This window comes from Camelus dromedarius, chromosome 7, assembly GCF_036321535.1.
Source record: "Camelus dromedarius isolate mCamDro1 chromosome 7, mCamDro1.pat, whole genome shotgun sequence".
NCBI lineage: Eukaryota > Metazoa > Chordata > Mammalia > Artiodactyla > Camelidae > Camelus > Camelus dromedarius.
Genome location: NC_087442.1, coordinates 75,369,711 through 76,442,458, shown reverse-complemented (window position 1 = coordinate 76,442,458; position 1,072,748 = coordinate 75,369,711). Strand labels below are relative to the sequence as shown.

The 1,072,748-nt window shown below is 38.6% G+C and overlaps 4 protein-coding genes, 4 long non-coding RNA genes, 1 other non-coding gene and 1 pseudogene across 26 annotated transcripts; 5 read left to right on the top strand and 5 right to left on the bottom strand.

Annotated features, from left to right (window-relative positions):
• Window positions 1-22,989: 22,989 nt before the first annotated feature.
• LOC116154136 (U1 spliceosomal RNA) lies at window positions 22,990-23,164 on the bottom strand (annotated as a pseudogene).
• A 17,118-nt stretch (window positions 23,165-40,282) lies between these two features.
• On the top strand, window positions 40,283-243,363 carry SRPK2 (SRSF protein kinase 2). 9 transcript variants are annotated; one of them, XM_031454708.2, is made up of 18 exons: window positions 40,380-40,462; window positions 41,051-41,105; window positions 120,056-120,119; window positions 172,761-172,912; window positions 203,773-203,881; window positions 204,559-204,646; window positions 205,102-205,189; window positions 209,745-209,851; window positions 217,418-217,583; window positions 218,778-218,803; window positions 220,250-220,493; window positions 221,067-221,549; window positions 228,119-228,219; window positions 228,331-228,438; window positions 233,007-233,076; window positions 233,710-233,802; window positions 234,133-234,225; window positions 241,386-243,363. In XM_031454708.2, exons 1-18 carry the CDS (start codon window positions 40,433-40,435, stop codon window positions 241,568-241,570), a joined length of 2,262 nt encoding a protein of 753 aa, XP_031310568.2. In that variant the 5' UTR covers window positions 40,380-40,432; the 3' UTR covers window positions 241,571-243,363. The 9 variants fall into 9 exon arrangements, with proteins under 9 accessions (XP_064343743.1, XP_064343742.1, XP_064343747.1 ...); XM_064487675.1 differs by lacking the exon at window positions 40,380-40,462 and adding an exon at window positions 40,950-40,961; XM_064487677.1 differs by lacking the exon at window positions 120,056-120,119 and having other exon boundaries at window positions 40,303-40,462.
• A 2,051-nt stretch (window positions 243,364-245,414) lies between these two features.
• On the bottom strand, window positions 245,415-323,039 carry KMT2E (lysine methyltransferase 2E (inactive)). Of its 4 annotated transcripts, XM_064487670.1 has the most exons (27): window positions 322,686-323,039; window positions 303,574-303,646; window positions 300,540-300,724; window positions 288,078-288,192; window positions 286,908-287,137; window positions 283,995-284,075; window positions 279,658-279,716; window positions 278,541-278,713; window positions 275,173-275,211; window positions 271,474-271,704; window positions 271,226-271,356; window positions 270,052-270,169; window positions 268,946-269,055; window positions 265,747-266,011; window positions 264,753-264,851; window positions 256,040-256,204; window positions 255,390-255,698; window positions 253,340-253,594; window positions 253,046-253,190; window positions 252,293-252,543; window positions 251,889-251,945; window positions 251,182-251,745; window positions 249,868-250,157; window positions 248,896-248,984; window positions 248,659-248,784; window positions 248,406-248,503; window positions 245,415-247,694 (listed from the first exon to the last, which is right to left on the bottom strand). In XM_064487670.1, the coding sequence occupies exons 3-27, from the start codon at window positions 300,608-300,610 to the stop codon at window positions 246,168-246,170; spliced, it is 5,598 nt and encodes a 1,865-aa protein (XP_064343740.1). In that variant the 5' UTR covers window positions 300,611-300,724; window positions 303,574-303,646; window positions 322,686-323,039; the 3' UTR covers window positions 245,415-246,167. The 4 variants fall into 4 exon arrangements, with proteins under 4 accessions (XP_064343740.1, XP_064343739.1, XP_064343741.1 ...); XM_064487669.1 differs by lacking the exon at window positions 303,574-303,646; XM_064487671.1 differs by lacking the exons at window positions 248,659-248,784; window positions 303,574-303,646.
• A 40-nt stretch (window positions 323,040-323,079) lies between these two features.
• LOC116153951 (uncharacterized) lies at window positions 323,080-355,853 on the top strand. Its single transcript, XR_010381735.1, has 2 exons — window positions 323,080-324,281; window positions 345,032-355,853. It is a non-coding gene; the product is annotated as an uncharacterized LOC116153951 (long non-coding RNA).
• LOC135321714 (uncharacterized) lies at window positions 331,195-363,715 on the bottom strand. The gene is made up of 4 exons (XR_010381734.1): window positions 362,752-363,715; window positions 361,966-362,088; window positions 334,643-334,736; window positions 331,195-333,435 (listed from the first exon to the last, which is right to left on the bottom strand). It is a non-coding gene; the product is annotated as an uncharacterized LOC135321714 (long non-coding RNA).
• A 6,705-nt stretch (window positions 363,716-370,420) lies between these two features.
• On the top strand, window positions 370,421-388,289 carry LOC135321713 (uncharacterized). The gene is made up of 3 exons (XR_010381733.1): window positions 370,421-370,958; window positions 385,645-386,402; window positions 386,578-388,289. It is a non-coding gene; the product is annotated as an uncharacterized LOC135321713 (long non-coding RNA).
• Window positions 388,290-397,923: 9,634 nt separating this feature from the next.
• On the bottom strand, window positions 397,924-916,754 carry LHFPL3 (LHFPL tetraspan subfamily member 3). 6 transcript variants are annotated; one of them, XR_010381731.1, is made up of 5 exons: window positions 916,704-916,754; window positions 897,990-898,045; window positions 897,623-897,646; window positions 856,600-856,669; window positions 526,275-526,357 (listed from the first exon to the last, which is right to left on the bottom strand). XR_010381731.1 is itself a non-coding variant. In XM_010984812.3 (4 exons), exons 1-3 carry the CDS (start codon window positions 832,672-832,674, stop codon window positions 433,628-433,630), a joined length of 693 nt encoding a protein of 230 aa, XP_010983114.1. In that variant the 5' UTR covers window positions 832,675-832,726; the 3' UTR covers window positions 397,924-400,233; window positions 433,597-433,627. The 6 variants fall into 6 exon arrangements, 3 of the variants coding, with proteins under 3 accessions (XP_010983114.1, XP_010983115.1, XP_010983113.1); XM_010984812.3 differs by lacking the exons at window positions 856,600-856,669; window positions 897,623-897,646; window positions 897,990-898,045; window positions 916,704-916,754 and adding exons at window positions 397,924-400,233; window positions 433,597-433,644; window positions 832,236-832,726 and having other exon boundaries at window positions 526,121-526,357; XM_010984813.3 differs by lacking the exons at window positions 856,600-856,669; window positions 897,623-897,646; window positions 897,990-898,045; window positions 916,704-916,754 and adding exons at window positions 397,924-400,233; window positions 433,617-433,644; window positions 832,236-832,726 and having other exon boundaries at window positions 526,121-526,357.
• TRNAS-AGA (transfer RNA serine (anticodon AGA)) lies at window positions 693,356-693,428 on the bottom strand. Its single transcript has one exon. It is a non-coding gene; the product is annotated as a tRNA-Ser (tRNA).
• A 4-nt stretch (window positions 916,755-916,758) lies between the features above and the next one.
• Window positions 916,759-986,368, top strand: ORC5 (origin recognition complex subunit 5). Of its 2 annotated transcripts, XM_010984814.3 has the most exons (15): window positions 916,818-916,993; window positions 919,510-919,602; window positions 922,577-922,777; window positions 927,500-927,574; window positions 932,704-932,815; window positions 937,603-937,733; window positions 943,565-943,613; window positions 943,700-943,790; window positions 947,330-947,382; window positions 949,152-949,264; window positions 950,944-950,991; window positions 956,937-957,047; window positions 979,007-979,119; window positions 982,314-982,375; window positions 985,577-986,368. In XM_010984814.3, exons 1-15 carry the CDS (start codon window positions 916,922-916,924, stop codon window positions 985,582-985,584), a joined length of 1,332 nt encoding a protein of 443 aa, XP_010983116.1. In that variant the 5' UTR covers window positions 916,818-916,921; the 3' UTR covers window positions 985,585-986,368. The 2 variants fall into 2 exon arrangements, with proteins under 2 accessions (XP_010983117.1, XP_010983116.1); XM_010984815.3 differs by lacking the exon at window positions 982,314-982,375 and having other exon boundaries at window positions 916,759-916,993.
• Window positions 986,369-1,027,888: 41,520 nt separating this feature from the next.
• On the top strand, window positions 1,027,889-1,072,232 carry LOC116153952 (uncharacterized). Its single transcript, XR_010381730.1, has 6 exons — window positions 1,027,889-1,028,129; window positions 1,029,151-1,029,414; window positions 1,033,872-1,033,997; window positions 1,038,166-1,038,259; window positions 1,039,470-1,039,608; window positions 1,070,577-1,072,232. It is a non-coding gene; the product is annotated as an uncharacterized LOC116153952 (long non-coding RNA).
• Window positions 1,072,233-1,072,748: the final 516 nt, after the last annotated feature.

Sequence of the window (1,072,748 nt, the reverse complement as noted above, 5' to 3'; positions counted from 1 at the left end):
AACTTTAAGGTTTTTCTTTGTTGAATGAAATCTGCTTTCCTGCTTTATGGGGCTACATTCCTATAGGATAAAACTCTGTTTTGAATGGTAAACTCCTTGGAAAATCTAAGGAACATATATGGACACTTTCCAGGGAAAAGGAAGGGGTAACGTGTGTATACACACACATATGCACACACATACATGCTTGCTTCTTGTGCAACGTATTCAGTCGAGACCACCTGCCCTGGATAAGTGCTTTCCAAACTTTAATGTGTGTATGAATTACCTGGTGATCCTATTATAGTGCAGAATGTATTTTAGGAAACGCAGGTGGAATTGGCCTGTGCTGCTGGTCTGCACACCACACTTGGGGAAGCAAAACTCTAGACCTGTGCAGGCCAGTACAGCAGACACTAGCCACACGTGGTTAATTTAAATTTAACTAAAATAAACTTTAAAATTCAGCTTCCCAGTCCCACTAGGCACAGTTCAACAGCTGCATAGCCATACATGTGATTAGTGGCTGCTGTGTTGGACAGCACTGCTCTGGATAACAAATCTGTCATGCGGAATAAAGGAGGCGCAACACCCAGTGATGCTAATGATTAAAGGCAAACACTCAGTTAATACACATTCTACAGGTGTAAGTGGAATTACACTGTAATTAGATCCAGGGGTCACACTGGCGATTTAAAAGACACGCTAGGTGTCTTCTTTACACTCAGTTCCACGCTTCTCGTTTTCTGGCTTCCTCCAAGATCACCTGTGATACTTTCCCTTTTCTGCCTTTGCTTCCATCTAGATACCTTGTCCAGAGGTTTAATCAAACCATTCTTTAGGCTTTATGGTCTTATTGCTTGATAGGGGAAAATTATCCAGAAAATGTCTTAACTGCTGTTATTAAAAACTTTCCCTTTTGGTTGGGATGCACTGTAGCTTCTTATGAAAGCAGCAGCTGCAGAAAGCAGGAATGGTGAGAGAGTCCTTATGATTTTGTTGTCTTGGAGGAGTACAGTGATGACTGTGTTACAGCTTTTCCACCCATGCTGAAGACTCCTGGAAAGTGACCAGTGAGTAAAAGAGATGGCAACAGGGAACTAATGGGAGAAGTTACTCAAAACCCTGTCTTCTGATGCATACTTACTATCCCCTCAAAAGCTCTAAATGTTTTTCTAGAACAACTCTGTCCAATAAAAATATAATGTGAGCTGAATATGTAATTTAAAATTTTCTAGTAGCCACATTGAGTTTGTTTAAAGAGAGACAGGTTGGGTTAATAGTATGTATTTTATTTAAACCAAAATATCTAAAAGATATTTCAACATGTAATTAATATACAAAGCTAAATATTTTGCAGTCTCCTTTTTGTACTAAGTCTTTAAAATACAGTGTGTATTTTATCCTTACAACACATCTCAATTTGGACTAGCCACATTTCCAGTGCTCAGTAGCCATGTGGCCAATGGCTGCTGTACTGGATGGTAAGGTTTTGAAATATCATTTCTTTACTGTGTCACTGGTATAATGGTAAATTTGTCTTGAGTATTAAGGTTTAATTTGTAAAATTAGGAGTATGTAATTTGGGAGTCAGGCTAGGTAAACGTGATTTTGAAATGCTTAATAGATTATTACGTTTTATGGTGACTGGGTATAAATATTTTTGCTATGGGAACACATAACAAACAAGACCGTTAATAGGTTTGAAATATTTTGGGATGCTTGAAATTTTCCTTAAGCAGTTCTGATGATACCCTGCAATTTTCTCTCTTTAAATAATGCAGTGCTAATCCTTAGTGCAGCCTCTATTTAGATTTTAAATCCTAAATTCATGGAATATAAATTGAGGTTTTAGGGATAAGAGTGAAGATTTTGTGACTGGTTAGCACATAAAGCTGGGAACCCAGGTTGTGCAGGAGTGGTAAGGCGATTGAAGCAGGCCTGAGATTTTTGTCTTTTAAAAACTTTTTTATTAACAGCTTTGTTGAGCTATAATTTCACATACTGTACAATTCACGCATTTAAAGTGTTCAATTCAGAGGGTTTTAGTATAGTCATAGTTTTGCAGCCATCACCACAACCAGTTTTACAGCATCTTTATCACCCTAAAGAGAAACCCCATACCCATCAGCAGTCACTTTCCATGCCCAGCCCCTGGCAACCGTTACTTTGCTGGCAAGAACTACTTTCAGTGTCTATAGATTTGTCTAGTCTGGTCATTTCATATAAATGAAATTACACAATATGGATCTTTTCTGACTGACTTCTCTTCACTTAGTATAATGTATTCCAGGTTCATCCATGGTGTAGCAGGTTATCAGTGCTTCGTTCCTGTCCATTGCCGCATCATATTGCACATGTGAATGTACCCTATTTTGTTTATCCATTCATCAGTTGACAGATCTTTGGGTTGTTTCCCCCTTTTGGCTGTCATGAATAATGCTGCTAAGAACAGTTTTGTTCAAGTTTCTGTATGGATATATGTTACTTCTTTTGGGTACATAGCCAGGAGTGGAATTGCTGAGTCATATAGTAACTCTGTGTTTAATCTTTTGAGGAATAGCCAGACTGGTTCCGTAGCAGCCGCACCATTTTACATTCTCACCAGGAGTGTATGAAGGTTCCAGTTTCTCCACATCCTCACCAACACTTGTTATCTGTCCCTCTGATTATAGCCACCCTAGGGGTTGTAAAGTTGTATCTCTTGTGGTTTTGAATGCATTTCCCTGATGACTATGTTGAACATCTTTTTTTGTGCTTTTGGCCATTTTCCTATGTTGTTTTGGAGAAATGTCTATTCAGATCCTTGGCCCATTTTAGAATTGAGTTATTTGTCTTTTTGTGGTTGAGTTGTAACATCTCTTTATATTTTCTAGATACTTTATCAGACACCCAATTGAAAAATATTTTCTCTCATTCTCTGAGTATTTTCACTTTCTTGAAGACTGAGTTTTAAAAGTTGCAGGAGATATTCTTTATTGAGTTTAAAAATTTTTTTTATTAAAGTACATTCAGTTACACTGTCAATTTCTGGTGTACAGCAGTGTCCCAGTCATACATACACATATATATACATTTTCATATTCCTTTTCATTAAAGGTTACTACAAGATATTGAATATAGTTCCCTATGCTATACAGAAGAAATTTGTTTCTTTTAATCTATTTTTATATATAGTAGCTAACATTTGCAAATCTCAAACTCCCAAATTTATCCCTTCCTACCCCCTATCCCCTGGTAACCATAAATTGTTTACTATGTCTGCGAGTCTGTTCCTGTTTTGTAGTTGAGTTCATTAGTGTCCTCTTTTTTTTTTTTAATTAGATTCCACATATGAGTGATATCATATAGTATTTTTCTTTTTCTGGCTTCACTTAGAATGATGATCTCTAGGTCTGTACATGTTGCTGCAAATGGCATTATTTTATTCTTTTTTATGGCTGAGTAGTATTTCCATTGTATAAATAGACCACAACTTCTTTATCCAGTCATCTGTCAGTGGACATTTAGGTTGTTTCCATGTCTTGGCTATTGTATATAGTGCTGCTATGAATATTGAGGTGCATGTATCTTTTCGAATTAGAGTTCCCTCCAGATATATCCCCAGGAGTGGGATTGCTGGATCATATGATAAGTCTATTTTTAGTCTTCTGAGGAATCTCCGTACTGTCTTACATAATGGCTGCACCAAACTACATTTCCACCAACGGTGCAGGAGGGTTCCCTTTTCTCCACACCCTCTCCAGTGTTTATTGTTCATGGGCTTTTTAATGATGGCCGTTTTGACTGGTGTGAGGTGTTAGTGGTAGTTTTGATTTTCATTTCTCTAAAAGTTAGCAATATTGGGCATTTTTTCATGTGCCTATTGGCCATTTGTATGTCTTCATTAGAGAAATGTTTGTTTAGGTCTTCTGCCCATTTTTCGATTAGGTTGTTTTTTGTTACTGAGTGGTATGAGCTGTTTGTATACTCTGGAAATAAAGCCTTTTGTCAGTTGCATCATTTGCAAATATTTTCTCGCATTCTGTAAGTAGTTGTTTTGTTTGGTTTATGGTTTTCTTTGCTGTGCGGAAGCTTATAAGTTTAATTAGATCCCATTTGTTAATTTTTGCTTTTATTTCTATTGCCTGGGTAGACTAGGAGAACATTGCTAAGATTTATGTCGAAGAATTCAACATAGAAGATCTTAATGCCTGTTTTGACCACGAGAAAAATGTGTCACTATCAAAAACGTTGGTCTAAAGGACACAGTCACTTCATTTGACAGGGAAGCCACCTCCCATTGACTTCACCCTTTGGAAAGTTGATACTGTCTTAGTTGATCCTAATACTTTCTGTCTAATAAAGTGGAGCTAAAGTCTGTCTGACTCTTTCCTGGGCCATCCCAGCTTCTTAGGGCCTGGCCCTTATGCATTAATTAGGAGGAAGTCATGATGTAGATAAGGCCAAAAAAGTGAAAATCCAAAATTAGATACAGTTTACTTTAAATATAGCGCAGCTTATTGATATCTGTAATTCTGCAAAGGAAAAATGTGCATCATTCCTTCCACGGGTGTTTATTGCATTCCTGGTAACAAGCGATTTTCATTTTACTGCACTTCACACATACTTTGTTTTTTTATAAGTTGAAGGTTTGTGGCAATCCTGCGTCAGGCAAGTGTGTTGGCACCATTTTTCCAAAAGCATCTGCTCGTTTTGTGTCTCTGTCACATTTTGATAATTCTTATAATATTTTAGACTTTTTCATTATTAGACGTGCTATGGTGATCTGTGACCTTTGATGTTACTCCTGTGATTGTTTTGGGGCACCGCGAACCACACCCATGTAAGACAGTGAGCATAATGAATGTTGTGTGTGTTCTGACTGCTCCACCCACCAGCTGTTTCCCCATCTCGCTCCCTCTTCTTGACCTCCCTAGTCCCTGAGACACACTAGTATTGAAATTAGACTAGTTAATAACCCTACAGTGGCTTCTAAGTGTTCAAGTGGAGAGCCATATATCTCACTTTAAATCCAAAGCTAGGAATGATTAAACTTAGTGAGGAAGGCGTGGTGAAGCCAAGATAGGCTGAAAGCTAAGCCTCTTGCACCAAACTGTTAGCTAGGTTGTAAATGCAAAGGAAAAGTTTTTGAAGGAAATTAAAAGTTCTACCCCAGTGAGCACATGAATGATAAGAAAGCAAAACGGCCCTATTGCTGATAATGGAGAAAGTTTTAGTCGTGTGGATAGAAGGTCAAACCAGCCACAACATTCCCGTAAGCCAAAGTCTCATCCAGAGCAAGATCCTAACTCTTCAATTCTATGAAGGCTGAGAGAGGCGAAGCTGGTTCATAAGGTTTAAGGAAAGAAGCCATTTCTATATCATTAAAGTACAAGGTGAAGTAGCAAGTGCTGATGTGGAAGCACCAGCAAGTTTTCCAGAAGATCTAAGGTAATAGATGAAGGTGGCTACCCTAAACAGAGTCTCCATGTAGATGAAAACAGCCTTCCATTGAAAGAAGATGCCATCTAGGACTTTCATAGCTAGAGAGGAAAAGTCAAGTGCCTGGCTTCAAAGGACAGGCTGAAGACTCTTGTTAGAGGCTAATGCAGCTGGTGACTTGAAATTGAGGCCAGTGTTCATTTACCATTCCAGCAATCCTAGGGCCCTTCAGAATTATGTTCAACCTCCTCTGCCTGTGCTCTGTAAATGGAACGGCAAAGTCTGGATGACAGCACATCTGTACAGCATGGTTTACTGAATATTGTAAGCCCAGTGATGAGACCTATGGCTCAGAAAACAGGATTCAAAATATTACAGCTCATTTACAATACACCTGGTCATGCAAGAGCTCTGGTGGAGGCATGCAACAAGATGAATGTTGTTTTCATGCCTGCTAACACAGCATCCGTTCTGTAGCCTATAGTTCAAGGAATAACTTCAGCTTTCTGGTCTTATTATTTAGGAGATGCATTTTGTAAGGCTATCACTATTATGCGTAGTGATTCCTCTGATGGATCTGGGTGAATCAGATTGAAAACTTTCTGGAAAGGACTCATCATTCTAGATGCCACTGAGAACATTCATGGTTCCTGAGGAGAGATCAAAATAACAACATTCACAGGAATTTGGAAGAGGCTGAGTTCAGTCCTCATGGATGACATTGAGGGGATTCAAGACTTCAGTGGAGGAAGTAACTGCAGATGTGGTGGAAATAGCAAGAGAACTAGAATAAACAAGTTCATACTGTATAGCATGGGGAACTGTATTCAATATCTTGTAGTAACTTAATGGTGAAAAAGAATATGAAAATATATGTATGTTCATATATGACTGAAGCATTGTGCTGTACACCAGAAATTGACACAACATTGTAAACTGAGTATAATTAAAAATATATATCTATGTATGTATGAAAAAGAGAACTAGAAAAGAAGTAGAGCCTGAAGATGTGACTGAATTACTGCAATCTCATGACAAAACTTTAATGAATGAAAAGTTGCCTCTTGTGGAGAGCAGAGAAAGTGGTTTCTGGAGATGGAGTCTACTCCTGGTGAGAATGCTGAAAAAACTGTTGAAATGACAACAAAGGATTTAGAAGATTACATAGACTTGAATGATAAAGCAGGAGCAAGTTCTAAGAGGAATGACTCCAATTCTGAAAGAAGTTCTGTGGGTAAAATGCCATCAAACAACATTGCATGCTACTGAGAAATCGTTCATGAAAGGAAGAGTCAATCAGTGAGGCAAACTTTACTGTTGTATTATTTTAAAAAATTGCCACAGCCACCCTAGCCTTCAGCAACCACCAGTCTGATCAGTCAGCAGCCATTAACATCAAGCAAGACCCTCCACCAGCAGAAAGATTGTTAATTGCTGAAGACTCAGATAATGGTTAGGATTTTTTAGTAATAAAATATTTTTCTAGTTAAGGTATGTACGATTTTTTTAGACATAATGATATTGCACACTTAATAGACGGTATAGCATGAAACCCTTTTTTTTTTTTTTTAAATTGGAGTTACTGGGTATTGAACTCAGGACCTCATGCGTGCTAAGCATGCACTCTGCCACTGAGCTATCTCCCTCCCCGCTTAGCATGAAACACTTCTAAATGCACTGAGAAACCAAAAAATTCATGTGACTCACTTTGTTGCAGTATTTGCTTAATTGTGGTGGTCTAGAACTGAATCCACAATATCTCCAAGGTGTGCTTGTTAATGGAAAGCACTGTATTGATATCTTTAAGTAGACCCTGTCCTCCAAGAGCTCTTGGAATTAGTTTGTCCAGTACTTTCTTCCTGTGCATATACCAACTGATGGCAGGAGAAAAACTGTCCAAAATCTTGCTAGAAAAGGAAGCCTGGCCACATAATAAAACTGAAAAATAAGTCAGAAAATGGGAAATTAAGTGGATAATCAAGAGACTAGAGATAGTTGCTTTTCACAAAATTTTGAGTGTAAAGTTTGTAACACTTGTCACTTGAAGAATATATTTCTCCTACAAACTAGACTATATAAAATAGATAATCAAGAAAGATATATTATATAGCACAGAATTAAACTGATTATTTTGTAATAACCTGTAATGAAATATAATCTGCAACAATATTGAATCACTGTGCTTACACCTAAAACTAACACAATATTGTAAATCAACTATACTTCAATTAAAAAAATGTTAATGAATGAGAATATATTTCTCCTTAGGTGTGCAATTTCCTAAATTTATGCTCAGCGAAGACAGGTAAGTATAAAGGCACAACTACACCAGCCAGCTGTACTAACAAAACTAGAGAATTTATGGTCCAATAAAATATTAATGAATTTTACCTCTCTATATATACAAAATGGCTTTTCTTTTCAAGTGGACATTTAAAATGTGATTGGCCATGCATTCTGTCTACAAACTGAACGTTCAAATGAAGCAAATAACATCAAAATGTATTTCCAGTGGTTCAGGACAGAAAATGTTCCCAGTAATTCAATTTTACTTTTAAAAATATTAATGGAAAACTTAAATGTTAACACAGAAAACTGCAAATATTTTCTCTCACAGCTCATCTTACATTACTTTCTAAAGTACTTTCTGATACATATTTCTAGCAAAAATCGCCGAAGCTGATGTTTAAGAATTCACAATGTGTTTTATCCTTTCAAAGAGCCAGCTTTTGATTTTATTGCTTTTCTCAGTAGATTTCCTGTTTTTGATTTCACCAATTTCTGCTCTGATTTCTAAATTGTTTTTCTTTGCTTCCTTTAGGCATCAATTGGTCTCCTTTCTCTAATTTCTGAAGGCAGAAGCTTAGATTATTGACTTTAAATCTTTTCTAAAATGTACATTTAATGTTTGAATTTCCTGCTAAGCACTGATTTTGCTGCATCCCACAAATTTTGATAAGTTACATTTTCACTTTCATTTAGTTCGGAGTATTAAAGATTAAATTTTTTTTCTTGTGACCTCTTTGACCATTGTGTTACTTAGAGAGTCTTATTTAATCTCCAAATATTTGGGGGTTTTCCAGCTTTTGTTCTGTTACTGACTTCTGGTTTGATTCATTGTGGTCTGAGAATGTACTTTGTATGATTTATTTCTTTTTTTAATTCCTCCAAGTGTATTTTATGGTCAGAATGTCGTTTGTCTTGGTGACTGTTCCCTGTGAGCCTCAGAAGGTAGGAGAAGATGGTAGCTCCTGGGGTAGAGTCTTCTTTACTGTGTAGTAGCATCTTCAGGCGCACTGATTCTTCCCGTGATTATGTCCAGCCTGTTGATAACCCCATCAAAGGCATTCTCCATTTCTGTTACAGTGGGGTTTTAATTTCTGGTATCCGGTACTTCTTTTTTATTCTTACCGATTCCATCCTCTGCTTACATTACCCATCTGTTCCTTCATATTATCTGCTTTTCTGATTAGAACCTTTAACAGTTACCATAGTTGTTTTAAATGCCAGACTCTGTGCCATATCTGAATCTGGTTCTGTTCTTGTTTTGCCTCTTGCCTTAAAACTTAGCATGCCTTGTAAGTCTTTGTTGAAAGCCAGGCATTGCGTATTAGGTAATAGGAAGCGAGGTGAGTAGGTGTTGGGTGTGAGGTTTTATGTTAGTCTGGCTGGGAGTTGACTGTGTTTTGTGTCTGCTGTAGCTGTAGGTGTCAGAGACTTTCAGTTCCTCTGTGTCCTTGCTTCTGTCTCCCCTGTGGTCTTTGCGATTGAGCTGACTGCACCTTGCAGCTCTTCTGGCTGTAATCCATTGTTACTATACTATAGCCATGTTGATGGGGTAGTGTATTCGGGAGAGAGGAGATGTTCTATAATCCTATGGTTAAATCTTGGTCTTTTAATGGGCCTGTGTCCCTGGACTTTCACAAGTGTTTCTCAGTATTTTTCTATGTTAGGTGAGAGAAGAACACTGGAGGGGGCTGGGTTTGGGTAATTTCCCTTCCTCCAAGTCAGATAAAGGCTCTGGTAAAGTCTTCTCTCGCTGCTGAATAGGTCTTTGTTACGGAGAACACTGGGCATGTTTCAGAACGGTTACTTTTCCCCTCCTTCTGCCAGAAACACAAGTGTTTCTTCTTGGCTCTTCATAATGAGAACCTACTGGGGCTGCTAGAAGTAAAACCTGTTCAAGTATGGAGGCCTCTGTAAGACGACAGCTCCTCAGAGTTTCCCTTTCTGCTAGACCATTCCGTGCCCAGCCTTTAGCAATTCATCAAAGTTACCATGTTAGCTGTCCTACCGGTTTATGACTCCAGCAGCTTCTGTTTCAGGCAGAGTGATCTCGTCTGTGATTCTCTGTGTTCTCCCGTCTCTCCAGATTCTGAGGTGACAGTTTGCCCTGCAACCTCAATTCTCTGATGACTCCAAAGTCATTGATTTTCAATTTGTTCAGTCTTTTCCCTTTAAGAACCTGAGTGACAACTTCCAGACCCTTTTTATGTCAGAACTGACTCTGGAAGCCCCCAGTGTGTATTTTTTCAAATTAAACATATATGTAATTGGTCCCTCTTACTTAGAATAAATTTCATTATGCTAGTACTTTTACAAACACCATTGTATTAACTCCAGACCTCCTAAAATAACTTAACACTTTGCTGTGATTTCTAATTTTTTCTCTATGTATATATGTGTGTATATATATGTATCTATATGTATGTATATCTTATACGGTTATGTAGATATATTTACACATAGACATATATATATATACACACACATTTTTAATGTGGATGTAATGTGTGTAATCGTAGTATCCTGCAACTTTTTCCATTTAGTATTCTCTATATTTCCTTTTTCTTTAAAAGCTAAATTTATTTCAAATGAGGTTTACATTCAACTGACAAAACTGTACTTTCCTTCAAGAGACCTGAAATTTCATTTATATTGATATTTGTATATATTATATATAGTGTATATTAACACACTATACACATACTATATTAAAATGTTGTGATTCTGTTAAAAACAGGCCAAAAAATTTTAATTCACTTCCCACTACTTTTTTTTTTTTTTAAGCAGGGAAGTAATTAGGTTTACTTACTGATTTTTAGAGGAGGTACTGGGGATTAAACCCAGGACCTCATGCATGCTATGCATGCGCTCTACCACTTGAGCTGTACCCTACCCCTGCCCACTACTTTTTATGCAAGTATTCAGTTATATCATTGTGCTCCTAATCTCCAAGTAAAATAACATATAATAAATAGAAAAAGCTGAACCAAGTTTTTCTATTTTCCATCTTGTGAGGTTTCAACAAATGTTTGAGGAGGAGGGTATAGCTCAGTGGTAGAGCGCATGCTTAGCATGGGTTCAATCCCCAGTACCTCCACTAAAAAATTTTAAAAAATTAATTAAAAAATACGTAAAGAAATCTAATTAACCTCCCAGAAACCAAATAAACAAAAAAACCAAATTTTTGGAAAATAAAACTTTTAGTAGATTTCAGATGTATTTCTGGCTTAATATGGCAGACTGAACACACATCTATCTTCTTTCTCTCCCAAGGTCATATTTAATTTTGGAATTATGGCAGAGAGTGAGCAGGTGGGATCACATTGATGGAGAAAAAGAAAAGAAATTGTACTTAGCCCAGCACATCATATCTAATGAAGGAAATCCTGGCAGTTGACGAGCTTGAGGTCAATACAAAGATCAGGGCTGGGCCAGGAAGCCATATTGAGGGTGATTCATCACAGAAGCTTGCTTGGAATTGCAGGTACAGTTGGTTCCCTCCCCACTCACCTTCCATCATTTATTTGTTCAACAAATACTTGCTGAGCACACTGCAAAGTACTAGGCCCTGTCCCAAGTGCTTCTTCCTAAAGAACGTGGGCAGGTGGCCTAAGGAGGGCACCAGTGAAGTGCTAAAGCCTGTGGAAGGAGACTGGAGCCCGTGCCTACTTGAGAATCCACTGCAGCTGTGGTGGGAGGAGGGGAAGGCAGCTCTGCCTAGAGAGAAATGCTGAACCTGTTCCATGTGAAGGACAGCCCTCCAGCCCTCCTTAATTAGGTGATAGTGGGGTTCCCCCGCCTGCCTGCTGGCTCTGCACCCACACATCTCATTAGGCATGCTGGAAAGCAAGTTCTGCTGCTTGCTCGGAAGCAGCCAGCCCTCCGTTTAGGGGGAGGCCAGCTGGGGAACAGAGCATCACTGCTTAAGAAACCCACACCCATGACTCCTAGACTAACCAATGGAGGCCTTTGCTCATGTGTCTGAGTGAACGTCAGGGCTCCCCAGAGAGGAGGAAGGGCAGCAGCAGCACGAAAGAGATGGACCAGGATGAACACACTGAATAACAGGCCCCATGGGAGACAGAGATAACTAGAAAAAGAAGGGACTTTCAAATTGTCCTAATTAGTATGCTCAGAGGATCATGCATCTATCAAACAAAAAGTCTGCAATGAAAGGGGATTAATTGGACAACTGGGAAGAGTGATTGCCAAAATAACGTAATGGCTTGGAAGAATGATCAAGTGGAAAGCTGAAGGCCTGGTGATTGGGAGGACAAAGTAGAGGAAGCCTCTCAGAATAGAAGTTAAAAAGGCAGCGGGTGGAGGATGTGTCAAGTAAAGAAGGAGAGAACAAAGATAAGAGTGGAGAAATACATAATAGAAAATTTTCTCTAACTGAAGACTCACCAGGTGTCACGCAGGACTAATTAAAAAGGTCTACACATTCTAATGACATTTCAGAAATCCAAAAATTTTCCATAGAGGGAGTTGAAAAGCCATGGCGCTTTTGCAAAGTATCCACATCAGACCATTTTCAGATTTCTCACTGCCAAATGCTGGAAGATGTTGAACCAGTGTCTTCAAAGATTGAGAAGTGTTGGAACCTAAAATGCTATACTTAGCTAAGGCATCAACCAAATATGGAGGCAAAATAAAAATATCTCCACACAGAGATATTCAAAAGCCTATCTCCCTACATGAGAAATTTTTTTAAGAGTTTCTCCAGCAATATAAAAATAAACCCAGGAAAGGAAGATGACATGGGAGGAGCAGTTAAAAATTAAAGTAAAATACAATATGTTTAATGATATTAAAAATAAGTATATAAGACATCAATATTTGGAAGATTCTTTTATTACCAGTATGTTCATAACATGGGGTTGTATTTTCCTTTTTCTATTAGATGCAGTACACTATTTGGTTCCATAAGGATACTTGCATATTCACAGCTTTTACTTCAGTTTTCCTCTTTTAGAATTCATTTATTCATTCAACAAATATTTTTTGAGCACCTGTTAACCAAGAACTGTTCTTGGCATTGGGCATATTTAGTGAACACAACAAAACTCCCCACGTTGACTGACTTTCTAGTGGGGACACACAAGGAGCATCTAGATATATAATGTTAAGTCATTATAAATGCTATGAAGAAAATTAAATAGAGGAAGAAAATAGGGAGCAACTGAGGTAGAGAGGAGGATGTTGCTCTTTTAGATAAGTTGGTCAGGGAAGGCGCCTCTGGGGAGGTGGCATCTGAGCTGAGATCTGAATCAAGAGAGGCAAATGCAAAGGCCCTGAGGCACAGGTATGCATGCTGCAGCAAAGAGGAAATTTAACTTTAGATTTAAGTAGGTAAACAGTATAAATATGTCAACAAAGTAAGATGATGCTATAACTAGCAAAAAGGGAGATTAAAAACAAATGCATTAATTACTGATTTTCAGAGAGGAATCAGTAGACTCATATGATACTGATAATTTAAGAAGTAGGTGACTTCATGTAATAAAGACAAAAAGGTAGCCACTAGGAGAAGTAGAAATAAAAGCCAACCAGTCCCCTTGGGAGGTAAATAGGAAGAGTCAGAGATGTGTTACAAGTATAATAAATCACTTATGTCCCAGAAGTAAAAAATACAGTGTAAAATTAATAAGTCAGGATACAAAGGGAAAAGAACTTTAATGTTATAATGAACTAGAGAATTAAGCCAGAAACCAGGAAGAGTGGTAGTCTCTGTAGGTGAACGTGGGAATAAGGGAAAACTTTCACTTCTCGTTTTCTACCCATTAGTCCTACTTCAGTTCTTTCTGCCTTTTCTTTTTATCTTGCATGCATAACTGTAATTTTAAAATGGCTTAAAAATAATACAGAACCTGTTTTGAACCAAAAAGCATTTAAAGAAACTAAAAATATAAACAACAACGATAATGGTAATAATTAGATGAATTTGGGAAAAAGGGAAAATCATAACAAGTTTGAAGGTTGTAACATTCAAGGTTATGTTAGTATTTAAAAACTTTTTAAGATGTATGTGAAGTGGAGATTTCTCATGGCTTAGCCTTTAAAAGATTAATACTCTGCTGAATATTTCTCGAAGTTCTGTTAATTCCAACAGAAAATTCCCTTTTTGAAGATAATGATTCACTGGAGACATCTTAGGGAATGAGCCAAATAATTCCAGCCAGAAGTTCTTGACCAACACAGAATGTCAGTTTCACTTGAAATCTGACCTGCTTTTCTAAGTTTAATTTACATGATGAGAAGATGGAGACTTTGTTGTGATATATATATTTATAAAGGACCTAGAAATATGAAGATGGTAATCAAAATTTGAACATAGTCTTTTTTTTAATTGGTCAACATTTTGTGTGGGGTTTATAAATTTTGCAAGATGACAGCTTCTACCAGGAAAAGAACACAAATCTTTTGTTGGTGTTTTAAGACATGTTACTCAGCTGGCAGAGGGAGACAGGGCTGTGCAGCTTTTAGCAGCTACACTTCAACTAGCAATAAGAAAGATGATGTCAGCCTGCAAGGAATCATCGGACGTATCTTGGAGACCACACACACAGACCATTTTCCAGATGAGGAAAATGAAACCCAGAAGAGCAAGTTGAATTGGGCCACAGTGAGCACCCCTGTCATCTCCAACACCTGGTTCAGTGCTCTTTCCGAGGAGATAGTACTGTCCTCTCAGCATTTTGAAAATGTGTGAGGGCATTGTCAGTTGTCACAATGATTACGTGGCTTTACTGGCATTTTAATGCGTGGAGACCAAAGACGGAAGATGTCTGCCATGCAGGGACATTCACGCCTAATGAAGTCTTGTCCTTCACCCCACACAACTTTCAAATGTCCTATCACATGTAAGTTGAAAACCTGTTTATAATTATCTGACTCTAGGAGAAACTCATGTTACAAATAAACACAAGTTTTTTTTTTTTACATGTTTTATAACATACCCTGAATTTTCCAAGAAAACAGTTATCATGTATATGAAAGGAAGATTTCATAACACATAACAGTGTTATGTTCTGATCCTTAGCAAGAGTTTTTCACCATTTCAAAACACCGCATCTCCGTCAGCACCATGCAGTGTATTCAGTTCACTATACAACACACTTGTGTTACTCTGCACTTGTAACTGGTCATATTTACTTTGATTGATTCTACATTAAGGTGCAATTGTCTGATTATTTAATTAAGCCTTCTTGTATAATAAATATCTGAACATTTACATATTGAAATGTCTATTTCCTTTATTTCTGCTTTATAATATAGTTGGAACATACATTATATTGGTCCTTTATGAAATTATATTTGAGGATAACTTAGATGATCAATGAATTTCATTTGTGGATAGAATAATTAAAAGGGAACTACAAAATATTTCTGATAACAACTTTTGGCAATAATCCCCAAGTTGACCTACAAATTGAATGCAAACCGTAACAATTCCAATTGCCGTTTTTGCAGAATGGACAAGGTATTACTAAAGTTCATGTAGAAATGAAAAGGACTCCAAATGGCCAAAACAGTCTTGAGAGAGAAACTCAAAGTTGGAGGACTCATACTGATTTCAAAACCTAATGCGAAGCTGCAGATACCCACAAACAATGTGGTGTTGGCATAAGGACAGACATAGATCAATGGATAGAACTGAGAATCCAGAAATGAATCCATAAATCTATGGTCAATTAATTTTTGGCAAGGCTTATTTGATGTGAAAAGAAGACTCTTTTCAACAAATCGCACTGAGACAACTGGGTATTGATGAAGACTGTCTCCTTGACCTAATTCCACTCAGGCTCTTCTAAACCCTCCATGCCTCAACTTTCAGTGTCCATCCTGGTTGGGTTTGCATCACCCAGTATCAACAAGAATCTTTTAATTCTATTTAGGAAGAACCCCCACTGTCACTGTCTAATAAAATTCCTCGTGCCCCATTGGTCCCACAGGTGATCTCTGATCACCCTGGTCTGGCTTCAGCAAGAATACTGTCAAGTCAGCTTAGCTAGAATCCCCCCCTTAATCCTGATGTTTTCTTTTAATAATTTTTCACAAACTAACTCTCCCCTTTCACCCCTCTCCTTGGCTATAAATCCCCACTTTTCCATATTGTATTTGGAGTTGAGCCCAATCTCTGTCCCCTGTTGCAAAACCCCATTCCAATAGTTTCAAATAAAGTCGTCTTTATCATCTTGAAGTGGTCAGAATAATTTTTTCTTTGACAATATCCACATGCAAAAGCATGAACTTGGACCCCTACCTCACACCATATACAAAAATTAACTCAAAATAGATTAAAGATATAAATGTAAGAGTTATAAAACTCTTAGAAGAAAGCATAGGTATAGATCTTCATTACCTTGGATTTGGCAACAGTTTCTTAGGATACTAAAAGCACAAGAACAAAAGAAAAAGTAGATAATAGGACTTCATTAAAATTTTAAAACTTGTGTGTGTCATAGGACACTATAAAAATAGTGAAAAGACAACCCATAGAATGGGAGAGAATATTTGTTAACTAACATCTGATAAGGATCTAGTATCCAGAACGTATAAAAAACTCACAACTCAACAGCAAAAGACAACCCAATTTAAAAATGGGCAAAGGATTTGAACAGGCATTTCCTCAAAGAGGTACAAATGGCCAAAATGCATATGAAAAGATGCACAACTTCATTGGCCATCAGGAAAATGCAAAGCAAACCCACAATGTGATACTGCTTTATACCCACTTGGATGGCTATAGTTAATAATAATGACAACTTTTGGCACAGATGTGAAGAAATTTGAAGCCCATACATTGCTGGGGGCAATGTAAAATGGCACAGCTGTTGTGGGAAACAGTTTGACATTTCTCAAAATGTTAAACGCATATGACCCAGCAATTCCATTTCTAGCTAAACACCCAAGAGGAATGAAAACATTTCACACAAAAACTTGTACATGAATTTAATAGAAGCATCACTTGCAATAACCAAAGTGTGGAAACAACCCAAATGTTCATCAGCTTATGAGTCGGTAAACAAAACATGGTATATTAATACATGGAATATTATTCAGGCATGAAAGGGGATGAAGTACTATTACATGCTACTATCTGGTTGAACCTCAAAAACAATGCTAAATGAAAGAATACAGATACAAAGATGCCACATGCTGTCAGATTTCATTTATATGTAATGTCCAGAATAGGCAAATGTGTGGAGACCGAAAGTGTATTAGTGGTTTCTAAGAGAAGGGAGAATTAGAAGTTACAGGGTTTCTTTTTAGGGTGATGGAAATGTTCTGATATTAGATAATGGTGAGAGTTGCACAACATTGTGAATATAATAAAAAAAAAATCACTGAGTTGTAATGGTTAAATGGTTAAAATGGTGAATTTTATGTGAATTTTGTCTTTTAAGATGTTTAGTAATAAACAGATTACATATTATATTTTAATGGAAACAACTATTTTTCATGATAAAAAAATAGAAGAATGGTATTGTTTCACCTTTTGGCAAGTGTCTTTGATGTCTGGTCTCATATCTGCTTTTCCATTCAGTCTGTTGCAATATGTTGTTTTGGTTGAAGACTATTCTAGCCTTAAACAGAAATGTAGTTGAAAAAGAGGTACTTCACCTATGAAAATGTTTAAAAGTTGAATATTTAAATGTAAAAGACTGACCGTACCAAATGTTGGTGAGAATGTGGAGCTTCATAGCATTCATACTCTTACTGGAGACACTCAAGTGGTACAAGGACTTTGGAAAACAATTTGCTGGTTCTTGAAAGTTAAACTTACCCCTACCGTATGAGCCAGTGATCCTATTCCTATATATTTACCAGAGAGAACTGAAAGCACAGTACATACAAAGTCTTCTACATGAATGTTAACAGCAGCTTTATGTGTAGTCCCCCAAACCAGAAACAACCCAGGTATCCATTTACAAGGTGAGTGCACATACAAATTGTGATACATCCATACCACGCAATTCGCCTCAGGAATGAACTATTGGTTCATGCAACAGTGTTGTGAGTCTCAAAATAATTATGCTGAGGGAAGGAAGCCAGACCCCCCCCCAAAAAAATACTGTATGACACCATTTGTAAGACATTTTAGAAAATGCGAACTAATCTGTGAGAAAGCAGATCAGTGGTTGCTTAGGTTTGGACGTGTGTGGGGAGATTGGAAGAGGCAGGTTACCAAGGGGCACGAGGAAACTTTTGAGGGTGAAGTTCATCATCCTGGTTATGGTAAACATTTCTCAGGTGAATGTCAAAAGTTATCAAATCCTAAAAGAAAAAAAGTTATCAAATCTTACCTTTAACATGCACAGTTTATTGTAATTCAACTTCACCGTAACAAAGCTGTTAAAAATAAATGATATTTTTTTAAAGAAAGAAAGCATCAGCCAAATATACACACAGATCTTGCTCAGATCCTATTTTGAATCACTTTGTAAAAATGCTTGAGACAATAGGGAACATTTGAATACCGACTGGGTTGTAGATTATATTAAGGAACTATTAGTAGTTTTTGGTGTGATAATGGAGTTACGTTAAAAAGTATCTTACCTCTTACAGATACATATTGAAGTATTTACAAATAAAATTATATGATGTCTGGGATTTGCTGAATTGGAGGAAATGATGGGTATGTATGAAACAAGATTAGCCAAATATTACTAATACTGAATTTAAATGATGGTTACATGGGGATTTGTTATACTATTCTTTCTACATATGTGTATGTTTGAGATTTTCCATAATAAATTTTTGTATCTTTTTGTGTATATGTATATATATATTTTTGTTGTTGAAGTATAGTCAGTTTACAATGTTGTGTCAATTTCTGGTGTACAGCGTAATGCTTCAGTCATACATGAACATACATATATTCGTTTATATTCTTTTTCACCATTAAGTTACTACAAGGTATTGAATATAGTTCTCTGCACTATACAGCATGAACTTGTTTCTCTGTTCTATGTATATCAGTCAGTATCTACAAATCTCTGACTCCCAGTTTATCTCCTCCCACCCCCCTCCCACCTGGTGACCACAAGTTTGTTATGTCTGAGGGTCTGTTTCTTTTTTGCAAGTAAGTTTGTTTGTCTTGTTTTTAGATTCCACATGTAAGTGATATCATATGGTATTTTTCTTTCTCTTTTTGGCTTATTTTATGTAGAATGACAATCTCCAGGTCCATCCATGTTTCTGCAAATGGCATTATTTTATTTTTTATGGCTGAATAGTATTCTATTGTGTAAATATACCACAACTTCTTTATCCGGTCATCTGTCGATGGGCATTTAGGTTGCTTCCATGTCTTGTCTATTGTAAATAGTGCTGCTATGAACATTATTGTTGTTTGGCTTTTTAAAAGGAGATTTATTTTAGTCATGCTCCAGAACAGTGGAGTGGACTAAATGGCTTCTAATCTTCCCTTCTGAGAAAACATACCTTTTCTCTTAAGTGATGATCTCTATCATAAACTATCCACTTCTCACTAGATGCAAAAAAATCAAAGTCTGAAGGACCCAAGGGGTTTCTGGACCAATTACTCATAAATCTCTATGTTGATATACTGCCAGAAACATTGCTTCAAAAATGAAAAAAAAAAAAAAAAAAAAAGAGCCCGTGGCATAGGATAAAAATGCTATTTTAAAACTTCTTTCTTCTTAACTCACCCAAAAATCTCACAGAAATAGCCTGCCACTGGAGAGAGAACATCTGATCATTCTTACCATTACTGTGAAACTCAAACAAAGCAAATTGCATTTTTATTAACTGGAGGAGAGTAGAGGTGATCTGATCTTTTCTGACTACATACAAGTTTTCTAAATAAAAAACTGGGCCAACTGGAAACTGTCTCTAGGGGGGCAAACAAGATACATGGTTGTCAATGTATTTTCAAAAAGTTTAAAATGTGACTCATACAAATAGAGAATGAACATGTGGAAAACATTTTTTCAACTCATTAATGAAGAATTAAACAGAATGATGAGGCTGGTTCAAGGAGCATTTGAGGAACTGGGTATTGATAGGCCTTTCAAAAAAGAAATTTTAAGTAAAATTGTTTACCTTTTACCTGGATGAATCCCCAGAGAACTACACTATGTGAAAAAGGCCAATCCCTGAAGGTTACATACTATATGACTCTTTTACATCATATTCTTGAAATGACAAATTTACAGAAGTGGAGAACAGAGTAACGGTTGCCGGGGTTAGGAAGGAGGGAGGGCTTGAGAAAAGTGATGTGGCTCTAAAATGGCTGCATGAGGGATCCTTGTAGTGATGGAAATCCTCTGCGTCTTACCTCCATCCGTATCAATATTCTGGCTGTGATATTGTATTAATAGTTTTGCAAGATACTCTCCTGGAGGGGGTTGGGGAATAGCTCAGTGGTAGAGCACATGCCTAGCATGCACGAGGTCCTGGGTTCAATCCCCAGTGCCTCCACCAAATAAATAAATCTTAAAAATAAATTAAAAAAAAAAAAAAAGATGTTACTATTGGCAAAACCAGGTAAAGGATATACAGCATCTCTCTGTGTTATTTCTTATACCTGAATGTGAATCTAAAATAATCTCAAAATTAAGAGTTTAATGGAAAAAAATATCGTTCTGTTAGATACAAAACTAGTTAATGTCATATGACAGTAACTCTGTAACTTTGGTGTTATATTTGTACCAAATTAATTTTACCTTTACTGGACAAAAGTCTGCAAGTTAACATGTGAATTCATAAAATCTAGGACTTTACTCGATCTTGAATAGTGAGACAAAGGGGCTCCTTTAGAATAAGGTCAGCAGACTGTGGTCAGCAGGTCACATTGAGCCACTGGCCTGTTTTGCTGTAGCCCAGGAGTTAAGAATGGCTTTTACATTTTTATTTTTTTATTTTTTATTGACTTTTACATTTTTAAAGGATTATAAAAAACAGGAACAGAAGGGAAAAAAAAAAAAAACAAACCTGGATATTTACTATCTGGCTCTTTACAGAAAAAGTTTGCTGACCCTTAGATTCTAGATAATTAAGTAATACTTTGATAGGCCTGTTAAACAACGTTTCAGTGAGACATTGAAAAGGCATGCTGCCTTCTGTTTGCCTTATTTCTGTGTTTTGGACAATAGTTTTTTAACAATTAGAACTAAAATTACAATGAACGAGTTTGCATTCCTTCTGCCCAAACCATCATAGTTTCAAAAATCCCTCATGCTGTTTTCTTTAAGTAATTCCTCGTGTATTTCCTCATCTGAATAATACTGGTCTTCAGGCAGCCTCTCAATTCAGAACTCAATGTTGAATATGGTCCTATTACATCATAGCTTGAGGAAAATCCAGGGGTAACCCACCTTTAATGATATATTTTTGCAGCTGCAGTTTTTTGTAGTCACTATAATGTTAAAGTATTCACAGACTTTACCCCAAATTCTCAGCTAATAAAGGCCTACTAAATTCGCTTTCACTTTTTTGTTTATTCTCAAGGGTTATTAGGAAATTCAACTTCAGGTGTCAGAAGAAAATGTAATTTTGTTCCACCAAAAATACTTCTCATGATAAATGTTTCTTTGGTGGAAGGAGAGTAGGTGATTTTTAGAAATTTTATGTAACCAAACAAGTACGCCATTTGACTGAGGTGGCTCTATGTCTTGATAGCCTCCTTAAGCAAACATAAGCCCGAGTAAATTCCTGTAGATGTCTCAAGGGTAAGAAACTGAAACCTAAGAACAACCAGCTACAAAGCCAACAAGGCTTTCCTAAATAAGGCAACTGCTTAGCCGATCAAGTGTATTCCTTTCTTCGCTTCCAGGTCTGCTCTGTACACGTCTTTCCCCCAGCTACTGTCATTCGAGTGTTCCTAACTGTTTCTGGTTTGGCACTGCCAAGTCAAACTGATGTTTGCTCAAATGAACTCTTCAAAATGTCAGTATTACTTTAGTTTATATTTTAAGATCATTCATTTAAATATTCTCAATTTATAGAGTTTTTTTTCTTCATTAGTTTCAAGTAATAAATACCACCGTCTCATTTCTTGTTGAAATGTTTTATGCCTCTAAGAATTACCTACGTATAAATGTATTTTGTATTATCTATGCCTACATGTACATATGTATCTATATGCATTGTATATTATAAAATGTATACATATGATATCACTTATATGTGGAATCTTAAAAAAAAAAAAAGACAAATGAGCTTATTTACAAAACAGAAACAGACTCATAGACATAGAAAACAAACTTACAGTTACCAGCGGGTGAAGGGGGTGGGAAGGAATAAATTGGGAGTTTAAGATTTGCAAATACTACTATATATAAAAGATAAATAACAAGTTCACAGTGTATAGCACAAGGAACTATATTCAATATCTTGTAGTAACTTATGGTGAAAAAGATTATGAAAACAAATATATGTATGTTTATATGACTGAAGCATTATGCTGTACACCAGAAATTGACACAACATTGTAAACTGACTATACTTCAATTAAAAAAAAATACACAAAAAAAATAATAAAAAAAAGTGTATGCCTCTAAGAATTAGAAACACTTCTATTTCAAACCAAAGATTTCCATTCAAGTATGTCAAAAATTCAAGAGCTCACTTTGGTATTCTTATATATGTATAATAATTATTATTTTAATGGAAGACAGTTCTTACTAATCTGAGCTGACTATATTATTTCTTCTTTGAAGCTTGCTTTTCTTTTGCTTCAGTATATCATTTTATAATTATTCCAGTGTCAATATAAGAGTAAGAAAAATGTTATAACTTGAAAGGATTTGTTCAGGGATTAAAAAACAGAAGTGCTGCTTTACAAAGCAGGTACATTTATGGAGCGTATTACTAGCAGGAATAGTATGATGATTGAAATTCCATATAAATGGATGAAGAACTCAGGGAAATTAACTAAGAGATCCTAAACTTAAAAACTGTAAATGTGGCTAACCTTTTGAGGTAAAGTCCTGTCACATATTAATTTCATTCTTTACAAAACCACAGAAGCCCCATGAGACAAGTATTGTCCATCTTATATTACAGAGAAGGAGACTGAGAACTAGTAAGATTTCATTACTTGTCCACAGTCACCGCTAGGGAGTGGCAGAGGTGGGGCAGGAAATCAGTTGGCCTTCTCCTGGCCAGGATTCTAAGACAGTGTTGAATTCAGTATGACTTTAAAGGACACTTTCTTCATAGTTTTAATTTCCACTATCATTTTATTATAAAGGTACTTATGCTATGAACTTATTAAATGAGTGGTTAATGAGGTACAGATTTAAAAATGAACACAGCCACAACTATTTACAGGAACCCATCTGAATTTATTTGCCCTCCCCCCTACCACTAGCACAAATTATGCAGTCGAGTTTCCCACATTTGGGGAAATCACAGGGGTCAGCACATCTGGAGTGCAATGGGTAAGCCTCGCCCTGGGAAAACCACCTTTGTGATCATGGTATCTCTCCTGCCAGGTAAGAATATTTGCCTTTTTTGATAAAAAGTTTAAGCTTAACTGCACACACACACACAAATCATCAGAGATTTGGCACTTTTAAAAACCTCTTTTGAGCAAATAATTTAATGTCTTTAGATTGTATATATAAAAGTAGGAGAAAAGATCAAGTCTTTGTGTTTTGGGCTCCAATCATAATGAAATTTGTTTAAATGCTTTATTTCTGTCAAAAAGTGATAGATGTGATATATTATAAATGATGAAGTCATTTTATACCATTTAAGCCAGTTTGAAATACCTTAAGCAAAAAAAGTAATAGGTAAAAATTCTTATCAGTTGCAAAGTGCTTCCACTCAAATTTACTGATGAGAAAGAATACATTAACACATATTCAGTGTAAAAGCAAACTTTTTATTGAAGTATAGTTGGCTTATAAGATTGTGTTAGTTTCAGGTGTACAGAAAAGTAATTCAGTTTTTTTCAGATTATATTCCGTTACAGGTTATTACAAGCTATTGACTATAATTCCCTGTGCTACACAGTAAATCCTTGTTGCTTATGTATAGTGATGTGTATCTGTTAAATCCCATACTCCTCATTTGTCCCTTCCTCCCTCTCCCCTTTGGTAACATAACTTTGTTTTCTATGTTTGTGAGTATGTTTTGTATATACATTCATTTTTATTATTTTTTAGATTCCCCATATTAGTGACATCATATAGTATTTGTCTTTTTCTGTGTCTTACTTCACTAACTATAATAGTCTCTAGGTCCATCCATGTTGCTGCAAATGGCAATATTTCCTTCTTTTTATGGCAGAGTATATATATTTACCACATCTTAAGCCAGTTGTCTGTTGATAGGCACTTGGGTTGTTTCCATGTCTTCTCATCGATTGTAAATAGTGCTGCTAGGAACATTGGCATGCATGCATCTTTTTGAATTAGCATTTTTGTTTTTTCCAGATATATACCCAGGAGTAAGGGTGCTAGATCATGTTTAGTTTTTTGAGGAACCTCCATACTGTTTTCCACAGTGACTGTACCAATTTACATTCCCACCAACAGTGTACAAGGGTTCCCTTTTCTTCATATCCTCTCCAGCATAAAAGAGAACTTCTTTTAAGTGGACTCTCTAAACTGCAGAAGTTTGAGGCTCTCTTTGATATGTTTCCTTTAAAAGACCTTTCCTGTCTCTTACAGTAGTTAATAAACAAATGTTTATTGAGGCCTCACAGTTGCGTAGTCCAACCAATACATCTGAAAGACACAATAAAGAATAGATTTTTGCTTTAATTATCAAAGGACAAATAAAATAGGATAAAGAAAGTAAATGATAGTTAGTAGGATAAAGAAAATAGATAAACAGATTATTAATGATAATTGCTCAGAATGTGACTTGTACTAGTAGACTGTTGAAAGGTGAAACTGGAGAACACCACCTGAAATTTGTCTTTCCCCTCCCTGTTCTCAGATCTCTTTCTTAAAGACTCAAAAGATCCCTCCAACCATATGGCCCCTAACTAGTTTCCTAGGGGTGCTGTAACAAACTGAGGGTGGCTTAAAACAGCAGACATGTATTCCCTCATGGGTCTGGAAGCTAAAAGTACAAAATCAAGTTGTTGGCAGGGCCATGCTCCCTGTGAAGGTTTAGGGAAGAATTCTTCCCTTGTCTCTTCCTAGCTTCTGGTGGCTGCCCACAACACTAACAATCTTTGGCTCGGAGATGCACTACTTCAGTCTTGGCCTCCGTTGTCACACAGCCCTCTTCCCCCGTCTCTGTGTCTTCTATATCCCTGTATCCAAATTTTCCTCCTCTTATAAGGTTAGTCATTGGATTAGGGTCCACCCTGATCCAGTATGACATTATCTTAATTTAATGACATTTTCAAAGACTCTTTCCAAATAAGATCACATTCACAGGTATAGGGGTGAAGGGTGGATGTGTTAAGTCTGTAGCATATCTTTTAGGGGGGTACACAGCTCAACCCACCTCAGGGCCCTCTTCTAACCTGTTCTCTTTAGGCAGTACCCCATTCACTAACTTTACCTAATGGTCTGAAGTGGAGAGCAGGCTGCTTAGGATGTGAAATAACTATTATAACCTGTACTTATGTTTATTTCTATGTAAATATAAGATTCAGCTCAGCCAATATTTAGTATGTGGATTTTTGACTCTGACACCCTGTCATTCATACCTCAGTCGTTCAGTATCAGATACGCTGTTCTGAGGAAAGAGCAGGAGTTCCCTGACCTGGAGGCACTGAGAGTGACAGCTAAGTCTAGCTACTAGATTTGTAGGTAGTTTTACCCAGTTTAATGAAACCAGCCCTTACAAAATCAACCTATGGCTTTAAAAAGATTCCCCTAGAGCAATGATTATCAAAGTGTGGTCTGGACACCCACAGGAGATCTGTAAGCTGCAAATATGTAGCAGTGAGATGGTATGTGCCTTTTTTCACTCTCAGCATTTCCTGAGTATGTGGTGGAGTTTTCCAGAGGCTCTGGGTTGTGTAATGATGTCAGTGCTCTCTTGCAAATAGAATGTGTGCTTGTGAACTCTTATATTTAAAATTTTCTGTTTTACTTTGCAATATGATAAATAAATAAATAAATAAATAAATAAATAAATAAATAAATAAATAAATGTGTGTGTATATATATATATGTATAAAACTACACCAAAACAAATCTCTTTGAGGTTTATCATTTTTAAGAGTACGAAAGGGTCCTGAGACCAAAAAATTTGAGAAGTCACAGGTTGAAGATAGCACTAATATTGTGGGCACAAACGACAACAAGGAAACAACATGCAAACTGACAATTGTGCTTTTGGAACAAATTCTTAGAAAGCTATTTTATGAGATAAAAACAATGATCGAATCAGATCTGACAAGAACTAGGTTAAAAATAGAGAATTATAAGGACTATTTGAAATAAGCATTTTTATCCGTTATCATTACCTGGTAATCTTTGCCCTCACTGTTTATTATATGTTAAACCTTTAGGGGATACCCTTTTGGCTTTGATGGTGGTTAAAACTAAGTACCAAATTAACTAGAGCTTACATACCAGAATAAAGTGAAAGATAACGTTTTTATTTTTAAAATTTTTTAATTGTTTCTTATTTAAAAATTTTTTTTCTGGGGGAGGAGGTAATTAGGTGTATTTATTTATTTATTTTTAGAGGAGGTACTGAGGATTGAACCCAGGACCTCGTGCATGCTAAGCATGTGTTCCACCACTTGAGCTATACCCTCCCCCACAAGATAACATTTTTAGTAAGAACAAGACGTGTTTAGATTTTGTGAATAATAGAATTATTTTCAGAATTATTTTGTCCTTCTAAAATGTTTATTTTGTACACTTACGTAATGCAAATAACATATTGATTCCATAATTCACGTAGTAATTGTGTAAAGTGAGTAACTCATATTGAGGATGCTTCGTTCAAATGTTGTTTGCTGATGGGGTGAAGTATCAAAAAGCGTTTGACTATCAGGTTGCTGGTTAAAATGCACATCCCTTTGTCCCCAGATTGAACCTACGGAACAAGTTTGGGGTGGGCCCTGATATATTATATTTGAGGCTAAATGCTGTGTGTTACTAATCTACATTGAAGTTTGATAGTTTGAGCCAGGAATGGCAAACTCAAGTACTGAGAGGAGCCAAGAAAGTGATGCTGATGACGACAGTGCTGTTTACAAATACTCATATAGCCCTTACTGTGCACTCAGCACTATTTTAAGCACTTAGCATGTTTTGACTCATTTCGTTTTCTCAACAGCCCGCTGACATAGGTCCCTATATAATCCCCCTTTCACACATGAGGAGATTGTGTCACAGAGAAAATAAATCACTTGTCCAAGAGCACAGAGTACTGGAGTCAGGATTCAAACCCAGAGCAGTCTGGCTTTACGATCTATACTGAATGTCGTGTGTGAAGCAAGTTTGGTGAGGATTCTGGCCAACCAGAGATTGTATGTTGCTTGTAGGAATGAGGTTCCAGTGTGGACAGACTCTGTGCTTTTAGTAGAAGATGAAAATCTGCTTTATTTACATAAAATATTTTAATATTTGGTTGTAGGTAACAAAATAATTTGAATCATGCTTCGCTATGCATTGTGTGGCCACAAAACACGTCAGTTTGAGTAGCTGGATGTGATCATAGCACCACCATGTGCAACCCCTGCCTCACCTTTTCTCCTTCCAGCCTAGAGATAAGTCATTTCAAGACTTGTTAATTCAGTAGCTCAGTCATATTGTCAAAAACCTAGTGTCTTTCCCCGTTCCCCTCTGCCATCCTTAGCACGTTCTCTCTTCATGAACACCCTTCTAGCTCCCCTCACGGCTGGAGGTACCACGGCATCCTATAGGAAAAAAAAAAAGGATTATTTCTTATTTTGCCTCTTCTGATGGATCCTTGAATTGCTTCTCTCAGCTTCCATTTTACTTGTCTTCTCTTTGGAGAGTCCAGAAGGCTAAAAGCCGTATTTTCCAGGTTCCTTGGCAGGTAGAATTCTGGAGAATCAGGTCCTGCCAACTAGATGTAGGAGAGAGAGGTAAAAGATGGAAATGAGATGGAAACCTCTTTCTTGTGGCTGAAATGACTGAGTTGGTGAGTATTTACAGTGAGTTCCCAAGTCTAATTGCCAGTTTTGTGAGTGTGAGGCAATCGTAGCAGCTTCTTCATCTTTGAATTGCAGCTACAGTGATGTGTTGAACCAAAGTCCAATAGCAGGCTTTGATGTCTGCTCCCCCAGCCCTTTCAGTGACTTTCTAAGTACCTTATTCCCTGTATTAAATGCCTTTTTGTTTGATATATTTGGAGTGGTTTCTATTCTTAGACCAATCACTGGCGGATAAATCTCTCTCTCTGTCTCTTTTTTAAAGGGTAAAGAAACCGTTCCCAAATGGCCTCTAGAGAAGTTTCCTCATGTCTCATTGAGAACTGGGTCACATGCCTCATTGAGGATATTTGGGTCACATGCTCACCCCTAAAGGACCACCATGATTGGTTTACATCACCGGCTCCTAACATGTTCTCTGGGAAGCCCTGGAAGATCCTTTTTAGGTCTAAAACTTTTGTTTTTTTTTTCATGTTTTCCTTTTCATTCTCATTCAGAAATGAACAGAGGAGTCTTTCAGAGGCTATATGACTTGGGATGGCAATGGACTGAATGCAGATGCAGATTGTCTTCTGTTAAGTCAGACATTAGAGAGATTTTCAAAATGTAAAATAGTGTCACTCTTCTAACTAAATATCTGATTTTGGAAAATACAGGGTTTTTTTCCATTTAATATGTTGTTTAAATTAACATATAGTGAGTGTATTATTGTTATTTAAAAATCAATTAATATTCTTCTGGTTTTAATTTCTAAAATTATATGGCAATATATAACAAAAGTTATTTGAGATTCTTTACTGTTTTTAACAGTGTCAAGAGATCCTGAGATCAATGAGTTTGGGAACCAGCAGTACAGATCAACCAAAATATTCTCAACTCATGGAGGGGTGGTGGACACAGGAACAAAAAATGGAGCTCTGCCAGCATGGAAGAAAAGGAATGTGGTTTCTGGGTAGGCATCCAATGATGTCTGCTATGAGAGGGAGTTGATTTGGATCTGGGGTACGTGGCAAAGGAGAAGAGGAAATGTAAGGGTGGCTCGAGGGAAATAAGAACAAGTGAGTTTTTTCCATTAGGTCAGAGGAAGCAAATTTCTGGAAGGCTGTGATTAGCAGTGAGAAGTCTGAAGCAGGAGATGAGGAAACAGGCTATAGTTTTAGTAGCATACAATATTTGTGGTGAGAAGGCTGGTGGTCAGGAAACTAACTGTTGAAAGACATTGTAATCTTGTACCTTAAGTGTGAAAATATTTTTACCTTTCTTCCTTGGGTTGTACATTTACATTTTTTTTAGACCACGATTTTATGCAGTCAAACAAAACAATCTGTGGGGAAGACTGTTTAGAAGACAGTTTCACTCCAAGATGAAGAAGTGGAGGAGCGTGTTCAAAGACCACGTGGGGTCTAAGAACCCTAAGCAGGAGTCCCGGAAAGCTGCTGAGGTAATGAAAACCACCCTATCCTCTGTCCAAGGTGCTGCAAGTGACAGGGGAGAGGGACTCCCAAACTGCCTTAGATGTTAACGTGCAGGGTGATACTCTGTAATTGCAGCTTCCCATGATAGAACTACCTATTTGTACTTTTGGAAGACGTTGCTCTATGTTTAGACCTTATCCCGCCGAAAATATTCATGGTAAGCATTTTTTTGTTTGTTTTAAGTATCTCAGCTTAACTCTTTTTCTGGACAATCCAGGATCACTATCTCGTCTAAATTGATTTTAATGCTTGCCAGGAACTGTTAGTGGTGAGTTTGCTCCTGTGATACTCAGTTTATTTGTTTTCAGACAGCTTAGATACCTCATTTCTAGTGGTGCTATTTGTGCATACATACAAATATATGACTGTCAACTCAGTTTTCTCCTTGGAACTTTGGATTTAGAGCTTTGATTCCCTCCAGAAAGTTTTGCGGCAGCTGGAGAGTCTGCCTACTGACGTGGTTATCATGAAAACTCGTACTCTCTAATTTTCCTTTATGACTTTAGGCTTAAACTTTTCTAGTTCTTTCACATACAGAGAGGGCATGGGCAGTGTCTTATGATACATAAAAAAAAAAATTTTGAGGGGGAGGAGGAACCAGTGTGGAAAAAGTCCCCCTACTGCAAAATGGGGACTCCAGAGTGTTTTCTAACGCTAGCAACCAATTCTGATTCATTCTCAGGACACCAACTGAGTATTTAACAATTCAATCCAGTTTTAACACTAGCTACCCAGAGTTAATGCAGACCCCAAAGTTTGAGAGCTCAGTCCCACAAGACTGCCCCCCTCCCAGCTTCAGACACCACTGCACATCCTGGTGAGACCACCCATGTTTCTTTGACTGACTGGCTATAAACTGGTGGTTCCCACAACCCCCTCCTCAGATTCCATAATTTGCTAGAATAATTCACAGGACTCAGGAAAGCTTTTTACTGGTTTATTATAAAGGATACAGCTCAAGAACAGCCTCATAGAAGAGATGTGTAGGACAGGGTATTGGTTGGTGGGGCGCAGAGTTTCCATGCCCCCTCGGGGTTTCCCACCTCCTAGCACCTTGATGCTTCACAGCCTGGAAGCTCAAAGCTCGTCCAAGAGTTTTGATAGAAGAGCTCAATCTCCAGCTCTCTTCCCCTTCCAGGAGGTCAAGGTGGGGTTGAAAGTTCCAACTTTCTCATCATATGTTCTTCCTGGTGACTGGCCTCATTTTGAGACCACCTAAGAGCCATACCCTAAGTTGGCCAGGTGTGTGTGATCTAAAGGAGCTTATAGCAAAATAACAAAAGGCGCTCCTATTACTCCAGAAATTCCAAAGGTTTTAGAAGCTCTGTGCCAGGAATGGGAATCAAAGACCAAATACATTTCTTATTTTCCCACAGGGACATACACCCTTACCTATTTCACAGGGCGGGTTTGAAAAAAAAATTTTTAATGGACTTGAAAACATTCTTTCAGCCAGCAATTGTACAGTAAGTACATATTCCTAGCCTATAACTTTGTTCCTTACAGTTGCTCAAGAAAAAAACATTGTTGATTGACTGACCTTGCAGAGGCTCAGGTGCTTTGGCAAGCATGCCTCAAATGAAGTCTGGCAGGATTACGTATATACACACCTATGGTAGAGTGTTGACCCTGATGAATCATGCGCCCCTGAATTCATGCCCTTGTGTGTTTGCCTTTTGCAATGAATCTGGTCTTAGAATTTGCCTAAACCATTGGAATATTATTGAAATGACATTGTGTGAGTTCTGGAAACTCCACAGCTTATGCTTTCACTCTCCTGGAACTTGCTATTTAAAGAAGTTCGGATAGGCTAGTTAGTGATGAAAGAGAACATGGAGACAGAGAGAGGCCCCAGCGTTCTAGTCCCTTCGAGGATCCCAGATATATAGATGGGATCACTTTGGGCCTCCAGCTCTAGCTGACCCACCATATGGACACAGCAGCATGAATGACCCAGGTGAGACCAGAATAAGAACCACCCAGTGAACCCAAAGATGTGTGAGAAATAATAAGAGATTGTTGTTTTAAGCTACTAATTTTGGGTTTTTTTGTTATGCAGCAGTAGATAACTGAGGCAGTGGTGATGGGAGGATTCTTTAGGTATTAGGTGATGATGAATTTAGCATTAGACAGGGAGGGGAAAGAACAAGAAATAAAGAAATGTCTGAGAAGTCAGAAACAGGAGCACTTACATCACCTCATGTGATGACATCAGACCATGTTGGCTTCCTCCCTGGTGACAGGTAGTACTTGAGAGGAGACATCTGTGTGCTGTAAGTCCCTACCTGTGATGAGTCACAAAAACATGCCTTACATACTGAGAGATTAAACAATACAATTGTCTGTAGCTCTTAATTAGGTGCATGTGCTTCCTCACTGTTCTGTCGGTCAGGTTATACTACTTGTAAAATCAGAATGATGTCGCCTTAACAATCCTGTGTCATATAAAAACAGGTCTATGCAATTGGAAGCTGTGTTGTCGTAGAAAGCATGGAGATTATTTTCTGAACAAATGTATATGTTGCCTTCACTCTTCCTTCCCCCGCCCTAATTTTTGTTGAGTGGGTTTATGAGCTCTAGATGGTGGTCAGCTTCCTACGTTAACATCTAGCAGCTGCTACTTTTTCTCCATGATCGGCTCATGGCAGGAACCCCGAGTTCCCAGCAGCTGCTAGAAACCCATCTGTTCTCGAGTTCTCCCTGGCCGGTTTCAGGTATGGTGTGCAGATGTGGGTTGTTTCCCTTGAGGCTTGTTGTGTAGGTGATTCTTAAGACATCACAAAGGTGTGAGGGGAGGGCCCTGAAGTCTGAGTCACTCTAAGAATAAATCTCAAAGGGATTCAGTTCAGCTTGGGATCTCCACGAAAGATTCTTGAGAGAGGGTTTGAACAATGAGATTGACGTGCCAGACACCAAGCTTCCCTAGTCCACAGGGCAGCCTCCCTGCCACTGCTGGGTTGGCTCTGCTCCTAGATCAAGTCATTTAAGGGGACTGTGAGGAGAGAAATGGGCCTCGCAGGGCTATAGAAGCAACCTGGGGAAAAGGAGGCCTGTTTATCTGTAGCTGCCCAGTGGAATATGTGCTAGGGTTCCTGAGTATCCCCTAGGTGGGACTGCCTTCAGTTTCCCTTACTGTTTCACATGAGTTCAGCTGTGCACAAGAACAGATGTAAACTTCCTCTTATCATCTATGTATTCAACATCACCTACTCTGTGCCAGGCACTGATCGAGGAATTAAGGACACAAATTCTGTCCTCAAGCAACAGAGTCAGGTTTTCTTTAGCACTGCAACATAAAAATTACAATAATGTGGAGTTTATTGACTTCTAAATTGTAAAAGTTCTGAGCATCAGGTTTGAGATCCTGGGAATGTCTTAGAATCAATACAATTATTGGTACAACCACTTTGGAAGACTTTTTGGCAGTATCTGCTGACAGTGAACACACAGCTACCCTGTGACCCAGCATTTCCATTTCAAGTATATGCACATATTCACCAAAAGACAGCTAGAGAAACGTGCATGGCAGCTCTACGTGGTAGCCCAAACTGGAGACAGCCCAGTCACCCATCACTGGTAGGCTCATGTATCCATTAGAATCTAGAGAGAAGACAAAAGTTGTTCACTTTTGTATTGCAGTTAAATGGGTTTAACAACAAAAACATTAATATAAGGCATTGCTTGGTTGAAGAGGTATTAGAGAACTGAAAAAGAGTAAAGGGACACAAGTGACATAGGAATAATGTGGGAATCAGCACCCGCCCCTAGGGCTGGGCAACAAAGTACGGAGGTGGGCTGTTAGACCTCAGAAGCTTAGAGGAGGGAGCTGGGTCCCAGATGTCTGACGAGGGGATACAGCCTGGCCTTTGTCCTTCTAAGGGGAGACAATGAAGCTGGTTTGAGGAGCACCATAAAACTTGAGACTGGAACCAACCGTGGCTATAAAGGGCCTGTGCAGAGAGGGGACAGGAACGGCCAGGAAACAGGAAGGAGCAAGTCCCTTCTGGTCTCCCTCTAGCGCCCCCCGCTGGCAGAACTAATGGGAGCCCGTTGGTAAAGGAGAAATGTTAGCGGAGTCACAGCTCCCTGGTTACAAAGCTGAGAACAGATGGGTGAGTTTGGGGTTAGAAGACAGTAGTTTAATTAATGGCACCAGTGGATTTTTTGAAAAAGTGATATATTTATAAAATGGAATACTCTACCACAATGAAAAAATTATTGAACACAACACAGTCTCAGTCTCACAATAATATTGAGCAAAAGAAGCCAGATACAAAAGATCAGATGCAAACCATACACCTAGTGTATGATTCCATTTCCCATAAAACTGAAAACCAGGCCGAATTAATCAGCAATGTTAGAAGTTCGAGGTAATTGTGGTGGGAGTAGTGACTAAGGAGGGACAAAGGGGGCTTTCAAGGTACTGGTAACCTTCAATATTTTTAAACACAGATGTCTTTGCTTCATTGTATCTTTTTGATTTATGCATGTTCCTCTAGGTATATTATGTAACAATAAAAAAGTTTTAAAAGTACATTCAATTAAACACTGTAATACTGAGGATTATCAAGCTGCTTTGTAATGGTGAAGTATATTTTATCAGCAGATACAATGCCTAAACCTCCGTGAAAGTGACAAATAGACATTTTTTGAAGAACTGATTATGAATTATACTGGAACATAATATGTGTGAAACTATAAGCAAAATCATATTCAGTATATTTTTATATTAGATTTTATATTGGATTTTTAAACCAGTTACAGTAAAATGGAAAGCCAAATTCTTATACTCAGTTCAAATATTTGAGAAATGAGTATTCTGTCATGGTTTTATCCACATCTAAATGCTTGAAAGAAATGGAGCCCAGGGTGGGGAAGTTCAGCATCGTTTGTTACGGCCAGACCATTTCATCTATTTAGATACGTGTGGGCATATTAGTCAATATTGTAAATCCGTCCTAATCCAGCCCTGGGCAAATCTTCAGGAGTCATTTTTTTAGCTGGTTTATGTAAGAGTCATGTACAGAAGGCATGTTATTGGTAATGAGTTTATTACCACTGATGATTTTCACTGGATAATCTAGATAGTCTCTACATTCCCTTTTCTTTAATCTGAATGTTGGACTGAAAATTTCTTTCCATTTCTGTCTAGACAATATGAATGAGAGGCCTCAGAGGGATTCTCACTTGCACATCAGAGTCCCTAAAGGAAAGACGGAATGACCCCTTGTGGTGGTTTAAAAATACGTCCACACACTCTCCCATAATCCTCCCTTCAGGAAGGGATCCCCCCTCCTCTGAGGTTGTGATCTGCTTGTTTCTAATGTATAGAATGTGGTGGAAATGGTGGATTGTGACTTCTGAGGGTAGGTCATAAAAGGCATTGCAGTTTCTTCCTTGCTCTCTCTGGGACCCCTCACTCTGGGGGAAGCCAGACACTCCAGCAGCCCTATGGAAAGATCCAGGTGGAGGAAATAAAGCCTCTCTGAAAGGGCCAGCAAGGACCTGAGGCCTCCCGCTGACAGCCATGTGAGCAAGCCATCTTGGTGACAGATCTTTCAGCCTTCCTCAAGCCTCCAGATGACTACAGCCCCAGAGGACATTGTCGCTCTCCAGCTGAAGTGCTCCCAAGTTCCTGGACCACAGAAATCGTGAGATAATAAATGCTTATTGTTTTAAGTTGCTAAACTGGGGGAGAGGGGGGTTGTTACGCAGCAGTAGATAAGTGACACGTCTTAATGAGCATATATATGAACAGCTAATTTTGGGGGGAACACTTAGATGCTTCTCTAAGCATTTTATGTGAATGACTTATTTAATCAGCACAACAAACATATAAGGTAGGTAATATTACTATCTGCATGTTGCAGATCAGGAAACTGAAGCACAGAGAAACTGAGAAACTTGCCTAGGGTTACCCAGCTAATGACAAAACTGGGATTTGAACCCTGACAGCTTGGCTTTACTGTTCTGTACACTAACTGCTGCATGACACTGTTATAATGGTGCTACTGCTATCGAGAAATACGCTATGATGAAATAACAAAGGATAGACTTAGGCTTCATGATCAAAAGTGTGAATTAGAAATAAAGAAACTTCCCTAAAAACTAAAAGTGTTGGAGAGCCTTTAGAAGGCTAGGTTCTCATCCACTGAAGACCCCAAAATGGATTAAATGTCCTCTCAAGTCTGTTTCCAATGCTGTGACATACTAAATATACCTTCTAAGATACTCAGTAAGTCTACTTGGACATATTGGAGTGCAGTTGGTTTTGTAGCATTCTTTAATTTTCTTCTGTATTTGATAACAATGAATATGATGTGTTTGTCTTGAATTCCATTGTGCTAGGTTGGGGAAAAGTGCATCTTGTACTGTCCTTTTCTTTTGGACTGCTATAGAAACCTCTATCTAGTTCTAATACATTCCTCTTCTTAATTATAATATTCACATAATTAATCTGATTTATGTAGAAATGATGATAGAAAAAAATTAAACTCATACTTTCTGTTATTTTGTTTCTTTTTTTGGTATTTCCTTTAAAACATCATTCTAATTATGCATCTCAAAGAAATTTTTAATTTCCAAATCAACAGAGACTAGGTTCATAGTTTATCATTCTTTCTTTTTTTCATATTTTTGTTTTATTTTTATTGAATTATGGTCGGTTTACAGTGTTATATTAATTTCTGGTGTATAGGAGAGTGGTTCATTTATACATATATGTATATTCCTTTTAATATTCTTTTTCATTATAGGTTATTACAAGATACTGAATACAGTTCCTTGTGCTATGCAGTAGAACCTTGTTTATCTATTTTATATATAGTAGTTAGTATCTGCAAATTCTGAACTCCCAATGTATCCCTCCATCCCCCTCTTCCTTCCTGATAACCATGATTTGTTTTCTATGTCTGAGTCTGTTTGTTTTATAAATAAGTTCACTTGTGTCATTTTTTAAAGATTCCACATGTAAGTGATATCATATAGTATTTTTCTCTCTCTTTCTGGCTTGCTTCACTTAGTATGACAATCTCCAGGTCCATCCATGTTGCTGCAAATGGCATGATTTTATTCTTTTTTTATGGCTGAGTGGTATTTCATTGTGTATATATACCACATCTTTATCCAGTCAGCTGTCAGTGGGTTGCTTCCGTGTCTTGGCTATTGTGTATAGTGCTGCTAGGAACATTGCGGTGCATGTATCTTTTTGAATCAGAATTTCCTCCTGATATATGCCCAGGAGTAGGATTGCTGGATCATATGGTAAGTCTATTTTTAATTTTTTAAGAAATTTCCACACAGTTTTCCATAACGGTGGCACCAAACTACATTCCCACCAGCAGTGTAAGAAAGTTCCCTTTTCTCCACACCCTCTCCAGCATTTATCATTCTTTCTTTAAGCATCTAATATAGTATGCATAGTTCTTTTTTTTTTTTTTTTTTGAGTAAAGGTAGATTTATTCAGAGAGATACATTGAAAGGCAAGAGAAAGGCCACGAGGTGTGGGGGTTGGGTGCTCAGATTGAAAGTAGGTGCACATTCCATAGACAGAATGTGGGCTGTCTCCGAAGAGGGAGAGAGATGGGCAGCCTGCATAGTTCTTTATTAATAGATTGGTATACTTTAATTCAGTAAATTCACAAATATTCTAGGTGACAAATACAGTTCTCTCCTAATTTATAGAAGTAAAGACTGGCAAGATCACCTTAAGTTCTTTAAATGTTACCTTCTCAGCAAGACCTTTCCTAAACACCTTCACAACAGGTTGCTGTTTTTTTCCCCTTACCCTAGCCACTGTCACCATCTAGTAAGCAGAGTCCATATTTTGCATATTTATTTTGTTTATTTTCTGCCCTCTGGAAGTAGAATGTAAGCTTCATGAGGGCAGGATTTTTGTGTGTTTTCCACTGCTGTAGACTCAGTACCTAGAATAATACCTGCTATGTAACAGGTGTTTGATAAATATTAGTGATGTAAATGAACGCAAAAGATGCAGCAAACAGATTGAATGTCTCCCAACTAACGTTCACGATAATTACTATTTATTGAATATTATCTTATTTGATTCTCATATTGATCTGGGAGGATTGGTATGGATATTATTACTGTTTTCCAGATTGTAATTAACTAACATATTGAAGGTTATGCAAAAATTAAGTGGCAGCAGTTGATTTCAACATTAAGCTGAGAAAGAAGCCAGTTACAAAAGGCCACATATGGTAGGATTGCATTTATATAATCTGTCCAGAACAGGCAAGTTCACAGAGACTGAAAGATTAGTGGTTACCTAAAGGGCTTGGGCGAAAGGAGGTTAGGGGTAATGGGGAGTGAATGCTAATGGGTATGGAGATTCTTTTAGGGGTGACAAAAATGTTTTAAAATTAGATTGTGGTGATGGTTGCACAACCATGTGAATATATTAAAAACCACTGAACTTTGTACTTTACATAGGTGAATTGTATGGTATGTGAATTATATCTTAATAAAGCTGTTAAAAATAAAAGACGAGGGGAAGGTATAGCTCAGTGGTAGCATGCAGGCTTAACATGCATGAGGTTCTGGGTTCAATCCCCATTAAATAAATAAATAAATACCTAATTACCCCCCCCCCCCAATTTAAAGAAACAGTAAGAAATCACAAAGTTCCTGGAGCATCTTGGGCCAGAAAGTAAAGAAATGCGCAAAAACTGATTGGGACATGTCCATAGATGCTGCAGGTATCTTCCCTGGTCAAATATGGGACAATTCAAGAATCAAAAAAATCAAAGGTGACAGTGATCATTGTCAATATTGATACTAAAAACAGAAAAACAAAAGTCAAGCCAAAAATGAAAACAAAGCGGTGGCAGGAGAAATGAAAGCTCTTCCTTACAAAAGAATGTCACCTAAATGACATAGTTGGAACATATGGAAGGACAGGATTATAATATCATTATTCTCCAGCCACTATATTAGTTAATTCAAGCAAGCATCATGGATGGATGCTAGCCCATGGAGTGAAGGATTCTTGGGGAAGGATACTCACACAGTCTCAAGGAATTACCCCATCAATTATTTTTTTTTAAATTGATGTAAAATTCACCTAACATGTTAATCATTTTAGAATAATTCAGTGGCATTTAGTACATTTACAGTGTTGTGCCACCACCACCTCTACCAAAACATTTTCATCATTACAAAATAAAACCCCTTACTTCTTAAGCAGTTGCTACTCATTCCCCCCTGCCCCCCACCCCCGGCTTTGGCCACCACCAGTCTGCTTTCTGTGGATTGGCTTATTCTGGATGTTTCATATAAATGGAATTGTACAATATATGACTTTTTGTTTCTGGCTTCTGTAACTCGGCACAATATTTTGAGGTTAATCCATGTTGTAGCATCTACCAGTGTTTCATTCCTTTTTATGGCTGAAAAAATAGTTCATTGTATTCTATACCACAGTTTATCCATTCATACACTGATGGACAGTTGGTTGTTTCTAACCTTTTGGCTACTGTGATTAGTGATGCTGTGAACATATACGTACAGAGATTTATTTGAGTACTTGTTTTCAGTTCTTTTGGATATATACCCAAGAGTGGAACTGCTGATAATTCTATGTTTAGCATTTTGAGGGCTGTCTTCCATAGTGATTGCACCATTTTACATTTCCAGTAGCAATGTATGAGTATTACCATGTCTCTGTATCCTCGCCAACACTTATTTTCATTAAAAAATATTATAGTCATCCTAGTAGGTGAGAAGTGATATCTCATTGTGGTTTTGCTTTGCATTTCTCTTGTGATGCTGAGCATCGTTTCATGTACCCATTGGCCATTTGGATATCTTCTTTGGAGAACTGTCTTGCCCGTTTTTTACACAGAGCGCTTTTGAAATACAAAGGAAAAAAAGGTACCTTTACCATGCCGAAATGATTACATGTAACACCACCAATAATAGTACATAGCCTTCTTGATGCGACATAGTAAGATGGACACATCATCTACACAGTGTACCTGACAAAATTATTTAACTTGAATCTAATAGGAAACAGATGAATACAAACTGAGGAACATTCTGCAAATGGCAGAACTGAATTCTTTAAAAAACTGAATGTTATAAAAGAACAATACTAGGGGTTATTTTAGACTAAAGGAGCTTAAAAATACATGACAGTTAAATGGACTGCACGATCCTAGGTTGAGAAAAAGTCAGCTAAAAAGGACATCTTGAAAATTTGAATGTAGCCAAGGTATTACAGATAATATAATTTTAAATTTTCTTGGCGTGATAATGGAATTATGAGTAACGTAGGAGAGTATCTTTGTTCTTAGTAGATACTTACTGAAATATTTAGGGGTAAAGAGTAACAAAGTATGCAAAAAGCTCAAATGATTGTCATAAAACAACAAACCCATACACACGCACACAGAAAGTGAATGTAGTGAAATGTTGAAAATTGGTGAATATGGGTTAATATGGGCGTTCACTGTATTTTTCTCATAACTTTTCTATAGGTTTGATATTTTTGAAAATAGAAAATTGACAAAGTAGAAAGCTCTTCAAGTTCAAGCAGCGCTGTTCCGGGGCGAGGGGTAGGGGGTGTGTTTAAGTATCCTTAGACTAGCTACTGGGACCAGTTAAGATTACAGATGAGAGAGTAAGTGGTCAGGATGAATATCTTTCAAAAATATGATAGTTACTTAACAAGGGAACACTGCAGTTATTTTGTTTATCAATTTAAGAAGCATGACACGTGGAATTTGGAGTCAGCTAGGCCTAATTTTGAATCATAGCTGAGTAAACTGTTTAACCTCTTTAGGACTCGGGTTCCTCATTGTAAAGTGGAGAAATAACACCTTGGTGGGTAGTTGTGTTCGGTTGTTATGCCACGTGGTATTTATTGAAATGGGCTTTAATTCACCTGCAAAAGCTCAATCCTACTTTCCATGCTATCTGCATCTTTTCCTCCATTGCACTCAAGCAATCCTTCGGGGTAGATAAAGGTGAGAGATAAGATGACTTTTCCAAGGTCACACTGCTAGTGAAGGAAACAGGTTTCCCAGCTCTTGGTCCTGTGCCCTTTCCACACCCGCCGGAGAGGAGAAAGCGGCGCTCATGGGGATGCAAGGATGTAGAGGAGCAAAGGGGGAGAAGAGGCCGCGCGAGGAGAGGTGGTGTGAGACCGGCGGAGGCGCTGCCCAAGGAAGGGCGCATGGAGACGCGAGCGGCGCGACCGGCCGGGGTGAGTAGGGGAGAGGCTGTGGCTGGAGAGGGAGGGTCGTGTGGGCCGCGTGCCGGGGAGGGGCGGGAGGCCTGGGCCGGCCGCGGGGGCTCAGGAGGCAGAGGCCCCGGCCACGGGCTGGGGCGGGGGTGGGGGAGGCGGGGGTGGGAGTGGCGGTGGTCTTGGTGGGGGCCACTTCCGCACAGGTGGGTCAGGCGGGTGGGTGCGGGGCGCGCGGGAGGGGCCGGCGCAGGGGTCCCGACCCCACCGGGCGGGTGGGGGCGGGGCGAGGCGGGGGCGGGGCCGGCCGGGGGTGGGTTTTGCCGGGCCCCCAGCGGGAGCGGCGGCTGCGGCGGCGGCGCAGGCGCGGTTCCCGCCTCCTCCCGGCCGGCGGAGCGAGTGGAGGCTGCAGCTGGGCTCGGCTTGGCTCCCGCGTCTCGGCCACTGCCGCCGCCGCCGCCGCCGCCACGGCGAAGCCCCTTGCCCCTTTTCCGCCGCGTCAGGATGAGCTCCCGGAAAGGTGAGTGGCCCGCGGCGTCCCCTCCTCCCCGCCACGCGGCCCCGCAGGCCGGCCTGCCGACCGTTAATGTGTGTCTTCTCTTTCCTCAGTGCTGGCCATTCAGGCCCGAAAGCGGAGGCCGAAAAGAGAGAAACACGCGAAAAAGTGAGTCCACGCTGCGGTAGTTCCTGGGCCCCCGCCCGCGCCCAGTCGAGGGTAGCCCGTGACCGCGCAGGGGAAAGTTGCCCGCATTCCCGGGGCCGGCGGGCGGGCTTATCCCCCGGGACGCCGGCGCTCGCCTCCAGCGCGCCCCGCGGGCGGCCCGGGGGGAGGGGCGGGTGGGGGAGGGGCTGAGCGGGCCAGCGGCTGGCCGACCGAGCGTCCCTGGGCCCCCAGTCGCCGCGGCCGTCGGGGGCGGGCTGGCGTGGAGGCGCCGGGCGTGCGCACGCTCCCCTGGGCGCCGAGCCGGCCCGGGGGTCTTGGGCCTTCCTGGGAGGAGCGCTGGCGTCCGCAGCCCCGGCCCCGGCCCCGGCCCGGCCGCACTGCGTGCGGGTTGTGAGGCTGCGGCGTCTCTCCCACCTGGGCTCCGGGGCCCTAGAGGAAGAGGAGCCGGGTGTGCAAGAGTGAGTGTGTGTGTCTGTCTGTCCGTCCGTCCGTCCGTCCGTCCTCTTCTTCCTCCCCGGCCCCCGCCTCTCGGCCTTTTCTGCTGAAAATTCGAGTTGGTTGTCAAGTGGTTTGCTACGGGCGTGTTCCTGGCGCGAGTTCAGCTCCAAGACCCGTGCGTTTCGGCGCTTGTGTTTTTTTTTTTCCCCCCGAAACTTTATGCCCGGGCCGAGCGTGACTTCGTTGCGCGGCGGCTGCGCCCGGGTCCCGGGCGGCGCGGGACCGGTGGGCGTGTGCGCGGGCGGTCCCCGGCGCGGCTGCCCAGCCCCTCATTGTGCCGGGGAGTCGATGAATAGGGTGGTGATATTTAAAACGTGCCAGCCGCCAGCCACCTCCAGCCTGGCCGCGGACCGGAGTGGGAGCGGCCGGAGCCCGGGAAGCCTTTCCTGGAGAGCTGCTCCAAGACCGCAGAACGCCGCCGCGTCTCTCCTTTCCCTTTCTTTCCTAATTTTGAAGACTCTACCAGCGTTCAACATCTTTACGCCTGGATTTGTGGCTTCACTCTTCCTTTTGAGCAAGAAAATACTCAGTTGTGTATTTAATACTGTGGGGATAGTCCGTAATCATCTTTAAATAAAATCACGAAGCATTTCTTTGGGGGACTAGCCTGCAGCATTCCTAGGCTTTCTCCCTTCCTATTCGTCTTGGTCTCTGCCTAGCGAATTTCATACCTATTGGTGGCGTCTGTGAAAACTGCCTAAATCACTCCTAATGTGAAGTATCATGATAGTTTTTGTTCATTCAAACTGGAATATAACTTGAAAGAAAAGGATTTCACGATATGTTGATACCAACATAGGAATGCGTTCCTTAAAAAAAAAGAGTGAAAGAAAAGTGCTTATTAGGAACTTGAGGAATTGGTGGATAAAAATTGAATATTGGATTCTTAAAACATTACATTGCAATGGGTATTTGGTAGTTTTAGATGCTCTAAAAGTGCTAGCAATCAGAACCTTGTATTTGGGATTTCCTTTGGTGAAGGAAGGAAGTTTAGCCCATAAGAAAGGAGAACTGTAATGTTTAGGATCTTGAGTATTGGGTTTTGATCACAACTTTAAATACGAAGCATTTATTCCCACGTAGCCCATTTTGTTTAGAGAAGTTAAAAGGAGTTGAAAAAGAATGCCCCTAGTTTTGGGGATGGCTCTGTGTGTGTGTATGTAGATGGAAATACGTAAGTGTAAAAAAAAATTTTTTTTATATAGATAGATTGATGTAGGAAAACAGTTAAGTCAGTCAATGCGTGTTTCGTATTTTCCTGTTTCAGGGTGTGATTTTCCCAATGGCTAAGGGCCTTTTTTGGCGTGTTGCAGTTTGGATTTATGTTGTATGTTTATAAAGACTTAGCGTATATCCACAATTTTTACCCTTTACTCTTGAAGATTAATCTGTCACTTTTTTTCTGTGTCTTCTGTAGTTATGTGACTGGATTTGAGGGGGAAACCCCTTAGCCAGTGACTAAATGAACTGATCAAACTGCAAGTATCAGGAAGAGACCAGCTGCATTACATAACTTTGATTAAGGCAGTCATTTTTCGCTTAATTCTTTGACTCAAGACAATATTAAAGGAAAGTCTGATGTGATTGATTTATTCATATATCTAACAAGTATTTTACATGCCTTTCCTAGGAAATGATAGTAGACCTTTGAACAAGACAAACACAGCTCCTCTTGAACCTTACATTCTGTGGGGGTTTAGGGAAACCCTAAAGTGGATAAAAGGAAGACCATTCCAGATGGTGCCAAGGGATAGGGAGAAAATGAAGTTGGGTTTCCTTAAGTATAGTGATAGGTGACGTTTGAAAACTGCTGGTCACTTTGTTGCTTGCTTTACATGCGTTTATCCCTTGTGAGAAGTATGAATTAGGCACTGTTGTTATCACCATTTTACAGATGAGGAAACAGAGGCACAGCTGAATGAGTAATGTGTCCAGCTATTAAGTTGAATCTAGACAGGCTGGGACCAGTCCACACTCACCTCTCTGAGGAGGTAACATTTGAACAGAAGTTAGAATAAGGAGGAGATGGGAGTGTGCAAAGGCCCTGGGGAGGAATGAGCTAGGAATGTTGGAGGAACCTAAAGGTCAGGTTGGGTAGAGTGCTACCCAAGAGGATGGTGAGGGGGGAGGAGTCAGAATGGGTGGGGCCTCGCCTTTTAGGCCATTGGGAGGCATACAGTGAAAGTGGCAGGATCTGATTCCTGCTTTAAAAAGAGTTTCAAAGTTGAGAATGGATTGTGTGGGGCAGGGGAGAAGTAGAAACTAAGAGCTGGCCTTCCGTAGTACTCTGGAAACCATGGTGACTTGGCTTAGGGTGCATGGAGTGGCGCTGGGGAGAAGTGGTAGAGGACTATAGGAGACTGGTAGTCTCTGAGGTATTCTGCGTTTTACAGACAGCTCTGACAGAGGATAAGGTCACACAGTTAGTTTAGTTTGGACCAGTATTCAGTCTCCTGATGCCGTGTTTTTGCTTTTGATTAATTCTCCAGAGGAGGAAAGGGAGTAATAGATCTAATTTTAAACTATATTAATATCATGATTGGCAAACTTGAATTATGTGACTACGTGGGCCTGGCTTAATGTAATATGATCTACTTTCATTATTGTCTGCTTGTATATGCAAGTGGCACTTCATTCATTTTAATTCAGTTAAATTCTGTGAGCTTTTATGAATTGAGTCAGTTTCTATAATATAGGCTACTTTTTAAAAACTCCAGAATTTGTAGTTACCAAAATAAGGTTAAGATTTCTTTACTTAGCCGAGGTTGTTAGCTTGTCAGATTGTTCCAGTGGGTTTAGTTTGCTGATTATTAATTGTGCTGTTTTGTGAGTAACAGGCATCAGGGAAGGACTACAGTATCAATCATAAATCTTGAGAATTAGCTAAATCAGATGGAATGGGGTAGATTTTTGCTTTGGAGCATGTGCATATGTATACAGCTTTTTAAAGATTTTTTTAAAGGTATTGATTTTTTTTCTTTTTCTTTCTTTTTTGAAAACTTTTTACAGGGGGGAGGTAATTAGATTGATTGATTGATTGATTGATTGATTTCTTCAGTGGAGGTGCTGGGGATTGAACCCAGGACCTCAGGCATGCTGGGCATGTGCTCTACCACTTGAGCTGTACCCTCTCCCCTGATGTTTTTCTTGACATGTAACTTTTTTTTGAGACATAATTCACATGCTATAAAATTTATTTTTTAAAAAATTTTTTAAAATGTGTAATTTGCTGTTTTTAAAGTATATTCACAAAGTTATGCAACTGTTACCTAACTGCAGAACCCCCAAAAGAAACCTCATACTTGTTTAGCAGTTACTCCCCATTTTCCCATGCCCCCAGTGATCACTAATTTATTTTCTGTTTTTATAAACTTACCTATTCTGGATATTTCTTATGAATGGGTTCATACAATATATGGTCTTCTGTCTGATTATCTTTCACTTAGCATAATGCTTTCAAGTTTCATCCATGTTGTAGTATGTATTGGTACTTCATTCCTTTATATCACCAAGTAACATTTCATTGTGTTGATATACTGTGTTTTAGTCATCTATTCATTCATTGATGGGCATTTGGGTTCTTTACACTTTTTGGCTATAAATCATATTTTAACTCCTTTTTTTAAAATTACAACTTTTTATGTTGAAGTATTATGACTCACAAGAAGCTGCAAAAATGGTAGAGTTCCCTGTGTGTCCTTTATCCAGCTTTCTCCAGTGCTTATATCTTACATAACCATGGAATATTGTCAAAACCAGGAAATTAACTTTGGCACAATACTATTAACTCACATTTACCAGTTTTTAGGTGCACTGTGTGTATGTGTGTAGTTCTCTCAAATGTTATCACTTGTAAAATTATCACCAGGATTAGGATGCAGAACTGTTTCATCATCAAAAAGAAACTCCCTTTTGTTACAACTTTTAATAACCCCTGGTAAGCACTATTCTCTATCATTGTAATTTTGCCACTTTGTGAACGTTGTATAAATGAAATTATATAGTATGTAACCTTTTGAGATTTACTTTTTTTCAGGCAGCATAGTGCCCTTGGGACTTACCCCTGTTGTTGTGTGCTTCAGTAACTTACTCCTTACTACTGCTGAGTGGTCTTTCACTATGTGACTGTCCAACAGTTTATCCATTATTCATTCATCTGTTGAAGGACATTTCAATAGTTTCTAGTTTTTGATTCTTACATGTAATGCTGCTGAACATTCCTGTACAGGTTTTTATGTAAACATGTTTCCATTTCTGTAGGGTAAATACCCAAGGGTATGATTGCTGGAGGACTTATGTTTGTATTTTGATATTCCAGGAAGGTAGCAATTTGGTTTCTTAGTGTCTGTCTGTCCCTCTTCCTGTGTGTCTTTTTCTTCTGCACAGATATCTGTGATCTGAATGCACGCTGTTAGTGACTGGATTCTTAATTCTTTGGTCCCTTGACTTTCTGTTTGGCAGGTGGATCTTGTAGGTTATTGCTTATCCATTTTCTTACAATATGTGTGAGTTCTGACTGCTGCAGAAAATGATAGCCATGGGATTGGTGGCACTGGGTTAGTAAATTACAGGTGAGACAATTTAGGAATGCTGTTGTACAAGTTTATATGTTTATTAGGTAAGCCTCAACCCTTCCCTGTAGCATAAACTCAAACTCACAAGCCCATGACTTTGGAATCCCTCCCATGGAAGGTAATCATTTATGACTTCTTACTTTGTTACATAGATTATTCAACAATCATTTTTGCTTACCAGTGATGCTGTTCAAAACAGCAAACGTACGTGAAGCAGATACCTAGAGCTGGACAATGTGTTGAATGCTAGGAAGAATGAAGTAAATAAAGCCCTGTACTAACTGGCAAGTAGGAGAGATTACCTGCCCAACAGACCCATTTCAGAACTGTGGTGAGCACTGGAAGATTTAGGTACAGTGGTGCTTTAACTGTTAAGGGAAGGCTTTAGGAAGAGACCTTGTTTGATTTTAGCTTTACTGTTGTTTTAATGAGATAGCTTCATTTTAAATGTAAAAGTAGTAGGGTCATGGTGGAAAATTCAGACAGTACAGAACAGTTTAAAAATATCAGTTGTAGCTCCACCAGTTATTTTGGTGAAATATCTTTTTACTTGTACTTATTTTTGTTTTTTTAAAAATTGAGTTATGTAGTAATATGTTTATAAATATTTGGTGTTTTATCTTTTTACTTGTATATAGTTTTTCCCAGTTTTATTGAGTTATTATTGCCGTATAACTTGTAAGTTTAAGGTATACAACATGATGATTTAGTACATGTATATATTGTGAAATGATTACCACATTAAGGTTAGTGAATACCTCCATCCTCTCACAAAATTACCTTTTTTTTGTGTGAGGTGGTAACATGTAAGCTCCTCTCTTAACTTCCAAGTATATAATACATTACTGTTAATTACAGTGTGCTTATGCATATTTTTGTTTAAAAATAACTGATTTGTAGCCTATATACATTCATATGCATATAGTAAAGTAATAAAGTGTACTAATCTGAAGTGTACAGCTTGATGATTTTTACATATATTGACATCCTTGTAACCACCACCCAGATCAAAATACAGACCATTCCAATACCCTGTGCAGTTCCTCAGACCTCTCCCTAGTCTATACCCTGCCACCCAGGGGTAACCACTTTGCTGATACCTGTCATTATTGATAAGTTTTACTTGTTTCTGACCTTCATATAAGTAAAATAGTATAGTATATACTCTTGTGTCTGACTTCTTTTACTCAACATAATACCTATGAGATTTGTCTGAGTTGTTGCAGGTGCCGGTTGTACCGTTAGTTTATTGTTACTGCTTTGTAGTATTCCGTCGAATGAATGTACTATCATAGTTTAGTTGTCTAGTCTTCTTTTGATGAGTATTTTTTTCCTTCATTTTTTAGACATTATGAATAAAGCAGCTATAAGCTTTCTCGTTCATGTCCTTTGTGGACATTTGCTCTCATTTCTCTTGGAGATAGGCCCTCGCAGTGGGATTTCTAGGTTACAGAAGAGAGGTATATGTTAGTCTTAGTCATAATTGCAGAGATATTTTCTCCCAGTTTTATTATGATGTAGTTTTGATTGAACTGTTTTACACTCACAGCAGAATGTATGAAGTTTCAGTTGCTCCACGTCTTTTCCATACATGATAGTGTCATTCTTTTTAATTTTAGCTATTCTGGGTATGTATTGCTAGATACCTCATTGTGCTTTTAATTTGCGTTTTCCTGGGTGATGGTGTTGAACATCTTCTGATATGTTTACTGGTCATTTGAATTTCCTGTTTTGTCTTCTGCCCATTAAAAAAAAAAATTGGATGGTGTGTCCACCATTTCTGTGGATAGCCATTAACCAGAGACTTTTTTCTCTCTTTCCTTTGTTTTGGTGGGGATGCTCTATTTGTTGTGTATGTCTCCAAGGGAACATTTTAGATTGAATTTGTATTGTAAGGTATCTTATGTACTTGAATATAAGACAGCCTTGGTTGTGATAAGTCCCCTGATTTCCCAATAAAAAGTTAAAATTTTATATAACTTGAATATGTAAATTTTAGAGATATGGATGGAATAGTCAAATGTTTGCTTAAGATATTTAATTTCTTAATTGCATACACATTTAAATCCACAAATAAAATTATACTTTGATTTAGAAATACCTCTTTTCCACTCGTGTGTCATGAAGCAGTTTTATTCAGACATTTCACATTTGCAACATCAGTGATTGTTATCATTAGAGCACCTTTTTCCCCACTTAACAGAGGCACTGGGGATTGAACCCAGGACATCCCAAGCATGGACTCTTCCACTGAGCTATACCCCCAACCCTAGAAATGCTTTGAGTAACCACACACACACAAATGGCAACTGTGTGAGGTGTGGATGTGTTAATTAACCTGATTGTGGTGATGATTTCACAAAGATATGTATGTCAAGTCATTAAGTTGCACACTTTGAATACATACAGTTTTATCACTTATGCCCTGATAAAGCTGAAAAAAGTTATCAAAGTCTTGAAATTGTAGAATCCGAGTAATTGGTTATGGAGATTGACTAATGTCTTCTCTGTTTTGTCTGACTATAAAAATAAAAAGGTTTTCTAAAGAAATATGTTAAAAACCCTTTTTGATTCAGTTAATAGCTTTCCAGGGCATATGATACATATTTTAAAAGGCTTTCCCGCCTAGATTTATTGAGAAATAATTGACATACATCTTTGCATAAGTTTAAGGTGTACAGCATGATGGTTTGATTTATATATGGTGAAATGATTACCACTATAGGTTTAGTTAACACCTATCATGTCATGTAGATAAAATAGAAAGAAAAAATTTCTCCTTATGATGAGAGCTCTTATAATCTACTCTGTTAACAACTTTCTTGTCTGTCATACAACAGTATTAACTACAGTCATCGTAATGTTGTTACATTACATCCGTAGTACTTATTTATCTTGTTTGTACCTTTGACCATCGTCCAGTCTCCCCTCTCCCCACCCCATGCTTCTGGTGACCACAAATCTGACCTCTTTGTAAACTTTAGTTTTTAGAACAACTTAAATTTACAGAAAAGCTGTGAAGGTAGTATAGAGAGAGCACATACTTATTTCAGTCCAAACTGAAATGCATCATTCTTGATACTGTCACTGGATATTTTATCCAAGTATAGTGAACTGTTTGCAAAACACTGAGACCTTTTTTTTCCTTCATTCATTCTTTAGAGTTACATTTGCTATCACAATTTAATAATTGACTTGCTTTTTTAGAGCAGTTTTTTAAAAAGGCTTGTGTACAGCATTAAGATCACACTCCAAGGAATAATTCCAAAAATGTGTTGAAATTACTTGCCTCTTTTTAAATTGATTTTATTTGGGTTGATGTCTCTAAGCCTCCCAAATTAGTATTGATTACGGTGATTTCACACAGTTCCCCCCATCAGTCGTCTGTGAAGAGTTTTCATCCCTCCTCCCCTCTCTTAGTCTGACCAAGACTGGTCTGAGCCAGGCTCCTCTAGGAATGATCTGTTACCCTCTGCCATCAAGCCTAGCATTACTGTAATCTTGATTGTTCATTTCCTCTTGTCATGAAGTTTGGTTTTTTTTTTTTTTCCTTATTATGTTAAAAATAAGATACCTGGGAGAGCAGTCTTTCATTGTAAAGGCCTTGTAAGGACTAGAATCTAAGGAAACTACGCTTTTTTGAGGGATATTTTTTGGGGAATATCCAAATATGGCTTATATTTGGGCATATATGATACTTTATGCTAAGTTTTTAGCCTTATGGGATAAATCCTACAAAATGTATATGTAATCTTTTGTCCCTGATACTTGAATTCAGTATCTTTATAGTCAAATTGTTTTGCTAATAAGTTTAAAGTTAATTGGTCTGTCAATTCCAGAGTACACTTGTTTCAGCTATCTCTTGGACAGATTCTTAATGTCAATATTTTCAGGCATTATAATTCTCAAGTTAGGGTCTTTGAATGTGGAGCCTAAAAGGATAAGACAAGAGGGAACATCTGGGTGGGACTGTTGAATGCTTTAAACTTGGCTGTGTGACACACAAGACTGTTAACTCACCTTAGCTAAGCATAGAGTGTGGGTGCCATGTCCTCTGTGGTACCTGTGCGTAGTAGATGTGCCCCTGGACAGTTGTGCAAACTGCACAGGTTTACTCGGCAGGGTGGGAGGAGTAAAGAAAGACTCCAGCCAGGGGTACTTCTGTAACCCCAGGAAGCAGAAGTTTAATTGAAATGTGGAAGAGATAAGATGGACAATCCACTCAGAAGTGATTCCTGTCTCTTGGGACTCTGGTGCTTTGGTGCTCCCTTTGGTCACGAAGTGCTATCATTGCTTCTGGCGTCCAGGGAACACAGGTTGTTCCTGCGCTTTTTGTGGTCAGCCAGTTATCGCCACCAGTTACACAGGAAATTGTATCCAATTGATTATTTTTATTTCTAGAATATCCCATGGAATGGTTTTTCTTGGAGGGGGGCACGCATGATATGTTTATCCTAAGATAGGATGAAACTGAACGTGAATTTGCAGCATTTATGTAAAATTGATTATGTCTTTCACAGGCTTAGTGTACTGTATAAGGCTGCGGCTCTGAAAGCAGTGGAGTGTCAGGGATTTTAGAGAGCACCTGGACAAGGGTTTTTCACTTGTACTCTGTAGTAGCAGAATGCTTTTTAAAGAAAATTTTGGGAGGAACTCTATTATATGTAAAGCGGAAAAAGTGGCTCTATTCTGGGAGAATTGGCTGGTGAGAGCTTGGTCCCAACCACCTGTCCTTTGCCTTATCCGCTGTTGTTCTCTCAATGGCAGCTTCTTGGAACAGAGCTTAACATTTTTCAGGCCTTCGTTTTTCCTCCCTTTCTCCTTCAGTGGAGAAGTTTCCGTGAAGGAGCACTGAGGGGGCCAGAAGAAGCAGTTGCTTGATTAAGGTTACTTATCTGTTAGTTCTTGAGCCAGTTTAGGGTGCTGGTTTAGATTCCTGGATTCCAATTCGATGGTCTTTAAAGCTACCATTTAGTCTGCAGAAAGACAAGCCATTCTGGGACTAATAAAGAAGGTAAAGCTTTTAGCACCCAAAGAGAGATGATTACAAGAACCTTATTTTTTAATTCCTTCCTTCACTGTCAAAAAAAGTAAAAATATGTTCTCTTTCTTTGAATGGAGACCACTCTTAAGTCATACAGGCCTGGACGATTTTATCATGTGCATACATAATACGAGTGGGATAGAAGTTGCTTTATGTAGAAAGCTTTAGTATACAGTAAGACAGTTAAAAAAAAAAAAGGTGTAACTGTGATTTTTGTCTTAGCTTTAGAAACATGGTTTTATTTTTCAGTAGCTACAAGGTTGAGCCTTTCAGTATCCTTTATGTAGCAACCAGCACCCTGCAGGTTAACAGTAATGACAGAACTGCCCTCCTCTCCCCCTTCGCTCCGCTCCTGCCTCCTACCTGCAATGTCTTTGTGATAAGTTCAGGCCACCTGAGGATACGTTTGCCTTTTAGAGGACCCTAGGCTTTGTAACTTGACTCTTAAAGTCTGAATCCTATTACTTTGTGTAGGCAAAGCTTGTCTGACTTTCCCAACTCACCAGAGAAGAAGCGATAGTTTCCCATTTCCCCAAATCTGGTTAATCTTTGAGTATTTTTTACTGAGGCTGATATTGCTTTCAGGGGCAGCTGACTAGGTTCAAGTTTTGAAGGCATCTCGTTTCTCAGTGGTGTTGGATAAATTAATTTTTCTAAGTCTCAGTTTTTTCATCCTAAAATAGACCTAATACTTTTCAGAGAGTAAATGTGAGGGTTGAATAAGATAATGTGTATCCTCTGTGTGGCACACAAATGCTCAGTAAGTGGCAGCTATTAGTTATTTTATGGTGTTTCAGTTGTATTTTAGGAATTTTTGTAATCGGAAAAAAGGAAAACTATGGAATTACGACAAAATTTTCTTAAGCATCTAAACATGAACATATGTTTACTTATTTTGGCCAGTTTAAATATTTTTCTCAATAACAACTCCTAAAAGTTAATGATAAGGAGATACGTTGTCTAAGCGTAGTCCTTAAAGTGAATTAGACCAACAGAATTATTACCAGATCTAGAAGTCATGAAGGGGATATTCATTGTTCATAGCAAGTGATCTCTTGTCTAGGTCTATAATTTGAAACTGGAATTAGGGGACAGGGATGAGACTTAAGACGTGTGATAAAAGGCATGGGTGATCTCACTAGTAGTTTTTAACATTTATTTTTTAATCATGTTTCAGCCGAGTTCAAGAGAGAAATAAACATTTGGTGTTCTTTGTCTAATGAGATAAATCTGCTTTGGTCAAGATTGGAAAATTACGTTTTGTTAAGGGAATTGTAGCTTCCTGTTAGCTTATATTAAGAAATCAAAGTGATGTTTTCCCATGAAAAGAATTCTTGATAGACTGAGTTGAGAACTTTGGCTATTAAAGGATTAAGGTGGATGTCAGGCCTGAACCATAATATGTATTGTTGTTAGGATAGGAAATGCTTTGTAGACTACCAGTCTCAGAGACTTCCCTTTCCCATACTTTGCCTCTCATATTTTCTGCAAGACCACAGAAATTCTGAGAGTAGAAATCCTTGACTCTATAACCTAAAGTTTAAAAAATTTTGAAAACAAGCTTCATCACTTCTGTTTTTTTTTTCTTTACACACACACACACACATTTATTGAAGTATAGTCAATTTACAATATGTCTTCTGTTTGATACAGATGTGGTCTTAGATTTCACTATGGAAGAGTAAATATGGGCTATTTGCATAACATTTTGCAAAAAAAGAGCAAATATGGGCATAAAATTAAACATGCCTTAAGTTTAAACTGAATATACATGGCATTGAGCTATATAGAATTGGCTTTTTTCCTTAAATGTCAGATTTCAGCAGCTGTCATGTGGTTCATAATAGCTAATAAAGCAGCTGACATTTATTAAGCAGGTACTGCGTGTTAAGCATTCTTCCAAAAGCTTAATATGCATTCACTATATTTAATTCTCACAACAACCTTAAATTGGTTGTTATATGTTTGTTTATTTAAAATATATTTATTTTTAAAAATTGGGCTTTTAAAATTTTTAGGTGTTCAGAATCCATTTATCCTACTGGAAAGGGGCATTCATTTTGTGTGGGGATTATCTCTTACCTGTTTTTGGTTCGCATTCTTTGGGTACCTCTCCCATTTCCCAAGGATGGAACACAGCCCATTTCAGTTAGCGCTTTGCACTCATGAGTCACAGTGAGCCCCCCTCACCCCCCACTGAGCTAAATAAACCCTGGGCTTTTGCTTGAGAATATGGAAGGGGCTTTTGCTCTCTCCTATTGGCTTGACTATGAGAGGATGTGGAGTGGCCATTTTGTCACAGGAAGATCCCGAAAATGAGCAGAGAAGAGAACATAGCCAGGAGGTGGAAAGAAACAGTCCTGATGATGATGTTTAAGTCCATGTCTGAAGCGAGTGCTACCTAACTGGACCTTTAGTTGTTTGTTCAAGCCAGTTTGAGTTGGATTTTCTATTACTTAAAGTTGAAAGAGTAGCATTATTCATAATGGCCAGGTGGAAACAACTCAAATGTCCATCAGCTGAGGTATGAATAAACAAAATGTAGTGTATCCACACAATGGAATATTATTTAGCAATAAAATGAAGTCCTGTTATATACAGCAGAAATTTACCTTAAAAACATCTTGCAAATTGAAAGAAGCCAGTCATGAATGACCACGTATTATATTATTCCATTGATAGGAAATGTTCGAATAGGCAAACCTGGGGGAGGATATAGCTCAAGTGGTAGAGCTCATGCTTAGCATGCATGAAATCCTGGGTTCAATCCCCAGTGCTCCTCTAAAAATAAATAAGTAAACCTAATTACCTCCCCCAGCCAAAAATAAATAAAATCACAGAGTTAAAAAAAACGTTTGGAAAAAAAGTTAAAAAAATAGGCAAACCCACAGAGATGGAAAGTAGAGTCACTAGTAGTAGCCTAGGGCTGGGGTCCTGTGGGGATGGGAAAGTGGGGTGATTGTTGGTAGATATGAGTTTTTGGGGTGATGAAAATATTCTAAAATTGTGATGGTTATACAACTGAATATATCAAAAGTCACTGAGTTGTATACTTATATGGGTGAATTGTATGATTTGTGAATTATGTCTGACTAAAGTTGTTACAAGATAATAAAACACTGGAAGAATTCTAACAGATAACTCTATTCTCATTTTACAGATGAGGAACTGAGGGACAGAAATGTTAAGCAGCAGGCTCATTGTTGAGCGCTGGGAGGTTGTAGCGCTGGGATTCAGAACCACCTGTCTGACTACCAAGTCCAAGCTTACAGCTGTGCTGTATTGCCCTTTTCAAAGATAAATAAGACATCCCTATGGAACTTTGGAGTTGGGACTTAGCAGTTTGTTAATCTAACCCTTTTGTTATACTGATGAGAAAATTGAACCTTAGATAATGCAATAACTTACTCAAGATTGCTAAGTTAATTAATGGCAGCCAGGGATTTATGGCTGACTCAGAGAGACAGGCAAGTAAACAACTAACAGTGATAGAAAGTAGAAGGATTAATAGCAAATAGAGGTACAAGCATTGTGCTGTGTCGAATAAAGATAGGAGCCGTTAATTCTGATGACTAAACAAGGGAATTTTCATAGAGGCCATGACATTCTGAGTGAACAGCTGGTAAACAGGTGTGAGTGTTAGTGAGAGAGTGAGATGACCTAAATGTCTCAGGGCACCTATGGAGTGTACTGCAGTATGTAGAAGGTGATTTGAGTGGAAAAATCATGAAGCACTGTCAGGGTAATGTTAGGGAATTTTGACTTTCTCTGTAAGCAGTGGGAAACCGTTGCAGATTTTTGAGGAACTGATTAGCATGATCACATGCTTGAGAAAGATAAGGGGCAGCTCTCTGAAGGATGGATTGGGGTGGAGGGCAGAGACTGAAGAGAGAAATGTAAGCATATTATCGCAGAGGTCCAGGTGTGAGGGGATGGGGTGATGTAGGAATGGAAAGGAGGAGATGAATATGTGAGTCTGTACAGGTGGAATCCTTAGGACTTGACAGTTGATTTTAGAAGCATGCTAGACTGAGCTCCATGTATCCCTGGCACCCAGCACAGTGTCTCAGACATTTATTGAAAGTAGAAGGGGGAAGGTTTTAATATGACATTGGACATCTCAGCCTCTGACTTCACAGATTTTGGTCCGTTAATGAACACAGGAAGAGAAGCAGGGTTGGGTGTGGGAAGAAGGGAAAAAAAAGTCAGGAGTAAGGAGAGAGGCAAAAAATGCAGATTTTGTTGAGTTTGAGATACTTGTGAGACATTCAGGTGAGATGGTTGAGTGGGGAAATTGGGATCTGTGATTCAGATGAGAGGTAGAGGCTGTGATGCATTTAGGAGTCAGAGAGCATCTGCAGAAAGGTTAGATAGAGGCTATGAGAATGAAGGGAGAGAGCTTTGAGGATAACATACATTTTGAAGGAGCATGGGGAGGAGTAGCAGCAGTAGCAGAGACTAAAAGAGAACCATGTTATTCATTCTCTGGAAGCCAAAGGAGGGGAGACGGTTTTAGATAAGTTTTAAATAAAGCAGGGGAGTAAGTAAAGTCAGTGAAGACCAGTAAAAAAGGCTATTGGACAACTTAGAGGGGATGCTGTTGCTCCCTACAGAGAATTGGGAATTTTAGTGTCTGGGGTAAGCTGCTAATGAAGGGTAGATTAAAGAAATAAGATTAGTAACAGTGAATGTTTACTGAACCTTCACTGCGTATTAGGCACCATGCCAAATGCTGGGAACATTCTTCCATTTTTTCCTCATAGTGACTCCAAGAGGTAAGGTCAATAAATGGTGCCTCAATACAACAATCATTTATTGCCTCATAGTTTTGAGGGTTAGGAATTCAGAAGCAGCATAGCTGGGTGGTTCTGGCTCAGGTTTCAGTCATTTGCAGGCTTGGCTGGGGCTGGCGGAGCACCGCCTCCAAGCTGGCTTGCTTACATGGCTGTTGGCAGGAAGCCTTGCTTCCTCGCCATGTGGACCTCTCCTTGAGTGTCCTCCCAACATGTCAACTGGCTTCATCCAGAGTGAGGAGCTGAGAGGAGGATGCTGCAGTGCTTTTTATGACCTACTCATGTAAGTCTCACACCTACCCCTGGAAGTCTCACGCCTGTCACTTCTGCTGCATTGTAGTTGTTAGAAGTGAGGTACTTGAAATTGGAACAGTGTTAAAAATAAATTAAAACTTTCAGAAAAGAAAAGTGAGTTACTGAGGGGATAGTTAGGATCTACCCGTTGAAGTGAGTCTTATTAAATAATTCGTGAACATATTTTTAAAATCACCGCACAGGTCAGGTAACTGAGGAGGAAAGAGAGTGGGTGAGAAGTCAGAAGACTTGGGTTCCAGCCCAGTTCTGCTGCTTGCTCCCAAAGAGATTCTGAGCATGGGGGTTATCTTCCCTGAGTGTCTCCTCTAGGAAGATAGGGGTCTTAACGCTGCAGTCTGCTGCACAGTGTGTCATAAAGGTGATAGCACATTGAAGCCCACAGAGCCCGTCACAGGTGCTGTCTAAGTGGTGTGGGCTTTGGTGACAGACGTAGCTTCTTGTCCCAGCCCTGCTCCTTAGTGACTGTGTAATCTTGAGCATGTTGTTTAACCCATTGTTGCCCCTGTTTCATTTGTAAAATGGGATTAATTAAAATATCTATCTCATGAGTTACTGTGAGGGTTAAATGAAAATTCATGTGATACATTTAGCATAATGCCTGCATATTTGAGACCAGGCATTACTTAGTAAATAGTAACTTTAAAACTCTTCACATTTTGCATGTATCCATTTTGTTACCTCTTTCTTGGACTTTAGCCAGTACTTGGCCCTTGACTTTCAAGGGGATATTTATGAAGGATCCTTGATTATATAGGGTGTTATAGTATGGTTATAGTTTAATACTGCTATTATTACCTCCCCTTTATATGTTACTTCATATATTCTTGGCAAACTCAAATATATTTCTTTAAATAAAACTTAAAAAAAAAAGTCACCTGATTGTACAGACCAGTTTGTTAGAAAATATTTCAAACTGTCCTTTACCAAATAGTGACTTACATAATAAGTTTGCTAAGTAGTTATAGTCTCGTTAATATTAATATGTTACATGTCATTTATATGGACCAATTTGAAAATGTTTTGGTTTCCTAAACTTCTTTCTTCAAGGGATATTTTCAGTTGTGATGTAATTGTATCTTTGATGAATAATTGAGACCTTTGAGATTTCTTTGTTAGTAGTAGTTTGGAATTAATTGTGCAGATTATCACATATGACTTTTCTTAATAGTGGTTCATAAACTCTTGGCAAATGACGTGCATAAAATCTCTTATTGAAACCTGAGTTTTTATTATGGTGAAATATGTATCATAAACCATTTTGACCATTTTTAATTATACATTCAGTTCAGTGGCATTAAGTACATCCACATTGTTGTGACCATCTCCAGAATGTTTTCATTATCCCAAATTCAAACTCTGTACCCATTAGAAACTAGAATTTTATTAAACATTTTTTCACTAGGTGCTATTATGAAAACAATGAGTTTTCAATTTTTAAAATGATCAAGACAAGATTTATTGCACTGCTATTTGGTACAGTAGAAAAATACAAATTGACACTACTTACATGGAGTATTGGGGTTTTTTTTTTCTTTTTAAAAAATACTTTTTTTTTTAGAGTGGAAGTAATTAGGTTTATTTAGTTATTATTTTTAGTGGAGGTACTGGGGATTGAACCCAGGACCTTGTGCATGCTAATCACACACTCTACCACCGAGTACTGTTAAAATATATTTGCAGGAAAATATCTTTGTGAAGGTTCAAGATAGTTTATTTTATATAATAGTTAAGAGAAACTTTCAAAAGCAGCAAAATTTTATGGATTTTTTTTGGATATGATACATAACAATTTTGTTTGAAGTTCTTTTTAGAAATATTTGTATCAGGTTTGCTGGAGAGCTAGTTTTCTGTCATGTGTAAGAAATATGGTTGGGGTGAAAAACTGAAAACCTTCCCACTAAATTTAAGAACAAGACATGGATGCCCACTCTCACCACTTCTGTTAACATAGTATTGGGAATCCTAGCCACAGCAGTCAGACAAGAAAAATTAATAAAAGGTATCCAAATTGGAAGGGAAGGGGTAAAACTGTGACTGTTTGCAGATGGCATGCTACTCTACATAGAGAACTCTGAAGTCTCCACACAAAAAATAGAAGTAATAAATGAATTCAGCAAGGTAGCAGGGTACAAGATTAATATACAGAAATCTGTTGCATGTCTCTACACTAGCAGTGAAATATCAGAAAGATAAAGTAAAAAAAAATCTCGTTAAAAAAAAAAAAGCCCACCTAGAAATAAACTTAACCAAGGAAGTGGAATACTTATATGCAGAAAACTGAAACACTGATGAAGGAAATTAAAGATGATGCAAAGAAATGGAAAGACATCCCATGTTCTTGGGTTGGAAGAATTAATATTGTCAAAATGTCCATACTACCCAAAGCAATCTACAGATTTAATGAAATCTTCATCAAAATACCCATGACATTTTTTATAGAACTAGAACAAATAATCCTAAAATTTATATGGAGCCGCAGAAGTCCCTAAATTTACCAAAGCAATCCTGAGGAAAAAGAACAAAACTGAAGGCGTAACCCTTCCAGACCTCAGACAATACTACAAAGCTACAGTAATCAAAACTGTGAATTTGGCACAAAAACAGATGTACAGATCAGCGGAACGGAATAGAGAGCCCAGAAATAAACCCACACACTGATGATCAATTAATCTATGACAAGGGAGGCAAGAATGTACAACAGAGAAAAGATGGTCTCTCTAGCAAGTAGTGTTGGGAAAGCTGGAAAGCCTCATGCAAATCATTGAAATTAGAACACTGTCTCACACCATACACAGAAATAAACTCAAAATGGTTTAAAGACCTAAGTATAAGATAAGACACCATAAAACTCCTAGAAGAGAACACAGGCAAAACATTCTGACGTAAATTGTAGCAGTGTACCAAGGCAAAACAACAACAAATGGAAATAAATGGGACCTAATCAAACTTAAAAGCTTTTGTTGTGCAAAAGAAACCATCAACAAGATGAAAAGACAACAGCAAGGACCTGCTGTACAGCACAGGGAACTATATTTAACATTTTGTGATAACCTATAATGGAAGATAACCTGAGAAAGGATATGTATATAACTGAATCACTTTGCTGTATACCTGAAACATTTATATCTCAGTAAAAAAGTTATTAAAAAATAAGTTTCAGCAAGTGGAAGTCAAAATCTAAACCTAGTACATGCTGATATTTTAACAGATAACGTTCTTTGATGTGTTAAAAATCTTGATGATTCTTACAAGAAGTAAATAAAAATAATTTTGACCAATAACCAATTATTCTTATATTTTATTGTAGTTTCCTTACCATTGCTTATTTTAGCATTAGCCTAAAAGATATCTCCAAAATCCTTCTATACCTATTAACTACTTTTTGGGGAGGCTTCTGATTATGACATTGTATAGAATATCCAAGCAAGGAAGGAGGGCATTGAGCATTTAGAAATAGTCCTTAAGTGTTTATGTCTTTTTTCATGTTGGAGTCAAAGCAAGCAACTCATTATTAACTGATTATTTTTAAGAAGTGACTCAGAACAGTTGAAAGTGAGTTAAATTGTATATTTTTGACTGAACCAGAATTCATGAGACCTAAATTCTGGGCTCTGATGAGCAGGCCATTTTATTTCACTGGGTCTGAGGTTTTTAATCTGTTAATGAAGGGCTTAGCTATGCCAACAGAACAAAACAAATTAGAAAAGACAACCTATGGAATGGGAGAAAATATTTGCAAACGATGTGACCAATAGGGAGTTAATACCCAAAATGTACAAACAGCTCATACAACACAGTACCAAAAAAACCAAACAACTCTAAAAAATGGGCAGAAGACCTAAATAGACATTTTTCCAGAGAAGACATACTGTTGGCCAATATGCACGTGAAAAGATTCTCTATCACTAATAAAGAAATGCGAATCAAAACCACAATGAGGTTATCACCTCAAACTGGTCAGCAGGGCCATCATCAAAAAGTCTACAAATAAATGCCTGAGAGGATGAAAAGGGAACCCTCTTACACTGTTGATGGGAATGTAAATTGGTGCAGCTCCTGTTGATGGGAATGTAAATTGGTGCAGCCTCTATGGAGAAAAGTGTGGACATTCCTTAAAAAGCTAAAACTAAAAAGAATTAATATATGATTCAGCAGCCCCATTCCTGGGTATATCTCCTGAAAAGATGAAAACTCTAATTTGAAAAGATGCATGCATGCAATGTTCATAGCAGCACTATTTATAATAGCTAAAACATGGAAACAACCCAAGTGGTATATATGATGTGATACACACACACACACACACACACACACACACACACACACACACACACACACACACACACACACACACACACACACACACACGAATATTATTCAGCCATAAAAGAATGAAAGATTGCCATGGATGGGCTTAGAGAATATTAAAATTAGTAAAGTAGAGAAAAATAAATATATAACTTACATGTGGAATTCAAAAAATAATATGAATGAATGTATACACAAGAGAAACAGACTCATAAACATAGAAAACAAACTTATGGTTACCAAAGGGGAAAGGGAGAGGGAGGGAAAAATTAAGAGTATAGGATTAACAGATATAAACTACTATACATAAAGTAGATAAACAGCAAGGATTTACTGTATAGCATGGGGAACTATATTCAGTATCTTACAGTAACCTATAATGGAATGTAATCTGAAAAAAAAACTGAATCACTTTGCTGTACACCTGAAACTAACACAAAACTGTAAGTTAACTATACTTCAATAAAAAAGAAAGAAATACGGTTGATTCTTGAACAACATAAGTTTGAACTGCATGGACTTACATATACGCAGATTTTTTCACTGAACAGGTACTACAAGACCACCCTGTCAGTGGTTGGTTGAATTCGAGGATACAAAGGAAACGTGGATAGGGAGGGCTGTCTGTAAGTTATATGTGAATTTTTGACTGCCTGGAGGGTTGGTGCCCCAACCCTTGCGTTGTTCAGGGATTAACTATAGTTACGCATACTCACTTTTTGTGTGTGTGTGTGTGTGTGGTTTAAAACACAACAAAAAATTTATCATCTTGATCATTTAAAGTGTACAGTCCAGTAGTGTTAATAACTGTATGCACATTGTTGTGTAACACAGCTCTAGAACTTTTTCATCTTACAGATCTGAAACTCTGCTCATTAAACAACAACTCCTTTCCGCCTGACCCTACTCTTGGCAGCCACCATTTTCTGTTTCTGAGAGTTTGACAACTTTAGCCACCAACATATAAGTGGAATCATACAGTATATGTCTTTTTTGTGCCTGGCTTATTTCACTTAGCATAATGTCCTCAAGGTTTATCCTGTTGCAGTGTGTGACAAGATTTCCTTTTTTTAAAGTCTGAATAATATTCCATTGTATTTATACATACTCATTTAAAAGCTAGTCTATTTCAAAGCTAAGTAACTAAAAATTTTACATTACTTACATAGTTTTGGGGCAGTGTGCAGTACTTCTCTTCCCCTTGTAGACTTTTTAGTAAGTCCTTGATTTTTAGGAACCAAAAAACTCATACCCACAGATGTGATACCATTTAAATCCTACAGTCAACACAGTTCCATAAAAAATAAGGAGCTGCGAAAGACTTGAATACCTGTAGTTGTGAAACGGAATCTGGCTTTTTTCTTTTTTGACTGTACCAGAGAAACTTAGAGTTCACTGACCTTTCATGCAACAGTTATTTGAGTGCTTTCTGTGTACCAGGCACTGGGCAGAGGTGACAAGGAGGAGCTGTTTTCCACTTGAAAGAGAACTGCGTGATAATGACAGTGAAGTTGAGCATTCTTCACTATCCCTGACAAAGATACAGAGGTTGAGAATATTTAAGGTGCAGTTAAAGTGTGGTTTAAAGCTAATAAGGAGATTGAAATAGTTATTAATGAAACACTCATTCCCAGAATGTTGTAAAATTTTTAAAACGCTGGTAAGACCATTCAAGGTGATTATTTTGCTGTGTGAATCAACCTAGGAAGAAGTGGTTTTTTTTCAGCTTTTAATGTTTTATAGAAAGACTTACATAGTACTTCCCATGTGGTAGGTGGCAAACGTTTTACTTTCCTTTTGAAAAAAAGGGAGAAGTTAAGTTTCATTTTTATGTTTCAGTCAACAGAGACAGAGAAGCATGTAACATTTAAAACCAGTGCTGTCCAGCAGACCTTTGTGTGATAGTGGAGTGAGTCTGTATCTGGACTATCCAGTGTGGTAGGCTCAGGCAGCTCTTGAGCACTTGAAGTGTGTGGCCTGTGTGACTGAGGAACTGAAGTTTTAATTTTGTTTATTAGTTAATTTAAATTTCAGTAGTTACATGCAGTTAGTGGCTGTGACATTGGACAGAACAATTAGAGAACTTAGGCCCATGTGGTCATAGACCATGTCTGTTTTGGACACTTGTTTCTTGTTCAACTTTGTATTCCAAACACATTGATTTCTTCATGTATGAAAAATATTTATGAATAAATAAATGAATCTGAGGGAAGTTTTCGTCCTTCAAAAGATAGAATGTTTCAGGTGTCTTTTACCTATTTCTCTGTTATAACTTCTAATTGTTTAATAATAGCATGTGTTTTCCTTGTAGTATTTTCTCATTTGTTGCCATATACTTGGTGATATTCATGTCTTTAGTCTGGTCTTGTGCATTGTTTTAACATGTTAGAATGAGTTTGGAATATCTCAGTAGCAAACTCAAAAGCTACTGTTTAGCTTTTAGTTTTTGAAACTGGAAGGAAAATTAGTACTAAGAATTGGGATTCATCATAATGTACTCTTTTAACACTTGACATCAACATTAGAGTTGTCATTATTCTTTTTTCCATTTACGCAATTACTTAAAATCCCCTTTTCCTTCCTTCAGTGTTTTAAATCAGAAACCAGAAAGCAACCCCCACCCTTCAAGTGCGAATGTGAGTGAAACTGAATGGGTTTAAATCAAAAGAATGCATAATTGTTCATTACCCAGAGGCCATCCTACAATTGAGATTTAGCAAGAAGACTTGCAAATAAAGTTAATTTTGGTTCTGTAGAAATATGGAATAATGGAAGAGTTGTACTGTTGAACATTTAAATTAAGGTGTAAGTAGAAGTCTACAAACTGTAGCAGGCTGGCCAAAGATAGCCTGACACTTGTATTTGCATGACTTGTGAGGTAAGATGGTTTTTATATTTTTAAATAATAGAAAAAATTAAAAAAAATTTTATGACATGATAATTATTTTAAATTCAAATTTTAGTGTCCACAAATGGTTTTTTTGAAACACAGTCACATTGATTTGTTTACATATTGTCTGTGTATTTTGTGCTAGAATAGAGACCATTCACAGTCTAAAATATTTATCTGGCTCTTTGCAGAAAAAGTTTGCCAACCTCTGTTGAGAGTGTTACTGAAAAATGGAAGAATATTACATTGTAAACTAAGAAGTACAGGTTTTTGAAAAATAGTAGTACTAAAGTGCTGAAATGGAAATGCACGCATAGTGAGTCAACAAATGTGTTTGAAGTAAGAGGTGAATAAGGGTTCTTTCCTCAAAGAACCTGTGTTCTCATAGAGAACTTGACAGCTGAACACAAATTGCCGCACATTTTCTGGCCTTTACTTTCTGCTATTTTTAAGACTCAGGTACTGCTAAAGTATTGTGTTCATCTTGATAATCACAAATTTTATGCATGTTTGCTGTTTTGTAATTCCTCCTTTGAGGCACAGCTGGCATCCAAGGCCACCTCATAGAGGCTTCTACCTACTTTCCTTAACCACATCTCTCTTACTGCTTCCCGCAGTCTTTAGTTTATGAACTTGTGAACACATCCTGCTGTCAAGAACCCCTGAAAATAAGTTTGGACTTGGAGAAATTGTTTTTCAGCTGCTTAGCAGAAGCCTGCACTTTTTTGTTTTTTAATATAATTTGGATCCCAGCTCAGCAGTTTGTTTCCCTTGCTTCTTTTTGGCTCTGTTTACCCTTTCCCCGTTCTATGCTTCTATGTATTCCATCTCATTTTCCGTCCTTCTCTCTTTCTTGTTTATTTGAAACTTATCTGTTTTTCCACATCTGGGTCAGATCTGCAATTGTGGTTTGAGGGGCTCTGTGGGAGGAGAATGACAGGATTGGGAAAGAGTCAGATGTTCCAGGGAGAGAAGAGGCAGGAGTCAAGGGGGAACAGCATGGATTCTGCAAGTGATTTGGTACGTCTAGAATTCCATGTCTTTGTGGGAAAGTGTTGGGAGATTGGACCAGGGAAGGAGAGAAAATTTGTATTATGAAAGACCTTTTTTTTTTATACCTGTGGGTTTTCAAATCTTAGTGTAAGACTAACCTAGGCTAAAACTTCTTGGCCCCACCCCGAGAGTCTGAGTCTAAATTGCTTGGAACCCAAGGTGGGTGATGACAGATGGGATACAAGCATGGCTGAGGTGAGAGCAGGTTGTGGAAGGTCCTGAGGTCTTGTTTGAGCTTCACCTTTTTGTTAGTAAGATAGCTAATGTTTTAAGGTTCTTCATCAGAAAAGTGACCCTTGGGAAAGCGGTTTCCAAAAGAATTGTTCAGAATGCATTGGGATGAGGAGAAATTTGAGGCAGTGAGGTAAGCTAGGAGGCTGTTAAAGTAATTAATGTGTTCAGCGTCATTCCAGAAATGATTTGAATTGGTGAGTCTTCATTCTTAGGACAGTAGCAGCTGGAAAAGAAAGAATTTGAGAAAAAACTTGAAAATGGGAACAAAAGTGGCACATGGGATAAAGAGGATGAAAAGAGGGAATATAAAATAAGTTGTGTTAAATTTTGGAAAATGCAGAGTGATTATTATCCCTGGTTATTTTGATGAACAAAATTAAGATTAACTTTACTTCAGGAAAGGAGTGAATTTCACAGAAGACTTCCTTTTCCTTTTTGCAGTTATCTGTTTAAATCTTATTCTCAGATTCTAATTGGTTACGGTTTTACTGTTTTGCTTAATAGTCTTACTGTTACACTGTTATTATATACTACTGCAAGCCCTTTTAGAATTAAATGAGGTGAAAAATAAATGATACACGCTTTCAGTTGACGTATTTCAAAAATGAAGATACTGAAAACTCATATTCCTAATATTGCCTTCATTTTTTGTACATATTTCTATTTGTATACACTTCTTTGTTTTGGGTTTTTGCTAGGTTTATTGAGGTATAATGGACATACAAAAAGCTGCACGCATTTGATAGGTTTTTAATGTATGAACACCTGTGAAACCATCACTACATTCTTGATTATATACATACCCATTGTCCCCAAACATTTATTCCTGCCATTTTGTAGTCTGTCCCTTCTGTCCCTCCCTGTTGCATGCCCTCCCCCCCCCCGTTTATTAGACAGCTACTGATCCTCTATTATGTTGATTGTTTGCATTGTCTAAATTCATATGAATGGATCCATACAGCATGTATCTTGTGTCTGGTTTCTTTCACTCAGCATATTTATTTTGAGATTTATCCATCTTGTTGAGTATATCAGTATTTCATTCCTTTTTATTGCAGAGTAGGATTGTATGGATATATTCAATTTGTTTATATTTATTATTGATAGACATTTATTTTCAGATTTTGGCTTTTATAAAGAGGCTGTGGTGAACATTTGTGCGTAGGTTTTTATATGGGCATATGCTTTAATTTCTATTGGATAAATAGACAAAGTGATGACTGGATCATGTAATAGGTATATCTTTAGCTTTTTAAGAAAGTGCCAAATATTTCCCCAGGTGGCTCTACCATTTTTTCTTCCTACCAGCTTATTTAAGAGTGCCGGGTCCTCTACATCCCTGCCAACACTTGGCATGGCTGGTCTTTTTTTTTTTTTTTTTTTTTTTTTAATATTGTGACATTCTAATAGGTGTGTGGTGATAGCTCATGGTGTAATTTGCTTTTTTTAGGGGCTAATGATGTTGAGCTTCTTTTCATGTGCTTATTTGTCATTCCTAGATTTTCTTTGAAGTGTCTGTTTAAATCTTTTTAACAATTAAAAAAAATACTGGGTTGCTTGCTTATTATTGAACTTTTTTGGGTGCAAGTCCTTTACCAGTTATGTGATTTACAAATATTTTCTCCCATTCTATGGCTTGTCTTTTCATTTTTTTGAAAAAGTTTTTGAACAACAGAAGGTCTTAATTTTGATCAAATCCAGTTTACCAGTACTTTCTGTTACATGCTTTTGGTATCGATTTTAGACAATCTTTGCCCAAGCCAATCTCACAAAGATAGAGATATTCTTTCTCCACTGAATTGCTTTTGCACTTTTGTCAAAAATTAATTAACCATGTATGTGAATTATTTCTATTTCTGGACTTGATCTGTTTCTCTCTCTTGATATGCTATCTTAATTATTGTAGATTTAATAATGAGTCTTGAAATTAAGGTGGTATACATCCTCCAGGTTTGTTACTTTTTCAGAGTTTTGGGGGACTTTGTATTTCTGTTTGAATTTTAGGATCAGCATGTCAGTTTCTACCAAAAAATGCTTGTTTTGATTGGGATTGCATTGAATCTGTAGATGAATTTGGGCTAAATGACATCCTAACAATACTGAGTCTTTGCTCCATGAGCTTGATATTTCTTTATTCATATAAGTCATCTTTAATTTCTTTCAGCAACATTTTGTAGTTTTCAGTGTACAGGTCTTACACATCTTTTGTCAGGTTTATCTCCAAGTATTTAATACTTTTGATGCTATTGTTAATGGTATATATTTTAAAATTTCAATTTTTTATTTTATTATAATTAGTGCTTACATAAATCATGGTAATGATTATGGGTTCTGGCATTAGACCTGGGTTTAAAATTTAGCTTTGCCTCCTTCTGTATGACATGGTTTGGGCAAAAGTCACTCAATCTCTCTATAAACTTGTTTTTCATAATTAAAATGGAGAATGATTATAAACAGGATTTCTCAACCTTGGCACTATAGATTCCAGTAACAGCTGTTCTGCCTGACAATGAAAAAGGTCTCCAGACATTGCCAGATGTCCCTGGGCATTGGAGGCGGGGTAAGGGGGACAGGACATAAAAATTTCCCCTGATTGAGAACCATTGTTGTTCGTACTTCATGAGATTACTGTGAGGATTAATTGGATATGTATGGAAAGTTTAGAGTACTTGTCCACGGCAGGTGGTAATTGGTACCACCTTCTTCAAGTTGTTTTGGTACCTTAAGTTATTTTGTTTAGTCTGAATAAGCTCAAAATGGATAGCCTCTAGAAAGAAATTAGGGAACATTTGATAAAGAAATAATTCAGTGTGGGTGCTTTATACTAGTTTGAGAATGTATATCTAATTACATCTCTGCATGGCAGTCAGAAAGAAATGAAGGATTACTAAGAAATTAAACTACGGTCTACCTTCTTGTGTCATTTCTTGGTATGGTTTTGTTATTTTATTGTCAAAGATTGTGGATTTCCAGAATATCAGTTACAAAAATCAAGTGTGTTTCAAAAACACAGTTAACTTCATCTTGCCTGATGGGCATGTGTTATTTCTTTGCTGTTCATCATTCATTTTATCATCTTTTGAAAAGACTACCCTAATTTCATTTTGCCTACTCTTACACTATTGAGAGTTCTAGTGGAAGTGCAGGATGGAAATGGAAGGTATCCGCTGTCCTCCCTTAGCGAAGAGGCATGTACCTGACTTAATCTAAACCTGGGGTTTCCTCACTGAAATTTGAATCTTTTGCACAGTGACTGGAGACTCTGCCCTCCAGGACCAGAGTCCAAATGAAGCAGTTGAGATTATCTGGGGGATGCCTCCATCTGAACCTTTCTGTCCCTGGATCTTTAGCCTTTCCTTTGACCCTGTGAGCGTCCTCATAACTTTCTAACAGCCCCCTTCCCCTTTTTATCTGAATGCAGTAAACAAATTGATGTTTACACTTCTTCCCAAATAGCTTAGATAAAAGCTGCAAAGGGCCCAGATTTGTTTTGAAAAATGTTAAGTATGTACTTTTCATACATTATTTTGTCTAATTTTAGCATTGTTCCTTCTAATCATTTCTTTGACTTTCTTGCTAGTGGAGGACTGTTTTCTAAGAATAAATTTGGCCTACAAAGAATCTCATCAGACAGTGGCCCTTTTGAATCCTTTTTGAAGAAATTTTCTTATTTCAGTGTTTGGTTCTGTAGGCTTTTTCAACTGACAGTGAAGTAATTTTAACACTAATAAGCCGGAGAGTAGGAAATGTTTTACATTCTATAAAGCCTCTCACTTTCCATTTAAAAAAGACTAATCCCCTCGTAGGTTGGATAGTTGTAGTATGTTAATCTGTAGGGATGAGCATCTCTGTCTTAGGCTGAATACCAAGCAAATGTCATCCTGTAGAGGTACAGATGAAAACTGACATTTGTTGTCAAGGTGACTGGGTACCTTTTCCTGTCTCTTGTCTTGGCTGGAGGTAAACTTCCTGGATATTTAGGAGAAGACTTACTAGGACTGGTTAGTCCTGTGATTGCCTGATGAGTTGCAGGCCTAGAGATAGTTGTTGAACTGCAGTCTTGGAAAGTGGGTGAGGTTAGGTAGAAGTTGGTAGACTTGTTAATGAAGATAGGAAAAAGGCCAGTGCCAGCTTTCAGGGCATCCCTTTCAATGGCATTTTAACATTCCTTAGGAAATTAAGCCAGAAGCCATTTGTCAGGCTTCATTTACTACTTAACTTTATTTAGATTAGAAGTAAATTACTGTGCTTAAAGATAGTACTTGAAAAAGATAGACTTAAAGCTTCTTTTTAGGAAGGCGCTCTGTCAGTGGCAGAAAACTAGTATTTCAAAGTGTAAGTGGTCTATTAAGATTACATAGTACAGTTTTAACTTTGTTCTTTTAGATGTAACTGTCTTTGCGCTGTTCACATTTTGAATGTTTATTCAGTATTTTATAACGTCCCCTAGAAATTCTTAATTAACATCAAGGTATTTTGTTCGTTTGTTTGATTTGTTTTATGATTGGGAAATTAGCATTGAGAATTAACATGAATCTGAAAATACCATCTGTTTACTTTTTTAAAGGGGGATGATGGTTGTGCTTTGCTTATTTGCTGATCATAACTATCTGGAAATTCAGAGAACATCAACAGGTGATCTCAGAAAACCCTCATGCTGTTAAAAACTGATGAAAAAAAATGCATATCCTTTAATCATAGGAAAGCCACTGGAAAAACATAGGAAAAACACCTTCATAGTTGTGTTCTTCATAGTTTGTAGTAGATAAGTAGCCACACATTAGATTGTGGAAGAATGTGACAGGCTGGGATTGCTGGAGAAACATGTACCACTTACACTGAAAGAAAATAAAACTACCCTCTAACATTTGAAATGTTCTTACCCATTTTCTTCAAGTTGTACAACAGCAGTTCTCAAACATTTTGGTCTCAGGACTCCTTTATGCACTTAATAACTGGAGGACTCCCAAAGAGCTTGTATTTATGTGGGTTATATCTATCAATATTTATTAGAAACTTAATTTAAGAAGTTAACAATTATAAGTAAGTTTATTATTTAAAAAGATCACATCACTGCCATATAAAATATGTTTACTTTTAATAATATTAGTAGTAAATAATATTAAATAATGTTAATAAGTAGTGTTATTTATTTATTTTTAATTGTTATACTAAAACTTGGCAAGTGTTAGAAGAAAGATTGTATTATGGAATCTGAACATTTATTGATGGACTTTAACATAACTTTATTAACATTAAAATCTATTGATTTTCTTGCACTTTAAATGACCTTTTCTCCCATAGATGATTTTGTAACATCATTTGGAAAATACTAGCTTACTGAGTTATTCAGATCTTCTAAATGTTTACACACACAGTATCCAAAAATAATACTCATCATCTTATCAGAAAGTATTTGAGTACTGTGCCCTGTCATACTCAGAGTGGCAGATATGTTTTATAGAATTCTAATATTCTCTGGAAAGCTTAAATTTTATTTTCAGCAACAAATACTTTAATCTGTTTTTCTTTAGTTGAAATGCTTGCTTCACTCATTTGTAAGAAAGTGTCTGCCGTATACCCAAGTCGGGAATAAGCATAGTTTATGTATCTGTTCAAGTAGAAATGATGTTTCTTGAGAAAAGTGGCTCGTTCAGTTCACAGCTCAGTTGTCCGAGTGCTTTTCCTGGAGAGCCATCGTGCTTTGGTGGGCAGCAGTGGTACTTTATGTGCATTTTGTTACACAGAACTTTGAAAATATATATGCTTAAAGGTAGAGATCAATAAAAATAGGTTTTGCTTCTTCACTAAGGACATTCTTAAGTGAAAGGCTTTTTTTCTTAATAGTGATAAAGAATACACTGATTTCTAACACAGGTAGGAATCGTTGCTTTGATTCCTGCTAAGACACTAGCACTTTTACCCACCATTATTACACCATCAACAGAAAAAAGCAAACAATATTTCAGTATTATTCTCAGGGGCCACTGGAGTCCTTGAAAATATATAATCTGAAAATAATAGGCTTTGCTTCTTTGTAATTTGTGTATGTTTTGTTTGGGCCCTGCTTTGAGAACTGCTGTTGAACATCACTCAGCACTGAAGACTCAGCTGTTACCTCCAGAATCCTTCTGGAAACTTCAGGTTGATGTTATATCTTCCTTCAACATTTTGTTGCAGTATTTAACACACTGTGGTGGTGTGAGCTCCTTGAAGATGAGAACTGTCTCTTAATCACATCATATTCTCCTATACCAGGTACGTAGTACCTGGATCACAGTATATGACCAGTAAATGCTTGTGGAATGAATGAGGTGACTGAAATAAACATTTTAAGAACCCCCAAATTAGCCTGTAATCTATTAAAAGAAAAAAAATGGCCCTTTCTACCTCTGTTCGAAATTCCTGAGGGAATATTTTTTGGGCACAGAACATTAAATATTTACAGCGATGACCCAGAGTTATACATAAAAGATAACATAGTTACTGATATTTGCTTGAAAACAGGACTTCTATGACTAATTAATGCAAGAATGGCTCAAAGGAGCAAGTTTGAAAATACGTCTCTGTTGAAAACCCTTTGTAAAACAGGAATACAAATCATTAAAAAAAAAAATCAGTCATAACATGATAACCATGATCATGGTATATCTTATAAATATTACTGTTCCTGTTAAAGTCAGGAAGAAGGTTGGATTGACTGTTCTCCCTCATTGTTGCTTTGTATTAATTCTTTGTTAGTGCAGTCAGATAAGAAAACTAAACATACAAATTAGAAAGGAGGAAAGCTGATTATTTTCAGGTTATATTGTCTACTTAAAAATCTGAGACTATGTATTTGTAAATTACAATATTCAAAAATTAAAGAAATGTGACTTCTAAGCAGAAAAAAATCAATACTTTAAAAATATTTCAATAGTTTATTGGATGTACAATAACCCTGTTTACAAAAGGATCCAAAAAATTGCGATTTCTTTTTTAATTGAGGAGATTTAAGCAGATAAATAATTTGGACAGGTTACTTAAGTAGAATATGAACATTTAAGGTAAGTGCTTTTTAGCTTGAAATTCTTAGATGAGACAGATTATTTTAAAAATCCTGTAACAGTTTTCCCACAGTTTATTCAAAGATAAAGTTTCAAGTCAACTTTAATTTTTGCCTTGTAACAGTTTCAGATTAGTTCTTCATCGTAAAACATTTTCAAGTTTCAGGTGTAGAATTTACATTGAAAAGCATTTTCCTACATTTCTTTTTTAAAGGCTTGTTTTTTCAGTTATGAAAAATTTCAAACTTTGAAGTAATAGCGTATTAAAACCCAAGTACCTGTTAACCTAAATTCAGAAATTACTAAATTTTGCTCCATTTCTTTGTATCTGCTTTTTCCTTTTTGTGAATATATTTTAAAGCAGGTATTTGATATGTTATTTCACTGCTGCATACTTCCACTGTCTCAGGTTGGGATGCCATTAAAAAAAATACCGTAGACTGGGTAGCATAAACAACAGAAGCTTATTTTCTCACAGTTTTGGAGTCTGGAAGTCTGAGATCAGGATGCCAGCATGGTCAGGTTCAGGTGGGGGCCATCCTCCTGGTTTGCAAATGGCCTTCTTGCCGAGTCCCCACTAGGGGAGAGAGGGAGAGTAAATTCTCTGATATGTCTTCTTATAAGGGTCCTACTCTCATGACCCCATCTGAACCTAATTACTTACCATATGCCCTATCTGTAAATACTATTATGTGTGAGTTATGGCTTCAGTGTATGAATTCTGGATTGAGAGGAGAGGATAGAATTCAATCCATAGCAGTGACTAAGATTTGTACATTTTCTTACATAATCACAATGCCATATCACATTTAAAAGTTAACAGAATTCTTTATTGTCATCTAAAACTCAATCTGTATTTCTGTTTCTGTCAAGTTACTTCAGGAAGGTCTTTTTACAGTTGATTTGTTAGAATTGGGATCCAAAAATAAGTTCACGTGTTACATTTGTTTGTTATGCTTTTAAAATCTGGATAACCAAAAGGGTGGTTTTAAAAAGCAGTGCAGTGGGACAACTCACTTTTTCTTCCATCAACAATGGTGTGAAAAAAAAGGAGGAAGGGAGAGGGAGAGACTGCAATAGAGTAGAAGATACTTAAAATGCAACATTAGCAAGTGTAATATGTGAACTTTTTGGGGGTTGGGGGGATCCTGATTCTCACAACTGAACTGTAAAAAGGTGGCAATATCCTGAGTTCTCTAGCTCCAGTATTCTAGAAAACAGGGATACATAAACATTTGAATTGTAAAGAAAAAGTAACATTCTGAAAGTATTTTAATTAACTAAGATTTTTATATTTCTCAAAATTACAATGGTTTTTTAATTTTAAAACAAAAGAATTGTTTTATACGAGGATATCAAGTCAAGATAACATTAACTCATGATACACTTTAAAACCTTTCTCCAAAGCTGAGTTTATGACAATAGATTAATAATAAACTTTACAAAGAACATTACTGTTTTTGTCTTTGTGTTTTATATTAACTGTAGTGACTATTTGAGGTGAAATTGTATTATTGAAATATGATTTTAACCAGTAGGTGGCAACAGATCAATACCTGAATTTCAGGAGAAATAGTGTAAGTCATAAACAAGGTACCGTTGATTTTTTTTCCACAGATAAACATTTTGTCTTTACTGTATGCTTTTTAATTTGAAGAATTATTATAGATTTTATTTTTATATGAGATGCATATTCATTTTAAACCTGTGATTGATATTTGATAGTTCGGTGATTATAGTTATGTTTAAAAACTGGATGATAATGTAATTATTTGGTTTATTACTTGGCAGTAAGAAATAATCATGATTTGTGGAATTATTTTTTGGCCTTGCTTTATTGGAAGTTTAACAATCTGGTTAATAAGTAGTGTTATTTAACTTGATAAAGTTAAGCTTATACTTATTAAGAAAATAAACTTTATAGCACTGTGATAGAAGAAATTGGGAAAAATCACTGCTAATAAGGGTTATATTTCTGCGATTATTGTATTGCTGTTAATGCTCTAGATCCATTGATACAGTTTATCAGCTGTATGTGCAGTATTGCATCAGGAAGTTTGATAAATGACACACAAGTGTAACACCTTCATCAGGTTTTCCAATAGCTTGGTACCATGTATTGTTGATGGATTTGAGTATGTTTCCCTCTCTCTCTGTTTCTCTCTGTCTTATAAAACTACATGAAAATGGATTGACAAGGTTACACCAGAAATTAACTGCTATTTGGAAATAGGAAAGGAGATTGGGACTCAGGGTTTGTTTTAAAGGGTTAATTTGGCTGTTTTTTGGTAATATTAGCAGTTAATTCTGAAGAGTAGGAATGAATCTTTGTTACCATACTTTTTGTTCTTTTCCATATCTTCTGAATTAAAATAGACACAATTGAACATAAATAATCCTGAACAGAGCAACGAGTGATTAAAAACTGTTAGTTACTTGTCATTTCAAATTAAAAAATTAAATATATATATATATCTGCATTTCTTTCATATACAAACCAAATGTCATTATTTAATACTTGATATAGTAAACATTTTGGGGTATCTTTTAATCTATACTCACATTTCTGGTGTAAATTTAATATATCATAAGTTAACATGGTTCCACATTTGTAGATTTATTTTTTATTTTTTTATTTTATAAATATCACTTCTGTGGACATCTTTGTGCAGTTAGTTTTGAGAGGAGGAAGAGTAATTTTGGTGGGGGAAAGGGGTCTATATTGAGTCTAAAGGGATGAGCAATGCTGTAGTTAGTTTATATTATTTATTTTTAGACTATCTTTAGAAAGAGCAAACTAGTGTATAATTCTGCTGATTGTATGTTTGTGCTTCCCCTTCTTCATCCCTGCCAACTTTTAGCTACATACTTGATTTAGTTTTGTTAGATGGGTAAACACAGGTAGCTTCAGGAATGTACGTTTCCCATGAAATGGTGTACTGTGCAGAAACTTGGTGTGCTTCTTGGTACTTTAAAATACCGTCTTTCATCACTTGTTTCATTTGTCTCATTCACGGTGGCCCTGAGCTGTTGGCTGCCTGTGGCTCTGTGCTGCTCTTTTCTCTGCTCTTTATTTGACTGCTTACCTGTTCTTCCTTCAGGCATTGGCTTTGATGTTAGGCCTTAGAGAACTTTTTCATGACCATCCCATCTATAGTGCCTCCTCAGTTGTGTTCTCTTGGAGTAGTGTGTCTTTTTCTCTGTGTGTTACAGGAGCTTTCCATTGCTTTTTGTGCTTTTTTGCTCAGTTCCCTACTTGACTTAAGATCTGTGACACCACGGGCTGTGTGTGAGCTATCAAATCTGAAAATTCAGGGCCTACAGCAGTGCTTGCAGTGTTGTGTGCATTTAATAAGTAGTTGTTGAATGAATGAATTTTGAAGATTTAAGATTTCTCTGTGTCAGAACTTACTTAACTTTCTTCTGTTCATCTCTCTTGTCTCCATTCTGTAGTGATGAATTTTTCTCTCCAAAGCTAGAGTATGCTTTCAGGATAAAATTTCGTTCTTGTGGATTATTCTTTATATTGAACTCTTTGACACATCTGAAATTTATTGTAGAATATAGTGTGAAGTATAATCCAAAGTAATTGTGTAATGTCCATTTGTTTTAAACTATGTTTATTATGTATTGAGTTATTTCTTATTGTTATTTGTTGTTGCTAAGGATTTAAAATTTAAAACTATCTGTAGAGATACTGTTTTAGTCCATTGAGTAATGTCTTCTCTGTTTAAACTAGAAAAATCTGGTTTCAAACCAGTATGTTTTGATTCATGATTGCATGAATATATAATAATTTTCATTTAGATTAACTTTTGCAAACCATGTGAATTTTACTATCAAAGAGTCAAGTTACAGAAAATATTTTATGTAGCTTCTATGTGGTATTTTATTTAATCTCTAAATTTATAGTATTGTCACTTTTACACTTGGATGGGTTTTGTATTTTTAGGTTAAATAGTACTTAGTTTGTATTTTATTTGTCCATCTGTCCTGCAGCTTTATTCTTTGCTCACCATTTTGAAAGTATGTTACAGACATACTGGACTTCTAAGTAATTTAGCATGTGTCCTAAGAACAAGGACTTTTTCTACAATACAACCACAATGTAATTGTCACTCAGGTAATTTTTTTTAACATTTTTTATTGATTTATAATCATTTTACAATGTTGTGTCAAATTCCAGTGTAGAGCACAATTTTTCAGTTATACATGAACATATATATATATTCATTGTCACATTTTTTTCTCCGTGAGCTACCATAAAATCTTGTATCTATTTCCCTGTACTGTACAGTATAATCTTGTTTATCTATTCCACAATTTTAAATCCCAGTCTCTCTCTTCCCACCCCCCCCACCCCCTTGGCAACCACAAGTTTGTATTGTACGTCTGTGAGTCTGTTTCTGTTTTGTATTTATGCTTTGTTTGTTTTCTTTTTTAGATTCCACGTATGAGTGATCTCATATGGTATTTTTCTTTCTCTTTCTGGCTTACTTCACTTAGAATGACATTCTCCACGAGCATCCATGTTGCTGCAAATGGCGTTATGTTGTCGGTTTTTATGGCTGAGTAGTATTCCATTGTATAAATATACCACATCTTCTTTATCCAGTCATCTGTTGATGGACATTTAGGCTGTTTCCATGTCATGGCTATTGTAAATAATGCTGCTGTGAACATTGGGGTGCAGGTGTCTTTTTGAAGTAGGGTTCCTTCTGGATATATGCCCAGGAGTGGGATTCCTGGGTCATATGTTAAGTCTACTCCTAGTCTTTTGGTCACTCAGGTAATTTAATATTGATAATATAACATTGTCACCTCATGTATAGTCTGTACTTAAATTTTCCCAGTGATGGTTTATATATTATTTAATAATATGTAAATTTATATATACATAAAATTTAAATCCAAGATCACACATTGCATTTAGTTGTCGTGTTTCTTAGTTCTCCTTAGTCTAGAACAGTACTCCCAAAATTCTCTATGATGAAGGATCAATTTTTCCTTTTATTTTAAATTTGCTATGACCAGTAATTTTGTAAAATTCAATAAAAATAGATTATTAGAAAAATAAAGTGGTAGAAATAAAGGTATAAAGACATGAGACTTATTTTAAAAATTAAGGTCTACTATCAAGTTATGAAAATTTCTGAACTCTGAATCTGTGTACTTACCTTTTCCTAGATCAGTAATAAACATTTTGCAGGCCATTACTGATCTATGAAATAAGTAGCACTGATCTAGAGCAGTTCTCTAGCCTTTTTATTTTATTTTTTTTAATGGCCACGGGAGTTTTAGAAAGTTCAGGCCAGTTGTTTTATAGATGTATCTTTTACTTTGGATTTGTTTGATTGTTTTGTCATAATTACAATCAGGTTACATACTTTTGAGAAGAATACAACATAGGGGATTTTGTATCCTCAGTGCGTCATAAATGGGACACATCATTGTTGCTGATGTTCATAATCACTTGTTAAAATGTTGTCTTCCAGGGTTTTTGATATTGTTTGTTTCCCTTTTGAAATTAAGATGTTTTGAGACTGTAAATACTGTTCTTATATTTATGCATTGGTTTTAACAACCCTTCATGTTTCTTGCCTGAATCAGTTTTTTGCAACAGTTGGTTGCAAATGATAATTGTCTAATTCTTTTATCCTTTTACATTGATTAGTTGTCATTCTTTTAAAGAGAAGAGCTTTCCCTGCTCTAACAGAGTTCTTAAGTCACAGGATAGAGACAAGCGCTATCTTCCCTTTTTCTACAGGATGCATGTCTGACCTGGGGAAAATTGAATTGGATGTTTATATCGGACACTTCCCACTTTCTCCTCTCTGCGTTTTCCATCTGTCGCTGTTCTTTTGTTCTGTTCCCAGTGTTCTTCGTTTTCCCAAGGCTCCTGGTTCAGAACCTTCTCTCACTTTGCCTTGGTCTTTAACGGCTTCATCTCCTTAAAGTGCATACCTTTTTTCTTTTTCTCTTTGTCTCACTGTTAAAACTGACTTGTCCAGTGCATATTAATGCGTGAAGTTTTGTTATTTTCTTAAGCTTTTCAAATCTATTTGTTGTAAGGTAAGTGAATAAATTAAATGACTAATAGGCAGTGTGATATGGGGAAATATTTAAAGATGTAGGCAATGTGGGAGAAAAAAGAACTTTTGAGAGGGATGGTTGAAACTGCTGAGCAGTGCATCCTGTGATCAGTGATCATGTAGATGCACGTCTGAGCCTGGGACCCCAAGTTGTTTCTGTTGTTGTTAGTGTCTTTAACTTTTTAGTACTGGACTGCAGATTAATTTAAGGCTCCCCACCCCTAACCCTCAGTCTCCTGTCCTGCCCAGTCCATTTTGCGTACTGTTGGGATTTGTTACTGAAATGAGCCAAGGGGTGGCCCCTTTGGAAAGTCTGATACTGTGTATTTCTGATTACTTCTAGAAGAAGCTCTTACTTATGAGTTCTTTAAGTCAGCTTATTTGAATTTAATGCCTTCATTCAGCAAGTATTGGGCACCTAGTATAAATGGGCATTCTGGCACTGGGGACACAGTAATGGGCAAGCAGACGTGGGCCCCGCCCTCCAGCATCTTGTAATCTACTTGGGGAGTCAGATGTGCAGCAGACAATTACACATCTCAGATTGACCGCAAAGTGGTGGGAGAAGAATCGGATACTATGGGAGCAACTTACCCGGACTTGGCAGGGAAAAGGAACATTTCTTGAAGGTCAGGATACTGGGGAGAGGTGCCGCGTCTGGAAACTATGGCAATGGTTGACAAACTTTCTGTAAAGAACCAGATAGTAAGTATGTTTGGCTTTTCAGGCTACGTCTCTGTCACAACTACCTAACCCTGTGATAGTATTACACAGGTAACCATGGGCAATACATAAATGAATGAGTATGATGATGTTTCAGTCAGACTTATGGATATTGAACTTTTAATTACTTACAATTTTCAGGTGTCATGAAATATTTTGATTCCCCCTCCCCCTCAAACCATTTAAAAATATAAAAACCATTTTTAGCTCACATGTAGCAGAAACAGGTGGTGGGCTGTAGTTTGCTGAGTCCTGGAATATGGTACTTTAAAAAGTCCATTGATCAACTCTTCATAAAAAACAGAGCTGTTGTGTAATAGACCTGCATAGTCAATGTATACATTATACTTTCAGTAAAGACCTACGTTTGTAGGCAAGGTTGAAAATTGTAGTATTGCTACACCTCTGGCTCTTCTTTTGAAACATTCCAGTAATTCTGGAAGTTGAAAGGATGTTGGGAATTGTGGGGGTGATTGGTTAGTGGTGCACGTGCAGAGGGGTTTCCCTGGCATAATTAATACTACTCAGAAGGCCCGAGTTCCAGTTATGATCTTGTCAGTTACTAGCTGTGTAATGTTGCGCAGATCACTACTTTTCTGAGCCTTGTCTGTAAAAAAGAGAAAGTAAACTTAACACAGATACTGGTCAGAATTACTGCCAGTAGTAGTGTACTTTGAAAGCACCATGTGGTGTCAACATTAATATATTAAAATTACGCAGCCATTTCTGGCATCTTTACATTTATCATATGGATATAAGATGGCATTATGATTGATTAGTTTGTGTCACCAAGATGGGTTCTTGAAGAACTCAGCCATCATGCAGACATTGTCTGCTGTATGCTAGGTACTGTTCTAGGTATGAGGATACAATAATAAACAAGAAATTTTTCTATCCTTGTGGGTTATAAGTAAATGTTATGACAGAATATCACTCTTAAGTGCTATAAAGAAAATAAAGGCAAGGGGATAGATATGCTGCGTGGGGGATGATGGATGAGGAAGGGCCTGGGAGAAAGCCTCTAGTGAGGATGTTTAAACAAAGCCCTGTGGGTCTGGGGAGGTGGAGGAGCTCTCAGAAAGCTAGAGCACACAATGTTAAGGCCCTGAGGTAAGAGGGAATTGAGTATATTTGAAAACCAGAATAAAGGTCAGCAAACACAGATTAGGTCAAGTGATGTGGTGGTGGTAGGGACAGATTTATAGGACCTAGTAGACCATGGAAAAGAGTTTGGATTTTATTCTGAGAAAGATTAAAAAGCTATTGGAGGATTTGGAGCAAAGAAGTGAAATAATCTAAGTATGTTTAAAAGTGATCAATCTCCCTTTCTCTTTTCTGAACAATTTTGTCCAAAAGCCATCGGGTGGGGCAAAACAAGGTAGACACAGTGTGAGGAACAGATGTGAGGAGCTATTTGTGGCCCAAAAGAGGGATGAAGAGATTGGCTTGGGGCAGTGTCCATATTGGGCGGGCATGCACCACTCAGCCCAGGCAGAGTGAAGACAGAATCTTCTGACCAGGTGACTTGGTTGTGGGATGCTGTAGCTCAGTCAGGGTGAGGAGAGTGTCTTGACAGGAGAGCAGACTGCATGGGGAATCAACCCTTTGTCCTCACCATGTAGAAGGGGTGGAGTGTGAGGGTTAAGTCATACTAATCTATCCATCTAAATTTTCTGATCTTGACGATTCTATTGTAGTTATCTAGATCATCCTTGTTTTTTTTAGCATTTGAGGATAATGGAGGATCATGTTGGCAACTCTCAGGTGGTTTGGGGAAAACATTTATTTTGTACTGTACTTTACTGCAGTTTTGTTGTTTCAGAACTGGAATAAAACCCAAAAGCCACCAGTACCGCTCTGGCTACTGTATGGGAAGTAGATATTGTAGAGTGGCTGGAGTGAAAGCATAGAGCCCAGAGAAGAGGCTGCTGCGGTTTAGTCTGGGTAGGTTTTGATGATGGACAGGTTGTTTTAGTGGAGGAGGTGAATGAAAGTGGTCAGAGGTCAGATTGCAGAATTATTTTGAAGGTAGAGCTGGCTGGTATGAAGGTGTGAAGTAAGAGTCGAGGATAGCTTCTTAATTTTTTAAGGCTTCTGGAACTAGAGAAAGATGATGCCATTAAATAATGCCAGGAATTTTTTTTTAATAGAATTTGTCAAAAGAACTGGTTTCTATTGTAGTCTTAGCTCACTCATGGAGATGGCGTGTGAACTTAACTTCTGTGTTGATATTTCTGGTTCTTGGTTGCTTCATGTGGACAGCACCATATAAAATCTTTACAGTGGGACCAGTAGGCTACTTTAGCCATACCAGGTCCTGATGTCAGAGAGTCATGTAATTGTTTCTTTGTGACACTTTGTTGAAGAGCCGCATGTGGTTTATATAGTAGCATTCTTGGTAGTTTAATGCCTGCTCTCCAAAAGTATTAATGAGTTAATCACTAGGTTCTAAAGAGCTTGTTAGTGGTGAGGTGAAATACTTTGTCTTTGAAACTATTTTGTTAAATGTTTTTATTATTGACTTGGATGTATACATAGATCACCTGTTTATCAAATTAGTATATGTAGGGATCTGGAGAGCTGCCCATTTGGAGAGAATGCACTGGAGATTCAGAAAAGTCTTGCTGGAATGAAAACACCTGTAGGTGATTGTTTCTGATGAATACCGTCAGTTAACTTCCTTATGTACCTACTTCAGTATACATGTAGGTGGACTGTACAATAGCAATAATAGGGTTACTGGGTATTAAATAGTAATAGATGGGAAAACTTCCAGGCATGATGCCTGATGGTCGCGCCCGTTAGATGTCAGTCACGTTCCTCCCCAGTCAAAGGGGGTGTACTAGTCTTGCTTTTATTTATACTGTATATTCATTAGTTTTTCAGGTATGGATCATTTGGTCAGAGTGCTTTAAGACAGTTTAAATCCTTTAAAAAATTTGTTTCTGTTGTGCGTATTTGAGTTGGCATTTCTTCTCTTAAAACAGGTTTTCTAAAGTGATTTCATCCAGTTAGCTTGGCTCCACTATGGAAAGGTATGAATGATGTGTCCTTGAATCTACTGTAGTATTAAAGATATGGATATATTTATATAATATTATGCATAATGTAGATATATTTTCACCTCTTGGAAATTAATGTGCTATTTCCACTTTGTCTTTCTTAAAATAGTCACTATAATGGCAAGAAACACTATTCCCCTGTGTTCTATGTTAGTGTGTAGCATCTTGTACACGTTGGTGCTGAGTAAGTTACGTAGTAAGTAAATGAGAAGAAAGACTTAATTGTTCTAACATTCTGAACAGTGCCAGTACTATACTTTTATTTGCAGGAAGGATCAGCCCTTGAAAAAGTAATAGACTGCCTGCAGTGTCTCAAATATGAAATATGGGTTGGTGTTTCAGAGAAATTTCTGTGCAATTCTGCCTTGTGGTTTGAAGTTTGAAACTTAGAAGGAAGTTGTTTACTTCCTGACATTTTCTAGTGTTGATGCTGGTAATGCAGACTGACAGAAACTTCACCTTCTTTTGTTTTTGAATGTTATTAAGGACATTTTAGTGTATACTTTTCTTTAGTGTTTTCCCCCCTCAGCATAAAATTTTAGTCTTTGTGTAAATGTACATTCTTAATGTTTCTTTTCATAGGTCATTTTTGATCCAGTGTTTTCTCTGCAGCTGCATTGGCGCTATGAGCCAGGGTCTCCTAAGATGTTGAGAGGGGACCACTGAGTTGAGGAGAGCATTCTTGGCTGAGGTGGAGCTGTGTAGACTAACAAATGTGCAAATTTTTTAAAAAAACTGAGGTGAACTTTACAAAACATAAAATTAGCCATTTTAAAATGAACGTTTCATTGGCAGTTAGTACATCCTCAGTGTTGTGCAGCCATCAGTTCTGTCTAGTTTCAAAATGTTTCATCACCCAAAAGAAATCCCATGCCCAGTGAGTAGTTGCTCGCCATTGCCCTCTCCCCACAACTGGTGGCTGCCACTAATCTGCATTTTGTCTCTGTGGACTTACCTATTCCTGTATGTTTTATATAGTGGAATCATAAAATATGTGACCTTTTGTGTCTGGCCTTTTTTCATTTTGCTTAATATTTACAAGATTCATCCTGTTGTAGCATGAATCAATACTTCTTTCCTTTTTATTACTGAATAATATTCCGTTACACATATATGCCATGATTTGTTTATCCATTGATAGGTATTTGAGTTGTTTCCACCTTTTGGCTGTTACGAATAGTGTTGCTATGGTGATGTTTATTTGTATTTGAGTACCAGTTTTCACTTCTTTTGGTTATATACCTAGGAGTGGAACTGCTGGGTCGTGTTGTGATTCTCTGTTTAACTTTTTGAGGAACCGGGAACTGTTTTCCCCAGAGGCCATTTGATATTCCCTTCAGCAGTGTATGAGGGTTTCTCCACACATTTGCCAACACTTGTTAGTTTCCTTTTTCTTTTCTTTCATTTTATAATAAAATTTATAGCCATCGTTGTGGGTATGAAGTGATACCACATTGTGGTTTTTATTTGCATTCTCTTAAGGATTAATGATGTTGAGCATCTTTTCATGTACTTTTTGATCATTTGAATCTCTTTGGAGAAATGTTTGTTCAAGTCCTTTACCCAGTTTTTAATTACATTGTCTTTTTGTTGTTGAATTGTGTTTGTTATATATTCTAGATACTAGACCTTTATCAGATACATGGTTTGTTAATACTTTCTTTTCTGTAGGTTGTCTTTCACTTTCCTGATAATTCCCTTTGATGTAGAAAGGTTTTTAATTTTGATAAAGTCCAGTCGATCTACTTTTCTTTTGTTGAACATGCTTTTGTTTTTATAATCTAAGAATCTTTTGCTAGATTCAAATCTAGCAATCTTTACTCCCCCACCCCCATGTTTTCTTCTAAGAGTTTTATGGTTTTAGCGCTTAATATTTAGGTTGTTGATCCATTTTGAATTAATTTACATATATACTGTGAGATTGGAGTCCACCTTAAGTTTTTTGGAATGTGTATATCCAGTTGCCTCAGCACCATTTATTGAAGAGACTGTTTTTTCTCCATTTGAATGGTCTTGGCGTGCAAATTTTTACTTCAGTATATGTGTATATGGATTTATCTAGAATTTACTTCTAAGGAAGAGCTCCATGTGAGAAGGTTTTTGGGGACTACATTCTGGCTTTTGGTGGTAGAAAGCTTATTATTCTTCTCTCTTCCTTGAATTGAATTTAAGAGTGCATGTTGGAAAAAAAAAACAACTAAAGCTTGTTAAGGTTAATCATTAATGCTTCTTAAGTTTTCAAGAATGTAGAAAAGGCAGGAGAGAAGGTAATTTTAAGCCTTAATATTGCTAATAAATGTTAGAAATTCTTTTATAAAATCATAAATACCTGGAGGCTGTTGTACTTAAACCCCTGTATTCCAAGTGACTGGTGTTTAATGGTAGATAATTCTATTTTGTTTGTAATTCTTTGCTACAGAAGGGCACTTGCAGTGATGAAAATTTTAAGTCTTCAATGAGCACATGTAGAACTTTAAAACAGTATATTAGTTACATTTTCACAGAAATTATAGATACGTAAAGGGTGATGTGAATGTTTTTCTTGACTGTGACTTTCAGTTTTGAATATTGTAAACTAAACAGTTATTTTAAGTATAAATACGGGAATTTCATTTAATTTTCACATGTCACAAAATATTCTTTTGATTGCATTGAAATTGCTTAGAGTGTAGTCATTTTTAGGTTTAAAAATTACAATTCAAATGTTTCATATGACAAATTTCATTTCCACTCTTAGATTTGCACTTATTTTAGTTGAGATTTGACTCCTTGATTTACTTGAAAATATTGCCTGAGTTTTTGTTTTAAAACCTGAATTTTACTCATGCATGTAAATTAATGTTTTATTAATTGGCTTGCAGTCATTTGATTTGTGACTGTCTTTGGAGTACAGTAGTTAAAACTAGACATGTGAAATACTGATACCTCACTGCTCTCCAGTACCAGGATTTTATACCTGGGTCTAGTGGCAGAGGCTGAAGGACATTTTCCTTGAGCCCAGAAATTGCATGCATTCTATAATCCTCGAGTTTGGTTTTCTAGAGTTAAAGCTTTCCTTACATTCTCGAAAAAGATGGGGAAGCGTGTCTCAAAAAAAGAAAAAAAAAGGGTTAAGCTAGCATATTGACAAGGGAAAGAGTAAACCAAAGTAAGGTTAGTAAAGTTCTTTGCTATTAAGGATGTGACAGAAAGAACATAAAAGGCTCAAGTGTTGAGTGGCATTTTGATTATTTAAATAGCTTGAATTAAGGACTCTTGGGCCTCTTACAGTCTTAAAAATCATAGAAGAGGATTATAGAGTGCTTTTAAAAATTTGATGTATATATATAAATACTGTTAAGAATTAAAATTGAGAAACTTATAAAATGTTAATTCATTTAAAAGAACAATAGTAAACCCATTCCGTATTAATCATAAATAGCATATTTTTATTTATTTAAATTGATGTATAGTCAGTTTCTGGTGTACAACATAATGTTTCAGTCCTACATGTACACACATATATTCCTTTTCATATTCTTTTCCGTTATAGGTTATTATGAGATACTAAATGTAGTTCCCTGTGCTATACAGTGGAAAGTTGTTGTTTATCTATTTTATATATAGTAATTTGTATCTGCAAATCTTGTTTGCAGTTTATCCCTTCCCATCCTCTTTTCCCCCTGGTAACCATGTTTGTTTTTTGTCTGTGAGTCTTCTGTTCTGTAAATAAGTTCATTTGTGCCTTTTTTAGATTCCACATATGAGTGTATCATATGGTATTTTTCTTTCTCTTTCTGGCTCGCTATACTTAGAATGACGATCTCTGGGTCCATCCATGTTGCTGCAAATGAGATTATTTTATTTTTTTTTATGGCTGAGTAGTATTTCATTGTATAAATATACCACAGCTTCTTTATCCAGTCATCTGTTGATGGACATTTAGGTTGTTTCCATGTCTTGACTGCTGTGAATAGTGCCATAAATGGCATACTTTTAGATGAAAAAATAGGTATATTTTTCAAAACAAAAATTGGGATGACATTGTTTTACATTTAAAAAATCTTTCATGTCTGGCTTACTAAAAGCTGGATTCTTATATATGCTTCTGTTTCCACTCTGTTGCAACATATTATTTTGGCTGAAATATATGGGGGAAAAAATCCTTAAACCCATCCTGTGTCCTTGTGTCAGTTGTTTTCTTTAAAGTGGAAGCTTCATTTCTTTCTTCTTGTTTGAGGATGTGTCTGCCAGGTACCCAAGTTTGAATAACCATTGCTTGTCTGTCATTCAAGTAAGAAAAATCCTCCTTGGAAAAAGGGACTAGTTCTGCTTGAAACTAAACAACTGTATGAGTGGTTTTCCTTGAGACATCCATTGATGCAGCACAAGGGCTTCCTATTTTATCAGATAGAATATATACTCGGAGTTGAGATTTAATTAAATTAATGTTTTACTCCTTCATTAAGAACACTACTAAGTGATACTGGCATTACCTTAACTGCAAGTCCTTGTCAACAAAGAATACAGTGACTCCAGGTGCACTTCGGGGCCACTGCCTTGATTGGTGGTGTCAGCAGTTTTACCACTGCTGCTTTTACGTTGTCAGTGCAAATGTCAACAGTGAGAAAGGCAACTGATTTGGTGTCATTATGGAAATAATTTTGATCTCTTGGATTTCTTGGGATTTGTAAACCATACTTTGAGAATTGCTGGCAGACGTGGACAGTCCGACTATTGAATTGCTGTGGCAGCTCTTCCTCACACATTCCCCCGCCACCCCCACCCCACCAAAAACGAATCAAATCAGTCTAATTTTCATGTATAATGGAGAAGGGAAGGGAACAAATGCTTGTGACTTTCCTGTTATTCATTCTCATTTAAGCCTCTAGACTGCCCTGTAATCCTAGATACTGTTGTCCTTTATTTGCACATGAGGTAAGCAGATCCTGAGAGGTTAAGTAACTTGTCTGATGTCATAGAACTAGTAAATAGTGGCTGGTGGACTGGAACTAAATGTTGGGTGCAAAGTCCGTGTGCTCTTCTCTAAACCACATGTGTCTCCAGATGGATGTAATGAATCCTGGAATGAGAAAGAGTCTATTCCAAAGGTCAGGTTAACTGTTGCCCTGTCTTTGTATCAGGTTCTTTTCTTGTCTTGTCATTAACCTTTTGCTATTAAGAATAATAGGAATCTTGGTTATAATGAGTCCTCATGGAAACAACTGATACTTACTTGATCTTTGATCTCATTTGTAAAATTGGAATAAGGTCAAGAAATAATATATTGTCAAAGCTAAAAGTCAGGAACATAGTTTATTTGGTGGGCTCTCTGGCTTTTAGAATTATTTGTACTAGTTGGCTGTTGAGGGACTTAACATGGAGGAAGAGTATTACAGGTGAATAAATACTGCGCTTTACTTAGTCCTTGAGAGTGTCTTGAATAAGGAGTAAGTAGTCTACAGAGTTTAATGCTACTTTCCAGTCCCTTCTGAACAGTTATTTGAGAGGTAGTTTCTACTGCTTGAAGAACTCTTTCCCTTCAAGTTAAATGGCACACTTTTAAGATTACTTAAAAGATACCTTCTTATTTAGTGTACACCATTTTGCTTTGTGTAAAAATGTCGGGAGTTTCAGGATACCAACTAGGAAGTAATGTCAGAAAACTTTCAGTGACTAGTATCTATAATTTGAACATGGGTGGAGGAAAACTATCAAAGAATTTCAGAATTAGCAAAAATTTATTACGCTGTACAGTATGTTCGAATTATGACAAAAAAGTTAACCTGGATTTTTATTATTTGTGTGTTCATCAAGAATATTTCTAGGCTTGCCAAAGGGATGAGAATACAGATGTATAATATTTAGGGTGACATAATACTTGAAGAAACTATAGGGATTAATCTAGTCAAGTAGTTTTTGAACTTTAAAACAGTAGAGCCTTTTCTTCAATCAAAATCATACCCAGGAGTCTAATTGGAGCATAAAAAGTAGTTGAAATGAGAGTCATGGGTCTGGAATTCTCATGCTTGCTTGACAGGTTCTGTTTGCCACTTGCTGAGAGCCCTTGGTTAGTAGTAAGGAACAGCATTAACATGCACTGGGTGTTCATTCTCGGCCAGGTACTAAAGCACTTTTACATGCGTGATTTCACCGTTAGAAAACCACTCATCTAGTTGAACTTCTGGATTTTATCTCTGGAGAAACAGGCCCACAGAGCGTAAATGAGTTGCCCAGTGTCTGAAACTAGTTATAGTAGAATTAGTGGTTTTAAAATCCTTTTTGTCAGTTTAGCCAATGGTATGTGTATGTAGTGTGTTACTTTTTCAGATGTGAAAGTAGTATGTGTTCATTGCAGAAATTTTTGGATTTATGGAAGAGTTTATAAAAGGGAAAAATACTTCACTACTTAAGGATTGATCATATTTTGGTATTGATTTTTCTAGTCCCATTTATAAATTGTTTCTTTATTAGAAAATGGATATACTCACTGTACCATTTTGAGTCTCTTATAGTTAATATATTCTAAAATGTTCTCTCTTTTTCCTAAATATTCTTTGTGAGAATGATTACTTGATGAAATTTTACTAAATCTGAACAGTTGATTTCATGTTCCCATTCTTGAGCATTTATGATGTTTGCAGGATTCCCCACTCCTTTTTTTTAAAACTATTATATTTAATGTTTTAATGAACACATAATGAGCATAAAATTTCTGGAGCTTTAACTTCTAGATTTCAAATTACTGGATCAACAGATGTTTTAAAAATATATTTTGGAACAATTTCCAAATTGATCTTTGGAAGGTGTTGCTAGCTTATACTTTCACAAATCATGTCATTAAACTCTGTGAGTTCTGGACAGTGCCATTAAAACAAATAAGTCATTATTTAAATCTACATTTGTTGGATTTAAATGAGGTCAGACTTTCTTCCTTTACATTTATTAGCTGTTTCTATTTTTTCATTTGTAAATCCCTAGTATTTTTACTTTGCCTGTTTTTCTATTTGGATGCTTTTCTCCTTTTAAAAAATAAGAGTTCAAGAAACATGTATTCTTGTGACTACTCTGCATTCCAAACCCTCTGCGTACCTGTCATACCTGTTGCCTTCATTTTTAAACCAAATGGAAAAATCAATCTTTGGCAGAAAGGAGTTTTAAGTTTAAAACTTTTCAATGCATATAATGTCTGGTTATCCCTTCTTTTGTGATGTTATAAGCCACTGATGACCATTGCCCACATCCGTTAATTCATTAGGTATTCTAAAATGCAGATACTGTAATTTTATCATTTCTTCTTTATTCATTTCTTGGAATATTTTGTAAAGAGAAGCTTCCCCATTTTACCTGTTTGGATACATCAGGTGCAGTTTGTGTAGGAAAGTAAGAATACATTCTTGATTCTTTTAATTTTATTTAGCAGTTTTGAAATAGTTGATTTTACTAGCTTCTTTCAAAATGACTGAAAGAATTACTTACGGATGTAAACATGTTAGTGTATTATTATATTTATTGATGCATAGATTGTTTCATCTATGGTCAGCAGGGGCTACTTCAACATTGCTAATGAGTGGCAAGGCTGAGTCCACTTGTTCTGACCTCCAGCTCTTGCCTTCAAAGATCACATGCATTCTGTGGAATGGAGCTGCGTAGTCTGAGATGCCTAGAAGAGGAGGGAGGCCCACTGAAGTTTTCTGGGGAGTATAGAGATCAGCACAACAAATACTTGATTAACTGTTTCTTCATCATGAGAGGGATCCAGTAGTGACCATGAATAGGTAATTTCAGTTGGATGCTCTGTAGAATATGAAACAGGATGATGTGAATGTACTAGTTTAAGCATCAGTGAACAGAACACTTTTTAGCTGTTACACACCTGCAGTCTGTAAGATAAAAATCTTGCCTTTAGCCCCACACCACAGAGGCATTGAGGGGAGCTGTGTTGCATGAGTTTGTGGGTAGACAAGGAACCATATCCTGAAAGAATAGTTGAAAATGAAGCTCAGAAATATCTGTTTAATGTTTTAAGATGGAATTAAGTTCATTAAGAGTTGGGAGACTAAGTACATCTAATTCCTCTAATCACATGTGATAAAAATAACTCTGGTTAAAATGATCCTACGGTGGAGCCTGCAGGAAAGAAATCCCTTGGCTGTGAAGTAAAAAGTCCAAAATTTCTTTGGTCTTTGAAGAAACAACTCTGGCTTTCTTCCTTGAAGTGATGGTTGTTTTTTTTTTTACTGTGAGCAGAGAAAGGGCCGCGGTACCACCTTCTTTTGGTACCTAAAATACCTAAAACTTGGACATGTTAACATTTTGGTGGAAGCATTGTTCAGTGAGCTTTTAGAAATCCATACTGTAGTTCACAGTGTGGAACCTGGGTCCATGCTACTTCTAGCAAAGATTTCATTCTCCAGGGTAGAGAGATAACAGTAACATCAGCATCATGGATGTACCTGAAAGAATGAACAAGCGCTCAGTAAATATTTTAATGAAATTACTTTAACCATGCTCAAGTGGATGTTGAAGTTCACCCCTTTAGTCTTTCCCTTTTCACTGTCTTTTTTTTTTTTTTTCTGTTCGTACTTTCCCCATGTAAAAGAAAGACAAAAGTCAAGTCTTCTTTCCTTCCTGCCTTACGCTTCGTTGTCTTGGCAAAGATACACAAACCCTGAGATACCTTTTACAGTATTAATGTTTTAGTTCTTAAATTGGGGGTCCACTATTTATGATTGTGCTACTCAACTTGCACATGTATACTTTATGTATTCTTTTGTATACAACAGGTGTTACATATTTTTAAGAGGAGAAGCTCTTTGTTCATATTCTCCACGTTCGTTGCTCGTTTGCTTCTCCTGCCTTCCATTCCAGTTTTTCTCTGTTTGTTCATAGTATGTAGACCTCCTATGTATATTGTCCCTGGTATCAGTCAGAGGCTGTCACACAATACTGTGTAATGAAGAGATTAGTAAAGCCAGAAGACCTTCCATTTGCAGACTGAAGATGGTGATAGTCTCTCTTTTGTCTGGAGTAATTGTGAGGCTCATACTGTATGTCCTGTGTAAATGGACCATGGAAATGTAAGGTGCTTTGGTGATCACAGTGGTATAGTGCAGCAAGGCTTTGCTTGTCCAGAGTAATACTTGGAACATCAGTGTTACATTTTCAGTGATTTGAAGCTCTGTGAAATACACTGTGTGCTCCTCTACCCTTTCAGATTTTTCTTTCTGACTCTTGCTTATTTTGGTGGTACTCTGCCTCTGTTGTGCTGTCATTGTGACTGGGTGCAGGCACAGGGAAGAATTTGTTCGCATCCTGAGAACTTGATTCCTTGAGGGTTTGCCTTGTTTTGCTTCCCCCTCTTTTCTGTTTCTGGTTGCTTCTCTTTGAGCTGCCTGACTCCAGTACCCAGTAGCTGGCCTTTGTTATTCTTTTGTTACTTGGAGTACCCTTCCTCTGCCTTTGCTGGCTGAACGGTGTCCCCTGATAGCTTGGCTTTTGATTTGTTTTTATGGTTACTTGAAACAGTTTCTTCTTCCTGTCCCTCCCTCCCCCATCTTTATCTCCCTAACTCTTTTTCTTTTTTTCTCTTTTTCTTTTTGTTTTCTCATTTACTTTTTCTTTTCCTTTTCCTTTTTCCCTTCTTAACCCCTTATTTTAGCATCACAGCTCATAAAACTTGTCAGTAACTAGAGCAACTCCAGAGCACAAGCAGCCATGGAAATAAAAAAGGCAGAGCTTGTATCTGGGCCGTGCAGTAGTTAGAGCACAGGTTCCCTGTATGGAGTGGTGGCTGCAGCCTAGGGGTAACAGGCTGGATTGAAAAGGAAGTTTGACAACACAGTGGAAGAACATAATGGAGATGAGGTGCAGCAGTGAGGTAAGTCTATGCCATTGGAAGAGATAAAATAGAGCAGCTGTGTAGTCAGTGAGGGTGGGTCCCAGGCCCAGGGAGACACGCACATGGGTGGTCCTTGTAGTGCCAGGGAGCACTGGGGTACATGTGCAGCAGACCTGCTCCTGCAGCACCTGCCTATTGCTGTTTCCTCTAGTTAAAGACAACGAAAGGTAAAGAAAATTGTGTTCACTTAAGAAAACATATCTGTAGGTAACTTACAAAAGAGGAAATGTGGGAAAATATCATTTGACCAGTAGCATTTTGATTTCTCTGTTTTATATGGCACTGTAGCTCCAAAAGAACAGCTTCTTACTTTAAAAAAAAAAACACTTTTTAAAATTGAGATATAATTCACATACCATAAAATGTACCCATTAAAAGTGTATAATATAGTAGTTTTTAGTATCTCACATAGTTTTGCCACCTTCACCATTACCTAATTCCAGAACATTTTCTTCACCCCATAAAGAAACCCAAACCCAAAAGCAGTTGCTCCGCATTCTCTGTCCCCTCAGCTTCTGGCAACTACCAGTCTGCCAGTCTGCTGTCTCTATAGATTTGCCTGATGTGGAAGTTTCATACAGTATGTGTCCTTTGTGTCTGACTTCTTTCACTTAGGATAGTGTTTTTAAGTTTTATCCACTTTGTAGCATGTGTCACTACTTCATTCCTTTAAAAATTAAAAAAATATTTTTTGGCAAAATACACATAAAATTTACTATTGTAATAATTTTTAAGTATGCAGGTAAGTACATTCACATTGTTGTGCAACCAGTCTCCAGAACTCTTTTCATCTTGCAAAACTGAAACTCTGCACCCATTACACAATTCCCCATTTCCCTCTCCCCACACTCTGGCAACCACCATTCTACTTTGTCTCTGTTAATAGGACTACTCCAGTTACCTGTTGTAGGTAGAATCACACAGTACTTACTTTTTGTGACTGGCTTATTTCACTTAGTGTAGTGTTCTCAAGGTTCCATGTTGTAGCATGTGTCAGACTTTAGTCCTTTTTATGACTGAGTAGTTTTTCATTGTGTGTGTTTGTTTATTCATTTGTTGATGCATATTTGAGTTATTTCCACTTTTTGGCTATTATGAATAGTGCTACTATGAACATTCCTGTACAAGGGTGTGTTTTAGTACCTGTTTTCAGGTCTTTTGGGTATATACCTAGGAGTGAAACTTCTGGGTCATGGGGCAATTCTGTGTTTAACTTTGAGGAATCACTACAGTGTTTTTCACAGCAACTAAACCATTTTACATCCCTACCTGCAATATGTAAGAGTTCTAATTTCTCCACATCTTTTGTAACACCTATTTTCAATATTTTTGATGATAGTTTACTGGCTGTGAAGAAGTATCTTATGGTTTTTATTTGCATTTTCCTAATTACTAATGATGTTAAGCATCTTTTCATATGCTCGTTAGCCATTTTTATATATTTTTTGCGGAAATGTCTACTCAAGTCTCTTGCTTGTCTTTTAATTGGGTTATTTGTCTTTTTGTTGAGTTGCAGGAATTCTTTACATACTCTGGATAATAGACCCTTATCAGACATAATATAATTTGCAAGCATTTTCCCCATTCTATATAGTCTTTTCACTTCTTTGATAATGTTCTTTGATGCACAAAATAACTCTTCATTTTTATTGAAGCTTTTAGTCAGCTATAGGAGTTAAGGCCCTCTTAGTGTGGGTTCTCTGATAGAAAAGAATAAGAGTATCTCTCTCTCTGGCCCGTGCTATGTGAAAAGGCTGAAGGAATTGACATAAATATTGTGTATTTGTGGAAAGGTGGGTTTGGCTTGAGACATAATTTAGTTTTTTATGCTCCATTTCACTCCAGAAAAGGTTTGATGAGGCTTATAATGGATGTGACAAAACGGAGAAGTCTAAGCAGATAAAAATAAGGATGGGGGAAAATAAGTAAATTAAAAATTGGGCGGAACAATGTCGTGGGATATTTCTAGATAGAAAGGAAATGCATAACCATTGGTGTAGGATTATGGATGATAGAAAGTTTTCTTCTTTGTATATGATGGTTTCTACTTTTTATTTAACTTACATTACTTTTAGTAGGGAGATTTTACTACACTATTATTCAAATTCTGAATGCATTTGTCAGACTTGCTGCTTCCTTCATACTGATGTATGATCCGTCTTTACAGCTTTGTCTGCTATCTGCGTTTGTGTTCAGTCCATCCCTTTTCCCTGAGCTTCTCCACCCCAATTCCATCCAGGTCGTGGTCCCAGCAGGGCACCTTCCAGCCTCATCTCCCTAGTCTCGCACTTTACATTTCTGTTCTCTCAGTTGCAGTCTGGCCTCTACCTTTTCCTTGCTGTTTGGCTCAGACCTGCTAGGACTCACCTTAAATATCCCCCAGGGGGAAGACTTCCCTGAGTTCTCTGCTGACACAGGAGCCTTTTCTCACTGCTTCGTGACCTCTACCTGCTCTGTCACTGTGCTAACTGCGGTGCTTATGGCATTGTGTCTGTGTGCTTTTCTTCACTGGATGAGGGCATAGACTGAGACTTCTTCATTGTTTGTCCCTGTGCCTAGCAGAGTGTGTGGCACAGGGTTGGTACCATACTTGTCTGTTAAATGAGTAAGTGAGATCTGCACTATCAGGTGCAAAGTGGTGCATGTGGGCTGGATCACATCTGTGAATTTGTTCTTGTGCCTCACAGTGCTTGGAACTATATTTCACATAAAATTCCCTATTTCCATATTATGAAAAAATGAGACACTCTGGCCACCCTGAGTCAGCATTCTTTCACGATGGCTGTTGACTAGACCTGGGTTATGGTTGGTGCCTCTTTTACATGGTTTGCCGTAGTCCCACCCCTCTCATCTTACAGGAGATGTCCCCCTGAGACACTTGGGGTTAGTGGAAGGATGGACTGCATGTCATACAACCAGATCTCTCCCCATCTGTCTCCAGTTGGCCTTTTGGTAGAGGGTGGACAGCAGACAGTTTGAGGTTTTGGTTTCTGGCACGTTTCTGCAGTTTTTTATTTCTCTGAAACCAATTAAGGATACAGTCAAACTTTCATACATACATATACAACTAAAATGTATACAAAATGCTGATGAGTTGAATTTCCAAGGATATTAGCAGAAATGGCTGTACTAATGGCACAAGCTTGAATAAAATGAAGTGTTTAGTTATTGGGAAAGTTTATCATTCTGAAATTCCTAGATTCCTTTTAAAAATTTTGGCATATAATCTGTATGTTGATACATGGTTTTTTGATTAAAATAAACTTTTCTTCCCTTCAGAAAATACTTATGGACTTGCCTGGAGAACCCTTTCATTCCTTTATGAAATTAAAAATGGAGTTTTGTTACTTACATTTAGAATTTTAAGGCATTAAATAAATTGTGTTCTTGGTGTGACTGTATTCAAAATTTGTGTGCATTTTTTTTGTGAGACATACGGTCCATAATTCCTGTTATATTTAATAGAGACTGATCCCAGGCCCCAAAGCAAAGTCCTGTGGCTGTAGGAAAGGGGGCAGTGCTGAAGGGCTTGAAGCAAGGCTGTAGGGGGATCTTTTTGCTGGATCTTTTGGCTGCAGTGTGGGTTGAGGGTTAGAGACGCTTGAGACACCAGGGGCAGGGGTTCTGGTGGAGGGCAGACATGGGAAGGGCTCCAACTTTAGAATGAACAGTTAGGGAGAGAGAAAGTCTACCTGCTTATTTTTGATGAAGTCACAGGTCTTCGCAGTACTTAGGTTAATTATGAAACTCCTTTTCAGATAAAAATGAGTAAATATGGCTGACAGGATCTCTTATAAGCTGCCATGCAGATTGAATAAAGGAAAGGGTAAGATAGACTCATAGCTCTCTGTAGGAAAGATGTCTTTTGGTTGAATAAGCAGAAACTCAGGATTACCCCTTTCTGCCCTGCCCTGTGATACATTCATGGTATAGGGGTCAGGTGCTTTAGGCACCATAGACATGGTCCTGCCAATAGGAGGTAGTTCCTGATACCAGCCACCAAACTGAGACTAGCCTGCTAGTTAAAGGGAAGAGACGTTGTCTGGGTTTTATTCCAAGGGAGTCACCACTTCTCTCTGTGCTTCAGTTTCCTCAGCTGTACCTGGGAAGACTAAAAGTATCTACCTCAAAGAGTTGTTGCAAAGACTAAATAAATTACTCTATGCAAAATGTTTACAGAAGTGTCTAGTATTTAGTAAGTACTTGCATTGCTTCTATTACTGCTGTTACTATTTTTATTAATGGAGAAGAGAGATCCCCAAATAAAAATTCTTCAGAGTGAAGTTTCTTTTACATTATGGTAGTTACTGTAAGTGGAAATATTGTAGAAAGCTTCAAGAACAAAAGAATAAATGCTATTTGGCTTGTATTGTAGCTTTATAGTTGGCCATCAGAATGAAGATTAAAGTCCAGACAATCAGAAGTCTGTATGTGTCCACTGTCTCTTAAGGTATCCCCCCACTCCTCCCTCTCCTGTTGGCTGCCCTTAAATAGAAGTTCTAGTAATACAGTACTTACTATATGAACTGTGTGAACATTTGTACACGTGAAAGTAGCCATCATGCCCCCGGCATGGGGTTTCTAGAGCTCTCCGAGAACAAAATCCTGATTGCTCAGGAGGGGAGATGGGAGAAGGAGGAACAAGTGAAGAGTTCAGGTGCCACCTCAGTCTTGTTTCACAGTTGGTTGTTGGTGAAAGGACAGGGCTTGTTTCCAGTGTTTTTATTTATTTTTTTTTAATTCTCCTTGGTGCAGAATTAATGTTTTTATGAAAACAGTATATAAACTGTTGTGACCTCCATTCCGTTTTTGTAGATGATGGTTAGGGGTAGTAAAGTATTTTGAATTTTAGGAGCTTTCATTTGAGTCCAGGTAGTTGGCCCATACTGTTAATCACCAATTTCACTTTATTGTTAAATTATTATCATGATTATAAAAAATAAAATATTCTGATTTAAAAATGTATATTCATAGTCCAGTGTAGGACATTTAGAAATGTAGAACAAAGGGAAAAACCCTCATAGTTTTACCACTTACGTAATCACTTTGAATATAAATTCAGCTGAATTCTATATTGCCTCACATTTACTGATACTTACTAAAGACTTCTGCAAGGCACTGTGCTGGGGCATTGTAGAGGTATACCTTTGATTTTTTTTTGCAAGGGGTCTTTTTAAGTGTGAAAGTATAATATAAAAAGTAAGATTTAAATAATACTTTGAAACAACAGGAGAGAATAAAAAATCAGAATGTATCTGTTGCCAGGTGGATGATACTGCCAGCTGGTGCTCTAATAGGGAGGCATTTCTCACCTGCCTGTCCTTGTGGCTATTTGTTGGAGTCCTAGGTCACCAACTTAACAGGCTAAGTTATAGAGTAAACCACTTACTTATTATACACTGGAAATTGTTTAATTGTATATCCCCTTTTTGGTTTATTATTTGTTTATCCTTTTAAAAAGATCATGGAATTCTTTTAACAATAAGGCTTTCTTGCATGAAGAAAAGCCTCTTTGTATCCACCGTGGCAGATGGAATGGCATTTGTACTTCTAAATTTTTCAGTAGTAAGGCTACTAAACTAGCACTACAATTAATTGCTTTAGTTGATCCCCCCTTTTCTCTATTGGGGAAGTCAAGGTTAAGTCCCTCCAAGATAGTTCATAATCACTTTTACATCATAAAGTCTGACCCTTAAACTAAGACCTCCTTTTGAGCCGAGGCTTTTGTGTTTCCAGGGCATGTTCAGTTGCACCTGCCTGATACTCAGATCTCTCTCTCTCTGCACTAAGCAGAGTTATAAAATAAGAGGGGAAGGATTGTATTCCCTTTTCAGAACTAGGATGGTGTGATTATCTGACACCTGACCACGAATGTGTGTTTGCGTTTCCATAATCCAGTTGTGGATTTGTGTCCAGACATTTCTTTTTTCAGTATTGTAGCCACATCTCCCCCTTTTTAGTATTGTTTTCTTTTACATAAAGGCTCCTGTGATAGTGTTTTAGTTCTAATTCTGAGAAGTTTATGACTTTTGTTCTTCATTTTCTTCTTGAAAGTTATTTTCTGCTTAAGTAGAGATGTGTACAACATTAAGGGAGATTGCAAATGAAGACATTTGTAAATGAGTGTTTTGGTTAAATGCTTTTCCAACTGAAGGTGGCATCTTGCCAACCAGAGGGCGGCAGTTAGCCAGCGTGTGTTTTTACATTTTTTTTTCTTTGTTCAGGCAGAGTAATATCCTGCTACTTTAAGGGTAGAAGACTCTTCTCCTTTTTCCTTCGTAAGATTTTGAAAGAATGTTGTTTGCTTAGTTTAAAAGAGTTGACCGGAGGATGACTGTGGTGTGGTCTCTTTAAGATTAAAAAATTTCTACTTAAACAGTTTGGTTTTAGCAATATGTTCTTTGAAATAATAACTCATAATAGTTAAGACTTGCATTTATGTTTTGAAACTATGGTACTTTTGGTAAATATATTTAAGGGCACAAAATGAGAGTACAGGGATAAATGACCCTCTAGGGCCTGGTTAACTCCTTTAAAAACCTAAAGCACTGCCTGTGTGAAGTGAAAAATGACAATACTAAGACGTAAACTAAAAGAAGTCTAGCAGAATTCTCATTGTTACCTGTGGCTTTAAAAAGTAAAGTATTGGTCTTAGAGAAGTAGTTTTCTGATTTTTTTTTTTATATCCTTCTTTTTGAAGGGGAGCAGAGTATATGCCACCCCAAAATACGCCACTTTGGCAAAATGTTTTGAGCTGAAGGCAGTTGGCTCTCTACCCTTTCTGTCTAAAAGCGGTACATAAATTTCCATTTGTAGAAGTGTTTCCTTTTCCCATTCCAACAAGAGAAGAATGAGTCTATCTACATAACAAACCTTACTAAACAGTCTTTATTTACTATATATCCTAGTCACCCTCTCACAACTCGCTCCCCTCCCAGGAACTCCCAAACCCCTTTGCTATTTTTAGCCTCTTCATACTTTATCACCTTTGTTAACATGGTATATAAGCCCTACATTCTGTCCATCTCTTTGAGTTACTCATCAGTGAGTTTTTCTGTGTGTATTCACATTGTATGGGTAAATAAACTTTTTTCTCTTCTTAATCTTTTATCAGTTTGATTTGCAGGTCCCAGTTACTGAACCTAAGAGGGTAGTGGAAGATTTTTTTCCTTGACATGTGCTTCATCTTCTTCCTTTTGGATAATTCAGCACTGACTCTTGTAAATTATACAAAAGACATGTGAAACAATACAAGAATGAGGAAGAGAGCATATTATATCTGGAGGAAACTTTTTGTTTTTAAAAGTTACTTCTCTAAAATAAGCTAAATGTTAATTCCTTCTCATGGTCTTTTATATATTGCTATGATAGAGTAACAGGTAACATGATTCTTGTTAAGTAAACATTGTGTATCCTTTCCACAGCTTTAGAATCCTGGACAATATAGAAATCATTAAACCAGGTACTTGACCTAAAGCATTTTGAATGGTAGTTATTTATTGTCGCAGTGTAGATGCTTCCAGAGTAGAGGCTTGAGTGATAGTTTATATTTTTCAATTAAGTAAGGAATTCTCTTTAGTTATGTGACACTTTGGTTTTAAAACCATAGTCTAGGAAGGCCTTTAGTTTTTCTTTTAGCAAGAAGATGTCCCTAGTCTGAGGAGATCCATAGGCTTCAGATAGCAGTTTCTTGCCCCATAGCAAATTGGGGCAAAGGCAGTCCTGAGGTGTCCAGAGTGGACTTCTGTATATATCATTAGTCTCTGGGTTCCTAGAGTCACAATATTAAAAAAGAAAAAGAACAAATATTTTGATTTTTCAGTTTATCAGTTTTTCTTACCATTAGTCATAGAACTAAAACTTAGGATGTTACCGCATGGGAAGTGAAGGGTGAAGGCAAAACTGAGTCTCAAGTCTTTGAGCAGGACATTTCTGCTTGCTTTAGAATACATACATGCATATCCTGCCTAGTTCCAAAAATAATTTAAGGTGGCATTTCTATGGTTTGAGTAAGACTTATTTATAAATACACTTACCAGTCTCAAGTTGAAGTGAGTCTGGCTTCTAAATGGTGTGTACTTATTCCAACAACGCTGCCATTGTACCTCAAGCTCTTGTTACACCTTTAAGGCTTAAATATGTTCACTGGTCTTAAATCTTTATCCTTTGATGTTAGAATCAATTTTTGGCAACAGCTAGAAGCCACTGAGTGCCAAGCCTGGTGAATAACCTGGGTAGTCAGTCTGGGTTGTTAGAGCTTTTGGCCTATTGTTTTTGACTCATGGGCTGTGAGCCAGAACGGTTTCAGGATGATGAAACCAGTTTCTGAGCCACAGTTAACTCCTTGTTACATCCAGCAAACTTGAACAATGGGCCCAGTTGACTCCTGGTCTTTGTGGGATGTCCCTACGTTAGCAGTGCCATTGAGATCAAATAAACAAGTTAACATTGTCCTCACTTGTGACTTCGATATGGATGTTTTCTTGGGTTTGGACTGGAGCACAGTTTTCCTTTGTACATTTCATGTTTTCAGGTCATAACGAAAATTTTTTATCATTACCTCTACTAATTTTCTCAAAATGTTATTTTTTCTTAGCTGTTCGTGAAAGATCCAAGATAAAGAACAACTTCTAACTTCTGTTTATCACTTAGTGCAAATATTCAGAGCAGTCTTATCTCTGGGGTATATGGAGAAGATTTCACTTCAAAATTTGTGGGGATGAAAAAAGTTGTTGTTCAAAGTGTTGAGATGGGATGAAGCTTAACGTTGAAGGGGTTATGAGAGACTTGAACTTTACTTGAAAGTGTTGGGCTCTCCCATCCAAACCAATAATCAGTCTTAAAAATGGGAAGTGAGACTCTGGGGATGGTGAGAATAGTAACCCCACCTCCATCCACACCCTGCAGAAGAGGGATATTAGAGGGACATCCCATGGCCTGCAGGAGAACTTGTGCCCTCTGGCAGTCAGCCAGAGAGATAGCAGAGGATCTAGGGACTTGCTGAGGATTCTTAAGTTCCATTGGGCATTGGGGAGAGGGCTGGGGAATTAGGGCAGATTAGTGATGCTGGTGGTGATGTGGATAACCCAGACTCAGTGGGCTGAGCAGGGTCTGGGAAGGTGGCAGTTCTAAACAGAACGGGTGCTATTGCTGGTTTGCTTGGTGGTGATGAGATCAAGTGAAGGCCGCCTGGGGAGGCAGGCTTACTGGATGCCCCTGAGTCATCTCTCCTGCTGGGCTGGTGGGGAGTCAGCTGGGGGAAGAGCAAGAGTGACTTCTAGGCTGGGGTTGGTAGCTTACTCTGAGCCACACTAGCCTGAAGGTCTATTTATTTGATAATTTTCTTTGTTTTTTTATAGATGCAGAAACATTACACTGTAGTAGTGATTGGAATTAATTTTGTTGCTTTCTCGTTTAATGGGGTTTTTAGCTTTCTAGTTCCCTGAGATGTCCTGCCCAAAAAGCTAGCATGCAGAAGGGTCTGCCATGAATGCAGAGTGGTCTAGAAGACCCTTCCGCACCCCCACAGCTGTTTCTTGAGCAGGCCTTATTCTTCCACCTCTTTGTGTATTGCTTGTGGTATTTCTTCTTCCTAGAATGTTACTCTCTGCCGGGTGGACTGTAGCTCAGTGTAAATACCACCCCTCCCAGCTGTTAGCTGCTGAGTCCCTTCTGCCTCTGTACTTGGACTTAACTCTGTTTTTATACTGCTCACTATGTATTTTAGTGAACTATGTTGTGCTCTTATTTACTCTTATATCCCTAGGCCAAATACAGGTGCTTAGAAAACATTTGTCAAATAAATACTGTGATAAGGGCCAGAACTTTGAATCAAGCAGTAAAAATTAAAAAAGGAGTTGATACTTCGCACAATGTACAAAAATTAACTCAATGGATTATAGGCTTAAATGTGAAGCTACAAACTACTAGAAGAAAACATTAGGAGAAAATCTTTGTGACTTGAGTTAGTAAAAAATCTCTTAGGTAGGATACCAAAAGTATGATCCACTGAAAAGTATTACTCTTGCAACAGTCTTCTGCTCTTGTAAAAAACCTCTTAAGGTAACAAAAAGAGAAACCACAAATTGATATAAAGTATTTGCAAATCACATATCTGATTAAGGACTTTTATCCAGAATATATAAAGAGCTTTGCAAACTCAGTAATAAGATCCCAATTTGAAAAATGGGCAAAAGACTTGGCATTTCACTAAAGAAGGTAGATAAACAAGCACATAAAAACATGATTTTACTCATGTGAAATGAAAACTTATGTTCATACATAAGTTTTTTATTTGTTATGTTCATACAAAAGCATGCACACAAGTTTTATAACAGCTGTTTTTGTTTTATTTTGTTTTGTTTACAATTGTCAGAAGTGGGAACCATTCAAATTTCTCTCAACTGGTGAATGGATAAACCAACTGTGACACATCCCATGCAATGGAATATTGCTAAGGAGTAAAAATAAATGAACTACTAATACCATTATAACAAATGGATGGATCTAACATGTATTGTGCTAAGTGAAGGAAGCCAGGCTGTATAGTTGGCATTTGTATTGGAAAAGGCAGGATGCTACGAGCTGGGGGTGGGGGAAGTTGGACGTAGACTGGCCTGGGGAAATTGTTCTGGGCCATGGAACTCTTCTGTATCTTGATTGTGGGGATGGTTATACAACTGTGTGTTTCTCATAGAACACCTGCAGAACTGAACACCGAAGGGTGAATTGTACAGTATGTAAATTATACCTTAATTAAAAATGAAAACATAAGTAATTGATATAGATGCTTTAGCAAAGGTTTTGTTACCTCTGTTAAAGCTTAACAGAACTTTGCAAATTTGGAGTGGTAACAATTCACCAGAATGTGGTGCTCTCTGAAGGCTTTTCAGGTGGATTGTAGCGTGACCTCTGTGTGCCTAATCTTTTACAGAAGTGCAAAACCAGGGAGGCAGGCTGTAGCGTGTTGGCACATCTTACGGATGAGATGGCCCCTGTATCAGTGAAAGCTGGTGCCTTTTGAAAAATTCTCAGATGTTGAATAGGACAGCATTAAGTAAAGTTTATGATTAGGGAAAAGGTGGCAGGACATAAATGTGGGTGCTGTATCCTGCCTTGCATTTCTAGCATTTGTGACCACTATGTGTGGTCTGTGGAGCGCAGGTCTGTGTAACTTCATTTTGTCAGTGTGTTACTGAGCTCCGTGTAAAACTAAAGATGTGTGATTGGCAGTTGGTTTGCTATTTCCAGCAGTGCATATGTTTTTATTTTTTATTTCTAAAGTCGGTTTATTTCACTTTGACAATTTTGTTACACTTGTGAGTTGTTGTTACTGAAGATTGTTTAGACTGTTGTCCAGTGAGTGGGGGAGGGGACTCACTAGGTACTTAGTCTCTACAGTTTTTATTAGTTTATGACACTTGAACCTCGCTGTAAATGTTATTGTGACCCCCCACCCCCACCCCAGTAACTATTAGGAGAAGCAGTATGTAAGTAGTGGCTTCTGGAGCTACATGGCCTGGGTTTGGCTCCCAGCTCTAGTTTGTTTACAAGCTGGGTGACCTTAGGAAAAATTATTTACCTTCTCTATGCCTCTCCTTCCTCATCATTGAACGAGGATTATAATTACAGTACTGACTCCGTGGAGAGTTTATGTGGATGAAATGAGCTAATAAATGAAAAGCCCGCACAACAAGCAGCATGCAGGGAGGTGGGTGTCAGTGTTAGCTGCCTTTATTGTTGTAGTTATTTCTTCTGTGTCAGTTGAAATATGTTGAAATATGAGAATGGCTATGATGCTATTTCTCCTTTGGCTTCCTGAGACTAGTTTTCTTTAGTTCTGGTAAAACCAGTTGATTTAAATCCTATTTTCTTGTCTTGTTTCCTTGTAGTTCCTCTTTCTTATACTTCATTGCATATTTGATTTTCAGTAAATATGCTTGATACCTTTGGAGTCTGCCTCCAATGACTTTTATATAAACCAGTTGGAAATAATTTGTTACATCGTACCCTCTTCTGTGTTCAGAGATACAAAGCTACTTCATTGCCTTAAGAAATTAGACAAAAAAGGCAAAACTAAATCTCTTAAGTTAGAAGACAGGGAATGTGGTTATATGTTGAGATTTAGAAGCCTTTCTAAATTGAGAAGACTGAATACTATAAATCAAAAGAACATCAACTGGTTTGTGTCTCTGTGCTGTGTTACCTTTGTAAAAACGTGTCTTTTATACAGAGAAGTGCTTATTCTCAGCACAAAGCTTACTGTGTTTGTCAGAGTATTTTGAAGATGTTTGTTAAAAAGCACTTGTGGAATGGCTTGTGGAAATGGCTGTGAGGTTTCACAGAGTATTCTTGTCCTCTTCAGATCCGTTCTTTAGTAGGAGAAAATAAGACTTTTAAGCTTGATGGTAGCAAACCCGTTTGCTAGTCTTTTCTCCTTGTAGGGTTAAATTGGGTAGTGTTCACTGGAGGTGCTTAAACTGCTAGCAAATCAGTTCATGGTTTTTATGTCCCCTATACTGAGGATTTGAGGTAACCTTTGCAGCCTTTCTTACTGCATGAGTAAGGCACCTTCACTGTGGAACCTGGACCATAACTCCCCATTTCCCCTTCCCAGTGTCTGGTAACCTTTGTTGTAATTTCTGTCTCTCCTGATTTGCTTTTTCTAGGTACTTCATGTAAGTGGGATTGTACAGTATTTGTCCTTCAGTGTCTGGCTTTGCTTAGCATGTTTGGAAGATTCATCCATGTTATAGCATGTCAAAATTGTGGGTTTTTTAAATAGCTGAATAATATTCCATAAATACAATGATTAATATATTTAACCCAACATATCCAAAATAGTATCATTATGAACATAATCTGTTCTACTGCTAAGCACATCTGTTCAGACTTGCTACATTTCAGGTGCTCAGTAGCTTGCTGTGGCTAGTGACTGCTGTACTGGACAGTGTGGGTCTAGGAAAGGGAAAGGTTACTTGATTATTAAGCAGCACAAACTCTATAAAGAAAAATATTTGCTGAAAGGCAGTATTAGAGAAGATTGTAGTCATCAGCCATAGAAAAAAGAAAGATTTGAAAAAATGATGAAGATCCAGGCATAGCTTTTCCTTTGTGTCAGACTTCACACACCATAGGAGCCTTTAGAGGAAGAAATATTTCACTGTGAATTTTTTTTCACCAGAATCTCTGGTAAGAAGACCTAAGGAACTCTTGATGATTTTTTAAAAAATTTGACTCACAATGTCTTAAATACAGTAACGGGAAACATTAGGTAATTAACATTTTGAGTAGAAAAATTTGAGTAATGATTAGAACTGGAACAGAAATTTGCAGTGGGTGCTGTAGGGCTTGATGTAATTCCTGCCTCAGGAATTTGGATTTCTGAAACTAATATCAGGTCAGTTTGGGAGGGCCAGTGATACCATTGTAACTAATAATAGCGTTGACTTCAGAGTTTGATAGACCTGGGGCCAAGTTCGGTGTCTACCACTTAATAGTTGGATGACTTCAGACATGTCACTTTACATTTTAGGCTTTCACCCTCCTTTACTCATCTGTAAAATAGAGATGATATTTATGTGTACGTTGTTTTTATGAAGATAAAGATATGTAAACCCTTGCCATATCCAAGGGTTATTGTTGTCATTGTGATACAAAGCAAAGGTCATTATTGCCACTAGAATATGGAGAAGCCTGGCATACTTTCATATTCTATGTGCAAGCTGCAGCTACAGAGCTAACTGCTTGGAAAAGAATGGAGCAGATGCTCAACCAGAAGCAGATGTACTGTGGCAGTGGGACCCTCGAAAAGAGGCAGGACTGGGACTCTGAGCCTTGATGTGGGATTCAAACATTCAATTGTTTAGTTTAAGGAAAACTTTAGGTACAGTGTGGGAAACTACCAACTGCTGGCTTTCTCAGCAGGTTAGAATGAGCCAGCACAATTAGTGTACACATACAGTGACAGGTGGCTGACTGTAAGGGACAGCGCAGGAAAGCAGTAACAAGTAAAAAGTGCCGTCCTAAAGGTCTGGAGCCCTGGGTGCAAAAGCAGACCTTCAGTACGCTTCAGAGGCCCTGAGGAGGAGTGCCTGTGATGAAAGGCTGTGAGGTAGCCGAGAAACTTTGTTATTCTCAGCATGAATGTTTCAATCCAGAATGGTTTAAATGAGGTAGGTAATCTTTAAACTATGAGAACACATGGCTCTTGAGAACCACTCAGGCCTTGAAGCCCTGCTAGCTCTGTATTTCAGAGGCAGGAATATGAGAATATGCTGTGAGAGCAGGGGAAAAACTCAGAGGGGACTGGGAAGTCATTCTGGGATGAGCAGTGTTCCCAGTTTTGCCCTGGCACATCTTTCAGTTATTTTTCTGGTTAGAACACTTTTTGAATTTATGACACCTTGTACATGAAATATGAATGTAAATTTAGAGACCAGTAAATCAGGCACCTGAATACCCACCCTGTAACTCAGGAAATAGAATGCTGTCAGTCTAAGTAATACCCCCACCTCCACATCTTGTAGTCTCAGTCCAGGTTTCAAGCAGAGTTAAACTTTAGGAGAAGTTGGGTATTTCAGATGAGTTAAAATGACACTGGTTAGTGTATTTTAGTATAAATTGAAGAACCATTTTGTTATTGAAATGGATGATTATGTGACTGGAAGAAAGTTATTAAAAAGCAAGACTAGAATTCTTAAAGCCCCATTCATGAGCCATTTTACACTTACCTCTTTGTTGCTCTGTGTGGTGCTTTTGTGGGACATGCTTCTTGTTCTGCAGTTGCCCTGGCACCTGACTCTAGTTTCTTGAGCACATGCCTTCATCCTCTGCACGGTCTGACAAAAGAACCCTAATAATTCAGATAGCTCTTCTTAACAAATTTTTATCTTTATATTTTTTTAATTGAAGTGTACTCAGTTTACAATGTTGTGTCAATTTCTGGTGTACAGCATAATAGTTAAGTCATATATATACACACACACACATACATATATTTGTTTTCATAATAGGTTATTATGGGATTTTGAATATACTTCCCTGTGCTATGCAGTATACAGTTGTTTATCTGTTTTATATATAGTAGTTAGTATCTGCAAATCTCAAACTCACAGTTTATCCCTTTCCACTTCCTTACTCCCTGGTAGCCGTAACTTTTGTTTTCTGTGAGTCTGTTCCTGTTTTGTAAGTTCATTTGTCTTTTTATAGATTCCACGTATAAGTGATATCATATGGTATTTTTCTTTCTCATTCTGACTTACTTCACTTAGAATGATGATCTCCAAGTCCATCCATGTTGCTGCAAATGGCATTATTTTATTATTTTTATGGCTGAGTAGTATTCCATTGTATAAATATACCACAACTTCTTTATCCATTCATCTGTTGATGGACATTTAGGTTGTTTCCATATCTAGTTTTTATCTTTAACTGCAATCTGTGGGATGCTCTTCTACAGTAGTAGCATATCTTTCATAAGCACACTCCAATCCAGTAGTTGAGACTTGCTCATTTTGGGGCTGCTAAGTTAATGCTTATATTTTTAGATATGTAACAACCTAAGGAACAGTTTAGTTCAGCAATTTATTTCAGCAGTTTGATTTTAAGAGTCTGTTCTTGATGGATTTAGAAAGAAGAGAATGAATTTGTAAAGCTAGTTTTAAATGCTGGTTGTACAACCTCCAGGCGACTCCCATTCTTATGATAAAACAGTGTCAGAATAATTCAGGTGTTCTTTTTTTCCGTTTCAGTATAACACTCTCAGAATTCCAACAGAACATTGCTTTGACCTTGATTAAACTGTGAATTTTATTTAAAAGTGAAAATTGGCATTTTGGAAGCTATTTATAATGGTGTGATGGCAGAGTGTCCATTTGAAAGCAGTGTAACCACAAAAGGGATTTATTTTAAATGATGTATCCTTTGGTAACACCTAAATTTATTTAAGGAAATTGTTTTTAATTGCATAAGTAATAACCTCTTAAAAAAATACAAGTACAGGTGATGGTAAAATCCCCCCTGACCACTATTCCTCATTACATGTCCCGTCTTTAGAATTGAGGAAGGCCTTTTTGTAATCATTTTGGCATATATTCTTCCTCAACTTTATTTTTTAATTGCATACACACACACACCCCCCTAATGTATGTAGCAAAAGTAGTATCATACTGTGTGTATTCTGCAAGCTGCAGTTTTCTTAGTTTTTGAAGAACATTCAGTGTATGTAGGTCTACCCCATTGTTTTCAATTTCAATGATGTGTATTATGAATGTACCCTAGTTCATTTAACAATTGGGTTATTATCCATAACTTGCTGTTGAATACAGCATTATGATAAGCATGTCTTTTGTTTGATTCTCCCAGGACACATGTGAATGTTTTTCTAGCTTAGATTTGGAAGAAGTGGAATTGCCTGTTTATAAAGGTCTAGTATTCCCTACATGGAAGTTAATAAATAGAATATTGTTTGACTAATTGACTAATTAATTGTGCTGGTAAATGAATTGTGCATTTGTAATGCCATTTTAGTAAGATAGGGAGGACTGGGGCCAAGTGTGAAACTAGTGATTCTCAACACTGGTTGTGCATCAGAATTACCTCTGGGACTTTTAAGGCATTGTCACCCCAAGAGAGTAAGTTAATAGGTCTGAAGATCAGTACAGATGGACTTTGGCATGGTGAGGAAAATTAAATACAAGAGATACATCCTGAGACTTTTCTTAGAATGCCCAAATTACCGAGCCTCCAATCTAGTACCTAACCCCTAAAACGCAATCAAATGTAGCAGAAAAATGTGATTTTCTTTAGACTCTTAATGTTAGTTAATGACTTTTTATCCCTCCAAGCACTTAATAAGATGTATGAGTGTAAGATAGAGGGAAAGAAAAAAGATTAATTTTAGGGGGAAGGGACAGTAAGATTATAAACATGAAGTCTGAAGGACTAAATTTGTAGGATTGTGTTAAAGGTTTTATAAATATTGTTAATAAAAATGAGTGTTTAGGTCTTTTCATAATGGAAAAATTGGAGGGCATCTTAAATCAGACATGCGTTGAGCATAGCAGTTGAGAGCCCAAACCCTATACATAGGCCACCTGGGTCTAGATCCCTCTACTAGTTCACATATTAGCTCTGTGAACCTTGGCAAGTTACTTGGCCTTTCTATACCTCAGTTTCCCTTTCTGTAAAATGGGGATAGTGACACTTTATTTTTATAGAGCTATAGGAATATTAAAGAATGATTATATATAAAGCAAGCAGGAGAGTACCTGACACATAATAACTGGTATGAAGTGTTGGCTGTTATTATTGTTGTTTTTCATTACAAATACGATTATTATTAATCCTCATGTCTTAACCTTCAGGCATTATTGTTCTCAGTGACCGGAAAACAGCAACTCAATACATGGCTAAAGATGATGAGGATGAAGAACTGTACTCTGGAGTACTGATTCAAAATCCCTTTGGTTTAGCAAAGCTAAGATTTTTTTGTGTGCTTGATATGTTTAAGGCCCTGTAAATTGTTCCTTGCATATTGAAATGGAGAACTAGTTCAGATTTCCTGTTCATGTAATTGGTAGGAAATCCCACAGACAGCAGGACAAGGATAGAGTCTGTTTTGTTAAAGTGTTTATGGTGCTTCCTAACATTTTGTAAAGCAACAGAACTTGAAAGTAAACTTACTATTGCTTGCTGCTGTTAAAGGTTTTTATAGAAATTAGGGAATGACTGACTTATGCTGATGCCTGAGGTGAGAATTTTAAGATTTACAAATGAGAGAAGAAGTGATAATTGGCAAAGTTCCTGAAGGGTGCCATGTGGGCGTACAGACACAAAATGAATTGTGGCGAATTGACAAATCTTATGAATAGCTCCATGAAGTTTAATGTTTTCCCTCCACATGGCATAGATTTTAAAACTTTGCTTTTCAGTCTCATTCACATATAGGATGCCTTATTTTCGTTTTGTCTCTATAGTTGGTTATATTTCTACCCTACATTTAGCCAGGACTTCTTTGTATAGCATGTAAGATGCTCTCAGAGCTGGGCCCTGCCAGATTCTCTGACCTCATTTCCTACCAGTACCTACTTCACTTCTGCCAGTCACCAAAACAACTTAGATGGCCCACGTGGTGGTGTTCTCTCTAGCTTTGCTTATGCCATTTTCCTGTTTGGAGTCGGCTTTTCTTTACCTGGTAACCAGCCTGAAAGCCTTCTCTGGCTAGTCCTTTCCCCAGACAGACTGTTCTTTCCTTCTTGCAGGCTGTGCAGCGCAGCTGTGGGGCTGAACTGTCCAGGCTTTCATCCTGGCTCAGCCACGTACTAGCTCTGGGACCTTAGAAACACAAACACACACACACACACACACACACACACACACACACACACACACACACACACAGATAAAACTCACACAAATAACCTTTTTAACCATTTTAAAGTGTACAACTCAGTGGCTTTTAGCATATTTATAATGTTGTAAGAAGCTTTGGGAAAAAAGCAAACATAAAACTCACATAAGTCACCTTTTTAACTATTTTGAAGTGTACGACTCAGTGGCTTTTAGCATATTTGTAATGTAAAAATGTTACGTTTTTGTAATGTTTTGTAATGTTGCCTAATTCCAGAACATTTTCATCATCCTGAAAAGAAAACTGTGTTAGCAGGCACTCCCTAGTCTCCTGCTCCAGACCCCTAGAGCTACTTTCTGTCTCTATAGATCTCCCTGTTCTGGGCATTTTGTATAAATGGAATCACACGTGTTTGTGTCAGACTTGTTTCATTCTCTGTAATGTTTTCGGGATTCATCCACTTGATAGTGTGTATCAGTACCTCATTCCCTTTATGTATGGATATACGAGTGCCACATTTTGTTTATTCATCAGTTAATGGACATAAGATTGTTTCCCCTTTTTTTGTTATTATGACTAACACTATTATGAACATTTGTGTACAAGTTTTTGTGTAAATGACATGAACATGTTTTCAGTTCTCTTGGGTTTATACCGAGGAATGGAATTGTTGGGTCACATGATAACTGTTTGTTTAACTTGTTAGAAGAGGGACTGCCAGGTGGTTTTTCAAAGCAAAGTTGCCATTTTGCATTCCTACCAGCAACACATGAAGGTTCCAGTTTCTCCATATCCTTGCTAACACGTGTTACTGTCCTTTTGATTATAGTTATTCTGATGGGTATAGGGTGGTATTTCATTGTTGTTTTGATTTGCGTTTCTCTAATGACAAGTGATGTTGAGCATCTTTTCATGTGCTTATTGGCCATTTGTATTTATTTTTTCGAGAAATGTCTATTTAAATCCTTGGCCCAATTTTTAATTGGGTTGTTAGTTTTTTAAAATTGTTCAGTTGTAAGAGTTGTTATATATTCTGGATGCAAGTTCCGGATATTGATGGGTGAATATATACTCCCGTTCTGTGATTATCCTTTTGTTTTCTTGATAGTATCCTTGGATGCACAAAAGTTTTTAATTCTTATGATGTTCAGTTTATCTATTTATTCTTTTGTTTTTTGTCCTTTCAGCATCATATTTAAGAAACTCTAGCCTAATCCAAAATCAAGATTTACACCTGTATTTCCTTTTAGAAGTTTTATAATTTGAACCTTTATATTTAGGTCTTTGATCCAATCTGAATTAGTGTTTTGTATATGGAGTCCATCAGGAGTCCAACTTCACTCTGCGAATGGCTATCCAGCTGTCTAGGGCTGTCTTTTTGTTGTTGTTTTAATTTTTTAATTGAAGTGTAGTTGATTTACAGTGTTAGTTTCAGGTGTACAGCCCAGTGATTTAGTTATAGATGTATATTTTTCCTTTTCACATTCTTTTCCGCTATATGCTGTCACAAGGAATTAAATTTTGTTCCCTGTGCTGTACAGTGGGTCCTTGTTTATTTCTACATGTAGTAACATGTAGTACCGTCTTCTGAAGAGACTGTTCTTTTCTCATCAAACGGCCTTGACACTCTTGTAGAAAATTAGTTGACTGTAATGTGAGGGTTTATTTCTGGACTTTAATTCTATTGCATTGATCAGTATGTCTTTCTTTATGCCAGTTCCCTACTATTTTGATTACTATAGCCTTGTAATAAGTTTTGAAATCAATGTATGAGCCTTTCAGTGTTGTTCTTTTTTCAAGATTGTTTTGGCTATTCAGGGTCCCTTACATTTGCATAGGAATTTTAGGGTCAGCTTGTCCATTTCTTCAAAAAAGATAGTTGGAATTTTGGTAGGGACTGTATGAATCTGTAGATCAATTTGAGGAGTGTTGTCGCCTTAACAATAGTAAATCTTCCAATCTATGACTGTAGGATTTATTTCAGTCTTTACTTTCATTCAATGGTGTTTTGTAGTTTTCCAGTTTAAAAGTCCCTCATCTTGGTTAAATTTATTTCTAAGTCTTTTTTTGTTTGTTTGTTTTTGTTTTTGTTTTGTTTTGCTTTTGATGCTATTATAAATGAAATTGTTTATTAGCTCTAGACTCTTGAGCAAATTTCTTAAACTTTCAAAGCTTCAGTTTCTGCATATAAAAGGGACATATTGAGTATTTACCTTCTCCATTTGTGAAGATTTAAATGAGTTCATTCACAAAACGGGATTAAGTAAGCTTGTTGGTTCAAGCTAAATGTTAAATATTAAACTGTGAACTCTCTGAGGGAAGGAATTTTCCCTTACATATTTTTGTGACATATTTTCTCTTCCCCCTGCTCAGGTAGCACCTAGCTCTGTACCTGTTGATGCTGAAGGAATGCAGAAGGGTGGAAAAATTGGACTATTATCACATCAACTTAAGTTCCTAAGTATGAAAGTTAACGTTGGTTGGGAGTTATGGACACTGATTCCGCCTTACACCTGCATATTTTGATATGGCTTATTTTCTTATATGTATAAATAAGCCTTGCACAATAATTTTGTCACTTCTTAAGATAGTGGTTTCTTTTTAAGATGGTTGAGTGGGCCTTGGCTTACCAAAGGAGATGTAAAGCAGGCATTCATCGCCTTGGTGAACTCACAGTCCTCTATGTCCCAAAATTGTATGTGAAATTAAAATGTCTTAATTTTAGGATGTTGTACATCATAATTTTAGAGAACTAAGTAGTTTCAGTTGTGTATTTATATCTAGTATGAAAAGCTATCTTTAAGTTAGGATTATAAAAATGCTTCCTTTTTCTGAATATGATTCTATGGTATAATTTCTAAAATTCACATATATCAGTAAAATATACAAGTGATAGTTAACTTGTAAGTGTAAAATAGGGAAGGCTTTAATTCTTGGCCTCATGGTGCCTAGAGCACTGGCTCTCACCCCTGGTTTAACAGCGCACTTATGTAAGCACTGTGTCACTTCTTTTCTCCCCGGCAGAGCAGGGTAGGAGTGCCTTTGTTCTGTTTAGTGGCTAGATTAACTATTAATGATACTGTGCTGTGGTGAGAAACCTGTAGATGGTTTTCAGGGATTAGTTTCATTACATTTAATTGCTAATAAAGGGCATTGGTGGTGAAGCTAATAGAATTAAGAATTTAAACATTCATCTTTTCACACTTCAGTGTAGTTTTGTATTCGCTCCTAAAATTCCTCAACATAAAAATAACAAAACAATGGTAACAAATACCATGTGATGAACTTGAAATTTTATGGTGCTCCATACAGTGTTGGGAATGGTAGATCTGGGTCTGGGCCTGGTGAGACACAGCCATTGCAGTGGTCTCTCTCTGCCTTTTTGCTTGATGGCTTCCAGGGGTGGATGAGGATGAGAATCCCAGTTTGAGGAGATTGACCTACTTTTCTTGCTTGAATTTGGAAATCCATAACAAATCTTTCCTTTTAAACTAGTATTTCTTTGGGGTTATAAATTGCACTTGGAATAATAATTCTAAAAGTGACAGAAGGAAAAACATTTTCTCTAGTAAATGGGTAAGTCCTCTAGCTTCTGATAAGTGGCAGCAGAAGCTACCTTGAAAGTTCTAAACCAGAAACCTAACCACCCTGAGATCACTTCCTTCTCCTCTTCTAATCTTCCCCGACCCCAACCCGGCTCACCTCCCACCCCTACCCCAGTGTAGAGGTTGGTATGAACACATTGTGGTTGGTTGGCATTGTGCCATATTCAGGAACATAAGTAATCCTGTTTTGGAATTATTGCAGAAGGAAATTTGATACTGGAAAAAGACTAAGTAAAGTAAAGGAAGGGGGGTGAAATTGAAACTTTATCTTAAGAAATGAAATCAGATTCTAGAAGTCAGTTTATTTTATTTAGCAATGTTCAGGTTATAATTGAAAAATATGCACTAAATTTTAGAATGAACAAAGAATGCATCAAGTGTTGATTGTTTCTGGCATACATTTTCATATAATGTTTTATCTGCAGTCAGCTGTTCCTATCTATGGGTCCCTCATCTAGGAGTACTGAGGGCTGACTGAACTGTGCTATTTTGTATAAGGGACTAGAGCGTCCGTGGATTTTGTTATCAGTGGGAGGTGGAGTGAGTGGGTGTTGTGTCCTGGAACCAGTCCCCTCTTGGATAATGGGATGACTGTATTAATATGATTGGATGTCTTTTAAGTAGTAATACAAATGTAATGGAGGACATTTTTGCAGACTAGTTAAGAATGTTAATCATTTTTCTCCCTGATAGTCTCTCATAGTCAAATAATTATCATTCTTGAGATGCTCCACGTATTACTTTCCTTGCTGATTTTTCTCATAAATTACTAACTTCCTAACTCCTTCTATATCCTCATTTGCCAGTTGGTTTGCCTGGGATTCTAACATTTCTTTAGTATCCTCCATCTACTTTGTCCAAAGTTGCATTTTTTGTTGCATATTTTCAGGGTTCACTTTGCTCTGGACTTGCACTTTATTTGAATTGTTGGACTACTTACAGATAAAGAAGGTATCTGTTGGGTGGTGATATGGTCTGGTGATAATCAGGGCCAGTTGTTTGGTCAATTCATAAATGATTATTTTTGTTTGAACAATTTTTGCTTTTCTGTCCATTCTCATCACAAAGAAGACTGGAATAATGAATATTGGAATAACAAGGACTCCTTTTTAGGCTAGACCGAACTTCAGGGTATAGGACAGTTAATCATTGACCTTCCTAGATGTCTCAGAGAACTTGCTTTACTCCTGCCCCTTTATGAAGGGTCTGTGGTGTGTCAGTCTCTTGAATTTTGAGTCAGGACCTCAGTACTTGGTCCCACATGGTAATACCAGGGATTGACACCTGAGCCAGAAGTGTCTGCAGGCCCTCTTGGGTGTTTAAACAGGAGCCCCTTAAAGATACTTACTTAAGCTGGTGACACCGTAAGCATGCATCTCAAGGCAGTAGAATCTGTGAACATGTGAATTAAAGAGGAGAAGCAGTTAATTGGTAATAATGGGAGAAATGGAATTAGGGTCAGAGGTGCTGACCACCAGAATGGGGGTGCATTTTGCTGGAGAATGGCCCCTCTGAGCACTTGGTGATGTAACCTGGTTTCAAGAGCTGCTTGTCCTCTGAACAAGATTCTGGTTCTGATACCTGCTGAGTCCTTTTTCCACTTTCTTAATTTCTAGATGTATTCTTGCTGTATTATGTCATCTGAAGTAACCTGAGCACACCTGTTTCTTGTAGCCTGAAATCACATCTTGTTTTGGCAAGAGAGAGGACACTCCTGGAGGTGTCCCAGGAGTCTTCAAACTTATGTTATTGAGTGGAAAATGAAAGATTAGACATAGCAGGCCCTTAACTGAAGAGTTGAACTATTTATCTTTACAGGGAATCTGAGTGTCTTTTAAAGCGTGAGTATGCCAATAAAAGGATATCATGAAGAAGGTCTATAGGTTGGATAGAAGAGAATGAGTGGGGAAATCGCAGTGAATTAGTTTTTCTTTTTGGGTATACAAGGTCATGAATAAGAAGAATATGGTATCACAGACCAACAAGTTGTTTTAGTCAAAAAAGTTGACTAATAGTGATGATTTTAATTGATTGGAGATATGAGAAAGTAGCATTTAAGAAGCTGACTCAAAAGAAGACTGAAGGGAACTATATTCAATACCGTGTAATAGCCTATAATGAAAAAGAATAGGAATGTATATCTGAATCACTATGCTATACACCAGAAATTAACACAACATTGTAAACTGGACTATATACTTCAACTTTAAAAAAAGGCTGAACTGTTCTACTTAGGTTGCTTTGTCCTTGGAAATTAGCTATAAATCACAGACGCAGTAATCTTTTGGAAAAGGTGAAGAATGTTACCACCACCAGTTGTTTATCTTTTCCCCCCTCAAATTTCTTCTTTATATGTGGTTCAGCTGTGTGGTGATCTCTAGGACCCTTCTAGCTCCACAGTTGTTTGAATCTCTAATTGAGTAATTGTATCTGGAAATGAATATTTAAGAACAAGGAGACTAACTTAGCTAGATTGTAACTTTAACACTAACTGGAGAACAGCCCAAGAAGACCACAAAAGTATGAACATATAAGTGTTAATTGATGTGAAAATTCAGATCCTTATCCTTAAGGAAGCTGTGATCTCATGGGAAGTCAAACAGGTACTGTGTATGTATTTTAGTAATTCTGTAATGAAGTGTATGTGATACATAGAGGGGCAGAGGAGACGAACTGTATTCTGTCTGGGATGACATCAGGAAGGAGTTAACAATTTGGCTGAGGTTAGAAAAGTGAGTTGGATGTGCAAGGGAAACTAACAGGACAGTGGCATTCCACGGAGAGGAGAGTGTGTAAGAACAGACTTGGTGGTGTGAGAAAACATGATGTATTTGGGGAATCACAGAGTAGAGCTCGGTATTTCAGAGCATAAAATATATAAAAAAGGAGACTGGTGGCAGTGATACCCCAAATGAGATGAGTACTAGTCTGGGATCTCTCAAAAATGTCTTTCTGACTCGGAGGCGCAGTGATGCTGCTGTTGACTGTTAACAAATGACATTAGATTAGGGAGTTGTTGAGGTTAGTTTCAGGCTGCGTTCAAGGCTACCAGGGACCATCTAGGTGAAAATGTCCAGTAGGCTTCAAAGGGTATACAGAGTTCTAGGTTGCAAGAGGGAGTATTGGGCTAGAAATTCAGATTTGGTCATCATCAGTGCCTTTATGGTTGTGGGTATCAGGGGTGTAGATAGAAAGGTCCGTGAGTGGAAACCGGGTCTTGTAACTATCTCCAGCATTTAAGTCTGGATGAAAAAAGATGATCCAGCAAAGAACCCAGAGGAGAATCATAAAAACACAAAAGCATTAAAAATAAAACTTACATTGTTTTATATTACTACTTAGAAATTCAAACAAAGCTGTGACTAAAGAAGCAACTTAATTATAATCTGAAATACGCTTATACCTTTGCGAAATAAGGAAGCATAGCCTTTCTGGTACTTATTAGCCTGAATGTATAAATGCAGACAGTGGATGGTGAAAAAAATATGTTTACAAAGTTGTGAGACTGTTACTTTGTAGGAACCAAGGAGTGGTGGTGAAGAGAGTAATTTAGAATTGTAGGAGTGGGTGGGGCATAAGGTTTTGAAGTGTGAACTATAAAAACAGACCAGGTTTCTACATCAATTCATAGACCAAAATAAATTTTAGAAAGGTCCAAGATTTACATGCAAAAATGAAATTATACAGGATATTAGAGGAAAATAGGATGATGATTTTAAAAAAATTGATGTGGGGAAATTTTTTCTAAGTTTAACAAGAAAACCATGATTCATAAAGGAAAACTCTGGTAGAATTAATTGCAGAAAAATAAGGTATAGGGTCCTGGATACTGTGAATAAAATAGAAAAACAAGCAACTAATTTGGGGAATGTATTTGCAGTGTGTATAAGAGAGTCTCCTATGTGTGGTCATGGTGGGAGATGATTCGGGTGGTCAGAGGTTCAGGAGACTATTGGGGAGGCCAAGGTCTTTAGCCAAGGGTGTTTGGAAGTCATATTAACATGAACATCAAAGCCCTTTAGGACTATGGTGGATATTGTGGTGGAATGAAACTCAGTGACATGGCTTCTGGACTTCTTTGTGAACATGCCGAGTACTCAGACCCATGGATGGTATTGATAAGGATTAGATGGTAGCATAGATGGAATTCATAAGCCTCAAAGGATGCAGTGTTAACATAGTATTTGTGAACATTCCTGAACCTTCTAGTCCTTCTGGAGGTATAAATGAATCTGAAGGTTTGAAGAAAATGTGAAAATGATGTTGGAAACCTTTCCGTGTATTTCTTGAAATGTTTTTGGTTTGGATCTTCCCAAATCACCAGCCAGAAAATGATTTAGATCTTTTACTTTTCTATCTATGTTTGTAAAATGGGCATATACTTCATTAGAGCTGTGTAGCTTAATCTTGAGGACTTCCACCTTAAATGCACAGACACTATATAGATACACTGAAGTGTAAACTTCTTGTCTTTTTGGAATTAAAAAATGCCACATTGAAGAAGGATTCAAGTGTTGCTTCATTCCTGAAGTGGCTAGCTAATAAACCGAGAATAATTCTCTAGGTAGAAAGGCTGAGATACAGATTAAATTTCCACATACAGTAACACTGTGGTGAATACTGAGGTTGGTAGAAAGACGGAGGTGAATTAAAACTCTTTAAAATTCTTTAAAATGAGACAGACCTAGTATAACTCATTAACTCAATCAACAAATATTTATTTAGTATCCCATCCTTTGCTAGGCACTACCTAACAATAGGCAGAGGGTTACTACATGCCAAGCACAACACTATGTCCTTTCATGGATTATTTCATTAAATCCTCACAACAGCCCTTCACGTAGAATTATTATCCCCATTTTATAGGAGAGGAGATAGAGGCTTAGAGAGTTTAAGTAATTTCCCCCAAGGTCACATGACTATTAAAAATGACGGGGGAGCCTGCTTTCAAATCCAGGGCTGCTTGGCAGCCGGGTCTGGGCTCTTAAATGCCGTGTTCTTTTTAAACAGGAGGGAGGGGCTTTACTGAGCGTTCACTGTGGCACCAGGTGCCAGGCTCTGTAATCCACGTAAGAATCCTCCAGGTAAGTTTCATTATCATCATTTTAGTTGAACTGCTGTGCTGTGTGCTCTCCCCCAGTGGTTAGGTAGTTTGGCTACAGCTTGTGGTAGATTCTGTTCTCATCAGTTATTCATGCCAGCTTTATAATGTACAGTGAATGAAGTTATTAGCTTGGACACTTTGGAAAAACCTTTATTTTAACAGCATTGAGGGGATATTTCTGTACAGTTCCAGTCATTGTATTTTATGCAACTAATTTTTTTTTTACATCTCATATTCCCTATTATCAAGAATCTTAAAAATTAAAATTTTTTCGCCCTTTACAAAAAACCTCAACTGGCTGAGGTCTACTTTGAAATCCTGAGACTGCCTATAGCATTTCAGTGGCACTTTTGTTTTATTTTTGATATGTGAACTTTTAAAATTACTAATAGGAAAACACATTTACAAATAGGAAAACAGCTTTATATTTGAAATAGTCTGGGTAATAGGATCATGTTTTGCTTATTGGTGTAAAATTATGTGCTTTAGGTTAGTGGTTAATATTTTAAAGGAAATATGTTAGATATTTTTCCCTTCTCTTTTTCTTTTCCTCTTTTATTTTTACCCCACCTTCCATTAAAGTCTAGAATCTTTTTTTTCTCAAATCAGTATCAGCAGTGATCTTTTAATTAAATTGAATTGGCACTTACATTTCTGTTGCAGATAGCATTTTCAGTCCTTTCCTAAAAGGACAAGTATATTATCTGCCCGGTGACTGGGTGTTGCTGTTCACTTGTGCTGTACTGCGAAGGAGGAGGGGAAAATTAAGGTGTAAAACGGAAGTCTTTTTCTAAAGGAGTTAGGGGGTAGATGTTAAATACATCTTTAAAGACAATCAAGAAATTATAACAAAGGTTAAAAATTTTTAATCTGTAAATTGGGATTCTGGTTTAATATTTAATTCTTAACTGACAAAAATGATTCACTGAGCCATATTTTTCAGGGCTGGTGAAATAGAAGTGGCCGAGGGTTGCCTATCTGTTCATTACAGTCTGTAACTTTATTACCCAGGCTTCTCAAATTATCTAGTTTATTGAATCCAGTTGTTAGCATTTTTGGTTTGTATTTTAATTTGCTGCATTTAAAATCTTCTTGTAGAGCCAAGCTAGTTCTACCTTAAAAAAGAAAACACCCCTCTGCTTAAAAGAAATGGTACTTCCTGCTTTCATAAACAGTCATGTGCATAGTTTAGCAAGGCCTGATGCCTCTGGAGCCTTTTCCCTTTATAGCACCATTGAATCCCAGTCCTAGCAGAAGTACTGCGAATCTTGTGGCCTCATTTTGAACAAAAGGGATTAGAGAAGAAAAATCTCTTGATATAAGGCTTGAAAGCAAGGGCAGGCAATCTTGGTTGTGAATATTTTCTGATTTTTCCAGAAATCAAGCAGAAGATTGAGCTGCTGATGTCAGTTAACTCTGAGAAGTCGTCCTCTTCAGAAAGGTACAGCTACATCTCTTGCATGAACAATTAATGGTGTAGCATTGCTAAGAAACAAACCAGGATGTGTTTTTTTTTTCCTCGTCAAGTTTGCTATGAAGCGTATTGTACTGCATGCTGGTCATTGTGCTTTATTGAAGATGTGTATTTGGGCAAGCTGTTCGGCTTTTACAAAGGGTAATTGATTTTTTTTAAAAAAAGTGAAGCCTAATCAGCTGCAGCATGCACACCATAACACAGCAGACTGCTGGTTCATGTGTGACAGCTGTTAAGGGCTTTAAAGAATAATTTACTTAGCTAAAAAACGAACAAAAATCTTGCTTTCTTTAAGGACTTACTTGTATTAGGTTTTCTTGTTTTTTCAGGTTGTTGCTACACAAAAATTATCAATATTATTTGTAAGATTAGGTTAAAAATACTTAGCTTTTGGTTGGGATAAATATTTTCTTATGTGGAAAGGGAGTGCCATTTGTGAATAGCTTAGGAATTGCAAACCCACAGATTAGTCACATTCTGAAAGAGAGATATGATGCTTCTTCAAGTCTGTGCTAGGAAATGGAACAGTCACTGCATGCAGTAATGGTTCATGCCTGCAGGTAAGGACAAAATGACTCAGAAGTATTTTTAAAGCAATTATTTTATCTGTCAATCAAATGATTATACCTGTAAGGAGATATTTTCTTAAAATACCTATTTTACTTAATGAATAGAATTAAAACATTTTTATCTCAAGTCAGAAATGAGGCTATAGTTGCCTATTTTGATATGTAAATGTGTTTATTTCTGTTTACCAAAATTATGTATACTACATAATGTTTTCAATTGTGGTTCTTGAGTTGGTGCTTACCTTTCTGATAGTTTATACCTGATGTTGATATTTTGTATTAAGGTGTGTTAATTTATCTTTTCTATGGTTAGTTTTCAGGGTTATCTTTTTGTTCATAGATTTAATATTTAGGAAAGTATTATGGAGAAATAATTTGGTAGTTAAAGAATGATTTGAAAAAAGCACTGGGAAAAAATATGAGGTGAAGAACCCAACATGGTAAAATGGATTTAATTATAGTTCACTAGTGTATGGAGGACATGATCTGATGGCAAAATGATGACATTCAATTGATTTATTAGTATAATTAGGTGAAAGGCTCCTGGCTATAATTTAGAGAATTACAAATAACGAAGATGTTACTACTTTCTTTAGAGGTTGAAAATAGAAAAATTTTAGGCACATTTGTGTTTATTTTTATGTAGCTTCTAACTTCTGGTTTGTGGCTGGCCATCTGATTTTAAGCATTCTTTTTGCTGAGATGAAAAACAATCTTCAGCCTTGTGAATATTCTGCCAGTAAAATGGTGGTGATGGGAAGGGGGAGAGGGTGGTGGTGTAAATAGTGAATGGACTGAGTGCCAACTGTAATGTTAGAGTTTTATTACTAGGAAGAACATTCTTAATGGTATGACAGTAATAATTATATTGACTCTTTTGAGTAGCATGTATTCTCCGTTGATAAATTAGGGTTGAACAGAATGGGTGAAAATTCTTCAGAAACATGTTAGGGATGGGTGAGGTTTTTATGGTTAAAATACATTTTAATTTTTTTTATTTTTATAAGGAAAGATTCTAAAATATTTTGGTGATTACATTTATTTATTTAAAAATTATTGTTGCTATTGTTTTACCTAAGCTCCTGTGGTTACATTTGATGGAAAGAGAGGATGCATGTGGTCATGATTTTAAAGTTGAAAACAGCCACTATGCTTATGACAGCTTTATGCACAGTTTTACCAGAGCTTGCTTGCTTTGTTTGTTATTCTTTTGGGGGTGCTTACACATGTATTTGGCAGTTGTGATATGCTGACTTAGTGGGTATAAATGTAGTTGTGTGGGTCAGCTAACATTTTGCCAACACAGAAGTTGTTTCACTAATGCAGATATATTAAAAATAGAAATTACTTATTTTTCCTCCTTTATAAAAACTATACAGTGATAAATAGTCAAATCATTTGTCTTTTAAACATATTTGGAAGAACTTGAGAAATAAAAATCTGAAGTTCAAAAAAAAATTCATGGCCTAGTGAGACTATTCTGCCCAGGGATGTAATTGTTTATAGTATCATGTAACGTTACCATCACATTCTTTAATTCCTTGCTCTCTAATTACCTGAATTTTTAAAGTCTTTGTTTTATTTTAAAATTAGTTATCTGAGGCATGGCATGAGTCTTAAAAGATACATAGAATTTACCTGTGGTCAGTATTCCCATTCCCATGTATTTATTGTTAAAAAAGAAAAGAAAAGAAACCCTGTCTTCTTTCTTTAAAGAGAGGAGAAACTACTTCTTTGTAAGAAACCAAGTTAACATTTGTCATGATTGATTTTTTTTCACCGCAGTATAGAATAATTTTTGATATTTCAGAGGAGTGGAGGAAAGATGTTTTAAATACAAAACATAATAGATACATAAAAAGTGATATGATGTTCCTAATAATCTTTCTAGCTCATATTTTTAACCTGCTTAATGGAAATTGCTAGTCCTGTGACAGTATTGGTTGAATTAATTTTTCTAGACAGTTTTGTAAAATGGGAAAAGCAAAACAAAAAACTTCATTTTTGTACACTCTTAAGGATCCTTCATTGAGAAATACATACAGATACGATTTGAAGTAATGTTATAATGGAGTTTGGAAGGTGGTTTTGTGACCTAAATTAGGGAGTACGTTATCTTAACAGACTCATTACCACCTTGAAATTTAAAAATCATAATTTTTTTTTTTTTTTACCTTTAACAAAATAATGAGGGTCTATCAAATGTCACTTTTCAGGGGAGCATGGAGTACTTCTGTTCAGAATGGCTGACTCATAGGGAAAAAAACAATGTGGTGACAAAAATATTAATTTACTTTTTGGTTTTATATTTTGGAGAGAGAAAAATATCAGCTTACCCATGTTAAAAATTAAGGACAGAGAACATTATTGAATGAATTAAAAAAAAAACGAGCACGATTTGTTTGTTATTGACAGTTAAGAGGAAGACTTATCTGTGGCAAGAGAGTACCCTTCTGCAGATTTTAGGAATACACTCTGTGGCTAATGTTTTATTTTTTTATTGAGTTCCTGTTGAATGAATGAATATATTCAGGTTAAATATGTCAGAGACAAGGGTCAAGCACAGTTTTACTTCTAAATCTACTCCCACCTAATACAAAAAAATTGCCGTGAATATTTATTTGATGTGAAAGTTAGTTTTTGTTCCTTTCTCCCTTTTCCTGTCTAGAACTCTTCTGGGATGTGGAAATCTGTTGGGTTACAGTGGGTGGGGAGGAGGAAGGTGAGGAGCAATAATCATGGTAATAGCTAGGAAAAAGGTAGCAGTCATGTATTAAATATTTCAGATGCTAATTCTGAATGAGAAGAAAGCAAATTGTGGCTGTTGGGAGGACTCTGATAAATCATCCCAGAAAGATCCTGAGTGAAAGAAGGCACTTTGCTTTGCTACAGTTTTTGTCAAACCTTATTACTACTTCAGTGAACTCATGAGCAAGATTGTATAATTCTTGATCAGAGTTGAGCCCAGAGTGCTGAGAACTGTGGTTCCCAGTCCATCTAGACTGACTCCAAGGAGGACGGGGGGGGGGGGGGGGGGGGGGAGGTCCTGAGGGTGAGAGGCTTGAGAAGCAGAGAATCTCCATTTGCACTAAGCATTGCCCACTTCTGCTTTGTGAAATGTTAATAGATGTTGTTGTGGTTAGTAAGGTTCACAATCAGTCAAAAGGTAACGAAATATCAGTGCCAGGTAGTATAGCATTTTCTCAGGGAACGGATAATAAAAGGATCATTTCTTGTTGTGTAAGTGTTCTTGATATTTTTTGCTGTTAAAAGGGGTCCTTGTACTGGAATCAGATAAGTAGTAGTATCCTGGATCTTTAGCATTCCACATAGCTAGCACATACTTGTATTGATAAATTGCTAGTTGCCTTTTAAAGAAGAAAGGAAGGAGAAAATATCATATATAAGTAATTATACCGTGGCCTGTATTCTACCAATGCTGTATAAACAGAATTGGTGAGAAGTGGAGATTGTATGTTGACCCTCCCCCAGTATAAAGGCATTTGAAATGCATAAAAAACCTGTGCTATTTTTGTGTATGTATTTTAATTCCTTTTCTTAGTTTGGAGCTTCTTTGGTGAAAAGAAAAAGGGCATATGATAATTACGCGTGGTTGCAGAGAGCAAAAAGAAATCTGGAAGAATAAGGAGAACGGAAGGGAGAAAATAAGTAAATAAGATTGGGACCAGATGCAGAGAGAAGAAAGTAAAGAATATTCAGTGAAACATGATCTAGGATCAAAGTGTCTTTTATTTGCTCTTATGTTGAATGTATTTTCCTCCATGTTTCTGAATTAAAGAGTAGTTGTGAGAGGAGAGCCAAATTTTATAAAAGATTCTCTCTTCATTGGATCTGCCACCTCCCCGTTTCAACTCAATGTGTAGGACAAGGAGTTACTGATAACATTTTTCCCTTTCCACCCCTCTCTGCTGTTTTTGTATTTGCAGGATAGAAGTATTTGAGATGTAGTTTTTCATGAGTGATGAGATGAGATGATAGTGATGGATTGGGTTGTCGTCCATCTATTCAGTCTTTATGATTTTATGTTTATTTTCTTTTATTCAGTAACATTTAAATTGAAGGTGTATATTGAAAAGTGCATAGATCACAAATCATTATAAAATTCAAGTCATTGATTTTTTTTTTCCCTTTTGTAGTTTGTTTTGTGTGGTGTCCAAGAAATCTTTGCCAAGCCCATGGTCACTAAGAATTTCAGCTAAGTTTACTTGTAGAAGTTTTCAGCTGTTAATATTTGTCTGTGGTTTGTTTTGGGCTTTAGTATTAAGGTGGAGATAGAGATTATTTCTGCACATGATTATTCTGTAGTTTTATATGTTTTTGAATATTACATATAAATAGAAACCCTCTGTGTGTGTACTCTTTTGGTCTGTCCTTTTGCAGCTTTACCTGTGTGAGATGCGTACATGTGTAGTTGTAGTGGCTTCAGTCTCATTGCTGCACAGTATTCACTGTATGAACATACCTCACAATAGAAAATTAATCCAGTCTCCTATTCATGAGCATGTGGCCTATTTGCAGTTGGTGGCTGCTAGGAACAGTGCTGCAGTGAAGATCTGTCTACATGTCTTCTGGTGAAGGGACCTTTGCATGCATTTCTGTTGCATGTATTCCTAGGAGTGCAGTTGCTGAATTTTGGTGGATATTGCCAATTTTCCGAAGTGAACAGTGCCAATCTTCATGCCCACTAGCTGTGCTCCACGTCCTTGCCAGCTGGCTACTATATATTCTTTTTCTCTTCCCTTCCCCTTCCTGTACCATTCCCTCCGTCCCTCCTTTCTCTTTTAGCATTCTGGTGGCTGTGCCAGTGTAACCCAGAGTTTGAACCTTTTGGAGGAGGATTAGAAGCAGATAGGGGACTATTTCTGAGTACTGTGTCTCATGAAGAAGATCAGAATTACCAATTTAGACCAAACATGAACCGTAGGGTGTAGTCACTGAGGCGCTGCTCTCCCACTGACTGCTTCTAGTCTTTTACCTGTGTCCTGGAGGACACAGGCCATTAACATCAGTTTTCAGATTTGGTTTCAGTAACAAAACCATTTCGTCAGCTGAACCTTATTAGAAACCTCTCATGTAAAACATATAAAAGTGAAGCTTGGACTAGGAAGTGGAGAAGTAACCAGAGCCTCACCGTTGGTATTTAGACACCCCACCCCTGAATATCCCTCCCTAGATCTCCAGTCCTCTCTACCTTAAAACCTGTGATGCCAGTAGTCCACTTAGGTCTGACCAAGAAATTAAGACATTTTTGGTATGTTCTGAGTGTTAAGTTTTATATTGTTCATGGTCTCTCAAAGTTTTACATCATGTACCTAAATAAAAATGTGGTGTTATCTTTTAATTTCTGTTAAAAAAAAAAAACAAAACCAAAAAAACTAACAAACCCGGGCAGTTATCAGAGCTTCCTTCCTGTTAGCCTTTATTTATTTGATCTAGATGCAGTTGTTTCTAAATCATTTTGTTAGTTTGTTATCCATTTAAACTTTGGTTCTGTTTTCTGATGCCTCTTGGGAGGGTTGCTACATTACAGCCAGAGCAAACCTTTCAGAGAAGGCAGATCTGCTCAGGTACGTCACTGCACTTTAAAACCTCTTCTGCTGTTTTCCCATTGTTCTTCGTATAAAGGTAAACTCCATTGTAAACTGGGCCGTTGAGCACCTATCCTCTCCAGCCTAACCTCACACTGGGTCATGTTTATCCTGCCTTGCTGTTTTGCCTCTTCCATCCCTTCCATCTCAAAAAGCCCTGCCTAGGTCAAATTACACCTATTATAAGCCTTTACAGAACTGTGCACCTCTCATTTGTAGCATTTGTCACAGCTGCTGTTTGGCAGTGGGGAGTACCAGTGATATTTGGTGTATTTGCTGGCTTATTTACTATTCGCCCCAGCTTATGATCTTAAATACAGAAGTGCTTTCATCACAAAATATTTTTATGCCATCATTTGCTGCTTACAAATTACAAACTTGAAAAGGTCTTGTTTTTGCTATAGGAGTCATCTATTTCTATGATATTGGCATAGATAAATAATTTATAGCCATATATGATCATAGTCTGTTATATATGTAATCATACAGTCATGTGTAATCATAAGCTAATTTAACTCATAAATTATCAAGGTTAAAATCAGGTTTTTTTAATCACCATAAAAATGCATAGTTCATTATATGTATTTTTTTTACATTTGTTTTAATGTATACTAGAAATTAAAGTGAATCCGAACACTTTCTGTGTGCCAAGCTGGTAACATCAAACCATAGCCATTTATTTCCCAAATGTCAGTATTTTAAATATTATCTTGGTGCTTTTTGTCATGGTAGCGTTTCACCCTCTGCTGTTACTTACTTAATATTATGCCTTTTTGTTTATTTTTAACTGTGGTGAAATATACACAACATAAAACTTTATAGTACTTTTTATAAGTTAATTTTCTTTAAAAAGGAATCGTTTTATCCCTACCAGAACGGGAGAACCAGTATCACTTGCCTTTAAAAACAATTACTATTAAATCCTGTCTAGATTCTGTTGTCTGATAAAGGGTTCAGGCCTGAGCCATATGCTCCTTCTTTACAAGGGAGGTTAAATTGCCAGTGTCATAAACGGGCTTAAATATGTGTTAGCACTGAAGTGAGACTTATTTTTTTATATACTCAGATTGAAAGAGCCTCAGGAAAGGAGTAATTTTCTCAGTATGTGATTCAGTGCCTAGTCCAGACTCAGTGAAAGTCATTTTGTATACCAGCCGTGACACTTCATCTTCATTTTTTTGCCCACTCCCCCATTAAGTTTTGAACAAATGTGAACAGCTATTATAAGAATAACAATGGCAGCAAAAAAACCCAAAACTCTACTTTTAACAGCCATATTGTAAATTCCCTTTATAGCAGAATTCTTTATTTGTCTGTAGGTTGAAAGAAATTACAACTAATTTTAGTATAGATTACTTTATCATCCATCTGCCACCCATCCACCCATCCACCCATCCACCCATCCATCCATCCATCCATCCATCCATTGTTTATCAGTAGCTGCTATGTGCCAGCCACCCAGCTATTGGGAAATCAGGGAGCAGCAAAGGCAGCACAAAAGCAGAAGAGGCCTTGGTGGGTGGCTTACGCCTGAAATACCTCGGTCAGCTTCTTGGGTGTGCAGTGCTGAGTGCTGCATCATGGATGACGCTGGTGGAAGGCCACTGGCAGTTGCTGAAAGAATTACAAATCACAAATAACTGGGTTTTGGGGGAACTTATGTTAAGACTAGAGCTGTGGTAATGGGTTACAAATGCAGTTGCTGTAAATGAGTGATAAGGGCCAGTTGGGGACGGTAGCAACCTGGGACCACAACCCCATCTTAAAGAGGTGGCTGCTGATCGGCTCTTGCTAATTACTGCCATGTTGAAATAAAGGCCAAGTGTGCCAGTTTTTGTGATTTTTAGAAGTTGAAAATTTGATTCTCATGTAAGATTCCTCTTATTTTAAATGATGGTGCAAATTAAAAAACAAAACAAAACAGAAGCCTGTACCAACCTTAAAAAAAAAAGAGTATCTGTTATCTAAATTCAGTTCATGGGAAACATTTTTCTACTGTACTGTAGCACATTGATTCACAATTTGTGAGCCACAGACCTGTTCAGATTTTGTGTAAAGGAGTTTCAAATCCTATGAGTATTCAGCACAATCTGGGAAGTACAAGTCAAACAATTGTCATGCTAAGGAGTGTGTTTTTGAGTTTTTCTGACGTTTTAAATAAGCAAAAGACATTGGCAGTCACTCCTCTAATACCTGCATACTAAGATACCAAAAATTCAGTAAGTTACCAACTATTTGGAGTAGCTAAGGCCCCCAAAAGATACACATTTCTCAAACTGGGAAGTTATGTTCATTTATTCTACAAATATTTATTAAGTATCTACTATGGTGAAACTTGAACTTTAATAAATAATCTGAAAATTAGAGGGAGAACAGTGCTCTGTTTGCACAACTGCTGCCTCATCCTTTTTCTCCTTTCCCCTTTTCCTTCTTTTTCCATTTTTCTTTTTCCTCTTCATTCCCATCCTTCTCCACAAAAAAATATTTTGAGACTAGTTAGAATAATGTCTACAATGCAGTGGAAGAAGAATCAGAGAAAATGCAGGTCAGAGTAGAAGGTTATGAGGGAGGACAGTCAGATGCACACCTGTTTATGTGGTGTTTGCTGTGCACCTACTGAAGGTGACTGACAAATTTGGCTTTCTGTTTCCTGACAACCAAACTAAAGAAAAACAAATGACATTGCTCTTATTACCTGTAAGGAGAAAATATACTAGTTTCTGTAGGAGAACCAAAGCTTTCCTTAATTATGATTATTATTTAACATATTTTTCCCCACATATCTCAGAAGATCCATCTACTTATTTTAGAAAATTTAGATTAAAAGAAAACAAAAAGCAAATGCTTTTATCATTAAGTCAGTCATCATTTTTAATTTTTTGTTTTAAGTTTAATTTTTTTTTAGTTCAAGTATATCTGCAAAATCAAGCACATGAGTTTTAACATTAATAATGCTATCACTAACAAGAAAACTCAATATCATACTGACAAATTATTTTCAAATTAGCTTTTTATATTTAACATGCAATTTTTCTTATGTTATTAAGTAATCTTTTATAATATCTTTTTGATGGTATTATTTTTAAAGGCTGCGTAGGACTGAGTCCATGATATGGATAGGTGTACCATAATTTTATTAATTGAGTCTTGGTCTTAAAAATGGAGTCACTTGCAAGGTCGACTTGTAAGACTCTCAGTAGGGAGTGTTAAATTGCCTACCCAAAGGTACGGCTTTATAGACTAACAGGCTATGTATAAAGAACCTTTTTCTTACACCCTGATTTGGGGTTCTCACACCCTGATTTGGGGTTCTCACAAGAGTCTCTTTAAAGAGAGTGTTACGTTGTATAGACGACTTTGAGCAGTTTGCTAGACAGTGTTGACATACCAGTCCCTCTACTCCTTGGTTCTTCCCTCTAGTAAAACCAAATGTTGCTATTGTACCTTAGGTGTTGCATCAGATGTGCATAAGTGCAAGTGAGGTCAGTCCAGTCAACTTTAACAAGGTAGAGGACACAGTAGGTTCTTGTATTCAGTTAAGCATTTATGAAATGTCTTAGGTATACTGAGTGTTCATGCTAATGAATCTTAATTTTGTAAGGGATTTTAAAACGTTGCATGAGTCAAGCTTCTCACTCCAGACAGATGACAAAACATTCGACACAAATGGTTGGTTTTCCTTTATTTTTTCAAAGATACACAGGAATTAAGATTCTCTAACCTTCCTTGTTAAACCAGAGTCTTGTGGATGTTTAGTAAGTATTCACTATTGCAAAATTTAATCACCATTTTAGTTAAGATCTTCCTTTTGACAAAATGCATTTCTTTTGCTGAAATTTGAATTTTTTTCCTGGGGAGTAGAGGTGGGGAGTGTGCTGTGTACAGCAGGAAGACTGGAATCTAAGGTCCAAATCCTCAGGTTAGCCTTGCAATCTGAGGAAGCAGCATGGGAGAAGTCGGAGTGAAATGCAGTATCGTGGTACCATTGGGAACTCTAAATCATTCCATAAGGCTGGGAAAGAGTAGAGGAAAGGATGGGGAAAAAGGTAGGAGAGAGATCTTGTACCCTGGTGGCAAAGACTCTTTGCAGTGGTGAAGTTTTTTAATTTTCTGCTTTAGTTTACAACAACCATTGAAAGGTTTCAGAAAGGGAGCTATTCTGTCCGTGTTTAGAACAGGTACATGCTCCTGTGGACATTAAGTAAGGTCTTTTAAGGAAGTTAAAAGAAATGTGCTTTTTCTTCTAGGATTGAAGGTTGTAAGATGTCCTGTGGAGTTGGTGGCAAAATGTTAGTCATCTGTCCTGGAAATAGGTGGGAAAATTATAGCAGTATTTACCATGTGAGTGACTGAGGGCAGATGAATTCTGTGATGCTGGGGGAATTGCCAAGAGAGGCTATGAAATATATTCCTCTTGAAGGCTTTGAAAAGAGGGAGGTTTCTCTTCTGAGTGAATAGAGACACTCTAGAGACAGATGATTGGCCTGTGGAAAACCTGAAGTGTTTTTTTCTGTGTTTATATGGTTAATCATGAATACAGGATTCTGATAATCATGAATATAAAATGTTAGAAATACGAAATGTTGGTATCAGAATTTTCTGTCAACAGTGTGACAGAAGTCTTTGCCCAGTGGATATATAGAGTATCACATCTATAAATTGTTTATTTAGAACATTCTAGGCCAGTGCTGTGTGATAAACTTCCTGCAGTGATGGGAGTCTAGAATACAGATGTGGCTTATTGATCATTTGAACAGTGGCTCTTATGACCAAAGAACTAAAGTTTAAATTTTATTTCATTTTAATTTAAAATTTAAGACCACTAAATGTTATGTTCAGATGAGAATGCCAGTGAACTCTATTGTTTTAACATTTTTTTTTTCATTTAGAAAAGAGTATTGTTCTTTCTTTGCTATATGCTCTACCCTATTTCCATTTTCTTATTATTTTGCTTTTTTTTATCCTGATAATATTATGGATAAAACAGTTTATTTCCTTTGTTTTAACTCAGATGGATAATATAAAGGAAATTGCATTCACTAGTTATTTGTCCTTTAGTAAAGATACTAACTTTACTAAAAAAAATTTCTTTTTTTGGGGCGATGCTTAGTCCCCCTTCATCTTTCAAGGGAGAAAAATATCACTTAGTTATTTACCATCACACCACTTAACTAAATTTTAAGTTCTCTTAATATTCTACTAACTTAACAGTGTCTGTTAATTGGAAAAGCAATACATTAGTTTCCTGACTGGTTTAAAGAGAAAGATAAAATGAGATAGACAAACTTGCAAGTCTGTGTTATATCTGATAAAGATAAGTAGATGAATTTATGGTTTAAGGTATTCAACACTTAGACACAAACACACATACACAGATTATTCTCAGTCTTGACATTGTTTTAGCTGGGTCTTTTAGAAAATCCAAAATTCTGGTTGAAAAGTCAGTTCTTGTCCCCTTTACCAGCCTTTTTTCCCCTAACAGTTTACTAGTGATAATTGTACTCCTTGGACCCAGAATGAAAAAGGACATCCTGTTTTATAGGTCAGGATAATCCTTAGCCTGCAGGAGGAGCCTCTGTTTACTGCAGAGCTGAGAAAGGTTTACAGTTATGTTGAGTACAAAATTATATTCATTTATGGACAAGGAAGTCTGATGGGATTAAGCATAGAATTGTGAAAAAATGTTTTTCGTTTGTGGTTCAGCCAAGTCTTTTTCTTAAGAGGTTAAAAAATAATGCTTGCTTGCTTGCTTTTTGGGTGTTTGTTAGTTATAGTTTGACAGTCCATGTTTGAATAAATGAAAGACTTCTGAAGGACTCCTTGGCTGCCTGTGATGTAATAACTTCTTGGTCTTTTATATGTGATTTTCCTCTTCAGTTTAGGGCTGGCATTTTCTCTCCCCCAACCCCCAGGCTTTTGTAGCCGAATCAGGAAGTGTATTGACTAAATTATTGCTGAGGTGGTATCTTGGTATATGTCCATTTCAGTGTAGATACAGGTGTGCATTTCAGAGTGAACAGATGAAGAGCTTGTGTCTGGGTGTAGTGAGCTGTGTAGCGTCCCGCTCTCCCGCACGCTGTCCTTCCACTGTCGTGTCCTGTGAGGAGCTCCTGCTGTGGTTGCTGTTGCTGTTGCTGCCCTGAGGTCAGCTGTATTCCCAGTGGCAGCCTAGGCCCTCCTTGGTGGTCCCCTGAGGAATAATAGTTATTATCCTCTGCTTCTCTCAAAATTACTATAAGATATTATGGCTGGTGACAAAAATGGAACTGATTTTCATAGTAGTAAAACTTACCTGCTGTTCATCCACCTGAGTGTACAATGGAATCACAGATTTTTATGGAGAACATTAAAGGCCTTCTGATTCTTAAGACTAGATGTTATGATGTATCTGTTTGTAGAAATACTTTTAGATAATTGCAAATCAAGTGTTTTCCAAGAAATTTCTTCAAATCTAATGTTTTAAAAGTGGATCCACTGAAGTTAAGTTTTTCTGAAGTGGAGGCCGTTTAGTTACCGGATGTGATTTGGTACTTCTTGTAATTTTGAGCTTTAAGGCTCCCATTAAGGGTTCAGTGGCATCACACTTTGCCTGTGTGTAAGTTAAAACCGGTATACCTTCAGATGTGGAATTACATAGTGACTGACATCGTAATCACATCCAGTAAGTGCAACACAGCTGACAGAATCCTTTCCTCTAGTAATGCAGCACATCATTGTTTCTTTTCTTGCATTTAAGGGCAAAATAATGTATTTAAATTTGAACATCAGAGTAACATCTAACCCGATGATACACTTTGAGAGGCACGTGGGCAACAAGAGCTCATACGAAGAAACTGAATATTTACACATCATGGCAAATGTCATTTCAAGTCACTGGTTTGTTGAAAGGGATGTCACCATATTATCAAAATTACTACTTACCCTTTAACTTTATCATAGCCAACATGGTGGAAGGTGGAAGTGCATATGAGTGATACAACGCGGTTAAAGTGATTCAGTTTTATTGACTAACCAAAAGCATTTAACTAGTTTTTATGACTAGACATATACAGAGAATAGAATGATGAAAACATATCAAGAAGGGAACTTGGAGATCGAGCTTGTCTAACTCCATCCATGTGTTCTCCATGAGGATAACTGATGCCCCAAAGAGTGAAGTGATTCATCTGAGGTTCCAGATAGGATTCTCCTAAACCAGTAACTTTCACTATTTGAAGTTAAGAGATTTGGAATCTTGGAACATTGCACAATGTAATTGGTTTGACCAGTTCTCTTTCTCTTCTTTAAGAAAACCAGGAATGATTAAATAATACTAGTATTGTTCTTTTATATCTGCTGCAGCCAGAGCATGGAAGAAGAAATGTTAAACACCTTTCATTTTACAGTGCAATCTCCTATTTATTCACTATTAATTCTTTAGGAAATCCTTGTAGATGTGTAGATCGTTCTGTTCCTACTTTATAGGTAAAAAAATCAGTGTGTTTATGATTTAAGTGTCACACCTCAGTTAGTGGCAGAAATACTTTAAAAGCCATGTTTTGTGCCTCCAACCCCTGTGCTCAGGGTACATTGTCTAAAAACAGATTTTGATAATTTTTATATACTAGATGTCCTGAGTCAGGTTGCTTGCATTTAATAAGAGTTTGTACTCTTCACTTCTCTCTCCAGTAACTTCAACATATAAGCACCAAGAATGCAAAGAGATCAGGAGTGCCAACCTTGGCCATGAATTAGAGCAAATATAATTAGTGCATATGGACAGAATTCACATTTCTGCTATCTTCTACCATCCTGTTGCCCATTCTGGTTTACTGCTGTTATCTTTTAGTGCTTCACACTCACCAGCTGATTCTTGTAGGCATATGAACTGTGAACCATTCACATAAAGGGAATACTTCCCTTTTTGGGAAATGTCACTCACCAGCAAATTTCACCCTTTCTCCTGACAGTTCTAGTCAAATGGAAGATTGCATTCACTAACTGGCCACATCTCAAAACTGGGTGATTGTCTTCAGTATTCAAAATATCTGGCACTGAAATACATTGATATGCTTAATACAAAAGATTCCTGTCTTTGGTTAGTGAAGAAGTGGCAGTAGGAGATAAAGAACTAAAAGTGCTCCTTCTCAGTCTCTTTTTTGATTCCTCCTTTATCCACATGTTGGCCCTTTCTCGGGGTCTCTGTCCAAGTCTGTTGCTCTTCTTGCTGCATTTTCTCTGAAGATGATCTCATCTGTTTCCATGGTGTTGAGTACCATATGTACGCTGGTGACTCCCAGATTTATACCTCCATCTACAGACATACATATCCAGCTGCCCACTTTACTTCACTACGTACTTGTCTATTGAAAGGTCAAATTTAACCATCACTAAACCAAACTCGTTATCTTGTTTAATCCTTCCTTACTGTGCTGATAGATGGCTTATGTGGCCAATCTTTGCTTCATTTTTCTGTCTTATAATACGTAGTTGTTGGGGAGGGAGAGAGAATAAATAATCCTTTTGGTTTATGGCTGTCCTTAGGGGCTCTGGGGTCAGTGACAAAAATTACCCTGTATGTTAACTGCCTCTGTGGGTTTAAATGCACGTCATAAATATCTTTGAAAGAAAGTGAAAGGAAACTTTGAGGCCTGTGCAAGGATAAAAAGAGTTCCCTAATCTTACCTCAGTAACTAGTGAGCATTTTGCTGGTGTGTGTATGTAACCTTCCAGCTTTCTTTGTAGCAGCTGCTGGAGCCACTGTCATCTGCCTACCAGACTTCTTGCTCACGTTACTCCTTAACTGCCAGGCTCTGCAACTCTGGGGCCCACATTGATTGGGAATGACCCCCTTCTGGGTCTGAAGTTTTGTCACTCTGCTCATTATTTAATTTAAAAGTGTGAATATTTATAACTTTGTATAGACTAAAAAGCTTCAACATTACTCTTCGTTTTCCTCACAGTCTACACCTAGTGATCATAGGGTCTGTTGATTTCTTTGCAGAAGGAATCTCCTCGCCAAATTGGTGCACTCCCCTGCGACTTGATTGCACTGCTTTTACTCAGCCGCTCCTCACTTTGGGCCTCGATGCTGCTCAGTCTCCTTCCTGGCTGCCACAGGCCTGTCGGCTTAGCACCACCTCCGGGATTATGTTCCTTAAGAGGCTCTTTCGTGTAGCTTAAGGTCTTTCACAGTCTGGTGCTCCTCATGTGCAGTTCCTCTGCTCTGGCATCCTTGGTCCCTTCACCTTTTTATCTTCATGACAGCTCTTCCCGCTGCCTTGACCTCATCACTGCTCCGGCCCTGTCTTCATTTTGAGCTGCCCCTCTCGCCCCTTGAGGGCCCCCTCCCCATTTTTGCCTCCTATTATTCCCTTATGCTTCTGTACTAGACTTCGAGACACAGAGTTTTACCTGTCTTTATATAAGCTCCTGGTACCTAGCACATCTTCTGGCCCATATGGTACACGTACATGTTTATTTGAATAGAAGTTTTTAAATTTCTTACCAATTAGTAAGGAAGTTTTCTCTAAGAAAAAGTGATTTTTGTCTCTTTTATTAGAAAATGCTGGGCAGCATTTTCTTGCTTTCCTCTCTTCTGAAAAGCTTTGCTAAATGTTTCTTTGGGCTGTTTTGTGCCACCTCCCTGTGCTCAGAAATCTTAAAGGACTCCAGGGTTTCATTGTGGTCTCCAGTAGCTTATCTGTGGTATACTGTTTGCTTCTGGAGATAGCTATCCTGATGTTGAGTTGCCTGTGGGCCATGAGCCTTGGAGGAATACCCAGTTAATTCACAGCAGAGTTGGGACTTCAGCTTGTGCCACCAGTTTGTTTAGTGTTCTCTCCCTTGTGTCTGACTGAAGCCAGCATCCAGAATACTAGGCACAGCTTCCTAGATTTGATAGAGAAAATTTTGTTTATGCCAGTTCTCACTTTTAAATTTAGGTGATCTGCTGAACTGCAAATCAATAAATATTAAATATTTAGTATTTAATACATAAATGTTATTAATATGCTCTAATTTATAGATAAAATACATTTTATAACTGCAGTATAAAGTTTTATACCTTTCCTCAAATTCAGAGTTACTAAAATTCTCAACTTTTTTCATAGCCCTAAATTCACCATTTATTACTTAAGGTTATTTTTGCAAGTAACTTTAGGATTTTAATCTTAATCTTGCCACTTTTGCTCCTTCTCATGTTCCTCAACTGTAAAGTGACTCGTGTAGACGTGGAGAATTAAGAGTGGAATGTAAAGATTTTCAGACTTCTTGAGGCTTGGTTGCATCTTCTACTAAAATAAGTAAAACACTGAAAATAGATTTGTATATTTGAAGTGCTACTTTCTTGACAAGCTTAAAACCGTTCTAACTTTCTGTTCTTACATTAAACTTATAGCTGCGGTCAAGCCAAAGTTTACTCTTAAGGGTTGGAGATCCGGCCTGCCTTAAGATTCTTTGGTGAGCCCATTTGGCTGTTCATTTGGCTGCAGCAGACCAGCCTAGGCCATCTCTTGAGTGGAGTTAAGCTAAAAATAGATGATTCACTTTGAGTTGGCAAAGCAGAAGCTCTGGATTGTTTTTTGTTGCTTGTTTCAGATTGGACTTTTGTGTGCCTATGAGTAGATCTTTGTGTATACATTAGAACCTGATAATGGTTACTTTGGTTTACTTACTGTGGGGTTTTATCTACATCTTTCCCATCTCCAAATTTCCAGCCCATGCCTCACACGCAGGCAGAGGAAGAGGGGATGTACATCACATATTTACAGCTCCAAAACGGAGGGGTCATTTGGGATCATGTTCATTTTACAGGTGAGGTAGCAGACCTAGAAATGTCCGTCATTAACCAGGTTGATGATGGTTCAAGATGGACATGACAGTGGGAAATAATTTTTTAAATATTAAAAAAATTGGGTAAGGTTATGCAGAGTTGACAGTGGCCCTGAAGGCCTTTTCTAGGGGAGGTTTCCTTCTAATACCTTTCACCTTTTCCAGTTAATCTGAGAGGTGTGGTAGGGGAATAGCTGATGATAATGTAAATCCTTGAGAAGTTGTCTGGTCATTTTGCTGAGAGGGATGAGGGGGCATGTGAAGGGAGGAAGGGGAGAGTTACTCTGGTAACAAAAGATCATGCTTCACTTGATCTTCATCCTGCACAGAATTCCTCTTTCCTGTAAAGGAAGGGATCATCCTGTGATGATGGACTTACAGAATTTTAGAATTGAAAGCAGCATGATAAATTGGACAGAGTATATGGCCTTTGGGAACTATGGACCAGAAGTTCAGTCCTGGCTAGCTACCTAACTTAATAATTAGTTTTCTTAATTTTTAAGATAAAGATGATTCGACACACCTCACATGAAGTTGTAAAGTTTTAAAGAGGTAATGTATATAAAATGGGTGCTCAAGAGGTGGTTGGTGGTGGTGTTTTAGGAGACACAGTGTGGTGTAAAGAAATGGTCACATTTTGAATTAGGCCAGATTTTCGATTGAACTCAGATCACTGAATTACTTTGTTTACCGTGGGCAAGTAGCTATCCTGCTCTGAGCTCCAATTTCTGTTTCTGTATAAAGCAAATACAATAATGTGTACTGTCTGGGTGATCAAGAGATTTAACTGACATAATGTACATAAAGTGTTTAGGACAAGATGACAATTCAGTAAATAGTCTAGGAGCTGTTAGATGCTGCAGAGGAGAAGTGTCTAAATTTAGCCCATCAGGCCTGTTATATACCTCAGTTGGACACCATCTAATTCTGGTATCAGAATTAGAGTTCTTTGGAAGCAAAATTACAAAAAGAAGTTTACATCCCTTCCTTACCATACAGTCTGTTTTTTAAAAAGTTAATTTATTTTGTATTCTGACACTATTTCTCTGTTTTCACTTAGAATTCAGGCATCTTTTTACCTTTAAACTCTTCTTTTAAATTTGACAAAATGGTTCTTGAACATTTTTTGAAACTCAGAACAAACAAAATGATAGTAAAAATAAAGTTTACAGCTGTGAGCTGGAATAGTACTGCCAGAGGTCACTTTTATTAAGCATTTTAAACACTTAAGTAAATATTCAGTAAGTATCTGGTAAAATACTTGATAAATCTTTTGGTAAATATCAGGTAAATATTTTCATTTGTAGTAATTAAAATCCTGCAGTAAATCAAGAGCATATTTAAAATAAAACATACAGAGAAAACGTATTTTAGAAACTGCCATTTCAAAGCAATGTTCTTTCTCATTGCTCAGAAATCTTTCCATTTTTGGAAACAAGTAAGGTTCAGAGGTCAGCTGTTCGCCCTGTACTTTCTGAAACTACAATCTATGTTTAGGCTTTTAAAGTTAAAAAAAAAATTCCTTCCTTCTCCCTCACTTTGTCCCTGACTATTTGTGGTTCTGTCCGGGATTTATATGTAGAGAACTCTAGAAACCAGGTATAATGTATGGTACCTTGCATGATGTTTATGCCTTTTTTATTTTCTTGGGACTCACTTTGAAGAAAATGTTTTATAGTATGTTAATTTCATACTGCTTTGATAAAATGATTATTTCACAATTGCTCGATAAAACTTTAAAAATAAGTTTATGGAAAATTTACTTTGGACCTTTTAGTCTGTGCCCAGTGTCTTTGATCAAGAGATTGAATTTGCTGTAGGTAACAAATGATCAGTGGCAATGGGGACTGTGAGCAGGATTCATCTTCAAAAGAGAATACTCGGAGAAAATGGGAAGGGGAGGAGTTGCAGACCAGGCCAGGAAAGCAAAGTGAAGCTTCTGCAAAGCAATATCCTAGTTTAAAAGACGGAGAAAGAATTAAAAGCTTGGGGTCTCTGGCTTTCTTATTCTTACCAGCCATTTATGAGTGTATTTAAATCTGTTTTTGGGTTTTCCATACTTCAGTGTTTTTTCTCTTGTTGCTTTGTATTGTAGAACAGTCCTATTCCTTTAGCTGGTTCTGTCTTTTGTTAATTATGTTTTTTGCTCTCATCCCAGTACATCTCAGCTCCTAGGAGTATGCTTGAAACAATGTATTTTGGCATTCCCTCTTCAGTCTGCCTAAGGATTCTGACTCACTTATGGGGGGAGAAACCGAAAAGATGTATTATTTTGGATATGAAAAACTGGATATACTGCTTTAGTGGTGCCTTGACAGTTCAGGGGAAAAAAATCTTTTGTTCTCTATGTTTTTTTATTGAATGACTTCCTGTGCAGAGACAAACTGTATCAAATTTTTTCTAACTTAAGAAGGCGTGATGTCTTCATTTTGTACTTTCTGATGGTAATTATATTGTAGGTTTTTGTTAAAGAAGTTTTTCATTAAAATGTTCAGTTGGTTAGGATTTAGGTTTATCTTCTTAAAAATAAGTTGTGCTAAGTAATAATTTGTAATTCACATCCTCTTTGGGTGACGAATGGGACTGCTTCTAACACAGGGGTTCCTAATCAGTTAGCTCAAGTATTCAGGTATGTTGGGCAACTGTACACATGGGTTTGCCAGGGATAACCCCAATTTATATGTTTTCTTGGCTTACTTATTAATAGGGGAAGAAGGGAAAGAAGCTGTTTCACTCTCAAAAGTGTATTGGGTGATGAATTATGTGGTCACCCTGCCCTGGCTTAATGACTTCATAAATCTCCCTTGTGGCTACTGTGTCCACACTTTCTTCTGGGGTCAGAATGTCCACTAATGGAGAAAGCTTGGAAGAGTGTGTTCCAAAATGATTGTGGTTGTTTCTGTCTAGAAAGTGGGATTATAAGTGATACTACTTTCTTCATTGTGCTTAATTCTATTTTCTAACTTTCTACTAAACAAAGTAATTATATTATTAAAACCAAAACAGAACTAAACATTTTTTCAAAAATTGTTCCATTTTAGCAAAAATAAAATAGAGACTATGTGATGGTAAAGACTATCAGTCAGGTTTCTGTCTGCCAAGGAATACAAACTGACAGGGTATTTTAACTAGAAATAGAATTGATTGGAATGATGAAAGAAAGTGATGGAAGAGCAGAAAAGCTGGGGACAGTTAAGAGAGGCAGCAGATACCCTCATGCCACTGGCTCAGTCTTGGGACCTCATGCCTACTGGGCATACCCCACCACTGTAGCTGGACCCCCTCCCACTTTGATTTTACTTCCTGTGACGTTGAGTGACCCCTTCAGAGTGGGAGTGTTCAAAGCTGAGCCCATGCCATGAATCTGTGCCTTGGCCTTCAGGGAACAGGAACAGACCACATGTCCTACTCCAGGAGTCGGGGGCAGTGCTTTTTGGTGTCTCCCATTTGAACTTTTTTTTTAACCATCAGTTCACACCCAAGGGAGGAGGGGGAGAGGGATGATGGTAACAATAACAATAACAGCAGCAGTGGTAATAATGGCCTAGTTTTCTTGATGTTCATCTATTAGGTGTGTGAAAGGAGGCAGGTAGTGCCTTTAAAGGGAGTCTGCTTTGACTTGAACATGATTGTTAATTGCCACAAGTCCCAGGTAATGTTGCTTCGCTGTTGTTCATCCTGCATGATTCAGCCCTGACTTAGACCTTCTTGTCGTTTATTTGTCTGGTTGGGGGAGTACGAAACACCAGTTATGTTGACAGAGGGGTTGATTAGGATCTATGCCTTGCCTTTAACTCCAGGTTATTTTCCTCATAGGTTGTGTCAAACCTAATAATACTCGGGTTTTTAGTGCTTGTCAGAATATACTGCTGCTATTATTGGCTGTTTATAAACATTTAAATGCTCTTTCCGTAATCAGTCCAAGACTTAATGTTTGTAATGAACATAAAACCAAGTGGGAAAAATAGGAATATTTTGTGTTAATTTCTCTGAACGTGTCTCCTCGGGTTCTTAAAGTTTGGCTTGCAGCTTTAATAGAACACCCAAGTGTCTCATGTCTGGTAGACGCCATCTGTGTGACAGCTCTTCACTTATCAGAGTCAAGGTATTCATGTGTGCTGACTAGGTTGCATAATTTAGTGACTCTTTTTTATTAGTAGACTTGCAGTAGGGAGTGGGAATATATGTAGGATGTTATGACAAATAATATTTGTTAGATTTTCTATTCTAATTTTCTCCTTTAAGGTTTAGAATTGAAAAATCATTTTGGCCGCCTACAGAATGATACTTGAGAAAGCCATACTTTTTCAAACCAAATTTGATCAACAACATAGAACTTGTGTTTTTTGAGTCATTTCTATTTGCTGCTGAAATGCCTGGGGCTTCTGGTTGTCTCTCAGAAGCTGATGATACACACTGTTCTGGCAGCTCTTCAGGCCCAGAGCCCGTTTTGGCAGAAACCTGACTTCATGGTATCACCTATAATTTAAAGTGAATCCTTAGACCAATGTCTGTCTCTTCAGAGACATTATGTCATATTCTGTGTTCTGCAGCATTATGTGAAAGAAAGTATTCCCAAACTGCTGTCTGATTCTGTCTCTACATTTGTGAAGGTGGTTCATTCGGCTTGTTTCACTTTACAGTTTCTTAATAAAAATCTTGAAATGATTCATCTTAGTTGCTTAAATTTGGTATCTCACACCTGGTGCCCATAAAATCTTTTAAAAATCTTTTTAAAAATTCTGTTATTGATAGGTTGTGGTGCACTGGTTTGCCCTCATCTTCTTTCCTTCTCTCTGACAAGCAAACTATAGGTCATTATTACAAACAGTATCATATTAGGGGGAAGATGTTTGGTTTATGTGTCAAAATTTTTGAATTTCCTGTCTTGGACCTGTTTACTAGCTGTGTGGTCTGGAATGAGTCTCTTATACTGTCTTAAAAGCTGTTTGTTTATCTGTACAATGGGGATAAAACCTGCTTTCCCTCTTACAGCACTATAGTACTTTTCAATGAATCAGCCACTTATAAACTATAATACCATTGTTTTATGTGCCACTAAGAAAATTCACTGCCTGTTAAACATTGACTGCAAAAAATGTCTCCTACTTTAAGAAATTATAAATGTAAAAAAATATGTATTAGATTCAATGAAATACATTATATGTGAAATCTCCATTCTCCATATTGCTGGCAGAGTGATATTTTAAAAACTACAGATTGTGGGAGGAGGGTATAGCTCAGTTGGTCAATCCCCTAGTACCTCCATGAAAAAAAAAAATTAAAAATCCCCACAACCCACAGATCTTATGATGTCATTTCCCTGCTTGTAATTCCTCAACAACTCTCATAGCCTGAGGATAAAATTCAAACCCTTCACATGATGAACAAGGTCTAGCATAATCTGAATCAAAGCGAGGTGTCCAGACCAGCAGCATTGGCATTACTCAGGAACTTTTTAGAAATGCAGCCTCTCAGACTCTACTCCATTCCTACAGAGCCAGAAACTCAAGGATAGATATCAGAAGTCTATGCTTTTAGCAAGCTCTTCAGGAGCTTCTGATACATGTTGAAGTTTGAGAACTGGTGATCTAGGTCAAACCTGTTTTAAATTTCTTTTTTTCCCCTTCCTCTGATGTGCATGTAGAAGTTAATTTAGAGGTGCTGTGGTAGGGGAGAGTATAACTCAGTGGTGGATGCATCCTTAACATGTACAAGGTCCTGGGTTCAACCTCCAGTACCTCCACTTAAAAGATAAAACAAACAAACAAATCTAAACACGCCCCTTCCCTGTACTTTGACTGCTAAAGTAAAAGGTGGGTACTCTTTTCCTCAAGAAATTATCTCCCAGAGAAGAGCACTGCACATCTCTCATATGAAGGGGAACTATCTCAGTGACTTTATTAGAATTCTTGGTGATGACATTATAAATCAAAATGATTTCAATCAGTGCTTAGTTTCAGATATTTTTAGAATTCAGTACTGGATGTAATTTAAAAAAAAAAAAGGCCAAGACATTTAACACCAATTTTGTAATTACTCCTCACAGTTGCAAATGTTGACTGTCTTTCTAAGGCCTTTTAAAGATCCCATAAGAAAGCAAAACAGTAAGTGATTGTAATGTGGAGATTGTGTGTGTGTGTGTAAAATCAAGTAGAAAAACTAACCCAAATGAATAGTTACTTCTGATCTGGAATAACAGTTCCAGTGGCAGTATTATATATGCTTGAATAAAACAACAACAGTTTATCTCATGCAATTTAAAAATGAAGATGCTATATTTTGGATAACTGACTTTAAAGAAGTGGCTTATTGATGGAATATAAAAGAGACAAAGATGCATGTGAAACATTTGAATAAACTTGCTTCATGAGAGTGAGAAAAAAATCTTTCTGAGTAATATTCATGTGAGTTAAAAACTTTGAGTATTATATTATGTTTATCTTTAAATATATAAACTTGGAGTATTGTTTTTAACTTTAAATAAAGTGAACTAAATATTAAAGATTATGTTTAAGTTAATTCTTAAATTAAATATTAGATATTGTAAGGAAAGATTTGACTGTTGCATCTCTATATCTAAAAGTTCACGTAACTTTTAGGGGAGCAACTGCCAAATAATTATTGTAGTTTTCAAGAAACTACGTTGTCCTCTCTGCCTGGAATACCTACCATGTCTTTCTTCTCATTGTGGGATTCTTGTATTCTTTAAAAGTTCGGTACCATCTTCTCCCCATGTCTACAAAGTCTTTTTTTCTTTTTCACCCTGAGGTTAAGAGGACCTTTCTTCTGCCTCATTTGGCATCAGGCACATACTGCATCACTGTACCTTTCTTCATTGCTTTGGTGCTTTCTGTAGCTTCATTATTTTGTCTATTAATGTGTAAGTTATTTTAAGGCTGTCTCTATAGGGTAATGCTTAACTAAGTGTAACAAGCATGGGCTTTGTAGACAGCCTTGGTTTGAAGGATGGCTTATCCACTATTTAGTTTTATAACCTGGGGAAAGTTACTTAATTTTAGTCTGCAGATAACTTGAAGATAATAGTTTATTGAACTATATTAAAGATAGAATGAAGTGACACATGGAATACATTAGCCAATGCTTATTACTCAGTTTTGTCTTCACATTATAGGGACCCAGGATATATTTCTTAAATGAGATAGAGGAATTTTCTCTAATTTAGACCCAATTATCTATGGATAGGTCAAAGAGCAGTAGTAATCCATAGATGAAATATTAGCATATGTTTCAAAATTTTTATTTAGTAGCTAATATTATTTCATTGTTTCAAACAGTATTTGTTTAATTCCATCCTTTAAAAAAAGTCGGCCACAATCTCACCTTCCAGTGGCAACTACTGGTAAATATCTTTGCAGTCCTTGTCTAGTTTTTATTTTTATGTAACTGAATTTACTGAAATCCAGTCTCATTTACCTGATTATAACTGGAATAGGAGAAATCTTCTTAATGTGAGTGAATCTATTTTAGTTAGGGACCTTGATGTCACATAAATTGTGAAAAAGGTGTATCTGGGCCTTAGCTTGATATTAGAATAATTATAAACTATTTAGATTAATTTTATCTTACAATTAACAAAATGTATCATCATTGCATCTGTAGTCCAGTTCATAGAGTGAGCAATGAATGACCTTCAAATGCTTTTTCTGTTGATGTACCCCCCTCTCCCCATATATATTTTTACTTTCTGTTTGAATTTTACAGGAACAATAATAATTAATTAAAACTTAAGAGGACCTTATTTTGTGGAAGTAGTTGAGCGTTTGAACTCTTTCCCCAGTGACCCCCCCCCCAAGCCTTGTGTGTGCAGACTGCTCTCACCTGAAGGGCCTCCTATTGCAGTGTCCTTGCTGAAGTTGCACAGTTGTTGGTTGGTTGGCTGGGTTCTCATTTGCCAGGAACTTTTCTACTATTTACATCTATTTTATTACCTCTATGTAGTCTGCGTGTTTTCAAGATTTTCAGATTCATTGCATTTCATTGAACAAAATCTGCATTCTGTTGTCAAATGCTTTGCTTCAGTGAAAGACCAACTAATTAATCTGTGCCTCCATTAAACAGGTCTGTGGATATTTTAAACAGGGTAGGGAGAGATACTTGAATAAAATTTAATTTTATGACTTGTCAGTTCATTTGTGAATATTTTTGTTATTTTTGCAAACTCATCACTTCAGAGGCTTAGATTACAAGTATGTGATTAATGACAATCTTATAAATACTGTTTTTTGTATTGCCAGTTTTGCTTTAATATTGTGCTACAGATTCTTTGTAAACTTCATTTTAAAAATCTTATTTTTAGTGAATTCAAGAATATTGGATTCATAGGGTCCTATAATATGTTTGCTACTATAAACAATGATTCTTGATAATTGTTACATGCTTTTTTTAACTGAAAAATTTTGTGTTTTCCGTGAATAAACTCCTAAGGCATTTTAAAGGTTGTTGGTACATTTTGCCCAGTTATTTTAGCAGTTCACATTCATCAAAAGCACAAGTTTCAGTGCTTTTATCTGTATGGTTATTTTTTCAAAACTGGAACGAATGTGAAAAGTAAATCAAGAGCATCCCAGTAGTGTATATGCCTTTTGTAGGAAAGTAAATCCACTCTAGGTAAATCTTTCGGGTGTCCTGTGTTCTTCCATTCATTTTACTTAAGTGTGCCAGAGTGACGCTTCTGAAGCACATGTGGCTATGTCATTTCCTGTATTCCCATTCACTGCTTACTCGCTTTTCTGCCAATTTCAGAACCTTTCTGTGGTCTCCTGTCTTTGCAGCTCAGTTTGTTGTGTCCCTTGGAGGCCGTGCTGCTGTCAGCCTGAAGCCTTGCATTTGAGTGCTCTAACTGCTGCTCCCTCTGCCTGATGTGCTCCAGCTCCTCTCTGCCGGAGTCTTCAAAGCGCATCTTATTCTCTTCTCCTTCACTAAAGGATTTTGTGGTTTTGGTCAGTCTCATCCTCAAATACTCTTGGCTCAGACTGAGCCTCGCTGCTTCCAGCTTGCCGGCCATGTTCATTCCTGCTCTGGTTTTAAGGCTAGAAGAGGGATTGAGTCTCCCATTACAAAATGTCCTCCCCACTCCTGCCTGGATTCTGCCTACAGTCAGGACCAGTTCAATTCCACATCCCCTCAACCTTCCTGGATCACCAAGTCCTCATCATTTTTCTCAGAACCATTTTGTTCTTAAATTAGAAGTTGTTGTGTAGTTCTTGCCTGGGCTCCTGGACTAGATCCCTGGGACACTGAGTCTGCTTTGCTGCTCCTCTTACCACTCTTACTTGATAGAATATTCAGATGTTTTTGCCCTGTGTGTGGTTGCTTAATATTTCTCAGCTCTGGGCCTCGGTGCTATACAGTAATCTTACCAGGACATACTCCTATTCTCTGATCATGGAACCTGACCCTAGAATTTTATCTGTTCTCCCTCTCCAGTTTTTTTTAGGAGGAGTAGTGCCTCGGGGTGGTGGTGTGGAATGAGAGGTAGGGAGAGAGAGAGAGCTCTGTCACAGCAAAGATTAAAACTGTATGTTGAATTTAGATGTCTGGAATTTTGTATTAGCACAAGAATGCCTCTTTTAAGCAACATTGTCTCCTGAAATTTTGAGGCATTTATGTCTGCTTGCCTTGTTGAGCTGAACTTGCTGCAGTTTTCCTGCTCTCTTGGATATTTGCTTTTTAAACAGCCCTTGGTGGGTTAGGGTCATTCCAGCTTTAATTATCCAGTGAAAAGGCAGCAAAGAGACTGCTACTTCTGTGAGCAGTAGTTAGTTAACATAGCAGAAGCTAAAATGTTTGTGTAAATTATAATGTTTCTATATGAAAAAGTGCTACATGACAGTATATATTAGTTTGACTCCAAAGTAAAAGAATAAAAAGGTGTTTTGGCATCATTTCTACATCTTTACTTTGGACTTGTTATATGTCTAAAGAACTTTTATTGCTTCTTTCATATTTTGTCTTTAGTATCTGAATATTGGAATGTCAGAAATTTTTGTTTAAAACATTTTTGGAAAAAAATATTTTCAGAAAGTTGACATGCTTATGCAGCTTCAAATGGAAAATTTTAAAATTTTACTCAAAAGACCTAAATTCAGCTACTATACTTTTCTAGTAACAGCTAGTTAATTTTCCATCTTATTTATCCATTTCTTTTTATCACTACTCCCATATCAACATAGGATATTAGTTTTAGCCCCCATTCATATTTTTGTTACTAGAACTCTTTTATTTTAAGAATAGTAGATTAAAAATAGCTTGTGGACATGGAGATTTACCCTTGTCAGTCATTTCCCCCTCCCTCATTTCTCTTAAGGTCAGGGTAGGCTGTGAGGTGTTTGCTGTGTTCTCCCCACCCTTTTTTAGTTAATGACATTCTTTAAATGAAAGAGGAAAAAAAATATTTCTTTGGTCTCTCAGAACTGCTTTGTATTAGTACAGGACATTACATTTTCTGTACAATTGAGTACAATAAAGTTTTCTGTAGTAACTCAGTTTTTGCCTCATCTCCCCAACCAAATGCCACATGGAAGAGGAATTGAACTGTATTTACTATATTTTACTGCCTTTAGTACATTTACCTCATTGACAGAAGAAATGTGACAAAATGAATCACATTAAAGTCTAAAATATTTTTCCTGAACAATACATGCTATACTTTAAAAATTCTGTTTAGAGGCATTGGTTCAAATAATGGCATTTATTCTCAGTACAGATTTCCCTTTAACCAGTTAATGAATTTCCTGTGGTCTGTGGCATATGGTGTTTATTTGTCAGCAAATGAGGTAAGGATTTAAAAGTGAATTCAAAAGAAAGGAGGGTGGGAGGGTGGGGTAGGGAGAATTATTTGTGATTTAATGCATGTTAAATGCTCTTGTTGGACTTTTCTTTCATTCTTTTCCTTGATATGATTCTGATCTCCCCAGTTTCCAGGCTTAAATCAAAGAGGCATCAGTTTTCTATTTTGTAAAATGGAGGATAATAATAATATCCATCCTAGAATTGTAAGTAGGATTTAATAAAGTGAACATGTGTAAAGTGCTTCAAACAGTGGCTAGCACTCATTTAAATCTATTGTTACTACATTTAATACTTTAAAAATATATATATTGGTTGTTTCCTGTACAGAAACTTTTTAGTTTGATGCAGTTCTACTTGGCTATTTTTGCTTTCATTGCTTGAGCTTTGGGTATCATCCATGAAATCATTGCCACCACCAATGTTATGAAGCTTTCCATGCATGTTTTCTTCTAGGAGTTTTATAGTTTAAATCATTTAACTCTGTAAGCCATTTTGAGTTAATATTTGTGTGTGGTGTAATACATGTTCCAGTTTCGTTCTTCTGCATGTGGATATCCAGTTTTCCTGAGATCATCTGTTGCAGAGACTGTCTTTTAAGAAGACTGTCCTTTATCCTATAACAAAGTTAGGGTTTTTTTGTTTCTGTTTTTATTTTTTATTTTATTTTTTTTATATTGATGGTTTGGGCACAAAGGTTCGTCGTCTTTCTGGTACCTGCCTGGAATAGGAGGTAGAGAAATAGGTGAATCTGGGTTTTTTTTCCCCCTTGGAGATGTCTTTGAATTTAATAACAGACAAGTAGGTAAATTTCTTGAAGACCCCTGAGGGTGCAGTATAGTGAATCTGCAGGAGAGGTGAAGAAATCTGTGATGAGTTGTGAAAAAATTCTGGATTTTGAGGCATAGTTAATTTGGCTTTTGAAGTTGAAAGAATAGGAATAGTTGCATTGTTGAAAGAGAGAAGAATTTTTAAACATTGCAGGGGACCCATTGGGTCTCTGGGGCTGCTGAGGAATCTGAGGGTGATTCTGCCTTCTTCCAAATTCATAAACGTCTTTCAGAAAAACTTTGTAGTCTTTGAAGCCAAGGTATGAACTTTGAGCCCAAGGGAGGAAAACTGGGAGAAAAAAGGACCGTACATTTCTTATGTCCATCTTGCCGGTAAAACTCACCAAACTCATATTGCAGTTGTTGTAGCCAGTGCTTTAACTATTCCTTTAGGCTTGGTGTCTTTGTACCTCGAGATTTCCCTGGATGAAGGTGTAAAATAATGGGGATTCTTAACTCTGGGGGCTCTGATGGGATAACTACTGGGGGGCATCATCTCCAAACCCAGAGACACAGATTTTGGTAAATATAAGTCTCTTTATTCCTGGATAAAGCCCAGTCAAAGCCTGAACTCAGGTCCCTCCTGATTACTGTCATGACTCTCTGGCTTATTGTATGATTTGGTTGGTAGCCCCATCTGTCCCTTTGCTTCCTAAAGGAAACAATGAAAACTTAATAGGAAATTGATAAGCTATGCGTTTTAATTTTACTTAAAAGTGTACGCACACAGCTTCATTGAGATATAATTCACATAGCATATATTTCACCTATTTAAAGAGTATAAGTCAGTGGTTTAGTACAGAGTTTTGTACCATCACTACAGTCAATTTTAGGACATTTTCGTTGCCCCCTCAAAAAGTCCTGTAACTTTTAGTAGTCCTTCCCCATTTCCTATGAGTCCCCCCACCACTGGCAGCCACTAATCTACTTTCTGTCTATGAATTTGTCTGTTTTGTATAAATGGAACTATACAATATGTTGTCTTTTGTCACTGACTTCTCTGACTCATCATCATGTTTTCATGGTGCATCCATGTTGTAGCCTCCATTGCTTTTTATTAGTAAGTAATGCTCTCGTGTACATATACTACATTTTATTTATCCTTTCATCAGTTGATGGACATTTGGGTTGTTTTCCCTGTTTTGAATAATGCTGCTGTGAACATTCATGTGCAAGTTTTTGAATGGATGTAGGTTTTAATTTCTATTGAGTATATACTTAAAAGTGAAATTTCTGGGTCATGTAGTAGTAACTCTCATGTTTAACCTTTTGTAGGAACTGCCAGACTTTTTCAGAGCAGTTGTATCCTTTTACATTTCCACCTGCAATGTAAGAGATTTCTACTTTCTCCACATCCTTGCCAGCACTTGTTATATTTTTCTTACTATGGCCGTTCTGTTGTGTGAAGTGACATCTCATTGTGGTTTTTATTTCTGTGTCACTGGTGGCTGATCATGTTGACCATCATTACTTACCGTCTTACTCCTTTTGGGCATTTGTATGTCACCTTTGGAGAAATGTCTGTTAAGATCCTTTGCTCAGGTTTAAATTGAGTCATTTATCTTTTTTTATTACTGAATTGTAAGAGTTCTGTGTTTGCTTTCAGTTACTGAGTTTAGAAGTAACATTCCTTTGATTCTAGAGGGAAAAGGGCCAGGCAGCGGTTAATAGTCCCAATTCTCACGACTAAGGTGTTTCTAGTAATCTTAACATTGAGCGTAGAGGAAGCCAGAGATGAGGAGTCACTTGCTCCTGAGTGCAGGTGAAAGAAATCATTGTCATCTTATCCTTATATCCCAACCTGTATATTCTTTTGATTTAACCCTAAACTTGAAAAGGGGAACTCTCTTTTTAAGGGGGAGGTCATCACTGCTGCTTATCTTTTTAAAGCATGAGTTTTGTTTCTTCCTTGAACATATATGCAATTTTTTTTAAAGCAAGCACAAAAATGTTCTTCTAATTTGTATACTGAGAAATACATAAATATGGTAGTTCCCTAAATGCTTTACCAGCAAATATGATTTTGTATTTAATTGAAAATAGATTTAATATTTTGACATAGTTATTAACATATTTTGGAGGTCTTTAGATTCTGAGGGCATGTCAACAGAAATTTATACTTGGTAGTAAAACGCTGTGTTTTAAAGATAATTTTATTAACACAGTTAACATCTTTTACACTCCACTGCAGCAGTGCTCAGTAGAACTTACTATGGTAAGGGAAATGTTCTGTGCAATATGGTAAACCACGCTCCACATGTGGCTGCTGAACACTTGAAATGTGACTGGTAGGACTAAGTGCTGAATTTTTAGGTTAATTTATTTTTAGTTAATTTAAATTTAAATAGCCACACATGACTAGTGGCTGCCTTACACGGGTTTTAGATAGCACAGGTGTAGAACTTTGCTAATCTACTGTTGCTTAAAAAAAAAGTCAGTTGTAAAAAAATTTTTGTAAGAAGTAAGTTGAATATATTTTTGGTTAATATTTTTACTGTATTTCCTGTTTTCTTCAGTCTTAAGTGCTTATTTTCTAGATGCAGCCTGTTAAACTTTCTACATAAAATTAAATTTGTTTTTTGGTCTATAATTATAATGTAAAAAATGGCTGGGCAGCCTTTTTTTTTTTTTTTTAAACCAAATTTAGAAGTTTTGAGATGTTCTGAGTGAAAATACAGGCTATGTGTCACACTTAAGAGTGGCTTGGGGAGTAAGGTGGCCATCATCAGTGGGACAGCTGGTGGATGGTTCGAAAGTCCTGCCACACTTCATCCAAGATATGGCACAGTTGGCAACAACTCATAGCTTCAAGTATGAGTCTTAAGTAGAAAGTTACTAGGGTGGATGAGCTTAAGTGCTGGAGAGCAGCTCTCTGTAGCCTTCTCCAGAATTAGTAGCTGCAGTGGTTCTCAGTGCAAATGGAGAGGTTAGTTGCTAGCCTTAAATAAAATTCATCGTCTACTGCCTCTACAGGCTAAAAAGGAAACCAGTTTTATTGACAGTTTTTGGATGGTGGCAATATTCTAAGTAAATTTGACTTTTTTTAAAAACATTTCTTTACTGAGTTATAATCAGTTTACAATGTTGTGTCAATTTCCGGTGTAGAGCACAACTTCTCAGTTATACATGAACATACATATATTCATTGTCACATTCTTTTTCGCTGTGAGCTACCACAGGATCTTGTATATATTTCCCTGTGCTATACAGTATAATCTTGTTTACCTATTCTACATACGCCTGTCAGTATCTACAAATTTCAAACTCCCAGTCTGTCCCTTCCCACTCCCCTCCCATTGGCAACCACAAGTTTGTATTCTATGTCTATGAGTCTTTACTTTCATTAATATGATTATGAAAGCTTCAGGAAGGAAAGGGGATCTGTTTATTTGATATTTTACCACACTTTTTATGGTTAAGCTCATGTGTCTTGAGATTAGGGCTTTTTCTTAAGAAAAGTTTAACTCGGATTAGCAAGCACACATTTGAAACTTTTTCACGCTAGGGAGACTGTTCAATTCACTTTAAATAGTAGTAGCTCAACATACAAAATATATGAAATAAGATCAGGGATGATGCAAGATACATTTTTGCTGACAGTTTGCAGTTTGATTTGGAATTTGAAATGTTCCAAATGGAAGATGGTGGCAAACTTGAGGCAGCATTAACCAAATGATAAGAGAAGGTTGTATTCACTAGGTAGTTAGAATGTGTAAGAATTTTTTTAGTGAATGACAGGGTTTCTGAATTCCTAGAAATAACTCTTAACAAAAGGTATGCATGACCCTTATGGAGAAAATGACAGAATATTACTGAGGACATAAAAATCCTTGAACATAAAGTGAACAAATAGGATGGGATGATTTAATGCTATGCAGAAGCCATCTCTTCTATAGTCTGTAAATTCAGCATACATGTGTGACTTAATAATCTGACCTAAAGTAAATAAATAATTGCTGGGACAATTGGTTATTCGTATGGAATAAGCCAGTACTGGAGCTCTACCTCAGACATTAAAGGAAAACTCCGGTATCTGAATCTTCAGTGCATCAGAATTGAAGGTGTGCATTGCCTGCTTGTTAGAGCTTTACTTACAGATACAATCTTCAAGCAGGGGGTTCTGTATTTTATTCTTTTGTGACCAGTGTGTACACAGACCTATCTGTGTATAAGTGAAAGATGTTTGAAGAAGCAGTATTCTTACTACGTGTGACACACATTTTCTACTTTATTCCCTTTTTAATGAAATATGGTCTGTGACCCAGGACATTGATTTCATGAGTTGTTGAGTATATCTTGACAAAGGCTGCCTTTGAGAAATTCTTGTATGTGCAAACAAGGAGATGTGCATGAGAACGTCAGCATATTTGTGATAATGTAAAGTGATACATCTTGAACATTCATTGAGAAAAGGGCTCAATATACTGGTGAATATTCGGACGATGTAATACTATTTGACAGTTAGAATGAGAACTGGAGTTACCTCTATCAACATGGGTAAATCCCAGAAAACAAATTAAGTGAAAAAAAAAGTATAGAATGACACATAAAGGAAGAATTGTAGAATATGATATGACATAATGTTTACTGGTACAAGCTATATGGTTTAAGTATAAAAACATGTACAGGAAAGATGAGTCTTTATTTCAGCATAGCTGTTATCTGTGGTAGGAGGGAGAAGAATTGGCTTCAACTCTCTCTTTAATAACTTAGTCCTTCCTTTAAAAAGATCTGAAGCAAGGGGAGGGGAGAGTATAGCTCAAGTGGTAGAGCACGTGCTAAGCATGCAGAAGGTCCTAGGTTCAATCCTCATGTACCTCCTCTAAAAATAAATAAACCTAGTTACCTCCCCCTTCTCTCTACCTTCCCCCACCCCGCACCAAAATTTTTTTTAAAAAGGAAGCAATTATGACTTAATACCAAGATTTGTTAATACTGTAGGTGGGTATACCTATTTTGTATGTTTGAAATAATGGAATATAATAAATAAGAGGGAGAAAAGCAGAGAGCTTAAATGAGACTAGAGCCTTAAGCAGTGCCCAGATCGTCAGAGTTCTATTTATTAAGTGAAGAATATTTTGCTTTATCTTGAGGGCAGAAGGATTTAAGAATGAAACGAGAGCAGATTTGTGTTTTTGAAGGGCTACTTTAACTCAGTGTGGGACATAAATTAGGTGAACGGAGGCTGCAGGTAGCACGTGGTAATTCGGTTGAGGGGTGCTTGTGCCCTGAGCACAGCAGGGCAGTGGGAGGTGGACATGAAGGAGGCGTGTCAGTTTGTTGGTGCTGATCAGATTTAGGGGCAGGGCTAAAGCTGAAGGTAACTCCCAGGCTCCCTGTTCACTACTTTGGTATATAAATGATGGTTGTCCCTGGAAGGGGAAACAGAAGAGCTGGATTAGGTTACAGGTGCATACAGAGAATTAAATGGTAAGTCAGAGTTTCCCATAGGAGGGTGATTATGCTGGTCATTTTCAGCTTGATTTTTGAAAGAACTAAAACTAAACTTTTAAAATTACTCTTTTTATGTTCACAGAGCAGTTTTTTAAAGTTTGATTTTGATGAAAAAGGTGATTTTCTCTTTAAAGATGAAAGAAAAAGATGCTAAGATTGTCTGACAAAGTACCCATTTGAAAGCAGTGGAGATACTTAAAATAATAATAGAGAATTGATTTTGCCTCATGATACCATTTATATATGCAGAACTTTCACATATACCATGGGCTATTGGGTTAATCTGTTGGTTTTTTTTTTTTTCCTTTGTGAGTTAGCATTCTTAAACATCACAAGAAATTTCAGAGTAATACCACATTTCCTACATGTATAATTTTAACTTCTGTTTCAGTTGCAGCTCGTTCAGGAAGCCAGCTTTGTGTTTATTCTTTTATTACTTTATTGTCTTCCTTTCCACATGAAAGGAATTTGATAAATCCATAGCTGGCAATTCCAACTGACCCCATAAATACAAACCATTATTCTGCTAGGAACATATTAGAGATGCACTTGCTGGTGAATGGAAACCTTTGCTTCTCTACATCCATCTTTGTATATTGGAGCCGTTATTAAAAATCTTCAGAGATGATAGGCCATCGTGTGTTTTATCCTCGAAGATACTGTCCCCTTGTTTATCAGTATAGTGCATGACACACAGACTTGTTGAACCAAAGTATATGACTAACATATTGAATATTTGAATCTTTTACAGTTTTTAGTGTTTTGAAGTTCCTTTATTACTTTGTGAAGATAAAACATCTCTCCTAGAAGCATATTTTTACTTAGGATAAGAACACAGGCAAGTGGTTCTCACTGAGTAGGATTAACTTAAGTGGTTTGGGGTATTCCTATAATGTAATTTATGATAGCATGTGCCTTGTTTGTTTGAGCCCTTCACTGGTCAGGCAGTTTTATGAAGTACTGGTAGGATTTCCAGATAAACAAGCTTTAAAAAAGGGTGGGGGGTAATTACATTTGTTTGTTTGTTTGTTTGTTTAAGTGGAAGGACTGGGGATTGAACCCAGGACCTCATGCATGCTAAGGACCAGCACAAGCTGTCACCCTCCCCCCTTAAACAAGCTTTCTTGCTCACTTAAAATCACACATATGTTATCCAGGAATGTAAATAATTCTATTGTGTTTGCACATTTAATTTATTTTAAAAATTAAGAGTAGAAAAGGATTTAAAAGGATTTTTAAAAGTTGGAAATAGTTTATACATTTAAAGAAAGTAGTTAAATGTTTGAACATTTGCTGTCTTCTTGACCTAACAGATTAAATACCTGTGTAGCAAGAGCTGTACAGGTATTCTTTTGTTGTTCTTCTCACTCACAACTATCTAAAACACACATGCGAGGAAGAATATAGAGTTTTTTTAAATTTGCAATAAACCCCAGATATGGGAGTGGAAAATGTATGTGTAGGTCATTAAAATGCAAGAGGTGCTGTGGTCCAGCTCAGTGGAGGACAGATGGTTCACAGGGAGCCGGCCAAATTCAACTTGATTGTTGAAGGAAGAGTGTAAATGATGAGATAGAGGAAGGAAGAATGGCTTTTATAAGGCAGAAAAGTCAAAGCTGAGTTGAGATGGGAGATAAACGTGTGGCAGGATGGCAGGGATAGATTGGGCCTTCAGTCCTGTGTTCTGCCTGGATTATTTAAATGTAGAAAGAGAGCCTATGACTGGTCAGCACTTTAGGAATCTCCTTAGAAGAGGCTTTTTTCATCTTTGCTGACATTAGGTAAAGATCTGGAAGGCAATGGCAGAATAGTTACTGCAGTTGATTTTTTTTCCCCCCAAGCTGATGGGATTCACTGGTATTTTTGGAATTATTACCCTTGAGCCCATTCTGGGCAGGTGGAGTTATGCCTGTGAAATCACGTGGTCTTAACATTCCTTTTCTGAACTGAGAGGCCTGGCCCCAGATGGGTCCATTCCCTGTGGTGTCCATGTTAGGTCACTGGTAGACTCGACCACTCCCTCTTACACCTGGGTCATTTGCAGAGTAATTGCATCACAAGTGAAAATTTAATCTTTGTCATCTGTGCCTTTTTAAAGATTAGAGTTTAAAAAAATTTTTAAATAGATGGGAAAGCATTTAGGTAATGCCTGGCTCATAACAGGAAGTAGAATTTAGCTAGCTTTTTCCACCAGTAAAATTATAAATATAAACTTGTGTGTTCTGATTCCAGTGTAGTTCCAGCAGAATACTCCATGAAGTCAGGGGCCATATCAATCTTGTTCGTGATAAAGAAAGATGTAATAAAAGAGTATAGTTACACATAAGTGCAAGTCTTTTGGAAGTGTGTTCTAAAATTCTTATCATTGGCCCCTCAGTTTCTGTATTTACACTAGAATACTCTATCAAAAATGTGATTTATGGTGAGAAGCTTACAAGAAATACTGTGGGATAATAGTGTTTAAAGAGTTAGCAGTACCCAGAATAGATACTGAGGTAGGTAGGAAAATAGAAGTTTTAACACTTCAGCAGTGATTTTGCTATTAAAAATGATTTGCTGCTTAAAATGCTTTCAAATTGTCAGGAGTAATATATTCAGTTACTGTTTGATCAAATTTTACTTCAGATTTTAAGTTTCAAACTTTGTTGATTATAGTGACTTTATTGCAAGGACTGTTACTTACTAGAAAAGTTAATGAGCCATTGTAAAGAAACAGTTTTTTCCTTGGCTGCTGGGATGTTTCTAGTGGAGTATGTGCAAGAGCTCATCTTAAGCAGTTGAGCTACCAGTGAAGATGGTCTCTGATGATGAGAGTATAACTTACACAGATTTTTTGTCTAGCAGTTTCTCAGTAGGTTTGGTTTTTTAAATGTCTTAAATCTCTGACCTGATAATTTACTTGACATTGTCTTCCAAGAAAATAACAAACCGTTGAAAGAGTTTATTTTGGCTAAGTATCACAAGTCAGAGTGTAAAAACTGTAATGGATCAAAGAATGAGGAGAAACAAATTTACTTAAAGCATTGAGAATATAAAACATTAATTTTATTGCCCCATGTAAGCTCCTTTTTTTGGGAGGGGGTTGGGGGCTAATATGTACCTTCTGTCTGTTGATTTTAAAACAACCATTTTAATGAAACCATATTTCATTTTTTTCAGGATTTAAGTCGTATATTTTTTTTGAGTTTCTAAAATTCTCCCTAATAAGTAGTGATGAATAGAATGTTTAGCTTGTATGCCTCTAAGTCAGGTGTCCACTGGTTGGGAGTTTTTGCCTGATCTTGCCAGTACTTTGTGACTGAGTCATTAGTAAGATTTTTCACTCATGAATTCCTAATACATAGAAATAGTATCTCCAGTCACCAGAATCTTATACTTTGAAATGGCACCTCATTATTTACTGCATATGTTAGGGAAAAAAAGGACTAGTAAACATATTCTTTAATACAGAAATTTTTTGTAACTTCATTGAGGTTCACAATTAATGTAAGATAATGAAATCAAAGTTTTAGACTATAGGCTTAATGATTTAGAAGGGAGCAGGCACACACTTTTTCAGTTTTGATTTTTCATTCAGCATGTGTTGCTGAATGTTTTTCTTAGTAAGGACCCGTGCTAATAAGCACACGGGGACTAAGGCATAGCTCTGGTCCTCTTAACATCCTTAACTTAATCCTCTGATCTCCTTAACATCATACCGAGTAAAGAGTGAAGGAGCCTCAGTTATAGGAGCTGGTTGACCTTCATTACAGTGTAGGCAGAACCCAGTGGGGGATATGTAAATGCTCTTACTGATCACTAGTTTTTAAGAGAAGGACTTTAAAAAGTAAATTTTACTATAGTTTTATATGAGCTGGGCCTCTGGGTGGCCGGGTGTTCAGTTTCTCCAATAAGGAATTCCAGGGGACAAAGTGGAGTAAGGAGTCTGAGATTCTCACTGTCAGTCATCAAAATGGTTTCTCATCCCAGTACCTTATTTTGTGCCTATTGTGTCCAAAATGCTTTGCTTTAGGGACGATTGTAATCTGGCTACCCTGGGGGTGGGTATGAGTGGGGAGGGAGTCATGGCTTTCTCCAGCTGAGCTCTGTGTGTGTAGTTCCACCCCTCCTCCCCGATGAAACCCAAACCCTGTTCTTCATGTTGAGGCTCTGTGGCTCCTAGGAGGACTGGTTTCTGGCCAGTGTCTGTGTCTACAGTTACTTTCAGTTGTAGCTGCTTATGTTCTTCCTACTTGTTACCTCCTCCATTTTGTTTTCTAAAAACATTGAATTTCTTGTTTCTTGATTTTTGCTTTTCCATTGTCTTTTAGATTTTCTTATGTCTTTTCCCTTTTTTTTCTTTTACTGTGGGAAGGAGGGAATAAAAATGTATGATGTTAATCAGTCATGTTTAAAATGGAAGTCTAGCTATGCTTTTCTGACTCTGAGCTCTTATACTTAATGGTATCATTGTTGATATCTTGATGGAATTAAGTTAAGGTTGATTTTACTTGAATGAAGCAGGCGATTAAAACAGACTGTGATTGGTGTGATAACTTTTTAAAGATCCATACATTTATTAAAATGAAGGCCCTGTTCCTGAAATCTTTTGGAACATCAGAAATTCTTAATTTTATCTGCCTTTCTTTGCCAGTGTCTTTTTGTATCTGCTTTCCTTACTTGAATTTGAGTCATAAGGCACACTTGAGTGTGTTACTGACAGACATCTGTTAGGTCTGGTGATGACAGTGGTGATTCTTAACCACGGGTGTTTATCAGTCTCCTACTGACATGGGCCCAGGCCACATTCCAGACCTACTGAGTCAGGATCTCCTGCTTCTAGGCTTTCGTTTTTTGAAAAATCTTCCACATGATCATGGTTATAGTCCTCTCTAAGAACTATTGTGTTACAGATTCTAAAATAAAAATAAATGGATTAGATTTCACATGGCATTTTATATCCTACCTGAAATAAACTCCAAATTCTTTATTCAAAGGTATCAAAATCTGGTTCCAATCTTTCTAGCATTTCTGCGCATATTCTCCTGTGGGTACCTTGTATATCAGCAAAACTGCACTTTCCTGCTGCCATGCCGGTGCTCATTCCTGTGTTCCTCTTGCCTCTAAAGCCCTTCCTCATAGCTCAGCCTCATGTGTCACTCCTTTCCCTGTGCATTCCTTGGGACTCAGTAGCCAGAGAGAACATTGTATCCCCGAATCTTGAAACCATATACCTTGAATAAGTTTTGAGTTAAGGAAATAATAATAATGTTTTTGAGCCATTGTCTGCTTTGTTTTAAATTGTTATATACCTGTCTGCTCTAATCTGTTAAATGCCTGGCTTCATGAATGAAGACACATTTTACTCATTTAAGCAAATTTTTTAAAAAGGTTTGAGAAATATTTTTTTAACAAATAAATGACGCATCTTCTCCATACTTGGGTAATGAGGCAGAATTTAGAACTGTAGGGTAGAATCACAAAATTTATGATGCAAGGAGGAGAGAACATCACAGCCCCTGAATTCTTTGATCTGAGCTGATGGGATGCTCAGACTGATGGAGTATTTTATAGTCCTTGCCCATCAGAGATAACCAGTTTGATGTTTTTCAAGACACTCCTCAGTTTCAGATAAACTTGCACTGAAGCGGTACTGTGTCATCTGTGCATGAGGGACTAATTGGTAGCATTTGGTTTCATGGGTGCTAGTCTGAGCACCACTTTGTATTTTGAATTTCTTTTCCACCTTAGGTAAGGCTCTTATGCTCAACACTAAAGCTTTTCTCTCACCTGTTCAGTAATGCCCTTGCAAGGTAGTAAGTGGTTTAAAACTAGTCAATGAGTTTCCTATGTGATAGTGTCAGTGACTGGGGGCACTTGCAGAATTTTATATTTGGTATGATTTTATTACATTTGTCTTTTAACTTTCCTCCTAGTTTGTATGTGGATGATTTCCTACCTTTACTTTATATTTGTTTTACCAGTGAGCTTTTCCACTTCACAGTTTTCTTGTTTCTAGTTGTAACATTTTCTTTTCTGCCTAGAGAAGTTCCTTTGGTATCTGTTGTAAAGCTGGTTTGGTGGTGCTGACTTCTTTTAGTTGATGCTTGTCTGTAAAGCTTTTGATTTCTCCATTAAATCTGAATGAGAGTTTTGCTGGGTAAAGTATTCTTGGTTGTAGGTTTTTCCTTTTCATAACTAGATATATCATGCCACTCCCTTCTGGCCTGTAGAATTTTAGCTGATAGATCAGCTTACAGTCTTATGGGAATTACCTTGTATGTTACTTGTCACTTTTCCCTGGTTGCTTTTAATAGTCTCTCTTTAATTTTTGTCATTTTAATTATAATATGTCTAGGTGTGTGTATTCCTTTTAGAGTTCATCCTGTGTGGAACTCTATGGGCTTCCTGGACTTGGGGACTTTTGCCTTTTCCAAGTTGGGAAATTTTTCAGCCATTATCTCTTCAGATATTTTCTCCAGCCCTTTTTCTGTCTTCTGCTTTTGAGATCCCCTATAATGCAAGTATTAGTGTGCTTGATGTTGTCCCAGAGGTCACTTAAACTGTCCTCATTTCATTCTTTTTTCTTTTTTCTGTTCTGCAGTAGTGATTTCCTCTACTGTGTCTTCACTCACTGATCTGTTCTGCCTCATTTAGCCCACTATTGTTTCTTCCTTGTATATTTTCCATTTCAGTTTTTATATTTTTAAACTGTATTTGTTTGTTCTTTATATTTTCTAACTCTTTGTTGAAGACTTCTAACTTCTCGTTTTTATGTATCAATTCTCACAAGTTGTCTGATCTTTATGATCATTACTCTGAACTCTTTCTCAGGTAGATTGCCTGTCTCTGTATCACTTAGTTCTTCTTCTGGAATTTTATCTTATTCCTTTGTCTGGAACCTATTCCTCTGCCACCTCAGTTTATCTAAATTTCGATTTGCATTTTTGTTTTATTCTATTTGGTAGCTTAGTTACCTTAGAGAAGTGGCTCTCTGTGGGAATCATCCTGTGCATCCCAACATTGCATTCCCCTCTCATCAAGGGGCCAGCTGATCCCAAGGTAGAGTCTGGCCTGCATTTGTGGAATCAGATTGTGGGATCCTTATTTTCTTGCTTCTGGCATCTGCCCCCTGGTGGGTTGGCCTGGTTTAGGGATTTCTGTGGGGCTCTTGGTGAGAGGGGCCAGTGCCTGCCCACTGATGGGTGGAGCTTGGTCCTGGCCCTCTGGTGGGCAGAGCCCTGTGTAGGGACTTGTCTAGAGGCTGCTGTGGGCTTAGGAAGTCTTCAGGCAGCCTGTCTGCTGATAGGGGTGGGCAGCTGTGTTCTTGTTCAGCTAGTTGTTTGGCCTGAGGCATCCCAGCACTGGAGCCTACAGGCTGTTGGATGGGGCCAGATCTTGGTGCTAAGGACCCAAGCCAGATAGCCTCAAGGAAAGAGTGAGGTCTCTCTCTCTTTCCTCCAAGCCTGTGGAGCTTCTGCAGTTAAGCCAAATGCTCTTAGAGGCTTCTCTTCCTGATGGCGGGCCCCTAGGCTGGGGCTCAGAACTCTCACTCCTGTGGGAGGCCGTCGGCAATATAATTATTCTCCAGTTTGTGGGTTTCCTACTCTGGGGGATATGCGATTTGATTATACTGTGAGTGGCGCCCCACCCCCCACCCCCCCATCTCGTTGTTTCCTTGATGACTTCAGATGTAGAAGATCTCTTTTGGTAGTTTCTAGTCTGTTTTATCGATGGTTGTTCAGCAATTAGTTGTGATTTTGTTGTGTTCATGGGAAGAAGGGAGCTCATTGTCTTTCTGCTCTGCTATCTTAATCCAGTAATCTGACCTCTTTCTTTTGAGAGGTCTAGGGACAGTATAATTGTCATTCCCATACAGAAAATATGGCTGTTTTCCTCTGTTTTTTTGTTGTTGTGGTGGTGGGTTTTTTTTGGTTTTTTTGGTTTTTTTGCGTCGGAATTCTTCAGTTTTACTGTTCTGGGGTTTTCACCTTATCTGACACACTTTGTGCTTGCTGAGTCTGAGATGTATGCTCTTTATCAATTCTGGACAATTCTCAGCTATTATTTCTTCTCCCTTCCTCAAATAGTAGATTGGTTAGATCTTCTCATTCTGTACTCTAATCTTCAACCTTTCCTCATGCCAGCAATTGTAAACTTTTTTTTTCCCTCTAGAGGAAACTGTTTTTAAGATGGGAACATTTTTGTTTTGTAAAGCCCTTTGAAACCATATTTCATGGGAAGGTCTTTGAGAACTGATCTTAACTTTGTAAAAAAGACCTAGTTAGAATAAGTCATCTGTTGTGAGAGAGTATTTGTTAATCAGTTTGCTTGTTAAAATTCTAAAGTCTTGTGTTAGACATCTTTTTCTTTGAAGATGGTTATAACTGCAGTACAACCCATTTTGTCATATTGCTTTGTAGAAATATGTGATAATTAACAGTAGAGATCCTTGGGAAACTTTATTAAATCTCTTAGCCAGTCATGATTATAAAATACATGAGTGTAGAAGCAGAAATGTTAAGACGTAGACTGATGCTGAGCTTTGTTAGGAGAATCACAGGTGAACAGAGAGGGCCAGAGGTGTGATGGCAGTATCACACTTGGTGTATCAGGGTGCACTCACTTACCAGTCACTACTGGAGTCCTGAGGAAACAAGTTCATGGTAACCACTCACCAGAACTGTGAGGAGTTGAGGATTAACCTCTATTGACTGCCTACCATGTACACAGTTACCATACCAGGGAATTTATCTACCATCTCTTTTATCACTACCTTCTTACTATCATTAGAGGTCCAGAGAAGTTGTCACTGGCTTGAGTTCTTGTGAATTTTTAAGTGATGGAACTGATATTCACACCTCACTCACAGCCTTTCTACCAGAAAACTGCGTGTTGTTTGGACTTAGATTTTTATTCTAGCTCTTCAGCCCTAAAATAGAGTTAGGCATGACTTGCTTATATCTTGGACATTTTACTTTGTTATTCTTTAGTAAATTCTCTCATGGTGCCTGGGGTTGGGGAGGGATGGGGTGGGGTTGGGGGTTAGACATATGACCCACTTTTCCAGCATCCACTTTCTCTTTCCTTTATTTCTTTCTCTTTATAAATTAATACTTTATTTCATTAGGCATAAATATGGTACCCAATTGAAAAAGCATGAAAGGAGTATTAGGAATTTTTGAGAAGTTAATTTCTCTCCTCGATCATCAGTCACTGTGTTCCTTTTCCTGAAGAGAACTATTTTGATCAGTTTCTTGTTGCTTCCACCAGAAATAGTCTGTTAGCATGAGGTGCATGCTTTGTATCTGTAAAACAAATGGTGCATGCTATACACAAACACTCTTTACCTTTGTGTTACTAAGTGGCATATCTTCCATATTAGGACATAGAGAACCATCTCATTATTTTGGTGTAACAAATTTGTTGAAAGATAATTCACATACCATAAAATTTCAAAAGTACAATTCAAACATTTTTCAGGGCACTTACAGAATTGTGCAGTCATCACCATCCACCTAGTTTTAGAACATCTTTATCACTCCCTAAAGAAATTCTGTGCACTTGAGCAGTTTCCTCCAACCCCCACCACCTCCTCAGCCATAAGCAGCTACTAACCTACTTTTTCTCTATTCTGGGAATTACATATAAATGAAATCCTACAGTATGATCTTTAGTGACCGGCTTCTTTGATTTACTATAATGTTTTCAAGGATCATCCTTGTAGCATTTGTCAGGACTTCCATTACTTTTTACTGTTGAGTAATATTCCATCATATTACTATTTTATTTTTCCATTCATCAGTTAATGGACGTTTGGAATATTTCTGGCTTTGTCTATTATGAATAATGAAGGTACACATATTTATGTGCAGGTTTCTGTTTTGATGCATGTTTTGGCTTCTCTTGGGCATATAACGCGGGAGTGGAATTGCTGAGTCATATGGTAACTCTGTTTAACCCTTTGAGAAAATGCCTTTAGTTTTTCAAATGTTTTTCAGAATGGCTGCACATTTTCCTTTCTCATAAACAGTGTATGAGACTGCAGTTTTTGTACATCCTTGCCATCCCTTGTTATTATTTCTTTTTGATTGTTGTTATCCTAGCAGGTGTGAACTGGTGTCTCATTGTGGTTTTGATTTTTGTTTTCTGATGGCTAATGATGAATATCTTTTATAGGAGTTTTAAATAGTTTTAGCTCTTAACATTTAGATCTTTGATCTATTATGAGTTTATTTTTGTGTATAGCGTGAGTTTAGAGTCCAGCTTTATTCTTTTGCATGTGGATATTCATTTGTCTCATCACCATTTGTTTTAAAAAACTATTTTCTTATTGAATGCTCTTGGAACCTTTGTAGAAAAGTCATTTGACAGTAATATGAAGGTTTATTTCTGGACTCTCAGTTCTACACTGTCTTGATTACTGTACCTTTGTAGTAAATTTTAAATCAGGAAGCATGAGTCTTTCAGTGTTCTTTTTCAGTATTGTTTTGGCTATTCTTGGTCTTTGCATTACCATATAAATTTTAGGAATGGCTTGTCAGTTTCTGTAAAAAAGCAAAGTGGTATTTTGACAGGGATTGAATTGACTCTGTGGATCAATTTGGGGCATATTATCATCTTAACAGTTAAGTATTCAATCTATGAATATGGGATGTCTTCCTATTTAGATCCTCTTTGATTTCTTTCAGTAATGTTTTTATTTTCATAGTATATGTTTTAAAGTTATTTTGTTAAATTTATTCCTATGTACAGTTGACTCTTGAAACAACATGGGTGTGAACTACATAGGTCTACCTATATGTGGATTTTCTTCAATAGTATGTACTACAGTACTACACAACCCACAGGTTGAATCTGTGGATATGGAGGAGCCATGGATGTGGAGGAACTGCATATACGTTGTGCTGACTATATAAGTTATAATCGAATTTTCAGTTGTACCCAAACCCTCAAATTGTTCAAGGGTCAAATGTATTTTATTCTTTTTGATGCTATTGTGAATGGAGTTTTCTTAATTTCATTTGACTCATTCTTTTTAGCGTAGTCATGTTGTATGCATATACGTTAATCTGTCATCATGTTATTAACAAGTCTCCCATTGATGGATGTCTAGATCCCAATATATTGCTACTTGCAGGCATTGTCACTGTGATTTTATCAGTAAGGTGAATTCCGGTAAGGAGGCATGCTGAGCCAAAGGATATTCAAATATTGAAATCATTTGTCAAATATGAAATACCATCCCTGTTTATAATTTACAACTAAAACTTCCCATAGTGGGCTTTATAGAAAAATGTTCCAAACTGTGAACATTAACTGAAAGTTAGTGAAAATTAACTGAAAGTTAATTTTATTTACTTGTAATAGTAATGATATGCAAAAATAGGTTCATGCTGCTAAAATATTGTCTAAAGCAGCCCTGTCCAGCTATATGTGCTTATGGCTGTTGAGCACTTAAAATTAGGCTGGAGTGACTGAAGAACTGAATTTAAAATTTTATTCTGGGTTAGGGGCATAGCTCAGTTGGTAGAAAAGCGCCTATTATGCAAGCGGTCCTGAGTTCAATCCCCAGTATCTCCATTAACAAATAAAATTCAAAAACATGAACATAAAAAAAGACGACTGCTCTAAGTAAAATTTTATTCTGTTTAAAATAATTTGACTAGTGGCTATTGTATTATATAATTATAGTTGCCTTCTTATTTAAAGCTTGTGGAGGTTTGCAGAAGCCTTGTCCAGTGGTACATCTTGCATTATTTCCTGCACAGTATGAGGCAATCATTAGTGGTTGTAGTAAGTTTCATCAATATATAGGTCTCAGTAAACAAGTTTTTTTTTTTTAAGCAGTTTACTCTGCACCAACTGGGCTTCAGACTGCCTTCAAACAGAGCTTTTAAGATAGAAACACAGAGTCCTTAGTTTGCTAGTTCTTATATGTATATCTTATCCTAATGTAAAAGATAGGCTTATATGAGGTGTTCATACATGTGTATTCTCCAAAATCTGTCTTTGAAATTTATGAGATTATGTTGGTGATTATACGGTGGGTCATTGCCTGTAGATCATGAACCAGGAAGGCCAGAATATGTCAGTGGCTTGACTAACCTTGTGTATTGCCTTTTACTTAGGCTCTGTTCTTGGTACTTTAATCCTTCATTTTTCCTTGGCTCTCTCACATGCTTCAAAAGGCACTAGCTACCAACTGCTCATGACCTCTGCTTCTGTTTGCAGCCCAAACCTTTAATTTTTAGGTATAGATTCCATATACCAAGCAGTCTGCTGTATTTCTGCAGTGCTGGGTGTCCCACATGCCCTTCACACTCTGATGAGCTGAAACAGAAGTAAGCTTTCTCTGAAAACTGTCCCTCCTCCTCCTCCTTGTGCTCTGTTCTTGGTCCAAATTAATGGTAACACTGTCTTATTACCAGAAATCTTGGAGACAGAGACACCCACCTGCAGCAAATGAATTACTGAGTTGTGAGTTTAGGTACTTATCCCCTCCTTGGATTCCTCACTAGTTTCCCTGCTTCTGGCTTGTATCCTTTCTCCCCATTCTACACACCAATTCCGTATGCTCTTTGCAAAGAGCTACTCTCTGGCCCTAAAACTATTTCAGTGGCTCCTACTTGCCTTAAGGATAGAGCCCCAGTTCCTTAGAACAGTAGATTAAGCCTCTTATTGGCTGACTGCTGCTGAATATCTTGCCTGTTTTCAGCCACACTGGGCTATTTGAAGCCTTTGTGCCTCTGGTCACCCTGTTTCCTGGGCCTTGGGCATTCTCCTCTGCCCCCTGTGCCTCATTCTGCTGTCTCTACGATCATCTGCTGTCTCTGAGCCAGAAAGGCCAGCGTGTAGGCCTTTCTGGCTCAGCCCTCTGCCACCTCCCCTTCCATAACAGCACTCGGAGCAGTTGATCATCTTCTCTCTCGCTTTGCTAGACCGTACAGCCCTCAGTGCTGGGCTCCTTTGTGCCCTGGGTTACATCCTGGTACATGCTAGACACTATTCTGAGTATTTGTGGAATCAGTGGGTGTCATTTTTATATGCTTTTGAACTCTTTGGTTTAAACTTTTCTATTTTTTCTTTCTCCACTTAAGTAGTAATAACATTTTCTGCCAGGTCCCACAAATGTTTCATAAAATATTAATAATACTAGTGACATAAGTATATAGCCCTGCCGTATAGAGGTTGTTAGGTGATCAGTCAACTTCTTTGTTGTCTAAGGCACCGTTTAGTTGGGAAGCCGGTCTGATTTACTTACATCTTCGTTAACTTTTAGTTCACTGTGTTCAGTTTTGTAGAAAACACTGCAGTCTTAGAATATAAGACCTTAAGACTATGAGAATGATAAGAATGTAAATCTCTGGCTTGGAATTAGGATTGTCTCTGTTAGAGTTTGGGAATTCAGGGGGTTTTTTGTTTGTTTTTTAAACCTGCCTGTCCCCAAAGGAGAATTGGCTCTCATTCTTACTACCCAGTTTCTTAATTCCTGTGGTTATTTCATTTATTTAAAAAAACCCAAATCTCAATGTTGAGGCCAAAATCTGTTAATTTAACATGAACTACTCTGTTACAGATTGAGAACTTGGCAGCTATATTCATTTTCTCTTGCTGCATAACAAATTACTACACACTTAGCAGCTTAAAACAATACCTGTTTATTAACTAACAGTTCTGTAGGTCATAAGTTAGGGCTGTACAGCATGACTGGATTCTCACTGAACTGAATTGAAGCTGTTGGCCAACACTGCAGTTCTTGTTTGGGGATAGGAGCCCTCTTTTAATATCCCTGGTTATTTTCAGAACCCATTTCCTTGCATTGAAGTCCTTGTTATCCTTCTGGCTGTTGGCTGGGGACCACTCTCACTCCTTGAGGCCACCCACAGCTCCTTGCCCTGTGGCCTTAATGAGTAGTTCAGGATATGAATGTTTTCTTTTTTCCAGTCTAGCTGGAGCATGTCCCTGACTTCTGTGACCAGCCAGAGGAAACCTTCTACTTTAAAAGGGCTCATGTGATTAGGTCAGGCCTGCCCAGTGTAGCTATTCTTTTGCCATATAACATAACATAACATAACATAATTACAAGAGTGATTTCTAAGCATATTCATGGGGCTACCCACACTCAGAGTAACAGAGAATTATTCATGGTGAGGGTCACTGGGCCTCACTTTAGAATTCTGCCTACCACAGCAGACACTTCACCTTTAGGTTTGATTTATGCAAAATTCTGAAATTCTCTTTTTATTAGAGAGGAATACATGAAACCATTGTGGCTTTTTCCTCCCTAGCTGTGTGACTTTATGCAGTGCTACAGCAGCTACCCTTTTTAGATAAGTTAGTTTGAGAGAAAGTATATATTGATTGATTCTATCCTTCAGTAGAAATGCCATATTGCATATTTCTCAGACTGACAATTACCAACCAAGAAGAGGGGCGTGAGAAGGAGGGTGGTAGGAATAGAGTGAGTTTTAGATGAGGTGGTGGACATAGGAGGAAAAAAAAAGAAATTTGACTTTATGTGACTTCCATGGAATACTACCTGAAGAAATTGATTTGGAATTCCTTTTCTTTATGTTTTGATTAAAGATTTAACTGAATTAATTTCTTAAGTTGTGTCAGTTGCCATTTAAGCTAATAACAAAGGAAACTACTTCTTTTTCAGCCAAATGTGAAGTTTACTTGTCCTTTACTCTGCTGGAATAGGAAAGAAACAGCAGCTGGAAGGAAATCAGAACTCCCATCTGGTTGCCATGACAATTTAGAGCAGATGGTGCATGCACTTTGCTAGGCTTGTTCAGTTTTCCCTCTCTTTTCTGATAGAGCAAATGTACATGAAAGATATAATATGAAGTAGATAAGCATGATAAAATAATCTTAGTATTCTAATGTTATAAAGAAAAATACTGTGTTTTTTAGTAACTGTATTTTTATGATAGCCCTGTTTGGAGTAATGATTAGAATATGTAGTTATGTTTTATTTAGGGCTAAATAAATATAGTTCTTTGTGAAAAATATGAATGACTAGTTGGAATTTTGCTTTCTAAGTTTTTTTTTCCAGTCACTGAGGTGGTACATTTATGTTATATATACACATTTTTAAATTACGAGTGTCTTATGTAAACTTTGGACAGTTAGATAGACTCTCAGTCTATTTTTACAAAACCATGTATTACTTTTCACTGTGAACGTACTGGGGCTGTTGTAGAAGACCATGCATACAGATTGCTTAAATCCAAATGTAGATACTTTTGCTTTTTCTTGGAAGCATGTACTTTATTGAGGTGTAGAGTAAGGGGGAGAGGTTATAGCTCAAGTGGCAGAGTGCATGAGGTTCAGCCCCCAGTACCTCCTCTGAAAATAAATAAATAAACCTAATTACCTCCCTCCTCCAAAAACCCGTAAATAAAGCCACTTTTAAAAATGTGGAGTTGATATTAAAACATATTATATAGTTGTACAGGCTTTCGTTTTTTAAAAAATAGCATTTTGAGGTGTATAATTCACATACTGTACAACTTATATATTTGAACTGTGCAATTCAGTATTTTTTAGTGTAATCATGTGGCTGTGTAACCATCACCACATGAGAACATTTCATCCCTCCTGAAGGAACCCCATACCTACTGACAGTCAGTCTCCATTTCTGTCCTCTCTTTCCCCTACTTCCAGCCCTAAACAACCATTAATTTATTCTATCTCTACAAATTTGCCTGTTCTGGACATTTTGATATAAAATGGAATCTCAATTTTGACTAGCCACATTTTAAGTGCTCGGTATGCACATGGGGCCAGTGGCTACCATATCAGACAGCAGAGTTCTAGATGTTTTGATATGATAGCTAGTCAGAATATTACGTCAACATTACTCAACTTCCTCTGTATTTTAGGGTGCCCTGACTCATCCCTGTAACTTGATAGAACTGGCTTTGGGGAAGCTATCAGCTTGGCCCTCACTGAGATCAGAAGGTTGAGAATTTTCTTAAGCGACATGCAGCTCACTCAATGGGTAAAGAAAAATTGAGAGACACACATTATAGTAAAGATACCTGAGCCTCTCAAATGAGAGCAAGTGGGCCCGTGAAAACTAGAATCTCTCCTTCCTTATCACAGATACAGTCTATTCCACTGAGGTAAAGCTGTATCTCGCAAATACTGCTGGTGCAGTGGTACTCAACATGGGCAAAGTTTTGTTCCCAGTGGATTTGTCAATGTCCAGACACACTTTTGAGAGTCACAACTGACGTGTAGTGTAAAGTGATTGTGCTCTACAGTGCACGAGACAGCCCCACAGCAGTGAATTTCCTGGCCCAGTGTCAGTGGTGCCGAGCACAGCAGGTCCCTGCACTGGTGGGACGAGGTCCTCCAGTCCTTCTCTTTGCTTCCGTTGTTACATAGTCTCTACCGGGGATATAATGTGGTGATGTTTTTTGTTTGGTTTTTGTTTCTGTTTTTTAAATTTAGAGAATCTGTTCATTTTTTCATATGAAATTTCTAAGGAAGAACTAGCCATCTTTGAAAGTATTTCTAATTGAACACATATGTTGAGTAGATTCTACCCATGCCCCCGAGGAATGAGTTGTGCAGACCTTTTCTCTAACCACTCCTCTCCCATTCCTCAGACCTCTCTTTCCCCTAGACCACTTTACTTTCAGTAAAGGCATATCTGTCAACAAGAAGATGAGCATTGGCAAGGCTGCCAAAAAGATGATTGCACTTCTGTAAGGTCTGCTGTGAGCTGTGGATGTTTTTGCAGTGATGTAGGTGTTTGATTGTGATGATTCCCTTTCAGGGCTGCATCATGAGGAGTGGTTAATTCTGAATGTTACACCACCTTTGTCCTAAATCTGTTACCCTGGGAGCTGTAACTTTTTGAGTCTTCATAGCTTCTAGCAAAGAAGGAATCAGTACAAGTCATTTTTAGATTATAAGCATTCTTTGGTTGTCCTGCCAGGGGTAATCATACTTGGCAGTGTTGCCTTCTTTGGATTATGATCCCCACCCCATCCTCATGACTGCTTTGTGTTTCTGCCGCTTCCCTTCATTACTGTGGCACTTCGAGTTTTTGGAGGCAAACCACATAAATGAGCTGTCTTAGGCCAAAAGCAGAGTAGTAAAGGCTCTTTGGGGACTCTTAGAGTTAGCAAGAGTTTAGAGGTCCAGCTTAGAAAGGGGTGGTGGTCAGGGCAGCTCCTTTCACCCTGCCTCTTCCTGGCAGCTAGAGTGAGCTCGCACCTGTGATGGCTGAGCTCCTCTGGTGAGGCTCCAGGGCTCTGTGCCCTGGGCTGTACCACAGTGAGGAGAGAGGCTCTGGAGCCAGCCTTTCACTGCACAGGGAGTAGCAGGGTTTCAAAAGATGCTTTAATAAGGGGAGCGGTAGTATTGGGCAAGCCAAGAAAAAGTGGCAGTTATCTACCACATCGCTGCCTGTGGGATTCCCCTTGCTTCCCAAGCTAGAGACCTTCTGCTCATCCTCCTGAAAGTGCCTCTGGGAACAATCCATCATCCTAACCTCCTTGCCCCTAGGTATCTGTTCCCTCCCCACTTTTTACCCTCAGAGAAGTGGCCAGCTCTGGGAGAATAGCAGTGGTCCCATTGTTAGGGCAGCTTGCTGCTCAAGGGAGCTTCTGCATACAGTTGAGACTTTAGGTTCAAGATTCTCTATTGGGAGAGACATGGTTAGAAATAGCAGTTATATTTTTTAAGTGAGAGCGTGATTTTGTAAAATTGCATTATGAAGGTCTTATTTCTAAGCAAATGTATTTAATATGTGCTTGAATTATTCTAGATATCTGAAAAGGTTTACTTCTGTAACTTCTTAAGTTTTTTGTTTATTTTTAGTATTATTGCTTTTTCTATCTTCTGTAAAAAAAAAAAAGCATACTATACATTTAGCCTTCCTGTGACAATTAAAGATGACCACTGCAAAACTTGCATTGTATGAATTATATTTACATTTTACTACAGTGGGTGTTTTCTTTGTTTAATTTCCAGTTTGGGGCAGTGTCCTTAATAAGCAAAGTTGATAACTGAATTCCTTAATGAAAATAATCATGTATCATTTACAGTACATATTAATCAGCTTTTATGAGTTATCTAGGAACCTAACCGCATTCCTCCTGTTTCTATGGGAAAAGGAATTCTGATTTTAAAATAATGGAAAGTAAGCCCCTTCATAAGTCCAGGGTTGTTTTCATCTGTCTTTTTATAATCTCTGTGGGATGTGTTCTAACTAATAAAGCTGTGTATCATGGGGAATGGGATACTCTCTTACTTCACTTACATTTCATAGTATCAGAACTTGAGAAATACTAAAGGTCTGAGTGAAGATGTGCCTGAAAAAATATTCCTCAGTCAATAAAGGTAGTTCTCCCCCACCCTTCTCAGCTTGTAAAAGTGGATGAAGTAATGTTAATCAGCATCTCTTCTTAGTGTGTGGCAAGTCGTTCCCCCCCTGCCCCCATATTGAGAAACTCTCAAGTGTGTCCATAATAATGCAAGATTTACTTCTAAGTAAATGGGAATTTTCCTCCTCTGTTTCAGGCCGGAGCCTCAGCAGAAAGCTCCCTTGGTTCCTCCACCGCCGCCGCCTCCACCGCCACCACCTCTGCCCGACCCTACTCCCCCAGAGCCAGAGGAGGAGATCCTGGGATCAGACGATGAGGAGCAGGAGGACCCCGCAGACTACTGCAAAGGTGATGTACTTGCCTTGCTGGGCCCCCTGTGATTTGTTGGAGGAAGAAACAGGAAGGTTAATGATGCCAGCTGCTCAGTGTTTATTAAGTTGGTGTCAATATCATTTAAAATTTTTAGCTCATTAAGTATATAGAATGATATCAGAGAATGTAATAGATATCAGAAGGAAAATTTGTAAGAGATAGGAAATATACACATATGTATATACATACTCTGGGTACTTTCAAGAGAATTTAAATCTGTTGATAGAATTAAAGATAGTATAAAATAGGACAATTAAAGTTAAAAACATAATAAGCCATCTCAGACAAGCATAGAAAATAGAGGGTGCCAGACTCCTAAGCGGAGCCAATTTAACTGCATTGGACTGTAAGTTTTGTGGCTGCTAAGACTGACAAGGAACTGTTCCTTTCTCTGCGTAGCACTGAATTTCATTGTCTGTGGAGAGAAAGCCTGCCCATTTATTTGCAGAGGCAGACTTTTCCCTGGCAGTGTACTCAATGAAAAAGACATTCTGTAGGTTCTGCCATTGTGTGACATAGTGGATTGTGTTTTCAGCTGTGATTTCACAGAATGCATAAAAATTATTCAAATGGAGTTTCCTTGTATTGATGCTTCATAAAGACCAAGGCTACATAGCTAGCTAGACTCCTGAAAGGCAAGCGTGTCATGTCATGTCATGTGATGGCTGTTGAGAATATGATCCAGACTCTGTGCAGACCCGACTCTGAGAATCTAGGAGAAAGGAAAGGCGATCCATTGGGCTGCCTCTTTGTTATTTTACTCATTTGGACTCTGATTGCCTCTAGCAGAAAAGTATCACACTCCGGAATTCTTAGCTTCTGAAGAGTTGATGAGACATTTATTTGCTACAAATTAAGGAAACTATAAATCAGATTCTATACAGGCAAAGAATAGATGGCAGGAGATGCACACATGTTCAGGCCATGAAGCATTAATGAATCTTTGGCTCTGTTGGATCTTAGTATCAATTTATCTAGTTACTGCAGGCCATTTGTGTGTTGTTTTAGGAACAGTGTACTTTTTAGTTAACTGTTGAGTGGAAAAGGAAATCATTCTGCTATGAAAGTTTAAGAAGTAATCTTTCACTCTAACCTGATTCTTCCATGGGTGTGGATTTCTACACATAGAATCAGTGTCTTCCTTAGGAAATGAAATATTGATCTTTAGCATTTGTATGAGTTGTGATGATGACCCCAAAGGTCAGAAGATTCAGAGACAGTTTGGAAGGATGAAAAGAAGATGTTTTTCATCCTCCCTCTTAACCTGCATTTCTTGGTTTGGAAATAAAATTATTTGAAGAGGAAATAAGGACAATTGGCTTTTGATTTTGCTGCTTAGGCCAAAGCATTGTGTTGGTCTGAAGGAACCGTTCTTTTCTGTAAATAGGCTCCATCATGCTGGAATGAGAACTTTGTCTCACACCTGGTTCTTCACTATGTGGTCAGGAGATTTAGTAACCATACCCTTATCTCTTTACCACCTCTGTGTGTTACCAGTAGATGTAACCAGTGTCCAGGTTCTTGTCCCGTCCCAGAAAGAATTCAGAGACAGGACTTGGAGGTTAAGAAAGTAAAGTGAGGATTTATTAAGGGATAGATGTACACTCTCAAGGGGAGAGAGGGCAGGCTCAGGTGAGTAGCTGCCCTGAGTTTCTCTGGTAAGTTGGTTACATAGAGTGTAAAAGTGAATGGGTGGAATATTCATTGGGGAGGGACGAGTTTGGGGTCGTATTCCCTGAGGGGTACTTCTAATCTGCAAGGCTAATTTTATGGAAATGAGGGCATAATGAGCAAAAGGTTACATTCTGACGCTGGAGATTCCTGCCTTGTTCCATCTTTCTGTGTCGACCTCCAGACTGCTCATCACCCCACAGGGTGTGACTGCTTATCAGCCCAGAGGTTCCTGCTTTTTTCCCTCTGCCCTGGGACCCCTGGTGCTTACATGATGTAGGGTTTCCTGCACTTGGCCTGTGTCCTACTTTCTCTGTTCATATCTAGCTATCTGCTTGTTGTAACATGTGGATCAGCACAGTAGACCCCTCGGACTGATGTATATAGGGGTATGATTGAAGGTTTCCCCAGTCAGGGTTGATTCTAGGTAACTGTTCACTCTAAACATCTTGGAATATAAAGGTGAGCCTCACTAAGACATGTTGGAGATGGTAAAGTTCTTTTCTTGCGCACACGCCTACACACACACACACACACACACACACACACACACACACACACACACAGCTTGAGTAGGTAACGTGGGCCTCTAGTCAGCATTACATGTGACAGATGCCTTACTCTATGAATATAGACCATAACAATTTAAGATAACTGACATAAATGTGTTCGAGGAGCCTGTGGAATTATTGAGGAATATTTGGGAAAAGAACTCTGGAATTTCCTCCCCCTCCCCTCACCCTCATGAATGGAATAGAATAGATAACTTTCCCTTCAGAGACAGTTGAGTTTAAGTTACCAACATGACGCTTTATCACGTCTGAGTACTTTAGTACATTTTGCCTGCAGTCAAGCACATTCTCCTGTGTAACCACAAGGCAGCTGTCAGGGTCAGGATCAGGAAGTTAGCGTGGATGTAGTTCTGCCGTTCATTACTCAGGCTGCATTACTCAGTATTGCTGTTTATGTAAAACTGATCCATTGCAGAATCACATAGCATGTTGTTTTCTTCTTCCTTTAATGTGGAATAGTTCCTTAGTCTTTTCTTGGCTTTCATGACTTTGACATTTTTGAAGATTATAGGCCAATTATTTTGTATAATGTTTCTCAGTTTGGAATGTCAAAAAAGTGTTCTGTGAGAAGTGTTCTTTTCCTTGCCTCCTATCAGGTGGTACAGGGTTTTGATTTACACCATATAATTGATGTCCATCACTTGTTTATGGTGGTGTCTGCCAGGTATCTGGGCCATAAAGTTAACCTCTCCCCCTGGTAATTAATAAGTATTTTATTGATAGTTACACTGAGGCTTTGTAAATATCCCTTTGTCAAGAATTTACTTCTTCCTCTGCTTTCTTTCTCTCCCTCTGTCCTATCTATCCCTCCCTTCCCTCTGTCTGTCTACCTCAGATGGGCTCATTCGTGGATTTCTCTATTATTCAGTGGCTTATAATCAGTTACTCTCCTTGTTTTTTTGGATGCTTAGATTATCCCGAATTTGACCTTGGGGGTCCCTTCTGGTTGATTCTGTGTCCCTTTGAAAAGTTCCTGTCATTCTTTAAACCCTTTCTTTTAAATAAGATATTCCTGGTTCATCTTGTATTTTTCCCTAATCAGCTCTTTCCCCAGGAACTCTGGTTCCTTTTAGTGGAGAACAGTATTTAGAGAACAAGATCTGGGCGTTAAGTGTGATTATTACTATTGGGGTGTCATTGCTTCCAGATCTCTTAGCACAGAGCTAGGGACAGACAGACAGACACACACACACATACACACACACACTCTTTTATGTTTATATATATTCTATATATTTATTTCTGTTTTTATTGTGAATGTTTTAAAATCCACAAGTTTAATATGATATCTCATTTCACTCTTACCAGGGGATTCAGCCAGTTTTCTCCTTATTTTATCTGTAGATTCTTTCTTTGACTGTAAGTGACTAGGCCATCCTCATATGTTTACATATTTGATTCATTTCCTTGTATGTAATGAGTCACCAGTTTCTGTCACTACTATTTTTGACATTTCTCCCCTTTCCTCATTACCTAGCTTGTGCTCAGACATCTTTCATTGCTTGATGCTATTTAACGGCTGTGGACTGAATTGTTCAGGAAGTGGGAAGGGGAGCGATGGCTTTCACAGTCTAGGGGTATGTTTTACTTAGTCTTTTGAGGTGTCTTGTCTGTCTTGTCATATCACCTCTCATTTTCTTTGACTTCATTCCTGGGGAACCTCTGCCTTACCAGCCGCTTTGCAGTACTCCCAAAGTTAAATAAAACATCAACAAAACCAAAATACACCACATCTTTTCTCTCTCTTCACAGGGGACATTTTTGTTCACCATAGGGATTATGTATTTGGGGGGCATAGTGTGGCAGATCACCTGGAATCCCATCCCCCAGCAGTAGCTGCATTGAGCATTTGGATCCTTGACATTCTGAATCGTTCATGACCAACCAAATTGTGTCTTAAGTTTTTTCCTTCTTTTTACTTCTTTACCTTTTTAAGTCTTTCCTTATTCAAAATTTGTGAAACTTCTGCCTGTTTAACAGAAGGGCCACTATTTAAAGTTCTCGTACTGCTAACGTGTTGTTCATTGCTCTTTTCTACTGGCCGTAGCCGTCTCTGTGGACTGGGGCTCTCCTTTTCCTTTCTTTGCAGCCAGCATGTTCCTGCCTACGAGTCCAGGCGGAGTATGGACTTTGGAGTCTGAAAGACCTTGGTTCAAAACCTGGCCTAATCACTTCCCAGTTCTGTATCCTCGGATGCAAGTTCCTTTTGCTTTAGGCTTTAGTTTTTGCATCTTTGATACAATGTAATCTTCCTATATAATGTAATACATAACAGCATCTACCACCTACAATTTTAAGAAGAATAAAGTTAGATAAATTTGTGAAGTAGGTCATACTACCCAGTACAGAGAAGATTCTTAAGGAATAAATTTCTTACTTCAGTCCTGTCTTTGTTCCATTATTCTCTTCCCAGGTGTGTCCCCATCTATACTTCCACGCTGCACCCATTCACGCTGGCCCCCTTAGTGGTCTTAGCTACCTTGCTTGTGGTGGGCTTGTTTCCCTGGTCTCTGCACTGCTTCTTTTTCTCCCTGTTTTTTTGACGTTACCTCTGATCAGTTGTCTGAGGCACGAACTGTAGCAGCCAGCTGTGTGGTTTATTTAAACTATTGCTTCCAAGCTGATAACAGGGATCAGGCACAGGGTCAGCCTGTAAACAGATAGTTCCAGGAGGCCCTTGTGTAATACTTGCTCGCTTTGTGAGTTTTGTTCTTTGTCAAGGCAAAACGTCCTCCTCTGGGGAGATTTTAGTCTAATGTTGGTTTTCAGAGTGTGACCTGTACCACCTGCATCAAAACGTTTCAGGGCTACACTCTCAATATTGAGGTGGCATCCTTGGGAGTAGGACTCAGACTCCAAGTATTTAACAAGTTCACGAGGTGTTTTTTCTGTACACTGAAACTAGGATAGGCTTGCCACCTAGTTTCATGAACCATTCCTCTCAGTCTTCAAAGCTATAACTAAGAGAAGTGACCCTTCCCTTCACTTCACACTGTTTGACTGATTCGCTGTGTCAGGGGAATTACTGCTTTGAATTCCCTTATGTTCCAAAATCTTCCCAGAACTGTCAGCACATACTTGCTTCAAGGACGAGAAAATGGTGAAAGTAGGAACATTGCTTTGGTATATCATGCTGTCTGCACCGACTGACTCCTTGGAGATCCTGTTTTGTGGCTCTCCTAAGTCATTTTTAGCTAAGTTGGCACCTTGTATGGTTTATCACTGGAGACATCGATTTCGTCATAGTTGTGGTCTGACTTGGCACTAAAACATGTGTCATTTACTTGTGCATTCTTTGAATCCCTAATCATATCTTACTTAGGCCCCTTCCTCTATTGCCCACAGTAGTATCCACCCCACCCACCCCCCATAGCTCCGATCACAGTGTATCATCATACATTTTGTTCTGTGTTTCTTTGTGATCACCTCAGTCTGAAAGATTTCCTGTGGGCGAGGGCTGTATGTTTTGTTAACCCCATTGCATTTGAACCATCCACTGTGCAGTAAGTGGTTTTGACTGGATAAAGGAATTGTGCCTAGAGTTAAGCTTTACCTGAGGTATAGACAGTGCTGATGTTATCTGTGTGTCTGAGAAGGCACGTCAGAGTGAGGAGGTTGACGGGCTTGCTATGAGGGACACAAATGAGAGTACAGATCCTTCATTTCTGCTTTAAAGTTTCTTGAAATCATCCATAATGCCCCAGAGCTCTTAGATGTTATGCATGTCTGACTGGCATTCAGATGATTTTCTGTGGGAATTTAGGAGTATCTTCTTTAAAACATGGGATAAATAATATAAATCCTTGCACATTAGAAAAATGTCAGATGACTTTCTTATACACAAATTGCCTTTGTAATAAGTCTCAACATTTAATGTTGGTGGCTGTAAGCTCTCATTGGTTTTATTTCCCTCCCCAGAATCTATGACTTAAGACCATTTTAAACTTCAGGTTTTTTTTTTTTTTTAAAGGAAAAAAGCAATGTGTCTTACACAAAGTTGCCTTAGAAATGATGTCATGTAGCTCAAGTATTTTATAGAAATGTGGTCTTTAGTTTCCATTCTTTTTGGTAAGAAGAGGTAACCTTTATTCATTCTTGGTTCTTCTCCTTAAAACCACTAACGCTGCATGCCTGCTTACACAGTGTTTTTAAAATTAGTTGGTTTATCTGGCTTTCTTGAAGCCTTGAGAAGAGACTCTGCTGATCTATATGAAGAAAATAGGAGATTCTCAAGAGGACTTTTTTGCATAAGCCCTCGTTACCTTTCTTTCCCGGAGACTGAGGAGATTCAGACACCTGTTGGGCCTGTTGCTGTGTGCGCCACTACTAGCAAGGGTATTTATTGATTTAGTGATCACTAAGCTTGAGTTAGCATAACTGTTGAATTCTTTGAGACTTTCTTCCATGTTAAGTGTTGTGTCTCACCACAGAGAATGTGAAGGTAAATGAGGAACAGCCCCTACTTTTTAGAAGTTCATGGCCTCGTAGACTTTGCCCCGAGAACGTGAGCCTTGCCTGTCTTGCTTCCTGCCCTGTCACTCACACCGAGAGAGAGCAGGCTATGCCTAGTGAATGTGGAGTGAATGAATGGACTAGGTTAAGAAGCTACTTGCCTTTCTTCACCTTTACTGTGTGGTTAACTAGTTATAAGAGGAGAAAAGGGAAGGTTTGTGAGGACTTAAAAGAAATGAGAGTGTACTTGGTTAGAGGTTAAAGAAAAGGCTCCATGGGAAATGTGCAGGGCCTTACCTGTTAAGAATAATTGGACTCAGGGAAAATCCTGGAGCCTGGGAGAGGTGTCTCTGAGAAGCTTTTGCTCTCCTAACAGACAGGCATGCTGTAGGTTAGGTTGAAGAGTAATTTGGGAGCATCATGGAGAGGACAAATGAGGATAAGAAATTTGTACATGAAGTAAATTAGAACATCATCTAGAAATACAGTTTTTAAAAACATGAAGAAAGGCAGAATAGGAGAAGAACCCTTGTGGTGTGATCACCTCTCTTTAAAAAATTTGTTTGGAGCAAAAGAACTGTACTAAAACGTCAGCAGTAAGGTGTGGCGTTGGGGTGGAGGTTTCTTTCTGTACTTTCATGTCTAGTTGCTGCAGCACCGTTTGTTGGAAAGACTCACCTTTACCTGTGGAATTGCCTGGTGCCTTTGTAAATAAATTCACTGTATGTATGAAGGCCTATTTTTGGACTCTTCTTTGTTCCATTCCTCTTTTGGTCTGTTCATGCTCTCACTGCCTTGATTTGTGTGGCTTTATATAGTCCATCTTGAATTGGGCAGTGGATGTCCTCCAACTTTGTGCTTTTCTTCCAGAATGGATTTTGACTTGATAGTCCTTTGCATTTATGTATAATTTCAGCATCAGCTTATACATACAATTTTTTTAGACGTGTCTTTAATAATACTGAATCTTCTGATCCATTGTAGGGGAGCAAAATCTGCCACCCCAAAAACCTCTTGGGCATGTGGATTATTTGGAGCTGAAAAAGCCCAAAAGACTAAGAAAGAAGCTTTGACTTTTCTCCTAAATTCCTAATAGAATTTAGCTAGAGGGAATGTTACCTGACAAGAATAGAGCTATCACCAGCATCTGCAGAGAACATGGGCTGGGGATGTGGGGGAAGCTCAGCAGAGCCTAAAAATCAGAGTTCACTCTGTGTCCCACTGTGTCTGTGTAGCCCAGCAGACATCTACCTACCAAGCATTTGCTCTGTGTGAAAGGCCTTCCTTTCCCTGTAAAGTCCCAGACTGCTACCCACAATGTCTTCTTTTGTCTTCAGCTGAAGATCTTATGTAAGGTGAGGGTTTCAGACATTTTGGAGAGTTACTCAGTTTTGCTGGGTTTCTTCCATGTATACAGTATATGTCATTAAACTTTTGTTTGATTTTCTCCTGTCAGTCTGTCTCATGTCACTTTAATTCTTAGAACAGCCTAGAAAAGTAGAGGAAATTTCTTCCTCCCTGACACCACTAACATGTCTGTGTTCATTTAATTTCTCTTAATAGTACTTCTGTGTTTTCTTTGTAGAAGTCTTGCTCATAGTTAAACTTTCTCCTCTTGTTTTTTTGATGCTGTATTTAATGGCAGTTTTTTTTAAATGATACATAGAAATATAATTGATTCATTGATCATGTATCCTGTAACTATGCTAAATTTATTTACTAATTCCATTAGTGTGTGTGAGTTTAGGTTTTTGTTTTTTGGATTTTCTGCACACAGAATCATCATTTCACTGCAGAGAGTGTTCTTTTCCTTAGCATGCTTTGTTTCTTGCTTCATGCTTCTTTCTGTGCACACAGTTGAGTAAAGGTGGTAAAATTAGACATCCTTGTCCTGTTTTTGGTCTTAGAGTAAATGTGTAGATTTATTAAAAGATAACTTTCTCAGTTTGTGATGGATCCCATAGGTTTAAAAAAAGGAAAAGCGTTAAGGCTTACAAAAAGAGAAGTAGAATGTCTTCACAACGTGGGAGTAGGGAAAGACTTTGTAGAGTGTATAAGAAGTATTAAGTGTGAGATTAAAAAAATTTTTTAACTAGATTTCAACAAAACAAAATATTTTACTGATTAAGAGACATTTTTAAAAATGGAAAGACCAGCTTCAGAGTAGTAGAAAATAATTGCAGTATATATTGTTGACAAAGAACATGACTGAGAGACTACATCAGGATGCTTTTGAGATTTTGGAGACATATTCTTTGTATTGATTAGGGCATATACATTTGTCAAGTATTAGGGAATTGTGTATCTAGTTTGTAGGATTTCTCTCTCTTATTTGTTTGTCTTTTATTTGTTTTCTGCATTGAGCATGTATTTCTTTGTAAACAGAAAACAAATTTTAAAAAAGAAAAGCTTAGCAGTGAGGAACCACTGCAGATTTTGAACAAGGAAGCGCTGTGTTTAAGGAAGATTAATGTAAAATATTGAATGACTAGATTCAGACAGAGAGGGTGTATATCTATACATATAAAGGCAAAGACTAAAGCAAACAGCATCACAGAGGTAGCATCTTTATCATTTGACAAACTATTGGGCTAAGAGAGGGCAACAATAAGAAAAATTCCGAGTCTTGAATCCTGGGGTGACTGGAAGTAGAGTAGTGCCTTCTGGGCATCATTAAAAAAAAAAAAAGAACTCTGAATTTTGAAACTACTTGTCATTTCCTCTTAGTTTTGGATGTTGTGTGGCTATTAAGTGTGCAGCTCATCTTTAACAGTTGAACAAGAATTTATGGCATGCATTCTGTGTCCTAACTTCACTGCAGCATTATTCTATGTCATTTTTTTTCTGGGCTATTTTTTCTTTATCCCAGTTTCCTTCTAATTTTGTATCTTGTATTGTGGTTTTAAAAACTGCCTCAGTTCTTTACTGAAAAAAAGTGGGTTGAGTAGTGTTAACAGAAACAGTGAAATTACAGTTGGTCTGGGGAAATATTGATGAGTTTGACTTTATTAATTTGAGATTAAAGAAACTGATGGAGAACCAAGAAGGCAGCTAGAGATATGAATCTGGGGCACAAAAGAGAGGACAAGCTGATGGTGTAGTAAAGAATTTAATGTTGCCCAAAGAGATCTGGCCTTTGCTCTAAACTCCTTGGTGGTAATCTCTAAGCTCTTGGAATGTCTGTCTGATAAGTATCCCTTTTACCTGGGCCTTGGCCCCCTCAGGGTAATCTTACAGTGTGATCTGTGCCTCATGGGGGCTTTTGGAGGGCGTGGAGCATGAGGTTTGTCATGTTGCCAGTCAACCATGTCTACATAACGGAGCCCTAACAAAAACTCTGGACTCCGAGGCTTGGGTGAACTTCTGTGATTGGCAATATCATCTGTGCTTTGTCATGTGTCATTAACTGGAGGAATCAACACTGTCCACTGGGAGAGGACAGTTGGATGCTCCATATTGGGGCCCCTCCTTGATTCTGCCCCATGGGTCTCTTCCCTTGACTGTCTGTAGCCCCTGTGCTGTTGTCAGCTATCACCACAAGTATATCACCTTGTGTGTGTTCTGTGAGTTCTTCTCACAAATTATTAATTACTGGAATGGAACACAGTGTCCAGAACCTCCAAACCTACAGCTGGTGTCTGGACTCTGCATTCTGTCAGAAGTGAGACTGTTCCAAACCTTACACAAGTATTACAGATTTGATGTGAAATCAGGTCACATGAGGAGGAGTGTTCAGTGAGTAGAGGAAGTGCAGGGAGATTGTTCAGTGACAAGCCTTTGAGAAATTCCGTGGGACACAAGTGAGAAAATAAGCACAAGTGGAAGAACAGACAGAACAGACAGGGAGGCAGGAGAGCAACCAAAGGCATGGGTTCAGTTGACACGGAGCAGATTGAGGAACCGAGAAGATGCCAGCTCCGAGAAGATGGCTCTGTTATTCTGAATGAAAAAAAAAATCCTGAACATACTTAGTTGTCTGACCTAAGTTTTTCATTTTGGAGGTGTAGATTGGGTCTTGCTTGCAGTCACTTTAAATGTCAGTGGTTCTTGTCCCCACCTGTTAGCCTCCTGCATCCTCTGCCTTTTTGGATCTGGACTTCTTCAAAGGAGGTGCCTCAGGACCTGGCCAGATTCACCATGTGATGTCTGTCATGATCTTTTCTGCTTCCTGCTCCCATGGTGCTGCGAGTACCCCCTATGAGGGTGCTCTTGTCCATGCCACCAGGGCTGTCCCTGCTTACTCAGCACCAGAGCAGGACTGTGTGGCACAGGTAGTGAGAGAGGCCAGGCCAGACGCCTCCCAGTCTGCAGTCTGTCACCCAGGAGTGCACAGCACTGACTGTGCCATGCACGTTAGCATGTCCTTTATGGTTGGTTCCTCTTTCTGTCCCCCAGCCCTCCGCCCGCTGGTCTACACCACTGGTCCTTGGAGTCTGGTTTCAGAAAGAGTCCACAGTCAGTGTGATGGCTTTGCTTTCACTCATTTTCTGTCTCATCCTCTCCCTGTCCCCGTCCCCCCCATCCCCTTACGGACTCACTGGAGCATAAAATGCCTTCCGTCTCCTAGCCCTAAATGAAAACACTCCTGTAAATCATTTCTTGCACTCTGGCTCCTTGGGACTATCCAGTTACCTAGGCAGGCCCAGGCATGTTTGATTCGTATTTGGCATCTAGGTAGGATTCAAAAAATATTTACATACAGAACCTGGTAATGGGACAAGTTTTGGAATAATTTATTCTCTTTCTTTGTTAAAATGTATTTTTACTGAGATATAATTGACATATTGTTACAAGTTTTAAAGTGTACATTGTGTAAGTTAAGTTGTCCATTTGATATGTTGTATATTGCAAGATGATTGCCACTGTGCATCTCTGTCAGGTCATGGAATTTTCATTTCTTTTTTTTGTGGTGAGAACAGTTAAGATCTCATCTCTTAGCAACATTGAAGTTTATATTACATCATTGTTGTCTATGTTTTAGCCTTTATTTTTCACCTGAGGCTAGTTTAAAAAAAAAAAAGGACTGTGTTCTTAGGTTCTTTATCCAGATTTCTCTCCTTCATACTGATGTTCTGGATTGGTTAGAATCATGGTGATTTTTCTGTCTCTCTATATTAGGTCCTATTTCAAACTGAAATAGAAGATTAAAGTGAAATAAAGAAGTTTCAGGTCTTGTTGGAGTTTTGGGGTTATTTTATATTGACTAAGAAAGAGTAATTGAAAATTTGCTGGGTTTTTCCTCATACAGTTTATTTTTTATCGATTACATAAGGATCACCCCTTTAAATGGTTTTTAATACATTCACAGAATTGTGCAACTACTACCACTATCTAATTCCTGAACGTTTTTATCACTTTAACAAGGAGATACATATTCATTAGCAGTCAATCCCCACTCCTCCCTCTTCTCGGTCCCTGACAACCACTAATCTACTTTCTGTCTCTATAGATTTGCTTATTCTGGACATTTCATATAAATAGAATTATATAGTCTGTGGCCTTTTTTGGCTGGCTTTTTTTTTTTTTTTCCTTAACACGTTTTCAGGTTTTATTCATGTTGGGTGGTTTCTACTTTTGGGCTATTTTGAATGTGCTGCTATGAACATTTGTATATGAGCTTTTGAGTGGACATATGTTTTCATTTCTCAGGGGTATATACCTAGGAGAAGAATTGTTGGGTTATATTGTAACTCCATGATTAACTTGAGGAAATGCCAGACTGTTTTTCCAAAGCAGCTACATCACTATGTATTTCTTCCAGCATTATATGAGGGTTACAGTTTCTCTACATTGTCGTTAACATTTGTTACTCTTTTATTTTAGCCATCCTCATGCATTTGATGTGGTGTCTCATTGTGATTTTGTTTTTGATGATGTTGCATCTTTTCATGTGCCTACTGACCATTTATGTATCTTCAGAGTTGCTGGGGTGTGCATGTGTGTGTGTGTGTTCGTGTGCGTGCATGCGCACACCCACACACACGTTCTTATTGCTAAGGTTGTCATTTGTGATGACACATGTTGTTCCATTTCTGAGGATCCATGAGAGTTTTCCTTCAGTCTCAGTACCTGGGAAAATTGTGCCACTTCTGTCTCCTAATGTGTTATTAATGTTTTTAACACTATGGCTCTTACAGGGCTGTGATTCCCCTTATTTCTTTGTTGTCTTTCAATGCTAGGAATTACTGTGTGAATTGAGGTTCACGCCTGCATTTCTAAGTGATCTTAAATATTTCTATAGCTATTTATTTAAACTCTTATTTGCTAGATGAAAAAATTATTATAAAAGTGTACAAGGTAGAGTTAAAAAATTCAAACAAAATAGAGAGGAAGCAAAAAATAAAAATTCTCACTTTCTTTGTTTGATACTCTCTTCCATAGTCAGCTCCCCAAGGTGAATTAAAGGGGTTTAAAGTTTCAAAGATATCATCCTGGAAATTAATGTGGTATATGCATATCCACATATGTATAACTACCATAAATGAGACTGGTCCATGTGTGCTCTCTCATACTATGCTATTTTCATTCAGTAGTATCTGGGTATTATGTAGTCTCAGCTTTCATTATTGTAAGTAATGCCACTGGGAACTGCTTGTATTTTCACCTATGGGTTTGTCCTGAGCAATAAGGTGTAGCTGGGGTTATCTAGTTTGAAGCATAGCACATTTTCATTTTAAAACATGTTACCAGTTGCCCTCCAGAAAGATTATACTGATTTATACACTAACCAGAAGTACATGCATGTGGCTCCACATAGCACCACTGTCTTTACATGATGTCATCAATGATTTGTTGTATTTTACTCGTTTGATCATGAGTAGAACTGGCCATTTGTATTTAGTATTTTGATTGATTGATTTGATGTATAGTTGATTTACAATGTTAAGTATTTTTTTTTTAATTGTGTACTTCATATTATTTTTGACCATTGGGTTTTAAAAACTTGCTTTTATTCTTTCTGTATCATGTAATCTTGTATTTGGTTTTTTAGAAGAGACTTAGTTTTTTTTATTATGATTTCATATCTTGATTATACTTTTCTTTGTACTTTTTATATACTAATTAAGATCATTTTACCTATTTGCTTTTTATTGATCCTGTCAGCAGCCTATTCAGCTCTATTTACTATACCACCCATATTCACTGTGAACATTTAAACCTGAATATCTCATCAGACTACCAAACTTCTTCCCTAGGACTACAGTAGTTTTTCCATTATTGTTAACACACTAAGATGGTGGTGTTCTTTCCAAGACTATTAGGTCTGAGGCATAAAAGGAGCATTTTCAAGAAGGAAGGATTTAATAATAGCAGTATTGATGTAATCCGTAGTTTGAGGACGGTGAAGTCTAAGAAAGGGCCAGTGAGCTACCTGTGGCCGAGGGGAGGTCCCTAGAGACCCATCAGTTGGGGTCAGTGATGGATCACGCATATATCAAGGTGAGGACATACTGGAGAGACCATAACAGATTCTTTGGTGAAATTTAGCAGTGAAATGAAGAGGAGGTTATAGCTTGTAGGGGTGGGGGCCAGATACAGGCAGGAGAAAGTTGATTTTAAGACAGGATACCTGAGCATATTTCTAAGCAGAAGAGAAGAAATCTGCGGGAAGGTTGAAGGGCCAACTGGAAGGAATTAGGTGAGTGCTTTTTGGAGATAGTGGCATAATCTTGGAAAGATTGAGGGCACATTCTTTTTGCAGAACGATGGAGGAGGTTTTGTATAACTGTTGCCATAAGCAGAATAAGGGCTGTTTTGGTTATTGTTGTGTAACGAGTTATCTCAAAACTTACCACCTTAAGCCAACTTTTAATTTTGCTTATGATTTTATGGATTAGGAATTTAGAAAGGGCAAAGCAGAAGGGGTTTGCCTCTTCATGATATCTGGGGCCTCCATTGAGACATCTCAAAGGCTTGAAATGACTATATGATGGAGGACTGGAATTGTCTGAAAGCTCATTAGTCTCCTGTCTGAGCCCTGGGCTAGAAGACTGAGACTGCCGACGGGAGTGCCTCTCTGTGTTCTTTCCACGTGTCTTGGCTTCCTTACATCATGGTGGCCTCGGGGTGTTCAGATGTCTTACCTACCATCTCAGAGTTCCAGAAGTAAACTCCTAACTTACTGAGTAGAAGCTGTTGTTGCCTTTTATGACTTAGCCTCAAAAATCACCCAGCCACTTCCACTACCTTCTGTTGGTTAGAAGCACATCAGAAACCACAGAGGAGGATTAGCATCCATTTCTTGTAGTAGAATGCAGGGTTCTGGAGAGCCAGTGGTTTGGGAGGTGCTATTGTAGCCTTCCTTGGATAATACAGTCTGCCAGAAGAATGACATAAGAAGTTAATAAAAGGACATTGAGAACTTCTAAGTATGTATAGTTAGGTTTTGGTATAATCATTCACCCATTTTTCCCAGGACATAAACTCATTTAATACTCTTTTTGCCTGGCATAAATTATAAGACGTAAGCCTAAAGTCCACTGACTGTCTAAATTGCTATGTTGGGAGCCTACCAGCAGAGGACACACAAGTTGGTGCATGAGCTAGGCTTTCTGATGATGATTAAACCAGGAAGCATTAATTACTCTTGGATTGTAAAACTAGGTGTGGCTTTAGAATGAGGCTCAGAAATCAGTTCTGTTTTCCATATATGTGTCAAAGAGCTTTTATTTCCTGCATTTGTAGTCATTAACCTCTAAGATCTGTGTTTTCTTCCTATTTTTTGAATTCCTTTAGAACTAGTGAGAATTTGGATTATTCACAAAGACTTACTCATTTTTTACAAGACGTGTGACGAACACCAGGGAGCGTGCCTGTAGCTGTGTGGTTGGGTCAGACTTGCTATGTACTGTGTGATACACCCTTGTGCCTTAGTGAACAGTAGGAGCATAAAATAGCAATAGGTCTTGACTTACTAAAGGCGCTTGATCTTTCAGTTATATTCTGATGTCTGAGTGTTTGTAGTTACAGTGCTTGGTTTTAAATGACTAGGGAGCTGTTCCCAATATTCTTTTTATTTTAAAACTTTTTTGGTTACTAAAATACGTTGTGAAAGAAATCTCAGTATTTCTCATGTATCTTCTATTTTCTGAGCCCTACTTTTGCCGAACTAAGACTTTCTCATTCTGAGATCAGTTGCCTCCCCAGTTCATAATTCAATATATTGTATTTTTGCTTACCCCAAACATAATTAAGTGAGAAATGAACTCCAAATCTTTGAGTACATATGAACAGTGTCCAAGTTCAGGTACTGAAGCTCATGTTAACTATGGAGATAACTCCCTTTTAAGATCTCAAATAATGTCTGTTTACTCTTCCTCTGCCTGCAAAGCAAGTAAGTGGAAGGCTAAGAACAAGAAAGAAAGACATAAAAACTAGGAAATCATTGCAAAAATCCCAGTAAACGTTGCAGCCTTAGCCTGCCTGATGTAGTCATTAAATTTTTGAGGCAAAGGAACAACCAAAATCAATGCAGAGGTATAGACATAAAGACAGATTGCATAAAAGGACAAAAGTACACCTGAGAAACTAACCCTGTATTAGTCCTCTGAAGTACTTACCTTTCAGTGTACTGGTAAGCAAGTATATTAACTGGGTTTTCAAATGGACTTTAAAGACTCTGTATTTAGTTTCCATAGACTATATTTTTTAATTTAACTGTAAATTTTATAACAATTTTAATGGAGCAGTGGTTTAGATTCTTCTCTCAAAGATAGTGAAGAGACCAATGGCTGTGACTGGCACTGTGTATTTAAGAAACAGTAGAAAGTGTTGGTAGTGGTGGTAGTGGATACCAAATGTGTCCAGTAACTGTCTTTAATTGTGAATTCCAAGATTTGTAGAGTATTAATATGCTCAAAATACTTTCAGTGAAATAGAACACTTAGTTTTATGTATGAGGAAAAAAAATTTGTGACCCATGTTGGAAAGTCAAGTAAATCTCTAAACTTGGCCTCTTGAAAACAACCATTAGCCATTTATGATCTAGCATTAACTCCTGCGCATTTTAAGGACTCCTACCGAAGGTGCATTTAAAATGCTGTGTTCCAAAGCATTCTCACTGGATTAAGAAATTATTCAGAAATGTTCTAGATTATAGAATGCAGAGATTACCTTTTTAGATTCTGGCTTTCCCCTCCGGAGGGTGAGCTGCATTTCTGCTGTGGGCTCTTATCAATCTTGAGGGTCTTTTCTAAAAAGTGGAATTGTCAATATATTGATGTATTTTAGAAAAATGTTTGCATGTAGATGCCAAATTGCAGCACTGAAATGAGAAGCAATCTGTAGATTATTGATCATAAAAGCAGAAGAAATCCTTATTTTTACTTGATGCTGTCTAAAATCAGATTGCAATTTTGTAAACATGGAGCTACTTTTTGTGGATCCAGTGATTGCTGTATTCAGCATCTTACAGATATTGTCACACCTTGATACCCTCATTACCAGTTTGCCTTAAATACAGCACATTTTAATTTTGCAGTGTAATAAAATACAATGTTTTAACTGTACAACACTTCGTAGCCGTGTTTTTGTATGATACGGCATTACATTTAGGTTATTAGTTCACTTTTTCCCACCTGGTCATTAGAGAAAGGGAAATCTTCTAAGGATATACTGTGTTGTTAAATTTCATCTTACAGTTGAGAATGAAAGTCTAAATTTGCACAACTCTCAAGGCTCTTCATAGTGTGATTCCAATGTACTGTTCTTGTTTTCTTTCTCAGCATCAAACAGAACTATTTATTTTACCATAAACATGCCTTCTTGTTGTGATTTTCCTCATGCTATCTGTTCTTCCTTCTGGGCTTTTCGGTTAGAATATAGTATTAACTCAGAATTTAATTTTTGCCCGCATCTTAAACTGGTAAAACCTTTCCCACTTCTCCCTCCAGTCATACCAGGGAACAGAGGACAAGCGCCCACCCCCCGTCCCCCGTCCCTGTGTGTGTCTCTTTTATGTCTCATTCTCCCTCTCCCCCTCTTGCTTCCTCTTTTCCTCCTTCACGCTCTCAGTCTCGCTCAGGACAGGGACTTGTCTCCAGCCAGGAAAATTAGGAAATGCTTCCTCTGAAGGGGGCCTTGCTCAAGCTTCTCCTGATGGATAAGTGCTGTTCTTTGTATCCTAACACCTTGCATACTTGAGACATTTTACAAATAAATACAGAGCACAGTAGACAAGGTGAGGAAATTGTATAGTAGAAATAAAGTCAGATTAAGGTTGATACATAAAGATTTATTATGATTTATTAGATAAATCTGTGCAATTTGAAATTTTTGCAGATTTGCCTGTGAGTTCCTTAGTCATCAAAGCAAGGAGGGAAATACAGTTCTAAGATGGACAGTTTTCATAAGATGAAAACAGACTAGTCACTCTAAACAAGAGTGTTTTTTTCTGGTGTGAAAGATAAGTTTGCTACAAACCAAGACATTTCTGAGATTTACCTTTCTGGCAAACTAACAAATTAGTCGGCCACAGTTTCCTGGGTGCTGGCAGAAGACGTGACACTTTTGGGCCAGAGACAAAGGACTTTGTTACTCATAGCACCATAGGCAGCCTGGGCTCATGTTCATGCTGGTTCCCCTCACCTGACCATATCCAGTAAGAGCTTATGCAGAGGCAGGCCCAGGTGGATACTCTGCACACTGTGGGTTTGTGTCATAGCTGAGGAACAACAAGGCCCAATCTTTTATCAGGGCCTGCAGCCAAATCTGCCAGCCTTTGTTCCTGAGGGAGGTATTTATTACATTTGACAGCCCTCTTCTCCAGAGGGAGGAGATAGTGTCTGTTTTCCAAGGCTGTTCATTTTAGAAACTTTTGGAAGATTTTCTGGAACAAAGACTGTCAGTGTCTCTGTTCAAAAGATTTACAGAAATATGTTTGCTTTGGATCTGGTTCTCTCATGAGGTTACAGTCAGGCTTTTAGCTGGGGCTGCCCTCAGCTGAAGGCTTGACTGGCTTGAAGGATCTTCTTCCCTGTTCCTGCTCACTCAGGTGGTCAGGTGGTTGTTGGGAGGTCTGGGTTCCTTGCCATGTGGTCCTCCTCACAGAGCTGCTCACGGTAAGGCAGCCAGCTAAGCAGAAGGAGGGAGGGAGGGAGGGGAGAGCACCCAGAAGAGAAGCCAGTCTCTGTAAGATTGTGATAAGCCACGGCTTTATCTCTTGGGAGGTGACTTTAAACTTGAATGTTGAAAGTCTTGGATTCTCTTATAAGACTATTTTAATGTTTGCATAAACCATTAATAAAAAGGTGAATTAATTGTGATCATTTTGTAGTGTATAGAAATATTGAATCGTTATGTTGTGTATCTGGGACTAGTGTTGTGGGTCAGTTATACGTCATTAAAAAAGAAAAGAAAAAGGACAAGTTAATTTGTTTCTTTTCTTTTCCTTCCTTTCTTTTTTCGGCATTTGATAACTATAAATCATCATCTTACCTTTTGCTGATTGGGCTATGCTAATGATTTAGATTACACTTTGGATCAGTTAGTTTTACCATCTTAAATAGGTATAGGTAATAACACCCTTAACCCTGGTCTGCTGACTCATTATCTGTGCCATCAGTCACAGTGGGTTTGGGTAGTGGCAGAACAGTGGTGAACACTTATGTGGCAACTTAATATGTGCCCAGGTCTCGGTCTGAGAGAGTAAGGTACCCAGAGAAACAAATTTGCTCAGTGTCATGCAGCTAGTATATGCCGCTGCTGTGATTCAGTTCAGCATCCCTGAATTTAAACACAAATCTGTATAAGTAATTGGCAGGAGGCAAGGGCTTAAAATTATTTGTTGGCCTTTGTATTAACATTTCACGTGTTCAGGGTTTCTCATTCTACGTACTCTACTGAAATCCCTGTAGCCTGACTGCAAAAATTGTTTCTCCATCCATCCTATGTATCTTACAATCAAGTAGTTTTTGTTGTTACCTCTTTTAGGTCGTAGATAAATAGAAATCCTCTGTCTTGGGAGCATTTTCCTTTGCTCAGGTTTTCTCTCTAGAGTTCTCTCCCCTTCATTAATGTTACACTGAATACCTGGTGTAATAACAGAATAATTTCATTGAAGAGTTTTTAAGTAACAGTGATTGTTCTGATTGAATCTTCTCTAGTCTGAAGGGAGTTTTAACAGCTGTGTCATAGGCTTCATTGCTGCTTATTATTTTGATGGGTACTAGTGCTGTTTTTTTATGCCTTTATTCCTGTTGCCTTTTTATATTTAGCATTATTACTAATGTTTCTATTAAGGTGCATATGATCTGAATTATGCTTAGATTTCCACATTTTCAGTTGATACCACCTACAAGCATTTTTCACAACTGCTAAATGTGATGTGGCTCTCATAGTAGGAAATTTCTGTGTGATAAAATTTTAAAGCAGTAATTTTTTTCATATTTGTTTTGTAACCTAAATTGTGGTTCTTAAAGACGAGTTGTGGAAAATTTTGTCATGAAGGTCAATTGTAGTAGATTCTCATGTACCATTGACAGACAAACCCATTTCCAACTGCTCTCTTGTATTGAAAAATAGATACCATTTAAAATTGTAGTTTTTATTTTATTTCAGACTTTTACTGTTTTCATTCACAGCAATGTATACTTAATTCATACTGGAATCCTAGTCATAAAGAAAATGGGTCCCTATTTTAGCTGAAGGGTGAACACTAAATCATGGTAGAGTAAAAAGAGCACAGTGCTCAGAATCTGACAGAGCTCTATTCTAATCTTGACTCTAATGCTTTCTTCCTGGGTGACACTGGACTAGTGCACAAGCCCCAGTCCCTCCCACCCCAACACATGTTCCGTAGGAATGATAATAAAGTATCTCACTGTTTTTTGCTTTAAATGACATAAACATCACAAATCTAGAGTGGGCTTTGAGCAGACTTTTTATTTTCCCTCTTGGCCTCCTTTTTAGAGTTTATTTCAGAGGATTTGGGGTCCTGCACATTGCATTACTCAGAGCCTGTCTCCTTTGTCCCCCAGTGGTTGGTCCCCACCTTCTCAGTGGTTGCCTGATGTCCAGACAGCTCTTCTCACCAGCACACCTGTGGAATAAGTAAAGAGATGGGTTAAAAATGACATTCTTTTAGGGGGTAGGGAATAGCTCAGTGATAGAGCACATGCTTAGCATGCATGAGGTCATGGGTTCCATCCCCAGTATGTCCGATAAATAAATAAAAAAAAATAAGTAAGTAAATATAATTATCCCCACAAAAAAACTCCCCAAAACCAAAAAAAAAATTCCTTTAAAAATGACATTGTTTTATTACTCTCAAACATAGAGAAATTTTGAAGGAATAATACAGTGAATCCTCATCCATTTTAGCATTGTTGAGGAATTGCTAATATTTTCTCTTACTTTATTATATACATGTATGGTGTATATGCATTTTTCTTTTGCTGAATTACCTAAAAAGAAGTTAAAATTATGGCATTTTGCCCCCCAAATCCTCAGCAGATGTCTAAGAAAAAGGTTATTCTCTTATTATATAACCATGATACCATTGTGTGACACTGAAGAAAATAAATAATTCCATAATGTCATCTAAAATTCCTTTCTTATTTAAATTTACCTAATTGTGTCAAAAAAAAAGGTCTGTTATACTTTTTCCCCTTTTTATATCTAGGACACAGTCAGCATTTACCTATAAGATTATTTATGTTTCTTAATTCCTTTTAATCTAGGAACCCATCCCCTTTTCTTCACCAGTTCCATGGTGTTCACCAGTTGGTTTTTTATTTAGACTTTCACATTCTAGATTTGTCTGATTTTCTGTTTGATTTTTCATAATGTAATCTGTTTCTTGTCTCTGTACTTGCTGTAAACTTGAATTTATGTCTAGCCCCTTGATTACATTCAAGTTAAACACTTTTGGCAATAATGTTCTATAGGTAATGTTTTTCACCTTGTGTCATATGTTGTCTTGCCGTTGTCTCACTTAGTGAAACTGACATCGGCCAGATACCTCCATTATAAAGTCTATTTTCTACTTTGCAATTAGTAAGTTTTCTGTAGGGCTGTTCACTTGGCTCTGTACAAACTCTCTGTTCCTTTATAAGAATTTTACCTAAAAGTTTTATCATCCATGGATGATCTTTGGCCTAGTTAATCATATTGTGAGTTTAAAAAATGGTGATTTTTCTAATTCTGTCATTTCCTCCATTTATTAGCTAACATTCTTCCATGAGGAAATCCTCGGCACCCCCTCCCCTGCCTTCACCTCTTTGGTCCGGGGTTTTGGTATCAGCATGGACTTAGAGATTCTTATTTATTCAATGTATTATAATCCATGTCAGTTATTTTTTTCAATGCTCAAAGTGTCCTAGATTTGGTCACTGGGACTCCTTCACTCTCTCTCCTTTTGGTATAAATGACCACATTTATCTGAGTTGTTTCTTGCTTTCTGGTACGGCATAGTATCCAAGGCTAACCTTAAACTTTCTCTAATTCAGGAATGGAACCAGCAGTTTTCCTAAGGCAGCTGGTTCCTCTTTTAGAGAATGCCATATGGAGGTGTGTGTGTGTGTGTAGATTTGTGTAGATACATTTGTAGGAACGTATGTATGTGTAGTAGATAGTTTTATCATTACAAAGACTTATTTCTAGGCTCTTTCACAACACTGTGAGGAAATTACTATTTTAAATCAGTTTACAATATTTCCAGTTAGTATTTAACTATATAGGTTTTTTAAAACTTTAATTCTTCTGTATTTAAAATCTAAATTCCTTAATAACATTACTATATTTACCTATTTGCTTTGTCTTGTAGTATATAAATGGGATATTTCACAATATATTTAGTAATATTAACAGTAGACCTGTTGGGTTAAAATTTAAGATTTCTTTGCAGTTCCTTGTGTTTGTTGCATGCATCCTACAACTTAATAATCTACTTAAGTTCTTTCATGAAAATAAAAAGATTGGTTATATATGTCACATATATAAATGAAGGGAGGTGACAATCAGTATATGCATAATGGTAAGTCATCAAAATTTTTCATTGATTTCTCTGCATATCATGTTTCTGTTCCCACTTTATCAGATCATTTTAAGGTGTGGTTAGTATTAGCTGAGTTGCGGCATGTGTAACCAGGGAGGAATTAATATTTAGAATATAGAGGGAATATTTACAGAATGACAATAAAATAACAAATAGCACATTAGAAAAAAATGGGGATAATCACCGGAGAGATATCACAAGAGAAATCACAAGAGAAAACATGAGTAGCCACAGTAAACATAAAAAATGATGCTCAACCTCATTTTTAATAAATGCAAAATGAAACTGAATTACAGGGGCTTATCAGTTACATGCTTTGCAAGTATTTTTGCTCAGTTATGGCTTGTCTTTTCCTTCTTTTGACAGTTTGTCTTTTTTAAAAAATCAGAAGTCTTTAATCTTAATTAAGCCCAATTTATCACTTGATTTTTTTCATAGGTATACTTTTGGTATCCTAAGAAATCTTTGCTTACCCAGAGTCACAAAGGTTTCCCCTATGCTTTCTTCTAGAAGTTCTGTAGTTTTCAGTTTTACAGGTAGGTCTTTGATCCATTTTGAGTTTGGTGCGTATAATGTGAGTTATGAGTAGGAGGTTTTTCTTTTCTCTTTCTCCACAGGTGCCAACCCGCCCTTCCCTGCCCACTCCCCTTCCCAATATAGGGATATCCAGTTGTTTCAGTGTCATTTGTTAAATAGTCTCCTTGCTCTACTGAATTGCCTTTGGCATCTTTATCTGAAATCAGTGCTTTATATATTTCCATATGAGCTTTAGAATTAGTTGTCACCTTCTACAACAAAAGCCTGTTGAAATTTTAACTGGGATTGCATTGAATCTGTAAATCAATTTGGGGAGAGTTGACATCTTAACAATATTGAGACTTCTGACCCATGAACACAGTGCATCTCTCCATTTATTTATGTTTTCTTTAATTTCTTTCAGTAGTGTTTTGTAGGTTTTCTCCGTCTTCTTTCAGATTTATCCCTAAGTGTATTTTTAAGATTTCATTTTCTCAATGTTCATTTCTGATATATAGAAATAAAATTGACATAAATGAATGAATGAATGAATAAATAAATAATTGGACTTTGGGGAAAAAAAAGATGAGCTTTTTAAAAAACTTAAAAAAAAAAAGAAACACAATTGATTTTTCTACTTTGAGCCTTTATCCTGCTGCCTGTCTTCACTCAGTTTTAGTAGCTTTCTGGGGGGTGGCAGATTTCTTCAGTTTTTCATATAGACAGTCAAACTGTCTATGAATAAGGATAGTTTTACTTCTTCTGTTCCAATCTTGGATGCCTTTTTATTTATTGTGCTGACTAGAACTTCCAGTCCAGTGTTGAGTAGAAGGGAGAACAGTCATCCTTATCTTGTTCCTAATCTTAGCAGGGAAAGCATTCAGTTTTTCACCATTAACTCTGATGTTATCTGTAGGTTTTTCATAGACATTCTTTTGGCCCTGCTTTGTTGAGAATTTTTATCAGGAATGCATATTGGATATCATGAAATGTTTTTTCTGCTTATTGAGTTGATCATACGGTTTTTCTTTTTTAGTGTGTTAATTATGGTGAATTACATCTGTTGATTTTTGAATATTAAAGGAGTTTTCATTCCTGGTATAGACCCGACTTGGTCATGATGTATTATCCCTTTTATATGTTGTTTACTTTGATTTGTTGACACTTTGTCTAGAAGTTTTCATATCTACATCCTTAGGAAAAGTTGGTATGTAGCTGCCTTATAATGTCTTCACCAGGCTTTGGAATCAAAGTAATGCTGGCTTCATAGAATGAGATGGAGAGTGTTTTTTTGTTTTTTTTTGTTTTTAACTATTAAAGACCATTATACAGTATTTTTCTTTAGGTCCATTCAGTAATTAAAAAGCTAATTTCCAACATTTATGAGACAATGAAGGGAATTTGAACACTGGTTAGATATTTACTTTTGGGGGGAAGGGTAATTAGGCTTATTTATTTTTTAATGGAGGTACTGGGAATTGAACCCAGGGCCTCGTGCATGCTAGGCATGCAGTCTACTGCTGTGCTATACCCCACCCCCGCCAACTAGATAGGTATTTAACATTAAGGGTTTTTTGGTCAAAATTTTCTAGGTGTTAATAGTATTATGGCTATGTTGAAAGATAAAAGAGGTCTTATTTTTTAGAGACACATACTGAAATACTGTAGGTAAAATATATCAGATTTGTTTTAAAATAATTTGGTATGGGGGTGTACAGATATGAAGTAAGATTGGACATGCATTGATAATTGTTGAAATTGGGTGATGGATACATGGAACTTCATTGTACTTTTCATAATAAAAAGTAAGAAAATACATCTTCTAACCCTCCTGCACCCTCCACGTTTATAAAGTTATAACTGAATTTTTTTTAATTCTCAAAGATACTATTGGCGGTTACAACTTTTCATTGCCTTGTGCAATTTGGGGTTAATACAGGCATACCTCATTTTTATTTAAATGAATTTTCCCATTAAATTTTTTTTAATTAAAATATAGTTGATCTGCAATACTGTGTTAGTTTCAGGTGTGCAGCATGGTGATTTGTTTGATTTTTTTTTTTTTTGCAGATTATGTTCAATTATAGGTTATTACAAGATATTGATATAATTCGCCATGTTATACAGTAAATCCTTGTTGCTTATCTATTGTATATGTATACTAGTTTGATTCTGTTAATCCTATATTCCCAATTTGTCCCTTTCCCTCCTATTCCCCTTTGGTAGTTGTAAGTCTGTTTTCTGTGTCTGTGAATCTATTTCTGGTTTGTATATAGATAACATTTGTATTATTTTTTAGATTCCACATTAAAGTCATATCATGTAGTATTTGTATTTCTATGTATGACTTATTTCACTTAAGTATTGTATTCTCTGGGTCCATCCATGTTGCTGCAAGTGGCAGTGTTTCTTTTTTATGACTGAGTAATATTCCATTGTTTTTCATATATACATGTATATCTCACATCTTTTTAAGCCAACCATCTGTTGATGGGCACTTGGGTTTCTTTTATGTTGCTATTGTTTATAGCACTACTGTAAACATTGGGGTGTATGTATCTTTTCAATTTAGAGGTTTCATTATACCTCATTGTGGTTTTCATTTGCTTTTATCTAATTAATGATGAGCATCTTTTTAAGTGCCTGTTGGCCAGTGGTATATCTTCTTTGGAAAAATACCTATGTATTCTGCCTTTTTTGTTGTTGTTTATTTTTGTTTTCTTTGTTTTTGGTTATTGAGTTGTATGTTAACCCCTTGTTGGTCACATTGTTTGCAGATATTTTCTCCCATTCCATAGGTCTCTTTGTTTTGTTGATGGTTTCCTTTGCTGTGCAACAACTTTTGAGTTTGCTTAGGTCCCATTTGTTTATTTTCACATATATTTCTTTTGCCTTGGGAGACACATTTAAGAAAATATTGCTGTAATTTAAGTCAAAGAATATATTTTTCCTTTTTCAGTTTTTAGGAAGAATGTAGAATTGTTAATATTTCTGTTATAAATATTTGGGAAAATTTACCAATTCATTTTTTTAAGGCAAGGTTTTTAACTATAACTTTTAAAAAGTAGTTATGGGGTTACTTAGATATGTATTTTTTCTTGATTAGAAGGAAACACTTAGGTGTTTTGTGTCTTTCATAGTATTTGTCCATTTCACCCGAAGTTTTCATGTCTATAAGCATAACATTGTAATATTTCTTATTATCCTTTTAATATCTATAATATATATTGTGATGTTACCTCACTCATTCCTTGTGTTGATACTTTGTGTTTTCACTTTTTTCGCTCTGGTCAACCTGGCCTTAAGTTTATCATTTTCTTATTTTCAAAGAAACAGCCCCTGGTTTCACTGATTTTTCTCTATTGTTTTTATAGTTTTTATATTACATATTATTGATTATAGCTTATATCTTTAATATTTCTTCTTCTGCTTACTTTGGGTTGCATTTGGTCTTTTTCTCGTTTCATGAGGTGGCAATAGATCAGTGATTTGAAATCTTCTAATCTAGGTATTTAGTGCTCTTAAGTTTTCCTTAGTTCTGTGTTAGCAGTGTTTCACAGATTCTAATACATTTTAATTTTCATTTTGTATATAGAATATAATTTTGAAAAATTTCTTCTTTATTCCATGGTTTATTTTGAAGTGAAGCGTGTTAGTTTCCCAATTTGGGGATATTTTCTCTAACTGCTTTCTAAGTTAATTCTGTTGTGTTCTGAGTACATGCTTTAACTGACTTGAATCTTTTAATTTCTATTGAGACTTGTTTTATGGCCCAGTACATGGTCTGTGTTGGTAGATGTTTGATGTGCTTGAATACTTGCTTTTGAGTAGAAGGTTCTATAAATATCAGTTAGATCAAATTGGTTGGCGGTCGTGTCAACTCTTTCATGTCCTTAGTGCTTTTCTGTCTACTTATTCTGTTAATTTTCAGGAAGAGGATTCTCTCCCCTTTGCCTTCTGAGATGGCCCCCCACTCTGTCTATAGAGTGTATATCTGCTTTTACTTTGAGCCAAGCACCCAACCCTGCACCTCATGGCCTTTGTCTTGCCTTCTGAGACAGCCTGCACTCTTGTCTATGGAGTATGTATCTCTCTGAATAAATCTTTTACTAAAAAATTTCAGGAGAAGACTATTGAAGTCTTCAGTGACCCAAATTGTGTCTGTGTTATCATTCTGTGAAGAAATATCTTTTTACCCCCTCCTTCCTTTTTGAAGACTGAGCACTTTGGAGGTGATTTTCAAATCATTCCTTGTACCTTTGAAAGCCTTTATTGGTTGAGAGAAATGCCAACATCAGAGAGATGAGAGACTAAGGTCAGTGGGAAAAAAGATAATTTTTTTTTTGGTAGAAAACAAAGACTTTGTTGAAAATCATTCCAGATTATTGTCTGTGATAAGAGTTCTGAACTTTTGATTCACTGTTCAAATTGAACCTATGTTTTGCTCAGCGAGGAAAAGGGAATCGTCTTTATCTTTGGCTGACAATTCCCCCAAAGCACCTAAGAAAGATAGTTTCAGAGTTGTCTTCTTTGGAGCCTTATAAATAGTACAAGTAGAGCTTTAGTTATAGTTTTTTGGGTGTGCTAGGGGGCAAAGGAATCAAAAAAAAAACCAGAGCAGTGAACTTAATGATTGTTTAATAGTCTATTCTTGTTCTCTTGTGTTTGTAATCCAATCTAATAGTTATTTTTTAAGAATAAAAGGAAAAGTAAGTGATAAATACATGATTTTTATATTAAATAGTGTAAAGAGTGAAGTACTAATGTGTCATCCCAACCCCTAGGTCAAGGCAGTCCTCAAGTGCTGGTGTCTCCTGGTTCTCTGCTTGATGCCGGCAGGAGGGTCCCTGTGTGGTCCTGTTGTTATCCTGGGCTCCTGGACTGACTGATGGGGAAGCAGCAAAAGGAGGTCCTTGTCTAGTCTGGCTGTTCCTTGTGTGCTAAACAGCGTTGTGGGTCGCAGGGTATCCTCTGCTAACAGCTGTCGTGGCACACGTTTTCTAAGTGCAGGGAGTTGGTGAAGAGTGTCCGTTTTCTCTTAGTTCCCTGTGTGTGGAGTCAGTTGGCGTGGTCTGCTGTGGGGAGATGTGCTCCACCCTCTGGCGGCCTAGATGTTAGTTACCGTTCTGTGAAGAGAGATTGTAAAGTGTTTGGAAGAGACTGTCATTTTCTGTAGAAATCTGGGAGTAAGGAAATGAAAGTATGTGGACGGTAGATCTGAAATTGTGCACATCAGATTTGCAAAATAAAAGGTAGGATAAGTGTTGAGTACTTTCATTTGTTTTTATGTTTGTATTTAATCATTACTTTCATGCTCGTCTTGTTTGGTTGGATTATTTTTAGGCACAGTATTCTTAGCTAGTCTGTGGGCTCCTGAGCTAACTAGACTAAGCTTGTGATTTCTTTTGTTCAACTTTCAGTCCCATTGAGAAAAAGAATGGTTGCCCTGATGCTGTGATTACACTGGAAGTAGTGCTCGTGCACTTTAGCTCACATGTACACATACTGGCTGTTTGGGAATTCAAGTCTGAAGTATACAATATTGATAAAAGTTTCTTCTCTTTATGTATAATTAAATTAGTTTTAAATTCAGAAACGTTAATGTTAGCAGTAATATGCAATTAAATGATAAATGGCTTTCGATTAAGCTATCAAGTGTTCCTGTGTACTAAGACCAGGTCCTCTCTGTATTAAAAATAGAATGCATTTCTCACTAGTGAACAGAGAGCATGGGCTGAGTGAGACCCAGTTTCCGGCCCTGAACCTACTACCTGTTTGAGACTTTTACCCAGTTCAGCAGTGTAGAAATAGTACTGTCTACTCTGCACAGTGGTTGTAAAAAACAGTGGACATCAGTGTTTCCTAAATACTTCATGCTATGAAATGTGACTAATCCTTTGAAGAAATGGTTTCATGAGCACAAATCATTTGTTGGAATTTGTAGCATTCCCTGTTCTCTTAGAAGTTCCCACTGTGTGTTAAGACGCTGAACTCTGAGAACCTCTTTGGTCAAGAAATTTGCCTTGCTTTATTCAGCTTTATATTTCTCAGACAAAACTTCTCTTTTCTTCCTTCCCCTCCCCTGCTCCCATTACAGAAAGTCTGCAACATGATTCAGTTTAGTTTTGTTTCCTGGAAAGTGGTTTTGAAAATACAGTGCCTAGCACAGAACCCCTAATTTACACCTAAATAATAATGGTTTTCTTTTCCTCCTTTTCAGTGTTAATTTTAGTGGTTTGAACCAAGAGCCCACTTTAATTTTAGTTAGCCTTCTATGTAAGTAATTCTATGCACGCCGTTTTTTCTTGTAGTTTTATTGAGATATAATTGACATACAGCACTGTGTACGTTTAAGCCGTACAGCCTAATAACTTCACATATGTCTATATTGTGAAATGATTGCATAATACTTTTAGTTAACACCCATCCGTTTATTTAATAATTTGCTATATTTTATTCCTAATTTACTATTTTTTAATTCATATCTTTTGCCCAATATGTTGTTACAGACTTTGGTATTAAAATCCAGCAAAAGCAAGTGTGTTATGAGAGTAAGAATTTTAGAATACTCAGTATCCGTCAAATTCCTGCTTTACTAATTCAATACAATTTAAATATTCATCAACATTCATGATATTTCTTGAAATATAACTTGAAATGTAAGCCCTCTGAGAATTACATAGATGTGTTGGAGGATGTGGTTTAGGTGCTTTGTGCTTTGAGCATCTCCACACTAGGCACAGACTATCCATGTCTTTCTTGAGTGATTTGTAAGATCTGCAGATTTTAGAAAATGAGAAGTAACATCTTTGCAGTAGAAAAGGAGTAGATGTCAAAGAGTAAAAAGTTGGAAAGTATTTTTTTGTTTTAGAAAAATTGGAAAAGATAAAGCAGATAAAACATAGATTAAAAGAATGAAAGAGTTATTTTATATCTAGAGGTATTTGTTGCTAACATCTTATCCTCCCAGAGATTTTCTTGTTTGACAAAAATAGTATCATATTGTACATGCTACTTTGTAGCCTTCTGATTACTTAAAATGCAAAGTGAAGTTCTTTTAGATGTGTGTGAAGCATCCTTACTTCCTGAGAATCTGCCTTAACAGGGTGCCCTCTTGCACTCTCCAGCCTGTTTTCTGGCAGGAGTTTGAGGGTAAGAAAGAGTGATGAGAGGAGCAAATTCTGTTGGTGGATAAATTGTCATGTGTTACGCAGTATCTTGTTGATTATGCATAAACTATTGGTGTTTTGATGAGTTATGTTAAACTGATTCCCAAATATTTGCATTTAACTTATTTTTTAGAAGAGAAAAAGGTCGTTCAGAAGTAGCAAGAGCTGGTGTGTGTGTATTATGTACACCTAGACTTAAATATAAAATCTCCAGTTATTGTTATGGTGTGGTCAATATGGTTCATTGCTTTTCTAGGTTAAATTTTTGTTTAAGCTTAACAAAGACATAGGACACTGTTTTCTTGATGAAAGACATTCTTGAAAAAAAATAATGTTTTTAACCTAATTTTATTATTTAGTACTTTCTTTAGTGATATCAAGAACGACAAAGAAAGAGATGAGACTTTGTTACCATTTTTCTAAAATTCAAAATTTTTTTTGTTTCTGTATTTTTAATAAAAGGTGGCTATCATCCAGTGAAAATTGGAGATCTCTTCAATGGCCGGTATCATGTTATTAGGAAGCTAGGATGGGGACACTTCTCTACTGTCTGGCTGTGCTGGGATATGCAGTAAGTGTTCTTTGTCATTTGTGCCTTTGGTTCCTGGTCTAGTTCAACATCTTTATAGTATAATAAGGTAAGGCTCAGAGGCACCCTTCTGTTGTGGCATAAACTGCATAGCACAGATGTGCTATGTGCTAGCCAGACTCCCCCCCTCCTCCCCATCTAAAGTTCATTTTCTTGTCATCTTTAAATATATTTTCTTCTGCCTTTATATTTGAAGTTTATTCTTTGAAATTGTCCTACACTGGGGTCCTGTTCTTCTAGTAATTCAGCCATACCAGAAAAACATTCAAATATAAAATAATAATGTATAGGTCTTTCAGATTAGTGGGTTTTGACTTTTTGTAAAAGTCATGACCAGTAGTCTGAAACTGCATTGCGACAGTATACACATACATGTGTGTGTATGAATTGAAACAAAGGTTATAAGGTAATACTTAGTCTTAATTATATGTGATTAACTCTGACATTTATCTAGTCTGCCTTATTTTTATTAGGAAAAAATAGAAACAAAATGAAAATGAGATAATTTGACTCATGAACCCACTACTTAATTGTGGCCCCACAATTTGGAAAGTACTATTTTAAAGGAAAGCTTATTAAAAGTTTCTGTTTACTGGATAGATTTCATTATAATGATCAGCTCTGCTAATAATACTTTTTTAAATGCGTGTTTTTTATAGGGGGAAAAGGTTTGTTGCAATGAAGGTTGTAAAAAGTGCCCAGCATTATACGGAGACAGCCTTGGATGAAATAAAATTGCTCAAATGTGTAAGTGCTGCAAAAATGTGAATGCTACAAGAAAAATTAATGACGTAAGACTTTACAGAGGGATTTTTCTGGGTATTAACTAAATTAAAGTTGAATTCATTATAAGGTCAAATACTGAATCTTTTATTTATTTTTAAAATATTTTAATTAAAGTAGTCAGTTTACAATGTGTCAATTATTTCTGGTGTACAGCACAATGTTTCAGTCATACATACACATATATATTTGTTTTTGTATTCTTTTTTGTTATGGTTGCTGTAAGATATTGAATGTAATCCCGTGTGCTATACAGAAGAAACTTGTTTATCCTTTTTATGTATATAACTAGTTAATATTAGCAAATTTCTTTTATTTATAAAAACATTGCTTTTATTGAAATAGTTTTGGTTGGTATTATGGAAATGGCTTTTTGGTCTTAAACGCTACTGTTCTTGAATTCATTTTTCTTTCCGTAGGTTCGAGAAAGTGATCCCAGTGACCCAAATAAAGACATGGTAGTGCAGCTGATTGATGACTTCAAGATTTCAGGCATGAATGGAATACGTATCCTTTCTGATGGTTTCATTGCTCCCTAATGGCTGAATTATACTATAGTTTTTCTTTTTACTTTTAAAAAATGGAAATATTTCAAGTTCATATAAACTTATTTTTTTGTGTTTTTTTTTTTGAGGGGGAGGTAATTAGGCTTGTTTGTTTTAATGGAGGTACTGGGGATTGAAGCCAGGACCTCGGGCATGCTAAGCATGCATTCTACCACTAAGCTCTACAGTCCCCCCATGTAAACTGCTGTTTGCTCTGCTGTCTCTCTCTCCAAATGGTGCCTTTACTGGCATCATGTTATAAGATGTTTTACATGGAGTTCTCTGCAAGGACCTTTCAGAGATTTTGGTTTAGTAGCATATTATAAAATTATTTTTTTACAACTACTCAACTTGATTTTGGCATAGAATTTATTACTGAACATTATTATTTCTAGTGAGGTTTACTTTTGCAGTGGTAGGGGGAAGTGTATGCCAGCACTATTTGCTTTAAACTTTTAAAAATTAGTACTCCAAGGCTATGTATCCTCCAGTAGCTGCAAAGAATCACATGAAGTTGAGGCAATAAGAGCAAAAATGCTCTGCCAGTGTCAACATAGCAAAGTTACACTTGATCCTGCACAGAATCCTGCCTTTAGTTTCCAGAGTGCTGTTTCCATATTTTCATATTGGATCCTCTAAGATAGCCCTTTAAGTGCCTGACATGGGCAGTACCTTCATTTCCCAGGGGTCAGGAATACTGAACTAAGTATTCAGAATCATGTGGTTGGTGACTGCCAGGGGAGTGTCAGGAGCCTTCCTGTCCTTCCTCATCTTTTACTCTTTCTTTATGTCATCTTTGGAACAGATCCAACATTCTTTTTAAATTGAACTATAGTTGATTTGCAATATTGTGTTAGTTTCAGGTGTAAAGCTAAGTGATTCAGTCATATATATGTGTAATATATTCTTTTTCAGATTCTTTTCCACTATAGGTTATTACAAGACACTGAATATAGTTCCCTGTGCTGTACAATAAATCCTTGTTCATCTATTTTATGTATACTGGTTTGCATTTATCAATCGCATACTCCTAATTTATCCCCTTTCTGCTTCCCCCTTTGGTAATCATAAATTTAGTTTCATTGTGAATCTGTTTCTGTTTTATAAATAACTATAGTATTTCTTAGATTCCACATATAAGTGATATTAAGTAATATTTGTCTTTCTCTGTCTGACTTGACTTACTGTGGTCCATCTATGTTGCTGCAGATGGCAGTATTTCATTGTTTTTATGGCTGAGTGATACTCCATTGTGATACACACACACACACACACGCATATATATACCACATCTTCTTTATCCATTCATCTGTTGATGGACACTTAGGTGGCTTTCAAGTTCTTAGATATTGTAAATGTTACTGCTGTGAATATTGGGGTGCATGTATCTTTCTGAATTAGAGTTTTCCTCTTTTCTGGATATGTATCCATGAGCAAGAATGCTGGATCATATGGTAAGTCTATTTTTAGTTTTTTAAGGAAGCTCCATACTGTTTTCCACAGTGGCTGTACCAGTTTACATTCCCACCAACAGCGTAGGAGGGTTCCCTTTTCTCCACACCCTCTCCAGTATTTATCGTTTGTAGACTTTTTGATGATGGACATTCTGACTGGTATGAGACGATACCTTACTGTAGTTTTGGTTTGTATTTCTCTAATAGTGATGTTCAGCATTTTTTCATGTACCTGTTGGCCATCTCTATGTCTTCTTTGGATGAATGTTTATTTAGGTTTTCTACTCATTTTTTTTATTAGGTGGTTTGTTTATTTGATACTGAGTTGTACTAGATGTTTGTGTATTTTGGAAATAAAGCCCTTTGTCAGTTGCATCTTTTGCAGATATTTTCTCCCATTCTGTAGGTTGTCTTTCTGTTTTGTTGATGGTTTTCTTTCCTGTGCAAAAGCCTGTAAATTTGATTAGCTGTTTGTTTACTTTTGCTTTTACTTCTTTTGCATTGGGAGACTGATCTGTGAATATATTGAGCCATTTTGAGTTTATTTTTGTGTGTGGTGTAAGAAAATGTTCTCAGCCCATGGATATACATGAGGCTGTCCAGCTTTCCCAACACCACTTGCTGAATAGACTGTTTTTTCCATCATATATTCTTGCATCCTCTGTCAAAGATTAATTGACCATAGGTGTGTGGGTTTATTTCCGGACTCTCTCTTCTGTCACATTGATGTATATGTCGCTTTTTATGTTACTGTAGCTTTGTAGTATTGTCTGAAGTCTGGGAGGGTTATTCTTCCAGTGTTGTTCTATTTTTCAGGATTGCTTTGGCAATTCTGGGTCTTTTGTGATTCCATATAAATTTTAGAATTATTTGTTCTGGTTCCGAGAAAAATGTCATGAGTAAGTTGATAGGGATCACATTAAATCTGTAGATTGCTTCGTGTAGTATGGCCATCTTAACAATTGTTAATTCTTCCAGTCCAAGAACATGGCATATCATTCTATTTCTTTGAATCATATTCAGTTTCCTTTATCAGTATTTCATAGTTCTCAGCTTACAGGTCTTTAACCTCCTTGGTTTAGGTTAATTTGTTGGGTTTTTTTTGGGGGGGGGGATGCAATTTTAAACATTTTTTTATTAACTTTCTCTTTGATATTTCATTGTTAATGTAAAGAAATGCAACTGATTTCTGTATATTAATCTTGTATCTTTCTACCTTTCTGAATGTATTAGTTCTAATAGTTTTTGTGTGGAGTCCTTAGGTATCATATCATCTGCAAATAATGACAAGTTTCCATCTTTCCTTCCAATTTGGATACTTTTATTTCTTTTTCTTGTGTGATTGCTGTGGCTAGGACTTCCAATATTATGTTTAATAAAAGTGGAAAGTGGGATTTCTTGTCACCTTCTTGAATTTAGCATGAAGACTTCTCAGTGTTTCACTGTTGAATGTTATATTGACTGTGGGTTTGTCATAAATGGCTTTTATTATGTTGGGATATGTTCTCTGTATACCCACTTTGGAGAGAGTTTTTATCAAAGAACACGTGTTGACTTTTATCAGATGTCTTTTCTGCATTTATTGAAATGATCATGTGGGTTTTGTCCTTTTTTTGCTGATAGGGTTATCACATTGTTTGATTTGCGTATGTTGAGCCATCCTTGTGAACCTGGAATGAATCCACCTTTATTATTGTATGTGATCTTTTTTATGTTTTTTTGGATTCAGTTTGCTAGTATTTTGTTGATGATTTTTCCATCTGTTTCCATCAAAGATATTGGCCTTTTTTGGTAGTATCTTTGTCTGGTTTTGATATCAGAGTGATACTGGCTTCATTGAATGCCTTTGGAGAGTGTTCCCACCTCTTCAGTTTTTTGGAAGAGTTTGAGAGAGATAAGTATAAGTTTTTCTTCATATGTTTGGCTGTTTGTACTGTTACATAGTCAATAATTGTCAGATTCCATCCAAATTTAAAAACCTTAGGCTTTGGCTCTCTGTCTGCTACTAACTTTAGACCTTGGTTTCCATTTTTTTAAAGGAGCCTGGGAAATAGTAAGGAATTTCTGACTGTACATCATCTATGCGTAAATCTGTGGATATGTTTCCAACATTGTAGAAATATTTTTTAATATTTTATTAAAATTATTTATAGCAGTGGATATTGTGATGATATGATAAATTCAGATTATTGTAATATTAAATTAAATAACCTTCCTTAATAGGCTGTCAGCAGGCCTCCAGGGGTGAACATTGTATTCTCAAATGGTTTCAGAGCCATTTTAAATCTTTCTATGAGAATGACATGAATATATTTATATGGTGGACTTTGGTGGATCATTGTTCTGGAAGATCAGTGGTTGACTGAAATTTTTTATTTAAAAAAACCCCAGAATCCTGAGATTTCATTTTTATAGGTTGGTCTTATGGCATGCCATGTTTTAAGTTGTGATCATACATTTTTACAAACTGCATGTATTATTAAAATTGATCCTGTTACACAATGAAAGGTGTTATTGAAGGAAAGTATTAAACATCTTCATTGTGTTCGGTAAATTTCCATTTTATAAAGTGTTTTATGTAACGTATGGGATAGAAATTTAGGTAGGCGGGCAAGACACTCAAGACGGGGGAGTTCTGTGTTCTTTTCCTCATCAGTTTGTGTGGAGTTTCAGTCTTGCTTATTTTTGTTAAGGCTGATGGTAAGGAGGAGTGAGGTTGGAGGAGGGAGAGTGCAGGCACGTGTGGCGTTGAGTCATGGCTCTGCCACCTTTGACTCGGGGTCGCTGGAAAGTTCTTCAAACTCTCTGAGTTTTACTATTCTCATTCCTAAGGTTGTTATGAGTACACATTAAGTAATGTGGCACATAATAAGTACTTAGTAAATGTTAGGTCTTTCTATTGAGATGAGAAACGGCAAATGACCACTTTTGGTATTACTGATAGTATTAATGTTGCATTTTATAAAGAAATAATTGTTTTACCCAGTGCCACAACGATGCTACTTTTAGTATTTGCATTAGTCCAGGAAATGTCTCCACACATGATCCTTAACCCTGTTCCAGACGTCTGCATGGTCTTTGAAGTGCTTGGCCACCACCTCCTCAAGTGGATCATCAAATCCAACTACCAAGGCCTCCCAGTACGTTGTGTGAAGAGTATCATTCGACAGGTAAGGCTTATGAGGGCATCTCTCATTCCTAATGCCTAACTGGCTACCCTTTCAACACGAACTCCTGTTTTTTAAAGAAAAACAGTACATGTACACAAAAACATATACACATGTATATGTTTAAATTTATGTATAATTCCTGTTTTAAAAATACATATGTGTATTACAGTATGTAACATTTTGAAGTTCTTAAATCAGTTTAATATTTATTTAATGATAAGCCATTATGTCTTCTGAAGGGAACAATGTGTAAATGTCACACGTACATTTCCTTTGGCGTATTCATCTTTTTTCGGGTAGATGATGCAGTATAGTGAGAAGTTGTTTTATCCAATATCAATGCTACAAAACACCCCACTTAGTTCCTTAGAAAATAGTAAATGTAGTTTGAAAGAAACAGGTAATTCATTGTGTTTATTTGCTGTTTCTATTTGGATGGAGAGTAAGTGAAAGACCGTTTAAGAAATGTTTGTCCCATATGGAGTATTGTAGTAGATTTGTACTTGGTTCAGAAGGAAACCTTTAGTTAGAGCCTGGTTCAGTGTGAATGCTGCAGCAAGAGTCTTTAGAGTGAAAGTGCCCAGATAGGGAAGATCTCCTTCTAATTAGAAATGTTCAGCAGATTCAGTTTTCCGCATGCAATACGCCAGTCTTTGACTCATTGCCCCTACAGCCTAAATTAAGAAACTTGCAGATATGACTTATTCTAGATTGTGTATTCTGATATAATGGCTAATTTCCGCAGAAATTTCTGCAGATTAAGTCATATCAAGGAGGTTGCATGGTTTGCTTGAGAAAGGGACCAGGAGGTTTGAAGCCCCTTCCTTGTCCCCAGGCCCAGAGGTTGAACTAGACCTGCCTAGGATTTTATTCTTCCCATTTTATGGAAGAAGAACTGAGGTTAAGTAACTTGGTCCTACTCAGGAAATAACATAAAAATTGTGGTGGAGCAGGACACCAAACCTAGGGAGTCTAGCTGCGGAGCATGTGCACTTACTGTCTTCTCAAGCATCATATAATAATATCTTTAGACTTGTGCTTAGCTTATGACCTATAAAAGTTAAATCACTGTTCTTCCCATGAACCTGTTTAAGGGTTTCTGTCATCTGGTGGAAGCCTCTATTTCTCCTTGCAAACCTCACTTCAGCTCTTTATCTCCTGGCAGGTAAACTTTTTCCCATTAATTGATCAGTCTTTTAAATAGGTGATGCATAAATGTCCTTTGGATAAACAGTTTCCCTTCCAGAGTCAACCAAGATTTTATGAGTTTCTTATGAATATTCGAAGATACCTCAAGCGTTTATAAACACATGCTGCTTTTCCAGAATTTTTATTTGTTAATTTTTACTAGTTTCATTTCTGTAGGTTTATTTAAAGAGAAAATTTGCCATTTTTGAAGCTCCACATCTTTGATTCATTTCTTTTGTCTTAACCTGCAGAAAATGCCACCTTTTCTTCTGTACCCATGTTTATAAAGACAACCAAAATCCCACTGTGACAAAGGCTTCCTATACCATACTCCAATTAAGGGTGCTATTTCTTCCCTTCCAGGGTTGCTTGCAGTCTACATTTGGCCTTTTTTTTTTTTAAACTGTAGTTTTTTTGGGTTTTTTTGTTGTTGTTCTTAATGGTCCTTTCTTAATGGTTGTGAAGTCTCATAGGCCAGAGGTTCTCAGCCCTGGCCCTGCTGGCATATTGAACTGGATAATCCTTTATTGTAGGGACCTGTCCTGTGCATTTAGGGTGTTTCCCTGGCCTCTGCCCACTAGATGCCAGTATCAGCTACCACCCCCCCCCCCCTTTGTGACAATTAAAATGTCTCTGAACTTTGTGAGATATACTGAGGGGGGGGCACAATTTCCTTTCACTGAGAACCATTGGAATAGGGGAAAGTATATGGAGTCCATGGCTTGGCAATAGACTGAATTTTAAATTCTTACTTTGGCACTTACTACTTTGTGACCCTGATCAAATTACGGCTTAACTTCTGTGAACCTGTCTCACTTGAAAAATCAGGATGTTAATACATGGTTTTATTGTGGAGATGACATTGGAGGGACTACTGATAAAGCATCCAGCATAGTGACCAGCACAGGGCAGCCATCCTGTCTCTCGAGCTGCATTGTGAGCACCTCAGGGTCCCAGATCAAGTGTTGTGAGTTCTGCATCTCTTTAGCTTCCTTCATATCATAGGCAGTCAAGAAATGTTTTTGATTGGTTGTATCTTTCCTTAAGTGAAAGAAGAAATGTGTGTTCCTCTTATTCTTACTGTACAAAATGGCTGAGCTTTCTGTGATTTTCTTTTCTTTTCTTTTTAAATTTTATTTTATTGAGTTATAACCTTTCTGTGATTTTTAAGGGCTCATAGATTAACATTTACTACTTGGTTATTTTCTAAAAGTCATGGTGTAATTGAATTACTTGATTTTCCAGGCTTTCCTATACACTGCTGTCAATCCTTTGATCAGTTCTTAGCTGTCCTCATTTGGCCCTGGTGGCCTTGTGCAGGGTCAGAAGCGCCATCCTGTGGCTTCTGGTGGTGGTGGTGGTGAGGACGCCCCCTTGCCGCCCCCAGGCTGCTGCTTTGGCCCCAGGCGGGGAGTCTTGGGGTTGTCTGTTCGCCCTTCTGCTTTCATTTCTTTTTCTTTTAAAATCAGCTTTATTGAAGTCTATTTTATGTCCAGCTTCTGTTTCTGAAGCTAGAAGAAGAAAACAGGTGCCTGTGTTGGCAGTATGTGCTATTTGTGGTGCATTCAAGATGTGCTGCAGGTGATGGTGTTTTTAAATGCTGTTGCTCTTTAAACATGGCTTTTACCTCCTATGTAACTGAGCTAATATTTTACTTTTTAAAACTTTATAGTTTAATTCATTGCCCTTTATAGAAAACTTGTGAAGAAGTGACTGCTTGCCATTAAATGAAGCTTGGTGAGGGCAAAGCTCTGATTTTGATGACTTTGCTACAGTCTGCAGTTACAGCGTGCAGTCTTGGATTTTTGAATGAGCATTACCTTTCTCTTATCATGGTTGTCACTAACCTTTATTAGGCCCTCTCAGGCACTCGCTGTTTTAAGTGTTTTATTTGTTATGTCCTCTGGTCCTCACCACAACCTTGTAAGGCCAGGAGTGTTATCTCCACTTTAACTAAAGAAGGTATTAAAAATCTTCCTCAGATCCCAGTTACTGTGGCGGAATCAGGATTTGAATCCAGGTGGTGTAATCCACATGCTCTTAACTGCAGAGTACTGTGAAATGTCTGCATAAGAAGATTTGGGAGTATTTTAAATTGCAGCTTGTCTTGTGAAGTGTGCGTTCATGTCTCTGTGGTTTTCTTTTGCCTTAATAGAGCTGGCAATTAGATTGTTTAAAAGTATAGCCATTAGATTTTATTTAAGTTGTAATTTGTACGATGTGCTGCACTATGTGAGCTAAGGAGACTTTTAAAATGCCTTGCTTTCTTAAACCCACCTTCTGTGGGGCAGCAGATTCTGCAGGCAGTACCAAGAACCAGAGCCCACCTGGCAGGCTGCCTCAACAGTTACCATGAATGGCTTTGTCTACTCTTAGTATTTGTGTGCCATTTAAGTTATTTCACTGGTTGGTTATAAGTGAATTTATTATGATTGGGCCAATATTGTTCAATTTGAGAACAGAAGTTTAATTTTAAGTTGGTAAACATTTTTGTGTTCTTGGATTTGTAGCTTGTTCAGTGTAGTAGTACTGTCCTGTCCTGTCCTGTCCTGGGCTGGGAATTCTCCTCAAAAAGTCGGATCCTCAACTCAGAAATTTGCCAGAGTTGTTCCCCTCAAGGGAGTTGAGCTTCTTTCCAAGCTCATTCCTCTGTGCAGCCTCAGTGCTGGTCGCCGTGCTCACCTGTCTTGACTGCATTCAGCGGTGCAGCTACTGCGGTCTTCTCTCTCGTTAGTTCTTACTAGTCAGAGCCAGAAAGAAGAAGGAGCAGAGGGCGAGTTCAGGGCAGAGGGGATGAGGATAGTGTCCGTGGACGCTTTTGCCTGGGTCTGTGTCTGGTTCTTGTCCTCTTGGATTGTGACAGGTATTTCCCACACTTGTCCATTTGGTCTGGCAGATGCTTGTCAGAGCAGCTTGTAGCATTTACCTCATGTCTGTCCTGGTGAGGAAGGGAAATCCAGTGGGAGCTTTAGTTTTCCCAGTAGGGAAGCTTCTAGCTTGAGAAGAGCCCTCTGCTGTTTCCCTCCCGCTCACAGGGATCTCAGTGAGGTGCTGCTGCCCGAGGCCAGCCCTCTGCTCTGTCAGCCCACCTGGCTGCCAGTCAGGTTTCCCTTAGTGCTGTGTCAGCAAGGCCTCACTCACAGAACCAGGGCCAAGCCAGGTCTCCTGGCCCGGGCGGCGTGATTTGGCTCCTCTGAGTGAGATGCAGCCCGGTCCTGGCCCCTCTGTTGTTAGGTTCACCTCGGGTCTCATGGCAGCTGTAGACTGGAGCACATGGCAGCCAGGGATATCTGTGGCCTCTGCTGCCTCCTACCGATGGTGCTGGGGATGTTTTTAGGCAAGAGAGACAGAGATACTATGATCGACAAGTGAGGCAGCATAGATGCCTGTCTTTTGGCATGGAGTTGATTTGTAGGGTTTTTTTTTTTCTGTATCATCAAAACTATACAGCATAAATAGTAAGACTGCTCATTAGTGTTTGCCTCTGGATTCTGAGGTCCTCAATTGCTTTAAACTTCACTGACTGAGAACAGAAATGCTATTTTCAGAAATAAAGCCATTCTTCTTATAGCTAGTGTAAAAAAAAAATTAGTCCAGAATTAAAAGAAAGTATAGAATCAGAATTTTATGAAGTAGATCCATTCATATTTTAAATGGGAGAAATGAGACCCCCAGAAATTTACTAAGTGACTTAGCAAAGTTGTACTTAGTATCAGTACAAGTCTTCCATTTACTTAGTTCAGCTCTTCCATTTACTGTAAGCTTCCTGTGAGCTAGACCTTGTATCTGTGAGTTTTCCATACATTATGTCTAATTCTTCCCATATTTCTAATAGATATGTTCCCCCTTTTTATGAAAATAGAAGTTCAGACAACTTAAGTACTTGCCTAGTCAATGAAGGCATGAGCAGTAATACCAGACTGGTCTGGGTCCAAGGTCATGATGTAACACTGCTTTGTGCTGTGTCTCCTAACTGGTTAAGGTTTGTGTTACCATAATTAATTTATCCCAGTGGCAGTCTTTTCCTTGCGTTCATTATCGGACGTCAGCTGTGCTTCTTGAGGAAGGTTAATAATGCAGTTGAAAGCAATAGCCGGTATTTAAAAAATCTGGAAACTTGCTGAGAATACTTTGCTCCTCGCAGGTGCCTCACTGTCACTGGAAGTTCACGTTAACACATTTGGGTAATGGATCACATTAACTCTCACCTGAGTGGCTTTGCCCACAGTATGACCACCTAAGAACTATGAAAGATCTAAGGTGGGCAGTTAGGAACAACTTGTACAATGAAATAGCGGTAAAAAGATAATTTTAGAAAGGTGCTGACATTTTAACTTTGAGTTAATATTTGATAATTGAAATTTCAGTTGGAATAATTTAAAACAGTTTAAAGTTTCTGAAAAATCTTATTCTTTTGACTTCAATAGGCTGGAAATCATCAGTGTATCTGTCCATTAATTTCTTGTATTTCTGAATTTCTCTTGTTATTCAGATATAAAAACTCCACATGATATTTCAGTTTGCACGAAGAAGATGCATGAATGTCAGAGAATAATATACAGGCCAATTGGATTATGTTCCTTTCAGGATTATAACCTTACTCTCTATGGAAATATATAATGATACCTTTCTTACCACTGGTCCTCTGACATTATAAACATAATTTAAACATATTCCAATTGAAGAAATATCCAAAACATTAAATATTAACTCTGAGGTAAGAAGTTGAAGCCCCATGGAGACAGGGAGCTTTGTTTATTGCTGTGTATCAAACATCCAGAACAGCATGTGGCCTGTTAACAGGAGCTCGACTGATGCTCAGTAGTGAAGTTACGTAAAAGTATTTGAGGAAAAGTTATTTGAGATAAATGTGGGGATTTTCGTCCTATTTAAGAGACAGATCTTCCTTTGATTTTCCTTCTGAAACCTCTGTCCTTTTACTTCTTAATGTTGTCCTCTGATAAGGTTGTTCAGCCAGAAACTCAAGGTAGACAGAAGGATTGGGTTTTTGCTGAGCACTTTTCAGAGCTGCATAATATTACATATCTTTTGCTTGTCTTTTTCCCACTTTCTTGTTTCCTGTGGTTAAGACTCATAAATTACTTTAAATATTTGAATGATATTTATTAACTGTTAGTGTTTATTGAGAATGTAGGATTTCTGATGTATGGGTACATGATCTGTATTTTTAATATATTTTCGTTTATGGAAAGAATTGAAAGAATTCCTCTGTAATGGAAATAATTCCAGGAAAACTTTGGCCTTGCATTTAGGTCTCCATACACTGTAATTTTGTGGGGTTTATGTATATATATTTTATGTGATAAGTACACGAGTATCTTGGTTCAGCAGTTTCTTTTAGTTCAGTGCTATAGTGTTGCCTGGATACCAAGGCTATTTAATCCTCTGTTCCTGCAATATTAAAAATGTACACACACCAGCCATTATGGGAATGCAGATCAGTGAGATATACACTTCACTCCCACTAGGGTGACTAAGATAAAAAAGACAGATAACAAGTATTTGCCATGATGAAGAAATCGGAACCCTCATACATTGCTGGTGGAAACAGAAAATGGTGCAGCCACAGTATAACAGTTTGGCTGTTGATCGGAAGGCTAAATATAGAGTTATATGACCCAGCAATTACACTCCTAGGCATATATGCAAGGAAAATAAAAACATATGTTCACACAAAAACTTGTTCATGAATGTTCATAGCAGTATTATTTATAATAACCAAAAAGTAGAAACAGCCCAAATATTCATTGTGTGAATGGCTAAACAAAATATGGTGCATTCAATGGGACATTACTTGTCATTTAAGAGAAATGAAGTATTGGTATGTGCTACACTTGGATGAACCTTGTGCCGGTTACAAAAGACAATTTTGTATCATTCCATTTATATAAAATGTCAAACCCAGTGAAGTAGATTAGTGATGGCTTCGGGCCAGAGGAGTTGGGAGGAGATGGAGAGTGACTGCTAATGGGTGCGATATTTCTTTTTTGTGTGGTAAAAATGTTCTAAATTAGATAGTGGTGATGGTTGCACATCTAAAAACCCTGAATTGTACGCATAAAAGGATTAACTGTGTGATGTGTAAATTACATCTCAATAAAATTGTTATTTTAAAAAGTATATGCATAGATGCATTTGTTTCCATGAGCATAAATTGTCTCCTAAATGATACATGTTGGTTGCTTCTGAAAAAGAGCTGGGTTCCTGTGGGGACCAGGGTCCAGGGGAGATTTTTACTAAAAACTCTTTGTATCTGTTGTATTTTGTGCCTTGTAATGATGTTAAGTATTTTACAAATAAATGTTGGATAATAAAGGTATTAGTAACTCATCTCCTCTCTTGATTTTACGTGGCCAGGTGCTTCAGGGGTTAGATTACTTACACAGCAAGTGCAAGATCATTCATACTGACATAAAGCCGGAAAACATCTTGATGTGTGTGGACGATGCCTATGTGAGAAGAATGGCAGCCGAGGCCACTGAGTGGCAGAAAGCGGGCGCTCCTCCTCCTTCTGGATCTGCAGGTGAGGGCCCGAGCCAGCTTTGTTTCAGTCTGTTTGGGGGCAGATTTGCACACTGAAGGCAACTGAGTCAAACGAACATGTGAGGAACTTTTGGAAGGTCCTGATTACTAGAAATAACTATACCTTTTTCTTGAGAAGGAGGATGCCCAAATTAAATTGTACTTTAATATTTGAATTACTTTGTCCTCCCCTGAAAGGTCATTTGAATTCTTGCCCCTGCTTCATCTATATTTGAACATTCTTTGTGTTGCCCACTTCTCTGCAGAGGAGTATGTCATTGCAGGTTTCATGTAGCCCACCTACAGGCCTCAGATTTTTTTTTTTTTTTCCTAGCTTCAGTTTTGTTAGAATGCTTCCTTGTCTCCAGTTAGCATATCAGTCTGCGTCTAACTGGTGGCTTTAGAATTAGTAACAAAAGACCCCTCAGGGTGAGAGAAGACGACCAAGTGACTTGAGTATGGCCTATATAGTTTTATTTCTGGTTTCACAGAGCATAAGGGTGGCAGCGAAATGTGGACGGTGCTTTCACCCTCTCTTCATCTTCTCTCTGCTGTGTCGTGTTGTCAGGCAGGCACAGGGCCTGAAGGGCCAAAGCCCTGTGACTCACGGGGGCTCTTGGGAGATGCACCACCTCTGAATGTGGTTTTCTACCATCAGGGTGTTGTTTAGATCATGGACCCATAGTCTATCAAGTTTTTGATGCCAGCCACGTCTCTTGATGGGATTCCTAGAATGTTTGTTGCAGTATTAGATTTACTTTAGTTGTATAAACTTGTGAGATAGTTTTCAAACATAGATATGTAAATTAATAGTTTTAAAATGTGTAAATTAGTTTTTCATTTCATATAAAACAAATTTGGTAGGATGTGTGACATTTGTGAACTCTTTATTTTCTTATCAGTCAGTGCTTTGGAATTGACTGTTGTGAAGTGAATGGGTATTTAATTTTAGATAATAGGAGTAATGGCCCCACATGAACAGCTATGGCTCTGCCTCAAGGAGCCAGTCGTTCCTTTGAGTTGGCTAAACTTTCTTTAAGTGTCTATGATTAAGAAGCTCTAATATTTAACAGTTCTTTAAGTTGGATGGCCATTAAAAGGCAGTAGTTATTTCATTTCACAATTCAAATTACCTACATAAAGGTAAGTATGTTCTTCCCTCTAAACATTCATTTTTTGTTTTGTTTTGTTTTAGTGAGCACCGCTCCACAGCAAAAACCTGTAAGTACTTACCTACCTACTTATATTCACCTCCATGTCAAAAGCACCTGTTCCTTATTGAGCTTTTCAAATTGTAACATTAATTCTTGTTTCTTTGTGCAGTTTTTCACTGAAGAGTTGTTCAGGGGAATGGGTTGTACATTTTTTGTTCCTTTCTCAGTCATCAATGTTGTAATGTATATTAATGTAAAAGACATGTTTATAGATGCCTGGCATTCTTGAATATATAAGAGCTAATGTTTTGATAAGGTGAGGTGGTTTTTAGGGCTGGAGTAGTTAGAGCCGTCCCAAATTCTGTCTTTGTTTTTATGCACTTTCTGGAGTGCTGATGGCTGAGTCTGGTAAAAATGTGAGGTGACAGAGGGTTTGAAGTGTGATTATTCAGAAAAAGCTTTATATCATTTCTGATTTGCCTCCAAGTTACCTGTTTTTCTGAAGCTGCAGTTGTAATTCTTTTGCAGCCAGTAACTAAATATGAAAGAGTATTATCTCTGTGGTCCTGTCAGAGGAAACAAGCTGTTTGGAATTAAATCCTACCCCAAGGAATCTAAACCTGGCTTGGTTCCAGCAGAGGATAGGATGTATGCATCTTGAGCTGATGGGTCACCTACAAGTTTTAAAAGAGCTTTATGAACCAAAAGTGTTTGGAAGGAAATGTGCAGAGCTTCAGAGAGCTGCCAGCAGCCCCCTGTTTTGAATGGACGTCTAAGCACAGGAGGGAGTTGTAAGAGTCAGGCCGCCTGGCCTGCTGAGGAACACAGTCATTTCCCACAGTTCTGCTGTGGCCTGAGCAGCCCGTTTTGATTATTGATTCTGTAAAAGACTAGAGGTCCTGGTTGCCAGTACTTTCCAAGTCAGATGGCCATGATTGGAGGCAGACTGACACCGTGGCTCTTTCTTGTTTTTCTTTACTTTGCCTGCTCATGTCTTACGGTTCCTGCAGCCTTGGCTGTTGATAATAGCTCAGTGTGTGGGACCCAAACACAAGCAGTGCTGTTGACCAACAATGAATGACATACACCTGTTTTGGCAGGCATTTCTTTTTTGGCAGACAGTTGAGTGAGTGTAAGGAGAGAAGAGGGGACGTTATTACTTTGTGGTCAGGCAGCAGCAAATAAAACTTGGAATAGATTCTGTTTAAAGGCCACAGTATCTCAGCATATTGAGTTCTAAGAGTTTAAAGGAGAAATATTTCGTGGATTTATAAGCTGTATCGATCCCTCTGAGGGCAGCAGCTTGTTGATGTCTTGTTGCTTGATGCTAGCACTGGTTTCTTTTTTCTGGTTTTACCGTATGCCTAGCTGTACTCTGGACCTCATGTCTGGGCGTGGGATTTTAGTTGAATACAACCTGAAAAAAAGAGTGTGTTGGTATTGGCCATGCTGCCAGCACTAGTGCCTTAAAAAGAAGCAAACTGACCTGTGGTATTTTCTTAACATGTTATAGATAGGAAAGATATCCAAAAACAAAAAGAAAAAACTGAAGAAGAAGCAGAAAAGGCAGGCTGAGTTACTGGAAAAGCGCCTGCAGGAAATAGAAGAATTGGAGCGAGAAGCTGAAAGGAAAATAATAGAAGAAAATGTTACATCGGCTGTACCTTCCAACGAGCAAGATGAATACCACCCAGAGGTGAAGCTAAAAACAGCAGGACTAGACGAGGCAGCGGAGGGAGAGACTGCGAATAACAACGGTCAGTGAGATCTGGAGGCAGGGCTGCATGCGAGCCCCGGGAGTAGGGCCCTTGAGGTCAGCACGCAGGTGACCGGGGGCTGCTGCTGTGCAAACACGGGGCGGGTGGCCTCCCGCTTCTTGTGGGGGAGTGTGCAGAACTGCATGCTTCTTGCTTTGTCAGATGTGCCAGAAATATGTTAGTATTTCAAGGTAGTTGTCTTAAAAAATGAAAATGTGTGAGAAATACCATGTCTTTATCAGCTAATGATTGTCCTTCATTCTGTAGTTAAGGTTTTACTTAACAGTGATGCACTCGCAGACCTTTTCTGAAGATTTGGAAATGGAAGTGCAGCTCTGTTTATACTCATTTTCCCTAGAGCTCACTTCTCCTGATAAGAATAGGCAGTTGTTTCATAGATGAAAAATCAGATTTAGAAAACTTAGAGATTTTACCCCGAGAGCTAAGAGATGTTTGCTGTAGCACATGAAGTTGGCATGTTCACACATGTCTCTTGTTGGAGGAGATTTAGTGCCAAGCACACTCTGTGAGGGAGAGTGACACGTTCTGATTCTTACCCATCGACTTTTTAAGGTGAGGCTGAGGACCAGGAAGAGAAAGAAGACACCGAGAAAGAAAACACTGAGAAGGATGAAGATGATGTTGAGCAGGAACTGGCGAACATAGACCCTACTTGGATAGAATCACCCAAAACCAATGGCCATATTGAGAATGGCCCGTTCTTACTGGAACAGCAGCTGGATGACGAAGATGATGATGAGGAAGATTGCCCGAATCCCGAGGAATATAACCTTGATGAGCCAAATGCAGAAAGTGATTACACATATAGCAGCTCCTATGAACAATTCAATGGTGAATTGCCAAATGGACGACATAAAATCCCTGAGTCACAGTTTCCAGAGTTTTCCACATCCTTGTTCTCTGGGCCCTTAGAACCTGTGGCTTGTGGCTCTGCGCTTTCTGAGGGATCCCCACTCACTGAGCACGAGGAAAGCAGTCCATCCCGTGACAGAAGCAGGACAGTCTCGGCCTCCAGCACTGGGGATTTGCCAAAAAGTAAGTGTCTGCTCTCAGTGGCCCAGGTGTCACACCCGTGACAGGTGCTGAGAGGGGAGTTGCCTGGAGGTGGTGAAGTCATGCGTCTGTGCATTAACTGTTTTCATTTTATTGCTTGTGTTCTTGTGAATAAGTAATGTAAAGTCCATTTTTTGCTTCTGGGCTTTCCTGCTCTCTGATACCAGATCCCATCTCTGAGTTTTTTTCCATCTTCCGAAACTTAGTGACATCAGACATTTGCAGAAGCTTTCCGAGTACAGCGTCTTCCACCTGTAGTTTTCTAGGATGTGTAGTTTAAGTTTTAATCTATACTTCCATCTGGTAGTGTTGTATTTAGATTTTGGTTTTTGTTTTGTTTCGTTTCTGTTCAAGGAAAAATGTGCTTTTTCTCTGTATTGAGGAAGAAGTGTCTTATTTCGTTTTTATAGTTGTTCTCAATTACAAGATTCTGCTGTTGAAATTTTAAAGAAATTTTAAAGGAAGTGGCCTGGGTTTAAATGTGATGACGACTTACACAGAACTCTGATTTTGAGAGTGAACACCACGTGACGTGTTTCTGCCTGCAGCATCCAAGGGGACTTGGGTAGGCAGACACCGGGCGGCACAGTCGGTTTCTAGTCTGGAAAAGCTCAGCATCCTCCTCTGCTCCCTCTCCTGATGAGAGTGTTGAGCACATGGTGGGTGAGCTGCCGAGCCCGTCCTGCAGAGAAGGCTGCGCAGCCCTGTAGCCCTTTGGCCTAGGCGGGCGGGAGCCCTGCAGAGCCGTCGGCCACTAACCATCCTAAGGCTGTGGCTTTTGTACTTGGACTCGTGCCACTTCTGTGCACCTTTACTCTGGCCAGAAGCTTTCTGAAGGTGCTTAATAACTTTCACGAGGAATGTGGTCTCATCTAAGGAAAAACTCGCCTCTGCATTTCTCCTTTACTCTCATTCTACTTCCCCACTGCTGCTGACACTTTTAGTTCCCAAATGCGTGTGTAGGGACCCCAGCTTAGTGTCTTACAGTTTAAATAAAGTTGTCACTACTTGGAGAGAGTGTGTCAGACCCTGGGGTTGAGGGCTCAGTCCCACTAGACTAACCCCCCCCCCCCACCAGTCACAAGTCTGTGTTGTTACCTGTGTTTCTGAACGACCAGCTGTAAATCAGAGGTTTCCTTGACTCTATCCTAGGGTTTGATTAATTTGTTAGAACAGCTGGCAGAGCTCAGGAAGACGGGTCACTTGCTAGGTTGTCGGCTTATAGGGAAAGGATGTAAAAAGGGGTGCGTAGGGAGCGGCGTGTGGGGGGCAAGGCTTTCGTGCTCTCGCTCGACGCACCCGCCCCTGCAGACTCACACATTCCTTCATATCACAGGCTGGTGGGTTGTTTTTTCTTTTTAATTAACACATCGAATTGTGTGTTACCAACGTTTACAACTTTTTTTTTTTTGATGCCAGAATTATCCCAGATTTGTTCGGTGTGAGCCCCTTGAGGTTGTCTCTGAGTCCTTTTGAACTCATTAGTCTTCCTGTGTTTCCTTGCTCTTCTGGAACCACAAGTCCCAGGCTGGAGTCAGACATGGGTCCAAGTGATTTTTGCTGTTAATATTTTTTAAATGTTTTACAGTGTGCATAATACACAGGAACAGTAGTATGAAAAACTTGTAAGCATGCATGTATTGAAATGGGTGTTCACACATCTTTTATGGATGGAGCAGACAGTGGAAAGGTTTAGTAATCCCAAGTATAGTCTGTTCCACATTTGTCTTCAAGACATAATAAGAGCGTCTCTGAGCGTGATGTGCTCACTCTTGCATTCTGTACCTTTGCTTGTGCTTTTCCTCCTCGTGCTTTCTCCTGTTCATCGTCCAACCCTTTGGGCTCAGTTTGATTCTCGTGTCGGATCCTCCCTGTGTTGCCTGGCAGGTCCTAGGTCTCTTTCCCCTCTTCCTGCTGGTTGTCCTTTTCCTCACTGCGTGATCATTGTTCGTTTCCTGTTGTCTTTCTCTTCACTACCGTGTGAACTCTTTGAGAGTGCTGTGTGTTTTTATCTTCGTATCTGCAGCATCTAACTCAGTGCTGAAAGAAGCATTTTTTTGAATAATGAACTAAGAAATCAGTGATACCTGGCTATATTCTTCAGCTCTTCCCTTTCTCCGGTCTTTTTCCACTCACAATCAGAATTTTACTCTGTCCCACACACACTCCATCCGCAGCACCCTGTTCTGTGAAGATTGTTTTTTTCATTGATCCCGGTCTCTTACCAAGCAGACCTTTCCAGTTATTCAGTCATTTGTTTGGAGGCACTCAGTTTGGGTTTCCAGCCCAGTCTCTGGATAGCCGTGGACAGCCCTGCATGGGAGGTGCTGTGCTTCCTGTCGGGAAGGGGTACGGCCTAGCAGCTGGAAGCTGGCCACCTGGTGCTACAGAAACATGCGGCAAGAGGAACAGGCTTCACTCAGAGTTTGTGTGGAGCCTGGTCATCACAGCAGAGCGTGTACATTAGGAGTAGGAGAGGAAAAGGTTGGGCCAGGATGAGAAGATTGAGGAAGAAAGATGCCAGGCTAAAGAATGTGAACTTTTCCCTGGAGTGATATGATAGCTGCTTGAAGGTTGGGAAGAGGCGGCAGGATTCCTCTTGGATTATCCGCTGCTGGAGCCTGAGCATGTATCTTGGCTCAGCCCATCTGAAGGACAAAGGCCCTGGAGCAAGCTGGCACCTGTGAGGTGTTTGTTGAGGCCTGTCACCCTCACCTAGAAGTGACCCCCATGGGTGTCAGTGCTTGGCTAGGCTGCTGGAAAACTGCTCCATACTCATCTCACTCCAATTCTCACTCCCTGGCCAGTTCCCTGGGGAGCAGCCACTGAGGGCTTTCTGAAGCTCGCCCCATTGCTCCCCGCCGTGGTCTCCAGTGCATTTCCACTTAACATAAGCCCAGGGGCGTCACTCTCTGAAGCTGACTGCTCTGTACAGCCTGTCCTCTGGCCGTTCTCTTCCTGATACCATTTCCCCTCACCTCCTTCACCTTTTCCTCACTCACTCTGCACCTCCACACTGGCTTCTTTTTGAAGTTTCTTGAGGGTGTGAGCTTGTTTCTGTCTCTGTGCGGTTCGCCCTTGCTGTCTCTTCCACCCAGAGCTTCTCTCCTCCGTGCCCCTCATCAGGCCACTCCTCAGACAGGATGTTCCCAGAAAAGGCCTGCCCTGAACATCCTCATCAGTGTCCAGCTCCTTTCCTGCTTTTTCTTCAGAGCATATAGAGTTACTGTACGAACCATTCATTTTATTTACTTTATCACCCATATTCCCAGCCAGTGCATGAGTTTCCTAATTTGGGGCATGGCAGTGGAACCTCTTATCTCTTGTTCATGCTGTTCCCAGTGCCAGGACAGCGTCTGGGACGTAGAGGGGACTCGATAGATACCTGATGAACAAGTAGGTCAGGTTTGGGCATAGAATCTCCTAGTACCGCTGCTTCCTTGGGCTGGGGCTAAACCTCCTGCACATGAAGAAGGTGCTCGCGCCTTTCTTATAAGGCTGTTTGGAACAGAAAGAATCAAAGTGGGCCCAGCACAGTGCCTTGCAGAGAAGTGATGACAGCTGTTTCGTCACTCGAGCCTGGCTGGCTGCCATCCTACTAGTTCTAGGATCGCTTCGCAGGGAGTGAATACGGTGTCACCCAGAGACTGGTTTATCAGAATGACCCAAGGGCCCCAGCCCTCTCTGAAGTGAAACCTTCTCACCTCTCTCCTCCCACTTGATAGAAGCAGAGAGCAGGCGAGAGCTGTGATAGCTGAATGATGGTGACTGAATCAGGAGGTGATCAGATTTCCGGGCAAAGCAAAATTGGTATGAGTACACAGCAAGTGTGAGTGTGTTTAAGTGGACCTTTTTGAGTGTTACAGTCAGGTAACCTGTCACAGATACATAGAGCAGGGAACTCTCACACTGAGAAAAGAAATGCAAACTGATTCTCTTTTACCTCCTTTGTGTTCTTGTACAGTTACATTTTTGAGGTAAGTTGCCTTGTATCATTTGGAATGCATCGTGCGTCAGGTAGCCACTTACATATCTGAACCAGGAGGATAACAGTGTGTCACCAAAGAGACTTTGTCCAGTGATCATAAACGAGGAATATTAAGGACAGAGAAACTGTGCAAATGGTCCCTGAATTAATGATGATTCAACTTTATACTTCAGATGTTAAATTGTGGCCTTTTCGCTGGCGGGTGGTAGACGGCAGGGCAGCGAGCGCGGCTCCCGTCGGCCCCAAGATCCCGAGGGGGAGCAGCCCTGACACTTGCAGCCAGCCTGCTATCCCTTTCAGGACAGTGCAGCAAGTTACTTTATTATAACACAGGCTTTGTGTTAGATGATTGTACCCAACTGTGGGCTGGTGTAAGTGTTCTGAGTTTTGTTTGGGGTAGGCAAGGCTCAGCTATGATGTTTGATAGGTGAGGTGTATTGAATACATTTTGGACTTAAGATACTTGGAACTTTTGAGATGGGTTTTTTGGGATGTAACCCCGTCGTAAGTGGAGGAACATCTGTACTGAAGGTATGTGATGATGTGTCTTGTGAAGTGTGTCTCCTCTAGCAGAGCTGGGTTACGGGAGGTGTCTTTAAAACAACAGCAGTAACAGCGTGGTGGTGGGCACAGATCCCTCCTCCCAATGAGTGCCCTCAGAGCGGCTCACTCACCGTCAGAATCAGCAGCTTCCTCCTCTCCCACCAGGCCTTTGGTCTGAGTGATCTGGGGTGGTGGAACCCACCGCTCTGGTTGGTCCTTCACTGGCCCTTGAGGAGACTCCCCTCAGAGGGTGATTGGCTGGTTGCAGAGTGGGCCCTGGGTCTGGCCGGCCAGGCCGAGCTGCAGCTCCCCCGTGTTTGGTCCTTTTTCATTTTTATTTCTTGGTTGGGGAGGGATGGTTCTTTCTCTTCCTCTGTTACTGAGAACTGAGCCTCAAAGAGTTTAGTCATTTGCCAGAGTTTTATAACTTTAAGGTGTTGAAATTTATGTTTGAATCTAGTTACGTAAACCTCAGATTCCATTTCTTGCCTGCTGACTCTCCTCAATTAAAGGACACGAGGGAGTCATCTGGCCGTTCCCATTGCTGATCACCTGTCTGCTGCATCAGCATTTTTATGTTTTTCCTGGAGCTCTGTTTCTCAGCCCACTCCCTGCTCAGTGTTTACTTCGACTCTTTGTGTGGGTCTCTGTGCTGCTGTCCTTATCACTTCCGAATTCCTGTGTTTCTTCTCCTTGGCTCATACCTGGCCTTTGGTGAGGCCTCCTGGGAACCAGCATCCTCATAAAGAGGGACATGAGCACAGGGCAGACAGCGAGAAGGGACACGTGGCCTGGCTGGCTTGGATTGAGCCACAAGCCCGAGGAGCAGGTCTTGAGGGTTAAAACATTGCCCAGAGTTCTCTTGCATTTTCTAGCCCCGCCTTGGGGAGCTCTGTGGGTGCCCCAGGTCCTAGGCACCCTGCCCACTCACTGCCCTGCTCACTGTGCGTATGGCCTGGCCTGGCCTTGCCGCCCGCGTCGGGTGCCGCACTCCATCACATTGCTGTACCCAAAGGAGGTTCGGTCATTTCAGCAGGGCCCACCTTCTAGTGAACAAAAGGGTGTTTAATGTTCTGCATTGAGCAGACTTTTCTGTTTAGTCTGTGAGTACCATTTCAGAATTACTTTGAAAATAAAAGCAATGGTTGTGTCTCATTCTTTCCAGAAATCCAAGCTCGTCGATCGTTGAGGTTTGATGGAGATGCTGACTCACTTAAGCATTTTCTGTCTGGGGCCTCACCATGTTGTTTTCCTTTGTCCCTCACGCCTGGTTTAACTGCTTCATGCAGGCATGGTCTGGACTTGCCCGAGAAGCTCTTCTGGCCCCACAGCCCTGAGAATCCCAGCCCTACGCTTGCTGCTGAGAATCCTTCAGGGTCCCCTGGGGTTGAGAGTGGCCTGAGCATTGGACACGTTCGTGAGCGACCTTAGGGCCTGGGCCATCTCAGGAGCCTTTTGGAGCATTCCTCATCCACAGCTGAACCAGAATTGATGAGTCCCAGCCTTTAATCTTTATTTGCTAATCAGCCATCATCTAACTCTTGAGCTCTCTGTGCTCACCCCAAGCAGTAGGAAGGTAGGGGATGGGGTCCCAGGTGAACTGTGGCCACTTAGGAAGGCATTTGCCGCCCGTTCAGGGGGCTGTTGTCTCTCACGTCCTGTGTGATAGCGCGCTTCTGAGCTGGATGGGCTCCTGTAGGGAGTGGGTGCAGGTCTAGTGGGGAGCAGTGGGAGGAGAGGGGAGCCAAGCGGGGCTGACCTTGAGGTGAAGCATCGGGCGTCTAGGAGAAAGGGTAAGGAAGTGTCCATGGGGCCTCTGGTCAGTTTGTTCTCTCGTGAAATATTTTCCAGAGATGGAGACCAAGAATTTAAATTCTGTTGAGTTCAACTTACAGGATTCCAGGCCTAAATGATCATCCCACCACTTGCTTAGAAAAGGAGACTTGTGCCCAGCAAGTCTTGTGTGCACACGTGCAAACCACTTATCCAGGCACTAACTTCTGCTGTTTGCTCATGCCAGCAAAAACCCGCGCTGCCGACTTGTTGGTGAATCCCCTGGACCCACGGAACGCAGACAAAATCAGAGTTAAAATTGCCGACCTGGGAAATGCTTGTTGGGTGGTAAGTAGTTTTCTTTCTGAAACATTTTGGTTATTATCATGAATTAGAAGATGCTTTTCTCTTCTTTACTGTGTGTTTTCCTCCATGGTAATGCAGTCCATTCCCTTCCAGCATAAACACTTCACAGAAGACATCCAGACGCGTCAGTATAGATCCATAGAGGTTTTAATAGGCGCGGGTTACAGTACACCTGCTGACATCTGGAGTACGGCATGTATGGTAAGAACAGCCTCTGCCATTTTCCTCCATGTAAAGGTTCATCCCTTTAACCCCCACGATGGGGGGAGCCACCCCCGTGCCTGTGGGCTTACTTTCTGACTGTGAAGATTGTGCACCGGGGAGGAAGTGAGGGGAAGGTTGCTGCCTTGGTGTCTGAAGAGTTAAAAGAATCCTTTTTAGGCATGTCCTGAGTTGAGTTTTTGTTTCGGTTTTGGTCTTGAGAGAGACAACCTCGTGCGGCCCTCTGCAGCCCACACCACCAGAATCAGACCCTCCGCTGTGGTGATAAATGACTTCAGGTAACTGTTTGGTTACTGAAAGCTTGCAGGTTGTATGCAGTTTTGCCCCTCACCCAGGCTGTGGAGGAGATGAGACAGCTGTGTCTTCGGGGAAGATTGTGACTGAAAGGTCAGAGCCCTTCTCAGTGGCCTCTGTCGGACCTTATCTCCTTACTGGAGAGGAGAGGAGAGGATTTCCCCACACTTCAGTGTTTACTCTCTCTTGTGTTTAGCAAAATCCAGAGACTCTTCTGGCTTACTGCTCCAGGCTGTCCACTCCCATCCGAGATCCTGGCAGCGGCAGGTACCGTGTTTGACTGTTTCCGCAGGGAGCACAGGGATGGTTTTCCTCAAGGCCTTGGGGTGCCGCTTCTTTCTCCCATGTAACCCTCACCATTTCTGCTGCCAGTTTTGTGCATCACAACGTTGGATGCGTCCAAACTCTCCCCATCTCCCCCAGTGCATCCTCTCACCTCCTCCTCACCTGTGAACTGATGAGTGTGAGTGGTCGCTTGTCTGTAAGCCAATTTCAGTTTCTTTCTTGGCTCTTTTCCCTAGCCAGTTCAGCACCTTCCTCTTAGTGGGCTGTGCTTTGTAGTCCTCTGTTGGAAAAGGGAATGCACGTGTCTGTTGCTTCCAACAGTGTTTCATACTTTTCTTATTTCGTGTCATTTTTTCTCCCAAATTCTCCTGATACTTAAATGAAGGGGCATGCGTATAAAGCTTAGTACTTGTCTTCTCACTAAAAAAAGCGGTGCAGAATGAATGTAATTGTCCGTGGTTCCAGGGTTGATGTAAGCTTCTCGGGTGTGCTGTACTGTGTGTCCCCTGATGCTCAGGTGGAAGCACTGTCAGCAGGTCGTGCTAGATCAGTACGAAGAAAGCACACGTTACCATCTTTGACATTCACATGATCAGAGGCAGCCAGTGTGGCCCAGTCGGTCTGAAACGGTCTGCCTTTCTATTCCCATGTTGCTCTGATGTGTTAACGCCAGAGAAGACTTTAAATTAAGTTTTTCATTAAGTGTCAGAAACTGAGTCCTTGCTGTGCTAGGTTTAGGAAAGAATGGTTTAAAGAATCAGTGGACACACGATGGTTCCTTTGACGGTAGGGACTGCTGGGAGGATAGGACCCGACTCCCTCTCCGTGCACTTTTCAACAGCTGGAGCTGCAGGGAAGGGATGTGCTGTTTCAGGATGTGGTGAGGTCAAGGCTTACTTGTCCCCAGGAACACAGAAGGGGCCGTACCAGGGCTGCCCTGAATTACACTCTGAGAACGCTTTCAGCTCTGAATCCTGTGTTTCTAATTTTGGGTGTGAAATTTTGGTGATGTAACCAGAAAAATAGGACAGGATCACAGATGTAGTAGAATAATGGGGGAGCTGTCAGTGCAGTTTTATACCAGGTTTTCTGCCCTACCTTCCATGAGATAAGGTCTTGTCCTTCTGCACAGTCTCCTGTCCTGCCCACCCCGGCAGCTGCTGTGAACGGTGGCACCAACAGAGAGGGAAGACCTGTGAGGAAAAGCGTTCACTCTGCCGCCTTCCGAGGTTACACCCCCCCCCCACCGCAATGAACCATAAACTCGTGCGGTGCTTCTAAGAAGTTTCTTATGAAGTTTTTTTTAATTGGTTGGTTGTCATAAGGCTGATTTCCTGTAAGTGGGGATGGAACAAGCCTTCACTCCTGCCCCAGACCCTCCCGGGGGGTCATGGCTGAGATCCCCTTTTGTTTTTCGGAGAAAATCTAGGGAGGCTGAAGCAGTCCTCCCCCACCCCTACCCTTCTGTTGAAGTTTAAATATATAATAGTATATTAACTTCATAATACCAAGCTGTAGTCAAGCTCCCGATCATTCTTGGTGGTAAAGCCCAGGGTCCTTTGCTATGAGCGGTATCAAATCTTACAGAGACTCCAATGAGATGGGAGGGGTAGCCGGTACCCATGTTCACTCCTGAGTGTCTTTGCTGCCTTCAGGCAAGAGAGCTTTTACAGCTGGACAGGGATGACAAAATGAGGCACAGTAGCTGGGATATGTCAGTTTGTGAGTCTCTCTTTTCTTGAGCTTTGGAGCCCCTCCAGATGTTGTATGATCTAAAACTTCTGTGTGGGCCAAGGTGTTGTTTCCTCTGTCTGCGTGTGTCAGAGCCCTGAATAGGCATCTCTGCAGGCCCCATGGTGAGCCCCAGGCAGGGCCGCGGAGTCGGGAGCCAGTCTGACAGGTTTCACCGGCCGCCTTCAGCACTGGTCACATCGCAGAAGGAAGAGGTGACCTTATTTATTCAGAATACAGTGCTTTGTCGTGGGATGGCTTTGTCGTGGGATGGCGTTGCAGGAAGGGGATAACTGGCCTCCCTAGAACCTGAGAACAGAAGCTAGTCCAGGGGCAAGGCCTCTGAGAGGACTGGGTCGAGCAGAGAGGGCAAAACCCAAAGTTCCCAAGTACTAAAAATAAACGATGATAATCAGGGTCATACGTAGAGTCACTTACTGGGTTGAAGGCAATACTCTTCCATGCTTTCGTAGCTGCCGGCATAAAAGCAGGTGGTGAAGTACGTGTTCTCACTGTGAGGTGTGCTTGCCTGTTGTCCGTGTCCTACTTGTTAAGAAATCTCGTCGGTCTCCAGAGAACCAGGGCCTGGCAGCACGGCGGGGAGCCTCATCTCGCCTCTTCCTTCTGTCTTTCACACCATTTCATCGATAGGCTTCTTTGACCTAAGTATTTTCTTGGAAATACATGAATGCTAATCAAAATGGTCATCTTTCAAAGAACATTCAGCTGGCATATCTTCTTGTTAGGTAAGAAATACATACAACCAGATTGAAATGTTCTTGAAAATTAGTAAGAAGAGTGCGGGAGGACCCAAGGAAGGTAAAGAGCGGCTGGCGTTCTCCTTGGATTCGTCACGCGGCTTCCGGGGTCTTCTTTCCCATTAGGGTTTCACCTTTCTCTCTTGCCTTGTGTCTCAGGCAAAGAAGACACTTCTGGCCATTCAGTGTGTAATCCACCTGTTCCTCTGGGACCTGTGGCCAAATGCGAGGTTTTCCCCTGACCTGTTCATTGGGTGGAGAGGGGAGGCCCTGCGGCTCCCGGACAGCCACTTACTCTGCGTTGAGACTTGGCACGTCTGGGTCCTGCGCAGACCCAGGTCTGCTTCAGGGCAGGGATCCTGAGTTCAGGAACAGAGGGTGGCTGGCAACAGGCTTGTCATCCTGTTCCCTCTTTTCCTTTTTGGAAAAAAAAAAAACAGTGAAGAGATGAGCTGAGGGGACCCACCTTGGCTTGTTGCGAGAGGCCCCACTCAGGCCATCCCCACACTCTGATCTTCGACAGGAGAGGCTGGGCTGATGCAGGAGTGGGGAGGGCGGTACCTTGAGATTCATAGGGAGTAGTGCCACAGCCACTGAGCCACAGGCATCAATGAGCTGGTACCGGGCCTCTGAGGGCCTTCGGAGCAGGTCTAATATACAAGAGAAGTAAGCATGGAAAAAACCCAAAAATGGGAGTTATTCTTTTTTTTTTTTTAATTCATTTAAATTCTTATTTAAAACATGTTTTTAAAAAAACATGGTATTTGGTCAGCAGAGCAATAGCAGTTGCCATCTTTATATATTGTTACCCAAGTTAAACCCATGGTCCTGAGATGTTTTTGTGAAGGAGGGAAATAGACTCACGGGCAGAAATGGAAACAAATGCCCCTCCTGCCCACCAGCCCCACGCCTGGCTTTCTGTGGGGGCGACCGTGTAATCAGGAAGCCTAATCTCCTTGCCGAACTCAGAGGCTCTGCTAGCTGATCTGGGTCCCCCCGGCCCCTGGGGGACAGAGCAAGAGGGGCTTCTTTTGAGGATTTCCTTTTTGTGCCAGAAGTGAATAAAGTGATGATGAGATGCTGGAAATAACCCCGTTACTGAGACGTGAAAGGCTTTGCTTCAGGAGAGCAGCAGCACCCGCCACCCAGGGTGCGCCAGCCCACGGGTGGCAGGCAGGCTCTGGGGCCAGACGGGCCGGGCCCTGGGTGAGTCCTCATTCTCGCACTTAGGTTCACGTGCAGGGCTCCAGGCAGGCCTGCGCACGGCTGCTTCCTGCAGAACGAAGCAGAGAGATACAAGAATATTTCTGAAGCTTTTTTGAACTTTCGGGAAGAAGAAAAACCTGGTGTTGAGCCCCTTCAGGAGGCTTTTTGGTTTAATTCGTATCCTCATAAAATGTAGGTCTTTTGTACCAGATGAAGCTGCTGGCTGGGGCTGGTCTCTGTGAATTGCTTAGCATGTCATCTGTTGTATCCTAGGCATTTGAGCTGGCAACGGGAGATTATTTGTTTGAACCACATTCTGGGGAAGACTATTCCAGAGATGAAGGTGAGTATTGCTGCCTGGTAAATCCCTCCTTCTGAGTCTCCTGAGAGTCCTGAACTTCTGGAGAATACTGTGTTTTTGTACCAAAATAGGACTGTGTTTTGGTTTTCAAACACCAAATTCAAATGCTTTCCCTTTGAACTTGAAGCCCCCCCAGTCACAGTGAATGGGCAGCGCCTCTTGGCATAGGTGACACTGCAGGGAGCCCTTGGGCTTCAGCCTGCTCCCGTGGGCCCGAACTCAGCTGGCGGGAGAGGACAGGCCGCACAGACCCAAAGCCTCTCCTTCATCCTTTTGTCCACTCATCACTGCCCATTTCTCTGTTCTGTTGGGGGCTGAGTTGAAAACCAAGGAATTCTGGCTTGAATTCCATCTGCAAACCTGACCATCTCCATGCTTATTTGCTTGCTATGCTGCGGTGGCCTGGGGTGAGCTGGCGTCAGTCCTTGTTAATGCTCCAGATGGTGCCTGACACCTGCCAGTCCTAGAAGCCTCTGCGTGGATGTGCTGCAGACATTGTTGATTTGAATCTATTTCTGATTTTTTACTAATTTCAATTTCCCCCCCTTTTTTTTTTATCCCATCCTTCCCTTTCCCCCTCCCATTCCCGTATCCTTTTTTTTCTCTCCTCCATAGACCACATAGCCCACATCATAGAGCTGCTAGGCAGTATCCCAAGGCACTTTGCTCTGTCTGGAAAATATTCTCGGGAATTCTTCAATCGCAGAGGTAGTACCTCTTCTTTTTGAAAAGCGCCACGATGCAGACAGAAACGGAATAGCAGCTGCCGATTGTAGCATAAATGATGACAAAGGCATTTCTCCTAAATTCCCAAAGCAACCCAGCAGAATTCCTATGCTGATTTCCAAGTTGAGAGGGAAGACTGCGTTTGGCCGTGTGCTGCGGTCACCCTGTGCGTCAGCCGCAAGGGCAGAACTGTGCTCTGATGGTTCAGGTGGCCTCTGTTTCTGTCTGCGCGGGCGGTGGCAGTGTCTGCATGCAGTGTACTGATTAAACTGTCGTGTGTTTCTGTTTTGCTGGCAATGTTTCCCAATGCAGATCACATAGCATTGATCATTGAACTGCTGGGGAAAGTCCCTCGAAAATACGCTATGTTGGGGAAATATTCCAAGGAGTTTTTCACCAGAAAAGGTAACGGTATTTATGCAACACTAATTTTCAGCATAATACTCTCCCAAAAGGAGAAATTGTGCATTCACGTTTAGGCACCAGGGGATTCTGCTGAAGAAAGTGCTCAAGAAATAATGAACCATCTGATCTGTGGAGTAAGAATTTTGTAAGAAAACAACGTTCCTGAAATCCTTTATCTCCTCCACACCTTTCTTTTACTTTAAGCACCAATCTGTGTATTCATGTATTTATAAAAAGGAGTTTAAGTGACTTTTAGGAACCGGCTAGACTTAACCTTTGTATTTTGCACATTGTTCCTGGAGCCGGAGTGTTTTTGCAGTGGAGCAGAGGTGGCCTAGAGCCTGGATTAGTGACCGTCCATCTGCGCCCTCGGGCCTGTCTGAGCTGTCTCTGTGGGTAGGGTTGTGGGCCTTGGAGCCGTGTGTGCCTCACGTTCCTGTAAATCAAACCTCACTCTCCTTTACACTGCCTCACGCTGTGTTACAGGTGACTTATTTCATATTTTAATTCTTGTTGATTTCCCTTTGTGTGACTCAGAACAGCCCTTTCTTTGCTGTGAATAGTCCCTGGTTAATGATCAATTTAAAAAAATACCCAAAAGCTCCAGGGAGTTTATTTTTAAAGAATGCCCCCCACCCCCCCTGCTCCATGCCATAATCTTTCGTGTGAGCATAAATGGTCCTTGTAATTCATGTCTTTTCCAGCTTAGATTTTTCTTTTGTTTGGAGGTGTTGTAGCACCCTTTAAAAAAAGAACTTTTTAAAGTTAATGGGAGCAGAACTTGGAGTTTGTAGAAATTTCTGTAGGTACTAGATAGGCCATCTCCTCTGCTTTAGCCAAATTTGAAGAACCAGTTTGATTCTCTATTTTCCTATGAGATAAAGAATTCTTGTAGAGTAATAACCTTTTATGATACACTTTGATGATGTTCAGCTAACCAGTCCTGTCTTGTCTTTTAAATCCCACCTCCCTGTTTATGCACACGACCTGCGCACCAGCCACGCCGAAGACGGTGGTTTCTTGTTCCACCTTCTTAGAGTGCGCTGACCACAGCCCTCAGCTTTACTGGGACCAGCCCGTGCATAACCTGTGAAATAAGTAACCAGATGCAATTGTTCTGTCATTTTCTTTTTAAAGCTTATCACAGGGGGAAAAGATTGTCAGGGAAGAATTTTCTTCAGACTTGTTGTATCAGTTTTGTTTTTGAAAATCTGGTCTTCGACACTGGGTCATCTGAGCAGGTACAGAGATCCCCTCACCACACACAGACACTCACGCACAGTCTCAGGTGGGGTTAAGGGCCGTAAGGTGGCTTTGCCACTTGAGAACAGTTGAAGCAAGGAAAAGCTCTGGATTTTTATGGCCTGGGATTCAGTGTGGCTTGGGAAATAGTGTTTATTTTAATCCTTCTTCCACATTTCAGTGTGTTCAGAGCTTGTGGGAGATGGCCTGGGCCCCCGGAGCCCTTGGCTGGTGGAAGACCTGCCCTCGGCCATAACCTTCAGGCACTGTCTGATGGGGGCTTGGTGGGGAGGGTGGCCTGGGGCTACCAGCATCATCTTTAATCTTCATGGAAGTAGACAGCAGTATTGGCCTGCAATGTTCTGCAGGGGACAGGAGAAGGCCCAGGGGGGCTCTGGACCACAGCACCTGCTCCTCTAGGGAGTGGGCTGTGGAAGCCTCGTCCCCTGACTTAGGCACCAGGCATGGGGAGGAACAACAGCCAACGAAGGCACACGAGGGTGTTCCCTCTAATTGTGCTGCCCTGACCTTTCCTGCAGCAAGGAGCCGTTTAGAATGACTGTGCTCTGTGTTTCTCTGTCCTTCGTGGGTGAGGTACCAGTCCTGCGCACGTGGGAAAGATGAAGAGGGACAGAGGAAGGGCCTTGAAGGGTCAGGTGAATTATTTGAAGGCACATCTGCCTGCAGCCTGTGGTCTGGTTTGCTGCTGGAGTTGGCTGCTCTAGGGCTCTCTTGTTCCTGTTAGGCTTTGCCACTGGCCTGAGCTACAGGCCTGAGGGTGGCACCACTGAGGACCAGTCCAGCGCCAGCGGGGGCTTGGAGCCCTCTCCTCACGCCCGCTCTGGGAGTCCTCGAGAGGACGTGGTGAGTGACGCCTGAGGGACTGGCACCAGGGTGGGCGTGCAGAGGGCTTGCTTTGGGGCTTGCTGGCACATCCCCACCTCGCTGTGGCCTGTGCACTTCAGGGACTGGGTGCGTGGGTTCTTCTTGAGGAGCTTGTTAGAAGGTGACCTGCAGGGTGCAGTGCATCTGGCAGCCTCGGTAGGGACGGACCAGAAACGTCTGCACTCGGTGCGACTGTGGTAACGAGAGTCCTTTCCCTTTTTTGGATGATTAGGCAAGAAAGCCCCTAAAATGACCGGGAATTGGGACTTCATTTCTTTCCTGATTATTATTTATAGTAACTGGAGATCAGAAGGAACTTAGGGTCTTCACGGAAGTGACAGGAGTAATACTATGTGAGGAATGAGGACCTGTCAGCGAAGTTGGTTTTGCCGTGTCCCTCAGGGTGCGGTGGTTGTTTGCTGCACTGAAAACGTGTTTTGGTGTGCTGCTTCCGGGAAGGAGTGCGAGGGTACGTTTCAGAAATTACGGGACCTTGTATGTCTTCATTTAAATTTTTTTTTTTAAATACTTTTCTGCCGGAGCTGATAAAGAGAAAGGCAGGATGGAAACTGCTGTGAATTTGCTTCCATCACATTGGAAAGCCATTGGGACAGAGGGAGCAAACAGCAGGTCTGCCTGCCCCTCGTTCTCCTGGGAGGGGAGCAGGTTTCTTCCCCACCCCGAGGTCAGGGAGGAGGAGCAGGGTCTGTGTGTTAAAGCTGAATATCAAATGCAGCTTAGTGTCATCTTCTTGCTTACAATTCAGAGTAAAATGATAACTATTTTCAATTATTTCTTGGTCCAGGCATTTTAAAATTGAGCTGGATTTTTTGGCAGGGAATGTAATTACTGTTCTCACCCTTTAAGGTTTCATCTGCTGGTTATTCCTTTGGATGTGGGCATTAGCCACCAAAGATCATTAAGAAAGACCATCTTGACTGGTGGGTCCAGGTGTGGCCCAGTAGAAATGAGCGCCTAAGGATTTTGTCCCTGTCCTGTCCTGCCGTGGTCTGCGTGTCTGTGTGGTCCCTCCACCCACTCGTGTGGAAATCCAGAGGTGACCGTGTTAGGAGCAGGCTGTTGGAAGGTGGGTGAAGTCATAAATGGGTTTGGTGCCTTATAAAGAGGTCCAGAGAACTCACTCACCCCTTCCACCATGTGAGAACAGAGCAGGAAGTCTGTGACCCGGAAGAGGGCCCTCACCTGCCCGCACTGGCACCTCCAGGACGGTGAGAAAGAAACTTGTTGTTTATAAGCTACCTTGTCAGTCCTGCTTTGTGATAGCAGCCTGACCGGCCTAAGACATGAACCTGGGAAGGGAGTGGTCCTCCAGAGGGGCCCCAGCCCTGAGGTGGTGGTGGGAAGAGGGGCACAGCCAGGGGCGCACCTGACTCACAGGTGTTCTGTCGACCTGTCAGAAGCTGTCATGTTAGTAAAAATTGCTGTATTGAGAATGAAAGTATGAGAGGAGACAGCTTTAAAAAGAAAGAAAACTATTTGATTGTGGATGAGGGCATTAAGTGTTTTATAATCTATGTAAGCGATATTGTGTATCAGGCCAAAAACTTTCTTAAATACAATGGAAAATCTCAAAGCATGTGGGGAACTTCTGTGTAGCCCAGGGACTCTTTGCAGGACGGGCTCGAGATAAGTGATGTCGGGTAGAACGGTGGGTTGGGGTGGGGTGGACAGAGAACTGAGGGTGAAACTCAGGAGCTGGGTTTTAAAAGAGACTCCATTCTTAATTTCTAGTGTTTGAGATGAAACTTGCTAGAGTGATTGTAACTGATCTCCAGAATCGTCTAAAAATCAACAGTCTCTCATTTCTGTGAAGAGCCCCTTTGTGGGGTTTGGCCCACACAGTCTGGGCACTGCCCTCACTTGATTTTCTTGGCTTCAAGTTGAAACCTTTGTCATGGCATTTCTGCGTGGCGCAGGCAGTGAAGCCAGGCAGATGCCCTCTTGACTTCGACCAGTTGAGGAGCTTGTGGGGAGTCGGGCCTGGAAAGGGTTTGAAAAATTAAGTTGGTCGCAGTCAAGTGTTCAGTTATTGGCAGTTTGTTTCAGTACAACGTATTATCTTGGTGTATTTTCCTAAGAGAAAAGATTGTCAGGGTAAAAGATATTTTTACAATAGGAGCAAATAATTAAAAATTATTGTTAAAATGTTTTGTTATCTGATTGTTTTTTTGTTTTTTATTCTGTGTGGTGGAAGTGGAGGTGGCTGTCTTTGTTGTGTGTTACGAGTAGGGCTGGGCCGTTTGAGTGGACCTGAGACCCTGACTCCTAGGAGGGGCCTGTTCTTGGTGTTTCTAACAGTAGATGCACCAGGTTGGGAGCTTAGGGGTTGTTTCAAGTAACCTTTATGACGTGTTATAGGGCAGCGTTTCTTCTTATCACTGAATTGAACATAAGAATTTGTACGTATAATCATAGGGTGATTATAGGTGAGTGTCATTCCTGTTTTTCTTGGCATGATAGAGTTTCCCACCTCGATCCATAGTCCGCATACTTGTTCTTTGCAGAGACAGTTCACTGCTGTTACGGTGCAGTATTACTATGCATTGAATGCCTGCCGGTACTCGGACTACTTGGCGTATTGCGTATTTTCCTATTACAGACAGCGTCTTCGTACATACAGTTTTTGTGTGGGATTACCTGGTCAAAAGTCTGTTAGATGCTTCAGGATTTTCTTTGGAAATGGCTTTTTTCGGTTTATAGTGCAGCTGTTAGCTTAAGGCACCTGTCGTGGTAAAGCGTAGCTCTCGTCATGAAAGATTTGTACTGACTTGCTGCCTGTTGATGGATTTTAGTCACTCTGAGAACTGAGCCCTCGGGAGTAGATCCCCGTGTTCTGAGCAGACTTCTCAGCAGCTGTTCTCATTTGCAATCCTGGGGGGGTGTGTTTGTCCGAGATGAGAATGTCTTCTCCCCACAGAGCTGGTTTTACCACGGGAGGCGTGTGGTTTCTCAGTTTGCTCTAACCTTGCTCTGGTAAGATCAGCAGTCACTATAAAAGCCATAGAGTTGTGTTAGAGAAAATGCAAAAAAATAAAAGAAGAAACAACCATAAAACAAAGCTGGTGTTTGGGGGCACCTGCTTTGCGTCTTTGTGGGCACTTTGAAAATTACTTCTGGGATCATACGTAGTACATGGTTTTGACTTCTGTTACTACTGAGCATGTTATCATATTATTTCCCCCTTGTTATTAAGTAATATTAAATAATACTCCTCGAGTGGATGTACTGTGGCTGTTTGTTTTTTTTAACCACTATTCTCCAATTATGGAGCACTTATAATTTTATAAGTGTGTAATTTTGCAGTGAGCATATCTGAGGGGAGGTGGTGGATGCCAGCGTTATTTCTTTAGGCTGAATTCTGGAACTGGAATTTCCGGGTTAAAGGGGTGAACATTCGCTAATGGCTCACACTTTGTTCTCACTGAGACTGTTTCCTGTCCCGGGAGGGAAACTTCCTTCTCTGAGCCAGTGGGTCCACCTGCATCCTGAGGACAGAGCTGCCCTGCGGTCTAGAAGCCACACTTAACTCCGTCCCCTGACCTCATGTGGGAGCCAGAAACTTACTACCTGCTGATGGTTTCTGTATTCAGCATTGTGTTTATGTCATGATTACGACTCTGTAGACAAACCAGTTCATGAGAATGTGCATTGAAAGAGTCTAGGCTAAAAGGAAAGGTCATTGTGGGGTGGAGTACAGGTCGTTTTTCCCTTTTGCTTTTGTGATTTTCTGTGGCATTTTTATCTTCCTTATGATTAAAGAAAGAGGAGGGGTATGTTCCTACACTGAGTTGAATAAATGGGTGAAGCAGACCAGGCCTCCTGAGAAGACCTTTGTAAGCGCAGGACTGATTCTCTGTTAACGCATAACATGCACAAATTCACCTTGTTGGTTAAGTTACAGCAGGTGCAAGAGGAGAGAGGAACCCACCCTTGTGCAAGGGCACCTGGCAGGTGCCTGCCTCTCAGCTGCTGGACGCAGGGCTCTGGCCAGCCTGGGCCCGGGGACGTGGGGAGTGGGGCGCAGTGCTGTCTGCGGGGACTGCGGGCCGGACACTGAGGGCACCGGGGAGGCCTGTTTATGCGCATGTCCTGTGTGGCATCCTGTGAAAAGTTCTAACAGGCACAGAAAATGAGTTATTCTTAAAGATGGTCAATCTGTCCTTCTGGCAGTTTGACTTTAAAATAAACACTTTTTCCTTCTGTGAGAAAGGCTGTAATGGATTGCAGACCATTTACTAGCTTGTTAGTTACTCTGTAGGTCAGCCAGGGCTGCTCATAACCCACACTTTTCTTACTGCAGTTAGCACGTTTTGAAAAGTATAACTTCAGCATGTTTGAAAAGTGTAATTGATGTCCTGACAGCGTAGACTTTACAGCAAATGTGGACAGGTGAATGGTACTTGATTTGGGTTGGCCCTAGAGCTGTGCTGACCGGTGCAGTAGCCACTAGCTACATGTGGCTGTTTAAAGTGCAACAAATTAAAATTAAACTTCTGTTCCTTAGTCATACTGTCCCCATTCCAAATGCTCAGTAGCCACATAGGCAGCTGCCACATTAGCATAGATACAGAACATCTCTCCCATCACAGAAAGTTCTCTCACCAAGCACTGTTCCAGAGGAAAAGACTTTTCTTTGCATAGTTACCTGCAGAAATAATGGTTCAAGGAGTTTAAATAAAGCTTAAAGTTTTTTCTAAGCAAATTTGCAAATTGCAAAAAAAAAAAAAAAGAATCCAAGGTGGAGCGAGAGTGCCTCAGTCTTAGCAAAAGTAAATATTCTGAGCATCCTTAGCTCGCTCTGCTTATTTAAAGAAACTAAAGCTGGTACAGATGGACCCCTGCTTGCATTCCCCAAGCCTGCTTGAAACGTGACACAGGCATGTAGACAGTTCACGATTATCCCGTGTGTGAGAGCTGGCCTGCGGTGCCGCCTGGTGTTGAGCAGGTGGGTGTGTGCGTCAGTGAAAGGCGCAGCCTGGGAGCGGCCTTGACGCTGCCTGTCTTTCCCGTAGGAGAGCTGCGGCACATCACCAAGCTGAAGCCCTGGAGCCTCTTTGATGTACTCGTGGAAAAGTATGGTTGGCCCCATGAAGATGCTGCACAGTTTACAGATTTCCTGATCCCGATGTTAGAAATGGTTCCCGAAAAACGAGCCTCGGCTGGTGAATGCCTCCGGCATCCTTGGTTGAATTCTTAGCGGATTCTGCACACGAGCGTTCTGAGCTGGCACGTGTTGTCCAGTGCATTGGCCCTAAAGGGGGACTCTCGCTCTTTAACAGGATTACAAGTGAGCTGGCTTCATCCTCAGACCTTTATTTTGCTTTGAGGTACTGTCGTTTGACATTTTGCTTTCTGTGCACTGTGATCCTGGGGAAGGGCAGTCTTTTGTCTTCAGCTTAGTAGTTTACTGACCCACTTTCTTCTGGAAACAATAACATGTCTCTAAGCATTGTTTCTTGTGTTGTGTGACATTCAAATGTCAATTTTTTTGAACGAAAAATACTTTCCTTCTTGTGTTTCGGCAGGTTTTGTAACTATTTATGAAGAAATATTTTAGCTGAGTACTATATAATTTACAATCTTAAGAAATTATCAAGTTGGAACCAAGAAATAGCAAGGAAATGTACAATTTTATCTTCCAGCAAAGGGACATCATTCCTGTATTATAGTGTATGTAAATGCACCCTGTAAATGTTAATTTCCATTAAATATGGGATGGGGACTCAAATTTCAGAAAAGCTACCCAGTCTTGAGTGCTTTGTAGCCTAAGTTGCATGTAACAGACTTTAACTGCTCCAAGGAGTTGTGCCAACTTTTCATTCCATGGCAGTCCTTTTGCATTGGATTTTAAACAAAGTGGCTCCAGGTTTTGTCATTCCCTATATGGCACTTTAAAGATAGAAAAGACATGCTTTTTATTCTAAAATACATGATAGTGTAGCACTCCCATTCGTATTTTTGCATATTTTTAATTAAAAATACTTTTAAGGAAGAAGAGCAGTTTCCCTTTAAAAATGTGGTGGCCCGGTACCATGTAGTGTTGCCTTCTCCAAGCACTGTTAAGTTAAACTCTGCATAGATTAAATTGGACAAGAGAAACATGTTCAGTGTGTGGAATGAAAAAAAAATACATATATATATATATATGGGGGGGTGGGGGAAGCTCGCTTGTGTTTGTCTAGAACTAAGGTATGTATATGTACAATTTGCAGCACGGTGGGCAGAACACTAATATCTAGGAGGTAAAGGTGATTGCATTCATTCCAGAGACAGGTTTTATGTGAGGCTACAGCAAATTTTACTAGCTTTTCCATTGTCTTTCCACATACTGAAGCTGAGAAAATGATTTTCCCTTTGCAGGTTGCACACAATTTTGTTTTATGCATTTCCTTAAAATTGTAGAATCCTGGACACAAACCATAGTAGGCAATACAATTTTAGAACGTAATATATAGAGGTACATTCAGCCTTTTTTAGAAATCAGTGGATTGAATGTCGGGTTTTTTTTTTTTAATTTTACATTCTTCAAGGTGCCTCTGTTTTCTTGACTTCGTCCATTAACATTTATCAGTATGCCTTTGCAATAACTAGATTGTGAAAAGATAACAAGTATTGTAACAAGAATTCATTGTTTGAGGTGCTTGCAGTTGTCGTAAGAATTAAAGTGTTTTGGGTCCCCCCCCCCCCCCCCAGATATTGCCTTGGTCATTGGCCTATATTTGGAGTGATAGAATCGACAAAAATTTGCTATTTTTAGTGTAGTGTCACCAAAACTAAAGGAAATGTCAACATTCCTATTGCAGGAGATACAGTTGTAGAACCATTCATTAAGGTTTATTGTGAGTAAATCGTTCGTTGCTTTGTAAGGTGTCGAAGACGGGTCTAGAACAGATGCTGTCATACAGATTCATTACCTAGAATTTCAGTGATCCTTTTTCATTCATGTTTCATCAAAAGCATACTAATTACATTTTGTTTGATCATTGCCAATTTTTTCTGTTTTCTTTTGACAGTGTTCACTGGGAGGGAACAAGGCACGCAGTCCTCTTAGGAGTTAACATTAAATCGTATTGCTGTGAGGTGGAACGTACTGTTCATTTATGACATGTGCATGCTCAGTTTTGCTCTGGAGGCTGTAGGTTACCATGTAGGTTCTGTGGCAGATGGTGGCTGTAGACCAGTGATGCCATCCAGTTTCCACAGGAACCGTCCTCACAAGAACCAGAGTACATGTATGTCTTCTCTAAGTCTGTAAGAATTACCAGGGTTATAAGCACACTTGAATGAAATTTGTCTAATGGAGTTTTGGCTCATGTTAAAAAAAAATCTAGGTTATTATGAATTATGTAAGGATCTGTTGCTTAAGCTAAAATGGTTAACTAGCTTACAGTATAAAAGCAATTGCTCTCGAAGGAATGTACGTTCATATTACTTACAGTACGGTTTTTAGCAGATTCTTGGTGGCTTGATGATGATGAATGCGTAGAAGCTAAATGAGAACAATTGGTTATGCAGAACACTATGGCCAGCTCCGTGATTCTAGTTGAATGTCCTGTCTTTTCCTTTCTCTAGTCTGTGTGAAGTCTTCATGGAGAATGACAAGCAGTGAATCACCTATGTGATTATAGCAGATTCATAAGCTGGCTATCTGGAAATTAGAACTGTGCCAAGGCAGAGAAAAACAGGATATAGGAGCTTCAAAAAAGCATAAACTTTCTAGGTGAAAACTGATTTACTAACTTGTTTCTTCCTGTACTTGGATCATCCATAACTAATTAGCAGGATAAAGTACCCCTTCTACTTGGGCAGAGAACTTCAGTTTGTATTTATAGGTGAAATTGCTTCTTAAATTCCACTGTTTTCACCCATTTTCAGATTCTGCAGTTTACAGAAAAGCTTCTGTATACATTATTTATGTAGTGGGCAAATCTAAAACTATGAGGAATTAAAAATCTTTAGGATGGTCCTTTTAAAGAGGTGTGAATATGGACAGTTCACTGTGCTAGTTAACTACGTTTTGTGTTTGAAACTGTCAAGGGACGGATGACGTAAAGCCATTTCGCCTTGGACAAGTGTTTCTTCAGTGAATACGATAAGTAGAATTCTGTTTGATAAATCAAGGATGGCAAAAGTTGACCTAAGTTCTTCTAAAACTTGAAGATGATTAGGATTTGAGCCCTAAACGCAGCTGTGTTAATGTATCATCAGCTATTTTCAAAAGGAAATGGAAATTAAAAGTGTAAAACATGACTTACATTACTGACAAATCTTAGTCATTTTTAGTCTGTTTACTTTTTCCTCAATACACAGAATTTGTATATGGTGCCAAAGTATGTCAAGTAATTGGATGATGAAAAATGTGTGGACAAATAGTGTCATTACTATTGGTTATACTTAAGCCTCCTGAAAGGTAGAGGACAAAGGATAAGAATTTTTTATTTTTTGAAAATAACTAGCATTTTATATTTCAGCAATAAAATGTTCATTTGAGGCCATTTTAGTTTCACTTAAGAGATCCTAGAAATAATGCCTTTTTCCTTTAGTTTTGTATATTTAAAACAGGTTTTTAAAATTTCCTATTACTGTTTTTAATACTATAGCTAGATAGTAAATGTTAATTTAAGGTTTTAAGATAATTTTGATTCATCAGTAGTACATTTCAGCCATGTAGATCATGGCATGTACAAATTAGGTATGCCTGTGTTTTTAGGTAAACTCTAGATTTTCAAAGTTATTGTAAATCATAGTCTATAACTGTATTATGTGTGATGCTTTAATGGAATGAATTCATTTTGTATGTCAGATATAAGTAGATGTACATAGTAGTTTCCTATAGCTGTTGCTCCTGCAAAAATAACAAGTAGGAATATTACAGGAACAAGCCCTCACTGCCTCCTGATGCTTCCTGCAGTCCAGCTGGGGTAGTAGTTGCTAAAGAAAATGGAAGCCTCCTTCCAAACTCCTGTCTGGAAAATGTAAGTTTTGTGAAAACATTTGTTTCAACAGATCCCCAATCTCAGAAGTTGTACAGGACAATCTGGTAAAACTGACATAATTGTGATTTATTAACATGAATTAAAATGCCCAACCAGTGCTTCAATGTGACAGTATATTTAAAATAAAAAAGAAATTAAAAGCCATATACTGTACTACTTTCACAAAGATCACACAGTTTTGCAAAGACTTGTCATATGTACAATGCTATATATCAAATGAGAAAAGCTGTAAGCAATTATATACGCAAAAGAAATGCAGTATTTACAGTTTGTCAGGAGACATTAAAATCATCTATACATTAAATTACATTTTGCTTGCAAATTAACCGATAAAACAAAATGAGCCATGTCCACACCAAACTATAAAGATCTGTATTGCATTTTTTTATATTTAAGATGCACTCACAGAACTGCTGACAGGAAAAAAAGAAAAAATCCTCATAGTGCCATTACTTAGCTGTGTAGTTTAATGCGTATGTATAAAATAATATAGAAAACATTCACTAAATGAATTTAACTGCAACAAAAAAAATGTAAAGATCATGTAGCATCAAATCTACTGCCAGAAAAACAGCTGGAATGTTCGTTCATTTACAAAGTAAAGATCCCTAATACTGGCTGAACACATTTCTTAAGGAGTTTTAAAAAGCAAAAGTGGGAAAAATACAATGAAAGAGCACTGGTGTTTTTTTTATACAAAGTTTCATGTACAAGCTTTAAAAAGTACCTTAATAGGTACATATGAAATATACAGTTTATCTTACAGAACATTTTAAAAAATGTTTTTTGCAGTCCATTTTAATGCCACCCTGAACCATGATAGTTGTTCTGAAATGTTGGTGGCACCTGTGCTCTGTGAATTGGAATCTGTCCAGGCACTGGAGATGCCTGCTGAGGTCCTTGAACCCCATGTGGCAGGGCCACAGAGCCAGGATGAGGACAGAACCCTGAAGCAGTAGGTGTTGGAATACTGTTTGGTCCCTGGGGCTGGAGATGAGGACCTGCAACTGGTAATGGACAGTGTGGCCCTGCTCCGGAAGGCTGGTGTTGGGGTCCCGGTCCCAAAGTGGTGTGATGTGTAGCTTGTGAGGGGTACGGTGGTACAGCTGGATGAGCGCTGGAAGGGAAAAGTGGAGGTCCTTGATGAGGTGGATGGTGTAAGGCTTGAGCTGATGTGGTGTGATGCCCAGAAGCCAAAACGCTGGAAGGCGGAGGAGGAGGGGGTGGTGGAGGGGCTGAATTTACGACATGCTGGTGTTGTGCTTGTAGACCTTGAAGTCCTGTGGAAGGATGGGGCGGTGGATGGTGATGAGGGGCAGGCCCAGGAGGTGGAGGGGGTGGTGGCAAATGGTGTCCAGCAGTTTGAGAATGAATATGCGACCCAGGGGTGACGGCATGAACGGGCCCCACTACGTGTGCTACAGAGTGTGGCTGATGGGAACTCGGCTGTTGGAGCAGGTGTGGTCCTGGAGCAGGTGGTGGCGGAGGAGGGGGTGGGACCACAGCAGCAGCAGCAGCAGCAGCAGTCTGATGGTGAAGAGCAGGGTTCTGAGAAGGCAAAAAATGCCCTGGAGTAACGTGGTGTCCCGGAACTGTTTGCTGGCTTGTAGTGCCAGGAAGTGCTTGACTTGGTCCTGATGTAAACACAGTTTGTTGGGAAAGACTACCTTTAAGCTGATTATAGTTCTGAAAGTTTGCAGAGGGCTGCTGGTTTTGATAATAAGACGAAGAAGAAGGGGGCGGAGGGGGTGGAGGCGGCGGTGCCGTGCTGCTCAGACTCTGTTGGTTAAACTGACTGTATGTTGCTGAAGATTGTCCTGAGGGTGTCTGGGTAAATAATGCTCCAGAAGTTGCCTGCTGAGTGTTGGCTTGAAGGTTCTGTGCTGCGGAATAAAAATTTCTTTGCGGCTCTCGCTGAGGTGTTCCAACTTGAGGTGACTGTGAGTGGTGAGGCCTGTAGGGAGAGCCTAACTGCTGGGAAGGGGGCTTTGGTGACAGATAACCGTGCTGCACAGGCGTGTGAGGCGTTGACGACTTTGGGGGATTTTCTATGTGAGGTGACGGAGGACAGTGCAACTTCACCGGTGCAGAAGGCAGCTTCTGTGAAGGTTGCTCAGATGAATTACGGACAAGTGGCTGAGGAGGATGATTCTTTGAAAGTGCTTGGGTGTTATTATTTAATAGCTGTTTTTGTTGGAGTTCTGTTTTCGGGTGAACACCATTCTCAGCTTCTGATACAATAACTGTTCCCTCCCAGTGGGAATCTGGTTTTGTGAGTATTTTCCCAAGTGGTTGAACAGGAATTACAGGTCCCGGGGAACCAGGCTGTGAAAAGAAGACAAATTACACAGACTTAAGAAACATTTTATGTACACTGAGGCCTGTTGTTATTGGTATTTAATGTTACTTAAATATAAAAGAGGGTAGGTAGGGAATAAGACAAGTCTGAGACAATTACAGAGGCTTGGGAGAATGAAAAGCCACTTAAGCTGAATTATTTCAAGACAAGTTAAGGAAATAATGGTCTTTAAATTTAACCTGCCTTTTTCCCTGTAAGCAATGAAACCTATTTCTGAGCCTTACTCTGAAAGAACTTCAAATTTCTGCACTCAACCTAATGACTAATTGGCTTGGGTATATAAACTTGCTCCCCTATGGTAAAAGTTTTTACATTATTCAAATCTAAGAAAAAAATCAATCTCAGATTCCTCATCTTTAGTTTCCAAAGATAACACCACATTGGATGATCACGAGCCAGGGTGGAGATGGCATTTCTGTTAAATGATTATGTCACCTTACTTATTATTTTTGAGAATTGGGTGGTCAAATATTTCATGAAAAGGCTGTAAATTTCCTAGACACCACTAGAATAAGGGGTGGAACTCTTGGAGCAAATATAAGCTACTGAAGTACGTTTATCACCTTGGAACTTTTGGTCAAAGTTTGTTTAACAGGAAAAGTGCCGAGAAATCTCCATGTGCGTGTTACCATCCACTTTTCTGAATGGCCACATTCAAAAGTCAATGTTATTATTACCTTGCTCATTTTTGAAGGGCTTTTACAAGCATTTTGGGAAGTATCTGGGGATGGACATTCACTTGTAGTCATGGGTTCTGGATTTTCAGGATCAGGATCTGTAAAGCATAGGAAACCACAGAAAAGGTAAAATTACATGATGAACACTGCAGCGTCAATCCTGCTGTTCAAACCAACTTCTTAGAAAGGCTCTCTCCTTTGATTTTAAAAAGTATTGAAAACAAAAACCATGATAGGTCATCTGCTTACTGACCTTCCATAAGTTCACTGAAAGAAGGGACTGGGCCCTTGGGTTGCAACTGGGGAATGTGATTTGAATGAGATGAAGGTGGAGACGGAACATGACTCGGTGAACATGGGACACATGGTGATTCTCCCCCTAGAGGTGAAGCAGAAGCAGACCCAAAGAGAACATTAGAACTGCAGAGAAGGAGGGTGCGGAGTGATCGACTAGCTGACTCCTTTTTGGGCAAGGAACAAGGTCACTTACCACTATCTTTATCTTTGCGGTGATCGCTGAGAAGCAAAGCTCTGTGGTAACTCCTCTCCCTCACTTGCTCCACTGAAGTTGAGGCAGTCCTTTAAAATCAAATTGTATCATCAGCTCAAAACCTACTGCAGACTACATCATTCTATGTCCCTTGATGGTCTACATATCCCCTTAGACCAAGGCTTTTGCTTTTTGGGGAAAGATACTTTGGTGTTAGGAGAAAAAAGCTGTTTTCAAAGCTTAACAGCTCCCAAAGCTGAGTTTTTTTTTTTTATCCTCATGTATTTCAAAAACTCAAGCAGACACCCAGGAGAGGGGAATTAAAGGAAAGCATTTGACATTTAGAATGCCACTTCAGGTTCCAAAGGAACCAAGTATACCCCTTACAGATTACCTTGTGTCTGGACTGTAAGGCTAGCAGGAAGCTCCCAGGGATAAGAGGGCCAAGAAGCAAAGTATGAATGTGAGCTCCTGCCCTTTGCCAAGACCCTCCTAGATCCGGCTTCTTCTATTCCTATTGAAGAAACACTGAACACTGTTTTTTCAAGGTAACTGGTAAGGGTGGTAAAGAAATCACAGGATGCTGACTACAATAAAGGTTCTTTAGAGAGGAATATTTGTGAAAATTATCAAGGCGTATACACAATGGCCCTTAACGAATATCGGCAAATGTATAGCCGGTTCAAAACTCTATCAGAAAAAAAGGATCTTTCAAAATTATGACCACCAAACCTCTATGTGCTTAGTCTTGAGAGAACAACAAAGTAGTAGAAAGTTAATTAATTAACAGAAAGTTGGGGTCCCCCCACCCAACAGCATACTTCAAATCTTTAAGAACATAGCTCCATTCAAAATCAGCTGTGTAAAAAGTTAAGTTCCTGACTGGATGACAAAATTAAAAGACTGCTTTCACTGTAAGGTATACTACTTGTAATTCTAAGGTTACCAGTTAGGTTTTTTAAACAGGCTTACCACTGAACTTCCGGTTCATTCTTTTCACTGACAGAAGCTTCCTTAACAGCACAGTTACTGCTGGTTTCTTCCGAAGTGACGTTATAGACTGTAGCTGGTGTTGGTAAAGGTAGGCCAGCAGTGCCTTCTACCTGCTCCCCGTTTTCACTCCTGTGGGCACACCCATCACCACTGCTGCTGCTCAAGTTCCCACTTGTGTGAGGTGATACACTAACCAGTGGAAAGTGTTCTGCCTTAGAGCCACTTTTCCTAGCTTCACGTTGTCTTTTCCGGTATTCTAATAGAGAAACCTTAAGCAGGAAAGACAGGAAAAGCAAATCTCTTATTCTTGTTTTATATGTCAGAGTCAATCTATTTTTTTCTAAAGAGAATTACTATATTTACATTAGGAAAATTATGTAAAAAAATTTGATTCTCTACAAATAATAATAATTAACAATTATCAAATGCCTACTATATATGCCAGGCATTATATTTAGGTGATTTACATACATTATCTCATTTAATCCTCACAACAAAAACCCTATGAAATAGGTATATTATCATCCCCATTTTACAGATGAGGAAATTGAGTAACTCACTCACTCAAGGTCACACAGCTGGTGAGTGTTGGAGCCGGGATTCGAACCTAGGTCTTACTTGAAAGCCCGTGCTCTTTCCACTATACTATATTGCTTCCCACAAAGTTGCCAACTGGACTCTGTTATAAAAATTAAAAGCACACATCACTAAAATTCTTTGACTTACAAAGCAATAAGCCTGTTAACAAATAAGTAAGTGTTGAAATTTCTCCCATTGCACTGAAACAAGGCATTCTAATTGTCTCAGTAAGTCTGCCAACCAACTAGTGGTGGTAAATCAAGGAACTTACTGTTTATATAATACTTATCTATTATTATTAATACTTTTCAGAATACTTTTATACCCATGGCCTAAATAATAAAGATACTATGGCTGAAGAAAGAGGTATTTCTTCTGTACAGGGCTGCCTCTTCTATGTAAAATAAGGGTAATATTACACACAAATATTATACAGTTCTGTTGATTTGGCTGGGAAGTGGTTATCTTTAAAAATTATTCTTTCAATGAAATAAATCATCTTGAGATTTCGATCTCTGAAACCATGGTCCAGTACTAGAATGTTCTAATTTAACTGAGCAATTTAGAAAAGGTTTAAAAATACATATCAAAAATTTAACGTGAATGACTAAAGTATGAATGCCTTACATAATACGTATTATACCTACTAATTACCCTCAGTAGTATGAAAAAAAAAACACTAATAAAAGGACTATAAATCGTTAAATTTGTAACCTTTTTCTTTTGTGGTGGATTCTGGGGTGTGCAACTTCCGTCGATCAAACTGTCATTAACAGTCCGTCCGAAACCAGACACAAGCCCATCTTCTGAAGTACAGAACACAGGTGTTTCCATAAACATGCCTCTAGTATCATCCTGCATCAGGCACTTTGACTCACTTATTCGGAAGCCTCCTCCAACCTCCAACTGATGTGAGGGTGTCAGGTCCCTCAAGTTCGAGTTTACTGAGAAGTTAACTCCTGTTCTCTCAGGACTCTTTACCCAGGAAGAATATAGTGGACCCCGTCCAGGGTGAGCAGATTCCAGCTGGCTGTTAGAATCAGTCCTGTCGTGTGTAGGTGTTCCCATGGTTTTATGTAAGGCAGTTTGCTCAGCTGCATCGAGTCCCAGCTGAAGATCTGACACACATTCCTTTTCTCCAGGGCACTGCCTGTTGACTTCAGTCCTACTTCTGGGGCTGGTATAACCAATAGTCTTTATTTCTTGCAGACCCAGTTCAGTTAAATTTGAATTTCTAAAAGGCCCCAGTGTTAACATGGTTGAAGCTCTCTCATATCCCTGTTTACAGAATTAAAAACAAAAGTTATACAAATAACCACATTTTGAAGCTACTTATTTTTAAATCCACCAATAATTTAAGCAAAATAATGACACTAGGAAAAAGTCACCAATTTAAAAAACCTTTTTGAGTATCTCCTTACCTCTTGACTATAAGTGCGTCTCTTAATTTCTGGAGAACTTTCTGGGGAAGAAATATTCTACATAAAAGAAATCAGAATTTGAAAATTAAAATATATAACTAAACCCATGATATTTATAGCAGTGAAAACTTAAAATGAGAAACAAACACTGGTTTTAAACTTTCTGTGTTATTTCTATTCCCCTTATATTTGCTTTCAGGTCAGTTTGATACATGTAGTCAGCCTGACTCTGTATATCAATAAGATGAAAGTTATGTTCATTTTAATTAAAGTTGAAATTCACATAAATGCATGTTCCCAGTTAAATCTTTTTTCTGCTCTCAGTACACTAATTATAAATGGGGGGGAAGCTATTAAAGAAACCGCATCCCCACTGATTTTTTTTTCCCATTTAAATTTCTCACCTCAAAGTGCATGGTATTTCCTGGTGTGCCAGGAGTTACAGGAGTAACTGGTGAATATATGGGCTTATAACCATTTCTGCAAGCTTCATCATCTGACTTTATCCGTGGAGGAGTGGCAAATGATGGGTCCGTGGGAGGAATATCTGTGTGAGTTGGTGTAGCATATGGTGAAGGAGTAGGTGTGGAGGTTTCCGAATAAGCAGAATCTAGCAACTGATAAAGTCTTCGTTTTTTTAGTGGTGTAGTTAAATCTGTTGGTGAAATAATAGAAATTACATTGCTGGTATTGGCTATAATATATTGTGGAAAAGATCAAAACAACAATTACAATTATAACTTTCACGGCGAAACTAAATTTTAGGGTTTTAAAGATATTACTAACAAGAAGCAATCTCCGTCCACCCCCAGCTCAGTCAATTTCACCATTCGCAAGCATCATCTTGCCAGAAGGCTTACATGCCTAGCAATCTCTAAGAAATCTTACAAGTAGAGATGTTAATTTAACTTTCTGTTTGAAAAACAGCTAGCCCAAAAGCCAAAATTCAACCATAAACTCCAAAGAACATGCTACTGCCAATTAAGGTTTTTTTTGGTCTATCTTCATCCAGAATGTTGGAGGACAGAAAAGAGAAAATCCATCTGATGGTGTGCTGCTTTTGTAAGGTACACCGTAATAACTAGTATATGTAAAAGCTATATACGTCCTGCCACGTCTTCCCACACTAACGTAATACTGAATGAAAAAAATTCTACCTGGGAGGGAACAGCTATCATTTAACAGCAGTGGACTTTTATTTTCACCATTGACTGTAGGACTTCTGGATCGTTCTTGACAGGGTGAATTAAATCTATGTAAAATTGCTAAGTTTTCTTCTTCTAGAGCTTGTTTCAACCACCGCTGAAATACATAAAACAATCAATGAATAGAAATCAGTTTATAGCTATTTATATAGCTTATAAGTGTAGAGCCAATTCCAAAAGCATTTCACTACCAAGAATGAGAGGCATCGGCTCATCCTAGACTGTCATGTCCAGAGAAAAGTTTACCTTCTTGCATGAGCCAGAAATGTTTTCAGGAGGTTCTTTTCTTCTCCTTTTTTCTGAAAGGAATGGTGAAGTAAATCTAATATAGTGCTTAGGAGTAGAGTATACATGCGGACTGTAAGTGAGACCCGGTAAAGAATTGAGCTGCGTAGCTAACACTTCAGGATCTGTAGTTATGCGGAGAGGCCTTTCTGAAAGGCTGTCTGCAGGTTTTCCTGTCTTCTCATTCTTCTCATTTAACCATTCATTGACCAAGTGCTAGAGAGAAGGAAAATTTATGTAATTATACAGATTCTCCTACAGAGTATTCTAATATCAAATTTGAAATTGATTTATTATCTAAAATGATAGATTAAATCATTATGATGTCCAAAAAACCCCATTCTTAAGTCATTCCACATTTCCTTGGTTATCTAATCTTACAACAAAAAGTTTTTATACAGTAATACTCTGCAGGAATAAAGCACGTGGTAGTTTTTGTAACAGTGAAATCTATGAGACTTCAGTACCACCTTAAAAATACAAACACTAGATTGAGGTTTGTTACTGTTTCTATATGAGGTATAAAATGTTCAGTTTTTTAAGAAAAACCTGACTTTAGGGAGTGCTTTTCTACCTTGGCTGCCCATCAGAATCTCCAGTTGAGACTAGTGCATGACCTTTGTTTTTAAATTGTCAGCATTGACAATCACTATTGATTTAAGAGGTTTGAAATCTCCTAAATTTGCATGCCTTGAAAATTCACATAATCCTTTTCTTAATTCTGTTGATTTTTTAATTACAATGTACATAATTAAGTCTTTACTGATTAGATAAAGTACACCTGATCCTAAAGTTATAATGATCAGTCACCTTTTTCTTTTTTTTTCTAGACTAGTTATTTGGTAAAATACAACTGTAACAGGCATGGAAATAAGGATTACCTTTGTCAGCACAAGCACATTTTCTTTGCTGGGCATTTGTATCTTTTCTATCTAGTTATCAAATGATACTCTTTATTATAATGTAATTTGTATAAAATGCAGAAAAAGTGGTATATATCTATTTGCATATACAGTCTCACACATACACATACAGAAATACACACAATAAAAAAGTAATCTACCCACATCCTATCTTCCCAGAGATAATCACTATAAACATTTTGGCATCCTTTCTTTCCCTCTTTTTTCCCACTGGATGTTCTGTTAGTGCTAAGACACATGGAGTCAGCAGCCAGACTGCCCAGCCGTGAATCCGGGCTTTGCTACTACACTGTGCCCTCAAGTTATGTAACTTCCTACATCTTAATCCTTAACTGTAAAAGAAAGGTCATAAGAGAAACCCATTCTAAGTGAAGTAAGCCAGAAAGAGAAAGAAAAATACCATATGAGATTGCTCATATATGGAATCTAAAAAATAAATAAATAAATAAATAAATACAAAACAAACAGACTCACAGACATAGAATACAAACTTGTGGTTGCCGGAGGGGGAAGGGGGTGGGAAGGGATAGACTGAGAGTTCGAAATTTGTAGATACTGACAGGCATATGTAGAATAGATAAGTAAGATTATACTGTATAGCACAGGGAAATATATACAATCTTGTGGTAGCTCACAGCAAAAAAGAATGTGACAATGAATATATGTATGTTCACGTATAACTGAAAAATTGTGCTCTACAGTGGAATTTGACACAACATTGTAAATGACTAACTCAAGAAAACATGTTAAAAAATAATAAAATGGGAAAATAATAAACTAAAACTACAAAAAATAAAGAAAAGATAATACATCTTAGACCAATTGTTTTTGAGAAGTGCCATTTAGTATACAGGGTAGTCAAAATTAAAGAAATAATGAACTGCAGTACTAAAAGGAAGTTTTGATATACTGAGTATTTTAACTGTCTTCATGACAATTATGCACACATTTATATTGACTGATTTTACAGTTCTGCAGTTCTCAAACTTCTGCAAGTATAAAAACTATGCCTCTTACTCTGTTACGTATGAGATGTTACAGATTGAATTTTTAAAACCTGAAAATAGTTCTTACATTAAGAATCATACCTTCTTTGTTTTGGGGTACTTTGTTGGACATTTATTAAGTGCTGGAGCTTCAGTTTCAGTAATTATTTCTGCTAATGCAGTTTCAGTTTCTGGTTCTATTGCAAGTACAGTATTTTCAATATCATTTTGTTGTGAAGTAACTTCTATATCAGGCGAAGATGGCTGGATATCTGAACACATGCTGACAGTTCTGTGTCTCCGACGTTGCTGTCCAATATGAGTTCTACTCCGAGAAAAACTTTTTCTCTGCTTAGTTCTGTTTACTTTGGCAGGAGTTGGCTTGCTAGCAGTTTCTTCTTTTGCTTGTTCCTAATTCAAAATACAATAGAATGGAACTTTTGATACATGTTTATATAAGTGAGAAGTTGAAATCTAATGGCATTGATCTGCTTCAGAAGCTAACTTCTCCGAATTTCTTTATGAATCCTGGTATATACTAAGCAGAACATAACATGACATAATTAAAAATTTTCAAACTCTCAAAAACCAAGCAAGTATGGGTCTCACATCTCAAGTCTAAATTCTCACAGGACATGAAGAATGTTACTGAAAGGCTAATATATATTTAAAGTTCTTTATAGATGCAATTAAATCAGGTGTGGAAATTTTATTGGAAACTGGAAAATAAAAGTAGACCTGAAAAATAATACCTGAACAACTTCAGCATCACTGACAATCTGTGCATCTTTACATTCAGTTTTAACTTCAGTTTTGGCCGTGCTGATCCTTTCCAAAGCTTGTTCTCTTCTTTTCTCTCTTTTTTCAAGTCTGGCAAAAGCTTGCAGAATTGCTTCCATTTTCCGTTCTTCTCTTGTCTATGAAATTTAAATTTTAAATGGTTTAGTAAATATCACTGCCCTGAAGTAAAATTCAAAAGTCCAAATGCTCATGGCAAATTTGTAAAAAAATTTCTATGATGTTAGTGAAACACTTCTATTGACTGTAGATAAAGGAGTAAAACATTGGAGATCTTTCCGAACTTCTCAGGAAGCTCTGTCATTACAAACATATTTCATGAAAGAAGTACTTGGATGATTGTTAATGATAAAGGTAAAGCAAAACAAAAAAAGCCTCCAAAATGACCCTGCTTTGCCAAACAAAAAACAATCCCTCTTTCTCAATAGTATATCAGTCAGCCTTTTTAAAATAAGAACAAAGTTCCTAAGGTAATATATGTTGAAAAAGCTAAGTTCATATAAACTTAAGAAGTGAATATGTTGACATGTGTTGTGGGATGAAGTCCTGGATTCAAATCACAACTCTACCAGTCACTTACTATCTCTGCGACCTTAGGCAACTTAACCCTCGTCATTAACCTTTTTGAGCCTCTTATGTGTATGTAAATAACAATACTTAACACTTCACTGAATCATTTGAGTTCAAACAAAATATCTGTGACATTTCCAACCTTACTTGGAAAATGGTGGGCAACGCTTACGTGTTATATGTTATTTTTACTTTCACATTCTTGCTCTCCATTATTACAATCCTTATAAGGAATCCCTCTACCCTCCCCTCTTCCTGTCTGCACTGACAGTTCAAGGGAACAGCAAGAGTTTCTTTGAGCATCAGCTCTCTTTGGAAACAGAACATTAAGAGGCTCAGAGCCTTGGCCCAGTGGGCCTGGCAAATGCTTTGGCTTTCAGCCAGAAACAGGAAGCACGTCCATCAACTGTCCAGTTCTCCAAATGAAAAAAACAAAGGTCATGAGGTTCAGATCCATTTGTCTTTCCTCTTTTGTCATCGATGTGGGAAAGAAAGATCAGAAACTCAAGGTCTGGCTGCATGATCTTCTCAACACCGGAACTTTATAGAGTTCCAGTAATTATCAACAGAGATTCAAGCATCAAGACACCTACACTATGGAAACTGTTACTAACTCATTCCTGTATTTCTTTGTTACACTCAGTAAGGAAACAAGTATGTAAACAAGTCTTCTGAGAACGTTCTAATTAGTTAAAACAAACTGCCATACCGCAAATGTGTCAGTCTTACAAAATGCGTTATCCTCACCCTCTTTATTTTACAGGTAAGGAAGCTGAGGTCCAAAGAGGTAAGACTGCTTGTTCAGGGACACATATCTGCATCTTAACTTTCTTGGTCTATAAAGAGCACACACAAAAGACTTTTTTTTTTTTTTTTTTACTGGAACTGGAAGTTTTAAAGCTGAATTCTTCCCTTAGATGATTTATGTCTCTGGACTTTCAAAATCCCTTTACTCAATCCCCTTTCATCTGTGGCTCTCTTAAAAACAAACAAAAACAAAAAAACCCTGTCTCCATGTATCAGGGCTTTTCAAAAACGCTAAACTTAGAAATCTGGAGTTACTAATAAATGATTTTCATAACTCTTTCACCTGTTGAATGGAGGTGGTAAGAGAAAGGGTTCATTATTGGTGGTTACCTCTTTAAAATTTTTTTTAAATCTAGGAAAAGTACATTTTCCCAAAAGAAACAAACCTGTCTTAGCAATAATTATTTTATGTGTAAAAAAAAAATTATGTACAGGAAAGGAACCCAAGGAAAGTATTTTCTCTTTCGTGATTATCCAGGGTTTACTAAGATAATATGTATTTATGCCAAAAGAAGTTTGTTTGACATCATTCACCTGTTTCAGATGGTGAGAGTGAGGGTCAGAGATAAAATTAATTGATATAAAGACAAAACTCATTTAAAAATTGAATTCCCTTATAAACAATACAACAAATTGATAGTCAAAGCAAAATTCTTTTTTTAGAGATGACTTATTTTTTTGAGCTGGTCAGGAACTTCTTTTAAAAATAATCTAGTCCTACACTGCTGAAGAAACCAAAGCCCATGTATATTACTCACTCAAAGGCAGAGCCATAATTATTCAAGTTTCCTGGCTCCTGATTTGTTCTTCTTTCCAATTACCAGCCACATACTACATAAAGCAAAATAAAGCATAACTCTTCCTACATTTACTATAAGAACTGAAAGCACTAAACAAGTATCTTAACAGGTTTACCCCAGCTTCATCTGAAAACACACAGATGCTGGAAATGTAAGCATGCCTTTGATTCTCGAAATGAAAAATCAGTGTACTGATCTATTTCAAACTCCTTGAAGTTCCTATGTCATTCAGCTTTTATATTCTTCACCACTGCATCTAATACATTCTTTGACACACACAGGCAGTATCTAATGGCTGAAAGTTTACCACCTACTTTATATATCTAACTGAAAAATCAGTTTTATATATAGCCTGAGGTAATTACAGCTGGTTGCATAGGGGACTAGAGAAATTGAAGAGTCCTAAATAGACCTAGCAAACTGTCTACAGACCCTAACCTCTGGGTTGGATGTAGCTGAGATGATACTTACTTGTCACACAGGCTACCACTAAGGCCTGTGTGTCTCATAATCCTAACTCATTCCAAGCCAATGACTGTCTAGACCTCATTTTTGTTAAAATTATCTGTGACCTGGACAATTGATAGGCTATGATACAAAATTAGAATCAGATAGATTTGCCTTTCAGGAATACTGCATTAGATTTTGACAAACTGTTAATGCTGGAGTGTTAGGTGCTAAACTACGAAAGAGCTCTGATGACATCTATATACAGATTGCTTTTATCATTCATATCTCAGCTTATGGCTTTACAATAGCAAAAAGTATAGTAATTCCCTGTAAGCAGAATAAAGTCTGCTTAAATAACCTTTTATAGGATTTTATCACTTGAGTGGATATACTGAGTATTTTTATTCCAGCTTTGTGCTTCATTGTATAAACACACTGGAGCACAAATTTCACTTGAAATCATGAACCTTTGTACTTAGAAAAGACTATAGAGAGCTTCTTGTCCAAGCCCCCTATTCAACAAATGAGGACAACCTAAGGTCCATATAGTTGAAGGGTTATATAATAAAGAACATGAATTAAAGTTTTACAATATTGCAACTGAAAAAATGAGTAAACTGTTAAAAAATCATTCCAATTAGAGATGCTAGGTAATTTGAAACTGATTAAAAATAATCTTATGAACTGTGGATGCCTGCACCGTAAATTTAGGATATTTGGTAGTAGTAGGATATAAGAAATGAGAAAAAAACAGAAAATGAAGACATCTAGGTACCTGTAATTTACTCTTCTACCTTGCTACAAAGTAGGAAGTGGCTCTTAAAAACAAAATACTTGAAGGAAAGGGAAATGACAGGGCCAACCTGCCAAACTGCCCTACCTGAGCCTTAAAATAGAGAAATTAAATTCCTTAAATAATCTCCCTTATCTTTTCAAAAAGGAATTGGGAACTAATTAATTGATGTTTATTTCTTATTCCCTGTACTGCATCCCCCATGAAAGATGCTCCAGAACAGCCACTTGGCCTTCTTTGTTCACCTAGTACTTGAAATGGTGCTCAGCATATAGCAAACACCCAAAATTTTAAGTGAATAAGAATCGTTTAACATTATATAAACCATGTTTATCATTATTAGTATTTAAACAAGATTTTGGAAATCTGGAATTTATTACAAGGCAGCTGAAGCTGAATATCATTTTATTTGAACAGAATACCTGTGAAAATAAATGGGCTCCCTTTTGCTATTCAATACTAGAATTACTCATTAATTACTCATCTTTGGAAATAACAATTCCTAAACACTCTGATGAGAGAAAATGAGACGTTAGAAAATTAATAGTAATCAGAATCAACTTCATCATCACTGAGACGAATGGTACATGTCAGGTGACTTTTCTGGCAAGTTTACCCTCCCTAATTATATTTTACTATTATTAAAATTTCTTTTGCATCTTCTAAAGTGATCCTATAAATCAAGTCACTTCCTAGACGCATTAATAAGGATTCTGTAGAGCAGTGTTTTCCCATTGTGTGTGTGTTCTATGGAATAAGTGTCTGGGATATCAAAGGTGTCACTACAAAAAAACAAGCTGTTTACCAAATAACTGGCCACAAAGTTCTTTCATAAAACATCTTAAGTGAGAGTTCCACAGAATACTTTTTGATGTAAAGGATCAAGGCTGAGAAGATTGTGGGGAATCCTGCATCCTGGCAAGACCTCTAGGGTACTGCTTGGACAACAAAGAAGCTTCATTTAGTTTACACTCATGGGCAAATCTGTATTTTCCCTCAGGCAGCTGCTCTGAACATTTCGTAGGCTCATTTATTGGCCATCTGCTTTTATAAAAGTCAGGCATTCTCTCCCTCCCCCAAGGAGCTGAGGCTATGATAATGAGTAAACTACAAATTCTTGCCCTTTATGTACTTTATATCCTAGTGATACACAGTTAATTCTACACTATCCTAGCTGCTTGACAAGTTCAAGAACCTCATACCTAAATGACTGTCCTTTCATATCCTTTTTGTTGTTTCTCAAATTTCTATCCTAAACGTGAGGACCTCCTGAACCACCTTCCAATCTGTCCATAAGGTTATGGAATATTACTTTGAAAATGCAATATTAAAAGATGCTATAAAGCAGGTTATTTTTATCCCATTGTAAATGGGGAGGAGTAGGCCTCATTTATTTATTCTAAGTTAGGATGATTTAATTTAATATACTTTGAAAAGATAACTTTTCAATGACTGCATTTGAAGGTAACAAGTAAAGACACTTTAAGATGTAAACTTTTTGAATCCTTAGAAGATACTAGTGAAGGAATCAGGACAAGATAATTCTAATAAAGATTTTCAAGTAAGATGGAAAAATTAACATTAGTCAGAAACTTCAGTTTTCAACTTTTCTGTCCTTTTTGGGGGGTAAACAAAGTTTATTCTAGGAAGACCAACTCATTGAGAGATATAACCGTTTTAAAATTTACATATATGTGCTGTTCACTGTTTCTAAGAACAGTTTAGAGCTTCAGCCTTTTAAACTTACATAGTCATCAAAGGAATAAAGTCACCCACAAAGTAAGAATCAACAGAATGCAGTAATCCAATCATAAAGGACAGTCAAATGTGCTTACATATTCAAGAAACCAATCATCTAAGTTACAAAAAGTAGTTCATTTATGTCTGTTTTTTTTTTAATTCCACATATAAGCAATCTCCTTTTTTTACTTAAATCCTTCAAAGGTTTTATATTGTAACTGATTACCTGTTTGTTCAGCAGAATAAGGTGAGCTTCCCACTAACCTCCTGCATACTCACCTGAGACAAGATTATGGCCACCTAACTTAACCTCAGCTACCAGGGACCTGGGGTGTCCACTCCGTAGTTTCCTGGTTTTGGAATCAAGTGAGCATTAACTACCATAGCTTAACTGGGCTGATGGTAAGATTCTCCCAAGACAAACCCACTGCCAAAGTATCTCTTACTAGCTAAAGAGGAAATGTCTAATAACCATCTATTCAATTCCATACCATTTAGCCACAAGTTAGCATCTATAAGCAGGTAATAACTTCTTAAAAGGGGGGGTGGGGAGAAAATATAATGGAGGAAAAAGGAAAATGTTAATAAATGAATGGCTTTTATCCTGGCCACAGAGTGATCTGAATATTCTTTCATGAAATCATCATTCAGCATTTCACATGATCTACAACCAACCTTATTTTCCTATATCTCGCCCTATCCCCCCCAAAAATCAGCCTAGAATACCACATAAATGTAATTTATCACATTTATAACTACCTCCAGGCCATTTCCCCTAAGAGAAATAATTCAATTCCATACAAGTTAGCCACAAGCTAATCTGTACTTGTTTAAACACCATAAGGTCCATCATAAATACTACCTAATTCATGAAATGGCCTCCGATCCCCCAGCTATAGGTTATCTATCATATTTATATCTTTTACCACATTTCTTGCTGCACTGTAATTGTTTTGTAAATGCCCCTGAAGGCAGAGACGTTAACTTTCATTCTCAACAACAAAAAAAAAAAACCAAACAAACCAGCAGCCAAAATATATAAATCACCTGGTGCTATTTTTGGAGACCGAGCAACATGCTAATATTAGGTTGTGTATGAAAATTTTCATTTGTGTAGGTAAAAACTATCAAATCAACAATTTCATATGGTTCAAGCTATACAAAAAAAGGGTGAGCTGAAGTATATTTGAATTTGGACATTACATGATACTCTCTGGCAGGAGAGTATGACTCCTTTTATATCCCAGTCTCACAGATATCCATGAGAACTAGTATCTCCTATTACACTCAATGATTTAAAGTCTGTCCTGTCACAGGGGAAAACTTAAATCAGCTTGACATAATTTTCTCAGGAGTTGACCTATCTTTCCAATTACTAACATTAACCAACATAAAAGGCAAACAATTCAAAAAAAAAAAAAAAAGGCAAACAAGAATAATAAAGGCTAATAGCTTTTAAACTTTTCAAAACCAAATATTTCAGTCCTTAAAAATACTAATACTTTGGCTGGGGTCGGGGGGTCACCAATTGCTTAAGAATCCTACAATGCATGCTTTTGCATTCTGCTCATTTGATTACACCAAAAATTCTATAATTAAAACATCGAAGCAAATGCAGCAATTACAACTAAAAACTGCGATGACTTTGAGGGCTACAGGTTAAGGAGCCAACAATTTTAAAATATTAATTTCGTATCACTTCAAAATACCAGACATTCTGTAATTTATACTTTGTGTAATTTAGTGTAATTCATTATTTACACTTATTTATTCCTATGAAAAATACTCAGCTGCAAAGCCACCTTAGTGGCAAATATTAAAATAAATATGCTAAAATGGATATAAAACACGAAGTATTCATCTGTATTAATACAGCATGCTAACAATCAAAGTTGGGACAAACATGGATTCCCAAGTAAGCCTTTTTGTCTATTTATCCAAAGTTCTATCATTTTAAACATTAAAAAAAAGGGCATTTCCATTTTCTTCTGGGATCTGAAAGTGAGGATGTTCCGAGTTGCATGAACTTTCTCAGCATTGATAAAAAGTATTTTAAAAGTAGCCCCCATAATCATTAAACAGAATGCAATCTGAGTAAAATTACTGTATGGGCATAAAACAAACCTTTAGTTTTTTTCTTTTTTTTTCTTTTTTTCCCCCAAAGCATTGTTATAGCCCTTCCAAGCTATCTGTACCAGACGCATGCCTTGTACAGAAACCAGTCATACCCTAAATTGATTTTCTAAAGATTCCTGCAGGATTACTGCAGAGTCAAGGCTGTGACAACTGTGGAATGAACAGTATTGAAAATCTAGTGGAGAAATGGCCACAGGTAATTTGGGTAGGTATAGGTAATTTATTAGATGTAACTGAATCTTGACGAAGTTTCAGGATAATTCCTTTACGTGAAAAAAGCAGCCTTTTTTCTTTACAACCAACCTCCAATATTTTCTCTATTTGTTTTTCTTCTCTCCTATCTCTAACACTACCCAGTCCCATCAGAGCAGTTTCTAAAATCCTGAGGCTGTGAAACAGCTCTGCATTGCTGTCACAATTCTGAACATCAACAACAAATCAGGAATGACATCAAGGCCATAAAACAGACTTACATTAAGGAGGCCTACAATGACCAAAGTCCAAAGATCCTGCCCCTAAGTATATGACACCTGATTCCATGTAATACACCATGAAAATCACTATAACTGCAAACAAGAGAGCATATAAAATAAAGGGGAGTGCGGAAAACCCATACTAAGATCATCAGTTGATATATGAAGTCACTTTCCAATCTTAGAACAAACTATACCATAATCTTTTCTTAACTGGTCTAGACTTTGTATCAGTTGCTAAATTACCATGGATTGTTAAGGAAATATCTTGTCCTAATTATCATACAGGTAAGGTACTTTCAAGTACAAGGAATATAAATACTAAACTTATTTTAATGAAAACCTTATTTTATGATAGGAGTATAAGATTCAGGAACAGTAGCTACCAAACTTTTTTTTCTTCTTCTTTTTTTTTTTTTTTTACGTAAGCCATTTATTTGGTGCTATTATAAGTTTTAAAATTCCATTTTTGTTTTACATTGTATGTATATGCATGACTGGGATATTGTGCTGTGTACCAGAAATTGACACATCGTAACTGACTATAATTTTTAAAAATTATGAAAAGGATACATTTAGTTAATAATAAAAGACATTTTAAACAGTAATTCTGGCATTAAAATTTATTAATCGTACTCAGCTTCAAAAACGTTAAAAAATTTCTTGAATGTCACAAATTCTAAATTGTCTAATGAACGCACAATAAAAATACAGATTAGTTGAAGTTACTTGAATGGTAATGACAAAGCCAAGCAGAAATGCGCAGTGACACATCATGTTTGCTAACTTCAAAGAACAGGGTAAAGCTCCTCCTAAAGGCAGCACCAAGTGCTATGGGAAGAGCAGTGTCACTAAACCCAAGTGACAGCACGAAGCTGCTACTGGCCTCCCGACTTACCATCTTCCTTTTCCTTTCTGCAATCTGTTCCTCTGACTCCATTTCTACTTCATTGCTAATGGGAGTTTTTTCTTCTATATCATCAATAAAATCTGGTTCCTGAAAAATGGAAATGACTGCTTTATAGAAACTACTACTACATCTACAAATTAGACACTGAACTTTGTATTTTCAATGACTTTCAACCACAACTAATTAAACATGTCAAAATTAAAAGTGTACTTAAATCCCTTTCAGACACTTAAAACTGTTTCCTAATTCAAGAAACTTCTCAAAATCATGCAATCAAATAGTTTTGGTTTTCAAAGTGCTAGTCAATAAAGTTCTTATCAATGGAATCCACAAAGCCTTAGGTTTATATTCTTCCCAACACATAAATATATAAATTATTTTACAAAACCCAGTGCCTACAAATAACAAGTGCTCAATAAATGTTTGTTCAACTTAAAACTTACAGGAAACTATCCCTAGAAGATAAGGCACTGGAAGTGAGTAAAACTTTCATCTGCACAGTTAAATGTTTCCTAATTTCTGTTTGTTTAGAGGGCATGTAACAAAATATTTCCGGGTACAGCAGAAGTGTACACCAAACTCTTTCCCCAAATTTATCTTATGTGTTCTTCAGAGAATTTCCTCTCAAAAATCTTATGTCACCCCTACAGAATTTTCATTCTGTTCCAAATATTAAAGGGAAAGAAAAGTTATGGCTTAAGACTTTAATTAAAGAACATTTATTATAAACTTAAGGACAGTGCCATATGAAAGAATTTTCAAAATTACCCAGTCTCAGAAAAATCCTGTATTCAATTCTGCAAGGATTTGCTGGCTGAGCTGTTTCTTAATAGTTTTAACAAATATTGTACAAATTCTAGAGAACCTGTGTTTTACATTTGTGAGTACTTCATTAATTTTTAAGCCATTTTACATAAAACAAAGAGGTTAAAATATGACAAATTAATTTTCTTCTGTTAACGTCTGTCATCAAGTTTAGTACCTGATTATTTGATACCGATAGTCTCAGTGGAGAAAGCTTTCTCTGTTTAGTTTCTGGGCCCTTCATTTTGTTCGCTGTGCCTTCACAATCCAAAGTAGTATTCTGATTTTGTGTATCTTTTTCCTTTGAAGTATCCTTTTCTTTTTTCCCTTTTTTCCTTCTGGTCTCATAACCACTATTGATGTTTTCCGTGGATTCAGAACTGCGTTTTAGAACAGGGCACTCTGGATTTTCTTTGAGGCATGCACAATCCACCTTGTACTTACTGGAAGGAAAACCAGTTAAATATTTATTCGACACATAAAACAGACTATAAAGTTTTCTGATCCATTTTGAGCTGCAACTCCACAAAACTGCAATTCTTACTTTCCATTAATTTGGTAGCTATGACAAAAGAATTTTTATTTTCTCAAAAATAATGTAATAATTAGAAGAAGTTGATTTCTGACCAGAAATTGGACCCTCAATCATTAGGATAACTAGTAATGGTTTATAGAAGGAAAAAACCCAGTAAATTAAAACTTAGTCTTTTTAAAGTAAAATGATACCATGGCTTACATTAAGGCAAAAACCACGTTTACCTCAAAGTGTTATAAAGTATATATACAGAATATGATGAAATACTCTAAATATGACCTAAATAAAAAATACTGTACCTAGGTACAATAAATACCAAATCTTACAGTTCAAGGAATGATTTCAATAACCACGCTTCTTTAAAAAGCTACCCTGAAAAAATTCAGTTAGGCTTCTTTTTGCCTTTTTAAAGTATTCCCTCTTTCAAAGGAAAGCTTAAAAAATAATTGCACTCTCTCTCATCTTCACAGAAGTGATAATTATTACTCGCATTTTACAGATCAGATTAAAGCTCAGAGGGTCAGTATCTTGTCCAAAGCTACACAGTTAGTAAGTGGTAGGGATGACATTCAAATACAGGTCTGAGTCCAAAAGCCCATACATTTCATCTCTTCAGTATTTCTTAACATTTTCTCTCCCTGCTTTATGTCTACCACCAAGATTTGTTCATCTCTAGGATACAACCTAGAGGCCCAAACTAGAGTTAAACAATAATAGAAGCCTCCCACTTTGCATGTTTTGAGTAGTGTAATGTCTGTTCACAATAAAAAATAACTTACTTTTCCAAGTTTCTAATACTCCTACTCATTAATTTTCAACACTGGTAGAGAGATATAAGTCAAACTGCCTAATTCTATGAGTCAGGGGAAGAACTCAAACATCATCTACCCCCAAGCTCTCCAAATCACGTATAAATAGAAACTTGCTGGAAATGTCACAGATATTTTCATTGATTTTAGGGTAACAGAACTGCAAATAATAATGATGGCAACATCTAATGTTTATTAAGCACTTACTTTGTGCCAGGAACTGTTTTAAACCCTTTACATGTGTTAATTTCCTGAATCTTTAAAACATTCCTATTAGGTATCAGTATTCTCCTATTAGACATGAGGTGACAAGGAACAGAGAGGTGAAGAAATCGGTCCAAGGTTACATACTAAGTGACCAAGCTAGGATTTGAAAACAGAGTCAAATTATAAAAAGCTTATATTTTTAACCACTATGGGAAATAGTGTCTCAAAGCAATGAGCAAAAAGCCATTATGCCAAATTTTCCACCTGCAGAGGAGAAAGGAATCACTTTAGTTATCAGGATATATCTGACTCCAACAATCAAGCAGAGATGCATACTGAAGGAAGAGGATTTCAATGAGAGAAAACATAATGGACATTAAAATTTTCTGCATCTAAAATGGAAACTATACAAAAATTTAAAACTAAAATACAGAATGTAGGAAGAAATGAAGTGAAATGCTTATAAACTTAAAAGAATAGGATATATAAAGAAGTACCCTGGCCACATCAGCAAGAAAAAGACTACCCAGGAAAAAAATGGACAGATGATTAGGCAATTCATAAGGGAGGAACTCCAAATGACGAATATATAAACGGATCCTTGGGATCATAAAATAATCAAGGGAAATGGTAATTACAAATATAAAAAGATACTACCATACATGGATTAACATCAATTTTTAAAGTCGTACAATGAAGAAGTGCAGCAAGGAAGTATTGCTGTGAGAGTATAAACTGGTAACTCATCTACATTTGGTAAAAACTGAAGCTGTGCACAGTCTACAACTCAGCAATTCCACTCCTAGGTCCTTATCATGGAGAGAACATGTATACACACAGGATTTTTTGTAAATCTAAAAGTGCACTAATAGTGGAATTGATAAATGCCATCAGCAGTGAAAAGAAATGAACTAGAGCTCCACATAACAACAGAACTAAAACTCACAAAAGTAATGAATGAGAAAATATGAATGCAAAATAATAAAGATTATAATTTACATAAAATTTTAAAATATACAAAATAGTAGACACTAGGGATATCTACAGAGTAAAAATATTAAACTCACCAAATTAAAGATGGCAGTTATCTCTCATAAAAGAGGGAAGAGACACAACATTGTAAAATGACTATAACTCAATAAAAAAATGTTTAAAAAAAAGAGGGACGAGAGATACAATCTGGCTGCTAAACACGAGGGGCTTCAATGTTAAGTTTCATTTCTTAATTTGGGAAGTAGGCACATGGCTTTTATGTATTATTACTTTTATTTTTTAAGTTACATTTTTAAAAATTTAAATTGAAGTTTCTATACTCAGAATTAACTTTTCCCCCCCAGTGTTTCAGAACAATATATTGTTCTCAGAGTCCCCTTGCAGACTCTCAAATGAACCCTTTCAATTTATACTGCAAGAGAAATTTGGCATAATTTCTTTTCTTTTGAGGGGCAAAAGTGAACTCATTCATACTGATTAACCAAATTAACTGAATGACTAAATTGTATGTCCTACCTAATATACAAGAAAGAAAGGAAGGAAAAAATTTTCACATAAACAAGGTCAATTTTGTATTGCTGAATTAGGATTACTAATTATAATACTACAACCACTTACATTACAATAATAATTAAGAAAAGTCTGGAAAAGAACTAAGCAACAATGCTGTAATGGAAGCTGATACCAAAATGCTTGTTTCCAATTACTTTTAATTGCCAAATGATAAATAAAAATAAAAACCTATAAAAGTAATGACAACCCCTAAATTTTTATGAGGACATTAAAGAATTATTTCACAATAACAGATATCATATTTACAGACTTGAACTTACCAATTCCCATAGTCAAAATCAAAAGCAATAGTAATTTCAGTTCCCTTTGGAATACTTTGTATAGAATAAATGTAAAGATGTATGGTTCCATCTTCAATTTCATGCCTCACCTGTTAAAAGAATAATTTTCTATTTCCATAAAAATTTTCTTATTTCTAGAAATTATTTACCTTAAAACATCTCATCCTGCAGTTTTGAAGACTATTATTTTCAAAGTAATTCACAAATACAACATGGAAAACATGATGTTAATAATAAGACATGTAACATAAATCAGTGTTTATCAACTGGAAAGGAGGTACATCAATGCAAGCAATGATGCAGGCTCTAATAGCATCAAAAAGAAAATACTGTATTTCTTCAGTTCTATAATGCATATTTTTTCACCTTTTAACATCTCTGAAACTGGGAGTTTTACAAGTGAGAGCATCTTTGATTTGATGAGATGCAATAGTGGTACAGTTAACACAATACTTTTCTATGATAGACACTGTTCTAGGTACTTTACATATATTAACTCCTTTAGTCCATGTAACATGTTTTTACAGATAAAACTGAAGCACAGACAAGGTTACAAAGCTAGTCAGTCAAAGAGAAGACATGAATCTGTAAGTCTGCCTTCAAAATCTACATTTTATATAACTATAAAACATTTTGGCATTGTAAAAAGAACAAAGCCAGAAATATTATTTTATGTGTCACTTTTAAAACACAATTTTAACCATAATAAAGATTTTTTTTAATTTAAACCGCACAATTTTATTAAAAAAAAACTTACAGTGGCACCTATAAAACCTAATTTAGCTTTCAGTTTTGTCATCTACTTCAATCAAATCACAGCATATATTTAACTCATTAAGTAGAGCTTCCAGAATAAACAGAAGTCAAATATCTTCTCTCACAAAGAACATCATAGTATCTTCAATGTACAAAGTAATTTAAGACCTCACAGACAGTATCACCTAAATTTTCACAATGGAAGGATGCTGGGTAGTATAAAATGCATCAACAGCTAAAAAGTGTTTTAGGCCACCAGATTTTTGTGCTTAATACTGAGTCTACACACCCTCTACCCCTGCCTCCCAAAAAGATTTCTATAAGCTTACCTCTGCATTGGGTGTACAAGAACGCCTGATGAACCGAGCCTCATTCCCAAAAGTCCTTGCATCAACACACATTTCTAGCCCATGAAATTTAGAATAGAATAAAACAAAAGGGTATGGTCTACAAAAAAAAAAAAAAAATACATTAGAAACTATTAACATTTTGAAATTAGTAATTTTCTAAAAGACTCATTGTAAATAGGGAGGCCAAGATTTGAAAATTGGAAGTCTGAAACCAGAACCTGTTCTTACCCACCAGTTAATGCTAATATTTTTTTACCTGCTCCTATAACCTTGTCCAAATCAAAGGTAATTAATTGAAGGTGGGAATTCAAATTTAAAATAAAAAGGGGGTGACTACTCTTTACATAAGGATTCATAATAGGATGCTCCTAAAGTTCCTCTTAGTACATTTAAGTGCTTGATTTAGAGCTGTTTCAGATCAAATCTGCTATATAAAAGGGAAATATTCTTGTATATCTTTCATATCTTAAGTAAAAACTCAAGTTATAACAATAAAAATATTTTTAATAATTACAGTATATAGGCTAAGAATGCTATTTCCCTAGAGATACAAACATATTTCTAGACCTCAGGGAAGCACAGGTTAGTTAACACAGATTACATCAATTCCTACCGACCTCCCCACCCCCCGCGCCCCAAATCACAACCGATAGAAGAGGTTTCCAAAGCCCTCCCAGCACCAAGAAAGTAAGAGTTCAAAGTGGTGGCAATAATGTAAGACCAAATCTAACATCCTCTAATAAAAGCAGAGGTTGTGCCTGTGGTCATCAACAGTCTTTTCAGGATCTAGCGATTATAACAAATGAGGAAAGGTCCTGGATGGAAAGGTTCTTTATAATCTCAGGTTTTTCATTAAAGTCAACCTATAATGCTGCAGTTTACCTTTGAAGTAGATTGTTTTAGGAGTGCCAGCAAGATAGAGATGGTTAAGAGACTAAGGTATATCTCTTCATTTTTTATGTTGTTATATTTTATTATAGTTCAAAAGTTATTTTTCAAGTTCAACCACACTAGAGTTTTAAATACTAAAATGATCACTTAGAAAACAAAATACACATAAACATAGGATCATTAAATATTTAGCATTCAAACATAGCAAAAAATTCAATACTTAACTACAGGAAACGAACATGAGAAAAATCAATGAATATACCTCTTAAAGAAATATCCATTTGCTTCAAACTGTTCTCTTAGCATAAACTTCCCTCTGTATTCAATGATAAGTGCATCAGGAGGTAAATCTTTTGCAGATTTCAGGATTTTCTTATTTTTGTGTATATGGCTCTAAAATCAGAGAAACGTTGAGAATAATTAAACCAGACTACTTTCAGTTTAACTACTTAGGACATACAGTAGAAAAAGGTTTTTGTTTTATCATTTTTTGGCAAATGATACATTTACCTCTACAGGAGGTTTGAAGAGCAAATTGTTGGTATTCAAATCTGATTTATTTATCTCTTTTTTGTCATTTCCGTTGCCTAGTCTCAGAGCTATTCTTTGTGCCTCCCTTTGAACTCCCTCACTGTATTGGTTATTATTTGCCTCTTCGTATCGATCCATCCATGCTTTGATTTTTGTCTCCCATCCAAAATTTGAACCATCAGATGAAGGATCAATCTCTGGAGCTGAGCCCTAAAATCACAGCAAACTAAGCATTAATATGTGGACTTGAAGTATTTATTATACACACACATGCACACGTAATATGACTGTCTATATAAAAGAACATAACGTAAATGAGAAATAATGATAGGTTTTCTAGGTTGGTCTTAGTTTAAAAAAAAAAAAAAGACAAAAAAAAAAGACCATAAATGAGCAGCCAACTACATTCTGCATGCCAGACAATCAAGAGTTGGAAAACTGAAGGGAGCGGAGTTCAGTTGAATAGAAGAAATTTAAGCTTCAATGTCACTACTGTAGCCAAATGGAGGCTATCAATAAAATTGCAAATATCCAAAACTTTGGAGTCATTGTCAGCTAATGGTTAAAAAAATGCATATGTAATTTTTTTGAGACTGCCAATATCTAGTCTGTACTTACAGTTCTATTTAACCAGAATAAATTTGCAATTATTATGTAAATTACACATACAGCATATAAAGTATGAGCTTATTTTCTGATATAACTTTTAACATTTTATAAAAATATACTTTGATATCTTAATTTTGTATAATTCCAAGATACATAATCAACTGTCCACATGATAAATTTGACATGAGAATAAAATGTCTCATAGAATGTGAACAAGGACCTTCAAGCTTAAGTGCTTGCTCCTCCTCTATACACCCTATTAAAACCTGTAAGATAAGAATGCTAAATGTCAAGCAATGAAAAGTTACAACCTCTCAGTATGTTTTACAAACAAAAAAGGAACCCTTTTCTCATTGGAATGCAATTTATAGAAAGGCATAATCACCACACATTTAAAAAATTTATGAATGCCTGGACTCCCACAATTTTTTATTTGCAATCTTAGGATGAAAATCAATTAATGCAAATAACAAAACATACTGTATCTTAACAGCATCATTCACATTTATAACAGATTTAAAATCACAGATTTCATGGAGATCCTTATATGTGCTATTAGATGTGTACATGGGTACAGGAACACTTACTAAAATTCACCATATGGATAGTTTCATATAAGTAACTAATATTTATTACAAAAAGTATTCTTTTCTACAATGTAACAAACTATAGTAAGTTGCTCAACTATTTCATAGGGGTAGGTTTATTTCAGCAATTGTTATTTTATGGACTTACATATTCTACATTATAATGACCACTTGATAAAGAATAGATTTTTACACAAATAGGAGACACTACATATTTTTTGGTCTTTATTTTTATTTTCAGAGTTTTCTACAGTAAATATGACTTAGATAATACAAAAATGTTTTTTAAATACTGTATACAGACACACAGGTTACAAGCACTCTTTTGCACTCTTTATTCCTTTCATTCATTCATTTATATTGATGTATAGTTGAATTTACAATATTAGTTTGACATACAACATAGTGATTCAAAAATTTCAAAGATTAAACTTTATTTAAAGTTATTATAAAATACTGGCTATATTCCCTGTGCTGTACAATATGTCCTTGTAGCTTATTTATTCTATACCCGTAGTTTGTACATCTTAATCCCCTAGCCCTATCTTGCCACCTGCACCCAACTGGTAACCACGGGTTCTCGTTACCTGTGAGTCTGCTTCTGTTTTGTTATATTCATTCATTTTATTTTACTTATTTATGTATTTTTCAGATGCCAATGTCTCTTTTATTTCTGCTAGAATGCGAGTTATATGTCTCCACGGTCGGCGGTTAATATGGTAATCTGTTTCCAGCAGAGTTGCCGATGGCCTTTTTTTTTTTTATTGAAGTATAGTCAGTTTACAATGTTGTGTTAATTTCTAATGTACAGCATAGTGATTCAGTTATACATACATATATATTCCTTTTCATATTCTTTTTCATTATAGGCTATTACAAGATACTGAATGTTTTATTCCTTTAAATTCCACATAAGTGATAATATACAATATCTGTCTTTCTCTTATGAGACACTACATATTAAGGTTTTCCTCAGCTTTATTAAAGAAATCTATTGTTTTTCATTTTTCTTTCTTTTTTGCTACCTTCTTCTCCCCCAAAAAATCCTCTACTAATTTGGTGTATATCTTCTATATCTTTTCTATTATCTCTTGGGCTTTCAAATACTACAGAATTACTTATTTGAACTGTAATGATCTTAAAGAGACATCTTCAAGTTAAGGAAAAGATTTTCAAAAATGCATAAAGCATTTTTAGTTTTACTTCTTTAGTCACTTTGTTATGTAATAAATGAAAATATTTCAATTAAGTAAAAGATGCTCCTTCCTCTTTAAACCTGCTATTCAGATTGGAAAGAACAAAAATCACTGGAGTATCAATAGTTTCAACAGTTTAATAAAAAATCTTTTTCAGATCTCTTTATTTTGTGTCAGAGAAATCCCATAAATAGAAGTTTAACATAGTAAGTATGAAGTCCTCAACTTTAACATATAAAAACATTTTATGAAACTTTGGACTTGCAGTATGCTGAGTAACATGTATTAACATTCTTAAGAAAGAGTTACAAAACTTTGCAAGAATAATCATTGCACAGCTGTTTAATGATGTTTTCCAGAAAGGTGGAGTAAGTAATAATTATTATGTTTTGTATCACAGAGACAACAGATGTATTGTAATGTGCTCCCTCATCCTATTTTAGTATCTGGCAACTCAAGAAACTCATTGTATTTACTATCTAACCTAGAAAACTATAGTAACACTGTACACCTAACCTCTGTCATCCAACACAAACCTATCTTTTAGTGGGAGGCAGAGATGGGGAGCCTTGCTTCTCTCAGCAATCTTGGCATCTACAAAATCGAGGATGTATTCCAATTAACTCAAGGTGTAAGTGACTAGTCTGTACTTACATGGTGGATCTATGTTGACTGTATAGTATTTTTTAAAAATTATTTTTATTTTGTTTTGTTTTGTTTGGCAGGGGAGGTAATTAGGTTTATCTATTCCTTCCTTCCTTCCTTTATTCCTTTAATGGAGGTACTGGGGGTTGAACCCAAGACCTTGTTCATGCTAAGCATGCACTCTACCACTGAGCTATATTGTCCCCACCACATTATTTTTAAATAGTATTTTATAAATTACTGACTGGACTAAATAACTAGAATCACAATTATGCAAATGAGTAAAATTTCAAATTCCAAATGTGATTTTGCATTCATATGTCTAGTATCCTAATACAAAGTGGTACTGGAGACATGGAATATAAGGATAACTAAAATTCAGATTACCCAAAATTTTAATATTAGAAATTACTTATATATCTCCTCCTTTTGTTTAATGTTTTAACAGTGTTAATAAACTCCAAGAGTGGTATATTAACCCAATTAAAATTCTCTATGGTCTCACTTTGAGTAAAGATAACAAGGAATGAAATGACACACAATGAAGAGGGCATAAAGGAAAGATTATAGACAAGCAACTACTAAGTAAGCTCTTGAATAACTGACAATTGATAACAAGGCCTTAAATTTTATATGTTTACCTTGACTCTTGATGATTTCCTAGATCCTTCACGAAAGGCCTGAAATAGAACCATGGAATTCTGAGTTAGGTTTTTAAAAACTGGATATAATTAATATTTAAAATGAGTTCACTCAAGCTTTTTATTGAAGGCATATAAATAACAAGAAATTTGGTAATAACCAATATAGCCAGAACTAAGGAAATGTTGAAGTAAAGTTATCTACTAGAATACTATACTATCATTAATTAAAAATAGAATACAGACTATGTAAGAACATGAAAATATGTGTAAGATACAATGCTAAGAACATTTATAAATTTTCTGTGTGCTCAATATTACAATCATGGAAAAATACTTGTTAAAAGTTGGAAGAGTATTAAAAATATTACAGCAGTTTTGTTCAAGTCATGAGATAAGTTTTGGGGGATGATAAAATAATTTTATTACTTTAATTCTCTAAGTCAACTAGCAAGTAATGTTTGAGCACTTACTGGGACTCAAATAATAAGCATTTGTGGTAAACAGAGTTGTGCTTACTCAATAAATATTTAATGGGAGCTCTCTAATCTGCTGGGTCCTAAAGCAGTATTTACAACATTTTAATTCCTAGCCTCCTCACTACCCAACTTCCAAAAGTGTAAACTATTTAGAGAGACTAACAAACATAAACCTAGAATAAGCAATATAGATCCAAATATATTTAAGTGCCAAATATGTATGCAGACTGTATGTTGCAAGAGAGTAAGTTTTATTTAAAAACAAACAGACAGACAGACAGACAAACAAAGCAGCAGCAGCAAAGAACCTTCATGTAAAAAAACATGGAAAAAGAGCCAGGTGGACCCTGGAAAATGGATATATTCAGACAGGTGGACAACTGAAAGGAATACAATTCTGGTACAAAAGAAATATGAAAGAAGGCATGAAGTAAGAGTCACATTTAAGGAAAAACTAATCTACCACACTTGTACCTACTGAAAATAGTATGACATAAGACTGTCTAAAAAAATGTAAAATTAGGTCATGGAAGCCTTATTTTTAAGTCAGATTTTAAGATTCTGACTTAAATACTGTATGTTCACTATGATGGAATCATAGGAATCCATGAAACACTTCTGAGCAGAGAACAATACTTTTAGAAACTGTCATAACCAAATGCAGAATGGGTTGAAGAGAAAAGAGGATAAAGTTAGAGAAATTAAAGGAGATATTACTGCACTACTATGAGGTAATGAGGCTGTAGACTGGATTTACAGAATAAAAAAGGAAAAAAAAACAATATATTGAAGACAGACTCCCACCCACCCCCAAAATCAATAGTGCTTTTGACAATAAATCTGAGTATCAAAGACTAAAGATGACTTTAAAAGATTTTTAAACATGGATAATGGCTGTGCTGTTCAAACAAAGGAAGGATATGAAATATGGTGAAAGAAGATACAAGTCTGGTTTACAGAGGAATCACTGGAAGAAAAATGGAAATGAACATTCATAGGCAATATGTGCTGACAATGGTTTTATGAACTAAAAAATTAGAATCAAGTTTAAAAAATTATTTTCAAGTAAAATTAGAAAATACTACTTAAAAAAATCCTAACATATGGGTCATAATACACAATCCATGTCTTTTAACATTTGATTCTGCATTATTAATAGTGTTAACACTTCATGTCAAAGTCCTGAATTGCTGAAACACCAACACCACCTTAATAGGGTTTTATGAATATTTTAAAACTGCCATCTGTCCAGAATGTCTACTGTTAACTCTATTCACATTTTTAACAATTAGCCATAAAAACAAGCTGAATAAAAAGCAAAACTGTATATATTCTTTTGCTATATATTTTTATTACATGTTACCCCCAAATAATAAAAAAAAACTAAACAGTAAAGTGAAATAGATGTTTTATACCCAGTTCCTGGATTTTTTTTTCTAATCCTTATCAAGTATTACCAACTTGAGAGAAAAATATCTTTTTAAATATACAGCAATATTCTGAAATAAATATGATGCAATCCAAGACAGGACTGATTCATTTTAAATAGCCAAAAATTATTCCAGCCAGAGAAAATGCAAAAATCTATGCTTTATTCAAAAAATAGATTTGTTAAACTAAATGACCTAAAAACAGGACTATATAAGGGTAACTTTTCCAAGTAACTATTATACAATAAACAAAGAGGAAAACATAATTTGGAAGCAATAGATGAAAAAGGTTGAGTCAATACCTATATGTGAGTTCCTAAATTGTAAAAGGCATTTAATAGACATACTAAAGCATTGACAGTCTCTTTCTCTGTGTACGTTACAATCTGAAACAAAGAAAAGTAACAACGAAGTAAGGCAAAATGTGGTTAAGTGCTACAATAAAAGATTCAAGTGCCATAATGAAATGCAAAGAAAGATGATCATATTCAGCAGGAGAAAAGCAAATTCTATGGAAAAAGTAGTGCTTGAGATGGGCATAAAGTATAGCAGGAGTGAGTACAAAAGATAAAGATGGAGAAGAGAATAGTCTCAATAATAAAGGGAAAACCATAAGCAAAGGTAACATATCCACAAAGTATAGGTGAAATTTCCTAACAGTGAACTGTCCAGATTGAATAAAATACAGGTAGAAGAGTAGCAAAACTGGAGAAACACACATGTGAGGACTGCTAGAATCAAGACTTATTTTACACAGGGAGGTAAAATTAGAAAATGAAAAATGTATTTAAAAGTATATCCTGCCTATTAAATAACCAAATAATATCATGAAGAATTACCTAAAAAATAAAAGCTTTTGGGGGAACCTTAATTTTTTATCTAGGTATAATTTCACTCTATAATAGTTAAATAGTCAATGTGAAAAGTATTTTTTACTTTATATGACAAACACCTTCATTAGCAATTGTAACAAACTGCATGAAAAAGTGGTTTATAGTTTTCTGTCAGCATTATCCTGGTGATAATCTATTACAAAAAATTAAGTGAAAAAAATCTACATGGTAGTAAGAATTCAACAAATGTGGAGCCTTATTAAAATGATTAAATATGATTCAGAGATTTACAATTATAAACAAGCATTCACAATCATTTTATGCTCCTCTACCTCTTTATAAGCTATTAGAAATTTAGAACTGTTATTTGTTTTCTAAAACAGCAATCTTTTCTTACTTTAGCTTTTGCATTTCTATGACTAGTCTCCTTAGTGATGATTTCAAAGCCGTTTGCAAACATTTTTCTGTATTCCATTTCAATCTTCAAAACACATTAAAATTTTTAAGAGTTTAATTAAGCTTAGATCTTGCCACCTTTTCTAGCTACTATCCATTACTCTTCCTGCCTTTCCTATGCAACTCCCACCACTTCCTATCTATTCATCCTCAAAACAGGAAAAACTTACTTTTTTATATTTTGAAATGTTTTGCTCTTTCTCTCCACTTTTTTTCCTTCTTTTATCATTAACCTTGGAAACTCTTGAAGCAGTTAAAGTAATCGATGTTGGGGTATGCTGAAATGCAGTATATAATTCCACAGGAACCTCATCACCACTCTCAGTTGCACTGGTATCACCATCTTCAAAGACAAAATAAAAATTATTGCACAAGTAATACTTCTATTTCAAACCATAAAACAGCAATTCATATAACAAACTATTATATCCCCATCTTTCTGAAGAATAAAAAATTTTTTTCATTTCCTCATTCACCTCATACATAGTAAGATAGATTTAAATGCAAACTGCAAATGTCATTTCTCATACATTAAATTAGAAAGGATATAAAAGTCTGACAACACACTCAGGTCATGTGACTGTGGGAAACAGACACTTGCAAACATTTCCAGTGGAACCCAAAATTCCTACAAAGGGGAATTTAGTCATATCTAGCAAAATTCTATAGGTCCTTACCCTTCACCCAACAATCCTATTTCTAGGGATCTATCCAAAGATAAAGTGGTAAAAGTACAGAAAACCTTATCTAAGAGGGTTTCATTGAACTTACAATTTGTAATAACAAAAACAGAACAAAACAAAAATAACAGAAACAACTCAAATGTCCATCTAACAGCAACAGTTCAATAAATTATGATTATTCAAATTCACCTATAATGGTATCAACATGTTTTAACCCAAAGTGAAAGCTGTAGCATATATTACACTCCTAAACCCTCTTTATAAAAATGAAATAAATATTATTCCACATAATCAATTAATGGATCATCATCTTTGTGCAGAACAAACATTTTATTCTTTAAAACAATAGGTTATCTATATGCAGGAAAAAATGGATGATTTAAATTTTTTATTTGTTTTCCTCTGGTCTCCATATTTCCTAAAATAAATACATTATTCTATAAAATCTGTAAAAAAGAATATTTAAAAATCTATACCTGAGATTGTAAATTATATATACAATTAGTGTTCGTCAGTAAGTAGTTTACGTCTGACTAAAAATATTAGGGCCACTTATTCTCTCAATCATACTGCAGTTAATTTACTATAGATACTTTTCACCCACCTGACATATTTTCCCTTTTCCGGCGTTGTAGGAGCACCGCCCTTTCTTTATCCAAACTCCTGCATTAAAATATTAACATGATTATTTATCAAACTTTCAAAAGTTCGGCTATAAAGCAGATCTATTTTAAAAACAATAAACTTTAAAATTTCTTTAATGTTCTTACTGAAAAACAAACAGTATAAAATATATGTACTATTCCTTGCCTTACTGTTTAGATGTGGTCTAGCATAATTAGCAGTAGATTCCAGTTAAGTGACTCTATTGTACTCTGCTAAGAAATTAATTTTTTACTTAGGAAATTAGTACTTTTTTTTTTTGCAAACAATATTTAAAGCAAAAAGTCTGGGAAAAAATGTTTCTGTAATTAAAACCAAAAATTAAATTTCTTAAAAAAAATGTACTATTAGATTCTATTTGCATCATTACCATTTGCCTAAAACTTTTTCCATTTTTGAAATAATAAACACGAAATAGTTAGCAAGTAATGTATTTCATTAATCTCCCCTAGCCTCCACTCATGAACTACATCATCCCTAGTAATTGTTTTTTAACTTGCCCCTGCCCCTACAATGTGTTCAATGTCTAAATTTATTAGTCTAAAGGTCAAATAATTAGATACTTTTATTATATGGGAGAATAAAGGCTCTAGACTGAAATGCCTATTACTGAGTAATAGACTTTCCTTAATGTACAGTAGGACATGAAACTATCCTAGCATCACTGATAATTATTCCAGTTATCACAGAATGTTACTATGCAGATATCATTCAAGTGACTGCCATCCCTAAAGGACAGTTTTTAACCAACTCTCACTGAATTCAACAACAGGTATTTACCCTATCAAAAAGGACCTGGCAAAAGGTATTGTAAAGGGAAACAAAAATAACATGGAAAAACCTCACTCATAATAAAAGAATGCAAAGTATAACACTGACTACCATTTCTCACTTACTTAAACTGGCAAAAAACCAAGTCTGTCAAACACTCTACTGTGAGGCTAGGGAAAAACAGACATGCTTATCCATTACTGGTGGAAATCCAAAATTGTACAGCTCCTACTGGAGGGGAATTTAGCAATATCTGACAAAATTTTACATACACATTTACCTCTTTACTGAACAGTATCACTTATATTTGCAATTACAAAAGACTGGAAACAACTCAAATGTCCACTCAAAAGGTTCATTAAACATGAAAAAGACAGCATCTTAAAGCTGTAGAAAGAAATGGGTAAATCTCTATATGCTACTATGAAGTGATCTTCAGCATATATTTTTAAGAGACAAAAAGAAAGTGGCAAAAACTCCATGTAATATACTACTGCTTACCTAAGTAAGGAAGAGAATGCAAATACATACGTGCATATCTGGTTTTAGTGAGAAAATAAACAATGGAAGGAATAATCAATTTTTAAAAAATGTTTACTTCTGGAGTTGAAGGAACATGGGTGACAGAAGTTAGATTTATCTGAATACACCTTATTTTAAATACTTGACTTCAGAACAACAGGACTACTTCTTACATAATTAAACAAGCATATATTATAAAAATGAAATATAAAAAGCAATCTTTAAAAATAAAAAAAACTGGATTACTCATTCATTTCTGGTAGGAATGTAAAATGGTACAACTACTCTGCAAAATAATGACAATTTCTTATAAAACTAAACATGTAACTACCATATGACCAAGCAATTACACTCTTGGGCATTTATCCCAGAGAAAACAAAACGTAGGTTACATCAAGACTTGTATACAAATGTAAACAGCAGCTTTACTTGTAATAGCCAAAAAGTGGAAATGACCCAAATGACCGTCAATGGATGAATGGTTAAACAAACTCTGGTATGTATATACCACAGAACACTACTTAGTAAAGAAAAGAACAAAGTACTAATATATGCCACAAATTGGCTGGCTTTCCAGGGAATTATGCTAAATAAAAAAAGCCAGTTCCAAAAGGTCATATACTGTGTGATTCCATTTATATAACATCCTTGGAAAGACAAAATTATTGAAATGGAGTACAGATTAATGGCTGTGGGTCAGGGATTGGAGGAGTAGCAGGTGGGAGATGGGGGTGGCTATAAAAGGCAACATAAGGGATCCTTGTGATTGAAATGCTTTGTCTTAGCTGTATCAATGTCAATATCCTGGCTGTGATATTGTATTCACAGTTTTGAAAGATGTTACCACTGAGGGAAACTGGGTAAAGGATACACAGGATCTCTGTATTTTTTAGCAATTGCATGTGAATCTACATTACTTCACAAAGTTCAATTAAAAAATAAAAAATAAAACCTAAGCCAGAAGTGTGTACCCAGTTGGTGTTACAACCACAGAGTGAAACTCTTTAAGGAACTTTAAACACAATAAATAAACTGTACATCCCTTGCGTAAAATACCTTACGGGAAAAAAAGTTCTAAACTATTTTACATAATCATATTGCTGGTGCTAGTGTTAGTATTGTTACTCTGAGACTTATATTCTTCTATGGGATTATGTAATTGAGTAAATTATGTGATAATCTAGTTAACACTATTATTTGTGTTGTTGAAAACTAGGAAAAAAGGAGGTACAGAGAGAATACAGAAACAGTTAAACAAACACCTTATACAGCTGACCCTTGAACAATGTGGGGGTTAGGGGTGCTGAAATGCAGAGTGTGTAGTACTGTGGCATTTACTGTTGAGAAAAATCTGTGTATAAGTTGACTCACACAGTTCAAACCCATGTTGTTCAAGGGTCAACTGTATGCCTAAAGTTAAACTGCTATTATCAGTATAAACTCATGTTATTTTAGAACTAAATATTCTAGTTTTGTCTACTAAAAAGACCTAGGAACAGTGAGTAATACTAGGAAGGAGCATGAGAAGCTCTCAGATTCTGACACTGAAAACCAATTCTGAGTTTGGGGCACAAAAGTATAAGAAAAGCTCGAGACATCTTGTCATACCAGACAGCGCAAAGCTATTAAGTATGACCAAAAATGCGACAAAATTTGAACATAAAAATATTTCTGACAGACTGATATCCAATATGCTTAAATCCCTGAGTTCATAATGATACTTAAAAATCTTCTCATTATTCCAAATGCTCATAAATAAAGGCTATGAATCAACAAGCATTTATCCTGCCTTTCCACACTGAAATACACATTAAGAGAACTGAATACTTAAAATGGGGAAATTTTCTATAGAAATATTCCAACTACTAAGTGATGAGCAACAGAATTAAATTGTTACTAATTTGCAACCTTTAATAAATGAACAGATTACAAGAATGACTAGCAATGGGTCCCATGCAGATAGTCAGATAGTATGTGTCACCTGACAGAACACAGTCTATAAAATAGTCTTAGCAAAAAAACCCAAAAAAACCCCCAAAAATCTTAAATCTGATCATAAACCCATTTATAGAAATGCAGATACAGAAAAATCTGTTAAATCATAATAATGCAATTAACAAACTCATCAGGATGAATAATTCAGTCCCTTAAAGAAACACACTGCAAAGGAGACTGGGGTTGGTGGGGTAAGGGGTGTAGGTTTAGATTACTAGAGATTTAAGAGATGTTTATCAACCAATCAATCCTTAAACAGTAGCTGGATGATAACAGATTTTGTTGCAGTTAGAGAATAGATTTTATGGTTATGTATTTTTAAAATAATTCTTTTATAGATATATACTTAAAAATATACACAAATAGATATACTGAAATACATAAGGATACATATGAATGAAAGAATACATTTGGGATCTCCATTAAAACATGTGAAGGAGAAAAATAAATGGCAGTGTAAATGAAAAAAGATTGTTGATAACTGTTAAAGCAGGGTGGTGGAAATGTGGGTACTATTTTACTATACTATTTTACTTTTATATAGGTTTGAAATGTCCACTAAAAAATTTTTTTTTTGAAATCTCAAAAAAGAACTGGGAAGAAAGCACATCACTGCCAATAGGCAGAATGATAGTATAGCCCTACAAAATTCTGTAGGTAAGAGAAATGTCCTGCTAGGAACTCTTTAACATAGTGTACTCCAGGGGAAAAAAGATGTCATCACTTATAAGATGCACTGTTATTTTACATCTCATTAATAAAGTAAAAATCCTAGAAAATAAATCATGATATATTATCAATGAAAAGATTATTCCTGATTTTAGATGTCAGAATAAAAAAAAAACCCCATAAAAATGAAATGTGTATCTCAGATCTGATGAAATATAGTAATCCATTAATTGTTTAATCTAGAATTCATATATAAACTTCTATTAACTTAAGATTACTTCAGTAAAATTATTGGCAATTTTATTGGTATGCACAACTTACCTAGGCTGACAACGTTCACATAAATATGTATCAGGAATATGCTGCCTGTCAATCCCCATGCAGTCAATATGTTGCCAAACACTTAAAAAAGGGAGAAAAAAAAAAGCACAACGAATAAAACATTATTAAAGTCATCCTTAAATTAAGATTTGATATTCCATGTAACTATCACTTAGTCAGTGCCTACTTTAACACTGTAAAAGGTCCTGTGAAGAATTTATAGAAATATGTCCTCAGGGAGATAAAGCTTTGAGATACAAAAGCAAGAGGACAAATATAAGATACTATATATATGATATAAATTTCTAAAGCAAAGATTATTTTAAAATGTGAAATTATTAAAAATCACAAAGTGGAGATGTCATGCTACTTGGAATTAATGGGAAAAGCACCCTGAAGAATAATGGATTTGCAGAGAATCTCATTAGGGAAATTAGGAAGAAGAGATGTCAATACAGCAACATTTTCTCAAATAGACAGATACAGGGAGCGACAGCTAGAAGGCAGTTAATATATATGAAGAATGTTCGTTTTGAAAAATAGAGGGGGATAAAATTGGATTAGTAAAGTGTAGTCAGATTATACAGAACTTGGGAAGTTGGGATATGTGTAGAGTTCCTCTAACTGGCAACAGCTAATAACTAGAGGTGCTATGATGGTATACAGTGTTAATTCAAAGAAGTTAAGGAACTCGAAGCAGAAAAATCAACAAAAAGGCTTTTCCAACATTCCGGAACTGAGTTAAGTAGAGAAGTAGACTGATGGCAGAGAAAATGAATTTAAAGAATTCAAGAGAGACTCCATGAAGACAGAGACTAAAGCTATCTGTCTTCTATTTATAATGCAATACATGGACCAGTAAACTTCTGTTATTGTTGTATCTTATTGCCCAGACTTTAATTGGTCTAAAGTTGATATATATGCCTGTTTCTAAAAATAGTCTTAATTATTCTTTACATAGTAATGAGCTACTTTCAATATACGGCTACTAAGTTAACTGCTATGATACTGCTTTTTATTTCTTAACTGAGGATGCTGGGGTAAGAACTGGTAGAATGTGGAAGGTAATGGAATATATAGCAAAGTTTTGGGGGAAAAGTGTAAAAGAAGAGCAAAGCATCTGACAAGGAGAGTCAGAATAACAAATTAAGTTAAATTTGGGGGTAAGTAATGATGTCACACAGACAACAGAAAAAATAAAGCTAAAAAATAAATAATCAGAGCTCTAGATATCAAACTTGAAAGAAATGAGTATGAGCACAAGATATATGAAAATACATAGAGGCAATGTAAAACAAGAATTGAGGAAAAAAGATTAAGCTTTGCAGTATACTACAGGTTGAATGACAGAAAAGGAGAATAACAAAAAATAAATTCACAACAAAGAGAGCAGACACTAAGAAGCAAATACCATGAATAATCCAAAAAACGTAAACTAGTCCTTCAAGAATTTGTAAATAGGTATAAATCCTAAAGACTATTTCACTATTTTCTAATAGAGATAATTCTGTATTATATATAGATCATAGTAATTCATCAAAAGAAAAAACAGTTTATGCATTAAAATAAAAACACTGTCAAATGGTATGTAATTTACCATATTAGACAAAATCAGCTATGAGAAAGTATTTTATAGGATTGATTAAAATATGAATTGAGATTTGCTAATAAGGAGCTAATTAAAAATTAGAAAAACAAGTTATGAGTGAAGTTATGTTTTTAGTCTTAAAATTTACCTCCTGAATACATTCATTGAGGTGATTGCTTATGGTAATAATATGTATCACATGTAATGAGAACTTATTTTTAAATTTAAAAAGGTATTACAATATATTTTTATTATTAAAATTAACTCAAAGTATTAACATTACAACTTTCCATAAAAATAGTATCAAATTTCACATTCCACTTAAGACTAATTTTTCCCCTTTCTGGCAAAGGTAAATCAACTTTTTGAAATATAATCCTAACTACATGTTTATATCAGTTAACATCCCACTCTTAATCACCCAATCTAATGTATGGGAACAAGATTACAAATAATGCAAAGTAATTTATATTTGGCTCAATAATGCATCTTAACACTATTCAAATATGAGTATATGACATCCTATTTCAAATCAAATAATGAAGCTATGCCTTAAGGACCAGACCCAGGACATTCTGTAAACTATTAAACTTTCTTACCCTCTACAGTGCACTGCTTAATTCCTCTCTGCTTCCCACCCTATGCAGGGGATGGACTCAGAAACTTTAAGGCTGAAATCCTACTGTTCCCTCTCCATCCTCCCCAACTCCCTCCCACCGGAAAAAAACAAAAAACAAAAATGAAAACAAAACCCCACTTTCTGTCCCAATCACACCTTCTCTAGGGGAGGAGGCCTTTCTTGGTGGTTGAACCAGGGTTGGGGGAGGGGAGACTGTGGTTCTGGTTCAAGGAGACTCCAGAGTGCTGCAAGGTTCAAGTCAAAAGGAGGTGAGAGAGTCAGGTCAAACAAACATCAATCAAAATGTATAATTCCCCCAAACTGGAAAATCACAGTTGACTATACAGCACAAATAATTCCAAAGGAAATACACAGGACTCAATTCTCCTCTCATTTCTATCTTGTCTACTTTATGTAGTTGTATTACTATCGAATGAGTGGAGAGATGTGATCCTGTATGAATAAAGTTCAGACTGACTCAATTAACAATGAGGATTTCTAATCAACTCTAAGATAGCTTTTTTCCCATAGGGGCTTTATCTAGGAACAAAACAGACTGCACTGACAGTAGCAAAAGTCTCACTTAAAAAATGCATTCATCAATTCCTTCAAAAGTGACTTTAATTATCTTTTCCAACATGTTATTAACAATCACAAAGATTAGGAGCAGTCAAGAAAAATAAACAAATGGTGTGAAATATTTTACCTGCATTTGTCACAACAGATCATGTATCCATCATCATGTGTAAAACCACATATGCACCTGGTTACATCAGTACCATAACTTCCATCCTCAGATGTGCTGATTGTAGTAGCACTGGAAGTTTCATCAAAATTAGGAGTGGTAAATATGCCTACTTCATTTTTGCTAATAAGAACTGATGGAGGAGGGGAAGCCGGAGGTGTTGGAGGAGGACGAGCACCATAATTATGGTCCTGGATAATTAAACACAAATACAGCATAAAATAATTTCAACAACAATATGAGCTAGCAACTTAAACAAAATTCAATCCTTAATTTGAATATACAAGAGATATGAAATTAGCATATTTCTTCCTTAATACTTTAAACTAATGACTTCGTGAAACTAGATATTAAACCATAGTAGTAAATGAAAAAGAAAATATGTATCTACAATCTTGGTCACCTTTACAATGCAAGATGTAAGAATAAAGGTTAAGAAAAAAAAGCCACCTCAGCCAAGCAGAGGCTAACAAAAACAATTACAAAAGACATATTGTCACTATAAAGTATACAATAGGAATTTCTAAAATTTTGGTATTTTTCATTCTGGTCCAAGTGGTAAAAATCTCTACCTGTGCCTCAATAGTATCACAAGTGTGTCCAGTTATGTAGCTGTTTCAGTCTATGCTCTGCCTCTTACTAGCTATACAGCACTGAATAAGTCAGCTTAGATAAGCTTTCATTTTCTCAGCTATGAAATGGGGATGAAAATTATACCTATGAGATTGCTTTTGAAGATTAAATGGGATAATATATGTAAAAATGCCTAGCAGACAGCCTAACACATTAGTGCTAAATAAATGGTAACTATATAAATTGCTGTGTAATTTAGAATCAACAATAGATAGTACAATTCTATCTAGTCTTTTTATAGAAATGATAAAGAATCATGACACTAAACTATTAATAGCATAAAAAGGGAAATAATAATAATACAAAACCTTCTAGGACATCGCTCTAATAGAATTTTAACCCCTTGAATAAATATAATTAGATCAATGAAAAAAATTAAACTACAAATTATATACCTAACTGCTTAGGTAGGATAAAACAAGTTTACATTTTAAATATTCACTTTTAGGCACAATACCTTTTAAAAAACACCCTTCCAGATAAATGTTTGACACTTACCGCATAGGGCAAACCAATGTAACTGTGTGAATGATGTGAGCTGCTGGTATATAACTGGTGGGGATAACTGTTGGATTTCTCAACTACCACAGGGCTAGCTTCTACGGATTCTGGTCTAGAGGGAAAAAAGTTGCATCAAAGAGAATTCCATTCATTTATTTTTCTTTTAGTCAATTTAAAATTACAAGCATTTATGTTATTGGCTACACAAATGTCTTTAAAATGTCTAAAATGTAGACACCTTGTGGATATGATATAGCCTATCTAGAGTCCACATCATAAAAAACTTTTGTTTAATTAAGTGCAATAAATGCCCCACCTTCAAGTTCAAATATAGTTCTCCTATCATTAAAAAAAATTAGAAGGGAGGTATAGCTCAGAGGTAGAGTACATGCTTAGCATGTACAAGGTTCTAGGTTCAATCCCCAGTACCTCCATTAAATAAATAAATACATAAATAAATAAATCTAATTACCCACCCCAAACAATAAATAAACAAAAAATTACTAGAAATTAAACATTATTTAATATACTCAGTGGCACTGGGGACACTATGCACAGGGGTGGAAAAAAGTGGTAGAAATAATTTAAGCAAGACTAAAAGACACACTGAATCTATATGGACCCCAATTTGAAAGTGAGCATACATTTCAATGTTCAAAGCTCCATGTATGTGTTAGTGTGTCAAGATAGAACAAGGCCTTGGCAATATTAGTAAAGTTAAGGAATAAGAAATATCACAATGAACCAAGGTTTGCTTATGAAGAAAACGTAACTAGCAGCCTGTGGCAGAGTAATAAGATTAGCAGTTCTGGCCTGATAATGGCTGATGACCAGACCAACCACTGATACAACTGAGAGTAACAACTCACCCACTATGGTTGACTTGTAAGTTCTCTGGCCTAGCATTTTACATACATCACTTTCCCAACTTCTTCACTTGTATCAATCCTTCTGAGCCCAGAGTTCTAGGCTCTATTGAAAAAAATTTAATTAAAAAAAAAAAGCAGTAATGATGGAGAGACAGTCTCTCATGCATATGCAAAAAGATAGGAAAAATGGCATGTGGAATCTCTAAGGAGTATGGACAGGAGAGTCAGATTTCAGGATAGTGTTTATTTACTTAGCTTTTTCTCAAAATTAAATAATACACCAATCCCAATAATAGGAGGGGGATTTTTCTTTGTAGATCTGGATTTAGAGAAAATTTACAACTAGGTCTTTGGGTGATATGTGTACCAATATCATCGAACATGAATTCAAGCACTTGCACTGAAATCTTATGACAGTATTTGATATTAAGTGGCAGTCATCTATGATGACTCTAAACATACTTAATTTTTCCCCCCAGCTCAAAATTATAATAGCAAATTTTAAAACGTCAGAGAGCTCACAGCCCCCTGGGGACTACATCCATAGACCTCAGTTTGACTAGCACTGATTAAACAAATATTGAGGGCCTAATGTTTGCCAGGGAGTATGAGAGAATGTAAAGGTAAGACATCTCTGCCTTCAAGGAACTTAACAATAATACAGTTTTCATTCATTCAATAAATATCTGAGCACACATTAAGTAGAAGACACTGAGATGCTGGAAATCAAAAAATAAAGAAGTAAAAGAAGTGGTCCTTCTTTTCAAGAAAATGATGTAAGGCAAGACAAACAAGCATATCAATGATTACAAAGTGCCATCAGAGGTATGCATGGGGGCCGTTCACAATAGTTAAAGTGTTTTAAAGAATGACAAGTCAACAAGCCCAAGAAATACAGAGGTGGAAGAGATGAAGATGGTATCCCAGACAGAATGCACACACGCAATCAGAGGTATCAACAGTAAGACACGTTTAAGCATGTTTCTCTAAGCATGATGGACAGATCATCAGCATCACAATCACCAGTAGTGCATGTTACAATTTCTTACAACTCTACTTAACCAAATGAATAAAAAATTGTAAAGATCAGGCTCAGAAATCTACATGGTAACAAGCACATTCAATCCTATGTTCACTGAATTTTAGGAAGCACAGACTTAAAAGAACTGCTAAAATTCGTATCAGATAGAGTTAAAGGTATGGAAAAGGGGCCAGAGATGAGGGCAGATAAGTCAGGCAAGGAAAAATTCAAGAAGTATCTTGGGTATCCAGCTAAAGAATATTATCTTTATCCTTAAAAATTATACACAGTAATGATGTGATCAGAGTAGCAGCATATCAAAATAAAGCTGAGAGCTTCAAATGTGAGGTTGAGTAATCTGTAAATAATTCTCCCAGATCCAGCAAATTCAGGAGAAGCCCTGAACTTGATCAGAGCATGTAAAAACTGCTACCTCTCCCAGACTCCTTCCCTCCATCCCTACTTATAAATAAATTACTTCTGCTGTTTTTTGCTTCATTGAAAAACACTTAGTGCCCTGTCTAGTTTCAAAGTGATCCTCATGAGTGCAAGGTGCCCAGAGTCCAAATTGTTAACCTTTGTATTCAAGAAAGAAATATTAAATGGTGCAATTAATAATTCTGCAATTTCATTACTGAGTTCCTTCAATTCTTAAGTATGGGACCAACTCACCTTGATGATTTACCCACATAATATTTTTATTAGGTATAGAACACAGAGTGCATTAACCATTGTTAGATTCATCTGATGTTTAGTTGCTTTCAATGACAATATGAAAATAAAAGACTTTCCAGTATTTTATTACTATATGAAGACTTAACTCTTGGTAATCTCTGGGTCTATCAATTATACTACCAACAAGAAGTTTCCATTAATTCTCTAGCAGCATTCCTTTTCTTAATGTGTCTTTAAAACCTTACCGAACTTGGTGTCATTTGCTGAATATGCTTCAAAGTATCTTTTTATCCACTTAATTTCTAGTCATTACATGGCATGCCAAACTTCTTTGAGTCTACTTTTTCCCTTAAGAGACTGCTCAGAATTCTGAAAGAAACTTTTTATTTGGTTATTTATAATTGTATCTTTTATTTGGCTATTTAGCCACACAAAGCTTGAGTCAGCTTCAAGTGCCTGTTTTTGATCTATAGCACATTATTTACTATAGACCTTCCAAAAAGAGACCTTTACATAGACTCTGGAGTTGAGAAAATACTAATATCTTAAATTCCTACTCTTTAATTATACAATCTGGGAATTTTTCATCACTTAATCCTTCATCAGTTAAAGAGAATACGATTTAAAATTTCCTACTTAAAAGACTATCACTTAAAAAATACTATCACTTGTTAAAATTCTTATACTGGAGAACTTTATATCCCTTTTACCTCTAAATTCTCTCCTAATGTATTCTATCATGGTCAGTACACAGTCACTCAAATAATATAGTAAATTTCAATCTCTCTCTAGTAACTATTTTAATTCTGTTAGTTTCCTAATGCCTTTTAGTATTTTCCAGTTTCCAGAAATCAGAACTGTTACTTTAATGAAATATAGCATTCAACTCATGGAAATCAAACAAACTACGTAAGATTTTTTTTTTTAAACAAACAAGGGGCATTCTGTTCAGTTCTATATAGTCTTTCTACCATGGGAAGGCTGTAAAATATTTGTAGTTTTAGTTTTACCTCTCCTAAACAAATGAAATAAAATTAGCTAAGATATGAGCATTCAACAATTACTGCTATATAATAAGATTCAGATATAACCATGAGACCTTCAAGCCATATGATTCATGACTCACTACTGTCTGTTTCTAAACTTTTTCATCATCCTAAACAGAAACTTTGCACTCATGAAAACAACTTTTTACGTCCTCCAAGCCCCAGCGTCTGGTAACTTCTATTTTACTGTTTCTGATTGCCTATTCTAGATACCTAATATAAATAGTGGAATCATAAAACATTGATCCTTTTGTGTCTGGCTTATTTCACTTGGTGTAACGTTTTCAAGGTTCATTCATTTGCAGCATGCTGCAAAACCCTATTCCTTTTTATGGCTGAATAATATTCCGTTATATAAACTTACCGTGTTGCTTATCTGTTCACCTGTTGGTGGACACTTGGGATGTTTCCACCTTTAAACTACTGTGAGTAATACTACTATGAATACTGATATACAAGTATCTGTTTTGAGCTCCTGATTTCAATTCTTTTCAGTATACCATTAGGAATAGAATTGCTGGGTCATAAAGTAATTCTATGTTTAACATCATGGGAAACAACCAAACTGTTTTCCATCTGGCTTTCTTTTTATGCCTTAACCTCCTTTTAAAATGTTTCTTCTCCTGTTTTTTAAATATTTGTGTTTTCCACGAGTCTGTACTTTGTAAACCATTCCTGGAGGTTTCATCCACCATTATAGCTTTTACCATTTCCTATGTGCTCATGACTTCCAAATCATCCTTAACCTAATTCTATCTCATAAGCTCCACCCAAATAGCCCTCCACATTACTAGACCTTTTAATGCAGATTTCTGATGACTATAAAGTACATGTCTGCTGTAAAAAATCCTCTTTTGCATCCCAGAGTTTTGAATTTAAAATTAAATTAAAATCAGAGCTGAGGTCAGCAATCTTTTTCTGTAAAGGGCCAGTGAGTAAACATATTTAAGACCGGGAACAATATGGTTTCTGTTGCAACTAGTACTACTACTCAGCTCTTCTTCTTTTGCCCACAAATGCTCCTCCCCCACCCCCAAGGCTCATCTTTTCTTTAGACAATTCCACCTCTTTCCAGTTGCTTAAGCTAAAACCCTAAAGTGTCGTTCTTCATTGCTCCTTTTCCCTCACCCTCCACATCTAATTCTTTGGTCAACCCTGTGTCTCCCTCCAAAACACACTGAGAATCAGTATGCTTCGCTCCATTTGTACTGTTGTCCTAGTCCAAGCCCTTGTCATCTCTTGCCTGGACACTGAAGTAACATTGTGAAATGTATTTAACTTACTTAATGCCACTGAACTGTACACTTAAAAATGGTTAAAATGGTAAATTTTATGTTATGTATATTTTACAATTAAAAAAAAACCCACAAAAGGTTAGTTTCACTAAAGTCAAAGGTAGAGAATCAATACTATTAAATCCTGATGAAAGAGCAAGCAATACAAGGCACTAGCTTCAATATGCCAGTAGCATGGTCCAAGTAAAAGCTAACTTGTATGCAGCAGGTGAAGAATTAATAGAATGGAGAACAATTCAAGGATTCAAGCATCTGAATGGGCTTACAATTTAAACAATGCCTGAGGAATTAAAGCAACGGGAGGCACAGAAAATATCAACAAAGAGTCAAGATTTAATCTGAATTAGCCACTCTCAGAACCTAACTGTGAAGTTGTGAGGTGATGCTCAGGGCTTCTAGAAGGTAAAATGCTGTTGCTAAGACTTGGTAAATTGAGCAGGTAGAATAAAGATATGGTAGGGCTGGTTTGCACCTGGCCCCAAGGGAGTGTCAGTATATGGTTTCCTTTCCCTCCTTCTGAAAGTAGCTTTGTTCTGGCCTAGGATTGGTGGTAGCAGATCTACTCTCGCTGAATCTAGACAAGTGTAGTGTGGAGGGAAGTTCCTGAAACCTCAAACAATGCTGTCATGAAGCTAGAGGTGGAGGACCAGCTGCTGAGTCATGCTTGATATGGCAGAACTCTAGACTTAAGCCCTAACATTAAGTCACTGTTTATGCATGGGACATGCCACATAATCACTCTGGGGTCTCAGTTTCCACATTTATAAAATGAAGTCTTAATTCTAAGTCACATGATATTATAATAGCAAAGAAAATACTAAAGCCCAGGTCTCTTAAGTTGGTCTAGTATTTTTCCCACCGAACTGCATTATTTCCACTATGCTTGTGAAATTTACTAGAGTGCTGTTTATGCCTATGGATTAATGACTTAGTAAGGTCAAAAGCTTTACCTCATTTTTGTCTCACACAGTAGTACTATGTGTCACTTTATTAAAGTTACACAAAGCTTGAGTGCTGGGAGTCCTGAATCTACGCTACTTTGTCATTACTACACAAACTTTACTATTTAAATATGGAGAACATTGCAGTCATTAAATTTGAAATTATTTATGTAGTCTTTCCATTCTTAAAAGTGAAAAGTTTATTTTCAAATGTGTTATAGTTCTAAATTACTGCTGAAAACTTAGAAAGCAGAACAACTACCAATTTGTTTGAGTAATCTACCTGACGTTGCTACATTTTCTGGAACAACTTTACAAATTTAAAATCTTATTTGTTTATACCAAAATATCCTTATTCTTTAAAAAGTCATCAAAAATGATCACCCAAGCCACATTATACATTCTTAGTGCAGACATTTAAGTAAGTCAGGTGAACTGAACTGAAGCTCTAAAAGGAGAGAAGTGCCAATCATTAAATTGAGAGGCATCTAGAGAAATATTAACAGGTTAGAATAATTGATTAAATAAGCTGAGTCCTCTTGAAATTGGACTTTTATAATTTTCTTATACTCCTCAAAATTCTAGTTTCTCACCGATATAAACCTTTAAAATACAGTTGGATTTTAATGAGTGGTTTATATCATTGTTTTAGGTGAAACCTCTAATTTTCCTTTTAACATTAAAACATTCAGTAACACATGGGTACCAGCAATGGCACATGGATAGATACTGGCTCCCTAATTGTTTTTTTTTCCCCTAATTGTTTTAATAATGAGTATAAAAGATCTCCATGAGTTCTCAATATGTTCCTTCAGATTTGTAATCAAAACTTGTCCATTTCTATATAGCCGATATTTTATAACTATAAATTTAAAAACTGCAAATCACTATATTGTACAATATTATGTCAACTATACTTCAAAAAATTAAAAATTAAAAAAAATCTTGTCCTCTTTTATCACCATTGTTATAACCTATTATACTTTAAAGATATATTAAAAATACACACATTAAAATAGCATAACAAGTAATTTTTTTTAATGGAGAGGTCTGGTATAACAATTGTCCTCAACTTACCAAATGTGGCATTTTACTTCATTTAACTCATCCATTAACAAAACCTAGCTCTTCTGATCTATGTGGCAACATGCATCTGGTGCCAAGGAACCCTGGGCTTAACTCTAACTCTTACTTTTTATTAATTATGTCGCCTTAGGTAAGTTTGTTAATCTCCTTATTTCTGTTGTAAAATGGGAACAATACCTGCCTGACTTTTTGCTGGGATGATTAAGAGACATTATTACAGACAGCTATATGGATGTAGGGAGCTCTGTATTCAGTATCACAAGTGAAGAAAAATTAGAGGAAAAAATTGTTCAGTATTAAGTATTAAAAATGAGAAATTCAACATCATCCTAAGAACAGTTCTAAACAATGCTAAGACAGCACTTTAAAATAGGTTTTTGAATATTAAAACAAAACCACAGTTTAATGAAAGCACTTCTAAATTACAATAAGCAAATCAACACCTACTTTAAGAGCAGCAGAATGTATTAGCTCTAACAGCAGATTAAGTGTAAAGAAATCATAAAAGGAATGTTAAGTACTAGTGCAAAATGAACAAGTAAAAAGCTACTGAAAACATTTCATTATACACAAAACATTTTAGTATTTTCAATTATATAAATTCAGACTAAAAGCACCCAAGCACTTCAACAAATTAATGAATTCTGCCAGCAGGTGGCTCTAGAGGCACTGAAATAACTTAATATCAAATACCAAATATCAAAGATGGTAAAAATGTACCGAGTCTCAGAAATTTGGAATAAAAAAGAGTCGCATCAATACTTCAACCCAAGCCCTTTTTCAAATGAAGAGACCAAAGTTCACAATAACTAAGCAGCTTAAGGGCTCACTGGTATGTTAGAGCTAGTGGCAAAACTGAAAACCCAGGTATCTCTCCTTTGTACTCTCAGCCAACAAATAGGTTATTTACTGTATTGTCAGTCATACTACTAAGAGCCCTCCTCCAAAATAACCCCCCTGCAACCTACACATGTCATATTTACTAATCTGTCCACCTCATCCAAAAATACATATAATTATACAAACGTTCATTACATAAAGATTTCTAGAGGAATATTTGGTAGCAATGATAATATTAAAAGGAATACAATGTTAGCAATTATGTTCCCAGTCTCTGAGAGGGAAAAGTATTTTGGCTTTTCTGTTTTAAAAAGGCTAGGAAAGAAATTTAACATTTCCCATTTATTAACTCTTTCACTTTCCAGCTCCAGAAGGGTTTCTCATCTTGGTTTATTTAACCAATTTAGTAATTCAGATGGCTGGAATGTCAGATGTGAAAGAGGTAAAAAGGAATGAAAGAGGTCAACCTCTATCAGTTAGGATTAAAAAAAAAAACCATGCAATTCTAATAAATGGCTGAACTCTGGCTCAACTTTCTAGTGATAATGAAGTCTAGGTTTTTTGTTTTTTGTTTTTTTAATGAAGGTACTGGGGATTAAACCCAGGACCTCGTGTATGCTAAGCATGCATTTACCACTGAGTTATACCCTACCCCGGCCAGGTTTTCTTTTACAGTCTCTATTTATGAGCAGAGACCTGAGAATACCTTTGTTATATGCAGTCATTTATTACACTGAGTTCACTACTCCTAGAACTGGAGCTACTACTTATATGAGCCATATATCAAAATAAACTAGTTATGTTACATAAATCATTTTTTGTAATAGTATTAGTAAAGGAGCTGTAACAGAAAAGGCCTAAAATCGATTCATTGATAAGTTCTACTTCTGCCCCTTACCCACTCTGTGACTTCAGCTTCCTCACTAATAATTTGAGAATAACATTATCTACATCATAGTTATATCTTTATCTTATTCAAAAAGAAATAATTATGATTTCACTTACAATTTTCATAACCAGCCTAGGCTTCACCATTCTTTTCTCTTCCTACACTTTGTTATTTGGTCTAGAGCTTCTCTATCCAGTATAGTAGTCCCTAGACATGTGTGCTACTGAGCACTCAAAATGTGGTTAGTTTGAATTGAGAGGTGCTGGAAGTGTAAAACACATACTAGATTTTAAAGACCTAGCATGGAAAAAAAATTCATAAACTATCTCAGTATTTTTATATTGATATATGTTAAAAATGATAATACTCTGGATATTCAGTTAAGTAAGATATATGACAAAATTAATTTCACCTTTGTATAATCGTTTTAATATGGCTATTAGAAAATTTTAAAGTATATATATGACTTACATTATATTTCTATTGGACAGCTCTAATCTAGGGTTCTGACGTCCCAACTAATTATAAAGTTTATACTTCACCTTTGTAACTGAGGCTCTAGTAAAATACTCCACACACAGTTGATGCTTACAAATGATGATCCAGAATGTGCTTTCTCTTAGATTGTTAAGTCTTATCCACTGCAATTATGCCAGAAGCAAGAAGTCTATTTCTAGTATTAGCCTACATTTAAGGGCATGTAGTTAATCAAAAATTTTATAGACATAGCTTCCTGGTAAGAAAGATGGTCTCCTGATTATTCCAGTTATGATCATTTTGCTAATTAAGTTTTAAAAAATTATAGTTACACTTAGTGCAACTTTCCCTTTAAATATATTATTACCTTTCCACATTTTCAGTTGTACCAAGTATTATGCCAGACCCTACTGAGAAAATCAATCGGTCATTACGTTAATCTGTGATGTTGTGATCAGCATTTTTCAAATCTAAGGACAAACACAACGCAGGTAAAACCTTAGTGCTAAGAAGTAAGAGTGGCCAGTAGGCAATTTTTTTAGAGTATCTTACAGTCTCCACTATAGGAGTTGGCTTCAATATTGTTTCTATTCACCAAGGTCTAGGTATTGGTTTGTTCACACTATGTACAGTAAAGTTATTTTTAAATAAAAAATCTTCATAACTAGCCTAGTTATGTGAATGTGCCTAGTTATTTGAATGTGCAATGTTTACAACTGCTTAAAAAATAATAGAAGCAAATAATACAAAATTTTATTACACCAGATATCCCTAAATCATAGTCTATCGATCTTCAGTATTCAGTTATTCCTCAAGTATTTTAAAACCATTCTTTTCTGGTTCAAAATTTGGGGAGAAACAACTTTTCGCAAGGTAATGGGGAACAGAAATAAGTAAAATACAAGATCCTTAACTCTCAAAGAAAGGCAAAACAAACCCAAGAGTTTTCAAAATTAGTAATGAGAGGAAAACAAGTATTATAGAGGCTGGACTTGGTGCGAATAACGAGTTTTATTTTAGAGACACAATAATACAAGAGCAAATGTTACTGAGTATGGAAATACTGGACTATAGCTTACCAAACCCATTCTTCACAGATCCACAGACCTTCTCAACTTCCCATGTATAATTAATAACATTACATAGCCACATGAGTGTAATAAAATGTAATTTGGTCTCTTTTTAAAAAACATTTTGAAATAATTATGTAGCATCACAGGAGGTTAACAAAGAAATGTACAGGGAAGTGCCATGCACCCGTCCCCCAGCATCCTGCAGCTTACACAACTACAGTATCTTTTGATTATGCATTTAAATTAAAAAGGAAGCAACATATTAATTATATCAAAATTTCTTATGAAAACAGCTCCAAAACCTTTATGTTTCTGTGGAAAGGAGGGTAGGGGATGTGATTTAAGGGTATTTTTAAGTTTCCCGGTTTTAAATATATAAAAAAAGAGAATGTAAAGGTTTGAAAATTAAACCACAAAAATTCTAATGGTTGTTCCATAATTGGCACCAGCTATCTTTTTTGTGTCTATTGAGTAGGGGATACTACACCCAAGGAACATATATACTTGAATGTGGAATAGAAAAAAAAAAAAAATCATTTCCTAAAACAAAAATATTTCTTTAAAAAGTCATTCTGTAACTACCTACTAATTGATCATTTGCTCGTAATAAAAGCGGCCATGTTTGTACTAGAAAAGATTTGGCTCCACAATATAAATCACACTTATTCTATAAATACTCTATAAATGTATTTAAATAAAGAACATGGGTAGAAAGCTATCCCCTACACTGCCCTCTTTCAGTATATTTTTAATTCTCTTTTAACTGTATTATTAATATATGGCTTTCATTCTGTGAATTGCCTTGCAGTACACATACCAGACATGCAAACAAGGCAAAGGTGTATCTCACATTGTATATTGGACTAATTCTTATTAGCAGACAAATAATATTTTATAAACTACATCTTGTATTACTTGCATAAAAGGCTAATTTTAAAAAAGACTGTCAAGGTAAATACTTTTAGGAAGCAAAGAATCTTTGATTATTACCAATAAATGTCTACAACTATTATCAGATATAGACTTGCATCTATCAGATGCTTTACCTTAAGAAAAACTAGTACTTTAGACTGGTAACCTCTTGCCTGTCAAGCCCTGCTTCCAGGTTCTTTCCTTCCTTAGTAGTGTTCCTATTTGGGCAGAATGAGTGGTAATCAACTGTCACAAGTGCCTTGTTTGAGAATCTATTATTTTATAACAAAAATACCTTACACATAGCACAGACCAAAAAAAAAAGGCTTTAAAAAACTATACTACAACTATCACAAGTTAAATGGACTACACAGTATATCACAGGAATATTAGAGAGCATCTCTGGGACTTTTTCAACGGCAGAAGCAGAAGTGGTGAAAACACTTCTAGACCACTGCAATGCCAACAAAAGGAGAACAATAACTGCATTTCTGTCCGTTCCATATATCAGTTTTAGAAGCCCTAAACTCAGTAAATTTCCTTTTTGTAAAATTTAAATTCAGCTTTCTGGTCAATAAGAGTTCCATTAAGAACAATATATTTACATTCTGAATCAGAGATCAAACATGCATCTGCCTGTTCTTCAGCTTCCAACAATGCACTTGAATCCCTTGCAATTTCCAAAAACAAATTGTCAATTTTCACAGCAATAACTTAGTGTTAACGTACTGCTCATTCAAAATCAAAATATAATGAAATCTATCTTCACAACTGCCAAGACCAAACAGTCTAGAAGCAAGGTAAGAATCTTTCACTTTTCATTTCTAATGAATCCATTAGAAATGGTTCCCATTAAAAGCAAAAACTGTCAAAATAATCATCCAGCAGGAAAATACTCCCTTCTTTTTCTTTAAAAATGGCCTGAGTTTTGTTTTTCAACTCAACTTTTATAAAAAAACAAAGCAAATCCTGTGTTTAAACAGATATTACAATTTTTTAAAAGATTCAAATTTAAAACCAAGTAACTTTTCCTATATAAACATTTCTTAATTGCAAGATATATCCTACAATTTAAAAAAACCTATTATCTTGATTCCTGATGTCAACACTTAGCAAATAAAAAAGAGAAAGAATCTGAAACAGCATTTTGACTCAAAAGTTATTTTAAAAAGTAATTTTAGTTAAAGCCTTTAAACTTCTGATATTTCATTATAGCTAAGTCTAAAATGAGAAAAAAAAAATAAATGCAAATCAAGCACTGCTTGGTTTTGCTAAAATAACGTATGAAATATTCTGTCTTTCCCTATCCAAATTACCTTTAATTTAAATACTTACTCTGAGCCTGCAGCCATTTCCAAGTATGACGTTTCTGCTGTATCAACCCCCAATGGGATCACTATGCTCATGACGTTCGCCTCTGGTAAATTCGATTACTATGGAGTCCTATGCATTGGTATCCAAAACACTGGAGCATGCCAGCCACAGTGCTCATTGCAAACATCTAAGTGCATCCACAAACCCTGTTTAAAAGAAAGGGAACCAAAAGTTAAGAACCATCTTCATACTCCCAACAACAGTCACACTATAACAAAGGTAAGCAAAATACACAAAGAAAGCATTCTTTATTAAAATATCAATATAAACTGGGATTCGCTCAGGGAGTCTGTATTTTGCTTATTTTTCTGGAATTAGGTGACTGTGATCAAAAGAAAAGTTTCTGAATCATAATCCCCCTTAGGGAATGAATTTAGGATGCCAAAAGAAAGATTACTAAGGCATATTGCTTAGTGAGAAACCAACAAATATTATTCACTCTGAAAGATAAAATGGAATTTTTTATAGCACTAGTATCCAAAAATAAGTCTTCTTGGTTCACTGAATGATCTAACAATAAATTAACAAATATTTGCGTACTTACGAAGCAAGTGTCAACAAAGGACTGTGCTAAGCTTTTACATGGATGATCTATTTAATTCTCACAACTCTGATACAGGGATCTCTATTTTACCACTGAGGAATACAAAAGTAACTAAGGTTAAATAACTTAACCAAGGTTGCTCAGTTCAAGAGATAAAACCAGGATTTGAACCAATTCCACTCTGTTTATATATGTATGTTTAAAAGGCTATTTTATTTGTAGTAAAATCAATTGTTTTACAGTGGTTGTCATTTTCTATATCACCTTAATACGTATATATTGAGGGAGTTTCTCTATTTCTTCAGTCTTCTCCCTTGAGTTAATGATTCCTAATACAATATTTCTCTATTCTAAATTCACTGTTTAACACCTGCTATATGTACTGCTTGTGAAATATCCTCTCGGAATATTTTCAGCAATGATACAGTACAACTCAGAACAAAGCAGACAGAGATAATCCTATAAATAAGAGAAAGTCAAAATTGTCCCTTATGTCTAAAATTCCAAAGAAAACTGTTCCCTCAAATAGTAATTCTTGTGTTTATCTTTAATTTTTACACGTAAGTGTGTAATTCAGGTTAATTCCTATTTCGCAGATGATACAAACTGCTGAGTGCATATTTTACTGGGAAAATTACCAAAATAGAGAAATAACGAGGTAACAGTGGTTTAAATTCTCCAAGAAATGTAGCCTTTACTTTTAAATCATGTATAACTAGGGGAGAGCTACTATATTACATATTACATATATTTTATTATAATAAAAATATACAGTAATAGGCAATTGCACCTAGAAATTAAAAACATAAGCACTGGAGCCTTTCTCTAATATTCACTAGATGTATGAACTAAGCAAGGTTTTGAACCTTGCTAAGCATTCCCTGTTTATAAAATGGGGATTTATCCTCATAGGGTATCTGTGAAGAAAATAATGAATGTAAAGTATTTTGTACACTGAGTTATGTATATTTAGCAATCAATAAGTGGTAGTCACATAAGAGTGCTCTCATTTCATCACACACACACAATAAAAAACTGTGTGGATAGAAAAGCTCTTTCTCTAAAGAGAATCTTCTAATAGTTTTTGAAAATAAAGTACATAATTATGGTTCTCTACTTGTTATGATTTTACAGTTTTCACCAAATTAAAATCATCTAAAAACAAAGCACAGTGAAAAAAAAGAAAAATTGCCCTACCTTCTTTTCTGCACCTGTGACTTTTTCAGAATTACCTCATAAAAGCCATACTTATCAATCTGAATAAAGCTATAAAATTATAAAATTTCCAAATGACAAAGTACAAGCAATATATAAAACTAATTCTGTTCTAGTCAAATGTTATAATATTCTGTATTTCTTTAAAACACTGAAGACTTGGGGCTAACAACGGTTAATTACAATGAAAAGAAATTCTCCTCCTTGCTGGTAGCATCTACTTGGTAGAAGTTTTCTTCAGCTCAATTATATTTACATTAGATTCATAGGAAATTTTTTATTTTAGGTATATATTGTTAAATATTTAGTTGTACTTTTTTTTTAAACAAGAGGCAGAATCTGGAAAGCAGAAGTCTAATCATTATGTATTCTTTTAGGCAACTAAGTAATATTTCCAGCCTAAAACATCTATCTGAGTATGTATTTAATAGTGTATCCCAGTTTTATACAAATGTACAATCTTCAATAAACACTGCACTTGAGCTGTTTTTAAATAGCAGTGAAGAGCTTGCTATAAGCCTTCTTCAGACAGTGGTTTATATTTGTATGATTACTACCTGTCTCTCAAACCCTGAACAGTGCCTGAAATGTTAACAGGCACTTTACAAAGAATTGGTGAGTGAATTAGAGCACCCAGGATGAAACTGCAGCTCTGGCCCCATTAACCAAATAAGCTGTCAACCTATACAATTAAGTGCTATAAAAACAACCACAAGACACCTTTTCCAGAAATGAATGTCTCTGAAATCACAGAAGCTCATCCCAGGATAACAACACATCACATATGAAACAGAACCACAGACTATGAGTTTGATTCAGTAGAGAAAATGATCTCAGTAAATTATTCGCAAGAGATCAGAAGTCAAGAGGTCATAATGAGGCCACAAAATGGCTAATATTTCACTATATTCATTAATATAAAAAACTCCACAGCCAGGAAACTCACCCTGTTTAAAAAATCTAGTTGATACTTAAATCGTAAATTCATTAGGGTCAAATCACTGTGTCTTTAGAAGTAAGAAAAGAAAGGGAAAGATAAAGTGGTAAACAGAAAGGATGTCAACTTGTAACACAGGCATAACTAGAGAAAACAATTCAACACAATCCAATTACCACAAAGCTCTCACATCTTATATGTGAATCAAAAAAACGATTACCCAACTAGCAAGTAAAATACATACAAAATACATTGAGAATAAATGGCAGCCATTAAAGAAATAATATAAAAGGAAATACCATGAGATGTCTGGTAAATCTGAGGTCCAAGAAAGAATAAATGTCTTCACAAAACCTGCTATCCAGAATAGACCTAGAAACCAAGTGAACATAGGAGTATTGAGCTGTTTTTAAATGGCATAAAATTAAAGGTACTTCTAACATGGAACCTAAAACCAAAGGGACTCACATAAAGACAGCAGCCAATTCGTAAAAGATGAATTTATTCTTCACTCTTTTTGAATAAAATGTAAACACAAGTAAAGGCAACAATTAATGCTAAATACCAAATCCCAAATCAAATTGAAAAGAAATGGAAAATACAGCATTACAAACAGATTTAGCAGAGCAAAGGCAATGATACCAAAACCACAACAAACAAAACCCTAAAGTAGGAAAAAATGAGATAAAAGACAAGGAAAAGCAATTAAATTAGAAAACTGTCTATCAGAAAAACAGGAAGACTGAGGCTGCTTGTAAGACCATGTTAAGAAGTTCAGAAACAAACAAAAAAATCACTGAAAAGATGAACATGATGCCCAAAAGGAAGGAAAGATGAAAATACAAGGAAAATTTTTTTTCTAAAATTAGAAAAAAAAAGTGCCCAACCCAATCTAACATAATCTCTTTGAGCAAAGGGTCATTTATTATAATCTCTCAGTCCTTAATAAGCACCTTACGTAGACCTCAATAAATATTTAAAATTAAATCAACATTTATTTTGGACATGAATCACTAAGAGAATAATTGGGTGAATTTTGGGCTAATAAAAATGAAATAAAGAAACCTGAAAATATTGTGAGGGGCCACATAACTGAGATTTCCTCATAAATCAGAAATTAAACAGCTCTCATTACTCATTTAAAATTTTAATTTTATTTATAATTTTATTTATAGAAGTTGATTAAGGTATAATAAATAGAATACTGGTTGATCAAGAGCTATTACCAAGTTACTACCTATGAAAATTTGGTCAACTCATTTCGCTATTCTGAGCTACAACTATAAATGAAGGTAGGTTAGGCTGATGATCCTATAGTTTAAATTTTACAATCACAAGTACATTAACAGATTATCCCTGATAATCAAAACAACAGAATATCAGATTCTAAAAAGTTACAAAAAAAATAAATCTGACAACAGAATGAATAATGTATTTTTCTAGTTGAGTTACTGTTACTATCAGGCAGTGCTCCATGAGCACTTATCTGACAGATATGCAACTAGAGATTATAGTAATAGTGATGATAAACACTGAGTGCTTACAATGCTTAATTCTCACAATTAGCCATGGTGTGAGCACATTTTTTATCCCCATTTCACAGGTAAGGCAGAGAGGTTAAACTTGTCCAAAGTTTCATAGCTAATAAATGGCAGAATCAGGTTTTGAACCCCAACAGTCTGATTCCAGAACCTACACATTAGTTTGCCTGAAATTAAAAAGTGAGATAACTGGTAAAATAAATAATTTAGAATTTATAGTTAAGGGGAAAAAACTGACAACTACCTCTCTCAAAAAGAGGAGAAATTAAATACGTAAGTGTTTCACTCCAAAATATCTGGACTACATTCATTCTGGCACACTACATGAAATAACAAAACCCACTTTGCTCCTTCCCCAAACCTGATCTACTTAATAAATTTACATCTATTCCACAATGCATTAAAACACTACAAAGTAAGTAAAAATGTATGGGCTCAAAGTCTAAAATTAATGTTTAAAATATTTCAGGGATGATGTAAAGCATATACTCAAAGGATAAATAGATTCAAATTCTCTTATTTTCAGGGACAAACACATGCCTCGCTAGTGAACTGAAAAGCAACCCTTAAATTAAGGGAATCAGGTTCTGAATTTGAGATTACTAATGTATACATAAGTATACTCAATTGCTTATATCGAATTATTTATTAAGCAAAAACCACCTATCTAACCAGTTGAATTTTCTATTTGATAACCATTTGGTTCCTAGAGACAAAGAATTTCACCAATTCAACTTACATTATAATACTTCAATAGCAAATAAAATCTCTACTCAGAAAAACCTTTCTTCCTGTAGTCAAGGTTAATGTTGATGGACCTACTTAAGAAATGGAAATCTACATGTAAAATTCAAAGTTCAAAAAACACAGTTTCTTGTTCCATATGAGGTTTTCACAGAGTTTCACTGTATCATATTTTAGTATAATTCCAACTGTTACTACTAAATCAGTAAAATAGCACTGCTTCAGTTTTCACTCTGCCACTTATTAATAATGGTAACTTATTCTCTTGAAGTCTTAGTTCCTTATCTGTAAACAGGAATAATCATAGAACATATTTCTGAACAGTTTCAAGGATTATGTGTGGCACTCAGTTAAGACTTAGCTATGATTACCAGGTAACATTAAATATTTAGAAAGAGTCCTCAAAAGATGAGTATCAGAGAACAACTCTCAGCTATTATACCTGTACGTCAAGTAAACTATTAAGAATGCTTGATCTATTCCAGAGTGCATTCTTGTCAGTAAAGGAGAAAGGATGCTTCTGTATTGGACTGCAAATTCAGAGAATGTGATAGAAGTGTTTCACTTAAAAAGCCAACAGCCAAACCTCTTCATTACAAACTCTGAACACACTGTTTCAATTATTGTCATAAAATGAAAATCCATGTAAAGGGTAATGGTTAAAATAAATAGCTCATCCGGACCCTGAGATCCCTTTTTACAGAATTCTTATCAAAACAAGATTGACTCTAATAAGATTAAACTCTTTAAAGAATAAGCCAATGGCAACTCTCATGATATTACCCAATGAGCACCAAATCACCTCTATACAGTCAAGAATGAAGCACTTTCCCAAATCTGACAGTATTTGGCAGTACTCCATACTGGCTACCCTGCAACCCAGTTTACCTTATCTTTAGCATCAGAGATTTGATACTGGAATCAAAGTAAAGTATTAAGAACAATCTTTAAAAACAAAAACCAAAAAACAAAACCATGACCACAAAGCGTGAGCCCTAACATAAGCTATATACTTTGATTGATAATGATGTGCCAATGTTGGCTCATCGAATATGAAAAATGTACCATAATGATAAGGAATGCTGATGGTGAATACAATATGCTGCACTGTCTGTCTGGCATTACATAGTTGAGTACCATTCTTTCCAACAGGGTTTGGGGAAGCTATTCTAAACACCAATTCTTCAAGCTGTTAAAGTACTGGCACACTCCTCCATCACCACCCCAAAACCCCCTTGAGTTAAAATAATTTCAATACTATCCAGTTTTTTAATGCACCATGCTATTATTTTAAAATAGTATTTTTCACTCCCCAAAGCGTGGGAGATCACTAACCTAGTAAAATCTATTAAAATGTGGCCTTTTATGCCATTCAGTGATTGGTATCTATGTAGTTTCCAGATAGAAACATACAACTTCTGTTTCTTACACATACAAACTATTCTTAGAGTGAGTTTAGTCTTTGTTACTACCTGAATATGTAAAGTAACAAAAGTGATTTCATTCTAAACAGTTATCTATTCCCATTTTCTACTTGCCATGGTCCAAGATTACCTTAGAATGTACTGCTTGATATACAAAAGAAGAAGAAAAAGACATCTTCATACTTAAGAATAATCACATCCTCCCAATTTCTTAAAATGTTACTTTTATATACAAAAGTAGTCAGTACTGTAAAGTATAACACCACATACTTCAATGGGTCCTAAAATTCCTTCAGTTAAAAAAAATTATCATACATGAGTAATTTTTCAACTGTGCTCCCAACAGTCCTAAGAGAGTTGGGGAATGAAATATAAAAGAAAACAGAGTCAGGGAAGTTAACAAAAGAAACTGAGAGACAACATATTCTGCATATTTAAAAGGAAAAGTACAAAGCTGCATGTTACTATGTGGTAGCTACCAAATGGGAAAATAACATTGAATGGAATACTACTTAGCAATACAAAGGAACGAACTACAGATACATGCAACAACTTGGGTGAATCTCAAGGAAATTGTGCTGAGTGGAAAAAAAAAAAAGGCAACCCCCAAAATGTCACACACACAGTGTAATTTCATTTAGCTAATATTCTTGAATGACATGGAAATGGAGAACAGATTAGTGTAGTTATCAGAGGGCAACACAAGGGATCCTTGTGATGATGGAACTGTTCTGTATCTTAACTGAAGTGATGGATATAGGAACCTATGCATGTGATAAAAATGCAAAGAAATACATACACATACACACACACACACACATATACACACAACAAGTGCAAGTAAAACTGGGGAAATCTGAAAATGATGGGTGAATCGTATCAATGTCAATACTGTGATCACACTGTACCACAGTTTTGCAAGATATAATCATTAAGTAAACCAGGGAAAGGATACACAGAATTTCTATTATTTCTTACAATTGTTACGTGAAGCTACAATTACCAATTACCTCAAAATTTAAATTTAAATTTAAAAAGAGACTATATAATTGTGGCCTTCAAAAAATTTTTTTAGTACTGACAGAAACTTTCCTACAAATGAAATCTTACACAGAAATCTAATCATCTATTTTGACTTTAGGATAAAAAATAATTTTAATAGTCTATGCTTTTCCAATGATTGTTAGTGTCAACTTTGTTATGTTACAAAAACTACAGCCAGATATAATGGGAGGTGGCCACAGTGATTAGTGGTATCTCTTATTGGGCAAAGTAGGCAATGGTACCTCATTATTTGCAACGTCTATGGTTAAAGACGGTGGCAGGGGAATGTCCCTGCCTGCACTTCCTCCCACCTACCAGGTAAGTTCCATTAAAAACCTAAGGATTCCTAAATAGTTTGAAAATCATTGGCTAAATGTAAGTATTTACTGACTCAACATTTGACATGAAAAACTTACTTCACTTGTAAATTCTCTTGTCCAAGGGCAGGAGAAAAAAAAAAAAACTCTTCCAAAAAGTAGTGTTAAAGTCTGTTGTAATTAAAAAATCAAACAAAATCAACAATAAAAATTATGCATTAGTCACTCAACCTACATAGACTATCAGGCTGGTTCACTCTTTCTTTTTCAGCCTTCAAATAAGTAAGTCACCAGGCAAAGGCATACTTTTTGACTGAAACAAAGTTGGCACCTAATTTTATTCTCTCATTCTTTAATCTCAAGTAAAACAATGTCCTCGCTCTTCAGGATTAACTAAGTATTCCTTCTATCACTATTTTGAATCACTTCTTTTAGACTGAGAACGTGAATCCTCTCTTCTTTCCCAATATAAAAACAATGTGCATGAAATCTAATTAATTAATAAGATTTAAACAAATCTTTCTGATCCCACTGGCTACATTTTAGCATCTCAGATTTGGGCTACCACATTAATTTTCTAAATGGTCTTTCCTATTCTAACTTACCTTTAAACCAGTGATTCTCAAAAACAGATCAACAAAATGCTATTTTTCATACACCTGAGGTTAGGAGTTGAAAATAACATATCCAATAATATGATTTAGCAGGTCTGGAATGTGGCTTGGATGTCTTTTAAAAAAAAAAAAAAAGAAGGCATTTGCTACAGTGCTCTATTTTAGAACACTTGCTTAAACACTGAAAATACTTCAAAGCCCACTAATTTCCTAATGTCGTCCCCTTCAAAAAAAACATAATAGCTCATAGTAATAATAGGTTTCTAATTTTGGCCTTATCAAGTTACCTCGTTCCATACTAATAATCCAATATATAAATCCATTGATTATGCCAGTCTTCTTGCTTGGCATATCCTTGTCCCCTTCAAGTTCTCTAAACTCATTTTCCTCTACTCAAATCCATTCCACCCAATAAATAAAAATCTCATTAAGCCTTCAAGGATCGTTTAAGTACCAATGAATGCCTCCTTGAAGCCTCAACTTCCCAACTGAGACATCTCTGTTACAAAACTAGCTTTGACGTCTCCAGCATATCAACCTCCTGACAACTGTTTCCTTATCTGCAAACAAAAATTTCACTAGGTTAACGCAAAAAACTGTTACAGCTATAAAACCTGTTACATACTAACCTCTTCCCCCCTTAACTTCCTAAAGAATATATTATATTTTTTAGTCACTGGTTTATGTATTTTTTTTAATTTTAATTTTTTTTTTGTTTTTTGGGGTTTTGGGGGGGTAATGTTTATTTATTATCATCATCATTATTATTATTTTTTAACTTAACGGAAGTACTGGGGATCGAACCCATGACCTCGTGCATGCTAAGCATGCACTCTACCGCTGGGCTATATAACCTCCCCACCACTGGTTTATATTTTGACACTTTTGGGAAACAAGTATTAGATGTATAGCTTCCACAATTAGATCTATATAACCCTACAGCAAGAACTGAGATATTTATACATTAGCTCTCAAAGCCTCACATAGTGGCTAAGATACCACCTAAGTTATTCTTGATTAAGCCACATTTTCCTTTTTTCTAACACATTCAATCCCCTCCTCTCATTTTAGATGAACAAGAACATATCTTAAAAACAAAACAAAAAAACCCTGCCCCTAAAGAATATTAGTGATTTATTTCCTTCTGGAACCTTTTTTGTTTTTTTAATTATTTTTCTCTTATTACCAAAAATTGGCTGTCCTCTAAGGCTCAATCCTCCCCAGTATTAGCCTCCACCAATCTTGGATTTAACCATTCATTCCTGACTTCTTATTCCCAGACATCTATAGCATACATCCAGTTCAAATATCTGTCATCACTGCAAAAATCAAACAAACTTTCAAACTGAATCATTTTCACATACTGTCTTCCATTTCATTTCTTATTAGTAACCGATCCTCCCAGTTCTCTTTTTAATCTTTTCTCTAGTCTATTATATTTGGTCACCCAGTCTTCTGTGCCCCTCTAGTGTTTCAAATTCATTCTTCCTCAGTTTCCATAACCTCCATCATCATCTTCATCATCAGAGAAATTTCCAACAATCAACAACCCTTTCAACTTGTTGCCATCAAGTTTGGAGTACTTTGTCTCCAAACAATGGAAGAAATTGTTAGTGTTAAGTATCTCTACCCCCCAGATTATGGCAACTATTCTATTATTTTAAAATATAACAAAATAAATTCAAGTTCATTCATTTAATAGACTTACTGAGTATATACTATACTCTGGATACTGTTTGAGGTGCTGGGGAATGAGCAGTGAACAAAATTAAGTTGTCCTTAAGACACCTGAAATGAGCTAGGACAATCTAATATAATCAAGAGTATTCTAAGAGTAGTTTTCTTAAGTAACTGCCTTGGACTAATAATTTGTATATTCTCATTACCTTGCCAAGAATTAGTCCTTTATAAGGATCAATGGAAAGTTATGATAATTTTCAAATGACCTGAATTAAAATTCTTATCACTCTTCAGCTATGTGACCCTCACTTTCTCTAGGCCTTTCATGAAAAATGGGTAAAAGATCTACCTGCAGAGTCACTGTGTGGAGTAAATAAGATATGTAAATACACTGTGGATACTCATTTATGGATGTTAGTGTCTTGCCTCTAGAATTAAAGTCATGAAGCTTGTACTTTTCAATCCAATGATAATTTAATCAATTCCAGTCACAATACTGTTGATTACTGAGGCCACTCAAATGGTAAAAGAACAGCAGCTCTACTACTCTAAGTATCTGAAGTTGTCTTAAAATTTCACATGCATTTAAATATTTACCATAAAAAAATCTTAAGTCTAAAATAAGAGTACTTTAATTTCTAAGTAACAACCTACAAAATTAGCAAGAGATCAAAATGAATAAAAAGGGAAAAATATTTTCCATGTTTAAACCATGTTTATTTCTACAGAATTTTTCCCAGTCCTTAATCTTAGGATTTACAGTATTCAAAGATCAACTTCTCCCTTTTCATACATTAATGTAAAAACAAAAACAAAAATTAAGAAATGGAAGGACTAGTGCATTACAACTAGAGTTGAAGCTTACAGAAAAAGTCTATGCATCTTACCCTCAAAAATGAACTATGGCATAAATAGATCTAAGTCTCTATTAGGAGAACTTTAAGAAGCATACAAGCACTAAGAAATTTTACAGTAAAGAAAAAAAAAAAGTCAAGAATGAAGTTGGTATATACAAGTCCTATAGTGACCAGTATATTTGCTCTAAGACAGACTACACCCAATTTCACTTTCAAACTTCACTGCAGAGACCTTTCTGTGATTATATGTGGAATCTTAGAAAAAGATACAAATGAAGTTAATCACAAAACAGAACAGCCTCACAGATACAGAAAATTAATTTATGGTTACCAAAAGGGAAAGGGCAGAGGAGGGATAAATTATGGGTATGGAACTAACATATACACACTACTATATATAAAACAGATAAACAAAGACCTAATATATAGCACAGGGAACTATATTCAGTATTTTGTAATAACCCATAATGGAAAAGAATCTGAGAAAGAATATATATATATATCTGAATCACTCTGCTGTATACCTGAAACTAACATAACACTGTAAATCAACTATATTTGAATTTAAAAAATTTTTTAACTTATGAGATTAAAAAATACTACCAAGTTTTGGGGTTAATAAAAGGACTTTCTGTTAAGAGATTATATATAAATGAAAAACAACCCACATGTACTGAGCTGATGGGCCACTCTTATAAAAGTCATTTGAACATGGAAAAAGAAATTGCTGTGTGAAGTTGGGGAGTGAATTAGAAATACTTTCCCCCAAATTTGTAATGAATCATTTACTTTAGGACATAAGAAGCATAAACTTTAAACTTTCTGTGATAGTTTAGGCTATACCAGCAGAAAGCCTTTTAAAATCTCCACCATCACTCTAGATTTAATTAAAGTGATAAATATCAAAGCTTCTCAGATATTCTCAAAATAATGACAATAAAAAAAAGTTTTGTGGGTTTTTTTTTTTGCAGCTCATTTTTTAATTGAAGAATAACTGACACAGTATCATACTAGTTTCAGGTGTGTATTATAGTGATTTAGTACTTACATACATTTCAAAATGGTCACAAGGATGAGCTTACTTACCATCTGTGTTGGATTCTGTTTGCTAATAATTTCTTGTGGATTTTTTCATCTATGTTCATCAGTGATACTGGCCTATAATATTCCTTTGTGTCTTTGTCTGGTTTTGTATCAGGATAATGCTGGTCTTGTTAAATGAGTTTGGAAGTATTTCTTCCTCTTTAATTTTTTGGAATAATTTAAGAAGGATAGGTATTAACTTTTCTTTAAATACTTGACAGAATTCACAAGTGAAACCATCTGATCCTAAAGTTGTTTGGGGGAGTTTTAATTACTTATTCATCTTTATTATTAGTAATTGGAGAACTTTTGTGTTTTGCCAAAATCATACCATCCCCACAAAATCTGCCAGTTTTAACATGGAATTAAAAAATCAAGCAGTTATTACATTAATGTATAACTAACAGGTTACTATTAACATATAGCAACTAGGTTACAATACACCAATTACAGCTGAAATTTGAAAACCATACAAACTGATCCTAGGATATTAGCCAACACAATCATCAGCTACTTCCCTTAGGAAATATGTGCAAGATCAGCAAACCAAAATTAGTAGCTTCCATGATGCTTTCACATAGAGGGCATTCAACTATCTGGCACAAAATGAATCTAGTTTATAATCTCATCAATTAGAAAGGTCCTAAGGAAGAGAACAATTTAAATCTCACAAGATAACAAAGGTTATTTATTGGATCTTCACATGTCAATGTATCTGTTAAAATTCCAGAGATACTTGCAATCTGTCATTTCATTTAGATTGGGTCCTATAAAGCCCACTGGGCAAACCAGAGTCTGATTCCAAAAGAACATTTTTAGATCTCCAATTTACTAAAAGAAAAAAGGTTACAGAATGTAGTGGGACCCATTCCCTTTGGGATTAAACAGAGAAATCTGGACTTATATATAAAAATAGAAGTTTGTAAGTTCATCAAAGTCAGTCATTAACATGGAGAATCAGCAAAAAATTATATATATATATAGAGAGAGTAAACACTATTTTAATTAGAATATCATTCATCAATATTTTGGTATTAAGACAAAATATTCTCTTGGAATACCGCTCCCCTAATTCAAATTCTGGGTTCTTGTTCTTGTATAAGCTATATCTATAATGCATTGTCTATGGTTTTTGGTTTTAGATTATTCCAAGGTAAATCACTTAGATGCTATGGAGCAATGTGAATGCATACTTCCTTCTAGATTTTCATAATTTCTCCCCATAATCTTTTAATTGTCTTACCCATACCTAACTTGACAATTTCTTCAGCAATTAATTTGCCTTTATCATAAAGTTTTCCAAAGCATTTAACTTAGTTTTCATTTAAACAACAGTTCTCTCTTCACACTCATTTATCATTAGTTTTTACAATATCTAATTAATATAAACACAACACAAGTACAATGAGATTAGCCAATTTGGGAACAAACATATGACTGCTATGTGCATTCAACTCAACTAGTGGTGGAAGCAGCACAGACTAGTTTTCATTATTCAACATGCAATGGGCATTAGTATTGTTTAAAGGAAGAATATTAATCCTAAAGGTTTGTTAAATGAACATTAAAGAAACTTCTACAGCTTCTACATAAAACACTTCAGAAAAAATAAACTATAAGCAGTGACCACTTCAGCATAAAAGAGAAACTAGAGATGGGAGTCAGAGACTCACTTTTTTCCCTAAACAACTACAGCAGAAACAGCTTATAAAGCTTAGAAGTTTTACACATATTAACCCATAGAATTCTTAAACAACTCTGGATCAACCTCAATTTTAAAAGAAGACTCTATAAGCTGGCTTTATTATTATCTACATTTTGCAGATCAAGAACTTAAGGCACAAGGTCACACAGCAGTAAAAACTAGTTTGAATGCAGTAAAATCAAAGCAGTGTGATTCTAGAGTTTCTACTCTTCAGCCTTCTGCAATACTGCCTCTAAAGCAGTACTGTTTGAGTTCTTTTAAAAAGCACACATTTCCAGGGGGAAGGTATAGCAAATGCTTAGCATGCATGAGGTCCTGGGTTCAGTCCCCAGTACCTCCTCTAAAAATAAATAATAAAACCCAATTACTGCCCCTCTGCCAAAAAAAAAAAAAAAAAAAAAAAGTAATAATAATTAATAATTTTTAAAGCACATATTACCTTCATAAACTTAAGAATTAGAGAAACAAATAAGCATGCCCAAGTATGTCATTTGCCAAAGGAATTTTTTCAGTGGCTCTCCCATAAAAGCCATACTCTTATCCTGGCATTCAAGACTCACAGAAACTTGATCCCCACTGGTATTGCTATAATTCCAATCCAAGACTTTTATCCAAGTAACATGGATTCTGAAAATCAATAGATCATCTTGAACTGGGATGTAAAAAGCACTAAACAGAATCTGCCACATGACAGTGCCCAAAAACCAGTTTCCCCTCATTAAGAGAATCTAAAAGCCTGGCTTTTCAAGAGGAAAGTAAGCATTATTTCTTGGAAAAGTATAAAGTACTAAGCATCAGGACTTAAATTTTAATCCATAATCAACCACTGACTATATGACCTTGGAAAAATTACTTAACCTCTCTGGGGCTAGGTCTACCTGTAAAATAAAAAGGAAGAGCTAGAACAGTGTAAAACTTAGTTGAGACTAGTACTACAGTGCAAATTCAAGGCCCCTCTAGATGTGATCTTCTTACCTTAAAATTCCATTTATTTGTTGTGATTACAAAAGCAATCTATAGGCATTACAGAAAAAACAGAAGAGAAAAGAAAAATTCCCATAATTCCAATTACCCAGAAACAAACCACTGCTAAAAACTTTGGTGTATGTGCAGTCACCATAGCAAAAATCGAAGCATCATCAACTTAAGAATCATCAACATATGCTTAACCTAGGAGAGGAAAGTCTGATGAGAAACAAAATATTTACACAATCTCAAAATATCTCCCCACAAATTACTTAATAATGTCAAAATGAGAAACACTAACTGTACAATGGAGAAACTACTCAATACCTTAACCAAGCAATCAAAATGAGCATACTGGTAATGGGCAAATAAACATCAACTGCCTCCAGGTGATAGAACAACACATATATTACTTATCTAGTATTCCTGACAAAAATGCAAAATCTGAATCTAATTACGAAGAAACCTTAAACAAGCCAAAATCAAGGGGCACTGTATAACTAGCCTGCCAACGTCATGACAAAAGACTGAGGAACTCTCTTCCAGATTAAAGGAGACAAAAAGAGACCTGAGAACTAAATGCAATCTATGGTCCTGGATTGGCTATTCTATCAGCAAAAAATACTAATAAAGGGCTTAATTGGGAGAACTGATAAAAGTGGGCTATGGACTACAGACTAGATAAAAATATTGTATCAATGCTAAATTTCCTGAATTTAACTACTCTGGTTACCCGAGAAAAGAAATGCATAATTAAGTACTGAGGGCTCTAAGAGGGCATGACGTTTACAATATACTCTCAAATGATTCAGAATTCTTTTTTTTTTTTTAACAAGTATAAAGAATAGTAAAGAAAGTGTGACAAATTATTAAATATCAGGGGATTCTAGGTGAAGGGTCTAAAGGAACTTTTGCACTACTCATGTAAATTTTCTGTAAGTTTGAAATTATTTCAAAATAAAAAATTAAACCAAAAAGAAAACCCTGGTTTTGGGGGAGCATTCCTCAACATACGGATATATGTGTATAAGTACCATCTGCATTTTTAAATTAGAAAAGGGAATCATCAGTTTGATACTAAGTATTTAGTTTTAAAGGCCCTCCCAGTTACATTTGAACATCTCTGGAAAAAAAAGCAATTATTTTCAGATGAATTAGAGGTGTCTTTCTCTTGCTCTCAATCCAAGGAAAACTCCCCGCCAACACACACACCATAAAGTCTCACCCCAGTACCATCTCCTTAACCAGTCACAGCTAATTAGAGGGATCAAGATGGAGAATAGTGGCTCTCTGACACCCTGCCAATTCCTGTGAGGCCCAACTGTACTTTCTTCAAATAAGTTCTGTGAGATTTCCCTACAGCCTTACAACAAATCTTTTACTTCAGCTAGTTGGAGCTGATTTCTGTTCCTTGCATCCAAACAAATCCTCTAACAGTAAGCTTTTGAGAAGCAGAAATAAACAGTGCAAAGGAAACAGTAGCTACTCAAATTAACCTTTTGTCTGTGCTTCAGAAACAGTGTTTAGGTACGGGCTTAATGCTGAGATGTAATACAGCTGTGTCAATTCAACCAATTACGTAGCTTCAGCTAAAGCTGAATAGAAAAGCGAATAATTCCAAAAGGAACAATCTTACTTCTTCAAGAAGAGTTACTATGTATGAGACCAACCTCAGCTCCCCATCTGTTTATGGTTCCTGAAGTAATCCTAACCATTCGAATCAGTCACATCAAGAATCTTCCCACCTTTTGCCACATGATTAATGAGGAAAAATGGGTTTTCAAATTCCTGAAATTTGTATTTCCTTAAATGAAATTTAAGAGGAATTCAAGAGGTCTCTCAGTAAAATCAAAAGTAGACACTATAACTTATTAGTCTATGAAATAATAAAAAATACTAGAAGAGTGTCTTATCATAGTCTCCTGACATGTGAACTTTTGAAAAACAAACCTGTGTTTTCCTGACATCCTAAGTGATAATGGTTCATTATTTTCACCACATTCCTCACTTTTTGCCAAAAACCATTAACAGCAGGCTTTACCTAATTCTTAGACCAGAGTGAGGAAAAAAATGGAAAACACATTTAATCTTTAAACTTATTTAACTCTAAAGCTTAAATTTAGTTTAATTTATTAGGGTAAACTTAAAAGTCTTTAAATAGAAATTATGTTTTTAAATACCCTGTGAAAATAAAAGTCAACATAAACTTTTTACAAAAAAATTTCTGGTCTCAGGTAAAATGTTAGATAATATAATTAAGTGAACTTGAAATTATCCTACAAATACCATGAACCAAAACTAACTCAATCCCATTGTTACATTACTTAGCTTCTTCCACAGACTCAGACTTATATGCTGCACCCATGTGGGCTATAACACAGGTGTGATTACTCAATGTCATCTTTCTCAATAATTAATCTCAGGACCAAGAATGTTTATTCCTTAGGAACAATCATCTAAGAGTTGCTAGAAAATTCTCTCTCCTTTAATTGTGTAAATAGAATAAAGTAAGCTGCACAAATCATTTTGTTTCTTATGTTGACTGTATACAGGTCCTTTCTTAAACCCAGATTTCACATTTGAGACAATTTTAGAAAGCAAATACAAATATGTTAACTAAAAATGGGAGAGTAGTTGATTATTTACTAATTAAATTACAAATTGTTTACTCATTAAAAGGCGTATCATCCATTTTGATGGCATCTTAATGTAATACATCAAAAAAGAATTCTGTGATTGACCTGTTGCACTGAAAATGTCTAACATCCCCAAAAGCTTAAATAGTTTAGGTAAATAAATCAGATTTTCAACAAAGCTGTAAAATTCACCAAACAACACAAATATGGCTTTCCTTTTTAAAATAAAATTTGATTTATGAGCTGTCCTCAAGGGGAAAAAAAGACTTGATTTCACATCAAGTGAAAATATCTATCAAATGAAATAGAAGATCAACAATTTTCTTGCCTCTGATTTAAATAAAAAGCATCCTTAAGTTACTAATGATTAATAAAACCTTTTCATATTCTTAAAGATACAATTAAGATCTAACTAACTTAGTCTGAGTTGCTACCGTTTGATTTTTAATGTAGCGTAAGTGCTCACAATAACAAAAAATAATTCTTTTGGTTAATTCTCATCTCTTTAGAAAATATTCATCATTAAGTTGCAATAGCAAGATTGTTACAGTTGGATACTGTCTACTTTAAAATTAGTGCACTTAAAAATAATTTTCAACCACAAATATTCTCTTCCATATTAAATAAACTTTTAAGTAATAAAAAATACTATCCTTTCAATATTAAGGAAAAAATGAGGCTCCTCCCAACATTTGTACATTACAAAAGAGACAGTAAAAAAGAGATAGCCACTTCAATTTTAAACCCAGCCTATAAACTGGATTAACATTTACACAGCAATTATCTCAAATAGTATGTCTTGTTATTTTGCCAGTCAACACAAAAAATAACACAATGTAAAAATAATTCTATATTCAACATTAAAAAGTAGGTCTCACTGAAGACAAGTGTTTAATGTTTATTCTAACACATGACAAGAAACAGTCCCTGATCACCCTAAATATTTGAGATGTAAATGTGTTTGCTTAAACAAAAGCCTTAAACTCAGCAAATAATTGAGCACCTACCATCTGCCAAGAATGAACCCTTTGGAGACAGAAGCTATTACACATTATTAAAATATTTTTAAAAATAAAGATAACATCTCTTAAGAAAGTATTATTTTACTATAGCTAACGTTAAGCAGTTTTGATAGCTCTTCAAAATCCTATTGGTTTTACACAATACTTTAAACACACAATGTCAGCACGCATTTTAAGTCCTAGTAGTAACTTCCAGAAAAGCAGAACCGTTAGCATTTATAACACACTTTAAAAAATAAAACCACATTCCTTTAAAAGTTTGATGCATAAAAATGGGACCATTTATTCTTTGAAATAAACCAATTTAAGAAGTTATAATTTCACTAAGACCACTAATGTATGTCCAAGAGGAAGAGTTTCTCCTAATTTACTAATTGGCTTTTTGCCTCATGTTCCCATTTTTAGATTCAAGAAATTTTACAGCCTACTATGGTATACATGGTAAAAATTCTCTGGCTGGAAGCTGTGAGGAAGACAGACAAGCCAAAACTATAGAAGAGTTATCACAGATCTAAAGAGTTGAAGAGAAATAAGAAGCCTTGTAAAGGTTGTAAACTTAAATTGAGATCAGAGATCCTATAACTTATACTGACAACAAAAGGGAAGCATGATCAAAATGTGGTCTCTAAAAATAAAATCTGCTCTCCAATTACTTTATGATTTTCTACAAATCCACTTAAACAGATAAACAACTAATCCCCCAAACTCAGCTATCCTAAGAACAAAGACCATTTGACTGTTTTGCCCAAGAAACCAAATGTTTTAAAACTCTGGGAACAAAATTATGCTTCACCGTTTAATAAATTTGCCTTGACAATCAAAAACATAGATAGTCCATTAGGGGTATAAATGAATAAAAACCAAACATTTAAAGCCCGTTTATAAAGTGTAATATACAAAAAAGTTTCATTTTATAGGAACCAAAATGTATCAAAATAAAGAAAAAGAAACAAACACCAAAGCAATGAAGCAGACCAGTACGAAGAAAGCTCATGAGTGAAGGCAGCTTTTCTTATAGTTTCTAACTTGATATTGTTTGAAGCCAAATAAATCCAAATGCCTTATGTGTTTTAACTTGATCTAGGTCACAATCAACAACAATATAAGTATTTTTCCCTCTATGGCTACATAAACCAATTTCTCCTATTATATTGATTTCCTACATTAGTAAGTTTAACGAACCAAACTCTGGGCCATATATCTTAACCACTTAGTTTATAAAATAAATGCACAATCTTTACACAGGAGTTAAGGATCTGGATTAAATAATCACTCAAAGCATAATACAACTGAGTACTGATCCCAAATTCCTAAACAAACTCTTGCACTATCCACCATTTTCACCTAATAAAATATTTCAAAGATTCTAAGTAAGGTTTTGTGTACTCAGTCTTCCACAGTGAAACTCCCTAAGCCAGTAATTTCTACAATTATTTTGTAAATTAGAAATTTATAATCAATCTAACTCATATGTGAACGTTATGATTCTTTTATTCCATTGTACATATTTTAGAGCAGAATTTTCAGTGGAATAAAAGAATCATGAAAGGGAGTACCCTCTCCAACCTTTTTAAGTACTACTGGATTGAAAGGCACTCATCTTCCAGTTGCTCCACAATCAGAATGGTCATTAAATGCCATTAATGGCCCACTCATATCTTACTGCTTAGTTCAGGACAAAAAGATCGACCTCCCACTAGAGAGATGAATTCTAACTATTAAACTTTTAAAAATAAAGTTAAATGACACCATTTAATTGTCTGCCCTAATCCATAAGATTATGAAATTAGCATAAAACGGATTTAAGACCCTATTATGATATGGCTTGTTATTAAAACAGACTTAAGCCCACATCTCATAGAAGGTAAATAAATGGGCATTTTGGAAAGGGAAAAAAAAATCAAGAACTAGAGCCTTACTTTTTTACTTCCATAATTATAACAGTATGCTGTAAGACAATTTCAAAAGGCAGAAAAGCATGGAGCTCCACTTTATCAAATACACAATCAACTTAGAAAATTCCTAAGGAATAAAATATATGGGGAAAATTGATCCAAAATATAATAGTGAGATGAACAAGCATCTCCATACCCAGTGAAGTAACAGGTTTAGGCTTGTTTGTACAGCTCCCTAAAAATTAATCTGAAAGAGTACAAAAACCAAAATTCAGAAAATTGGTCAAAAGTTGGATGAGAAACGTTCCACCCTAGATAAAAACATCTAATCATATAAAATAGGTTGTGCTTTACGCTTACTAAACATTTTAATTTACTTTGGCTTACTGAATAAAAGACGCTTGGATTAAACCAAATGAAAACTATTATTTGTCCCCAATTATCTTTTCTTTTTAATATTTGAGATCACTTAGCCTCACTACTGAAAATTTCTAAGGCTACCTGAGTGTTTTTATTTTTTTTCAAAAGTGGTGTCATTTTATTTGTCTCCCAGGAAAAACCCATAAAATTAATCAGCTAAAACACAGCATTGTAATTTGCAGTAAAATTAACACATTTTTCTACACGGTTTGGGGAAGAAAGAAAAAAGCCAGTCCTTTCATGTAAACATAATAAGCCTGTAATATGCTGCAGACAAACGCACTGCATGGGGTGTGGAGGACCCGAGCTGATTAGATTACCACAACATCAGCCTGGGGCCGCCATTTTTAGAATCTGTAAAGGACAAAAGAGGGAAATTTCATTTTTTACTGCCCATCTCGGAGATTAAAGGAAAAAACGAACTGTTTTCCAATTAAGTATTGATGTCTCCAGCCTAGAGTTGAATGCACCTCACTTAATTCTCTCGAAGGTCTCCAGAACTTCAAACACCTTACGTTATTCACATCTCTAAAAAGGGGGGGAAATAGGCAAAACGGGCTTTACTCTAAAGCTAACTCTAGCGATTTCCCTTTGACTGTAAACTGTATCGTTCTTAAGACAGAGTCTAGCAAGAACGAATCTATACGGAACTAAGGCCGGTGGAAGAGCCCTCCGGATTGTTTTCTCTCTCCCCCTCCCCCGTTTAGCACAGTGAACCGTTTGTTTCTCTTCTGTCTCCTGCCAGTGTTTGTGCCAATCCCTTGGTCAAAATAAGCTCCCCTGAAATGTGCCATATTGTGGGTTCTAAGCCCCCGGTACAGTAAAGGACGGCGATAATGCAAGACGAGTGGGGGAGGAGACTGAGAAGGCTGGGGACTGGGGTGACCACCTCAGGGGCGGGTTTACCCTCTCCCGGAGAGGATGAGGAGCTGACTCGTTCTCCCACAAAGGGAGATACCCAGGGCGTTCTTTCCACCCCCATCCTATTTACGAGAAAATTATACCAGAGACTGCCAGGCAAGACATGGAAGTAGCAGAAGAAAATGGGGCCTGTACGGGTTCTCAGCACCTGAACAAGATGCGGTAGAGAGAGCTGGCAGCTCCTGGGACCAGTTCGACACAAACCCTACTAACAGTCACAAGCCTCCCTCCTCACCCAAGCGGCCCTAACCCGCTGCCAGTGAGGAGTGCGCCCCCTCCCTAACTCCCACTCTCAAGGGGGTTTAACTGCCAGTTTCCCCTTCCCCAACCCTAAAACCCGCCATAATGCTCCCTTCCTGGAGACAGGGAGTAGAAAAGCTAAATTCGATTCAAACAAGCAACGTCTGACCCAAGCCAAAACACCTGAGAGCAACGCCGACTCCCCTCGGGAAGATTAGGATGTAGAAAGCCCCCTCCCCCCTGGAAACACACTTCCCTCCACCCCGCAAACCCCGCGAACTCCCAAGGAGACAAGCACTGACCTGTGATGTTCACACACCAGACACCCGAACCCCGTTATTTGCTCGACCCCCAAGGAGTCTCTTCACACCTCCGCGGTCAGACGACCCCCCGACAGCAGCCACTGCGGACGCAGGACCCGGCTCCACACACCCCCTCCCCAAACAGCAGCGCGCAGCCTCTTCACCAGCAACAGTGGAGTAGGGGAGGGGGCACGGAGACAGTCAACGGGAACGCAGGGTCGACGGCGAGGCTGCTCAGAGTGTCTATGCCCCCTCTGCTGCCGCTCCCGAACTCAGGCACCGTCTCCGACTCGGCCCCCTGCGCCCGCTCAGTGTCACTGCCTCTCGCTCTGGGAAAATGGCGGCGACGGCGGCGGCGGCCGCGGCGGCGGCGGCGGCGGCGGCGGCGGCGGCAAGTGCACGGGGCCAGCCCGCCCCGCTCCGCAGGGGCAGAGGGGGAGGGGACGAAGTTGCCCGCCGCCATTTTGCTTGTGGGCTGCCGCCCGCCGTTGCCTCTCCACGGAGGCTCGAAGACAGCCAACTGGAGGCAGAAAAGTGGGCAGAATCTCCGTCTGTTTCACAACAGATGCATTCAACAATTCATCGAAGGTCTGGGAAAGTTTCGATGTTTGGTGGGATTGGCTCTCTATCCCCTTTCCTTGAGTAGCCCTCAAGTCTGGATATCTGTGAGCTTGGGCGCGCCACTACTGGGTGGAAGGATGACAGTAGGCCCTGGAAAAGACTCCTCTCCCTGCACCCTGCCTAAGCAATGCATTTTCTCCCACTCCCAAAACCATCTCAGTCCCGGTCTTCCCCCCACCCCCCACCCCAGTCTGGCCTCCAGCGCAGGGTGAACTCGGTTGGGGTGTCACTCGACGCCCACTAGGGGCTGAGGAGGCTCCAGTGCGCAGGCTCCGAGCACCAGATAAAAGCGGAGCTGGCGAGTCCAGCGCCGTCTCGATGGAGGAGCGAGAAACGGAAGAGATCGGGGGGAGAAGCAGCAGGAAAAATACAGCCACCATCAGCGCCGCCTCCCTGCCACCGTGTATCGGGGTAAAAAGCTGCCGTTGCCGTCGGTGCAGTTGCCGTTGGTGCCTCCTACTTCTTTGGCCCCGGGGAAGGATTTCCCCGCAGGCGGGACAATGTGCGGGGAGGGGAGCGGGAATTCCTTTTATGTGGCGGTGATTAAATGAGGGAGGGACAGAGGTGGTTTTCTCGAAGAAAATAAAGGGGAGGCCAAAGAATAAAGGGTTTCCCCACTAAAATGACACGGTGATTCCGATTTTTGTTTTCGGGGTCTTTCCCCGAAATGGCGGTTTCCGTCTTCTCGCCCGACAGCGGCTGGGAGAGCTTAGTAAACGGAGTCCGGAGGCAGAGGCGGTCTATGCAGCCAATCAGTGCCTGAGGTATTCTGTCGGGCGCGCCGTGATTGGCTAGCGGTGACCTCATGCTGCAGCAGCGGGTGGGGCCAGAGCGTCGGGGGAGGCTGTTGCAAAGGCAGAGAGAGAGAGAAGTGACGATGGTGATCGTTGCTGCCGCGGCCGAATTGGAACACAAGCAGTGGCGAAGAGAATCTCAAGGCTCTTCCCTGAGTATTTTCTCCTGTCCCTGCGCGAGGTGAGGGCCCCGGCTCGGCCTCTGCGAAACTTTGGGGCGCTGGCGCGGACGAGGAGACACAAATTCTCCCTTGACTTTTGTAACTGCGTCAGGGCAAGATGGCGCTGGGTCTCCTTGGGGCGCGGGGGGAGAGGCACGTCCACCGCCGCCGCAGCGCATGTGACCGGGCTGCATTCCTGTGGGGTTTGGCTCAGACCCAGGCTGGGGCGGGGGAGGGGAAAGGGCTTGGGCGGAGGAGACTGTGGTGCGGTCGGCGTTGGCGGCCTGAAGAGGAAGAGATGACTGTCGGAGAGTGCTTTCCCTCCCCCATACGGCTCCCAGGGGAAAGCCTCCGGAGGGCCACTCCTTAATGGGGTGTGACGGCTGTTGGTGGAGGGAAAGGTTTGGCGCCCTGCTTTCTTATCTGCCTTTCTCCTTGCGAAGCATACTTACGTTAAGGTGGCAGGTCCCTAATGTGGGAGTCGGAATCAACTCTTGAGTCCGCAAGGGCCACTGGACTGAGTAAAAAGGAGAGTCTAGCTCCTGGGCCACAACGTCAAGGAGTATCAGTTATTTTCTTAGAAAACGTGTAAGTTTCTCGGATCCGAATAGCAAAATACTTCCTAAGTTTGGGAGCAAGTGTAAAAGGCGTCGTAACACCCAGGAACACTGTTAATTTCCTAAAAGTTACAGGAAACCAAGCATCTGAATTTTGAGGGCCCTTTTCAAACTCCCTGTTCCTTCCGTCTGTACTTTCTTCCCATTTCCTCCCTATGTATATGTCCTACAAGAATGTTAAATCCGATCAGTGGATTTGTTTTAATTTAGGCATGATTAGTAATACAGAATAAAAGCTGTTATATATATATATATATATGAAGTTGTAAGGCTGTTTTCAATATTTTTAGTCTTCAGTTGTCTTACTATGGTTTTTAAAAATAAAAGATTAAATTATAATCACTTTGGTAAATTTTATTCATTAAGATTTCTGCACCATTATGACATATTAAAGTCTACCTCTTTAAGTCAATTTTGTATGAGTATTAATTTTAGTTTTAGGAACCTTGCTAGGTGAAGATCTCCAGTAGTTCAAAGGTTCTTATGGTCAATATTGGCAGAGTCAGTAAAAAAGAGTAATTTTGTTTTTGATTATTCCCACTTAGACAAACTAATATAAAGTAGCCATTAACTGAACTGGATAGAAGATTTAAAAGGGCTCTCCTCCGGTGGTGTTGAATGAAACTTGAAATCAGAAACCTGGCTTGTTTTTTGACTGAACACCTATTTGGTGCTAGGAGGAAATGTTTGTTGGACCTGAAAAGATGAGTTTAACCTGGGGTCAAGGTTGTGCTGTTTCCTTTAGTCTTAGTCTTAGTTGTAGACCTGGTAGTTTGAAAACAAGATTGAATTTTTAATATTGCAAGTAGTACAAAGATTTTAAAGTTCAAAATCTTTTTTTGTCCACTCAATATAAAATGGGCATTTTGCTTGTAAGAATTCTTGAATAACTTGAAGGATCTATTTGTCTATGTATAAGTTAGGTAATACCTCCTTTACCTTTAAAGTAGTTTTGTTTTGGCTTAGAAAAGAGGGACTAAAACATGAAGTCAGTAGATTCAAAGATAATTTTCAGAATGTTCTAGCTTCCCTGTCCCTTACAAGGGAAAGAGGCCATATTTCAAGCTATGGAAGCAAATCCTTGTTTTGTTTTGTACTTTTTAATCAGCTTGGTCCTCGTTGTTCCAGATTGCTAAATCCATGAACCTCTTGAGCTCTACCTTTTCTTTACATTCCTGTGGCATTTTAAATACTACTTGAGACTACTTCTTGTCTTTGTCTACCTGCTTGCATTGTATATTCTCTCCTGGGTTTCATTTGTCCTATTATCCTCTAAACTCCCAAATTTTCATCTCAGCTCCAGGTGGAATGTTTAGGGTTACTGGGAGCCACAGACTTCCTCAACTCATAAAAATACCAAGCTTGGTACTTAATTCCTGAGAACTTTTTTCAACCATTCCCTCAATTTTTTTTTCTTTTTTTGCTTCTCAATATATAGCTCATTATTCGAGTAAATCTTACCCCAATTTGCCTTTACCTGTTTTTGTTCAAATTGTCATCTCTTGTACAGTTGGAGTAATTTTATAATGTAGCAGAGATTCCCTGATAGGCTAAAATGCATACATCTTGAATGCTTTGCTATTTCATACCTTTGTGCCTTTGTCCACATTACCTGAAGTGCCTCTTCCCACACAACTTGAGCCTTTGCCTCTGAAACTACTAAATCCCTACTCCCAAGAGAAATGAGACATTCTTTACGTTGATGACCCACCCAGTGCTTGACACTTGGTTGGCATTCGGGTGTACATGTTTTCTTTTAGAGACTGATAACAGACACTTTACAAATAGACTGTATTGGTACAAACTATAAAATACTGGCTTTCAGACTTTTTTGAAAAAACTCTTGACCACCAGCGTTTTGAGAAGACATGAAGGGTTAAGGAATCTCAGCAGCAAGGTTTCCTCCCTTTTCAAGTATGAGAAGGGGGAGGGGGGAGCTGATGGGACAGAGATAGTGCTGCCCCCCAAAAAGATGGGAAGAAAGAAACTGGCCTTACAATTTTTCAACATCCATATCTCTCACATCTAGGGGACATTTTAATGTACAAATTTCAACAGTATATAAACACCAGTAATTATTTGGGTGTATAATTCCTTGATGTGTTTGGGGTTTATCAAATTATGTAGTACAGCTTGCTCTGATACTAGAGGACGCAATTTATTTTGCCCTTGTGTTTTTGTCAGTTGTCTTTTATGTAGATGTGTCATTGTGCCAGCCTCTAGTAGCTACATGTGTCTTACGTATTTTAAGGTTGGTGTTCCAATAATAGGGCTTAATAAAATTGTGTGCGAAATGAAGCTTTGCAGTTAGACTTAACAAATTTGAGATTTTAGCTCAAACATTGATAACCATTTTGTCTGCTCTTAAAGCTTTTGGAGAGATTTTGAATAGTCATTGCCTATTTATCTTTTGACATATTTGCTAAAACTGAAAGTTCACATAAGATATTCTGAATTACATGTGACTTTGACTGGATTTTGCTTTTATATAAAATATTTCTCTATATCACCCTCACCCCTGACTAATGTCCTCTAAGTGTAGAGTGAAAAGATTTGTATCAGAGAATTGTTTGAATTGAAACCATTAAACATACCTTAATATGTTATGGTTAAACAGCATACACAGCCTGATTAGTTTAACTTCCTGGGGCAAAAAATAGATGAGTGCTATCACTTTCTTCCTAGACAAGGTGTTATTTATGTTAACACTAAACCTGAAATCCGTATTTGCAAATAGTGGTCAAACTTGCAGGGTTGTTGTGGATACCTTGAATCAACCTGATTATTTTTCTTAAGGACAGGTAGTAAGTTTATTCTTGAGTATCTAAAAACATTTTGAAAGTTACTTGCCGTCTACTGTCCAAAAGGATCAGGCCCAGAGTCTCTTCCCTGTTGACTTTTTATATTTAGTTCAAATTTGAAACATCTAAGTATAATAATTTACCATGGAAACTAGAATAATAGTATTCTGCTTCTACCTAAATGCAGCAAATTAGGAAAGTGGTAAAAGTTTATAGAACCCACCATTCTCCCGAGTGACTTAAGAGTATTTTATGATGTTTTTCCTTCATTGCTTATGTTTGTCATAGGCATTGAAGTATGCAGAGTTTATCTTGCATTTGTATTTCTTAAAGAGAAAACTGGGTTTAGGAGGGTTGTTTGCTCCTTCATTGTATGCACACCATAAAACAGAAAGGGAGGTGGTCAACATTGTCTTTTTGAGGTGTAGAATATACTTTCAGTGAACAGCTTTCTCTTATGTGGTGCTGGTCTTAATAAACTGGTTATGGACCTAGTGTATATGGTAGTTCATACAACTGAAGCTTAAATCAAGTTAAACTGTATGGAGATAAGACTTTAATATTTTTTGTTTTCAAAAGTACTTATTTTTAAAGGTGCCAGGGTACATTGATATTTGTGTCTTGGACTTAAAACTGTATTTCGGTTTTTCTCTTCCGGTTACTTTGTTCCTGGGATAGATTGAAACTCCAGCTCTAATTTCAATGAAATAATTTGCATTCTTACATATTTAAGACATAGGGAACATAATTCCTAGCCTTTATATTTTCAATTAGATTGACAAGATAAACTACTCCGTAGTTTACAAGAAAATTAAATGGCTGAGACGAGATACTCAACCCATAACATAAAAAGTTAAAGATTTACTTGTGCCAGCTTTGGACTTTTTTAAGTGTCTAAATGTTAACTAGTTACCTTTCTCCACAAACTCATCCTCTTATTTAAGTTTACTTATTCCTGGGGAACAAGAAAAGACTATATGCAATTATTTGCATTTAGAACATTTGTGAAAATTCATATTCTTATGTGCTCCGGATGTAGATGGACTTACATAACTTACAGCATTTGATTCCGTACAGTATACCTCCTTAAAACTCCTTGGTTTATATGCTTATACCCTTTGCTAGTTGCTACTCCTGTCCTTCCTGTTTTCATTAGTTGCTTTCTTCTGCTTAATTGTTGATATTTCCCAGTGTTATGTCCTTAGCCCCTTTTCACCAATTGTATTAATCAATTTCTACACCTTTACCTGTTGATGACTCCAGAATTTATCATCTCTGAACTTAATTGGAACTACTGAATACCTTACTTCAAACTAAACAAATTCAAAACAACTTTTTTCTCTTAGCTTTTCTCTGTGTGTCTCCTTTTTTGGTTAATGGTTCTACCCATCTAGCTTAATTTATATAATCAAACGTTCCAAAACAATCTTTATTGCTTAAAACATTCAATTAGTTCACCAGATTTGAGGATCAAGCTCAAACACACCCTATGACATGCAGGGTCTTTCATCTGGCTTTTGCTTATGAACCACCACTTAAGTTAAAATGACGCAAGTTTGAGTATCTGCTCTTACTTTTTTATCTCCAGAAAATGACTTTCCCTTTTCTTTGTTAATTCTGTACCTATCCCACTGTATGTTCATACTCCTCTTTTCTGTTAGTTTATGAGATATTGGTGGATGGTGTATCATTCATCTTTGTAGCCAAAGGGCAAAACTCCTGACATATAATAGTCACTCAGTTTTGTTGTACAAATTACAGATAATGTGCTTCAATATCCAGTGCCTGAAAATTACATGTTTATGGTAATAATAGCAAGTTAGTTGTATGTATAAATGGATGCAAAATGCTCTGGTCAATTCTATACCTTCATGTTAGAAAACTTTGGGGTGTTTTTCTCCCATTTTCTTTAAACACCAGTGTTAGCCTTCAGATCTGGTTTCTCTCCACCCTGCTCTCTTCATTTAAGTATTTGTACCTGTGATTGTGCAAGCGAGGACTAGTCCCTATTCTGTTAATTTATAATCTAATTTGGGATTAAGCCATATGGTGTGTACTGTAAGCATTCAGCCTGGAACCCCAGTTTACTACAGGTAATGTGCTTCACAGAGGAAATCGAATGTTTGAAATAGGAGGCAAAATGTGGATTTCAAAAGTGAATGGCATGGAGGCAGTGAAGCACAACATATTTGTAGTCAGTGTGCAAAGGCATAGAACAGGAATAAAGAAAGTAAACCCATTTGACTAGGCTTGCGTGAAGTACATTGAAAGATGAGACTGGAAAATAGGGTGGATTGGGACCAGATAATTTCATTATTTTTTAAGATCTAGATTAATTTTAATTTTTTTTTGCCAGTGAGGCTCAAGGCATTTATTCTTTTTTTCTTTTTCCTTGTTTATTTTGAGGAAATAGTCTCAAAGAGGGAAATGACTGGCTTAAGTCTCACAGTAGGCCTGGGACCCAGATACTGCTAACTCCCAATTGAAAATCGGACAGTTAGTAAAAGAGTCAGTCATGTACCAGGTAATAGATCTCATTCCTAATCTTCAACTTGATTTTAGGTGGTATTAGGGTTTAGAAAAACTTAATTTCTTATTGCATTTTTTTTCTTACTCATTGTATATAAAAAGTGAATGAGAGAGCAAGCATGAGCTTTACTGTCAGACCTTTCCTTTCTCAAGTATGCTCACCTCTTACAACCTACGTGATCTTGATTGGCTTATTTCATCTGTTTCCTCATTTGTAAATTGATTAATTATCTGTGTGTTACATACATCTGCATGTAGCTTAGTGCCTGATAGCATTAGATGATGAATAATTTATAGTTACTGCTGCTGATAAATGTGGATTGAAGAGCGTCCTGGCATTTTAAGTTTTATGCTGAGAATGCATGTACCACAGGCAGCCTATGTTTGTATCTGTATAGCAAAAGCCAGAACTTGTAATTTTGCTGCTGCATCAGGAAATATAGTTGGATTCCTGATTTCCTTAGTAAAATTTTAGGCACTAACAAACTTTCATAAAATGCAAATTTTAGGCTAGCATTTTTGTTCATGTTTGTACATCTTAAGTCAATTATGCTCACACAAAATGCATTTTTTGATGGCTTTTAGAACATGTATGAATATTTGGCAGTCAGCAGAAATTTTAACAATCAAGTTGTTGTAATATATATATGACCAAGATTAGTGTTACACTGAATGCTATTTGGCCAGTATTGCTGCTGTAAGAAACTACTGCTGTAAGAAAGTTGTGATGTTTATGACTTGGTAATAGTTACATTTATACGACAGTTCTGAGTATAATTCTCAGATGACTGTCATGTTCTCACCATTTTACAGTGTATTATGGAAAAACTTATTGGTTATTCATATCTCATCCATTTATAGATATGCAAGCACACCCATTAGAAAGCAGAAGCAACTTTACCCCCCAATTAAGTTAAACATTGAATTAAGAAGGAAAATAATATGCTGTCATTGGTGGTGGTGGTGTTTATATATATAAACTACCTTAATGAGTGTTCCAAGGCTCCAAAAGTTACACATTTTGAGAAATAAATCTTGACTTACAGTGCTTTTATATCAAGGGTCTGGTTTGGATATGCTTTGTATTATGTGCTTAAAACTTTTGTTAGGGACTAACATTTTAGATACCAAATTAGTAATTTTTAAATGTCCACAGATAGCAAAACATCAGAACAAGCTAAGAATGAATACCATTTATATAATCATTCCTTGGTATCTGTAGGGCATTGGTTCCAGGATTCCCCATGGATATGGAGGGTCACCTGTACATAACGTATGTCAGCTGAATATGTCAGCTGAACTTGGGTTATCTTTACTTTTATGGTATGTTTTTACAGAAATTAGTTTTTAGTAACAGAGACTTTTGATTTAGTCTTCTTTTTACAAAATGAGAACATTGATTTCCATCAAGATAACTAATGTAATTACTTTATTTTCCTAGGTATGATCAAATTTGATCATACTTTTTTCCTTTACTTTTATATAAACCCAGTCACCTTATCAATGCTTATTGTAAATAAGTCATCCACATTTGTTTTTAATACTTTATGTACCATGTGTTTTGCTCTCCTAGGTGATCATTAACATAGAGTAGAAAATTTTTGGTTCCCATTCTTACTGTCCTCCCGTTTTTTTCTACCTGTGTACTCTACAGGCTTCCCTCTTGATTAATAACTGCAATTTCTGTAAATGTAACAATGTATACCCTTCTACAAATATATGTATCAAAGTGTTCTCAATTTGTTACCCATATCATCTGTAGGCAAGAATTAGATTCATTTAACTGACAAATCAAACTTTGGTAAAGATGACCAAAGGCCTCTGGAAAGAGTTAGCATATGTTATATTAAGAGGAAAATTTTTCTCAACCTTTCCTCATATTAAGCTACAAAATAAACTGACCTTAAGTTGCAGTTAGGTGGTAGATTACTTCCTAATTCATAGCTTTAGGTCCAAATTGCCTTCTCTGAAATTAGAAACAAAACAAAACTTTGAGGGTAGTAGAGGTTTATGTAGGAAAATCAAAATGATTATGAGACCTTAATAGCGATGATAGTAGTTAGTTCTGTGTATCTCTGCCTTGTTCTGTCAGCCAAATGGGAAGTACCAAATTATGTTTAAGCATAAGCACTAAATTCTAAGTAGTTTAATTGGAGGCCTAGATCGAAGTATAATTTTGAGAAGACAAATATATCATTGATTTGTGGAATCTAAAAAAATGATACAAATGAACTTATTTACAAAACAGTCACATAGAAAACAAACTTATGGTTACCAGAAGAGAAAGGAGGGTAAAGAGGGATAAACTGGGAATTTGGGATTAGCAAATACACACCACTATATAAAATAAACAGTAAGGACCTACTGTATAACACGGAACTATATTCAATGGCTTGTAATAACCTATAATGAAAAAGAATCTGGAAAAGTATAGTGAGGGATTCCCTTACTATCTTTAAAAAAAAAAAAGCAATAACTCAAATAACTGGAAAGGTCTAATCTCACTCAGGAGTTTCTTATTTAGCCTGAGGAAGTAGCAGAATTTCCTAAAAAGTATTTTCTATTTCCCATCCTCTTCTCTCCCTCATCATTTTAAGAGACCACACCTGATTAAGAACAAAAGCAAAAAACAGTAAGCTAAGTAGCTCTATTACTTATCAGCTGATAATCTTGGACAAGTTAATTAAGATCTCTGGACCTCAGTGTCCTCATATGTAAAAAGGAGGATATAATACCACCTACCCGTAGATATCTGGGGAGGCTCAGCTGGACTCAGATCTTTAAAGTGAGTAGCCAGATGCCTTGCATGATAGGCTCTCAGTTAGTGGTAGTTCTATACACTTCCTCACTGTGGTGGGCTGGGCCCTGGAGGATGTTGAAAAGGCAAGTCCCGGAGGTGAGCTTTCAGAGGAAGCCCGGGGCAGCCAGCGCCACAAGTGCACTTCTCTCTGGGAACGCCATCAACTGCTGCCTCTAAGCGTGGTCCATTTGCTGCCTTCCTTGCCTCTTCTTCAGCATCAGGCATAGTGGCTACAGGGGTCATTTAGCCAAAGACTTCTTCCAGCCAGTTGAGTAGACAAGGTCTCCCCAGACCCAAGTGTCCAGTTCTGGGTCAGCTGCTCACACCTCTGCGTCACTCTCTCTGCCATGTTACTCCAGTCAGGCAGGGCTCAGTCTCCTTCCACACTCCTCACTCATCCCGGGTTCCCCTTTCGGTTTTGCGTGCCCTGTATAAACACCCATGTTAGGCTGAGGCTTCAGTCAACAGTTTCCTGAGTTGAACATCTGTGATGCACCAGGTACTGCACTAGGTCCTAGAGATACGTCAGTGAATAAGACACTCTCCCTGTCCTCACGGAGTTGATGGCCTGCTCTTGATAATATGGATGAAGAAATCAAGTCTCAAGGAGGAAATTGAAGTATGATTTTTTTTTTTTAAGATTAAACACATGGTTAAGTTTTCTATACAGGTTCTTAGTAAAATCAGTTATTTACTTAAGAGTGCAGCTGCTCGATTTCTTATAAACTTCCTCCTAACAACCCTTACCATCATGTATTCCAAAAATAATAATAAACAATAATTAGGTTATGTCTTCCATTTCTGAAACAATGAAACAAGTTGTATGTTCCATTTCAATACATTTTATATTTGTAAATAAATTGAAATAGTTTTTCCTTGCTGTGTATTTTTTATGAGATAACTATAATTGGTGTGAAAATTAAAATACAATCATTGTGAAATTTGAATTATCAAAGTAAAATGAACCAGATTACAAAATCAAGTCATGGGGTAAGACTTGGGGAGATGGAAGAGGACAGTTAAGCATTCATATATGGGGTTTTAACTTAGTTCTTTGGAAAGGAATTCTAAGTGAAAAGAGTATCTTTAAAACAATCATGAAATTTTGGTATTTTAGAACTCAATAATTAAAGCCAGACCAGCAAGTTTCTTAAAACTTGGGGCCTCAGAATGTTCATATGAAGGTACATGTAGGATATCGATCCTCTTTAGGTTTAGAGAGTAGAGTTTTGACATAACAGGCTATTTTGACTGAAAGCTATGAACTTGAAGGTAGTTTCATTACTTAGCGTTTGAGTATTCATGCTCTTTGTAGCCTCTTGTCACAGGCAGAACTTACTTCCTTGCTTGTTCATTGTGTTGTTACTATGCATCAAGGAGGTACTGCGTACCAGAAGGCTTTGAGCTACTTGGAAAAAAGGTACTTAAAAGAACAGGGTAATTACTTATCATAAAACAATCTTTGTCAAGGTGCATGGGTAACTACCTTAGATATTAGCAGTCAGCGATTAGATAGCTTCCCAACAAACTGATTAGATTTGTTCCTTCTAAATATAGGACTTCTGCTTCATAGTCTATGTCTTGAGTCTCATAGGAGTCTTTATAACAGAATAGTCAGGATAGGAAAGGCTCACCTCCTATGCCCTTGGAATGCAGAGCCGCTGTTCTGAAGATAAGGTAACTTCAGGGATTTAGGACAAACAGAATAATGTATGTCCATATAGATCTCTGGAATATGAATCAACAAAACAAAAGAAGTATGAAACTTGTGGGGTTTGTGTAGAATGTAGTCATCCAGTATATATGAGAGGCAAACTAAAAATAAATAGTTGGCAAGGCTTTAAACCTAATCAAATCTGTTGGTTCCCAGACTTCGGGATTTATGAATGAATCAAATGATAAATAGGGAAACCAGTATAGTTGTTAGTTTTACTTGCAACACTGTATCCTTGGTTTTAAAAAATGGTTACTAGCAGCAAATAAGGACATAGTCTCATGATTTAAAAAACTAGGCTGACATTTTGAAAAACTTCCTACATTTTTCTTATTCTCATTTTGCTATGGAATAATAAAAAGTTACCCAGAGTTACTTTTGAATAATTTGTGAATCATTCATGTATCTCATCTCATTTTAATTGTGACAGGTCAATCTTAGAAGTAGACAAATGTGTGAAAGGTTTATAAATTTCCAACAAAATCTATTTAAATTAGGATTTGTCCATAAATACATTCATTAAATTATTTTAAAAGAATCATTTCAGAGCATCACATACTACAAAGAAATGGTAATATGAAAAAAAAAAAAGAAAATAGGATTACAGTTTATGGGGCTTCTGTATATTATGTGTGCTTCCATAGAAATGGGGGTAAAGGAAACAGAATAGAATGGCTTCACTGGGTGTCTGGGTTGTAGGCTTCCAGATGGATTTTCTACAACAGACAAGCATTACCAGAAAGCATTTTTTTCAGAGTTCTAGTTTGTAGTGATAAGGCAAAATACTTGTATATCTAACTAAAATGAGATACAAACAGTATGGTCTACAGCTTCTCAGAACTGAGGAACCATCATACCACCTTTTGTCCATCATGTCCCTAAGTACTGCCCATTCTAAGTTTTTATTTCTTGGTCTACTTCCCCTTGTGTTCATCACCATTGCCACTGTTTTAGTTCAGGCCTGGCATCACGTAGTCAGTTGCCCTGAATATTTGCCAGATACATGAGATTTGATACATAAAACTACGTAGTAACGCAGCTGGCTTTGATCTTGCCCCTTCTAATCCGTCTGTCATCCTTCAAAGTGATTTCACAAAAACGTGAATCTTACCTTATTTTTAATGCCTTAATGGAGTCCATGCTTCTTGGAATGGCATACCAGGAAGGCCCTCTGTGACTTATTGGCTCCTGTCTTTCTTCTAACCAAAGATCCAGTTGCTGCTCCTTTTGCTTCCACTCATATTATCATTGCTTTTAGGTCTGCATACTTAACCTTGTTCTCTCAGACATCCTTTCTTTTGAGTATACTATCATCTCTTCATGGAATACTCCCACTTTCCCCCTTTTGAATGCATCCTTCAGTTCAAGTGTTTTTCCTCTTTGAAGCTTTCTCTGGTGCTCTTTCAAGAAGTCCATTGTTACAGTTCCTTGTACCTTTTCCCCAGTTCTATTATAGCACTTACTGCAGTTTGTTATATTTATTTAGAATCTCCTCACCCTGCTAAATATAAGCCCCTGAAGAGCAGTGTTTTAACTTGCATTGTCTCCCTTAGATAAATGTGTAGTGCTTGCATTAATACCTAGGACATAGTAAGTGCTTAAGTAAATGTTTCCATAAGTTAATTAGGTCTCTTCTCTTCTTTGATTTAAGTATAAATCTGCAAAATAGCTCCTATACTTTGATTGTGAACAGAAGAAAAGAGGGTTAGAGATGTATTTTTGTTGTTAAAAGTTAGGAAACCTCAAAGTGGTAATGATTTGCACCCAAGAGCAAAGCCACTCTTATTCTAGGGGGAAAAATACCAAGAAAATAATTGAATATATGTTCCTCTTTGAAGGACTAACAGTCCCAGGTGAAACATCCTGGCACAATTGTCTGTCCAGTGCAGATAAAAGCTTCCTCCTCTAAGGGCAAATTGAAAAGTCCTATCCATCCTCTGGTGTTTGGTTATAAGTTCTACTCTAAGTTTAACCTGCCTTTCCAATCAATGCATAATAATAATTTTAAAAGATAACTGTGCAGGAACTTTAACTACATTAGGGAAGAGAACCTTCCCATTGTTAACTTTTCTAAACAGTTCAACAACCCTCTTAACAGGATGGAAGTTCCCAGCTGGATTCTGGTATCTCATTTCAAAAGAGTAGCAATGGTCCCACAAATACAGAGATCTATAAATGCTTACCAATAGGCAGTAACAGTCCTAGGGATTAAACATCTCCAATTGGCCTTGGTAAAGGTATGTTTATCTCTGCATAGAAAGGTAGTTAGCCTAAATTCTTAATGGTTTACAGTCAACAGTAAATGATGTTGATACCCTTTTTTATAAACTTGAATCCATAAATGTACTAACCAGTCCCCCCACAACACAAGCAATTTTATATTCTTCAGGCAAGGTTGGCCCTAAGTTAAAAATCACTTCTAAGATTTGCAACATTAAATAAGTTGATACATTCTGTTACATAGATACCAACAAATTTCTTTTCCAACGTGTTAGTTGAAGGTGTACTACGTAAAGAACTGGTAGAAATATTACACATTTAATTCTCAAGGAAGAATTTAGATGGTCATCCATTTCTAACAATTGATTTTTTCACTGAAGGCAGATTCTTATGCCCAGGGTTATAGTCATGGCTGCCAAGCTTTAAAATTAAAAACAACAACAACAAAAAACACCTACTTTTAAAAATTAGTTTCCCTACTACGGGCATGTTAAAATGCTGCAAGTCAGTGGTTCCCAAGCCAGTTTGACCACCATAATTATCTGGGAAGCTTATTAAACTATACATTCCTGACCTCCACACACACAGCTCTCCCAAGCTGTTACATATCATTTATAATTTTCTTAGAATGTAGCAATCTCTGAAGAACCATATGCTGAACTCCTTAGTGTGACCCAGGAAACTGCATTTTACACAAACCTCTCATCCTCAGGTACTTTTCATGCAAATGCTACTTTGATAAATATTTAAATATGGAATGAAGCACCTCACCAAAATGTCTGCGTAAAGCTACAGTGCCAAGACAGGATTTTTTGTTTCTTGGTTGGTTGGTTTTTCTTTTGGGGGGAGTGTCATTATACTGTTAGACCTCTCCAACCTGAGAAGCTTAGAGGTACTATTGGCACGAACCATTTCTTGCATTTTTTTCTTGGAGATTTCATCTAAACAGCAACATAAATTGTTTTCTAAGAAATTTAGAATATTCTGATGGGCTGACCCTTTTTTCTGTAGTAGATAGGGTCAAGTCTTAATATGAGAACCAGTCTGGTTTTTTTTTTTTTTTTTTTTTTTTAGGGGTGTTTAAGTTTGCTGTGAAAAAGAAGCCTAATTTCTAAATTCCTCCTCTCCTTTAATATATATGAGCATTTTAAAAGAAGAGGAGCTATCAACTTATTTTAAACATAGTGACATTTCATCCTATTACTTTTACAACTAATTATTCTAAAATGTTCAGACAATGTGATCTTTTTTTTAACATTTTTTATTGATTTATAATCATTTTACAATGTGTCAAATTCCAGTGTAGAGCACAATTTTTCAGTTATACATGAACATACATATATTCATTGTCACATTTTTTTCTCTGTGAGGTACCTTAAGATCTTGTATGTATTTCCCTGTGCTATACAGTATAATCTTGTTTATCTATTCTACATTTTGAAATCCCAGTCTATCCCTTCCCACCCCCCACCCCCTTGGCAATCACTGGTTTGTATTCTATGTCTATGAGTCTGTTTCTGTTTTGTGTTTATGTTTTTGTGTGTGTGTGTGTGTGTGTGTGTGATCTTTTAACTAAGATTGCTGTTTTCCCTTAAAGGTCATACCAGTAACTTTAAATCCCAGAAGCGCAACTCAGAGTAGAAAGAAGCATCATTTCATTTAATATTAGTAATGTAAGAGTAGTATAACTTAAGAAATTTAGATGTCATGAGCTGGGACTTTAAGGACCTACTTCACAAAAAATTCAGTCCTAATACCAATAAATATTCTCATCATATAATTCTACATGTTTTGGTATTATGTTCACCAGGCAACATTATGAATATAATTGGACTTCCATGTAATTAATTTCCTTGGAAGACACTACTGGCCAAAATATAATTCTTTTCATAAATTGACAAATTAGACTTTTTTTTTTTAAAACACATCTGTCCCTTGCTTACTGAGCCTTCGGCCTCAGAGAGATGTTTATTTATTAAAATCAAATGTTTTGATCCCTTATGTTAGATTGGTAAGTAAGCATTCTTTTAACTTTTAAATTATTTATGAAAGCTAAATATAAAGAACTACAAATTACTTCAGCAGGTCATTAGTATAGCATATGCAGAGATACATAAAATATAGTAAATATAATACAAGAAATTCATTCTTTCATCAAGCTAGTAATAAACTGTGTGTGTGTGTGTGTGTGTGTGTGTATTTCTGAGAATACTGATAACATCTTCTAGTTTTGAGTAATTCCTACTGTGGTCACTGTATTATCCAGAAGATTAACCAGGAATAGAAAATGTAAAATTTAATTTATTCTAGAGCAAAGTTAAGCTCAACCAAATCCTTCCCTGCTGATTCTGCCAAGCCCTGGTTATTTGGCAGTATTTCACTGGCTCCTAGGTAGGGACAGTGGGAGTCCATACATAGGCATCACTATGTAGATGATGAAGTATTTGGCTAGTGTATGAGTCATAGTTATTCCTTACCTTACCCTTCATTGAACCCCCCCAAATTAGCATAGAGTTGCCCCAAATTGGAAATAAGTCACATCATTAGCTATAGGATTCTTTAACCTGAAAGGTAAAAGACAACTGACTGCATTTAAGAATGTATGGATAAGATAAAGAATTGTGAGGTGAGATGGGAAGAAAATTAAAGATGACTGTACTTAATGCCTCCTGCCTGATAAATTCACGACTGAAGGGACAAATGAAGTGTAGAATTTAGTCCTTCCAACATTCCACTGTGTTAATCATTTTTCCTGTTCAAAGAGGCAGTGAGGAATAATATGTGAGTGGCTGAAGTTTTAAATAATGTGCTCTGTAAACACCCAAGGGCAGAGATAAGGATGGAGTTATGGGTCCTAAAGAGAAGAACTTGGCCTTCATTCTTTGTTTATCATTTGATGGTTTCTGTTGCCCCAGGGACTCATCTAAAGTATCAATATTCCTGGAACCTGAGTTCACACAAGTGCCAAATACATGAACAAGAACACTCCATTGAAATTCCTTTCAGACACTGTATATCTTAGGTATATCTGTGGGCTGTCACAGTGGTCAGTCTTACTCCATTCAGTGTAAGCTTAACAAATATTAGTGGAGACTGATAGAATTTACGATTAGCCTAAAGCTCTCTGAGGTATCCAGTGTTAACCATATGCATGCATTAATTTGCCCAACAAGTGACTGACTTCTGATTAAATAGCCACAGTGATATTGGAGCAGTTTATCGCACCTTTGGTCAGCTCTTTTTTCCTCTGGACCTTTACAATGGAATACAATATTCCAAATTGGTTCCATCCCACACAACATGAGAGTAAAATGAGGAACTGGGTAGGTATGTGGCCAAAAAAAAAAAAAAAAAAAAAATTGGGTGGATTATTTGGACATGTAGCTCATTCCATATGCAGACTAACCAAATAAACTATTTGAGAAACGTAACCTTAATTTTTTTCAAGTGTTATTTTTAAATCTTTGGGAGTATTTTCATAAAATAACAATTTCCATTATGTTACTAAGTTACTAGAATTACAGCAGCAAGTTTTAGGAGCTATATGAGATATAAGATGTTAAATGTAAAACAATAAAATTATACGTGTAAGTAAATGATTATTGCACCCATGATGCAATAAACTTAAATTTCAGTTTCAGTTATTTCTTACTTTATAATCATTGAGTTTCTTTTCCCCTAAAGTAAGTGTGAGTATATTTTAATACTGTATTAATTGACCAAACAAGCATTCAGTGATAATTTCAGATGCCAAAAAGCATTATGGTAAAGACCAAGTGGAATTAAATATCCAGGCGGCACTTTTAAATTACTGTGATCATACATGCATGCATGAGGTCGAGCTTTACCTACCCTTTTTCCCATTAAGGACTAGAATAGGAATGGGTAAACTTTAGCAAGCACCGCCTGTGTTTTTAGAGCTGGGGAGTTAAAAACGTTTATATTTTTACAGGGTTAGTGTGGAGGTGGGGGGACCCTATGTGACTGAGACTTTGTGATTTGAAATGCCTAATATATTTCTTGTGTGGCCCCGTGCAGAAGGAAAATTTGTGAATTCCTGGACTAGAGCAATTAAAGGAGATACTTTGAATTTAAGACGTCTAAAAACAAATAATGCTCATGTGGTAACTGGTAAGCCAGAGAGCCCGCTGGTGGTTAAAGAATCAGTTGATACATAGAAGAGAGGGAGGCCATTTTAGCCAGGAGGTCAGAATACAAATATTAAGAATTGGCTGATGAATAGGCAAATAATTATATACCCTGTGTCAGAGTCAGCAGATGGAATAATATGCTGTCATTAAAATGAACTTATAATAACATGTAAAAATGTTTTTATCATATTTAAACTATTAGGCTTTATACCCTACACCTTAGTGACATATAGGGAAAAAATGTACTTAAAGAAGATATGTCGCAGCCACTAACAAATGTGGACAGGTAACCTTGGTTTAGTGCATACTTCTCTCTTGGAGGTTTTACTTACTCTCACTCTTACCTACTGAGTACTAGGTAGTTGGTTGTACAACAGCATTCTCTGAAATAATCATGTTGGGAATACCCTTATTTTAAAGAGAAATAGAAACTAATAGGTTAAGGAAATTGTGAGCCAAGGCCTGAATCATGCTCAGTATTCAAAAAGAATAAACTAATGGGATACATGACATTAATAAATGGAAAAGGATTATTTGCCTCCTCACTGGGAAAACTTAATCTTCAAATATGGTACTCCTTTGTAAAAGTTTAATACTGTGGAATCACAAAGTACTATGAATACTTTTTACTTGACAGACTGTGCTAGCAAAGTTAGTCAGACATAATAAGCAGTCAAGTTTTTTTTTTTTTTTTAAAGATGATGGACTCTTCAGTGAGGTGTTAGCATTTTATAAAGTAATTATCAAAGCTATATTGGCCTTAAAAATTGGTCACCAATCCATGTACATCCCATGTGTATTTGCCTTCCTTGGGCAGCCTTTGACTCATCCTAAAATTTAAAACTGGGCTGGGTACTTAATCACAAGATATTAATAAGTAATACATATTTTACTGACAGTTTCACAGGGGAGACTAAGTAGGAAGTTTAAATCACAAAAATTACTCTATTTTGCTCACAAAATCCCATGCAGTTATCTCCTAAGATTTTAATTGTGGTAGAAGAAATACATGAGCTCTATCCTCAACAAATTTTAAAGTATACCGTACAGTACTGTTTCTCCCAAGCTTTTTGTTTCTCACTTTTCAGCTGCCCAGTCTTTCTAAAAATTTCCTCCTCAAAGTTTTCTTTCTTATGCAGAACAATGTAGCAGTTGGGCAATATACAAAATTGGCAAGTATATTCTTGTACTTGCTTAGGAAGTGGCAAATATGATCAGTTCTATGTTCTTCTACCTTGTGACACTGATGCTTGGTGCAAGGTCCCACTGGGTATAGGACTGATACTAACAAGATCCCTTTGGCTGCTTGTTACAGAGGAACACACCTATAAATGAAACAGAGCACCTGCTTAATATCTTTGGGGAGTGTCTCACTGGATTTAGCCGCCTAATTTTACCAGGTATTTGGCAAGGTGTGACTGCAGTACAGGGTCTGTTCTTTACTACTTGATTCAGGTCCTGGGCCTGCAAAAGCTTGATTTGCCAACTCCAGTGCTTTCCCTCAACCGAGGCCCTTAATCAACATTAATCAAGGTAATAATTATAAATTCTGATCATAAATAGGTGGAGAATTTAAACTGGTTTTATAAACTTGGAATACATTATCTCCAAGCCTGAACATCTTGAATAAAAGCATGAAGTATTTGTAAAACAGGTTTTTCTATAGAAAAGGCCACATTTCCATCCAGTACATTGTATTTGGCTGTGTTCCTTCCCTGTGAAACAGTAGAACTTCATGAATTCCTGAAGCACATTTGCACTTTTGCGCAAATTACTCGGTTTCGTGGCTGTCATGACTTGATAGGTATTTTCCATCTGATTGTATAGTCAGGAGAACCTGGTACTAACCAAAGAAATGATTTGAAGCAAGCATGATGTGTTTGCCTTCAAGCCAGTGGTTCTTAAAAATGCAGATTCTGGGTCAACCTGCAGCAGAGTTACCGGTGGTGCAGATTTTGATAAACCTATCAAGTTAAAATCAAATCAGTCCTATATTTTGAAAAAGAAACTATAATCAAAAGAAATGTTTCCTTTTTTGATACTGAAACTGCACTGAAGACATTGTCTCCTTTTAAAATATGAGAAATGATACCATAATATTAGGCTCCTTATTTATGCAATGTTTTATGAAACCCAGATCAGTATTTTTTAACGACTTTAGGGATGCAAATATTATATAGGGCATAGTATGAATAGTTGTGAAGAGGAGTGTATATGAGCAATCACAGCTTTTTGAGGGAGCTATGAATCTACAGTGCAATCCTACAGGGAAGGAGGAAGAAAAAACTATTTTGAGCTGTGTGCAGATAAATTGCATCACATGTGAGATTTGACAGTCCCTCTTTATTCCTGGTGAACAAGAAACCTACATGATTAAAGATAACCCGCTGCAAAAGATATTTAATTGTAGAATTCAAGAATAATAACACTTTCGAAGACTTGTAGGGTAAGGGAATTCACCTGGCCAAAAGAGTTAAAGTAACAAGAAGATTAACAATCTTCAGGGAAATTTGTATCTAAAAAGAAGTTACTTGTCTGTATGGTGGGTTTAACAATCTGATATTGCTACTCAAATGGCTACTGTTGGTAGGCTTAAAAAAATTTTTTTGACAGTTACACTAGTAACCTGAATCCAGCCGTAACTGGAAAATAGAGAAACCAAGTGCGAAAACCAGGTTCTTTGTACATAAGGAAAACAGCTTTAAAATATCTACAAAGTATGGATTAAAATAATGATTGATCAGAATCTTTACTTTTCCGATGGTTTCATGGAACAAAATTATTTGCAACAAGATCAGTTTGTTTGAAGCGCCCAAAAAATAAGCTTAAATCACCTTAACATGAGTTTCTTCCAGAGATGCTTCCCTTGATCCCCAAATACACAGACATTAACTAGTTTTGTGCCATGACCTTTTTGACAGCCCCCTAAAGTTTATGAATCCTTTCTCAGAACGTTGTAGATGTGTATTAGGCGGTGCACACAACTCTAAATTTCTGTCTACGGATTCGTTGTTAGGAATCCTTTGCCAGGTGTTAAAACTCTGAAGGAAGGCTAAGTAACGTGGCCTGTAGCTAAGGTTACCTCAACACCCTGTTCTAGCCTAGAATAACCCTTTCTCTCGACTGACCCTGGAGAATCTAGCTCACTTAAAAGTGGCTGAGGTGAGACGCCACAGTGAGGAATTTTACGTTAGTTGGAAACAACTGAGAAAGAAGTTAGCCCTCCAAACAAGCTGGCCAATCAAAACGAGGGAGAGGTTCCGTCACCCAGTTTCGGCTTTTTGTGGAAATAGCCCCTCTCACTGTGTGTGGTACCTAACTGGCTTAATCCGAACTGAGCGCCCGCCCCAAGATCCCCTTGATACTAGAGGAGAAACCTCTTCATTGAGATCTTGCTCGCTCTTGATGGGATGGTATTTTGCCCTCGTGAACTCTACCACGCAGTCCAAACATTAGCTCTCCGTCTGCAGGAGCAAGCCGTGGGTGGCTGCGCAGCAGATCCAAACTCGTGGCTTGGCAGCCGGCCGAGCGAGCCGAGGCCTGGCGTCTTCCTCAGCCCAGCCGGCTGGCCGCGCAGTCAAGGGCGTAGCCCAGCCGCTTCCTGCGTCACAGCGGGCGCCGCCCTCGCGGGCCTGGGGGCGGGCGGACGCGGCCCCGGAAAGCCGCCCTCCCCTGTCCACAGCCCGGCAGCCCCTCGGGCCGAGCCCGGCGGGCTGCCCGCGCGTCCGCTGTGCCGCAGGCGCCGCCGCCCCGCCCGCGTCCTCGCGGGGTAGCCCCAGAAACGCACTTCCTGCGCGGCCGAGCCCACTTCCGCTCGGCGCTGTCAGGGCCCGGGGCCCAGAGCCTGAGCCTGAGCCTGAGCCTGAGCCTCCTCTGTACTCAGGATACCGTGTAACACCCTTTAACGCCAGCCTCTCCTCGCTTCCTCCAAAACACAGCATGATGCCGCTTCCAACTCCCCAGGGCCGTGGCGCACCCCGCTCAGACTGAACCTGGAGCAACCGCCGTCTTCCGGAATGCCGGCAGCGGCCAGTTTACTGTGCTGTGTGCCGGGAGGAAGTGACTGCTCATTATTCGTGGTGCTCTGCGAGAGAGGCCAGAGCAATCATGTCCCTGCCATGCGAATGACCTGTGTTTGAATTGAATCCCCTGTCACCGCCTCCCAGCCGTGTTCAAATTTAAAAGGTTACTTAATTTCTGAGCCCCTCTAATTTGTTAATGAATCAAATGAGGTAATACATGCAAAGCGCTTAGAACAATACCTGGCATAGAGTAGCAGCTAGCATAAAGGTTAAGTAAAAATAAGGAAAAGTGAGAAGAATTTATCGAGCGTCTTTTTGCTCCAAGTAATGTTAGTTGTGTTAGGTATGTTAAAGAGTCTCCTTCCCCACAGGAATGGCTTTCTCTACATGAAAGAGCTGTTTGTCTAATGGTTCTTTAGCATGTTTGCCAGCTCCCAGGCAGCCTTTCAAGCTCCTAGTTCCTAAGGAAGTTTCTGCTCTTACCCAACTTGACTTGCCCCTTTTTGCAGAACTTTGTACTGGATGAGTACCCTGTAGGGATAGTGGACAAGACTAGGTTTGCTATAATTGTAGCGTCGTCATGTTTTTATTTCACAGGGAAAATGGAGGCGAATGAAAAGGGAGACAAGCCTCTTCCCAGGTGCAGTTTAGGCTGCTGCCTGACAGCAGGCCATAACGCTTCCCAACTCTTGCCCTCTACCATTTGGAACCAGGTGCCGGTAGGGGTAGAGTGGGGCAGTCTTGAAAAGGAGAAAGATGCTTTTTTATTTTTTAGTTGCGCTAATGACTCTAGTAGTTACACTTCTTGTTATAATTTATAAGGGACTGATAGAGAAGCATACAAGAGATTATCTTCCAACAAAAAATGGACAAACTCCAAACTTGTGACTAACTCATTCATGATCCACTGAGTCTTGAGATGTTGAGAAATAGAATTTTTCCCTTCCAGGCTAAGTTAACTTCTTTTGATTGATTTCTGCATTCCCAGCAGGACTCTTTAAGTCCTTGCCCCTTCAGACACTATTCTCACTGACCAATAACTGAGACTGAATGATACCTTCAAACACTAGTTCTTACTGTGGAGTGAAATGACCTGTTCCCAACACTGGCTGAAGAGGTGGAGGTTCCCTAAGCTTTAGAACATTTAACTTTTATGTAAGTTATACTACAATAAAGATGAACCGAAAATGAAATGAAATATTTACTAACATAGAAAGATGGGCATCATACACAGTTTGAGGAAATCCCACGTTCATGATAATACCATTTTGTAAAAAAAAAATTGTGTATAAGGATATACATCAAAATGTTAGTATTTCCTCTTTATGTCTAGTTTTAAAATGTTCTGCAATGCTGAGGTATTCCTCTTGTAATAGTGGAAAATAAGTTATTTTGTAAATTGTAACTTATAAGAGATGGATATTCTATTAACTAACTCCTCAATTTCCATAGAAGAAAACAAATATTGTCAGTTTTATAAATCAAGAACTAGAAACATAAACATATTTAAGAATCTGGAGTTACCTCTAAAAGATGTTGCTTCTTGAGGTTGAGGTCTTGTTCCTTTTCATTTTAAGCTCCTAGATATGGATGTGTGTGTGTGTGTATCTTTAATAAACGTATGTTTTACTTTGCTAAATAAATTTTATAAGATGAAATATATCTCAGTGTAATTTTTAAAAATTTATTTTCATCTAGGTTATCCTACCCTTTCCAGGTCACTCTGTCCTTTTCCTTTACCATTCAGCAGGCAGAGCAAAGAGAAATTAAACACCAGCTGAAAGGCACTTTGAGTAACAATCAGTATCAAGTAGAGACAAACTACAAATTGCTCAATATAAAGCACGAGGTTGTTTTTGTTTTTAATTGAGGGACTAGAAATACAGCTACTTAATTATCATAAACTACGTCATACTCTTTTGGGATGGCCTTTTGGCTTGAATCCATTACTGATTATATATCGTAGCACTGTGGGAACTGCATTATCAAAAAAAGTTTTAGTTGCAGTTTGTGTATTTGGCGCCCTCTAGTGCACTATTTTTAAATGACAAGAGCTTTGCTTGATCCTTCCTGAGCTGCTCACTGGAAGAGGATAAAATGTCAATTTCAATCCACCTTCCCAGTGTGACTGATCTTGCTTCTTTTTCGACATCCAAAGAGACTTACCCGTCTCTGCACTTACACATTATTTCCTAGTCATGACACTCACTAGGCTGTGACCTTACACTAACTAGTTCCTTAATCTCTGGGCTTCAATTTCCTCATCTATAAAATGATGATAATCCTAAGAACTATAACGTGGATGTCCACATACATAATAGGAGCTCAGTAATTGCTAGCTATCTGTTTTACACTATATAGATCCAGTCAATACTAAACATGCTTGAAGACAGTAATCTTGACTCAAGTGTCATAATCTGCTAGTTGGGGAATGTGAAAAATGTTAGTGAGTAGCTAAAAAAAAAAAAAAAGAATAAAGGCCTAATTATGATTCTTTGGTCCCATCTTACTGAGTCAACTCATGCCATTTCTGAAATCTGGAAGCATGTTAAATTTCTTGGCATCCTTCGCAGTGCCTATAATTACATTCCCTTTAAGGAATACTTGTCTTGTTTTAATGTTCAAGGTACATGGTTACATGGTTGACCTTAGAAAATATAGAAGATGCAGAGTGATAGAAAATAATTGAAACTTCAAACACTTGGATTCAAATTTCTGATTTTTGAGCATAGGCTCCAAAGGCCTCTTTCTGGATTAGTGTGGTTTCTGAACAGGTTTGGGCAGTATATGTGTTAGCAGTATACAGAGTGAAAGCATAATTGACTATGGAATCCATGTGAATCAGGGTTTACAAATCAGTGAGAGTAGTAGGTTCCAGAATTCTCATCCATTCTCACCTAGTTCCAGCTTTGCTTAGGCATATGAGCTAGTTTACTCCTTCTGACCCACCTGTAGTTCTCTTCCTGCATTGACAGACCAAGGCTTTGGTGCTTGACATCACCATGCCCACGGCTCCCCCAAAGCCCAGTTATCTGCAGAAAGCATTGAGTGCTTCTGACCCCCTGAATCCCTTTGGAGTCTTTTTTTTTTTTTTTTAAGGGGGAGGTAATTTGGTTTATTCATTCATTTATTTATTTTTAGAGGAGGTACTGGGGACTGAACCCAGGACCTCATGCATGCTAAGCATGTGCTCTACCAGAGCTATATCCTCATCCCCCCTTTTGGAGTCTTTGTTTGGCCTTGTATATGGTAAGTGTCCCCATGCTTAGTTTTCCTATATGCCTTGTATTAGACATGTCAGTATTGTTTCTCTTCCCCTTGTACCATTTCAGTGCTCGATCAGATTAATTTTTCCTTAAACATTCACCAGCTGGCCATTTAGTGAGCTTCTATTATATGTCGGGACACTATGTTAAGCATTTTACATATATTACTTCTCACTCTCAAAACCACAGTCCAGTTAGGCAAAGGGTATTTTCCCTATTCCCAGAAGAGAAAACTGCTCTGTCACCCAGGTAAGTGTCAGAGCCAGACATCCAACCCAAGTCAGCCTCTAGAGCCCATGGCTTCAACACTGCATCAGAAACACACAGAATTTTGGAAAGTCTTCAGAAGTGCAAGGAGAATCCTGCAGCTCCCTTCAGGCACTGGCCGTCAGTTCTGAGCTTCTTCCTTTCAAGACAGCCCACCTAACTAGCCCTGCCATAATGATCATTTCTACAAGCAAGATGGCTCCCATGTGCTAGGCACCTTACAGTCTTCAAAGGCTGGCTCATGGGGGAATCTCATTTTCTCTTCCAGAAAGCTTTTTGCACTCATCACCCACTGAACCTCCACGCTGGGGCAGCAAGTTCTGTCCTGGCACAAGATTGCAGCTGCTATTTACCCCCCAGAGGATACAGTACACATCCCAAGCTTTACAGCTGGGAACACTTTCAGATCCGGCTGTGCAAGCACAGAAAGAAATCTTGACAAAAGGGAGGGGTGTTCACAAGCGCAGCAGTCACAGCACACTGGGCAATGAGCTCTCCCACCAGAAGCTGCCGAAGAACCAAAGGTTGGTCTTGGCGGGCAAAACCACATCCACCAGTCAGTCCTTCAGTTAGCCAGGCCTCCCCAACACACGTGCGCGCTCACTTGGGCCAAGCGTGTGTTCTTCTAATTGCTTTTCCTCTCTTTAGCTCTCTCCCTCCTTCCCCCTACTCCAAGGTCTTGTCCTTAAAAGCTTCCTCTAGGTTTACACCTTAACCTCCTTGTAGGAGCTCAGTGAACGCCAAGGCTTGTGTGGGTGGAAGATTATAAATCAGCTGCAGACACAGGCAGGGGGAGGGGCTGCCTGGAGGGTGGAAGGGCCACAACTTGAAAACAAATGAGCCTCTTTCATCCCAGTGGGATTTGTTGTTGTTGTTGTTGTTTTCTAAAGCCTGCTATTCCAGCAGGGCACTTTACCAGAAGCTATGGTTTCTGGAACTTTTAGAAAGCAGAAGTACTAACAACAGAATTGCCCCTATGTGTGTCCTCGGAAAGCGTTTCAGCCAAACTTGGGAGCCTGGAAAATTTCTGTTGTTTACACAAGCCTAAATTTCTCCCTTAGAAAAATAGGTTTCACATTTTTTGAAAAGTAGTTTAAAGCATAACATCAGCCACCATTTTCTCCAGAATTGAGGAGTTTCACAGGATGACAGAAGGAGTCAGATTTTATAGAGCTGACTAAACATAATTTAAGAAAAACTAAGTCTTGTCCATTGTCAATTATCTGTGCTGGTGGAGAGAATCTAGAAACAGAATTCTAATGGGACTTCAATACACTGTTCATTTACATTGGTTTTATGAGGCATTTTAGTCATTAACGTTTTTATATGGGTGTGTCTGCAGTTCTGGAAATTTACAACTGTTTACAGCAAATAACAAAGCTACTCAGTGAAGATGCTGACGGGGCTGGAATGCTGTCAAATGACTTTTCCAGCCTCTGGACCAACTCTGCCTAGTGAGGGCTGGAAACAAAATGTGCTTTGGCCTTAGATGAAGAAAGGTTTAAATCCTGACGCTGCTGTGTGACTTTACAGATTCCTTACTTGGAAAAAGGGGGAAATGAAATATTACCACTGCCTTGCCCATGGTATCAGAGACTAACCTTGAAAGTTGTGATAGAATTCTCAAACACAATCATGAAGTGTCTCCAGCATTCAGTCAGGTATTGCTTTAATCTGGAAGGAGCCTGGATGAGTTACAAACTTCCCTGAGTAGAATAGAGCTGCTAATTAACGGGTTTGGAGGGCTTTGCCAACCTCTCTAAATTATGACATTCTGTCTGTAGATTATAAAGGGGCTCAGTATTACCCAGGAAAGACATAGACCAGAGCCTGGCTTGAATCTTGCCAATGAGTAGCTCAGGAGGTGAGCATATGTTGTGATCCTAACCTAAGAGCTGTCAGAAAGGTTCAGAATTTCTCTCAAGTTGCTACCCTGTGGTTTTTCCTTAGTCACCTTAACTTATTCTATGTGTTAATACATGATTGACTATAATTTTCAATAATTCATTTGGAATATATGTATGTATTTGTGTGACTGAAACATTATGCTGTACACAAGAAATTGACACATTGTAACTGACTACACTTCAATAAAAATAAAATAATCATAATAATTCATTTGAATTCATACTAAGTGGCAAATGTGGCCTTGAATTCACAATGTTGCCTGAGAGGCGAGGTGGCAAGAAGGCTCATAAAAGTAGCCCTCCCACACCACACCCCTGGCACCATATGCACAGGTTCTGAACTGGTGGGGGGGGGGGGTGCTGAATAAGGCAGGACCGGTTGGTTAGTGTTAGGCAGGAACAACTGGAAAGTAAGAGCCCCGGTATATATGATCTGCTGCATTTCTGCAGTTTCTTTACCATCCTTATCATATATACATGTCCTGGACTCACTCAAGGTAGAATCAGGTTCTTGTGCCCACAAATAAAAGAAAGCTTGACAAACTCAGTTGAATGTTCTTTCCAAAGAGTGCATTTGTTTTCAGGGGCAGGAAGTCAAGAGCAGTGTTCAACCAAACATTTGGATCTGGTATTTCTTAGGATATGGGCTCACAAGTTAACAGAGATGCTGAAAAACATTGGTGGCTCAGCATTGTCAGGGGCCCCATTTCTGTCATTGTGCTGCAATGCTCAATACATGGTTTCTATTTCATAGTCCAAGATAGCGGCTCCAGCTCCAACCTCATATCTACATTCCCGCAAAATTCTATAATTATAGAAGAAAAGTACAGACTGGAGGACAACTAGCAGTTTTTGCCATAATTCCCTTCCTGTGGTTTTTCCACTCCCGACCTACTTGATTCATCACTGAAAGTTCTGAGCTAGAAGCCTACTGAATTCTCTATATACAGAAAACACTGAAAACTAGGAGCAGTCTTACCCTATTTTTTTTAGATAGTATTGGTAATATGTGTTTACTCTTGGGGGAAAGAATAGAAAATACAAATCAGTAAGAAATTAAGAACTAGCATCATAAGACTCCATCCCCCAGTGATAATAACGTTAGATTGTGATGTCTTTCCTGATAGACTTGCCTAATACAATTGTAGACATAAATAAAATGGAGTCTTGGGGTGATAATTTACATTACACAATGGCAGTGATGGTAAGTGGTCTCTATTATTGTGTAGGGTGAGGAAAGGACTTTAACTGGTCATACAGTGGAAAGAGAATAGAAATTGGGAGACTTGCATTTTAACCCCACCTCTTAATTGACCCTGGTGTGACTGAGCAAGTAACAAATTCTTAATGTTTCTCTTTCTCTGTAGGTAAAATAGAAATTATATTTGGTTTTTTCAGTCCCCATTATAAAGATAGTTATGAGAATCAAGTATCCCTTCCTGTATTCCTGTATTGAGACATGTTCCCTGCCCCCTTGGAGCTGAATCCACCAAGTGAGGCACGTCAAAATGTCGTGAGGAAGGACAGCTCTGACATGTATGTCAAGGGCTCCTATCAAGGGGTGACCACCAACACTCACCGTCTTCCTTGGCCCTTCACTCCTCTCTTCAGACCTCCAAGTGTGGGAAGAGGTGGGAGATAAAGTGGTCAGATGGGGAAGGAGGTCTGCCCTGGTCAGGCTGCCAGTTTCCTCTCCCCTTCTCTCCTCTGAACCCAACCAGCCCTAACTCTACTACTACACACATCAGCATTTTCTGGTTTTTATCTCATCTCTGCTCCTCACTCCACCCTCTTGACTGGGAAGTAGGAAAATTGAGATTTGCAGAAGTTGGTAAAAACTCATGTCAGAAGGCAGCGTTCCATTTCTAGATCCAAGAAAAACTTCCTGTTTTGTTAAGACCCTTCTTAGGAGCGGAAACTCTCTCACTCAGAAGAAAACCACAATGAATAATTTCACTGATTTGTACCATATGTTTAGCAAGCCTGAAATCCCAAGAGGCGGCAGTGAATCAGAAGAGAAACCATCAGAAGGGAACTGTCACATAGGCACCCCACCGCCAGCCAGGGCTCTTCCTCACCTCCCCCTTCACCACCTCCTGCAGGAAGAGCGCCAGCCTGTGAGTGGAGTAACTCGGGGCCCCGGGAGCAGAGGTAACCTGGCAGTGCCTTCGTGGCTGGTCCAGGACAGCACAACTCCCACTGCTCATCCTTTCGCCAGACGGATTTTCCCTTTTTCACAAAAGGATCTAGAAAAGCAGCTGTATTAGCCTGGACAGTGCTGCAGTAACAAGTGAAGCCCAGAATCTTGGCCCAACACAATGAAAGTTTATTCTCGCTCTGATATTTGGAACTGAATCACTGGAGTCTTAGGCCTCTACCGTCCTAGTGGGAGAGGAGGTACCTGGAGAAAACACAGGTGCTTCTGTGTGTCAGCCTGGAAGTGACAGGGGTCGCTTCTATCTCAGTAGTTGGACACAACGCACTAGAGAAAGGCTGCGACTGATGGAGAAGCACACAGATACCTGGTGAACAATCGATGCTGCCGCCCAAGCAGCACCTGGATGCCGGGTGCATGCTGTAACAGGTAATGACAGCTCAGAGCCCCAGACCATCATTTGAACCCAAATCCACTGGGATGTCTCATCTAAAGGTCTTCCTTATTTCCTGAGTGCCTAACAGGCAGCTCTGAGGTCAAAAACGGCCTACCCCATTTACAGAGGGTTCTTCATAAGAGTTTTATGGGCACCACCTATTTATCTACCTAATTAGCTAGTTCACAGAAACTGGTCGCTCTGTGTAGCCTCACCATCGTCTGTGGAGGACTGACGTAGCTTTGTGTCCCTGGAAGCATGGATAGATCAATCTTTTGAATCAAAGCTAACTTTCTAAAAGTCATGGCATTTTAAGCTGTTCACATTTAATTCCACAAAAATGATACCATAAAACTGGAGGATTGTCCTCTGAAGGATTGTTGACCAAAATTGTTCAAAATATGATTCAAGCCTCCTCTTGCAGTTGACTCATGTCTGACTCTTGTCCAATGTTTTTATGCCAAGGGAGGATGCTCTGTATTCACTATCATCATCAATTAAACAAACATACAGCCCATACATGGATGATGGTGTGCTCTGGAATGAACTTGGATGCCCCTGCCAGGGGCGAGGAGTCACTTTCTAAGTCAGCTTATCCAGGACTGGAGTTCCTCTGCCCTCCCCGCCTTGCTCCCTTCTCCTTACTCTGGGGACATTTTGCCATCCACCAAAAAGGCAAGAGAGAAGCAAAGGAAATACAGCTCATTTCGAAGCCGACTGACTTCACAGGGTGGTTCTCACTCGGTCTGTTTTCCTTGGCCTACTTTGGAGCTGTTTTGGGACATATGAGGTTCTTCAACCACAAGGCCTTTTCCAGACCTGATTTCCCCTTGGAATGACACATTATCCTCCCTTCAAATGTAGCAATTGTAAATTCCTGCCTGGGGAGCAGCAATTGTTTAGAATTACACACTCTTTGGACAAACCAGTATGGGATTAACAAAGCCTTATTGTTCTGCAATCCTCTACTGAAACTTGCTACAGTAATTTCTGGTGACATTATTTTTCCCTGCCTAGATTTTGACTATGCAAAGAACACTTTTCCATATGTTAATTAGTCCTTTTCAGTGGTATGTAATAGAAACTTCTTTTTACCATTTTGCCAACAATGAACAGGACAAAATAATACTATCAGGTTTTCTCACTTCACTCTTCTCTCCCCCTTTCACTCTCTGTCACATTTACTCTAACTTCACAACTTAAAAATTTCTCAGATTTGTTGTGCCCCAAATATTACTTCATAATTGCTATTTATACATGCAAGGACACACGCTGTACAACACAATTTGGGATTTGCTCCTTTACAATATGTGTATATGCTATTTTTAAAACAGACTTGAGGAGCACAGAGTAAAAGCAGTGATCACCCCTAGTTTGTGACAACTCATTGCTGGTCGGGAAATGCTATTTTAAATGTGTTTTTATGATGACTCAAGGAAACAATTTACCTTTACTTTTTTCCACTTAAAAAAAATTTCTCATTCACTTTTAATCATCTGCAAATAAAACTCAATAACTAAGAATAAACCTACCAATATTTACTTCCTAACCCAAATTATTTCTAACAGTACCAAAAGGCGATCCCTTTACAATGACAAAGTCTAAAGACAGGACTATAAAAATATTGAGACATTATTTACCTATAGAGTAGGTCTTTACAAAAGCTTTCTTCAGCAAATGTGAAACCAATAAATCAGTGCTAGCTATAATGGAATCTTCTCCAGCTGGTTTTAGGCCAGTTAAGTCTAATAAAGTCATGACAATAGGAAGCTGACTTGAAACCAAAGTAACTACCAAGAACATTTTGTATTCCATTAATAGGTAATGAAAGCCTGTGCACTGCTGAGTGGAAATATAAATTCTGACTACTTATTATGTAAAACTTTGGGCCCACATAACTATCACTTCAAAAAACAGCTTACTTTTGCACAGCAAAGGAAACCATAAGCAAAACAAAAAGACAACCTAGAGAATGGGAGAAAATATTTGCAAAAGATGAGACTGACAAAGGCTTAATTTCCAGAATACATAAACAGCTTATAGAATTTAGTAAGAAAAAAACAAACCACCCAATCCAAAAATGGGCAGAAGACCTAAACAAGCAATTCTCCAATGAAGACATACAAATGGCCAATAGGCACATGAAAAAATGCTCAATATCACTAATTATTAGAGAAACACAAATCAAAACTACAATGAGGTATCACCTCACAGCAGTCAGAATGGCCATCATTCAAAAGTCCACAAATGATAAATGCTGGAGAGGGTGTGGAGAAAAGGGAACACTCCTACACTGTTGGTGGGAATAGTTTGGTGCAGCCATTGTGGAAAACAGTATGGAGATTCCTCAAAAAAACTAAAAATAGATTTCCCATATAACCCAGTAATCCCATTATATCCAGAGGGAACCTTAATTCAAAAAGACACATGCACCCCAATGTTCATAGCAGCACCACTTACAATAGCCAAGGCATGGAAACAACCTAAATGTCCATCAGTAGATGACTGGATAAAGAAGTTGTGGTATATTTATACAATGGAACACTACTCAGCCATAAAAAATGCCATTTGCAGCAACATGGATGAACCTGGAGAATGTCATTCTAAGTGAAGCCAGAAGGAGAAAGAAAAATACCATATATCATCACTCATCTGTGGAATCTTAAAAAAAAAAAAAAGACAAATGAACTTATTTACAAAACAGAAATAGACTAACATAGAAAACAAACTTATGGTTACCAGTGGGGGAAGAGATTGGGAGTTTGAGATTTGCAGATACTAACTAATATATATAAAATAGATAAACAAGTTTATATTTATATAGCACAGAGAACTATATTGAATATCTTGTAGTAATGTATGGTGGAAAAGAATATGAAAACAAATATATGTATATTCCTATACGACTGAAGTATTGTGCTGTACACCAGAAATTGACACAACAATGTAAACTGACTATACTTCAATAAAAATGTATTTAAAAAACTTAAAACAGCTTAGTAGTACAATTTTTTTAAAACAGGCTTTGATGAAATCCACAAAAAAATCATCTTTACCAATTGTACCCAAACCATCTTCTCATATCCTGTACCTGAGTGGAAATTTTTGTTCCAGAGGGAGTTGGGAGATATTTAAGATATAGCTATTCCATAAGAAGTATGACAAATTAGCATTTTTAAAATCATTAGATGACAACCATGGACTCAGCTAAAAAAAAAAAAAGTCAAGTCTATAATCTGCACTGAAAGGATTTTAATCTATAAAAGATAAAAGCTAGCTTTTCCCATTTTTCAAACCAGAGACTTTGAAGCATTTCCTCTTAGAAAAAATAAAAAGAAATGATGTTGCAGCTATTACTAACTTCATTAGCAAGGAGACAGAACTAATTCTTCCAGGGAACTCATTTCGAAGTTGAGGCATAGATGAAATCCAGTGGCTCACAACTGAAGTTGAGTTGGCCCCATACAGACACTTGGCTCACAAACAGACTCAACAAGAAAGCTCAGCAAAGTGAAACAAAGCTGAGGCCAAAAATCATGTAGTGGTTTGTAGTGGAGCAAAGGATAGTTTAACTGTACCATAAAGAGACATTAAAGTAAATGAAAAATCTTATGAGCAGGTTAAAAAAACTAAAAGATTTAGAACTGCCATCTATCCCAGAGGTTTTTTTTTTTTCTTCCTTCTCTCATATGAGTCGTGCATGACTACAAACAGATGAATAGGGAAAAAAATGACAGGAAACTTGGAAGTATAAACTTCCAGACTTCTGGTAACAGTTTATAAGAGGGTTCAAGTACTCAGGCTTGTTTCTAAATTAAAAACAAAACAAAATCCCAGTTTGAGCCTAAAACATTTCATATTTGGTAAACTATTTGGGGAAATTCCTTCAAATCTGCAGGCCAAGTCATTGCAGTTATTCTTACCCTCCAACCTTTCCATTTCATTTTGATTCGGCAGTTGTTAAAAAACTGAGTAGACAGCTGGGGTAGACCCAGGAGTGCTCTTTTCCAAGAACAAACCACATGTACATCGTAGACCAACAAGAAGAGTCTTTCTTCCAAGCTCAGGCCCTTGTCACTGCTGAGAAACATTCTCCTCCTTCCTGTCTCCCTCTGACTGTCATGTGCTGACCACGTGCCTCCCTGGACACCAGGTGATCACATTGCTGGGAGATGTGCTGAGCGCTGGAGTCACTGGTGGCTGTGACTGGTCGGGCAGGGCTCCGAGAGCCCACGAGGTCTCCCACGTCACAGCTTTTCCTCCCCTTCCTTCCTCTACTGGACATCTGCCCTGCAGTGACCTAGCTCGTTACTCTGCCCTTACGCCTCAATTTACCTCATTAGGACCGAAGACTTGCCCTTTAGCTGACATTCAGTGACTCTGTCTTGCTCTTTGCCAGCGATATGCCTTTCTATCCACCCTTCCACAGCCCCCACTGGCTGGGCCTCTGCTGGGAATAAGTCAAAGGCTCTAGAGTCGTGACTCCTCCAAGACTTTGGTCCATGATCTAAACACAGTCATTTTCCCTTGCTTACTTTGCTCCCTGAAGATACTGATAGTTGCCTGGACCAGATCCTAGCGTGCCTTATCTACTGAGCCCACCTGATTACCTTTTCCAGAGCCAGCCTTGCCGGCCAAGTCAGCGCCCTGCCTCCCTCCTCCCACCAGGTGATGCTGCTAATAACAGTAATTAATGATACTTCAAAAGGTTTGTCTCAGAAACTGTCTTAGGTGTTAATATACTTTATTTAATAATAACTACAACACTTAGAGAAACCAACACTAGGAGAGGTTAAATGACTTGTTTAAGGTCACCCTAAGAGTAAACAGCACAGCTGAAATTTAAACCTAGGTCTTTCTGATGCCAGGTATATTTCTGCTCCCAATTCCAACATGTGGGTTTTCCCCCACACCAAGCAATTGTCAGACACCAACTGGGTGTTTGTTCACTCAATTCAACTCCAGTCTGGCACTATCTGCAGATAGTGTGAAATCCCACAGGGTGAGGTCTTACAAGAATTTGCACCCTACCCCATGGCAGATGCCAATCACAAGTGTTACCTGTGACACCTGAACCCCAATGTTCATAGCAGCACTATTTATAATAGCCAAGACATAGAAACAGCCTAAATGTCCATCAATAGATGACTGGATAAAGAAGATGTGGTATATTTATACAATGGAATACTATTCAGCCATAAAAATGACAACATAACACCATTTGCAGCAACATGGATGTCCCTGGAGAATGTCATTCTAAGTGAAGTAAGCCAGAAAGAGAAAGAAAAATACCATATGAGATCATTCATATGCGGAATCTAAAAAAAAAAAAAAAGAACATAAATACAAAACAGAAACACTCAGACATAGAATACAAACTTGAGGTTGCCAAGGGGGAGGAGGGTGGGAAGGGACAGACTGGGTGTTCGAAATTTGTAGATACTGACAAGCATATGTAGAATAGATAAACAAGATTATACTGTACAGCACAGGGAAATATATACAAGATCTTGTGGTAGCTCACAGAGAAATAGAATGTGACAATGAATATATGTATGCTCACGTATAACTGAAAAATTGTGCTCTCCACTGGAAATTGACACAACATTGTAAAATGACTATAACTCAATTAACAAAAAGTAAAGAAACAAAAAACAAGTGTCACCTGTGCTTCTATCCAACGGGCTATAGATTGGAGGTTCCAACAACCCCTTCCTAGAGTTCCATTAATTTACTAGAGCGGCTCACAGAACTCAGAAAAACATTTTACTTACCAGATTAATAGTTTACGTTGTAACTCAGGAACAGCCAAATGAAAGAAACGCATAGGGCAAAGTATGGGGAAAGGACGCAGAGCTTCCATACCTTCTGTGAGCTGACACCTTCCTCCAGTCTCCACTGGTTCACCAATCTGGAAGCTCTAGGAACCCTGCCCTTTTAGGTCTTTCTAGGGGCATCTTAAGCACAATTGATTAAATCATTGGCCATTGGTGAAGGAGCTCAATCCCCAGCCCTTCTCCCCTCCCCTTAGGTCAGGGTGGGTACTGAAAATTCCAACCTTCTAGTCACATGGTTGGTTCTCCTGGCAACCAGCCTCCATCCTTTGGTGGAGTCCCAAAGGCACGTCATTGACATGACAAAAGGCACATTTATCACTGTCATCACTTAGAAAATTCCGAGGGTTTCTGGAGCAATATGCCAAGAACAGGGACAAAGACCAAATATCCACTTCTTATTATAAATCACAAGATCACACCAGGTAAATCCTCTTAACTGCAGGCCAAGGGTTCTCAGCACTCACTCCGCCTCTGCATGGTTCCCCTGCGCTGTACGTTTGCTGGGGGGAAGCACTCTGTGGGGCTGTGCAGAATCTCAGCTAAGCAGCCTCCCAGGATGCACTGGACACCACCACCCATTAGAACACTGATGACTCTGCTTCTGTTACTTCAGCTGGCTTCCCTCTCAGTGGACAGGGCTTGTTGGCCATGATCAAGCTTTACACCTGGGCCAGGCAGCCACGCACTTTCTGAGGCCTGCACAGGTTTCCCTGGGGGCTAGGAAGCTCTAAATCTCAGGGTTCTGGCCCAAGCCTTTAATTTTACTATTTAGAACTGAGGCCCAGAGAACTGAAGTAACATGTCCCATGTCACCAGCTAGTTAATGGCAGGGCCAGGACTGCAGTTTCACGGTGCCCAGGCCCCCCTGAGCTGGCTGGAAACAAGAAAGACCACGTTTTGCAGCAGGGCTTGTGATGGCAAGCTAGATTACTTGAACCTGTGACTTCTGCCTCTGCGGTTTTAATCTCTGCCATGGGGCAGCAAAGAGGCCTCTCTAAAAGGATGGCGATGTTACTTATTTATAAGAAGCACCAGTGTTCTGGAGGAATCACTGTGACCACCCACCTTTGCCAAGGATCAGGACTCTGTCTATTAACAGTCTGGAAGCCAGAAAGATGTTAGATGTATTCACATGTTGTGATCTAATTTACATCATAAGACAAAGGAAATTTCATGATAAGAGCAACTTTAGTTGAGCATTTACTACACATCAGAGACTGCTCTAAGTAAGCATTTTATATGTATTAATGTATTCAATCCAAAAAACAACCCTGTGAAGTAGATGCTTTATCATCCTCATTTTACAAGGAAATTGCACAGAGAGGTCAAGTCACTTGCCCAAGATCACACAGCTAGGAAGAGGCAGAACCAAGATCTGGATGAAACTGTCTACTTTGGGGGTCCAAAGTCCTAACCCCTGCACCAGATTGGCTTTCATGGGAAACAGGGAATGGATGTTTTTGAAACCTAGAAAGACAGAGGGATCTGAAATTTTCTGTTCAGGAAGAGCAAGGACTGGTTATCACAGATACCCACATTCCTAGGTTCAAGGCTTGCCTACCCACTGACAGGGGACCACATATGACCTTCAGAGCCTGCAATTAACTTTCTGGAGCCTTTCACTTTGCTCCAGGAAACTGTAACCCAGCCCCATGGGGTTTCTAGGCCCCTCTCAGCGTGCTCTATAGTCACTTCAATTCCTAGGGTAAAGTTCAAAGCAGATAAGTGCACAGAAACATAGAAACGGAACCAAATAAAGCTCCCAATAAAACAAAAGTCTGGTAACTTTTAAATCTTGTTGCATAACTCCTTGCTTGGGAAGAAATGCTCAAAAATCAACAAAAGGAGGAAAAAACAGGATGTTAAAAAGTTCTTTTGTTATGTTTTTAGAAGCTTACTGCCAGACTAAGACTATTTCTGCCAAAAATAACATACTTCCTCCCTACAACCTACACGATTGGGGTTCACTGGGAATTTTGTGGGTTTTTTTTTTGGAGTGAAACTGTAAGTTCCCACCAAGTTCATTTTCAAAAAGAATGTCCCCAAAATGAACATACATCCAGAGAAGGAATCCCCTGGGTGGAAACAATGGTCCTACAGCCCCTACCATGAGTGATGTGTCCCAGAAAGCTTTGGCCAGGAGACTGGCATCTTTCATGGAGTCCCTTCAGTTGCTGCTCTTGTCCTTGGTGGTGGGCTGCTGGCCCTAAGTACCTAATCTAAAAGGCTAAATATAGTTACAGCAGGGCTTTTGCAACGACTGCGGGTCTCCTTTGGAAGGTATCTGTCCTACGGGCAGGGGGATGCGAAATGACACAAGACCACGAAGATGTGGGAAGGGCCCAGGGCTGGGAGCCAAATGAAGCTGGGCTCAAATCCTGATTCACCACCTCCTAGTAGTGGGACCTCTCTGACCCTCCATTTCCTTATCTGTGAAATGAGAACAAAATACTCTCCTACAGGACTGTAGTGAGGGTTAAAGGAGACATCGTATGTATATTGCTCAGCAAGCATCCAGAAGTAGTAGCTTAAGCTCTTCCACTTGGGAGAAGACTGGATAGAGTACCTCACTGTCAACCAGGAACAGAAAGAGGGAAGAAGCAAGACTCTGAGGGAGCAGAGCGGGGAAGGGGAGACCGAAGGTCTAAGACGGAGAGGAAGAGGAGAGAGGAGAACCAGGGAGGAAGGACTTGCTCCCTTTTGTCTTCCAAGACATACTTGGTAGGGGCAGATACAAGATTCCAGGAGCAAAGAAAAAATATTTTGCACCATCCAGTAGCCAGGTTTTTCAACTACTTAAGCACTACTCTTCCGAATATTAAAAGCATAGCAAAGGGATCACATTATTGCCACAGAGTGGTGGGATTTTGTTTGTTGTTGATGTTTTTGAAACATTAGTTATTTTTCCTCCCAGATTTTTTATTCCCCCTTCCCCTTGTCCTGTACCCCCATTTGAACAAATAAGCCATTCTTTGCTCATACCTGAGGCATGGGACTTGAGAGCAGAAAGCACAGAGTTTTGGAGTTTCAAAAGCCTGGGCCACTGGTTCTCAAAGTGCAGTCTCCAGACCCGCAGCGTCAGCATCACCTGGGTCACCTGAGTACCTGTTAGAAAGGCAAATTCTTGGGCCTGCCTTAGACCTGAACCAGCAGTTCTGAGGATGAGGCCCAGCAGCCTGTCTTAACAAGACTTCCAAGTGATTTAGATGCAGCAGCGTTTGAAAACCATTGCTCTAGACCCTTGTGGACTGGAGAGGACCAATAGGCAGCAGATTTCGAAAACATGAGCAGTAGAAGCAAAGCCCCTGATGTTGGGTTAGGACGGTACTCCCCAGGCTGAGGGACGGGGGAGACAGATGGGAAGTGATGAGAGAGGTGCTGGGGCCGGGACTGAGTGCCTGCCTGCCTCTGAGTAAGCCCCATGCTTTGTGCCAATGATGTGTCTGGTGAGGACTTACGCTTGCCAGCAACCAGGCTTTTTCCACTGCCTGACCGGCAGGAGAAGTTGTTGGGTCTCTGTCCTCCCTGTTCCATATGGATAACCCCTCTTTGCAACATCCTGGAACACTCCTCAGCCTTTGAGAAGGAAGGCGGGGCCCCGGACCTCTAGTGGCAAGGGTACAGGAGGGAGAGAGGCCTTGCACTTGTTCTTGGGTGCGGCTGAACAGAACCAGCGCAAGATTGCCAGTGAGCCAGGGCAAGGATAACACCCCAGTTATAATCACTACTTATGTGGGATATCGACAGGCATTGAGTATTCATTCCTACCTCTTCCTGGGGTGCCAGAAGCTCTGTGTTTCAGAAGCTAGAAAGCTTACAACTACATCTCCCAGACTCCCGAGTAGTGGCGGATGTGCGACTCACTGATTGTGCGAGTTTCAGATGGCGGAAGTGAAACAGAGGCTGCTGGTCTTCTTTTCTGCGCCTGCTCAAGCTTTGAGTCGTTAGCATCAGGGGTGGTTCCTGACTCCAACTTCCACATTTTCGAGCATAGCAGCTGCAGTGTGTTCACGAGCTCAGCAGGTCCAGAGACAGCCCCCTGGTCCCCCATCATCCTAATTTGTGTGGAGGTTGGAGCTCCTGGGAGGTGGGGGGTCAGTTCTGTGGGTTCCAGAGAGTCATTCCAGAAAGCCCCAGCCCACACACCTGCTCCTTCAGTACTTCCAACTATTTTATAAGCACTGACTTCCCTGTGTTAACTTCTCTTGTGCTTAAAATCTAGTCTGGTTCATACCTCTTGCGCTATGGATATACTATTCCCCCCCCCAAAAAAAAGGGTGGTGGTGCTGCCTTCAAATTTAACAGGAGAATCAGGACATTTGTACAGAAATGCTCATGATTCCAGAAAACCGTGCCACATGCCAAAGGAGACAGTGCGTGTCTCAGAGCTCCGAGGCCAGAGTGCTCCCCATCCCAGCTTTGGTTAGGCTTTGTGACCAGGTGGGACTTGGAGGAACCCTCTTCAAAGACCAAGCAATGTGCTTTCAGGCTGATTTTCCTGTTTCGGTTGACCTTGGCCTTTGCCTTGCTCCTGCTTCCTCATTTCCTCCTCTGTGCCTTCTCTTATGTAACTTGCCCACAGAGATCCCCTCCTTTTCTCCTAAATATCAAACGCCTTTATCCTTCTATCTTTTTACCAGCGTGACTCACTACAGAGTATGTATGTGTCCCTAAGTTTCAAAGGAGTTTACAGTTGGGGGAGGGTATAGCTCAGTGGTAGAGTGCATGCTTAGCATGCATGAGGTCCTGGGTTCAATACCCAGTACCTCTACTAAAAACAAACAAACTTAATTACCCCCCCTTAAAAAAAAAAGTTTGCAGCAAGCCCGACCAAGCGGGTGTTATTTATATATGCCAGCATGTGAGTCCCTGCTGACAGCCAAGCATCACCCCACGTGCATGAGGACTCTCAAGAGTTGCTGTTTGTTGTGTGTTCCACTGTTTAAAGGCAGGTCAAGAAGCTGAACATGGAGATTTCTGTTGTTGCCCACACATAATGAGTATTTGATGAGTTTTGTCCACAAAGAGAGGAAATTCGAAGTGACCCTTTCCAAGCCTGGAGAGCCAAACCTGGACTGACCCTCTCCGTAAGAAGCTTTTCGACATGAAGACTCCGGCTTGACAGGCAGGATTTGCTTCAGTACTTCAGGGAATCCACGCTTCTCTGAGCTACACCAGCTGTGGGTGCAGCCTGGAAGTACGGGCTTCCAACCCTTCCTCTCTAGTTGGAGGCACCGTGAGTGTTTCTCACGTGACTGCTCACAATGTCACTGTGCTGAGACCTCAGCTCCTACTTGGGAAGCTCCTGTCCCTGGTTTGCTGTCTTCTAGTCTCCTCTTGGTGAGTCTGGAGCTATACATCTGTTCTGCTCCAAGTGTTACTCCTGAAGAGAGAGAAATGTGAGCCTGTATTGGTTAGGGTTTTCCAAAGAAACAGAACTAGTAGAACATGTATATATGGAGAAGGAGATTTGTTTTAAAGTACTGGCTCATTATGGAGGCTTGGCAAGTCCAAAATCTGATGGCAGAGGCCAAGAGCAGGCTGGAGACTCAGGAAACAGTTGTGGTTTGAACCCATGGGTTCTGCTAGCAAGCCAGGAACAGCCGATGTTGCAGGTCAAGTGGTAAGGCAATCCGCTGGCAGAATTCCCTCTTGCTCGGGAAAGGTCAGCCTTTTGTTTTGTTGAAGACTTCAACTGGTTGGATGAGGCCTACCCACATTATGGAGGGCCATCTACTTTATTCAAAGTTCACTGATTTAATGTCAGTCTCATCCAAAAACACCCTCACAGAAACATCCAGAATAATAGTGGACCAAATATTTGGGCACTGTGGCCCAGTCAAGTTGATGCATAAAATTAACCATCACAGACCCTTGTTACTAAGTGACAGGGGAGAAGTGTCTCTATTCTTGTGTTCCTCCTGCACCCTACCTCTGGTGCAGTCACTCCATCATAGGTCCCCTGGGGTCCTGACCTGGTATGGTTTCCTATGGAGGTCACTGATAGGGGACAGGGTGAGGTGAAGAGGGGTGCTGAACTGGAAGTTAATTAGAGGGATGTTGGGTTCAATATCTGCTCTTCTCATGAATTCACAGCCTCTATGTCCACACCAAGTCAGAGAACTCTCTTTATCTTCAGGTTTCCTTCCACATGGGTCAGAGGAAGACATTTTCCCAGACTTCACCAACATTTTGGCTCTGGAGCCCAAGTTTAGCCAACCACCGTCTCCCTAAGGAGCCAAGTCTCCAGCTGGTCAGCCCCACCAGCCCCCAGGGCATGTCCAAAACTTCCTGAATCCACATATGTGGTTGAGTTGAGCCTTGGTGACATGAGTCATGTTTATTGTTGATAGAAAACAAAGGAAAGCTGTAACCAAGGCCTTACTGTGGTTTTTGACTTAACTGTTGCTCACTATCTATAGTAAGACTATAAAAAGGCCCCAAATAGAAACTGTATACATAGTAAGGGTAAATAGGATGAGAGACCAGACTCTTGTCCTTCAGTGACAGAAGGTGGTTTGTCTTCTTCACGGGAACAAATCTGTGTACACACCCTCCTCAATGCTGCCTGTGTATGTCCTGACTGTTTTATTGAGATATAATTCGCATTGCAAACTGTTCACCCATTTAAAATGTATGACTCAATGGTTTTTAGTATATTTACAGAATTGTGCAAACCTCACCACAAAGAATTTTGGAACATTTCATCACCCTCCCGAGAAACTCCATACCCATAAACAGCTACTCCGATTTCCCCTCAAACTCCCCAGACCCTAGGCAGCCACTAATCTCCTTTCTGTATCTATGGGTTTACTTTTTCTGGATGTTTCTTATAAGAAGAATCATATGATATGTGGCTCTGACTGATTTTTATAAAGGTTGAAAAGATCTTGCCATGACAACAAGATAGCCAGGCCAAGTATTCACTTCCCATGTTGCTCATCTTAATGTAGTAGATAAACAAGTATCCAAGCAGGAAGAGACTCAGAAATTCTGGGTTCCTAGCAGCACTAAGCAGACAGAAATCCTGGATTCCACGCAAATTTGACTTAGTCAAAAGGGTCTCAAGAGGTGTTTAGTGGACAAGGCACTTGTGATCAAATGAAGACCCCATTGAACAGTTCTGTCTGGCCGGCCAGGTGGCAGATTTCCTGGGGTCCAGCTGCATCCTTTAAGATGTCCTGCTTGGGAAATTAACTCGTTTACCACTTGGAATTCTCTTCCCAAGGGGGATTCGGTAAATATGAAACAGGCATTTTATTTTATTTCTATGTCCTGACTGAATAAGAGAGGGGTGCAGAGAGTATAAAATCAAATGTGCACAGTATCAGAGCTTGACTCCAGGACCAAAGATCCAGACCTTGCTGTCCTACAATGTTGTGCATTTGGCAGGTTACAAGTAGGAAGTGCTGAGAACTGAAGTCACTGCTTTGAAACAGTGAGAACAGCCAGCTATTTAAAACAAAGGAAAAACTCAGTAGCCAGCTCTCAAATCGCCTCTCTCTCTCTGGGCCCTTGGGTATGGTTTTCCTTTCTCAGAGTCTGAGAATTATAAAATGTTGCTTAAAAAGAAATATGAGTTCTTAAGCATTAGAGTTTAAGGATCCTTTGGCCAGTACACAAGGTGAATCAAGGACCTGTGTTCGTGACAAAGCTCCCTGTAGACTTCACAGCAGTAGAGGTTACAGAAGGCTGGCTCACGGAAAAAGGTACTGCCCGGATGAGCAAGCTTGAGCTTGAAGGGAAAGAATGAGTGAGTTTATATAACAGCAATGACTGAAGTGAGCGAGAAAGGGGAGGAGGGTGGAGAATGTTTCTGACGGCTGCTTGTTCCAAGTGCTGCCTGGAAGTCAAATCCTCTCAGCAAAGAACTCCAATGATGCCTAAGCTATGTGCAAAAGTTTCAGCCACAGAAGACCATGGCTGCTTCCTCTTTCCTGCCAATTTATACAAAGCTCAGGTGATTTCATAGGCCCCTGAGAAAATGCCAGATTGCCTCCCCTGATAGCCCACACTTGGTTGGAGGAATGAAGAAAACAAATCACTCAGATTATCTAGTCAATTAAGCTGGCAGACTAACACATTCTAAAAAAGGAAAAACTTGGAACATGGTCATTACTGTATAAACTGCCTTAGACTATTTTTATAATCCCTCGTGATTTCTTATCTCTCCATCTGCATTTTAATCTTGAAGGTAGGGAATGTGTATTTTCCTTTTCTGCTGTCATTCACTGTGCCTTGCACACAGGGGACAGGGCACTCTACCATTTTTGGTTGGTGGTTTGAAGCCGGGAAGCCATGCATATGCAGGCAAGGATGAGATAAGGGGAAAGAAGCAAAATTTTTAACAAATTAAAAAAATCAGCTTGCAACTAATCAATAGTTAATTGTAGCATCTTAAAACCCATCCCAAGACCCAAAAGTGTTTTTAATCCCATGAAATGTTTTGCACATTTTAGTGAAGTAAAGCAAAGTCACAGTTTTATAAGGAATTTATATTCTAATAAATTATATATGTAACCCCTTGAAACAGTCTAGAAAATTTACATCTTCTTGGGTGGCCCTTGCAAAGGTGTTAAATAAATGTGAAAGATAAGGAAAGAAAATACTAAAGTCCTTTGTTGAAGAAGTGTTTTCTTATTCCGGAAAGGAAAAAAAAACTTCATGCTGCAGGTATAAGTTGGATTAACTTAGATGAGTACAAAATAGTGAATATGTTCAGAAGTGGGAGATTGGGTCAAGTAGAAGAATTAGCATCTACACAGGAGAGAAGTTTGGATGCCGGGATCCAGAGTGAGAAAGTTTGTCAGTAAACAGTTGAACTACAGAAGCAAAAGAAAAGCAAGACAAATCCAAAATCAAAGTTAGAAAGTAGAAATTGGGGAAGCCTAAATGTCTGTCAACAGATGACTGGATAAAGAAGTTGTAGTGTATTTATACAGTGGAATACCACTCAGCCATGAAAAAGAATGAACTAATGTCATTTGCAGCAACATGGATGGACCTAGAGATTGTCATTCTAAGTGAACTAAGCCAGAAAGAGGAAAGAAAATACCACATGATATCATTTATATGTAGAATCTAAAAAAATGAACTTATTTACAAAACAGAAACAGACTCATAGACATAGAAAACAAACTTATGGTTACCAGAGGGGAAAAGGAGTGAGGAGGGATAAATTAGGAGTTTGGGATTTGCAGATACTAACTACTATATATAAAACAGATAAACAACAAGGATCTACTGTATAGCACAGGGAACTATGTTAAATATCTTGTAATAGCCTATAATGAAAAAGAATATGAAAAGGAATATATATGTATAACCGAATCACTATGCTGTATAACAGAAACTAACACAACACTGTAAATAGACTATACTTCAATTAAAAAAAATAAGAAAGTAGAAATTGGGGGATGGAAATACTGACCTTATGAAATTTAATGTTTAAGTTGCCCCTCCCCCAGGTGTGGCCACTCCCTAATGGACTGACCCTTTCTCAGCCAGTGGTTCTCACCCAAATGCTCAAGACAGTGACCAGGAAGCTATTTTAAAAAGTCAGATTCCAGGACCCAGTTCAGACCTGTTGAATTTGGGGTAAGGTTTCTGATAATGAATATTTTTTAAAAGCTCAACAGGTGATTCTGATACAGTTGGCTTGTGGACCTTACCTTGAAAATACACTGAAGTAGACCTTTGCTATGGACTGATTGTGTCCCCCTGAAATTCCCATGTTGAAGCCCTAACCCCCATGTGATGGTATCTGTAGATGGGGCCTGTAGGAGGCAATTAGTTTTAGGTGAAAGCATGAGACTAGGGCCCTCATGATGGGGTTAGAGACGAGACACCCAGGCACTCAGTCTCTTCCCATGTGGGGACACAGCCAGAAGGCTGCTATTTTCAAGCGAGGAAGGGAGGGTCAGCAGGAACTGAATCTGCTGACACCTTGATCTCGGGCTTCCAGCCTCCACTCCAGTGAGAAATAAATGTCTGTTGTTTAAGCCGTCCTGTCAATGCCATCTTGCTGCGGCAGCTCAAGCTGATGAGGACAAGCCTGAAGTGGATGCAGGAAGCTGGCCAGCCTCTATAATGCTGGGAAAGCTGCAGTCATATCATAACACTTGGAGTGTTTCAAATAGTTTGAGGTCATGTTTCCTACACACAACCGAACCTAATTATGCTACACCCTGGGAGGCTCGAGTGTAAATGCTGAGTAAAGCATTGAAGTCATAGTGGGGTGGTGGGATTGGATTCTGCAAAGACAAACTCTTTGTTGAAACTTCGTCCTAGATGGACAGCCTATTCCTTTTTGCAGCTCTTAGCATGTTTTTTTCTCCTTGTACTTCATTTGTACACATGCTTTCTTTGCCACTAGACCACGAGCTTCAAGGAGGCAGTACCATGACTCATCTATTTCCGTACCCTCAGAGTTTAGCTTAGTGCCCGGCCGACACACAGTAAGTGCTCAATTCACGTTGAATGAAATCCTTGTTAAGTGAATTATACCTTCAAATATTTGAAGGATAAAGTTTTCTGCTCAAAAACAAACAAAACTAACAGCAACAACAACCCCCTTTTATTATGGACATTTTCAAACACAAAATTAGAGGAAACAGTAAAATGAACTCCTGTGCACTCATCACTCTGCTTGAAAAATGATCAATCCATGACCAATCACATTTTACCTATAACCCTCCACTCCATTTCCCCCAACTTCCACAACACACATGATTATTTTGGCAAAAAAACCCCTCCAAAACAGAGGGGGTGTATAGCTCAGTGGTAGACTGCATGCTTAGCATGCACAAGGTCCGGGGTTTGATCCCCAGTACCTCCTCTAAAAATAAATAAGTAAATGAATGAATATGTAAATAAACCTACTGATCTCTGCCCCCCAAAAGAGAAATAAAACCCCCCCAAAACAAAACCACACACATTACCTCATTTCATTCACATTCTTTAGCTTCTATCCCTTTATGATAAAGACCCTTAAAACAAAAGAAAACAAATACAACATAACCATAGTAACATTCTCAAGCTTGAAAAGCTTAACCATAATTTTAATACCATCAATTATCCAGTCAGTATTCAAATGCTCACAATTGTATCACGAATAATGTTTTGGTTTTGGTCTGCCTGAATCAGGACCCAAAGCCCACATGTTGAGTTTGCATGGTTGGTGTATCATGTTTTTTAACCTACAAATTCCCCTTTTTTTTTCTCTTCTTGCTATTTTTTGTTGTTGTTGAAAAAGCCAGACTGTTTGTCCTGCACGTATCCCCACATTCTGGACTTTTCTGACTGTATTTCTGTGGCATTATGCTCCCCTAACATGTTCCTTAATCTTGCAAACTGGTGGGCAGAATTATATTGACAGCTTGAAAAGACTCAGCCCTCCCCGACCAGTTGCTTTTTTGGTAGGGGGAGGGGACAAAAATGCTTCTGTTTTGGCTACTATTGTTGCATAGCAAATTACCCCTTAACTCAGAAGCTTAAATAACTTTTTAATTTTGCTTATGATTTTATGGGTCAGGAATTTGGGGTGGAAAACAGGTATGGCTTATCTCTGCTTCAAGGTGTCTGGGGCTTTAGCTGGGGCTAAAACTCAAACTAGACACACACTCCCACACCAATATTACTACTGCAACATGGAATACAGTCTTACATTTCTTTACATTTTGTTAGGGGCAGAACTGTGTCCCTCCAAATTAATATGTTGAAGTACCTCAGAATGGGACTGTATTTGGAGATAGGGTCTTCAAAGGGGTAATTAAGTGAGTGAGGTCATTAGGGTGGGTCCTAATCCTAATGGTTGGTGTGGTGATAAGAAGAGCGGATTAAGACAGAGCCATGCACAGAAGACCTTGTGAAGACCCAGGAAGAAGACAGCCATCTATCTACACACCAAGGAGAGGAGCCTCAGAAGAAACCAGCCATGCCAACTCCTTGATCTGGGACTTCCAGCTTCCAGAATTGTAAGCAAATAAATTTCTGTTGTATAAACTAGCCAGCCTGTGGTACTTGGTTACAGCAGCCCTAGCAAACTAATACACGGTTCTTTTTCTTTTCAAGATATATCATTAGCTGGGGGGAGGGTAAAGCTCAGTGGTAGAGCGCATGCTTAGCATGCACGAGATCCTGGGTTCAATCCTCAGTACCTCTATCAAAAAAAAAAAAAAAAAAAAAAAAAGGAAAAGGATATATCATAGTAGGGACAGAGTCAGTTTACTGTACAATAAAGTTATTAGAAATCATTCTTTTCTGTATAGTTGGTGCTAATTCAATAGATTCGAATGACTAATAAATCAATTAGATTTATTTGTTTCACGTGCTCTCAAACTTTAGGAATATCTTTTTTAACCCATCTTTATTAAATTTTGTTTTACAATTATTTAAAACATAGAGATGGTTCAAGTCAAATCTACAAAATAAAGTACATTGAGAGAAGTCAAGTCTCAAGTCTATTTCTCCCCTCTTCACTCTATGCCCCCTCTCCTTACAGATAAGCAGTTCTACTAGTGTTTGGTTTATATTTCCCTTTAAAAAAGGCAAATACACATAAGGAGTTGTATTTCCCCTTCTGAGATAACAGTAGCATATTCTACACACTGCTGTGAATCTTGCTTTTTTTTCTCTTAATAATATACTCCAGAGATCATGTTAATACACAGACTCGCTTCTCCTTTTTACCTGCACAATATTCCACTGTGTAGATGTCCCTTACAGATGGCTATCTGTGCTGTTTCCAGTCTTTTGCTATTATATAAAGTGTACTTGTAGCTTCTTTGAGTGTCTGAGATTTTAGGATAAAATCTGATTAAACCTGACACCACCCTACATCTATCCCTGCCTCAGAATGGGCTACTGCTATAGTGTAGCCTGATGGTTAAAATTCCATCTGTCACTCTTTCTTATCTCCTTTTGCACAGGAAATCTTTAACATGAATATCTCAAGCTCCTATGTTCAAAATAACACCCATTGGGCTTTTGAAGAAAAAACCCAGCAATCTACAGTTCTGTGGGTTACTTATTATTCAGCAACCTAGTCCTCCCCCTCTCCCTGCCCCCTCCCCTCAGCAAGGCCAATATCAGGGATTGTACAAATGCTTCCGGTTCAGCATTTTTTAGACCTAGATGAGGCGTCAGAGCACATCTCAGGCACCATCTCTTGATCACTGATGTGGAGAGCAACCTGCCGGTTCACCTACTTATTCAGCAAATATTTAGTAAATTTGTGCTCTATGTGAGACGCCATGCTAGGTGCTAAAGACAAAGCAGTGAATATGACAATTTCAGAGTCTATCCTGGAGCTCAGACAGTGGCCCTTAGATTCTGTGACTGGCTCAAGCCATTTGGGTCCATTCATAAAACAGCACTTAGCTATCCTTTCCCAAAGAGCTCACAGCTTCAAGAATGTCATCATCTTCCCAAGCTAAACACCAGACTGAGAGTTTCTCCTTCGTGAATAGAAAGTGATGGGAAAAGGCCCAAAGAGTTTGGCAGTGCTTCCAGGGCTACACTCTCAGGTGTCCAGACGGTAGATCCAATGGAAGCAACTGCTCTAATTAGAGTGGATAGTAGCCAGCCTTCCTCTTACATGTCTCTTCCAAATCAATCATGTCTCAGCCTTAATTTTGCATTTATTTTGCTCAGAAATCCTAGGTTCTTTTTGTTTGTTTGTTTTGTTTTATGAGGGGGAGGTAATTGGGTTTATTTATTTATATTTGGAAGAGGTACTGGGGATTGAACCCAGGACCTCGTGCATGCTAAGTACGCACTCTACCACTGAGCTACAGCCTCCCCCCACCCAGGTTCTTTTTATAATGACAATAGTCACCATTCATTGAATATTTACTATGTTCCAGGCATCAGGCTAAGTTCTTTCCACTTAAATCATGTACTTCCCCTAGTTATAGGGTAGGTACTATTATTATTATAGAGGAGGACACTGAAACTCAGGGACATTAAGTACCATGCCTGAGGTCCCACATCTAAGGGCAGACCCAATTAGAGAAGCCACACTGGTGAAGGTGAGGCAGTCTCTGGTATGACTAATAGGCTACAGCCAGAATAAGAACAGTAACAGCTAACTTTCATTGAGCACTTACAATTGTACCAAGTACTAAGTGTTTACACATATTCATTAGGGTGGAAAAAAATTTCTTCCTCACCCTTGACGTTTCCTTCCGCATGGAGGAAGCTCTTCTGGTGTAAGATTTCTGACCTCTCCCTTTTTCTCCACTCACTCCTCCCAGGGAGTGGGGAGGGACAGGAGGCTGGGAGGAGGAGGAAGCAGCTTCTCAGTAGTGAGTCTGGGGGTAGGAGCCCCGAATGCAGAGCTCAGCCTCTCTCTTGTTTCTCTCGGCAGCAGGCCTCCTCCAGAGTTGCTGTTGGCTCTCTTCTCCCATGATGTGTGGTTTACAGGGACACTCCCAGCTGGGAGGCCTGTCCTAGCCTGTGCAGGTACCCTGCTTAATTCTGGATTCACTTATCCACACATATAAACCACTGACTCCAGCATAAAACCTTTCAGTGATGAAGTTGATATTTTGATCCCATTTGCCTGATTTCATCAGGTCCATCCCTTAATTACCCAGAGCTTTGTAAGGGATTAGGGGTGTCCTTTATTATATCCTCTTGAATTCCAAAACTGTTAATGCCCCAAATTTATTAATCCTAATAAGGCTTCCCTTAGAAACAGACTCTTCTCTTAGATGAGGAAACAAAGCAGTCCTCATTTGGCCTCTCCTTTGAAAGATAAATATCTGATCTTCATTCAGGATCAAATGCCATGAAAGCAGGTGAGAGAGTTTGCAAACTGTCAAAGCTGTGCAAACCTAAGGCCATAAGGGCGGTGGTGCTGGCCCTGACTCTGGCAGTGGGACCCTGATCAAGTACTTTCCTGCTTCTGGTTCCTTTATCAGCAATGCGAGGGGTCAGAACTGTCGCAGCTCGTTCCTGCTCTAACGTTCTGAGACTGTGAGTCAGTGGTGACTGACCATTGACTGTTTCCCCTGGCTTCCTCTGCGTCACTGAGGACTTCTGGATGCTGACTTTTCCCTTGATGGAGCTAGGCCCGGTCTCTGGGGACACAAAGTGCTTGAAACTCCCCCTAGTTTAATGGGCTCTGCCTTCTGAGGTTTGCTGCTTCGGTGCCTTTGGTTGCGCAGCAACATAACACGCCCACACTTCCGGTTCTGCGAGCGTGCTCTGCTGTCAGGCTGCGGTTGCAGGGGCTCTCCCAGGCCTGGCAGCCCCGCTGCATTTCCTGGTTTCCTCACAAGGGCCAGATGACAGCGAAAGAAACCCCCTAGTCATTCCTGGGGAGTTGTGGGGGGCTGAAGTGAAAATACGCAGATACTTTCCAAGAAAAAGTGCACGTCTCCATCAGGCCAGCATTAGGAAGAAAAATGTCAAGAGATCCAGGCTTCCTACTAAGAGCCTGATTCAGAACCGTGAGTTCTGCCTAACTCTTGCAAAAGTCTGTCCTTTGATTGGCATCGTGAAATCTAGTTGACTCACCCGGTTATGGGGTTGATGGAGACCTTGTGGCAGGTCTGCATTGTAAGTTTCATCTGATTCTGAAACTCCGTGGTTTAACACCGGAACAAAGTAAAATAGCAGAGAACAGGAAGTGGAAAAAAACATTTTGCATAGTGGAAACTACCTTTCGTTCACCTGCATTCTTCCAAAACAGCAGTCAAATTAGCCCAGATTTCCTCTCTTCTAGGGGGCATCCCCACGTGGTGCCTCCCCCCAGTGGACTTTTTCGATGAATCTGATGCCCCAGTTCTTCAGAAGAGAGTTCTAAAGACATCATTAGGGGAACCTGAGGGTCTGTCTTCCCTGCTTCTGTAATGAGATAACTCACTCTCTTTAGTATTTTTTGAAAAAAGAAACTGCAGTGGGGTCAGGACATAAGAACAGAGCCAGGGCCAAGTTCTGAACCAGCAAAGGGAAATCTTTACATGCTGTAAAGTGCTTGGACAGCTCCTCCAGAGGGAGGAACAGAGATGTATGTTTGCTTTGGCCAAGGGGGTCAGAGAGATAAGAAAAGTACAGGTTTTGAAAGTGCAGAGGGGTGGAGAGGTCAGTGTGTACCAGAGGGAAAAGGACAGGCAGCCAGCATAAGAAAGGTTCCTCGTCCTCCTGACCCTTGCCCTCCCTCCCGCCACCAGCAGACACCTCCTCACTCAGGCAGGGAGGGTGGCTTCGTCCTTGGTGGCACTGTTCCCAGAATGAAAAATGCGGGTGTTGGCAACCATATCAAAGGCCTGGGATTGTTCGGAAACCTCTACACCTCTGATCACCAGACCGCAGAGCGCCAGGGCCATTCAAGCCTGTGGAAACTCTGGAACAATAGACTTGGCCCCCTGCCTATCTGTTTACATGGCTTTCTGAAAGAGGTAAAAGGGCCCCAGACCAATCACCATCCCACCAACTTCCTTCAAGCAGGTTCTCACGAGTTGAAGTCTGAGCTAAGGCCAGCAGCAGTGAGAGCCAGGAGCTGAGGATAGCAATGGCCACTCCACACAGACAGAAACTGAGGTGCTCCCCTCAGTGCACAATTTAAGGGGGCGCCAAAAAACTCCGCAATCAAGATAAATAATATTTTAACATAATCTTTAATATTTTTTTGGTATTTTGTTCATCATGGGTTATTTTGCATTAGTTTTAATTTTTAAAAAAAGATTAAATCAAAATATTGTTTATCTTAATTACCGAGTTTTTTGGTGCCCCCTTAAATTTTACACCAGAGGCGAATGCTCAGCTAGACACTGCTCAGCTGAGAAATGATGGTGTTCACAGTCAGAGCTAGGAGACCTGGAAAAGCCCCATGGTGACGATTAGTCAGGAGGGGAGGGCCCTTCTGAAGGTGTGGGAAGTATGGCCCAGATAACCCAGGCCTAGATACTGAAGTTGGGCGGAGACATTAGAAAAGCCAGCCTTGTCACAGAGAATTCTGCCGGGACCACAGCTGGAGAGTGCCTCCAAAAGCCCCATCCAGCCCACCTGAAGCCCAGGGAGCAGTAGGCTGTTGCCTACTTGGTAAAATGTGAGAAGGATTGTAAAGGCTCCTTTTCCTTGAGGTCACAGTGGGTATGCCATTAGTAGAGTGGTCAGTCTTTTGGCTCTTAAAGTCTTGGTTTTAAAGAACCTGCCATTATAATATAACTATCTCCGTGGGAAATGATTGTTGGCAGAGATGGACTTATTCATTGTTCATTCAACAAACATTTACTAAGCACCACACACCAGACGAGAGTAGGGGTTACCCTGCCCAGTCTAATGGGAGTGACAGCAAGAAACGTCAACTCAGTGTACCAAGGTCAGGGTGGAGGCCAGGGCAGGATGGTGGAAGGGCCCCGCATTCAATTCAGATCTCCTCCATCTGCCACTGCAGTATGTAAGGAAGAGCAGGACTCGGGAAGTGCTCCTGCCTGGGGTTACAGAATGGATGGAGAGAGCTCTCAAAGCACCCTTCACACGTGTCTCAGATCTGCCTGGGCTTTGTAGGACTAGCTGAGGCAGCCAGCAATTGGCTTCGATTCGTGGAAGTCTTGCCACACAACCCCAGAGGGGGCCATTCTCATCGAAGATAATGGCACTGGGCAGGATTGGGAGGGTTCCGTCCTGAAACAGCAAAGATACTCTCTGAGAGGAGGGTGAGTTTGCCTCTGGAGGTGTGTGGCTCTACATCTGCACAAGGAATCCCAGGGGAGAAAAGGAGCTGCCTCTCAGATCTCTGCCCTGGGGCTGACCTGACATTGTGAGTTTGTTTGCTCTGTGGCCCTGGCCCTGCTCCTCCCGTGAGAAAGGGGCTGTGACCCTACTTAGGCAGCCTTCCTGGAGGGGGAGAAGCCACTCCACTTGTGCTCTCTTTGATGTGCTTCCCTGGGGAGGTGGTCCAGGAGCTAATCATTGACTGAGCAGCCTGGGAAATGACAGGAGAGTGGAGGACAGGACTGTTTCAGGTTCTGAAACATCTCTCTCTCTTTTTAAACAACTAACCAACAAACACCTAGGCACCACTTCCATATTCATCATTCTGTTTTCTTCTTTATAACGTCCCTGTGATGAGAGGGTCTATGATTTCCATTTTCCAGCTGAGGAAACTGAGTCCTGAGAGGTGACATAACTTCCGGATAAGACACTCAGTAAATGGAAAAGTTGGGATTGAACATTATTTCTGCACCTCTTTCCCAGTGTCACTTTGGTCCTGTGACCCCAAATGCTCCTGTGCCTCAGGCCAGATGCCTGGAGTCATCCTTTCCCCTCCTCACACACAACCCTGGCATGTATTTCTGCCTAAGAATGCATCTGCACCTGCTCACTTTTCTTCGTCTCCCTGCCACTGCCCTAGGCCATGCCATCCCCATCGCTCACCTCCTTACAGATCTCTCTGCTGCCATTCTTGTGCTCCCTTGTTTCTTTTTTTCTTTTCTTTCTTTCTTTTTTTCCTTCTTACTGGCTGTGTGTCTTTGGACAAGTTTCTTAACCTCTCAGAGCTTGAGTGTTATCTCTGTAAAACAGAAATGAGAATAGCATAACTCTACCGGGCTGTGCTAAGGATTTGGCACGATGCTGTGTTTAAAGCAGTTCCTTCCAAGAGAAATATAAATGCGAGACTTATGTGTAATTTATGAACTTTTCTAGTCATCATATTATAAAAAAAGAAAAGGCAAATTAGCACTACTTAAAAAAGAAAAGGATAATTAGCTTACCTCAGTTTGGAGGACTAGCCACACATCAAGTGTCCAGTAAGCACATGTGGCCAGTGGCTCCCGTACTGGGCAGCACAGGCTTAGGGTGCTCACAGGAAAGGCCTGGTGCCTAAGTGTAGGCTCCACAGTACTGTGCTTGCTGCGTCTAGTGGCATAGCTGTTCCACGGCCCTGGGCCCCAGGCACATCCTCCCCAACTCCTTGCCTCTTCTCTTACTTTTCCCTGCCTACTGCCCTCACTGTGGGAGGTTATGGGACTGACTCTAGGGGGGACAGAAACTCTGGCATGTTTCCCGCCAGCAGCCAACGTGAGACCCATCACGCCTTAGTTTTCCTGTCTGCTAATGGGGAGTCCTTCCACTTAGCTAACTTAATTATACCCAATTAAGCCTAATGCAGTTAGCATGTCTGGTGGGGCTCCCCAGGGGTGGAAGGACATGTTTGGGGTAAGGAGGGTTCAGGAAATGCCCCTTTGAGTCAGGAGTAGAGGCCCTGCCACATCCACCGCCCCTGCTGAGGAGGAGGGAAGCACCAGGAACCACAGTGGAAGGTGGTAATTAGGGAGGAGTTTCCAGGGCAGAGTTCCCAGTCTCTGCAGAGCTTATGAAGTCCTTGCATTTCTTTTCTTTTAAAAAGAGTGTGGCTGGAAGCATCTGGAGCCTGGAAGGAGGGTCTGTCCTCCAGTGGGGTTTCCTGCCCCCATTCCTACCACCACCTGCCCCTGCCCAAATATAAAAGTAGAACACTCTCTTCAAAGGGCTGTGTGAGGCAGGCCGAGCGCTAGCCCTCGCCTGCTGGCACAGGCTACTTAGTGTTGGGGGCCACCGCCTTCCTGCCCAGGGCATCTCCAGGACTGGCTCTGCCCTCCTTATGTTTCTCAGGAATCCAGCTGTGTACATTTGCCAGGGCTGCCTCAACAAAGCACCACTAACTGGGTGGTTTATCAGGACAGAAATTTATAGGCACACCGTCTGGAGCCTAGAAGTTGGAAATCAAGGTGCAGGTGGGCAGGACTGGTTTCCTCTAAGAGCTGTGAGGGAAGGAGCTATTCCAGGCCTCTCTCCTAGCTTCCAGTAGCCTCCCAAGTTCCTTGACTTATGGATGACGTCCTTTCTGTGTCTTTACATCATTTTTGCTCTACATTTGTGTCTCTGGGTCCACATGTCCCCTTTTTATGAGACCCTCAGTCAAATCGGATTAGGATCCACCCTAATAACCTCATTTAACTTGTCTACCTTGGTAAAGTGTCTATACCAAATAAAGTCACTTTCTGAGGTCCTTGGGGTTAGGATATAAACACGTGAATTTTGAGGGGACACAATTCAAACTATAAAACCAGCCTAAGCTCCTTTGGCAAGTGTTGGCCTCTCTTCTCATGCCTGGGAACCCAGGGGGTGGGTGAGCCTCCGAGCCAGGTCTTCAACCCAACAGAGCTGCCAAGGTAATTACCCGTAGTTACCAAACCAGCTCACATAAACTCAGAACTTCCTGGGGCTGCAGGCAATACAATGACCAACAAAACTCAGCCCCTGCCCTTTACGAAATGTACAGGAGAGATAAGATGTTAACCAGATAATAAAATACAGGGCAGTGAAAGGTACAGAGAATAAAGCCATAGAAGAGGAAGTACCTTCCTGTGATTCAGAGATAAATGAAAGGTTCATGTAGATTCGCTTTGAAGAGTCATTCTGATCCCACTGATTCCAAAGGTGTTCCAGGGGTAGAATTCCAGGGAAAGGTGGACATTCCAGGGAAGAATGGATTGCCTGGAAGTGGCTGGAAGCAGCTGGGGCCGGACAGGCTGGGAGAGCAGGACAGAGCCTAATGGTGGTGAGCTTTTCCTGCCAGGCCATGGGGCCAATGGAAAGCTTTTCAGCAGGACAACATAATGCAAATCACTAACTAGGGACACAAATCTGGTTGGTTGCAAGGGCCAGGAGGAGTCCAGATGGTGGAGTGGGGAAGGTGAAGACTTGCAGGAGGCTGGGGAAAGGCCTGAGTTAGGGCAGTTGCTATGGAAATGCAAAGGAAGGGACGGGATTGTGGAAGTGGGGAAACGGGAAGGAGGAGCCACAGGACTTGACACTTAGGTGTGGCAGAAAAAGAAAGAGAAGACCAAGATGGCTTCAGCTTTTCAAGTCTGGGCAATTTGGAGAGGGCAGGTACCACCAAGAGCAGGAAACAGGGACGTCAGGGTGTGGCTGTTCTGTTCTATCCAGACACTCCCTGCCAGAGGGGAGAGGCTCCCCTTCCTCCCGCCTCCGTTTAATTGCCAAAAGCAGGAGTGGCCTCCCCTAACCCCTGCCTCATTTCTTTTTTCCTCAGAAGCTGCATCTTAATCATTTAAAGGTACTCTGTTGTCTCAAGGGTGCACTTGATGTCATAATGAGGAAAGGAGAAAAGGAAGAGACCTTAAAGCAATTTCCAAGAGACTAGGACAGATACTAACTAATATATATAAAATAGATAAACAACAAGCGTATACTGCAAAGCACAGGGAACCATACTCAATATCTTGTAGTAACCTATGGGGAAGAAGACTATGAGAACAGATGTACGTATGTTCCTATGTGACTGAAGTATTGTGCTGTGCACCAGAAATTGACACAACATTGTGAACTGACTGTACTTCAATAAAAATATGTTAAAAAAAAAAAAAAAAAGAGAGTAGGAAAAAAGAAGAGATGGCGAAGGTGTGATACCTGACAACATCGGCTCAGTCACAGCCGGCTCGGCGTCCACAGAGCCTCTAGCACCGGCACCCCGCTTTGGGGGCAAAACGGCCCCTAGTCCTGGCTTTGCTCCCTCTGAGATGCACGACAGAACTGTTGTCTCCTTATGATAGTGTCTCATTGCCTATGTGTACAGGCTCCAGAGTGTGCTGGTGTGCGTGTGTGCGCGCGCACATGCGTGTGATTCCCCACTTGGCATCTCTTCGTCCCTACCCCATCTCAGCCCTCTCTCATTGGGGAGCATCACGCCCCCGCTAGCCAGTTCCAGGGCCTCAGGCAGAAGCTCTGGTGTGGGCAGGGAGGTGCCAACAGTGTAACTGGGAAATCACCGGCCGCTAGTAAAATAAAGATGCTGGAAACGGGACCTCACTAAAGCCACCTTTTTTGCCTCAGCTGTGATCTGTTATCTCTGAGGGCTAAGACGGGGAAGCCGAGTAAGAGACGAGGCAGGGGCCCTACCACACCTGTTTCTGGACAGGGCTCATGCAGTAAAACATGTGGAAACGTCCTGGGGCTGAGCGGGAGGGAACACAACGTAAGAAATGCCAAGTAGTCAGGTTGGAGTGGGACACGGAGTGGGGGCTGGGCAGGCAGGGGTGGTAGCCCAACTCTAAGAGGCTGGGGTGTCACCTCCTCTGGTCCCAGCATCTGCCACGTCATAAAATAATTTAAATTCCATCAGAAGTGGTCCAAATGCACTGCGGTGGGGGATTGGCTTAAACCATTACATTTTATCTATGTAATAAAACACATTGCACCCCCTTCTAGGAGTGGTAGAAGTGGCTGTACTGACGTAGAAAGACGTTTATGATCTATTGTTGAGGACATACACAGTAGTAGCTAGTTTTTTTGTGTGTGAAAAACATATATACACTAAATATTGAAAGTGGTTATGTCCTAGTTGTATTATGGGTGAATTTTCTTTCTCTCTTTTTTTTCTTCAGTGAACATATACTACTTGTGAAATTTTAAAATGAATACAATTACTTAATAATTATTTAAAATTATTGAACATATGCCCTCAGCAATATTTTTTTTGGTGTTTAACTGGAGAGTAGCCTTAGATGAAGAGCATCTCTTAACTGCCCAAGGCAGCCGTGGTCCCTCCACCCCTCTCCCCACTGCTTTCCATCTCAAAGCTCCTGTCAGCAGGATGGCTTCTCTGAGCCCTGCTGGGAAGGATGCAGGGACGTGGGGGCGATAAGCATCACTGCCTTCATTAGTAGAGGGAGGGGGGTCTTAGGCAGGTTGAGTGACTCTTGCTTCGAAATCCCCAGTTAATCGGGTCCTGTAGGAGGTAAGGATTGGCCTTTCTTTCTCTCTCCTTCTGTTTTCCAGCTGCCAGCTGCTTCTCTCATGAATAGGTTTTTTTCTGGTTTCAGTCCCATGACTTTGCTTTCCATGTGCTATTGTACCCAGGCCAGCTGGTTAGCAGGACTGGTTTTTAGGGTTATAGAGTCTTCAGGACACACTGGGGTTAAGTGCCATGGGAAAGGCAAAAACAAAGTTAGAAGGTCACCAGGAAATCAGGGGGCCAGGGCCAGGGTGAAAGGAGGTAGGCGCCCCTGGACTGCACGACTAGAGGGTCCAAGTGAGTGTCCAGTAAGTGGGCAGGACACCGTCGGGGACTTGAGGGCAAGGTCCCTGCAGCAAAACTCTCAGGGCCAGAGGAACGCCCAGGTGTTCCCAGATAGCTGTGCAGGCTTTTGCCATGGCTTTGAAAGGTTAAAGTGGGTCATACCCACCCGCTCAGCCCTGCGTTGCCCTCAAGGGGTCCCACGGCTGCAGGTGAGGGGTGCTCTTTTATTCGCATAGTGCCTGCGGGGAGGAGAGCCCAGAACCGCTGTGCAGCTTTCGAAGCTGTTTGGTGGCAGGACTGCTTGTTCTTTGTGAGTTTTTACTACCACTCAGTACCTCTGTCAGTGTTTTCACATGGGGAGATCCTACCTGGAGAAAAGAGATGCCCCAAGAATACCCAGGGTCCCCAGGACCTCGGGCTGCAGCCTCTGAACGCTTCTTGGTTGCTCTGCTTTTTCTTCTAAGGATCAAAGAATTCTGACAGACCAATTCTGGGGCGGGTACCCACTCTGCCTGTGACCCTGGGCAACTTACTTAATTTCTCTGAGCCTCAGTTTCTTCATGTGTGAAGAGAAATACTAATAGTATATGCTTTGGAGTTGTTGTGAAATAATGAACAGAAAGAATTTAGGGGACAGTGCTGGAAGCATACCAAACAGGGATGGACTGGAAAAGCTTGTAACAACTAGTAAAGGCAGAGATGGCTGTTCTTACCAGAATGGAGGGCAAGGTTGCTGGAGCAGATTCTGGAACACCTTCTGGTGCCGGGCATTAACTCATTCACTGCAGGACTGTGGAGAGTTTCTGGAGATGAGCTGGGGTGATGAGAGAGGTAATGATATTTATCAACAAGTGTGAATTACTTCAATATTTTAACAGTCGAGTATGGCAGTACACCACTTGAATATCAATTGTAATTCTAAATGTTAAATATTAATTATTCATTAGAATAAATAAATATTAGCTACAGGGCTTTTAAAGCTAGATTTTCTCTTCCGCAACACACACATGCAGGCATGTACACACACACACACACACACACACACACACACACACACACACACACACACACAGCTTCTTCATTTTTAAGACAGAAAACCCAGAGAGGTAAAGGACCACACGTGTCAGACTTGGGTCGCAGCTGTTCAGATGCGCAGTCCCTGGGGTGGGGAGAGTGCACCGCCAGCCTGCTCTGGGCAGCTACCTTCTATGAGCCTCGCAGTCATGCTCTGCCCACTGTGGCTTCTGCAGTGTTGGGGAGAGGGCTGGCATGGGGATACGGGAAAAGCTCCCCGGGCTTTGGAAGCAAATCAAAGAGTTCTCTATTAGTTTTCCAGGACTGCCTTCACACAGTACCACAGACGAGGTGGCTTTAACAACAGGAGTTTATTTTCTCATGGTTCTGGAGGCCAGAAGTTCCAGATCAAGGTGCCCATAGGTTTGGTTCCTTCTGAGGGATCTGTTTCAGGCCATTGTCTGGCAGATGGCTGTCTTATCCCTGCATCTTCGTAACATCTTCCCTGTGTGTGTCTGTGTCCAAATTTTCTCCTCTTACAAGGATGCCAGTAATATGGGATGAGGGCCTTTCTTAACGACCTCATCTTAGAGCCTATCACCAAATATGGTTACATTATGAAGTACCGGGCATTGACTTCAAAAATAATGAATTTGAGGGGAGTCATAATTCAGTTCATAACAGGTTCATTCCTCCCAGCCTGGGGTGGTCTGTCAGCTTTTCTCACTGGTGCATGTAGGGCACATGTCCCTCTGAGATCTCTCTCCAAGTCTTCTTTTTTTTCTCACTTCTTATGGTAAAAATATTCAAACACATAGTAGAATATATACTGACCCATGTATCCCTCACTAAATTCAATATGGGTTAACATTTTGTCAAATATCATTCATTTGTGTGTGTGTGAATTAAAAACAAAATCTGTTTGAAACCATTTCAAAGTTACCTTTAAATACTTCAGTATATGTTTCTAAAAAGAAATGACAAATAAAAAGACAGTCTTTTACACAGCCACCATACCATTACCCTACCTAACAATAATTCCCTGTATCATCTAATAAATAACCGGTCTGTATTCGTGATTCTTAGACTATCACCAAAATGTCCTACCATGATTTTCTTTACCAGCCAAGATTCATGCATCGGAAATGGTTCTGTTTCTTCAGGATCTTGTCTCTTTTCATTTTAAACATTCCCGCCACCCTCACCTTTTCTGTTCTCGGTGCTGACTTTTTGAAGACATTAAGGCACAGTGGAGTGTCGCACTTTCTGGTGCTGTCTGATCATCTCCCTTGAGGTAGTGTTTTATTTCAGGTCGTTATGATAAAGAGCTACATGAAAACCACTTATTTACTGTACAACAGTTGTTGAGGACAGTGCCTGGCATGACTCCAGCTCCTTGTGCATGTTCTTCTGTACGAGAAATTGTCACCAGATTTAGGGCCAGGAAAGAGCTGTGTCTGCGACAAATGGTATTTTATTTATTTTTTTCTGATGGGAGCTAGAAGATTGCCTCTCTTTTTATTCAAGAATCACAGAGGGAAATTTACAACTCTGGTACGTTTTAAGGTTATCATATCTCCTCCTTTTTTCCTCAATCCTGTGTTCTAGTTTGTTAAGTCTTAAAGTCCACTGTATGTCTTTCATTATAAATTCTCTTCAAATTCTTTTTTGTTGGTTTGCTTTAAGATCAGGATATTAATAAATCCAGCTGATTCCTCCAAGGCCTTTCCTCACCTCCAAGTTAAGAGATGAAGAACCTGCCCAAAGGTACTTCATAGCCAGTTCCTCTCAGGGAAGCAGAGAATTGCAGAATACTTCCCAAGAGCAAGCCTCGTCCTGACACAGAGTGCTCTTCAAGGTAGTTATGATTTAACGTGGACCCTGTCTTCTGACAGTGAACAGGATGTCTGCTCCACTTGCTAATTTCTTAAGGGGATCTGGCTCTCCCAGAGTGACTTCTGGCCCATAGGTACCTGCCAACATTCAATTGTTCACTAAGTTCTGTGCCAGGAATGGAAAGACATCTAAGAAAGCAGTTATGGCTTCTGAACTATAGGATTTAGGATTTATGGCTCTTTTATATTTCCTTGAGATCACAATAGCTCTTGATATTCAAGGACTTAAACACACCCATCTCAAGGGGCTATTAATCTCAGTGGAAACTTAAGAGCCTGAAAGATAAATATCATGAGGTCTGGTTTTAGTGACTGCTTATTAAGTACTTCTTATGCGCTGGGAACACAAGTGTGCTGTCTTATTTAATCCTTACAACAATTCTGCAATATAAACATGCGTGTCCACATTTTCTAGAACAGAAATCAGAGGTTCAGAGGTGCTAAGTAACTTGCCCGAGTAAGTGGTGAAACTAGGAAACTAGGATTTAAACCTACATCTGTCTCCTAAACACATTTTTTTTTTCACATTATACCATGTTGTCTGAGTTTTGCTCTTTGCACAGAACACTAGAGAAAAATACTGCTTTTAGACTTAGAGTAAGGTGAAAGGAAACTATTTTTTAATGCCTTTGACTTCCTCCAATACACGCAGGGCAGGACTGTTCCAGGATGCGAGCTAGGTTAATTCTGTATTTTTTTTTTTCTCCTTGGCCCCAGACTGGAAGAGGCTTCTGACCACCTGAGCAGCCAGTGGCACCTGACAGCACTTTTAGCCGCAGGCACACGGTCTGATCACACAGGCTTCCCGCAGAAGCCCCACCCACGGCCTGCTCCCCTCTACGCTGGCAGAACGGAAGCATCCGCATCCCAGACCGCGAGGCTTGCGGCCCACCAATAACTCAATAGAGCATCCACGGTGGAAGAGCGATTGTGACCTGAATACGCGTGTAGGCAGAGCAGCGGCCCCCGCACCCTCGATTATCTGTGCTGAAGGCAGGACCTTGGGACTGGGTGTGATGCCCTCCATCATTTGCACTGGGAGGGGATTTATTTGGCTCTGGAAGTGTGAGGTCAAGAAGTGTTGACTTAGGGCCCCTCCCGGGCTTCAGGGAATCCCTGAAATTCTATGCAAACTTTGTATTTGTGTATAGATACACATTTTCCTGGAGGAGGGGCCTCAGTTGTCAGATATTCAGAGGGGTGTGTAACCCCCAAAGGTTAGGAATCATTACTTTGGGACTGAGTCAGATAATGCTTTGTTGATTTAATATTAACTGGAGCTCATTTAAAATTAGTTTACCTTTCTATTCAGTTGTCTTGGGATTTGGCTAAGTGGTGGGAAAATGTTAGAGTGAAAAATGTGTCATTGATTAACCAGTGGGAGTTTAATCCAGCAGTTAAGAGCCCAGGGTCTGCAGTGGGACTGCTGGGGTTCAAGGTCCAGCTCTGCTGTTCTCTAGCTGCATGGTCTTGGGGTAAGTAATTTAAACACTCTGAGCTTCAGTTTCGTCCTCTGTAGAATGGGTTGGTAACTACAGCTCTACCTCCTGGTGTTACGTGAGGGTTATGCAAGGTAATAAACACAAAGTCTTTGGCACTACCTGAGGTTAGCCATTGTTATTATTTGTTCTATTATTTCTTATTTTACAGACTGGAGACGTTACTGTTGGCAGAGTCTTTGTGGCAGGAAGACGTCAAGGCTGTCCTTTGAGCTCTCCCACATGCTCAGAACAGGCCGGGTCCTCCCACAGCGTCCCTCTTTTCTCCTCCCAGATCATTTAACGCTGGCTTGGTCTTGAGGGCCAATTCAAGAACCAATTTCTCAGTATCTCCCAGCACATGCCCTATTCCAGCCTGGTTTATTCCTTTCTTCTTTTTAAAAAAATATTAAAAAAAAGTAAAGTATAGTTGATGTACAATGTTATGTAAGTTACAGGTGTATTATGTAGTGATTCACAATTTTTAAAAGTTATACTCCATTTATAGTTATTATAAAATATTGGCTGTGTATTTCCTATGCTGTGGGATATATCTTTCTAGCTCATTTTATACCTAATAGTTTGTGCTTCTTTCTCCACTACCCCTATGTTGCCCCTTCCCCTTCTCTTTCCCCACCTAGTAACCACTAGTTTGTTTTCTTTTTCAGTTATCTTCACTAGTTTGTTGTATTTTTCAGATTTCACATGTAAATGATATCATACAGTATTTGTCTTTCTCTGTCTGGCTTATTTCACTTAGCATAATGCCCTCCAAGTCCTTCTATGTTGCTGTAAATGGCAAAAGTTCATTCTTTTTTATGGCTGAGTAGTATTCTGTTGTGTGTGTGTGTATACACACACACACACACGTACATATATATACATATACATACATATATACACACACATATATATGCCACGTCTTTATCCATGCATCTGTTGATGGACACTTAGGTTGCTTTCATATCTTGGCAATTGTAAATAATGCTGATATGAATATTGAGGTGCATGTATCTTTTCAAATTCATGGTTTGTTTTTTTTTTTTGGATATATATACAAGAGTGGGATTGCTGGGTCATATGGTAGTTCTGTGTTTAGTTTTTTAAGGAACCTCCATACTGTTTTCTGCAGTGGCTGCACTGATTTACTTTCCCACCAACAGTGTATGAGGGTCCCCTTTTCTCCACATCCTTGCCAACATTTGTTATTTATGTTCTTTTTGCTGATAGCCATTCTGACAGGTGTGAGGTGATACCTCATTGTGGTTTTGGTATCTCTTTCTTCTTAATAGCCTGTAACCTCCACATAAACAGACACCTGCACATGGGTTTTATATAAATATATACATATATATATGAAATTGAGTGTCCCTTCTTATATTAAGCACTATATCTACCTACCTATCCATCTGTCTAACTGTCTATCTCCTCATTTAGGCCTTACAACAACCTTAGTTCAATTTTACAGAAGAGAAAATTGAGGCACAGACAGGTAAGTGATTTTTCCTAAATCCACAAGCTGTAAACAGCAAATCTGAGATTGCTCCAGATACATATATAGCTTAAAGCCAGTGGAGCTTGCTGTGTTATGTAGTCACTTACTTCCTTGTAACTTCACTTGCAGTGCTGTCTTATGGTATTTAAATTTTTCATGTTATTTTATCCTCAGAAGGCTGTAAATTCCTTGAAGACAGAGATGATTCCTTAGACTACTTTTCACACCTCATGGTACCTAGGACAACATCTTGGGCTTAAGGGTACTCTATAAACACTTGCGTATGGATTATTAAATGATAAAATGTATATGGGAAACAGGTGAAATATGTTGTGTATTTAGTTTGATAATTTAAGTACTTTCTTGTACTATAAGCAGATAGGCTTTTTTTTTTTTAAAAGAATCATTTCTGTAAAACAGAATTTAAAAGTACATGTTATTATTAATGCTACAATTTTTCTAATGTGCCTATAAAAAGAATAAAAACAAAGCTGAAGTAACAGTACAGGAGGTCTGTGCCTGAAATTTAAATTTAAATTCCATTGCCTGGTGTGAAATAAGGGATTATTCTTTTTATTACCACTACAGTGCTGGTTGTACAATGATCACCTCTTATTATCACAGAGCAATTTGCTCTGAGGGGATTCTTAACTCTAGCTTTAGAAACACTGAGGAGGAAGAAGAGGAATGTTCCCTGTTCTAACTTCTTTCCTTTGACCTTTACTCAGCCTTTAGAATAAATATTATCCCCATTTTTGCTTATGAAGAACCTGAGGCTCAGAGAGGTCATGCTATTTACACAGGGCGTGGTGGAACCAGAATTTAAAGGCAGTGTAGTATAACTGAATCACCGTGCTGAACACCAGAGACTAACACAGCATTGTAAATTGACTATACGTCAATAAACACACACACATACACACACACAAAGTAAATTACAGGTACACTTCACCCCTAAATACTTCAGCGTGTATATAATTATTTTGTTTGTATTTTGGGGTAGGATTTACACACAATAAAATCCTAAGTGCAAACCGCCCTCCCCCCAAACAACAACAAAATAATGGCAGTGTGCCTGTCTCCAAAGCTGCAGCTCTTCTACTATATGACACTGTTGCTGTGTAACAAATGACCCCTAAAGGTAGCAGTTGAAAGCAATAAACATTTGTTACCTTAAGTGGTTTCTGAGGGTCAGGAGTCAAGGAGGAGCTTAGCTGAGGTCTCAAGGCTCAACTGACACTGGAGAAGCGTCTTCTAAGCTCACTCACATGGCTGTTGGCAGATTTCAGTTCCTTGCTGGCTGTTGGCTAGAGGTCTCAGTTCCTTGCTTGTGGGCTTTTGAGAGCCTGCCTGAATGTCCTCACAACATGGCCGCTGGCTTCTCCTGTGAGTGATGAGAGGGAGAGCTCAAAACAGAAGTTATAGTATTCTAAAACCAAATATTGGAAATGACTTATTATCTCTTCTGCTGTATGCTGTTGGTCACACAGACCAACCCTGGTAGAGTGTGATGACAGCCCTGGGAGAGGAGATTACACAAAGGTGTGGCTACTAGGAGGCACAGATCACTGGGATCACTGGGGCCGTCTTGGAGGCTGGCTACCACAATAATTTGGGCTGATTTTAAGGGTCAGCTGGACAAGATCCAAGTGGTGGCACCTTCCTGTGCCAAGTGCACTGGCCATTTTGTGGGGACTCTTGGGCTGATTCTTTGGGGGCACATGACACCCTTCATGTCTACTCTGGGCTGCGTGTGGACTTTATACTCCCGGCCTGACATAATATTTCTATACAGTCTGCTCCTGAAGCTCCAGCCCTGAGTACAGAAGGAACAGAGGACCCAATGTTCCTGTAATAAGAAATTTTTTTTTCTCTAAGAACTTATGCATATTCATAAACAGACCTGAAACTTGAACTTCCAGTGTATACTGTAGATAAGTGTATACTGTATATATTGTAGATAAGGCAATATAACCTCTAGCAGGAAGATCAGTTTGGGGGTTAAGGGCTTGGACACTGGGGTCAGAGTCCCTGTGCTGCCACTTACAAGGTGTTTGCCATTGGAAAGTTACTTCTCTGAGCCCTAGTTCCCTGAGTTGTAAAATAGGTCTAATAATATCTACCTCATTTATTGCTGTCTGTTCATTTGTTTGCTTGTTTTGGGTGGGGAGACGATTAACTGAGATAAAGCACAATGTGGCAAATTGTATTTTCCAAAGATGGTGATATCAATATATATGGATACAGATCACATCCCAAATGCTCTTCTTACTTTGTGTCAGGAAAGGTGGGGCCCACGTTCCCTCCTCATGGGAGGAATTGAGGCAGATTCTTGTAACACACCAACCAGTGGAATGTGGCCAGAGCGATGCTGTGTGATTTCCAGGGCTAGATCATAAAAGGCAGTAAGGTTTCCACTGGCTCTCTGTCTCAGAAGTCTTGCACTTTGATCCTCACCACCATGTGGACCACTATGTGATCCAGGTCACATCATGAGGCCACATGTTAAGTGTTCCAGCTGCCCTTGGTCAACAGCCAGCATCAATCATCAGACACATAAATGAACAAGACTTCAGAAGATTCCAGGCTCCAGCCTTCAAGTTTTCTAGCTAAGGTCCCAGGCATCAAGGAGCAGGGATAAGCAATCCCTACTGTGCCCTCTTTGAGTTCCTGGCACACAGAAAGAGCAACAGATAATACATGATTATTGTTCTAAGCACAAAGTTTTGGGGTGACTTGTTATGCAGTAATAGATAATACAACAATCCTGTCAGTACAGTATCTGAAAACAGTATCTGAAAATACGTGATGAATAAATTCTGGGTTATACATTTGAAAAACAATGTGTCTCATTATAAGATATTTTCAAAGAGCTGGGCCCAAACTCTGTTTTCTTCTAAGCCCAAGCATTTTTGATGGGGTTTTGGGGAAGGGACTTTTTGATTTTGCTTTTCTCTGGCCCCTTTCACATGTAAGATTACTTACCTGACGATAAAGCATAGAAGAGCAGGCGTTTAGGTCTCCATCTCTGACTTGTCTCGTGGACGTCTAGTCCAGCGATGGGGCTGGGAGCCACAGCTGTTTCTGGAACTGGCTTACTTTTGGTTCACTGGTTCAGTTAAGCTGTTTCTGGCGTTAATCAATAGGCATCGAGGTTGTCCACGTTTAGTCCTTGATCTACCCACAAATGAAAATTAGAATCATGTACGTTTTTCTGACATTTCCCTTCTTTTGAAAGCATAACTTAGACTTACCAGGCCCAGACAGCCACATGGGAGAAGCCGGGCCCTGGCTGGAGTTTAAGAGCCACTGTCCCACAAGACCTGGAAGCTTTCCAGGATCCCAGGGACTTGTCTCTCTGTCCTCCCTCCAAGTGTCAGAAGGTCATACAAAAAGGTGTCTGTGTGTGCGAGGCTGTTGGCTTCCTTTGAGGTCCTGGTGTCCCTTGGCTGGGATCCCTGTGCCTGCTGGGGCCCCAGGGCTGCTTAGCCAGCATTTGTAGGTAATGAGGGTAAAGAGTGGGGAAGAGGAACGTGTGGCCAAGGCTCTGGCCCTGCCTATTTTGTTGTTGTTGTTGTAGTAAAATATATATAACATAAAATGTATATTTTTACCATTTTGTGGGGGCTATAGTCGCTAGTTTGTTGTATTTTTTAGGTTCCACATATAAGTGATATCATACAGTATTTATTTTTATCTGTCTGACTTATTTCCCTTAGCATAATACCCTTGAAGTTCATCCATGTTGCTGCAAATGGCAAAATTTTGTTCTTTTTTATGGCTGAGTAGTATTTCATTGTATACATGTATTTCACATTTTCTTTATCCATTCACCTGTTGATGGACACTTAGGTGGCTTCTGTATCATGTTAGTTGTAAATAATGCTGCTATGAACATTGAGGTGCATGTATCTTTTCAAATTAGTGTTTTGGGTGTTTTTTTTTTTTTTTTTTTTTTTTTGATATATACCCAGGAGTGGAATTGTTGGGTCATATAGTAGCTCTATTTTCAGTTTTTTGAGAAATCTCCATACTGTTTTCCACAGTCCATTTTAACCATTTTAAAGTGTACAATTCAGCAGCATTAAGTACATTTACATTGTTGTGCAACCATCACCACTACTGCATGTGCAGAGCTTTTTCATCACCCCAAACTGAAACTCTGTATCCAGAAAACAATAACTCCCTTTTCCCCACTTCCTCCAGCCCCTGGTAATCACCATCCTACTTTCTGTCTCTGTGAATCTGACAATTCTAGGTACCTTACATATTTTGGAATCAGATAATATTTATCCTTTTGAGTCTGACTTATTCCACTTAGCATAATCTTTCCAAGGTCATCCATGTTGTAGCAATGTATCAGAATTTCATTCCTTATTAAGGCTGAAAACTATTCCACTGATGTATATATATATATCATATTTTATTTATTCATGCATTTGCTGATGCCTATTTGGATTATTTCCACCTTTTAGCTTTTGTGAACAATACTGTATTGAGCATTGGTGTACAAAATTTGTTTGAGCCTCTGTTTTCTATTCTTTTAGGTATTTACCTAGAATTGCTGGATATGGTAATTCTAGTGTCTAGAGACCTGACTTGGGTCCTCATTGCGCCCAAAGATCTGTTTGCTAATGGGATGGAACGGGGGCTGTTCTGCTATCTTGGCATCCTGAGGGGCTATGCAAATTAGGCTGACTGTGATCTACCAATATAATGGTACCTTGCGCTTCCATTGAGCATTTACTTTGTGCTAGTTCCTGTGCTACGTACAGTGTCTCTTGCATGACTCTGTGAAGTAGATTTGACTAGTATCCCTCTTTTATAGATTAGAAAACTGAGGCATGGAGGTGTTTCATAACTCTCCAAGGGCACAGAGATTGTTCTGAGCTAGGATCTGAACCCAGACAGCATCATGCTAGCTCCTGTGTGTTTACCTGTACACAATCCTACCTCTCCAAACAGAATGACCATTAAATTAGTCAGCCAGATTGAATTTATTTACCTAGGAGAAATCAATAGCTTATGTGGGATAATTATGGTAAAAATCAGGTAATTAAAAAAGCTAATGTAAGAAGCATCAGTGGTTTAAGAGGACCCCTTTCTAAATATGTTAAAATATTTTTCTTAGCCTACAAGGTATATGAGGAGCCTTGTATGTTGCGTAGCGTTGCTAGTATGTGTATGTTGCTAGTCTCTGTTTGCAAGCGTAAATCCTCTATTCTACAATGTTTTTAAGGGTAACCCAGCAGACCTACCGAAACACACTCGAAGGTATTGAAATTTGCAATGAAATGTATCACTAGATGGCAGTACAAATCAATTTTTAAAAACCCAGCTGCTTTCTAAGTCTGTATAGTAAATTAAGCTCTTGTAAGCCACTTTTTGACATGATCAGGGCAACTGTATTTAATTCAAAATGGGTTTTAATCACCTAGAAGGTAATTCACAAGCTTTTAAAAGTTAAAAGACCTGAAAAGCGTAAAGGCTTTTGTAAGGAAAACTTCTAAAATTTTAGAAATTCCTGCTTTGGAGGAAGACAGTTTTAAGTAAGTGTTTTGACTTGGGAAACTGCATCAGTAAGGTAATATCATATACACATACTTCTAGAATTCTTTCAGTCCACCATCTTGGTTTGGATAAGAATCAGCCTTTAGTCTATAATTGAAATATAGTTGTCAAATTACTCCTTGGGGAAGTTCCTTTCAGTTAATGCCAGAGAAAAAGCCAGTATCTAAGTAATTCAGGAAGCCAGAAATGACCCACAGGTTGGTTTGACATCTGAGCTGCTGGGTCTATTGACCTGTGGTTGAGATAATGAAATAGATCTCACCCATTAGCAGGGGATTCCCAGCTTTTTATGTGGGAGTGAGTGGCAGGCAGTGAGAGGTGAGGCAAATGCATTTGCTCATCTCAATTTACCAAGGTTTGGCTCCCACAGGATGAATTTTAATGATCTGGTATCCTGTCTAGGAGAAAGAATTAACTTTTTATTTCAGGGAAGGCCTGGACTCAAAATGGAAAACTAAAGTAGAAATGGATTCTTTCTTTTTTCTCTAACTATCATATGCAAATAATAGGCTCTTCTAGAAGGTTCACAGGAAACCAGCATCAAAGAAATGGAATCCAGCTAATTCCTCCAAGAAACTGAAGTTTCAGAACATGCCTTTTGAAAGGGAAACACAGGCTGACTCCTGCCCATAGACCACCAAGAGCCAAAGCGTATCTGAAAGGCATTATCAAAGCACGGAGTGAGAACATCCATGGTCAAGACCAACCTCTGTGACCTTATGGGCAAATCATTTAGCCTCTCTGAGCCTCAGATTCCTCAGCTGTTAAATGGGCATAATAATACCTCACAGGGGTCCTGGGGGGGCTAATGCGATAAGGGATGTGAAAGCACTTGTAAGCAATACGGCGCCATCCACATATTGGCTATTGCTCCTTTTAACATGTTAGCCCTCCCAACCCCGTAGTCACCCCCAACACACAAATGTAGACTGGAAACCCCAGCATCGTCTTTGTTCTCTAATGCCCCACATCCGTCAGTCTTCACCTCTTAGTCTCCATTTCCACAACTGGAAGAGTCTCCTACATGGACTTTCTGCTTCTCACTGACTTTGCTTGACTCCATCCTGCTCACTGCTGAAGAAATAATCCTATTAAAAACTCACTTTGATTATATCTTTCCTCTGTTCAAAAATTTTCCATAGTTCCCTATTGCCTGCAAAATAAAGTCCAAACTTCAAAGTACCTGGAATTAAAAGCCATTGACAATCTGATCCTCCTACCTAAATAACTTCAATGGGAGGGCCACACAGAAATCAAAATGTCAGTGTTACTGCTGAGAAATGCTACGTTGGAGGATCGGTTATGCAGCCACAGGGGTTTGCTATCAATTTTTTCTTCCTGCTCCTTCAGTCTTGACTTTGAGAAAGTCCATCTGAGGCTTGCCTTCCACTCTGGGGTCATGTTAAGGGAATCTTACCCAACTCTCTATCTATTCTAGCCTCCCCAATACTCCTGCACTCACTCACCTGTCCTGTAGTGTGCTTTGCCATGGATTCAGTTTACTTTTTGAGAGCACGCCCCTTTTTTTGGATGAGAGCACGTCCTTTTGATGAAAACCAGAAACTCAAAACCTATTGGGTGAACCTGACTCCTAGATGTGTTTTTGACCCTCGCAGTGTCTGCACTGTGTTTAACTATATACCAATTTCCCAAGTAGTTAACGGGGAAGAACTGTGAAGGGTCTGAGATTTTATCTTACTTGCAGACGAAGAAGCTAGCCTGCCACAGTCTCATGGATGCTGGCAGAACACAGTAGACTCCTGGGTCACAGACAAAGGACAGGATTTATTACTCCCAGCCCAGCAAGCAGCATGCTGGTGTTGGTTCCCCTGCCATGTTCCCAGACAGAGAGCTGTGAGGAGAGGGTTGGGTGGGACCTGCAGTGCAGTGGGTTATGTTACCAGAGAGGACACTGAACTTAGGGAACCTGAACCTTTTATAACGGGCAATGAGTCAACCTCAACTTTGCCCCAGAGGGAGACATTATCTTCTTAGAGAACAATAAACAAACCTACTCTTTGCTCTGGAGGGAGGCCCTGTCTCCATCCTCTCAGGCTGTTTGCTACACAAAGAGTCTTGAAAAGATAGCCTGGAATAAAGGCAGTCAGTGTCTCTTGCAAGATGTGCAGAAACACAGAGGCTCATGTAGAACTGTCTCTCAACAACAACCAATTCGGGGAGAATCAGATCTTAATGATACTGAGTTTTCCTATCAGTGAATATAGTATATCCTTACATTTTAAAAGATTTTGTTTCAAGTCTTTCACTGAAGTTTTATAATTTGCTCCATTAAGGTTTATACATATTTTGCTAAATGTATTCCTGGGAATCATTATTTTAGTTAATACTTTTTAAAAATTATATATTCTAATTGCTTGCTGCCTGATAGAGAAATACAACTTAAAAAAAAACTTTTTAAAACTTCTAAATTGTAAAGTAAGTCATAGAAACAGAAAACACAATGAAGCAAATGCAGAGCTTAGTGAGAAACTAGTATGGTGGATACCCTGTAGCCACAACCCGGGTCAAGAAACAGAACTTTTCTAGTCATCTCAGGAGTCCCTCCACATGCCCCCTGCAGTTCCCAGCCCCTCTCTTCCTCCACAACAATCACTGTCCTGACTTCCATAGCAATCTCTCCCTTGCACTTCTTTATGCTGTAATTTAGTCTTGCCTATTTTTTTTTTTAAAACACCTTGTTATGTCTTTTAAGTCTCTTTTAATCTACAGATTCTCCCTCCCTCCTTTTGTTTCCTTATACTTTATCTATTGTAGAACTCAGTCTCTGACAGAGTTCTACAGTCTGGATTTTTGCTGACTATTCCTCTTTTGCTTTTTACCTCTATCTAGAATTAGTGTGGGGACAGAATTCTTGATAGGCTACTTTTGTTTACCAGCATGAATATTCTTCCTGGGCCACCCCTGTCTAGGGTAGTGGCCATCTTCAAGTGTCCTTAGGGTGAGATTTGCACATTTAGCCCGTCTACTCCAGTGGCCCAAGGCTCCCAAGCCTTACTCCGATGTAGGCACCTGCCTTCAGACAGTCCCAGCTTTTGCATTTGCTTACACTTCACGTTCAGCTTTCCGTTTACTCTTCTTTCTCATTTTTATGCCTTTGGGATTTCTCTTACTTCCTTGCAAGCTAAGCTGTGTATTAAAAACAAGCTCACTGTGATTTGTCCAAGACCTGGAAGGCTTTTTAGTGTATCTAGTTCACACTGTCAGAAGCAGAAGCCAGGAATAATCTTTTAAACATTGTGGGACAGTTTCCATCACTCTCAGCCCTCTCAGCCACCTCGCTGCTCCTCCAGTTAGTCACCTTATTCCTGCCTAGTGCCCTTACACTAGTGGCTCCCCTGTGTGGCATGTTCCTCCCCCTTCCTTCCCACGGTCGGCATGTTCTTATCATTCAGGTCTCACTTTAAATGCCACCTTTTCACAGCAGCCTTCCTTGATCAGCCTCCTTGCTTCTGCACCACATCACCGTGTTTCGATTCTCTCTAGGGCACCGACTATTATTAGCTGACATTATCTCTTTTCCTACTAGAACAGGAGACCTGTAAGACCAGGGACCTTGTTTGTCCAGTTTGGAACAGTTGCTGGCGCACAGTCAGTACTCTGCACATCTCCTGAAGGACGAGCACTGAGCATTGGCGACGCCATCTCTAGACAGGACCCCTGCTCTCCAGGGCTCCGCGGTGCCCACTGCTTCCTGTTATCCTCCCAGCCCAGCTTGCTTTATCTTCCTGGCCCCTGTAGGCGTTTGAGTTTTCAATCCCTGCTCATAAATGTTACTCTAAGTATCTTTGACATTTTGAGAACAGAGGCTGTGTTTTATGTTTCTTCTCCTTCTTCAATGTCTTGCACATAGAACGAGGGAAAGAATGAAATCTCACTGAGTATCTCCTGCCAGTCAAGCGCTGCGGCAACACTACAATTTAGAGCCTCACAACACTATGAGGCCAGGAATTACTACTTGTGTTCATTTAATAGGTGAGGACACTGAGGCTTTGCACTGTTTAGAGTTACTTAGCACATGAAGGGTCTGGCTTTGGGACCTACCAAGACAACACACACTCGATATGAACTATTGCAAAAGGGCGGCTCATGTCTGAGGAACAGGTAGCTGTTTCCAATACGCAGAAGTCGAGATGGAGCAATTAATTGGATATTAATGGTCTGGCTATTTATTTATCAATTTCATTCCACTGAGTCCATGAAGATTTAGCTTGAGGTTTTCCTGTATTTGGCTAGAAGAGGCTTTGGAGATGTTAATTATGCCTTCCACATGACGGTCCTTCACATCTGATAAATGTCTGCTGTTGGCAAAATATTATGGAATCTGATAGCAAGCAGATTTCCCAAAGATAGTTATTTCATTCAAATCATCACCTGCCGTTGGATCGCTGGACAAAGACGGATACCGAAGGTATGCCACACCACCAAGCAATCTTTTAAATAACAAAATCTTATTTTTATTTTTATTTTTTACAGAAATTCAGATATTCCAACAAATTTCTTTACAATTCCTGGACCTTAAAAAAATTACACACAACTTTTGGACGCAATACAACAGAACAGAATGAGAAAGGGAGTCACTTTTTTTTTTTTTTAAAAAGGTAAAAACATACTTCTTATACTTAAGTGACATTTAGCGATTTACATGTGTATTACCTATGTACAAATGGTACATGGTCAATGACCCCTCTTCAGAGCACTGTGTATGCTAAATCACACTTAGGTTTTATGGAGAAAACTTGTTAAAAACATTTGCATGTGGATGGGAAGCACTTTTTCACTTTCATAAACGCCGCTACTAGTCCTGTAGGACTCCCTGTGGAACCTGTAATTTACATGGATTAGAGAAAGCCAGTACCTTCTATTTTTATTGTAGGTAAAGTAGAGAGGTACCTCCCTTTAAATAAATGATGAATTCTTGAAAAGTTGTGTGTAATTAAATTTAGTAAGTAGAGTGGTTTGAAAGTAGTGGGAGAGCTATTATTTAAAGCAACAAATAACTCCCAGATGGCTAATACTTTATAGAGATAATAAGTATTCCCTTAATTGGGTGCTTGAGAAAATCCGTGTCTTTGTGAATTGGGTTGCACTTGTTTGACTGTATCTTTAATATTCATTTAGCCATTTGAAACCTAATCTCATTTATGGTGAAAAAATGGCTAGTACCAGAAACACTTGGCAAAACTGAGTGTGGTCCTAACAGAGACAGGGTAAGAGAAATCCACCGTAATCTGTACCACTTCTTGTATTATCCTGTGTGGTGTTCCAGTGATTTATGCTAATTGGATCTTAATCCTAAGTCTAAAAATGAAGGCATTCTACACTCACATGTTTTCTGCTCAGGTAGAGAACATGGTTTGGCTTACACTGACTACCCCTGCACATACATTTTAGCTTGTGTTCATTTCCAAGGAATTGGCTACTTTGATATTAAATGTTTTTGTGTTGTTGCAGATTGGCAGGATATGTGGTGAGGGTGACGGTGGGGGAAGCCTGGGAGCAAAAGATTGTTGAAGACAACTGATCATTTGTCACTACTTCCAGACGCCAATCAACTAAAAAAAATTGAGTGGTCTTAAAACCAATGTTAGTCAACAAAAAGGCAACTTACTCCTACTAAGTTTCTTTGACCTGTGTAAGTATATATTCATTTATTTCTAAGGCTATTAAATTATTACTTATTTTGTTAGTACCACTTACTATCATTTAGAAATAGGTTTAATGGAATGATTTTTTTTTAAAATAAAGATGCGTGCCTGTCAGTAAGGGAAAGAAAGGATATGGATTTCTGATGACATGTCGGCAAAGAAATAGGAAAAAAAAAAAAGATATTTTAGATGTCTGTTTGTAAAGTATATTGAATTCCTATGCATATACTAGGGAGAATTAGAAAAAGTGTTTGTTTGATAGTAGCCTATATATTACATGTGAGCATCCAAGGTGAAAATGAGCTTTCTATCTTTTTTAGAGTTCCTTGATGCCGTTTCCTGAAAGATAGGGAAGTCTATGATGTGAAGGTGTAATATACAGCTTGACGGAGTAATAGTATATTCAGAAACACTTTCTCAGTAATAACTTGTACAGACAGATTAAACTGAACACAGACTCGGTAAAACGTTTGAAGCATTACATCTCTTAACTGAGTGGTTGTAACTAATTACACAGTGAAATAAATGAACGGCAGAGACAGGAACCGAAGGTCATGGCTCCTACGAAAATATTCAGAGGCATTTTCTAAGACGCTTTCTCAATCACTGATGCCTGATCAGCTTCTTGGCTATTGAGATAGGAATAATTTAGGATTGACTGCCTTTTTTAAAATAATTTTGCAAGATTAAAGCTTTTTATTTTCTGTTTGATTAAAAAAGGACAGTTTACAAATTTCAGTACATATATATTTTACATGTTCATTCTAGCACATTTATATTCCTCTTCCTTAAAATATTTCCTGAAGGTGATTTCTCATGAATGTTATCTGCCCTTATTCAATGATAGTTTCCAATGAGCTGGTGTTTAATCCATGATCACGTCTTCTTCCAGAAAATCATTCCCATCTCTGCCGATCTAGATTTAGAAGATGCATTGAAGTGGATACTTCAACTCTCTCCCATATCCATCTCGGTACTCTGATCTCTCCCAAGCGTCTTCCTTCTTGATGTTGATGTACAAAAGCTGTTATTCGATTTGTTTAGCTGTTATTTGATTTGTTTTGTGCTCATTCTAGAGAATATTGGCTTAGCAGAACTGCAGAACAGGATAGGGGAGTGGGAAAGAGAAAGAGAAAAGAGAGAAAGAACAAATGCATCATTTTCTGTCCGCAAGATTTTTGTGCGTATTTGTCATGGAAAAACCCCACCAACAAATGGTTCAAATGCACTTTAGACTTGCTTTCAAAAAGACTGAAAAGTTTGAGGTTTCCGGTCCATTAAACAAACAGCACAGTCTTCCTGGCAAGGGGGTCCCTTGAGAACCCAGGTGTGCATGTTCCCTACATCTGGGTGAAGATTACAGGTGGCTTTGAAGGAGCAAGGAAGAATGAGAAATGATCTCAAGCATCACCAATTTTTCTGACTGGCATAGAAAATGTCTCACTTGAGTGTTCACCTTTTCCTTCCAAGGTTTAGTTATTCAGTATCCAATCAACATTATAACAGCTACAAAAGTAATGGTTATAAAGATGAATCACCTCCAGTCCAGTCACTGTGAGACACCAAAGTTTTTCTTCTCATGTTTCTTTCTATTCCTTATCTAAAAGTGCTCTTATTTGGCATAGTTGGAATCACAGTCTAGATGACATTTTTAACATTATATTAAAAACAATTTCCTACATTTCCCCTCCTGGTAGCATCAGCATCAGTTTTGCATGACTGTGTAATATGCCATTCCAATCTCATTCCTTTCCATTCCATGCTCAATATTCCATTCTCAACTATTTTACCACTATCAGATGTGTAGGTAGGTTTCCGCTTCTTTTGTTATTATCAATAATGAATGTCTTTGCATATAAAACTCTGTTTTTAAAATTTCTTTCTTTAGGACAAATTCTCAGGGGATGCTGCTTTTTCTTTTCTCCAACATATTAGGGACTATGCCTGCACTGATATAGACCACAAATAGTACGATCGATTCCACGGTTTGGATGATTTTCATAGACTTTGGCACTGTTAACCAGGGCTTAGGGGTACCTTAAAGACTGCAGAGTTGGGTCAGTGCACCGAGTTGGCCAGATTTGGGCTGAAAGAAAACAGCCTGTTGGGTTTTACATCACAGAGCATGTAGAAACACAAAGTATAATAAAATGATTGCCCCATTATTCAGTTACAGTCCTCGTTCCACATCACAAGGTAAGATTATGGTTTCTGAGTAAGTGCTAGAGAAACCTCTGAAAGATTCTGTTGTTGCTTCCAGAATTTATCCCCTCGCTGTTGTCCAACATGCTTTAAGAACTCTTAATGCACACTATGATTTTTAACGCACTTCTCTCACTCTTTAATGTACCCAGACTACACAGGGGATAACTGAAATACAACCATGTCATAATGATGATTAGTCTGTAATGATCCTCTGAGCTTGAATCATGCTGGCAGAAACCCTCCGGAAGAGAATGCTTTCTTCAGATATTTTTAAAGGGAACATAAGCAAGCAATCTGTGGATTTTACAGTGTTAAAGGCACTTCTAAACCTTGAGTGGTCTCTCAGCTTCATGGTCATGGAGGTGCTCTTGCTAGATGGAATCCAAAGTTGGGTTTCTGGGTCCATGATGTCACGACTCCAGCATCATTTCATTTCACTCTGCATACTTCTCTATTTAAAATCCACAAAGCTGAATGTCTGGATTTTCCAGTAAGATCTGTACAAAGTGCTAGGTGGGGTGGGGAAGAGGGAAAATGGGTGGGGTTGTCAACATATGAAGGAGAATAGGGAAATGGATGTTGAAAAGTGGCTGTGCATTTGGAAGAGAAGGTAGCACCCGGATGGGCCCAGGGCTATGTTTGTGTGATGTAGGGGAAGAGGGAGGCGAGAAGGTAGCCCCTGTTGTCTTAAGGTTCGCAAATGAATATACCCCTGATTTCATGATAGAAAAACTTGCTTGGTTGTGAACTGTTCATTAGCATCTAGGAACCGGAGACTCCTACTTTCTCTTTCTCCAGCTCTAAACTGCCGATTTGGCTTTATGACATCATGTTGGGTTGGGAAGACAGCAAATGGGTGGAAGGACTTTAGATCAGCCCCCAGAGCTCTGACACCCAAGTCTGGGGAGAAGGGAGCTTTCTGCAGGGTAGGAACCTTCCTGGGAAGATCCTGAGCCCTCTTGTGGGAAGGGAACAGCTGAGGCCAATCTCACAGGGTTTCCTGTTTATGCCTCACCATCTGGGTCCACAGCAGAGGGTGCTGACCAGGACAAGTCATCCATCACCAACCCTTCTTGGATCTGTTCTGGTCTTAGGTCACAAGTAGACTCCACATAGCCAAACACCTCATTGGATCTCTCACTGTCATCTCACCACTGATTATTCAGCCCTTCTTTCTTAAAGCTCTCTTCTTTGTTGACTTTTGTCAACATTGGATTACACTCTCCACCCCTAGTATAAACCTTGGTCGGGGAATTGAGAAGTGAATGGAAAATGAGAGAGTGAAGCCAGTGAGCCAGTCCTGGACCAGAGTGAGGCCAGCAAGGCTCCTAGGGGACCAGACTGAAGGAGGCGATCACTCTCAGGGTTGTGCAAATACAGGGTGAGGGCCTCCTTAAATTTTGCACTCTAGGCTCCTCATTTGCCTCATCCTAGTCCCAGTCCTGCCTGTGAGCATAGGCTGCACCGTCACGAGGCCTCCTGGGAAGCTGGCTGGGCTGGGGTCACCCAGACACCGCTCCTACCATGTAGGAGCGCATGATACCAATATGCAACAGGAACCCCAGGGCACGCGCAAATCCTGCAGACACTGCTAGGCTAAAAGAACTAGCACATGTGTTCCATGGGTGAGCAGAACATCAACACTCCCCACGCGACACCAGGAAAACACTTTGGTGAAGGAATACAATTGGAATGCTATGGCGATTGCTTAAATGGCCTGCACGAAGAAGAATTTTCCACCTGAAGGCTTGGAAAGGGCTAGCCCTTCAAACAGATGTGTGAAGCCAGTAGGTGGAAGAGGATAAAGGGCAGGGTTTTCCTCTCCAGATGCTGTCACCACCCCTTCCATCTAATGATTGTGAGACACCAGGGCCCTTTGCAGAATGGGGGGAGCATGAGCACAGTTACACTGTGATCCTCACTTTGTAAAACATTCTGTTTTTTGCAAAACTTTTGCTAACATTTCCCATGTACCATGGATGTTGCATAGCTCAGGGAGGCAATTTAGAAGCTGTCATCTTCTCCTAGGTTTGTACAGAGCAAGACTGAATAAATAAGTCATTCAATGCTGCTTCGGATCTTTGTTCAATCAGGTTTGTCCTTGTAACATGTCATGGGCTCTGAGTTGCCTGTGTTCCATTTCCAAAGGGCTCTTTGCAAAGCCTTTTGGAAGCTGTCATTTGAATCACTGCTCATGAGAGCAGCATTTATAACGGACACACTGTCCAGACTATCTCAATGCTGGGCGGCATTGAATTTTCTGTGTTTGCTGACTTTGAAAGGTCTTCTGCGAGCTGCTTCTGGGGATTGTTCCTATCTTATCTGTTCCGTTGGGGCCTGGAGCCCCCACTGCCAGGAGGGCTCGGGGGGGGGGTAGGGCAGGCAGTGTCTGAGTGAGAAGAATGCTTGGTGGGAGCGGTCAGGCTTTTGGCAGAATGGATTGCTGTATCTTTGTTGTGAAAATGAGTAAGGAAGAAATTCCAGGCCATTTTTTTCTCATTGGTTTTTCAAACTTTGTCATTTTCTCCCACTCTGTTGTTTCAAACTGTGCCCACCTCTAACATCTCTAGGAGGTTCAATAAAGTCTCCTGGAAATAACATCTCACCGCCTGTGCCCTCAGGCGCTCCAGATGGGTTCTGCCCCACAGCGGGTGTGGCAGGTTAAAGCTGGCAGCAGATTCTCTGCCTTTCCTCTCATTGAGAGATGGGTCTATGGTCCCCCCCACCCCAAATCTGGGCTTTAAGAGAATTGGTGGTTTATTTTTTAAAGTAGTTAAAAACACAAAATTTACCATCTCAACCATTTTTAAGTGTACAGTTCAGTAGTGTCCAGTATATTCACATCGTTGTGAAACATCTCCAGGACTTTTTCATCTTGCAAATCTGAAACTCCATACCCATTAAACAACATCCCCCTTTCCTTCTAACCCACCCCTGAGTAACCACCATGCTGCTTGCTATTTCTATGAATTTAATGTCTTTAGAGAGTGCCTTTAAGTACAATCACACAGTATCTGTCTTTTTGCGACTGGTATATTTCACTTAGCATAACATCCTCAAGGTTCATCCACGTTGTAGCAGGTGACAGAATCTCTTTCTCTTTTAAGATAGAATACTACTCCATTACACACACACACACACACACACACATTTGGTTTATCCACTCCTCTACTGAGGGACATTTTGGTTGCTTCCACCTCTTGGATATTGTCCACAGCACTGCTGGGACATGGGTGTGCAAATACCTCTTCAAGCCCCTGCTTTCAGTTCTTTTGGATGTATACCCCAAAGTGGAACTGGATCATATGGTAGTTCTATTTTTAATTTTTTGAGGAACTGCCACCCTATTTTCTTCTTCTTTTTTTTTTTTTAACTTTTTTTTTATTGAGTTACAGTCATTTTACAATGTTGTGTCAAATTCCAGAGTAGAACACAATTTTTCAGTTATACATGAAATGGTCACCCTATTTTCTATTGCACTATTTTACAATCCCACCAACAAGGCACAAAGGTTACAATTTCTTCACATCTCTCAGATACTTGTCATTTTCTGGTTTTCTGAGAGTAGCTATCCTCATAGCTGTGAAGTGGTATCTCACTGTGGTTTTGATTTGCATTTCTCTGATGATTACTGATGCTGAGAATCTCAGAGTACTGGCAGTTTCTGATTCCCCTGCTGGAGTGACCACACTGGAGAGGCCTTGGTGGTAGGTGGGGAGGGAGAGCAGCTCAGGTGAGCCCACCTTTCCAGCCAACTCTGTAAGGGGCCCTCAAGCCATCTTGGACCCTTTATAGAGCTGCTCTACCCGACAAATGCCACACAGTAACCCTAGTTGATGTTACATGGAGCAGAATTGCTCAGCTCAACTCTTCCCGAATTCCTGATCTGCACAATTGTGAGATATAATAAAAGAGGTTGTAGTAGTCATCCTAATGGGTATGAGTTTTTTCAACAAACCATTTACCAAGTTTCAAGCCACTAAATTTTGGGGTAGTTTGTTACACAGCAATAGAGAAGCCAACAGTGGCAAATGCCCTTTCTCTGGCTGTGGTTTAGATTGCTGCATTAAATATACTGTAAACCACACATGTGGCTGGCAGCTGCACAACGCTCACAAGTCAGAAAGAGCACTGCCATCTCTGACTTGTGTTTTCCTTCCTGATACATAATTTCTTGAGAAGCAATACCTGAAACCCCATCGCCCGCTCACTGGTCTATCCAGGTTATCTGTTTGGGGAATCACTGGCTTGTCTCTCAAGTGGTCTAACAGTAGGGGGTTTGGATCTGTACTGGAAATCAATGCATTCTCACAACATGCTTCTGGGCTGAATGAAGGTCTAACACTGATTTTGGTTGCAGATTGATTAACACTTGCATTATAGGTGATGAGAAGGTCTGAATTCATTGTGGTGGCTTGTATATTCCCACTGCTAATCTTTACTTGCAGCCCCCCCCCCCCCAATCCCCATCAGCACACTCGCTGGCCCTTGACTGCAGAGATGCAAGAAGACAGACAGCAGGATAGGAAGCTACAGCCCCAGTTACCGCCCTTCTACACTCTCTAATGTCTTTTTACCCCAACCAGAAAGGCAAGACTGGTGCTTCTTTCTGGGTTTTATAATTCAGCTCGCATCCAAATTCTTAGTTGTTCAGGCTGTGCTTGTACCTGCTTGGTGGCATCTATAGCTTAAGAGCTGGGTGCCAGAGGCAGAGGGATGGGGAGTCGGGAGAAGAGGAAAGAAGGACAAATCTCTGGCTCTTTTCATGTAGGACCAGTGACTATGTTTACATTTTTAGACAGAAAGCAAGATCCGAAATAGAAATAACTTACTCCTGAAGACTTCCACCACCTTCCCTGTCATAGCTCATTTTAGTTTCTATCATATTTCAGCTTATTTGCTTCACAGCATTACTCATCATCTGTAACAATAGTACGTTTTTTCTCATTCTCTGTTTTTCTCCCTCACGAGAATGCCAGCGGCAGGCCAGCGGCACCTCCGGCTTTCTCACCAGTGCAGCCCAGCTCCCAGCCCAGAGCCTGATCTATATGGCAGGTCATCAATAAATCCTTGCTGAACAAATGGAAGAAGTAAGAAACAGAAGAGGATCTCCTGCTCCCTGCCAGTAATCCAGTAGGTCAGAGCTTCTCAAACTTCAGTATGCTTAAGACTCCCCCAAGGATCTTGTTATATATGCAAATTTTGATTTAGTGAGTCTGGGGCGAAACTTGAGAATTTGCATTTCTAACAATCTCCCAGGTGATGCTGCCACCACCGTTAGTCCCACACTCTGAGAAGCAAGGCACTGGACTGTGTTCCCCGAGGAGAGACTGTGTTCTGTTCATCTTTGTATTCCCAGCTCAAGGAGGTGCCTGGCTGTATAACAAGTGCTCAAGAGTTGTTTGTTGAACTAATGGATGAAACCAACCAATCACAGGAATCTATGAAAAACTCGGCAAAGCAAGTCTCAAGAGAATGGTGAAGGTACTCAGTGAACTGAAACATCCACGGAGACTTTTTGGGAGCTTTCCATTTCTTCCACCTCCATTAAAGAGCTGGACAGAGGTGGGGGAGGGAGGTCCCTCATCCTGAGCCCGAGAGAGATTTTATCACTTGGTTGTAACAATAATTATTATTATTTTTTAGTATAAATACATAGAAAGGTAGCTAGGAAATGAAAAATGGATAACCTGGGACAGTCCTAGCACATTCTCTTTCCTCCCTCCTTCCCCCAGCCTCTTCTTTTTTTCTAGGCTCTATATTCTCTGCCTTCTGCTCTCTCTATTTTGCTGTTTCCTACTAACACCATTTCCATCTGACATACTGATTTGAACACAGGAGAGTCCGAGGATAATTGCTAATACTGCTCTTCTGGCTACTCATGTAGATCTGTAGATCTTCCTTGCTGAGAAGAGGCAGAAAATGGCCTAAGAATCAAGTCCTGGTGACCTCGCACCATTCCTGTGTGCAACGGACAATCCTGCTTCCGCGTCGGGCACGACACTATCTCGTGTGGCCTTTTCTAGAAAGTAATTCATGAGGAGAAATTTTGATTGTTACTCATGAACATCTCTTTTCTCTCCTTCCTCCTCTTGTCCCCGCTAAGGAATACTGTAGACTCTATCAAAAACAAGAAAACAGGGACAACTACTTGGTAGGCCTTCCCCAGGCATGTGGAGAACAGAATGTGGGTGCTGACTTAGTAATCCTAACAGTGTTCACTGTCCATTGTTAACAGGGAGCCATTCCATACTTCACACAGGATGAAAGGCTTTTAATACTGAAGTCCCAAAGACCTGCCCATCACAGGAGGAGAATGCCCTCAATCTTGGTGCATTTCACAAGAACTCACAGGTTGGGTGGCCATCTTGCTGTGCCATCCCCAGTTTAGTTACTTCTATGCACTCTTCTGTGCATAGAAATTACAAAACTTTTCCTCATTGTATTGCCTTTCCACTCATGAACTAGCTCATGACTAACACTTCACTCTGTGGTCATGACAGTCCTTTAAAAGTATAGATAAAAGCAAAACCAAATCTGAGTATTGCCACACATGAAACTGCAAATGATGGAACCCAAACATGTGCTGGCTTCTCAAAATAAATATTCACCTCTGTCTGTGGCAATGAATATTCAGCCTCACACATCTTCCCCTAGGCTGCTTCACCTTCCTGCTCAGGAGACACGACCCAGGATAACAGCACTTCTTGGTCCTTGCTCCTGTCTGCACCTGTCTTGCCCCAGATGTGCTCTTGCTCTCAGCAAGGTCGGCTTCACAGACTTTCTCTTATTCTCCAGACACGACCTTGAAGTCACCTGGCAACCCCTGATAATAAAGGTTCCTGATTTTCTTGTAAGTATATAACTTATTGGTCAAATACATGTTTTCTCTGGATTTGAGTCCTAATCCCACCACTGGGTAACTCTCGGGAAGTTCTTGGACATCTCTGAGCTTCAGTTGAAAGATGGGGCTACCCTTCCCCACGGCTGTCCCAGTGATTGACTGAGACGATGCTTACAAGCTGTTTATGACTTAATGAGCAAACCTGGCAGATGGGAAGAATTCAATAAATGCTGGCAGGCTGTGTTGCGTTTTGTTCTGTTTTAAATGCAGAATAGCATAAGTGGCACTGTGTCATTCCAGAAATAGCTGCTAGTAAATCATGTAAGCATTTACTTTTCCCTGAGATGGTTGAGACTGGGGACACTGGAGACAGAGTGGGTGTGAACTACACCTTTGCCAGTTAGTAGCTCTGTGACCTTGGGCGCGTTACCTGTCCTAGTTTCCTCTTGTGTAAAATGGGGATAAGACTAGCCTTGCTCACAGAGGCGTTGTACGCTTTAAGTAAGTTACCACACAGCAAGTACTATGGTATGATAACTATTCCTGTAGCTAAAGTGATTATTATCATACACCTGAAACTAACACAATGTTGTAAGTCAACTATACTTCAATAAAAAAAAATAAAGCCAACACCTTTAAGCTCTAAAAATGATTATTATGATTTGGGGTTAGATTTTTACCTCGAAATTGTAAGGAAAAATAAAAAGTAAAAATAAGAGCCTTAATTCTCCCTGTTGAAAACTCCCCTTACCCTCTCCCTTTTCTTAGAGCATTAGAAATATATTGTAAGTTTTTTCTCTGTTTCTTTGAAATGTGTGTAAAATTTTTTAGAAACTGAAGAAGGCTCTTGTCAGTGTTGTGACCCAGGAACATCTTTCAAAAGGACCTGGGAGCCATCTCTTTGAAATGCAAACATCGAGGAAGCCGGCACCCCAGTCTCCCAGTTCCTGTTGGAGGGCAGGAGCCTAACTCCAGTGGGCACCTTGCTCCCAGGCGCAAAACTCTCTGTCATAAAGAGAAGTTTATTTTTCTTTTGTATAAAATCAATGAACTGACACAGATGGTCCCCCTTTATTAACCAGGTAAATCTGTCTATAATGAATGGTGCTGCCAAGTCCTCTTGAGGAAGAGTTATTTATCCTGGAAACAGGTATGTGATGGGTTGTATCTGCTGGGTCCCACAAAAAGGTAAAATTTCATTTGGTCTGCAGACTGCCTGTGATGTGCACCACATTGTAGTTTAATGCTTATTCAATAATAAAACCCTTTTCTTTTTTTTACTACCTTTATGGAGATATTTTCTGGGTTGGGGGAAGATTTTGTTTTTAATCATATTGCCTGGACAATGTATATTGATATACTTGTATTCATATATCTAAGTGCTTTATTTAATAATGCATGTCCTCTTTTAGCATATTATTTACGATAAGGAAGGGACTGTCTTTTGAAAATCTCTCAGAGAGCGCTGGAATCAGTGATATTAAGAAGGAATTTACTAATAATTAGCTATTAAAGCCCAACTGATGTTCCCCTTTCTTCTTTCTAACTGCTCTACAAGCTTCTGTGAAATCACAGTGAGGCACAGCTCTTTAAAACGACAAATTCCTTCTCTCCCCCAGGAAGTGGTGAGCTTTTGTTTCTCAGAATGTGGACCTATGGTCTCAAGTGAGTCTTTAGCAGGCAGAGCATTCAAGATCATGAGGCTTTATATGCATTTATTACCACAAATTTAGTAGGCCTGGATCTAATTGTGCATATGGGTGTCTGTCGTAACGTAATAAGACATTTAAGTGTGAGGTATGCTTCCTCCCCAGACCAAAGGGAAGTGAACTGCAGAGTTCAGAAGGCAATTTATAATTAAGATCTAATCAACACACCACACACCCCTCAGCCCCTGTTAGAGAAGTAACCAGGAGCTAATGCATTTAGTAAACGTGTGATCCATCACTGACTGGCTGCCGTCAGTTAGCCACAAATGACACAGTGGACAGGGAGAGTCAGAGACCAGCTGAACTGCACAATGTTAGGGCTTTTTATCATGCAGAAGTGAATGGACTGTTCTTCCGCTTAGAACATGTTACAGGTGGCTCTGTGCGGTCAAGTAAGTCCACCTGCTCAGCGTGGCCTAGGAGGCCCAGCGTGGCCTCACCACTCCAGCCTCACCTCATGGGCCCCCACTTCAGACTGTGCTCTGGCCTCCTGATTATGACCTGGGGGGTCTTGGAATGGGCCCTCCAGGGCTCTGCCCCTTCTGCCGAAATGCCTGTCCTTCAGTTCTCTAAGTGCTGAACACACTTGCGTGTCTCAAATTTCATCACGTCTCCGGGAGGCATTTCCTGCTCACTTCCTTCTCTCTTTTGACCAAAAGGCCCATTTCACACCTGTCATCACTTAGCTAAGCCTGCCTCGTCCTTCCAGACAGGGAGCTCTGGGAGTGCGAAGGCTGCTTCCGATGAGCCTGTGTGTCTCAAGCATCCAGAGCAGGGCCCAGCGCAGAGCAGACGCTCAGCCAATCTCTGAGGTTTCTTGAAAGAAACCTTAGGCACTGTTATGGACTGACTTGTATGCTCCAAAATTCAGATGTGGAAGCCTTAATCCCCACTGTGACTGGATTTGCAGACATGGCCTTTAAAGAGGTAATTAAGGTGAAATGAGGTCCTAAGGGTGGGACCCTAATCCTGTAAGATTGGCATCCTGACAAGAAGAAACAGCGACACCTGTGGTGTGCATGCACAGAAAAAAGGCCATGTGAGATGCAGTGAGGAGACTGCCGTCTGTAAGCCAAGGAGAGAGGTTTCAGGAGACATCACACCAGCCTGGACTTCTAGCCTCCAGAACCGTAAGAAAACATACTTCTACTGTTTAAGCCACCCAGTCTCTAGTATTTTGTTATGCAGCCCTAACAGACCAAGACTGGGGTCCACAAGGCCAAGCCCTCTATTTATTTATTCATTTTCAGGTAAGCACTCGGAGGCCCAGACAGATGAAAGTTGCCCAAAGGCATCCGGCTATTTAGCGGAAGATTTGGATTAGAATTTTTCTGACCTAGAGTGATGTTCCTTCTCCACTAAGTTATCTCTCTCTCTCCTTTTTTCCATTGGAAAGCTGTTTCCAGGTCCATCTTTTAGGAATGCCAGTTCTGCACATGAAACAGAATTGAGTGCAGCTGCCCCCATCAAGGGCCCAGAACCCCACTCTGCCCAGCCTTTTCTTCGCCTGTCCCTCCTCTATATTGCATCTCTGCAGCTCTCCAAGGATTCAAGGAATCTTGTGTGAAAAGTCCTGCTGTACCCCACGCTGCCTCCTCCATACAATCTCTGCATCTTGTACAATTTACTATGTTCTCTCACTGCAAAAACCAACATTGATAGCAGAGGCTGTCAGTTCTCTGCCGCATTCCTCTGGGGCTCTTCCATGTCCACTGGACCCGTGCCCAACTGCCCACCTGGCATCTGTTTGCCAGAGGGCTTTCTCTGGATGCCGGAGCCCTCTCTGCTCACCTGTAGGGCAGACCGGCAGTGCCAGGGAATGAAGTCCTCTACTCTAGCAGTCCTCAGTCAGGGACTGATGAGAAATGAGGTACACATACCCCCTTCTTGCCCCTGGACTCCACGGGCCCTCTGGCAGGACTGAACTCCAGTAGTGACTTGGGGCTGACCCCTTGCCCCCACACCTCCCTTTCTCATGCCCCACCAGTGTTTCCTGGGATCTCTTCCTCAACAAACTACTTACACATGACTCCTTGTTTCAGGGTCTGCTTATGGGGGACTCAAACTAAGATCGTACAGAATACATTAGTCACCTTTCCTTTACTCCAACGGTTTCCTATGAAGGAATCAGTTTTGCCTTTTGCTCTGCCCTGTGGAGCTGACACTGATGTTCCTCTAGTTGAAGTTGAAGCCCATCTCTGTGGGGAAATTTATGGGGAGACGGCTGCTAGCATAACAAGCTTTGGCAGGAAAAGAGAAAATACTATGGATTTCTTGACTTTAATCCACGGGAAGAAAGTCACAAAGCAGACTCTCCATCCACAGTTAAATGTCGAGATTCAGAAGCTGCTTTGTGAAGCTACATCAGGCTTCCCTTCCATTGACCCCTGAGACCCAGGGAAGCCTGAAAGAGTTTTAATGTGATTTCTGGAATGTGCTTAACTTTCAGAGAGGGAACAGCTTAGCCCCCGGGAGAACCCCACTAATATAATTCTGTAATAGAAAAGCTTCCTATTGCCTAATCTCATTAGCTCTGTTTTATGGACAGTAAGTGGGTAAAAGCTGAGTTTGTGACTTGGTAATTATGAATACATAATTTTTGAGTGCTTAGAATGTGGAATAAAGAACAGATTTTCTATGTGTGCAAAGAGGAGGTCCAGAACTCCAGAAATGACCACTTACTGAAATAGGCAATGAAACAGGGACATGCCTTATCCGAATAGACACCATCAAATAACATAGGGGAGGAACTAGATACTCCAGCCTCTCCCCAACTCTCCTAATAAATGAGACCTTCAATGTAACCTTGAAGCCCCCTGTCAGTAGCCATCCTTACTTAACATTTGTACTTTTGCTTAGTTTTGCTTCCTTCAATCAACAAATATGAACTGAGCATATATGATGCATCAGGCACTATTTCAGGCACTGGGGACACAGCGGTGGACAGAAGAGAGTATGTCCCAGCTCTCATAGAGCTTATATCCAATGGGGAGGTAGGCAAGAAACAAGTAAATATATACTGTAATATATCAGATACTTAAGTGCTATGAAGAGGAAGAAATCAGGGTTAGAGGAGAGTTGCTATTTTGGGGCAGGCAGTCAGGGAGGGTTTCTCTGCACGAAGTGAGGGAACAAGATATTTGGGGCTCTCCACTTTTTGGGTGGAGGCATCAGTGAAACAGAGGCAGGAGGAAGCAGAGGGAAGCTGGAGATAGGAGATAGGTCAGCAAAGTGGATGGAGCAAGTCCTGTGGGACCCAGACCACAGTAAGGTGTCTGATTTTATTCTTACAGTGATGAGAAGTCTTCAGAGGGTAAGAAAAAGGGGAGGGAGGCAGTGAGAATTATGTCATAAAAAGCTCAACAGAGGCTATATGTGGCCACCAGACTGTAGGGGTGAGAATGGAAGCAGGGAGGACAGTTGGGAGGCAGCGAAGTGGACTGGGTGAGAAGGTATGCTCTCGGACCAGGCTGCTAGAGGTGGAGGTGGTTACAGGGGGTCAGATTCAAGAAGCACTCTTAAGGCAGAGCCATCGGGATGTGGTGATAGGCTGGATGAAGAGGGTATTGGGGTTGGGAGAAGGGGAGGAGAGAGAGGGAGAGGGAGGGAGGCTGACTGACTCATGGATGACTTCGAAGTTTTTGATCCATTTGGGGGAGTGGGATGTTGTTCACTGGGATGGTGAACACTGGGGGAGAAACAGATTATTTTGGAGGAAAATCAGGAGTTTAGTTTTATACGTGTTAAAGTTTGAGCTGCCTATTAGACATCTAGGTGGAGGCAACGAGGAGGCAGTCTGACGTAAGGATCTGGACAGCAAGGATGAGGGTGGTATTGGAGACACATGTTTAGGAAATATCAGTTGTGCGGATGGTATTTAATACTGTGAGCTAGGAAGAATTCACTCAGGGGTTGTAAAATAGAGGAAGCCCAAGAATGGGAGCCTGTGCCGTATGCACCTTCAGAGGGAGAAGAAGTGGTCTGGGAGCAACAAAGAGAAGCAAGGCGCTATTGCATCCTTGGGTCTTCACACTAGACTGGGCAACTGGGCAGCTTCGCATTAAAAAATTAAAGTGAGTAGCAAATAAAACAGAAGTGTCAGTTGTGATCATCTCTGGGATAGAGTGGAAAGGCTGAGTCCTTTCCACATGAGTACATCCTACACTTGGATAAGCTTGAAGTACTGAATGCTGTGGGGGTGGGGACATTTGGGAGGGGTCTCCTTTCTGCTCCCCCCCCAACTCCTCTCTTAACCTTTCCTCCATGTCCCATTCTTCCTTTGCCTTCCACTTCACTTCCTCCTCTTTTCCCTCCTCTCCACCAGTCAGCAAGCGTGGGGCTGAATTTCAGGTGATTCTAGGGCAAATGAAGGCTTCCCCTGAGGTGTGGGTCACATGCAAGGTCATTTTTCTTTAAACATCCATTCCAGACATTTCACTGATTGAAAATTCATTGCAGCTTGCAAAATGTCAGAATGCAAATTCTCCTGAAAAGGGAGTTTATTTGTTCTTCACGTTCAGTGTGAATTACTTTAATCAGATAATCAGCTAAGTTCCCTCCTAACAGCTGGTTGAGATCAAGCTGTACTATATCCTCTATTAAAAAAAAAATCTTTCTAGGAATAAGGCAGAGATTCTCAAACTGTATCACACATAAGATTGAGTTGGGAAGCTCATTAAAAGGCAGAGCCTTGGGTTCCATCCCCAGAAACTCCCGTTTCGTGGGTGAGGATGATTCTAATGCAGGTGGCTTGTGAACCCGAGGGAAATACTGGGATAGAGAGGACTGAACAGAATTTAGGGGATCGTTGGGTATATTTGTGGAGAACTTGTTTGGCAGATTGCCAGAATGAAGACTTTTGAACTGACCGAGATGAAGAAGGTCTCGGGGGGGGGGGGGGGGTCCTTGGGGAAGGAGACAGTGAAGGCGAAGAGAATCCAGAATGGAAGGGAACGGAAGGAAGCTAATGCCTTCTCTGTGCTGTTGTTAGCACCCGAACCCGCTTACAGCTTCCAGGGTGGACTGAGGCGCTGAGCATTTATGACGCACCAGGCAAGGGATAGGTATTAAGCACTTTCCAGACACTGTCTCGTTTAATTCTTATCACCTGCCTAATGAGGGCGGTACTTTATAATCCCTGTTTGTGGGTTAAAGAGGCCGCAACGGTTTTAAGCGGGAGAGCCAGGTCTGAACCTTGTCTGGCTGACCGCAAATCCATGCGCTCACCCACCGAGCTGCATTGCTGAAAGGCGCGGTCGGGGCCTGAAAGCTCAAAGGGAAAGAAAGCTGTGATGATCACCAAGCGGCAATGACTCAGCGACGAGCACACGTTCCTCTGGGATGGGCTTACTTTGCTGCCCCCTGGTGGCCGCTAACCTGTTTTACTGAGAAGTCGCGGGGAGAACAGTCAATGAACAGAGTCCTAGCTCCGCAGGACCCAAATCGGATTCTTAAAATAAGGCGCCCGTCACCTAATCAAACACGCAAGCCCTTGACTCCCTGAGTCTGAGCATTTCCAGGCAACTCGCGTCAGAACTCATATTCTGTCTCACCGACACACTAATTTCCAAATTACAAGCCACGGCCTTCTAACATGATCACACAGTTGCACACACCTTTTCCCCAACCATTTAGGCTCAGAGAACCGGCTTCATTTTCTTTCATCAGTAAGGAAAAGCTTCCCATCTCCTCTACTCTATTAGGCCTGCTTCTATTTTTAACAGCCTGTCTGCCAAAGCACTCGTGGGCTAAAAATAGACTTACTTATAATACAATTCATCATGTACTCAACTACTGGGAGGAAGCTTAAGCTTCATCCAAAATGAAATACCTTTAAGAAACATTATTTCACGTAACTATTATTAATATCATTTTTAAAAGAATCCTAAGATACTGAACTCTTTGGGAGCTCTTTTTCTTAACTTCAAACCCCACTGGTCCCTCTTTTTCATCTGAATTCTATTCAAATGACTTGGGGGAGAGTGGAGAGGGGAAAGTTTTGTAAATAGAGAGTAACTTCATCTAGCTCTAGTATTTGGTGCAATGTGGGACACACAGAGTGACTGATAAATACCTGAAATAAGCATTGAATCAGCAGCTAACTAGACTGGGGACCCTCCTGCCTCTCTTTATTGAGGGTCTGGAGTTGTGATCTTTTTGTTTGTTTGTCACGTAATTTAAGGAATTTTAAAAGGCTTGTTGAAGTCAGAAAAATCTGTCTCTGCTACTAACAAGTAACATTTCCATCACCTTTAAACATCCCTCACTTGAAATGAAGCTATATTATCTGGGATTATCTGGGAGCTATTATCAGTCAGGTGACAGATCTAATGACTTGACAGAACTCAGGACTAGTACATTCTGAAGGTCTCAGGCCAGGAAGGGTGGAGCTGGCTTAGATCCGGTGAGCTGGAGGGAGGGTGCCAGGTGTGACAATCTGGGGGTGGGCAAGCGGGGAGATGACAAGGGGGGAGGTCAAAGAAAGGAACGTGGAGGAGCATCAGGGATGAACTCTGACAGCACAGTTTGGCCCTGGGCCTGCCCTATTATGGGGAATGGGCATTTCACCTTCTAGACTGAGAGGACAATTCATGTAATATTATTCTCTGCAAGAAGCATCAAATTACAGAGGTTTAATGTCATGGGACTAGGGGTGACAAATGAGCATGAATTAACTTGTTTGTATTATGACTCTCAGAGCTTCTTGAAACCCAACTCATTTGAACATAACAAAGAACTACCTTAACAGAAAAAGGCTTCCTTTTAGGCACAAAAACACTGTCAGCAGAAAGACACTCTTGAAAAATCTCTCCCATCTCATTTTATATATGTCAAACATTAATTAAAGCAAATAAATTAAGTTGCAATTATGTGCAATTGTGAATTGTAGTATTAAGAGGAAATGCTCTGCAGTACAGCTAATTAGCATCAATTGTGATTTGTCCAAATTAATTTAATATCCAGAGTGAGGTTAATATTTTGAACATTCTAATAATAAGGAGAATTAGAGAAATGAGATTAGAGCTGCTGCTAGCTCTAGATGGATGACACTTGTGGGGAGAGTCCTATTCCACTTCTGGGGTGAACTTCTGCTCACCAGTGGTCTTGTCTGTGAAGGAAGACCCCAAGGGCTAGTTTCCATTAGGGAGCTCCTGGTGCCTGTGAAACCACCCACCCCTCTCTCCTCCCTACCTTCTCTTCCACGGATATACCTGATGGTCAAGACAGGCTTCCTAAAATGGGCACAATTAAAAGTCTTGCCAGGGGCCATGCCTCCCATTCTGAGATCTCCCACTTTTTGAAGGCAAACAGTGGGTGGAGGCAGTTGGCTGTCAGTACCTGAAATGCCCTCGGAAATGTGCAGAAAAATAAATAAAATGTGTGCGTGGGAGTGTATGAGCACACTCATATGTTGTTCAAAATCAGAACTGAAAAAATTAACAAACCAGTTTCAGTTTTTTCTTTTCCTCAATAGGATCGTCTGCCATTGTTTTTCTTTGAAAATAATCTTAGTAACAGCTTATTTACTTGAAACACATTCCTTTTAGGAAGATGAGTTGAAGACCAGATAAACTTGACAGAAATATTCATGTAACACACACACATCTACTTTGTCTTCTTTTGAAAAGTAGAAGCAGCCCAGTGCTTCAACCTGCATGGGCGATTAAACAGATTAGAACACCCTTGTCAAGTACTGGGGTGCCGAAGGGAACCTTGACCTCAGTCCAGGGCTATTACCTGCTCCTGTCCCACTATGAGCTAGAGAACCGGGGCCTCGCGGGACCGGGTACATCTACGCTGTCTACATAGTGCCTCTTGGTCTCACGATTTGGTGAGAAAAAGGGGTCACAGTTGAGATCCTTTCCTTCTCTTTAGAATGCTTCTCATGATGCTGTCCATCTTTCACACCTGGCTCCAGACATCCAGATCCTACATTCCAGGTTGCATATATCTCGGGGAGGCCATCCTAGAGGAAGTCAGAGTCCTTAAGGAAATGGCCCCGAGCTTCTTTCCTCCATACATAAACCAGGCTGTCAGTCTTCGGTGAAGTGCCTGCTGTCCCAGGCCACTCTGCTTCAGGGCTGGTAGAATTTCCCACTTGGGCTTCCCCTCCTGGCTGAAAGCTCCCTGAAGTCAGTTGTCTGGACCTGGGACAGTGCCTGCGATGACATTAGCAGTTGCCATTTATTTTGCTTTTGTCACGAGTGAGGCAGGCTCTAGGCTGAGAGCCTTCATACACCTGCACCTGTAACCCCTGCCCTGGGAGACAGATACCACTATTCCCACTTTACAGACGTGCAGGTAGGCTTACAGATGGGAGGTGGCTTGCTTGTGGTCACAGGATTGGTAAGTAGCTGGGATTTGCCTTTGATCTGGGCAAAACCAAACTCCATGCCGTTAGCTATGAGTGAGGTTGCTTCTTGGCTGTAGGGCTGTCTCCTGCATAGAACGTTTGCACAGGGGGGCTCGACTAATGTTTGTCGACTGAGTGAAGAAGAATAGCTGACGGTTATAGACTGCTAACTTTGTGCCAGGCAATGACCTGGGCACTTTATAAACATATGCATCCTAAAAATTCCAAGAGGCAAGTACTTTTAATATTCCCATTTTGCAGATGGAAAAGGGGAGGTGTGGAGAGGTAATGAAACTTGTCCAAGGTTCCACAGCCAGCAGGTGGTGGACCTGGAATCTTATCGTAGGCAGTTCGGCTGCTCTCCAGTCTGGGATCCTGAACACTGCACATCCTCCTCCTCCTGAATGAACATAAGCACATCCAAAAAGGGGCTCTGAGACCTCTGTTTTTTTGCTTGTAGAGGATTCTCTTGGTGTGAGGATAGGTTATCCTGGATGTGGAAACTACTCTTGGAAGCTCTCCTGGCCCCCACAGGCTTGCTCAGCCATTTCCCCTTTGTGTTCCAGCTGCAGCTGGGGCTTACTGGTTTTCTTGTCTTCCTGACATGTAGTGGGTGATCTGGTACATTTTAAGCGACTAATTAGCTAAATGCAACCTCATTCATGCAGGACTTGACTGGGCAAGAAGTCAACAAAGAGGGAAGCTGAGAAGTGATTTTGGAGCTGAGATGGAGAAAGAGAGAAGCTGGGAGGAAAGATAAAGATGGAATTGTGAGAAAAAGAAAGTAGGACCAAGAATAACACTAAGTTAAAAAATGGAGCTCCCCACCGACTCCCAGAGAAATACATGTGTCTGCATCAGGAGGAGACCTGCCCAGCAGAAAATGAGAAACTTCTCCAGGGCTGCCTGCCTATTGTGAGTGACTGATCCCAGATGTATGAAGGTCAGTGCCTGATTCCCCCACGAGTGAGATGGAGTGAGGAGTGTGGCAGGAGGAGAAAATGGGCTTTGGAATCAGAGAGAACTGGGTTCAAAGCTTGACCCAGCCAGTGACTTGCTATGTGAGCTTGAGCCAGTTACTTGATGTCTCTGGGCCTGTATTGTCACCTTTCCAATGAGGACAGTAAATCCTACCCCGGAGGATTATGTTAGAACTGAATGGTGGTAACTGGAGAGAGGTGGCTGGCATGCGATAGTGACGTGGGAGATGGCAGCTGCCTTTTTGGCTGCACCCTTGCCATCCTGACCATAAGCTGTCCTGAGGTTCTGCCACACAGACCCCAACTGAAGAGCTGGTGTAAGAGGGAAGACCCTAAAAACACAGCGCTTGCATCTTGGATAACCTTTGATGTCACTGATGCAAACACAGAGCTTTAAATGTGCTGCTTTATTTGTAATTGGTCAGCGACCACAGGTGTTGGCAGATGCTCTGTGAAAACGGAGCAGGAGAGTCAATTTTCTTTGGCCAGAACAAAATTCAATACACTCATAAGAACAAATTGAAATGTTTCCAGCCAGAAGATCAACCCCCTACCCGTCATTTTTGCATTGTTTATTTTACAGGATTTTGAGATGAAGAGAGGAAAGTCAAACGGAGGTCAAGGGAAACGACGGAAACTATGATCTGGAGTCACTAACACAAAGCCATTTCTATTCTTAATTTCTTTTCAGGGCAGGTCAGGGGCTCCAATTAGAAAAATTCACTGAGCTAAATATGAAGGGCAATTAACAGAGCACTATTCAGCTCTGTGTAATTGGGCTTTACAGTCCACATCTGCAATAGGCAAGGCTGTTTATAGACCCTCACTTTCTCAGCTGCACAACATCTTCCCACGCATGCCGTGCTGGCGCTCAGCTGTCCAAGCAGCTGGGCTCTTCTCTCAGTTCTGTCTCGGGCAGCGGGTGTGTGTGTGTGTGTGTGTGAGTGTGCGCTTACCTCTGACTCTCCTGGGATGAGTGTTACCTGTCTGGCTCCACCTACTTCCAGACTGTTGTGAGGGCCAGTGGGAGGTATGGATAAAGCACCTTGAAAAGCTGGCCCCAGGGTGTGGCAGGTACAGATCAGTGTCCAGCTTAGAGCTTTGCAGGGATGAAGGGATGCTGGATTTGGTACCTAGTCAGAGACCTGGGACCTGGACAAGACCAGCAGCTCATAAACAAGCAGGTAGACCTGGCCTTTTCCAAATCACAGAGGCCAGAGCACCAAGCCTTCTGCTGCCTGGAGGGGTGAGGCACTGGGGTCCTGTGCTTGCGGTTGGAGAAACCGGGGGTCCAGTGCTGCTCTACCAGTGTGTGACCCTGGGCCACTGCTTATCACCTCCCAACCTCACTTTCTCATCTGAAAAATAAAATGGAGATGATACCACTGATCTGAAAGGTAAGTAATGAAGATCAGAGGTAATGTTTTAATCTGCCTGGCGCCTGGAGGTGGCAATATGCAGTAGCTCCTCCGTAGGTTCCTTTCAAGTCCACCCCTGAAGTTCCTTTTCATCTCATTTCGCCTGCATTAAAATTCAGGGGCTAGGGGATTCTAACTAGCCAGGGTCTGTAACTCCCAGCAAAAGGTGAGGGGCTGAGTCTTCTAGCTGGTAGACTGTATGTCTCGCATTTTGGGGAAGTTGTATTTGAGGCTTAAACTTGGAGGAAGTGAAATGTGGAGATTATTTTCTATCTCTGAGTCAGTGTGTCTCCTTTATTCCTTGATAGCTGAAAACAAAGATGGTGGAAGAGGGGCACTGCAGTGTCACTTGCTCAAGTGAGCTCTAACCTGCTGCCTGTCAGGACCATGTCTCCACGCATGAGAAGTCACAAAGCTGCCATAACAGTTGTCAGACCAGCCCCCCTGCTGCTCTGTCCCCCAAAGCCCATGAAGTCTCTCAGTCAGCAGTTTTGGACCCTAGCACTTTTAGACTTTGATGGGGAGAATCACCTCCAGATATCTGTGCCAATCAAAAGCCTTCTTGGCAAGAAGATATGCAGATGGCCAGTAGGCACATGAAAATATGCTCAATGTCAGAGAAACGCAAATCCAAACTACAACAGGTATCACCTCACACCTGTCAGAATGGCCGTCATTAAAAAGTCCACAAGTGCAACTGCATGTAAATCAATGAAGTTAGAGTACTCCCTCATACCATACACACACACACACACACAAACTTAAAATGGCTTAAAAGACTTAAATATACTTATAGACTTAAATAGACAAGACACTATAAACCTCCTGGAAGAAAACATAGGCAAAACATTGTCTGACATAAATCTTAGCAATGTTTTCCTAGGGCAGTCTGCCCAGGCAATAGAAATAAAAGCAAAAATAAACAAATGGGAGCTAATTAAACTTATAAGCTTTTGCACAGCAAAGGAAACCATAAGCAAAACATAACAACAACCTACGGAAAGGGAGAAAATATTTGCAAATAATGGAACTGACAAAGGTTTAATTTCCAGAATTATACAAATTAATACAAAAAAAACCCAATCCAAAAATGGGCAGAAGACCTAAACAAGCAATTCTCCAGCGAAGACATACAAATGGCCAAGAGGTGTGTGAAAAAATGCTCAAAAATGCTAATTATCAGAGAAATGCAAATCAAAACCACAGTGAGGTATCACCTCACACCAGTCAGAATGGCCATCATTCAAAAGTCCACAAATGATAAATGCTGGAGAGGCTGTGGAGAAAAGGGAACCCTCCTACACTGTTAATGGGAATGTAATTTGGTGCAGCTGTTATAGAAAACAGTACAGCGATTCCTCAAAATACTAAAAATAGACTTACTATGTGATCCAACAATCCCACTCCTGGGCATATATCCAGAGGGAACTCTAATTTGAAAAGATACATGCACCCCAGTGTTCATAACAGCACTATATACAATAGCCAAGACATGGAAGCAACCTAAATGTCCATCGACAGATGACTGAATAAAGAAGCTGTGGTATATTTATAAAATGGAATACTACTCAGTGACAAAAAGGAATGAAATAATGCCATGGATGGAACTAGAGATTATCACACTAAGTGAAGTAAGCCAGAAAGAGAAAGAAAAATACCATATGATATCACTCATATGTGAAATCTAAAAAAAAAAAAAGAAAGAAAGAAAGACAAAAGAGGACATTAATGAACTCATCTACAAAAAAACCCCCCACAAAACTAGAAAGACTCACAGACATAGTAAACAATGTTATGCTTACTGGGGGAAAGGGGGTGGGGAGGGATAAATTTGGGTGTTTGAGATCTGCAAATGTTAACTGCTATATATAAAAATAGATAAAAACAAATTTCTTCTGTATAGCATAGGGAACTGTGCTATTCAATATCTTGTAATAACCTTTAATGAAAAAGAATATGAGAATGAATATATGTATATATATGCATGACTACGATGCATATATGTAGGATGAAGGAAAGATGCCAATGAAGAGAAAGAGCTTCCCTGTGGGAAAAAGAAAGTAAACTTTGGATGGGTGAAAGGGGAGAGGATTAAGAACTCAGAGGCTAAAATGTGGAAGCAACTCAAGTTGTTCACTGCTGGACAAATGGATAAGCATCATGTGGTGTATACATACAACGGAATATTATTCAGCTTTAAAAAATGAGGAAATTCTGACAATGCTATAACATGGATGAACCCTGAAGACATTATTATGCTAATTGAAATAAGCCAGTGACAAAAAGATAAATGGTTTATGACTTCATTTATATGAGATACTTAGAATAGTCAAAGTCAGAGAGGCAGAGAGTAGAATGGTGGTTCCCAGGGGCTGGGGGAGAGGGGATGGGAGTTATGAAAAAAAATAACTTAAGAGGAAGAATAGTCTCTGGGACAGAAAAAGGACAGAGACAGTGAAGAGGGAATAAGACAGAGTGAAAATAAAGAACAGATTTGAGGTGGACCAGAAGGAATTGGGAGCTGTTATTAGGTAACTGTTATTAGACATCATCTCAGCAGAAGGGCTGGGGGTGCCCACTGAGGGTGAAGGTGTGCTGTGGGCTTGAACAAAGAGGAGGAGGTTTGGAGCCATTTCTGGAAGGGAGGCACGCAGGACCAGCAAGGAATGGACAAGGACGTGCCCAGTGTCAATGAGTGCTCAGCGGAGGCCAGTCGTAGGAAGGTGCAGTAGACGTGCCACCACGTTTGGGGTCTGGCTATGCTCAGCTAGACTCAGGGTCCTCAAGGTGGGGGACTCTTTTGGGGGCGTTACAAAGTCTGAGCAGGGCAGGGCAAGACACCCTCTCTTTCTATAGTCATGTTTAGAAGGGCGTCTCTGCATGTAGTTTTGCTTTCGGGGACGACGTTGCGAGGGGGCAGGGAAGCCTGTGAGCTGTAGTTTGCTGTAAGATCTGAGCTGCCCCAGGTCCCACATCCTGTAACGGAGCCCCAGGGCTGTTGTGCTCCTAGTAAGCCCCCACGGGAACACCTATGATGTACAAGGGTCAGGAAAATACCTACAGATGGATTGCTTTGGGGTAAAAGATATCTGCAATCCTAGCTTTTAGGTCAAGTCTAAAGGGTCTTCAAGATATTTTTACACAGTTTTCATACTGACAGTGAGATATGCTGGTTTGTATTCAGTCTTCATTGCAGGAAGTAGCCTGGCACACAGCTAGAATTTACCAACTTATTTTAACTAGACTTTAACTGCCACAGAGCGGCTACGCCAGTAATGACTGCAAACCACATGCCCCACTTCTCTCCTGCAGAACCTTCAGCTGGAGACCTCCCTGCTGTTCTCGTGCATAGCTCTGCTCTTTATTATCAGGGATGACACTGAGGGGGCCAGGTTCAGGAGCCCAGTAAATTTTACCGGCATTCGGGAAGGAAGAAAAGGGGGGACTTTAACACACTGAAAGGTGTTAAAAATGGTAATTCTCCAGACTGCATGACAAAGAGCCTTCAGTTTCAAATTTACTGCCCCCAGCAGTAGTTTTCCTTGAGTAAGAACAGCCAAGCTGGCCATTATTCTGACATGACACTGATGCAAGCGAGTTGGAAACTACTTCCCTGGGGAGAATTTTAGAAAGCCAGGCCACGCAGCTGGACAGGCTCAGTGTTGCTCAAGGAAGTTGGGGGCTGTGAGTTTTAATTCTAGACTTTCTATATGACTGCATGTCTTAGGAACTGGGAGCTTCCTGGCACACACCGATTCATTTTGTACCCCCAGAGCCTGGCATCCATGTGTGCTTCATGGATTTGATACACAGTGAATCACCATTGGAACAGAAATTGGGTGGCACATGGTAGAACAAAATATTGACATTTCATAGCATCACCTCCTGGTTTCTGCCTCACTGGGGAAAGGAAAACTACCATGACAGTTGGAATAGTGGTGAATAAGAGCCTGTGTTCTGGCCGGAGACTGCTGGGAGTGAACCCCTGCACTGCTGACTAGCCAAACAGCCCCACTGAGCTACAGTGTCCTCATCTGGAAAATGGGACATCGTACTTGTACCTACTTCATAGATGGCTGTGAGGATGAAATGAAATAATACGGGCCAAGCCCTGGCATATAGCAGAATCACAATGATGCAAGGGAATTGGAAGTCTCTTGGCTGTCAATATGATTACTGTTCTCTAATCCTCCTAAAGATTCACTTCTCATCTGTCTCTGTTGCCTGAGGTTTTCCTAAATACACCAAACATGCAGGGTGTCCCTGCTCAGAGAGAAGCCGTGAGGATCAGTTAACTCACAGAACCCAGTGCAGTGCACAAGTCCTCCCACATCCTCAGGACATGCTTATGAGCAAATGAATGTTGAAAGAAATGTGCTCTCAACCTCTGGGAATTAAAAAACATACACATTAGTCTTACTAAGCAAGGGATTTAAATATTCTCATATGTGCAATACAATAGAACCATCAGATCCTTAGGTTTTGAAAATACAACAACTCACTGAAATTAATGAAAGTGTCTGGAGGTCAGCGGTTCTCAAATTTTACTACCTAAGAGTCTCCTGATAAGTAAAAAATTCCCAAAGAATCAGAATCGGTAGATCTGGGCAGGACGCAGTCATCACCATTTTAAACCAATCTCCCAGGTGGTTCTGATGCAACACTTCAGGGCAGCGTAAAAGCCTTCACTGAGAAACTCTAGAGGTAAAACTTAAAAATGTGAAGGGTACCCATCTAGAAGCAAGAACGTCCTTGTTCTTTTATTTTTAAGTTTCCTTCTTCTTTCTCCAGTGGGTGAAAGAGTGACAGGCTTGAAATTACCTTCAGTCAAGGACTGGGCTGGGAAAGCCTGGGCCAGGCAAGTTCTGGTGTTGTACAAGTGCAGACACGCTTAAAGGGTTTGCCACAAAGATTCAGAGTTACCTGGACATCCTAATGCCCGAAAAGCATCCAAAAGAATACTTCTGGATTGTGAAGCTAGAAGCCCATCTGTTTCTCAGTCTGACATTTTGGGAGGACCATATTTTCTCCATCAGGACTAAAGAAAGAAATAGTCTGCATTGCCATTGTAAATAATTCAAAATCTGAGAGGGCTTAATGTGAACCACAAGAATATGACCTGCAGTCACACGCAAGTCCAAGAAGAATGTGTCTAGATCAGCATTAAAAATATATTACTAAGAGATATATGCTAGACCCATCAGTCTCCAGGGGAGAATTTTCTGTATATCTGCATGACTTCTCAGGAAATGAAACCTCCCAGGGTCTGGATGCCACCTTTAACCTCCAGCTTGAGGTCACCAGTCTGTCCCAGCACGACATGCTGCTACAGGGTGTCACTCCCCCTTTCCCACTAATCTGTTGTAAATGTTGCTGTGAAAGGGTCTTAAGATTCAGCTATTAATCAGAACTAATTTAACAGGCTGTTGATGCCAGGAATGAAATTTTTTCAATTTGCAAAGCAGGGATAAGCAGATCAAGGAGAATGGTACGATTTCACAGGAAATACATTAAGCTTCCCACGCCTGCCTAAAGCGCTTACTGAGGCTCACCAGGGCGCAGCAAGGTGTGTTTGGGTGGATACATTACCAGCCCACAGAGAGTAATTATCAGGAACTTACAAACCATAGCAGGTGGAAGTTTCGACAAAATTTTCCTGACCTGGAAGGAAGGGTCACGATGCTATAATCTCTTTTAAAAATCTCATTGAAGTTTTAGCTCCACAAATTTTACACAAATGGTGCCACAGAAATGGTATTTTCTGCACTTAAATCTGCTTTATTTCCTCTTTTCATACTAAAGCTATGAGAAGTTACAAACTTATTAATTATCATTTGAGGCGCCAGACTTCAGACAGGAGGCTGATAAATGACTAAAATCATTTGCGATATACTGGAAATGTAGACAATCTGTGCTGAGTGAGAAGCTATGTTCTTGAAGAGATTTTCCAACAAATAACTGAACTGACCTCACCCGAGAACTCTCACTGCCTGTGCGGATTCCAGGTCACCTAGCAGTGTGTGGGTGCTCTTCTAAATGCAAGAATCTCTTTACTTTTTCACTCTTAGATTTCTTCTTTTTTTTCCCCCTGTAGATGAATGGATACTAAGATTGAAATTACCTTCAGTCATAGATTGGGAACTTTCCCCTGCACAGGGTTAGCATCTCCTCTGTAACATTGTGTAAGATTTAATGTGATCATCTCCAAGTCAGGAGGGACTGTGAGCTGCGTCATTTGCAGGCTCAATGTTAGATGAAAATTGTTCAAAAAGCAGGAAAAAGTGCCACAAAAGGTATTAAAATACAAAGCTTTTTCCCTTTTCCCTGTGTTCTCTCTCTCTCACCTTGTCACAGTGTTTGTTTGTTTTCACTCTTTTTTCCCTTTTCTTATTGTGGTAATAGACACATAAAATTTGCCATTGAACCTTTTTTTTTTTTTAAAATGTTTACACATTACATCTCCAGCATACAGTTCAGTGGTACCAAATACATTCCATTGTTGTGCAGCCACCACCAGTCATGACATTTTTTATTTGCTATTTAATGTCATTCTAAGTAAATAAAAATTAAACATTTAAATGGCTAGCATGAATTTTAACATCGTGCAAAGCCAGTTTTAAATGCAAATGTCAGAGCATTTAACTCATTTGTGCAATCATCGAAATCACACAGATGTATTTTGTCCCTGGAGGATGACTTGAGCTGGCCAGAGAAAACAATCACAGATTCAGGAAGGTTGGGAAGGAAGAGCAGGCCTCCCAGGCACACAGCGGCTCAAGGGAGCTGGCTGGGACTGGGTATCTGGCCCGGGGATACTTCAGAGCCTCAAGGTGCTGAGGAGTCCTGCCCCATGTGCCCTCTCAGGCCTGATGATGGCTGCTGATACCCCATCCCACCAGCTGATGGACCCACACATTGTTGTTTCCTGGCTTGGGGCAGGCCCTGGGGGATCTCCCCTTCCCACCAGAGGAACCCCCAGCTGGCTCAGGTGGGGGACACCCCCAAGGTATTGCAACCTTTGTGCTAGGTAAACGGATCCGGGTGGGCAATAGGTCCTTCCCTCTTTGAGTTGTGGTCCCTACCCTATGTCCACTACATACACTGCAGCACTGCCAGTCCTGGGCGGGATGGCCACTGCTGTGCCCTGCCCCCAAGGTGCTGCAGGATAGATGCATCCAACCGCGAATCTCCCCACCTGCACCTGGGCGCTTCCTGAGGTAGAGGGTGGCAGTGGTCACGGGGCAGGCACAAGGAGGGGAGACCAGGCAGGTCCCAGGTTCCGGGGAGCAGAAGAGTGGGCTGAGAACCCACCCCTAGGGAGCTGGGGATACAGGGTGGGGAGAGGGAGGAGGAGGGAGTAGGGAGGAGGAGGCAGTGGGAAGCAGGGCTCCCTGAACAGTCTCCAAGCTTTCCCGCCCAGTGCATGCTCCAGTGTGCCACTGCCCCATCAGACTTCACCTACAAAACAGTTTCAGGACTGGGCTGCAGACCATTAAACCACAAGCGCAGGGTCCTTCTGAGAGTGGGACCCTGTGGGACTACACCGGTCATGCGCTCGTGGTGCCCTGGGTGCAGAAGCAAAGAACAAGGAAGCGGGAGGAACAGCAGCACCGCCCATCAGCCAGGCCGGCCCCGCCCACTCCCAACTCCAGAACAAGGTCCTGCCCGACCCAGGACCGTCTCTGTGAAGAGTGCCTTTACTCTCTGGACAAAAGCCTTTCCTTCTCTTTACTATTGCCCTGCTTTTCGCATAGCCCTCTTTTCTTCCTCCTCCTCCCTTTCCTGCCAACTCTGGATTTTAAGCCTGGTGCTTTGACCCGACCACCGGTGCTGGGGGCAATGTGGACAGCACTGCTTCCCGACACAGTTCTAAATTCAACATGCTTGTGGCTTCTTTTTAGAGTTTCCTTTGCTGCTTTTCCCCTCCTTGCTGCCCTTCTGCCTCAGTCTGTCTGAGCGACGGGAGATGGGAGATTTTTAAATTATGCTTCACAGTGAGTTAAGGTGACATTCTCTGCCTGGCCAGGTGCGGTGTGGCTTCAGCAGTCCATGCTGGTGAGGCTCTTTCAGCTCCAGGGGTGGGGCTGAGGGTGCTGCTTTCTAGGATTGTGGGACGCCCAAGAAGAAAGGAGACAGGGGGAAAAGCTGGAGAAAGCCACAGAAGCAGAGAAAATGTAAGGAAGGGACGTGGGAAGGTGTGTAAGGGGAAGAGATGGAAGGAGGGTGGCAATGAAGGGAGGGAGGGAGGGAAGAGAGGGAGAAGGAAGGAAGGGAGCCAGCTCTTTGCCAGCTCTACCCACGGGATTCCAGAGACTAGAGGCTTGATCTGGTAAAGCTGCTGCCCCCTAGTGGATAATACTATGCACACAGGCGCCGAGACAAGACTGAGGATCCCAGGGGGGAGGAGGAGCGTCAGCACCACGTCTCTTGCTCTCTGAAAATGTGACTCTGCTTATGAGTCTTCCCAGAGCACAGCCCGATGGATTATCGCCGTGTGACGGGGCGGGGGCTCCGGAGGGAACTGGGGTGTTGGTTAAATGGGACAGAAGAAGAGCGATGGCAAATCCCCCCTGGAGCTCCCAGCAGGACCAGAGCTGTGTTGGGAAGAGCTGGGACTTCTCATTCCCAAGAATCTCTACACAAATGAACTGTTTTTCCAGGGTGATCAAAGTTGGGGCTGTGTGAGTCAGGTGTACTCACAACCTCAAGTCTTGAAAGCCTTTTCTTCCTAGCAGTCTTACAATAAACCACTGTCTGAGGTCTTGTGGAGAAAGCACCACAAAGTCTCGAATTGTTCGAGAAGGGAGAAGGGCACCTTGCCACCTGGCGGACTCACAGCCTAGAGATGACACATTGCTCCCTGGAAGAGCCCAGTGTACCCCCCAGAGATCCAGACTCACAAGAAGCCGCAGGCCCTCCTGTTCTTTCTGTCCCCTCAGTGATTAGTATCTCTTTCCAGGGGAAGATTTCACATTTGAATTATGATACAGACCCCACTGAGATCTTCCTCACAGCAGTAGCAAAACCTCATTTGCTGAGGGAACAATATGACCCCTGCCAAAGTCCTGGAGTATCTGATACGTTTACTGAGGTCTCTTCCGTGACCAGTAAGATATGAGAACAACATTTATCTCTCATTCAAGAGAGGAAGCTAAACCGTGCTAGTGAAGATGACCCTGCTCTTCTTAGAACAGACTTCCTGAAAACAGCGGTCCGTGGCTCACCCGCATCAGAATTACATGGAATGATGGTTTAAGAACTAGATTTCTGCAACCCCACTGCAGAACTACTGAATCTCTGTGGGTGAGGGGTCAGCATGCACATTTCAGTGAGCAGAGTTTGTCATCACATATTCAGTAAATCAGCGCTTGGAGCAGAGGTGGTCAAACTTGAGCAAGCCTCACAGTCACCCAGAAGCCGGTAAAACAGCCTGCAAAGTTTCTAACAAGTTCCTGAGTGATACTGATGCTAGTTTGGGGACCACATGTGGAGAACCACTGGGTTAGAACAATTATAACAATTTAGTCTCGTGTCAGTCAGGTGTAGCCTACTTACTGTTCTCAGGAAGCCCAGAGGATCAGAATGTGGCGGGCAGTGGTGGGGGGGATGCTGTCCTGTCCCTCTGGGAGGTGAATGTCTGGGGATGCAGGGCAAGGCCCTCTAGCCCCCACGCCAGGCCAGTCAACACAGGGCCCCAGGGGGCAAATGTGGGCTGGTCCATGTGTCTGTCAGATAACCAGACCAGGCCTCTGGAGGCTGGCTCTTCAGACTCTCGGGAGCTCAGTTTGGTTTTAGGTAACAGTGGGATCATACGTCTGTCCAGTGGCAAGACATGAAGGATACAGTCGATCCCAGAACTAGGCTGGAATAATGAGAAGCACCCAAGAAGGCAGTCTTCATCACCATGGCTAACAGCTAGCTGCACATGTTCCCATGGCAACAGGCCACAAGGCCTCCAGGCTGACACCTCAGGGGTCTCAGGTCTCTGATGCTCCCTTTCCTCCATCTAGAAGGTGTGTAAGGCTGAGACCTCCACAGACCACGGAGCACGTGCTGGGTGGGCTGTGGTTCCCCGCCACCCACAGTGTCTGTCTCCTCCCCTCCTGACTCAGGCTCCTGTAGTTACCAGTATGGCCACTAGAGGTCTCAGCAGGACAATGATTACCCCGGGAAGGGGCCAGGAAGGACCTGGAAGGATGAAGCCTGAAAAGTGCTTTCCTCCACCCTCCTGGGCTCTCCAGCAAAGTGAAAAGTAAGGTGGGGGGCTCATGACGGCTGCCTGCCTGTCTAGTATCCTCAATGTGACAAAGGGTCTTGCACGGCTGCCCAGGGATGTCATTTTCCCCTTCATTCAGCGCTATGGTCATCATGTGAGAAGGAAGGGTAACACTAGGGCAATGATGCTTGCAAGGGGGCCTGCAGGAACCTTACCATGATTTCCAACAGCTGCTCCCTCCCAGTGACATGGCTGACTGGCATTTTTCAGTCCTATGTGAGGTGCCATGCAAATGCAGCTCTAAGAGTCCTCTAGTACAACCCTTCCAGCCAGATTTGCTCCCCGCAAAAAGCCACTACTCCACCAAAATGCTGGAGCTGAACTTCTGTGCCAGTAATATTTTCTGAGGTCACAGCTCTCTGTAGTGCTGCATTTTGTCCAGCAGCATTAGAACCTAAGAAGTGCACAGGAAGTTATTCACCTCTGTGATTTCCCCCATCCTGTCCTGCTCTTCCCACCCAACTTTGAATCAGCATCAGATCCAGGGAAGGCAGCTGCAGACCAGATGGGCTGTCTTGGAAAAAGTTGCATGTTAAGCCAAACTTGATCTGTGGAAACTGAAATGGGCCAAATGTTAAATCAGTGATGATTCTTGGCTTTATAAGAAAGATTCATCATAAAAATGCCATGGATTTACCACAGAAAAAGAAAGCTCTGTTAAAATGACATTGCATATTTGGTTAATCTCGGTATTTCTATAATTTTATGTGAACAAGGAGTGGACCTCAAAACTCTGCTGGAAGCTGGCAAGTGTGGGTCTCTATTGTTGCCTTAACTGGCTTTCAAATTATTCTCAGACTGCCTCAGAGACTCCCCTGGCCCTGTTAGCTTAGTAAGCAATACACTGAAAGGAGACAATGTGACTTCGTTCACCTACTGAGTCTCTGTAAGTTCCATAGCTCTAATCAGTGGTGTCATGGAAGGGAGAGCAGTGGAGACTAGCACTTCAGCAACTCCAGAATGCAGACATCAGCGTAGCTGGGCAGCCACGGCTGTGTCGTAGGTCTGTGGAGAGGAGGGCAGGCTACTCGCCTCTCACCTGCACCTTCTCCCTCCTGCCCTTGTCCTTCCTCAGTTAAGAACAGAGGCTCACAGGGCTCTTGCTCCCATAGGCTGTCCCTATTTACACAGCCGGACTATAACTTTTTCCACAATCGTACTGTGAGAAATGAATACTGCTTGGGGGAAGCTGCAGGACAACAGCCCCAGGTTAGCAGCCAATTTAGCATCGTGTGGTTTCTGAAATCAGCTGTTGTCAAAGTGATTTTACAGACAAGGAGTCCAAGGTCCAGAGGGGTAGATTCCCAAGGTCACCCAGATATTTAACAGCAGAGGCAGGACTTGGTCCTTTCTTGGGGTGCTGGCTCCCTCACTTTCGTTCACTTCCTGGCTGTGTACGGGGTTCTCTCCCAGGGAGGAATGAGGTAGGACAACATACTGAGAAGATGCTTTGATGGAGAGAGGAGAAATGAGCTTGAATCCAGGCTCTGCCCCATTTGGCCAAGTGATTTTCCCTCTGGAGGCCTTAGTCACTGTCTATGAATGAAGGGGTTTGGGGTGAATCTCCCATCTCGAAGGACCCTTTAGCTCCAGAATTCTGGGTGTGTCTAAGCAACAGGTTGGGGTCTCAATACTGCAGCAGACTAAGTGCTCAGTCACGTCTCACGAGAGCCCCTGAAATTTTAAATTCTTGTCATCACTGAAAACTAACTTGTCAAGTTTCTTCCTAACGAATTCCCTTTCAACACGCACTTGAAACTTCAGGGAGATTGAGAACAAGAGAAAGTTCCAACCCTAAAATCACATGGGCAGGAGGGCAAGACTGTACAGAAACTCAGGATACTCTGTCGGGCACAAATTCCTTCTCCCCAGTTTATTTATTCTGGAAATCTAGTTTATCACATGCAAAATTCAAAGTGGAAATATAGCTTATATAGATTCAAGGAACACGAAAAGGAACTGTGTGTGTGTACAATGAAGAGCCAATATAACTCACATTTGGCTTAAAAACTATTAACCTTTCTCCTTCAGAATCACAGGTTTGTGCAGTATATGGATGTGTGTGCATCATACACCCAAATACAGAGAAAATAATAAACAAATGAGAAGATGACCACTTTGTTCCAGGGCTCATTTTAGCCCTGTTACCTGCTATTTATTTTCACATAGCACCTACTCCCGCAAAGACTCTCAGAACAATAATCTGGTTGGACTGGAGGCCCCAGAAGAACCCTGCAGAGCAAAGATTCACTATGGGTGACCATGGCCAGCACTAGGGGCCAATATACATTTCCACTCTGCAGAGGAGAATGTTGCAGTGAGAGCATGGACACATGCCCAGAATCCTAAAAGCTGACAAGATGAGGGTTTGTTGTCAGAGAGCAATAACCCAACGCAGCTCCCAGGGGTCCCCAGCTCCTGCCTGGAAGGTGCCAGGCTGACAGCTGCATGTGAGCTGGCTCTTACCCACGTGCTGGGGATTGTGGGAGAGAGAAACATACAAACAACATCAGGAACAAAGACATAAGATCTATGGCTTAAAACTGACGGTTCATGCGGCCCCAGTGCCAAGCGGCGAAAGCGGGAGTCAGAACAGCGGAAAAAACATGCGGGAATGGTAGGCAGAAGCGCACAAAACACAGCCGGACCCATGAGGAGCCATGCTCACACTTACATGGTGTGGTCTCACACTACCTTAGTTTGCTTTAAGCATTTCCATCATCTGAGAGTTTGGGAGGGAAAAACAGAATGGTTAAAGGTAAAATAAATCAAGAGCTCGCACTTTATTTTTAAAGGTTAAAAATAACAATGTTATTCCTGGCCATCCCATTCCTAGCCTGCAGAGAGAGACAGGTGACAATTCATAGAGGTGAGAAACGCAGTTCTGACAGCCAGACTGTGGTTTCATATCTTGGTTCTGCCACTTGCAGCTGTGTGACCCTGGGCAGGTGTCTTATCTTTCTGTGCCTCAGTTTCCTCATCTATAAAATGGGTCTAATAGTAGCACTTACCTCAGAAGACTGTGTGTAGTGAGGAGGCAGTGAAGTAATACATGCGAAATACTTGGAGCAGTCCCATTCAATACTAAGCATTACCTAACTATTAGCTATCATTGCTGTTATTTTGACCTTTGCCTTCCTCAGGTAATACCATCCAGATGAGATGTTCACAGAAAACCAAGGACTCGGTGAGAATTTTAGATGCCCCATAAGAAAAACAATAGAAGAAATCAACCCATTCAGGAGAAAAAAGGCAGAGTTAGAATGCACGGGTTGAGCAATGGCTCGTGTGTTGCTATAATTCTCCGAGGCCATCATTTCAAATTCCAAAGCAATTCAGAGTAGGTTTTTAAGAAAGAAAAATAAGATCAATGGCACACACACACAGACTGATTAGAATCTGAGGTCTGGTTCATGTGGGACAACTCAAGGCAGTGGACACATCATTAGATTCTCCCCTTTGGGTTGATGGCACCTTACATGTTCTAATTCGCCTGCACCCAGTGCCTCACATAGCGAGCGAATTGCTAAAAGGTGCCAGTGGAAGGACGGGGGTGGGGTGGGGTGGGCTGTGAGCACAAGTCACGCAGGACGACAGACTTCTCTCCTCAGTTCTTTCCCAGAACCATTCTGTCAGCTTTGACCTCACCTGGCAGGATCCTGTGGAAAGAATGGGACCTTACCCTAAAAGGAACCTGTAAGTAAAGTGCTGCAAGGAGGACCTGGGCCAAGTCTGCCTTTGCTGATCACACTCTGTGCCCCTGGATGGCTGGGACCAGTGCCCTGCAAGTTCTTCACTGCCACCTCCATCTCCCAGTGGTGTGTCTGCACACAGAGACAGAGCTTATTTAATACACGTGGCATTCCACGAACCCCAGACGGACAGGCTGCCCTTGCCTTCCGACCCAGGGATGCCCGATTCCTTCCCCTGGAACGCCTCCATCTCCTGCTTCCCACTCCACTCTCCTTAACTTCTCTCATCCGGCTGTTACCTGCTGGTGTCACTTCTTACTCATCACTGATCTCAGAAGGTTTCCAGAGTGGATGCTGCGGGCCTCTCCCCGTCACTCCGAGTTTCCTTACGCCCTTACTCACTTCCTCAAAGGTGGGGAGGATAGGGGTGGCCTTTGCTGGGATGTGAGCATTGGGATGAAGGGATCTGATTCTTTATAGGTGGAAAGTTGGGTGCTAAATGCATCAATTCCAATGAAAAAGTAAAAGCAACACTGGAAGTTTTCAGCCGCTGGAACACAGGAGGGAAGGACAAAGAACACGCCAGGGTCTGTTTAGTGGCTGAACTTAACCAACCTGTGCCAGAAAGGGCGAGTCACGGGCCGCCTGGGCAGGGAGCACGCCCACCCCTGGAGCACAGACCCTGTAGTGGTTCTCAGCTTCCACAGAGGTGCATTCTCCCAGCAAGCAGGGTGTGTGTGTATGTGTGTGTGTGTGTGTCCAACCACAGATTGCTGAGCTCTGAAAAGGCCTTTGCTCTGAGCAGTTTTAACCTGGACAATATTTTTTGTGTACATGTCACCCCAGCTACTAGTTGGGCCAGGGGTTCCTACAGGCTGGGTTCTCGGGCAGCCAGCCTCTCACTCTGTCAAGCACAGCCGCCCCCAACTCCCCCCACCACCACCGGATTAGGGCTGCTGGTGTTCTGATCGAAGCCTCTTTTGTCCAGCAGGGAGGCTGCCTTTTTAAAGACACACACTCTGCTCTTTCCCAATCACAGGTACTGTTTCAAAGACACAGATGACAGTGCCTTGGTTCTGGAAGAGAGAGACACCTTGATCTGTTCAGCACCTCTTCTCAGGGATGCTATTTACATCATCAGAATGTGGTTCTGGCAAAACTACAAATGGGAGAAACAGGCAGAGGAGACTTCGAGAATCAAAGGGATTTCCAAACGGAAAAACCAGGTCTAATGAATTGCAGCAACCGAGACATTTAAACAGGATTATTAAGCAAGTAGCCAAATTATAACTAATATGGGAACTTCAAGATGGTTTCAAAGGGAACCATTTCAAATAAGTCATTCTCTTGCTTTGGAGGGCTTTCATTCCATGCCATCCAGAAGATTGTCATTTTAACAGAAGAGACAGAGGCTGTCCCATTTTTCTTGTTGATGGGACAAGCAATGCCACATCTCCTGGAGGGTCACTGACCCCACCAGGCCACAGGACTCCACCTTGTTCAACAGCAATGGTGGCTAGGTTCTGCTCTGAGTCCCAGGGCCCAGTCCTCTCCCGAGGCAGGACAGGCGTTTCCAGGCATGAGCTGTCAGGCTGTGTTTCAGTGGGGTGCCTGTGCCAGAGAAAGGTCAGAAGAATGGGTTCTATCGCCAGATGAGAGGCTGATGTCTGAGTAAAATTTCGGGTACTCTGATGCTCTCTCTTGACTACACAGGTCTCAAGCAAACCTCCTTTGGATCCCTCTGACCCCTAGGAATTCTCCCACAGACCACAGGTGTGAAATTCCCATCGTGGCTGAGGCAATGGGACGGACTTTATATACACGTTTCCATGGAAGGGGGAGGGGGAGGGGACCCCACAGAGACAAGGAGCAGCATTACCCCTCCCAAAAGGCAGTGGTGGCGGCAGTTCCACGCACACGCACGGCCAGCGTGCTTTTCTCTCTGCTACAGACACGGACAGGCCTGTACCATCGCTGCTTGTATGGACACCTCTGACTGTTCAGGGGGCTCACTGCATGCGTGTCACTCTCAGAGGGGAAGATCAACCAGTAGTCCGAGAGTCCACTCATTAAGAAATTTTATCTATAATACTCAAAACATAAAAAACAGACGTAGCTTTTCTGTTTCCACTTGATTTACTCACACTTGAGCGAACAGCTGCCTCATGAACATACTGCAGACTTTATAGAAAACACCCCAAATGCCCCTCTGAGTACTTGTGTTTGATCTGGGTGATTTGTACTAAGCCCTGGGAGACTGGGTTCTGTAGTTTAATTTCCCGCTTCCCAGGGGGTAGCCGGATAATAGACGGAAAGCTGAGTATTGACTGATTCTTTTCCCCTTCAAATGCATCCCCCTCCTGGGCCTCTGAGGCACGTGGTGGAGGGGGACAGTGAAAGGAACACAAATGCAAGAGAGTCCTAGTGAAAACGATTTTCAATTGAGAGGCTTTTCGGAGAAGACACGCAAGATGTCACTGCAATTTATTATCGGAACCGAAGAAATCTAGGCTGGATGTGACCTTGGGAATTAACTATCCAGTCCACTGCTTCACTTGACAGATGAGGAAACGGGGGCTCAGAAAGGACAAGTGAGAGCCTGCTGCAGAGTCAGGGTTAGAGGCAGACCTCCGACCCCACCACACTGGTTTCCACTTGCAGTGGAAGAGCACAGTTTCCCAAGTGAGGACACCCATTAGGGAATATAATAGGAGGCGTATGCCAGGCCTGCCCTCTGAGTTTAGAAAGGTTTAATTTCTTCATAAGCAAGCTAAGAGCAAAGTTAGAAAACGGCTCCCCCACTCCCCACCGCCCCAAGATAAAAATCAAATGGTGTGTGTGTGGTCTGCCTCTCAGTCACTGATCCTTAAAACTGAATAAACTATGGACCCCTTTACAGGAAAATAATCCTCTAAGATCTATCATAAATTTTCTGAACCAGCATCTGAGAAACATTTACTTAAGAAAGATGAAATCTTCTTTGAACATGATTTTCAACTGAGAAGTCTCAGTGAAAAAAGACAAGTTTTATCTTTATAACTGGCAAAATGAAAGCACAAAACCTAAATACCCTTGTTAAATCCAAAGACCCCCACCATGTCCCCACAAGCATATGTCCCTGAAACCTGATTTGAGAAACATTGTCCTAGCTAAGAATTCATCTCCGGTTTCTTCCCTGGGCCTCTGAATGAACTTCCCCAGCTTATATCCCTTCTACCTTCATTCCTTTGGCAGCCACTTCTTTTGTACAGAATGAATACTTTAGTTCACATTTTTGCACCAGAGCCTGTGTGTCCTGTATTCCTGTTGCCTCATCACCCTTTCTGAATCTGGGGTCACTTCGTGATTTTTCTGATATTTCTTTTAGATGAATACTCAGCATAATCCTGCTTTTATGGAATGGTATTTTTTTTTTTTAATAAAAATGCTAGTTTTTTTTAAAACAAAAAGAGATTCAGGTTCCCACCTAGGCAGCATCAGCCACCATCTGGATTTCAGGAATGAAGTCCCATCAGTTAAAACGCACATTAAACACCTCAGCTGGCCTTGTCTGGTAGCTAAGTTCCTTGTTTTACAGTCTCAACAATTTAGCATTGCCATCTTGTCCTCCCTCTGGGGTGACAGGTGGCTAAAAACACATTTAGATTTTCCTCTGAGGGGGAATTTCTCTTTCCTTGACAGTCTCTCTCTGCTCCGCGTCTCAGACACAGACAACTAGGAATTTGCCAGGGAGCTCCCCTTGGGAGTGTCTCTTTCTTGCCTACCTGCATTCATCTATCCTGGGTCAGAATTTTCTTTTTCATTAAGAATTCATTCTCCAGTGAAAATGTAAGCCTGGTAGAATTCTTCCAGGCTCCTTATAGCCATGTTGTTGTCTTTGTTTTGGATTTTATGGAAAGTGATTAAAGAAAATGGAATGGGTCCTAGTTCTATATTATTTTGACTAAAAAGAAAAATGAAAGAATGTTTCTTTATACCTTACTTGTACACTCCAGTACAGCAACCTCTAGACACATGTGGCTCTTTAAATGTAAATTAATTAAAATGAAATACAATTAGAAACTTAGTTTCTCAGTTACATTTCAAGTGCTCAGAAGCTGCGTGTGTCTGGGGCACTGTATGGGACAGAGCAGATATAAAACATTCCATCACTGTCCTGTGGGATGGTGCTGTTCTGTAACATTTATCATGCTCTAAGAAAATCTGAATGTAAGCCATGTACTGTGCACTAGACACTGAATTCCAAAAAAGATGCAATGAAACATAAATATGGAAGATATTTTCAGTCAAAACCCATCTGTAAAGTACTGAGGATAATTATGTAATATATTTTATAAACAATACAGGTGGGAATCTGGCTGTCTTTACGTACAAGTCAGCCATACAAAGCCTCATCACGTAATTCAGATTCTAAGAAGATCAGCCACTATTTAAATGAAGAGATAGAACTAACTTCCTCTAAAGGGAGGTGCGCGTGTGGGGTTGGGGATGGAGGAACTGTCTGGGGAAACGTAGCATAAACACCTGGGAACCTGTGTCATCTTAGACATTTCCTCCCCTACCCAGACAGGATTAGGATTTGTCAGAGAGGGGAAGTACTGCAGGTGGAACTTGTGTAGTTTGAAAAAGCTCCTCAAGTGGTTCTCAAGTGTCTTCTCACTCCATCTCTCTAGCTGGGAACCATAGCTCCAAAAAATGGCTAAACTGGCTGGGGAGATGTGCCTAATCACAGAATATCAGGATAATTTATCTAAGTTATATATATCAGTCCTTATACAGGTTGTATTAGTCAGAGTCCTCTAGAGAAGCAGACCCAATAGGAGACAGATAGACAGACAGGTTAGAGACTGATGGTAAGAAATGGCTCATGCCAAGCAGTCCCATGATCTGTCATCCGCAAAACTGAGAACTGGAAACCCAGTGGCGTAATTCAGTCCGAGTTTAAATACCTGAGAACCAGGGAAGCAGAGGCTGTTAAGTCCCAGGCTAAATCTGAAGGCACTCCTGAAAGGCAGGAGGAGATGGCTGTTCCGCCTGAAGCAAGAGAACAAATTCACCTTTCCTCCAACTTTCTTTTCCATTCAGACCCTCAACAGACTGGATGATGCCCTCTCGCATTGGTGAGGGTGGTCTTTTTTACTCAATCTGTTCTATTCTGGAAATACCTTAACGACACATCCAGAAATGATGTCTTACCAGCTATCTGGGCATCTCTGAGCCAGGTAAAGTTGACTCATAAAATTAATGATCACATAGGTTAAGTTCTGGTTAGAGAGGAGAGTCTCATGGGTAAGTCTGCACAAAAGTCTAAGTAGAGTGAGTAAAGCCCTTCTGGTTAGCAAGGTTACATTGCTTCTCCAAAACAGTGTGAGTAAATATTGAAGGCTGATCATTGAATGTTTATTCATTCAACAATCACTTATTGAACATATAATAATATCTATCAAACACCATGATATATATTGTGAATATGTTAAAGTAAGTAAGGCATGGAGTTGGCAGCTGAATTCCTGTATGGGCTTTGGAGTCAGCCTGGTTTCAAATCTGGTACGCTCGAGCTGCGTCCTCAGGCAAATTGCTAAACTTCTACAAGGTTCAGTTTCCTGCATTAAATTGGGGATAATGCTAGCACTTACTTCATGGGGCTGTTACGAGGACTGAATAATAATAAGGCACATGGTAAACATTCAGTAAAACTTAGTGACTACAGTATCATTAAGGAGCATACAGTTTAGTCAGGAAGATGAACTGACTCAAGCTGTACTCCTTCTCACTGCAGAGGTGGCTGGTTCAACTGATAATGAAATGGTGCTAAAGAAGTCCAAGGTAAAGGTTCAATCCCTGTGTGGGCCAATCAGCTGCAGGGTAGACCAGATGCCCCTGCCTTTAGCCCCACCGTCTCACAGGAGTGGGCCTCTAGGAAATCAGGATGATGGCACATGGACAATCAAGTGTGGGAGGTGAGAATGATCCAAGGTGGAGTTGGTCCAAGTTCCTTCCTTCAGAGATGAGCAGACTAAGGTTCAAAGTCAAAGTACTTCGCCAAACTTTAAAAATAACCCCTTGGTGTCTGAGCTGAGGTTAGAACCTGGGGTCCCTGATTCCCTGCCCAGTGTTCGTTGTATATGAATTGATAGTTTCCTAATGGAAGAGAAATCTTCATCACCACAAAATGTTAGGAAAGATGCTTACGTTACTATCACTGGGCTACGGGGTTATTTCCAAACACAGTGCATTAGCTCCAGAACCCAGACCCCACACTGGGCGCAAGTTTCATTTGTCCTCAGAAGTAAATCAACATTCTATGAGACACAGCTCCTAGAAGGGACTCAGTGCAGACTCACGACCTATAACAGCCCAGTGTTCTCAGGATCTAGTTTGCGGTACATCCCCAAAGCCAACCAGGCTCATCACTGTTCAGCAGGCGGTAAACCTTCAAACTTTTTTGTAATGTTAGACCGACCTGGACTGCACAGAGAACTACTGAAAAACAGGGTGCAGGAAGGTAGGACCCCAACTTCATGTTCACTGCAGCCCTGGTACTACCTTTCTTGGTCCTTATTTCTCAGGGCAGATGTCTCCCTGCTTCAATCACTGCTTTCATCTTGTCACCTCCTGAAAGCACAAATGACGAAAGGACCGTGGACTCTGCAGTATGTGATGGCCTCTAGGTCTGCTGAGCACTCTTCCTGTGTGGCTCTATGGGATAGCTTCTTCCAAAGACAATAAACACCTCAGCATAGAGGGCCAGCCGTTCATGGTGACAGTTGAGAAAGGTATAAGACAGCTAGGAAGCACACTAAAAAATGTAAGATTACATTGCTCCCAGTTCACAGCCATCCAATGGCTCCCATCACAGCTGGGATGAAATCTGAACTCCTTTGCGTGGCTTACAAAGCCTTTGGATCTGGCCCTTGCCTACCTTCCAGCTTCATTTCATACCCCTCTCCCCTCCCTCAGTACTGTCCAAACTGGCTTTCTTTCCGCTCCTCCTTCCTCCCACTGCCTGGAATTCTTTCTCACAACTGTTGTTGGATCATTGCCTCCCGATTCTGGCTTACAGGCCCTGCCTGAACATTAGGCCTGGGATAGCTACTCGGTCATAGTCTCTAATATCACCTGGGTTAAACTCTCTGCACAGCACTTGACAGTATCTGCTACTTCCTTGTCTTTTACATCATGTATCGCCTGTGTCTCCCCAGCAGAAAACAAACTCCAGGAGAAGTGGGATTTTGTCTAGCAAATTTATCTCTCTCTTCTAGAACTTTACTTAGCACACAGTAGGTGCTCGATACATATTTTCTGACTGAAAGGAATGGATGAACAAGTGATGACCGTGTGAGGACCACAGCTCATCTAAACTCACTTCCTTGCTGGTGCTGTCTGTGCCTACAGTGAATCTCCCAGGCTCTGGGTATTGGTGGACTAGATGCAAAGTGTGGAGAACCCTGGAGAGCAAATCCAAAAACCGCTCTTATCAGCAAAACATACAGCAAATGTTGTTGACTGAACAGTAATCAATGAATGCTTACTCTGTGTCTAATACTAGGGTCTTGATGGGGATTCACTCATTTAATCTCAATCAATTCATCAGATAGGCACTATTCTCATTTCCATTAGTGAGGATCAGTAAACTGAGGTCCTTAAAGTTAAACGTAACACCCACAGCCCACAAGGATAGTAATGGAACGGCCAAGATTGACCCCTGGGGCATCTGACTCCAGAGGCCATACTGCTAACTGTTGTAGAAAATTTACAATGGAACCCACACAAGAGAATGCAAGGAAGGAATGAATGGCAAAAAAAAAAAAAAAAAAAAGAAAAGAAGAAAGAAAAAAGGCAGAGAATAGAAATTTATATTTGTTTAATGAATATAAATCTGGCTGACAACTGTCTCCTACTCCATCAAAATAAAAGGCATCCCTATCTCTCCAAGGCTACCACGGCCTTCAGCCGTGGGAGAACGTCCACTGAAATGAACAGGTGTCTCAGCACTAGGGGGATCTAGCAAAGGGATTCCCTGGGCACGTTCCATCCGAACCATCATGAAACTGAAGCTGCTTTCTCTGCCTCCGGGACCTAAGCAGGTCACACTGAGTGGACTACGCACATGTGTGCTGGTTAGCCAGCCAATGGAACGTTGGAGCCCGTCCGCTGGCTTTTGGCCTTAAGTCTTCCTTCTGTCCACCTCCCCTTTGTGCAACTGTTTGTCTCTGCTGGACAGTGACAACTGCCACACCGTCTCTGTTGTCTGGACTTGCCATCTTATCCCTCTTGTCCATCCAGATTCCTCTGAGGTCTACTAGGTCTAAACAGGTCCTTTTAGGAAGCAAATGATGCTACAGAATATTTAAGGTCAAGAGGCAAAAGCACTGGTGATGTCTAAGGGTGTCTAGGAGATACAGGAGAGCAACAGGTGAGGATTCAGAAGGAGCTTGAGGTTCAGCCTCGATGGAATCCAGAGACAAGAAAGTCCTCCTGAGGATTTAGTTATTCTAACCATCAGGAGTGACCTTTGCATCAAGTAGAAATACTGAACAGAAAGATCCTAAGACAAGGTGGTGAGGCATGACAGCAGAGAAAGAGCTTTCTGAGGTGGATAAAAAGTGTTCAAAGTGAGAAATAACAGAGAAAAAGAAATTCTTTTGGACTCAATTTGCTAGGTTAAATATGCTTTACAGGACTATTACTCTGTGACACATTTGGACATAGTGAACATTGGTTATGAAGGAAATTCTCTCCTCAGATGTATGCACTCAAGCCTTATGAATTAAAGTCACTAAACGTGCAGCTGGGAGCAAAATCTGGTCTTTCATACTTACTTAACTCATTTTTTTTAACATTCCGTGGAGAATGGAGTACTATGATTATTAGGATGGGCAATGCGACCAACTTCAGATTTTCCACCATAAAGGGTCAATGGCAGTTATCTGGGGCAGCTAAACTCCCAAATATGCAAGTCTGTCTTCTGTGCCAAGCTCTTTAACTGGAGCAAAAATAAAAAAGGATAATGCTGATTTCTGTGAGTTTCATGCCATTTCAAAGTTTCCTCACTATTCTAGCTTTGCTTTCACCAATACATACTAAAATGGCAAAATACAGGAACAAAGGAGAGGCAAAGGGACAGGAAAAATTTACACAGTGCACACGTCACTACTGAAAGGCTAATTGCAGAGAGGGATTGAGACTGTCTGCTGTATGACAGGCATTTCCTTATGCCATCTTAGGCCATTTCCATGACATCTTTGAAGGCAGGAATTATTAACCCTCCTTTTACAGATGAGGACAGTAAGTCCAGAAGGCTTTAGTCTCTCACCCAAAGTCACCTGACTAGTAAGCGGTAGCGCAGGTTTGCTGGGGATTCAAATTCAGGGCTAGCTGCTCTGCAGACGATACACTACTGAGCACACTGTGTGTGTTGTACAGCATTCTGGAGCATCTTTTCCTGATATATTAAGGTATTCTATGAAACTTTACATCTTAAACTTCACAATTATTTTTGTGATGCAGGAAAATTCCTGCTGCGTCTATTTTTTCAAATGAGGAAACTGTGCTGCAGGGAGGCTCTCAGAATCTAGAAATGAGACCGGGGTGTCTGGTAAGGTCTGGTGTGAGCAGGGTCCACGTGGGGACTGGGAGAGCGCAAGGGGCGGGGTGGGGGGAGGGCAGGGGGCTGCAGGTCACTCTCCCACGTGGCAGTGCATGCCTCTTGACTTCCTCTTTGATATAGGGCAGGACGTCGTTACGCATAGGCTGACCTACACCTTCAGGTTCTAAATGTTGTTCCCTGTGTGGTGCTTTAAATTTTTTGGCTTTTTCTTCAAAAGAAACAAACTCAGTTTTTCTTAAGGAAAAAATGCTCTCAAGTATGGGAAAGTTTTGAGAGCACAGCTACCTTCTAAAGCTCTCTGTCCATAGTTGGAACCGCCTGAATTGAATTTTCCAGCAGTCAGGGGAACGAAACACTGCACAGACTGCACTTTCATCAGCACTCTCTCTGGTAAATTTTAGCATTACCCTTATGCCTGGATAATATATTTTTTTTGTTAAGAATAAAAGTGCAGCTTGATGCTGTACTACTTTAAGATAACTTAGCTTGGATAAGAGTAAAATTTTTAATCTGTTAAAGATGAAAATGGTCACTTGGTAAAAGGGTCAATGTCTAGCTATACATATACAGTGAATTATAGGAGACAAATTATCAAAAGAATAACCTTTTATTTTTTCTAGTCCCTCTCCAAGGTAGAGTCACCATGTCTTGTCCAATCAGGTCGCTTTTGAGAGTGAAAATGGAAGTTATTAATAAATTATGTCAGGTCAGCAAGGTATAAAACTACTCAGGAAAACAAGGATGGATACCCATCCTAGCCAAAAGGAAACCAAGTTTCCTTTTTCTAAAATTTCCACGAGAAACTCAGCAGTCCATGACTTAAAAGGCACTTGTGATCTCTATCCCTCCTTGCTGCAGGAGTAGGTCCTTTTATTTATTTTTTTCCTACTCTCTTTCTTTGTAATTCCCCATTTCTGCTTGCCTTTGATGGTGAGGGGGCAAGCCAGGCTGCGGACCCTTGGTCAGTGAGAGCAGGACCCCCTGGGAGGCTCTCGATGGGGGTGCTCTGTCTGCCTGGGGAGTGAGGGCTGGTTCTAAACCCCGAGGCCAGGAGTCTGGGCCAAGCTGCCGCCTGGGCCTCACAGGGATGGGCTTTGGGAGTCAGGGTGTTTTTTCCTGCCTGAAATACAAACGTGATGGTTGGAGCTGTAGCTGTACCTTATGATCACAAGGTAATCTATGATCTCAAAGACAGAAGCTGAAGATAATACAGCAAAATAAAGAAGGAAACTGGAATATTCTTGAGGTTATGGAGCCCCTGTGCCAGCCTGACTGCCATTAGACTTCATATCATATGAAAGAAAATCAACCTCTCTGTGTTTAAGGCACTCTTATTTGGATTTTCTGTTACATGCAGCTGACTCAATCCTGAAATATACATTATTTCATTTAATCCTCACACTTTTGGATTATAGGTCTTAGTATTTCTATTTTATAGATATGGAAGTGCAACCAAGAGGTTATTGTGTCCAAGGACACATAACTAGTAAGTGGTAGAGGTAAGATGTGATCCTGGATCAGTCTGACTCCAAGGTCTTCATATTTCCATGCTGCCTCTCTCTCTCTCCACCCCCCACTTCTTTTTTTAACGGAGCAGCCAATATGTGATAGTAAATTCTGCACCAACCCACACCATGCACCAGCACTACTGTCGAAATATGCTTCAGTCCATCAGGCTCACCATTGCTGTGCTTGACCCATGCCAACCTGAGTGGGGAAGGGAAGTGACCATTTGTATCCCTCTGATCTCAGTCCCAGTTCCTTCTCTCATCCTCCTGCCTTAATATGTTCTATCTCATGTATACGTGCCTGATTGAAATGGACGATCAAAGCTAAGTCCTGTTCTGCCTTGAGTTACTGGACCTATGACTTCCAGTGTCCACTCTGTGTGTGTCTAGACACCAGCTGAATTGCACAACCGTGAATATTTCCAAGAAGGCAAGTTACAAGCTAGGCTCTGTGATTTCCAAGCTCCTAAATCTTGTTTGAATAGTTTATTAGCCATATCTCTTTTTCTTTTTCTTTTGGTTCAGCTTAGTGGCCCTATCAGCAAATGTGGAGGTTGATTTACAGTTTGTACTTTGTGCACTTTCGGAAGCGGAGCGAAAAATTGAAAGGCTTATGTCAAGCCCATTCATTCACAGACACATTCAAAACCAAATTAATTTTAAAGCACTTATGGGCTGTTTAATGTTTCTGAGTTTTGCTTTACAAATCTATAGTGATCTTTATGGCATAATATATATTTCAAGCTAAAGCTATTGTAGATTTGGAAATACAGTTTTTTAAATACATAAAACATTCTGGGATGAAATACTTCAGAGGATGAGAATTAAGCTCAGAATGGAGAAACCTAAAACTGCTCAATAAATACAATCACCTGGAGACAATAAATCAAATGGGCTCAGAGTCAGAGAATGCTGTAGCTGGAAGGGCCCAAGAGATCATCCAGTCTGGCCCTCTCATCTTAGAGAAGGGAAAACTAAGGCCCAGAGCAATTCAGTGCCTGTCGTAGTCACAAAGCTGGTGAGGACAAGACCAGTTCTTGAACCTGGGCCTTCCAAACCACATTCAGGTGAAAGATACTTACAATATTAAAATTTTTGGAAATAGAAATGTTTTGGAATGAACTCATCTTCTTCTGAAATTATTTATAAATCTGGGGAGCTGTCAGTAACATTCTCCACATACTGTGCTGCAGGACCTACAGGTGTACCTTCATGTGTCACTTTTTCTGTTCATCACATACTGCTATGGACAACAATCCTACTGTTCAACACGTCTACACTCATCTCCTCACAGACTATAAAGTTCTGCAGGCTTGGGAAATAGACATTTCTCCAAAGATGACTTACAGATGGCCAACAGGCACATGAAAAGATGCTCAACATCAGTAATTGTTAGAAAAATGCAAATCAAAACTACAATGAGGTATCACTTCACACTCGTCAGAATGGCCATCATTAAAAAGTCTACAAATAAATAAATGCTGGAGAGGGTGTGGAGAAAAAAGAACCCTCCCACACTGCTGGTGGGAATGTAAATTGGTGCAGCCACTATGGAGAATAGCATTGAGGTTCCTTAAAATATAAAGATAGAGTTATGATATGATCCAGCAATCTCACTCCTGGGCACATATCTGGAGACAACTCTAGTTTGAAAAGACATATGCACCACAATGTTCACAGCAGCACTATTTACAATAGCGAAGACATTGAAACAACCTAAATGTCCATTGACAGATGATTGGGTAAAGAAGTTGTGGTATATATATATGTGTGTGTGTGTGTGTGTGTGTGTGTGTGTGTGTGTGTGTGTGTGTGTGTGTGTGTGTGTGTGTACATACATACATACACTACTCAGCCTTAAAAAGTCCACTGACAGATGAAAGGATAAAGAAGATGGGGCATATATATACAGTGGAATATTATTTAGCCACAAAAATGAAATAATGTCATTTGTAGCAACATGAGTGAACCAAGAGATCATCATACTAAGTGAAGTAAGTCACACAGAGAAAGATAAATATCATATGATATCATTTATATGTGGAATCTAAAAAAAATGATACAAATGAACTTACTCACAAAACAGAAACAGACTCACAGCCAGAGAAAACAAACTTTTCGTTACTAAAGGGGAAATGGGGGGAGGGATAAACTAAGAACTTGGGATTAACAGATCCATGCTACTATATATAAAACAGATAAACAATAAGGAACTATTGTACAGCACAAGGAACTATATTCAATACCTTGCAATAACATAATGGAAAAGAATCTGAGTGATTCAGATTTACATATATATATAAAAACTGAATCACTCTGTTGTATACCAGAAATACTGTAAGTCAACTATACTTCAATAAAAATATTTTTTAAAAAAGTTCTGGAGGCTGGGACTCCATGTTAGTTTGGTTTTGTATCCCTTGCAGGGTGTAACCCCAAGCCAGTCACACCATAGTCAACAAGCACTTCTTGGTAGAATGAACAATGAAAACAAAGCAATCTCTGGGTACTAGCCCACTGTCCTTACTTTCCCACCCATGTCCTTTCTATGTTAACCCTTTGCTGAAGAAGATAGCTATTTTGAACTTCCCTTCCATCTAGGATTCCTCCGAACTGATATGGCTTACTTAGTCTTAGGGGTGGACAAAGAGCATTCTGCTAGACACAACATTGTAAAATGATTATAAATCAATAAACAATGTTAAAAAATAAATAAAAATAAAAGACAAAAAAAAAAAAGAGGGTTCTGCTAATAGGCCATTGCTAGCCCATAGGGTGCCTTTGAAGGAATCAGAAAGTCACTTCTTCCTTGCCAGTGTTCTCAGCCAGGGGAAATTTTGGATCTGAGGGGATATTTGTCAATAATTGGAGACATTTTGGTTTGTTACAACTGAAGGGTGCTATGGCTTACAATGAATAGAGGCCAGGGACACTGTTAAACATCTTGAAATGCACAGCAAGGTCCCCACACCCAAGAATTAGCTGGTCCAAATGTCAATAGTGGTGACACTGAGAAACCCTGCAGCAGAAGGAAAACTTTCGGAACTAGACTAGGATAAAATATCAGGGACTTTGTTTTTACCTGATAAATGTGTTATGGTAAGAATTAAGCATTTCCTGCATCAAGTATCTGCTTGGATCAAGACTGAATACTTTTTAGATTTGTATTTTGAAGCATCATGACTACACTAGAGTTTATTCAGGCTTTATAGTTCTACCTTGAGAAAGACTCTTTGGACTAAGATCACTTCTGAGCCCTAGGCTACTGAAAGCTCGTCCAGTCACTTAGTCTCATGGAAACCTCCTTAAAAGGATAAAGCCCCAACTATGACTGCTGGGTGTGAATCACTGAGATATCCTCCCCCCTTCCTCTTCCTGGTGATACTGTCACCAAACTCTAAGTTCAGCCCCCGCTGCTTCACCAAATAGGCCCTTTCTCTCCCTGGTGTTGATGCCTTCCTAATATATGCAGGCTGTTATATACTGTCCCCACCCGACAATTCAGGGGAGCTAAGTAGCTCTCTAAAACTCTTGGTAAATTTACCAACCTTTGATTACAGTACTTAATCTGTGTTTGCAAAGTGCTTCGCCTATATTCTTATTTGTGCAGTTTATTGCATCTAAATGAGGTTTCACCTAGAGCTGGGAGAACTGGTTATTTAATTCATTTCTCTGTGAACTCAGCTTTTGCAACCCTAGATGCTCTGCTACATGAGGCCACTAGAGATAGCAAAGACAAATTTAGATAGCAGTGCAGTGAGATGGTCACACTGTAGGTTAAATCAGATCCCCCAAATTCAGGTCCCACCTCATGCACATCACATGGAATGCCTTTAGTGGGTCCAGCCTTTGTCTTCCAGAACGTTTGGGCCCATGTGGTTAGACCTTCTGGAACTTGGGGATGTGGCTCTCCCTGAGGAGCAGGGACAGGTAAATGTACTTAAGGGATAATTCAGGATTTCATTTCAGAAGCACGAGAACACTCCCCTCCTCAGCCCTAACTTCAGAGTGCATCTATCTTCAACCACCTCTTGCCCACAGCTGCAAGTGCTTCTGAATCAGAACTCTTCCTTCCCTAACTCTTCTGCTACTGCAGAGGCACCCCTGCCAGACCCTGAGGTCGATGCCCTTAGCAGGGGGCCTGTGCTACTATGATGTGGTCCACAGAGCTTTGGAGGAGGAGGGTGTGGGGCAGCTCGCCAGCCTCACTTCCCTCATGCCCTCACCACTAGGGACACTTGCTAAAATCTATGGAATTGTTCTTCTCTGGCAGGCACTCCATGCACACTTATTAAAAATTCAACACAACGTAATAGCACTTTTTTAAAGACAGAAAACATGCACAAAAGATCAATCTGGGTATCCAGAAGGAGTGACATCAGCAAGATGGCTGAAGAAGATGTTCATCTCTTATCCCCTCCTCGACAACAAGTGGGAATCCATCCATGGACAAAAGTGCCTTTATGGGAGCTGTGGGATCCAGGTAGGAGACTGTGAAACCCCAGGGAAGTCCAAGAATGAGGAAGGCTATGTTAGGAGACAGGCCCTCACCCAGACATCTGATTCACACGGTCGTGACCACAGGCCCAGAAACAACACCGCCTCCCTGAGGATGAGGCCACAGGCCCATCTGGCTTTGGTTCTGTCTCATGGATCATACACCGAGGGATCTGGGACAAGGCTTGCCCAACGGTGAGCGGAGTCACCTGTGTGCTTGGTCCTGACTGGGCTGAGTGCCCTGTGAACCCGCTCCAGCCACTCTTGGTCATGGTCCAGGAGCGCCTGGTGAATACTGACTAAGATAATCACCCACGGAGGAGAGCACCTTTGTGGAAGTCTGGTTTTCCAGAGGAGAAATTCCAGCAATGTACTGGAGCAAACCAATTCAAAACTGAATGCACTAAAGAGGAAAATAGGAACGGTTTGATATGACCCATATCAACCTTCCCCAAGGTGGCACAGCTCAGTGCCAGGAGCCCTTCTTGGCCTGTGGTTTCTCCTGTGGGGCAAAGTGAGAGGGTGTGACTGAGTGCCCAGTTTTCCCAGGGGTACTGGGAAAAGCTGCAGAAGAGCAGCCCTTCTCTCCTGCATCATGAGCTGCGAGAGTGAGGAACCAGAATATGTCAAGGGGACACAGATCCTAATGACTGTATTAGGGGGGAAGCCTGACCATGAGCCACTGGGGATGCCTCGCCTGCAGATCTCCTTACCAGGGCCATGAACACCGTCAGTGCTCTGCGCACCTCATCCACAAGCCCCGTTACCTGATGCGCGACTCCCTATACGTGCATGTGTTCCCAAGGATGGCAAGAGCAAGCTTTTGCAGATAGCTAGTGAGCCTGAATTGGTGGGCCTGGGAGAGATCACAAACCTGAACAATCAGCACTGCCTTGGGAAAGCAAAAGGGAGGTTGTCAGCATATGGCATGGCTCTGCAGGATCGAGAAGGCAATCAAGTTTAAGAAATCTGCCACAAGATGGGGCAAGAAGTGTGGAGTAGGTGCTTCCATAGAAGATCTTTAAACTATATATACACAAAAATAAACTCAAAATGGCTTAAAGACATAACAACAAGACATGACACCATAAAACTCTTTTAAGAGAACATAAGCAAAACATTCTCGGACATAAATTGTAGCAGTGTTTTCTTAGGTCAGTGTCCAAAGGCAATAGAAATAAAAGCAAAAATAAACAAATGGAATCTAATCAAACTTAAAGCTTTTGCACAGCAAAGGAAACCGAAAAGACAATCTATGGAATCGGAGAAAACATTTGCAAATGATATGACTGACAAGGGCTTAACTTCCAAAATATACAAACAGTTCATATAACTCAATATAAAAAAACAAACAAACAACAAACAACCCAATCAAAAAATGGTTAGAAGACCTAAACAGATTTCTCCAAAGAAGACATACAGATGGCCAACAAGCACATGAAAAGATGCTCAACATCACTAATTATGAGATAAATGTAAATCAAAACTACAATAAGGTATCATCTCACACTGGTCAGAATGGCCATTATCAAAAAGTCTACAAATAATAAATGCTGGAGAGGGTGTGGAGAAAAGGGAACCCTCCTATACTATTGGTGGGAATGTAAATTGGTGCAGCCATCATGCAGAACACTATGGAGGTTCCTTAAAAAACCAAAAACAGAGTTACTATATGATCCACTCCTGGGCATATATCCAGAAGAGATGAAAACTCTAATTTGGAAAGATACATGCACCTCAATGTTCATAGCAGCACTATTTATAACAGCAAAGACATGGAAGCAACCTAAATGTCCACTGACCAATGATTGGATAAAGATATGGTGTATACACACATGCAATGGAATTCATCTTAAATGTTCTCACTAAAAAAAAAAAAGACAAATATATGTGGAGATGGAATTGCTAACTAAACCTGTTCTGGCAATCACTTCACAACAGATAGCTGTATCAAATGATCACATCATGCACCTTAAATTTCCTCAAAGGTGGTCTATGTCAACTATGTCTTACTAAAGCCAGGGAGAAAAAACAAAGATTAGCCTAACTGTGGCGTTGCTTTGAAGGTTCTATTTTGAAAATTAGCAGTATAAGGGCTAACGTTGGGAAGAAGGCTCCTGGGAGTGTCTGAAGTTCCCAGAGAAGGCAAATGCAGGCCAGTTCCAGGGGGGGAAAACCTAGGGATGTCTCTCTAGGCTCCCGTCTGGAATCAGATCTTGAAAATGCTTGAAACCAATGCCAGGACAAACTGGTCAAGAAGTTAACTTTGTGCTCCTTGACAGTGAGCTCATTGCAAAGGTGTGGGAGGCATTTCCTCCTCTTCTGGAGACAGTGTGGCCAAGACCTTTTGGCATGGGGGCCTTTGCTTCTTTTGCCCAGGGGGGAGATAAGGTGTCTCCCCCAAGTCGGTGTTCACTGAAGCAGTAAGGGTCAGATAGAGTGAGCAAGGAGAGCTGTCTGACTAGAGGGAGGAATGGCTTCTGTGTGGTACTGGGAGGACGCTGGTGGTGCAGGCTCCATACATGGTGGATCTCTGTGCCCTGCTACTAAAATGAAGAAATCTGGGCATGAGACAGGCTCTTAGAGAGCCTCGGTAAATATCCCTAGAATCACCGATTCATTTGCCTCGCAACTCTGCCAGCATCATCACTGCTACTGGTCCGACGAGGCGTGATTGGCTTATGAAAATGTATTCTGAATATGCAGCTCACATCTCTTTGAGGATCTTCCTTTTGCTAATCAAACCCAGAGAAGCATTTCAGCTGCTCAGATGCTGAGCGGAAAGCACTGACACTTTAATCTGGAGCCATGGTACGTTCGTTATTAGCACTCCGCTCACCCTTTCGTTCATTTGCTTCTCTTGCAGGGGAAGCCGCCTGGACAATTTTTTCACTGAGAATGATAAATGGGCTTGGCGTTTCCTGCTCTCATTTTTTGCATGGTCTGCGAATGCACTTGCGTTTTCCAATTTTCAGATGTAACATGTCCAGATGTGTATGAGTGAGAAGGTGCAAACGTCCCGATGAGCTCAATTTTCCCGGAGAGGATTTTGCAAGAATATGAATATGGAGCCCAAATTATTAAACACACAAGGAAACACAACACAAAAAGAGCTTTCTCTCTCATTAAAAAAAGGTCACAACCAGCTCATTTTATGCATGGGTTTGCTCCTGAGTTTCCCTTCCGTCAGGGGCCTGGTGACAGTGGGGACCATTGTGGCAGCTGAAGCTTATCTATAGCCATGTTTGTCTCTTTGTAATTTTTGAAATGGATTGTTCCTTGACAAACTGTGTGCCTTCAAAAATATAGGCTGCAGGGGCAGATTTGTAAAGATGGCGTGGAATCCCTTCTAAAATATGCAAATATCAATGAGCTCCAATATAAAATGACTGGAATCCTGAATGGTCATGATTACTTTTGAGCAAAGGGCTTCCCTGTGAGCGGCATTTAAAGTGATTAATTTAACTGCTGTGACATGGGGCATTAGTGCTGAAGGACATATACTTTATATCACAGGAGTAATACAACTGCTGTTTTTCTATGAGAGAAGAGGAAAAAAAGCACAGGCTTCCTATTGAAATTTTTTTTTTTCCCGCTGGGATACTGAGACATCATTCATAAGCTAGGGTCAGAGTTTTTGTGTATAATCACGTAGGCGGCTCCTGTGCAAAGCTGAATGTAAGTAGTCAAGAGAGCAGAGAGCAGGTTTTTGTTTTTTGTTTTCTTTTCCCAGATCCAAATGAACAAGAAGAATGCATCTTTTTGGAGACAGATAAAGGGCAGCAGAAGATGTTTGCATAAAACTGAACTGTGCTGCGCTGTAGTGGATTCCTGGTGGTGATATGTTAATTGCAATGGTTGTAAATAGGGACCATCTGTTTTGGAATTATTATGAGAAATGCAAGCACACTCCCCATCATTCCTGTGATTTACTACTTTCTTAGCATGGCCAAGATGAAAAAATTTCAGTTGCATTTACAGAGATCACATTAAGCTGATATTAAATCCATTTAGTAATGCTGGGAATGGTTTGGGGCTATGTCTAATGCATGTAAAATAAACATTATAAATACCCACAGGAGACTATGATATATTTTCTCTTAAAGTTCTACATAGCTATGAATTGTACAGGCAGTTTCTGCTGTGTAGCAGACATATGATGAGGAAAGAAATTCTCAGCGTTGGTGATGGAATTACCAGAGATAAAAAAGAGGAAGAGGCCTAAAAACAAGCACTTCAAGATGAAATCACAAAGATCTTGAGTTTGTATAGGAACATTTTTCCCCCAGCATTTGAGCAAGCCAGAGGAGAACTTACTAAAACAAGCCAACAAATTCCCAAATCCAACCCATGTAAATAACCACATAATAGGAAAAGTGAAATGTCTCTGTTTTTCTGGCTTTGCTCCAGTTTCCCCTCTCTGAGTATTTTGAACATATGAACTTCAGATGATTAACTATTTCACTTATAAACTTCAGTCCATAATGATATGCTCACTCAGCGTCAAGCACAAAAGAATCTCAAGAAAGCATAAAACTGAAAGTGCAATGAAAAGGATCATGAAGATATTTAAAGATCACATACACTGGGCTGCCTAGGTCAGCTGTCTTAGGCAGGCAAGGAATTCCACAAGCAAGGTTAGACTTCAGGGAGAACTTCCTGCAAGGGTGGACTGTGACAGGTTCGATAGATTACCCAGAAGGTGGTGAAAAGACTCTCCGTGAAATGGGTAGAAAATGAAGCAGAACAGGAGGATGAACCATGATACTCCTCAGAAGAGTTCAGGCACATCCATCCGTAAGAGCTCTGTAACGAACTAGCTGATCCCTGTTGGCTCAATAAATCCTCCCTTCTCATCACTCTTCTTGCTTGCCCTAAGTTACCACTGTCCCATACAACTTTCTGCAATGTTGGAAATGTGCTATATCTGTGCTGTCCAATATGGTAGCCACTGGCCACATGTGGCTATTTCTCATGTGAAATGTAGCCATTGTGACTAAACTGGAAAATTTAGGGAATAATTTGTATTTAATTTTAATTAATTTAGATAAAGCTTAAAAAAATTTTATTTTGAGGTGGGGATAAATAAGGTAACTTCTTTATTTTTTAAATGGAGGCACTGGGGATTGAACCCAGGACCTCCTGCATGCTAAGCATACACTCTACCACTGAGCTATACCCTCCCGCCTAATTTTAATTAATTTAAATATAAACTGAAGACTTTGTGATGAGTCAGCAATGGGAGGATTTCAAAGGCCAGTAGATCATGCCGTGTGAGGGAGGACTATTCAGAGCAGGAAGGTGTAATGGTGTGATTAAGCCGGGGGCGGGGGGTTCACAGGAGATTAGAATGAGACAAATGGCACTGTCCCAGGGAGAAGGCTTCTGTGAATTTCTACTGAAAACTGTCAATCGGCACATCAGGAAAGGCCTCTGAGTTCCCTTGGGATGTGAGGCCCTCGGGGCTATCTAATCAAGCACAGGAATGGATATTGTCTTCAGGATTCTCCCAGTTTAATGGAGAGAGACAAACAAGAGTAGAGATTATACTACTGACCGAAACACAAGCAAATAAATATTGCGAGAGGTTGGGAAAAGAATGGAATCCAGAGACTGTTGGAAAATAAGGTGGAAAAAAATGATTGCATCTTCGTAAGAGAACTTCCCAGGGATCAAGAAAGCCATGAGAAGAAAGCTTATCTTCTCTGATTTGGGGCTGGGCAGCCTTTAGAGAAGGTCAGTCAAGGAGGAGGAAAAGGGGAGGCCTGTGTGGCTGCCTGAGATTATGGGGTGAAGTTAAAGAAATCTGAGCCTTTACTCAACACATCAATATCAAATGCCCAGCACAGGATAGGCATTGTTTGTGCACACAAAGTATTGGACAGCCTCCGAAGCCTGGCAAACCAGCTCTACCTAAACCGAGGTCAAGAGTAGCACAGAGCAACAGTCCGTGAAGTACTTGGAAAGGCAGGGACAGGGCACTCCCAGCTTCAAGCAGGGGCCCCTGTGGGTTGGGGTGGCCAGGGTGTGTGTGTCGGGGTGGGCCTTGGAGAGTTTAACTGGGTGGAAAGTGGAGGAAGGAGATGGGAAAAAAGTCAGAGGGTAACTACAGAGTGACTGGAGGAGCTAGCTGTTCTCAAGGGAAGGTGCTCATGCTCAGAAGTGTGTGCTTGACCCAGAAGACTCTGGAAAGTCAGAAGACTCTGAGAGAAGGAGGCAGACTTGGAAAGGGCATTTTCTTGACAAATATGGGGGTGTTAAAACAGCCCGAGGATGGGAGGCCCCACGGAGGTGGTGACTGGAGTGAGATGTGCCGTTTCCTCACCTGGCCAAAGGTTGTCTCGGCCAAGCCCTCTGCCATGTTGTGTGGCCTGAAAATGAAACTGCTCAGCTCCGACAGCCACTGTCTGCCTGGGAAAGCCAGCTCTAAGGTTCATTTTATAAGGGAGCTGCCACCCAGCCCGGGGCAGAAATTTCAGCTGAGGCTTAAGAGATTAAACTCAACATCTCCTTTATGTAACTGCTCATAACAATTGGAAGAAGGATTCTGAAACCATGGTTACCACAGAGGACTAAAATTAAGATCAAAGGTGATGATTTCAAATCCAAGGAAATAGAAGAGGTTCAAGCTGGAGCTCACACATATGCTTTGTATAGACTATCTGATTATCTTTTGCAAATGCATCCTTTTGTGAAGCAATCTCAGGAGAGAGTGCAGGGGTTCACACAGCCCTGAAAGTCTGGGCAGAGCCTCCAGTCCTGGGTAGCAGGATGGAGTCCTGCTTGGCTGAAAGGAACGGGGGTGCGAGGTTTTTAGACATAATTCTTCCCTACGCTGCTGATTCTGTTGCTCCTGGGGGGCCTAGCTGGGGGAAAGCATGGCACCTGTTAGCAAGGTGATCCCTGCAAAACACGTTTTCTCAGGAGCCTGAAGAACAAAAGATTTTCTCATGGGGCTCGGTTCTTCAGGGTGCTCTCCCAGGCGGGGATCTCCACCTCATACTCAGAAGGAGGGTGAAGCCTGTTGTAGAAGGGCCTAGAACAGGTGACGGGAAGTACGCCACGGGGCTAATCCTCCTTGTTGTGGTGGCAGCAGTGCTGGCCTGTGTGGAATGATGTGGTCAGCTGCGAGGAGAAGTCTGGCTTCTCCACTCTGAGTGAGCAAAGCAGTTCCCTGCAGAAACCCCCCACTCTTCAGGGGCCGGGGGCATTGCCAATACTGTAAATTGGGCGGGAGGCCATTCTCATCATGGAGTCTCTCTCCCCCAGTGCTGCTATGAGGCAGCTGGATGGCTACCCCATGTCTCCCGATAGCCATGCCTGCAGCCCACCAAGAGGCGATCTCTCCTTGCGTCAGAATCCAAGATGCGGTTCAGGGCATGACCTCTCCTGTGGGTTGGGTAGGGGACAGGGAGAACTGAATGGAACTAAAAGAAAGGGCCATCTGAGAGGGAGGTGGCATTGGGGAAGAGTTCTGAACAGAAGGAGGAAAAGGAGGGAAAGGTGGAGCTGGAAGAATTCTTCATTCCTTTTGGATAAATCATTGTAACTAGAATTTTTAAATGTAGAGATTTAGGTTCCCTCATATCACTACTCAAGTTGTCTCTTTATCTTAAAACTTTTTTTTGGTGAAGTAGAGCACACATTCAGAAGTGTGTATGATACAGAGACTAACGATCAACTATAAAGTGAACCCTGATGTAACTACCAGTTAGGTCAAGAAATAGCATCCTGGAAACCCCCCATGTCCATCATCCCCAGTCACATGCCCTTCTCTTTGCTCTGTGGGTAACACTACCCTATCTTTCATGAGAATCACTTCCTTGCCTTTCATTATGGGGTTATCAGCTATGTACACATTCCAACAACAGTCTAAGTCCAATTTTTGATCCTGGAAGGATACAATGTGTATTCTTCTACGTTTACCATCTTTCACTCAGCGTTGTGCGTTAGAAGATTCATTCACGTTCTTTTATAAAAGCTGTGGTTCTTTTATTTCCATAGCTGTCTAGTATTCCCTTCCATGAATATACCTATTTATTCATCCATCCCAGTAGGGATGGCCACTTGGGTCATTTCTCTTTCTTTTTTGAGATCATCCCTTTCTCAGCAGTAGCTGGCTCTCTGTCAACAGTGGCCATGTCAAAAAAAAATTGTTAACTGAGGTTCAGAAGGATACTTTCTAGACTGTAATGAAGATCAGTCACTGAGAAAGCGTGATCAATCACTTTCCAGGTAAGACAGCATATGCAACAAACAATAAGGTTCATGGTGGCTCAAACACAGAGAAGTTTGAGTCTCCACATTGGCAACTCTTTTTTTTTTTTTTTTTGGCTTCTCTATTTACTGGTTTATTTATTTGTTTTTAACATTTTCTATTGATTTATAATCATTTTACAATGTTGAGTCAAATTCCAGTGTAGAGCACAATTTTTCAGTTATACATGAACATATATATATTCATTGTCACATTTTTTTCTCTGTGAGCTACCATAAGATCTTGTATATATTTCCCTGTGCTATACAGTATAATCTTGTTTATCTATTCTACAGTTTTGAAATCCCAGTCTATCTCTTCCCACCCTCCGCCCCCTTGGCAACCACAAGTTTGTATCCTATGTCTATGAGTATATTTGTTTTGTATTTATGTTTTGTTGTTGTTGTTGTTGTTGTTTAGATTCCACATATGAATGATCTCATATGGTATTTTTCTTTCTCTTTCTGGCTTACTTCACTTAGAATGATATTCTCCAGGAGCATCCATGTTGCTGCAAATGGTGTTATGTTGTCAGTTTTTATGGCTGAGTAGTATTCCATTGTATAAATATACCACATCTTCTTTATCCAGTCATCTGTTGATGGACATTTAGGCTGTCTCCATGTCTTGGCTATTGTAAATAGTGCTGCTATGAACATTGGGGTGCAGGTGTCATCCTGAAGTAGGGTTCCTTCTGGATATATGCCCAGGAGCGGGATTCCTGGGTCATACAGTAAGTCTATTCCTAGTCTTCTGAGGAATCTACATACTGTTTTACACAGTGGCTGCACCAAACTGCATTCCCACCAGCAGTGTAGGAGGGTTCTCTTTTCTCCACAGCCTCTCCAGCATTTGTCATTTGCGGATTTTTTAATGACGGCCATTCTGACTGGTGTGAGGTGATACCTCATTGTAGTTTTGATTTGCATTTCTCTGATAATTAGTGATATTGAGCATTTTTTCATGTGCCTATTGATCATTTGTATGTCTTCCTTGGAGAATTGCTTGTTTAGGTCTTTTGCCCATTTTTGGATTAGGTTGTTTGGTTGTTTCTTATTAAGTCGTATGAGCTGCTAATATATTCTGGAGATCCACATTGGCAACTCTTAAATTTTCATTTCCTGAGACTTTGTCAGCATTAGAGAACTAATTCTCTGTATTACTGCATTCAGGTTACAAATTATCGAATAATAATTTAAACCTTTACTGTTTGTGAGCTGTATTAATTCTGCAGATTTACTATCCAAATCCTTCACTGCTGTGTGCATTCTCTAAAACAGCTTTTTCTTATGATGATAAAATCAGCTAGTAGGAGACAGTAATAAAAGTCTTCATGTTATTTCAGGTTTAGCCTTCAAAATGAGAATGAACTAAAAGTGGAAACAGCTTTAATATATGCATTCATTTATGCTTGCATTGACAAAGATGGATGCTGTGTGTCAGCATGGCATCTGTCATAATAATAATAATGATAATTGCTAATGATTGTAATAACCACAGCAACAACATGCTGTCATCCAGACATAAAATGATGCCACTAATCCAGAGTCAGTAGACTATTATTTTTGAGGTTTTTTTTCTTTCCCCCCTCCAGGACTGCAGTATATGTTGGCTCATCCATCTCTGCTCTTAACCAACCCTTGTAAGAAGTCGGAGCTTAGGCAAGATGCCTTTGATCACATTTCACCCTGCCTCTAACTTCAAGCTGGAGATAGTTCTCCTGGGCACACTCAGGGTATTCTTGGACCACTGATACTAGAAATGCTCTAAGGGAAAGGACAGGGCAATATCCTTTGCTGCCCTGTTTATTATAGTTTATTTTGGCAACTATAGTGATGACGGTCATAAAATGTGTCTTAATTAAACATCATAAAGCAATTGGAAAGAAACAACTCCCTTAATTGTTCTCCTGCTGGAAAAGCCTTTGATCAAGAGGCAACTAAACTCAGACACATGTATCTGTGTACTTGACACTTTCACTTCAGTATCTCTTCAGTAACTCCCACCTTAATACATCCCCAAACTAGAATGACCCTATGTCTGGTTTGTGAGGTACAGGTTCAGTTTATGTTGTTGTCCCAATAGCACCAACTGTGCCTCCTTTCCTTTTCAAATATGTACCTGTCTAGACAATAAATGATACGGTCACCCTACCCAAATGGAATTCATGTCCTCCCTCGTCCAACCTCCCTCCACGCCTCCAACTTACTACTTCACTGATGTTCCCTTTCTCAGTTACTGGCACCATCATCCTTCCTGTGGCTCAAAGGGGAGCAGAGGAATGGTCTTCTCTCATCAGGCCTTGTGGATTCTACCTTGGAAACCTCTCTCTAACCAAGCACATCTCCACCTCCCTGCCACAGGTCTTCTCCTTACACCATCAGCTCTTGCCTGGGCTGTTCCATGAAGCCTCCCCTCTGGTCCTTCTGCCTCTTGTCTTGCTCCTTTGTAACTTGATTTCCACCCCCTTTTAAGAAGTCTGATCACATCACCCTTGCTTAAATCCCTGCCATGGCCTCTCATTGCCCTTGCATGAAGTCCATGGCTCAGGAGACCCATCACATCTAGCCCTCTGGCTGCTCCTTTTGGGACCCCTCATGTTGCCCTCCACCTTCCAGACATGCAGGACCTCGGGTGTTAGGAAGGACTGTGCCCATGTGCTCTGAGGTGCTGTAGATAGACTTCTCCTCATCTGTAGATACATCGCTCTTCCCTTTTACCTGGCTTGCTCCTTCAGATTTCATCTTAGTTGCTGCTTCCTCCAAGAAATCTTCCCTGGCCTTCTAGACTAGACTCATTCTTCCTGCCAGGTGGATCCTGCATTTTTCCTACTGAAGCACTGAACACAATTGATTCTAATTGCTTTCTTTCTTTCTTTTTTTTTTTCTAAATGGAGGTACTGGGAATTGAACCCAGGACCTCGTGTGTGCTAAGCACACGCTCTACCACTGAGCTATAGCCAACTCCCCCCGCCCATTGCTTTCTCATAGATTATATGCTCCAAGTGGCTAGAACTGTGTTCATCTTGCTTATCATTACATTGCTGGCAGCTGGCTCAATGCATAGCCCATCAATAGTGCTCAGAAAAATTCCTCAATGCAATGACTAACATTCAATCCAAGGTATCTGAGCCACAGAAGAAGGAACTTCCTCTGTACTGTTTGGGTCAGACTCTTGTTTTCCATAATTATCTCCTTAAACTATTTATTTGGTACTATATATAAACTCATATGTTACATGATACAAGATAATTGACAGGAAATACTATTTACCAATAATTCAAAATGTAAAATGTTGTCATTATGAGAGTGCTGATTATATATTTTAAAAAATAAAATGTATCAAGGACTAGTAAACACAGTTGACTTTAGATTAAGGGCTTCAGGATTTTTCCTAATAGAAAACCTGTCCTGTGTCCAGGCTCAGCCCCTTAAGGCAGATGTGGATGTCCCTCCAGTACCCACTGCAACATCAATTAATCTGCCCTCCCAGGTGGAAACTGGAAAGGGCCCTTCCCATCTTGTTCATTCTCTTCAGGACACGTACTAAGAGAAGAATCTGAAGGCACATGTACTTCTTCTGCCTGTCTCAGGAAACTGACATTTAGGGAAAAGATGTTAAATGATTTCTGGACTTCTGAAGAGCTTGGGGCTGAAAGAGTTGCACTTTATTTTTTCATATCTTCCCCCCAGCTTTATTCTGATATAATTGACATATAACAATGTTTAAAGTATATAACGTGTTGACTTGATATATTTATACATTGCAGAATGATTACTGTTATAGTGTTGGCTAAGCCCTCATCACCTTACATTATTATCACTTTTTTTTTTATTGTGGTGAGAACATTTCAGATCTACTCTCTTGGCAACTTTCAAGTATACAATACAATATTATTAAGTATAATCACCACACTGTATACTAGATCCCCAGAAATTATCTGTCTTATAACTCAAAATCTGTATCCTCTGACCAGCATCTTCCCATTTCCCCTGCCCTCCCCCCAACCCCGGCTCCTGGTAACCATCACTTTACTGTTTCTATGAGTTCAGTTTTTTAATATTTCACATTTAAGTGATCTTTTCAGTATTTGTCTTTCTGTAAGACCTGCACTTTAGATTCATTCTTGATCTTTTGGCAAGATGATCCAAGATCCATGGGGTTTGTGTGAGAGGGCAGTAAGTGACTAAGTAGTGATCAATGAAACAAATATTTTGTGAGAGGTTACCCTAAAATCGAGATGTTCCTGATGATAATAACCTTTCTTTTGTTGTTGTCATTTATCTGTTTTTAAGACTCACTAACCTTAAGTTACCTAACACATACTGCCTTGCAGTGTGTGTAATTACTACAAGTTGGTGGAACCAGCCATTGGTAGAGCAAAAAGAATGAATATTTATCTCTCAATATCCAGACCCCTGTCACCCAGAGCTCTGGCCTTGAGTTTCTGTCTTCTTCACCTCTTCTCTTCCAATTCTAGAGGATTTCTACCATGTTGTGGAAAGAGTGTGGGCTTTGGAGTCATATGGGCCACAAAACACTTGTTGAATGAACACCACTATGCACCAGGCACCATTCCAGGGTCAGGCTCCTCAGCAGGGCAGTCCTGAGGCATAGGTTCAAATCCCAGCTCTGCCAATTCCTTGCTAGATGACCTCAGGCAATCCAGCCAGCTGTGAAATAGGTGGTAATTTTTGAAATGGGAATAATAATTCTTCCATGCTGAAAGTGGGAGTTGCTGGGATCAATTGGAATAACGAGTACACAGTATGTTCCTAGTGTTTTAAATATCTAGCAGGTACTTGATAAATGGTACTATTTAAAATAACCTGGGCACTTGGGCCACGCAGGAAGTTGGCACAGTTTGCTGTCTTACGCCTCCTCTTGCCTTCTGGAGGAAGACTGTGGAAGGGGCAGAAGAGGAGGCTGGGAGTCAGAGCACTGTTACTTAAGTCACAGGCACAGCCCTCGTGTGAACATACACCTCCCTTTCCTCTAGGAGGGGGTATAGTTCCAGACGACTTGACCACAAACAAATACTTCCCCTGAATGGACGAAGGGGCCAGGAACTGTGATTTCCTCTCAAGGGTGTCCATGTGCAATTAAACACCAGTGTCTACCAATGCATCAGTAAAAACAGACGTTCCAAAGATTCCATAATGAGTCTGCTTTAACTCTTTGGGTGGGTGGGTGGGGCAAGTACAAAGACAGACATTTTACACATCTGGTGGAGACGGCTTACTTCTTTTGTATTGCACAGAGGAGAGCTGGGCTCAGTTAATTCATTCTTTTCTTCCTCCTCCTGCTGATTTTGTTTCTTCTTCTGCTGCTGTGGCTTCTCCTCCCCCTTCGTCTTCTGCCACTTCATCAGCATCATCATAATCATGATTATCAGCAGCAAGAGAAGTAGCAGCACCATTAACTTTTACCGAGAACTTGTTATGGACCAGGCATCGGGCTAAATGAGCCCTTTACGTGAACGTGGGAAGCCGTGTATCCCTGTCAGTGAGGCAGCTGGGGTCTGCACTAGTTTTCTAGGGCTGCCAGGACAAAGTCCATAGACCGAGTGGCTTCCACAACAGAATTTTTTGTTTCAGTATTCTGGAGGCTAGGAGTCTAGGATCAAGGTGTTGGCAGGGCTGATTCTTTCTGAGGGCTGTGAGGAAGGATCTGTTCCAGGCCTCTCCCTTCTGGTGGTCCTCTGGCCATCTTGGGCCTTCCTAGAAGCATTCATGTTCACATGGCGTTCTCTCTGTGTCAACTGGTGTGTCCAAATTTCTCCTTTCACAAGGACACAGTCATACTGGAGTAAGGCCCACTCTGTGACTGCAATTTAACCTTATTACCTATTTAAAGACCCTATTTCCAAATAAGGTCACATTCTAAGGTACTGGAGATCCAACACATCGTTTTTTTGGGGGGACACAATTCAACCCACATCAGTGTCATAGAAATCAATGAAATTATTAGGAAGAACATGTAGAAGGAGATGAGAATTTCCAAAAGTAATGTTTAATGCCTTTGAGTCATCACGAGTACAACGAACACCTTGGCTTTGACAGGAGGGTAAAGGCAGGTGCCTGACCCCAGGCAGGGCCCCCAGGACTTTGTTGGTGCCCTGTCCTCATTCCAGGGCCCAGCCCACAGGTACCTGATGAGTATTTTGTTTACAACTGAATGAAGCAAGAGAACCTCCCTGCATTAACAAATAATTAATCTTCATTCTAGAAATGTCAACAAGATTTAATCATTTTGATTTTTTTCATATTGAGAACATTCAGATGATGTTCAGATCAAAGAACATAACAGACAAACATCCTAAAAAGATCCTAAGTGCTCTTCATTTCAGTAGACACTCCAGAGAAGACATTCACAGTCATTAAGAGAGCATGTATCGTTACTAGAAAGAGAATTTTGATGTTTTGGTTGCCTGAATCCAGATCTTGTGCTTGTATCAAAGACAACTTTGGGGTCAGTGTGATCCCTTTATTAGTTTAGGAATCTGCCAAGATCCAGAACCATTGGAAGATTCTTGGGATGTCATAAAAATTTCCTCCGAACAGAAGGAGTTTTATCCTGCGTTAATAATTCTAAAGATGTAATGCATCTCTAAACAGCCTATGAATAACTCAGTCCTGAAGAAATTAAAACTTAAGTATGAGAGAATCATTATGCTCTGTAGCATATAGCATCAGAATGCTCAGAGGGAAAAAAAAATCCAAAGTGAAACTAAAAACCTAGAACCTTCAAGTAGTTACGACCCAAATGACCTAAAGGTCAATTAGAAAAAAATCATTAGAAAAAAATGAGCTTTTCTCCTGAATCTTGCTCTTTGTCTGATAGCAATGCAATGTGACAGGCAGAGCTGTTTCTTCACCCAGGGTTGCTGTAATTTTTGTGCTGTCAGTCGCATGTATTACAACACGGCCCGCGGCAGGCTTTAATTACGTGTAAATGCACCACCTGTCGCCTTTTTAATGCTTAATCACGAAATATCATGGTTTACTGTGCAAGGAGATTGAAATATTGTACTGAGTTGCAGAATCATAGAATCTGCAGACAAGTAAAGCCTAGGTTTCGGATGAAGCCGTACGGCTGGGGTAAACCTGGTGAATCCTACTCGCTGAGAGGTGAGGCATCCCATCTGAAAACTCAGGATCTGGCAGAGAGGAGACGGATGGGAGCGGATAGAGAGTTTGGGGTAAGCCTAAAAAGCCCCTCAAGAAAGAGGAAAAATGAATCTCCATGTAGGGTTATGGTTCTTAGAAGAGCTGGGAGACCCTGAAGCCTGACTGAAGGAAAAGTTTGTGCTTTGGTGACTAGAAGTTCTGTGCAGTGCTGTGAACCTTCCTTCCCACTACTGCAGTCTGGGCTCTACGAGGCTGCCAGTGTGTCCCCAGGAAGAGTGAAAGAGGGGAAGACGATGGGACTGAAGACAGGAAGAAGGCTGGTGTGGGACCACACAGTCGACTCTGGCCCTTTATGCTGACTCCAGATAGGAAAGGTCGTCAAGAAGAGTAACAGGTGACAATTGTCCCCAGCAGCACAGGCAATCATGACCTGCCATTTACAAGGACAGCATTTTCATTTGAGTTATTTCTGTCTTGCAGGGCAATTATTTTGGGGTCCAAAATGCTTCCTTACCCTTCAGCTCTGCACCATCACATTATGTGTGGAGCTGACTTTTGTAGTTGAACTTAAGGGATGCCAGAAGGGCCCCAGATATCATCAGTGAAAAATGTCACTGAATGTCCTTTCCTTGGGGTTAAGTCCTGAGGAATCTGTGACGAATGCCCAGTCAGATACATTCTCTGAACAGTAAACTGAGGTTTGTGCACATGAGTGAGAGGAATATACAGGGAGCAGGAGGGCTGGGCCTTTTCCAGGGTGTACAGACCCTCTGGATGCTCAAGACTGGCACTGGGTGCTGGGTGGGTGGGGGGACCAAAGCAGACCTAGGAGAGGTTCTGAAAGGCATGTGGGAGGGAGAAAGAGGTGCACTGGTTATTTATTGCTGCCTAACAATATTACCAAAAACCTAGCAGCTTAAAATGGCATACATTTGTCATCTAGCTTTTCTGTGTCCTCTGTCTCAGTATCTCTCACAAAACTGCAATCAAAATGTTGACTGGAGCTGAAGTCTCATCTGAAAGCTTGACTGGGGAAGGATATACTTCCAAGCTCACATGGTTGTCAGCAAAATTCAGTTATTTGATGGTTATTGGACTGAGGGCCTCAGTTCCCATCCAAATATCACCTTCAGTTCCTTGCCATGTGGGCCTGTCCAAATCATGCACCACAGCATGCAAGCCAAGAAGCCTATACAGAGAGTCTGCTGACAAGGTGGAAGCCACAGTCTTACACCTTAATCATGCAAGTGACATTCCATCACCACTGCCATATTCCTTCTGTTGATTAGAAAAAGTCACAGTTCTGACCCACACTCAAGCAGAGGGCATTACAAAAGGGCAGAATGCTGGGGGTTGGGGAATCACTGGGGGCCACTTAGAGTCTGCCTACCACAGGAAAGAAAGAGGGCTGGCAGACATCTGTTGTTCGTTTCTGCTTTCTATCCATTTATTTTTCTTCTAAGACCTCGATTTTCCTTTGAGGGACAGCTCTCTCCATCACCCTCAAAGTGATTCCAGCAGTCCCAGCTTCAGAGGTGGACATGTGACTCAAGCCTGGTCAATTAGAAATATCACATCTGGTGACAATGATTGGCTTAGGGTCAAACATATGATTTAACAAGAGCCAATGAAAAACAACGACAATTTCTTGGGAGTCCTAGAAACATATACGCCATTTTTCAGGCTGACTTAAAACTGGAGAGAACCTAGGGCTTGGAGCTGCTGCCTCCATCTGTGATGCTGCAAAGCCCAAGACTGAAGGTAACATAGCAGAAGGGAAACCAAGAAGTATCCTGATGCTACTGTTGAAGATGCCTTGAATCCAGCTGTGCCTTAAGAGTATTATTCCTAATGTGCCCAGTCTAGTTTGGATCATGTTTTCTGTGATCAGCAACAGAATGGGTCGTAACTGACACAAAGCAAGAAACTAACATTTGACACATTTGGGAATTATGATCATCCCATATTCCACCCAGGAAACTTTTGAACCCTCCACTTACTTAAACAGCAATACTTAAAAGTTCATTTTGCCTTTCAAATAAGAGAGAAGTATATTAGGTAAGCTGAGGTGTAAGCTCTACTTTGGATGAGGAAGAGTCTCGAAGGGGAGGTGCTGTCGGCTGTCTTAGGCTTATAGACATCTCTGGTTTGGGGACATCAGCCCCTTCATGACCTGCCTTTGCAACTATTTAAAATTTCAGCTCACTGATGTAACAGCAACAAAAGACAAACCCTAGACCTGGTATCCAGCACCTGCAAAAAGGAAGGTCACTTGGCAGAGCAGAGCAAAAGCCTCCAGCACCCACTGGCCATGGGTCAGGAGGTAGAGGGCTGCTGACGCAGTTGCCAGAAAGGAGATGGACAACAACTCCCAGAGATCACGTCAGCTGAGCACACGCCTGGGCAGCAACTGCAGGGTGAGTTGTGGGAAGGCAAACTCGTGAAGGGCATTAATCAAGGTAAAAGTGAAAGGACAGTGAGGTGCTTAGGGCACAGCGTGTGGGAAGCAAGAGCGTGATGGAAATCATCAGGAGAGACGCCACGACACCTTTACCCAGCAGGCCCTTCTGTTGGCAGTGTCAGCTTCCAGCTCCTAGGGTTGGGCAGGGAGTCTAGATGCCAGGGTGGTCCATGCCCAAGGGTGGCCCTGGGGGAGTCTGCCCCTCTCCTCCTATGCCAGGGCCTGGGGGCTTTGGGATGCTCTCCTCCCTGGACTGACTTTTAGGGGAGGACTGGGCAGGGCATGGCCAAGGCCGGTGCTTCACCATCTCACACTGACCAGACAGACCCAGGAGGGTCATTGGTCAAAGGAAAGGGAATCTCTTCTAGAAGTGAGGCTTGTGGGGCTACCTGGATGTGTACGTGCCACACACGCTTCCCACCAGCAAATGTCTGAGGTTCTACTCCCATCCAGGCTTTGCTGGCTTGAGTGTCCACAGTCAGGACCAGAACCCAGAGCCCAGATCTTCTGGCTCCCAGGCCAGTGCCCTTTCACAAGCCAGCAGACAACCTGTTAACAATTTCTGTGCCTTTGTATTTTCAGCTCTGAAAAGAGGATAATAAGAATAGCCCTCAAGTAGGGAATTATAACTGCATTTTAGGGGAAAAATTTTTCTAAAACATGAGCATCTTGTCACTATGAAATCATAACATGTTTTGAAGATTATGACCTAATCAAAATTACCCAGGTATACTGCCCTGGAAGGTCTCAACAACTAGACAGTGTGTTTCTGAATGCAGCAATAAAAATTATCTCTTGGAGGAAAACCCACAGAATCTTAAACATTACTCTCAGAGAGCAAAAAAACCTCCAAATCATTCTCAGATTACGCACCAAGGAATTTCACACAATCATTTTTGTTGAGGTGGTTAGAGAAATTTTGCAATATATACAGGTCAGAGTCAGTCCAAAGAAAGCAGCAATAGACAGAGGAGTTGATTTTTAAAGTTTTTTAAGAAAGAAGATATAGATGAATATATGGAAGTGGTGTTCTAGTAATTAATCAATAAAAAATGAGATCTTTTTATGTTTTATCTTCACTTGAGACCTAGCTTTCAAAAATCAGAAAATATCTGGAGATTTCACAGCACTTACTTTTCTTGGTACTAGGATAATCTGTATTATATATCTGTTTATACTTTCAAAATTCTGTTATTTTAGAAAAAAGGCAATTAAGAGTAGAATGGTGGTTACCAGGGGCTGGGGGAATTAGGGAGATTTTAAGGGTACAAACTTGTAACCAGTAGATACATAAATAAGTCCTAGAGCTCTTATGGTGATCACATGGTGATCACAGACAATACCACATTACAAACTTCAAAGTTGGTAAGAGACTAAATATTATTTGTTCTCACCACAAAATAGAAATGATCGTTAAGTGGCATGGTAATCACACTGTGATATATAACTATATCAAATCTACAAGCTATAAACCTTAAACTCACAATGTTATGTCAATTACATTTTAATAAAAAAGCCAATTATAAGATGAAATGGTACCAAATTATATTTTGGTAGACTATACATTACAATAAACATTGCATATATGTAGTTAAATCTTCATACTAATTAGTGAAACCTCCAAACTTATTTTAATAAATGTGAGACTTAAGATCTTTGTTTTCTATGTTGTAGATTATTTTTTTCCATGAATACATCTCTGATCTTAAGTAACTGTTGACCTGAATTCAGATTTTCTTGATTCTGGGTAATTCTTTTTTCCTAATTTCTTGAGTTACTTCTTTAATTAAAAAAAAATTCAACAGAAAGTAGATTCATTTTTATTTCTTATATGTCAGGCATGTGTTTATATCCTGAAGATCATTAGATTATTTAAAAGAGACAAATTAAGAATAATCGTTTTCCTTTGTTTCCCCAAGGACAAGAGCTGTAACTGGCAGTTCTGACTACAGAAGGGGATTCTCAGGACAAGGCTGCTTTTTTTCTGGCTCGAGTACATACTTGCTCATACAGGCCTGTCCACACCGATATGTGATACTGATGTCCACCTCACGGGGCCTCCTTACCGAGGACAAGACCTCAAGAGCTAACATCAGCAGCTGCCATGGGTATTGTTTGCCGTGGCATCAAAGATAGACTCACGTGTTGGAGTAGAAACAAGATCTGAGTGGGTTGCGACAACACAACTTTACTTCTTGTGCCTCCCACCATGGGTTGGCTGGGGCTCTGCTCTATCTCCTCATTCAGGGATACAGACTGAAGCAGCAGCCACCATCTCAAGCACTCACCTGTCTCCCAAGCAGAACTAAAGATAGGTCTGGAGGCCTCATTTTGGCTGTTAAGGTTTTTGGCCTGGCAATGACACATGTCACCTCTGCTTCCTAGTCACTGATTGCAGCAAGTATCACGGTCCCCCTAAGCTCTAAGAACCAGAAAGTAATCCCATCACGTGTCAGGAAGCTGGGAAGCCAAAAATACTTGGTGGACAGAATTAATGATTTATAGTATAGTCACCCACACAATATTTATCTTCTCTGTATCCTTCCTAGGAGAATACTGACTTTGATTAGTTATCTCTCTCTTTCCCATGCTGTCCATTAAGCTGGGCAAATCTGAACCTATTTCCTGTTCCAGGAATAGCCCTTGATGCATTTAAGCCAATCAAAATAATCTTAAACCTGGTTGAAATTGGATCAGGAAGAAACATGAAACATAATTCAGATCAATGAGATGCTATGAGAGGCTGCAGGGCCTTTGGGGGAAGTTTCTTCTCATTCTTCTAGGACAGCTTCTAGGACTAACTCCTTTGTTCTCCCTGGATCTGGGGGAGAAAGCCTGGAAGCTGAAATGCTACTTGCAGCCATTCTGTGACTAAGAGGAGAACCAGTCTCAGGATGGAGCTGACACTGGTAGAGCAGAGTTAGAAAACACCTGGGGTCCTGATGAATTGATTGGCTTCTGGATCAGCCAAGTGTTAAGCCTATCCCACCTTTGGACTTTCAGTTATCCTTGCTAAAAAAATGTCCTCATTGCTTAAGCCACTTTGGGTTAGATTTTCTGTTACTTGCAGCCAAAATCATCCAAACTGATATATCTGCTTACCCAGGTTTCCTTCCTGTCCTTCCTGCTTGATTTGTAGCTCCTGACTCCAACTTGGCCTCCTTATTCATACCCTTCTGGCTGCCTTTCCCTCTTGGCACAGTTCACTCGGATATAGAATATAGATTTACCTCAAAGTCCCACTATCATAAGAATTCCTCCCCTTACTTACTGACTTCAGGACCTTCACATATGGCCTGCTCATCTTTTACTCTCTGCCTCCAACTACATGGACCATTCCTGGCCTGTCTTGAGGTAGCAGCCCCCATACCAATGCTAAGGACACCAGCTGCTCAAGTACATTTTTGCTTCTTGGAAATATGCCCTTTCTATCATTAAATTGTATTTTACCTACACACTTACTGAAACTAAAGCAGCCCACCTAGTAAATGCAATAGAGTACGAAAGATCAGCGGAGCAGTAGCCCCACTCTGTCAGCTGCACATGCTGTCAAAGAACTGTCAGCTCTGTGATTTAATGACTTGCTTGGGTCCTAATTGGAGCTGCACTACTGAAGCCTCAGCAAGCTGATTTAAGGCTGCCATCGAAACATCCTATCACATCCTACACGTGAGCTGAAGGTGAAGTAGAGCCCATTTCTGAGGCACTTGTCACAGCCAAAGGCAGAAGCCCTAGCACTGAGTGAGCAGGGATGTGCTTTTTAGATTCAGTTTTGTTTTCTTTTTAATGGAGGTACCGGGGATTGAATCCAGGACCTCATGAATGCTAAGCATGCACTCTGCCACTGAGCAATTACCCTCTCCCCTAGATCCAGATTTTAATAGGCATATTTTAGGTGAAGTCTAAAAGGCATGAGGTGAACACATTTTGTATGTCTCCCAGCCTGACTCATCTACCACATAAATACAAGAAGCCATGCCAACATAACTTACCTCAAATCATTTTGGAGACGTCAGGGACGAGATAAAGCTATGAGTAACTTAAGAAAGAGAACTATTCTAGGAGCTGTGTGGGGAGCAGAGCGCCTGGTGTTACTGATGTGACTGGACATGGGGAGTCTGGATTGGCCCTTTTCTCAATTATTAATACTTTCTAAAACCATGGAAAACCTGGACCTTTTAGATTTACTATCCTTGTATCTAACAGGGATCATTCCAGAGAGATTTCTGGCAGGTTTTAGGAAAATATTCTGAGACTGACTGTTGCTTTGGGGAATAAAGAGACAGCATCTGTCAGCTTCCCCCCTCCCTCCCCTCTCCTTTTCTTTAGCTCGTTTTATCAAGTCATGCAAGGCTTTCACTAATACAACTGAGGCTTACAAACTGTTAGAAGAATCGCTGTCTTAATGAACATCATTTAAGGAAGCGAGGAAGAAAGAAAGGAGACGAGGGATGTGGAGAGAGAACAGAAGGCTGTTATCTAGCTGGCTTGGCTTCCTCCCACCCAGAAGGCTGACTTTCCGGCAGTGGGAAGGAGGATGGGTCAGATTATGGTAATTAGGATCTTGTGTGGCAGCTCATGATTTGCATTTCCTTCATTTCATTGTTTCCCTTCATGTTTGCTGGAAGATGAAATAATACACTTCTATGTTTGTACCAAAGGATTATTCTTGGGATTCAGAAGAGGGACAGCCATCAGAGAGCATGTCTGGTCTGGTTTTCCAGAATGGTTTGCAGGGGGAGCAAGGCAGGTGGCTTAGCAGAATCAGGTGACCTATCTCTAGGGCACTTTAGAGACTTTAGAAAAGGATCATGAGATTTTTAAGAATTTCCCTGTGGAACCAGGTGCTGATTGCCTAGTTTGATTGTGCAGGGGATTATCAAAATCATTTATTTTTTCCTTTCTGTGTTCTACTAAACATATTTTGCCTTCTAAGAAACTCAAGTTGTAGGAAAAGCCCCTAGGGAGTTGGGTACAGCTCATTTTCTTATCAAATGGAGGCAGTAATTTCTCCTATCAGTCCAGTAAATGCCCTCCAGCCCAGGCTCTGGACTCTTCTCATCCAGTGAGGTGTGACTGGCAAATTTTCACTGATAACAGAGATGCTGATTCTCCCTGGCTGCCAATCAGTCCCTGTATAAGTCACCTTCAAAGTTCACTTGATATTAAAACAAGAAAGGAAAAGGACTGCTTGAAACATTGAGCCGCACGATTGGTTGGCAGTTCCCGTAGTATATTTGAACAGAATCATATTTTCTAACAGCTACTTTTGGGACGAGACTATTAGAGGAACATTGATTCTCCGGTGTAATGTGATAGCACTACATCACTAGCTGTGTGATGAACACCTGCTTTTAAAAGAGGGGCTCACATTGACAGCCACCTGAATCTGATGTCTTTGCTATCAACATGAGCCCTGTAGTTCCAGTTATTATTCCACACCATTCCCCATGCAGCACATTTACACAGCTTTCAGTTCATTGCCTCTTCTGGGAAGGCCTGTGGCAACTTTGCCCACGTTCTGCTTCTTATTCAAGTCACTAACAGCAGGAATATCAATGCTCTGCATTCATCATGTGCCAATGATGATGGCACCGAGGAGCTTCAGGACTGGGATCATCTGGTCCGCCTTCTCGTTTTGTAGAAGAGACTAGGGCTCAAGTGAGCTCCCCCAAGTCTGTTGGCTATTCAGAGGATACAGCAAGAGAATACAAAAGCTTTTTAATGTAAATGTTTTACTGAAGTCTAACGTGTGTGATACCTTGGTAGGATATGTAGAAATGTAGGCACATCATGTGTGTAAGCTCAATGAATTCACAAAGTGGAAACACCCACCCAGACAGCACTCGGCCCGAGACGCAGAATCAGTACTTTCCAGCTTTCTTCCCAAGCACACCACGTGTCCCTAAGGTGACCTCCTCTTGTCTCCTCCTACTGAGACTAATTTTGCCTGCATCCAGACTTCACATGAAAGGATCCCAAAGCCTTTAACTCAGTGGTCCTTCTACCACCACCATAGTTTCTTTGGAAGAGAGATACCTTCTAAAGGAGATAATATACAAGAGTTCAGCATTTTCAAAAATGATGCTGGCAGGAGATGCTGGAGGCTCTAGAATCTTTCACAGTTAGGGACAAGACCACTTCACTGGAGCCACGTTGCTAAAAAACGAAACAAGCCAAACCCACCTCCTGTCTGGTCAGCTGTGAGGGCAGGGCCACCTAGTTGCTTCTTGGCCACTCTGATGACAGTTATAATTCTATAAGTGTGAGTTCCAACCATTCTTTAGAAAAATGTATTACCTTTTCGTGGCTGCTATTGATTTTCACCCTGACACATTACTATCCTTGACAGTATTGCTTTTTCATCACTGATGTTCTAGTAGATTCAGAGACAGAAATATCATTGGAGTACTTTCTAAATTTCTTCCCAATGAATAGCTAACTTTCTATGTCTCATTTCATAATGCAACACTAGTCTGTTTGTTTGTTTTTATTTTGATTTAAACACTTAGTTTCTATGACAGACACTTCTCATCACTCCTTTGATTTCTCCCCTTTCTCCAGGAGGTATTGTAAATCTACATGCTTCATTTACCAACCAGTTGTACAACTGACTGCATCTGTAAATATTAGCAAATGGCAGGATCTGATACAGACTAATGGTCAGCTCACAGAATATTCATGAGATTTGCATCTTTTGATCACACATCCCTCTTTGCGCAGTCAGATACTTTTTCCAAAGCGGATTTTTAATGTACTGAAATAAAAGTGGCCACAGAATCAGGTCTACCAGCTGTCTGAACTCTTTCAGCTTGTCTGCAGATAATCTTATTTTTCTGCTCTGTAAGTTACTGCATATGGAAAAATAGAATAGATCCTGCTTGTCTAGTAAACGAAGGGGTAGAGTCACAGGAGTGAAAATAACGTTCAGGAACAGAGTGGTTGGGGTTGCTCTCTAAAGGGCATTTTCTACAGCCTGTGTCTTCCTCCCCAGAGGCAGCAGAATTCTCTGACATTCGAGTCATAGAACTCTAAGAGCCAACAGTGAAAAACTATTTAGTCATGGATAGTACCATGTCAAAGTGAACTGAAATAGGTGGCTGTGACGGAAGTGATTAACTCATCTGTAATAGAGTCTGGACTCACAGAGAATTCTAGTGATTTTTGGATTCATATGGGAGAGAGACATGTCATGGTTTCTAGGGGAGAAGCTGGCCAAAGAGAGATCTTCTCTGAGATTAAAAACAATTTATAAGTTGACAGCCTTCTAGCTAATAAGGAGCCATTCTCTATCCATTCTCCTTCCCAAGTGTCTCCCTATTCACTGGAGGGTTGTAGGCCCTCCTGCCTTTGCAGGTAGAGGGAAAAGGGAGAAAGGAGGTGGGAAAAGAGCAGGGATGACACTGATGGAAAAACTGTCTTGGACGTTGAATAGGAAAGTGATGTTTTCCTTCCATCAGCAGTATTAAAACTTTGTTATTTTGAACTTCTTAAAGATCCAGTATCTTTCTACAATCCATGGGGAGACTGGGAATAGGCAAGCTCTCCAGCTCCTGAGAGCATAGTATCTCAAGAAAAAGAGGTCTGAAATCATCTTGTAGCTGCCACTGAAGAGTCTTAAAAGCTGACTGTCAGATAAGGTTGTCCTAGTTTGATAGGCCAGGTGAATCAGACATAGTTGCCTTGGAATCCAAGAATACTTAGGCCCTGCACTTCTGAGGGGGTATTATTTACAACCAGGCAGGAAATATATCCCTTAGGATCCCTGAAATTCAGAATCTAGCCCTATCTTCTTTGATTGGCAGAAGAGGCAGCAGCCCAAAGAGTTGAGATTACCAAGGATGGCAAGGTAACCAGCGGTTTCAGCCATGCCTCCAAAGATGCAGGCAGGTGGGGAGACCCTTAAACTGCAGGGTTCATATGGTGGGAAGCCAAAAATATCAAGGAACCTGTGATGTGAGACTGCCAGAAACCCTTTCTCTATACTTAACTCCACGATTAATTAAACCCTTTTTAATTATGCCAGAATTAGCCCTGTCAATAGAAACGTTGCCCACAGGCTCAGTTCCCAGCATTTTGAAATTTCCTTTTACTTTTGTGCTTGTTTTGTGAGCAATTAGGTTTCCCTGACACCAAGAAAGTCTAAGCCATCGACATCCTCCCCTCTATTTAGATCAGATCACAATGGTGGTAACTTGGTTACTGGAGAGGAAACAGTCTAGAAAGACAGTTGCAACTACACCAACAAGAAGTATGAAGAAAAAGGGGGCAAGTTATGGAAATAATAATAGAATATCAGTCAGAAAAACAATGATAAAGCCGTGGATTTGTGGAAGACCTTCTAGAAAGTTCAAGATGCTTTATCCAAATGTCAACAATGTATAGAAAAACCAATGACTTGACAATAAAACTTGAATAGTGTTTTATTGATATGAACTGCTTTTGCTTATCCTATCTTGTTTGATCCCTATTTGAGCCTGGGAAGTAGAAAGGTATATAACATATTTATTTTGTATCCAGGAACAATGAGGCTCAAAAAGGTTATGTGACTTGTCCAAAGTCATGAATTAACGAGGAATCTGGTCATCCAGCAATGGGTCAGATATGAATTTCAGTGCACTAGAATGTTCTGTTTAACATATTTCAGGAGGGTGAATTCTAGAAGATGGACTTGGCAGCTTAACATAAGTCAAAGAATAAATAAGATTACTGTAAGAGTACTGTCTCCAGCACCAGGGGCTTCCAAAGGAAAATAGGACATGATGCTACTCATAGGTGGTTTACAATCTGGTTGCAGAGAGTGGCTCTGAAATAAGGGATAAATAAGACACTGTAAAACTGGATGGTATCAAAAAAAAAAAAAAAAAAAAAGCAAGCAAATTCAGGAAAGGAGACATAAATATGGCCAGGCAATGCTGGAAGGTTTTCAGACAGCAGGCAGGATCTATGTGAACTGAGCCCTGGAGAGAAGTAGGCTCTGCCCATGGGGAGAGGAGGAATCTGACCCAGGGAGTGAAAAAGCAACTTGGGGGAATATCCTGATCTTAGTTATGTACAAGGAGATTTTGGAATTTGTGGGAAGAATTGCCTAGGGTGGTAAATAGATCAGGCTGTGAGGACCCAAATCATTTAACACCTCAGAATAAATTTCAACACTTGGAATTACATTTGGAAGCAACCAGTCTGGAGTAGAGAGCCCTGGTGAATACACATGGTCCATCTGGCTTACACTACTCAGCAAAGTGCTCCCACCAGCTTTCTTCCTGTCTTGCAAGGGAGTTTTGAATACAAAAAACAAAACAAAACAAAACAAAACAAACAAAAACAAAAAACTAGCACGATAAGACAGGAAATTTGGAAACCCAGAGACAAACTTGTCTGGCTGACAAATTCTACAATATGTAATGTTGATTTACTGCCTTCATTACATAGCAGAGAAGAAAAAAGATCCTAGACACAGTTAGGGCCTATAATGAGTCTGAATGTTGACAGAGTCTTGTTAAGGCTTCACTCCTCCATTAGATGTGTATGAAGACAAATTCTCCTGAAAGACATTTAAGTCAGCCACAGCCACTTGAACCTGGGGCTGGTAACGGTGAAGACTAAGGATGGAAGGAAGATCACAGTTGATGAATGGATGGCTGCATGAGCTAACTCTTCTGTTTTCCTGCTCCTCTTTAAGTCATCCCAACCCATTTTAAGGTGCATATGGATTTAGTACAAAATAGTAGGGAAGGAGAAATTGGTGCCTGAAAATAGAAGCCAAAGCTTCCTACTCCTCAGAGGTTGAGCAGTGGGACAGGAAGCCAGAATCTATGTTTTTACGCTAATTTTATTTCCTTCACAGTGGCTTCCTACACAGATAGTTGAAGGCTGGCTGGAACATGGAAAACTCCCCAAATCCAACCCAGTGAAAGATGGCCCCTTAGCATTCCTCTCAACTCTAGGAATCTTAGAGTTTACAGTCCTTAAAACTCACTTTGTCCCTGACCTCTGTCCCCAGGACTGAGTTAGGTTCTCTCCATATATTCACCAAGAACACCATGTACCTGTACATGCTATGGTGTGAGAATGTGTGTGTGTGTGTGTGTGTAAGATTGAGAGAGAGACAGAGAGAGAGAGAGAGAGTGTAAAATGGTGCAGGGTGGTTACTGGCCTTCCACTGTGGATCTGGAAGGGAGGCTGTCAGTGAGCGGGTGATGGGCTGTGAATTCCATTCTTCACTCAGTCCTTCTCAGTCCCCCTGTGCTTTCCATACTGTGAGCATCTTGGCCTATTGTGTGTTTTGAAGTTTGAAGGTTTTTTTTTTTTTTTAAAGCACAGTCCATAAATGCAAGAATGGTGCTCAACCAGGCAGCAGCAATCGCTTCCCATACCAGCGGAAAGAAAACTTTGATGTGTTAGACTTAGAGAAAGGATGATGCTTTACGAAAGGGATTTTCAAGGGTAATTCTGGCTTCACATAATTTTTGCCCTGCTGCTGACTTTCACAAGCCCCACGGACAAGCAGTCTTGTTGAAGAATGAGAGAGATGAAGGTGAAGAGAAAGACCTAGGAAGTTAGGTGGTAGGATTCGGATGCCTCTTTCACCGACACCTCAGGAAGATGCCTCCTTGCCCACGAACGGTCACATCTCCACCTGTGATGCAGCGTCTTTCTCTCGGGCTTCAGCAACTCTCAGAGCTTTCACCCGAGGAGGGCAAGGAGAAGACAGCCCTATCCTCATTAGAAAAGCAAGAAAATCATGGTACTGGTGGGGCTTAGTCAGAGAGAAAGCAGGTGGGGGCCAGGACTCAGTTTATTCTCTTACATGTATAATGTAAGCACGAAATAGAGCATTACATGTTTTCTCAACAGTGTGAGAGCAAAGTAACAGAAAAAGGTTTTCATAGTCCTGTTGGATGAAGCCCTACAGTAGTTTGAAAAGATCAAGTGTGAAATGGTGCATGAGGAGCACGAGCTAAGTTAACGGAGGAGTCGTTCTGAGAGGCTGTAGCTGACGGGGTTCAGGGTGCAGCGTCGATGATGCTTTCTGGAGAGCACAGTCTTGAACAGTCCGTTCATGTCTCTTGATACACAGACAATGAGTTCCCTAACAGGCTGTAGGTGGTTCTGTTCTGCTTCTTAGACTATAAATTAATTGACCTACATCATGTGTCAGAGATTATAAGAACAGAACCAGGAAATCGGCTGGGAATACTTTTCATCAAGGAATTACATTTTCTCCTATGTGTGAACAGAAAGAAATGGTTTCTACTCTTCCTGTGGTCCTATCACACAATTTGTAAGAGGATCACTAGGGATCAGTTGCACAGAACAGGGTTTAAACATTCAAAGAGAAGAATGTAAGGAAGATAACCATCCCAAGTCTATTGTCCTCATGCTCGCTATTGTTTTAGGATGTGTGACTGTACTGGGAATGAGCTAACATTCATCTTTGGCTTCACAGCTGCTATGTTCCATCAAGTCACCCAAATTATACTGAAAGCAATTGCAAGAATCTCCTATACTTCAGGGCAGAGTGTGCAAGCTGAATTACACGAGGCTTCAGCTGAGTGGTTCTGAGCGCTTCCTGATGCAACTGTGAGAACAAGCCCATCTGAGGAGTGGAAGAGTATCCGCCACAATGCCTGGTGATGAACGTATTTAAAAGACAACAAAATGAACAAAGCATAGTGGTAAGTGGCTTGCAGTAGCAAAGATCTACCTTAATAATAACAGGTTGCAGTGAGGCCTAGTCATGGGGTGCAGTAAGAGAATTTTCCAGAACTCTCTTGTTGGTTCTGAACAATGTTGGGCTTTTAGAAGACATCACACTGTTTCTTTAAAAGTTATTTTTCCAATAATACAACTGCATTCCTATGATCTAGGTAATTAAACTTAATTGTGTAATTAGAACAAATGAGCAGAATTAGATTGCACTAACCATATGTAACAACATTATTAGGTACATAAATCTTTTCTTCAAGTTTTATACAGAACACACACACAGTAGTCTTACTCAACAGGGCCATGGACCTTCATGTCATGCCATTCAGGACGGCACCTATTATTTCAATCTCTCTTACCCCTCTGCTTACAAGGAATTATACAGGGATACTGGAGATGTTAATGAGGTCTGTTAGTGAGAACACATGCTTAAGTAGCAGAATGAGAAAGATGATTCTATGATTGTAATAATAGGTGCCACTTATTAAGCATTACATTATGCCATGTATTGGGTTAATCACTTTATATATCATCTCATCCAAAATTTGGTAAGTCTTTGAGGTAGGTATTATTCTTAACCTTATTTGCCAGATAAGGAGGCTGAGCAAATAACCCAGCTACAGAAACTTTCAAAGCTTGGCTCCTGACAGTTATGCTCTTTGACGCTGATAAAAGTGATGATTTTAAATCTAAGTATTGCTAGCCAGAATCTCCACTCCCTGCACCTAAATCTTTCCTTGTGGATAGCTGAATTTTGTAAAAACATTTCAGCCTGTAACTAGTAGCTAAGCTGGTTGAACCACTGTGCTCAGGTGGGAAATTTTTCAAGGTGAAATAGCTTACGTCACAGCTACATTGTTCCACGAAGCATGAGTGCTTCCTAGGAAGGGAAGTTGGGGTGGTGGAGAGTCTGTCCAGCCAGAGGGGCTGGCATGGACACAGACATGGACTAAGGATGGGCCTGGTGGGCGAGGGGAAGTGTGTCTGTGATGCCGGAGACCTGGGGTCAGGGAGGAAAGAGTGGCAGAGCAGGTGGGGGCCAGGACACAGGGGCTCTGCTTGTCCACCCAATGCCCGCGGGACTAACTCTGTAGGAGATGGGAGCTATGGAAGTGATGGTGGGGTTAAAGCTTACGCAACATTGCTCCACAATGAGATCTGCCCTTCAGAAAGAAAAATCTGGCAATAGTGTAGAGAATAAACTTGGAGGAGCAAATAGAGACAGGCAGGGAGTGATTGCCATTGTCCAGGTGAGAAACAATGAGGTTCTGGGGAAGGAGAGAAGTGGTCAGATTCTCAAGACATCTCTAGTTTGAGATCAGTAGGGTTTGGATAATCAGTGAAAGCAGGTTGGGAAAATCCAGGACAATATTAACCAAGATCACAAAGAGAGGAGCTTCTTTATTTCCTTAGGAGAAGTTGCATAAATGAAGATTTGGTTATGTTCAGTTTGCGAGACCTATGGGACAGTCAGCTGGAGGTGTTCATTGAGAAGATGGAAAATACAGTTTTGAAGCCTTGAGCTGGGTAGGGACTAGAGAGATCTAGATATTCACTGACTTAACAGATATTTATTGAGTGCCTATTGCAGAAACTTGGAACAGAGCAGTGAATAGTCATCAACTTGTAAGTGGCTGGTAAAGGCTGGAGAAGTGGCTGGAACTCTTAGGGGTGTGAGACAAGAAGGGAGGATGGCCAAAGCTGGAATCCTAAGGAAACTCAATGACCAAAGGGCAGGTGGGAGAAGAGGAGGGAGCAAAGAGGGAGAGGGATGAGAAGGAGAGGTGAGAAGGGCAGGAGCCCACAGAACTAGCTGGAACAAAGGGAAGGAAACAGGTCTACTTGTTTTTTAAGGTTAAAAAAAATTAGTGTGGTTAAAAAAAAACACATAACCTAAAATTGACTATCTTAACTATATTTAGGCGTACAGTTCTATGTGTTAAATATACTCATGCTGTTGTACAAAGGATTTCTAGAACCTTTTCACCTGGTAAAATGGAAGCTCTGTGCCCATTAAACAACTACCCATTTCCTTCTCCCTAGGCCTTGGTAACCAACATTCCACTTTCTGCTTCTGTGAGTTCGACTACTTTAGATATCTGACGTAAATGGGATTGTACAGTGTTTATCTTTTTGTGGCTGGCTCATTTTCTTAGCATAATATTCTCAGGGTGCATCCATGTTGTAGCATGTGATAGGATTTCCTTCCTTTTCAAGGCTGAATAATATTTCAATTGTATGTATATAGCATGTTTTGTTTGTGCATTTATCTGTCAGTGGACATTTGGATCACTTGGCTATTGTGAATAGTGCTGCTATGACACAGGTGTGCAAATACCTCTCTGAGACCCTGCTTTCAATTCTTTTGGATATATACCCAGAAGTAGAGTTGCTGGATCATATGATAGTTCTACTTTTAATTTTCTGAGGAACCACCATACTGTTTTCTATTGTCCACTTGGTTTTTTGTATCACTAATTCTGACTAGGAAGAATAGAAAAGATACCTATTATGCTATCTTTATAGATAGAAAAGATAGCTATTAGCTGTGTGTTGAGGAGAACACATGCATTATCTTATGTAATCGTCAAAACAATGCTCTGAAAAAAGAGGTATTATTACCACATTTTTCAGGTGAGGTACAGAAACATTAAGTAGTCCAGAGAGCTAGTGAAGACTTGGGACGTGACTTTGGGTCTTTCCTGATTTTCAGATGTAGCCATTTTGATGTTTTATTTCTAATGAGAAGGGCTCATTTTCTTAAGTTCCCTAGCAATTCATGAAATGTGTTTCATAATTTGGAAAGTATTTTGTGAATCACAAGGTTACATTTAAAAGAATTGAGAGTCAGTAATTATATTGCCACTCTGATAATTTTGGCCCTCAATACTTAAACAGTCATATCTTTCTATGCAGAAAATAGAAGCAGTTCATTCCTACATTCCTACCAACAGCACCTCAGGTGAGCACTAAGCAGAGCCTCCTATCTCCTGCTCTGTCTCTGCATTGTACCCAGTTGCTGTTATTGTGCAGAATTAATGAATAGTTTGCAAACTTGCATCACTTCTGTGAAAGTTGATGGACATGTTAATTATACCTTATTTACATTTCACAGTTGCATGACCCAGATTCTTCTTTTCTGCCAAATTCCCAAAGTTTTTAAGATACTCCAGTCAACACAGTTAGTATATTAAAATGCAAGCAGAAGGGGGGAACTGGCCATGCAGAGACAGGGAGATGATGAGCTGGGTTTATCTGACTTCAGGGCTAGAGTCAGGTAGTCAATTTTCAGAATTTAAAATTGATTGAACAGTGCATCTCTCTCCCCTCTGGGGTTTTATTAATTCTCTTGTAGGCACTGTACCTACTCAGTGTCTCCTTTCTGTTATGCAAGGATCAAAGCATTTACTTGAAGCCTGATTCCAGCTGCTAATTACCAGTATCCTCAGTGCACTAACACACACTCTCTCTCTCTTTTTCTGGTGTTTGTAGACTGCCCTTCTAGAAGATAGAGATGCACACTAGGGTTTGAACCTTGGCTTCGCCACTTTTTATTGAGCTACTACTGTGACAGGCCTTATGTAGATGCTGGTGATGCAGCAATAAACAAGACACAGTCCTTGCCTGTGGGAGCTCGGAGAGAGCCTACTGGGATTAAGCAAGTAAGTAGGCAATCACACTACCCTGTGATAGGGATACGGTCAGAGGAGGATGGGGGACTGTGGGAATACACAGAAGAGATCCTTATCCCAGGAGGTGGGTGGGGGTCAGGTCAGGGAAAGCTGCCTGGAGGAAGTGTTGTCTAAAGCAGTGTTCCCAGACTTCAGCATGCACCACAATCACCTGAGGGGACTATTAAACAGATTTCTGGCCCCATCTTTAGAATTTCTGATTCAGCAGGTCTGGGGTGGGGCCTGAGACCACATTTCTAAAAAGTTCCCAGTTGATGCCAGTGCTGCCTGCTCTGGGACCACATTTTGAGAATCACTTGTCTAAGCCAAGGTCTGAAGGAGGGTGAAGGTGGAACACCTGTGAGCATGCATTTGTGCTCACTCACGGGTGGTGGAGCACAGGGAGTGCTGGGCAGAAGTACTCCAAAGGCTTGGAGATCAAAGGAGGCATGGCATGCTTGGGGACATCAATATCACAGGTTGTGGAGTATAAGAAGTGGTGAGGAGTGAAGGCAGAGACATCAGTAGTGACAGATCGCAAAGGACCTAGTTGGCCATGATAAGGAGTCTGAGTTTCCCTCTGTGGGCAATGGAAGCTGCTAAGGTGGTCCAGCCAGGAGAGTGCTGTGATGTGATACACGTTACAGCAAGGTTGCTCTGGCTTTGCTGCAGATAACAGGGGGGAAGGGGCAATGTGGGATCAGGGAGACCAGGTAGGAAGGCATTAGTAATCTAGGAGAAAGATGATGACAGCTGTGCAGAGACTGTTTTTTGCTGAGGAGAAGACTGTGGTGGATTGAAGATGACCACAAATACTTGGATCTCTTTTCCCATTGAGAGCTGGGTCTGTGTCTCCTCCCTCGAATCTGGGTGGGCTTATGACTAGGTGACCAATAGAATAAAGCAGAAGTAATGCTGCATTAGATTCCAGGCTCAGGCTCTAAGAGACAGGCAGCCTTTTTTTCCTATCTCTGGAACACTTGTTCTTGGATCCCTGATTTGCCTTGTGAGATGATTGACAATCTGGCTGGAGAGACCATGTGGAGAAGTCCTGAGACTACCTGGATCCGGACAGGGCCCCAGCTTTCTGGCTATCTCTGCCAAAGTGCCAGGCAAGTGAGTGAAGACATCTGGGGACTTCCAGCCCAGCCACTAGTGGAATATCATCAAGTGACCCCAGCTGATGCCACATGGAGCCGACGAACTATCCCGTGGAGCCCTGCCTCAACTTCCAACCCACAATGTTATTAGCATAATGGAATGGTTGTTGCTTTCAGCTACTAAGTTTTGGGGTAGTTTGCTTTGGAATAATAGATAATTGGAACAGTTTCAATAATTGAATCACAAAGAAACACCAATATTTAAGGGGCAGGTAGGGGAAGAGAGGTCCTCAAAGCAGAATAAATTATAAAGAAAAGGAGGAAAACAAGGAGAGTGTGGTGCCATGGAAGCCAAAAGAAGAGAGTAGTTTAAATAGAAAAGGATGGTTATTAGTGTCAAATACTGCCAAGAAGTAAAAAAAGATAAGGACCAAAGTGTCTTCTAGATTTAATGACACAGAGGTCACTGGTGACCTTGGTGAATGTCTGTTAAGTCCAGAAGACAGTCTGCAGGGAGGAAATCGAAGCAGAAGATGAAAGTAACCCTGTCAAGAAGCTTCATGTTGAAAGCTGCTCAACATCACTAATTATTAGAGAATTGAAAATCAGAACTATAATGAGGTATCACCTCACACTGGTCAGAATGGCCATCACCAAAAAGTCTACAAATAATAAATGCTAGAGAGGATGTGGGGAAAAAGGAACCTTCCTATGCTGTTGGTGGGAATGTAAACTGGTACAGCTACTATGGGGAACAGTATGGAGAGTCCTTAAAAAACCCAAAACAGACTTACCACATGATCCAACAATCCCACTACTGGGCATACATTTGGGGAAAACTCCAACTTTAAAAGATAGATGGACCCCTATGTTCATAGCAGCACTATTGACAATAGCCAAGACATGGAAGCAACCTAAATGCCATTGATAGATGAATGGATAAGGAGGATGGGGTGTATATATATATACAATGCAATACTACTCAGCCTTAGAAAAAGAATGAAATAATGCCATTTGCAGCAACATGGATGGACCTAGAGATTATTATACTAACTGAAGTAAGTCAGACAAAGGCAAATCTTTTATATCACTTTTTGTGGAATCTTTAAAAAATGATGCAAATGAACTTATTCATGAAACAGAACATACTCACAGCCAGAGAAAATACTTATGGTTCCTAAAGGAGAAATAGGGGGAGGGATAAACTAGAAATTTGGGATTAACAGACATACGCTACTATATATAAAATAGGTAAACAACAAGGACCTACTGTATAGCACAGGGAACTATATTCAATACCTTGTAATAACCTATAATGGAAAAGAATCTGAAAAAGAATGTATATATGTATATATACATATATGTATATCTGAATTACTCTGCTGTATTCTTGAAACTAACACAACATTGTAAATCAACTGTACTTCAATTAAAAAAATAAATAACTTTTTAAAAAGAAGCTTCATGATGAAGAAGAGGGTAGATCCCTGGGTATGCAGGGTTGAGAAAGGTTATCAGACTTGAGTATATTTCGGTGCTGATGGGAAGGATACAAAATGCAAGGAGAGAGTGAGGAGAGGCTCTGGGGGCAAGTGGACACTGTAAGATTGTGCAGAAGCCAGAGGGCACGTGTTTTAGTGTACAAACAGAGGGATTTGCTTGGGCTGGAAGGAGGGACCCCTCTTGCACTGTGGCAGGAGAGAACGGGGAAATGGTGCTATAGAAGAAGAGAAATGCGTGGATATGTTGTGGCTGTAAGGTGAGGAGATACTTTATGTGATGGTATTTATTTCTCCTGTGAGGGAGGAGACAAGGCTGTGTGCTTGGACTGGTGGGGAATTGGTGAGATAAACTTTGAGGAGAATGGAGAAGACTTGAAACTGCCACTGTGGGGCACAGCAGGGAGCTGAGCAGAGAAACATAGAAGGATTGCATCCTTGGTAATGGTACCTGTTTCTGGGGTTGTGTGATTTTCTTTTCCCTCGGGAACTACTTAACTGTCCCAGTGTGGAAGTAAAGAAGGCAGGTGGTTAGAGTAATCTAGGGTTGGGGTCTCGGTGGAGTTCTATAAGGACAAGGGTTTGAGGTAAAGGATTTGAGGATGTTGGTAAAGAAAGGATTGAAGTGAGGGTGCACTGGTCAGAAAGCCAGTGATGACAGAGAAAGAAAGTCAAGTCTGAGGGATCAAGGTCTTGACCAGCTTGAAGGACAGAGAAAGGATATCTCGTTTTTGTTTTTTGGAGGCTGTAGGTAATGGCAGAATCCAGGATCTGAAGCAGGTGCCTGGAGTGGAGAGGAATTAAGTAGAGGAAATCAAAGCACGGAGAGTCCACATTTGTATAGATGCCCACTGAAAAGGTATCTGTGAAGGCGACAGGGCTTGAAGGTGGAGGAAGAAGGGGGCGGGGGTGGGCAGCTGCCAAACTGCTCAGAAAGTATGCAGGTCTGGGAGGCTGTACATTGCAGCGATGGGGAGAGGCTGGGAGAGAGGCCACCTGGTGATGTGAATCTCAATGAGCTTTTTTTATTCTTGTTTGTTTGTAACCTGAGGGTACCAGGATATACCCTGGAAGCAGCACTGGAAATCAAGGAGGACAGCGTCACCACCACCTTAAAAAGCTGTGGGACAGTGAGCGCTTCCTCCGGGCAGGGCTGCAGAAGTGGGGTTCTCAGAGCAGAGCTGGGCTTTGGTTGAGGCAAGGAGGTGGAGGGAAAATCCTGGGAGGAGGTGGAGGGAGATCAAGGGTGCCAGGGACTTGTCGACAGTGGGAGAGGGATGCCTGCCTGGGCCCCTGCTTTGGCTCTTTCCCATGAAGGACAGCAGGACTCTGCACCAGCACTCGCTCAGGAGGTGGCGGCGGCCACCAGTGTGTGGAGTGAGGGTCCGCCGGTCCTTGTGCATGTGGGGTCTCTCTGCCCAGAGATGGGGCCACACCTGTACAGATCTGCACACGAGGAGGGGCCCCTGGCCCTTCTAAAACTGTAAAATTCCTTCACTTATAGATACGAGCATAAGCTATGACAGATTATTTTTTAAAAGATTAAAGATTACTTAAAAAAATACATACAATTTAGAAGAGTTCCACTTAGGGGTTTTAGTCATGAAGCTGGGCTGTAGGATGGATTCTCAGAGACCAAATGCAGCTATAACAAGCCACCTACAGATTGCTGTCAAGTCAGACCTGTTGCACGTGTCTGCTGAGTTTGTGCAGAATCTATGTTCAGGGAGACAAGTAGTTTTCTCCAAAGTGCTGGCGATCGGGCACTGGGGGTTTCCAGGAAGGCTGCCTGTTGGGGTTTGGATCAGGACAAGGGAACAGTTAGCTGCAAAGGGCAATGAGAAGAAACTGCAGACAAAGCAACCAGAAGGTCTCCTCGGGAAAAGCCTTGTGGATCCTTATTGCCGAGCCCGCTGCATTCTCTGACTCCCGGGCAGCAGCAAATCAGGACCGAAGGCCACAGAAGGGCATCCGCTGAAGGACTTCAGGGCTTATCGGAGTGCCGATTCCTGCTAACCTCTTGAACCCTGTTTTCTCAGGAGCCCCCGGAAGGAAAACACCAAAAGCTCAAGCCTGAGCTCATCTTCAAACGTATCAAAGAATGTGCAGAGACCATTAAAAACCATACATGGAACACTGCCCCTTCAAGGCAGAAAATGATGACAAGGGAGGTGGCTCCTTTCTCCTAAGGCCACACCAGAAATCCACGGGGCTATATTTAGCTCCCTGCATCTTTATCCTGCAGCCCAGACTACGTGAGACTCCTGGGGATCCTGACACTCAGAGTCAGATAGCGCTGTGCCCTGTGGACGATGCCAGAACATGATGTTCTTTTCCAGCAAAGTGGTCTCAGGACCGATTTCAAGAAATCAGCAAGCATCATTTTATTTCCCAAGTGAGGCTTTTCGCAGTACAATCAGGGGTGAGTGGTGTTCAGCCATAAGCACTCATGTTTGTTCCCCTTGTCATAAAAGCCTGTCACAGTTTTTTTTTTTTTTTTTTTTTTACAATGTGAGATCAATCTCCCTTCAGTCTGGCGGCCCAGCCATCCAATCTGATCCTCACAGTTCAACATGCTATAAAATGGGAAACCAAACACAGGGGGAAAATGCCATGAAAATAAAGCATCTAAACGTCAACACAAATATTTGGGATGTTTAAAACAGCAATTTCTCATTAGTTTAAGACCAGAGATTCTTCGAGTGTAGACCTAGGACCGGCAGATTCACATCAACTAGGAGCTTGTTAGAAATGCACATTCCTCAGCCCCACCCCAGACTTTCAGAATCAGAAGCCCTGGGGGTGGGGCCCAGTGGAACAGGAGGCTTGGAAGGCGGTTCTCACGCACACTGCTAGGTGAGAGCCACTTGTTTCCTTTACCTGAGTACAAGAAGGAGCAGATGGGGGCTCTAGTGCCTGGCCTAGGACTTCAGGGTATTTCAGATACAGGCAGTCTGGGAAGAAGTGGTGAAGAGGGCTGTACCAGCAGTGGGGGTGGGGAGACCCATAGGTAGCTTGGTAACATGGATTTGGGGTATAAATTTTAAAAATTTGCTCTATTTGGCATTATAATCATGGCAATAGGCTAAAGTGTCATATTTCCAAATACATTTTTCTTATCAGTGTGGGAGTATAATTTCACTTGTAGCCTGGGTGACTGGACTCACAGAGGTGACTTCCTTCCTAGTCCTTTGTGTGTATCATGTTCACTATGATGAAGCTTCAGTGTTCTTAGGAATATGTTTAGATTTATATCCACTGTATCTATATGCCTCTTTGGCTTTGGTCTGGTCCAGTCTACACTTTAAATCCCAACTAGAAAATACGGACAGAGGCTACATTTGGATTTGCATTTTCCTTGTTTTCTTCTAAACACTGCATTCCAAGATTCTTATACAAATCAGATGCATTTTAGAATATACATAGAAAAATCAAGATTTAAGAAAAATGTGAACATGAATTTTTTATATTCCGCTAAGCTGAGAAGAAAAGATGGAAGAGAAATTTCAGAGAATCTAGAAGAAACCCTGAAGAATAAATCTTTTAGCCAAGAAGAAGATTGTTAGTTGTTGGCTATATTCAGAAGATCTGCATTTTTAAAGTTAATGACTAAAGTAATAAAATGTTCCAGTTAAATTATTACAGTGGCTGCTTGCTTCAGGGCAAGCAAAAAACCTTTGAGGTTTTAAATCACATTGTTCAGTCTGGCAGGAGAGGGTATTTTAAATTCCTGCAAACTGTTTCTTTAATCTGTAACTTTTCCCTATGTGGCCTCTAATTCTCACACACCTGGCAGGAGAATGAAAAAAAAAAAAAAGTTAGCATTTGGATACAAATGTGTAATATTAAGAGAGCTGAGGCTTCCTTGGAGATATTGTTTGGTTAATAACCTATAAAAATTGGTAGCTGTAGTTTATTGCCTGAAATGCATCATATTATGGTGATCCTATTTTTGAGCCTTGGTGTGATTCAACCTTTGTCATGTGCACTGACAACGGGGCAGGATCCTTGAAATCGAACCTGCCCTGGAAAAGCCAGTGATTTGCTGTAACTGTAGCACCAATGCTGACGGCTCAGCATTTGCCTTGCATCAAAGAGGCAGAGCAAGTGGAAATTTTACAGTGCAGTTCTGCTCTATTGTATAAAGACGCTAAGACTCATGTATTTTGCCTCCTGAATGAGGCCTTTAACCCAGCATGCTCCTTGCACTGCAAACAGAGATCCTCAGAGCCAAACTCCATAAAAGAACACAATCAGAAGGAACTGAATAGACAAAAGTTCTTGAATAAAACGAGTGGCGTCTTGATGCCCAGAATATAAGTAATCAAAGCCTTCTTTTTCTATAAAGCCCAGGTTCTGGAAAAACACTTGGACCTGATGATGGGTATTTGCTTAGAGGCTTTCCTGGGGTTTTAGCACTGAAAACGTGAAAGGCTTTGTTTGACTTCAGGTTGCAAAGACCCTTTCTCCCTACGTTGTTTGAGTGAAGGCACGGAAGTGCACAGCGGAGTGGTTAGAATTGGGTCTGGAGACTTACTGACTGGGACCAAATTGTGGCTCCATCGCTAATTAGCGGAGTGACTCTGGACAAGTTATCCAAAAATCTTTGCGTTAGTTTCTTTACCTGTCCATTGGGGATAACAGTAGTATGTAGCTCCAGGCTGGGGTCAGGTCTTGATGTAAAGTGCCTAGAACCATGCCTGGCACACAGCAAGTGCTCAGTGAGTTTAGCTACTGCTAAGAAGATCACTTTAATACTCACTGAGGAAGGCCCTGGAAGAGGAGGAAGAATCGAGGAAGCACTACTTTCTTCCTTTCTTTTCTCCTTTCCTTTTGGTCACATTTCTCTCCTCCCATTTCTACGTCTTTGCTGCATTTCGAAAGGGGTCTGAAGCCAAGGAGTGGAAGTGGAGCACATGTAGTGTGATGTATGGACACGGTACTGCCCTCAAGGCCGGGAGGCCGAATTCGCTTCCTGGCTTCTCCATTAACCAGCTGTGAGACTGTGGGGAAGTTCTCTTTCCTGTATTAGTTTGCTAGGGCTCTCTGAACAAAGTATCACAACCTGGGTGGCTTAAAGCAAAAATGTACTGTCTCACAGTTCTGCAGGCTAGAGGACCAAAGCAAGGTGTCAGTGGGGTTGGCTCCTTCTGAGGCTGTTGGGGAGAATCTCCTCTACGACTCTGTGCTCCCTTCAGCCTCGGGGTTGCTGGCCAGCTCTGGCCTTCCTTGGCTTATAGAAGCATCATCCTCTTTTTTATAAGGACTGGATTTTGGGCCCACTCTACTGCAGTGTGAGCTCATCTTAACTAACTATATCTGCAGGGATTCTATTTCCAGGTCAGTTCACATTCTGAGGTACTGGGGGTTAGGACTTCCACACTTTAAATTTGGCTGGGGGAGCAGGAGACACAATTCTACCTATAACACAAAGGACACTCCTCAGAGTCTCCCAGCTATTGTTGGGCTCTCTGATTCTCCAAGAGGGGCAGAAAGCATGCAGGGTATTCCTCCAACTGATCTAACTAGAGAGCACTTTTGTTCCACTGTGGAGAATCATGATGGCCTCACGCTAGTCATGGACAGCCTTTTGGATGATGCTGATGGGCCGTGACTTCCCTATCAGGAATGTGGACAATCAGGGCTGACCGTAAGCAGGCTCAGAAGCTATCCCTCCATCTCAGGGCAGAGCCCACCCTGGCTCTCCTCCAGCAGTGTCCTGCCTGTCCTCGGTTAGCTCACTGGGATGATGGGGGAAGCCAACCCAGCAGCCCCTCACTGCCCTGTCAGTTTCTGTGTGGGCGAGAGATCCCCCACCAAGGGGGCCTTCCTGGCCTAGAGACAGCTGGTGTAAATGGCAGGGAGACTGGCCGGCTGCCTTTACATTCAAACAGCTGTGATCCCATACAAACTAAAAGGCAGAGCCCAAATGGGAGAAAATGACTGACTCATAAAATTTTAATAAATAGGTTAGAAGAAAAACCTGCCACAGTTTTGTGTTGTGTTGCAGTCAGCAAGAACATCTCTCACAGCAAGCTGACATTCTTGTCGATAGTGCTGTTAAGAGCACTCCAAATAAGGTAATTGCCCAATAAAGTTACTGTTAGCCAAACTGCACAGAACTTGAATTAAAAATATATCTGATTGCAGGACTTCAACCTGAGTCATGTGTCTTACCCATTGAACGTGTGGTTTGCCTGCCTCGAGAGTAGGAAATGTCACGGTTACATTTTGGATGTGAACCTACTCTTGGAAGGAGGAGCCCCGAGGATGCTTTCTTTTCTACCTTAAGGCAGCAAAGGAATGAGATTTCTGCTTTCTACTTTATCTCTGCGTGATGTTTCCATTTACCTTGCAGGGCACAGCGCAGTTTAGCACAGTCTCCCTCTTCCTTGAGAGTGAGCAGAGGTAGCATCAGAATGGGAAAGGGCACTGCTGTATAGGTTCCAGTGTCTTTGTTGGGTTGGTGCAAGGAATCAGTCTGAGCCACTGTCTGAGCTCTCCTGCCTGCACGCCCTGGAACTGCGAAGCTGTGAGACAGCTCACACAAAGACCATTGCATCTGAGCAGAAACAATACAGGATCTGGGGTCAAAAGAACTGGGTTCTAATAGTCACTGTGTCATTAACTAATTGAATGATTTTTGGCAATTCAGTTCCCCTTTTATGCCTCATTTTTCTCATGTGTCAAATGGAGGTGAAAAATTCACTCTGTCCCTCTGGGGTGAGATAATAAAAATAATAATAGGCACAGAAGTACCATGAATATAAGTAGTTATTAGTAGCTTTAATTGACTGGCCAGCAGGGAAGTTGTGATTTTAGGACATTAAGAAAAAAGACAAAACAGAAACGAATACAAATACAAAATAAAACTGAGGAATTTCCTAACAAACATAAGTCCATGCCAGATGGCTTCACTGGTGAATTCTATCAAACATCCAAAGAAGAATTAATACCAATTCTGATCAAACTATTTCAAACAATAGAAGATGAGAAAGCACTTCAAATCTTATTTTACAAGGCCAACATTACCCTGATACCACAACCAGACAAAGATGCCACAAGAAAAGAAAATTATAGGTGAATATTCATGACAAATATAGATGCAAAAATCCTCAACAAAGTATTAGCAAACCAAATTCAACATTACACTAAAAGGAACATACACCATGATCAGGAGGGCTTTATTCCAGGGATGCAGGGATGGCTTCACATCCACAAATCAATCAATGTAATACATTAACAAAGTGGAGGAGAAAAATATGACCAACTCAATAGATGCAGAAAAAGCATCTGACAGAATTCAACATCTATTTATGATAAAAGCTCTCAACAAAGTGGGTGTAGAGGAAATATACCTCAATATAGTAAAAGTCATATATGACAAGTCCACAGCTAACATCACACTCAGTGGTGAAAAAACTGAAAAATTTTCCTCTAAGATCAGGAATAACACCAGGATGCCCAGTCTTGCCACTTTTATTTAACATAATATTTTCAGTCCTAGCCTAGTGTTTGAAGTCCTAGTCCTAACCATAGCAATTAGACAAGAAAAAGAAATATAAGACATCCAAATTGGAAAGGAAGAAGTGAAACTGTCATTATTTGCAGATGACATAATATTATATTTACAAGATCCTAAAGACTCCAACAAAAAACTGTTAAAACTAACAAATGAATTCAGTAAAGTCTCAAGATACAAAATCAACATGCAAAAACCTCTTGTATTTCTATACACTAATAATGAACTATGAGAAAGAGAAATTAAGAAAACAATCCCATTTACAATTGCATCAAAAGAATAAAATATCTGGGTATAACTTTAACCACAGAAGTGAAAGATCTATACACTGAAAACTATAACATTAATAAGAGAAACATAACACAAATAAATGGGAAAGTACTCCATGCTTTCTTATTAGAAGAATTAATATTGTTGAAATGTCCATACTACACAAAGCAACCTACAGATTCAATACAATCTCTATCAAAATTCTAAAGGAAATTTTCACAGAAATAGAACAATCCTAAATTTGTATGGAACCACAAAAAAACCAGATAGCCAAACAATTTTGAGAAAGAAGAACAAAGCTGGAGGCATCATACTCCCTGATTAAAAACTATATTATAAAGTTATAGTAATCAAGACAATATATTTGTATTAAAACAGATACACTGATTAATAGAACAGAATAGAGAGTCCAGAAAAAAACCCATGGATACATGGTCAATTAATTTATGACAAAGGAATCATGAATTACACAATGGGGAAAGGACACTTTCTTCAATAAATAGTATTGAGAAAACTGCACAGCCACACACAAAAGAAAAAAAAAAACTGGACAACTATCTTACACCATACACAAAAAATGAACTTAAAATGGAATAAATACTTGACTATAAGACCTGAAATGATAAAACTTCTTGAAGAAAACATAGGCAGTAAGCTCTTCGACTTTAGTCTTGGTGGTAATTTTTTTTTTGGATTTGACACCAAAAGCAAAGGCAACAAAAGTAAAAAATAAGCAAATGGGACTGCATCAACCAGAAAGCTTCTGCACAGTAAAGGAAATCATCAACACGATGTAAAGGCAACCCAATGAGTGGGGGAAAATATTTGCAAATTATGTATCTGATATGGGGCTAATATCCTATATATAGATCAAGAACTCATACAACTCAATAGCAAAACCCCAAACAATCTGATTCAAAAGTAGTCAGAAAACCTGAATAGATTTCTTCCCAAAGAAGACATACAGATGGCGAAAAGATGTATCAATAATCATCAGTAGTCATCTGGAAAATGTAAATCAAAACCACCAGGAGTTATCACTTCACACATGTCAGAATGGCTATTATCAAAAAGATCAGAAATAACAAGTGTCGGCAAGGATGTGGCGCAAAAAGAACCCTTGTGAACTGTTGGTAGGAATGTAAATTGTTACAATCACTGTGGAAAACATTATGGAGCTTCCTCAAAAAATTAAAAATAGAACTGCAATGTGATTCACAAATTCCACTTCTGGGTAGATAGCCAAAGGAAACGAAAACAATATTTTGAAAGATATCTGCAATCTCACATTTGTTGCAGCATTATTCAATAGCCAAAACCAAGGAAACAACTTAAGTATCTACAAACAGATGAATGAATAAAGAAGATGTGGTACATATATTTACAATGGAATATTATTCAGCCATAAAAAGAATGAAATCTTGTTATTTGTGACAACATGGATGAACCCTGAGGGCATTGTGCTAAGTGAAATAAGTCAGACAGGGAAAGATGAAGACCTCACTTGTATGTGAAATCTAAAAACAAAAACAAAACACCAGACAAGCTCATAGATACTTAGAGAACAGAGTGGTAGTTGCCAGAGTCAGGGGATGGGGGGTGGGGGAAATAGGTAAAGGAGTCAAATGTACAAATTTCCAGTTATAAAGTAAATAAGTCATGGGATGTGATGTAGTTAATAATAGTGTACTGCATATTTGAAAGTTGCTGAAAGAGTAGATCTCAAAAGTTCTCATCACAGGAAAAAAAAAACTTGTAACTGTGTATGGTGAGATAATAACTACACGTATTATGGTGATCATTTCACAGTAATCGAATCATTACATTGTGAACCTGAAACTAATGTCAACTGTACCTCAATAAAAAAAATAATAAATAAAGGTGAATTCTGGGCTCAGGGGGGAAAATCCAGTCTCTTATTTTCTTCAGGAAGTATGCAAAGAGGTAGAGTAAGAAAATCACTCAGGGATGAGTGTGATGAGCAGGAGGAGAAATATTAATTAGTAACTACAAAATAGAGCCAGAAAATTAATATTCATTGGGCTAAAAAACTAGTGAAATACTCAAAATATAACATAACTACAACTGTGTAACTAGTATTTATTTCCAAAAATGTATAACTGGGTTGAATGAAATGAAATGAAATACATATTTGAAAAAATGGAAGTGCCGTAGACCTGTGAGTTCTCATTGTTTTAATCTTTTGGTCTGGTCTCTGTTCTTACTCTAATTTAATTCAACAAATATCGACTGAGGTCTACAGGCCAAGTGTGGTGATTTTGGCAAATTATACATGTGGTTACACATGTCGCTACATGAAGCAAGAGGAGAGAGAGGTGACTTCTGGCTGGAAGGACTGAGAAGGGTTCATTACAAAGGTGATGTGGAAGCTTCCCCTGAAAATGTGAACAAGCAAAGATTCATTCATTCATTTATTCAATATTTGTTGAGCTCCACCCCTGTACCAAGCACTGTTCTCGGGCCTTGGAAGTTCATCAATGAACAGAGGAAGACCCCTGCACCAGGAACTTACATTCTAGTGGAGGAAGGTGGGGGCTGGGTGAGGCAGAAGATGCAAGTTGTAAAGGTGAGGAAAGATCATCCCTGGGGAGATACCAACATTAACAAAGATACAGAAAGGGAACTCACAGGGGCTTTGGAAAATAAGCTTCATTCCTGGTTTTACTTCAGATTATTTGGTAGTGGCTGTCTGGAATCTATGTTGAGGAGGATTCTGAGACTTTCTTCTGACTCAGGTGGGAGAGTGACAGTATTGATTAGTAATGTCTGCCACGGTGTGGAAAGGGAGAATTGGAGAATGTATGTGGGATATTCGCCATTCTCACGTGGCTGGATTGTATCTGTGCCATTATGGTCTGTGCTCTTCCAGTCTCCTGAGAATGTTATGAAGCCCAATAAGCAAGTATTATTAAGTTCAGCACTTATGTGTACACAAAAACTTATTTCAATATTCTCAGAGAAAGGCTCCCCTACATAAATGGAAGTGTTACTAGGTGACTTCTCTAACCTTTTATCCCCTCTAGACTAAGACCACAAGTAGCTATGTAACAGAGCAATATTTCATAGAACATATTTCTGTTTGTGGTTCCACTTCTTTGATTCCCTGGACCTCAGCTTAAAGTGAGATTCAGCCTCTTAGATTCTCAGAATTTTTAGTTGCTTATTTTCCATCCTTGTATTCTGTTTGGAGTCATCTAATTCATTCCCCTCACAGCATTTTAGAAAGAGAATGACCTATTTCTTTCCTTTAAGTCTCCTAGGGAAACTATATAGCCCTCCTTATTGACTCTTCTTTGCCTCCTATCTCTTGCAGTGTATTGAGTTTCTAAGACAGGAGGGAAGGGGACAGGGTACAACCATTAAAAGAATGACACAGCAATTGAAGATAGGTTAACTGGTTAGAACCAACTAGATTCAAAATGGTGGAAGATTTGACTCCCAATAGACCTTGAACCTCATTACACGCTTATTGTAATACATGAGCGTGCTGAATGACACACCCACAGGTGCCATGACAATTTCAAGGCTGGCCATAAAAAGCCAAAAAGTGGGCAGTAGCCCAGTTGCTAGAAATCCCTGCCCCTTTCCCCAAATAGTTGGAATAATCTTCCCACTTGTTAGCATACGAATTACTGAGTCCATAAAAATGAAATATCCCTGCACTCCCAGGCCTCTTGCCCTTTGAGATGGCCCACATTCTGCCTATGGGATGTCTATCTCCTGAGCTGCTCTTGCTTTCCTACAGGACCCACGCCTGGGGTCTGCTCTCCCTTCTGAGATGGGCTGCACTGTCTGTGGAGTGTGCACTTCTCTAAATAAATTTGCTTTCACTTCACTATGGCTCGCCCTTCAATTTCTTTCCTGCGCGACGCCAAGGACCCTCACTTGGCAGGGCACATCACAGGGACTCACCCAACCTCTCATGTCCCATTTTTCCTGTAACAGTTCCAGAATATCTCATACTAGGATGACTCTGGCCTTCTGACTGGGCCTCAAAGGCAGATGGGAGGAAACCCTATTACTTAGCCTTTGATGAGTCAAAAATTTAGAAAATCCTTTCTCTGTTGTGACTGTATTGCTTTAGGCTACTGTGTTAGCACAAAATATATTTTGTATGTCAAAAGTGTAAATTTTTTCTATTAGACTGAACTATAGGAAATTGCCATATTTTAGGTCAAAAACGTTGCCAGCAATTTTCTGTGGTTCAACCTAATATTATATACCTTCTTTAAACAATCCTAATCTTGAGGATGTGAGATTTAGACTAAACTAGGGAGGCTGTCTTGTATTTAGAAATGCAAAAGAGAAATAAGTGTTAATATTTTGTTAAAACATGTTTTTCTGCCTTCAAAGCTCTCTCTTCCTATTCCCTCCTTAATGACAGTAAGAAAAGCTGCTCAAAAGAATTTCTTACAGAACTTGAAGAGTTGGACACCCTTCAACTCGGCCTTTACAAATGCTGTAAAGTCAGAAGGCAGCTTATCCCCTTTAGTATTCACTGGTTAGATGGAAATAAGAAGTATTTAAGGAGAAACTCTGGGATGTTTGAAATGATGTCCACACCTCTATTTGTTTCCCAAATGCCTAAGGACGGTTAGGTTTCTGGATTAACTACTGAGTAGCATCTGTGTTTAATTGCAGATGGAACCTGGCAAGAAGGCTAGGCTGGTGTTCAGAGAAGTTTTGTCTGAGCATCCCCTTTCATTTCACTCATGGAATCCAATGGCTGTGTGTGCATGCAGGTATGGAAGTACATGAATGTTCTGATTAACATTTGTACGAAGGATTGCAGTGCAACTGAAGAGTGCAACGGAACAGACAAGTTGGAGAGAGGGCTGTTTCAGTTTGACAGAAGGCGGCAACAGACTCGTCTTCCAAAAGGGGGATGCTGGGAGTAGTGTTCGGTTTCTGGAAATGAAAGTCAGACTCATCTTTTTGTGCCAGGATCTCTGCTCGCTGTGCCTACTTCTCATTGTCTGAAAACTGTCAGTCATAGATCTAATGCAGCCAGTTGGCTAATTAGAGGATTCTACTGCTGGGAAGGGGAGCATCTACGGATGACAAAGGGACACTAAGAGACCTGGTTCCCTGCATTGTCACCACATACCATTTAGTCACACAGTACCTTTAGCTATGTGGGCCAAGGAGCAGGCTCAAGGCCAACTCTGCTGGCTTTACTAATAAAAATGGCAACACTCAAGAGTAGTTTTCTCTCTCCAGAGATAAGAGTGTAAAGTCAGTTCACAAAGGCCAGTGAAATGTCCTTTGCTGTCAACTTTTTCTCACTGAGCTAAGAAAAACGTTCTCAGCAAATGCTTAGACTCCCTCAGCCAACTGACCAGGTCACTGTGCTTAAAAACAATAGAGAACATGAAGCTCAAACTAGAGGCCTGAGATATTTCAAGTAAAAGGAAGGAAGGAAGTGTTTTGTTTTGTTTTGTTTTGTTTTGTTTTGTTTTGTTTTGTTTTAGCAGAGGAATCACAAGGGTGTTTGATGTCTGCTTCAGTCTTTTAGGAGTATTCTCCTTGGAGTCTGATGTGGAAGAAGGCAGTAGCTTCTTTTTCTCTGTGCAAAAAGTCATTATCTCAGAGCTTTTGGGTTTAGAGAACTGGGGAATGCCACATGGTGGGGATGAGCGGACAGCAAACAGAATCTTGGAGTATTCATTTTTTGGTAAAGAGGAAATCACATGTCTTCCTTTACTATTTAGTTCTGTAATTTCCTTAAAAGTCATGTCACATGAAGATAAGATAAATAAAAATTATTTTACGGGTGGGGAAAAACTCCCAAATCTGGTTGTCAGGAGAGGGAGTCAGAAGCCACTGAACTCTGGGTTTTTATTCTAAAGCCAACCCATGGATCTGGTGATATAGTTCATCAATCCACTGAACTTCCATGATTTTTTTTGAACAAAATCACTCCCTGCCTTCTGTGGAAGTTGCAGGTTTGGTTTAATTGAAGTTTGTACTTTGAGAAGCTCAATGAAAAGTGCTTAGAAATACAAGATAGTGTAACAAAGTAAGCTGAGGATGCTTTATAAAAAAGATTAAAAATACACACAGGGTACCTAAACTCATTTTGGAGAAGCCTAAATGCAAACTTTACCCAGAGACTACATAAATACCAACTGGAGAGAATCAGATGAGCTTCTACAGGCCTTGAAATACCAGAGGCAGGAAGATTCTGTTAATCCTGTCCCTCTGGGTGTTACCTGGATGGTCAGTCCTTCTCTCCAGGTCCTCTCCAGGAAGGGCAGCAACCTGCCTGCCAGAGGCACCTCTGGGTTTACAGATCCTCCAGCCTTCTCACTTCTTCCTCCAGAGCTCATTCCCTGATTGCAGGGCCAGATAGCCTCTCTTGCCTCCAGGTAACGCCCCCACCCCAGCTCCAGTCCTAACAGTTTCTATCTGATCACTACTAGTCTCCTCACTGAGGGCACCGACCTAGGGCCTGTGTATGACGGCTGCCTTGACAAATATCACCTTCAGAAAGCCCCAGCTTATCCCATTTGATCAGAATTTTGACCTATTTTAAAAACTGGTTTGGATTATAACGTCATCATTCAAAATTTGGAGACGTTCAGTGATTTTTGGTTTTAGCTGTTTAAAAAGAAAATCCAAGTTTCTTAAGATGAAGACAAGCAATTACAATGCTTCCCATAATAATAAGCTCTGCTAAATGCAAATAATAATAAAATGCACGAACTTGGTATGCAAACCAATACTAAGCTACTTTGGATTTGGTGCTAATCAGAGGTATTGACTGAAAAACCCTTGAAATGAGTTTTCCTTCCCAAAACATCATTTATGTGATTTGAGGATGAATTTTCTGGGACATCTGGTATGGTTCCCCAAACCCACAGTCTGAACTTTGCCATCACCTGAGAGAGTGACAGATGAGAAAAACTGTGGAGAGAAGGAAATTAGAGGAGAAAGAAAAAAAAAAAAAAAAAAGGAGCAGGAGGTCGAGGAGCAGAATGACAGAAGAAAGGAATGTTTGCTCTCTTATCCTCTGATGGCAAATTCTGCCTCTCATCTCAGGCGCTCAGAATCAGAGGATCACACACTAGGCTAGAAGTATGGCAGTGGTTTGCAGATGGTGGGCTAAGGAATCCCAGCAGTTCTTTTCAGGGGCTGCCTCATAGATGCCATGCCCTTTTCCCAGAACTTTCATGGACCGGACAGCAAAATAAAATCCTAAAGACAGAGCCCATTATAGTTTCCCAGGTGAAATTTTACCCATTTAGTGTTTTACTTTTAAAATGAGGATCATGAAATGATCAAGGTGGAGAAAGTCAGCAAAGATCAGAAATGATCCAAGGGAAAGATCCTGTCATTGTTATTGGTTCACACCCGTCATGGCTGGACTTCCCAAGCTCAGGGCCTTGACGAAGAGGGAGCTCCTCGCACTGGCCTCGGCCAAAGCCTTGGTCCTGCGCCATTCAGACCCCAAGAAAACACAGGTTAGCTGCAGAGCATCCCACTCCTCCCTCTTCAGGTTGTCTCTCACATCTCTTAAGTTTCTTTTCTTCTCTAGAAAGCAAAGGTAACAGCAAAGTTCAGATTAACCATTCACAGAAATTAATTTAGGGTCATTCCAGATAGTCATTATGGATTTCTGTGCCAACTCAGGAACAAAGGATTTTGTTATACAACGATGATATAACAGAAAAGATACTGAAACTAGCCATACAGCAGGGTTTAGAGTTACGAAAGCTGACTATAAAATAGGAAAGAACATGTGAGAGTTTTAAAACAGTTCCCAAGGAGCCGTCAGAAGTGTGGGCAGGTGGACTGAGCCTGATGCTGACCACAAAAGAGCTGCCAGAAGTTTTCCAGGAGAAGGGCAGGATTTCTGCACAAGAGATTGGAGCCTGGACTTCCATCACTGTGCCACAAACTCATCAGATGCCAGCAGTGCTCAGAAATGGTGGGGACTGGAAATGTCTGCTGAAAGCTCTGCTTAGAGAGAGTTACAGTAATCGAGGCTTCTATCATGGGGCTCTGCCCTGCTGCCACAAGGTCATCAAGGGAGGAATAATGGAGCAGCTTGCAAAAACTTATGGATAAGTATTTGGTCCTTTGCATGCCCTGCATTGCACTTGGTATGTGACAGCAGCTCAATAACTATTAAAGATGGTGCAGAAAATGCCTTTGTAATTTCTCCTGGGAAATGTCTTTCTTTGCCAAAGTTAGGTTGAAAGGAAAGCATAACCACTTCTAAAAGTGATGACAAGAGAACAAGAATGAGTCCTTCATGCTAATGCTGTCCCTCCCCAACAGAAATAATTCGGAAGGTGGATTAAATTTAGAAGGTCATTTAGGCACCTCTTTGAAGTATGGTAAGAAACTATAGCAAGGTCTTTGACCAAGTACTGAGTTCAACAGCATTCTCCAGTCCACGCTGATCTTCAACTCTTAAGAAAATCATCTAATTCCTATTTCAGATGTGTTTTATCAGCTCCTTAGTCACCTGCGAGTGTCATACATGTTCCTCTTCCTTGTAGCTAGGCTGGAGTCCTTTCCTTTAAAGTTGCCATTTACTTAGATTTATCAAAATTTTAGGGTCCAACAGAATTTTCCCCACCTACTTCATCAAAAACAAAACAAAAAACGAAGTGTCATATTCTGGTTGCTTTTCTTATAACCCATGATAAGAAGTGGTTTTGAAGTTTCAGATCTGATAACCTGTGAGATTGAGCTCCATTTACATTTTGTCTTTCCCCACCCCCACCCCAACATCAATTCCTCTGAGAACCAGAAGATGGAGGTGTGAACCTTGGTACTGGCCCTTATGAAATGTATGACCTTGAACAAGTCACCTAGCTTCTGTGAGCATCAATTTTGTTGTCTACAAAGTGAGGACAATCATAATGGGACTGCTGGAAAGATCAAATCAGAGAGGATATAAAAACACATTGTCAATTGTAAAGTGTTTCATAGATATAATTCTAAATACTAAAGAAGTAGTGACAGTCCAGTGGAATGAACATCAAATTTGAGCTCAGGAGACATGGGTATAAATATGACATCTCCTGCTTAACAGTTGTGTGATTTGGGGCAAGTCATTAAATTAAGTCATAGTAAAATAACTGTAAATGTGAATTATTAAACTACCAAAAAACTTCACAGGGTTTTGTAATTGAAATAATAGCCAAGTAAATCAAGGGTAGACATCTAGTCTAACCTCCATCAGTTTCTCTCCCTTGAGAATTTGGGATTAGGATGAAAGGACTGTCCATCACCTCTGAGCAAGGATGTCAGAAAGAAGAGAACTCAAAGCATCTTGTGTGCAGGGCTGATTAGTGAAGAAAGCAGGCTGACTGAGAACAAGAATGAAGTAGGTGAGAAAGGCAGAGATAAACACACACACAGAATAAGAACGAAGGGGTACTCTTTGATTTCTTTACCGTTCCACTTCTAAGTGACATCCCTACATATCCTTATTGTAAATTCCTCCTGGGTTAGTCAAGGTTCAGTTGCAGATAAGACACATCCATTCTAGCTAGCTTAAGCAGAAAGGGATTTAACGCAGGAACTGGGTCTTTTACTTGGGTCCTTTTTCCTCCTTTCCTACCTGCATCTTCCCCACTTCAGTGCTCTCAGGTTCTGAATACTAACCCTCTCCTGCCACACAGTGTTTTTGGATATGAAACCAAGTCCCCTAGGTCCTTACTGCTCAAAATTGTGGTGCAGCTTATTCTGAATCAGAACCTGCATTTTAACAAGATCCCTAGGTGATTCATAGGCACATGAAAGTTTGAGAAGCATTGCACTCTAGCAAGGAAACATAGCTAGGCTAGAAAATCTTTTGGTAGTGTCTGGCACCGTCTATTAATCTTCCTCCTTGTGATGTTCTCGAAACAAACTGGTGTTTCCTATTATGGCTTGCATCAAAAGGACTGCAGCATGGTATTCCATGTCTTTTCATCTCGGGCAGGGGCTTTGTGTTTTAAGGATGAAGTCCAGGCTTGTGTCAAGAGGCAGCTAAATGAAGATTCTGGGAGACTATGTATTTGAGGAAATTCACTCCGAGGCAGTTCTACTGGCTTCTGGATCAAATCAAATGAAGGAATTCTGCATTTGTGAATAGCATTATAAAAGAGAAGGGACCCTTATAGTCCATTTTTTATCGTATGGTTTTTCCCTCTTCCTACTCCAGACTTCCCCAAACCTTCCTTTCACCAGTTCTTCAGAACCAGCACCCAAGCAGAGCCCATGAGTCATTAGGGACATAATGGGGGAAAGTGTTGAAAAAAATGGCAGGCATTTTGGTGACATGACTGAACTGGTAGCTTTTCTTCCACATGTTTTTGCTCAAAATATGTCTCTGTGATATTGGGGTATAATTTTTATCCTTTTCCAATTATTCAGATACACCAAAGCCCCACCCATTCCCTTAAAAGCTCTAAATGCTACAAGGATTAACTGTTCTAAAAATAAACAAAAAAGAAACCCCCCCAATCAATCCATCCACATTCAGATAAGAAAACAGGCTTAAAGCATCTGTTATGAAAGATGTAGGCTGTGAGTGCCATGGAGAGACCCAGTGGTCATTCCAGCCTAGTTGCCCGACACCACTTCACTTTCATTTATATTGTCATTAGGTGAGTGAGGAAAACACACACACACACACACACACACACAATGGAATACTACTCAGCCATAAAAAGAATGACATAATGCCATTTGCAGCAACATTGATGGACCTAGAGATTATCATGCTAAATGAAGTCAGACAAAGACAAATATCATATACCACTTATCATATTCCACCTATGTGCAATCTAAAAAAATGACACAAATGAACTTATCTATAAAATAGAAATAGCCTCATGGACATAGAAAACAAACTTATGGTTACTAAAGGAGAAAGGGGGAGGGATAAATTGGGAATTTGGGATTAACAGATACAAACCACTATCTATAAAACAGATAAACAACAAGGACCCACTGTATATAGCACAGGGAACCATATTCAACATCTTGTAATAAAAGAAATTTTTTAAATTTAAAATATTTTTAAAATTAAAAAAATAAAAAAAACAAAGTCCAGTATCTGGGAGCATAGGGTGGCATCATTATTAGCTTCAGACAGACAGATGCCTGTTAAAGGCATCATGTCAGGTCTGTACAGCAGAAGTTCTCACATTGTGGTCCCTGGATGAGCTGCAGCAGCATCCGGGGAACCTGTTAGAAATGTAAATTCAAGGCCCCACCATGACCTGCTGAATCAAAAACTCTGGGAGTGGGGGGCCAGCAACCAGTGTCTGAACAAGACCTCCAGGCAATTTGGATGCTCACCAGTGTGGGAACCACTCCTACCCAGTGAGGTCTGTAGAGGGAACGTGACAGAGTGGAAAGCGCCTGGGCTCTGGAGCCAAGCCTATGTTCCTTCCCTCCCCGCTGTGCCAGCACGCTGGCACTAGCTGCGTGACCTTGGCATGACCTTGGCAAGCCCTTGGCCTCCTTGATCTTAATGTTCTTTTCCCCTCCTTACAAATCCGTTCTGGGGTAAATGAGATGACCTAAGTCCCTGTTCATACAGTAGCTCAGAAAACACTGATGCTTTTCCTCTTCCCTGCTCTGTGTTCCTGCTGGGAAGTCCAGCAGATCAGATTCATCAATATTTGTGGAAAATTAAGAGCATTTTCACATACTCATGGACATCATAATGGAAGTCAGACATCTTGCCCTGGCTTGTGCTGTTCTATTCAGGACCCAATGGCTATGTATGGCCACTGAGCGCTTGAAATGTGGCTCACTGAACTGAGATGAGCTGCAAGTATAACATACACACTGGATTTTTAAGACTTAATATGAAAAAAAGTAAAAATATTTAATTTATAATTTTTTAATATTGATTACATATTGAATTGAAAGTTTGGCTATACTGGGTTAAATGCATACAGTCTTAAAATTAATTTCACCATTTTTTTACTTTTTAAAGTGTGGCTACAAGGAAATGTAAAAGTACTCTGTGGCTTATGTGACATTTCTGTTGGACAGTGTTGGTCTCAACCTCCCCCCCCCCCCCCCAGGGTCACTGCATTGCCCTCATGCCAGACCCAGGAGACAAGGGAAGAGCCTTCTGATAAAAATGGCTTTTTAGCTTCTTGGTTACAAAATGCATAATTACTGTGGAGTTGTTCTCATGATCGTCTTTGCAGCATTTTGTAGCTGCAAAGGATTTCACTATCTTTTCATCAGTTACTCCTTAGGACACAGTCTGTGAGGCAGGTCATGGCTAAATTATGAGACTCATTAAAGTGATCTTCATCATTCGAAGGCCAGTGGAGGCCTCCACAGACACATGCCCTCACACAGTGGTGCACCGGGACCGCAAAGGAATGACAGAAACTACAAAGCGGAGGCTGGGGTGGGTGCAGATATAAACACAGGCCACCTGTGCTTGTTAGTCACGTCCTCTTCAAAGGAAAGCTTGCTGAGTGGTCCCCCACCCCATCAGCCATCACCTCTCCCCTACTCCACCCTGCTCTCTTACAGGCAGAATCTAGAGGCTTGATTAACCTTTCAGATATTTTAAAGTCATTTTTCAGGAAATGAGAGTTCTTTCCACATCAGCCCACTCTATCTTTCCTTAAATAAAGACAGTGAAAGGCAATTCCCTCGGATGAATATTTGTCTTTGGTTTGACTTAAAAATCGGCTCAGGAAACCGTCTGTCAATCAAGTACATTACAGAGAGAAGCAGTCATGGAATTATGTGAGTTGAGATGTTTCAAATGACAATTTTGTACTTGTGTCTCTTCAATTATTCAACACAACATAAGTCAGCTCTAATCGTTAAAAAGATTTTAGGATTAAGGAAACTTGGCACTCTGTTTTAAATATTTAGTCTCATTTGAAGAACCCAACTCTTATATGAGACTCAGAGCATTTTAATAACATAAAGAAGCCCCTCAACACAATGAGGTAAAGACAGATGACTCGATGCTGTAAACCTGCATATGTAATATGTACGATACCTGATCAGTCATTTCAGGTTTTTGGCTTGATGGAGTGCAGAAAGTTCCCAATTAAGTTCAAATAAACATTAAGCACCTGCTGATGCCAGGCACTCTGCCAGGCACTAAGGGTGCAGAACTGGAACAGACACAGTCCTAGGTCTAGCTCAAACTAAAACAGAAATAAATGACAATCTCCTTTACAAACCCAAGATTATTTTATTGATTTTCATGCACAGGGCTCATTGTTTTCTTTTTTCCTTGCTTGCAAGGTTCACCATTCTAGGTACATTTCTAAAGTATAGAAGGCATATTTAAATTTAATTTTAGCAGCAGAGAAAAGAATATTTTACACACAATAGTGAAAAGTCTTTAGACTCTGTATTTAGTATTCAAACCCAAAAAGCCTTTTTAAGTGAATGAATGCTTCTTTGAAGGTAAAACTTTAGTGTTCATAATGAAATAAGAATGCCCATGTCAGGCTGCTTAAGCAGGTTTGCCCCTACCGTGGGACAAAGGATTCATTTTTTTCTCCTTAAAAGAGATTTATGGGTACTCATCCATTTCATTAGAAACTGACAATTTTGTATTTGAATTTTATATACACCAGACTGTAGCTATTGATATTAGTTTGAACACCAATATGAGGCTATGACAGTAAGTCTATCAAAGGTTCAGGGCAAGGTACCATTACTTAAAGGTTAGGAACAAAAACTTTATAAAAACTTGTAATTTAATCCCATCCTTGGTTAACATCTCTAGATTCCAGAAAGGTTTTATTTTTTTAACGTCCCCAAATCAGCACTATCTATCCAGTCACCTACTTCTTTAAGGAAAGATCTCCACCCCTCTGCATGTCCCACCCCCAGACCCCACAGTAAGACTTTCCTGTCTTTAGTTACCAACTGACAGTATTAAAACTAATACCACACTAGTTACTGGGGCTTCTGCCCTCATGTATGTGGGTATTTTCTGTGTGTGAGAGAGAGACTTGCTTGGACCCACTTTTTGTATCATCTGGCCTTCAATTTTCCTGCTTTTCCAGCTAGGCTCTGTTCCCTCCCTCCTGTCACCCATAAGAAGGATGGCACTCCCTTTGTTGACTGCATGAATGGCCCACTTCTTCACTCTTCCCTACCCTCTGTCTAGACATTTCACTATGCCTTCCTCCTGTGGGCAGCGTGTGGTCCCCCAGCTGCAAGCATGGCCACATGACTTACTTTGACCAGTGGGATGTTAGCAGGTGTGACAGAGCAGAGGCTCAAATGTCCTGTGTGGTTGAGCTTGATTTTCCTGTGACCCTGTCATCACCCCAGGAAGGACATCCTAGCCTCTTCGTTCCAGGAAGAGGATGAGAGACACGTGGAGCAGAAACATTCCTGGACAAATCTAGCCCAGACGCTCCAAAGCCCAGATAACCCACAGACTTGTAAAGAATAATTTATGATTGTCTTCTTGAGCCAATGAGTGTTGGGATGCTTTGTACACAGCGATAACTTCCATCCTCCCTACTCTGCCATCACCACAGACCACAGACCTCCCTTTTGCTATTTCAGAGGATTCTCGTCCACCTAACTTCACTCTGTCCAAGCACCTGGTCGCTAACAGTGGGACCTTCTGTGGTACTGGGGAGGTAAAGAGGAATAAAGGGCAAAGGAGAGGAGACTGATCCCAACTGTGGGATTCCTGTTGGAAAGATGGAAAACTTAATTGTCATCACTCTCTGCCTGCTCCTGCCTCAGCTCTTGTCATTTCCTTTCTCTCCCCCAACCCTCATTTCCTCCCCTTAATAAACAATGTCCTACAATCAATCTTCATGATGAGGCTGAAGTTTCATCATAATTGTTGCTAACATTTATTGAATACTAACTATATCTAATTAATAAGCACTGAGCTAAGTGCTTTCCTCAGATGGTATCTTTTAAATCTCACTGTGATGCTGTAAGATAGACGACAGAATCTACATTCTACACGTGAAGAAGCTAGTCAAGATCCACAGCTAGTAAGTGGTGGGGCTGAGGTTCTAATCCACGCAGTCTGATGTCACAGCCCGGTCTCTTTACCCACATGACACTGCCGACTCTGGTTGAACCCCCCTATCCCCATCTCCCACTGTAATTCTTCTCACTCCTATAGGCAACCACTAATGTATGTATTTTTATTTTAATAAACTTTATTTTATGCTATGGATTGTTGTTTGATATATATTATTACTTTTTGATATGCATTATTTTTAGTTTATATAAACGATATTTAATTACCTGTCTTACTCTGTTTTTTTTTTTTTTTACTAAGCATCTTGTTTTTAAGATCAATTCATGTTGCCAAGTGTTGATTGTCAAGGCAATCCTGAAAAAAAAGAACAAAGCTGGAGGTATAACCCTTCTAGACTTCAGATTATACTACAAAACTACAGTCACCAAAACCGTGAGGTTTCAGCACAAAAACACATACACAGATCAATGAAACAGAATAGAGAGCCCCCAGATAAACCCACACATCTATGGTCAATTAATCTATGACAAAGGAGGCAAGAATATGCAATTGAGAAGAGATAGTCTCTTCAATAACTGGTGCTGGGTAAACTGGACAGCTACATGTTAAAGAAAAAATTTGAACATTCCCTCACACCATATATAAAAAACTCAAAATGGTTTAAAGACCTAAATGAAAGACTTGAAACCATAAAAATCCTAGAGGAGAACATAGGTAAAACACTCTTTGACATATATCATAGCAACGTTTTCTTAGGTGAGTCTCCCAAAGCAAAAGAAATAAAAGCAAAAATAAACAAATGGGGCCTAGTCAAACTTAAAAGCTTTTGCACAGCAAAGGAAACCATCAACAAAACAAAGACAACCTACAGAACAGGAGAAAATATTTGCAAACAATGAGACCAACAAGCGGTTAGTACCCAAAATATACAAACAGCTCATACAACTCAGTATCAAAAAACCCCAAACAACCCAATCAAAAAATGGGAGAAGACCTAAATAGACATTTCTCCAAAGAAGACATATAGATGGCCAAGAGGCACATGAAAAGATGCTCAATATCGCTAATTATCAGAGAAATGCAAATCAAAACTACAACATCAGTCAGAATGGCCATTATTAAAAGTCTACAAACAATAAATGCTGGAGAGGATGTGGAGAAAAGGGAATTCTCCTACACTGTTGGTGGGAATGTAAATTGGTGCAGCCATTATGGAAAACAGATTTGAGGATCCTTAAAAAACTAAAAATAGAGCTACCATATGATCCAGTAAGGCCATTTTTGGGTATATATACAGAAAAAATAAAAACTCTAATTCTTAGAGATACTTGCACTCCAATGTTCATAGCAGCACTATTTACAACAGCCAAGACATGGAAACAACCCAAGTGCCTATCAACAGACAATTAAGATGATGTGGCATATGCATACAATGGAGTATTAGCCATAAAAAAGGATGAAATATTGCCATTTTCACGAACATGGATGGACCTTGAGAATATCATGCTTACTGAAATGAATCAAACAGAGAAAGACAAATACTGTATGATATTACTTATATGTAGAATCTAAAAAATAATATGAATGAATGTATATATGAAACAGAAACAGAATCACAGACAAAAAAAACAAACTTATGGTTACCAAAGAAGAGAGGGAGGAGAGGAGGGAGAAATTAGGAGTATGGGATTAACAAAGTACTATACATAAAATAGATAAACAAGGATTTACTGTATAGCACAAGGAATTATATTCAATATCTTGTAGTAATCTATAATGGAATACAGTTTGCAAAAACCTGACTCACTACTGTACACCTGAAACTAAGACAATATTGTAAATCAACTATACCTCAATAAAAAAATGATCCATCCATGTTGCCATGTGTGGATTTAATTTGTTGTCTCTGACCTGCTACATAACAGTCTATGGTTTCCACTCATCCCAAATTATTTATTCACTTCTCCACAATGAAGATCCTGATTGTCTCCAACTCTTCACCACGAGTAATACTTCAGTGAGCATCCTCAGACATGGACCCTCATGGGGCTAGTGAGAAACTCCTGGACATAAATCCAGGAGCAGGACTGGTAGGTCATAGAGTATGTTTAACAAATGGACTAGATTGCTCCCCAGAATGGTTGCTCCAGTCCAAACTCCCTCTAGCAATGCATGGAGGCAAATTCCCTGACTGTTATCCTGTCCAAATGCTGCCAAACTAAAATATGTCAATTTATAACTCATCGCTGTTTTCATTTCTATTTCTTCAATTATCAATGACTTGGGACATTTCTTCGTGTAACAGTTCTATTTTTTGTTCTCTTTTCTACAAAATGGCCTGTTCATTATTTTTGCTCATTTTGCAATTGATTTTGTTTTTTCTTATTAATTTGGAGGAATTCCTTGCTTATTCTAGACACTTGTTTTGTAACATTCCAAATAACTTCTCAAAAATCTGTCACCTAGTCTTTGTCTTTATTGTCCTTTATGAACAGATGTCCTACTTTGATGTAATTCAATTATTTATTTTTTGCCTTATAGTTTGTGCCTTGAAGTTTTGTTTAAAACTCCTACCACATCTCCAGTTCTCAAAGATTTTTATTTCATATTTTTATCTATTAATTTTATGAGGTTACATTTCTATTGTTTCCTTTTAAAATGTGATTGCTAAAATAACTTTATTCCTCTAACATTATGAGTTGAAACAAGCTTTGGAGGACAGATCCAAGAACCTGACTATTGTTTACATCAGTTGCTTCTATGAAAAGTATGTAATATTTCCAAAATACCAATCTACAAGTGAACTTTTGGAATAGAGCTTACTTATGCATTGAAGGGTACCAGGATATTTATGAAAAACAACTCTAAAGTTACGATACTGGTTTGGCTGTGGCTGTTGGCCTTAGTATCATTACATTGTAACTGTAGTGTTAATCTGATTATAAATGACCCAGAGAAGTGTTGCTTAAGGTGTTGCCCTCGAATCAACTGTCCCACATTTACTTGAATGTGCTTATTAAAATGCCTACAGAATGTACAAAGAGGGAACCCTGATATAAACTATTGGGACTTTGGTTGATAAAAATGTGTCAATGTTGGTTCATTAGAAAAAATGAACCACACTGATGTGGAATGTTGATGGTGGGGAGGCTGTGTATATGGAGAAGGGGATATATAGGAACTCTCCTCAATTTTGCTATAAATCTAAAATCTATTTTTGCTCTAAAAAATAAAGTTAATTAATTAAAAAAGAAAAAGACTCCAGAGCTGTTCCTTAGAACTACTGAAGCCATAATTTCATTTTTAATTTCATTTTAAAAATAAGCATACCAAGTAAATATTATTCTCATAGAAGTTTGATATCTACTACCTGAAAATTATTATTTTAGTAATGATGATAATAAGGCTTGTTAGTTAGCTGGTGAGGGAAGGGACCATTTCAGAGCACTTCAGGAGAGAGAGCCAGAGAGAAATGGGTTTTTGAATAATGAGGGAAGAGTCCCTCCTCCCCAGTTTATTTTAGCTTCTAATAAAAACCTTATAATTTACTTTTGACATGTGAATTTTATTTGCCATGTGTATGGTGAGGAAAATAAAAATGTGTTCTGACCAAAACACAGGGACCTTTTAGCCTAGTGACACTAAATTTTTATCATGTTGTGGAAGAACTGAAATGATTGTATTTTCCTACATTCAGGGGGTTCTTGTCTTTCTTGCTTCTTCTGCCTCCTGGTGGACTCCCTTCACTCCATCACTTCTGAAGCACACCTCTCAGACACTTTTAAAGCCTTGAGTTTGGCCCTCATCTGTCCAGCAGTGCAGTGAAGGAATTTTTAGCCAGGTTGAAACGGGGTAACGTTGTAATGAGTGAGTCACATTTCTATCAGGGGAGAACAGGCTCTCCTTGGTGACTGTCATTGAATTTACAGAGCCAGCTATACGGTTTGAGCTCTTTGAGTAGCAAATGTAAAGGAATAACCCTCTCCGCCCCTGCTTATCCAGAGATATGGGTATACATAGGAAGATTACAAAACAAACTCCCCAAATCTCCAACCAACCAACTCACCAACTAACCCTCCTGTGTCATATCAAAAATATTCATAAAGCTACCAGATGAAAAAAGTCACATTCCAACATGGGATGGAGCGATCTCTAGATCTTAATGAGGTCCCCATTATGACACAGAGTTGCTAAGAACAAAGGGAGACAGTGGGGCAAAGTGGTTACGGCATGGGTTCTCCACTGCATGAATCATGGCATATAGAAAGCTCTGTCTATGTGTTTGTCAAGTAAAATCAAATCTCTAAAGATAAAAACAACTGACAGGTGTCAGACACTGTGACAGACAGTTTACATGCATTATCTTATTTTCACAACACCTCTGTGGGGCAGGTTCTATTGCTGTCCTTACGGATGAGGACGTTTGCCCAAATTCACAGAGCTAGCAGGTAGCACGCATCAATTTCCCAGGGCTGCCAGAGAGCTCTGCTTCCAAAAACAGCAGCAATGGAACTGTAACAGAGAGATGATCAGTTAGCCTACTGTTGAATGAAACTTGACTATTTTCATGAGTTACCTACTGATTCCTAGTTATAATAATTCACACAGATGAGGTGTTTTTTATTTCTCCTCTCTGGGGCTCAGCTTCCTCCTCTGTAAGATGAGGGTGCTGGGTGAGCCCATTGGTCCTTAGCCCTGGCTGCACACGAGAAAGAAACCCCTGGGGACTTCTCCTACCTGGGTTCACCTCATGCCAATTGAATTAGAATCTCTGCAGTGGGACCCAAGCCCTGGACTCTATTTTAAAGCTCCCCAGGTGACTGTAAAGAACCAAGGATTTCTGGCTCTAAATGTCCTCACTCTGTGATTGTATTTCAACATTTCTTTAGCTTGACCCCCCGGTACAGATGAGAGGAGACAGATGGTCATTCACCCTACGTCTGAAGATTTAGTAAGCCCACCACTGACATTTTTCCTCAGGTTGATTTAAAACCAAAAACCAAAAACCAACCAAAGAAATAGTCACTCACGTTTTTAGAGACTTTTCCTGAACAAGAGACTTTAAGACAGCGTCATCTGGTCATCTGCTACCTTTTACCAATCTAAATAGCATCTTTGAAGCCCCCCTTACCAAGACCAGGAAAAGGAACCCCCCCTTTTTCTCTTTTTTAAATGGGCGAACTGCTAACAAAGCTTCTCAGAGCCGAGACAACTGTACTTCTCCTACCTGGGTGGTCAGAGAACGTCTGGTTCATTTTGTACATTGGCACCAAAAGGCCAGCCTCTGGTGAGGAGCTAGCAGGCCAGCAGATGGAGTTTGCTCATGTGACGTCTTCTGGGCTTGTCACCTTCTCTGGGACCAGGGACAGTGTTTTGGATTTTCTTTGGAGAATCTGCTCCCTTTTGAGCTCTCCAGGTCAGAGCCCTCCTTCCAGCAGGCGCTGGACGGGATGGGCTGGGTCCAGCTTCTCTCCAGCAGCTGGCTTGTCTAGTGGCTCTGTCAGGACATGTGTTGGGGTGGCTGCCACTAACACCCAGGTGCTTCTCTCCTCGGCTGAATTCTGCCCTCCAGATCACTTGACAACATCATCACTCTTTCTTTTGGTGGCTTGACAGCACATTGACTTGTAGACAGCATTGCCTGGCAGTTGCCAAAATTCACATTTCATCACCTGGTTAATCCAGGTACATTTTCAAAGTTGACGTGGTCAAGTTAAATGAGGGAGAGGGTATCTATTCAGGCCAAACTAATATCCCCCCCCCCCCAGTGCCCCAATCTGAGGCCCATACTACATGTGCAGGGAAGCAGGAAGAAAAAGTCCATCAAAATGCATAGATGGAGCCCCTGCTGAGTTTCAGCTGGCCGACTAACTACAAAGACGTGGTTCAAGGGTGATCACGTTGGCTGTTACAATGGACTTTTCCCCAATGCAGTTTCTGGAGTTTGGATTTTCAATAGGCTGCTCTAAAACAGATGCTTTAGCAAGAAGAGTAAACTCCCCACCTCTCCTCTCATCCTTTCCTACCCTGCTCCACAACACATCTACTGTACTTTTTCATTTCTTCATGGTTATGTTCTCCTTTGTTTATTTAATACGGATAGACTCAGCAATGTTTTTCCACAAGCTGATTTTTTTAAAGCCTCTCAGCAGATGAGACCTTGTGTGTCAAACTGTCCTTGGGAAGCAGTCTGTGCTTATTATAGCATCATCTTTCACTGGTGCTGGAGTAAGGCAGCTGTCAGGGATGGGCATGCACTCGCTTTACACGGAGGTGGCAACAGCCAAGTGCCCTGGGGAAGCCACAGATATCAGAACGGCACTGGACCTCAGGAATATAACCTTGTACCTGCAACACTACATGGTCTCTCCAAAAAGACTGAGGGCAAAACCTCATCTCACTCATTTCAAATCTCCCAGTGCCTATCGCTAGCCTTGGTACACACAAGGCATGGAAGAAATGTTTGATGAGTTGAACGCCACAGTTTTGCCCATTGCTTGGCACACAGCATGTGCCCAGTACATTTTTGTGGCGGTGTAAATAAGGCCTAAAGAGGTGCACTGATTTGCCTAAAGGGGCAGAGTTACAGTATATTGTTCTAACATGTCATTCTTTGATTCTTTAAAAACGTGAATCTGTGTGTAACATGCAGCAAAGGACAAACTGCTTCACATACAGAAGACATGTTTAGTGGGGACATGAAACATTCACACAATTTTTTCATGTAATTGATTCAATAAAAACAATAATAAAAAAGTGCTCAAGGTTATTAAGCTTTTACTATGTCCTGGGAACTATAATACTGGAGATAACAGGTAAATAAGACATAGTCCTTGCTCTCAAGAAGTCTAGAGTGAAAAATGTGATTTGCAGGGGTTTTGAGGGATGGTCATATTTTGTGAAGCACCAATAGAGACAACACCTATTTCTACAAGTAATCTCAACATTTATTTAACTCAATAGTATCTGCTTGGCGCTGTGTTCTCACCCACCCTACTAGATGTTCAAAACAACTCAGTCTTTTGCCAGGGACAAGCGAAGTGACAGGTTACATTTTCCGTCTGTTTCTTGATCTCACAATGGAACCTGTTAGCATGTAGCAAGAATGTGAACATGACTTGCCAAAAAAGATTCATGCACATTAAAAAACCAGTCTGAGTAGGGAAGCTGAGGCCCAAGGAGATTTAACTAGAATTAAAGTCAAGAACACTAATGTTTCACCTAGTATCTGTTCATGCCCAGGTAAGGCGCATGGAAAAGAACCGGAGACCCCAGGATGGATGAATAAAGCTAGAGGGGTTCATTTTTAGGAAACTAACTAGATAAACGAGAAGAAAATAAATGACCTGAGTATATTTATGGGGGAGAAGACATTTTCAGAGGTACAGCTGAGGTCTAGAAGTTTAAACGTGTAGATGAGATGATGAGAAATAATAGATTTGCCCTGAAATAAAGTTTATTCTAATGAGCGAGTCTGCATTACATGTAAAAAAGACCCAGTAAATTTAGAAAGAGGTAATTGATCACTAATTAATTTCAAAGACTGGGGCGCCTACCAAAGTACACAGAGTACACAGATCTGAAAGTAGACTCAGTCTTAATAAAATAAAACTGAAAAAGAAGCGGCCACAGATCAGTAACTTAGAAATAAGAAATACAGTCCACAAACCTGGGTGGGGCCTCATGGAGGTTATGAGACTCCCTGTTTTCAGTTCTCAGGATAATATTGTTAAAAGGGAAAAGGTAAGGGTGGAGGTGAAGCTGGTAAATGTTAACCTAACTGTGAGACTTCATTTAAAGTTATGCTGGAATATTAATTGAAAATCTTGCACAACATGAATTTGTTGTATATATTTTCCTTTATTTTTCATTCCCTCCTCTTTCTTCTCACTAGTTTAATATTTACCTAGAGATTCTTTCTCCAGGATGGAAAAGATCACTCCTTATCTCAGAGACTAAAAAGATCACTGGAATGTCAATGTTATTTTGGCTACTGGAGTAAAGTGGGTAACAATGGAGCACGTGACAGTCATTCAGAGTCAGCACCGCTTTGCCCTCAGATTCTTAAACCACTTCTGACTGGAAGTCTGTTCACTGCAGAAGGCTGAGAGGAAGATAAATGGCTTTGAGAGGATCATTTAAGGTTGGGTACTGGTCAAAGAGACAGCTCAATGTTTACTTGCTGGATGGACTAGAGTCAATCTCCTAAGTTCAGATGTTGTCCAAGTTACCTCTTGGCATGGAGGATAAATTGAAGGAGACAATTTCTAGCAACACATCCATGAGCAACTCTGTACAGCTCTCTTCCTTCCTCTACACTTTTGGATGTCCTCTCCCTCCTCCTCCCCACCAGGGGTGGCACTCTGCCCTGGTACCTAGGGAGGGCAATGGACAGCACTGACCTCATGGGTTTCTCCAGATGCCCAGCAAGACATGGGGAGCTATGCCGCTGGTGAACGTGTAACTTTAACCATAACAGACACAATAACAATTTCTAAGTAAGTCAATAGTTTACAGTAGAAGAGGGTATAGCAAGGAGGCACGTTTCAACTTAATGGAAATAAAAACTTTCTAAGGTTAGATCTGTGCAACAATGGAATGACTTTCTCATGAGTGAGAGATCAGAATCTATTCACTCATTCATCCAATAATTCACTCATTCAGTACATAATTATTGAGTACTTACATATGCTAGGCATTGTTCTAGGCACTGAGGATACAGTAGAGAACAAAAGGGACAAAAGCCTCTGCCTTTGTGGAACTTTTCTGTGGGGAGACAATTAACCAGAAAAAGAGGTAGGATACACAGTGGGTTAGATAAAATGTGTATGTAACACTTTAGAGAGGTTGGCCAGGGAATGCCCCATTGAGAAGGCGATATTCGAGTAAGACCTCAAAGAGGTAAGGGAGTGAACTCTGAGGTTTTGAGGAAGAACATTTGAGGCAGAGGGAACAGCACATACAAAGACCCTGAGATGAGACTGTCCCTGGAGTGTTTGAGAAACAACAGGGAAGTCAATGCATCTGGAACAGAGGAAACAAGGGGGGAAAGCTGAGACGAGGTATGAGGCGCCAAGATGGAGGCAGATCTGCAAGATCTCGGAGGCCATGGTAAAGGACTCTGGCTGTCACTCTGCACAAGACCATCCAGTCACTGGAGGGTCTTGAGCTGAGGAATGGCAGGATTCCACCTCCCTTTAACAGGACCATGTTGACTCTGCTCTGTTGAGATCAGACTTGGCCTAGACCAGGATGGCAGCAGTGATGGGGTGAGAAGCGGGAGGATTCTGGATATATTCAGAAGGTAGAGCTGATAAGATTTTTGGATGACGTAGATATGAGTTGTGAGACAATAAGAAGAGTCCAGGATGATTTAGGTTTTGGTCTGAGCCGTTGGCAGGATACAGTTGTCATGAACTGAGATGGGAAGACAGGGGGAAGGAGGTTTTCTGGGAAAGATTAGGAGATCAGTTTTAGAAATGTTAAGTGTGAGAAGCTAATTAGATATTCAAAAAGGGTAACCAGTTGTGTCTATGAGACCAGAGTTCATTGAAGAGGTGGGAGATGGATTAAACTTAGGAGTCATCAGAGTGTAGATGTTATTTATAGCTGTGGCAGAGATGAGATCACCTGGGATATGAGTGTAGACAGAAAGAGTGGAGAGGTAGGGAGGAATCAGCAAAGGAGATTGAGCAGAAAGAGCCCCACAGAGGGAAAAGGAAATCAAGGTAAGGTCAGTTTCTGAAAGCCAACTCAAGAAAGACTTTCAAAATGGGGCCAGTTAACAACTGTAGAAAGTTTGCTGATAAGTCAATACAAAGAGGGATAATTGACTATGAAATTTAGCAGTTAGGAGATTGGGGGTGGCCTTCATAAGACAATGTCTGTGAGGTGCTAGGGGTGAAAACGTGAATTGAGTGAGCTTATGAAAGAGGAATTGGAAGCTGCAAGTACATAAAACAACTCTATGAGCACTGAAGTCTGCTCTAACTCTCGGATTGATTTGAGCCCTTCTGAAAAAGTGTCAGGATATTTGCAGATTTTTAGAGGCACACTCTGAGGAGCTTTGAGGACCACAAGGACTCTGTTCAACACAAATCCCAACAGGAAATAGACAGTTCACTATGGCCTTAATGCTTTAATTCGAAGCATTTGATGATACTTTCTTTCCTATGCTTCCTGATCTTACCTCACTAGGTTTTTATAAAATTACAGAGTCAAGTAAGAGGATGATTTGGAATTCAAGGCTATTCTCCATTCTCGTGTATATTAAACTTTTCATTAAATAACATTATCTAAAACCTACCAAATGAAAACAAGACTAAACTCTTACTTGTGGGAGGGCTGATGGTCAAGTGGAAAACAAGAGAATCAGCATCCACTAAGAGCTCTCTGATTCCATCCTGTTGTGTAATAGAAATAACTTGAAATTTCGAGTAAAATGATATGTGATTGAGTCCTGGATCCATTCCTTCCTAGCTGTGAAAATTTGGACAAAATATTTAACTTTTATGAGCCTCAGTTTCTGATTTGTAAAACTAGAATGATGGTAACTATCTCACAGGATTGTTGCAGAGATCAAATAAAATGTTATATGGGGAAAATGATTAAAGATCAGTTAAAGCCTGGTTACCAGTGGGGGAAGTAGGTGGGAAGGGATAAACTGGGAGTTCGAGAATTGCGGATACTTTTATAATATATATAAAATAGATAAACAAGTTCACGCTGTATAGCACAGGGAACTATATTCAATATCTTGTAGAAACTTAGGGTGAAAAAGAATATGAAAACGAATATATGTCTGTTTATGTATGACTGAAGCACTATGCTGTACACCAGAAATTTACACATTGTAAACTGACTATATTTTTCTCTCTCTATATATATATACACAAATTAAAAAAAAGGAGTCAGTAAAGCCTATATCAATATTGATTATAAATTGCTTTTACACAATGCTTTTGTCAGACTCTCCCAACCCTATGGAGGCAGGGCTGGATGTTATTATTGCTCCATTTTAAAGAAGGTGAAGCTGAGGCCCTGAGATGTGAAGGGACTTCCTCAAAGTCACACGATTGGTAAGTGCCAGAGTTGAGACCAGAAACAAAGTTTTTGTCTCTGATCTGGGGCTCTGTCCACTGTCAGGGTGTCCACATGGACACCATGTGATATGGGAATCTAGTGTGGCAAGGAGACTGTGCTTGGGACACAGCTTCTAAATTTGACTCTTTCTCCTCTTGGTGGTGTGAAGGAGTGGGATGTGACAGCAGGACTGGTGGGGGGGGGGGTACATGAGTGAGGGAGAAACATGCAGGCATCTCGGACCTCCTTCCCCTTGACCTTTATCCTTCCCTTCTCCGAGTCACCACGTGTGGCTAACAAGTCCCTCAAAGAGCCTTTAGTGTGTTCATTGCTCTGAGGGTAGAAGCTTTCACCACGCCCAGAGCATCCTTAAAAGGACATCACGGAAGGTGTCTCTCAAATTGGAATGTTTCACAGCTGGAAGAAACCTCAGATGCTCTTAGACCATCTGCATTTCATGGACAAGGAGGCTGAATTCGGGGACTTGAAGGTACGAGCGCAAGGCTCCTTGGGTCACGTCGCACCAGCTCTGGGCGGTGCACACTCCTTCCACTCCACCACGCTGCTGCTCCAACCAGGCCGTGGCACAGCGTGGTGCCTTAAATCAACATCCTGACGCGTTTCTCAATTAGTTGTTTAAGGAAAATGAATTTATCCTAACTCCCCCTATTATAGCATTAAATAGGGCTTAAACCACTTAATAAATAAATGGTAGCTGGAGTCACCTCTTGATGGATAATCATGTTTTCTCATTTGCAGTTAAAGTGCTAGCAGACAAAGTGACTTTAAAACTGCTCATGAGAGGACCCAATTATCTGATAAGCAATTCCAAAGACCATATACACAAACGCAGAGACAGACCTCTTTATGAATGGTGTCTGCCCAGGAAAGAGATATTTGTGGCAAAGGAGCTCTGGAAAATGTAATTATTTATCTTTTCACAATTAATGAAAGAAATTGAAAATGAAGCTTTCATTTCCATTCCTTTTTATCTGGATGAAACTTTAATTTTACATAATTAAATTGACTTCACAGTTCAGTGTGTTAAAATACGCAATTAAGCAGCATATCAAGGTTAAACGCCTACTGTTGTTGGCTCATTTAGGAATCATGCTGCCGAGCTCCCAAGCAAGAATGAACACCTGCCCATCTGCCGTTATCCCCAGAGCCAGGGACAGCACACAGCCTGCAGGGCTGGCTCCCCAAATTCACGGTATGCAGTTGAGTTTTCTTGCGTGTGCCAACTCTTGTATAAAGTCAGTTGGATATTTAAAGAGTTTTCACTGCTGTTTGTTTTTCACTGGGAGGTTTTTTTTTTGGCATGAAAAAAATATTCCAGGACTTTAATGGAGCTCCATAGATGATTATCTCTCATGGAAGTTCCTTCTAAGAGAACACATTGCATCATCAAAGTTGTTGCCTTCTGTTTGGTGAAAGAACGTTACAACTCCTTTATTCAAATTTTGCCATTTCACCATTTATGATAAATTTCAGCTAAGACCTCTTTCACATTATCTTTACACTCCTGGAAAAGGAGGGCCTTATGCATTGTGGTGGGAAGTGTGGTATGGGGACATAAAAATGGGATGGGAGTGAGTACACAGGAAATTTATTTTAAGAGGCAATGGTTTATAGAGGTGGATGTGTTCATCTGTGAGTCTCCCCCTGTTTTCTCTTCAAACAGCACCTTTGTGATGGCTCATTTATGGCTCTGGAGCTTCCTATGCTCCCTTTCACCTTAAGACGATTAGAACTGAGCTCCCTTCCCTTCTCTGATACGTTCTGTAACAGTGATTCTTGTTCTATCCATTGGGATGGCTGTAGGGAAGGATTCATGCATCTAAGCAGTATCTTATTGCATTTGGTGGCTTTTCCAGATACATGGGAGAAGTGTGTTACTAGATTAATTATGAAAGCCACATAAAGAAGAGATGATCATGACATGAAACCTTTCAGGTCAAACTTCTATGAATTGGGGGCATATGACACATTTGCAGGTTTATTTTTTCTGTAATGCTCCTGATCCTTATTATAGGATGGAGGTTTTTAGGAGGATTGGCAGACCATAAAACTGGAAGATTGTAAATGATATTACAGTATGTATAGTGATATAACCTATATCAGGATGTACAAATGTTTTCCAATTTTGAGCCAAGGCTTGAAGTATGGTATTGTCTGCTTCTGTGATACCAGAAGGCATCATGGAATTAATAAAAGCATCTAAACATAGGCAAAACAGTCTCTGACATAAATCTCAGCAATGTTCCCCTAGGGCAGTCTACCCAGGCAATAGAAATAAAAGTAAAAATTATCAAATAGGACCCAATTAAAGCTTTTGCATAACAAAGGAAACCATAAGAAAAACAAAGACAACCTATGGAATGAGAGAAAATATTTGCAAAAGATGAGACTGGCAAGGGCTTAATCTCCAGAATATATAAACAGCTCATATGACTTAATAAAAAAAAAACAAACAACCCAATCCAAAAATGAGCTGAAGACCTAAATAAGCAATTCTCCAATGAAGACATACAAATGGCAAATAGGCACGTGAAAAAATGCTCAGTATCACTAATTATTAGAGAAACACAAATCAAAAGTACAGTAAGGTATCACCTCACACCAGTCAGAATGGCCATCATTCAAAAGTTCACAAATAATAAATGCTGGAGAGAGTGTGGAGAAAAGGGAACCCTATACTGTTGATGAGAATGTAGTTTGGTGCAGCCATTATGGAAAATAGTATGGAGATTCCTCAAAAAAAAAAAATTAAAAATAGACTTACCCTATGATCCAGCAATCCCACTCCTGGGCATACATCTGGAGGGAGCTCTAACTTGAAAAGATACATGTACCCCAATGTTCATAGCAGCACTATTTACAGTAGCCAATACATGGAAGCAACCTAAATGCCCATCAAGAGAGGACTGGATAAAGAAGCTATGGTATATATATATACAATGGAATACTACCCAGCCATAAAAAAGAATAAAATAATGCCATCTGCAGTAATGTGGATTGACCTGGAGATGGTCCATCCAAGTGAAGTAAGCCAGAAAGAGAAAGAAAAATACCATATATCACTCATATTTGGAATCTTAAAAAAAAAAAAAAAGAAAAGCAAAAACCCCATTATGAACTTATCTACAAAACAGAAACAGACTTGCAGACATAATAAACAATCTTATGGTTACTAGGGAAAGGGGATGAGAAGGGATAAATTTGGGAGTTTGAGATTTGCAAATGTTAGCTACTATATCTAAAAATAGATTAAAAAAACAAGTTTCTTCTGTATAGCACAGGTAACTATGTTCAATATGTTGTAATAACCTTTAATGAAAAAGAATATGAAAACAAATATATGTATAAATATGCATGACTAGGACATTGTGCTGTACACCAGAAATTGACACATTGTAACTGACTGTACTTCAATTAAAAAATAAAGAAAAATAAAATAAAATTCCATGAGCTAGACTGGCCTCTTGTTTCATTGCATTGCCTTGGAACCCAAAGAAGGCCCTAGCTATCAAGAGAACATCATGGTAGTTTGATTAGAAAAAAAAAATAGTGAAAAACAGTGTTTCAACAAGTCAAAAGTTTTATTAATGTAGTCATGAAAACTGTAAAAGTACCTATTTATATACAACCAATTCCTTAATTACAGATTATTCTTATCGATCCTTACTTCCCTGAGGATCTATGGCGGTAACATTGATGAATTTTGTTTTGGTTATTGCGTGCACTTCAAAGCCATCACACTACAGTTAGTGAAACTGGGTTCCTACACAAACATGCAAACCTTTAGTTTTCAGAAGTCTGAATGTGGAACAAGTGTTTAAATGATACCAAACAACAAAGGCTGCTTTGTACAGCCACTGTAAATCTTGTACCATTTCTCAGAAACATTCAGGTGGATTACATTTTATTACAGGGCTTAGAAACTCTGGTTTGATTTTATACGGACTCTACTGTTTAAGGATCAGAATTGCCTGAGTAATAGAGCTGCACTCTGTCTCAGAGTTTCAGGGAAAGGAGTTTCAACTGTCAGATAAACAAGTGGTAGAAGTGAAACGTTTCATAAACATGGCCTGATGTTCTCTGCTGCTTTCTTGGATCTATCTGATTTGATATAGATGAACTGTTACTGGTTTTAGTCCTTCAGACCAGATGGAAGAAACTACAGAATACATGCAAATGGAGAAGACGAACACAGGAAGAACTATACGCAGGTAGTCCCTGCACCTCATACTGGCCTATGTTAAACTTCTTTCCCATTGACACTGTCACTGAGGTGGTCCCAATCTAACACTGAGTAGAATATGACGCTTTCTTCAATAAAGACCTCGGTGGAAGGGCTCAGACGTCCACTATTCACCAAATCAACCAGAAGAAAAAACCCATTTTGAAAACTGTTGAATATTTCTCTATAATCCTGCCTGTTCCTTTCTGAAGCGTGAATTCAGGAGAAGTATCACTTGTCTATGTGATTATGAGTTAGAATTCTCAGTGGCCAAGTGAAAACCTTCCTGGTTTTGTCATTTATTTATTTTTTTCTTCTGAATTTTCTTCTCCTTAATATGTGGAGAAGGATGTCTGGAAACTTAAAGTCTCTCAATGTAACTTGAACTGTGCAGTGAATCAACAGCATTCTGGTGGTGGTGGGAATCAAGCATTTGCTGAACAAAGTAGTGCTTCCTTTATTTAATTCATTCTCTAGGGAGAGGGAACTTCCTCTAATATTGAGCTACCTTTACAATTCAATTTGAAGTGACGTTAACAGGACAGAGACCTGTACACACCCAACAAGTCACAAAGATAACAGCCAAGGGCACCAAATGAGTGCGTGTGAAAGCACTTTAAATCTGCACATGCTTTGTAAGTGTAATTAGCATCCTCCTATCATCCTTTTTATCCAGAAAGGGCCACTCTGAGAGGGAAGCAGTTGTGTTTTTAGGAAGTGCCAGCACTATTCCCCTGTGAAAGGATTATTTTTGTGTTTAGCATACTTTTGACAGAACCAAGTAAACTAATATGTATTCTGTCCATAAATCAGGAAGATAAAGGGCTGTGGGTGACTGCTGTTCTCCCAGACTTCTCTGTTTATCTCTTTATAGTTGACGGTTTACAAGCGTGAAGAGTGATGCTCTAAATATAAAGCTTGCTACACTGCCATTACATGTGACATTCATGTAGATACTAATGTATGCTTATATCTGAGGCGTGGTGAAGCAATCAGGAGTTTTTGAAGTTAACAACTACTTGAGATAAACTAAATTTCCTAATTCAAGGATGGATTTAGTTCTTAATTCGGAATAAAAGCTAGAAAAAGGAGCCACTCAGTGGAAGGTGCTGATATAAGTCCACAGTATTAAAGTTAAAGATAACATGAAGATAAAATAGTTAAATGAATCTAAGTCTGTAACAAAACAGACAGCAGAATTCTATCCCAAGAAATTGGTTTAGAAATTTGGAAAGAAAATTAAGATTCGTCTTCAATAATGACTTGCAACCTCTTATTGACACGTGATAATATTTATCATTTGCTAGTCAACATCATTCACTAGTCAACATCCTATTTTCTATCCTAGTTTTTTTTCGGTGTGTGTGTGTATGTTTCAGAAGGCATTTTCTTTTTGAAAAGAAATCCAAGGGCTTCGGATTACCCAGATAACACATATAAAATTCAGCTCATTAGGTAAACACTGAAACATCTAATTGTACCCATTTGGGCCCAGTATCTTTACCTCTTTCTGAGAGGATGAGTCTGAATTCAAATATAGTGATAGTGAGCAGTTTAATAACAACGCTTATAGATTATTTTCAAAGATTCTCCAGGCATTTATTTCCACCCGGAAAATAGCTGAATATGTGGAGAGAAAGCATTTTCTGTTCAGCCAACTTGACCCCTCCCCCCAAAACAGCTGTGCCATAGCCTTTAACTCAGAGAGGGAAGGACGAAGAACCTGGAAAAAATGTATTTAAGTAATAATGGGTTCAGAGAGCCTCGAAAAGGTCAACATAGAAATACGCGATTTTAATTGTGTAAATGTCTTGAGTCTGGGGAAGGTCTGTGAACCAAACAACATTAAATGATGCAGCAAATTAGACCCACAGGGAATGCACTGGTACCGGACGAGAAAAAATGAAGGGTGTCATTTTTTGTGTTTGAGGCGAGCAGGAAAGAGTTGACCAAAGCGATCTTACCTTTGTTTTCTGCCTTCAGCTCCTCTGCCATCAAGCTGTCTTGTCGGTTACCAAGCACGAACGCCAGAAACGAGAGGATGAGGGCATCCAAAATCCCAATGATAGCCAGGATGTACGCCCAGCGGACTGAACAAGCTCCAAGAGTGTACTTGTCCGTCTTTTCTCCACACATCCGTTTTACTTCATCTGAATCCCAGCCATCAGGGAAAATCATGCAGCCAAGCACAAGGCAGGCAGCTAAAAGAGGGAAAAAAAGGAAAGGAGTTGACATAAATTTCATTTCAGCAAATATTGCTACTACATGTCAAATCATTGTTCAAATTCTTGATGTAAAGAACAGAAAATCTTAAACCTGCTGTCCAACCCTGAGTGGTTTTTCACCCCCTTGTTTAATCTAAAAGCAGCCCAGCAGCCCAGCACTCTGCAGTGAGAGGAGCTCTGGGAATGCTCTAAAGGGAGCATTCAAAGAGAAGTTAAAGTATGCTGATCAATTATATTAACCAAAAAAAAAAAAATCAAACTTCAGTGTGCAATTGTGGGAAGGCTTCCACTGCAAATATGCCACAAGGAATCCTAACACTGCAGAATGATAATTCAGTGCTGGCTTTGAAGAGCTAGGACAGCTACCCAATGAGGGATTAGAGTAACATGGAAAATATCAGAGCATATACTGACTTTGAGTCACAGTGAAAAATAATTTCATACTGTGGCCTCCAACACACACTGAGAAGTTTCTTGAAATTATGCTTACCACATGCAATGCACTCTGATATTTTCAATTCTATTCTCTGCTCTATTTCATTTTCTAAAAGTCTGAAAAACATGGCAACACGTTGTAGACCCACAGAGATTTATGGAAATTCAGGAATTTCAGGAGAATACTTATGTTCTGTTTCCCAAATATCACTGCAGGAATCACATGAATACTTTTTAATAAGAATATGTTACTTTGAAGGCTATTGTTGCTACTCTCTTTACATTTAATCAAATCATTTGGAGGTGAATGATGACAGTATTAGGTTATACAGAGCCTCTTGAATATGTGGCTCATTCATTAATTCATCAATTCCTTCGCTCATTAATTTAATAATCCCTTATTGAGTGTTTCCCATGGAGTGTGGGACACAGTTCTTGGTGCTAGGGATACAGTGATCAAGGAAACAGACATGGTTTATGTTAATACAGACTTTATGTTTTGTCAGGAAAAGAGGGGAAAAAAATGAGTAAGCTTGCAAATCAGATAATTCTAAGTTGTACTAAGTAATAGGTAGGAAAGAAACAAAGGGTTCAGATAGAGAGTAATGAGTGGGACCTTCTTCAAAGATGGTGATCAGATAAGGCCTCTTGAGGGAGTGGCATTTAAGCAAAGGCCAAAAACATGCAAAGCAGGAGATATGTGAAATTGATGGGAAAGATGTTCCAGGCAGCAGCATGTGCAAAGGCCCTGAGGCTGGACAGGGACTTGGTGTTTTTGAGAAGCTGAGGCTGTGAGGCTGGCAGGGGTGACACATCAAGGCAGGCTATTGCTTTCAGGGCACATAACTAAAAAAAATCATGATGGCACAACCAAGTCAGAGTTCTGTGATAGTAGAGGCAAACCATTCCTGAAGCTGGCAAGAGGGAGTCCAATATAACTCTTGCCTCACTGCTACTTACTGAACAAGCCAGAAGTAGACAACCACTTCTCTACTTTTTAACAGGAGCATGGCTCTACCAGCAGGTCTGGAGGAGACAGATAGGAAGACTGCCTGGGAGAACTCTGCTCTAGGATTCCTGGTTATTTTATAAAATGATAGTTCAAAACTTTGGGTCACACTTAATTCCTCTCTTTTCCTTACCCCACATCCCAAATGTTGCCATGTTCCTCTCATTTATCTGTGCAGTATCCCTGCATAGGTAGGTGTCATTGACACACCTATTTTAAGCCTTTGTTATCCCTCAGAGGGAACCCTAACTTCCCTCTGCCTTCAGTTTGCCCTCACTCTATTTCGGATCACACATTATAGCTCGGACTCAAAATGTTCTGCTGGTTCCCACTGGTATTGAAGAACACCCACTCAGCCAGGTACTCAAGGCTCCACGATCTAGACCCCACTTACTTTTTCAGTCCTCCTCCCCTTTATGCTCTCCACTTCACATGCATTGAAATACACATGATCCCCTGTCCATGCAACAAGTGTTTGGATCTCTATTTTCTCTTTTGCCTGGAGTATTTGCCACTAGTATCCCTATGTGTTTTACTCTTAAAAATCTCTTAACATTCAAGTCAAAAGCAACATTCTCCACAAAGCCATCTCAAATTCTTCTTCACCTACACATTGCCCTTCTCTGAACTCCCATAGCTGTTGACTGCACTTATCTTAAAGCTCTTGCTGGTTTTTTTAAACATTTGCTATAGTTACTTATTTACAAGCATTATCTCAATCACAGACTGTAAGTTTTCTGAGGAAAGAATCTGGAGGGACCTCTAATTCAAAAAGATACCTGCACCCCAATGTTCATTGCAGCACTATTTACAATAGCCAAGACATGGAAGCAACCTAAATATCCATTGACAGATGACTGGATAAAGAAGATGTGGTAGGGGAAGATGCAGCTCAAGTGGTAGAGTGCATGCTTGGTTCAATTCCTAGTACCTCCTCTAAAAATAAATAAACCTAATTACCTCTCCCTGACCGAAAAAAACACAAAAAACCAAAAACCAAATAAATTTAAAATAAATAAGTAATAATAAAGTAAAAACAAAAAACAAAAAAAGGAATTAAAAAAAAGATGTGGTATACATATACCACATACATGCAATGGAATACTACTCAGCCACAGAAAGAGAACAAAATAATGCCACCTGCAGAAACATGGATGGACCTGTAGGTTGTCATACTAAGTGAAGTAAGCCAGAAAGAGAATGAAAAATATCATATGATGTCACTTATATGTGGAAATCTAAAAAAAAAAAAAGATACAAATAAACTTATTTACAAAACAAACAGACTCACAGACATCAAAACAAATTCATGGTTATCAGGGGGAAAGGGGGTGGGAACGGATAAATTGGGAGTTCAGGATTTGCAGATGCTAACTACTACATACAAAGTAGATAAACAACAAGGTCCTACTGTATAGCACAGGGAACTATATTCAATACCTTGTAATAGCCTATAATGAAAAAGAAAATGAAAAGGAATATATATATTTATATATATAAATATATTATATATATTATATATATATAAAACTGAATCTCTATGCTGGACACCAGAAATTAACACAACATTGTAAAATGATTATACAATAAAAAAGAAGTATCTGCAAGATCCTAGGCTAATGTCTCAGTCAACAAAAGATTAAACAATATTCCTCTTGGCCTTGTAACTAATTATTTCTAATTCTTTACAAATTTATCACCCTGTAAGATGTAGCACCATCACTACACTAAACATCAGAATATACAAGGCATCAGAATATACAAGGCTTCAGAATATTTGATTCACTTGGACATGCTATTTCCTGACTGGGAGGGACAGTGGAGAATTAGTTCCAACTAGGCTATTCTCCAAAACCGGGTTTCTTATTAGACTGTCACCTAGGAAATGACTAACTTACTTGCAGTTACAGAGCCCTTCATTTCAGCAGCAGGTTTTCTGGAAGTATACCAGAGAACGTTCTTGTATGTGAAAGAAAACAAAGAGCTCCCAAGCTGGAGGTGAGCAGACAGGAATAATGACAAGAAACCCAGGTTTTTATTGAATGCTGCCATGACACCCCTTCATCTGGGAGATACCATCAAGGCACCCTTGTGAGGGCATGACTTGATTTCAATTTTAAGCCTATTCCAAATGGTTAGGAAGCCTTCACATTCTAAAAGGAACCTCTGTGTGGAGGCTACTGCTGCCCACAGCGGCTTCTTCTGAAATAGTACACAAACAGCTAGCACTTCCTTGGAGCCACTAATTGCTCTGGCATCTTTCTTGCCAAAGAACTGAACGTAACCTCTGTGAAGCAAACAGCCTCTGAAAAATCCACAAATGTTTTTAATTAGGTCTTTCTCCAAAGGGAAATGAAGCCAAGATGAGAAAAGCAATAGGGGCCTATGATTTGGGTCACTTGGGCCTGCTGATATTGCTGGACCAACTATCCTAATCAGGACTTCCAACGCTGCAAACTGGAGGACTGCTTATTTTTTGGACAGAAAGAGAAAGTCTAAATTCATTCTTTAAAAAGTCCATGCATGGTTGCACAAAAAGCATGATAAATTGCCTCGTGTGGCTGAAGCACTCAAGGGGAACGTGGTGAAAAAAAAGAATCTGTATTCACTTAATTCTATCAATTATTCAGGCATGCACCCATGGAAGAAACTGACGCCAGCAGAGCTGCCAGGCTATGGAGGGGGCACTTTCACACCAGGATTGTTCTTCCAAATACCTGGTAAAGGAGAGCCAAGACTCATTCCTACAGTCTCTTCATTAGCACATAGCCAAAAAACTTGAACTACAGTGTTGAACTATGATACAATATACAGTTGTTCTTCATTTTATGCAATGGGTATTTTGCTTGTATTTTTATGCAATTGATATTCTGTTGAAGTTCCAAGACTGGAAAAGGTACTATATTGATACCTTAGCTTACCTCTGGAAAACTGAGTTGCCAGACAATCTAGGACATGAAGTTAACTGTGGTTTTAGAGTCCAGTGGAGAAAACAAATTGTCTCCTGATAAATTTTGGTTTTAAACCCAGTATAATTTTATGAGCATTTAATTTGAGGTCATAACACAAAAGATACAACATCCCTTAGAAAGAGGTGGGGGAAAAGAAAGTGTAGATAAACAATGAGCTCTCAAAAGAGGAGAGTTAGAAAGTTGTGTGTGATGATGAGAAAGGCATCTCTACTCTGCACAGATTCTCAGCCTAATTGCCCTAGTAAAGGGAGCCCTGCATCCACCTCTACCTTGTGCTGAATCAACTGTGAAACCCACACCCCAAGGTTTAACAAGAAAGGAGAGAATTATGAGTCTACCCACTTGTGCACTTAGGAGCTACATAATGGAGAAATAGCTTTTCTAGAATTTGATACCAGACAAGAGGAAAAATATTTAACCAACTGCAAATTCTGGAAGCAGTAAACATAACCAAAACCTTGACCATGTGACATTTGAAGAACAATGCCTGAATCAGAACAATGCCTTCCCTTGACTAAAAGGAAATGTAAACTAGTCTTAACCTGCCAGTGAAATGCCCAGAAGGTGTTTTTGCTTTGAACTCAGGGGCTAGAATTGCCCCAGGGAAGGCTGTGGATAAGTCTGGAACTTGAGGTGGTGCGAGCTTAGCTTTTGCTCTCTGCCTTTGGGGATCTTTCTTCCCCTCAGGGCTTGGTATTTCCCACCCTTAAACCAGGAATCCCAGATTCCTTCTTGGGGTTAAAAAAGTCTATTGTGACTGATTTGCAATATGCTGGTGGTACTGGGATGATCTAAAGCATTTTAAATGGTGGGATGATGGCCAGGTGAATTACTGATAAACTGCTAGTTAGAAACATTTAATAAAGCAACAGGATGGTACCCTTGTTCCAATATGTTTCACTGAAGAATTTGTTCTTTCTTCATTTTTAAAAAACCATCAGAATCCAGAATACCAGTTTCCTGTTTACCCAGACAGAGTAGGGGAGATTAATTCTTCTTGGAGACCAGAAAAAGAGCTTAAAATTTTTGAACAGAGATTGAAAACAGTCTAGAGCAGCCATGATCAGGGGAGTTCTGGTCCCTAGCATTACCTGAGCCCTGCTCCAGGGAATAAAAAGAAGATGAACACACCCTCCAAGCCTGCCTGCTCTCCCTCTTCAAGATACTGTTTGTATTTTTTCAAAGAGAAGTCACTGACTTTCATATATAAAAGAAATATCATTTGGGACAAATTGAGGATTTGTTGATTCTTCAAACACAATTTAGGTTAAACATTTCCTTATTTGTAATGTGTATTAGTCTCTATTGCTATTGGGACAAATCACCACAATCTTAGTGGTTTAAATCAACTACACTTCAATGTTTTTAAAAAAGTAATTTAATACTAAAATATCTATTTGAAACCACAACTCTATTTTTTATCTAGATAGATTAAAAAATACATTATTGTTTGTATGAAATAACATTAAGGAGGAAAAATGGAAAGTAAATGGTATTTTTAAGACAAAGCGATTGATTCATTGTAACTATGCAGAATGCTTATATGTACATCAATAAAGATAGGTTATTTTGAATAATAAAAAGCACAAATTTATTATAATTCTGCAAATCAGAATTCTGATATGCATCTCACTGGGCTAAAATCCAGGTGTTTGTGGGACTGCATTCCCTTCCGGAGGCTCTATGGCACAATTTGTTTCCTTGCCTTTTCCCACTTCTAGAGATTGCCTGCGTTCCTTAGCTCCTGGCCCTTTCCCATCTTCATGGCCAGCAATGGTAAGTCGAGTCCTTTTCGTGTACAATCTGACTCTCCCTTTTGCCTCTTCTCCTTCCACATTTAAGAATTCATGTGATTCTGATGGTTTTTGCCAGAGCAATGTCCATAAAGAAGTGAGGCCAAAGCCAGTTGTAGGTTTAGGAGTAAATGGACATAGAGCTCTAAGTGCCTAGAACTCTATGCTTTCAGGGGTCTACAAAAATGTTTAAGAGCTGAAAATTAAAATCAGTTTTTAACTAAAAAAGGGGGCAACATTAGGGATACTTGTGGTGATGGAAATGTTCTTTATCTTAACTATCATTTTCAATACCCTAGTTGTGGAATTGTGCTATAATTTTACAAGATAATATCACTGGAGGAAACTGGATAAAGGGTACATGGGGTCTCTCTGTATTATTTCTTATAACTGCATGTGAACCTATAATTATTTGACAATAAAAAATTTAATTTAAAAATTACCCCCAAAAAAGCATGAGATTAGATTGGGCCCACCTAGATAATCCAAGATAATCTCCCCATTACAAGGTCAGCTGATTATTAACCTTAATTGCATCTGCAAACTTAAATTCCCATTTCCATGTAACCTAACATTTTCACAGGTTCCAGGGATTAGGGTGTAGACATCTTTGGTGGGTATTACCCTGCCTGTCACATGATGTTACACACAGTAGTCTGTTATTACAACCCTGTTCCTGTCTTCTGAGTTGTAATTACTGTGGTCCAGACTGAGGGGCATAAAGTCAATTGCAGCTCTGTTGTATGGGGTAGACCCTAAGCCCCTGTGCCTCACAAGGCTAGCCTTCCATGGGTCTCTGCTGGGCTTTCTCAGCATGACCATGGTTCAGTCTTGGTTTCCTGGTCAGCTTTACAGCTTCCTGTTGGGACCTTTTATTTTGAGCCTGCTTGCCTGGAGTCCTGATATTCTACCTGTCTCTGGCTGTGTAAATTCTTTTCCCAAAGCCCTTAAAGGCAAGCGTAAGTCATGTTTCAAGAGGATGGATCATCTTGACCAAAGCAAGCGAGGCTCAAAAAGATCATGACTTGGGAGTCTTCTTGCTGTAGGATTCAACCCACTGCTTGGCCACCTCTCTGCCTTGAATATTGCCTCCAGCTTGAAGCAAGCCTCACTTTGGAATCCTTTGGGCTACTGGCTATTCCTCTTAAGTGACTCTTTGTAAGCACAGTCTTGCTCCCCACTTTCTCCCTTTCAGAACTGGTTCCCTGTTGGGGGTCACAGCACACTATTTGGCTGAACCCATCCAAACTGCAACCACCAAGGCCATCTTAACAGCTCTAGACCTGCAGAGGTGGCCACCAAAGACTATACTGTCTCCACTGTTCCCCAAAGTGTGGGTGATCAACATGAATACCTCTGGTGTCTGCAGAGTGACAGAGCCAAATAGAAATTTCCTGAAACTTTTGCCATTTGACACATTTGAAAATTTGGATAAGAGTGCATATGGGTCCCGTCCCCTAACCTCTAGGTACTGATGCACCTGTGGGCTCAACCTCACATCTCTAACCCTCTTCACGAAGACAGGCAATATACTGGAGAGCTAGATGTCGCTGCAAGGAGTTAGTTATGGGTCTAGTATCTCAATTTTTATCCACTATTTCCATGTACTGATCTCTGGACACTAATAGTATTATTTTTACATAAAGTCAAAGCCATCATTTAGGTTTCTGAGAGTCTATAATCCCCAGTGAAACTAGTAGTTTGAACAAATGTTGAAGAAAATAAATTTGGTAGGAAAATGGGCACAAAACCTGTAGTACCTTCATTTTCTTAAAATAATACTATAGAAATAATAGCTGACACTACTGAGCACTTGTGCCAGGCACACCCTTATATGAATCAATTCATTGAAACCTCATTGCAACCCTATGAAGTAGGTACTATTATTATCGCCATTTTATAGAAATTGAAACAAGAATAGAGACCTTGGGTAACTTGAAAAATGTCACAGGTAGTGAGCGAGGGGCCAGGATTGACACCTTGGGTAGCCTGACTGCCATTCTGTCTCTTAACTGTTATACAATTGTAGAGTTTAATTTTTATTATTTTGGGAAAAGACAGAGCTTCCCTCTGACAGTAAAATCAGAATACCAAAAAGAAGTAGATTCACCTAAGAACTGGTAAGACTGATATAATCTGATGAAGGACTGGTCTGTGACTTAACTAAATACAGTCAACAATTAAGGTCAAAGCGGGTTGGAAAAAATGCAAAAATTGGACTCATCAACAAATATTTGTCTTGCAGTACGTGGCTAGAAGGCTGTTACTGAGAAATGGTCTTGTAGTAGAACAATACTAGAGTTCCCATGAACTTTCAGAAATGGACCAACTCATCTTAAAGTATTGGCATTCTGAGTTGTCAAAAAGACATCCCTAGAAATAACTGGCAGCAAAATCTCAGGAAGCTAAAATGCAAGAACGTCATCAATTTGTTGTTGTTGTTGTTTTTGTTGAACTTTAGAGCAATCTATTCCCAGTTAAGGGAGTTCTTGTCAGTGGCTGATGACAGTCTTAAGAGCTGCCATTTTTTGTATTGCCAGACAGAGCAATTTTCCAAATCCTTGGCAAACAGCCTCTTCAGTCAGTTAACTATTATTTATGTCCTGGTTCTGGGGATAGCACTGATTAAGACACTCCTAATGCCTTCTCTCGAGGGACCTGTAATCTAAAAGGGTGCCCAGTTTAACAGCTATAATGAGTAAAAAAAAAAGGGAGACATAGGCTACTGAGTGGAATTGAACATATGATTTTAAACCTCCAGCCTAAGCTTGGAAATCTGAAAATTTACTGAAAGGGAAAATCTAAGATTTTTAGTCCCAGACCATTATTCTTTCAACCAGACCCAACAGCTGGAAGAAGACTGGGGAACAGAGGACTGGAGGTTGGAGGAGGGAAGTAAAACAGTATGTATATGTGTATGTTGGGGGGGGCATGGTTATTTAATTATAGTATATAAAATAAAATTTAGGTACAAATATAACTGTTAAGAATAAGAAGATAACCAGCATCAAAGTAGAAATGTGCAGTAGAATTTACAATGACTAGAGAGGACAAAAAGGATTTTTAAAAAACTAATAATTATAGCAAAAGAAATAGGAACTGGTTTATGGTCTCAAGCTGAGCAGCTCAGGGGATGTCTCTGTTATATTACTATAAAATTCAAACACAAGCTCCCTATATCATCAGCAGTGTGGTATGTTACTTATTTCTTCTAAATATGAGGACTGGATGCTTCCAGAGTGAAAGTTGCATTTCCTTGAGAGAGTCCAAACGGCAGGAAAAATGATCTACCATGCTCATATTTTGGATGAAGATACTTCATATCTTTTCTCCGTGCCAGATCCTAGAATTCTGCCTAAAACCTGAAGTGACCTATGCACTATCAAGGCTGACAAGAACCTTGTTCTTGGGTCTTTCTTCATGGTGATGGGCGTTTGGTTGTTTCCACTAGCCCTCCAAGCTGGCCCTTGGAAGGAAGGGGAAAAGAGTTCTAGGCACTCAGACTTCTCCTCTCTCCTCATATTTTCTTTATTTCTGATATATTTGAGGTCTTTAGCTTCTCTGATGTCCCTGTAGACTCCTCTCTTAGCATTTTTTGGAATTAAGCACCATTTCATAGTTCTAGATTACTCTTGCTTGCCTTGGCTGGGACGGTAGTTTCACGGCTGAATATGTCTCCCAAAACCTTACCTCGTCCCTTCTTCTTAAACATCTTTTTTCATGCACTGGGTAGGTGATCACACTGGCCCCTTGAATTCTACAGGAAGTGTTTTCAGTCATGCAGATGCACTCCGTGAACTCAGTATGGCTTTTATAAGCCAGAATGGAGCCAGTACACAGAAAAATCTTTAAAAAGTACTAGAGAAAATTGAAAAGGCACAACTCTGTACTTAAAACTACTCATGGGTCAGAGGAAGAGAAGGAACATCCTCCATGTGGTCCCAGTAGGATCTCAACCAGGAATGGTTAAATCCTTAAATTAGGAGCTCCTTGAGGATCCAGGACATGGAACTGTTGTAGACTTGTCTTCTCAGGGTATCAATTGCTGAAATGTCACAGATTATTCTCATCTGGTTGGTGGCCAGTGCATTCTTGTGGTTCCTACAGGGTCCCAATTTTCCAGGTCAACTTGACCAGAAAGTTTCCACACCTGGGGTGGTGGTAGGGGGCATGCATTTATTTTATTCATTGCAGGCTGACAGAATTGTAAATTTGACAGAATATATTTTTCAGTGAACTGGCTGGTTAGAAACCCTAAGCTTCTGGCTCTTCCCCAACTGAACGCTATAGTGTACCCTGGGAAACAGCAAGCTCTGGAGTGAATTAAGCCTAATGGAGCATGAACTTAGGTCTCCATCTATCTGCTGTCAGGTACATTCATATTGGGTCTGACTTAAAGCGGTGCTTTAGATATGGTTGAGTGATGATGCAACTGCTCCTCTGGCACACCTGGGATGTTGAATGTTTGGTGTCAAATTTAGAATGAAGATCTAAGGCTTCTTTTTATTTTCTTATCATTATGCCCTGAGGGACCAGGATATTGATCAACATCCATTCTAGTCTAGCTGGGCATCAGATCTCTTAGGCATCACCCCATGCCCACAGACCTTATTCTTGCTAGAGTCTCATAACTGCAGCTACTCATGTTTACCAGTTATTTTTTTTAAAAGATGTTGCCAAGTACAAGGACTGCGGCTGAGCCACTTTATCTGGAATAATATTGACATCAACACTGGTCATTGAAATTCCATCACCTAGACAAACATCACCCATATAGTTGACCAATGATGACCTTTCTCCCGTTTGAAGGTTGATAAAAGAGGAGGCCATCATGGGTATTTTGTAAGATATGCCCTACCTACCTAAAAACTGACTTCCAGTGAATAGTTAATACCTATAATCTTTACCACATTTTAATGCAGTAAGTTCAAACATCCTCAAACAATGTGGTTCTGGGATACAATCTTTACTGACCTTGAACAAATTGAGGCTGCTGGCAGAGCCAGAAGGGTGTGTGCCACACTGAGAATCAAGGTCTTTGCTCCTTGTGGTGTTGAAGAGCGGAGAGGGTTGTGGGGTGAGGACTCCAAATTTCCTGCTCCTGGAGGGGGCCAGGCAAGCAGGGACCTGTTTGCAAGTGCTGCTTACACTCCCGGGGGGAATGTCAGACCTCATGGTCTGGAGGAGATACGTTGGTAGCTGAACTGCTCCCAGTCCCTTAAGGGGAGAGGACTGCTGCTTGTTTCTAGAAAGGCCTGCCTGCCTCCTTCCTGCTTCAGTATAGCAACTGTCAGCTCAATTGCTTATCAACCGACATAAGCAGAAGTTTGCATGCCCAGCATCAATGGCCTAGGGAACCTCAAAGTCCTGACTGAACTGGTGCTCAAAGTAAATAAATCGGGAGGAGACAAAGAAAGGATAATTTTTAAAAGAGGAACCAGAGACCCAAGGGAGAAAGGCAAAGCTGAACTGGGCCTGGGGCTCTATTGCCATAGAACAAAGAAGTGGGAGAGAACTCAAAGTACTGAGGCTTCTCAAGGAGACACAGTTAGAACACCCAAGACTTCCTGGAGCTAAACATCAACCTCAGTTAAACAAAGAAAAAAAAACTGAAAAAGATGGGTGTTGTTGAGAACTGAAATAGTGGTTTGGAAGACCTTGTAGAACAAACAGTACAAAAGAACAAAATCTCAAGGATCTGTGGGAAAAAGACAAGAGATTTGGAGGCTAGAGACTTAAAATGTAAATATTAAAAGCTCTAAGAAGAAAGAAATATATGGAGAAATAATTTCTTTTACAAAAGGAAGAAAATTTATTTGAATGAAGACAAGTTTTTAGATTAATAATGGTTACCAAGACTCAGATGGGATGAATGGAAAAAAAATTACATACCTACTTATATCTTGACGAAGTTTATAAATTCCTTGGATTAAAAAATCTTATAAATTTCAGCATAGAAAATTATGACCACAACAATCAAACTAGTTAAAGCTGTGGTTAGTATCTGTTAAAGAGTTCTTAAACAAAACATATACTAAAACTGAAATTTTGAAGCAGTCCAGCAAACTCCACAAATTTTAGAGGAAGTAGAAATGCAGTGGTGGATTGGTAAATGATTAACAACTGACCCTATGGAAAAATGATACACAAAATAAAGCCTTGCTTTTATAGTTCTAGCCAATTTTCACAGAGTAAATACTCCCTCCATGGTCAATTTCAAGCTCTCAAGTGATGTCACTGAACACGGAATTGGGAAGAAAGGAGTGTTTAAACCAGCTCCAGGACACCACTGGAGAGGGGGGTAAGGTAGATAGGAGAGGTTATAACAGCTTAAAAAGTATCATCTTTGTAGAATCCTGAGTAAGTACACAAAGAAGATACTTCAGTGGTATCTTAGTGCGGGGGTTGGGGGGGCAATTTTAACATGAGAAATGCAGCAGGGAACTATATTCAATATCTTATAATAACCTTTAATGAAAAAGAATATGAAAATGAATATATGTATGTATATGCATGACTGGGACATTGTGCTGTACACCAGCAATTGACACATTGTAACTGACTGTACTTCAATAAAAAAAAGAAATGCAGGTGTGATTATCTCTGTTGGGGTGAGAAAGTAAGCCTTGGAAGAATTGAAAACAATTAGTTTGCACTTCCAACTTAATGGGGCAAAATGCGATGAGGAGAGAACTGACCAAGTCAGCAAAGTAAGAACAGGGACTTTTGGTTTCCAGGCCATCATGCAAGGAGCTTGGCAGTCACCACTTAATCCTAATTATAAGTAAAAGTTGAACTAAAAAAAATCAATAACTTTCTTGGGAAAGTGAGGTCACAGGGCAAAAAACCACTGCCCTCACATTTGGAGAGACAGACAGGTGGATACAGAGATTCAGAATTTATTAAGAGCGGAAACCTCGGCCTCGGGAACCAGTGCTGGGATAGGACAATCTGAATTGTAATTGACAAATTGCTAGGGGCTCAGTGTGGACAAGTCTGAAAGTTAAAAACTCGAGGGACCCAGCCATAAGGTGGCCTCCACACTTTGGTCAGTTTTACCTCCTGAAGCTCTGCCAGGGCCCCACAGTGAAGACTGGAGAAAGATCTCATGCTTCTGGCAGAAAGAGTGGTAAGGGAACTATTTTGAAATATCAGAGTGTCTGTTCATTCTCACGTGGTCTCCCCTCAAGGGAAACTATTCTACCATAGTCTAATCTAATGGGATTTTATTAGAGCTTAATCAACCTGGGGTAAGGGAGGAAACACCCAGCTCCAGCCCCCTCTAGCCATCCCGCCCCATGTAAGGCTGGGGAAAAACCGAAAAGCACTTGTGAAGAAAAGTAAGTAGAGGGAAAAAGAAAAAAAAAAAAATGAAGTAGGTTCAATATTAAACCTAAAATAAATGAAAGAAACAACACAAAGAATATCAGTTATGCAACAAATGTGAGAAGTCTGAATTTCCCTATCAAAATACATTATCATACTCAGTGAGACAAAATCCAGTTATACATTAACAAGAATCACAATTAAAATAAAGTGACAAAGATATGTCACACATATGTTTGGATATGTCTCCTGAGCCAGGGGAAATGGCAATACATAAATGGGACTACATCAGACTAAAAAGCTTTTGCACAGCAAAGAAAACTATCAACAAAAAGAAAAGATCACCTACTGAATGGGAGAAGATATTTTCAAGCAATATATCTGATAAGGGCTTAATATCCCAAATATACAAAAACTCATACAACTCAACATAAAAAAAAGGCCCAATTAACAAATGGCCAGAGGGTCTGAATAGACATTTTTCTAAAGAAGACATAGAGATGGCCAACAGGCACATGAAAAGATGCTCAATTATCAGAGAAATGCAAATCAAAACCACAATGAGGTATCATCTCACATCTGTCAGAATGGCTATTATCAAAAGGACAACAGATAACAAGGGTTGGTGAGAAGGTGGAGAAAAGGGAACCCTTGTGCAGTGTTGGTGGAAATGCAAATTGTTGCAGCCACTATGGAAAACAGTAAGGAGATCCTACAGAAAATTAAACATAGAACTACTACATAATCCAGCAATTCTACTCTTGGGGATTTTTCTGAAGAAGATGAAAATAGTAATTAGAAAAGATACATGCACTCCTATAACATTGCAGCATTATTTACAATACCTAAGATATGGAAGGAACCCAAGAACGCATCAATAGATAAATGGATAAAGAAAATGTGTTATATATACAATGGAATATTAGTCAGCTATAAAAAAAAGAATGAAATCTTGCCATTTGCAACAACATAGATGGACCTAGAGGGTATTATGCTAAGTGAAAGAAGTCCAACAGAGAAAGACTAATACTATATGATTTCACTTATATGTGGAATTCAAAAAACAAAACAAATGAACAAACATAACAAGACAGAAACAGAGTTATAGATGCAGAGAACATAGAAAACATAGATGTAGGGAAAAAAAGTAACAAAGAAAGATTGAAAACAAGGGTATGGACAAAGAGAAATCTAACTAATGCAAACAAAGGAAGCAGGAGTAGCAGAATTCAAAGTCAAAAGCATTTAATGGGACAAAGAAGTTTATGTACTGACACAAGGTGACATCTATGAGAAAAATAAGCCGTAAATCTTTATGTATCAGGTTATGTACAAGCATAGCACACCAAAACATTAGGGAGAATTTGCTAAAATTTGGAGGAGAAAATGATAAAATCACAGTGGGAGATTTTAATAAACTTCTTTTAGAATTTGACAGTCTAAAAATAAACTAAAGAATTTGAATAACATGATCAACAAGGTCAAGTTAGTTGACTTTTACAGAATTTTTACTCTACAAACACAATAGATCTGAGCCCATAGTACACTTACAGACATCAATTTGGTGATAAAGAATGTAAATAAATTAATCAAAATTGGGATTTAGGAACTATATCTTGATTTGAAAAGATCAGAAATCAATAATAAAAAGATGACCAGAAAAACTACTTGGAAATTTAATATATACCAAAAGTTTAAAAAAATATCCAGCAAAAAGTGGAAAGGAGAGGTGTTTATATATAATCTATAGGTCAAAGTTTTGCCCTTCAAGATAGTAGATTGATGACACGTTTATTTCATCGCTCTGAGATGCCATTAAATTTAGTCGATATAGGAAAAAAGATACAATCCCACAACAAAGACAGTGGACGGGAGGGAAAGTTTGTTATTGGCAGCTGAGACTGTCCAGTATTTTACTGAAGCATGGAAGCAGACGGTGGATTAGTGAATGATTAAACAAATTGGATGAGGCCACAGCTTAGAATGAGATGAAGGGGCCAGGACTGAGGAGAGACCCAATCTGAGGATACTGGAAAAGCTAGGTAGAACCTGAGAACGAGTTATGACGTAGAAAATAGGGGTTAACTGAAGATATCTATATGGAACAGTTGGCCCCATTCCCTTCCCAGGTACATAATGCCCATCCGTTGTTTTATGTGCCAGTCAAAATAACTGGAGAGTTTCCTCTAAAGAAATTGAACTAATTGTTTCAAGAACTAAGGCAGCCAGTATTGGAACTGGCTTTTAAGAGAAAAGAGCTTCTTCGTTGGGTATTTTTGGTTCTTAGTCTGAAGGTCAGATCACTGTCTGCTCATCCTAAAGTCAAGTCCACCAGTGAAGTCCACTATTCAGATATGCAGTCCTCACAATTAGCTGGTTTTTGCCTCATCTCTGAATTGTGAATGGAAAACTGAGGATTAGTAGATATTTGAGGAAAGCTGGCAACATGAATGAGAACGAGAAAAATAAACAGAAAAAAAGACACTGAAGGAATAGGAAATAATGTAGGGAAAGGAACAGAATTAGAAAACAAAACACAATCCTACTGTTCCCCCTATACACATAGAAAGGATATTAATTTCTGATTAATATCCTCTAAAGAGTAAGAAGAAGATGCCATAAAAAGAGTCAGAACAAAAAGAAGTTCTCAGAAACACAGAATTTCCCAAAGTTGAAAGGTATGAATTTTTAGATTGAAAAAACTCAGTAAATGCTAAGCAGGATGAGTAAAATTAGACAACACATGTCATTATAAAACTGTAGAACACCAAAGATAAGAAAGTAACATTAACAGCTTCTAGAGAAAAAATGGTTCAGGTACAACAGACAAGAATCAGACTGACATCAGGCTTGTCAGCAACACTGGATGCTTAAAAATAATCAAGCAGTTCCAAAAAACTGACAAAGGGATAGATAAACCAAATGTGCTGTATGTACAATGGCATGTTAAAAAAATTTTTTTCATCCCAGAATTCTATACCCAGACAAATTATTCATTAAGTGGGAAAACAAAGTAAAGACACAGGAATACAAAGATTCAAAGTTCATAACCCACCCATCTGTTCTTAGGAGTTCTTTGAGGACATACTCCAGCAAAATGAGGGTGTAAACAAAGAGAAAGGCATGGGGTCCTGAAACAGTAGATCCAACACAGAAGGGCAGTAAAGGGAGGTTCCCAGTTACTGAATGTGCAGCAGACCTGGAGACAGACTGGTATAGACTGGATGCTGGGAATGGAAAAAAAGCTGGCAGAATAGAAAATATGATGGTTGTTTTAGGGGGAAAAAAAGGAAGGACATAATAAAGTCAAATAATGCAAGACAAAAAGACAATTAAAACTAGAAAAAAATCAAAACTGTAAACTGAAATATGGCATGAATTTAAACAACTGATAGACTGTAATAAGAGCGAATTCATTAACCTCAACACTAAAAATACTCTCCTTTGAGTCACCGATAGAGGAAAGAAACATAATCAAACACACCGTGTGCCCCAAGACAAAAGCATATTTGCAAGTCATATTAATGTAAAGGCAGTTCAGACATTTTCAACTTTTAGAGCCAGCCAATGGACAAAGTAGAGATGATTAATAGTGCTTGCAGGATACTGGGAAGGGACAGGAGAAAATGAAATGGTGGTCTGGCATGTTGTTTCAAGAGAGGACTCAAGGCAGCTCTTCCTGATTCCACATAGTATACAGATCCTGCAAGGTCCTCACATGTGGGGATGTGTAAGAAGGCTAAAGATGCTGACTGGTGGTCTTATTGTGGGGAGGGAAGGTCAGTGCAGCAAGGGGTGAGGTGACCTTGCAGCTAAGGACTGAAGGGTAGACTCACAGACTGGGGAATGAATACAGATTGCAGCTGACCCCAGGGGAACTGTGACGCCTGATGGCTGAGGTCCACACAGAGGAAGACAGCAACTTCCTGGAAGAACAGACCAAGGATATCATAATGCTGGAGGCAGTACGGTCAGAACTTCCTCAGGTCAAGACACCCCAACTGGTGTCCACATGCAAAAAACCCAAAGGCTTGGAACTGATGGTGTGAGGATATGTAAGTTCTGGGAAGGAGGAAGCAGCCCGGAGAAGCCTGGAAAGTGGAAAAAACTGCTCTAACAGTAAAATATATATAACATAAAATTTACCATTTTAACCACTTTTAAGTGTACAATTCTGTGGTATTTTAAGTACATGCACATGTGGTGCAATCATCACCGCCATCCATCTCCAGCATTTTTTCATCTTCCCAAATGAAACTCTGTATCCATTAAACATTCACCCCATTCCCCAGTCACCCCAGCTTCTGGCAATGACCATTCAACTTTCTGTCTCTATATATTTGACTGCTCTAGGAATTTCACAGAAGAGGAATCAAACAATATTTGTTCTTTTGTGACTGGTTTATTTCACTTAACATAATGTCTTTAAGATTCATCCATGTTGTAGCGTGTGTCAGAATCTCCTCCCTTTTTAAGGCAGAATAACATGCCATTGTACATACAGCACATTTGGCTTATCTATCCTTCTGTCAGTGGACACTTGGGTCTATTGTGAATAATGTTGCTATGGACACTAGTGTACGTGTTCATCACCGAAAGACACTCAAGCCTCTGGTTTCTTTCTTTGGGTATATAACCAGAGGTGGAACTGCCGGATCATATGGTAATTTTATGGGTTTTGGGTTTTTTTTTTTTTTTTTGTAAAAAATGATACTATTTCAGCGGCTGCACCATTTTTCTTCCTATCAGCCATGTGCAAGTGTTTCAATTTCTCCACATCCTAGCCAACATTTGATACTTTCTTTTTCTTTTTTTTTCTTTTTCTTTTTCTGTCTCTCTCCCTTATTTTTCTCTCTCTTTCTCTTTCTCTCTCTTTCCTTCTTTCTTTCTTGATAGTAGCCACCCTAAAGGGTGTGAAGTGATATTGTGGTCTTGATTTGCATTTCCCTAATGGCTAGTGATGTTGAACATATTTTCATGTGCTTATTGGCCATTTATATATCTTCTTTGGAGAAATGTCTATTCAAGTCTTTTGCCCATTTTTAAACTGGGTCGTTTGTTTTGTCATTGTTGTGTTGTAGGAGTTCTTTATATAATTCTGCATACCAATTCCTTATCTGATACATGATTTGCAAATACCTTCTCCCATTTTGTGGACTGAATTTTCACTCTGTTGATGCGAGTGTGCTCAGATGCAATAAAAGTTTAAACTTTTGATAAAGTTCAATTTACCCAGTCTTTTTTTTTTTTTTTTTTTGGTTCTTGTTTGTGCTTTTGGTCCTCATAGAATTTTAAACTTTGAACTGACTGAGACCCCCAAAGAGTCTAAGTCAACCCCTCCAAAGCTTAATGAGCAGAAAGAGACATGGCTAACTTTAACTGGTAAATTCATGACTTTTTTTTTGTTTTTATTTTTTGCTACTAAGTGGGAATGGAAGCTATACTGCAAAATATGATCAGTTACAAAAAAAAAATGAAAGTTGCCTTTTTGTTGTTCTTGTACATCTGAATTTGAGTGCATACATTTCTACCCAAAAAGATGGCAGAAAATTCAGAAGCAAAATATAACAAAAGCTCCATGAAAACTTTGATAGAACATCGTTCCACACCAAGAACGAGGCCTGGCCGGCGAGCACGTTGCTCAGCATTTGGAGAATTAGACACACAGCCCCTGTGATACTGGATGAGGATTTGGAACTTATTTGTTTTTCTTTCTCAAGAACATGAAAACCATCACCCTGGTAATAAGAAGCCCATAATACAACCATGCTAAAGTTGGGAATTTAAATTGAAAGTCATAAAAGGCAAAACAGAGTTTCAGAAGGAATCAGTGTGCTGGCGCACCTGCGGCCTTCCTGCCAGATCCCTGGGACGCGGATTCATTAACCGGGTGTTCTCTCTGCTGCTCTGGCGCCGTGAGCCCCAGGTTAAAGAGCTGACGAACCAGCTTTCTTTCCCTTTCATATTTAAGAACATAAATATTGCACTGGCACTAGGGTAAAACTCAATTATAAAGACAAGTTAGATGAAAAGCTCAAAATAAAAGCTTGGCTCTTTTCATTTTGTTGCACTTCTGAAATGGTGTATGGAGAAACTGTTCCGATCTCCCAGGTATACCATGTACTTATTTTTGCAAAGACAAGTGAATTATTACACTTACATTCTTTGGCCTAATATATAGTAAATCTGATTTCTGTTCCCCTGGTGTGTCTAAGAAGGCTATAAAACCTCATTTTGGCAGGAAACATCACTGTTTATTTTATTTATTTTTTGATCATGTGCTATTACTATTCTCAGGCAATGTATTTACTCAATCCTTGTTTATGGAGTCTTACAGCCTATAAATTACGTGAACCTCCTCATATACCTACCAATCTGAAATAAATTGCAAGTTTTCACCCACATTCTCAAAGAACTCGGATTGTTTGATAAGTCTTTGCTCAGAGCTTCTCTCTTATTAGTCATTAAAATGCTTGTTTTTATTTTGGGAGCCAGCATTCTTTTTGTTGCATCATTGTCTCCTTCTTCCTGACCCTACAGCTATTTCCTTGGTGTAGGAAAGGTATTCTTAACGTGGAACAGAGAAATCCTACCTGGAGTGACCTGATGCCCCTCTCTCCCAGAGCTTGCTGACAGAAACAGTTTCTACCAAAGGGATAAAATAATGGGTTATTTCACTTTAAAGTCACAAGCTAATTTGGCTTAGACACATGTATTTTTCCTTTTGCTTCCTATTCACCTTTTCCTATTCAGCAGCATTCTTGCAAGTTCACTCCTGTGCTCCGAAACCCCTTTCCAACGAGCCAGTCTGCTGCCCTTGTACTCCAGTGCTATGTGTTTATTTTTTTTCATCAAGCAGCTCCAACGCCAACTCCCAAAGCAAATTCCTGGCTTGGAATTCTGCAGGGACACTTGTTTTACCAGGTGCTGAAAAATCCTCAGCGCCATCCATTTCTTTCATTTTTGGGGGCACGACTCTGAATTTCTCAGTTCTTGCTGGGATTAGTCTTCTCTAGTGAAGGTGAAACAGGGATTAGGCTCATTTCTGTCTTCTCTTCTAACTAACACTTCCATTCATCTCTTTATTTAAACTTTCACCCATCTTCTTTATTTAAACTCCCATTTGCTGGGTGCATTTTTTAGACCCTGGTGCTTTTCAGTTCACATATTCTCATTTAATTCTCAAAATAATCTTAAAAAAATTTTTTTTAAATGGAGGTCCTGAGGATTAAACCAAAATAATCTTGCAAGAAGAGATTAATCCTAGTTTACAAATGAGAGGTTTGAAGCTCAGAATTCAAATCATCTGGCAAAGGACATACATGTTTTGGAAGTGGGTGAGCAAGGAGGTGAGCCCTAGTCTGTTTCTCTGTCTCCTCCAGCCTGCTGCTTTTGCACCTAGTGTTCTGCACAATTTCCAGGCCTTCTGCTCATTGCTTGTTGCCCTTGTCTAAGGTAGACACGTGCTAGATTTAGTATATTTATTGCTCATGCTTGTGAGTCCCTTGGGGAGGTGGTGAGTTTCCTCTGGATGTTTTGCATTCCTCCTGTCACCTTACTTCATCTCATGGACCTAACCCAGCAAAAGCAATGTGTCAGTCTTCCAGATCTGAGACACCCAGATGAAAAGCCCTTGATTTTCTTATTCTTAGCAGCTTGTTTGGCCTTGTTTACAAATTAAGATGTTTCTCTCCAGCTAATTGTCCTTACCAGAATATTGAGGATGCAAAAAGCTAGGAGACCCAACAGATAAGATTATACCCTTTGTTTTAAATTTATTTTTTAATTCTGTTTTTTAATTGCAGTATAATCAATTACAATGTGTCAGTCTCTGGTGTACAGTACAATGTGAACCAACCTAAATGTCCATCAACAGCTGACTGGATAAAGAAGCTCTGGTACATTTATACAATGGAATACTACTCTGCCATAAAAAGAATAAAATAATGCCATTTGCAGCAACATGGATGGACCTAGAGATCATCATTCTAAGTGAAGTAAGCCAGAAAGAAAGAAAAATACCACATGATATCACTTATATGTGGAATCTAAAAAAAAAGGGGGGGTGGGAAAGGATAAATTTGGGAGTTTGAAATTTACAAATGTTAGCCACTATATATAAAAATAGATTAAAAAAATTTTGTATAGCACAGGGAACTATGTTCAAGTCTATCTCCTTTCGATAAGAATCTCACCTGTCTTCTTGCTTCTTTGTTGCTTTGCATATTCTACTGCATCACTCTTAGTTCTGGCAGTAGATGACCCATCAATGGCAATTACATTGAATTAACATAGTTAATTCATTCACTTATTCAGTTAAAAACCGGACAAACTGTTTCCCTTTCTTTTGGGGGAGTGGTGGTGGTGGTAGACATCCATACAACTCTGAATTTTTCACTCTATTTTGACATCATGTCTGCAAACCTTTATACAGATTTCTATAACCACTGCTTCCAATTTCAGAAAAAGGAAAAAAAAAGGGTTTTCAGGTTTTTAATTGGATAAGTAAATTAACTTCGTTAATTCAATGTAATTGTCATAGTGCCTTTAATAACTGTTCTTTTGAGGTGTACTTAGGTTAAGACTATTCAGTTTGGGTCCCTGGGCTTCCATATTGCAAAAGACCAGCGTTTCTCAATCTTTGTTTTTTCATTATTCCTGTGTAAGGAGCATTTTTAGACTTTTTTTCTTAATTGTCTCCCTTCCCAAGAAATTTTAATACCAAAATGAATTATGAATCTGCTTATATACTGAAGCCCTTTTGGAGGGAATCACAAACCACTGTAAGTTGGTATTTCCCCAATTGAGAATGCATGCAGAGACCACCAAAGTAAATTCTATGACACTGTGGTTAGATGTTAAAAAATTCTAGAACTTTTTTTTTATGGTCCTTGCTGTTTCTGAATAGGGAGAGGCAAACATTTTCTTTATCCTTCCTTTTCAAGACCCTATCACTAGACCTAGGGACTTACTAGTTTATGCATAACATAAACGAATTACTAGTTATGTGTGTGGTATTAAGAATCTGACAAATTCAGGTGTGCAAGAAACCCAAATTTCTGTATTTTTCTTTAATGGAATTTAATTTCTATTTCTTACTCCTACTCTGCTGCATGGTAGACACTCAACATGAGGCAACTCAAGACTCCCATTCCTCTTTTCTCTGGGGTTTTGTTTAAACTCCAGGTAGGCTTACAGAGCTCTGGTCCTGCGTTTCCTATCAGTACTGGTGTCTGTTGAGATGCCCTGTCTTCCAAATGCTGTTCCAGGTAGGACACTGTTATATTCTCCTTGTATCCACCTGCAAGGCTCTCTGTCCTCAGCTGTCCCATCCTGGTGCAGGGGAAGCACACGGCTGACCCCTACTCGCGCCCCACACTGTGCTGCAGTGAGTTGTACTTCTCTGCCCCTATCAGGCACCGGGGCTCACCTGCAGGTCCCATGGGTGGTGCAGGGGATCCCAGAGACTGGGGCCGGTCTGCCTGGACACCCAGCTGTTTCTTATGCGGGCTGTGGGGCTGGGCTCTTGCTATCTCTGCTCACTTTGAGGGTCCAGGCTCACCCTGGAGATATGGTCCCAGGATGGAGTAAGGAATAGGACTTCTCTTTAGGGGCCACCTTTACACCCCTCAACCCTGAGGGCACTCTGCTCTCATTACTCACAGTTCTTCCAAACCTTTTGTCTTATGCCAGTGCTTAGGCTTTTGAAACTCCAAAACCAAGAATTTGACTCATTATGTGTGCCCTGCTGAATTGTCCTTTATCTGAGGGAGTTTTGTAGTTTGTGCTGTTTTTTGTTTGTTTTATTTTTGGCAGGGGAGGAGGTAATTAGGTTTGTTTGTTTGTTTGTTTGTTTATTTATTTATTTATTCTTTCATGGAGGTACAGGGGATTGAACCCAGGACCGTGTGCATACTAAGCACATACTCTACCTCTGAGCTATACCCTGACCCCCCTCTGAGGGATTGAAGGCAGAATTCTGCCTAGGTCTCCCAAATATGGAAAAAGCAAGAGTAATATGAAATACTAGAGGTGCAAACATAAGGTAGCATTCTGAAACAGGATCTCACCAATCCTCAGGTGCTTACTTCTCATGCTAAAGGACTAGTTATTAACTTTTTCGTCTATACCATTTCTATACTTAATACATTTCGATCAGTAAAACTCAATTTCAGTAGGGTGAGGCATACCCTACCCATCTGAGAATTAAGAGTAACTAGCCCTTGGTGAATCCAGTAAGGTGTGCCCATTTACATCTGAAATGCATAAGCCACCTGAGAATCTTTCCTTCCTTCCAGATTTCTGGGAATCTGCTGTGTTGTTTGGATTTTAAACTTATCCTTGGATTCTAAGCCTTAGACGCAGAGGCCTAACCTCAGACTGGGGCCTAAGATGGTGGCAAAGGATGAATCTGGTCCCAGTTGCACCTCGTCTGTCTTAAAAATATTTAGAGAGGGCAATCCAGGAAGAGACAGATATTTTTCAGTAGGTCTAGCAGTTGGGCAGCTTGGAGTATCAAGACTGAGGTTAAAAGCATAATGATGGCCATTCACATGTAGAGCCTGGTTAATTCTGGCTACCAGTTATGTGGAGAAATGTATTCTGAACCTGGCCTTGAAGCTTAAGCAGAACATCTTGTACCCTCTGCTGAGTAATTGGAACTTTGCTTTTACAGCTCTTCTCCAAAGAGGGATGAGGCACTAAGAAGTATACAGTGCAAGCGGTTCAAGTAGAAATTTATTCTCTTAGCCCCAAATTTCAGAATGTACCCATCTAATAGAAAGTCATTTCTGAAAGTTCTCCTCTAATTTTAAGTAAAGGCAGGACCAGCTCTATTCTCCTCGTCTTTCTTTCCCCTCTGGCTCAACAGCACACTTCAGGGCTCCACTTTCTCCTGCAACACTGTGGTTACTGAAATGGCACTTCTGTTTATCAAGCTAACACGGAATCATCTGGCTGCAAAGTCTCCTCAGGTCTTGCCGGGACTTGATACCCATTTTCTCAATTCCTCCCCACCTAAGTCTTCAGAGAGATATAAACAACTAGCAGCAAGAAGCAACTGAGCTTCACATGAGGAATACCTACAGCTTCACTAGGAGAATCTCAGAAGTAACCATGCAGAGTGTGTGTGTCATGGAATCTGTGTTCTCAACACTACATTCTGTCTCTTGTCGAGTGAGCAGAATCTTAGAGGCCAAGAGTCCAGCAGTGCTGACACTCAGTTGACTGCAAGTGGCAACAGGTACCTGGTTACACCTTTTGGAGTCTTCCTGTGATAAGCACCTGTAGGGATACCTCCTGGATACTCTTACACTCTGACTTAACAATCTAGTGAGTTGAGCAAGGCAAGGAAGATGCGTTCTGGAGAAGACAGTGTGGAAGAGGACAGAGAATGCCTGGGTTTGATCATGCTATTGCCTTCGAGTGTTTTTGTTTGTTTGTTTGTTTTTGTCTTTTTAATGAGTTACTGAAACTTTCTGGGCTAGACTTCATCAGAAGGAGGGAACAATGAACTGGAGCAGCACAATTCCCAAGTCCTATATCTAATTCTTTATTCCATCCTCACAGAATAAATAAATGAGTTTCCCCTTAAGAAGGACAACTTATTTCTCCTCTCAAAGTATCTACAGTGGCAGAATAATTTGAGATGATCAGTTCATATTTTGTTTTTACTGCTGTCAAAGAAACAGATTGAGTATGACTTACCCTCTCACCCAAAAGAGGACAAATAGGACCCTGAGGGGTGGAGATCAGGAGCATCCTTAACTCCCAAGTTCTCAAAAAAGGATGAAAATTGTCTAAGAAGTAGGAGCCAGCGAGGTCTGAGCTGGGGTTGCTTCCCCGCTCTGGTCCTGGCAGGGCGTGGCAGCGTGGAGCACCTAGGGCTGCCTGCGCTGGGTGCTGGGATCCAGCCTCTATAACTGCCTTTCTTTGAGGGCCCTAGGTGGGTTTCTACCCTGAGCATATCAGTTGCATCCAGTGTGGACAGAAGATCAGAGCAAGAGTTGGAAAATCAGACAGCCTGCTGCCTGTCTTTATACAGCCTGGGAACAAAATTGGATTTTATGTTTTTAAATGATTAAAAAGAAATTAAAAAAGAAGAATTTATGACTATGAGATAATAGTGTATATATATATGCCTCTGTCCCATGTTCCTGGAACAGAGCTCCCCAAATCCCAGTAATTTCCTAAGTGATAAGAGCACTAGGAACATATTTTGTTTGAATATTTAGTGTTTGACCCCAGTTCCTGACACAGAGTTTCCTAAATCCCTTGGAATTTCCGGGGTGATCAGAGTGTCATTTGTTCTAATGCGGTGACTTTTCATAGGCTCCTAGATGAGGCTGGTTACCAAGCCATGATTAGAAGCTTGACATTTTCAGCCCCATCCCCCTCTTCTCCAAAGGAGAAATGGAGTTAATAATTATCATGCCCACATGATGAAGCCTCCATAAAATTTCAATAGTATGAGGTCTGGAGAACTTGGGGGAGGTGCTGGGAGGACAGGGTGCTTAGGAGAGAGCATGGAAGCTCTGTGTCCCTTCCCACATACCTGGCTTTATACATCTCTTCCATCTGGATGTTCATGTGTATCCTTTATCAGTTTCTTTTAGAATAAACTGGCAAATAGTAAATTGACTGTTTTCCTGAGTTCTGTGAGCCACTCTAGCAAATTAATCCAACCGAGGAGGGGAGCTTGGGAACCTCTGCTTTATGGCCATTTGGTCAGAAGCACAGGTGACAACCTGGACTTGTGACTGTCATCTAAAGGGTGGGGGGAGTCCTCTGAACTGAGCCCTTACACTGTGGACTCTGATGCTACCTCCAGAGAGACAGTGTCAGAACGGAGTTAAACTGTAGGCCACCCAGCTGGTGTCACAGAACTGCTTGTTGTGGGGAAAGCATCCACACATCTGTGTCAAAAGTATGGTGAGTGTGGTAATAGTGTGAGAGTAAAAAAGAAACACAGGCAGAGGGAGTGTTGCCAGAGCTGCTTCAAGTCTTCGCTCAAAATGTGCCAATCCCCACCTTTAGCAAGAGTTGACGTAAATCCTTAAGTTAAAAGTCCAGAGGTGAGAAAGGAAGCTACAAACAACAATAGCAAAAACCAGATGGAGCTAGCTGGGACCAAGGAGATGAGGAACCTGCCCTCTGACAGACATGAGTCGCATTATATGTTGATCTGACTACATTAGCATATTAAATGACACACTACCAGGGGCCATGACCAGACATTAAGGACCAAAACAGGGTAAGAAGAGGGTGGCATGCCACTCCCTTGAAAAAGGATGGGCCACTGAATAGAGCTTGTGCTGTGCTGATCTCAGCTTCAGTTTCGTTATCTGCCTACTTGAACCCGATGGGAAAAAGAGCCCTCCCTCCCCCACTGAGGCAGAGAGCCTCTGCCTGGCTAGGGCCCGAGCAGGGTCCATACGACTCAGTTCGGTAACAGGAGGACTAAGGTTTTTCCTCACCCAATGACACGGGACAATTACATGAAGCTCAAGTCTCCATGTCCCTAAATGAAGTTTTGCTGAAACACAGCTACATTCATCTGTTGATGTACCTATTGTCTGTGGCTGGTTTCTACAACGTCAGTATCGAGCTGTTGCCAGAGTGACCAGTAGGGCTTGCAAAGTCTATGATATTTACTATCTGGCCCTTTACAGAAAGTGCTGACCTCTTGACTGGAGAGCCCCTGGAGAAAGTTCTGGACCTTGTAAGAACCTTTGGGACTGTCATTTGTCTCTGGTGAGAGGAGCCCCATAATGACTGAGGTATTTGATGTTCACTGTAGACAAAATTAGATTTAGAGAGATAACTGGGATGTTTATTTGATGAGTGTTGTGGAGTAAGACTTACACCTGCTATATTATTGTTTGCAGAAGAGACTACAGAAGATGTTTTACTGAATTGGGAACTTGGTTTAAAGTCCCTTCTTTTTTAGTCTTTTTTGTGTTCAAATGTCATCTCTGGGTGGTGCACATTAAATAATCTCAACCAATTAGTAAAGCAGCAAGTTCTAAAAACAAATATGATCCATCCATGTTATACTGTCCAGTTTAAGGTGGAAGTTTTTGTTTTAGGGGTTTTGTTTTGTTTTGTTTTCTGTTTTTTTTTTAGTATTTGGCAATACAATCAATACAAAAGTTTTATTGAAAATGTATCTCTATCAAGCCTATCCTTCAGGGGAATATTAAAGGTGTTTCAAAGAGCAAGAGTCAGATTCTTCTACTTGGAAGGACAAGTGGCATCTATTCTATTCCATCCTATCCTGTTCTGTTCCATTCCACTCCATCCATTCTATTCTATCCTGCTCTCTGCCATTCCATCCCATCCCATGCTATTAATTTATTTTAGCTACACAGTCTTTTGTTCAAAGGAAGTCTGAAGCAGAAGCATGGTATGAAAAACAGATAAAGAGCTGAGTTGAGCTGGTTAGTGGGGAGACTGGAGGTAGGGTCAGGGGAAGGGGTATTCAGAATCCTGCCTCCTCCTTGTTGTCACCTGAGAAGGTCCCTTAGGAGAGGGGGTTTCAGGGACCTGCTTTTGAAAAACTCTGAATGAATATAACCTCATTATTTATATGAGGATTGCTTGATTCAGTTTAATCTTATTTAAGTATGAAAGAATTCTTTAACATGAATTAACTTTAGTATGACAACAATATGGGAAATAAAAGGAAATTGATAGAAAGCAAAATTTAAACCCAGAAATTATGGATTAACAAGCTTGGCACTAACACATGTTCCAGAAACTAAAGTTTTAAAAGTAATCCAGCATTTTCTTTATTAGAGGAAAAAGAAGATTAAATTCTACCCCTAAATGTAGATATGTCTTTTCACAAACATTACAGAAAGTATTGGTTCTTTATAATAATAGCAGCATACACTAAAGTCAATACGATTTTTTTGTTGAAATATTTAGTTTGAATAAGTGGAGAGAAATGTTAAGTTCCTGGCTAATGAGGCTAAATGTTGTATAAATGTCAATTCTTCCCAAGCTGAATTAAAAGGATGTGGACTTTCGATTGTTGTTTTTGTAACTTGGTGATAATATTGAATTTTACTAAGAAACAAAGAATGCAAATTAATTAATATAAGTAATCATCATTATACTGCCCTTTTAGTAGAAACTCAGAAACATACACTAACTCCAGGCTTCATATTTAGATTAGTACTTAGACTGCTTATGGGACCAGGAATTGGCATAGTCTTTCTGGGAGCTGACATTATGTTTCAAAGTAAAGGTATCAAATACCCTTTGACTCAGAAAATTTTCAGAAATTTCCAATCATGAGGATTTTAAGAAATCATCAATCATGGACAAAGATTTATAAAGAAGAATGTTCATCATAACGTGATTTAAATAGTAAACACAATTAGACACTATATATAATCTTTTCAATTAGGGGTGGTTAAATTTTGAAATAATCACAAAGTAGAATAACATAGATCCATCTAATTATCTTCAAATTATGTAAGGTGGGAAGGTGTTGAGGCCAAGTGAAAAAAATCAGGTCACAAAATTCACCAGTATAATTCCACTTTTGCTTGAAAAAAGACTGGTAAGAAACATGTGTTATCAGCAGTGGTTCTTATTTTCTAACTTGTTTACAATAAGCATATACTGCTTTTATAGTCAAATATAAATAAGCAACATGAGAAGAAAAAATTCCATCTGAACTAAACATGAGCTTGCATTCAAACTGTTGCATATTAAAATTAATGTCAAAGCACGTGACACAATCAAATCCTAACAACGGCTCAGCAGTTGAGGGGATAAAAATAAACTCGCAAATACACATTGGAGCAGAGGAAGGGGGCATAGTTATCCCCAAAATTGTCTTTCCCAGCTAGCACAGTCTCATTCCAGGACCCTCCAAAGCCAGACCCTCACCTTGACCCTTTAGCACCAGAACACCATGGCTTTCCCAGAGGTTTCAAGATTCCTGTTACTGTAGGGGGCAGGGGGTATAAGGAACAGAATTTTATTGAGCACTGTCAGACACTGTGTCAGATATTTTACCAGGTGAGGCCACTGAGGCTTAGAGCTGTGCTTCTCAAAATCCAACATATCTGCAAGTCACCTGGGGATCTTAAAATGCAGTTTCTGATTCAGTGGGTCTGGGGTGGGGCCTGAGGTTCTGCATTTCTAACAAGCTCCCAGATGAAGCTGGTACTGCTGGGCCCTCAGAGTGACATTCTGAGGAGCAAGAATTCCCGGAGGGAGGTCTCTGATCCCAAGTCACACAGCTAGTGAAAAATGGATGTGAGAATACCTTTCTACTTTTTTGGCTGTTTTTAAAGTAAAAGTGAAATGAGTCTGAAAAGGGACGTGTACAGCATTAGCTTTCCCAGGATGCCTACGCGAGTTATTTTCCATAACTAGTTAGGCTGCTAATAACAATGCTTGGCAATTATGGGATTCATTATATCTTCAGAGCTCTTCTGTAACTATTAATTTGCTAATCCATCAATTTATCTCGAAGAGAGGTAACTGTTAACATCTGTGCACTTTGGCCCAGTTGATTGTACATGGTATCCTTAAATTCTTTACAGGAGGCTGATGGCAGAATCTGGATTTAACTTGAGCTATTTAAGTCTTACACACAAGTCACAGAGACATGTATGAGGGTGTAGATCAGGATAAAGTGTGTGGGATCTGGCCCACATGTGCCCTAGTGTTGTCTTGTAAAGGTTACAAGAAGGATATATGTTAAAAGAGTATGTGTTAGAACCAAGTCCTTTGTTAGCCATGCGGTTTAGGTGAGTTACTTAATCTCTCTAAGCCTCAATATCCTTACTTGTAAAATAGGGATAAAAAAGCCTTGTAGAGATTAAACGAAATAATATTTCCTTCCTTCCTCCCACCTTTCTTTCATCTTTTTTTCCTCCCTAGCTTTATTAAGATATAATTGACATATATCATTGGTAAGTTTAAGGTGTACAGTGTGATAATTTTATACACATACATATTGGAGAATGATTATCACAGTAAAGTGAGTGAATCACATCACTGCCATTTTTGTGGTGGTTGTGGAGGTGAGAACATTTAAGACCTACTCTTAGCAACTTTCAGTACATGAAACAGTATTGTTAACTATAGTCACCAAGCTGTGCATTATAGCACTTGCTCATCATTTAATATCCTTTGACCTCCTTCCTTCTTTTTTCAATAAATAATTCTTGAAGACATACTTTATGCCAAAAACTATTCTAGATGTTGCCTAGGGAGACTGCAGTAAATAAGACAGACAAAAAATCCCTGTCCTCATCTTCACGGCCCTTACATTCTATTGGAGGAAACAGATAATAGTCAGGGCATACCAAAAACAAAACAAAACCAAACCCAAAAAACCAAACAGAAACCAAAAAACAAACAAACAAACAAACCCCTCAAAACCAATAAAATATGCTAAGCATGTAAAACAATGCCTTTCATTTTAATAACTGCTTAAAAAATTAAAATATTATTATTAGGACACTTGGGAAAGAGGCTGTATCTCCTGTAACACAACCTGTTCAAGTACACATTTACTTTCCTATGCGAAATAGCAATATTTTATGAGCTTAAGCTTAGTTAGGTTTGATGGGTACTATAGTTCTAAGCATTCAGCCAGTAACTCGTTCATTCAACAAACAGTGAGGACCAGGCTAATTTGTCCTCTTTTATCGGTGCTTCCCTTCCCATGTTTGGCCCTCAGGTAGAATCTACCCAGTGTGGGCAACCCCCAGACTTCCCTTCTTTTCTTCTTCTTTCACCTCCATCAAGATCATCTATTTTTCTGTCCTGGTTCTCCCAAGCAAGGATCTCTCAGAGATGATAGTAAGCATCTCATATTAAATTGTCCTGGCTAATGTGTACCTTTATAGTGTGAATGTTCTTTCCTGTATCCATGGAGCAAAATCTACAAAAGGCCTTTGGAACCCACTTTCCTGGAATGTTAGATTCTGCAAGGGGAGTTACATTTAAGGAGGACTGAATGATACGATAGGAACCAGAGAATGGCAGGACTCAGTAGGGAGGTGTTTTTGGAGAAAAAAGCACTTCAAGTTGCCTCGGGTCACAGCATGAGAATTTCCTGCTCATGTCGCCCAGGCAATCCTGAGCATCAGTGACTGATGAGTCATCCCCTGTGCTGGCAAATATTCCTTCAGCTGTGAGGGATGATGAATGCTGTCACATAGGCAGTGCCATGACATCCAAATAGGGGAAATCCATCTGCAGCTTGGAGCCCTGTCAGAAAATGACTCTTGCTGCCAAAGGAGTGGGATACGCCTCCTCCCGTCCCCTCTGCATCGGAGCAGCACAGCCAATGAGTAGCCACATCACCAAGTGGGCAGAAACAGCCCAATTTCAGGGGAAGCAACGAGGTTGTAGTGTTTTGCAAGCTTTTCTCACTGCTTTTTTCTTCCCTGTGACTCTGAAGGAAATATTCTGCTTTGGACATGGAAGGTTTGAGAAGCCAATGCATCATCCCAGCAGAGACACTGAGTAGGCAGCTGGATATACAGGTCTGAAGACCAGGGAGCTGTCTGGGCTAGAGATAAAAAAATCTGAACCTCGCTGAATTGCATGAGATTCACCCAGAGGAAGAATGCAGGTAGGGAAAAGCAGACAGCAAGAGGTGGATTCTCATTCCTCACCTCTTGAATGTGGGCTGGACTTAGTGACTCTCTTCTAATGAACAGAATAAGGCAGAAGTATGGCTCTGTGACTTCAAGGTTGGGCCATAAAAGACAATGAGGCTTCAACTCTCTCTTTTGGATCACTAACTCCGGCAGAAGTCGACTGCCGTGTAGTGAGGACACGCAAGGAGCCCTGCAGAGAGAGTCACGTGTTGAGGCCTGTTTCTGCCAACACCCTGTATAGAACTGAGACTCTGTGCCAACGGACGTAATAGAAGTGACTTCTCCACTTGGAGGCTTGAGTTAAGGCTTCAGAAGACTGCGGCCCTGGCGGACAGCTTGTCTGAAATGTCATGAGACTCGGACCTAGAACCACCAGCAAAATTGCTCGAGGATTCCTCACCTTCAGAAACGATGTGACTAGTACATGTCTTAGGTTGCAAAGTTGTGGCTTAACTTTTCACACATCAATAGATAACTAATACAGTGCTTACTTATGAATTATAACTTGGACTATATTTTCCTGTGCTTTTTGCTTATTCTGGGGAAAATTTATTTAGATTTTAATTAAACTTTCCAAGAGTATTCTCACATTAATGTGAAAACAAAAAGGAAAAATATTTCTTATGTTATTTTTAAAAAGGAGGAAACAAGTGAAACCTATAGCCCTGCTAATATTAATATTCAAATGCAGAGTTAATTGCAATGTAAAGGAAGCCTAATTGAAATTTTTTTTATGGCTCCATAATTATATCTAAATGCCTTGGTCAAAATTTCATTATTTTTAAAACATTATTCTCCCATCAGAGTATAATAGCTACATTACCTTAAGTGCTATAAAATTTAATAATCCTGATTAAGAAGAATTAAGAATGGTGCCTTTTTCTTCTAGTTAAAAACAGAAATGGTAGTAGATCTTGGGGAAGCTTTTAAACACATTAACCAGAAGAAAACAGCTCTTAAAACATCAGCCACAAAACAAAATAGCAGAGAAGAGTGGTTTTTGCCCTCCCCCATTTAAGAGGTCATTGTAGGGTAGTTCTTCATGTGTAACTGTAACGTGCGGCACGTGCAGACAGAAATGAGCCTATTTCAAAAGCAACATCTGAGAAGGGGTGTTGTCTACCTTGTCTGAGTGTCAGAATATTGCCTGTAACAGTGGGATAGTATTTACCCTGCCCATAATTCTGTCTTTACTAGGATCCAGAAGAGTTCTTTAATTATTATAAATTTAATTACACCAACCAACTGTAGAAATTAAGAAATAACCCTACGTTATGGAATGAGAACTCTGTGGTTTATTAACAGTTAAGTTATACCTAAATTACATGCATCTATGAATTCTATACAGTGGAGTGGGAAATAAACCTCCAGTTTCTCCTAGGACACTGACGATCCTAACTCCAAAGGGACTGTTCTTTTTAGATCTTGTCTACTCTGGGTCTTGTCTCTTCTCACACTGAGCAGGGTTTGCGGATCCTTTCCTCCACGTCCATGCCAAACTGCCAGAGAACCTCACTGTCCAATAGAGTAGCCATTATCTGTATTCTGCTTCAGACATTTAACTTAATTAAAATGAAGAATCAGTGTCTCAGTTGAACTAGCTACATTTCAAGTGCTCAATAGCCACATGAGGCTACTGTGTTAGCACAGGGACAGAGCATTTCCATCACTGCAAAAAGTTCTAATGGTTGTGCTTGTTTCTGCGTTATTTCTGTGAAAAATTCCCAGCCTTTTCTTCTGTAATTGCTCCACTTGCCAATGTAATAAATATATGGCAGAAAAGTTGAAACAGGCAAATCTAATAAAATTAAGACCATTTATCTCAGTCCACCCAGAGATGAACATGTCATTTTGGCTTATTTTCTTCCAGTCTATTTTCCAGGCATGTGTAAACAGAAATAGGTCAAACAGTTTCACTATATTAGAAACATTCTTCTATGTCATTACTTCCATGACATAATTTTTTATTGCTGCATAGTATTTTATCATATAGATATTTGTCTTGTTCATGATGTTCATAAGTTTTCACCACCTTAATTATGGATACCATGAACATTCTCCTAGTTCAGTATTGGCCCTAATCAAGTATTGTTGCCTTTGGATACGCTTCTAGAATCAGAACTTCTAAGGTTGAGATTTTTGAGTCAAAGAGTCTGCCAAGTTTCCAGGCTTTTGATACAAGTTGACACACTATCCTCCAGAAAATGTATACCAATTGACAAAATCTCCAGCATTGTTTTAGAAAGACCACATCTCTATCTCAAAGTTAATTCTGGAATTTTTTTCTATTTTGTGTTCTTTCCAATTTTGTAAGGGAAAAATTAAATTTCATTCAAATGTATTTATTTATTAGTAACTCTAAACATCTGCAAGTCTTTATTAATGGTACTTCTAACATGGTTTGCTTCATCCAATGTAGCTGTCAAATATTTTTTAAAAAATATAAGATATGCTCAGTAAAATATCTACCAGAAAAGAATATGTGCATCATAAATGCATATGGGAAGTTTCTTGATGAGACTTTTTATTACGTCTTTGCTTTTACATTGGATATACTTAAATATTTTTTTCCCACTCCTTTGGAGGCCCAAAATGGATTTTTAAAAAGTAAAAGGATGATAAGCATAAAGCTATGACTTCCTGACTTCACACTTACTCATACATATAACCCTTTTTTTCCACTGAAGAGTTAGTGTTCCTCTTAGGAGTTTTTGAGTTTTTTATATATCAGAAATATTAACCCTTGGTTCAAAAATTTACCCCAGTCCTGTTTTTTGTCTTTAGATTTAATTTGCAAATGTCCTTAGAAGTAGAGAACACTTAATGAACATAGAATGACCAGGTGAGCATAAAAGCAATAGAGCAAATCGTGAAGCAAACATTTGATGTATCTCACGACATAAAAATTTTACTCTTCTGTACTTCTCAGTTTTCTTTGACAGCTCCTCCTCATCATCGGGGCTCTTAATGTTGGAGCACCCCAGGCTCAGCCTCAGACAACTTTTCTTCTTTCTACCTCTTCAGCACCAAGCCAAAGAGCATCGCATCTGGTTTCATGTTGCAGAAAATACCCATATACTAAGGACTCCTAGTGTCCACCTCTATTCCCATCCTGTCCTCTGAACTCTAGACTCATACATCCAACCCCTTTGGAGGGATACCTCAAGCATATCATGTCTAAAAGGAAACTCCTGAGTTTTCCTCCCAAACCAGATGTCCCCACGGACATGCCCATGCTGCAAATCCCTGATCTAGCTGCTCAGGTCAACAAACCCGTATGGCATTTGAGACTCCTCTCTCTTATACTCCTCATTGGCTACTTCAGCAATACTTGTTGATGCTGCCTACAAAATATATCCAAAATTTGATGATTTCCCACAACTCCTTGTTATCAGCCTAGTCCAGGCTACCTTAGTTTTACTACCTGGATTATTGCAGTTGCTTATTAACTGCTTTCTCTACTTTGGCCTTTGTCCTCACCAGCTTTTTTCTACATAGCAATCAGAAGGATGATCCTTTTAAACTGCCAGCAACACTGTGTCACTCTTCTTCTCAAAACTCCCAAAGCTTTCACATCTCACTCAGAGCAAAGGCAGGAAATAGCAGGAAGACCCTGCAGGACCTGGTCTTATCTGTTGCCTTTCTGATTTCATTGCCCACTGCTGTCCATTCTGCTCACTCTGCTCAGCCACACTAGTGGCTCTTATTTTGAAAACACTAAGTATTCTCTGCCTCAGGGCATTTGCACCTGCTATTCCTGCTCTTAGAAAGATCTTTTCTTAGATATCCAAATGGTGAGTGCCCTCTCTTCTCTCTGCTTAAATGTCATCTTCTCAGGTGCACAGCCTTCCAACCCCTGGGATTCCTACTGCTCTACTTTGTTTTATTTTGTTTTGTTTAATGAGTACATTTTTTATTTCTTTTCTGAATTGCTTAGATCTTTGATCCCTTTTTCTTTCAAGTCTTCAGTGTTTCTGTTGGTTTATATGACTGATGTATATTTGGGATATGTTTACTCTTGTTTGGAAACATTGTCTCCTAATTTTGATATGCATTAAAATTTTATTTATGATGTCCCTTGAAGTATAGAAATATTAACATTTTATGTTGTCATATGTGTCAATCTTTTTTCCTTATAGTTTATTTCATTGCTTTTATGTCTTACAAAGTCCTTTCCCCACTTCGCATTTAATAAAATAATCACAGATACTTTCTTATAGCGTGTTTTAAAATTTTTTACCTTTTCAGTCTATCAGAGATCATCTTTGCTGTATGGTGTGTTTGACAATAAGACTGAGGTATTTGAGAACTGACCAGAGTAGGATGAATATCAAAGCTTCTAGAACACGATTGGTTTTGATATTTCAAAGAGAAAGTATTCTGAGCTTTTCATGGACAAAGTAGAAGGTGACCCAGGGCCTGCTCCTGGGACTCTCTTCTCTCTAAGCTGATTCTAGATAAGCCTCAACGTAGCCAAGAAGGTCTTGTTGAAGAACTGAGCTATGTCCAGTTGGTCTCCTCTCACAAGGGATCTGAGGAGTCCTGCAGAAGTCCTCTTCAGCAACCCAGTTTCTTCCCTTCTTAATTCTCATATTATTTAATGGAACACATAGACAGGCCACAAGTACTACATAGATACAGCTCCAGCACAGAGTGGTTAAGAGTGCTATGCTTCCACTGTATTCCCAGGTCTAAGGATCTAACTTCAAAACAAATTTAAAAAAATAACAACAACAACCACCTGTCTTTATTGTTTTCATCCAGCACTGAGCTCTTCAGTAATTGAGGCTGGTTTGGCTTCTAGCCATCAGATCCACAGCTGACTATGAACAGTGTCTCTCAACTCACACGGCACTCAGTCTCTAGCAGGCAATTTTGTCTCCTATCATATCCTCTCTTCTGTACCACTATCTCATTGTTCTATACCTGGAGGTTTTATTTCTCCAAAGAGAAGGTTTTTTTTTTTTTCTAATTTAATGCATACAGCTTTTGGAACACATCAGAAAGCATCACATCTGGCTTGGTTTGACCTACGATTTCACACAGTGCATGCAGCAAAGGTGCAAAGATGGATAGTAACTATCAACCAGGAGGGGCCCTGTGTGTCGCCTTTGATTACGAAGATCTCTGATCATGTGTCACCATTGTAATCATAAGATTACGTAAAATCAGTGACCCTCCAAAAACATGTAACAGATAAAAGCAAATAATTTTATACTTAATATTTTATTTTGGAATTTCTCAAGGAAAACCAACAAAATAATGCTAATTTAGTGTTCCCCAAGAACTTCATACTATGTGTGGCTAAGTCACTTGGGACCTGTGTACAAACCCTTTTTATATTTTGCTCAAGTGTTTAAAAAAGTTAAATACTGATTTAGTTCAGAATTCAAGTCATTCCCAGCCTTCTAAAGATATAGAGGCTAAGAAGAGGGCAGGCTGTGAGTTTGCAGGGGATCTGCTGGATGTCATAATGGATTCGCACATAAATGTAAATTTATCAGTAAGTGAGCTAGCACGGCAAGGGATAAACATCTAAGGTCAAGTGAAGGGGGGGACATTATTTCATTCGGATTAGAAATAAAAACAGTCTTGGGAGAGTCATGCAGAGAAATGACTCTATTTTTTCCTTTACTGTTTGGGGAGAGAAAAAGACACAGGAACCCTGAGGACTTAGCTGCTCTGAAGAAGAGGGCAGCAATAGGAAGCCATTCCTGGGGTCAACCAAGATAATGGGAGAAGGAGAGAGGTGAAGGGACACAGCACAGACTCGATGAGGGTTCAGGATAAGCAGAAAAGGTGTGCTTCTCTTGAGTCGACAAAAGCCAAGACTAGATCAAGTTGTGATTCAAAAACAAAGGTTCAGACTGAGCTACCTAACAATACCTCGGAAGAGAAGAGGAAGGAAATAAACCTCTGAGTTCCCACTAGTGCTGGGCACATCTAAGATCTTATGAAGCTGATTCTCTCACTGACTGTTTAAGATGCAGGGAGAAGACCCAGAGCTGGCGCTGCCACTTTCTAGCAGTTGACCTTGATGAGATTATTCATGTCTCTGAGCCTTGCCTTCATGTTGCTCACTCTTTAGTCATTCATTCATTGATCTAAACATTTATTGATTACATTCAATGTGTGAACCACTGTGCTTGGAACCAGGAACACAAAAATCAATCAGGATATGGACTCTGGCCCTAAGAAGTCCTCAGTCTAGAAGGGGAGACGCACGCCTAACAGATAGATTATAAAACAGGGTGGTTTGGGATTAGCAGATACAAACTACTATATATAAGATAAACAACTAAGTCCTACTGTATAGGATATTGGAACCATATTCAAAACCTTGTAATAACCTACAATGACAAAGAATATGAAAAAGAATATGTATATATGCATATATGTATGACTGAATCACTATGCCATACACCAGAAACTAACACATCATTATAAATCAACTATACGTCAATTAAAAAAAAGAGAGAAAAAAAAACCCAAGATGATTAGTGCAACCAGCAGAGAGGGGCTCTGTGAGCCCGTATCATTTGTCCTGGGATGATATTCAAAATATTTAACATCTTGTTAAACTGGTGTTGCTGAGTCACAAGGGATGCAGCTAGAAAAAAACCAACCCACTGACCCACCAGTTCGGCCCTTCTGTGCCTATCGGCTGAATGTCAGTCCCACAAACATCCCACAACAGAGGAAATCTGCATGAGTAACTACTGCTGCAGCAGCACCATCAACCACAAAAGATGCACTTGGAAGTTAAAGCAACTTTTCTAAGAAGGGAAAATATATTATAAAAAGATTAAACACTCTCCCACTTGACTGCATCAATCGCTCTTTAGTACAACCATCATAATCAATAAAACTACTGAATGGAAAGAATAATTCTTTCAAAAGAAATAGGGTTGTTGACATTAGAGAAAAAAAATTAAACACCAATTCTCCAACTAAATTATAAACTGGGTATAATAAAACCTTTTGGGTTGTTATTAGAAATAAATTAAATAATGGATGTAAAGCATTTCAGTGCACAGTACTGAATAAATGGAGACTCTTAACATCCTTTTTACAGATGAGGAAGCTGAGACCAGACGAGGTTAAGTAATTTGTTCAAGTGTACATAGCTAGCTAGTGTTGAAGCCAGAATTTGCTGTCATTATATAACCATACAGTAGAAAAGTCCATAATTTTTCCTTCTATTTCTTCAATTATTCCTCTAAGTTGTAAGTTGCAAATACAATGGCATGTTAACCATAGTGACCATTTACCTTTGGCTGTTTTGACAAGTTCAGTGTGGTACACTAAATGGATAAACTAACATTAGTTATGCTGATATTTATCCCAGTTACGAGGCTTTACAGGAAGACTGGCTACTCTGACTGCAAGTTCATCACCCAGATGACATTGATCCTGCTGGGGCAGCTAATTTAAATTACAGCCAAAGCACCCAGGAGGATGGAAGCAGCCACTGGGTTGTGAGCCTTGAAAAGTCAAATCTATAAAGTGACAGCAATGGCCCACAGCATGTGATGTTTAATACAGGCAGTGAGTGTGAAAGTGAATTGTGACTACATGAATGTGGCACAGCCACCATAAAACACCTTTATACGCTCATATATACCAGGTGCTGTGGAAGCCAATTAAGGATTTTTCCCCACCAGAAGAGGATAATTATAAAAGGAGATATATGCATTGGGAATTTGCACCTTTAAAAAGATTTCAACTAAAATCATTTAGAAGCTGTCATGGAATAGTTTAAATAGGATTTATAAAGATAAAGCAAGATAAACCCGCAATGTATTTGGAGTTTGTGGTTTTATGCCCAGAAGGTGAACTTCATGTGGAAAACAGAGCAGCAGCAGACCTCCCCACCTCACACTGTCTGACTGGTCAGGTGGTCTTTTCTGAGAGTTAAGAGATTAGGAAGACATCTGTCAATTTAGGCACTGGAAAAAAAAATCAAAAACAGCATATCAATTCTTTCCTTAACCACAAGTCCATTAGAGATAGGTCATTTTTGCCTCATGCATCTGAAACAACTTGCCTTTTAGCAGAGATAAAACATATGTAAAGCTTCACTAAAAAAAAATCACATTTTCTTTCAGCAAATTAGAATGTCTATAATCATAACTCTTGCTGCCTTGGTTACAACTCTGTCTTGATACAATTGCTTTGTATCTATGCAAAGCAGAGTTTCTGTACATGGACAAGTCAAAGTTACTGTGGAAACTACAGCTTAGAAATTCCTGGAATTTTTCTTTTACAATTAAAAAAATTCAATATGGTTGTATTTTTTAATTGAATGAATTATTATAATTAGAATCTGCCTTTTTTCATATCTCAGAACCATGTCTTCCTCATCTTCTGAAGAAAACAATTCAACTTCAAAAACAATTCAACATCCAGCCTTCATGGATGGACTCAACTGCTGAGTGTTCTGATGAAAACTACACAGAAGAGCCACCAGTTAATTATAGATACACAAACCATCACTTTCCATTAGATGCCACATTTGTAGATAACAATAATGTATCAATAAAATCATGATCTATTATTTCTAATACAGAATGAATTACCTCTTTTGAAAACTAGTTTTATAATAGCAGTCTGGGCCAAGAAATTCATAATCAGTAAATTAGTGATTAAGTGTGAAAATTCATTTCCATGAATAGTATTGCTTTTAAGAAATCTGAAATTCAACATGCATCCCTTTTATAGGACCAGCAGAATAGTTGCTATGTATGTGATATGCCTATGGCTAAGATGGCTAAATGTCTATCAAAAATTCATGTGTCTTTTCCATGATGTACATGTGTTGCCAGGAAGTGACTTCCCAGCCAGGGACTACATTTCCCAGGAACCCCTGCATCTAGGTGAAGCCCTAGATTAATTCTCACCAAAGGAAGTGATGTGTGACACTTTCAGGGCACAATGACTCAGTTGAGAGTGCGTGTGTTCCCTTTCCTGAGAAGATTCTGAGACCCAAGGACAGGGGTCAGCAAAAAATAGCCTATGGGCCAAATCTGGCCTGCCATTTGTTTTTGTGAATAAAGTTTTATTGGAATACAGCCATCCTTGGTCATGGCTACTTTCCATACTACAACTATAGAGGAATGGCAAGGGATCATGTGGCCTGTAAAGCCTAAAATATTTACTGTCTGGCCCTTTAAAGAAAAAATTTGCCAACTCTTGCCACAGAGGATGTTGGAGACACAGTATGGGAGGAGCCTGTGTTCTTGAATCAGTGGGAGGAGGAGAAGTGTCTGATTAGGAACACTCACTTTGGATCTGAAGGAGTGATAAAGAAATAAACTTCTGTATTTGAGGCATCCTAAAATTTTTTGTTAAATTTTTTTTGAATTGTTTTAGCATGTGTTCAAAGAGAATTGGAGGGTCAAAGTTTTTAAATGGCTGAAAGAAAGAATGATTAAATAAAACTAATTTGGTACAAAACTGGCTAATGTCCCAGGGCAATAATATATAATCTTTGAGTTTTATTTTCTATGGGACAGAATATGGGACAGAAATTATTTCTATATCTGCTGGACAAAAACCTCATTGGACTGCTATTAGACAAGAATCATTTCCATCACTATTAGTTTTCTAAAAGTTACTATCTATTTACTAATCAACAGTAACTAGCAAATCAAACAAAGGAACACACCCCTAGAAGATCAGATCTGCTGGTCTGATAGGCAGGTCTGCTAGCTAGTACATCACCTAACACTGAAAACACATGCAGTAATATCTTGTGCCCATTTCAAATTTTTTGTTGGTCTTACAGTCAAGGTGAATAAATACGGTCTGAGTGACTGAAGAGTTGAACACTCAACTCCAAAGACCTCTCATTTATATGGATCCAATTCTAGAATCATGGAATTCTGTGCTAGTAAATAGAAATCTATCTTTGTAACGTTGTGAAGTCCTAGCTCTTTTAGTTTTCTGGTTGTTCTCTTCCAGCATAAAATATGTTGTTTCCTAAATTTGATCTCCTACACGGTAACCTGGAAAATTCTGGCATATACTCTAACTCTCCTTGGTTTACCCATGACAGTGAGGCTGCTGGCAGGGCACGTCACCCTTTAAAACTCTGTACATTGTATATGAATTCTCTAACCAGATGGTGCAGCCATGTCTCCTTTGAAATCAGCAGCCTGGATCTATGCTCAGTGAAGGATGAAAAAGCCTTGGCTCCTCCGTGCAGACAGGGAGCTCCAGCCAGACCTGAAACATGGTTTTCTTTAGCTGAATCCCTTCAGATAAAAGTTCAACTCTTCCTGGGTTGGCATGCTAACACTGGCTGCCCAAAGATGTTGAGGAAAAAAGAGAAATTCACACCAATTCTCTTTATGCATTGGATATCCATTACTTCTGGAGAGATTTCTCCTTCAGTGTATGAGTTGGTCTTCTGGCATATAGTTAAAATAATTCATTTTAAAATTCCATAAAGCATTTCAGATTCAAATTTGCATGCACTGTAAGCACTTTTGACTCTAACTCAATGGTTGAAACTTCAGGTTCTTGAGTTTGTGATCAACATTATTATTTTATTTTATATTCTAAAGTTAACACTGGAAGAATAGGCATTCAAATAAACTTTTTTTTTTTTAAGTGCCAAGCATGGTTGGATTTGTGAAGAAAGGTTACATGAGGAATCGGGACTTGAATAAACTGTCATGAAAAGGAAAAATTTTTTTAAACACAGACGAGCATGACTTTTTTGAGGTAATTGAGAGAATCAGTTCACAATGTCTAAAAATTGCTTCTGGAAAATCATACATTTTCATGTAAAACTTTAAAAATTGATGATCTAATGATAATCATACAGAGCTTTTGCTTTTATTAAATTATTTTGATCCAGTATTTGGGAAGATAGGTTCCATCAACAGTTATAATTCTCCAAAGAAGAAACTCCTTTTTTGTCTTTGCAAACTGGTTGAATATTCATTCGTTTGTTTGTTTGTTTGTTTACTCATTTGTTTGCATCATTTCTCCAACAAATATTCACTAAGTGCCTATAAAGCATCCTCATTGCCCTAGGAGTTGAGTGTCACCCATCACACCCCATGGGGAACATAGTTATAGAGAGTTGGTTCTGGAACCAAGCTCCCTGAATTTAACTCTAGGCACCTCCACTTACCAGCTGTGTAACCTTAGCAAGTTATTAAAGGTCACTGTGCTCAGCTTCTTCATCTGCAAAATGGAAATTAATAATAGTACTTGGATCATTGGGTCTTTGGTTGGATTCGATGAGATAATCTACAAAAAAAATGCCTGGAGCAGTGAAGGTAAATAGTGAGTACTAATATAATTCTGCTATAATAACTACCTGTAGGATGATTCAGTTCAAATATATCACCAGAACTGAACCACAAAATATCACAAGCTGTGTCATGCTTCCACAGTTATTAGTATCTGTTATGAGGGAAACACATTTTGTCCCTGTCACAAAATAACATAAAAGTATCTTTTTCTCCTCTCCACCAAGTAAACAAGATAAAAGAGTCAGGACATAGGCATTTTGGATTCCTGAATTAATTGCTTGTTGTTCAGAGAAGGGCAGTTCAGATGGCCTGCTTTCTCAAATGGTGGTCTAACATGAGTTAGCTCAGTTAGTTGGTAATATTGCCAGGGATGTTGTAACTGTAACTATTTGGGGTAAAGACTCCAGGGAAGAGGGCACATGGGTGGAATGCGTGGGATAGCCAAATGATGTTTCTGGAGGCCAGAGAGATTTCTGTGTGTCGTCTACCTCTATATATCCAGCTGCTGTCACCACCTCTTGGGAACATGAATTTCCTTTGACTTAATTAAGTTCACTGTTCTCTGGGTCTAGCAACTTCATGGATCATTAATGTACCATCCCTAAGCCTGGTGGGTATCAGCGCTCATGGGATCTCAATATGGCATCCATCTCATTAAGAAAGTTAGTTTCATGAATAGAAGTGTGGTGTCTCCATAACCATACTGCTAGCCAGGAGCAGCACCAGTTTTCAGATTTAAGCCCATCTGAGTTTACATGTGGATATAATATGAAGACATGTGGCATCTAATTTTAGGGAAAGTGCTCCAGTAATGAAAAGAAGCCCAGACAAATGGTGTACAATGGAGTGTATGACCTTGGGAGAACTATTTGACTTCTATGTGTTATGTAAGATGAGGTGAACATTGATGCCCAAGGGCTGTTGTGAGGCCAAATATGGAAGTTTTTGAAAAAGAAAAGAGTTATGCAAATGTGGCTGTTAATACAACCTTCAAGGCAAAGATGAAAGTCTTCAAGGATGATTTAATTGACATTGACTAGAGAGTAATCTATTTCCTTACGCCTCCACATACAACAGAAGGTGACTAGGAAGTTCACATTGGATTGTGTATATAGCAACTTTCCAACCCACTCTGACACACAAATCATGTACCTTCTGCTAAATTTGCATCTTGTTGATAGAAATAGACAACCTGGAACAGTACAAACAAGCAGCATGGTATGACTAACGTTCTCCCCTACACTGACTGAGGGAAAATAAATCCTTTTTTTTTTTTTTTTTTTTTTTTTTTTTTGTCCAAGCCACAAATGATTGGAAAGATTTCTCAGCCAGGAACTGGTGATAAGCAGAGCAGGGCTGGTTGGGCTGCCAAAGCTGATGGTAAACTGATCACTTGTTGTATATCAGGTTCAATTAAACAAAAAGGGTTCCTTGAGAAATTTGAGGGCCAGAAAAGGAATCAATTTGAAATATCTCATGAGGATTAGAAAGAAAGTGACAATGAGGCCCTTCTCTGGGGGCAATGGGCCAGCAGAACACAGCAGGGGACCACTTCTAACTAATCCTTTCTCTCCAGTATTAGTGCTAGTTGGCTCAGAAATAGGGTCTGTGGCTAATCCAGACCAAAGCAAGCCCATGGAAGCAGCCCAGTTTCTTCCCTGATTTCACTGCCTGAAATTTTGAGAAGCAGCAACATTCATTTGCTTTCTTAGTCTGGACACTGCATTAAGGTACCCATGTTAATGGTTTCACTTTTTGTGTTGAAAAGTAGTCTCTTTGGTCTGTTTCAGGGCCTCACATCATATCCCTAATCCTACTAAGAATTCCCCTACCACTGTGGATTTAGGTCACCAGAAGCATCTTGAAAAAGCACGTGGCTATACTGTGTGTTATGGAGCACTCCTGGCCGGCATCTTTCCTGGTGGGAAGGAAAGAGCATGGGATGGCCGACAAAAGATGGTGGTCTGGATCCTGGCTCTACAAGCTTTAGGAGGCACCTCCTACATTCCAGGCACGGGGGAGGCACTGGGTATCTGAGAAGACACCTGCCACAGAGGAGCTGAACAGCCTCCGGGGGTATAGATTGATGCAGAACCAGCCACCTTAAATGTGGTACGTACACACCAAGCCATCAGAGCAAGCCCAGGGCTCTGCATACAAGCAGCAGGTGGTGTACTCTGCCTACCTAGAGCCACCCTGAAGGGTGAGTGGGGTCCAGACACAGGAAGGTCATGTGCAAAGGCACATGACATGCCTAGAGAATCAGATGGTGCAGGTAGTAGGACCTCACCGAACCTGATTTTCCTCTGGTAAATTTCTATCTCACAGGACTATCTTGAGAACTCCAATAAGGTAATGTTTGTTATGCTAGCACTCACATCTCTTCCAGCTCTTCTCAAAGTAGGGTCTGAGGGTCACCTGTGTCAGAATCTGGGGTGCCTGTCAAAAACCCAGATTACTAGGCTCCAACCCAGACATCCTGAATTTGAATCTGGGGTGCAGCCCAAGGGGATAACGTTTTAGTAAGTACTCCAGGTCCTAAAGATGGAGAACTACTGATGCCATCTATTGGGATTCCTAGCAGTTCAGAGATGAAATAAAAACAGACTCACAGACATAGTAAACAATCTTATGGTTACCCAGGGAAAGGGAGTGGAAAGGAATAAATCTGGGAGTTCGAGATTTGCAAATACTAACTACCATATATAAAAATAGATAAAGACAAATTTCTTCTGTATAGCACAGGAACTATATTCAGTATCTTGTAATAACCTTTAATGAAAAAGGATATGAAAACAAATATATGTATATATATGCATGACTGGGACATTATGCTGTACACTAGAAACTGACACATTGTAACTGACTATACTTCAATTAAAAACAAAATAAAACAAAACAAAACAAAAGAGATGAATTAAACTGATTTCACAGACTTGTTGTACAGCTAGAGGACTACGTCATCATGTTTTCAAAGTCGGGCTGGAGTGAAAAAAAAACCCAAAACAGAAAGATGTGTACATATACTGGGGAAAAGGCATTTCCCTAGAGTCTTTCTTCTTGATCTACTTGATATTTAAAAGAAGTCAGAACTGAGAACTTGCAATAATATATATATACAGATATATTTAATGGTGCATAAAGTACTATATGCATATTATTTGACCAAGTCAGCACTAAATACCAAGTAATCCTCTGTATCTGCAAGGCAGCAAGAAATTCAAAAGCTCTTCATAATTTTACTTGAAATCATGTATTATTTTCTTCTAATGAACACTTTATGATTTAATATTATGGCCCTATTTTTTTTTTCCTGCCAAAGGCTTAGCACTGAAAATGACTGTGCTAGTATCTATGGAAAAATACAAGATTAAATGGGCTCACATATCACTGTAATTGCTTTCTACTGGCAAGTTAGTAGCCAAATAAAATGGGGTATTATTCAACTGTTAAGACTCAGGATTTACTATCATTTAAGCAGTTCAAATTGAATGTGATTATGGAAGTTTTCAGTACATTGGAGAAGAGTTTGAAGCCTTGACCTCCAAGGTGGGGAAGGGGAAGCCTCTAAGAGGCCAAGGAAGGAAGCACCAGAGAAGGAAGATGACTGCAGGGTGGGTGGGGATGAAACACACGGGGAGAGAGCCAGTTATACTGGAACGAGTGTGGGATTTGGAACCAGATCTGTATTCACATCTAGCACCTTCATGTATCTGGCAAAGTAATTAGCTACATAATTCCTAATTTCTTCAGTAAAGTGGGAATATTATTGTTTATTTTGCTAGGCTGCTATGTGGATTCAATCTCTGCAGATACTGGATGCTCAGTAAGGAAAAACTATTAAACTAGACACTGGTATATCCAACAGAAACTTAAAAAAAAAAGCCCTAGATTTTATTTTTAATGTTCAGAATGAATTTCGACCAGTGATTTACTGCCTGAAGAACCCAACTTAAACCTTGACTTTCCAATGTAATTAGCTACACATGACTTAGAACAGTTGAAAGTACTGATAGGCAGGCTCTGCATAGCATGCCTTCGGGAAGCAGGGTTCCTCCTGGCCGCATTTCAGTTAGTCTGAATTCTTCAAAGATGAGGTTGTGCAAACTGCTACTGGTTTATAAATATAGAGAGTTGGAAAACACACTGGTGATGGGATATTTCGATTCTTAGGAATCACTTGGAGAGGGATTCATAAATTTAATTAGCATGCACATAAAGTTGCTCTGAATGGATTAGGTTATGTTAGACTATGTTCTGTTAGATTACACAAGATTGAAAAGTAAAGGTGAGTGTGGAGAGACTGAGTCAGCACAGTCAGCCGAGCTTGTACTCATACCCTTTAAAAAGGTAAATGAGAGGCCAGGGCTTTGTTTCTGGCCAGTCATGTTTTCCTCAGGTGTGGACTTGGGGACAACCACAAGTTCAGACACATGTAAATTAATGCAGGCTCCAAAGGGAAGGGGTAGAGACCCATGACCTTTTTTCTTTTTTTATTGAAGTATAGTCAGTTTACCCTGTTGCATCAATTTCTGGTGTACAGCATAATGTTTCAGTCATGCATATACATATATAAATTCCTTTTCATATTCTTTTTCATTATAGGTTATTATAAGATATGGAATATAGTACCCTGTGCTATATAGTAAAAACTTTTTGTTTATCTATTTTATATAAAGTACTTAGTATCTGCAAATCTCAAACTCCCAATTTATCCCTTCCCACCCTTTCCCCTCTGATAACCATGAATTTGTTTTCTATGTCTGTGAGTCTGTCTCTGTTTTGTAAATAAGTTCATTTGTGTCTTTTTAAAAAAAGATTCCACATATAAGTGATATCATATGGTATTTTTCTTTTTCTTTCTGTCTTACTTTGCTTAGAATGATATCTCCAGGTCCATCCATGTTGCTGCAAATAGCATTATTTTATTATTCTTTATGGTTGAGTAGTATTCCATTGTATAAATATACCACAACTTCTTTATCCATTCATCTGTTGATGGACATTTAGGTTGTTTCCATGTCTTGCCTATTGTAAATAGTGCTGCTGTGAACACTGGAGTGCATGTATCTTTTCAAATTAGAGTTCCCTCCAGATATATGCCCAGAAGTAGGATTGCTGGAGCATATGCTAAGTCTATTTTCAGTTTTTAAAGGAATCTCCATACTGTTTTCCATATGGCTGCAACAAACTACATTCCCACCAACAATGTAGGAGGGCCATGACCTTTTTTAAACGGGGCAATCAAATGCAAAGATGCCCACATGGGGAATTAGAATATCTACCTGATGTCTTGAAAGGAAAATACAACGTGATTGCAAATGGTCTTACAGTCAGCAGATATTGTGCCAGACAGGTGCCCCTCAGCTCAGGGAGTCCTGAAGAAGTCTGGGAGGTAGGAGGAGAATGCTGCAAAGTAGTCTTGTGGTGGTGCACAGCCAGTGGGTTTCCCCTGGGCAGGTCCTTCTTGGCTGGGGAATGTCCAAAGGGCCACCCCTTCAGGAAGCATGAAGGGGGAAGGATGCCCATGCGTGTTAACTCCTCAGTCAGGATATGCATCTGCCTCTGCCAGGCGATCTGGTCACTAGATTCCAGGCAGCATTGATGGAAACTGAGACATGGGGCTGTGAGCTGGGGGTGAGCAGTGTCACATCCCTGAAAGCAGCCCCCAATTTGTTCACCGACACTTACTTCTTAGCAAAACTTACTCCAGCTCAAGTTTCCCTCCTTTGTGGCCCACTCCAGGCCTCACCAGACTAAAAGATGCACTTGGGTTAAGTTCATTTGAACTCATTGTTGTGTAGAACAGTACTCCGTAATAATGAAAAAAAAAAAAAAAAGCCTCTATGGAACAGGCTTTCCACCTGCATGCCCTAATCCCCAGCTCACCTATTTTCCCCTGGAATCATATAGAACACACTTAGCCAATTCAGGGATGCTGCAGGGGATCAAATACAAAAAAAAAAAAAAAAAAAAAAAAAAAATTAGAGCAGTCATCTTGTTTATTTTATTTAGGTGGAGAAGCTCAGATTATTTTTTTGGTACAATAAGATTGATTATATAGAGTTTTAAATCAAAAGTCTCAATTCTGAAATCTGTGACAAGAGAAATAAAATCTCTCCACTAAAGAAAACTCCTAGTACTCATTTTCTATTTTTTTCCTCACTGTATTCATTTTATTGAAGAAACAAAATGCAATGCTTTTCTGGAGACAAAAGCCCATCACTAGTTCTAACCTTTCTCAATGCAACACAAAAGCGGAGATATTTTGTTTAACACCAGAAACCCACAAATGAAAAGCTAAAGTCATTGGTAACCAAGGAAACGAACAGTGAATGGTTGGATGTCTTTCAAAGGAAGATAAGAAGGGGTAGGAGAAAGATAGTGCGACGTAGGTTAAATCCCCCTGCAAGACAGGATGCACTGAGCCCACACTCCTGTGAACACCATCTCTATCTGCATTTTGCTGATTTCTTGTAACAAAATTCCCTGCCACACACAAACAATTCAACATAAGGAATACTTATTTTTGGCCTTAGTGTACAGAAAAGTTGTGTTTTATAATAAAACCCATTCAGTGTTTCATTTTGCCTGTGGCCCTTTAGGTATCCCCAATTTTGCCCTCAAGGGCTGTCACCCCAAAATGTCTTCCAAACACTATTTCCTGCCAAAAGTATTTGCCTTTGGGATTGCCAAGTTATTACTCCTGGAACGTCGTAACATTGTTAGCTGCACCTATTCATGATGGACTCCCAGGTACCTGCCACATAATCATCTTTCCCCACTTTTAAGCATTAGTCAAATGCATTCACAGGATGCCAGCAATGCACTGAAAGGAAAGATAGAAGAAACAAGATGTAGAACCCTGGGCCAAGAAAGAGACAACCTAAGAGACAGAACAAACATACGGAGTGAAAAAATAAAAGACATCCAACTGGAAAAATAGCAAGAGAAAACATAGGAACTGCACGTTGCCAAAGCCAGCTGCAAGCACTATGCATACATGTGGGAGAGCTGGAGTTAGCGGAACGAGGGTTGTCATCACTCAGGGATGGCTTTCTGGACCAGATGGAGAAGGCAGAAAGGGAGGCAGAGATGGAAAGAAGCATAGGAAGCCCCGGAGGTAGGGAATGCAACAGGTGTGAATGCTCGAGGTAGGAGAGAACAATTTGGATTTGGTGTAACGAAGTGTGTGTGTGTGTGTGTGTGTGTGTGTGTGTGTGTGTGTGTGTTTGCTAAACTTGTACGTGGAGTATAACTGAACTATAAGAAAGGGCTGCTGGGGTCAAGAAGTACATGGTTAGGAATCTGGAGTTTATAGAATTAGGATCAAAAAAGACTTTGAAAACAAGTCACATTGCTTAGTGATTCATCTCCAGGCAGATGAATGTCCAAATGGTAGAGCATAGATGGCAGTTAGTTTCTTTTTATATTTTCTGAAATGAGACTCTAAGACCTTACAAATATTATGACAACCATTTACTGAGGGCTTTCTGAGTGCCAGATGCCTCACTTAAGGTTACAAGTATTATATCTAATCCTCATGATAATCCTGCAAGGTATGCACAATTATCCTCATTCCACAGATAAGTCTGTGGTTCAGAGAAGTTAGGTCACTTGCTCAAGGTCACACAGATTTTTGAATCCAGAATTTAGATGCAAGTCTGATTCCCAATTTGGAACACTGCCACTAGGACACACTGCTTTTCTCAGAGGTGCACTTCAGAGGGTACAGGATTCAGGAAATCATTTACTCACAGCAGCCCCCCTAAATCCTCTGATCCTGGAAACATTTCCGAATATTTAAAACAAACAAACAAAATTCTCAGACATTATCATTAGCTGAAAGGAACAAATTCTTTCTGTCAGTCCTTGGGTTTTCTGCCAGTGACACCAGGCAGAAGTATCAGCATGATACATGGACAGATATCACATCTGCTTTTCTGTTCCTGTTCTTAGATAATGCAACGGACTAGAAACCTATTAATTAAATCGCATGTGGTGTTGCAGTCCAAGGGGAACTGCCTCCTTGTGGTTTCTCTTTGGAAGCAAGTCAGGAATTTCTTGGAACGGAGTGAATGGGCAGATCTTAGGTATCATCCAAAGATATTTTTAATGTGAGCATTGTCATGCAGGAAGTTGCTCCCAATTAAGCTGAAGTCGCGGGCAAAAAAGTGCTATCTCCAGGGAGGCAGCATCACCTGGCTTTGAATGGAGGCTGCCGGCACGCAGCTTGATGGAATGAGTGGAGCCTGAGGATCTGGGGGGATGCCAAGCAACAAATCAGTCCTGCATCCCGTAGATGAGGTTGTAATTTCTTTCTCCTGGCTGGGAGGAGGGGAGGAAATTTTGCAGGTGAACGTTCTGAGAAAGTCCCCACAGGCAGGGAGAATGTCAAAGAGTTCTGCGTAAATTTGAGGGGTGAAAAGCGCGACCTTCTCACATACAGGAGGTCAAACCAGAGCTTAGTAAAGGGGCCAGCAAGTGACAGCTGGTTAAAATCGGCTTGTAGCCTGCTTTGGTGCGGCCACGTGACTTCTGCATTTTTAAAGGTTTGTAAAAAGCAGCAGAATATTCTACAGAGCCCTTACATGGCCTGCAAAGCCTAAAATATTTCCTCTCTGGCCTTTTTCAGAGAAAATGTGCTGATCCCCGGCTTGACTGTTGCCACCAGGGACTTCAGGGGCCTGCGTACCTCAGTCCCACTCTGCGGATTTGATCGCTTGAGCTTTTTACCCAGTCTGCCATTTCTGGTGCAACTTTTCTTCTCTCTTGGATCCTTCCACTCAGCTTAACATTGTTATGTTTCCAGGACCCTGCCTCAAACGAAGACTCTATCCTGGACCCGACTCAGGCTCCTCTGCGCTCTCTTCTGGGTGAGGCCTCACCTCTGGCTTACAAGGACTGTAGACTCAGCACTAACGATTTCATCCACCCCCTGCTTCACTAGGAGACTTGAACAGTACAGTTTTTCACATCTCAGGGCCACACCCCTGGGTCCACCCAGCAACCCTGGGTTCCTGCCTGGGAAAGCTCAAAGCTGCCCAAAGAATTTACTGTTTGTTCCAGCCGACACCCCTTGAGACAGGACCTCTGCAGTCTCCAATAAGCACCAGTCAGCAAACCTGGGTGGCCTAATTACATTGACCAACCTCTTCACCTGCATTTTATAGTTTTCCACTTTTCCAGTCTAAGCCCTGATTGTTCCCCTTGTCTGTTCTCTCCTTTCACCTTTAAAACGCTGAGTCACTCTGCACGGATCAAAACTGAGCTCAGTTCACACTGGACTCTCTTCCCTACTAGAGTAGTTACTGAGTAAAATCAGCCTTTATAGTGTGTTTTTCATTTTTTTGTTTGTTTTAATTAATGTCTGGCTTCCTCTCTCTTTGATACCTTCCATAACTTTAGTCCCTCATCAGAGTGGCCCTCTTTTGGCACCTCCTAGCTCTTACCTCCCACCCACTCCTCAATCCCCAGCAATCAGGGTGCTATGTCCATAAAATCCCCACTGACCTCCTAGTGACCTCCTTTCATTCTTTTCCTCTCCGGCCTCTGCATCATGTGACCCCACACAAAGCCTTTTGCCTGAAACTCCCCAAGAACCCAGGGCACTGCCAGCATCTGGTTCTGCTCCTACTTTGCCGACTAAGTTTGTTCTCTTTTCTCCAACCTACCCTTCAGTGTGGGCGCTCCCCAGGACTTTTCTTTGGCCCTTTCTCCACACACACACACACACACACACACACACACACACCCCTTGTTAATGGCTTCAACTGACACAATCTACTGTCCCAGGATATCAATGCATTTTTTCAAGAGTCTCTGGACATCTCCTCCTCCTTTTAAACTCAGCATGTGTCAAACCAAACATCTCGTCCCAGACTTCTTCCTCTGCTTCCATTTCCTTTCTCAGTTGAAAGCCACTCCATTTACCTAGTTGCTAAGCTTAGGAACTCAGATACCTCTCTCCTGCTCCTTTCCCACGTCTTATCACAAAATCTCTCCACCACCCCGGGGGACATAGATAAGGTAGCTGACATTTATGGAGCATCTATTAAGGGTCAGAAAAACCACACTAGACACTTGACATGGGTGACGTCATCTAATCCTCACAACCACCTGTGAGTCCACCATTTATTTACAAATCAGGAAACTGAGGTTCAGAGAGGTTACTATCTTTCCCAAGGTCTCACTGCTAATGGGAGACAGAGTGAATCCAGAAGTGCATACTATGATGTGCTTCATGGGCAAAATCAAAGTGGTGGTATATGCCGGAGGCATAGATAGCAAAACCAGAAATGTATGATTGCGCAGAAGGAAGAAGACCTGGCTCAAGTCACTTTTATTCCTTTCGTACCCTTCTATGAAAAATACACGATGCTGGATCTCCTGTATCCAACTCAGCCTTGCCCACATGAAAATCAAAGGCAGGCACCGGCCTCCCTTCTCTTCACAAACGGCACTGCTGAGGGCACGTGCCAGGGTAAGCATCTGATCTGCTGCCAGGCGTTGGGCACCCTGGAGCAGATGCCAAGGCCCTAGGGCTCAGAGCTGCACAGACATGTTTTCCCAGAGATCCTTCATCCTTGGGTTCCCACAGCTCTCAGTGCATTCCAGCCAGATACCCTATGGCTTAAAATCTTTATTTCAGAATACTGGCAATAAGGATCCCAGACAATCAAGGCTTTATTCAAATTTCTGCCCATTTTAGAGGTTGAGGAGGCTCGGATTTTTAGCACATGGAAGAGAAACCGCATCATCGGGGACAGTGCTTCTCAGTGTGGCCCATCGAAGGGCAGCCTGTTTCTCACTTATTCAAACATCTTCCCTTGGTGGCTTAGTTTAAACTCACCCTTGGTCTGCACCCCCTGTGGTGTTACGCAGTCTGATTATTCTCACAGTGGCAGCTTCCTCACCCCTCAACTACACTCAGAGGTGACCCTGTCACATGAAGACAGTTAGTTGGGTTCTTACAAGTCTTTGAGATGAAGACAGACGTCTATCGAAGCAAGTCACTGTTGAATCTGTTTTTTTTTTTATCAGACTCTCTTTGACAATATAAATCATTCCTTTTAGAAGTTTCACTGTGATGCCCATAGAAATTTCGAATCACCTTAAGTGACGGTCCACTTTGCTTTCACAATCTTGTCCCTTTTTCCTGCCACTGACCTCTTCTGCATCTGTCACAGAGTCAAGGACAGGTCTCCCTCCACAGCATGGATTTTCTACCCCCCACCACACATGTGTGTGCTGACAAGAGAAAGGGTAATCAGAAGCTTGTAGCGTTGAAGAGCTCACTCTCTTCAGGCTGGAAAAACTTTCTGAATCTTACAAACTCCAGGGGTGCTCAGGTGTCGTGAAAACAGTGCTTTCAGCAAGGGATTCATCAACTGAATGGAATAACTGAACTCTGCTTATGTGCAGCTCTGCATTGCCATTCTTAGACTTCTATGAAATGTTTCTCTAATATTCCAGCTTCATTAAGTCTTACAGGCATTTAACTGACTAACTCTTGTTAGAAGGAGCTGTTCACTAAGGAGGAAGAAAGAAGCAGTGAGGACGATTTCTACATCACCCTCATTATCTGGGGGCTGTCTCTCTGCTGGAGTGCCTCTCCCAGCCCCACCAGGTGGGCTCTCCAGGATCCAGAAGTAATGTATGGCTGCTGGGGACGTGTGCACCCACCCTGGAGGGTGGCTCAGTTCGTCCGGGGAGAAGCCACATCCTCCCATTAAAGGTGGCTAAACGGCTGCCTCTGACCACACACACCTTCTCCAGATTCCTGCGCCCGAGCACAAGGCATCTGATCCTGGTGCTTTAGCCTCCCTTGTCGTTCTTACTTTGGTGATGGCAGATTTTTGGCTTCTTTTTTTTTTTAAAGTGTACAATTTAATGGTTTTTAGTATAATCAGAGTTGTGCAGCATCACCATAATTGATTCTGAAATATCTTCATCACTTTAAAAGGAAACCCCACATCCATTAACGGCCACTTCTCATTTGTCCAAAATTTCCTATATGTTTCTTTTTAGCTGCCATCTTCCCTCAAGTAAAAGCCTTCTGTTGGGACTCAGATTTAAACAGACCCCTTGATCAAGTTCCCTGTCTTGCCCATGTCTATCTACTAGAGCAGTGCTTCTCAGACTTCAACGGGTCACCTGAGGATTTTACTAAAAGTGCACATTGAGTCAGCAGATCCCAGGTGGGGCTTGGGATTCTGCATTTTTAACAAGCTCCCAGGTATTGTGGATGTGAACCACTGACCACAATTTTAGTACAAGATACTAGATTCAAAGATATTGTGAAAGCATCTCAAGGGGATCCCTCCCCAAAGCCCATGGTTCCATTTGGGACGAACCAGCGCTTTCCTCGTTCTTGCTGCTCCCCACCTCTCACAACTCCATGCTTGTCACACACAAACCCATCCTCCTCTGGATTGAGCACCTTTGGCAGACTTGTGCTCTCTCAACAGAAGCCTATACACAGTTTGCCAAAATCCCAAATGCAGCAAACATCATGGTTTATCATTCTGGGCTGGTCTCCTGTCTCCTTCCCTCACTCAAATCACCTTCCAAGTGACTGATACCGACTGAGAGGTTGCTACAGGCCAGGACCTATCTCTTTGATGCTACAAATTCCCCATGCCCTTTCATTCCTCAGGGATTTTAAATACACTGCCCCTTTACCAGGAGCCCCCCCTCCCCTCCTCTGCTGTTGCGAGGCAAGAGGTCTATGCTTCCTCCTCTGGGAAGCACTCCTGGATTCCCTAGGCAGGGTTGCTTGCACCCTTATCTATGCTCCAACCGCTTCCAGGACAGATCTATTTCATTTTGTTTATTTGTCTGTCTCTATTCCCCAGATATGCCTTGCAGACTATGAGTTCTTTAGGGGCCTGCAATGTGTTCTTGTCATTCCTAACATCGATCCCAGTACCTTTCCCTGCTCTTCAAATAAATGCAAGAAAGTAATTTCTGCCAGCTAACCTATTTGCTCTTCAGAGCAGTCAAATCCTCTCTCAACTCCTAGATCACAGGTTAGGTAAGCAGCATCTGAGTGATGCTGCCCACTGAGCCACTTGACTGGAGCACAGGGAATGAAGAAAACAGGGAGGAGCACTTCAAAGGATGGGAAGCCAGGGTATGTCCACAGAGGTCTCCATGGTTTGGGTTGGAGAGTTGACAAGATGTGTCTAATAGAGCAGAATCAAATGTTCCCACATGTTACACTGAGAGCTAGTACTGCATTATGGTGAAGAGTATGGCATCCGAGATTGGACAACCTGGGTTTAATCTGAGCAAGCAGCTTAAGTTTGAGAGTCTGTTTTGCTAATAGGACTAGTAGGCACTGGAGCTAGTAGTCGCTAGGCAGCTGTTGTGAGGATGAAATGGGCTTCTCCATGACCGGCACTGGCCTCAGTGCCTGGCACAAAGTAAGCACTCTGTACACGGTTGTTACCCTGTTATGCAGCACCACGTTAATCGGGGGAAGAGGAGAGCCACGTGGTGCAGGGCTGAAAGCAGACAAGCTGGGGCTCCAGCTGGGTGACGGGGCTCAGTTACCAAACCTTCTTTCACTGGCTTCTGTGTGCTCAGATGGTGACTGTGTGCTCGCAGTTCCTTGATTCTGTGATGCCACTAATGGAAAGATACTTCATTAATTTAGCAAGAGCTTTACTTTTGACTGGGGTCTAGAGGTAGAAACTATTAATGTAGATGTCATCTGAGGGCCTCATCTTGGAATGAAGGAAATGTGGCTGATGGAAGGACTCAGAGAGGCCATCCCTGGCCGGCTCACTCGTGAGCACGGTGCCTGGCAGTGGGCAAGCTCTCAGTACACTGAGATGCTATCATCACTGCTGTGAAGGAAGAGCAGCAGCCCAGGAGCTGGAACAGCACACGCTTCAGGACTTGTGTCTCTGCCACTGGCTGCCTACACAGGAGAGGTCCTTCAGGGATAATTATACTGAAACTTTGACCTGTCAGATGGAAATGGCCCAGCTACTCAGCAAGCAAAGCAGAGAACACATCTAAATGTCTAATAGAAATGGTAGATATTTCACTCTCTAATCCACTCAGTAGAAGCCTTCCTCAGAAACCAGACATCACTGCCGATACGAGTCCGTTTGTTTTAATTAGCAGATATGTGAGTCCAGTTACCCATTTATTACAGTATCATCCACTGCCTTGGTGAGAGGGGTGTACAGCACACTCGGCTGATTGGGTGACCCATCTCCTTCCCAACTTCCCTCCCCTTCCTGGCTCAGTGAATTGCCAGCAGCGGCCTGCTGTAGGCTTCCTGGGAACCTTTTGCTTTCCTGATACAGACGCTGCCCCTTCCCCTTCATACTTCTTCCTAAAGGAACATAAAACAGATGCCATCCAATGATATGAGACAAAGGATGAGAGAAGCAAGGAGTTTTCTACACTTGCCTTGTAGACTTGTTGAAACGAATTCCAGTAATTTTTTATGAGAAAAACAGAACTTTATTGAAGCCACTCTCGTGGAGTGTGCTGTACTTGCAGGTGAAAGAATTGCTAATTAATACAATATGGCACTTTAAAAATGAATATTTGATGTGATAAACCCTGCAAATGTGTGCTAGGAACCAATGCAACACTAGGAAGACAAACAAGTTATTCAAGACTCTTCCAAGATGTCTGTAGAACTCATATTCATAATTCTAGCCCCCATTCATTACATTTCCTTGGAAGCTGGATGAATACTTTCTTTGAGCAGGAATCACTAGCTCAAGTCAAACTCAGCTACCTGATGTCCAAAGCTACCCTAAGATGGAAATATGTCAGCCTTACTTAGCTCAGAACACTTTGCTTTGGGTTCTGGGTGACATGAGCCTTTATGAACTAAGGAGGAAGCTCTCTAGAGTTGGTCCAGATAAATGAATTCCTGCTTCCTGAAATACTCAGGTTCACAACTGCTACGCTGTAGCAACTATATTATCAGTAGTGAAAAAACAAAGAGACTTGTGCTTTTCATTAGGCTGAATGAAAAGAAGTATATAATCAAGACTTCCTCTGAGACTCCCAGTCTGTCCTGAGTATCCCAAAGGGACTTCTGATGCCTTTCACTGGCCATAGGATGGGATCTGTGACTCTTGGATAATCAATGCCTGTTTCTAACAGCCACCATTGTACTCAGTGGGCTAAATCAAGATACTCATGTTCATACCTCCATCGTGGTGGGGTGGGGGGTCCTGAGGGTTGAGGGGGGCGGGCAGGCACTGTGCTTATTCATCTTCGTACTTCAGCATTTAGCACAGAATCTGGTACCCTACAGAAGCTTGCTAAACACTAAATAAATGAAATCGTTTCTATTAACAGTGAGTTGGTAATTCAGATCTTATTGCTGTGCTCTAAACGTCTCATATGTGCAGAAAACCAACTTAGCAACTAACGATTTAGGTTATATAAACATTCAATAGCACAGTCCCCTATAATTACGTTTATCTTTGATGAGGACAACTACAATTTGTGCCTGCCCATTTAATTCGTTTTAGTACAATACATATTACAAGTAAACCTGGAGAGTCTTCTCCGTTTAAACAATTTTCTTATTGAGTTTTAGAATCTGCTTTTTCAGTGGAAACCAGATAATGCAGGCAAAAAGGCTTCAGGTCCCTTTTCCGTCTGTTTGCCCAATTTTTATATTCTATTTCACAGAAATAAAACTCTGAATCATAATTCCTCATTAGATGCACATATAGCACTATTTTTCTTCACTTACAATGATGCTGATGATCATTTAAAGAATGTTCCAGAGTGTGCTACAGAAAACAAAACTTAGAGTCCTTGGTGAGCAACAAGCAACCCGAGCGGAAGTGAAAAAATTCTTTAAAATACATGTTTATAAATTAAACGACTAATTTATCAACCACCTACAATACACCCGGCGTTGGGGTTGTTGCTGTACAAAATGTACTGAAGTCTCATACAGGCATTGAAGAGGATCAGGGTACACCATCCCAAAATATGCCCTTTGACCTAAGGATCATTTTGAACTGAAGGCAATTAAGAAACAACAGATACAGGAAAAGTTCTCTCCCCTTTTCTTATCTGCCTAAAAAGAGGGCATAAATTTCCTGCTTTCTGGTGCAAGGATGAAGAGAGTGACCCTTATCACTGGAGACAGAGAGCTGGCACTGGGATGAGCTCCATAAACAAATCTTACTAAAATAACCCTTATCTTCCATTCATTCCCCCATATAATTCCTAGTCATTTTTCTACAATTTATCGTCTCTTGAAGCCCAAACACTCTTTTCTTTGTAAAGAAGAATATATAAACTTCCAAGTCTAACCACTTCTTTGAGTTCCACTTCTTTACTGTGACCTCCCATGCATGTAAAAATATTAATACATTTATTAATTGGTTTGTTAATTGGTCTTTTGTTGGTTATATTTACAGGCCCCATTCACTGAACCTAAGAGGGCAGTGGGAAAGTTTTTACTCCCCAACAGCATTATTATCCTGCTCTCAAGTAATCAGGGAAAATGAGGCTTAGAGAGGTTAAGTACCTTATTTTTGGCTACCTGGTTAATAAGAGGTAGTGCCTGGAATCAAAGCCAGTCCTGTCTGAGGGTAAAGCCTCATGTTCCCCTAAGCCACGGTGCCTGGAGTGTTGTGGGGAAGCCTCTCTGTGAGGCTCTGCTTTCCTAGGATGAGAGATCTTAATTCTAAAGAGCAAGCATATGGAAAACCTACCCCTACAGAGCAGAAATGTCAGGAGAGTTCTCTTATATCACCAGAGAGCTAGACAGCGTTCCTTTAGAAACATTTAATTGTATTTATAAATGATTTCTTTCACAGAATTACTTCATATTGTCTTTTTGTCAGGAGCCCAGTTATGGTGAGATATTCAGAGGGAACATAGTACTTATGAAGTAATTCTTAAAAAAAAACTCTTTTCAGGGGGCCAGGGGTAAAGCACATGTTTGGCATGCACAAGGTCCTAGGTTCAATTCCCAGTGCCTCCATTAAAAAAATTTCTTTCACTGGGCAGTTATAGTTTATGTGATAAGTCTTTTTAAAAATAAGGTGTATTTATTGAAAGTTTTGATTAGATTACATGCACATAGCTCAGAAACAAAGTCTGAACAGGTTAATATGTTCTGTGTTCCACCACTCTCCTCATCTATTTGCTATCCTCCTACCAAAGTGGTAACAGCCAAGTTGCAGTCACTTGTCAATCCTTTCTGAGATGTCAGAGCATCACCAAGTAAACACAAGTGCATGCACACACACACATGTCCTTTAACCCCTTTAAAATATATTTTAGCATACAATACACTTTACTCTTCACCTTGCTTCCCTCCCCCACAGTTGCTTTGAATTCTAGTGCATACATGTGCCATCATTTAACTGCCCCCCATTTAATAGACACTTAGTTTCTAATTTTTTGCTGCAATGAATAAGCTTCTACATATTTTTTGCACATTCCAAGCGTATCTGTGAGATCAATTCCTAGACCTTCAATTGCTGGGTCAAAGGATGTGTGCATTTGCAGTCCGATAGATATTGTGATGTGTCATTCATTGAAATTTAAGCCAATTGACTCTTCATAAGCTACATATGAAAGTTTATTTCTCCATGGCCTTGCCAACACAATGGGTTATCAAGTTATTGAAGGTTTTCTAATCTAATAGGTGAAAGTGGTATCTCAGTGCAATTTGAATTTTCATTTCTATGTGTGAGGTTGAACGTCTTTTCGTTTAAGCCATTTGTAATTTCTTTTTTGTGATGTGCTTTTTTTTTTTAATATCCTTTGCCTTTTTTCATTCTGCTGCATTTCTTTCTTTATTGATTTCTAGGAGCTCTTATATAATCGAGTTACTCCGACATTATATAAAAGTTTCTTTGGCATTTTCTTGTATTTTCACAGCCTCATTCTTTAATTTCTAATTTATTGTCCCATATGGTGTGATATGCTAAGTCAAATTTTGTTTTTCTCAGTTGCACTCAGTTGTTCTAACACCATTTATTGACTAGTCTACCCTAACTGATTTGCAATACTACCTTGAACATACACAAAAGCTGGTTTAGCAAGAGAATGAGAAGGCAGATGCACAGAGAATGACAAGATGAGAATCATGGTGTGGTCCCTGGACCTAGGCCTTTCCGGGCTGCATTCCCATCCTTGGATTCTATTAAACATCATCATATCCTTGTAATAATTCAATTTGCTTAAGCAAGCTGAAGTTGGTTTTTGTTTCTTGCAAGCAAAAGTAAATTAATATAGCCAGTCAATGCTTCTGTATGAAATGATCGATATTAATTCCATAATAATATGAAAAAAACTTTAAAAATCTTCCACATTTAAAAATGTTCTTAAATACCTAACCATAGCAATAATGAACATTAATTACATGCTTACCAAATATTGAGTTTAAGCACTTTACATACTCTCTCATCTGATCCCCACAACAAGCCAATCCTGTTTTATAGACGTGGCTACTTCCCAGGTATGTTAAGTAAAATGCCTGCTCAGTTTTGAGAAAGTCAAGATTTAAAGCCAGAGTTGGAAGTATGGTCTGTGAGTTATGCTGCCTCAAACACTGACTTTGTCTTATAAGAATCAGTGGGAAAATTTAAGCCAACTCACTCTTGAAGCTGGTCTTAATGAGTGTCTGTAGGTTGAGGGATGTTTCTGTGCCACTGCTCTTGTTTCAAATGCTAATTCCATTCACTAAGGTCTGGATTATATGCCCACCAGTCGCCCTTGTCCCAGTTTTGCTCATAATTCATTTTTGTGCCCGGTTTTCCTTTTTGAAAAGAGGAGAACCTGGGGCTACTTTGCAGGTATTAATGCAGCAAAGCACAGGCTGTGTCCGCATGGACACGGCAGAAGGGAGAATCTAGATAATCTAGATTCAACAGAAAAACCTGAGTGGTTGCCTCTTTGTTATGGTGGGAACATTTTTATAGTGAGATCAGAGTAGACACAAGATCTGGGAACTGCAGCGAGGTGGTGGGGAGGGGAGGGGTGAGGTGGGTAATGGATGAGAGACTCAGGTCAGTGGTTTCAAACACTCAGTATACATCAAAACCACATGGGACTATTTAAAAATATACTAATACCAAAAATACCCCCCAAAAAAACCCTGGAGGGTTTTTTTTTTTTTTTTTGATTGATCTGGGGTGAAGCTTGGGCCTCCTGTAATTTAAAAGCCCCTCCAGGTCATTCGTTCAGCTGGGGCTGGAAAACCGCTGGGAGAGATGATGGGAGGCAGGGAGGGCAGAGAATGCATGTCCCTAGGGGAGGCAGCAGGCACTGACAGGGAAGGAGAGTCTGACTCAAGGCCTCTCTCTGAGCCGTAGCCCTCAGCAGGGCTCCAGCGGCTAAGGATAAAGCCATTACTCCTGCTGGATGTCACACACTACCAGGTATCAAGTAGTCTTTCTACCGAGAAAATTCAGTCTTGACTATTGTAAAGTGCTCAGCTTGGCAGACAAAGAAAATGCCACTAAGCCAGTTTAATGATGGCCAATTCTTGATACTGCTCTCCCAAGAGTGGGCATGGATGCTAATTCATCTGTGCTTTTGTGTGTGTGTCTGCTTTTTTATAATTGCCCTATACTATTTTTCTGGCTGTGTTATGGGAAGTGTGTGAAAAAAAGATTTCTTGGGAACTACAGGGTTAAAGAACATTAGTAAAGAACTCTCACAGTGCGGGCAGTCTGAGCTCGGGTTGGTGTATGAACCAGAGCTCTAGGTGAGAGGATGCAGAAGACACACGAAGTTTGTACCTACAGCCTCGGGACTGATCATTCTACAGGCACAGGTCCCCAAGCCTATTAGAAAGACTCAGAAATGGCAGTTGTAATTTATGACTGCATCAGTGAAATATTTGTCTGGAGATGAAGGAGAAACTTGATAATTAGTATTTTGACTAATCTGTGAAATCAATGACAAGTTATTTTGACTACTGTCAATTCAAAAATGGAAATGTTTTATCAGTGGCTACAGTCTCCTAGTACAGGTAACACTCAGCAAAGAACAAGTAGCTGACATCCGTTCATGGTCCTTGGATTCGAACTATGTCAGCTTATCAGAGCTTATTAATAGATCTGGCAGCAGTAGAAGCAAGGTTGCTCCCCCCATCCTCTCCTACCATGTCCTGCCTGGGAGAGTGGGGGTCCAGGTTATGGGGAGGAGTGAAGGAGGGGGGAAAAAGTGGCTTTATCTCCACATGGAAAGGAAAACAACCCTCTCCCTGTGACTAACAAGGAGGAAGAAGAGAGAAACTTCACAAGCAAGAGGCTTCGTTTTGTAAACATGAGATGTCCTGGGCTCTGAGAATTGAAGCAGGGAGTAAAACACAAATTTTTCAGTTGGAAACATTCTTATTTATGTTTGTACTCTACCATATTTATTCCTGAACAACCAGATTACTTGAGGGGAGGAAAAGAAAATAGACCAATTTGGGAAACTTAGAAGTTATGGGCCAGAAGAAAATCTCGGTGTGAAGCAATTTAAATATTGCTCCCGAGGAATCTTAAGAGCAATAAGCCAAAGATTTATTATTCTTAGTGTCTATGAATGTTATGTCTGGTTATAAAACTTGGGTTGTTTTTCATCGTTTACGTATTACTTCAAAAACACTGGCTTATGTAACGAGGTGCAGAGAACAAATACCCATTACTTTCATAAGAAGGTCCTTTTTCTTTGTAAATAATAACCATGGGAAAGTCTGATACACATAATGTTATGTCAGTTATATCTCAATATAAAAAGAAGTGCAACATAAAAAAAAAGTTCAGCTGGAACCTAATCTTCTGAGGATGTGAGTGAGGAGTCTTGCAAACATTTTATAATCCCTCCCTTTTATTTCTCCTTTCATATAAAGTTCTTCCCACTCAATTTAAGAAGGAACTTGTCATTGAAAGCACAGGCCAGAGCATATCAACAAAACTGAGTGATTAGTTACCAGAGGGAACCCTCTCATATTTTACTTAAAGGAAACTGCCAAGAAAGAGAAGTGTCTACTTGAAGACTATCCTTTCTCTAGAAGAAATCAGGTCTGATTTTCCAGTTGACCTCAAATGAAATGGAACAAATGATGGGTACTTACTGAGAGGTAATTATCCCATAAGCCACCAGCCAGACCCTCTTTCACAACAAAATGAGCTCATTCATGCATCCTCTCTACAAAATTCACCGAGTGTGTTATGTTCTCTGTGGTGTATTCAGGGAGGGAGTAGCATGGTCCCATTCCAGTGAAGACTCGGAATTCTAATTCAAATCACCGAATGATGATGTAAAGTCTGACAATGCCAGCTTTCTCTGGCAGGTGCATTGCTGGTGATCGAAGTAATGCCTGGTTTATTTTGAAATTCACACTTTTATTACTTTTGATATTTCTCAAGTTATTTGGCATCCCATTGGAAATAAGACAGCCTGTCTAAGAAAAAATGTGGTCAGCCCACTTACTTATTCCCTGTCCTACTTTCAGGCTAGTGGGCCTTCTTTTTAAAAAACTTTATTTATTTATTTATTTATTTATTTATTTATTTATTTATTTATTTATTTATTTATTTACTTACTTACTTATTGTTGGGGGGGGTAATTAGGTTTGTTTGTTTGTTTATTCATTTATTCTACCCATAGGATATGTGCACTTAGGAAAAGCAAACCTGTCTTTATATGAGTTAACCTAAGAAAGCATCTTGCAAGGGGCAAATATGCTTCTAAAATCATGTAATATGGTCCAAAACCAAACATATATATTTTCCCCATTCTTCAGAGGTAACCACTTTCAACTCTTTGAGCTGTTTCTTCCGGCATTAACGTCCATGTTTCTAAGTGTATACATATACTGCTGCCTCTTAACACATCTGCTTTATACACTAACTATTGAAAAAGGCTTAATTTCCTTTATTATCGGTAAATACTCTTCTCCTACTCCCAATGTAATTAAATTGTAACTTTGGTTACGTCCATATGTACTCAGTGTTTTCATCATAATGACTATGTAAGGATTGCTCACTGCTGAACCAGAAAGTTAATGTGACTCCGTTTCCTTTCTTGAATTACATTTTGGTATGCATACAGCTAATAATTCCTTTTTTACTTACTCATTTTGGGGGGAAGATCTGATTAAGTCTTTCCTACAACCTCCAGCAATTCTATAGAATGCTTCTTGGTATGATTTTCTACATGGTCAAATTTGTCATTTAATTTATTGGTGCATCTCTCCCCTAGAGACATACCTCCTGGGGTCCTCTAGTTTTCTGCCCCAATCTTGGCTGCCTGTGCTCCGGCCCGGAGCAGAGACATCATGCTAGGACTTCCTTTCACTCTCATATTGGAAGCTTCCTTCATCTCTTTCCTGTATTGATCTCCCCTTGTCTCCTTCCTTCATTCATTCCCTTTGGTTTGGTAGAACACATGCTTCAGTAACTTCCTGAGTAACAGTGAGGAGATAAATTTTTTGCGGGCTTCTATGTCTGAAAATATGTTTTTTCTACCTTCCTGTTTACATGTTAGTCTGGCTGGATATAGAATTCTCGCTTAAAGATCATTTTCCTTCAGTGTCTTTAGGGCATTGCTCTATCGTCTTCCAGCTTCCAATGTTTCTATTCAGAGGTCCCACACTCTTTTATTCCATTTCCTTTACATTTTGTCCCTTTGTTCTTTGCAGAAGAACATCTTTCAGCACCCTCTCTTCCTCTGATGTTCTGAAATTTCATTATCATGTACCTTGGAGTATACCTTTTTTCATTCATTGTCTGAGTACTTAGTAGCCTTCTCAAATGAGAAATTAATATCATCCTGTCTTAGAAATTCTGTTTCATTTCTTTATAAATATCTTCCTCACTGTCTTTTAAGTTCTCTCTTTCTATAACACCTATTAGTTAGATGTTGGGTATTCTGGATTGATATTCTATTTTCTTACCTTTCCCCCTACTATATTGTCTCTCTTTTTTGTTCTACATTCTGGGGGATCTTTCCATTGAAAAAAATTATTTGCGTACACCGTTTTAAATTTCCAAGAGTTCTTACTTAGTCTTTAATTGTTCACTTTTTCTTTAACATAACGTCTTATTCTTGTTTTGTGTTTCTTCTCTTGGCTTTCTAAGCATTTCAATTGTAGTCTCTTTGATATTTGATTCTGTTCCCTTCTGTACTATTTGTTTCTCCTGGGCTCTGTTCTTCTGTTTGTTTTATGTTGTATTTCATGTTGGAAACTTTTTTCAAGTGTCACATGATCCTGTGTTGTCCATTTATATTTAAGAGTGAGGCACCAAAGAGATGATTGGCAGTTCTCTGTGCACAGGCAGAACTGATACACTCAAGGGCTTTCCTGTAGGGAAGTGGATGGCCAGCTGGCATTTTGGGGCAATATCCAAATTTCTGTATCTGTAGTATCTGTAGTTCTTTGGCATCGCTCACTTTCTTCACAGAAGGATCCCCAATCTCCTGCTTAGGAGATAGATTCTGGATGCTAGCATACTAGAGTTGGGAGAAGGAAGAAGACGTTGGGGGCCTCACTGCTCAGTCTGCAGACTTTGATTTAATCCCCTCATTTAAAGTCTAACACTCTTTCCTCCTTAGTTACTGGTGTTCTTGATCCAGAACTTACCCGATATGTGTTTTTCAAGGCATAAACCTCTATCTTCTATGGAGGTGGGGGAAGATCTGTCTCTTAATTGCATGGGGGTGTATATGAAATGTTGAGGGGTTCCATCTATGCCTTATGTAGACTTTCAAATACCCTTCCTCTTGTCAGCCACAGCATTCCTTCTTCCCTGGTACTCATGTCTCCAACTTCTAAAACTTTTTAAGAGTCCCACAGAAGAGAACATCGGCTTGCTTGTCATCACCCTTCCTCCTCTTGCCTCTGGTGCATAGGCTCAACTTTACTCTTCCTGGATAAGTCATTTACCATTCTTATATTTTCTTTCTCTTTTCATATGCTGTGATGCAGGATGCTACATATCTCTTTGTTTAATTCAAAATAGTATTTGTGCTTTTGCTTTTGTTCTTTCTGCTGTCTTAGCTTTTTTTTTTTTTTTTGAGAGAGAGAAGGGTCATAGTTATAGGACAAAAAGATAGGCACATACACTTCCTCGAACAGTCTGTATCCATGTGTCAAAATGGCTCTTCAGTTCATTGAGTAAAATGTTAGTCTAGCAAGTTGTTTGCTCATGGTATATAGAATGACAAAGTATTTTTCAAGGCAATATGGTATAACGGGAAGGAGCACAAGCTCTGGGCATGGAAGGATCTGGGCTTGAATCCGAGCTCTGAGTTTTTCTACCTTTCTCATCTCAGACAATTCACTTAACCTCTTTGACCTTATAGTCTCTCTACTATTATTAAATTCAGAGTTGCAGTAAGGATTAAGAGAATATGTGTTAAATTTTTAGCACAGTTGTCTGGCACTCTTCAGCAAATAGTTTAAGAATCCTGAAGACACAGTGTTATGGACTGAATTATGTCCCTTCCTCATTAAGACGTGAAGCCTGAACCCCCAATGTGACTGTATTTGGAGATAGGGCCTGTGAAGAGGTGATAAATTAAAGGAGGCCATAATGGTGGGGCCCTAATCCAGTAGTGCTGGTGCCCCTATAAGAAGAGGAAGAGACTCCAGAGTTCTCTTTCTCTACCATGTGAGGTCACAGTGGGAAGTGGCTATCCACAAAGTAAGAAAACCCTCACTGGGAGCCAAAACTGACCGTGCTGGCACCCTGATCTCAGACGTTCAGCCTCCACAACCAAGAACATAAATTTCTGATGTTTAAGCCATCTGGCCTATGGTATTTGTTATGGCAGCTGATCAATGTACATAGTGACAATATTTTTAATGAAAACATGCTTTTTAGCTATTAGACTTTACATATTTACTTTGGAAAATAAAGAAGACATCAGTGAAAAAAGGTATTTGTTACATATTCTTATAAAAGGTTAGGACGATAGTGGTACTTAATCAGTGCTGTCTTGGAATCTCTGAACTGTAGGTGAATAAAGAGGGGTGGTTAACACTATCAAAGTGGTCTTTAGATCCAACACCAGCTGCTGGGTGTCACGAGTAGGCCGGACCCACAAGTAGGCTGGGTCCAGAGAAATGGGTGGAAAATGGGTAGGAAAAAGTGGTCACCCCACAGTGCAATGAATCAGTTTAATGCTGGCAAATTTAGCAGTTACTTTAATAAAAATAAGATTTTTTTTAGAAGATGAAAATACACAGATGGCAAATTTTTCCCAAGTGAGAAGGTTTATATCTAGGACAGATTAAAAAGATAGTTTCCACTAATGTAATTATGTAACACAAATTGTACATATTGGAAAAATGATCCCTCACTGCCATAATATCATAAACATGTGGCCATTCCATCTAATATCAAGTTTTAGGAAGGAAGCTTTGAAAGATGCAGATATTAGGTGGTTTCTATTCTTACAGAAACAAAATTATTATTCTTTCCCTAGAAAGTTATATTTGCTGAATATAATCTAGGAACTGGGAATGGAAGACAAATCACTAAATTATGCTTCCAAATGTTTAACTAGCATTTAGGATAGAATGATGTTTTCCAGAGAGTATCTGATATTGAGAAATTGACAACCAAAATAGAAGCCTTAGCGAGGGTTGGGAAAATTTCAAAAGCCTCTCACAGCACTAAAAATTGTCTCTAGACTTCATTATTATTTTTTTTGCCATCATCACCATCATCATCATCATCCCTTGTAATTACTGAAAAATGTTATTCTGAGGTGCTCAAAGCATTATTAAGACTATACAACTACTTGCATAATATTCATAGTTTTCATATCTACACCCTTAACATTTAACATCTAACCTGGTGACCTGAATTATATATAACTCTGACTTAATTTAAAAGTGTTATCTATATAGAAAATTAGAGAAATTGAATCAAGTTTCTTAGGAAACATTTATAAAATAGTCATTGTTCTCCTTTTAAAATGTAATTAGGTTATTTCACAATAGTTATATATTAGAAATTGCTTCACATTATAGCACTATAATCATCTTTCGGTTAAGAATTCACATAACAGCTTAAAATAAACTATTAAATCCTTTCCTTTTATTATAATAATAATGTCTACACCATGAAGAGCACATTCAAATAGTGGTATTAGTAATGGTCCTATGCAACTTAATTATGTACAAGAATTAAATTATTTGTGTCTCTAGGACTGGGATGACATAATAATGACCGACAACATAATGCCATTTGCAGCAACATGGATGCTCCTGGAGAATGTCATTCTAAGTGAAGTAAGCCAGAAAGAGAAAGAAAAATACCATATGAGATCGCTCATATGTGGAATCTAAAAAACAAAAACAAAAACAAACAAACAAAGAAAAACAAAGCTTAAATAAAGGACAGAAATAGACTCACAGACAGAGAATACAGACTTGTGGTTACCAGGGGGGTGGAGGGTGGGAAGGGATAGACTGGGATTTCAAAATTGTAGAATAGACTACACTGTATAGCACAGGGAAATATACACAAAATGTTATGATAACTCACAGAGAAAAAAATGTGACAATGAGTGTGTATATGTCCATGAATAACTGAAAAATTGTGCTGAACACTGGAATTTGACACAACATTGTAAAATGATTATAAATCAATAAAAAATGTTAAAAAAAAAAAAAAAGAAAAGCTGGTTTTACTGGTCTCTTCATTGTCTCCTTCCCAAAAGAGATGTGACCTCATTAGATACAAGTAACTTAGAGAATGGGTTAAATACGAGGTTTGAACATTGTCTCTTTGAAGGAATATTGGGATAATAAGCAGGGTTACTTTGGCCTGTTCATAGAATCTCCTCAAGGACTAGAGAAAGAAGGAAACCCAAAGAAATCTGTCCCACCTCGATCCTAAGAGAGGTGACTCATTGTCTCCTAAAGTAGTCCTTGATTTTTCTAAGCAATGCTAATGCTGAGAAAGTCCTCCTTAGATTAGATCTCAGATTCCTTCCCATAACTTAATCCTAATGGTTCCTCTTCTGCCCTCTGGGATGATAATGAATAAGTTAAAATTATCTTCTGACATGAAGGCACTTATAAAGGTTGCAACCATGACTTGTTTCTGCCTTCTTTTTCTTAAGCTTATATCTCCAGGTCCTTCCCTCCTTCTCAGCTTCCTCATCATACGGTTTTGCAAGTGCTATAGTTCTTCCTGTCTTTCTTGAAAAGGAGGTGCCTAGAATTGAATGCCGTATCTAGGCCATAGCAAAAGCTCTGCAGACAAAAACTAGGTTAATATACCTCTTGTTCTGAATCCCCTTAATGCATTCTAAGGCTGAATTTGTTTTTTTTTTAAGAGATCATATCAAATGGTGGGCCCATAGTGTCCTTAGAGAAAACTAACCCCTCTACCTCCAGATATTTTTTCACAAAGACTGACAAATCCATTCCTCCTCCATCCTTTGCATGTAGAGATGATCAATAGACCCACTGAACATAAGCATGTTAGTTTAGACCGCTGATTCCCAATCATAAGCCATGCTCCTTCCAAAGACCAATCAAGATCTCTGGAGAAGGTGGAGTTGGTTGGGTGGGTGAGACACAGGTGACTAACTTAAAAAGCATATTCAACACGGTTTTATATTTGAAAAATGAAAAAGGACATTGGTAAATTCTCAGGAAATGAGAAGTAAAGGTGTTCCAGTCATCAATTTATTACTCAGCTGCAAATTCATACTTCATTGCTTGCTCTGCAAAAATGGAGAGGGGACATTTTTTTCATCAGCTACTACGATGTTAAGGTTCATCAATAAAAGGTGTAGAGATACTGCAGGAAATGAGACACCTCCTTGTGAACTGCTTTTCCTGGCACCCAAGGGCAGATTCCCAGCAAGCTGCACCATCATGGTACCCCGATGACTTCTCTACCATTCAGTGAGCCACAGCTCTTCCTTCTCCATTAAAGTCTGGATTTTAATCCTGAGGCAAGGGTGGGGTGGGGAGAGTCTCTTCCTTGGACACTGTCTAAGCTCTAAGGGTAGTGGTTACTCTTTAGAACTTATTTTCTTATCTTCTTTAGAACTCTTTAGCTTTTTTTTTTTTTAAACTAGTCAATCTCTTGTTGCTTCAGTCCCCGGTTATGAATAATAATTCTTTGTTTTCAACTTTCCTGTTCAAGCTACTGTGTGGTTTTTCTCTCCTAATTGGAACTTGACTTTTACATAAGGGCCATAAGAAAGAATTGACTCCAGCTTGTAGAGATGAAGTGAGTAAATATCTTGACACAACCTGGCAAATGCAAAACAAAATAATGGAGTTGTCCCCTGCCCTGAATTGTCTGGTGTTGAATTACTAGACTCAACTCCGGTGCGTTGTGTTCCAGGCCTCCCATTAATAGTCCCTATCTTGCTCTACCATCTTCGAAATCTCAGTTTTCATTCTTCTATTGTCAGCATTCTTTACTCTAGCCAAATCTGCATACTGCTGCCTTCCACAAGGTGGCCGATATTCTTTCAACCATTTGTGCCTTTTTTGCATGTGGTTACCTCCTTCTTGAATGCTTGTTTTCCTCCTCTGAACCAGGCCAATCTCCTTAAAAACTTGCATCACCATTCAATTTCTCTAAAAAAACTTTCTGAATGAACCTTACCACATATTACTTGCTCATTTGTCCTGCTTCTGCCCTTGGTACTTTTGTGGCCTTGGTGTACATGTGCAATATAAAATAGGGATTTTAAATGTTTGAAATCTCTTTTATAAGTCTGTTGAGACTCTGGCAGTAAATAACAAACTCTTCAAAGGCGGGGACTTTGTCTTTTATTTGTCCTACATGTCTTCCTTGAGGGACCTGGTACTATGCTCACTGGAGGCAACTTACTTAGTCAGAGCTAACTGAATGACTAGGGACAGCCAGAACCTTCGATTCTTTGTCATTTCTTTGACAGATGATATATGCTGACAACTGCTGCAGGAGAAGAAAAATGCTCAAAGAAGCATCCACACCTTGGGGCATATGTGACATTGAGGCGATGCACATGGTCCAGTTTATACATTCCTTACTTAAGAGTTGTGGTCAGAAATAAACCCCATCCATGTGGCAGCAACACTACATCAAGCTGAAGAGTTAGCTAAATGCAACAGAGTAGGGATGACCACATCCGAAGGCCAATGTGGCTAGGATACAGACTGGCTATAGCTACTCTGAGGAGCTTCTTAAGTAGTTTTCTCAACACCTTTTATGCGTCAGTTGGAAAGTCTGAGTCACAAGCGGTGAGCTGGAACACAGCCACGCTATCAGCACTGCAGCCAGGCTTGGAGTAGCATCAGCTCTGCAGGGTTGGAAATGTACAAATGACAGATAACAGGAGGACTGCTAACCAGCTTCTGTGCAGGGAAGGGAAGGGCAGGAAAAAGAAATGTGGTGCAGACTTCCTGAGAAAGACTGAAGGTGCTGCTAACTATACTCTAAATACTGCAGAAGAAGCAAGCTAATCAGCCTGGGTTGTGGCCCTCAGAGACAAAGTAAAGCGTTCTGAACTATGGGACCACAAATTCTGGGGAGTAAATAAGCAAAATTGTGAACAGTGACCAAGTCAGCAGGTAACTTTCCAGAAGATGCAGTAAGTAAGGAGCTGCTGATCCCTATCAGTCTTTATCACCATGTGAAAGCACATGAGCATCAGTGACGTTAACAGCATCCTTGTACGAATACAAAGGGCAGTAAGTAAGACAGGTCTAATGTGTCGGAAGAAATGGGGGAGAACGCTGACACAAAAAGGAGAGAAAGACTTTTCCAGTCACCAGGAGATAACACATATTAGATATTTTTGGTGGCTTAAGTGACAGTACTACAATTTACACAAAAGGAATAAAACCCAAACAAAATTTATCTGACAGAAGGTAAGATGGTATTTTATTTAGCAATGTTCTTAGACACTTTAGCAAAGAACATCTCCAAGATATCTTAAGTTAATGTTACTATAACTGGTCCTCAGACAGTCATTGATCAGCTGGATTTGAGAAGCCTGCTTCATATCTGATATCAAGAAACATTCCCACTTAAGGTATAGCCTCCAATAATTATGCTTAAATGTCCAAAGACACCGTTATTACTCAATTAAAGTAGAATTGGGGGTCAGTTCTTAATTTCTTTAAAAAGAACTAACCTTTAGTTAAAATTACTTAGGAAAATCCTATAAAAATGGCACATTTAGCTTTAACTGAAAAGATGTAAATTTAGCTCTAGGGAATCTCAGTAATATGACTGTCCCTCTCCTTCTCACTACACACACACTACACACACAGAGCCACTTATTTCCAATGATCAAAAAACACTGCCACTAGTTGTAATAACTTAGTAGTTCTGCACATGCCATGAGATCCTTGACAATTTTCACCTTATGGGACCACAAGGGAAGATCTATTAACCAAATTTAATATTGCAGTATCACAGACTTAAAAGTAAATGTTATTTATGTCATCACTGATATCTCCTCAAGAAATATTTTGTAAACATAAAAGGATCCTTCGTACATCATCAGATAAAAAAAATCACTGAGCATTTTATTTTTGTTGTTTGTCAAATTCTACAGCTTGATTTGTCAGTATCTGAGGTTTATGTATTCCAGGGCAGTGCTGTGTTTTGGTTTCTGGTGCTTTGTCTTAGCTGAATATGGCAGTGATTTAGGAAAGCCTTAGTCTAGGGTAGTAGCTGTAGCCATAAAGTACATTTCTATTTAAGGCTTCCTCGGTAATGTATCTAATAAAACATTACCCCCAATGAGATTCCATACTCATGTACAATTATCAGCATTAATGTAGACAGGAGTGAGCCATGTGTATTTGAATTTTAATGGACAAGAGAACAGCTATTTCTGTCATGCACCTCAGACTGGTGCTTCCCTCTTTCTGCTCTACAAGCCCTTCCATCTAAGGCATTCAAGAGTTATTTTGACATTCAACAGTCAAGGCATAGCTTCCCTGACTGCAGAGGAATGTTAGAAACCCTGCCTCCTCTGATGATTCAGGATGAAAAGGGTCATAAATTTACCACTTTAATGGACTATAGACATCTGGTTTGGATAATTCATGGTTACAATTACTTCCTGATTTCCCTCATTGCAAGAGCAGCAGTCAACCACAGAGCAAGAATGTTAGATTTTTCAGTAATTCTCTCCCCATAACATTACATAATGAAGCGAAAGTACTGTCTTTGGATTCTGCCTTGAAGGCAGTATAGGCTGGTGGTTTGATTGTGGATCAAATATAAGAAATTCTGAGTTCCAATCTCAGATTCTCAACACAGAGCTGCTGATGTATGCAAGGAACTACCCTAGGTCCTGAGCTCTTCCTAGTGTGTTATTCAGAAGAACATTCAGTACAAATAGTAAAAAGAATGGTATCTTCATGAGGTCCTAGCAAAACCAGGAGGTCTCTGCACTGGAAGAACAGCCCAGGAGGAGACCTAATTTTATAGAGAAGACTTCTCACCCCGGATCTGTCCAATAGTACAATGTCTTCTCCTAGTTCCTCTGGAAGATGTCCCTTCCATTATCATAACAAAACATACCTCACAATTAGATTCTAAAAGCAGCAGGAAGGGTGTTTTATCAATTAAATAATTTAGTTTCTGGATGTTTCCAACCAAGATACCCCAGTATCTCATAATATCTAAAATTCTTTTGCATTTTACAATGTCCAGCATCCATTTGTCAAAATCCTAAATTACAAAGATTTGTATACTAGATTGAGGACCCCAGATCACAACAAAGAGGACCATAAAATGAAGGATGGAGTGGCGGTAAGTATTTTAAATAATTAAAAGAGAGAACAAAGAAAGGCTATCAGGCAAGTCAGAGAAACTCAGCTTATTGTGGATTCCTAATTGGGAAAGTGAAAAAATAGAATGCAAGTTTGAACTGTCTGCCTCTGATATTGACACTGGTAGCTGTGAACAGTTGGACTCTAGAGGCAGGAAGTCAGATGCTCAGGGCCCTAGGTGTCTTTGGGGTTGATAATGAGTCACACACACCACCCCCTCTGGAAAGCAATCTTGTAAGGAGCAGGACCTAAAGTATTAGGTCCTGGAGCTAGTGCATATTTTGATTAAAGTGAAAAAATTACATAGGCTTGGAGGATGTTTTCCCCACAATATTACCGTCTTATTTATATGAAAGAAATGACTACAGAATGTTGTATTGTTTATTCTTACTGAGTATATGCCAAGTGTGAAAGTGGAGCTTATTAAGGCCTGTCAGGCAAAATTGGCTCTGGCAGCAGAGCCATGGGAGGGAAGATGACAGCTGGCTGGGGTGTTGTTTTGGGAACTCTGAAGAAGTTTCATGATGTGAGTACCATGTGAACATTTTAAACATTGCCATTCCTGTGTGGGTAAACTTGATTTTGTTTGGTTGATAAAGTCACATCCAGTGCATGAAAGATCCCAGGGAGTTGTTCATAGATTGGTAAAAAAGTTTCCCCTTGATGTTTCAAGTTTAGGTGGGCCTTTGACCACTCAGTGACTGCAGTTGTTTGTAACTTAGAGGTGGAGGACAGTCAATGAGCAAGAGAGGTTGCTGTTCGCATCCCAAATGCCTAGTGATGTCACTCTCAACAGAAACACCAAGGATAAAAAGGGTAATATTGTCTTTTCCTTCCTTTATAGATAAGGTATAAAGGTACAAAATTAAGGCAGGTTTAGTAGACACTTTGAAGAGAGAAAAAGAAAAGTGTTGCTTCTCTCCCTGCTGGAGTGCCATGCTTATTACTGCTGCTGGACTTCTCGTGAACAGGAGGAGTCTGGTCTCCTATACTGTGGAACTGAGATGGGCAGCATTTTTCTCATAGAACAAAAAGGCAGAATTGTAAGTTTGTTGTTTAAGTTGGCTGTTTTCTGTGATAAGCCCAAAATGCCAAATGTAATTACAGTCATTGTTTTCAAATAAACATCACAATTAATTTAGAATGTCACCTTCTTTTCACACATTTTGTTTGATGAAGTAGGACAATATATTAAATATAGTTATTATCTTTCAAATAATTGTACAATACTTAAAAATTATCTGGGTGGAGACTTAATGCAAGGACCATCTAAGTGAAGAGTTCATCTGACTATACATGATTTTCAGAGATGTTTTAACAAATTAGAAGCAAGAAGGGCCCTCTGCATATAACCCACAGGCAAGTGTCACCTAAACAGGTATGGGAAGATGAATATTTAATTCTTCATAATCTTTAAGGTGGTAAAAACACAATGCTTATTATCCATAAACCATCTCAATGATTAACATCCCACATGGTCAGAAAGTTCTTTTTATACCTGAACCCAGATTTATTCTCCTTTTGCTCTTTAATGAATTCTCTGGAGACAAATATCTCTCATGTATGAAAACCAAAGACACATCCAGCTTTTCCACTATGGAAAGAAAGAAGAAGCGAACACCATTCACAAATCTCAACCTGTCACTTCTTGTGATGCTTCTGTTTTTTGTGGGTTTTTTTTTTTTTGAGTTGAAGAGATATCACTAAATGATCTCTCAAGAACATTTTTCTTCCTCTTGTTCATCCTTCTATCCATCCTCCTATTCATCCTCCATCCATCCCTCTCTCTCTTTCTTCAAAATAGTAACAATAATTCAAAATGATGACTCCCTTCTTTTTTCCAATATTTAAGTCAGAAAAAAAGCAGAGATACTTTGATGGGATGGTGCTGTGGAGGCCCACCCACTGGCCTCGTTCTCCTTTCTCACCCCACCTTCCTCCTGGAACTGTAGCTGAAGCATCGCCACATACCCTGTGGGACTCTGTGGAGCTCAGGAGGAAGACAAGTTCCAAGGAGATGAAGAAGTGACTTATCCACAAGTGACTATTAGAATAGTTGAAATTCCTAGGAATTTTTGATTTTCAGCAGATCCTCCTTTATACACAAACCACAGGAATTAATTACAGGAAGCTTCTGATTCTCAGGATTACCTACTCAGCTAGTAGCTGGGTTGCTGAGCTCAGCTACAACTCCAAAAACTGCACCCTGAATTGTTTTTAAAGGTGGAGGCTCCATTTTTAGATATGTGTAAAGGTTTTAGGATATTTGGGTTAAATTTGAAGCAATGTTCCAGTTGAGGGATAACTATAGACTAACGGCCTGAAAAACCTTCCAGCATCCACAGTAGTCAAGACTTAGGATCATAATTGTAACACCAAAGAACATCATCTCTTCTATAGTAAGTTTCTCAGTAAATATAACCTTTTATTTCTAAATCAGACACAAACAGTCACTTTCCCAGGGTTTCCGTTATCTACTTTTGTGATACAAACTACCTCAAAACTTAGTGGCTTAAAACAACAGCATCTGATGTACTCATGATTCTGAGTCAGACATTTGGACCGGGCTCATCTGCATGGTTCTTCTGCTTCACACGGCATTGACTGGGGTGCTGGAATACCCACAAGGTCCAAAATGGCCTCACTCACGTAGCTGGCGGTTCACCCTGACTTTGGCTGGGAGCTCAGTGGGAGGCATTGGCCAGAGGCCTCAGTTTTCCTTCACGTGGGCCTCTCCCCAGGGCTACTGGGCTTTCTCACAGCATGGCAGCTAGGTTCCAAGGAGAAGTTTTTTCTAAGTCTGAAGGCATAATCTGACACTTCTTTAAGAAACAGACTCAGAAGTCACTCAGAATCACTTCTGTCACATATCAGTCAAAGGGGCCAAAGAGTCAGCCCAGGCTGAAAGAGGAATATCAAGATCACAATGCACAAGAGCATGTGGGAGGAGAAAACATTCACTAAGCATACATATGATTTGTATCTGGAATATAGAAAGAACTCTTACAGCTCAATAATAAAAAATGAGCATTTCCCCCAGGAAGATATATAAATGGCCCATAAACACAGGAAAAGAAGTTCAGTGTGATTAGCCATCAAGGAGATGAAAATAAAAGCCACAATGAGAGACTACCTCATATCTATTAGGATGGCTATTATAAAAGAGACAGAAAATAACAAGTGTTGGTAAGGATATGGAGCAATCAGAACCCTCATTCAGTTCTGGTGGGAATGTAAAATGTTGCAGCCACTTTGGAAAACAGTCTGGTAGCTCCTCCAAAGGTTAAACATAAGAGTTATCATCTAATCCAGCAATTCTACTGCTATGAATATACCAAAGAAATGAACACATACGTCTACGCAAAAACTTGTACACAAATGTATACTATTATTCATAATAGTCAAAAAAAGTGGAAACAACCCAAATGTCTATTAACTGATGAATGAATACCCAAAAGGTGGTATATCCATACAACGTAAGGTTATTTGGCAGTAAAAAAGGAATGAAGTACTGTTGCAAGCAACAGCATGGATGATCTTTTAAAACATCAAGTTAAGTGAAAGAAGTCAGTCACTAGAGAACACATACTGTATGATTTCATACATGAAATGTCCAAAATAGGGAGTACAGAAACAGGAAGAAGCTTAGTGGTTGCCTAGGGCTGGAGGGTGGGAAGCGGGGAAGGGAAAGGGATAGTGATTGCTACTGAGCATGAGGATATGGGGGGAGGGGGTTAGGTAATGAAAATGTTCTAAAATAAATTGTTGTAAAGGTTGTACAATTTGTGAATATATTAAAAACCACTGAATTGTATGCTTTAAATAGGTATGTTTTATGGTATGTGAATTATATCTCAATAGGGCTTTTGGTGGCTGGTGGGTACTGTTGCCCCACACGATCTAGCACACTCGGAGGGCTCATTGTTTACGCCACAGTAAGTAGAAATTGAGGGAATTTAAGTCATTGTAAACACATATGCTTCATCTTCCTGGGTGGGAAGAGGATTTTTTGGTGGATGGAAGATGATGTGTTTTGGTGTCAGCAGGGATTACTAAAAGACCGGAAGATTGAGCATGAGAGGCTAATTTAAAAAAAATTCTTTGGGGACATAGAGTTCAAAGTTGTTATAAAGCTAAAGTTTTGTGACCTATATCAGTAGAGGGGTCCTCTCTTCTGGCCTTCCTTCCTTTTAACATTCTATGATAAAATACGAGGACTGAAGTTGGAGTGTGCATGCTGCCATCTCTTATCCTAGTTACAGATGCAACTAAAAGGCCAGTTACAACCCCCTTGTGAGAGAGAGAACAATTCCCTAGCCTGCCATTATCTCCATAGATGGTAGGAAGATTAAGTGATCCACCAGCTCCATGGAGGGAAAGATGTCAAGGTCATCACCTCTGTTTGGAAGTTCTAGGTGCCCCCTCTTGCCCTGCTCACTCTTCAGTGGTCTTTGTCATTCATTCCAGCAGCAGCTGCTTCTTTCAGTATGAGTCTGGCGGAGTGGGCAGTAATTCCATTTATAAATGTGTTACCTCTGGGAAATCACAGATGCGCATTGTGCTCTTAGGAAAGGCCACATGCAAAAACATGAGCATGCTTGTTTCTGGAGTGGCAAACTCTTTCAGTGAAATCTCTCTCATGGAATATTAGGGTTTTCTATTAATCTATCAACAGGAGGGGAAAAAACCCAATTCAAGTAAACTTCAAGAGCCCCCAAATTAATTTTTAGGGCCAGATCTCAGTCTGCCTTTGGATGGGCAGCAGAGGTGTTATGGGATCATGGGTAGGGTTGGAGACTAAAATTTGGGAGAACTGGGGATGGGTCCACAGAAGTTGTAGAAGATAAAGAAACTTGAAACCTGAGTCCTCATTTTGCTTCTTGGACTGCCTGTGTAAGGGAGGATGTATTGGACAAATGCCTGAAGAAAGCCAACTTCTATGAGCAGGGGCTGGGGCTTTTCCTGAAGAGGGTAGAGACTTACACCATAAAGGGTTAAGGAAAGGGCTTTTTCTCTGAGGAAGGAAACAAAAGATGTTCCTTGACCTCATGACATTTGAAGGTCAACCTCAGTCATAACTACATCGTATCTTTCTCTTCATTAGCACTCTGGCTACCAGAAAAAGTAGCTGGGTACTTCATTCTGCCTTCTTGTTAATCACAAACCCCCAAATTGGGCTCCTACACACAGGAATTATTGCCGTTTCAAGACCCTCAATGATGAGTTAAAGAGCTCTAGGCCATGGAGTACTTAGAAATGGAAAATCACTTGGGGAAAAAAAGAGTGACACTAAAGATAAAAAGTATTTCTATTTGACTAGAGTTGTTGTGTGTAACAAAAGACCAAAGTGGAGGCTTAGACAAGGGGTTAAGACTGATAAGGAGTCCCTGAAGAAATGAAATGGATGTTGATTTATGAAAGTATTGAAAGAATCACAGACTTGAAGGGAAAAAGCAGAGCGTCATGCAGTGATAAATGGTCAAAATGGAGGCAAAAGTTGTACAATTGGACAAGGAAGCAAAAGGTGAGGTGGAAGCAAAAAATCTGTAACACAATCGATACAGAAAAAAGGACTTATTCATCATTCGTCTGTCAAAGTCTTAATAAACACTTTTATGAACTAATAGAGTGGTAACTGTTTCTAATAACAAAGGTAAGGACTATTAGACCCCAAAGTGTTCTCTGGATCATTCAAGATCAAACTATCTTTAACAAGATTTGCTTGCTTCTCTGATGTCCCAAGGCTGGGTCACAGACTTGTCTGAAGGTCCCCTAAGCGCTGTGTTCTTACCCTCACCATATGACACTTGCTGTACCGTATGACACTTGTCTACTCCCCAAGTAGACCATAAACTCCTTGAAGAGCAAAGTTATGACAGTATTATTTTCCCAGTATCTAGAACACTGCTTGATTTGGCTAATAAATATTTTCTTATTAAAGGAATAAATTAATGAGCATTAAGTTGTTAAGTTTATTTAATTTGAATTATTTGAAAATTGATACCTCAGCATATTGATTTAATAAACATGTAGTATTCTACTAACTAGAATAAATGTGTATTATTTTATTAACCAGAATATCTCTCATCCAAATCATTCTGAATTAATATAAACTTTAATTGAATTATAAAAGGAACATGATGAGCACTGGCAAAAACAAAACGAAACAAAAAACTCTGAAGCAAGAACAAGGGACTATTATTTATAAGCTGATACGTAGCATTAAAGTACCAGTGGCATTAGATTAAAAATTTTAGAGAAAGTCATGATAAAAGGAGTATGTGAAAAACAGCAGAAGTACAGAGAAGAGATTAAAAGAAAGCAATGGAATTAATGATAGAATATTTTTCACACTGTGGTTTAAAAATAGTGTCAGAAATAAATATTATTAGTGACAAATAAGATACTATAAGTTGTCACTATATATGAGAAACTGTATATTATTCTTACTAAAGTCATTTATATCTTTAAAAAAGACCCATTTGTACAGTCTTACAAAGCCTTTCGAGTTTCCCACTCTCCGCAGAACACATGGCATGCTGCCTCATTTCTCCTGGAGTCCAAAGGGACAGCATTAAGCCTGAGCAATGCTCCTGCTACAACACAACTAATGGTTTTATGTGATCACTGAGTGACAAATTACTAAGTAGGGATGAACTGAGAAGCTACCAGGGAGCCTATTCTTTCAGCTGTCCTGAATCTGCAAAGGGTACCACACACATCATTTTGAACTTCATTAAGATACCATCCCCAAACCCAGCTAAGTAGCTGGCAAAATATATGTGTACTAGTCCCAGTTCTACCTAAAAGGTATGGGGTGTGGGGTTTTAGCTATCATGTGACCTTTCTGCATCTTACTTTCTCATTTGGATCAAATAATCCAAATCTAGTGATTTTTACATTACCCTTCCTTTTCAGAATGTACAGCTCCTCTCCTTGAAAACAAGAACGATTTTTAAAAGAATGAGTATGTTTCTTTAGCTTATTTAGGTCTATGACATAGCCCAAGTAAGTTTTTTATTCAGAAATGGGAAGACAAGTAAAGCTAAGATGATCAAACAATGTACAAGGAATTGGAGGAGGCAAGGCCTTAAAAAGGAGGCAGCCGAAACGGGTGTTAAAAAACGTGGACTCCAGAGCCAGACAACCTGGGTCTGAATCCTGGTTCTCGGACTTATCAGCCATGAAAGTTGGGACAAGACACTTAACTTCTTTAAGTCTCAATCTCCACATCTGTAAAATGGGAGCGATAATAATAGTACCTTCCCTGTAGGGCTGTGATGAGGGTTCTATGAGCCTGTGTGAAAGCCTGTGGTAAGCACTGCACAAGGCAGCGGTTGTTAATCAAGCATCTGTTCACTGAAGCACTGAGGTATTATTTTCTTCATTACAGAATTTCTTTATTCTTCACTTGTTTTCATGGTTATAAAACACAATCTTTATCAAAGTACAGTAATGGGTATTATATATTACAGCAAGAAGCCAAGATGAAAAAAATGTCTGGCTATTAAAAGAAAAAGAACAGCTGTTTTATGGAGCTACTGTGGAAAGAGATTATGGGGAAAAAAAAACAACCAACAAGGACTGAACATAACCCTTTTTTTCAGTCATACCTGGGAGTCCTGTTGTGAATAGACATGTATTTAGTCAATAAATGTGTACTGAAATCTTACTTTGAGTCAGGCACTGTGCTGGGATACAATGGTGAATAAAATGGGTACCATGGAAGAAAATGATGAAATTGCTCATGATGGTGGAGGAAAGGTGCTGGGAAAATGAAACCCCTATCAAGACGACAACTACCGCCACCACCAAGCCAATGAACAGTGGTGCAAGCTGCTTATGTCAGTTTTGGGATGTGCTACTGGCTTCTGCAAACATCAAGTATTTTGGCAGGACAGACAAGATTTGTACCTATGTACATTTCTGGGCAGAGTGTTTACTGAAAAGCTTGTCTCTGCACTACTTAAGTTTTTATAACACAGAGCTGCCATTCTCAGAGCCCCATTCCTTAGGAGTAGGCAGGTGCTCCAATGAGATGTCCATCTCCACCATTCTACCAAAAGACTCTTCTCTTGTTAAGATCACCAATGATCTCCATGTTGCTAAATCCAGTGGGCAGTAACGAAACCTGCCCCTATTTCCCTGAGGCTAGTCCCTGGATAATCTTTATCATCTCAGTTCATGGTAATCTTGTCCTGGTTGCTCAGCTCAAAGTCTCTGGAATCATCACTGACTATTTCTCACACACCATGTCCAATCTTCCATTAGCAAGTGTATCCAGAATGCCACCACTTCTCTCCTCCTCTGCTAATACCCTACACCAAGTCTACATCATCTCTCACCTCAATACACCCATGGCATCTTCATGGTGTTCCTCCTTGGCCCTTGCCCACTTACTGTCTATTTGTAAAAATGTTAAGTCAGATCACATCATTCCTCAAACCCTGTGATGTCTTCTCGTTTCACTCAGTTACATCCCAAGTCTCTGGTTAAATGACACCTCATCAGATATAATACAGCAACAACCCAAATGCCCTCCCCCTACCCCCAGTGCACAAATATACACACACTACCTTCAGAACCAGAAAACCCCAAGCCTCTTTATCTCCCTTTTTCCCCTCCATGGCACTCATCTCCTTGGTTTCTGTTTTTATTTCTGTTTATGTTTAAATATCTCCTGTCTTTAGACCATAAGCTTAATGTGGGCAGGGCTTAATTTGTTTTGCTCACTGCTCTATCCCTCGTCTCTGAAGTAGGCACTCAAAATGTTGCGTATGAAGAAATGACTGGATGAGCTCTAGGGACTTTGGAATACCCAAAGCCATCCCCTCCTTCCTTACTGGTGGAACCTGGACCTCCAATTAGGGGAGATCCTGGGTATTCTGTTTTCATGATGGTCTCATTCTTTTGGAGAGTGACTAGCTTAGGCCTGCACGAGTGATTGAATAATATGAGGCAATGTGAAAGACCACAGAGAAAAGTTCCCTGGCTGATAAAAAGGGACATGTAGGAAAAGATGTCCTGTCTCTTCAACACAATATCTAGATCTGGGGCAGTTATCTTTTGGTCCCAAGGGAAAGGAAGATACCTGGAATACTGCAGAACAGAAATACTGGCCAGTGATGCTATTGTTAAGCTGCAGATTCAACTAGTCTGGAATCACCTCACCAATGAGATAATTCTATAACTTATTATCAAAGCTTAAGGCCTCAGTTATTTTGAGTTCATTTTCTGTTGCCTGGCAGGTAAAGCACTATTATTGATACAGCATGCATGCACAGATTGCAAATTTCCTCTAGATACACAGACAGTGGCTCAGATATTGTCTTCAACAAACTATGGAATTACTATTGTCATGAATAGGTTAAAGAAAACCCTAAAACTCTGAAGTCTCAGCTTGAAGTCATTACTGAAGCCACAGAGTAGTGAGTTCGGGATCTATCTGAAGTTAGAGCATTTGGATGGATGTCAAGCCATACATCTAATAATTATTTGTTGAAAACTATGTGTCTATGATTCAGGCATCTGGAAACATACAGATACTAGATATTATCTAGAAAAAACCCATAAAGTATTAATTAGATTTCTATCTTTGCGTCCAGGTGTTTAAGCATTATGTAAACATGAATTGTATCTAGGAAATACAAAAGAAATGTAAGATGCCTTTATGAAAACTCTGCCAACTCTGAAACTTTGGAAGGGACCAATGAAATATGTAAAGGAGTAAATTCGCTTTTGTTGTCTTTACCGCGCAACCACTGGATAGTCCCGGCAGAAGTGAAAGACTTTATTTTGTGTTATGATTTAAGAATGCTGTTTCATGCCATGTATGGAAAACGCTGAGTGATTCTTGGCAGCTAGAAAAAGTTTTAAAATTTCTAGATTCATTTTAATCAAGTTTGTTTCATAGGGCTTCACATTCAGTTAACAATCATCTTTACTTTTTAAAAAGGCAGCTGATTTACTGAATTTAGGGGAAGTATCCCTATTGAGGAGCTTGTGTTCCAGGTTCTGGGAATACTTTCATTCTTCTATTAGAACTTATTCTTCTAGTCCAAGGATAGAGGCTTGAGTAATGATTTTAAGTGTTTATAAAAGTACAATGACTATTTCTGAAAAAGAATGATCAAAAGGATGATTGTAAATGCTTTTACTTGCTGTGAGGAAGTATTTTTGAAAAAAAAATGACATTAGTACAAACATTCCCAAATAATTTTTTAAGGAGACACGTGCTATTTATCTTCTTAAAGCATCTTTGTGAATTTGAGGGTATGCAAAATTTTCCCACACTTATCAGGGCTAATCTATCAGTCTGAGCCAGCTCACATACAGGAAAAAATATTTTGTGCATTCCATGTGCAGACTTCTGTTACACCAGTGTTTACTTGACTTAGCAAGGGAAAATCAGGTAAAAGATAAAGCTATTTAGATGGGACAGTGCTGTGGTCATTGCAGTAAATATTTCTAAATTAACAAATTAAGTCCTTCTTCATTTATCCAATATCCAAATGAATCTTTAACCCTGTGATAACAAAGAAAGAGCAGGGAGGAATTCCAAAGAAACTGGATTCTTTCAATACTTTCTGCTTTTCCCACAAATATTCGATTAGCATCTGCTATGTGCCAGGCACTCAGTACTAAAGAGATAGTGGTGAACAAAGTAGAGACGCTCTCCCTGCCCAAATGGGCAAACACTAAACAAACCAGTTACACTCAAGGCAGGTACCTTTGGGGCTCTCATCAAAAATTCTTCTTAAACTTGTAAATTCACAGTGAAATTTTTAGAAGCCCAAACAAATAATTGTCATTGGAGCAACTATTAGGAAAGTGCATGAAAGCATATAACAGACAGAAGGACCCTGACTAAGATGTCTTTAATGTTCCCCTTGACAAGACTTTTAGACAGATTGAATCCTGACATTAGGCCCCCATAGTCACCCTTTTCTTAGAAAACTTGTCATTGTAAATTCCTTTTCTGTCCCTTTGGCATTTAAATCTCCCAATCTCTTGCCAGTTTTACAGCCTAAGAATGTCTTTCTCAAGGACTTGGGAGCCATCCCTTTGAAGTGTAATCATCAAGAAAGATACCACCCCTACTTCTCAGTCTGGGTGGTGAGGTGGGTGTAGATGCCTAACTTAAGTGCCAATTGGCAAACACAGGTGGCCTACTCACAGTCACCAACCTTTCCACTGCTCACTCCAGGGCTTAAAACTTCTCCCACCTTCTTTCTCAACAGAGCTGAGTTCAGTCTCTCTCTACTGTTGCTAGAGTCTTGAATAAAATCTTCCCTGCCTATTCAACTTGTCTGGTGCAATTTTTCTTTGATAGTCTAATCTAATTTTAGTAGCAGAGTGGCTGGGGATACTTGACAAAGGAAGTGATGATTAAGACAGGTTGGAGTTATCCTGGCAAACGCTGATGAGTGGAGGGTAGATGGGTTGGTGTTGGGGATGGGGTGGGTATGCAAGGCAACGAGGAATAAACTACTCTTTATCACCACCTTTCATCAACCATTGGCCACTTTTAGCCTTTCTACTGGTTCTGAAAAGGTAATTTCAAAAGCATGATCTTTTTCTAGGCCCAGGATCCCTTTCTTTGACAGCAGCAATTAAAAGGCATTGAGGGTCATTTGCAATTTCACAGAAAAGCAATTCTAGGATTCAAGGCAATAGAGCTTTTTTTCATAAAAATTCTTAAATGGCTCAAGTTGCTTTTCACCTAGATCTGCTGATCTGTGGAGTTTCTATCTGGGCATGGAGCTTTTAAAAAGCTCTGAGGCTCTGGCATCATTTAGTACTGACTCCTCCCACACCCCCAGCTTTACTGAGGTATGACTGACAAATAAGAATTGCATATATTTAAGGTGTACAACATGTGTTGATATACATATACATTGTGCAATGATTACAACAAATCAAACTAATTTACAAGTCCATCATCTCAGAGTTACCTTTTGTGTATGTATGTGTAAGGTGAGAAGTCTTGAGATCTACTCCTTAAGCAAATTTTAAGTATGCAATACATTATTATTAACTACAGACACCATGCTATACTAAGGTCTCCAGAACTTAGTCATCTCATAACTAAAAGTCTGTACCCTTTGACCAACATTTCCTCGTTGCCCCACCTCCTTTGGTAACCACCATTCTATTCTCTGATATGAGTTTGTAAATTCACAGTCAAATTTTCTGGAGTCCACATTTGAGGAGCTTTCATTACAAGCACTATGATTGTTAAATACATTTCTTTGCATATTTGTTTCTGAATGAGTTACTCCAATTCCACCTCTCAAGCATAAACATGAGAGCTGAGTATGGCCTAGAAAAACACTGGTATGAAAAGTTCAAGAACATGGAAGCTATATTAATGCCACAGGTTAATTCACAACATTTGGATTCTCAAAGATAGCCTATGGAGGAAGAGGAAGAGGATCATTTGGCAAGGCAGTTAGGAAAATGAAACGTCAGCCTCTCTAAGCACAGCAGCCGCGTCATCCTTCACAGCAGCCCATCTCTGTACTGGCCCACAATTCCACGAGCTGAGAGGTGTGAAGGCTTAGATCTGAGCACAGGTGCCTGGGGGGCTTTCATCAAGAGCTCTTTTTTCGGCTTTTGAATTCATAGTCAAATTTTAGAAGCCCAACCAAACACATTGTGTGGGCATTCAAAAACTTCTAAACCTACTAGCAGTAATTAGAGAGGTCGCAGTACCCTATAAAATTTTGTGGGGCTTCTCTTTATTCTAAACTGGGTATTTCTAAGTGCGTTCATTTCTTTTTGAGGCATTTATTGATTTGTTTCGGTTCTTGAGCAAGCATCCATCATCCATCCATCCATCCATCCATCCATCATCACTATTGAAGCGTCAGGATAATACGTGACATATTTTATTCAATCCTTAACAACCTGCGAGGTAACTAAAATCAGCACTAATTCACAAATGTGGAAACTGAGGTCAGAGGCATTCACTAACATTTAAAGTCCTAGAGCTAATAGATAGAGGAGTTTGGATTAAAAATCTGATTTGACTCCAAAGCCTATATTCTTAATCTCTGGTCTAGAATTTCCAAACATACTTAAGTAATTAAGTTCTCTGATGTTTCACATACCATGTAATTCCAAAAGAAGAACAAAAATTAGACTGTTGCCTAATAATGGAAAAGTACTTGTGATAATTGTCCAATGCAAAGCTGGGATATGACATGTTTCACTGAGCACTTACTGTAGGCAAATGCTGTGTCAGAAGTGGATGACATGCTCCCAAAGAGCCTGCACACCAACCTGAGGTGTACATGGCAGCCCAGGATTGCAATATCTATCATACAAGGCTCAACACCTCTGTATTAACTTCTCTCTCTCAAACGATCTAGATTGGGATTTAATTCATATATTTGTAACTATTCTTATTCTATTATTATCCCTACACAGAAACCTATCTAAATTTCTTTTCTGTTAATATATTCTGTCTTTTAATTAATCAACCATCTTATTTTGACCCCATGTTTCCTCTTTTGCCTCTATAATTAATTTCAAGCTTGGGAATGGGAAGATTGAGCAAAGATGATTCTATTTCTCTTTTACCCCTTTCGTTTTTTTCTTTCACTACAGTCAACTATCCTCACTGCCAACTTCTCTGAGTTGAGCTAAACATCAGAGACTAGTCTTCCTTGTTTGCCTTTTGATTCAGGTACTTTCAGGTGTTCTAACAAATACATCCTTCCTCTAATTAGCTAGGGCAAAACTGTGCAGTGCATGAAGTGTGCCCTTGTGTGTTTTCTGCCTTTATCCCTCCCCATGCAGCCTGTATTTCTTGGTAATGATATTCGTTTCCAGCAGTATCACGTGGTAGGTTGGAATTCTCCTTAGGACTCATCCCTACCTCTCTTCACTTCTAGACCTGTAACTAGTCTCAAGTCCCAGGAGGCACTTATAGGTGAGGTACAAAGTATGATCCAGGAGGAGGTGTGCTACATTCCAAAAGAATTACTTGAGTTTTCTAATTTATATAGACAGAAATCTGGGGAACATGTATAGGAATGAATACTGAGGGTGTAGGATAATGGTGGAAGGGATACAAAGTTGGATTAGGCAGAATTTATTGATATAAGCCCACTAAGCAGGGATTTTGCATTTAATGTTGCAGCTTGGGTAGTTAGAAAGGGCTGTAACTGTTTGTTTGTTTGGTTCGCTGAAACACAGATTAAAGAGTGATCCACAGTATGCAAATTGGGAATACCAGACCTGCCTTGGTTTAATGTAGAGGAAAGGATTCAAAAGCTTAGGGAGACTGGAATGTTAGAGAGGATTTACTATTTAAGACCTACTCACCCACCAGAAGATATATCTTTTACCACTGCTGTGAAAAATAAGTTTGTGAAGGGTGCCCCAGTATCCTTAAAGAGTTCTGATGGCTCTTCTGTGCAGACTAGATGTTACAGTGGGGACAGCAGTCACTGACTTCAGTAACCTAAAGGTAGTGGGAGTAATCAGATACCAGGATGGGAAGGGCCAAGTGGCAGTATTTGAATCTCAAAGGCGAGGTGGGTGTGGTTACCATAATGGACAGCAGAGTCAAAGCAGAGATCAGAATAGTCTGACACTGCAAACCTGTGGTATTGGCTAGTTGTTCATGGTATTCATAGAAGTAAAACAGACAGGAGTCTACTAAATTTTGGGCTGCATAAGCAGAATTTTTTTGGAGGTCAAATGAATAAAAGTCCAACCTGAGTCATAAAAACAATCATGGCACCCCAATCACTTCCCAGATATGAACCAGTTTCCAGACGACTTGAATGAAAGGGAGGCTGGGTCCCCTTGGGGAAGGATCCTGGTGTACTGCCCAAATCTGAACTATTAATCTTTCTTCCAGCCATCCCCAAAGGGACCTATGACCTTTTACCAAGGTAACTGTGCACTGGGGAAAAGGAAATAATCAAACTTTTCAGGGGCTACAGGACACTGGTGCTGAACTGACACTAATTCTAGGAGATCTCAAATGTCATCATGGTCCACCAGTGCGAGTAGGGGCTTATGGAGATCAGGTGATCAATGGATTTTCAGTTCAGGTTTGTCTCACAGTGGGCCCAGTGAGTCCGCAAATCCATCCTGTGGTTATTTCTTGTTTCAGAATGCATCATTGGGATGGATACTGAGCAGCTGGCAGAATCCCCACAGTGATTTCCTGACCTATGGAATGAGAAGGACCACGGTGGAAAAGTCCAGGTGGAAGCCACTAGTACTGCCTCTGCCCAGGAAAACAGTACACCAAAAGCAGTACTGCATTCCTGGAGGAACTGCAGAGATTAGTGCCACCATCAAGGATTTGAAAGATGCAGGACTGGTGGTTCCCACCACATCCCATTCAACTCACCTATCAGGTCTACACAGAAAACAGATAGATCTTGGGAATGACAGTGAATTATTGTAAGCTTAACCAGGTGGTGACTCAAACCGCAGCTGCTGTACTAAATGTGATTTTATTGCTTGAGTAAATTAACACATTTCCCGGGACTTGGTATGCAGCTATTAATCTAGCAAATGCTTTTTTCTTGATATGTGTTGGTAAAGACCACCAAAAGCAGTTTGCTCTCAGCTGGCAATACACCTTTGCTGTCCTACCTCAACTCTCCAGCCCTATGTCTTAATCTAGTTTGCAGGGATCTAAATTGCCCTTTCCTTCAATAATATATTATACAGGCCAATTACACTGATGAATTTGTGCTGCTTGAACGTAGTGAGCAAGAAGTAGAAACCACTTAAGACTTATTCTTAGACATTTATGTGTCAGAGGCTGAGAAATAAATCTGACAAAAGTTCAGAGGACGTCCACTTTCTTGAAATGTCTAGGGGTGCAGTGGTGAGGGGCATGTTGGGATGCCCGTTCACCTTTTGAGGTGAAGGATAAGTCGTTGCATCTGGCCCCTTCTACAACAGAGGCAACACATTCCTCATTTAAGTGTGTTAGCCTGGACCACTTACTGAGTGAGCCAAAAAGCTGCTAGTTTTGAACGTGACTGAGAACAAAAGCAGCTCTGCAACAGGTTCCGGCTGCTGTGGAACCACCCTCCTGGCTGGCTGCAAGACGCAGCAGATCCAAGGGTGCTTGAAGAGTCAGAGGATGGAGGGGATGCTGTTTGCAGCCTTTGGCAGTCAGTTCCCTATGCTGAATCACTGTGCGAGCTTTTAGGATTTTGGAGCAAAGCAACTATAGTTGACCTTTGAACAACGTGAACCTCTGCACAGTTGAAAACCTATGTATACCTTTACAGTTGGCTGTGTGTATCTACAACCGCAGATTCAACCAACCACAGATCACATAGGACTGTACTATGCATGTTTTGAAAAAAAATCGCATGTTAAGAAGATCCAAGCAATTCAAACCTGTGTTGTTCCAGAGTCAACGATACTCTCCTCTTGAGGAACAGCTCTTGGCTGCCTCCTGGGCCTTGGTTGAGGCTGGACCATGAGCTACCAAGTTCCCAGGCAGCCTGAGCTGCCTGTCATGAACTGGGTGTTACCTGACTCACCAAGTCTTGAAGGTGGGCATGTTGAGCAAAACTCCATCACCAAATGGAAGTGGAATACATGGGACTGAGCTTCAGCAGGCCCTGAGAGGACACATGAATACATGAAGAACTGGCTCAAATGCCCATGATCCCCACACCTGCTACACGGCCCTCTTTCTCCAAGCCTGTACCTATGGCTGCATGGGGAGCTCCCTCTGATCAGCTGTCAGAGGAAGATTGAGGCTGGTTTAGAGATGGCTCTCCATGCTAGGCAGGCACCACCTGAAAGTGGACTGTCGTAGCACTACAGCTCCTTTCTGGGACATCCCTGAAGGACAGTATGAATTTCTTATAGTAAATCTCTTAATATGTATATGTATATGTATATGTATATGTATATGTATATGTATATGTATATGTATATGTATATGTGTGTGTGTGTGTGTGTGTGTAAATGTGTGTACCCAATTGGTTCTTTTTTTCTGGAGAACCCAAACTAATACAGACCCCATAGGAGTGTGTTGTGATTAGAATTCCAATTGATCAATAGGTGAATTGGCAACTTGATGGGAAAAATGTTACTGAGTAAGTAAGATCTCTAAGGTACTTTAAATCATACCCCCTAATGTAGAGAGTTGGCTTTGCTTTGGTCAATTAAAAAAAAAACTAATTAATTCAATCAAAGATGCCGAGTGAGTCTTATCGAAGATACAAGGAGGATTGTTTATTTACAACTCAGAATCTAACATTTACTCCCAAGTTTTAATTTGTTGTATTGGATCTCTTGTCACAGAAAATAGTTATACAGCCAACTAGAATCAATACTAGAATGGGGATCAGCTAACATAATAAGTGGATATAATTTTGGTTTTCACAATAAGTCTGGGAAGGAATTAAGGCAAAATGTTGATGTCTGTTTAATCTTAGTGGTGGGAAAAAGGTTATTATTTTGGGTATTTTTTTCAGTTTGAGTAGTTTCATTATGGAAAATTAAAGAAGAAATAATTAGGCTTCCCTCACAAGCTGCAAATGTCTCCACTGGCAATGTCTCAGAATGCAATATCGTGTCTTCCCAGAATAGCCTCTTCCTTTTATCCCCAGAATTTCATTATTTAATTACTGTACTTTTTAACTAAAATATTTTAAAACTAATTAGAAACTGTTTTGTTTTAACTGTTTTTCCAGATGTCTTCCTCGCTCACAAGCCAAATTTAGGAAGTGATGGCGAATAAGCTTGGCAGGAGCTGCATGTTGGCTGCTTTATGGGCAGCATGTAACACCAGTAGTGTCATTTTAAATGTACTTTACTGTTCTCCTGTTTACTGTTTTGCACCCTCTGCACCACTTCCATTACTGGTGATTCTGTGCCTCTTCCTGTTCATTTAAGAGATCCCTTATCTTGTCCAGCCTCTTAAACCAAAGAGAAAAATTATTTACTTATGTATCTCAAGACACATATATCTCAATTACTGGAAAAAAATCACTACGTGCAGGAGATGAGTAGGTGCTTACATTCATATTATAGATGGACCAGTAGGGGTATAGCAGTTTAAATCTCAAATAAGGTAATTAAAAAAAACTAATTGTAGCTAACGTTTATTGAACACTCACTATGTTGCCTGTTCCAAGTGTGGTTTTTTTAGATTTAATCCTTTTAACGACCCCCATCAGATGTGCATTACTATCTCCATTTCACAGATGGTAAGATCAAGGCACAGAGAGGTTACTTAACTTGCTCACATAAGTAGGTGGATCGAGCAGAATTCCCTTTGTAAACTGTTCTGTACTAGACTGGCTTAATACCACACCAGGACTTGAATGCATTTGCTTAAAAGGTTAGATTTCTGCCAGAGTTTTCCTAAGTCTTTCTACAGGACAGACACAATGTCTAGAACAGCATTAGGATCTTTTACTTTTCATTCACACTTTAAGGAAAGGTGGGTGTGCTTCTAGGTGCCAGATGTGCTGCCTTTGGTCTCAGGCTTGGCATCCCGTGGGTGCTGACCTGACCCTCTGCCACGAGCCCTCAGTCTTCAGTTGTGCAAATCTATGGTGATGCCATGGTGATGGTTTGTAGAAGGAACATCACACAGGGAGCTTTGCAAAGCCTTTGGCAGACATACAAGTGACTGATCTGAACACACAGTTTTGCAGTGTAGTTAAGGTTTAGGGATTGCTTGATGTGTGTCAGGCAGACAACTCTTCTGAGACCATTAGAATGGAACCGTACATTTATGCATTGCTTTGTGGTTTTCAAAGCTCCTTATTGTAAGGATCTCACTTGACCTTCCTCCCAACCCTTTGAGGCAGGCAGGAGTGATATTATCATCGTCACCACTTTTTACATTTTTACAGAAACCTGAGGTTCAAAGAGGATAAGTGATTTGCCAAGCTCACAAATGATGGAGCATTTCAAATACAGAGTCAAAGCAAGTCAGCCCTGGTCACCTGTCAGGCTGTTTAAAACAACAAAGCTAGTTGTTATCTATAGACACGATCAAATGATGAATTTGAAAAAACCCACAAAAAATTAAACAAAAACAAAACAATGAAAAACAAAAAAACCATGACAAAAGCAATAGTGCCTTCCCATATCTTTGTCTCCCTACTTCCAAATCTCAGTCACTGCTGCTTGGCCAAGTGCCAAGCATGCTCTTTAAGTAACCCAAACAAAGATGGATGACTATGATAGGGTTCATACTACACGTTCTCAGTCCCCATGAGCTCCCAAGTGCCATCATCTAAACATGTCTTGTTTATATTTAAAAATAAGAGCTTGTCAAATCTGCAGTAGCTTTTCAATATTTTTTATGGTGTTTCTTTTTAGTAACTGGCCTTTTGATTTAGTCCAGCTTCAAAAAAAAGACTTAAATTTTCTGCTCTCTTAATATAAAAGTAAGTTTGGTGGGTTTTTTTTTTGTCATTGTATCAACAGTGGTAAACATCGCTTTACGCGAAAGGGATGTTCTTGAAAGTTATCTGTAAACTGAATCACCAAAAATGTGATTTGAGGCTCTTAAAGTGAAGATTGCTTTTTTAAGAAATGTCATTTACTGAGGTTTGTGAGTTTATAATTTCACAGTCAGCTTTATCAAGTGCAGAGTAGATCTTGGAATTTTTGTGTATATGGTGCATATGAGTGTATGTGTGTGTGTATTTGTAATTTGTAAGTACACATCAATAAAATATTTTTCATTCATTACTCTATGACTAGCATTCTCAAGCCGTAAGTGTATACTACTGCAGCAGTTATAATATGAGTGAGCATGATTTTGTAAGACTTAACCAAACACAGCTAGGATAGCCATTAAGAAAATTAATATACATGCTTATCACTGTCACTGGAATCAAAGGAACTGGCCATTTTCTTCACTTGCTTTAATAGGAGAAAACTCTCCATTTCCTTTTTATTCTATTACTAAGAAAAGTCTTTGAAAAGTCAGATTATTGGAAAGGAGAGGGAGGTAAAAGGATTGTCCTTATGAAACAAAGTGAAAGCCATTATTTTGATTGAGAACTATCACTCAAAAGTTTAGGAACCTTATTTGATAGTGTAGAATTTTTCGTATGGATTTAAAAAAAAAAAAAAAAAAGGAGACTGGCTGTGTTTACACTGCCAAAACCCAGGTTATCTGAATATTTAGTTATAGATACCTTTTAGAGACTGTTGAAAATAACAGAATTGTGTTTACTGAGAGACTCTTCAGAACCTTGAAGGATGAAGAAGAAGGCTGGTAAACCCCAGGGTGAAAAGAACCGATTTCCCCCAGTAAAGTCCATCTAATTCTGATGGTCCTTTGTGACCATTCTGAAATAATTCCCAGGCTCCCCAGAGACTGACAATCCCCACAGCTTCATCTGGCAGTGGCGCAGTCTTGAAACCAGTTCTGCATGGCTCAGCAGCTTCGACAGCTGAATAATTGAGTGGAAAAATCCATTATTGGAGGAATTTGATCTTCCTGCTATTTGCTTTTCCCAGAAGTTAAAAAAAAAAAAATCCTATCATAGCGACAGACACAGTTTATTCTGTTATCCTGGAGGGACTTATATCAGAGCTTCTGCCAACTTAGGTAGATTCAAATTAGACAGGTAAGCATTTTAAGTCATAAAAACCTTAAAATTAAATCACCAGGACTTATAGAGATTTCAAAAATGATAACTGTTATTTTAAAGTATGTATTTAAAAATCTATGAGAGGTAAGATGATCAGTATTGTCCATGCTAATGAACACTTGCTGAAGAAATGAGTAAACCGATTTAGGGTCCAAGTGCTACTTGAGAAGCTTATCTTAGAAATCCAGAATTTTGTCCAAAGGCATCACTGCAAAAAATGAGGACGTGTTTAAGGGTCTGAATACAAGAAATTCTTTTAAACAAATCTTCAGCATCTATGAATGAGGCACGGTGCTGCTATGAAGGTGAACGACATCTGTCTGTCTTCACCCTGAGGTGGGGGAGACAACTCAAATTACAAGTGCAATGCGATGCAGAGGTGCCGTTATAGACACAGCAAGTATTATGGAAGGGGGGGTGTGAATTACAACTTGGGGGTCATCAGCGAAGGTTGTGCAAATCCTGACCCTGGCCTGACAGCTTCTACAAGTTATAATTTATTTAAAGCTTGGCTTTGTGAAAAACTCTCTTCTAGTCAGTTCCAGAATTTTCTTTCTGCTCCAATACAAACCATGAATAGCCGAGCTGAGTATAATGATTATTGTCAAAGGAGTCATATCCCCAAGATACGTATCATAATTTCGCAGAAGGAGAGAAAGGAATGTTAATTTAGAAAATCTCCCCAGGGGTAATACACCTCCTTTACCCACATCATTGATCTTTTAGGCTATGGTTTAAAGTGTGTTTTTCACTTTTATACAAACATAAACTTGGTTTCCATTCACTGTCCTTAGATTGATCTATTTCCGTGACTGGTTTGCATGAAGCACTTCTACTGACACAATTCTGAAAGCACCACTGTGTCCTTGAGGTTTAATTATGGGGAACTCCACCACTCGGCCTCCCTCTGTAATAAAAATGGAATGGAAACATAGCTGCCAGCCTCCTTATGTGCAAACTTACAGGACATGGGGGTACAGACACGTCAAGCAGGGAATGAGTCAAGCTGCTTTCCAGAGTCTTCTAGTTCCTACTCACTCCACTAGTTGCCTTGTCTCCTGCTTTTATGTTAAGTCCCTTCTGGGCAAGGAAAGAAAAGAATCAGGACCCCCAACAAACTCCTTACAGAAAAATAAGCCTCTGTGAGTTATCATAACATTTTGTGTATATTTCCCATGAATGACTGAAAAATTGTGCTGAACACTGGAATTTGACACAACATTGTAAAATGATTATAAATCAATAAAAAATGTTAAAAAAAAGGAACACTGCCCTAAGAAATTCTCACAACCATGAAAGTGTATACCCCTAACAACATCAGTTCAAAATACAAAAGCAAAAATAATTAAAAGCAGAAATTCACACACACACACACACACACACACACACACACACACACACACACACCACAAAGAAAAGAAAAATAAGCCTCTGATGTAAATGCTTTTCAGTTTTGGAAAAAACCTATACTCTGAAAGTCAACTATCATGTGAGTCAGGGGCTCTCTGTGTGTAGGTTCCCACCCTTACCGAAGATGGGGTGAGTACCCTGAGGGGCCTGGAGGGCCGTGGAACCAAGGATAGCGCAGTCATGATTCCAGGTCATGTGGCCCAGAGCCAGCTCCAGGCCTGGGCATGGAGAATGACTTGTGACGACAGGCCTGCCTGGTGCTCTCGGCATTCTGGCCTGAGCTGGGGCTTAGTAGTCTGAATTCACGCTTGATGCCTTCGTGGGTTGTGGGAGAGCAGCGCCAGGGCTGGCTGTAGGCAAGAAAACACCCAAAACCTGGCTCCAGCTTCCTGCACAGCTGGCTGCTTTTTGCCATTCAGGTCCTGGCCTGAATGTCACTCCTCAGGGAGGAACTCCTTGACCACTGTGTCCAGCAGCTACTCCCCTCAGTGACAATCTCATCCCCTGGCTTAGTTCCATTCAGAGAACGTGTCACTGTTTGGAATATGCTTCATGAGTGGAGGAGCCTCATAGATTTCACTGTATTTTCAGCACCTAGAACACACTAGGCACATGTAAATACTCAAATTTTTGTTGAAAGGATAAAATTAAGTTGTATCTTTTTAAAAAAAGCTGATTACAAGAGTTAAGAGATATAGTTTAGTCACTAATAGGGGAAGGGAAGAGTCTTAACCTACCCTCTCTCCTGAATGCCCCTCTCCTTACTCACCTCCTCTGCCAGCAGATTCTGATCTATCTCCTAGGGGATCAAATCCTTTATGAAAAATCTCTGTGGTGTAAGAAGAGGTATTATCAATGAGAATGTGCTCTGTTTATAGACAGACTGGGGCTGGGAAAAGGCTGAGAACCTCTGGCTTAATGGAAAGAACATTAGAAAGGAATTTGAGAACTGACTCTACTGCTCGTAAATGGAGACCCAGGTAATTAACTGGTTTACTCTTCCATCAAACATAAACAACGGTGCCTACCTCACAGACTCTTATGTTTTAGATAAGACATTATAGATGAATACACTCAGCACAAGGCCTGGTAGCTGCTTCTGCCTCTTAGCTGGATGTGACTATGCATGACCTTGGGTAGCTACATCACCTCTATGAGCCTGTTTCCTTATCTGTGAAAGAGGAGTAACTCCAACTCATGGGGAAACTGTAAAGAATGAATGAAATAACAGTACAGCCACTTACAAACTAAGAGTGCATTCAAGCACAAGGCTCTCTGTTCCTGGTTTCACCATGAGCTAAGTGACCAAATCAGTCTTTGGTGCCGCTAAGAATTTATCAGTAAAAAGAGGATTTTATCTGCATTATCTACTTCTTCACTGTGAGGATGAAATGAGATAATAGCTTGGAAAATATTTTGTAAAAGTGAAAAGCATTACGGAACATGAGCTTTTTGTCATCACCATCATCAACATCAAAACGATGGCTTCAATGGCTCTGATAACAGCTCGACTGAACAGTAAAGGTCTTCTTAGAACCTGCGTGACAATAATCTTTCAGTCACAGATCAGCTTGGTGACATGGAAAGGATACAAAGTTGAAGACAGTTCCTTAAGCTTCTGAGGGTTTGTATTCTCCACAGAACAGAGATCAGTATCTCAAAAAATATTTGTTGAAGGGGAAGAATGAGGGTTTAATTCTCAAAAGTAGTCAGCTCAGGAAGTATTCCATAGTGAAGTAATGGTGTGGTGAGAAAGCCCACCGAACAATTCTACTATGAATTCAGATACCTTCCTTTTCCTTCACTCCCCAACATTACCTATGAGTCAGTGGGCCAGGAGTTACAGTTACAAGGGTTAAATACAAAATAAGAGTGGAGAGGAAGGCTGAGTGCATTACCCTATATAGACATCAGGCCAAGGGCAAAGAGGCTTAAGTCCTTATCTGAAGCTCCTGGCATAGGATGGGAAGTCTCGGGCCTGGCTGGGGGCCACAGCCAAAGGGCCACTGTCATAGTGCTCCCCGGGGCTATAGCTGTAGGACCAGGGAAGCTCTGGGTGGTGTCTGAGTTTAAGAGGTCTAAGGCTTTTACAAAACTTTAAGCTAGCACAACTCAGGATTGCCGGCGTAGTCAGACTTTGTTTATCAAGTGGCCTCACATCAGCTGATGTCTGGCTGGCAGAGGCACTTTGGCTGACTGAATGGGGAAACAAGAGACCAGGCCCCTGGCCCCTCCTCACCACTGCTGCAAGGAAGAGAAGCCTGGTTTAGGTCCCTCTGTGATGTTTCCCTAACACCTGGTGCACATCTGGTCACAGACCTTCTTCAGTATATTCAAGTATTACATTTCTGATGTCTCCTCCATTAGGCAGTGATATATGCTTGGTTCATCCTCTTATTCCTATTGCTGTGCATAGTTTCTGGCATAGAAAAGGTTCTAGCCTGGTTGAATGAACAAGTAAGGGAAAGGATAAAACGTGTGATGTGTTCTTTCACTCTCAAAGCCAATGCTGCTCTACCTATAAGGAGAGGACAGAGGATTCGCTGACCTATCAGGGACCACCTAACTTCATTATTCTGACCATTTCTACCTCCACTACTTCCAATCCAAGAACTTCCATTACACTTATGAGAGAAAGTGTATTTCCAAAATAGAACTTGAAAGCCAAATTTAATTCCAATGAAAATGAAAGGAAAGTAAATATAAAACACTTCTATGATAGAAATCATCAGTGGTGATAATAGTAACTCAACATGTATGGGTTTAAAAATCACATAAACTTGGAGAAATCTACAGGAATAACTCATTTATTGGGTCATTATTTCTCAACTTGTGATCATTCAAATGGGAATCAGAGCAAAGTTTTCTCCTCTATTATCTTTAAAAATAACCAGTGGACATAATTGGCAGAATATTTACCTATTAAAGAAAAGCAGAGCCTTGAAGTCCTTCAGGAGAATTCATATACATGCAAAAGGGGCAATCATAGTGCTAGCAGAAGCCAGTGCTGTCAATATACAAAGCAGTTTTATATATTGATTGAAAGATAATAAATTTGAGTCAGAATTTTAGCAAAGACAATTCTAGTTCCTTAACAATTCAGTCCATTTCAGACTTTAATTAATTAAGATTGTCTTTCCTCTGCATTAATGCAAGTAAGTAACCACATTTTATTTTCTCCCATATATCTCAGCAGAGGCAGGTGCTACTTGTCTATTTACATAGTGGAGTAAAGCAGAGTAGACTTGAATAATCTAATGAGAATAATAAGCATTTAATTTCCTCTGGTATGACTGTATTATCAGAAGCCTGCAAACCAGCTTTAATCAAGGGGGATCAATTTAAAGATGCATCTGCAAGTCTTAACTAAAGCGTTTAATGATTCAGTTGTATCGAAGCTTCAAATGTAAAGACTGGAAACGGAAACTTCACTTTGTAGTGAACTCTAAAGGCAGCTTTAATGAATATTCACAAAAAGGATAACTGAATTGAATTAAGTAGTATGCAAAAGACAAAAAGAAAGAACAACTATCCCCAAAGAATTTTAAATGGAAAGAAATGCCTCAACATGCTATATATACACAAATGCATAAAAGAATGTTCCTCCCATTAAGCAAAGTATTATTGGCTGCAACATCTTATATATCCATTTATCACGCTATAGCTTTGTGCCTTAGAAAGAAACTCAACACGAATTTCTCTGGAGCGCAGAGGACTAGAGTGGCTTTCAGTGGGGAAGAACAGAAGAGACAGTTCAATCAACATCGTTATTCTGCACTCAGATTTGGGTCAGGCTTTGGGACGGATGCTGGGGATAAAGCAAATGAACAAGATGGGGTCACTAATTCCCTCAGTGAGCTTTTGGTCACTGGGGAGGATGGAGATAGAAAAAGACAACTATTCAGAGCTCATCGGTCACTCCAACAAAGTGCAAAAGCCTAGCCACTCACCTTCTGGCAATGGACCTGGAGTGCTGTTAGGAGGAAAGCAGGCCAAGTCTAGGAGTGTGAATTTTAAATTGTATTATTAGGTACTTGAATGCACCCTCCACTCTACAACAGTAGGTCTTATAATTACCAAGGCAGAGATGAAGTATACTGAGGAGCTGTGTGTCACTAGCTATATTTTGTTATTCATGTGCCTTTCATCTATCTTGAAACAAACAAACAGATTTAAACAGAGTAATTTTTATTTCCTAACCTTTGATAAGATCCAAAAAGATGCAGGGTTACTATTGTTATCTCTACTTCCTGTTGGACGAAGAGGGCTGAAAAGTGCTCACTTAGACTTGTAGCTACTCACCAGTCATGGGAAGGGATAAATTTGGGAGTTTGAGATTTACAAATGTTAGTCACTATACACAAAAATAGATTTTTAAACAAGTTTCTTTTGCATAGCACAGGGAACTATGTTCAATATCTTGTAATAACCATTAATGAAAAAATACGAAAACAAATATATGTATGTATATGCATGACTGGGACATTGTGCTGTACACCAGAAATTGACACACTGTAATTGACTGTATTTCAATTTAAAAAAAAATCACAAAGGAGGAGATTTAAATCACAAATCCTGAGGGGGATGTATTTAAATAAGTCATATGCTCAATGTGGAAGTGGAATTCACAGTGAAGGTCTTCATTGGCACCTTTTGCCTAGACACACGTTTATGTGCCCTGGGAAGGCACTAGGTAGGGAGACTGCATCCCATGAGATGAAAATTAAAGGAGCAACGTGAGCTTTGGACACTGCTACGAAAGCTGGAGAGAGCATGTTTGTCTGTAACAATAGGGGAGTGTTGCAAAGGCTTGCTCCAGACCCTCCTTGGAAGCATCAGATAAACGACCGTCCTCATGTCTGAAGTTACCTTCATATGTGCTTGCAAAGGATGTCTGAAGCAGATTCTGCATGAGGAAGGGGCATGTGGAGGGAGTATTCCATTCAAAAACTATTAGAAAAGGCCAGGCTCTATCAAACCAGGTCATATCACGGAGCATTCAGCAATCTTGATTGTTTACATGATAGTCATACGTTGTGCCTCAGGGCTCTCTGCTCCTTATTACATGATTCCTAGTTGGAATATTGTAATTACAATATTATAAATACCATTTAATTTAATTACAAAATAAAGTTTTTGTTTTCATTCTTTATACTTCATTATTCCTACTTATGGCCTAACCAGATCCTAGTAAGTGTAAAATCAAGAAATGATTCTCATTAACACAAAGCTTATAGTCTGGTGGGGAAGATGGGCTTTTCCTTCCCTTCAAATTATAGAAAAAAATTACACAATTTTGATAGTGCTGAATGTTTATAGAGAGTTGAGGAAGGTTATGAGAGCATCCATCTGGGGTCCTAACCTGGTGGAGGGGATTGAGGGCAGTCTTCCTTGATGTTTAGGCAGAGACCTGGAGAATGACTAGGTGGATGTGGGGTTGGGGGTTGGGGTGTCCAGGCAGAGAAAACAGCACATGGAGCAGTGCCTGTCACGCAGTAGGCTCTCATGAACATTTGTTCAATTAACAATGGAACAGCATGGGCTGTTTAACTCTTTGCCAGAGTTGACAAGTTTACCATGAAGTCTGCAAGACAATGATAACAAGTTTTCACTGCTGGAAGCTATGCTGTGAGGCCTACAGCATCTTTAAAAAGAAGTTTCCATTTATTATGAGGGACATCATGGAAGTCCTTCAGGAATTGTTTCACACTACTCGCGATCAATTTCCAAGAAATTCATGTCACTGAAACAACTTGACTCCAAGAAGTTGGCAAGAGATTTCTGAAGATGTTCCCCACAAACTGAGAGCATAAAAGGGAAAGCTGCACTACTGAGTGTGAATTTAGTCATAGGTAGTGCAGATAGCAATGGTCTAAAACTGTGGCAAATGATCCATATTCAATGTAGCCCAAAGTATCAGACTCCTTTCCCTCCACGCACTACACATCTTTCTTTCTAGTTTAATTTACCAAACCAAATAGGAAAGATTTGTCAGGAGAGCAAAGCTACACTCTTACTCAAGTGGGCTTTCTGTACTAGCTTGTTATCCTATTATAACAAGGCTCGAAACAAAAAAAAATTATAAAATAACATTTCTTTGGATTTAATGAATCCTCTTACGCTTGCACCACATTTTATGAGTTTTATTTTTCCCGAATATTAAGTGAGCCATTGGCTTATGTAACTGAGAGGCTCTGAAATGTAGTTGACAGGGTGGTTTTTCTAGCTACCAAAACAATGATTAGTATGTTAACGTACATGTCTATCATGGGCATCTGATGTTTTTGAATCCTTGAGTGATAGAATTTTTGGCAACTTAATATATAGCAAGCTTGTGAAAAGCAGTCACCTTTTAAATTATTTAAACTGGTGTATGAGGCCTTAACTCACTAGTAGACCATGAAACTCAACCCTCCCACCCTTCCCTTCATGGCAGCTCTCAAAATGAAACTGATCGTGGTTGCTATTTCTGGTGTACTTTCTCACTTCTCAGTTGGCACTTGAATCTTATGATGTAACAAATGAGTCTGATATGGGGAAGGGGGAGGGACAGGTCAGAGGTGGCCGCATGAGACAGGATGAGATGACAAGTCTTTGGGGCCATGTTCAGCTTCAGAGAGACATTCAGAGATGGCCCCAGTGAACATCCGGGGGGCAGGGACCATGGGCTCTTTTTGTCTTGCTATCTCGAGGGCCCTTGTAGGGCCTGGCACAGGAGCACTCACTGAATAAACAAATACATTTGCTGAGGAGGGTGGTGGAGAAGCAATAGGAACTGAGACAACCTTGGAGCTCCTGGGTGAAAGCAAAAGAAGCAGCAGGAAGAACAGCCTTTGCAGTCCACGATGGGCATTATGACCTACCCTCCATGTCACCCAGATGACTTTTGCAATATAATTGCTGAATGTTTAATTTCTGGTAAAACTAAAATATCTTTTTTTAAAAATAGAAGTATAGTCAGTTTACCATGTTGCATCAATTTCTGGTGTACAGCATAAGGTTTCGGTCATACATATGTATACGTATATTCATTTCATATTCTTTTTCATTATAGGTTACTACAAGATATTGAATATTGATATTGAATATATTGAATGATCTCCACATCCATCCGTATTGTTGCAAATGGCATTATTTTATTCTTTTTTATGCCGGAGTAGTATTCCATTGTATAAATATACCATAGCTTCTTTATCCAGTCCTCTTTCGATGGGCATTTAGGTTGTTTCCATGTCTTGGGTATTGTAAATAGTGCTGCTGTGAACACAGAGGTGCGTGTATCTTTTCAAATTAGAGTTCCCTCTGGATATATGGCCAGGAGTGGGATTGTTGGATCATAGGGTAAGTCTATTTTTAATTTTTTTGAGGAATCTCCATACTGTTTTCCATAATGGCTGCACCAAACTACATTCCCATCAACAGTATAGGAGGGTTCCCTTTTCTCCACAGCCTCTCCATCATTTATCATTTGTGGACTTTTGAATGATGGCCCCTCTGACTGGTGTGAGGTGATACCTCACTGTAGTTTTGATTTACATTTATCTGATAATTAATGATATTGAGCATTTTTAAATGTGCCTATTGGCCATCTGTATGTCTTCATTGGAGAATTGCTTGTTTAGGCCTCCTGTCCATTTTTGGATTGAATTTTTTTGTTGTTGTTGTTATTAAGTTGTATAACTGTTTATATATTCTGGAAATTAAGCCCTTGTCAGTCTCATCTTTTACAAATATCTTCTCCCATTCTGTAGGTTGTTGTTTTGCTTATGGTTTCCTTTGCTGTGCAAGAGCATATAAGTTTAATTAGGCCTATTTGTTTATTTTTGGTTTTATTTCTATTGCCTGGGTAGAATGCCCTAGAAGAACATTGCTAAAACTAAAATATCTTAAAACTTTTCCCCTTATACTTAAGTCCTCCTTCCTACAACTAGAGTAATCTTCATAACTATCAACTCTGTTTTTATTTCTCCTTCTGCCTAAAACCTTCAGGACTCCCAAATGCCTACTAGATAAAGCCCATACTCCAGACAGAGTTTAAGAGAGCTTTCATAACTTGGAACCTACCTATTTCTCCAACTTGTCAGCCCTCTAGTGACTCGACTCTTTGGCTAAACTTAGCTACTTGTAATTTCCACAACTGGGCCATTCAATGGGGCCCTAGGCTGCTTTGGTACCAGGCTCCCATGCCATCTTCCCTCTGCCAAGCAGTGGAACATCCACTCATCTTGTGAGACTCAACACTGAATGCGTCTCTGACGTGATCTCTCTATATGCCCTTGTACGCCCTTCTATTGTGGTACCCAGAATGTGTCGCTGCATTTGTCTCTCTGTACTCCAGACAGAGGCCTCCTGTCTGGAGCCACCTTCATGTTCATTTCTGTATCTCAAGTGCAGTGCATATCACAGTGACCATACCATAAATGCTCAATAAAAGCAGACTAAATAAATGAATGAATGACTAACTCAATGAGCATTTCTCTCTAGATTATTTTTGGCATCACAATAGGAATAGTTTCTGTCTTGTTTCATACTTATGTATACTAACTTCCTAATTTTATGCCTCTGAACTGGAGAAGAGCATGGATATAATCTTTCAATAGGGTACATGTGAAAAAAGGGTCTTTTCGACATTTCACATACTCCCAGAGGTGCCTACCGACTTTTCCAGTAGTTTTCCAGTTGACTCACTAGGGGTCTACAGATTGGGTAAAGTGCTCTGTTAGATGTTTTTATAAAACTCCCTTATATTGCCTGACATATAATACAGCAGAACCACATCTGTTTTTTAAAAGTTACCACACCATCTGTTGTGACTGGCTTCTATAAAAATGACATGAGTAGATAAAGCTAATTCTAAAATATTTAAGATGTTTTCACCTGTTAGAAATTTTAAAAGAATATTTATATTCCCTTAAAAAACATACCTTTCCAACTTTTAAGAAACAGATTCTGGAAAAGGTGAGATGAATTAGAAGAAAATGTAATTTACTTTAAGTCTTCTCAATCTTCTACTTGGTAATAACTTGTACAATCAATTATTTTTTGAGCAGAAAGGGTAATTTATATGTTGTGCTATCTCTTTTCTTAAAAATACAGAGGAGAAAGAAAAGGTGTGTGGACAGATGACATCAAGGAGGAGACACTTGTGGGGTGGAAGTGGTAAGTGAATTATAAAAAGCTATTTTCAGCACTTTAAAAGATGGGGGAAAGCAGCTGTTAGAAGAAATAATGCTTGCTCTTCTCTAGCTTGCTTTCCTATCCATACTTAACTCCTCTTTCTCTTTTCCCATTGGAACTATCCAACCCTTAAGGTTTCCCTAGGTTCAAATTCGAACACACCTTCTTTTATTTCCTCCTTTCAAATGAACATCAATGAATTTTATTTTCATGGTTCACCTTCCCCATAATTCATGCACGTCTGATATCCTAATTCAGATTTTCATTCTATTCATTTTTCACATTAATTCTCAACTGACTGACCCTCTTCATCTGTAATTATTACCATGAAGGTTTTGAATATCATTAAATGCTTCTCACTGGCAGAATTAACTTTAAGGTAATTTGATTAATTCAGAAAGCCACTGTTAGATGCAGATTTAACACCTCACAGAATTTGAGCATTATCAGTATTTTACAGCAACTAGATCTAAAAGATAAATGAAATCCTCGGGGACCAGATTTTTAAAAGGCTGGTTGTTTCCCTGCAAGATTTTAAGTAATTTTGTTAAGGCTTTAAAAGTGCATTCTAAATTGTTTCCCCCAGAATTACAAACAGAACACTCCTCTGCACTCCTTTGCAGTCTCAGTTTAATAACTTTTCATTTCTGTGGAACGTGTATATTTCCAAGGCTCAGCCAAAGGTTCTTCACTTGGGAAAATACAATGACTTGGAGGCAGCAAAAGTTATCAAGTGATAAATTTTAGAACAATGTAATCTGTTTAAAGCCCTCATCATGCAAAGGCTCCTGCTCTCTTCAATCCTTATCAGAGACAAAGCCAGGTTAATGTGTGTGTGTGTGTGTGTGTGTGTGTGTGTGTGTGTGTGTGTGTGTGTGTGTGTGTGTGTGTGTGTTGTTTTTTCCCCAGTGCCTTATTCTAATTCCAGGACTAGCTGCATCATCTTCAAATAAAGTGGCTATGGATTAAAATGATGAGGAGGAGGATGGAGAATGCTGAAGAATCCCATGAAGATCTTGACAAAAGAAAGACTTATACATGGAAAATGTCAACATCTTCCTTTAGAGGAACAGAGGGTTGGTTCAAACTTTTTCTTGGTAGAATCCTTTTAGTCTTAGCCAACCCCCAGGCAAAACAGCCCCTGTGGGAGTCACCAGGTGCCACAAGAATCCGTGACAGGCCCATGGCACAAGGGAGAGAGAGGGCAGATAGTAAAAGGAGGAAAGGGAAGACAGGCAGAAAACTACTACAGAATGTTGGGAGTAGAGAGAAGGAGAGAGGATGTGAGAGAGGAAAAAGTACCAATCATGGCAGACACCCATGAGGCTCAGGAGCCCCTGAGGGACCATGATGTGATGGAATGGCTGCCCTTCATGTACGTACATAAGGCTTTAGTGTGAACATAAAACATATGAAAACATAACCCCCCACCCCAAGTCCTACAGATGCCACCTATATTGGTAAACCTACTCAACACTTCTTAGTCAATTTAGGTTAGCTGAGGTCACTGAGCTACTGTGCTGACTTCCGTTTACTCTGTGGACCACTATGAGCAGTGAGTTTTCCCTCTTAAGGACTACTATCTAGTGACTCATTTTTATTTTGATGACTTACGAGTATTACTCTTTCTTTGATATGATAACATAAGCATACATCCTTAAGGAAGTGCATTCTTTCTAAATATTCAAGATTCTGTACTAAGAACTCATTGAGACTTTCTTACCTTGGTTAGTCTTCTAATCTGATAAATAACAACTGACCTCTACTACTGGATAATGGCTTACCAGTTGGTTTACCTTTAGATGTTACTTTAGTTAATTGCTGGGAAAATGAAATAAAATCATGTCAAAAACTTTTTTAGTAATAAAGATTTAGTAACTGATCTCTATTTTCCCTTCAGCTGCTTGACTAAAGTGGGGAAAGTGAATGTTTGCAATGTTTTGGTTTGGACAAGCCTATTTTGGCAGTACTTCATCACCTATCCAGATACTCTCTGAAGTGCCTCCAGAAGTGCCAGATCAGCTACTCAATGATTTTAAGTTTTATTTAATCTGGTTTATTAAAAATAATATATACTAAACCCAAAAATCCTTAGCAAAATGATGAATCAGTGTAATTCACCACATTACAGACTTAAAAAAGGCATATACGATAATCCCAATAGATACAAGAAAGCATCTGACAAAATTCAACACCCATTCATAGTAAATACAGCAAAGTAGAATAGAAGAGAGCGTCTTTAATCTAGTAAAGAGTATCTATGAAAAACCTACAGCTAACATCCTGGGCATATATCTGGAGGAAACTCTAACTCAAAAAGATACATGCACCCCAATGTTCATAGCAGCATTATTTACAGTTGCCATCATATGGAAGCAATGTAAGTGTCCATCATGAGATGGATGGATAAAGAAGATGTGGTATATGTATACGATGGAATACTACTCAGCCATAAAAGGAAGGAAATTCTGCCATTTTCAACAACATGGAAGGTATTATGCTAGTGAAATAGGTCAAACAGAGAAAGACAAATACTGTATGTTATCACTTATGTGTGGAATCTAAAAAAATAAAACAAACTAGGGACTATAACAGAAAAGAATCTGACTCACAGATACAGAGAACAAACAAGTGGTTACCAGTGGGGAAAGAGAAGGGAGAGGGGCAAGATAAGGTTAGGAGATTAAGAGATACAAACTACTATATATAAAATAAATAAGCAGCAAGGATATATTCTACAACACAGGGAATATAGCCAATATTCTGTAATAACTATAAATGAAATATAACCTTTAAAAATTGTGAATCACTATGTTGTACACCCCAAATTTACATAACATTGTACATCAACTATACTTTAATAAAAATGAAAAATAAATAATTATTAGAATTAATAATTAAAACTTAGTTACAAGGCCATCATACAAAAATCAATAACACTTCTATAAAATAGCAATGAAAAAGGAAAATAACATTTCTATTAATAATAGTGTCAATAAACACAAAGTAAATTTAAAAAGGGATTTGAAAAGAGGAATACATTTTAAAAAGATGTACAAACCTCTTCACTAAAAACTACAAGATATTGATGAGAGAAATTAAAGAAGACTGAATAAATGGGGAGATACACTATGCGTTTGGATTAGAAGACCCAGTATAGTTAAGATACTAAGTTTCCTGAAATTGATTATAGATTTATTGCAATTCTAATAATAATACCATCAAGGCTTTCTTTGGTAAAAATGAACAAGCTAATTTAAAATTTTACATGGACATGAAAAATATCTAGAACACCTAAAGCAATTTGAAAAAAGCAACAAAGTTAAAGAACTTCAATACTTTACTTTAAAACCCACTATAAAGCTACATCAATATAGTGTAGCACTTGGCATAAGAATAGATAAATAGATTAATGGAACAGAATAGAGAGCCCAGATCTACACCCACACTTATATGGTTATTTACTTTTTGATAGATGTGCCAAGATAATTCAATAGGAAAAAGAAAGTCTTTTCAACAGATGAGGCTAGCACAGCTGGGTATCTAAACAGAAAAAGTAAACTTCATCATATACAAAAATTAATTTGAGATGGATCATAGACTCAAATGTAAAAGCTAAAACTATAAAATTTCTAGAAGGAGACGTAGAAGAATATTCACAAGCTGAGGAAAGGTTTCTTAGGACCTAGCAAATATGCATAAAATAAACTGATAAATTAATCTTTATCAAAATAAAAAATTACTGTTCATCAAATAACACTGTTAAGAAAACAAAGAGGCCAGCCACACAATGGGAAAAAAAATTTACAAAGTATATATATATGACAAAGAACTTCCATCTAGAACATAAAAATATTCTATTCAATAATAAATGGCAAACAAATCAATAAAAATGGGAAAAATATTTGAATGGAAACTTCACAAAAGGAGATACATGAATGGCCAATAAGCACACAAAAAAGTGCTCAACATCATTAGGCTTCAGGGATTTGCAAACCAAACCACAGTAAGATATCACCGTACATCCATCAGAATGGTTAAAACTAAAAGAACTAATGACCTCAAATGTTGGTAATGATGTGGTGCTCTCATATTTTGCTGACGAGAGTGTGCAGTAGTCCAACCCCTTTGGAAAGCATTCTGGCAGTATCTTACAAGACTAAACATCTACCCTGTGATCCAGCAATTCCATTCTTCACTTCTTATGCAAAGGAAATGAAACATAGTCACAAAAAGACTTGTACAAGAATGTTCATCACAGCTTTACCCATAATATTCATTAACTGGAAATAACCTAAATGTCCAACAGCAGGAGAGGATAAACCAACATCCATACACAGAAATGCTACTCAACATAAAAAGAACTAGGATACACACAACAACATGAATGGATCTCAAAAACATTATGCAGAGTGGAAGAAGCCTTACACAAAAGAGTTCCTTCAATTTATATGAAGTTTTAGAACAGGCAAAACTAATCCATTGTGGAAAAAATCAGAACAGTGGATGGCCCCCGTGACACCCTGTAGGGGTGGGGAAGAACAGTGGATGCCTCTGAGGGTAGGAGTTAGGACTGATTGGGAAGAGTACGGGTGAACTTTCTGGGGTGATAGGAATGTTCTGCATCTGTATTTGTAGCTGTTGGGTATGCATTTGCCAAAAATCACTGAATAGTTCACTTGAGATTTGTACCTTATAATAAAATATTGAATTCTAGTTAATGATATTCATGCTGAAGTATGTAGGTGTTAAAGTCATTGATGCTTGCAACTCACCTTCAAATACCCAAAAAATAAGATGGATTGATGGTTGGATAGATGGAAAGATATACAATAAAGCACAAACTTGTTAACAATTCTCGAATCTAGATGGCAAGCACATGGGTGACCATTGCACAATTCTTCCAAGTTTTCCTATGTTTGAAAATTTTCATAATAAAATGTTTGGGGAAAAGAAAAAATAACATCTACTGCACTTGTCACCTGTGACAGACTGTACTTGTGAGTCTTCACAAATAGTCACCAATGATTTGCATATATCAGCACTTCAGAGCTGACTGGTCAGCTAAAAAGAGTGTATTAAGCATGAAAATATTATCAAAACTTATTCTGACTAAAGATGAGTGAGTGTTTTAATTTCTGTAAATCTCCTGAGGATCTTTGCCACTACCTTGCTGGGTATCTCACCTTTTCAATTTAGGATTGAACAATGATATTTATAGCACAGAATCTAGCATCAACAGTTAACAATTTAGGTAACTACGTCATTGCAAAAAGCTAAGTTTTGAGTTGTAAATTGTGCAGTTAACTAGTAAGGAGACTTAACTCTCAACTCCAAAGAGCTACAACATGCCCTATAAGCAAGCTGCAGGTTAGCTACACAGTAAGCTTCAGGAGGCCAGAAACTCTGTTTTAACTCAGTACTGGGTTCCCAATGTTAGCAGAGCTCCCTGCACATAATAGATGTTCAGTAAATATTTATTGTGTTGAGTGGCTAGATAATATTATGGGTTGGGCTCAGCTTTTTCACTAGCGTCCTAATCCGGTCTAATTCAGTACTCAGTACTGAATGAAGTAACATAAATACCTATAAATACCACGTAAGTGCTCAGTAGCAATGACAACAACAAGCGCTAACGGTAATTGGCTGATTTACTCGGGCCTTTAGATTATGGGGAAAAGACAAGCATAAGCTAAGATTAGGTAATGTAGAGCAGCCCAGTAGACCTCTCATTTACTTCTAGAATGCATTATTACATCCTTCAATAGTCGGCCAAACAATGAGGATGCTTCAGGAAACTGATGGCAGGGCTCTCAAATCATACAGGAGACTTAAAATATAATTCTACTTTAGGCTCAGGAGTAGCCAAGAATGGTTTTTGATTGACCACTCATAATAATTGTATTTCAGTTTGTCTTTGACTTTATCTGCTGATCTGCCCATCTATCAATTTTAACTCTTTTCAAGGACATACCTAAGTGTAGAGTGAGGAGGATAAGGTAGAGGGTGGTCCCTACTGGTGATGCTGTCAAGCAGCATCCATCATGCCTACTGTGGGGGTACTGATGGGCTGAGTCCCAGAATAAATGCTAAGGATTAGATACCAGGAAAGCTGAAGCAAGGATAGTAGTGGACAGCAGATTATAATATAATATGACTTGATATGACATAATATGATATAATGTAATATAATACAATATACTATCAAAACTTTTGAGGCTTTAAAATATTTTCAGATGCTTTATTTGATCCTCAGAACATTTTTGCCTTGCTGCCTTGAGGTCTGGAATGCACAGGTAAAGGCAGAGGGTACCCCTGGCTGGAGAGGAGGGTGTGTGGATATGGAGATCAAAGGCAGAATCTGCTTATGATAGATGGGAAGTCTCAGGGTTCAAATGTCTCATGAAGTGGGATGGAAAGTGACAAGGATTATAACTGAAGCAGACGCATCGCAAGGCAGCTCCACGGAGGCTTCTCAGTAGGGGGGCTCACTGGGAGTTATCCATGCCTGGAGGAAGCCTTTTTACAACAAGTCTATAACACTGTGAATCTTCAAACATAAATCACAGTGACTCTTTCTGAAACGTCTTTGCTGGAAAAGCTAACTGCTTATAACTTTTTCTTGACACCTGAGACACAACCAACCAATATCAAGTGACTTAGAAAAATGCCTTAAATAATTGTCCTTTATTGCGTTTCTTTATCTGAGATAAAGATCACCATTCTTCCTGACATTCCACATATGCCACAATATAAGATAATAAACTGACAGAATTTCCTTCCAGAATTTCTTTTTATTCTTCCATAGAGGAACAGACCCAAATATAGTTTCCCAATTCCTCACGGTTGTGGGAAAAAGAGAGTCTATATTACTGTGGAAAAGGTCTAAGTATTTATTAAAGATGTCAGAATGCATTAGGGGCCTTGGGGCAGAATAGGCACACTGATGGTTTTCTAGAATATACAAGGAGATAATGAGAATGACCACTCACAGAAAACACAGCTTAATATGCCTCACATTATGGAGAATAAACTCCATCTCCTACTTAGCCATTAGAATTTACAGAAGGCACAGTTTATGAAACCTGGGGAGAACTTCTAGCAAAACACTGAATATCAGAGGGACAGTAGGGAGAAACATCTGTAGGTTTAAGATCCTGTATATGAAATAAGAATTCATCCTGCACCCACACATCCACTTACACACACACATATGCAAACATGTACTCATACATTTACATATATACATTTATAAATATATAAACTATATATATATATTCATACTTACATTTATATTTAGATACTAATGAAATTTAAACCACCTGAGCCAATCCTCCCAAGAATGGAACATTATATGTTTTAAAACAGAAAGTATAAGTGACTAGGTTTTAAAAACTATTCCAAATTAAATAAAATCTTGAACAAATTTTAAAAGCTATATTAAAGGTGAGATAATATAAGTCAGATTTACATCAGACTGAAACCTGCTGGAGTGTGGACCCCACAGAAGGTATGCAGCTGCTGTGCCGGTTTCCTCCTTCTCCTACCCACCCCACCCCCGGCCTGGAGAAGTCTTCCCAAGGGATGGTTAAAAAGATGCTCTGAGTACTTATGAAAATCCCATCTACCCAGGCTACCTAATTTTAGTTGCCCCTCAAAATACTCTCATAAAGCTATAGTTCAATTCACAACCATCAATATCCCTTCTACAGGCATTTAGATCACTGCCACCTGACTCCGTTATGTCACTTATCACTCCTGGATCCACTCAGCTTTCTGTCTTGTGAAAATATGTTGAAATCTTTCATCTATTGAGTAGTCTTTTTTTTTTTTTTTTGCACAGAGTGGATAGGTGATAGCTGTATTATTTTATTCCTGCACTCTCACTTTGAGGAGGTTTGTTGGGGGGAGCAGGGGGTGCTGGCATGTTTAACTGGCATTCTACCTATATTTTTAGAAACCTAGAGTCAGATTTGTAGTTCCACTGCAGCAGCTAGCCTACTTCACTTAGTTTTTTTCACTTCTAACTATTTTGCGTTTATTTAAAAAAAACCCTTATTGTAATTATCCTATTGTACTTTATTTGATCCAACCTAAGATTATAAAACAATATTATTGTATGAACCACTAAGAAAAAACATTGCTAATTAAGCTATGAAACAATGCTAAGATCTATTGATATTAACACACTCATGCTAATTTCAGAGAAAAAAATGAGAAAAAATGCATTCTTAGAATTGATAAAATATGGTACCTGTCTTGTATTGTTTGCTCTTCAAATCCAGTTTGGAGGCAAGTGGAATGTTCATAATAAAGAAGTGAATTAGCCTCCACACTGCACTGAGCTTCCCACTTTTGGTTGGGTGAACTACTGACGTAAAGGGCAGATTGAATACACCTCTGGCACGTGTGTTGGTATCCTGGTCAAAGGGACATGCTCACAGACTGGCAATTCTGAGATGTACATAGTAAAAAGCTTTCTTCTCCTTTAAATCTCACAGCAATTACCTTGCAAATGATACCCGAACAATAAAGATTTGTGGAATTAATCTCCAAATAACTTAAACATAAGCTTACAGAAGAAAGGCTTTATGTGAACTTTTATTGGCTATTTTTTAATGAGATGCCAAGTTAAACCACTGATTAAATTTAAGGTATGTTTTAATATTATTTACTGAGAATAAACGAGGTACTGAACACAATGCCTGATGTAGAGGTGGTCTTCAGTGAAAATCTGCTGAATAACTAAACAAAATGAACTAGCTCTTTCTAAAGTTATCATGACTAGAAATTTGAAATGTCAAGAAATTTGAAATAAAAAAAAAACTTCTATTAGTTCAATTAGCTGATTCTATGGTTTTGATTCTTGTGCCCCCAGAGAATGAGTCTCACAGTGCTGTATAGATGATGTTTTATAAGACTAATCGACACAGTGTGGAACTCAGGAGCAGGTTCTCACCTGAGCTGAAAGCTAGCCAACCTGCAGCTCAGGCTCCTCATCTACAAAACGAAGTAAACAAAGTGAGTTCCCTGGTGCCTTCTGGCTCCTAATGTTGATCCTTTAAAACCAATATAAATGAAATCATGAGGAGATCCGTTACTGAGTTGCCATGCAATCTCAGCTCCTCTACCCTCAGGTGAAACGCCAAGGACAGATCTTCACAGCCTCCAAGGATGTCTTTTCTCATTAACATTTATGAGAAAGCCTCTTATTAAATACACTGCCTTTGATAATAATGATAGTTTCCTTGAAAATGGATCTACGAAATGAAAAACCAACAGTAATGATTCTAGGTGAGAGAAGGCTATTTAGCTAATAGCAAGGACAGGGTTTAAACCAGAACAACATCATTTAGTTCGTGGTGTTACATAACCACACCCCTGACCATCGAATCTCTCCCTCATGGAGTCCTTGAGCCGTTTGTAGGTAGAGAAATCTGTTGTTTCCCTGATGTGACAGTATGTTTTCCTTTCAAGCTTTCCATAAGGAAATAGTATATACGTATCATTTGTATCTCTTAATCCCTTACCCCCAATGTGCCCCTCCCTCTTCCCTCTCCCACTAGTAACCACTAGCTTGTTTTCTATGTCTGTGAGTTTGCTTGTTTTGCTATATACCTTTGTCTGTATTATTTTTAGAGTCCATATATGAGTGACATCATATAGTATTTGTCTATCCCTGGCTCACTTATTTCACCAAGCGTAATATTCTCTAGGTTCATCCATGTTGATACAACTGACAGAATTTCTGTCTTTTTATGACTAAGAATGGATCTTTCTTACAGTCTTGGTTGTACAAGGAGTCCTGCCAGTTTCCAGCTAATTCTCAGTGAGACTTGTTCCACATGTACATGTACTTTTGATGTGTTTGTGGGGAGAGATGAGCTCCATATCCTCTTACTCCACCTTCTTGCTCTGATTTCCCCCAAAATATCTGAATTGACTATTACTAGTTACAATCTATCATGAGTCAAGAGTAAAAAAAAAAAAAAGTCAAGAGTAGATTTTCACTAATAAAATAATACAAATGCAAAAATAAATTTCTCTGACACAGCCAAAAAGGATCAAACTCCTTAATTATAATTTTTAAATATTTACTTATTTAGCTTTACTTTTTGGAGGGTTGGGGGAGGAAATTAGGTTTTATTTTTATTTATTTACTTTTTTTTTTTAATGGAGGTACTGGGGATTAAACCTAGGACTTCATGCATGCTAAGCATGCACTCTACCACTGAGCTATATCCTCCCTCCTCCCTTAATTTTAATTTTTGACAGTTTATCATCCAACAGGAGCTAAATGACACTTGGGATGTACTGGCTTATAAGGCACGAGGGACTAGATAATTCAATTTGCAGACACTGAACAGAAAGAAAAATCCTTAGAAAAGGTTAAAATATTTGAGAGCATTGAAAGAAAATAAATTACATGTGGTTCTATAACAAAATGCAGTGGCTAAAAGTTTAAGACTCTGTAAACACAAAGGTTAAAGTACACAGGAGAAGGATGTGATTATTTTCCTCACATACGTCAAGATAACTCTAAGTAGAACATGGAGCTTTCAATGTCAAAGGAGGTAAAAAATTTGGCCTGACTTCAGAGAATGGCAGCAGCAAGTGATTAACACAAGGTGATTGAATTAGGAGACAAGATTAAGGTAATTTATTGTGTGTAGCCTGGGGCCATGGAAGAGAGAGGCAGGGAGAGAATTTTATCTGAGACTTGAGAACAGCAGTTCCACAGCCACTTCACGTTGATGCAGTAGAGAAACTGAGGCACAGGGGGACGATCTGAGTACATCAGTTCTTTTGTATGCTGATGATAAAGATTCAGCTCTAATTTTCAGTTCTGTAGGTGACCCACCAGATGAGATAATCAGAGAAAACCTAGTTCACATAAGCAATTCTCATTAAAGGGGATCTTGGAATCTTGAAGTTTTCCTCACTGCTCTGTTTCTGGACTGGCAACCATACCAACTGTCTCTGGATACCAGCCAAGTGCTTATGAGTCTTGGCTCAGGACCATTTAAATCTCCAAGCAAGAATGAGTTTTCTTAAATGGAAACCTGAAGGTGGCACTATCACCTCCTTCCCAAAACATCCTGCTGTCACAGCTGCCATCACACAATGACAATGGTGGGACCACACCTCTCTCTTTGGGGCTCTGTGTCTGGCTCACCTTCACGCCCCCTGCACCCAGCACACAGTCTGGCACATGCTAGGTGTTCATACATGTGTGCTGAATAATAGAACAGATAGATATTTTCAAAGAGGATGTTTCAAGGAGGAGTTTAGCTAATGAACTAAAGAAAATACAGCTTACATGTGTGGAGAGTTCCCAGATCATGAGTTCCAAAGGTGAAACTCTCTCTCAAGGACTTGGGTGGAACTCTCATTCTTCTCTCTTATTTCCGAGGTTTCTAAGGTGAGGCAAGATGGCTTATAAAACATTTAAACTCTGACTTAAAACCTTCTCTGTGGTGATGGTTATCCTTGACCCTGACTGACGCACACACTACAAAATCAACAGGACCTGTGACTGGATTTTTCAAGTATTCTCAGGAGGCAGAACGGCTCAAGCCAAACATTCTCATTTGTTCCTTCTGTAATGGAATCTGGCCCACTAAGTAAAATGTGTCTCTGACATACCGGCTGCTCTGCAGTGAAGGACAGGCCAGTTCACAGATGAGGTGAAAACCCTGGGCCATGGCACCAAGTCAGCAGCCATGTGAAGACTGATGCCTGAATTTTAACTGTTAAGAGTTCACTTTCTTTGACATCAAATACTTTTCTTTGACATCAGTTAAAATACAGTTGGCTTTAGAACAAAAACAGTTTAAGCTCTTATTTTCACAATGCTGGGAATTAAGAATCACAGAACAAATTTAGACCCAGGAGAGGGGGACTCAGGAGAAGCCAGGGAAAGAAGGGGTCAGAATAAAGAGAGGAGAACAAGAAGGCTACATCAGACTCAACTGTTGGCCCTCCATTAATACAGACACACACACACATACCACTGAGACATGTCTTTGAAACATCATCATAAAAATAGGTCTAATTCGCCCACTGCCAGCTTCAACTAAATTACCCTCTTCTGGGGCACTGGCACTTTCAGAAACAAGGGAGAGTGATCTTCTCTTTCCTTCGTCACCCCAGATCCACCCCTGACCCCGTCACAGCCTTTCTGCTACCACCACCTACTGGGATGAGTCTGAAACAAGGACATCCTCTCTGGCCCTTTATTTGCTAGTTGGGTCCAGCATCAATACTCCTGCGTCCCAAGTGCCCAGAAATGCCCAGAAAAGTATCTCCTATCAATCTCTTTACTTGTTTTCAGTTACTTCCTTCTCTCCTTCCCCTCAGTTAGAATCTCAGACTCACTTCACAAGGGGCCACTGGGCATGATCTCATGCAACTTCCTGTTTCAGGCTCCCCTTACTTTTCCCCAAATTTACCCACATCCAACTCATCTTCATATGTATTTTCAAGTTTCAGAGGGTGAAGTGGGTCAAGTCCAATACTCTGCCCTTGACCATACCTTCTCCAGCGAGCTCTAGAACCATATTTTATCTGCCATCCCCTACCCCTTGCCCATATCATCAGTCATCACCATTCTTTCACTTCCATTGATTGTTTCCCTCCAGTTATAAGATTCATCTTTCTCTCCTCTTTTCATCCAAACTCTCAAATACACCCTTACTTTTTCCACCTATTCATTTATATGCCAACTGCAATCAGGCTGTCATCACCCACCACCCCTCCCACCCTACCAAATCCTCCTGCACTGGCTTGCAACATCTAATGGGCACCTTTCAGTCCTTAAAATACTAAACCTTCCTGTTGAACCTCAAACTGGTGATGATGCTTTCCTTCCCCAAACTCATTATTCCTCCTCTAAGTTAGCGTTCTCCCTGTACTGTCTCCCCGAGTTGGGGAAGTCACCATGGACCCAATCCTTATGCTAGAAGCGGAGTCCTAACTGCACAACTGCTTCTTTCTCATATACCCCAAGGCCAGTTAACCACAAAGTCTTGCTTATTTTGAGTCTCATATAGCTCTTACGTTTGTCTTCTCCTTGGTCTAGTTCAGGCCCTTATAATTTTTTCTTTAGATTATTGCCACAGCCTCCTCAATTATCTCTCTACTTCTAGCTGTGTACATCTCAATTCATTCTCCATTCTTTAGTGAGAATGATCTTTCTAGACTACTCCCATGCTTAAAAGTCCCCAGCGATTGCCTAGCCACTCACTTCCTCTTAAAACTTTATGCTCCCAAACACTGAACTAGTTGAAATTCTCCATGTTCTCTGTGCTGATTCTTACATCCAGGCCTTTGCTTATGCTGTTCTTTCTGCCTGGATACCTTTTTCTCACTAGTCATTATTTCACACCTACTTACCCTTTCAGATTCAGATTATGAGTGACTTCTTCCAGGAAGCTCTCCCTGACATCCCCAGGCTCCCACCTACTTCTCTACACACTCCCATAGCCACTCCTAAAGCACACTGTCTTTACTTATCTATTTAATACGTCTAGCTCTCTCATCTACAAAATATGTTCCTCTCCTGAGGGTAAGAATTGAATGTTTATATCCTTAAAACAGCAGTTCCTGATTCATGTTTAATGTTCAGTAAATGTGTACTGAATGAATAAATCAGTGAACTGCTGGACCCTTTTCATGGAATACAGGAAAGCTGAGGCTATATAGATTCAATTGATTTTGTAGCGCATCGTAAAGGTAAGAGTTATCAGAAGGTAACTGATTAAACAGAGGACTTAGCTAATGCCCAGGGCCCAAGGAATGTAAGCAGAGAATCTTTAGGGACAGATTCACTGTGGACAAGGACCCAATGAGAGACTGTCAAGAGAGATTAATACATGCACATAAAGACCCTTAGGAAGTGATGGCAGATAAGACTGATGGTTTTTGGAAATTTGGCACTAATCACTCTCCTGTTAAAACTTAGCCATGATGTGGATATAACCATAACTTGTTTGTTTCTCAGGGAACCTGGAGGTCAAGGTATGAGACTGCTGACTAAAAGGCAATGGGGAATGAATGGTCCATGAAACAACATAAGTCATGTCAGAAAGGACAGCAACTTTCTCCAATAGAACAGAGGATCAGTAGATCTGTCCTGAGAGGAAGACCTATGTTTGCTATGGTAGGGAAATCTATCCTTCATTTAGACAGGAAGGCAGTCTGGAAGGTTAAGAATTAATAGCAATGCCTAGCATTGGAAGGATACTGGTGGTACTTGAGTCTACCTATAATCTCCAACAGTTCTCTTCCTCAAACTACTCAGAATGAACATACAGTCTAAATATAAACAGTGTGTTTACAATCTTGGCTGTAAGAAAAATTCCTTAACCACCCATTCCAAAAAGATGGCCTCCCTTAAGCCCCTTCTACTTGGAAGTTCTGCAGACAAACTTTTCAAGAACTCCACATCAAGAACAGTTGGGGGTAAGGGGAAATAGTTACCCTTTTCATGTTTCAAGGGTAAAGTGAAGAAGCCTACCACGGTGACCCAGGCAGCTTGCTTATTTCTGTTTCTTAAAGTTCTTGGGGTACTGTCTGCAATTTTACCACCCACTTTCCACGTTAAAAATAGGCTTATTTGTAAATAATATATTAAAAATGCACATAACGCTTGCAATGAATTTTATAGTCAAAATTGTTTAGCTAGTCATACTCAATTTCTATCATTATATTCTTTAAATAAATTAATCTCCAAATTTCTTTTCAAGATTATTGATGTTTTAAAAGTAATTAGGGGCATATCATAGACTACATGCAAACACTTAAAGAGAATTCTTTAAAAGCAATGGGAAGGATAATGGTGCAGTGGACAGAGGAATAGTTTGAGAGGCAGAGGTCTTGATATTTAGTTCTGACTTGGCAATTAACTGAATTAGGCACAGTTTCTCTGGGCTTCAGTTTTCTGATTTGCCAAACTGGGGAAACTGGATCCCCTCTAAGGCTACTTTCAATTCTCAAATTTAAAGAATTAGTGATACGCAAAATATTCTTAGCCTCTTTCTAGGAAGTCTTTTGTTGTATATGTTCCATTTCTATTCTCTCAGAAATAAATGTATGAATAAATAATTTATTACTTTATTGGACATTAATAATGATTAAAGAGTTAATATTTATTCATCAAAAGCAGTGACCATTTTCTAGTGAAACTCTCATCGATTACATTGTGGTTAAAATGCACAGGGTACCTCTTCTCATCCTTTTCCAAAGACCTACACGCATAGGGCATCATGTTTTCCACCTGGTATTCTATTGCTGCTCTTCTTTAACCCCAGTACTATATTCTCTTCCTCTAGAGCAGCAACATTTACAAAATATTTACCAATGGCAAAACCCTAAGAGTATGCATGACTGGGAAAAATCCTGAATAAATTAAAAAATATATATGAAATAAAGTAGATTTTACAAAGTCAAAAAATATCCTTTATCATATATCACTTCAGAATAGTTAGGTTTCTAGTTATCAAGGAAATGTATAAGGTAGATGGATTCTTGGCAATACCTATGTTTATTACCCTCAAATTCTTATAGCATTTTTTAAAATTTTATTTTCTAGAGGGCAACTTGCTAGTTCTTTTTCCTTCTCCCATTAAAAAAAAAAAAAAGGCTCCAATAGGATTGAGAACTCTGAAAGCTACTATTTGCTTTGAGCAGTCGTTCATAGATTTAACATTTGTTAAAACTCTTACTTTAAAAATGTAAAGTCCTTTAAGGGATTTTTCTGAATAAAAAGATGAGAGTTATATTTTCAGCATAATTTTACATTAAGTGCCTTTTACTCTATTCTAATTCTCTAAAAATTAATAATCCATTAATGAGAGTGTAGGACTTTCATGTTCCTTATCCAGCACAGCTTGTCGCCGTCTCTGTCCCTGTTCCTTAATGGAACTTGGTGCATGAGAATTGCACTTCTTTCAGTTGAAGCAATGGTGTTCTGAGCAGATAATTAAACCATCTCTCTTGGTTGGACTTTCTTTGGTTGACAATCATGAGTGGTGAATATAATTGGAAAACTCACTTGATATCACACTTAGATTATTGGGAACTTCTACAATTTCTTAATTTTGCTTGGGTTTTCCATGGTTACCTGTTTCGACTCCACCTGTACAGTTTGGACACAGTTGAGAGATCTGAATTAGCAGTAAATATTTTAAAACTGTGACACAATAATCTTTTATCCCAAATGTCAATCACTCCATTCTTTGCCTCTTCCAATTCATGCTTTTTTGTGAATGTCATCCTCACTGACACTAAAATTCAAGTAGAATACTATCCTTTTAAACAAATGCAAAGGACAAAGCTTAGATGGGGAACCCTTGAAGAAAAGAGGAACATGCAGCAGTCAGTTGTGCAATGCAAAGCACTGGGACCAGAATAAATGAAGGTATTGAGAGAGAAAGGGAATGTACCCATTAATCGCCTTTTTATCAGGGCCACTAAGATGAGCACATTGAAAGAAAACCAAAACAGTAACAGGCTTCTTCCAGCCTGTATCCAGAATTCTTGCTATTAGAGGAAAGGGCCATTCAGAGACTGATGAAAGGATGTAAGGATGACTATAGCTGAGAACAGGAAAAACAGAAAAAAATTCCAAATGGAGTGAATACCTAAATAGGAAAATTATCTCATACAAGTTGGTATTTCATTTAAATCTTCATTTCCTAAAGTCCATTATATACCATTTAATAGCCAAATACCACCTGTGGTATTATTTTTTTTTTGGTATTTTTCTTTAAAATCAACTCATTTTTCTTCACTGAATGAATTGACTTAAAGGAAACTTCCTATATTAACTTTAATGGAAAATAGTCAATTACTATAAATGTATTCATTATGATTAACATTAAATTAATAATTATTAATGTAAACACAATGAAAATTTTAAAATTTCATTTAATTTTAGCTAAATCTTGTGGTTGGCCAAAACTACGTGGTTGACTTGCTCTTCCTGTTTAAAAAGAAATGGGTTAATGTTAGAGACCAACATGAGACTTTGTTCTTCTATTAAAGATAATTAAAGAAATACCTTTCTCACTTATTATTCAATGTATTCACTGTAGTCCCTAAGATGCCTAAAATCATCTGCTGTAAAACCAGTGGTGAAGTTCCAGGTTTAGGAAAACACTGATCTACTCTAATCTCTGTACAAGATTAACCCTTAGAAGCAGAGCACTATTAGGAAGTATGTGCTATTATGAGGAAACTACGTAGAGTAGTAATAATCTTTCTTTTGCTCTTTTGCAAAATTATCCAGGAGAAATATAATATAGTTGGTGATATTTTTCAAAGAGAGAAAATGTAGTTGTGACAATGGGCTATATAAAAATGTTGGACAACATTATGATGAATGTTCCCAGTGCTTGAAGAAAAGGAATTTTCTCTAAAAGGCTTGATTTTAGCATCCCCCAATTGAAACTATGAAGCTATAAAATTCTTCTCAAGAATATTCTTTTGAGCAAAAACAGACTTGATCATTTGCCAAACCACAACCCTCATTTCTCTCTTGCTTTAAAGTCATATCTCTAATAGGTGGGCCATAGATGAGCTTAAAATTATAATTGTATGTTATTTTAACAACTTTTAAAATAACAAAATATAGATTTAAATCTATGTGGAAAACACTTGAAAACACCACCACATTCTTTTATATGACAGATTTGGTTTTTTATGAAACTCAAGTTGTACATCTCTTGAAAGGAATAGAATTACTCAGTTAAAATCTGTACTTTAAGATGGACTGATAGTCAGAATATCCACCAATCCACAAAATGGCTCAGAGTGCTTATTCCTGGGTGGGAGGGATGTCCAAGATTTTAGGTTTTTATATTCTACCTTACATAATGCATAGTTAGATTTTTTAAAATAAGAATAATTTGTTTAAAATATTTTTTAAAGCAAAATAGAGTACATTTAGAGAATCATCAGGGTTTTAAGTATAGTGAAGACCATTCCTCAGAGGAAGGAATGAGAGTGTGAGATTATTTACCCTTGGGAAGACTTGGCTGTCTGCAAATACCTTAGGGTTGCTGGGGGGTAAAATGTGTGGTATTTCTTCTGAAGGCAGAATTTAGGTTAATTGGTGGAAATAACAGGAAGGCAGATTTTTGTTTCTATTCAAGGAGTATTTTTCTTATAACCTGAGCCGCTCATCAGTAAATTTGGCTTCTTTCAAAGGAGTGAGCTCCTATTCACTAAATGTGCTGAAGAAAAGCCATAGGAACCACCAGCCTGCGACTTCACAGATGAGGTGGTTGCACTGTGAGAAGGCGAAGGATGGAGGATGGAGGAGCTTCAAGGCCCCTTCCAGATAGAAGATTCTCTGATTTGTGCTGAAACACAGCACTTCATTCCACACCATCTTTTGCTATTGACTGAAGATCGAAAAAACAGAGGAAAGAGTTTATTTTAATGGAGAATCACTTATGGTCTCTTGATTGGATAAAATGACAAATTCTTAACTTTTTCATGGCCTTTTTATTATACAGTCTAAAGTAGACACTTCAGGGCATCGTGTGAAAATGAGAAGTATGAATTACTGACATCATAAACCATTAAGGATGAAGTTGCTGAAGGAGTCCATAAGAGGTTTTTAACACGAAGGCAGGATGAATTTAAGCAGAGTATGAAATATAATCAAATTAACATTTTAATTCAGATGCTACTTTTATTCACATTTGCTGGGTTCTCCAGAACATTTCTTTTTATCAGGTGAACACTGAGGGCAGGACGTCTGAGTCATGTGGAAATGTCTGATTATTCACAAGGTAAGAACAGCCAATATTCCAGAATGATTATTAGAAGGAAAAGCAGGGTTGTTTGTGTATAAGGGGTCATAATAAAGCAGCAAAGAACTTATTAGGAACAATTCTATTGGTGGAAACTGATGATAATAAAGACAGTGCAGCTGTGAGGCACTCATTCTAGGATAAACAATGGCAGGTACCGGAAATAAATTTGCTGCCCATTTATCAAGGAGACTGAAATTCAAGGAAACTGAGCCATTTTTTGGCTTCTGACATAGTAAAAAAATGCAAATCATACCATCAGTCCCAAATTCTGATTTGAATCCAGGGCTACCTAACCTATTGCTGAGTAGACAGTGGCGTCACTGAGGACATAGCCTCCGAAATTCCACTGTAGGAAGTCATGCTTTAGGGTGAAGAATTTGTGTAATGTTAAGTCACCAGGAAAGGCTGATGCATGAGCTGTCTTTAGCCAAAGGGCGGTGGCATCATGAGGAGTATAAGCAACGCCAATGACTGCTGAGCACGGGGCAGGACTGACAAGAGCAGGCAAAAGGTAGAAATGGAAAGGCTTGAATCAATCAGTTGATTAATCAAAATGGATTGAGTAATTACTCTGTAATGGTAAATTTTCCCCATCCCACAATTTTCCTATGGCTTGTGGAAAGGATAGCTTTCCTAACACAGAAACAGTCTAATTTAATTTAAGCCAGGACTTTGAACATGTTAGAGCAAACATATTTTGGAGAAATTAGCATTTTCATATAAGACTCATGCTCCAAAACACGAGTCACGTCTCTGTTACAGCAAATATTTATGACTCTCATTGAGTTTGTCTTAAGATTATTCTTGAAGATAATCAGGAAAATTGGGTGGTGGAAGGGGACAGAAGGCAGTATAGCACAGCAGTTGAGAAGATAATTTCTAGCCCCAAACAGAAACTAGAGTTTGTCTGAATCTTATTTACATTAATTGTAGGCTATGTGACCTTGGGCAAGTCACTCAACATTTTAAAGCCTGTTTTGTATCATGTATGCAGGGGAAACAATAGCATCTATCTTACAGGGCTTGCTCTCAGAATTAAGTGACACAGTATCCCAAACTAACCATTGTGCTGGGCACATAATAAACCCTCAAGAGATGTTAGATGTTATTATGAATACTGTATTTAGAACTGCTGCTATTAAGAGATAATTGAATCAGAAGGTACATTCTGTACCTTCTGAATGTGTTTATTATCCGCTAGATGCTGGTGATACGAGGATAGATAAGACATTTCTCTGTCCTTATGTTGCTTGGAGTCTAGCAGAGGACACAGTCATAAAAACAAATACTTTGCACAATGTCATGGATGCTACACTAGAGATAAATGTTAAGAGACAGCATGGCCCAAGGAAGGAAGGGACACGGGAAGCCCTCATCCTCTGATTCTCTGTTCTTCAATCACTATCTTGTCTATAGCTGGACATCCATTCAAGGCTACAACATAAGAGGTGAGTTGAAAAACATAATTTAATAAAAATACGGCATTAGAGGCACTGAATCTTTTAATGAAGACTAATCACCAAATCTATTAATTCTTAGGGGGATCTTTTATTGTTGTTGTTGTTAAGATACATTTATGTTTGCCTGTCACTTTCACATATGCTGAATATGCACTTCTATATTCAGTCACAACAAAGCTTCTTTCCCCAATAATTCACATGACTCAGGAAAAGCCCACTAGATTTTTAGTAGCATTTTGTTGTTTTACATGTCAAAGAACAGAGTGACGGGAAACTTAACAGCAATCTGAGGAACTGATTGAAAAGTTTAGTTATTGATTTACAATGTTTTAGGAAATGAGCTGTGGTTTCTCTGGCCTCTGGCAGGGAACCACCAGTGTGTTTTTTGAGAGACAAGAATTTGCACCATGTCACGGTTGGTAAGAAGACAGAAACAGTCAGCAAGGAAAAGGAAGCTGCCAGATGGGCAGTATGATTTTTAGCATCTCATATAGGCTACATTCAGGGGTTAGTTAGGTCCTACCAGAAACAGTCTACATGGATACCATAAGGTTAGAGGGTAAACATAAGATGTCTGTTCTGGAAAAATAGAACAGTGGCCTGGGAATAAGGTGATCAGAGCCCTCGTGTTAACTGTGCAAGAAATTCATATGTGGCCTTGGTTAAGTTGTTTAACATTCATCAGACTTGGTTTTCTCAGCTGAAGAACTTCCCATCTCGTCTACAAATATTTAGTATTCATCATAGGATAAATAATAAGATTTTAAGAAGAACAAAACATGATCCCTGCCTCCAAGGACCTCACAGTTTGGTGAGAGAGATGAGCAAAACACAAGGACCTTCAGCAAAAGAGGAAGAGTACTACTCCGGTATCAGATGCTTAACCAGGATTGCATATCAGAATCATCTTGGGAGTTCCTTCTTGCATCTACCAAGTCAGCTGCTTTCTGTAGAGCCTGAGTTTGAAAATTCTCCCCAGGTAAATCTCAGATACATACCTATTAGGGATCCTCTTAGAAGACTTTTGTCTCTAGGGTTCCTTGAGGCCCCATAGGAGGGGTGTAGGGGCTGAAGAGGAAGGTGATTTAAACTAGGGTATTAGACTCAGGCCTCTTCCATCAAGACATCTTTGAACCTACAGAAGAGCAGAGCACGGCTCCTAGGGAAGGCACTGTTGGTACCCTGAGACCTGACTCAGAGGGCAGCAGTTATGCACAGGGTCCAGGGCTTAGAGGGATGGGAGGAAAAGTATTTCTGGCCTGGAAGGGGTGGGAGGTTCCACAGGACAATGCAGCTGGCATGACCATTAGTTCAACAGCTGGGCTCATCTGTCTGTACTGAAGGTATGGCCTCTACAGAACGAGGCGGGGTCCGTGGGTGCATGTGGAAGGATGCGCTGTGGCCTTGGGGCAGGACATCTTCATGATACAAACTAAAAGGAAAGAGTCCTCCTCCCTCACCACCAGACCCAGTCACTTTCTTCACTGTGGGCTGGTCTCTGACAAAACAGCTTTCTTATACTGTCTACAAGGATTCTAGAACCTCCCCCAAAGAGGAAGGTACAAACATAGCTTTGTGACTAGAGGAATGCTTTTGTCCTGGTTGTCTGTTGGTTTTGACCCTAAAGCTTGTCCAAGTCCTTATCTGATGCCATAGATGGGCCGACACATGAGCTTTGGGGACGTCAGACATTCACGGAGAAGAATGTAAGAAAGCCTCCAACTCCTGACACAGTCGGGGCACAACCGAGGTGAATGAAAGCTGCACAGGGACCTCCTGAGGAAGGCCCACCAAGTCCGTGGCATCTCCTGAGAACGACTGATTTATCTGGAGAGCTTAAGATGTTGCTATGATTAAACCTTGCTCTATTGCACATGTGTTCCTTTGGGTATAATTACTGAGGAGGAGTCACTGAACTCATTGGTAAAGAAAACAGAAGCTTCTAAAATATGCACTGTTTCTCAATCACCAGAAATCACTTTGGAAACTCTGCTTTCACAAAAGATGTGGAACAGAGACATCACAAGTGAATACCTGGAAACAAATCAGAATGAATCCACAATCCACAATAATTCACATTCACACAGTCTAGCCTCTAGTCTAGCCAGACACTAGTTACTGGAAAAGGAAGATTCCTCCAGGCCTGGACTAATTAAGTTCTAGTGGTTACTTCTCAGCGTGGAGTGTCAGTAACAGTTGGGATGTTAGTATGGCAACCAAGGGGACTTGCCTATTTGTAGAGTATGAATAATCCCAATATTCCGTGGTTTTATTTTATAAATTGCCTTAAGGCTTATGAAGAATGTAATGCAGATCAGTATGGCACAGTAAAAGTTAAACTGAAAAGCGAAATGGGAACAAATAGACCTTAAGCCACTTGCATTTTAGACTCATATTCTTAAATTTACTGGACCTACAGGCAGTTTCATATTGAACCAGGAGAGTTAGGGTTAGAATTTTCTGAAAGGTGTTCAAAGATTAGGGAAGTAGCAAGTGGTCTCAAGTTATTCATTCCCCACCATGTCAGGCAACAGAAGAAGGACCTAACTTATATATGTTGAGGATGTTGGGTCCTTTATAACTTATTATTATCAAAACAGACAGAAAGGTGGCAAAGCAGCAGAGGAGAGCATATTTATGGGTCTTACAACAGTTTCTGTGGGCTGCCTTCTGCCCTGAGTTATTAATCTGAAGGCCAAACTTTGGCTTCAATTCAAAAGATGTGAACTCTCAGAATGTGAAATGTTGTTTCTCTTGGGCAATGATATTGCGAAATACCTATAGAACAAGACCTGAATTCTTATTTTAGATTCAGGATCAAAATAACACAGTCGAAAGCTGCACACTGAGCTGGTGGTGTGGAGAGGTACTTTGCAAAAAAGAAATCTAATATATAAATAATCACAATCATAATATAGATTAATGTTTAATGAGGCAGCAGTCTGAGTGCTTTATGGATATTAAGCCATCCAATTTTCAAGATAACACACAAAATATGTACCACTCCTATCTTCATTTAAAGAAAGAAAACCAAAACAGAAAGAAGTTAAGTAGCATGCCCAAGTCACACAGTTAATAAAAGGCAGAACTGGGATCTGAACTTGTGAGCTTGATCCCTTCCCTATATTTCCAGATTATAAAATTTTAGGTTAAAACAGAAGAAAAATTAGAGAGCAATTTTCTTCATTGGATTCATTAGATTATAATCAGCAAGTTTAAAAACCTACAACACAAAATATTTCAATTATAAAATCTACATATATATAAATTTCATAACACAGATTAATTACAGGTAATACATGCACTTTCTTAGAAATGGCCAAGAACTGAATTTGTCCCTTTTAACACTGTAAGCCTGATTCAGACCTCCATGGCTTAATGTAAAAGCGATGGTGAATCCTAAAGATAATTTTTCTGAGGGGAGAAAAAGATGCCTTCCCATTCCTATCTCACCCCTGCAGAACCTAAATCCTCCTCACAGGACCCTCAGTAACATCTGTCAGGTTAGATCTCAAACAGCCCAACCATGGACAGGGTGACACTCTGGGCACCTTTAAAATCTAGCGAGCCCTAATCAATTAGAAGGAAACTGCTACAATGGTAAGTCAGAAAGGGAATAGTTCGGGGGGAGGGTGTATCTCAGTGGTAGAGCGCATGCTCAGAATGCACGAGGTCCTGGGTTCAATCCCCAGTACCTCCATTAAAATAAAAGTAAATAAAGCACACACACACACACACACACACACACACACACCTCAAAAAAAAGAAAGAAAGAAAGAAAGAAAGAAAGAAAGAAAGAAAGAAAGAAAGAAAGGAAGGAAGGAAGGAAGGAAGGAAGGAAGGAAGGAAGGAAGAAAGAAAAGAAGGAAGGAAATAGTTTCTTATTGGAAAAAGTACAGCACCGCACAGAGCTGTCCATGGTGCTGGTCTCTTTCTGAGCTTGGCTATACATGCTGGTCTTGCTAGTGTTTATTCCTCCTCATGTTGATTACTTGGTGCATGTCTTGCTCACACAGTTGCTGCCTAATACCTCTCTAATGTTGCTGTGGACAACTTTAAGCTCTGTGGCCTATCTAGGCAGGGCTTTACAGATTAGGAAAGTGAGGCACAAGGAGGTTAAGTAACTTGACCAAGGCTTATGGCTAACAAGCAGGGAAGCTGGGATTCAAACCCAGCCAGGCCAGTGGCAGAGACCACACTCTCGACCTCCACATACAATCACTTCCCTAAATAAAGGTCTACAAGGCTTAAGTACTGCACAGAAGCAGGCAGGAAGTGCCGTGCCATGAAACTGAGAGTTCCAGAGAGGACAGGGTGGCTGTTGAGCAGAGCACGCCATGAATGGAGTAAATGGCCAGCTGACCAAGTTGCTATGAAGAAAGAATATCCTCTTAGAGACTGATACACTTCAAAAGGAGTCTTTCTTCCTGTTCTCACACTCCTCCTTGGGAGAACTACTCAGCATTTCCCCTGATTATTCAGTTTTCCTTTATTTTTATTTCTGAGAATCACCAATATTTTTATTGTAAATAGGATTGCCAAGTTTAGGTTAATTTTTTTTAATTTATATTTTTATTGAAGTATAATAAGTTTATAATATATATACATATATTCATTTTCATATTCTTTTTCATTATAGGTTACTAAAAGATATTGAATATAGTTTCCTGTGCTATACAGAAGAAATTTGTTTTTTGTCTACTTTATACATAGTAGTTAACATTTGCAAATCTCAAACTCTCAATTTATCCCTTCCTGTCCCTTTACCCCCTCTGGTAACCATAAGTTTGTTTACTATGTCTGTGATTCTGTTTCTGTTTTGTAGATAAGTTCATTTGTGCCTTTTTTTTTTCTTTTTTAGATTCCACATATGAGTGATATCATATGGTATTTTTCTTTCTCTTTCTGACTTACTTATTTTAGGTTAATTTTTGAGTAGTTGTGTTGCCAAGAGTCAGGAGAACATGCTTGGTCTCTCACTTTGTCATCAACACTGTAATTAGTATCACCATTAATACTACAATAATAAATAATATAAAAGAGGAATTCATGAAAAAGAAAACCTGATTCTGCATTGAAAGTACCTTGACAACATGACAAAGGTCTCCCTGAGCAAAACCAATCCACAGGAGCAGCACAGCAAAATTGGCGGAAGGGAAGGACAAGAGGGGAGGGGTCATGTTCCTAGGAAGAGCACTGCACAGCTGCAGGTGAATCTCTGCATATAGATCCTGCCTGCAAAGCAAACCATATCTGAGAAATAGAACCCCAAATTTATAGCTACTGGAAATATGCCAACATTTTTCAAACAGAAAGAAAAATTTCCTAAGAAAAAAAGAAATGCAAATCAATGCTTCCCCTAAAATCAAAGAAATAAAGACTATTTAAAACCTATGTTGTTTTATCAAAATCACAAAACATCTGTCTTCCTCTGGGCCAATTTAAAAGCTACTTTTCAAAATACTCCAAAACATGAATGAGTGTGTGCGTGTGTGTGGACAAGGCCTGGGTTGGGGCCGCTAACCTCATTCAAGTCTATTAAGAAATGTTCCGATTAGTGTATCGTGTTGTGCAGTCTGTTGAAAGGTCATGGTCTATAGCTGAGCTAAATATAACCTGGTGAGAGAGAGTTTGGAGAGCTCTGGAAAATTCTGAGAGGCTTTCACACTGTTTGGAAGATAAGAACATTTTTTGAAGGGATTTTGTTCTTTTTTATGAAGTTGTGATTGAAAAAAAGAGGTATCAAGGACAAATAAAACTTCTTAGCAAATACCTTTAAAAAGAAATCTAGAATAATTTTCACTGTTTAAAAAATCATAAAAATAATGCTATGTTCCACTAGTCTATCTCTTCTCTAAGAAACTTAAATCATTTTCACAGGTTTAAATAGAGCTGACAATCTTGCTGCTTTTGTGAGAGGCGAGGTCAGTGTGACCTTCCTAAGACACACTGATGACTGGGATACTTTGCTGCTTAAAATCCCAGTGACTTCCTCATGGCCTAAAAACTCTTGGCCATACCATCAAGGCTTTTGGTATTCTGGCCAATGATTATATGTTTCCAGTTCCCTCTTACATTGTTTTTCTCCCACTTCTTCTGTGGTCCTTCAAATGACTGTGCTATAACTCCATGTCTTTGGACAGAATGTCCTTTCCCACATAGTCTGCAGACTCTTCCTCACCCTTGAACTGTTATTTCCTCAGTCACACCACCACGTGACAGCTCTGCCCCACCCTCTATTCGTCTTTTCAGGGCAAAAATGATGGCCTCTTCCCTTTGGCCTCCACTGTACCTCATATAGACCTATGATATAACACCCAGCATGTTGATCATATTTATTGGTTTACATCTCTGTCCTCCCCTCAGCTGTAAATTCCAGGAGGACAGTGTCCACCCAACACAGTGACTGGTACACAATAAGTTGAACCATAAATAATCAAAGTCAGACAGATACAGAACTACAGAAGCTAAACAAAAATTTCCCCATTGTGTAAAGATCATCCTCAGATTAATCAAAGCTGTTATAATTTTTCTTTTCTAATCTCATCTCTTCCTCCTCATTATCTGCCAACTATAAAAGCAAACCCCTGAAAGCAATGCCCCTTGTGGGCTCCCACCATCCCAACACATATTTGGGTAGAGGAAGTGCATACCAAATGTGTATTGTATATGTAAGCATATGTGTGTTAGGGGGTGCTGAAAAGAGTACACCCTGAAAAAATGCTATCCTGGTGACTCCTATACCCCTATTTTAGTCAATTTTGATGATCTGTGCTAAGCAAGAATGGTTACCAAGTGCCTAGCATTGAAAAATATTAGAAACAGTTCCACCTTCATTTTATACGGCAGGAGACTGAGCTCTTATTTGCACAAGATTACTTTTATCAAGACCTCTTCAGGTTTCCTGGACCAATTTCCTACTCATTCCCTTACACTAAACTGAGCTCAATGACAGAAAATCATTACACTTAATGTTCCTTCCTGCACTTCCCTTCAAGAGTACCATAAAGTAGTGGTTGAAAGTACTGTCTGGAACCAACTGCCTGGTTTTAGATACTAACTCCATTACAGGTTAGCTATGCAATCTAGGGTGGTTTACTTAACCTTTCTGTGCTTGAATGTCTTAATGTATAAAATGAGTATTAACAATATCCACTTCATCACTGAGTTGTAGCGAGGGTAAATAAACAAATACATAAATAAACAAATAATAGAACAATGTCTCCAATATAGTAAGGACTAGAAAGTATCATTCCTGACCCAGAACCTTTCAGAAGCCTACCTAGATTACTGCATCAAGTGTAGATTTCCACATTACTTTTAAAATCATCTTTGCTATTTACTCCTTTTTTTCCTCCAAAGCACCAGTTTCCCCCATTATTTCCCATATAGATCTTATGAACTCCCATCTCAACCTATAGAAGTCTCTTCTCTCCACAGGTCCAACTACTGGATTCTTCAAAGTTGAAGTCAAGTCCAGTTCTCCTAAGTATTTCCTCACTCTCAAATTCTGCTCTAAGAATCCCTTAGGGACTTTACAACTCTATCAAACACTTAAAAGAAATGTACTGAACTCCTGTCTAGCAGTTTTGTGTAGGAGGGCGAGATCAATGGCGGCTGCTTCATCTCCTCCCAGGGCAGTTCACAGTCTGCAGTAATGCTTGGGAGCTAATCGAGAGAGAGCCACAGCTTTGTGTCCCTCTCACAAGAAGACACGGAAAGAGGGCGTGGGCACCTCTCTTCCTACCACTCACCTGGATTGGCTAACCAGTGCAAGCGTGGCCAAGCTATATCTTTTCTGGCCAGGGATTCCTACTGGAACACTTAAAGAAGGGAATTTTCTACAGCTAAACAGTTATAAATATGATGCTTAATTAAAAAAATCACCAATTTTTAAAAAACGTTTCTGGATGTACATAGATAAGACATATTTACTTGAACTCTCCATTTTTCTCCTTTTCCTCTCTTACTCTCATTTGATTTAACATAGAAATATTTATGTGTTCATATACACACATGCAACAGAAGAACAAATGTTTAAAATAAGACAAGTAATCAAAATTGAGAAGAAAACTGCATTAATTACTGGAAAAAGAATTTTATGGTTAAAAGAATATTGGTTTCAGACATCTTAGTTCTTATTTAGCTTTAACAGAGGATGAAAATACTACTCAGAATAAAACAACACTAAAAATGTAGTGATTTTTTAGTCTTTAAGCAATAATTAATTGTGTGCATGTTGTCACAGTTGCCTACATGTATTTCACATTTCTGAAAAATCACATTAAATGATACCACTTTTCCCAGACTTGGAATAGCTGGGATTTAACTTGTATTTGCTGATATTTACTGTGAAGGCAAATGAAAATATTTTTTTCTAAATTGCTGAAACTCTAGCTAGTTGTCATATTACTTATCATTAGATGCATTTGATATAAATGAAAACTGAAGACGAATGGCCCAAATATTCCTTCCATAGGCTTTTATGGATCCTGGAAGGTTTATATCTCCATTTCAGTCTCTGACTTTTCCTCATGTACTACGGTATGAGAAAGGCCAATGAACTGGCAGGTCAATGTGCCGTTCGGAAGTTTTCTAAGCATGGGAGGAGTATGGAGGAACATGGCCCTCTGGACAGCTGGAGAATTCTGTCTACTGTCGCCATCAGCGATCATGATTTATTTACACAGGATACATATGCACATAAACTGCTTTTATATTCAAGAGGCAACCTTGAAGGAGCACCCGAGAACGACGTAACTATTTATTATTCACACCTGTTATAATTCTCATGCTCCCAAGCCCAGATTCCAACCACTGGAATACACTATTGAAAAAGAACTGCAGTATATCCCTCAAGTATTTTGAAGGAACCAATGCAACCATCTACACTGACAGGTGAATAAATTAATTCCATTTGGGAGCAGGGGAATTAACTGGCATAGATTATACTTATTTAAAGCCATCATTTGTTGAATTTTTGGTAGTACATGTGCCAGAACCTTACATTTTTTCATTTAATCCTCCAACAACCTTGTGAGGTGGGTACAGATTATATCCCCCATTTTATAGAAGAGAAAACTGAGGCTCAGAAAAATGACCAAGATCACACAGCTTTCTGAGAGCAGGCTGTGGAGCCAAGATATGAGCCCAGATTTCCTAACCCAAAACAAGAACATTCATAAGTCAGTTATGCAGCCTCTGGAGGACCCAAGAATTTACTGTAGGTTATGAGCTCCCTACATGATCCTTTGTAGGTACAGTGGATCTTTAATTCAATGTGTTGCTAAGTACATGAGCAATAGTAGCAATCTGTACTACAATGAAAGAAATCTACATTGTCACTTACATTATAGGGAGGAACCCATTCATTAAAAGATCAGTCTTCATGTCAATTACTAGGTTTCATTATTTGACTTTCTTCTGAGTGTCTTCTGTCTCCCTCCTGCCCCTCAACACACAAAATTACATTTGTTATCTGATGCTTTATTAACCTTCATTATACAATGTGTGATTAATAGTAGTTGGCAATGAGTCTTGGCTATGTATCAAGGGAATTTCCAAGATAAATTTACTGATCCAAAGGTGCTAGATTAAATATTTTGTTATGGATTCATGTATTTCCACTAGAAATACACAATAAAATACAAATGACAAATGAGGTGTTAAATCAAATTCCATGGTTCTTTCCCTGGGATATTTCTTTCAAAGTCAGTCTGCAAACAGCATGCATCCACTGAAGACTCATTAAGTACACTGTGGTTCAGAAAGTTAGTGAAAACATTTATGTCATAATGAAATATGCCTTAATAGCTCAGAACCAGCCTCTGAAATAAAAATTTAGTTTGCTAATGCCAGGCCAAAATTTCTTCCTTTGCAGTGTGTGTGTGTGTGTGTGTGTGTGTACACTATCCTTTGTAATATTCTAGCTCACAGCAGGCTCATATGCAGCCAACAATCCATTAAGTCTTAGTGTCCGACCATATGATCCAGCAATCCCACTCCTAGGCATATATCCAGAGGGAACCTTATTTCAAAAAGATATATGCACCCCAATGTTCAAGCAGCACTATATATGATAGCCAAGACATGAAAACAACCTAAATGTCCATTGACAGATGACTGGATAAAGAAGCTGTGGTATATTTATGCAATGGAATACTATTCAGCCATAAAAATAATAAAATAATGCTATTTGCAGCAACATGGATGGACCTGGAGATTGTCATTCTAAGTGAAGTAGGCCAGAAAGAGAAAGAAAAATACTATATGGTATCACTTATACGTGGAATCTAAAAAAAAAGACAACAAACTTACTTACAAAACAGAAATAAGACTCACAGACATAGAAAACAAACTATGGTTACCAGCCGGGGAAGGGGGTGGGAAGGAATAAATTGGGAGTTCGAGATTTGCAGATACTAATATACATAAAATAGATAAACAACAAGTTCATACTGTGTAGAATAGGGAACTATATTCAATATTTTATAATAACTTTTGATGAAAAAGAATATGAAAATTAATATATGTATATTCATGTATGACTAAAGCATTATGCTGTACACCAGAAATTGACACAACATTGTAACCTGACTATACTTCAATTATATATATATATAATATATATATACACACACACACACACACACACACAGTTTTAGTGTCTGAAGAATTTCACACAAGTTGAGAAAGAAAGGAAAATGCCTGCTTGTTCCATGTAGAAGAGAGGAGTTTGACTTGTACATTTTTCAGTTTGCAGTGCCCCATTGGAAGTAGATCTGGTGGAGGCAGGAGGCAGATCTAGGAAGGACTGACAGAGTAATTTTCTTATTCTTAGACTTTTCAAACAGATTTGCTGAAGAAGCAAGTTCCAATTATGGGACCCTCCAATTAAGGGAGGGTGGTAAGAAGAAGCTGCTGGTTGGGAGGATGCAATAGGCAAAAACTAAGTCCTCTCAGTGTCTCTAGGGGCTGCCCATACAGTTGGAGGGGAGGTGGTGGCTTACACAGTATTCTACCAGAGTCAACCAGATCAAACTCACTTGAAGAAAGCCCTTGAAAGATTAGGATGCTTCTTTGTACTCCACACAGAGCAAGCAGTCAAAGATGCAGAAGAGTTGACTGTTAACAAGATTTGGATATTCCCTGGAGGTCAGTATTAGAGGAGCCCAGGAATCTAGGGAATGATAGAAACTGGCAGGGATGAACATTAGAGAGTCCAATAGAGTTCTTCCTCACCCACTTTTGGGGGTTGAATGAATGGAAAACTCCTAACAGTAGGTATTTTAAGAAGAGCTCTTGCACTGAGGTAAGTCAATGAAAAAGGAAGCAATGTCAATGGTCTTCTCACACCTCGATGCACTGGCATGCTTCCAGCACCCTTTCACTTGGGAATGGATACATCCAGGGAGGAGGCAAGGACAATGCCTTATTGAGGACCAGGACTTGTCTGGGCAGGGTCTCTTTTACAAGATTCCACTTGAGGGAAGATGGGACAAAAGAATTGGATATCAGAGCATGTTCCGTTCAGGACTAATTTGGGAAGTCTCAAAGAGCAGCCCAGGTCTGCCATCTGGTCTTGGGTTTTCTTTTCTTTTCTTTTTTTTTTTTAATGGCAGTCCTCATACCTGCTTCTGTTCTTCAGAAGAGGGACCACTACTCACTGGCTCTTCCATTAAAGTTATTGATAAGTACTTGCTGGCTCCTTAAGACCATTCAGACAAGTGAAGGGGTTTCACATTCACTAGTTGAATCGCCGTATCTTACTTAGGGGAACAAATTCAAAGTGATATAATGAATGAAAATAATTTCAAGGTGGAGTCTCCGTGACCAGGTTCTGGAACTGGAGCCTCAAACACAGAGCCACCTTCCCCATGATAGTCATCTTTGTGCTCCCCATGTCTGCTAGCACTCCTGGTACTTCTCCTTACCAGGAAGGAAAGCTCTGTGAAATAGTCACTTTTCTTCCTTATCTCGCTCTTTCTCCCAGCAGCACCGCACTGAGATGACCACTTCTTTCTTCAAGCACCCTCCTCTTCTGTCTTTCACAGCGTGCTCTCACTTTTCTGATTTTCTCTTACCACTTGGCACCTGCTTTTTCATTGCCTTCCCAGCCTCCTCTCCTAAAGACCTACAATTGTTGGTATTCCCTGGGCTTCATCTTACACTCTTTTCTCTTCCTTGCTAGATGTTCTCCCTCAGGGATCCCATTTATCACTCTGGTTTTAAGTACCATCTATGCTTTATTTAGATGGTTCTCAAATTTTAAGGAAAACATTCAAGTTTATTCATTTAACATTTACTGAGATTATGCAAGGCAGAAGCATGCTTCTGTATCATTATTTTGACAACCTTAGCATCCTGACACACTTGTTCACTTTAGAGTGCTTTTCAGTAATCTCTCTCCATTCTCCCACATTGCCAATCTGTCAACAAGTCTTATAGACTTGTTTCTTCTGTGTATTTCACATCTGCTCTTTCCTTCCCCATGGCCAAAACCTTATTCAAGATCCTCATCACCTTCTGCCTAGTGGGAGAAAACAGATTTTTATCTGGCTCTCCTGTGTGGAGAGTACTGAACCCAACTCAATGTTCATACAGACTGACAGTGGGGGTCATTCACTCAATACGTATCATCTGGGCCTATTATGTGCCTAGTGCTACTGGAATTACGCTGTCCTGGATCTCAAGTTGTTTACAGTTCAGCGGAAGAGACAGAAAAATTAGTGAATCACTAATGCAAAGGGTGGTAAAGGCAATAATGAGATACGCACAGGTGCCGGGGGAGCACGTGGGAAAGGCGCCTGCCTCAGCCTTGGGGATCAGGGAAGTTCTTCCCCTGCAAGTGAATTTTGAAGGAACTGGAGCAAGAGTTAGCCAGGGGGTGAACGGTGTGTGCGTGTGCGTGTGCGTGTGCGTGTGCATGTGCGTGCATGTGTGTGTGTGTGTGTGTTTGTGTATTGTGGGGAGGATGTAGATATGAGGAAAACAAGCACAAGCACAGTGAGGAGGGAGATTGCCAGAAATTGCAAGGTTTAAGCAGGAAAGTGATAAACTCTTTAGAAAACTCCCTCTGACTATAGTCGGGAGAAGGGATGAGAGGAAAGCCAGTTGGAGGCTGTTGCATTCAGTAACCCAGGCAACAGGTAACGGCGGCTTTGAACTAAGATAGCAGCAGTGGGGATGGACAGAAGGGGGATAATCAATAACTGACTGGCCCTGGTGAATGATTAAATGGAACAGGGCTAGGCTCAAATCTGATCTGGTCATTAACTGGTCACAGGCCAATCACAATCTTCCCTAGTCTCGGTGTCCTCATTTGTACGAGGGAGATAACAATAACACTCGTTATCATTATGATGGTAAATCAGGATTTACTGCATGTGAGAACGCCTGACATATAGAAAGTTGTCAGCAAACTGTAATACCCTACTCCAGAATGCACAGCAGTTCTGTTATTTTATTATATTGAAACTAACTTCCTGTACAGCAATGATCCTCAGCCTTGGCAGGACTGACATTTGAGACCTGACAACTCACTGCTGTGGGTACTATCCTGTGCACTGATGAGATGCTGTTAGGTGCCAGTGGTACCCCAACCTGAGAGATGACAATCAAAGATGTCTGCAGACATTGACCAACATACCTGTCACCTGGGGGGGAAATGGCTCTGGTTTAGAATCACTGCTCTAGAATTTTCTGTCCCTTTCCCAACCACACTTTCAATATCACCTCCCATCTTTAAAAATACAGTTTCTGATTACTTTCCTCCATGGACCACCACTCTAGCCGGGAAGATGTGTTACCATTTCATTCTCATGTCATACCACATAATTTCCCCACACTTTACACAATGCCTAGAACACAATATTGAATGTCACTGAATGATATTTTCATCAACTCTATTATCAAGAGATCAAAGCCCAAACTCCTAGTACGCAGTCAACACTGCATAAATCTAGCCCCTCTGACTCTCCAGCTGGATATCATTATCTCCTGTTATCCACCCCCAGTTCATCCTTTGCCGTAACACTCTGCCTTCCAGACTTCAACATTTCACGGATGAGGAACTGCACCCCACCCCACCTCAGCTTACCCACACAAAGACAACCAACATAGGTTTGCCAACATCTCATTTTTCTAGGTAATAACATTTCAACAACAATAATAATAGCAACAACCATTCTACTATCATTTTGTTAAAGGAAATTTTAATATCAGAAAAACAGAAAGGAACATAATCTCAGGATAAAAGAAAGGATTTTAAATGCACTGAATTTAGCTTTATGAAAGGACTCACTATAGTGTTCTCATTTTCCTCATTTTTGAGAAGTTTGGTGCCAATTTCATCATGGACCAGCTTTTTAGAACCACTGACCTCATTTCCCGGCCAACCAGGCTAGGTTATTTTCTTCCTTGGCCTGACCCTCCTGGCCCACAGACTTCTGTATACCCTTACCCCAGTGCACTCTTCCCACTCATCCCTGCCTGGAAACCTCCACTCCTTCTTCAAAGCCAACATGTAGAAATTAACTTGTGTCCAAACCAGCGGCAATCTTTCTGTTCACATACTTTACTTCTTGGGGTACTTCCATAATCTATCCATGGAGTTGTTTTTATACAGGCTATAACCAATAGCATCTCCTCATCTTTGTAGAAAAGGACCTTGCAAGTAAACAGTGGGCATCTAATAAATGCATGCTATATCCAGTGATGGAATTGACTCTGGCTTTGGATATTCCACTCCCTCCACCAGGATACCTACTATACTAGTTTTCTATTGTTGCCATAACAGATTACCACAAACTTAGTAGTTTAAAATAACACAAATTTATAACCTCATAGTTCTGTACGTTAGAACTCTGACACAGGTCTCGCTGGACTCAAATCAAGGTGTTGACAGGTTGTTTTCCTTTTTTGGAAGCTCTTAGAGAGATTCTGTTTTTCTCTTTCTCCAGCTTATAGAGGCCACCTGAAATTTCTTGGCTTGTAGCCCATTTCCTCCATCTTCAAAGCCAGCAATGTTGCATCTCTCCAACCTTTCTTCCACAGTCACATCTCTCTCTAACTCTGACGTAAGCCAGAACACGTTCTCTGATTTAAAGATTCTTGTCATTAGATTGAGCCCACTTGGATAATCTAGGATAATATCTCCACCTCAAGGTCCTTAAACTAAACTAATCAGACCTGCAAAGTTACTCTCACCATGTAAAGTAATAATTTCACAGGTTCTGAAGATTAGAGTGTGGCCATCTTTGGGAGCCAATATTCTGCCCATTATACCCATTTTCACTGTTCTTTATCAATTCACATTCCTCACTCTTTATTCATGAAATGAAATTTGCTCATGATCAAAAAAATAATAAATGATAGAATCAGGATTTGAACCCAGGCCTATGTGGACATAAAGCTCCTTGCAATAGCTTGGTGATAAAGAAAGCAACGGCAAAACATCCACGTTGTGCAGTGGACAATCACCATGTGGAGTGGATGATGAAGCAGTGAAAGCACTTGATTATGAGCACCTTTTAGATGGTATTTGTAAATGCACTGATGCTTTCCCCCAACACTGTGTATGTATGCTTCTGTGTTCAGTATGAAGATGAATATATGTATGTTCATGTATGACTGAAGCATGACTGCTGTACACCAGAAGTGACACAACATTGTAAACTGACTATGCTTCAATAAATAAATAAATAAATAAATACACACACACACACACACACACACACACATACACACAAAAAATAAATAAAATGCATGCTAAAAAAAGCCAGATGTTCATGGCCATACAAGACATCTGAAAGACAATCTAAACTGGGTTCCAGCTTTTGTAACTCAGCTTTGCGCGGTCAGGCAACACTCATCCCTAGGTGTCAAGGTATTTTTAGCATCTTGAAACACTACACAGTTAGGCTTCCTAACTTTGATCTAAGAACACCTTCTCACAAGCTTGCTTCCCTTTAGCTGTCACAACGTTCAGATTTGCAAAGCCTGTGTTGAGTAGGAAGGGCTATTTTTGTTTAAAACTTTAGCATTGATTATACAGTGGTGATATATGGCTTGGGCACTTCAAGGCTTAATTAATGTAACAGTGCATGGTAAGTAAGGTCTTTGTGGCAGAATTCATCACTAATTCCCAGTGAACCGAAATCCAGAGTTACTGAGTTTTATTTTCTAGAGCAGGGCTCTGTAGAGATAATTTCTTGCAGAAGAAATCTTGCCTTGACTTCCATTCAGTATGCCCTATAGTCTGTTGAGGTGGTCAGACAATGCTGCAAATTGCCCCTGGCTTCAGAATAGTTTTTACCCACCCAAGGAGGACCTTGGTGGCAAGGAATCTAAAGGAATCATCTGTTTATAGGTAGAACTGTCTGTAAGTTATCCTAGACAAGTCTCTCCAATTTCCCTCATTCATTTGTATTAGAGACTATTAGGGAAAGAGAGATTTCTCTCTTTTCCCCCAGCTTTGCTGAGGCATAAATAACAAGTGGGAATTGTATATATTTAAGGTATACAAGTTGAAGTTTTGATATATGTATACATTGTGAAATGGTCAGCACAATCAAACTAATTAACATATCTATCACCTCACAAAGCTACCATTTTCTTTCTGTCTCCTTCTCTCTCTCTCTCTTCCTCTCTAGGTGGTGTGAACACTTAAGATCTTAGCAAATTTTGAGTATATAATACAGAACTGTTAACTATAGTCCCCATGCTGTACACCAGCTCTCCAGAACTTATTTCTCCTGCATAAGTGAAATTTTATACTCTTGGACCAATACTTCTCCACCCTTCAGCCTCTGACAACTACCATTTTACTCTCTGCCTCTATGAGTTTGACTATTTTAGATTTAAGTGAGAGCATGCAGTATTTGTCATTCTGTGTCTGGCTTATTTCACTTAGCATACCATCCTCCAGGTTCATCCATATTTTTGCACATAGTAGAATGTCCTTCTTTTTAAAGGCTGAATAAATCCATTGCAAATATATACCACATTTTGACAGTGCTGTCTTGATTTAAGTTAGCAAGAGGAGTGTCATTGATGATAATCCTCCATCTATATATGATTATCTGAGCTTCAAAATGTTCACATCCACGAAGTAGGGAATCCAACAATTTTATCTAGGTTAATTAAAACTGACAGATGCATTATGAATTTACATGTACAGCCTTCACTGGTCATCAAGACAGGTTAAAACAGCTAGAGAGGTTGGGTGATGGCTCAGATGCAGGCTTAGTGAGATCACCCTGTTTCATCACATATGCTTCAGATATGGGCAATGGACTTGGGAAAAACAAACAACTCTGGAACCCACAGCAATTGAGTAGAAGGGGTAACAGATCAACAATCAAAAAGCAAAACCAAGGTTGCCTAGCTGAGGAAATTCAGCACAGGAATATCTTTTTTATAAATAGTCTAAAGATTCTATTGATAACCTCATTTTCCAAGTCTTCCATGGGAAATGGAAGTGTCAGGAGGAGGAGGAAACTTGAAAAGAAGCTGAGCGCTTTTAGAAATAATTACTGTTAACTGGAAATGTCACTCTCCCTTATCCCCAAGTCTCTTTTTAGATTAGCAAGCAGCAGTGACCAGATGGAGGCTGTGTGCTGAAATGCCTTCTGCGACGCCAGCCAAACAACTGCAGGAATCAAGCTTCTCTTGAACAGATGGCCCACCAATTTCTCAGGTTAAAGATCAGCCAGGCTCATTAAAGAAGCTGCAAGGGTTCAACAGTTAAAATTTCTTTTTAGCCTCACATCCTGAATGAGAGAACTTTCTACAACCTAAAAAAAGCTAACTAGAGTTGGAAGATTAAACCGTCCACAATATTGATATCAAGGACTACAGGAAAAAATACAGATCAAAAAGGATGGAATTAATGGTCGTTTAAGCCTAATGCTGTTGCTCATTATTGAAATTCTTCGGTACTTTTTGGTGTGTTCTATCAGAAATGTACTGACTTGAAAGCCAGAAAGAGAAAGAAAAATGCCATATGATATCACTTATATGTGGAATCTAAAAACAACCAGACACAAATGAATTATTTATTATTTATAACTTAGATGATTGATTTCTCAAATATGTGTAAGCACATATGACTGTCCTTTACGATTGGATTACTGAATTCTGTTGATTCTTATTTTGTGGTTGGCTTTGATAACTATGTAAGTTTGAAAAGCTAAAGCTCTAAACTATTCTTAGAGACAATGAACAGTACATACATGTAAATTAAAAATATGTGCAATATATTGTATATATGTATTTGCATGTAACATTTTCTATACGTGCAGTCAAACTGTATCAACTTTACCTAATAAAACTGAAAAATGAAAAAAAAAGAAATGCATTGACTTGAACGGAATTAATGGAAGTGTTTTTGTGTAAATGCATGCTTAATTCATTACCATGCTGAAATAAACAGTACAGGCTTGGATCGGGGAAGTAAACAGTAAGGGCATCTTATCATCAGTGTAGAAGGATTAAATTAAATAGAAAATGTGAGGCTGGTACTCAAGGGGAAGCACGTGAGGAACTAGAGGTTAAAGGTCATATTTCATGTTTTCTGAGCAAGGTCAGATCACAGAAGATTGGATCAATAGCTTCCTCTGACAGAACAACTTTAATTGATATTGAGAAAGAGCCAATTACTTATTCCTGCTTTAGGAGAAGACTTGATGTAATGGTCTGGGAAATCACACTTGAAAAAAAAAATTTCACAATGGCCTGAAGATGAAATCACAAAGTATTCCCAGACATGTGGGCTCGGTCAACCATTAAATGATACGTGAATTCATCAAAATTTGATGTCATTGTCCTCTCACATTCATCTGCTTTTCATCTTTGCTTATTGTAGTTTGGGGTTACAGATGTCTCCCAGTTTCATTAGAGATAAATACTAGATATAGTTATTGGTCAACATATATGAACCCCGTGGTAACCACAAATCAAAAGCCTACAACAGATACACAAAAGCTAGAGAGAAAGGAACAGAAGTGTACCATTATACTAAATTATTTTTTAAATTAAAAATCTTTAAAAATATACTACATACATCTGCACTTTCCAAAACAGCCAACAAAATGCCAATCAATCAATCACTCAATCAATCTCGATTTGAGTTTGGGTCCTCTACAATTACGGATTATTTATGACTCCCTCCATGCAGCTACAGCAACAAATGCAGGTGTAGATGGTGTGGCCACGGGAAGATGACAGAACTTGTTAAGAGGTCCTGTGAGCACAGGGATGATCCCTCCAGAGGGCAGAGCTACACTAACTGAGCTAAGGGGCACATGCAGCTCACTCCAGGGGCTGCTAAGGTATGTATTGATGCCACTTGCTTCCCACTTTCCAACAACACAGTTCTTCTCTTTTCTTTCTGTGGCTCTCACTGCTGTTGGGCTCAAGGGTTATTCCTCTGCTGGTAAAGGCTCTTTTCCACTTAAATCTTTCTCTAGAACAGAACTGGACAGGTGCTTGAGAGGGCTGTTGGTGGGGAGGGTGTCTAATTATGGAAATGGGTCCTGAATTGTTTCACTCAGTAATAGGAAATGAATGTCTTCCACCTACTACGTTGGCATGCACAGAATCAAATGAGGGTACTATTCTGAATGTCTTGGAAACGGCATTTGGGTACATTTCATTGGATTGTAGCCAAATACAACTTCTTGTAATACAGATCCAGAATGACAATTTACAACACTTGACAGAAGCATCATTTGGATTTTTGGCAGATTCTTAGCAAGTTATATGATGTGGTCAATCCTTTTCCACAGATGTAAAATAATACAAAGTATCCTATTTTCTCCTAGGTTTTCTTTCTTACCAAAGAAAATTGCATCTTGAATAACTTATCCTCAGTTCAATCAGAGAAATACTGATGCCTAAAACACCTGGTGGTAGGAGTAATGAGCATCTTAAGTATGGGGTAACAGGACAAAAAAATGACGGAAAGGGGAGTCACAACCTACTGTCTGTATATAGTCTTGGTAAATCAACTCTTTCCTCACTTCCCAATATTTTATGCCCAGGTCTGTGTCAAGCATGGGAGAGGTAACAATGAAGCTGAAGTCGTAATTGTAACATAACTGCTATCCTCAATGGGCTTACAATCAAGTTATCCAAAGTGGAAACAAAACAAAACAAAACAAAAAGAACTACATAAAAGAATGGAGTTATTCAGGAAAAGTTATCACCTTATAGAGGAATGGATTTCTAAATTAATAGTGTGGAAGCAAAATACATACTGCTTAGTTCAGTGATGACTAAGTAAGGATATAAAAGCAGTCTATAAATACTTTAAAGGTGTAAATACCAAGTAGGGTGAGGAGTTATTTTGTCTAGTACTCTACAGAAATAGCACTGAACATAGAATTAAGAAAAGGAATACACTGAATTACAGTGTGAACAACTGCAAAGGAATTCTTTAAACTGTAGTTCCAGGGTGCTTAATGACCTCAAAAACAGCTCTGGCTCTTTGATAATACCTGCTTTCATCCTGCAACTGTCCAGTTAATGTCAATGAACGTTAAGACCTTAATAGACCTCGGGTTAGAGAAAGGTAAGATACACACTCCAGCTCCTTTGGAGCAGGAGGTAAGATGGACGTGTGGGTTCAGGCATGTCATTGTGAATCTGGGGGGGGCCATGTGAAGGAGGCTGCACATCAGAGTCACCCAAGGAGCTCTTTCAGCATATGGGTGCCCAAAGCCCTGTCTCAGATCCACTGAATTACCATCTTTGGAGGTGAAGCCAAAATCAATATATTTGAAACATTTCATGGATTTTTTTTTTCTGATGAGATATCAGGGTTACAAATATTTGCTGATGAGTTTTAAGCAAAGGAATAATCAGCACTTCATTTTAGAGCAATCAGTCTGGCTGCCATGTGGGGAATAAAATAGGAGACTGAAAACCACATGGAAGCTGTTTGAATAATCCAGGGAAGAGGGGATGAGGGCTTCAGTTAAGGCAGTGTCAGCAGGGAAGTACAGAAGAGTTCAGAGCAGGTTCGATGATGGCTTAGTGGTTTGAGGAGGTGAAGAAAAGTGGAGTCAAGACTTCAAGCCAAGCCTGGAAGTCAAGACATCCTTCACCAGTGGAGGGCAGCCTAGACACTGGCTCAGGGACTTTCTTCCAAGATTGCATGGGACAAGACTGCAGAGAGATAGAAGAGAGTGAAACATTAAAAGGAAGTTGAAGTCCAGGAAGCAGAAAGGGACACCAAAGATTACCAAGCTGTCAGGGGCAGAAGCAAAGAATGCAGTTAAATCTGGAGTCCCAGAGCCAGCTGGATGAAAGCAATAATGAGGAGATGGAGAAATCTAGAGCAGCCATTGTAACCACTTAGAATGGCTATTAATTTCCATGAAAAAGTGCTTCCGGGGAGTCCAAGGGAGAAGAGAGTTTCAAAAAAGAGTGGTCACTCATGTCCAGTGCAGCAAAGGTTATGAGAAGGTTCATTAGTTCTGTTGTTTCTGTTTTATAAATATGTACCTCTATAAAAATCATTATAATGTAGAGGATTTGTCTAATGCTAATAGATAAAAGATGACTATAAAAATCATTGAATTATATATAAAATCATATGGGTAAAACAGTTTAATTTTGAAGTGGAAACCTGACAATTATAGGTTCCTTGGAAGATTTCTGGGAAGCTGAATCTCTCTTCACTTTCTCCTCATTGACACATTAAACTCAGTTTCTCTTTTACCTTGGACACTGTGACAGATTCATAAATTACTCAATGCATAAGATTTGCAGGTCCTTTTGTCTGGTGTTTCTGTTTGTCTGTTTGCCCAGTGCAAAAATGAATCAATCATGCAACTGCCTTTGAGAATGTATATATATGCTTATGCTAGAATGCTTTTTTTGTGATAGTAATTTATAATTTTCACCCTACATTTTCTATTTCCTCTTCCTCTTCAGAGAAAGAAAAAAATGTTGCCTATAGAAACTTCTCTTTTTAGTCTTTGTTTCCAGAAGCAAAAGCCCATTGAGAGTAATGGGGTGTAAGGAGATGGGGGTATGAGGAAAACGTGAAGAGAGAAGGATTTCCTCAAGATAAAAATAGATTTCTCAGGGTCAGAGTTAGAGGGAAGAGAAGTCTGTGTTCATGCTCCTGATGGAAATAGGGAGAAAGGGAAATTTTCCAAGACTAAAAACATTATCTTGGCTGGAAGAAGGAAAGAGGTGTGGCATTAGAAACTATAAGTTAGTCCCTGGCAGTACCAAGAAGAACTGGCAGACCCTAGGAGAAATCAAAGCCCAGGCTCCCCGCTTTGACATAGTTTCTATGTGCCCAGTGTCAAACCAAAGTCATCAATCAATGCACTGATGACCTGGGCTGGGATAATGTAGGGACAGACATTTAATGGCCAGGGGGACCATCCTGACTCCTAGAATCTTAGCAAAATCATGGTGGGGAGAGCCGCATGGATAGCTGAGGTTATAGTCCAGCAAAATGTGATGTATCATAAAGTCAGAATTACATTGTTCAATGAAAAAAAAAAAAGAAATACATTTTCTGTACTCTTGAGTTTGTGGCCCTCTATTCACACCCACAACATAAATAATTCCCTATATGGACCCATTTGTTATACAACTAGATGTGATCCTTGGAGAAACCCTAAAAGGTATGTTTGCACACAACAGATGGGCCAGACTATCTTTGTAAGAGTCTCAGGTTCCAGGAAAAAGCAAAAACCAAAAATTGCCTTTGAAGCATCTCTGAAAGTAAGCGTTTCATTTCAAGGCCAATGACATAATTATGTGAGCATCAGGCCACAAAGTGAATCGGGATCCTGAGTGTGTTGATCAGCAGAAGTTTAGCCCTCCCATTAGGAAAATAATCTATTCAGACCCAATGGCCCTTGCCAACTCTTATTTTATCTAGTGGTTAACAGATGTTGCGGTTGTTGGCTTGTGATAGCTGCGTCTATCTTCACTGGTGTCCTACTGCTCCCTGAAGTTCTCAGCTGACAAAGTGAGCTGATTAAACTGGACACCTCTGGGAAGAGAAAAGGGTTGTAGAGGGAAAGAAAAGAATACTCAACACTGACAGGAATAAAATCAAATGAAAAGAGATGCAATCATTGTTGTAAAAACGAACATCAGTGGTTTAGAACAAGAAGCAAATGCTAAGTGGGCATCTTTCAGTGCTCACTTAAGACTTTGTAACTCAGACCCATTCCAGACCCCATTCCAACTTTCAGAACTTTGTTTTTTAAATATTGGCAATATTTTTGTTCAGACATTACATGATCATAAAGCACTTTCTACCAGAACAACCAAAGAGCATTATGCCCCTGCTATGGAGAGAAAGGATAAATGTAAATCGATATCACATACCATAAATTACTTTTTATTACAAGACAAGTAAATGACTGCCTCTGAAAGTGGACTTGCTTGCATAGTGAAGATTTAAAAGAATGTTTATTGTTGCAATCTAAACCTTTAAAAGAAAACCCTTGGAGGTAGAAAGACAGACTTTAGTGCTTCTATTACTACTCTACAATACGCTGTTAAATCAGTCCCTTTCTTAAAGCAGCTAGTAATTTATGGCCCAGAATATCTCGCTGTTGTCATCTGTGAATTCAGTCACACAACTGTTAAATTTAACGAACTATGATTAAGAAACGAATGAATAGTTATGAGCTTCACAAATCAAATTCTCAAATCTACACTTCGCTTTTTGTGAATTCTAAACATGTTTACAACAGGCACAGCTCCACCCCTCACTGGCTTGTCATGCTCAGTTTTACAAGGACAAGCAAACAACCAGCCACACGAGCTGTCTGCCAATTACAGCTGTGGCTGTGCTGGGCCTTGGGTTGACTAGAAATACCACCGCTGGGCAGGAAAGCTCTCTCTAGGCCATATGCTTGCTGTTTGTGGCTATAAAGGGCCACATGGCCTCAAGTGCAAAGTGATTCTGGCTACCTTTGAGTCACTGGAAAATAGAACCAGTATCTCATCTTCTGCAAGTCTATGGGAATTCGTTTTCATTTCTGTGGGATGTAAAATGACTTAGATATAGAAGTCAAGTCCCGAGTCTCAAATTCTGAGTTGCAATCATAATGATTATTCAATTGTATCATCTTTTCTTTCCTAATATGTCACAACCCCCTTGAGATGTTCCACTAATTTTAACATTCCAACAGAAGCTGTACTGAGGATCATTTAGGCTGGGAGGATAAAATCAGAGCACAGACACATTCTTGGATGAGAAGTAATTGAAGCAATACTCTCTCATAGCCTAGTTCTGTTCCTGCACATCCTCACTCCTTTTGTCATGTCTACACTCCCTTTGGAAAAGATAACAAAAGAATATCCAAGGGAAGCTGTGCTAATAAGGTCTGGCAAATCAAAGTATCACATCCTTCTGAGAATAGTCATTGGTCAGAGTTGGACACATGGTCCAATCAGAATCAAGAGATGCAATGAACCTTCTGCTGGACCTCTTGGGAAGAAAACACATGCTCTTTGTCCACTGGGACTGTGAGCCTGGAGCTGCCAGGAGCTAACATGTAGTCTGAGACTCAAGGCAGTGCAGGAAAAGGTTTACGGAGAGCTGGAGAGAAACTGAGCTCCCAAATCAAGGCATGTATGAAAACACACCCAACCCTAGACTATTTACACGAGCTAATGAACTTCCTTTGCTTCCAAAGCCAGAATTGGGCTTCCTATCCCTTACACCCAAAAAACGTCTTCAGACATACACTTTGAATGCCACGTTAAGGTGTTTGGACTTAATTCTCTAGAAAATAAAACGACAGGGTGTGAGGCACGGAATCTACATAATTATGACCCTCTTAATTAATATGAAAGTCATAATTAACCTTTAATAATCCTGAAAAAGGCCTGGGAACAATAAATAATTCCATGAAAGTGGAACATTCGTTAACATATTCAGTTGTACGTGATTAATAGCCCTTCATTATCCCATAGATGGTTTATCGTTGATCCTTATACACTTGTCTTGTTTACTCAACTCGCTCTACTCTTGTTGATACAGGGACCACAATTCTGTATGTGCCACATGGTCCTGAGTATACAGTAGGTGTTTTTTAATTGCTTATCTGCTGGGTAAAAAGGGTGAGGAAAAAAGGCAGAATCCTTTTGGATTCTGAACCCTTCTCACCAAATTTAGCTTCAATCCCCTTATTACAACATTGCTTATCCTTCAAGAGGAAGCTGAATGACTCTATTTACATAACTGCTAAGTCCTCCCTTTCTTGTACATGTTTCTACCAATCATAGCAACTCATCCAATTGCTTTGAAATATGTTGATAAATCCCATGGTGGCTGCTGGTCCCAAAAGGAAACAACCAATTCCTTTGAAATGATCAAACCACAGGATTCCTGATGTAAAAGCAACTTGTTCTGGTTTCCTTTGCGAAAAATCTATCACAATGTCTAAGGAGCTATTAATTTAATGATCAGCCTTTCACATAAACCCTCTGCTCTCTTGAGAGTTTAATTAATTTGGAACTGCCATTTCCAAGAGATGGAGAAGGACAGAGATCAATGTCCCCAAAGATGACCAGGAGTAAACTTTGATTTTTGATTTGCATTTAAATAAACATGGTCACCCGCTTTGAATATTAAAAGTACAGGTTCTGCCCTTATTACAGTTTTTTGTGTCCCAGGCTGTCCTCTACTTGAGGAGAAGCAGAAGTAAATGGATATTCCTTAAAGAGTTGAGAACATGAGACATGAACTGCCATGAGACATGAGACATGAGGGCCAGGTAAGCTTCATGGCTGCCGGGAGGCCAAGACCGTCAAAGGGGCCGCCTTGGGGCTGCTGCCTGACCTTCCTCATTACCTGCTTCCTCCCTCACTCCCCAGCTGCCCAGCTTCCCCAGCATTCTGCCTGCACCTCTCTCAAAATCACTACTGATACTTTTCTTTCTATTTAAAAATAACACTGACCTATTGTCCAACTCAACACCCTTTCCTCAGTCCCCACTCTCCCTATTTTGGGGGGATTCTTAACATTTGTTACTACTTTCTTCTCATTGACACTCTCCCTGGTCTGCAATCCAGTGTATTGTACTCCAAAACACATCCAAATCTGTCCACATCTTACATCGCCTCCATTGCTGTCCCCTGGGGACAGCTTTTATGAATTCTTACCAAATCATTCACTCAGTCTATGCCTCCAACAAAACCCAGAGAGTTCTTATAAAACTTGACAATTTTCTCACCTCCCTCCAAATCCTCCAGTGGCTCCCCACCACGATTAGGATACAACTTCAACTCCTTGCAAGGACTATAAGGCCCTACAGTATATATCCCCTTCCCACCTCTCCAACCTCAATGCCCACCACCGACGGCTGCAGCCACTCTGGTGTGAACACACCAAGCTTGTTCTCACCTCAGGGCCTTGGCCTTTGCGCTCTTCCCAGATCTGTACACGGCTGCTGCTCTCACTCCATCCCCGTGTCACCCCTCCTTGGAACGGCCTTCCCTGACCCTTCAGCCAAAGTAGCACCCCTTCTTACACTTTTTACCCAGCTTTCTTCTTCCCTGCTGCACTTAACACTGTTGGGCATTCTGTTAGGTAAGTGGGTGTTTAGTTACTGTCTGTCTCCCCACTAGCGTGCATATTCTACAAGGGTAGGGATTTTGAGAGTCTTCCTCCTCACAGGAATTGTGCCTCTTATTTAATAGGTACTCAACACAACCATTGAATGAATGGTCCTCTGTCTTTGCTGAGATGAATCTCTTGGTATTAATGCAGGGTCCACAGAATCAGAACGTTTCTGAGATCCTAAAACTGCTTCCTGGCCTCTGCTGTTAGAGCACCAAAAAGCCTTACCTACAGTGTCAGCAGAAGTCCGGATAATAGTTCTCAAGCGGGTCAACAGGATTGTTCATCAGTGCCTTAGACTGGGCAGCTTATAAACAACAGAAATCTGTGTCTCACAATTTTGGAGGCTGGTTATTCCAGATCAAGGCACTAGCATAGTTAGGTGAAGGGCCTTTTCCCGTTTCATAGCTGGTGCCTTTTGCTGTGTCCTCACCTAGTGGAAAGGATAAGGGGGCTCTCTGGGGTCTCTTTCACAAAGGCACTAATCCCATTCATGAGGGTTTCCCCGTTATGACCCACCTCCCAAAGGTACCACCTCCTAATACTTGTCAGGCATTAGGATTTTAACATATTAATTCAGAGGAAACTTAAGCATTCAGAACATAGAAATCAGCATTTAAAAGAAATGCTTAATTAACATCATTAAGGGGTTTATCACATTTTCAAGTTGACACTAGCCCTTATTTACTTATATTATTTAAGTAAACAGCTAATGAATTTGTCACTTGTAACTAGAAAGCTGAGGACTGTTGTGACACTTTCACACAAAAGGCTCCATCTTTTTTGTCCACCTCTATGTTTTTACGGTATCACTGCTGTGCCCCAGAGATTCCTGTCAGTATTTTCACAGAATCACAAACCCTAAATGAAGCTCTTTTACGGCTGTATTTTTTGTGTTTGTTTGGCTAGTGTCCCTTCGTTTTGGAAAACCACGGCTTCCCCATTTCATGTGGTTTTCCTAATCACCGACTTGGAATTTCTGCTGGTGGTGCCTGGGAATCTGAACTTTTCAAAAGTACCCAAGGTAATCCTTATGCACAGTAAAAGCTGAGAAACTCTGATCAGAGGGGTAGGAAAAAGGCTCATGTGGGACCAATCAAAATTTTTTCTTGGACTGATACATAAACTTTGAGAAAAAGATGCTCTCTTTTTACTGGGGTTGCCAATCGGAGAAGGTGTGAATCTGGGTCTGGTCCAGCAGCCCTCTTCTCCACACATGGGGAGAGCCTCCCTACCTGCACGATAAAGCCAAGGAGAAACAAGCAGAATCAAGAGAAGATAAAGACAGGCATCTGGAGTCAATTCCCTTGGACTAGTCCCTGACACCTGATTCCTTAAGGTCTTCTTCCAATCTGGTGAATTTCCTGAGTAGCTTTCTCTTCTACAGGAGTCATCACTTCCTCCTTTTGCTTAAATTCATTGACTTGGGTTTCTATCACTTCCAAAAGTAGCCTCACCACCCTGAAGTAAAATAATGCCCATGAAAATCATACATATAATGGAGCTCTAAGAGGCCCCTTGAATATTTATCATATACATTTATACTGATGCTATTAGTCTTCAGAATTCCATTGCCTGAAGTCGTTATATTCCCTTATGAGTGCATAAGTACATACAGAATTGGTGATGTGAGCAGTCTGAAAAGGGGAGGGATTGCTTTTGGGGGGATGATTTGAATTTGGTGGTTTTAGGAGCTAAAACAGTGAGCAGCATATTGAGATTTAAGATGTGTGATACACATTGAGGAGCTCAACTCTTGAGTGGGAAACAAACACCCACTACTATTTTAAGGGGAGCTGTTACTCCAACACAAGCTGACGGAGCTGTTGAATCAGCACCACCTTCTCATATTTCCAGGACGATGCATATGGCCACAGCACAGCCTGCTTCTCTAGGAAGCCAACATTACAGCAGAAATACTGGGTGGGTATAATTTGTCAGTGGTTTGAAGCACTGCAGAAGCCAAACCGGAAAAAAATGAAAAAAAGGCTTTTTTCTTTTTTTCTTTTTTAAAGCAAACTGCTGAGAGAAAAAGGAACCAATAGGCTGAGATTAACAGGGCTGAAATAATACCTTAGGGGAGGCATAGTACCTACACATTTTGGAAGAAATCAGAGTTGTGGGCCAAATACAACTCAGCATTAAAACATTCCCATTATTCTTGGTCTTTATCCAAAGTAGCATTGTAATTACTGTTTCAAAATTAAAACACATCTCTTTCTTGTGAATAAGATAGTATAAGACTCTTGAGCCATACCATGGGTCAGAGTCAATCAGGAGTCCTCAATTCAGTTTAATTCAGTTCAATACACACTGACAAGCACTAGATTAAGCCTGAGGATACAGGCAAAGATGCTGCAAGACCTTGACAATCATTAAGTCCAGAGAAACAGGCAGGATGAATTCCACAGGCACCAAGGACAATCCCATGTATAATTTACAATTCTTCACTTGTAAAAAATGATGTTCCTGACCATCCCTCAATATGACATCTACAGTTGTTTCCCCAGAAGCACTTGGAGGCACCTGTGCTTTTCTCCTGTATCAATTATTGTCCACAGCTCCCAGGTAACATAAATTTAATTGTCAACACAGTCATCAAAGCCATGATCTTGGCCTGCTTATCAGATTTTTTGAAATGGAAAAAAAAATCAAAGGTGTTTTCTTGACAGAGTTCAATTGGGGAGGACTGAGTCAATGCAAGGCAAAACAAACAAACTCAAGAATGCAAATGATCAGTTTCTTTTAAAGGTGCTGGTTTCCTTCCTTTACTCCTAACTAGTTTCAAGTTTCTTTTGGGTGTACATACACATCTGTCAAAATACACAGTATCAGTGTCAGAAATATTATTATTGAAATAGAAAAAGCAACACATATCTACTGAACTTAATTTTCTTGATCATGAGTTTAGCCAAAATTTGATTTGGTCCATGAAGTTGCCAATGGCTCCCCTCTCTCTGGTTGGGCTCTCCTAGCAGTCCTGTATTACCTGCAATCAGAGAAGGCCCAGCAAGTCTCAAAACACCCATGTATGTTCTGGGAACTTTCCTTCTTTTCTCAAGTGCCTTTGTCCCTGGGTGAAAAGCCTCACTGTAACATCATTCTTCCAGGTCACATCATTATTTTCAGGAGGTCCTGGGACAGAACAAATGCCTTTTGGGAAGAGTAACTGATTAACAGTCACCCACATCAAAGTGAGTATCAGCATGTCAGACTGGGAGGGAGTGGGGAGGGTCCTGAGGGAACAGGAGGAGAGTTTTGTTGGAAGAAAAAGGAAAGTTCTAAGACAAGGGTTTCCAAAACATTTTTGCTCATATATCCCAGCCCTGCCAAATTTTGAAAACCTATGTGCCCCTTTGCACATTTTCAATTCAATATCTAAAATAGTTTATTACAAAATTAAATAGCTATAAAGGAAGTATATTAATATTCTAAAATAAAACTCTTACATCACTCTTTTAAACATATCCAATGGAATTTAAATAGCATAGAGACTGAATGAATAACCCATTATCATTTATTTAATATAACTAGGACCAAATTCTAACTCAAAAACTTTTATACTATTCTTTTGCTCCTTTAAGTTGTATTTGCCTTCCACTTTCTCCACTAATTAATTATTCAAACTATTAGATTTTAATCTTTGAAAACCTTTTATTGATTATCCTATCATAGTTCTTTGAAACAAAGAGGTTCTATATTAAATCAGAATTTTTAAAGAATTTCAAGGCTGCAAAAAGTTTACAAATTTTCTTCTGAATGAAGAAATTATAATTATTAGTAGTGATAAATAAATATTATCAGCAGTATACAAGTGATCAAAATAACACAAGTAGATTATAAATTTTGATAAATTATCAAAGTAAAATGTTGTTGGAAATGCAGCTCTTCATGGTTTGTTATTCTTATTGTTGATCTAGCTTATATATTTCCTAGATTAATATTTATTATTGGAATGAACCGGGCTCACTATCAATTTGATTTCCACTTTTCATTTTTATAGACATACACTATGAAATGTTGCTCACATAAATAAGTAGATAGAATTGTGTCAAAATAATGCCAACTAATTATTTGAACAAATTTTGAGTTATATGCCAGAAATCACAGGGGGATTTATCATTAAAATTAGTTAATAATTTAATTAATAAAATTTAATTTCATTTGAAATTATTTGGTCAAATAAATTTAATTAGTTAGTTAAATTTAACATTAATTATTATTTAAAAGAATTTTAATGCTATCTTTAAATTCATTTTTTAAAACTGAGGTATAATTGACATATAACATTATATTAGGTTCAGGTGTACAGCATGATGATTTGGTATTTGCAAAATGATCACCACAATAAGTCTAGTTAACATCCATCACTGTACACAGCTATAAAAATTTTTTTCTTACAATGACAACCTTTAAAATCTACTCTCTTAGCAACTTTCAAATATGCAGTTCAGTAATATTAACTGTAGTTACCATGGTATACATTACATCCCCAGGACTGACTTCTTTTATAACTGAAAGTTTGTACCTTTTGAGCCCCTTCACCCATTTCACCTACCACCAACCCCTGCCTCTGGCAACTTCTAATTCACTTTGGAAAGCAGAAACTCATCTTGCAAAAGCATTTGATACTCATTTGTTGGAGTCATTAACTTTGTCAGGTTCTGGGAAGTGGACCAGAAAGATTTTACCAAGGTTTGTCAAGCAACTATTCATTATACCTGTTTCTCTTTCATTTAAATGTGTCTTAGTTAACTCAGTGGGGCTGGGGAAATAAAAATATCGTTAACTTCAAAACTCATTTGCCAACACAAATTTTTTAAATAGCATGACAATTAAATTCTTGTCCAAACTTTGGAGCTGCAGACCTAGCTCATTTGATTCATGGAAGATGTCTCTGATCTAACGTAATTGGCAAAGCAGTCCTTATTGTCAAACAACTGGCTTGACAACTTCACTTTCTGTTTGGCCTCGCGCTTCCATCCTAATCTATGTGTTAATACGCATCTCCATGACAGCCATCTCACTTCAGATTTTTAATTCTCAGATGGAGAGGTAGATAGGGCATGGAGCTCTGCCAAGAGTTTGTTGCAAGGATGAAATAAAGCCCTGCCATCTTCAATATTTCTTTTTATGCTTCGGTGGCTTTGCTCTCAAAGAACTCTCCCTCAGGAGCAACACATTCTTTGATAACAGTTGGGGGATGGAAAGAAGGAGGTCATTAAAAAAACAAAAAAAACTGCCATCACGATGGGATCCAAACATCTCAGCAAGGACCAGCACACTCGCCTTCTAACACCGTGCCTGTCCTATAACAGAAATGTGTCTAAGACGGGGAAGACACATGCCCTGCCTAAGTGCTTTGATTAAGGGAGGTGACCCAACTTCAGTATTTCCAGTTGTCCCTTTGTTTGACATTCTGGAGGTTACCATAGGGAGATTCTGGAAAGGTGATAGAGACTTTCTTTCATAAAGCAGGAAAAGAGTGACTAGGAAAAGGAGGTGGGAAAGAAGAACCCACAGAAGAAGAAGCTCTTGGGTATCGACCCAGTTTTAGGAACGAGTACGTGTGGACACTGGAGATCTGGAAATTGATCCCCTTTTGCTCCCTGGGTCCGCACTGACACTCTCTGTAAGTCCTGGGAGCAAGTGAACACCAGTGTGGAGTTCTCTGGCCTTGGGAAACCAAGGGGAGGATGGAAGGAAGTGCTACAACCAAACAGAGAGATGGTGAGGGTAGTTGGCTACACTCTGGCCAACTGCACCAGTTTTTCTAAGGAAGTCATACTTCCTAATTTTTAGGTTAAGAGAAAAAAACCTCTTCTTTGCCTAAAGCAATGCACACACTCAATGTAGCAGAAAGTATATTTTTGGCTGCCACATAAGTCAGTGGCTAAATTTAGGCAAATGTACAAAGTAGACAAACCTTATTCTAAATTGGCTCTAGTCTGCCCTGTTTCTAACATGCCCAACTCCTGGACCCAGCTCTCAGGACCTCTCAGACTGCTTCTAACCATATGAAATCCCCTACCCTGGGGCCCTATCCAAACCTTCTGTCCTTATGCCCTAAAATGAACCCCACTCCTCATCTCCCTCTCATTCCAAACTCTCAGTCTCTCTTGATGGTTGACTTCCCTGAGGAGGAAAGTGACCTGATTTTCTAATTTACATAATTCATACTAAAGTGTGAATGATCAAAAGGCTTAATTCTCTCCCTGAGGTTGCCTTCATTCTAAGATAAGTTACTGCTGGATTTTGGCCAGAGCTATTTTGTTTGAAGGGTGGAAGTAAAGAAAGTTTCTCTCTTTTATTTTTCCTTCCCCAGTACAGAAGACTAGAAAGTCAGCCATTTGCCTGCCCCCCTCAACTCCCCAAATAAAAGGTTTGCCTGCAAGTCCATTTTGGCCTATATCTTTTAGTAGTAACTGAACACTCAGGGAGGAACCATATAAGTAACTGAACCACTGAAGAGTGGGTTCAGATAGGACCTGTCTGGCTTCAAGAAGTGAACAGGCTTCCCAGGCACGCATCTGGGTATCAGAGTGACTCAGGCAGAGAAGGAAATGTACTTGTCTACACTGGTCAAGAATGAAGAGGGCAGCTCTTCCTGTTTGCCACCCAACAACTTAAACTGTCTTGGTGTTTTCCTCACACCCCCTGTGAATGGACCACCGCAGAAGGGCACTTAATTTCAAGAGATGCAAAGAGATGTAAAAAATTCTTCCTCTTTATATTGTTTTTGCTCCTTGGGCCAACAAATTCTTCTAATTAGAGTGAAATATACTACTTCAAAGCATGATTTCTTTGTAATTCCAGTCACTCTACTAATCAGCTGAGATTTACGTCACAAAGCCAGTAAACAAAAGCAAAAAATAATGCAACTTGGAGGAAGCTGGAGGGAGCAGCCCTGGCTTTTTAGCTCCGGAGCAGCCTCTCCTACGCCTGGGTAACAAGCTCTCTCCTTATCTGCATTTTCTGATCCCAGTTCTTTGAACAGGGGCACTGCTCTGTTATAGATAAAAGTCACGGAGCCCAGTGAGTTCTTTTAGATCTTAGAGTCAATTACAGCTAAAAAGTGACAACAAATCAAATTTGGCACCGGATTCTATTTTTAGGGCCAAATATTAAAAACCAAACCAGGAGACTGTTAAACAGTGAAATATCTCAGGGAATTAATCTTCAATGCAGATTAATCCCTCTGGGCATTTGGATGGAAAGATGTGTTTTTCAACTGCTGTTCTGAAAATCAGAAAGTTAAAAATCAAAAAAGCAAATTTTGATTTGCTCTGTTTTTATGTCAATAATTAATTCCCAATTTACTTGTATCTCACCTAGCACCATCCCACAGTCTCACCTCATGGGATGGCAGCAGGCCAAGTCTGTGGAAAGATGGCAGTGGAAGCACCACCACCACTACAAGTAAAAGAAGCAGGGAGACATCAATCAATGTGGTAGGTTACAAAGAACTTTCCCTTTGCATCTGTCCCTGAGTCGCCATGGGCTTGGCTTCCTCTGGGTACAAATTGTTCTAACAGAAAAGGAGGGTTATTTCCACAAAATAGGTGGTTGCTTTATTTGATCCTAGAATTTTATCATCTTGCCAGATGTTAGACATCATTAAGCTCAGCCCAATGGTTTCCAACTTTGACTGCATATTCAGTCATCCTCGAGTATTTCAAGACATCTAATACCTGGGTATCACCTCAAACCAGTTAAATGAGAACACCTGTTTTGAGTTTCCCAGTCATTGGTATTTTAAAAGTTTCCCCAGTTCTAATACACAGCAAGGTTTGAGAACTATCTCTGTTTCACAGATGATACACTGAGCCCCAGGGAGACTTAGTGACCTGCCCAAGGCCGTGCTAAACTAGTTTTCAGTTGGACCACTCCAAGGCAACTGCTTTCTTGACATCCTCTATCTCTGGTGAACACTCCTCAAGTTTCTAAATAGACAGTAGTTGGTTCCTTTAGGCAACAAATTATTCATAGGGCACCTACAATGTCACGCACTAGGCTGGTGGCTGGGGATAAAATTGTGAGCAAAACCAGATGAGATTTCTGCCCTTATAGAGTCTAGTGGGAGAGACAGACATTAATGGAACAATGATAAATAATTGTAAAATTTTAACTGTGGTTAAGTGTTGAGAAGGAGAGGGTCATGGTGGTGTAAGAGGTGGAGTTTTCTGAGGAGGTGAGGACTGAAGGAGATCTGAATGAGACTAGTTTGGCAAGGGAGAGAAAGAAGAATGGGGTTGTTAGGCAAGGGAAGGGAGGGAGAGGAGGAGAGAAAGAGGGGGAGAAGAGAGAGAATGGGGAGAGAGGGAGAGAAAGGACAGAGAAAAGACTTCTTGATTTGTGGAGGAGAATGGCATCTGTGGCGAAAAAAAACAGAGAATGTTCTAGGAGCTGAAAGAAGGCCAGTTTACGCAGAAGGCAGGGAAGTCTTGGGAGAGTTAACAATGAGCTATGTTAATTGATTTCGTTCACAATATAATCTCAGCCTTAAAACATGTACTTAAGCCGGTCATGACAGGCACAGTGAAACAATTCACACACACAGGACCTTGTCCCTTTTCTTTCAGTTTGAAACATACAGAAGATGTGTGCCCACAAATAAGATTCAAACAGGCTGTGGACCTCCACTTGGCCGCTGATTCTTTGCCTTGGCTACAGTGTGCCGCTACTTCTAAATTACTTTTTAAAATGCTAATGCCAAAGAGAGGTATCTTAGATCAATTTAATTAGAATTTTGGCCAAAGTGGGGTCAGGGGTGGGGGTCTGGCCATTGGTATTTTTTAAAGCCCCTTTGTGATCCCAAGATGTAGCAAGATTAAGAACCACTGTCCTAAACTCAGGATTCCATCAGGGAGAATACAAGAAGGGAAAAGAAAAATTGTTTGTATTTGCTACTTTCCATCTTTAATTATTGCCTCCATTTGATCCATTAGGACTCACCATGTAATAGAGATCTCCTCTGTGTTATAACTTCTTAATTAACAGTTGGATGGGAATTAAAACTGTAGGAACACCAGGGAAAGCTCCTAAATGAAAAGGAAAACTCCCGGTTCCTGTTTCTCCCTTACACTCTCTCTTCTCATCTTCAATCGTGCCCTTTCTACTGGTTCTCTACATTTTGTTTTAAAAAGTAAAACTTCATATTTTGAGATCACTGTAGATTCATATGCAGTTGTAAGAAATAATGCAGAGACCTCTATACCCTTCACTCAATTTCCCCTAAAGGTAACATCTTGCCAAATCGTAGTACAATATCACAACCAGGATACTGACGTCCATACATTCAAGACACAGAATTTCCATCACAAGGACCCACCCAAGCTGTCCTTTAACAGTGACAGCCCCTCCCCTCCACTCTCACCTACTCCTTTACCCATGGCAACCACTAATCTGATCTCTGTTTCTACCATTTTGTCATTTAAAGTATGTTACGTAAGTAAAATCATACAGTGTACAACTTTATGAGATTGGCATTTTTCAGTCTGGAGATTTATCCGTGTATCCATAGTTTGTTCCTTTTGACTGCTGAGCAGCATTCCCTGGTGTGAATGTACCACTGTATGTCTTCATCATTCACTTATTAAAAGACATCTAAGTTGTTTCCAATGATTGGCTATTATCAGTGAAGCTGCTATGAATACTTGTGTTTCAGCTTATGTGTGAACATATGTCTTCACTTCTCTGGGAGAAATGTCCAGAAGAGCAAGTGTTCGGTCTTATGGCAGTTAAATGTTTAGTTTTTTTTTTTTAAGAAATTGATAAATTATTTTCCAAAGTGGCTGTACCAGTTTACATACCCACCAGCAATCTATGAGTGATCCAATTTCTCCACCTCTTTGCCAGAATTTGGTGGTGTCACAGCATAGCTTTTTTTTTAGCTATTCTGATAGGTGCCTTGAGATGTCTCATTGTGGTTTTAATTTGCATATTTTTGATGCCTAATGATGTTGAAATACCTTTATTTGCTATTTGTAGATCTTCTTCAAGAAGATGTCTTTTCATGTCTTTTGTCCGTTTTCTAATTGGATTGTTTCTATTTTTACTGTTGAGTTTGAGAGTTTTGAGAGTTCTTAGTATGTCCTAAATACTAGTCCTTTGTCAAATATTTGGTTTGCAAAATATATTCTCCACTGCATAGCTTGTATTTCCAGACTCTTAATAAGTTTTTCACAGAGCAAGAGTTTTACATTTTGATGAAATCTCATGTAAATTTTTCATTTTATGGATTACATTTTGAAATCAAGTCTAAGAATTCTATATCTCAGCAATGTTCTTCTAGGGCAGTCTACCCAAACAATACAAATAAAAGCAAAAATAAACAAATGGGGCCTAATTAAACTTACAAGATTTTGCACAGCAAAGGAGACCATAAGCAAAACAAAATGACAACCTATGGAATGAGAGAAAATATTTGCGAAAAAATGAAACTGACAAGGGCTTGATCTCCAGTATATAAACAGCTCATAAGACTTAATAAGAAAAAACAAACAACCCAATCCAAAAATGGGCAGAAGACCTAAACAAACAATTCTCCAATGAAGACATACGAATGACCAATTGGCACATGAAAAAATGCTCAATATCACTAATTATCAGAGAAATGCAAATCAAGACTACAATGAGGTATCACCTCACACCTGTCAGAATAGCCATCATTCAAAAGTCCACAAATGATAAATGCTGGAGAGGCTGTGGAGAAAGGGGAACCCTCCTACACTGCTGGTGGGAATGCAGTTTGGTGCAGCCACTATGGAAAACAGTGTGGAGATTCCTCAAAAGACTAGGAATAGACTTACCATATGACCCAGGAATCCCACTCCTGGGCTTGTATCCAGAAGGAACCCTACTTCAGGATGACACCTGCACCCCAATGTTCATAGCAGCACTATTTACAATAGCCAAAACATGGAAACAGCCTAAATGTCCCTCAGCAGGTGACTGGATAAAGAAGAAGTGGTATATTTATACAATGGAATACTATTCAGCCATAAAAACCGACAACATAACGCCATTTGTAGCAACATGGATGTTCCTGGAGAATGTCATTCTAAGTGAAGTAAGCCAGAAAGGGAAAGAAAAATACCATATGAGATCACTCATATGTGGAATCTAAAAAAAAAAAAAAAAAGACGGCAAATGAACTTAAATATAAAATGAAACAGACTCATAGACATAGAATACAAACTTGTGGTTGCCAGGGGGAGGGGAGTGGTAAGAGATAGGGGATAGACTGGAAGTTTGAGATTTGTAGATACTGAAAGGTATATATAGAATAGATAAACAAGTTTATACTGTGTAGCACAGGGAAATATATTCAAGATCTTGTAGTAGCTCATGGTGAAAAAGAACATGAAAATGAATATATGTATATTCATCTATGACTGAAAAATTGTGCTGTACACCAGAAATTGACACAACATTGTAAACTAACTATAACTCAATAAAAAAAAAATCTAAGAACTCTTTGCTTAGCCCTAGATCAAAAAGATTTTCTTCCATGATTTTTTTCCTAAACGTCTTATAGATTTGCATTTAAATCCACAATCCATTTTGAAATCACCTTATGTTTTAGCTGATTTTCTCTGACATCACTCTGGCAGAGTGTTGTCACTTCATTGTTACTTCTAGGTGCAGGTAGAACTCCACGTTCCGTATTTAGGATTTACTGATACCCAAGGGTGTGGGCTCTACTGCTCGGTGGACATGGAAGTTTTGACCCTAGAGTAGGCCTCCTCTGAGGGGAGGCCTCAGTGGGGAAAGGGAAGAGCACCAGGTTACTGTTGGGTGGAGGCAGAAGTCCAGGTGTCCCATGCGGTCTACACTGACACCGAAGCAGATGAGAGGGACTTATTACAGCATGGAGACAGTGGAAGAGGGTAGAAGTCAAAGCTCCCCACTTGGCTGTTGCTGGCATGGGTGGAAGAAAGCCACAGTTTCATCTGTGATATTTGGCCACAGTGGACCAGTTATAATTGAAAAGTTTCCTGTCTTGCTAGGCTGCCCCTTTCCAAGTGTGTGGGCGACAGAGAGCAGACTTGTTGGGACTTCTTTCCTCTCTGCTCGTTGGCATTTCTGTGTTCCTGGTTTCTTCAGCTCTAAGTCTGGGAAAACCCACGGTACTCACTCCCATTTTGTTCTTTGAGGCCTGAAGGTCCACAGCTCATCTGCCTTCTTCTCGCTACCGTTTAGTCTTCGTCTGTTTGTTTTGTATATAATGTCCACAGTTTTCAGTGGTGCTTAGCAGGAATAGAGGAAAATACATGTACTCCATCTTCCCTGAGGTGGAACTTTGTTCTGTCTTAAATGTGCACCATGTCTCTCCTTATGAAAAAGAATTTGCTTAATATACCGTAGTAACCTCCACATTTTTTTAGCTTTCAATGGAAAACACCGTGAATTAGTCAGCTACTTCTATTACTTCTCTTTCATTGCAATTGGTTTTCTCTAAATTTCTTGGATTTGCACTTCTACTGAGACTGCTCTTGAAGATTACCAGTTTACCCCCATATCTTTTCCTTAAATTAAGTCCAAATGTCTGCTGCATTTAGAATTATTTGGTTATTCCTGTTTACATTCTACCTGCCTTGTGTTTCTCTGAGCAAATGTTTACATCATAGCTCTTTCACTAACTGTCCATATGAACTTGTGCAAATCATAGAAGCTCTTAAAGTCTCATTTTCTTCATTATTAAATGGGGATTATAATCTGGAACTCTATCTTTTAGGATTGAATTGAGGCCCAAGTGATATTATGTGTAGGTATTTAGTGAAACGATTAGTGTTAGACACTATGGTCAGTTTGGGATATACAACAGCGAATACAATACATCCTCAAGGACTTGACACAGTATAGCGGCAAAGGCAGGAAGTGAACAGGTCCTGGTCTAACTGGGAGGAACATGATATGAACAGCAATTGTCACGGGAACATGTAGGAGCCTTGAGGGCTCAGGCACAGCTTCCCAAAGGAGGTACATATAAGCTGAGTCCTGATGTATGAGTAGGAGTTCAGTAATGGGATATGATATGTGATGTGCTCTGCAAACTCTGAAGTACCAAGAGGAAGAAAATATTTTCCTTATAAAGTCATTTTTCATGCTATTCCAGTGAATTGGAAGTAAATTTCACTTTCAAAAAAAAACGTGTACATATTATGTGGAATCAACTCCATTTTCGGCTTTGGAGGAAGAGATATATACCAAGATGTTTTTTCACTGGATAACTTCTGGTCTACAACTATGATCTTTAGAAATGGAGAAGAGTAACTTTTTAAAGACTTTTCATTAATCTACTTGAGAGAGATTAGTTTTTATAATGACATGCTCTGATAATTGTAACAGTGACTAATTCCATTAATTGCATTTATTCATATTTCAATACTCAACTGCATTCTTCCACTATCATCATTTGTTCATCACGTGTGCTTATCTTTTTTTGGTATTGAAAGAAAGAAAGAAAGAAAGAAAAAGAAAGAAAGAAAGAAAGAAAGAAAGAAAGAAAGAAAGAAAGAAAGAAAGAAAGAAAGAAAGAAAGAAATGTATGATAATTAACCAATCACAATAATCCCAAAGAGTTTAAATTTTTTTCCTCTTTTTTTTTAAACATCATTTTTCATTTATTTAGTTTTTTGGGGGGGACAATGAGGTTTCTTTATTTTAATGGAGGTACTGGGGATTGAACCCAGGACCTTGTGCATTCTAAGCATGCACTCTACCACTGAGCTATACCCTCCTTCACTAAATTTTTTTCCTTTTGAACAAAACAACTCAATCACCCATGCTCAGACAATTTTCCCCATGACACCCAACACCATTGATGTTTTTATGCCTTTTCATCTAGAACACACCAACAGCTCACCATTCTCCATCTTAACCATTTCCAACTTTTTACCCTCTGCCTTCTCATTACCTCTAAGTACAGAAGAACACACAGTTGTGCTTTATAATTATCATCATTTGCTTCTAATTTGCTCTTCAACACCAGCAATATGAAAGCTTTCCATTTCCATATCTCATTTTAATGTGATGGCTTTAAAAATAAATGCGGCCCAGGTAAAATGTTTTCTCCTGTTCATGACTGAATGTAATTATGGAGTTGGAAGCCAAAATTCCACTGGTTGTATGATTCATATCCCATAGGACAGAAAAATAATGTATATTTTCTTTAATGCCATCTTTCTGAATATTGATTTGCCGGGCCAGGGCCACTCTGATTCAATTGTAAATGCTGAAGAGTTTTGCTTTGATGCACTACCTCCTACATACAAGAAGTGTGACTTTGCAATTCTTGAAGACTAGGAGAATTTTATCAGGGCATTGCTGGGGACCAGCCAACAAAAATCTGCCACAGTAACTCTATGAAGAACAAAGCATGCTGAACCAACTGTATTTCTTTTCATGATATTACCACAGCAAAAACAAAGAAACAGTGACTTAAGTAATTTATCTTGAAATGTGGCGACAGTTTTAATGCCATTGCACACCACATCTCATCAACAAGGTAGGAAGTAAGGTGTTTATTGCCCTACTGTAATGAGGGCAGAGAGCTGAAAGGATGGAACCTGGAGGAAGAGGTGATATGGTGTACTGGAATCAGCCCTGAGGCCACTGTATTTGTATTCAACATTCATGACCCAGAATCAGGAACGCACTTACAGATCTGTAGAGAATTCTCAGTCAGAAGAGTTGTTACTACTCTTCATACCACTGACTGCATTGAAAATGACTTCAATATTTTTTGAGATACTTTAGTATCAAAAGAATGCAATTTAATGCCATATGGGTAAGCATGTAAGTGAGAAAACGTTTAGAACAAAAATCTAACAGCAGACATTAAAAACTGGAATAAAGTATAATAAGATAAAAATATAGCAAAAAGAGAAAATCCTGGGAAATATTTATAAGTGTAAAGTGAATACACAATTAATAATGATTATGAAAAAAAAATCATGTTCATGAAAAGCTAAGGCTTAAGGAAAACTCCTTCCACTACAGTCTAGCTACATTTTTCTATGGTTCTCTGACCATTCTCTACTTTCTTCATGTAGAATTTAAAATGCAGTGACCAGAATGGTCAGAGATGAACAACAAATAAAGATTAAAGGAATAGAAAATCAGTTCTCAAAGAAAGATGAAAGGAATGGGGTCTTTTTAGGCCTGGAGAGAAAAATGAGTAACAGGTGTCTTGATTACTAGCTTCAAGTACAGGACAGATCATGCAAATGTGCTGAACAGTGATTTCCATTATCAACCAAATGAAAACAAAACAAGACATAAAATGAGAGCTTAATGGAAAAGAAATGGGTTCAAAATGAATGCTAAAGAAATACTGGCTGCACTTCAGAAAAAAATTTCTTAAATATGGAAATTATCAAACTACGAAATAGAATACTCGAAAACATTTTGGATATCATTGCCTTGAGCACATAAAAATGTTTTTTGTTTCTCATGAAATAAATAAATATTCATCATAGATAATCTAGAAAAAATGGTGAGCAAAGAGATGACCATAAAAGCACTTATAATCCCACAAGCCAGAGAGTGAAAGCCTTCAAGTCTTTTCTTTGCATGTGCACGCGTATATGTGCTTGTTTTCACCAAAATAGGGTATCTTTGTTCATTCTATTTTTTAACCTGATTCTTCCACTTAAAATTATGTGTGAACATTTTTTCATAGCTTCATCGTATTCTACTGTCCTATAAAGTTTAATTTATTTAACCAATCCCTTATATGGGGTATTTAAATTGTCCTGGTTTTGCTTTTTACAAACATGTGATGAGAATTTATACAATTAAATATTTGCAAACATATGTAATTACATTTTTGATATAAATTTCTAGAAGCAAACTGTTGAATCAAGGGTTTGCAGAATTTGAAGGCTGTTAGTAACTATTTCTTAATTGTCTTCCAGAAAATTGGAAATGATTTATACCACCACTGACAGTGAGAAAGAATGTCCTTTTCTAAAGACTCAGATATAACTGAGTATTATTTTAAAACATAATACCCTGAAAACTGGAACTACTAGCACCATTCCTATAACCCAGTCAGTATGAAATAGAGTTGAATAAACGATAAGAAATAATATTTATGCCGTAACAATGCCGACATTAAAAAAAATAAATGCTATTAGAACCCATTTGAGTTGTAAGGGTTAGAAAAGCAGTTTTAGACAAGTTAACACTACATTCGTGCATTTCACCTTCGTTGTAAGGAGCACACCCAAATACCTCAGGAGGCGATGTGTGTGAGTGGGGCAGGTAAGCACAGCAACCTGGATCCACCCTGGACAACAGGTACATCTTCTGTAATCTTAACGTGGACAGTAATCATTCACATCATCAGAGTCAAGAGCTTTGTAAGTACCCACTAGGAAGATGGCTTAGCCAACACACAGACACTGTTTCTGTGGTCTTTTCCTGAACATCTTTTTGACTTCAGGTAAGAAGAGTATAATACCATTTTCTTCTTAATTTGGAGGTAAGCGTTATCTCTTTCAAGAAGCTTTAAAAACTTTTTAGGTAAAAGTGGAACTTATTTCCAAATTCCAAACCATGAGACAAAGACAAAAAATTTTAACTAGTTCAGGTGTTAGCAAATAAACTGTGTTTTGCACTATTATATTTCATATACAACACAGAAAGTAATGTGCTATACAGTTAGAAAACCAGATCTACAGTTCTTGTGGACATGAACAATTCTGAATTAACTGTTTCAATATTCATAAAATCTCAATAATGACAATGTGAAGGTTTGATGATTCATGTATATTTTCACTGGATCATTTTCTTTATCAGTATCTTTAGAAATCTAATTTCCACCCCTTTGACGAAATGCATTTACAATAAGCAGACCACAATCTGTTTATTTTAAAGTCCTTTCAGTTAATTCGATCCACAGCACAGTACAATTGATCTAATTTATTGTTCAGAAATCCAGTTATTACAGCCAGAAAAAGAAAAGAAAAGATAAGACAAAGGATAACAACCATCAAATCAGCTATGCTATAGCTAATTCAATAGCAGAGTCTAGACAGAGCCGTGGAATAAATTTGGTTTTCTTTGAGATTTTCCTTGAGTTACAACCTTTCCTTTTCCCTCTGTTTCATTTCTTTTAACATACCTGAGCCCTAGGCTGTATCAGGGCACCCGGCCTAGAACCTCTGAACTCATGGTCCTTTATGGTGGACTTCAGAGAGAAGCAGAGCCTGGGAAATAGAGCTCCCAAGCCCCCAGAAGAGAAGGAGTGAGTGGCTTGTTGGTATGACTTGCCGTTATGTTTAGGGGATGGAGCGTATCTTCAGTTCTACAGTTCACAACATATAAAACCACATGCCAAAAATTCCATTTAGATGGAGCTCCAAATTTTATTAACATCTTTTTTTGCTCTTAACTTCACTTCTAAAAAAGTTTGCTTTCAGTTTAAACCACATTAGCAATTGTACAGAGCACTAACTGCTCCCAAGTGACTGGAGCAGTTTAGTTGACTGGTTTTGAAGGCTTCATCTTACTTAATAGCTTTTAAATTAGTAGAATGAATGTTGTTGAAAGAAAAACAGCATTAAAGTGGTGTAGGGTATTGGCTTATAATTTTGTAAGGAGTCTCTGCAAGTATATGTATGATTAACCAAGGAATAATATTTGAAATTCATAAGGATGCACCAAATGAAGAAGTATGTTCCTCTCTTTAGTCTTTCCTTATTTCAATCAGTACACATTTACTGAGCACTTTGGCCAGATGCTGTGATAAACCCTGGAGGTGTATTAATGATAAAGATGAGGAGGCAGGAGATAAATACAAAGTTTCTATATAAAACGACAAGAGTATATACCAAGGTATACACCAGGTAAGCTAGAGGATAAAGCCTCTGGAGGTTTAGGGTTAGGTGGGGCAGGTTTGAGAGGGCATCTAAGGGACATGTGACACTTGAAGGATGACAAGACACTTGAAAGGTCAACAGGAATATCCCTGGGAGAGGAGGCTGGGAGACATAAAGGAGCACAGAATGTTCAGACAACTGCACACAGTCATGTATGAACAGAAGAGAGGGTTTATTCCACGGGCAGGGATTTGCTCAAGAATTTCAGGCTGGTGAGTGATCTGATTCGTGTGTAGAAAAGTCACTCAGTCTTCCCTGGGGAGAAAAAGGTGTGGAAGAGGGAAAGACGTGAGGCAGGGGGACCAAAGCGGGCTAATTACAATGGTGCAGGTGAGAGAGGATGAAAGCCCCAGGCAGCCCAGAAGTAAAAAGGAGAGAAGGTGGAGGATTTAAGAGATAGCACAAAACCTGCAAGGAACTCATCCTCTATAAACCTACAAAAGGCTCAGTAACGAAATTGTAATTGTATATAAATATAAATATATTTTAATATATATTATATATATAGTTTCACCAATTATCTTTTTGTTAACCTTCATAAAGGTAAAAAGTTAACACACTTTTGGCTTTATAAAGCAAAACTCGTAAAGTAAGAAATACTTTACAAAATCGCAAATTAGGCTGTAGCAAACTCTTTCTATTTTATTTTTCCAAATATCTAGTATTGATTTCCATTTAATGAGAAGGGATCCCAAAGATACTGATAAAATCAGCAGGCTGCTGAAATAGATTGCAAGAATCTATAGAGCCCCCTCAACTATCTCTTAAAAGGACAAACCTCAAGAACCTTGTCACAAAGACTTATGGTCACCTGTGGGATCTCTGAGGCACCAGTATCTACCCACATTCCCATTTCTTCTTGGACTGAATCAGTCCATGGAAACAGCCATCCAATCAGGGATGATATACAGCCAATGTTTACCCATCCACCTGTGCTGTGCTCATTATTAGGATTCAATGCTCCATTATTCTGTTAAAGAATTCTTTTTTTTAAAAAAGAATTTTTTTTAAACTTTGAATTAAATTATTTATTTATTTTGTGTGTGTGTGTGTGGACTTAGGTTTTTATTTATTTTATTTTTAGAGGAGGTCCTGGGGCTTAAACCCAGGACCTCGTGCATGCTAAGCACACACTCTACCATTTGAGCTACACCCTCCCCCCTGTTAAAGAATTCTTTAACAGAATAATACATTTACCACATTTGGAAAAATAAAAGTTGTAAAACATCTCTAATCTGTTGGTTCATTTTGTTATTTTCTTTATTTCCAGCAGTATTTTCTTTTTCCTTCCACTATTAAGAAAGCACTATTAAAATATACTGGGATCTCTTAAGGCAATTTACCAAATTCTGTATTGTTTGGGGGTTAAATGTGATTATAACTGCATGCGGTTTATTATCTTGCTTCAAAATATGGATGAGATCATTAGTTTAATGATTTAAACCTCCCAATAAAAAGAAATTAATGTAGCAGATTGAGCTAATTCATCTTATTACTACTCACCAGGCCTCTTTGGGGAGGGAAAACATCCTGTAATTAATGATACAACATTGGTGCGCTGAAAGCTAACACAAATACAAAGAATTCCCTCATTCTCTTGAAGGCCTTTCTCCAAAAGCCGAGAAGCCAGTGAGACTGGCTGGTGGAAGAACTTTCCAAGGCCTGCCAGGGTGATACTAAGGTAGTTGCTTAAAGGATAGTAACAAGTGGGTCATGCTTCATTGTAACCTTAACAAGTTTCTTCTCTTAAGAGCAAATACGAACAAAAATGTAAACAGTGCAGGTTCGGGATGTTTAAAAAAATTATTTTGAAAGCACATTGATTATCAATCACTTCATTTTATAGCAAGAACTCTGCTAAGATGAGTAGGGAAGTTTCGATTCATTTTGCAAATGAGGAAACAGGTAAACAAGGATTACATGGTTTTCCTGAGATCACCCATTAAGTTGATGGCAAAGGGGAGACTGGATTCCAAGTCTCCTGACTTGCATCCTTGTATTCTTTTCCTCACAAAGTGGTTAAGATGACACTACTCCCCTCAGGGATAAGGTAAGGCAATTAAAAAAAAAATCTTTCTAGCCATGTTTTCTGCCATCACTTTCAGAGTAAAAGATGACTTTCATTCCTCCTCCACTTCATTTGAGCTTCCATGAGTTACTGTACCCAGAATGCCCAAATCTTATACCCACTGTCCTCATGGAAGGAAACTCATTGAACATTTTTGGAACTAGTCCTCAAAGGAGAAACAGATGAATACACCTTTCCATTTACAAATGTACTTAAATGTTCTGTTGTTAGCTTAGAATTGATTGTGGACCCATTTTCATCCTAAGACCTGGCATTTCTAAGCATTCTTATTGCCCAGGGAAAAGAAAATTTTATTAAAAATTGTTTCCATGTTCAGAGTGAAGCATAAGCGAATGCAACAAATGAGGATTAAAATTCATTTCAGATTAAAAGATTTTGGACCAATTATCTTCTACAGAAAGAAAGGAGATCTGGAATAAGGAATAGGAGGAGTGGGTGACAAGGAGGCCTCAGGGCCTGATGGTCTGACAGAACACATGGGGATTTCTTTCCAGTAATGGAGGTCGTGGTTGATTTTGTTGTCATAGATATACCCATAACCACAATGATGAAAAGCTGCATTTTATACTACTGTGAGTTCACAAAATACATCCACAGTGATTTGTTTAATCCTCACAAAAACTCTATGGGGCAAGTATTATTATTATTTTTGTCCTCCCGTTAGAGTTTAGAAAACTGAGAATCAAAGCTACATCTGCCGTAAAAAAAAGAGACTTGGCAAAAATCATTTGGACTTTGGGCACCTACACTTGCCTCACCCCCCCATGCCTAGTTTTTCTGACTTCCTTAAAATCCGGATCCTGGCTTCTCACATGGCTTCTGTGCCAGTCTGCAACAGGTTATGACTCTGTGATTCAGGGGTCCAGACTATGCTATCAAAATGAGACTCTCCACCCTGGCACAGTGGCAGTGGAGATGGCAACACTGGGACATTGGAGCCAAGAGATGTCTGACCAGGGTCCCGGCAGGTTCCCAGCAGTGGGTGCCACTGGAGGGAGGAATGACCAGCACTTTCCGCACCGCAGCCTATCCTGTATTCAGTTTTGCACACTTAGGGAAGGATGCTAATATTGAAATTTATGTCTGTGCTTTCCTTTTCCCCCTTTTTTATTGGTGTGTGCAGGAATTCTGTAGGATGGTAACCATAGTAACAGCAGAATAAGAGAAATGAGATTTCACCTCAAAAATGCGTATCATAGGTTGTTTACTCAAAGTGGCAGATCTGCTCATGCTCATAGATGAAGACAAAGCCTTCTAACGTGGTTTCCTGTTGGCTTTACTGTTGTTCTACCATGTACAGAGCTACCTTTACATTATGCATGTGTGTGTGTTTTCTATTAATAATGTTCAAAAGGAAATTTTACTTTTGGGGCTTGAAACCTATGAATCTTCTTTATGAAATGAATTAGCAATGTTTTGTTCTGACACATAAGTAAACCTTGTAAACGCATAAAACATGCTGTGGGAAGACTGCTTTTGTTTTTCCCCCTGTCGATCATACTTGATGACTATAAGAATGGTAATCAGATCATCTACTCTTCCATTCTCACACCCCTGGCACCTAGGCTACCCGGCAAATCACCAGTAACAACCAGGGTCTCTAGTCACAAAACAGTCTGCGGGATGATTTCTCCAGGTTCCAGGGAGACTGAGAGATGTTTAGAGCAAGAATAATGGAGTGAACAAAAGGGACTTTGTTCTTTGCATACGCCTTTACTTTTAAGTCATCAAGGGGCAGATGATGTCTGAAAAATAACTTGGGATAGCGCATAAGAACTGGAAAGTTTATAAGAACTGAGACTAAAATTTTTCTAGGTTTCCCCTCCTTCCCTTTCCAGGAATGCTTTGTATTCACATTCTGAACGGACTGCTCCACGCTGGCCCAGAGGGCAGGCACTGCCCCTGTCCACCAGTAGTGATGATGAGATACGTGCTCAAGGGCATGTATTCAATTACATTTAAGCTGAAGTAACACGAGTTAATGGCTAAACACAGACTCTGCAACCAGCAAGTTTAAAACTATGGTTCCTCTACTTATGAGTCCAGCTATGTGATTTCAGATGATTAGCTTATCATCCTAAAGTGAAGAAATAAGTGAGGTTTAAATGAGATAATGTACATAGAGTGTCTGGCATGTACTGAGAACAAAAGGAAGTGAAACACTGCTTAAATAAAAGTGCCATGAAAATCCAAAGAAGATAGTGACTAGCTGGCTGGTGGGGGTAGAAGAGGAAGAGATTAGCCTTCCCTGAGGAGGAGATGTTTGAACCAGAGAAACACTTTAGGAGAGAGAGAAGTACAACGGAAACAGGGGGACATATTGGGAAACCACCTGGAATCTTGGCTTCTGCCTCTTGCTATGGATTTGGAAAGACAAACGGACCAAGCAAATATGATCTTTTTGAGGATCATGGAGCAGTCTGCATAAAGGAACTGGGGGGGCATGGAAGAAGCAGGGAAGATTTTATTTATAGTGGGATATGGACATGTGAAAATAAGAAAGGAGTTCTAAGCAGGGAAAATATTATAAACAAAGAGGGATGGGAACACAAGAGGATGAATGAGGAATATGTGGCAGGCAAGGTTTTGAGGCATGGAGGGTATAAGCAAGCAACAGAGGGGGATGGTGCCTATCTGTTGCATGAGTGAATGAATGCGTGGGAAATACAGGCTGGGACCAGATGGTTCAGGGCATGGATGCTGAACTAAAAGATTCAGATGTGATACTACAGGAGGCACTTATGTGAAAGCATTTTGTAAAATAATTGATACCAATTATAGCTACTATTGTCTATATCATTTCATGATAATGAGAAGCTGTTAAATTTGTTGAGCAAAATAATACAAGCCTCACTATATGCTATAGCAGTGCTACCTAACAGAAATATATTTAAGGTCATATGTGCAATTTAAAATTTTCTAGTTTGCATGAAAATATGAAATTAATTTTAATATATATCAGAATATCATATCATTTCAACATGTAATCAAAATTTAAATTATTATTGAGATATTTTACATTATTCTTTCAGTAATAAGTATTCAATATCAGTATGAAGTCAATATCAATGCAGTATGTATTACCCTTACTGCATATCTCAGTTGGGACTAGCCACGTTTCCAGTGCTCAGTAGCCCCCTGTGAGTAGTGGCTCCCTATTGGATAGCACCGATCTCTATGGATACTGTAGAGAAGAGACCAGGAGAGATTACTCAGGCGATGACTGTGATAGCCCAGGAGAGAAGCTGAAAGGGGTTGAACTTGGATGACGGTGATAAGAACAAAGAACAAAAGACAGTTGCAAGAATTATTGCAGAAGTAAAATCATTAGCCTCTGAAAATTAACTTGACACTGAGGTTAAGGAAGAGGGAGGAGTCAATGCTGATCCCAGTGACTCCAAGACTGAAGGGTGGGGGCATCCGCAGGAGTAAGAACATGGCAGGAGCAGCCAACTTGGTCTGATGAGTTGGTTGGTGGGTTCAGTTTTGAAGGTGCCTGGAGAACAGCCAGGTAAAAAAGGCCAGCAGTCTCTTGAAATGCAAGAGCTCCAGAGAGAGGAGATGGCTCCTGAGAGCTAGATCAGAAGGTCATCACATGGAGGAGATACTAAAACTCTGCTACTGGGTGTATTTCAGAGGTAGGGAGCTTTAGGGAAGAAGAGGTGAACCAAAAATCAAAAATCCCACCCACACTTGGAGGTGCAGGTGAGGGAAGAAGAGAAGATGGGGAAGGAGCAATCAAAGAAGGCCAAGGAGACCTGAGAAAGCCCTGTGTCCAAGGTGGAGCACATTCCACGAAAGTAGGGGTCAGATTCTGCAGAGACTGGGGAGGATAAGTACCAAGACTTGAGAGGGTTTTTAACAAGGTCATTGGTAACCTTTGGGAATCTAGGACATAGTTGGAACAGTAGACAACTATAAAGGGTTAAAGAGCATGTGGAAAGTGAAGTGCAGCAGTGCACATATATTACTTTTTTAATATAGTTGAAGAATAAATAAATAAGCAATAAAGAATTGCTTAAAGGAGAAAGTGAAGGTTTGATGCTTTGTCTTTTAGGATTAGTGAGATTTGCCCCTCTTCACAGACTCAGGAGAAGGATCTGGTGGGAAGGAGGGGTGAAAGAGTGATGATGGATGGATGAAGGGCCTCAAAGAGGCAGGACTAATGATGCAAATGGAGGGAACAGGTGAAATCTACATCATCCTGTAAGACAGAAAAGGAAGGGATAGAGGGTAGGTTAAGATACAGTCATTTTAAATTGGGAAGTAAGAAATTTGAGGGCTCTCACAAGTCATACACCCTTTAAATTAGTGGATATGGTAGTTAAAAATGAATGTGAAAGCAGAATAGATTTTCATAGAATTTACATAAGAACCAGAACCATATCTTGAATATTTATTATTATACAATATTTATTAAGCTCTTCTGCGCTAACTGGATGAGGTTCCAAATGGAAAGCGCAGCCAACACAAGAGTTAGCATATGCCAGGCAAAGCCTGAAGACAGAGCTATTGCCCAATACTCCTCATAAGGTACCATTTCTTTGGTAAATTCAGTATGGTCTAGGGTCTGATCATGCTCTAGGTTCAGGCATGCTCTAAATGAATCCATTTCAGAGATAACCAGTTGGCAGCTGAAACATTGTCCCAAAAATGAGTCAGTAAACAATTTGGGGCAAGTCAGTCTCCTCTTTGCCCAGGGAAGGTCCAGATTCAAGAATGTTACTATCCTGTTTCTATTATAGGAACTTTGAGGCTGTTTCCTGTTAACTTCTTGTAAATAAGAAAAGGGAAACAGTTACTTAACCAAACATTAAATGCAAAAGCAACATTTAGAAATAAAATCCAATGCATTGTGTCATGGTTATTCAAGTGTTCCTATAGTTCTCATCTGTTGGTTTAGAACTTATGCTAGGACAAAAAAAGAATTTTTAATTGTTTTAAAATAAATTAAATCCTGCTGAATCAGCACATACAAAAGGAAGGAAAGAAACATTCAAATCCAGTTACTTTTGACCACACAAGCAGTCCAACACTGGCACACACACTTTCACACACATAAACACATGTCTTCTTAGAATATAGACCTAATTTTTGTATGACTTTTGAATGAGAATATTTGTTAAAAATGTGAGAGTAAAATTGTGGATTGTAAATTGGTAAGCAAAAAAAATTTTTAATTGGAAACTTTGTATTTTGTGTTCTGTGCTGGTTATTTTAATTTGGATGGGAAAACTTTTTATTGATTATTTTGGACAGAGTATTAAAGTGTTTAATTTGGATGATACAAACACAGACTACAATGGAAATCACTTTTAAATGTAAAAGAATTATAATTCTATACTTTTCCTCATTTTTGCCTCTAAATGAAAATACCTAGAAAAGAACGTAAATATAAAGCAGCTAGAACATACTGTGATCTACAAGAGGAGATGTATACCTGCGCACACACTACAAATCACTGAAAGTTTGGCTGGAAGGGATCATTTTTCTATCCCACTGCCCCCCAGCTGTATATTCCGTAGGGGAAGTAGAGTTCTGCCAGAATTCCTAGCTAATGGACTGCTGATGTAAAAGGTAAATCTATGAAGTCAGGATAGAAATGAAACACCAGTGCTGCATATCTGAGTCTCTGGTCCAATCTAAACCCTAGGTTATCTTCCAGAGCCACAGCTGGAGTGAAGCCCAGGGCCCTGCTCTCTGGGGTCTGCTTTCTTGGATCTGAGCACCCACAGGCATAAATCCAGGGCCCCTGGGATTTAGATACCAATCTTAACAGGAACGAGTTCCAAATGAACTCAGCATGTAAACGAACTCTTATGTAAGTTCTGCAAACCCTGGAGGGCTCACCCACATGGAGCAGTAGGACGAGGCATGAAGAGGACCAAGTATGGATGGCTGTGGCTATTTAAACTGCAGCTCCATACAAATGCCTTAAAATAGGAGGTGGGACCCCAAAAGGAAACATGTGAGAGGAGGAGAGAGTGAATTCCAGAGAGTAGTGCTTAGATAGAAGAGGCTCAGTTTTTTATATTATACATTATTCTATCTGGAAAAAGAATTAGAGCAGGATTTTTGGCAAAACATTCAGTTTTTCCCCGCTTGTTTTTCTGGTCATTGCTATTATGTCTTAAACATATGGAGAATTATTTTTTTATTTTAGTGGCTTTAGGTCTTTAGGCCCTTTTGTGGTTTTCTATGAACCTGGTGGAGAGTGGAGAACTCAAAAAAAAAAAATTTTTTTTAAGGCTGCCTAATGTGACCAGGGGGAATTCTTGGATCTGAGTATGCAGGGGCTGATTTTCAGATATTCTGCCAGAGGTCAAGCAGAATTAATGTCCCCATGTGTCTGCCACACCCTCTGATTTCCCTGGAGAGGAATCATTATTTATTTGTAAATCTCTTATCACTCTACTGGGGTGAGCTTCCACGTAAAAGTCGCTTGGTAGTTTAGAAGCAGAAGGAAATCCCTAAAAGGATGAGGGAATGTTGATCACTCATTTAGGGGGTAAAATAATTAAGAGAAGAAGGATAGGCAGGAATGCCTAGTTTCTCAAGAAAAAGAAAGTAGACTGGTAGAAAGGTTAAAAGTGGGACTGATCATAAAATCATAGACACTATCTGAAGATTAGATACAAAACCTCCTAACCAGGGCTTGGTGATAAGGCAGACACCAAGCTCTTGGTGCAAGTCCTTCTCCAGCCCCCACACTCTCTTGTAGGGTGGTGCACACTTTTTTTTAAAGACTCTCCTGAGAAGCATATATTAATATTCTGGGCCACAGTGTGAGGGGTGGCAGGAAAAGAAAAAGCTTAGGGCATCAGCAGTGAGGAAGCTGTAAACTGCACAACTATGTGCACCCAACCACATGGAAAGTAAGAGTGAGCTGATCCTCCACAAAAACTGCTCATCTCCAAATTATCCCAGTGGACCAGAGGGTTATATCTACCTGGATTTGGGGAGCAGGATATTTGTCATGGTACTATGGTACCACATATGTCACATACATGGTGCTACGTTACATCATCATCTATGGTCTTCAACAGGCCAGCTTCCCTATCCTCAGCCTTCTCAATGCCTAGAGTTGAGTAACCTGTGGTTTATTCCCACCTCAGGTTCTGAGTTCCATCTTACTACTGACATGGGGGGATGAAAGAGCCCAAGGGCAATTATCTGGACCTTGTGCCCCTACTCTGGTGACCATTAAACTGATTTATTAAACATTTACTGAGGCACACTAGATGGTGAGGGCACAAAGGTAAGAGAGGATGTAGTTGAGGATTTGAACTGAAATAAAAAGGATGAATAGACCCTGGGCTCTATCCTGAGTTACATGCAGCACCTGCTGTGGAATTTGCGGAGCACAGTGCAAGTGAACATTCAAGGACCCTTGTTCAGAAAGTACAAAGGATTTCAAGACAGTGACAATATAGCAGTAAACTATGTGGGGCCCCTTCCAAACGTGAACACTGTGACTGCACACTGTTCTGTGTGCCCAGGAAGCCAGCCCTGGTTATATGGCCTTGATCTCTCTGCCTTAAATCCAGTCTCCCAAAAACTCAGAACATTTTCCCAGCTGCCACTCATCCTCAGTGGAGACCCTGGATCCTGCTAAGTGCTGGCAGACTTTGCTGCCTGCCTGGAACTTTGCCACATGCTCTGGACTCTCAACACACTGCTTCAATGCAGCTGGGGCTCCCTGATACCACACTCCTACTGGAACTACCCTGCAATCTGTTGCCATGTGTCTTGACACCCTATGCAGCCCAATCAGCTGGACCTCTTGTCATGGTCAGATGGACTTTCTCTCTTCCCTTGACCATCTGACACCCCCCTGAGGGGATGAAAGCGTAGGTTACAGTTCAGGTCTTGGATCTTTCAGATTCTTAGTCAGGCTCCGGAGGTGAGAGAGAGAGATCGTGCCATCATTCCCTATGCTGAAAAGAAAATGTCCCAGGATCCAAACCTCAAGCCGACCAGATGAAAAGCAAGGTGACAGCCTTCTTGGCTCTTTTATACTGACCACTCTTCCAAGGAAAGTACATCAAAGAAAATAGCATTGCTACCTAAAGGTCCACAGGGAGTTTTGGTACGTACATGGTCATGTCACTTAGAATTTTCCCTTTCTACTCTTGAAAATCATCCAAAATTGTACTCAATTTTTGGCAAAATTAGGAGAAGAAATTCTAAAATCTTTGTAGGGGTTGCCAAAAGCAATCAAGTTCACTCAGGAGCTGCCTGGAGGAAACTGGAGAGAAGCCAAGCAGAGATTTCTATGATAAGAACTTTTGGCTGTGGGAGGTCTCCGAAAATAATGACAAAAACACACTTTCTGAAGTCAAAGGGCCCATTCCAAGGGGACCCTGCCTGCCACAGTGGGAAGGAGCTCACCTGGTTTATTTCAGAGAAGCAAAGGAGAACGAACTACAGGACAAAGCATGGAGACTAGCCACATATACAGGAAGCCGCCTGCCTTTGTGGCAGCCAAGAAGAGAGCTGTAGGTTTGTGAATCTCAGTTAGCATGCATGATTACCCTTGCCCCTTTCTGCCATCAATTAAAAAAAAGATAGAAAATCTACAGTGTCTATTTTTCATATATGAAATACAGGAAGCTATCAAAGGGATCTTCCCAAATCCCCAAGATGCTTCCACAGGAACACTTCACCAAACCTTTAAAAGGAATATAATTGCAATGCTATTTAAGCTGTTCCAGGGGAAGACAATAAAAAGAACATTTCTAAATTCTCTTAATACAGTAAGTATAATATTAGTATATAAATATGATAAAAAAAAAAGAGTACACACAAAAAATTCCCAAACTGTAGATCAATAGATCAATATCACCTATGGATGTCAATGTAAAAATCCTAAATAAAATATTAGTAAATGGAATCCAACAGTATATTAAGGAATAATGATGAAAGGATGGTCTAATATTTAGAATTACATTATATCATTCACTATACTTGTAGTTCCAAGAAAATTAAAACATCCGATCATCATCATTTTGAATTTTTTTAAAAAGAACGTTCCATGAAATGAGAAGTCAAGATACTGCCTTTGCACGATAAACCCTATCTCTCTTAGTGCAAAAGTCAACATCACAGCTAGGAACTGAGAAGATGGGAATCAGACATGGGAGACACAGTTTACATTGTCTTCATGATGTTTAAATCACATGAATGAATTGCCTATTAAAAAATGTGTTACAAAAAAAGACCTTATCATCAGGCCTTCATTCCACTGCTTACAACCCCATTTTCACCTCTGGAGACCCCTTCTACACGTGAGGGGCCTTAAATCCTCTGCATCATCTGCTTCAGAAGAGAAGAGAAGAGAGACTTCAAGAAGGTAAGTCCAAAAGGAATCAAGAAGCCAAGGAGATCAACAGGAGCACACTGCCTGTGGACCCCAGAGCTTTTAGCCTTGCCCCTCTCCCATCATGCTCTACCCCCAGCTCTCTGGTCCAGGGATGTCCATGCTCCGAGAGATGGAGTGAAGAAGGGAAGGTGTCTCTATGTGAAGTTGGGGTGAGTAAGGTGGGGGGTGAGCTTTGAGACCTCCGATGTCACTAGTACCTGTCTGCTCAGTCCTGCTTTCCTTAACAATTCAGAGCCAGTGGTACCATTCAAAACCTGATGGAAGAACTCATCACAACTAGATGAGTTTTCTTAATAGAGAAAGGACATAAGAACTTATAGAGCCCCAAACCACTGAAGGATTGGAAGGGGGAAAAGAATTAAAACTTCTCATCTCCAGGCCTATTATAATTAATAAGATTTGAAAATCACAAGGATTCCATGTAAAAACATATCAATAAAGTTGCCACATGGACCAACTCTTCTCATTTACTTGAATCAATATCTTATGTAAAATGACTGCATGCCTAAAATATCAAGTTTAAGAATTTACTAAATTACATGGAAGAACTACAAATATTTCAAAATGTGTCAAGAGTATCTCATCCACATTTTACTTCTACGTCTCCTTTACATGATATACCTTTTGAGGGGAGACAAATAGTAAAAAAAATTCTGGATAGCTTTAAAAGTCTGTGGATCCAATACTATAGTGAAGAGAAGTGGTGAGAGTGGGCATCCAGACAAGAAAAAGAAATAAAAGGGATCCAAACTGGAAAAGAAGAGGTAAACTTGTCACTATATGCAGATGACATGATATATATAGAAAACCCTAAAGGCTCCACATAAAAACTACTAGAGCTGATAAAAGAATTCGGCAAGATAGCAGGATACAAGATTAACATACAGAAACCAGTTGTATTTATTTACACTAACAGTGAAATATCAGAAAAGGAAAGCAAAGAAACAATTCCTTTTAAAATCGCATCCAAAAAAATAAAATACTTAGGAGTAAATCTCAAGGAAGTGAAAGACCTATACACGGAGAACTACAAAACATTGACTAAGGAAATTAGATGACTTAAAGAAATGGAAAGATACCCCATGTTTTTGGACTGGAAGAATTAATATTGTTAAAATGGCCATATTACCCAAAGCAATCTACAGATTTAATGTGATCCCAATCAAATTACCCAGGACATTTTTCACAGAACTGAACAAATAATCCTAAAATTTACATGGAATCACAAAAGACCCAGAACTGTCAAAGCAATACTGAAGAAAAAGAATGAAGCTGGAGGAATAACCCTCCCAGACTTCAGACAATACTACAGAGCTACAGTAATAAAAACTGCATAGTATTGATACAAAAACTGACATATAGATCAATGGTACAGAATAGAGAGCCCAGAAATAAACCCAAAAACTTTTGGTTAATTAATCTTTAAAAAAGGAGGCAAGAATATATAAAGTAAACTCAAAATGGTTTAAAGACTTAAACATAAGACAAGACACTATAACCCTTTTAGAAGAAAACATAGGCAAAACATGATCTGACATAAATCTTAGCAATGTTCTCCTAGGGCAGTATACCCAGGCAACAGAAATAAAAGCAAAAATATCAAACGAGACCCAATTAAACTTACAAGCTTTTGCATAGCAAAGGAAACCATAAGAAAAACAAAAAGACAACCTATGGAATAAGAGAAAATATTTGCAAAAAATGAGACTGACAAGGGCTTAATCTCCAGAATATATAAACAGCTCACATGACTTAATAAGAAAAAAACAAACAACCCAATCCAAAAATGGGCAGAAGACCTAAACAAGCAATTCTCCAATGAAGACATACAAATGGCCAATAGGCACATGAAAAAAATGCTCAGTATCGCTAATTATCAGAGAAATGCAAATCAAAACTACAATTAGGTATCACCTCACACCAGTCAGAATGGCCATCATTCCAAAGTCCACAAATAATGCTACAGAGGATGTGGAGAAAAGGGAACCCTCCTACTGTTGGTGGGAATGCAGTTTGATGCAGCCATTGTGGAAAACAGCATGGAGATTTCTCAAAAGACTGAAAATAGACTTACCATTCCACTCCTGGGTATATATCCAGAGGGAACTCTAATTTGAAAAGATACATGCATCCCCAATGTTCATAGCAGCACTATTTACAAGACATGGAAACAACTTAAATGTCCATCAATAGATGACTAGATAAAGAATCTGTAGTATATTCATATAATGGAATACTACTCAGCTTTAAAAAAGAATAAAATAATGCCATTTGCAGCAACATGGATGGACCTGGAGATTGTCATCATAAGTGAAGTAGGCCAGAAAGAGAAAGAAAAATACCATATGACATCACTTATATGTGGAATCAAAAAAAAAAAAAAAGACAAATGAACTTATTTACAAAACAGAAACAGACTCACAGACATAAAAAACAAACTTATGGTTACCAGTGGCAGAAGAGGGTAAGAAGGGATAAATTGGGAGTTCGAGATTTGCAGGTACTAAGTACTATATACAAAACAGACAAACAAGTTCATACTGTATAGCACAGGGAACTATATTCAATATCTTGTAGTAACCTATAATGAAAAAAATATGAAAACAAATATATGTATCTATATGTATGACTGAACTATTATATTGCACACCAGAAAATGACACAACATTATAAACTGACTATACTTCAATTAAAAAACAAAACCAAACAAAAAAAGTCTGTGGATCATCAATTTTAAAACCTTGTTCTTTAGTTAAGAAAGGCCATTACAACTGAACATAAAATGTATGAAATGGTAAATTAGAGTGGCAGTTATAGTGATTCAGACTTTTCCAGCTTAATCTCAGCCAAGAACAGTTTATCAACAATTAGTTAAGCATCACCACTTACCGGAGATTGTTTTCCATCCTACTTTAGGATAAGAAGGGCATCTAAGGGAGCAGAATCAATCTTCCAAAACCAATCAGGAGTAAGAGTGAGAACAAATGACTGGTTCCTGTCCTTTGATCAGATGATGGAGATGTCCCACGCTTTTGTTTTGATCACAGTGAGCACATTTTCACAGAATTTAATGACTTCCACCTCTTTGAAGTCAACACCTCAATTCTGCGATCACTTCAATCTCTCTGCAAAACCGAGGTTGAAAGTATCCCTGTGGTTCCACATGTATCCAGATCATCAGGACTCAAAGTGCATCCAATGTGCTTCCTGTATTCCATGTACATTTCCCTATGGGCAGGTAATAAACACCGTCCAACAAACTAAAACCCGGATGGAGACTTGGCTCTGTGAAGAATGAGCTGAGCATATCTTCCAGATCTTCTCCATTCCTCAGCTTGGACCACAGCCAGCTCATGAGCTGCCCGTCAAGAGGGGACATACCTGGGGTGGGAAAGATGGCAGATGGCACACTGGGCAAGCTGTCAGCTGCCTTTTGGATCTTAAATCTGTTCAGTGTTCATGAGATGCAAACAACTGCTGTTTTTGGGTTTGAGAGGGTGGCAGGGAGAAGGAACAAGAAAGGCAGGATCCTCTTTTATCCCCATTTGCGAAGAATGACTGATTCATTCTGCCTATGACACACATTGCAGCAGAGAGAGGATCACAGGAGTGTAAACACCTAAGAGACTAAATGGACAGATGCAATTTAAAGGAGAGCTTTGCTGACCACACCATTGACAGGACATCTATTCTGGGTGAGAAGAGTGGCTTGAAAGAGGCTCCTCCATCTGGGCAAATACATCACTGGCAGCAACCCTCCAAAGCCCCTTAATCAGGAAAGTCTGGCTCCAGGAGAGGGTTTCCAGATGACCCGGTGTGGCTTAGATTGAGTCCCTAGCAGCAGAGCCTGAGCCAAGTAATTTTGCAAGTGATTTATGAGGCATGTTCGTTCTTAAGAGACAAACTTGTAAGGAAGTGAGGAAAGAGGGAGATGCGGGGAGAGAGAGAAAATAAGGATGTAGTTCAACTGAAATGTAACCTCGACCTGGTCACCTGGGGAGCTCTAGAGTGAAAACAGCAGGCACTACAGGGTTCTTTCACCCTGCAGAAAAGACGCTGGGTTTTCGTACCCCTGTCTCAATCAGTCATCAGTTACCACCCCGAGAGGAGGGAAGCATGTAACCATTCAGGCAGGCTTATTGCCCTCCAATAAAGGCAATTTTCTAGTGAAGGGTACAAGTGTGAGCCCACAGCAGCCCACACTTTTGGAGTGAGAAGGGTGGGTGTGTGCAGAGTTACAGACGTGGACAGGGCATCAGAAGCTGCTACTACACAGTGGCGCATCCTAGGCTGCAAGGTCAACCACTTAGTCTTTGAGCCGATATCCTTTCTAAATGAGCTATCTTCATAAGCAGTGGCTCTTCATTCAGTGCTTGAAGTCGGGTGCCTTATATCTTGTATTCAGGAGACACTTATGAATTTCAACTTCCCATTATGCACAGTGATACTCTCTTTCATGGACACACTAGCCCCTCACCAGCTCCCATGCCCTTATCCTCTTTTCTGATCCCCAACCTCCAATCATATTTGCTTTTCCACATTCTTCTGTACTCATGGGACTTCCCATGCCCTGTCCCCACTGCTCCTCACTGGTGGCATCCATGCTTTATAGATTGAAGCACAAATAACAAGAGCCCAGAACTTTTCCCTCAGACAACAAGGAGACTCCTTGCAAAGAGTATGGATCTCCACAAAATTAACGGAGCTTGGTCTCTGGGTTCTGAACTGCCATTTATACATATCCAGGTGTACTGGAGACCTGTAAGTAATTTTGTGTGGCTGGAGCCTCGGCTGAGGGAAAGTCAGAGGGGAGGCAGGAATGATGAGCAGAGAGCCTGATGGTGGAGGGCCTTGTATGTCCTTATTCAAGGGCCTTATCCATGGAAGTGTAGAATGTCTGTGTCAGAACAGCTCTGCATTTCATAGGTGAGAATCGTGTCACCTAGGAAGGCTAAGTGACACAACTGACCAGTGACAGAAATGAGACTAGAGTGCAGGCTTCCTTGCTTCATCCTGGTGTCCCCCTCAATAAGTGGCCCTGTAAAAGGCCAAGCCTAGTGCTTTATTTCATGAATGGGTAAGTCTTACACTTCTCTAAATAAATCAGAATTCCCAACACCTCACCTTCAGCCACTCTCATTTAAATGCCAGCCACAAGTATCTACTGATAGCAATTTCCTGATTTTGCCCACGGGTTATTCAAGATTTCATTACTGTTAGCTTATTTGCATATAGAATACCTGTTTTATGCATGGCCTTGTTCTGGCCATAATTTCAGCTTTGGGACACTCTATGTGTAGAACAATAGCAGGATATGTTCCATAATTTGTTATTTTTTTGCAGACACTTAACTTTCTAACGAAGTGATTCAAAACAGCCCACTTTGGAGAGCTGTACAAAGAAGCAACTCTCAAGTTGGCAGTTGGGCATAAGTACAAATGTTCACACCTCACGATTACACATCCTTGAAAAAGTTTCTGAGAAGAATCCACTCCAAATTGTCCAAGTAGAGTTGTCTATTTTCTCTTCTAATTCAAATACATTTTCCCATTTCACAGAAGGGAATTTTCTCTATAACTTTTCATCTGCAGTTGAACAGGGCTGTCTGCAACCAGCTACGCACAACTAAGCACTAATTTCAGTGTTTTTCCACTTTATGCCTTTTGGAAATTGGGGAGGTGGCAGGGGGAGAGGGGGATCCTTTGTTGAGCACCTGCTATACATCTGTACTAACTAAATGACTTGCATATTAGTAATCTCATTTGATCTTTGGGACAATTCAGTGAGGTAGAGTCATTATTCTGATTTTATAGTTAAGGATAGAGCCTCAGAGAGGTTAAACAGTTAATCACAGATCCCAGAACACCAGGATTCACAGTGGGGCTGGCCTTCCTCCAAGGCTCTAATTTCCCTCCTACAATGCTTTCTTCCTTCCATACTTGTCTCCCTGACAGAATGCTTCAAAATTTTATTTGGTATAAACCTGTGATGAGTAAATACCAAACATTATCACCTTCATCCAAAAGTTTCCATCTTCCGTTCTGCATGAGAAGAAATGAAACCTATTTTCCCAACCTTACAGATTAATTTTGATGAGATGATCAACAAGAAAGTCCTAGAAAATAATAAACAGCTACACAAACAGGAAGCATTAGTCCATGTGTGGTATACTGTGGTGGCTGGGAGCAGAAAATAGATGCTGGAAGGGCTCAAAAATTTTGCAGGTTTGGCAGACACGGGAAGTCTGGGAAGTGAATAAATTCCCCTCTCCCCTCTCCAGGGCTGCTGAATATCAACAGAAGTGGAAGAAGCTTCAGGATGACCCCTCAAAATCTCGGGTTAGTTCAGGGGTGGTGTAGAACTAGCAGACCTAAGAGCCCCTAAGGGACCCTTCAGAATGACCTTTAGACAGTTAAGTGCCTGAGGAAAATAATAACTCCTTGATGAAAACTGTTAGTGCTCCTATGTTAGTGCTCGCTGGGAAGGACATATGGTGACTAGATGTGGGTTAGCTCACTGCTTCCTTTCATTTCAGATAAAGGACCTACGGGCTCTGGGAGCTTTCTTCCAGCCTGAAGTCCTTCCCCACCACATGAGCCAGAGCCAGCAGCCAAGCCCAGCCCCAGCCAAGCCCAGCACAGTGCCGACTCCAGCCCAGGCAGGCTTCCTTGGAAGTGGTCCTTCTCAACAGTGGAGAGAAACCTCCCACCACAGCACACATATGTCCTTTCCTCAGTCACTCGGCACAGCTCTCAAAACTGTTTTAACCAGATTATGGTCCCCTAATCTGGTTCTCAGTCAATGATGTCCTGTTACCACCCTACCCTCAGTCCGTGCTCACCGTCTCCACAGGGACATTCCTGCTACACCCAGGGAGCACTTTATTGTGCATGAGAGTTAAAACTAACAATTGAGAGTTAACTGTGCAGCAACATACCAAAGGGTGCCAGCAACTCAGTAAGGCTCCTTTATTAGTAGCCTTTAAGTATTTACCTGGGTTTCCCTATGTATGACTGAAACATTATGCTGTATATCAGAAATTGATACAACATTGTAAACTGACTATGCTTCAACAAAAAAGAATAGTGGAAGTCATTTACACACACCCATTTCCTCCAACATCTGGATCATAATAGTACAAAAGTCAGGAACAATATCAACAGTGAACATCATCTGAACTCTAGTTTCCCAATCTTTTTACCAGGGCAGTTTTGCCACATTATTTTGCTATTGTACATCTCCTGTATGGTTTCTCCAAGTCAGAAAATCTTTGATGGGATTTTATGTTTGTTTTATTTTTCTGTAATAATCATTAACAAAGAGGCTCCTTCAGGCATGCCAACTTTAGATGGAACTAGCTAGATATCTGCCAATGAAAAATGCTTGACGGAACATTAAATAAGTGTTTTCAGTAATAAGCAAATGTTACCACTCCAATTTCTCTAAGCTCAGTAAGCACAGTTTCAAGATATGCTACACTCAGGCAAGAAGAACAATTACTTCTTAGATAGACTAGGGTCAGTGAGAATATTTGTTACAAGTTTTTCCCAAAATGAAGAAGCTATAAAAAATTGGCAGAAAAAAATGGTAAATTTCACGTATGGCATTCGAGAAAGAATAGAAAACAAATCATTCACTATTATCTAGTCATGGGGTCTAGACAAGCATTTCCTAAAACTGTTTTGAGAAAAACTACTGTGTACTACTACATTTGGAAATTTAGCACAAAACAAAATCAAATGGGTTCCTTTATTGCAGGACTTCTCAGAGCCTTTGTGAACTGTTAAATCACCAAAACAGAATTATAAGCATGAATGTTTCACAAGCATACTTAATCACAGAGCCCTTTCTGTAAGACATGATTTTTTTTTTAATTTAAAAATTTTAAATTGTGGTTAAAAACACATAACATGAAATCCACCATCTGAAACATTTTAAAGCGTATGGTTCAGGGGTATTAAGTATATTCACATTGTTGTGCAACAGATATCCAGAACTCTCTCATTTTGCAAAACTGAAATGCTATATCCATTGAACAATTTCCCCCTTTCCCCCTCCCCCCAGCCCCTGGCAATCTTTCTACTTTTGTAAGCTTTTCAATATACCAAAAAACAAGAGTTTTCAAGTAATATGCCAAGAAATTCTGGTTTAGTTAAAAGATCAAAATCATCAGGACAGAGGTTGGAGATGGTTAACCAAAAATATTTAGTGGTTTTCTTTGATGATAATGGGTCACATCTTTTTGACTCTCTCTCTCTGTATCATTATCCCATACATCTCTATTGATTATCATTATTCCCATGAATTTCAGAGAATAAAAACTGGGAAATATTGTTGAGATGTTATTAGAAGCAATGGTTTCCATCTGTACTAAGAACTTAAAGAGTGCAAGCTTCTAGCTTACAAGGGGTGTTTTATGTGTAAAGAAGAATTCCCAGGGAAGAGTATCATTAAACTGACTGTATTGTGTCTCTTCTCATCTTAACACCCTGCAGTGACTCTCATGGCCTAAAACATGAAGTTCAAGCTTCTTTGCAAGGATTCTGTGTCCTCCATTATTTGGTCCCAGTTCATATTTCTAGTCTTTTTTCTCAATACTCAGTGCTTCAGTCATCCCACTATTCCCTGCACATTGTATGCTATCTTTAGATCCCTGTGCCTTTATCTCTTTTATGATTTTATCTGGGCATGTGCTTCTCCCATGTTCTCCACTCAGGAAGAACCTACCTTCTCTCTCTGCAACAGGAAAGAAAGCCTCTCCATAACACCTCGCTTGTGTTTTCTCAACATATATTTCATCCTGTTGTTATATCCCTTATTCTAGAGCCACAAAGTCTTTGAAGTCAAGTATTATTTATTAATCTTTTAATTTACCTTAGCCCTAGTATAGTGCCTTTTCATAATAAACACTTAAATATCTGTCCAACTGAATTAAACTGAATCCCAGAATAGACCTTCTTTGAAGGTCTTTAGAAGCAGATTGAATTCTAATTGTTCAGGGATGACTTACATCTGTGACTTCCGGAAGGCAGGGGATGAGCTAAACTGGGCTGGAATGATTTTCTTGTACTGTGGTGAATTGGGGTAGAAGAAGAGGTCTTAGGATTTATTTTATATGACTCCTTGCTGAGTAGCTCCCATGTGCATCCTGGCTTGGGATGCTTTCTTGCTCCCTGATAGTGGCAAGTTTGAGGGAAGCGTGGTGAGCCTGTGGGCAAATAGTACACACTGAGAGAGAGAGAGAGAGAGAGAGAGAGAGAGAGAGAGGGAGTGTGTGTGTGTGTGTGTGTGTCTAGGTGGGAGAAGGAGGATGTGTACATCATGCACCTTTATAAATACTTTTCCCCCAATAAATGTTTTACTCTTTTTCTTGTTTCTTTTAGTGAATGGTGACTATGAATGGTGACTATCAAGGACCATTTTTCAGAAGAGTGTCAAACTCAATTTTTAAAATATATTTCCTTTAAGATTTATGTGCTTACCAAGTGCCAGGCACTATTCTAAATGCTTGGCATGGGTATCCAATCTAATCCCCACAAGGAACCCATGAGACAGAGACTGTTTCATTCTAATTTTACAAACAAACAAACAAACAAAAAAATGAGGCACAGAGTGGTTATGTAGTTTGCCCAAGGTCACCCAGGAGAGAAGGGATTTAAACCAGGCTGTTCTGACTCCAGAACTCAAGCTCCTTACCACTTGTGTGGATAGAAAGGCACAAAGTCAGCATTGAATAAACACCTGTTTTCTTGGCAAATAGTGGAAACTACTGATGAGACAGGAAGAAGATTATAAGAACCAAGCACAAGCATGTTAAAGCTTTTATAATGTTAGTTGACTTGCCTGCCATTTGCTTTTCAGTCTATAGTAGACACAAGTTCAAAAAAATGTGGGGTATATGGGTGTTCCACTGAAAAATCCAACTGGGAATAATCTGTTTAAAGAAAATCTTTATTGTCATTAAGAGAAAACTTTAGAAAGGCCAACCATAAATTGTACGGGAAAATATTTTAACAGGTTGAAAAACTTATGTTTGAAAAAAGCATGTATTCCCTCCAGGTTTCTGGTTGTTGTTTTCACCACAGACAATATGTTGGTTGGATTTATATTTCACAGACTATGTCAGTATAATTCTGAGGCCATGTGTTTGAAAACGGTTCTCCATTTCACTGCCTCTAGTTCCACAAAGAATAAAATCTTAATTTTATTAAAATTACAGCTATTTGAAATTAGAAATACCTTTTATTAGGATCATTAATATTTGTTATTCATCTCCTGGAGGGTCTAATGAAGAAGGTTCCTGTAATGTCACATCAAATTTTATTTTGATCAGGCTCGAAATCCTCAGTCAAGGACTGGATTGTGATATTTTACAATGAAATTGCATTTTTTAATTAAAAAAAAGCCAGTGTCATAAAAAAAGGACTGTGTTAAATTAAAAGAGACATAAGGGGTAGTAACCAAATATAATGATACTGGTTTGAACAGACCAAAAAATGTACAGAAAAATATAGGGCCAACTGGTAAAATATGAATATGGACTTGACTTAGATGAAATGGAATTTTACCTAAATGAAACAGAAATCATTGGTTGAAAAAAAAATAAAAGATTATATAATAGTGGGCATATTAGGATAACGTTCTGATTAATTAAAAATGAATATTTGCAAATACTCAGACACAAAGGGATCTGGAAACATATGAAGGAGAATGCCGCAGTGATGATTTCTGATAAGTAGGAATGTGATATTTTATTTTATTTTTGCTTGCTTGTATTTCCAATATTCTATAAAGCATCTGTAGTATTTAAATGTTATCAAAAATGGGATGAAGTAGCTTTAAAGGGCAGTACGTCATATTACCCATTTCATGGAAAGTGAGGCTGGATTTCTAAACATGTAGCTTCTTTCCACTTCTCACCTTTCCTTCTTGAAAGCATCTAAAATTCATCAGTGGCACAAGGCTGATCTACTTTGGTTTGCTCAGTCATAGTAACTGAAATAGTATACATTTACTAACTCTTGAATTTTACATTAAGTAAAATGTTTGACCAAAGTGTTAATGATACAACTTCAGTGTAAGATTTCTCATAGTATTGATACACACCTATTAATATAATTCAAATTCAAGGAATAAATCCAAATGGAAAGTATTACATGTGAAATTATGTAGCTTTTGATTCTATTAATAAAAATAAAATGTAGCCAGGAAAAATGAGGCACAGCGTGGTTATGTAACTTGCCGGAGGTCACCAGTAGAGAATCTTTTATTTGAGGTTGATCAAGGTTTTTATAAGCTATATACAATAATTGTCAAGACCAAAGATTTTGAAATCATTGTCTTGATTGTGATCCCTGGCACTGCCATATACAAACTAGGGTAAGCGACCTAAATATCTGTTTCCTCATGTGTAACACAAGAGTAATGATACCCACTTTGTATTGGTGATAAGGCTTAAATGAAACAACTTATAACTGTGTAGGGAGTACACTATAAGCACTAGAAGCATGTGCTTGCAATACGGAGGAGGAAGATAAGAAGACAAAAACAAGGAAGAAGCCACATTGCTGTTTCAACAGTGTACATTCTCATCTTGCAACTGAGTATTGTCATCATCAATAACTATTACCACTGCCATCAAAGATATTTATTAAGTATGTTCCATGGGATGCTCTGAACTGAATTACAAGGACTGTTCTGACCTCTAGAGTCTAAGAGACAAAAACATATAGAAAATATACCAAAAGTAAGCCAGCCCCTTGAAAAGTGACGTAGAGGCTGTTCCAGACACCAGGCATTGCAAATGCAAAGGCCCTAAGGTGGGGAGGGAGTGGAATAAAAACAAAAAGAAAAAATACCAAAAGTATACTCTCTGGAAAGAAATATTTAATTGTCACATTGTGTATAGCATAATGATCATGTATCAGGAATATGATGAATGAGAAAATCACGGGAATTCCATGTTTATAAAGAGAAATCGTCTTCTTATCGGTGAGGGATGTCTTTGTAGAAAAACTGAGACTTCTTGGACACACCAGAAACTGAGAAAGCTTCAACAAAGCAAAGGGTAGAAATAATCACTCTGTGAGCTGGGCTGGGAACGGGCAGGAAGGCAGTGTCTTGGAAGTGACATGGAGGCTGTACAGAAAAGGGTCCCACCAGAAACTAGATTATGGAAATGGGGGTTGGAATGAAATGGAAGAGATGGAAGAGCCAGAGGAATTGTAATAAATAAAATAAAATTAAATTAAATTAAATTAAATTAAATTAAAAAAAAATTGTAATAAAGACGTGGTTCACGTCTGTACGTGTGGAGAGGTAGATAGTTAAGAACCGGGAGTCCAGGGCCAGGGTGCCTGGGTTCAGATTTCACTTTGGGACTCACTAGCTGTGTGACCTTGGTCAAGTTCCCTATGCTCTTTGTCTCTCAGTTTCCTCATCTGTCCAACAGAGAACAATAGAGCTGTTATCAGAGTTCAGCAAATTAGTATTTGTAGAGCTGTTTGTGGTTGCACAGAGTGAGCATTAACAGTGCTGGATAAACATAACATGCTGAGACTGTTCCTGACCAGGCATGGAGACAGTCACAGAGCTGAGTTGCTCCCTTGGCCAAGGTTAGTTTAAGTAGAGATATTACCAATTCTTTAAAATCCTGTCTTATACACAGTATCTTATATGAATGGGACCATGTGAGAAACAGAGGCTTACAAAGACTTAAGTCATTATTAAAGATAAGAAGATGAAGTTGGATTAACTCACTTGTGAAATAGTTCATTTCCTCAAATTCAGAATTATCTTACAAGAGAGAAGTAGCATGAAATTACCAATAAAGGCCAGTCCTGGCTGAGACCACTCTAAGTGATCATTTTTCCTTTTCTTGCTTTTGAAAATATGGGGCCAGACACTAAGAACAGAGAGCAGAAAAAACTCAACAATACCCACTTTCTTCTTTTCTCCATATCTCCCCACTGGTCTTTTTCTTCAACAGTTCTTTCCTTTCAGAAAGAAGCACAAGACAACACAGGCTCCAACCTGGCATCTGACCCCACACAGCACCCTCTCCTGGGGTTTGGGCATCCTCTGACCTTGGCATTTTAAATGCAGCCAACTACTTCCCTACACTTTTCCATAACTGTGCTATAATTGTGCTCAAAGGGAATGTTAGATTAGGGCTAAATGTTAATACATTATTCGTCTCACGTTTAGGATGGTAACTGCATCTCATTCATGTTCTGGAAGTTAAGAAATGTCACCCTTCTCCAACAACAACAAAAAGTGTGCTACATGGACTCAAGTCAAAGTTTCTCTAATAACCATTTTTCATGGACCTCTAGAAAACAAGTAACAGAACTTAACGCTTCCTATTATGGAACAGAGTTCTGTCACTGTTAAAGGTTAATTTAGAAAGGGGACCCATCATGAATCCCAGAGATCTCCAAGAGCTAAATTCCAGTGGGGTGAGCAGGAAAATGGGTGGGAGATGCATACTGTCAGTTCCTGGCTACCTCAGTCACACGGCCACCCCTTGGAGAAGATTTATGCAAAGTTTTATGAGTTATTTAAATCTGGTAAATAATATTAAGAATAGTTAATAAGCTATTTATTTGAGAAGGAAACTTTCACTAAGAAAACGCAGACACAAATAAGCAAATGAATCCCCCGGCACAGTGTTGTAAAGCTACATCATCGGACATGCAGATTTCATGAGTCAGGCACAAAAGGTGGCAGGGGGTTAAAAAGACCCTGTCCTTTTTCTCCTTGCACAAAACACACTGCTGATGAGATGGGGATAGAACGAAGGTCAGCTTTGAGCCCGCCTGCATGGCAACGCTTCTCTGTTTCTACATAGCACTTTTTAGGATCTGCAGCAGCCATTTCTGAAATAAATCATCCATCAGCTCCAAAGCAGTGGGTGCTCACTTTATTTACTCCAGTGATGAGAGGCAGGATCAAAACATCAGTATGTCCACAGGGTAACAGGTTTGATGTGAGCTCGTTAAACTGGAGTCTCCCTTGGAATGAATGACACGAGAGCTGAGTGAATCAAAGTTATCTTCCCTGGGAAGCACCTCCATGGCTGAAGGCCAGAAGCATTTTCACAAGTCCTCCCTACTTTGGGGAATTTGTCATCCTCCACGGAAAATGTTCCATGTTGAAACATGCCTCTACAACTCTCAGTCTGAGAGCAGATCTTCCCATCTTTGCTCTCAACTTGTGAGGTTGCAAGTGATGCGTCCATTTCACGGACTTCCTATAATCCAAAGTCATCACTTGCCCCTCTTTGCTCCTGAAAACTTCAGGATGATCTGGCAGTAAATGCCAGCCAGCCTCTCGAGCTGAAGTTATTGGCAAAAGTTTCCATTCTCACCCTATTCCTGTAGAAGGTGGAAAGTTAAAAGCTGCATTTCTAGACTCCCTAGCAGCTAAAGTTCTGGCAATATACTTTCTGCCAATGAGATGCCCTTGCTGGCAAGACAGGTAGTTAAACGTCAGTAACTGGATTCTATATTCCAGTGTCCAGTCACAGCTTCAAGGGTACAAGCCATTTGAGGCAGGGGAGCAGGGGGAGCAGCTGCACTTGTCAGCCTCCAGGTTGGAGCTAAGCTACTTGAACCTTGAAATCAATCGTCCAGATGATTTCTGCTCCTCCAGCTTTTCCAATAATTTTTAAATACCTAATTCTCTAGACTAAATCATTCTCTTGCAGATATCTCAAGTGCACTGAAAACTGACAAATCCATCTCTCCTGGGTGAAAGTTGGATGAAGACCTGCCCCCTACTGCAAATGTCAAGGGAAGGCAAAAACACTGAACACTAAGGAAATTCATGGGTTAGCCTACAGGTGAAAGACATGGTAAATCATTTGGATAAGAGACGAGAAAGAGAAACGGAGATGGTGGAGGGGCGGGGCGGGTGGAGAGGAGGAGGAGGAACAGAAAGGAGAATGGAGGAGAGGGAGGAGCAAAGAAAGAAACTAAATGACTTGATGTCCAATTTGCTCAATGCAAATTCTCAATTACTGCCAGTCCATGTTTTCAATCTGTCTATTCTCAAGTATGGTCCTGTCCAAATGTATCTAATTTCTTGATTGGGTGAGGAGAAACCAACCCAAGAAATGTTATTAAATTGGATATGCATCTACCTGCAATCTGCCAAATAACAGAAGACAGCCTGTTTGTCATCCGACACAGTCTAATACAGGGATAATGAAACGGAGTAACCCAGCATAGTCAACTTGCCACTTTTTTCCCTGAGCAGAGGTAAGCCTGTATAACCTCTTATTTCATAGCACTTGACAGTGTACAGCCTATATTCACACACCATACCTCTCTTGTTCCTAATATACTTTAGTGAAATGGACAAGTAGAAATTATTATTATTCCTCTTTGACAGTGGAAGAAATAGACACTCAAGAAGACTGCATGATATTGAGTTGCAGAGATGTGAGTTAAGCTAAAGTTTTCCACCCCTTCCCCAATCCTATAGGTCCTTTCCATTATCCCTTACTGCATCCTGTTTACTCTTGTTTGACTGCCATACCAACCATGTGAGACAGGTACGGCAAGCAACACCTCCCCTCCCATTTTTGCAATAAATTTTATTGACACCACCAGAGAACAAGTCACTCAAAGTCACCGCCTTTGTCCTGACCTCTGACTAACTTTAGATAGTACAGGAATTCACAGATAAAAGGACAAAAATAAAGAACATTTTACACTAGAGAGAATGCTAGGAAAGAGAGGCACCAATGTGAAGCTAAGGAGGAAACTGATGTTAATAATGGAGTTAATAATGGAGTTGACCATCAGAGAATCATTAGAAGGAGTGTATTCCCACAATGGTGAGCACCTTAGAGGGAGGGGGGTAGAATTAAAGGAAAGCATCAGAAATATGGTTCTTGAGAAAGAACAAAATGGGAATAGGAACCAAAACTCAGATGATGATTCCGGGTAAATGCTGTGTTGCTGGAACACGTGGAGTCCTACAATAGTTTCATTTGATTCTCATCAAAAGTTTTTAACTCCGCTAATATCCCTTTTAATCCACAGGCAGGGATCAGAGCTAGGTCAAACACCCAGTTCCACTTGTCCATAAAGTCTTGACCCAACAATAAAACAATATCATAAAAAAGCCAGTTTGCTTCAATAGGGTAGAACTGATGGACATACTGGCAAGAGTCGTGGCCGAATAAGAACTGGTAACAACATGGGGACATAACTGGACACTAGAATTTTAAAAAACAATAGTCACTTTCTTAGCACTGGAAGAGTAGATTATTCTCAAATTACCTCGATATTTTTAGTAGTTCAATAGTATAAGGCTATAGAATAAATGTTTATGTCCCCCCATAGTGACGGTATTAGGAGGAGGTGGGGACTTTGGGAGGTGATGTTATTATGAGGACAAAGCCCCCATGAATGGATTCAAGCTCATATAAAAGAGATCCCACCGAGCTCCCCTGCCCCTTCTGCCACGTGACAGCACAGTGAGGAGACACCCCCAGGAATCAGGAAGGCAGCCCTCGCTGAACATGGAATCTGCCAGCACCCTGACCTTGGACTTGCCAGCCTTCAGAGAAATAAATTTCTGTTGTTTATAAGTCACCCTGTCTGTGGTGTTGTGTGATGGCAGCCTGAATGAACTAAGACATGCCCACAGTTGTCTGAAGCCTGGTAACACAGTCTACTTATTTCTCTTGTTTTTAACATTGACATTTCCTACTCTCCCAGGGAAGGACAAAGCTGTAAGAACTGTCAAAAAGCACATTTATGGATTGAACTTCTGCAGCTTATCCCTTCAATTCAAGTGTATCTCTAACCTCCAGGAGAGCTCCAAAAACCACATTTATAGAAGAATAAAATCAGAAACATACCTACCAGTGTCAACAATATTAAGAATTTTTTTGCTTGTTATACTTTGCATACTCTCAATCACAATAGTTAAAACGATGCTGAATCAAGGTATCACTTGATGCAACTTTTTTGTAAATCTGTTTAAGCAATAAAAATGGATTCTTCTTTAAAATTAAGGTTAACATGTCCCTGGAGAATAATATGCAAAGAGGAGGACAGCTCAAATGTGACATCCCATTATTCATGGTCCTCTCCAGTACCAGTCACTGGCAGGGCTCTTCTTCTGTCAGTTTCCAAGGCGATAGCATGGGGAGGTGTGATGCAGCCAGGAACATGATGGGTAGAGCCAGCCATGAACGTACTTGGGTCCCTATAAACTCCTGCCTTCCACATCCTCCACAGCAAAACACTAAATAAAGTATTCTTTAGATGGTCAGTAGTGGCAGTTTGCACCAAGAATTTGGATCTCCTCAGATAAATATTTCTGCCCACTCTGTCTTGTTAGAGTGGCTTCTTTGAAGAAAACTCAGAAGGAAGCCTCATGCCCAAGGGTATAATTTTACTTCAGGTTTAAATCTGTTACTTCAGGTAAAATTCAGAGAGTACACCCACACATTAGGATTTGGATACAGTCACAGGTCACAAGTGGCCCTTAAATGTGGGGTTGAACACAGTGCATTAAGAACCGATCCCAAAAAAGGAACTGCTCTAGATATTTCAAAAAGAACAACTATAAAAGAGGAATTGGTCACTCAGGTGTTGGAAGCACCTTAGCAGCCAAAGTGGACAAGGACAAGATTAAGTTACTCCAAGATTAAGTGCTGCCCTGGTCCGGAGAAACAGAAACACTCTTGGAGGTCACGGCTCGGTGCCACATGTTTCCAGCTGTCTGGGGCAGCCTGGCTGTGTGTGCAGAAGCCCAGAAGCCTGCTGCCCAGATACCCACTGTCTCGCTCACCCCATCCCGTGGCCAAGGCTGACAATGCCACTACCTCTCCTGCCCTGTTGGAAATCCTCCCCTCTCCTTACCTCCCAATTCCCTAATAGTTCCTTTCATTAGCAGAACCTAATGGAAAGCCCACTGACAATGGGATGTGAGAAATACAGTCTGAAAGTGCTGGGACCTAGCAGAGCACAGGATGGCCTAGAGCAAACAGGCCAATAACAGCATACTGGGTTTTTTTAAATACAGCAGAAGAGAGATCCTTTAAAAATGATTTGGGGATAAAAGCCAAAAACAACTGTGAAGTGTTTAAAGCTGTTAAGCCACTGTGTATTTCTTACCAGATCTCTGGCAACATCTTCTAACTTACTTTTTACATATTGGGATTTTTTTTTTGAAACTATAGTTTGAACACACTTACATAATGTATGCCTTTATTGCTTCAATTTTTTACAAATCATTTTATTAAAAGGTACATACCATCAGTCCTCTCTCTATGCATTGCCCTTTTCCTCTTCAATCTTTTGAGTTCTTCTGAGAACTTTATGCTTAATAGCTCTGTCTTGAATTAACTATTTCATCATAGTTTTTGAGCTTCCAAAAACATAAAGCATCACACTGTATAAATATAACTTTTTAAGTTAAATGTATATGCATACTTATATTATTCTTTCGTTATTTACAGAGTGCATAAAAGTGCCAAAGACACTTTTCATTTATATATGCAGAACTATAATAGTTAACTCACTAAAAGTCGACTCTGTAATCACACTAACAAATACAGATAACAAAAGTATTCCTGGCACTTAGATGCTCCATGTTCTGTTGGACAACAGAAAACAAAAACAAAAAACTTCATAATCCACTACTTAAATTCCCATCATGAACACTTAAAATGTAAAAGAATTACCACTGAATAATACATGCAATGATTTATGAAAATAGAGATTGCTCTGACTTTTTGAGTATTTTTTCCTTACAAATAATCTATTTGTACAATGTTACAAGGAGCATACTTGGTCATTATCTTGAGCTGCTAATTCTTAGCAGCTTGAGAGAAATAACTATTAATATATAGAATTCATAGTATAAGTCTCTCTTTTTTTATGACTCAAGTTTTAGATTGTTTTTTGAAGTGCTTGCCTTCCATTGTCCAAATTTTCAGATCAGAAACTTTTCAATTAGTTGTGAATCAAGTAATTTGCACATTATAGACCTGAGATAAGCATTTTGTGACTCAATTAATCTGCCTCATCCCCAGTAACTCATTAAAAGAAAAATGCTAATTAATGTGCATTTTAAAATCACAAGATACATTTTTGGTGAACAGGGCTGCCTAGAGTCAATGTTGATATTGGTGATACTGTGAAAAGTTGCAATCCACACCTAGTTTGTGCATCAAGATTAAATGAAACTATAAAGGAAAAACACTAAGAAGGCTCTGAGGCAGAATGACAGAGGCACAAGGAGGAGGCCAGCTAATTGATCACAGCTAGTAAGACAAATTGGAAGAAGCAGGTTACATACCCCATTTCCTTTCCACTCATCATTCATACACTGCAGACTAGACCATGAAGCCAAAGGATAGATTTCTATGTAATTTACACCTTTATAGATGGGCAATATAGGAACAAAAGAATTGAACACTTAGGCAATTATGCCCCTCACGTCTTTTAATCAAAGCAGGGGGATGACATTAATGGGCTGGGGAGGCAACGTGATACGGAAGGAAAGAAAAATTAACTGAGCTCCTTCTGTGGGAGGGACTTGGGCCAGGTACTCGGCATACATGATCCCACTGAATTATTCCAAAAATCTTGAAAAGAGTAATTAGTCCCATTTTACAGGTAAGGACCTCATAGAGGTTAAATTACTTGGTCTTCAGGGCACTGATCACAGAGCTGTGATTAGAAACCAGGCTTGCACGTCTCAGAGCTCATGCTTTTCTTTATGTTTTGGATATATCTCTAGATACCCCTGACAGCAGCAATTTGTGGCAGGCGAGGATGTAGAAACTGAAATAGGAACTCGCAGAATCCCTGTTCCAAGTGCCTAATGACAGTAACCATCCTCGTTTCTCAGAGTTGAGAACCAATCCTCCAACATATATTTTGACTGCCTGCTTTATTTACCACAACCTGACCCTGGTGGAGGGTTTCAGAGGACAAGCAATGGGGTCTGACAGTACCTGTGATCTGACTGATACCCCTCCCCACCAGGTGCCTTTTACTTCAACAAACATTTATACTCACAGGACACACATTTCAGTCCTAGCTTCTGCCTGAGAAGTACTTCAGACAGCAAATGGAAGAATCAGAGCTACCCATCTCTCCCCTCACTACCTCCCATATGCCTGAGAAGGATACTCCCACGCAAGACGGTCTTAACGCACCCCCCACCAGAGAAGTTTCTTCCCGACCAACAGCCCTTTAAACCTCCCTTTTCTAAGGCAATTACTTTAGAAAACTGGCAATTGTAAATTCTTTTTCTACCCTTTTGAGATGTACGTCTCCTATAATCCAGGAGTATCTTTCTCAAGGGCCTGGGAGCCTTCCCTTTGAAATGCAATCATCGAGAAAGATGCCACCCCTATCTCCCAGTCTCTGTGGGGGGATAGGAGCCTAACACTAGTAAGCACCAATCAGCAAACACAGATGGCCTAGATCACACTGACTAGCATCCTCCTATCCCAGAAGTCCTCTGGTACTTTTCCGTAGCTCACTGTAGTGCTTAAAAACGCCACCTTTTGTTTCAGTGAAGTTGGGTTCAGTCTCTCCATCCTATTACAACAGTTGTGAATAAAGTCTTCCTTGCCTGTTTAGCTGATTCAGTTCAATTTTTCTTTTACACAAGCAAGTCTCAGATCAAGAACCAGTTAACTGTAAAGACTCTACTAAGTAAGTTTGTATGACAAACTACAAACCAGAAAAGTACTTGCAATACATATGACAAACACAGGGTTAATACTTACTATAAAAAGAAGTTTTATATATTATTAAAAAACTACAAAACAGGCAATTCATCAAAAAAGATACAGATAAAAGGATAAAAGAAATATCGACAAAATAGCAATAAAAGAAAAAGATACAAATAGTTAATTAATACATGAAAAGGTTAAGTCTAGCTAGTAAACAAACAAAGGTAAACTAAAACTGAAAAATATCAGTTTGTCATTAGGCACAAAATGCTTTTCAAATAGGTATACCCTCCAACCCAGAAACTACACGTCTAGGAATGTATCCTAAGGAAATAATCTGAACAAATAAAATTTTCAGGTACAAGGATACTTTCTGTACTGCTGTGTGAAAACTGTAAGCCAATTAAATGTCCATCAATTAAGCCATGCTAAAATAAAATTCATCCATAGATTGAGACACAATGCAGCCATTAAAATTGATGCCTGGTGTGAGAAGTAGCCACATGGTATTTTGAGTGAATAAGCAGATCCCATTCATGTAAAAGTCACATAGATCAATTCATACCTACACATGCAGAGAGAGAGGATTCTAAGGAAAGAACACCAAAATGTTAGTGGTGGCTATTTCTGGTTGATAGTTTTGGGGAAATTTTTACTTTCTTTCTTTTGTACTTGACTATATTATCTGAAAATGTTAAACAACAAACATGGATCATTTTTTCCAAAAAAAAAAAACCCAAATATTTTAAACATAGAATATATAACTCTAAAACCAATTTTATGACATATATTTAGCATAGGAAAAAGAAAGATTCTTTTCCCAAAATGCTGACAGTTACCTCTGTGTACTAAGATGATTACTAATTTTTACTTTCTTCACACTTTTTCTATATTGATGTTCTCATATACAGATATACAGTACTTTTTAAATCAGAAAAAGTTATTTCACTGAAAAACAAGCAGAAAAATACAGAACTCTTCATCACCAGCATCAAGACTCTCCCCCTTCCCTAATACCACAGTCCTTTACAGATTACATATGCTTAATCAATCTATAATTGATTGGCTAGCCTTACTGATTCCAATTTCTTCAGTTGTCTTAACTTTGAACATGGTAGCCAAGTGCACCTTCCAGCCTTGCCACCTTATCACCAGGAAGAAATTTTAAAAGTGGTAATCTGGTGAGTTGTAATCTTGACACTCTCCATGAAAAAAAGAGTTAGCCATTACATACATATGCTATCCGGAAAAGCAAAATCTAGATCTGTGGTTTCAATTCCACTTTCGGTTCTCTCTGGTCCTGGTCCCACTGGTTTTTTAGGAGGAATTATGGGCTCCTCACTCGGGGCTCTTGCCCACCTATGCTGAGCCTCCCACCTCTGAGGACTCTCCCTGGATGGAAGGGAGAAGGGATGAGGTAAATAGGGATGGGTTTATAGGAGTCTGGTCCATTCATTTCCACTCTGCTTTGTCTCGTTAGAGAAGGCTTTTCAGAGACAGAGAGTGATAGCTCTCTCCAGAACAGGGACAGGGCATTCACAGGAAAGTCATGAGGGCAAACACAGAGCCACTTGCCATTCTAACTTTTTGCCCCATCTAGAAGGGCAACTTCATTTCCTACAACTGCTTTTTTTAACAGACACTATTTAAAATTCGGAAGTCAGGAGTCTTTGAATGCTACAGATGGAACTTCTGATGCCAAACTCCATGAACAAAACAAATTTCTTCATTTTTTTTCTTTCTCTGCTTCTCCTACCTCTCTAGACTTCTCATGTAGGTTCAGGTGATTTTTATTTTCCTGGAGAGTCCTCAGGAAAACCCAGAAGACCACAGATATTTCTGAGGGAGAAAAAAATGCCCAGAAACCATATTGCCATCCATCATGAGATGGTTTTCTTTTGGCTCTTTTCCTTGAATATTGCCACTCAAAAGAGGGATGAAAGTGTAAAAACAAAACTAGAAAGTTGTATGAGCTGAGGGAAGCAGCTGAAATTGAAGGAACTGTCCTCCTCATATGTCACCAACCAAGAGAATCCAGGCAGACACCTCTGATCATCAAGCAAGTGGTCATCGGAGATAGAAAACGTTACTGACATCTCACATTATTAGGGAAGACATCCTAGAGTCCGTGGCTAGCTGGAGAGACAAGGCAGAGTTGGAGGCCATCACCACCACAAGGGACGATGGGAAAGCACCATGCAGAAATGCCCTTTGTCCTCAAACTCAGTTTTCTGCCCTTATTAAATCACACAGCCATACGCAAGATGGCCTAAAGGATTTTTCTCTATAATGCAAATGCATTAAGGCAAACCCACACTCTAGGGCCGGAAGACAGACTGAGATATGAACCACTGTCAATTCATATGTGAAGAGCAATTGAGATTTTATTCTTTGCCCTGTCCTCATAGAACTACTGAAAGCAGCAAGGTCCAATGTGGTTTATAGGATTCCATTTCAGAGTCCTTTTCTAACTTCCATTCTAACTTCCCACCTCTGTGCCCTGCAGAGACTTGATAAATATACTTAGATTGTCACACCTGTACTCAGTCTATGTACCATGCCATCAGGGAAGGAGGCAAGAAACAGCATGACATTTTCCATCAAAGCCCAGAAGCACAGGGCAGCTATTTTTGTCATCCAGGAAAAAAAAAATCATTACTGTGGGCAGGGACTCCATCCTAATGCACTGCTTTGTTAGAAATCCTTGCAGGATGCATCACTTCAACAACAAATGTGCACAGACTCCTCACCTCTGTCTCCACTGAATTCTGCCTTTGAGTTCTGAAGCTTACTTCTTGATGCTTGTGCCCCCAGGAAGATACACACACACACACACACACACACACACACACACACACACACACACACACACACTGTAATCTCATCCTAAAGGAAGTGAATCCTTTCCTTCTGAAAGATAAGTAAAGATATCATCTTAATTTCAATCTGAAAGGCATCTTTGTGAAACTAGCTGTGCTCCTGTTAAGGCTCAGCCTTGCCAGTGCACACCTGCTTGCAGACAACAGCCAGAGACACTTCAACATATCTTCTTAAATAGGTTTTATACCTCTGCGATTAAGTTATTCCAGATTTAAATGATCAAGTAAAAATTTCACCAGGGCCTAATCATTATAAAATAATTTCTTCCCATTCTTTAAAGACAATCAAAGCCATTCTCTTGTCTATCAAAGCATTTCACATTAATGGGCACTGTGTCCTGGTATCTCTAACACTGAGAGACTGTTCATCATAGAAATATCTGTGAAAAACAATTAACTAAGTGATTTTTACATTGAAATAGATCATTGTACAGTGTTCCTATAATACAGTAACGGTTTTCAAAAAGAGGTCCCAAAATACTCATAAAGGATGATAGGACATTAGCTGAATGCTGTGGATTGACAGACTATCAACGAAATAACACACATTTTTCATAAAAATGGTTAAATCACTATTTATTTGATGAACTGTAATGTAATAGCTCTGAAGGAGCCATTTTGATGTATTGGCTAAATAATGTGTGTTTACCGAAACTGGGTAATTATAGAGTCATCATATAAAGCATGGTCAGTGCCTGCCAAGAAATAAGGTGAAACTGTTACAAGGCTGAGACCTTGAAATCTGGCTACAGTTATTTCTAACTCTGGCACTGCAGACAGGAATGAATAAACTACACCCTGAACAAAAGCAAAAGAAGGAAAAGAATTTCCCTGTCATTTTCATTATTCAGTATTCCTCAGGAGAATAAAAAAAAGTCTACCAGTTAAACCTGTGATTCCAATAAATTATTTTCCTGAAAAAGAACTCAAGGATGCCATCTCCCTTTGCAATATTTGTACCATATTAAGGATAATGGAAGTTACCCACATGACTTGAGGAGGAAAACATAACATCAAAATAAATCAATGTAGTTGAAACTGAGAATTTTTTCATTAAAATGTATTGGAAACCCTAAAGGTAAATCATATCTCAATTTATACAGCAGAAGATGGATTTCCCACTTAGCAGTAGAGTAAGAGAAAAAGAAAAAGAGGATATTGCCAATATTTGATTATTTCCAACCTACAAAAATAGTAATTTCATATGGTTCAACTTAATATCATACATGTGTCCTGAACTTTTATTTCCAGATAAGTGAATATTTTCATTTATTTAAATTCACTGATAGAAAAAAGAAAAAGTATAAGGTAACATTTTAAAAGTGTTTTTGCAAAAACAAATGCTACAGAGAAAATAGAAAATGCCTAAGATACGAACCTTGATGAAATCTTCATTTAGGAAATACAGAAGTCAGAAAGCTAAGAGGAGTATCAGCCTAGGGGTCCCAAAATGAGGGGCAGGCACCGGTGCTAAAGATGACTGACAACTAACAAAAACAGTACTAAGAAAATGCCATTGGACTTAAAGATTTAGAGACCATTGGTGGCCTTGATTTATAAAGAAGTTGACTGGCCTTTTGACTTGTATCAACAATTAGATGAAAAAAATTGTTGAAGGTAAGAAACTTATAATTATTTGAATCAATCATCTAGTTCAGTAAGTGTTTTGATTAACCAATTAGAGAAAGTATTGTCTTTTTAAATTCAATATCTACAAGTGAATCCCAAAGACCTCTGGGGAGGGAAACTTACAATCTTTCTTTTGCTACAGATTACAGTAAGTCATCACCAGAGGTTTTAGAGAAAGAACCCAGTTTTTTTCCCTAGTGTTTACCCCCACAATATGGTCCAGTCCCCACACTCTGCAGTCTGAGAGCCAAGCTCAATGCAATTTGATATTTAGTTCTACAATATGATAGGAAAAAGGGTTGTAGAAAAAGGGCAAAATGTATTATTTAGTTGCAGTCAGCATCCAAATGCAACATAACAACTACAGATTTCAATACTTCCCCTAATGTGATACAGTTTTCCTATCTTTGTGTCTGAAAACTAATATTCTCCTTAAGTTAAGAACATATCATTAGTATGAGTCAATCAGAGCAAGCTGCTATTTTGTAACTGATAGTTCAAAAAACAGGTGATAAAATCTGGAAAAAAATTTAACCCTAAAGATGCTAAGACCTAAATGTGATATGAGTGCCAAATAAAACTGGTATCTATGAATAGCTCTGATGACTCTTCCTACCCAAAGGGTTTATAGATACGGAAAGAACATATATAGTGCTGCATGACCTTCTGGTGAGCACATCTTCAGAGACTGTTTTTGTCTTTATTTTTGCACCTGCCTCTTTCTTCCTATAAAGCAAGATGTCATTCTAAGTGATTAGAGAGCAGAAAACACAAACAGAACTGATTTCCCATAAGTCAATCTCTACTGAAAATTAATTCTCAACTCCAAAGGCCTTTATTTTTCCTTTCATTTTTGGGATAATTCTCTGTCCTCTTGAGGAAAAATTCATAGAAACTGACCTACAAGGCATTTTATCAAATAAATATCCAGCTTTGTCCAATTACCTTGTGTCTCTCTGAGAAGGCACTAACTAATAAACCTTCCTGGTGATAAGAACAATGCCATATAATACTTGACTTTCATTAGCAGTTCCTGCAGAAGATGAAATATTCTGCTTTATGGATCAGGGTCAAGAGGCTGAGATTAAATCAAAGAATAGAGAAAATGGTCTTAGTTCTATCCTTGCTTTGCAGCTATTAACTTGTAGAAGAGATATTAAGAGAGGTGGAATCTGAAAAATTGGTGGAGTATTACAACATGCTAAACTCCTCTTTTTAAAAGACATAAAAGAATGAAAAGAACTGTTTCTAAGTCTCATATCTTCAACTTTGCCTAGGTACAAATTTGATTGTTATAAATGAAAAAGTATCTATATAAAAAAAGGAGGCACTAGTCTAGAAGTCTGGTCGTTTTGTGTCACTTCCTTAAACACAGTAACCAGACAAGGGAAAATTAACTCCAGGGGCAGGCACGATTTCTCAAGCCTGTGAGACTGTTAATAGATGAAATGATAAAAGTTTATTGAATATTTTCTGTATGCCAGGCCCTGTATTACGTATATTACTTCATTTAATCTTCACAGCAACTTTTTAAGATAGATTCTCTTTAATATCCCCACTGAACAATGAAGAAACCAAAGATTAGAAAGATTAAGTAGCTTGTCCAAGGACACACCTAGTAAGAAGGAAAGTGAGAGTCGGACTCAAAAACTCTGATTCCAGAATCAACGCTCTTATCCATTCTGTTACACCATTTCCCTATATACTGAAGCTTGTGAAATTGATTTTTCAGTTCCATAAAACACCAACCTGTGTTTTAGTAACATAAGGCACATAAGTGTATTAAGAACAAGTAAATACACAAGACTACCACATCTTGGCCAGATAACCACTATAGTATTAAAAACAAAAACAACAACTACCATAAACAAACCAACCAACCAAAAACTGCCTAGGCAACACAAAACTTCTGTTCAACTATAGAGCACATTCAAATTAAATATCAGAAAGGTCCACACTTCTATGCCACTCTTAAAAAAAAATTACCAAGTTACCCAATTCAGGTTCCTTGTAGTTAGGTCCTGCCAGTCCCTGTTTATGATTCAATGAACATGGTGACTGTAACTTAGAAATTACGGTTAAGAATTATCGGAAAAGAACAATGATAGTCTGACAGAATGTATTCTATAACCTGTGGAGGTACCTAGAATGTTAAATGAAGAGTTCTAAAATTCCTTTAAACATAATCCATATACAATAAATCTCTTAAAATACTGAGGAGTGGTTTCTAACACATGCACAAAGTGGGTCCATTAAACTAATGCTTAGTTCAGGGGATTTCAGAGCAATCATAACTCAGCACTCGCTTCACTGACACACACATTACTGTCCTGACAACAAAAGCCTCAGTGCTATTGTTTGCTTGCTACAGGGATGTGCACCTGGCCAGAGTCACCACTCATAAATTTCCTTTAAAGATTGGCAAAGTTACTCTGCAGGCATGCCACAGATGCTCTGCTGGTTACAAATGGCCCCTGGCTGGTATCTGTCTCTCTCCTCCTGTACTGAATCACACCTGAGAAAGGAAACTCACTGAAAGAATCCAGTTTCAGCCATAAGTCTTTCACTGCATGTTGAATGACAGTTTCCCTAGCCTCTCTAAAATGCCCAGAGGTCATGTTAATTTGCCAAAACCCATTTTCCATGGTGATGATCAGTCAACTTTAGGGGGATGAATACTGCATTAATCTACATTTTAGTTCAGTAAGTCCATGAACGTGCTAGATTTTGATAAATCATCTTTCTATTGTTATAATTTCTCTTGTCCTCTCTGTACACTCCTCTGTTACTCTTTCAGTTCCCTAAAGAAATACACCCATTCTGCTTTTTCTGACCACTGAAGAATATCTCTGTGATCACTTTCACGAACAGCCTGCAGAAGCGTAAGCCACTGGTGTCTGCAGAATATCATAGAACAGCCTTAGACACCTCACTTAGACGACTTACCAGGGGTCAAGACTCACAGCTGCTTTGGGATTAAGGAATTTTAGTTTCACATCCTTGCTGGTTAAACAGAAGCACCCGGGGCCAGCTCCCATTCCTTTTGTCCTGAATGCTTTTGAATTTTCTCATGACTGATATGGAGGGTCTTTTAAAAGTTTAGACATTTCTGAACGATTTGCCTGATCTATGAATGGTAGACCTGGTAGGTAGAAGTTGTGCCAAGGTGTCTAATGGTGTTTGTACCCTTCAGTGCTCATGGGCAGGCACAACATGACCAGAGCTCACAGGAGAACACAGACCCTAGAGGCCAAACATCCATGCATTGGAAATAATGGTCACAGACTCCTGCCTTCTCTGACAATTCACCCCTAACTGTGTCATCCAGTGTGGGTACTGTCCTGGTATATGGGTAGGGTTGGGGTATGCTAGCACTGCGTGATGCTGCGCTGTTCACTCTGGGGCAAGCATAGGGCTACATCTTGCCTGTTTTTCATCTTCTTCAGTGGCTACAAAGGACCACAAAATCTCCCATGTTTCCACCAGCCACATTGATCTTTGCTTAAGCTACCCTAACCACACTGTGAAAATGGGGTCCTGACATGGTTACCAACTGTCAGGTATAAACTATTGATACTCTCCAAGAAAACCCAAGTCAATGAGAGGATTCAGGGTTCAATCACCAATCACTAGATCATCTATGACAATCATTCCAAAGGACAATTCCAAATATTACAAACATGAAGGATCAGGCTTAAAAATCAAAAGTTTCTATGTAGGATTACAGTGAGGTCTAAAGATCAGGAAGCCCTATTCTTTGGCATTCTAGAGGAGAGGAGAGTAAGTGGTGATCTCTGGCAGCCCCAGTGATATATTTGAAAAAATAATCACCACCCCAAACTCAGCAGTTTGCCAAAGAGACTCTTTAAAAAGGTACAATATGCTGCCAGAAAGAGCAAGCTTTCATAAACACACAATTAAATAATCTAACTAAACATTGCCTGGTCAGATGGCACCCAGCCTGCAGAACCATCTGGCTGAAGAAATATTCAGAGAATCATCAACCTAAAAACCTAGATTCTACCCAGTAGGCCACAAATTTAGGTTCTTGGATATAAACTGCTTCATGAAAAGATAATGATTCACAGAACCTTAGCAAATTACTCCTTTAGATATTTTCCCTCAGCCTCCATAAACTTCTCATTCAGTTCAATTCAACATATAGTGTGTCATTCCTTTTATCTTTCAAAAAGCAAGAATCCTTGTAGCAAAGCTTCATGTCAACGTCTACATACACAGGCTGAAATGGAGAAGAGTTACAATAAGGCTAGGATTTTTTTTTTAAAAAAGAATTGAAGCAGGTAAGGGGTTAATAACTAAAATGTATAAGGAACTACTACAATAGCACAAATACAAATGATCCAATTAAAAATGGCTAAGGAGTTGAATAGACATTTCTTCAGAGAAGATAAACAAATGGCCAACATGTATATGAAAAGGTGCTCAACATCACTAATCATCAGAAAAATGCAAATCAAAACCACAATGATATATTATTTCACACCTGTTAGTTAGAACGGCTATTATTAAAAAAAAAAAAAGACAACAAGCATTAGTGAGGGTGTGAAGAAACTGGACCCCTGTACACAGTTGGCAGGAATGCAAAAATGTGCATCCATGATAGAATATAGTATGGAGGTTCCTCAAAAAATTAAAAATAGAACTATCATATGATCCAGCAATCCTATTTCTGGGTATATATCCAAAAGAATGGAAATCAGGATCTAAAAAGATATCTGGACTCCCATGTTCATTGCAGCAGTATTCACATTAGCCAAGATATGGAAACATCCTAAATATCCATTAATAGATAAAGAAAATGTGGTATATACATATCATAGCATATTATTCAGCCTTGAAAAGAAGGAAATCCTGCCATATGTGACAACATGAATGAACCTGGAGGATATCATGACAACGAAATAAGCCAGTCACAGAAAGACAAATATTGCATGATTCCACTTATATGAGGTACTTGAAATAGTCAAATTCATAGAATCAAAGAGTTGAAATGGTGGTTGCCAAGGGTTAGGATGGGAGGGAATGGAGTGGTGCTGTTCAATGGGTATAAAGTTTCAGTTATGCAAGATGAGTAACTTGCACAGATCTACTGCACAACATAGTATCTACAGTTAAGAATACTGTATCGTGCGCTTACATTTATTAAGAGGGTAGATCTGATATTAAGTGTTCTTACCATACACAAAAGAAAAAAAGAAAAAAAAAGACACATAAAGCAACTTTTGGAGGTGATTGTTCTATTTATTACCTTGATTGTAGTGATGGTTTTATGGATGTACGCATGTGTCTAAACTCATCAAGATGTATACATTAAATTTGTATCAATTTTACCTCAATAAAGTTGTTTAAAAAACAAACAAACAAAAAAAGGACTGAAATGAACCACTCACATGACATAGGTCCTAAATCAGATATGAGTGTATGTAAATATCCTACAAGCAGATACCCAGTCTTCATTAGGATTGACCGTTCATCTATGTAGTCACGCAATTCCTTAGAAATAAGAGTCCCACAGTCCATACAACTTGAACCAGTCAGAAGGTCTCTGTGGTCCTGCTCTTCCGTAAACTCTGCTCAGCATTCTAATCTACTCAACATGCAATCACAGTTTATGCAACTGAAAAGGCTTATCTTCCCTTCCTTGTCCCTTACTCTTCTCCTCCACCCATTTTTGGGCTAATTAGTGCTACTGTGAGAGAAGCTGGGACAGAGAGAAAATAAGCTAATGAACTGTTCTCTTCAAGCTGATGAGTGTCTGAAGAGGGACTATATAAACTGTAGGCTGACTAATGTCATTTGCTTATGTATATAGGTCCGTATGCACACATGTTTATGTTAGCTATATGGGAATCTGAATGACTCAGTTTTTCCTTCCCCTTATTATTAGGCTGTTCAATATGATGGCTGTTCAAGTAGGTTAAAATTTAACATGGCCAAACTAATACTTTGGTTCATTTAAAACCACACTTCCATGGGTGACGCATTTATGGCTTTGTATTGTATACTGATCTTGAATTGTGAAACTCACATATTAGTTCTAGTATGTTTTGTCGTGATGGTTGAGAATGTGATTGTTTCCTTAGAATTTTCTGTACCATCATGTTTATATATAGGGACAGTTTTGCTTCTTTTTTAAATAAATTTTTGTTTTACTTCTTTTCCTTACCTTATTGATTGGCTAGGATTTCTTCTATTATGCTGAATAAAAATTGTGACAGTAGATATCTTTGCCTTGCTTTGTTCCTGATCTAGGGGGAAAGCACTCGATCTTTCACTGTTCCTATTTTAGCTGTAGGCTTTTTGTAAATACCCTTTACCAGACTGAGAAAGTTAACTTCCATTCCTTGTTTACTTTCAGTTCATTTTATTTTAATCATGAATGGACACTGAATTATATCAAATATTCTTTTTTGCATCTTTTGAGATAATCATATAATTACTCAACTTTTAGTCTGATAATATAGTAAGTTATACTGTTTGAGTTTTGAATCAATCCTGGGATAAATCCCAGTTGGTCATACATACATCATGTATATTATATATGCCATATATAATATTTTTATATGTATTGCTGGATTTGATTTGCTAATTTTAAAGGGAGCTTATGCCTATGTTTATGAAGGTTATTAATTTGTAGTTTTCTGTAATGTCTTTGCCTGGCTTTGGTATCCAGAGTTATTCTGGCTTCATAAAATTAGTTATAGGTATTTCATCATCTTCTGCTTTCTAAAAGAGTTTGCATATGATTATTATATTTTTCTTAATTCTTTGATAGAATTCACCAGTGAAACTATCTAGGTCTGAAGTTTGCTTTGGGAGAGGATTTTTGATAATAACTTTAATGTTGTTTATATATATAAGCTCACTCATATTTTCTACTTCATCTTGTGTCAATTTTGATAAATTATATTTTTCAAAAAATTATCCATTTCATCAAAGTTGTTGACTTTATTGCATCAACTTGTTTATATTATTTATTTGTTACTCTTTTTAGCTTGTAGAATCGGTAGTAATAGCCCCTTCCCTTCCTAATATTGGTATTTTGCATTTTTTCTCTTTTTTTCTTGAACAGCATTGTCAGAGATTTAATAATATTGTTGATGTTTTTAAGAACCAACTTTTGGTTTTGTTAATCTTCTCTGTTTTTTTTTTTTTGTATTCCATTTAATTTATTTCTACTCTTAATTTATTATTTCCTTTCCTCTACTTACTTCTGGGTTAATTTGCTCATCTTTCTTTGCCTTCTTAACAAGGAAATATAAATCACTGATTTTTAAGCCTTTCCTCCTCTCTAATAAATGCACTTGAAGCATAAATTTCTCTTAGGCACTGCTATAACTGCATTCCCAAGTTGATATGCTGTGTTTTCATTATCATTCAGTTTTAAATACTTTCTAATTCCCCTTGTATACAAATTACACCTCAACAACAAAATCATGAAGAATTGTTTTCATAAACCTCCAAAGACAAGATAAACCAGAGAATCAATATGCTCACAGTACATAAATTATTTGATAAGAACAATGTTTTATGGAAAATCTATGCAAGTATAACCAGAGGTGGAGTAACTTTTTAAATTAGCATTTTAAAGAAAGTATTTCCAAAGTAAGGTCACAGAGAAAGCACCAGACACAAAATTCATTCGCTGCACAGTCAAGCTAATGCCACTAACAAGGGCAGCCAAGCGCACAATGCAGTTTATTTTGTACTAACATTTTTTAAAAAGTAGAATCTGGTAGAATCTTAAAAATATTTTAAAACAAGATTGTTTCTAAACATAAAAATTGTTTTATCTCTGGTATCTTGTGGCAAAATACAGAACTGAATAAAACTGTCAAATATAAAGATGTACATTTTTTGACAAAGGACAAGTGTTATAAATCTTCTGAATTTTTCTGTGATGACAAGTAGTCTGTGACATAGCAGATATTTTGAAAAAAAAATTACACTTAATCTGTCTTTTCAAAGCAAAGGTGTCATTTTAAGCAATGAGAGCAGAAAGATTTAAAAGATAAGCATATGGAAATGCTTAAACATATGGAACTTTAAAGAATAACTTGTGGAAATGTTTACATATTTTCCTCCATAAAAATTATGAGTGTCATCTCTGAAAAGCTTCATGTCATTTTAAACCTGTTTTAAAATCTGTCAAAGAATTTTAGTAGGAATCACTCGATAATATAAAACTGCAACATCATCCAATAACCATGCAAGAACAACTTAATGACATGAGGAGAGACAGACATCTACAAGCTGAATTTCAATAAAAGCCTTTGCAAAATTAATGAGTGGATTAAAAACTCTGAGCATCATGATTTAGTGAGCGCAGTCCGTCAATGCTGCCCTTCCTCACATGATGTACACATTGTTGTGAGGTCTATATTTCGGCCATCAAATCCATTAAATGCACGCATTTAAAAAATGAATGAGATCTTTGAACTACTCCATCACAAAGTAAGAAACCAAGACTTCAAAAAAATAAAGAAGCCTATTCAATCACATTGCTGTCAGTGTTGGCAAAAAAGAACTGATGGGGGATGTTATCAAAAAGGCTAGAGACCACTGGTCAAGAGCACAAATTGGGTTCGGGTACTGGCTCTACCATGGATAACCCAAGACTGCTATTTAAGTTTTCTATTTATCAGTTTCCTTCTATGAAAAATGAGAATATTAAAAATACATACCTCATAGGGTTGTTACAATGATTAAATGATATTAAAATGCATATAAAGTGCCTAGACCAGTGCTAGCCACTTATGTAACTTTATGTAATAAATGTTATGTAATAACATTTTATAACATTATTATATTAATAATTATAATAATGCTATATTAATAGCTATTACAATAATTAACATTATATAACTTCATATAATAAATATAATGCTATCCACTTATATAACTTAGAAATATTCTAGTAGCTTCAATGAGTAAAAAGAAATAGGTGAAATTAATTTTAGTAATATATTTTATTTAACCTTACATCTCCAAAATATTATCCTCTCAACATGTGGCACCAGTCACATTTCAAGTGATCAGTAGCTACATGTGGCTAGGGGCAACCATATTGGCCACTATAGGTCTATAAGATAATAAACATGTATAATAGCTATTACATGAAATATTTATTATTATTATTACTACTATAAGTTTCAGATCACCACACATCCTCACATTCAAATGCAAATCCAAACCATAGTCCTAGATCAAATATTATAGTATTATCTTTGCTATTTCTCTTCTAGGATCTTAGAAATGGCCTTATCTTTGTTGTTTGAAAATCATTAGGAACCCAGTTGACCTTATTAGATTGAAACACGGGCCATGGGGCTAGTCTATAAATAATCTATCAGGAGGAAATGCACATTTAGACAGGAATTCAATAAGAGACAGATTTTCTTGGGGTGATCTTTCAAAACAGAGAAGAAAGAAGGTATTAAACAATTCAAGCAATGGGCCATTGATTGAGGACACTTGATGCTCTAACAAATCCAGAACACTTCCTAACCATAAAGATTACCAGGGTGCAGATCTTGAGTGAGGAGGGGTGATACAAATAAGTAAAGAAATCTAATCTGGAAGGAAAAATATCAAAGTATAACTAACCTTTTAATAAATGAATATTTAGAAGAATACTATGGAAAGCATTTAATCCTATTTTTACCATTCATTTTCATTTTAAAATATTTATTTTTCTTTTGCTTTAATATTTTTATGCCACCAAATAAGTAAGTCATATCTTTAGCAAAAAAGATATGTCACACAAGCAAACAAAACATTAATTAACACTTAACATACTTAATAAATAATTGATAATACATTAATAAATAGTTAAGCAAATACCTAATAAAATGAATCATATTGTTAATTAGTATGTATATAAAAATATTGATGGTTTTTAAATTATTTGTCTGAAGAATAAATCAGCAACTGAAATCTGATCTTATAAAATAGCTTTCTGAGCATAAGGTTATTTTGAACATGATTTATTAGCAGTAACCCAAAAATTTAGGTCCAAATTTGCCTCTAATCACTTTCAAAGTCTATTTGCACAGTAGCTGTCTAATTTAGAAAGACTCACATCCTCAGCTTGTATTACATATGGTATGGAACTCTACAAATTCAATAGAGAATTTCCACAGAGTCATAGTAAGTATAAAAATGCCATTGTAAAAAGGACCTGGAACACTGATTGATCTTGCATCTAAGTTCACTCTTTTTCATTGAGAATAAAATAACCCATTACACACTGTAAAAGCAATTTATTCACTGTAAAGTGATTCTTAGGCTTTTCTGCATCTTTGAGCACTTTCAAAGGTGAAAACGACACATCTACTTTCCAGAAAAACTGACATATGCAAAAAAGCTTTTGCATGCAAATTTCATTGTGTCTCCTCTGCTCCTCTGACCCTAGGTTAATCTACTGCTGGCATAGATCGCCCACAGGCAAATATTCCATAGTTCTAGGTGGCAGAGGAAGTAGTCACACCCACATGGAACTGCTTCTCCTTTTTATGCCCTAGCCCCACTATACCCATTTCCTGGTTGGTAAGAGGAAGGCAGACCCAATCAAGAGCAGTTAGTCCTCTGTAACCATTGAATATGTCGGTCCATAGCATACACCCAGTAGCATCCACAACTAATACCTTACTGGTACTTTAAAATTGGAATTTTTTAAACAAAAGGTGTGAATTAATGCATCTGTTATAGAAAACCATAACCCCACTTTATGAAGCACCAAAAGGAACGTAAGTCAGTTATAAATGCCTTATATTACTATACAAAATTTTTTTTTAAATTTATCGTTTCAACAATGCTACTGAACACCTACTATATGTCTGGTCCTGTGCTGGAAACCCATGACAAGGACCCAAGGAGCTCACAGTCCAGTGAGGGAGATACAAACAAGAGTTACAAGAGGATGAATGCTAACATGGGGCTAAATTCAAGGAAACGAGAGGTCCACCACGATTGCTATTTTTATTTTTTTCCTGCATTGAACTTTAAAGTCTACCTGCATTACTCTCTGTTGATTTACTTCCATCATGTCTCAAATTCATATACATATATAAATGCATTTCAGCTTCCAAAGAACTCTGTTTTATATTATTACCCTACCTTTTTAGATAAGGAAAAATAAAATCAGAGTAACCTGTCCCAGTTGTACTGATTACAGCCCAAGTGGTGGTGCTGAGTCCAACTTTTTTGTAAGAAATGATTAAGGAACAACACACTTAGACTCCTAAGCGGATGTCCCTGGATCTTTTCCTGGATCTTTAAATGGCTGTTGCTCTGCTCTGGTATTTTCTATGCTATTTTGTTTGCTTGTTGTTATTGTTCTTGGTGGTTTAAGTAACACCAGGGATGTTCACATAGAAACTACTCTTGGCTGTGAGACAAATCTATTTCAGAGTGCAAAGCAGAGATAGGAAGAGAAAATTCCCATCCCTTCGTTGCTTCAGAAGGGACTTCTTGTTTGCTTCAGAAAGCCCAAGGAGGATTCTGGTAGTACATCAGTAGGTGCTGACAACTTTTTCTGAGTGAAACCCTGTCCCACTTTTGTGGAAGAAGGAACATGAAATATTTTGATACATTATCCTTCTGTATTAAAAAAAATACCTAGGCTGCTGTTTTTAAGGAGGGTACATGTGGTCCCAGCTCCCTTTTGGGGGGTTAAATTTTAAATGCTTGTACACCAGCAATTTCATCAACAAAAACATACATCTCTGGATAAAATGAGAAATATTTATAACCAAGAAGGGCAACAGATAACATCATTGGTAGTTCCTTATTTTATAATGTTTTTCAGTTTTTCAGAGGGATTTTTCTTTTTGTGCAAGCATTTAGAAGTCAGAGTGATTTTGCTTGTTTGTTTTGGGTCAAATTCTGAACCTAGCCCTGATATCAGTATTTAATTCCTAGAGGACAGTATGTGTACATAAGGAAAGCTTCCAAAGACATTTTCCTATCAACTGAATTATTTAAAATAATAAATTATTAGTCTGTCAGAGAAAACCGTACTGATAACGTATTAGAGGCTCTTGGATAGGGAAACATATTTTGCTATTCATTTCTAAAGAATAAAAAATAGAAGTGTGAAAATAATTATGAAATAAAAGTTTCTAGAGCCAAAAAATTATTTTATAGTCCTAAGTGGTTCATTCTAATAGTTCCACAAAGATTATGACTGACAAGCCAGAAGCCAAGACTTGGACTTGAGGTAGACATTTTAGTGCTATAGGAAGCTCTGGGAACATCTGATTAAGTAAAAATTCTAGATTCAACATTAATCAGACAATACAATCAGGAGAGCAATTGTTAACGTGTCAACTACATGTACATAGATATTGGCAAGAGAGTTGGCTAACATTATAAAACCTGAAAAGAAAATGCCTACTTTTGTTACTTCCTAAGTCATCAAGAAGATTCCATTGTTACTATCTTTGAAAAAGGATACTGATTGCAAGAAAATTTACATAGACAATAGCATGCATTCTTGGATATGGTAAAACAATTTAATCAATGATTATATTAGGATCCTGTTTCCATACATGAATTGTTCTACTGTCTCTTCCCTAAGTGAGGAAAACTTGGCATTATGGGATCTCACTGCCAGGTTATACATGTAGATTTTAACATAATTGTGGGCAGACATCCATTTTAACTAGACAGGTTCTACCCTGGCATATGCTATACAATCTCAGCTTTCTTATTTTGAAGAAGCAGTTAGGACTGCTGGGTGATAGTCCTCATTCCTGACGCTCATCACAGCCAAAAGTGATACATGAGGTGTTTCAAGTTGTGATTGCTTGAACTGAACAATTCAAGCTACTTTGTTCATGATCCTGCATATAAAAATGTCAAGTACTTGAAGAACTAGATGATTTGAAATGAAATAGGGTTTAGAACTTCTGATTCTACATGAACTGCTGGTCTCCTTATAACCCCAGATGGAGAGAGTGCAAATGATTTAAACTTATAGCAAAGAAAAGCCCTAATGCAGATCGAATCAGCCAGCGAACAAGTCAGGCTGCATCAGTACAAAGCCTGACCAAAGAATTTTTTTTTTAAGTATAGTCAGTTTACAATGTTATGTCAATTTCTGGGGTACAGCATAATAGTTCAGTCATACATATACATACATATATTTGTTTTCATATTCTTTTTCATTATAGGTTACTATAAGATATTGAATATAGTTCCCTGTGCTATACAGTATAAATCTGTTTATCTATTTTATATATAGGTTTTTAAGTTATGTAGTTTGCTTCTTTCAAATTTATACAGTCATTCAAACTACATGTTGACAAAATAACTTCAAGCAAAGACTCTGCCAGGCCTGCTTTAAAGAATGATCTGACACTAGCACCATTCATTTTTATAAACCAATTAACAGATTAAAAGAATAACTTGCTTCCTTTAGGAAGTTGGAGACAAGCTTTATGATTCCTTCACCTGTGAATTTCTTAGCAGACTCTTCTACTTGGATAGGTTAGTGTAGACTGGAACAGAATTGGGAATACTAATATTTCACTCATCTATAAAGCCAGCCTTTCAAGTTTACAGAGGTTTCACTTGAGAACTGGACTCCTTGAAGATATTCAAGGACGCTGTATGTTTCTTTCCTCCCATTCTCACTTCTTCCGTCTTGCCTTCTATCCCTCCATAAACACCACTGAATGTTGACACTGGACAAGTGTTCGCTGGATTTGACCAGATAAAACTCTGAACACCTTGAGATACAATGTTTTTAAATCCCTAGCACAGTACCTAGAACACAGTAGGTACTCTATAAATGTTTGCTAATTATTCATTATTTAAATTCTATTCAATAGGCTTTTTATTTTTTTGGAATGGTTATTACATGTCATGCCTTGGGCTAGGGGGTGGCTGGAGTGAAAAATATACAATTCCTTCTCTCTTAAGGAACTACACCTAGTAAAGGAGAAAGGCCACCGTAAATAATTATAAAGCAGTATGGAAGTGCAATGCTAAGCCATTTAACAAAAAGTATTTTTTAGCTCACTAATCTAAAGAAAAGCATGAGGTAGTTCCAAGGAATAAAGGATGTCTTGGGGAAAGAGAACTCTTAGCAAAATATACATAAGATAGAGAACTACCAGGACAAAGTTACCTCTGGCCCACCGATTTTTAAATTCTCTGATCTGCTCTTAATTTGGTCCCTTTCATAAACACTGACTTTATTTTCTTAAGAGCTTCACTACGTTTTGGAATATAGTATAGAACACAGGAATAAAAATGAAAATATCATATACAAGTCAACCTATGAAATTTCAATCCTTAACAAGCAAGAAAAAATTAAAATTGAAATCCCTCCATACATTAGAATAAAATGCTTAAATGAACAGTGTAGCAAAAAGCATTTTGGCTAAAGTCTCTCCCTTTTTCTTTCATTTCGTGTCCCTCTTTTCCCCTCAGGTGACAAGACAGCAAATAACTACAGTTGTCTTTCTAATCATCATCATAATAATGGTGACAATAAGATCTAGTATTTGTTGAGCATCTAACATGTGCAAGGTAGCACTATATTTAGAGCTTACATACACTGTTGCATTCATTATTTCATATGGGCAAATGAGGCAAATACCTTTTTTTTTTTTTTGCAGATATGAAAACAGTCTCAGAGAAGTTAACAAAGATCACAAACTACTACATTGCTGGAATAAACACTCAAACCCTTGTCCATGTGTATGTGACATACAAACACCCTTTGTCAATATTAATAACTGGAACACCCCCTTCTGAAGTCCCCACCAAGCATCCTCACTCTCTAATGCCACATCTGCTTTCTGTCTCAGCTCCTCCACTACCGTGACTCCAACACAGCTTCCCCATTCTGGACCCTACAATCTAGCGATTGTACCACTTTTTACTGCCCCTCGTCTACTTCATGTCTTTGTCTCCCTTTCCCCAGCTTAAATGCCATACTCTGTCACAGGGTTTCTCAGCCTTGGCACCACTGACTCTTGGGGGTGGATAATTCTCTGTGGTGGCGGTCATCCTGTGCATCACAGGCAGTTCAGCAGCACCCCTCACTTCTGACCACGAAGGCAGCCTCTGCCTAGCAGACATCAGTAGCTTCTCCCCCAGCTGGCTGTGATGACCACTGATGTCTCCAGACCTGGCTGACTGACCTTTTATATTATCCATATTTGGATTTATTGGGGTTTTTTTTGGGGGGGGGAATTCAACATATTTATTTAGGTCATCTATACTGTTATCTCTCTTTCTTTGGTCTTGCACAGCCTCCTCTTTAATGGGAAGCTTGTGAGCATTTTGAAATGCACAGAAGAGCTATCTAGCCTTGGTGCAGATCCTGTGAGAGCTCTGTGCCTCAGTGGAAAGCTTTCTTCTCTCTGCCCCTTCATTCAGCAGCACTTCTGTGAAAGACAATGGACAGTTCTCAGATTCCCAGCAAAAGTGCCTCGAGCCAAGTGGGGCTCTGCCGCCTCTTGCACAGCCTGGGCCTATGGAGAGTCAGTTATTCTGAAAACCAATTTCTCTATAATGATACCAGTAAATCACACACTTGGTAAAGTAGTCATAGTTTTCAGAAACTTAATATGAAAACACTGTAAATCACATTTCCCTCCCCACTCTTTGTTTTAAAGAAAGAAGCATTTATTGGATATTTTCTTGTCTAAAGCTCTAGTTGAGTGATTTTTTTTTTTCTCTGTTCTGTTTTAGGCGAGCACATTAGGGTGCATCATATTGTCTCTTTACAGACAAAGCTAAAGACCTTCTCAGACCGTTGTTCCCTCTTCACAGAACGGTTCTCTGCTGGCTTTTCTTTCTCCCTCCCCACCCACCTGCCACAGCTTTATTGGGATGTAACTGATATATAATATTTTATAAGTTTAAGGTGTATAGTGTGGTGATTTTATATCTCTATATATTGCAGAATGATTATCATTATAAGGTTAGTTATCACATCTGTTACCTCACAGAGTTACAGTTTGTGTGTGTGTACGATGAGAACTTTTAAAATCTACTCTTACTAAATTCTAAGTATACAACATTGTTAACAATAGTCACTGCACTGTATATTAGATCCCTAGAACTTATTCCTTTCATAACTAGAAGTTTGTACCTTTTGACCAACCTCTTCCCCCACCAACCAATCTGTTCTGTTTCTATGAGTTTGGGTTTTTTTGTTAAGATTCCACATATAAATGAGATCATACAGTATTTGTCTTTCTCTGTCTGACTTATTTCACTTGGTATAATATCCTCACAGTTCATCCATAATGTTGAAAATTATGATTTCCTTCTTTTTTATAACTAATATTCTGTTGCATATATACATATACCACATACTCTCTATCCAGTCATCATGAACACCTCGGTTGTTTCCATGTCTTGGTGATTGTGAATTATGCTGCAATGAACATGGGGGTACAGATACCTCTTTGAGATTGTGATTTCATTTCCTTTGGATAAATACCCAGAAGTGGAATTGCTTCTATTAGTAATTTTTTTTTTTTTTGCGTAACCTCTGTTCTGTTTCCCAAAGCTCTGCCAGCCTTTATGATTGCTGCTGGCCCTTTCTAGTTCAAACGTCCCCTAGACTGGGGAGCCTTTTCTCTCTCCACAGCCAGGCAAAGTTGGATGCTCCACCCTGTACTTCCATAAGCAGCAGCCCCTCTGATGATTTCATTATAAAATCTATCACAACCCCCACGCACCCTGCGCCCTTAACATTAACCTGTATTTTAACTGGCATCCCCCTCACCTCTCCCCTCCCTGATCTCCATTACCATTAGCTTGTTCTCCTCTCCTTTCATACACATGCCACCTCCTTTCTAACAGAACACTTATTTACTCTAACACTTAGTTTTTCTCTCTTTTCATCTTGGTACATTTCACTCACCAACGTACTCGCAGTACCTAGAACATTGTAAGGGGATAAATAACTATTTGTTCAATGAATTAATTAATTTTATTATTTATTATAATCATTGATTCACTCAAAGGTATTAATCTATTTGCCAATAGCCTCTGAGTCCTTGAGGACAGGGGCTCTTTCTTATTCATTTCTGAATTTCCAATGTATTTTACATCACCATCATCATGGTAATGGGGAATATTAATGAGTGTGTAACAGTTGCCAGTTCTGGGACCCTTTTTTGGTGCAATACCATATTTAATATTCACCAGGATGTAGCTACTACATTATTATCCCCTTTGTATAAATAAAGAAGCTGAGGCTTAGAGAGATGAAGTAACTTGCCCAAATCACATAGACAGTTAATAATTCTAGAATTCTTGGTTAACTGTTTTGTAACAAAAGTTAGTTGAAGATAAGTGAATCTCTATAAGCCATATAGTCCAACCTAATTTATTCTGGGAAAGGAGGAAGTCAGGAGGACCATGACAATCTTTGCTTTCCATGCCTGAACAATTTCCAAATCCATTCCTTCCTCCTCTAGGTCCTGGTTACTTATCTTATTCTCCCCCTTTTCATTTTTCTGTAGAGCTTTCTCTCTTCTAGTGCTTTATGTAATCTCCAGGGTTGACAGCCATCGTCTTCTCTCTGGCTTCCCTAGCTGAGCCTCTCCAATTCTCAATGAAGACTTCATTTATTCTAGTTCAAGAGGCTACCGGAAAAAAAATCATCTTCATGGCCTCTTCCCAAGAAGACTTTCAAGTGACTTCTCCCCATCATATGTGATGTTCCTCTACCTCAAATCATATTTTCAGCCCATTTCCTTCTCCCCAGTGTGCTCCTTTGGGTCTTTTCCTTCTGACTCCTAACTCTATGATACATTCCATAAAAATCAGCTAACAGGTGGTAGGCTGCAACACGTCCAGTTTCCTCCTGCCCCAAAGCCTTTCTGGTCTGGATTCACTTCCACCTTTTCTATTCTCTATCCTCACGCAAATCTTTCCACCTTTTATATTTCTTCCTTAAATCTACTGGAACAAAACTATTCTTGCCTTAGGACCAGTTTTATTAAAAATTCACAGCATTTTCCTTTTTTGAAAAATTTCAGTGATAAATACTTTTCTAATTCTATCCTTTCTTGTGTCCTCCAGGATCTTACTTCACTAAATGCATATTTCTCTTTTGCATAAACTTACTACATTTGCAGTTTCCTCTCTCTGCCAGTCTCCCTTGTCTTTTAAACAATATACAATAACAACTACAAATGTCTCAGTCTGGCTATGCCTTGAGTTGTTGTCATTTATTCATCCCAGTGAAAAGTGTATTTTGACAGAGAACTTTTTATTTTATAACTACATTATGAGTTACTGAAAAAAAACTTTTGAGATATATGCACCTCAACATTCACAGCAGCACTATATACAATAGCCAAGACATGGAAACAGCCTAAATGTCCATCGACAGATGACTGCATAAAGAAGTTGTGATATATTTATACAAAGAAATACTACTCAGCCATAAAAAATAATAAAATAATACCATTTGCAGCAACATGGATGGACCTGGAGATTGTTATTCTAAGTGAAGTAAGCTAGAAAGAGAAAGAAAATACCATATGATATCACTTATATGTGGAATCTTAAAAAAAAGACAAATGAACTTATTTACAAAACAGAAACAGACTCCCAGACATAGAGAAAACAAATTTATGGTTACCAGAGGGGATGGGGGTGGAAGGGATAAACTGGGAGTTCAAGATTTGCAGATACTAACTACTATATATAAAATAGATAAACAACAAGTTTATACTGTACAGCACAGGGAACTATATTCAATATCTTGTAGTAATCTATAATGAAAAAGAATATGAAAAGGAATATATGTATGTATATGTATGATTGAACTATTATGCTGTACACCAGAAATTGACACAACATGGTAAATTGACTATACTTCAATAAAAACAAAACAAAACAAAACAACTTTAGACTCAAATTACCCCAAAGTATAGTCTTTTCCATGCTTCCCACATGATTATTCTTTAATTCTGTCAATTTGTTTTAAATCAACTATTCTACTAAATTCATCCCTTGGACGGCAACCACCTAAATTTAAATTTTAGAAACTTAAATGCAACTTTTCTTCGATTTTCACCTTGCCTTGTCCTCAGATGGAATTCAACCCTTACCACCACCTCTATCTCTCAGCTCTTTTCTTCTTTGACAATCATCTCTGTTACCTACTTGTTTGTCTGTCCTGTTTCTGTTAAACAAAAGGCAGAGGACAGTCCTAGCTATTCTATGTCTGGTGGCTCGGCTACCAATGCAAGGGAGGGAAGGATGCCATGGACACTTTGCTGACCACTGTGCCAGTGGGTCAGGACCCACTACTAGCGTGGCCTTCTCTAGTTCTGTCCTTTCTGTGTAGCAAAAGCAATGAGAAAGCCTGGCTATAGCTCCTGGAAGAAGGCCCATAAAAGTGCTTTCCATCCTGCTTTACTTCTAGGCTCTTCAGGTTTATCCAGCCGAGGCAGATGGGGTCCTCCACGTGGCCAAGTCTGAACCCCTGGAACTATTCCTGGGGTTTGAGCTAAAGCTATCTACTAGAAAGTGCTCCTCTGCCTTTCTTTGCCTGCCCTGAACTTTTTTTTCACTTGGAGTCTGAGGATGAGAGTAAACTTTTCAACGGTATTTCTAGGTGCCCTGGTTCAGTTCAATCATATTTCTACCCCATCATAACACAGAGAAGACGGTTACTTCTCCGTGTTCCTCCCCGCCCCTTTTCCTCCCTCCCTGCCCCTCACTGTGATATTCCGGGGCTTCTGACCTCCATCTCATCCTCTTCAGCCTTTCCTTCAACCAATATACATGCTCTCAACTAAAATCTCCACTCAGAGGACCCCCAAATCTGTAGCTTTAACTTCACCCTTCTTCCAAGTTCTAGTTCTGACTCAACATGTCTAAAGTCAAGTTTATATTCTTGCCCCTAAAAATCCACTCTCCTTTTAACATCTAGGTCTGTGTTTTTAGTGGTATCAGAATCCTCCAGTCACTCAGATCTGAAACACAAATGTATCTTTGACTTCTTCCTCTCCTTTCCTTGTCCTCATTTTCCACAGGTCACTAAATTCTGCTCATTCATCTTAGAAATGGCTTTCAAATTCACAACAATAGTTCTGTATCAATCTCTCAACTATATTTCAAGCTCCTGTTACCTTGCCAATGGTAAGTTCTCTCTTTAACCTATCTCCTTAACTCAGTATCTCTCTTTGAAAAAATTCTATATGATGGCACCAGATTGCCTTTCCAAAGCAACACTCTGAACCTATCACTCTGCTGCTCAGAACCCCAGTGGCACTTTTGTCCCTGCTAAATGAAGTTCAAATCTCTTCACCTGACACAAACGCACCTTCCATAGGTTTCACCAATATACCTCCTCCTTGGGTTTATCATCTATTAATTTCCAACTTGCAGTCTAAACTGCAACCAAATTGCGTCTGCTAGTTTTACTGTGTGAAACAATTTTCTCACATGCGGTATCGAGCTTGGGCTCTAGAGTCAGACAAACCAGGATTCAAGCTATGAACTCCACCACTGGTAGCTATGTAACCTTGGCTAATTACATAACCTCCCTGAGCTATGGTTTTCTCATCTATAAAATAGAAACAATAGTGGTATTTGTCTGACAGTCTGGCTGTTAGGATTTAATTAGATAATGCACATGCAGTGCAGAGTCAGCACAGGGCCTGACACAGTGGAAGGGATTCACTACCTTTTAGCTAGAATACCACTAATTATTTCTCATTCTTGGGGCATGATTGATGGATGCTTTCCTGTCTGTGTCTTCCTCGTGTCATCCTTGCTGCCTGGAATGCCTCCATTTCATCTCTGTTCATTGAGATCACACTCACTCTTAAAGGCTAGGGTGAAATCCTTCCCTTCTGTGATGTCTTCTGGACTCATTACACTTTGAAGTGACTCCCTGCTTCTCTGAAATCCTAAGAAAATCTGTATCACTTGTCGGAGGCTTATCACATTGTATCATAGTTCTTTGTTTTTTAGGAGGCTTATCACAATGTATTACAGCTCATGGCAAGCTTTCTCATCTCTTGCACTCAATTTAAAGCCACTTGACCTACGGTCATCGTTGAATCATCTACTGTGCCTGGTGCAATCTCCTGCCTCCAGGAAATATTTGTTGAAACAATGGGTAAGTGAAGTTTTTATTTTACTTATCTTAAGAACAATAGGAAATACCCACAACATAAAAATAACATGAAGGTTACCTGTTACTGACATTTTATTGAGCATCTCAGCATACCTGCCCTGGGGCAGGCACTGCCAAGTGTGGTACGGTATATTAGGCATGCCATAGGATAGGACACAACTTCCTTGTCTATTTTAATTCATGTAACTTGGAAATAAAGGATTGCTTTCTTTGATATTTCATATACAATTTGGTTGATCCTCAGCAAAACTACTGGTAGCAACCTAACACCTCTCAAGACTAATATCTAAAAAGTGCTTGTTTAAATATATCCTTCAAAAAATAGCAAGGCCCCCATAAAATCAGACCAGAAGAAATGCAACATAAAAACTCAATGTGGAAAATATTTATTCTTTCTAAAGGTCAAGTAAATGCAAATCAAATCAACCTTAAGGTATTTACCAATTAAATACAAAGAAATTTTTAAAAAATCACTTAATATTAGGATTATGATGAAACAAACAAATATATATATATACTACCTGTGAAGTTATAAACTGAGAAGATGTTTTTGAAAAGAAATCTATGAATATGTACTTGGAGTCATGAATGCTGTAACATTTTGTTTAAGACATGGCTCAACAGAACCAGAAACTTATGGGCATAGATATATCACCATGTAAAATAATAGCAATCTGGAAATTACTCTGCCTGCAATAAACAGAAAAAGCTTTCTAGAAATGGCATCAACATAATGGAATATTATGCAGCCCTTAAAATTCACAATTATAAAGTCAATTATATCACACATTTGTCATTCCTTTCGGTTGCCTGGCATCCTTCCTAAGGTTGGGAGAATTCCATATCTCATGAGTTGCAATGAGAGCCTACAGAAAGCAGAAGATGCCAGATCTTCATTTTCCCAGCCTTCCCTGTAGCTGGGGCATGGACATGTGTCCTAGGATTCACTGCTCAGATGCTCCTGCCATGCTTTAAAGAGGAGCTGGTAAGTCAGAAAGAAAGGTCAGGGAAGGTTTCTCTCTGGAGACAGTGAGAGCAGTAAGTAGATGACACAGTGGTAGGTAATATGTTAGTTTGCTAGGGCTGCTGTAACAAAGTCCCACAAACTAGGTGGCTTAAAACAACAGAAATGTATTATCTCATGGTTCTGGAGACAAAAGTCCAAAATCAAAGTGCTGGCAGGACCATGCCTCCCCTGAAACCTGTAGAGGAAAATCATTCTTTCGTTCTTCTAGCTTTCATCACCACATGGCCATCTCTTTCCCTGTGCATCTCCTTCCTCTCATAAGTATATTGCTATCAGTCATTTTGGATTAAGGGCCCACCATACTCCAGTATGACCTCATCTTCACTAGTAACGTCTGCAACTATTTCCAGATGAGGTCACGTTCTAAAGGACATCATTTGGAAATGTTAGGGGTTAGGACTTCAACCTCTCTTTTGGGGGCCACAATGCAACCCAAGATGAGAGGTATCTACTGACCCATGCCAGCCTGTCTCCAGCACAAGCTTCAGCATCCAGTACATGGTGGCTTCCTCCTCATGCTGGAGACCTGACTGGGCCCTTGCTTTGGGCTCGCTAGTCAACCATAGCCCTCCTAGAAATTCTAGAAGCTAATGTCCCTTAATAATTCTTTTCCTACTTAAATGAGCTACATTTCTGTTGTTTTCAACCAAGAATGCTATACAATTATCTAGAAGTATAAAAATATTTATGTCTATGGGTTTTGATAAATTTTTAATGACATGTATCTACTCTTATGGTATCATACAGAATAAGAATAGCTTTGCTGCCTTACAAAACTCTGTGCTCCACCTACTCATCTCTTCCTCCTACCTAACCCCTGGCAACCTCTGATATTGTTTCCTGTGTCCATAGTTTTGTCTTTTCTGGAATGTCATATATTTGGACTCCCATGGCGTGAAGCCTTTTCAGATTGACTTCTTTGACTCAGCAATATGCATTCAAAGTTCCTTCATGTCTTTTCTTAGCTTGATAGCACATTTCTTTTTATTATTGAATAATATGCTGGATATACCACAGTTTATCCATTCACCAACTGAAGAACAAATGTACAAAGAGTGAACCCCAATGTATACTTTGGACTTTAACAACAATGTATTAGCATTGGCCCATCAATTTTAACAAGTGTTCCATACTAATGCAAGATATCAATAGGGGAAACTGGGCAGAGGGAGAGGGTCATATGCGAATTCCCTATACTTTTGCCCATTTCTCCTGTAAACCTAAAACTGTCCTAAAAAACTTACTAATTAAAAATACATTTATGTATCACATTAAATGAAAAAATCAGGCTAGAAAATGGAATTGTTTTATGATTATATGCATGTGAAAATATGTACTTAGGGAGTCAAGAACTGGAAAGTAACATTAGGACAATATTATATCGGGGTTGGGGTGAGGGTATAGCCGTGGTTTATCAATTTTTCACCATTGTCTTCCATATTATGTACTTTTCTTAATTTTCAGAATTTCTGGAAGAAGTGGGAAGGAAAGAAACAATGAATGAATCAAAGTCTGTAGTATCCAATCTGATACGATAACTTATTATTTTCTTAGTAGGAATTTCAAAATAGCATTTGGAGATAGGGAATCCATCTGCCACTTTGGTATTAAGAAAAAAAATCAAGTATCATTCACAGAATAGTTAAGACTGACAGCCACTCAATCAAGTTCTCAAGTCAGAAATTTTATCATAACTATTTTGTTGTTAGCACCTAGTACAGGCATCACAAGCAGAATGTGCTCAACAACTATTTGTTGTTGAACAGTTATTAATAGTTGTATGAGTAAGCAAGTGTCCTTGATAAAGGATTAAAAATTTATTCTCCCACTTTTCTGTTACAATTTCCAATTTCTTGGCTCCACTCAAACTGACACTAGTTGTTGAATAAAAAGTTATGCTCTTAAATCAATTTCTGTACTCCTTGTTTTTCATCATGATCTCAATTATATGCTAACGGAGTTAACATTTACTGGTGGTGTAACAATACGAGGCAATTTGTTTTCTTCTCAGACTGACCCATGAATGAATGCTAATGACCATTAAATCCAAACACATTCTGAGCAATGCCATTATTAAATGTTGGAAACACACTCATTTGAAATGGTGGATAAAAATTTTAGATGGCAACATTAACTGAATTTGTCAAAGTTCTTTTCAAATCAGTAAGAGAGTTCAACCCTCAAAACTGAACTGTTAAGACTGCTGGTAGGCAGCATGAAATTGAATGCAACGAGCCTGTTTTGGATCACTGCTTAGCTGCTAAGGTCAATAAGACTTTGTGCCATCTACAGTTTATGCATAAATCTAACAGCATAAACAGATACTCTAGCCAATTTACATTCTCAGCAGCAACTCTACATTTACAATTTGCTTCTGTCTTCTGAAAGGGGGAAAAAGAACAATTTAATTGATTGCACATAGTGTCTCCCTTACAATTTTCTTAAAAATATCAGGACAGCTGTGTTTCATTTCAGAGTTCCCTGTCCTCAAATTGGGGTACAATCACATTTTGCTCAGAATATAGAGGATCCTCAGAAACTCTATTAAATGCTTAACAATGTTCTCCTTCCACGAGATCCTTTAAAAAATCCACACAGAAATTCATCTGCTAGGGATCCTGAAAAACTCATCAGCTGCAATTTCCTCTTCTTATTACTGAAAATCTATGTTTCTTAAAAAGCAAAAGGGAAATTCTAATTAAGAGGATATTTTTCACATGGATGAAGTATGAAAGCCCCTGTGACTGATGGTTCATCATTTTTGTTATAACTTTGATTCTCCATCTACCATTTATACTAAATGCAAATGAACAGGTATCAAAGGAAAAAATAAACTTTTGTGTGATATAGCTCTCTTTCATTTATATAATGGAGAAATAAAGTGCCACATTAAGAAGAGATGAAGGTGACTGGGACTTTGTGCTATACACCAGAAACTGACACATTGTAACCAACTGTACTTCAATTTAAAAAATGATTAAAATTTTTTTAAATTTAAAAAATATAAAAAATTTTAAAAAGAAGAGATGAAGGGATTCATTTAACTATCCTAACTCTACTGTAATATAATCCTTTTTTAAAGTCTGTTTTTTCTAATAAGTGAGAGAATTTTATATTTTAAATCACTTTTTAATGCAGAAAAGAAATTACTCTGGCCAGTGGGTCAAATTAAAAGTTAAAGAAGTTAAAAGGTTCCTGGCAAAAAAACAGGCAATCTCATCCATAATTTGAAAGCCTTGTCTGGTGCTATGATGGAAATACAAAATAGTCATAAACAAAGACCCTAGGATACTAAAAACAATGGGAGATGGCATTTCTATGAGTAAACGCTGTTTGTAGTGCAGAGCGTACCATCGTTTGGAGCATCCTAGAAAGGTTCTACCAGAGGTGAAGGACATGGAGCTGAGTTGTCTTAGAGAAGGCAGGAGGAGCACATGGGTGAAGAGCATGGACTCAAGCCAGATCACTCAAGCCAGATCACATTCCAATTCCCACTCTACCTCTGACTGACTATGGGACCTTAAGCAAGTTATCTTACTGCTATGTGCCTCAGTTTCCTCACCTATAAAATAGGTATAATAGCATCTCCCCCTTAGGATTGTTCTGAGGATTAAATGAGCTGATATAAAAAGACTTTGAAAAAAAAAGAAACAATAGTGAAGCCTTGGAGCAGGGTCCTGGTTACCAAGGCTATTGCCCCCAGGATCATACCTCTGCCCCTCCCTTAAATAGAAACTACTCTTACCTAAGTATCAGGAGGCAAAGAGAAGAAACAAGAACTGTTTAGAACCTGTGAAGCCCAAGATGGTGGGGAATTTGATTTCCAGTGGACCTTGAGCGTCATTATACGGTCATTGTAACACAATAGCATGCTAAGTGACACGCCCGCCAGCGCCATGGCAGTTGACAACTGCCATGACAATAACTGGAAAAGCCCACGTACAAGGACAGAAAAGAAAGGCAATTGGTTCCAGCATACCTGAAACAAGGACAGGATGGCAGAAGTCTCCCAGAAAGGACCACGTGGCCCAAAGCTACAGCTGGGGCTGTCTGTACTGGCCATCTTGGCTGACAAGCTCCTCAGTCGAGCACTTTTCTTCTGAGCAATAAAGTGTCTGTTCACTTTGGGGAAAAAAAGACCTTGGAGGAGTACCTGACACATAAGTGCTTTCTAAATCTGAGCCAGAATAATTGTTGTGGACATTGAGGATTCAGAGAAGAACCAAGGGCAAAGGCCAACTGGAAGATCAGGCACATCCTGGCAAAGACAAACAAGGTGGGGATGCAAAATCTACAACATGGCCTTTATGTCAAGCTGGGTTTAACAACACCCAATTCATGTGAGAGAAGAAGCCGGTTAGCACCGCCTGGGGTCTCACTCTGTTGACTGATGCTGACCACCAATCTGACTGCTCTGATGGGGATGGAATCTGCAGGTGGCAACAAGTAAGAGCCTATCCTTTTCCTTTCCTTTGCCTGACATATTCTAAGCCAGTAGTTGATTATGAAAAGAGACCAGTAGCTACCATTTCTTCCTCTAAGCTTGCAAGGAGTAAATGGGTCAGGAGCCGGTTTGCAATCCATCCTCTTCCTTTATTGTGTATGGTTGTGGGGTGGACTAGAAGGAGATGAAGAGCTTTGGAAAGAAAGAGGGCAAGTGACTAGTTCAAATCTCCTTGTAAACATGCTAAGGACAGACCTCTGATAAATGAATGGTATTTACTAGCAGAAGAGTTCTTATCTATAGAATACTTTTAGTAGGATGTGCCTGGACTATCTAGGATTGCTTATGGTAAACATACCTGGAATCTAAACTTTATGAGACAGAAATAGAAAATGTCACATAAATTATGGAACTCTCTATTATAAAATGGACATTCTACTTTTCTATAAGCCATATGAACTGCACACATCACTTACATACCTTCTGTGTTTATCCTGGCCCAGAGTGTATCCTGGTGCAACAAGAAAGGACCTGGGGTACTGTGTTGGAGATTCTAGACCACTCCCTGCTTTGCCTATGCCCTGCAATTATTTGTATCCTTGAAATTATTAGTGAAGCTTGATACTGGATAAGATCATTATAATGTGTGAGTAAGATTTCACTATTTGGTGCTTTGTGTTATCTACGTTTATTGTGAATAACTGATAAACAATTCTACTTTCATTTCTTCCCTCTCTGTGACAGTCTTCACAGAGCAGCCGCACACAGGGAGGCAGGGGAGTGGAGTGGATTGGTAAAGAGCAGGAGCACTGGATGTGATGCCACCTCTCATAGGTTGCAAAATTCTGCACAAGTTATTTGATCTGTCTTTACTTCAGCCTCCTCATCTGTCAAATGGAGAGAGCCAAGCTTCCTCCAGACACTGCTGAGAGGATTAAATGAACAATGTCATATACATAAGGGGCTTAATACATTGCTTAAAACCACAGTAAACACTCATTAAGTCATAGTTCTTGTTGAAATTGAGGGGAGATCTTACTGGATCTTAGATTAGTGCCTTTTGCTGGCAGACAAGAAGTAGTAGAGAGATAGTAAAATGAGAAAGATCACATTCCTTTCACCTTAATTTTATGCCAATGTGCTTCTTGTTCTGATCTGAACAATCAGAAAGGAGCTGTGCATGGAGAACTTCAGCCACATCTTCTGTGGCTTAAACAGATTTTTAAAAAATAACTTAAAATATTGCTACTTGTTTTGCACCTGTTTTCTGGAGCTAGCATATCTAGTTCCATAGATTGCCACAAATTTAAATAAATGTTTTTACTTTTTAACATCTGAATTGCAGTACTGCAGTATTATTTCTAAAAGGAAAACTTTTCTTTGGTTTACTTTCAATATTGCCCTTGTTGGAACTGCTTTTCATGTGTGTGCTATTTGTCCTGCTCATATTCTGATAGACTCAAATGAAATTAGGACAAACCCACAACCATAAAAGGAGTTGAAAGGAGAAATTTTGTCTTCTGAGGACTTCGTCTGGGTAGCCTATTTTCATCTTCTAAACCTGTTACTTCTAAGCCTCAATTAGGTCTATGATGGGTGATTTTAGGAAAAGAGCAGGGAGAGTCCTTGAAAGACAAACATGTTTCCTGCATGTTTCAAAGAATTAAGACTTAATTCCAAAAATTTACAAAAACTGTATAAACTATCTTTCCCTCCTGTCACCGTTTGTCACAAAGTTATACTAGTATCTAGCCAAAATAACCTGCCCTTCTGAGTAATGATTCCAAGGTATTCTTAATACATTGCAGCTATTTATCACCTTGTTAATCCTTTCACATATAAAGATAAGAAATCAACATTGTTATCAATAAGAAGAACTACTGGAACCCAGAACTGAACTTGTAAGTCATAAATCGAGAGGTTAACACATTCAAAACCAACTGACCACCAGCACGTGTGAGATGGAGTTATAACAAGTTCCACACAGATTCAGCCCATATTACCTTTTAACTAAAATATCCTCGCTGAAATTAATCTAATTGGAAAGAGTCTACTTTTAGGAGGGCATAGTCAACATGCCTTCCCTGTTCTGCAGTGTTTAAGGCACAGGAGAAGGTGTTTTCCATTAAAATAATTTCTCGCTGGGTCCTATAAAATTCCTGTTTTCTTGCATGATTGCGGAAATGAATCACTTCTGAAAATCACTTAGAATCACACTGAGATACTCAAGACACATCAGCATTAGACATTTTCCTTTGCCAAGCCATCCTTCAAATGTTTTAATTTACATGTTTACTGATATCTTTCTTAGCTGCTTCCTTGTAGAGTCATTAAGATCGTTTGGTGATTATCTTTGTATGATCCATATTAATCAACACAATATTAAGTACATTTTTACACACACTTGCCTCACTGCTGCAAAATAATGTGCTGTTCATGTCCTTTGAATGACCTTGTTTGAATCTTTAATAAGATGTGTTATAACTCACACATGACTTAGTGGGTCAGTTTCATGGTGAAATATTCCAGATTATGGATTATTACACACCTTTAGTCACTAAATTTGTTAACTTTTAACTTGTTTTCACATTCAATATGTTATCCAGTTGATTCTCATAGCAGCCCTGTGGAGACACACACACACACACACACACACACACACAGCTAAATCATTAAAACATAAAATAAAACAAAACCTGGAGTACAACCATAGAATTTGGAGGAAGCAGGGCCAGTAGAACTGAACCGAGAATCTGAACTAGAGTCACCAGTGTAGTTTCCACTGAAATAATACCAAAAACTTGGAAAGACAGAGAGATTTTTCTCCCCACCTTCCAACTCCCTGCCCTGACTCTTCCTGGCCCCTGGACCCAATAATCTAGCACCAGAACCAATCAAAAACCTCTGCACTATCTTCTGCCATGAATTTGTTATGTATGGTTACTAAGTGTTAGTAACACCCATTCTCCTTGGGTACCTCCCTCTACATTCATTCCGAAATTCTTACACCCAGGAAACTATGGGAACCAGAGAAGGGAGGGGATGAGCATGAGAAAAGGAGGTATACCATCAGTGCATGGCTTTCTGAGAGATACAAGCTCTAATGAAGTTGGCAGGAGAGCAAATTGATAGTGCTATGCACCAGAAATTGACACAACATTGTAAACTGACTATACATATACATATATATATATAGAAAAAATAAAACAGCCAAAAAAAAAAAAAGAAAGAAATCTTTCGACCTGTAACGAGCCTGCTAATTTATAATACTCCACTAATTCCATTTCTAGGAGTCAAGAGAAATTGTCAAACATAAAAGCAAAGATTTATGTTCAAAGATATTTGTCACATTATTTGTAACAGCAAATCATTGAAAATCACTCAGGCACCCAAAAAGAAGGGAATAGTTACATGTTTTAGTTATTTCAATATAATGAAATAGTATGCATTCACTTTATTTTCAGAACTACTGAACAAATGGGAAAATATTTACAATCTGCTCACAAGATAACATCTGCTAATAGTATTTATCCTTGGATAGTGAGATTATGAGAAATTTTTAACTTTTCAGCAAAAAGTTAAGTCTATTCTTGAACAGAAACAAATCTTCTGAGAATTAGAGCAACACCAAGGATTCACCCAATATTCTTTGATAGTTTTAAGCCTTAATAACTTTCAGATACATAGACACACACACACAGTTTTAAACTTTCTGATAGATTTTATCAAATCAAGATGTAGGAAGGCCACTTTTTTAGTTTTCTGAGCAAGGAGCAAGGACTGAGGGCTATTTTCTTCTCTCTCAACAGGGTTAGACAATCACTCCACTAGTGCTGCAGCTCCTTTTCTGTCCCACCCGCCCCCTCAGCACAAAACATAGGCATTGCTAGTCTATCACAGAGCTCATTCCAACCAGCATAAATATGTCTCAGACTTCTGCCTTGAGCATCCAGACAGCCACTACCCACTAGCTCATAATTGGCATATGGAGTGTAATCTATTTGCAATTTCTGAGGTAGACTCTACTGATCGACACTATGAAGTTGTGGTGAAAAAATGAACTGGGCCCGATAGCTTCCTTCTTGGTTTCAAGGGCTGAGCTCCAATCATAATCTGCTCGATTCACATGACACCAATGTAGAACAACAGAGTTGTATCATACTGTCCAGTACTGATCAATATTTGGGGAATGCAGAAAACTATCAAATTTACTCTATATATCTGAAGATCTGGTGAATAAATTACCAGCTGGTATATATAAACACTACACATTCATATGTGAAAAGTTAAATCCAATCTGGAGAAAAACTGTTCCCAAAAGAACAAGATAGCTCAAAAATTAACCCTTGCTATTGGCTGAAACTGGACAACAAAGGGAGTCTGAAATAACAGAAATGAGGAAAAAATGTAATCCAAACATTCCTCTTGCATAGATTAGATACTGTTAAAACCAGGAAAGAAGGTTCAAAGATCGAAGGAGTGGACTTAGTCATTGCAAACTGTGCTGGATAATAAAACTGGGTCAGAAAAGGCCCACTCACATGTCTCTGGGTTAGCTGGGCCAAGCAAATAGTCCAATATGTGAAAGGAGGGAATTTCTGGGTTTCCTAATCCATCCCATTTTAGAAGAAGGCTCAAAAGAAAAACAAGCCATAGGCAATCTGATTATAATCCTATCCCCAGAGACAGTGAAATTAGATGACAGCCAGCGCTGGAGTGAAAAATCACTGGATTTAGAATGATAATAATACATAGGTTCAAGTCCACCTTATCCCATTTACTAGATCTTTTTTTTAAGATGAAAGAAATGCATGCTCTTTATTGTTAGAAATTATGGAAATCTTAGAAATTAAATCTATACATCAGCTCTTAGAGGACATAATTTAAAGCATAAAATGCTTTTAATCAGGAAAAGAGAAATAGTTATTCTTACTTTATTCCAAATACATAATGTAGCTAAGGACTGAGGAGAATCAAACTACATCATAGCTCCTCCTGTGGGTTAATCTATCTTTTTATTAGTTTATAGCCACTTTGGGCTGCCTTGCTTTACTTAGAAAAAATAAAATAAACTGAATCATAATTCTTTTAAGCATTACTTGGGTCAAAGCTAAGTTTTATTCCATGACTAGTTCAGACTTGGATAGTGGAAAGTTGTCCCAAGGTTTAAATTTAATATACATACATGTTTTAATGTATCTGAAAACATACATTAAATTTCTTAAATGATCAGTCCATAATTTTTAATCTGAAAAGCTGAAAACTATAAAGCAGCCATGATTATATTATCTAAAAACAGAGTAGCAATTCTATTTTGCTCTCAGCCACTTTCCTTTCTCATCTCTTCTACAACAATGTCACATGCTCGTCATTTTCCGTTTACTCTTTAACCACTGATAACTGCCCTCTGCCCTCACTACACTAGTTGGTCATCATCTACTTTGTCTTCTTTTTGCATTCTTTTTCCTTGACTTTACTAACATTCTCCTAGTTCTTTTGTTCTTTCTTTTTTTCCCCTCTCAGACTTCTACATTTCTACACTTGCGTTTTTACCTGCTTGCCCTTTAATCTGTTACCCTCCCTCCTTTTCTTCCATTTTTATCACTTAATTTTCTCTTTTAAAAAAATTATTTTATTGTAAGGACAATTAACATGAACTCTACCCTTTTCACAAATTTTTGAGGGTACAAAACATTATTGTTGACTATGGGTACAATGCTGTACAGCAGATCTCTAGCTCTCTTTAGTCATGCTTAATGGCAACTTTATGTCCCTTGATTAGTAACTCCAAAGATGCCATACAAGTGGCCAACAGGTACAGAAAAGGTACTCAACATCAGGGAAATACAAATTCAAAACCACAATGAGATATCACCTTATACCTATCAGGACGGCTATTATCAAACAACAAAAGCCAAGTGTTGTCAAGCATGTAGAGAAATTGGAACCCTGTGCATTGCAAAATGGTGTAGCTGTTATGGGAAACAGTATGGAGTTTCCTCAAAATATTAAAAGTAGAACTACCATACAATCCAGCAATTCCACTTCTGGCTATTTATTAAAAGAGCTGAAATCAGTATCTCAAAGAGATATTAGTATTCCCACATTTATTGCAGCATTACTGACAACAGCCAAGATGTAGAAACACCTTAAATATCAATCAGCAGATAAATGGATAGACAAATTTTGATAGATACATACAATGGAATATTATTTAGCCTTAATAAGAAGAAAGTTCTGTAATATATGACAGCATGAACGAACCTCAAAGACATTAAGGTAAATAAAATAAGCCAGTCACAGGAAGTCGCATGATTCCACTTAAATGAGGTATCTAAAATCATCAAATTCACAGAATCAAAGAGTGGAATGGTGCTTGTCAGGGACTGTGGAGAGGGAAAAATGGGGAATTATTAGTCATGCAACTTTTACTTAAACTTTCTAGATGGTTGCCATGAAAGAAAATGTGATAATTCAAATAAAATTATTTCACCACAAATGGGAAATGAGGCACAAAGAACTTAGTTGAGCTCTACTGATTATGTTCCCGTCATCTCTCAGGTTGAGATCCTAAACATCTTTTAAGTCCTAGGTCACACCCCAGTGACACCAAGGTTTTCTCCATTCTTAATTTCTTTTGCTTCATAAGATCCACATAGCAGTTTTTGTGCCTTTTTTATAGAACTTATCCTATCTACTCTTAAAACAATTTTTGTTCTTGACTATCTGCTCAAAACTTTAAATTACTTAAGGGCAAGGATTATGTTTTATAATCTTCCCCCAACCACAGAACCTAGCAGAGTGAAATTAGCATCTAGCTAAGCAATTGGCATCTACGTGAGAGTAACCTGGAAAAAGAAGGAGTAATTCTTACATCCAACAGAGGGTCAGAGGTGTTATTCAGGATATCCTTTGAACCCTCACTTCAACCTAATGAGGTAAGTCTTGTAAGAGTAACTGTGGCTCAGAAGGGTTCCCGAGGCTACCCAAGATCCACCAGCTATTAAGTGGCCAAAGTCTAAGGGCTTTCTAACTCATAACCAAAGAGGTATAGGTTATTAAGCACAGTTTTCCAGAAAGACAGACACTGTAGATATCCTAGAATGTTCCCTAAACTATAAATTCCCTGAAAGTAGAGCATGTGTTGTATGTCTTTTTGAATTCCACTGGCTTTAGCACACTGCCTTTGGTCACAAGAAGAGGACAGTGAATATCTATTGTCTCCATTGCATTTCCCAGTCAGTCACCTGGGACACCTGACACGAGCTGGCCACCATGCAGCAGCAATGACATCACATTTTCTTCCTGCACACCTACACATATCTTTCTCTGAGAATGAATTTAATTCAGTAGAAAGATCATGGGCTCTGGAGTCATTTGATCTGGGTCTGAATTCTACCACACAAACTGTGGGAATGTTACTCACCCTCTGACTTTAATTCATCTATTAACTAAAATGGAGATAGTTATAACAACATCCTAGGGTGATTCTGAGGAATCAATGATAGAAAATATATGAATTCCCTGGCATATAGCAGATAGGCAACTGTCTTAGCCTTTCTGTGCTGCTATAACAGAATATCATAAACTCGGTGACCTATAAATGACAGAAATTTATTTCTTACAGTTCTAGAGGCTGGGAAGTCCAAGATCAAGCACCAGAAGATTTAATATCTGGTATAGGCCTGATTCCTGGTTCACAGATGGTCGTATTCTTGTTGTGTCCTCGTAAGATGGAAGGGATGAGGGAGATTTCTGGGGTCTCTTATATCACCTAATCACTCCCAAAGGCCCTACCTGCTGATACCATCACAGTGGGGATTAGGTTTCAACATGTGAATTTTGGGGGGACACAAACATTCAGTCTACAGCAGCAATATATATTAGTTATCTCTTTGACCCCGTACAATCACTGCTAGTGTCGGCTATGAAACTGTTCTCTTAACATGTCCAGCTCAGCCTGCATTCTGCAGGTAAAACTCTCCCTCTAACGCCTGCCTGCAAGGATGCTGTGCTGGCCCAAGTCTACAATCACTGGACTCACAGATTCCAGGCAAATAGGAATATATCTGCAGCACAATTACATCTCCATTCATCTGGGTCCCAGCTCACCAGAAAGCTCCCAATTGGCAAGGATCTAGGTGGAGAGTGGCTGGGTTATAAATGGAAAGCTTTAAATTAGTGAAGACTTTGACTTGACAGCATACTTGTGAAAATTTATGAATCCTTATCTAGAGGACAATAAAGGTAAAAGAGACTCCTAGCCAGATACAGTTAGAAATGAGTCACTCTGTGTTAGAATTCTAGCTGTCACTTTACCTGTTCGATTTAGGAAAACTTGCTAACTTTTTTAAGCTTCCATTTCCTATTTTATAAACAGGAATAATGAATCTTACTTCTCAAGCTCTTGGGAGGAATAAAGGGAATTAGAGGAAGTGAATGTGGCTGGCCTACAGCCTAACATGTAATAAACTAATATATGCCAAATCTAAATCTTCTCAGACATATCCATGCTTTAAGTATTCTGTTTTGCCCCAAAGTTCTAAAAGCAAAATTTATAATTTAAAAAATTGTCATCAGGAATATAATGATTGGGAGGCAGTATAGTACAGTGGTTAAAATCTTGGACTTTTGATTGAAAATAGTTTGAATTTGAATCCTGGATCCACTGTTATTGTGTGACTTTAGACAGCTTACCTACCTTCTCTTTGCCCAGTTCATAACATGAAGATAATCACAGCACCTAGTTTGTTAGACTATTGACAGGATGAAGAGAGAAAGTTTATGTAAAGCACTTAGGAGAATGCCAGGAACATGATAACTCCCAAGTAAATCTTAGCAATCATTGTTTGGGAACATGTTTTTTTTTTTTTTAATTGAGGTAACACTGGTTTATAACACTACGTAACTACATGTGTACACATTCTATTCCTACTTCTGTACACATTATAGCATGTCACCACCAAAAACTGACTTTCCACCCATCACCATACAGTTGACCCCCTGGATTTTATTTTTACTTTACTGCTCACCTAATAAGTTAAGTAGTAAATGTACTACTGAGGTCAGCAATGAGAAATATTTTATTTCCTGTCATTTTTACATTATTTATAAGTAAAAGTGCAGGGAGGCAAAATAATAGTTTTTAATACCATAAAATATTAAACAGGAGAAAGCAATATCTCAAATGTCATTTTTTACTTCATTCTGTAATTTTGCAGTACTTAAACTGTTCTGCTAGGCTCAAAAATCTAATCAGTAGGAAAACAGGCTGAACATATTAGAAAAACAATCCCATCATGATCTTACCTTAAGTAAAAAGTCAGATCTCACAAATAGAATCAACACTATTTTGAAAAAACTACCCACCGAAATTTATTAGAGACATAAAAAATCACACACACACACACACACACACACACACACACACACTCACCCACACTCCTCCCCTTCAAACCTCAGGTAACTACAGTAGGTGTAACATTTTGTTGAGAAAATTTTATGGACCTGATCAGTCAATTAGCAAGTATCAGCAGTAGACCAGGGTGAAACAACAAATTTGAGAACAACCTAATTTTCACCTCCTCTGTACAGGTAGTTCTAGAGGAGTTTATTTGCTTATTTTTGCTTGAACTACATAGATAATCAATTACAAAGTCAAGGAACTTAGAGTCCCTATAAGGTAGCATAGAAGATGAAAATACAAAATGGTTCAATAAATATTTAGCTAGGTTCACAGGTAGCTGGTTACCACCAAAAAAGAGGGCGACCTGCTCACCTGAGTTTTTCTGGTCTGATTCATGGAGGTCAGCTACTCTGCCTCCTTAAAAGGCTTCTCTGACACAGTAGAGGCAGAAAAGCACGGAGACAAAGTGCTAGTTTGAACCAGTGCAGTTTGTCTTATAATTTTATGGCTCAATTCTGATCCTTTTTATGACTGGAGAAGTGACTACTGTGATTTACTGCTACTAACCAGAGTCAAAAGTCAGTAACCTTGATTCTCAAGTCAGATATTACCCTTCAAAATATATGCTCTAAAATATAGTGTGCATTTCGCGAAGAATTTTACTTCAGTAAAAATGGACCTATAATCAAATCATTATTGATCTCTAATGAATCACATAAGCATTTAAAAAAGAAATCTTTGCTTCATTTGGCTTAAAGTCTAACTCCAAAGATATTTAATTAATTGTAATTATATTTTGAAAATTTAAAAATGTTTCATTTCAAATATTAAACATGACTATTTCACCCATATCTATTACAGAAAGTAGGAAATCAAGAAAACAATTGTCTAAGTGATCGCATTAAAATAATTATTTAAAGATTTAGCCTATCGACCAAGATACAAGACACCATTCTTCTTGAGAGTAGGGTAAAACTCTATTCTCTCTCTAGAAAAAGGATCAGCCAAGCTTTTCTTCAAAGGGCCAGACAGATCTTTGAACTTCAGGCCATATAATCTGCTATAACTCCACAAATTATATTGTTATAGCACAAAAGCAACCATAGATTAGTATGTCAACAAATGAGCATGGCTGTATTCCAGGAAATCTTTGTCTATGGCCACTGAAATGAGAATTTCATGTAATTTTCACATCGCAAAATACTCTTCTTTTGATTTTTTTCAATCATATCAAAATGCAAAGATCATTCTTAGATAATAAGCTGCACAAAACCAGGTGGCAGGCCAGACCAGGCCTGGTAGCTGTACCGTGCTGACCCAGCTCTAAACACTGCAAAGAAATGACACCTCCATAATAGGCTTTCTGTCTTATAATAAGAGAGATTGAGCACTTAGGCTCATTTTGATCCCCGGTGCCACCAAAACCACAGGCCATTCTGGAGAGATCCTGGAGGTTTACTTCATAATTTTTTCTCCTTTGTTTTCTCCTCCAAAGATATCTTTAAGCACACTTGTAAAAATGGTATAAAGACATCTGAGAATTAAAAACTTATCCAAAGACCAAAGTAGTGCACTCAAAAGGAGAAAAGCTGAATAGCTCTATCATTAATTGTATCTTTTCCTCATTCATTCATTCATTCAGTCAGTCATCCAGGTAATAAAATTCTGCAGTGTCTACTCTACACACAGTGCCTGGAGAAGTGCTAGGGGTGCAGAGGTGAAGAAGACACAGTCCTTGCCCTAAAGGCACCCAGACAGGCAATTAAACTCGGATTCTACACACTAAGCTACACTGTGCTATGTGCTGGGGTGCAGGCATCCTCACTCTATCTCGGAAGGACCCAAGTCAAATAACTACCCCTTACCTGTGTGGCAAAGCCTTCTCTAGTACGATATCTGAACTGAGTCTCAAAGAAAGAGTTTGCCAAGGAAGGTGAACTAGAAAAGAATAAGCAGTTTATTTGCAAAAGCCCTTGGCGAAGCAAACAGACACAACTCCCTAATTTAAACTTTCATATAAAGTTACTTTAATTAGGTTGTGGGGTCTCTCCCACCTCCCTGGAATTTGGATCTGAGAATATTAATGGACTAAGTGATCAGACTGGTAATAAAAAAGAGGACCTTTCCTGTTTTATTTGCTCAATGTTTTAAACCTGCAGCACTTCCAGTGGGAGTAACTATTCAGTCATCCAAAAGTATTTACTGGTTGGAAGGTCTTTTTGATAACCTTTTTGAGTTTATCCCGCTATTTTTGATTATACCCGTGTGGCATCATGCTAAATAATTCCTCTTTCTCTCGGTGTTTTACACCTTTTAAATGTTTGTAGACTGTTATCATCACTCCATTGAGTCTCTTCTAAGCAAAGCTACACATTTTTTGCTACTTTAATCTTTCCTTATAATTTAATTCCATTGTTCCCTTAATAATTTTCAGGATTTGTTTTCTCTTCACCAGGTTCTCTCTTCAGTTTTCTGAATCTTTGTCTTAATGAAAGGTCTGCAGCTGAGCCACTCAAATACCAATAGCAAAAACAGAGAATGTAAAAGTTTTTTTATGGCTGTTTCTAGAATAAATCTAGTTTGCCTTTACTTACATTTTCTGAATATTCTCCTTTCCAAATTGAATTTCTGAAAAATATCTGGCACTAGGTAGCTTCTTTTTCCTTAAATAAAGTTTGAGTTTAGGATTTCTGCTTTTGTTTTTCAAATTCTAAGTCATTCAAAAGGTTATGCTCTGGTTTTTTTGTTTGTTTGTTTGTTTTGTTTTTTCTTCTCCATTGGTCTCTGTCCTTTTCTGTTTGGTAAACCCAAATTATTTTCTGGTCTTCTGAACACTGCTGAAATTGATTTGGCTGTTTTTATTTAATGAAAATGTTAGTTTAAATGTTATGCCAAATACACTTCTAAAAATTCCATCTGATAGCCTTTGAAATATGTGCAAATATAATATTATCTCTAAAATTTTCTTTTCCTCCAAGAATTTCAAGAATCTTTATAAACAAATTTGGGATAAATCCTCGGAATAAGCTTAGAAGAGCCATGTTCTATTGTGTCTAGAGTTTGTGGCTGAGAATCTTGATTTTCTCCATATGTAGTTTATTACTTGTGCTATTTCCAATCACTGTATACGGAATAAGAGCCCTTGCTACAGCGAAGAAGTGAAGTGACCGAACAGTCAAGGCCACAACTCGGGCCCAGACCCAGACAACAATTGGCCCTAGAGCTTCCTCTCTACGTAACAAACAGGAAAATTTTATACATTTTGTTATTTCTATAAGACTCGAGTGGAGATATCAACATAAAAATTCATAGCTCTAAATTACTTACAACAATGTAATTAGGCACATGGATATAGTCTAATCAACCTTTATAAATGGCGGCTGTCTTCACCAACACAGAGTGTTTATAAAAATGATTCCAAATGATGTATAATGGAAAACTCATCAACGGTCATTATGAAAGGTTTGGAGAAGGAGGAGGCTGAAATTTTTGAGGTGAAAATGTTGAGAAAATGTTTGAAATGTCTGCAATTTTCACAGAAATTAGAGACTGGGCCATTTAGGCAGTGTTTAAAGGTTATTTGAGTTTGTTAGTTTGGCTGAGTGGAAAGGATACTGTCTTTGAGGCCAAATTTCTAGATTTTTTTCACTTAATATTTATGCAATCTGGTAAAAATCAGATGACAGGTAATTAAAAACTGAACTTTTTCAAGCATAACTCATAAACTAAGGAACCTCAGTATAGTCTATGTAGAATATTTAATTTTCTTTAGTAAGATTGCAATTAAAGAACTTGTCATTATGAATAATCTTAAGAATATGCCCCATGGTAGCTGAAAGAACTGATCTACCAGATAGGGTTAATTATATTCTCCCATTAAATGATAGACAGAAGCTGCCAAATACAACTTTAGTTGCAGTGTAATTTATGCCAAACTGGTCTTTTAAATAAAAGTTAATTGGCAGGTTCAGACCACAACTGAGAATACTTGCCTTCTTCTTTGAACTTCTATAAGTAACCTGACCCGGGATGACTGCTCAAGGATATCAATCTGTAAAAATACATGACAAGTCAAGTTCTAATTCTCTCCCAGAGTCTTCATATAGCCCTCTATCCAATCCCTTGGGTATCTTGGGCAGCCACTTCAGGGTAACATGATCACCTTAAGAACAGAAGAACACAGCAGGATTCTCAGACAATTTACTCTGACCTCACTTAGTTACAGAATAGATGTGGGAAAACATCATTATAGCAGTAATAAATAAAAATCAAATTACCCAGCAAAATGAAAACTGCGCAAAATACCAACATTCACTCTAATTTCAAACCTCTTAGTACCGAGATGCTTACTCTAGTACCTAGAGCTGCACCAGGGCTTTGTTCACCCAACAAACCAACATGCCTGTAACAGGGAAGAACAAATCTGACTCCGTATTTGGTCTGTTCCTTTGGCTCTAACCCTGTGCTCTGTTTCCGTTGCTTAGTCATGCTAGTTCTGCACCTTTTGTAAAAAGAATGTTGACTATAGCCTGAAACATACAGGAGAGCCTATTCTCAAAGCTCTAACCTTTAAGGGTTTAACACTTTCCCATTCAGATAAAGCTAAAAAAGTTGCAGAATAGAGAATAACATTTGTCTCGTTGGAGGTTTACAGGGACACCATGACCTGACTTACATGGACAGCTGGAAGAACAAAGTATTCCCACACCAAGAAGCTTGCAACAACCAACCACATCCCCTCCCCTTTTTAGTATAAAAGGAGCCTAAATTCTGACTTGGGGAACATAGTTCTCTAGGATATCAATCCTCCATCTTCTTGGTTTTCTAAATAAAGTTATTATTCTTTGCCCTAACACCTCATCTCCCAATTTACTGGCCTGTTGTGCAGCAAGCAGAATGAGCATGGACTCAGTAACACGGCTTGGGAAGTGAGAGGACAGCAGGGCTGGCGGCTATGGATCAGCTCACAGAAACTCACTACCTCTCAGAAAACTACATAGGAAGTGACATCTTCCCCCCAGTTCCTTGTCACGTTGCTGCAGCACACAGAAGCTCCTGGAAACCAGTGTTTTTACTCCAACCACGACTATAACTCCAGTCTCTAGAAAGGGAATTAACCATTTTTAAGCACCAACTACCTGTCAGATCCTATGGGAGGCACTGAGGACACTGAAACAAATAAGACTTAATCCATGCTCTCAAAGACGCTCAGGCCAGCAAGGGGGAAAAACAGGCAAACAAATCAGAGGAAAACACTGTGATGAGCTGTGATATTAGGGACATGTAGCTCAGATAAAAGTACCCAGGGGACACTCTTTTTGCCAGGGAAGGAGGGAAAACAGAAGTTTGCCCATGAAGAACAGAAGAGGAAGAGGGAGGAATGGGATGTGACAGCTGCCAGGCAGCTCAGCATCACTGGACAATAAGGTGTGACAGGCAAGAAGACCTGGCTTGAACTTGCTGCTAATGACTGGAAGATACTGAGAAGTTACCTTCTCTCTCTGTGTCTCACTATTCTCTTCTGTAAAATGGGATAATCGACACAGATGAACATGTGAGTTAAAAGAGGCAGTCCATGTGGAAATGCTTTGCAAACTGTAAAGCATTAAAACTGTTAGTTCCTGCCTTTTGTGGGACAGTTTTTCACCTGCCTCCTAACTTTGCCCTGGTCTCACCACACAGGGAGACAAAGGAAATCCACTAACAACAGGAAGAAAATGACCCAGAGAGAACAGCAGTAGATTACTAACTCCGACTAGGATTACATCTGCATGCGTTCTGTGTCCTCTCTGTTCGGGAAATGATATTTGGAAACAGGGATGGAACCCAGAAGCTCTGTCTTTCTTTATGCTTTTCACATGGATGATAACACAGAGTTGTTCCCCAGGGGGAGGGACTTAACCCTGAACACATGGAAAGAGGACTGTGACTTTTTATAAACTGATGATCACTTCTGCAGTTCATGCTAGACTGTCCAGTGAAAGCTTCATAGGAGGATTTTGTATAGTTGTGATATTTATGTTATAAGAAAGTTGAAGAGAAGCTGAAGAGACTTGCCAAAACATAAAAACAAACAAACAAAAAACAAAGAAGAAAAGTTAAATGAGTAGAAAATAATACCCATTAAAACTTAAGAGGGGCTGGTTTTCCATCCTGAGAGAGAGAAATTTAAAATAAGGGCTCAACCCTGTCTATCTATCATGAGAAACTGCTTGTTGAAGTGGTTCTGGTATTTGCCATTTTCTTGGGGCTTAAGATAAACTTTTTTAGCCACAGGAGTCTTTACTTGTGCTATTTGCTTAACATGGAACACCCATTCCCTGTTTGCTATCAAATTCCCACCCTCCCTTCAAGGCTCAAGTCTATCCTCACTTCCCTTTTGAACTAGACACTCCTTGGTGTTCAGGACACCAAGTAGTTAAGGACACTGCTTCTTTTCTGGTTGTTTACATCCCTTCTTCTGCCTTTCAAGTAGTAGATACTCTTTAAGTGTTTGCTGAATAAATGGGTTACTGGAGGATAAGAAATGTGCCTTCTTTTAATACCATGAGGTGTGTGCTGTTGGAGGACAGACTGCACCCAGAGAAGGGGGAAAGGACAGTGCTATAATTGGGGAAAGGCGGGGGTATGTGATGAAGTGGCTGAAAACTTCTAGACCAACAGTTACATTTTGCTTCCCCAGCTGCCACTGCAAGTATGGTCACAACTTCCTAGGAATTCTGGAACATCTCAAGGGTCTCAGGTTTTCTTAGGTAGTGAGAAGGCCAAAAATTACAATCACAATTCATATATAGGCATACGTCCTTTTATTGTGCTTTGCTCTATTGTGTTTTTAACAAATTGAAAGTTTATGGCAACCCTACATTGAGCAAATCTACTGGTGCCAATTTTCCAACAGCGTTTGCTCACTTTGTGTCTCTGTGTCACATTTTGGTAATGCCCACCATATTTCAAACTTTTCCATTATTGTTATACTTGCTGTGGTGATCTGTGACCAGTGATCCCTGATGCTGCTATTGCAAAAAGATGACTCTCTGATGGCTTAAATGATGGTTAGCATTTTTTAGCAATAAAGTATTTTTAAGTGAGGTATGTACAGGTTTTTAGACATAATGCTATTGCACACTTAATAGACCACAGTATAGTATAAAAAATTTTTATATGCACTGGAAGACCAAAAAACTCATGGGACTTGCTTTATTGCAATATTTGCTTTATTGTCATGGTCTAGAACCAAACCCACAATATCTCCAAATAAAACCTGTAAAAAACTTTTTTTAACGAAATAACTGTGGAAGTTAAGAGTGAAATGGTGATATGATTTGTTGGGTAATAAAACCCCCAAAATGATAAGATTCTCTACTCTTAGTGTTACAGCTCTAGAATAATTTTTAAAGTGATAATACTACATGATATTAAAATTATAGCCTATAATTTTTACTACAATGGGATTCGTATAATTTTACTGGAAAATTCACTTATTACTAGTTACGTTAAATAAAATGTGTCCCAAGCACTATGAGAATATTCTTTAGGCTCTAATAATTTTATTTTTAGATTTGATTTTATTTTCAGTTTTCTCTGATTTCCAGATTTTTATTGGGACTCCTTGGATATGTTAATTGAATGACTTTTAACCCAAGCAAGCAAAACATGACAACTGAACACAGAAGAAAATCTCCATATATTTTTCACCTTTCTTTTTCTTAACTCCTCATTGTGCTTTTGTAACATATTTCATAGTAGAAACACAAGGGATCTAATGAAGAGTATGGGTTATAGAAAAGAGGATGCCTCTGATTTCCCTAGATTGAGCTTTGCTGAACCTTTAATATAATAGCTCTGTCATTCCTTCCCTTGAGAAGCTGAAGAGTTATAGCTTCATAACTCCACCCTTGCTGGCTATATCCTGTGCTTCTGTCAGTCGAAATCTTATCAACTTTCTCTAGTATCTTACCATAACCACTGCTCTGGAGACCTTCATTTCTAGGCTACTGTTTCTCTTAGGTCAATACCGTTTTGTGTCATTTTGTGCCATCTTCATTTCCCTATATTTGACCTCCTTCATGTCCCCTGTAGCAGTGGTCTTTGGAAGTCATTTTGTACAATGTGACCCTCACATAAGGTGGGCAATTGAAAAAAACTGGGCTAATTCCCTTTCCTCAGAATCTGGAATAGGTCTAGGAGAGAGTTGGTCCCTCTTAGTAAGGCTGAACCTAAAAGATTATGAACAGACAAATTCAGAGATGTAAAAAATTAATAAACAGAAACCTCAATTAAATAGAGATGGGAGACCAGAAGAGGGAGTTGTCATGCCCTGCAACCAGAGCAGAGCCCAACAGTAAGAAGAAAGACTTCTCTTCTTTCCTGGCAAGGACTCAGCCAATGAAAAGCCACCATCACTTTCTTTATGTAGCCCTCCCAAGTTCCTGTTCCTCTCTATAAAAGCATGCTCCTTTCCTTGCTGCTGGGGGACTTGCACCTGGCTCCCCATGGTTGCAGATCCCAATTCAATTATCTGGCATAAACCCATCTTTGTTAGAGAAATATCTGGCAGTTCACTATTATATTTCAGGTCAGTAGAGGTGATGGAATTGCCATGTTTTCTACATGGACCCAAGGGCAGGAAAAGGTGCTATACAGAGAGAGAACAGTGAAGAAGAGGAGTTTTGGTGGCCTTCCAAAGTGTCCTTCCCTCAGGCCCACCTGCCTTTTTGCTCTTGAGGCCAGTGAGACAATCTGGATTCCCTTTGAAGTTTAGGTTAACTTTGCCTGTTTCTATCACTTTTAGCCAGGAAGAGCCTTTATTAGTAAATGCATGTTCATAAAAAGCAAAGTTTTTTTTTTTCAGGGTGTTGTAAGATCTGAGGTCAGGTGAACACCGTAAACATGAGGAAATAAAGAATAAAACTCATTAAGACTTAATCCAATATGTGATATCACCTGGTGCCCTAGAAAAATCCAGGCTGAGGAGATTTATTCTCATAAAGTATTGGAATTTATTCTCATAAAGTATACTGGGGACAGAGCAGAAACTGAGACAGAAAAATGCAGAAGAAAGTCAGTATATCAGTAGCAGGCAATTTATTTCTTTCACCTGTTGTCCAATTAGTCCCACCTCTCCTAACTGCTTCTCCTCCTGTCAGTCAGTGGGTTCTCCTGATAGCTAAGCAGATAAAAACTATGAAGAGTGTCCCTGGGCTAGGAGTGGAGGAGGAAGGCTGAGAGTCGGTGGCAACAAATCTGGCTGCCAGTTTCAGAAAAAAAATTATTGCCTGTAATGATACAAATGACACTAAGTAGCAGACCATCTGGAGCACACAGGTAAGTCACTGTATGCACTCACAGAAAGTGGAGCCCGTGAGCAGACAGGAGGATCTGGCCACTGCCACAACTAAACAGCTCTGAAGTCAGCTTTCTTAATGGACTATGGATACATATATTTAGGAAAAATTAAATTTAATTTTTTATTTTAATTTTTAAATCGCCATGTTTGTTGATCATGTTAAAATGAACCTTGTAATTTAGTAAGCTATCCAGTCCTTAAAAAATAACTATAATGTCTTTGTAAATCAAATCTTTAGAATCCCTTCCTCCTTGGCGTCTTTCATGGCAATGAGGCATATACTAGATGTTGGATAATTGTGGTATAAAAATTAGCTCTCTGGGCAAGAACTAGTCACAGCTTATGGCAGTGTTGATCCTTAGAAAAATGATGGCTAGTAATTATAACTAATGGATCTCAATTGCCTTATTAATGCTAACCAGAATGTTTAAAAAGGAAATACAAAATCAATAATAATATGAATATATATTTAGATTTTCATCCACAGTTTCTTTACAAAATCAGTTCTCTTGACAGAAATGTAGGAAAGAAGGAAAATTAACACTAGCCTAAAACAAATATAACATGCTTGCAGAGGATTTCTTTTCCTTTTTTAGAAATAGCTATTTACACCTTTCTGATTATTAAGGAAAAAAAAGAAATTTCAAAGAGCCAGAAAACTTAGAAGGGTGTAAAAAGACAATTTAAATGACCTAAATTACATCACTAGGCCCATTAATTGATTTTTCTGAAGTTATCTTTTTAGACTTTTTATTTTTTTCAAGTCTATTAGTTTGAATTCCAGAAGTTTCAACATTACTTGGGAGCTCATTAGAAATGATGAATCTCAGGCCCCACCCCAGACCCACTGAACCAGAATATATGCATTTTAATAAGATTCTCCAGGTGACGTGATGTACACTAAAGCTGAAAACTACTATACTAGGTAGACTTAGTTTGCTTTGCCGAAGTGTTGAAGCAGAATTTTTATAACTGTTTAATTGAGATATATAATTCACATACTATAAAACTCACCTTTTATACAAATCAGTTTTTAGTATATTCAGAGAGTTATATAGCTGTTGCTAATATCTGATTTTAGAACACTCTCATCTTCCAAAAGAACTCTTACCCATTAGCAGTCACTCTGCACTCCTCCTACATCCAAGCCCCCAGCAAACATTAATTTATTTTCTGTCTCTAAAGATTTGCCTATTTTGCAGCTAGCTACTTTCACTTAGCATGTTTTCAATATTCATCATGTTGTAGCATGTATCAGTCCTTCATTTATTTTTATTTGTGAATAATATCCCATCATATGGACATAGGACATTTTGTTTATCCACTCATCAATTGATGATTTTTTGTTGTTGTTCTTGACTATTAAGGGGCTGTGTGTATGTACCAGGACACACCTTCAATGCTCTAGAAGTTTATAACTCTGCTTTAGTGCCTTCATTTTCTAGTTGTACAGAGCCTCAAAGTCAACCAGATATGATAAATTAAAACATTCTCTGGTCTTTCCTGACACGATCACAGCCTTGCACATGTACGTGGCCTTCTAGATCCATAGGACTATGGGAGAACATTTCAAAAACTCCTATGGGTGTCATGCTTCTCACATCTTCCTTTTAAGTTTTTTGCAAGACTCTTGTTTGCCCTAATTGGCATTATAGCCTCCGGCAGCTGTAATATTAAACAACTGCCAATGATTATTTTTCACACATTCCTCAGGGATACTGATTCTCCTAGTGAGTGAGCTCCAAATCAGGTCAAATAATAACCACTCTGTGAATAGAGCTTTTCCAGGGAACTGTGGGAAGGGTCAAATAAACAATACTCTGGAGGTGGGACTTTTTGGAGAGTTCCCAACCTGTTAACCCTCTGCAGTGGCTTCTAGGTTGCTGGTTTTCACAACTACAGTGGTTGTGAGACTGCGAGTACTCAAGGCTACCACAGAGCTGGGTAAGGAGGGATGGGTATGAGACAAGTACAAATGCCACAAAGCTCACTGTTTCTACTGAGATTCAGCTGTTTTTCTTTCATAGATTCTTTTCAGATTTCTGCAAGCCTTTGGTTAGCTTCCAGAGCTCTAGGAAAAGTAGATTTTGATATTTTTTTTGCCAGTGGTCTCATTGCTCTTATAGGGAGTGCAGTTTTTGGAGGTCCATTCCCAAAGTGCTTCCTCCTCTCAAACTTTTAAAAATAAGTATTTTAAAACTTCCTTCTATGCTAAAAGAATCAAAAAGAGAATGTGACATTGATGTATTAACTTCAATTTAGGACCATGTACAGTTCACAGTATTATAATGTAGGTAAGAAAGTGCAGTTACCTTAGCTCATCCTAGAATTAAAGTAAAACTCCCTCTATTTCTTGAAAGAATGAATGAGTGAATTGGTACATGAGTGGATAAATGAATGAGCGAGTGAATGCATGCATAAATGATGAATATCCATCCATGCTCCCCAGGAACTCAAGTATCACCAACAGAGGCAGGCTGGCTGCCTACCAAGAAGCCTTCTAGAGAGGCAATCATTATCTTGGTGATTCTACCCTGGTGCCAAGTCTGGCTTTCAAATTTGCAAACCTGGCTTAAGCCAGTCTGCCAGCACATAAGTGGAGCCACACCTCTCAAACAACTTCTCATTAACCCAGCTCAGAGAGATCATAATGCCAACTTATTAATTTACCATAAAAACTATAAATGCCATGAAGACCACAATAATTATATCAGCAGTTCTAGTGCATTTTCTCCCTGGAGGTAGATCTAGATGGAAAGACAAATCCTTTTGAGATGTTTGCCAGGTGAGCACAGAAACAGGACAACAAAAATTGTTTAAAAACTCAAATGTTTAATGACGCTGGGCTACAGAGGCCTGAGAATTTATTAAAACTCAGCTTCTGCCTTGTTCCTTTTGCTTTAGGAGACAAGAAATAATGAAAAGGTAATCTCACTGTGTAAAATCCAGGACTGTTTTTACCTGGAGGAGGGAGTTGGTGGGGAGGCAAAAGAAAGGAAGGGAATAAACGTCTTCTCTGTGCTTTTTTGGGGCCATCACCAATCTTTGCTTGGAAAGTTGAGCTCAGCAAGGAGTTAAGCTGGCATGGCCCCAGCTGGGATGGAGAAGGAGATGGATGCATGAATAAGAAGAGGAAATGGTCTGACCTGGGAAGGACATGATTACACTGAGCTTGAGAAGGAGAAGAGGGGGATAGGGTTTGGGAAAGTGGTTCCACAAGTGGCAGAGGCCTACAGTCCCCCTCTCAGAAGACAGGGCAGTCAGTACCTATCTGCTCAGAAGCCCTGAGTTTTCAAATGGACCATTCCACCTGTGAGAGCAAAGGCAGACTGAAAACCAGAGGCCAAACTTCTCAAGAACCTATAGAACTTTTCTGCAACCTACAGAATTCCTCGGTGCAAAACACGGCCAAGATTTAACTTCCCAACTGCTCTTTACCTTTCTGACGCAAAAGACTTCCCTCCCCTGGGCAAAGTCTGAATGGTTCTCCCCTAGATCCTTTTTGCTGATTCCCCTCTTAATATGTGCCATTTCTAAACAGCCCCTCTTTGGTAAGTTCATTTTTTAGTGCTACTTTGGCGTCATTCGAGTCCCTCAAATAGACTTAACAGAGCTATTGCAACTCCAGTTTCAGGAGGTGTCTAATTTAACCACCTTTTAGTTCTGCCACTTAGTTTCGTACTTATTGTGTCTGCATCAAACATGTTTTCGTGACATTCGATGTCCAAATAACTGTCTACAAAGACTCCTGATCATTCTCTTTTCCCCTTTACCCTCTGTGTAGTCTATCTCCCTTTTATTTTTAAACCTTTTATTTCATCTCCCTCAATTTCTGGAGTTGGTAACATTTCCTGACATGCTTATTCACTAGGTCTTTTAATTCTCCCACCTTCAGTTCCTCCGTGGTTGGCTTCATTTAGTTTTCCTTGCCATCATTACTGTCCACCACTTAACTTATTCTCCCTATGTACTCTGCTCTAACTATTCAAAGTATCCCTCATTTCCATTTCTGCCACCCGTATAGGTTGCAGATAGAAAAGGAAAAGCCAAGTGAGTAATACTCACATCCACCCTTCCAGGATTCACATAATGCCCTATTGATTGCTGAAAGAGGTTTGACTACAAGTCAGGCAACTCATGATATGCTTAAAAATAATTCCACAAGACACACAGAAACAAGCCCTACTGACATTCAAGATTCAAAACTAACCTCCAATGAGGGTCCATAGACTTTCTCCAGTCCCCCGGACCAGAAAAAAAAGAAAGAGTGCCACTGCTTTCTTGTATATTTATAGTGTTTGTTTTTTTTTAAATAGGACAGCAATTCCTGCAATCTTACTTTCTGACTTTAAAGACTGTCAAAAAGAGCAGCAAAGTCACAACAAGGTGTAGGCTTGCTGAGAGCAACAATTTTCCATCTAGAAATCACATGAATTTAAAATGTTGTTCTTTAGGAGAGAAGACCATTTCCTTCATAGCAATACTTTGAAAGAGAAGCCAGGTGCTGTATATTTAATCAGTAAATGCTAATGAAATGCTAAGATCTCAGGGCATAAACTGTCAAATTGAAGATCTCCAAATGCTGGTTCATCTGACTATCTGGTTAAAGGGAGTACGCTCATGGGGCCAATGAGCACGTACATTTTAAAAAATTTACTTTAATGATGATTGACTAGGCGAGCCCATGTCTAAACAGATTTGTGAGGGGTACTGACATCCTGTGTCTGAGACCCCACCCATAGTTGGTCTTGGTACTTGAAACCTCCACTCTGTTGTCACTAGGTTAGACAGGAGCCGCTATAGGAATTGACACTAAAACATGTACAGTTCACAAGAGGAAAGAAAGGGGAGGAAAAGTACAGACATTAAAGTACTACTAGGGTTTTTTTCACATGGGTAACTACATATGATCGTCACAAAAATCTCCCGAGGTCCAACTCTTACTATCATTATGACAAGGCATTACAGCATAGTGGGCAGGAGCACAGACTGGAGAAGTAGATTAACTGGACTTAAAGCCTGGCTCTGTCATGTCCTAGAGTCTCTCTGTGCCTCAGTTTTCTCATCTGTGAAAGGGGGCTGTGAACAATAGATCAATGATTACAGATAAGCTGCCTTTGAGAGTGGCTGGAACACAGGTATTCTGATTATTATTTTTCAGATGAGAAAACTGAGCCATAAGGAAGCGAGGCGGCCTGCTGATAAGCACACAGCAGGTGAGTGCCGGAGCCCTGAACAGTAGTCAGGACCATCTGTCACCAAGCCCAGGCATGCATGTTCATACTGTCTCGACCCCACAATAAGATCTGAATGAAGCTGGTTGTTTGGTTTTGCAGATTTCTTTGTGGAAATGGGCTGCAGGATATGTAAACTGTGATCACATGTGGGGTTTTAAGAGAAGGACAGTCTGTAAAGATCTAGGCCAGCAATACTCACACTTGGCTGTACAAGTTCAAAGTTCTTGATACTCAGGCCATGCCCCAAAACAATTAAATCCAGCATCTCTGGAGGTGGGACCCAATCATCAGCAGTTAGTAAAGGTTTCAAGGTGATTCCAAAGCGCAGCAAGCTTGAGGCCTGCTGGATTACCATCACCCGGAGAACTTGTTAAAAATAGATTTCTGCTGCCTCCCCACCCCAGAGTTTCTGATTCAGCAGAGACAGGACAGAGCCTGAGAATGTGCATTTCTAACAAAATTCTCTGGTGATACTGATGCTGCTGGTCTGAGGAAAACACTTTGAGAACCACTGCCCTAGCCAGTCAAGAATTCCCTTTGCATCCACGTGCCTGAATGAGTCCGAGAAGCCACAACATAGTGGGAGGATGGATGAATGGGGAGGTAGGAGGAGCAAAGTATCCCAGACTGGAGTCTAGAGACACACAATGGGGAACAAAACACACTCTTGCCCGCCTCACAACTTCTTTCCTGAGGCTGGCTAAGATGATGAACATTCTTTGGTAGGGTTTGCATTTTTCTGCTAATCTTTGGTAATTTTAACTGAATTAGTGTCTCTTATCAGTCCAGGGCATCTGTTCCAGTGGAAGTCATAATATTTCACCCAACATCAGACTTTCAATGAAAGAGACCAGGTATTTTTTAAAGTCAAAATCTACTTACCATTATTCATTTACAAAAATGTTTTATATTAATGGATGAGCAGAGGTTCATCCAGCAAAAAATGAAAACAGGAGTCACAATCTTAATATGTCATTAGATTTTAAGTTCCATGAGAGCAAAGACATATCTGTTTTACTTACAACTTTATATCCAGAGTAAGTGCAGTGCCTGATACAAAGCAAACACTCAATAGCTGCATGTTGAACAGAGGAAGGGAAGAAGGGAGGAAGGCAGGAGGGGAAGAAAAAATCATTCAGAACATAATGCAAGGCCAAAAACAATAAATGGGGGAAAGAAGATTAAGTGAATATACTCCATGGTAAAGAGATAATAGTCGTCTGGAAGAAAATATTTCCAAACAACGTAACTGACATGAGTTTAATTTCCAGAAGATATAAACAGCTCATACAACTCAACAACAAAAAAACAAACAATCCAATCAAAAAATGAGCAGAAGACCTAAACAGACATTTCTCCAGTGAAGACATACATATGGCCAATAGGCACATGAAAAGATGCTCAATATCACTAATTATCAGAGAAATGCCAATCAAAACTACAATGAGGTATCACCTCACTCCAGTCAGAATGGCTATTATTAAAAAATCCCCAAATGATAAATGCTGGAGGGGTTGTGGAGAAAAGGGATCACTCCTACGCTGTTGGTCTGAATGTAATTTGGTGCAGCCACTACAGAGAACAGTATGGAGAGTCCTTAAAAAACTAAAACTAGACTAACCATATGATCCAGCAATCCTACTCCTGGGCATATATGTGGAGAAAACTAATTTGAAAAGACAGATGCACCGCAATGTTCACAGCAGCACTATTTACAACAACCAAGACATGGAAGCAACCTAAATGCCCATCTACAGATGACTGAATAAAGAAGATGTGATACACACACACACACACTGTAGAATACCACTCAGACATAAAAAAAGAGTGAAATAATACCATTTACAGCAATGTGGATAGGCCTAGAGCTTATCATACTAAGTGAACTAAGTCTGACAGAGAAAGGTAAATATCATATGATATCACTTATATGTGGAATCCAAAAAAATGATAAAACAAACTTATTTACATAACAGAAACACTCACAGACATAGAAAACAAACTTATGGTTACCAAAGGGGAAAGGGGTGGGGATAAATTAGGTGTTTGAGATTAGCAGATACAAAACACTGCATACAAAATAGAAAAACAAGGATCTACTATGTACCACAGGGCACTATATTCAATATCTTATAATAACCTATTATGAAAAAAGAATATGGATAGGAATATATATATGTATAACTGAAACATTTTGCTGTACACCAGAAATTAATACAGTGTAAACCAACCATACTTCAATAAAAATTATAATAAATAAATAAGAGTATGAGTTTTAAAACAGTGCTTTTAACATGGATGACTTTATATAAAAACATCCAAAATATCAAAAATACAATGCAAGAAGAGAGCCGAACAAACCTGAAAATAATAATAATAATAATTAATAATAATAATGTAACTTAAAGCAATAGATAAACAACAAGGTCCTACTGTACAGCACAGGGAATTAGACTCAAAACCTTGTAGTAACCTCTAATGAAAGGGAATATACATATATATTTATATAACTGAATCACTATGCTGTACACCAGAAACTAACATATTATAAATCAATTATACTTCAACAAGAAAAGAGATAGTAGTCACTGATCTTTATGGAGTGAATAGCATGACATGGAAATATGAAAAAGAAAAACTTTTAACGTAGAAGGCAGAAATGCTAGAAGTTCAATAGCAGACCTTTTTGAGTCACTCTATTTAATGTCTGCTCTTATATCCATTATTCCATTGAACTCTCTTGTTAATCGACTTGATCTGTAAATCTTGGTCAGTACATAGAGGAATGGCACCCACTTTAACTTATAGTCATAATTGAGTATGGTCATAAGTGAACATTGGGTTTTAATCTTGTCATGATGCTTTACGCTTTTTATTTTGTATAGTACTCTGAGCTTTCCATTACAGTCTATTTTTTAAACATGGGTTATATTTTACTTTCCTATACTTTTTAAAAACAGCTTTATTTCAGTATCATTTATATGCCTTAAAATTAACCTGTTATTAACCTGTTATACATGCCTATTTGCAGTCTCTATGCTTTTTGGAAAGTATAGTTCTATTTATAATTCTAATTATAAGGACATTTCAGCTTAAAGAAAAAAACACTGAGCCTATGACACTAATCATCAGCAGGAAAGTGAAACAGTACTTATTAACTCCCTCTCTTGAGATTAAAAAATGAACGTATTTACTATTTTTCACCTTACTAGTCCTCACACTCGCTATTTTTTTTAAATAATTCAGATTTTCTACCAAGCTTATAAATAATAAACTAGTATTTATTTTCTCTCAAGAATTATTTCTTACAATTACATTCTCAGTAAACAAATGTGCAACAATTAAGAATTAAATCTGCACAACCAATTTCAATGTTCACAATTATTCCTTTTATAACATGAACTCCCTTGTTTGTTTTCATGCATTTCTTTCTTGGCTAAAGAATGCCTGTGAGTAAAATTTTCAGGATTAATATAAATGACACATTTTCTAAGTTCTAAATCTGAGAATGTCTTTCTGATTCTTTTAGGCATATATGATTTAGAATTGCTAGGTCACAAATGTCTCTCCTAAAATTCTGTTGACACAGCGTTCATCTTACGGAGAGGTCTAAGACTAACTTGCCTTTTTATTCCACTGTAGGAAACTTTTTTTCCTCTTACTGAATGCTTGCCAGAATTTTTTTCTTTACCGTTGAAATTCAAAAATATCACACATTTAGATTATAGCTATTTTCATTAATTTTTCCTGAAACATGGTAAACTCTTTCAGTCTGTAGGTTCAAGTCTTCCTCCAGCCCTGGAGCATTATCTTCTATTTATATCAATGAATTCTGTATATGTTCCATTTCTTCTTGAACCTTCTGTTAGAAACACCAGTTACCATGTGCTAGATTATAGTTTCTCATCTCCACATCTAACATTTCTTAATTTTCATTTCTCAGTATATATACATGTATATCTCTACATGGATATTACTTTAAGTAATATAATAGTTAATATCTATTAAGGACTCACTATATGCCGGGCATATGGATTATCTGAATGAATCTTCATAAGAAAATTCTATGAGATGGGTTCTGTTATAGCCTCATTCTGCAGTTGAGAAACATGAGGCTCCAACAAAATATAATTACATGTTCAAGGTTGCATAGCTAGTAAGTGATGGAGTTATGACAGGAAGGCAATCCTTCTGCATGTTCTTTGCTGTGCTCTTAATCACTATGCTTAAGAATATAATATATATCATAATGAAACAGATAAGAATTTATAATAACAAATAGAAAGTGTTTTTTCCCATTAAATCTATGCCATCAGCAGAATTCAGTGTTTCTGCTCTAGTCAGAGCATTTTCATATAACCAGCCCAATAAATACTCAAATATGGCATTTCACAGCATGATAAGCATGAGATTTGATAAAGCCTGGGATAGCACTGTGACTGGGGTCCCAGACTGGGGTTCCACCCACACCTATTGCTTCCTCTACATAGCAGAGCAGCCCTCTTCCCCCATCTCTAGTTCCCATAAGGTTCAAAATGGACCTACACACATACACAAAACTTTGGGACTTCCTCCCTCAATAGCTTGGGGGGTTTCTGCTCTATTGGATGCTGTCCTAGAAGCATTAACTGGTGCACCTACAGGAAAGTCCACTAGCCAATGTGTCTGTTATATCACCTTCTTCCTCAAATGTCCTGTTTCCTTACTGCCAGTCTGGACAATTAAAATAGTTGACTTGTCTTAAGACTTTTAAAAAAGAAGCTCTTTATTATTTCAGATATAGTAATTCTCTCAGATATTTCATGATCCTTAAAAAACAAAACACAAAGCAAACAAACAAACAAAAAAACCCTTTACTAGACTCTGGGAATTAGGAAGGGACTCAATTTTTATATTCAAGAAAGCATCATAATGGACGGGCACACTTACAAACTTACAAGGGAAATATCCAATGTTGGCAGTTAGTTTAGTCTGGTTCAGGCGAGTTTTCACTGAGGAACACCCAGGAAGTGTGGAATGTCCCCCCAGATTACCTTGAATTCCCCGAGGATCAATTTGGAGGCCTGGCTCTGCCCTGCAGCAGCACCAGGGATCTGCCAGTCAATCTAGATTACCAAGTTTGCCCTAGAAGTAGACCTGGCTAGACTGACATTGGCAAGCAACAGTGAGGTGTGTATCCCTAGGCCATCTGGCACTATTTCTTTTAAAACTACTGTGCTTAGTTCACAAAATAAAAGTCAGCACACTCACCTGATATAATTGATTATTCGTTTCAGAATTCAGGAGCAATATTGTAGATGATGTATAGGGAGACAAGAATAAATTGAACCCAAAGCATAAAACACACACATACACACACACACACACGCACACACAGATATACTGAGCTCTTTGAAAGACTCAACTAAGAAAAATGCAAATCACAGACTGGGAGAAAAGATTCAAAATCTATAGATATATCGAAGGACTCATACCAAGGATATATGAAGAAGTCTCACACCAAACTCTTACAAAAGATCTGAAAAGATGCTCCGCTGAGGAAGATACACCAGTAGCCAAGAAGTACGTAAAAGGATGCCTAACATCATCATTAGTCATCAGAGAAACGCAAATTAAAACAGTAAGATACCATCATACATCCATTAAATGGCCATATTCAAAGGATGGACAATACCAAGTGTGAATGAAGATGTGGAGAAAGTGGAACTCTCATACATTGCTGGCAGGAATGTAAAGTGATACAGCCACTTTGCAAAACAGCAGTTTCTTACAAATTAAACATGCACTTACTATGTCCAAGAAATTCCATTCCTAGGTATTTACCCAAGAAAAATGAAAAGATGTATCATCACAGACTTGCACCTGAATGCTCAAAGCAATACCAAGCAATATTCAAGCAATACGAATACTTCATTCGTAACAGCATTCGTAACCTGGAAACAACATAAATACTCATCAACAGATCTAAGTGTAGTACAGCTACACAACAGAATACTATTCAGTAATGAAAAGCAAGGAACTACTGATAAACACAGTAATTCTGTTGAATTTGAAAAGCAGGCTCTGTGAAGGAAGCAAAATAAGACTACATACAGTGTATTCCAATTCTCTGAAATTGAAGAAAACGTCAACTTGTCTATAATGACAGACAGTTAATCAGTGGTTGCCTGGGTCAAGGATGAAGGAAATGACTGCAAAGGTGCAGGAGGAAAGTTTTGGGGGTGACAGAAATCGTCTACCTCTTGATTGTGATAGTGTCACTGAGGTATATAGTTTGTCAAAACTCTCAACTGCACACTGGAAATGAGTGCATTTTATTAGGTGAAAATTACAGCCCCAAGGAGTTGATATATTTTTTAAAAACTAAGCTGAAAGTAAATTTCATTTGGGAAACCTCAGAATTCTAGTGCAGTACTCCATCCATTTTGTTTTCACAAGACGGAATTTTCACAAGAATTGAAGAAGCCATAGGCAAGTAAACTCTAGGTTTCTAAGTTAAAGCAAATAAAAACTAAGCTACTATTATTGAGAAGTCCCAGGGAAATTCAGGAAGCATTATTTGTTTGTTTTTTTTTTCATTGGCAGGTTTGTCCTTCCCAGGGGTTATGTAATGCTGAGAAGACAGTTCGATGGTCTGGGTCGGGGATGAAGGTGAAATGCGGAGCAGTCACTGTTTTGCCAAATGTCACAGAAAATGGTGAAAGAGTCAACTTATGCTAATTGATCCAGTTCCTCACAGGTGCAAGCTTATTCTTCAGAAAAACCAATAGATGGTTTTAAGTACCCCAAGCAATGAGGTTTCTGTCATTTCTTTAAAAATTGATTCCAAAAAAATAAAGATGTTGTGATGAAGAGATGCTTTTCCAAAGCATTCAGTTGAAGTGCTTCTTCCCTTAAATTCTTCCTTTTCCCCCTACCTGTGTGTACCTTTGTGACACATCAAAACTGATTTCCTTTCTTTTCCTATAAAACATGGAGCTACATCTCCCTTCAAGTAACAAGCAGGGAAACAAAGAGACATTTTCACAGTTAAGTGTGTTTTGCAAGAGGCATTCAGTGTTTTACTGCACCCCATGATCCCCCTTTCTCTCGGTCACCTTTCCTAGGATGGTTTAAATCAGGCCCCTGCAAGGGTGGTAGGTGAATCAGCAAATTCTTCCTTATACCCTGTGATTAGACAAGGGATGGAACTTTACAAGATGTCACAATGAATCCAGTCCCCTCCCACCCACAACAATCGGGATATTTTCAACCTTTCTGCAGTCCTAATGGAGTTAGCTGGGAACTGGAAACTGTCCAGATATTTGGGGAAATGTAGCCAATTGGTGATGTTTCCTTTTTGCCCTTACCAAGCAAAATTTCCAACAAGAAAATTAAGCTTTATACTACATCACATATCAAAATTTTAAAGTCATAACCCAGGTATATACATACCAACTACAACATTAACTTGCTTTGCAGGACGCCTAGAACTTTCAAAGAAAAAACTATACATTCTGAAGTGTAGAAGTATAACTATTATTGGTAAGATGACTAAAATAGCCTAATTCGCCAATATATACTTGCAGTGAGGAGGAGCGTAGCCACAGCTTGCCTGCCAGCCCAGAGTACCAGAGTCTTCACCAACACGTCACCACACTTCATCAAGCTTATTATCTTCTTCTTGTCCACCCAAGGAGCATGTTTTGATGAAAGCTTTTCTAGAACTTTTCTGGAGCAAAAATTCCTTCTCATAATGCAACTTTTCAAAACCTCCTGCCACTTCAGCCCCATCTTACCAACATGACAACCTCCATATCAAGAAAAATAGCAGAGATATTATAAGCGGAATGGAAAGGAGACAACTCCCAACGTCACCCTTGCTTCTACTGAGGAGATGACTGGATTTACCTAACATCTCTCTTCCTATGGGCTCTTGGCATTTGATGATACATTGAAAAGTTCCATACGAAAACTTCGTTACACTTCATTCACTGCAGTTAGCACTACCTGAAAACAGATACTTTTTATTTGTGCATAGTTTAACATAGAAGATGAAGGCAGACAGCTATAACAATGCCAAGACAATGCAGGATGCTAGAGAACTGTAATAATGCATTCTCTGGAAAATAAAGTTAGAAAAATACTAGCCCATGAAGGTTTGCCTCCAGAAACCGACTACTTAAGTGGAGGGCCCAGGATAGTGTCTGTGAGACTTCCTTTGCACACATTATTTCTACCAAATCCATTAATTTTTTCTGGGGTCAAATCTTATAAATCTAAATGCTGTCAAGATTTTCTTCTTCTGTGAACTCGTAGCCAGTAAGAAATTTAACCAGGTGTAATTTTGAGTCTTTTTAGTTTTTTATTACTTTGATTACTTTTCATCAAGTCCAATCTTTCCCAGGTCAGTTTTTACAGATTTCAGTTTTACCCAACAGATTTGGTTTTACAATTAGTTTACCAAACATACCAAATTTTACCATGCGCAGTGTTTGTCATTTTCATTTTTACTTGGCATTATTATTTCTAAGAAGGACTTTATATGGGTTTTTTTTTTTTTTTTTTTGGTCTCTTAGGTCCTAGCACAGTGCTAAGGACATGGTAAATGTGAAATTATTTTTTGGAACCCACACTTCTAGTGGGCTCCAAAACTATCTGCACTAGCATTAGTCCCTCTGATGCCATTTATGGGAGTTTGTTACAAAACCATCCTGTTAGATCAAGGCAGGGCTCTGGGGGTTTCTAACACCCCAGACAACCCCCACCTAGTGCTTCTTGTGCTGTGTCTTAATTTCCATTTCTCATTTGTGTCTCTCACCCATCCCGATCTCTAATCTGCAAAGAAACTTTAATTTCCACTCACAGATAACAGAATTATCCCCCAAATCAACAGTATTCAAGACATGTTTATTTCCAGCTTGGGAGTTGATGGGCTGGCAGGTTACAGCACAACATCAATAACAGAAAGCAAAAATAACTTCAGAAATATTAAAAACATATATAATACTCTGAACCAAGTGTTTTCTAGGTTCGTCCAACTAAAAATTCACTTCATTTATTTCACAATTTTTCCTGAAATGTGACTGATACTGTGCAAATTAGTAAAGAAAGACTTTTTTCTTTGAAGTTATTTCCAAGTAAAATTCAAGCACCTTGTTGTCTTGAAAATTTTGCTTACAGCAGAATATGCTGATGGATACACTATTCCATTAGACGTTACATGGAGGAAAAGGTCTAATAGTCAAATAAGTAGAACATGTTGGATGAACAAAGTTCACAAGCATTATTTACTATGGAATTTCTCAGAACCTTTAATATGTTAGTGCTTTATGAATCTTTAGTAGAGGACTAGAGCAGTTCACAAACTTATTTGCCTACAGAAGGGTTTTTCTTAAAAAACATCTCTCAAGAAAACTTTTTTTGCATGTTTAAACCATAGACATTTTCCTTTACTCTGAAGTATAGTCAATGACTGGCACAGAGTATTTTATCTGGATTCATTCATTATTCAATCATTCACTGGTTAATATATAATAAAATCACAACCAGCTGATCCTAGGAATAATAGGATGTGGACAGAATCCAGAAAGCATTGAAGTCACAGAGGAATCAAGAACTATGCTAATACTCAGACACAAGCATCAGATTTACTGCTCCTATTGGTCCCACATCAACATCATATATTCAGAACTGCAACCATGAATTTTTGTTTCACAGGCTCCCTGACCAGAAAGGGACAAAAGCCTAAAAGTTAACGTATACGTGAGAAAGTAGCTTCCTCACAGCCACCCAGGCCATTAGAGGCTGGATTTTTATGTTGTGGGTGGACATCTGAGACCTTTCAGCTATAAGACTAAAGTCATGTTTAGGTCCTGACCACTCTGGCTGAGTTCATACTGTTTTTAATGGCTGTTTGGAACAGTAACAAATTATCACCAAAGAGGAAATGGTTCTGAAAGAGCGAGGTTATTCTTAAATGGACTGTAACTTTCACTGAAAGGAATTAACTGGCCATTAACAATCCACCCACCAAAAAATTTTATTCTCTCTGATGTTTTTAATGTGCAGTGAGAGAATTCTGGTCCACTTTTGGTCTGGATAAATCTGTCAGGGAAAATATATAACTCCCACATGTATATTCACAGAATGGGAGAACACTCACATGCTGTGTGCATATCCCAGACAGCTCACTTTATTTTGCTGCAATGCTATTTTTCTGTGCAAAATTATGCACATTTACTCTTATAAGTATTCTAAAATGTCACTTTCAAATTCTAAGCATAAGAGTACCACATAGCCTACTGAACCAATCATGGATGTGTAACATTCATATTGTAACTCATCTGGAAAAAAAGAAAATTTGCCTAATCTCAGTTGGGAAAAGTCATGGTAATATTGTTACTCCAGAACTTGCAAGCTAAGGAATGAAAGCCTCAAGTTCAATTCCAAACTGAAAAGAATGAGTTATATTCTGAAACTTGGAGAACTAGAAAGCAACTAAAAAGTAAGAGAAAGACATCATCAACTGGAAAACACAGAATCAAGTGAATTAGACTCTTGTCCTAAGAAAGAACCATACCCAAACAATTCTCCTCTAATGTCAAATTCTCTCATCCCCTGTGGGTAACACTGGGGGAGAAAAACCCTTGTTTTAAATCATTTTGATGTTGTAGGAAAAAGAAAGTTGAAAGTGGGAGACAGGTTTATTTAAAAAATAAATAAATAAACTAGGTAGACAGGCTTCTTTTAAAGACTGAAGCCAAAGCACATTGTCTGGAGTCTCTTTAGGTATGGTCTAGAACTCTACAGTTTTCTTATGCATTCAAGAATTCATGACTGGATAAAGAAGCTGTGGTATATTTATACAATGAAATACTTCTCAGCCATAAAAAGGAATAAAATAATGCCATTTACAGCAACATGGATGGACCTAGAGATCATCATTCTAAGTGAAGTAACCCAAAAAGAGAAAGAAAAATATCATATGATATCACTCATATGTGGAATCAAAGGAGGAGGAGGAGAAGGAGAAGAAGAAACAAATGAACTCATCTACAAAACAAAAACAGACTAAAAGACATAGTAAACAAACTTATGGTTGTGGGGAGGGGAAGGGGTTAGGAAGGGATAAATTGGAAGTTTGAGATTTGCAAATATTAACTACTGTATATAAAATAGATAAACAACAAGTTTCTGCTGTATAGCATAGGGAACAATATTCCATATTTTGTAGTCTTGTAGTAGCCTATAATTAAAAGAATGTGAAAATGAATATATGTATGTATTTGTATGACTGAAACAGTAATGCTGTTCACCAGAAATTGACCAATTGTAAACTATGTTTCAATTTTAAAAGATTAAAAAAAAATAATTCAGAAGAACTATAGTAGCTTTTTCTCAACTAAGAAGACCACAGGACCATAGAAGATTAAAGAGTTCAAAACAGGAAAGAGCACTGTTTGCAAACCGTATGGTTTATTACGATGTGGTTGGATGAGAGAGGCAGACTAAGTAGCAGTTTAGAAAATGGACTCTGGAACCATATATGTGAGTTCAGATCTCAGCTCTGTCTCATCAGCTTGACTATCTTGGGAAAGTTGGAAAGTCATATAACTTCTTTGTTCCTGGGTTTCTTCATCTGTGAAATGGGAATAATAGTACCACATATGCCTGCTGGGTAATATTGTCTATCACCTTCAAACCCACCCTTTTATACTCTATTCTTTGATACTAGGGCTAGGACTCTGCAAGCCATATTTCTGCTTTGCCATATTGTTCCTTTTCAGGCTCTGCAATGAACAGGATAGGGGAAGGGGCTAGAAAGCTGGAAGAGGAAAAAAGGACTTCTTGATCTTCCTGTCAGTTGTCCTAACCTTTCTTCTTTTTCCCATTAGGGGAAGTTAGTTCCAGTAGCAGCAGTTGACTCTAGTTTGCAGTTTTCCCAACACTCCAAAACCCAGTCTCATTGTACCCTCTTCATAGACACCAGTACCAGCTGGGCAACATCGTCCCCTTAGAGGACTAAGCTCCTTCTCCAAGCTCCTGAGTCTTATAATTTTAATCTCTTCCCTTTGTCCCTCCATCCTCAGGTGTATTGTCTGCATCTTGCAATGTTTGCCTCCATGAAGCTCTTATATTATTTTTTGCCTTTTCAGTTCTTCAATATGTGGTTACCATGTATATTAACAGGGTTAATAATTCTTCATATTAAGTTTTCTCTATTAAAATAGCTGATGTGTGAAAAGACCAGCTTGGGATATAGTTTGGGAGAAAACACTGGCAAATTATGTATCTGATAAAGTATTTGCATCCAGGATATATAAAGAAGTCTTCCAACTCAAAAATAAAAAGATAAGCAGTAAGCAAGAGACTTGAATAGACTAATATGCCAAATAAGACATATGAATGGCTAATAGGCACATGAAAAAGTGCTCAAAATGATTATTTAGTTGAGAAGTACAAATTAAAACCATAATGAGATACCACTAAACACCTACCAGTAATGCTATAATCAAAAGGACAGACAACACTGAGTATGGGGAAGAATGTGGAGAAACTGGAACTCTAATACCTTTCTCATCGGAGTGTAAAATGGTACATCCACTGTGGAAAACAGTCTGGCAGTTTCCTAAACAGTTATTCATAAACTTACCCTACAACTAAGTAATTCTAGTCCTAGGAATCTTTCCAAAAGAAATGAAAACATATGTCCACACATTATTCATAATAGTCAAAACTGGAAAAAAATGTAAATGTCCATCAACTGGGAAATTAATAAACAAATGTGGTATAACCATATAATAAATCCAATTCAGCAATGAAAAGGAATGGACTTCAGTTTCATGCAACTACATGTACGATGTTCAAAAGCATTATGCTAGTGAAAGACACCAGACACAAAATACCACAGATTGTGCAATTCCATACCTATGAAAAATCCAGAAAAGGTATATCTGTGGAGATACAAAGCAAGCAAGTGGCTGCACGAGGTGGGGAACGGGAGCAGGTATTGACTGCAAACAGGTTCCAGGGAGTTCTAGGGGGAGGGGTGATGGAAATGCTCTAAAACTGGACTATGGTGATAATTGCACAGCTTATAAATTTACTACAAATCATTGAATTGCACACTTAAAATAGATATATTTTATGGTATATAAATTATACGCAGTAGAGCTGTTAAAAATGGCATGGTTTCTGTCTGCTAGATAGACCCTGACAGATACAACCCTCTTAGGGCTGCTGTGAATAAAAAGCAAGTTAATATGAGAAGATGTGTAAAATAACATCAGGCACATAGTAAGTGTGATCTAAGTGTTAACACTTACATTATTATTAGTTTGTACCACGATAAATTAAACATTATATATCATCGCTCTTGGCACAATGCGTGGCACATAGTAGGTATCAAAGCAGAACAAGCTAGCCAGGTCCTTCTAAGAGGCCAGTATGAGGTATCCAAAAGGAGACAGCCTCATCGAAACCATAGAACTACTGGTCTGTGGGAATGCTATGCAAAGAAAAACAAAAAAGCATGCGCACACACACACACACACACACACACACACGCACATACACACACAGTCATATTTCAAAAGAGGACAAAGATACTGGGGCTGGGAGTCAGGGTCAGGAAAGGAGAGGAAAGACTTAGGCAGAGGCAGGAACAAAGAGATAAAAAGCCAGGAAATGCTGATGAGCATAAAGGAGCAGATTGCAAACTGGAGAAGTGGGGCTCCACCTCCCCCACCCCATTCAGGTAGTTGGATGTCTCCAAGCCTTGGCCAGGGTCCTGCAGCTTCTCACTAAGCTAAAATCAGACTGGAAAGTTCTAAACGGAACTATTCAGGCTCCTTCCTTCCTTTCTCCCTCACACTTCCTTTCAAAAGAAGCTGGACGAAGGTTATAACCACAAGGAAAATGTTCAAACCCAAACTGTCCTGCTGGGGAAAATAAAAGTGCAGGACCCACAGCAAGGCTGCCTGGCGAAGCCTCCTAATTCAGCCCTCCTGAATTCCACAGGACACCTAAATCACATGCGCCGCTGCCAATGAGCTGACAGCTTCACTCAGTACCGCTCTCTGTGGATAAACAACCTAGCAAGAGCACTGAATGCCCAATGAGGGGAAAGCTGGGTTCACAGGCAAGAAGCGACAGTCAAAGAATTAGAATGACAAATGTCTAAGTGCTTCTGGGCTAAAGACTTAAAGTTCAGAAGTACAAGATGGAAAAGTAAGCACTGGGGATGTAGCTAGCTACTTCTACTAAAAGGACCATTACGGATATGCAATTTTTTTCCTCATGTCTTTAGATGAAATTTTAAAAACTTTTTACTGTGGGATACTCGCCCCCTCCTTAAGTCCCATCAACCCCACAGCAACTGCCCCTTTCATCTGCAAGTCACAACAATGCAACTTCATTTGCCTAGGCAGCCAAAAACAAAAACAGACAAACCAAAACACACACATTTTTTTCCAAATATGTGAATAACTCTAGAATTTCCAATTTGGAAAACATACATCCGCTATGGTGATGTTTCCAATTCCACTATTTTTAACTGGGGTCCTCATTATGACAGCAGCCTCCTACTTCCACCTACTGAAAATCCAATAATCTATATCCCAAAGCCATCAACAGCCCATTGCATCTGTGCTAACAGTAATACTAGGTAGAGGTTAACATTGAAACCTACCTTAAGACACGAAGCTTGAGGGTAGCAACATACCAATTCCCTAATTTGGAAATAGGGGAACAAGAGAAATGTACACGCAGGTTAAACATAGGGCATTTAATTCCCAAGCTGGAGATTAAGGGGTTACCCTGAAATTTATAGCCCATAAGGCTGTCAGAGCTCAGCACTGAAATGGTTCTAATGATCAAAGGCATTATTTGTATTCAGTAAGGTAGAAACTTCACAGAACCTCTCAAAATTAAGAATGTCTCTCCGGTATTTTAGTTTGATCATCAGAACCTGGCTAAATCCACCCCAATATAATTAACCCACAAACTCTATAGCAAAACTTTAACCACTTCTCAGATAAATTTTAATAGCAGAATAACAGAGCAAGAGGACCCCATGCACTTCAGACTTCATTACGGTTAGAAAACATGCTTCAGGACATTCACAACTAAGCTATGAAGTATTATCATAAATATGTAATTAATAACCATCCACAGTTAGCAAAATACATGGGGAAAAAACCTACAGTCAGCAGTGCTGGCTGTTGATTTATTTGTTTTTGCTTTCCTGGTTATTTTTCAAAATTCAACAATCCACAAATACATTCACCCATCTATAATACAAGTTAGCTGGATTCTCATTTCTGTTTCATTTTCTCTGTATTATATTTACTACATCTCCTGAAATGACTCTTTATCAAGATTGTAGTCAAAGCCATGACCATAAAATGTATTCATACAGGCAAGCAGAAGGATGTAATTTTGTATTAGGATGCTAGCAAAAACCCTTTCTATAGAAGTGGGAGGCGCGGATGGTATAGGCAGGGAAATCACCCCTTATTTGTGGAGCCAGTCATAAAGAGAGGAAAGGAAAACCTCTGACAGGGTGTTTGGCAGGAGAAACTAGGTCACCTCCTCTGAATGAAATGAGACCTCCACATGTCAACCTCGTCTTCAGCTCAGTCATTGCAGCATTTTCTTCCTGATTCCATTATTTGCCATCATTCTGGACAACATTCAGGTTGTTTTTCTTCCAAAAAGACTGACTAAGCATCCACTATGTGCCTGACAACATGCTAAGAGTCAGGATATCAAACTACAAGAGACTTTTGGCCCTGGCCTTATGGGGCTCACAGTCTAGCACTCTGCCCTCCCTCTTCCTCAATCTTCTCAAAAAGAGAATGTAATTCTGACTCTATTTCAATCACTCATGGTTCTTAGAACATCTTTTCCGATCACTATTTTGCCTCTAGTGTTTCCTGAGTGTCTAAAAACATCCTTTCCTTCCAATCTTTCCCACACTCTTCTGTCTACTGATCCTTCTCTAGTCCCTCATAGAGACCACAGAAAACGTCAAACTCTGTTTTTCTCCCAAGCCAGTTTGCCAAGGCAATCATTCCAAGGTGGCCCTGTCTTCCACTTCAACTCCCTTACCCCTTGTCTTGGTGTGTCAGATCATAAAAAATATGGTAACTGGATCCACAGCAATTCCCATTGTTCAACTTCAGTGGAGTCCTTTCCACACCTCAAAATGTTACCCTCTCGATAAATCTCTTGATCACTCTCCACACAGTTATTCCAAACTTTTTCTCAACATCTTAGTATATCCGTCTCCCCTCCCTGCCCACATATCCTAGGGAGATGACCAAGGAGGCATGACGCTTTTTATCTTCTTGATAGATTACCTCATCCTTGTCACTACCTGGATTGCCACCCACTGTGTCCCCGCCCCCACCCATCTTACCTCTCTGAACTGAATCCCCCACATTGACCTTCTGATCACTCTCTCTCACCTCCTTCATAACCTTGCTACCACAGAAATTTCCTTTCTCCTGCTCCTTCAGTAACCCTCTCAGCTAACCCCTTCTCTCAGTGTAAGTACAAATACTCTAAAATCTCTCCTAGCCTAACACAGAAATGTCTCAGTGCTGCTGTCCCTCTGAACTGACCATTTCTTCCTTTATTTTCATTGCCAAATTTAGAGCTACAATCCTCTCCAATTAAGACAGCAAAGTTATATGACCTGCCCATGGTTACACAACTTGTGCATGTTAGAGTGGGTCAAAACACAAGGATACTACAGTTCTTCACTGAGAAATGATTTCCTTCCTCCTAACACTTTGCTCTCTCTCCCCAGCACCTAAATACTAAGCATGACTGTACCACGTCATTTTCCACACCTAGAACTTGCCCCCAAGACCAGAGTACAATTTTGGTAGAAGATCTGGGTTCTCTGGATTTCTGAACCAGGCTAAATGGACATAAAAATCTAATGTCTACTGTCAGATTTGCTGTTATTTGTTTGCAGCTATTTTTCTTCTTGCAAAACCTCTGTAATGTGTGTGTTATGTGTGTGGTTAATGTTCCTTTTACATTTGCTCTGTTTGGTTGTGTTTCCAGCTCACAGAGAAAATGTAGCCCACAACAAAAGAAGCTGCTGGACCACATGCTGAAAAGGGCAACCACTCATACACAAGCCCTCTACCACCATCACGCTGTAATATTATCCAACTGTGCCTATTGCCAAAGGCTCTTATTAGATGTTCAAGACAAAATCTTTGAGTAATAATTGCCTGTCTGTCTCCTCTGTCTCCAGGCCATCTAGGAAATGGCTAAATCCCAAGATAAGCTGTAGGTGGCTGATTTGCAGGCAAGAACTTTTACAGAGCATCCTCATTGTTACTCTACTTCTAACCTTCAAATATAGGAACTTTCAACTGCAGCACTTGGGTTCTCTGAATTTTCATGAGCCCACATAGGAAAGTCAACATCGGAATTAAATCTATTCCAAGCCATGATGATCTTAATAGCTTAAACTTGTTAACCTATTAACAAAAAAATTAAAAAGGAGGAAGCTTGTAAAAATGAATTAAATCAAACCTACTCTGGGAGACTCTATGATCAATCACCACTCTCTGGTATTCTTCCTACTTTTTCAATGAAATGTGAATAGAGGTAGCATGTCACTCTGGGTGAAAGCTTTAAGAGGGTACACACACTTCACCAGTCCCTCTTCCCTCTGCCTCTTGGGATAAACAAGGGAAAGCAAAGTGAGATGCCTATGGTACAGAATTTAGGAGGTGTTCACTCCCAGGGTTGTGTAAATGCAGCGTTGGCACTTGTATGATCCTGAGAGTGAGGGCCAGTGGTGCCTTGCTTGCGTCACCCTGGAGCCAGCACCATGAGATAGCAGCTGTCCATCCTTCTGGATCCCCAAGGGAGGATGCTATCCACATGAGGCCACCCTGCCACCCACATGCATGTGTAGTGAGAGAAATAAGTTGTGGTTAAATCACTGAGATCCTGAAGGCTGTTTCTTACCGCAGCAAAACCTTGCCACATGTAGCCATCCTCCCAACATTACAAATTAAAAACAACTTAAGACTTCAGTAGGAGTCAATTATATTCATACATAGCATAGAAGAAACAGCATGAGTGGGGCTGTTAGACAGACCTAGATCTGTTTCCTAGAGATACCTTTCCAGAATTTTTTTTTCCAGAATTAAAGAAAACTATTCAGGCAAAGGTCCTGGCACAATGTATGAGTTCAAAACTTGGCAATGGTCATATTTATTATATATGATGAGTTTACTAATTCCAACCTCCTTGGGAATCTGAGGCTTAATCTACACAGTGTCTCAGAGGGTCCCCAGCAGATGGAGCCCAGGTTGTCCACAGGTTCACCATCCCTCAATAGATATGAATAGAAAGCCTGGATTTTATCCCAGGAAAACACCTTCTATTGGCTTTCCCTTTTCCTTCTCTTAATCTCCCTGCTCCTCACTTTTATTTCTCAGGAGCACCTCCCCAAAACTGTTTTTTAAAAAACTCGAGACAGATTTATATATCTTGGAATCACACTGGTCTCTCTCATGGCTCCAAGATTTCCTTGTTAGTTCAGCCCCATTACAAACACGTGTTTAACCATCAAATCTGAATTGTTTTACTAGAAACCTATTGTGTTGTGAGTCAGAGATGAAGATCATTACCCCAAGGCCCTCTGTGTGTCATTAATAATAATGTCTTATACTTCTCACCGTCTTTCCTCGAGAAGCACGAACACTGCCTATACGTTATATCATGACTCTTCATGGCAGCCCATGAGGAAGCGTGGGATGAGGGCCGCTATTACCCACCCTGCCCTTTCTCTTCAGTGCCCACTCTCAAGTAGGAAAGTTCAAAAGCAATTTAAAAATTAAAGTTTTTTTACAAAAATCAATCATGACAGATTTTCCAGATGCTATCTAGAATATACCTTCACAATGTGCAACAATTATTGCAGCCCTTCATGCCAACAGATTAAAGTTACACCAAAAAATCAATAGAAATCTATAAATAAAATCAATCTGCTCTGCTAGAAGGCTCCTGAAACAATGGAAACAATGGTATTGTCTTCCCACCAGCCTTAAAAGGGGGTGACACCACTTTGGTTTAGGGGAGAGATTGGCAAACTTTTTCCACAAAGAACCAGGTAGGAAATACTTCAGGCTCTGTGAGCTGTATCACTGTTGCCGCTACTCACCTCTGCACTTGTAGCACAAATGCAGTCATAAATGAATGGGCATGTTTGGGTCCCCATAAAACTTTATTTATGGACCCTGGCATGTGAATTTCATATAATTCTTAAGTCACAGAATATTCTTCTTTGGATTTTTTTTCAACCACTAAAAAAATGTAAAAATCATTCTTTGCTTGGTTTTTGTACAAAAACAGACAGCAAGAGGGGTTTGGCCTACAGGCTAAATAGCTGCCCAGTTCTTAGTTTAGGGGCCAAAATGGGGGACTTTTGAGTCCTTAGAGCAGATGATGTCCCCAATTTCACTCTCCCTGAAGTCTTTTTCTATATTCTTTCATTGTTTTCATCTTGGGCAAGAATGTATGTAAATGTATAAACACACACATACACACACACACACACACACACACACACACACACACACAAAAGAGAAAGCATGTTAAAAAATACATGTATCCGCTGTGGAAATCAACTTCCCTAAAGCTGAAAACACAATGAATAGAAAGCCTGGATTTTATCATCAAGTCTGTCACTGCATTTATTATTCCAGGTGCTGGCTGACCCATCCTCAGGCACAGAAACTGATGGCCTGTCTTCACGTGCAGTTAGCTCATCCCTGGTCTCCTACTTCCCCTGCCCAGTCTCCCTCTGGTCTTCCCTTTCTCCCAGATGCACCTGGATGCCTTCACCCGATTAATCCAATAAGCACTCACTCAGGTCTTACTCTATGCCAGGCTCTGTGCCAGCAAGAATAATGGATGACAAGTGTGACCACAGACACCTGGGCAGGTTTACAGCAAGCATAGAAGCGTGTGTGGTTAACTGTGGGACATGATATCTGGGATCACAAGGCTCCAAAGAAGAGGTTATGCTTGAGCTGTGTTTTCTAAGAGAATAGATGACCTTCAAGTGAATCAACTGCCGTTACCCCAGTCTCCCATCAGGAAACATCCCCTGATTGCCCTGTCTCCTTTAAAGTTGTAGGTGCCCTATGCCCTGTTTTTGGGGACTACTTGCTAAGGACTGAATGTTTGTGTTCTCCCTTCCCAAAATTCATATGCTGAAATCCTAACCCTCAAAGGTCATGGTATTAAGAGGTGGGGCCCTTGGAAGGTGCTTAATTCACAAGGGTGGAACCCTCATGAATGGGGTTAGCATCTTATAAAAAAGGCCCTGAGAGCTTGCTTGCACCTTCCACCAAGAAGGGATACAAGGAGAAGTCTGTGACCCCGAAGAGAGCTCTCACTCAAACACATTGGCACTGTGGTCCTAGGCTACCAGCCTTCAGAACCATGAGCAATAAATTTCTGATGTTTATAAGTTAACCAGTCTGTGATATTTTGTGATAGCAGCCCAAACAGACTCAGAACTTAGATCTGTAGTTGAAAATCCTTGTTAGCATGCAGCAATGGAAAGGATCAGACTGTCCTGGGTTTGAAGTCAACTCTGACACTTAGTATCTGTGTGACTTTGGGGAAGTTATTCACCTTTCTCAGTGTCAGTTTTATGATATGATACACACTGCACAAAATTGTTAGAAAAAATAAAATCACAGCTAACCTTAGACATCCAACACACTACATCACACTCAAATAATCATCTTTCAAGACATGTCCCTGAAAGATGGGCCAGCCTGAAGCGTGGACCCCAACAGTGACCACTGATGATACAGTTGGGCAAGATTCTTCTTCTTTAAATATAAAGCTACTCATAGGTTCCCATCTGCCAGACTCAGGGACCTGAATAAGTCAAAGGAGGCCTGAGATGTGTTAAGTTGGCTGATTCAGGTCTATGGGAAAAAACCACATCAAATTGGACTTAGCTTTTTTATACATTTATCGAGTCCTTTAAGGATGAGAACATTCACATTCACACCTCAAAAAATTAATTGTGTCAAAAATCTGTTTTCTAAAGGCTGAATTCAGTTATACATGAAATAAGCATATATGATAGTTAATGAGTCACTTTTAAATTTCATTTTTAACTTGTAAAAATGACATAAATGAAGCCCAACATGAGACCCCCCCCACAAAGATTCTTTCAGTTGTCTGAAGTCCTGCTTATACCAGTAAATAAATTCCTTCTTCATGACTTCAAATATTTAATGTTGCTTCTAAAAGAGTTGAAAACATTTCCAAGGTGAAATCCCTGGGTTGAGAGCATGAAACATGCAATGTGTTGTTTCCAGTTGAGATGGAAGAACCACGAAGATGATAAACAGAAGGACATTCTGAGCTGGCTCTCTCTGTGCGGCTCTGCACATCAGCTCTCAACACATGCCCCACGCAGCCTCTTCCAGGGAAGGCCCATTTCACTCCCCAGCCCCAGGGCACTGTCAGAGCCCATTTTTTTGGTGATCCATAACTCTAGTTGGGAATTCATCTATGTCTATCAGTAGCAACAAATTTGAAAATCATTTCTCTGAACTGTCACCACTGCAAAAGGATCATTATACTGACATCCACTGTGCACCAAGAGAGAGCTCGTGCTATACACAGAGGAAAGGACCCACACATCACAGTTCCCCATAAAGAGCAAGTCAGAAAAGCATTTATCGAGAAGAAAAGAGCCATGGCAGTAAAGTATTCCCAGGAACACCAGTACAACAGCCAAGCTAAATCTCAGTTTTCTTTCTGACTGCCCAGAGATTCATGACCATCTTCCCAATTGGTACTCTCTAAACAAAAGCTCCCTGTATCTGAAGATCTCCATCACCTGCTCTGTGAAAGCCACCCAATTCTGTATTATCTTCATTACTCAATATGCTTTCAAGTTGTCTAAGCAAAGCCCGCCTGTGCCTTCACAGTATAAGCTGGAGATTCAGAACAATAGGCTTGAGCAATGTCCATCTCAAGTGTATAAGGGAGCTGAGGCTGCCACTTGTCAAGGACCTGAATCCCTTGCTTAAGCAAAGGTAAAAAACACCAAATTGGCAATTTGAAATTACATCCTACCAACCTGCAATGAGAGATCTGTTCCAATTTCAGGCCCCCTGCAGTCAACTGTGCAGAGCACTGTTTAATTACAGTCACATTTATTTTTTTATTATGGTAAAAATACATATCACATAAAATTCATCCTTTTAAAGCATATAATTCAGTGGCATTAAGTACATTCACAGTGTAGTGCAGCCTTCACCACTCTCTAGTCCCAGAACTTTTACATCATCCCTAAAGGAAACCCATACTCATTAAACAGTCACTTTCCATTCTCTGCTGCCCCCAGCCCCTGGCAACTAGAAATCTGCTTTCTATCTCTGCAGATTCATCTATTTCAGCTATTCATAGGAATAGGTTCATATAATATGTGGTGCATTTTTTGTATCTTTGATTCATTCCCCCCTGACACTGCTATAAGTTGCCTCATTCCATTGTTAATATTACCTGCTCTCACCTTAATATCAGAGCTTGTCTAAAAGAGGTGTGATGGTCCACATTACATGTCAGTTTGGCTAGGCTCTAGGTCCCCGTTATTCAGTCAAACATTAATCTAAGTGTTGCCATATAGGTATTTTGTATATGTGATTAAAGTCCATAATCAATTTGCAGGCCTTAAGTGCATAGCTGAGGCTTCCTTGAAGACACCAAAGGAGAAATTCCACATAGAACAGCAGCTTCAGCTCATATCCAAGAGTTCCCACCTGCCTTTCCTGACAGCCTGCCCTACAGATTTCAGACTTGCCCAGCCGGTCCCCACAATCATGTACACCAATTCCCTGGATTAAATCTCTTAATAGATATCTCCTATTGGTTTTGTTTCTCTATTGAACTCTGACTGATACAGGAGGAAAAAGAGAGACTTAAGCACAGAGTATTCTGATTGTTCTAGTCCTCTGAAGTTGGGTACCTAAAAGTTAGTGCTTACAGAGCTTTAAAGACGCCTTATCTTAAATAGTTGTTTTAGATAACTATTTGCCCAGATGCCCCTGTCAGTAAGTATTAATTGCCATCAAGAGGAGGAAGAAGATCTGACTCTGTATCCCAGGTTCAGACTCATACTTGGGGGCCAGGCATCTGGCCGATACTGCACGTTGAGGAAACAAGGAAGTATTTGTCTTACAGCTCCGAGATTACACTGGGTTATCGTCACAAAGCCAGGAGATATGCAGGGCATAGACAAGGATGCCCTTACTACTTAGCCCCTTATGCATAGTAGGCAAAGAATTCTGGCTATACAGTAACCACTTGGGACTTCTCTCTGAACGAGTAGCCTGGCATGCTTTTTCCCCCCTCATCTTTGTCTAAGGAAATGCTAATCATCCTTTAAAGTTCATTTCAAAGACCATCTACTCTATAGTTCATTCCCAAGTCTCCAAATTAAATTAAATGTGAAGGCCTCCCTTTGAACTCCTACAACAGTCTGTGTCTCCCCCAGACCACTGAGCACAGTCTGTCCTTGATCTTCCTTGTCTGTGTGTTGGTGCCATCTCCTCCCCGTCAGTCCATGGGAGTGATGTATCACTCATCTTTAGGATCTTGTAAGACTAGCACAGTGTCTTCTAGGAGCCTGTCTGCTGAAGTGAATTAAGACCTAGGAATCTAGGGAGAAATGGGAGCCAGGGAGCCCATCTTTAATCTTTCTGGGTAGAACTGGGTTTTCTTTTCTTCATTCTTTGCCTACTCCTTCACCCCATTACCTGCTCTGCCTGTTGCCCTGTTCTACCAAAATTGAATGAAAATACCTGAACCCAGAGCTGCCATGGTCCAAATGAAACCCTTCCTGGAAATAATTTTTAACATGGAGGGGATTCAAAAGGGTCAGGTAAGGATGATTCCAGGCCCAACATGTCTTCCCATTTGCTTGATTATTCCTCCCCATCACGTGTTTCTCAAATTGGTCCTTGCCAAATTTAACGGTTAAAGTTGTTACCCCTTTCCCTGGATATATGGTCAGAGGAAGTCTGTGATCAACATTAAGGACTAGAGAAAACAAGGAAGAAAATTCTTTTATCTGCTATATTCTTGCCTTGAGTCTGGATTCTGTTTCTTCCTCTTCACCTCCCATGGGCCAAGAAGTTGCAAGCAACCACATTTTTCATTCTTTTGTTATAGCATGTTTCCTTCTGTTATAAAAGCAATATCCTAATATAATAATTTTTCTGATACTGCATTTGTCCTACAATCTTTCACACTCTTTATTATTACTGCCTACCATATTGCATATTATTATCTCTTAATTCAGTACATTTGTGTAATGAACTCCATCAATAATATCAAGATGGAAATTTACCTCTATATATCATGTTTTTCTTAATAAAATGAGATTGTATAGTGGCTTTGCTTCTGCAGCAAAATATACTAATTCTTATGTCAGAGTAAAATATTCAAAGATTGGGCTACTAATTCATTCTAGACAGATGCTAGATGCTAAAAGAAGAGGCTTTCCACTAATTTTATATCCAAGAAATTTCTCCAGTTACTTACGACATGCTATAGTTATTTCTGAGAATGGGTCTTTTGAGGGCTTTTGGGTAGGGAGTTAAGAGTTGAGGGGAATGTACTATTTTATTTAAGCAAATTTTATTTCTATAAGCTCGATTCCCTTAGAAATTGCTGTGGGTAGGAGGTCTCATCTGATCTATAATTTTATCGACATAGTAAACACGCAGTGGATACTTGAAAAACATCAACAAAAGAATTACCAAACAATAAGCAACTGCTAGCCAAGTCCAAATGTGATTGTTAAAAGCTAATTCAGTTTCAGGTTACTCTGGTGGTGGCCAAGTGTCTGGGTCAGAGGAAGCTAGAATTCATCTGGGCACTGCCCCATCCATAAACAACATCTGAAGAACCATGCTGCTCCTAGTGCCCCTTCTTGGAAAGATGATGCAATCAACCCAAGGGTCCAGTGAGATTAAATGAAAGAACTATGTCTTGTGAGTTACAACTTGGATGAGGATGAGGAAGACCAAGAAGAGAAGATGTCATGCGGAAAGTAAAACTCAAAAGCTGTAATCCGAGGCTTATCAGGATGTCTTCTCAAAGGCGGATTACACATTTTATGTGTGGCTGCGGAAAGCAGTATTAGGACAAATGAGTAGACATTAGAAGTGGATTTTGGCTTAATATAAGAAGAGACATAATAATCAGGTATATCTAAAATTTCCTAAACACTGTAAAGTATTTTTCTGTTAAACAAAACTACTTGTACAAAGTGACAATTCACTTCTGCCACTGAAAATTTAGCATCCAAATGGAGATGTGATTTCATTGCTAAATACACACAGGATTCTGAAGACTTATTATGGAAAAAAAGAATATAAAATATCTCATTAATAATTATTTTATCAATCACATATGGAAACAACAATTTATATCTATTGAGTTAAATAATATACATTACTGAAATTAATTTCACCTATCTCTTTTTACCTTTTTTTAATGTGGCTACTAGAAAATCTGAAATTGCATTACATTTTGAATGAACAGTGCTTGTCTAGAGAGATGGGCAGGGCTCTGACCATAACATTCACCTGTGAACTGGAGCATGGTATAACAATAGAAAGAGTTCAGCTAGCTAGCATATGAAGAGATGATTATTTTTAATGTTAAAAATCTAGAAATGCAAATTAAAACAATGAGATATCACATTACACATACAGAATGACAAAACTAGAAAGTTAGAAAAATGAGAAAACTGGAAGTGCCAGTGAAGATGAGAGTATACAGGAGTGCTCCTGCCCTGCAGGTGAACGTGTGGACTGAGGCAGCCTGTCTGGACAACAGACTGACCCAATATGCTCAAAGTTAGCATACACGTGCCCTCTGGTCCCACAATCCCCAAACAATCCCACACCGGTTCACCAGGGGATGTGGACAAGATGCTCAATGCAGGGTGGAGACCTCGAGGCCACCTAGGTGTCTGCTACCAGATGAAATGTGGAGGATACCGCTGTGGAGCACTGTGCAGGCATTGGCAATAATGGACCAGAAGTCCCTTCAGCCAATGGATGGATCTTCAAAACCTAGTGCTGCATGAAAAAATATTTTAAATAGATAAACTGATAACAAAGAAAGAAATAAATCTAGAGCAGAATACCATGTGCTGAAATTAAAAATACAGGAACACAATAGAGCAAAGGTAGTTTTTTATAAGAATCCATACAAACAAAAGGATACACATCAGACTCGTCACAATGGTTTGTCAGTGGGTGAGGAAGGCAATGGGAGGGGGAAATGAAGGAAAAAGGACTAAGCAGAAAAAAATATATCAAAGAAGAGAGACAGAATCGAGCATTGCTTTTCCACTTACCATGGTGGCTGCAGACAAGTCACACAGCCTCCAAGCTTCACATCAACAGCAAATAGTAAAATCTATCTTGAAGGACTGTTAAGAGAAGTAGAGGTGCCACGTCTAAGCACCCAATACAGGACTGGCATATCCCAGGGCTCCTAAATGGCAAAGACCATTATCACCTGGAGTTTATACAGGCCCTGCTCATGCTCTGGGGCACATCCTCCTGCTCTATTAGGCACTGATGCTCATAGGTTGTTTAACGCCAGAGTGGTCAGGCATCGATGAAGAAACTCAGGTGCCATAATTCAGATTTTAGGAAGTCTGAAAGGATTATCTTTCATCTTACAGGAATTACTCTCCCTCTGCAAATACTTCTTCCCCCCCAGAATCTGCTCTGTTTATACACGAATGAATAATTTATCACTGTATCTATCAGGAACACAGACCCAAACTCAGGCCTGAAGAAACACAAATAAATAGGACTAATGTGATTCAGTGACAGAATACTAAGAAGTTTTGTGAAAACTGTGATCCTTCTCATACATTATGTTCCTCATTTAGTCTCATCTAACATCCACGGCAGCCCAGAGTCCCTAAGTTACTCCTCTTTGGTGCTGTTGCCTATAAGCTTGGATAGGTTTAAAATGTGAATTCCTTCAACACTGGCTACTGCTCCATATCTTACACTTTCTCACAGAGTGGCCCAAAGTGTAATGTATATATGATATGATATGACATTTTATATATAAGCTATATATAATATACATATTTGTACAGTAAATTGGACAAAATGCCTGGGTTCATCATCATGTCAGAGCTTCTAGTACTTCCCCCCAAATCCATTGCAGAACGAAGCCTGCAAATTCCAACCCCTTCAGAGCCTCTGTGAGGCATCCATACTGCAGCAGGAAAACACCCTTTCGGCAGAGCCGTCACTGGCCCCCCACTGAAATCAGGCTCTTCCCCAGTGCAGCTGGAGACTCACCTTCTCCCTTCTCCCAACTTTCAAGCTTTTTTTGACTGCTTTTGAATGGGGCTGGGAAACCCTGACTGTTAGTGGTAGATGAGCCAGGAGCCTGTGGCTGGCTCTATCTGGATCCCGCCCACTCTCACTGCACCCAGAATCACAGCTGGAGTCTTGGTTGTGGGCCCACATGATTCCCCCTACGTTGAAGGAAAAGGATAGAGGAAGCTCCACCCCTGGAGAAACAGGCTTATTGTCTTCTGCCTGGAGGGCTTCTCTTTAGGTTAAAAATGCTTGTGGTAAACAAGTGAAATCTCAACAGTGCCTAGTACAGGATTTTAAAGGGTTTTCAGGGTACAGGAACTCCCATTTGCAGGATAGATTAGGAGAACCAGGAGGAGAATCAGTGCTCACCAAAGGAGACATGCGCTGTATACAAGCTGTTTGCGAAACAGGGGCGGGACTGGAAAATATAGATGGGCTATAACAAGAAAGGGTAGGAAGCTAGAGGCAAGACCTACTCAAAACAAGCAGAGAAAGGGATTGGAGTATTGCGGGTAATAATGATAACAGCTTACATTTATGGAGTTCTTATCAGGAACTTGGTACTATTCAAAGAATTTCACGTGTAAAAGCACTTTACATGAAAAATGCTTGGAATATAAATATAAAAGTAGTATTTTACATACTTCATTAACTTATTTTGTCCTCACAATTAAGAGGAGAAGGGAGCAGTGATCCTGTTGTACCAGATCTTAACAGAGAAAAGGAAAACATGAACCTGGACTTACAGGATGTAGAGACCAAGGGAGGAACAGTGCCATAGGAAAGGAGGGTGCACAGAAATTCCTAGGGATTGCCTTACAAATCAAAGCTTTCCAAACACTTGGCAAATGAGAGGCTAAATGTATCCTTCTGGGGTGTTAAGGTAGTTGCCATCCTGAAACATTTTAATTTACTCAGAGACTTGGGATTCACTTTCTGTTTGATGAAACTATTAACAGTTAAAAGTTAAAATCATAAGACTGTTTCTTGATTCTAGAAGTAACATCTTAGACCATGATTTAGTCTCTTTTCATCTTAATTTTCTTCAAAAAAGAATTTTATCACCTTGGCTTTACATATAGTAACTTCTGGTAGATTTGTTTCTGTTTATTGAGGGGACAGGGCCATGAAAGCAGAAAGATTTTTCCAACAAATATGATCCTGTAATCCCATTGAGATGAGGGTAATCACAGAGGGATGTCAAGAATTGCTTTGTGTTGCTAAGTCTGCAAACTACAAAATTAATGATATTTGAAAGAAATACAATGGGCTCTAATGGCTCAAAGGAAAACAGACAGAAACTGGGAAAGAATTTTTTAATTTAAGTTTAACTGTAAGTAGCCACATGTGACTAGAAGTTACTGTATTGGACAGCACAGTTCTAGCCATATAATCCTTGACAAAAAAATTCTTAATCTTTCTGTGTCTCCATTTCCTCATTAGTGAAATGGTAATAGTAACAACAACAACAACAACAGCCACTACAGCAGCAGCAGCAACACCTACAGGATTTTGTGAGGATTCGATCAGGGAATATACAGCACTCAATACAAGTACCTAGCACATAGTGAACGCTCAGGAAATGGTGCTACTGTGGGCAAAAGCAGCTGGCATTGCAATAACACTGAATCCTTACTCAGACATAACACTATTAATCTAACATATAAATAAGTAAAGGGAGATCTAGACATTTCCAGAAAGTAAGATTATATCAAATATATGACTAAGTCAGAAAACAAGGTAAATGTAAGGGAAATCTAGAGTCGCATGCCAACAAGTTGACAAGTTCAGCTCACTATCAATGTTATACTTTCATAAAAGAGCAGTTACCATAGCAGCCAGGTATCACAAAGTCATTTCAAAATCAAAGATAATGAGCATCTAAGCTAGAACACTCCCTTACACCATATACAAAAATCAACTCAAAATGGATTAAAGACTTAAACATAAGACAAGATACAATAAACCTCCTAGAGGAAAACATAGGCAAAACATTATCTGACATACATTTCAAAAATTTTCTCCTAGAAGAAATAAAAGCAAGAATAAACAAATGGGACCTAATGAAACTTACAAGCTTCTGCACAGCAAAGGAAACCAGAAGTAAAACAAGAAGAAAACCTACGGAATGGGAGAAAATTTTTGCAAGTGAAACCGACAAAGGCTTGATCTCCAGAATATATAAGCAACTCATACGACTCAATAAGAAAAAAATAAACAACCCAATCCAAAAATGGGCAGAAGACCTAAACAAGCAATTCTCCAAGGAAGACATACAAATGATCAAAAAGCACATGAAAAAAATGCTCAATATCACTAATTATCAGAGAAATGCAAATCAAAACTACAATGAGGTATCACCTCACACCAGTCAGAATGGCCGTCATTCAAAAATCCACAAATGACAAATGCTGGAGAGGCTGTGGAGAAAGGGGAACCCTCCTACACTGCTGGTGGGAATGCAGTTTGGTGCAGCCACTATGGAAAACAGTGTGGAGATTCCTCAAAAGACTAGGAATAGACTTACCATATGACCCAGGAATCCCACTCCTGGGCTTGTATCCAGAAGGAAATCTACTTCAGGATGACACCTGCACCCCAATGTTCATAGCAGCACTACTTACAATAGCCAAAACATGGAAACAGCCTAAATGTCCATCAACAGGTGACTGGATAAAGAAGATGTGGTATATTTATACAATGGAATACTACTCAGCCATAAAAACCGACAACATAATGCCATTTGCAGCAACATGGATGCTCCTGGAGAATGTCATTCTAAGTGAAGTAAGCCAGAAAGAGAAAGAAAAATACCATATGAGATCGCTCATATGTGGAATCTAAAAAACAAAAACAAACAAACAAACAAACAAAAACAAAGCATAAATAAAGGACAGAAATAGACTCACAGACAGAGAATACAGACTTGTGGTTACCAGGGGGGTGGAGGGTGGGAAGGGATAGACTGGGATTTCAAAATTGTAGAATAGATAAACAAGATCACACTGTATAGCACAGGGAAATATACACAAAATGTTATGATAACTCACAGAGAAAAAAATGTGACAATGAGTGTGTATATGTCCATGAATGACTGAAAAATTGTGCTGAACACTGGAATTTGACACAACATTGTAAAATGATTATAAATCAAAAAAATGTTGGAAAAAAAAAAGATAATGAGCATCTTCTTAAAGAATCCTTGCAAACAATCTAACTGAACAATATCACGAAAGGGCTCCCTTGTACATCTGGGGTTTATCATTGAGAAGAGTTCACTTCCCAACACTTCCTTTCAGGTCACTGTCTCTACTTTACAACTACACTCATTATTCTACACATTTTTCTCATTTCTGAGGGTTTATTTAGATGTCTTTTAAAAACTTACAGCAATGAAAAAGGTAAAACAATTATTTTGTGAGAAAACATGATTATGAAGTATAGCTTATGACACCACTTTATCATTGCCCTAGGGAAGCAGCGGTGAACTCTATGTTATTGTATTTTGAAGGAGGCTTGAATTAATTTTTTAGTATTTTGTATTTTTGTTAGCCTCCAAAAAAAAGTTCCTTCCCTACCTATACAGGTTTTCTTTTCTCTATAAACTTCATGCTTTTCTTCCCTTGCAGAGAATTTGAATGTCAAGCCAAATTTGCAAAGAAGAGGAGGAGGACTGATAAAGGTTATTTTGCTCCCTGATTAGACTTTATCTGATCAGCTCTCCTCTTGCCACTGTTATATAAATGTCCGTAAATGGGACAGGGATGGCAGAGACCACACGAGACTACTCCTGCCTCCGTCACATGCCAGTCCTGTCTGTCCAGCTCCTCGGACTCCACTGCTCTCTTTTGTCCTCTAGATTGTCCCGTCTTGCTCTGCTCTCAGACTCTACGGCTGTTACCTTGAAGGCTGAGAATTAAAAGAACTTCCTTTGGGAAACAGTGTGTTTAAAAATAAGGTTTATCCTCACACATGTTAGTATTTACTTGGTTCTGTAATGTTTTTATTCTTTGTGTGAAAGTCAAAAATCACCAACCATAGGCCCCACATATGTGATGTTAATAAAACACCTATTTCTTCAGTGCCAAATTTCTCCGGCCAAGGTGAGCCATCCAGAGTGTGTCATTCCATATTCATACACACAAGATATTAAAGCATAATCAAGTATTGTTCATAGTTCATCACTTTGAAACTGGAAATAAAAATAGAACATGCCTTCTTCAGCAGAGTTTAAATCATACAGAAATGGGAAGATCTCTAGTTGCACTAACTCTGTAGGGAAATCACTATGTTGATCCCTTCTCGAAAAAGAGCTGAGAAATTGTCTTTAGATCAGTTCCTAGGATACAGCTTTGAGTTGTGGCATCAGTTTAATGCACTGGAAGGTAAAGCAAACTTAAAACACCGAGCATCCTAGGTACGAAATGTGTGATGGTGACTACAATAGCCATGACACCTGTCCTCAGGGAACTTCCAGTCAGAAGGGCACGAGGAGCTAAACTGCTAGCCACTACATTTCCTGTCTGAGCCCTGATGATGTCACACTACAGATCCCCAGTCTTCAACCCAAAAAGAGGGCAAAAAGGGCACCCACTGCAGGGAAGTTCCACCACCTTCTCCAGTCTCCTCTCTACCATAAATCCTCGCAAAGGCCTAGAAAGGACTGACCTCACCCAACCAAAAAATGGAGTTGCAATGAATCGACAGCTTCAAAATGTACATGATTCCTCTGCTAGCTTAAAAGAGAAATAAAACATTGAGGTCATGTGGGGGGATCATAGAACAGCAACCTACTATGTGGTTTACACTTCTTCTTGTTTATTCTGGGACTGCCTTTCTAGAGTGCTGAGGATGACACAATGATGGTGATGGTCATACTGACACCTAATATTTATGGGTGTCTTCTGTGATCCAAACATGAGAAAGGTGCTATATTTATCCTTATTTTATGGATGAGGAAACAGAGGCATAGATATACTAAGGAATTGGCCCAAGGTCATACAATGACCCTGTAAGTGAAGCAGCTACCACAAACACACATGTTCCTGGTTTCAGAGCATATGTACTTATCTAGTACCATATAGCTGCCACCATGTTTTCCTTCTTAGTAATGCAAAATTCTTTCCAATCCTGAGATGAAAACCAATCACAAAGAGATCCTTATTATTAGAAGTGTTTTAGTCTTCATGTCTTCTCTAATACACATAATAGGAATGCAATAGGGAAGGATAAATGAATAAATGAAAGAATAAAAGGAAAATTGAGAACTCAATTCCATTATTTCTGTTAATTTGGTCATTTTATATTAAAAGTCAGAGAAATCTATGTTATACACACACATCACAGGAAGTGGAGACCTTCACTCCTTTGCTCCTAATACATAGTTCATCTTAGAAAAACATGATGCTAATTCGCCATGGGAGATTTAGGAGTTTTAAGTAGTGGGATCAGAAATTATAATTGGTTTGTATTCATCAATTCGCATCTTTCCAGTCATGTCCCCCTTTTAGCAATGGCATGAATTGGTTGACTTGGAACTTTGAAGTTTAGATTCTATGTGGCCATAGAACTAAGCAACGTCAACTAAGTATTATCCATGGGATTTACATTTTGGGCAATATAGCAAGTCAAATGACCCCTCCCCAAAAATCTCCCAAACAGAATCCCTAAAAATGCTGAATAAATTTTCAAAATATTTTTTAATGTGCGTGGCTTAGCAATAAAGTAAGAGAAATTCTTAGAGGTAAGAAAAAAGACAAAGCAAATATTCAGAAAAGCAACTAAACACCAAAGCTGACACTGACCTTGCTGGCATCAACTGATCCTTAGTGGCTGAGGGTTATTTTTCTCATCTTTTTCATATCACGATACACATAGAAAATGATATTACTATATTAGCAATTGCTAGAATAAATGAGAGAGCACTTGGGAACATTTACATGTAATTTTGCAAAAACATTCATTATATTTACTTCATATAAGGAAAATAAAATATAAAGTATTAAAAATATTGAACATTCAACACTAAATTTACTGAATTTGTATTAACCTGCCATTAGAATATTTGTAAATATTTTTAATGTAACTTGAACTTTCATGGATGTATATATTTTTTCATTTTATGTCATGCTGGAGATAGTTGCATGCAATTACTAATAAAAACTTCTAAAGATGATCTCTTTAAAAGTCTCACTATGGATAGGCCATTTTTTCCATACATTTATAGCAGCTAAAAATCAATGAGCTTGATAACCAATTAAGAAGTTAGAAAAAGAACAAGAGAATAAACCTAAGGAAAACAGAAGAAAGGAAATAAAAAATAAAAGCAAAAATTAATGCTATGGAACAGAGGAATGTAACGGAGAAGAACAAAGAATGCTGGTTCTTTTAAAAAGACTAATAAATCTGACAAACTTTTGGCAAAATGGATCTAATAAAAACAGAGAAGATACCAGCAAATAAATCTTACACAATTACAAGAGTATAGTATGAACAACTTTATGTCAATAAACTTAGCAAGGTAGATCAAATGGACAAATTCCTAGAAAAATATATCTTTAAAAACTGACTGAAGATGAAATGAAAAACCTGAATGATTCTATAACAATTAAATAAATGCAATCAGTAGTTTAGAATCTTCCTACAAAGAAATACCAGGCCCAGACCGTTTTACAAGATAATTCTACTAAATATTTAAGAAACAAATAATTCCAATGGTACACAAATTCTTTCAAAGAACCAAGAGAGACTTCTCACCTACTTATTTTTAGGTTTATTTATTTATTTTTCTTAATGGCAGTACTGGGGATTGAACCCAGGACTTCATGCATGCTAGGCATGCACTTTGTCACTGAGCTACACCCTTCGCCTATTTCTCATCTACTTTTATGAATCTTACACAACCCTGATACTGATACCTAACCTACATAATGACAGTATGAAAAGAAAAAAAAAAGAAAAGAAAAGAGAAAAAAACCAAAAACAAACAAAAAACAACTACTCATGAAAATACTTCAAAAATAATAAATAAAATATTACAGACTGCTGAGTCTGACAATGTGTGTGGAAGTTGGCTTTGTTTTTAAAACGCATTATTTCAACATCGGAAAATCCAGTATTGTAATTCATCTTATCAACATACACTAGTCAGAAAACTCATTTGATCATCTCAATAGATGCAGAAAATTCATCAATAAAATGCAATATATATTCACAATCTAAAAACTTCTTATCAAGGTAGGAATATAAGAGAACTTTCCTAACCTAATAAATAGTATTTGGGGGAAAAAAAAACCTACAGCATATGTCATACTAAATACTGAAATATTAAAAACATTTCCTTTAAAAATAGAAAAAGATAAAAAAGTTACTCAGGAATATGGACTTTAGTAATAAAACTATAAGGAATATAGGGTAATAACAAAATTCAAAGAAGTGGCTACCTATGGGTGGTTATAATCAGGAAAGTGGATAGCAGTTACACAAATAGTCATTTTATTATTGTCTTTAAGCTGTACACACAAACACACAGAGGCACATGCACACAATGTAAAATACATTATTCAAAACATGTCTGCAGATGAACTGAAACAATGATTCATTCTGCAAAGGAAGGTTAAATTAGACCAGAATGATGGCTAGTCTAAATAACATTATAACTGCAACAGAAATTTAAATCACCTTCTCTTTCCTTGTACAAGTTCAAGTTTACCTTCATATAAGTCATACTTCTACACTAAACTTAGTAGTTTAACACTGTAGGGAATAAATTCCAAATGAACTGCGCACATTCCCATGAGACTTAGTGAGGAAGAATTATATGCGAGACTCATTCCACTTCTTGAATAAATCTATCACAATTAAAACTTTAGCGTTTAGGGACCACCTCCCACATCATTAGGTTGGTATTCTAGAAACCTTTTGTAAAAAAATCAATTTTTTAACAGTACACAAAGGATTGAAACAGCCTTCGTCAAATGAACTCACACTGATTACAGAATTCTTCCCCTTTGTTCTACACACATTAAATTCAGCACCCAAATTCTAAGAGGCTCCAGAGTGATGCTAGTGTGCTGTATTGAACCGCAGCGTTGGTACAGCTCCAGATTTTCTGCTCGGTCTGTTCAGACACTTTAGTGAGCACTGGGGCCAGAGTCAGGGCAGTGGAGCTAATGAAGGGGAAGTCTAAGGAGGATTAAAACGAATGTTTTCTGGTATGAGATGGGGAAAAAAAAAAGGCTCAATATTGAGCAGAGAAGTGTGCTTTTTCTAAGTTTTCCTCTATAGAACTTCCTGCACTCTCTGTTCCCAAAGAGACAAAATAGAAACCAGATTAAGATCACGTCCCTTTTTTTTTTTTTTTAGGAAAAAGAAAAAAAAGAAAAGAGCAGAATTGGTGTGTTCTTCAAGTGGCTTCCAGTGGAGAAAGGTATGTGTGAATAAAGCAGGCACTCCTTCATTCTCTTTATATTTTGTTGTGTTTAAGGAAGTGGAGACTGGAATAAGTAGATCAGTGCTAGTAAGGAAATTAAGTACCCATGTGAAGCATTATTTGGTTATGGCTGAGGCCCATGTTCTAAGTTACTGTAAACACTATTTTAAAATTCTGCAAAGTCCCTAAAGTTTCCCAAGAAATGGTATTTCCAACTCTACTTTTTAAAGTTTCAAAACATGCTCAGGCTGCTGCAGAGACAGAACCATAATGCATAGTTCATGACTGCCAAGATCAAAAAGCTATTCAGAATCCTGCAGTTCTGAATTCCTTAACTTCTTTTGAATTCTCCAGTAACTTACTATTAGCAGGTCTCCAGTGGCCTGCTAATTCTCCAGGAATGTCCAAGCTATTCCAAAGTGTCCATTTCCAAGCTTAGAAACAACAGCCAAAATGTTTGGATGGGGGAAGACCACCCCAATGAGTCACCTAAAAAGCAGGCCAGTGGGAAGTCATAGCAGCTTCCTAACAAGTCACAAAAGTTATAGAAGAGTAACTTCAAAGAATTTCTGTCAAGGCAAGGGGATCCAGGAAAGTTCAGGAGGAGCTGGCTTTTTCCTTGTAGGTAAATGAGTGTTCCCTTCTACTGCTTGGATTCTGATAAATGCCTTTTCTTATTCTTTTTCAGCCTCCATCCTCTAAAATGCTATCTTACTCATAGTGTCAGGAGGATAATGACTCTGCACTTGACCCTACAAAAATGAAAGGTCTGAGAAGCACAAGACAACAAGGCTGGAGCTCCCTCTAGAGCCCATCCTGCAGTGCATGGAGGGGTCTTCAATAAAGTGAACTTAGGACTGGATGGATCCTAGCCCACTCCCCCATCCCAGTTCATCCTCTTGGAGAGCCCTTCCCAGCAGAGTGAAAGTTCTGCAAGAGCAGAGCTATTCCCCATGCCCTGAGGATGCCGTTGGGAGGATGCCCAGCATTGCCCACCAGCATCTCTAGAAGCAGAGGGTCTGGTCAAGAATGCTTATTTAATAAGTGCTCTTGTCAACCTCAACTCTGGATATCACCACAAAAGGGATCTTGCTACTATGTAGGGCAGAGAACATTCATTTGTTCACTATTCAATCCAATGGTTTGGGTCATAGTCATAGATGTAGTCGTAACAAACTGATACTCAAATTTTACAACAAGCTGATGACTTTAAACCTGAAATGAAAATATTAATTAGAAGCAATGTTGGGCTTTTTTTTTTTTTACTCTTCTTTGGAAACGCTAAAGAAATACAAGGAATTAACACGTTAACAAAAAATAGAGCAACATAATTCTCATTTGAGCATTAACCTGAAAATCTTTAACCACTACTTTCTTTGCTTAAGAAGAAAAATATTCACAGATATCATGTTGAGAAATCTAATTTTCAATATATTACAGTTACATGTAAAAAAGCACAGAATAAAATGCTACTTCTGATTTGTTCCTGCTATATGATGCTATTAGAGATAAAGAATAGTCAATTTTTCTTTTGATAACGGTGAAGAGGATAATACCTGATAAGATTTCTCTATCATTTGGGGGCAACTTAATCAAGAATGTCTAAGTGTTTAGGTCCTGCTTGACATAATAAAAAGATTGTCTGGTTCATATTACCTTCAAAACCTGGCTTCTCTGTTCACATTTGTTCAGTTGAAGTTATCAAACATTTCAAAATTATCTCCAAAATATATTCCTGTTACCTTTGAGTCACTGCTATAGACAAATAAAATGGAAGAGCTAGACCCTGTTAACACAAAATTAAACTCTTAATACGGTGTTTTCTTAGTAATGCACAAAATTCATTCTATGAATCACAATGGCATTTATATAACACTGCATTTCTAAAAGGTTTTCACAGCCATTATCTTTCTTGATCATCAGAACAAGGTATGTCTGGCCTATACAGGTTGTAAAATGAAATTGTCCCTTCTTTAAGTTGCGTATTGTGAGTTCAATTGTTCTGGCTACTAGATTTTCTGAATACTAACCATTCCTCCAGCCCTGCTCTCTTTGGTGGTAGTAATAACAACAGCAGCAACCATAGCTAACATGTATTGAGTGTTTACTGTGTGCTAGGTCCAGTTTTAAGTGTTTTACTTAATTCCATAATCCTAAGAACACAATGGATAGGTGTTTCTATTTAAAGTCTCATTATATTGAAGAAATCTAATTCTAGATACCTACCTGTCTACAATTGTTCCTTACTTGCTTTCTCCTTTAATTTCACCCCATCTTTGATGATTTTCCTAGTATTTACTTTATTGGTAAATGCACAGCAACACTTGGTTAGCAGATGATATATATTTTAATGACTATAACTTGCAACCTCCTTTTAAGTATCTAGAATATATAAACTTTAGAAAAATAACATCAAGAAAATGAAAAGTCAAGAGTAGTTTGATGACTTGCCCAAAGTTTCCAGACAATAAATGGCTAAGCTGAGATGCAAATCTTCCAAACACACACCCAGTTCCCTGCTGCCTCCAGAAGCTGCCTGAGTCTATTCGTACCCTCTCTAGAACTGTATCTGTGACCTGGTGATCCTGTCCACCTTCACCAGCACCATCAACAAGCCAATCTATTAAGAACATTCCTACATTTGATGCAGGGCAGAAATGGATGACATAGACCCAGTAATGCTGACATTTGCCCTTGTCCTACAACAATTCATAGTCTAAGAACAATAGCAAGGAGATCAGAGGTATAACCAAGGGGATATTGTAGGTAAGGAACCACCCAGGCTCTAGGTTACAAAAATGGAAAGAGTGGGATGAGGAGTACCTCTTCCCACCTAAGCATGCCTGAAAAGGGAAGTCTGGTAAACATATAGATATTATCCCTGTAAATACCAGCTCCTTCCCTTGGTGCTGATATAAAATGTTGCAAATGCATACTGAAGACTAAACTTAAGCAAATGTACGTTACGTTAGGAGGCAAAAGAAAGTGACAGAAAAGGTACTGAACTGAGAATCAGATGTGTTAGTTTCAACTCTATCAAGGTGTAATTTTGGCAAGACTCAATCTCTCAGCCTCAGAGACAAAATATTCTATCGAGCAGGGGTAAAAATCTGATTTGGCTCAAACCATTTACTGGTTCTTTGACCCTGAACAATTTCTTAAGTCTTGATTTATTCATACGCAAAATGAATGTAACAATTCTAACCTTGTAGGTTTGCTGTGAAGGTTAAATACACTAACTAAATGTACTAAGGTTGTTGCAGGTGGTAGTTGCTTAATAGTATTAATTATTATTATTTCTTTATCAAGAACACGAGGAGACTGCTAAATTATTTTTTACTTCCCTCCAACTTCTAAAAGCCTATGAGTCTATATTCATTTGGCACTGGGTTAAGTACACTTGTTTAAATGTTTGCTTAGACAGATCGTTGCTATAGGACCAGGTCATTTTATAGCATGCATGGTCAATCAAATCACATTTAGAAAAAATAATCCTTACTTTCAATCAACCCACAGTCTAATTGGGGTACGTCAGCATTAAGTCCTTAATGGATATGAGATAAGAAAAATAACTCAAATTGCTTAGGTACAATCTGTTTTACCTAATCTACTCTCAAATGCAAAGTTACCTAGGAATTGGTGAAAATTTTCAAAATTTTCCAAAGACATAATTACTTTTCTAAATTCATACTACATCATCTTTTCTCTGGAATAGTATCTTTCAAACATTTTGACTACAGCCCATAGTAAGCAATATATTGCAATCTAGTCCACACACACATATGTAAATATTTTAGGAAATAAAGGTTTCACAAATCCTTACCATCTGCATTGCGTTCACATATTCTATTCTGTTTTAATTCAAGCTTTAATGCTGATCATTATCTACTAAATTGATTCCATGATCCATCAAAGGGTCACTAACCACAGCTTGTAAAACGCTACAGTACAGTAATTCTTTCTCTATGAAGGTTTTTTAAAATGCCAACTAGTCAATACTACATTTTGTCCAGTCAACTGGTTCAAGTACAGATATTCAGTTAAATTATATGCAGCACTGTACAGATCACAATATTGCTGGTTATTAATCATCTTAAATTTAGATACATTCAATTAATTCAGCTTATAACTAACTATACATGTTCTTAAAATGCTCTGAGAATGTATTTACCCTAAATTCTCACTGTAAGTTCCCTTTCCCCACTAATAGCATTATAGAAATCAATTTAGCTTCACAATCTGTAACCAGATTTTCAAAGAGAAATTGTAGAAATGCTATTTATCAACTTTTACAATGACTTTGTCTTTCTAGGTCTTTCTTAGGTGAATTTTAATTCACCATGTTTCTGTCTGCCATACAAGAAGCTCTATCATCTCTCTCTTTGACTAGGAGCCATAATTTTTTCTTGGTAATTGAGATCTGCATGCAGCTTTGCACTGTAGTGCAAATTCCAGCTCTCTGCTTGTCCCGTGTCAATACATCTTTAAGCCATCAATGATATCAAATTCAACAGGCTTTTGATGTTATCAAATTTCACAGGGTTTCCAACTTTGAATTTCTTCATGTCGTTTCTATTCATACTTCATTTATTTTTGCTGTCACTCTTCTGTGTCCCTGTCATTCTTCATACCTGGATCTATCTGCCTGGTTTTCAAATACTGAGCCTCCTGTCAATGATGATACACATTTCCCACTTTGGTTTTTACAACCTCACTCTTGATCTTCATTAAACCAAAATATGGCCATGCAGAGCACCCCGCCCCAGGAGTTTTCAGACACGTAAGTCAATGGGCCTATCATGCATTCTGTGCTAAAGCCAACGCTGAGTTCCCTTCAAACTCTTGTCTGCCATCATTTTTCTCTAACAGGGCAAAAAATGTGAACTTTTCTCCTTCGTTAAGTTTAGCATGTCTGCCTCTGCGCTAAGGTCTCTTATCTGATCTACCACTATTTATCATTCATTTCACTAACTTTAACTGCTCTGCCACCCTCTTTCACTGATGAGTCATCATTTCAAAAATTCCATGCAATTAGACTGACTTCACCCAGCCCACCATTTAGGATCGTTTCACCTATTAAGTATATGTAGACAGTCCCTACCCTGTTGTAGACCTGGTTTCATTGGGAAAGATGTTGGAATCCAGGCAGGAGAGACCCATTCTGACAATTCCATGCCCACAGCTCTATTTCAGAAAGGTTTGTTTTCTTTTTTCGTTGTGCTCAATAGTAGTTAGATATGGTTCATGTCTATATTGATCAAAAAATTATTTATCTTCCTCTTGTAAGCTACTCATTCTGTTTTACTGTAGCAGAAGCAATGAGAAATGTGCTCAAGATCACAGCGAGGGCAATTTAACTACGGACAGCACCATGACCCTGTGAAGTATGAGCCTCATGGAATCATAATCATACTTTGAGAGATGCATGTTATTAATTATGTGAACATTTAGGATGCTGGAGAAGGTTGCTTTTATTTATTTCTTTTCTTGAAATGCCCCAATGACTTTTCATAATAGCTTTATGTTTAAGTCATTAAATAACTTATCTACTATTTGCTATGTGAACCAGCTTCTTACTTTCTGTCATTATTAATATCTTCTTGTTATTATTAAGAATAAAGGTCAGCTCATTGGTTTATCCTCATATCAAATAAAAACTCCAATTGGCTCACTCTAAGGAAAAAAATTACATTAATTAAAGCTGGTGCTGACCCCCAAAGTTCAAATATATTATGGAAATTACACTTTAAAACTCTCCCAGTTGTCATGCTATTAAGCCCCTAAATTAGAATTCTCCTGCAGTGTTCTTTGCTTCACGCCAGTGTGATCTGAAGTTCACCTCCCTCTCCTCTCCTCAGAGTTTATCTCCTCACACCACACACAGAAGTACACTGAACCACATACTGTAACTACAGCTATATGATTTGCTGGGTTGGGGGTTCTTTCATTTAAAATTTGCTCACTTTGAAAGATTTCTAAGGTATGTACATAAAATGTAACATACAGACCTGGCCATCTAGATTCTCTTTACTGGATCATATCATCACACCTGACATAAGCACCAATCGCTAAATAAACATTCTCATTTTAAGATCTGATACCACATTCTGGTTATGTACATAGATGTATATACATATATAGATGTATGTATTTATTATTTATAAAAGTATATAAGCACCTTGTTAACATTTTTACAACTGAAAAAAATTAAATGTGTAGCCTCACACCAAGAAAAAGAAACCACCTAATAATATACTGTGTGGGTTATGCAAGGCCTGTTATTTTCACAAAGGTCCACCTAAAATCTCAGTTATTTAAAAAAAAATAGTTTCTAAATTCTCATTTCAAATCAATTTCTTCTAAGTTTGGCTTGGTAAAAAGAAAATTCTTATAAGCGAAGTGAGTTGTTAGGAAAGGAAAACTGCCTTCCCTGGGGGCACACATTCTTCTCTGCACCTGGGGGAGTATTTGAAATACTCTGGCAGAGGAAACGCTCCAAGCTCTGAACTCAAGATGGATTCAGAGCTCTAAGAGGCAAGGCCTCCCTTTCTCATGTGCTCAGCACCAGTCACATGGTGAGAACTGGTGATGGTCCGGAACCTGAGTAAATCCTGACCTTGTCCTCTCTTCAGAGCCCCCATCAGAGCCCGGCACACGCAGGGCCACACATCTGAGCAGGCTTTGCAAGTCCAGAAAGAGCACATCTACACTGATGGCCAGAAAGAAGAAAGGAAAGCCTGGAAGGCACATCCTCTTCTCCTGTCCAAACTGCTCCTGAAGGTGTGCAAGGAAATGCATCCTGGAACGGGAGTCCCACTATTAAGAAAGAAAGCCTGATCTTTTGATTCTTACATAAAACCTCTATTTTGAATACCATGATTTTTTTCACAAGAATCTAAAAGGTAAGGGAAAATTTGCTGAATCCTAAGATATAACTGATGATATCCCAGCATTATAATAAAAATCATCACTTATGCATCAGAAAAAGCCTCCATTTGGAGAAAAAAAGCTCATCATGAATTAAGTGGTCAAGTCACAACCACTGCCATCAAAGGGTTTTGGAAGAGTTCCTTTAGGCAATTACAGCTGATGCCACAAACCAATGAAAAAGATGAGCATCGTGGCTTTCAAAGTATATGGTATTCACTTCTCAACATGGCATGTGCGACATTTTAAATCACTTCTTTCTCTTTTCATTCTTCACCCCATCAATCATTCATTTTTTTATCCATTAACTCAACAAAAATGTATTGAATACCTACTATGTGCCAGACATATACATACTACTGAGTGCCAAGATACAATAGTGATAATAACCTAAGAACAGTAACCATACCTAACACGCATATAGTGCTTGCTTACTATGTGCTGAACACCATTCTTCTATATATCTTCACTCATTTCATCCTTGCACCAACCTCCTAGGGTAAGTACAATTATAAGCTCACTTTGCGATAAACAACTGAAGTGCAGAGAGATCAGTTCCCCAGGTTACAAGTCAATGAGTGTCAGCACCAGGGTTAAACCCACATCTTTTTACTCCAGTGTCCCTAACTTGACCTCTATGCTATATGAAGAACAACGGACGTAGACTTACAGAATTTTCAATGTACTGAAAAAGGCAGACATTAAATACATTTGAATCTTAAATATTGATAAGATATACAAGAAAAGAGCATGGTGTTCTGAGATAGGATGGTATAACATTGCAAAGATTCTTCTTGCAGGCTAAGAAATGCAGTAATTACCCCTGGTGATTCTCACTTCACCTAAATAACAAAGGTACAAAATTTAAGAAAGCAAGCTAGCTGAAAAGAGCTGGGGAAAACTAAGGCTGGGAGGCCAGGAGAAGTGACTAAGCAATTCAGACCTTAACCCTTGCCATAGAGCCTTGCCATCTGGGTGGCCCTTCTAGTTAGTACACTCAAAACAACTAGAGATATGGGAGCTGGTGAATGCAACCCCCTCCTCCTATCTTATCCCTCCTGAATACGGAAATCCAACCTGGATCACATGCTCCTTCTACACAGATGAATGCAAGTACCTCCTCATCTGTTGTCTTCGACCAAAAGGTCCAGGGTAGATGTCTAAAAACCTTAAATCCTGCCTTAATGCTCCAGCTTATTTTAAAAAGAAAAGACTTCATTGGCCTGTAATGGTTAACACCTGGGTTTCTGGAAACAATTTAAGATAGGGCTTACAGTCAGTAAAACAAACAAACAAAAACCCACCTTTATGAGACTTGGCTATTAATAGACTTGGAAATAGATTGAAAAACTGATTTGAAAACAAACACATGAAAGCAGAGAATCAAGCTCCCAGAGAGACAAAACCCCCTTTCCATCCTGATTTTTCAAAAAAGGATCTGAACTTTATTGCCCTGTTTGACCAATTACAGATCTACTTCTTTCTTATTAGTGTGAGAGAAATTATACACGAAGAAGAAAAGTCTCTCTTTTCTTCTCAAGAAGTGGTCTCTCTGTCGATGGGGGAAATTTCGCATCTGTAATTGTTATTATTTATTTTCCACCTTATTTTTATGTCGTCAGTCTTTATGTTCGGCATGGTCCATTAAGTACAGAATTACATCTGGAAGAAGTGTGTCATTTTAGCTCCCAATTCTGTAGTTTCACTCTGCTGAGGTTAATGATGATTCAGAGGGGAGAGCACAAGCGAGAGGGCAGGTGTTCATAATAGCACCATTAATTATGTGTGCTTCCCACAACCAGAGAGCAACATCATTTTTAGGGCCAATAAATTATGCACTTTTTCTAGTTCATTGTTCAGAATCATAAAAAGAATCATTCTGGATGTTGTATTGCCACAAGAAAGTCTCCTGCCTCATCATCTTACTGTATCATTTCATATGGGGTTTTATATTCTACCTGGCTAGGATCTCTGATGTTACTATATTAAAATGCTTAGATAACTAAATACACAACTTAATCATTTGACTTTCAATGAAGGTTAAACAGTCTCTAATTAGCAAATGGCACATTAAGTCTCATCTTTAATAGTTAACAAATTACACTTGAGAAGCCTAGGTACAGTTAAATTATGAGAAGCCTTCAACAGTCTAAAGGTTAGAAACTAAACTTTGAAAGTAACTTACAGTACATTATGTTGAATCTGTTATTAGTGTCATGAGACTTTAAAAAAACTGAAAACCATGATAAATGTGACTTTCTTCAGAAATATCCTTTATCCCATCCCTTAAAAATTTGCTAATATAACTGGCTTTAATTCTTAATATAACTGAATTTGATTCATAATCAATTATTTAATCAATATACTTCATTAATAAATAAAATGATGTCCTTCTGTGGTTTTCCTAGAAATAAAATACCAAATAAATTACAAGTGAAGGTTTCTAAAAGTATACCAGGAACTTAAGGATCTGGACTTCTCCAAAAATGAAGTAAATGTCCTTATATCTTCATCAATACAAAGGCTATGATCACATTTTACACTGATATGTGGGAAACAGGATAGCGTATTTATGTCAAATTTCTGAAAACATGACATCATATTTCACTACCCCAGAATAAATGATTATTGTGTGCTCTATCCAGAAAGAGAGAAAGAAAAAGCCATTGTGATATTTTCTGATATTTATATTAACTTCAAAGCTGGTAACTCTTTTCCAAAGATAGTTTCCTTTCTTACCTTTTTAAAACAACAAGAACTTGGGTTTAGAGTATAAATTCTCATAAAAATAAAACATCTAGTAACATGTTGTTGAGAAATCACCTGCAAATTACTTTCAGACCTTTGAAAAACAATCCAATTGGAATCACCAGCCTAAATAGGTCATTTAACTTAGAAAAATTAAAATTAGCTATGCAGGGTCAATTCTTTTTCTAAAACATCTGCATCCTCAGTGTCCTGTTGTCTTCAAAGTCAAACAGAGAGAAGTGTCAAGAACAACAATAATACATGAATTTAATTCAAATCTCAAAGTTAGTCTGCTCATGAAATGGCTATAAAAGTTAACATTATCTATAAAAACATGGGGAGGGTGCTTCAAGAAATTGGGGTGTAAGGAAAAGCAGAAAACTCTTATTATCCAGGAGAATAATGGTATATGTCGGGGGCAAGGAGGGGAAGGGTCTCTGCTGATGTACATTTCTTGCCTTTCACTTGCACATGTTCACAGCAAATCAAAAACTGCAGAGATACACTTAATACAACTTCCAAACAAGTTCATTCTTCCACAAGCTTCTCTCATATTAAACTAGCAGTATAAGATCATGAACCTTAATGTGCTTGCCTGGCATTTTTACGGACTTAATCATCCTATAACACTCTGGTAAACTCCAGGATCAAATCCCTGCTCCCTAGAAAACCTCCCCAGGCATAGGAAAAACTACAGAATCTTGACACTAACACCTTTAAAGAAAGAGAACAAAATAAAACCCAAAGGAGAAAAATGTGGCTGCCTGAGACATCCTATATTCCTGTACTACCAGACCATCCATAAAATCAAAAGGACCCCAACATTAGAACAGGGGAGTGTCGAGTGTCTGAGGATGGAGTCTGCCCTTAGAAGGCAAGGCATCCAAGGTGGCTAGCAGAAAGGGTACTTGGGATCACGAGAGGTAGAGAAAAGAGTCTGTTTTTGTTTCAGGACTCTCCAAAGCTACCAGGAAACGTACCTCCATTCTTTCTGGGTTGAAAGTAACTTTGATGCTCAGAAAAAGTACTGTCATATTCTCCAACTAGCAACAATCTACTAGCCACGGGCAAAGAGTGATCAGAGATACCAACGAAACAGGCTTTCCTCTGCCCATCTTCCTAAAGCCACTTCCCAAAACGTAAGACCTTTAGAATTCTTAATTCCCTCAAGACTCCTCTCTGCTTAAAGATGGAATGGAAGAACCTTTTCTCTGACAAGGAAGCAAACTGAAGCCTTGACATTGGGGAATTGCTAAGGAACATTCTAAGCTACATTTTTCTTAAAAGGGTAAAACACAAAACAGAATACGGATTTATTCATCTCCAGATGGATGATAAAAATTTTATAACTTCCCAGGACAGAGAGAAACAACCTCACTCCAGTCCCCATACCCAACCACTCTCAGGAAGCAATGACAGAAACAGTCCCAGAGAGGGACAGAGCAGGCTGACTCTCCTTCCACAACCTCTCCAAATCCGCTTTTCGCCGCGCTGTCAGTCCCTCCTTAGTCCCTCAGCTCGGGCCCTAAACTGCCGCTTCTTCTCCCCATCTTTAGTTCTTAGCGGACTCGGCCCAGCAACCGCCCTGCCTCTCGCGCGTCCCTCTGGGTGGCGCCCCCCGCACCTGGGAGGTTCTCGAAAGCCCCGGGACGAGGCGCTGGTGCCCAGGCTGGGGAACCCCGGGGGTTCCGGCCTCCCAGGGCTCCCACCTGAGCGGATTAAGTTGCTGGGCCCCAACGGCGCGCACGGTCCCCGTCCCTCCCACTCCCGCCCTTCCCGGGTTCGGGCGTCCCGGTCCCCCCGCCTTCCCAGAGGCGAGCGCGCATTCACCAGAGGTGAGCTGCATCCAGGCACAGATCTTGTACACCGTAGCCGTGTTGCAGAAGAAGAAGAGAGTAAAGCAAATGATGCAGGCGATGATGAGCATCATGGAGAGGCCGATGAAAAAGGAGGCGGCTTTGAAGGCGCCCGAGGGCAGCGTGGAGAAGTCCGTGAAGCTGCCCCTGCAGGTCAGCTCTCGGGAGAAGCCGTTGCCGATGCAGTAGTGGAAGAGCCCGAAATAGCCGGCTTGCGGGGTGTCCACGCCGTCGCCGATCCAGTAGGGCTGGATGAAGCACACCACGTTGACGATGGCAAAGCAGATGGTGAAGATGGCCCACAGCACGCCGATGGCCCGCGAGTTCCGCACATAGTTGGTGTGGTACAGCTTGGCAGCCTCCTGAGCCGGGAGCATCGCGGCGGCGGCAGCAGCAGCGGCGGCTCCGGGCATTCTCCCCCTCCTCCTCCTCGTCCTCCGCCTCCCCCCGCCTCTCCGCGCTCAGGAGACACACTCACCGTGCCGCGCGCGCTGCAACTCCCCTGCCTCCGCCTCAGCCCAGCAGCGCCAGTTTCAGAGTCTGCATCCTTGCTCCCGGAAGGAGGGCGGAGGAGCGCCGAGCACCCCTCTGGCTCGCCTGGCACAGCCTTCTGGTCCCCCTCCCTCCCTCCTTCCTCCACTCCTGGCTGGGGCTCCAGCCCTCCTCACTGCCCTCCGCCCGGCTTCCCGCCGCCGCGGCTGCAGCTGCTGCAGCTGAAGGCGGCAAATCCCGCGCGGGGCAGCGGGGCGCGCAAGCTCGGGCACCCCCCCTCCCCCGCTCAGTTCCCGCCTTCCTCCCAGCTCCACGCAGGAAACCCCACGGCGCGGAGGACCGCGGCGACCCAGGAACGCCTCTCAAGTGGCGGCTGTGGGCCAGGGAAGCGGGCCTGGAGTCGAGAAGGGGGCACCTCAGGAGGGGGCGGGAGCACCCACTAGGATCCCAGAGGCGAACCCAGGATCCCGGTTGGTGTTAGGGGCCAGGCGCCGAGGTTGATTCTGGGACCATCTGAAGCGTCGCACAGCAACGTGCTTCGACCTCTGCATCTTTGCAGAGGCGCGAGGGGCAGCGCGGCTGATGTAGGCGAGACGCCAAAGGGACAAGAGACCTGCCGCCTGCAAAGGACTCCCCTCTGACAACCACTGAAAATTGACCCTAGCTAACTCGTCAGTGGCCTCCGGTCGTGTCCACGAGGTGGAGACAGAAGTTGGGCAGGAAACTGACAGACAAAAACGTAAAAGACACACCTTAATGACAGCCTCAAACTTGCTCAGCTGAACTTGTCTCCTCTTCGCGTTCCCCAACCCATGCAGCCAGATAAACTGTAGCCTATTGATGGCCTATACTTTCCTTTAAGTCAGGTCATTTTCCCCACAAATCCTGCCATAGATGGGGCCTATGGGATATGGAAGTGACTGTGTCACAGAAATGTGCAATTTGAAAATATTGAGTAGTGTGGCCAGGGTTACATTTCTTAAACTAATACTCACTGGCAGCTACTCTGTGCCCAGGCACTGTGCTAGGTACTCAGGATACAATGGTGACACCAGATGACTGTTTTCCTTCCTTGTCTAGGTATTTCCCCCTCCTCCAATAACCCAAAGATGTAGCTAACCAGAGAGTTGTTTTCAGAGAATTTCCTCTGAATGATCCATATATAACCCCTTATATTTTCATGTGGCATTGCTGTTATATACCTGCACTTTGTGCTGTTTCCTTAGCTTAAAGTTTTCCCTTTCAAGCCTCTATTGCTTTTTTAACTGTCCCAGCCTTTCAAACTCCTTTTCTCTGTTTCCATTTGTTACTTTTTTGGATAAAGAAGCATGTAATCTCTGCTCAAAGCAATCAAACCAGAATGTTCAATAGCAGCATCAGATTTTAGCAACCAACCATTTTGAACCATAAGACCACTGAATTCTCTGAGTAGAAGGGAGAGAATTATGCCAGAATTTGACCCTTAAGTATATACTTAATCACACACTTTATTATAATGCAAAAACATGTGGAAGCTCCTTGACACCCTCTTACAATAATGCCCAATCTGTCCACTTTCTTAACTAGAACAGTGAGAGACATGAGACACAAGGTGGAATACGATGTTAGGAAGAGGTCAGAACTCTTAGACTGGTTCAGCTTGGAGAAGGAGCTGCTGCGGAGGAAGGAAAGAAAGCTCCAGAAGATACTATACTTCATAAATGGCTGTTCTATAGAAGAGAGGTCAGACCCTAAGTGATGCAGACCAACCATACCCCTCCTCTAACCTGAAGTTCTGAGATTTTATGGGGAGAGAGAGGGAGACAGTGGAAACAGGGATGTGGGACACAGAAGCTAATAAAGGGATTGAAACTAAGAAAGGATTTTAAAAGGTGAGTTAGGATCTTACATTCAGCTTTTCCTAAAGGCATGAAGTTCAGGTATGACAGTTCAAGGTCCATGAGGCAGGACTTTGGAAGTAAAGAGGACAGAATTAAACAGTGGCATGAGACATGTAAGTTTAGGTGACTAAGGATTTCTCCCAAGTATGGTTGTAGACTCTCAGGTCTTTTAAAAATTAGAGGGATTTGGGGGGTAAGGTAGAGAGGATGACCTAAATATGAGCCAGCCCAATATAACACTTGCGAATCTCTAAAAATATAATTCGTGATGATGCATCATCAGTGCATTAGTGGTGACGGAGGGTCAGAACTTCTGTTAGGTTTCATTTGTCTTATCTCTCCTGAAATTGCTGGTAAGTAAGAAAATCAGGAGAGTTTTAACATGGAAGGAGGCAGAGGAAAGGTGAGGGTAATCGGATTTATGGGGCCATCTGGCAGGCCATGTGTCCCAGGGGCAGAGATAGCTTTACAGCAAGAACTGACAGTTATTTCTAGTGACTCTTCCAAGCCCTCAAATCCCCCTAAACCTGCTTGTATAAAGTGGTCTTTCTTTAAAATCAATGCCTAAAAGACATCTTACTGTTCCCCTGGGGTGGCTGAGATGGAAGGTCGCTGAGAGGGGAAAGGCTGAGAATCAAAAAGCCTGGTTTAGATCTCAGTGCTTAAATTGCCTTTACAGGACCAAGAAAAGACTGGCGAGTGACTCAGATTCAAATGTTGTGATTCAAAGAGCTTTTCTATTTGAATCATGCCCAAGGAGAGCCTTATTCTTATTCCAGTTTTGGAATTGCCTCTGGGTTCGTGCTCAGAATCAGTCTGCCATTGGGCACACACAAGGGGTCCCATCTTATCAACAGCAGCTAGGAACAGAACGGTGTTGGTGTGTTGCTGATCTAAAGTGATCCCTTCCCCCTAAGAATCTGAACTGTTGCTCCTTGAGGTGAGGGGTCAGTCAAGGATGAAATGAACCCTGCCAATGGCCCTTCTCTCCACCTTCATCCTTCCAGGATGAAGCGGGATCTCCCAAGACTCTTGGAATTAGGCATGAACTGCAATGCCTATAGACTCTTTAGTTGCCATCAGTGAATGCAGATTATCCTCCTACATCTTCTTCCCAAATCCCCCATGCCCATCCCCAACCTTGCCCTTGGCAACCAGAAACCGCAGAGTAAGACTGTCCCTATTCTTAATCTAAAGCTTTAGTCTAGCACCATGCAGACTTCAGGAGTTCAAACAGCTAAGCATCTGGGCAACTACCTATATTTATCAAATATGATGTGATCAGGAAGGATGTTTTGGGGAAGAGGAAATAATAAGTCTAGCCTGGTTCATGCTAAGGAGTTACTATTGATAGAAAAGTATTTTGAAATTATAACATGATTCATATGTGCTAAATAACTAGTAAAAGTCAGTGTTATTGACAGCATCAAATTAGAAACACTGAACACTCAAATCTCAAACTTCACTGTTAAAAATGTTTTTCTCTTACTGCCACAAAGGGTCAGTAGTGAGATCCACTTTTCCCCAAACTGTATCTTAATGTTAGGGCTATAAGAGAGAAAATAACAAAATAAGAACAGTCGAATGCTACTAAAAAGATTCCTGGTGAGTTAAAGAACGAAACGTTTTGATCCCAAACTAACCTGTGATGACTTGGGAAAGTGTGAAAGCCTTGGAGGGCAAGAGACGTGGAATCCAGACGCAGCACTGCCTTTAGCTAATCATGAGAGACCAACACTCTTGGGGCTCCATTCTTCATCTCTAGAATTATGGTGAGGGAAAGGGGACATCAGAGGGATTCTCAGGTCCCTTTCTGCAGTAAAATTCTATCCTGTTCTACAAAGACTATTCCAGGATGACTTTGCAAAAAAAGATAAAATGCAGTACTTGAAAAAAAAAAAATGAGGTAAGACCAAACAAGAGATATCAGACTCTGACGATGCAGACGTTTTATACAAAATTGAAAATCCCTTCTGAAATCCAACTGTTATAATCTTTCAGGCAATGAGTGGTTAGTATTTTCAGATGAATCATTGCTATGACCTTGGAAAATGGAGAAAAAGATTATTTCTAAAATCTGTTACTTAATTTCTAGGGCAATTACCAAGGTCAATATCAGATCCCGTCCCAGAAAATAAATATTCTAGTAATTGAAGCTCTTTTCACTCACCGTAAGTTTCCTTCTGCCTCTTCCCCATCTTAGTTTTCTTTTAGGGCTTTTTGGAAATCATGAAACAACATCTCTTAGTTTATCAGTCACTCAGTTAGCAGTGGCAGTCAGATGGACTGAGTGTTTCAATGCCCCTTACGAATCAAGGTCAAATTGATCACAAGGCTCTGATTTCGTTGCACCTTGGTCTATACCCTTTGCAGTGAGATGTGGAACTCCACACACGGAGAGAAATGGGAAATAGGAAAATCAGTCATTCTCTTTCTTTACCTTTTCCCTCTATTTTGAATTGGATTCTGTGTAAGAGTTATCCCTTTAATAAATTCTTTTCATCTTTCCAGAACCCAGCTAAGACCATAAGTTGTTTTCTCATAAGTCTGAACCTCCAACAGCCTATGTTAGAAGAACTATCTCTCTGTTAATCTTTTTAAGCCCTTGATAATTTCAGAACAATTCTGTCTGAAGGTAAGTAGTAACCTCTATTGAATAAAATACTATGGAAACATGACCATCACTTGAGGTATGATTTTTTTTTTGTCTATCATGGAATGATATTATATTAAATGATATTAAGTTCAGTATGTAGGTTTTGTTCTCTTTGAGTCTAGTACTGATTGGTCTTCCTGATCTTTAAAAAATGAATTCTATTTGATATTCATTCTGAACCTGCTTTATGGAGTCTTCCATTCAAGATGTACCTTGATTGAAAATCAACGTTCTCATTTGGAACATTTACACTTGAACTTTTAATATTGGACTCATACTTGAAACCATTGCTTGGATTCTCTGCTAAAGGCATCTTTATCCACAAAGCTTACCTCTCCTACTTGGCAATCGCTCAAATCTCTCAAATCTCATATTCAGCCTTAGTGAGAATCTCCCCCAAGCCACATACTATTTATTTTAAATCTTGTAATCCCAAACACCCCTCTAAATGTGAAGAAAACCCATCCAGATGCCTTCTTTTACTGCCCTTGTGACACAAAAGTATTAATCATGATAACTCAGTGCTTTTATTGAAGAGACACATTTTCATGTCTATATTAATCTGCTTTTGCTAGAGAAGCAACCCAAACTCTCAGTTGCTTATAAGCAGAAGCATTTTCTTCTAACCCACACCACACAACGGTTGTTGATTGGCTAACCAAGGTCCAGATAGTAGACCTGACTTCAGGTCTGCTTATACTGCCATTCTTAGGTCCAATCTGAAGGAGCAGCCCTTATCTGGGACATGTTGTTGGCATAAGGACGAAAGTATAAGAGATTAAGGCAAATTATAGAACAGTATCTAAAACTTCTGCTCAAATATAGCATGCAGCATGTCATCTCATATTCCATTGGCAAAAGCTTATCATAAGAAAAAGCCTAATGTCAGTGTGCTAGGGATACATAATCCTCTTACAGGAAACAAATGAGCAAAAAATCAAGAACTTTAATCAAATCTATCATGTCCACCCTCTGACAAAACTTTAGTAAAAACCTACTTTTCTAATGGTCCCTAGACTACATGCCTATGTGATTTTTGTTTTAAGACTGTAGACTATTTCATTTTGGATAAATACCTCATCCCACTCACTCTTCTCTGAAGAATCTGCCTTTACTTGGTTCTTATATAGAAAAATTAATAAACTGAAAAAGTTCCCATGAGAAGCTAAATTTATAATTAATTTCTACATTTTATAATATTCAGACATGCTATTTGATTCTCCCTTTTAAAGGGTGCATCACCAGAAATGTCATTTAGTTTCAAAGTGGATGTTACCTTGTGAATTCTCACAAACCTACAGTGTTTTCCAAACTTGAGTATGTATTCTTCAAAAAAAAAAAAAAACTAGTGTACCCACAGTAATGACTTATAAGATTATTATTGCAATGTTACTTAAATGTGCAGAGTAAAAATTAAAAGCATAAAACTTAATTTAATCAACTTTCAGATATGGTGGCATGAAGAAGTCAGTGCCTCCTCTCCTCCAAAACAAGTAAAAGACTGAATAAAATTGTCAAAACAGCCATTTTAAGGTTTCAAAGGCAAACAACAAACTGAGAGGTGTTTATTCATGAAGAATAGCTATAATTTGAATAAGAAAAGCAGAGTCTGTGGTCTTTTTGCCTGGGGTGGCTCCGTTTCTACTCACCACCAGCTCAATCAGCATGTTGTTCTATCAGGGCAGGGCTGGCCATGAATACCAGCAGCTTCTGCCAGAAGGGGAAGACTTCATTTAGAGTGAAGGACAAGAGCCCAGGCCAAGCAACATTATCACTGAAGTTAGCTAGCTCAGTGAGAAATAAGTATGGAAAACCCACAAATCTGCAAGCTCAAGGTCCCACTTAGGGCAAGTCAGAAATTTAATGTAGATACCCTGGAAATGAGAGAGCCATAGAAAAGCTAGATAAGCTCGCCACATCCCTGGCCAACTAAAGAGTGACATGCACATTTGGAGGAGACCAGAAAGGATTTGATGGAAAGTAAAAGCTGAAGAAGACTTGAGAAATGCCAGAATCCATTGTCAGAGGATTGGAGCTCTACAGGTTTGATGTATTTGAGCACAGTCTCTACCAAAAATACTGCCTGACCACAAAGCTATGCACACCTAAGGGAAAAAAAAAATGCAGGAAGCCAGTCTAAAAAACAAATATAATAATCATTAAAAAAAAAAAAATACCTGAGCAGAGATATCAGCAATCACATACCATAAGAGAGACAGATTCTGCAAGCTAAGTCCAGGCAAGTTACTGAAAAAAAAATCCCTCAGGAGGGAAAAATGAGAATCTAGATTTACTATAATTTATTACTTAAAATGTTCAGTTTTCAACAACAACAATTAAAAAATGAGACATGCAAAGAAAGAGTAAAATCTAACCCCTTACTAAGGAGAAAACTCAATCAGTAGAAAATGACTTGGAGTGGTCCCAGATACTGGTTTTAGTACATGAAAACTTCAAAGCAGCTATTTAAAACATGTTTTAACCATGCAACCAACAAGGAGTTAATATTCAAAATATACAAACAGCTCATATAACTCAATATCAAAACAAACAAACAAACAACACAATAAAAAAAATGAGCATAAAACCTAAATAGACATTTCTTCAAAAAAAATATACAGGTGGCCAACAGGTACTTGGAAAGATGCTCAACTTCATTAATTATTAGAGAAGTGCAAACCAAAACCACAATGAGGTATCAGCTCACACTGGTCAGAATGGCTTTCATCAAAAAGTCTACAAATAATAAATGCTGGGGAGGGTATAGAGAAAAGGGAATCATCTTACACTGTTGGTGTGAATGTAAATTGGTGTGACCACTAAGGAAAACAGTATGGAGATTCCTTAAAAAACTAAAACTACAGCTACTATATGATCCAGCAATCCCACTTTTGGGTATATATCCAGAAAAGATGAAAACTCTAATTCAAAAACATACATGTACCCCAGTGTTCACAGCAGCACTATTTACAATAGCCAAGACATGGAAACAACCCAAGTGCTCATCAACAGACTACTGGCTTAAGAAGATGTGATATACATGTGTATATACAATGGAATATTACTCAGCCATAAAAAAGAATAAAGTATTGCCATTTGCAGCAACATGGATGGACTGAGAGAATATTATACTTAGTGAAATAAGTCAGACAGAGAAAGACAAATATTATATGATATCACTTGTGTGTGGGATTTAAAAAAAAATACTAATAACTCTATACACAAAACCAAAATAGACTCACAGACATAGAAAACAAACTTAGGGTTACCAAAGGGGAAAGAGGAGGAGGGGTGCTGATAAATTAGGAATATGGGATTAACAGATACAAACTACTATATATAAACTAGATAAGTAACATGGATTTACTGTATAGCACAGGGAACTATATTCAATAGCTTGTAATAACCTCTAATGGTAAATAATCTGAAAATACATATATATATATATATATATCTGAATCACTTTGCTGCACACCTGGAACTAACACAATATTGTAAATCAGCTATACTTCAATAATAAAAATAAATTTTAAAAAATATGTTTTAAAAAATGAAAGAGACCCATGTTTAAAGAATAAATAAAAGTATAACTATTACTCAACAAATAGAGAATTTCAATAGAGAAATAGGAACTACAAAAAAAGAACCAAATGGTGATTCCAGAGTTGAAAAGTACAACTGAAATGAAAAATTCACTAGATGGGTTCAACAGCAGATTTGACATAATACTAGAAAGCATCAGTGAATTTGAAGATAAATTAAGAGAAGTATCCAATCTGAAGAACACAGAGAAAAAAAGAGTTAAAAAAATAAGCAGAGCTTCAGAGATCTGTGAGACGATATCAAGTGTACCAAAGAATGTGTAATGTAAGTCCTATGTAGGGCCAGAAAGTTTACCTAAAGAAATAATGGCAGAAAACTTTACACATTTGATGAAAAACATTGCTCTAGAGAACTAAGAAGGTCAACAAATCCCAAGTAGGATAACACAAAGAGATTAATATCTAAGCATATCATAGTTAAACTGCTGAAGCTAAAGACCAGGAGAAAATATTGAAAACAGCAAGAGAAAAACAATTCATAGGAACACTGGAACAACAATATATTTATGGCTAATTTCTCATCAGGAACAATGGAGGCTAGTGGCATTGGGATGACATATTTAATATGCTGAAAGAAAAAAAATAACTGTAAACCAAGAATGGTATATACAGGAAAACTGTCCTTCAAATCTGAATATCACTCACCATTTTTGAACAAGGAACAAACTATTGATACATGCAAAATCTTTGGTGAACTCCAGTGAATTATGCTGAGTGACGAAAAGCCAATCCCACAAGATTATATACTGTATGATTCTATTTATATAACATTGTTAAAATTACAAAATTATAAAGTGGAGAACAGATTAACAGTTGTTAGGGGTTAAGGAAGGAGTGGGTATCCAAGGGAAGTGGGTGTGGCTATAAAAAGACAACTGTGGAGATCAATGTATTAATAGAAATGTTCTATATTTTGACTGCATCAATGTCAATATCCTAGTTATGCTATAGTGCTCTAGTTTTGCAAAATGTTACCAATTGGGGGAAACTGGGTGAAGGGTACACATGAATATCTCTGTATTATTTCTTATAACTGCATATGAATCTACAATTATCTCAAAATAAAAAGTTTAATTTTAAAAATTATATGTAAAAGTAAACATACACATACTTTAACTTCAAAAACAAAGTGAATGGACCAAACACCACAATCGAAAGATAGACTGTCAGATTGGCTAGGGAACAATCCAAATGTCTGTGAACTGGTAATGGACAAACAAAATGTGTTTTATCTATACAACAGAATTTATTTAACCACAGACATGAAAAAACTACTGATACATGCTTCAAGATGGATGAAGCTCAAAAGCATGATGCTAAGTGAAAGAAGCCAGATGCAAAAGATTCCACTTATAAGAAATTTCCAGAAAAGGAAAATATCTGGAGACAGTAGGTTAGTGATCACCTGCAGCTGGAAGTGGGAGCAGGGATGGATTCAAATGGGCACAAGAGAACTTTTGGGGGAAATTTAAATGTTCTAAAACTAGATTATGGGGATAGTGGAACTGTAGAAATTTATTTAAAAAATCCTTGAACTGAACACTTACAATGCTTGAATTTTATGGCATGTCAATTACACATCAATAAAATTGTTTACCAAATTAAGTGTAAACTCCCATTTCTTATGCTTATTTTGAAACCTACTTATGCAATTATCAATCCAAAATTCACTTATGAATTAAATATAGACAAATCACCAAACTAATAAAATTCAAATTAACTTTTCCAGAACATAACTAAGAAATTTAAAGGTACCACCAAATAAAAGTCTTTTCCTTAAAATTATTTATTCACACATACTAATACAGGTTGATATGCATAAAGACAAGATTAACTCAAACAGTCCTCCCTCACTGCGAATTTGGCCACGGTTGATCTGGCACAGGTATTTTTAGAGGCTGTAATGTCTGGGCTACAATGTGCCCTGTGACAACTCAATTATCTCACCAATTTTCTCCCTCCAAACTACTGCAAAACTCTCCCTTACACAGTTGGACCAAAACATACTCTGGCTCTACTTGGTGCCTAGACGTCATTCACTAGAATGTAAGCTCCATAGGACCAGGAACATTTTCTGATTCACTGCTGTGTCCCCAAAGCATAGAACAGTAGTACATGACATATTGCAGATATCAAAAGAATGAATGAATGACTTTACATATAAAGACCACTTCTTTCATGTGTTACTACTTCATGGCATTACTCTCTGTTGTACTGCATTTTCAAATGATAGTATCATAGACAGTAAGTAAGGAATGAACATCTTATTCTATGAAAATGATTTTCAATTGCTAATTACCACTGCAAAAAAGAAGAGTGGGATTTTTTTTTTGTCTTTAAAAGTAATGAGAGTTGTCTAATAGTAGTTGTGAGATGAGTGTAGTCACCTTGACATTAGGATGTGTAATAGAGCTGGACATGCTTACCAACATATTTAAAACTAAACTCTTTGGTGGATCATCAGCATCAATGCAAATGCAATTACAGAGTCCTCCTCTGATCCAAAACTGTTTGTCAGCACTGTTTTTCAGCCTGTTTCCTCACCAGATAGTAAATGTATCAGATAATTTGAAATATGCCCATATTAATTTTTAAATTAGCACCTAATTAAAACCTAAAATTAAAAATTCTCCTAGAGAACTCATAAATGCTGAAGAATATGTGGATCTCAGTTTAAGAAGCACTGGCCTAAATCATCACACATCTCACCTGGTAGTGTTTCTCAGTTTTGTGAGCATTTGTATTTCATTAGTGTCCTCACTGAAAGCATGAAATAGTGCTCCAACTAATTATTCTGTTGGGAGGGGTAGTCTATTTATTACATTTTTAAATTGAAAGCACATGCTTTTAAGTATTTTTCAGGCCCAATTCATTCCTACTGTGTTTTGTGATGGAGAATTCTGAAATTGCAGCTGAGTATTTCTCCAAATGCTGAAGCAGATTCTTGGCCAGGGGTGGAGGGGTGGCTGCATACTCTGAAGGGAGGATGGGGAATAAAGACAGCCCATCAGCAATCTTCCAGTCTCTTCCCAAGCAGAGGCAATGGCAACCCTTTGGGGAAGGAGGCTAGTTGAACTCCTAATCTACCCCCCACAGAACATAAGCTCTGACTCCTTGCATTTTGGGCTCTTCCATGTGCAAGATTCATTCCTTTCATTCACTGACATAAACAATTACTAACTAGTGGCTACTGTAGGTTGTACAGTGTGCTAGTTGCTGGCCTTAATGATATGAATGAGATAGAGTCCCTGCCTGAGAGGGCGCATACTATCAGGTAAAAGAGAGACAGATTGAGTTCTGCAATGCAGTGTAGTAAGTTCCAGCATCTAATAGAGGCATCCTCTGAAGACACAGAGGGAAGCATCTAATTAGCTTTAAACCTGAGAAAGTTCCCTTGATGAGGGATGGATTGATGAGGGACAGAGAAAAGTGAGAACAAGCAGAGAAGATGTTACAGGAAGAGGGGACAAAACCAGTAAAGGCATTAAGGCAGGAAAGAACTAGGGAACTTAGAATTGAAGAGGAGAGATGTGTTTATTTTCTTATTGATCTTTCTATCCATCCATCATCCATCTGTCCAACAAATACTCATTAATTGTCTCTTAAATTCCAGATGCTGGGCTAAGTGGTATGGATTCAAAGGTTATTCAGATTTGACCCCTATTACTCTAGAGGAACCAAAGTCCAGTGGTTCAGGAGAGATCTAAATAAATACAGGACCTCCTATCTACTTCTTGAATCTGTTCAATTCTCTCCATCTTTACCACCAGGCTAATCTAAGTTATTAATCACTTCTTGCCTGAACTACTGCAATAGCCACAGCATAACAATGCTTTCTCACCCTCTTTGCTTTCACCCTCTCCTATTCATCTCTCACACTGAGGACAGCGTACTTTTTGAAATGTAGATCTGATTATACCTCTGTTTAGAACATTCCGCTGGTTTTTCACTGCTCTGAGACTAAAGGCAAAATGTTTCAGCATGCTCCAGCCTGGTCTGGACACTTCAACCAGCCTCGCCAGCCTCAGCCTATTTGACTATGTCCTTCTCACTCACTTCTCTATCCTTTTTCTCACCACATTATTGTCCTTCTGCCACAGGGCCTTTCCACATGCTGTCTCCTATGCATGGAATGCTCTTGGAGAAATTTACCTGTCCTCATCTTCAAGATTTCAGTTTAACTCTGATTTGTTCTTCTGGAAAGAAACCTTTACCAACCTCTTAGACCTTCTTATACTTCCTCATGCTCTCTCATTTGCACTATTTATCACCATTGTAATTTATATATATATAAGATGTTTGAATCATGCCTATTCTCTCACCAGACAATAAATGTATATTTTTCTTCACCACTTAACTGCTAATTCAGTGCTCAATAAATATTTATTGTATGAATGAACACATATGGTGTGTCAAGTTTCACTTTCCAAAAATGGTCACAATAATATCTCTCATCCCACATGCTTTTCTTAACACATGGCTTTAATGTTCCTCCTGTTGAGAGGTGGTAACTATGTTCCCTCCCCTTGAGTCTAGGTAGGCTTGTGATTCCGGCAGAAGTGATGTTATATGACTTCTGAGGCTAGGTCATAAAAGGCAACAGCTTGTGCCTGGTTCTTTTGATGCTTTTGGTCTTGCAACTCAGCTACCAAGCTGTAGGAAAGTCCAAGATGAAGAACTGAGACCCCCCCCCCCGCCCCCATTCCATAGGCCTGCCTGACCTCCCATCTGACAGCCAGCACCATCTTGCCACAATGTGTAACCGCCATCTGGAGAATGGATCCTCCAGCCCTGAGTTGAGCCACCCCAGCTAGTACTGTGTGGACTAGTGACGAGCCACTTCTGCAAAGCTCTGCCCCAAATAAATGATTGCCATTGTTTTTAGTCATGAAACTTTGGGCTATTTTGTTTCACATCAAGAGATAACTGGAACATATAGTAAAAGAGATACATACTTCACTGACAAACTATCCAAGTTAGGTTGTCAGGATCACTAAATCAGATTGAATATTTGGTCACTACAAAGTGCTTTTCAATCAACCATTTAAATAATGGAACAGAGCAAAGCAACCATCATCAACACAGCACATCAAAGAGTCACAAAGAAATCATAGTAATATAGAGGATTTATACCTTTCATCCAGTCTAGATCCCAGCTCTGTGCTTTATTTCTGTCCACTCTTTTGTTCTTCTTTAGTCTTCCCTATCTTCATTTCCCATTCTTAGGCTATTTAAATCTACCAAATTGCCTCATTCTAATCTTTGTGATACAGGGTTCAAGCTGGTAATAATTTTATGATTGGCAAAGAAGCAACTTAAAAGATTACTTTAGGGGTAGTAGAAATATCTGATCAAAGGGATGTTCAGTGACTTCTCTTTGAACAACAGTGTCTGGAATTGTTTAGGTTCTTGATTTTACTTTTGCATGTTTGTGGCGTGTGTCTTACTGGGTATATACAAGTTGAGGGACTTGGTGGATTCAGTGCAACATGGCTGCTGATTAACCTGATAAGGTGATCATGTTTGTGATAAAGAGCATATAATTAATTTCTCTCTGGAGTACACCTTGAAAATCCCTGCTCTAATTTCCCTTCAGAAGTTAAATGTCTACTGACAGGATGCAAAGAGAGTATAGCATACTGTTGAATAAAGAGTGCCAGATCTTAAGTCTAGCTACCTGGGGATGAATCCTGACTTATTATTTATTAACTGTGTCACTGTGGCCAAATTACTTACTTTTGCCAAAGTTCACTTTATTTAGCTGTACAGCTGGTACACACTGGTACCCATTCTGGAGGATTATTAGGAAGGTTAAAAGAGATAATGCACATGAAGCACTGAGAAAGTGCTTGGCTACAGAAACTGCTCAGAAAATCCAACCCTTGCATTGTATATATCATGACTCATTGCTCCCAGCTTCATTCTAGATGGCCAATCTCTGTAAGACCTTTAGAGAAAGATAGTGTATGTGAAGCAATCTGGAAAGAAATGAGTCTGTTCACAGTTTTTAAGATGACTTCTCACCATATCAGATCATTCCCCTTCCAGAGGCAAAGATCATGATGGCGGAGCAGAAGGACATGGAGCTTACCTCCCCCAACTAACAAAAATACATCTACATGTGGAACAATTCTCATAGAAAACCAACTGAAATCTCGCAGAAGATCTCTTACACAACCAAAGCCTCAAGAAAGATCCCCATGTAACCAGGTAGGACAAAAAAAATCATTTCCCTTCCCATTTTTGTTGTCTTCATGTTTGTTGCACTTTTATCACAAGTTCACCAGATAAAGAATAACCCTCTCAATTTGGTCTAGTAACTCGGGGAACCAGAATATCATTTAGAAAATTAAGTCTACACTTCACTGAATGACATCATAGTGTTTTCAACAAATTCCCAGAAATGCCTACCTAACTTCCAGGGAATTGTCTGATAAAGTTGCAGGTAAATCTCAATGAACAAGTGTTTAAATGTGATCATAAGAATGTTTTCCCAGTGAGGTAAAGCAAGAACAATGCAGTATGTTTCCTTTTTCAAAGGCTTTATCTACATAGTGCAGTGGAATTTCACCATATTAAGGCATAACTGATATGATTAAATATAAAAATGGATTGAGACAACTGAAGACTCAAAATCAGCTGTGCTGACAAATCAAGTGCTTTCTATTCACATAGATTCTAGACAATAATGACATTTTCTTCAACTCCACTGCCTAATCCAGGCCTGCAAACAATATATCAAACAATACCAGAAAATTTTATTTTATATTAAAGTTAATATGAATAAATTAATTATGTTTACCTCATGATGTCATGATGTGAATGTATTAAAATTATGGTTTTATTATATGTATATTTTAACATGGGAATAAAATAATGAGTATTACTTGAGTAATGATGTGGAGTATAATAATAATGTTTCAGCACGTCATAGTTTTCTAAACAGTCCTTCACAGCAGAACCAGGTGGGAGATGCTACTATTAGGTATAAAAACAAAAACATTAATTTGAAAAGACACGTGCACCCCAATGTTCATATCAACACTATTTACAACAGCCAAGACATAGAAACAACTTAAGTGCCCATCAACAGATGACTGGATAAAGAAGATATGGACTTTACTCAGCCATAAAAAAGAATAAAATAATGCCACTTGCAGCAACATGGATGGACCTAGAGAATAACACATCAAGTGAAGTAAGTCAGACAAAGACAAATATTCTATCACTTACATGTGGAATCTAAAAAAGAATACTAATGAGTCTATATACAAAACAGAAACAGACTCACAAACACAGAAAACAAACATATTTACCAAAGGGGACGGCAGGGGATACATTAGGAGTATGGGATTAACAGATACAAACTATTGTATATAAAATAGATAAGCAACAAGGATTTATTTGTCTGGTATAGAGAACTATAGTCCAACCTTGTAATAACCTATAATGAAAAAGATCTTAAAATATATATATATAACTGAATCACTTTGCTGTACACCTGAAACTAACACAATATTGTAAATCAACTATACTTAAGAAAAATAAATAAATAAAAATAGCTAATGTAAAAAAGAAAAAAAATCAAAACCATAAGGCTAAAATTACCCACCAGTAAAGCTAAAATTAAAAAGACAGACATACCAAGTGTCAGTGAGAATGAAATGCATCCTAAAGTCTCATATTTTGCCAGTGAGAGTATAATTTGGCAAAACCACTTTGTTGAAGTGAAGATACAGGTTTGCCAGTATCTACTAAGGCTAAACATTTGCATACTCTATGATCCAGCATTTCCATTCTTAGGTATAGTCCCTAACAGAAAAGCAGGGGAATCTGTATAAATGTATACCAAAAGGCAGGTACAAAAACGTTTATTGTATCACCCTTTATAAAACTCCCCAAATGGAAACAATCTGAATGTCCATCAATAATAAATGGATTTTTAAAAATTTATTTTATATTGATACAATGGAATACTATATAGCAATGAAAATAAACAAACCACAACTGCACACAACATGAGTGACTCTCTAAAGGTTCTGGTCATCAATCCAATGAGTGTGTGTGTGTGTGTGTGTGTGTGTGTGTTGAGGAGGGGTGGTTCCCCACACCAAGAAGAAATACTACAATTTAACTCAATTCTGACAGTATCTACCCTGAGATAGCTTCAGATCCCATAGGTTAAGGGGTCACTCCAAGACTGCCCCCCACAACTTCAGAGACCAGTTGCAAATCCAGATTGTCACCTGGGCTTCTGAACTATCTGCTATAAATTGGAAGTTCCAACAAACCCCTCCGTGGGTTTGATTAATTTGTGAAAGTGGCCTCACAGAACTCAGAGAAACATTTTACTTACAATATTATTGGTTTATTATAAAAGACTATAACTCAGAAGCAGCTAGATGGAAGAGATAAAACAGGGCAAGGTATGGGGAAAGGGCGAGTTTCCATGCCTTCTCCAGGAGCACTACTCTCCCAGCACCTCCATGTGTTCATCAACCCAGAAACTCTTTGAATTCTGTTTTGTTATTTTATTATTTTTTATGGAGGCTTCATTACATAGTCATGACTGATTAAATCATTGGCCACTGGCAAATGAGTCAGCCTCCAGCCCCTCTCCCCTCCCTTGAGATTGGGTTGTGGGACTGAAAGTTCCAAGACTCTAATCACTTGATTGGTTCCCCTGGCAACCAGCCCCCATCCCTAGGTTACCTAAGGGCTTTTCAAAAGTCACCTCATTAATATAACAAAAGACACCTTTTTGGCTCTAATCAGGTGATTTCAAGAGTTTTAGGAGCTCTGAACCAGGAATGGGTTGGAGACTGAATGTATATTTCTTATTATAAATCACAATATCACAGTCTCACAAGAATATTGTTGATGAAAAGAAAGCAAACACAGAAGTATATATTGTATGATTCTGTTTACAGTGTTAAAAGATAGGCAGATCTAATCGACAATGATAGGAAAGTGGTTACCGTTGAAGGCAGTAATGCCTGGGAAGGGGCCTAAGGTCGATAATGTTCTTTTTCCTTATCTGGGTACATGACTGTGCTCACTTTGTAAAAAATCATTAAGTTGTAGACGAAACATTTTGCTTCTGTATGTATGTTATATTTCAATTTTTCCTTTTTTTTTAAAGGCAAGCAGCCTGGCTCGTCTATATTCTGAATGCATAGCTGCTAGCTGATGTAGAGTTTTATTTTTGGGCCAGGACACTCAGCCTTGTTCTCCAAATCCTTCTCTGTTGTACTTTCAAAAGCTCTGGAACCAAATGACTGGGACCTTAGGTGGCTGGTTATGACCTTTCTCAGTCTTCTGGAATGAGTGGACACAATAAGCCTGACATGATGCTATTTCTACTCATCAGAACTTACCAAGCCTTTTCTGCACATTTTTGACTAATTATTGCTGTGGGATTGTCATCCCACATCATCATTATTGCTTTGAATTTTTTGCCAGCTGTTGCCCGATCTCCAATTTTTTTATACTCATAGACATGATGTGCTTATACCTTCTATTTATCTCACTTACCAAACCATAGCCAAAACAGGAATTGAACTAAGCCTTGTCTCTCAGAACTTGCCACTCTTAGTAGTGATTGAGATTGGGCCCAAGCAGAACCATCATAAAGCAACAAGAGCTATCAAGGAAGGCTGGCAGAGTGGTTTTTGAATAGTTCTCCCAAGTGTTAACTGAGAAATAACAGTAGTAGAATAAAGGGGCTGAGAATTTTTTCTGTGACTTTCAAAAACTGCTTGATATATCTATGACTATAGGCCATGGACAGTGTTTTAGGTATAATAATAATAAATTAATATTTACAGTGTTTAACACATCCAGGTTCTGTGCTAAGTGCTTTTATATACATTATCTCATTTGAGCCTCAGAAATACCCTGCAAGAGGGATTATAATTATCTCCATTTTACAGAGGAGGAATTTAGAATTTAGAAACATTAAGTAACTCACCCAAGACTAGCCAGTAAATGAGTGTCAATGTTGGAATTTGAACTTAGGTCTATCTGGTCCCAAACGCCACTATCTTAACCAGTATCCTCTACCATACATTTATTGTACCATAGAGAGTGTATGCTGGTTGGAGATCAGGGATGAAAGTCTATATAGGAGGGCTGAAATGAGATGTATTATGGCTAAGTGTCATAAAGATAGAGCAAAATTCAGAAACTGAAACCATACATGATGCTAATCAGGTCTGATATGGAGAGAGCATCAGTAAACCCAACCATATGCCAAATTATTTTATTTTATGGGACTTGGATGAATTGTACATTCATCAAAGATGTCTCTACTCTCTTAACATTCATTAGCATGTTATTTGTTTAGAAACTCAAGGTTGTTGTATCTATTAACTGAGACTAATTCATAAACCTTTCAGGTTTTACACATCGTCTGGGACCATTCTTTATTATTTAGTGCCAGTACTAGGAAAAAAGAAAAAGAAGACTTGGAGGCTAGAGGTTCACGCGCCTGTATTACTGTTGCCATGACAACTCCCAGGCTATTCTCTGATGAGCTGTTGCTATCACTCAAAATAAAAAAAAACTTAGTTCTGTATTTTTATTTTCTATCATTGACTTTTTTGACATATTTTATTTCTTATTTCTTTATGACCCATGACCAGACAAAATACAAGGGATGAATAATCATCTTAGATGCTTTAGGATCACATTCACCAGTTTGCATAATTCAAATTTTTTAAAAGACATGAAAATAATTACTGTGCTTTCGATTTAAATTTATGATGTGTTATGGCTGGACTAACTATAAAACATACAATCATAAAACAACAGGTTTGCTTGGTGTTAAAAGATTATGACAAAATCAATACACTGCTTCATAAATGACCAAGACCAGGCTTTCCAGTCTAGTGTTGTAGACTGTGGAGGGCAAGGTTGCCCATCTAGGCAGAAGAATAGATAAACTGGGTGTCTAATATGGTTAAAGGAATTATGAATCTGCCTACTTTACCCAAAAATATCTCTCCTGCTACTTGTCAAACATGGTGCCTGAAATATCACTATTAGAGCTTTATTTCTGGGAGTCTTGAAAGGTTTTCTTACAAAAAACAATTTTTTGGTGTGAAATACAAGATATACTTTTTAAAAAATTGAGGTACTGGGGATTGAATCTAGGACCTGGGGCATGCTAAGCAGGAGCTCTACCACTGAGCTATACCCAGCCCCCTGAGATACATATTTAGAAGTGCATAAACCATAAATCAAGTTAACAATTACAATAATTTTTAAGTAAACACCTGAGAAACCATCACTTAAATTAAGAAATAAATCACTGACAGCACTCCCCCAAATTCTCCATGTATCTTATCCAGCTAACAGCCCCTTCCTTCTTTCCCAGAGGTAACACATTCTAGATATTTACAGTAACAATTTTTCTTCATAGTTTTATCAGCTGTGCATACATTCCTAAATAATTTAATTACATTTTGTCTGTTTTTAAAGATTTTATGTAAATGGAATTATGTTATAAGTATTCTTTAATGTCTCCCTTCTTCTGCTAACATTACATGTAAGATTCAATTATGCTGTGATATTTAACTGTAGTTAACTCACTACCATTAGTGTATAGTATTCCATAGTACTCTGCTGTTGATGAATATTTGGGCTATGTTTTCTTTATCTTTCGAGTTGATCATATGATTTTTCTACTTCAATCTTTTCTTATGATGAACTATATTTATTGCCGGCGACTAGGTTATTGTCCCATTGCAGAAAGAATTCAGAGATGGGATGCAGAAGTTATGAAAGTAAAGTGGGGATTTATTAAGGGGTAAATGATAGTACACTCTCAAGGAGAGAGTGGGCAGGCTCAGGTGAGCAGCTGCCCTGAGTTTCTTTGGTAAGTTGATTACATAGAGTGTAAAAATCAATGGGCGGAATATTCACTGGAGAGGGAAGAGTTTGGGGTCGTAGTCCCTGATTTTCATCCCAGTTCCACCATCCCAAAGGGAGGAGGGATTTTTGTCCTTATTTAGTCTGGATCAGAAGTGTCATGGCATCAGTGCATGATCAGTACTTCTAATCTGCAAGGCTAATTTTATTGAAATGAGGGCATAATAAATAAAAGGTTACCTTCGGACACTGGAGATTCCATCTTTTCCCACCTTTTTTTGTCGGCCTCCAGGCCACTCGTCACCCCAAAATTTGTGACTACTTATCAGCCCAGAGGTTCTTGCTTTTCTTTCTCTGCCCAGGGACCCCTGTTGTACATGATGTATGATTTCCTGCTTTTGGCTCGTGCTCCTCCTTTTTGTTCAATTCCTGCCATTTGGCCTGCATGCTCCTTTCTCTGCTCATATCTACCTATCTGCCTGCTCTAACACACTGATGTACTTTAATGTTAATCCAACCTCACATTCCTGGGTTTTTAGTTCCTGGGCAACTCTTTCCATATGTTGAGATTAGCCTTTATTTTTCCTTTTGCATATAATCCTTATTGAGTTTTGGAATCAAGGATATGATAACCTCACAAGAGGAGTTGGAGAATGTTTCCTCTTTCTATTCTCTGGAAGAGTTTGTATCAGTTTGATTTCATCATTGAAATATTTCACTATTGGACGTTTGGTAGAATTTTCTGGTAAATAACTTGATTTCTGTACCCTGACCCCTGAGGCTGCTGAATCAAAGTTCAAGTTTCCTGGTACCTTTTCTAACACTGGCAAAGCCCTGAGGCAGTGCTGGTGCTCAGTAACTTTCCTTACCTCTTTGGGATCAGGCTTTCTCTCAGAATTTGTCTGACAGTTCCCCACAATTTTGTCAACCCTTCAATGTTCAAAGATAAATTAAAATTTTGTATTTGTTTTGCTTTTTTTCATGTCTGCATTTTTATTTATTTTAAAGTCCAAGGAAGGTAGAGTTAATCAATGCTTAATCCCATAAAGAGACCTATAAAATGCAAATGTGCTTGGGATGCTAAACACTTTGAATACCTGATTAATTCATTTGAGTCCATTGTTCCAGGTATATTCCAGAACTGAGCTAGGAAGGTAAGACTGATGGGACAAAGATGAAGGATAGATACAAGGCTGTGGTCCTGGTAAGGAGGGCAGATCATGGAAGTGGCCTACCTCCCATGTCACACCAGCTCTAACTTCTACTGGAAGAAGTAGTAGGTATTGCTATTTCCCATGATCCACTTGCTTCACCATGTCAGTTCTGACTCCAACATAACTTCAGTTGAGGCTACCTGCTGACTCCACTTCTGATTCCACTTCTGCTCTCATCCAAGCACCACCAACCAGCTCTGTCCCCATTTTCCCACACCTTCAATCTCTAGTGCGTCACAGTTCATTAATCTCTGGAAACTATGAGGACACTAAGCCTTCAAACCTCAGTTATTTCATTTCAAAAGAAGTAGATCCCTGAAGGGATTCAGGTGACAGCTTGAAGAGTTACCACATGGTACCCTGGGCATAGTAAACCACCCTAGAAACTACTCTGTACTTTGAAAGATGGCACAGACTGTCTGGGTCAGAGGAATTTCCTGCATTATTGAAGGAATAATAATCTCTCCTTCTTACAGTAGATGATGCCCCATTCAGTTGTCTATCTGAGTTCTGAGCTGTCCACTTGAAATCACTGAGTTTACAAATAGCGAGAGAGAGTGAAAGGCCCCAGCAAGACATGCTAGATTGCTCTAGCTGCTGACAATGCCCCCAATGGTCTTTGTTTCACAGCAATTATTTTGCAATATAATTAATAAGGTTAAAATGATAAAGTTAAGGATAAGGTTAGTTATCTCTGATGGACTTTTTAACCCATCACTGTAACAGCTCTGCTTCCATGTTAGCCAATTTGCTTTGATTCTCCAGTCTACTGCAGGATTGTCATGGAGATGCATGCATAACAGAGTTGTGTGTGATATATTTCTGATAACTAACAGCACAATATGACATGAACTTGTATAAGACATGAAAATCAGGTCACAAACTCAGGTATGTGAGAAATGTTGCTTTTCCCTCTTTTTCTTTTAAAATTTCATTTTCAACTCTAATATCCCACACCACTAAGGGTACATCGTACAATGCAAAGACAGTCCCCCACCTCTCCCGCCATCTAAGAATTATCCACCCAAAACGTTAATGATGCTGGGGCTGAGAAACTCTGCTCTAGACCAGTGCTTTGACTGCCTGGTGAATTACCTGGAGAGCTTTTGAAAAATCCCTATTCCTGGACCCAAAGCAGACCATTTAAATCAGAAGTTTTGGAGGTGGACTTAAGTATTAGTATAACTGATGTACAGTCATAGTTGAGCACCACTGCCTTGGACAATCCATCCAGTTATTTCTCTCTGGGATCTAGCCGTCTTTGTGTGGTATCAGGAAATAAAGCATAAAGAAACCTATAGCCCTCTCAGCTCTCTGTCCTCCCAAGAGAGCCTTCTTTTAACCTGAGGGAGACTGTCTCTCCCTTCTGCTTCTTTCAGCCCACTTTTCTTGCTTATACCACTTCCAATGGATTTACGCTTTTTGATTACTAGTCCTGTAGACCACTTTTGGACTTTCTACCTGCCCCTTATTCTCCCCTAGGCAATGAAGCACAGAGTGCACTAATGAATTCATGACAGGTAATGAATAGGAAAATGTGTGTGTGTGTGTGTGTGTGTGTGTGTGTCTGGCAGAGGGGCTGGGCTTGGAGGGATATGAATTAATGTCTGCAAATATTATCCAAGTGTAAACATCACAAAACCTCTAAAACTTCTTAAAAACTACCACTGTCATCCTTCACTGAAGCACCTGAATGTATTCTAATTGATCTCCTTTACAGATTTAAACTTTTCTAGTTTTATTGAATGCTTATCTGAATCTATAATTTCACACTTACAGTTGTTAAGGACAACTCCAGTAGGATATTCTACCATCAACTCACATTCAACATTCCTGAAGCAAACTCATCCTTCTCTATTTTAAATGCCTCCTTTTTCTTCTCCACCCCTCCTTCATTTCAGAATTACCTTAAGAGAATAGCATTCCTTCATCACTCAAGGGTGAAAAGGTGGAATCACTTTTAATAACTATCTTTCCATCAACCACCTATTCTATTACATTATCACGATCTTTTAAATCTTTTTTTGAATGTATCTTATTTCTATTTCCTTTTTCCAATTCTCATAGCTGCCCCCTTAGCTCATGATCCTATTACTTCATGCCTGTGTTACTATAACATTTTCCATAATACTTGGCCCAGTTGATTGCCATGCTCCATTTATTATGCAGCCAGGATATTGAGCCCTGCTTTCACCAACTCATCCTTCTGTGTGAGACATTTCAAGAGTTTCCCCACTATAAGCTGGATCAATTGCAAGTCCTCCACAAGTTGTCTCTTTTATCTATCTACCATCTCTAAATCCATAAGCTTGCTAACTCAGACAGGCTATGACCAAACAATCACTGACACCTACCAACATGGCCAATTCTAGAATTGATATGGCGAATAGTCTGACATGTAGCTAGGACCAACTTCTGCCACTGCACTGGGCTGCCTGCCTCTCTGGAGACAAATTTTTCAGTCAATCCTACACACAGAGACCAAAGGTGAGTTTTCTGGAGGTGAGAACATTCAATGGTAACAGTAGGACTGAGCCTCCAGAAGTCCTTCTCCCCCAGCCAAGAGAATAAATGAAAAATACAATCCCCACTCCCTAGACGGAATAGCCAAGATTACTCTTACCTCTAAAAGCATAAAGGATGCAGGTGTGGTGGTTCCCATCATATTCTCATGTCATTCAGCTGTTTGGCCCCTGCAAAATCAGATATATTGTGGTGAATGAAGGTAGACAACTGCAAACTCAACCAAGTAGGAAATGCAGTTGCCACATCTATGTGGCATTTTGCTGGGGCAGATTAATGCAGCCTAGGTACATGGTATACAGCCATTGATCTGGTGAATGTATTCTTTTTCATCCCTATCAGGAAGAAGAATCAGAAGTCATTTGTATAAATGTGGCATAGACCACAGTACACATTTTTGTCTTCATCCAGGGCTATATTAACTCTCTTTTTCTCTGTCATAGTCTGAAGGATGTCGAACATTTGGATAGTCTGTGGAATATCACATAGGTCCCCTATATCCACTAAATCAATGATATCATGTTCATCAGACTGGTTGAACATGAAATATTAATTCTATTGGGGGCCTTGGTAAGACACACACTCTAGAAAGTGACAGTGATGATGAAGTACAAAGTCCTGGCCCCCTTCTGTCAACTGGGGACAACTCTGGGGAAACATTCCAACCCCAGTGCTTCCTCCGGATTGAGCTGAGGCCACTCTTGCAGCTACATCATGGATCAATTTCTCCTTTATTGAATCCTGCTTCCTTCTCTGCCTTACAAGTACTCTTTCATAGTGCACTCCCCAGTAGATCTCCTGCGTACAAATATCACTCTGAGAGCCTGTTTCATGGGGAACCTAAACCTTAGATAAAACCTGAGGTTAGGTCTTCAAATAATGAGCCGGGGTGAGTAGGTGATAACAACCGGTAAAGTAGTGGGTCATAGATTCTAATGACTCAGAGTTCTAAGCTGGTATTTTGTGGGTGGGAGGAAAGAGGAAGAATGGTCCACAGTCCACGAGAGAAAATGAGAAGCTAGGACCACCTCCATCCTAGTTGTACAGGAGTGTGGTTGAGAAAACAGTCTTCTTTTGAGAGGACCAAGGCAGAATCAGAGTCCTGAGAGGACTACCGCCTTTTTATGAGGGCAAGATGGTGAAAGAAATGTTCAGAGAAGATTAAGCAGATTTTCTGGTAGTAGAACATGAGTTTCAGAGAGCTGGTGGAAAGGGAAGGCATGAGAGAGACAGGATCCAAAAGGAAGATGTGCAGGATTGCTTGGGGATTAGAGTGGGTGGGAAGGATGGCATCCTGGGCTTCTACCAGTAACTGAAGTAAACAAAGATGAACATAATGAAATTAGCCTTGGGACTGTTATAGCAGAGCGGCAGGAAAGGCTGTGCCAGTGGAGGAAGACGATAAGTGAGGACGTTATTGGGAATACAGAGTGTCAGGGTCCCATTTCCTTCCACCGGAGTTGATGTGAAGGCTGGGATGGAGTGGTTTATACTGAGCATCAGACCATTTGAGACTCTCCCTTCAGCTCTGGCACTGGAGAGAAGCAGTTCTTACCTAAATTAGAACTTTCAGCACATTTGTGAGATCAGGTGAATTATTTTTATTTTCTTTCTCACAACAGTCAGTAACTATGAGACATACACTCCCCCTTCATAAAAATTTTCCCTTCCTAATTGCTGATATAGCATTATATTAAAGATGTTTGGTTATAAATAAGAAGCTTCAGAAATTGAAGCTGTCAAGCAAAAATATCCATGTTAATCTCAGCTCCATTAAACAAACACACATAAGGGGAAAAAAATGATTATCTGCCAAGTGGGAAGAATAAAATCATCAAGAAATGAAAACATGTTCATGTTTATAAGAAGCTGATGTAAAGAATAGACAGGTAAAAAATAGAGTGAATTTAAAATATAATCCTGGTGCTTTTTTCCACGATAAGAGTGTTTACGTTTAGTATTTGGAGAAACATTTCTTCTTTTTTTTTTTTTGAACATTTTTTATTGATTTATAATCATTTTACAATGTTGTGTCAAATTCCAGTGTTCAGCACAATTTTTCAGTCATTCGTGGACATATACACATTCATTGTCACATTTTTTTCTCTGTGAGTTATCATAACATTTTGTGTATATTTCCCTGTGCTATACAGTGTGATCTTGTTTATCTATTCTACAATTTTGAAATCCCAGTCTATCCCTTCCCACCCTCCACCCCCCTGGTAACCACAAGTCTGTATTCTCTGTCTGTGAGTCTATTTCTGTCCTGTATTTATGCTTTGTTTTTGTTTGTTTGTTTTTGTTTTTGTTTTTTAGATTCCACATATGAGTGATCTCATATGGTATTTTTCTTTCTCTTTCTGGCTTACTTCACTTAGAATGACATTCTCCAGGAGCATCCATGTTGCTGCAAATGGCATTATGCTGTCAGTTTTTATGGCTGAGTAGTATTCCATTGTATAAATATACCACCATTTCTTTATCCAGTCACCTGTCGATGGACAATTAGGCTGTTTCCATGATTCAGCTATTGTAAATAGCGCTGCTATGAACATTGGGGTGCAGGTGTCATCCTGAAGTAGATTTCCTTCTGGATACAAGCCCAGGAGTGGGATTCCTGGGTCATATGGTAAATCTATTCCTAGTCTTTTGAGGAATCGCCACACTGTTTTCCATAGTGGCTGCACCAAACTGCATTCCCACCAGCAGTGTAGAAGGGTTCCCCTTTCTCCACAACCTCTCCAGCATTTGTCATTTGTGGATGTTTGAATGACGACCATTCTGACTGGTGTGAGGTGATACCTCATTGTAGTTTTGATTTGCATTTCTCTGATAATTAGTGATATTGAGCATTTTTTTCATGTGCTTTTTGATCATTTGTATGTCTTCCTTGGAGAATTGCTTGTTTAGGTCTTCTGCCCATTTTTGGATTGGGTTGTTTATTTTTTTCTTATTGAGTCGTATGAGTTGCTTATATATTCTGGAGATCAAGCCTTTGTCGGTTTCACTTGCAAAAATTTTCTCCCATTCCGTAGGTTTTCTTCTTGTTTTACTTCTGGTTTCCTTTGCTGTGCAGAAGCTTGTAAGTTTCACTAGGTCCTATTTGTTTATTCTTGCTTTTATTTCTTCTAGGAGAAAATTTTTGAAATGTATGTCAGATAATGTTTTGCCTATGTTTTCCTCTAGGAGGTTTATTGTGTCTTGTCTTATGTTTAAGTCTTTAATCCATTTTGAGTTGATTTTTGTATATGGTGTAAGGGAGTGTTCTAGCTTCATTGTTTTACATGCTGCTGTCCAGTTTTCCCAACACCGTTTGCTGAAGAGACTGTCTTTATTCCATTGTATATTCTTGCCTCCTTTGTCGAAGATGAGTTGACCAAAAGTTTGTGGGTTCATTTCTGGGCTCTCTATTCTGTTCCGTTGGTCTATATGTCTGTTTTGGTACCAATACCATGCTGTCTTGATGACTGTAGCTCTATAGTATTGTCTGAAGTCTGGGAGAGTTATTCCTCCAGCCTCTTTCTTTCTCTTCAGTAATGCTTTGGCAATTCTAGGTCTTTGATGGTTCCATATAAATTTTATTATGATTTGTTCTAGTTCTGTGAAATATGTCCTGGGTAATTGGATAGGGATTGCATTAAATCTGTAGATTGCCTTGGGCAGTGTGACCATTTTAACAATATTGATTCTTCCAATCCAAGAGCATGGAATATCTTTCCATTTTTTAAAGTCTTCTTTAATTTCCTTCATCAATGGTTTATAGTTTTCTGTGTATAATTCTTTCACCTCCTTGGTTAGATTTATACCCAGATATTTTATTACTTTGGGTGCTATTTTAAAGGGGATTGTTTCTTTACTTTCTTCTTCTGTTGATTTATCGTTAGTGTAAAGAAATGCAACTGATTTTTGAACGTTAATTTTGTAACCTGCTACCTTGCTGAATTCTTCAATCAGCTCTAGTAGCTTTTGTGTGGACCTTTTAGGGTTTTCTATATATAGTAACATGTCATCAGCATATAATGACACTTTTACCTCTTCTTTTCCAATTTGGATCCCTTTTATTTCTTTCTCTTGCCTGACTGCTGTGGCTAGGACTTCCAGGACTATGTTGAATAGGAGTGGTGATAGTGGGCATCCTTGTCTTGTCCCAGATTTTAGTGGGAAGCTTTTGAGTTTTTCACCGTTGAGTACTATGCTGGCTGTAGGTTTGTCATATATAGCTTTTATTATTTGAGATATGTTCCCTCTATACCCACTTTGGTGAGAGTTTTTATCATAAATGGGTGTTGAATTTTATCAAATGCTTTTTCTGCATCGATTGAGATGATCATGTGGTTTTTGTCCTTTCTCTTGTTGATGTGATGTATTACATTGATTGATTTGCGTATGTTGAACCAGCCTTGTGTCCCTGGGATGAACCCCACTTGGTCATGATGTATAATCTTTTTATGTGTTGTTGGATTCTATTTGCTAAAATTTTGGTGAGGATTTTGGCGTCTATGTTCATCAGTGATATTGGCCTATAATTCTCTTTTTTTGTAGTGTCTTTGCCTGGTTTTGGTATCAGGGTGATGGTGGCTTCATAGAATGAGTTTGGGAGTATTCCCTCCTTTTCAATCGTCTGGAAGAGTTTGAGAAGGACTGGTATGAGTTCTTCTTTGTATGTTTGGTAGAATTCCCCGGTGAAGCCATCCGGTCCTGGAGTTTTATTTGTAGGGAGGTTTTTAATTGCTATTTCTATTTCCTTTCTAGTGATCGGATTGTTCAAGTGTTCAGATTCTTCTTGGTTCAGTCTTGGTGGACAGCATGTTTCCAGAAACTTGTCCATCTCCTCTAGGTTATCCAGTTTGGTTCCATATAGTTTTTCATAATATTCTCGTGTGATATTCTGTATTTCTATTTTGTTTGTTGTAGTTTCTCCATTTTCCTTTCTTATTTTGCTAATTTGTGCTGTCTCTTTTTTCTTCTTTGTGAGTTTGGCCAGAGGTTTGTCGATTTTATTTACTTTTTCAAAAAACCAGCTTTTGGTTTGGTTGATTTTTTCTATGGTCTTGTTAATCTCTATTGTATTTAATTCCTCTCTGATCTTTATTATTTCCTTCCTTCTGCTGCTTTTTGGGGCTTTTTGTTCTTCTTTTTCTAATTCATTCAGGTGGTGGGTTAAATTGTTTATTTGAGATTGTTCTTCTTTTTTGAGGAAGGCCTGTATCGCTATAAACTTCCCTCTTAGCACTGCCTTTGCTGTGTCCCATAGGTTTTGAGTGGTTGTGCTTTCATTATCATTTGTCTCAAGGTATTTTTTAATTTCAGCTTTGATTTCCTCATTGACCCATTGTTTTTTCAATAACATATTGTTTAATCTCCATGCTTTCCTTTTTTTCTCCTTTGTTTCTCTGTTGTTGATTTCCAGTTTCACGGCATTGTGGTCAGTAAAGATGCTTGAGATAATTTCTATCTTCTTAAAATTGTTGAGGTTTCTTTTGTGCCCAAGTACATGATCGATTCTGGAAAATGTTCCATGTATACTTGAAAAGAATGTATATCCTATTTTTGGGGGGTGTAATGCTCTGAAAATATCCACCAAATCTAGTTTTTCTATTGTAGTATTTAATTTCTCTGTTGCCTTGTTTATTTTCTGTCTGGAAGATCTGTCTAGTGATGTTAATTCAGTGTTAAAATCTCCAACTATGATTGTATTCCCATCAATATCCCCCTTTATCTCTGTTAGTAATTCTTGTATGTACTTAGGTGCTCCAAATTGGGTGCATATATATTAACGAGTGTAATATCCTCATCTTGTATCACTCCTTTAATCATTATAAAATGTCCTTCTTTATCTTTCTTTATGGCCTTTGTTTTAAAGTCTATTTTGTCTGAAATCAGTACTGCAACACCTGCTTTTCTGGCTTTTCCATTTGCATGGAATATCCTTTTCCATCCTTTCACTCTCAATCTATATGTGTCCTTCTCCCTAAAGTGGGTCACTTGTATGCAGCATATTGAAGGTTCTTGCTTTATTATCCAGTCTGCCACTCTGTCTTTTGACTGGAGCATTTAGTCCATTAACATTTACAGTAATTAATGATAGATGTGTGTTTATTGCCATTTTGAACTTATCTTTGCAGTTGAATTGGTATATCCTCTTTGTTCCTTTCTTCTTCCTTTTGTGGTTTGGTAATTTTCCTTTGTATTATCATGGATTTTATTTAATTTTTGTGACTCCCTTGTAAATTTTTGGCTTGTGGTTACCCTTTTTTGTAAATCTATTAACCCATTACTATAACTGTTTTTATTAAACTGATAGTAACATGATCTCAAACCCATCCTACTGTTAAAAAAATTTTAAAAAGAAAGAAAAAAATATTCTATATTTCCCTGCCTCCCTCTCCCACTCTCAGTGATTTGTATGTCTTCTTTTATAATTTCGTGTTTACTTTATTTGTAATTCATGAGTTATTACCTTTCTAGTTGTGAGTTTCTCATTTCTGTAGCATCCTGCTGCTTTTCTATTTTGAAGAGGGCGATGTTCTGTCGGAGTTCCGCAGGTGCTCTGGTTGGCTGAGTGGGTCTGTGGATGTGGGTCTTGGTGTATTTGTGGGAGAGGGTGAGCTACGAGTGTCCTTCTACTCCGCCATCTTCTCCGTTTGAGAGGAAACATTTCTTCTGATAACTTCAACAACTGCTGAACAAAGCCTTTCCATTTTGTCCCAAAATTGATTAATTGTCTATGGAGGAAAGACCCTAATTCTAAGCCCATCTTTGCCCTGAGTAACTTGGTGGGGGAAGCTTTGATTTATTGATTCATTCATAAAAACAAATATTTGTTTTCAACCTACTATGTGCCAGGTTGACACATGATACCTACTATGATATATGTTCTATTATTATTATTATTATTGTCCCACTTAACAGAAAAGGACACTGAGATGCAGTGAGGATCCTCAGTACATGGATTTGCATCAGATTCCAGTGCCCAGGCTTTACCTTGGGATGTAAACATATTGACTATTCTGCTTCCCATTATTCAGAAATCTCATATCCTACAGGAAGCATTACCCAGGTAAAATGAGAAGGGATCTTCCTTCGTGACCAGGAGTGACAAATCTATAATCTGTACCCAAAGTTGGGATGCATTCCAATGGGAAGGCAGGACTATTTATCCAGCTGATTTCCTCAATGTTTGTGCTCAGAGATCCACTTTGTTTTGTCATAAATAATAAAGGTTTCTAGCTTTCATAGAATCTTTTCCCCAGTCTAACCACCACCAAATTTAAATTGGTTAATCAAATGCCTCCTCTTTTTGAGTAATAAAGTTAGAGAAAGAAAAGCGTAGGAAGCAATATAAGCCTGTGATCATGTCCTTTATAAATAATGAGAGGTGTTCTTTTTTTTGTTAACTAAGTGTAATTATTCCTGATTTTCAACTGAGTTAAAAGAGGCTTGAGTTAAACAAATGAATTAAATGCACAACAGATGGGCAGTTACTTTGATACTCCAGGTTTGGTTGCTGGAAGTGTTGCAGCTCTTGTCTAAAATGACTATTTAATAACAGTTTAAGAAAACCAGTAGTTTCTAGGCAGCCTGGCAGTTGAAGTGAATAAACTTTCCATTTTGTGATTTTTCAGGGAAGAAATGGTCCCTTCAAATTGGGAGTGATTAATATACTAAGATATCAATTCATAAAAACCACTCATATTATAACCTAGCAGCAACATTTGTAACATATTCAATAGCTTAAATTCTCAAACGTGGATTCAGTCTGGGGGAACTTCCCTAATTGATCTAGACTGGAAATGCCTCTTATTTTATTAATTACTCTGGTAAAACGTTATTCAAGATCTGAAGAGTCTATTTTCCCTGTCCTGCTTGGCTCTTGGTATTGTCTCCCTCTCCCTCTCTTTTCCAGTAGTTTTATCCCACCATAGGAAGCAAGGTGTTAGGAGTCTACACATACAAACACACACCACACCGCATAGTGTTAGGACACTTCATATTTTCTTTCCTGGCTTCCTAAAATCCTGCCCTATGTATTCTGTATTGCAACGGATCCAGTTATTTTTGCTGATTGAGTTTAGAATTTGATTTTAATTTACCTTCTTTTTTATGATCCCTCACAAATTGTTAGTGGGTGAGAGACTCCTTTAATAATTCATCCATTTATTTGTTTAAAAACATTTAATTAAGTGTCTGCTACTACATGTCAAAAAATGTGTTCAGCCCTGGGGACAGAGAAAGAAATAAGACCATTCTTTCCCTCAAAGGCTTCCTGATCCTGTGAGAGGGATGTGACAGTGCTATGGTGAAGGTGAGCTTAGGGTGCAAGTGGAAAAGAAAGAGAGAGAGCGGAGGTTTCCACCTTTCAATCCTGTATGAGTTTCCCACTGCTGCTATTAACAAATTGCCACAAACTTAGTGGCTTAAAACAATAAGCATTAATTTTCTTATAGCTCTGAAGTTCAGAAATCCAAAATGAGTGTCACTAAGCTAAAATCAAGTTGTTGGCAGGGCTGTCTTCCTTCTGGAGGCTCTGGGGGCAAGTCTGTTTCCTTGTCTTTTCCATGTTCTAGAGGCTGTCCACATTCCTCGGCTTCCTTTCATCTCCAGAGATAGCATCACATCACTCGGCCATCACTTCTGGTTTCACATTGCCTTCTTTGCCTCTGCCTCTCTTGCTTCTCTCTTTCATTTATAAGGACCTTTGTTTTTCCATAAGGCCCACCCCAATAACCCAAGAGTATCTTCCCACTTCAAAATCCTTAATTTAATCACACCTGCAAAGTCTCTTTCACCATATAGGTAGGTAGCTCCCTGTTCAGTCCTAGGGGATGAATTACTAGTCCAAACAGTCATATAATCTCATTCCTGTTAGTCAGTGACCCTGCTAAGGGTAGGCATGTGAGCTATTTCTGGTCGATTAGAAAAAAATATCTATAATACAATGACAGGATGTAAAAAGTGTATATAGGTGCTGTTCTAAAATCTTTACATAAGTGTAAAAATTTAATCCACACAATAATCCTATGAAGTCAATCAGTATAACCATTTTACAGATAAGAAAAGAGATACAGATCGGTTAGGTGACATGAACCAAGTCAAACAACTTGTAAACGACTGAGATGGGATTTGAACCTAGTGAGTCTGGCTCCAAAATCCATGTTCTTAATTATGACGCTTCATTGCCTCCAAGGGAAAATCTCCAGAGGAGAGCTTTCCTTCCCAAATACAAAAACAAGGCTACAGGAGGAGAAAGTCTAATGTCCTGTCCCTTTCTTCCTGCCTTAAAACTAGACGTGATATCTGGAGGTGCAGAAGTCGTCATGGAGTTGTGAGGCAAGTAAAGCATGAAATAAAGATGAAGAGAATTACAACGATCTCGACCCTTCTGTTGAGGGTCACTGAACCAATGGCAGTAATAACTTGCTGCTGGATTTCAAATTATGTGAGAAAACTAAAATCCTATATATTTAAGCTACTGCAATTGGACTTGCATTACACTGCAGCCAAGCCCACTTCTAACTGATGCACTCATGTACTCCTTTTCAAATTGCTGCAATTATTTGTACCCATATCTCCCTCCCTTGCTAAACTGGGAGTTCCTTAATGGCAGGGGAAGCCTAGTCCAGTAATTAGTGCCTCTCATAGATGGCTCCAGTGACCCTTACCTCCTGGATTCATGCCCTTTTGAAATTCCCTTTCCTTGAATCTGGGTTAGAGCTAGCGGCTTGCTTTTATGGAGCAATTTACAGTAAATGTGAGGAGGATGTCAATTCTGAGATCAGGCTACAAAAGACTGGGACTTCCATCTTTCTCTCTCTCTCTCTCGCTTCTTCTGATGGAGTAGGCCGCCATGTTGTGGTATGACATGTGGAGGCAAGCAACCTTAGACCAACAGCCAACAAGAAATTGAGGCCCTCAGTCCTATAGCTCTTCAGGATCTCAATCCTGCTGTCATGAGTGAAGCTTGAAAGCTAATCCTTCACCAGTTGAATTTTAAGATGACTGCAGCACTAGACAACACCTTAAATGAAGCTTTGTGAGAGACCTTGACTAAGCTGGGGGCCCAGGTAAGCTGTGCCCCAATACCTGACCCACAGGAACTATTGTTTAATAAATGTTGTTGCTTAGACCACTAAATTTGGGGGTAACTTCCCATAGAGTGATAGGTAACTAATTCTGTGTCCAATAAATATTCATTGAATAAAGCAATAAATATTTGCTGAGTTGAAAAATATATAAAGGGTGGAAGTATGGACAATATTAGGGATGAATTCTTCCATAGAGGAGGTGAGAACTGAGCTGAGGTTCAAAGGATGAACAAAGGGGAGTGGAGAACACTCAACAGAGGAATTGGTATGTAAACAGCAGTGAGAACAGTAAGGACACATGAGTTAAGAAACTTACTAGTAGATTAATAAGAATGAAGGGCAGGATGTCTGTGGAAAGGAGTGAAGATAAAGGTGAAATTTATAATAAGAGAAATATTCAAAGGCTTTATATGCCATGCAAAGATGTGAGTTTTGTTTTCTAGGCCATGGGGAGTCAGTGGAGGTTTTCCTGTAGTGAAATGCATTAGATGGTAGCTCTGGAGGGAGATGGAAGTAGGTGGTGGTGGGCATGACTGGAGGGATGCCAACTGGAAGACTACTGGAGGAGTCCAGATAAAGGATGAAGGTAGAAGAAGAGGACCCTGTGAAGTGGACCACAAACAAGTGGTCTGAGATGGGGGTGGGAGATTAGAAGGGGTGGTGTCGGAGAGGCTGTGGTAAGAGAGAGATTCAAGATGGAGGACACTGCCAACATGACTATTGCAGCACTGAGACGAAGGACAGAAAAGTGGTTATTAGCGGTCTTAAAAGGCCACTCTCAGTGGCTTGGTGCCCCATTGCTAGTGCCTGAGGAAAGATTTAGCTAAACTAGCAGGGGCAATAAATGCAGACAACTCCCTTCTCTGAGTCTGGCTGTGAAGGGAAGCAGAAGTATTGAGAGATATGTAGAGAGCATTCAGGGTTCAGGTAAGATTTTGCTTGTTTGTATGATCAGTTTAGACATGGGGAGTTGATTAGATTCTGTGCTGAGAAAGACCCGGTGGTTTGGGAGAGGACTGGCAGCTACAGGAGAGGAAGATTATTGATGTAATAAGGTTTGTCAGCTGATATGAGAAATCTGACTGGAGACAGATGACAGACTCCACCTTGGTCTCCAAATTTGTCTCCCCTCTGTGTGACCAGGAATGATTCTTAGTCTGCTGTCTCGAAGGTGACCTACTTGGTTGTATTATTCTTAATATCTGCTCTTGAAAATAAGTTGAGATCTTTAAGGCCTTTAACTCCAAACTCTGCTTCTGAGGGGCAGCACCAGACTACAAAAAGAAGTTCTAATGTGATTTCTGGTTTTACTGTAAATGTTCTCTGTGACCTGTGTTTCATAGTTTTTGCTCCCTCTTAACTTCTTAGATCTCTGAGATATTGTAAGAATTCAAGAGATCACTGTGTCAATCTTGTGTCTGCCTTGTACTCAGTATGGTTTTGTGCACATAGTGGGTATGTAATAAACATGTTGATTTGTATCCACTTGATTCTGAGAAAATCAGGTCCATATAAATCTCTTAAGGAAGACCTTCATTTCTCTTACACAGGAGGAAAAAATCTTAGTATTTAATCCCTGTAATCCATAGGCTAGAGATGAGGTCATAAGATAATATCTAAGCAGCCTCTGCTTTATTTTTTATTGGGTAAATTGTTATAGCAACATCTAAATAGATTGTGATTTAGAGGTAAACAGTGCTTCTACCAGAAATTGCTGGTTCTGCTCTCCTTCAGACCACGGAGATGTCCTTTCCTCAGCATGCAGGGACAAAATACTTGTTAATTCTATACGTATCACTAAATTGTTTGCAAGCAGCCATTACCAAAAAGAATGAATTAAATAATAGCATTACGACAGCTAGTTGATGTAGAAATTTGACCCAGAGACAAATCCATTAATATGTTTCTGCTTGTTTCTAATTTTAGGATTCTATCAAAACTGAGTCAAATCATCCTTCAGTTCCACATAAACTGAAGTCAAGAGTCTGTTCTTTTTCATTTCTATCTGGAAACCTATTCCAACCAGCATTTAAATTCAATGCAATATAATAGGCATGGTTGGTACATACAGGGTGATTAAGCTAGCTTGTGGATGCAGAACAAGCTCACATCTATCAGAAAGGAAGACGTAGTTAGTTCTCCATACAGGCATTTTTCAGTATCGTGGTTGATATTTCTTTGCTCTTTGTAAGGCTGCTTGGGTATTGTGTAGTCAATCTCTTCAAATCACATCTCTACATCTAGATGAAACCCTGACCCACCTCAAGATCCCTTAGTTTTCAGCAGCAGTGAAGGTGAAAATCACAGCATGAAGTGGTCAGAATATTTTCTATTCTACCCAGACTCAGGGTCAAGTGGAATACCAGTAACACCCCTACTGCACTGGACAAAAAATCCACTATGGCTGCATCACTTACATAGTCCTCTGCTTGTGTCACTCAGTATATGGGTTGGTGGTCAAGCCCTATTCTGAGCCCAAGGGTAGGAGGAAAAGGCATGAGAGATAGCCTTTTTGAAGTCCTGAAGAACATTCCTAGCTTTGTCGTGCATTTTCGTCACTGGAGTGTTTGGAGGCCGTGTGCCTGAGGGGGCTGTCCATCAGCAGAGACATAAAGCAGTGTTCTTGGCTGCATGTGATCAATAAATATCCCTCGGTCCTTCTGTGAATAGCAAAGCTGGTGACCTCAGTGTCACAGAAAATTTCTAATTTGGATAATTACATTCTGCTTCTCTCTGTTGCTCCTGTAGCTTAAATAGAAAATGGAATTCTTCATTTTTGTTCCGTCAACTGCTGCTTAAGTTACACTGCTGTGAGGTGTCGCTGTGAGCTGTTAAACATCTGCTGTGCCCTACTTCGGAGGTGGTTGCATTTTAATTGAATTTTACTTTAATTGACTTGAACACACCATATAGGTAACAAATCTGTTTGCAAAAGGCTTTTGAGTCTATTTAGATAGGAAGATTCGCATAAATATTAAAACACGATCATTAGCTTTATGAAAGATATTTGGGGATTCATTTTTCTTAAAAGATATTTTGTGAAACAGTCTATTACTGAGTGTTTTGCATGTACAATAAGATACACATTCTTTTTCCTTTATAAAGCTAAGAGTTTTCGATTAACAAATTAGTCAGTCAATGGGTATATTCTCAACACCTGTTTAGCACAGGGCTGGGTTCTGGCTCTTGTAAAGAGGTGCTAAAAGAGTAAGTTATTTCCATTAGAGGTCAGGCCTAGCCCACTAAGGCAAGCACTGGGGATACCGAAATATGGGGGGTCAGGGGAATACCAGATGCTCTGCCACCTCCAAACTAACCTCACTCCAGTCTACCACAAACACCAAAACCCCCACTATTAAACTTCTGTGGAAAATCCCTTGAAATGCAAATGTATGTCTTGAAAGGGACTACCAAACAATTGAATATTCTTACAAGTTTTTGGTTTTTTTTTTTCAAACATTCACTCAGAGCCTACTATGTACCAAAAACCTTGCCTACAGTATTCTCATTACCTTGGGGGCAGGTGAACAAATTCTGAGGTGCATTAAATTGGCCAAGGTTGCATGGATAATAAATAACAGAAATGGGATTCAACTTCTTTGGCAAGTTGTTGATGTTTCCGCCTCCCCAGCTGGCCTCCTTGCTGATGAATTGGATGTAGCTCTTGTCCCACAGGCAGAGCGGAAGGCAGACACCAATGTAAATACAGCACAATGTAACGAGAACTACCACAGAGAGGTGGACACTGTGGTACCGGAACTCAGAGCGGGAAATGACTAACTCTGTCTTAGGGGTTAGAAGCATTTTCCTGGAGGAGGGCTTTGAATGACAATGAGAGGATGCGTTCCAGCCTGATATAGTGAAAAGTACTTTAAGATCAAGAAGACTAGAGTTTGAATCCTGGTTCTAGCTATGAATTTGAACAATGTTTTAAAATTTTTCTAAGCATGATTTTTCTCATTTTCCAAATGGGGAAAACAGCTGATTCCTAGGAGTGCAGTAGGAGGAAATAGATAGCTCAATACCTGGAAAATAGTGGCCATTCATCTTCTCCTTTCTCAGGCAGAGAGAGTGACATGTGCCAAGACTGGTTGATGTGGGAGCCCGAAATTTGTTGTGGCTCCGGTAAAAGAACGGTGGGGCATCTTGGTGGGAAACAAGGTTTATATAGTTACACAGTTTCTGAAAGGCCTTTGATGTTCAGTAAGGAGTTTGGATTTCTATCTCCAAATAACTCTGAAGTCAGTATGAAAATTGGATATTGAGTGACAAGGAGGCCAGTTAAGAGGCCGTTACAATGGGACAGTTGACAAGATATGAGACCCAAAATCCAGATAGTGAAAATAGAGATAGAAAAGGGACACTCAGATGAATTTGACTGATATAAATTAAAAGTGACTTAAAATTTTTAATTAATGGGTCTATGTAAATAGTGTTGCTACTAACCAGTTCAGTGGAATGAAAATGTTTTGGGAGGAAATATTATTAATCTTACTTTATATTATAGAATTGGAGGAGCTTGTGGGACATACCATCAGACATTTCCGATAACTAGTCAGAAGTTTGACCTGATGCTCAGGATAGAGATATTAACATGGTTATTAATGTTATGTAGGTAGAAGCTGAAGTCATGGGACCAGGCAAAATCACCCTGGGAGAGCAAACAAAGCACTAAGAGGAGAGGTCCACTGGAGGAACCATGGGAAAGCATAAATATTTAAAGAGGCTGCAGAGAATGTGCAGCTGAAAAAAAGTCTGAAGAACTATAAGAGAACTTGGAGGAGACTTACACAAGCCAGTAAGCCAAGAGAACATCAAAATTTCCCCCATTACTAAGAGGTAAGTTCCACGAGGGCAGAGATTTTTGTTGTTGTGTTTCACTGATATTTATCCAAGCTTTGGAATAGTGTCTGACACACAGTAGGTGCTCAATAAATTCATTGAATGAATAAATGGTAATTAATATGATAAGGAAGAAGGGAGTTTCAAGAAAGAGTGATTAACAGCATCAAATGCTATAAAGAGATCAGGTAGAGTGAGAACTGAAAAGATCAGCAATTAAAAGTCATTTGAGACTTTTGGTAAACAGTGTTCATATTTCATTGGGTTATAATCTAAATGGAAAATAGTATGGAATGCTCTCAAAAAAACTAAAAATAGAACTACTATATGATCTAACAACCCCTCTTCCAGGTATATATCCAAAGGAAAACAAATCAGTAGCTGAAAGAGATATCTGTACCCCCATGCCCATTGCAGCATTATTCACAGTAGCCAACAAATGAAAACAACTTAAGTGTCTAGTGACAGAAGAATGGATAAAGAAGTTATGGTATACATAGACATACAATGGAATATTATTCAGCCCTTAAAAAGGAGATCCTGTCATTTACAACAACATGCATGAACCTGAAGGACATTATGCTAAGTGAAATAAGCCAAGCACAGAAAGGAAAAACTGAATGATCTCACTTATATGTGGAATCTAAAGCAGTCAAAAATATATAGACACAAAGAGTAGAACAGGGATTACCAGGGGTGGATGGTGGGGGAAATAGGGAGATATAGTCAAAAGATACAAAGTGAAGGTTATGTAGGGTAAATAAGTCTAGAGATCTACTGTACAGCATGATGACTATAGTTAATAATTCTGCATTGAATATTGGAAATTTGTTATGAGAGTAGATTTCAAGTGCTCTCATTAGAAAAAAAATAGTAACTACGTGAGGAAATATGTTAATTAGCTTGACTCTAGTAATCATCTCACTATGTCTATGTATAACAAATCATCATGTTGTACACCTTAAACATATACATTTTAAAAACATTTTTAAAACAAAGAAATTGAGAAGAAATTGATGCAGAAGAAAGCATATAGTGCAGAATGCCAAGAAATTTGGAAGTGGAGAAAAGAGAGGGTAGTTGTAGAGGACAGTTTTCTGGAAGGCCATTATTAGTATGTCTGCAGACAGAGAGAAAGAAATGGCTAGAGAGGAAGGGGGTGAACATTCAAAGGAGAGTGGTGGCAGGAGACTTTGAGTCTAGGTAGAAGGCTCAGCCTTTAGGAGAAAGAGGGGCAGAAGTAGCAAGAAGGTCCTTGGCTATTTCAGTGTCTCAAAGTGGAAAGGAGGACCTCACTGAGGTAGGAAGAAAGGTTACTTGATGAGTTTAAGGAGACTGAGGGTTGGGTAAGGGTTAGGGAAGGAGAACGAAGAATAGCTAAGGGGAATCAACAAAGCAAGAAAACTAAAGTGAGTTTAGCATAGATTAATTTATGCCGTTAGCTAGTGGAGCCTCTGAAAGCAGAGATCAATGTTCAGCAGGAAAGTGACTTAGAACAATTTTCTCAGCAAGGAGGAAAAGTCCAAAAAGAACAGTAGATGGGACACTGGCCAAAGAAAGAAACCCCAGTAGAAACACCAAAAGGGCTTGGTCTTTGGGAAAGTGGAGAGGATGACAGGTGGCGAGTTCAAAGAAGAAATGGTACAGATGTTCTTAGAAAGACCAAGGACTTACAGGTCATCAAGTCAAAACTCTCATTCAAAGAAGTATGGTAACACTTATTATGAGCTTGGTACTGCATGCAGCATTTGTATATGTATTTAGTGATAGTCCTTAAATAAATGTGTTTTTCTCTTTTGCATTCCTGGGTACTTAACCTTCACTCCATTGAGCCTGGGTATCCAAATGTGGGTGAAAGAGTATGTCTGAGAAATCAGAAACTTTAAAGAAGGAATGCAGAGTAAGAACATGGTAACATTGTGAGATTCAGCTTCTGATATGCAAGATAAGATCAGGCAACAAGAATATATCTTTGTTAACCAGATTTTTGTCTTGAAAGAGGACTTCCTATATCCCCTCATCCCCTACGTTGGCAAATTTACTACTGAGTTTGGAGGATGAAGCTCATAGCGTTATACCGTCTTGTAAGTGACGTACTGCATCCTCCAGTAGGCTGGGAGGTAAGGTAGAGAATGTGGCAGAATGCAGTGCTTCTTAAAGAATGGAAGAGGTGAGGATATCATGTCAGTCAGGCATCCCAACTGAGTCCTGATCTAGTACAAAAAGACAAGACTATTAATTATGCATTGTGGAAATAAAACTTTGTCTGAAGAAATATTATTATGAGTGAGGTACATTGATATTTTCTGTTCAGTTCTACTCTATTCTATACACTTTTATTTTTAAAAAATCTTGGACACAATCTACTAAATTGATTTTCTAACATACGAATGGATTTTAGTCAATAGTTTGAAGAACATTTCTTTAAGATTTGTATTGGACTTATATATTCTTTATTTTCAATATGATGGAGAAGTGTTAGTATGCTCTAATACCATTGGAAAACATACTGGAATGTCAAAGAGTTTGATAAGGAAGACAAAGAAGAAAAAGTGAACTTAGAAATTAATGGAAAACAATGTCTCTGGATAAAGAGCCTCAAAGACCCCTCTCTACTCCAAAGCAGAAGTCTTGATATTAAAAAAAGGAAAGAATATTGAATTGGAGCTGGAAGACTTTGAAGGACAAGAAACTGTAGGAGAAAAGGTGGGAAAAGAGAAAGCTTTGAGGAGGCACCACTGGCTCTCACCAAGATGGTTTTCAGGAAATCTCTGGAGGAAATCTCCCACCTAAGCCTGCCTAGTACACAATTTGCTAGAGAGAAATAAGTAGGAACCATTCCTAAGAACAGTGGGATGTGCAGTTCTCTGGCAGGGTGCCAGGTGTTTATTTGAATTGCTGATGGTCAATGATGAACATCTTTATTTGAATTGCTGATGAAGTAGGATCCAACTTTGGTATACATCAGGGGTCTAGATATGTAAGGAAGTACCTTCAACATTAGAAAAAAAGGATCTGACATCTGAAATACTAAATATTCGTAACTAAAATTCTTACTCATCTAACTTCCTGTCTATACTACATTCTCTTGAAAAATCTTGGCTTAGCAGTCCTCAGGCCACTCGCCAAGTGTCAATTAGAGATTGTGAGGAGAGTGGAGTAAATGGAGAAGATTGGCCTTGGGGACAGATATTCCAGACAGAAAGGTTTTACAGGCTGAAAGGCATAGCTCAGTGAGTAGGGGTCTTTGTTTGTAACCAAGAGGAAAAAAAAAAGCTAATTTAAGCAACCAAGAAAGAAAAAAGAAAAGGAAAAAAAGAAAGGATGTTGCTGGGGTAACTTGCAAATTCAAATCAACAAGTATGCAGTAAGGACAGGGTCCAGAGCAGTCTGGGGACCTCAACAAGAAGCAATGGATAATCTCCTCAAAGTATAGGAAGGGACCAGCTCCTTATATAGTCTCAGTTCGAGTCAAGCTCCCAGAAGAAAGCCTCTAATGACCTAATTTGGGTCACAGTCTTACCCCTTGACCAGGGGACAGCAGGACTTCTTGTTATACCATCACATCTATATCCAATGAAGGAGGGAAGAATAATTCTCCAAAGCAAAACTGGGACACAAATGACAGAATATGGATAGGATACTGGACCGTGGAAAATCACAGTATCCACATCATGCAGATAAAGGTACCACGGGTACCTTGCTGATAAAGAAGGCAGCCTCAGGGACCTACTGGGCCCAGAGGGGACAGAGCAGCTGATACTGGTTCTGAGAGGCTTGGGATCTGCATATGGCTTGTGTCCAAAGCAAATGCATCTGACTGCCTGCATTCCTTTCCAGGACTGAATTTGGAATTCAAATCAAACATTATTTGGGTGGAAGAGATATGACTTTACTGGACTGTTTCAAAGAGCACATCAAAGGAGCTCTTTGTAAATAAATCATACTGCTATAAGTGTTACATAAATCTTGAAGGACTGTAACTGCTCTTCAAAATGCAACTGGGTTAAGTTACAATTAATGGCAAATACCAGGACATTGCTGAATATATTTTTTCCATTTCCTTTTATCATTTCAAGAGGTGAAAATGTTGATTCCATGCCTCTGGGAATTATGGAGCAACCTTGTCTATTCTTCTGATCGTCACCTGCCACGATATTCCATATTTTAACACCTACCCAAAGCAAATTGGGCTTTTTCCCATGCAAATACAGGTCTTTACTGAGAATATTAGATTGTTTTTTAAATCAGAGGAGAGCACAGATTATTAAAGATAAAATACTGGGGTGGTGGGGTATAGCTCACTGGAAGAGTATATGCTTAGCATGTACGAGGTCCTGGGTTCAATCCCCAGTACCTCCATTAGAAAAAAAGAAAAAAATTTAAATAAAGATAAAATACTCCTGTAATGCCATTACTCCTGTAATGGATGTCTCTGTAGACTAAGGTAACTATCTATCTAAGAATTGCATAACTGGTCAAATTAATTGCTACACATTACCTAATTTTGGGAGAGGACATAATGTGTTTACTTTTCTTTCCCCCAATTTTTCCCTGTAGTTTTCTTGAAATAGCTGTCTTAAGGGATTGGCCCAGACTTTCCACTGCCCATTCTGACAAAGGTCTGCTTTATCTCAGGCACCCTGAATAAATTACTTCAGGGCCAACCTGAGACATAATTTGATTCAAGAGCAGAAGAAAATAACTCCCCCACCAAAAGCAAAACCACTTCTACCTGCTGATTATGATCTGAAATTCTTTTCACAGGAAACAAAGTGTCTCATTTCACAGGAGAAATCAAAGGCAAACACCTGGATGTTTTAAACTTCAGTGTAGACAAGAGTCAATCTAACTGTAAATGCTGCGTATGGGAGCTGATTCTATAGGTTTGGGAAGATAGAAGATGGAGGAGCAACAGTGACACAGGTTTCCTGGCAAGGCAGGGAGCTCCCTTTGCATAATGGACAGAGAGGTACTCAGGAGACTTATCACAGCACAGAGGCCGAAACTGAGACATGGGAGTAGGTGAAAGGAGAGGATGCTGATTATGAAGAGAAGAGCGCCAAGGATGGAGCCCTGACATCAGGGTCCCTGAGGAAGACAATCCAGAGGAGACTGAGAAGGAGAAGCTCGAGAGTGAGGAGGAGACAGAAAACAGCATCATTTTTTTTAGAAAGCAGAGGAGGAAGCCAAGAAGAAATCAAATGATCAACAGCATTGAATAACTCACGAGAGAGCAAGTGAGATAAGAACTGAAGAGCCATCTTTGGATTTAACAAACAGGTCACTGGTGATCTTAGTGATTTCAGTCACATGATGAGGACAGAAGCCAAATTGTGGAGAGTTGTGGGAAAATGAGAGATGAGGAAGAGGAGCAGAGAGTGAAAGCTGTTCTTTCCAAAATGTTACCTGAAAAGTTGCAAAGGAAGAACAATGGAGCAATGTTATGGAATGAATGTTTGTGTCCCTCCACACCCAGTTCAGATGTCGAAGTCCCAGACCCCAATGTGATAGTATTTGGAGATGATGTCAAGTTAGATGAGGCCATGAGAGCAGAATCTTCATGGGATTAGGGCCTTATAAGAAGAAGAGAGATTCCTCTCTCTCTTCCATGTGAGCACAAAGAGAGAAGACAGCCACTGCAAATCACAGAAAGAGAGTTCTCACCAGAACCTGACCATGCTGGCTCCTTGATCTTGGACTTCCAGCTTCCAGAATTGTGAGAAAATAAATTTCTGTTGCTTAAGCCACCAATCTATGGCATTTTGTTACAGCAGCCTGAGCTAACTGGCAAATACCAAATGATGTTCCAGATCAAGGGAAAGACTATTAATTTTAATTTTTTTAGGATGGGCAAAATTAAGCATATTTCTAGGCTTAGGGGAGGAAGCCAATGAAAAAGGAAAGGTTGAGGAGACAGAAGATAAAATGGATAATTAATGGAACAAAACTCCTGAGAAAGCAGTAGGATGTGGAGCCAAGAGGATGACACAGGAATTGAGCTAAAATAGGAAAAACACACCCTGGGTGTATATGAAGCAGAGTTTCCAGAATCACTCCTCATAACTGGCTGTTGAAGTGTTTAATATTCTTCAGGAAGTGCTGGAGGACAATAAAGTACAAAGTTGGAGAAGAGTAGATTCCACCAAATATTCAGTCTGTCAGGAGCTATGTTGCTTTACCACTAGCTTTTCAGAAACTATTTTTCTCCAAGTGTAGGATTCACCACTTATTTTCAGGGATAATAGAGAAAATTTTATTTCTATTGTAGCTGTATGGTAAAAAAGGATGACCCTCAAAAAAGGAAGCTAAAATAACTGCTTCTCGGTGAAGTTTTTAAGCCAGGGACATACATGTCTATAATAATCAATGAAAATAAATAAGAAACATATTACTGATGCTGCACAATACTCAGCCAAAAGCATTTTCTAAAGATTTCCAATGCAGATCTGAGTGTCAGAAATATTTTTCAATGGAGAGAATAATTCACCTCTCATGGGGTTATTAAATGCCAATATTTAAGATGTAAACTCCTATTTCAGTATTGGGTTCTTTTAAAAACACATTTTATGTTATCTAGGCTCTATTATTCTCTGCTGATGACCATTATTAACACAATTTAACCCTGTCTTTTCCTGCTCCCATGGCTCAGGGAATTCCATGCACTCCCCAAGCAACACCTGGCACCTTTCAAGTACGCAGGTAATGTTTGTAAATTCAAATTTCATTGCCTTTTAGCGTTTGCCCAGGAAGCAATAAATGTGAGAATCAAAGCATGACTGCTTTGTAGAGCCTCATCTATATATAATATACATAACCTGATTAAAGATAATCATCCAATCGTCCTGATTTGCAAATGGAGGAAGTTTTAAAACACTGCCATCTACTGCACTAGCCACAAATTGCACAGGCATTTTATAAACAAAGTAGACACAAGAGAAAATGTTTGGCTATGCCTTACCCAGCTCTTTCCGTTAAACGGTTGAAGATGATTTGAAATAACAATAAAGTTATTGTTTTTCTTAGGTGTTATGCCAGGAAAGATAAATTTATTTATGCACTTCTATGACACTTTCTAAAATAGTCAGGCTTGTGAAAAGGCAGGATTGGTGAGCATTTGTGGGTTCTGACATGGGAAGCCTGATGTGAAGCTAATGTTTAATACATCACTTCTGTCAGTGGCCAAGAACCTCGTGTTGTGAGTCACTAAGTAATAATCATCTTGAACATGGACACTGCTTGATTAAAGGGAGACTTAACAAAACCTTCAGTGAAGCTAAATAGCTTTTTGTCTGGCTCTTAGAGTCCTTGAAATTCTCAGTTCAAGGACGGTCAAATAATTATTTAATAATGGATAGAGTTAATTCATCTTTTTCTGCAGATTTTTATTATAAAAAAGTTGCTTTCAACAGAATAATTCACTGATTCTTTTTATATCTCATTTGCGTGTATATATTTGGTAGAGAAATTTTTATGAGAATATTATCTGTAGGGCCTCTATCACCCTAATATCATGAAAAAGTAACTCTGACTGAATTAAATAAAAAAGAATATGCTTTCATTGTTAAGCCTCCATTTGTCAAGGGGAAAAATATTCTCTAAGTCTCAGTCATTTTTATCTGTTTGCCTTTTGCTGAAGTGGATGATCTACTCTGTGATTTTGCAGTTATTGTCTAGTAATACACATTAAGGTGACATATCTTAGGGTTTCGATTGGCAAGACAAATATAAACAAGCAAGATCAATAGTCTGATGACCCCATGGATCAGAACTTTCGAGTCTTCATGTTTATCCATTATCTTTCACAGGCTTCTATTTAGCTGTGAGCCACAAATATCAAGTTGATCTGCTTGCAAGCTCTGAATAAAGCATATTGATCAAGAAAAAATAATTGGAAGTAAGCATGATAGACTCGTGCCCTCCTATTCTAACCATTAATCAGTAGAGCAAGCAATTTAAAAGAGTGTAAAGTAGGGAATTCTGGTGCATTTAGATTCAACATTTTAAGCTAGACTCAAGTTACATTGCCCTTAGTCTTTCATTTTTGGGTTATATCTATAGAAATAATTCTTAATTTATAATGCAGATTCTCAGTAGTCTAATGAAGAGCTTTATTTATCTGGTGTGGTGGTTAATTTGATGTGTCAGTTTGGCTGGGCCATGGTGCCCAGATACGTGGTTAAACATTATTCTGGATATTTCTGTGAGAAAGTTTTGGATGAGATTAATATTTAAATCAGTATACTTTGAGTAAGGCAGAGATGCCTCCATTGGATGGGACTCATCCAATCAATTAAAGGCCTGAATAAAACGAAAGACTGACATCCTCTAGCAAGGAGGAATTCTGTGACAGATAGCTTTCAGACTTGAATTGCCACATCAGTTTTTCCTGAGTCTCCAGCTTCTTAGCCCACCTTGCAGATTTTGGACTTGCCATCCTCCAGAATAGTATGAGCCTTTAAAGAATAATAGTTCTTTAAAACAAATAACTTTCTAAGTATATACATATCCTAAAGGTTCTGTTTTCTAGACAAGCCTGATTAATACACCTGCTGTTTAGTTTTTTAAATGAAAGATGAATGTTGTATTAGAGTTTTCAGTTTCAAGCAACAGAATCTGACACTGGCTCAGATAGTTATGTTTTCCATGAGCCCAATGAGTAAGCCTTGGACTAACAGAGGAAGTAGGTTGTCTGATAGCCTTGGGGTGGGTCATCTTGTCTACCTGCTGACCCAGGGCTCATCATAGGGGCATTACTGAGCATTCACAGCAGCCACTGCTGAGCCTAGATATCAGTCAACCAACCAAACAAATAATACCTATGTAATTTTCTCAAACACTAATTCAGAAACTCTGGTAGTGCATTCATATCGATAAACTTACTCCAACCTAAAATTATTTGTTCCTCCTTCCTTTTTTCTATCTCTTTTAGAATCTATTACTATACATATTGTCTTCCTCCTTCCATTCTTCCTTCCTTCCTTCCTTTCCTTCTTTCATTTATCAACACAAAATTAGAGAAATCTTGCAATTCTTTTGGTGTGTGTCTTTGATTCTTGGGTTTGAGGTTTTATTTGGGCTAGCTGGGAACTGGTTCCAGGTAAAAGGTCAGGAGACAACCGGATATGGCAGGAGAATCGCCTTCCCATTGCAAGAAGACTGAGGTGAGATAATCACAGGGTCTTCACACAAGGCAGAAGGAGCCACATCAGGCAGAGAAGCAGGTGGTGCTTCCCCTGGAGAGAGGCTCAGGGGAGTGTGAGGCTTTGGAGTACTCTGAGTCACTCAAACCTTCCCATAATTTCCCGTTCCAATTCTTGAGATCTCATTCATTCCCTTAATGTTCTTGTAAGAGAATAGGCATGGCTGTGAATTCAACTAATATAAATAGCAACCCAGAGAATCACATTTTGAGTTTGAATTCTCTGATGTTATCCTGTAATTACTTTTGATAAAAGATTCATATCTTAACCATGGACATTCCATGGCTTTCATGAGCTGGGAATTTAACAGGTTGAGGCTTTTATTCTCTTTCTTTAAGCTATCCAGTGCAGTTAGAAGCAATCACCTTAACCTTCAGCCCTTAAATCCCTCACAACCTTCCTATTTGTCCTTTGGTAGCATACACTTGGTCACTCAAAGTCTTGTCTTCAATGGGCACTTTATTCCATTTGGCATACATACTGACTCTGTGACCTAACATAATTACCTCTTTGCCACTATGTGTGTGTCATGTGACACCAGAATCTACCAGCTATTATTAGCTGGATTTTAGGAGCCACCAGGCCCAGTTAGCTCAGATAACCCATTTCAGATTTTCTCCATTTCTCTGAGGTTCTATTGCCTGTAGCCACTATTATAATTGAGTTCTGTATCCTGAGTTCTCAGTGGTAAGGAAGGAAAAGTTCCTTTGGCCAATTAAGCATAAACTATCATTTATATGAGGATATTTGGAAGCTTAGAACTGGTCTGATAAAGAAATATGCATCCTGGCCTTCATCAAGCACGGATACCAAGACCTTGACTTTCGTGCAACTGTTGTAGCCACTGTCTTCCTTCAGAGCTGACTGTGTCCTGTGCAACTCTGGGTCCTCCTAGAAGCAGACAACAAGATGGAATTAAACACACAACGATTTTATTACAGGAAACAGCCATGTGAGAGGAAATGGGAGAGTGCTGTAATAGGAGGGGACAGCCATCAGACCTCCAGGGGAGGGAAAAAGGAGGGAAGGTGAGTAGAGGTGTGCTAAGGTGACAGAGGTGACAGCTGCAGTCTAAAGAAGACTCCAGAAGGTCCCTCAGGGAGTCCTCCAGCTGAAGCTGGTCATCGGAGTACAGGAAGTGGCCTGCCTGAGTATCCCTGTGTCATCACTGAGCAGTCATGTGGAAAGTGTGGTCTCAATACCGACGCTGTGGCAGCTCTCAGAGGGCAGCCTCAGGGGGCCACAGTCAACTATGTTCCCCATATAATGGGAGGTCTGGCATGAGTTCTTTTTGTTGTTGTTGTTGTTGTTTTAATTTTATTTTCTCTTTTGATCACTTGATCCTCTTCACCTATTTCTCTCACCCTCTACTCCTTTCTGTGGCAAACTCCTACTCCCATGTCTCAGTTCCTGCCTGTGTACTGTTGGTGTGAATGTAAGTTGTTGCAGCCACTATGGTCCTGGACTTTTGTTTGTTGGGAGATTTTGGTTACTGATTCAATCTCCTTATTAGTACTGTTCAGATTTTCTATTCCATCATGATTCAGTCTTGGTAGGTTGTATGTTTCTAGGAATTTATCTATTTCTTCTAGGTTGTCCAATTTGTTGGCATATAATTGTTCACAGTACTCTCTTTTGACTCTTTGTCTTTCAAAGTATCCATTGTAATAGCTCTTCCTTCATCTGGTTTTATTTTTTTGAGTCCTCTCTACTTTTTTCTTGGTGAGTCTAACTAAGGCTTGTCTCTTTTGTTTATCTTTTCAAAGAACAAGCTCTCAGTTTCACTGACCTTCTCTATTGTCTTTTTGATCCCTATTTCATTTATTTCTGTTCTAATCTTTGTTATTTCCTTCCTTCCTACTTTGGGCTTCATTTGTTTTTTAAAAATAGTTTCTTAAGTTATAAAGTTAGGTTCTTTGATTCTTTTCTTATTTCTTGAGGTAAGCATTCATTGCTATGAACTTTCCTTTTTCAACTGCTTTTGCTGCATTCCACAAATTTTGGTATGTTATATTTCCATTTTTATTTGTCTCAAGGTATTTTTTATTTCTCTTTTGATTTCTTCTTTGTCCCTTGGTCTTTCAGTAGTATGTTGTTCAATCTCCATATATTTATAAATTTTCCAGTCTTCTTTGTTTAATTAATTTCTAGTTTCATACTATGTGGTCAGAAAAGATGCTTGATATGATTTCAATCCTCTTAAATTTTGTTTTGTTTTGTGACCTAACATCTGATCTATCCTAGAAATTGCTTCATGTGCACTTGAGAAGAATATGTATTCTATTGCTTTTGGTTGGAATATTCTATACATGTATCTGTTAAGTCCATGCATTCTTATGGCTGCTATGCCTCTGTCTTCCTGACTTGGCAGTGTGCAGAGTCTCTTGCTCCAAGTTACTTTCTTTCAAATCTTAAGCCTCATGTGGGTGGATCCGATGGGTAGAATTTAAGTCATGTGACTGTGCTGTGGTTGCAAAGAAGGCTGAAGAGGAGGCATTGAATTTATAAGCTTCAAATTCATCAAGTATATCAAGAGTGTTAAAAAATACATTGGGCAGCCAGAAAGCATGAGAGATGTCCATCTCAATAATGAAAATAAAACAACATTAATGAAAGACCTGAAATTGTGTATATTTAACTACTTTATTAACATTTGGTGAATGGTTGAAAAGAACAACTTTTGTGAATATATTTCAGAAATGAAAGGAGAAAGACAGAAGAGAACAGTGAGTAGGAGAAAAAAAAGGAGTGCAGAGATGAAAGAAGGAGAAACAGGAGAGAGAGGGAAGAAGTTAAAGGACATGTTAATGGGAAAGAAGTTAGAAGAGGGGTAGGGGATTTTGAGGTAAAGGAGAGGAACTAGGGGAGAAAGAAATGTAGAAAATTCGTATCCAAAAGCTGGCCTCCAGAGCCCACACTTCTAAATGTTATAATCCAAGTTTATACAACTAGTAAGTGACATTTGGATTTGAGTCCAGATCTCTTAATTCCTTTTTTTGAGAGCCTTTATTCCATCAAAATGCCTTCTGGGAAGTTCAAACATACAGAAAAAACTTTTTGCAAATAATTTTTTTCATTTGATTTGGTGCACAGAGAACTATAAAATCATGTACAAATGAGGATGACAACTCATTACCTGAACCAAGCAGTTTCTCCATCTAGTCAGCTCAAAAATAGTAATTAACTAGCTCTTTTGATTCTGTATTTCGCTCTGCCTTATAAGACCTTGCTCCTATGTGTCCTCCATCCCAGAAAGTAGCCAGAGGATTGTTTCTTGTTAGCCAGATATTCCCACAGTAGATAATCTTTACATTTTCCATGATATACTGTAGATGGCACCTTAGTTGGTGCTTCCATTTCTTACTAAGTTTGTACAATTCTGATGGGACTATGTGATGTTTAGCCTAGATAGAAGGCATTTGAGTTAAGTCAAATGCAAAATATAAATAAATAGATTATTTTTTTCTGGTGAAAATTCTCATTTTATTTAGGCCTATATGATTACAGTGTTATAACATAATTTCAGACTATAGTGATATAACTATGCTAATCCTCAGGAAGTCAATTGAATTTTATATACTAGCTATAACAATCAGTAATATTTTATAGCTGTATGATGGTTGTTATGAATATCAATTGCCAGAATCAACTGTTCCTGTACTGCTACCATTTATTCTCTGTTCCTTTGATTTTTACAATGAAGGTTCTATACGGAAATTATTATTATCTGTGCAAAGCAATTTTTTAAATGTCTTTTTTTAATATTTTGGATTATTCTACTTCTGTCTTCTTATTTTTAATGAATGAATATTGTAGAAGTAGATTATTTTGGAGTTGTAGGTCAGATTTTACCCTTCCATTACTCATACAATTTCAGCCAGTCTTTATCTATACACATACATTATATTATTTTCTAACTATTCTTAAGGGAGAAAAAACTAAAAAAAAAACTTTAGTGAATAGAAGAGTTGACACATAAAAGAAATAAATCAGAAAAGCTTGAATAGTTAGCTAAATTTCAGAATAAAATAATTATGCTTAAAATCAACAGTTATGTATGATTTACCTGAATAAGACAGGTCTACAATATTTAGTGAGAACTCTTTACAGTATTACTATAAATAAAAAGAATACATCCCAACTATGACTATACTCTTTTAGTCAAAAACTTTTGTCAAAAGTATATTAAGAACTCTTTAAGCTCAACAACAAAGAAACCAACCATCCAATAAAAAATTGGGCAAAAGATGTAAACAGACACTTCACCTAAGAATGTATACAGATGGCACATAAGCATATGAAAAGATACTCAATACTCAACATCATTTGTCATTAGAGAATTGCAAATTAAAACAACAATGAAAACCCACTACCACAACTAACAATACTAAACAACACTAAACTGGCAAAGGTGTAAAGAAACAGGAATGCTCACTCATCATTGGTAAGAATGCAAAATGGTATAACAACTTGGGAAGACATTTTGGCAGTTCCTTACAAAGCTACACATAGTCTTGGCATACAATTCAACAATTGTGTTCCTAGGTATTTACCTAATCTAGTTGAAAACATATGTCCACACAAAAACCCACACAGGAATTTTATAGCAGCTTTTTCATCATTGCCAAAACCTAGAAACAAGAGGTCCTCCAATGGGCAATGAATAAACAAACTGTGGTATATCCATGCAATGAAATATTATTCAGCAATAAAAAGAACTGAGTTATTAAGGCACAGAAAGATAAGGAGGATATTAAGGTATATTGCTAAGTGAAAGAAGTGAGTCTGAACAGATCTTATGATTTCAATTATACGATATTCCGGAATTATATTCCAATTATATGATGTTCTGGAAAAGTAAAAGTATAGACACAACAAAAAAGATTTGTGGTTGCTAGAGGTTCAAGGGAGAACAGAAGGCATGAATAGGTGAAGCACAGGAGATTTTTAGGATACTGAAACTATTATATGTGGTACTCTAACAGTGACTACACAACATTATGTACTTGTCACAACCCATAGAATTCTACAATACAAAGAATGACTTTTGATATAGACAAATTTTTAAAAAATCATTTAGGAGGTTGGAAGGTCCCAGGAAAAATGCAGACTGTGACAAGAGAATCTAATTATATTAGAAATGTATGAAGGGAGTCAGGGGAAATGTACTGACCTAAATAACTTTGGAAATGAATGTAACTTGAAAGGCAAAAGGAACTGCACATAAATAATGTACTCTAGTCTATAAAGTTGTTTCCTACAGGAGTATGGGTTAACAGTTCAGAGACTGCTATACACGTTTACTGGAATTGGACAATTAACTAAATGGATGGCAGTTGGTGGGAACCAGATTTCTTACTGTTGGAGTAGAAATTCACAGTTCAGCAAGGGGAGAAAGCTAGATGATCATTGTGGTATTGGATTAGAGTGGAAACATTATTAAGGACTCATGTTTCACTTCATATAGATAAGATAGCTACATACAGAAATATATACTGATATGTGAATATACATGGGTTAACATACACACATATATTTCTTTGGTATGTCAGATGACAGAGCCTTAAAGAAATGACATTCCTATAGCAATGGGAACACCTAGCACCTGTGTGGGTTTCTAATACCATTCTCCAATGAAAGGAACAGGGATTCTTGAAGAAATAGCTGATTCTAGATCTGGGTCAGGGAATAGACAAGATAAGCCTAGCCTAGCTTTCTTGTAGTGCCAGAAAGTAAGGAAATTCTCAAACAAAATAAAAAAACCCATATCAATGAGGTTAGGTCAAAGAGGCATGGTATCCAACTAAAAGTGTTCCTAATAGTCAAAGCTGGACCAATTTGAGCAACAAAATAAAACAGTATTGGATTTTAACCCAAAGTTTAAACAAACATCTGTGAGTCCATACTGATATAAATAAATGATTGAATAAATTAACAAATTGGTGAGAAGAGACAAATCCACCATGTAGAAGTCCATATAAGTTATGTAGATACTCCCCCCTAAAGGAGGAGGAGCTTAACTTCCCACTCTGTGTGGGCTCACACAGTGACTTTCCTTCCAAAGAGCACGGCGGGGAAAGTAGGGGAAAGAGCATAGCTTTACAATGGAGAAACCTGACAAACACTACTTCAGCCAGGGAATCAAGGTCAACATCTATGGTCATAAATCATGTTGACTGTATGTACCCTTCATACAGTATGGTTGTAGTATCCTTCATATAGAAGTAAAGTGGTACTCTACCTCTGTCATCTTCCTCGCCCAAACCCATAACCCCCATCTAACCATGAAAAAAAATCAGACCAATTCCAACAGCACATGCCAGCCTATAGGGGAACAGTTAAGTGAAGGATGGTGCCTTCGTATCAATGGGATATTATGCTGGTATTAAAGCTGTATTTATGAAGCGATAATTGTAACTGTGTCAGGTGTTTTACAGGTAAACCTCTAATCCCCACAATCACTAAAATGTCGTTATCACTATCTCAATTTTATAGACAAAGAACTCCAGACATGAGAAAAACAAAATAGCTAATATTTATTGCGTGCCAACCATATGCCAGAAACTGTATCTTATCCATAAACAACAACCATATGATGTAAATATTATGTGAGGTAATGGATGTGTTAATTGGCTTGATTATGGTAACCATTTCACAATGTATATGCATATTAAAAGATCATGTTGTACACCTTAAATATATACAATTTTTATTTGTCAATTATACTTCAATAAAGCTGGGAAAAAAACCACTTTAATTCTGAGTAGGTTGTGAAATCTCTACTACATGTTTTACTAATGTGCTGTTTTACTGAGTTCAATAATTAAATGCTTTATGAGTTCTGAAAAACTTAAACAAAAACTTTGAAATAACTTAAGTGAAGAAACTATAGAACAATGATCACACAGCTAATAATTTGTACACATGCTTAGAACTAGTGCTTTTCTCCTTTTTTTCTATTTTTCCTTAATTTCTAAATTGTCTTTAGTTAGAATTCACTGTTATAAGGAAAAATTATGTTTTAAAAAATTCCTATAGAGAAAATAGCCAGTGCTAGTCATACCCTGCCTGTCATCCCTTTCTCAATCACTATGAGTACTCAGGTGCCTATAGTGGAGACAGTCAGAGCTTAAGTGTTTAGAGATTATCAACCATTCTGGAGTCACAAGGTATCACTATTAAAATCTGATGAAAGCTGAAGAAACTCTCCCCAGAAAAAATGCACCTCTGTTTACTCATGTACAATTTCAGGGTGTTTCCAGACCTCTTTCTTTATCCACAGAAACCTAGGTGAGAAGAATTGACCCCAGCAGCCACCTGCCAGACAGGACCACCTCCCTGCTAGGGTCAAAAATGGGGTGATCATTTCAAGAGGGAAAATGGATGGCCCTTCTTCTCGTCCTGCATTTTAATTTGACTGCTAGAGATTCATTTGGATGCTCTAGTAGTCCTTTTCAAGAAGGACTTTAACATATTGGGAGAGTAAAAAGGATGGCGAGTCATTAACATTGTAGTGTAAGTAAATTCAATTACCTTACTTTCTTTCTAACACCTGGGCAAGATTAGATGCATTAGAGAAATGGGAATTTTAGTTATTCTGGAGCTTGGTGTACTTTGGGAAATGAGATAGACCTGGAACAGGATTTAGATCACTGATCTCTAGGTGAGTTAGGGTACTAGAGGTTGAGGAAGAGTGCAGAAGGAAGGAGGAGTTTCAAATATAAACTTCAACATTGCCTAGCAAAAGAGAAAATAAACTTTTGAAATATTTAATATGTGCCAGGAATTGTGAAAGTCAACTCATATATCATTATAATACTGAATTCTCCCAACAATCCTTGTGTTATTTTCCCCAACTTCACAGATTTAAAAACAAAAACAAACCCCAGAAACTCCACATTAGAGGATAACTTGCCCAAGTCAGCTGAACAGTAACATGGCCAAGACTGAATGAACCCAGCTTCGTTTCCTCCAAATAAAGCCCTCTTTGCTACAGTGGTTTCTTTGGACTAGAATCTAGCCATTCCTTATAAGATTTGTTTCTGTAAGGAAATATAGGTCAAAGTCTTAACTTACTAATAAGATTCTGAAACACAATCTGTTTTTTCAATGAAGGTTGCCAATGTTCACTCTGATCATTGTACTGTTATTTGTGCTGGCGTGGGGTGGGGGGGTTCATAACACACAGAATTGGCCTGATAGGCTTCTTACACCAATGCTTGCTTTTTAGGTGATCTTCCTGCAACTATGTTGGCATTTTCCAAACAAACATATGCCTGGGTGTTATTTAATTAACCGTCGAGCTATGAACATTGTGAATTTCAAGTTTACATATGTTTTCAAACACGGTATTTTAAATAAAGTTATTTGCAACCAGAAAAGGAAGCTCATTTATTCATCATTCATTTGGCTAAGAGCTGTTGAGCTTCTCCTTTGTGCCAAACACTGCAGTGGGACAGGGGCTGCCGCCCTGAACCAGAGAGTCCCTTTCCTCAGAGAGACCATGTCTCCTGAAAACTCTTCAATAGAGTTTGAGATGCTTTTATCATGGTGCCCCTGTGGAGTCAAACTTAAAAGAATCAATGTATTGAGAAGAAAAGGCACGGAAATAGCCTTTCCACCACATAAAATATAAATCATCTCTAGATTTTCCTGTTCATCTGGTGCACTTAAAAATGTTTCTTGGATGAATGCCTGTCATTCAATCAGAAACTCGTCTTTCCCTGTGTGGAGTGTATTACAAGTTGCAGTGGGGGAAACAGACGCGCTTAAGCAGCCTGCAGGCTAACGGAGGGGACCAGACAGGTAAAATTATCTTACCAAGAAAACTCAAGGTCGCATGTCAGCAAACATTCTGTAAAGGACTGGACATTGAATTTTAATTTTAGGTTTGGCTGCCCATATAGTCTCTGTTACAACTGCTCAACTCAGCCATTGTAGCATGAAAGCAGCCCTGGACAATCTGTGAATGGGTGCGGCTATGTTGCGATAAAGCCTCATTTACAAGAACAGGCAGCAGGCTGGGTTGGACTGACAGGCCCAAATAGTTTGCCAACCTCTGCTTCAGATGAGACAATTTTGCAGTATCTACCCTTCTATGGATGGAATGTAGGAAGTCCTTCCTTCCTCACTGTAGGATGTGTGTCCTTTCCAAAATGACAAGGCCATCTACCCAGATAGATAGGCCACGCTTGGGGCAATGACTTTTTAAGTTAATGCATTCCTATGCCAGAACGTCCATAAAACCACATATAAGCTCACATTGTAAAATTACAATATTAAATTGAAATTAAAACTAGAAATTGTGACCAAGGAGGACCCTATAGGGCCTTCCCAGAACAGACATTCCCCCAATCTCCTCTGCCTGCCTCTTGTCTGTAGAAGAACTTTAGTCTCCTAGGCCTTTTCCAAGTTCCAAAGAGTACATTTAATTAGAGAAATAAGAAAATGCAGAAAGAAAGGAAGAGTCAAGCAAGACAAAAGTTTAGCCATTAAACAAAGTCAAGGACGTTTAGTTCCTCCTCAAGAGTTATAGATAATATTCTGAGCCATGTCCTTTGAGCTGTTTTGCAAATACTGAAATCCCCACCAGGTGGAAGAAGTTAACTGTATGCTGCCCACAAGCACGTTGACCCCAGACCAGTCGGAACCAGAAGATTAATGATGTTGACGCTCAATTACCTCACCACCAACCAATCAGAAGAATGTCCACGAGCCGATCACACACCCCACAACCCATCTCCCTCACCCTGTCTTCAAAAACCTTTCCATGAAAGCCTTTGGGGAGTTCAGGCTTTTTAAGCACCATCTGCCCTAGACTCCTTGCGTGGCACCCTGCAATAAACTGCACTTTCCTTCACCACAACCCTGTGTCAGTAGATTGGCTTTACCACAAGCAGGTGAGGGGACCCAAGTTTGGTTCAGTAACATGAATGACTGATGAAGAAATGGGGGAAGACCATTGCAAATGGGAAACAGAATAGGCCAAGACTCAGGAAGAGTATGAAGGTCTGAGGAACAGCCTGCTGGAAGAAAGGGCATGCATAGGCATGAATGAACACAACAGGAGGTTTCCATGGGAAGATGAGCATGAGTCTTTGGAGTTGAAATTTTAATTGGATTTGAAAAACAAGTGGGAGGTCTAAGGGTGAGACAAACCCAATATAGTAAGAGTTGAGGTGGGAAGATGTTGCAGTCTGGAAGCCAAAAGATATCTAGACCAACAGTCCAGGGTCTGGTATGGAGTGCTTAAGGTCTACTCTCTAGTCTTGGCTGTGGCTTATTACACTACCGAGGGAAATCAAAGGGTTTGGTGAATTGCTGATGTGAGGCTGAAGGAAGGAGAAAATTGGAGGCTGATAAACCATGACCTGGCCACTGTGCAGATGGAACTGGGTGACAAAATCTTGACTTGAGCATTTTGCATACAGAACAGAGACATGTGTCTTACCTGATGTAATAATCCTAAATCAGGCACCATTACATATGCAGCAGACTACCTCCAGCCAGCCCAGAACAAATTTATCCAACAAGCCCAGATATTGCCCACTAATCAGCTACACTCAGAAGATTTGCCTTCCTACTATTGTGACAGACACAGTTCTGGTTTTGGTCTGTATCATCATCATTATTTTTTTGAATGAAGGTACTGGGGATTGAACCCAGGACCTCATGCATGCTAAGCATGGGCTCTACCACCAAGCTACACCCACACCCCTATTTTTTGTCTTTAAAATACCTACTCCATTTCCCCTTCTCTGAACCTCATCCTCTGGAGTCTAAACTGTCCTGGATGTGTCCCATTGTTCACTCGATGCTCAGTATTTGTTGTTTTGATATTTTTCTTTTCTCTTTAAAGAGGTGAAGCCCAATTTCTACTTGACATTTCTGCAATTTTTATACTTCTAAATCTTTGGGGATTTTTCTTGCATTTCCATATCCTGCAGCTTCTTAACATCTACCCTATTACAATGACCCACTTTTTCCACCGTCTGGCTCAATTAGGACCAACAAATATTTAATGAGCATTTACAATGCCCAGACACTGTCTTAAGCTTTGGAGATACAATAATGAATAAGACACTGCTTTTCTCCTCAGTGAGTTCACAGTCAGATGGGACACATTTACAGTTGATATAGAAAGAGACTTATTTATAATTTATTAGACATTGATGCATGCACCATTGTAATAGTAGAAGTTTCTCTTAAAGCATTGATGATAATATCTTACATTTGCATAAACACAATTACAAACTCAAAAGCCTTCATAGTCAGGCAGTTTATATAAATTAATGAAGCCTACCAGGTGTTAACCTATTGGGGACTGTCATTTATCTGAAGGCACTCAAATTATAGAACATGAAAAACATTCTTCTGTCAAAACCAAACATGTCTTTGGGCTATGTGGTTGAGATCATTGGTTTTTGCTTTAGTTTTAATGAAGAGAACTCATATGTTTTCATTTGACTAGGACATGGCAGCCAGGACAGGTCTTAACTATGCTTATTTTATAGACAAGAAAACTGAGACTACAGTCTACTTCCATTTGCCGGGGTGAACTTGTAGTTACTATTTGGTAAGATCACCTAAGATATTTATCAGTATAGCAACTGGTCTCTGAAGAAGGCTCCCCGTGGAGTCTGGCCTTTTAGAAAATCATGTGTGTAATAGTGTATAAATGCTGCATATGACCTCTTTAGTCAGGATTCTGAGTCCTGACTTCCTTAATTGCTGTGCTTAAATATAAGCCAGAGAATATAGCCTCTTAAGGCCATCCATCCTTAAACAACTGCCAGGCATGCAGTGACTGGGGTTCAATGACCAGCACTTGCCCCTGAGCACCTTGGTTGATATAATCATTCTCATTTGCTACCTACTGAAGATAAGCCAGAAGAACATTGATTGTGGCATTTGGTCTGTTCCTGGACTCAGGTATGAAACACCACTGTGAAAGGACACCTGATCACATGTTTGGGAGATAAAAGGGCAGATAGGCTGGGATGTACTGAGTCACGTTCTGAATGTGGCTTTTGAAGCTCATGGCAATAGCTGGGCTCCAAAGGAAAGGAAGCAAATAATATGTGAAAAACCAAAAGGCTCTGCTGCTCTGGGGTTACTCTCCAAAGGCAAAATTGCTAGTCCAGCACATTCTTATAAGTTCTTTGGGGAAAAGACGTAATTCATCTCTGTAAACTCCCAGGTGGCAGCTTGGCGTTTCTGCTGCAGCAGCTATTCAATAAACATTAGCTGAATTGGATTTCCTTTTCTGTGTGATCTGGTGAAGGAGGTGTAGCCCCTAGCTAGAATAGTAGGGTATTTCAAATCTCCACATCCTAATAACAGTAAAGCCAGGGAAAATGTGGATGATTGAAATTGGCTGAAAGAAGATGCCATGCCAGATGGACTTCTACCCAGAAAAGGACCCCATGACCAAAGGAGCTGAAGCCAAGAGCTTGAGATCCCTAAGGAGGACTGATCACAGGTCTGAAGAAATGACGAACAGTGGTGTGAGGAGAACCCTTATCCAGGAACAATGATGAGATTAGTTATCAAGCAAGTGTCAGGGGAGTAGACTCTGAGTTAAGCATGCAGATGTTTACTAAAAAGAGTTCTTGAGATCAATTCCTGTGAAAGGTAGAGGAGGGAAAGCAGGATTGGAAGGAGGGAGAAATGGAGCTGCGATGCAAGCCAAAGGCACCCTTGACTGACCACGAGAATCCTGGAGCTAGAATGGACCTTCAAAGTTAGCCCGAGTTGGGCCAGGATGGCCAGGCTTTTATACTATCATGTTGATCAATTACCAGATATGGGCTACCCTGGGAAGGGGCATGATCTTGGGCAAAGAAAGCCACTCTGTGCAGCTGAGGCAGATCCCTAAAGGGCTGACAGCTAGAGGTTGTCTGCAAACAGCACTGCCAGCCACTGGGGCAACAAATTCTCCATTGAAGAGGGATCTGGGCAGTGCATCACAGCATCTCCCACAGTGAACACTTTGTGCCACTTGGATCCACTTCCTCATATATACTCTGAAAGCAGCTCTTTCAGGATTCCAGTAGATTGTTTTTCCTGGAGGCACCTAGCAGAGAAAGTTAGTGGGATGAATTATGCCCGTGCCACTCCAGCTGATCTCAAGGCTGCAACTGACCATCATCTCCCTCCCACACTGTCCACTCTAGATTCTGCTCGCCTTCAGCTAGCACCTCTGCTGGTCACCATGATTTTCTCGGGACAGGTTACCACACTATTCCATCCACTGTGAAAACTGGGCATGGAGGTACCAAATGATGCCCCAGTGGATCACCTGAGTATCAAACACATTCTCTCTGCTCCCATTATGCAGCTCTGCCTCTTCTCGATGATGAGGGCCAATTACCACTGCTAGGATGGCAACTCTCCTTCTTACTTGCTGGATGCTTGTGGACTAGGAAGTGCCACAGCAGTGATAATGTATAGTTCAATGTGATTTTTGCTTGCCCCTTGGTGGAAGTATTCCCCCTTTTGGAATCAGGACTTCCAAACCTGCAGAGGTCAGAGTTGCAGGAATAGGAAGCCAACAGGGATCGATGCTTCATGTTGAAAGCAATGGGAGTCACTTGGGAGTGATGGCCAGCAGGGCCACTTCTGCTATCAGCCCTCAGTTCCCAGACCCATCTATTTTTCCCACTGGTGACACAGCACTCTATTGAGTTCTTTGTTTCAGTATATATATTGTGTCCTTCCACTACTGTAAAGTGTTGTCTCCAAGCTTACATGTCAGCTTACATAACAGGATATTCCAATGCTCCTTCAGGCCATTAGCTCCTGGGTGAAGCAGTATGACAGGAACAATGGATCCCATAGTCAAAGGCCTGTTTCCACTCCTCCTCTCTATAAAGTGAGTCCCTTATCTGAAATGATGTTGTGTGGGAACCTATGTCTGCGGATCAAATATTCTGTAAGCCCTTAAATAGTGGTGCTGGCTGAGGCCTTGCAGAGAGAAAAGGCAAACACATACCAGAATATGTGTCTATTTCTGTCTGCATGAATTTCTGGCTCTTCCAGAATGGAAAAGGTCCAATGTAGTCAACTTGCCACCAAGTGGCAGGTGGATTCTTTGAGAGACAGTAACATAATAGGAGCTTAGTATTGGTTTCTGTGGATAGCAGGTTGCATATTCAGCAGCAGCAGTAACTAGGTTAGTCTTGGGAACTGGGAGTCCATGCTGCTGGGCCCATTCATATCTTCCATCCCTGGCACCATGGCCACTTCACAGCCCACCTGTCCAAAACATTTTCTTGCTTAATTTCTAAGATACAAAGGTCTCCTGTTTTTCCCTCCATCTCCCTGTTCACTCCTTCTCAGTATCTCCCCGTGACTCATTCTCCTCTGTTTAACTCTTAAATACTGTTGACACCCAGAGTTCTGTCCTCTATTATCTTTTCTTCTCTAGTCATATATTATCCCTGGGTGAACTCATCCATTGCTAAGACTTCATTAATCGATTCTACGTTAATGGATCTCAGCTCCCGAGTGAACATGATCCTTAACTCCAGACTCATATTTACATTTTAGAAAGAGAACTCTTGAGGCATTATGGAAGATGGGTTCACTCAACCATGCATTCATTTATTCAGTGGATAGTCATCAAGTTCCTATTATCCAATTAGAAAAGGGAGAGATTAGAAGAAGAGAGACCAGCATTCAGGCAGGTGGTGGCTAAAGCCATGAAAATGGATGAGATCGTGCAGAGTTTGCACACAAGAGAAAGACAAGGTAAGCAAGAATCCAACCCCAAGATTCATCAGTATTTAACAGACAGGCAGAACATGCCCTAATGAATCTGGGTAAGTTGAAGAAGGCTCAAAATCAGCGGGTCCAAAAAAGCCCTTCACATCTCTTTTCCTCTTCTTCTTGTATCCTATTGCAGGAATCCCATTCTCTCAAGCTGGAAACCTGAAAGTCATCAATGTCTCACCCTCATCCTCATCCTCTGCATCCAATTGGTGGCTAAGTCCCATGAATTCTTTCTGTGACACATCTTTATTCCTAAGACCCATATCTTTGTTTAGTCTTGTGTCTCACCTAGAGGTAACATTAGCCTCCTGACTGTCTCGGGCCAACTCACGAGACCAGAGAAAATCTGGTCTGAGCAGCTTGTGAGGAACATATATTGATGTGGGAAGTCTTGAAGCTGTGCCAAGCAGGGGTTGGTAACCAATTATTACTCTGTGAGACTTCTTGTAAAATGAGAGATCTTATTCAGAATTCAGGCAAAAGCTTGTAAGTCAGGAAGAAAGTCATTCAGTGTGATAGGTGAGAGACTCTAGACTGGAAACCAGAAGTACACATGTGCCACTTGGATCCTGAAATGTTCCTCTCAAGTGTGTTTTCAACACCTATGGGCATGGGAGGTAGATTTTAAAGAAACTGAGCTGAGCAAGATGCTAATGGGTCTCTTGGCCTCTAGTCTGTCCCTCTTCAAGCCTAGTAATGAGAAGGGATCAAGTAACATTCTCCACACTTGAGCATTGAGTACTGGTTATGAGATCATTAGCTCAAGCACAGAATGAAAACTGGACTCTGTTACACTGAACATTAAATGAGAAGGGAAAAAATTGCACATGTGGGCAAATACTTTCACTCCAGTATAGTCAGTTGACATCTTAATACTCTGCTTTTCCTTTTTAGACATGACTTTTAAAATTATTCTTACATCCAGACTAAGATGCAATGTTAGTATTTAAAGATCACATCTATTTGTGCTTGATGAATAAAGCTTTCCTAAACAAAATAAATAAAGCTTTCCATTTTAGCCCAATTTTCACATAGTTCTCACATTTCTCTTAGAGAGATTTCATATCCTAAATATAAAATGCAAAGGAAAGGAGAGAGGAGAGAAGGAAGAGGAGAAAGAGGGAGACTGTGTTACCTGGAGTTAGAGGAAATACACTTCCTTGTTTTTCTCTTATATTCTGAAAATCATTTTAAGCATGTGATTACATAAAAATATAAAGTTTTTTTTTTCTTAAGCTCCTTTCATTGATGTGGGATGAATAAGAGAGATGCTTCTAAATTGAAAAACAAACAAAGACGAGAGGGAAATAGCTCAGTGGTAGAGTGCCTGCTTAGGATGCATGAGGTTCTAGGTTCAATCTCCAGTACCTCCATTAAAAAAAAAAACAAAAAAAACTCAATCCAAAGGCGCATCCTTGCCTTAAAACACACGCACACACACATAACACACATAACAAGATTGTCTGTGCAATCAGTTATTCTGACCACGTGTCTTTGCTAGAATTCAGGATGCCTGTCTGGGCACCCATAAATCTGGACGAGATTCCAGGAGGCAGCTGAACTCAGTTGTTTCTCTGTTTATGAAATAAATGATAAGGTTATGTTCCTTCAACTAACACCTTAATTCATACGTATTTGCTTCCTACGTGCTTTCGTGGATAAAGTTTTCTCGCTTTTCCAAATTGTGTGGTAGTTAAGATCTCGGCTTGATGCAAAAACACTGACGGCTGACAGACTGAGCTGCCTCGCTTCAACCATTTCATTAGATTTACACATGAGTAAAACTGGATTCCAACTGTATTATGAGTCTAAAGAAAGAATCTTTCTCTTCCTGCCCCAAACTACTTTTTATTCCATTAACTTAAGACAGCAAATAGGGTTTTAAAATGACTCTAGTAAATGCATTTAGTAAGCTTTTCCTCTGTGCCCTCTCTTCAATTTTACTGCAGATTCCAGGACCCATTTCTCCTTTCTTCTTCTGCCTGGATTTGCTTTAAAGCAGGGTCTGTGCCTTAGGATGACAGAACGTCCTCTCCTGTCACGGACATTCCTACTCCTTAGCTTCAGCATCAGTGGCTGACTGTTCTGACTTTATTAACCTTTTCCATCTGATGGCTGCCCCTGTGGCTCTATCTGAGGTGCCTCTAAATGAGATATATTTTGTGTTTCTCTAATTACAGAACTATCTTGACAATGACAGTCACTGCCTGTAATTACTCACCCCAGTTTTCTGTTTCCTCCAAATCTGAAAAAAAAACCAAACTGTCAAGGCTGACAGGCCACTCTAACATTTCAAAAATAGTTATTTTCTTGGGTGTAAAACTGTCTGCTATTTTGCCTCTGCTGTTCTGTCTACTTAGTTATTCCCACGCATCCTCCTTCTCCCTCCCTGAGGGTCTTCATCAATCATATGAGAACAGATGCTACACATATTTCTGCCCTCTGTGGCCACTGCCCTGGAGCCCCCAGAACACTGAATTGAATAGGTGCATTTGAAGGGCTTGTGTACAACAACTCTGCAGCCCTCCTAGAACTCATTGCATTTTCCATCAAAGGGTGAGAGTGAGGGGGACACAATGAAAACTTACCAAGACATTAGTCTCCTAGACAAAGGACTTCAAGTCTGCTGGCCTTGTTAGTGTTCCTGTGAAAAACAAAGAAGAGACAATTGAATTCTCCTGAAGCATATTAAAAAGGAAGACAGACATAAATCTGGAGGGGTAATGAGACTTATCTCTGCATGTTTTTTGTTAATGAGAGAAATGTGCCTTTTCTACACAGACTGAAATCTTTAGGCAAGAAACAATTACTTAAGAAAGATCACTAAGGCCATTGTATTATCACTTGTCTATAAAGTCTCTAATTTACATTTCTGCTCTGACACAGGAAAGAACCAACATGTGACACTTCTGGATACCAGAACTGTAATGACACAAAGCAGATTTGGTCATCTGACTTTCTTATGCTGATTTAGTTATTTTCTTAAGCTTCCACATTCTTCCCCTTGAGCCTCTACTTCTCAGAAAGAAAAGAGTCTGTTCTGATGGCAGACTATACTGTGGGAAGTCTGCGGGAAGAAAATGTGATTGATGCATTGGTGAGTGTCACTTCTCTATAAGGCTAACTAGGAATAGTGATAGCATATCTTTATTAGTCATTATTACCATTTACATGGCATCATCCATCTCATGCCAGTCAACAAAAATAACGTGAATTCAGATTCTACATTTGTCACTTTGTCAACTGCTGAAAATTCAGACTGTGTGATGTTGGAAGAATCACAGAGAACTGAGTATTAGGGTGGAAAACACCTTAGAGATGACCTCGTCCAGTCCCTACCCACGTTGGCTGTGCACGAGAATCACCTAAGGTCATTTTAAAATTAGAAATGCGTTTGTGGGACACATTCTTGTAGATGTTGATTAAGAAAATCCAGTAGGGAGCTCAGGCATCTGTATTTTTTTTTAAAGCTCCACAGGGAACTCTGATGACCAATAGGAACTGGATTGTGAGTTCCTGTCAGATTCACTTCTCTTATTTCAGAGGAAGAGAAAATTGAGACCTATATAGCTTTTGAAATTTTCCAAGAGTCATACCTCTAGCATGTGACACTGTTAGACCTAAATCTAGATTTCTGCACTCTTTATTCTATGCTCTTTTACATTGGCCACAATTCATTCTGTTGCAAAGAGCAGAAATTCAATTTTAGCTGGCTGTAGGTTTGTCATATATAGCTTTTATTATTTGAGATATGTTCCCTCTATACCCACTTTGGCGAGAGTTTTTATCATCAATGGATGTTGAATTTTATCAAATGCTTTTTCTGCATCTATTGAGATGATCATGTGGATTTTATCCTTTCTCTTGTTGATGTGATATATTACATTGATTGATTTGCATATGTTGAACCACCCTTGTGTCCCTGGGATGAACCCCACTTGATCATGATGTATAATCTTTTTTATGTGCTGTTGGATTCTATTTGCTAATAGTTTGGTAAGGATTTTTACATCTATGTTCATCAGTGATACTAGTCTGTAATTCTCTTTTTTCAGTAGTGTCTTTGCCTGGTTTTGGTATCAGGGTGATGGTGGCTTCACAGAATGATTTTGGGAGTATTCCCTCCTTTTCAATCTTCTGAAAGAGTTTGAGAAGGACCGGTATGAGTTCTTCTCTGTATGTTTGGTAGAATTCCCCAGTGAAGCCATCTGGTCCTGGGCTTTTATTTGTAGGGAGGTTTTTTATTGCTAATTTGATTTCATTTCTAGTGATTGGTTTGTTGAAGTGGTCAGTTTCTTCTTGATTCAGTCTTGGTGGACTGTATGTTTCCAGAAACTTGCCCATCTCCTCTAGGCCAAAGAGGAAGTGCTTTGGCTTATGTAATAAGAAAGTCCAGAGGCAACACTGGGTCCAGGGGCAGTGTCTCTCTCGCCAAGTCTCTCCAATATGTCCACTAGTGGCCTTAAAAATCATATTCTACCAATTTGGCAACAACAATGGAAAGAAAGAGTTTTTTCTGATAGCTATTAGAAAAAAAAAATCCCAGGGGGCACTCTGATTAGACTGGCTTGTGCCAATTACTATGACTAGGAACTGGGGTTCTCTAATGACAAGGTAGGGTGAGTGGGGTAAACTCTGTCCAAGAAGAATAGAACAGAAGTAATTCTGTTGTCAGAAATACAGCTGGAGAATGTTTTAGATAGACAAAAACAACAAATGTCTAGATTATCTTTCCAACCTACCCTGCAATCTAATTCATCACTTTTAAACTTTAAAATCATAACATACAGTGGCAAAAAATCACTTGATCCCAACTTTTGTGAAACACAGGTTTCATAAAATAATGCTGTTTCAGAATGCACTCTGATATTTTCCATTCTATCCCACTGCCCTTCAATAAAAAATAGTCCCATTCCTGACTTACCACAATGTTTTCATGACCACAGTTGATTGTGAGTAGTCTGAAAACTAGTTTGATTGATATTAAATTCAACAAATATTCATTGAATGATGAATAACGTCCAGCAATAGAGATAGGAATTATGCAGAATTTAAATGACATAGATGGCAATCTCTGGTCTCTAAATGTGTAAATAATCAAGGAGAGGCTGATTAAGAGGGAAGCATAGAAGGAGGAGGCTAATCAGAGGGAAAAACAATACAGCATCTCTCAGAAAGAGGGCTGAGGGACGGGGTATATTGCATCTAGCCAGAGATGATGCTGGCTGAGAACCAGGCAAGCAAGCAAGATGGATGGCATGCCAAAGCCAGGAAGGAACATGCAAACTAAGGGTGAACAGAAGGTAATCCCAGGAGGCAGCCAAGAATAAGTGAGAAAAAAGACAGAAGCTGAGAGGAAAGACAATTAGCAAGATGCTGGAGGTAATGTCAGATGAGAACCAGCAGCATGTAAAAGTAGGTCAAAGACCTTTTCTACAGCTTTTGCTAAAAATCTGCAGGTGGACCCCCAGTGAGAGAGAGTGGTAGGAGAAACACCCACCACATCCACACCCTGGGCTGGGAAATGCTGAAATCTTACCAGGATCTGAGGAGTAAATCAGCCTGTGAGTATTATACCCCGGTCCCAGACTCTTCATGAGAATACATATTATGGAGCAAATACTACTCAAATACATACTTTAACAAGGATTTCTACAGGGCAGATAGATAACCAAGTCTCAAATGGTGATGAGTGATTCTAAACCAGTCAAATCCTGTGGTGAACTCCCTAAAGCTCACAGTAATAGTATTACATAAGATACACATTGACTGTCTCCAAGATGAGTATGTTTCATATATATACTGATAACTTTAAATTATACTTGTTTATTTACTTACTTACACTTCTGTTGTTTATCAAAACATTTGAACCAGACCATATTTATGTTTTATTATCCAAAAAAGTCTTCACATTATGGATGCTTCCTCAAACTGTGGGAGTAACTCCCAGATGTTTTTTCACACCATGAAGTAGCTGTAAGGGGGCCCATGAGTGTTGGTTCCTTTCTTCTTGATTTTCTTGGATTCTTGCCTGCATCTCTACCTCTTAGAGAACTTCTTCTTTGTGTATTAGCTCTGGGCTTCTCATGGAAAGAAATAAACCATTTCCTATTGAAGTGCCTTCCTATTTCATTTTCCTACTGCTTGTTCTTTCCTAACTACATCTTCTTTGTCATCTAAAAATGAGATCTAATAAGCATGTACTCTTACCTGGTTAAAAAAAAAAACCCTTGGTAAACTGCAAGACCTGGATTTATGTTCCCCAAAAGATCCTTTCTGCTAATAAGCTTCAAGCTGGGTTAACAGTGACTGCCCACTCCTGGCTCCTCCACCCCTCATTTTCATCTCAAAGACAGCCTCAGCTTCCAATTTAGTTCCCAATGTGTGAATAAAGTCCAGCCAACAGGGAGGGAGTTATTGCTGACCTGGATTTATTGCTTCCTTGGCCATCAGACTTACACACCACACGGAGAGCCAGGGAGCCTTGGCCATATGCTACCTCTCCCCATGATTCATTGCTCCTTGTCTTCCCTCAGGAAAGACCAGGTCTTCAGTTTAATAAACCTTCAATGTGATTACCCTGCATATCAGTTCCATGTTATATGTCCCTGTGGTTGGAAATAAGTGACTTGAGGAGTCTATCCTCTTATAGTTCTGTGCATGGGCCAGTAAGATCAAAGTATGCAAGTTTCATAATTATTTTTCTAAAATCCTTGTGGTTTAGTCTTTTGGAATTCAAAACTTTTCTGATTTTATAAAGAAAATATGGTGAATGGGCCATATACTACTTAATATCCCCTGCCACTCTAAGACAACACCCTATTATCCAGCACATTAATATCTTGCCAGCAAAATATGTGACTACTCACATGAAATAAAGCAAATAAAGACTATACATCATATGATATCTCTTATATGCAGAATCTAAAAAAATGATATAAATGAACTTATTTACAAAACAGAGAAAGACTCAGACTCAAAGCCATAGAAAACAAACTTTCTCAAAGGGGAAATTGGGGGAGGAATAAATAAAGAATTTGAGATTAGCAGATACAAATTACTGTATATAAAATAGATAAACAATAAGGTCCTACTGTATAACACAGGGAACTACATTCATTATCTTGTAATAACCTATAAGGAAAAAGAATATATTTATGTATAACTGAATACATAACTAACACAACATTGTAAATCAACTATGTATACCTCAATTTAAAAAAAAAAGACTATAAAGAGTTTTAACTCAGATCAGGCCAGATATTGCTTCCAAATGATTACCAAAAAACTTCCAGTTCTCAGGGCTTTCTAGACTTCAGACATGTATTATAGAGAATAGCTAATACATAATGAATTGGGTGCCAATTGCAGTGCCTGGTTATCTGTCTAGGATTCGCCAATCAACTGCTGAGGTTGTTGCATTGATAGCACAGTGAATCAGGGGTTTTAATTAGAGGTCTCTACTTATTACTGCTCTGTTATTAAGTCTGGAAAGTACAAGGACCGATTCCTATGTAGTCTGTTGCTTAGTCAAGGTGCTAAGCCTGGCTGAGATTATACAAGGCTTCTTTGACTCTAATGTGAAAAGATAATTTGTTGAAATATTAATTTGTGGGGTTTTTTCTCAGCATTCTCCCCAATGCGCCAGGTCCTCTATTGCCTTTGCCTTTGGATAGGCAAACTCCTTCTCTGACCATTTGTTTCCCAAAAGGCTGAAATCCTTGAGGAGATTACATTGGGTAATTGAGAAGTGATTTTGAGGAGGGAGAGAAGGTGGATTTTTTTAAAGGTGTAAAAGAATTTGGAGGTCAGCAGGTTCCACAGAGATTGGGGAAGCTGGCAGCACTTGGGTGGGTGGTTGACTGCATGGTCACTGTTATGGGCTGAACATTTGTGGCCCTCTCTGAAATTCATCTATTGAAGCCCTATGGTGGTATTTGGAGGTAGAGCCTTTGGGAGGTAATTAAGTTTAGTTGAGGTCATGAGGGTGAGACCCCATGATGTTATTAGTGTCCTTAGAAGAGAGACCAGAGTTCTTTCTCTTTCTCCCTCCAAGTGAGGACACAGCAAGAAGGTAGCCATCTGTAAGCCAAGAGGAGAGTCCTCACCAGCAACCAAATCTTCCAAGCTTGATCTTGGACTTTTTAGCCTCCAGAATTGTGAGAGGTAAATTTTTGTTCTTTAACCCACCTGCTCTATGTTATTTTGTTATAGCAGCCTGAGCTAAGACAGTCATCTAGCATTGGCAAAAATTCACATGCCAGGGAAGAGCCCTTCAAAGGTCTAGCAAGGATACGGAAATATTACTAGTACCAAGGTGGACTGAAGATGAGAGGTACCACCCATAGTATTTTATAAGTTCTCTGGAGTACTTAACAACATTGGGGTGGGAGCAGGGTGTTCCAATATGATTAACATTGAATTTTCTGTCACTTGGTCATGGGAATTGGGACTAAAGTCATATTAAATTAGATTTTAAAAAAACAAAGTAAGGTGATTATTTTGTATACGTGAGTGTGTGTGTTTTTATTTGTCATTATTAATTTTCCACTATATTTTTTCTGTCTCTCTTACCTTTCTTATCCCTTAGCTGCTTTTTTAGATGTATTGCCATCTCTTTCCTGATACCTATGGTTTGATTTACATTTTTTATGCTTTGTATTTTACATTTTTCACTTCTTCTTATTTCTTCCTTGCCCATCCATTTTATCCTCCTCTTTTCTTGATGATGAAGCATCTCCTCTCAGAAAACTTTGGGATGATGCAGGAGGAAAATAGAGGTAGGACACAGAATACAGGTGAGAGCCTAAGTGCAGCTCCACAGAACTCAAAACAAACAGTTCAATTATTTTTGTTTCTACCTGAGATCCTTAACCGATCAGTGTCCTCTTATAGGTAAGGCTCTGGCTTGGGCTGGGAGGTGGGAGCAGGGACTAGGAGTGGATGTGGGAAGGCTTTGAACACTTAGTAGATCTGTGCTCTTTGCTGCTGGGCTGACAGCAAATAGCAGTGTTAAGTATGTACAAAGTGCCTTGAACAAGTACTCCACGACGGCAACAATACTCCATGACTGGCATCACTCAATAGTGTTATGTCTTTGAGAACAAACAGGTGAAGGATGAACCTCAGTGATCATACGTCAAGAATGTTTAGGAACTAGGAAGGGCTTCTCAAGATGTCATAGCATGTCCTTATGAAGAAGCCACCAGTAGACTCTTTGGATATTATTCCACATCTTTCATGGGCCAGTTGTCTGGTTGGGAAGTGCTATGAAAGGGGAGTAACACCTGGCTGAAGGCTTCCCTGATTGGTCAGACATCCTGCTTCCCCAACCTGTAAGGTCTTCCTGCAAGTGGCCCCAAGGATTTGCCTGGTGTTGCTCCCAAGCAACTACAGGTAGGACCAATAGTTTAAAGTTTTCATACATGTACTAAATATTTTTAGAGTGGTAAGTTCATAGTTCCTTAAAAGTCTTGCTTATTTTTTAGATTTATTGCTAGGAACTTATTGTTGTTTAGGCAAATAATTTTTTACATTACACTTTATACTGTTTATTACTGATGTGTAAAAAATGTTATTGACTTTCATCCTTTGTGCTTTCAGTGTTGTGAAATATTCCTCAGCATTCCTTTAAGGTGAAGATTTTTGCCAGGGTCACCTCCTCTGGGACATCTTCAGTTTTTTCATTACAACCACTTTCCTTATTTATGTCAATACATTCACCTTCATAAAGTTCCTCCAGCTGTATGTCTAGTTTCTTGAATGGTGGCACTGTCAACACACCCACAGTAAGCTATTTTTCCTTTAACTCTATTCACAGTGATTCACATTTCTCTTCCAACACTATCACTTTTCATTTCTTTGCTGTACTTTCATCTTTGGTGTCCAATTTCCTCTTTTGAGTACTCGTTTTTGTAAAATGTCATGTGGGTTGGGTTCTCACTGAGAAACAAGAAGGCAGCACAACTACATGCTTCGCTGTCTGTTTGAACTTAGTAATAAAGGCACAGTGACCAATCAGACAGACAGACTTCAGAAGTAGTGATGTGACTGGTCACTGATCATGATGCTCATCTGTTCTTCATGCGTGGATTTGATATATATAATGACTCTGGGAATGGGTATATATCTGAAGAAAACAAAAACTCTAATTCACAAAGATACATGCACCCCAATGTTCATAGCAGCACTATTTACAATAGACAACATATGGAAGCAGTGTCCATCAACAGATGAATGGATTAAGAAGATGTGATATATATAATATAATATATAATGGAATATTACTCGGCCATAAAAATGAAATTTTGTCATTTGCAACAACATGGATAGACCTGGAGGATATTATGCTTAGTGAAATAAGTCAGATAGAGAAAGACAAATACTGTATGTTATCACTTATACATGCAATCTAAAAAAGAGAAATGAACAAGTGAATATAACAAAAAAGAAACAGACACACAGATATAGAGAACAAACTAGTGATTACCAGTGGGGAGAGGGAAGGAGGGAGGGGCTATAGGTATAAACTACTATGTATACAATAAACAAGCTACAAGGATATAGTACAGGAAATATAGCCAATGTTTTATAATAACTATGAACAGAGTATAATCTATAAAATTTTTTAATCATTGTGTTGTACACCTGAAAATGATATAATATTGTAAATCATTGAAAAAACAAAATTAAAAAACTGATTACGTTTGCTTGCATGTGTGTGTGCATAAGCAAACAAAAAATTCCACATGGGAAGCATAAATGACAGAATTAAGGGGAGATTTTCACTTTATATACTTTCAAAGTTTTCAGATGTACATTTTATTTTTCCCTTTTGAAAGAAGTTGAGGCATGATTTATACAAAGCAATGTATGTAAAGAAGAATGTATGTCAAAGTCTAAAGTTAATATGTTAATTCCCCCCTGAAAAAGGTCTTTGAACACTTAGATGCCTATTAATTCCCTGCCACCTTGCATGTCATTTTTGTCCCATGTTTTAGTTTTGTCTTTTTTAACACCCCAAATTAGACATTATTACTATTATCATTATTTTTTTGCAGACAATCTTTCAGATTCAACTATGTTTACTACTTTCTTTCCTCACCATTGCTTCTTGCATTTTCAGACCTTCCTTCCAATATAATTTTCCTTCTTTTTGAAGTACAACTTTTATGTGTAGTTTAAGTATAGTTCCATTGGTGACAAATTCTCTAGGCATTTATTTATCAAAAAATTATTTATTTTTCTCTCATTCTTGAAAGCAGGTTTTCTGGGCAGACAACTCAAGATACATATTTCCTTTCAGTTCTTCATCCATATTCTTCCTCTCCTAGACTTCACTGTTGAGTAGGAAGTCTACTATAAATCTGTTTGTGGTTTGTTAAGACTTTTCTCCTGGGTTGTTTTTATAATCTGTTTGTTTTTGCATTTCTACACTTTAGTAAGGTGGATAAAGTATCTACAGTACCATGTGACATGGGTAAAGGACAGATTTACTGGGGGACATTCACAAGCCAAAGCCACCAAGCAAAGTCCTAAGTGTCTCAATTTTTCCTCAACCCCACAGATGTCATTGTAGGCCACACAACCAAGTTCCAGTGAAGAGACACCCTTTCATCTCCTCTCCTTTTTTACTGGGCAAGCATGAAAATAATTTCAGTGAGGCCAACACAGATTACTTTGTTTCCAGGAAATGATTCAGATATCAGCCATTTAGAGGGAGTTTTCTGGGAACTCAGCTGCCCAGCACCTTGGAGGTCTTGGTAAGAAGTTGCAGCACCTCCTTTGAAGATTGGAAGTAGCTCCTGGCCCAAACTAGTTCATTGTTCAGGCAACAGAGAGACTTCTGGAGTCTCAGATAATTCACTTGCTGTATCATAATTCAGCCACTAACCTCTGGTCTCCTATATATCTGACACAGGAAGAGAGAAAGCAGTTATTTGCACCTCACTCCCACCTCACAACCATTCCATTTTGGGGGGTCGGATATGTCTAAGTTCAACCAGGCAGGGTTTGTCATTTTCCCTGAGGAGCAAGGTAGGTTACATGTTCTTGGAGTGGTAAATTCTCATGGATCCAGTTGTTATTCTGACTTCAAGGGCGACATCTAGAGGCAGAGAAGAGTAGCTGCAGAGCTGGCTGATGCCATCTATGTTATCCGAATCATTCTTTTTCCAGCCCTCCACTGTAGTCCTCTTTCCCAGGTGACCAGGGCTCCTGCCTAGGCAGAGTGGCTGAGGGCAGAGATTGCCCCCTTTATGTCTGACTCCCTCTTGCCCATTTCGGACTACATTCTGGTTAGAGTTGGCCCTCCATTCTAAAAGCTGTCAGCCGGGAAACATGATGAACTCTCATGGTTTAGCCATAAGTCCCAAAACTAAGTCCAGTAACTGGAGTTCTCCCCTGCCACCACCTCCAATGTAAGCATTAGCAACCCCAGGGGTTGGGGTGGGAGGGCAAGGACCATGGACGACCAAGTTCCCTCATCATCCTCCCTCATCCTCCTCTAGTCCTAACAGATGGAACCAGAGTAGCCATCTTCTCACTCTGGACTGGCCTGTTTGCACAGTGGCCCTAGAGCTGGGTGGGTGGGGAGAGGTGTGGGTGGGCCCCCCTCACCTTCTTGACTGGGAGGCTATGAATTTGGAGAGTAAGGACAAAGGCACTTATTTCTAGAGGGAATCAAATTTTCTATCCCCAAGGCCTCTCCCCCTACCAGTGTCTCCTTCAAGCCTTTTTTTCCCTGCTTGCTGACCTTCCAGGAGGGTTTTCTTCCCTGAAGACTGCTCTATCTTTTCTCTTTCCCACTTATCCAGCCCCAGAGCAGCTTTTGTGGATCTGGTCGGGGTTCTTCTACTAGTTCTCTGGCTTTTTCTTTCTCTACCCTACAGCTGCAGCTGCCTGCAAAGACCCAAAGACTTCGGCCCAGAGCCAGAAACACAACACATCCACTCCAACCCTGCTGCTCAAATGAGAGATTTTCATGAAGTCTCCAGATGGTGCAGCCTCAGGCTCAGAGAACACCCCTCTGCTTCCCCCATACTGTTGGAGAATGGGGAGGGCATGCCTGCTCCCTCCTCCTTGGTTGGTCCACCATATTATCCTGCAATAGCAGGCCCTAGGATTGGTACATCTTCATCTATGGAGACTCTGTCCAGACACACTTTTCCCTAGAGAGGATGTACTTTCCTTCTGCCCAGAATCAAGTGGCATTACTAGCTTGTGACCACCCACCTCCTTCCGTCTCCCTGGTTTAATTCAGAAGTCCTAAGTTTAGCTAATTGGAACAAATCATTGGAAGGCAATTTGGTAAATATATCAAAAGTCTTCAAGATCTATAGACATTTTGACCTTGTTACCGATCCCCAATGGGTTTGTGACCCCTCAATGGATCTTTTGCCTGGAGCCACAAATGCCAATCAAACAAAACCACACACAGTCAAGCAGAGCAGTAACTTTATTCACTGATTAAGGAGAAGGGATAGCTTGTGCTCTCAAAACACTTTCTCCCCAAAGGGAGGAGAGTAAGGGTATTTTAAGGGGTAGGAGGCAGACATGTTGTCAAGGCTCTAGGAAAAGAGGCAGCTGGGACATTTTCAGTCTTCCACACTTCTCTGTGCAAGCTTCTTTGGGCCTCACAGAGTACAAATTTCTCTCTTCCAGGCCCCAGCAGAGATTTTAGCATGGTAATGAAGCTAAGGTAACTTTCAGACACCTCTAGGTTTCATTTCTTCCAGTGCTTTCTTGTGGTCAAGTCAGAGCTGGTTCAGGGCAGTTGACCACTGCATATTTCCTAAAGCACAGCAGCAAAACATCTCTGTCCAATACCAGGTGCTTTTGAAACAAACACAGAGATAAATCAAGGCAAGGATTCTTTAGCTCTCAGGGGCTGGTGAGGGAAACCACCTAGTAATTCCAATTCTAGGATTTTAACCTAGGGAAATATTGCAACACATGTCAAGATTTATGTGCATGGGGTAGAGCTCAGGGGTAGAGCAAGTGCTTAGCATGAGGTCTTCAGTTCAATCCCTAGTACCTCCATTAAAAAAAATTATACACAAGTATATTCATAGAAATTTTTATAAAAACAAAAATTAGGAATAATTTTTAGGTTCAGTTGGTGATTGGTTAAATAAATTATGGTGCATACATAAAACTGAATTTTACGTAGCCAGTTTACTACGTCAGATTTCAAAAGTCTCTGTGTTTTCAGTCTTGCCTATTTAATGTTCTCAATATTGCTGCCGTTGTGATCTTTCCAAGACGCAAAGATCCATGCTCAAAATCCTTCAGTGGCTCCTGATCATCTTCAAGATCATGTGTAAACTTTATGTTGTGGCATGCATGACCTTTTATACCCAGGACACTCTTATCTCTCCAAATTTTTTTCTGTTCTCCCCCAGCATTCTTCGTCCATTTCCTTCTTTCCGTCTTGTACTCAACACTCTGGCTCTGCTGAAACATCTGCCGCTTTGCTAACGTTTTCATGCTCTTTATAGCATTGGACTTCTACACATTCTTCTTATCCACCTGGCTAACTCTTTATATTTTAGTATTTACATCAGACATCATTTTCTCTAGGAAATCTTCTGTCATGTACACCTTTGCCTGTATGTCACAGTCTCAGTATTTTTGTGTGAGTTGCCCAAGCCCCAATTTCCACAGACTAGATAACACCTGCATATGCAGAGGATTTTGTTACATGAAAGGGAACCGTGAGCTTGAGGAACCTGAATCTTTTACCATGGGTGCTAAACATGCCTGCACTTTACTTCTGAGAGAGATATCTTTATCACATTTGTCAGAAAGCTTGCCTGTGCCTTTGTTCCAGAGAGAGACGCTAGCTCTATCTTCCAAAGCTGTTTGCTAGCTAAGCATCTTGGGTGAGATAGTCCTTAAAAAAGGGCAGTCACAGTCTTGCTCATGAGACATGTGGAAATGCAAGATATCCATAGAGGAGGGACTTGCAACAATATCTTGGAGATAGAGCCAGGATTTATGATGGATTTGTGAGGTATTAAGAAAAAATGAAAAAAAAAATGACTTCAAAATTGTTGGCCTAAGGAACTGGAAAAATGTAATGCTGATTTGCTGAGACAGAATGACTGTGGAAGCAGCAGGGCAGGCTAATTAATCAACACAATAATTATAATCCTAATGATATTTATTGGGTATTTGCCATGTGCTGGGCACTGTGTTAAACGTATCACAGACATTTAACTGATAAATATTAGCTGATCACTTTATACATGCTAGTCATTATTCTAGGAACTGGAGATGCTGTATTGAGCAAAGCCAGCAGTATCTCTGCCTCGTCTTGTGGTGCCTGCATTGTAAAAAAGGACAGTCAAGCTGCCGAGGAAGTTCACTGTGGGTGGGGATCATCTCTTTCTAGAGCTACAGAGATGTCAACCTTGTGAGGTAGGTTTTATTTTTGTCCCCCCTCCCCTTATCTTACAGATGAGAGAAAAATGACTTAGACTAGCAATATGCCTACAGTCACAGTTAACAAGTGTTGAAGCCAAGATTCTAACTCGTCTGTTTAACCCTAGAGCCTATGCTTCATTTGTCTTTTGGGTAAGAATGTAATCATGAAAATTCACTAGTAAGTGAATTTAATGTCTTTTGAGAAGTGTTAAATTAGTCTGTCCAATAAATTTTCCTCAGAAATGCAATACTGAAAGGTCAAAAAAAAAGTAATGTAAAAATGATGGATCTGGTTGTTGCAGTGGAAAAGTTAACTGAATTGCTTTTTCAACTTAATATTGATTTAATTTCACTCAGATATTGGATTTTCTTATATTTCATGATATAAATTACTTTTGAATATAGTTTCATTATATATCCTTATTTTTTTGTGTGACATAATTTTTAAAATTGTTATTGAAGTGAATTTGAGTAGAGGTGAGTTTCAAAATATTTGTCCTATTCAGTGGAATATTTTAAAAGCCTTCTAATATATGTTAGTGGCTCTCAGAGAGCATGAAGTACTGAAATCTGTGGTCCTGTAGTGAAAACCCAACACTTAGAAAGAGCTACTTTTTGGATCATCTATGAAAGAAAAAGTTTTGTGAAAATTATTTCCTGGGGCTATATACAGTGAAACTATTAAATAATACAATAGGAACCATAAAATACATCATATTTTAGGCTAAATGTAATGTAAAGAAGAGAGAGAAAAACTGTGGAGATGGGATTATTACTCATCCATTTATTCAACCACTCATTTACTCACTCTGTAAGCATTTTACTAATTATTATTATTTAATGAGACTTGGCATTTATAGCACTCAATAAGCTTCTAATTACATCCTCACTGTCTGTCTTTCCCACTAGATTATATTTTGAACAAGGATAGGTACAATGTCTCTCTTGGTCACAATGCATCCCAGCAGCACTCCAGCATGATGGTCTTCAATAAATGCTAGATTAATGAATGCAGTAGTTAAATGAATCTGGGTATTTTCATCCAAATGGTGCCTGAAAATCCATAGGCACAAATATACATAATACAAGGTTGAGACTTTTAGGTGCTACAGCAAATGTAAAGGATAAATCCTATAAGACTTGAGAGATTAGAAAATTGTGCTGAAAAAATTGGGGGAGTTTCACAGCATTGGGGCTTGGACTTAAGATAGGGAGATGTCTTAGGTTTGGTTTCTTAGGGAATGCAGCTTGAAAGTGCTGTCAGGGTGGAAGGTTCAAACCAAGGGCAGAAAGGGTGAGTAAAACGGAAATGAGACTAGAGAACATTTGTGAGCTTGAATTTAAAAAAATAACTAGTTGAGTTTCACTACTATCTTGATGGTAAAAATCTGGAAAAAGCACCACTCCCACATTAATGATAAAAGAAATTGGATAAACTAAAAAGAAATCATTTTTTAACCCATCAGAGAATGAAGATCACAGGGAAATCGAGTAGCCTGACATCTAAGGGAAGATAGGCTCCTCCAAGGAGAGATGGGACAGTTGCCCTGACTCACCTGTGGCAAAACAGGGGCTTGTGGAAAAGACAGGTGCCATCCAAGCAGGTGAAAATATCCAGCTAAAATTTGAAATAATTTGTTAAAGGCTGACTGTGGCTCATTTAGAGGCACAGACACAAAAGGAGTTCAGACTCACATATCCACAGACTTCCACTGCACGCCCATCAGAAAGGTGGGGGGGCAGAGCAAAGAAAGCCTCCCATGGAGGTGCAAGTCTAGAGAACGGGAGTGGCCACCTCTCCTCTGGGAAGTAAGCTTTGAGAAACGTTGGTAACTGGGAAATGCACAAAGCCCAGCCTGGACCCTTGTTCTGTAGAAAGCAAAAGTCATAAGTCTTTGGAAGAAAGGCTACAAACCCTGTCATCTTCATGGTACATGTGAAAAGTTGAAACTACAACTGAAACAAAGGTGAAAGGGAAAACTTCTACTCCTAGAATCAGAGCAAGAAATACCGGTCCACAAAGATTCCCCCAGTAACACACTGCAGAGTTTAGCTGCAATGAGGAGGACAGGTTTACTGAGAAAAAAACCACTCCTGAGGCCCAGGGCCTGCCTAAATCCGAAGAAGGACAAGATGGACAGAGGACGCTCCACCACCCTTCAATCAGACACGCAGGTACCAAGTCACAAAAAGCAGTATTCTGTGTCTGGGGGAGAGGCAAGAATGTGGACAGAGACCACTTCTGAACTGCACAGGAAAGGCCAAAAGTTGAGGGGGAGAGCAAGAATATTAGAAAAAAAAAACACCCAAACACCCAAACAACTGTCACACTCCATTTTTTAAAAATCTGGTATTTTTTTAACTGGAGTTACTTATAAACATGTTTTTAAATTCTCAAACCTATGGATATTTTGTATCTTTAAGTATTGACATCTATTTTGATTGCATTGCAGTGAGAATTATGATCTTTATGATACAAATCCTTTAGTATTTGTTTAGATTTGCTTTATACTCTGGTATAGGGTGGCCAACTTAAGTAAATGTGCTGCATGTGCTTAGAAGCACATGGTAAATCAAGCTTGTTAATTATGTTTTTGAACCTCCTATATCCTTACTATTTTTGTCCACTTAATCTAACCGTATTAGAGGTGCTTTCAAAATCTCCTGCTACAGTATTGGATTTGTCAACTTTTCCTTGAATTTCCACCATTTTTTGCATTTTATATTTTGATGTAATTTTAAGAGTTGTTCTATAATTCTGATGCAGTGAAAAAGTTATAATACTTCAGAGTATACTGTATTATGGCCTTCACTCTTGATGAACAAGATAAATATCCATTTTAATCATGTAATATCCCTGCATTGTTTCCAAACATGATTGCTACATAAACTAATCAATATGAGTCCAACAGTCCCTGAGCATTCACAGAAATTGGTTCCACAGATGCTCAAGTCTCAGATAAAATGGTGTAGTATTTGCCTATAACCAATGTACATCCTCCGTATATTCTGTTACCTCTGGATTACATATAATATCTAATTCAATGTAAATGCTATGTAAATAGTTGCCAGAGCTTGGCAAAATCAAGTTTTGCTTTTTGGAAATTTCTGAAATCTTTTTTCCCAATATATTCAATCTGAGTTTGATTGAATCCACAGATGCAGAGCCTGCACATATAGAAGGTTGACTGTACTAATCAGTGGAATGCATATAAATTTTTATCCTAGCAGAAAGATCAGAACTCTAAAGTAACAGGTGGTGTTAGCTTTCTATTGCTGCTGTAATATATCACCACACATTTAGTGGCTTAAAACAACACAAATTTTTCTTCTTGCGATTCTGGAGGTCAGAAGTCTGAAATGAGTCTCACTGGGCTAAAACTGAGGTTTCAGCAGGGCTGCATTCCTTTCTGGAGGCTCTGAGGAAGAATCCCTTTTCTTCCCTTTTCCAGCTTCCTAGAGGCCTCCTTCATTCCTTGGCTTATGTCCCCATTCCTCTCACTTCCAAGCCAGTAACATCAGGCCAAATCTCACACACACTATCATCTCTCTGGTTCGCCTTCTAACTCCTTCTTTCACTAATAATGATGCTAATAATTACACTGATTACAAATTGATTCTATTTTCCATGTTGCAGCCAAAGAGAATTTCCTAAAAGTCAAGTCTCGTCATTTGCTTCTTTGCTTCAAATTCTTCACTGGCTCCCTGTGGCCTATATGAAGTTCACTCCTCTTAACATGTACTTGTCCCCAGCATGACCTCCTGCCACTCTAGATTTATTCTTAAAAATTTTTACTTGCTAGTAATTTTTAGTAATTACTCCCTGGCATGGGATTGCCTACTTGCCCTTTTTATGTCTTTAGCTTGTCCTTTTGTTCTTTGGCTTAGAATTTATTTGTTGGTCTCACAGATGAACCCTTATTCTTAAGACTAAGCATCCCAGTCTCCTCCTCTGGGAAATTTTTTCTAAATCTGTCTGAGATAGAAAGGAAGGAAGAAGGGCACAACCATTCAAGAAAAGACACAGCAATTAACAACAAGGTGCAGAAAATTCAACTCCCAACAGGCTTTGAGGCCCAAGAAGGCAGGAGATTTGACTTCCAGTAGACCTTGAGCTTCATTATACAGATTGTAATATGTATTAGCATGGTCAATGGCACTCCCACAGTGCCAAGATAGTTCTGAGGCTAACCAAAATAGGTCAAAATTGGGCAGTGGCCCAAGTCCTGAGAATCCCAGCCCCTTCCGCAAAAGCAGTTGTAACAATTCTTACATTTGTTAGCATATGAAGCTACTCATCCCATAAAAACTAGCAACACTGCCCCTTGCTTCCTCTCCCTCGCTCCCTCTCCCACACCTTCCAAGACTGCCTGCACTCTAGGGAGTATGTATCCATTGAGCACCCAACCCCTACACCTTGTGGCCTTTCTCTTGCCTTCTGAAACAGCCTGCATTCTGCCTATGGAATAACTTTCTGAATAAATCTACCTTTACTCAACTGTGGCTCACTCTTGAATTCTTCCCTGTACAAAGCCAAGGACCCACATTTTGTGGGACGCATCCCAGGGACTCAACCAAGACCTGGGACATGGCAGTCCTCTCGCCCCACATTCATTTTCCTGTAACATCTCCAGGCAATAAAACACTTCCTCTCAGGTCAACAATTATTAACTGACTGCTTTTCATGTATGCACGAGGCAGTATAATAAATGCTAGAAATGGATCTGTGAAGAAGGCAAGGTTTCCTGCCATCACAAAGCAGCTAGAGATGAAAACTAACATTTAGATAATTATTTAGTTATAATTTTGTTGAATGCTATAAAGATTTAGTCTTATAAGAATGTATAACCCAGTCTTGGGAGGGTGGCAAGGGCTAGCTTCCCTTAGGAAAAGACATTGAAAGATTTGATGGATGGTCCCATTGTACCCTTTATAATTCTTTCTTAAAGTACTTAGGGGACTGCATTTGAATTGCTTTAAATATAGGACTTCGACTAGCTGATAAATTATACAAGACGCTTACCAAACATCCTTTTGGCTATCAGAAATACAAGATCTCAATTACGATGTCCACTACTTAAATCTGTGTACACCAGGCACTAAGTATATAATCTTTTACCCCTAGCTGTTATTAACCCAGCTATTATTTTAACTCAGCTATTATTACTCCTATTTTATAGAAAGAAGTTAAGGTTAAAAACGAATGGTCTCTGTTCGTCAGTAGGAGTCAGCGGCCTCAACTCAGCCGCTTCAGCACCTCAAGCCCTCTTTTCACCACATATTTTCGTCTACTTCTATCTGTTTTATTTCTAGAATCTTCTGGTGTCTGGTTTCTACTTAAGTGTTCTACAAAGAAATACACGAGAAAGGCTTACGCTAAAAGTAGCATTATTTTTAACTCTTGTGGCCCTGACCAACATACACTAGAACTTCTTTCCCTTGTGAGGGAGAGGCATTTCCAGATACGGCTTTAGGCTTGCACTAAGACTTATAATTCCATCACAGTCTCTTTTTTTTTTTTTTTTTTTTTGCAGCGTCGGACGCCAATAGTTTCCCACATTGTCGTCAGGTTTAAACCTCAGCTTTTCAGAACACTGGTCGTCTGAGCCTGCTTTCCTCACGTCCATGTGAGGGCTCCGGATCCACAACCGCCTTCTCCTCCCTCAAAGGGGTTACACAGTCTCCACAGGAAAAGCGAAGACACAGGTTAGCGGCTCACTGGGAGCCCATAAAAGCCCCCTTAGCTCCCTCCAGCGCCTTCTCTGTTCGCCCAACCCTGCACCATCCTCTCGACCTCTGAATGGCAAAAACCGCAGCCCAAGACGCCCACCCTCAGGAAAGTCTCCACAGAGCCCCACAGTGGCGAAAGAACTAACCTCTATTCCCTCGGCGACTATGGCGACTACGGCGACTACGGCAGGGCCGACGCGCCTCTTGCGAGCTGACGTCACGGTGACGCACGGCCACGCCGGCTCCTCCCACAAGCCCGCGAGTCCGGTTTCCGGCGGGAGAGCGGAGCGCCCGACGTAGGTGAGGCTGAGGCTGGGAACACGGAGCCGGCCGGGGGTTACTCTGTGCCCTGGCGCCCGCCAGAATGCCTCACTTGGAAAACACGGTGCTTTGTCGCGAGTCCCAAGTGTCCACCTTGCGGTCCCTGTTTGGAGAGGTATTGTGGTCCAACTATCTTTTCCAGTTCCCGGAGGCAAACAATTCCGTAGTTTGGGACGTGTTCGAATTTTAAATTTTCTTTTGGCTTGAGGGGCAGTAGACAGCTTTTGCGTTGAGAAAAGGGGTGTAGGTCTACACGACTCCTCACTCAGAGTGACTTCTGAGGAGTCTCTTAAGGAAAACTGCTCATGAAGGACCGGCCTGCCCCATGGCTCCTTGGTCCAGCACCTCTTCTTACACGTAGGCCACAGGGTTGAGAGGGTGTTCGTCCAGGGTAGCTACCCAGGGTTACTTCTGAACAAGATTTTGCACAGCTGGTGTGTTTGCAGAATGTTGCTTATTCAAGTGTAAGTTCCCACGTTTCAGTGAGGTAGTTGGTGTAAGTCCTGTGTGGATGGGTGGTTCTTGTCCAGACCAGTGAGGGCAAAGCAGTGCTTCAGGTTTAACATTTAAATGGCTTTTCCTGAGTTGTAGAAGCCCTGAGGAGGTCCAGTCTAGGCTTCTTGATTAGCAGTTCAGGTGATGCCTATGAGAAGAGCTTAAATGTTTTGTGGTTTTTTGTTTGTTTGTTTGTTTGTTTTTCTGGATGAACACAGCCAGGGAGTTCTTTACATAGGAGGCAGCATTCACCTATTCAATTCTTAACCTATTTTTAATTATATTCTGGTGGTCTTTGGTGAGCATTTTGCTTCAGACTCATTAATTAAACTTGGAAGAATTCAGACTTGGGTCTCATCTGTTAGGAGAGTAAATGAGAATTAGGGTCACACCTCCCACGCCGCTGATTTGCTTTAAGTACTACTTTCATCTAACTCATGGGATGGCAGTTTTGGGTGGCCTGTGAAGTAATAGTGGAAAAGTACCACCCTCCTTCTAAAGGGGCACATCATTTAGGGAACTAAGAGGTCAATGACTGCATCCTCAGTATCCTAGTTACAATTTTTCGGTTATAGTTACGCATTTTATCATTGAAGCACTTTCTTGGTTATGCCTTGTACATTCCTTCCCTGGAGTTGACAAACCCAGATTACTCCAAACAGAGGTGGTCCTCTTGAAAAAGAATATTGGCAAATAGAGATGAGTAGTATCGATTTTGTGTAGATCCCGAAAGGAAATCATGGTTAACAATTTTAGTATCACTTTTCTGTAAGGTGCTGTGCATGTGGGAGAGACAAAAAACTATAAAAAAAACTGGTTCAAATTTCTAAGCAGATTTATTTATGTATTCAGCAGATAAATACTGAGCACCTTCTCTGTTCCAGATACTGTGCCACATCCTGGCTTATTATAGTTTATGTTAGGTTTATGAAGGTGAAAAGTTAAATAACAGTGCAAGAGTTCAATACAATTCTAGGTAACAATATAAAAGATGTTGTAAGATGGAGTATTATTAAGCACCAAATAATGGATGCAGACAAGTGTGGCAGGATTCCAGAAAGGCAGAGTTTTAGTGTAGCTTGGAAAAATGACCTGAAGGATGTCTTATGCTTCTCTTTAAGGTGAAATAGAGTATTCGGATAACAGAAATGCTCAGCAAGCATATGTTTAATTCTTGAGACAGAATTTTTGAGCTAGTTAATTTACAAGATTGTTATGTGTAAACGTAAGAAAAAATTCATTTTTTAAAAATTTTTTATCTTTTTAAATCCTCCACTTGTGGGGTTTTTTTGGGGGGGGTGGAGGTAAATAGATTTGTTTTATATTTATTTATTGATCTGTTTAATGGAGGTACTGGGGATTAAACCCTGGATCTTGTGCATGCTATAAGCACACAATCTAACCCTGAGCTATACCCTGCCCCCAAAAATTCATTTATTAAAACATTTATTTTTTGTTTATTTTTAGCATTTGGGCTGCTGTTGTCATAGGCATATCCCATTAGAAAGTATTTTCCCGTATAAATTTGACTTCCTGATTTGTCTTGTAAACAGGACATTTGTAACTTGATGGCTCGAATGTAATAAATGTGGTTGACCCTTGAACAATGTAAGAGTTAAGGGTACTGATTCCCTGTGAAGTCGAAAATCAGCATGTAACTTTTGACTCCCCCCAAGCTAAACTACTTGCCCTTGCCGATAAACAGTCAATTAACACATATTTGTATGTTATATATATTATATATATATATAAAACTTAGTTTTAAAGTTTAAAAATGTACAGTGAAGTTGCAGCCTGTGGGATTAGATTCTATACAAAAGGGTTAATAAAAAAATGGAGTATAATCAAAATTATTTTTGAAAAATCTGTTAAATCTCCAATAAATTTGAAAATACAAGTATTTATAAATATAAACTTGTACAATAATAAAAGGTGTAAGTATATATAGTAATATATGTAATAAATAGGCCAAATAAAATTTTCCAGAAATTTCAAGAAAGTGTGCTGATGACTAAATGCTCACTGTTGGGATAGTTTGGATTGAATATTTTACTTTACCATGTAAAAATTTCTCAGAAGTTGATAAATATTTTCTGTTTTGTATGTACAGGCTGATGTTTGTCTTTTCTCCCCTAGAGACATCATTTCAGCTTTCCATCCATTTTTATTTATGGACATACTGCCAGTGGAAAGACCTATGTAACACAAACTTTGTTGAAAACTTTGGAGGTAAGACTACCCAAACTCAATATTGATTGGCCTTTACTCATAGACTCCTAGAAATAGAAGGGATCTGGGAGATGTTTAGTTTACCTTTCTCTGAAGGAGTATCTTCTACATAAAACATTTCTGACCAACTTTTGTTTGAATACCTTCAAAGACTGTAAGTTTCAGAAGGCATTGTTAGATAACTTGAGCCTTGATGTTAGAAAGTATTTTTCAAGTAGAACCAATTCCTCTCTCTAACTTTCACTGGCTGATAATATTGGGGGGAAAACACACTAATAATAAATTCTTTTAAAAATATTGACATCTGTTTCTTTTCCATTGTTGTAATATTTGTAATATTGATATTGATAAGTCTGAACCTTCACAAGTACAAAACTAAATATAACACCTTTACCCCACCCTTCTTCCCATATTGCCTTTCAGGTGTCCAAGCTTGCTTTTTGCTTTTTCTTCATTCTCACTCTCTCAGTAAATTGAACCAGTAAACATGTTCTGTTGATTCTACATTAATGTCTTGACTCCATGTAGCTTTAAGCAGAGCCACTGTTGCTATCTGAATTTCATTTACCATTGTTTCTTCCATTTATTTCTACAACAGCTTCCTAAGTGCAGTCTGTTCTTCACCCTGCAGCTAGTCCATGAAAATCTTACATAGGATCTTCAGGAAAATGTTCAGGTGCTTTGCCTGACATATAAAACTCTTCATGAGCTGAATTTAGTTTATTTTTCATAATATAATGGCTAAGAGTTTGGGGTAGAGTCTGGCAGACTCATGTTCTTCTGGGTTCACCCTTTAGTACTTTCCCCATCTGATAAGTGGGGCTGATAGTGACAACATTTAAAATTGTGAGAATTCAGTGAATTAATACATGAAGAGTGCCTATCACAATGTTTAGTATATAGTAAGCACTCAATAAAAGTTAGCTGCTATTATTTGTGATTATTGCCACACTCTCTTTTATATCCTAAGCCAGGGATGGGCAGACTTTTTCTTATATGCCAGATAGTATATGTTTTAGACTTGTGGGCCATAAAGTTTCCATTACTACTACTTGACTCTGTCTTATTGTGAAAGCAGCTATGGACAGTATCTTTCTGAATGGTCATGGCTGTGTTCTCATATAGTTTTATATATCAGAACGAATGGCTGGCCCATATGCTGTAGTTTCTTACCCCAGTCCTAGCTCTACCTCAGAGTATGCATGTTCTGTGTAGCATACTAAACTACTTATAGTTCTTGCTGTCTCTTATTTTCATCCCTTGGTACATACTGCTCCCTCTGCTAGGAATGGCTTTCTTGTACTCATTCACTCCACCTCTCCTACCCTATTGCTTGGTAAATGCTTATTTATTTTGCTAGGTTTCCTTACATTTAACACTTGGTAGCCTTTCTTGACTCTCTAGGATGTGTTAGATGCCCCTCTGTTGTGCAACCTCAGTACTCTGTGCTTAATTCTGTTGTAATATTTATCCTTTTCAGCTGTGATAGATGTTTGTGTTTCCCTGGCTTGAGTCTGTGAGTTTCTTGAGATTATTCCTAGTACAGTTCTTGGCATGTATCAACTTGTGGATTTTAGCCTTTGATCCTAAAGATTGCCTGTGCATTTTAAAATACAGATGTCTGGGCTTCATACCAGACTTCAGAACCTGAGTGTACAAGGTCCTGGATCAGACATTTGCATTTGAAACTCCAGTGTCCAAAAAAATCTATATTGAATAAAAAAGCATGACAACTGAATACCAAAGGTCCGTATTTAAGGGCTGTGTTTCATTTTTTACTGCACATGATTTTTTGCTTCTACTTAATCATTGTAATAAATAATGGTTATCACTACTTCTGATATAGGTACACAAAGAAACACTTAGAAAATGCTACCATTACAGGTCATGAATAGCACACACATAGCAGTAAGCAAGACACCCATAACAGAGTTATTGTGGACTGTAGTTTGTAAAAGAATGAGGTTAAAGAGGTTAGAAAATGCTGGAGAAATTGTACCTAAGTAAATATAATGGAGCCTGAGTTACACTTTTACTCTGAGAAAGAAAGAAAAGCCTCCTTAATGGGTGAGATTTATAGAATGTCACTAAAAATAGTTATGGATTCCACTATTTGCTAGATGCTAAAAGCTGTCTTCTGAATGATCATTACTGCTTTTGTGATTTCATTTGAGAACAGACTAGATTTGTAAGTCTTTTGTTTCCTTGTTGCTTTTCAAATTACCTCCACTTTGATAGTTCTCTAAGCGAAGAATGGGTTCTCAGTTCTCATAGGATGATTACTTTGGTTTCTAACTCTTATTAAAATTCTTTTTTGATCTAGGTTTTCCCATCATTAAAAATACTATCTTAAACTTTTAAGTAAGAAATTCCTGCTAAGAATTTTTTGTTCACATGTACTTGAATTTCTTGTAAGAATTCTTTAGAGGAAAATTCAGGTTTGCTTTAAATCCCTGTAGGAAACAGATGAAAATTCAAATAATTGAAATGAGTTTAATGGAGGGACTATTTTACAAAGGTTGAAATGTTAAGGGAACCAGTAAGAGATGGTGATGCACTGACAGCCTTTACCTCCCTGAGACTGAATGGACCATGGGAAGGAGCTATTATCAGACCCCAGCAAGAGATTAAGCCTTTGACGGGGATCTGCCCAATTTGAGCTGTAGCCTTTGATAGAAGATCAGCCACTGTTAAACTCTGGGTCGCCAAAGGTTGGGGGAGAGAGTCAAGGAAATATTCAGCTTTTTCTTTTATCACTCTCCTTCAGTCTCTTGGTTCGTTCCATTGGCTGAATCCAACCAGAGCTAGAAAACAAGAGTCTGGGTGATAGTCTTTAGTAGTCAGCCTCCTGGAGCACAGAGCAGTTTGGAGAATGGTGAGGTATGCACTTAGAAGGGCAAATGGGGAATATCCAGCAGAGCCATTATTGTATATGTGTGTTTTCTTATTACACGTTTTTTGGTTTTTGGTTCAGCTCCCACATGTCTTTGTGAATTGCGTTGAATGCTTTACCTTGAGGCTGCTTTTGGAACAAATTCTAAACAAGTTGAATCATCTTAGTTCTTCAGAGGATGAATGTTCTACTCAAATAACCTGTGAAACATTTAATGACTTTGTTCGCTTGTTTAAACAAATAACCAAAGCTGAAAGTCTCAAGGATCAGACTGTATATATTGTAAGTAACTTAATTTCATTTATCTCTTATTTGAAAACTGATTTATTAGATCAATTTCCATATGTTTTGGGTCTCATTATGTACAGTGCATTGTGCAAGGTGCTTAAGGGATATAGAAATGTTTTAGATGTATTTCTTTTTTTCTAATTGAGGTATAGTTGATGTACAGTATTATATAAGTTTCAGGTGTACAGCATATTGATTCTTAATTTTTAAAAGTTATACTGCATTTATAGTTATAAAATATTGGCTGTATCCTCTGTGCTGTACAATATATGCTTACAGCTTATTTTATATGTAGTAGTTTGTACTTTTTTATTCCCTACCCCTTTCTTGCACCCCCCACCTTCCTCTTTTCACTGCTGATGACTAGTTTGTTCTCTATATTTGTGAGTCTAGATGTATTTCTTATCTAAAGGGAGCTTCAGTTTAATAGAAGAGTTATGATGTTCTCATTTAGGACTACATGCAGAATGTGATAAGTGATAGCCGTGAGATGAAAAGTGCTGACTCAGGCACATCTTGTACAGCTTTATGAGGTGATAACATTTGAGGTAGACCTAAAGGAATTGTTAGGGTGTTTTTAAGAAGAAACTGGAGAAGAGAAGTTTCAGATGGAGGGAATTAGGCAAAGACATACAGATGGGAATGGAGGCCAGGGAATGCCAAGTAGTTTAGTCTTAGTGGGTTATGAAATATGAAGGAAGAAAAGGAAGACTAGAACGGTAGGTGGGGTTAGATTGTGGAGTGTCTTGAAAACCATAGTAATGTTTTTTTATTTCATTTCCTAGGCAGTGAGAGGAGGTAGTGAAGACTTTAGAGCAACAAATATGCTTTAGGAAGATTACTATGAAGGCATGTTGAATGGGTGGATTGGAGGGGGGTGAAACATAGGTCAGATGGTTTGAGGCTCTTGTAACTGTTTACATTAGAGTGGACTCAAGTTGGGACAGAAGGTGCAGAAAGGTATAAATAGAAGAGACAGCTAAGGTCAAACTTTTCATCTGTGTATGGAGTAGGTCTGAGAAAGATGAGTCATTTGATTTTAGACTGGCTAAGTTTGAGTTGTTATATGAATGTTAAAATAACTAGTAGACAACTGAAGATAAGTAATATGTTTTACATTAGTGCATTTTTATAATACTATATCCTTTTTAAAAAACTATTATCTCTGGAACTAAAATTTAATCTTAATATAAAACCTTCTTATAACAGCTAAGTTATAAACTCACTGAAGGGACCAAATCTTATGCATTCTTGCATTTCCTTAAATGTATAAACCAGTTCCTTCTGCATTTTAATTGTACTCATTTATTTATTCAAATATTTAATGAACACTTCCTAAATGCCACATACTGTTCTAGATACTGGAGATAGAACAGGGACAAAATCCTGCCCACTTGCATCTTATAGTCTAATTAAGGAAGATAGATAATAAGCAGGTTACTATGTAATATATCAGATGTGGTACTTTAGAGTGGAAAAATGTGCAGGTGTTTAGCATAGAACATTATTTAGAGTAGATCCATAGAATGTTCACCTATCTAATATATGTATGTATTGGTAAGCTTCAGTACTTAGGAAATAATGCAGAAAGATGGCTGAGAATGTTTTCTAGTCAATTAACTAGCTTACAAATCAAGAGTCTATTAAGATACCTTCGTGTAAATTATTTTTAAATATTTCTGTCTCAATTAAAATTTTTACTTATTTGAATATTACTTATTTGATAGTTGCTTTTGAGGAAGGATCATTTATTAGAATACCATAAAATCATTAATTGCAGTGGGTTAACTATATCAAATCAGAAGAATGAACTATTAACTGACTGCTTCAGCATTGTGTTTTGCATTAAAATGGCCATAAAAATGGACCAATTTATTTGAATTAATCTGTGTCCTGGATTAGAGAGTTTTTAAATGGAGATTGATGGGGAAATTGCATATTGAGAATGCAAAGTGGAGAAACTAATTTCTGTCTTTTTAGCAGTAAATAATTTTAGGTTTATTTTGTCTAAATGAATTAGGAATGAAGTATCTTAAGTTGATTACTCTCATACATTGTTTCAAGCTGTCTATTGATTAATAAAACAGATACAAAACACTTTGGACTATTCAAGGAAATAATATTTCCTTCATTTTAATTGTATTCCCATTTTAAATGATTATAATTTGCAGTAAGATTTATTAATAAAGTGTAAATATTTTTTAAAAACCTTCCTTGGAAAAGAGGTCATTTTAGTTCTGGGAAGAAAATGCACAAGATGAACCTAGAACATCTTGCTGTAATAGAAATGACCCAACGCTTCTTGGGTCGTTTAAAAAAGACACAAAAGCTCATGATCAAAAGAATTGCTATTGTTAAGTTGTCCATACTACCCACAGCCATCTATAGATACGGTGCAATCTCTATCAAATGGCAGTTTTCACAGAAATAGAAAAAACTATCCTAAAATGTGTATGGAATCACAAAAGACCTTCAATAGTAAAAGAGATTAAAATTTTAGTCTGTTTTAAGCCATCAAGTTTGTAGTAATATGTTATAGCAACCACAGATAACTAATACAGGCATAAACTCATTATTATGAAAACTGATATGTAAAAGGAGAGAGTCAAACTCTGATTCCGTGTGAACTTTATTTCTAGATAGCTAAATAATGGATAAGGGAACGTTCTTTTTAGAAAAAATATCCTCTAATAAATGCAGAAAGGATCATAGAAGATTATAGTTTTGCAGTCTCCAGTGAAATAATGGATATCGGCCATGATCATCAATTGATGCTGAAATCATTTGGTGAAAGGCTGCTGGAGAACTTTTTAATGGATGGGTCAGACTGATGATGCCTGAACTTGTAAATCAGTCTTAACATGACAGAAAAGAGAGACAATCAGGCATTGCACCTGCTGATGTAATTCAGTAAGAAATATACAGCACTGTTTGTGAAATATTCTTGCCCCGAATTTGAACCTAAATCTGATGAAACATCTAGATTTATAGACTCTTATAGGAAATACAGGGGATATAGGAACATGTTAAATGACACTACAGAGTTGCAGTCAGCCAGTCCAGCATGTGGAATATTCTACATCACAGATGATTTGTTTGTTTGCTACATAACAAATAAATAACAAGAGAAAATAGAAGGTTCTGGGGAACTCATAATTTAAAACAGACTTAGAAGATAAATAAACCAAATATAAGGTACACATGGACCCTTCTGGATCCTGAATCAAATAAGCCAACTCTAGGAAGACAAGTAGAGAAATTTGAATATTGGTTATTAAATGATATTAAGTCATATTGTTAAATTTTTTAGACATGATAATAATACTCTAGTTATGTTTTAAAAAAGTCTCCTCTCATCTCTTAGGGCCACATAATGACATATTTATGAATGGAATAATATGTCTGGGGTTTGTTTTGAAGTAATCCAGCAAGACGGTAGAAGGGAGAGTTGAGGGGTGACAGTGGATAGAAGAAACAAGATTGACCGTATGTTGGTATTTGTTAGGGTTGGGTGAAGTATATATGGGAATTCATGGTACTAATTTCCCTACTTTTGTGTATATTTTAAAATTTCCATAGCAAAAAGTAAAAATGAAAGTTAGATTAAATATTTTAGATAGTGCTTTTAAGACCTTTATATTTTTTTGATGGACTGATGGATGACCTTTTGAAGCAGATTTTTTTTTAACATTTTTTTATTATGAAATTTTAAACTTATAAGGGGGAAGGTATAGCTCAGTGGTAGAGTGCGTGCAAGTTCCTGGATTCAATCTCCAGTACCTCCATTTAAAAAAATAAAATAAAATAAACAAACCTGATTACCTCCTCCCAACAAATAAATAAATAAATAGGAAAAAATTTAAATATATAGAGAATAGCGTAATGTATCCCAATGAACCCATCACTTCAATAATTATTAATTAGTATTAACTATTTAGTAATTACTAATGTGTGGCCATATTTGTTACTTAAACCCTATTCATTGTTTCCTGCATCCTATCATGTCATCCATAAGCATATATATATAACATATATCTCTGTATACTGTATATTTCTACTATATATGTATTATATGTCTTCTGTAAATGTGTATATACATATTTGTATATAGTATAGATACACTGTATAGCTCAAAGATAAGTACCTTTAAAAAAAAATCCCAATAGCATTATCATCATACTGAACAAAAATTTAATCTTTCTTGACATGATCAGTTTTCTAGGTAAACTGGGTTCAGCATGCAGTTACAAAGTTCAAACAAGAAAAGTTCTGTGTGATGAAATCCAGAATTTTCTTTTCTCTCTCTCTCAGGTCAGAAAGCTCTGTAATTATTGGTTCATTGGTAGACATTTATCTTTTATCAAATGAAATTAAAAAATACACGGTTGTATTTCTTGTATACCTAAGAAAATGTATAGAGCAAATCTTAGAGCATCTAATTCATTACCTTTTTGATAGTGTATCTTTAAAACAAGTATTTTTTAGTGTAACTGTGACTCATTGTCTATTTAGAAATTGGGTTAAAACATGTTGTTATTAATTTTTTTAACTTATTTGACCTATTTGAAATGTCTTCTACAACTGTAAATAACATTTAGAAATTAATTCATAAATTATAATTTCTTATCATGGGAAATTAGTCTTGAATTGTGCATATATTATGTAAATGTTTTGTAAAAAGCTTTTTAAATTGATTTTGCATTTTTTTTTAATAAGGTTCTCGATAAAGCAGAGTATCTAAGAGATATGGAAGCTAATCTTTTACCTGGGTTTCTTAGGTTACAAGAATTGGTAAGTAATATATGAGTCTTTTTCCCCTATGGCCTAATCATTAAATTGTGTTGTTCAGTTTTTTCATTTTGCCAGTATGATAGGTGAGAAATAATTTTTTAATATATGTTTAATATGCATTTCTATATTATGAGTGAAGTTAAGGATTTTTTCAAAGTTAAAGCAATTTGTACCTTGATAACACTTATTCAGTTATTTTAGCTTTTATTTTTGATTGTGAAGTTATTAACACAGCTTTCTGTTAAAGAGAGCTTAAGTGTTTTCTAGAGTAAATGGTGGCTGGGGGCCTAGACTTTAAACTCTCTGCAAGGATTTTAAAATTTTCTTTTCAGTAATCTAAAAAAAGAATGATATGTCTATTCTGGATTATCTGGAATTCTGTCTCATGGCTACTCAGTTTTCAGAACCAGCTTTGGTTTTAGTTTATAATTATCTTTGCACCAAATAGTATTAATTCTACTCTAATGTTAGCCTAATGAGAAAAGAACAGGGATGGACTTACTATGTATATGTGTCAGGTGAAAACTAAATAATAATATGATGGCAACAACAGGTAGTAGTTTGACAGAAATAAACTCAAAATGGCTTAAAGACTTATATTTAAGACAAGACACTGCAAACTTCCTAGAAGAAAACATAGGCAAAATGTTTTCTGACATAAATCTTAGCAGTTCTCTCCTAGGGCAGTCTTCCAAGGCAATAGAAATAAAAGCAAAAATAAATGAGGCCTAATTAAACTTATAAGCTTTTGCACAGCAAAGGAAGCCATAAGCAAAACAAAACAACAGCCTATGGAATGGGAGAGGATACTTGCAAATGATGTGACTGATAGAGGCTTAATTTCCAGAATGTATAAACAGCTCTTACAACTTAATAGCAAAAAAACAAATAACCCAATCCAAAAATGGGCAGAGGACCTAAACAAACAATTCTCCAGTGAAGACATATAAATGACCAATAGGCACAAGAAAAAATTCTCAGTGTTGCTAATTATCAGAGGAATGCAAATCAAAACTACAAAGAGGTATCACCTCACACTGCTCAGAATGGCCATCATTCAAAAGTCCACAAATGATAGATACTGGTAAGGATGTGGAGAAAAGGAAACCCTCTTACACGGTTGGTGGGAATGCAGTTTGATGCAGCCATTGTGGAAAACAGTTTGGAGATTCCTCAAAAAACTAAAAATAGACTTATGATCCAGCAGTCCCATTCCTGGGCATATATCTAGAGGGAACTCTAATTCAAAAAGACACATGCACCCCAGTGTTCAGAGCAGCACTATATACAATAGCCAAGACATGGAAACAATCTAAATGTCTATTGACAGATGACTGGACAAAGAAGCTGTGATATATTTAAACAGTGGAATACTACTCAGCAATAAAAAAGAATAAAATAATGCCACTTGCAGCAACATGGATGCATCTGGAGATCATCATTCTAAGTGAAATAAGCCAGAAAGAGAAAGAAAAATACCATATGATATCACTCATATGCGGAATCTTAAAAAAAAAAAAAGACTAATGAACCTATCTACAAAACAGAAACAGACTCAGACATAGTAAACAAGGTTATGGTTACTGGGGGAAAGGGGTGGGAAGGGATAAATTGGGAGTTTGAGATCTGCAAATATTAACTACTATATATAAAACCAATAAAAAATAAATTTCTTCTGTATAGTACAGGAAACTATATTCAGTATCTCATAGTCACCTATAATGAAAAAGAATCTGAAAATAAATATATGTATATGTGTGACTAAAACACTGTGCTCTATACCAGAAATTGACACATTATAACTGACTATGCTTCAATTAAAAAAAAAAAAAAAAAAGGAAAAATTAACGGCCATGGCTGTTTCCTCTTAGTATCATATTCATGAAGTGAGCAAAGATTGTTTGGGCAAAATAGTAATGTTCATCATATTCAGTTATTGTTAATTTAAGTTTTATTGGTTTTACAGTTTTGTATTTAACTTATAACTTGAAATATTTGGTTTTATAATCTTATGAGTGCTTTGAGCATAAGTAGTTTATACCTACTTAGTTTTATGTATTATTTAAGTATTAAGGAACATTATAATGAAAATTGGGTAAATATTTGGGGAGACAGTGCCTAGAGCATTTCCACCTTTGAAAAGTTAGATATATTACTTAAATTCAAGAAGCCACTTAGAAATTCTCAACTGAATGCCACTGAAATCATTGTGTGCCTATTGCTGACTCCTAAAGTCGACTTTTACTAATAGTCTTGGGGGGAAGATGTGGAGAGAACAGGAGGAGAATAAATTTACCTCTTGGTGAGTTATCTTGGAAGTTTCCTTACTTGGTGTAGCCTTTCCCAGTTTGATTAACTCTTGGCATTTTACCTACTGAGACCAACGACCCATCCTCTTTGAGGAGAGGTCTGTTCCTCCCTTTCTATTTTGTTTTGTTGTGTTATGTTGTATTTGTATTTTTCATGTCTTCATTCACTATTTCCCATTGCTTTGCTGTGTTCCTTGTCTGATGGCCAGAATGCATTCTTGCTGTCCACTTCCCCTTCCTGTATAGCTTACCGCATTTTTTCCCCTATGCTGAGCGATGGTGATCATGCATCCCATCACAGTACTTACGTCTTTCACTTTTTGTTTTTAATTATGGAAACTATTTGAAGAAAATGAAAAGATTCATAGGAAGCTTAACTCCATCAGAAAAGAAAATTATTGTTTTGATGTTTCTGAAAGCATGCTTGATTTTTAAAGATGTTATTTTCACTTAAGAGAAATACAGCAAAAGCATTTCCTACTTTGTATACTAAATACTTACTGAAATAAATGAAGTTTTAATTATCTGTTACTGTACATTGAAAGTACTTTTAGATGAACAGATAAGAACATTACCAATTTAAAATTGTTTCAGATTGATGAATATCCTCTATTTTTTTAACCTCTCATTTTCTAAACTGCCTTTATAAAATGCTTTTAGATAATAGTATTTTAAAGCTAAAACAACTCAGTGCTTTGTAATCAAGATTGTATTTAGCAGCTTATACAGCTTAATATCAAAAACCAAATAACCCAATCAAAAAATGAGCAGAAGACCTAAATAGACATTTCTCCAAAGAAGACATCCAGATGTCCAACAGGCACATGAAAAGATACTTAATATCACTAATTATTAGAGAAATGCAAATCAAAACTGAAATGAGGTATCACCTCACACTAGTCAGAATGGCCATCATTCAGAAGTCCACAAACGATAAATACTGGGAAGGGTATGGAGAAAAGGGTATAAGAAAAAACTCTTATACAGTTGGTAGGAATGTAAATTGGTGCAGCCACTATGGAGGGCAGTATGGAAGTTCCTTAAAAAAGTAAAACTAGACTTGCTATATGATCCAGCAGTCCCACTCCTGGGCATACATCTGGAGAAAACTATAATTTGAAGACATATGCACCACAATGTTCATAGCAGCGCTATTTACAACAGCCAAGACATGGAAACAACCTAAATGTCCATCAAGAGATAACTGGATAAAGAAGATGCGGTGTATTTATACAATGGAATATTACTCAGTCGTAAAAAGGAATGAAATACTGTCATTTGCAGCAACATGGATGGACCTAGAGATTATCACATTTAGTGAAGTATGGACAAAGACAGAAGCTCCAGTAGTGCAGTCATTAGCTTGCAGTACTTATATAGACAAAGACAGATATCATGTGATATCACTTGATAAAAAAAAAAAAGATACAAATTCTATGTACAAACCAAAACCAGACTCATGGACATAGAAAACAAACTATGGTTACCAAGGGGGAAAGGACAGGGAAGGATAAATTAGGGGCTGGGAATTAACAGACACACATTACTATATATAAAATATATAAACATCTAAGACCTACTGTGTAGCACAGGGAACTGTGTTCAATTTCTGGTAATAACATATAATGGAAAAGAATTTGAGAAGAAAAAAATATATATGTGTATATGTATAACTGAATCACTTTACTATACAACTGAAACTAACAGTAACTCAATTATACTTCAATAAAAATTTTTTTAATTAAATAAAAACATGATTAAACAGATTATGTTTAGAGCATACTTTTTTATTCCTATAGAAGTAAATTCAAAGATTCTTAAAAGTTGATAAGACAGAGCATTTGAAATTAAAAACTTTTCTTCTCTTTCATAAAGATGCTATATTTTCTGTGGAATTTATTGAACTCAGCTATCTTTGTTATCTGGAGGTATATTTTTCTAAATAATGAAATTGGAATATAATATTACATGTAAGTTAGAAATCAATAAATAGTAAATCACCATCAAAGTATAGTGTAATTTATGAAATTGGGTCCTAAGAATAGTTATAGAATAAAACAGCTATCATGTCTGCTTTGTCAACTTGGGAGATGTCAAAAAGAACATGGGAAAGATAAAAATTTGTGTTGAGACTGCAGAAGTGTCTACAGATAAATTCTAACTAGCATGAATAGAATGTTTGTGGCCACTCTGTAGAAGGATAACATACACATTGAGCTTGTTCTCTTAATGTTATATTTGGGATACTAATTATAATTTCTAAATATATTTTAAAACATGTCTGTTTACTTAGTGTTGGTGTTTTAGATACTTGTACTTGTTTGTGTTTTTAATATATATTCAGTATCTTCAACTTGTTTTCTTTCTTCTGGGTGCTGTAGCCATTTTAATAATGAGAGACGTCAGTTTTTGCCTTTTTTTGATTTATTGATTGAAAGCTATGATTTCTTTGAGAATTTCCATAAAAAGGTCTTGTCTTAATCATTCAAGCAGATACGTTTCTTAACTTCTATAAAATAAGTCCTAACATGACTGCCATAGCAGTCATGGGTATCTGAATTGTCGATTAACCTAAGTTTTATGGAAATTCTAAGTAATTAAGTATGAAAATTTGCATACAACGATGAGCTTCTTGATTATGTTTTCTAAATATGGCTTATTAATATGCAAATAATTTGTTATATGCACAATATATAATTTGGAACTTTGCAGGCTTTATTTTGAAAGAAAAATTCAAATGGAATTACTGTTCTGATTAAGATTTTTTAATGCAAAGTTACTTTTATTTCTCTCTTTTTTTTTTTTTTTTTTTTTTTGCAGACTGACAGAAATGTGACTGTTCTCCTTCTCAGTGAAATTGTTTGGGAAAAGTTTCGTCCAAATACTGGATGCTTTGAGCCATTTGTCTTGTATTTCCCTGATTATAGCATAGGTAAATTTGGAAACATTGTTTTGACAAATGACATTCTATAATAGTTTTTTGTTGTTTGAAAGATTAAGCTAACATGTTCAAATGGGAATATTTTGATGGCTTAATCTGTTAAGATTTGCTGCCAATCTCAAAGTGTTGCTTATGTTTCTTCATTTATAGATACGTAGGTTTTATTTTGGAACTGTGAGGTTATTCTTGTGTAATTACTAAAATATTTTGAATGAGCAGTTTCCACATATTTGTGCAAAAGGTGTATTTTCACCTTTTTTTTTAGTACAGTAAGATGTATGTTTTGTGATTATAACATCCATACAAATAAAAATTAGCCTTGACTGGCAAAGCACAGTAAAATTATATTGAAATCTTTATATACCATGCACTTGAGTTAAGTGCTGTGTGGAATGTATCTTCTGATTTTGTAAATATAATTTTTTATTACTGTAACTTTTATAGTAGCAACTGCTAGTCCTTATGTTTCTTGTTTTTTTTTAATTTGTGTTTAATCTTAAATTTCATAGATCCTAATGATTTTTGTCTTTGAAAGAACATAATAGCTTTCTGTTTAGTAGTTTTGTAGATTAATCCTTTGTTGTCACTATGCAAATACAATACTTCTGATTCAAAGATTATAACTGAAGCATAAGGTGGTTAGAGGCTATAAAAAAAATAGCATTCTTTGACCTTGGCATCATTAACACTATCCCTCTGAACTAATCATCTGTAAACATTCATTATTAAGCTCAACACATTTTTGCCTGTTTTCACGAGAACAACAATCAAGTAACACCTCCTGTCTTAGCTAATTAATTGAGATAGAAGAAAGGAACCCAGAATAGATGAAGACAGCCCTTATTTTCAATAGCTTCTCATCCATGAAAATCACAAGAAAAGGTTAGGAAGAAAATGAATAAATCAGAGGATTTCATTAAAAAATTTCTTTGTAACTATGTCATCACTGTTAGATGTTAAAGTTTTTCATGACCCATTTTAGGCATAGTACTGAAAAAGTATTTAGAATTTAAGAATATTATAAAAAATGCTGGTTTTTTAATGAAGTTGAAATTAAAGAATGCTATAATGAATTAAGATTTGATTAATTTTTTAAAAAATAGGAATACAAAGTAGCACAGATGGAGAGAATTTGAGGACATAATTAAATGATTGAAGTGATCTTGACAATTTTAGAGAGTGTAGGCTAATAGATTTTTGAGGCATATATAATATAGAGCCTAATTTAATCTGTTATTAAATTTTAGGACCTTTAACATACCAATTTTTAAACATAACTCAGAAACACCAAAAGCCTTTCAAAAAGGAAGCATTAATTGATATCCAAATTATTGTCTGAGTAAGTAAGCTTGGAACCAGAGCAAAAGGATAATCTTAGTGGCTATCCAGTCATAACTTGATGTGTGTGTCGTCTTTAGGAATATGCTATCTGATGTTCAAGACACCCTCTCCTCTCAGCAGCAATCTCTAGGGGCCCAATCTGTATTTCTTGTTTTCTGGGGCCTCTCCCATGCAGACTACTCATCTTTTGGTAATACATTTTTTCCTTCAGGTGGATTATAGTGCAGTTGATCAGGTTTTTGGTTTAGTTACTGTGTCAGTCAAAATGTTATGCTTTAATAAAAAATCTGAAAATCTCAGTGATTTATAATTTCCCACCTCACAACCTTTGTGCTATTCTTGTCCTACATTTTTATATATATATTTACTATAAACTTATAATACATTATTATTTGGGCTTTATAGACATAGAAAGGCAAAATAGAAAGTTTCTTATTTATCCTGCTGGAGATTGCTTGAGCTTTTTGTATATATGAGTGCTAATATCATCAACTTTGAAAAAATTTTAGCCATTTATTTCTTCAAATATTTTATCTGTCGTCTCCCCTTTCCCCCTGCCCTACACATGTCTTTTTCTGGGACTGCATTACGTGTATGTTTGACTCCTTGGTATTGTCTGCTGAATCTCGTGTATTTATTTAAATTTTACATTTTATTTTCCTCTGTGTTTTATTTGGGATAGTCTTTGTGTCTTCAGGTTCACTGAACTTTTTTTCTACAAGTGTCTATTTTGCATTTAATCTAGTCCAGTGGAAGTTTTCATTACAGATCTCATTATGCTTTTATTTTCCTTTATATCCTTGAGCAAATGAGCATGTTTTTAATAGTTGTTTTAATGTCCTTGTCTACTAATTCCATTACCTCTTTTATCTTGGGCTTGTTTCTGTTAAGTAATTTTTCCCTGGTGTGTGTATCCATTATGCTCTCTCATGTGTTAGTAATTTTGTTGACTGATAGATGTTGTAGACTTGTTTCTGGTAAACATTTAAATCACTTGAAGTTATATTTGATGCTTTGAAGGTTATGTTTAATCTCTTTTGGAGAGAGGATCTAGAGAAGCCTTTATTCCAGGGCTAATTTTGGCTCCACTTCTAAAACATAGTCCTTCTGGTTTCTCTGCTGAATGCCTCATGGATTTAGCATAGTTCCTCCATTCTTACTGGTGGCAACATGAACAGTTTATAGCCCTATCTGAACTCTGGAAATTGTTTGACTTATGGCACTCCAGTAATTTTTTTCCCCAGAAGTTGTTCTTGCTTGTCTTTATGAGGTTTTACTCTGTGCATATACATATGGTTATTCAGCCCAGAATCAAGGGCAACCCCTATGTACATTTCTGGAGCTCTTTCTCTGCATAACTTCCTTCTTAAGTATTCTACCCTGCAATTTCTTGCTGCCTTAGCTCTCTACTCTAATCTTTGTCTCCTCAACTCACTGAGATTCATGGGCTCCTTAAGGAAAAAAATTACCTCTAGTTTGAAAGCCTGGCTGATAGTAAGACTCTTTGACTGTTCCCCTTTTCTCAAGTCTCACAGTCATTTATTGTCTTTTGTTTCATGTCTGAAAATAGATGTTCTGTATGATTTGTTTAGTTTTTAGTTGTTTGCTATAGGAGAGTATTTCTGGACCCCCTTACTCCCTCATGACTAGAAGCAGAAGTCCCTTTCCAAGTTAGAAATTGTTGTTCTTAGTGTGTTAGACCATACTTTGATAGTGAAATTTTAAGACAAGAGACTGATCAAATACTTTCTTCTTCTCTTTAGTTACTACCTGTTAGTATGCTATTTTCAGCTTTCTGTTAGAGATGGGATTTTTCCTAAGATTGAGTAGTCCTAAACTATTACAGCTGGCATGACTTCGTTAATGTAGAGTTGTACTCTGAGATTTTGTCTGTAGTCTCTATCCAAGCAACTGGTCTGCTTTTACAGCAACAAGATGAGAATTCTAATTCTTACAAGACTTTAACCAGAGCTGAAATGGGCCAGTGGTCACACTTAATCAGCTTTCATATGAGGCATATTCATATTCTAAGGAATATCTAGATAGAGATGTTCAGAAGGCGCTTAGGAATGTAGTCTGAGCTGGAGACTTAACTGAATTCCAGATTTCCTCATCTATGCATTTAGAGACCACCTTTTTTGTCTATGTATGTTCATCTGTCTAGCCATTCATCCCTTCCCTCTTTCCCTTCCTCTCCTCTCTTCCATCTGTCCAGTTATTTGGCAGCCATTATATATACATAACTTTATCTCCAAGTTTTAAGGCATTAGCTTTTAGTGTATCAAATACTTGTGTTTTAAAAAGCTTAGTAACATTAAATTTAAACTTGCTATTAGAATGTAAAAATACAAAGTTTTGGACTTTGTGTACTTTTTCCAGTGGTTGTGTTATAAAGATGTAGATGCAGTAACGATCTCTATCTGAAATTCCTTTTGGATGATATTTCTAGGCATGAGATAAGGCTTTGAAATGTACTCTTGGGCTATTGTTTGTTTGGGCCAACTGCCCTGTTTAAAAGGTCCCCTTAATATAGCTATTTCTAAATTCCTGTTTATTAATATCCATTGATAGGCCATATATATTGTTTAATCTTGCACCTATGTCTAACTGATTGTGAGGAAGAAGTGAGTAGTTAAAATCAAGGATTGATGGTAAATGGCAAAGTGTCCATGGTAAAAATGCTCACTTAATGGAATCTTTAGACAAAAGGAAATTGAAATGATCAGAATATCCTGTAAGAGTTTTCACTTGTAAGTACTGTGAAAGTCTTGAACCCTGTAGAACCAGGCTTAAAGTACTAGTCATATTCAGAGTACTCTTAACTGACATGTCTGAAGAGACCATTACACCCAGAAGTCAGAGGGAATTGCAATATGTAATTAGTGAGTGACTGATTCAGGTACAATAACTGGGAACTTTTGAATAATAGGTGATTGTTTCTCTTTAATTTTAACTGTGCTTCTACAATATGATTTTTCTAGCAGGATAAAATACAGGCTTAGGACTTTAAACGTGTGATAGTGTATAAAGAATTTTTCATTTTACAAAAAATGAAGAGCATTTTCCAGTTTGGTGGTGGTTTATGCAATACCCCTTGTTAATTTACTGAATTGACAGAAAAACTGGAATCCATATTATTTTTCACCCTTGATGTTGATGTTGCCTATAATAAGGTTCTTGAGATTTTCTCTAGATGTCATTGCTTAATATTTGTCTTAAGTAAAATTTAGTAATTTTTTAAGAACATGAGATTCATAATTCTTTTACCTCAGTTTCGAAATGTATATTACTTTTCTACTCTAATTTTGTAACTTTTTTATTCCTTAGTAATTGCTGAACCTGTGTATTTATTGTTTTAACCTTTGTTATAAAAATGCTAGATGGTCTAAATAGGGTGCTCAGTCAATCATTTCTGTTCACTTCTGTCCTGTGAACAGGGAACCTTCAAAAGATCCTGTCCCATGATTATCCTCCAGAGTATTCAGCTGATTTCTATGCTGCCTACATTAATATTCTTCTCGGAGTTTTCTATACCGTCTGTCGAGATTTGAAAGAGCTCCGACATCTGGTGAGTGGGCATTTTGCTTTAAAAACAAATGTACGTCTTTTAATATTTTTCCATGTAGAAATGATGTGAAATAGGTTAGAAGTTGAAAATGTATTTGGATATAGCCTTTTGAGGCCAGTATACCATAAAAAGGTAGAAGTCTGTGGGTTAGTACAAACTTTGACCTGTTAAGAAAACTTTCATTCATCTTTAGTTATGTCTTTCTACACTTCCTTACGAGTTTTTAAAATTTCTTCCTTTCTCTTTTTTCTAATTGTAGAAAATGTAGAACTTTATTAAAATTTAAATGAAGATTAACAAAAAGGAGTTGTGAAAACTTAATAAGCAATTTTATATCTCTAATTTTTTGTAACAAATTTTTTTCAGTTTTATGTATATAGTGATAGTGGTCTGGAATCTAGGTGAATTTGAGTATGATCAGAGGCTTTATACTAGTCTTTTATTAGCCACTGACCTTAAGTTAGTAATCTTCATAATAAAGGATTGCTTTTAATATTTATGAGATTATTCTAAAAACTTTTTTTAAAACAATATCTGTTTATACTTCATAGGCAGTTTGGAAAATGATCATATTTTACTTTAATTGTAAAGTACATACATAAATTTAATTATCATATTTAATTTTGACCTGTCTACTTTAATTGTGAGGATCTAAAAGGAAGGAGGCAAGAATATCTGGTTTCCTTTTTAAAAACATTTTATTAATACTTAAGATCTCATCCCCATGTAACAGAAAATAGTAATGTATCTAAGACTAGAAAACAGTTACTTTCAAAGGAACAGAGTCTGTATTTCTTAGTACATTTTCTTTGCTCTGAAAAATTACTTAGAGGGATTCATTGTGTATTTGAGATAGAATATAGGAGAAGATGACCATTTAAAATTGTGTTCATATTTAACACATATTTGGGAGTTTAAAATTTTAAGCCTCTCCTGATTTAAGTGTAGATTTCAAGCATCTTCTGAGTAGGGAAGAAACAAAAGACAAGCTGTTCTAGTTCAAGCTCATCACTAACATCTCAGGAAGTTGAATGTCTGGGATTCTTAGGGGCTAACAGAGGAGAGGGTCAGTGCACAATCCCTAGGTGAGATGGAGTCAGGAATAAATACCCATCCACTGTCCTTCATGGGAAATAAGTTGTAGTTACCACTCTTAGCACCGATGTCCTTGAATCCTGTGGGAATCTGTGCTGACAGCCATTTCAAAGTAAGTTATTAAGTACAAGAAGGAAGAATTATTTAGGGAAACTATTTGTAGAAAAAGAAAATGTAAAATTTAAATATATTTTCTATAAAGTCCTTTGAGTTTCACTGAGGAATGATTTTATTTAGGAATGAGGTTACAGCTTTTTTTGTTACTGTTACATCATATTCATAAACTTGAAGCTTGAAATATGGTTTAAGCCTTTACTACTGCTGGTAATACTAATAAATAATAAATGATCTTTAAGGACCTTTAAGCAAAAATAGTATAGTGTTCTTATTTTTCTGCATATGTAAAACAGGATAATAAAGATATATTTTCTATATTTTCATTTTTCCTTCAAGTGAATATATATTATTAGTTTCAAAAAAGTGGCATATTTCTTGAGAGTTTAATAAATCACCTGCAAAACATTCTTTTAGAAATCTTTCCTATGTATGTGCTTTTAAATTTGCTTTAGGAATAGATATTTCTTTAAGTATTATTTTTTGGGAAACTAACTCTGTGAGAGTAGCATAAGACAGGAGAAAGTAAAGTATTACTGTGAATATTCAGCTAGGTTTGTCTTTTCTGACAGTTCTTACGATACTACTAAAAAATAGTAATTATAATTTTTAAGAGGGTCAACTGAAAAGTTATTTTTATACTCATATGAATCCCAAGCAATTTATTTTCCAAAGTTTTAGTTTTGCATGATGTTTTAAGTTATCTGTCACATTAAATTTAATTGTATTTTAAATCTTTTTCCCTCCAAATATCATAATTTTCTTAGAAATTACTCAGAAAAATGAATTACTTAGCCAGAGCTTAGTAATCTTTTGGAGTTCAGTTTCAGGTTTCTGATGCCTGTTTTTGTTGTTGTTGTTTTGTTTGGCCCTGTGACTAGTGACATAGTATCTAGAAGAGGGTGCCAAATAATTGTAGTATATATGGTAGAATTAGCAGGGGACTTAATATTAAAGTACCTTAACTCTGTTTCTTACCAGCTGTGTCATGTTGAGATTATACTTAATTTTTCTGTACTTTAGTTTCCTCATTTCTATAGTGGGACCAAGAATACATACCTTAGATGATTTCTTTGGGTATAAAATGATATATATTCTGTTACGTGCTGGTAAATAATAAATATAACAGTGTTAGGTGATATTACTAACAACACTGTCATTTGGATAAATTGTCTCCTTTTAAAATGCAATTGATGTCTGGGAAGATCATTTACTTTTTGTGAATTATTTTGATTGAGTAATATAGCTGTGTTTGATATAGGATTAGAATTGCTAGGGATTAGAAGTGTTGATTGTATTTTTGAGTGTGGTGCTAGGTAGATGCCCGTGGATGTTTGAAGAGTGGGAGGAATGGGTTCTGGGCAGCAGGAGTGAGGAGAGCTTGCACAGTGAAGCTACTCACAGTACAGACTTCTCTGCCTCACACATAACTTGGCTGTTTCACATGCAGCTGAGCAGTCCAAAGTAATCTTTTTTTTTTCTTCCCCAAATCTGCCTAGCTTCAAGATATCCTGTTTTAAGAGAGGACAATTATCAGGGTGGCTCTCACCTAATCACATGAGCCTTTAAAAGTGGGGAGCTTTCTGTGGCTGATCTTTAGAAGAGGAAGCGAATCAAAGCATAATTTAACTTCTTTGTGCAATAGAGATGATAGCAGTAATGTCTACCTCATAGGATAATTTAGAGGATTAGATGAGTTAATGTGTGTAGGGAACTTGGAATAGTAAGACCTGGCAAGTAGTAAAGCCTCATTGCTTGGTAAAAATTCATATAAATTACTATTAATGCAAATGTTTTCAGTTCTGAGTTTTGTTTCTCTAATGTTTCAGAAGTAAAATGTAAATAAAAATAAAAAGGCAAAACAGTTCAGAAAGTATTTCTACTTGTCCTTCAAATATGCTTTTATATTTGTACCATAGTATGTGTATTAGTCTTCTATTGCTGCATAACAAATTACCACAAATTAGTGGCTTAAAACAGCATACGCTTGTTAGATCACAGTTCTGTGGTTCAGAAATCCAGGCACTGCAATGCTGGCTTCTCTTCTTAGGTTATTTTAGACTAAAATTAAAGCTTTGGCTGAACTATATTCTTATCTTGAGGTTCTGGGGAAAATCTCTTCCAAGCTCATTCAAGAGCTTCTGTCAAGATTGTTGACAGAATTCATTTCCTTTTGGTTGTAAGAATGTCATGTGTCACTCTCCATCTACAGACCAGCAAAGGCATGTTGAATCCTTCTCATGCACCTAACTCTGACTTCTGCAAACAGCTGGAGAACACTTTTTGCTTTTATAGGTCTCATGTGATTAGGTCAGACTCATCTGATTCTTTCTTTATTTTTAACTCTCCCGTAGTATAATCTTTGAGACTTTTAATTGCATCTCCAAAATCCCTTCATAGCAGTACCCAAATTAGTGTTTGATTGAATAACTGAGAGAAGGTGTGTGTACACCAGAGATGGGAAGTCTTGGGGGTATTTAAGAATTCTGCTTACTACAATATACATGTATCAGATTATTTTCTAACAAATAATTTCAAATAAAATAACGAAAACTTGCTGAAAATCTCACTGAGGAAGAATTGGAAGAACTTCTTGAATTGCCTATCCTATCTTACAGCTACCTGTTCAGTATTTATAATAAATTGTTTTACTTCTTAAAGTAATGCAAATTTTTCTTTGCAATATAAAAAGAAATATCTCTCTGTTTCACCTGAATCAGGCTTTGATAGCATGGCATCTTTGTTGGTTTAGAAGTAACATTCCCAGAACATCTCACAAATCCATAATCATAAATTCAAACAATGGAATCTCTGTGTGCCTGTAGGCAAATTATATTTTGCTTCTGTTTCCTTGGCTGACAAATGGGCATAATAAAAGTGCAGTTGTCAGGAATAAATGAGATAACAGGTGGCTATAAGTAACTCTTGATAATTATGCTTCTTCTGTTACATTCTGTACATGAGTATTTGCTGAACACATGGTCATCTGTCACCCTCTGTCTCCTACCACCCCCTTTCATTGATGTGATGAGTTTACAGTAACCATATACTTAAGTGCTAAGGCATAATAGAAGCTACAGGGGGGAATGTACAGTGGTAGTGAAATTTTATAATATCAAAAATCATCTAAAATTATTTCTATTTGGGCTTTGGAATTATTTTTGTGATTTTTGTTGGTAGCCTTTTTTATTTTCATTCTCTGGGTATTGGGAGGACAGTTTAAAATACCAGTGGGCTTGAATTTAGATTATGCTGTAAATAATCCCAATATAGAGAAGTGAGAATTTGCTTATATTTAAAGATTAATATAGGAGGAAAGGGCATAATATTGGAGAGTACGTTTGAATGTTAGTAGACGAAGTTGTGGAAAGCATTTTGTATTTGGACAGATATTTTATTTGCACAATTCTAATTATTAGTAAGATTTACCTAAATATAGAAAATGTATTTGGACATAAATGTACTCATTACAAATTCAGTAAGTTCTTATGGAATGACGTGGGGAAAATACTAATTTATTAAAGTAAAACTGGGAAATAGTCTCCTAAAATTATCTTTACTGACATTTTACTGCTGTTGTAAATGATGAAACTTATATTTTAATGTTTTGACCAAGAAAGAAAGCAGTATATTTTTATTTATCCAAGTTGTTCACCAGTTACTATTAATATTAAGACATTTTAGTGTTATTAACCAGTCCTTGGATCTGAAAATTGGAAACTAAGTTAGGAAAGTTGGCCTCTCTATGCTTAATATTAGCAGAATTTGGAAGATTTTTTTGCTCTTATGAATTACTTTTTGTGATAGAATATAGGAAAATCTACTTCAGGGATTTGGTTCTTAGTTCTCTGTTATCTTCTTAATTTGAGATTGTACGGTTACACATTTATGTACATCTTTTCTGTAGTGTTTTATTATTGAATCATTTCAGTATGAAATACTTTGGCCAAATTAATATTAATAAATTACAACAGCATTTTTTAATCAATTTGCTTAAACTATCTTTCAGTAGAATCTTGATATTGATTCATGGAAAACTATTTAGTAATTATGATTAGTTAGTGCTTCTCTGACTTGAGAGTACATAGAATTCCTAGAGAGATTGTTAAAACTTAGATTCCTGGGTCTCATCCTCAGAGATTTTGATCTAGTATGTCTGGCATGGTGCCAAGAACCTGTATTTATAACAATCTCAGGTAATGCTGCCAGTCATATAATTTGAGTTGTACTGAACTAGATGATGTTTAATTTGTGAGAATATTCAGACCTTGAAAAATAATGGATTACTTCTTTGGACTCAAGGTATTTTATTGTATATTTTGTGTTCCTTTGTGACATAATTCTGACCTAAAATTACAAATTATGCTTTGTTATATTACTTCATATCTAGAGTACAATACATTAGGTGGGATTCCAATTAAGGAATATTTTGCATGTTGTTTTATTATTGTTATTGATAAGTGTGGTTTTATTATTGTAGTAATGAGTGGTAAGAACATTTTGCTTGAGCAGTTATATTGAAATAAAATTGTCTGAATTCTAATAAAAATTTTACTTGAAAAATAATTTCTAAATATGGTAGATAAGTGCTTTTTTTTTCTCATTTTTTTCTTCGTTTACAGGCAGTGCTTAATTTTCCTAAATATTGTGAACCTGTGGTTAAAGGAGAAGGTAACTACAATTTTACTTAATAATACTTATTTTGAAAAAATTTCTATAAGATCTAAAGTACTGAAATTTTTTCCCCTTTGGAGTAGCAAGTGAACGTGATACTCGCAAACTCTGGAGAAATATTGAACCTCATTTGAAGAAAGCCATGCAGACTGTTTACCTCAGGGAAGTATCAAGGTAATCTTCTATTTAGTATGTGTATTATTTCTTTATCTTTATTTGGGATATTTACTAAAGTGTACATGTTTTCCTTTACCTTCTTCACATTGGGAAAAAACTCTTGTGGTTTGAATCCTTTCTTACTATTTTGGGAAGGGCAAACAATTTTTAGGCAGTATGTTACCCAAGGCGTATTTCTAATAATTGCTCATTTTTAAAAATCTGGAAAGCTACAGGAAAATCAGTTTGAGTTTTTGTTTTTTATATTTATATTAGATATTTGAATGGTATAATGAAAAATTGATTATTAAAGGAATGTATAAATCAAGTCATAAATCTACATTTGTCTATTATTAGAATTTCATAGTAGTGAAACTGCTCAGGAGACATGGTCGCACATACACAGTGTAGTGAGAACATGATTTTGATTTCTGACTCATGACGTCTTGGCAAGTCACCTAAAACCTCTAGACCTTGACTTCCTCCTCCAACAATCCTTAGAAGATTTCAATAATATATGTGAAAATGATTTGTGAATAAAGAAGTTCCTTATAGGTGTTAGGTTAAGCCTGCAGTACAAAGCAATATAGGAAATTTAAAAACATCAATGCTTTTGTCTCTTCTCAGTTTCTAATCGATTTTGTTACCATTTTCTTTCATAAATACCTTATTCTATAACTGCTTTACTTTGGTTTTGATTTAATTAGCCAATTATAAGAATTTAATAGTTTCTGAATAAGTAGAAACATTACGAAGATACTGTTACTCCTCTTTTTAATAATAAAAAGTCATTTGATGAGAATTTTTGGAAGTCGCAGGATAGAAAAATTTGTAATCTGATCTTGTAAAGGTAGAAAAATTTGGATGCTTGTTAAAATGACTGTTACATAGTAATAGAAAGACTTTCAGTTTCCCACAGGATAATGATGGTCACCTAAATCCATTTTTTGCCATGAGATCAATAAGGAGAGCAAATAAAATCACTCATAACCTTTGCCTGCAGTATAACTAGGAGTCTACAGAGTTGACTACAAACTTCAATTTATATGTAAATAGTGAAATAACCAAGGCCAGCAGGGCCAGCTCTGGGGCTCATGCTGAAGTGAAAAGTTAAAGACTACAAGGAAAAGCGGAGAGGACAGTGAGGACAAGAGATAGGGTTGACTTGTAGTTATCAAATACAAATGAAATCACCTCGAGAAAGAGAGGTTAACCCTGAGTGGGACCGTAGTGACAACAGGTGAGACTCGAAGGATTATTAGCATTGGCCACTGGAAAATCAAAAGAAAGTGTTTCAAGAGTACATAGGACAAGAATTAACATGACAGGCTTGGGAAAGTACTGTTCTTGAGAGGAGACAGAGGTGATTTTAAAGGACATGGCATCCCTTGGAGGCTTGGTGGTGAAGAAAGAAGCAAGGGGTAGAAATTAAAGATAATATCACACAACCCTCATCAAAAAGAATGACAAAATCAGAGGATAAGCAGTCCTTCCCTCTGAAAATTTACTGCATTAAAGAAACTGTACTTCATTATTCTTGGAGATGAAAGCACTTTAGAATTAAGACTCTATTAAGCCATCCCAAACCCATACCCCTGGGTTCATACAATCATCTGTTATTGCTGATCCAAGCAAATGTTGGGCATTTCAAAATGAAGAGAAAAAATAAGGAAGCCTTATAAAGGTATTATAATAAACAGAAAATATGCATTTTAACTGATGAAAATTCCCCCCTTCCTACCCAGAATAAAGGAGAGGAATACTGTAACACAGTACTCCAGCCTGATTTAAAATTTTTAAATAAGCATTTTCAGATATAAAAAAAAATACTTTAAATTAGAAATTGAACAGCTCAGTAAATGGGCAAAGAACTAGAGGCTGTGAAACAAAAATTGACCAAACTCAGAAATGAAATTCAAGCAAAAGCAATCATCTCAGAGATGAAAATGAAATTTTAAGATATACAAGGGCGTATAGATTCAACTGAGGACTTAAAAAAGTATATTGAGGAGAGGGATGAAAACAACAAAGAATACAAAACTGAACGGGTAAAAATAATCAAGTAGAATGCAATAAATGTGAAAGGCAGATGTATAATTGGAGTTCCTAAAGATAGAAAAGGAAAAAAATGGGTTTGAAATAAGATGTAAAACTGTAATCTAACAAAACTTTCCAGAAGTAAGAGACTTGGCTGTACATATTAAAGGATTTATCTTTTAATTTGACCCAGAATGGTCACTTCTGAGGCTGTCCTAGTCTGTTAATCTATAATAGATTACCACACATTAGTAGCTTAAAAAACAATACACATTATCATTTTATACAATTTCAGATATCAGAAGCCTAAAAGTGCACAGGGCTAGGTTTTTTTCTGAGGCTTTTGGGGAGAATCTGGTTTTTTGCCTTTTGCAGCATCTAGAGGCTACTTGAATTTCTTGGTGTATGGCTCCTTCTGGCATCTTCATAGCCAGCAGTGTATCGTTTTTTTTTTAAATGTCTGACTTCCCATTGTTTTTCTGTTAGAAGAATCTTTGTAATCACATTGCGTCCACCAGGATAATTCAGAGTAATCTCCCTATCTCGACTCCTTAAGTGAGTCACATCTGCAAAGTCCCTTTTACCACATAAGGTAACATTTGTAGGTTCTAGGGATTTGGACATCGATGTCCTTGGGAGACCATTTTTCAGCTTACTGCAGAAATTTCCTTGTAATATTCTTAGACTTTAAATTAAAAATTAGATTAAAAAACTGTCTCTGAGCTTCAAGGCAAAAGGTAAGTCGTTTACAAAGGAAAGTGAATCTAATAAAGAAGACAACAAGTGAGCAACATTTTCAAGAAATTTAAGGAGAGAGAAAGTATAAAAAAGTAAAAAGTATATTATTGCCTCATTTTTATGAGAAGGCTATTGATTTATTCAGGATCATACAGCTAAAATTTCTGTTTCCCTGGGCAATCTTGTGTTTCCTGAGGAATTTGCTTTGTTACACCAAGTTCACTTCATAGTCTTAATAATATTTAGGGCTGTTTAATAGTTTTAAATGCAAATAAGACCAGAGTAGAGCAGTGGAAATAGCTTGAACTCTGCAGGCATTCTACAAGGATTCAGCTCTTAGCTCCACTACTGACTGGCTGGGTGACCTTGGACAACTTAACCTGTGGGCCTCAGTTTTCTAATATAATGATACTTACTTTAAGGGATTGTTATGGAGTTTAGAAATGGTGTGTAACAATTTCATATGGTAACTGAAATATTGGGAGTTGAGTGGTAGGTAATGTTCTTTGTTGGTGGTTTTTGATAGCTTTATGATTATGACTGGAGGAAAAGATATTTAAAAAAATTAATATCTGGTCATTGGTATATAAGTTCATGTTGTTCTAATAGACACTGATTTTTGTAGAGGTACAAACGTATATATTTCTTGTCTTGTTCATAAGGAAATTAAATGTATTTTATCAATAAATCAAAAAAATTTAGTTTTTCTAAGGCTCTGTTTAAAATACAGTGTATTGATTTTATATGTTTCAATCCATTATTGCTCTGCTATTTTCTTTCAGTTCACAGTGGGAAAAGCTGCAGAAAGGTGACACAGATTCAGAACAACTGAAAGGTATCAAAGGAAGTGTTGAGACAGTTACCAGAGACACTTCTTTCATTGATTACTAATAATTAAGATACTAAAGTTAACACTAAAGATCACATCAGTCAGCGGTGTTATAAAAGAGAACTTACAAACTGCCATAATATTTTCATTTAAGATGCCAATGTAATCAGAGCAAGGTGCCAATGTAATCGGAGGAAATAAAGTTTGCATACCAGTTTTCTACTTCCAGATATTGGTTTCTATCATGTGAAAATCAAGCAGTTTATATTTCTTTAAATGCTTGTGTTAAAACAATCAGTTGTATACGTAATTTTATCTCAGTATTCATGTATTTCATGAGTTTCATGGGATAAAATTCAATTTTATGTTAATGTAGTTTAGGAGATGCATTTCATTTGGTTATATTTTGAAAGCTTTGTGCTTTTGTTTTCTTTAAAGAAACTGTGACTTCAGGTTTATCCCAATAGAACTACAGTTGACCCATAAACTACGTGGGTTTGAACTGTATTGTTTTGCTTATACACAGATTTTTTTCAGTAAATACATTGGAAATTTTTTTTGAGATATACGACAACTTGAAAAAAACTCAGTTGGATTACATAGCCTAAAAATACCAAAAGAATGAAGAAAGTTAGGTATGTCATGAAGGTATAAAATATATTTATATATACATATATAAAATACGTGTTAATCGACTGTTTATTTTATTAGTTAGGCTTCCAGTCAACAGTAGGCTGTCAGTAGTTAAGTTTTAGGGTAGTTAAAAGTTATTTGTAGAGTATCTACTCCATGGGAGAGGGGGTGTCAGTGCTCCTAACACTCTCCCACTCCCATTATTCAAGGGTCAACTTTTACTTTAAAAAATAAAAATCTAAAATATTCGTATTTGAAAATTAGGTCAGTAGCTAGTGGTTGAGGAAGTGGTATGAAATGAAGTAGTATTTTGGTTTCTAAATGCTTGAGATGCTATACAAGTAATTTTTCAGTTGTGTGTTGTAATGGAAAGAAATAGATTCTGGAGTTAAAAAAAAAAAACCTGCAGTGATTGGTCTGCTCTGCTGCAAACTAACTGTATGACCTTTGGCCCTACTCAGTGTCTTCATCCAAAATGGAAAGAATATCTAGCTTTAAATTACTGCAAAGCTTCAAAGATGCTTAAGTAAAGCACCTAGCACTGTGTCTTACACATACTAGGGATTCAGTAAATCCCAGATTCCTTCTTCCCATCCTGTAAAAATCATCGCTACTTGACTGATTCTGTTGTTTTATTTATTCATCCACTCACTTCTTTTCTTTGTTCAAGATACTGTAGAGATACAAAAACAATTTTAGATGTGACTCCTTCAGTGAACACTGTTGCTTAGTAAGAAGTGTAACTCATGTTTAATTAACTCTTAATGTAAGGTATAAAGTTATGTGGGTCATAAGGAAAATATACAAAGTAGTAATTCACATTAGAGAGAGATTTTTCTGTTTTGGTGTGGTAGTGGGGCAACAGGTAGTGTTTAATGGAGAGTGTGGCTTTGAAGGGCAGAATGGGTAGGATTTAGACTTCAGAATAGTAGGAACCAAACAAAAATAATAGAATGAGCAGAGCATACTGTTAATAATGTTCACCTCCAGCACCATCATTAATCAAGCACTTTAAGCTCAGGGCACTTGAAGATCATTTTGACTGGAGGGTACCATATGGAAGGAAGTCAAAAGATAAATGAGAAAAGAGAAGTCTAGTAGTAGCCTACTGAAAACCTTCAAGAGAATATTTTGTTGCACAGGTCTCTCAGCATATACTCATGTGGAACTTCCATATTACTCGAAGTTTATTCTAATCGCTGCATACCTTGCTTCATACAATCCAGCAAGAACTGACAAGAGGTTTTTTCTTAAGGTAATCATTATTTCTTTTCCCTTTATTTTTGAAGATCTAGAGAATATTTTGAAATTCCTCAACATCTGTAAATTTGTAAAGGGCAGAGACTAGAATAAGACATTGCTAAATATGTATTTAGGACTTATTCTCTAAAGATTTTTCTAACTTCCCTTTGCCAGTCAGCAATGTTATTTGAGAACTTACTGTGGAATATTGGGAATAAGTGAGTGCTACTTTTGGGGTGGAGATGGTAGTAGAGCAGACAGGCTAAAAAGATTGTATTAGTGTCTGATAAGTGTGATATGATAAACAACTTGGAAGTGTTGAGGAGAGAAGGCTTCACGGAGGAGGTAACATTGGTTGCTGAATCTTGAAAGACAAACACAAGTTAGTCTGAAAATGATCCATGATCCCATAGAAAGTCAACAAAGAACAGCATGATTTTCCTGAAATGAATACTGATAATAAAATCTAGGGGTGCTCAGAACTTTATCCAACAATGGAGGATACTGTATACTCAACAAACTTCCAAATGGGTTTTCTTTGAGATACATGAGCCATTACCTCAGTCACCTTCCACCTAAGCAAATACTGGCTCTTCTCCATAATGAACTCAGCTGCTCTGTATGGTCTTCTCTGTATAACCACTTGCTCTCTCTTACCAAGGCATTAATTAATCTTGTATATTAAGTAGGTAAAAATTATTTTTGCAACTAGATACATTTTGGTACACATCCTAAACAAATCTAATTACAAAGCTGATTAATACAAAATTCAGTCAAACTGAACTTTTCTGTTTCCAGAACATAGGTGTTTTTCCACCTCACTCTCCACACTTGATAACAGGGATTTCCCCATCTAGAATTCCTTCATCTCCAATCTCTGTGTACTCAAATTCCACCTACTTTTTTTTTCCCTTTGATCATTTATTCTTTATTTCTCACTTTAAGATCACAATCTGAATGGGTGAAGTAGGTAGTTTCACGGAAGAGTTCAGATATACCTTAGTATAATTCTAGATTTTAAAATATATATAAATAAGATTTTGATAAAAATACGAGAGATGGGAATAATTTTAAGGGTAGTAACTCCTTTATTGTTCTAAAGCTCCTACTGTAGTGTCATTTACTCCATTCATCATTATTCAGGACATTCAGAAGCCTCTCTGCATGTACATTAGTTGGAGAAATCTCATTTTAAAGTTGTTTTCTTGAAAAAAATAGTGTGTAGTTTGATTTATTTTTAACATATTATAATACATTTCTATCTATTTTTTGCCTATCTCTACCACTAGTCTTTTGTTTCAAGAGGGCAAGGACTACATGTATTTTTTCCCAGTATTGAATCCCAAGTGCTTAACTAAATGCTCTCAATTTTATTTGAATTGACAACCTGCCTTACAGAATGAATAAAAGTCCATTTATCTTTAGAAGTTTTGTTTTTATAGAAATAAATGTGCTAAGTTCTTTTAGGACATATCACTATTTTATTTTAAAACCTCTTTATTTGCATTCAGAAGTAATCTTACATACGATCAGAATCTAATTTAAAAAGCCTAAAAAATGTTGATATTTTACGGTGATATTTTAGGTGATAAGTAGAATAAAATAAAAAAGCTTAAGATTTTAAACAAATTGTGCTTTCTGTTTTTGTGGTGTACTATCTTTCATCTTAAAAATTATTTTCCTTAATTGCAGCATCATGGGAAAATCAAGAAAACCAACTTTCAAAAGAAACATGAAAAGGTATTTACATTGTAATTTCTCTAATGGGAAAAACTTACGAATTTAGGGTATTATAGGAAGTGTATAAATCCATAATTGTGTTAGTCATTTGGATATAAGAAGTTATTTGTGTTGATATGGTACCATTTTAATGTTGTGGTAGTATTTTGGTATGTTGAATACAGTGATTGTTGGCACAATTCAGGTGAACTGGTTCTAGAGATAAAAGTGAATTGACAAAATATTTTTTAGTGAATTCATAGATGAAAAGGGTCATCCTGGGATTTTTAACTAAATACAACTTGTTTTCCTCTTTTCACCTTTGAAACACCCACAAAGATGATAAACTAATGAGGACTAAGTTGATGAGAGATTTATAAAATTTGGAATTGAATAGTAGGTAGATACACTGGTGACTAAGCAGACCAGAAACCTAACCCCTAAAGTAAAGCAAGCTGATTTGATCTGAAGAATCTAGAAAAGCTTAGGAGTTAGAAGCACTAAGCACCTTTGAATTTGGAGGTAGGGATGTGGGGCAAGATTGAAATTGGTGAAAGGAGCATTTAGACTGTTACAGAACATTTGTTCATCTAAATCACTTTTGTTTCTCTTGGCAGAAGACGGAGAAGTTGGAATTATACACTTTGTACTGTAGAAGCTGAGAGTTTTCTCAGTCTCACTGTTAACAGCACTTTTGCTCAGTATACACTTCTAAATGGAGGACATTGTTTTACTGTCTTCTGGCTCTATTGTTGCTGCTGAAAAACCTGCTGTTAGTCTATTCCTTCGTTATTACTCTGTTTTCTCTGGTTGCTTTCAGGTTCTCCTCCTTTTACTTTAGAGGTCTTAACATTCACTGCGATGTACCTGGGTTTGAATTTCTTTTCACTTTGTATTAGTTTTGCGTCCCAACTTTGGATAATGATGGTAGATTCTCAGTCATTAATTTTTCAAATATTTTCTCTCTGTTCTCTTTAACATATCTTTCTGAGACACTGTTTAGACATATAATAGACCTTTTCACTCCGCCCTCTTTGTTTCGTACGTCTTTGATATTCTTCATTCCCTTTCATCTCTTGTGTGTGATAGTCTAAGTAATTTCTTCAGTTCTCTGTACTTATTTTCAGCTTTGTCTAATGTGCTGTTTACATCAGCTTTGTAATTTCAGTAATCTTATTTGTAATCTTCAGAAGTTTTACTGGTTCATTTCAGGTCTATTTGATCACTTTAATATTTTTTGACATGATATTTTTCTTTAATGTAAACTTATTTTATATTCTTTCTTATATTTCAGTATTAGAAATATCTGTCAGTCTAATTCCAGATTTTCTATTTTTGCTGACTTGTGCACATATATGTTGTTTGCTGAACTTAATCTGTGGAATTTTTCAGGCCTGAGGTGTGTTCCTGTAGAACGGTTTTACATCTACTCTGTGCCAGCACTTATGAACACCAGTAACCTGGGGTCATTTGAAATTCAGTTCTCAGCCTAGGGACAAAAATGTTGTGAATTCTGCCCATGTATTAGCATTAGCTCTGGCTTTTAGTTAAAAGCCACAGAGAAGACTTTTTTCCTCCATTCACGCAGAGCCAGATTTGGCCGGCAAACTTCCTTACCAAATCCATTTGCTTGGCATGGAAAGACTTTTCTGCTGTGCCCTTTCACTGAGACATCTCTGATTAGGCCTTCCACCCTAGGCAGATCATTGACTTTGTACCCTCTTTCTTATATGTGTAGCTGCTTTGGGTCATAAAGGACTGTTAGGAAGAGAGAGTTCTTCTGGCTGGGGTAGTCCAAAGGATTTGTAGTAGGGCTTGCATTTCGAGTGGGCACTTAAGAATGGTAAGTATTAGATATGCAGAGGTTGGAGAGGAAGACATTCCAGTTGAGGAAATGATTTGAGCCAAGAAGCATAGGTGAGAAAATATAGGGTATATAAAAGAAATAATGAAATATAGTTGGCTGGAGTGTACAGTGACTTTGAGAGAAAAATCAGTTGAGGCTAAGTTGTGGAAGACTTTCTTCACTCGCCAGTTCCCCATGGGAAGGAAGCCCATCTATTCACCTTTGTATTGGCACTTGCTGGTATGTGGTGGGTGTTTGTTGAACAAATGAATAAGTTGAATGAATAAATGAATGAATGAAGAAAATTAAAGAATGAACATAAAACTCAGAATTTTAGGCCTTATTCTTTAGACAGAGAAAATTATTTAAGAATTTTGAGAAGGGAGATATATGAGTGCTTATCAGTGAGGACTGTGAACGGTGAAGGAGCTGGCACTTTAGACCATACTTGTGGAGTGAGTGGTTTTGTACAAGTCTAGGAGGACAGTCTTGACAGAGGGAAGTGTATAAGCAAAAACATGCAGTTGTCACTAGTTCAAGATGAACTCTAGCTCTTCTGATGTATTCTTATGGATTTGACTTTTATGGTAGACTCTTTCGTCTTTGGTTTATGTCATTTTAAAATCTGAGCTTACTCACTAAAATCTGTGTACACTTACAAATTCTTTGGGGTTTTTTTTGTTTCCTCTCTTCTTGAAATCTTGATTGAATGCTTACTTTATGCCAAGCACTCTATTAGATGCTATGGACATAGTCGAGAACAAAACAGCCATTATCTCTGCCCTCATGAAGCTCTCAGTTTATTCAGGGCATCAAACATTAAAAAGCAAACCACATGAACAGTTATCATAATAGTTGTTTTAAATCTGTTATACATCTTCAGTTGTATAATTCTTTTTCTCTGTGTATCCTCACTTGACACTCATTTTTTAAGATTTTACTTTTCAGTTCAACTAATACATGTATTTTGTACCAGATTATTTGCCAGTTCATTTATGTGGAAAAGCAACATGTTTCCTTTCCTTATCCATAGTCCCATTCCCCACAATTAAACTTCTTTTAATTGTGCCTAGTTTCAGTTTTTCTGGTATAAATATCTATAACTCTAAGTTTATGTTCCTGAGTCTATTTTTTTTTAATTTAACTTGACACCAATTTTTATTCCATTTTATCTCCTTAAAATTTTGTTTTATTTGGTTTCTTTTTTTTAATTCTTTTTTCCATTTGTACAGACCTTAGTTCTTTCTAATGAGCTATATGAATCCAGTGAGGTAATTCTCAGACTTTGCCTTTCTCTCTAGATGGGAATCCGTTTTGCATTTATATTACACAAAATCAATTCAGTGAAGAAGATGAGTGTTGTATGCCCTATGTGACACTAGACCACTTTAGTTTTAAATTGGAAATGTGTTTTCTAATCACAAAATTTAAAGTGAAAATCAGAAAAGTATCAGCAGCTTTCACAGCGTGATTCTCATCCTGAATTGCTTCCCACATTATTCTCAACACTTCAGGAATTTAGGTAATTTTTATTAACCTCAGGTCACTTCTAAGTGTTAATGAGGACAGAGATGCCAAATCCATTTAGATATCTCAACATTTACCTTTATTTTTTTTCTTTCTTTCCTCTAACGCCACTTTATTCATTATCCTTTCATTGATTCATTTACTTAACTAACAGTCTCCCAAGTTCTAGGGATAAAAATGGTGAATAAAACATTTCCTGTTTTCAAGGCATTTGTGTAGAAAAGAAAAATCACATTAATAAGGTTATCATAATGATAATAGTAAAAGCTATTGGGCACCATAAGTCAAACACTGTTAAACTCTGCATGTGATCTTACTTAATTCTCACAATGACCTACTGAATATGGTTACTATCAAGTTATCCTCATTTTCTAGATGAGGAAACTGAGTATTCAAGAGAAATTCAGTAACCTGCCAAAAATTACGTAGTTAATATGGTAGAACCAACATCCAATTCCAGGACTTTCTGAATCCAAAGCCTTCCATAATTTAACCACTGTTCTTTGAACTCATACGACTAACAAATGACTAGTATCTAGGATTTTTAAAGACCCGTATAAACCAATAAGAAAAAAGCAGAAATCCGGTAGATAAATGGGTAAATGATACAAAAAGGAACTTGAATGTCTAACAAACGTGACATAATCATCAGCCTCATTCACTAATGAGAGAGATGCAACTTTAAACAACAGTGACTTATTGTTTCACACTCTAAGAGAGGCAAAACTAAAAAGTATCTGATGATTCCAAGTGTTGGTGGTAATGTGGAAGAATAAGAGTCTGCATATTCTGTAGGGTGATCATGTCTAATAAAGTTAATACGTGAATGTACTTTGTAATGGTCGGGATAGGCTGGGAGATATTGTAGTGAAAAACAAACTACCTAACCTTCAGTGGCTTAATGTAACAAAAATTTATATATTGCTCATGACACAGTTGAATTTGAGTTGCTTGGTTATTTTTCATCATATAGTGCTGTCAGGTGAAACATGGTAGCCTCCAAAGTTGCCACAGAGGAAAAGAAGACTAAAGGATCCAGTGGTTTGAAAGGCCAGGTTTGAAAATAGCTTACATCACTTTCACCCATATTCCATTGGCCAGAACTCAGTCATATAGCATCTAGTCTAACTGCAGAAGAAACTGAGGTCTTCTTACATGCCCAAGAAGAAGCAGTCTTGGCAAATACATAGCATTCTCTGCCCTCTACTTTAATTGAGCAACCCCACAGAGAAACTCATACATGCATACAGGATTGACCATCATAGTATTATTAGTGATGAATTAGAGTGATTAATATTTCAAGTTGATAGTGATTTGTCATAAAATGGAATTCTGTAGGGTAGTTTAAAAATGGACTAGAGCTGCATATATCAATGTAGATAAATCTCAGAAATGTAATGTGGAAGAAAAAAGCAATTTGGTAGAGAGTGATATATTCAAAATGATATCATTTATATGAAATATTAGATCATGCAAACAATGTGTATATGGTTTATGGTTATGTATGGTGTAGTGTCATAAAAATTGTCATGAAAATGATAAAAACTCCAAATTCTGGATAGTGGTTCCTTCTAGGGAGGGAAGGGAAGAGTGGGATGTTGGAGGGGTGCAAAGGGAAGCCTCATTTTACCCGTGACATGATCTAATGCTTTCTTTGCAAATGTTGTATAATGTTAGCGTGTGATAAAATTGGGCAGTGGGTACATTGGTATTCATTAACATCTTTTCTAAATTGAAGTGTTTAATGAGAAAAACATATAAACTTACCTGGAAAATGATTTCTAAACTATCTTCTAGATACAAATAGCTGAGATATTCTGTAATTCTGAATAGGTTGTTTTTATAGTCATTCTCTTAAAAAAATAGGTATTCCCATGCATGTAACTAAAGCTTCTCATTGCTAATATAGAGTACTTAAATTCTTACATTGCTACTAAAATTACCTAATAGAATTATCTAATCTATTTAATAGACCTTGAGCACTGCCCTTTCTCTTGACAATTGTACCATTGACTTTGTTGACAAGTATGAATATTTTACAATCTTTAAAATTTTTAATAAATTTTACATTGTTTTAGGCTGATGGCTTATTCACATAACTAAAATTCCATTCATTTTCTAAGCTGGTATTTACTATAACTCATCTTTTAGAACTATTATTGCTGAACAAATACATTTTTCAGGCAGTGGCACAAAGAAGAATAGTGAGGAATTAGTCGTAAGTTCTAGTCTAGAGATTAGGGTCTACACCTTAGTTTTACGGGTACACTATCTTGACCAATGACTTGGCTAAGTCACAACATCTGGTTACAACAGCAAAATATGGGTGATGTTCAGGACTAGACTGGATGACTTGTGAGTTCTTTTCTTTAATTAACATTTGTTGATGCTAAATCAGAACATACCGAAGAAAATGTTAAAAGGTAAATCATGATTATATGAGGTAAAGTGTTAACTTAATAGACTGCAAGTTAAATTTATTAGTCTCTTTGCAGAATTATATACAGTGTAAATGTGGTGTTATTGGGAATTTATAGTACAGAAAGTGAGTGCTCTGGTATAAGAAGAAAATCCATGTTCTTTTTTCTTATAGACAAGCAATCATCTCCTCGGACCAAAACCATTTCCATTAGACAGATTGTTAGCAATATTATATAGTATTGTGGACAGCAGAGTTGCTCCAACGGCAAATATCTTTTCCCAGGTAAGCTTAATGATAGGTTATTATATATCATCTTTATCTTTTTGGAATTCTTTAGGTAGTGTAATTGATAGTGTTTTAACATTTAGATTTTTGGTCAGCTTATCTTACTGTTCTAACTATTTCATGAACAATGTCCTTGGTAAGTAACTGAAACTCCACATATACAATCTTTGAGCCTATCACTGAATTTGCATATATTTACAGTTACAACTCAATGCAAAAATCAGCTTGATGTTTCTGGACTTTTTCTTTCTTCAATAAAGGAATTTTTAAATGATTATAATTATCTTACTGGTTAAATTAAAAGTGGATTCATGATTAAATTGATTATAGAAATATAATTTAATGAAGACAAAATTTTTTTAAATGTATTTGTAAGAAAGAAATTTGTAATTTGTTCTTATTCCTCATATATGTACTTTGCACATTGACAGTATGCATTTTTTTTTAATGATGTGTTTTTCAGAATGATCCAGTTCTCAAAATTTTCACTAGATGGCAGCAGTAGCATAAAAATAAGAAATATGACATTTCTTTTATAAAGTAGTTAAGGGTGTTTTTTTTTAGGTGACATTTAAGATAAGCCTATTTATTAAAAATATAGTCACAGTAGATTTCTTAAATGGTCCAGAAAAATAATACTTAGCCCATGGTATGAACAGATAGAAGAAAAAGCAAGTGATACAACTAGTATTTATAGAAAAGCAAAGTCACCTCAGATGCTTCAGTGAGCATTTTGCTTTATATATCTGTTTGTAGATTGAAAACGTAAATAATAGCATTTACATTTTAATTCACTGCAAATAAAGTTGGTCCCTGAACTGGTATTAGACTTTGTAATCTGTTGCATGATGGTAACTCTTAGTTCTTCATTTAAGGAAGTCTTGGAAACCAAAAATAGCTATGTTCTCAATGCGCTCAACATTGAAGTTAAATAATTTTTATATAAGGCAACTTTATAGAAGATTGTATCTATATTTATTACATTTTTGAAGAAAAGCATTCTAGTCACTTGTGTTATGTAAATAGCTAGATGGGTAGGTAGATTGGTAGCCCTAATGCTGATAATTTTAAACATCTAATTCAGTTTTAATCTGTATTACAGGAATTTTTTTCCATATATATGTATTAAATGCTTTATCTGAAATTAAAGTAGTTTTTAGTCAAATTGTACATTTTATTAACAGCTTTCTATTATATTTCATATAATACATGAGTTTTTTGTTTTGTTTTTGCTGTTGGAGTAACTATGAAATAGAGGATATTATGATCTTTAGTGTAAGGAATCAAGCCTCAGAGGCTAAATGACTTTCCCATTATGACAAAATGAAAAAATCTTTGAGAATTAAAGACTTGGGAAGTGAAGGAGACTGCTTCTAAACAAAGCAAGAAGATGTTTATATCACATGTAATTAATACTTCTTAGGTGCCCCAAAGTTACATTTGTGGGAGACACACAGAAGGAGAATAAATGTGGAGTTTTTTTTGGGGGGGAGAGCTAATAATTTATTCTAGGGGGATTTAAAAAATGTACATAAAAGTAATATGTAAGACTGTAAGTGAATGCTAGATAGTGCTCCTGAGAAGTTTAGAGCGCAAAAAGATCACTTCTGGATTGGACAAGGGGTGAGAATTTGAAGGCTTCACTTTTAGAAAAGGTGAAAAATGGAGCTGGGCTACAGTGAGTAGGATTTTTTTACTTTAAATATTTCTAACTTATATAAATGATATATGTTTACTGTACAGAAATGAGAAAATGAGTAAATAAAAAAGGAAAAATAATAGTAAAATTAGCTGACATGTTATTTCCAATACATAGAATTTATAGAACTTTAAGAGGGAAGATAATATGACCAAAGGTATGAGACTAGGGAAAAATGAAGACACATTTGTGAAGTGTCACACTCGATTAGTTGAAAGTGAGCTGGGTTATATAGCAAAAGTGGTAGCAGTCATTGTAGTTGTGATCTGTTAGTAATACTGCTCCCACCACACGTCACACCTTACATATTGTACCTAATGTTGGTAGAGCATTTCCTGGCAGCAAGTCTAGGTTTATAGGGATGGACTGTCAGAAATAATGAGACTGCTAATTAAGAGGTCTACTACTACTCTGAGGCTTTGATTATAGCAGAACACTGTCATCAGTCTGTATGTTTTCAGGAATGCCTGTGATGTTGGGATTAAGTTTGGCCCAAATTGTTGTCTTTACTTTTTAATGAAGTTAAATTCTTTTCAACTTTAACAACTTCATTCTCTATCTCTTCTCATTAGCAATAATCAAAGTGATAAATTTTGTGTATTTAAAACATTACTTTAAATGAATTTGTTTATGTTTATTTGATGAGAAATCAATTTAGGACTTGATCTCAGTGGTTCCATTTGGAATACAAAGTTGGGGGGGGGGCAGGTAGAAAGGGGTAGAAACAGTCATCCTTCCATATGCACGGATTCTGTATCCACAGGTTCAACTGACCACAGGTTGAAAATACTTGGAAAAAAAATCACAGAAAGTTCCAAAAAGCAAAACTTGAATTTGCCACACTGAAAACTATTTACATAGCATTTACAACTATTTACATAGTATTTACATTGTGGTAGGTAGTATAAATAATCTAGAGAAGATTTAAAGTGTATAGGAGGTTGTGCCTAGGTTATATGCAAATACTATGCTATTTTATATAAGGGACTTGAACATCCTCAGATTTTGGTATCTATGGGGTCAGGAGTGGGAGAGTCTTGGAACCAATCCCCTGAGGATACCAAGGGGACAACTGTATAACTGGCTCCAAGAAGTTGATCTTTACTTTTGTTTGGGCAATAAATTGTCAAGAATATCAAGTAACATACCATGTTTAAGAACAAAATTGTGTCCAAAAGAAAGGTATTTCTCCCACGTGCATTATAATTTTTTCTTCCCATTAGCTCTCAGTGACTTTTTACATTTTTCTGCTTTTGCTTACTCATCAAAACTATACTTTTGCCAATAGGAATGACAATTTGTATTTAAGCTGTACACATTTAATTTTTTAAGTGCGAAACAAAAATATGACATTTGTATTGGAAGTGCTTATTTGATATCAACACTAGATGGCAATATTGTTGTGTTCTAGCTTTAAGATTAGCAGGAAAACCTAGCTTTTACTTGTTAGTATTGTCTTTGATATTTAGAAATGCTGTTTGTTAATTTAACACATTGGTTTATTTGAGTAAAAATAAAATTGCCTGAAGATATATAGTGATCTATGTGTGTGTGCACACATATACACTTTCATGAAAACGTGAATAAAATTGGTAAGGAATTGTGTTGCATGATTATTTTCTACCTGAAACTAAATTGCTTTTTATTCATTGTAATGTGTCTATTTGAGATCATAGAGCATTATTTTTCTATTCATTGAGTCTACCTATAGCTGTTTTAAGGATTTATTTTATAGTAATGTGTTATTTTTAGAGCTTGATTTACTAATTACATAATTATAGTTTTTCACATATAACAAATTGATTAAATGTCATATATACAGTAAAAATCCTCTTGAAGCAAAAGTTTATTTCCATCATGTTCATTTAAATCTATTTACATCTATTCTATAATAAAGTTGTACAAATAGAAGCTTAAGGAATCTCTAATATTAAAAGTCCAATTGAGAATAATAGTCAAATCCATAGTAGTATGAGTAACAGTAGTATATTGCAGTTGATGTTCTTCTGAATTTCTTTATTCTTTATTAAAATTTAGATAAAATTCTACTCATTAACTTTTTAGTCTCATAAAAAGTAAAAGAATAATAGCACATTTAACATTGTACATTTTGTTAATGCTCAGATTTACTGAAATGAAATAGGATTTAAAAATTTTTCTTAGGCATTTAAGATTATTTCACCCGTATCCATTTTAGTACAGTTTTACAGTCATGATTATGGGTTATTTAAAAAATTTCATTCAAATAAAATAAATGTAGTCCTTCTATATATACCTGAACTTCGTGAATGACAAAGCATTAGTTCTGATGTTTTCACTCTTTTGTCCTCTCAGCATGGATAGAATGGATAAACTATACCATTTATAAGCAAGAGATGGTAACCTGTATGGTTGTTACCTTCAGAAGTTAGCTGATCAGATGTATTTTTGAAGGCCATCATCTTTAAAAGAAATACTACTGAATTATCTTATTTTCAGTTTAAAACTAGGTTATGCTTTTAATTTATCTTTTTTTATCTTGAAGAAAAATGATAATTTGTTTGGAAACTTTTGAATGATTTATTTCATTGTTTTGATATTTCTGTATATTCTCTTACTCAGCTTTGCCCACCCCCTCCATGGTCTTATAGTTAGGTGAAGGCAGTAGGAGTAGTTCTTTAAGATTGTCAGATATATCTTTTATTTCAAAATATTAAGCTCTATTACTTTATCTTTTCCAAGGGGATAAAATTGCTGAAGAGTTTATTTCTGAAATTATTGGTACAGGTTTCTAAAGTGACTTTTGAAAGGAAAATTATCTTTGAAAAATTAAGGACATTCAATTACACATACACTTGTATCACATATTATTATTGATCTTACTTGATTAATTAGCCTTTTGAAAAACTACTTTTGGAGGTAGTTCACTATACTATAGTTTGGGAGTTTTAAAATAATGGGGCTTTTAAAATTAATTATAAGAAACAGTGCACTCTAATTAATATCAAGAAATTACTGAAAAATTAGAAAGCCCATAGTTCTTTTAAAAAATAATTCTATGTACCAGATTGGCAAATTGTATTTTTTTCAGTAATTAATATTTAATTTCAGAATCATTTCATGTTTAGTTGTGCTTCATTTAATAAGAAAAAGATTAGGTTAAAATGTCTATAAATTTTTACTTTAAGGAGTATAAATAAAAAGCATTTTGGAGCAAAGTATAATAATACACAAGTTTTTTTAATATTTATTTTTATTTCTATTTTCTATTTTTTTAAACTTATATTATGATACTATATATTGGAATATATTTGGCCTTATATTTGTTACATCAGTTTAACTTTTAGTTGTGAATCAACTTGATCTTTTCCCGCAAGGGTTGCGTTAATTGTGGCATTTAGTTAACCTTACGCTTTTTGCTCATTTAGGTATCAGTTTATGATACAGGATATATTTAAACAAGTTATTTTGATACTTTCCAAATGAATTTATCATTAATCAGAAAGCAAAATGATTTAGTTATTTTGGGTATGAGAGTTTTTGGAAACAAATGCTTCATCTCTAATTTACCATAGCTGTTGGAAGATGGGTTTGTATACATTTTACGGCATGTAACATTTATTCAACCAGAAATAGATTTTTGACATTTTTCTTCAAATATAGGTAGATATATAGAAAATTTATATAATTTACAGTTTTTTAAGTGAAGAAGGGATTTTGTTCATATTTATTTAATTAAAATGTTTAAAAATAAAAATAATGCAAGCCTTAAATCCAAAATCAGTATTGATCTTTTTCCCCCTAGTTGGAATAAATTTTTCTGTCTCTACTTAAATTCATTTAATGGATATTTATTAAGGGCCTATTATGTTCCAGGCACTGTGTTGTGTAAAGGGAATACGAAAGTCAAGAAAATGCAGTTCTTGCCCTCAAGGACCTTATAGACAGTCTGCAGCTTTCACTGCCCTTCATTAGTATTTGTGTGCAACTGCCAGATTTGAGCTTGTGCTAAAGTTAATGGTGTATATGTATTGTTGCAGGGAGGATGCACATGCTGAGGGAACTAATACTTAAAGGGAAAACTAATACTTAAGTTTTTAAAGTGAATATTTTTAAAATATTTTTTTAAAACAAGATTTTTCACTTCAGTGGTCCCTGATTCAGATTTGATAATATTTAAGTGTCTTCTTTCAAGTAAAATAACAAACCTGTTTATTGAATGTTTCCTCTGACATTAAACTTAGTGTTATGGAGCATGATTATTTGATATATATGTCATAACTAAATTTTGTTGATACTTAAATTGCATTATGACATTGGTATGAAACAATTTCAGTTAAAACTGGAAACTTGTAAAGTTATGGACAAGTAAGTAGTGTGTTATACATAGCCTATTATAAACTAAGTGGCTTTTCTTAAAAAGTTACATGGCTATATTTCAAATACTTTATGATTAAAAGTTATACTCATAATGTCACTCTTTTATATACAGTATTTCAAACTACTTTTATAGACTTTTAACCAGAAACACTTTAACCAAATAAACTCATTTTATAGACTTATAATTTTAAAACCTCTATCTTAAAAAACTAATTTGTATATTGTATAATACTGTAGTTGTTTGATTTATATTTTTTAAAAAGTAGTTATATTTAATAAATGCTAATCAAGAGCATCAGAAATCATAGTTGATTTGAGTATGAAAGTTAGTTTTATTGATATTGAAGTTGGTGAACAATAGGGATAGTTTCCTAAAAACAAATTCCCTGGATACTAGAGTATTAGCAAATGTGAGAAACTGTTCTTTTGCAATTTCTCTGTAGTTCATTTGGTTTGTACCAGCATTCCAGTATCTCTCTAATATAAAACTGAAATACTCGATGCCATTAAGGTAAATTATGTAAATCATGAGAAATATCTTGAGTGCTAGCATTTTCTAATAACCTTACCATTTTTTTTTCTTAACCATAACTGAGATTGTGAGGCATTCCATTCCAAAAATAGTAAAGGAGCCTTACTTAATGCCTACTTTGCTGATGAATAGGTCAGCAGGGGTGCTGTTTGACAGAGGTGGGCTCTTCTCTAGCAGTGAAGATCCTTACCGCCATGATGCTCTGTCTCCACTGGTGCAGTAAATTAGATTCTGAAATCTCCCACTACCCTTGGTGTGGATGTATTACTGTTCTGCCCTCAGTCTGCAGTAGATGTCTATTTCAGGAGACTTTTTAAAAACTGTTTTGGTATGCTTCATGTTTGAAAAGGGTAAAGTTGATTTGTGTTTTTCACTAGCTGCACTATTATAAGACATACCAATAAGTATTACCCTGTTGCTCAGGGATAAAATTTCTCTCATTTTCATTTGTAAAAAGACAGTGTTTATCCCTGCTCTTCTCCGAAATCTGGTGTTAAGTTTCTTCAGTGTAACCACTTTGCCTTTCTGAATTTATCAGCCCAGCAGCAGGCATTTTTACAGAACTCTGGAAGAATGGAACCATTGCTTAAGGGTGACATGTAAAATATTACCTAAGGGATAGAAAAGTTGCATAAATTATGCTTTCAACTGTTGAATGAAATAATATCTTGGTACCTTATTTTTGTAGGCAATATTTTGTAACTACCTTTCTCAAAGCCTAGTATTGCTTCTAATAAATACAACAAATGTATACCATTTATTCATATTTTGTGGGGAAATGTATTCAACACCAATTTTATTTGACTTTGCAAATTCTTTTGCTGGAAGCACATGCAAAAGAGTTTATATAACTCTATTGCTTGCACGTGCCTAATTAAGAAAATCTATACTATTTATGTAGTGACTATATTGGCAAATGCATACCTTAGAGATTTATGACTGGATTGTTTTAATGGGAAAGGAGTTTTAATAAGAACAGGTTGGGAGTTAAATGATCTGGAAAATCTACATTATGGAAATATGTGCTATATTTAAAACTACTCTATTAAAAAGTTGATTAAAAGAAATGTTGATGCTTAAAGGGGTTTCCACTGGGAAATTTTCTTGATTCCTTGTCAGCTCACAACTAGTTGGGAGTCCTTTGGAGAAGATTGGCTTCACCAAATGCTGTGTGTCTGCTGATAACTCGAATTATTAATTATTTATTTTTTATATAAAAATTTATTATTTTTATTTTTAAACATTTTAATTAAATAAGTATTTCTAGTCCATCTCTAGCTCTGGACCCAAATAACCAACTGAACACACCTGAATGTGCGATAGTGGTTAGCACTGATGTATCCAAAGCCAGATTATTCCCTAAGCCTTTTCCTGTGATTTTTCAGCCTTACCTAAGTTTCAAAATTCGTCATTTACTTGTTCGTTATTTACTAAGCACCTCCTTTGTGGCAGGTACAATGTTAGGTGCTAGAGAAACAAAGATAGTACAGTTTCTAGTTTTTAGTTGAGTTAAATGGAAAAATTGTTTCTGAATCACTTAGTTCTTCAACAAGCCAGTCTTTTTTTCCTCCTAAATACAAATGTCTCGAATTTACTCCTTTCTGCTACCTCCCCTGCCATTGCCTTAAATCCATATCTTCATTATTTCTTAGACCATTACACCAGCGTCCTAACTCTAACTGGTTTCCTTTCACCAGAGATCTTCAGATTCATCTTCCATACAATTGTCAGCAAAAATCTTAAAATATAAGTATGATCGTATCTCTTTGCTTATGCTTTTTTAGTGAGTTGCATTGTCTACAGAATCAAGTCTACTTTCCATAGCATTTCCTATGAGGCCCTTCACAGACTGGCACCATTTTCTGCCACTGTCTTTATTCATCCTATACACCATTCACAGTAAGCTGTTTCCTATCTGAAAGTACACCGATTTTCTTGTATTGTTACATATGCTGTCCACCACTGTTGAGCTTTCTTTTGTGCTTCTTGGTCCACCCCTCAAATACCATTTCTTAATGAATTCACATTTTGCCTCTCTTCCTGTATTAGTCATTACCTTTTCTAAAGTCAGGTAATTGGATTTATATATATCATTAGCATAGCACTCATACTGTGTTATTGCCATTATGATGTTTGTCTCCCCAGATACCTTGAATCCTTTGAGGGCATAGATCCCTGTCTTCATTTTTGTGTCTCTCGCACAGTGCCTTGAACATGGAATTCACTCATTGATTGAATGACCTCTCGTTCTTCTAAGTACGCAGTTAAAGGTCTTCCTGGATACTAAAGATTGGCAGTCATTTGTGTACTAAAAAGTTCCAGAGATTAGAGGTGCTATCTTTAATTTCTCTAGGTATAAATATCTGCCACTTTTTAATCTGAGCATATTTGAAGAGTAACAACCCACTCAGTGCCTTTTTTTTTTTTAAATATAAATTCACAGTGATGAATTTAAGTTGAATAGCTTTGAGAGTGTTTGCTTCTCTTCCATTGCTGCTCTCACCACCTCTACCTTGTCTGTATAAAAATGTCAGTTGAACTCTTCTTGGTATATGCCATATGTTCATAAATTATCACATTGCCTGAAATCTGATTAAATGTGGTGCTTGTTGGGTTGTGTGGACCTCATACACTGACATATCACATGTTAAGTTTTTTTATTTAAATAATTTAATGTTTCAGACTGTAAAGCTCCTCCAGGACAAGCAGGATAGGGTATTTAACAAATCAATTGACGTATATACTAGCCTATGAAGGTATAAAAATAATGAGCATGTTAAAATTTAATTACAGTTGTAAATTGATTTCCTTTTGTTGGCAGAAAGAACATAGTTTATTAGCCCAGGAACAGGTTCACACTGTTTTAACATCAAGCACTTCCAGCTGAAGCTTGTTAGTGACTGCATCCCAGATTAAGGGAAAAAAAATCCTCACTGTGGTACATGAACTCCTATTGTTAAGACATAAATAATCAGCTCATCCCCTACATGGATGAGAACAAAGAACTTAATAGTACACAGAGCAAAGATTAAGTAAGCAAATATTGCATAACCCCATTAAAGATGTAAATTTTAAAACATTTTACGTTTAAGGAGGTTTTTAATTTTTCTTTGTGAATGCCTCAGTCATGACATAGGTGCTAGTCAGAGGGAAAAATATTTTGGCTTTTGAATTAGGTAGATTGATGATTTTAAGCTAAAGTAAAATAAAATCCTTTCATTAGTTTTAGTATGCTGCATACATATACATATATATGACAGCTAGGGAAATACTATTCTCTTGGATAACAAGCTGCTTCAGATTTTTAGGAGTTTAGTTTATTTTTAAACCAAGGACTGAAAACCAGAATTTATATTTGAGGAGTAACATCAATGGAACATATGGCTAAAACTTAGAGGCAAAGTGACTTTTAGTACAGTTTGTTTTTTTTTTTAAACTTCATTCTGAATTTCCTAGCACACAATCTGAATCCTCACTTTGAAAAAGAAAACCCGTTTTCTATGCTTATTTTTTATTCAGTTGAATTTCATTCATTTGAATTTGAGATTGATATAATAGACAAGAAAAGCAACTGTGGAAGACAGTATATACTCCCCTAAAATCTGAAAATTATTGGCAAAGGAATATGTCTTCATGGATAACAGAAATCCAGATGGGAGTAATAATTTCCCCACAGAAATTTAAATTAACTTAGATAATTTAAATGACATTTTTTGAAATGTTTTTAATATTTATCCTTTTAATTTATTTAACTATTATGTATTTTGTATGATTTATAGTCATACATTTTTTGTAAATGACTTTTAATTCACAAATGTATAGGAAATTTTGTTTTAGGTTACCATTTTCAGTGTTGTCTAATAATTTCAGATTTTAAGAAATTGTGCTTTTTTTCTCCACCTTAATTTCTCTTTTAAGAATTAAACCTTTAAAAGAGTAATTTTATGTCTAATATAATATGCCAATTGATTTATGGAAAGTTAACATGTGATTAGGTTAATAAATTCCACATTAATTTTACTTCAGTGCCATCATACCTCTCATATCTGATAATTTTGTTCATAGGATTGAGAATTGATAATTCTCAAGGCTATTACCTATATCCCTGGGGAAGAACATTTGCCTATATTGAGATAACTTCTTTATCCTTTCTGCTACAATCCTCATTGAATTTTTTTTTCCCTATTTTATCTGTAGTGCCTTTGTGGCTGGGTTTCTAACCTCCAGCAGACTCATAGAATCCCCTTTCATTGTGGATTCTTTCAGGGTTGTCATTTTATTCATTCTTCCTTATTGGTACCTTCTTCTGTAAAGCTTTCCTTAGTCTGTTTCAATACAATGATCTCTTCCCTTTGTTCTGCATCTCTCTTTTGAGGTCGTGTAAGGACTATAGGCTTGGATTCAGATGGTATTCAAATCCAGTGTTGCTCTGACCACTATTAGCTTAATGACCTTGAATATTTACAGACCTCTCTGAAGTTGTTTCCTCTTCTGGAAAAAGGTTAATTTGTATTACCTAACTCATGGCTGGGTTGTTGTAAGGATGGTACAATGCCTGTATCCATAGCTTATAAATATAGATCTGTCTATTCCTGTATCTAATCTATAGAGCCTGGACTCAATAACAGGTTCCAATCCCTGTACCACTAATTACCCATGGTCGCTAATATTAAGTAGTTCCCATAACTCTTACGTCTCCTGACTCAGGTTTTGTCCATATCCTCTGGCAGATCCTGAGGGAAGGAGTGAATGCCAGTTCCATATGTGTTATTCTCAGGAATTTTTGAGAAACAGTAGAAGAAAAGATTAAAAGCACTGATGGAGTCTTTACTGCAGTAGTAATAGTCTTGGCAAACCACCTTGTAATATTCATGAACACTCAAAATTTGGCATTATTTTGGCTAAACATTTTAATATGTTAAATATTCTTAGGATTAAGTACCTAATTTAAAATTTGTTGTTTCAACTCTAAAATGTTTTCTAGTAAACCTCTAGCATGGTATATGTGTTACCTTCTTTTTCACTGGGACTTTTGGATTGAATAATTTGAAATACCTGCTAAGGTGTCCCATTGTATTAATTTGTTTGACTGATTGGGGGCTGATAATGCCAATCATCCTTTTATGATGTCTGTTTTCTCATCTGTAAAATGAGGCATTGATCTCCAAGGTTTCCAGTCCTGATAGGCTTAGCTCACAATTTTATTTCATAATAATTTTTATATTGGAACACTTTAGTTTTTTATAATTTTGAAGTTGCATTTGGATTCTGTATCCCCCAAAGAAACAAAAACAAAACCTTTACCATTTAAAGAAATAGAAACAAAAAGTAGAATTTGGGAAAGTGTAGAATACTGAGGTTGGGATTTACATAATAACAGTTCTGCTATAATCCTCCTATGCTTTAGAGGAGGTAATATGTTGTACTAGCCACAGTTTTGTAGCAACTTTGTGAGATCTTTATGGGCTCACAGCATGAAACTAGCAGCTGCAAATTCTCCTTGAGGCCAAAACACTAGTCATAACTAATCTGGCTTTCAATAGGGAAATCTATAATCTGTGAACTTTTAAAAACCCATGTAGCCTTGTCCCAGTGGCATATCGTTATTGAAATAATATTCTCAAATTTGCCCGCTTTGAGCAATATTTCATCAAATAGTTTCTTTTAAATCCCTATAAATAAAGGCCAAAAATTGTTTTTATTGCAATGAATGGATTGAAGTACCTATGAAGTACTTATGAAGTACTTCATAGGTACTTAAATATTTTGAGATAAAATGTATTCTGGCAGTGTATAAGATCTTTCTCAGTGCCTTCTATATTTTGTGTATTTTATCAGTGTAGCTTTTTTTAAAAAAATTTTTTGTTTATTTATTTATTTGGGGGAGCTAATTAGATTTACTTATTTATTTTTAAATTGAGTACTAGGGGTTGCTAAGCATGCACTGTACCACTTGAGCTATACCCTTCCCTCTGTTTTCTTTTTATTGACTTATAGTCAGTTTACAATGTTGTGTCAGTTTCCAGGGTAGAGCACAATTTTTCAGTTATACATGAACATACATGTATTCATTGTCGCTTTCTTTTTCACTGTGAGCTACCACAAGATCTTGTATATATTTCCCTGTGCTATACAGTATAATCTTGTTTATCTGTTCTGTATATGCCTGTCAGCCCTCTGTTATTGTTTAATTAAACTTTTTTTGAGTTGTAGATTTATGTGCAGTTGTAAGAAGTAATAAGTGCTCTTTCTTGCTGTGTGCCCTTTAGCCAGTTTCACAACTATGAAATTGACATTGATGTGATCTTATTCAAATTTTCCACTTTTACGTATATTCGTTTTTGTGTATGTCTGTGCATATTTCATTATGTGAAATTTTATCCCATGTATGGGTTTGTGTATCCACCACCACAGTCAAGCTATCAGTTCTGCCATGACAAAGACACTTCCTTTTATAACCACATCTGCTTTCCTCCTGCCCATTCCCCCAGGCCCTGACAACCACTCATCTCCACCTCTAAAATGTTGTCATTTCAAGAATTTGTATAAATGGAATCATATATAATGTAACATTGAAGATTGGCTTTTTTTACTCAGCATAATTAATTCCTTTGACAGTCATCTAAATTGTTTCATGTATCTATCAATAGTTCACTCGTTTTTACTGCTGAGTTATATTCCATGATAGGGATATTACCACAGTTTAACCATTTGCCCATTAAAGGATATCTGGGTTCTTTCCAGTTTTGACTGTTACAAATAGAACCATTATGAATGTTCATGTACAGTGTTTTGTGTGAACATGCCCAAAGGATGCAATTATTGGGTAATACAGTAATTACATGTTTAGTTTTATAAATGGTATCAATGTTTAACTACTTCCAATGAAATATGATAAGCCTACTTCTGTTCTTTTAACTTCCATTTTGAAAATTTCATTTTCTTGAGTATCAGATGGTGTCAGTTTTTAATCAAATATGATTTATAAAATTCATGATGAGACAGTCTATCCATATTTCTGCTCTTTCTGTTGTTCTTTGTTCCTTCATGATGCTTAAGGTTCCTTCTTTTATTACTTCCTTTTTATATGACAAACTCCCTTTAGCTGCACTTTAAAGGTAGGTCTGCTAGTGACAAATTCTTTAGTTTTCCCTCATTTGAGAATTTTTTATTTCCACTTAATTCCTGAGGGATAGTTTTGCCAGATAATTACAATGGCCAGTTCTTTTCGGGCAGGACTCCTGTTCAGTCCAGGGGAGAAATAAGCCTACCTGGGTAGGTTTCTGCCCCTACTTTATTCCTCCAGTTTTGGGTCCTTAAGAAGCCTGCTTTCCTCTTTCCACCTTTTAGAGTTCTTTGGTTGCTGTTTAGGTTATTTCCAGGGTTTGTAGTTGTACTTAGTGGGGAGGAACAGTAAATGTGAATCTTTGCCATGTTGTCTGGACCAGAAGTCCTCCTGTAAACTTTTTTAAATGTATTTTTTTCTGGCTAGGCTCATTGCTCTTGTTTGTTTATGAAATATGTTCTAGGGTTATTCAAAGCTCAATTGCATGAGAAACCTGTAAAATGGACAGTGCTAAAAAAGATTTCACAATATTCAAATATATTTTGCTGTTATTTAGAAAGCTTTCCCCCAACAAAGATTAAATCCTTCTAGGACATTAATTTTATTCACTGCAAAATATTCCAAGTTACTCTTATTTGCTGGAACTAGAGCCTTACTCTAAATCACTTCCTACATTTGGGGCCTTCGCAACAGTAACGGTTTTTGTGTGTCTGTTTTCTTTGTTATTGAATCTTCAGCTGCAGCAAGGAAAGATTCTGTCGCATCTCTATCTTACACTTACACATGCTCACATACAAAACTGAATCTGGTCCTGAGTACCCTAACTTTCTACAGACTTTTGCCATATTTCCACTGACCATATCAAACTATTTAGGCATTAATGCCAGCCTGGAGATAAGACTTCATCACATTGGCATGAATATTTAACATGGGGCAAGGAGGTGAATCAGTATTTTCCATGACCCTATTATTCATCTTTGAATGCACAGTACTTAGAGCAAGTTCTCAAGAGTTTCATGGATATGCAGTGGGAAATAAAAATTAGATAATTTTAAGGATTCGATAATGAAGAGGAAGGTGGGGATGCTTGTACTTACACATGTATAATAATTTTCCAAAGATATAAATTTTTTCCAGAATTTTTAATCTAGATATAAGTTAATATGTTTGAGGTACAAGATGTTGACCCCATAAGTTAATCTATTTACTTGATTTTTTTCAGTTTTACTCTAGCATTATTTTAATAAACTGGCAGAGTACTTTTAAATTGTTGGTATTTGTGCACTGCTTTATGTGATGTTCTTCTAAATTATGTATTTGTATATTGTTTTTGTTCATATGGTAAGGACAAGGAATAAAAAGATCTCTGAATTTAGTATTTTTTAATGTGAAAAATAACATTAAGTTTAATTTTGATTCATTTGGTTTAAATTTTTTGGGTATTAGTTTTTCCTAAGTCAGACCCTCTCCTCCCCCAGAATTGAGCAGTCATGTTACTAATATTTTGGAAATACCTTTTGACTGCTACATCTTGAAGTGATAATGTATTTTTCGTACACTTTATGTGATTAATTTATCCATGGTATCTTGGTAGAGCTGAAAGTGATTCAAGGGACTATCTATTTCAACTTAATTGCCTTTGGTAATTTATTATAATTAATGTGATAAAAGTAATAAAATGATGAGATATCTGAGAATATTCTTGAAATTCTAACTTAACTAGATTAAAGACAGATTTTGTGTTTATGGAAAAATGAAAGAAGAGTAAATTTAACATACAGTTTGGATTAAAGAATTAAATATGTGAGAGTATTTGAATAACAGGAAAGTAGAAGTTGTAAGAAATATTATGTGGAAATGCCAGTGGCAAAGTAAAAGGTAATTAATGTTTTCTATATTAAAAAAAGAGCTACTAAAAAAAAACTATCTTTAATAATAAAAGGAGATTAATGTGTGAGTTTCAAATGACTATTACTATCCTACTTTAGCAAATGAATCCCTTGTAGAAAAATAGAAAGAAATAAAGTTAATGAATGTATTTTGCCATAAGAGACTATGTTAACTCTTCTATATATCCTCCTGTTCATTAAAATTTGAGGCCACTTTTCTCATCATGATTTATACCTGTTTCTAAACTGGGAAGGATAAGGAGTTTATTTTGACTTCCAGTAATACTTACTTCCCCTCAAAGACCCCATTATCCTTGACTGCCCTTCCTGTTCTGTGTCTCATCCCTTCATAGTGAAGGTCTTAAGCAGCTCATCTTGTGAGAGATGGGAGCTCAGGGCCTGCATTTTGTCATTACCAAGCGAGCCTTTCTTTAAATCTCTTTCTAGTTCTCTTTTGTCTGCATTAATATACCTTCATCATTTTACTTTTTCATTAGTTTGCTTCATGTATCTCATTCTGTCCTTTGAATTTTAACCTTCTCATATTCTTGTATTTTAGGTGTATCTATTCTAAACAGTATATAGTTGGATTTTTTTTTCAGTCAGTTAATCTTTGTCTTTTATTTGCAGCATTTAATTTACTTTTATTATAAGTACTAATGTAATTTGTTTATGTCTGTCATCTTGTTTTATACTTTCTGTTTGTCTTACTTCATTTGTTTCTTTCACTTGTTTTCTTTTGAATTGACTGTTTTTATAATTCAGATTTTCCCTTCATTAATTTAGAAGTATATACTCTCATTTCTCTTCTCTTAGTTGTTACTTTAAAATTCAAACTTATCACAGTCAAAATTTGACACATACTTCTAGGAGTTTCCTTAAGTGAGTAGGGATCTTTTGATAGCAAACCTTTGATTCTTAGTTCGGAAATGTGTTTATTTCATCCTCAGTCTTAAAAGATTGTTTTTTCTAGATGTGCAGTTCTGAGTTAACTGTTACTTTCTTCAATATATTGAAGATATCTTCCCACTATTTTATGTCTTTAATTGTTGTTCTTAAGACGGCTGTCGGTCCAGTTGCTGCTCCTGTGAAGATAATCTGTTTTTCCTTTTCTAGCTACTTTGAAGAACTTTTTGTCTTCGGTGTTCTGCGCTTTTCACTATGAGGCATTTAGGTGTGGACTTCTTTTGGTTTCTCCTAGTTGGGATTTATTTGGCCCTTTAATTCTATGATTTGGTGTTTTTCATCTCTTTGAATGAATTTTCATACATTCCCTTTTCAGATATTATTTCTGCCCCATTCTTTCCATCTCTGTTTTCCTTCTAGATCTTTGATTAGAAATATGTTAGGTCTTCTCTATTTTTTAATCTTTTATATTCCCCTCCTTTTTTTAACCTTTTTAGTCTGCATTCTGTATCATTTCTTTAGAATTATCCTTATATTCCTTAATTTTCTGTAATCTGAGTCTAATCTGCCATATAATTTTTGTTATATTTTTCACACAATTTTTTTTGACCAGTTCAAATTTTTAATCTTCTTTATTTCTTGGTAAAACTGATACACTGAATGTTTTTTCCAAAGTAATTAATATATGTGCACGTTACTTTTCTTGACCTGCTCAAAAGTATTTTTTATTGAAATATAGTTGATTTTCAATATTATGTTATTTTAAGGTGTACAACATAGTGATTCAATATTTTCATAGTTTATATTCCATTTCAAGTTTTTATAAAATTTTAGCTATATTCCCTGTACAATATATTCTTGTAGTTTGTTTATTTTGTACATAGTAGTTTGTACTTTTTAATCCCCTACCCCTACCTTGTCCCTACCCTCTTCCCTCTTCCCACTGGTAACCAGTAGTTCTCAATATTTGCAAATCTCATGTAGACATTTTTAATCTGCAGAAAGTTTTATCTTATATTTTCTAAACAAGCATGGCATTTTATTAGAAAGCTATAGGAAACTCAACAATGTCTTCAAATAAAGTAATAGTGAATTTTAAGTAAATGGGCTATTAGAAAAGAAACCTATTCATTTGGAATTGAAAAACAGTGCTAATAGGTAGTAATAATATAAATAGTAAGTCTTACTATTATTGAATACTAACTATATTACAGGCACTGTGCAGATGACCTCATTTAATAGGTACATTACTATTTCACACATTCCTAACAACCAACTTAATTATAAATTTTTGTTTCATTTAACTCCTAAACTAGGTAAATAGGAGTCTTTAACTTCTAGAAAGGTGTTGAATAACTTGGCTCTTTTCTCTTGTCTACTCTTTAACAAAGGCTTTTTAGGATATAAATGGAAATTTACTGACAAAGAATAAAACTGCTTTCTAAGAATTTTTTCCCCAGAGAATATCTATGTCTCATAACTGAATTTCCACATAGGTAGAGATAGGTAGCAAGTGTTACCAATGCATTAATTTTGGCAATTTTTTAAAACTTTTCTATCACCTATAATCATTTAAATGAAGGAATTGCTTTCCCTCCAGATAGTCTATGTTCATGGACCTCAATCAAACATACGAGGGTCACATCGAGACCTTCTGTTAATTGCAGGTACTAAAAACAAGTTTAAAATTTTTCATGTTGCAGTTTGGAAAATTAAACAAAAGTGAGAGGAAGCTCAGTGAGACTAGGGAATAGCAGTGGTGAGCTGGGATGTACAGCCTGGAGAGTCAGGACTCCAAAGTTTGAGTTGGAAACTACAGTATAGGAACGAACCCTTAAGTTTTTTAAGTTTCTGGTAGGTTTTTGGTTTTGTAGGTTTTCCTGGAGGTGGTCAGTATCTCAGGGGTATGATTAAAAATGAAGATCCAATGAAATCTCAGGAGACAAATGTTTAAGCCACAGTGCCTGTTTATTCACCAATACTGTTAAGCGGACCAGATATTGAAAACAAATGTTAATCAGATAGGGTGTTTGAGTTTACTGATCAGCTCAATATACTCAAAATTGAAATTCTGGTTTTTTAAATAGGTATAAATTTATACCTGTTAATGTCAGAGGTATAGTTTGTAGGGCAATTATTCCATGCTAGGCATTTGAAATAGGATCCTGACTTATGCTCTTTTTTAGTTATCTCATAAATTGAGGCTCACATTATTTAAATGACTAATATGAATTCTTTTGCTAATAAGTGGCAGAAGATAGGTCTTCCTGAGTTTGAATATTCTTTATCTTAAACTGTGTTCTCTCTCTTCGGAAATCACAAGATTAACCATGAAATTAGAATGGGCTCGGGGTGGGAACAGGAAGGAGATAATTGCATAATCTTGATACCATGAGTGACAACTGGAGAACTCCACCTCCACAACAAGCACATACTTACAGCACATACCAGATTTCCAAGTTAATAGACGAGGAGCCCTTGGTCCTGTTGCTGGAGGCACACTGCCAGGCCTGTTCTCTTGAACACGAACACTCTCTTTTACAGTCATCCCCATTCTTTTAATACATTCTTTATTCTGGCAAGATTCTAACACAACTTACTAGAAGTTAACTCTCTCAGCTGTGATCACATTTTAGTCATGATTTTCAAAAGTTTTGGAATTGTAGTTAGGAGACCTAAATTATATTCAGGTGAGTTTCTGACATTTTCCAGTCATTATCACTTTGGACAAGTCACTGAACTCGATTTCTACATTGTTTACATTAATCATCTGAATCTAGCACTTTTTTAATGCAGGGGTTGGCAAACTTTTGCAGTAAAGGGCCACATGGTAAGTATTTGAGGCTTTGCAGTCCAAGAGGCAAAATGGAGGATATGATATTAGGTACTTGTATAAGTAAGAAAACTCTTGTGTCACTCTGCCTTGTTTGCCTTTCATGGGTCTTCTCATTTTGTGGGTATGTTTTGTGCTCAGTTGCCATCAGCTGGAGCTATTCTTGAGACAGAGGAAAGAGACCTGACAGGCAGGACAGGCTGGGTGACCACTGTGGTCAGTTTCCTCTTTGACACAGTGGCATTCAGGTCCCTGTGCAGTCTTCTTTCCTCCTGGAGAATCCAGCTGTCTCATCATAATTCAAAGGGTTTTTAGTAAACAGACCACATCCTGTGATATCCTCCCCCCCTAAAAAAATTAAAAATACTTGGAAACTTCATGATTGGAAGTTAAAGAATAATTCTAAGATAGCTTGAGGGCCAAAGAAAAAGTCACAATGGAAGTTAGAATTAAATTAGAGTATAAAACTACTTCCAAGGTAGTAGAGTAAAACAATAGAATGAAAAAATACTACGATTCAGTTCAATAAGAGGCAAGAAAAGAATGAGAAAGACATAGAAGAAGGACAGATAGAAATGTTGACATAATGGCAAAAATAAAATTTCAGAATATCTTTATAATAAAAGCAAGTGAAGTATATAGTCCAGCTGAAAGGTAAAGGTGGTCAGACTGGCTATAAACGAAAATCCTATCACATGTTGCTTATTTGAGAACTGTCTAAAGTTAAGAAAATAAAAAACTTAAAAATAAAATGATAAAAGTAACATAGGAAGAAAAGATTAACACCTAAAAGAACATTGAATAGGTATATTAATATTAGAAAAAACACGCTGTAAGGCAAAGATATTACTGAAAAAAAAGGACTAGTAGATAATGATCAAAAGGTTTAATTTGCTAGCATAACATGGTAATTTTAGATGTGTACATAGACCCAGAAGTATAAAGCAAAAACTAACAATTACAAAGAGAAAAAGACAAACTTACTATAATGGGAGAATTTTAGTGCCTCTGTTTTTATAACTCTAGTAGATAGGAAATGATGTATATAAGAATTTCAGTAATACAAATAAGCTTGATTTAATAGATATGTAGAGAGAAGAGCGTACAACAGCTGCAAATTACATATTTTCAACACATAGAACATCTATAAAAAGATGTTTCAAGGGATAACCTAAATTTTGATATTGAATTAGAGATTAAAGTCAGCCTTTTGAATGCAGAGCTTCTTATTTTGATATATTGATACAAATGTTTTTCTAATTGAAAAAATGTTTCATATTTGCTAAATACAGTGTTTTCTATATATAAAATACTGTGATATTTACCCATCTGTTCTTTTTTTTAATTTGTTAATAAAGTAATGATAGCTGACTGAACACTGCATAACAGTTTTTAAAATTATAATGGGAAACATAGTGGAATCTGTGTAATGTAATACGGTGAGCATGGACTCCAGGTTTGAATTCCTACTAAGCTACCTACCAGCTCTGGGGGCTGAGGAAAGTTACTTAACATCTCTAAGGCTATAACATGAGTATAATAATAACCTCTTTGTAGGGTCATGAGGAACAAAAGAGATACTGTGTGTTGAGTGCTTGGTACCAAACCAATCACTACTACTATTTCTTTTTTTATTACCTAGGATATTTACTGCATCTGCAAAGTATTGGTCTCAAATTAAGTGAGCATTTTTAATTCCTAAGATATATGATTAAGTATTACATATATTATAACTCTCATCCCTTGTATTGCCACCAACAGTTACAGATCACCAAGTCTCCAGATCTTTTCTTTTTGCCATTGCCGGCCCCTTTTTCTCTTGGCCTACAGGAGAAGAAGATAAGAAATTAGGAGAAGAAAATGGGCTAGTCAAAGAATTTTCGCTGTTGAATCAGCTTTGGATTTCACAGCACTTCATACTTTCGTTGGCGTTATGAACGTGGAGTTATTTTGTATTTTGATTTTGACCTGTTAAAATACACTTTTGCTTTTGCCAGTGTTAAACCTTCCCGTGTTTTCCTGACTACCTAATTGGTGATCAGTTTTAAAGCAAGACTAAGCCCAGGTCTGAAGGATATATCTATCTCTGGTCTAATCAGCTACCGAACTTCTAAAAAGGCCCACTTTCACATTTTAACTGCGTGATTTTCAAGAGAGTGCAGATTTGATATTCTGAGATATTTAGATAGAAGCTTGATAAAATTTTTATGTAGAGAAGCAGTGTGCTTTGTTTATAGTTTTTAAAGGTTAGCAGTCATGTGTGTAAGTCATTAAAGAAACACGTCTATCTCTAGTGGAGTCCTTAAAGATTGATTGTTAATTTGATTAACTAGGACTTTAAACATATGTACAAATTTGTGAATACAAATTTCAAAGTAGTCATCTTCTTTGCAGGTGTTTTTTTGAATTCAGTTGTATCTCTTTATCAAAGGAACTGTAAAATGTTTCAGAAACAAGAGCATCACGTAATCTCATTAAACCATTTTCTCATAGGGGGGAGGATATAGCTCAAGTAGTAGAGCGCTTGCTTAGCATACACAAGGTCCTGGGTTCAACCCCCAGTATCTCCTCTAAAAATAAACAAATAAGTGAATCCAAGTACCTCCCGCCCAAAAGATAAATCCAAAAAAGAAAAAAACCATTTTCTCATAAAAATGCTTTCTTATTTTTAGATTACCTCTTTAGTGACCCTTCAGCTATTAACCCTGGTTGGCCATGACGATCAGCTTGATGGACCAAAATATAAATGCACAGTGTCGCTAGACTTCATCAGAGCTATTGCTAGGTAAGCACAGAATAATTGTTAATGCAAAATGTCTTGAATTATGTAAATGATACACTAAATATAAAAATTAATCTTCTTCCTAATGTAATGTCGTTAGTCATTTAAGCAAGAAAAGATCATTTAAGTGCCAAGAGTGAGTAAGTTTCACTGTAGAATGAACCCTCTCATCAAATTTACAAATGACATAAAATTGGGAGAAGTAGCTAACATGTTATATGGCAAAAATCAAGATTCTGAAAGACCTTAACAGACTGGAGTAATGCAAGTAGAGTAGGATTTAAAGTAGGATTTAGTACATTTGCATTTGAATTTATATAGTAAATCGGTGTTAAGTCAATTAAAAAAAAATAAACGCAAATGTACTAAAACAAGACAGAAGAGAGACCGCAGCCTACTGAAAAAGGAAAGACAGGATGGGCACCGATGTAGGTAGTTGAAGGAGTTCTCGACTAGTAAGTTTCAATTTTGTTCGGTAGATTGGGATCTCTCTTCCTATCTGAAGTGGATTCTTCCCCTTATGCTCTCAATTCCATCTCCTCCCTTTCCCCAGAACCTTTTCCAGTCCTCAGACTGTCCTCTCAGTAGCCCCTGACACTGTTGACCACTCTCTTGTTTTTAAAAAACTCTTCTTTTAGATCTCATGATTCCAGTCTTCTGGTTTTCATCTTTATTCTTTGGCTGTTTCTTCTAAAGCTCATTTGCCAGCTTATCCTGCCCACCTGACCTTTAAATGTAGTGGTTCCTTGAGGCTTGGCTCTTTTTCTCTTCTCATATTATATTTTTTCCCAGACAATTTTAGCTGTACCTCTGCCTTCAACAATCGTCTGTGTACATGTCTATATACTAATCTTCCCTAATTTTTAAAGGCCAAGCCTTTTTTCTAATATTCTTGACCTTTATTGGATGTTTCCCACCTATATCAGTATATTTCCAAAACTGAACTCAGGAATTCCTACCTGTACTTCTGCCCTCCAGAAAAAAAGGAATGACACAGCTTTCCTCCAGTGTTCCCTATTTCAGTCGTTAGCCCTGCAGTCTGCCATGTTGCACAGGCCTGAAAGCTGGGAGTCATTCTTGACATCTCTCACTCCCACACTCCCAGTGTCCAAGCATTAGTCCTGCCCCTGCTTTTGTGTCCAGCCATACCTGCCACACACGTCTTCTCCCCTAGTCATTTGTACTTTAATAATCACTCTGACTTCTTTTAGTTCTTTATATTCAGCATTCTTTATCTGCAGCACTTTCCAACTCATCCTCCCTTTTATCTAGATAACTGTTGTGTAGCCTTTAGTTTTCAGTTTAAATGTCTATTCCTTGAAGAAGCCATCTCAAACATGCTATGACCCCCATTACTCCCCCCTACACCACCCCCACACACGTACACTGCACACAATTAGTTATACAGGTCCCCTTGTCTTCTGAGACTTTTCATTGTTTTAATTAAATAATTAATTCAATAATTAGAACTCATCTTTCTTCTTACAGTGTAAGTCCATGAAGTTCAAAGCAGAGACTGCATCAGTTGCTGCCTTATCTCAAACCTAGAACAATGCTTTAAACTTAATATACAAAATATTGCATGTTTTATTAAATCATGATTAGCAGTAAAACTTCATGTGAAAGGGAATAGTTGTGGACTTGTCTTTGAGGGCAGCAAGAAGAAGGGAGCTACTTAGGAGACAGAGTTTCATTCCAAATTGATACTTGGTGGAGGTTGGAGATCCTAAGGATAGTTACCAAAGATGAAGTAGGTAGCCCCAGTCCCCAGTTCCAGACATCTGTGACAGAGAATAGACAGATCACTGGACACCACCTAAATGTCCAAAATAGGGAATGGACCAGTACTTTATTATATATTCTTATAAAAAGAAACCATTATGCAGTTATTTAAAATCAATTTTGAAGGATAAAAACATAGGAAAATACTCATGATACAAACTTAAGTGGATAAAGCAGTGATATAAAAAGTTGTATATACAAGAAAGGTAGAAAAACCTAAGGGAAGGAAGTAATAGTCAAAATTGTCAGTTGCTGCCAAGAAATTAGGCAGAGTCCATCTGTTTTAATAATAAAGCCGTCATTCGTAACTTTCTTAGGAGCACTTTCAGGAATGCAGTGCAGTAGAAGTCAGTGCATTTAAACAGTATTTATAAGAAAGTTGATGCAGCAAATAGAATGCTTTTTACTCACTTAACGCATATTATGTTGTCCATTATAATCACAGGTTAGCTTTGAGGATGTAGCAAGAAGTGTAACAAACAGATTTGTATCCTATCCTCATGAACCTATACTCTAAAAAATTTTTGCTATAAAGAGGGAGAGAGGATTGTTACCTACTAAACAAGTTGTGGGGCCATGGGAGGGTTATTATTTTTTAAAGATTTAAGTATATTTAAATGCTGATGGGAAAGAACTTGTAGAAAAAGAGAGTCAGTGATACAAAAGAGAGATACTATTTTAAGCATGAAGTCTTTGAAATGGTATATAAACATGGGGTTTATAAACATGGGGTTTACAAACATGAGTTAAAGAAATAGCCATAGATGAGAGAGGGGAGTCCTTTTACATTGTAACAAGAGGAAAAGGTCAGTTCAGATAGTGCTGAATTTGGAGATTTGGTGGCAAGAAGTTGAAGGAGTTCTGATCTAATGTCTTCTATTTTGCCTGTAAAGGAGGAGGCAAAATTGAGACTAAGGAAAGAAGTACTAGCAGTTTGAGAGGAGTATGGATATTTGAAATAGCTGCCATGGGGAATGGAAGAAAGTGCTAACAAGGAAAGCAACTTGCTGGGAGTGTTGAAGACCTGTTGAGGTTCCTGACCTTGAATTTACAGTGGCACCAATCTGTGAAACTTGTGATCTTCTCCAGCAGCATTCCATATGCTGGGTACTGGGACAGCAAAGGGGTGTAATTGAAATCACACAGGATTGGGGTTTTGCCAGGTGAATTCAGTGGATGCTAGCAAGTGAATGCTTGAAGTGAGAAACCATGGAGTCTAAGCTAGAAAGGGAAGGAAGGAAGTAAAGCCAGTAGAGGGCTAATAATATTTAACTGCCTGGCACATAATACCCAGTAATTATTTGTAGTTCAAGAGAAAGCAAAGAGGTTTGTGAATTGGCTGTCTCAAGATGTTCCAGATTGCTTAAAGGAAGAGATAGTGGGTCAGAGTGGAATGTCTGAATTTTTGTTTTTAGAGATAGACCACTTCTGAGTGTGATCATGAGAACAGAAGAGAAGACCATTGGAGGTAAGAAAGGTAGGTGTGCAGTGAAGTCACTAAGAATGATGCAGATCCTGGGATGGAGAGGAAGACTGAACTGGGTGCTCCATTTTTCACTAAGAGATGCTGACAGGAGTACAGGATGGTTAGTGGAACAGTCAATCTCAGAGGAGTGGAGCTTTTTGCACAAGGGCACTAACCCCATCAGACAGGACTGTCTGGGCTACGGTAGAGTCTAACCTCATTGGAAAGAGCTGAAGAGGAGTCTGCATCTTTCAGGGGGAGCCAACTTTTTTCAGTTAAGCCTGGAAGAGAAAAGAAAAAATTCATGGAAGAGGTAGAAGACATAAGAGAACTTTACTGACCAAGGGACAGTGGAAAGATTGGGACAAAGAGGCAGTAGGAGGCTGGTCCCAGAAAGGGAGCATAGAATATGGAGATAGAGTATGGGAGAAGACAAATGACAAGAAGCTTATTAAATACTAAGTTTCTTATCCTTGAGTTATTCTTAATGTGAGTGGTAGTTACAAGTTTCTATTTTTTTTCCCTGCACAGTCAGTGGGAAGACACTACAAGATAACTTAAGACTGCAACTCAGAGTTGTACAATTGCAGATTATCCAGAGAAACAAGCTAAAAAAGAAAAACTCAAACTGTCCACAAAAGTGAAAGGAAATAAAATAGTATCCCATGAGAAAAAAGTATTTCAGTGTAGTAAAAGCATCAACAAAGTAAACTAAAAAGATAATGGCAAAATTAAATCCTTAGATATGTGCCGTGTAATTAATTTGTATTAAAGTATTCTAAATTCTGATTTAAGAATTACTCCTAGGCAGATTGCTACCAACATTATTTGTGTTTAGCCTGTTTATTTCTAAGTGCTTACTTAAGAAAATAATTCATTTGGGTTCAGTGAGAATCTCCTGTAGTATATACAAACTATCTTAAATACTAAAATACTTATACTCTTAAAATTGTATTTATGTGAATCTAATATATATCTGAAGCCGTGGAAAGCCAGAGAAAGTATATGTGAAGTACAGTAAAGTTTTTTAAGTTAAAAATTTCTTTACATTGTCTCCAAGTCCTTTAAAGGACAAAGTAGCTTTGAAATATGTGACTTAAGTTTTGAGGTTGCCCTTGTGGTTATTCTGTGTCTTAATATATGTGGGGATCAGTTGGTAAGTCACCTGTTTATATTGGGGGATGAAGGGATGATAGAGAAAGGTAGTCATACATCTTGGGTAGTAAATGTTTCTTAAAGGAATGATCTTGCATATTCAGTAGAATGATGAATTTCCAATTCATTTAAATTTTTTAAAAAGTCCAAAATCTTAACTGTATGATTCAGTTTGCTTGAGTACTTCCCAGTGGCAAAGCAGAGGAATGTAGTGAAGCTTTTATAAATGCTTTGTATTTTTAAGTGTTTAAGTGTTTTTAGTGTTTAAATTGCTTAGTGTTTTTAAGTCAGTCCATTCATTCTATAAAGAAAAGTTCATTGCACAAACTGTGCTACAGTTAAACAAATAGATTATTAGGTAAGATAAAGGAGTACTACCACTAACAAATCAGTGTTTTCATTTGTTTATATTCTGGTTCATTATACAAACATTTCTCTGTAGCTATCACAACGTAGTTGCAATTCTCTGTTCTCTTTTCCCCACTTAATATTGTCCTAGTATTGAAATTTTAATTGTTTTATTCTTAACTTCTTCCAAACTTTTTCTTTTCCACTCAATGCAAAAAAAGAAAAAAAAATCCCCCAAACAATAAAACTTAACATTAGATTTACTTAACTTTAAGACCCAAAGTTACTGTGGGGAAATGTACCCAGAAAGGTGTACAAATTCTGCTTTCCTTTTTGCCTGTGATTAAAAAGAACCTACTATATTTCCTTCCAACATCTTCTAAAAAGAGATTTTTTTAACTAATCATGAAAAATCTTATGACTTTTTAAAAAAAATGATTGTTAGTGATACCTTGTTACTAATAAATTTGGGGGGGTTCTAGATTTGAATGAAAGAAAAGCACATAAAATAAATAGCCTTATGTTACATTAATGATACCTTTTGTATCTTTATGCCTGAGATAATGTTTTTTATTTTAGTAACTATTTTTAGTTGTTTTATTACTGCTAATGATAACAGGATTGTTTTGGCAGTTTTTATACAATTTGGAAAGTTTTAGATTCTTCAGAGAGGCACTATTGTAGTGAAACAAAGTAGTCTTCATTCCAGCATTAGGTACCACAATAGCCATAGCATCTCATTTGAACTATTTTTAAATGTTTTCATAATCGGTCTCTATAGTTCCCCATTCAAAATTTTTGAAAGTATTTGATGTCAGTTATTTGCATAGAAACTTTTTTAAAAATGTATTGCAAAATGATAGACAAAAACACTAATTGATGATGGTTTAATAAATAAGAGCATGCAATTAGTGAATCTCTAAAAGGCTGTTCTCACATGGATGATTATTTTTGCAGAATTGAATACTTTAAGGCTTTAATTTTATACTTATTACTAGATCATTATATCTAATTATTTTGGCCATTTATTCAAATAATAAACCTCCAAGTCTGAATATTTATAGTGAAGAATGAGTTTAGAGAAAGAAAAATAATTATATGTCTCTGTCTCCTGCTATTTTGTTCTGCCTGCCATTAGAGTACAAAAATATACATTCACATCGTCTGCATCGTCTGTTTGTTGTATCGTATTCTTGGATCATACAGATTTAGTTACAATACACACACAGGTCAGCCAGTGTTAAAAGACTGAAAAGAATGAAAACTACAGATGAGGACAGATGAGCTATGTATTATGTAATAATAAAACAGGTGTTTTGGAAGATAAACAATGTTCAAGAGCAAAGAAGATTTAAATACTTTTGCATCTCTAATTACTTTATTCTGGTTATTAGACAAAAAGCAAATAGCTTTCAAATGAAATCCAAACTTTCCATAGTATAATTGAAATACAGAATGTTGCATAGTTCTAACTTCATTTCCTTTTTTTAGAAAAGCAAACTTTATTCATTGGAGAAGAAACTTTTTAAAGAAACTCTGTTCCTAGTGACATTTTAAAAAATTAACTTCAGTTCTATCATGGTGCTTTTGACAGCACCATAGGACTGTTCAGCATTAGTTGTGAATTATTTTGCATGTGCTTTTCAGAATCATATATAAAAAGCTGAGCAGTCTAGGGGATGCTAACATATTATCTGTTTTTGTTTATAGGACGGTGAACTTTGACATAATAAAATACTTATATGATTTCTTGTGAAAACAAGCTTCAAAGCCATATGGACACTGTGACAATGACTAAGCCAAGCTGTGTTCATCCAACTACTCAGCTGGCCAGGGAGAGGAGTTCTTTGGCTCTATTGGATTTGTCCAGACAGGTGCTGGCCCAGCATGGAATCTGATGAAAATACTCTGATTGGTCTGGGTGAATGTGAGCAGAAGACTATTTACCAGGGACCCTGGAGTATTTGGAAGGAACGTGTTAATTATAAACAGCAGGGTTTGAGCACAATCTGTTCTACTCTTAATGATGTTATCTTAACACTGAAATTGCCTGAAACCCATTTACTTAGGACTACATTTTGCTCTGTGAACTATCCCCTGCGCTTTGAGCATGCCAGCAGCCCTTGTATATAAGCCCAGTCTTTTCACTTCCTCTCCACAGGAGCCTCTGCAGTTGCTTGCCAAAGCAGATTTTCCTAAGGCCACCACTTTAAAAGATCGTAGTTGCAAAATATAATAAATAGAAGTTTAAAAAAAATCCAGGTTAGTATATGCTTATCTTTCACCCTGATTTTCTCAAAAGGCAAGGTAGTTGAATCCGCTATCAGCCAGTTTTCCACCTTGATAACTGCGGTGTGCTTAGGTGAGGTTTATATGGTCCCTCGTGAAATTAACCACCCAACTTAGCTTTTTAATCTGCGTAATGGTTTTCTTTTCTTTTTTCAGTCACTGGCTTTTAAGAGTTCCACAATAAAATTTTTTCCTGTTATATCAATTATGAAACTTGGGTCTGATTTTCTTATCTATTCATAGTTTTGAAGAAGCTTTTTGTTACCATTTAAATGCTTAAAAATTGTTTTGAGCAGATTTAAAGCACTTAAGTTACAGAGCCTAGTTTAAATTTGTCGCATTTTATTCTTTCATTCCTTTTCTGAAGAAAAATTCTCACAATAGGCATTCCCAGATAGGCCTCTGAATGTAGTGACTGACACTTTCTGGATCAAAGAAGACAAGCGGTTGTCTCCTTGCATTTTTTAGAGGTGCTGAGTAGAGGGAGAAGGAATGAAATTCCTTTTTGCCTCCCTACATAAGATAGCAAGGAGCACCCTCACCCTATGTCCCTTGTCCCACAGAAGATGGTGAAATTTTGTGTTCCACAAGATGTTCAGAGAAGCCAGGACAGGGAAGAGCCATGTGCATTGCAAGTTCAGAATTAGGTTTCCTGCACATAGAAACCTGTGTATCACTCAAGTAGAAAGCAGTTAGGGTAGCTGACTCAAGGAAGAGCAATGCCACTTGGGGAAATTTTCAGCCCCTCATAGTTTGCTATGAAATGTCAGGTCTGCTGTGCAGCCTTCTGGGATAGCCTGAGACCAATCTGCATTTTGAGGGAAGAACTCTGGAATATGAGAAGGGAAATAGAGAACTGGGGAAGACAGAAAGGAGGCAGGGTTTCTTGTAACTGACTCTCGATGCCTTCTCACTGCTGCCCACCCGTCTCCTGCCCAGTACCTTGCTTATCTTGTACTGCCCCACACTGTGCTGCCAGCCCCACGTGTGATTTCCCTGCAAAACACCTTCTAACCACATTTTCCCTTCCTCTGACTGGGCCATCCGAACTTTGTCTTGTAATTTACTTACTAATGGCTTGCTAAATGACTCACTAACTAATTTGATTAATTTATTTAAATGAAATCTAACAGGCCTTAATATGGGTATTAGCATTTTAACAGGGGTCATCTGCAAATGAATTTCCTAATTGGAAGATATAAATCTCCAATTGCAGGAGGGAGTCTAATGATGAGAATGATACTGGCTGGTGGGCCAGATATTTCTGTTAAGAGAGGAGGCACTGAAATTGTACTCAGCATCTATTCTACCTACATCTTAAAACGGTTGGGTGGTAGAAGAAGGAAGTTATTTTACCAAAGGTATGGATTCTTGCTTTTTATACAAGGGTGATCCTCCATTTTAAAAAGTCTTCTTCCAATTACCATGACTCAGATATATATAGATGGAGACCTTACTCTCCCTTTTACTGTGAAGTCAGTCTGTTTGTTTATATTGAACTATAATCTGTGTACAATGTTGTGGTAATTTCTGGTGTACAGCACAGTGATTCAGTCAAGTCAGTGTAAATCCCTGAATCAGTCTTCACTGCTGAAGCAGTTCCTTTTCAGTAACTCAGGAAGGGATTCTGATCCAACAATCCTCTTTTCATTGAGCCCAAAAAGGGGTCGTCTCTGGAGCAGCAGTTAAGAATTGGGGCTCTGGAGTTGGCCTGTCTTTATCAAATACCAGCTCTGTCTCTAGGAGCTGTGTCACCGTAGGCAAATCCCCAAATCTCTCTCTGCCTCTGTTTCCTCACCTGTATGGCGGAAAGTAGATCTTCTCTCATAGAGTTGTTTAGAGAATTAAGTTAATTTTTATATCTAAGGCAGTAGATCTCAACTGGAGGCAGTTTTGCCCACCAGGGAATGTTTAGTAATTTCTGGAGATATTTTTGATTGTCACAGCTGGGTGTGTAGGGTAGGAGAGGGTAGAGACCTGGGGTTCTCCTAGACATCCTAAATGCATGTCTCACCAGGGAATTATCTGGTCCAAAATGTCAGTAGTGCCAAGGTTGAGAAATCGTGATCTAAGTAAAGTACATGACACATGTTAAGTGCTCAATAAATGTTAGCTATTATTCTTACCGTGAACTATTTGTGGCCTAGAAAGTAGGTGAGGGAATGTGGCAGCATTCCAACTAAAAAGAGCAGGTGTCCTCTTACCTAGCCATATCTAGAAAACTTACTTCTTGTTAAAATTGTTTGAATTATTCAAATGGACACAATACGTTGGATTTTTATTTTTAGATTTGAAGGATTTTCTACTGGATTCTAATTCACACACAGGTTTCATTACTTATTTTTCAGGATCTTCTTGAATAGTCGAAAGCATGATCTGAGAATGATCAAGTCAGAGAGCAGGTGACTGAGGAATTACATTGTTTGCCCTCAAGGTGTGATGGCTGAACAATTAGTGGTATACCTCCAACAGATTTAGTTAACCAACAACTGTTTAATGTAATTAAGGTGGTCTGGAGCAAGGAAAGCTCAGCGTAAGAAGAAACCTCCTTTGTTTCTTGAAGGTATGCCATATTCTGCTTGTGCTATGCAAAGAAAAGTAAAGTAATGGACCAAGTCCAGGAATAACGCATCCCTTATTGCATTACTCAGTCTCTAAAATAGTAGGTAAAATGTAGCAACTGCCCGGTGTGCAATCAGGGCTGTAATAGCATCCTCCACTTTAACCCGAACTCTTACACTATTTTGTACCATAATTGCATTTCATGCCTTTATCCATCAACAGAGACTTGGATTGGAGGTAATTAACCCGAAGTTGATATTATTCAGCTTCATCCCCTACATTGTGAAAGCTTCATCTACTATAAAGTGTGACTATCATATGTAAAATAGTTTCGATGATTTTGCATGTAATTTCACTCTGCTGACATAATTTGCTTTCAAAAATGCTTAGTAGAGCTCAGAGAAATCAGTCCTATCAAGATTTCAACATTTCACTCAAATTTGCTGTTAAATGCCCTGAATACACAGTTAGTGTTCATTTTCCAGCAGTGGCACATTCATGAAGCACAGTTTGAGAAGTAGAAATTTGGTAGAGCAGAGAAAATTATAATCAATTCATTCATTTAACTGCATGTTGATGCACAATAATGATGGGAATTTTAGAAGGCATTCAGCCACTTGAGTAAATAGTGGTAGCTTTGGCATGAAGAAGGAGTCAGGATTTTAGAAGTGGTAAAGATTTGCTTGGGTTTTTGGACAATCCACTTCATTGGCCTTTGAGGAAGCTGAGAGTCTTATTTAATGGCAGTTTCCGTAAAACTATTCAATATTCATCATAAACTTACTAAGTACCAGCTATGTGCTAGGCATTGTGTTGGTTGTAGGAGATACAGCAATGGACAAAAGAGACAGATTTCTGTCCTGGACAACAGGTGCTATCAGCATTGGTAGAGCCATTCCTTGAAACAGAAAATCCTGAGGGAAGGACTAGGTCTGTAAAATGAAGAGGATTATCAGTTCAGTTTTGAACATATGCCACTGAGGTGCTTATCTGAGTGGAAATGTGAAGTAGGTAGTTGGACCTAGTTAGAGATCAGAGTTACTGCCAAGCATAAATGTAGAGGTCATAAGTGAATTAGAGGTCTTAGTTCTTAAACCAGTATTCTTGACATGGTGAGGGAGAAACCATGTTGAAATGAATTAAGAAGGTGGTCATAACTATTTCTTTTCAGCTCACCACAGAACTGCAGGTTAATTTTATTTTTCAAGTAACAGTTCTTCATTATTCATATAAACCCCATTCCCTTCAGTTTATGAAGTGGCAATCAGAGACCTGGGCTAAGTCCCATTTAGTATGTGGTCCCAAAAGAAAAAAAAAAAAACAGAGTGTTAGTTCTGTGGAGAATGTCGGATCTAAACACATGATTTCATCACTTTGGGCCAACTTTTGTAATAATAGAGGCATTGCATGGGCTTAGGTGTGCCCTAGAAATTATGAACCCTCTTTAGGTTCACTTCCTCTGGGAAGAAACACTCAGCCATCCTAGTTCATGGGACTCATCCAGCTGGAAATAAAGAGGGCCTTAGAGGGCCTGAGATGCCCTACCTCCATAAGCATCCATGAGAAAAGATGCTGAAATAGAGACCCCTGCTGTTTTCTACATCAGTCTTTCTTATTTTAGTTGAAAAACATTGACTAACTGAACCCATAGTCACTGAGTGGACGGAAAGACATGGGAAAGAGCCACATGGCTCAAGGACAGATAAGACAAGCAGCTGTTACAAATGCCTCTGAGTGTAAAAACATAATCAAGCTGAAGTGACCTACAGAGAAAATAATTAAGTAGATCTGATTAATTGAAGTTTTTAAATTGTGATATTATACCTGAAAGTTACATGGGATAAATAAAACCTGCACTACCAATAAAAAGGAGTTTTCTTGGGTTATTAGAATAGAGGGCTACGACAGAACTCCTCAGCTTAGGTAAGAATAAACGTGCGGAACTGTTGAACAGAAAAGTACACTGCCCACAGCTCCCTACAGCATAGGCTGGTTACCTGAACTTCTTTTATGATAAAAGGTCAGGGTTAAACTGAAAAGAACGAAGAAGGAGAGAATGTGAAAAGAGTTCTGCCCCTGTTAAAGAGAAAACAATTTAGAACTTGTTTTTTTAATAATGCTACTATACATAATTAAAAAATCTGTTTTTATTATAAAGGAACACATGTTTACTGTGGAAATTTGGGGCAATCATGAAGGGGTAAAAATCACCAGTTAGCAACATTCAGAGATAGCCTCTGTAAGTAAAAGTTTGGTGTATTTACTTTAGTTATTATTATTGTTCTTGTAGTTTAAAGAAAAAAATGTAATTGTGTCTTTTATATTGAAAAAGAAAAGACAGATCAGGTGGAGACTAATGGCTCTCATAGCAGCCTGTGAAATATGATTGGTAGGACATTGGTGTTTCACCAAAAGTGTTCAGAGTGACAACAGTTTTTTTTTAAATAAAGTCACTAACATATATGTAGTTGAACTGTGAAACCACATCACATAATGAAGAGCAATATATTTCTAAGATAGTACATCAGAAACTGTATGTGTGGCCAATATGTCTCTTTTACTAGAATTGTTTATTTAAAATGCTTGTCATGATAATAAAATGGGACAAAAAAACAAAAGAAACACCAAAGTGAGGGAAGAAAGATGAAAGTTGAAGTATGGAAGGAGGAGAGCAGTGAAGTAGATGCTAACTTGTAGAAATATGAGTCAGAAATGACATGGAAACAGGATTTTTCAGTTATCTATTCCTAGATGACAAACCACCCCAAACTTAACGACCTAAAAACAGCAATCATTTATTTTGATCCATGAATCTGCAGTTTGGGCAGAGCGTGGCTCCATGTGGCATCCCCTGGGACAACTTGAGGTGGAGTTGAGTCACATGAAGACTGGCTCTCTTACCCACGTCTAGAGCCTGATGCTGGTTCATGGCTCCTACCTGGAACACCTATACATGGTCTTTCCACGCATTCTCTCCACTTCCTCATGGCATGGTGACTAGGTTCTGAAAGTCAGCATCCCAAGAGAAACTGGCAGATGCTGTGTGGCCTTTTCTAATCTAGCCTTAGAAGTTACACAGCATCACTTTTGCACTATTGTGACTACAGCAGGAATTAAGTCCTGCTTGTATTTAAAGGGAAGGGAATTATACCTGCCTCTTGATGGAGTATCAAGGAATTTGCATAAAGGCTTTAAATCACCACACAGAACATAATAGGCTGAAAATAATATTATTATGGAATGTTGATGGAATATATTTTATATTCTTTCAAAATTTGAACTAATGTGGCAGACTGTTGGTTGTACCTATTCCACCACCAAATATCTCTTCTCCATTCTTCCAAAGCATAGGAGCCCTGGCTGCAAAGAGGCCAGTGTGATTGGAGCACAGGAAATAAAAACAACTGTGGCAGGAGATGGGATCAGAGACATAATGGATGCCAGGTCATGTGTAGCCTTGCAGGACATTGAAAGACCTTGGTTCTTATTCTTTGTGAGATGGGGAGAGTTTTGAGCAGAGGCATCACATGATCTGGCTTAGATTTTTTTTTGAAAAGGATCACTGGGTCCTATATTGAGAATTGAGTGGAAGCAAGAAAAGCAATTAAAAGGCTATTAAAATAATCTAAGTGATCAATAATAGTGGCTCAGATAAGAGTGTTAACAGTGGAGGTGGTGAGATTTGTTAGATTTCGGACTACAGGACTTGCTAATTAATTGGGTGTCAGTTATGAAAGAAAGAGTCAAGGATGATTCCAGGATTTTTGACCTGAATGCCTGGAAGTGTGGAGGGGAGATAAGATCAGGAGTTCAGGTGTGGACATGGTAAGTTGGAGATTTCTATTAGGTATCTAATTAGAGATGTTAAGGAGAAAGTTGGACAAGTCTGGAGGTCAGGGTAGAAGCCCAGGCTAGACATATAAATTGGGAGATTGTTGGTATCTATATGGGAATATATAAGGGAATATGTATATAAAGAAATATGACCAGCTCTTCAGGGTCAGAAAACTACCTACTCACTGCCTGAGCTCCTGCCTAGGAGCATTCAGAGTCCCTCTAGAAGGTAAACCCCCTCCCTGGGGAGTTGCTTCTAAACTGTAAGGAACCTTTAGTAAGTTGTTTCCGTAGGAAGATGAGATTCATGATAAGATTGGAATTTTCTTTTTTTAAATACTGAAATTGCAAATACTAAATTACCAAATTTTAATACTGAAATTTCAAATGGTCCCTACTGCATTACAAAGAAAAATGACAGGAAAGGATTAAGTGGGTCACAGACTGAGATACAGCAATTTTTGTGATGCCCAGACAGAATGGCTTCTAAATACTGAGTTCACAGATTGAATTCGCTAATTAATTTCAAAAGCCTATTCTTATAGAGCTGTTCTTACTACAAGGAATTTGCTTTCTCACCATTTCAGAAGTAAAAATTAATTAAAAGATAATATGCTGAATTTCTTCATTACAATAAAGATTCCTTCTAAGTATATCTAAGTGTATAATATTTGGTAGCTTTTCTGTCCCTGGAAATACACATCGATCTTTTGTTGTAGTTTTTTTTATCCTAATCATGCTCAGTAGTGGACATGTTTTGAGTTGTGGCTCCAGATGCTGGATTGGTTTGCACTGATTCTTTTTTAGTCTCCATCATGAACAGCGGCACTCATTAGCAAGAATGTTGGAGGAGGCACAACAGGGTAAAACTGACAGGCCTATCTAATGATTAAAACTATAAATGTGGCTCCGTCATTAACATACCATAAATCAGAGCTACCTGAGTAAGGAAAATGAGGAAAAAGCTCAGGGGATTACTGGCCACATATTGCCATTTGAGATGAAAAAAATTTTTTCCTTTTCTCTTTCACTTTTCGCTGTTAAAACAATGTGATTGTAGTGTGATAACTACCAGGGGAACACCTGTGTGCTTGGCACTACAGTAGACAGTTCGCATACATGATCTCTAGCACATATAGTTTGAATGAAAACAAAATGTATCCACTCAGCAGCTGACACTAGAATGCCTGTTAGGGAAGAAATTACCTTGATGAGCAGCTAGTAACAGAAGATGAGAAAGATGTGAAGTGGCAGATGAGACCATGGTAGTTCCTTGGAAGAACTAAGACAGCAAAAAGATGGCTAAAGGAACAAAAAATCTGTTGCTGGGAAAGATCAGCAAAATTGGTGAACTTCTGGTCATGCTAATCAAAAAAGGGAAGACACGCATAACTGTATAATAGAAAGGATATAACCACTATCCCACAGACATTGAATGGATAAAAGAGAATATTTTGAAATCAATGAATTTGATTATTTAAATTAAATGGACAAATTCCATGTAAAACACAGCCAACTAAAACTTATTCAAGAAGAAAAAGATAACCTGAAGAGCCATATTCTTCTCTTAAGAAGTGTAACAGTAATTTAAAGAAGAAATAGTACCTATTCTATGCAAACTCTCTCAGATAATAGAAGAGGAATACTTTTCAACTCATTTTACAAGGCCAGCAATACCCTGATACCAAAACCAGACAAAGATATAACAAGAAAACTTGTAAATGAGTACCTGTGATTAAGGTAGACACAAAAATCCTCAGCGAAATATTAATGAATCAAAGCCAACAAATAAATAAAAGTAGTAATACATCATAACCAAGTGGAATTTTCCCAAAAATGCAAGGCTGATTTAACACGCAAAAATCAATATAATTCACCGTATCAGTAGACTAAAGAAGAAAATCACATGACTGATTTAGTAGATGCAGAAAATCATTTGACAAAATTCAAGATCCATTCATGATTTTAAAAAACCTTATGTAAATGTAATTAAAGAGAACTTTCTCACTGATAGGGCAGTGATGGCCACAGAGTAAAGAAGCCCTGGCTCACACTCTGGCCTTAGCCCCTCCATCTCCACCCTCACCTCCCACCAAGGTGATAGCTGCCTGCCCATCCTGGGGAAAGGTATGACTTGTGTTCACATCAGATTCAGCTTCTCCGCCAAAGCAACTGGACACATGCAGGCTGTATAGGGTTGCTCCCACACTAAGACACCCCTTCAAGACTGCAGTAGGTAACTGCTTTTCACTGTAACTATGATTCATAGTGACAGAGAAAGTTAAGCAAACAGAAGACAGAGGAATTTGCTTTATTTGAAAGAGCCAGAGAAAAACCCCTGAAAAAGCAACTAATGAAAGAGAAATAAACAGTTTACCAGATAGAGAGTTCAAAGCATTAGTAATAAGAAAGCTAACTGAATTATAGGGAAAAGAATAGATGAACACAGTGAAAATTTTGATAAGAAACTAGAAAATATTTTTTTAAAAAAAACAGCTGAAAAATACAATAAATAAGATGAAAAACATGTAACTGACTATACTCCAATAAATTTTAAAAAATGAAAAACATTAGAAGGAATTAACAGTAAACTAGGTGATACAAAAGAACACTTAAGTGATCTGGAATTTAGAATAATGGAAATCACCCAACCAGAACAGCCAAAAGAAAAACTATCAGAAAAATGAGAACAATTGAAGGGATCTCTGGGACAGCATCAAGTGTACTAGCACTTGCATTATAGGGGTCCCAGAAGGGGAAGAGAGAAAGGGACCGAAAATGTATTTAATGAAATTATGGCTGAAAGCTTCCCAAACCTAAAGAAGGAAACAGATATTTAAGTACAGGAAGCACAGAAAGTCTTGAAGATGATGAACCCAAACAGACTCAGCTTAAGACATATCTTAATTAAAATGACAAAAGTTAAAGAGAGATTCTAAAGGCAAGAGAAAAAGAGCCATATACAAGGGAATCCCCATAAAGCTATTTGCTGATTTTTCTGCAGAAATCTTTCAGGTCAGAAGGGAGTGGCATGATATATTCAAAGTGCTGTAAGGGAAAGACTTTCTACAACCTAGGATGCTCTACCCAACAAGATTATCGTATAGAATTGAAGGAGAAATAAAGAACTCAGACAATCAAAAACAAAGAGTTCATCAATATGAAACCTACCCTAGAAGAAATATTAAAAGGTCTCTAAGTGGAAAAGAAGTAAGCATCTACAGGAAAGAGAAAATCCCAGTTAGAAAGGCAAGTTTATAATAAGGACTGAGGATCAACCACCTAACTAAGCCAGTACAAAGATTAAAAGACAAAAAATTATAAAAGCAACTACAACTGCAATAGTGGATAAAAATGAAGATGTAAAATATGATATCAGAACCAGAAAACGTGGGAGAGAGAAGTAAAAAATGTAGCTCAGCTAGAATGTGTTTGAACTTAAATGATTATCAGTTTAAAATAAGTCAGTATAGGTTAACATGCACACAAAAGGAGCCATACAAATTAATGGAACAGAATAGAAAGCCCAGAAATAAACCTACATACCTATGCCAGTTAATCTACAGCAAAGGAGATGAGATCGTACAGTGGAGAAAAGACAGTCTCTTCAATAAGTGGTGCTAGGGAAACTGGACAGCTCCATGTAAAAGAATGAAATTAGAACATTTCCTCACATCGTACTCAAAAATAAACTCAAAATGGATTAAAGATCTAAATATAAGACCTTAAACTATAAAACTCCTAGAAGAGAACATAAGCAGAACCCTCTTTGACATAAATTGTAGCAATATTCTTTTTGGATCTGTCTCTGAAGGCAAAAAAAAAAAAAAAAAAGACAGCTAAAATAAGCGAATGGGACCTAATCAAATTTAAAAGCTTATGCACAGCAAAGGAAACTAAACAATTTTTCTGTAAACCTAAAACTGTAAATAATAATAATAATAATTTTTTATAAGTAAAACAGTAAGCCATAAGTGAGAGAAGACATTTGCAATATACATATCTGAGAAAGGACTTGTATCCAGAATATATGTAAAGAACTACAAATCAATAAGAAAAATAAAAAGTATTAAATTCAAAAATAAGCAAAAACTGTTTGAGGCAAATCACAAAAGAATATGTAAATGACCAATAAACATATGAAAAAGTGCTGAACATCATTTTTTTTTCATCAGGAAAATGCAAATACTGAGATAACACTACCCACCACAATGTCCAAAACTCAAAAAGACTGATGATACCCATTATTGTGAAAACATAAGCGACTGGAGCTTTCATACGCTGCTGATACAAATGGTGCCACCATTGTGGTTAACTCTCATTTTCTATAAAGCTAAACATGTAGCTACCTTGTGACCCCAAGAGTTCTACTTTTAGATATGTATGCACGAGAAACGAGGGCATAAGTACACACGGATGCTTACACAGAATGTTCATAGCAGTTTTATTCATAACTGCCAAAGTCTGGGAACAATGCAAATACCTGTAAACCTGAAAATAGATCAATAAATTTATACGGAAAGCAAAGAACCTAGAATTGACAAAACAATTTTGAAAAAAGAAAACCGAGGACTTACACTGCCCAATTCCAAAGCCCACTGTAAAGCCACAGTAATCAAGATGGTTTGGTGCTGATATAAGGATAGACAAAATGGAATGACAGAGAGTCCAGTAATAAGCCCACACACACACAGCCACACAGTTGATTACGAAGGCACCAATGCAATGCAGTGGGGAGAGGATGACCTTTCAATCAAGTACTGGAACAAACTTTGACCTCTCCTTCACATTACATACAAAAACTCATTCTAGATGTATCATAAACCTAGAGGAGATAGGTGAAACAATAAAGATTGTGTGGGAAGAAAAAGGGAAAAGTATCATTATGACCTTGGAGTAGGCAAAATTTTCTTCTACAGGTACTAACCATAAAGGGAAGAGTGATAAATTGGAGAAAATTAAATTTAGGAATTCTGTTTAATCAAAAAGTATCATTAAGAGAGTAAAAGAGTAAGCCATGAACTGGAAGGTGATTTTGCAATACGTATATCTGACAAAGAACTAGTATCCAGAATATATAACATCTACAATTAATATAAAGTCAAACAACCCAATTTTTAAATGGCTGAGACTTTTAAGAGGTAGTTCATAGAAAGAATTTCTGAATGGATAATTAGCATATGAAAAGAGGCTCAACATTTATTATTCATTAAGGGCAGGTGAATCAAAATCATGAGATCACACTACTCACCCTCCAGAATAGCAAACATTAAAATGCCAAATGGAGTGGAGATGTGGACCAACTGCAACTCCCATACATTGCTAATGAAATTGGGTAAACCCTGTTTTAGGAAACTGGCAGTTTCCCACGAAGATAAAAAGATGCCTATCTTCTGATCCAGCAATTCCTAGGTTATATGGTTAAAATTTCTAGTGTATTTGCTCACCAAAAGATGTGTATAAGAATGTTCATAGTGGCTTCATTTATAATGGTCAAAACTGAAAACAACCAAATATTCATCGATAGGAGAAAGAATTTAAAATTTTTTGTATATTCTTATAATTAACCCACAAGAGCATGGATAAATCTCAGATACTATGTTGAGGGAAATAAACCAGAAACAGGAAACACTAATTCATGGTCATCTAAATAGTGCTTACCTCCAAATGTGGTGGTTGTGGTGTTACTGACTGAAGGGGAATATACTGGCGCTTTCTGGAGTGATGGAAATATTCTGTATCTTGATCTAGGTGGCGGTTACACTGGTGTTTAGAAAATTCAATTGAGCTGTGCACTACAGAGTTAAGCAATTTATGCACTTCACTATTATGTTTCTGTTTATACTTCAAGAAGAAAAAAAAAAGTTTCAAACCTAGAAATGATTCTCTGTTCTAGACCATAAGTAACTTCCTGCATGGAGTCAATGAGTATCAATAGCTCAGTGGTAAAAATAAAATAAAATAATAGAATAGAGTAGATATTTTAAAATATTTAATGTAAAAGAAAAGGCAAAAATCAAAAAGAGGGAAAAGAAAACCCTAGATTTAACTTTCCCACTTTAAAAAATCCTGCTATATTTTCAGTAAATCTGCAAGGAGGTGGTACTACTCTTCCTTTTTGTCAATGAGGAAACCAAAGCTTTGGAGGGGTGAAGAGGTATTTCTGGGGCACAGCTAAACAAGATGCAAAGCCAGATGTCAAACCCAAGCCATACTGTGCAGTTTTACCACTTGGAGCTACAGTTTTAGTGGGGCTAGGTTGGTCAGTGTATCTGTAATACTGCATTCTCTAGATACTGCATATGTCACAGGCTGAATTCCTGAGATTAACCTTGGAATCCTAGTTAATGGGAATGTAGACACCACAGACATCATTGTGGATGCCAAAGAAAAGAATGCCAACTGGAAAGAGTATGAACTATCAATTCACAAAGATTGAAAAGGCAGATTGCAATGACTGGGAGGGTGCATCCCAGAAAAGATACCCCACCAGTGTGCCTTTTTGAGCTGCCCATGAAGGCTGGTTCTGGATAGTTCTTTGGTATTAGGCAATGAGCCTTCATCCATCCCACACAGGTTTACAGTGCCCACTGAGTGAGCCAGGTACCATGCTGAGCCTGGAGACGCAGCAGCAAGACAGACTGGGACCCTGCACCCACAGGCTCCAGCAGGAAGGAGGGCGACTGGACAGGCGATGCCTGTAGGCTGTGGTGGGGGTCAGGGAATGCTGGGCTTCTTCAGATCCCTCTCTGAATCCGACTTCCTCTTCTGTCATCACATCTTCTCTGCCTGTTCTGCATCCCCCTTACAGTGGACCCACCCAGATAATCCAGGATAATCTCATCTCCTGATCCTTAACTCAGTCACACCTGAAAGTCCCTTTTGCCATGTAAAGCAACACATTCAGTGTTGGTGAGTAAGATGTGGACATCTTCAGGGGGCCATTACTATGCCTACCGCATGAGGACTCTTCTTTGCTAAGAAGAGAAGTAGCTGAATTTCCATACACCGCTGTTCATCAAGCACCTGCTTTGGCCAGACACTGCAGAAGAGGGTGGGACCAGGATGCACACACCATATTCTGTCATGACCAAGGAAAGGGCCGTAGGGTTTGGGAGAAGGGAAGGTCACATCCATTTGGGGAGTTAGGGAAGGACTTTTTTCTCCTAGTTGGGGTAAGTGCTGTCATAGAGGCACCCAGGGTGAAGCAGTTGGAAGGTGATTCATCCAACTGAATGATACAGACAGTCCATTGTGTGGTGACAGCATACAGGGGAGGCAGTGGCATGTAGCCTGGGACACTGCAGACCTGGTAAGATTTTAAGGGGAGGAACCAGGTAAGCAAAGCCTGAAAGCAAGGATTGCCTTCTTCAGGAAGAGTGGAGGAGGGTCCGGTTGGCAGGGAAGCTCACCTAACTGGGATCACACCACCCAGTTCACAGCAACTGTAGGGAGATAACTTTGCCCCCTGGTTTGACTACACTGTACCATTTCTTAAAGGCTTCCCCCACTTCCTCAGATTAAGCTGTTCTCTTGCATCATTCTGCTTCCTCTCTTGGCCCCTTTAACTCTGTCATTTCCCCTATTACTTCTTCTGCCATTCTCAGTTCTCACTGTGCTACAACTTTGTCTTCTAAACCTCAAATTCTTAGAACACTTTCGACGCTCAGGTGATTCCGCTTAGGGGTGAGCTGCACTTCTGCATCCAGACATTCTGCATTCTGGGGAAAGGCCAGCTCACTGCTAGTCTATATTTGGTAAGAGGCACTGGGTATCAGAAAGTAAGAAGGGCTCACTCATGGCTGTAGCCAGACACAGGGAATTCAGGGAAGGCTCCATTATTTATTACTCAATTAGCCCTTAAGTAAGTGACAATGCAGTGCTCTAAGTCCGACTTTTCCAAGGAGTTTGTTTTTCAAATGTGGATAAATCAGTATAATCAAAAATAAATGATCATGAAAGTAAGGTTGGGAGGGATGACTACAAAAGAAAAAACTGGTTGTTAGTAATTTATATTTGTAGTCTGTAAGTGTTCTGTTCAAAATGTCAGTCACTAGCCACATGTGTCTACTTAAATTTAAATAAATTAAAATTTAAAATTCAGGTCCTCAGTTGCACTAGCCACATTTCAAACGCTTGGTAGTTAACCTGTGGATAGTGGCCATGTTATTGGACAGAACACATATAGGACATTTTAATCATCGTATAAAGTTCTTTGGGACAGCGCTGGTCTATATCCGTGCTTAAAACCCCCAGCACCTTCTCATAAAACCCGAAGCCTATGTCATGACCTGTCACAGTGATTTCCAAGGCAATGGTACTGTCAGCTGGGGGCCTCATGGGAAGTATGTGGAGGTGCTACTGCCGTTTAGTGAGTGGGGACCAGGAAGGCCAGACATGGTGGAACACTTAACAATAGTTTCACACAATCAAAATTGTCCTGTGTCCAGCAAGACCTTTGAAAGTCCTGAAATCTATTGATTATGACCTGAGCCTAGATCCTAACTCCATTTTACACATAAATACAAATTAATTTTTACAGGCTTTTGCCCCACACTTAATTATCCAAGAATGCAACTCTTGCATAACTCAAGGGGTGTTTGTACTTCGTTTTGTTCAGAACTTTTCAAGAGTACTCCCCACTTCAGAAAATCTCTATACGGCATCATTATGCTATAGAATTGCCCGCAACTGGTCTTAGTCCATTGTCACATTCAGTGACTTATGATAGGTGCAAGGATTCTACTAATTCATTACAGTTTCTGGTATTGCTGGGAAATAACTATTCTATTGTAGGTCATCTACTTCTTTCTGGATTTAGGGTATTATATTTTTTAAATTGTGGATGAAGATTAATATCTACAGATGTTTATTACAAGAGAGTAAAGGGGCCATTAGGAGACATTTGTTATATGAAATAGGCCTTTGTTTTGTAGACTCAAGAACCCTCATGGGCCCCTACGGGCAATGGACCTCTGGCTACCTCTCTCACTTCACCTCCAGCCACTTTCAGCCTGCTCTCTCTGCTCCCACCACACTGGCCTCTTGCTCTTTCTCGAGCCCAGCAAACAGGCTCCTGCTTCAGCCCTTTGCACTCGCTGCCCCCATGACCTGGACCACTCCCCAGTGGTCCCACTCCCTCCCTTACTTAAGTCTCAGTTCAAACATCAGAGAGGCCGCCCTGACCCCCTTGTCTGCAATGGTGCCCCTGCTTCATTCATCACCGACCTGTCCTGCATCTGATGGTTCATTCACTGTCTGCCCCCGGCTAGCTTTTGCCAGCAGGGACTTTGTCATGTTCACCACTGTACCCAGCGCTGGACTGAGGCTCAATATCACTTTGAAGGAAGGAAAGAAACTTGAATTCCTCAAGCAAAGTATTCAGGGTATTGAGAAATTATACAGCTTGAACGGATATTAGGATTTTCTTTAATTGAAGTATAGTAAAAAAATTTTATTGTAAAAAATTACTTCTACCATTAACAGCTTTCTTCTTTGTTAGAGGAAACAGCCCAATTTTTCAAGTTGCTTGTTCTCTTTGGAATTTACTTCCATTGATTCAGCAAGAAAAGCTATGGGTTTTGATATGTTGGAGCCCAGGAACACTTTGACAGTTTCCTTACTGCTTATAACCTGCAGATCCCTACAGAGGCCAGCTCTCCACTGCAGGCTCTGCCAAGTGGTTGTCACAGCATTAATTAAACTGGAAGAATAAAGGCATTGCATGTCATTTTCTATATTGGATGCCTTCATGTTATGGGCGTATCTCCATGGAGAAATCCTGTACATAAACTGAAGACAAATGCTTGGTAAGTTTACAAAAGCTCAATCAGGGTATTGTTAGGGGGAAAAATTGCTGTGCGCTGAAATGTGAACTCTGTTGCATATATCAGATTTTTGAAATGTCTAGAGAAATATGAATTTACTGCCTTTTTTTTTTAAATGATATTTCAACTTCATCCCCCAAATTGTATTTGGCAGTTTTAAAATGGTCACATCTTTTTAATAGATACAATCCTTATCTTTACTGTATCCAGGCAAAAGACTATTAACTGCAGTGAAATAAGAACTATATTGTCCACTACATTGATGCATATGGATAAAATTTTAGATTTTTAGATGTTCTCCAGCACCATATATACAGACTATACTAAGCATATTGTAATTTAAGAAATATGTTTTTTAACAACAGTGAGCATAATGAACTATAAAATAAACTAAAAAACACTGGCCTTGCTCTTCCCCAACAGAAGAATAAATGACTTTAGAAAGATAAGTCTTTATCCCCACGTTTCAAAGTTCAACTCAGTGGGCTTCTGGTAGACTAGAATATGCAGAGATTCCATTGGAGGCCTCTGGAGGGCTTCACCAAAAGAAATTGTGGACTGGGTTAGCAGAACACATAGGCCAACCTTGTCAACCTGAGGGCACAGGGGAAGGGCATGCTGAGAGCCTGGGGTGGGCAGGAGAGCAGAGTGGACTCTGAAGCAGAGTCGACTCTGAAGCAGAGTCTAATCCAGTGCTTCTCCAAGCATGTTCCTCCAACTGGTCTGACTCGCACACCATGCCATAAGAATAGAAATTGAGTAAGTGTTCAGAATTCTGATTATGTTTTATTATTAATTTAGTTATTCTTCTTATATGTCTATTTTTTATTTTTAATTTTTCTAGTAATACTTTTTTTCATTGTAATGTTTAAAAGTATTGGTCCACTACAGATTGGAGACAGAATGGGAACCTAGATCTCTTGGTGCAACTTCAGCTTTAACTCTGAGTGAGATAGGAAACCACAGAGCACAGGGCCTGGTGTATAGGGTGGCATGCTTTTAAAGGGCCGCTCATCCACTGTGTTTAGAACAGAGTGTGATGCATGGAAAGATGCTCAACACCACTAATTATTACAGATATGCAAATCAGAACTACAATGAGGTATCACTTCACACCTGTCAGAATGGCCACCATCAAAAAGTCTACAAACAATAAAGGCTGGAGAGGGTAAGAAGAAAAGGGAAGCTTTCTGCAGTGTCATTGGGAATGTAAATTGGTGCAGCCATCATAGAAAACAGTATGGAGATTCCTTAAAAAACCAAAAATAGAGTTACCATATGATCCAACAATTTTGCTCCTGGGCATACATCCAGAGGAAACTCTAACTCAAAAAGATACATGCACCCCAGTGTTCATAGCAGCACTGTTTATAATAGCCAAGACATGAAAGCAACCTAAATGTCCATCGACAGATGAATGGATAAGAAAGATGTGGTGTATATATACAATGGAATTTTACTCAGCCATAAAAAAGGATGAAAGAATGACATTGGCAGCAACATGGATGGCCCTAGAGATTATCATACTAAGTGAAGTAAGTCAGACAGAGAAAGACAAATATCGTAAGATATCCCTTAAATGTAGAATCTGGAAAATGATACAAATGAACTTATTTATAAAACTGAAGCAGACTCAACGACATAGAAAACAACCTTTTGGTTACAAAAAGAAGGTGGGGGGAGGATAAATTAGGAGTTTTGGCTTAGTAGATACAAACTACTATATATAAAATAGATAAACAACAAGGACCTACTGTATAGCACCAGGAACTATATTTAATATCTTGTAATAAAATATAATGGAAAAGAATCTGAAAAAGAGTATGTATGTGTATATATATGTATATGAATCACTTTGCTGTATACCAGAAACTAACACAACATTGTAAATCAACTATACCTCAATTTAAAAAAAAAAGAATAGAGTGTGATGGGAAACCAGACAGGAGGCTACTCCCAGTAAGAGATGGTGATGGCTTGGTCTAGTGTGGTAGCAGGCAGCGTGCTGAGAAGTAGGTAGTTAGATTTTTATAGTAGACTTAACAAGACTTCCTGACCTATGAGGATGCAGCATGTAAGAGAAAAAGGAATCAATTGTTTTGTACTCAAAGCTTATTTTCTAGTGTTGTAGCTTAAGAGATGTGCTTTCTCAGAGAAACTTTTCTTTCTATTGTCTGTAAAAACTACACTGAGGAGCCCTGAATTAAAACACTGGATTGTGGCCTCCTCTGAGATGGGCCTGAGTCTTTTCCTGTCTCTGACTCTAGCATAAGACATGATTCCAGGTATAATACAGGTTATAAATAAATGTTTTATGGCATAAAAGTAATATTTTACTTTCATTTACACATAAAATACATGTATGTAATTCTCCCATATATACTTTGAGACAATAACAAATAATCCCAGCAAACTATCATCCCTTACCATCTATTACATATCTGTATCTGTGTCTATATGATACTGATTTTTTTTTTTTTTTTTTGCTTAGAAGAAAAGAGGCAGTTTCGCCAGGCAAAGAGGACTCACAGCAAGCTAGTGCCTTTAAAACTGTGAAGCCATCTTGAGGGTGGGGCTGGGTGATTATAAAGCCACAGCTCAAACAGTAAAGCATATATGATACTGATTTTTATTCAGTGAGGTTTACCTCCCAATGGGAGTTTAAGCAGTTTAAGCTGCTATATTGGCTAAGTTATTATTTCAAGTTTATTGGAATTCCCAGCTCGAAGAGGCACGGGGAGATAGTCCTTTAGGACTTTTCTGTCATTCAGGGTCTGGACCTTGTGAGAGCTCACCGAGACCAGAAGATCCTCACACATGTACTGTCTGTTGTAGAAGTGGTGGGACCAGCAGACATTAGACATTTTGTAACATCTGTTCATCGGACATGCAAACCAAAGAGCTACATTTTGGAGTTTCAACCATGCCCCTTTTGAAGTCTAACCTCAGTAGGACCTGAAATCTTCAAAAATTTGCCTTTTAGCATAGGGACCTGGCATCAGCATCCTCTAGTTTTAAAAACAGAATCCCATCCTGAAGAGATAAAGACACAACTCACTGGGGAGTGTGCTGGACCCCGCACCAAGCCCTCCACATGCATAATCCTGCTGAATGCAGCCCATCACCTGTGAGGCCCGCATTACATCCCAAGTGGCAAACTGGGGAACAGACTTCGAGTTTAAGCAACTTGCCTAAGGTCACCCAGTTAGCTGATGCAGCCCAGGATTTAAAACTCAGATGGTTTGATCCAGAGCCCTTTGATGTCCATCATCCCCCTCCCCTGCCTCTTAACATAACCTAACACTTGCTAAATGGTAGTCACATTCCTTCCTCTGAAAGCCCAACATCCCCTTGTGGAAAATCCTGTGTGAAGAGAACCAGGATATCTCTTCCAATTTCTATAGTTTACCAACCCTTGGCATTCATCTTGTCTGGATTGAACTTCAGCCAGCTCATTTTTAGCCAAGTTTCCAATTTAGGCCGCCAATGGGCAAAATACAAAAACCACCCCGTCAGAATCAGATGAAAAAGAAATACAGGCTGGGGATTCTTGGCATAATGATGAAGCAGGAGGTCCAGATCCCGTGCTGGTGTTTTAAATGGTCTCCTACTGACACGGAACAGGGAGCATTCCTGTGGCAGGAGACACAGGAGCAGCATCCCCTCAGTGGACGAACAATCACCACAAACCACCTTTTGGGTTTTCGGAGAGGAGGATGGATTTGCTGGAGCTAAAACAAAACAAAACTCTAACTGCTCCACTTCAACACCCAAAATTGAATAGTCCTTGGCGATGATACCGGAGTGCAATAAATATTAAATCAGCCAAACTCAATTCAATTGACCACAGGAATCAAAGTGGGAAACCAAAAAGAATCAGTTGAAATGGTTCCCCTCATCCCTTCTGTGCATCCTCCACCCACATCCATTCTTCCCTCTATCTGTCCTTTCCACCTGCTCGGTCCTCAGCCGCCAGCAGTGCCATGAGGCTGCTAACCTAAGGAAATCCATGCAGGGAGGTGAGTGGGCAGAACGCGTGGGCATCGAGAGCATGGAGGCTTCCATCGTTTGTCTCCTCTCACTGTGGAAGCGAGGGTCAGTCAGGAGAGAAGGATCCAGAGCAGATGTGGGGGAAAAACCTCCAGATCTGATGGGAAGGAGACCAAAAAAGAGGGCAGAAGGAGAGTTGAGAGGAGGGGAAAATAGAGGATGACAGGGGTTGGAAAAACTAGGAAAGGATGAAGGCATGGAAGGAGCTGAAAAGTCAGGACCCAACCAGCAACAACCAGGAAGGTGCTCCAGAATAACTTGTCCAAACACCGTAATGCCTTCCTACTTTGTCCTCAAGTCCAAAGAGACTTTAAGGATTTATGTCTAGGAAGTCTTTTTAACATACCTACTGGGCCTGGCGGGACTGAACCCTGTCTGCTTGGTGCCCCACTATCTTCCCTCACAGACCCACTGACGGTTACCCACCTCCATCTGTGTGCAGGTCTCTCTCTCCCCATCCTCCAAGCCTGAAAGGCTATCAAGGGCAAGGATTATCTCTAGTAGGTCTGAATAGTCCCTTCCCTTAGTATGATTCCTGCCTCGTGGCAGGGACTTAATAAATAAAAAACCCTAAGTACCATAAAACCAAATCATTGGGCAGACACAGAATACATCCTGTGTGACAGCATGTATAGAAAGTTACAAAACAGGCAAAACTAATCTGGGGGATTAGTTCTGAGTAAGGGTAATGAGGGGAGGTGGTGTGAGGGGGCCTCTGAGGACTGATAATGTTCTATTGCTTGATCTGGGTGGTACTTTTTGTGATTTCTACAGTTTTTTTCAATTGAAGTATAGTCAGTTATAATATATCAATTTCTGATGTACAGCATAATGTCCCAGTCATGCATATATATACATATATCCATTTTCATGTTCTTTTTCATTAAAGGTTATTACAAGATATTGAATATAGTTCCCTGTGCTGTACAGAAGAAATTTGTTTTTTATCTATTTTTATATATAGTGGTTAACATTTTCAAATCTCAAACTCTCAAATTTATCCCTTCCCACCCTCCTTTTCCCCAGTAACCATAAGAGTGTTTACTATGTCTGCAAGTCTGTTTCTGTTTTGTAGATGGGCTCAGTAATGTTCTCTTTTTTCTTTCAGCTTTTTTTTTTTTTTTTTTTTTTTTACATTCCACATATGAGTAATAGCATATGGTATTTTTCTTTCTCTTTCTGGCTTACTTCACTTAGAATGACATTCTCCAGGTCCATCCATGTTGCTACAAATGACATTATTTTATTCTTTTTTATGGCTGAGTAGTATTCTTTTATAGAAATATATACCACAGCTTCTTTATCCAGCCATCTGTTGATGGATATTTAGGTTGCTTCTGTGTCTTGGTTATTGTATATAGTGCTGCTATGAACATTGGGGTGCATGTGTCTTTTCAAATTAGAGTTCCCTTCCAATATGTGCTCAGGATTGGGATTGCTGGATCATAGGGTAAGCCTATTTTTAGTTTTTTGAGGAATCTCCATACTGTTTTCCATAATGGCTGCACCAAACTAGATTCCCACCAGCAGTGTAGAAGGGTTCCCTTTTCTCCACACCCTCTCCACTGTTCTGTTTATTTCCACTGTGAAGTTCATTGAGCTGCTCACTTGTGATTTGCACACTTTTCTGTATGTATGTTATGTGTGCTTCAATAAAAAGTTTACCAGAATTAAAAAAGAAAAAATAATTAGCCACTCCAGACAGAGAATCTATCAAAAGAAATTGAGGTGGGTGTGAGAATCTAATTATACAAGGAGCTGCTTCTCCTTTCTTTCTTCTGCTGGGTATGAATTAAAATAGCTTGCAAATTATATGACAAGCCTCACCAGCACTTCCTAAACATACTGAATAGCATATCTTATCTTACTGCTGACCAATCATTGATCCTTAACAGGTCAACAGAAAGAAATGCATCCATATGTACAATCTAACAAAGTACAATCTAATTAAGGACCTCTATAGTCCTGTGTTCTATATTATTGATTCCCAAAAATGTTGTTATGCTGGAGGCAAACAAAAAGACTTTTCTGCATCAGTAAGCTTTCAGGATGTCAGACACTGAGAAGTGAATTGTGCCTCTGATTAATTGACTTTAATAATAATAATTTTATTTATATAGAGACCTTGCCAAGGCATTCAGGGAGCTGTAAAGCAACCCATAATCCATGATTAAAACATTATACAAGCAATATATAACAAGCCTCCCTCCTGAAGTAAAACAAAAGGAAGAGATGGATGGGGCTGAGATATGAAGGTGCAGGAGAGGGAATGGGCTGTAGATACAGTGTGGAAAGGTGATAAATGCTTCATTAGAGAAAGAGGGGAGTTTCCTGGGGTTGGCAAAGGAGTGTAATTTCACAGAGTTCCACTGAAATAGTGGCCTGTGGGGAGTCAGTCCAAGCCCTGCAGAGATGTGTGCACTTCCTCCTCCCCGGCCTGATGGAGGGAGCACAGATGATCATCACTTTTTTCGTGCCAGCTAAATCCTATCTATGAGCAAGGTTTTTCATAATGATCCAAATAGCAGAAGTTAAGAAAAACATATAAATTACTCCTCACTTCTTGACCCTGCCAAAAGATCTAGGTAATTTTCTTTTTATCAGCTCTTCGTGAAGTTCTGGAAAATATAAACGTGTGAAAGTGACTGTGGAAGTGCCCAAGTGTGAAAGTTCTGAGAGAACAACAGCAGGAACTGAGAGTTAGGTGTGATTAGCTGGGGCTTCCTTCCTCTGCAGACCCTTCTCCAGTCCCACCTGCAAGCCTTTCCCATGCCCACGCCCTGCCTGCCCCGGCGTCCATCTGCCCACATGACCTCTCTCCTCACTGTGGCTCCTTGATTAGTCTTTTCAGCTTTTTGCATTCTTTTATTGTGACTTGCAACCAGTGCATGGACATTATTTTAAAGTGTGGAAAGCAGAGAAAGATGTGAAGAAGTAGAAAAAAATTATCCCTAGTCCAGACACCCAATATTGTATTAACACGTGTGTGACATACTTATGAGAGTAATGTCTCCATGGTATGTACCAGAGTGCTGTCTAAGTGATGGAATGATAGTTTATTTTCACTTTTATCTTTATACCTTTATATCATATTGGGGAAAAATTGTATATGGATATCTATTAGTTAAAATCAGGGGAAAACCAATAAAGTAATAGGAGTCAAGCAGATTATTTCTCTGCTGAGCTTTGTCACCTGACATTAAATGTTATCTAGTGTATCCTTTTTAGATGGGACGATGTAATAAAATATGACTTCCAAAAAGAGGACATGCAGGTGCTGAAACAACATTTTTAGACAGAAAGCTGATGGTCTAGTTCTACTCCACTCTAGGTTACAAGTTTAATTCATATTTAATTTGGTCATGTGAGTAACAAGAAAAGAGAGTTGTTGTAGGAAAAGTAAAAATAATTAACAATAACCACCAGTGATGTGATGGAAGATTAAAAGTGACAGAGCTCCACTAGCAAGGTGCTATGTGCAGTTAAAGTAAACAGAAAGGCCGAGATTATTAAAGGGAATTTTTCTCTAGCCAGGGCTGGGACAGGAAATTCCCTATGGCTCAATTAATTTCACCTTATCCTTGGGAAAATAAAATAAAATCTTTATCTTATGCTGGGTAGATACAGTGACTATATCTATCCAAGTAGACTATGATGTTGCCTGGAAGGAAAACAAAAAAATTAAACCCCTCTTTTGTGTTGTTTTTATCTAAGTTGGCTATATAATCATGTGCCTTTGTTTGATAAAAGCTGAAACAATGTTCTGGCAGGGAGGAAGGGGAGCCAGAATTCACTGGGAATCCTTGGGCAATGAGTGATTGATTAGTGGGTGAGGAGTCAAGTGAGAGGTAGTGCCCTGGATTGAATAAAAGGGCTTCCATTATTCAGCGAGAGCTAAAGAAGGATGGGGAGAGACTGCATGGAAGGCTGCCATGAGTCTAAGAGAAAAGCAACTTTCTGGGAAAGAAAGCAGACATTGGGACAAAGAAGGCAACCATATTCTACCTACTGAGCAAAAAAATTGACATTAGGAAGGACAGAGGATAAAAAAATGAGTCTAGAGGGAGGCAGATTGAAAATGTTGTATCTGTTTTGCTTTTATGGGACTATTTCTCCTTCAATATTTGCCCTTCTCTTGATTGCTGATTACATAATCACCAATTTTATAGATATTTATATTCAAGATGAGAGATTTTTTTTTTAAGCCTGCAACTGATGCTATGTGATTGCTCAGTCTTATCTCTTGGCATGTTTGTATTTGCCTGCAGTATGTGGCATCTGAGACTATTACAGAAGGAAGAAAACAGACAATAATATAAGCCTTTGTTACTCAAAGTGAGGTGGCACCTGAGTTGAAGCTAGGTTTATCACGTAACAAACTAAGGTCTGATTCTTGGATTACTCAGATGTGATGAGACTGTCTTTTTCTGAACGGTGTTTATTAAACTGCAGGTTGGGATCTGTTACTGCATTATTAAATCAATTGGGTGGATTACTCAGCATTTTTACCAAATTAAGAAATAGAAGGGGGAGAGAACAGCTAGTGGTAGAGCATGTGCTTAGCATGTACGAGGTCCTGGGTTCAATCCCCAGTACATCCATTAAAGAAAAATTTGAAAAATCTTTTTTAAAAAGACTTGAGTTGAAGATCAACCTTTTTAAAAAGGAATAGAATAAAAAATATCAGAATGCATTGCATGTAGTGAGGGCAAGTACAGTTTCATAGAACTTCTGTTGGTACACACACACACACACACAGACACACACACACTGGAGTGTGTACTGAATTGCAATGTAGAATGTATTTTTTATATGCATCAGAGTAAAAGAAAAGTTTCAAAGCTCTTGTCATAGAGTACATTCTTTAATAATACCAAATTACAAGTTCAAAAATATGGAAGCATTATAATCTCAATTCATTGGAAAATTTTTCTTTATTATAATAATTTTCTACAAGCATTTTGAAGCAAGAGCCCAAGCTTGAGTTGTTTCAAATCAGACTAAACAAAGACATTCTCAGAATGTCATTCTCAGAACTGGCAGGTTAAACCTTTCAGTAAAACTAGTGAGAGTGAATATATCTGTGTGGGAGTGGGTATTTGGCCTAACACATCATCTTTGAAGCCCAAACGCATTAAGTCTACATATGTTCAGCTTTTGGTAATTTAGGATACTACATGGAGGCTAGTGGGTCACGAAACTAAAAATACTAGATAAGAATCACTTTTATTTGTTTCGGAATACTCTACTTGAGTTTTCTTACTAAGATTCACCTCACTGTGTACATTTCCTATTTAATTGAATTAAAATGAATTTCCTTCTCTGAATGTATACTTCTGACAGTGGAGAAAAGTGGGTGACTCAGAAGCAAACTGAGTGATTAAAAACTGTCACTTTGACACTAAAATTTGCCTCATAGTATAATCCATGAAGTAGCTATCTTATAAGAGATTTTACAGCTATCAAAAATCATATTTATGACATATATATGAGTAATATTTCTTTTATTACATAGTATTTGCCATAGAGTAATTTTTTTGTATTTTTTTATTGAAGTATAGTTGACTTACAGTGTTGTGTTAGTTTCATGTGTACAGCAAAGTGATTCACATATATACATATATATTCTTTTTCAGATTCTTTTCCATTATAAGTTATTGAATATAGTTCCCTGTGCTGTACAGTAGGTTCCTGTTGTTTATCTGTTTTATATATAGTAGTGTATATATGTTGATCCCAAACTCCTAATTTATCCCTCCTCACCTTTTCCCCTTAGTTTGTTTTCTATGTCTGTGAGTCTATTTCTGATTTGTAAATAAGTTCATTTGTATCATTTTTTTTAGATTCCACATATCAGTGATATCATATGATATTTGTCTTTCTCTGTCTGACTTATTTCACTTAGTATGATAATCTCTAGGTCCGTCCATGTTGCTGCAAATGGCATTATTTCATTCTTTTTATGGCTAAGTAATATTCCAGTGTGTGTGTGTGTGTGTGTGTGCATGTGTGTACACATACTGTATCTTCTTTATCCATTCATCTGTCGATGGACATTTAGTTTGCTTCCACACAGAGAAAATTTTAATTTGTCTAATCAAGCTTAAGTCCTATTAAAGATGAATTTGTCTTAGAAGTACCAAAACCTTTATTTAGAAAATTTTACACTTAAGTCTGTCTTGTACAGTCAGTGGAGGGTGGATAGCACCCTATCTTGGTATTCATGCAAATACTTACCTGAATTGATCCATACATTCCCCAGCCAGGTCCCTGCTACTTTTTCAGGACGTAACCCAAGAGCTTGGTGTAGAATGAGTCAACGGTGACCTGGATGTAAGAAAATAAATTATTTAAGTAGTAATGTATTTTATCTTTATTTTAACATACTTAAAAAATCTATATGTGAAAGTTCCCCCAAAAAGGAAGCACTCAGTGAAGAGGAGATGGGGTGAGTGATGAGGAGACATTGAGGAAGAAAAAGAGTGAAAAAGTCAATTGCAACTGGCACCAAACCTATAAGGGGAAACATTTTTTAATCTTTTTCTTTTACAGTATTGCTAACTGAAATCCTAGGCAATCAGTCTTCTATAAAATAGCATTTTAAAAGCTTATAGCAACAGATTGAAGTGTGGTTGTTGCTTTTTGAAGTTTCATTTGCTGAAAATTCATCTTTCAATCTGTTCCTCACTTAGTTGTTGGAGCTGTGTAGTACTCTGTCTTTAATAATTAGCAATCAGATTTCTTCAAAAGAAAGAAAAAAAATTCCCTGCAAAATTATCTCTTTAAAAAAAAAGTTGCTGATTAAAGAGCACCAGTTCTGGTAAGAGTGCTGTAGATTACTTGGCAGCACACATCTTTATTCATGAACACCCTTTGAAATTGTTTTGCATGTATTTAATGTAATTTTTCTTCAAAATGAATGAAGTTATTTTAAAATGAGAATAAATACCCCATATTTAGTCCTTTGAAACAATTAAAATAGTTAAAAGTGACTATCCTTGAAAAATCTCTTTCCTTAGGAAAGCTTATCGGCTACCACTTAAAGTCACTCTTTGTAAGTTTTAAAAATACTAAACACAATCTTTATCAAAACCCTAGCTGTCTTTTTGCAGAAATTGACAAGCTGATCTTAAAATTAATATGGAATTACAGGGAACCCAGAATAGCCAAAACAATCTTGAAAAAGAAGAGCAAAGTTGGAGGACTCACACTTAACAATTTCAAAACTTTCTGCAAAGCTACAATAATCAAGACTACCATAAAATTACTATATGTTTAGATGTATAAAGCAATAGAATAGAATTGAGAGTCCAGGAACAAACCCATACATTTATGGTCACCTAATTTTTGACAAGGGTGAAAGAGAATTCAATGAGGAAGAATAGTCTTTTTAGCAGCTAATGCTGGGGCAACTGGATATCCATGTATAAAAATATGAAGTTAGACCCCTACTTCATTCCACATACAAATTTTAATTCAAAATTAATCATAGACCTAAATGTAAAAACAAAAATAATGAAACTCTTAGAAGAAAACTTAGAGGTAAATCTTTGTGACCTTAGATTAGGTAGTTGTATCTTAGATATGACACCAAAAGAACAAGTAACAAAAGAAAAAATAGATTGATTGAATGTCATCAAAACTGAAAACTTTTGTGCTTCAAAGGATAGCATCAAGAAAGTGAAATACAATTCACATAATGTGAGAAAATATTTGCAAATCATATATCTGACAAGGGTTTGGTATCTAGAATATGAAGAACATTTACAACTCAACAATAAAAGACAAATAACCTAATTTTAAAATGAGCAAAGAATAGGAATATACATTTTTCCAAGAATCTATATAAATGGTCAACAAGTACGTGAAAAGATGCTCAGCATCATTGTCATTGGGTAAATTCATATAAAAGCCACAATGAGATAGCACTTCACCCATGTCAGAAAGGCTGTGATTAAAAAGACAGATGATCACAAGTGTTGATGAAGATGTGGAGAACCTGAAACTCTCATGAATTGCAAGTGGAAATGTGAAATGGCTGCTTTGGAAAACAGGTTGGAAGTTCCTCAAAATATTAAACTTAGAGCTACCATATGTCCCAGCAATTACATTCCTAGACAGATGCAAGGGAATTGAAAACATATGTCCACAGAAAAATTTGTACATTAATGTTCATAGCAACACTATTCATAAAAACCAAAAAGTAGAACCAGCCCAAATGTGCAGTCAGTTGATGATTGGATAAACAAGATATACATCCACACAATGGAGTTCTATTTTTCAGCTGTAAATTATTCAGCAGTGAAAAGAAGTGGAGTGCCTTTACATTCTATAACATGGATGAACCCGAAACCATTGTACTAAGTGAAAGAAGCCAGACATAAAGGCCACATACTGTATGACTCCATTCATATGAAGTGCCCAGAATAGGCAAATCCACAGAGACAGAAAGCAGATTAATGGTTGGTAGAGCTGGAGCAGGGAGAGAATGAGAAGTGACTGCTAATGGGTAAAGCGTTTCCTTGAGGGGATGAAAATATTCTAGAATTAGATAGTCATAATGATATACACTAATACCACTAAATCGTACACTTTGAAAAGATGGATTTTATGGTATGTGAATTATATCTTAACAAGAAAAAGACCTCTTAGGGGACAATTGAAGAAATTCAGACATTAAGCATTAGACAATATTAGGGAATAATTTCTAATTTTCATAGGGTGAAAATGATATTATGGCTATAAAAGAAGAATGTCATTATTTTTAATTGACAAATTCTGAAGTATTTAGGGATACAATGTATGATGTTTGCAAATTATTTTCCAATGGTTCAACATGAGAGAAATATTTTTATACATGTATAAATAAAGCAAAATTAGCAAAATGGTTCAATCTAAGTGGTAAGTATCTGAGTATCCACTCCACTCTTTTTCAACTTTACTTGAAATTTTTCATGAAATAAAGTTGAGAAAAAAAGAAAAAAATCCTCCAAAGTTTTATCATTTGTCACATAGAAAAATACCACTTCAACCTCCTTTATGGATTGGTTTTGAGAAGCAAGAGATAATTTTTTAAATGCTCTACAGATTTTAATGATTTCTGGTTTTAAAACTTTGCATTTTTAGATATTGGAATGTCTGTCACCAATGAATTGTGACAAATGCAAAATCCATTATTTTATGATGTCAATCTTCTATCTTCTTTTTTTTTTTTTTTTTTTTTTTTTGTAAATTTAAGACACACTTTACTTTCCTATTCAAATTCTTTTTAGAAAAATTTCACGGCCGCTCAGGGTTAGATGATGAATAGCTATCAACAACTACTTTGATGGCTAACTATTTTCCAAGCTGCTGGGGAAAAAATTTATCAGGGCAGTCTTCAGAGAGCACAAACAGAAACATTAGACTTAGCTAGAAATTCACATCACAGGATTCTTGAGAGGAACAGCACATAAATGAGTATTAGACATTTTGTAAATAGGATTGATGAGCTGACTGAATCTGGAACTAGCAAGAGGAGAGGGAGCTTAGACAAACTTCACTTGAAGCTGATAAAACAGCCCTCTTGGTGCTCAGGCCCTGGGGGTCTGGTTAGCCTGGTGCCTGTCTCCCCCTCAGGCCATCTACCCCTGACAGGCTCTTTCTGACCCTGCAAGCATAACGCTTTATGCCCTAGGGGAAAGCTTTTGACCTCTGTGAACACACTTGTTGGTAAGACAGAGACAAGTTTTCAACCAAAGGATTTTACCCCTTTCAAAAAGTGAGGAGGACCTTACAGGGCAACGTTTGCAGAACCTGAATACAGAAACATTCACTCCATCTGTGTAGCCTCTCACTGGCAGGCTTTGCATGTAAGCACCTTCAGAGCAAGAATGCCTGTGCCACCTGACATAAAGTACGTGCTCAGTTAATACTGATAGAATAAATGAGTATTGTCGAGTGCCAGCTATGTACTGTACCCTATGTCATATATTGAGTTACTGGGATGAATAAGACATGACCTCAGTACCTGAGGAACTTTCAAACTCTTGCAAGAAACAGCCATCAGCAGATTATTATAATATTGAAAGTACAGGGGCAGGGATGCAATATGAGATACTGTGAAATTACAGGAGGTGGGTAGACTTAGGAAAACTTTCCATAGCTGCATATCCATAGTTATATTGGTACTTTTAGTGACAGCGGGGGTGGCTTGTTCCATTGAAAAGCTGCCTCTACTCTGCCTTTATGTGTAGTTGAAACCCAGAGGCCCATGTAACCAATGTCTACACTCACTCGTACGTGTTACAGTTATTCAAAAACAAACAAAAACCAAAACACCTGGGAATGGCCTCTTCCTTGATGCCTTGAATCTGACGTTACCTTTTGGTGAAGCTAGGATCTTTTCTGCAGGAAGTGTTCTGACCAGTCTTGCTCGGATTTAACTTTCATTTACGGTCTCTGCCTTTGTTTTACTAATTTGAACTAACCAATGTGTTGCTTTGAATTGCTGTTCCTTATTGTGTGTGACTATATGATTTTTCTTACTGGATTTTCAAAGGATGAGGGCAACCAGGTCTTTCATTTCTATTTTTTTCCTTTACCATCTTCAAGTAGATCTTTGCCCAAAGCAGTTACTTCATTATGGTTGGTTAAACATGGTGGCTTATTACCTAACTGGTTGTAACCAAACACAACATAGTGTGGCCAGAGGCGCCTTTCTCTTTTCACTTGAGGCCTACTATAACTTCCTCTTTATGGAAGAATTCCTCCCAATTCCTCCTTTGGGGTGGCCAGGCCCCTCTGATTCCCCTGTGGTTCAGTGACTAAGTGATCCACTGAGACCCTGGCCAGTCACACATGGCACTACACGGCAGGACTGGACAGCATTAGGTTTGCTTTTAGCTCCTGTCCCTCATCTCTCCTTCCAGGGGTGCGTTCTTATTCTTTCTTTACATTTCTAAAACATACTCACAGCACAGGGTCTGAAACTCATTTCCAACTGAAAAAAAACAAAGAATGGATAAGATTTTAAATGTCTCCTTTCCTTAGATTAATTGCAGTTCAATAACCCAGAAAGTCTTAAAGTAAGGGGTGAAACTCCAACCATGAATTTCAGATATTATTCTGCAAGAGGAACAAGTATTTTCTGGCCAGCTAAGTTTCCTCCCCTATCTCCACATCCTTCTTGTCTTACATCGAAAGCCAGCATATTCTCTAGAGATCACCAGTTCACATCTGAAGTTAGCACTGCTTGTTGCCTTCTTGGTGACAACTGATATTTATGTGAAATGAAGTGGTAATTTCATTTCCTGTTCCTTGTACAAAGATGCCCAATTCACGAACTCCATCTAACAGGTTTCCACCAATAATTAGCACTCACTAGGAAATCAGACACAGGGGACTGAATAGTCTGGAGGGAAAAGCCTCTCTCCCATAAGTGCCTCCTTTAACAAAAAGTTGACACATCCTTTGGCAGGGAAGTCTGAGAGGAAGGAGAGGAAAACTTAATGTGCAACTTTCCAAACTTTGCTAGGAATAAATTGGTTAAGCATTGGGATTCACCAAAATCCAATTTGCTAATCTTGAGAAAGTAGTTTATAAGTTTAACATGAATTTAGAGGTACTCTTGCAAGGAGAGCCAGGCAGCACAAGTGTTGTCCTTTTGATTTACTGCTGCAATAGTGAAACTCTGCATGCATTTCAGATGACACAGTCATATTCTGTCACACTCTACGACTCTAGTATGAATTCTGTGTAGATCATTTACTGACTCTCCTGATAATAAAACATCAGAATATGAACATGTCTTTCTTTGGGAACATAAAAGAGAGACAGACACTGTATGTGGCTCTGTAGCAGGATAAGCTGAAATACTGATATCAATCATCCATAAAAACTGGGACCACTATAAAAGTTAATTTGGATTCAGGTAATAGAAGTATGGAAAGTCAGAGAACTGAAATCATAGGTTAGAATTACCAAGTATCATGAGTAGTTTCTAAAAGTTTCTGTATGAGATACTGTTTAAAAAAAACAACCCACATCTCAGAATAGTTATTTAATCACAATAACATGTGATTTTACTTGTTTCCTATCTTCCACTGGATAGATTAAATTTTTCTTCTGGTATTTGAACGTTAAACATCTATTCTTATTCTTATGACAGTTAATCCTAATTTATTAAATCTTTGTTAATGCTTATTTTTTTCTCCATCAGTATCTAAAGATCACCAGAAATTATGTTTCTCTGAAAAGACAGGAACTTCAGCACACTATTACTTCCTTTTTCTCAACACCTACCCCCCTACACACACAATCCCTTTCCCCATCTATGATTGTCAACTAAAATTTTAGTTCTCAATTATTATGGATCTACGTTTTTGATTTGACTTGGCCAAGGCTTAATTAAATAAAAATAAATCTCACTAGGTTCTTCATTCATCTTGCCTTCTCATATTTTATTGCTTCCTCTCATACTAATTTCTCTTCTTGCTGGATACATTCTCCAAGAGTTCTTTCAAAGAGAGTGTTGGTGTAGTAAACTTTCTGAGAGTATTTTTATTCCATTATTACATTTAAATTATGGATTAGTTGATGATAAAGTGCAAAGTTGAACTTTGTTTTCTTTCAGTAATTTAAAGAGATTATATATTTATCTTCTATACAGTTTTGCTATTAAGAAATCTGGTTTCCTTTTCTTCTCCTTTGAGGTTTTAAAATCTTACTATAGTGTGTTTAGAGTGGATTTTTTTTTCTTTGCCCTATTTCAGCATTATAAATCCTGTCATTCTGGAGTTTTGGATGTTTCTTTAATTCTGGGAGACTCTTGGACATTATTTCCTAAAAAATGTTCCTGTTTTCATTTAATTATTATCTGCATCTGGCACTCCCACCAGATAGATGCTGACCTTTCTTTCATGTCTTTTAATTTCTCTTCCCCCCCCCCCCCAACTTCTTTGTCCTTTCTTAATATTTTCTGGAAGAGTTCCTTGACCTGGTCTTCCAGCTCACGAATTTGTTCTTTGACTGTAATCATTCTGCTGTTAAACCCATTTATTATATTATTCTCCATCACAATAGGTCAATTACCTATTTTCCATAATTGCTTTCCTTTGCTTTGTGTTTCTAATATTCCTCTTTATATCTCTGAATTTTATTTATTTAAAATTTTTATCTGTTACATTAATTCTACTTTTTTGGTGCAAGTTTTTCATTATTTGTTTTCATTTTGTAGTGTTTGTGCTTGTAAGATATCTCATTATTATTCCTTGGGATTATCAGCTAACTTGGTGTTCTGGAGTTCTTCTGTTTGTCCCTTCAGATCCACTCACCATCTTTTCCCACCCTGCTCCATATCCCTTAAGGCCAACCTGTACAAACAACATCAACAGCTCCCTTGCCATTTGGCTTCCTATTGGGTTCAGCCCCTGGGAAGAACCAGCAGGAGAATGGTGGGAGGAGAGAATGTGAGGTCAAGGGTATTTATTCTCTCACTTCACTCCCTATGGTATTGGCTATGTCCTTGACTGAAGATCAAGACTGCCAAATTTCTCCTTGTGATTCTAATATCTCTTACTTCCTTTCAGCCCTGTTACTAGTATTTGAGTTCTACTATATGCTTTACATGTAACTATAAATAGCCTTACTATTTGAATGTTCTCAAATTATCAGTTTGAATAGGCCACCATTTCCTGCTGGGACCCTGGCTAGCATTCAGTGGTGTCTACCTGGAGAGGAGGGCAAAAGCTTAGGCCCTGGCTAGCATTTCTTCAGGTGAGTTAGAAGATAGAGAGTGCTATACCAAGTGATTTGGGGGCAGGGCCCATGGTGGAGAGACCCCTGTGCTGAAATCCAGGATTAAGCCCCTCTTACACCATCCTTTCCACCCCGGGAATTCAGTCCCTCTTCCCAGGAACTGTTTTTACCCAAGGATGCAATTGCTAAAGCTGTGGGGTGCCCAGGTGCTTCCCAGCTCATCTGTACTAATGCTGTCTATTCTTTATCTCTGGAGCTTCCAGAGCATCTAGGATATTATCTTATTGACTGTGTGGTCGTGGCAGAGAAGGCAATGATCTGCTCAGGGAAATTTGGGGAGAGAAAAGAGCACAACTAGGGAATTCCCACCCAGACTACCCCATTTAGGGCTTTAGAGCGTGCCTCCTCATCTTCCCACCCATCCACTTTCTATTTCTCAAAGAGTTTCATATAGTTTTTGTTTATTTGTTTTGTTTTGTTCTGTTTTAAGGCTTAGAGCCAGCTCTGAGCTCTTCTGCAGCTTCTCTTGGATGCAGTTTGGGGAAGAGAATCATCAGTGGAATTCCTTGGACCTGTAATTGAACATGGTTGCTCAAACAGATACCTATATTTTGTTACCATTGACTTTCTAATTCACTAGGGCTACAATTGTTTGCCTAAGAAAGCCTCTCAACGCCTATTGATTCATAGGCTGATTAGTAAACAAGGTCAACCTTCGGAGGTCACCCAGTCTATCTCCCTAGGAAAATCTGCACCCAACACTGTCACAAAGGAACAGAAAATCTCTGCCCACGTGCAGGAGCATCTGGCCCTACCTTCTATGGTTATTATACTTACACTATCCTGATTATTATAATAGATGTTCTGATGTACCACCCAAGCTCCGATCAGGAATGAAAGATTTATTACCCCAGCGGTTGGGTGTGCCGCTGGCTGATGGTCTTCAGCTGTCAGCCCTTTCTGAGGCTTGCCCTAGGTGAAGAGATAAGAGGAGATATGATGATGAGAAGATGCTGCTGCTGCTCCTGCTGCTGCTGCTAAGTTTAAGGGAGGAATCAGAGAACTATTCAAGTTTCTACCTTTCAGTAGCTCACAGTCTGGTTAGGAAAACAACTCATAAATGAAAAGAAGTATAATTGAGAACACAAAACAGTATGTGATAAACTACAAGGGTGAGCCAGGCAACAATTACAGTAATTTTGAAATTTGAAAGAATATGCATGATGTCCTTTTGGGCAACGCTAGTCATGGAAGATTCTGTATGTGGGAGGGATTTGTTAAGAGTCTTGTGGTGGATGAAATTAGCTGAATATATTGCAAATATGGTTGAGCTAGAGATTTCTTAACTCTATCAGATAATGTCTGCCCTATTTCAAATAAAATTGCTGTGTATTTGAGAGAACTTATTGCCACAACGACCATGAGAACAGTGAAATAATGACTGAATTTTATTTTTAAGAAATGCCTACTCATCCTTACAACAACCTTGTGAGATTATTGTGAGGTACTATTATTGTTCCCAATTTCCTAATAAGAAATTAAGGCACTGGATGGGTAAGTGACTTGCTCAAAATTGCACAGCAAGTAGGTAGTTGTGTTGAGATACAAGTCCAAGTAGTTTGAGCCAAAGCATATGTTTTCCTACCACGATTCCAAGGCAGGTACTGCTTTCCTCTGAGACACCAAAAGATAAGACTTGGATTGAATCTGTTTATGAAGTGATAGTTATGCACAAGCTACTCTGGGAAGCAGAGCTTCTTTATAATTTTTCATCTGTTTTTGCAAAAGCAATTTTTGCAGCAGCTCAAGTTATATCATGAATAAATGAAACAGGTGTTCATTAGACCTCCAGGCTGTTGTAACTCTCACTTTGTGATTGTGGTAAGAGGTAGAGAAGATGAACAGCTCTAAATGTTCACTGCAGAAACCTGGACATCATTTCTATTCATGTGGAGTTCATTAACCCAAGTTTCTTTAAACTGAGTTTTATGAAACATGCAAATGTTTCTGGGTGTGGAAGGGCAGAAGAGAGGGAAGTGATGTATCTTTAAAAAAAAAAAAAAAACCCACAAAGAACAAAAACAGAACTAATAGAAAATTGTACCCTGCCCTTTCCTTTTATGGCAGTCTCTGAAGCATGTGTGTGTGCATAGACTCCTTTAGTGTTTTTAGTGAAAGTTTATAAAAGAGACTTTATTTTAGAGATGGGACAATACCTTACCTGTTGGTTGAACTATCTTGAGTTCAGCCTTTGTGGCTTTACTGAACAGAAAATGCATGGTATTTTGAGATCTGAACAGAACCCATCCAATTTACACAAAGACAAATGGGCTTTTACAAACATGGGGACAGCTATGTATTGATTCAAGGGATTCCTGAAGTCACTGACTCCTTTTAATGACTCTTTGGTAAAGTGTCTGCTGCCATTCACCTGTAGGTAAACATGGGATCAAAGTTCTGATTCCCACAGGATTAATCATTTTCTTCTTTATCTGTGTCAGAGTTCTTTGATACGGCAAAACTTCCTTTTTCAGTTGAACTTAACTGTATGTTTAAATTTCAGTCAATAATAGTAAATATTGACTTGAAAGGTCATTGCTTACTTGAGGGAAAATGGTTATCATTAGAAAAAGTCCCATTTGCCAATTTTTCACTCTACATCTTTCCATGAAAGAGGTTTATTTAGAAAAATTATTAATCTAAGAAAAGAAAGTTTGGTCAAAATCCCTTCACTGTTTCATTTTCTTATTTCAAAATATTTGGGGGAAATTTTCTGATTCTACGTGGATATTGCAGCATAGTTTTTACAAGCACAGTTTTGAATCATAAACACTTCAGCTGACTTGTGGTTCTGCACCTTCTCATTGCCTAACTTTGAGCAAGACACTAACCTCATAAAAGGAGGTAATGACAAGACCTACATTTTATGATGGTTTTGAATTTCAAAGCATATAATCAATATAAAGAATTTAGTTCAGTGCCTGGCAAATAAGTGCTCAATAAATATTAGCTATTAATGCTATTATAATATTTTAAAACACATATGTATGCAAGGTATGGTGTGTATGTGTGTTTGCATAATCTAAACCCCCCTACAGATTACAGAATCCGGATGTAAATGGTCTCAGCAACTTTCTTAAAAGATCAATAAATCTTAAAAAATTCTTGAACAGAGATGTTATTTTTAAGGAGATATCCAACATGATTTTAAAAAGTTAAGCATGCATGCCAAGCCAGCTTGATTCTGTACTTTAAAATGGTGAATATATTTTCACTTTAGTGTTCAAATTCATAGGGTCACAATGCTCAGTATAGTTAAAATAATGTATATATAAATACATGCTAATTGAAATGATAATATATAATAATTGAATGCACACCAGTGTGTGAGTAAATGTGACCGGCAATATTTCAAATAGGGACCCATAGGTCTGTCAGTGGCAATGGCCTCTTTTTCTTCATAGACAACCAGGGACCTGCATTACAGAATCACTTTTATAAATTTTTTCAAAATGGAGATACCTGGACCTCACCTTGAATCAGAATTTCCAGGAATAGAATCCAAATATATGCACTTTTATTACTGTGGTTCTACCATAAGTAACTAAAAACCTGGGGAAAATATATGCAACTAGTTTTTAGACATTGGATAACGGGCCTTTGCAAGACTGTGATCCATGGAAGGAGGCAAAAAATGAGTGAGCCCTTCAATTGCCCCAGCTTCCTTCCTGGAGGCTGTTTCCAGGCCTCAGTTCACAAAGGGGGATGCCTGAGAGAGCCTGAGGGTCTTGCTGTGGGGTTCTGGGAGGCTAAGATGGTGTGGACTTGTGCAGCAAAGTATCATAGAGGAGGAAGTTGTAAAGAGAACCCTCTAGAGATTAGCAGTGGGTTCCTTGAGTCTCTGGCTGGGTACTGACCTCTGCATGTGTGAGCTGAAGCTCCATGAGCCTGGGGAAAAGCTCATCCTCCAATTTCTACTTCCTCCATACTCCCTAAAGTAAACCACTCAAGATTATTTTTGCCTGTTTTTGAACTTTATATAAAGGTAATTATATAATTTGTGTGTGTGTATGGGGGAGGGTGACTTATTTTGCTTGACATTGTGAAGTTCATCCATGATGTATAGTAGAGACACATTCATTGTCATTTCTACATGTTCTTTATTACTATATGATTAAGCCATGTGATATTTATCTTTGGTGGTTGATAGAACCTTGTTTTTATGGGGTTTTTTTATTTTTAGCAATTACAAATAATGGTGCTATGAATATTCTTTTTTTTTTTTTAATGGAGGTACTGAGGATTGAACCCAGGACCTCAGGCATGCTAAGTATACACTCTACCATTGAACTATACCCCTTCCTCCTACTATGAATATTCTTGTATGTGTCCTTTGGTTCATATTTGCAAGCATTTTTATTCAGTCTAAACCTAGGAGAGGACTAGTTTGGTTATAAGATACGTATAAGCATAATGGAACTTTTTCCAGAATGGAAAAGTGCATGAGAGTTCTAGTTGTTCCAGAGTCTCACCAACACTTGATATTGTCAGTCTTTATAATTTTAGCCATTCTTTTGGGAGTGTAGTAGTATCTCACTGTGATTTTTCTTTGCATAATTCCCTGATTGGTAATAATAATGAGCCCCTTTTCATATGCTTATTGACCATCTGAATATCTTCCTATGGGATTATCTATATTTTTATTACAGATTTATGGAAATTATTTTTAAGCATTCTGGATACAAACCCCTTGTCTGTTACATGTTTTTCAAGTATTATTTCCCACATAGTGGAAGAGGTTTGCCTTTCATTCTCTTATTTGTGTCTTTTGCTTTAGGAACATAAGTTCCTAAATTTAATTTACTCCAGTTTATTTATCTTTTCTTCTATAGCTAGTACTTTTTGTGTTCCATTCTTTGCCAACCTGACTTCATGAAGATATATGCCTGTTTTTTTCTAGAATTTTTTCCTACCATGACCAGGGGAACAGGAAAATTTTATTTTCTGAATTTTATTTTCAGTTTTCTCTTTCTAACGGGTTTCCAACTGACCCAGCACAATTTGCTACAAGAGCATCTTCTCCCTTCTCTGCTGTGCCACCTTTTACATTGTCACATGTCCATGTGTGGGTGGGTCTTTTGCTGGATTCTGTTCTCTTCCATTTCTTTATTAGTCTGTCCTTGTGCCAGTACCACCATCTCAATTGTAATAGGTTTAGAACAAGTATTGGTATTCTATAGTGTGGCTCCTCCAACTCTGTTCTTTTTCTTCAAGATTATCTCAGCTATTATTAGCTCTGTCTATTTCCATATGGATTTTATAAACAGTTGGTCAGTTTCTACCTTTTTTCCTTCTAGTTTTGAGATGTAATTGACATACAGCACTGTATAAATTTAAGGTGCACAGCACAATGATATGACTAACATGCATCGTGAAATGATCACCACAAAAAGTTCAGTGAACATCCATCATAATATAGATACAAAACAAAAAGAAAAAAAATTTCCTTGTGATGAGAACTTTTCAGATTTACTTTAACAACTTTCATATATAACATATAGCAGTGTTTTTGATTGGGTACCAGGCACTGTATGTTTTTTAAAAAGGCAGTAGGGGAGAGGAGGTTGAAGCTCAGGATGACGTTACGTTCCTTCAGTGAGAATTTTCTTTTACTTTTGGAATTTGGCCTTGAGCTAGGCCCTCCAGATCACCTTATAATCAGAAATTGAAATGATTAGAAGTTGGATGTTAGTATGTGGTAGGGCTAGTCTATCCCCAGTTTACTTGTGCTCCTAGTGTATACCCTTTTGCAGTCCCAACTCACCTCTAGAAATAGATCCCTCCTCTATGGAAAGCCCTGAACTTCAGTTTCTGCCCCCTAGACCTGTATCTGCTTAAAGTTCTGCTAGGCTTCTCATGTACTGCTTGTAAGAATACTGTCTCTCCTGAAAAGATAGTGGCACCAAATGCTAGACTCACCTCTTTTGGCTTCCTTCCTCTCCCGAGGATATTTCTCCACACATCTTAACTTCCTTGGGGTGTGTATGTGTGTATATGTTCCAGTTTTTCTAGTTCTCAGTGGGGAGTTTGGTCCAAAAAACTAATTTTTGATGGCTAAAAAGTAGAACTCCTAGCCCAGAGAATTTTAAGCTAACAGAGCACTCTCATCTCATCTTATGTGTTAATTGGTTCAGTAAACACAGACCTATGTCTGGCATTTTCCTGCCAGATTTGTGAGCTTAAAAAAAAAAGATTGTTGTTGTTTTAAGCTAAGTTTTAGAGTGGCTTTCTATACAACTGTGAATAAGTGATGCAGATTTTGGTACTTATACCTGATTTTGATACTGCTGCCTTAAGAAAACCCCAAAACATGCCATCCACTTTGCCATCTCATGGTTCATGGTAGCTGGAAGGGACACAAGGAGAGTGTTAGTGAACACCTAAAGGGTCTTGGGAAGAGTGTTAGCAGAAGTCTAAATCTCCCAAGGAAGCTGTCAGTGAATGCCTGAAAGAAAGAGAGTAAAAATGACTGGAAGCTGGAGAAAAGTGGGCCCTTGTTATACAGTAACAGAGTGTGGGAAATGGAAACTGTAATAAACTTGAAGATGAGCTAAGGAAGTTTCCATGAAGAAAATGGATGGTTCTGCTTGGGGTTTTAGCTGCCTGTAGAGAAATGAGAGAATAGAAATGACCCAAAAATGACCTATGGCAGGGAGAATTCTAAGAGGACCCCCATGATCTCCACCTCCTGGTGTTGTACCCATGATCAGGTTATGCTATATGGCAGAAGGAATTTTGCAGATGTGATTAAAGTCCCTAATCATTTAACTCCAAGTTAATCAAAAGAAGATTATCCTAGGTAGGACTGACCTAACCAGGTGAGCCCTTAAAAGGGAGTGGTCCCTTTCTGTAAAGAGATTTAAAGTGTGAGGGCTCCAGAAGGGCCAAATGGTAAGGACCTGACAGTGTCCTCTAAGAGCTGAAAACAGCAAGAAACAGAGACCTCAGTTGTATGAGGAAACAAATTATGCCATCAACTGAGGGCGCTTGGAAGCAGCTCTTTCTTCCAGTTGAGCCTCCATATGAGAACAGCTGGCTGATTTTAGCCAGGTGAGACCCTGAGCAGAGGACCCAGCTGAAATATGCTATGAGATAATAAATTTGTGTTGCTTTTAGCTACCAAGTTTGTGATAACTTTGCTGCCCAGAAATAAAAAAATAATAATATAGCAATTGCTCAGTTTCAAGGAAAATTGGAAGACATATAAAGAAGCCAGGACTTTCTAGATTTGAACATAAAAGATGTCTTTTCTCAGTCTGTTCAGATGGCAAGCTATTCTCAAATTAAGAAACGGCTTCCCGGCAAAGATCAAATCTAGAATGGGCCTGTAAGATCCTTTTATAAGACCTCAGAATGATGTAAGATGGCATCTCAGAGACTGTCTCAGATAGACAAGTTTTTCCAAAGACCTTAACATGTACGTTACAGATTGTATTATGCAATGGGACTTTTTAGAATCTTAACGAATTGTCACACAGCAGCTTCACAAGGACTCCAAGGTAGAAGAGAACTTGTCTTAAAGAGATGTGAGGTTATGGCTTTCTTAAAAGGGCTGAAACAATTCATGGAAAACCCATAGAATATTAAAGAGAATTGTTTGAATAGAAGCACCGTCAGCTGAAACTAAGAAACAAAAACAACAGAGAATCATTCCCAAGGAGCGAAACTGGGCTCCCATCAAGAAATGAACATGTGCCTGACTGTTTTCCAGAGTGACTATGGACCAGTGACTACTGCATGCCTCCCATTCTATTTCCTCCCTTTTCCAGCTTTAGTCTTTGAGTCAACTTCCTGACTTCCAATTCTGTCTCTCCTCCATGATGGCCAGTGGCAAAACAAAGACAAAGCAGCTTATATCTTGCATTGAAGCCCGTGGTCTCTGAAGGATCCATGCTGCTGTGAGGGTAAACAACTTTTGAAACAAGCTTTTGTTCTTTCAATCAGTTTTCTGGCTCAGGTACACTTGGTTTGCCATAGACTTCTCCAAATAAAGGAAGAGCAAGGTTGTGGAGAAGAGGACTGACTGGTTGGCTCCTCAGTTTTTGCCTTCAGCATTCTCCATCCTTCTCATCATTAAGTACATATGTGTGAACATGAGTACGTGTGCAGGCATGTGTGTATGTACGTATATGAGTGTGCTGGGTGTCTTTCCAAGAGAACCTTCAAGCAGTTCTCCCCCAGTCTCTCCTCCCCAAATGATATATGCCCTCTCTCCAACAGAAACCAAATCCATTTCCCTCATTTAAAAAAAAAACAACAGGTAGCTCTTTTGTCAAGCACAGGACATGTAAGAAAGGGGGTAGCTCATATCAGACACTTCTCAGGACCTGTTTTACTAATGATTCCCTCAGCATGGCATCTCCATGGGCCAGTCACTTAGTAACAGCTGCCGGCCATCCAGCCATCCCACATGTGGCCGCTGAACTCCCAGGATGTTCTCATTAGTGTAGGTCCAGCCTCCGCACAGACGTAGAGAAAAAGCAAGAAAAAAAATCCGTCATTCAGGCACATTATCTCAGAGACTCTTTGTAAAAAATGTGGACTGACTGAATCGCTCAATTCTCCCTTCAACAATCCCATCAGAAAGTGTGGACTTTCTTAAAATGAAAGAGCCATGGAAGAGAGTTGTCTAAAATGGGCCACATGTGTTTTTTCCTCTCCTGAGGGAAAACCTGTTTGACTTTGGATTTCACCACCCATAAATTATCAGGTGATTTCTCACTTATGGCATAAGCCTCAGTCTGGCTGGTATATGCACCCACACATCAGCTGAGACTGAAGAGAGCTAAATTTACAAAACATTAAATCAATAAGCATGTGCGAATGGGTAAACAGCATGATGTCCTTAACTTAATAAGGCCATAGCATTGCTGTTAATCATCTGTTTTGCAACTTCTGAAGTTTTTTCCCTTCTGATTTTTATAGTGTTGCTAGAAGCCTAGATGAATGAACGAGGTCCTTCTGTCAGAAGAAGAAAACAATGTACCTCGATATAGGAAATGAGAAATATTCCCAAGGAGATGAAACCATGATGATACCCAAAGTGCTGCAACCATTGCAAGATGCTGTATTTATAAGGAAGAAATAATAACTACAGTGCATTTTCCTTCTTTAAGCCCTGGAACAGACAAGGCTACCAGATGTCTCTCAGGAAAACACCAATCTTCCAGATGGGGAGTGACGAAAGATGTAAGTACCAGTGAATAAAAATAGCATTTCTTCTCCCTCCTCTGTTCTAGGACTCCCCCCAAAAACGTGTCTCTAAACCCACAATAACAGATTAACAGTCTCCTTACATTAAAAATATCCACCTATAAAGAAGTACCAGCCCTCACCATGGGCTCTCCTTTTATGTTATTAAACAAATATCGTATCAGGCTAGACTGGAGTATTTGAACTGCGTTATTTATCAAAGCCCAGAACTTTTTCCGAGGACAATGTACTAGAGGGAACCACCAGCAGATGAGAGATTTCACCTGGTGGAAGGTACTAATGACTACTGCAGATTGGTGGAAGCTACAGTCCTAAACAGTTCAGTGTAAATGCAAAGAAGGCCAGTAATGTGGAAAGAACCGAGCTGCTAGGCAAACCCAAGACCCAGTTCAGAGGGACTCTGAACTTGGAGTTGGCAGGGGTGGATGTGGGAGTGAGAAGAGAGATGGAAAACATGGCATTGACTGGAATTGTGTGTAAATGCATAGAGCAAACTTGCCTGAGAGAAGGCTGCTGGGTGGATTCTGGCCTCTGTCTGTTCAACTAATCAGCATATGGACTAACTGTCAACCACTTATTCTAAAATAAACCCTTTGTACTGACTCCGTCTACTCCCTCCTTGCCACCATCACCACACATGAGTTTAGCTCCCAGGAAGATTTCTACTCAGGTGGGAATGAACAAGAAAATATCCTAATATTTATAACAGGAGAAAACCCATATCTGCTACCTAGAAAGGATAATACAGTCCATGTTTACATGTGACTGGACACCAAATCATATGAAAAAAATACAGAAACACGAAGTCAGAATTCCAAGATGAAGAGAATACGCAATCCCCAATAAATACAAGATAATTTACAAAAGAGAATAGAAAAAATAAAGCTGAAATTATATTTTCAAAGAGATTTAAAAGGTATTTTAAAAGGCATGTATAATTTTAAAATTCAAGAAATATCTCTGAAGGATTCATACTAAATTAAAAACAAGATTGTCTTTAGGGCCGGGAATTGGTGAGAAAGAGCTTGTCACAAGCATTTTTTTTTTTTTTTTAGCCTATTGAGTTTTGTCCCAGAAGCATGTGATATTATTAATAAATTAATAAAATATAATGCATCCACAATTTAAGAACAAAGTACTATAGAAGAGGAGCAATCAGAAAACATGAAGAAGCTCTTGGAAAGTAAAGACATTATTGATGAAATAATAGAAGAGCTGGGATAAAATAGCAAATATACAAAGAGACAGCGAATCTCACAAGTATGAGATTCATGAAAAGGAAACAGAAGGAAAAAACAGATATCAAAGAAATGGTGAAAGAAAATTTCTCAGAGCTAAGAAAACATGAATCTTTGAATTGAAATTACCTTCTTCATAATTTTTCTCCTTTATTTTAAAAGATAACTGCATAAAACTATAATTATAAAACTATGTTGATGGACTCACGATATGTAAAAATGTAAGTTGTGTGAAAATAATAGACCAAGGGAAGAAGAAAGGGAGATATATGTGTGGCAAAAGTTCCTATATAATATTGAAATTAAGTTAGTATTAATCTGAACTAGATTATTTTAAATTAAGATTGGATTTACTCACCAAATTCTGAGAAGGATGAATGAAAATAAGACCTACAAATAGACTTATCATTGTGAAATTTCAGAGCTTTAAGGATGGATAAAAGATTCCAAATACTTCCATGGGAGAAAAAGAATTCATTGCATAAAAGATTAAGAATCAAACTGGCACGAAGCAATGCTTTCAAAGTTCTGAGGAAAATAATTTTCAAGCTAGAATTCTGCAACTTAGTCAAATTATCAGTCAACAATGATGGTAACATCAAGACACTTTTAGATACATAAAGTCTCAGAAACTGTACACGTAAAATATTCCTTCTGAAGGATTTTCTTCTGACAATATAAGATCAAAAGTAATACAAAAAGAGTTGTAGGATGTAAGAAATGGTGGCACTAACTCGGGTGCACAATAAAAAGAAATCCCAGGAGAAGGATTCTGTAGCAGGACTGGAAATCGATTGGCCCAAATTAGAAGGGCAAGTTAGGGGAATCCTCCTACAAGAATGTATTTAAGTGGAAGCCAAAAGAGAACAGAGGTAGCTTTACCCACATCGGACAAAATACCATCAGCTTCTTCTTTTCCTCTGATTGACTCAGCTGACCGAAAAAAGCAGTGCAGCTTAAACTCAACTCTCTGCCTAGGTTGTGTCTGCACATAAAAAGCTGTTCATGACTTGGGGAAAATTGCAGCCGGGATGACTGGTCTCTAAGTACAGGACCACGAATCTCACAGGTGCCCTCAGCACAGACCACCAATACTGTTACACTTAATTTCCAGTCCCTCTCTTCCATCCAACTGTTTTACATATCTTAGTCCCCAAACCTCATACAGCTGTTTCCCATTTCTGACTCTTAGCCAATAACTGTATTATTGATTTGTTGATACAGCAGACATATTGTTCTGTATGATTCTTTTGCTTGTGACTACAGCTGATTAGATCAGTATGGGCACCTCCCTGACATGCATACACGTAAAAGCCCATGTGACCTAGAAAAGCTGAGAAAGCCTGTTTGCAGAGAAAGAGAAGGACAAAGCAAGTATACAGGGATGTCAAGACGAGAGGTGGAGAGAATCCATGTGGGCTCACATTTCCTGGTTCTAGTTCCCTTTGAAGGTCCAATAGCTTTTTTTGCCCTGAGTTTCATTCATTGTATCATTCATTCATATCATTGTATCTTCATGTGAATCTCTGTACCCTCCCCACTCCCCTTTCTAGCTTGAGTTGGTTTCAGTTGACTAATACAGAGAATCTGAATTCTTTATGGCCCATTTGGGACTTGGAAGCTGTCTTCTAGACGAATTTCCCAAGTTCAGATGTTGGGTATCTGTCCTAGGTTGGCAGACCACTCCCCACATGCCAGGTCCCAGACCGCAAGATAAAGGAGTCAAGCAAATGAAAATAAAAGTATTAGGTTTATTGCTGATTAATGTTGAATGCGAGGATGTAACTTAGGTGTAAGTAACAAGAGAGAATTTCCTAATGCTGAATCCCAGAATTTGACCATCTTATCCCTTCATCAGAGGTAGCACAGGAAAACTCTACCCGCCCCTTGCAGGGGCAGAGCCTTTACCACCAAGCTTACCGTGAGGCACATTTTCTCTGCAACCAGACAAATCCCCAAGAGAAAAGAGGAGGAGGAGGGCCTAAGCTACATGGTCACAGTTCCTGTTCCTAAATTCACTGAGGAGATAAGAAATTCCTCCTTTCCTAGGAATGAAGAAGGGGTCAGAGGGTCCAGGCATGTTGTGCAATGGATGTCTCACCACAGGACCGAAACCTGAGGAGAGGGAAATGCTTAGTCACATGTAGTCCTCCCACCCTAGCCTGGTTGTTTCTTCCACATCCACTGAGTCAGAGATCCCCATTTGTCTACTCTAATGCAGCAGTAAGGCTGCCTTATGGAAAAAGGATGACACAAAAATTCAGCAAATAATGGGAAAACATTTTGACACATCTTTTAAAATAGAGATTTCTCCATCCAGAGTAGGTATAGAAAGTTGACATATATTTCTGATCAACACTTCTTAGTCACATTTCATGGGATACGATTTCCTCTGATGAGTTACAGGCAATATTCTTACATACACCACAGTCTTTTACCACCCTTACAATACTGAAATCAATTCTGGGTGACCAAATGTAGCTTATGGCCGAAGACTTCTTGCTTCATTGTGCTTCACCCATTGTGGCTAAGATAATGTGACAGATGCCTTCTGGAATAACAATGGGATTTCTCCTTAAAATCTTTCTTCATGGGCTGATAGCTCAGGATAGCAGCTTGTTAAAAGCTTGGGTGCCTCTGCCCTGCTCTCCTGACCGCCCCATCCATATTGCATATGAGTCCAGGCAGTTAATATGATGGGCCCAGCCCCAAAAGATGGATCAGGGAGGTCTCTGACATTAAAGCTCTTGCAGGGGAGATAGCTTACCACAGTTTGGAGACCTCTGGGATGCATAGTCCAGGGTACTGGAATTAAATACTGTTCTTCCAGCCTATTAATAAGACTAGAACAACAATAACTGGGCAGAAGTCTTTATTTTACATATCTCTCAATGTAATTAAGGTGTAGGCTCATCTTTAGAAAACAGTGCCCAAAGAACCTCGTGATCAGCATAATTTTTAGAGGCAAAACTAGAATAGGTATAAGAACTCTTTCACTCCTTTGATAAGAGAAAAACTTCTTTCTTGATTTATGCCCAACTTGGTAGTGAAAATAAGATTTGTTCTTAATGGTGAGAATTCTCAATGCCATCTGATACTTGTGGCTGTATTATTCAGAGTAATTAGTTACAGCTGACAATTTTGAAATCTCCAGGGTTTAACACAATACGAGTTCATTTCTCACTCTTATTACAGCCCAGTGTTGGCCAGGGAGACCTCCACCGTCTATGACACCTGTGCATGTCCTTCAAGATTGCCCCTTCTGGGGAGGAGAGTGATGGAAAACACATATACCAGCTCCTACATGCCTCAGCCTGGAAGGTACACATACAGAGCCTACTGGTCAATTTAATCGTATGGACCTAACCTAATTGCAATGGAGATTGGGAAATGCATAATGAAAGTGTAGGCTGATCTTTAGAAAAAAGTATCCCAAGAACTCTATACCCAGCATAATTTTTAATTACTGTAGAGAGAGCACATGGGTATTTGGTAAGCATGGTCTCTGTCACTGTAGCCAAGCTCAGCCCTTAGGACATCTTTTAAACCAGTGGTGGTTAATTTTAGACAAGGCAGTCCCACATTCAGAATCTACATTTTATATCCTTAAGTCTGTAAACAGAGTAGGTATTGACATGTGTCATTTAATCCTCAGATATTGTACAGCATACATACGTATATATGATACATAAAATATAAATATATATAAAAATATATATATTTTACCTTTGCTAAACCTGTTAGTAAAAACTTATTTTCATGGGTAGGATATTTATTTGTAATAAGTCCTTTGATTTCTGAGACTCATTGACTAGCAATCTCATATCAATTTTGCTTTAGTCATAAGGTGTTGGAGGGTCATTGATAATGCCTCTTAAAAGATGATCCTGCAATTTTGCCTAAGAAATCTTTAAGATTCCTAGGTGGAGATGGATGGTGCAGCTCAGCAGTAAAATAATCAGTGAGCACCAGACTGTTGATCTTATATGTGGATCATAAATCTCCAGACAATGACTGATGGTGCTTGTGAACATCCTCCCACAAACTCATCCGATGTGTTTGTCGTAATGCAGCCAGAGAACCGAGTGCTCCTATTATGGTAATTGTGAATTACACAGGCAATGGAAGCACAGTACACTTGACCAAAACACAGGGTTTGATTTTCTTTAAGATAGAAGTAAGCCTCTCAGCATAAGAATCCCAAGAAGCGGCCTGACATCAGGTTGTTCAGTTTGTTTTAGTCCTCATGTTTGAGGTTGTGTTCATTTGCTTGCAAATAGAATCTGAAGGCAGATGTGTACTCAGGGTTGTTTTCAATATTTTTAGGAAAGTATCCCCTCTATGTTTTTATAAAAGACTTTGAGTTTGTTAAAAGTAAAGAGCAGTAATAGATGAGCAAGCCTTCATTCAGCAAGACTGTTCTTAATTGTTCTAGAAATACTCTAGTCACCCCATCTTTGTTTTCTAAGAAACTCAGAGGGACCAAAGCATTAGCAGTGAACCACTTTAATACACACACACACACACACACACACAGCTTGAGTGACTTTTATTCCATTTTGTCCATGCTGCAGATAATTAAATTCAGTATTTTGAATCTTTTTGTTACATTTTTAATAGGAAAAAGCTGATGATTTCATGCTGAGGTGGTTGAAGAGAGTTAGAGTACCATTAGATTCATAGATTCATAGATTTATCTGCAGTCTAGGGATGGCTAATGTGTTTGAGCTTTGCCCATTACTTTCAGGTTTAGCCTAGCTCATCACAAGTTCAAGCATAATATGTCTTCTCAGCAAGTATATGAAAAGGCTGCCTCTGAGGATGAGAACAAAGATAAGGATGTGTGGATGTTCAGGAAGAAGTGGTTTAGATGGAAGATAGCCATTTTGACTAGTTCTGTTATTCTTCATTAATGGGTATAACTTGAAGGAGGTGAAGTTAGTCACAAGTAACTGACAAACTAATGACTTTTTACATATGTAATCTGTTACTTATAAGGGAGGATAATACAGTGGTAAAACATATTGGCTTGGAATCAAGTTTCCTGGGTTCAAATGCCATCTCAGCCACCTACTAGCTATAAGACTTTATGTCTCAGAGCATCAATTTTTTCATTTCCTATACAAAGAGGAAAATAATATTATCTACCTATTACAGTTATGGATAACGAGATTGTGTTCATAAGTAATTTAGCATAATTTACTAATTAAAGTTAATAGTTTTGCATGTGCTAGCTTGAAAGCTAAACCAGGTGCTGTCCAAGGTCCTGAGGTGAGCTCTGAATCATGATCATCATGATACAGTACAAGTGTACAGTACATACAGTCTTTCAAGAAGATGGCCTTCCATTTGGCAAAGCTATACCTATCTATGTAGGGCATAATGATGACTAAATTGAAGTGGGACCACTGACAAACTGCTTCACATAAACTGTATGATAGGATTAAGTGCCAGCAAATCAACTGGCCCCTTAAGAAAACAGCTGTTTTGACTTGATTTGTGCCACCTCTCAATGAATTATCTTAATTCACCAATTAATATCTCTGTGGATACACTTTAATTTTAAAAATAAAATACACATGCAAATTCATTCATTAGATGGGTTTTATGTGTGAAAGCAAATTTGTTATGAGAATGATCTATTTAACGTGATAGGCATCTAACCAACATGTTGTGTTCATTTATTAACTTATTAACTTATGATTGGAACATAATGTCCAATGGGTTGATAAGCTATTAAACTGTACTCAGCAGTCAAATGTCTCCCTGACGTTATGTATTATGTAACTTATTTTTCCCTTCTTGTCTCCCTCTCTTATGAGAGAACGGATGCTCTGCAAGAGCAAGGTAGTGTCCCTTTTACTTATCCCTTATTTCTAGAGCCTGAAACTGCATGGCATATAGAAGGCATGCCAGCAATTTAGATAACCTAAATGAAATGGACACATTTCTAGAAGTTATTGAGATTGAGTCAAGAAGAAATAGAAAATCTGAAGAGATATATGCCAAGCAAAAAGACTGAATGAATAATTTAAAAAATTCCCACCAACAAAATCCCAGGCCCAGATGGCTTCACTAGTGAGTTCTACTAAATGTTTAAAGAAGAATTAACACCAATCCTTCATACACTTCCAACAATAGAAGAGGGAGCACACTTCCTAACTTATTCTGTGAGTCCAGTATTGTCCTGATAGCCAAACCAGATGAACAAGAAAACTACAGACCAGTATCTCTTTTGGATATACATGTAAAAAAATACTCATCAAAATACTGGCAAAAAGTGGAAACAAATGGCTGTCGGTGGATGAATGGATAAACAAAATGTGTTATATCCATACAGTGAAATATTATTCAGTCATAAGAAGGAATGAAGTACTGATCCATGCAACCACATGGATGAACTTTGAAATTATGCTAAAGAAAGAGCCAGTAATAAAAGACACATATTGTATGATTCCATTATATAAAATGTCCAGAATCTCTGTAGAAATAGAAAGTATATTATAGTTTTAAGGACTGGGTAATGGGGAGTTACTGTTAGTGGGTACAGGGTTTCTTTTAGGATGATGAAAATATTCTGAAATTGAGTGATGGTGATGTTGCAGAATTCTGTGAATATACTAAATACCGCTGAATTGAGCACTTTAAAATGGTGCAATGCATGATTTTTGAATTGCATTTCAATAAAGCTGTTTTTAAAAGTATGACTGAAGAAGCACACTTACTAGCCAAAAATACTTTATAAGGGATTCCATTCCTTACTTGCCTCTTATAAAGAAAACTGAAAGAAATCAAAATATATAGTTCTCTATCCATTGCCCTCCGTCCTTGTATCTGCTCTGCAACCCTTTCCTTTGAACTTGGCAAAACAAACAAACAAACAAACAAACAAACAAAAATGTGTTCTTACTTTCTCTTACCACTTCATTTCTCTCTAAGCCCTTCATTGTGTAAATAAACTTAGCATCTCTGACAGTGAGAAAGAACTCATCTTCTTCCCAAGAATGAAGGGGATGAGGAATAGCCTGGAAGTTACAGGATAATTTTGGTAGACCAGGGGAAGAAGGACATCTGCACACACTCCACACAAAAACTTTTATTCTGTCCTATATGTTTGTATATGTAGAAACAGGACATAACATACATTTAATGTTGTGATAAAGCAAACCTTTTTAGTTAATGATGCAGGTTAAAGGAGGGATTCCTGAAGTGATGTCAGATTGTAGGAAGGATTATCATTTCCCTTTGCCCAGCCCCCCATCTGTCCCTTCATAGAACCTGGTTCTTTCCAGTGCTTGGAGAGGACATAGAAAGGAGCAGTTTCTAATGTAACTGAAGGGAAGGACACTAATGCGTCACACTGGATATAGGAGACATCCTAAAGAGAATTAACCTTTGCCGTGTGAATTGTTGCTGAGTGGTTGCTAGGTATTTTCACTTCTAGGCCAGTTCAGTTTGATTCTTCTTTCTTTTTCCTATTCACTTGCAGGTTTTGAAGCTCCCTTCCTCCCCTAGGGTGTTAGAGGAACTGGATGGCAAACAGAGTGACTAAAACCATCAGTGGAAGCAGGACACACGATGAGGTGGGTAGAGAAGTGGTTATAAAGCCTGAGGTAATTTTGAGGGAGACAAGAGAAGACACAGGGAGAGGGCCCCTGGGGAACACTTTCTGATCATTGAGGTCACTGGGGCCACCCAAGAATCTAGTAGTAAGGCCCTGTGCCTAAAAGTGGAAATCAGAGGTGACCCAAATAAACGGCACAAGTCAGTCACAAATCTTTGCCATCCCAATGGCGAGTGGGTTGGAATATTATATTACACTTAACCCTGATGTAATAATAGATAACACTTAATGGGATTCTGTGCCTGTATTTGGTTGGTTGAAGGAGTGGGTAGGTCACTCTTACCATCACTCCCAGATTACCAGCCAGCTCTTTGATTCCTCCAGGCTAAAGGTGGGGAGGTGAAGGGAACCATGAGTGGGACCACCCAACATTCTCTTCCCTGATACACAACCTACTTTCTTGGTTTCGATAATATAAATTCATGTCAAGGAGAAAAATTTAAATGTCTTCTTTCTATGTTATGTTAATCCAGGTCACGGTTACATATAGTTTCCACATATTGGGGGATCAGTTGTATGGCTTGCTTTGTGAGGTGATTCTTGATTACATTAGTAAACAGACACATTTGAGGTGACAATGAGAGTGATTCCGAATTAGGGGAAGAGAAAGGAATGGAATTCAGAATTAATACTTTAATGAATAGGAAAAGAAATATTCAGTAATTTTATAAAAATGACTAAATGCCAGCTCTACTTGATAAACATCCCAGAGAAACCTACAAAAGCTGAGAGTCCTTGAATCTGGCATGGTCCACTCCTCCTAAAAGAATCAATCCCCAGAGATTTGTTGCAGCCATCTACTGGGGATTGTGTGCTAATAAGACCTTCAATGAAAGTGATCTAAATTCCTGTCCAAATAAATAAATAAAACCACTGCCCTCACACCTCAGAGTTTGTAAAACTTTTCATTCTTGGACTATTCAAGTGTGTTTAATAACCAAAATCACACCTATTTTTATGAGTTGGGCATAAATGACTCTTGTGCCAAAGTAATTTAGCATTGGCAGGGGCTGGGTTTCTTCCATTGTTATTGTTCTAATGCCTAGAAAAATGCTTTGTTTGAAGCATATTGCAGGACAAATACATCTTTTGAGTGTCAGATTTCATATGCCTCATCTTTTCCTAGTCCCTTACCTGTCATTATATGAAACTTTTATGACTATTTGCAGACAAAGACAAGAAACACAAAGGGAAGAAAAAGAGCATAGTTCAGTAAATAACAGATCAGCAAATTTAAGCTCAGCTGAGGAATTCAGCTCCCAGGCCCCAGATTGCTGAGGAGGCTGGATTCACGCATAGTTGGCACTGGTGAGTCATAGAGAGGAGCCTTAAGCACCCTTGTGTCTTACTGTTAGGGGGGATAACCCTCTTCAACTACTAACCAAATCGCAAAATCTCACATCAAAGGCTTAATCTGCTTGCCTCTGTTTCTTGACCTGCAAATTGAATCTACCAGCATTGTACTCTCCTTTGATACACATTATTACTGTAAAATATTGCTAATAAAAAGATTAGAAAAGTAGATGACAGGTATAAATTAAATAAAGATGATAGACTGTAGGCATAAAGAGAACTTTGATTTCTCCATAACAATAGTAGCCTACATTTATGGAGGGCTTTACTATGTGCCAGGAATTATTCTGAATACTTTATTTATTTAGCCACTTATTTAATCCTTTGAGAAACCCCATGAGTTCAGTATTTCATCTATAACATGCAGAGAATAATAATGCTATGTCACAAAATTGTTGGAACCAGCCCAGGCACAGAGGAAGCACTCAATAAATGTTAGCTGTGATTATTTGGCTCACAATCTCCTCTACTCTTTTTCATTCCTTGAAAATTCAGGCACTTGCTTTCCTCCAGTTTTCTGGCATTTTTTTTTCCTTCTCCGTGAGTTCGCAAAAGTCACACACACAGGAACACTTTCCGTGTTTTAGGATAAGATGTATAGAGCTTGAAAGATCGGATGCATTTAAAGCAACAGTGCACACTTCCTTGGTATCTCATCTCCTTTCCTGTCTTTCCATTCTCTTTTTGCTGAGGTTTATACCAGGCTTACCTTGATAATAGTCTTTTTTTTCTTTGCACTTTCGCCTAGTAATTATGTTGTAATCTTTTTTTATTGAAGTACAGTTGATGAACATTATTATATAAACTACAGGTTACAACATAGTGATTCACAATTTTAAGGGTTATACTCCATTTACAGTTATTATAAAATATTGGCCACATTCCCCGTGTTGTACAATACACCCTTGTAGCCGATCTTATACCCAATGGTTTGTACCTCCCACTCTCCATCTCTATATTGCCCCTCCCTCCTTCCCTTTCCCCACTGGTAAACACTAGTTTGTTCTCTATATCAGTGAGTTTGTTTCTTTTTTGTTATATTCATTAGTTTGTTGTATTTTTAGATTCCACATATAAGTAATATCATACAGTGTTTGTCTTTATTTGTCTGACTTATTTGACTTAGCATAATACCCTTCAAGTCCATCCATGTTGTTGCAAATGGCAAAATTTCATTGTTTTTTATGGCTGAGTAATAGTGTGTGTGTGTGTGTGTGTGTGTGTGTGTGTGTGTGTGTGTGTGTGTGTGTGTGTGTGTGTTTGTATCTCACATCTTCTTTATCCATTCATCTGTTGATGGACACTTAGGTTGCTTCCATATCTTGGCTATTGTAAACAGTGCTGTTGTGAAGGTTGAGGTGCATATATCTTTTTGAATTAGAGTTTGTCTTTTTTGGATGTATGCCCAGGAGTGGAACTGCTGGTTCATATGGTAGTTCTATTTTTAGTCTTTGAGGAACCTCCACACTGTTTTGGACAGTGGCTGCACCAATTTATATTCCCACTAAAAGTGAACGAGGGTTGATGTTTGAATAATATATTTAAATTTCCAAAGTAATTTTGAATGTGTTCTCTCCATATAGCAGAGTGATCTTTGGAGCTGAGCTTTAGGGCGAGCTATAGGCTGGTGTCCTAGCTCAGCATCTACTGGGTATGTAATTTGAAGTGATTTGCCAACCTTCCCTCCAAACCAGTGACCCACAGACTGAAGGCAATAATAACTGAAAACTAGTTTTCAAATCTTTAAACATCTTGAAATTTCTAAAACACATGTTAAAGTTTCCCAGTTATGGCAAACTGTCAGATGGAAGGGACAAGAAGGCTCTTAGCAGTTTTGTCTGTGTAGAAATTATAGCTGGAAAGCAGATGTCTGGCCTATTCAAATTTTACTCTGAGTTGGCAGCACCTTTCTATATTGTGCCTAAAGTGAGAAGGCATCCAACGGTAACATCCAGTCATTGGCAGGTGAACACCTGAGTGGCAAAGAGAAATTTGTTTTTCTCTCTCCCATCACATTATTATCTTTTCTATAGCAATTCCCTCAACCCTCAACATTCAGAACACTTATGTCCATTGGGGAAGGTTTTTTTCCTTATTGTTTATGGCATATGATGCACACAAAGCTAAGGAATATGTCTTCCTTTGTGATGAAATTGCCTCAAGAGCCACTGTGACCTAAACTTACCCCAAACTCTTTTTAATCCCCCCTTTTGAATTGGGGCAAGAGTAAAACAATAGCACATGGACCCTCCATATATTGTAACCATCATTTGACACTTGAGTTATCATCCACTTTCTGTCTCTCTCTCTTTCTTTCTCTCTTTCTTTCTCTCTTTCTTTCTTTCTTTCTTTCTCTCTTTCTTTCTCTCTTTCTTTCTTTCTTTCCTTCTTTCTTTCTTTCTTTCTTTCTTTCTTTCTTTCTTTCTTTCTTTCTTTCTTTCTTTCTTTCTTTCTTTCTTTCTTTCTTTCTTTCTTTCTTTCTTTCTTTCTTTCTTTCTTTCTATATAAAATAATAGCAAACTGTTTTTTAGAGCAGTGGTTCTCAAAGTGTGGTCCACAGACTCTGGAGTCCTGGGGACTTTTTTTTTTTTATAGTTCTGCAAGGTCAAACTGGTTTGAAAAAACCATTAGGATGTTATTTGCCATTTTTGCAGTGTTGACATTTGCCTTAATAGTGCAAAAGCAAGCCTCTAGCACGTTAGCCTGTATCAAGGCTATGGTACCAGATTGCACTAATAGTCATTCTTTACTGTTACACACTTGCAGTTAAACAAACTAGTTTTAATTAAGAATGTCTGTGATGAAGCAGTAAAAATCATTAATTGTGTGATATCTGGATATTTGAGAACATGTCTTTTTAACTTATGTGACAAAATGGAAGTGCTCATAAAGCACCAAAGTGCCATTATTGTCTCGAGGTACAGCAGTAGTGCGGCTGTTTGATTTGTGAGCTGAACTAGCCACTTTTCTCATGGGACACTATTTTGAAAGAACAAAATAGTTCGGCTTTTTGAACTTTGCAAAAATGAACCAAGTAAACCTTGGTTGTAGGTTCTAACTTTATATATGTGTTGTCAATGATAAAATTCTACTTTTCAAGTGAAAATTAGGATTCTGGGACATTCATATCTGCTGCCATAAGCTTGATAGTTTCTCAATACTTAGTGACTTTTCTGACACATGGTGGTGACATTAAACAAGTTTTTTATGTATATAGTGAAATATGTCAAAATTTGGAAGATTTGCATAACTCTGGGAAACAATATTTTCCAAATGACTGATATATAATGTTATAAAATCTGGAATGAGTAAAAAGGATATTCAAAATATAAGTGGGGCCAGTGGATTTTAATTTGAGAGAGTATGAAAAGTTTACTGATAAGGTTTCAGATTCAACATTGCAACCAACCTTTAAGAAACTACCTGTTAGTTTTGCTTTAGAAGAATATCCACAGTTATATAAAAAGGTTATTAAAACAGTCCCTACTCCTCCAATGAAGTACCTGTATGAGGCCAGATTTTCTTCATGTACTTCAACCCAAAGCAACATACTGCAGCAGAATGAATGCACAAGCTCATTTGAGAATCCAGCTTCCATTAAGCCAGTAATTACAGAGATTTGCAAAAATATAAAACTATGCCACTCTTCCCAGTAAATTTTATCTTGTCTTGGAAAATATAGCTTTTTTTTATAACCAATGTGTTTGTTAACATGTAATGGATTTTTTCTTTTTAAATGAATTTATACATAAATATGTTTTAAATGTCTCCATTCAAATTCCTAATAGAATACATATTGATAGATTCAACCTACAAAAACAAAAGCGTTTGGTTTCCTGAAACCAAAGTTTGAGACCCATTGTCAGAACTCTGAACTGGATTTAAAGATATGATTTTTGAAGTGTGGTCCACAGACGACCAGCCTTAGGATTATTATAAATAATATGTATAAAAATGGATATTCCTGGGCCCTTTCCCACATTCCTGAAATGGACTCTCACAGCATGGGGACGGGAAAACTTCCACGTCTGAAAAGATTTTCCGTCATTCTGTTGCACACGCAAGACCCTGCACTGGTCAAAGGTTTTGGACTTTGTGTCTGGATTGGCTACAGTTTATTAAATGATCTTGGGTAATTCTGTTAGCTTCTTGGAACCTCTGTTTTTGACATAATAAGTTGGACCTGTGGGCTTACATAATAAAGCCTATTCAGCGAGCTTCAGGTAAAAGGATTTAAAAACATCCCACATGTTGTCATTTCTTAAATTACTTGACTTACATGAATTAAAATAAATGACTGAAGTATATGCTGCAAAGCAGTATCCTTGACTTTTAAAAATAGTTTTTAAAGTAATCTTTTAAGACTTTTAAATGTAGTCTGCTGATCTATTATCCATCAATTTCAAAAACTCACAGTGGACATTCTTGTCATTAGTGCATGTTAGCTGGGTTCTAACCCAGAGTGCATTCCCAAAAAAACAATACACTAAAAGAGAGAGCAAAATGAAAATCATAAAAAAGATAAATGTAGACTACCAAAAAATAAATAAATAACAGCTATATAATTCAGATATAAGATGAATCTGAGGTGCCAAGGGGCCCTGAAAAATGAAAGCTTTTTTAAAATGAGAGATGATCCTCCCTGCCTGGGGGCTGCATAAGGAAAGAGATGTACAGTCCCTTTAATGTTCTGCTGAGCCCCAAAGTCCAAAGCTCCGTTCCCTCAGACCCCCTGAAGGCAAGGGCTGGCCCAGGGTTTGTAAGGCACACTTGGAAGCAATCCTTCGAGAGCTTTAAAAGTTAAAAGCAAAAACTTTAAACTTAATCTGTTGCTCAGACAAATACCCAGTCAAGGAGGTGCAGCTGTGGGCAGACTGCGTCCTCTCTGCCCTTCTCGGGAAATGGAGGGGCTGTCGCTTCTTCTGTTCCCTTCCGGTAATAGGTCCAAGCTACCCAGTAACTCCTCGTAGAGGCTCACCATACATCTTTCCTTTGTGCCCCACATGCTGGTGCATAATTTCAAGGCAAGGCATGTTTTCTTAAACTAGTAGCCCCTTGATTTCTTGCTCTGTTGACATGAAATATGTTTACTATTAATGAGTCATGTTTATTAACTTTACATGTCAGGTACTGAGCTCAGCAACACTGCCAACAATTCTCTGAGGCAGCAACTATCATTATATCTATTTATACATGAGGAAACTGAGGCATGGAGCAGTTGAGTAACTTCCTGAACACCACCCAGCTAGCAAGTAGATGCGTTGGATTCAGTCTTGTGTTTGTATGACTCCAGGACTTGAGCTCTGAACAGCCAGCCTATTGTGTTTCCTCACCCAAAGAACTCAGAGCACAGTAACCACTCTTGGGGTGAGGACAGAGTGTGGGAGGGAGCCCCTCAGTAACGCCTGTAAAGCCCAATAATAAATATTCCTTTTAATCTTTAATAAAATCTCTAGATTTTATTAAAGATTTCACCTGAATTAAAGTTGATTTTTAATGTCCAGTTTAATTTGTTTCCCACTTCATTTGTGAATGGTAGAAAAGCTGCCAATTTCAGGACCATGCTGGCCAAAGTTTCTGATTCCCAATCCTTCTCCATCCCACTCCAACCCCTACTCTTTTTTTTTTCTGTGTCCATTAGTCAGGATTCAGGGCAAAGTCACCAATAAGAATTTTGTAGTATGGCCTAGACCTATATGCAAATAATGTGGACCTTTGAGTTAATTCTGTATTTATTTTTGGTTCCCCAGCACCATAGTAGCTCTTGCAGACAATGTCGAAAAAATACTTTCTTGCATTGGATCTGAGAGGAATGGAGGTTTGAAAGAGCACGTTTGTCTGAGATCACATTTTTAAATTCATTATAGGAACTGTTGCTGGATGCTCTAGAATTACGGCCTTTCTGATTTTTTCTATTCCCTCCTACCTTCTAAACCTCCAAACTGAGACTGAAACGATAGTTTTTATCTACCCTCATCATTATTTTTCTTCATGTCCTCCAGTTCTCCCCGCAGTGGGATTTTTTTTATATCTTATACTCTTAACATTGACGTTTGTTTTTAATCCAAAACTTACTTAAATCATTTGGGAGTTATATGATCATTGATTGAGTTTTATAGAGTGGATGTACTACAAAAATCTAAAGAAATAGCTTCTTTGCTCAAGGGAATGTCAACAGATAAGGGAAAAGGGGAAAACAACTCTGATATTTCAGAAAGTATGTATTAGTTTCTCAAATCTTGTTTTCATTTTTTATTATTATTAAACTTCATTTCATGGAGAGAAGGAATCTTATGAGGGTTGCCAACCTGAATTTATAACACAATTGGTTATAGAATATGTTAGGAGAGAGGCTGTTTTACTTACTATCAAATCTTCAGAGTAAATTATCAAAGTTTGCCTCGTTGATATGACTAAGGTGCAGAACAGCATGCTGTCTAAAATATTTGCACAGTTGTAACTTAATTTATTTAACAAAATAAATAATATTTATAAGGTGTTTTTTCATTCATTGCTATGTTTGTCTTCACAGCAATGCTGTTCAGTAGGCATAACTGATAACACTCAGAATGTTAAAGTACTTGTTTGAAGTCGTGCAGCAAAAAAGCAGAGGAGCCAGGAGCTCTTTCCTTTCCAACAGTACTAATATAAAGTGTTCAATTTGCATTTAATGAACATGCTGTCATTCAACAAGTATTTACCGTGCACCTCTTAAATTAAATCACTAAAGAAGTTTTCTTGAAAGACGAGTAATAAAATCTCTGTCCTGAAATTTCCTATTGAGAAAAACAAACCTGTAAACCAACCTCAGTTGTAACATAAGTAATCAAAAGAGGATGGGCCTTTAGAATGTGAGTTGAGTATGCATTTAACGTTGACAAGGAGAGCTTGCTAATTCATGGAGTACTATATTGGAATGTGAATATTCACAATATAGTTTGTTTTCTTTGTCAATTGACTTTAAACAATACTCGGTTTGTTTAGACTCCAAAGTCTAGACTAAGATAATTTAGATTTTTAAATATCTTTCTTATACTATTAATCTATAAAAGACAAAGGGAAATGTAACTCAATTCTTTTTCACATTAGAACAGATTCCAAGTGGGTTGAGTACTAAGTACATGTTAAGAAAATGTGAAATTTAACTCTGTTTCTAAGGGAGAAGTCTGTTGAATATAAACCTGTGAGGCTACATATACAAATATCCTCCAAGTGTTCCTTTGCCCAATCACTATCTTTGAGAGCAACAACAATCAACTCCTGACATTTTGTCTTCTAGATTTTGGTTGAAAGCAGAATCATTGACCAGTTAAACAAGTGTAGAAGCTGGAGTTACGTTAGAACCCTGTGCCTCACATATCTGTGTGAGTAATTTGTACTCTCATCTGTATCTCCATAATCAAGCATTTCATACAAGCCCTGTCTGCTAGCCACTACCCTCTTCTTTCAGATTATTGGGGCACCCTCTCTCAGGTCTTCCTCCAAAAGCCTGTCATCAATTCTGAACGCTAAGATTCAGAGACAACATTAGACAGTGGGAAAGTGCAGGATTTGGAGTAAACAGATTTAGATTGAAATTCTCCTGCCAGTTACTAGCTGTGTGATCTTAATTTCCTTAACATCTTTGATCCTCAGTTTTCTCATCCACAGAAAGAGGATAACAACAAAACTTTGCTGAGTTCTGGTGAAGATTAAATAAATTGATATATTAAGCACCCAAACACAAGGTTTGTCACATTTTAGACAACCAACAAATGTTAGTTTTATTTCTGTCTCCTTCATGAGGTTTCTCATTACCCAGTAATTCAGAATGCAACCTGAGTTATCAGTGAATTGGTCCCATGGTCCTTTCTTTTGTCATCCCATCCCTATTATCTTCCCAAATAGTCAGCACCCTCCATAGCCTTCTTTCTTTGTCCACTGAAGCCTGCTTACCTGGAAAACCTTCATTCATCTCCAGTTCAGAGTCTAACTCACCTAAGAGGTCTTCTTGATTAAATCAGAATTTGACTTGTTTACGAGGTTCTTTCCAACATTTTTAACATTTGACTTTAATGTTAACCATGCTGCTTTGTACAGAATAAATACATAGAAGTATCTTTTGCCTGTTCACTCATTCTGTAGCACATAGCAGGCAAACGGTTGGTAGGAAAAATATGTTAATCAAATGCATAAATTGTTCTTACTAACAGTTTTCTGTGAGTGAAGTCAGAGGTGCAGAGAGGCCCCATAATGAGATAACAGAGAAAAGGAACAAGTCATAATTCCTATGCATTCAACTCCAAGCAGCTGTGATTTTTAACTGATAGAAATACCAGTTATGATTTACTGATAGCAAATGATATTTGACCCTTAAAGAAAAATACCTCTCCAGAGAAGTGTCCGTCGCTACCACATGGTAGAAATTCATTGAGAACTGAGCCACTACTGCCCCCTAAAGCCCATCCAAGATATATCAGGACACAGTACAAAACGTTTTGCCTTGATATTCTCAGGAAGAGGTTTGTTTCATTGCCAGAAGACCCGTTGATTGTCTACCAAGCATCCTCGTCCCACTTCCCACTTCACAGTGGAACTTTGACTTTATGCTGGGCATCCACAAAATGCAGCCCATGTGACTCAAGAGAAGGTGACTGCAGCCCAGCCCCTAGATGCGCTTTAACTAATCTAAAGCAATCATGCTGATCTCGTGTCTCTTACCTGGGTTGGTTAAGTAACCTGGCTTAAGCAATCAGCTCATGGCATTCTTTTGGTGATGGGAACCTGTGTTGGGCCAAATCAGACTGAAAGTAAGGAATTTCATTGCATAACTGGGGGAGAAACTCTCATTCATTCTGCTGGATATAAATGAGGAATCATGTACCCTTATTACTACTGACACCTATGCTCTGATCACTGAGGGAATCTGTTGTAAGAAGTCCACACTGTGGAAGGCAAAGCAGTGAGATGTAAAGAATATGGGGCTGAGGCTCCTTTGAGCTACTTAAATCAGTTAACCCTCAAGCCCTATCTGCACTGGACTTTTATTTTGTGGGATAACAGACTTTATAATTGTTTAAGTCAGTTTGAAAACATTCTGTTAACAGTACTGAAAATGGAAACAAATGAAATAATAATGAATCCTTAAGGTCTTGTTGATTTCCAAGCTTAAGGACATTACATAAATACACATTCTTGGATGGTACATTGCCAAGGAATATTCTCTCAGCCCACCTATGAATAGAAATAGAATGTGCCTTTTCAGATTTAATTTCTTATTGGGCTGTTTAGCTTTCTATACAAGAGCTTCTTAATGTTGAAGCCCATGGGTCTGTATTCAACCAGCAACATATATAATTGCTGTATTTGACATCTCTGAGTTCCTTGCCATAAAATTCTTTCCCCCAAAGTTTGGCTCCCCTCTATTTAAAAACATATCCTCAAATCCAACCAGAGCATAATAGTTATTTTTATTGAGCTGCCCATTAGTGTGATGTCATCACTATAATTTCAAGATCCTTGTTCTTTTTTTTGTAGAAGTGCCAAAACCATTACTTCAATTCCGTTCTACCCTCTTTATATTGCTCCCCTCCGATGAGCAATAACTGTCTTCTAGTATGAAGATTAGTAATACCTGAGCGATTTGTTTGTTTTTAAAATTAAGAACATGGTAAAATGTTTCTCCAAAAATAATTTTCCCAAAAGAGGGGACTTGAGAGTTACTCACAAGAATATTTAACTTTTTTGTTTTTGTTTAAATGACATTCTAGAAAGCAAATTAATGTAAGCATATCTTGGATCATTTGTATCTTATAATTGAAAACTGCCCCAGATTTCACTGCCTGAGTTCCTGTTTGTGCTTCCAATAGAGGTGATGCCAAGCGACAGTCTTGAATTGTTGCCAGGACTGAGAAAACACTGGTGTGCTTGACAACCTGAGGTTGTCTCCTCACCAACAGAAGGCCAAACGGTGTCACAACAGGCCATGTGAACTAGGTTTCTCCATAGTCTAATTAGAGATAAATAGAGGGAGAATTGAATCATCAACTTGCAGCTGCCATACTTTAAGGAACTTTCATCTTAGCACTCAATTCCATATTCGTGTTGCAAGCAGGATTCAGTTTCAAACCTCATCATTTATGATATAAAATTAAAGTTGTTAGCTGGCTTGTTTTTGTAGCTTTGCTTATATTTCATCAAATTTATTTCATATAGATGAATATATAAAAACTACAAGCCCATAGTGTTTCTACCTTGTTTACCTAAGTACACATTTAGTAACATCTCACTTATCCCTTACTAGGTGCATGATCTTGGGCAAGATAAATAACCTCTTTGTTCCTCGGTTTCCTGATCTATACAAAAGGGGTAATAATATTATTTACTTCATTAGATTTTATGAAAATTAAATGATTTAATATATGTAATGAATTCAGAAGTGTACATGAAATTGAAGGAAGCATTCTGGGTTAGATCTACTCTAACCACTACTATGTTTTTACTACTATTACAAATAAAATAATTTAAGCCAAAGCTGAAGATTCATCAGGATTTTTCCCTTTTATAAGAATATGCTAGAGTTTGATGTCTTCCTTTTCTCAGCCATTGCTACAGAGCTTAGCACCAAATTGTGGCTCATGAATAGCAAGAGTGAGGTTATTATGTTTTCTTTGGCCTTATTTTTGGTTCCATTTATGCTCCCATCCATGTTTTCCTTTCTTCTTTGCTCAGACTTAATTGAAGAGGACTTGTTGCACTTTATGTGTCCCTTAAAGCTATCTTAAGTCTTTTTGGAACCGAAGGTGTACATAAAAATCAATAAAAATACATATCTACTCTTAGATTGTGTGAAAGTAGGCATTTAATAGGCAGTAAGGCTCACTGGGACATATTACCACATACAGGAAGGATCTCAGAACTCATTTCCTGGACTGTGAGATATTTTCTCAGGAGTAGGAATATAATATAATTGACCACAATTATCTTCTGTCTGTTGTGTGAATGTTGCAAATGTTTATTCTATTTCTGTAAAAAATACCCTTATGTAGTATTTTTTTTAACTGTTTCACAGTGATTACATTTAGGAGGCACAATGTTTGTCTATATTTTATTTAGATTTCTAAATTTTTGATAATTTCTTTATTTTTCTTGAGAAGGAAATACACGTGTTCATGGTGAAAATGCTATGATTCAGGTCCAGAAGAGCAGAGTATTATTTGTGATGACAGTTATAAAATTTCCCTTTCCTAATCTTTCTTCTCTGTTTTCTGGGCCAGATTTTAACGTCACATATTTTGTACTGAGATAAATGAATACCGTGTAAGAGATTTTTTAGCTGCCTATTAGAATTTGTTAAGTGAGATGTGAGATAGCAATTCATCAGGTGTTGAAATTTGCTACTTATAGTCCTTGGAAAAAAAATATACCTACCACTGTATTCAGAAGTATTTTGCTTTTAAAGCAATTATCACTTTGTGTTGGCGGCTGAGATGGGAGAGAGAAAGGAAGTGATAACTTTACTTAAAAGTGTCATCCATATCCACAAGGACCATTATTCTCCAATTTAAATTCTCTACTCAACCTGACATTCAACTCTCATTTTACTTATTTTTTTCTTCAATGGTATTCATTTGATATGTGATTTATTAAGACAATGTAAATAGGAAAATTGAACTTGAGGACTTCCAAATAATAAATATCTTTAAAGTGTTTCTTTGTGCTTCCCCACATCCAGCCAGTTCAGATATTATATCATGACTTATTTAAGTAATTGATTTCTTCTTTTATTAATTATTATAATTTCTGCCTGTCGGACTTGCCCGGGAATAACAGCAGAATATTTACCCTCTCAATATTGCCATATGTTCTTTATGTGATCAGCATCTACCTTCTGCTGGTAACATAAAGTTAGATATGTACAAAGGACGTTTCACAGTGTCCTTGTAAAATGCAGTTACCAACTTGAGGTTTCCTTGGGTCACGTAAACAAAAAATAATTTTGATGCATAGAGATTTCTGGTTCTCTCCCATCTGTGAATTGGCCTGATGCAAAAATGACATGTGGTAGGGTGATATGAATAGTTTTAATAGATGTATATGATGTATTTACCTACCTCTTTCCTCTGCATTTCATGGATTATTATTTCAGTATTAAATATGCCCCTCCCAGCTTCCTTGGAATCCTAACAGCAAAGCTTTTAAGTTCAAGAATATTTGAAAAGAGTTGTGAGTAAGTAAACCAAGTGAATGTGTCTGTATCGTATGTTTTGATGAGTTCCTCTCCTATTGGCCCTGATGATCTATTTGAAATAGACATTCTTCCTAGTTCTGAGTCATCCTTTAAAATTTAAATATTTCTCGAAGGGTTATATCAAGCTACTTTCGATTGCTGGAATTAGTTTATCAAATTTTGATACTAACAGCCTTTCTCAATGTCCAGATAAAAGCAAGTATTTTATAATGTCTGATTTTTAAGAATAAGAGGATAGTCTACACATTATTTGGCAATTGTCTTCTCACATAACATTACGTGGACATCTCTAAAGAGTAACAGATATAAGTCTTACTTTTTTCTTTTCACAGCTACACAGTATTACTTAGAACAGACATACCATAACTAACTGAAACCACAATGTTGTAATAAGTATCCTTATATAGTAGTTATACAGTCTCACACTTTTTACTTTGATAAGATAGATTCCCAAAAGTAAAATTAGTGATTAAAAGGGTATGTGTGTATTACATTTTATGTGATATGGCCAGATTTCAAAAGTGTAGCAATTTACCCTCAAACACCCACCAGCAATGTCTGAGGGTGACTTGTCTCCTCATATCCTCTGGATTTTATCATTCTTTGTAATTTGCCTACTGCTTTTACTTGTATTTGCACAGTAGGCTGAACTTTTTTTTAATGAATATTACCCAGTTGAATTTACTCTTTCATGAATTCGCCATTCATATCCCTTACCCATGTTTCTATTGAGTTGCTTGTCTATTAATATAATTAATTGTTAGAATTAGTTGTGTATTGGTGGTAAAATTGGTCATATATGCTGCAAATATATTTTCCTAGTCAGTGATGTGAGAGGTTATCTAGTGTAGTGTCCGGTTTCTGGAGACAGAGTATTTGAGTTCAGATTCCTAGTTTATTATTTATTGGTTGTATGATCTGGGACTATAAATTCATCATCTGAAATATAGGGAAGACAGTAGTACCCAATGTATAGGATGGGATGAGGATTAAATGAATGAATAAATGTAAAACATGTAGACTAGCACCTGGTGGACAAAAACCAATCTTTTTATTTACTAGTATTATTTTTCTAATATATTTTACCCTAAAAACCTTTAAGATGTTATATAGGATCTACATTTATTAGTTTGCTTAGTGGTTCCTGAGTTTCCTGTCTTGCTTATGAAGATTTTCTCTGCCCCATGATTATGAAAGCTAATAGCTTAATTTTTTTCATTTAAACTTAAATCCATATATAATTTATTTCTGTATATAGAGTGAGATAGGGAATTAATCTTGATTTTTTTTCCCCTAGATGACTAGTCTACTGTATTTGCAGTACACAATAAATAAGCTCTACTTTCTGCTATGAATGGAATGCTACTTTTGCCATTTATCACTTATCTATACTTGGTGGTCTTTCTTTTACTCTATTTTATTGTAGTAGCATTATATTACATTTACTATCTGACAAGGCAAGCCCCATATCACAGTTCTCTTTCTCAGAGTCTTCGTGGCTATTCTTGGATGCTTTCAAATTGACCTTTAAAATGTTACTCAGTTCTAAAATATCTATTCATGAATTGAATTAAATTTACATATTAATTTTGGAAATACAACATTTTATGATGTTAAAACTCCTCATTCAGGATCAGGGTATATCATTCAGTTTGTTCAGGTCTTGATTTATGCTCTTTAGTACAATTTTATATTTTTCTTCATATCTATTTTGTCATAATTATTGCTGTCATGAATGATATTTCTGTATCTTTACTTTTATACTATGCTATTCTACTAGTTACTGCCAGTATAAAGAGAAACTAAGTATTTTTATAGATTACTTCAAAGCCATTCATTTTTTATACTATTAACTTATTAAACTAGTTTCTTGGAGTGTTTATGTCTATAATCACGTCCTTCAAAAAAGAATATTTTAAAAATTTCCAATATTTCTATGAATTATTTTTTCTTACCAATGCATTAGCTCTAAAATGATGTTGAATAATAATGTTGATGTGGACATTGTGCCTTGTCCCTAATTTTAACAGAGGTGGCTTTAGCATTTTACTGTTTAGTTTGATCCTGGCTCTTGGTTTGTGGCAAACAGTCTCTATCATATTTTCCTTCTACTTATTTTTTATTTGAAAGGTTTTAAAGTTAAGAATGGATGATGAATTCTGACAAATCTTGTTCTGTTACACTATTGTTATATTCCTAACAGTATTCATTTTTATACTCAATTTGTTGGTTTAATGAATTATCTTAAAAGATTGTTTAATATTGAACTATCCTCACATACCTATAATAAACTTAAATTATTATTTGATTTCATTTGTTGCTAGATAAGATTAATATTTTACTTGAAATTTTGCATCTATGTTCATAAGCAAAACTGATTTATAAGTTCTTGCTTGTACTATCTGTTAGGTTTTGTTAATAAGGTGTTGCCATCTGTATAAAGTGGAGATCAGCACATTTTTCTATGAGTTAGTGTACATTAAATAACATGAACCATCAGTTTTTTAAACACTACATTTATCTATATAACTGCCTGGGCCTTTATCTTTTCTTAAAGGTGTATCTTTAGTTATCTTCTGTGATGATTGCGCTGTTTAGTTTTTCATTCTTTTTTTAGGCTAGCTTTGGTCATTTGTATTTTGGTGGAAAATGACCACTTCCCCTTACATTTTAAATTTTATTGCTATAGGGTTGCACAGATTTTCCCCACAATTCTCATAATTCTTCTGTATCTGTGGTTAAATCTCTCTTTTTAAAACCATGTATATTTTGCTTTCTTCATTTTTTATTAAATTGACCTTTTTTTTTTCTTAACCCACTTTTTTTTCAGATTGTTTTTCAAAGAAGAGTTAATTGAACTGAAAAGGGTAGGACACAGACACACAGGCAGAGAGGAGGGTAAATGCATGGTGGGAAGGAGTAGCTGGTTCTCATCTCAATCTCACAGCGTTTGTCTGTAATTCGTACTGTAGGGCTTGGACCGAGCCATTGCTTTCTAGCTAGCAGGTTGTCAGCGGTCGCTCAGTGCAGTGCTGGGATGACAGAGATTTCAGCTAATGTGGCAACTCGAATAGATTAAAAGCTGCTGCCTGCTTTTCTACACTGAGGAAGACGCTGAAACCATGTTTCTGTCAATAGATTTTGTTATTAGATTTGGGTCCACTTTTACTTACCACCTAGGCTTGGCATATTGTAGGCAGTCAACCAATAATTGTTTAAATGAATGACTGTCTGTTGAGTGCTCTTAAACACACTGGGCCTCATCATCTGCATCTCTAGGAGGAAATGGCAGTACCAACCGCATGGGTTTAGTTTGAGGAGTAGAAAAAATGAGTGCTTGTGCATGCAAGTGTTTTCCCAATCATAGAACGTTATAAAGATGTAAAATTTATGACCTAATACTATAGTACTAAATTTTGTAAAATTAGACTGGTGGATTGCTAAGTCATCTACTGAACACTTACTGTGTTTTTATTTCCCTGACTCTGGTTTAATAGTTTAACATTCAATAATAAGCAATTTAGAAAATATATTTCAGCACCAATGGACTTCTCACTGGAATTTGGGTTAGCATATAGGGTTTGCCTAGTACATGGTTAAGATGTGACCTCAGGGCTTCCTCAGTCCCTGAACTTCATCTTTTGTATATCTTTTTTATTTAGTAATTAGGTCAAACAGTATATTTGACAATAAAACCACATGTTGAGTTAACATATTCTGCTCTCATGTGAGATCTTAAAATTTCATCTTCCAGGATAATTAAGAAAATTATTCTGATTACTGAATCTTTGAAATGTGATTTTCTTCTTCTCTAACTTGAGATTTCCTTGTTTGTATCTAATTTGGCTAAGAAAAAAAAAACACATCATTTTGGCTTCAAGCTCTCTAAAGAATACTAACAATCGGATGCCTAGAATGACTGTAACAAAATAAATACCTCCTAGATGACAAAATCATGCCGTTTTATCAACAGCAAGTCCTGGGAGGTGCAGTCACTAAGCCAGGGCCTTCAAAATCTTTGAGGATTTACATATGATTTCCTCTCTTAGAGAATCTGTCATACATGCTCACTTTAAACCTCGGTGAACCAATTGCTTTATGTATAAATCAGAACAATAGTTGTCCTAAATGAGACTAGGCATGTATACCAAATATTAGCAAAACTGAAAATGTGGTGATAAAAGAAGTTCCTTCCTACTTTTAATGTTACATCTTAGTATAGCCTCCATTTATCTACGAGCAGGGAGCACAGTTGTACTGAAGGTCATTTTGAGGTCAACATTATTTTTCAACAATAACACTTGTCACAGGCCTCTCTTAAGTTGGTAGTTGTTGCCATTTTCCCCTCTTTTTTTCTTTTCCTTTGACCTGGAAATCCCAGGGCAGGCATTGATGACCTTTATCAGGCCACCCTAGAGTTAAAGCCATGACTCATTCTCAAATTCAGAAAAAGAGAGCTCAATGATTAACAGAGGCAGGGAGAAGACCGTGGTGGGAGCCGATTATTGAGTTCCCAGAAAGTGCTGCTTGTTGACACACAAAGGTTAGGGTTTTAGTATCAGCAAGCAAAGCTGCTTGATCCCAACAACTTGCCAGCCTCTGTCACCCTGTGTATGGACCAGCTTGTCCTCCCAGGTCAGAGAGCGTGGATCCTTTAAACACAGGGGTATGTGGTCCTCACTGTGGGCATCTGGTTTCTGGGCCTTCTGACCAGGAAGCTTCTCTGACCTCACCTCATGTGGAGTCTCTGAACGGCCCATTCTTGGAGCAAATCTTCTCTCAGGCACTTTAAATGACTCTGGGAAGAACCATAACTTACCCACTGGAGGAGCATCTGCAAAATAAAGCAGGGTGGCTAGACTGTATTTCCACGAAAGTAAAAGAGAGGAAATCAACCCTTATGTTACATATGACACATCTGATAGTCAATCTAAAAACATATGGATGTTTTAATTCTGGGAGTATTTCAGTGTACTATCTGAGAGCTGTGCATTATAAGAGCATAAAGTGTTGTCTTTTTGCCAGCTTTCTCAGCCTGTGACACCCCCAGAGATGTAAAATTAATCATAACAAATAGAGAAAATAATTAATTATAAATTTTGAGTACCTTTGACTTGTATTCTATCTTTACTGAAAAAATAAGCAGCTAGTGGTTTACATTATTGTATGCACCTTAAGTTATAAACTCTTATAAAATGGAAGGAGATTTTTGTGATCATCAGTATTTCAAAAACACTTCAGGTAAAGGCTATCTAGAATAAACATATACAAGTGAATCAAAGACGTTGTAAACCCACCTTGCAGGCAGTACTTTGGTGAACTAACTAGGAGTTTTTCCAGAAAGGAGGAACAATGTCTTACTAAAATTTTTGTGAGTCTTATTTAAAAAAATTTAATATGAGAAAAGCCATTAACAAAATCTGTCTTATAATTGAAAAATCTAACTTTAAAAGTTATAAAACTCATCACTAGTAAGGTATGATTGCACATATTTGTTTCCCATGTTAGTGCAAAATAATAATAATGGTAATAATTTTAAAGGCTTCATTTTGGCCAAATTATTCATATACGTGATTCATGAAGTACAAAAATAATATTTTTAAAATAATCATAACTACCATTTCTTTTAAATGAGCATATAACTTATAGTTCGTAGACTTATTAAATTGGGTCAAAACTATATTATTAGATTTTTGAGTTTGTGAATTCTCATGGAAAAAAACTTCACAAGCCCTCTAGAATGATCAGAACCAAAGAGGGCTGGCAGTGCATGGAAAAGGACTGTGGGTTTTGTCAGAAATAGTTGGTTATAATCTCAAAATCTAATGCAGGTCACACCATTTGTACCATTCAATTGTTAATAAAATTAGGTGGATTTGAGCACCTTTAGTCATGGGTACAGATTCATTTACATATCTTAGTACAGAAGCTACAGCATCGGTCTTATTATAAATACCTTGCCTCACATTTTAATGTGAAATGTGTGATATTTAACACTTCCTGTATGAATGACATAAATGATAGAGAATTTGGCCGAGTTAAGGCTTTTAAAATTATTGTTATTACTTTTAATCTTAGTACCTGCACCTTCAGCAGCAATTTTGTCAAGCCATGTTTTAATAATGACCAGTTTTATAACTCTTAAAATGTTAAGATTTTGTATTACAAGGCAAGTTTGTCAATGGCTTTTCTCTTATTAAATCCTCTAATAATGAACAATGAAAGTTCCATTAAACTATTAGGAAATAAGATATATTATATTATATATTGGATTGTGTAATGCTGAGAAGTTTGTCTTGAACAGAATTTTTAGACCTTTCCCTGGTTTTGAGCAATATCCATATTAGAGTCATTAACTGAAAAATTAAGGCAAAAATATGCCATTGTATCCAGTATGTGAAAAATAAAATCTCGTAATATCATAGGCATGGAAGTTGCTTATCATTTCACATTTAGTGCTTTGTTTGAAACTGACCCATGACCCATTTGAGATCAAAGTTCATGCAACTGGCAAGTAATGGTGGCATTATTGTGTGTGTCTCTGACATGTGAAGTGCACAAAAAAGGAATTCATAGAGATAAATTGCTTGGCATGAACAAGTCCCCTCTAATCCTTTAAGATTCTCTCAAATTCAAATGAGGATAAAGCATTAAAGAAATAAATTATTAAAGGTAGCCAGTTTTATTCTTTTTTTCTCTCCCCAAAGTTTTGGGATTCCTAGTTCTTCAATATTTTTATTCTTTTCAGAGTAAGTTTCATGGTCTAAGACCTACACATTTACTAAACATAACAGAACGTTAGCAGTGGAATAGGACTATATTTCAGCTATGTGATGTGTTAAATAGGTCTTTATGTTTAGGCTTAAACTCTAACTATGATTTGCTATATTAGGGGGAGGGTGTCACTGGAGGGAGACAAATTCACAATTGGAATAGAATGTTTCCTGTAATCTGCACATAGTCAAAATTACTTCTCTGCACCTGTGTATGCCATGCACACGCCAGGCCGCTAAAGAGGGAGGTGTACCCCTGGAATAAGAGAACCCACTTCGTTGTATAGGATTCCTACCTCTTGCCTCTCCAAGGCAAGGGAATGAATTAAGGAGGGATGAGCAAGGTTTCCCTTCTCTCTTTAGCATCATTTTCCAAACTGAGATAGAACTTCTTATATGGCCTCTGAGGGGTGGCCGTTGGAGAGAAAAATCAGAGGAGGGTGAGGGCTGTCTGTTCAGGTAGATACTCAAAGTTCAGAGTTTGCTGTTGGGGTCAGCATGGCTAGGAGGGGCACTATTTTTGGAATCCTAAGCCCTTGGTTTAATTTACAGCTCTGTTACTCAGTAGAGACATTGGTCTTGGTTAATCAAGTTCTATTGGAACAAAACCGTGTCCGCTGGTCATATATTGCCTGTGGCTGCTCTCACAATACAACCGTACAGTTGAGTAGTTGCAAAAGAAATGGTATGGCTCAAAAAGCCAAAAATATTTGCCATCTGGCTCTCAACAGAAAAGTTTACTGACCCCTGATCGAGACCAAGAGTTAGGATAGCAAACTGATGAAACTCATTGTCACTAAGATGCAGATGGCCAACATCTCTCTAGTAACCACCCTGAGGGATGTTAACCTATTTAAAATGTTCTTAAGACAAAATTAATTACAGTTAGGTGAATAAAATCTCGGTGGATACTTGACAAATATGTTTTAGTAGGTACCCTTCTCAATGGCTCCCAGGAAGTGCCTACATCTTCACTTATTTGCTCACTTCTCTGTTTACTCTGCTTGTATTGCCCTTTCCACACCCACACCTTGGACATCCATTAATTCCTACTTGTCCTTAAGACTGAGCCCAAGTCTCCCCTAAGACATTTATTCCCCATTGAAGCACTCCCAACACCTCTGTCATCCTATTATTTTTCTTGCTGACCCTCACAATGCTTATTATTCATTTTATCAAAGTATTTATCACACTATATTATAATTACTTGCCTGTATGTTTCTTCCATTAAACAACAAACTCCTTGAGAGCTTGGACTGTCTCTTTTTACTCTTATATGCCCAGGACTTAGCATAGTACTTAGCATACAGTAGGTGAGTGATATTAATGATTCCATATTTACTAATCTTCCTCAGTTTAACCCCTGATAAGCAAAATTCTCACTACTTATTTCCTTGGGAGGAATGTTTATAAGTAGAGAACCTCCTTAAAAAGTTTCCTTGAATACTATGAAAAGAAATTGGGTGGATATCATCTACAGTTATATCCTGGTAGAGAAAACTTTCTTAATTTTTGAGCACTTCTAGTAGCTGTTGAATTCCAAGATAAATTTTTTTTGTGGTGAAAGTTCTCAACAAGGTCATAGGCTCAGAAAATATGGATCATAGTTTTTTATAGGCCCAAGTATGTCAAAATATTGATAATGTGGGGTAGTATTTTCTCAAGAATGAAATGTTCCTGAATAATTTTCCCATTACGTCAGTACACAGCATTGAATCCAACAGTATTAAGCAAATTCTTCTTTTTTATTTACCTTTACTGGGAAGATTTACAGAATTATATATTATTCACGTAGGACTTCATCATGGAAATAGTAGACTGAGGACCCAAATAGGAAACACCATTTTTATTATTTAGTTTTATGGAACATGGGAGTCCTGGCCTCTATTTTATAATGGTCCAGATTTTTCTTGATGAAAGTTAAATTTTACCTTACCATGAATGTTACTTCTGAAAACCAGCCCTGATCAGCACTTACCATTAAGGCGAAGAATCCATTCAGACTATAATCAGACATCTGGCAGTTACTAGAGAAATATATGTGACGCTTAGAATGAACCTCCACTGCCAAACAATGGAAAGACATTTCAATCTGCAGTTTTTACAGTGGACATTTGTTGCTGGCTCTGCTTCGTGTTTAGCTTCCCCTTTTTTGGTACATTTTCTTTCAGAGACCCACTCCTTCCTCTCTCATGGTGTGTGTTGTTTCAGCAAGCCTAACTATACCCACTCTGCTGACAGGGCCCATCGGTATTTCCTCCATCACAGTGACTGTTCAGGGAATGGCGCATAACTCTAAGCCAATCAATGAGACAGTCCTGTAGTGATAAATATGCCCAGACCTGCCAAGGGCTATCATGTTGAGAGGGCCTGCTCGAGAGTGAAACCACTGTGGGAAAAAACAGGGCTGAGAGATGGAGAATGAGTGGAGTTTAGGCAGCATTACTGAAACTTTGCCCAAAGCTAGGATCTCCTTTGGATGTTTCAGTTTTCCCAACCACTAAATAGCTTTTTTGGACTAAAATAATTTGAGTTGGGGTCTCCGTTGCTTACAATCCAAAGGTTGTATCAACTCCAATCTACAAACAATAGTGTAACGATATTTAAAAGTTACCTGGAAAACATGTCTGGAGAAAGTCCAAGGAGTTCAAATAATAGAAAAGTAAAGGAAAATATAAAGTGAATGAACATTAAACATCTCTAAAAGCATTTTGAAGTTAGTTTCAAAAATTAGACAAATTCTCAACTGGGAATGATAAATGAGAAAAGAAGTCATTGTATTTTCACTTTCCATTTTTTAATTTCACAATTCTGAATATAATGTATTTTAATCATATTTTTGGCGTTAATATTTTGAATATTGCAATTGATATTTAAGTAGAGGCTTTACTTTTTCTTTGATTACATATTTTTAAAAGGGTTAATTCATTCTTTAAAAATGTATTATAAAATATTGAATACATATGGAAACACAATGGAAACAGAAAATATAAAATAACAAAATAACATAACCAGTACTTATGTATCTATCAGTCTAAGAAATATATCATTGCAAGTAGAGTTGAATCCCTCCTAACCCCTCCCTGGGTAAATCCCGCTCCTTCCCTCCTGGAGGTAATTACCATTCCGAATTTGTTGTCATCCTCATGCATTTCTTCACATTTTACCATATATGTATGCAGACCTAAACAACCAATAGTGTTATTTGGCAGGTAACTAAGCTTTACGTAAGTAGCAAAATACAGTGTGTATTTTCTCTGGCAACTTGCTTTTTAAATTTACATTATATTTGTGAGATTCATTTATGTCAAAATGAGTATCTCTCCTTTGTTCATTTCTACTACAGTATAGTATTGCATTTCAAGTTTTTAATAGGTTAAGGACCCAGTAGAGGGTGGGAGAAATCTATGAAATAGAATTTTCACCGACCTTTAACTGAAATTTACATTTCCTTCAATTATAAAGCAGGCAACCAACCATAGTAATATGTGACTATCAACAATAGAAATCAAAGATATTTCCATATCACATTTATATGCAATATAGAGATCTTGAAATACAGACTAAGCTCATTGATTTTCAACATTGTTAGTTGCTTATCCAGCTGCTATATCTAATTATTGAATGGGCTAATGAAAACATACATTACTATAACTTTTTAAGTATGCTTATATTAACCATATTCCAACATAATTTTTTTTTATAAACCTATGTATTTTACTTAAAGGCATTAAAATTGTTTTAAACATTATTCTGAGAAGAGCTCCGTTGGTTTTTATCAGACTGCCAAAGAGGTCCTTGCCACAAAGTTAAGAACATTTGCTCCCAAGCAATTCTACTCCTAGGAATCTACCCTGGAAAAATGAAAATGTGTGTCCTTACAAAGACTTGTATGTGAATGTTCATAGCAGCATTATTCATAACAGCCAAAGAGTGAATGAGTCTATTCGTACATTAGAACAATACTTTAGAATGAGAACTAACTGCTGATACATTCTACACCATGGATGAACTTCAAAAACAGTATGCTAAGTGAAGGAAGCCAGATACAAAAGACTACAAATTTTATAATTTCTTCTATATGAAATACCCCAAAAAGGAAAATCTATATATAGAAAGTAAACAAGCGGTTTCTTGGAGCTGGGGATAAAGAGATGGGATGAACTGCAGATAGGCAGGAGGGATCTTTCTTGACATGATGGAAGTGTTCTACAATTGAATCATGGTGATGTTGCACGACTCTAGATTTACTAAAAGTCATCGAATTGTATGCTTAAAGTGGATGACATTTATGGTATTTAAATTAAACCTCTACGAAGCTTTTAAAGAAAAGCAAGAACCTTTGTTTGATCACATGACCAGATCATTTATTTATTATTACTCTTAATAGTTATTTAAGTGGTTGCCATTTTTTGCTTTTGCTATTAATAGCAGTATTGCTATGAGCATTCTTAAACATGTCTCCTTCTGTATCCACTGGGCATGTCTCTGTGGTATAGCCAGGGGCAAAATTATTGTATTGCCTCTACTTTATTAGACATTGAAATTTTTCTTTCTAGATGGTCACAACAATTTATATGCCAGCAGCAATGTGTAAGAGTTCCTGTCAATTCATAGCCTCACCAATCCTTGTTATTGTCAGACTTTTAACTTTTGACCAAGTAGTAAGTATGAAATGGTACCTTGTTTTAATATGCTTTGCAATATTTTTTTTCATCTGGTGTGAGACACTGGTGTTTCTCCTTCTGAGACCCAAAGTGGGATAGTATAGTGATTAGGATTTAAGTGACATTCTGTGTAGGTTTGAATTATGTTTCTACATTTTCCAGATGTTAAGTAACCTGGCAAGATTATTTTATAATTTTATCCACACATAACTTCATATTTTTGTTTTAACTTATTTCTAGAGAGCGTATTTTGTTCTTGTTGTGTTGTTCTTCTCTGAGTAGTATCCCTTTATATTTTCCCCTGTTTTCCATGTAGGTAATCAAATAACTTGCAAAATTTACAAACTATTAGAATGACTATGTGAGTTGCAAAAATTAGTTGGATTTTTATGCAGAAAAAATGTCTCATAGCTAAACTGAAGAAAACCAAAGGTAAAGCTACAATCTTAAAAAGAGCCAGAAAAAAAGTAAATTATTTTCAAATATGCAGCAGTTTACAGTTGACTTCTCAAGAGCAACAATGAAAGCTGAGAGATAATATAACAAAATCTTCAATATGCTGAAAGAAGTTAACTGCCAACTAAGAATTCAGTATTTTTCCTTGCCAAACCTTAGATATTTTATTTCCTTTTTTTTTCTGTTCTTATTTCAGCTGACTAGGGCCTCCAATACAGTGTTAAATAAAACATGATGGAGGGCATCTTTGTCTCATTCTTGTTCTTAAAGAGACTGTTTTTAACATTTCACCAACAAGAATAATGTTCTTTGTAGAATTTTTTTTTGTAAATATCCTTCATTGCCTTAAGAGGTTCCTTTCAATCTCATTTTGCTCTGAGTGCATCATAAACAGATGCTAAATTTCCTATATCTAAATGGTTCTTTAATTTCTTTCTTTAATTGTTGACATAGTGAAGACCTTTTCTAATGTTAAATTATCCTTTGAGTCATAGAATGAACCCAACTTGGTAATCCTGTATCATCTTTTTTATATTTTGCTGGATTCCATTTGGTAGTAGATTATTTAGAAGTTGTGCATCTTTATACATGAGTGATTAAGGCTGGTCTATACTTGTCCATTCTCATGTTGTCTTTCTGGGCTTGGCAAGTGACACACAGGCTGACTTCATCTTCCATTCCTGACCCCTCAAAGTGGTCACCCTTCTGCAGTGTAATCTGTACGCATCCATACATACTGAACATGATGTCTAACTAAATTCTTATTAATAAAGACTGAAGTTAGTCAGTATGCTCCTCTTGAACACTCTAACTCTGATTACACCAGCCTCAAATTAAATTATATGTATATGTATGTGTGTGTGTATGTATGTATATATATATTCCATAACTTTGACTTTTAAATTTCTGATATGTGCATTTATTCATTACTATTATTAATCATTATTACCATTATTCTGCTCATTTTTTTTTAAAAATACCACTTCATTAAGGTATAATTGACTTGATGGGTTTGGAGATAAGTAAACAACCATAAAATCATCAGTACAATCTGTGCCATAAATGCACCCATCACCTTTCAAAGTTTCTTCCTGCCCTCATTATTTACAATTTTTTGTGTGATAAGAATACAACATGAGATATGTCCTCTTAGCAAAATTTTAAGTGTACAATATAGTATTATTTCTTGTATCTCAAGCCTTCCTTCACTGTATATCATATACTACATAATGAAAATTAAAAGTGAAAACCCAATGGGCAGGTTAATGGAAGCTTAGACACACAAGTGGAAAGAGAAAATTAATCAACTAGAAGACAGATCTGAAGAATTTCTCTCAAATGCAGTATAGAGAGACAAATGGACAGAAAATACAACAGGTTAAAATATATGGAAAATGGAGTGAGAAAATGTAGTTTATATCTGAACAGAGTTCTAGAGGACAAGACTAGAGAGAGAATACAGAGGCAAATTTCAAAAAGTAAAGCCTCATTCACTTCATCCTAATCCCAGCCTTGTAAAGACCCTTACCTTGTTTACCTCCTTCTTCTGATGTACTGCCCAGTCTCCTTATTAGCCAACTTACCCAGAAAACAGAAACAACGGGCACCCTGGTTGGGCCATCTGCATAGGTCAGCATCTCAAGAATAATTCATAGTGGAGAAGAGTAGAGAACAGATCTAGGGGGAGCAAATGAAAGAAATCCAGCACAAAATTTTCTTCTACCAGTTTAGAAGTTTTGCTTTTCACATTTAACATCTATTTTAGCAGTTGATTTTTTTGTCTGTAGTGTGAGTAGATTTTAATGTTAAAAATATCTAAAAACTTCAACAAAATGAAAAGGCAACCTACTGAATGGGAGAAAATATTTTTAAATCATATATCTGATATATCCAAAATATATAAAGAACTCATACAGATCAATGGAAAAATCTTAGTCTGATTAAAAAATGGCCAGAGGATCTCAATATATTTTTTTTAACAAGCAAGATGAGCATAAGGCCAATAGGTATAGGAAAAGATGCTCAACATCACTAATTATCAGGGAAATGCATAATGCATATTAAAACTACAATAAGATATCACCTCATGCCTGTAGAATGGCCATTATCAAAAAGACAAGAAATAACAAGTATCGGTGAAGATGCGGAGAAAAGGGAACCCTTGTGCACTGTTGGTGGGAATGTAAATTGGTGCAGCTGCTATGGAACACAGTATGGAGGTTCCTCAAAAAATTAAAAATAGAACTACCACATGATCCATCTATTTCAATTCTGTGTATTTATCCAAAGAAAACAAAAACACTAATTCAAAAAGATATATACATCCCATGTTTCATTGAAGCATTACTTGCAATAGCCAAGATTTTTTTCTTTTCATTTTTATTTTAAAGGGAAAAAAACAGTGCAAAACCCCATTTTCCAATGTCACCCATGTCCACCCCCAGGTCACCCCCTTGGCTTGGGGCCGAGTCTTCCTCCTGCTCAGAACCCGCTCCCTTCTCATGCAACCCCATAGGGGCTTGAGGTTCCACTTCACTGGAGTGCCAGATCCCAGGGGGACTTGAGGGAGATAAGAAATGAGGGGGCAGCCCCTGATCTCCCTGCTCCTCCTAAGTCTCTGGCCATGGCACCAGGTACTCATCTTGGCCCTCCTGAACCCTTTCCTGACCACTTTACTAGCCTAGGGGAAAACCTGTGTGTCCATTGATGGATGAATGGATAAAGAAATCACGGCATATATATATATTTATATATACAATGGAATATTATTCAGCCATAGAAAAGAATGAAATCTTGTCATTTGCAGCAACATGGATGGACCTCAAGGGCATTATGCTAAGTGAAATAAGTCAGACAAAGACAAAAACAATATGGTCTCTCTTGTATATGGAATCTTAAAACAAAACAAAACAAAACAATCTCATAGATACAGAGAACAGATTGGTGATTGCCAGAGGTGAGGGGTTGAGGGTGGGTGAAATGGGTAAAGGGAATCAGAAGGTACAAACTATCAGTTTTAAAGTAAATAAGTAAGTCATGAGTATGTAAGGTACAGCATGGTGATTATCATTAATAATACTGTGTTGCATATTTGAAAATTGCCAAAAGAATAAACCTTAAAAGTTCTCATCACAAGAAAAAAAGTTTTGTAACTGTATATGGTGGCAGATGTTAACTAGACTTAGTGTGGTGATTAATTCACAATATACACAAATATCAAATCATTATGTCATAACCTGAAACTAATATAATGTATGTCAAACATGCCTCAATTTTAAAAATACAGTAAAAAAATACAAAATATGTAAAAACTGATACAGCATGGGCACAGTCAACTGGAAACAATTTCCCACTTGTCAGAAATGATACTGCCTGTTCACGCCGGGTAAGGCCATGCCTATGGCTTAGGTACAATAGCTAAATATTATATCTCATCACAGGTGGGTCCAGGTCTTGTGGAGCACAAGACTTATATATAATTTAGAGGTCCTCTTTAAGAGAAATAATAAATTACGTGTCAAAGGAAATGCTTGTTAAGAACGAGAAAAAATTACAACAAAGTACAAATTTTTAAAAAGGTAGCAAATAACACAAACATCACAAAATCTCAGAAAATTGCATGTTTTTATTAATGAACTGCCTGCCTCACTTTTATAATACTCCTTTTCCTACATTTTTGGCTGCATATTCTTCAGTAAACTGCTTCATATGTCATAGACTTCTTATATTTTAAGGAGTCTTCATGAATTTTGAGGGACCTTCATAAAGTCATCCAGGTAGAACATCCATTTTGTATTAACGGACACGTATGTCTTGTTAAGAGAGTTTACAAACAGAATAATAAAAGCAATCCTTTAGTCTTGCAATAGCCCAGATAAGATCTCATAGTGGCTTAACCATTTAAAAACTTGCTTTTTTCCCCCAAATATCTATTTGAGAAGCTCTTGTGTCATTGTGTGATTTTGTTCTCTATAAATATTAATGGGACCACTATTCTGAACATTTTTTTTTTTACAAAACTCTCATTAAATGGTGTTGAGTGAAATTATTCATCTGACCAGAACAAAAAGAAAGATCATGGTGTTTATCCATGTCAACAAATTTGTCAGATTGAAGCTGCTTCAGACCTTCATTTATGTCCTATTGAGCATATATGTTGTGTTTTTCTTTTTTTATTTTCACCTTCCTTCTCATCTTCATTTCATGTTTGGGAGGGTACTAATTCTCATATTTTAACTCTTCCATTGTCATTTTTATCATCTATTTTTTATTGGCTATCTTGATTTTTTTTCTTTATCTTCAAAATATTGACCATCAGACTTTTTGGTTCCTATTTTTATGTAGTAAGATAGTTTTTTACATTTTAAAACTTTACCTCATTTTCTTTTTTCTTTTTCTTTTTGGACATTTCTTAGCATACTCCTTCCTCATCATATTTGAATTTTGGTATAATTAACAATTATGAAAAACATATCATTAATTTGAATTTATGGCATACCAGAAGCAGCCAAATGCAGTTATCAAATGACTCACACTAGTACTACGTATCTAGTCCCACTGATAATTATGTTTAGATATGTCACTGGAATGCTGGTCTCTTCAGGCCATTCCACTGCACCAGTGACAATTTTGTGTACTGCTTTTTCCAGAACCAGCAGACTGTCAGAGCAAGTTGCATCAGACACACTATGTGACACAGTAGATTGGGAGTGGTGAAACATAAGACTTCACTTACAGAAGTACTTACTGTTTGTGGTGGTACTATAGGTTTATACCCTTTGAATATAGGAATTCTAGTTAAATTAAATTACATTTCAGGTGATCCTATCAAAAATATAATAGAGCTGTAATTGTAAACACTGCAATATTTCATGTATTTCTGACAGAAGAGAACTTACATTTTGAAATATCTTATGATTGAAAGAATTTTCCAGACTACCTTCTGGCTCTCTGCATTTCACACTTCATTACCCTTTCACTATCCACATATTTCTGGTGCCAGGGGCCATAGGACATGGTCTATGATATAACCTCTAATCTGCACCCACAGATCATGACGCCAGTTAGGTCTGCAGAGCGGACAGTAAAGGTATTTCTGGAAGTCATACTTTACTTGGCCAGCAGCTAGCAATAACTTAAGTGAACGCACAGTGTCTGCAAACCACATCAAAATACTCAGCTAAACTCAAATGCAATGAATCTCCAAATCAACTTTCCTTAAGCCATATCTGAAAAAATGCTCACAGCTGCTCCAATGACAGTCTACACAAAGAAATGTGGTGGAGAGGTAGTTAGGACAGAAAAGGACAATGATCTTAACCAGTGCAGTCAAAATATCTAACTCTGCAAATTTTACAAAAACATATGACTATGTGAACCCATTTCTTGTCCCTTCTCAAGGCCTTGAAAGAAGCTCATGCGAGTGACAGTTCCTATACTTAAGCCTGTGGCCCTAGGTGGGAGGCTGAGGTTCCATTTTATTGTTTTCCTTATGGAGAACCAATTGTTTCAGCACATTTATTGAAAAGTCCATTTTTCCTCCCCTTTTGATCTGCAGCCCCAGCTGCTGTATATTGTTCCCATGTAATTGGGAAGCCACATTCACACACGCCTCACGGCACGTGGTTCTTGTTTCCCCTCATGGTTGGTTTGTTTTTATAATGTCCTGGTCTCTTAGTGATCTTCTTTACTTTCTATCAGCCCAGTAATGTAAGAAAATTTTGTTTTATGCTGGATCTAGTTGTTTTATAGGAACTAAGTCTTCCAGAATGTCTAATATTCTATACTGTCAGAGTAGATGTCTTTGTCCTTGGAGTTCTAAATTTTGGTTATCAGATTTTTCATTTTGAGAATGCCTGGTCATTCTCAATGGTTTCTAAGGACACTTAAATATAATTTTTTTGGTAGACTAGTTGCTTCTTAAAAGAGACTAAATGCTCTTTTTTTTTAAACATTTTTTATTGATTTATAATCATCTTACATAAATGCTCTTTTAATTAAAAAGGAATCTTACCCCATTTTAAAACTCCCTTTCCCACAGATTTACCTGTTTTCACCTCTGACATTACTTTTTATTTTTTGCAAGTTTTCTTATATAAACCAAACAAATTTTCTTGAAGAGCACTTATCTATTTTTCCATTAGTTTGAATTTTTGTAGATTTTGTGGACCAGACAAATATTCTTGAAGATGTTTATTATAACAGCTCACTAAGATGAAGTAAGTTTCTACTAAGGTCACTAAATGGGTGAGCACATGAGCTGGGAAACTGGAAGTTCTGAATTATAACCTGGTTTGCCACCTTATTGTGTGACCTAAACTGCTCACTAGGAAGATATTCCCAGTGTTCAAGGTGATTCTATATCCATCTTGTGTATCTTCCTGATTTTTTAAAAGATTACTAAAAAATATCAATGGTAACCAGTTGAATTGGATTCCATGAAGAACGTCTCAGAGGTGTGCGAGCTTGGGCCTCTATAACTGTAAGAAACACATGTTAGTCCAAAGGACTGCTGAGTGGAGTGTACAAGCATCTACAACCTTCTTAAGCAGCTCAACACCACTCAGGGCACTATTTAAACAGTCTCTGTGCCTGTTAATGAACAACCATGGGGCTGTAGCCACAGATCCAAGCCTGCGTAGTTAAGAGTATAAAAGTCACCCAGATGCACATAGCGAAGTCATGTTGTAAAACTTAAGAAAGCACAAAAAAGGGGAAGATTGGAAAATAAACTTGTTCACATAAATTGAATGTTAAGAAAGACTTGCTGAGAGATTGATAAGAGAATACTTCTTACAGAGTGAAAAGCGGGTGACCTCCTGGAAACTGAGGACCTTCTGGGAATTAGATGCCAACTGTGTCCTGGATCAAGTAACAGTGCTTTACTAAAGACATTTTACTTAAAGCTGTGACCTTAGGACCAAGCACGACCATATTTGATCCCAGGCTTCTCTTCTTGCTGAGTCCCTTGACAACTTGTATGAATCTCAACTTTCTCTTCTAAAAAATGAGGATAATTATACCTACTTCACAGGCCAATGTAAGGATTAAATGAGATAATCTGACAAAAGAGAAGGAATAGTTCTTGCCACATCCTTCTAACAGCATCAACATGCATTCATTCCTTGTGGTGGTTCGGTTTGCAATGGCTAAGTGCTGGGACTCTGGAATACGACTGCTCATATCATTGCTCTCTCACAATCACAGCTGTCTGACCTTGGACAAGTTACTTGACCTCTGCTTCAGCTTCTTCATATGTAAAAATGTACTATTAATAGTACTTTCCCCATAGGGTTATGAAGATTAAAGGAGTTAAAATATGTTAAGTACTTAGGCCAGTGCTTGGCACATAAGTAAACATTTAAAAAATGTAAGCTAAAGACGTTCAATAGTTTTGGATTCTTTCTAGTAGTGATTGATTTTGTCTTAGGTTCCATTCACATAACTGGACAGGAAGGAAGCCGTGGTAACAGCCTTGCCGGCTGAGGGCGGGTGTCTTGTAGTTCTGTATGAGGCAACATTGCCTGCCTGCAGGGAACAGGTGGTGGTGGCGGCTTCCCCTCTAGCCAGGGTGGTTATGTATGGTTCAGGGCAGTTCCGGGTGAGAGCCTTGAGAGCCAGCAGCCAGGCTGCCTGACAGCCAGCTTTTGTTACTGACCTGGTCAAATTAACATTTCTGATTGTTTCCTCCCTTGTGAAATGGGGATAATTTTTGCCTCTCTGGGTTGTGTGAGGATTAAATGAGGTAATTCACCTACAGTCCAAAGCCTGCACCAGCACAGAGCTAGCCGCGGTAAAGATGATTACATCAAATATATACAGCAGTTGAGCCCACGGGGATTTTGAAGGAAGGGAAACCAGAAGACAGCTCGAAGTGGCCCTTCTATCTATCTGAACTCAGCCTGGTAAGAGGGAAAAAACCCAATCTCTTCCTTTTGCAACGAAGTGACAACAGAGGTCTCCCCGCGGAAAGACTCCCCTTGTCTTTCACACTCCCCTCGCTACCCACCCCACCAAATGCAGGCAAAGACATCATCCCTTCCAGTTTTACAATCTACTCATTTCTGTACGTGCAGGTTTATCTGAGCTTGGTGGCAAGCCAAGGGTGGGTGGGGAGAGGCATCAAAACCTGGCAACCCCGCTCCCCCATCTCCGGATGCCGCAGGGCTCCTGCCAGCCGTCCTCGGTTAAAAACGTGCTTTTTATTTCTCTTCCCCGCAGCCTCCTGTGCAGCAGCTCATTACCGCTCGCTTCAATCACCGCTGCCAGCATCTCCCCAGAACGTTTTCCCCTCCCCCCATTTCAGGGACATTGGTCGTAGCTGACATTTAAAGAAAATAAACACCGATTTTAAAAATTACAACCATCTCCGCCTGAAGAACCCAGCAGCAATGAATAACTGAACAGTCCAGGGAAGAGCGCCTGTCGGGGCTCAACTCCGCCAGCCCTTCCTGCCACACAATTCCCCACACCCAAGCAGCACAAATCACCATTTCCAGGCACCACTCAAGGCTGCCAATTCTACTTTCGCTTAATCTCATTTTAAATCCGGCTACAGATGAGGCTCGGGCGCTGCGGCGAGGAGCTGGGCGGGGGGCAGTGGGAGGGACGCGAGGCCCGGGTGGGTAGGGAGCGCAGGAGGCCCTCGCGGTTCCGGGCCGCTGGCGGATCCCCAGAACAAGTGCGGGCCGCCCCGGCTCCGAGGCGGGCGAACCCCGAGGGGCGCGGGGCGCAGCCTGCGCAGACAAAGAAGCCGGCGCCGGCTCGCGTCCCCACTGACCCCGTCCTTCCCCCGCGTCTCCTCTAAGGAAAAAGAGGGAAATCTGAGGGCCAAAGGAGGCTGTCCTCTCCTTTTGCTCCTCCAGACAGCTGGGCGGGAGGGTCCGCTCTCGGAGGTTTTTAAGACCCTCACAGCAGATTCGCGGACCCTGTGGCCCTCGACCACCCCTAGCCAGCCTGGCTCGCGTCCTT

Bases quoted from the DNA above. Each gene is read 5' to 3' on its own strand.
- SRPK2 (XM_064487677.1), top strand. From the start codon at position 40,336: ATGGGGATGCAAGGATGTAGAGGAGCAAAGGGGGAGAAGAGGCCGCGC. The intron at 204,647-205,101 runs GTAAGTGCTGCA...TTCTTTCCGTAG, and splicing joins AAATAAAATTGCTCAAATGT to GTTCGAGAAAGTGATCCCAG. The intron at 220,494-221,066 runs GTCAGTGAGATC...CGACTTTTTAAG, and splicing joins AGAGACTGCGAATAACAACG to GTGAGGCTGAGGACCAGGAA.
- KMT2E (XM_064487670.1), bottom strand. From the start codon at position 300,610: ATGAGCATAGTGATCCCATTGGGGGTTGATACAGCAGAAACGTCATAC. The intron at 270,170-271,225 runs GTATATTCATTG...TTTTTTTTGTAG, and splicing joins AATGGATATTTCTTTAAGAG to ACCATACCCTTTTGTTTTAT. The intron at 266,012-268,945 runs GTAAGTTCAAGT...TTTTCCTTCCAG, and splicing joins GATTTTGACTATGGGAATTG to TAAGTACAAGGTGGATTGTG.
- LHFPL3 (XM_010984811.3), bottom strand. From the start codon at position 832,674: ATGCCCGGAGCCGCCGCTGCTGCTGCCGCCGCCGCGATGCTCCCGGCT. The intron at 526,358-832,235 runs GTGAATGCGCGC...TCCCTCTTTTAG, and splicing joins CTGGATGCAGCTCACCTCTG to CTGCCTGCCTTGTGCTTGGC. The intron at 400,234-526,120 runs GTAAGATCGCTT...CCTGTTCTGCAG, and splicing joins GCTGAAGGCAGAAAACAAAG to TTCTGCTAAGCCAATATTCT.
- ORC5 (XM_010984814.3), top strand. From the start codon at position 916,922: ATGCCTCACTTGGAAAACACGGTGCTTTGTCGCGAGTCCCAAGTGTCC. The intron at 949,265-950,943 runs GTAATCATTATT...CCTTAATTGCAG, and splicing joins ACAAGAGGTTTTTTCTTAAG to CATCATGGGAAAATCAAGAA. The intron at 950,992-956,936 runs GTATTTACATTG...TTTTTCTTATAG, and splicing joins TTCAAAAGAAACATGAAAAG to ACAAGCAATCATCTCCTCGG.